The sequence below is a fragment of the Acinonyx jubatus genome, chromosome C1, assembly GCF_027475565.1.
Source record: "Acinonyx jubatus isolate Ajub_Pintada_27869175 chromosome C1, VMU_Ajub_asm_v1.0, whole genome shotgun sequence".
NCBI classification, from domain to species: domain Eukaryota; kingdom Metazoa; phylum Chordata; class Mammalia; order Carnivora; family Felidae; genus Acinonyx; species Acinonyx jubatus.
Genome location: NC_069381.1, coordinates 39,675,269 through 40,808,966, shown reverse-complemented (window position 1 = coordinate 40,808,966; position 1,133,698 = coordinate 39,675,269). Strand labels below are relative to the sequence as shown.

The 1,133,698-nt window shown below is 37.8% G+C and overlaps 7 protein-coding genes, 1 non-coding gene and 5 pseudogenes across 28 annotated transcripts; 10 read left to right on the top strand and 3 right to left on the bottom strand.

Annotated features, from left to right (window-relative positions):
* Positions 1–13,609: 13,609 nt before the first annotated feature.
* On the top strand, positions 13,610–13,717 carry LOC113599652 (U6 spliceosomal RNA). The gene has a single exon (XR_003420569.1). It is a non-coding gene; the product is annotated as a U6 spliceosomal RNA (small nuclear RNA).
* A 27,514-nt stretch (positions 13,718–41,231) lies between these two features.
* EPS15 (epidermal growth factor receptor pathway substrate 15) lies at positions 41,232–185,216 on the top strand. Of its 3 annotated transcripts, none has more exons than XM_027059214.2 (25): positions 41,232–41,400; positions 75,519–75,560; positions 78,576–78,665; positions 79,548–79,595; positions 82,568–82,663; positions 85,192–85,257; positions 86,393–86,518; positions 88,968–89,027; positions 103,112–103,201; positions 104,220–104,365; positions 106,156–106,312; positions 110,571–110,656; positions 127,355–127,427; positions 139,397–139,558; positions 139,970–140,167; positions 146,428–146,631; positions 148,451–148,567; positions 148,795–148,885; positions 151,521–151,556; positions 152,688–152,824; positions 158,120–158,189; positions 174,059–174,135; positions 176,839–177,001; positions 181,049–181,242; positions 183,587–185,216. In XM_027059214.2, exons 1-25 carry the CDS (start codon positions 41,368–41,370, stop codon positions 183,731–183,733), a joined length of 2,709 nt encoding a protein of 902 aa, XP_026915015.1. In that variant the 5' UTR covers positions 41,232–41,367; the 3' UTR covers positions 183,734–185,216. The 3 variants fall into 3 exon arrangements, with proteins under 3 accessions (XP_026915015.1, XP_053069998.1, XP_053069997.1); XM_053214022.1 differs by having other exon boundaries at positions 41,233–41,400; positions 103,112–103,312; XM_053214023.1 differs by lacking the exon at positions 181,049–181,242 and having other exon boundaries at positions 103,112–103,312; positions 183,587–183,729.
* LOC128313861 (calmodulin-like) lies at positions 110,666–113,023 on the top strand (annotated as a pseudogene).
* Positions 185,217–194,070: 8,854 nt separating the features above from the next.
* TTC39A (tetratricopeptide repeat domain 39A) lies at positions 194,071–256,059 on the top strand. Of its 15 annotated transcripts, none has more exons than XM_027059221.2 (18): positions 194,071–195,187; positions 217,190–217,294; positions 225,650–225,781; positions 226,597–226,673; positions 227,840–227,907; positions 229,561–229,625; positions 231,644–231,743; positions 233,050–233,115; positions 235,019–235,127; positions 235,646–235,713; positions 235,797–235,856; positions 236,743–236,904; positions 241,491–241,582; positions 243,753–243,873; positions 245,882–246,053; positions 246,458–246,572; positions 247,667–247,783; positions 248,308–256,059. In XM_027059221.2, exons 1-18 carry the CDS (start codon positions 194,910–194,912, stop codon positions 248,429–248,431), a joined length of 2,031 nt encoding a protein of 676 aa, XP_026915022.1. In that variant the 5' UTR covers positions 194,071–194,909; the 3' UTR covers positions 248,432–256,059. The 15 variants fall into 15 exon arrangements, with proteins under 15 accessions (XP_026915022.1, XP_026915021.1, XP_053069999.1 ...); XM_027059220.2 differs by having other exon boundaries at positions 217,187–217,294; XM_053214024.1 differs by having other exon boundaries at positions 194,081–195,187; positions 217,187–217,294; positions 245,942–246,053.
* RNF11 (ring finger protein 11) lies at positions 255,371–294,387 on the bottom strand. The gene is made up of 3 exons (XM_027059228.2): positions 294,248–294,387; positions 259,140–259,309; positions 255,371–257,639 (listed from the first exon to the last, which is right to left on the bottom strand). The coding sequence occupies exons 1-3, from the start codon at positions 294,368–294,370 to the stop codon at positions 257,468–257,470; spliced, it is 465 nt and encodes a 154-aa protein (XP_026915029.1). The 5' UTR covers positions 294,371–294,387; the 3' UTR covers positions 255,371–257,467.
* Positions 294,388–349,419: 55,032 nt separating this feature from the next.
* On the bottom strand, positions 349,420–461,392 carry CC1H1orf185 (chromosome C1 C1orf185 homolog). Of its 2 annotated transcripts, none has more exons than XM_053214021.1 (5): positions 455,929–461,392; positions 376,501–376,606; positions 363,918–364,053; positions 353,396–353,432; positions 349,420–351,573 (listed from the first exon to the last, which is right to left on the bottom strand). In XM_053214021.1, exons 1-5 carry the CDS (start codon positions 456,002–456,004, stop codon positions 351,179–351,181), a joined length of 750 nt encoding a protein of 249 aa, XP_053069996.1. In that variant the 5' UTR covers positions 456,005–461,392; the 3' UTR covers positions 349,420–351,178. The 2 variants fall into 2 exon arrangements, with proteins under 2 accessions (XP_053069996.1, XP_014926311.1); XM_015070825.3 differs by lacking the exon at positions 455,929–461,392 and adding an exon at positions 385,777–385,821 and having other exon boundaries at positions 349,421–351,573.
* A 45,588-nt stretch (positions 461,393–506,980) lies between these two features.
* LOC113599146 (histone H3.3A-like) lies at positions 506,981–510,194 on the top strand (annotated as a pseudogene).
* A 33,408-nt stretch (positions 510,195–543,602) lies between these two features.
* On the bottom strand, positions 543,603–549,602 carry CDKN2C (cyclin dependent kinase inhibitor 2C). 2 transcript variants are annotated; one of them, XM_015070805.3, is made up of 3 exons: positions 548,395–549,602; positions 547,802–547,941; positions 543,603–544,353 (listed from the first exon to the last, which is right to left on the bottom strand). In XM_015070805.3, the coding sequence occupies exons 2-3, from the start codon at positions 547,928–547,930 to the stop codon at positions 543,976–543,978; spliced, it is 507 nt and encodes a 168-aa protein (XP_014926291.1). In that variant the 5' UTR covers positions 547,931–547,941; positions 548,395–549,602; the 3' UTR covers positions 543,603–543,975. The 2 variants fall into 2 exon arrangements, with proteins under 2 accessions (XP_014926291.1, XP_014926298.1); XM_015070812.3 differs by having other exon boundaries at positions 548,399–549,602.
* A 6,600-nt stretch (positions 549,603–556,202) lies between these two features.
* Positions 556,203–1,064,738, top strand: FAF1 (Fas associated factor 1). Of its 3 annotated transcripts, XM_015070778.3 has the most exons (20): positions 556,203–556,354; positions 628,644–628,712; positions 703,760–703,826; positions 710,337–710,383; positions 720,826–721,031; positions 761,138–761,229; positions 774,510–774,601; positions 800,877–800,982; positions 845,475–845,561; positions 898,893–898,988; positions 908,307–908,433; positions 909,386–909,449; positions 910,364–910,445; positions 925,627–925,781; positions 956,679–956,815; positions 961,500–961,588; positions 1,008,374–1,008,454; positions 1,009,436–1,009,513; positions 1,023,899–1,024,114; positions 1,064,484–1,064,738. In XM_015070778.3, the coding sequence occupies exons 3-20, from the start codon at positions 703,770–703,772 to the stop codon at positions 1,064,565–1,064,567; spliced, it is 1,896 nt and encodes a 631-aa protein (XP_014926264.1). In that variant the 5' UTR covers positions 556,203–556,354; positions 628,644–628,712; positions 703,760–703,769; the 3' UTR covers positions 1,064,568–1,064,738. The 3 variants fall into 3 exon arrangements, with proteins under 3 accessions (XP_014926264.1, XP_026915030.1, XP_014926254.1); XM_015070768.3 differs by lacking the exon at positions 703,760–703,826 and having other exon boundaries at positions 556,228–556,354; XM_027059229.2 differs by lacking the exons at positions 703,760–703,826; positions 710,337–710,383.
* LOC128313860 (cytochrome b-c1 complex subunit 7-like) lies at positions 741,699–756,185 on the top strand (annotated as a pseudogene).
* On the top strand, positions 896,678–898,886 carry LOC106974062 (serine/arginine-rich splicing factor 7-like; annotated as a pseudogene).
* Positions 1,064,739–1,083,176: 18,438 nt separating the features above from the next.
* On the top strand, positions 1,083,177–1,087,610 carry DMRTA2 (DMRT like family A2). Its single transcript, XM_027059231.2, has 2 exons — positions 1,083,177–1,083,908; positions 1,085,161–1,087,610. Exons 1-2 carry the CDS (start codon positions 1,083,353–1,083,355, stop codon positions 1,086,210–1,086,212), a joined length of 1,608 nt encoding a protein of 535 aa, XP_026915032.1. The 5' UTR covers positions 1,083,177–1,083,352; the 3' UTR covers positions 1,086,213–1,087,610.
* A 42,720-nt stretch (positions 1,087,611–1,130,330) lies between these two features.
* Positions 1,130,331–1,130,747, top strand: LOC128311784 (D-dopachrome decarboxylase-like; annotated as a pseudogene).
* Positions 1,130,748–1,133,698: the final 2,951 nt, after the last annotated feature.

Sequence of the window (1,133,698 nt, the reverse complement as noted above, 5' to 3'; positions counted from 1 at the left end):
GGGTGCCTGGGTGGCTCTGTTGGTTAAGGGTCAACTCTTGATTTTGGCTCAGGTCATGATCTCATGGTTCATGGGAGATCAAGCCCTGCATCAGGCTCTGCACTGACACCACGGAGTCTGCTTGGGATTCTCTCTCCCTCTCTCTCCCTGCCCTTCCCCCGCTTGCTTGTACACCCATGCTCTCTCTTTCAAAATAAATAAATAAACATTAAAAAACAGACTATAGTGGAACAAAGGCAGAAGCAGGTGATAGTAGTGGAGGTAATGAGAAATGCTCAGATTCATTTTGAAGGCAAAACTCACTGTAGTGATGGATTAGACATGGGACATGAGGAGAGTAAACAAGGATGGCTCCAAGGTTTTTGACCCAAATGACTAGAGGATGGAATTATTGACATAGAGAACAAGGAAGGAGCATTTTTGTGGTGGAAGTGGGTACAGAAATCAAAGGCATAACTGTTAAATGTTAAGTCAGATATTATTATTAGAAATCCAAATGTCAAAGAGTCATTGAATGTGAGTCTGCTTAAGAGATATAAATTCAGGAATCATCAGCCTACAGGTAATACTTAAAGCCCCATGAAGCTGGGTGAAATCCCCTAAGGAGTGTGTTAAGGAGATTCAAGGATGAGCTTGGGATATCCCAATATTTAGAGATCAGGAAGATAAAGTGAAACAAGCAAAGAAGACAGAAAGAGTAGCAAACAAGGTAGAAAAAGAACCAAGAAAGAGTAGTATCCTGTAAGGCAAGTGAAGTGTTTTAAGGGGAAAAGGAATGATCAGTGGTGTCAAATGTTCAAGAAAAATGATGACTGAGAATAGACCACTGTTTTTAGTACATAGAGTTCATGTGTCTCTGACAAGAACCATTTTAGTAGACAGATATAGGGGGGAAATGGGTTCAAGAAAGAAAGGAAGGAGAACAGAGAGAGACAAATTTCCTCCTACCTGCATGTATGCTAATGGGTATGATCCAATAAAGACAGAAATCAATATAGGAGATGCAGAGGAGAATTTCTGGAGCAACATTCTTGAGAATATGAGAATGGATGAGATTTAGTGCCCAAGAAGATGAATTGGCTTCCCATCTGAGTATGGATTATTTCATCCATAATTGCAGACATAAAGAATAACAATATGAGAATAAAAACAGGTACATATGGTAGTGAGGGGTATTTGTCAGTTGGATTCTTTGGGAATCAGATTCCAAGACAGAGCTAGAAATGTAGGCTATTTACTGGGAATAATGTGTGGGAGAGATAAAGGGTGAAGGGTACAGAAATAGGCAGGAAAGTCTGGCACCTGTAAAAGAAGAGGGGGGAAAGAGGATTGGGTAAGAATTTCTGTGAGTGCAGCACAGCTCTGAGAAAGACTCACTTACCCAACAGGGCTCCAGTAGAAAGACTGCCTAGACTGCCTATAGAGGAGTACTCTGTTAGAAATGGCCAGACCCCAGCACCCCCTCCATGCTCAACCGCTGGCTAGGGGCTGCTTTGAAACAGAATGTCTTGGGTTCAAATGCTGCAGTGGACCCCCAGGTGCTACTTCCACATGCCAGCAGCTCACTGCACTCCTTACAAATGACTGACAGGCTCTTCTTCAAGGGAAATCCAAGTGGCATAACTCCATGGCTGTCACAGAATATGTGGAAAGTTTCTTCTGATTGTGAAATAGGAAGTAAGGCCAACAACTTAACTTGAGATTGGGAAAGATGTATTGGAGGTTTGAGGAGGAAAAGAAGGTGAGAAATAGTTATCCAAGTAGAAGGAGAGTGAATCAACCACAGAATATAGTAGGCTCACTCACTAGCACTAAGGGCTCGCCAGAGTTTAGTCATAATGAGTTTAAAATGAGAACAAGTGGTTTGGTTTTATTGTTTTCTCTAGCTATTTTCTCTGCTTTGATGCAGGCATGTAGAGTTGGATTTAACCAGAGTTGAGGGTTTGCCTACCTAAGGGAGGGCAAGGGAATTGAGGATGTTTGCAAGAGAGCAATCATACAAAAATAAAGAAAGGAGAAAAGGGAGGACATGAGTTGGTTGAGGTCAAATGAAAAATAGATAGGCTCAGTGGATTGTTGTAGGTTCAAGTGGAGTTGAGAAACTGGTGGGATTGGAGGTCTCTGGTTACCTTCGGCAAGAGTAGTTTTGGTAAAGAAAGGAGGGTGGAAGCTGATGAATGAGTAGAGCCATGAGAGGGAAGGGAAGAAATAGAGACCTAAATTGTAGCCAGTGCTTTCCAGACATAAGAAAATGAAGGCCTGGATGAAAGAGAATGTTTTTGCCTCTAATAATGTGGGAAACACAAACGAGATGCCAAGCATTTCCTCACAAAAGGATTCTAGAAGATCACCACCTATTGGGCATGCAGGTTCTCAGTCTAGTCTTATCCCCCAAAACTGGGTAAAAGACCACTTGGCCCAGATGCTCATCTAAAGCATCTGGAGGAATGTGGACTGTGTCCCTTCCTTAGTGACCTTCCGAGTAGGAAAATCTATGAAATTGGCTTTAGGGATCAAATTCTGGGACCTAGATGAACACATTGGAGAACATAGAAGGAGTCTCATTTCTGACTTCATACAAGTTTGTACTGATCACAGGTCAAAAGCAAATTCAAAGAGTTCCCTAAGATTGTGTCACTGGAAATAGCAGAGACAGGACAAGACTCAGATGCAGAAAGCCTGGATTTCTAATTCCGGTTCTACCACTCACTAGCTATACAGCTTGGGCAAGGCATTTAATCAGCCGGAACCTCAGATCCTTCATCTAGGAAGTGGAACTAGTAACATTTACCTCATACATTGTTGTGAGGAACAGAAATAATGTGTATAAATTGTCTAGCACTATTCTTAGCAATGCTGTAGGCATTCAGTACATGATTGCTGAATCTGAACCAATTTTACTTATGAACAAATTACACACATACACAGAGTTCTCTCCACCACACACACAGACTGAAAATTTGTATGTAAACAAACACCATCCCAGAAATCTTTAAGAGTTTGGGAGGACACCAGACATTTCTAAAGTGGGTTAATTTTGTTTATACTATCTGTAAATTATTTTGAAATTCCATATTCTAAATAGGACAAAGAGAAGCAATGGATAAAACTGTATGAAGAGATGGAAAAAATAAAACAGGAAGGAGAAGTCAAGAAGAAAAAAGAAAAGGAGAAGGAATGGGAAGATGACATCTGGGGAGTTGAAGAAGAGGGAAGTGAAGAGGATTCTGCCAAGGACCCAGGAAATGACAGGCAGCGGAAGGAAGATGATGCTGAAAGTGTGTTTCTGGGTAAAAATGAAGAAGTCTGTGTTGACCAGAAGGATGAACTGTAATCTGGTAAAAAAACAAAAACAAAAACAAAACACCTTACATTCAGAGGCAAATGATGTTGCTTAGAAGGAGAAATGTTCATGAGGTTGGCCAAATCTGGAGAGCAAAATTACTTGCTCTTTTTTAAAAAAAATGTTATTAATTTAATTTGCTTTAACAAATTTTTAATGTTTATTTTTGAGAGAGAGTGTCAGAGACAGAGACAGAGCATGAGTGGGGGAGGGGCAGAGAGAGAGGGAGACACAGAATCAAAAGCACAGAGCCTGACATGGGGCTCGAACCCACAAACTGCAATATCATGACCTGAGCTGAAGTCAGACACTTAACCAACTGAGCCACCCAGGCGCCCCTAATTTAATTTTTTTAATTTTGTATTTTAGAGAGAGAGAGAAAGAGAGCAAGTGGGGAGAGGGGCAGAGGGAGAGGGAGAGAAACTTAAGCCGGTTCCACACTCAGCATGGAGCCTGATGTGGGGCTCAAGCCCATGGCACTGGGATCATGACCTGAGCCAAAACCAAGAGTCATACACTCAACCAACTGAGCCACCCAGGCACCCCTACTTGCTCTTTTTGACCAGACTTTGGATTTGTTTTTCTACTCTACCTCCTTTGCTCTATATGACCTTGGGAAAGTCACATCAGCCTCTTGGGGCTCCTATTTCCTTGTCACTGGAAAGGGAGTGAGAATTCCTATTTCATGAGGTTGTTGCAGGGATCAAATAGTCATGTGTGTACAGTGCCTGATATAAATATATAGTCAACAAATAATCACTATTCCTACTATCATTATCATGGTGTTTCTGAAATTAATTGTTGGTAAATAAACTTCTGTATAAACTTGATCTTCCACTTTCAATTTATCTTAGTACATCCAGGGAATTTTATTTTGTTTAAATATCTGTATTACTTGGGGCATCTGAGTGGCTCAGTTGGTTGAGCATCTTCCTCTAGATTTCGGCTTAGGTCATGATCCCAGGGTCGTGGGATAGAGCCCTACATCAGGCTCCACACTGAGCGTGGAGACTGCTTGGGATTCTCTCTCTCTGTCTCCCTCTGTCCCTCTCCCCTACTCACATGCTCTCTCTTTCTCTAAAATAATAAAATAAATGAATATCTGTATTACTTAATATTTACTGAGTCATTCTGATGGTTATACCTGTGGGTGATGTTGTTTTCTTCTTACAGATGTAGCAAGCACTTAAAAATAAAATCAGACTTCCTCTTAACATAAAGAAGGTACTTTGTGAAAGTCCTTTTGCTTCTCTGTTGTTTTGTGCCCTAATTTTTAAATAATTGTTACTCATTTGCAGGGTTGCTAGTCTTACACTTATCTCTTCTTACCACCTGCTCATAACAACATTATCATGGGCATTCACATAGCTCTTTACAGATTGCAAAGCACTTCCCATAAATTTGAGGAGTTCCTTCAGTGTGCTTATTCAATCCTCATAGCAGCAATTGTAGAGGATACCATTATTAGCTTCATTTTACAGATGCAGAAACTGCTTAGAACAGGCAAGTCATTTGCTTAGGGTCAAGCTGCTGGTAAGGGACAGGACCAGTATCTGAACTCAAGTTTGTCTGATTCCAAAGCTTATCCTTTCATTGTACTAGGCTGTTGATTGAATGAGTGGATCTACATTATATTGAATGCAGATAATACAGATAGCAGATACAGAATAAATACCATTTTAAGATAAACAAAAAGTCATCTTCCTCTTTTCAAAAATTTCCCAAAAAACAAACATACAGACAAGCAATTGAGTTCAGTGTGACAGCCTTTTCATTTTCAGAAGTGATACAGTTAGTGTGTTTGCCAGCTGTTTGAGGTCACTGTGCTTGATTCATGGCTCTGTTTACTTATCAGCTGTATTATCTTGGGCAAGTGATCTAACTTTCCTGTGCCTCATTTTTCACATTTGTGAGACAGGGTTAATAACGGGACCTACTGCAGACTTAGCTGTGAGGATTAAATGCTGACTCCTTCCTGCCTTTGTTTTACTAGAAGTATACCAAGGACTAATCCCAGTCTAGCTGGGGAGTCAGGCCAGGCACAGCTGTCATATGATAGCACAGGGATACAAATATAATATGGGTCTGGAACACCATAGGTACTTAATAAATATTAGTTGAAAGAATGAACAAAACTCTGGCTGGTATTTTCAGGGAAGATTTCATGAAGGAAGTGACTTTTGAGCCAGATCTTCAAGAATGTGTAAGAGTCTGTCTGATGGAGAAGGAGATGTGTGGACCAAATTTCAGGGTCAAAGATTAGGGCACCTAGATAACAGGAGTTGGGTGGTGAGTCAGGAAGAAGTAGCAAGTATTCCATCTCCTTTTTTGTTATAGGTTGATGCCTAGCGTAGTTTCTGAGCCTTACAATCTTTGGAATATTCTGGCTTGGGAAACTTGCCTTAGTAGAGGAGGCAAAACTTTGCCTCTACCCTCTAGGATCTTTGACTGGGCTTGAACATTTAATTGACATAATACAGATTAACAGGAGAAAAGCATACAAATTTATTTAATATAAACTTTTATGGGACACAGGAGCCCTCATAATGTTCAGGGAGGCTATAGGAAGATAAGAATTATTTTAACAAGGTCTGTTTGTACAGAATCCTCTTAATCTCAACTTTCTGTCCTTCATAAGAGTGTTTCTTTTCTCCTAGGAGCTCAAGGGCAGCTCTCACACAGGAGTTCTATCTCCTGTTTTCAGGAAGAAAAGAGATCAGAGTGTCCCTATTGTATCTGCTGTTTTTCAAGTGCTTTTCACTCAAAATAATCTTTATGCCAAAGCGGCATTTTATAGAGTGGCTTTTTTGGGCATCCCTCATTTTTATACCTCTTTCTGTAACATAAGAGTCTTCCCATTGTGAAAAAGGGCAAGGCTTTAGATGCCTGCGTCTGAACACTGTGTTAGGGCTATAGGACTGGCTTGTGGGTAATCTATATTTTAGGCATTCCAGTCTGATGAGAGCATCTCGTCTACTGCCAATATCTGTTCTAATTGGTTAGGCATATGCTCTACCAATTGTTATGTATTTTCAAATATCACCAGATAAAGATACTGATTTTCATGCAAAATTTGGGTGGGGGGAGAGAATAAACAATAAGGATCTATTCAAATATTTTTTAAAGCTGCTACTTTGGAGCATACAACTCTTGATCTCGGGGTTGTGAGTTCAATCAAGCCTAGCTCCACGTTCGGCTCAGAGCTTACTTTAAAGTATATGTACGGGCACCTGGGTGGCAGTCGGTTGAGCGTCCAACTTCAGCTCAGGTCATGATCTCCCGGTTTGTGAGTTCAAGCCCCGCGTCGGGCTCTGTGCTGACAGTTGGGAGCCTGGAGCCTGGAGCCTGCTTCGGATTCTGTGTCTCCCTCTCTCTCCGCCCCCCCCCCCCCCACTCACACTCTGTCTCTCTCTCCTTCAAAAATAAATAAACATTAAAGTCTACATAAAAAACATTTTTTTAAGCTGTTGCTTTTACCTTTGTTAAATTTCCTTGCCTTTATTTTGATAGATTGTAGAAACATTATTTCAAAAACTAAGGTAATTTAACAAGAGAAAAATGCATGCATAGTTCCACCCATTCTGCACAGACTTTGAAATTTTTTGTATTTCCTTTCAGGTCTTGTCTTTTGAATACTACCATTCTACCACTGAAACCTAAATCTCCAGATGAAGTTTTTTTTGTTTTTTAAATTCTGGTCAGTTAAGCTTCCAACTCTTGATTTTGGCTCAGGTCATGATCTTATTGTTCCTGGGATCCAGCCCCATGTTGGGATCTGTGCTGAAAGTGCAGAGCCTGCTTAGGATTCTCTCTGTCTCTGTCTCTTTCTCTCTCTCTCTCTGCCCCTCCCCTGCTTGTGCTCTCTCTCTCTCAAAATTAATAAATAAACTTTAAAAATCTTATATATTTTATTATATAATTTATAACTATATTATATTATATGTTATATAAATTATATATTATTATAATATAATATATTATATAATTTATATAACATATATTATAATATGTTATAATTATATTATATAAATTATATAATATATTATATTATATAAACATCTTATATATTTTATTTTAGAAAGTAACAGGTGTTCAATGTAAAAAATTTTGATTCTACAAATGTATTAAGTAGAATATAAAAATTTCTCATTATCCCCAAATCCAGGGGCAACTATACAATACTTACTATCTTTTCTTCCAGTTTTATGTTCATTTGTTGATTGGTTGGTTTGACTGGAGGTGTAGAGGTTTTAGTTAATCACTCTCCTCAGTACATGGCATTTTATCATCTTAGGTCACTGATAATACTTTTAAAAAATGTTTATGTATTTACTTTGAGAGAGAGAGAGAGAGAAAGAGCATGAGCAAGCATGCATGAGTGGGGGGAGGAACAGAGACAGAGAGAGAGAGAGAGAGAGAGAGAGAGAGAGAGAGAGAGAATCCTAAGCAGGCTCCATGCCTAGTGCTGAGCCTAAAATGGGGCTTGATCTCGCAACAGCGATATCAGCACCTGAGTCTAAATCAAGAGTCAGATGCTTAACCGACTGAGCCACCCAGGTGCCCCAGTGTTTATACATTTAAGTCTTATTTGTTATTTATTTTTTCTCTTTTGTCCCTTTCCTTTCCCCACAAAGGCAGCTGTGTTCTATTTGGTGTATATCTTTTCATTTGTATATGTTCATATGAAATGTGAATTTTTATTTTGTATAGATGTATTTTAATTTATGCAAATGGTACAGTATTTAAATCTCATTGTGTTTCTTCAGATTTTTTACTGAGCACTGTTTTTAAAATGCATTCATGTTGCTGTGTATACATCTAATGCATTGCTTCTGACTGCTATGTAACTTCACAATATAAAATTTACTACATTTTAGCTATCTAGTCTCCGGTGATAGACCACCAAACAGGTAGTCTTTAAGTCCTTGCCTTCATAAATAATACTGCAATTAACATTTTAATCCTTTGTGTGTCCGCATAAGAATTTCTTTGAGATATATCCCAGGAGTGGCTATGGGCTCATAGAATATGTGAGTTCATAATTCTCTTAACTTATGTCAAATTCCTTTCCACAGTGGCTATAGCAGTCCATACTCCTGCCACCATGCATAAGGTTCCTTCCAGCCACCAGCAGGCATCAAACATTCTGATTTTTATAGTTTAAATGATATAAAACCATAGCACATTGCTGTTTTAATTAACATTTCTCTGATTTTTTTAAACATCTCTTCACATGCTTTTTGATTTGTAGGTTTCTTCTCTGTTCATATCTTTTGCTTATTTTTCTCTAGAGATTGCTGTTTTCTTTATTTGCAAGAGTTTTGTGTGCTAAGTATTTCAAATATCTTCTCCCATTTTCTCATCTAGTTACTTTGTCCACAGTTTTTTGTTGAATGGGAATCCTGATTATTCATCAACATTATTGTGTCATAGTCTGTGATTTTGAAGTTTTGCCTTTCTCTTCTCACAAACTATGTTTCCTATATTAAAAATATATTTTTAAATATTTATTATGTCTTTAATTCTCCCAGAGTCCAACTTTGTATAAGGTGTAGAATTGTCAAAATATGGTAATTATAGTATTCCAGCCTTGATAGACCAGTTTCTGAGAGGGAGATATTAAAATCTGCAGCTATAATTATGCATCTATTTCTCTCTGCGGTTCTGTGTATTTTAATACTCTGTAATTAAGTGCACCTATGGGTTTGCTTATTGTTTCTTTAATGAATATATAATTACTTTTTATCACTTTTTACCTTTTGATACTAAAATTTCTTTTTGACAGAATTAAGATCACAACCCAGTTCATATTTGCCTAGTGTATCTCTTTTCATCTTTTTATTTTTAATCTTCATATATTTTTATATTTTTTCATTTTTTAATGTTTATTTATTTTAAGAGAGAGAGAGAGAAAGCAAGCAGGGGAGGGGCAGAGAGAGAGAGGGAGAGAGAGAATCCCAAGTAGGCTCTGCACTGTCAGTGTGGAGATCAACGTGGGGTTCTAACTCATGAACCGTGGGATCTTGACCTGAACCAAGATCAAGAATCGAACACTTAACCTACTGAGTCACTCAGGCATCCCCTATCTTTTCATGTTTTAAGTGTCTCTTACAGCCAATTTATTATTGGATGTAATTTTTAAAAATCCAATTGGTGAGGCTAACTTATTTGCATTTAACGTAATTACTATATACTAAGGTTTAGTCCCACCATCCATTTACTGTACATTCCTTTTTATCTTAAATTTCCATTTCTACTTTCCACTGGCTAGACTGAATTTTCTTCTGCAGGTTTAAAATTTATACATAACATTGTATTTACTGTGGTAGTGGCCACTAACTTCAGTCTCCAGAGAGAGTTCCTCTCTCTTAATGGCTTGAATAAAAGCCTAAACAAAAGTTCCAAGCTCTTTTGGAACACATCCAAGATCTGATGTGTCATGTGTTCACATTGATCTAATCACTGTTGCTGTGATGGAAGGTACTTGATCTCTAAAGGAAACACGGGGTGTCATTACCAAAAGGAAGAAAGGAGTCTGGGAAAACACAAAACAGTATATGTCCACTTCTTCATACTAAATCAACTTCTTAAGCCTCAGTTTCTTCATCTGTGAAATGGCAATGATAATACCTATCTCAAAGGGGCGATATGTGGAGAATTGGGTATCACATCTCTTATAAATTATAAAGTACTGTACAAAGATTAGTTATTATTCTTGCTCTTGCATTTCTCACATGGTATTATTTATCTGTATGTATTTGTATTGTTTGTCTGTATTTATTGATGGTATTTATCTGTACTATTATATGGGGAAGTGCCATTCTAGCCAGCATTCTCCCTAAATTGTGCCGATGCTTATGGAACTGATTTTTCTTTCCTGAGAACAATGAGTGGGCAAGATGTTAGAAGGGTGTTTGACCTGAGAGTAAGTTTCCATCCAAAGAGCCCTGAAGGTGCAGAGCAGGTTAACTTGTTAGTAGACATGCCAGACTGCACACAGCTGAAAGTTCAGTGCAATAGTGCCAAACTGGGCTCCAGTTCTTTGTCTACCTCAATTTAGATGTGTGACCTTAGGCAGATCACTTAAACTCTCTGAGCCTGAAAAATGGAGGTCACAAGAACACCTATCTCTTAAAGTTGTGGTGGGATTAAATCAGGCTATATGTTAAATGCCCTGGCCTTAAAGAAATTCTTAAGCTTCTGAGACACATACTCAGATCTCTTTATTGAGCACTTATTAATTTCCATTCTGCTATATAATGGCTATGCTGAGTGTAGGTTCTTTCTCATCTCTGAAGTACATTGACTTGCTCTCTTTTCTTAGAGAATAAATGTTGTCAAGGCCCTATGTCTTCAGAATTTGAATCAGGAATACTTGCCGACAGAATAGAATCTCAAAAGAGATCCTGATCATTACGGGCAACTAAAGTTGATAATTATATATTTTTTCACACGTGTAGATTTAGATTCACACAAAACTGAAAGTATGTACCTGCTATGTTTACTGGAACAGGCTATTTTACCACATGATTGCTCATAAACCTATGATAATCCCATGAATTAGGTACTCATATCCCCATTTTACTGATAAGGAAATACAAGGTCACATAAATTAAGTAACTTGACCAAGGCAACACAGTTGGGAAGAAGAAGGGATACAGTCTAGTGTAATCTAAGGAAGATGGGCTTTGGAGTCAGAAAGATCTAAATTAGAATCCCAGCCATGCCATATACTAGATCTTGAACTTGGAACAGTAATCTAATCTGTTAAATCTCCATTTCCTCGGTGGGTATTAGAATATCTACCTCACCCAAGTATTATGAGGTTGAACTGAGATAGTATTTGTAAAGCAGAGTGCCTGGTACATGGTAGGTGCTTTGTAAACCCTTAGGTACTTGATAAGTATATTGGGAACCCACAGCCCATGGAGCCACCTATGGTGCTATTTTTAGAGGAAACTTCAATCATCATCCAGTTTCTTTAGATACAGTGAAAGGAGCCCATCATGGGAGTTTAGAGACCTGGGATTTGATGCTGGCTCTTATTTAGTATGTGTCTGACTTTGGGCAAGGAAATTGAGCCTCAGTTTCCTTATTTATAAAGTGGAGACAATATTCTTGGCCTCACAGGGTTGCTAGACTAACAAATACAGGTGGATACATACTCTTTTTTAGTTTTAGAAATGCTGTGTAAATGCAAGGGCTTTCAATTTGTGTTTACTATTTTCAGAGGGAGAGTACACAGGACTCAAGATAACCTGAGACCTGCCTCCTAGAGAGCAACTGTTGGAGAACCTGACCCTTAAGTGAGGCCTGATTAACTATTTGCCACTGCTGCTGCTGTGGCTGCCGCTTGTGCTCAAATATCAATCATTGTGCCTGATCGGAAAGGCAGCGCTGTGCAGAATATCCCCCCCCCCCCCCACACACACACATACACCCTGCCCCACACAACTGTTTGGACCAGGACTAGGAATCTGACCCAAAGGCAAGCAACTCATGAGCTTGCCAATGACCTACAAATGTCTATCTCCTAAAAAATGAGTTGGACAAATAAATATTTCTCTTTCAGGAATTTAAATTGGGAAACATGAGGTGATTGAGGTAATTAGTAGCACTAAAACTATGACTAAAAGGATGCAAAGAGAGAGGCCACAAGGTTGAGTAGGGGTATATGAGAGAGGAGACAGAGTCTAGGCTGTGACAAACCAAAGTGATGAGGAGGCAGAAATTATGAGTAAATGGAAGCTATAAAGTAGAAAATGATAATATATGTTTATTCAACACATATTTCTAGGGTTCCTTCTATGAACAAGGCACTGTGTTAGGCTCAGAATACACAAAAGTGACTAGGACACAGCCTCTGTCTTTATAGCACTTAATTTTAGTGGGGAAGAGAGACAAAACAAGTAAACAAATAATTACAAATTGTTTTAAGGGCTAAAAAGAAAACAAATATGAAGCTGAGATAGAACATACAAGCAAGGGAGCCACTTAAGAAACAGCAATGGTAAGGGAATCACATATCATTAAAGTGATACCTGAAGAATGAGAAGAAGCCAAGGAGAAGAGTGTTTGAAGTGGAGGATAAATAATGTCGACTGGCAGGAAATGGCTTATCATGTTCAAGGAAACTGACAAACAGAAAACAAAACAAGCCATGTGGCTGAAGGAAAGTCAAGGAAAGGGAACAGCTTGAGCTAAATTTGAAGGGGTAAGCAGGAGGCACATCACAGGACCCAGCAGGCCTAAGTATGGAGTCCGGAATCTAGTTCCAGTGAGCCCCAGTGAGAAGCCATGAAAGTATTTGAGTCTGGGTGATATGATCCAGTAGCATGTGTACATAAACTTGAAGGCTAAAGAGTCACTCTGGGTTCAAACCTAAACTCCACCATATACCAGCTGTGTGACCTTGGGCAAATTGGTTAAACTCTCTGTGCCCCAATTTCCTTTTCTATAAAACTGAGATAGGTTTTACCTCATAGAGTCATTGTGAAGATAATATATATACAAAGTGCTTACAGCAGTTCCTGGCACATAATAAACACCCAAAAAATGTAAGCTTGTATTATTATCTTGTTTTCAAAAATATCATGGTAGCTACTGTATAGAGAATGAATGTGTGAGGCATAAAAGAGAAGCCAGTTATGAGGCTGATGGGTCACCTAGGTAAGAGATGATGCGCAAAGTGGTAGTAGTGGTTTCTAGCTAGAGCAACCAGGTGGAGGGAGGTGACATTTACTGAGAGGGAGGAGCTTGGAGGAAGCAGGTTTGGCAGGGAAATTAGGAGTTCTGTTTTAGACATGTTAAACTTCAGCTGTCAGTGAGATCCATGTAGATGTCAATGAAGTAGTTGGTTGTAAGTTTGGAGCCCAGAAGAGAGGTATGGGATGAAGGCATGAATTTAGAAGTCATTGACATAATCAGCATTCAAAGATACAGAAGTAGTTGAGATTATCTAGGAAAACAGTATACAGAGAGAAGTGAAGGGAGCCAAGAAGAGTCCTGAGCAGCCACATATTTTGGAGCAGTTGAACAAACAAGGAGAATGAGGAGAGACCTGTAAAGAGGAAGTAGAACCAGAAGAGTGTGGAATCAAAAACCAAGAGAGTAGAGTGTTTCAAGAAAATTAGGTCAGTTGAGTGTGGAAAGGTCAAATAATATAAGGATAAAAAAATAGTGAAGTGTGTGTGTGTGTGTGTGTGTGTGTGTGTGTGTGTGTGAAGGCGCTAAGTAAACATCAAACGGGCTGAAAATGAATTGAAGGTGTTCTTACTTTAACAGCACATATGCTAAAACTAAAACAAAACAGAGAAAATTGGCATGACTCCTCCATATAGATGACACACAAATTGCGAAGCATTCCATATGTTTTCATATGGATTTGACAATGTTAACTTTTACATATTCAAACAGAAATTTGAATCTACAAGAATGAAAAGCATTCTAAAAATTAATATAAATAGAAAACAAATAAACCTAACTATATATAAATAAGTAATATAAACATTCTGAAGGAAAATAAAACTTAATCCAAATAAATTTTGAATGCAGTACTTTGCATATATACCTTTAGTCTAAAAACAAAACAAAACTACAAACAAATTTTGAATCCAATTTAATAGACTTTTTAGGTGACATGGATATAGCAATTCTGAAACTATTTTGTGTGTATCACAACACTGAGCAAATGAAAAAAGACAATGATGCTGTTGGGAGTCAGAGCTCCCACTGTGGGAAAATAAGGAATAGGAGATGCAAATAAGGAATAGGAGAAAAAACCCTGTGGTGCTGAATTGGAATTAGAGTGTGCCAGTAATGAATTCATGATTAAAAATAGTTAAACTATGTTAAGTTGCCATTTTTCCTTCGTGGCTCTGTTTACCTAAAAGGCCTAAAAGCAATTATACCCCAGTAACAATGAGTATATCTGGTGCCCAGATCTTGGTTTCTAAATACCATTGCCTACTAAAAGGGGAGCTCTTTGGAGAGATGGATGATTTCCAAGACTAGACAGGAAAAGTAAAAGATGTACCTGGGATGCTATATTACGCCAGAAAGCAAGAAAGTGCTTAAAAAAAAAAAAAGATGGGTGTGTGTCAAAAGGATACAGGAGCCAGTATGAAGGAGCTCTCACTGACCAAATCTGGGACAAGTTGAACATTAAAATGAATAATGACAGTAATAGATTATAACCTATTAAATAAAATAAGAATCTATAAGTCTATACTGACAATAATAAATATACAAATAAATGGGAGAAAAGGGAAAGATCTTGCTTACAGTACAATGCCAACGAAAAATGTAGGTGGAATAATGGAATGATAAAATCACCACTTGACCACCTTTAGAGTAATGAATTCAGATGTTGCTCTGGAGTTTTATTTTACACACGTTAAACTGAAGATGTCAGTGAAATATCCAAGTAGATATCAATTAGGCAGTTGGTTGTAAGTTTGGAGCCCAGAAGAGAGGTCTGGGATGAAGATATGAATTTAGAAGTCTTTAGCATAATCAGCATTTGAAGACATAGAAGGAGTAGAGACTATCAATTAGCAATGAATGTTGAAAACTTTGAGCATAAATTTGAAGAGGAACAAGATATTTATACAGTTTCAAAGTACCTCTCCAAAGATTACTTATTTATATGGGAGAAAATGCTAACTTTATAGTGAAAAAACCTGGCAGATGCCATCTTAACCAACTGATCAAAGGTGAACAATAATGGGACCAGGTGACATAATGTTTTTCCTCACCTTATGCACTGAGGACATAACATCCCCTGGGTAGTATTCCTGCTCCCTCTAAAAAAAAAAGAAAAAGAAATAGAATTATAAGTAAACATGAAACAAAACCAAATAGAAGGAAATTCTACAAAACATTGGTATGTACTTTCCAAAAATGTCAATATCATGAATAACAATGTAAGACTGGGGAACTGCTCTAGATTAAAGGAGACTAAAGAGTCATGACAGTTAAATGTAATGCATGATTAGGGATCAGGCACTGGATCAGAGGGAAAATTGCTAGATAGGACAGTATCAGGCCAATAAGTGAACTTTGAATATGTACTAAATATAAGGACTTCTATCAATGTTAAATTTCCTGAATTTGATCATCATACTTGGGGGTGGGGGAGGAATGCAGGTACATAAGAGAATGTCCTGGGGTGCCAGGTTGGCTCAGTCAACCATGACTTTGGCTCAGGTCATGATCTCACATTTCTTGAGTTCCAGCCCCACATCAGGCTCTGTACTGACAGCTCAGAGCCTGAAGCCTGCCTCAGATTCTGTGTCTCCCTCTCTCTGCCCCTCTCCCACTCACACGGTTTCTCTCTCTCTCTTTCTCTCAAAAATAGTCAAACATTAAAAAAAATTAAAAGAGAGAGAATGTCCTTGTTCTTAGCAAATACACACTCAAATATTTAGGATATTAGGGGTAAATACTACAATTCTAATGGTTCAGGAAACATTTGTATATATGCATGCATTCATACACATATGCAAACACACACAGACAAAGAGACTGTGGCAAAATATTAAATTCTGGTGCACTGGGGTGAAGAGTGTATAGGAATTCTTCATAATATTAGTGCACCTCTTCTGAAAGTTTGCAATTATTTTGAAGTAAAAAGCTTAAAAATAAACTGGAAATGAGGAACTAGAAAGAGTATACTGAAAACTCTTGAAAAATTTGGCTCTGAAGGGAAGCAGAGAAATAGGACTGGAGAGGGAGTCAGGGTTATAAAATAGCTCTTTAAAGATAGGAGAAACTAGAACAGATTTGTACGCTGATGAAAACAACGATGAGCCTCAGCCCATCCTTTATAAGAGATTCGATCAAAGCCAGTTGCGTTAGGCTCCTCTGAAAACATTTTATTCCTTAAACTACAACCAAGAAGACATTTGGGTCACCACTTGAGGGCAGTACAAAATGACGCTGTATGTCATTCTGGTGGTTTTACTGTTTCAGCTGCTGGAACAAAACAAAGCCCTTTATGTGATTTTCTCTCAAATATGCCATGTGAAATAAACCTCCTAACACATCACTTTTTCCAAATCTTTTAAACAAGAAAAGACCAACATAATTCATAACAAGGGTGAGGAGAGAAGGGGGTGAGAAAAAGGGTCTCATCCTTAGAAAAATGCCTGTCACATGTCATGAATTTAATACAGAATAGAAAGTAACAGAAAAATTAGAGCATGTCAGTTGGAAGCAGCTCTAGAAAAGGATGAATCCAGCCCCCACATTTTATAGACAGGGCCTTGGGTCCAGAGGAGGGAAGGGACTTGACCAAACCACAATAATGTGGTAGAAAAGATAATTTTTTTAAGGCAGTTCTTGCTTGATTTAAAAAAATTTTTTTTAATGTTTTTATTTATTTTTGAGACAGAGAGAGACAGAGCATGAGCAGGGGAGGGGCAGAGAGAGAGGGAGACACAGAATCTGAAGCAGGCTCCAGGCTCTGAGCTGTCAGCACAGAGCCCAATGCAGAGCTCAAACTCAGGGACTGTGAGATCATGACCTGAACTGAAGTCGGATGCTTAACCAACTGAGCCACCCAGGCACCCTGAAAAGATAATGGTTTTAACATTTACTCTGGTTAGTCTGTAAAGACAGAGGTTCTGATACTTTCAAATGACATCGTAAATATAGCTTGCAAAGAGACTGACCCCATCATTGGTACTGATACTGAGTTCCTGAAAAAATTGTGACCTCTGTTGTGAGACTGTGCCCCTTATGTCTTCTTCTACCCTGGGAGGATTTGACTCTTCACCTTCAAATCTTGTCCACTTTGTTTTGTTTTGTTTTGTTTTGCTAATTTTTTAAAAAATATTTTTATTTATCTTTGAGACGGAGAGACAGAGCATGAGCAGGGGAGTGGCAGAGAGAGAGAGGGAGACACAGAATCCGAAGCAGGCTCCAGGCTCTGAGCTGGCAGCACAGAGCCTGACGCGGGGCTCAAACTCACAGACCATGAGATCATGACCTGAGCTGAAGTCGGACGATTAACCGACTGAGCCACTCAGGCGGCCCAAATCTTGTCCACTTTGACTAGTCCTAATGCTCTGGACAGCATAGTTCTGATCACAACCAACCTATTTCCTACCCCTTTCTGGTAGGGCCTAAAGGGGTCACATAATTAGACTTTCCTACCAACACTGGGGGATGAAGTTGAAGTTGGAAGATGAAGTTGGAAAAAAAGGGAATGGGCATGTGGCAATACATTATTTGGAGAGAAATAACAGTATCAATGCAGTAGACTAGAGATGATCTTACAAGGACAATCAGAAAATCCAAGAGAAGTACAAAACTATAAATATGACATAATATATAATGGAGAAGAAAGCACTTTTAGATGGATTAAAATACAGAAACCAATATGACTTCTTATCATGCTAACAAGTGGGCTCAATTATGCAGAAGGGCTCCTAACCTCACTATTACCTGTAGAAAAATGCTCACACATCAGCCTGATGTTTCAAATGCTCACACTATTACCAGCCTAACCTGGCCCCAGCCCATGCTTTAGTCTCATGTCCTGCCATAGTTCCCATCCCATGCACCAACCACGGTTTTCTTTTTCTTCCTTCCTTTCTTTCTTTCTTTCTTTCTTTCTTTCTTTCTTTCTTTCTTTCTTTCTTTCTTTCTTTCTTTTTCTTTCTTTCTTTTTCTTTTTTAAATATGAAATGTATTGTCAAATTGGTTTCCATACAACACCCAGTGCTCATCCCAACAGGTGCCCTCCTCAATACCCATCACCCACCCTCCCCTCCCTCCCACCCCCCCATCAACCCTCAGTTTGTTCTCAGTTTTTAAGAGTCTCTTATGATTTGGCTGCTTTCCTCTCTAACCTTTCTTTTTTTTCCTTCCCCTGCAAAACTTTTCTAATGTTTATTTATTTTTGAGAGAGAGAGAGAAAGACAGAGTGTGACCAGGGGAGAGGCAGAGAGAGAGGGAGACATAGAATCTGAAGCAGGCTCCAGGCTCTAAGCTGTCAGCGCAGAGCCTGATGCAGGCATGGAACCCACGGACTGCAAGATCATGGCCTGAGCCAAAGCTGACGCTTAACTGACTGAGCCACCCACATGCCCCTCCAACCACTGCTTTCTGAACACTTGCTGCAATAGTTTAAGTGCTGTGGTATATCAGGCTGTGCTCTGCACGTGCTCCATTTTGAGGTTCACCTCAAATGCCACCTTCTTTGGATGTTTTTCCTTGATCTGACCCTCACATTTACTTGAAGATTCCTTTTGGCCCCCACAGGCATTGCATGTACTTATCTTGAGCATTCATTTCTGCCTTTTCTTCTGCACTACATAATGAGCACTTGGAAGGCAGAGACTGGGTCTTAATACTACTATTATTTCTTAGGGAGTGTTTCCATTTATTAGTAATCTACTAATCTTTCTTTTTAAACATTTTGCTTCTGAGGGAGAGAGGAGAGAGGAAGAGAAAGGGGGCATGCAAGTTGGGGAGGAGCAGAGGGAGAGGGTGGGTAAGAATCTAAGCAGGCTTTTCTCTCAGTGCAGAGCCCCATGCAGGGCTCAATCTCACAACTGTGAGATCATGACCTGAGCTGAAATCAAGAGTCGGATGCTTAACCGACTGAGCCACCCAGGCACCCCTACCAATGTTCTTTCTTATCTTTCTACCACTCCTGCCTTTCCAGCTCACTCCTTCCAACATCCCAACTCTAACAGTGCTCTGATAACCCCTGGACCAGTGATCCCAACACCTCTTGACCATTCCTTACCCATCTTATATCCTTACTTCTTTTCTTACCCACTTAAATTCCAATGTCCAATGTTATAATAATTCCCTTGATATGTCTTCTTCTCTTTTGCTCTTGTTGCTTTGTTATTTTGCCTCACAAAACTCCTACCCAGGACAATCTAACTCTCCACCTACTCTCTACCTTTTGGAAAGTTGTTGAAGAAAACCCACAATGATGTCAACTGGACTCTACAAATTCATTACCGCTAATCTCAAGTGATCCTTTACTGCTATCTGGTAATCATTTTATTTAATAGTCCATCTACTTTCCCTAAATGATTATTTCATACCTTTTTTCCCTTCAAACTTCCAGTACCTTCTTCTTTCTGTTCCCTCTCAGCAGATAACCCACCCCCCTTCATCCATGCCTGCATATTCCTGTCCTCTCAGTGGTACTCTGAAAGCCAATCCTTTCCCTTATGCTCCAGCAGTTCTCTCTCTTATCTATCTCATCATATTTCCCTTTCCAAAGGATCATCCCATCAGCTTAAAAAAGCACTATAGTATATCTAATATTAAAAAAAGAAAATTCTCTTGACTCCATATTCCCTTCTAGCTAACACATTATTTCTCTGCTCTTCATTTCAGTCAAATATCTGTGAAGAATTATATATTATTCCTTGATTTCAAGTCCTACCTTTTCATTCTTTCTAGAGTCCACTTTAATCAGGTTTTATCCCCTCCCTTAACTAAAGCTCTTTTTACCAAGGTCACCAAAGAACTCCATGTGGATAAATTTGGAGGTCAATTCTCAGTTCTTATCTAAGTAGCTCTATGATCAGATCGGGCACATTTGCTAACTTCCTCCTTCCTTCCTCATTTCTTCTTGAAACATTTGTCTTTATTTGGTTCCAGGGCAGACACCATGCTCTCCTGGTTTTGCTGTAAACTCACTGGTGGTTGCTCTTTCTCAGTTCCCTCTCTTTTGCTAGTTCTACTTCATTTCCTTGATCTCTAACATTGGAGTGGCTGCAGTTGGACTTGTTGGATCTACAGACACTCTTTGTACAGATAGTCTTACCCAGTTTCATGGTTTTAAAGTTATTGGCCCTCTGAACTCCACACTTTTATTCCAATTGCATTCTTGACATTTCAACTTAGATGTTTAAAAAGTATCTCAAACTTATGGGGCACCTGGGTGTTCAGTCAGTTGAGTGTCCAATTCTTGATTTTGGCTCAGGTCATAATCCCAGGGTCTTGGGATCAAGTCCTGCATCAGCCTCCATGCTGACCATGGAGCCTACTTAAAATTCTCTCTCCCTCTGCCTCTCCCCTGCTCTCTCTCTCTCTCTCTAAAATAATAAAAAAAAATTTAAAGCACCTAAAAAGCTTTGCTTTTAAAAGGTTTGCTAAAAAGCAAACCTAGAGCAAGACAAAATTCCTGATGTTCTCCCCAAGTTGGGTTTTTCCACAGTCTTCCCCCATCTCACCCCATTAGGCAAAAACCTGGCAAAAACCAAGCATCATCCTTGACTCTTTTCTTCTCTCATACCTCAGATCTTTAGCAAAGCAAGTAGGCTCTACCTTCAAAATATATACAGATCTGACCACTTCCTACCACTTCTTCCCCTAACTCCCATTCTTCCCCACCTCCAATTGCTAACTCTCTGACCCAAGTCATCATCATATCTGGATTGTTGTAACAATATCATATTTATTTTACTGCTTTCTGCTCTTGTTATCTACACTATATTTTTCCCACAGTAGTCCAAATAATCTTTTTTAAACCTAAGCTATACTATGTTCTTCCTCTGTTCAAAACTCCTGTAACTTTCCATCTCATTCAGTGTAAAAGGCAAAGTCTTTAAAACGGTCCATAAGGCCTAACTTGATGTAGGATACTATAACCTCTCTGACTTCCTTTCTTTTTTTTTTTTCAATATATGAAATTTATTGTCAAATTGGTTTCCATACAACACCCAGTGCTCATGCCAAAGGTGCCCTCCTCAATACCCATCACCCACCCTCCCCTCCCTCCCACCCCCCATCAACCCTCAGTTTGTTCTCAGTTTTTAACAGTCTCTTATGCTTTGGCTCTCTCCCACTCTAACCTCTTTTTTTTTTTTTCCTTCCCCTCCCCCATGGGTTTCTGTTAAGTTTCTCAGGATCCACATAAGAGTGAAACCATATGGTATCTGTCTTTCTCTGTATGGCTTATTTCACTTAGCATCACACTCTCCAGTTCCATCCACGTTGCTACAAAAGGCCATATTTCATTTTTTCTCATTGCCACGTAGTATTCCATTGTGTATATAAACCACAATTTCTTTATCCATTCATCAGTTGATGGACATTTAGGCTCTTTCCATAATTTGGCTATTGTTGAGAGTGCTGCTATAAACATTGGGGTACAAGTGCCCCTATGCATCAGTACTCCTGTATGCCTTGGGTAAATTCCTAGCAGTGCTATTGCTGGGTCATAGGGTAGGTCTATTTTTAATTTTCTGAGGAACCTCCACACTGCTTTCCAGAGCGGCTGCACCAATTTGCATTCCCACCAACAGTGCAAGAGGGTTCCCGTTTCTCCACATCCTCTCCAGCATCTATAGTCTCCTCATTTGTTCATTTTGGCCACTCTGACTGGCATGAGGTGATATCTGAGTGTGGTTTTGATTTGTATTTCCCTGATAAGTTGCGACGTTGAACATCTTTTCATGTGCCTGTTGGCCATCCGGATGTCTTCTTTAGAGAAGTGTCTATTCATATTTTCTGCCCATTTCTTCACTGGGTTATTTGTTTTTCGGGTGTGGAGTATGGTGAGCTCTTTATACATTTTGGATAGTAGCCCTTTGTCTGATATGTCATTTGCAAATATCTTTTCCCATTCCGTTGGTTGCCTTTTAGTTTTGTTGGTTGTTTCCTTTGCTGTGCAGAAGCTTTTTATCTTCATAAGGTCCCAGTAATTCACTTTTGCTTTTAATTCCCTTGCCTTTGGGGATGTGTCGAGTAAGAGATTGCTATGGCTGAGGTCAGAGAGGTCTTTTCCTGCTTTCTCCTCTAGGGTTTTGATGGTTTCCTGTCTCACATTCAGGTCCTTTACCCATTTTGAGTTTATTTTTGTGAATGGTGTGAGAAAGTGGTCTAGTTTCATCCTTCTGCATGTTGCTGTCCAGTTCTCCCAGCACCATTTGTTAAAGAGACTGTCTTTTTTCCATTGGATGTTCTTTCCTGCTTTGTCAAAGATTAGTTGGCCATACGTTTGTGGGTCTAGTTCTGGGGTTTCTATTCTATTCCATTGGTCTATGTGTCTGTGTTTGTGCCAATACCATGCTGTCTTGATGATTACAGCTTTGTGGTAGAGGCTAAAGTCTGGGATTGTGATGCCTCCTGCTTTGGTCTTCTTCTTCAAAATTACTTTGGCTATTCAGGGCCTTTTGTGGTTCCATATGAATTTTAGGATTGCTTGTTCTAGTTTCAAGAAGAATGCTGGTGCAATTTTGATTGGGATTGCATTGAATGTGTAGATAGCTTTGGGTAGTATTGACATTTTGACAATATTTATTCTTCCAATCCATGAGCAGGGAATGTCTTTCCATTTCTTTATATCTTCTTCAATTTCCTTCATAAGCTTTCTATAGTTTTCAGCATACAGATCTTTTACATCTTTGGTCAGGTTTATTCCTAGGTATTTTATGCTTCTTGGTGCAATTGTGAATGGGATCAGTTTCTTTATTTGTCTTTCTGTTGCTTCATTGTTAGTGTATAAGAATGCAACTGATTTCTGTACATTGATTTTGTATCCTGTGACTTTGCTGAATTCATGTATCAGTTCTAGCCAACTTTTTGTGGAGTCTATCGGATTTTCCATGTATAATATCATGTCATCTGCAAAAAGCGAAAGCTTGACTTCATCTTTGCCAATTTTGATGCCTTTGATTTCCTTTTGTTGTCTGATTGCAGATGCTAGAACTTCCAACACTATGTTAAACAACAGCGGTGAGAGTGGGTATCCCTGTCGTGTTCCTGATCTCAAGGAAAAAACTCTCAGTTTTTCCCCATTGAGGATGATGTTAGCTGTGGGCTTTTCATAAATGGCTTTTATGATCTTTAAGTATGTTCCTTCTATCCCGACTTTCTCAAGGGTTTTTATTAAGAAAGGGTGCTGGATTTTGTCAAAGGCCTTTTCTGCATCGATTGCCAGGATCATGTGGTTCTTCTCTTTTTTTTTATTAATGTGATGTATCACGTTGATTGATTTGCGAATGTTGAACCAGCCCTGCATCCCAGGAATGAATCCCACTTGATCATGGTGAATAATTCTTTTTATATGCTGTTGAATTCGATTTGCTAGTATCTTATTGAGAATTTTTGCATTCATATTCATCAGGGATATTGGCCTGTAGTTCTCTTTTTTCACTGAGTCTCTGTCTGGTTTAGGAATCAAAGTAATACTGGCTTCATAGAATGAGTCTGGAAGTTTTCCTTCCCTTTCTATTTCTTGGAATAGCTTGAGAAGGATAGGTATTATCTCTGCTTTAAACGTCTGGTAGAACTCCCCTGGGAAGCCATCTGGTCCTGGACTCTTATTTGTTGGGAGATTTTTGATAACCGATTCAATTTCTTCGCTGGTTATGGGTCTGTTCAAGCTTTCTATTTCCTCCTGATTGAGTTTTGGAAGAGTGTGGGTGTTTAGGAATTTGTCCATTTCTTCCAGGTTGTCCAGTTTGTTGGCATATAATTTTTCATAGTATTCCCTGATAATTGTTTGTATCTCTGAGGGATTGGTTGTAATAATTCCATTTTCATTCATGATTTTATCTATTTGGGTCATCTCCCTTTTCTTTTTGAGAAGCCTGGCTAGAGGTTTGTCAACTTTGTTTATTTTTTCAAAAAACCAACTCTTGGTTTCGTTGATCTGCTCTACAGTTTTTTTAGATTCTATATTGTTTATTTCTGCTCTGATCTTTATTATTTCTCTTCTTCTGCTGGGTTTAGGCTGCCTTTGCTGTTCTGCTTCTATTTCCTTTAGGTGTGCTGTTAGATTTTGTATTTGGGATTTTTCTTGTTTCTTGAGATAGGCCTGGATTGCAATGTATTTTCCTCTCAGGACTGCCTTCGCTGCGTCCCAAAGCGTTTGGATTGTTGTATTTTCATTTTCGTTTGTTTCCATATATTTTTTAATTTCTTCTCTAATTGCCTGGTTGACCCACTCATTCTTTAGTAGGGTGTTCTTTAACCTCCATGCTTTTGGAGGTTTTCCAGACTTTTTTCTGTGGTTGATTTCAAGCTTCATAGCATTGTGGTCTGAAAGTATGCATGGTATAATTTCAATTCTTGTAAACTTATGAAGGGCTGTTTTGTGACCCAGTATATGATCTATCTTGGAGAATGTTCCATGTGCACTCGAGAAGAAAGTATATTCTGTTGCTTTGGGATGCAGAGTTCTAAATATATCTGTCAAGTCCATCTGATCCAATGTATCATTCAGGGCCCTTGTTTCTTTATTGACCCTGTGTCTAGATGATCTATCCATTTCTATAAGTGGAGTGTTAAAGTCCCCTGCAATTACCACATTCTTATCAATAAGGTTGCTTATGTTTATGAGTAATTGTTTTATATATGTGGGGGCTCCGGTATTCGGCGCATAGACAATTATAATTGTTAGCTCTTCCTGATGGATAGACCCTGTAATTATTATATAATGCCCTTCTTCATCTCTTGTTACAGCCTTTAATTTAAAGTCTAGTTTGTCTGATATAAGTATGGCTACTCCAGCTTTCTTTTGGCTTCCAGTAGCATGATAAATAGTTCTCCATCCCCTCACTCTCAATCTAAAGGTGTCCTCAGATCTAAAATGAGTCTCTTGTAGACAGCAAATAGATGGGTCTTGTTTTTTTATCCATTCTGATACCCTATGTCTTTTGGTTGACGCATTTCATCCATTTACATTCAGTGTTATTATAGAAAGATACGGGTTTAGAGTCATTGTGATGTCTGTATGTTTTATGCTTGTAGTGATGTCTCTGGTACTTTGTCTCACAGGATCCCCCTTAGGATCTCTTGTAGGGCTGGTTTAGTGGTGACAAATTCCTTCAGGTTTTGTTTGTTTGGGAAGACCTTTATCTCTCCTTCTATTCTAAATGACAGACTTGCTGGATAAAGGATTCTCGGCTGCATATTTTTTCTGTTTAGCGCACTGAAGATATCGTGCCAATCCTTTCTGGCCTGCCAAGTTTCAAAAGAGAGATCAGTCACGAGTCTTATAGGTCTCCCTTTATATGTGAGGGCACGTTTATCCCTTGCTGCTTTCAGAATTTTCTCTTTATCCTTGTATTTTGCCAGTTTCACTATGATATGTCGTGCAGAAGATCGATTCAAGTTACGTCTGAAGGGAGTTCTCTGTGCCTCTTGGATTTCAATGCCTTTTTCCTTCCCCAGTTCAGGGAAGTTCTCAGCTATTATTTCTTCAAGTACCCCTTCAGCACCTTTCCCTCTCTCTTCCTCCTCTGGGATACCAATTATGCGTATATTATTTCTTTTTAGTGTATCACTTAGTTCTCTAATTTTCCCCTCATACTCCTGGATTTTTTTATCTCTCTTTTTCTCAGCTTCCTCTTTTTCCATAACTTTATCTTCTAGTTCACCTATTCTCTCCTCTGCCTCTTCAATCCGAGCCGTCGTCGTTTCCATTTTGTTTTGCATTTCGTTTAAAGCGTTTTTCAGCTCCTCGTGACTGTTCCTTAATCCCTTGATCTCTGTAGCAAGAGATTCTCTGCTGTCCTCTATACTGTTTTCAAGCCCAGCGATTAATTTTATGACTATTATTCTAAATTCACTTTCTGTTATATTATTTAAATCCTTTTTGATCAGTTCATTAGCTGTTGTTATTTCCTGGAGATTCTTCTGAGGGGAATTCTTCCGTTTGGTCATTTTGGATAGTCCCTGGAGTGGTGAGGACCTGCAGGGCACTTCCCCTGTGCTGTGGTGTATAACTGGAGTTGGTGGGAGGGGACGCAGTCAGACCTGATGCCTGCCCCCAGCCCACAGCTGGGGCCACAGTCAGACTGGTGTGTGCCTTCTCTTCCCCTCTCCTAGGGGCGGGATTCACTGTGGGGTGGCGTGGCCGTCTGGGCTACTTGCACAGTGCCAGGCTTGTGGTGCTCGGGATCTGGCATATTAGCTGGGGTGGGTAGGCAAGGTGCAAGGGGGCAGGAGGGGCAGGCTTAGCTCGCTTCTCCTTAGGTGATCCACTTCAGGAGGGGCCCTGTGGCAGCGGGAGGGAGTCAGATCCACTGCCGGTGGTTTGGCTCCACAGAAGCACAGAGTTGGGTGTTTGCGCGGAGCGAGCAAGTTCCCTGGCAGGAACTGGTTCCCTTTGGGATTTTGGCTGGGGGATGGGCGAGGGGATGGCGAGGGAGATGGCGCTGGTGAGCGCCTTTGTTCCCCACCAAACTGAGCTCTGTAGTCCGGGGGCTCAGCAACTCTCCCTCCCTTTGTCCTCCAGCCTTCCGCTTTCTGAGCAGAGCTGTTAACTTATGACCTCCCAGACGCTAAGTCGCGCTTGCTGTCAGAACACACTCCATCAGGCCCCTCCGCTTTTGCCAGCCAGACTCGGGAGCTTTGCTTGGCCGGCAGGCTGCCCCTCTGCCCCGGCTCCCTCCCACCAGTCCGTGGAGCGCGCGCCGCCTCGCCGCCCTTCCTACCCTCTTCCGTGGGCCTCTCGTCTGCGCTTGGCTCCGGAGACTCCGTTCTGCTAATCCTCTGGCGGTTTTCTGGGTTATTTAGGCAGGTGTAGGTGGAATCTAAGTGATCAGCAGGACGCGCGGTGAGCCCAGCGTCCTCCTACGCCGCCATCTTCCTGCAGTCTTCCTGTGACTTCCTTTCTTAATCATTCACCCTTTCCCTCACTCTACCCCAGCCATATTGGTGTCCTTCATATTTCCCCAATCCACTAGGCATACTCCTGCCTTGCACTGCTGTTCTTTTTGCCTTGATTGCTCCCCACCCTAGATATACTCTTTGTCACTCTCTTACTTAAAGTCTTTTCTCTAATGTTCCCTTATCCATGGGACCTTTCTGACCACCCTTAAAATCCCAAACACTCTTCCTTCTCATATTCTTTCCCATCCATCTTTCTTTCTTCCCTGATATGTTTTTCTCCTTATCAACTTATGATTATATATATTACATATATTTGTACTTTCATAAATAATTTATATAAGCTACATGAAGACAGAGATTTGTCTGTTTTGTTTACTGTCATATCCTCAGTACCTAGGACAGAGCTTAGCACATAGTAGGTACTGAATAACTGTTTCTTGAATTAATGAACAAATCCTCATGATAGCTCTGTGAGGTAGATTCTATTTTTTATCATCTTTATTTTATAGATGAGGGAACTGCGGCTCAGAAAGGCTAAGGAACTTAAATCATACAACTAGCAAGTAGTAGAGCTGAAGTTGGAATCAGGATGTGCTTTTATTTACAGCCCACAACTTTAACCACTATGGTATTTTGCCTTCTTTATATCTCTATAATCAGTCCTCTTAAGTATATCACCACTGCCTCTGCTATAGTTGTGGCTCCAACAACTCTTATCTGTATCTCTTTAAAACATCCTTGACCTCACTGCTCCATCCTATACACAGAGCCAGAGTGACATCTGTTTCTTTTTGTTTTGTTTTCAAATGCACAATTAAGTGGTTTTTAGTATATTCACAGAGTCACAACCATCGTCACTATCTAATTGCAGATCATTTTTATCACTCCAAAAAGAAACCCTATATCTATTAGCAGTTACTCTTCATTTCCCTTTCTCTCAGCTTCTGACAACTGTTAATCTACTTCTGTCTTCATGGATTTGCCTATTCTGGACATTTCATATACATAGAATCATACAATGTGGGGCATGAAAGCCTTTTATATCTGGCTTTTTTCACGTGGCATAATGTTCTCAAGGTTCATCCATGTTGTAGCATTTATCAGTACTTCATTCCTTTTTATTGCTGAATAGTACTCCATTGTGTAGATATACCATGTGTATTCATCTATTCATCAATGATGGACATTTGTTTTTTTACACTTTTTGTTATTATAAATAACATTATTATGAATATTCATGTGCATGTTTTTATGCAGACATATGTTTTTAATTCCCTTGGCTATATACTTAAGAGTAGAATTGTTGGGGCATATGATAACTCTATGTTTAACTCTTTGAGGAACTGCCCAATTGTCTTCCAGAGTGGCTGTATCATTGTATATTTCCACCAGAAATGTATGGAGAGTCCAATTTCTCCACATCCTTGCCAATACTGGATTATTATTATTTTTAAGGCTATTTATTTTGAGAGAGAGCAAGCACGAGCAGGGGAGGAGCAGAGAGAGAGGTAGAGAGAGAATCCCAAGCAACCTCTGTGCTAACAAGGCAGATGAGGGGCTCGATCTCGCAGTTTGTGAGATTATGACCTGAGCTGAGATAGAGAGTTGAACACTTAACCGACTGAGCCACCCAGACGCCCCAATACTAGATTATTATAACAATCTCAACAATGTTCTTTTGCATGTAGATATGCAGTTGTTATTATCCATTTAAAAATTGTAACCGTTTTAGTAGGTGTAAAGTGCTATTTCACTGTGGTTGTGATTAGCATTTCCATAACGATTAATGATGTGAGCTGTTGAGCATATTTTGTGCATTTTTTTGGTCACATGTACATATTCTTTGGAGAAATGCCTATTCAAATAATTTACCCATTTAAAAAAATGTTGGGGCTCCTGAGTGGCTCATTCGGTTAAGCACCCAACTTCCACTCAGGTCATGATCTCGTGGTTCACGAATTTTGAACCACATGTCAGGCCTGTGCTGACAGCTCAGAGCCTGGAGCTTGCTTTGGATTCTGTGTCTCCCTCTCTCCCTGCCCCTCCTCCACTCATACTCTGTCTCTCTCTCTCTCTCAAAAATAAATCTAAAAAAAACATTAAAATTAAAAAAAAATTTTAATGTTTATTTATTTTGAGGGGGGAAGGGGCAGATAGAGAGGGAGAGAGAGAATTCCAAGCAGGCTATTCTCTTAACTGTGAGATCATGACCAGAGCCAAAACCAAGAGTAGGACATCTAAGTGACTGAGCCACCCAGGAGCCCCTACCCAATTTTTAAAATTGGGTTATGTATCTTCTTATTGTTGAGCTGTAAGACTTTTTAAATATATTCTGACCAATTTATTTATCAGACATATAATTTGCAAAAATACTCTCGCATTCCTTGGATTGTCTTCATTTTTTTCATGGTGCCTTTTGAAGCACAAAAGTTTTAAATTTTGATGTTCAATTGATCTATTTTTCCTTTTGTTGCTTATGCTTTTGGTGTTATAGCTAAGAAAGCATTGCTTAATCCAAAGTCATGAAGATTTACAACTATGTTTTCCTCTTAATGTTTTAGAGTTAGGGAACTTACTTTCTTCTAAGAGCTTTATAGACTTACATTTTATATCAATGAACTATTTTGATATATGGAATGAGGTTGGGGCCCAACTTCATTCTTTTGCATGTGGATATCCAGCTGTCCAAATACCATTTGTTGAAAAAAACTATTCTTTTCCCCATTGAATTGTCTTGAACTCTGAATTGTTGGCACTCTTGTTCAAAATCAAGTGACCAGGGCACCTGGCTGGCTCAGTCGGTTGAGCATCCGACTTTGGCTTAGGGCATGATCTCACAGCTCATGAGTTCGAGCCCTGCATCAGGCTCTGTGCTGATAGCTTGGTGCCTGGGGCCTGCTTCGGATTCTGTGCCTCCCTCTCTCTCTGCCCCAACGCACTCAGATTCTGTCTCTGTCTCTCTCAAAAATAAGTAAACATTAAAAAAAAAAAAAAAAGAAAATCAAGTGACCATAGGGGTACCTGGCTGGCTCTTTTGTAGAGCATGAGACTCTTGATCTTGTGGGATTGTGAGTTTGAGCTCCACGTTGGGTGTAGAGATTACTTTAAAAAAAGGAAAACCAATTGACCATAAACGTATGGGTTTATTTTTGAAGTTTCAATTCTGTTTCATTGATTTATATGTCTTTCCTTATGCCAATACCTCCTTATGGTAATAACCAATAGCTGCCTTGGTTACTCTACTTTAGTGGTAACTTTGAAATCGGGGAGTGTGAATCTTTCAACTTTGTTCTTCATTTTCAAGAAGAACATTTGGCTATTCTGAATCTTTTGCAAGATTGACATCTCAACAGCCTTGAGTTTTCTAATCCATGAACAGGAAAAGTCTGCATTTATTAGGTCTTTTTAATTTTTTTTCAGTGATGTTTTAGAGTTATCAGTTGTAAGTCTTAAATGTCTTCTTTTAAATTTATTCTCAGGTACGTTTCTTTTTGATGCTATTGGTAATAAAATTATCATCTTAATTCCATTTTCCTATTATTCATTGCTAGCATATAGAAATACAACTGCTATTGATCTTGAATTTTGCAATCTTGCTGAATTTGTTTATTCTAATAAATTTTTTGTTGTTCCTTTGGAATTTCCATACATACAAGATCATCTCACTTGTGAATAAAGATAGTTCACATCTTTCCAATTTGGATGCCTTTCATATCTTTTTCTTGCATAATTGCCCTAGTTAGAACCTCCAGTACAATGTTGAAGAGAATGACCTTTCTTTCTTTTTCTTTTTAATATATTTTTTTAACATTTATTCATTTTTGAGAGACAGAAAGAGACGGAGTGTGAGATGGGGAGGCACAGAGAGAGAGAGAGGGCGACACAGAATCCAAAGCAGGCTCCCAGCCCTGAGCTGTCAGCACAGAGCCCGACGCGGGGCTTGAACTCATGACCTGAGTTGAAGTCAGACGCTTAATTGACTGAGCCACCCAGGCGCCCTGAGAGTGACCTTTCTAAAACACAATTTTGGGTTTTTGTTTCCCAACCTTGAAACCTCTCAATGACTCCACGTTGCCCTTTGAATAAAGATTTCACAGGGGCACCTGGGTGGCTCAGTGGGTTAAAGGTCCGACTTCAGCTCAGGTCATGATCTCACTATTTGTGAGTTTGAGCCTTCTGTCGGGCTCTGTGCTGACAGCTCAGGGCCTAGAGCGTGCTTCAGATTCTGTGTCTCCCTCCCTCTCTCTGCCCCTGTCCTGCTCACGCTCTGTCTCTTTCTGTCTTTCAATAATAAATAAATGTTAAAAAAATTTTTTTTTTTTTTTTTAAAAAGAATAGGGGCGCCTGGGTGGCTCAGTCAGTTGAGCTTCCGACTTTGGCCCAGGTCACGATCTCACCATCTGTGAGTTCGAGCCCCGCATCGGGCTCTGTGCTGACAGCTCGGAGCCTGGAGCCTGCTTCAGATTCTGTGTCTCCCTCTCTCTCTCTCTCTGCCCCTCCCCCACTCATGCTCCGTCTCTCTCTGTCTCAAAAATAAAATAAAACAGTAAAAAAAATTTTTTTTAATAAATAAAAAAAGAATAAAGATTTCACTTCTCATTTACTTACTTGCATCTCATGTTAGCTTTGCATCCTTAAAATCTGACCCAACTGAATCACAGTATTTTTCCCAGCTCCTTGCTCTTTTTTGCTTCTGGGCCTTTGTGCATATTATTCCCTGTGCCTGATACAGTCCACTCTCCATCTATCCCTTGCTTCAAGGTAATTTCTGCTCATGCTCCAGATCTCAGCTTGTACACAACTTCTACTGGGAAGCCTCCCCTCCCTTGTCCCACAGTGCAGATGTTACATTCCTCCAGTGTATTTCCACATCACTGGGATCTTATTCTTTTAACTTTATTACATTGCATTTATAATTGCCATTTTGCTTGTCTGTCTTCCTTTCTAGGCCATGTGCTCCTTAAGGGTGGAGACTATGCCTTATACACTTTTGTAACTCCCCTACCTTGCAAAATGCTTGGGGCATAGTATATACTTAAAACTTAACTTGTTGAATAAATTAATAAATGGGTAGAAGCCTATTTATCTGCTCTTTATAAGTTCCATACTTCAGTAAACCTGTCCTTGGTAGTTCTAATCAGTGGTCTGAAAATGAGCCTACTAGGCTAGGAGTTTGCAGGATGTTGTTCAATGTTCCCTTATAGGCCTGAAATAATTACTGTTCCCTTGAAGTTCCAATCAGAATCTTCTCTGTTAAGTAGTAAAAAAATGTTTTTTCTCAGTGTCCTTTGGGTAGACATTTAATTATAGAGATAATTTGTTTTATATAGAAATTCAAATTTATAGCCTTTCAAAAACTATTGGTTTTCTTGAATCCAATTCTTCAAAGTTGATGATTTTCTAGACCCCACTGCATTTTGATGTAACAAAACTACCCAAAATATGTAGTGAGGTAGGGATTATCATTTCTATTTCACACATGAGGGGCAGAGTAGTTAAGTAACTTGCCTAAGTTCCCAGAATTTGAAACCAAGTCTGCGACACAAAACCCGTGCTCTTAATCATTTACTTCCTTCATCTTACCTACTTATAGAATATAATTTTGCAAAAAGAACAGCTGTATCTTACTTGAGGTTAAGCTTGACACTTAGTAAGGCAAAACTTGTGTATTGTCAGAATTATCCCAGAAAAATTCTAGAAATTATTCAGTATAATATACAGACACATTGTGTCTGCATAAGCTCAACACAGCCAATTATTTTCTTCGGGCTTAAATCAAATCCTTGCTTCTCTGGTTGAGCATCAGCTGAAATCCTTGGCTTGCATATAGAGATAATATTGAAAGTAACAACAAAACCCCCTTTCTTTAAACACTGAGCACTGAAGGCATATAATTACATTCATATACAGTTAAATGCAAACATCATGCTACTCCTCTCTTTACATACTTTGATTTTCTGGACTGTAGGATAGAGTGGACAGTGCCTTCAGTGAAATAGGTACTTTTTTTTTTTTTTTTTATCTCTCAGGGCCAAATGTTTCTATGAATGAGGACAGTCTCCTGAGATTTTCAAAATTTGACAGATTTACTTCAGATCTCTGTTAGGGGTGAAGACATTGACAGTGTTTATTAGTAAAGTTAGACAACATGGGACAATTATAAGGATAAGCAAATCATTGATTATCATTGTCATAACCATAATGTGATAGTCCCCATTTGTTGAGCACTTATTCCCATGTGCCAGACACCGTGTAATGTGCTTTATAAGCATTGTCCATTTAATTTCCTTTATCACTTGGATGTAGTTTCCATAAAACTGAGGCTCAAAGACTTTTAGTAAATTGTCCATGCTGTTATAGTTTATAAGTAGAGGACCTTGATCTAATCTCAAATTTGTCTGATTCCAAAGCCCATCCTCTTAACCACTGTCCTGATGTCAGGGTTCTTGACTTCCTTTTGAAAGGGTAAAATAGATTACATATTGTCCTTTATAAAAATCAAGGTAACTAGATTTGAAAATGTTATCAACACAAAACAATAGTGATCCCTTTTGTGGCCACTAATGATTTTGCTTGTCTGAGAACCTCAAGACAAACACATTTCCCTAAGCCTCTTCTGACCCGGACATGATTCCTTCTGAGTATGTCCTAACATCTCCTCTATCTTTTTCTGCTAGCTCCTCCCTCTTCTATCCCCACCATGTTCCATCCACCAAACATCTCAGAATGCTCAAAACATACTTGTTCTTCTTTGCTGACTCCTACTTTACCTGGAAAGACCTGGCCCCTTTGTAAGTGATGGTCAGGGGTCTGAGAAGTCCCAGAGGGTTTTAAACAGAAATTACAAGATCTTTTTGTTTGTTTGTTTTAAAAGATCACTCTGTCTGTGATAAGGGTAATAGATGTAAGTGCAAACATGGAATTGGGGAGCTTAGTTAAGGAGCTTTAGGAGTGGCCCAGGAGACAGGTCATGGTGGCAGTGAAGACAGAGAAATGGTCAGATCTGGAATACATTTTGAAAACAGAAATGGAATTTCAGATATATATTGGAGGTTGAGCCAACAAAACTTGCTGATAGCTTGGATTTTTTATGGAAAAAAGCACAGAATAAATTAAGAAAAGCGATGGACTAAACAAGGCATCCTCTATTTGTGTTATAAGATGTTCAGTACACAGTCATCATTTTTAACTGAGACACAACTGTGATTATGGCTTAGAAAATCTTTGACTGAAAGAGTTGTTTGTCATTATGTGTGTATGTGGCAGGTCTTAGTTTTCTCCAACTATGTGAACCTGCTAAGTGCAGGACATGGCACCAGGTAGTTTCACAAAAGTTGCATCATTTAACTCTCCCTAAATCCTTAGATGTAAGAATGAATATCCCCATTTTATAGAGAAGGAAACTAAGAGTTAACTTATGATTTGACTTTGCACAGTTCTTAAGAAGCTGAACTGAGATTTGAAGTCCAAGTTGACTCTAAAGCCCATGCTCTTGTCACTGAAATGATTCAAAGGTACAAAATCAGAATTCCCCAAACTTTTCTCCTCGTAATGAGGAGAAGCCTCTATTGACTCTCATGTGTCCTACTTTAGAGCCCAAAGCTGGCAAACAGGACAGCTTTGTTCTGTCTGTAGCCCATCCACTGACTTGCCTTGTGATTTAGGGCAAGCTTCTTAATTTGATGGTGTCTCAGCATTCCCACATGTTAAGCAGGGCTAGTAATTAGTGTTGGAGACAATGCTTTGAAATCCACAGATGAAAGGACCTGCAGTCTTGAGTGCAAATATTTTGTTTTCCATGATGTTCTTTTGGTTTCTTATAGTTTCCAGGACCTTTCATACAGAAAAAAAGAAAGGAAGAAGGAAAGAAGGAAGGAAAGAAAGAAAGAAAGAAAGAAAGAAAGAAAGAAAGAAAGAGGAAAGAAAGGCAAGCAAGGAAAGAAAAAAGAAGGAAACAGGGCAAGTATGAAACTGCATTTGCTTGCTCACTAGGAGCCAATGGAACTTCTGGGACATGAATGTAACAATCTTCCTTACTCTGTAGTACTCAATAAATATTACTAATAGATGAATGGATTTTATTTAAAAACCCATTAAGGTAAGTTTTGGTAAACCAGGGAAGATCTTTAAAAATGATTTCTATTTTGTTTCTGATTTCTCAAATCCTAAATAATCTCTAATAAGAAGAAAAAGAAGCTACTGCTCATCTAGTGTCCATTGTGTGCCAGGTTACAGGCTAACTGCTTTCACATGAAACCTCATTTAATCATTATAATAGCACAACCAGGTAGGTGCTATTATTACCTATTATTACCTTCAGTTTAGCAGGAAACAATTGCTTGGTAGAGTTCACAGTCATGTCCAAATTCACAAAATTAGGAAGTAGCAGAATTGAGACTAGACCAGACTGGGCCTTCCCAGTTCTAAATTCAGACTCTTCCCAGGACACCCCGTTGCCCTGAAAAATTAGTGATGAAGACAATTTTGAAATGTTCTATCACACCCTGGGTGTGCGTGGCATTTAAAAATCTTACTGCTTGTTCTTTTCAGTTCCTGGCACAGGGAAAGTTATTTGTGTAGCACAATTGTTATTATTGTGCAGCCTCACATATTCTTTCTGCCCTAGGCAAACATGAACAATAATGGGCTATATTTATGCAACTAACAGCTTGCAAGCATGAGCTCCAGATTATCACTACAATTGTAGTTTAATTTTTTTGTTTTTGTAACTTAGCACCATTTATATGGAAGGCCTTTCTCAAAGTCTCATGCAAATAAACTGGTTCTTTGTATATTCAGAGAGCTCCTCAGCTTTTTTTCCATAGTTTCAATCAAGCATCCTGTATTTCTAAATGCTGACATCACAAATGTGCCTTGTTCACGAAGAGCTGATAGGACAGTCACCTCTAAAGTTGGAATATAAAGAAATAAAAGTCGTTGTGGTGTCCCTGAAGGGTGGGTTGGGAGAAGGAGTGGGAGTTAGAGTAGGATAGAAAGACAGAAAGGCCAATGACAAAGCTGTTCATGGTCTAAGTGCTCCTCTTCAGGATTGTCTTGAGTTTAGGGTTATTATAACCCAGAACCTCATCTTCAGCTTTCCATGGTCAAAGCACCATTTTATCAAGGTTTCTTGGACGTGATCAATATCTACAGGACACCAACAACATGCCCTAGTAAAAAGCACATTTGAGTTGGAAGACCTATGTATAATTTCTACCTTTGTCACTATGGATTTGGACAAATTCCTCTTCTATAAAATAAAATTAATAATAACCCCTGGGTTGTTGTGAGGATTAAATGAAATAAGGTACATGAAAACAGCATTTTTTGGTTGTCAGTATCCGGATTTAAGTCATCAGACACAACTTTATTACCTAGGGACCATCTACCTTGCCTATAACAGGGATACATGCATCAGCTGTTTGACGCACTCCTTTCTTATGGCCAATGTATCTGCAAAACTTACTTAGTAATTGGAGAGTTGTCTGATGGGTAGAGTTAAATGGTGATCTTGAAGAATGGTATCCTTATAGCTACCACTTACTGGGCATCTATTCCAAACAAGGCTCTTTGATAAAACATTTATGCATGATTTGTAGCCCTTTTATCATCCCTACAAGGTAGATATTAATATCTCCAATGTACACATGAGGAATATGAGGCTTAGAGCCAAAGACGTTAAGTTGCCCTAGGAAAAACAGGTAAGCCCTTTTTGTCTGCTCCATGAAGCTCATTCCTGTTACAATGAATTAGATCACAATATATCTTCCAGTAGCTACATTTTACTCTCTTAAAATAGATTTAGAATATGACCCAGTGCTTTGATGAGATCTGGGACAGGCATTTGCAAACTGTCATTGGTGTGTCATTTAAAAAAATATCCAGTCCCAGAAGTTCTAGGCCTTTATGGGGGTTTGGACCATCATTCCCGTCCTCCATTACATGTCAAGTTTTAAATTTAAACCAGAACCAATAAGTGGAAAAGGAAGCCAGTAAAAATTATTGGTGGTCTGGAAAGGGGTCTGGGGAAACTCCCATGTAATGATTTTGAGCTTGTCTTCCCTTGCTGAGGGCTCTGATTATCATTATTATTATTTTAACCAAGGCCCAAACCTGCTTTAAGTTGCCTTTGCTTAAACAAGTTGCTTATAAAATATTTGTTCCTTGGTTTTCATATCTGTCAAATGGGGATAAAATGAAGATGCAAATAATAACTACACATGAGACTATGCATTTAGTCCATTTCAACAAACTTTTATTATGTATTCATCTCTAAGACTTATGCTAAATAGTATTTGTGAAAATATTTATAAACTGTGAAAAGCAATACTAAAAAAATACAATGTGTTGTTTTTGATTTACTATGAATCACACAGTGATTATAACAGTAATAATTCCTTATATTTCCTCCACATTTTCCACATTGATCTGCTCATTTTTCTTTTTTTTTTTTAAGTTTATTTATTGAGAGACAGAAAGAAAGCGCAAGAGTGGAGGAAGAGCAGAGAGAGAGGGAGAGAGAGAGAGAATCCCAAGCAGGCTCTGCACTGTCATTGAGGAGCTGGATGTGGGGCTTGAACCCACAAACCATGAGATTATGATCCGAGCCACCTCAGGTGCCCCTGATATGCTCCTTTTTATATATGAGAAGCTAAGGCTTAAAAAGGTTAAATGGTTTTCATCAAAATAAAAAGCTCTGCACAGCGAAGGAAACAATCAGCAAAACCAAAAGGCAACCAATGGAATGGGAGAAGATATTTGCAAATGACATATCAGATAAAGGGTTAGTATCCAAAATCTATAAAGAGCTTATCAAACTCGACACCAAAAAACAAATAATCCAGTGAAGAAATGGGCAAAAGACATGAATAGACACTTCTTCAAAGAAGACATCCAGATGGCCAACCGACACATGAAAAAATGCTCAACATCAGTCATCATCAGGGAAATACAAATCAAAACCACAATGAGATACCACTTCACACCTGTCAGAATGGCTAACATTAACAACTCAGGCAACAACAGATGTTGGCGAGGATGTGGAGAAAAAGAATCTCTTTTGCACTGCTGGTGGGAATGCAAACTGGTGCAGCTACTCTGGAAAACAGTATGGAGTTTTCTCAAGAAATTAAAGTAGAACTACCCTATGACCCAGCAATTGTACTACTAGGTATCTATCCAAGGGATACAGGTATGCTGTTTCGAAGGGGTACATGCACCCCAATGTTTATAGCAGCACTATCAACAATAGCCAAAGTATGGAACGAGCCCAGATGTCCATCAATGGATGAATGGATAAAGAAGATGTGTTATATACATACAACAGAGTATTACTTGGCAATCAAAAAGAATGAAATCTTGCCATTCACAACTACATGGATGGAACTAGAGGATATTCTGCTAAGTGAAATTAGTCAGTCAGAGAAAGACAAATATCATATACTCATACGAGGACTTTAAGATACAAAACAGATGAACATAAGGGAAGGGAGGCAAAAATAATATAAAAACAGGGAGGGGGACAAAAACATAAGAGACTCTTAACTATGGAGAATAAACAGAGGGTTACTGGAGGGGTTGTGGGAGGGGGGATGGGCTAAATGGGTAAGGGGCATTAAGGAATCTACACCTGAAATCATTGTTGCACTCTATGCTAACTAACTTGGATGTAAATGTAAAAAATAAATTAAAAAAATGTTTTTAAGTTAAAAAAAAAAAGAAATAACACGTGGCCCTGGAAACTTTAGGGACAGTAAGAAATGAAACTGATGCAGATCAGCTTGTGTTCATGGCTTAGCATTGCATTTTAATTAAAACATAAAATCATTAAAAAAAAGGTTAAATAGTTTGTTTGAGGCCACACACGAAATGATTCCCATATGCTCCTTACTACCCCAACTGCCTTCTAGAAGACTCTATACATGAGGAACTCCACTCTATCCAACCAGGAGTATTATCTCATATTTCATATCATTTGGAGGAACTTCTTTGAATAGCAAGTGAATTTGTATTTCTCATGGTAACTTACTCCATGGCTTTCAAACTTATTAACCCACATCTACATCTGCAACTACCTACATCTTTAGGCATTTTCATATATGTTACTTCATTCATCCTCACAGTAACTCTAAGATTGTACAGCTAGTAAATGGTGGAGCCAGAATTGTAACCTGGATGTTTCTGATGTCCAAGCCCTGTTTATTCTGCTATGCTATACTGCTTTGGTTACTAGCTGTATAACTTTGGACAAGTCATTTAACCCCTGTAACCTTCATTTACTGCATATATAAAGTGGGTTTATGCCTTTTAAGGTTGTTGTGAAGCTCAAATGTGATAATGTAAAATAGGAGAGTGAAATAGAAACATCAGTTGTGGTTATAGCTGATAAATGTATCAAGGTAGAATAGTTTAAAACAGTATCTCCCTTTCCCCCTTGAGTTAAAAAGGATAATAGCAAAAAAGCCAAAGGAGACTCTTTAATAAGTGGTTGTTCACCAGACGTGCATGGCTGGCTCTGTATGGCTGCACCTTGTAAAAAGGGGGTGGAGTAAGGAGTTTCTGGGGGCATTTCTGGGATGGTTTGCCTATGGTGGCAAAGGTCTAAAAATTTAGGTGAGGCTTACTCCATCACATGGGTCTTGTTCAGTTGGCTCTCCTGGTAGGTCAAATGAGGACCGCTATGATAATGGTGACAAGAGCATGGGCCTGATAGAGTTGTGGTTTGTTGATGTGGGAAGCCACCATGACTGAGAAAGGAAGACCAATTCTGGGCAAAAACATTTGTTGAGGCCTACTCTGTGGTAGGCTAAACTGAGAGTGGGATGTAGTAATGAGTCAGCCCCCTGTCCTCAAGGATTTTATAGTGTAGTGGGGTACAGAAAAGCCCTTAATTCTTAAAAACAAGGCAGAGTATAATAAGGATCATATCAGAGCAACTAGGAGGTGAAGTGGGAGTTCCCAGAAGTCTTCTTAAAGTAGGTGGCATATAAGCCAGGTCTTTAAAAATCAGGGTTTCTAGGAACTGGTTGGTAATTCCAACTGAAGATGGCAGTATGAGATAGTGTAGAATATGTTATGTTTAACACAGGTGGGAACAAAGGTCTTTATTGAGTACATGCTTTATGCTAGGGTCTGATGATATAGAGATATATCAGAAATAGTCCTTGCCATTGAGGAGCTCTCAGTCTAGAGGGGTAGGCAGATGTAAAGAGTCATTAGAGTGATAATGACTTCATAAGGTAGAGAAGAAATGTTAAAGAAGAATGTGTAACTCTGACTTGCAGAGGTCAGGAGATGCTTTGCAGAGGGGAAGATACTTGAGCAAGTGTTCAGAAAGTAGAAGTTTGCTGGGTGGACTATGGGAGGAGTTAGGTATGCTGCAGGCATCTGAGCAAGTCCCGGCACTCTTTTATTAAACAATATAAGTGTGTCAGGCAGCAAGCAGGCAAGAAAATTATTTCTCCACCCTTCCCACTTGGTTTTTGGCTCCTAGATGGAATGACTTAAAAGTCTTCTTTTTCTTTCTATTTAAAAAAAAAATTTTTTTACGTTTATTTTTCGAGAGAGAGAGAGCAAGAGAGTGAGTGAGTGTATGGGAGGGGCAGAGAGAGAGGAGAAAGAGAGAGAGAGAGAGAGAGAGAGAGAGAGAGAGAGAGAGAGAATCCCAAGCAGTCTCCCCACTGCCAGCGCAAGGAGCCTGATGCGGGGTTTGAACTCATGAACCCGTGAGATCATGATCTGAACCGAAATCAAGAGTCAGATGCTTAACTGACTGAGTCATCCAGGTGCCCCAAAAGTCTTTTTCAGTATAACATCCTAATACCAGCTGGTTAAATGAAAGGTTTTGGAGTCAGACCTTGATTCTAATTTGGCTCTCTAATCAGCTGTATGACCTTAGGTAAAATACTTATTTGTGTCTCAGTTCCTTCTATTCATAACCTTGAAAGATAAAGTGTCTAGCACAGAGTCTAGCATATATAAAGTACTGTTATTTCTATCATGATCTCATTTAGTTTTCACAAGCAACCTGGACTTTGGGTATAATTTCCTCTATTTCTCAGAAGCAGAAGCTTAGGGTAGGTAGGTGGCCTGCCTAAAGCCTACACAGCCCGTCCGCCTTACTTTTATATCCGCACCGGGTTTTCTTAGGCGGCCCCGGTGGGTGGGGGTGGGGTGAGGTGGGGTTGTGTAAGGCTCCGGTCCGGCAGCTCAAATTCCGGCGCCAGGATTTGGGCGCTGCCACGCCGGCGCCGGGCGGGCGGGGCCAGGCGGGGCGGGGCGGGCAAGAGGAGGGAAGTTGTCGAAGTTAGGGGAGACGCCCGCCCGCCTGCCCGGGCCTCGCCTCTGACCGCTCCCTCCGCCTCCTCCCCGCCCCGAGCCCCAGTCTGCCCGTCCTTCCTTCCCCTCCTGTGCATGATGGAAACACCATGGCTGCGGCGGCCCAGTTCTCCTTGACACAGGTAACGCCGCCCGCCCGTCCGGCTCGGTCGGCCGGTGTCCCCAACCCGGCCCCCTCCCCCACCGTCCTGTGGTTCACCGACCCGGGCAGTTTCTCTCGCCCCGGGCGGGGTGGCCGATGGTGAGAGCGAGAGCGTGTGTATATGTGCGAGTGTGAGACACTGTGACTGAGGGAGGGCGCCATCCCGAGCCCGCAGCTCCGCGGCTGCAGCCTTGACCCCGCCCCACACTACCCCCCCACCCCAGCGCCCGGTCCCGCCGCCCCTACGTCCCACAGCTGAGTGGACCGTGCCCCCTACCCTGCTCAGCTGACGTCTGGCCCTTCTCATTCCACGCAGCTTTCACCCAGCCAGGAAGTTTCCTTCTTCCAGGCCAGACGCACTCCAGGTGAGCTCCTGTTGAGCTCGCGCGGATCAGCCTCACCCCCTGGTCAGCCCTTGCCCCGCACGAGGCTGGTCTCTGGGCCATGCAGAGCGCTTCCCGTAGTTAATACTCACCTTCCAGACCTAGACGCCCAGGGCCCTCTCTAAGCCAGTCTTTCCTCTCGAAACTGGCCTTTTCTCACTGGAGTCCAGTGAAAGCCCTCCCTTCCCCAGCAGTTTCTGATAGTCAGCCTCTCTTCCAAGTATGTCTTATTCTCCTCAACTGCTTACCCTGCTAGCCTCTTCCTGAGTTCAGCCTCTTCCTCTCCTGATCAGATTTCCTTCTGGGTCAGACCCCCCCAGTTCCGTCTCTTCCTGCTTCTACTCTTACCCGGTGGGCTTCACTTAATCGCTGCCCACACGGATAACAGGGAAACATCCTTTTACAGGTGTGATGGTTCCACCAGTCTTGGTGCTGGGAACGACTATAGAGATCACTCATTATGGGCGAACCTGTACTCGGGGTCTTTCCTCTTGTCTTTCTGTTGTAGAGTCCAGTCCTTGTGCTTCCCAGAAAACCTTGTGCTTCAACATCATTCACTCTGGGAAGCCTTGTTCCTCCTTGTCTGTAAAGAAAGCCAATTGTAATGTTTTCATGATGTTCAGGATGATGAGGGGGTGACATTGCACCTGTCAGTCTCTTCCTGCTCCTCTGACCAAAACTCACCCTCAACCTCAAATTCTCAGTTTGTTCTCCCCAAAGCTGGGGAGTGACCATGTACGCCCCGTAGAGGCCCACCACAGCCTTTCTTCCTGCCTTATATCTCCCTGCCACCTTGTAGTCTCCTTGGCCTAGATTTGTGAGTGCTTATACATTTGGGCCTTGGAGTTTTCTGTGTTGGAGCGGAAGGCTTTGTAGTGTTTCATTTAGCACTCTGGGATAGAGAAACTGAGTGAAAAAATGTTTTCTTTCTCTGGAGTCACCTATAAACATGTACCTCAGTTAAAATAACTAACTTCAGTTTGCAGGACTTCTCAGTTTCCTAAGTGAAGTCTGTTTGTTTCCCAGTTTTCTTGGTGTTGCTTATCGTATTTTGACAAGCAGATGACAGAGGAGAATCCTTGGAATGTGGCAATTTAGTTTTGGCGGTGAATCCCTTTGGAAGGGTCATCCTGAAACTCAAATAAGAGTAGTGGCAACATTGACTTTTGGGTGTTCACTTCTTATGAGTCTAGTTAGTGACTTGCATTATATAAGATCCTGTTGGCAGGCTCCTGCTCTCTGGTTGTGTTGGCCAATTCAGGCAGTTTTCCCCTCTTGAAGTTTTTGTTCTCTTGAAGTCTTCTATAGATCTGTTTCTTAGTTGTGTGCATACTTTATTCTCTCCCTGGGTAATACTGTGTTTTTAGTTTCTGTTTACTATCATTCATCTTTGGAAATTTTCTTCAGGCTCTGTCGGTTTTATAGACAGTTAAATAATTTAAATATGTTCTTGTGGTTATGTATTTAAATATTAACATGTACACATGGTAAATACTGAATCAGTATTATCCTTCAGTGTCTCACATATGAGAGAATGTACGTTGATGGTTCCTTTATACTGATAATTCAAATTAAATCAATTTAGAATATTCTGATTTTAAGACATTAAGAAGCAATAAGATACATGTAAAGGGACATGAAAAAGAACCTAAGTGTTAATATACCCTAATGTGCCTCCTTGTTATTTTAAAACTTTTCTAATTTGTATATTTTCAATTTAATTTTTTAACTACTTGAAGCAAATAAACTAAGATAATCAGCCTGGTTTCACATTCATTATTGATCTATTTGTGTTATACTCACTGCCTCCCCCCTCACTCCCCACCCCTCCACCCCCCCAACACACACACTTAGACATAGGCATACTCAAGAGAGAAATCCTCCAGGGCAGGGACATCTTTTAATTCATCTCTCTTCCTCAGTGCCCATCTGGAAGAAAGTGATTAAAAACTGTCTTATGAATGACTGCAAATTTTAAAGGGCTCTGTGACAGTTAAAAGATTAGACAGATGCTTGGGTTGGTTTCTGCCCCTGGTCGTGAGATAATAATGGTTTTGGAGTAGGTTCTTTCATTCAACAAATATTTGTTAAGTACCTATTATGTGCTAGGCACTATGCTGGGATTGTCTTGTTTATAATATTTTGCCTTTATCAGTTAAGCAAAACTGGCAGTTTGGGGGGGGAAATGTGAAAAATATTTTAATTTATTCCTTCCTTCCTCTTTCCCTGCCTGATAACCAACTTGCCAACTCCCCAGCCACCAAAATAAATCATCTAAATTATCATATTCTAGCTCCTAGAGAGGATAGAATACTAGAGTAATGAAATGTTAGTTCCAGTCTCAGATATGCCAAAAGCTAACTCTATGGCATTGAGTTAGGTCTCCAGGGCCTCGATTTTCTTAATTTTAATAGTCATTCAACAAAAAGTTGTTGAACATTCACTGTGTGCTAGGAATTATTCTAGGTACCGCGGCTATACTAAGGAACAAAATACATAACAATTCCTGGAGACAAAACATGGAACTTACATTCCAGTAGGGGAGCTTGAATTAGCTGATTTAAGGACCTTTCCCACTAACATTCTTTTTTATAGATCATATTCTATGGTTTGTAGCTCTAGTGGGACTTTCCCAGGGTACTTTAGTGTTATATAGCCTTAGTGTTTTCTAATTTCAGTTGTCTTCACTAGGCATTCTATTTTATTCTAATCAGTAAGAAGTGAAACTTGAGTGAGAGAGATCTTGTGATTTTTGCTTTGTGGTGATAGATTACAAAAAAGATATTAATACTTTCTCTCCTTAAGCTTTTCCAATTGCCCATTTCTTCCTCAAGCCTGTATCCTTAATAATACTCTCAGTCTTTCTTACTATATGTAAGGAATACTTACTATATATACAAGGGTGTTACTATATGCAAGGGGTTTTACTTCATTTAACACTCAGTTTTACAAATGAGGGAAGTAATTTACATGAGCCTAGTATGTGGTGGATCTGAGATTTGAACCAAAGATTTCAAAAGCTATTTTATTCTACTTCTCTGCGTACTAAATGCTTGGCATATCCAATGCTCCCTTGTATTTTTGATGCTCTTTTTCAGTAAATGTCCTATTGTCCTAATTAGATAGTAAACTTCTTGAGGCTGGAAGCCATGTCTTTTGCCTCTGAATTGCCAATGTCTTGGTATGTTGACAGTACAATTGTGGGTACACAAGTGGTGTTCTTGATGATGCTAAAAGTTTTATTTTATTGAAATATGACATGATATGAGTATTTTAAATGATCTTCCTGCAGTTCAGCTTTATGCTGAAGTTTTCTTGTTTAATTTAGCAAGAATTCTTTTTTAATAATAAAAAAATCCTTAGGTGGCTCCTAGCTGGCTAAGTTAGAGCATGTGACTCTTAATCTTGGGGTTGTGAGTTTGAGACCCATGTTGGGAGTGGAGGTTACTTAAAAAAAAAATAGAATCTTTAAAAACATTTTTGGATGTAATGAATTATATTGGGGCGCTTGGGTAGCTCAGTAAGTTAAGCATCAGACTCTTGATTTTGGCTCAGGTCATGATCTCACGATTTATGAGATCAATCCCTGTGTTGGGCTCCTGCTATGCTTGGGATTTTTTCTTTTTCTCTCTCTCTGCCCCTCCCCTGTGTGCTCTCTCTCTCTCAAATAAATAAATAAACATTTTAAAAAATGTTAAGAGGCCCTTAGAATGGGACTTAATTGAAAAAATCTTAGTAAATGGTCTAAAACAATAAATGCTCTAAGAATACTTTTCTTTTTAATGCTTTTTTTTTTATTTGCTAGAGTGATAATAACTGCTTTATAGAAACTGGTAGTTGGAGGAAAAAAATCTCTCAGAATTTCAGTTTGTGGTGTTTGTTTTCAATTTCATTAAAGACAAAAATACATGATGTATATTAATGTGCCATCTTAGTGGTTTAACAACTATGACAGTAAATATCAGGACAGAGCATAAAAATTACAACATGTTCTCAGAAGCAGAAAGAGTATTTATTTAACATGACATATTATTTGAGTTCCTACTATGGGAAGGGCACAATAATGATATTTTTCTTCTGTTCCTGAAATTACAGTCCAGTATACTCAGGAAATCCATACTTCCTTGAGTGATATTCAGCCGTTCTCAAAAATGGCTTGGAATGTCCAGCATTTGGGAGGAGTTGTCATAGTTAAAATTAATTAGGAACAGTTGGGTTGGCCCAATACAGAGTCTCCCAGGAGTAACCTAAGAGTGTATTTCTTTGTTTTCACTCTATTTGCAGACAGAACAATAATGGGCTAAAATAGTAGAAAAAGATTGAGCATCTTTATTTAGTAACAAATCATAGTTCTAATCTCCTTTCTCACTAGTAGTCTGATTTAAGGACTTAATCTAAGGTGTTATACTTGCTTTCAGGGAATTAAACACAGTTACACACTTCTTTGTTTTGTGAGTTTTGCACTTAATATTGGAACTTTGGAAACCAGAAGCAGGAAAATGGGTTGAGTGAGAGGCAGAATGAGAGAAAGAGAAATATCCGGTTACTTGGAGAATTGGTAGAAATAAATGAAAAGTTAATCCAGGCAGAGTTTATGAGGCAAACCCATACACTGGAATTGCATCTTAAAGTGGTTAAACTCTTATCAACAAGATAAAATATTATGTCTTCATTAAAAATTATTTTTATTAGGAGCTTGTAATAATTTGAAGAATGTTGTCATTTGAATGCTGTGTTACAAAGTGGAGACATGTTATTTAGAAAAATGATGTAACCCAGTTAAGCATGCATAGAAAAAAGACTGGAAGAAAAAGAAAGGACCAAGATTTTATAAGAGCATGGTTATAGTTTTTTTATTTACCTTCTTTTCAACAGTGTGTATTTCTTCTGGAGTCTGCTGATTTAGCGTTTCTACATGATAACCTTTTTTGACTATTTACTGTTAAATTGAAACGAATGACTGTATATAAAGTGAAAATCTGTGTTCTAAGATTACACTCACATTTCATCTTAAACATTCCCATCTTTACGTTTAGAGAGATTGGTCAGAAGAATGAATAATAGAAACTATTGTTCTAATTGGCTTGGAGAATTGTCAGAGGACTAATTTATAATTTTGTGTGCTGCTTTATAATTTACAAAGAATTTTATGCTCTCTTATTTGATTTTCCCAATAACCAATAAGCTGGGCTATTACTGTCATTTCAAGTTGGAGAATACTAAGGCTCAGAATTTGTGACTTAAGTTTTACAGTCAGTAAATAAAAGCATAAGCCCATGTTAAAAAAAAAATTCAAACAATACCCATAAAAGTCTCCTTCCTGTTCTGGGCCCTCAGTCTCCTTCCTTGAGGCAGTCATTCTTGCCACTTTGTTTTGTGTATTTCCAGCAATAATCTGTGATGTATGTGTAAGTATGCATAATTTTTCTTTTTAGTAAGCTGCATATTGTTTCACGGCTATTTATTTATTTATTTATTATTATTTTAGCTTAGTCTAGGAGATTGTTCTATACTAGCACATATAGTTCTCCCTCATTATTTTAAAAACTTTAGGATCGGGGCACCTGGGTGGCTCAGTCGGTTAAGCGTCCAACTTTGGCTAATGTCATGATCTTGCAGTTTGTGGGTTCGAGCTCCGCCTCTGGCTCTGTGCTGACAGCTCAGAGCCTGGAGCTTGCTTCGGATTCTGTGTCTCCCTGTCTTTCTGCCCCTCCCCTGCTTGCACTGTCTCTCTCTCTCTCTCAAAAATAAACAAACATTAAAAATAAATAAATAAGTAAATAAATAAAACTTTAGGATCTTGCCTTATATGAATATACTGTAATTAGCCACCTAATGGTGGATATGTATGTTGTTTCCAGTTGTTTTCTATATTATTGAAGTGCTGGCATGAATATTCTTTTGCACACCTTAGCGAACAGGTATATGTACATTAGTTTTTGGTGGGTATAATTGTTGGGCCAAAGGATATTTGGATAGATATTACTAATTTGCATTCAGAAAGGTTGTACCAGCAACAGTCTGAATGTGCCTTTTCCTCTATAGCTTCATAAGTATGGTATTTTAGCAAACTTTTATTCATTGTCAACCTGATATAGAAAAATGATGTTAAAATTAACTTATACATTGTACTTTCCTTTTACATAAATGTGAACTTTTAAATATTTTGTACAAGAGTAAAGTAGAAGTAAGATATAAGAAACTTAACTTTGTGATATAAGTAATGCTTTCATAAATTGAAAGTGCATTTAAAAATTGAAGGTTGGAGCTCATTTAAAAACTTGTTTTTTATATGGTACAGGTATACAAGGAAAAGTAAGCCTTACGTCCTCCCCTGTTAGATTGAGGATTTTGTAAGGGAAGTTAATGGTACCAGGAGTCTCTCATCTGAAATAATCAAGATGCTTATGTTTGATTATGTTTCAGTAAAAATAAAAATTTGGCCAAGAACAGTGGGGCAAGACTATACTTTTTTGGGTTACTTTTTTGGGGGAAAGCTTCTATATTACAATATTTTAGATTTTTTAGATCATGGTTTTTCAACCTTGGCACTGTTGACATTTTGGGCCAGGTAATTCTTTGGTGTGGGGAGCTGTTCTTTGCATTGTGGGATGTTTTGCAGCATCCATACCCGTGAGATGCTAATAGTATTCTTTCCATTTGGGACAATCAAAAATATCTCCAGATATTGCCAGATGTCTTTTGGGGAACAAAATTGCCCCTAGTTGAGCATCACTAGTTTAAATATATACTTTTTAACCTTAGTGATCCAGTAAGGCATAAAGGAGATATAGAGATATATGCCCTCTTGGGATAGGAATGGGGGAGTAGTTTATCTTCATGTTTTTATTCCCTAGCCTGCCATGAGCCATGAATGGCTAATTGTGCATAGATTTTGAACCTAAAAAATTTACATGGTAAGAAACTGGAAATTGTGAATTTAATTTTATGTGCGATTTCTCTGCCTTCCTTAGTGTGATCTTTAGTTGTGGAACAATTCTATCTAGTGGGCTAAATAGTAATGCAAAGATACTGAAAGGAAAATAATCTTATAACAGCATTGAGAAGGAAGAGGACTAATGTTTCTTAAACTCCTAATAAGCATTATGTACTTTTAGATGATTTCTACATTTCACTTGCTCTTCATAGTCTTTATAAAATAGGAATTAATCTTCTGTATTACTTAGGGTTGTGTTTTAAGTGGTGGATATGAGATTTAAGCCCAGGCATATCTGTTCTCAAACATATTTGCTATACTGTTTCCTGTAAACACTCATTGACAATAAGTCAGACAACTTTATGAAAATGAACATTCACATGATATTATATTCATCTATTGTTATATAAAAGGAACAAATTAGGGGCGCCTGGGTGGCTCAGTCGGTTGAGCGTCCGACTTCAGCTCAGGTCACGATCTCACGGTCTGTGAGTTCGAGCCCCATGTCGGGCTCTGGGCTGATGGCTCAGAGCCTGGAGCCTGCTTCTGATTCTGTCTCCCTCTCTCTCTGCCCCTCCCCTGTTCATGCTCTGTCTTTCTCTGTCTCAAAAATAAATAAACGTTAAAAAAAATTTTTTTAAAAGGAACAAATTATTCAGAGTGTGGTATGTGTACGTGTGTGTGACAGAAAGGGAGAGAGAGAAGAGGTCAATATTGGGATAATAATAACAATAATTAATACTGAGCACTTACGTGTCAGGCACTGTTTTTAATAATCTTTACAACCTGATGAACTTTTCAGTAATCCTTACCACCTGATAACTGGATCATCCTTGTTATCTTTGTTTCACAAAAAGAGGAAATTTAAGCACAGAGGTGAAGTAATTTGTTCAAGGTCAAGCTGATGCTAAGTAGTGGAGCAAGAATTGTAACCCAAGTAGTGTAAACAATTCATATAAATTGAGCAAGTGTGTTGTAATTTTGAGGACAGAATAATAGCTCTAACAGATGTAATTATGATACTAATGCTTGGTTAACTGAACATACGTTCTAGGCTGCAACATCTTTTTATGTGAAAATCAACTTATCATTGCATAGTCCACACCTCTAGAAAGTGATTATTGTACCAGATAGTAGAGGGTTTTTGTAGGCTTGATAGAAGGTAGTGTTACATTTTGCAACCTAGGAATTTATTACTCACGAAAACCTAAGCCTGTCTGGGTTTGTGTACATTATGACAATATTTATTTTTAAGCTAATATTCTCTTGGACATGTTAGTTTGGACTTGGAGTTCTTTCAGTATTTTATCGCTAAAGATGACTCCATGTTATCAGAAAAAAATTCCCTAAGAAACTATTTTATTAAATAAAACCTAGAACCACTAGACTTAAGGGTATCTGGCACTCCAAATATGAACATTGTTGAGAGCTAGGGTGAAATAATGGGAGGTATTGGGCTTTACAGTGAGAATGTCTGAGGTTTACATCCTTTATTTGATTGTGTAACAAGTTTCTTAGCTTCGTTTTTTTGTTTGTTTTTTTAAGCCTATAAAATGGGGGATAAACAACTTGCAGGATTTGTTGTGAAGATTATGTGCAATAATGGATATAAATGTCCACGATCAGTTTAAATGGTAGCAGCTAATAATAATAATAATTATTATAATAATAACTACTACCAGCACTAGCCAAATATTTATAATCAGTGGGTTTTAGTTATTTATAGGGCTGTTAATTTTTATGAAATGTTGTACTTAGAATTTTCATAGATCATTGATACCAAGGATTATTGGTAACTTCATTTTACCTTGTATTCTGTAGGTACAGACAGCATAGGTATTTATCATTAGGCATATATGAAAAATGTGAAACTTCTGTGCACCAAAGATGCTTCTGTTATTGCTGGTTGGTCTCTTATTTCAGAAAACATTTACTGAATGCCTCCTCTATGTCATCACTGTGTTAGGCCTTAGACATACAAAGAGAATAAGGCCTAGACTCATGCATATACTAAAGTACCTTTTAGTCTTTTAGGGAGATAAACACTGACTTTCTGGGATGTTAAGTACCTTGAAAAAGGATGATAGAACTAAGGCCCTGGGGTGCTGTGGAGTCTCCTGTGATTATGATGGAACTTTTTGTGGTAATTTAGTTTTTAAATTGATACTATAGATGACATTTCAGGTTGTACTTAAAGGACAACATAAAACCATAGGAACATTTGACTTAAGTCAAATTTTTTTGGTGCATAGGGTCCACATTGGGGGATGTAACATCCATTTTCTTATGATTTATTCTCTGCTTTTTTTTCTTTGTAATAAAGCCAGATTTTTTAACTTCGAGCATAGGACATTAGGGAGGGATTTCAAGGAATAGGCTTCAAAGAATCTGTGACCTACTGTAAAATAGTATATAAGATATTCAGAGTATCAAGATTTCTATCCCAGGGATACTGACAGAAGTTTTATACAGTGGGAAGAACACTGGACTTAGTACAAGACAAATATGGATTTGAATTCTCCCTCTGCCACTGTACTCTCTGTGGGTGCCCATGGCAAGTTACCTAAACTCTCAGAACTTCCTTATGGATGATGTATATACATTGTTGAAATATAGGAGACATTCAGTAAATAGAAGTGCTGTTGTTGGGGTACTTGGGTGGCTCAGTTGGGTAAGCATCCGGCTCTTGATTTGGCTCAGGTCATGATCTCATGAACTCATGATCTCACGGTTCATGAGATCAAGCTGCACATCGGACTCTGCACTGACATTGTGGAGCCTGCTTGGGAATCCCTCCCTCTCTCTCTGCGCTTGTCTTGCTTGTGCTTTCTCTCTGTTTCTCAAAAATAACTTAAAACTTAAAAAAAAATAGAAGTGTTGTTGTTCTTATTTGCAGAACTCGTGTAAATATTGTTTTAGATATTTTCATGTCCAAAATTCTGCACTCATTGAAGAAAACTGGGACATGCAGAAAAGCATGGAAAAGCATGGATCACCATCTACCCCATTCTTTAAAAGTTTTAGTTTTTTTCCTTTTTTTTCCTTTTTTTTTAATTTTAGAGAGAGAGTGAGCAAGGGAGAGGAGCAGAAGGAGAGAGAGAGAGAGAGAGAGAGAGAGAGAGAGAATTTTAAGCAGGCTCCATGCTCAGCACAGAGCCTGGTGCAGGGCTTGATCCCATGACCTTGTGTTCATAACATGAGTTGAAATCAAGAGTTGGTCGCTCAACTGACTGAGCCACCCAGGCGACCCTCTTTACATTTTTTTAAAAAATGTTTATTTATCTTAGAGAGAGAGAATGAGAGCAAGCGGGTGGGAGGGGCAGAGGGAGGTGGACAGAGGATCCAAAGTGGGCTCTGTGCTGACCACAGCGAGCCCGGTGTGGGCTCGAACTCACAAGCTGTGACATCATGACCTAAGTCGAAGTCAGGCACCCCTCTTTACATGTTTTTTAATGTTTGTTTGTTTGTTTGTTTATTTTGAGAGAGACAGAGACAGAATGCAAGTGGGTTAGGGGCAGAGAGAGAGGGAGACACAGAATCTGAAACAGGCTCCAGGCTCTGAGCTGTCAGCACAGAGCCCGATGTAGGGCTCAAACTCACGAGCTGTGAGATCATGACCTGAGCCTAAGTCGGCCACTCAACCGACTGAGCCACCCAGGCGCCCCATCTTTACATGTTTTTTAAAATGTAGTTATAACCTGGCTCTCTCCACACACACACACACACACACACACACACACACACACACACACACACAATTTTGTAATGTTTTCCTTAACATTATAGGTGTTTTTCTATGTGATCATCATAGCATCTTTTTGATGTCTTTAGACTGTATTCATTAACTGGATGTTTTATAGTTTACTTAAGCCTCACGAATAATAGCAATTGATGTATAAATCATAATTAATGCTGTTGCAAATAACCTTTCATATACCATTTGCTGAATTCTTTTTTGTAGAGTTATAGATGGTATTTACCACATAATTAAATTATTTTTCTATATATACCTTTGGGTTTTTTTTTTATACCTTTGGGTTTTGAAGTTAAACTTGAGTAATTTTTGTTTAGTGTATGTTTATAAGATCTTGAATGGCAAAGCGGAAAGCAGTATTTTACTCAGATAGGAACAATAATCTCAAAAATACTATTGTGAAGGAATTAAGTTGGATATATTTAATTTGGCTGCAAACTACATTTATAGTTTGTGAAGTTCACTTAGCATAGGAAATTGGCATTAAAAATTGTAGCTTGAAGAAGATTGGATGATTTCAGTTTGCTTACAATTTTCATCCTTTTTTGTAGGCTGGGTTGCTTTCATTCTTAGTCTTGTTCTCTACATTCTGTTCCATGTTTTTGTTTTCTTGCTTTTTTTTTTTTTTATTCTGGCACACTTTTATGCAGGGCCTTGTAAGACCTGGGGGTGGATTCTGAACCATCTGGCACTTGAGAACAGTTCAAAAACTTAACTTTATTGACTGTACTTTGAGCCAGACTTGTTTAAAATGTCCTGGCTTGTCTCTGTGCTTGACAGTTTTTTTTTTCTTTTATATCCTGACAGCTTTTTATGACTATTTTCTTCCTTATTTTAGTATAGGAATTTTACCAGTATCAGTATTTGTAGATTAAGATGGACAAGATTTATTTTCCTATAACCACACACACACACACACACACACACACACACACACACAACACTTATAAGGAAAACTTCCCAAAACATTTTATTTTTTAAAATAAGTGTATGATTGGCATGACTTATATACTTATACATGTTTAATAACTATTAAAAATATTTAAAAATTATTTTTTAAGTAGTAATTATAGCTTTTCATCATGAGGCTAGGTGGAAAGAAAAGCATACTCTGGAATTGTAAATTTACTGAAAATTGTTTAATTGTTAACAAGCTTTCTTTGAGCTTCCCGCTGTATTGTTTTAGCATTTAAAAAAATTTTTACTTTTTAAAGAAACTTATTGACATATATATAATCTGTATATCATACAATTTACCCATTTAAAAAATGCACTTAAGTGACTTTTAGTCTATTCATAGATGTGTGCAATCATCATCACCACAGGCAATTTGAGAACATTTTTATCACCTCAGAAAGAAACCTTGTACCCTTTAGGTATCATCCTCTTTTCCATGCTTTTCCCAGTCCTAAACAACCACTAATCTATTTTCTGTCTCAATTAGATTTTCTTATTCTGGACTTTGTATGAATGGAATCATGTACTATGTGGACTCTTGTGACTGGTTTCTTTCTTTCTCTCTCTCTCTCTCTCTTTTTTTTTTTAACTTGTTTTATTTTTTATTTTTTTAAATTTACTCCAAATTAGTTAGCATACAGTGCAACAATGATTTCAGGAGTAGATTCCTTAGTGCCCCTTACCCATTTAACCCATCCCCCCTCCCACAACCCTATCAGTAACCCTCAGTTTGTTCTCCATATTTATGAGTCTCTTCTGTTTTGTCTCCCTCCCTGTTTTTATATTATTTTTGTTTCCCTTCCCTTATGTTCATCTGTTTTGTCTCTTAAAGTCCTCATATGAGTGAAGTCGTATGATTTTTGTCTTTCTCTGACTGACTAATTTCACTTAGCATAACACCCTCCAGTTCCATCCATGTAGTTGCAAATGGCAAGATTTCATTCTTTTTGATTGCCGAGTAATACTCCATTATATATATATATACCACATTTTCTTTATTCATCCATTGATGGACATTTGGGTTCTTTCCATACTTTGGCTATTGTTAATAGTGCTGCTATAAACATGGGGGTGCATGTGTCCCTTCGAAACAACACACTTGTATCTCCTGGATAAATGACTAGTAGTGCAATTGCTGGGTCGTTGGGTACTTCTATTTTGAGTTTTTTGAAGAACCTCCATACTGTTTTCCAGAGTGGCTGTACCAGCTTGCATTCCCAGGTTTCTTTCTCTTAACATAATGTTTCTGAGGTTTATCCAAGTTGTAGTAAGTATCAGTATTCATTACTTTTTGTGGCCAAATAATATTTCATGGTATAGTTATACTACATTTTCTTTATCCATTCATCTGTTGATGGACATTTGGGTTGTTTTCTCCTTTGGCTATTATAAATAATCTGCTATGAACATTCATGTTCAGGTTTTTGTGTGGATATATGTTTTTATATCTGCTGGATATTTATCAGGTCACATAGTAACTTTATGATTTATTGCTTGAGGAATTGCCAGACTGTTTTCCAAAGCAGCGGCACCAGTTTACATTCCCACCAGCTGTGTATGAAGTTCCACATCCTCTTTAATAATTGTTATCTGACTTTTCGATTCCAGCTGTGCCCAGAATCCTAGTGGCTGTGAAATAGTATCTCATTGTGGTTTTGATTTCATTTCTCTGATGACAAATGATGCCTACCATTTTTTCATGTGCTTTTTAGCCATTTGTATATCTTCTTTGGAGTAATGTTCATTGATGTCCTTTGCCAGTTTTTCAATTGAGTTATTTGTCTTCTTGTTATTGAGTTGTAAGTATTCGTTATATATTGTAGATATAAATCCCTTTTGAGATATATGATTTGCAAATATTTTCTCCCATTCTGTGGGTTGTCTTTCTACTTTCTTGACAGTGTGTTTTGATACATACAACTTTTAAGTTTTGATGAAGTCCATTTTATCTGTTTTTTTTTTCTTTTGTTACTTGTGCTTTTGATGTTATATACAAGAATTTTTTGGCAAATATCAGGTCATAAAGATTTATCCCTATGTTTTCTTCTAAGGGTTTTATAATTTTAGCTTTTACATTTAGGTCTTTGATTTGTTTTGAGTTAGTTTTTTGTACATGGTGTGAGATAATGGTCCAACTTCATACTTTCGCATGGATCTCTAGTTGTCACAGCACCATTTGTTGAAAAGACTGTTCTTTCCACACCAAATGATTTTGTCAAAAATCATTTGACCATAGATGCATGAGATTATTCTGGACTTTTAATTCTATCGTGTTGATCTATATGTCTATCCTTGTGTAGTACAACACTGTCTTGATTACAATTCAGTCATAGTTAACATCATGGAAGATATGGGTGACTGATGAGAAGGCGGTTATTGTGTCTGATGTGTAGTGTATAGCTAGGAAAAGTCCTGTAAGAATTTGTAGGATTAGGCAGACTCCTAATAGGGAGCTGAAATTTCATCATGCTGAGATATTGGACGGGGCAGTTAGGTCGATAAATGAGTAGTTAATGATTTTAATGAGGGGGTGTGATTTTTGAATGTTGGTCATTAAATTCTTATAGTTGAAATACAACGATGGTTTTTCATATCATTGGTCATGGTTAGATTCCATGTGAGAATAATGATAACATACATTGTATTTAAGTACAATTTTCGTAGTAAGCTTTGTAAGTTTTTCTTCAAAGCCTTCTCCAATTTATGGTGGGTTTGGTTTGATTGTGGCTGGTGGTATCGGTTGTGGTATTGTATTAAATTTCAGGGGATCTTTTTTAGGTTTAATAGTTTTTTAAATTTATTTAGGGGACATGCTTGTAGTGTTTGGTTATACTACAGCTATGGCTACTGAACCTTATCCTGAAGCTTGAACATCTAATAAAACTGTATTGGGAATATTTATTACAGGGGTGTTAGTGGTAAGTTTTGAAATTGAGAAGTGTTAGTCCTGTAACTTTGTTTTTCTTTTCAGGATTGCTTTTGGCTACTCTGGGTTCCTTGCAATCCCATATGAATTTTAGAATTGGCTTATCCTTTTCTACAAAGAAGCATTTGGAATTCTCATAGAGATTGCTTTGAGTCTGTAAATTGGTATGGAGAATATACCTATCTTAATGTTAAGTCTTCCAATCCATGAACATGTGATTTTTTTCCCATCTTATATATCTTTAATTTTGTTCAACAATGTCTAATAGTTTTTAGAGTGTAAGTTCTGTACTTTTTTGTTAAATTTATTCTTAAGTATCTTATTCTTCTTTATTCTTGTTATTTGAATGGAATTGGTTTCTTAATTTCATTTTCATATTGTTCATTGCAAGTGTATAAAAATTCAGTTAATTTTTGTATATTGACCTTGTATCCTGCAACCTTACAGAACTCATTTGTTAGTTCTAATAGGTTTTTAGTGGATTCCCTAGGAAGTTTTATGTACTGTATAAGATCATGTCATCTATGAATAGAGTTTTACCTCTTCCTTTCCAATCTGAATGCCTTTTGTGCAATGTTCTTGCCTAATTTCGCTGGCTAAGACCTCTAATACAAGGTTGAATAGAAGTGTCGAGAGTGGACATTCTTGTTTTGTCCCTGATCTTTAGAGGAAAGCATGCACATGTATATACAGTACCTTGAAGGTACCTTCAAGAAACCTATGTTATTTGAAAGTATTATTAATTCACATTTTGGTTATGTAGCTCAGGGTTTCTTGAGAGTGAACTTGTATATATCAGCCTCATCTGAGAACTTCTTAGAAATGCAAATTCTTAGACCTCACTCAGTCCCACTATGAATCAGAATCAGAAACTTGGGGGCGGGGGATTTACTTAGCCTTTTGCATGGTAAATGTAGTTCATATTCTGAAAAAACTACTGATGTGTAATATATAAGTATTTTAAGTATATGAAACATAATATTCACGAAGGCTGCTTATAGTAGATATTTTTCTTTCTTTTTTTAAACATATGTAGAAACAACCCAGAGAGGTTATCATTTCTCTATGCTTTGGGGCAATGGTTAAAAGAGTGGTTAAATGAGCCCTGGCATTGTACTGCTTGTCTTGGAATTCTAGTTCTGCCATTTGCTAGCTATGTGAATTTGGGTACCTCATTTAATCTCCTTGTGTTTCAGATTCTTCATATGTAAAATGTGAATAAGAGTGTCTATTTTATAGATTGTGAAGATTAGATGAGATAATACAAATAAAGTGCTGAGAATAGTGCTTGGCCCATAAGTGAATCCTTAATAAAAATATTTGCTATTACAATTATTATTGGTCAAGAGTACCCAGCCATGGCCCATTTTTCATAACTTTCTTCTGTACATTTTTCTTGCTCTGCCTGAATTTTTCTGGCTCTTCTTTGGTTTATTCATTTGATAGATACTGAGTACCTCCTATCGATCAAGCACTGGTGTCTGTACTGTGACACATAGTAAGCAAGACAGTCGTTGGCCCCATGGGTTAATATTTCTAGTGAGGGAGACCAACAGAAACAAATAGATAATAAGTGTGTCCAATTGTGATGAGAGCTAGGAAAAACAGTAAGAGTGGGGTAAGAGAAGAGGGTGCTATTGGGAGCAACTTTAGATAGGATGGTCAGAAAGGCCCCTCTGAGGAAGTTTATTTTGATCAGAGTTTGATGAAATAAGAAGTAAGCCATATGAGTATCTATGGACACGTTCCAGGTAGATGGAACAGCAAGTGTAGGGGCCTTGAGATGGGAGTACTCTTTACAGTTGCTTGACTGGTTCCTTTAAGATTTAATTTAGATGTCACTTGTAAGTGACTTCCTCAGCTTTTTCTATTTGTTATAAAATAATTCAGACCTGACTTTTATTGATTTTTCCTCTTTTGTCTCCTTTAGGTATCTCTGATTCCATAGCAACTATATTTACTTCCTCTTGTTGCACTTAGAATCACAGTAGACTATTATTGTCTGTTTTTCCCTCTAGACTTGAGTGTTCAATGTCAGGGACTATGGTTTCTCACTTATTTTAGTATTCCCAATATCAATGCATATAGATGTACAACAAATGTCTAAATGAATGAATAATGAGTGAACAAACAAGTTTTTAAACTTTGTATTTCCTTAGTATATTTCTCTCTGTACTTTGTTTCTGCCTGGTAATAATGATAGTAAGTACAATATATTAATACTTTCTTATTTGTCTGACAGCTTAGTGCATTAAATACGTTTTTGTATTTAGCCATTGTGTTATAATTTCTTTCTTTTTCTTTTTTTTTTTCTCTTAAGACTAAGTTATGGGAGAGGAAAGAAGTCCTATTTGTTCATCTCTCTGTCAAGAGTGCCTAGTGCAATGACACATGATGAATAGATCAGCAGTTTGTATAAATAAGAAATGACTGATGTGTTAGCATGTTAATGCATTGAGTCTTCTGATTCATATAAACTATCTAGTGTAAAGCATATTTGTATAATATTCCAATTGACCCTGAACTGTGAGCTTTAAGCAAAATAGGTCATTTTAGTTATCTTTAATCTTCCTAGCTGCTTTCCCTCAATAATCCCTTGTCAAGTTTACTGTTCATGTAAGTGCTCCAGCCAGAGTTATTGTATTTCCTTAACTAGAAATGAAAAACAAATGGTCCACTAATTATTACAGAATACTTGAAATTGAGACTAGTTGAATATTGTCTCTGTACCCATTCACCAAAATTATCCCCTACTCCAATTCCAGTAGAAATTCTTACTCCTACTACTTTCCAGATAGAGGTTAAGCAATTACAGTTTCTGGTGTAGGTAATTCTCTGCAGAGTCTGTATGAGTGATCAGTAGACAACCACCAGAGCAAAACTTGCATTTGAAGAGAGGAGTATGCTAAGTAGGCCAGATGACAAATTGGTGGACTGTGTGTGACTGACTAACATCCTGCTAGTATTTTACTAAACTAGGGATTGAAAAGCAACAGATCTTTTCACATTACAGTACAGATGAGTTGACAGTATTTTTCCGGTCAAAGTTTAGTCATTTGGCTCTAAAAGGATGCTTTTTATTTCCTGGTTTGTGGATATATTTCCAGGAAAAGACAATGAAACACAAGGATGGTTCATCATATGAAAACCAATCAATGTAATATACCACGTTAATAGAATGAAGGGGGAAAAAACCCCACATGATCATCTCAATTAATGCAGAAAAAGCATTTGACAATTCAACACCCTTTCATGATGAAAATACTCAGTGAACTAGCAATAGAAGGGAACTTCCTCAACATGATAAAAGCCATATATAAAAACCCACAGCTAGCATCATACTAAGTGTTGAAAGACTGAAAGCTTTTTTAAGATGAGGAGCAAGATGAGCATGACTCAAGATTAGCAAGAAACACTTCCATTCAATATAGTACTGGAAATTATAGGTAGAGAAATTAGGCAAGAAAAAGAAATAAAAGTCCTCCAAATTAGAAAGGAAAAAAATAAAATTATCTCTGTAGATGACATGATTTAAAAAAAATTTATTCTGATGGGGGCACCTGGGTGGCTCAGTCGTTTAAGCGTCCGACTTCAGCTCAGGTCATGATCTCACAGCTCATGAGTTCGAGCCCTGTGTTGGCTTCTGTGCTGACAGCTCAGAGCCTGGAGCCTGCTTCGAATTTTGTGTCTCCCTCTCTATCCCTCCCCCACTCATGCTCTGTGTGTGTGTGTGTGTCTCTCTCTCTCTCAAAAATAAGTAAAAACATTAAAAAAATTAAAAAAAGAAAAACATTTCATTGCTGATTCTTTTGGGTCTCTGGTACCCCATTAATTGTGAGTTTTTAATTTTATTTGTGCAAAGCTATTGAATAAGCTAATCTTCATTTATCTGTATTAAATTTAAGCATGTTTGCCTTCTATTAGTACAGGCCAACTTTTACCAATCAAACCTATTAGTTCAGGCTATTAATCATCCTACAGAGTTGGGTGTCAGTGGTAGACTGTGAGGGTTTACCCTCTCTCCCATTTTGTAAGTTGTCATAATAATGAAAATTCTTTTTAACAAGTTCTTTGCTGTTTTTGAAATAAACAACTAATAAACATGTAAACATGCATGTTTTCTTAGTTTACTTTAAGAAGCTTATTTAAGAAATGGTGTTTATTCTAAATTATACTTGAGACAAACGAAGTAAGATTATGTGGATTTTTTAAAGTTTATTTTATCATTTTTGAAAGAGGGAACCTGAGTGGGGGAGGGGCAGAGAGAGAGGGAGAGAGGGAGAATCCCAAGTGGACTCTGCAGTGTCAGTGTGAAGTGGGGGCTTGAACTCACAAACCTGTAAGATCATGACCTGAGCTGCAATCAGGAGTCTGACACTTAACTGACTGAGCCACCCAGGCACCCCTGTGTGGATTTTTTAAAAATGTTAGGTCTATAGTATGAAAATAATTGAAATAGTAAAGAATAAAGTTTTATTCTTCGATCTGTGTTATTCTGAAAACCAGTCAAGAAGTATATAAAGTTTACTTTATTAGCCAGTTTTATCTTTTCTTACATCAGAACCCTTTTACGCAAGTGATAGGAAACGCCAGTTCTTAAATGGAAAGGGAATATGTTAGTTTATGTAGTTGATAGGCCTGGGAATAGAGCTGTCTTCAGATGTGTTAGGGTCTCAGTGATGTCACTTTTCAGTTTTTCCTTCATATCTTGGCTCCAGTCTCAGACAGGTTTTCCCATGGTAGCACTAAGATGTTTGTAAAGCTGCAGGCATGTGGTCTTTGTAACTCCTAGTGCAGTGGAAGAGAGAATCTCTTCTATGATAGTTCCCATGAAAGAACTGAGATTTTGTCTGATTGGATTGACTAAAGTTCACATTTGTTCCCAAAATAGTTGCTGTAGAGAATGGGTTGAAGAGTAGGTTTGTCAGAAAGAATTGAGATTACTGGTTGTTATGTGTTGAATTGTGTCTCTCCTCACTCACATTCATAGGTTGAAGTCCTAGAATGTGACTTTACCTGGAATTAGAGTCATTATAGATGTAATTAGTTGAGATGAGGTCATACTGGAGTAGGATGGGCAACTAATCCAATATAACTGATGTCTTCATCAAAAGCAGAAATTTGGGCACAGGCATACACACAGGAAGAATGCCATAAGATTGGAGTTATGTTGCCATAAGCCACAAAACTACCAAAATTAGGGACCTGGAACAGGTCCTTTCCTAGTGCCTTCAGAGGGAGATTGGCACTGCCAACACCTTGATTTTGGACTTCTGGCTTCCAGATGGTCAGTAAATTAATGTTGTCCTTAGCCACTCAGTTTGTGGTACTTTTTTATGGCAGCTCTAGAAAACCAATGTAGTTATCATGAATTCCAGTCTGTCCTGTTGAGTGACTTTCTCAGCTGCAACCTCAAAGAAAAGGGGGTAGTTGAATTCATCAGGGTTTGGGATTTTGCTATGTTGGTGTGACCAAAAGACAAGAGGAGCAAGAGAATTCAAGATATTAGCAAGAATATTATCAAAATGATACACCGTATCTAAACTGAATGAGGAGGAAAGTACAACAAAGAAGGGGTCTGATGGTTTAGAGTCCAAGTGAAAGGGTCCGTGTTATAGAGGCAAAAGATGATAACTTGAAAGAAGAGGTTATGTTTGGAGAACAAGGTACTCAAAGTAATGATTTAGGAGGAAAAGTGTGTGCAGGTAAAGGTAGAAAGGCTGGGAAGGCTATTACCATGGGAGTAAGAGAGTGACTGGGCCATAACATATATGTATAACTCTGTGTTTTGGAGAGACCATTGGAGTTAAGAGGTCTGGGAAGTAAGAAGCCAGGTTGTTGGATGGGTTAAGTCAATGGTGAAATAATCCATTGATGAGGTTTAGAGTAAAGAGGAAGACAATGAGTCAGGTGCCAAAGCCTTACGTGAGGTAGAGAGACCAGGTTAAAAGATACCAGTGTTAAGGAAGAGGAGAGAGTAATTTTGTTGAAAGGTAAGAGGTTCAAAAGAGTAGAGCTTTTTAACTAACTAGAATTTAAGTAAAAACTTAAAAACATAAAATAAAATAGAAAAAAAAGTAGAGCTTTATTTTGTTTTTAAGTTATTTTTTAAGTTTTTTAATGTACATTTTTATTTTTGAGAGAGAGAGAGACAGTGTGAGAGGTGGAGGGGCAGAGAGAGAGAGGGAGACACAGAATCCGAAGCAGGCTCCAGGCTCCAGGTTCTGAGCTGTCAGCACAGAGCCTGACACAGGGCTCGAACCCACAAATTGCAAGATCATGACCTGAGCCGAAGTGGGTTTTTAACTTACTGAGCCACCCAGGTGCTCCTGTTTTTAATGTATTTTTTAAATGTTTTATTGATTTTTGAGAGAGAGAGAGAGAGAGAGAGAGAACCAGTGGGGGAGGAGCAGAGAGAGGGAGACACAGAATCCAAACCAGGCTCCAGGCTCTGAGCTGTCAGCACAGAGCTCGACGTGAGGCTCAAACTCACGCATGGCCTGTGAGATCATGAGCTGAGTTGAAGTCATATGCTTAACTGAGCCACCCAGGTGCCTCTATTTTGTTTTGTTTTTGAAACAAAAAGTTGAGTAGTATAATGTGGACAAGCTGCAGAAATGATCAAAGAGCATTTTAATCCCATTTCTGGACCCTGAGGTAGGACAGTTATAAAAAATGGACCATTTGAGAGGGAGGTGAGAGGTTGAGTTTCATTTAAAAGAGGGGGTTGAAAGTAACATTCGGAGAAAAGATGTGTCTAGCTTTTTCTTTAGGAAAGGACCAAGTATTATTTCATGTTAGGTTGTGAAGGGAACATTCTCAGAAGAGGTTGAGGAAAAAATGTCTTGTTTACCCTTTTCTTTCTCTACCGTAGACAGTAAACTCTCTGAGAGAAGGGATTGTGTATCACTGTGCCTAGCTCAGTCTTTGGTAAGTAGTAGGTTGTCAATAAATTTTGAATAAATGAATTTATACTCCCAGCCGTATTTGGGAATTTACTGCAAGAAGGAATTTCATTAATAATCATTCATTCAACTAATATTTATTGAGTGCTTCTGTAAATAGGTACCATGCTAGGTATTGGGGATATGATGAACAAGATAGGCATGGGCTTCTGCTGTCATGGAGCTCATCTTATAGTGAGGGCCACCCACACAAAAAAAACCACAGACAAAATTAAAACAAGTTGTATCAAGGTCTCTGAAGGAAACAAGCAAAGCTAAGGAAGAAAATAAAAGAGAAGAGCACCTACTTTATGATGATCCAAAAAAATCTTAGAGTGGGTAACATTTAAGCTAAGTAAATGAAGATACCAACTATGCTTTTCAGGAAGAGAGAATGATGCATGCAAAAGCTGTGAATTAAGACAGAATTTGTACTTTTAGAAGAATTGAAATATCAGAGTGGAGTTAGTGGCCCTAAATTAGGCTGGAGACGTGAGCAGAGACTGGCAGCAATTCCAAGCCATGGCAAAGAGTTTGGATTTTATTTTTTTTGTCAAATAAGAAGCCATTGAGGGGTTTAAACAGGGTAACATTATGTCCTGATTTGTATTTTTATATGACCACTGTATACTCTGTATGGAGAGGCAAGAATAAAGGCTGAGAGGGTGGATAAAAGTTTGTTACAGGGGTGCCTGGGTGGCTCAGTCAGTTGAGTGTCCAACTTTGGGTCAGGTCATGATCTCACTGTTCGTGATTGAGCCCGCATTGGGCTCTCTGCTGTTATTGCGGAGCCTGCTTCGGATCCTCTGTCCGCCTCTCTCTCCGATGCTCCCCCGCTCTCTCTCTCAAAAATAAACTTTAAAAAAAAGTTTGTAGTAGTAGTAGTAAAGACAAGATATGGACTGAGATGTGAGAGAGTTGGATGAGTTCAATGTATATCTTGGAATTAGAGTTGATAGGACTTGCTGATGGATTGAAAACAGACAGTGAGGGACAGGTAGACTCAGGTATTTGGCTTGTGCATCTAGATGGTTTGTGCCGGGGATAGGAATGGGTTTTTGGAGAAAAAAAAAAAAACAAGTCTTTCAGATGTTTGGGAGATACCCAAGTGGAGATGTAAAGTAGATGGTTTATGTAAATTTGGAGTTCAGAGAAGGGGTTTGAACTAAAGATACCCATTTGATAGTCATCAGTATAAGTGTGGTATTGATAGCGTGGGACTTGATGTGATCATCTGGGTTAGTGTAGAAAAAGGGCCTGAGGTGAGGTTGTGAATGTCCTTGGTAAAAAAAAAAAGGTAAAGTGCTATACAAATGCAGGAGATAGTTATTTTGTTTCATTTCTTCCTTATTTGAATGTTTATAAATTCATATATTATTCCTGCTTAAAGATAATGCTTCTCCCAGTGACTTCTCTTTATTTTGGGGTAACTATACTGGCATGTGTAGGACTTAACTATCTTCTGGTGAGAGACCAAAGCTACTTTTTCTATTCATTGTCACTCTGCCACTTAGATTTTTGGTCAGATTGAACTGGATTTAATAAAACTAGTTCATTATTGGTCTGAGTTGCTGCTACGTTCTGTTTACGCCCATTGTTTTTCAGTAGCATACAGGTATGTCATCTTTTGAAATCCTTTTCTCTACTTAAAGTACCTTTTGGTTCTGATCATCTCCAAAGCAAATATATTCTTAGGTCTAGGTTTTCAAAGTTTTCTTTGCAATACTAGTCTTATAGTACTACAGTTATGTTACCAATTTATAACGGTTTGTTATGGGACTAACATGAGATGTTAGCACATTTGCAGAATGGAACACTGAAACTTTTATTATAGTGTAAGCTGTTTTGAGGGCAGGAGCCATGTATGATTTTTGTAACCCCAGACATATAAACCTATTGCTGTATCCCTAGAAGGCATCCAGTACATGTTTGTTAAATTATTAAATGAGTTGTGACTCACAGAGCTGAGGGTTGATACTGTGGATTCTCTAAGGGAACTGCTCAGATGGCTGCTTGTGTCTCTTTGAGCACCTTCTCACTGGCTTTAAAGATGAGGACTGCTCACATGACTTGCTTTTCTCCACCTCTACTCAGTTTCAGGGTTGTTTTCCTTTCTAAAGTTTCATTTTTATTGATGTTCTCTGGACTCTTCAGACAGCTTCAGATTACTGTTTCCTTTGTCAGTTTGGATTGCTGTTGATCACCATTGCTCCCTTTTATTTTTTCATTCTTGTCTTTATCCTGTTTTCCTTTGTATTGTGAAATATACAAGTCTGTTTTAGACATTACAAGTCTGTCAGAAGGTTTTAGTCTCCAAACTTGAAAGCCATTCATACTGAGTAAATAAATGTGTATAAATGCATAGGCTCTTCTGGTTGTATTCATTTGTTACTTTGGCCTTTGGAGTTGCTGTTCCAACATTAAAGAAGTTGGTGGTTGTGATTGTGATGGAATAGTTAAAAGAATGTTAGGGCTAGTTCCCCCTTCTGGTTCCTCCGTTCTCTTGAAAATGAAGTATTAGATGGCTATATTCTAAGTAGCTGAATTTTTGTGTGTTAATATGTTAAAAATACTTGTATGGCAAATTACCCAGAAAATTGTGGCATTATATAACACTTACCTTTTATGTCTACTAGTAATGAGTTGTTACTCATTTTCTTAAATTTTTAGAGAGCAAAACAAAAAAGATTTTGGGTGGTTTTTCTGGAAAAATAAAAACTATTCCATTGTCTCCTTTTTGTTATCCAGATTTTTGTATCTGTTTGCCTTTACAGACAGGCTCTCTGTCTGGATTTTCACCTCTCTATTTCACAGTGGTCTTCAACACCACCTTATCATGGGAAGTTGCAAAAAAGTACTACAGAGAGGTCCCATATACCCTTTACCCAGTTGTCCCTAATTGTCATACTTCATATAACTATGGTACAATAGCAAAACTAGGAAATTGACCGTGGCACAATTCACAGGCCTTATTCAAATGTCATTGGTTTTATAGTTTTTTTTTATTATTTAAAAAAAAAAATTAACGTTTATTGAGAGAAAGAACATGAGCATGGGAGGGGGTGAGAGAGGGGGAGATACAGAATCTGAAGCAGGTTCCAGGCTTTGAGCTGTCAGCACAGAGCCTGATGTGGGGCTTGAACCCATAAACCACGAGATCATGACCTGAGCCCAGGTTGGACGCTTTACTGACTGAGCCACCCAGGTGCCCTGGTTTTATAGATATTTTTGTGCATGTTTGTATGTATGTAGTTCTATGTATATGCAGTTTTTTTTAAATATGAAGTTTATTGTCAAATTGGTTTCCATACAACACCCAGTGCTCATTCCAACAGGTGCCCTCCTCAATACCCATCACCCACCCACCCCTCCCTCCCACTCCCCATCAACGCTCACTTTGTTCTCAGTTTGTAAGAGTCTCTTATGTTTTGGCTTCCTCCCTCTCTAACCTTTTTTTTTTTTTTCCTTCCCTTCCCCCATGGTCTTCTGTTAAGTTTCTCAGGATCCACATAAGAGTGAAAACATATGGCATCTGTCTTTGTCTCTATGACTTATTTCACTTAGCATAACACTCTCCAGTTCCATCCACGTTGCTACAAAAGGCCATATTTCATTCTTTCTCATTGCCACGTAGTACTCCATTGTGTATATAAACCACGATTTCTTTATCCATTCATCAGTTGATGGACTATGCATATGCAGTTTTATCATGTGTGGATTCATGTAACTAACAGTAATTAAGATAAAGAACTGTTCCATCACAAAGGTTTTTATGTTACTCCTTTATGTTTATACCCATTCCCCTCTTCGTTTTATTAATTTATTCACTGGTTATTCTTTATTGTGTGAACTTGTGATTAATGGAAAAAAGATAAAAATTATGTTTTAGAGGTCCTTTCTCTGTTTTTACCTTTTTTCCCCACATTGTACTATAACCATTTATAATAAGCCTAACACTATTTAAAGTTTCAGTTCATTTTGTGTATTATAGAATCAGTCTCTCAAAAGTCCTATGATGTAGCATCTACCTCCCATATAACCCCCCAGAGATGAAACTAAAAATTCTATATGAAGCAATTCTTGATATTTATTTACTTACCTATGGATTTCCCTAGTAATCAGGTCCTCCTCCTCCTCTTCCTCTTCCTCCTCCTCCTCCTCCTCCTCCTCCTCCTTCTTCCTTCTTCCTTCTTCTTTTACTACCTGGTATACTTTGGTGTTAGATTATCTATATGTTAACTTTTGAAAAATTATTTTGAGTAAGAAATAACCAAAAACATCAGTAGCTTACAATAGCAAAAGTTTAATTATTGCTCATGTTATAGGTTCTCCTAGTAATCATCTATGGTTCTACACTACGATTCTTTTTCATTTTAAGATCCAGAGTGAAAGAGCACCCCCTATTTGTGATGTACGGTTCTCTTGGTAGAGAGAAAAGAGCAAGAGTTGGTGAAAACACACAATAGTTCTTAAGGCTTCTAACTTGGAACTGGAAGTTTCTCCTATTTCACTGGCCAAAGTAAGTCAAATGGCCAAGCCAGCAGTAGGGCTGTTCTTGCCATAGAGAGGCACTACAAGTCACACGGCAGCAGGCAGGGATGTTAATACTTTTATAAGAGGAGAATAAATGATTGAGAATTATAATGCAACCTGCCTTAGTATAGTATGCTATACTTTTTTTAATAATTTTTTTCTTACTAAAGTTTACTATACTTTAAATGATTTTTTTCTTAATAAAAATAGATCTTTTTTTTTTCTTTGTTGCATTAGTTAAGGGTGTTGGTTCAAGCCAAAATCATAGTGCTTAAACAAGAGAGTTTATCTTCCTCAAGTAACTGTCCAGGTAGAGTAAATGGTATAGGGCTGATACGGCATCTTCATGATAGTGTCAGGGATCTACGCCCTTTTTCTCTTATCATTCTTTTATTCTCAGCCATGTTTTCCATCTCAGTCTGGACCGCTGTTCCATGTTCTGCTACCATATCTTCATTCTGGCCAGCTAGAAGAAGGACTAGGAGGTAGAAAGCATTCTCCTTCCCTGTAGGTACATAACCTGGAGTTGGACACATTATTTACATCCTCATTCCATTGGGAGAATTGGGATTGTAAGAGAGGCTGGGAAATGTAGCTTTAGCTAGGTGTCCATATGTCCAGATAAAGCTTAGGGATGCTGTGAGACTATAGATGCTGGAGAGAATGTGGAGAAACAGGAACCCTCTTGCACTGTTGGTGGGAATGCAAATTGGTGTAGCCACTCTGGAAAACAGTGTGGAGGTTCCTCAAAAAATTAAAAATAGACCTACCCTATGACCCTGCAATAGCACTGCTAGGAATTTACCCAAGGGATACAGGAGTACTGATGCATAGGGGCACTTGTACCCCAATGTTTATAGCAACACTCTCAACAATAGCCAAATTATGGAAAGAGCCTAAATGTCCATCAACTGATGAATGGATAAAGAAATTGTGGTTTATATACACAATGGTGTACTACATGGCAATGAGAAAGAATGAAATATGGCCCTTTGTAGCAACATGGATGGAACTGGAGAGTGTTATGCTAAGTGAAATAAGCCATACAGAGAAAGACAGATACCATATGTGTTCACTCTTATGTGGATCCTGAGAAACTTAACAGAAACCCATGGGGGAGGGGAAGGAGAAGAAAAAAAAAGAGGTTAGAGTGGGAGAGAGCCAAAGCATAAGAGACTCTTAAAAACTGAGAACAGACTGAGGGTTGATGGGGGGGTGGGAGGGAGGGAGGGTGGGTGATGGGTATTGAGGAGGGCACCTTTTGGGATGAGCACGGGGTGTTGTATGGAAACCAATTTGATAATAAATTTCATATATTGAAAAAAAAAAGCTTAGGGATGCTGTTGCTAAAGAAAGAAGAAAGGATATTAGGAAACAAGTAATCATCTCTTTTTATTTCAATTAATTTAATTCATATAAGACCGATGAAAAATAGACATTATTAGCACTTTATAGATAAGGAGACAGGCTTTTTAAAAAGGTGAAGTAAATTGTTCAAGATCATCTAAAAAGTAATGGAATGGACTTTGAATCTAGGCCTATCTGATACCAAAACTTGAGTATTTTTTTTACAAAACTGTATTTACTTTCTAACATCTATTATAAGCACTTAACATTTTTTCAGAGTAGTAATAAATAGCTACTGACTCTTGAGAAGGAATTCTTACATTTATGAATATTTTACTTTGTGGCAACTGATAAGAGTTTATTATATAGCTAATTAATAAATAATTGCTTTTAAATAATGTTAGAATTTTAAAAGATCAGATTTTTGTCTTGACAACTGTAGTTTAAAAGTTTTCCTTTAGAAATTAATTTAGATGCTAAAAATTCATACCCAAATAGGCTCCATGCTCAGCACAGAGCTTGATGTGGGGTTCAGTCCCATGACCCTGGGATCATGACCTCAGCCCAAATCAAGAGTCAGATGCTCAAACCACCTGAGCCACCCAGGCACCCCCCATATGCAATTTTGAATACTGATTTCAGAATTTTGAAGTTTTATGTTTTTCCTCAAATTGAAAATGGCTTTTTTGTTTTACTTATAAAAGTAGGATGTGCTTATTATAAAAAATGTTTTCAGAGAATACACAGTAGTACAAAGATGAATGTAAAAATAATTTATGATCCCATTTTTCAGAGATACTATTACCATTTTTTTAATTTTTTAATTTATTTTCTAATGTTTATTTATTTTTGAGACAGAGACAGAGCATGAACGGGGGAGGGTCAGAGAGGGAGGGAGACACAGAATTTGAAGCAGGTTCCAGGCTCTGAGCTGTCAGCACAGAGCCCGACGCGGGGCTCGCACTCACGGACTGTGAGAACATTGGCCTGAGCTGAAGTCGGACACTGAGCCACCCAGGCGTCCCATCACTATTACCATTTTAGCTCTGCCTTTCAAATTTTTTTCTGTCTGCATTCATTGTGTGTGTTGTGTATGTGTGAATTCTTTTTGATCTAAGATGATCATATTTCAACAAAAAAATTTTTTTTTTTTTTACTGAGACATAACAAAAATGCTCATTGGTCTTCTTGCTTGATGAGTGAATTGGCAATTTGGATGGCTTTCTCCATTCTCATTTAGCTGTATCGTATTAGTATACTAATCAGCACAGGGTGTACTTTACAACACTTTAGTGAGCTAATGCCTTCTCAGATGTGTTTATGTAGTAACCAATGTGATGTCTGTAACATGATGATTAATAAGGTATAGTTTGGAGCTCAGAATTTCTGTATATGAGATTTTTTTTTCTGGGTACTAAAAATTCAACTGAACTATCTTTAAAAATTAACTCTTCATTATTGATGGAATGTATTTCATTTGCTTCCTCTGGAAAAGTATTTTTACTCTTGTCTTTTTACTTTTTACTCTTGTAAGTAGGGTGAGTATACAATTTTTCATTCAACCTGGACATTTTTGAGAATGAAAGGGACATTTATAAATATTTAGAATTCTGTAAGTTTTTTGAAATACTTAATTTTTTTTTTGGCCATCAAAATGATTTCATTACATTGGTAGATTAGTAAAGGAGTTCTAGTCAGAGACAATTTTCAAAAACAAAATGTACTAAAGTACATTTGTTCTTTGTTATAACAAAATTAAGGTTTTACATTGTCAATATTAAAAAACACAAATAGAATTTTTTTTGGTATTTTTTTAATCATTTCTTAGCCATAAGTGTCTCTAATATTGTGTCACTAATACTTTCTGAAGAATGTAATTATTTTCCAGTGCAGTTTAACTAGTTTAAATTTATTCATAAAATTGTCTGCTGTAGTTAATCTTCACAGTTTATTCTCTGTAACCAGTAATATTAATTGCTAATGTACTCTATTTGTTGTGATGTACCTGGTTAGTTCAGGGAAAAAAATTGCTAAATGAAGTATATTCTTAATTCTCATTTTTTTCTTATTGAAAATTATGAATTTGTTAGCCCCAATATTTTTACAGGAGGTGTTACAGGCCTCTATTAAGGTACTCTCTTTGACAAATATTTTTATAAGACAAATCTTGTCATAGAAGTTGTCCCTCTTTATGATTATTTTATGTTTCACTAAATTTAGTGCAAAATTGTAGGCTTTCTATAATTTCATTTTATTCCAGTACAGACTATAAATGTATCCAGTTAAAAATAGCAGGAATCTTTTGATGGAACTCCTGTAATTCATTACAAAGTATAATTATAGAATTTCAGAATTAAATCTTACATACTCTTTGAACCCTCATCATTTAATTTGTTTAGTTCTTGCCTTGTTTTTGAGGAGTATGTTTCAGTGTCTTGGCAGATTTGGTTTATAATAATTGATATTTGCTAAAAGCTTCAAAAGCTGAAGTGTTTTTGGAACTTTATTCATTGAACTTCAACTTTTGATTAAAGATTCTCAATTGATTTTGAGCAATGTACAACCAATTTCTAGAGGACTTGTTTTCAAAAAGATTCAGTACTGAAACACTTAGGTTGCATTTATGAAGTCAGTTTTCCAATGATTCCAGTCTTTAAAATCAGATGACAGGTTGCAAGGAGAGTATACATAAGTTTTTTTTGTTTTTTTGTGTCTAATACCATTTTTATCCTTAAAATTTTAACCGTGGATATATGAAAACATTTGTAAATTTGCACAGTTGTAGCCAACTCATTAACAGTGATGTCACTAGAGCTCCATAATAAATAGCAGTAGCTTCAAAAATTTTATGCAAATTACCTATCTATCCATTTTTCAGAGAAATGAAAACTGAGTATTTAATTTTGTATTAAACATACAATTTCTTCTTTTTAGTTCATTGTTTCTGAAAGGGCTTCTTGGATAATAAAAAAACAATTGCCAAACAACAAAATAAGTAGTTCTAGAGTTATATACCATACAGTAAATAATAAAATTCAGACTATTGTTGACTCCTTGCATATACTTCATTTGTCCATAGCCTGTACTTTCCCACTGACTTAGCCAGCTGGTGGGTGGCCTGGGGCATGTTGCAGGTCTTTGTACGTGTCAGTGCAGTGACTGGCATACCAAGTAGCCATCAGGAGTACCAGTGTCAAATACTACTTCCACTATCCCACAAGGGTGTAAGGAGTTAGCAACCTCTAAGTTTGCTTGTGTCTGAGGATACTTTTCAGTGAGTCTTCTGCATGCTGTTTCTTGAAAAGAAGATGGTAGTGATACTGTATCTGCGAAGAATTGGGAAAAGAAAGATGGAATTATCACTAGTCCTCTTACAGATTTCATCATTTGAAGAAGTGGATAAAGCACTTACCCTCTACTAGTTAGTTGATAGCTTGGCCAGAAGTTAGATGTATACAGTAGAGGTGTACTAAATCCATCTTGGTTTATTTTTTTGTTTGTTTTTATTTTTTTTTAAGTTTATTTATTTTGAAAGAAACAGAGATAGCACGAGTCGGGGAGGGACAGAGAGAGAGGGAGAGAGAGAGAATCCCAAGCAGTCTTTGCACTGTGAGCATGGAGCCTGATGCGGGGCTCAAACTCACAAACTGCAAGATCATGACCTGAGCTGAAGTTGGAGGCTTAACTGACTGAGCCACCCAGGTGCCCCTCATCTTGTTTTATTTTAATACTGCCACTAATAATAATAGTTCATTTAAGAAAATGCAAAATCTGAGACAAATGGTAAACTGGATGGGATGCTGGGACAACAGATTGTAAATCAAGACTGTCCTGAGCAAACCAGGACATATGGAAAGGAGCATGATACTGTGAAAGAGCATGGAGCTTCGAGTGAGATAGACCTGTGTTTAAGTCTGGGCTCTGCCGTTTAAAACCTTGGACAAGTTGGGGCGCCTGGATTGCTCAGTTGGTTAAGCGTCCAACTCTCTCTCTCTCTTTTTTTTTAATGTTTATTTTTGAGAGAGACAGAGCACGAGCAGGGGAGGGGCACAGAGAGAGGGAGACACAGAATCTGAATTAGGCTCCAGGCTCCAAGCTGTCAGCACAGAGCCCTACACAGGGCTCGAACTCATGAGCTGTGAGATCATGACCTAAGCCGAAGTGGACGCTTAACAAACTAAGCCACCCAGGCACCCCAGTATCCCACTCTTCATCTCAGCTCAGGTCTTGATCTCAGGGTGGTGAGTTCAAGCCCCACCTTGGACTCCACATTGGGCATGTGAGGCCTACTTAAAAAAAGTAAATAAAAGCTTGGACAAATAATCTTTCTGAGACTAGGTATATTAGGGTTCTCCAGAGGAACAGGACCAACAGGATAGACACACACACATTCACATACATTGAATGATTGACTAATTTTATGGAATTGGCTTATGCAATTGTGGATGCTGGCAAGTCCTAAATCTGTAGGGCAGGCCAGCAAGGGAGAGTTGATGTTGCTGCTGAATCTAATGGCTTTCTGGAGACAATACCTTCTTCTTCAGGAGGCTTCGGTCTTTTTTCTTAAGACCTTCAACTGATTGGATGAGGCCCACATTACTGTACTCAAAGTGTACTGATATAAATATTAATCACATTAAAAAATACCTTTACAGTAACATCTAGAAGAATGTTTGACCAAACAACTGGGCTAGCCTAGCCAAATTGACACATACAGTTAACCTTCATACTAGGTTTCCTCACGTGAAAACTTGAATGATACTATGTGGCTCACACTAGATTTCCTTATTTGCAAACTGGAATGATACTATGTGGCTCACAAGGATTATTAACATAATGTGTTCTCAAAGTAGGCATTCAGTGAATGTTGATTTCTTAATCCAATTTTCATACCTATTAAGGCTATAGCCCCAACCTTGATGCTTGAAGATTTTTTTGTGTGTTTATTTTCGTATTTCTAGCTAGACTTCTCTTGCCCCCTCATCTACTTAATAAGTCCTGAAAATTTATCTTACAAATGTTTATTCAGACCATATTCTTCTTTTCTGCCATTTCTAGTGTTCAGGTCCTCTGCTGGGCCCATTAAAATTATTTCCTAAGTAGCCTTCTACTTTCCATCCTATTTTCCCCTCTTCACAAATTATCACCTGGACCTAATACTGTGTTAATAACTCTTGAATCTGTTCCCTTTTCCCATTCTCATTTTCTTTACTTTTACCATGGCATATGAATCCTTTCTTAAGTTATCTTCTACAAAACTTCAAAATCTTACTTCCAATTCCTGTCACCATTCACAACTCCTTACTGTTCTTTTCAAATGTAACTGAGCTTTCTGTTGATTGTATGCCCTTACCTCTGTGTAGAATCACCTTCTCACCTTCCCCCCCATTCTTCAAATTCCTGCACTGATGTCACTTCCATGAAGCCTTCTTGGATACCCTTCCTGGTTCCAAAACACTCTTACCCAATCATGTACAGGTGAACTTGAGCCTTCAGACACTGATACTCCTAAGCTGCCTTTGAAATGAGAATAGGAAATCTGTTCATCAGCAGACCAGGGAACCCTTTGAACTGTGGTATGAATTGAACAGCACTCCTTGCCTACAAGCATTTCAGGTCTGATGATGTAAACATCATCTTTTTGTATATCTGTTTCTGTATTCATTTGATTGTTTTATTGAAGTGGTACTTGAGTTGTATTCATAGGGACCTTGGACACTTGAGTGGAGGGCGAATGCCAAAGGTTTGAGCCTTTCAACTGTCTTTAACCAAAGTATTTCACCCCTAATTTGTTATATTTTGGGTTTCTGGGTAAAATTTTGCATGAGAAAAAGGAGTTTTTATGTCAAAAATAATTTTAAAATTGTTTTATTTTTTTGTCTGCTTGATTCCTTTTTTTTTTTCTTTTTGAAGTTTGTTTTGGGAGGGGGGAGAGAGAGAGAGAGAGAGAGAGAGAGAGAGAGAGAGAGAGAGAGAGATTGAGATTCCCAAGCAGGCTTCTCACTGTAAGCATAGAGCCCACAAACTGTGAGATCATGGCCAGAGCCAAACTCAGATGCTTAACTGACTGAACCACCCAGGCACCTTTCTACTTGACTCTACTTGATTCTTAGTAATCTATAGGGCTGCCTTTATTCATTTTCCCTCCCCCCCAAGAGAAACTAAAACAAACTTTTTGAAATGAAGGATATTTTAATCTTATTCATTTTATGTCTCAAATATCTGTTAAATGAATGCAAATATAATAGTATAAATTATTGAATAACATTTATTTATTTATTTATTTATTTATTTATTTATTTATTTATTTATTTTAGTTATCAAGTGGGAATCCTGTGTATGAAAAGTACTACAGACAGGTAAGATTTCTGTTTCTTTGTTTTTCTAGATTGAACATAAAAGGTAAGTTCAGTTATTGATTGTATATTTGCAGATTACCAGCCAATAGAACACATTTGACATGTCTTGTTTTCAGTTTCTTGTGCTTTAGCCTTCTGCTTTGAGTGCTTAATGATTTTGAGAAGCTATCAGAAAAATGAACAAAAGAGATAATTAACTTACCTATCTCAAATATCATTCTATCCATATAACATATAACGTTAGCTATATATTATAAAATACATAAAACATTAGATGTATTCATCCAGATATAAATATACAAATTAATTATAAGCCAAATAGAAATGACTTTTATGTTGTTTTTAAGACTCACTGAACTTTAATTTTCACAAAGTTAAAACTATGACTCTCATACAAATATAAAATGAACATATGTCAAGGATTTTATTTACCTCAATTACTGGGAGAACCAGTAAGATATAAAAACGAGAATATGAACTGTAGAGATTTATATTCTCCACAATACAAAATTCATTTATTGTTATGGAAAGGAATCATTGCATTGCTATTGGTTTTCTATAATTTAACCTCTATTCCTGCATAGTGTAAAAGAGGCTAGTAAATAGAAAGTAAATCAGGGGTACATACACTGGATAATCTCTTGAGGGTATAGACAATCTCATTTGCCCATATCCAATATTAGATCACTTTTCCTAACAATCTCCTTACCTGATTATGATCAGAAAAGGCTACAATTTGACCTGTTTACATAATTACAACAAGTTGATTAACCATTATAAGTCTCCTTAGGTGTGACTTGCAAATATGCAGCCATACATTCACTATTGAACATCTTCTGAGCCTGGAGAATTAATTTCTGCTTGAAATTTTGGATTGTAGTTTTTAAAGCCTTTGCTATTTCTCCTCTATCTTGAGACTAGGATCCAAACCCTAGAAATTCTTTCCCTCATATTTCATCTATAGTAAATATGAATTTGAATGAATTTATCTCATCTTTTTTTTTTTAAGTTTATTTATTTATTTTGAGAGAGAGAGAGCAAGTAGGGGAGGGACAGACAGAGCAGGAGAAAGAGAATCCCAACCAGACTCCACGCTATCAGAGTGGAGCCCGATGCGAGGCTCAAACTCACAAACTGTGAGATCATGACTTGAGCCGAAACCAAGAGCCAGATGCTTAACTGACTGAGCCACCCAGACACCCCTGAATTTATCTCATCTTAAGGTTTCCCCTATCTGCTAAGGCTCCTAGCCTGCTAAGTGACCTTGCTTTACCTCTGAGACTGGGGCCTTATAAACCAGGTTGCAGGCCAGTTTTCTTGGGAGGGCTTTCTAGACTTTGGCTCTACATAAAGTCTGTCCTTATTCCATGATAGTGGCTTATTCTTTCTGAATAAAAGAGAATTATTCTCAAATAGGCCTTATTTTGTGCAATTGATTTACTGATTGATTTCCACATATCATTAGAAAATAGAATATTAAAAATAATACCAAGTTTCCCAAATTAATCACCATAATTAAATATTTGTCAACAGTTTATTCAGTCATGTGTAATTAATTCTTCTTTCCCTGCATTTTGGGTCAGGAGTCTGTTTTCATGAAACATATCTACTTCTGGACTGCATAGTCCTGCAAAATTATGACTTAGTCCATCCAGCAGTACATTCTGAGAATTAGTCTAAATGATGTCAGCTCAGAAGTCTTTATCCCAAAGTCTATATGAGGCCCTGAGACTGTCTTTGTCATTGGTGAAGACACAGATTCTAGCCTGTAGTTTATGACAGAGCCTTTGGGTAAGCATCAGAGTACAACATAAACTTCTGTAGATGACAGAGACTAAATGGCTGTGTTTAATTTATTATAGTAACCAAATGAATGGAAGATAGTAAAATTGGAATATGATACATAAATTTTTCATAAGAGTTTGGTCAGTGTTTCCTCTGACAGCCTCTCTATTTAGGCCATGCTGGGGATAGATGTTTCCTTCCACCACCCCCAACCCTGGTTAGGGAGTAGGCAAAGAAGAAGGAGTTCTGGAGAATTTTAGAGGCAGGTTTCTCAACCCTTTTTATACTGCCTTGTTAACCCAAATTTGGATTGGGCAATTCTTTCTTTTTTGCTGAGTGCCTTGTTTATCCCGTGTTCCAGCACTTGAAAGAAAGGATTTCTTTTTTGCCTTTTGCTAGGATTGGCCTGTCTGGAATGTTTTGTATGTGTTTACAACAAACTTAATCTTTTAACTAAACTGGAAAAACAGCTCACAAATATCCTTGTATCATGTTACCTTTCCCATGACTTTTTAAACATTTACTTTTTGTTTTTACAAACAGAATTTCACTTTAGGAAATCTTAACAGAAATGAGAGTCATTTTTTTGAACTTTTTTTCTGTTCTTGACGTTATTCTGTTTAAAAGGAAAGTCCCCATCAATTAAAATGACGTGGTTTCCTTAATGTGCTTTAGGAACTTAATCATTTTTAAAATATTTCTTTAAGTTTGTTATGGAATCACTGCTGGTCTTAGAGCTGATACTGCTTTGATTTTTTTTAAGTGTTGCAGTTTCTAAGAGTAAGTATGAAAGCAGAAGTTAGTGATTTAAAGATGTTTGAAAAAATAGATAACATATACACCTATTCCCATTTGTCAAAAGACCTCTTGAGGAAATGCTGCCCTTTCCTCCCTATTTATTAGAATTTAAATGGTAACTATAGAAGACTTGGAGTCAGAAGTTATATGTTAATGTTATGACTCCACTAATTTTGCTGTGCTTCCTCTGAGCTTCAGTTTTCTCATTTGTATAACAGGAGCAATAAAAACCTTTCTGTAAATTGCCAGTGCTATCGAGATGTGTCGATTCTACTCATGTGGCTCTCCATGTATTTCTTGGCTTTTGTTAGTCAAAGGATTCCTGTTCCCTTTTTGAAAAAACCAGCTCCCAAGTCCCAGGGACAAAGGCAGGTAAATAATGATAATTTTGTCTTTGTGGTTGTCATCAGCTTATGGTTTGTATCTTTTCAGGTCGATACAGGCAATACTGGAAGGGTATTGGCTTCTGATGCTGCTGTTTTCCTGAAAAGATCAGGGCTTCCAGATTTGATACTTGGAAAGGTAGTATTTGTTCATTTTAACTAAATTATAATGACTATTTATTTAGTAGTATAAATAAATTGGATGCAAATTTAGATACCATTGAGAAACTTAGAAGTTAGAATTGAATCATTGAAGCAGTTACAGTAATGCAATGCAGGGAATTTGTGGTGCAGTGATTTACCCTTTTGAAAAGTAAGGTGTTTTTCAGATATTTAGAAAACCAATTACTTTTTAGTAGGATGAAATGAGGAAGTAATAGTACATTTGGGTATTGTGGGGAGAAACAGTACAGACTGGGAACCTTGCCACCCACTCAGAGAGTTGGCTCTATCCCTACTTCCTCTATTATAACTCTAACTGTGTTTAATATGTGGTAAATAGAGTTGGTGATGAGAGGCTTAGAAAAGAGCACAAAGAGATGGAAAGTCCTCTCCTGGCTAGATCTCCTGGTGAATCCTTATACATGATATTGTTAAGTATTCAAAGCCCTAAAAAATAACTATTTTTAATAATTTAATTATTCACAAATAAACATGAACTATTTCAACTTGCCCATAAGGAAGAATATCGTCTTAGTATGTATCTAAAATAAAGGTAGTATGTTCTAGTAGAAGGAGCATCAGATTTGGAGTTAGAACCTGGGTTAATGAAAAAGTCATTGGATTTGGAGGTTAGAACCTGGATTTCAGTTCTTTCCCTGATCCCTTGAATGTTCTTCAGTAAGTATCTCACTGGGCCTTCGTGTCTTTGTGTAGAGTTGAGCTAAATGACCTTTAAGGTTTCTTTCCACTTTTATTTCTGTGATTCTTAAATCTGATGACCAAAGAGCATAAAGTTGTAAATTTATCTTTAAGATGATTTTTGTTTAAAATAGATTGATTTTTTTTTTCTGAATTTCAGATTTGGGATTTAGCTGACACAAATGGCAAAGGAATTCTGAACAAACAAGTAAGATTCAGAGATTCATATGAAAAAATTTTTGAGTGCTTCAAAATAAAAATTAAACAGGATTTTTTTCTAATTTTAAATTAGGATTTTTTTTTTTAAACCAACATTAGGGTTTTACAAGGGCAAGTGTTATAACAATGAAAATGTTTCCAATTCAGTAGACATTAAAGTAACTAATCCCCAAACGTTAGTGTTAATTTGGTGACATTCTTCTTCTGGAATGTCTTAGTCTGTTTGGACTTCTTTAACATGATACCACAGACTGGATGGTTTATAAACAGCAGAAATTTGCTGCTCAGAGTTCTGGAGGCTGGAAGTACAAGATCAGGCTGCCACCATGGTTGGGTAAGGTCTGTCTTCCTGGTTGCAGACTTGTTGTATCCTTATGTGACAGAAGAGGCTAGGGATCTCTCTGGACCCTCTTTTATATAGCACTAATCCCATTCATGAGGGCCCCACCCTGATGCCTTAAGCACTTCTCAAAGGCCCTACTTCCTAATACCATTATCTTTGGAGGTTAGGATTTCAAAATATTTAATTTCTTACTTGTAAAGTGTATACTTACTTGTGACTATTCTGGTCTAGGTCTTACTTCTGGCATGTAACCCAAAAGGTGGTTTACAGGCCTTAAGTAAACCCTAGACAAGAAATACATGAAATTGATTAATGGGTATTGGACACCATCAGTGTATTTTGAAATTTAGCTTGTTGTGAATGGATTTCAGAGTTCTACAGGATTGAATTCAAAGCTTGCTGCATGCTGAAACATTGGCTGAGCACTGTTACTCAAAGTTAATTACCTCTATGGGATAGTTGAAGCAGCATCAAACTCAGAAAAGAGATGAGGAATTTAGATGAGAGGGTCAGAATATCCAGTCTCTTCATTAAGATTCCAGAACTAGATTGTAGTCTCCAATGGAGCCCCTGGGCAGAAGGGCCAGTTGGTACATTGGAGACATAGGAAAACTAACTTCATATAGGGGCACCTGGGGTGATGTATACTCAGTAGGCAAATATTTGCTGAGTACCTGTTTTGAGCCAGGCTTTGGAAATACAGAGGTGAACATGACCTATCTGGTCCCTGTCTTCATGAGTTTACAGTGTAATAAATTCTTCACTGATATTCCTGGACTTTGGAATTTGAGTATGAGTTGAATTTGTTATATCTAGTTGGCTGGATTTGTGGGTCTTCAGTTAAACTTTGATATTTGCATTGGAGAAATTGATTTAAAAAAAATTTCTTTTTTTTAAAATTTAGTTTTTGAAAGACAGAGTGTGAGTGGGGGAGGGGCAGAGAGAGAGGGAGACAGAATCCGAAGGAGGCTCCAGGCTTCAGGCTGTCAGCCCAGAGCCTGATGCAGGGCTTGAACTCACAAACTGTGAGATCACGACCTGAGCTGAAGTTGGTTGCTTAACCGAGCCACCCAGGCACCCCAAAATAGATTTTCGAATTAACATGAAAAAAAGGAAAGAAACCAATATTTATTGAGTTTCTGTGTGCTCAAAATGACAGTAGGTGCTTTCTTCCTATAGTATGGCTTTTATTTTGTTCCTTATAAGACATTGCAAGATAGGTATTAGTCCCTCCTTTTACAGAAAAATTTTATTTAACTTGCCCATGGCCTCACAACTTGGAGTATCAGAACTAGAATTTAATGCAGGACTAGTTCACTTCAGAGCCCATCCATACTACGGGATGGACCTGATTACCTAAGAGTAATTGAATCTCTCATAGAATGAGAAGGAAAGAGAATTGATACTAGAGTACTTAGAATACCAGCATTTAAAAGTTGGAGGAGGCATTGACTCTAAGAGAAGAGGCTTGAAAGGTCAGGGGAAAACTAGGAGAGCTTTATGAAGCTGTGTTGGTGGAGGGAAATTTCTGGGAGTTATTCTTACTGTCCAGACTGCCAAAAGGAGAAGCAGGATGAGGTGGGGGGTTTTGTGTTTTGTTTTGTTTTGAGGCTATTGTATTTGGTACCTAGGTTATTTGTGACATAGGCAGTAGTTTCTCTAGCTAATGGTGGGAGTTGAAGTCAGATTGCATAAAAGCTTATGGAGTGAATGCAAAAGGAAGGGGAGATCTTTTCAAGAAATTTGTGAGTAAAGGCAAGGTATTATATAAAGCAGACAACTTGCAAGTTTCTAAGAATAAGTTAGGAATTGGGTAAGAAATGTATAGGTGAGAATAGGAGGTTTGAGAGAAGTGGTGAAGGGTTGATTGTATCAGCATCTGTACAAAGTTGCAAGTAATTATAACTGGAGTAAAGGCTTTTGTTATGTCTAGTCCCAGACCTGACGTTAACTCAGAACAGCTGAAAACCAGTTTACTTATTAAATTTTGGACTGAGCATCTCTGCATTTACTTATTAAATTTTGGACTGAGGCTTCAAATGCCAAAAATCCAAGGGCTGTTGGGAGATATTTATAAATATTTTGAAGTCAAGCAGTTAATATAATTGTTTTAGTTGCTGCATGGTAGTGCTATATTCTCTGTAGCTTTCCTGGAATAGCAGTGGTTGAGTCACTTGAACAATTGGTCTAGTTTCACAATTTATCATCTTAAATCCAGAGGTGACTTTTGATAACATACAATTGTTATTTTCTTCTAGGCTTTTTTTCAGACTGTTTTTTTTTCTGACTTAAATGATAAAAATTGTTTTTAACATCATTAAATATTCTTTGAAGCATGTTTATTAATTTTGTATAATTTCAGCTCTGTATATCACGGTTTACTTAAGTATTTTCCCATTTATATGAACACTTTTTGCTATTTATTGTGTCAGGAACATCTTTGTACAAAGATCTCTTCTTAATTTTAAAGCAAGTGGTTTCAGGCAAACGTGCTATTATATTTGTCATTACATAACACTCTTGGAGTAATTGTGAATTGTTTTATATTTTCAGATTGTAAGTGTGTAGATAGATGGATGGGTAAATAATGCATTTAACTTCATACTTTTCTTTCTCAGGAATTCTTTGTTGCTTTGCGTCTTGTGGCATGTGCCCAGAATGGATTGGAGGTTTCACTGAGTAGCTTGAACCTGGCTGTTCCTCCACCAAGATTTGTAAGAAATGATTTTAAATCTAAATTGTATTTAATTAAAAAAAGATGTCACATGACTTAAAAATTAAAATTGCTATATCAAAAAAAATTCCCCCAGCCCCTATCGCTCAGCTACTTGATTTTCTTTCTTAATGGCTTGGGCTGTTATTAGATTCTTGTATTTCCTTCCAGAGTTATTATATGTGTATATAAGAAAATATAAATACTCACTTCTTCATTTTACATTGATTGTAGCTCACAATTAATAAACATGATTCTATACCTTTTTAAATAATATATTTTAGAGATCTTTACATAAAAGGATCTTCATTGTTTTTTAGAGCTGTATAGTATTTCCTTGCTTCTATTTACCATAATTAATATGCAGTGTAACATTAGTTTCAGGTGTACAATATAGTGATTCAACACTTCTATACAACACCTGGTGCTCATCACAGCTCATTATTAGTCCCCATCACCTATTTAACCCATTCCCCACACACTTCCCCTCTACCATAATTTAACTTCCTATTGATAGGCTTTTAGCTTGTTTCTAATCTTTTATTATTAAAAAAATGCTGCAATGAATAGTAACCTTGGATATATGTAATTTTACATGTGCAGAAATATATATGTGCATATTCTTGGAAGTGTTTCAGAAGTTCTTGCGTTTGTGCAATTTTCACATATAATATAAACTTGTCTTCCATAGTGGTTGTACTTGTTCACACTCATACCATCAGTTGGTTGAGAGGTGACAAATGGAATGTTAAGTGTTGTTTTATGGAGTGAGTTTGAGTAGTTTTCCTCATGCTTCTGAGCCATTTACATTACTTTTATGTGAAATATCTGTTTAAATCTTTTGCCCATTTTTCTTGGGTTCTTGGTCTTTTTTATTAATTGAATTCTGTAGGATATGTGTGTGTGTGTGTGTGTGTGTGTGTGTGTATACACACATATATTATTTATATATAAATATATAAAATACATATATTTTTTTTCTTTTCCAGTTTGTCATTTGTCTTTTGACATTGTGCTTATCTTTTTCCATAAAGAAGCCATTGTTTTTTATGTAAATGAGTTATTAGGCTTTAATTTTTTTATGGTTTCTTTTTCACATTTATGTTAGTGTTGATATAAAGTGTGAGTATGGATTTAAATTTATGTTTTTTTACGATGGCTTATAGACCTAATACAGTTTATTGAATAACCAATCTTTTCCTTACTGATTTGAAATGCCACCTCATGGGGCGCTTGGGTGGCTTAGTTGGTTAAGTGTCTGGCTCTTGATTTTAGCTCAGGTCATGATCTCACGGTTCAAGGGTTTGAGCCCCACATTGGGTTCTGCACTGGTAGAGTGTGGAGCTTCCTTGGGATTCTTTCTCTCTCCCTCTCTCTCTGCCCCTCCCCCTGCTCATGCTTTCTCTCTCTCAAAATAAAAAAACTTAAAAAAAGGAAATGCAACCTCAGTCATGTGCTAAATTCTCATATGTAGTTTGGTTTCTTTCTGGATTTTTTTGCTCTTACCCATTTACATAACACTCTTACCCATTTATCTATTTATCCATGTACTTATCTCACATTTTAATTCTCATATTTTGTGATTTGTTTTACATCTGATAGGGCTAGTTCTCCCCACCCTACCCCCTTTTTCAGAAGTTTCATGGCTCTTACTTGTTTTTAAATTTAATATTTTAAAAAGTATTTGGTCTGAGTATTATGAATCTAACTTCAGTTTTGAGAATTTCTGCACTTACAAGTTTAGGCATGGAATCAGGGGGTTAATTTAAGGATTTGTTGTCTATGTTATTATAAAAATGTTTCAAATATATCCATCTGTCTCTACAAGCAGATAAATATAACAACTTGGGTGTGCTGTTCATAGGTTCATGTACTTGTAACTTAAGAAATCTTAAGTTGGGTTCTTGTCCCGGTCTGCTTTCCTTAAATAGTGTTGGGAAAAAGTCATCAGTTAACAGGGCCACAAATAGTTTTGTTACATTCAGATATTGGTATCTTGATTTCAGTTGTAATAGGATTTTTTCTAGAACACTTAAATGTTTTAGTTAATGTTCTAACATTTATGTAGCTAATTCAGATAACTCAGTTTTTGTTTCATTTGTGCTTAGAAGAAGGTCTAATAGAGTCAATGTAAAATAGTGAAAATAGTGTTCTGTGTGCATTGAGTTCCAAATTTTGTATGAATGTCTTTAAATCCAAAGACCACTTTTTCTTCATTGTTTGTTTTTTAATAGTTTTTTAAAAAAAAATCTTTAAAATGTTTATTTATTTTTGAGAAAGAGAGAGAGAGGGAGACACAGAGCATGAGTGGGGAAGGGGCAGAGAGAGAGGGAGACACAGAATCTGAAGCAGGCTCCAGGCTCTGAGTTGTCAGCACAGAGCCTGATGTGGGGCTCGAACCCATGAACTGTGAGATTGTGACCTGAGCCGAAGTTGGGAGCTCAGTTGACTGAGCCATCCAGGCACCCCTCTTTGTTGTTTATTGATGTGAGGTTTTCAATCCTTCGTGTGCTGTATTTTTCTTTTTAGCATGATACCGGTAGTCCTTTGCTAGTCAGTGGAACCTCTGTAGCCGAGCTCCCATGGGCTGTAAAAGTAAGTAAACTTTGTAACTACCCTTTCCTTATCACTGCTTTGCTTCCTACCCACATAAGCTTCTTCTACTTCCAAAATACAATGTAGTCTGCATTTGGCTTTCACTATTTACTGTAGGGGAAATACTAGTACTAGAAATCTTTTGAGGGACCTTACTGCTCTGTCAATCATTTTATGACAATTAGTATGGCTTAATCTCATTTCTGTTATAATGTAAACTAAAAATGGTGATGTCATAATCCTGCATTAACTAAAACATTTTAGGAATAGATTGTTTACCCCACTGATATTATTTCCTGTTTGAAAATTCTGGTTAACTAGATGCTCTCTTTATGACTCTAAAACAATTCTTTATGAAATCGTTTTCTGAAATGGGTATTTTTCATTATAGCTCTTTGGAGACACCACACTAGTTATAGCTATCTTATCAGATTTTTTAAATTACAATTTTTAAATAATATTAGAATATAGCACATCACATGGCCCTTAATAAATATGTACAGTTTTGTCAGAAAGCCATTTGGTTTGTATGTCTATGTATGCTTGTGTGTTATTAACTAATTTTAAAAAGTATAGGGATCTGGCTTTGACAGGACAAGTCAAAAACAATATTTTTTTTATGTATACAAATAACTTCCCTGGATTTTAGGGAATATCTTGTTAATTGATAAAAGGAAATAACTTTGGGAAAAAAGGGGGAAACTTGATGTTTATTCCTGTGGCGGTTTATTTTGTTTTTAAAATCTGAGTTTGAAATGTGATTAATGCCATTTTGAGAAAGTCATAGAATGTCACTAACTACCTTTTGTGTTCTCATAAAAGTTACTTCTTTGTTATGGGTTTAAATGAGAGGACTAGATGCTCTTCTCAAAGCTCTCCCTGTCACTAAAATCTTTTGATCAAGCCAACAGTAGAAAAGCAAATAGTGTTTCAGCTGCAAAAGGAATGGAAGGGATACTGGACTCTTGAGTAACTTTTAAATTGTTATTTATAATAATATATTTTGATGAAAGTAAAAAGTGTTTTTAAAACAATTTTTAGGAATATGTTGTGTATTCTTTGAGGATTTGATTTTTTTAACTGCACTTAAATCCTTTTCACCAGTATTTAACTTGTGATCTTTTTTATATTATAGTCTGAAGATAAGGCCAAATATGATGCAATTTTTGATAGTTTAAGCCCAGTGAATGGATTTCTTTCTGGTGATAAGGTGAAACCAGTGTTGCTCAACTCTAAGTTACCTGTGGATATCCTTGGAAGAGTAAGATATTATTAAATTCTAAATGTATTTTTATGTATCTTTTGTATCTACCAAGAGCTCATTGTTAAAAATATATAGATCTTATTTTGAAGTTATGTTACTACAGAATTTTTTTGTATTCTGAAGTCATATATAAAATTATTGCCAGTTAATTTTGTACAATAATTTGGTTATTCTCTCTAAACTATGAGTGCTTGAAATCAGTTATATATGTAAGCCCTTTGAATAGGTCCTTTTTCCTTTGTACTATATGCACTGACTTCCCAGTTCCTTGATTTAATTTCTGGAGACCATCAGTATTTTATATCTGTCACCTACTTCATGGCTGTATCATGGGACTTTGTCATAAGGAATAGTTTCATCTCTGATCATTAATTCTATTGTCTCAATAGAACTTTGCATCTTTCTAGATATTTTTCATAAATACTTGCAGGACTAATTCTTTGATTTCACAAGACCTTTAAATCTCAGAGTCCTTTACTGTCTCCATTTTTCAAATTTACTTTTTTCCTTATCCAACTTGATCCGTAGTGTCATGTTGGTATCTTAAGCTCCCTTTGCCATGTTTTCTAAACTTTCTCCTGACCTGGTAAAAATCCAGCTTTGTGTTAAGCTCTCTGTGGTTGCAAATGGACTACTGAAAATCTAATAAGGTTGGTGTCATCATAATTTCATGATCACCAACTTCATCTGGGCCTTCCCTACTCTTGTACTGTTTCCATGGTGATTTCTGTCTATGCCTCTTTGTATTTCAGACCTCATCTATTCTCATTAAACCTCTAGCATTTCTTTAGTCCCTTGCTCAGTCAGGATACATAGGGTCAGATCCTGGCTGCACCATTTATTAGGTGTGTGACCTTGGGCAAATCATAAGAAAACTGTGTACCAGTTTTTTAATTTTTAAAATGAGCATGATTCTCAGTTTATAGGGTTGTAAGGATTAAATGTGAGAATGTATCTATTAAGCCCAGTGCTTGGTACATATTCTGTGATGCTGATGGTGATAATGACTTACCACCACACCACCAGTAGGAGTATTAGTGGATCAGTGTTGTGTATTGTATAGGTTAGGTGCTCAATAAATATTAGTTTAAAAGCCATTTCATACTATTGTTTCTCACTAATCATTTCTCCACTGTGTGGTTGGTGTGAGATTTCTAAACTCTAAATATAATCCTGTTATTTTTTGACTTAAAACTAACCCTCTCAGTAGCTTCCCATTGCATTTAGAATAAAGTCCAGATTCCTTTCAAGCACTTAATGACCAGACACTTGCTCATCTCCACTCCTGTCTCTTACCAGTATACTCTCTCTTCTTGCCCTGAGTACAATTTTGTTGAATGAAAACATCTTCTTTTCAAGGATTTAACAAAGTTTTATACCTGGTCTAAAGGTATGGAACCTACTCTAGATTTAAACTAAATCTACTAGGGCCTTTTAGATTTTATTTTTCTTTTGTAAGCCCTAGGCATTAGCTGGTTAATAATTAATAATATTCACTGGGTATTTATTTTAGTTGATCAGAGGTTCTGTAGTGTATGGAAAACAATAATGGTCTTAGTTGGGAATCTTTATGTTGAAAACTGATTCTGTAACTTAATAATAGTTGTGTGATCCTAGCTAAGTCATATCACTTCATGTCTAAAAAAGGGTTGATAGAGTTGAAAGAGTTGTTGCATGAATTAACTGAGATGATGTTTGTGAAAAAGCACTGTAGCTGTTTAAAGTGCTTTTGTCCATAATTGTTTTCTTGAGAAGAACAAACTATTTTCTTTCTTTTTTTTTTGTTAGTTTATTTATTTATTTTGAGAGAGACACAGTGTGAGTGGGGGAGGGGCAGAGAGAGGGAGAGAGAAGATCCCAAGCAGCTTCCGCGCTACCAGCGTAGAGCCCAACGCAGGGCTTAAACTCACGAAACTGTGAGATCATGACCTGAACCGAAACCAAGAGTCGGACACTTAACCAACTGAGCCATCCAGGCACCCCCAACATATTTTCTTTAAAGTTTTTTAAGGAATTTTTATTTAAAAAATACTTGTATTAAGAATTATTACTTTGGGCACTTGGGTGGCTCAGTCAGTTAAACATCTGACTGTTGATGTTGGCTCAGGTCATGTCCTCATGGTTCCTGGCAGGGAGCCCTGCATTGGGTTCTGCACTGACAGTGTGGAGCCTGCTTGGGATTCTGTCTCTCCCGCTCTCTCTGCCCCTTCCCTGTGCACATGTGCTCTCTCTCTCTCAAAATAAATGAACATTAAAAAAATTATTCTTGTTACAATCAATTTGTTAATATAGCATACAATAGTGATATAATAAAATGATCAACATAAGTGAAATCTCCAAAATATAGATATTTTAATGTTCAGATAAAACTTTTCCCTGTAATTATGTGTTTGGTGTTTACAGGTAGCACATGAAAGAGCATTAATCTTTGTCAATTCTTTTTAAGGTTTGGGAGTTGAGTGACATTGACCATGATGGAATGCTTGACAGAGATGAGTTTGCAGTTGTAAGTAACCTAATGTTCTTAAAATCTTAATGGTTTTCTCAAGTGAAAATTTCCCTGTTATTTCCCTAAAATTGTTAGTATGAGTATTTTTACTTACAGTTTATAGGTAGTTAATAAATATTTTGAAACAGATGGATAATAGAAAATGTATGTTCTTATCATCTTCATTTTATTTGACTTTAAGGTACATAGGATTATCTGCCTTGGATAATGTACTGTAAAGATGCTGAGTGGTATTAATCTTTTGTATCCCATCTTAACGAGGTATCTTGGTACCTCTCTGCTATGGAATAATTTTACTTCAAATATACCCCCAGATTTTCACATTTATTTTATTAAAGGAAAACATGGATAACACTGTAGTTTCACTTCATTTATAAAGGCAGAGAAAGTTTTGACATCTTATCTGAAGACATGTTATCCTTGGAAATTGGAAGTTGAATCCAAATAAAGTTGTATTCACTTCTTCCTTAAAGGTTAGATCGAACTCTGCCGTGAGCTCATGAATAGTAAATCTCTAACCCCCCCTTTAATCTATTATTTGGAAATTAGTCTGTTCAGATTTTCTCTCCTTATTTTACTAAGAAATTGTCTATTTCTTTGACTTTTCAAACTCATTGTGAAGTTATTCTTTTAATCTCTTCTGGGGTTTGTGCTACTTTGTCATTCCAAATCTTATATATTTTTGCTCCCTCCATCTTTTGTTTAATTGAATTTTATTTAATCAATCTTTTAAACAGAACCATCTTTTAGATTATTTTATCATTTCTATTATGTTTTGACTTTGCCATTCTTTTTAGCTTTTATCTTAATTCCTTCTTCCTAGTAGTTTCTTTTATCATCTTTACTATTAAAAATTTTAAATCATGTATTTTCTCTTGAGTACAGGTTTAACTGGCTTCCATAAATACTGATACAAAGTATTCTCCTTTTTACTACTTTTTAGATAACTTTTAGGGTTTTTTTTTTATTATGTTTTTTGGTTTTTAGTTCCCTTTGTATATACTTTTAGCTTGATTTGATTATGCCTAAAGAATGTGCTCTTTAAAATCTCTACTTAAAAAAATTTCTTAAGGTTTTCTTTGTTGCCAAGTTCATGACCCATTTTTACATATGTTCCCTAGATATGTCAATATTTCTGCTCAGAAGATGTTAGACCTCCATAAATTCATTATATCAATTTTATTGATTATGTTTCACTTTCTCTTCAGCATTACTTTTTTTTGTGCTTTAATAAATTTTATTCTATTTATATCTCAAGAACCTATTAAAATAGGCAGAATAATTATTTTTACATTTGAAAAAATATACAGAAATGGAAACTTAAAGTGACTTGAGTTGATGGTAATAGGTTCCTAGTCCTTTTTATTTTAATTTGGGTGATAATTGGGAAGTGGCAGGGAATACTCCCTTGCAATGATGACAGAAGTTATCCCAGCTATATGTTAAGGGTTGAATCAGTGTTTGTGTTATATTTTGGGGAAACAAGGTGGTATATTGAAGAGATTTGGCTGATGATGTATTTTGAAAGACTGTTAAACTATATATTAACTTTTCATAGTTTTTGTGTTAAGAATGTCAACACAAAATCTTTGCATTAGTAAGATGTGTAGAGGGATTTTTTTCTCTTATAAAGACAAATATTAAAAATTTTAAAGAAGCATTTGTATAAGCATAGTTAAGATAGATGGAGAATAGTATTATTCTCATTTGATTAAATGGTAGTATGTGCTAAGGTAAGTGATTAAACACAGTTTATCTTAAATTCCTTGAAGGTTTTACTAGGCAACCTACTCTTTTCTTAAAGTAAACTTTTATTGAAAGAATAATTTAAGGGACACCTGGGTAGCTCAGTCATTTAATCATTTGACTTTGGCTCAGGGCATGATCTCATGGTTTGTGAGTTTGACCACATTGGACTCTGCACTGACAGTGCAGAGCCTGCTTGGGATTCTCTCTCTCTCCCTCTCTCTGCCCCTCCCCTACTCATGCACACACTCACAAAATAAATAAATTAAAAAAAAGACTAATTTAAGAATGAATGATGCATTTGTAGGAAGTTACTACTTAAAAAAAATAATAAATACCTATCTGCCTTCTCCTAGATTCACTAATTTTAACCATTTTGCACCTTTGATTTCTTTCTATGTGCATTCCTGAGAAATTCTTTCCAACTTTATCATGCTTAGGGCCTTTAACTTTGAATTCCAGCTCATGTGATATTTATACAGCCTCTGTTCTCTTTTTTTCTGGATTACCTGATATTTCTTATATTTAAAATGTATCCCTTGAAAACAGCACAGTGCTTTGTTTCAATTTTTTACCTAATTTGACAGTTTTGTCTTTTTTTTTTTAATTTTTTTTTCAACGTTTTTTATTTATTTTTGGGACAGAGAGAGACAGAGCATGAGTGGGGGAGGGGCAGAGAGAGAGGGAGACACAGAATCGGAAACAGGCTCCAGGCTCTGAGCCATCAGCCCAGAGCCTGACGCGGGGCTCGAACTCACGGACCGCGAGATCATGACCTGGCTGAAGTCGGACGCTTAACCGACTGCGCCACCCAGGCGCCCCAGTTTTTGTCTTTTAAGATAATGATGCAGATACTGATTTTATTCCCCCATCTTATTTATTTTACATAATTATTTTCTCTTTTTTTTTCTGTTCTTATTGTTGGTTATCAAGTAGTGATTCATTCAGTTTCCCTTCTTATTACATTGGAAATTCTGTTATAATGCTTGTGGCATTAATGGTTAATAACACCTATCCCTGTACTTATAATACTTATTTCTCTAGTTGTTGAAAATAAAGTAACCTTCACTGTAGTAAAACAAATTGTTTAGATTATATTTTCTCTTCTTTCTTCTTCACCTCTTAACCCAAGAAGATTTTAGAACATTTTTAAAAATTCTAGATTTTACTCAGTTATTTAGGTCTTTTGGTTCTAAGATTTTCCTTGTAATTTTGTCAATATTAATAGTCTCACTGCATTCTTTTGGTAGACTGATAAATCTTTTTCCACCTTTTTACTTTATGAATGGGGCAACATAGTCCATACATTTTTTTTTTTTTTTTTACTTCTCAGAATCTGTAACTTTTTAAAAAAAAATTGAAATAATATGAGTAACATACAGGGTTGTATTAGTTTCAGGTGTACAGTATAATGATTCAACAATTCTGTACATTACTCAGTGCTCACCACAATGAGTATAGTTACCATCTGTTACCAAACAACATTATTACAATCTTATTGACTATATTCCCTATGCTGTGCTTTTCATCTCCGTGACTTAATTTATTTTACAACTGGAAGTTTGTACTACTTAATCTCCTTTATCTATTTATAATGGGATTCTATCTCATTCTCCACCCCCACCACCCTTCTGGCAACCACCAGTTTTCTGTATTTAAGAATCTGTTTTCTTGTTTGTTTGTCTTTGTTTGTTTGTTCATTTGTTTCTTAGATTCCAGAAATGAGTGAGATCATATGGTATTTGTTTTTCTCTGTCTGACTTATTTCACTTAGCATTATATTCTCTAGGTCCATTCATATTGTTGCAGATGGCAATATCTCACTGTTTTTTATGGCTGAGTAATCAATATTCCAGTGTGTGTGTGTGTGTGTGTGTACACCACATCTCTTTATTCATCTATCGATAGACACTTGAGTTCCTTTCATATCTTTGCCATTGAAGATAATACTGCAATGAACTTGGGGGGGTGCATACATCTTTTTGAATTAGAGATTTTGTTTCCTCTGAGTAAATACCCAGTAGTGAAATTACTGGATCAAATGGTATTTCTATTTTTAATTTTTTGAGGAACCTCCATACTGTTTTCCACAGTGGTTGTACTAATTTATATTCCCACCAGTAGTGAAAAGGATTCCTTTTCCTCCACATCCTCACCAACACTTGTTATTTCTTGTCTTCCTGGTTTTGACTGGTTTGACAGGTGTAAGGTGATATGTCATTGTGGTTTTGATGTGCATTTCCCTGATGTCTCCTTTAGTATGTGATAGTTTCTCTGTCTTGCCTTGTTTTTCTATGACTTTGGCTATAGGGGTGTCTGGGTGGCTCACTTGGTTAAGTGTCCTTCTCTTGATTTCAGCTCAGGTCATGATCTCATGGTTCATGGGATCCAGCCCCACACTGGGCTCTGTGCTGGCAGTGTGGAGCCTGCTTGGAATTTTCCTCCCCGCCCCCAACTCTGTTTACCCCTGCTCTGCCATGCTCTTTCTCAGTCTCTCTGAAAATAAGTAAGCATTAAAAAAAAAAAAAAAGAGCTCTAGCTAGATATCCTGTAGAATGTCTACCATTCTAGGGTATGGGTTTTTGGAAAGAATACCGCAGATGTGAAATGCCTTTCTCATAACATTTATCAGGGGGTACTTGGTGTCCACATGCCATTACAGGTGATGTTAACCTTCATCACTTGGTAAAGTTGGTGTTTCCCAGGTTTCTTCACTATAAAGTTACTCTTTTCCCCTTTTCCTACTCTATTTTGGAGAGGCAGACTCATGCTTTTTATTTTGTATTCTGACTTGGTATCTTCATGTTGATTTTTTAAAAATTATTATTATTATTTTTAATATGAAATTTATGGTCAAATTGGTTTCCATACAACACCCAGTGCTCATCCCAAAAGGTGCCCTCCTCAATACCCATCACCCACCCTCCCCTCCGTCCCACCCCCCATCAACCCTCAGTTTGTTCTCAGTTTTTAAGAGTCTCTTATGCTTTGGCTCTCTCCCTCTTTAACCTCTTTTTTTTTCCTTTCCTCTTCCCCTCCCCCATGGTCTTCTGTTAAGTTTCTCAGGATCCACATAAGAGTGAAAACATATGGTATCTGTCTTTCTCTGTATGCCTTATTTCACTTAACACTCTCCAGTTCCATCCACGTTGCTACAAAAGGCCATGTTTCGTTCTTTCTCATTGCCACGTAGTATTCCATTGTGTATATAAACCACAATTTCTTTATCCATTCGTCAGTTGATGGACATTTAGGCTCTTTCCATAATTTGGCTATTGTTGAGAGTGCTGCTGTAAACATTGGGGTACAAGTGCCCCTATGCATCAGTACTCCTGTATCCCTTGGGTAAATTCCAAGCAGTGCAATTGCTGGGTCATAGGGTAAGTCTATTTTTAATTTTTTGAGGAACCTCCACACTGTTTTCCAGAGTGGCTGCACCAATTTGCATTCCCACCAACAGTACAAGAGGGTTCCCGTTTCTCCACATCCTCTCCAGCATCTATAGTCTCCTCATTTGTTCATTTTAGCCACTCTGACTGGCGTGAGGTGATATCTGAGTGTGGTTTTGATTTGTATTTCCCTGATGAGGAGCGACGTTGAGCATCTTTTCATGTGCCTGTTGGCCATCTGGATGTCTTCTTTAGAGAAGTGTCTATTCATGTTTTCTGCCCATTTCTTCACTGGATTATTTGTTTTTCGGGTGTGGAGTTTGGTGAGCTCTTTTATACATTTTAGATACTAAACCTTTGTCCAATATGTCATTTGCAAATATCTTTTCCCATTCCGTTGGTTGCCTTTTAGTTTTGTTGGTTGTTTCCTTTGCTGTGCAGAAGCTTTTTATCTTCATGAGGTCCCAGTAGTTCATTTTTGCTTTTAATTCCCTTGCCTTTGGGGATGTGTCAAGTAAGAAATTGCTGTGGCTGAGGTCAGAGAGGTCTTTTCCTGCTTTCTCCTCTAGGGTTTTGATGGTTTCCTGTCTCACATTCAGGTCCTTTATCCATTTTGAGTTTGTTTTTGTGAATGGTGTGAGAAAGTGGTCTAGTTTCATCCTTCTGCATGTTGCTATCCAGTTCTCCCAGCACCATTTGTTAAAGAGACTGTCTTTTTTCCATTGGATGTTCTTTCCTGCTTTGTCAAAGATTAGTTGGCCATACGTTTGTGGGTCTAGTTCTGGGGTTTCTCTTCTATTCCATTGGTCTATGTGTCTGTTTTTATGCCAATACCATGCTGTCTTGATGATTACAGCTTTGTAGTAGAGGCTAAAGTCTGGGATTGTGATGCCTCCTGCTTTGGTCTTCTTCAAAATTTCTTTGGCTATTCAGGGCCTTTTGTGGTTCCATACGAATTTTAGGATTGCTTGTTCTAGTTTCAAGAAGAATGCTGGTGCAATTTTGATTGGGATTGCATTGAATGTGTAGATAGCTTTGGGTAGTATTGACATTTTGACAATATTTATTCTTCCAATCCATAAGCATGGAATTTTTTTCCATTTCTTTATATCTTCTTCAATTTCCTTCATAAGCTTTCTATAGTTTTCAGCATACAGATGTTTTACATCTTTGGTCAGGTTTATTCCTAGGTATTTTATGCTTCTTGGTGCAATTGTGAATGGGATCAGTTTCTTTATTTGTCTTTCTGTTGCTTCATTATTAGTGTATAAGAATGCAACTGATTTCTGTACATTGATTTTGTATCCTGCGACTTTGCTGAATTCATGTATCAGTTCTAGCCGACTTTTCGTGGAGTCTATCGGATTTTCCATGTATAATATCATGTCATCTGCAAAAGTGAAAGCTTGACTTCATCTTTGCCAATTTTGATGCCTTTGATTTCCTTTTGTTGTCTGATTGCTGATGCTAGCACTTCCAACACTATGTTAAACAACAGCAGTGAGAGTGGACATCCCTGTCGTGTTCCTGACCTCAGGGGGAAAGCTGTCAGTTTTTCCCCATTGAGGGTGATGTTAGCTGTGGGCTTTTCATAAATGGCTTTTATGATGTTTAACTATGTTCCTCTTATCCCGACTTTCTCGAGGGTTTTTATTAAGAAAGGATGCTGAATTTTGTCAAATGCTTTTTCTGCATTGATTGACAGGATCATATGGTTCTTTTCTTTTCCTTTATTAATGTAATGTATCACAGTGGTTGATTTGCAAATGTTGAACCAGCCCTGCAGCCCAGGAATGAATCCCACTTGATCATGGTGAATAATTCTTTTTATATGCTGTTGAATTCGATTTGCTAGTATCTTGTTGAGAATTTTTGCATTCATATTCATCAGGGATATTGGCCTGTAGTTCTCTTTTTCTTTACTGGGTCTCTGTCTGGTTTAGGAATCACAGTAATGCTGGCTTCATAGAATGAGTCTGGAAGTTTTCCTTCCCTTTCTATTTTTTGGAATAGCTTGAGAAGGATAGGTATTATCTCTGCTTTAAATGGCTGGTAGAATTCCCCTGGGAAGCCATCTGGTCCTGGACTCTTATTTGTTGGGAGATTTTTGATAAGTGATTCAATTTCTTCGCTGGTTATGGGTCTGTTCAAGTTTTCTATTTCTTCCTGTTGAGTTTTGGAAGTGTGTGGGTGTTTAGGAATGTGTCCGTTTCTTCCAGGTTGTCCAGTTTGCTGGCATTAATTTTTCATAGTATTCCCTGATAATTGCTTGTATTTCTGAGGGATTGGTTGCAATAATTCCATTTTCATTCATGATTTTATCTATTTGGGTCATCTCCCTTTTCTTTTTGAGAAGCCTGGCTAGAGGTTTATCAATTTTGTTTATTTTTTCAAAAAACGAACTCTTGGTTTCATTGATCTGCTCTATAGTTTTTTTAGATTCTATATTGTTTATTTCTGCTCTGATCTTTATTATTTCTCTTCTTCTGCTGGGTTTGGGGTGTCTTTGCTGTTCTGCTTCTATTTCCTTTGGGTGTGCTGCTAGATTTTGTATTTGGGATTTTTCTTGTTTCTTGAGATAGGCCTGGATTGCAATGTATTTTCCTCTCAGGACTGCCTTCGCTGCGTCCCAAAGCGTTTGGATTGTTGTATTTTCATTTTCGTTTGTTTCCATATATTTTTTAATTTCTTCTCTAATTGCCTGGTTGACCCACTCATTCTTTAGTAGGGTGTTCTTTAACCTCCATGCTTTTGGAGGTTTTCCAGACTTTTTCCTGTGGTTGACTTCAAGCTTCATAGCATTGTGGTCTGAAAGTATGCATGGTATGATTTCGATTCTTGTATACTTATGAAGAGCTGTTTTGTGACCCAGTATGTGATCTATCTTGGAGAATGTTCCATGTGCACTCGAGAAGAAAGTATATTCTGTTGCTTTGGGATGCAGAGTTTAAATATCTGTCATGTCCATCTGATCCAATGTATCATTCAGGGCCCTTGTTTCTTTATTGATCCTGTGCCTACATGATCTATCCATTGCGGTAAGTGGAGTATTAAAGTCCCCTGCAATTACCACATTCTTATCAATAAGGTTGCTTATGTTTGTGATTAATTGTTTTATATATTTGGGGGCTCCCATATTTGGTGCATAGACATTTATAATTGTTAGCTCTTCCTGATGGATAGACCCTGTAATTATTATATAATGCCCTTCTTCATCTCTTGTTACAGCCTTTAATTTGAAGTCTAGTTTGTCTCCAGCTCTCTTTTGACTTCCAGTAGCATGATAGAAGGTTCTCCATCCCCTCACTTTCAACTGAAGGTGTCCTCAGGTCTAAAATGAGTCTCTTATAGGCAGAAAATAGATGGGTTTTGTTTTTTTATCCATTCTGATACCCTATGTCTTTTGGTTGGAGCATTTCATCCATTTACATGCAGTGTTATCATAGAAAGATAGGGGTTTACAGTCATTGTGATGTCTGTAGGTTTCATGCTTGTAGTGATGTCTCTGGTACTTTGTCTCACAGGCTCCCCCTTAGGATCTCTTGTAGGGCTGATTTAGTGGTGACGAATTCCTTCAGTTTTTGCTTGTTTGGGAAGACCTTTATCTCTCCTTCTATTCTAAATGACAGATTTGGTGGATAAAGGATTCTCGGCTGCATATTTTTTCTGTTCATCACATTGACGATTTCCTGCCATTCCTTTCTGGCCTTCCAAGTTTCAGTAGATAGATCCATCACTAGTCTTATCGGTCTCCCTTTATATGTTAGAGCATGTTTATCCCTAGCTGCTTTCAGAATTTTCTCTTTATCCTTGTATTTTGCCAGTTTGACTATGATATGTCATGCAGAAGATCGATTCAAGTTATGTTTGAAGGGAGTTCTCTGTGCCTCTTGGATTTCAATGCCTTTTTCCTTCCCCAGATCAGGGCAGTTCTCAGCTATGATTTCTTCAAGTACACCTTCAGCACCTTTCCCTCCTCTTCCTCCTCTGGAATCCGAATTATGTGTATATTATTGCATTTAATTGTGTCACTTAGTTCTCTAATTCTGCCCTCATACTCCTGGATTTTTTTTATCTCTCTTTTTCTCAGCTTCCTCTTTTTCCATAATTTTATCTTCTAATTCACCTATTCTCTCCTCTGCCTCTTCAGTCGAGCTGTGGTTGCCTCCATTTTATTTTGCAGCTCATTTATAGCATTTTTTAGCTCTTCTGACTCCTCCTTGATCTCTGTAGTAATAGATTCTCTGCTGTCCTCTGTACTTTTTTCAAGCGCAGCGATTAATTTTATGACTATTATTTTAAATTCATTTTCTATTACATTGCTTAAATTGTTTTTGATCAGTTCATTAGCTGTCGCTACTTCCAGGAGTTTCTTTTTTTTTTTTTTAATTTTTTTTTTTAACTTTTATTTATTTTTGAGACAGAGAGAGACAGAGCATGAACGGGGGAGGGTCAGAGAGAGGGAGACACAGAATCTGAAACAGGCTCCAGGCTCTGAGCTGTCAGCACAGAGCCCAACGCAGGGCTCGAACTCACGGACCACGAGATCATGACCTGAGCTGAAGTCGGCCGCTTAACCGACTGAGCCACCCAGGTGCCCCACCTGGAGTTTCTTTTGAGGAGAATTCTTCCATTTTGTCATTTTGGATAGTCCCTGGAGTGGCGCGGAACTGTAGCGCTCTTCCTCTGTGCTGTCTGGAGTAACTTGCTTGGTGCGCAGGGCTGCAGTCAGACCTGATGTTTGCCCCCAGCCCACCGCTGGGGCCACAGTCAGACTGGTGTGTACCTTATCTTTCCCTCTCCCAGGGGCAGGACTCACTGTGCAGTGGTGTGGCCCCTGTCTCGGCTACTTGCACACTGCCAGGCTTGTGGTGCTGCTTCAGTGGGATCTGGCGTAGTAGCGGGGGTGGATCCGCAAGGTGCACAGGGGCGGGAGGGGCAGACTCAGATTGCTTTGCCTTCAGTGGTCTGCTTCGGGAGGGGCCCTGTGGCATTGGGAGGGAAGCAGACCCATTGGAGCGATGGATCCACAGAAGCACAGCATTGGGTGTTTGCGCAGTGCAAGCAAGTTCGTGAAGGGAACTGGTTCCCTTTGGGATTTCATCTGGGGGATGGGTGAGGGAGATGGTGCTGGCCAGCGCCTTTGTTTTCCGCCAAGCTGAGCTCTGTCCTTCGGGGCTCAACAACTTTCCCTCCCGTTGTTCTCTAGCCCTCCCACTCTCGGAGCAGAGCTGTTGACTTACAACATTCCAGATGTTAAGTCCCACTGGCTGTCAGAACACACTCCGTCCGGCCCTTCCGCTTTCGCATGCCACACTCGGGCACTCTGCCTTGCCCGGTGGGCTGGTTGCCCCTCTACCTCTCTGGCTCTCTCCTGCCAGTCTGTGTGGCACGAACCGCCTCTCTGCCCTTCCTACCCTCTTCCATGGGCCTCTTGTCTACGCTTGGGTCCGGAGAGTCCATTCTGCTAGTCTTCTGGCGGTTTTCTGGGTTATTTAGGCAGATGTGGGTGGAATCTAAACGTTCAGCAGGACACGGTGAGCCCAGCGTCCTCCTATGCCGCCATCTTCCTTCCGGATCCTTCATATTGATTTTTACATTCTTACAAGGCTTTACATTTTTCTGTCAAGTAAGTGGTCTAAATTTTTGTCAGTAGCATTTGTTGGGTCCTCATTACCTGAAGAGTTTTTGGCACTTTGGGGTTTATTATTTTTTTTTTCTTGTTTGTCTTAACACGTTCACATTGGACTGAAATTAACTTGTTACATGTTTGCTGCTTCTACTGGGTGGTAAATGTGAAAAATCTTCTTATTTTTGTATTTCTAGTGCTTAGCACAGTGCCTGGTGGCTAGAAATTCTCAGTAAATATTTTGTTGAATTACAGTGATGAAGAAAACTTGTATTATTTGTAACACATAATAAATGGCTGTTATTTTCATCCCAGAATGCTATTTTAAGAAATTAAAACTTGGCAGTTCAAGTGATTGAGGAGACAAATGATCAAATAAAACTCTTAAGATACTCCTAAAATACTGGTTTTCAATGTATGGTCTCCCGTCAGCAATATCAACATTACCAGAGAACTTATTAGAATTGTAGATTCTCAGGGCTTACCCCAGACCAACTGAGTCATAATCTCTGGGGTAGGGTCGAAGAAACCCTCCCAGGAATCCTGATGGCCACTAAAATTTGAGAAATATTCCCTAAAGGCACAGAGGGAAAAAAAAGGCAAAGAAAGTGAGCAGCTACTGGTAATTGACTGCAACAGTAAAACTAAATCCCCTCTTTCTGTTATCACTGAGAAAGCTTAGGCTTGTTTTTGCCAGGTCCTTCCTTCATTCCTTCCTTCCTTTCTTTTTGTGAATATGGTGCATCATTTGATTTAGTTGCTGTATTTGTTTCAATGGTAGTCTTTGATTAGGATAAAGTACAATATAATAAAAAAAAATTGCAACCCAGCAGTATACTGTTCACTTTTTCTGTTTTATTTGGTAGACAAATTTTTGGCTTCAGTTTTGCGAGGGAAACTATTTTCAAGGCAACATCAAATTAATGATACTTTTTTTTAACTTTCAAAAAATGTGTTGTCTATTGGCAGCGGATAGCTGACATAGCTTTTTTGCTTCTAGTGTCTACTTTTTCCAGGAAATGACTCCCATCTGCAGCAAGAGGAATGCTGACCTTTAATGTGCATGTTAGTCACTTCTTTTAGCTCAGTGCCAATTTAATAATATTACACATTTCGTGAATTTGGTTGAAAGTATGTGCTAGCCAGATTGTTTTCACTCTGGAGTTTCAAGCTTTTGAAGAATTAAAGTTTGTGTTTTTCTAAAACTAAATTGAATTCTTCAAGTTGACTAATGAATGGGGAGAGGAGAGTTCTTGGTTTGGGTCAAATGGTTAAATGTGGTCCCAGGACAAAGATCATCAGCATCTTTGGAAACTTCTTAGAAATGTAAAATATTTGGCCCAACCCAGACTTAATGATTGTAGAATTCTGGGAATGGAGCCCAGAAATCTGTGCTTTATAAAGTTGTCCAGGTAATTCTGATACCTTCTATAATTTGGGTCCCAAAGGGTGGAAGGTTAGTTTTAGCCCCTGTAGAGGACAGCATGGTATTGTAAAATTACATGGGTTCCCTAATGCAGCTGACCAAATCTGGGGAAAATAAGAGCTTTGTAGCCAGACCTTGCTTTGAACCCTGTACTATGATTTCTTAAAAAATATCAGGCAAGTTAGTATTTCTGAGCTTCAGTTTCCTCATATATAAAATATTAGTAGTCATAAATCATGGATGAGTGTTATTGTATTAGGTGTTCAATCAATACTAATTTGAAAGGCTCATAAAACTTAGAATTGGAAGCAAACTTCTTTTCGGGGAAAAATGTCATTTTCAGTGGAAACAAAATAATTAAGTAGTTAAGCTTCCTTCCAGTTGCTGTTGGAATTTTTTTGGAGGTTCCAAGTTGCTTTGAGTAATTTCATATGCTTGAAGATTGTCACGGAAACTTTATCTTTTGAAAGTCTTGAAGGTGTCTTGAATTCTTTAAAATGAAGGGAGTATCCTGGGGCATTCTATATGTAGAATGCTTTATGCAAATCTTTATATATTTAGTAATTAAAAATAATTTTAATAGCTAATATATTCTCATGGTTCAGAAATCAGTGCAGTATAAGATACTCCGTGGGAAAAAATGTCAGTTCCATCCTTGCCCTCAGTTCTCCATTTATACCTACTCTATAACCAACCACTTTTCTTAGTTTCTTGTTCATACCAGTAGAATTTTGAAATGTAAATGTAAGTACATATTAATAATTACCACCTCCTTACCACAAAAGATAACACACTGTATACACTGTTTTATACATTAACACTGTACTTGGATATCTTTTCACATAGAGAAGTCTACATAATTCTTTTTTTTTTTTTTCTGGGTCAGCTTTATTGAGGACCACATATAGTGAATTGCATTCAATTTAAGTATATAATTTGATGAGTTTTGATAGTTTTATGTATTTGTGAAGGTATCCCAGTTAGGATAGAGAATGTTTGCCATGGTTTTTTGTTTGTTGGTTTTGTTTCTGTTTTTGTTTCATAGTATTCTATTGTATAGATGTACCATAATTTTTTTAAACCAGTCTTTTGTGTTGAGGACTTGGGTGCTGATTCATATAATTCTACTCTTAATAATCTTTTTCACATAGTGTTTTTTATGTAGGCAGGTAAGTCTGAAGGTAGATTCCCAGATGGGGGATTGCTGAGCCAAAGGAGAAGTAAATAAATTTGGTAGTTGTTGCCAATTTGCCCTTCATAGGCTTGGTACAGTTTGAGCTCCCATGAGCAATGTCTGAGGGGGCCTATTTGCGCAGTCTAGTTAACAAAGTACATTATGAAACTTGGGATTTTTGCCATTAAGTGGAAAATGGTATTTTAATATCGTTTTAACTTGAAGTTTTCTTTTGAGTGAAAGGGAGCATATTTTTGTATGTTAAAGGATAGGCCATTCATATTACTTTTCTGTAAAATATCTGTTTATACTCTTCTGCCCATTTTCCTATTGGATTTTTTTTTTTTTTTTTTTTTTTTTTTGCTTCTGTTAATTTCTAGGGACTCATTTTAGGAGATTAGCTCTTTCTTTACAAATACCTTTTCCCCTGATTGTATGCTTTTAACATTGCAAGAACTTCAGTTGAAGGGTATGTGTCTGAGTTTTTGCTGCTCTGGATATCTTTCTAACAGTTGCTTAACTTTGATTTAGTTCCTTTTCTCCTTTCTTCCTTTCATCTCTCTCTCTTTTCCTCCTTCTTTTTTTCCCACTCTAATTTCTAAAAAAAAGAATGTGTGACAGCTTGAAGATGCTTTGTTGTTAAACAGTAATCTATTCAGTGGGTGTATGTTGTTAACTGATTTTAATATATATGACCCTGGTTCATCTCTCTTGAAGGCCATGTTTTTGGTATACTGCGCATTGGAGAAAGAACCTGTGCCAATGTCCTTGCCTCCTGCCTTGGTGCCACCTTCTAAGAGAAAAACGGTCAGTATATCAGGCTCTGTGCGGTTGATCCCCTCTTCAGCATCAGCCAAGGAACCTTACCACTTCTTACCACCTGTAGGCATTTTACCTACCAAAGCACCATTAAGACAGGTATAGATCTATCAGTGTTAAAGGACTTTTTTTTAAGTGCATGGCATTTAACAGTTGATTGCTTGATGAAGATAGAAGGAGCAATCAAAGGGATCAAAGATTTAGAGCACCCTCTGGTTAAACCTGCATAATGTGATGTCTTGGAGAAGACAGATAAATCTTCTCCTGCATTTGGCCTTACTTAGGTATATGGATGTTTTATTGGCTTTGCCTTGATCTACCTGGAATTAAAGTTGGAGACAGAAGATACTCCATGCTAATCTGACATGCTTGCCTGGGTATAGTTAATAGATGTTTTGTTTTTTTAATCCCCAGTTAACTCTTGATTCTTTGGGATCAGATTATCCAATTTTGGGTTGTCTAAGGCCTTTTTTTCCTTCAGCCTGCTGCTTGTCAGGCTGAGTAAAGGAAAATAATGACAGAATATGCAAATCAGCCAGTTCAGCTACATTTAAGAATGCTGAATGAAATTATAAAAAATGAAGATTGAGAATTAACTGAATATTTTGTTTATATAGACTTTCCCAGTTACCCATATTAATGTGGTTATTCATAAGTCAAGAGTTAACTATGCTTGAATTTACTCATTACTTTTAAGTAAATTACTTTTAAGGAAAAAGTAAAAAGGGCATCTGTAAATGTAGTCCCAGCTGACCTATACTTTCCTTCTGTAATTTTCTTTTCACCACAGCATTTTGGTTAGGGTGTGATGGAAATGGTACACTGTTGTTATAGTTAGTGGGGTAGAGTTGCTCAGAATTTTTACAGATACTGTCATGGGTTGAAAGAATGACACCTCAATTTTTTCTCATTCTGACAAAAATTTTACATATATGTGTGTGTGTGTGTATATGTGTGTGTGTGTATGCATACATGTTTTGTTTTGTTTTGTTTTGTTTCCCTGTAGTGGGTTGTAGCCCCTGCAGAAAAGGCTAAATATGATGAGATCTTCTTGAAAACTGATAAAGATATGGATGGATTTGTGTCTGGATTGGAAGTCCGTGAAATTTTCCTGAAGACAGGTTTACCTTCTACTTTACTAGCCCATATTTGGTAAGATTTTATTTAAATTGATTTAAAAAATATGGTTTTGTATAACTCTGGTTTTGTGCATTCTTATTTTTAGGCATTTATAAATCGGACAGTTTTGTTTCAAAATTCTTTATGGAGAAAATTTAAATCTGGAGATTTCTTTTGGATAATGGACAAAAGTTTGAGAATGGATTACCTGTTATAAGATTGACAGTATCAGTTAATGATTATTAAAATGTTAAAATGCAGCATCTGTTTATATCAACTAAACTTAAATTTTTTTAATGTTTATTATTTATTTTTGAGAGAGATACAGAGCGTGAGTGAGGGAGGGACAGAGAGAGAGGGAGACACAGAATCTGAAGCAGGCTCCAGGCTCTGAGCTGTCAGTATGGAGCCCGATGCGGCGCTTGAACCCATGAACTGGGAGATCATGACCTGAGCCGAAGTCAGAAACTTAACTGACTGAGCCACCCAGGCACCCCTAAACTTAAATTTTTAAGGGAGAATCCAATATAAAAAACAGTGTCTTCAATGTGTGCTCACATAATTCTGTAGGGTATATGTATACTTTTATACGTTTACATAGGAATTACACACCTGGTCCTTAAAAACATGAAGTTTAGTGTCGCTAGTGAATTTCACATTAAATGAGACAATACATATGAACATTTATAGTGTGCCTGCTGCCAATCCACCTGACTATACGAGAGGTTATCTTGAGGTTTTCAAGGGGCAGCAAATATCAGGTGTGGAACCACATAGCTGCATAGAGAAACTTAGAAAAGAACAAAGGAGGACAGTAGATCTGCCTTAAGAGGAACAAGAACTCAAGACTAGGAAAGATTAAATATGTATAACTAATAATAGCTGCCACTTTCAAGTGCCTAGGCTAGGCAGTGTACTTAATAAATGGCAGCTGTCATGGGCTTGTTTGTTGGCATTATGCCCAGACTTTTTATGTACTTTGCCTTACTTCTCACTGTAACCTTGCAGGATATGTCTTTTCTCTACTTTATAGATGAAGAAACTAAGGCTTGAAGAGGTTAAAAAAATTTGTCCAAGATCACAAGAAGAAATAAGTAGAGAAGCTGGAATTCAGGGTTTCTTTGACACCTTAGCCCACAGTCTGTTCATCAGGCCACATTGCCTTTAAATGAATGAAATGGATCAGGACTTCAGAAAGCTGAGCTTAACAAAAGAAACAAGAAAGGAAGAAAGAAAAAGAAAAATAGGATAAAACATTTGCTGTTTCTCTTTAAGTGATTTTGTAAAGCTTTCCAGATTGCTTCCTTCTCTTCACATATGAACTCCATTTGCAGCTGTTGTTTCTACTTTGACTTGGTGATCCTTATATCCGCCTATTCCCAAGAGTTGCAGGAGGCAAGCCAACATGGAAATGTTTGCTTGGTTTAGAATCATTCTACTGCCACTAATGAACCAAATTTGTTGAGACTTCGGTTTCCTTTTTAACATCTTTTAATATTTAGAATGTTGGGATTCTTTGGCCCACTACAACTCTTAACCTGTAATGGTTCTGGAAATTGGTGAGAAAGCACAAAGCAAACTCATATAAGAGACCTCTGCTCAGCACCAGGGTGAACATTCTCTTTCTCTTAAAACTTTTAGCTGATCTCTCTCTTCTAACATTTGAGTGAGTTTTGGGCAAGCCATACCCAAAAAGTGATGACTTTCTTTTTTAATTCAACTGATCATTTTTAAGAAGCCACCTAGTCCTATTACATTTTTCCTGGATTTTTAGAATGGTAGTTGTAGCATTTATATTCTGTTCATTTTGTTTATTTGTACAGGACATTATGTGACACAAAGGACTGTGGGAAGCTTTCAAAGGATCAGTTTGCCTTGGCTTTTCACTTAATCAATCAAAAGTTAATAAAGGGCATTGATCCTCCTCACATTCTTACTCCTGAGATGGTTCCACCATCAGACAGGGCCAGTTTACAGAAGGTAAGACAACTTAAAAGAAAACCTGAATGTATTAACAGAAAGGAGCAAGTGCTGTGTTAGATGACAGACTTGATTTGTAGGAAATAGTGGAGAAAATGTATCTGGCTAGGAGCAGAGCAGTATACTGTTTGTGGTTTAGTTTGTGTCTATAAATATGTTCAAATGCCTTGTGTGACATCCTTGGACTGCAGCTCATTTACCCCAACATTCATTACATATATAGCAACCATATTTTCCAACGTAAAAAGTGGAAAAAGGTGGTCTTTTTTACCCCTCTTGGATTTGTGAATTAATTTTTATGAATAAGGTATAAAATTTAAATGAAATCTATAGGAATTACTTTGTTTCATTTGATGATTCACTCTTACAGAAAATAGGAATTTGAAAACAAAATCTGGAAGATTATTATTTCTTGGTGTCAATTTTACATATAAACAAGAAAAACATCATGTTGAGAAGAAATCTGTGTGGTTTTTGCCACATAGATGATCTTCATTTCCTGAGGATATGGCCAAAATCTCACATCTAAACAGTGACCAGAAGGTTTCAGCCAGGTTTCTGGCCAGCGGTGGGAATTTTCAAAACTACATTGTTTTATTTAGCCTTGCTGTGCCTTGATTTTTCTCTTTTCCTCTAGAAATCCTTCCTAGCATAGTATATTTACAGTGTCTTGCCCTTAATAGAGCTTTAAAAGGACTCACACTGTCTAATGGCTGTTTGCCTTTAAGAATACATGCTTTGTATCTTTAAATCTCTTGTACCTATAAAGCAATTATTGCTGTGGTGATTCCTCAGAGTTAGATATAGTAAGAGTTGTCAAATGTGTGGTGTAAGGAGAGCTGTCTTGGAAATGTCAGGAGAATATTTTAGTTTGCATTAGTTTTGTCACATAGGTTTTAAAAAATCCCATTTTAACCTAGTAAAAGTCAAAATTGGATTTTTCCCCAAAGTCAACTAAATGGAAATTTATAGCCACAAGGTACAGAAGTTACTTCTAAGAGTTTTGTTCTTATTTTTTAATAAAATAAATATTTGATTATCTATTTTGTGAGTTTGGGGGGGGGGGCACATTTTGTGAAGGTTTTGAGATTTTTTGTGATGTAGGACATGGATTTCCCAAGTTGTGGAGAAAGCTAAAAGTGATGCCACCCAGAAAGATAAAGGTTACAAATTTATGTGTGTGCTCTCTACAATACCTGTATTTCAGTTGTTTCTTCCCTTTTTTCACCTATGCAGACTTTTTTCCCCTTGCCACCTTTATCTTATACCCACTAAGTCTCTCAGCAATACAAATTACAGATAATGACAAAACTCTCTGAAATTATGTTTGTTCAGTTAAGTCTATAACATTAGTAGACACTCCAGGTTGCATCTGCTGTGCAGAGTTTTTAATAGATTTGTCTGAAGTCCATTCACTAGAACATAGATAACTTTGTCTATTTATGTTAGATATCAGTATTACACATTAAAATGGGATTTTATCACTATTATCTATTAATCACAATTTTTAACCTTATATATTAAAAATTTGCATTTGTTTTGTCTCTTGAATAATCTCTTTTCTCTTTATAATCTAAATTTTTTAGAACTGCATTTTTTTTGCAGCTTTGACTAATGTTTTTTTGAATATTGCTTTCTGTGTTTTTTCTAGTTTGGACTATTTTTTCCATTCTGCAGCACTCTGCTTTTCGCCTTTCTTGTACTGTCAGTTTCTTAACTCTACTCTCTCAAGGTTAGAGCTTTACTTTATGCCTTTTTTAGCATTACAGTTTTTGGTTTACAATTTTGAAATTAGAGGCTTTTTAAGCGGCAAAGTTGTTGCAGAGAAAATACTTAAACAGCATGATTTTGTCACATGTCTGTCACTTGGTCCTTGTATGCATTTTAGCTTGCCTTCCTTAGGCTCTTTAATCCACTTAAAATCACCAAAGTGGAATTTTTGTGTAATGCACAAAATAGGGTGAGAGAAAATATTTTGAAAGAAGGGAACATGCTACATTTTTCTCCATATGCCCTTCTTATACTTCAGATGCTATTAGCTAAAGTTTTTCCATGTTCCTTGTTGCATGCCATTTTATTACTTTAGAATGGGAGTTTAATTTCTTTGTTAATAATTGAGGAGTGACACAAGCTATACCAACTACAGTACACTAATCTTCCTTCTAGAGTCATCTGTGGTATCCCCTTCTAACTTGTTTGAGGTTAAATTTATTTGTCTCCTTCTTATTTGATGATATTTTTGATAGTGAAAGACTGTCAGCTGTGAATCACATTTTTTGAGTTAGAGTGACAGAAGAGGTGTGGAAGTCATGAGTTTCTTGGTATACTTGCACCTTTCATAGCAGATTTCTCAGTAGCATTTAGGTGATGTAAGTTGCTTTTGGTGGTAAAAGTGAGATCATGTGCTAATTTTTCATTTTACTCAACTGTCAAACTGTCTGGCCAGGTAACCTAGCTCATAAGTCAAATTTAGACAGATTTAAAATCCTAGTGAATACTTGTCATGTTCAGAAATCCACTTTAAAATTTCTGATTTAATTTAGGATGATAAGGGTCTGTATATTAGTGAAACACAGTAAAACAGTAAGAGGTGCATTTACTTACTATGGTTAATATGAAATTGAGACTAGCTTTAATTGAATCCTAATAGATGAATTTTGGTATTGAATTTTGGTAGTGATAGACAAAACAAAACATCTGAGGACTAATAATGCAGTGTGCTGAAAAAATGGAAGGAATTATTTGCCACATTTTATTGACATACCTGTTTATCACGTTGGCTTTTAGGGTAATGGTTTCATTTACCTTAAATGATCTTGATATGCAAGTGCCAAGGGGCATTGTGTGAAATAGACTTGAATTTAACCAGAGGTCTCCTAATCAATGGGTCCTTTTTAGCTGGGTTCAACTTTAAGCAAGTCATTTAATCTGGTTCCCTAGCTCTAAAATTGAGTTAGTAATAATAATAACTGCTACAACCCAGTTTTCAGGTTAGTTTTGAAAATTTATTAATGGATTTGAAAGTGCTTGGTAAATTGTAAATCGTCATATGAATGTGAGGAGATGGGATATTATGAACTTTTAGGTTTCTTTTTCTGTTGTACAAGTTGGTGACATACATTAAGTTCATAATACTAAGTTTTATGTTCTGCTAATAAGGTCCTTAGTATACTTTAGTTTTACATGTTCAGGCCTCAATTTTAACAATTTTTAATGGTGATTATTTTGTTATTTGTCAGTCTGATTGTAGCACTGGGGATAGGTCAGGTGTCTGAAGAAGCAGTTACCTTCTTGCCCTGACTTCAAGCGGCTATAAAAGGCATCAGAAATGGTTCACAAAGGAGGATTGAGCCAGGGTGGAAACAACTCATTGGGAGGTCATCCATCTTAAGAGCATATTCTGTTGGAGGAAATTAATTATAATAATACCTTACAATTATAAAATGTCATAAAGTTTTGGAGTGACTTTACATACAATATTTATTTCATTTAATTTTTAAAGTGGGCAAGGAAGAGATTATTTCCCTATTTTACAGTAAAATCATGCAGCTAGTAGGATGGCAGATCCCAGAATAAACCCAGCTAGATTTTCTAAATACAGGTGCCTTTCAGAGACCAAGTTTGACACTTTCATTACTGAAAGAAAACCATATGTAAAGGATGTCATATATGAAGATAGTTTCATATATGGTGATATTAATATTTACTATGGAACATGCTGAGCAATTGGTTTTACTTTAAATAGGGTAGGCACTAAAATTGTTTAACAAAAGTAAATGTTGAATTGAATATAATGAACTACCATTATGGTTCTGAGATTCACCAAAATTTGTTTACTTACTTTGTGCCAGATGACACAAGTACAAATAAAGCCACCCTACATCTCCCCAAGAAATGTATTCTTCAGTGGAGGAAGTAGTTTATAAATCTGATACCTGCTTTACTTCAATGTTTTAAACAGGCACTAGGATCAAGTGACAAAGACTTTGGGATCTGAAGTGTTGGCACCTATTGTAGAGCAACAGCTTTTAGAGAATTTAAGGGAAAATGTCTCAGTACATAACTGTGTGTGTGTGTGTGTGTGTGTGTGTGTATAAAATTGCACTAGATATGATTTTCGTAAATAAATTGAAAGTATTAGTAGTACTGTAAAATATGGAGTAGTCTGCATCCATGTAGTGCTTTTAAAAATTTTTAATGCTTCACCATATATAATTTCATAGTAATAACAGTATAATTGTGAACTTTTTGTTTTTAGAACATCATAGGATCAAGTCCTGTTGCAGATTTCTCTGCTATTAAGGAGCTAGATACCCTTAACAATGAAATAGTTGACTTACAGAGGTATGTAAAGTAAAATTCAAGTTGATTGTATAAACATATACACACACACTTTTCTGTTTCTAATGTGTATCTTGGTAAATGCTACTTTATTTAATCGTTCTTGAATTGGGAATCTGTGAAACTTGTTAGGTTTTAGGTTGTAGTCACATTGTATAAATGTGTAAAACACTTATACATGATTTGGCATTTGTGAACATATTTTTCCTAGGCTTTTATTTGAGGTAAGATCTGCAGTGTAGGCAAACTTCCATCATCTGTCAACTCTAGTAATGTCATAATGAGACTCATCAACCCATACTAAAATTATGGTTGCTAAAACTCACTTTTGTAAATGGTTGTATTAGGTCACTATATCACCACTCTTCAAGATAGTGCATTATAAATCTTGGTTTTTGTTATTGTAACATTTTTTTCTGTGCCATAGTACTGCTCTTCAGCCTTTAAATTGTTTATTAATATATCAGGATGTGATGAGTATAACTATAAAACAGGAAAAAAGAATTTAAACAAATTTTGTTTATGGCCTTTACTAAATTGTTATTTGACAAAAGACTAACCCATTCTTATTTGTTGGTTTTTTTTTTTTAATTTTTTTTTTTAACGTTTATTTATTTTTGAGACAGAGAGAGACAGAGCATGAACAGGGGAGGGGCAGAGAGAGAGGGAGACACAGAATCTGAAACAGACTCCAGGCTCTGAGCTGTCAGCACAGAGCCTGACGCAGGGCTCGAACTCATGGACTGTGAGATCATGACCTGAGCCGAAGTCGGACGCTTAACCGACCGAGCCACCCAGGCGCCCCTTATTTGTTGGTTTTTAGATGAAGATATTTAATTTTAGTGCAGGGTCCAAACCTGCAAATAAACAATACATAATATGGAATTGTAATGAGTATATAATGAATATGGTGCTTTACAAATTTATTTTTCCCCTCTCAGTGATAGTTATGCATACTTGTAAACATTTGGAAAATACAGAAAAGGATAATGAAAAGACTGTTATGTTCCTTAGAATAATATTTTGTTTTGAGCATTGAAAATCAAAGTAGATAAGAAAAGCTGTATATAACCCAAAGAGTTAGTTGGGTAAAGAATGTTCTTTGTTATTAGTCAGAAAATGAGACATTTCCATGTCTGGTTCACAAAGTTGTTTTTAGTTGAAAATATAAGACATTGAGAGCTTGAGGCAGGATGTCTTTTGTCATTAACAATTTTTTTTTAATATAATTCCTTCAACATTTTCTATATAGGTATTTAATTGTGTCAATCAGATTAAATTAGCATGATATTTTTAACTTCAAGAAGGAAAAGCAATAGTTGTAATGTCAGGGCAGTGGTGCTTGGAGCCTCGCGGGCACAGTGCCATTACTTGGAGTCTGTGGAGGCAGCGACATAGTGCTGACTGTGCACTGAGCCTAAGCAGCAGCAGCAGAAGCAGAAGCAGAGGCGTCCCCACCAACCCTTCCAGCCCCTGTGCTGGTGCTGCCACCCTTGCTCCCTCTGTTCTTCCTCCCTTCGTTTATATCATGGCTGATCAACGGACTGAAGAACAGATTGCTGAGTCCAAGGAAGCTTTCTCCCTGTTTGACAAAGATGGTGATTGGCACCATCACAACAAAGGAACTTGGAACTGTCAGAAGGTCACTGGGCCAGAACCCAATAGAAGCCACATTGCAGAACATGATCAAAAAGGTGGAGGCTGACGGTAATGGCACCATTTTTTACTATGATGGCTAGAAAAATGAAAGATACAGACAGTGAAGAAGAAGCTGGTGAGGCATTACAAGTCTTTGACAAGGATAGCAATGGTTATATCCATGTGGCATAACTGTGTCATGTTGTTACAAACTTGGGAGAAAAACTAACGGATGAAGAAGTGGATGAGATGATCAGAGAAGCAGATATTGTTGGAGATGGACAAGTAAACTATGAAGAATTCGTACAGATAATGACCGCAAGATGAAGACCTACTTTCAATTCCTTTTCCCCACCCTTCCCCAGAAGAATAAAATAGAATCTTTTACTTTACCTCTTGGGAAAACAAAAAACAAAAAAACAAGCTCATTTACTCCTTCTGTTTTCTATATAATAAAACCTTCAAAAATACCTCATGTCCAAACACACAGAATCTTCATGTATTGTCTGGTGGTCCTGTCCCCTAAAGATCAAGCTACACAGTAGTTTTATAATATAAATACTTGTACTACATTAATGATAAGGAAGCACTTAGTGGACTCCTTGCAGTTCCAGTGCTAATGATTAATATGCTGTTTGGGCTGGCCAGTTTTTCATGTGTACGACTTGACAATGGAGCACAGTCAGGCATTTGTATTGAAAATGAAAAATGAAAAAACAAATTTAAAACCTATTCAGATGGATTCAAGTTCAGTTTGTGAGTATAAGTTGTCATAACTGGTTTATTCAAAACTAACAGTTAAAATTGGCTTATGTCAGCATGCTGTGCAGAAAAATGGGTGAAGGATAAACTGTTTAGTTGTAGCTTCACTTAGCAGGATGGTCCTCTTGTACTTCCATGTGCCCTGACCCATGGTGACGATGATACACATCCTGATGGCATGCTATGCATATTGGTTTAGTGTTATCCACATTGTACTAGAGGTGTCACCGTTCACACAAATTTTTAAAAAGAAACCTTTACTGAGGGAGCATCTTTGAATTGTTTTTAAAACCTTCTGAACCATGACTTGGAGTCAGCAGAGTAGGCTGTAACTGCAGACTTCAGCACAACCATCAACAGCTGTTCAAGTAATTAAACTTCGTGTCTGTTCCAAGTTGTAAATGTTAGTCTTTTTTTTCCAATAAAAAGACCATTAATGTAAAAAGAAATAGTTTTAATACCATAATCTTTTCAAATACCTGTATCTCCCACCTGAGCCCAAGACCTGTATTTTCATTTGCCTACTAGAGAATGTCCAGTAGGACATGACTTCCTAATCTTCCCCTGACCACTATCCTTGTCTCGTTTATTTGCCTTTCTCAGTGACATCACCATTTATCTAGTCACTCAGGCTAGAAATCTGAGATTTTTCTTCCTCTTTTTTCTTCTATCTTTGAAATGTTTCTTGAAATCACTCCTACCTTTCTGTCTCCTTTGCCTGGTCACCTCCTCCTGATCTTTCAGATCCCATCTTAGACATCACTTCTTCCAGAAGAGGGGGCCTTCTCTGACTTGTTTACCTTCCAACCCTCATACTTACCAAATCTTACATGGTTTTAATATTTATAGTAGTCATAGCATTTACCATACTTTATTATAATTGTCTATTTTATTTGGATCTCTCAATAGCCTATGTACTCTTTTTTGAGAGAGAGAGAGAGGGCGCAAGTGAGTGAGGGGCAAAGAGAGAGAAGCGGGGCACAAGCTCACCTGAACCAGGGCTGCAGCTCACTCGATGTGGGACTTGAACTCATGAACAGTGAGATCATGACTTGAGCCAAAGTCAGATGCTTACCACCTGAGCCACCCAGGCGCCCTAGCCTATGTACTTTTAAGCATAAAGACTGTTTGCTTGTTCACTGTTCTATCCCTAATGCTTAGCTTATATAACAGATGAGAAAATAATTTTCAGTATTGTTGAAATCTGTCCTGGCTGTACTTACTATTGCTTCTGTCTTAGTTTTCCTAACCCTTAATCTCTTCTCTGGATTACTATTGTAACCTCCTAATTGATTCTGTGCTTTTAGTCTCTCCTCCCTTCCTTTGCATCTCTAACTGATGTACAAAATACAACTCAGATCTCTGAGTGACTTCTTATCCCCAGCTGGATCCAGCTCACTTTTCTGAATATGGTATAAAAGCTCTTATTTCAGGTGCACCTCGGTGGCTCATTCGGTTAAACATCTGACTCTGTCAGCAGAGAGCCCACTTCGGATCCTCTGTCTCCCTCTCTCTCTGCCCCACCCCCCCGCCAAATAAATAAACATTAAAAAATAAAAAGCTCCTGGGGCGCCTGGGTGGCTCAGGTCATGGTCTCGCAGTTTGTGAGTTCGAGCCCCACCTCCGGCTCTGTGCTGACAGCTCAGAGCCTGGAGCCTGCTTCGGATTCTGTGTCTCCCTCTCTCTGCCCCTTCCCCGCTCATGCTCTGTCTCTCTCTGTCTCTCAAAGGTGAATAAACGTTAAAAAAAAATTAAAAAATTAAAAAGCTCCTTTTTCATGTTTTCCTTTGGTATCCTGACCATTCTTTTGTCTTAGCCACCTCCCACAGTAAAGTAGAATCCTTTTCTTTGACACCATCAACCTCCTTGAGAGCAGACACTATGTGTTTGCTCTTGTACTCTCAATGTTGAGCATAGTGCTCTACATTTTGGTTTCATTCCTCTTCTCCAGTCATGTGGTGGGTGGACCTCTCATGTCAACATGCCACACCTTTTTATTCTTCTGTGCCTCTCATCCAGTTGTTCCCCTTTGCCTGAGCACAGCTTTTGCCTTGTAAACTTTAACTTATGCTTCAAGACCCAGCTTAAATATCATCTGCTTTGTCAAACCACTAAAATCTTGATTGCTAATTGCTTTTTTTCCCTTTCTACTTCTAGAAACTTTATTCCTTTGTAATAATACTCACCATATTTTATTGTGGTCCTTTTGTCCCCCCTCCTTAATTTGAACTCCTTCAGGGCAGGGGCTATGTCCTATTTACTTGGATAGGTCTAGAAGTTAAGGCGCACAGTATCTGACACAACAAAATCTCATTATAGGTTAGCAGGTTGAATGAATAAATCAAAGTATGTTATAAATATTAGAATATTTCCCAGACTTAATTCCTGCCAAGTTTATGACAGACTAGGAGCCATATATTAAAGGATGAAAGGGCAAAAGATATGAATAATAGCTTATTTTGAAGACTGTAGAAGAGGATTTTACAGATAAAAGGATCTTTAATCCTCACAGGGGCATTAGGTTATTGGGCTGTTGTTTCATATTTTGACAACCTGTTTTTGTGTCAGGGATTTCCTTTGAGAGTCCGATGAAGGCTTTTAGACTCTATCCCCTGCCCCCCAAAGAACATGTGTATCCATGTATACCATTTTGCATTTATTTCAGGAGTTCCCAGACCCTTGAAAACTATCCATGAATCCATTTTTAAGAACCCTTGCTCTGAGAGTAAAGTGCCTCAAATAGAGAAGTTCTTGACAGTGAAAAATCAAAACTTGCTTCAGTCACTAAGATAGCGTGGTGGTGGTGAATTGTGCTGAGGCAGGAGTTAATATTTATTTGCCTTCTGTCAGCTTCTACTTCCTTCCTGTCTCTGTCCTTTTAGCAAGAACATCAGGAAGTAAAAGCTACATCCTGTCAGGCCAGTTTGTTATCCTGGTTTTGGACCAGTAAACAAGATAGGTAATTACGATGATAGTCATTATGTATTGTGTTATGCCTGCTTTATATAATTTCTCTAATTCAGTTCTTGCAATATCACTAGCGGGTAAGTAGTTTCATCCTGATTTTTCAGATGAAGAATACATGAGTCTTCTTTTCTAGGAAGGTTTCCTTGATATCTACCTCAGCTTGGAGAGCATTCAATTTCCTTTTCTCAGAACACTTATAATACTGAATTATATTTTTTTCTCCAGTAGATTGTGAACTATGTGTGATAGCAGAGACTGTCTCTTATTTCTAATGAGGCAACATAGTATATTACTTCAGAGCATGGCTTTCTAACTAGATTGTGTAGTTTGACATGTGACATGACTTAGCCGAGTAACTTAGTTGTCTGTGCCTCAGTTTCTTCATCTGTGAAATGGAAATATGACTAATACCATGTAAAATGCTTAATATCTTTCTTGAAATGTGGTAAATTCTCAGTACGTGTTCATAGTTGTCATCATCATCATCGTCATCCCCAATTCCCAGCTCAGCACTTAAAACACAACATTTACTGAATAGGTGCTCAGCAAACATTGGTTGGAGTAGCTGAATGAACATTCTCATTCCCTGGTTGAAGAGAGACTGGAACTTTGTAGTCAGGTAGTCAGAATCTATGTTCCTAAATATATAGATCTCTAACTCAGTCATATTAAAGAATTGATTTTTTAAAAATCTATTTAAGGCAGGGGCACCTGGGTGGCTCAGTCAGTTGGGCATCTGACTTCGGCTCAGGTCATGATCTTGTGGCTCGTGGGTTTGAGCCCCGCATCGGGTTCTCTGCTGACAGCTCAGAGCCTGGAGCCTGTTTTGGATTCTGTGTCTCCCTGTCTCTCTGCCCCTCCCCCACTCATGCTCTGTTTCTGTCTCAAGAATAAATAAAATATTAAAAAACCTATTTAAGGCAGTGTTAGCATACAGTTTGAATTATTTATTTAAATATTTATTTTTGAGAGCCAGACAGAGTGTGAGTGGGGGAGGGGCAGAGAGAGGGAGACACAAAATCCAAAGCAGGCTCCAGGCTCTGAGCTGTCAGCACAGAGCCCGATGCAGGGCTTGAACTCACCAACCGTGAGATCATGACCCGAGCCAAAGTCAGACACTTAACCAACTGAGCCACCCAGGTGCCCCTAGTTTGAATTTTTTTAAAAAAAATTATGCTTTGGTCTAGTTAAGTTCAAATACCATTAGGAACCATTAGCTCTGAAGAGAGCATTGCTTATACTATTGTATCTGGAGCTCTTTTGCTTATATGATCCAACCTGGCCTGTTTCTGACCCTGTAAAGATTTGTGGTACTCCTTGATCTCAATTGTGATTACCTCAGCAATGGTGTTACTGATTGAATGATTGAAGCTTTAGGTTATAGTGTGCTTTTGTTTGGTAATAAGGAGTCAGTCTAATTAATTTTCACACAAAGTGCATGGCTCAGTATTTAAAACCTTTATTTAGGGAGACTTCCCTTATTTGAAACCCTCCCTGATAAAGTTTGAGTCTGTACTGTCTATCTAATACAGCCACATGTGGCTACTGAGCACTTGAAATATAGCTAATCCAAATTAAGATGTGCTATTAGTGTGAAATGTACTGGATTCCAAAAAGGAATGTAAATATTTTGGCTATACTGGCTTAAATAAAATGTATTTTAATAAATTTTACTTGTTTCTTTTTACTCCTAAAATATAGAGCATTTATAATTACATATGTGACTTTCATTGTATTTCTTTTGGATCTGGTCTCAATCAGTTGTAGTCTGTAGAAATTACATTTGCTTGCGTTATTTTGTGGCACTGGTAGCTTATTAAGGGGTTCTTCCCTGGTTTAAGAAAGCAGTAATTTTTTTTTAGTTTATTTATTTTGAGGGGCTCTGGGTGGCTCCATCTGTTAAGCATCTGACTTTGGCTCAGGTCATGATCTCATGGTTTGTGGGTTTGAGCCCCGTGTCAAGCTCCATGCTGACAGCTCAGAGCCTGAAGCCTCCTTTGGATTCTGTGTCTTCTCTCTCTGTCCCTTCTCTGCTCCCACTCTTTTCTCTCTCTTTCAAGATAAATAAACACTGTAGAGAAAGCTTATTAATTTTGAGAGAGAAAGAGAGAGAGTGTATGCATGTGAACAGGGGAGGGACAGAGAGAGAGGGACAGAGAGAATCCCAAGCAGGCTCTGCACTGTCAGCGCAGAGCGCAATGCAGGGCTTGATCTCATGAACTACGGAGATCATGACCTGAGCTGAAATCAAGAGTTGGACTAACTGAGCCACCCAGGTGCCTCAAGAGAGCAATAATTTTTAAGATGTGTTAACAGTCTGTCTTTGGGAAACAAAAGTATCTACTAAGAAGTTTCAGTTCCTGAAGGATTTAGAAATGAGTCTCTACCCATCTATTTTAAGTTCTAACTGGCATACTCTAGATGCTTGATTGAAACTTTCAAAAAGCCAGTAAATGTACCTTTATACTAGTAAATCATATAATGGTAATAATAATAAATAAATAAAGGCAGTTGACATTTATTAAGCACTTATTGTGTGCTGGCATTGTGCTGAAGTCTTTCTAGATGTAATATAAATTAGTCCTTATCAACTTTAATATTTTGCTTATTAAACATTTTTTAATGTTTATTTATTTTTGAGACAGAGAGAGAGCATGAGGTGGGGAGGAGCAGAGAAAGAGGAGACACAGAATCTGAAGCAGGCTCCAGGCTCCAAGCTGTCAGCACATAGCCCAACACGGGGCTTGATCTCACAGACTGTGAGATCATGACCTGAGCCCAAGTCAGACGCTTAACTGACTGAGCCACCCAGGCGCCCCTCCTTATTTTATAATTAGGAAAACTAAGGCCTTGTTTTACATTTTTTTCTTTTACTGTTTCCGTCTCCTTTTGTCTTGTCAGATAAGTAGAATAAATTAATTATTTGGGGTTTGCAAAATAAGCTTTTATTTCTCCTTTAAAAAAAAAATTGAACCATCACATGTTGGATTCTGCCACTGACGAGGCAGTGGTCATGTGAGCCACGCTCCAAAGTTTGTGTTTTTCCTGGTTCTAGCTAGGCTTTCTTTTCAGTAATTTATCTTCGTGAATATCTTCTCTAATTTATTTTTCAAAAGTAAAACTCATTAAAACAGCCTCTCAGAATTAATTTAGTTATTCCCATAATACCTATAGCATTTGTCTTGTAGTTTTATAATTAATGGTTATGTTTGTTTCCCCAGCAAGCTATAGGTAGGGGCCTAACTTTAATCCTTGTTTAGCATGTAGTAGATATTCAATAACTGTTGAATGAATGAAATAATATATAGTCATATAGAGATTGTATGTTTAAGGCAACTTGTAGAGAAATTAAATACTTAAGGTACAAATTAATGTCTTTACTCCAAAACTGTAACTCAAGTTTTTATCAACTCACTGTGAGTTCTTGGAGTGAAATGCTGTCTGACTTTCAGACTGGCTTGAATTAGAAGTCAAGACTTTCTCCTCAACTGTCTATAATTATTACTCTACTCTAACTCAAGATTTCTGGCAATTTTCAAGATAAGCAGCGTCAGAGTGTTCTATTACCTTTCTAGCAATTGTCATCAATTTTCTGAGCAATAAGAGTCTCTATTTCCTCTCCTCTTCTTCAGAACAGAGGCCAGCAGAGAAGGAAGAGCTATGTGGTAAATGCCATTTGGAGTTCAAAAAAGCTCAGCTCAGAAACCTTTAAGGACTCCCCTTGCCTCTATATTAAAAGTCTGTCTTACATAGTACTGAAGTTCTTTTATAGTCTTACCTTGATCTTCCATTCCAGGTTTATTTATTTACCACCCTGAATCCTTCATCCTAGGTAAGTTAGTCTACTATCTAGAATTTTCTCACCTCTGCACTTTCTTTTTTTTTCTTTATTTTTTATTGTGATAAAATATACATGGCACAAAGTTCACTATTTTAGCCATTTTTTTTAAGTTTATTTTGAGAGAGAGAGAGAGAGAGCAAGAGCATGAGCAGGAGAGAAGGAGGTCTGGAGTGAGAGGGGAAAGAGAGAATCCCAAGCAGGCTCAGCGCTGTCAGTGCAGAGACCAATCATTGCAGGTCTCACACCCATTTTAGCCATTTTTAAGCATGTAATATGGTGGCATTAGGTGCATTCATGTTCTTGTACAACTATCACCACTATTCATCTGCAGAACTTTTTCATCATCCCAAACTGAATGATTTAATTGGACTTGATGGCAACTTAACTTTAATGACATTTAAAATTCTATTCCTATAAGCTCTATTCTCTCCATTTTATGTTATTGATGTCATAAATTACATCTTTATACATTATGTATATGCTCTCAGATTTCTTATTTTTTACACATTTGTCTTTTAAATTCTGTAGAAAATATAAAGGGGAGTTGCAAACCACAATTACAGTGATAATGGGTTTTGTTCTGGTCCATGTATTTACCTTCACTGGAGATTTTTGTATTTTCATATGGCTTTCACTTACGTTTAGTAGCATCCTTTCCTTTCAACCTGAAGGACTCACTTTAGCATTCCTTGTACCAATGGTGAGGAAGTCCTCAGCCATTGTTTATCTGGAAATATCTTAACTTTGCTTTCATTTTGGAAGGCCAGTTTTACCAGATAGTGTTTTTAGTTAACAGTTTGTTTCTTTGTTTTTCTTTTAGCATTTGTGTATGTTGTTCCATGGCCTTTTGGCCTTCAAGGTTTCTGCTGAGAAATCTACTGATAATCTTATTGAGGATCCTTTGTATGTGACAGGTCTTTCTTACTGCTTTCAAGATTCTGTCTTTAAGCAGTTTTATTATAATGTATCTCAGTGTTGGTTTCTGGGTTTTCCTGCTTGGAGTTTGTTGAACTTCTTGGATTGTAGATTGGTGTATTTTATCAAATTTAGGAAGATTTCTTCTTAGTCTTCTTTGCTCTTAGTCTGCCATTTTGCTGATATCCCATGTGTTTTCTCGCATAAGCTCTCTTTCCTTTTGAAATACCATTTTTCTATCTAATACTCATTGTTTCCTTCAAAGCTTAGCTGAAGTCTCACCTCCTTCACAAAGCATTCCCAGGCTGGAGTAATTTCTGTTGATATACATAGCACTTAGTATCTGCACAGCTTATTTTGCAGTTAATGATCTGCCTTCACTGATTGATTAAGCAAGCCATTTTTGACCCTCTCCAAGGACAGTCATGTGCCTACCTTCTGTGTTCCCACAGCACCCTTGTGCTTGCGTGTTCTAGCATCGAGTACACTGCATTGTGACTTTCTTTTTATATTTTTCTGCCAAATCCCTCACATATACTGCTAATGGCAAGTACCTATCTCATTGTTTTTTGTATCATTAAAGTTTAGCACGGTGACAGTATGTAGTAAGTAGGATTCAGTGTTTGTTGAATCAGTAGATAGGTCTTAAAGTTGCATAGGGAGTTTTGTTATGTATATTCTTTTTCACTCCTTGCAACAACTCCTACATGTGTTGTATAAGGTCGATATTATATTCAATTTATTTTGAGGAATTGACTTACACAGTTGTGGGAGCTGGCAAATCTGACAGGACAATCCGGTAGGTTAGAGACTCTGGGAAGAGTTAATGTTGCAGCCCAAGCCCAAAAACAGTTTGGAGATAGAATTCTCTCTTCCTTTGGGGAACCTCAGTTTTTTTTCTTTTAAGGACTTAAACTGATTGGGTGAGGCCCACCCATACTGTGGTGAGTAATTTACTCAAAGTGTACTTTCTTAAATATTAATTTCACCTAAAAAAAAATCTCTATAGTAACTGCCAGACTGGTATTTAACCAAATACCTGGGTACCATGGCCTAGCCAAGTTAATGCATAAAATTAACCATCACAAGGGGTGAAGGGACCCAGAGCCTGAACCCTACCGGGAAATCTCTACCTGCCTTTCACCTCAGCTTTTTTATGTAAAAATTTTATTACTCATTAGGCAGGGACAACAAATGTCCCCAGCTCCTGGACTCACATTTGCCCACCTTCATCATTTCACAGGAATACTTTTTCCTAAGAATGAATGAGATAATCCATGTAAAGTGCTTATCACATAACATCTATCATGTAGTAAAGGCTTAATAAATGGTAGTTTTCATAATTAGTAATGTAGTAGTAGTAGTATAGCAGTAGTTATTGTTGTTGTAAAGGTAGTACTTGTAGATACAGTAGTGGCAATAATAATTTTCTAATGAATTTTTATTTTATTTATTTTTAAGGTTTATTTTGAAAAAGAGCATATGTGGGGGGCAGAGATAGAGGGAAAGAGAGAGAATCCCAAGCAGGCTCCATGCTGTCAGTACAGAGCGCAATGCTCAGGGCTCAAACTCCCAAACCATGAGCATGACCTGAGCTGAAATCAGGAGTCCAGCACTTAACCAACTGAGCCACCCTGGCACCCCTACCATAGTTTTCTATTAGTTCCAAATGAAGGCATCCTAAATAAAGATCCTGACTGCCTTGTCTTTGGTCATGGGCCTGTTCTTGAATAATCCCTGTGATGGTGAGCTGGTGTACTGTGACTGGTTAAGCTTTGGTCAGGAGCCAATCCCTGGCCAATCATTGCTCAGAGAGGTTGAATCTGTAAAGAGGTGGCCTTGTCTACTTGAACTGTATGGGCAGAAAGGTGATAGTTGAGGGAGAAAGAGAGGAACAGTCTCCTAAAAGAAAGATTGCTGGGTCCTAGGAGAAGGGAAGGTCAGCCAGAACAAATAGTTGTTCTACAGTGATTTAAGTACGCTGCCGTGTGATAGAGCCAGTATTTGAATTCTGGACTATTTAATGCCAAATCTTTTGCTTTGAAAACCATATAATGAGTTTCTAAAAGTAGAGATAGTTATTTGAATATTAGGCAAGATTTAGGGGGCAGAAATTTCTGTGATTACATTACATATTCTATACATTAGATCAGTGTTTTCTAAAATCTTTTGCAACCCATAATTCCTTTTAAGAAATTTAAAAATTACTCCGCCAATGTTATTTAAAATTCTAAGTAATGTTAATGTTATCAGTAAAAAGTGAGCACAGCATAGGCTCAAAGCCTACTTTTTTCCTAATTACATGATATCTTGTACAATTTACCTTGCAAATCTTAAGATAGTAGAGATATTAGCATCTGCATAATGAAAATTAAGGCTGAGGCTCTGAAAGGTTGTGTGATAATCAGAGTCAAAAAAAAAAAAGAAAAACAAAAAACAAAAGCAGTTTCATTGCAGAGCCAGGTTAGAATCTTAGTCTCTGGGGGTGCCTGGGTGGCTCAGTCGGTTAAGCGTCCAACTTCGGCTCAGGTCACCATCTCACGGTCCGTGAGTTCGAGCCCCGCGTCGGGCTCTGGGCTGATGGCTCAGAGCCTGGAGCCTGCTTCCGATTCTGTGTCTCCCTCTCTCTCTGCCCCTCCCCCATTCATGCTCTGTCTCTCTCTGTCTCAAAAATAAATAAAAACGTTAAAAAAAAAATTAAAAAAAAAAAAAAAGAATCTTAGTCTCTGGTTTTTAGTCCTATTTTCTTGTCCTCCATAAGACCTTAAATGCCTTACTGAATAATAGTGTAGTAATGAGAATAGTAACAAGAGTAATGAGAATAGCTTGCTTTTCTGTGTTTTCTTGATAGATTTATTGGCAGTTAAGCTACTTAATAATAAGAGCCCAAAATGTGCCCCAAAATATTTTATTTTATTTTCTTATTTCATTTCATTTCATTTCATTTCATTTCATTTCATTTCATTTCATTTCATTTCATTTCATTTCATTTCATTTTTCTATTGTGCAAATCAGGGAGAGGGGCAGAGAGAGAGTTGGAAAGAATACTGAGCAGGTTCCACATTCAACACCAAGCCTGACACACAGTTCAGTCCCACGACCCTGGGATCATGATCTGAGGTGAAATCAAGAGTCAGACGCTCAACCAACTGAGCCACCCAGGCGCCCCACAAAAAGATTTTTATAAGTAAGTTTCAGGATTGAAAAAGTTACCTTCATGAGTTCTAACTAACTGATTTTTGGCTTCCAACTAGTTTCTGTTCTTTATTGCTCTCTGGTTGGAAGAGAATGGGTATTTATGTTCAGAAAAAAGACTTAAAACTGTTTCTGGGAAGGGCTTTGAAGGTGACTTAATCCTGTTTCTCTGACAGTATTGGTATTACATCAAAATTAAGACAGATGGCTCACTCCCTTCTTGCCATTACACAGAGCCTGGGAAAATGAAAGTGAATTGCATGGACTCAGGTTTCCCGAACTTACTTGTTCTTGGGAATAGGTTTTGACTACTTTATGTAGGTTTATACAGTTACCCAGGCTTCTGAAAGCTTATCTTGGGCTTTGTTTTTCTTGCTGGTTCACATACTAGTTTCCATCGAATCAGAACCGGCAGCTTTTAGAAACCAGGGAGATAATGGCTTTGGTATTTGTGGATTCTTTAGGATGTGCCAGGATCTTGGGAGTGAATTGGGTCAAAGAGATGGTCTAAGATAGAAGGTATGTAGAATCACTTCTTTTCCCTTCTGGAAGTTACTAAGCTGAAGGCTATAGCTTTTCCTGTCATCCAAGATGAGTAGTGCTTTGGGAAAAATGCTCACACACCTATTTTTGAAATATATCTTACATCTGTCTTATCCCCATATATTGGTGGACTCCATAGGAAACTGCATATAAATATTTTTTTATTGTGGCACTGAATCTTGAAAATAATTAGGTTATTGAATTACTACTGTTAAACAGAATGCTTTGTATAGTTGTGCATTCATCACCTGTAGAAAAACAGGTGATGTTATTTGAAAGAAAGGGGAATGTAAAATATATGACCAAGTACCTAAGCACCTTTGTGCACCTGAATATATTTAGGTATTTTTACTTGCCTGAAATGGGAAGGATAGCTATAGAAGTTGAGTCTGTGGAATACCACAGAATAGCAATTTGGCATCCCTGAAATTATAATCTAAGTTAATGAGAAAATTATTTGATCTTTAGTCTAATTTATAGGATAGATTTTCAATTGTGATGGTTTTATAGAAGGTAGTATAACTGGTTTTATTTTTTTTAATTTTCTGTTTAGTAATGTATGTTATACTACTTGATTTTGATAATAAAGAAGTTACCATGAGGCCAGAATTTTACTAGATAAAAGTGGATTAAAAAATTTTACTGATCTCAGTACTATGAGAATTAATGCCTTAAGATTCCATATTTATTATATAGTTTGAAATGATCTTCATGATATGTTTGGAGATATCACCACTGCTATCCTCATTCCCACACCCAAAATTATGAAGAAAAATTTGTACCTTCTAAACTTCTTCCATTTTACCCAAACATAGACTATATTTGCTGGTTAGAGCTGACAGTCCTTTCTAATCTGTTTTCCATTTTGCACCAAGTGAGCTTCTTTTTTTTGTTTTTTGCTCTCTTTTTCTTCTGTCTTGGCTACGTTTTGTCAGCTCACTGCTTTCTTGCAGCCCTGTTTTCCTGCCTGCACACTTGATCTCTGAGCAGACACTGTCAGTAATAGGAGTTAACAGAGAAGCAGAATGGATTGAATACAGACACACACGTTAGTGGCTATATTGCTGGTTTATGATACTGTGTGATGTTTTCTATTTTTGTTACTAGCTACTGTCAGAAACAAGGGGCAGAATTGATACTGACCTTGTGTGGAATGCCTCTGAGAATTTGGGATTGGGGGAGGGGGCTAGTTTTTCATGTGACTTACCTCTGACATGCTGCAGCAGGAATGAAAACACTCTTCTGTTCACATAAGGAGGAAAGAAAAAATTTCCAAGATTGAGCTTGCAGAATATGTGTGGTATACATAGATTTTTTCTTCCTGTGATTTCTATTTTTTAATGTTACCTAAATTTATAAGGGTTAGACGTGGGGGATGACCTTTGCATAATAAGTAGATTGAGGTATGGGAGGAACAGGCTGCCACAATGATTTGCATGGTAAGGGACTGTTTAAAATCTCCACAACATCGTGACCCACATTGTGAACCATCTGACAAGCGGTTAGTGAGCCATCTCAAGTGTTTAAAAGTAACAGTATACAAAAAGCTTTTATTCTTGTGCTTTTTTTTCTCCCTCACAAATCTTAGGAACATTGTGCCTGTATTTCCAAAAGAGTTGATTTTTTCTGCGTTTAAAATATCACCTCAAATAGGTCAGAAATATAAATGTAGCATTAATATTGACCCTTAGGTATCCCCTCTGGTATAATTTTCCCACTCTTCTTTATGCTAGAGCATAATGGAGCCTGAGCTTACATTTGGGTGATGTCTGGGATGAAACTGAAATACAGTCCTGAAGCTCTAAGGAGAAACTCTGTAGTACTAGTCTGGAGGACTTAGTGAATGCCTCCTCCCTACTTCATGTGGCCTTCTTTTACCTTTGCACCCACCCCAAAAATGTATTGCTTCAGAATTCTATGGATTTCTCTCTCACTTTGTAGAAAAGAAAAGAAAAAATGAAGGGAGCAAGTCCTTGTGTGTGTGTGATTTCAGTACCAACAGGCAGTTAAACTTATTACATCAAAAGAAATAGCTTTATAGTAATTCTGAATCTAAGGTTGTTTAAGACTGATTCATTAGAAATCTAGCTCTGATGGAAGCATATGAGAATTTAGATAATGGTATTTCAAAGTAGAAGTGGATCCTGGTATGTTTGATCTGAAGAATATAGAAAGAGATAAATGCTCATATGACTCTTTTTTTACTTCGTATACGTTGTTTTATGTATTTGATCAGTTGGAATTGATTAGTGGTCCTAAAATAGCTTTTTTAAGCAGAGCGGTATTTCATAGAGCAAATGGTCTGTGTATTGACAGTCTTTTCCATTTTCTCTATGTTGTTTCATTCTAAAATTGGTACACACCAGTGATTTAAGGGGAAATTAACACTTCAATAAATGTCCTTTTCCTTAATATTGTTGGCTATTTCTATTAGCCATTTTCATTTGATTTGACGGTGGTACTTAAGGGTTAAGCTTACAGAGCTGATGCAACCCCTCCTTTTTTTCACCAGCAGTTTTCATTGGACATTATTTCCATAGCAACAGTGAGATCAGTGAAACCTGAGTGTTTCATTGATTATTTTTCTCCTCTTCCTTTTTTAATCTATTCTCTTTTCACCACATTTTAGTGAGAAAGCATTTTTTTTTTTTTACAAACAGAGCTCATATTGATTTCTATTCCATAAATAATTAAAAGAGGGTGGAAAAATCTGCCCTTCGCTTAAAAATTGAATGTTTCACTATGTATTTAAAAAGCGATTCAGGATTAGGAGGATGGATAACCATACCGGCTGTAGCTGATGTTCTCAAATATTCTTGCATTGTTTGCTGGTCTTCTAGGGAAAAGAATAATGTGGAACAGGACCTTAAGGAGAAAGAAGATACTATTAAACAGAGGACAAGCGAGGTTCAGGTAAATGATCTGTAAAATTGAGTATTCTATTTCTGATTTAGGATTCATTTTAAATGTATAGGGTCATTTACTATGTGATGGTTGTGGTATTGATGAGTAGGTCTAGGGAAAACCTGTTATTTATGTAATATAAATATTTGCCTTTTGCAAAATGATTCTTTTTCTCTGAATTCTGGCCTATAAAGATTACACTGCGATGAGAAAGCAGTATTTTTCAGCATAAATTTCTAGTATTGAAAGTATTTTTAAGATAATATTTGCCTACATATTATATTATTAAAGGTAAGTTTGAATGACTTACGATGTAAATATTATTACACCAATAAAATTAAATGAGTGAGATTGTCATTATCACCACCATCATCATCAAAACGCAAATTGGTTTTTATGAATGTGAAATTTTGTTAGCTAGGAGACCTAGTATTTTTAAAGGGCTGTTTCTCATAATACTGGTAGGATGGGAACTGAAACAATTTAAAATAGCATTTTGTAAGTTAATTAGCCAGGGTATCTTAAACTTTAGCATAAAGAGATTTAATTCATTTTCACTAAGTGCTGTGTTAATAGCTTCATTTTACAAATAGAAAAGAAAATAAAACCTCAATTTTTGATTAAGAAATGGTACAAAAAGGGGTATTTCAAACATTAAAAATATAGAAAATTTGGTAGTGTTGCATTTAGAGCAGTAAACAATGCATGTGACCGCTGTGTCTTGAATGCTATACCAGTACATACAGGAGGTTGGACATAGAAGCACTGTTATCAGTTGCCAGTAAGAGAGCTCAGGGATGGGCCTTTTAAAACATGTTACTTATATGTTGGATTTCCCTGCTTGTGCTGATAGTTTACAATGGATGAAAGCTCTAAATTAGTAGATCCATTGTTTTGTTTTGATGTAGGACATACACCAGAGATTGTCTATCAGATGGACTATGCCTGGGTGGGAAGAATGATTTACTGAGATATTGAGGAAGAAGCCAAAGAGACTTCTTGTTACAAGTTTGTTATTTTATTAGATTACTACGTTTACTATATATATGGAAATTTTCCTAAAGGTGATGGAAAAGTCAAGAGATCATTACTAATATATTTCCCTTTGTGGTACTGAAATGAGGGGTGGTTACTTCAATTATGTTATTTTTGTGCAGTTTTTGAGCTTCTTAGGAAATGCAAAAGAGTCACAGACTTTAAGCAGTTCTTGCTGAAAATAACTTAAGAATAGAAGATAAAATAATCTATGTTTCTTCAATCTGAAGAGATAGATATAGTTACTGATATAATACTGGACAGCTTCTAAATTTAGCCAGATGGTATTTCAAAGTACAAAGGTTTTTGCAGTAGGCAATATCTTGTTATTAGTGTACATCTACTTGTTGGTTTTTCCCTACCGCGTCTTTTGAAGAGGTGAGTTTTTAAAAAGCTGGTTTGGAACAACACTAGAATTTATATTGTTCCTTTTAGGCTAAGTGGGCTATCCTTGAATATTTGATTTCTTACCACTTGAGAGGTTTTGTTATCAGTCAAAATTTCTTCATGATTTCTTTGTTCTTTTTCACTTAGAAATTATGGTAAGGTATATGTTAAATCGTAAGCTTTGCTAAATCCAAAATGTCTTATTGGCAGGAGTCTAAATTATTTAATTTTTCTGATCAGGTGCTGTAAATAAAAGGCATCTTGGAGCATGCTTAGTACAGATGAAGTTGTAATGTTTGAACATAATTTCATTGAAAAAAGAACATTGGATTAAAGCTTTATGTTAGATTTATTATTCATTCCACCCCTAAACAGATATCTCTGTATTATACATGGTAATGAAACACTAAATTAAGAATGACATGGATAAATGACATCTACATGTAATTAAAACTTTTCATTTTAGTGATTATTTTCAATTTTCTGAAGCACAAGACAGCTTACAAGAACTGATAAGTAGATTTCATTGTCTGTTGGTTAACTCTGATTTATACATTAATGAAGCACAGACTAAGGAATAAGATGGATAATTAAAATCTGTAAGTAATCCCAAGTCCTAGTGCTTTATTTTCTAATTTCTCTGGCAGAAGGCAATTAGCTAGAGTTATTAATTAATAGCAAAATTAAAGAACTTCACTGCTTTTTTAAAAAAATTTTTAATGTTTATTTATTTTAGAGAGAGAGAAACAGAGCGTGAGTGGGGGAGGGGCAGAGAGCGAGGGAGACACAGAATCTGAAGCAGGCTCCAGGCTCTGAGCTGTCAGCACAGAGCCTCGTGGACTGTGAGATCGTGACCTGAGCCTTAGTCGGACACTTAACCAACTGAGCCCCCCAGGTGCCCCTGAACTTCCCTGCTTTCTGATCCCACTTTCTAATGTAGGCACTAATGAGAAATGTCAAAATGAAGATATCAGGAGGAAAGTAAGGGAATTTTGACCTATCAGTGAATGTCTGCCCAATCCAAACTTGATTGCTTTTCTCCATATTTATAAAGTCATAGATAGTAATTATATGAGCTCATATCTCAAGCACAGAAACCAAATTTACATGTGACCAAAGTGCCAAAAGACTAGTTCTTTTTTGTTTTGCAGCTTTGTAGTCTTCCTAATACAGGTAAATTATAAAATCTGCTATGTAATTAATTTATAAATTTTTGTTTCCTGTCTATAGTCCTATGAACTACCATCTTGAAAACTTTCAGCTCAAGATTTTTTTCTTGAAAACCAAAGCAGCAATTAACTTCAAATTTTATTTCCTGAAATGATCACTGTTAACACATATGATAAACCAGCAGTCTTTCTAGTTTATCAAGTTCTAGGGAGAAATTAGACCCAAAGTAACCCAATGGGAAAAATTTATAAAAGTCCATTCTATCTTAAATGTATATGGTTTGGGCTTTTGTTTGTTTGTTAAGGGGAGAAAGCAGACTCACATTCTTTCCTACCTTAAACTGCCTACATACAATTTTATTAAAATTTTTCTTCTGAGTAAACAAATTAGGAATGCCCTGTCATGTGTGCTTTCTTCAGTGTTGCATAGAAGTTTGTAAGAATAACCTGGTATCAGACAAACTTGAATTCAGTTTTTGATTCTGGCTTTTCGTAGGTTTGTAAGTAAGTAATTTAATCACTACATATTAGTTTTCTATTCTGTAACATGGGATAATAAAAATACCAAACACTTAAAGTTGCTGTAGGAATAAAATGAAATGATGCAGTTACGGGGCCTCACAGAGTGATTGGTACCAGGTAAAATTTCAGTAAATGTTCTGATTAGTAGTAGTATTCTATACCCTACTGTCATCTCCTTATCATCTATCCCTCCTTTATTGTCAAGCTCTTCCTCCTCTGACTCCTATCTTTATTGAGGGCTATCTGCACACAGGACTCACCAATTTGAAAATACCTTGTTTTTGTTTTTTTGTTTTTTTCCGCTATTGCTGCCACTTTAGCTACCAACCTGGTTTCATTCCTTTCCTTTCCTTTCCTTTCCTTTCCTTTCCTTTCCTTTCCTTTCCTTTCCTTTCCTTTCCTTTCCTTTCCTTTTTCCTTTCTTCCTTCCTTTCCTTCCTTCCTTCCTTCCTTCCTTCCTTCCTTCCTTCCTTCCTTCCTTCCTTCCTTCCTTCTTTTTCTTTGTGTGGCCATTTTTCCCCTCTTTCTAGCCTTTCAGTAATCCTGTTTAGTATGCTGTTTACCTGTACCAGTGTGCTTTAATTTTTCTTCCCAGAACTGAGAATAATCATATGACCCAATCTATTGGCCTTTCCTGCATTGGTTCCTGCTTTCTTGAATTGTGCTCTCCGAGATATTCTCCTGCCTCACTGACCTTTTGCTTTCTGTTGCCTTTGCAGAGATTGACTGATACATATGCTCTCCCCTTGTTTCCTTCCTTTTCCATGCCACCTATCATCCATATGCTGGTGACTCCCAAATATTTATCAAGCTCTCTGCTCTCCAGCTTCACATCTCCAGTTAGACATTTTGGTGTTTATCATTTTGAAGTCAGTGTGTCTGAAATGAGTCTCATTTTGTTGAAAAAAAAAATTGGCTTCAATTTTAGACTCTCCTATTTCTATCAGTGTTTTCTTTCTCATTATTGCCACCCTTATTACCTAACATCTGAAATTTTGAAGTCAGATCATAAGTGGTCTTCCTGCCCATCTTCTTGCTTTTCTTCCTAAACCAATTTTAGTATCATGACTCTCAGATGTGAAAATCTTTGCTGCCCACTGCCGTGGTTAATGATCAGAAGATGTCGTATCTCATGGGTATATTGGAGGTAGAAAAAAAAAGATGCGATACAAATCCTCCTCCTGCACTACTTGGTTTTTTTGTTTTTTGTTTTTGTTTTTTTATTGTCTGCCTCTAAACTATGTGCCTTACATATTCTCTTATTTCCACACTTACATCTTTTGTTGTGGTGATCTAGAATGTTCCCTATCTCCCTGCTTATGTGAATTCTGCCTGTGCCTTAAAGCCCAGCTCAGATCCCACCACTTGTCTAAATAAAACTTTTCCTTCTCTGTCCCTTAGTCTACATCAGTATTTCCTTGTCGGAACTCCCAGAGGAGTGTGTATTCACTTTTTTTGGTATGTCCGGTATGTTACCTTATTATGCTAGTGTAGTGTGTATGATTCAGTATCTTCCAGCCTCTCTTGTAAACTCCTTAAGCTAAGAAATTGTACCTTGGAACAAATCTTTCAGTATAGTTGGTAATGTATTATTAGATAGAGATAAATTTAAGAAAGCTGTTGACAAAAGAAACGAATAAACTTCAGTTTTATGCATAAAATTTAAAAATAGGACAAGACACACCCAGAAATCATAGAAAGGATTGGGAGCATGGTAGGTATCAAACAGTCAGACTTTTCTATAGAGTTCATACTTGTTTATGCTATTCTCATGCAAAAGAAGCTCCCACTTAGTTATACTTTATCAATAAAGGTTCAGTAATTGATAGTAATTGTCCATTTTTCTTCATTTTAATCACTTAGTTTTTTTTTTTCTTAGATGAAGAGGAAGGACTTATTTTGGGTGGAAGTAAAATTAGATACATGAGCTCAACATTCTTTTCCTAGCGATAATGCTCTTAGAACATGCTGGGAAGCATATGATTGGGAAATAAAGGCAGGCTGTTGATGAGGTTTCTAACACCCACCTACTTTAATAGACTGCCTTTCTGTTCTTTGACCTAAACGTCTTGCTCTACAGTTGATAACTTTTTTTTATATTAAGAATACTCCTGGGGCACCTGAATGGCTCAGTTGGTTAAGCGTCCAACTCTTGATTTTGGCTCAGGTCATGATCTCATGCACGGTTCATGAGTTTGAGCCCCACAGTGCTATAAGCACAGAGCCTGTTTGGGATTTTCTCTCTCTCCCTTGCTTTCTGCCCCTCCCCTGCTTGCGTGCGCGCTCTCTCTCTCTCTCTCTCTCTCTCTCTCTCTCTCTCTCGGTGGCTCAGTCGGTTAAGTGTCCTACTCTTGATTTCGGCTCAGGTCATGATCTCACAGCCTGTGAGTTCAAGTCCCATATTGGCTCTGCACTGACAGTGCGGAGCCTGGTTGGGATTCTCTCTCTCTGTCCCTCTCCGCTTATATGTGTGTGGGGTGTGTGTGTGTGGGTGTGTGTGCGTCCACACTTTCTCTCTCTCTTTGTCTCTCTCTCAAAATAAAAAATAAAATAAAATAAAATAAAATAAAATAAAATAAAATAAAATAAAATAAAAAAGAATATTCCTGGGGTGCCTGGGTGGCTCAGTTGGTTAGGAATCCAACTCTTGATTTTGGCTCAGGTCATGATCTCACAATTTGTGGGATCGAGCCCTGTGTAAGGCTCCGTAAGGACAGCATGGGGCCTGCTTGGGATCCTCTGTCTCCCTGTCTCTTTCCCTCTCTCTCCCTCTCTCTCTCAAAATAAATAAATAAACTTAAAAAAGAATACTTCTATAACTTCCATTTTGAAAATTAGGCCAACATAATGAATGTACCTGATTATTTCTAGTTTTGGATTAGTCTATAGAATTTTTAAAAGCAATTCAATAGCATTTTTATAAGATTTCCAAAATATGTAAAATTCCCCCTGTTCTCTTTAATAATTCTTCTTCAGGTATAGATATTCTAGTATAAATACATGTCTGTATATATGCTTTGGGGTTTTTAAGTAAGTGTTTTATTCATAAGTTAGTGCTTTGTTTATATTTTGCTCTATTTTATATGAAACAGATGCAAAAGTATTCATGTTGTTAACACTTTGTAGGTTTGTTTGTTTGTTTATTTATTTATTTATTTTTAAGGTTTTTCTTTATTTATTTTGAGAGAGAAAGCACCAGCAGGGAGGGGGAGAGAGAGAGGAGAGAGCAAGAATCCCAAACAGGCTCCACACTGCCAGCAGGGAGCCTGATGTGGGACTCTAACTCACAAATCCTGAGATCATGACCTGAGCTGAAGACAGACACTTAACCGACTGAGCCACCCAGGTGCCCCAATACTTCTTAGGTTAATACTGAAGTTACTTCTTCAGTTGTGCCACTGACTTGAGGTGCTAAAATGAATTGTTTTAGTCTTTTAATATAGCAAAGAGTTTTTATTTATTTGTTTAAATTCTCTTTTCACTACCTTTGTAGCACTTCATGGGATATAGAAGGATGGGAATGAGTTTATCATTTTCAGTACCTTGTGTGATTTCTAGAAAACAGGACATTTTCCTTGAAAGTTCTTTTTAAATAAAGCCAAGATACCTTCCCTGATGAGGAACCTTTGATGTGACTGCTTTGGTATTTTTCTAAAACAAACCTTGGCACTGTGTTACTGTAGTTTTGTTCACTCCATTCTTGCCATTCTCTAATTGCTGCTATTCTCCTTTCTTCTGTTGATGGAACAGATAGGCAAGTAGAGCATGATCACGGAAAGTAGAGCATAACTAGGAAGGCTTCTGCAAATGTCTTTAGTCACTTACTTCATGGATGGCATTTGATAGTGCTGAGGTTGTGCACAGAGGATTTTCCCAAAGGGCTACCCTAAAGTTAAGAGTCAGTTATCCTAGTTTAGTGGAAGATACTGTTTGTTAGGAGAGCCTGCCACTGCCCTGGTCGAGGATGAGGTGGGGATTTGGAGGGGTGAGGGGTGGGTAAGGATCCTTGGGAGATGTGTATCTGTTACCTTCACTTAGTCTCAGGGTAAGCAAATCTATACCAAAATAAGATAGCCAAGGTTATCTGGATACTGATGTTCATGTGGAAATTGTATTGCAGTGGTGGTAGCCTTACAAGTAATTTTGCAGTGAAATTTGATTCTTATTCTTGTAGTGTGTATATTTGCATCTGTTCATTTTGCTTTTGTGCAAATTAATCATTTTAAATCTGCTTACTGAAAAAGTAGATGCTTTTGTGTATGAGCTAGTGTTGGAATTTTTTAAGAGATCTTTTATCATACTTAGAAATAGACATGGAGAAACATTAATTATAATTAGTTTTGATGTGGACATCTATCCAGCTTAGATACTAATGTGAGGTATTTTCTCAGTAACCTTTCCCCTGGAGGTCTATACTTTTATGTTACTAAGTGGCTTTTTACTGCAGCTAAGAAGTGAGGCTGGGAAATTTAAGTGACTTTGTTTGCTCCGTGGAAGAGAAAGGTCAAGAATGAATAAATATTATATTGGCTTGTTTATTCCCTTTCCTCTTGCATAAATTTGTCTTCTAAGGGTGTATTCAAAGTGGCTCACTAAAAATACTAGTTTTGAAAAATAGTTCAGTTTATTAAAGGAAACCAGTATTAATCCTACTATTGGTAGCTTTTACATAAAAATTCAGTCACATCTGAATATTTTTTTTAACGTTTATTTATTTTTGAGACAGAGAGAGACAGAGCATGAATGGGGGAGGGTCAGAGAGAGGGAGACACAGAATCTGAAACAGGCTCCAGGCTCTGAGCTGTCAGCACAGAGCCTGACGCGGGGCTCAAACTCACGGACCGTGAGATTGTGACCTGAGCCGAAGTCGTTTGCTCAACCGACTGAGCCACCCAGGCGCCCCTACATCTGAATATTTTTATACTGGTGTGAAACCACCAGAGGTATATGATACTTAAACTGCAAACTTGACATTTTTGGATTATGAAAGTAATATTGGTCCATAATTTATAAAATATAGAAAAATATAAAAAGAAAAAAACTCTACAATTTCAGCAAGAGAGAGACATTGTTAACATTTTGCTGTATTTTTAATGAATATACATAAATGGTTTTATATTTATTTGTGATTATACTGTACATGCCTTTGTATTTAGCTTTTAAAAATTAACATTAGGTCCTAGACATTTTCTTACATTACATGACCCTTTTAAGGTAAATTTTGTTTTTAATTAGATTCATAATAAAAGTAGAGACATCAAAATTATATCTATTTATAACATTTATTAGAGATGAAGTCCAAGATTTGGTGTGGGTGGGGGGTGAGGGGGGAGGCAGGAGGTTGAGAGAGGTTGGGAAGTTAGAGTGTTTGAGGATGGGAATAGGTAACAGATATTTTTTCCTTTTCCCACCCCTGAACATTTTTAATTAAGGGGAAAAAGAAAAAAGATTTTTCCACAGGATTCTTAAAAAATGCTTTTTAGGCCAGCATATCATTATATATAAACTATATAATAATAACTTTATAACCAAAGTAAGGTATTTATGATGGATTATATTCTGAAACCAGTAAAATTACTTTAGAGCTGCAGGTGGCATTTAAAAAATATTTTATAATTGACTTATAAGAAATTTTCAATCCACTGTAGTTTTTCAAGTTACTGTGTTAAAGTGAAGCTGCCTTCCTGAAGAGTAAGCATATAGGGGCACCTGGGTGGCTCAGGTGGTTGAGCATCCCACTCTTACTTTTGACTCAGGTCATGATCTGACAGTTTGTGGGATTGAGCCCCATTTTGGCTCCAGGATGATCATGGAACCTGTTCGAGATTCTCCCATTCTCTCCCTCTGCCCCTCTCCCAAACTTGCGTACTCTCTCTCTCTTAAAAAAAAAAAAATAGTACATAATATTATGTAAAAAAGCACAAATATAAATGCTTAAAAATGTAAGAAAGGTATATGCTACAGTAAAATGCTAAAGCAGTAAAGATTATTTCCATATACAGTAATGGAGATTTTAAATGTCAGATCAATCTTGGTCTATAGACTATAAAAATATTGAACCAGTACAGAAACCTAGGTGGTATTCTAACAAAAACCATTTATTAGGTCAGTTTGAGGCTACTATTAATATTTACTTATAGTTTAAATACAGGGTGAAGCTTTTCACAGCATGTTAAAAGAACATAAAATCCTTTCTTTCTATCAGCCTCAGGCACATTTTCCAATAGTTTCTCCCAGATAGAAACTTTGTGATAGTTACAAATCATTGTTTAATTAATCATCTGGAATGTGCTAGCATTATACTAGATTGTGGAACCTCAAAGAAAGGTGAGACATTGGTTTTGTCCTTCAGCAGCTTATTATTTAGAGGTAACTATAATACAGTGTAGTAAGTGTGGTAATAGAGGTTAGGTACAAACTGCTGTAGGAACATAAGTAAAGGAAGCTCAAGGTGAGTCCGAGGAGATTAAATTTGACTGGGCTTTGAAGAATGAATAGTGTTTCCAGATAACCATGGTATGGAAGGGCACTCAAGGAAGAAGAAATGGTTTAGGCAAAAGGCCCAGGGACATTGAAGTATATTGTGTCTTGGAGAAAGAAGATGGTGTATTGAGGCTGGGGCACTGGTGAATATAAGGAAAAGAGGGTAGTAGAAGAGAAAGGATAACGTGGGACCCAGAATTAAAGGTTCTAATGTACCTTGCAGGCAGTTTTACTTTATCCCACAGATAAGAGGGAGCCATTATGTATTTTATAGCAGAGTAACTAAAGAACTCTTCTTTACAATGAATTATTTTCTTAAGGAAGTTGGACATTTGTAATAGGAAGAAACAAAGGCAGAAAAATAAAGCATGAGTCAAGGAAAGGACAATGAAAACTAGCATGTATTTATTGAGGGCCAATGCCAGGTGCATATCTAAAACAATATCTTCATTTTGAGTATGGTTCAGTTAATAGTATAGGCAAGGTTAAAAATTTAGGCATGAAAAAATATTAGGCATTCTGGGAAATTAATGATAAAATACTAGTGGAGCTTACCATTACGAATCTATGATCACATAGACTCATGGAATTTACGCACGAGAAGAGTTTCATGATCATCTATTGTGTTGGCCCTTTTAAAGGAACTTTTTAAAGAAAGCAGCATGATAGTAGTTGCACTTTTAGATTAATCAGTTGGTTGAGAAAATATAAGTAAAAATCAGTTATTAAAAGCATTGTTCAATGTTTTATTTAATCACCGAAGCATCTACATGTATTTAAGAAATAGTGGTGTACTTGTGAAAGTTTAATCTGTAGACACTTTGTATAGCTTAGTGATTAAGAGCTCAGACTCTAGAATCAGAACCTAGTTTGAATCCATCACCTGTTAACTGTAACTTTGGACAAGTACTTGCCCATCTGTGCCTCAGTTTTCTCATTTGTAAAATGTGATTAACAATAGTACCTACTTCATAGATCAGTCATATGGATTATAAATGAATTCATGTATGTAAGGAGCCTGGACCAATACCTAGCACATTATAAGGGCTATTGTAGACATCCTTGTTTTGTATAAGTCGTGTGTAATTCAGAACCTTCTAAGTTTTTCTTTTGTTGTTCTTAGATTCTTACTCTGATGAATGATTGTTGGGGTCTTTGAACGGTATGTTAGTAAAAAGATATTATTTTTAGGGGTGCATGAATGGTTCTCCATATCCAGAATAGACAAAGCTTTTAGAGGTGGAAAGTAGATTGGTGGTTGCCTAGGGCTGGGGATATTGGGAAGGAAATAGAGAGTGACTTGCTAGTGGGTATGGGGTTTCTTTTTGGGGCAATGAAAATGTTCTCAAAGAAATTGTGATGGTTGCACAGCTCTGTAAAGGTACTAAAAACCATTGAATTGTACACTTTAAATGGGTGAGTTGTTCAGTATATTTATCTTAGTAAAGCTGTTCTAGAAAATGAATAAAATTATTGCTATATATGAAGGAGACTTAGGGAAGGGAGGTGGTTGTAATGGTACTGGCGATGCTTGATGAGGAAGGCCTCACTGAGAAGGTTATGGTTGAGCAAAGACTTGAAAGAGATGAGGGATTGAGCCATATGGATACCTGGGGGGAGAACTTTCTAGGAAGAAGGGGTAATCAGTGGAAGATCTTGAGAGGAACATGTTGGAGGAGCAGCAGTGAGGCCTAGAGTGGCTGAGCAAGGGAGAGTGCAGTAGGAAACGAAGTTGAGAGATATAGGGCACCGTGAGGACTTTTTATAGAAAGGGAGATGGGGAGTCAATGCAGAGTTTTGAGTAGAGGAGTGACTCATCTGACACAGGTTTTTAACAGTGGCTGATGTGCTGAAAATAAACTGTAGGTAGCCTGGGTGGAAGCAGGGAAACCAGTTAGAAAGCAGCAATCCAGGAGGAGATAATAGTGACCTGGACCAAGGTAGAGGGAAAAAAATGGTCAGTTTGAATATATTCTGAAGGAAGAAGCAGTAAGATTTGCTGACAGATGGAGTTGAGATGTGAGAGAAAGAGAAGAGTCAAAGAAGATGCTGCTCTTTTTGGCCAGAGAAACTGAGGGGGAAGATTGAAGATAAAGCAGATTTGGGGGGTGGAAATGCCAGGAGTTCTGTTTTTGACATGTTCAAGAAGTTCATCGGACATCGAAGGACAGATTTGAGTAAGCAAATTGGATTTTAAAACCTGGAGTCTAGGGAAGAAATCCTCAAGTAAAGACCGTATTTAGAGCTAGGATTCCTCCAATCCACCAACATAATATGCTGAATAAGATGAGACTTTATTTTCCCTTAAGGTAATCTTTTAAAAATTGTTAACCTTCCCCTCTCTCCAAAGATAATAAATATGTTAATTTTCTTGTATTTCAGGATCTTCAAGATGAAGTTCAAAGGGAGAATACTAATCTGCAAAAATTACAGGCCCAGAAACAGCAAGTACAGGAACTCCTTGATGGACTGGATGAGCAGAAATCCCAGCTGGAGGAGCAACTGAAGGAAGTTAGAAAGAAATGCGCTGAGGAGGCCCAGCTGGTAAAGTGGCCATTTGCTGCTGTCTGTATCCATACCTTGGTTGCTTTTCCTGGTGTAAGATGGGAACATGCTTTGCTTATTATTGTTGTTGCTGTTGTTGTTAGGTGGCAATCTAATCAACAGTTGGGGCACATGAAGGAGTTGGAGCACTGTTCATCCGGAAATTACAGGCCCTCTTTAGGGGAAAGAAGGCCCTTAATGTACTACTTTTCTAAATTTTAGCTGGAAGTATGGTACCTATACCTTCAAGTTCCCTCTATTCATCCCCTAATTGCCCTTTTCTACCAAAAATATAAACTTCAAAAAACACCACAATAGTAAGCTAAACAAATAAACATATTTGCATTATGGAACATTTTAGTGACATCTCTTTTTTATCTCTCTTTCTTCTCATTCACTTCCATGTGATAGATCTCATCCCTGAAAGCTGAATTGACTAGTCAAGAATCACAGATCTCCACTTACGAGGAAGAGCTGGCCAAAGCTAGGGAGGAGCTGAGTCGCTTACAGCAAGAAACGGCAGAATTGGAGGAGAGTGTGGAGTCAGGGAAGGCTCAGCTCGGACCTCTTCAGCAGCACCTCCAAGATTCACAACAGGAAATCAGTTCAGTAAGTCTTTGTGACAGCGAGAAACATGCTCAAACGGGGCCTCACCATATCCTCTTAGTGAATAATACTTGTGTTCCTTTACCCTCTGCCTAGTTTTTCATTTTTTATTCATTTTGTACAAATAGGTTTCTTGTTGCCTGTCATAAATTAAGACTGTTATACATCGTGTATCTGATTATTATCATTGGAGTCCTGGTTAAGAGTATGGGTTTTGTAGTTACATGGTTTAGGTTTAAGTGCTGTCTCTGCCACTTAACTGTGTGAATTACCTTAGTATCAGATTCCTTATCTTTACAATTAGAAAATTAACAGTACTTCTACCTTTTAGGTCTGTTGTAAGGATTAAATGCAATGTAAAGGTTTAAATAACTGTGAGACATTTTAGCGTAGTGTTTGGTACATAAATGCTTGCTAACTGTTGCTTATTTTTGTAAATAACAAAATTTACAAAATTGGGATTCTGATCTTAAAACCAGTTTTGCTCATTTGGAGACCTTTTTTTTTTTTATTAGAAAATTGTTCTTTGTATAGATAAACGTGCCGTGTTGTGTGAGTCCAGAGTATAGACCTTTTGCTTTGTTTTTTTCTGGGCTTCCCTATGTGGAAAATAATATTTTGTAGAATGGTAGTAAGATGGTTAGTTAGGAGCAGAGAGATCATGTAGCTCATTCCTTTCATTTTGAATTTGAACCAACTAAAGCCAAGGAACATTAAGCAACTCACCTATGGTTACATAGCCTTTAAAAAGGAGCCACAGCCTAGAATCCAGATCTTCTAACATGTAGTCCAGTGTTCTCAGTTAATTATTATGTATAATGAAGCCCTACCCTTAATATATTTCCTTCCCCTCTCTTGTAGGTGAATACCTACTCACTCATCTTGCAAGACATAGCTTACTTCTTATTTCTTTATAGCATTTTCTGAACCCTGCCTTTATTGGACTCTACTTCTGTTACGGCATTCGTAACATTTTCCCCTAAATATTTGTTTCTGTGTCTGTCTCCCCAAGCAGACTGAGCTTTTTGGTCTAGAAACTTACACATTTTTTTCTCTCATCATTTAGCGTAGTTCTTATCCCAGTATAGGTACTCAATATACAAGTAACCCAAAAGAATGCTATCCTAGTGAGACTGCTACCAACTGAATGAATATTCTTTAAAATAATTTTCTTCTTTGAGTTTTTTTTAAAATTGGTTTTTTGAGGTATAATTTACATACCATAAAATTCACAGCTTTTAAGGGTACATACAATTCAGTGATTTTCAGTAAATTTAGAATTGTTCAAACATCACAATCCAGTTTTAGAACATCTCTATCACTCCTAAAAGATCCCTTGTGCCCATCTGTGTGAGTCCCCACTTCTACCCCTAAGTAATTACTAATCTGCTTTCTATTTCTATAGATTTGCCTTTTTGAGCACTTCATGTAGATGAAATCAAACACTGTGCAGCCTTTTTCATGTGGTTTCCTTCACACGCATAATGTTTTTGAGGCTCATCTGTGTTGTAGCATGTATCAACATTTATTTCATTGTGTATTTATAAAGTATTTTGTTTATCTATTCACTGATTAATGGGCATTTGGATTCTTTCTGCTTTTTGGCTATTATGAATAATGCTGCTATGAACATTTGCATACAATTCTTCATATGGACATGTGTTTTCCTTTCTCTTGGATATGGAATAGTTGGTTATATTGTGAAGTTCTGTTTAAATTTTTTTTTAAATTTTTTTTCTTTTTTTTTTTTTTTTAACTTTAGGAGCACCTGGGTGGCTCAGTTGGTTAAGTGTCCGACTTTGGCTCAGGGCATGATCTCGCAGATCATAAGTTCGAGCCCCACATTGGGCTCTGTGCTGATGGCTCAGAGCCTGGAGCCTGCTTCAGATTCTGTGACTCCTTCTCTCTCTGTCCCTCCCCACTTGCGCTCTTTCTCTCTCAAAAACAAATAAACATTAAAAAAATTTTTTTTAAACTTTAAATTGCCAAACTGTTTTCCAGAGTCACTGTACCATTTCACATTCCCACTAGCAATATATGAGGGTTCCAGTTTCTCCACAATGTTAACAACACTTTATTGCCTACCTAACTGATTATAATTGTTCTAGTGTGTGTGAAGTGGTGTCCCATAGTTTCTAATTTGCATTTTTCTAATGACTAGTGATGTTAAGCATCTTTTCATGTGCTTATTAGCCATTCGTAAATCCTCTTGGATGAAATGTCTGTGTAAGTCTTTTGACCATTTTAAAAAATTGGATTGTCTATTATGAAATTACAAGCATTTAAAAAAATATATTTTGGATATAGGTTCTTTATCAGATATTTGATTGGCAAATAATTTCTCCCCATATCTTGCTTGTCTTTTCATTTTCTTTGAGGTTTTTGAAAGGAGACTTTTTTCAAAGGAAGGAACATAAATGAGAAAAGTAGAAAGGACTCTTGATATTATAAATTATTACCGAGAAAATAAAAACAGTATTTATGAGCAAGGAAAATAATCTCAGCAAAATATTCTACCAAGTGTGCCAGAAGATATTTGGGATCTATGGAAGGAATTATATCCTTGCATCTGATCTCCAAACCTTAAAAACAAACATACCAGGGCACCTGTCTGGCGCAGTCAGTAGAGCATGGGACTCTTGATCTTGGGGTCATAAGTTCAAGCCCCATGTTGGGTGTAGAGTTTACTTAAAAAATAAATAAAAAAGGAAAGAACAAACATAGCAATTTCTTACATTTGACTGAGTGACTCGTGTCTTTCCCACGAAGGGCAGTATTTTCCCATGGGTCTATAAAAATGAAAATCCAGTTGTAAATTTTCCTGAGGTTTTAATTGCCCTCTAAAGCCAGACAGCTTTTCTGGTAAAAGGAATAATTGAAGAAAAATGTTCTGATTTGCTGAATTTTCATCTCCTTACCTTGTATTTATGGTAAGAAAAAGCAAAGAACCTCTGGCTTTAAGTCTATGTATATTACTTACATGATATATACTATTTTAATCCATGTGTTTCTGGCATTCTGATAGAGCTTGTGTTAGTTGTGTGATTTTTTTTCTCTATATCCTCTGAGTTTATGCAGAGACTAAGGAAGAAGAGAGTTGCGTGAGAGAGCGAGACATGGGAAAGCCTAGTTTTGTTCAAGATTTTATTGTCTCAGAAGTAATTATAAGGAATAAATGTCCTACATAGAACTCTTTGATTGGCAAGTATTTCCACATACTGCTTCATCTATATGATGGGTATTTAAGGTTTGAAATTTTTTTTATTCATTCATTCATTTATTTTTAAGTTTTTTATTTAAGTCACTTCTACACCCAACATGGGGCTCAAACTCACAACCCTGAGATCAAGAGTCACATGCTTTTCCAACTGAGCTAGTTAAGTACCCCAAGGTTTTAAATTTTAGACTGTAAAGGTGTAGTGGGTATTGAAATTTATTTAATGGTCATGATAAAATTCTTTTAAAAAATGAAATAAAGCAAGAGTGTCCTGAAGCATTCAAAGCTTTTGAGTCTTTGGTGCTGCTAATCACTGAGGTGTTCATTATTTCAGACTCCATGAAGCCGACCCAACTTGACATCCACTGATAACTGGAAGCGAATAAATGTCGTCTTATCGCTCCTCAAATGCTTGCAGCCTGATGTGTTAAAATAATTTTGTGAGCTTTAGGAGGTTCAGTCAGGAACAAGAAAAAAGTCAGAAATGGGAAAATATAGAGGAGATATTGGGCAGCTCTGAAGCAGATGGACAAGGGGAGAGCTGTGCCTCTGGTCCCCACGGAAAATATCTCCCTGGCCTGTATAGTCAGTGATTGTGCCCAACTCAGTGAGAAACACTGCCTTACCCATAAACATAAAATTGTTGTATCCAAATAGCATAAAATTGTTTTATACATGCACATTTGTTCTCCTCATATACATTGCAAGTATTTAATGTATAAAAGATCAAATTAACTGTTGTTAATAATGGAGCACTACACTATGTATATTTGTAAAAATAGAAAGTGAGAAGTCTGATAATTCTACCTCCTGGAGAAAAACAATGTTTGCAGTATGGTATCTTTTTAGAATTCTGTCTGCACATGGATGCACCTGTCTTTGTGTGCCTGTGCATTCATATATATACTTATACCGGTTGTTTTTGTTTAGAAAAAATAAAGACATACTTTGTATTTGAAAAAATGAATACAAATAAAAATGAAATAAGACAGAATAGGAAACATCAGGGTGCATTACATGGCATAAGGATAAGTACTATCATGAAATTTTTTCACAATTGTATGTGTATGTATGTGTGTGTGCATGTGTGTAAATTATTTATATGGATCAGTGTATCTATATATATGTGTTTATGTACATGCATATTCAAATAAATACATATATATTTACTGGGTTAGGGTGTAAAATCTATTTCTTTCTATGGATTAAAGTAAAAAAATATAAGCCACAACTCAATAGCACTAGGAATATACAAGGCATATGCTATGTGTTACAAATGTGTAGTATTTTGGATTGTTAGTTTAAATTTTCAATACAGTACAGTTTGGTGGTAGATACATATGCTTACTGATAACCCACTGTTTAAATTTATAAACACAATACTTGTGTCCATTCAGTGAACATAAAAGCACTTACGGTGTACATCATTGTGCTAGATGTTGGACATACAAAGTTGATGGCAAAAGTTGTGGTCCCTGCCCACAAAGAGATCAAGGTCTTTAACTTTTTAAATATGGAATGAATTAGTGGAAAAGAAATAGGAAAATTTAATTGGCATAATAGTGAGAAATGCAGTGTGCTAGGCACTTCATACTCAATGTCCACTGTTTACACAGACCTTTACATTTTACAGAGTTTTTTCAAAAATTTCTGCTTCACTTAATCATCTGTGGAGATAGTTCTTACTTTATGGGTTGAGAAATGGAAGCTTGGAGACTAAACTTTGACTAAGAGAGTTGAAGGTGATAGAGCTTGATTGACATCTGTCTCCCAGTCCAAAATAGTGTTCCTTTCTCAGCTGATGACCCTGAAAAGACCTTTGGTAAATTACAGATTCCAAAATGAGCAGCTTAAAAACCTTATGCAGAAAATAAGGTTAGGGGAATTAAGACTTGATTTATGAAATGCTAATAGGTAATTTTTATGATTCCTAAAACAAAACAAAACCACACAACATGCTAATAAATAAAGGGAATTCCAATGTAGCGTAAAAAATATATTTTATGAAAAATGGGCACTATTCAGTAAAATTCCATTCATTACTTCTTTTCACTAGAAACATATTTTTTTAATGTTTTTAATGTTTATTTATATCTGAAGGAGAGAGATACAGAGCATGAGTGGGGAGGGGCAGAGAGAGAGGGAGACACAGAATCTGAAGCAGGCTCCAGGCTCCAAGCTGTCAGCACAGAGCCCGATGCGGGGCTTGAACTCACAAACCATGAGAGCATGACCTAAGCCAAAGTTGGACACACAACTGTCTGAACCATCCAGGCACCCCAACTAGAAACATATTTTGATTCTGACCTCTCTTCAGTTTCTTTGAGATGTTTGTTAATTTATTTTTCTTTATTATAGTTGTTGGTATCAATAAGCATTTTTTTCCTGCTTCTGGTCCCAATCTTTTTCTTTCAATACTGAATATTACAGCTTATTGAATTCTGCCTCTGTGTCCCCCTATTGTCCCAGAAATATAAAGTCATTTGGATACTGAAATCCAAAATACTTTGTCCTTTATTTAACATGTTTAGAATAGCTTAGATTTAGAGACCATTCCTAGGACTCTAGCCCATTAATAAATAATGCCAGAGCATAGGACAGTAGTTCATTTTGCCTTCGTCTTCACTCCTTTCCTTCCCAATAGGAGTGTAGATGGCTCCAAACCCTTGTGTGCTCTCCCTCAACTTCCTTTATTTCTCCCAAGCTTCATCACAAAATCTTCTCTTGCTCTCTTACTTTGCTATCTTTTTCCCAATACCCTGACATTTTCCCCAATTATACCTAAAGGACACCAAAATGCAGATATTTGAATCAAAATTCTTGAAACTTTCAAAAGATGCACAAAAGCAAATCCATATATACTGGAATTTCAGGAGAACTCTCTGGGATGGATTACTGAAATCTCTCTAAGTCATACTGCATCCCCAGAGGATTCTCCTTAATGGAAGCAAATTTATCTTTGACTCAGTCAAAGGTATAGCTATTTCTCTGTTGTGAGTCTTTCTAGTAATAAATTCTGTTTTGTATTTCTACTTTGTGTTGACAGATGCAAATGAAACTGATGGAGATGAAAGAGCTGGAAAACCATAATAATCAGTTAAATTGGTGCAGTAGCCCACACAGCATTCTTGTAAATGGTGCTACAGATTATTGCAGCCTCAGCACCAGCAGCAGTGAAACAGCTAACCTTAATGAGCATGCTGAAGGCCAAGGCAACCTGGAGTCTGAGCCCATACACCAGGAATCTCCAGTGAGTCTAATAGTTACATAACCTCCATAATCAACTTCAGAAGAAGAAAAGTTTTTGTTGACATCATACTTAATATAAATATGTGGCCTTGCCTCATCTAAGGACGGTTGAATTTTTTTTTTTCCCTCTAAGAGGCAGACAGTAGGTATTGATTCAACAGTTCTAACAGTTTTAATTAGTGTAAAATATAATTTCAATCAATTAATTATAAAGTGTGTTTTCAAAACAGCTCTATAGATAGCAACTGTATAAAACATTTTTTAAGTACTCTCACCCGATGCTGAAAGTAATTCTTTATTTCATAATGTTGAGGACATTTATTTACCAGCTGTTTAGAGAGCACCAGCTATGTGCAGCAGTGCTGCTGTATTATGTGTGAGAGCTGCAGACACAAAAGACTTTAGCCCCGCCTTTAAGTAGCATACAGTCTAGTAGTGTTACACTGTGTTAAAGGGCTGTGATAAAGGAAGCACAGGATATTTAGGAAGGACAGCTTGGAGGGAGCTCAAGATTTTGTAGAGAAAGGTATACAGGTGAGCTTCAGAGTAAGAAGGGTTAAGTAAGGAAGAAGGTGCTGTGTTCATGGCAGAGAAAACAGCATTTGCATAGGTATGAGATGGGAGAAAACATGCCTCATGGGGTCACAAGAAGTTCTTGAAGGCCATCTTGTGATGGTGGGGAGAGTATTGATAGGAGATGAGGCTTTCTTATAGTGGCTACCTGCATTACCTCTTTCTTAAAATGGAGATGTCTGCACCCCATTCCAAACTTGCTGAACTAGAGTTTCTGGAATGGTGCCAGGTACATATGTTTTTACAAAAAAATTCCACAAGTGATTATGATGTGTACCTGGATAAAAATGACCACTTTTAGGTTACAAAGGGCTAGAGAGTAAGAAATTTGGATTCATCTTGAAGCATTGGGTGATTTATTTTATTGCACTGAGTAGCCACTGAAGAATTATAAGCAAGAAGTGACATGATTGTATTTACCTTTTAGAAAATGTAGAAAATGGATTCAGGAGTGGGACTGGACACATAGATTTGTTAAGAAACTATCGGAATGGTCTGTGTGATACTGTTTTAGCCTAAACTTAAGCAGTAATTGGAGGAATGATGATGAGAAGAATACAAGCTTGAGAAATATAAAAGATATAAAATTAACAAACTGATTTTTATTTAGGCATTGCAATCTTGGATTCATTATATAATATTCTTTTAAGTACAAAAGGCAGATTACTCGGTTATCCTTCAAAAACATAGGGTGATATGAATTGGAGATTTCTGCCACTTCTTAAGCCCTTTTACCTACTGGTCAAAATCCAGAAAGCAATGGGAAACCACTGAAGAAAGTTTAACCAGAAGGGTCATGATCAGACTCACATTTTAGATCTATTATTTTGGCTACTATAAGAAGGATTGATTGGAAGGGCACATATTGGAAGCAGGAAGTCATTTGGAAGGTTTTTACAGTGAGCTGGAGACCAGAATGATGATACTATAAATGGATGATAGTGACAGTGAGGATGGAAAGGAATGGATTTGAGAAGAAGGTAGGGGGTTGACTCAGCAAGACTTGGAAGCTAGCTGGGGGATGACCGAAGGGAAGTAGTTAAGGATGACCTGAAGTTTTCTGGCCTGATTGACTTCGATACTTGATGATACCATATTCCTAAGAAAGCTTTTAAGAGAAGAACTCATTTAATGAATATGTTCTGCTTGTCTTTTGTATTTTTTAGTATGTTTTGGTTATCCTTTGTTAGTTTCCTATGACAAATAGAAAATACATTGTTAGTCCATGTAACATTAATATTTTGTAGGCAAGAAGTAGTCCTGAAATACTGCCTTCTGGTGTGACTGATGACAACGAAGCGGTGACTACAGCTGTTAGTGAGAAAGTTTGTTCTGAATTTAATAGTGACAGACATTCAAAAGAGGTAAAAAATAATTTTATATGTAAGTGTTCTTTTACTGGTTTTTCTGGATGGGTTATATACTGTTTTAGGCTAAGGAAAGAAAAATGTGTTAAGTGAACTTTATGACTATAGAAATATTTGTTATATTACCTTTCATTGATTTTTCATAGCATGTTATTATATTTTAAAATGTTACATCTTAAAACTGGTTCCTAAAACAATATTTTTTAATTTAAAATTATTTTCAGGGAGATCCATTTAATGTAGAATCAAGTTCACTGCCTGATCCAGTTGCAGATACAAACTTGGATTTTTTCCAGTCTGATCCTTTTATTGGCAGTAAGTACTCTTATTTTTATATTATGGGTTTACCAGAAAAAAAGGCTTTTTAATATATAAACTGTATAGGAATTTCATATATAAATTATATAAGAATTAGTTTTGAGAGCCTACTTATTACAACAAAAATAGAGGGGAGTAGAGATGTGATATGTTTGTACTTGCTGTATTTGTCCTCTTCAGGCAACTAACTCGTGGGACTAAGCCACTGATTATGTCTTACAAGCCTCTGATTAAGAGCATTTTTCTTCTTCAGAATAAGAATCAAAAGAAAGAGATATTATGGACCAGGAGAAGACATTAGGTACTCTTAAGTCAACCAGCAATTTTTACTACTAAAGTGCCCACACCGTGCTTTTAAAACAGTGGAATCTATAGCAATTAGAAGCCTGATCCCTGCTCTTAAGGTGCCTAATGTGTTATTGAAGAAATAAATATAAGTTTAATAATTTAAAATACCTTATATTAATGTAAACTGTGTTATATACCACTGTGTCAAAGCTCTTTTTGCAATTTATTTCCAAATCAGTTTGTGAAACTGATAGGTCAGTTTACAACAGTTTTATTTTTATTTATTATTACTTTTTAAGTTTATTTATTTATTTAGAGAGAGAGGGGCAAGGAGGGACAGAGAAGGGGAGAAAGGATCCCAAGCAGGCTCCCCACTGTAAGTGCAGAGCCCAACATGGGGTCCAATCCCACAAACCATGAGATCATGGCCTGAGCCAAAATCAAGTTGGACGCCCAACCGACTGAGCCACCCAGGCCCCCTAAGTTTTTATTTCAAATCCAATTAGTTAATATACAGTGTAATATTAGTTTCAGGTGTAGAATTTAGTGATTCATCACTTATGTACAACACCTGGTGCTCATCACAAGTACCCTCCTTAGTCCCCATCACCTATTTAACCTATCCCCCTGACTACCTCCCCTCTGGTAACCATCAGTTTGTCCTCTATAGTTAAGAGTCTATTTCTTGGTTGGCCTCTCATTGTTTTCCCCTATAATAGTTTGTTTTGTTTCTTAAATTCCACATATGAGTGAAATCATATGGTATTGGTCTTTCTTTGACTTATTTTGCACTCTCTTGTTCCATCCACATTGTTGCAAATGGCAAGATTTCATTCTTTTTGATGGCTGAATAATATCCATGATACATATACATACATACCACACCTTTACGCATCCATCAGTCGATGGACATTTGGGCTGTTTCCCTAGTTTGGCTATTGTAGATATTGCTGCTGTAAACATCGGGGTACATGTACCCATTTGAATTACTATTTTTGTATTCTTTGGGTAAAGTTCTTTTTTTTTAAATTTTTTGAGGAACCTCCATACTGCTTTCCAGAGTGGCTTCATCAGTTTGCATTCCCACCATCAGTGCAAGAGGCTTCCCCTTTCTCCACATCCTCGCCAACACCTGTTTCTTGTGTTTTTACTTGTAGCCATTCTGACAGGTGTGAGGAGATAACGCCTTGTAGTTTTGATTTATATTTCCCTGATCATGAGTGATGTTGAGCATCTTCCATGTGTCTCTTAGCCAGGTGTATGTCTTCTTTGGAAAAATGTCTATTCATGTGTTCTTCCCACTCTTTAATTGGATTATTTTTGGGGGGTGTTGAGTTTTATAAGTTCTTTATAGATTGTGGATACAACCCTTCATCGGATATGTCATTTACAAGTATCTTTTGTGGAGCATATTTCTATGTCCTAATGGGCCATTTGTCTACCTTCTTTGGAGAAATTTTATTCAAATAATTTGCCCATTTTTTATTGTTTCTCTTTTTATTGTTAACTTCTAAGTGTTCTTCACATATTCTGACTACAAGTCCCTTATCAAATATATAATTTGCAAATACTTTCTTGTATTTTGCATTGTCTTAATTTTGATCAAGTCCTACTTATCTGTATTTTCTTTCATCACTTGTGCTTTTGATGTCATATCTAAGATCCAAAGTCATTAAGGTTTACTCTTAAGTTTTCTTCTAAGAGTTTTATAGTTTTAGCTGTTACATTCAGTCTTTGATCTATTTTTAGTTAATTTTGGTATATGGTATGAGATAGGGGTCCAACTTTATTCTTTTGCATGTGGCTGTCCAGTTGTCCCAGCATCATTTGTTGAAAAGACTGTTTTCTCCATGGAATTTTCTTGGCACTCTTGTCAAATAACAAATGACCATAAATGTAAGGGTTTGTTTCTGGACTCTTTAGTTCTAGAAGAATTATTTTTTACTTCAGTGAAGCTTAGTGTCTTTGTTTCTGAACTGGTGATGATAATACCCATCCAGTACTCTTGTGAAGAGTAGAGAATTTTGTTAGTAAAATTATTGCTGTTGTGCCTGTCTTTTCCCTTCTGTCTGTAACTTCAACTTGTGATCAAGAGTTAAGTATAATTGACTCCAGTTAAAATTAGCCTCTTTTATGAGGTATGTTAATGTTCTGCCTTTACTCTTTATTATTTTGAGTGTTTCCTAAAGGTGAATGGCATTTAGTGTTTTATCTACTTTGAGGTGGAGTTAATGAAACAGACTTTGCTTTAACAAAATTTGCTTTTGTTTAAAGTTACTTTTAAGTAATGATGTCACACAGTAAATATTGTTATTGTGATTCCTACTTATTTATTTTATCACAGGTGATCCTTTTAAGGATGATCCTTTTGGGAAAATTGGTGAGTATATTATTGAGGTCCAACTTAGCTATAATTTGATTCTACTTGATTATAAACTTATGTTGTATTTAGAAATGAGAGATCAAAGTTAGGTAGTTATAGTAAGTGGGCTTCTTTTTTATTCAATTTTTAAACGGTTATAAGGCCCCACTAAGATATTGTAGGTGCCTGGCATTTTTAGAAAGAAAGTGGTAGATGCTTGTGAATTTGCTTAATGAACTGTTAGCATTACTTTTTTTTAATTTTTTTTTATAATTTTTTTTTCAACGTTTATTTATTTTTTGGGACAGAGAGAGACAGAGCATGAACGGGGGAGGGGCAGAGAGAGAGGGAGACACAGAATTGGAAACAGGCTCCAGGCTCTGAGCCATCAGCCCAGAGCCTGACGCGGGGCTCGAACTCACGGACCGCGAGATCATGACCTGGCTGAAGTCAGACGCTTCACCGACTGCGCCACCGAGGCGCCCCAGCATTACTTTTTAAAAAATAACATTAATGTTTATATTTTGATGCTTTTAATAATACTTAGACTGATTTTTCCTTGTTCACCAAGGATTAGATGAGTATAGTGATCTGCGCTACTACAGGGTTTAGAACATTTTGTTTTCCTAAGATTACAGTGTATGAATGGGGGGAAAGAAAACATCTTAAAGAATTACTAAATATCAGGCTTTATAATATATTCTTTCCCTGGGATTTTACATTAGAATTAAAGCAAATCTTGTGTACCATTTGGTTATGCTTCCCAAACCTGTTCCAAATAAGTTTATTAGTTGAAAGACTGTATTTTTTAACCAAATCACAAAGGAATTTGTGATTCCCACTCCCCTAAAATTAGAATCACCTGCTTAGAGGAATTACTTAAACCTAGCATACAGGTAACCTTTGTGTAGTTGATTTGCTTTGGGTGAATGATGAACAAATAGGAAAAAGAATATTAATTCAAGCTATTTAACTAGGTGCAACTGTCTATATTTTTTTTATAATCAATAATTGGAATCCAAAGTACCTATTTTAGATTCTGCAGAAGTTAAAAATATCTTTTTATTAAGTCAATTATCATACCTTCAAGTGACAGGAAATTTAGTGTAGTAGTTTTTAGTCTTTCATGTATGTGCTGTGTTTTCTTAGATCCATTTGGAGGTGATCCTTTCAAAGGTTCAGATCCATTTGCATCTGACTGTTTCTTCAAGCAGTCCTCTACTGATCCTTTTGCCACTTCAAGTACCGACCCTTTCAGCGTAGCCAACAATGGCAGTAATACTTCGGTAAGTGGGTGGGTTAAAAATTGTTAAATGGATAACAAGTGCCCTAAGTGAGTTTTTGAAATACACAGTGATGAAAGGATCCTCTTTTAGATTACTTCTGATGGGCTATGTAAAAAATCAGTCTCATCCAATCCATCTAGTTTTGGGTTCAGACTGGCATTTCACAGTTTTATCACACAGTGGAATTGTCTGGAGTAACTTATTTCATTGAAAAATCAAGTCCATCCTTCATAAGGCTCAAATATCCCCATTTAAATATCCCATTAGGGATATTTAAAATAAATGATTGGAAAGCCATAAACCAGTCTTCAATAAAGCTTTTCAGAAATGTGTGGTATGCATTATTGAAATAATGAAAATTAACCTAAAAACAACAGCACTGATCTTTTAGAAAACTAAAATTATTGATATTACTTTATAAACATATTTTATATATGTTTTATAACACATTAATCTTGTAAAGAAATACAAATTCCCACTAAATGTCAGACTCTCTTGAGAACATATATACAAGTAACAGTCACTATTTAATAACCACATACTGTGATCCCAGTTCTTCTGTGTTCTATACATTCATTTTTTCTAATCATCAGCCTTGCAAAGTAGGTGTTGGTAGCCCTATTTTAACAATAAGGACACTGGAACTCAGAAGTAACCAAGGTCATACAGCTAAGTGCTTTATCATCTGGAGCCTTTAAAAACAAAATCTTTATATTATGGTTATTTAAACATACCCAAGATAGAGTAATATAATGAAATATTTTAATAAGCCTCCATGTATCCATCACCCAGATTCAATAATTATGAATGGTTTTGGATTTTTTTTTTTGTTTTTATTTTTAGTTTTTATTTGGAGGCTTATTTTTTTTAAGGATGATATTTCTTATCCAAAAGTAAAACAGACCCAAAAAGGAACAGTTGATTGACAGGCATTTGAAAAAAAAAATTGTGTCTCTTTAATTCTCTTAGATTAAGAATACTCCCTTAAAAGAGTAATTGATTCTTTTAAAGTAATAGATTTTGATATTCTTTAATTGTTTTCTTTCTGTACTGAGTAAAGAGCTATTTGGCCAATAACTGGTATTTTCCATTGATGTAAAACTGGGCAAGTGCCTCTGTAACTGAATATTTGTGGTTTCCACAGGCTACTGGATACTGTGTTTTCCTATAACACTTAGTTTGCAATGTGGACCCATTTGCCAAATTCTTCTAAAATTGGCTGCAACCTGAATTTTTTTCCTCTTACCTTATTCTAGTCTCTTATTCACTCTTTTTTTTATTTTTTTAAGTTTATTTTATTTTGAGAGACAGAGCACAAGCAGGGGAGGGGCAGAGAGAGGAAGAGACAGAATCCCAAGTAGGCTCTGCATCATCAATCAGTACAGAGCCCGATGTGGGGCTTGAACTCATGAACTGTGAGATCATGACCTGAGCCAAGATCAAGAGTCAGATGCTTAACCAACTGGGCCACCCAGGTGCCCCTCTTATTCTCCACTCTTATCATTAAAGAACAAGAAAGCCAAAGCAGCTCTTCCTAACTTAAAAATAAAACAAGTTTCTCCTGTTCCTCCTGCCTGGTAAAATTTTTCCACTATTTGTTCTATTTACTTGTTCTCCTTCCTCCCCAGTTTTTGAAACTGACATTGCCCTTGCTGACTGCTCTTGATTTCTCCATTAAAAACAAAACAAAAAACCAAACTGGCAATATACTAATAGCTCTGTTTGTCTCATCTCTTCTCTGTGCCAGGTGTGGTGCTAAGCTCTTTTCCTGTGTTATTTCATTTCAGCTTCACAATAATCACATGAAGCTCAGGTTACCAGACTCATTTTTTTTTTAATTAAAATTTTTTTTAATGTTTATTTTTGAGAGGGAGAGAGAGAGACAGAGCAGGAGCAGGGGAGGGGCAGAGAGAGAGGGAAACACAGAATCTGAAGCAGGCTCCAAGCTCTGAGCTGTCAGCACAGAGCCCGATGAGGGGCTTACACTCATGAACTGTGAGATCATGACCTGAGCTGAGGTCGGGTGCAACCAACTGAGCCACCCAGGCACCGGCAGACTCATTTCCAGATAAAGTAAGTGAGGCTTAAAGAGGTTAAGTGATAGTAAGTTAGTAAGTGATAGGACTGAATTCAGACCTTGGTCTATCTGACCAAAATCTAAGGTCTTCACCACTGTAGTCTAAGATTTAAACTTTATTCTTCCCAGCTACAGTGCCCTTGTGTTTTGTGATCTTCCTTCTTTTTCAAATAGGCCTCTATTATGTTTCCAGGTCCGAGTCTGTCCCCAAAAGTCTTTTCTATTCCCTCAAGGCTAGTCTCTGTTCTCAGAGGGACGGAATTTATTTATTTTTTATTTTTTTTTATTTTTTTTAACGTTTATTTATTTTTGAAACAGAGAGAGACAGAGCGTGAACAGGGGAGGGGCAGAGAGAGAGGGAGACACAGAATCTGAAACAGGCTCCAGGCTCCGAGCTGTCAGCACAGAGCCCGACGCGGGGCTCGAACTTACGGACCGCGAGATCATGACCTGAGCTGAAGTCAGATGCTTAACTGACTGAGCCACCCAGGCGCCCCACAGAGGGATGGAATTTAAAAAAGCAACACAAACCAAACAGTTGCCATTCCTTACTGTCCTAGCTAGCGTATGGTAGCATTGTGTAGGTACTAAATGATATAGTCAGAGTGGAGGGGTAGATGAGTGATGCTTAAGAGAGAGAATTTCAATGATAATTTTGGAACATTCTATAAAATCATGCCATCTGAATTTTAGTTATGAAATTACTTTTGTGTACTAAATTGCCTAATTATCACACTGAACCTAACATTTAGTGGCCTCTTATTCCTTCATGGGCTGCACAGTCCCTCCTGTTCCTCTTTCTGTCTTAATGGTCTTTTATGTGGGGCACAGTGTGATGAAGTAATAGAAATTAAACCCAACACTCATGTAGCCCTGCTTTTTCTAATTCTCTCTGTGATGGCAAATAAATCTGTAAGCTTTTGTTAAAAATCAGGCCTGTTAGCAGTTCCTACCCTGAAAGTAAAGAGAAGAAGCAATAATAGTTGGTGACTTAGGTTATGTCAGTGACTATTTCTCACACTGGTATTTTGACTATTAAATTAGGAACCATGCAAAGTTATCTGGCTATATAGACCAGCTTAGTATTTTTCTTTGATTGCTCTTTTTTTTAATGTTTATTTATTTTGAGAGAGAGAGAGAGAATCCCAAGCCCGTTCTGTGTGGTCAGCACAGAGCCCGATGCAGAGCTCGATCTATGCACCGTGAGATCATGACCTGAGCTGAAATCAAGAGTTGGACACTTGAACCGACTGAGTAACCCAGGCTCCCCTTTGAATGCTCTTTATTCATTCAGCAAATATAATCAGAATATAAGCTAGTGTGATAGTTATATAATAATATTATTGGCATCAGTTAAAATAAGTACTGTCATCTTTAGTTCTAAAAGCTTCATTAATATTAACTACTTCTTTCTTTTTTTATTTTTTATTTTTTAAAATTTACATCCAAATTAGTTAGCATATAGTGCAACAATGGTTTCAGGAGTAGATTCCTTAGTGCCCCTTACCCATTTAGCCCATCCCCCCTCCCACAACCCCTCCCGTAACCCTTGGTTTGTTCTCCATATTTATGAGTCTCTTCTGTTTTGTCCCCCTTCCTGTTTTTATATTATTTTATATTATATTTTTTATATTATTCCCTTATGTTCATCTGTTTTGTCTCTTAAAGTCCTCATATGAGTGAAGTCATATTATTTTTGTCTTTGACTATTTCACTTAGCATAATACCCTCCAGTTCCATCCATGTAGTTGCAAATGGCAAGATCTCATTCTTTTTGATTGCCGAGTAATACTCCATTGTGTGTGTGTGTGTGTGTGTGTGTGTGTGTGTGTGTGTGTGTGTGTATATATATATATACCACTTTCTAATAGTAGTTTAAATGGGTTCTCTTTTATAAAGAGAGACTGTACTACAAGTCCTGGTTAGCAATACTTTTCTCTTTTCAAATACATTTGTTTTATTTGGAAATGTATCAATTGAGCTCTGCAATATTCTTTGACATTCAATTGTAATAAGCAATTTCTTGATGATTAGAAATAGAGCCTGTAATACAGATGACATGGATAGCCATGAGTCAGAGATCAATTTTCCCAAACCCTTTTCATGCCCCTTTCATCTAACTGTCTGCTAAGGCTTTTGTTGGCTTCTTAACAAGAGCCTGATGCCAGAAAGAGAAAGTTCAGTTAATTCTTCCTAAGTACATACTTTGTTTGATTATGATTAAAAACTAAAATAAGTTAGGAAAACAGTTCTGTAGCAGAAATCTCTGGCTTCTGGTAAAGCCCTCACTCTGTAGCCACTCACCCTTGTCACTTGGTCCAGATTCTTACCTGGCTATTGAAAGTAGAAGGTCTTTTTAGGAGTGCTCCTTCCTTCCCTTCCTCTGTTTCTCCCTCCTTTCTTCTCCCCCTTCCTCTGGAGCACGTGTGTACGTTCCTCTGATGGGACAAATGCTAGAATTATTTTTAGATAACAATTAGAAAGTAGAAATCTAGTATTTACTGATATTAAGTACTAAGATATTTAAGAGTTAGAATAGTATGCACCCTAAATGCAACATGTCATCCTGGAATAGAAAGACGTTAGTGGAAAAACTGGAAAAATCTAAATAAAATCTATAGCTTATAGTTTTGTATCAGTGTTAATTCCTTAGTTTTAATAATGTACTGTGATTACATGTGATATTAATATTAGAGGAAGCTGAGTGAAGGATATATGGGAACTCTCTGTATTATCTTTACACTTGTTCTAGAAATCTAAAGTTACCTCAAAATGAAAAGTTGTAATAGTGTGTATTTGTACCAGTAGCAAAACTATGAAGAAAAGAGATGAATGCCGCCAGTCAGGATGATAATAACCTCTACCGAGGAAGGATGGTATTGTGATTGGAGAGGGGCACATAAGACTTCTGAGGTGTTGGCAGTTTCTTAGAAGGTGATTACATAAGTGTTCATTTGACACTTGTTTATCAAGACATGCATGTTTCATATACCATTTTGAATGGATATTATATTATACAATAAAAGAAGATTAGAAAATGATGTTTATCATTCCAATTTAATTAGATTGCAAATCAATAAGGGGAAACATTTATTCCTAATGCCTTGTATTTCTTAACTAATTTAGAGTTTGTGAAGAATATTTTCCTTGGTGTGGCAATGAGGTTTCAGCTGTGAAACATTGCTTCTCATAGTCATGATTTTGTGTAATTTTTTTAGGTAGAAACATTGAAGCACAATGATCCTTTTGCTCCTGGTGGAACAGTTGTTGTTGCAGCAAGTGATTCAGGTAAGGAAATAATTGATCAGTTTCTTTGAACAGTAAAAATATTTACCTTTTCTTTAAGCTTCTTTTTTATTTGTTTCCAAATATATTTGTCCTATTTACTTACTTAAGGCTTTAAAATTACTGCATAGTTGGGGCGCCTGGGTGGCTCAGTCAGTTGGGTGTCCAGCTTCGGCTTGGGTCATGATCTCACAGTTCGTGAGTTTGAGCCCCACGTTGGGCTCTCTGCTGACAGCTCGGAGCCTGGAGCCTGCTTCGGATTCTGTGTCTCCCTCTCTCTCTCTGCCCCACCCCTGCTTGCTCTCTGTCTCTCAAAACTGAATAAACATTAAAAAAATTTTTTTTTTTAAATTACTGCATAGAGCCAATTGTAATCTACTAATAATAATGGCAAATGTTGGCATATCACTTTCTACTTTTCTTATTCATTTATCTCATTTATTATTCATGTTAAAGATCTTACTGGAAGGGATTGGGAGATACAGGCTTCCAGTTATGGAATGAATAAGTCATAGGAATAAAAGGTACAGCATGGGGAATATAGTCAATGCTATTATAATAGTGTTGTGCAGTGACAGATGGTAACTACACTCATGGTGAGCATAGCATGACGTATATAAATTTGTCAAATCACTGTGTGGTACACCTGAAACTAATGTAACATTGTATGTCAGCTATACTTTATTGAAAAAAAAAAATCTTGCTAGAAAATGTACTCTATCCAGTAAAACCAATAAAAATTTTTTTTGCTTTATAAAAGGCAGTGTTGTTTGACATTTTCTAAGTCAGTAACGACTCTAATGGATCTTGGCCTAAATTTAAAAACTAGTTGCTTCCAGTAGGTAATGGTAATAGCTTTACAAATAATGGATAGATTCTTTTAATAATACAGAGAAAAGCTAAATGTTATTGTAGCATCCAGTCTTTATGCTTTATTTATGGTATCTAATTTTCAATTTATCCTTTTAAGTAATATTTCCATTTTGAAGACCAGGAAACTGAGGACCAGAACTTTAAGTAACTTGATCAAAATTGTATAGTTTACTAGATTTGAACCAGGTGAAGCCAAGATTCGAACCAAAGTCCGGTTTGTCTAAAAGCTTCTGCAACTAAGTAACACTGCTTCTTTCTCACTATTCATTAAAAAATAAAACAGACCATCTATTGTGTAGGAGAGCAGGAAATTAGAGGGAAGTGGATGCAAACATGTAAATTCCTCAAGTCACCATGCTAAAATAGATTTCCTTATTTTTCCAGATGAATATAGGGTGAGTTATTCAGTACACAAATTTGCTGATGTGACAAGTTGAGGATTATAAGCATAGAGAAAAATTAGTAGAAATGCCTTCACAATTTGGATTTCTTGTACAAATTGTAACAATATGAAATTTAGCAGTGTGTGTTGTTTTCAGGTTGGAAATTAACTTCCAACACGAGTAACAAAAAGGAATATAATAGGCAGATACGTAGAAAACAAGATTTAATGTAGTGCTGGGTATTGATTTAAGCCAAAGCTTAGAATAGCAGCAAATAAGATTTCTAAAAGGCTTATTGAAGTAACAGTGGTTAAATTAATATCTTTTAAAAATACATGTGCATTTTTTAGACTCTCATTATTAAACTGATGAATTAATATATTGTTAAGGATATTGTATGATTAGAAAGGAAGACCTAAGAAAATAAAATGAAAGGTTAATATATTTATACAGGTGACCCTTGAACGATATGGGGGTTGGGGACATTGACCTCCCTCCCATGCAGGTGCAAATCCTCATATAACTTTGGATTCCCCAAAACCTTTACTAATAGCCTACTGTTGACTAGCAGCCTTACCAATGACATAAGCAGTCAATTAACAAATATTTTGTATGTTATATGTATCCTTACAATAAAGTAAGCTAGAGAAAAGAAAGTGTTATTGAGAAAATCATAAAGAAAATACGTTGACAGTACTATATTGCATTTATTGAGAAAAATCTGCATATAACACACTTCAAGGGTCAACTGTAATTAACTCTTGATTGAAATGGTAAGTGCCATGGAAGTTCATCAAAACTGTAAAAATTTAAAGGAAAGGGAGATCACCTCCAATCAGGGTAAATCATGAATGATTTCAAAGCAGAAGGTGGCTTTTGTGGTATGCCTTGAAAGGATGGGTTAGAATTTTAGTTAAGTATATATGGAAAGAGAGTAAATGAAGCAAAGAGAGCAACATGAGCACGGAAGGGAGGCAGGACTTACAGGGCATGTTCAAGGAAAACCAGGTGTTTTGATAAAGCTTATTTATAGATAGAAGAACCATCAGGTTAAGGCTGGTGTAGTAGATTGCAGGCTTACTGTGGGTGTCTATTGCTTTTGTTTCTAGTTCCTAACTAATTTTATGTAAAGTGTTAGAATAAATGACTATAATAGCCTGAGAGGGAACTACCATTCATTGTTGTTAATCATCTTAATAACATACCGTTTATTGCGCTCTTGCACAGTCTCAGTACTACATGGGCTAGCTGTTTTCCAATACCTGGTCTCATTTAAATCTCACAGCAACTACATGAGGTAATTGGTATTATGTTTATTGTGCAGACAAGGAAAATCAAAACATGGAGAGATGAAACTGTTTCACAAGGTTAAAGAAGAGTAATGAATGGACCCACGTTCAAATGAGGTCTCTGGTTTCCCATTGACCTCTTGGGTCATTCCTTCTGTCTCCTTTGCTGATTCTTCCTCTCTTCTCCAACTTCTTCATGTTTTATTACTTTAGGCCTTAGACTCTGGACCTCTTTCTTCTCTGTCTGTATTCCCTTGGGGACCTTATCTGATTTCTTGGCTTCACATACCATATATATGCTCATTTAGATCTCTAGCCACATGTTTTTTCCTGAACTCTAAACTCATATATCCAACTACCTACTGATACCTGTATTTGAATATCTGATAGGTATAGCTAACACATATGTCTGCCACTGAACACCTAGTCTTCCTCTCCCAACCTGCTTCTCTTGCAACTTGCTCCATCTCAGTTCATGGTAATTTCATCTTTAATGTTGCTAAGACCTAAAACCTTAGCATCATCCTTGGTTCTTCTTCTGCCAAGAAGAATCTTGGCAGAGATCTTACTGGCTCTACCTCCAGATTATATCCAGCAAAAGATTTACAATGGCCTATACCTTTCTAACAGTATCTCTTACCATTATTCCCTTTACTCACTCTGCTCCAACCACACTGGCTCTCTTGCTGTTGCTGAAACAACAGGCCAGTTTCTTAGGCCCTTAGCTGTTCCCTATTTCTGGGATGATCTTTGTCCATATATCCACTTGATTTGCTACATTACCTTAACAAAGCTTTGCCAAAATGTCCCCTTGTCAATGGGGCATATTCTGGCCCTATTTAACATTTATGAGTTCCACACCTAGCCTAACATTCCTCCCTTACTATTCTCTACTCTTTATTTTTTCATTATGGCTTACTACTTTCTAGCATACTAAATAAGTTACTTTGTTTTTCTCTATCTTTCTCCTCCTCCTGCCACTAGATTTTAAGTCCTAGGGAATTTGGATCTTTGTATTCACTGGTGTGTCCTAAGAACTTTAAACCATACCTGAGCACATAATATGATTGAATGAATGGATGAATCAATTACTCTTCCTACAGAACATATAGGATGGGAATAGGGGGTGGTGGGGATTGTTTAACAATTTTGTCCTGATAGTGGGTTTTTTAACATTGTGTTAAGATATACAAAACATTTACTATTTTAACCATTTTTAAGTATATAGTTCATTGGTGCAAGTATTACAGCCATCCATTTCCAGAACTTGTTCATCTTTCAGAACTGAAACTCTGTATCTGTTGAATAAGAACTCTTCATTAGCCTCTCCCATTAGCCCCTGGCAACCACCATTTACTTTCTGTGTTTATGAATTTGACTCCTCTGCATACATCATAAATGGAATCATACAGTGTCTGTTATTTTGTGACTGGCTTATTTCACGTATCATTATATCCTCAAGATTCATCCATATTGTAGCGTGTATCAGAATTTCTTCCCTTTTTAAGACTGAATAATATTCTTTTATATATATGTACCACATTTAGTTTATCTATTTATCCATCAGTAGATACTTGGATTGTTTTCCATGTCAGCCATACCATTTTACATTCACACCAGCAGTGGACAAGAGTTCCAGTTTCTTTATATCCTTGTCAATACTTATGCTTTCTGGTTTTTGATAATAGCCACTCAAATGGGTATGAAGTGGCATCTCATTGATTTAATTTGTACTTCCCTAATGATTATGATATTGAGCATCTATTCATATACTTATTGGCCATTTGTTTATCTTCTTTGGAGAAATGGCTATTCAAGTACTTTGCCATTTTCTCAATCAGTTGTTTGCTTTTTTGTTGTTGAGTGGTAGGATTTATTTACTCTGGATATTAACCCCTTCTGAAACATATGATTTACAAATATTTTCTCTCATTCCATGTGTTGCCTTTTCATTCTTTTGATACTGTTTGTTGGTGCATAAAACTAATTTTATTTAGTATAGTCCAGTTTATCCGCTTTCAATTTTTTTGCCCATGCTTTTAGTGGTGTGTCCTAAGAACTTTAAACCATGCCTGAGCACATAATATGTGCACATAAACATTTCAAGAAAGTATAGCTAAATCCAGTGTCATGAAGATTTTCTCTATGTTTTCTTCTAAGAGTTTTATAGTTTTAGGTCTTACATTAGGTCTTTGATACATTTTGAGTAAATTTTTTGTATTTGTTGTAAGTAAGGTAAGGTAAGAGTCCGACTTCGTTCTTTTGGCATGAATACTCAACTTTCCCAGTGCCATTTGTTGAAAGGACTTGGCCTTTCCCCATTGAGTGGTCTTCGCATCTTTGTAGAAAATCTTTTAAATATATGTGCAAGAGTTTATTTCTGGGTTCTCTCTTCTATATCATTGGTCTAAATGTCTGTCTTTTTTTTTTTTTAATTTTTTAATGTTTATTTTTGACAGGGAGAGAGAGACAGAGCATGAGTGGGGGAGGGGCACAGAGAGAGGGAGACACAGACTCTGAAACAGGCTCCAGGCTCTGAGCTGTCAGCACAGAGCCCGACGCGGGGCTCGAACTCACGGACCGTGAGATCATGACCTGGGCTGAAGTCGGATGCTCAACCGACTGAGCCACCCAGGCGCCCCTAAATGTCTGTCTTAATGCCAGTACCACACTGCTTGATTACTGTAACTTTGTAGTAAGTTTTGAAATCAGGAAGTTTGATGCCTGTAACTTTGTTATTCTTTTTCAAGATTGTTTTGGCTGTATGGGTTCCCTTGAGATTCCATGTGAATTTTAGGATGAATTCTCTATTTATGTGAAAAATATCATTGGGGTTTTGATAGGAATCGCTTTGAATCTGTAGATTGCTTTGGATAGTATTAACATGTTAACAATATGAAGTTTTCCAACCCTTGAAGTTTTCCAACCCATAAAGTGGCCTGTCTTTCTATTTATTTGTATGCTTCATTTCTTTCAGAATGTTTCATAGTTGACAGCATCCATGCCTTCCTTAGTTAAGTTAATTTCTGAGTATTTAATTCTTTTTTATGCTATTATAAATGAAATTGTTTTCTTAATTTCTTTTTCAGATTGTTCATTGTTAGTATATAGAAATGCTACTGATCTTGTGCGTTGATTTAGTATCCTGCTTTGCTGAATTCATTTATTGTAAACAGGTTTTTTTTGTGTGTGTGTATGGGTTTTCTACATGTGAGGTCATATTGTCTGCAACAGAGATAATTTTACTTCTTCCTTTCCAATTTGGATGCCTTTTTCTTTTCCTTGCCTAATTGCTCTGACTAGGACTTCTATGATGAATTGGAGTGGTGAAAAGTGGGCATCCTTGTCTTGTTACTGATTTTAGAGAAAAAAAATCTCAGTCTTTCACCATTGAATATGTTCACTGTTTGCTTTTCATATATGGCCTTTACGATGTTGAAATAGTTTTCTTCTTTTCCTAGTTTGCCAAGTGTTATTTTTATCATGAAAGGATGTTGAATTTTGTCAGATGCTGTTTCTGCATCAATTAAGAGGATCATGTGGAGTTTTTTCCTTCATTCTGTTAATGGAGTGTATTTTATTGATTGATTTTCATGTTGAACCATCCTTACATACAAATAAGAACCTGTATCCTGTTAGCCTGCTGTTAGCATGCTGCTTATGTGTTGATTTGAATGAGGATCTTAGAACCAAAAACTCTTTTGAGTTGAGTAGGCTACCTATTAGTGGTATCTGGGGCTGAGACCTTACACAGACCCAAAAGTATCAGAGGTTTGAACTTTCTTTTACTTTTTTTCTTAACAGCTATATGCAAGGTCATCCAAAGTTCGTTTTTGCATCTTTCGCATTTAATCTTTTCCGTGGTTATAGAGACAGGTACTATTCTTTCTCATTTTAAGGATGAGGAAAATGAAACATAGGTTAGGCGGTTTGCCGAAGGCTGCATTACTTGTTGCAGTGTCCAATCCATGCCTTATTTCAGAGCTCATGCTATTAGCCACTTTGTTATGGTGCTTCTGCCTTATCTTCTCATCCAATTCTCACAATATAAAAATGGCAGTAAGGTTATTCACAGATTTTTTTTCTCTCTCTCAAACTTAACATTGCTGACTTTGTTAGAACTGGAAGGAATCATAGACCTGCTATAGGCCAGAGTTTTCATATTATTTTTCACAAAACTAGTTTCCGGGTAGGTCTTTAGAGAGTTGGCAGATTCTTGTTTCATATTTTTTAAATGTCTTTGAATTTGTAAAAATATGTATGCATTCATATATGTTACAAACCACATTGACATATTGTAGTGCATTGGTGTTTTAAAGTACTATCAGGTTAAGTGGTTTTTATGCAAACCTCTGGATATAAATTATTTTCAACTACTCTGAGATTGCAAGGCTCTTGTTTTAAAATGTATATAACTACTTCTTTGGATGAATTGTTTTTCAGATAGAGCAACCAAAACCAACTACAGAAATAAGTTCAACTCCTGACTTTAAACATTTCTGTTGATCAAAATTGCTTCATGTTTTCACTGTCATCATAAGTAAATATTATAAATTTGTACATAAAATGATTTTAGAGTTATTTTTTTTAAGTTTATTTATTTATTTTGAGAGAGGGAGCACTCCTGAGTCCTCATGAATGGGGAAGGAGCAGAGAGAAAGGGAGAGAAAGAATCCCAAGCAGGCTCCCCACTGTCAGCGCAGAGCTCCACGCGGGGCTCGAACTCACAAACCGTGAGATCATGACCTTAGCCAAAATCAAGAGTCAGATGCTTAACTGACTAAGCCACCCAGAGTTAATTTTTAAAATCCCATTTACTTGTTCCATATATTGGCATTTCATTTAAGATTTAAACACTGTTATCTAGCCTCATTTCCTAAAAATGGAAGGAAAAACTGAGCCCCAGGGCTACATATCAGTTTGTTTCTCAGTCCATTTCCACTGATTTTCCTCTGTGTTATCCTGCCTCTTTATTTATCTACAATGTAAGTGAAAAAAATAACTCCTTGGAACCCAAAATTTGATAAAGGGTACTGAGAGCATAGGGGAAACAATCAAATGAAAAATGTTAAGAAATTAATACATATTAGTAAAAAATTTGTAGAAGATCCATGAAAGACTCTTGGTGGAGAAAATTCCAGACTTCAACTCCTATTTCAACAACAACAAAAATTAGGAAAGAAGTGGGTTATTTAATCACAAGCAGTAACTTTGGAATTTATCAAGTATAGCAGCTTTTTAAAAAATAAATGAAGACCCTTAAAGAGCTTTTGTTTATATTGGTTATATCAGTACTAACCATATTAGAGACTAAAGTACTAACCATATTAGAAATTAAAACTGAGAATTTAAAAAGTTTTTAATTTCTTTTAAAAACATGATAATAAACCCATTACATATTAACATAAATAACATATTTAAGAAAAATAACTTCAGGGGCGCCAAGGTGGCTGAGATCATGATCTCACAGTTTGTGCGTTTGAGCCTCATATCAGGCTCTGTGCTAACAGCTCAGTTTGGAGCCTGAGCCTAACAGCTCAGATTCTGTGTCTCCCGCTCTTTCTGCCTCTCCCTCACTCGCGTTCTCTCTCTGTATGTGTCTCCCAAAAATAAATAAAACGTTAAAAAATTTTTTAAAAAATGAAAAATAACTTCAAACCAAAAAAAAAATTAGTAGCATTGTTCATACATTTTTGTGAAACTCTTTAAATGTCTGCCTTAACAGAAGACAGCTGGATTCTCATATCTACTTCTGCATTCAGTCTGCTGCACTGTATTGTTTTGCTTCAAGTATGTGAAATGAAAAAGATCCGGCCTCACACAGATACGTAGTTGGAAAAAGGAATATTTCAACAACCTTTTTAAAGATAATTGTGGATATTCTTTTTTGTTATTACACTACATTTCAACATATTTTAGTTTCTTCAAAGTTAGTTGTAGTATTGTACATGAAACTGTATTGAGGACCTTTTTTTTTTTTTTTTTTTTTTACCTTTTTTTTACAAACCCTTGTGTCGAGGATTGACGTTCAGTAGATCGCAGCGAGGGAGCTGCTCTCTGCTAGATATGAAACCCCGACCCAGAAGCAAGCAGGTCGTGTACGAATAGTTTAGCACCAGGTTCCCCACGAATGTGCGTTGTGTGATGGGTGAGGGGGCGGCCCCCTTTCCGGCCGCGCCCCGGGAAGAGGGTTGTATTGAGTACCTTTTATACTCTGTTGCATTAAAATCCATTGGTCTGTCTTGTACTTTGAATGAATCTTTTACCTATATATGATTTTGTAACTTGCATTGATGATTTGGGAAATCTTGGTTCACTGAGTTATGCGTATCTTACAAATGCTGACACATTTTAGTATAAATATTTTTAAATTACATTTATTGAGGCACCTAGATGGTTTAGTCAGTTAAGTGTCTGACTCTGGACTTCAGCTCAGTCATGATCTCACGGTTCATGGGATCAAGCCCATGTTGGGCTCCGCACTGGCGATGTGAAGCCTACTTGGGATTCTCTCTCTCTGTCTCTGTCTCTCTCTCTCTCTGTCTCTCTCTGCCTCTCCCTTGCTCATACTCTCTTTCTCTCTATCTCTTAAAATAAATAAACTTAAAAATTTTTTTAATTAAAGTTAAATTTATTAATATCACCATCCATCTTATCAGAGTCTTTAAGTATTGGTGTAATATTAAGATTTGGGGCAAATACAACTTTCCAAGATACTGATTTTTACTTGAATTTTTATCATCTGCAACAAATACTATCAGTTGCTTTCCTTAAAGTGACAGATTCACTGTTTATTTTGGAAGAAATGTTGCCAAATACCCAAATCTGAATAATCATTGTTTATCTGTTATTTCTTTCAAGTAAAAAGGACATTCCATGAAAAAAGCAGCTAGTTCAACTTTTTCTCACACCATCATGCAAGTGCTTTTCCTCCAGATAGCCATCATACTTGCTACTCAGCAGAGGTGCTTTGTGTGTATTTCCCATTTTGTTACTCAGAATGACAAGAAGATGTGTGCCTTGGGATCACAATTTATTAAAACTAATAATTTGTATTGGTTATCCAGGACAGACATTTTTAAGTGCAACTGCCCTTTATTTTTCTCCTCCCTGCAAGTTTGTGATGGAGAAAAATACAATGGTTATCTAATAGTACAGTTTGGTGCTGCTGCCTTGATTCCCAGTAAGGCATCAGCAGTTTTATCTACCATTGGTTTTGCAACATTGTTGTAAATATCAGCACATTAAGAAATATAAATAACATCTTAATATTCTGAAAATAGTTTTCACTTTATAGATCTTCCTAAACAGGTCTTAGGGACCTCTGGGGTCCACACTTTGAGAACTTCTGATCTAATATGAACTGAGAGATTTCCTGTTGCTCTGGTCTCTGTTCCCTCAGGACAACTTGCTCCCAGGGGGTATCTGGGACAGATGTCTCCTTTTGTTCAAAACAGGAGCAAGAGAATAATCTCAGTGTTCTGGAGAAAAAGCTTAAGAGTAGAGGTTATCTTTTTAGTTCTGTATTAGCCTGGTGCTTTTGTTCTTCTCAAAATACACACTTCTTGTGGTGGGGATGTCCAATTCTGTGCCTTCAGCTACAGCCTGTTTCCTGATGACTCCTATTTAGCCTTCTAGTGTTGAACTCTCTCCTGAGCCTTCAGTGCCTTCAAGTTACCTGCTGGATATTTCCCCTTAGGTGTCAAGCTTAAAAGTTGAAATGATCATCTTTTCCAAATACTCTCTCCTTCAAAGTATTAGCATTTTTACTTTCTGTGCTAATGATACAGTTAGCCAATCATCTTAGACTTCTCTGTATTCCTCACCTTTGATAAATTGCCAAATCCTGTTGTTTTACCCCCAAATGGACCCTGATTGTTCCTCTTATGCTCAACTTTGCTTGAGATTCTTACTTTGTTTCAGTTGGAGTGTGATATTAAATTGCTTCCGTTCTTTTTTTACTTGATAATCTGTCATCTATGTCACTGCTAGTATAATCTTTAACCTGTTTTTGTTTGCTTGTTTGTTTGTTTGTTTGTTTTTAAGAGAGAGTATGAGTGGAGGAGAGGGGCAAGCGGGGAGAGAGAATCTTTTTTTTTTTTTTAATTTACACCCAAGTTAGTTAGCCTATAGTGCAATGATGATTTCAGGAGTAGAACTCAGTGATTCATCCCCTACATATAACACCCAGTGCTCATCCCAGTAAGTATCCTCTTAAGTGTCCCTTGCCCATTTAGCCCATCCCCCCACCCACAACCCCTCCAGCAACCCTCAGTTTGTTCTCTGTATTTAAGAGTCTCTTATGTTTTGTCCCCCTCCCTGTTTTTATATTATTTTTGCTTCCATTCCCTTATGTTCACCTGTTTTGTATCTTAAATTCCACATATGAGTGAAGTCATCTGATATTTGTCTTTCTCTGACTGATTTGGCTTAGCACAATACACTCTAGTTCCATTCAGTGTTACACATGGCAAGATTTCATTCTTTGTGATTACCAAGTAGTACTCTATTGTGTGTGTGTGTGTGTGTGTGTGTGTGTGTGCGTGTGTGTGCGTGTGTATACACATACGTACCGCATCTTCTTTATCCATTCATCAATTGATGGACATTTGGGCTCCTTCCATACGTTGGCTATGGTCAATAGCACAGCTATAAACATTGGGGTGCATGTGCCCCTTCAAAACAGTACTGCTGTATCCTTTGGATAAATACCTAGTAGTCCAATTGCTGTAGTTCTATTTTTAATTTTTTGAGGAACCTCCATACCGTTTTCCAGAGTGGTAGCACCAGTTTGCATTTCCACTAGCAGTGCAAAAGGGTTCCTCTTTCTCTGCATCCTCGCCAACATCTGTTGTTGCCTGAGTTGTTAATTTTAGCCAATTTGACAGGTGTGAGGTAGTATCTCATTATGGTTTTTATTTGTATTGGGGAGAGAGAGAATTTTAAGCAGGCTGCATGCTCAGTGGGGAGCCTGACACAGGCTCAATCCCACGACTCTGGGATCATGACCTGAGCCAAAATCAAGAGTCAGATGCTCAACTAACTGAGCCACCCAGGCACTTGTATGTTTTTAACTTGAGAGAGAGATCTTTCTTAACATTTGATCATGTTACTAACCACAAACCTAAGTTGCTAGCCCTGTTCTCCACACATACGTGTGTATGTAATTTTTTTAAATTTATTTATTACTTATATTCTTTAAAATGATGTTTACTATATTACCTATATTATATTTTTATTATATGTATATATATTTAATGGTCTTTTACTTAATGTGTCACAGGTGTATGTCTGAAAGTAAAGTTGTTCACCCTATGAAATATAAAACAGTACTAAATATCTTCTGGATATCACATCTCTGTTAATAGCATTACCATCTACTCAGTTGCCCAAGCAGAGACCTGGGAGTCATCCTATGTTGTATCCCTACACTCCCATCCCAGAACTTCTGGGACATAGCAGAGTCTTATCAATTGACTGCAGAAGCAATAAATAAATGATTTGTCTCAAATCTGCTACACTGGCATAAGATTTTGAATTGAATGGAAGTGTAAACAGTTTAGAGAGGGGTTGTCATGATTAGGACATGAGTGCCTGAGTCCAACTGCCTGGACTTATTCAGATAAAATTGCTGAGGCGCCTGGGTGGCTCAGTTGGTTAAGTGTCCAACTGTTGGTTTCGGCTCAGGTCATGATCTCACAGTTCATGGGTTTGAGCCCTGCATCGGGCTCTGTGCTGATAGTGCAGAGCCTGCTTAGGATTCTCTCTCTCATTCTCTCTCTCTGCCCCTCCCATGTGCTCTCTCTCTCTCTCTCTCTCTCTCTCAGAATAAATAAATAAAATTTTTAAAAGTTGCTAATTCTTTAGGTTTTCTTAGTCTCCATTTCCTAAACAATAAAATGAGGTTAATAGTTCTACTTAATGGGTTTGTTGGGTAGATTAAATGAGATGATGTATGTTAAGGTATTTGTTGTGGTACCTATCACAGTAAATGGTAGCTACCGTTACTACTACTACTACTGCTGCTACTGCTACTGCTATTGCTACTACTACTTTTTCATTTAATGATTTCCAAATCCTGGCTAACGTTACTGATTAATGTTACTTGTAATATACTCTTTGATAGTTCCAAGTGAAATAGGGACAAGAGAGAGAGAGAGAGAGAGAATAAGAGTTGTTGCCAGCTGTCTTTTCCAGGAAAGGAATCTTTTAGCCCAAGATTGTTTTCTCTTCTTTTTGGTTTTTAAAACCCTTTTGTTTGTGAAATGAAAAATGTACTCTTTTAGTTATTTTTGTTGAGCAGATATCTGTCCCCTCCCCCGACTTTATGTATGTATGTTGGTTTTTAATGTATTTACTTAGTTTACTCATTCACAAAATCCTAACATCTGGAAACCACTGAGACTCTTAGAGGTGGCATTATACACCCAAGGTCACAATGTTTGCCTTCTTTATTCTCACCCCTATATCTTTGCTATTTTTCACCAAGAAGTTTAGAGGTTAGCCAGGAAAAAAAGATTAATCCCATAGAACAGGAAAAATGTAAGCTTTCAAAATAATTATAAACCTAAAGATAAACTTTTGTTCTTAAAAATTAAATGATAAATTACTCCTACTTCTAAAATTTGGTGATTGCTGGGGCACCTGGGTGGCTCAGTAGCTTGAGCGTCTGAGTTTGGCTCACATCATGATCTTGTGTTCATGGGTTCAAGCCCCACCTTGGGCTCTGTGCTGACATCTCAGAACCTGGAGTCTGCTTTGGAGTCTGTGTCTCCCTCTCTCTCTGCCCCTTGCCAGCTCACGCTCTGTCTCTCTCTGTCTCTCAAAAGATAAAACATTACAAATATTTTTTTTAATTTAGTGATTACATTAGAGATAGAAGGACATCAGATATTTTGAATATTTTGCCTCACACTGGGGTCTTTTTATCATTTATCCTTGTGAATAGACACATTGCAGACTGAAAGAATACTAAAGCAAATGCAGCTTACTCGGTTTCTACATATACTTTATTTTGGCTTGCAAAAGTTCTTTTACAAGTTTTTTACAAGTTCTTTTACTCTCTCACTGCCCTTCCCCCACATGTGTGCTCCTTCTTTGTTTATTATTTATTAATAAATTATTATTTAATAAATAAATAAACATTTTTAAAAAAACTAGTTTCCCTTAGGGCACCTGGGTGGCTCAGTTGTTTAAGCATCTGACTCTTGATTTCAGCTCAGGTCATGATTTCAGTTTGTGGGACTGTGTCTTGTTATATGGTCTGGATAAGTTCGTACTCAGTGAGTCCTTCCAGTTTCTAGACAGGCCTCTACTTCACATCAGCCATGATCAGTATCTTAGAAAATTCTTGCCAAAGTCTTAATCCCCCACTTTGGGCAAAAGTGCTTTGTCATTCATCCAGGATACATTCCCCAGTGTTTGGACCAGTGCTGAATAGGTCGTTTATTCTGATGAAGAAAGTGTAGAAAAACTCCAGTAAACTATATTTAGCATATTCTTTATACACAGATGTCATGTGTTTTATTAATGTCTTTCACAGTGTTAAAGTATTCACAGTATTTCAGTCAAACTTGACCTAACTCAACACTGTTGCCATGTGTGTCATGACTTCTTGTAAGAGCTGTGGCAGAAAACAAGCATGAAGCAGGTTTTCTAGTCCCTCCAAGGAAATGAGCCAAGTCCTTCTCCCTCATTACCATTCTACCAGTCAGGAGAACATCTGTACCCTGGTTGTGCCTCAGTTGCTGTGGTATCAGCAATAACAGGCGGAGAAGGAAAAAGAAGGGAAAGCCTAAAACAACAGCCATGACTAGGCTGGTCCCCAGGCTGTGTAGTTATAAAAAAAATATCTTTTATGGCTAACGTGTAGAATTTCCTGTAACTCTGGATTTTTTTCCTCTTCAAGATCAGAGTTGTTGTTATATTTCTAAAGGACTGATTTTCTTTATGCTTCTTCCCACCCCCTTTACCTGCTTCCTCCACCTCATGACTGTGTTGGTAACAAAGCATCCAAAAGTAATATATGACTTTCTGCCCCTCTTCAGTTTATGTCCATGGTATACTGATTTTTAGAGGTAAAGGCACACTTTACACATTTAAGTGGCTATGTGGGCATACTTTTATTTTTTTGTTTCTTTTCAATTTTATATTTAAATTATAGTTAACATACAGTGCAATAGTGGTTTCAGGTGTAGAATCCAGTGATTCATCACACACTTTTGTTTTAAAACCAATTTGATGTAAAGATGAAGATTTAAGGAAGAATAAGGGAAGTTTTTCAGTGCCTGTTTGCTTGCTCTGTCTTACCCTGTCTGTTGCACTTCTCTTTGCCTTCCTTTGTTTCTGTTTTCCTATATCAAGTAACAATTCCTATAAACATTCTTTGACTTTATTGGTAGTCATTATGCCTGAATAGATGAAACATAGTTCAGAGTAGATCAGTTTATTCCTGCTGAAATGTTAATCCATTTAGCAGTGCACTGTGATCGAACAGAAAACTTCTCGTGCCTGGGAGCAGGTTAAATAATTATGTTTGCAATTCCTGTTCCTTCTGCCTGGAATGTCTTTCTCTTTCCCACCTCCATATATTCCTTGTTTAAAAGACCTATCTCAAATGTAATGGCTTCTTCTCCTAGAAGAAGCCTACAACATGTTCTTGTTAGACTCCTTGTTAGACTGTAAGATTTTGGGAGGTAAGAACTGTATTTTCTTGGACTTGATATTCAAGAAATGTTTTTGACCATTCATTCTTCATTGGATAAGCCGTATTCACTTTTTTTAAGGACTTTACAATCTAATAATGGTGACATATCAATCACAAATAACCATAATACAAACTGGAATGCAGTCACTGCCACAAAGAAGGAAGAAATCACTTCTTGCTGTGGGAATTAGAGACACCTAGGTTATCCCAGGCTTTGTGGATGAGGCAACATTTAAAATGTGCCATGAAGGATGAGTGTGAAATGTGAAATTAATGGGACCTGGCTTTTTTTAATTTCTTGATGGCTTTATTAGAAATAGTTTAAGTGCATAGGAACTATATGATTTGACATATTCCAAAGCCTTAAACCTAGAATTAGTTTTCTTGCTTTTGATCTGAAATCATTCATGGCTTGATTTATACAAAAGAATGTAATGTATGTATGTCAGGGGTGAGGTATCAATTTGTTCACTATCTTTGTGGACTTAAGTCACAAATTCAGGAACTGATATTTAGGATTAGGTATTTTTCATCTGTCTGAATGTTTGTACCAACCAAAAGAGGGCATGAAATTCTGATGTATTTCTGTCCTATTGGATTGATTTTCTTTATTCATTTTAGCCACAGATCCCTTTGCTTCTGTTTTTGGAAATGAATCATTTGAAGATGGATTTGCTGACTTCAGCACATTATCAAAGGTAATCTGCAATGATTAAGTGGGAAAGTAAAATATACTGTGTTTCTACCAGTGGAAGCTTTCAGTTATGTAGCCCTCACAGACATTGCAACTTGATTTCAGCAAGTCACTGTAAATGTTGTTTTCAGATAGAAATGATAGATAAGATGGGGCGCCTGGGTGGCTCAGTTGGTTGAGCATCTGACTTTGGCTCAGGTCATGATGTCATGATTCATGGGTTTGAGCCCTGCATCAGGCTCTGTGCTGACAGCTCAGAGCCTGAAGCCTGCTTCAGATTCTTTTTTAAATTTTTTTTTTAACATTTATTTATTTTTGAGACAGAGAGAGCCAGAGCATGAACGGGGGAGGGTCAGAGAGAGGGAGACACAGAATCTGAAACAGGCTCCAGGCTCTGAGCTGTCAGCACAGAGCCTGACGCGGGGCTCGAACCCACGGACCACGAGATCATGACCTGAGCCGAAGTCGGCCGCTCAACCAACTGAGCCACCCAGGCGCCCCTAGATTCTGTGTCTCTGTCTCTCTCTGCCCCTACCCCACTCATGCTCTGTCTCTCTGACTGTTAAGAATAAACATGAAAAATTTTTTGAAAAAAAAAATGATAAGATATAATTAAAGTAGACATAGTTCAATACATAAAGATGGTGGTGATGGTACAGGTAATTATAATTTTCTACTGACAGTTTAGCTCAACAGCTTCATTTTAAGAGTTTTCTGTCTTTTTTTTAAAAAGTATTTATTTTTGAGAGAGAGTGAGGCTGGTGGAGCAGAGAGAGAGAGAGAGAGAGAGGATCCCAAGCAGGCTCCACATTGCCAATGCAGGGCCCAAATTAGGGCTGTTTAACCTACTGAGCCACCCAGGCACCCCAAGTCTTCTGCCTTTTTAAACATATGTCTTCCAGTTGAAGAGGCACCTGGGTGGCTCAGTCAGTTAAGCGCCTGACTTTGGTTCAGGTCATGATCTTACAGTTCATGAGTTCAAGCCCCATGTCGGGCTCTGTGCTGACAGCTCAGAGCCTGGAGGCTACTTTGGATTCTGTGTCTCCCTCTCTCTTTCTGACCCTCCCCTGCTCACGCTCCTCTCTCTCTCTCTCTCTCTCTCTCTCTCTCTCTCTCTCTCAAAAATAAATAAACATTAAAGAAAATTAAACATATTTCTTCCAGTTGAACTACATTTCCCCCCTGTTGACTATCTGGGTCAATAGCTGTAAAATCTGGGCATCATTCTATCTTCTCTGCATTGGTCACTTCATTTTATGTTCTGAGGCTGTTAGGGTTAGTATTAAGACATTTAATACACATAGTCCAGCTCTGTATGTCCACTACCTATTTTCCAGTGTAGCTCTAGGATTGATTCAGACCAAAAGAGTAAAATTAGAGTATATGTAAAATTGTCTATATCATCAGTTCTCAGCTGGATGTTATCCCCCCCCCCCCCCCGCCCGCCTTCAGTTATTTGGCATTGTCTAGAGACATTATTGGTTGTCACAACTGGGGAGGGGGACTACTCATATCTAGTGGATAGAGACTAGGGGTGCTGTTAAACATTCTACAGCACAGTGTCTGTTGCCCCACAACACAGAATTACGTACAGCCCACATTTTAAGTAGTACTGTAGAAAAACACTGGCCTAAATATGATCTAAACCCATCATGTTTGATTCATTATAGAAAAGTGAATCTTTCATTACTCCCGGTATTAGAAAGGCACGTTAAGACTTGTCATTCCATGGGATCAGTTTGCTTTTAAAAATTAACTTTCAAGTTGTTTTTAATGTTTTTCAAGATGCTATTTTCTTTGGCGTTAGTATTAAATCTTTCCTATATTTAAGTACATTGGGAAGTGTGGAATCAGTATTTTTTTTCTTTATCATTTGGATCAAATATTCACTTGAGGAAAAACATATAGTCCCTTTAAAATGGACCTCAGGTGGTATTGTATTTCCTGAAGCTTGAAAAACTTAAAAAAATTCTTTTAATGTTTATTTATTTTTGAGAGAGAGAGAGAGAGAGTGTGAGCAGGGGAGGGGCAGAGAGAGAGGGAGACACAGGATCCGAAGCAGGCTCCAGGCTCCAAGCCATCAGCACAGAGCCTAATGTGGGGTCTTGAACTCATGAGCCAAGAGATCATGACCTGAGCTGAAGTCCAACACTTAACCGACTGAGCTACCCAGGTTCCCCAAGCTTGAAAAACTTTTAATCCAGAGTTGGCTTGTTTTGGTATGATATGTTGCTTTTAATAAGTAGTGATGTTATAATCACTACTCATATAAAACAGTTTTTTAAAAATTTTTCCCTTTTGGCCCTGAATGCAAAGGTTAACATGTCAGTGCTCTCTGAATTGAAATAAATAAAGCTGCATAATAATGAAGATCATTCTCGGGGCGCCTGGGTGGCGCAGTCGGTTAAGCGTCCGACTTCAGCCAGGTCACGATCTCGCGGTCCGTGAGTTCGAGCCCTGCGTCAGGCTCTGGGGGCTCGGAGCCTGGGAGCCTGGAGCCTGTTTCCGATTCTGTGTCTCCCTCTCTCTCTGCCCCTCCCCCGTTCATGCTCTGTCTCTCTCTGTCCCAAAAATAAATAAAAAACGTTGAAAAAAAAATTAAAAAAAAAAAAATAATGAAGATCATTCTTCTAAATGTTACATGACCATATATAATTTGGTTGGTATAATTTATATAACCACGTATAACATTTCTTTTCAAACAAAGGTCAACAATGAAGATCCTTTTGGTTCAGCCACATCAAGCTCTGTCAATAATGTGGTCATTAAAAAAAATGTGCTTGAGGAAACATCAGTCAAAAGTGAAGATGTACCCCCAGCACTGCCACCAAAGACTGGAACTCCAACAAGACCCTGCCCACCACCACCTGGTATGAGAGTTGGTATCTTTCTTAAGTCAACTGAGATGCTTTTTCTCCTTCTGAAAAATATTGGTGTGGGTCTCATAGACTTAGATAAAGGGCTTTAAACAAAACAACTCAAAAAAGATGACAGAAACTGTTCTGACCTCCATACAGAATTACAGACATGTGCCTAAGAGGCTAGCATGGGTAACATGAACCACTTTTCTGGCAAGAGCTCATTTCTTTTTAAATCATTTTAGAGTGACAGTAAATGGAAAGGACAGTATCAGTGAAATGGCTTGCTTTTTGGAAACTCATTGATTACCATTTACCCAACAGTTTTCTCACTTTAGTGCTTTAATTAAATTAATTTCTGTAAGAGAAGATTAAGTTGAAGTCCCCTTCTTTTCCTGCCCAATGCAAAAGTCTTCCTTAAATCCTTTGATGTGACAATATATTGCCTTTTGGTATCCAGAATTCAGCAACATAGCAATTTAAAAGAGTGTATTTTTCTTGAAGCAAAGTATTATCTTATCTCACTTAGTAAGAGATTCCTTTATTTTTTAAAAGTAATTTTTTTTGGTCCAGGAATAAATTCTTAATGTTTTTAGTTTTTAGTTTTGTTTTGTTTTTAACGAAGATAGTTCACAAGAGGTGGCTAAAAAGGCAATCCCTGAGTAGACATAGTGCTGCTAGGCTGTTATGTGAGAAGACCTATCTGGTACATGGTTATTAAATCATGTATCACTCCTTGGCAAATTTTTAGCCACAGTAGTTACAGATTTTTATACTTGCCTTTCATAATAACCTCCCTGTGGTATTTCTTGGGCAGATTATTTTTTTCTTTTTTGACTTAAAAAATTGCATGTACAATTGTTAATACTCAATTGTCTGTTGAAAAATCAGGTAAACAAAGTAAATGATTTCTATCTTTTAAGGAAAAAGAGCCTATATTATATATTTCTAGAAGGTAAGATTGTCAAGAGTATAGTAAAAAACAAATAAGTCAACAAATAATCCCATTGAAAAATGGGCAGAAGACATGGACAGACATTTCTCCAAAGAAGACATTCACATGGCCAACAGACATATGACAAGATGCTCAGCATCACTCTTTGTCAGGGAAGTGCAAGTCAAAACTACATGATGTCACCTCACACTTGTCAGAATAACTAAAATCAAAAACACTGGAAACACAAGTGTTGATGAGGTTGTGGAGAAAAAGGAACCTTTGTGTACTGTTGGTGGGAATGCAAGCTGGTGTGGCCAGTGTCAAAAATAGCATGGACGTTACTCAAAAAATTAAATATAGAAATACCATGTGATCCAGTATTTCCACTACTGGGTATTTACCCAAAGAATATGAAAACACTAATTTGAAAAGATTTATCCACCCCTACTTTATAGCAGCATCATTTACAATAGCCAGGATATGGAAGAGCCCAGATGTCCATCAACTGATGATTGGATAAAGAAGATGCAGTGTGTGTATATATATATATATATATATAGTGGGATATTACTCAGCCATAAAAAAGAATGAAATCTTGCCATTTGCAACAACATGGATGGATCTAGAGAGTATAATGCTAAGTGAAATAAATCAGAGAAAGACAAATACCATATGATTTCACTCATGTGGAATTTAAGAAACAAAACAGATGAATAAAGGAAAAAAAAAGACAAACCAAGAAAGACACTCTTAACTGTAGAGAATAAACAGATCATTACCAGAGGGGAGGTGGGTGGGGGATGTGTGAAATAGGTGCAGGAGATTAAGAGTTACAGTGATGAGCACTGAGTAATATATTAGAATTGTTGAATCACTACACTGTATACCTGAAACTAATATGATACTTTATGTTAACTATAATGGACTTAAAATTAAGAAAAAAACACAAATGAGTCAATTAGCTTATTTAAGTTTTTTTGTTTTTTTTAATTTTTAACATTTATTTATTTGAGAGAGACAGAGTATGAGCAGGGGAGGAGCAGAGAGAGAGACACACAGAATTCGAAGCAGGCTCCAGGCTCTGAGCGGTCAGCACAGAGCCTGACGCGGGGCTGGAACTCACAAACTGTGAGATCATGACCTGAGCCAAAGTCGGATGCTCAACCAACTGAGCCACCCAGGCGCCCCTTATTTAAGTTTTATACCTGTATGATGCCAACAGAGAAATTATATTTTTAAATCCTAAGTAAAATAATATATAATCTAAGGATTTTCAGCAAAATGAGTATACATCACTATAGAAGTGTCAAGGAAAAAAGGATGGTTTGTTAGAGAGAGCTTAAAGAGACTGGGAGCTTAAAGATCTGGGTGCTAAATCTGAGTGTCCTCAGACTAGCTCTGTGATCTTGAGTGTGTAATTTCTTTAAAAAAATTTTTTTAAATGTTTATTTTTGAAGGAGAGAGAGACAGAGTGCGAGTGGGGGAGGGGCAGAGAGAGGGAGACACAGAATCTGAAGCAGGTTCCAGGCTCTGAGCTGTCAGCACAGAGCCCAACGCGGGGCTGGAACTCACAAACCGCGAGATCATGACCTGAACCGAAGTTGGACGCTTAACCGACTGAGCCACCTAGGTGCCCCTTGAGTGTGTAATTTCATATGTCTGAGCCTCAGCTGTCTGAGCTGTTAGATGGTGGCAAAAACTCCAATTTCGCCTACCTACACAGGATTGTTAGAAGGATCGATATGAACATCTTTTGTAAGCTGCTACAGTGATGAAAAGACTCTGTTATGATTGCTATTAGCAGCTTAACAAATTTTAGGAAAAATACGTATTTGAAAATATTTAACACCTGTATGTGTCATTTTCCTTCAAGAAGTACTAAGTTAAGACTTTAAAATTAGAGAACTTGTTTGAAAATGGTGATGAGTTGAGCGACAGCAAAACACTGTGGTTTGATCAAAAATTAGTTTATCAGCAACCACAGAAGTTTAGGCCCTGGGCTTCAAAACATTCTCTTCCTTCTTCAATTTGAAATATCGTAGGTGGTAAAAAGGAGGTGGGGTACTCCAAGGTAAGTTTTAATCATGTTCCCAGGTATTAGATAGATTGACCCAGAGAAAAATCAGAAGAATATAGTCTTTTATTTTATTTTATTTTATTTTTACTTTTACTTTTATTTTTTTAATTTACATCCAAAATAGTTAGTGTATAGTGCAACAATGATTTCAGGAGTAGATTCCTTAATGCCCCTCATCCTCCCTCCCACACCCCCTCCAGTAACCCTCTGTTTGTTCTCTGTATTTATGAGTCTCTTATGCTTTGTCCCCCTCCCTGTTTTTATATTATTTTTGTTTCCCTTCCCTTATGATCATCTGTTTTATCTCTTAAATTCCTCATATGAATGAAGTCATATGATATTTGTCTTCCTCTAATTTTGCTTAGCATAATACCCTCCAATTCCATCCACGTAGTTGCAAATGGCAAGATTTCATTCTTTTTGATTGCCAAGTAATACTCTATTGTATATATACTGCATCTTTATCCATTCATCCATTGATGGACATCTGGGCTCTTTCCATAGTTTGGCTATTGTTGATAGTGCTGCTATTAACATTGGGGTCCATGAATCCCTTCAAAACAGCACACCGGTATCCCTTGGATAAATACCTAGTAGTGCAATTGCTGGGTTATAGTCATTTTTCAGAGGTCATTTGCCCTTACTCCTGCTCTATCATGCTGAGGTTATAACAGCAAAGACCATTTCTGTCTTTATTTTTTGTCATCTCTTCCTGTTTCATCCTTTCCTCTCTCTTCTTGGGAACATGCTGCTTTGGGGAAGACAGGGTTTACTCTCTGGGCAGAAATGATTCCTGGCCCATTCCTTTCCCCTTTGCTGTTTCTTCATTTAGCAACATATAGCTGGAATGTATTTGAGAGGTTGTGTATTAAAGAGTTGAGGACTGACCTTTGGTGTGGTCATTAAAGACCATACTAAAAAATGTGCTTTAGGCACTCACCTCCCTTCCCCCACCCCCAGTTCTTTAATGCTCTCTGTGTGCATGTTCTTCTGTGTTTGTTTGCCATTTTTGCACGTTGAGTTAATTGTAATGATTTTGATCCAGGGAAAAGACCCATCAACAAATTGGATTCTTCTGATCCTTTTAAACTGAATGATCCATTTCAGCCTTTCCCAGACAATGATAGCCCTAAAGAAAAAGATCCTGATATGTTTTGTGATTCATTCACTTCTACTACTACCACTGCTACCACTACCAATAAAGAGGCTGACCCAAGCAATTTTGCTAACTTCAGTGCTGTAAGTACTGTGAATGGGCTGGTTGGGGGAAAATATTTCCATTTACAGTTTAAAAGGTTTTCAAAGATTACTTTGGAGTCTGCCAAATTTGCATCATTTCAACTAAATTTACCAACATACAAAAAATGATCTATATTCCTCTCCCAACCAAAATTTCTGTTTGATTCTGTTTTGATGGTTCTAACATTGTTCCATTGCACAAATGATTTTAGTAGTCTTAGTTCTTGTGATATATACCAGTTGTTTTGCAAACCCTTCTCTTAGTCTTAGTAAACATATAAATGAAATCTTGACAGTTATTATTTTGCAAATTGTAATGGATGATGGGCCATTAGAGAGTCATTTGCTGTCTGCCCGCTGGACGAATAATGGCAATAATGAGCTTATGTATTTGTAACTGTGTATGTGTGTTTGTGTATAAAGTTTTCATGATTTCTGGAGACCTGTCAGCAACTATTATATGAGAGGATAAGGCCAAGGATTCTTTGAATAGAAGGCGAAACTCTGTTTTTTTATAAGATAGTATTTTTAAAATGTAAATGTTGGTTTTATGAAATAAATACAATTGTCAAGCTAAACAATCTTTAATTATTTGGAGGGCTCTAATTCACAATTAGAAATTCCATATATTCCATATTTACTCTGCATTCTCCCAGAGCTGACTGAAATAGGCAGACCATTAAAAACAATGGAAAGATGCTGTGATAACCCATAGATAAGGGCTATAAGATCACAGAAATGGAGTAACCAACTATGGCGGTGTCACTCTGGAGGGACAAAGCAGTGATATATATTCCATCATTATTTACATAAAAACAAAGCTTTTTTTAAATAAGAATCTTCGAGTAGGTAACAGAAGCTTCATTTCCCTAGATTTTTTTTAGACAATGACTTTCATAGTGCCTCTTCTATAATAAAGGAATTTTCCTCTACTTACCACCTTAGTCCCTTGAGATGTATTTGGAAATAGAAGATCTGGGTAACCCTGGCCACAGTCTGTCTCATGTCTCCCTCAGTATAGCATTGGGTCATTCAACCAGGCAATGTATCCTTATAGCTGTTTCTAGTTGGAAAGGAGGTAGCCAGGAATCTGCATGCAGACAAAATTAGACTAAGCTACCTTTTATTCTTTCTTTCTTTTTTTTCCAGCTTTTGACTATGTACTCCATAGTCATAGAAGTCCAGTGGCTTCTTCTGAATGAGAAGGAGCAGAATAGGAATCAGTATTTTGAATACTAGAAAATGGAGTGTCAGAATTATACTGACTTAACTTTGTTACATAGAATTTGAGTTGTTTCAAGCAGAGAATCCAGAAATTGCTCTCTTTAGGAAATTATAATCTGCTTATTATAAAATACCTTCTGGCTGTGGTATTTAATATCTTAAATATGATTTCAGCAAGTCAGAATCTTATTGGAATAAGTCTTGAACAATAGTAGAGGCATTATGCTTATTTTATACTTCAGAATTTCAATATAGTATAATATAACGCAACTCATAATAAAAATGCCTGCCTTTTTTCATTATGAAAGATTTGTTAAGTATTGTTAAGTTTCAAACTCCCTCTAACTCACTAGGGAAAAAGCTACCATCTTCAAAAACCCTGACAATTTCTTTAATTTCATCATGTTATGGTATTCCTTTGTATGACAAGACTTCAAACCAAGGAAAACGTTTTTATTTTGTATCTGTCAGTGTTGCTGTTTTGGGTAGATAAAAATATTTCCCTGACTGATGTTAAGGTTTAAGGTTTATTAATGTTAAGTGTATAGTTTTATTTAGACTGAGTCAAAAAGTTCTCAGTGCCTGCAAAAATCTTCACAATGCATTAAAAAAATAATTTGGTCCACTTCTTGTTTAGTATACCCAGTATGCTTTTTTTATGTATAGCAAAATCAGCATATTCTTGCTACATAGTTTTTCTGTACATGAGAGCAAGGGTAAGGTAAGAAATCATCAGTAGGATTAAGCTGAAATGATTGATCATGTGAGGATGCTCCCTGAGGTTGAAGTAATTAGTGTTTTGCATTACATTAAAAGGCTAGCCTACCTGTTTGTAAATGTCCTAATTCACCTTAAGCATTTCTACTTTTTAAAAGTGTTTTAATATTTAGTTTTATAGACTTTCTATCAGTAGACTGTAGTAACTTTTAAGATTAAACCACATTTAATAACTGGTAAAACTAAGTGTGTTTTCAGGGAAAAAAAATTAACAGGTAGCAAATAAGACTATTCCCAGAGTCCTTGCAGGTGAAACAAGTATTTAATGTCCTTTGTAACAACTGTTTTCCTTCTTTTTGTTTGTTTTACTCATTAACTTGTTTATCCGTCTTTTAAATGGCAGTATCCCTCTGAAGAAGATATGATCGAATGGGCCAAGAGGGAAAGTGAGAGAGAGGAAGAGCAGAGGCTTGCCCGATTGAATCAGCAAGAGCAGGAAGACTTAGAACTGGCTATTGCACTCAGCAAATCTGAGATATCAGAAGCATGAAGAATTCTCCTGTCCTTTGTCAACCATACAGTATTCTTCTTCCTGAATACTGAAGCTCTTTACAGTGTGTATGAAAACTACCTATGAGCATGGGAATACAAAAGGTTTGCAATTCCTGTAAATGTGACAAAAGTTTGTTTTGGTTTTTTGTTTTTGTTTCTTACTCCATTTCAGATTTGTCTTTTTTTTTTTTCTTTCCACCTATAAAAGCAGTAACCCAGTCAGACAACTTCACCTACACCCCTATTCTGGTGTGCATTTACTGTGAGCTTTTGCCTGCCTGTGCTTTTACTTGTAAAGCTAGAGTACCCAAGCTTCTGCCTTCTGGAATATACAGAAATAGTTTCATCCCTGTGCTACCCTTGTTCTGTAGTTACTCTGATGATAGCCAATGGGGTTCTTAAAGTTTGCAGTACTCTTCTCTGATTTGAATGGTTGAGGGAGGGGAAGGGAAAGAACATCCTATTTCTTTTATGATAGTGAAAATTGGCTAGTTTAAAGTATATGTTTGTATTTCCTTATAATTAATACCGTTCAATTTGTTTTTTATAGACAAGGAAAAATATTTTGCGTAAATTGACTCCACTCTTGAAAAAGGAATGCTTTAGATTGAACCATTACAGCTTCAGATTCAATCTTGTCCTAAATAAAAATGTTAAAGCCTCATGTGTGAAATATACTTTTAAAAAAATTTCTCTGGATTTAAAGAATTTTAGATGAACAGATTACCTCTCCATAATTTTAAGTACTAGATAGTGGAGAAAACCGTATCACTTAAAGTATCCTCATCAGTATAAGGTAAGCAAAAATCTTAACATGGCAGCCATTCTGCCATTGGTATGGCACTGCCCTCCTTAGTTCATGGTAGGTTTATTTTTGTACTTTGCAGAAGAAACTTTAGCAAGCTAGAACTGGAAGGTACTTTAAATTTTTGTATACATATATTTTTGTTTCCTTTAATGAAGGCTCACTTACTTGAACTGTAAAAACTTCCACTGAATACAAATGAGAAGTGACATGTATTAAATCATATTATTGTTTTTTGTCCATCTTTGTGGTTTAAAATAGTTAATTCTCTTCCTGGGTTTGTTTGTTTGTTTGTTTGTTTGTTTGTTTGTTTGTTTGTTTTTTAACCTATAAAATTGGCAGGCTAGCAAAAAAAATCTCTTTTTTTTAATTGGGAGAGAAGAGACCTACCAAATTGTCAAAGCTCTTCATGTGTTAAAAGCCTGTCTCCTGTAAAACTGACCTAGCAGACAAGCTGAATTTGAAATAGACTGTGGTGTAGGCTGTAAATTGTAGAATAACCTTAGTTTTCTTTTAACATCAGTAATTGACTTAGATAATGTATTGAATACCAAAATGAAAAATGCACCTACAAACTAAAAATCTCTGTGGTCACCAAGTCAAGGTGGTATTGATCTGTGTTAATCAGAGTAACTTATTGCCTAGCCTATGAATAAATTCCAAAATATCCAATTCATTATATCTTGAAATGGTGCTTTTTTTTTCTCTCCACACACAATTTAAAACAAACTTAAACCACATTCTTGCACTGCTTTTTTCTACTTTTATAAATTGAAACATTTCAGCATAGAAGTTATACATATGAAGCAAGGGCTGACTCATAATCGTAAGTCTTTAATTTTGATAAACTAATCCAGTGACCTAAGGATATACTACAGAAGTTGATTGAGAGGGTAGTGTTGGGAGTTGTTAGGTAGTGGTTTTGGGGGTTTTTTTCCTTCCCCTTAAACTTCAGGAAAAAGGTAAGTTGACTTGAATAACCTTCTTTTGCACTGGGAAAATGAACAGATGTTTGAAATGCTTTTAAAATATTTTTTTTAATTAAAAAGCCACTCTGGAAAATATTAAATATCTGTAACTTATAAACACCAAGTTTCGATGTAATAAATGTACCCTAACCTTATGTTTGTTTAACTGGATTACATAGATTCTTATCTTTTGTTAAAATATGTATACTCAGTGGGCCAATATAATATTAAAGTATGTATATATATTATATACATATGTGTGTGTGTGTGTGTGTGTGTGTGTGTGTGTGTGTGTGTGTATATATCTCGCTCCATGCTCACTTGTAGAAAATGAATGTCTTAGAGTCATTTGTGATTACATTTTATGTCGTTGACTCTGGCTGCAGAGCCTGTGCTTTAAAAGGACAGATAAGTATTCCTGAGAGCTAAGTGGCACTACTTACAAAGTTTTAGCCATCTTCCACATACTTGTTCAAATTTATTTGGGCTCTCTATAGACTTTTCTCTTATGTTTCAAACTTCCAAACTGTAGCCTGTAATTATGAGAACAATAAACTTTAAGTAATAATAAAGCATACTAGCCATATATCCTATTTGAAATGGAGTTTTGCAGTTCTCTGTTACGTCCATGCTATTTCCAAGGAGGGGTAGGTATACAGTCAGCACTGATTAATATGTGTAAAGTGCTTGACGCGGTACCTGGTATAGAGTAAATACTCAATAAATATCAACTACTATTTTTAGTTATCATGTCCTGTTTTTGTGAAAGAAAGATAGGAAATGTGTATGCATAGGGACAGTGCCTGAAACATACATGGCTTTGTGTATATTTGTTGAATGAGGATTTGTGACCTGGACCCTAGGAGGGCACCATGACATAAAAAATTCATGCAGTCCTGGGATTGAATCCCTAGTCTGCCAGTTTGGAGAAAGATATCTTTGAGAAACTTACTTAGCCTCCCTGAGCCTCATTTTCGTTATCTAAATGAATATTGTAATACTTGACTCATAGGATTTTTCTGAAGGATTTCACTTTGGCAGCTTTTTAATGTTACTTACTTTAATTAAAGTCAGTCATGTTATTATTGGTAGTGAAAGTAGCTATTGGTCTCCTTGTGATGGCAGTATGAGAGTGGAGTATGGCAGGACAGGCATTTAGAAAGTTTCTTTCCCTCTTTGACCAAGGTTTTTGGGGTTTTTTTGTTTTTGGTTTTTTTTGTTTTGTTTTTAAGAGAGAGAGAGAGAGAGAGCACGCGAGAGCACACATGTGGGGGGAGGACAGAGGGAGAGGGAAAAAGAATCTTGAGTAGTCTCCACACCCAGCACAGAGCCTGCCGTGGGGTTCGATCTCACAACCCTCATGACCATAAGATCGTGACCGGAACCAAAATCAAGAATTGGACACTTAACCTACTGAGCCATCCAGGTGCCCTTCTTTGACCAAGTTTTAGTTGAAAGGTGTGTAGCCGAAACTGTAACCAAAGGGGAGGCATCATGCTTCCAGAAAAATCTAAAAGAGAAGTATTGCAGGCAACAGTAGTAACTATTGGATCGTGCTCTAAAGGTGGAGAGATTTCAACAGTTGTAAAAGTTGGAGAGAAAGTTCTTCTTCCAGAATAATGGAGGCACCAGAGCAGTTCTAGATGATAAGGATTACTTCTTATTTAAAGATGGTGACATTCTCGGAAAGTACATAGACTGAAATAAGTCATTATTGAAATGATTTTCAGATGAAGCTGCCCATTCCACTGAAGTTCTGGAATCTTTCATCATATAAATAATTTCCATGTCTCTTTTATAATAAACTGATTATATCTTTAAAAAAAAGGAAAGAAAAAGCCATTGGTTATTGAATACATGTTGAGTGTGAAGCACTATACTAAGCATTTTATCTGTGTTTTCTTGTTTAATTTTACAACAGCCTTAAGTAGTACTGTTATCATCCTCTATTTGAAATGGTAAACTGAGGCTCAAAAAAATTAAAACAAGTAGATTTGCCAGGATTTGAACTCTGGTCTCTCTAATTCTAAAACATGATACCCTTTCCGGTTTACCATGCTTTGTCTTTGTGTGAAAAAGTTTGCTTCTAGGAAATACCAAGAACAGGACATGATAAAATAATAACAAATAACATATTAATCTCCAGGCTGAATCCTTAGTGTTTTACATATATTAGTTCATTTAATCCTCACAATAACAGTAACTCTGTAATGTAAACATAATAATAATTATTATTGTCCCCATTGTATAGAAGAGATGCCCCACTAAGCCATGGTTGTGTACCTAGTAAGTGGCAGAGTTGGCCACTTTTGAACTCACGAATCTGGCACCAGAGTTTTAACCACTACTTGCTATTTCTTTTAAAGGTGAGAAGCCAGAGGAGAAATATCATAAATAGAATAATCCATGTAATATCTGCTCTTGATTAATGAAATAGACCTACTACATAGCGCATGGCATCTCAAAGACATTTTCCAATTCATTCTCATACTTAATCCTTACAAAGATTTAGAATAGTTTCTGACCCATGAAGGCACTCAACCATTGTTAGTTGTTAATATTACCATAAGTGATAAATAAGTACATAGGGGAGATGGTCAATGTTGCTTTTATTAAAGAAATACAAATTTTAAAATCACAAAGGTAGCAACAATGAAAAGTAATTTATCAGTACTTGCAAAGCTCTGAAAAATGCATAAAATGGTAGGCAAAGAGTAGTTTTTGAAGAATTTGCTGCACAAAGGGATGAGGCATTCTGGGCAGAGGCGATGACTACATATAAAAGACAAAGTGAGGGCACCTGCGTGGCTCAATCCAACTCTTGATTTCGGCTCAGGTCATGATCCCAGGGTTGTGGGATTGAGCCTAGTGTCAGGCTCTGCGCTGAGCATGGAGCCTGCTTAACATTCTCTCCCTGTCTCCCTCTGCCTTGCTCCCCTGCTGGCATGCACATGCTCTTTACCTCTCTTGCCCTTTTGCTCTCTCTCGCTCTCAAGAAAGAAAGAAAAAGACAAAGGGGTAGGACATGGTATAGTGTGCTAGCAAGTAGCAGGTATCAAAGTAATTCACTGTGGCTAGAGTTTAGGTCTGTGGGCAAAGAGTGAAGTATTTGTGTTTGTATGTAAGAAAGATCTTATTGGTGGTGACTTGGAGGATTGCTTTACGGGGAAATCAGGCAAGGCAAGAAGAGCAGGTGAAGGTTGCTGGCATCATTCAGGTGAGATGGTAAGGAGCTAAAATGTGGCTATGGCTGAGGCCTGAGAGATGGGGACCAGTTAATTTAGGAGAATTAGCAGGCCTTCAAGGCTGATTAGATGTATATGTTGAGTGAAAGGAGTGGTTCACAAACTTTGCAAGCACCAGGATCACCTGGAGGGCTTATTAAAATACAGATTGCAACCCTATCTGAGTTTTTCTGATTTCAGTAGGTCTAGAGTTGGACCCAAGAATTTGAATTTCCAAGAAGTTCCCAGATGATGTTAAAGTTGCTGGCCCAGGGAACCTAACTCTGAGAACCACTGGAGTAGAGGCTAACTTCCAAGCCTCTATTCTGCAAGTTTTGTTAAATCTACTAATTTAGTTTGCCATGCTGTTGCACCTTGTCATTCTATACTTGATTTACGGATTCTGTTTCATAGTGTAAAGCACTTCCATTCTTTTTTGTGGATAGAGTTATTTAAAAAAAATTATTGGAAGCTAACAACACTTAACTATTTGCCAGTACTATTTGAAGCACTTTATATATAATGATTCCTTTTATTCTCCATAACAGTCCTTTAAGTTCGGTACTGTTATTTCTAGTTTAAAGACGAGGTTCAAAAAGGTTAAATAACTTGTCCAAGATCCAGAACTAAAAAGTGCCCAAGCTAGGATTCTAATCCAGGCAGTCTGACTCCAGAATCCATCCTCAATCACTCTGTTCTGCTGAAAAAACCTTATATTAAGACATTTCTGATGCATAGATCTATAGTGTACCTCTTACTGGCAGAAATCCCTAAATGTCTGAGTGTTGGAAACGTACAGTGAGAAAAATCAGTCATTCCATTCACCTTTTGCTAAGGTGTATTGTGTTCCAAGTGCTGTGCTGGGCTAGGGACATAGAAGACTCTTATGAGGGCCTTGCCATCAGTGGTGATACAATAGGAGGGATAAACATCTTCTCTTGATTAATTCCACAACATTACACACTGAGGATTATAATAGGAATGCCGGGACACCCAGAGGAAGGAGAGAATAGTTCTAGCCAGATGATCGGGGAAGTCTTCCCAGAGGAAGTATTCTACTTCTAGCATTGGTAAAAACAAATGGTGACTAGAAACTTTTAAAAAGTATAGCTCTCACAAGGCCGTACTTGTTGACGTTAGGGCTCTGTTGACTGAGAAATCCTGGCAGTCTCCCAGGAGACCTCTTAAGCAGCATTTATTAATTAGTGAATTCAGCGTGGCCCAAGGTCTGCCCTTCAAGTTTAGAAACTTGATTTTCGTCAGTAAAACAGAGCTCCCATTAAGCAAGTTCACAGGGACTACTGTAGAGACCAGAATGTCAGTTTTCAGCAAAAGTTGCCACAGGGCTTAGAACACCCACAATTGGTTGAACAAGACTTCCCTCTTGCCGGTGGTGCCAAGATGCCTCCTGCCTCTGAAGCTCCTCTCTCTCTGCAGCCAGGGCTGCCTGGGCCATCTGATGAACACATTTTTTAGATTAATATGTTTAATCAGGTTACAGTCTGGTTTGGCTGGTTGAGTAGCTATAGCTAGTCTCTCTTTGAGTTGACTTTGCATATCTTTGCTTTCATCCATTGTATGTGGACTCTATAGCTTAACTCCTCCTGAGGCTGACTTTCCCCAATTTGAGTTCTTAGTGAAGCATCTCCCTGGGGCTTTGATTACACATTTTCATTGATTATATTATTTATTGTGTGTATACATGCCAGGCCTTCTTCCTGACCCATCCTCCTCCAAGCCATAAACATGCCCTAACCATTCTGCCTTTTATATATTTCTCAAATCTATCCTCTCCATCCGCAGTTGGATCTCCACTGCCCCAGTTCAAACCTTCATCATCTTTCTTGTAGACTTTGCCAAAACCTAATCTCCTTGCCACTAATCTCTGTCGTTCTCTTTTCTGTTTCCAAACCATCCTCTATGCTGCAGTCAGATTCCTGTAGAGTCAAAATCCAAAATCTGCCCCTACCACTCCTACAATAAAGCATGACGCTGATTCCCATCACACTCAGGTTAAAATCCTAACCCCTTAGGAGGCTTTTTCTTCATAACCTTAATTTCTGATTGGTATTTGATCACTAATGGCTTGAACATGTAAGCTGTTTTTTCCCCCTTAAACAAATCTTGAGAAAATGCTGCTTGAAGGAAATAAATGTACCTGCAATCAGATTATGGAGTAATGGGATCCTTTTGAAATGTGCTTAATTTTATACTCTCTAACTTGGTGTTTTGCAAGCAACAGGTGATACATTAGTTGGGTTGTGAAATCAGTTTAGTGAATCAAGCAGCATGGAAAAAAAATGTAAAGAATAGTATAGTACCAATAATCACTTTCAATAGTTACCAATTCATATCCAATCTAATTTTATCTATATTCCTGTCCACTTGCCTCTCAAGTTATTTTTTTCCTCTCATGTTATTTTGAAGCAAATCTTATACTTCATTTGTAAATTTTTCAGCATGTTAAAGATCATCATTTTTAAAATAGTGAAATAGAATTTGTTATTGAATATGCACTGGGTCACAAGATAAAATGTTTATCACTGATTTTTTAACATCTCTCTTCAAATAAGAAAGGTAAGTAGGTACTAATGTTATGTATTCAGGTTAATAATACAGATTATCTCATGGAGGGGAAGGTGTGTCTTTGCAGAAAAACCCCACCTGTTTTTCTTCCCCACCCCAGTAAGTATATATAGACTGTATTCAGCTGCCCAATACGTAAGGGCTTAGTTTCAGCCTCTCCTGTTTGCTCTGGAGTCCCAACTTGAGAGGACTGAGTTATTTTGTGGAAAGGAAAAGGAATAAGGAAAAGTAGCTGATAGTTATTGAGGAGCTTCTCTGAGTCTAGCACTAAGGCTCTTAACATATATAACCCTATTTAATCCTCAAAACACTTCTAACAGAAAGAAAACTTGAGTTTATAGAGAGATGGAAATAACTTAGCAATGACCACCCTCCCTGCCCCAGCCCAACCCAGTCTAGTAGGGACCAAGCCAGGTTCCAGCCCAGGTGCCTTGATTCTGAGACCTGCTTTTCCACTACCAGGCTGCCTTTTGTATGCCTGGCCTTAAAGGCAGCCCTTTGGATCTAAGTGGTAACAAAGGTCAAACACAGTAAACCTGGGCCCTAAACAGGAACTGATGTTCTCAAAGAAAACCCTGATTCATCACAGCTTTCTGAAAAAGTTCCTGGCCTTGTAGAAAGAATCCAGATCTCCGAGTCTTATGAACATGAGTCTAAATTCTGGCCTTATCATTTTCTGTGTGACTGTGGGTATACCTTAACCTCTCAGATAACAGTTTCTGTGAGTTTCTGTGAGGATTAAAGATGATGGATATGAAGTCTTTATTCCTTTGACATGGCAGATATTCACTAACAGCTGTCATGTCTGTGTTTAGGAAGACAGAAAAGGTAATGATACAGTTTAGGAAAAATGTGTAACCATGGTTAAATTAAAGGGAATAAACTTCAGTATAACTGAACAGTTTATTGACACGGAACACTTCATTCTTCATGGATTGTGAATAAAACTGTTACATAGTAGGAGGTGCACATAACACACACTACGTGTTTGGCACTATTCTGTTTTGTTTGCATTAACTCATTTAGTCCTCACAACAAGCCTTGTGCTAGGTGCTTTTCTTATCCCCATTTTACACAGTCCCCATTTCAGATGAGAAAACTGAAGCAGAGAGAGAGGTTAAGTAACTTTCCTGAAGCGATACTCAGCTGTCAAGTGGTGAAGCCAAAATTCTAACTCAGGCATTCTGGCTCCAGAGCAAGAGAAAGAATAAAACCTGCTCTACCTTGGGGTTGTTATGAGATTCAAAATCAGATAAGCTTTGGGAAAGTGATTCACAAATGCCGAGTGCATTCTAAGAGCTTGTATGGCAGGCCGACTGGGGCTGGGGGTTAAGATATAGACTCAAGGGTGACTGCTTGGGTTAAATCCTCACTCTGCCACCTGATTAGCCTTTTTGACTTTGAGCAGATTACTTATTACTCTGCCTCACTTTCTCAACTGTAAAAATTGGGATTGTAAAAGGAAATACTTGATAGGGTTGTTCTGAGGATAAAATGAGCTGGTACATCTGAAAAGTTTAGAATAATGCCTAAGATAGTTCTAGACAACTGATGGTGATGATGACGACGATGAAGAAGATGATGATGGTGGCAAAGAGGAAGAGGAAGGAAAAGGTGAAGAGGAAGAACAGGAAACAAGCCTTGAAGTTTGAGACCACTGGGATTGAATCCTAGCTCCTTGACTTGATCTCAGGAACATTTCTTAACTTCAGACTCAAATATTCTCAAAACAGAGTTGTCTGAGTTAGAGGTAGGGTATGTAAAGGCCCTCAGCATAGTGCCTTCCACAGGGTAGAAACTATAAATATTAGTTCCTTCTTCATTTACTCTGCTCTGAGCACCTACTAGTGTAGCAGTGGTGCCAGCATCCATGCAACACACAGAGGTGAGATATTCTCTGTATTTTCAGCTAGAAATCTGAAGAGTAAAACTGGTCATTGATAACTAACAAGGATTAAAAAATACATAGTGCTAAATGCTGTGAAGAGACAGGTACAAATGTAACCTCCAAAAAGGAGAGATTCCTCCACTGAGGAGATACAGGTGGGCTTCCTGGAGGAAGTAATATTGCCTGTGGGCACAGAGGCTGGGTGGGACTTTAATTCTAAATGGAATTTGACTGGGCTCTGGGCCTATTATAGGAGGCCAGGCTTTTGAGGCCTTGTGACATTCATCCTTGTGAGCCCAGAAGGAAGTTGACCATCTGTAATTCCCAATGCTGCCAAACTGGGCAAGGCCCTGTGGGCTGAGGGATTTGGGCCTCTAGGTGGATGTAACTGGAATTTCAAGATCCGGAAGCTCTAGCTTTGTGGTCAGATAGGCAGCATTCTCTGGCCCTTGTCGATCTGCCAAGACCATGACATGAATTCTCAGAGAAAGGGGGAAAGGTCGTGTTTTCTCTTCTACCAAGGAAGATTGAGAGAAACTGCCCTGATAATCCTTGAGGCTTCTGCCCTCTGCCCAGGTTTCCCTCTCCATTGCCCAGCCCACGTGCAACCACAGGTGGGGTTGGGGGGCCAGCAGCAGATAAAGCAGACAGACCTGGATGTAAGACCTAGCTCCACAGCTTAGTTTCGGGGAAGTCCATTTTCCCTTCTGAGCCCCAGTTTAATCAACTGTAAAATGGGAGTAAGTATTTAATAAGATGAAATTAAATGAGAACTTGTGTAAAAACACCTGGCTTAGGGCTTGGCACATTAGAGAAGGGCTCGGCACATTAGAGAAGGGCTCAGACTTGTCAGAATCAGTCACCATTTAGTAGATACATGATTTGTGTTGCACAAGTGCCTGCAATACAAACCCAAGCCAAAGGGAGACAGAAATGGTCCCTCAGCCACCCTGCCCCATCCTGTTTTCAACCTCCATCCTCTCACAGGAAAGTCTCCAGGGACCTTTGAATCCATCCTTCATGCTGGACTTATAGTGATCCTCCTCAAGACACCCTGCTCCTAGTCCTTAGCTGAGTCTCCTGTGGAAGACTGCTGGACTGCACTGTCAGGGGCTCACCTTGCTCCAGAGCAGATTCATCTACTGGATAAAGGGAAAATTTTGCAGGCCCCTCGCTGGCGCAGTACAGCATGCCACTTTTGATCCCAGAGCGATGAGTTCAAGCCCCACTTTGGGTGTAGAGCTTACTTTAAAAAATAAAGTGAAAATTTTAAATGCGCATAACCAAAGACAAAATACGCGGTTTCAAAGAAAGTTTGTACTGGAGACAGGCTGTGGCTCCTTCTCTTTCCCACACCTCCCACGGGGGCTCTGGGAAGCAGAAGTCTGTGCACAGCCTCCTGTCCCAGTGCCTTGCTTGTCAGCAGCCTCCACTCCCAGGCCAGGCAGCTCCTACCTACCTCCCTGCTCCCCTACCTGCCACTCCTACAGTCCCAACCCGCCCCCCACCCCATTCACGTAGAGCCCTGGCAATGCAGACTTCTGTACTTAAGCAGAAGGGAAAGGCGTTGGTGACATCATCGCCCCTCGGTTCAGTGGACTGGCTTCAGACTGGGATTGGAGAGGTCTGGTGTATGTTATGTTCTAGTGCTGTCACTGGCCCTCTATGTAGCCCTGGGCCTCAGTTTCTCCTTGTGACTAACGATGGGTCTCGACGGCTCTGGACGAGAGTGGGCTTGCCCTGGGACCCCAGGTCCGCTCAGGGAACACCGACGTCCTTGCGGGGCTGGGAGGCGCTGGGCCGCGGCGGGGAGGAGCCGCCGGTCCGGCCCCGCCCGCCGGGTCCAGGTGCTGCCGCCGGAGCTGCCGCTACCGCCCACGCCGCCGCGAGGGGCCGCCCGCGCCGCGGTCCGAATCCGGCCCGCGTCCATGGCCTTTCTGACCGCCTGGAAGGGGGCGGCCTCCGGGAAGAACGACCGCAGGTAGTAGGCAGGGGCGGGGACTCGGCGGGAGGCGCGCCTGGGACAGAGGGGCGGCGGGCGGCAGCCGACGGGAGGGACGGCTGTGGGGGTACAACTGGAGACCGCAACGCGCTGGCTGCTGGGCGCGGGGTAACGGCCGGAGGGCCAGGGAGGGGCAGCCCAGCGCCTCTCACACCCTCACGTGCCCGCTGCTCGCGTGTCGTGGCCCCCAGCCGGGCTGGGGCTGAAGCGGGGGACTAGTGATGCGCCCCCACCCCTCACCCGGGCCGCACCCGAGCCCCGCTTCCGGTGCCGCAGTCTGCGCGCCACCTGCGAGGGTGCTCAGGTGGGCTGGCCCTCGGGCGGGCTGGGAGTCAGGTTTGGGCGGCCGAGTCTCGCCTCAGCGGTACGGCTCACGCACCTGGTCCTCCAGAGCGTTGCGAGAGGGGAGCCATGAGCACCCTGTGTGCCCCGACAGGTGAGAGCAGGCACAGCATCCACCCCCACCCTGAGTTGTTCCTATCTGGGGGCAGCAGTGTCGGGGGAAATCTTGGGTGCCAGTGCTGGTCCATGGTGGAATTAGGTGCCCCCACAGCTCCTCCAAGGTCAGCCCTTCGGGGATGTGTCATTGTTTCCTGTGTGTCACCTCCACTTACCTAGCTGTCCCCACCTCCTGGATGAGTTGGTGTCTCCAGATGTGTTCCCTTAAGAAAGAGGAGAGGGGACAGTCCTGCTCTCTTTTCTGAGCTTTAACACCCCCTCCCCTCAATTTCTTCCCTTTGCATACTTAAAGTTCACCCTCCTACTCCCTGGAGAAGAGCAATCCAGCTGCCCTCCCAGCGCCTCCATCTGACTGTCCTATGAGAACCTCAAACTCTGCAAGCCCCAAATCACACTTCACATCTTCACCCCTAAACCTGTTCCTCTTACCATCTCAGTGAATGGCATAGTCATCCACCCAGTTGCCCAAGCCCGGAACCTGGAAGTCATCCCTTTCACCTCCCTCCCTCATCTCCACCCCAGTCTCCAAGTCCTGTTGATTTTCTCTCTGGTGTCTCTCAAAGCTATTCATTCCCCTTTGGACTATTGCAACATCCCCTGACTTTCCCAGTTCCTCCAGTCTTCTTTCTATGCACCCTTCAGACTGAACTTTTCTAAAGCACAGACACCATGTCATTTTTCTAAACTCCCATGGCTCTCTATCACTTAGAGGTTAAAGTTCAAGGCTCTTGAGAGAGGTGGTGACCTGCCTAGGCCCGTAACTCCCGATTGCTCACTCTGGTCCAGCAACACTGACTGCACTGTTCCAGGCTTCTCCGGGTTGCCTCTGCCTGGAATGCCATCCTCCGCTCCTGACATTCAGCCCATTAGGACTCAACTTAGGGTGACCTCTTTTAGAGCGCCTTTCTGACCCCAATCTTGAGTCAGACTCAGAGGCTTTCAGCTTCTATGCTTCCTTCTCATGGTTCTCATTCAGTTCTCTCATTCTCATTTAACAAACAACTTTGAGCATGTACCATGCTCTGGGCATTGTACTAGGTGCTGTGGATATGGCATTACTACAGAGACACAACTCCCTGATCCCAGGAGACCATGTTCTAGTGGAAAAGACAAATAACCAAATAAATAAGCAAATAAACAATGTTGTATAAAGCTTAAAATAGGGCCATGTGATGGACAATAAAATATATCATTTCCAGAGCATTCCCAGCAGTGAGGGTAGCTCATGTCAAAGTGTGATTTGTGTCTGGGGAGCAGAAAGGAAGTCCTTGAGGATCAGTGTCTGATGGGATCCAGGAGTCAGGCTGCTCCAGAACAAGGCAAGGAGTTTGGATTTCATTGTGTGTTGGGAAGCCACTAGAGGGCATCAGGGAGAGGATTTATATATTTAAAGATGATCCTGCTCCATGCTGACAGTGCAGAACTGGGTTGGGATTCTCTCTCTCTTCCTCTCTTTCTGCCCCTCCCTCGCTTGCTCGCGCGCTCTCTCTCTCTCTCTCAAAATAAATAAACTTAAGAAAAAAAAAAAGGTAACCCTGCTACCCCAGGGAGAAAGGATTTGTTGAGGGACAGACCATTTCAACACTGAGTCCGTGTCACCCTTTTCTGTCTCCCCGGTACACATGGACAGAGGACAGGGTCTTAGAGTGTGCTTCAGTTTTGATGAGGACATGAGGGAATAATTTCCAAGGACGGTGAGATCTCCTGGTTGGGATAGGGAACAATGGCTATGTCCAGATGAATTTCTTGCCCAAAGCTTGCCCTGCCTGTGAGAATCGGGTTCTGCTCTGTCCTGTAGGCACCAGGAACCTTCTGAGTTTCAAATGTGTGCATGCTGCTGATGTCACAGTGTGGAGGGAGGTAGGGAGACCAGAGGGGAGGCTGGCATGATGATCCAGGGTGGATGCTGGGGTGTGGATTAGGAGAATGCAGGGTGGTGAGGGGAAAGAAGCTAAGGAGGAAGAACTGCTAAGTGGTGAATAGACAGACTGGGAGGTAACACTCAGAATCACTAATGATGGGAGGGGGAAGGGAGACTGGCCAAGTAGAGGCCTCTGCATCCCTCCTTGGGCCTGGGTGAGGGAGTATATAGGAGGGCCTGAACACATGTGCCTTTATACTTCAGGTGGAACTTGCTGGACACAAATATCCAGAGAATACTCCTAGTTGTCCCCACAAAGTCTCATACCTGAGGCACAAGACCAGGTCTCCATTCTCCCAGCTGTGACTTCCCTACCCTCACCCCTCATCCACCATGCTGTCTGGTCTCCCACAGCCTGGCCAAAGGGTGAAGAGGTTGGAGGGTGCCCAGCCCCTAGGCTGCCAGTTACTAGCTCTATGGCCTTGATTCAATTACTTGGTCTGTGCCTACTTAAGTTTACTCACCTATAAAATCATAGCTACTCACTGAGTGGTGGGAAGACCTAATGAAGTCCCATTGGTTAAAGACCTAACAGACAGCCACTGGGGCATATTTGGTGTTCGGTAAATGTGAGTTCACTTCCTTCTTAGCCTTCGTATGAGGTAACTAGGGAACTAGGGAACAGAGGAGATTCTGAAAGGTTTGGTAGCCAATGGTAGGATTCCAGGCACTAGAATTGGGTAGCCAGGAAGTGTTAGGAAAGAGAAATGGTGCCCATACATCTTACAGTGGGGACCACCAACTGCTGGCACTACAAACAGGGCCCCTTCTTAGCCATACCAGTAACCTGCCACACTCCAGACTGCTCCTGTAGGAGGCAGCACCGGGAGCAAAGGGGAAAGTGTAGCAGGCAGATTGCTTTTGAGAGAGTGATTAAGTAGCAGCGTTGCTGTGGGAGGGAGGGGCCCCTCTGAGAATGGAGGGGCCCAGCCAAAGAGGCTGGGGCTTCCTGGGACTGCCATCAACAGAATTCCTGCTGTCAGTTTGAGCCCTGAGCTCCAGGAGCTGTCAGATGCTTCCAGGCAGGCAGTTTCGAATTTGGTGACTGGATTCTTGGAGCAGCTTTGGGGGCCCTTCCTCAGGACAGGATCTGGACTGGAGACCAGTGCTGAGTGTTCACCTCTACGATTCTCAGATTCTGTGAGTTAAGGCTCGGGTGATAATTCACAGGTGAACTGTGAGACTCAGGATTTAAAACTCCAGGGTTCTACACTATTGAAGTTTCTGGTCCCAAGGTTCCCACCTACCTTCTGTTGTCAAGGACAGCCGCACAGGGTGTGAGAGGGTTTGCAGCCCTCAAATCCTCAATCTCTGGTGAGGATACCATGGGAAACTCCAGGTAACCTTTGTCCCTTTTTATTAAGGATTCTGACTTGGGACATTTTTGGTTCTGTCTTGAGGTCAATTGGAAATAGATTATGTAGGTTGCAGTGTTAGCTCTGCCAGCGTGCCAATTCCTGATTTATCTCCAAATCTGTGATTTGAGTTGCTTGTCCTTCTCCTGAAAATTTCTGCTTCTCAATTCAGTTTCTCTCTGCGGTCAGCTCCATTCTCTTGTAAGTCATTCTCTTGTACTTCTCCATTCTGTGCAAGGCATGACTACCAGCAGCTTCCAAGCTCAAGGCTTGGGATAGTAAGACAAAGCAGTAAAAAGCACCCTGGAGCCACACAGGCTGATTTTGGATCCTGACTCTGGGACTTTCTGACAGTGTAACTTTGGGCAGGTTATTTAACTTCTCTGTATTTCACCTTCCTCATCTGTAAAACAAGGTGATGTTAGGACTTGCGTCACAGGGTGGTTATGAGGATTGTGTGAATTAATTTATGTAAAGCACTGAGAACAGTGCCTAACACACAGACAGTGTAACCAAGGAGTGTTACTGATTGTTGTCATTAGTCCCTCAGCTAGAAGGGGCTTCTCCACCAGTCTAGTTTGAAAAAGCTCAGGGAAATATTCCAGTTGGCCATTCCTTCAACTAATCACTGTGCCCTGAGAGGTGGAATCAAATAAGAGGCTCTACCATTCGGCCAATGGGGCTAGAAAGGAGGGAAGGAGAAGTAGTTCCCTAAAAACAAGTTAGGGGGGCTCAGTGTTGTAAGGTAAATGTGGCCAGTGAGCAGGCCTTTAAAATAAAGTCATAGTTTCATGAAGTATCCAAAATATGATTTCCCTAGAGCACCCCTGCCCGTCGCTCTGAGAGTCTTCCAGCTCAGCCTAAGACAGCCTAAGAGCTGGGAACTAGTCCCTTGTAGCACCCTCTGGGGGCCTGTGCCACCCACCACTCTCCTGCAGTTGTGACTTTGCCAACCCCAGCCCCATTCTCAGCCTGACTACCACCACCACACTGGCCCAGGAGGGGTGGGGGGACTTATAGGGCAATGGTCCCTGAGGCTCTTCACTGTATCACCCCATCCCAAGGATGGGACACACCCTTCCCGATTCCTCTCCAGCTTGACCTAAAACCAGGCTGTAACTTTTTTTTTTTAATTTAAAATGTATATATAATTTATTGTCAAGTTGGCTAACATACAATATGTACAGTGTGCTCTTGGTTCTGGGGGTAGATTCCCATGATTCATCACTTACATACAACACCCACTGCTCATCCCAACAAGTGCCCTCCTCAATGCCCATCACCCATTTTCCCCTCTCCCCCACTGTCCCCCCATTAACCCTCAGTTTATTCTCTCTTTTTAAGAGTCTCTTATGGTTTGCCTCCCTCCCTTTCTGTTTGTAACTATTTTTTCCCCTTCCCTTCCTCCATGGTCTTCTGTTAAATTTCTCAAGTTCCACATATGAGTGAAAACATGATATCTGTCTTTCTCTGACTTATTTCACTTAGCATAATACCCTCCAGTTCCATCCACATTGCTGCAAATGGCAGGATTTCATTCTTTCTCATTGCCAAGTAGTATTCCATTGTATATATAAGGCTGCAACTTTTTAAAGCACCTTACGGCGGGGCGGGGGGGGGGGGGGGTGAGGTGGGCACCTGGGTGGCTAATTCGGTTAAGTGACCAACTCTTGATTTTGACCCAGGTCATGATTTCATGGTTCATGAGATCAAGCCCTGCATCAGGCTCTGCACTGGGTATACAACCTGCTTAAGATTCTGTCTCTATCCCTGTGCTCCTCTTTGACTCATGCATGCGCGCGTGCACTCTCTCTCTGTCTCTCTCAAAAAAGAAACAAACAAACAAAAAAACACTTCAGGGAATCAGTAACAGAGGACTTTTATGATTCTGTGGCCCCTCATCAAGTCCCTCAATCATCCTGATAGGAGCCTAACTATAGAACTTCTACTTCTGTGATGGTGCAGTATATGTTTTCCCACATCTTCCTTTCCAGGAGAGAGGAGGAAATTTCTCTCTTAAGCCAAGATTCCCAGGCCTTCCTTTCCTTTCCCAATACCAGCCCTCTTCAGATGAACAGCAGAGAAGAAATCTATTGCTTTTAGGTAAAATCTTTCCCCCACCCTACTAAGTGGCTGGATTTGTCCCATGTCCCCCAGCAGGACAATTATATTAGGACTTATGACAGTGAGTGGGACATCAGGTGCCCCATCCAGGTAGCCCTGTGCCAGATGCTCCATACCTTTTGACTCCCTTTTTTCCTCATGGAATGAAGTTTGTCCCTGCTTATTCCCTCCCACAGCCTCAGGTGTCCCTCTACTCCCTCGCAGAGTCTGCCCTGGCAAGACCCATCCCTGCAAGAATCCATCTCCAGCTAATAAACACCCTCCCCCAGATAGAGTATCTAAGTCTCAGATTGAAGGTAACTCTGCTGCCTTTCCAAGTAGATGTATGGTTGGATACTTCCTTTATACGTAGGTGACTGAAGGGCACAAAAAAGCACTGTCCCTGAGCACAAGACAGGCCAGTCAAAGAAACATGACCTCTCAGGGCACCTGGGGGGGGACTCAGTTGGGTAAGCATTCCAAGCGTTCCTTGATTTTGGCTCAGAACTTGATCTCACAGTTGTGAGATTGAGCCCTGCACTGTTAGTGCAGAGCCTGCTTGGGATTCTCTCCCTCTCTGTCTCTCTGCCCCTCTCTGCTCACACATGCTCTCTCAAAATAAATAAATAAACTTAAAAAAAAAAAAAAGGATGATCTTTCCACAGGCTCAGTGCCCAGTACTACCCTCCCCTTTCTCCCTCACTTACTACTGCTCCCTCCAGCCCCAGCTTCTCTCCCCTGCACCCTCTGAACTAGGCCCCTACCTCTACAACATCCCCATCCCCTGCCACCCTGCTGCCTCAGTGATCTGATAACAGCAAGATCTGTGCTTGGCTGTGCCGTGATTTGACACGCATCATCACCTTCCATTCACCTCAACTCTGACCAGGGAGGTCTTGTTGTCTGCAATTTTAATAGATGAGGAAATGGAGCCTCTGTGTGCTTTCTCAAATGCATACACACCGGGGTTTTTTTCTTTAGTACTAATTTTGTATTCTGCTTTTTAAATATTTTCCCACCTTCCAGAAAACATATTCAGGCAATAATTACTGAACATCTGTGTGCCAGGCACTGTTTTGGGCACTGGAAATATATTAGAGAACCAAAATGAAAAAAAAAAGAAAAATACCAGCCCTGCCCTTGTGGAGTATAGAATTTAATGGGGAGAGACAGAAAATAAATGAATAAGCAAAATATTCAGGATGTCAGAGAACAAGTGCTATGGAAAAAATCATGCAGTGTAAAGGAATAGGGACCATGAGGGCAAAGGTTACATTAAATAGAATGGTCAGGGAAGGCCTCATGGAGAAGGTGACATTTGAGCTGAGATCTGAAGCAGGTGGGGGAGTAATTATATGAATATCTGCAGGAAGAGCATTCTAGACAGAAGGAATAGCAAGTGCAAAGGGCCTGAGGTGAGAGCATGCCTGGCATATTTAGAAAAAAGCAAGGAGGCCAGAGTGGCTGAATATGAAGAGAGAGTAAAGGGAGATGATGTCAGAGAGAGATATGGGGGTGCAGGTCATTCAGGGCTTCGGGCCATGTGAAGACTTTAGCTTTTGCACTGAACACCATGGGGAGCCACTGCAGCGTTTTGAACAAACAAGTGACATGATCAGATCAAATGGGTCTGGTGCTATGTGGAAAAGATAATATGGGGACCAGGGAAGGAGCAGAGAAACTACCTGGGAGACAATGTAGTAATCCAGGCAAAGAAATTCTCTATAAATGGGGCACCTGGGTGGCTCAGCCAGTTGGGCCTCTTTCCTCTCTCTCCCTCTCTCTTTCTCTCTCCTGCTCTCAAAAGTAAATAAACTTAAAAACAAGGAAATTCTCTATAAACATAATTTAAATATCTGCAGAATATTTCACCCTACAAATTCACTATAATTCACTGAATTAATTCCTTATTGATGGGCATTTAGGTTATTTCCAGTTGTGTCCTTATTATAGAAAACACTATGATGAACATCTTTGTACCAGAAATCTTTATATCCATGACTATTTCTTAAGACACGTTTGTTGTCTGGGACACCTGGGTGGCTCAGTCAGTTGAACACTTGACTCTTGATTTTGGCTCAGGTCATGATCTCATTGTTCTTAGGATCTAGCCCCATGTCAGGCTCTGGGCCCAGGGTGGGGAGCCTGCTTGGGATTCTCTCCCTCACTTTGTCCCTCCCCAGCTTTTGCATGCTCACACACTTTCTCTCTCTCTCTCAAAAATAAACAAACTTTAAAAATTTTTTTAAAGTTTGTTTATTTTTGAGAGAGAGACAGAGACAGCACAAGCAGGGGATGGGCAGACAGAGAGGGAGACACAGAATCTGAAGCAGGCTCCAGGCTCAGAGCTGTCAGCACAGAGCCCGATGTGGGGCTCAAACTCACGAGCCATGAGATCATGACTTGAGCCTAAGTCAGACGCTTAACGAACTGAGCCACCCAGGCGCCCTTAAATAAATAAAATTCAAACAAACAAACAAAAAAGACACATTTGTTACCTAGGTGTTACTGCATCATCTTTCTAAGGTTTTCCTTCAAAATTCCAGTTGCCCTTCTGAAAGATGTTGCCAGTTTCTGCTCCCTTTGGCAGTGTGTGAGGTAGCACATTTGCCGTGAAGGTATGTAGTACATGTCCAATTGGATGTCCTTGTGGTCCTGGCCAGGCCTGTGTGCACATCTTAGAAGAAATCCCTCTTCTCTGGACAGCCTTATATGGTTCCAAAGCTCTTTTGGGTCCATTTGCTCATTTCATGTTCACAGCAATCCTGTTATCCCTGCTTTATAGGGAAGGAAACTAAAACTCAAAGATCAATAATAAGGCCCTGTTCCAAGTGTTTTATGTGTGTTACCTCATTCAGTCCTTGCAGCAGCCCATGAGGTTGGTGCTGTCATCATCCCCCTTTCAGGGCTGAAGTCACTGATCCAGGGTGTCAGAGCTGGGGGTGCTCACCTGCTCTCTGAATCACTCCTTGCCCTGCCTCAAGCTCATACAGTCATTTTCTTGGGGCTGGACAGCTAGGACATGGTGGGGCCAGGAATCCAGCCAGATCTTCCTGGCTCTGCAGTCCAACTTCTAACCCCCGACAGGATGCCAGTCAATGCCTGAAACACCTCATTAGAGCTCTGCCTCTTTTTTTTTTTTTTTTTTTTTTTAATCAAAACAGTTCTTGGTCCCTCATGAGTGACTGGGGCTCCTTCCTTAGATCCACTTTCAGCAGCTCCTGGAGACCAGACTTTGGTAGAAGAGCTCAGATCCCAGAACCAAGATCATCAGAGCAAGGAAGGGCTTTGAGCTCCTGGTCCATCCTTCTCTCCCCTTTATATGGGGAGAAAAGGAACCTAAGGGCTAGAGTGGGGTAGTAACTTGCCCGAGGTTACTCCCAAGCTAGTGGGAGTCAGAGTTCATGGAGAGGGAGGAGGCTGGCCCAACACGTAGGCCTAGGTCCTCCCTAAGAGTCCCTGCCAAGGAATATTTCAGAACTGTGACTGTCACAGCCCTGTTCAAGGGCCCTTTCTTGATGGGCCTGTTGATTGTGAATTATTAACCTGCCCAAGCCTGTAATCTGTTGGGTGGGGCCCATTCATTTTAAGAAAACCCGCTTTACAGTCACTAGCCCGATGGGTTGGGGGGGTGTAGCTCTAAAGTCTCAATGGCTAGTTCTGGATTGGTAGAGACAGCTAGTGGACAGGTGCTTCATGCCAGGGAAAGGCCTGGAGGAAGGGACTGAGAAGGGGGGATGAAGGGGAAGGTGCCAAGGGTCAACCCAAGGAATGTTCAGTAAGCCTCACAGCATCCCTGAAAGGCTGGCACTGTTATCTCAGGTTTACAGATGGGGAGACAGGGTCAGAGAGAGAGAGGCAGAGCCGATTTCACAACTTAAGCTGTTACTACAACAATGGCATCACTGTTCACATGCTCACAGCCTTATTTCTATGATACCCCTCCCATTTCCACATACTTTTCCTACGGGATAAAGAGTCAAGACCTGATTCCAAATCACACTTGGTCCAAGCCTCAGTTTTCTCATCTGTGGGATGGGAGATAAAGCCACTGTGGAGCTTTTTGGAGCATCCTGAGGAGGTCTCATGAAACACATATTTACTGGGGCCCTTCTTAAGCTGAGAGATGGTGCTGGTAAAAGTATTCCCTGGAGGTTCTCAGGGCCATCAGGTGTGGTGAGCCCAGTGATTTTTCTTGCAGGTTAGGGAGAAAATAAGAGAGGAAGCAGGCCTGGCGGCTTGCATGCACAAAGCACTAGGAAACTCTCCCAGCAAGGAAGGAAGGGACCCAGGACTCAGGTTACTCTCCTGGTCCCCACAGCTTGGCTGTCAGCTCCAGGTGGGGATGGGCAAGTCACCTGGGTTGGGAGGCAGAAATAATGATGACTCCTAGGCTGCTCAGGCTTCCGGCTGGGCCCAGAGCTCTTGGGGGCTGGGAGCTGCCTGGGTGGAGCCCTCCTGAGGGGTGGGCCACTTTGCTGCTCTGACTCATGAGGTGAGTGGCTCTAGCATCACTGCCACTGTTGTGTGGGGACAGCTCCAGCTCCAAAGGCAGCATGGCTGCTTATCTTGCTGAGCTTCAGTTTTCATCTGTAAAAGGTTGAGAATAATGGCATCCACCTCACCATCACCACCATCAGAGCACTGCAGGTAACTGTGTTACACATCAGGCACCGTGCTGGGGATTTTAGATACATGAATTCTTAATCCTCACAACCACCCTTTGACGCAGGCAGTATTTCCATTTTACTGATGAGGAAACTGAGGCTCAGAGAGATGGTTAAAAGGATTAAATGAGATAATCCATGTTATACACTTAACATGTGTGTCATGTAATAAGCTTTTGGTGAACATCAGTCATTATTATAATTACCTCAGAGGGAAATGGTAAAGTGCTAGGCCTAGTGTTGGTATTTGGTGATTAATCAGACACTGATACAGAGATGTCCGACCAGATTCGACCCTCCAAAAGCTCCCAGTCTGATGGCAGAGACAGTCACATACAAACCTCACTCTACCACTCTCACACACAGATGGTGTCAGCCCAGGGTGATGAGGGCAGGTCAGAGGGGGTTGGGGCAGTGTGTGCCTAGGAAGCCCCTGACCCAGCTAGATGTAGTGCCTGAACTGAAACCTGCAGGGCCAGTAGAAGTTTTGGCATATGTCAGGCCCTTAATAAATGTTGGTCACATACAACAAAGATTTACCTGTAGCTAATGTAGCACAAAGCTTCAGAACCCCTCACTCGGCCCTTTCCAGGGCTCTCACAGGACCCTGGAAGTTGTATGTTGGTAAATTTGTATTCTTTTTTTTTTTTTTTTTAAAGAAGGCTTCCAATTGTAAGTTTCTGGATCTAACCCTGATTAAATGAATGAATAATAAGTAACAAGGGAGGAAGGTGTGTCCCAGGCAGAGGGAAGAGCGTGTACACGTGCCCAGAGACTTGAAAGAACATGATGTGTGATAGGGGCCCCAGCCTCTTTACCGAGTCTCCTCTTCATGCACATTGCTGGTCTTCTCACAAGCTTCACAAACTCCAGCTGACATCTGTGTGCCTTTGCCCACCTCCCTGCTTTCACCCATGCTGTTCTTCATCTGGTACACCCTTTCCACGACTTTATTGTGTATAAACAGTATAAACTTGAAGGCTCAACTCTGTGCCCACCTTCTCCAAGAAACCCTCACCCCACCCCTCCAGTCTATGGATGTCATTATAGTCTGCTTCTTGTATTTAATTACCTTTTCTGTGCCTGTGCCTGAGAATCAGAGAGGTAGAATGATCCTTGAAAGTGAACATCTAGCCTCTGCTCACATATGGGCAGGATAAGAATTCACTACCTTTCCAGGAAGCCCGTCTAGATTTAACAGTAATCTCCTTAACCTCTCCCCTCTGCCGCAAGGCCCAATCTGCCTGGCTCTCCCTGAACCTAGTCTGAGCCATCTTCCTACTATGGCTGCTTCTACAGGCTCCTCCTGCTTCCTCTTCTGACATCCTGGAGCTAAGGGTTGATCCAGGGGCCTGGAGTCCCTCCTCCTCCTGTCCCCTGCCTTTGTGAAGGGACAGTTCTAATGGCAGCCACGTGCTCTGATGAGTCATGGTTAAGAGCATCTGGGGCCTGGAAGTGGTGGCTGGTTAACTCTTCATGGGCCAGTGGCTCTTTCTGTCAGAAGGCCAGGTGGGCTTCAACCTTGGCCCTAGACATATACCTCAGGGCTAAGCACACAGCATTTGAGGAGTGTTATGCATGATCCCATATACGGGTTGGGGACCCAGAGGGGAGGGCACCAAGGGGGAAAAAAGGCAAGAGTGTGTCCACCTTGGAGTCAGGAGGGCCAGGCTCCAATCACAACTAGCCACTTATTAGGTGAATTGACTTGAGCAAGTCACATAAACTCTGTGCCTCAACTTCTGTCTGTAAAATGGCAGCTATGGGGACTATTTGAGAAGGCGAGTGTGAACTACTGACTAGTGAGTGTTAAACCACGCTATTTTCCATCTTCTTGTCCGCTGCCGCACGCACAGTCATGCAGCGGGCAAAAGGGAGTGCTAAAACCTAAGCCTGACTCGGGAGGCCGCGTGTTTCCTGGCGTGAATGCCCCCCACCAATGCAGTAGGATGACGAAGGGCTCAGGTGGGGGCCGCAGCGAGGCGGGAGCTGTGGGGGAGGGGAGAGCGGCCGGGAGGTGGACCTCGGGCCTACGAACTTTCAGGCCACAGATAGGTGGGGCTGTGTGAGGCAGGAGCGAGCTCCGGCCCCTGGGGCTGCGCACGGAGGGCACACGGCATGGGCCCGGCGGACCTGGGGTGCCCGGGCCTCTCACCTGTGAGAGCTGAGGGCGGGGGTCGCATTCCGAGGCCGCCCCCCGCCCAGCCCCAGCGTCCAGTCGGCCACAGACGGGCGGCTGCCGTGGCCCCACTGCGCGGGCGGGCAGACCGAGGCCCGGCCCGGCCCCGCCGCCTTCCCCGCCCCCGGCGCGCCCCTCCCCGGCCGCCGCGTCTGCGGCTGGGCCGCACAGCGCCAGCCTTGGGGTTCCGGCGGCAGCACCTGGGCCGCGGCTGGCGTCCGGCGGGGGCACGCTGCCTGCCCCCTTCCGCCATGAGCTCGGCCGGCGCCGCGGACGCCCTGCCGGCGGGGTAAGTGCGCGGTGGGGGCGGCCCCGGGGTGGGGTGGGTGGTTGGGGGACCGGCGCGGGGCCGTGCATTTCCCCTGCCACCGGCCCACCGCCCGCACTGCGGCTTCCAGCCCCTCACCCCTGCCAGGCGTCGCGCCCGGCGTCCGGGAGCCAGGGAGTGGGAGAGGGCTGCGGACACTCGCGCGAGGAGATTGGAGGCGCCGGGGACCCAGGGGCGATCACTCAGCTCTGGGTCCCAACTTTCGCACGAAGCTGGCTGTAGTAACGGCCACGTCAGAGCCGTCTCCCTCCCTTCGTGGCGTTTACACCTGTGGGTGGGCTCTGTTATTATCATCTCCGTTACAGATGAAGAAACTGAGGCATAACTCTTGGGTGACCTGCATCCCTTCACCCGGGAGGTGAAGGGTGTACCTGGGATTTGAACCCAGTTCTCTCTGATTCCAGAGCCCCCACCTGCATGCCATACTGTTTCATCTTCTGGGATATTTGAAGGAATTGAAAAGCTAAGATATGAATCAGCTGTGCCCACTGGGTGCAGCAGGAACTGGGGTAGTAAAGGTGGGTGTTGTCCCTTTCAATATGGCTCTTCCGCTCATCCCCACCCCACTGAGGAACTGTGTAGAATCCCTGCACTGCCCCTGTTAGCAGTGATAGAGTTAGGTGCTGGGAGATGTGGAGCAGCTCTCCCCTTCCTGGGCCTGGGTGGGTAGGGGGCGTCTGCTGGAAGCCCTGACTGCTAGGAGGTTGCTGGGTGGAGATCTGGCTCAGGTGAGCTGGGAGGTGCCTGCCCTACCTGGAGCCTCACCACCAGGGACAATATTTGCCAAGGGCCTCAGGACTAACACATGAACAGGAAGGTGAGGCTGGTGCCAGCTGCAGCTGCAGCTGCAGGCCTCCATAGGGCCTGTGTGTGCATCCTGGGTGAAGGCTTAGAAGTTGGGTCACTGGGGGACACCCCCCCCTCCCAGCCTGGGGGACGGTTGCCTGGTGAGTTTTGCCTTGACCATGTTTATTGTATGATTTTGGCCACGTTCTGTATCCTCCCTAGACTTCTGGTCCCTCCTTTGGAAAATACAGGGAGTCCAGGCCTGGCTGCTCTCTTCCTGCTCTGAGTTGAAGTCTGTAAATCTGGAGTCTGGTTAGGTCCCTTCTGCCCAGCCCTGACTAAGCACCACCCTACTGGGCCCAGAAAAGAAGCTTCTAGGAGAGAAGGCGGGCATGGAACAGGGTACCTATCAAAGAATCCTGAACTCCCAGGCTAGAAGCCACATTCATCCTCTTCCTTGCACACTTATATCCCTGCCTGAGTCCACTCTACAACTCCAGGCTCCTCTGGCCCCTCCGTGGGCCTCCAGGGCAACAAGCTCAGTCTCCTAGCACTAGTGGATCTTCCTCATACTGAACCATACCTGCCTCCACTGCATGCTCTCCAGGTCCCAATCTTCTTTGAGGCCACACAGGTCTGTCTGCCACTGTCCCTGGTCAGTGCCATCTTGGTGGGGTCTGAGCAGAGCGGAGGCAAAGCAGTTCCACCTACACCATAGACACTCATTTAGTCACTCAACAAACACTCCTGAGGCCTGCTCTGGGCCCAGCCCAGTATATGAGGGTCAGTGGTAAACAAACTGAACTTTAAATCTCCACCACTTCAGAAGTTATGAAATATTTTTAAGCCTTCAGAAAACTATAACAAATAATAAAATAAACTCCATGCCCTTGTCATCCAACTTTTTAAATGTTAACATCATGCCCATTTATTTCATATTCTTCTTGTTAAGAAATAAATTATGGGGCGCCTGGGTGGCGCAGTCGGTTAAGCGTCCGACTTCAGCCAGGTCACGATCTCGCGGTCCGGGAGTTCGAGCCCCGCGTCAGGCTCTGGGCTGATGGCTCAGAGCCTGGAGCCTGTTTCCGATTCTGTGTCTCCCTCTCTCTCTGCCCCTCCCCCGTTCATGCTCTGTCTCTCTCTCTCCCAAAAATAAATAAACATTGAAAAAAAAAATAATACATGTTTATTTAAAAAATAAATAAATAAAAAAAAATAAATTATACCAGAGACTGTTGAAGACCCTGTGAACCATCCCCTCTTCCTTCTACCACCATCCTGAATTTTGGTTTTGTTACTTCCATTTTTTTATTTTTAAAAAATGTTTTATATTTGAGTATAGTTGACATGCTGTGTTACATTAGTTTCAGGTGTACAGCATAGTGATTCAACTCTATATTTATGTTGTGCTCACCACAAGTGTAGCTACCATTTGTCACCCTACAACACTGTTACAGTATTATTGGTTTTGTCATTCTATGTTTTTATTCTTTTCCTGAGTGTGTGTAAATCTAAAAAAAATGTAGCCTGTTCTGACTTTAAAATTTTTATATAAATACAGCATGAATCATTATACAGCTTGCTTTTTCTCACTCAGCTTCAGGTTTCTGAGATGTAGCCTTCTTGATCCTTGCAGCTCTGGTCCCCACTTTCCCTGATGTATGGCATACCACCCGATGTAGAGTCCCCCATTTATTTATCGGCCTTCTTTATGGACATTGAGGTAGTTCCCAGCATCTTGCTATTCAAACAGTTAATATTCTTATAGGGTTGTCCTTTGTACACATGTGAGTTATCTTTTCGGTTGTCCCACAGGAGTGGAATTGCTGGGTTATAGGATATGGACATTCAGTATTTTGAAGTTATTTGGTTTCATTATAAAAGTAGTGCTGCTGCAGAGGTGCCTGGGTGGCTCAGTCAGTTAAGTGCTCGACTCTTGGTTACGGCTTGGGTTATGATCTCCCAGTTCGTGAGATGGAGTCCTGTGTTGGGCTTTTGCTGACAGCATGGAGCCTGCTTGGGATTTTTCTCTCCCTCTCTCTCTACCTCTCCCCTGCTTGCTATCTCTCTCTCTCTCTCTCTCTCAAAAGTAAATAAATAGACATTAAAAAAAATAATAAAAGTAATGTTGCTCCAGACGTGATGGAAATACATAACCATAGAAAAAAAGTAACAACAGCTAACATTTCCTGAGTACTTCTTATTGTGCTTTATATTGTCTTAGTTGTTCTTCTCAACAACACTAGGAGGTGGGTACTGCCACTCCTAGTTGATGAGAAAACTGAGGCTTATAGAGGTTAAAGAACCTTCCTAACTTTTTCCAACAAGTAACTGCTGAGCTATAGTTTGAGACCAGGGTTATCCACTTTCAATACTCTTGAAGGCCACACTGTACTAGGCCACGTCACATCCCTCCATGCCACATCATGCTCAATTTTATTCACAGCTAAGGGGACTCTCTGGAAGGAGAGTCACAATCATATATGCAATTTGGGAAGGTCACTTTGGGGGGCACCTGGGTGGCTCAGTTGGTTGAGCATCTGACTCTTGATTTCAGCCCAGGTCATGATCCCACAGTGGTGGGATTGAGGCCTGGGCCCTGTGTCAGGCTTTGCACTAAGCATGGAGCTTGCTTGAGATTCTCTCTCTCTCCCTCTCTCTCTCCCTCTCTCTCTCCCTCTCTCTCTCTCTCTCTCTCTCTCTCTTTCCCTCTCTCTCTCTCCCTCCCTCTCTCTCCCTCCCTCTCTCTCTCTCCCTCCCTCTCTCTCTCTCTCTCCCTCTCTCTCTCTCCCTCTCTCTCTCTCCCTCTCTCCCTCTCTCCCCCTCTCTTCCTCTCTCTCTCTCTCTCCCTCTCTCTCTCTCTCCCTCTCTCTCTCTCCCTCTCTCTCTCTCTCCCTCCCTCTCTCTCTCTCCCTCCCTCTCTCTCTCTCCCTCTCTCTCTCTCTCCCTCTCTCTCTCTCTCCCTCTCTCTCTCTCCCTCTCTCTCTCTCCCTCTCTCTCTCTCTCCCTCTCCCTCTCTCTCTCTCTCTCTCTCTCTCCCTCTCCCTCTCCCCCTCCCTCCCTCCATCTGTCCCTTTCCTCTGGCTCCCCACCCAGCTTGTGCTCTCTAAAAAAATTTAAAAGAAGAAAGGTCACTTTGGAAGCGATAGGTCCCCATGCACAGATCATCCCCCTGCTCCCCTCAGCCACAGTTCCCCTTGAATGGTGAAGCAGGGAGGAAAAGCCAGCTGTGGTTCCATTCTGCTCCCTAAGTGACTTCCTTGCACTGCCTCTACTGCCCCCGTGGGGAATGAGAGGTTCCTCTGCTCCATCCAGCTCTGCCCATCAGATGTCAGGGTAGCAGCTTCCAGGCAGACTAAAGTGGGGAGGGGGAGGCAAAGGGAGAATGGGGTGGGGTGCCTGGGTGGCTCATTCGGTTAAGCGTCTAACTTCAGCTCAGGTCATGATCTCACGGTCTGTGAGTTTGAGCCCTGCGTCGGGCTCTGTGCTGACAGCTAAGAGCCTGGAGCCTGCTTCAGATTCTGTGTCTCCCTCTCTCTCTGCCCCTCCCTTGCTCATGCTATGTCTCTCTCTGTCTCAAAAATAAATAAATAAAAAATAAAAAAAAATTTTTTTTAAAAATCTGCTAAAAAAAAAGGGAGAATGGGGTGACTTCAGGCTGTCTGACACCCCTTCCCCTACTCCACCTCCCTTCTCACTCCGGCTTCAAACCTCCCTCCCCTGTGATGCCAAAGCTCCTGGCATCGGTTACCAGACCTGCTCTATGCTCCATCTAGCTCAGCGCCCCCCTCCCCACCTCCATGCCTCAGGTTCTCCAAGGCACAGTGGAAAGGCCACCATCAACCCCTCAGAAGCTCAGTAATGTGTTAATCTGGGCTGGCAAGGTGACTTGGAGCATAGAGGTCTTGAAGACATGGGGACAGCCTGCAGAGAAGTGGGGGCCTCAGTCACAGCCAGGGGAAGAAAAATGTTTTTGGCCAGTTTGCTTTTATGGAAAGCATTTCTGCCTTCTCCTAGGTTCCTGGGTGGAGGAGACTAGGCCCCTGCCCTCACTGTCTTTATCTCCTTATCTGTCAAATGCAGATAAGCATGCCTGCCTCTGGGCTGGTGAGAGGAGTGATATTCTCAGTGGTGGTGAATTAATGCAGTCATTAAGTCAAATGGGGTCAGTGTCCCCAGCCTTCCTGAGCTCCCCAGCCAGCCAGGACACCCCTGCCTCACCCCTCCAGAGGAGGCTTTCTAGAGCCTGTCTTGCCACCTTGCCCCTATAGCTTGTGCCTCCTTGTCACTGTGGTATCATGACTAGCTCCTTGCTCGGCTTTTTCCCTTTCCTGGACTTCTTTCTCCATCTTGTCCTCAGTTCAGTGCCATCTTTTCCAGAAAGCTTCTGTTGAGTGCTCCCCTTCCACTTCTGGGCGTCCTTAGCCTTCAGTGATTCCCATGATGCAGCCTTGATGATTCTGGCTGTCAATGCCTCTGTCTGCCTCTGTCTCTCTGCTAGACTGTGAAGTCTTCAAGGGCAGGGCCAGGGCTGGGCCAGAACCAGAGATTAGAGGGTATTTGTGGGAGAAAAGGAAGGCGAAAATCAGCCCCAGGGCCACCCCAAAGCAGCTCCCAGTCTGGAGAGTCATCTCAGAATCACCTCACTATGGTTCAGCAGAAGAGGTGCTAGGGTTGCCAAGGGAGGGAATTCACCTCTGTGCTCTATGTCCATCTGTCTGTGCATCTTTCTCTCCATGTGGACCAAGCAGGCAGAACCTCTTTTTTTCTTTTTTAAAAAATTTTTAATGTTTATTTATTTTTGAGAGCAGAGAGAGAGAGACAGAGCATGAGCGGGGGAGGGGCAGAGAGAGAGGGAGACACAGAATCCAAAGCAGGCTCCAGGCTTCGAGCTGTCAGCACAGAGCCTGACGTGGGGCTCGAACTCATGAACTGCGAGATCATGACCTGAGCTGAAGTCGGATGCTTAACGGACTGAGCCACCCAGGTGCCCCCAGAACCTCTTTCTTGATGGGAGGCGGATGTGGTGGTGGTAGTGGTGGTGGTGTTTATACAGAAATGGGAGGTAGGCTCTTGGCTCTGGAATTGTTTAGAGATAGTCATAAGCCAGGACAACAGACTTGTCTTCCTGGGGCTGAGCTGAAGGGCACTGGCTCAGGCAGAAACTTGTTTAGGACCCATGCTTGGGCATGTGATCTTGGCCTAGTCACCTCTCCTCGGTGCCTCATCTACTGTGGGGATAATAATCCTACCTCACAGGCTTTGTGAAGATTCAAGGAGAGAATGCCAGTTAAACACCCAGGGCAGTAAGTGCTCACAGAATAGGCAGACTGAACACCAGTCACTAACTAGGCTAAGCCCTGGGCACAAAGGAAGACACTGTGCCCTTCTCATGAAGAGAGGGGCAGGGGCTGTTTCTGATGGGGCTTTTTTGGCCATGGAAAGAAACTTGGTCTTTACCTAAGAGAATGGGAAGCCAGTGAAGGATTTCAAGTTCAGAAGTGACATGGTCAGATTCAGGTTTTAAAAAGAGAACTTTGGCTGTTATGAGAGGGATGGGTTAGAGGCAATAATGCTTCCAATATTCTCCCTTATAAAAACTACCTAGAGGCTAGATGGGTTACTCCAAACATGCTTTAAAATACATTCCTGAGTTTCCACAAAGTAACAAATCTTCTCAAGCCAAGAATAAAAAGCTGAAATCATGCTGATAAATGAGATGAAGCCATAGCAATGTGAAGATATTTATAAATTCCAGAAGTCTAAAATCTGGAGGACTTCGTTTTTGGTTTTGGTTTTGTTTTTGTTTTTAATTAAAAAAAAAATTAACGTGTATTTCTTTTGAGAGAGGAAGATACAGGGCATGAGTGGGGAGGGGCAGAGAGAGAGGGAGACACAGAATACAAAGCAGGCTCCAGGCCCTGAGCTGTCAGCACAGAGCCAGATGTGGGGCTTGAACTCCTGGACTGCGAGATCATGACCTGAGCTGAAGTTGGTAGAGCCTGGAGTTTTAATGACCATTCAAGGGATGGGCCAGCCCAGTGATAGTGTGAGGAGTTGAAACTTGTCCCCCTTATACCACCACATGAACCTGGGACCTCCAAAGAGCTATCCCCCCAGCAAATAGGAATATTGACCAGAAAGAGGTAGACACCCTTTCATAAAGGGGGACGACAGGTCTAGTGGAGAAAAAAGGCTCCCTAGAAACTTATAAATTTTAATCTGCCCTCACACAAATTTTGGGTTTGAAAACCTATTCCTTTTGTGGTCCTAGAAATACTAACCTAAAAAAGTAACTTAAGTATCATAGGATATGGTAGCAGCCCAGGGAATCTGGCCAAAGTAAATGAAAATCCTCTCTGGAGGAATAGATCCTTCTCCTAAGATCCCTTTGGGATCAGCCAAATAGGAACTCATGGTTAAATTACAAAACACACAAGGAAACAAGTCATTGTGAGTAGTAGACACCAAAAGCAAGAAACAACAGAATTTGTTTCACTGAGAGTCTAAAGATGCTAGAATTATGAGATCTAGAATATAAATGTTTTTAAAACATGTAAAGGAGTCAAGATGGACTTGAAATAATAAGCAGGGAACAAAATACTGCCCAAAACGACCAAGCAGATTTGAAAAGGAAGCAAATGGAATTTCTGGAAATGTAAAATATAATCATTGAAATTAAAAACTCAGTAGACAGGAAAAATAGCAAATGACACATGCCTTGTGGAGAATTAGTGAAATGAAAGATCTGAAGAAATCACTCATACTGTAACAGATTCAAAGAGATTGCAAAGAAGAGAATTGAGAGACCTGCAATACTGAGCAGAACGATTTAACGGAGAGAGAACAGGGGCAGGAGGAGTGAGAGTGGAAGGGCCAGTCTTCCATCAGCCCTGGGTGAAGGTGCCGGTGGCCTTCACTGGGCACAGAAGGGGCTGGGCTAAGAGATTTTCCAGAGGCGGAACTGATAGGGCTTAGTGATGGGGTAGACGTATCAAGGCTGACTGTCAGATTTCTGGCTTGAGAAACTGGGTAGAGGGATGTCATTTATTAAGATGGCAAAGACTGGGGGAGAACAGGCTTGAGAGAATGAACAAGAGTTCAATTTTGAACAAGGTACATGTTTCAATTTGTTTCAGTTTGCCAGGAAGATCTGCTGCATCAGAGAGGAAGAGACATTAGAACTGGGAAAGTTATGTGTAGATGTTTACCAGGTGGAAAGGGACTCTCTTAACTAACTTTGGGGGGAAAGGATCTCCTTTCAATGAGGTCATCAAGGCCCCTTTTGGAACCTTCTCTCACTCAGAAGAGACTCCTTGAAAAGAGACATCCTCAAGATAGGACTCTGGGGATTTCATAGTTTAATCTCTCATTTTTCAGTTGGGGAAGCCGAGACCCAGACAGCTCAGGGATTTGTTCCAGCCTGAGACTTCAATCAGTTTTCATTCACTTAACAGATACTTATCAAAAGCCCACTTTGTACCAGATGCTAGATTCTGGGGATACAGCACTGAACAGAAGAAGGAATCCTGCCCTCAGGAAGCTTATTTTTAGTGGAGGGAGACAGACAAAATAAAATAAAATAAAAAAGAAAGAAAGAAAGAAAGAAATATGTGTATGTCAGAGAGTGATAAAAGCTATAGAGAAATGTAAGGGCTGGAAGAGGGTCAGGTACAGGGAAGGTGGCCTTTGAGAGGCCTGCACACCACAGCCCATTGTGACAGTGTCTCTGGAGTTCTAGAATGCAGGCTCAAGATGGGCAGGAGAAGTCCTGGAGAAGGAGGAAGAGGAAAAGGACTGAAGTGGGATTTAGAGGGTGGGCTGTGCCCCCCTGGGGAGCGGGGCAGAAAAGCTTGATGGGTCAGAAGGGCCATGAAGACTCCCTTTAACCTTGTGAGGGGTAAGATAAATTTGTTCCTGAGGCTTCCTTGCTCTCCATCCTCTGCTCCTCCCCAAACCCCTCCACCAGATCTCAGATGACATCCCCATTCTTCTTTTCTCCCACCTTTAGGAACACTTAGAGGTATGTCCAAATTGTCTTTGTGTCTTTGTGTCTCCTCCCCTGGAGGAGCTTTTGACAGGCATCCAAGGCTGGCAGGGAGGTTGCATGGGCCCTGTGGGGCTTTGTTCTAGCCTGGACAGGGGTTGAGGGCTCTTGGTCACTTCCATGTCTCTCCCAGCAGGACTCCTGTGAGCAGCCTCCATGAGGCCCTGGACCAGTGTATGACTGCCCTGGACCTCTTCCTCACCAACCAGTTCTCAGAAGCACTCAGCTACCTCAAGCCCAGGTGAGGCTTAAGCCCAGATTGGGGGTGGGGGCGGGTGTGTGTGTGTGTGCACACGCATGTGCACATACATGGGAGCCTACGTGTAGTGTCTGGCCATGGAGAACCAGAGGTCTTATGTAAGAGGAACCCCATGTAACTGAATCTCTTCAGCCTTCTGGGTCACCATGAACCCTGGGAGTCCCATAAAAATAGGGGCTCGGGCTCCCCATTCTACAGCCCTGAGCAGCCCAGTCCTCCCCCAGGTCACTGTGACTTCCTTACTTTTGGGTTCTTATGGCCTTTCCCAGTTTTATTTCTTGTTCCCACTGAATCCACTCGGGGTTTTTCCTCTGTCAGCTGTAACACAGCCGCTTTTCTTCATTTTTCCCCAGAGTACCAAAGATTTGAGTTGCTTTTACTCAAGTCTTTTAGCCATTTCTTCTAGTGTTTGCTGCCTTATTTCTAAATAATAGGCTTATATTGCTCTTTGTCATTTTTTTCTACTTTTTAAAAACATTAAGAATTTATACTCCATAAAATTCTTTTTTTCCTTTTCGTTTTTAATTTTTTTACCTTTTACTTTTAAACATTTATTGGTAGACAAGAATTTAGCTTTCTTACACCCCTGCTCTACCTCCCTTCCCCTTCCCTCATCCTTTCTCTTATCTTTATATTACAGTGTCTGGAAAAATTTATAGTATTTACATTATTATAATTAGGTAACTAATGCTCATCACAGAGATGAGTTGTAAGATTACATTTCTTTTTTGGAGTTAATTGTCTTTCTTTTTAAGATTTTTTATTTTTATTTTTAAATAATCTCTACACCCTATATGGGGCTCAAACTCACAACCCTGAGATCAAGAGTCATATGCTCCACTGGCTGAGACATTCCCCTACCTTGTCTTTTCATTGGCCTAATTTACTGTACATTTATCCTGAACTCTTTATAACGTTTTTCCTGGAAACCTGTCCCCTGGAGAATAGTTGTGTCTACTGGCCATCTCCCAGCCATCTCCTGGAACTTCTCTCTTATTTACTTCTTTACTTCTCTCTTGTTTCTTTGACCTGGCTTTTTCTCTGGTACCCTCCCTCATTTTATCAGAGCATATGCTTTAGAAACTTCCTAGGAAGGGGTTACATCAATGTAATTCTCCCCCCTCAGAATTTTGAAGGCATTGCATCCCTGTTTTCTAGCATCTACTATAGCCACAGGAACCCTAATTTTTTCTAACTTTGCACGTGATCATTTTTCCTTCCCCAGAAATGTTTAGAATCGTCTCTTTTATCCTTGCAAATCTGAAATTTCATGATAATGTGCTGAAATGTAGGTATTTTTAAAAATAATTTGGAGACTACCCTTTGGTTCTAGGACATTGTCTAGCACAACCCCTCCATGTTCTGTCTCCCTTTCTCAGGCTTTCTTTAAGTCAAACATTGGACTTCCTGGGCTAGTCCTCTTCTAAGCCTCCTACCTTCTGCTCAGTTTTGCATTTCTTTCTCTTTTTGTTTTCTCTTAGTTTGGGGGTGATTTCCTCAACCTTATCATTAAATCCTTCTATTGAGTTAGAAGAGATCCTTCTATTTTCTTTTTTTCTGAGATCATATGATTAATTTTCTCAGACTCATTGTTTTCTGAATGTTCTTTTTTTCCCTACAACATCTTATTCTTGGTTTCTGGTTGCATTCTGTTCTTTATATCTATATTTGGAGTATGAGAGTCCTTAGGACAGGGCCTGGCATATAGTGAGCACTCTAGTAAGTATTTGTTGTTATTTTTATCACAGAATATGTTTCTCTTTTAAATGCTTTATTATTTTCCTGTATAATCTCCATTTTTTCCAGGTTCCCTTTTTCTATGTAATGGGAGAATCTTCTGGTGGGGGCTTTCCTCAAATGCCTGATGGTCCCTGACTGTCTGGTCATATTTAAGAGCCAGTTCTTAGCCTTGTAATTGGTGGGATTGGCTTTTGGATATTGGGGGAGGTGGGCAAGGAAGGTGGCAGGGAGGAGGGACAGGTAATGACCAGAAGGGAAGCACCTGGCTCCTTGACCTTCTAATTGCTGGGATTGGCTTTTGGATGACCTGGCCCCAGATGTCAGCTTCTCCAGAGAAGCTGTTCCGCAGCCTGGTCAGAGTACCCCTGGCTGCCTGAATTCTGGGATTGGGGTAGGGGTGAGGGGCCCAGGGGCTAATCATGTGTGCTGCCTACTTGCCTAACGCCTTCTTTTCAGCTCTAGGTTGTGGTTGTCCTCTGCCACATCTGGTTCCCTCAAGTTCTGAGGAAAGGCAAATGCTGACTCGGGACTGCTTCCCCTGAGTTCACAAGCCTGACCTGTTCAATTTCTGTAGACTTGACTGACCCATTGTTGTCCTGTTTGGAGTTAATGGCCCAGTTTCTGGGGGCACTGGGGATTCTAGCATGTGATGATCATGAGTCTTATAATGATCCCTCCGCAGCAGTCCCCGCACCTCATCCCCACCCTCTAAGGGGATCTGGGCTTGAGGTGGGGTAGGGGTTGGGTCTGCAGCAAGAGTGTGGCCACAGTCTGAGGCAGGCCAAGCTCTGTCTTGCTCCATCCCTGAACATCTAGGTTCCCCTCCTAGTATTTTGGAAGACTCCCCAGCTCCACTTCCCTTCTGGTCATTACCTGTCCCTAAGCAGGCTCTTCCCTGCCACCTTCCTTGCTGACCTTCCCCCACATGTTCTACACTCCCTCCCCACAGCCACTGCATGTTGAGGGGCTGCCTCATCCTCCCTCACCTCAGTAGGGCATTCATTCCCTCACCTCAGGAGTCCACCTCAGGCCCTACAATTCAGGCCTCAGAGAGGAAAAGCTTGCCCTGAAGGAGGCACCATGGAGAAAACCAGTTTTTCCATGAGGGTATCTTTTAACTTCACACTTAAGGTAGTGAAGCTACTCTTTATCTTAGCTCTTGTCCCATTCCAGAAAAGAATCTTTTCTTTCTTTTTCAGTTTAAGAGTGTTGTTCCCAAACAGTAGATGTTATTAACACACTTCTCACCCACACCCACCTTGTGACAACCAAAACATGTTTTGACAAATTTGGCAGATGCTAGAGGTTGGGATGGAGGCTTGGGGTGAGGAGGACAAGAAAAATATCTCCCCATCTTTATTAAGAACCACTGCTCTAGGGGAAATAATTTTTTTTAATTATTTATTTATTTTGAGAGACAGAGCAAGTTGGGGAGGGGAAGAGAGAGAGGGAGAGAATCCTAGGTAGGCTCCACACTGTCAGCACAGAGCCCGACAGGGGCTTAAACTCATGAAACATGACATCATGACCTGAGCCAAAACCAAGAGTTGGACACAACCGACTGAGTCACCCAGGCGCCCCTAGGGGAAATAATTCTTGCTAAAAAATGACCTTTCCTCTCCATTTGTAGCCATTGAAGCTTCAAAAAATGTTGAGGTCCAGTTTCATTCACTGTTCCTCATTGTGCATGCAGTGTCTCATTTAATTGTTATTCATACTTTGCCCTCAGAGAGTAATGGGCTCATCAGACTCCAGCCCCACCACCCACTCCTCCCCAGCCTGGGCATTTGTTTTCTGTGTTTGTCACTTCTTTGAGTAGCTTTATTTTACTTTGCCTTTGGTAGAGGAGGGAAGAGGTGGAGGCCCCAAGGCTTAGCTGATCTCCACATGGCCAGGGAGTCCCCAGGTCCCAACACTGTGCTCTTCTGATGGCTCTTCCAGTGCCCTCTCCAGTTTGACAGCTGGTCTGGGCCCAGAAAGTGGGACCCCAATGGGCATCATGTCCCAGATTTGGGTTTAGCTCAGAGGTGAGGGACTCTTATTTTCAGGGGTCAGGATTTTGTAAGCAAACAAGAACTTTGGATTATAAACTAAACTTGGGGTGTCTGGGGTTTGGGGAGTTGTCCTACTTCTGTACAGGCATACCACATTGAAATTATGCCAATTAATAATCCTACAATGGCCTCTGAGTATTCAAGTAAGAGGAAGAGTTGCATGTCCCTTCTTTAAATCAAAAGCTAGAAATGACTAGGCTTAGTAAGGAAGATGTGTTGAAAGCCAGGACAGATCAAAAGGTAGGCCTCTTGCACCAAACAGCCACGTTATGAAAGCAAAGGAAAAGTTCTTGAATGAAATTAAAAGTGCTCTTTAGTGAATATACAGAATGATAACAAAGTGATTGCTGACCACATTGCTGATATGGAGAAAGTCTGAGTGGTCTGGATAGAAGATCAAATCAGCCACGACATTCCCTTAAGCCAAAACCTAATCCAAAGTAAGGCCCTAACTCTCTTCAGTTCTGTGAAGGCTGAGAGAGGTGAGGAAGCTGCAGAAGAAAAGTTGGAAGCTAGCAGAGGTGGGTTTGTGAGGTTTAAGGAAAGAAGCTGTCTCCATGACATGAAAGTGCAAGGTGAAGCGACAGGATGTAGAAGCTGCAGCAGGTCACCCAGGAGCTCTACTGAGACCATTAATGAAGGTGGCTACACTAAACAACAGATTTTCAGTGTAGATGGGACAGCCTTATACTGGAAGAAGGTGCCATCTGGGACTTTCATAGCTAGAGAGGAGAAGTCAGGACCTGGCTTCAAAGGACAGGCTGGCTCTTGTAAGGGGCTAATGCAGCTGGTGGCTCTAAGTTGAAGCTAGTGCTCCTTCACCATTCTGAAAATCCTAGGGCCCTTAGGAATTATGCTAAATCTAGTTTTCCTGTGCTCTTTAAATTGAAGAACAAAGCCTAGATGACAGATGTCTGTTTCTAACATGGTTTACTGAATATTTTATCCCCATTGTTGAGACCTGCTCAGAAAAAAAAAGATTTCTTTCAAAATACTACTGATCATTTACAATGCACCTCATCACCCAAGAGTTCTGATGGAGATGTACAATGAGATTAATGTTGTTTTCATGCCTGCTAACTCAGTATCCATTCTGTGGCCCATGGTTCAAGGAGTCCTTTCAACTTTCAGGTCTCTCCACATAAGAAATCTATTTCATAAGGCTAGAGCTGCCATAGGTAGTGATTCCTCCGATGGATCTTGGCAAAGTAAGTTGCAAACCTCTAGAAAGGATTCACCATGCTAGATGCCATTAAGAACTTTGTGATTCATGAGAAGAGGTCGAAATATCAACATGAGCAGGAGTTTGAAAGAAGTTGATTCCAACCCTCATGGACGACTTTGGGGGGTTTAAGACCTGAGGTGAGGAAGTTAACTGCAGATGTGGCAGAAAGAGCAAGAGAACTTGAATTAAAAGTGGAGCCTGAAGATGTGATTGAGGTGCTGCAATCTCATGATAAAACGTGAACGGATGAGGAGTTGCATCTTGTGGATGAGCAAAGAAGGATTTTGATTTCTTGAGATTGAATCTATTCCTGGTAAACATTGTTGAAATTACAACAAAGGATTTAGAATATTGCATAAACTTAGTTGATAAAACAGCAGCAGGGTTTGAGAAGATTGACTCCAATTTTGAAAGAAGTTCTGCTGTGGGTAAAATGCTATCAAACAGCATCACATGTGCAGAGAAATTGTGAAATTGTGAAACCAAGCGTCCACCAGTGCAGCAAAACTTCATTGTCGTCTTTTTTTTTAATGTTTTATTTATTTATTTTTTTGAGAGAGACAGAGTATGAGTGGGGGAGGGACAGAGACAGGGAGACATAGAATCTGAAGCAGGCTCTAGGCTTGGAGCTGTCAGCACAGAGCCCAGTGCGGAGATCAAACCCACGAACCATGAGATCATGACCTGAGCTGAAGTCAGATGCTTAATTGACTGAGCCATCCAGGCACCCCGTGTCTTATTTAAAGAAATTGCCACAGCCAACCCATCCTTCTGCAACCACCACCCTTATCAGTCAGAAGCAATGAACATCAGGGCAAGATCCTTCACCAGCAAAACTATTACAGCTCAATGAAATGTTAATAATGATTAACATTTTTTTAGCAGTAAAGTATTTTTTATTTTTTAATTTTTGAGAGAGCGGGGAAGGGGCAGAGATAGAAGGGGAAGAGAGGATCTGAAGCGGGCTTTGTGCTGACAGCAGAGAGCCCGACATGGGGCTCGAACTCATGAACTGTGAGATCATGACCTGAGCTGAAGCTGGACACTTAACTGACTGAGCCACCCAATAACCCAGCAATAAAGTATTTTTTAATTAAGTTTTGTATTTTTTTAGACATAATGCTGTTACATACTTAATTAAACTTTTATGTGCACAGGGAAACAAAAAAATTCATTTGACTTGCTTCACTTTATTGCAATGGTCTGGAACCAAACCTTCAGTACCTTCCATGTATGCCTGTACCACAAGTCCCAGTCCAGAACGCAGTTGAGGGCCTTCCAGTGGTAGGCTGGGGAAGAGCCAGGATTCCCAGCTGCAGGTGCATATTGGGCACTCGGCCTCAGAACAGAAATTCCACTTTGCCTGCCAGCTGCCCATGTGGGGCTGCCCCTCCTTCTGGACTCAGTATCAGACTGGGTGCTTAGGGCTAAGTCCCAGGTCTCACTGGTGTGGAGAGAGGAAGAGAGGGGCAGGGGCTTGAGAACTCAAGAGGCCTGGGGTGGGAGGGGATTATCTGGAGGGATGGGTCTGGGTACTGCCAGGGAAACGTCTGCTGAAGGAGAGAGTTTCTCTCTAGGGCAGTGACCCTTGACCCTGGCAGACTCACATTTATTGAGCATCAATGATGTGGCTCTGGCCTGGGTGTCCTATTTAAGCAACCCAGAGCCCTGGGAGAGAATGATTATTGTATCCATTTTACAGAGGAGAAACTTGAGGCTCAGAGAGTTTATAAGATTCACCAGGATCACACAACTGGTAACTGGCAAAGCCAAGATTCCAGCCTGTGTCTCAGGGACGCTGAAGCCTAAGTTCTGTCCCCACTTCAGGCTGTGGCCTCTTTTCCACAAGCCACTGCCTTCAGATTAAGGAGTTCTAGCAAAGACCTGGGACAGCTGCCAGGGCTGGTGAGGGGTGGGCCAGCCTTTGGTTTCCTTTAAAAACCTTTGGCTCCCCAGGATAATATTACCTGGGCAGAGAGGTCACCCAGAATTTACACTTAATTTACAAAGAGTTTTTAATTTTACAGTTTTATGAATGAGAAAGGTATGAAAAGGGGTGAAGTCATGTGATTTTACAATAGAACAGTCATCTCTTTCCCCTGAAGTTCCCAGCATAAGCCTGGCACTGAGGAGTTTTGTAAATAATTAATGAGGGGATGTGTAGGGAAGGGAGTGAAAACTGCTGTAGCTCCTACCATGTGACGAGCAAGAGTGATCTCCCGCCAATCCCATAGGGACCTGGGCAGGCCAGAATTATTTTCCCCATTTTGCAGACGTATAAATCAAGGCTGAGACACGTTGTAACTTCCCCAAGTGCAGAGGGGAACTGGCATTTTTCTTGTCCCTCCCTTCCGGCTTTTCTTTCCATGTGTTAGACTAAAAGCCCCTGCCATCTGCTTTTCTGTTGAGAGGTCTGGGCTGTGAAGAAGCAAGATGGCAGGAGGAGAAGGCTTCCTGAGGCTACTCACAAAGGGCCTGTGGCGCTGGTACTGAGGACAGAGATGAGTTCCATACAAGCTCTGTCCTTGAGGTGCCCACAGTTCAGTCTGAGGAAAGAGCTAAGCCTCTGCTGATATAAATTCAGTATGACCTGTGCTTCATTATAGACACATGCGCCCTGAGGAGGGAGCCTTGGATGCCCAGTGGCCTTGGAGGCAGTTGAGAGCCTTGATAGATGAGTCAGGGAGGGCAGGTCATGGGGCAGAAACAGAAGTGACAAGAGGGCTGGGCTGGAGAGGTGGGCAGAACCTGTGTTGTGTGGAGCCTTGGGCCCAGGCATTATATCATGGGACATGAAAGCCATGGGAGAACTTAACCAGAAAGCCACATGGTCAGATGATGGGATGGGGAAAGGCAGGAGGGGGTGAGGCCAATAAGGCCCAGGGAACAAGGATAGGGCAAGCGCAGGGGGCAGGGTAGGGAAGGGGAGCTTGAGGATAGAAGGGACTTGGGCTCTGCTCTAGGAGGTGTGGCAGAAGGCGAGAGGCAGGCACTGGGCATACGGTCTCAGGCCAACAGGTTGCTGAAGTCCTACTTTAGTCCACACAACATTCTTGCTGCTGCCATTCCTACAGAATGGGTGAGAAACAGGCTCAGAGTTGGAAAGTCACTTGGTGCCACTAGCAGGAAGGAGAGGAGCTGGGATCTGAGGTCTTTTGAGCAGCAATGGGAGGGTCAGATCTTGGGAGAGTCTCTTCCGCTCTCTGAATCTCTGTTTCCCTGCCATGCTGGGTGGGTAGTTTATGGAGGTGATCGGCACAGGCCAGCTACCTCTGGAGGTCTGGGGGTTGGCGCTCTCATGTCCCTTCTCTCTGGCAGAACCAAGGAGAGCATGTACCACTCGCTGACATATGCCACCATCCTGGAGATGCAGGCCATGATGACTTTTGACCCTCAGGACATCCTGCTTGCTGGCAACATGATGAAGGAGGCGCAGACGCTGTGTCAGAGGTCCGGACCATGGGGCGGGCAGGGATGAGGGGTCATGAGGTCTGTCCTTCTGTCTTCTTGGCCTATCCCAGTGCCTAAATGCCACTATTAATGCTGCTCCTTTTGGCTAAGAGGATGTGTCCCCAAGCGCTAGGAGCTGTCCCTGTCAGCTCTGCCTCAGGAGTCTTATGATCTGAGCCAGTCCCTAAGCAGCTTCCAGGGGCCAGGCCTGATTTTAAGGAGACGAATTCTGGCTCTGTCAAGTGGTAACTCTTTGATCTTGGGCAAGTCTCTCTCTGGACTCAACTTTCTTCATATGTAAAATAGGTATGAAGGTAGGGCTGTTGTGGAGACTGAATGAAGACACGGGTCACAGGGCCTGGTGCATAATTGGTATCCAGTACACATAAACCGCTTGAGTGAATGAATGAACAAATGGACCCTCAGTGTTTATGCACAGCTGGAATCGTCTTTCACTAGGCACACCCCTGGGCCAGGCCCTGTGCTGGGTGGGCACTGGCCACCTCTGACACCTGAACTGCCTGGTCAGGGGCTGTAGGGTTCTTGTCAGAGGAGCAGGAAAGGCTTCCTGGAGGAGGTTATGCCGAAGCGCTTCCTGAAAGGTTGACTGGAAACTGGCCAGGGCAGAGAAAGAAGGGGAGGGGGCTCCAAAAAGGGGTAACAACAGAAGCAAGAGTGTGAGAAAGCCTGGACTTGGGAGAGTTGCCAGTTCAGTGTGTGTGGAGTCCATGGGAAGGGTGGGAGATGCATCTGAGCCCACCTGGGCCCCTGGCTCACCCTCACTGAATGACTTGAGGCCCCTTTTTCCTCTTCAGGCACCGGAAGAAGTCCTCTGTAACAGATTCCTTTAGCAACCTGGTGCATCGCCCCACTATGGACCAATTCACAGAAGGTGTGGCATCTCAATGTCCTCTCAACCCCGCTGACCCCAGGCAGCCCTGTCCCCAGCCCAGGAATGGGTGGGGAAAGGGGCGGTTAATCTCCCAGTTTCACAGAGTGGGCTAGGCCCTTTTGAGAAGTTGCTCTCAGGTGAGCTGGGGAGCAGGGGAGGCTCACCTACCTGATGGCATTACCTGCTGAGGACCTGGAAGCTGGGAAGAGAAAATGCCATCACGAGGTCATTAGCTTTGCTTTTCAGGCTAGGGTGGGCTTAGAATTGTGTGTCTGGTTAGGTTTACTGGCCTGATGATCATAGTGATCACAAGTGCCCTGGAGGGGAATATGGTTTTGGAGCCTGCACTGGGATCAGATAGCTGAAGGCAGTGGGAGAGATGGTCTAGGCTGCCAGAGCCTATGTGCAGCGACCCCATGCAGCAGTTGCGGAAGTAGCAGCAGCCAGCTGGAGCAAGGCAGGGCTCTTCAGTGCAGGAGCAAATGGTGTTCTCTAGCCTCAAGAGCCCTTGAAGTTTTTAACACAAGACAATGAACCTGACAAGGCCATTCCTCCTTCTTGCCTTCCATAGCTCCCTGATACCCACATGACCAAATCTGCACCCCCCCTCCCATGTATAAGGCCCTTTGCAGTCAGACCTCTGCCCCTCATCTTTACCTGTCCCCTAAGTCTCTCCCTACCTTAACCCCATTTCGACCTTCTGTGGCTTGGCTGTCCCCAAACATCAGAGTTTTTTGGTTCTCCCAGGCCTCTGCCTAGAAAGCTCTTCTTGCCTCACCTTTCCATTCCTTTTCAATTCAAATGTCCTTTCTTCTGGAAGTCTCTCCTGACTCCCTGGGCTGTGTGAGTTCTCCTTCCCTTACTCCTACAGCCTGTGGGCTTCCCTGGATTAGGATCTTCTTTGTTTATCCATTCAACCCAGCACCTTCTCCTTGCCTGGCACTGTGATGCGTGGAGAACAAGAGAACAAGGCCTAGGGCCCTATGTTGACATTCTGGATGGTGGGATGGGGGAACCAGGTGGAAGGCAAGTGCAAGGAGTGAGAAAATTCTAGACAGTGCTGAGAGCTGTGAAGGAACCAGACCACCTCCCAGAGTGGGGAGGATTTAGCCTGTGCTGCCTGCTGAGAGTCCCAGGAGGCCTCAGGGCTGGTTTTCTCCCCGCAGAGGAAATCCATGCTGAAGTCTGCTATGCAGAGTGCCTGCTGCAGAGAGCAGCTCTGACCTTTCTACAGGTAGGAACCCTCTTCTTGTACAAGCAGCCTGGGGATTTCAGAAGATCAGTCACCAACTCTAAGCCAGAGGGTCTATAAGCAGCCACAGTCCGCCTCCTTATGGTCCGGGAGAAGACTGAGGCTCAGTCACCCCAACACTCCCAACCCTAGCCAGGCTCAGTGGCAGAGGTGATGGGCTTTATCCCCTCCACACTCAGCACACATGTTTCCATCCACTACTAGGATGTGCTTCCACCTCACGACTGCTGTTTTCCTGCTGAGGGTCACGTGGGGTGACCAGCATTAGCACAAAGCCTGCTTTGTACTTGATTCATTCAACAAACAAGTTTGAATGAATCAAACTTGATTCTACGACATACCAGGATTTATGTGTATATTATACGTATGTAGTTTTTACATACCTTACACACATTGCATGTTGTTTTTACATAAATGTACATATATTGTTAAATCTTCACCACAGGCTTGTAAAGGGGAGGATTAGAGGGGAGTAGCCACTTTCACAGAGTCACGTGATTAGCAAATGGCAGAGCTGGGATTTGAATACAGGTCTGGTTGACTTGGAGCCTGTGCTCCTCACCACACAGTGGTAATTATGAGAACCATCACTTCATGATTTCACCAGAAAATCTGGGTTATAACATAACAGTCATCATGTAAATATGTGTGTTGGGGTAGACAGGCACATAAGAATTTTATTGGGGTATTGTTTACTTTTGTTAGCTGTCCTCCCTTTTTGTACCTCACAGAATTAGATAATCCTAATTCTTCATTAGGATCACTGTTAATAATTGCATTGTGTATGGCCTTTTTTATTCTATTATTACACATAATAAACACCCATGAATTCCCCCACCTAATTAGAGAACAGAATACTGCTGACGAGTCTTCTACCCACCCTGTCCCCTGCTTCCTTCATGGGGAAACCATTGGCTAGAGTTTTATTATCCCCCAACCTATTTTTTAAAAAAACAGTTTTCTCAGCTTCCTATTCATGTGTGAGGAGCATACTGTTACATTTTAGTTAGCTTCAAGCTTCTTAAGGCCTCAAGCTGTGTGGGACTTGCTTTCTTTACCCAGCCTTATGTAGTTGTATAATATTCCCTTCTATGGGTATAGCAGTTTGTTCATCCAGTCTCCTGCTGAAGGGCATTGGGGTTGTTTTGGTTCTGTACTCTGTGAAGAGTAGTGCAGTGAACATTCTTGAAGGTAACTCCTGTAGCCCATGTTTGTTCGTTTCTCTAGGGCATACTCATGTACTCCCAGGAGTGGAACTACAAGTGGGCTGTAGGTATTAGTGCTTTAAATTACAAATGTGACAAATAGATGCTTGTTGTAGAAAACACAAATAGTCCAAAACTGAGCATCCTTCTTGCTCTCCCACAACTCCTCTACCTGGAGGAGGCACTGTTAACCACCGGGAGTGCCTCCTCCAGGCCCTGGACATTTTGGAGGTCTTGTTTGGCAAGCAGATCCTCATCTCAAGTCCCAGGGCTTACAGAGGACTGGATTGGCTAACCCCTGAGTGCTGCCCAGAACCCCTCATAGAGCTGGGCCCAAGGTGGGGCAGGCCGGGCCCAGAGCCTTGTATGATCCCTCTCAAGCCTGTGGCTACCCACCCAGCCTGACTCTTAGCGTCTCTCCCTCCTGCAGGATGAGAACATGGTGAGCTTCATCAAGGGCGGCATCAAAGTTCGAAACAGCTACCAGACCTACAAGTGAGTGGGGCTGGTCTGGGGGAGCCTGGGGCCACAGCATCTACTATCCTGTGCCTCTTAGGCTGCTTTGTGGGAGGTAGCACTGGCTGGATGCTGGATGCCTAGAATGCCATGTGACCTCAGGCAGATTTCTGCACCCTCGGGACCTCAGTTTTCCAGAATATTATTTACGTGGTTTCCTGGGTATATCTGTTCATTTGGTTCCCCTGAGTCTATGCCTGACCCTGGGGAAAATAAGACAGATTCTGCACAAATAGCTTGATGAGGTAGAGGCTAGGAGACAGACACAGGAACAGTAATTTTGAGAACAGCAGCAGAACCCCTGCGTATCCACTAAGGCCCAATCCAAATGCCACCTTCCCCATGAAGCCTTCCTTGGACCCCTCTAGTACACAGGGATGGTGTCCACACACACAGCCTCCCCAAGCTGGGAGCTCCCTGAGGGCCAGATCATTTCCATGCCATCTCAGCACTGGGCCAAGCACAGGCTTTGTCTAGGGATAAAAGAAATAAGACTCAGTCCAGAACACTTCTACTCAACATGGCACCACAATTCTTGTCTCTAATTCTAAAATTAAAAAAAACAAAAACAAAAAACTTTGAAAGCCCAGTTTCTTCCCCCAAGTTTGGCATTAAAACTCACTTTCTATTAAAAGTTGAATTGACTTGAGACTACTTATCATCTTTATTTTCTCCATCTAATGTGACTGTTTGCCTGGAGAGAGATTGTGAGTGTGATTTTAAGGTACCACTGGGATATAACACACCATGTAGTATATGTACACTGCATGGCCTTGTGGGTCTGTGCTGGAATTGTGCTCTGCCCCCTCCAGTCTCTTCAGCTACCAAAGCGATGTTTCCAAAGCACAAACCTTGTCAGGTCACCCCCTTACCAGTTCCCGACACTCCTCTTGCTTTTAGGATAAAGTCCCGAGTCATTCCGGGAGCTCCTCCTAGCCCTCCTAGCAACAGCTTCCACCCCACTCTGCCTCAAACATTTGTGCCTTCCCTCAATTTTTCAGACATGCTGAGCTCATTCCTACTTCAGGGATTTTGGACATGCTTGTATCTCTGCTGGGAACACTCTTTCTGTGCCAGGCTAACCATCCCATCCCTAGGGTTTCAGCTCAAGTGTCAGCTTCTCAGGGAAACCTTCCCTGAACCCCAGACTGGGTAAAACCCCAGGAGTCTTCTCCTTTGAAGCCCCCCTCCACCCCCACAGTGACTTGATGGTGGCGGCGGGGGAGGATCTGTTCCCTAGAGTGGGAGAGTTGTGACGGCAGCCACTTGGTGGCTTTGCTTCTGGCTGTCGTCCAGTGCCTGACACAGGGAGCCCTCAGTCAGTGTTTGATGATTGAAAGGCTTCAAGATGCTCATGGCCTGGGAAAGAGGCAGGCACATCTTTAAAGCTTCTGTCCTGCCCAAGACGGGCTGGGATATGGACTCTGTGCAATTGATGACCAGGAAAAAGAAGGGTGGATTTCAACCAAGAGACCCCAGGTAGACTTCCTGAAGGAGGGGGTGTTATAGTTAGTTAGCCCAGTGGCTCTTCACTGGGACATTTGGCAATATTCAGAGACATTTTGGTTGTGACAACCTGGGGGGAGGTTACATCTGGCATCTAGTGGGTGGAGGCCAAGGATGCTGCCAAACATCCTATGATATACAGTTAGCCCCCTCCTTACCTGAAGAAAGAATTTATCCAGCCTAAAATGTCAGTAGTGCCAAAGTTGAGAAATTGTTCTAGACAGAATGAAGAGCATGTGAAAATGCTTAGATGCTGGACAAGGCAAGTGTGCTGGGGCTGATAAAGCTGACGCTCAGGGGCAAGGACTATGTTATTAGGCAGACGGGGTCAGAAATTCCTTGAATGTCAGCTCTCTGATTGTCAGAACTGTTATCAGTCTACCACCAGGGAGTTCTGAGATCAGCTGGGAGTGGGGGACAACCTTAGTCCCAGCTGGAATGGGACCTAGCCGCTGTTATGTGGCTGAAAAGGACTTTGCCTGTCTCCACAGGGAGCTGGACAGCCTCGTGCAGTCCTCACAATACTGTAAGGGAGAGAACCACAGGCATTTTGAAGGAGGGGTGAAGCTCGGCGTGGGAGCCTTCAACCTGGTGAGTGGGAATTCACCTTCACATGGTCTCTGCTGGCCTACCATGCTGGGTGCTGAGCTGATCCTGGGACCTAGTGATAAAGCAGATGCATTGCCAATGTCATGGGGAGCTCAGAGCTGGGATGGAGGTGGGGTGGAGGTGCTTCAGAGTCTCTCTGTGCATTTCTTCCCAAGTCAAGTTGAAAGCTTGAAATGCACCATGGTGGCAGTATTTATAGGACCAGAAAAAGACAAACACAATAAATCAGGGCCTTTTCCATCCTGGAGAGCTGGTGGTTAAACATTGACCAGTAGTGGGGAGGGAGACAGGTCTGGAAGCAGCAGGCAACCTGCAGGGACAGAGCCAAGAACCCTTCCTGGAGGAGCTGGGGAAGGTTTCAAGGAGCGAGGAGTATCTGAGCTGGATCTTGAAGGATCTATAGGTGGGGAAGGGTATCCTAGGCAGAAGGAATGTGAGAGAGGCTCTGAGCCTACTCCTGAGAGGAGGAGCTGCTCATTGAAAATTTAGACTCTTGGCCCTGGGTGTCCACAGACCTGTCTAGAAGTGTGTGTGGCAGGGGATGGCTCTCTCCCCTCTAGACAAAGCCTGTTCCAAGAGCAGGCCTTGGGTGGTGGGGTGTCCCTGCCCCATTCTGGGTTCTAGTTTCCTTGTATGTAAAATGAGAACGGGGATCTTGGCCCAAGTGCTGAGAAGTACAAACGGCAGAGTTCATTGGATGCTTTAGCAAGTTACAGCTGGACTGTCCTGGGTTTAAGAACTGGCTTCCCCTCTGATGAGCTGTGGGGCCTTAGACATGTCCTGTCACTTATCCATGCCTCTGTTTTTCCATCTGTCAAAAGGGGCAATAATCTTTCTTTGCAGGACTGTTCTGAGGATCAAATGCAATGATGGAGCCCTGGTGCAGAGCAGGGATTCTTTGTAACAACAATAATGGCTAACTATTATGTGCAGGCTCCATTATATGCTTTACATATATTAATTTGATCCATCTTCACAGGACCCCGAGGAGGTAGGGGGCATTATTCCCAGATGAGGAAACTGAGTCATAGAGGGGATATGTAGCTAGCCCAGGGTGACCCAGTGGGCATGGTGAAATTAGGATTTAGACACAGTCTGCTTCTAATTGTCACACTGTAGTGCTTCTCTATCTAGGGAAGTTGGCTTTATGGGAAACCTGGGGCTTTCTTGTGGGCATTCTGGAGATAGGTTCTACTCCCCCAGGATTACCCCCAGGACTCTGGGGGCTTGGGGAGTAGGAGGGACAGCTCCAGCCCCTCCACAGGCCCACCTGCCTCTGTTCCTGCAGACGCTGTCCATGCTTCCTACCAGGATCCTGCGGCTGCTGGAGTTTGTGGGGTTTTCAGGAAACAAGGTAACCACCTGACTTTTGGGACCTCTGAGTGGCTCAGCTGAACAGGGTGAGGCTGAGGGGCTGCAGGATCTGTGTGCCAGTAATGGCACAGCACCCCTCAGTATGTGGCCCTGGACAAGGCCCAGGCCTTTCTGAGCTTCAGTCTCCTTTCCAATCAGATGGGGCCAGTGATACCTGCCTGGCCTCACACAGGGTGAAGAGGCTCTAGGGTAAGGGTGGGTATGAAGGGCAGCTTCGTGCAGTGGTCTGGAATCATGTTCTCTGAGCCTGACCGGTGTCAGGATCCTGGTCCTCTTCCCTTTGGAAGACCTTAAGCAGGTTCTTTCCCTTGGGACCATTTTCTTGTGTGGGAAATGGCTGAGGGAAGCCCTACAGACCTTGAGGGCAGAAACCAGAGGACTGAAGCACCCAGAGGCTTTGCTAAGGGCAGGAGTCTAAGTACTAGGTAGCAGATCAGGGGGAGCTCCCTGGTGGAGCAGGCCCCATGTGGCAGAAGGAACAATGGCCTGGAAGTTAGGAGCCTTGGGTCATTCCAGCCTCATCTCCTTCTCTTTGTGATTTAGAGCAAAAGCCAACCTCCTCTGGGCCTTTTTTGGGTGTAACAAGGGACTTTTTTTTTTTTTTTTTTTTTTTGACTGATCACTGCCTCTCAACTTGAACTTCCTCTGACCTTTCCTGATTTTTGCCATGTCTGCAGACCTCTTTTATTATTTATGTATTATTCTTCCCAAAAATGGTTCATATTTTTTATGTAAGTTTATCTAAAGGAAACATTACTACATAGAAAACCCATATTATTTGGCACGATAAGAACATAATCATAGATATAGTGAGGGCCAAGCAATCTTGCAAAAGCAGGTTGTATGATCTGTAGAGGCTGTTTTCCTGTGAGAAGAGGTTTTTAGAGCGACAGGGATGTTGAACGCACACCAGCACGGGACTGAAGCTTTCTCCCTGATGCCATGAAGACAGAGAATTGAGAGGGGAAGACCCTTACTTGGGACTCTATGCCTCATGTCTCTCTGGAGACCTTTAAAATCTTGGTTGCCATCTGTGGTCCATGGCCCCAGTCTGGGGAAACAGTAGCCAGAGGCTCTGAAGGTCCCTTTTAGTTTTGTTTTCTTAAGAAGGCCGTTGGGTCACGAGAAGGATTTCAGGATGATGACAGGAGGGAAGAGGATGAGAAAGGCCAAGGGGTGGGATAATGTGGCCTGCCTGGCCAGGAGGAGAGGGAGGCGGTGTCAGGGTGTGAGGGCCCTCAGGCACCAGCTCTGGCTTTGTCTTATCCTAAAGGCAAGGAAGCTTTGGAGGGTTTGAGGTAAGGGTGAGGTAAGTCAGATTTGTGTGTTAGAAAGAACAAGAACACCCTGGAGAACAGACAGGATGGGCAGAGACTACAGGAAGGGATACAAGTGGAATCTGGCTTCTCCTCTTCCCCAGCCAGGCTCTAGAGTCTTCTTGTCCAGGAAGCCTTCCCAGACTGCAGTCATCTTGGCCCCATCTATGCCCTGAGACTGTGGTTAGGATTATTTGCCTAAATGGAATCTGGCCTCCTCCTCCTCCCCCACCAGGGGCTGCTCAGGGGCTCAGTACCCACCATGGGGGCAAGCAGGTGAACAAAGGCAGGAACGGGGAAGGGGCTGTTGCAGAAATAGGGAACACCTGGACCCAAGCCTCTGCCCTGGCCTTGGCAGCAGTGTCCCCTGCCCCCCCAGGAAGGCTGCTGAGGCCCCTAGAGGAGGCCTGGCCATCAGGATTCCAGATGTGTCTGGAGTCCGGCGCTGTCCCCTCCCACTACCCCCCCACTCCCGTTCCAGCAGCACTGCTCTCAAGGCTGTCCAGCCACCTCCCAGGCCCCTGCCCACGCTGGGGCTGGCCTCAGCCTGTCGGTCTCTTCCCTCAGGACTACGGGCTGCTGCAGCTGGAGGAGGGCGCATCCGGGCACAGCTTCCGTGCTGTGCTCTGTGTCATGCTGCTGCTTTGCTACCACACCTTCCTCACCTTTGTGCTCGGTAGGTGCGCCTCCTGGGCAAAAGCTGGGGCTTCTGGGATTTGGTTGGCTCTAAGGGCAGGGGATGAGATGGCAAGGGATTGCAGACCCTGCTTGGGTCCACAAGACGGGATGGGGCGCTGACACCAGAATCAACAGAGCCACATCAGCTGTCTTCAGGCCTGGCTTGCTGACCACTCACTTCCTCACAATGTGACCAGGTTCCAACTTCATTTTTCTCATCTGTGAAATGGGGATGGCCATGCCCACCTTGTGCAGGGTGTGAGGGCACTGTAGTTAGGTCCTTGGGGTTCTGGGCACCACCTTGGCAGGCATGGCTCTTTGTTACTGAGTCTTGTGATGTCCCAGGATGATATCTGTATCATCTTATTTAATGCTCACATCATCCTGGAGGTAGAAGAATTATCATCCCCATTTCACAGAGAGGGAAATAGAAGCCCTGAGAAGCTCCTAGTGGGTTGCTGGAGGGATTACAAGAGCTGGTGGTGGTGATGTGTGTTGTCCCTTCACCTCCTTTAGGTACTGGGAATGTGAACATTGAGGAGGCAGAGAAGCTCCTGAACCCCTACCTGAAGCGATATCCTAAGGTGAGCCCCTGCTTCCTGCTGCAACACCCCCAGCCAATGTGTGCCTTGTGGACCCACACAGACCCACGTGCGTGTCATTGCAGGGTGCCATCTTCCTGTTCTTTGCGGGGCGGATTGAAGCCATTAAAGGCAATGTTGACACAGTGAGTAATGGGGGTCTGGGCCAGTGCTGGCGACTCCTTGGGGTCTCCCAGACCAGTAAGCAGACAGACACAGACACAGACACACTAGAGACAGGGCAGACTGGGAGGAGTGCTCCAAGGGAGAACCAACAAGACAGCAGGGTAGGAGAAGCAATTCTGAATGAGACAGTCTAGGAAGATGAGGGAGAAGGTGGCATTTGTGGTGAGTAGGATCTGGCAAGGAGCTGTAAGACTGCAGCTCCCTGCAGAGGGAGGTCTTTGAGTGAGGCAGAGTAGTGGGAAGGCCTACTCAGGGCATGACGATGGGCACTGTGAATGGCACAGTAGTGGTGCCAGGGTATGAGATTGGCACCTTGGTGGCCTGGCTAAGGAGTCTGGACTCCATAGGTGGGATGGAGCCAATGAAGGGGTTAGAGGGGGAGGGTCATGGGTCTGGCAGAATACCGAGGAGGGACTGTTACAGTGTGGCGTTCTGGGGTTTCCAGCTGGCCCTGGATCTGATTCCTCAAGCAGAAGGACAGATGCCCTAGGTCCAGTTCCTTTCATGAGAGCTACTGGAAACTTTGGAGTCTGCTCTGAGGTGCAGACATTATTATGCTGCTTTAATATTAATAACTTTCCACTGCCTCCTATCCTTCCATTATAGCTCTATCCCATCCTTTCATTTTGTGCTGAAAGACTAGAGTCCCAGAGTTGGGCAGGAAGTGAGACTTAGTGGGTAGAACTAGGACTGGAGCCCAGAATTGTCCCATCTCCCCAGTGCTGCGGCCTGCCCTCCCTCCCTAAGCCTGGCACAGGGCTAGACTAGACCAGTGGAAAAGGCTGGGTCTTCTATGTGATGTGGTGGGGTGGTGGGGCCATGAGGCTGACCAGCAGGTGCCCACAGGCCATCCAGCGGTTCGAGGAGTGCTGTGAGGCCCAGCAGCACTGGAAGCAGTTCCACCACATGTGCTACTGGGAGCTGATGTGGTGCTTCACCTACAAGGGCCAGTGGAAGATGGCCTACTTCTATGCCGACCTGCTCAGCAAGGAGAACTCCTGGTCTAAGGTGGGCTGACACCAAGTGTTGGGGTCATTGGGGGACCGGGCCAACACAGCCTGGCCATAAGACTCCAGACCATAAGAGCCAAACCCTTAACTGAAACCTGAAAATCAGCTGGAATTTTAAATAGAACCATAAATTCTAATAGGTTGGAAGGAACTAAAGACCATGAGGAGCAGATAAAGTTTAGAACTACAAAGCATCAGTCAACAGTTTTAGTCATAAGGGACAGAAGCATGGCTCACACTGTCTAGGTGAGTGCTGTCCAACAGAATGTTCTATTATGATGGAAATGTTCTATTTCTGCTCTGTCCATTGTGGTAGCCACCAGCCACATGGGCACACTGAGCACCTGCAGTGTGCTAGTGCAACTGGGAAACTAGATGCTTTCAATTTTATTTAATTTTAATTAGTTCAAATTTAACTTTAAAATGTCACACGGGGTTAGTAGTCACTGTATTGGACTATGCAGGTAAAAAACACAAAAGGCTCTTTGGTTCATAGAACTAAACATTCTAGGCACATCTGATTTCAGGTACAGCTGGATCCAGGAATTCAAATTATGTCATTTCAGCTTGGCGTTTTTCCATCTGTGGCTGTCCTCTGCTCTGTGACATCTTTGCTATGCAGGCAGGTTCTCTCCATGTGATAGGCAGGGTGGCCAAGGACTGCCTGCTCCTAACTCAATATCTTCCCTTCAGTTTCAACCATAGTCCCACAACAGAGGCTCTTGGGTCTAGCATAGATCACATTTCAGTGCCTGGAAACAGGGGTGGGAAGACTCCTCATGGATCAAGAGTAGAAGGGTGGTTCTCCGGAAAAAAATGAGGTGACGTCCCTATAAAAAGTGTTGGTTTGGGGGGAAGCATTAAAAAGATACCATGAAGGCAAAGTAAAGCAAAGCAGACAGATGTCTACCATAGGTGAAAACCTACAACATTAGGGTAAGTGGTAAAATAAGTACTAGATGTTACCAACATAGTAACGATAGCACAGAATTCTGAACCAAGAGTCAGAATCATAGAGATCATCAGAGAGCGTCCAATCTGGTATTGGCAAATGTATAGAATATGTGTCTCAGTGACCTTAAATCCCTCTCATCCCTCCCCACCTCTGCATGGAAGTCCCTTTTCAGTACCCCTGCCTGGAGACCAAGCTGAAAGGAAATTCTCTAGGTCCGGGGCAGGCAGAGCTGGAGGAGGGAGCAGGCTTTCACTGAGCTCTGTGTGCCCAGCATTTGCCATTTCCTCCACACTACACCCACTGAGGTAGAAGTTATCTGCATTGGACGCACAAGGGACCTGGAGGCCAAGAGAGGGTGTGTGACTTTCCTGGCCCACACAGCTGTTGGTGACAGACACTGGATTTGAAGACAGTTCTGTGTGATTCAGAGGCCTTTGCTTTTCCCTTGTTCCTTAAGTCCCACGGAGGAGGCCCCTCTTGCCTTGAGACCACCCTGCTGTTGAAGGTGTACTCTCAGATCCAGCCTTTGTGGGCCTGACATTCATCCCTCTTCACCTCCCACTCCCAATGAGAAAAACAACATCAGGGAAGGAACCTTGTTGAACTGAAGTGACCTAGAAGCCTTCCTATGGTGGAAGGCAGGCAGCTGGGTTCACCTACACAGGGAAGAGGCCTCGGGTGGCCTCACAGCTGCTGTGAGGAGCAGAGAGAGCGCCAGCCTCCCAGGTGTCAAGAAATCTGGACATGAGTCAACTCCATCTCCAGCCTGCTGTGTGACTTTGAGGTGGTTGGTCCCCTTCCCTCTCCAGTGCTTCCCTCAGAAGTGTTTTCTGGGAGTGGGGGTTGTAGCGCCTCGAGTTCGGGGCCTCATTCATTCCTAATCTGTAGCATTTGGCCATCAGAGTCCACCAACTTCCAGCTTTAGGTACTTAAGCTTATGGTCACTGCCATATGCACCAGCCCCTCTGTTCTGCATTCCTCTGCCTGAACTGTGCCAAGCATCCCTGTGGAGCCTTCACTCCTGTGCTCTGCGACAGTGGTGTGCTCAGGGCTATAGTGGGGGAATCCAAGGGGAACTCACAGGCAGCCCTGGGTAGCCCAGCCAAGAGGACAGAGGAGGAGGAATTAGGGTGGCAGAGTGGAGGAAGTGGAACCAAGAGAACAGCAAGGACAGAGGCTCAGGAGCTAGGGTGCTGCCAAGAGGTTCTGTGTCACCAGGTGAAGGGGTTTGTGGGTGGGAGTGCAGGTGGCTGCAGAGGGATCTCCCCCAGGCCACTGGCTGTAAGCTTCTTGAGGACAAGTACTGTCTATTTACACAGACCCTGGTAGAGTAATGCAGCAAAATAAATGTGTGGAGTCATTGGGCAATCAGATAAGCCTGGGAGACAGGACTCCCAGCAGGCGAGGTGGCAGTGTGGCTGCATAGCATCCTTTGATAACTTGGATGTCTGTGGGTCTCAGAACTCTAGGTTACTTTATCCATCCTAACTTCTGGTGATTCAGTGAGGGTAAGCTGTTTGGGGTGGCTGAGGGGTAGGAGAAGGCTCTTGGAGGAAGCCCGCGGCTGAGCCTGGTGAGAAGAGAGAGTGGCTTCCCAGGCAGAGGGATGGCACAGGACTGATGGGGAAGGAATGGCACAAGAGGAGCCAGACAAGCAGAGGGCCTTGAGTGGCTGTTAGGCCTTTAATCTAACAGTGGGGGAGCCCCTGATGTGTGTGGCTTGGATCTGTGCTCTAAGAAATCCCTCCTGCAGTTGCTGGCACCCCATGTGCCGGGTCGAAGACATCCAGCAGTGAACAGAGCAAAGACCCCTCCATCTCAAGGCTCATATTCTAGTGGGAAGAGGGACAAGAAACACACAAATAGATGTGCAGTGTAATAATGTCAGGCTGGTATGTGTAGTAAAGAAAAATCAGGCAAGGCCTGTCTGAGAAGACACCAGAATGAAGTGCAGGAGAAAGCTATGTGGGTATCTTAATGAGGAGCATTCCAGGCCAAGGACACTGACAATGCAAGCATGAGGGAGGGGGAAGCTGAGTGTGTTTGATATGTTCTGGAAACAGCCCCGGGGCCATTGTGGCTAGTGATGTGTGTGAGGGGGAAACAACAGGAGATAAAGTTGGAGAGGAAACTGAGGAAGATAGGGTAAGGGCTCATAGTCCATTGACAGGGAGTCTGGATTTTATCCTAAGCATGATGGGATATGAAGATTTCAAAGAGGGACTGACATGATCTGACTTTAAAATATCAGAGTGGCAATGGGGTGGACATGGCTTGCAGGGACAGGGGTGGGAGCAAGGAGATGGGTTAGGAGACCGTATGGACAAGGGTAGTAGAAAGACATCCCTGGTGGCTTGGAGCAGGGCCCTACCCAAGGTGGAGGCTGGTTGCAGTAAGTGGGATTCAAGAGCTATAGGAGGTAAGATCATCATGACTTGGTGACTCAGTTCCAGGGCAGAGAGGGAGAAGGTAGGGATGACACCAGGTTAAAGACAGGATGGGCAACAGTTTCAGAGGGGGTAGATTCTTCCCATACCCCCTCAAAGACCAGCCTTTCCTCATTTTTTGAAGGGTGGATGAAAGTGTGGAGGGCAGAGTGCAACTGGGAGTAACCCTGGCTTCAGCCTGGGAGGTGCCCCTGGTGGAGGCTGCTTTCTGCCTTCTCCTGAGACTAGACTCCAGGATCTTCTGCTCCCTTTCCTTCTCCACCCCCTACACTTCTTTGTAGACCACCCGCAGGTACATCCTCAACAGCCCCAGCTAGCAGGAGCTGAGGTTCAAGGCTTGGCCACTGGAGGGCAGTACAGAACCAGGTTCCTCTGGTGTTGGACTTCTGGGGAAGGAATGTATCTGGAGGTGGGGATAGGGGTCTGCACAACTGCACCTTCCCTGTCTGGGTTGGCTGTGGATCCAGTGGGCAAGGCCCTTAAAGCCACACACACTTAGCATCATTTCCAGCTCTGCTGCTGCCCCCCCCCCCCCAATAAGTTCTGCAGTCCCAGGAAGCAGAGGCGAGGTACAGATTCCTTTCTAACATGGTCTTTTGAATCCTGTAGGGTGGTGTATGTACAGTGCCTGGCACACAGAAAGGCAGGGACCCTGAGCCGACCCCTGACACACTCTTGCAGCCTCACATCTCTTTTACACATTCTATGATTTATGCTATTTATGCTATGATTTATGCTTCTTACTACACATCTCTGCCCCTCCCTGGATTTGCTGAGGCTGTTGCCCTTGCCTGAAAGGTCCTTTTTCAGATCTCTGTGAATCTTCCCACTGGTTCTCAGGGGTCCAATCTAAAGTAATTGCTTCCCCAAAGCTCTTACTGTCCCCTTTGTATATCTATCCTTGCCTCAGCACTGCCCTGCCCTGCACTGCACATCCACTAGTTGCTTGAGTCCTTCTCTCCACTGCTTCAGAGGGAGGGCAGCTACTTTAAGTAGACATGGGCCTTTCCTGGACTTAGCTCCCAGCTCAAGTCCTCAAGGTACTTCAGCTTCCTTACCCTCAGTTTCTCCCCTGGGGCTTGGCTACTGTGCTGGCCTAGTGAGGTCTGAATGAGGTATCTGTGCCAATCTGGGGCTGACTGGAAGGCCGGCTGCTCACACCTGTTGCTCTGCCTTGCACAGGCCACCTACATCTACATGAAGGCCGCCTACCTCAGCATGTTTGGGAAGGAGGATTACAAGCCGTTCGGGGATGATGAAGTGGAGTTGTTTAGGTGGGTCCTACCAACGCACTCTACCCTACGCCTCAGCCACATCTGCCCACAGCTGCCCTGAGCTGTAGGCACTAGGGAGGGTGGTGGTGGGCTTCTTAATTCCCCTGGCTCTGGGCTCCCTGACCCTCACTCAGGATTCCCCCACGTGCCCCATTCCCTTCCATAACCACCATCTCCTGCTGCTGCTTGTTCCAGCTCTTTGAATCTGTTCAGAGGCCTTTCCCCCCATTTCACGAAAGTGGTTTGTCAACATCTTTTCCACTGAGTCTCTTTCTTCTGGTCAATGGGACAGATGTGGACACTGCTGTCCAAAGAGGTCAAACAGGATGAAATCCACCCTCTGCCATTTCTTAGCTGTCACTGTGAACCATTTCAGCAGCTATAAAATGGGAATAACAACTTCTGCCTTGCAGAGTTGTTTTGTGAATGAAATAGAGATTATATTTAAAACCTTGGTGTAAGGCCTGGAGCCACTAAATGTTGGCTGTTTTTCTTAGTCTGTATTGCTGTTTGCCTTCTGCGAAGTGTCTAGAGCAGGGCTCAGCCTCAGCAGGCTGAGGATGGAGCCTAGGGCCTTCCTCTGGCCATGGGTGAGGGTTGACCCTAATTTGCAGACCTGGAAGTTGTGGTAACCTGAGCTTTCAGCTACTGTTGTCACAGTCGTAGGGTGTTTATCATTTATCCAGTGCCTCCACTTCTCAATCTCATAACTCTTCCAGAAAGCCTGTGACGTTAAGTATCTGTGGGGAGGAAGGATCATTTTTTTACCCTCTACTTTTTTAGGTTCTTAGCTAGAGACTGGCTGAGACCACCGCCCCCCCGCCCCCCATTAATAAAAGATTAACAAGAGAAAAATAAACCAGAGTTTAATAACATGTATACCTCCTATACACATGGAGAGACCCAGTTTTTCTGGAAAAACAGTAACTGAAATCACCCAAACCATCTCCAGCTAAAGATAAAAGATGTTGGAGACAGGGAGCCAGTTATGGGAGGTTTCCAGGCAAAGTACAGTAAAGGAGGGATAAGGTTGTTATGCAGATTTAAGTCTCTGCCTCCTTTAAGAGTTTCTAGGGCTTTTCCTCCTCTTCCAGGTACAGAGGAGATGCCCCTACAAATGGAGGTCTCCCTTATAAATGTTATTGTCTCGGGCCCCTGGGTGGCTCACTAGGTTGAACATCCAAGTGTCCGACTTCAGCTCAGGTCATGATGTTATGGTTTGTGAGTTCGAGCCCAGCCCCATGCCTGGCTCTGTGCTGACAGCTCAGATCCTGGAACCTGCTTCAGATAGTGTCTCCCTTTTCTTTGCTCCTCCCTCCACTCACTCGTGCATGTGCTTTCTCTCAAAAATAAACATTAAAATTAAAAAAAAAAACAATGTCTCTTACAAAAGAGAAATTTCTACTCGGTTTTCAGAGCTTTTCCTATATCTGCTGTCTCTTAATCAGCCTAAAATAATCCTTATGTCACACAGGCATATTCTGGGGTAACAAATTCTACTCCCCTTCATATCATTATCTCCAATTAGAGATGAGAAAACTGGGGCCCAGAGAGGTTCCATAGTGAATAAGCAGGGGAGGTGTTTGGCAGGGAAGTCACAACTAGATCCAGCTGTTTCCTGGGCCTGGATGGCTCAAGCCTGAGGGTCACAGCCACGCCCAGTGCCTGTGGCACAAATCAGGAGTGTGGGATGGAGCTGAATGGGTGAGGTTTCCCCCGCCCACCCCCCCCCCCCCATGTGGAGGCTTGCCCAGCTGCACACATTTTATTCTGCCTTTGGAAACAGCTGAGGCCACAACTCACGTGGCAGGACTTAATTAAAGGTTTGAGCTGTGTGGTCTTGGGCAGGTCCTTCCCTTTCTCTGGGTATTAGTCTTCCCTGTGAAACTGGGGTCAGGCTTCTCTGGCCTTCTGGAAATGAGGCCTGGGAGTGGTGAGACAACTCGCAAAGCAGGCCTGGGGAGTTTGCTGACATTCTCATGTCTGCCAGCTGATGTGGAGGAGGCCCCTTGCCTAGCCTCAGGAAGTGGGCAGGCCATAGCCACAGGCTGAGTCCAACACTATCCTATAAACTTGGGGAACCAAAGCCCAGAGAGGAGCGAAGCAGAGGCTGGGCAGGTTGAGGATCTCGGTCCTTAGTTTTTTCTCACCCTCCTGATCTCTTTCACAGAGCAGTGCCAGGCTTGAAGCTCAAGATTGCTGGGAAATCTCTACCTACAGAGAAGTTTGCCATCCGGAAGTCCAGACGCTACCTCTCTCCCAAACCAATCTCGTTGCCAATCCCTGCTCTGGTAAGTAGGAAGGTCTTGACTGTCTCTGCACTTGTTTGGGATTGTGAGGATTATCTGAGAGCCAGAGATACAGCTATGGCAAGGGGGAAGTGGATGAGGAAGCAAGACCTTCATACCTCAGGGGCCTGGAAAGGATTTCAGTTTATCTGAGACTGTTAGGGAAGCATACAAATGAGTCTGAGCCATCCCCTGCCTGAGAAAGTCCTGGTCTGGTGGGGCTAGGGAAACAGGTGAGCAGGCTTCAGATGCCTCAAGATGAAAGAGCAGGTTCACACCCCTGTGCCCAGGCAGGGGCATCACTCAGCTGTTTCTGTTCCCACCCAGTCTGTTTCAGTCTTGTCACATGATTATAATTGTTTACACTGTCCCCCTCACTGGACCAAGCTTTTGAGGCCTGGGACCGTGTTCTGTTCGCCTCTGAAATAACAATAGCTGACAGTATTATTGGGCACTTGCTGTGTGATCAAGGCTCTTTACACCCCTTGCCTCATTTGGTCCTTAAAACAACTCAGAGTAGGTGCTGGTGTTATCCTCATTTTAGAAATGGGGATAATAATGCCTAATAGATAAGTAGAAAGATGTCTAATAAATAGATATAAATATAAAAATAACTTGTCCAGTTCACACAGCTAGTGAGTTGGGAATTAGAATTTAAATCTAGAATGGTTCCAGAGCCTATATTCTGAACCAGTGTTGTATGATACTAATTCCATGCATGATCTGAGCTGGCATCAGAAGTTTCCAGCTTGTTAAAAGAGTGTTGTTTAAATACTAAGGTAACCCAAAAAGTAGAAAGGGCACTGCTTTTTTCTGGTCCTGGCTCCACTATTCACTAACAGTGTGACCTTGGATAGGGTTCCCTTTCCCTTAATGTAAAATATATACCTTGCCCATTTCATAGAGCAGTTAAGAGAATTAGCTGATAAAATGTGTTAAGTACTTTATAAATAAACTGAATATTAATACAGAACTTCTATATCCTGGATATCCTTAAACAAAATTTGAAACTGCTTATAGTTTGAAATGCATAATAAAACTATCATATGGGGGGGTATGGGAAGGAAAGGAATGGGGAAGCAACTATACCAAAAATTTAGAATTTCCCAAACTGTAATCTGCAAAATGTTTATTTATGCCTAAAATAGTTTTGTGGATTAAATGTATTCAAGAAAGTCTAAAAAAGTTTATTTGTTGTATACACCTTTTGGAGTCTTTATGTAATAATATGTTGTAAGTCTTCAAGAGTAAGCATGAAGATGATTTTTTCCCTAACTTAACTGGCCACAGGCCTCTTTTTTTTTAATGGAATATTTGCTAACTTGGGACCATATAAACCTTTTGAGGAATACTGGTTCTAAACTTAAATTCCATCCCTGGAGTATAACAAGAAACATAATAACATCTTTATAGAACTTTTTGTATACAAATCACTTTCACATCTATTCCCTGGTTTCATAGTTTAGGAAATGCTAACACATTTACTATAAATGAATATTTAGTATTCTGAGCTTCCTGAGAGTTGAGGCAAAGAAAGGAATCCAGATGTGTTTCATAGTATTTATGAGGGTAACTCAAGCCCAGTGCCTTGAGGGAAAAGAGAAGGTGACACAGTCTTAAGAGCTATTGGAAATCCTGAAGTGCTTAAGTAAATATGGTTCCTCCAATATTTATCCTGCCAGCTGGAACAGGGAGGACTTCCTGGAGAGTGTGGGTCAAGGCCTGGTCCTCAAAGTATGGGGAAGGAGTTTTGACAGAGAGGTTTGGGAAAGAGCTGAACACCCAGGGAAGCCATGAACAGAAGAGTAATTGAAAACTATGTGCAGCTGTGAGCAGAACATCAAGGATATGGGCCCATCTTAAATCCACACTGGTGTAAGGTGAGATCCCAAAAAGTGATGAGGCTCCCTGCCATGATCCCTTCAAGTCCACAACTACATAGGCTGGGCTGAGACTTGGCATAAAAGATTAAAAATATAAGGGCTTTTAATCTGAGCTGCCCATTTTACAGCTGGGGAAACCAAGGCTCCACTGGGGAGGAAACCTGACTGACTTGCTCCCCTACCCTCAGGAAATGATGTACATTTGGAATGGCTACGCTGTGATTGGGAAGCAGCCTGAACTCACAGATGGGATACTTGAGATTATCACCAAAGCTGAAGAGATGCTGGAAAAGGGCCCAGGTGACTACCCTCAAGCCTTTGAACTTGCTAGGCTGAGTCAGACCACAGGTCTTTGAAGTTTCCCTCTACCAAAAATGTCCTTCCTCCTCTATCCAGGTAATGAACCTTTGCCTTTCTAGACTGAGCTTCAGTGGCAGTTTCTCTGAGCTGTCCCTTGTCCCCCAAGGTAGGGTCAAGGCCTCCTCTGGGCTCCCACAACCCCTGGGCCTCCTTCAGTCAATCCTAATCTCACTGTACGGTCATTGTCTCAGTATCTGTCTTTACTTCCCAGATGTGAGCTTGCTGAGGACAGGGACCATGTGTAAGTTACCTCTCTGTCCCCAGGGCCCAGCAGAGTAGGGGCTCCGTGCAGGAACTGTTGCAGAAATAAACAAGCCTGTCTTCCCTCACTCCCCTGTTCTCAGAGAATGAGTACTCAGTGGATGATGAATGCTTGGTGAAGCTGCTGAAAGGCCTCTGTCTGAAATACCTAGGCCGTGTTCAGGAGGCTGAGGAGAACTTCAGGAGCATTTCTTCCAAGTAAGTGCTTCTGAGGCTGCTCCCACTCCAGATGGCCTACTGCTGGGCCCACATCTCCTGGGTAGAATTGGGTTTCTCCTTCCTCACATGCATTCCAGTGCTTGACCCTAGCCTACCCCCATTCACTACACTTTTACTAATGTCTCTTCTATGCCAGGATTCTTGCTGGGCAGAGATCATTCAGACCTCATCCCCTAGGGCCACCAGATTGCCCAACTACAGGGGTGCATCCACACAAAAGTTTCAGGTGAATGGTGCCTCCTGGAGTTTGTAATTCAATTCCACCTTTGAGGAGCACAAATGTTACAGATAGACAGCTATAGGCAACTCAATCTGGTATGACCAGGGCTATTACAGGAAAGCAGAGAGGACAGCAGGTGCCCTGAGGAGGGACCTATATGTAAAGCAAGATACCAAGAAAGGCTTTCCAGGGATGCCATTTTAACCGGGAAGTTCCATCAGGCAGAGAAAGAAAGGCAGGAGTTTTAAGTAGAGTAGGTACAGCATTCTGCAAAAAAGCCTGGACACAGGAAAAATACCTGAGGTTGGGGTGACAGTGATTAGGTCCTCTGCTGCCTGGGTGAAGTTATAGAGGGAAAAGGTACAGATGAAATAAGGGGGACTAGACTGAGAAAGTCCTGGATGTTTTGCTTACATGGCTAAACATGATCCTGTAGACAGAAAAGATCCAGGAAGGTGACTGGGCAGGGCAGATTTGGGCTTCAAAAGGATATCTCTGGCAGACCAACGAGAGTGAGTCAGAAGGGCCGGAATGGAGACCATAGACTTCCCAATTTAGTAAATCATTTAACCTGGACAAAGGGCATTGGGGACAGAGGCAGGCATGGGCAATACATGGCATGAGCCAGAAGTTGTTAGGGAATTGGGGCTCTAGGTGCAGAGGACTGGAAGCCTCTGCGGTGGATCTTAAGCCTTTCTGTGGCTATGAAGGGAAACCTCCTCCAACCAGAATTCATTATCAGGAACCCCCACTTGAGGGCATGGATTAGATCCTCCCTCTGGGGGAAGGCTCAAGAACCTATAGGATGTCTCAAGGGCAGAGCCTATAAGACATGTCCTCCTCTGTCCCACAGTGAAAAGAAGATTAAGTATGACCACTACTTGATCCCAAATGCCCTGCTGGAGCTGGCCCTGCTATTCATGGAGCAAGGCAGAAACGAAGAGGCTGTCAAACTCTTGGAAACTGCCAAGTAAGGCTGGAGGCTTGAATAGCCTTGGTCTTCCTCCCCCCTCAGGAGCTTCACCCTGGTTGGTGGCAGAGGAGCACAGGAAGCAGGAAGACAGGGTGCTGGCAAGGGCATTATGGCAGTCCAGAGGCCAGGCCTGTGTCCCTGGGTACCCAGCTCTGGTGTAGAAGGCAATTCCCTCATTATCTGCCAGTGAGAATTGGAATCCCAGAAGTAGGGAGTGAATTACCCAGGGTCACAGCACAACTACCTGGTCACACCCAGGTCTCCTGCCTTCCAGCCTCATGGATTTACTTCTTCAAATCATTCCCTCAAGCTTGGGGACTCAACAGGAATAAGACTGGTTCCAGAGGGTGAGGGACTACCCATCCTTTCTGTTAATCCCTACTGGGCAAGGCCCAACTCTTTTAGACCAGGATTTAAGCTTCTAAAAATCTTCCTTGGCCTAGTAGGTTCCTATAGTTCAGACTGAAGGAAAAGTACTTCCTCGAGCAGCCTTTTATGTCTGATTCTCTGGTCTCTTCTAGGCAAAACTACAAGAATTACTCCATGGAGTCAAGGACACATTTTAGAATCCAGGCAGCCATACTCCAAGCCAAGTCTTCCCTAGAGAATGGCAACAGATCCATGGTCTCATCAGTGTCCTTATAGTTTTATGCAGCACTCCCAGGCTGGAAGACAGCTGGACAGAGCTGGAAACATTTCAAAAAGATCCCCTCCCCCTGCCCTGCCTTCGGGGTCCACCGGTGCTCCAGTGGGATGGCACAACATTTGTATTCATGCAGAAGAGAAGTCGGCATTTTCACCAGTGTGGCCAAGGGCCTTTACCAAGGACACAGCAGGTGGAGCCCTCTGCCTGCCCTATCACACATACGGGTACTTGTTTTTCACTGTGATGTTTAAGAGAATGTATGAAGAGTTTACATGTTAGAAATACATTAATGGTATCACAGTTGGCTTAAAAAAAAGTAACCAACCACCTGTAAATCTGTTTTAACCCATTCTAATCTGGAGGTAAATCTATGATGTCCAAGACCAAATTGCTTTTCAAAATTCAGCAAGGTCTCAGCTTCCAGGGCTGAAAGGACCCTTCGGAGGGTCTGTACCTCAAAAGCTTCAAGGCTTCTGAGGGGTGGGCATAGAGGTTGCATACAGACACCCTCTACCTTACGTCTTACACTTCATTTTCATTCCCTTAGTAACTCTCCAATTAAAAAAAATGAAAGTTGTCTCACTAAAAAGACATGTGAGTCCATCTGTAGGAAAAAAAAATATTAATATTCACCAGTAAGAAATAGGGGTTGCCCAGGGGGGATGGAAGGGGAGCTGTGTGGCCCTTCTGTCGGGGGGAGGTTCTCAGACACAAGTCTGCATCCTCACCGTATGCCAAACTGAAACAACTGGGAATAATTTACGAAACAAAAATCTTATGTATTTCACTCCAAGGTACATTTATTTACTGACAGCATTTTTCTTAGAATGGTTATTCTTGGCCTGTTGTATATGTTTTAGATTTTTTTAGTAAGAGAAAAAAGATATTTAATAAAACTTACACAACTTAAGAGATCATGCAACATCTATTTCAGTAAAATATGTTGCTTGAATTCTTGGGCAAGGCAGAAAGTCTCGATCAGAAGCCATGTGGCCCAGGTCTGTTTTATTTAGACAACATGTCTAAAATGTTTTAGAGTAAGTTATTAACATTTAAGAATGGGGAGATTTCACTAAAAATCTGGTTTCTGGCCTCTTATTTAAAAAGAAAATCCAATCTAGCAATACTGGGCTCATCCCTATAAGAAAATAAGGCAACAATCAGTTGGAACTGAGTAGGGACTGCTTTAAACACTTATATTACCCTTCTGGCCCCTAAAAGCATCTGAATTTTCAAACTCTGGGACTGTTACAGGGAGAATTCAAGTTTAGTGACCAACACCAAGTTTTACTATTCACAAGCTAATGACAGCATACTTCAACTTAACCATTTCCCTGGAGGGAAAAATCATGTACACAGTAAAAATATTCATCTGTGAAACGTGACTCCTCAAATACATGATGAATGCAATTTCTGTAAGGGAGAAACCACAGAGCTTTTCCAATCTTCCAGCATTGCTGGATTTTTAGTAAACACTTAACACTTGCCAGGGGCAGGTTAACATACAGCCAACCAGTCTTCTGTGACTAATACGAATGGAGTCCTAGGTTTTAAGCAAAGCAGATTCTCATTAGGAAAACAAAGCAGAAAAACCCTCATCCAAGATCATCTTGCAGCACTTAGTACTGTCAAAGCAGAAAAGTCATGAAAACTCTCATTTTGTTAGAACTAGACACAAGAATGCTCTACACCAAGAGCAAGTCCTTTGTAGGTTCTCTCTCCTCCACAGCCTGGATTCTGGGAGACCAGCCTATTTCTAGGTTGTTAGGGCAGGGTGAGAGGGGTGGCTACAACCAGGCTACTGGATGAGGGTGGCCTTTTGTGGTTCCCTCACATATTAGAACATTAATACTACTGTATAAAAAGAAAACAGCACTGGTCACAGAATACCAAGCACAGTTGGCAAAAATTGCAGTTAAAAACAAAAAAACTTTTCATTTTAGGCACTTTTATTTTTTTAAAAAATTATGCCAGGATGTTTTTCTTGTCAATGTTATTACTGATTTCCTGCTGAGCTTCATTAGTTAGCCTACATCACCTTATCTCTGTTGCCATGGCTGCAGTCTGACTAGTAAGTGAAATCAGTGGGTTTTGTCTCCCTTATGCCCCCTGCGGCTTGAGATAGTCTTATTAAAAACATGTTTGGGAAGTAGGGTGAAAACATCAGGTGTCTAATACCATATCCTTGTACAGAGGCTTTGAAGGTGAAAATTCTGTCCTGGGCATCTCATTCTGTCTTGAGCCATTTCTGGTTGGTGTTTCTCTAAGTAGTGCAGCTTTCCAGCACATCTGCCCTGGAGAGGCAGACATCAGGTGGAGAATTCTGGCCGAGAAGGAGACCTCAATTCTAGTCCCTGGATTGCTACCAATTTTCAGAGTGACCTTGGGAAGTCATGGATCCTCTAATAATTAGTAATTTGCACTAGATTAAGGCTCTTTCCTGCTGTCAACAGTACTCTGGTCAAGTACATTTCTGGCTTTTCATCTCCAAAATGAGGCAAGATATATACCTCCCCCCTATCCTTTGCCAAAGCCTTGTATCCCCAAGCAACTTAACCAGGAATGACTGGCTTTCTCAAAGACCTCTGTAATAGCCCAGCACACTTGGAGAGCAAATAATCTTTATTTTGGGAAAACCTAAATCCTGTTACACAAAGGAACTCCATTGTTAGGAAGTAGTAACTGTTTAATATGATCTAAACAGGCCCCTGGGAATGGAAAGTCTACCTCTGCCTCTCACTGGTCATAGGCCCTTGGACTGGCAAAGTGGCTTCCAGCAGTATGCTGGTCCCTATCAGCTCTCCCATGTGTTGGCAGGATTCCTTAATCCTTATCTCTCAAGTCCGAATGGGAATGTTTCCAAGACAGCTTTCGTCATTCACAGCAAAAAGTCATAACCTGACAGCAAAGCCAGGACCCTTAAAAGGCCAATGCCAACCCAAGACTTGGCTGAGGCCCAGGTGGAAGAGTCCCAGCAACTGAAGAATAGTACCCAGGAGGTTTTCAGAAAGCCTCGGCCTGCTGAGTGCTAGAATCAAAGACAAAAACATCCAGAGAGTTCTCTGGAGTTACTCCTAAGTTTCTTAGATCATGGTGAGTAGACAAGTCTTTTCCTTTGCTTTAAATTTAAAGCGTTAATAGTGTGCCTTTTCAACAACTGTCTATCCTTAGCACCATCATACTAATTCACTGTAAATGAGAGGTACCTGGATACCAGGCAAAAAAGGGAACTTCTCTCACACACACACCTCTCAGATGCAGCTTTCCAAGGTTGGAAAATGCCTGTTTAGGTTAGCAAAGCTCTTTTGAAATCTAGGGCCTTGAGAAATTCATTTCTAAATGAGCAATCTATGAATTGCTTCTACTGTATAAAGCCAACTGTTAAGTGACAAAATACAGTAGAGCCCTTCCTTTGGGAAGACAGTTATTGAAGGTTGCTATGGACTTCTAAAAGTTGACATTCAAGTTTAATCAGACAAACCACAGGCAATACCTCACAATTGACTGGATTGGGTTTTGTTTTCCTCACATCATTAGCAAACTGGTCAGAACACCAGATACCATATGCTCTGGGAAGAATAACAGCTAATATCAAGTGCTTGCTATTTACCAGTTGCTAGTCTAAGCACTTTACCTGTATCTGATCCTCATAACCACCCTATGATAAGGGGCTATTACTGCCATTTTACAGATGGGAGAATTGAGACACAGATTAAATAGCTTGCCCACAATCACACAGGTATTATACAATAGAAAGATCTAAAGCCAGGCAGTTGAATTCTAAAGCCCATCCTTTGCTGAACTGCTGGTCAAACTGTAAAATTATCAGTTTAAAGCTGGGTCTGACTTATATGGGCCCCTGGGCCACTATTAAGGGTGGAAAAAGTACTGGATAATAGCTCAAACACCAGAATCCTTGGCTTGAACACATGGAGCATTTTGTCTATGTGACATGGTTCTGGAACTGGCAGAATGTAGCCTATTACCACACCTCTAGAATGGACAGTGCCAGAGGCCAATCTCAATGGTTTCTTTTTCCTAAGTCTTTCTGATAGCATAATCCAGGTTTCCCAATTTACACAATGCCTAAAACTTGCTTTTGGAATGCCTAGATTAAGTACTATGAGGCTGATTGAGAAATGGGGTTACTTTTTCAAAATCAACCAAATCTCACGGTTCACCACTAGGACCAGACTCTTGAGACAAACCCTCATTTACCTTTTCAACTTTTTCTCAAGGCCAAGAAATCTGGAGCCTACAAGCCCTGATGTTACAGAAGGGGTCCAAACCAAACAGGTCCTGTTCCTCCTTTGATCACAATCAGTTTCAGATGCTTAAAGTCTATACCTTACTCATAATGCTGTTTCGTTCATATGCAGAGAAAAACAAACTTTGTGGAGGCATCCAAAGATGACTAAATCTTCCAGTGGACAAAAACTTTTCTCAAGAAAAAAAAATGTAAAGGAAAGTTAGTATCTCTCTTAAAGTTGCCTTAAAGACTTTATAAAAACAATAAATGGTTTTAGTCTATCAGCAACATTAATCAGATGGCTCCTGAACTAATGCCTATTGCTCAGAGTGATAAAGCAAAAAACAATGTGGACAATTAAGCAGATAAATCCAAATCCCTTTTGTACAATTTTGGTGAAGCACCTATCAACAATTTTATGGATCAGTAAATGGGTGTGAAGGGATTCGTGGATTATCTACTTGCTAAAAAGCAAGGAAAATAGCCAAAGGACAAACGGAAAAGCAAAGTATGGTTACTATCTGGACAATCAACTTCTGAATAATCAGTGAGTACCCAGTTGTGCTGTTATTTTTAAAACTACCACTATATAATTTATAAAAAGACTGGGTAGAATTAAGTGGGCTAATTTTTTTTTTAATTTTTTGGTGGGATGTTTTTATTAGATCCATAGGCTCTCAGAAAACAATTTACGAAGTATATTTAAATTAATATTGCCAAAATATATGTGCCTCATTCATTTAGTAACATCTATATATCATTTTAATACAAGCCTTAATGTGTTGTAGGATCTTTAAAAAAAATCATTTTTCTCTAGTAAAAATACTTTGTGCAGAGCTAATAAACAGTCCAATTAACTTCCCCTAAATACATAAAACTTACTCTAGCTTTCAAACCACTTAGAAAAAGTACTATTTTGAGATGTTTGTTATACAATCATTTACAGTTATTCCATTAAATCCTTATGTTTCGCTTGAATTACTACTAACAAAAGCCCTAAATCTGAATTGTGAGCATTACACCAATGCCTGACCATAGGCAAATACATTTTTTTTTTTAATTTTTAAATGCTTGAGAGAGCAGAGGAGAGGGAGAAAGGGAGAGAGAGAATCCCAAACAGCTCCCCTCTGCCAGCAGAGTTCAACATGGGCTCTATCTCACCAATTGTGAGGTCATGACGTGAGCCAAAATCAAGAGCTGGATACTCAACCAACTAAGCCACCCAGGCACCCCACGTGTTTTGATATATACAGAACTAAGAAAAAATCATTTCAGAGACCATTTTTAATGGCTCTCAGGAAAATCACATCTAATAGTAGGTCAATCACTATATTCAAAGCAACAATGAAAATCTCCTAATTGGACATTTTACTCTATATTTTAAACAAGCATTTATTAGGCAACTAGATTTGTGTATGTCTTCAAGGAAAAAAAATGTATTTAAAGAGATGAATGGGTAGATCCAATCTCCTAACAGGCAGGCTAGCCTATAGTTTATTGATTCATTTCTGAAGGAAGCAGGAACATCAAGTAGCCTTCATGAATAAAAGAGGTATGAAATTGATGGAATTGAGACCTCAATGGCAAAAAATTTAGAACTAAGACCAAAAGGGAAGAAATTAGAAGGAATTTAGCTAAGTCCTCAAAGGGTTAATATAAATGCTGTCAGGAAGACAGCTCTGGGTGCTAATGGCTCTTATACCCACGCTTCCCATGAGGGGGACATCCTCAACCAGGTCTGTGGCTTTTTGAAGAGTGTAAGATTAGAGTAAAGGAGCTGCGCAGAGGGTACAGAAAGAGGGGGTTATAATCTTCTTTCTCCCACCCAGAAAAAGGAGATGATCTTTATATTCAGTGAGTAACTTTAAAAATATTTGAAGATAGTAACCAATCCAACTTCTCTCATGTCCACTAATTTCAAAATTAAAGGCTCACCAAATTAGTTGGGGTTACTACAGTGGCCACTGTGCCCTTACATGCAAGTGTAATCAATTGGCTATGGGAAACTGCTATAATGCCTTTGTAAGCAGAGGTAACCAAACTGCCTACATTTCTAAATTATGCCAAAGAAACTTACCTTCTTTACTATTTACCATTTCAGTCTCGGGAGTATACACAGGTCTGCTCTTGACTATTATTCCTTTTGTAAAATGCATGCTTCCTTATGAGATTTGTGGTACGCAAAGAACTTGTCACCTCAATGCTCACTGTATTCTGTAAAATCATACTGGTTTATATCACACAGGAGACACGAACAGTAAGGGGAATCTTCTCCTGGTTTAAGAAATTTCCTATAAGGAACACTCAGAATTGAAAAAGTTTTTGTTTACCCAACTACACAAGTATTTGAAAGTAATACAACTTCTTGTGTTTACACTTAAAAGGGTAAGAATCTTACTTTTTCCTGATCAGCCTTTTCAGATATTTCAAATCCTATAGCCAACCCTGGACACATCTTGCCTAAATCTAAATGCTGTACCTATTATTTCTAGCTATAGAAAATTGGAAGCTATCAAGCTTAAGTTATGATCAGATGGTATTAAATGCCACACCATAAAAAATACTTCCCAAAAAGTATATAGACCTAGAGATTAAATTTATGAATGTGTACATTTTTTTAAATCTATACACTGTTTTAAAGAAAGATTAGATAATTTGAATAATATTCTAATGTAATCAACTCTAGCCCTTTACAACTGTATTATAACTTTATTTAACTTTAGTAAAAGCCAAAATTGATAGTTCTTAACATGGTGTATGGAAATCAAAATTAAAGAATACAAAGTACCTTAAAATTTTCAGCTCAATACTAGTTCCTTCAATATTACTGCCAAACTTCTGTGAAAGAAGCCTTGTAATAAAAACTAACAGAAACATATTAGATGATATTTTTAAAGTTCACTTACCATTTTTAACAATGTAGAAAAAAAGGAAAGTCTGACTATAATACTTGATGACACAGACATGTTTAAGTAGAAAACACAGGATAAAAAAAGTAATATATCACTGAAAATATTGCACAACTTCAGGTGTTTCCTCCAAATTTGCTTTATGTAATTGGGTGGATATAAATTAATAAACAAAAACTTAAGCAAGATACATGTAACAATTTAAAAGAACCTGATAATCTAATTTCTCTCAGTTTTTCTCAATCTCATCTTTAAGTCTTTCCATCATGGGGCTCATAAGAAAATTAACCAACATATGTATACTACAGTCTAGTGTCAAATCTTTAAGAAGGTTTTATGACATACTGAATTCCTCTACAATGCAATAATGGAGAACCCTCAAGATACTTGTGTTTTGTATGTAGAAAAGTGTTAGAGTCAAATAGTCAACTCAATATAAAATAAACATTTCTGATTTGTTAGACAGAGATTGCTTCTCCTTTTGCTAATGAATGATTCTTAACTATAATATCACTGAGCTGAACAAATGTCACCTTTGAGTACATAAGGAAAAATAAACACATGCTAAATGGATAAAACATTACAAACTACATCTTTACTAGACCATCTCTACCTCTAACACTTCAGAAGCTTAGAGATTCAGAGTGCTCTTACATTAACTGCAAGAAAAAGATAAAGGAAAAATTCCTTCTTTGAGACCACAACTATGAAGTCACATGGTTATACAAATTTTGCATTTGTGTGCAAAACATGAAATACATTTATCTTAATTCTCCCTGCTTAGACTTAGACTTGTCAGTCAGCTAGCAGGACTGTCCTTTCCAAGAAACAGAGACTGAGATGTGTTTTAATATACTTCAATAACCTCAGCACTACAATTATTAAGAGATGCAGTATCCTTTTGCTATGGTTCAAGACAATAAGGGAAAGAGGTCACAAGAAAGAATAAATCAAAACTGTTACAACTGAGCAACTTTTTTCAGTTTCACCATGGTGCCACTTTCATTTTACATAAGCGTGGTGGCATAAGTCAAGCTCAATAAATCAGAAATCTTAATATTTAAAATTTACCTTGACTTTTAATTATTACCATATTAACAACCAAAATAATTAGATAAAACACATAGGAAAGGGTAATAGTAAACCCCACTTTACTAGAGTTGGTTTCTTGACATAACTCATTTTTTATAGAAAAGGGATAGTGCATCTCAGTTTGCTTACAAGCTAGGAGATCACTTTGAATTCTGCATTTCCTAACTGCAAACAGATATAGCACTTATAACAGGTTATAAATAAACTGGTTTTCAAGCATAGAGCCAGCCCCAACGATAATAATACACTATTTAAAAAGACCTAAGGCAATGAATTCCATTTCCAATGGAAAAAAAGAACTGTGCAAACAAGCTTAAAACTACTTTTTTTTGTGCCAGTGTTATAAAATGTAGCTTTTAATAAAACCTTGACCCAAATGCCAGCAACTTCAGAAAAGAATTTTGGTGGGGGGAAAAAGAAAATTATTTCATGTAGGAAAAACAACCACTATCTTTTTCCTAATCTTCAACACACACAATTTAAACATATACAGCTGCTGTAACACTTTACACAATTCCTATGTACTGGAGCAATAACAAGATCTAAGTACAATTATATTTTTAAACACTGGGTCAAGGCTTTACATAAAAATACCATCCTACTTTTCCCCCTAAGTTTCTAAAATATCACGTATTTTTTCCCCAACATCTGCAGCCATTCAGGAATTTTTAGGAAACTTTTGTGCATGATCTTAATTCCTAATCCCTGGCTCTTTGGGCTCAGTGACAAAAGATCAAAACCACCAAAAATGATGGTTCACTTAAAGTCAGACGAGAGACCCTGGCTCAATTAGTCTCATAGGACGAAAGCAGTGCTGCATCAACTGGCTCCATGCAAGAGGGGCACGTGAAGGATCTCATCAACCAGTCATCTATACAGTCCAGGTGATAGATGTGCATGCACGGCAGAAATCGAATTGGGTCCCCATACACAAAGTCCATCATACAGATCACACACCTGTGGGGGTCAGGGAGAGAAATCAGAAAAAGCATGTTTAGAGAAGTCATCTAGAATACTCTTTAAAATCTCATTACAAAGACGGTGTTAAACTGAACAGATGAAAATGGCTTGCCTGTCATCCTACCACCTGAGCATGCAAACTGAATTTTTTCCTAATAAGCATTATTCCATCAACAATCTCTTGCTTTGATCCTCTGGAAATGTGCCGAGTTTGAGACCTAACAGAGCAAAGAGGAAAGGACCACATGGGGATCAAATCCATTCCTAGAACTGCATTTATAAAGCAGCTACATATTATAGAAGACACCTGAAGAAGAATGTGATGCTTCAAGGTAGGAAGCCATCAGATCAAATTTGTGTACATGAACTCAGCTTTTAGTGTAAGCCCAAGAGTAAGATAGTTTTCATTTTAATAACTATATGTAAAAACAACCACTAAATTCAGCCTACTTACTGGACTGTTGTAGTTAAAGATCTCTTCATTAACCCTAGTTTCAAGTTCACTGCATTTTTCTACAGGTTTAAGAAGCAACCCAATGCTGTAATATTTCAGAAGTCAGTATTCTAGACAGTTTATTATCTTAGGTACTAGTACTAAATAGTGCTATGGCTCAAAGAGCCAAGCATCAACATAGTAAATTAAATTATGTCTTGAGCTCTGAGGACAAAAACTTCCCAGAAGTAAAATTTTATATTCAACTCATCAGGCATAATAAAATTATTCCACGAATTAAGAATAGGTGTAAGATTTTCCAAATTATCACTAAAACTCCTTAACCATCTTAGTGGCTGCATAATCTACCAATGTATTCCTATAAAACAATTTACTTAGCTATACTTCTACTCTAAATAAAACCATGGTGAATATCTTGTGTATAAAGTGCTAACAGTTGGAGTGAGGTACACATTTTAGGATAGAGCTTTAGAATTAATTGTCTCAAAGGGTATAGACCTGAGAAGGTCTTTGACATATTGCCAAACTGCTTTCCCAGCAGACAAGGCCACCAGTACACTTACACAGGTGAATCATTTTTAAGTGATACATGGACAGGGACAACATATAACATGGTCAGAATTCACACCATTTCATAGCTATTTTTTTTTTAACGAAAATTCTTAATTGCTCTATCTTTTTTTTAAATTTTTTAATGTTTACTTTTGAGACAGAGAGAGACAGGACATGTGTGGGGAGGAGCAGAGAGAGAGGGAGACACAGAATCGGAAGCAGGCTCCAGGCTCTAAGCTGTCAACACAAAGCCTGACGCGGGGCTCAAACTCACTGACCGTGAGATCACGACCTGAGCCAGAGTTGGATGCTGAACTGACTGAGCCACCCAGGCGCCCCTTTAATTGCTGTATCTTAATAGTCTCTTGCATGAACTAATTAAATATTCATCTTCTAAAATGTAGGAGAAAAAAAATAAAATGTAGGAGAATATTTTTCAATAGCAAATCTCTGGAGCTAGAACTCTGAAACATGTATAAATTAAAACTTACTCCCGGATCTTTTTTTCTGATCCATCCCTTCCAGGGTCATAAACTCCTTTAGGCAGATGTTGTATAAGGCCTATTCTTTGAGCTATCCTAATTTGTTCCTCTTCGGTCAGCTGAGTTGCTAGGCGAGTCTGGCTAGGTGTTGGATGGTAGACTGGAACTGGAACTTGCTCCTAAATTTAAAAAAAGGAGAAAATGATTATTTTTTAAACACTGTTTTCTGGGGTGTTTTCCGTTTCTTATTTTTTTTGGCTTAGTGGGTGGGAGGGGACCTTGGGGAGAGGTATGCTGGGCTAGTGTGCAGTCGTATGAGATTATTTGGCCCTGCCTTTACTTAATAGCATATCTGACCAATTGTTATTTTATTTAATTTTTAATTATTTTATTTTAATTTTATCTTATAGAAAGTACAAGTGGGAGGGGGTAGAGGGAGACAGAGAATCCCAGGCAGGCTCCGAGCTGTCAGTGCAGAACCCCACGTGGGGCTCGAACTCACAAACCATAGGAGCATGACCTGAGGTGAAATCAAGAGTTGGACTCTCAACTGACTGAGCCACCCAGTTGCCCCAGGGGATGCTACTTTAGACAGGATGCTCACAACAAACCTCTCTGATTCGACATTTGAGAAGAGACCTCAATGAAATATGAGGAAGACGGTGCATCTGTGACCTAATGATTTCATTGTGGCTGGCACCATTTCTGAGCCACCTAAAATGGTTTTCCAGAGAACATCTCTACTGAATAGACAGACAACTTCCAATCCATGTATGGAGGTTTCATGGGAAATTTTACGTCAAATCACAACTACCAATTCACTTTAGAAAATGTTACCTCCATTCATCCTTTAGGATCACTCCTCATCTCTATAATTTAAGCACTTGTTTACCAGGTCACCAATATTTGCAACTGTGAGATTATGCCTCCAGGAATAACTGCTTAATCTGTGCTAAGCTTAAAAAAATTCTGTGAAATGATCTCCATAATTATCCAGAACTAGCATCAATTGAGGCTGCTTTGAACTAATGGCATTTCTGGTTGAAAATAAAATAATTGAGAGCACTCATAATGAGAAACTTTCTAAGGGCTCAAGTATAAATATCCTTTCCAAACAGAAATTTTAGTGGAAATAAAAAAGAAATTGTAGTGGAAAGTCTCAGATACATATAAATTAGGCTCCAATATTGAATATTTGATTCAAGGAAAAAGACTTTTCCAGTGTCTCCTAACATACCACTTTGTCCTTTTAAACTGGCCTTATTTGTTCATATAAGGCCCTTTTTCTGAGAGTAGTTACAATTTATCAAAGGCAGTTCAACATTAGACTTTAAATATTCTTTTCTCTGAGATTCAGAACAAATGTTTAATTAGGAATCTCAAAACCCAGGGGTGCCTGGGTGGCTAAGTTGGTTAAGCGTCCAACTTCGGCTCAGTTCATGATCTCACGTTCTGTGAGTTTGAGCACCGTGTTGGGCTTTGTGCTGACAACTCAGAACTTGGAGCCTGCTTTGGATTCTGTGTTTACTTCTCTCTCTGCCACTCCCCCTCTCACACTCTGTCTCTATGCCACTTAACAGAGTAAGCACGTTTAAGCTATTTAACCCATCTGGATTAGATTCTACAATATAGGGTTGCTATAAGGCTTAAAATGAGGAATGGTCAGCCTTGAAATGGCAGGAACTCAAATGGTAGGTATTATAACTATTAATATTGCATTCAAAGAACTATCATCTATTGTTGCAGGCAAACTAGCTGTTTTCTGTAAGTTCCATGCATTTCCACTTTACTGCCTTTGCTCTTGCTATTCCCCTTACCTTTCCCTGCAGTCCAGTGGTCCAAATTATGCCTTGCCCAGAAGGTTATTGACATGAAGCCTTCCCCAATCCTCCTCCCTACCACCTAGAGTCTGTCTCTAGCCCAGCTTAATTACATAGGTGTTGTCTACCTATAAGAGAAATAGGAAGATTATACAGATTACAGTAAAATGTCAATTAACCAGTGCAGTCATCAAGTGAAAAAAAGAGACTGTCCATTCTTCCAGCTTTCCCAGTAAGTACCAAGCTGACTGCATTTCTCTAGTACAGCTTGAAAGCTTTCTTTCAGTCCTGTATATCTACAGCACTACGAGCACAGGCAATTTTTGCTTTAAAGACATTTTTTTAAATGCATATTTCTATTTTTTTTTTTTAATGTTTATTTTGAGAGCGAGGGCACATGCATGAGCGGAGGAAGGAACGGGCAAAGAGAGGGAGAGAGGGAATCCCAAGCAGGCTCTGCATTGACAGCAGGGCTCGATCCCATGAACCATGAGATCATGACCTGAGCTGAAATCAAGAGTCAGACACTTAATCAACTGAGCCACCCAGGCACCCCTAAATGCGTACTGCCTTTTAAATGAGCTTTGTACATACACAAAAAATTTTCAGTCTATAGCCCAAATTCAGAATCTGTTACATGCAACATGTATATTAAATTCACAGTTTATGCACTAGAAAAATAACTGATCAGGCTTTATAGTGAATATAAAACTTATGACCCTGTGGTTATTACTGCTCATAAATATGACTGTTGCATCTTTGGTTTAAATACTCACCTTTTCAAGGTTTTTTACCTCGTAGGCAACTTAAAATGCATAAAAGTTTCATGGTTCAAAGGCTTGACCATATTTTTTAAACCTCTCTGAGCCTTAGTGTCTCCATGTGTAAAGTACTAGGACCACTGTAAGAATACAATAGGAATTCCAAGTATTATTCCTGGCACAGTAAGATACATAAAAAAGCTCACTGAACGTTAGCTATTATCACTATAGCTCTACTATTATGACTATGGAACAACATTCCAGTATTTTAAGAAATGGATTGGATTTACAATTTTACATGTCAATTATACCTCAACAAAGCTGAAGTAAGATTTAATTTAAAAAAAAATTGTTTTTTGTTGTTGTGGGGGCGCCTGGGTGGCTTAGTTGGTCAAGCGTCTGACTTAGGCTCAGGTCATGATTTCAGTTAGTGGGTTCAAGTCCCGCATCAGGCTCTGTGCTGACTGCTCAGAGCCTGGAGCCTGCTTTGGATTCTGTGTCTCCCTCTCTCTCTTTCTGCCTCTTCCCTTGCTCATGCTCTTTCTCTCTCAAAAATAAACATTAAAAAAAAAAAAAAGGTTTTTTTTTTAATGTTTTATTTTTGAGAGACAAAGGACGAGCAGGGAGGGGCAGAGAGAGAGAGAGAGAGAGAGAGAGAGAGAGACATAGAATTCAAAGCAGGCTCCAGGCTCTGAGCTGTCAGCACAGAGCTGGGGCTCAGACCCATGAGTGGGAGTTCATGACCTGAGCTGAAATCGGATGCTCAACTGACTGAGCCATCCAGGCGCCCCCAAAATTTAATTTTTTAAAAAAGAAGAAATGGATTGGATTATGGCAGAGCTAAGTAAAAGTTTTCAAAAAGGAACCTAAGAGTTCAACTAAGACCGACTCTCATTTCATAGGTCTAAACTGGCATACAGTCACATAATTACTAACAATAACAGAATTAGAATTCAGGTCTCCCTTTTTTTTGGTCTCCTTTTTAAGTCATTAATTTCCACTGTACCATTCCTGGTTGCCAGACAGCAAGGAGATTCTGCAAGTTAAATGATTTGGCTTGTGTCTATTTACATTACTATTCACATTACTTTGAAGAACAGTACACTGAAATGACATTTTAAGAAAGCCACAAAAAAAAGGCATATCTAATAAATGGTTCTATAAAGGGTTTTCATCTATGATAAAGGTTTTATAATTTTTGTAACTTCTAAATTTTAAGAATTTCAAACAATATCAAATCCATCTTTGAAACTATGCCTGTATAGGTTCTATTACTGATAGAAAAATAAACTCCTAAGTCTGATCATACCTTCCTGTCTGTCCTTTGTTTGACACTCCTGAGGGCTGTTTCAGGTAGTTCTTCCCATAAGGCTGGGATGTCAAATTCTGCTACTAGTGGACAGTTTCTCCTTGTTCTCACTTTGGGATATCTTTTCTCTGGTGTCACTTTCTTAAACTACCTGTTCTAAAAAGGTAATATGGCATACTAATCCAATGGGTTTTATGAGCCATATAACTATCTTGTTCAGAGTACTCTTATTTATAATTAGAATATTTAAAACTGAGCTACTATGGTGGAATAGGGCTGGGATGAAATGTGACCTAGGAAGGATGAGGATCCCCATCTCCACCCCCCTACCTGGGGCATGTTTGCAGAATCACACAAATCAACAGAACAGTTTTCCATACGCTGCTATCTAAAAATATGGAATTTTTAGTCTGAAAAATTAAATCGTAAGACTGGACTCTTTTACTTACTGTGGTGACTGTTAATATCTTTAATCGTCCCTTAAAACCTTTGAATAATCAAGGTAACAGCACCACTTTAGAAGGTGATGATGCAATCATAAGATAACATCAAAGAGCTTTGTAAATGTCAACATTTCTAAGTTATTCTAACCATTTGTTTTCTCCCCATCACCAAATGACTCTGGTTTGCAGACTTTAAACTGTTATTGCCCCTGGCTTTGGTCCTGGCTTTCTAGCCTGTCCCTGAATACAAGAAATTCTTTGACCTCTGTTGTGACCCCTGCCAGCTCAGTTTTTTACCCTTGGATTACCATTTCCATCCAGGTGAGGCTACACTCCTAACTCTCAGTCCCAATCCATCTCACTAATTTGGCACAAGATGACACATGAAGTCACACTAGAGTAACTGGTATAAGACTATGGGTAATACTGGTCTCCAAAATCCCTGCACGTACCTACTACTACGAACAAAAAAGAATTGTTTTAAATTGTTCTAAGTTGTTTTAGAACTAGTAATTTCTAAGCATGTACTTTTTAAGAGGCTAGATTCCCTTGGTCTTCTGGTTCACATGTGTACGGAGAACAAAGGAAGAACAGAAAAGGAAAGCTCTATGAAGAAACTAAATTAAAACCCTATCTTTTAATTATTCATATTATGAATGTATTTTCTTTGGTATTTTTTGTTAAACAAATGGAACTCTCTAATAAGCACCATTGAGATATTTAAAATGATTCAACATTCTGATTTCAATTTACATACAACTCTTCAGAAAGCCACAGAAAAAAGGAAATGACTAAGAACTGCTGGTATTTTAAAGATGCTATGGCCTCACCCTTCTTAACACATACACCTAATTTTAATCCCATTATAGTTGTTAAAATGGCTTGATGTGAGTTACTGCTTACTGACTAGGATCCGATGGTATTTTCTAGTTGGCAAAATGTGGTTTTTTTTTTAATGCTTATTTTTGACAGAGAGACAGACAGAGAATGAGTGGGGGAGGGGCAGAGAGAGAGACCCAGAATCTGAAGCAGGCTCCAGGCTCCCAGCTGTCAGCACAGAGCCCGACGCGGGGCTCGAGCTCCCAGGTCATATGCTCAACCGACTGAGCCACCCAGGAGCCCCCAAAACAGCAATTTAAAAAGATCTGTATGGGGCGCCTGGGTGGCTCAGTCGGTTGAGCGTCCGACTTCGGCTCAGGTCACGATCTCGCGTTCCGCGGGTTCGAGCCCTGCGTCGGGCTCTGGGCTGATGGCTCAGAGCCTGGAGCCTGCTTCCGATTCTGTGTTTCCCTCTCTCTCTGCCCCTCCCCCGTTCATGCTGTGTCTTTCTCTGTCTCAAAAAAAATAAACGTTAAAAAAAAAAATTAAAAAAAAAAGATCTGTATTCTGGGGCAGTTCTCACCATTCCCTAATTGATGGCTCACTGTATCTAAACTCCGTGTGTAAACAGTATGATTTACACTGAACACCTGCTTCCCTCCTGGGAGTCTGGAATCTTGGTATGTAGTAGGCAGTGGGTGCCTACTCAGAATTTCAGGTTCTCCTGGTAGACAACCCTTCACACATACTAGCAAAATTCAATGCTGGGGAAATTAAGTGTATTGTGTGACTCTATTACGAGAGGATTCTTTTGGAAGCTTCTGCCTGTTTCCTATGGACTTACACACCTCTTTTCCTTTGATGACTTTGACTTGTATTCTTTTGCCATAATAAATCAGAGCTATGATTACAACTATATTCTAAGTCCTCCTCTATATTCTGTCCTCCAACTATATTCTGTGAGTCCTCCTCCTATGCAACTGACGAATAATCTAGATAAATGTTTTTAGAGTGATGGGGAGTTCCCCACATTGACTCTTGTTTTCAAAGTTTATTTGGCCATGTTCATTAGAAATTCTCCTTTGTGGGGAAAAGAAAAAAAGAAATTCTCCTTTAGGAAAAAAGGTGCATTTTGACAATGGTGGTTACACAGTACTTGCATTTTATTCCTTTTCTCAAATTTAAAAAGACCCCCGAGGGAACTATTATTTTGAGCATTATTTATCATAAAGATAAACACTTTTGAGATAGAGATGTTGTTGTCTACGGCCATACCACCCTGAATCCGATCTTGTCTGATATCGGAAGCGAAGCAGGGCCGGGCCATCTTGGATGGGAGATGGAGATGGAGATGTTGTTTTGGGCTGAACTGTGTCTCCTATAAAATTCTTATGATGAAGTCCTAATCCCCAGCATCTTAGAACGTGACTGTATTTGGAATCACGAATGTGACTGGTTTTGTCCTGGCCTCTTCTTCTGTCCTATAGTCTTCACCTAATAACTAAGTCCATGTTGACAATGGAAATTACCACCTTGATACAAATGATTCATAAATTTATATTCTAGTCTAAATCTCCCTTTTAAATTCCAGTCCCTACTTGACAGTTCAACTCAATGTGCTCAAAGTACCTCAAATTCAACATGTCCAAAACGAACTCCCTCCAAAATCTGGTCCTCTTTTTAGGTTGCCCTATGTCAGTAAATGACATCGTTCTAGTTCTGTAAGACAGATGCATCCTTCGTACCTCCCTCTCCATTACTCTTCCATATACAGTACATCACCAAGTTCTAGTGAGTTGTCTACTGAAATACTGATAGAATCTGTTTATGTCTTTTCATATCTATTGCCAATACCCTAAGCTCCCATTTTGTCCCTGGTATACAGTATTAGCTAGCAAAACTTGAATTTGTTCTCTATCCAGAAGTTACAGAGATCCAATTTAACCCTATGCCCTCCTCACACATACCTAAAACCCCTTCACATTTAATAGCTTTTAGGATGGAGGCCAAAGTCCTTAAAAGATTTCCAAAGCCCTACATATTCTGGTTACCTAGCTGGCCCTCCATCCTCATCTAACAACTCACTGCTTTCTAGCCCCACTGGTTTTCCTTCAGCTCCTCTGAAATGCCATGATCTCATCTCTACAGAGTCATAGTACCTGCTGTACTCTACATGAAATATTCTCCTCCGGAGCACCTGGGTGACTCAGTTGGTTAAGCATCTGACTCTTGATTTCAGCTGAGGCCATGATCCCGTGGTTCACAATTCAAGCCCCGTGTCAGGATCTGCACTGACAGAGCAGAGCCAGCCTAGGATTCTCTCCCTCTGCCCTTCCCCTGCACGTTCTCCCTCAAAATAAACAAACAAAAAAACCAAAAAATACTCTCCTCCATCACCACTCTGCATAAATAATGCCTCTTCTTCCTTCAGAGCTCAATCCAACTACTTTCTCAGAAACCTAACTAACCATTCTCCTCTATTAGAGGCTTTTATACACCAAGTAACATTTCTTCACAGCATTTGTCAAAGGTGTAATTTTACATTTTGTTATAATTTGAGTATTTGTCTTCCCCACCAGACTATAAGATCCGCAACAGGAATTGTTTTTGCTCCTCACTGAACCAGCAGATGAAAGGTCTATTAAAAAAATCTTACATACTAATAGCTAAAGTCACCCATTAATTTACTCTAGTGTTTTTTTTTTTCCATTTTAGTGCTTCTTTACATTTCCTGGAACCCCTAGCCAATTGTGCTTCTTTTATTTTGATAGAGAGAATCCCAAGCAGGCTCTATGCTATCTGTGCGGAGCCTGACAGGGTTCAATATCAGGAACTGTGGATCATGACCTGAACCGAAATCAAGAGTTGGGCACTGACCCGACCAAGCCACCCAGGTGCTCCCCACCACCAAAGCCAAGTGTTTAATACTTAATAAAGTTGGTGTATATGCCATAATATTGGGATTAGAGTTGTTTTTGTTTTGCTAAGTATATTCTGTAAGAATGACTGATAATAGTACCTACCTTCACCACTTCCTGAAATGTGAACCCTCAATGATTTTGAATGCCTCCCGAAATATGTTCACAAAATCATTTCCAATGTATAAAGTCACTTACTACAGAAATAAATACTATGAATCAGTTTATTAAAATCTCAATCACTAAACTGCTAACTAACATAAATGCTGGTGCCTTCATGAGGTATTTTGTGCTTAGGCTAAAAATTAAAAATGTACGTGATTATCTGTGTATTATTTTTATTTCCTCATCAATAGAATATAAGCTTGATAAGGGCAGGGAATGTGTCTATTTTGTTTACCAATATATACTATTTACTCAGCACAGCATCTGACACATAGTAGGGATTCAACAGACTTTATTGGAAAACTGAATATTTTATATCAAAGCACTGATGTTCCTGTAATCCATGTCATATATTCATACCAGGATTTTGTAAACATGCTACGAAAAAATGTCTAATGATTTGGATTAAGCAACAATAAAACCAGAAAGAAAACTCAATACAAATTATAACCAACATTCCTTCTCCAAGTAACAATACCCAGTTTGTTGCCCCTTTCAAATTTCTACCTACCTATCTCATGGGAACTTGAATACATTCAAAACCAAACTAATGATCTCTTTCTACTTCCACAATCCTTCTCATACTCAGTATTTATATGCCTACTATAGGTTATTGATAGAGAAGCACAGTGGAAAGAGATTAGACATCTCATTTAATCTCGGCCCTGGCATTTATCAGGTATGCAACTCTAGGCAAGTTATTCAATACCTCCAAGCCTAAGATTCCTCCTCAGAAAAAATGAATAGAATACCTATCTTAAAAAAGTTTTTCAAGGAATAACTAAGAAAATATAAATAAAGTACCTACTAACATAGGGACTCGAATTTGGGCCTTCCTATAACAACATCACTACCCTTCCTAATTCCTCTGACTTTCCCCCCTTCCCTTTATCTCTATCATCTACATAAACGTCTATAACTACCATTCTCTCAATGTAATGTTAGGAGACACACGTGTACTTTCCCTGTGAGCTTAATGTTTGATAAAGGGGGAATTCACAATAAGAAGCAAATATATCTCAAATAAATTTAAACACTATTTTTCTCCTTAATACTTTAATTCTCTACGCCTTCATGAAAACAAAAACAAAATGAGAGCCAAAAAAAAGCATTTGCCATAAAGAAAAAGAATTTAAAATTAAAGTGTGTTAGGAAAAGAAATGCAGCATCACAGAAGGGGGTAGAACAGAAAAAGAACAAAGGATTACAAAATATGCTGAGACAGAGCAAAGAGAAAACACAGAGCCGGTCACATAAAAAAGCAAGGTCTGACCTTCTGATGAGAAAAATCTCTGAAGCATTCCAGTTGTTTGTTAATATATAATGAAGCATCTATAAAATGATGAAGGCAGAAAAATATAAAGGGCAACTAATCTTAGGGAGTGTACAAGCCAAGAAAGAAACATATCAAAGTGTAAACATGTCTATTTGAAATGCAGTGCATTAAAAGTTGGACTCAATTTAGGGAATTGAGTTTTCAGAAACTAAAACAATGCAGTGGGTAAGTGCCTAAATAATGTGCTGAGGCTGGAAATAGTACAAGTCTGGTTTGTGGTAAAGGAAAAATAAAGTCACTGCTAAAGAATGCAGCTTGTCACCAAAAGCTGTATCCTTTGCTCCAGTAGGAAGTAAGAGTCAGCTCTTCTGATTTTCTCCTTATAGCCTCACAAGCTGCTGCTGGCACCACCCCCTCCCCAGCTGCAGTCTCCTACTGGGAATGTTTTCTCTGAATTTTGCCAGGCTGAAATTTAAGGCCATAAAATGGAGGATTTGGAATTGATGGTCTCAATGCATATTCTAACTCTGATGTTCAATTAATCTTGACCAAACCAAACGAGCAACCAGCCAAACACACAAAAACCCCAAATGATTAGCATTAATGTAATTCCTGAACCATAGAAGGGTAACAATTTTATAGAGAGGGGGAAAGAGCCAGCATCCCATCTATGATACTGACAAATGATGAAGTTATATTTATTGAGAAAGTATACAAACTAATGATCTGCAAGGAAGAACACTGCTTCCATGGAGGTGGTTTGGCATTTGTTTGCTTATTTTTAAACGAAAAGATTGACTTCTTTCATTCACTGTATAATATTCACTGAGCACTTACTGTACAGGGTTAATTACAATATCCTAATTAGGGTACTGGTAGGCATTATCACTACCGGTACCCTGCATTAGACAAGCTTATTCATCTAAAGCTCAAGACAACTGAAATCAAGGTCACATTTTGAGCCCAGGCACCAATTAAAATACTTCTTGAATACCCAACCACATTTCAGATGCTGCTTTAGGTAAAGGAGATACAGCTATGACCAAGTAAGGTCTCTGCTCTTCTGAAACCTAAATCCCCTATAGTAGAGGGATACAGAAATAGTAAAGAAGTGTATTAATACAGCTACCTCACCCACAGCTCCTACTATCTCTAAATTGCCCATGACCTGGCAGCTTCTGGGACAAGCATACATTCCAAAGGCCTATAGGCTAGCCAACAGTTTTGATGACTTGCAGCACCTCCTGAATGGAGACAGCGTGAACCAATCGGATTCTTTTTTTCTCTTAGAATTGGAAAACTGAATCAACTGACCTGAAAAGGTCATCGAGTAGCAAATTAAGAGGCATGTATAAATTGGGGTTATGAGGAAACAGACAGTATTCAAGACAGATTAGAGATGCTGAGTGAAGTAGACATTAGGAGAGCCCACAAATAAAAAAATCCTTAAACCCCTGGGTAAGAGAAATGGGAGAGTGGCTGCCTTGGTTCCTTGACAGCTTTCTGCTTCCAATCCATGTGTATCATTAAAATGATCCTCTAAGTTAATTTTGTCTAAAATAAGAGTCTCTTAAGCACTTACCACCATTTTCTTTCCTAAATTAGACTCTCATCAAGCACGCTGGTTTCCAGAGGGGAAGTAGCACCCAATTATTGACAGAGAATTATTTACCAGTAGGACAGATTTCCAGGGTAGTTGTGGGCTAAGAGATATTCCTCTGACTTAGTGCATGAGTTATTGTTGGAACCATGTCTTTGCTGCAACCAAAAAATACTGGAATCCTTGAAAGCTAAGAGTAATAAGCCCAAGAATTCTTTGCAAAACCAACTAGAGGCAGAATATGCACAGCCTTTAAAGAGTTAAAAGATGGGAGCTTTAAAAAAAAGGTATTAATTCCAAAAAGAATGTGTCTGTAACAGCCAAAAGTTGGCCTTGGAGCTCAGGAAGTCTGGTATTACATTTACTGCAATAAGTTCCCTAACAGATACCCTCACCCTTCTTTTTTTAAAGTTATTTTTTGAAGGACCAGGGCTAATATCACCAATAAAAATTAATTTCCTCCAAAGATTGCTAAAGTTCGGTTGTAAGAATTTTGGAAAATAGTTTAAAAGGTGTATTTCTTGGATTCTAACAGTTTGAGGCTATATGGAAGACCAGTCCATTAAATGTACACACATCAATTAAAATATACATTTGATTTCAGAAAGCACTGAAAAGGTTTTTTTAATGTATTTAAAGTTTATTTAACAAATCTGAACATGAGGTTCAAACTCACAACCCTGAGATCAAGAGCCATACACTCTGTTTGAGCCACCAAGGCACCCCAAAAAAGCATTGAAAAGTTTTAAAAAGTACCTCCCCACACTGAGGAAATATAGTACCACTAAAGTAAAAAGCCTATACTTAATATCAATTAGTGAGCTCTAATTCATAAGATAAAATTAATCCGTTTTAAAATATACAATTCATTGGTCTTATTATGTTTAAAGAGTTATGTGACCATCATCATAATTTCAGAACATTTTCATCATCCCCCAAAGAAACCTCATACCTTTTAGCAGTCATTTATCCTTTTCCCCCAAATTCCCCAGCCCTAGGCAACCACTAATCTGCTTTGTATCTCTAGAGATTTGCCTGTTCTGGGCATTTCATACAAATGAAATCATACTAATGTGGTCTTTGGAGGCCTAAAATTTAGCATGCTTTAAAAATTTACCCACGTTGTACCATGTATCAGAACCTCATTCCTTTTTAATTGCTGACTAATATTTCATTGCATATACACATCACCAGTTATATAATGTATTTAGCAACTCCTGGGCATCTGGGTTGTTTCCACTGTTTGGCTACTATGAATACACTGCTATGAGCATTTGTGAACAAGTTTCTGTGTGGATGTGTTTCCATGTGTCTTGGGTATACTCCTAGGTGTATACACCTAAGAGAACTGCTAGACCACATAACTATGTTCCATCTTTTAAGGAACTGCTACACTCCTTCCCAAAGTACTTGTACTTACACTGGAATTAAAGTAAAAAACTTAAAAACAACAAAGTACTTGTACCATTTTCAAATTCCCACCAGCAGTGCATGAGAGTTAATCTTACCCCACATCATTACCAAATCCTCGTTTTTTTTATAGCCATCTTAGTGGTTTTGATTTTTATTTCCCTGAGAGCAAATGATTATTAAGCATCTTTTCACATGCTGACTGGCCATTTGCATTACCTTCTTTGTAGAAATGTCTATGCATATCCTTTACCTTTTTTGAAACTGGGTTGTCTCTACTGAGATGTACAAGTTGTTTACATATCATGGTCATCAGTCTCTTATCAGATAAAGGATTTGCAAATACTTTCTAGCATTCCATGGGTTGTCTTTCACTTTCCTGATGGTGTCCTTTGACATGCAAGTTTTAAATTCTGATGTTCCCTTATGTATTTTTGGGTCAGTGGTGCTTTTTGATATCATATCTAAGAAGGCTTTGCTTAAACCAAGGTCATGAGGACTTGTCCCTATATTTTCTACAACTTGTGCAGATTTAGCTCTATATTTAAGTATACGAACAACTGAGTTATTATTTGTATACTGTGTGATAAAGGGGTCCAACTACATTCCGTGTGGTAATGCAGGTGACCCAGCACCATTTGTTGAAGACTGTTTTGAAAATGCTCACATTTTTACATGAAATTTTTCCTAGAAGCCTAGTAAGATACTCTGGGGTACAGGTGAGAGGAGTGTACAAATCGTACAGGACTTTTTATATGAAAGAACCAGGGTGATTCAAGGATGCCTAAAATTAGTCTGACCAAATACAGACTTTCTACATCCTCTAGTCAGGTCAGTTGCTGTAGCTTCTACATAGGTGGTTCCTACTTTCTTAAATTATTTTTTAATGTTTTTATTTTTGAGAGAGAGTACTAGTGAGGGATGGGTAGAGAGAGAGGGAGACACAAAATCCAAAGCAGGCTCCAGGCTGTCAGCACAGAGCCCGACGTGGGGCTCGAACCCACAAACTATGAGATCATGACCTGAGCCAAAGTCAGACGCTCAACTGACTGAACCACTCAGGCGCCCCCGCCTCTGCGCCCCCCCACCCGTGGTTCCTACTTTCTAATGCCATTATTCGATAGCATATATCCCTAATATATGAGTATCCCTAATGCCTGCTTTCTAATTGTTCATATGTTGTTTCATGTAACACACCCTAACATAAGAAAGAAGAAAACTTACAGTTTTCTTACAATGATCCTTTTTAGACACAGATACAGAGAGTGTCCTGTATCTCAATGTTGAGACTATATGGAATACATAGTGAGATGCTGGTATTTGTCCATTAGACTACTGAGATTGTCCCAAATGTCAGCTCCTACAAGTCTGAAAATGAAAAATTAGGTTTAATCTTTAGATTCTTCCTCAAGCTCAATTCCATGGATCAGGTCATGAGGAAAGTTAACTAGTAAGAGAAATGGGAGATTAGCAGAACATAGAATACAGGGTGCATAAGTCCTCTTAGTAATGCACCTCAAAAAAAAAACCAAACAAATAAAAAAACAAAAAAACAAAGATTCCTAACCTGACCTCAATAGTACAAATATAAATAAACAGAGGTTAGGATTACTAGATTAATCTTAGAAACCAAATGTGAAGTTGTTCTCAGCAAGGTTATCCAGCTATGTAAACAGAGATGACCAGCTATTTACAAATTATTTTCCAACTGAAGCTGACAGCACACTCCTTTTTTTTTTTTTTTTTTTTTTTTTTTTTTACAATTTTGACATGAGAAACACACCCCACCATCTCCTCTACATTTACCACCATCAGGAATCAAGAAATTCACCCTGGAATATCAATAACGTAAATTTGCAGGTGAATAATACAGACAACAGAATTAATGGATTTTAAAAATTAGAGTTCTGAAGACTGTGGCAACATGAAAAATGCTTATAAACTGACATTAAAAGTAAAAGGATGCAGGGGTGCCTGGGTGGCTCAGTCAGTTGAGTGTCCGACTTCAGCCCAGGTCACGATGCCGCGCTTCGTGGGTTCGAGCCTTGCGTCGGGCTCTGTGCTGACAGCTCGGAGCCTGGAGCCTGCTTTGGATTGATTCTGTGTCTCCCTCTCTCTCTGCCCCTCTCCCACTTTGTCTGTCTCCCAAAAAAATAAACATTTTTTAAAAAATTTAAAAAAAAAAGTAAAAGGATGCAAAAATATTTAAGTGCTATTATGCATACATTTCAAAATAATTATATTTGAAAAAAACCATAAAGACATGCCCATTGAAATGTTAACTATGGTTGCATTACAGTATTGAAAATATGAGTTAATTTTTATTTCTATGTAATTCTATTTAATTTGCAATTATAAGAAGAAAAAAACTTGGTATCACTAATAGCTAAATAAAAAAGTAAAAAAGTAAAAAAAGTTGGTATCACTAAGTAAATAGCTAATTTTAAAAGTTAGAAATTCTCATTTGTAAGCTGAAAAGACAATAAAGGCAACATAGAGACAACTCACAAGGTACATTTAATTCTGCTAAGAATATGGTATACAACAGATGAGTCTAATTCTTTTTTTTGAGCCTAAATCTACTTTTTAAAAATTGAGATGAATTCACAGAACATAAAATTAACCAACTTAAAGAGAACATTCAGTGGTTTTTGGTACATTCACAATGTTGTGTAACCACTACCTCTATCTACTTCAACAATACTTTAATCCCTCACAAATAAAAACTTTGTACCCATTAGGTAGTTACCACCCATTCCCCTTTCTCCCCAGCCTCTGGCCACCATCTGTTTCTATGGACTTGCCAATTCCAGATATATCATATAAATGGAATCACAGAATGTGACTTTTTGTGTCTGGCTTCTTTCACTTAGCATAATGTATTCAAGGTTCATCATCAGTTGTAGACTGTATTAACTTCATTTTTAAGATATAAATAGTTAATCAATCATATAGATTTACTTACATATATATGATATATATTATATATCATATATCAAATATATATTATATATCACATATATTATATATATAATATATATTATATATTATATATGTGATATATGATATATCAAATATATCATATGTATCATATATAATATATATGAATGATATATATATCACATATATATATATATGTAAATTCCAGTGTCTTTTGAGAGTTCCCTGAACGCACGGTATGACTATTAGCTAAACAGCATTTGGTTTCAACAATGCAATATTGAATGCAAAAGGTATACTACAAATCAGTGGAAATTAACTTTGTTTTTTACATTTAAAGTATAAAACTACAAAAGAAAAACAATTAACAAACTTCAAGATATCTTTTTAAAGTACATAAGCCACTCTTGGTTTAGAATTATGTAATGAAATGCAATTACAGAACATGCTGTGTACCATAAGTCAAGAAAATCTGGCTCAGTCTGGTGTTCTAAAAGAGCTGTGTGACCTTGTCACATCTATTCAAATTTCCAAAAGTAGAGGATAAATATTCTTAAATATTTGGCCTTTATATTAAACTGCAGGCACTGAGGAATCAAGCAAGAGTATAACATAAAGGCTATTATTTTGGCAGTGGTAGACAATATATATTGAAGAAGGCAATGAAAGAACGCAGAACAGAAATTTGATATAACATAACAGAGGTTATTAAATTCCTTGAAATTGCATGCAAAATTCTGTGCATCTTTCTACAAAGAGGATTTGTGGTTTACAATTTCTCAAGAGTTATTAAACAAATAAAGGGTTAAGAAACACTTACATGGTGGGGGGGGGGGGCACCTGGATGGCTCAGCAGGTTGGGCGTCCAACTTTGGCTCAGGTCATGATCTCACGGTTCGTGGGTTCAAGCCCCATGTCAGGCTCTGTGCTGACAGCTCAGAGCCTGGAGCCTGTTTTGGATTCTGTGTCTCCCTCTCTCTCTGCCCCTCCCCTGTTTGCTCTCTGTCTCTAGCACAACTATGACTTTGTACTGTTAAATGTTTTTCTTACACTTGGTCCATGGTATCTACCAGTGCAAGTGATATCACACACACACTGAAGCTGATGAAAAAATTATAACCACTTTGAAGGTGCCTTCAGTCACTCTGGAAACAAACTGTTAAGTTAGGTTTAGTCAATGTTTCTATTTAAGATAAACATTACAAGTTATATAACTGATATATATATAAAATTACAAGTTATATAACTGATGATGCATAAATATTATATATATTATAAATTATAAATGAAAACTGAAATTCTTCAGAAATTCGGCAGTAATGTCTTCTTACAGCTTCTAAACCCAAAACAGTTTTTGCTCTCCAGATGGGCTAGATCCATTTAATATTGAATAGAGAGTTCCAATTTGAGGCTACCAAAAGTAGTCCTACTTCTCTATTAAAAGGTGACTTCTGAAAGTGACTTTCAATTGACAAATTATGCAGTTTCAGGAATTTTCCTGGCTGCTGTTTCCAACTCTGGTCCAATGACTCCTCACCTTCATGGACCAGATCAGATTTCCTTAAGTGAATTCCTGTTCATTTGACCAAGTAAAAATCTCCACATATCAACTCTTGACCCTAAATATTCCATTTCTATCTAATGGTCCCAAAATGGACCACCTCACTCCTCACAATCAGATCATTCAGGCCCCTTTAGATGTCCCAGAGTCAAACCTACACCCCTGCCCACGTGTGCACCTATCTCCAGTTAAAAGTCTTCCATCTTGTTAAAGTAGAGGCACTATCAAAAGTACAGTAACAACCTAGAGGCACCTGGGTGGCTCAGTCAGTTAAGCATCCAACTTCAGCTCAAGTCATGATCTCACAGTTGGTGGGTTCAAGCCCCGGGCTGAGCTCTAGGCTGACAGCTTGGGGCCTGGACCCTGTTTTGGATTGTGTCTCCCTCTCTCTCTCTCTGCCCCTCCCCCATTCACATTCAATCTCAAAAATAAACATTAAAAAATTTTTAAATAAAAAAGTACAATAACAACCTAAATGTCCATCAAATAGGGAACTGGTTAAATAACATTACATACAATTAATACTATTTAGCCCTAAGAAAGAATAAAGCTTTTCATATACTGACAGGTGACAGGTGAAAAAAGGCAAGGTGCAGAATTGTGTGTATAGTGGGCTTTTTGTGTAAAGGGGTGAGGAAGGACTATCTGTATTTGCTTGTATGTGTATAAAATCTCTTGGATCCACAAAAACATTAACATTAGTTGCCTATGGGATACGGAACTGAGTGGCTACAAAAGAGAAATAAGATGTTTCATCTATATGCTTATAGAATGACTACATGAATGTATCAATTATTAAAACAATAATTATAAATTTTAATCATAAAAACAGGTCAATCCTGTTACCTTTAGGTGGATTCTGTTTCCACCTTCGAGAAAACTTATACTGTAGATTTTTGCTGCTTTTCCTATTCAGCCTCTTCTTTTCACTGGATCCTTCCTATCAGCTTATAAACATGATCAAGTCTTTTTTTTTAAAACACTTATTTATTATTGAGAGAGAGAGACAGAGCATGAGCATGGGAGGGGCAGAGAGAGGGAGAGACACAGAATCTGATGCAGGCTGCAGGCACAGCTGTCAGCACAGAGCCCAATGCTTAACCGATTGAGCCACCCAGGTGCCCCTAAACATGATCAAGTGTTTCTCATTAAAACAAACTCTTCCACCTTCAATTTTACATCCCATTATTGTCCTATTCCCATACCCCTTTGCAACCAGTCTTCTCCCAAAGTAACCCGTTCTTGATGTTTCTATAGCTGACCTCTTGGATACATTCTTTTCATATAATCCATTACTAAATTGTTTGTTTCTTAAATATCAACACAATTCATTCATAACTCTTCATCCCTATTGCCAACACCCTAGGCAACAATATTAGCTAATGCAGTGGCTTCCTAGTCTTCCCTTGTCTACTACCCCCTTCCTATTCTCAGACATCTTTCAAATGCAAATCTAATTTACATAATCACCTCACCCATAACTCCATTTAAAATTATTTAGTGGCTAGCTTTCCATTACTCTAAAGTCCCTAAGATATCCTTAAGATAATAAATATAAATGGCATGGCATAAGCAGCTTAATGACTACTCCCAGGGTATACACATGTACCCACTTCTCTAAAATGCTGTTTTACAACAGGCAAGTTTGATTTCCTAAGAGATCTTGTTTGAGATGCCAAACATACAAAATATTTTAATGTATTTCACAATCTTATCTTTTTGGCTCTACATCTTGGAATGTTTTCTGAACGGCAGGTCCTAATCTACCGTGAGTTGTAAAATCAGTGTTAGAGGTCCGAGGACTTTTAAGAAAATGAAATAGAATATACAGAATATATAGCAAGGATCAATATTGTTTTATGAAACCTGTCTCTGTTTTTATAAACCAAAGTATGGAATAAAATATACTTTTTATTGTGAGGTGCCAAAAAAAAATGTTTGAAAGCCCATAGTCTTGTTATACTTTGAGATTATGCTGCCATTTTCCTTGATACATTTTTCATCTATGACTTAAGAATTGATACTTCAAGTTAATTTTCTCAACAAATTTCAGAATTTCAGCCATTTTTAAATGGCCTCATTTCATAAATGAGGTCTGAAAATTTACCTAACAGTGTTGCAACAACAAAATTTAACTGAATTCCTGTACCACACACCTATCAGAACTCTGTGGCTCAAACCCCAAAGGCTTTGTGGTTTCTGGCAGCAGTGATATGAACTCATGACCTGCAACTAGAGACGGCCTCTCAGGGATTCTTAACGGTCTTTGTGGCACAGAAACCTTTGGCAATCTGGAAAGTTATGGACCATTTCTCAGTTTTTTTGAATGAATATGTAAGATTAGCAAGAAAAAGTTATGTTTTACCTTGGAACCTGTATTACCAAGGAAAATGCAGTTCTATCCATGACCTTATAGGTATCTGTGGACCAAAGGTAAGTATTCATCAACTTAAAGATTACATTGAGCTTAAGAATTTAGATGTTGTAACAAGTCCCAGCTAATTAAAACATGTTTTAAGGGATAAATAAAAAGCATCAAGAAATAAAATATAGGGAGAGAAAATTCCAGATAATGAAAAACAGCTGGGAAGAGAAGAAGGCATATGTGAAAAATGAAACACTTTTAAGCTTACCTCAGTATTTAAGGTTCCTTCTTTTTTTTTTTTTCAATTGTTCTAGTCTCATACGTATGTGGAATTCATGCTAAAATTGAGTTTATTTACTTAAACAAATTTGAGCCAAGGAAACTGTAAAATAATTTTTTTGTAAAAAAAAGGTGCCATGGGGGCACCTGGGTGGCTCAGTCAGTTAAGTGTCCGACTTTCGATTTTGGCTCAGGTCGTGATCTCATGGTTCCTGGGATTGAGTTGCACATTGGGCTCTGCACTGACAACATGTCTGCTTGGGATTCTCTCTCTCCCTATCTCTCTGTCCTTCCCCCACTCACAAAAGCAGTGTTTAAATAAACATTTAAAATATAAATTGGGGTGCCTGGGTGGCTCAGTCAGTAAAGTGTCCAACTTTGGGTCAGGTCATGATCTCACAGTTCATGAGTTCGAGCCCTACATTGGGCTCTGTGCTGACAGCTCAGAGCCTGGAGCTTGCTTCAGGTTCTGTATCTCCTCTCTCTGCCCCTCCCCTGCTCACTCTCTGTGTCTCTATCCTTCAAAAATAAACATTGAAAAAAATTTTCTAAATAAAAAAATAAAAAGGTGCCATGTATCCAAATCCCCAAATACTTTATTAACAAATAAAAATGCTGCTTTAGTCATCAGTACTGCCTTTGGAATCTCTATTGGCAGCTGCTAGGAAATATTATGACAAGCCTGATTATCTGGTTTTCCAATACGCAGAATGAGAGGCACAGCAAGGGCAGATGCATTAACATGAGATGAAGAACCATCTGATAGTGGGAACAGAAAATGAGGAAAAAAATGATAAAAAGCAGGTACAAGAATTAAAAATAGAATAGGTTTCATCAAATAACGCAAACAGTCCTACATAATTAAGACACTGAAGATACCCTGTTACTACTTCCTGAGTATAATAAACTAATCTTTTTAATAATTTTGAATCAGTAAGATGAGATGGAAATCTGCTCAGAAGTCAGTATTTCGGTGATTTATGTGGAAGGAGTAACAACGAAAAGGGAGGGGTGTGAAGTTTGAAAAAGGACCCAGTTGAGAGTAAGACATTGTTACCAAAGGTACTATACTAGAACAAAAAATCTTGACAAAATTGTTAAAAATGTGTAATTCTAGGAAGTTTTCTACCCAAGACTTATCTATCCAAAATAAATCCCTGTTTAAACTGGTAAATCTCACTTTAATCTAATTGCAACTGTACCTTCTACAACTGAATCCATTACATTCTGTGTGACTTTACTACCTCATTTCTTTTTTTTTTTTTAATGTTTATTTATTTCTGAGACAGAGAGAGGCAGAGCATGAGCGGGGGAGGGGCAGAGAGAGAGGGAGACACAGAATCCGAAGCAGGCTCCAGGCTCTGAGCTGTCAGCACAGAGCCCGACGCGGGGCTCGAACTCACAGACCATGAGATCATGACCTGAGCTGAAGCCAGACGCTCAACCGACTGAGCCACCCAGGCGCCCCACTCATTTCTTTTTTAGACTTGTTTTCTGGACCTCCTTGCTCCTCTATTACTATTACCCTGAACTGACTACTTATTAGTTCCTATGGCTTCAGAGCCCTCTTAGCTCCCTTAATTCTACTACTTCCACATTTAAAAAATATCACAATGAAAGAGAAGAAACCAGGACACGAGACAAGAAGGTAACACTAAATAAAACACATCCACACTATGCTGCAATTAGCATTAATTAATAGACAGGAGCTGGTGCCTTAATATCAACCAGTGATGAATATGCCATTTCTTATATTGATGTGGTTGAGAAAAGTTAGACAGAAAGGAGAATCACTGACAGAAAAGACACGGAAACACCAAAACACACATTGCTACCTTCAATATTACACTGAGCTGGCAGGGCTGCTTATCCTCAAATGACAAAACAGATGTTAAGCACAGGGGTATTTTTGTCAATTTAGCAGAACATTGTGGTGCTATATGAAACCTACCTTTATGAAATACTTTTAGAAGATCCACTCCATTTTAAAGGAACCCCTTTACTTCAATTATCCTTGTGAAAGCCACTTCATTCCAATATCCTATTCTCCTGACAGGTTAACTCTACTGGAAACGGACTCCCATGTTCCCATGGCCTTTGAGCCAAATCTGGCATATTACATCTATTTTCCTTTGACATGATGTACAATTACTTCTACTGTCTAAAATTCCCATCTCAGGGTGCCTGGGTGGCTCAATCGGTTAAGCGCCTGACGTCAGCTCAGGTAACGATCTCATGGTTCATGGGTTCACGCCCCGCGTTGGGCTCTCTGCTGACAGCTCGGAGCCTGGAGCCTGTTTCAGATGCTTTGTCTCCCTCTCTCTCTGCCCCTCCCCACTCACGCTCTGTGTCACTCTCAAAATGAATACACGTTAAAAAAATTTTTTTAATAAAAAATTAAAAAAAATAAAATTCCTATCTCATAGATGCCTGGCTCTACTGCTAACGCTGTTTCTTTATCTGTAAGATGGGATAATATTCACTTTTATAGAATTATCATGGAAATTAAGAATTTCTAGTTTCTGGTCTGGCATGTAAGGTGCTTACAAACTACCACTCCATCCTAACAAAAGAAACTGAACAAACTGAAAAACCAACAACTCTTCTTGTATCTGTCAGGGAAGTGAGGTCACAGGGAAAACTGCTGACCCAAAAATTAGAGAGAAAGACAAGTGTATACAGAAAATCAAAACTTACCAGAGCAGAAATCCATAAGCAGACCAGTGCTAGGGTAGGAAAACTCAGACTGCTAGAGGTTTAGCGTGCCCAAGTCTGAGTTAGAAACTCCAGGGGTGCCCCCACCTCTTTATCTTCAAGAGTTCTACCAGGTCCACAGTAAATATCAGAGAAAAATCCCCTCATGCATCTAATAGGGGGAGGGAAAAGATCTTCTGATATACACCAGAGCATTCTTCTTAACACGGCCTGCACTCTGGAGAAACTTTTGCCAGAGTCAACCTGCAAAAGTTTTATCAGAGCCTAACCTATCTGATCAAATGGAAATACTCAAATTCAACTGGTTCTAGCCTACCACATGGAGGAAGGGAAGTATCCAACCTCATCTTCCTCTTGCCATCCTGTCCCACCTAAGGGTAAAGGGGATGACACTGAGAAGCACTGAGAATTGCAAATTAAAACAAAACATACCACTATACACCTATTAGAATGGTAAAATCCAAAACACTGACAGTATCAAATGTGGAGCAATAGAAAATCTCACTCACTGCTGGTGGGAATACAATGTGGCACAGCCACTATAAGACAGTTTGGCAGTTTCCTACAAAAATACACATACTCTTAACCACATACAATCTAGCAACTGTGTTCCATGGTATTTACCTAAAGGAGTTGAAAACTTATGTCCACCCAAAAATGTACATGTGGATGTTCATAGCAGCTTTATTCATTCATAAGTACTATTTGGAAGTAATCAAGATGTCCTTTAGTAGGTAAAAGGATAAACTGTGGTACATCAAGAAAACAGAATACCATTCAGTACTAAAAAGAAATGAGTTCTTAAGCCATGGATAGACACGGAGGAATTTTAATTTTATATTACTAAATGAAAGAAGACAATCTGGAAAGGCCCCATCCTCTATGATTCTAACTATATGACATCCTAGAAAAGGCAAAACTATGGTGAAAGTAAAAGGCTCAGTAGATGTCAGGGATCAGAAGGAGGGAGGGATGAATAGGTGAAGCACAGAGGATTTTTTTAGGTCAGGGAAACTGTTATGAATGATGCTCTAATGGTGGATCTATGTCATTATACCCTTGTTCAAACTCAATGTACACAAAGAGTGAACCTTAATATAAACTATGGACTTTGGATGAAAATGATGTTTCAGTGTACATTCACTTAAAAAAAAGTTCAAGTGGCCCTATCAAAATCCCAGCTGGCTTATTTACAGAAATTGACAGCTGATCCTAAAATTCATATGGAATTAAAAGGGACTAAGAATAGCCAAAACAATGTTGAATGATAAGAATAAAGTTGGAAAATTCACACTTCTGAATTCAAAACGTATTACAGTTAGTGTAGTATTAGCACTAAGGATAGATATAAAAATCAATGGAACATAACTGAAGAGTCCAGAAATAAACCCCTGTATTTATGGACGATTGATTAGGGGCAGGAATGACAAGACAACAGGGGATGAATACTCTTTTCAACAAATGGTGCTGTAACAGGACAGTCACTTGCAAAAGAATAAATTTGGTCCTTCCATTCAGAAAAATTAACTCAAAATGAATCTATACCTAAAATGTGAGAACTGAAAATATAACAAAAGAGTAAATCTTTTTGACTGTTGGTCTGGCCAAACTTCTTAGACACAACATCAAAAATTCAAATGGCAAAAGAAAAAATAAATTGGACTTCAAAAAAATTAACTTTTGTGCTTCAAATAACACCACTGAGAAAGTGAAAAAACCAACAAAATGGTAGAAAACTTTTTTGTAAATCATATATCTTACAAGGGACTGGAATATATAAAAAACTCTTGCAAGCAACTCAATAATAAAGCCAACCTGATTAAAAATAGACAAAGGGGGTGTGCCTGGATGGCTCAGTTGGTGGAGCATCTGGCTCTTGATTTCAGCTTGGGTCATGGTCCCAGGGTGGTTGGATCAAGCCCCACTTAAGATTCTCTCTCTCTCTCTCTCTCTCTCTCTCTCTCCCCCCCCCCCCCGCTCCCTCTCCCCCACTTGCATTCTTTCCAAAAAAATAATAAAATTAAAGAATGAAAATAGCCAAAGAATTTGAATACTTCTCCAAAGAAGATATACAAATGCCAACAAGCACATAAAAAGATGCTCAACATTTTTTTTTTCTAGAGAGAGTGAGTGTACGAGCAGGGAAGAGGGGCAAAGGGAGAGAGAGAATCTTAAGCAGACTTCACGCCCAGTGCAAAGCCCAATGCAGGGCTCAATCTCACTGATGTGAGCAGAAATCAAGCTGGACACTCAACCAACTGGGCCACCCAAGTACCCCAACATGCTCAACATTATTAGCCTTCAGGGAAATGCAATCAAAACCACAATGAGATACCACTTTATAGCCACTAAGATGGCTACAATAAAAGCAGACAATACGCTTTGGCAACTATGTGCAAAAATTGGAACTCTTGTGCACTGCTGGTGGGAATATAAAATGGTAAAAGTACTTTGGAAATGGTCTGGTAGTTCCTGAAAAGGTTAATCATGGAATCATGACACAGCAATTCCACTAACAGGTGTATAAAAGGAGAAATGAAAACACATTCATTTAAAACTTTTACACAGGGGCGCCTGGGTGGCTCAGTCGGTTAAGTGGCCGACTTCAGCTCAGGTCATGATTTCGCGGTCCATGAGTTCGAGCCCTGCATCGGGCTTTGTGCTGATAGCTCGGAGCCTGGATCTTGCTTCTGTTTCTGTGTCTCCCTCTCTGTCTGCCCCTCCCCCCATTTGCGCTCTGTCTCTCTCTGCCTTTCAAAAATGAATAAATGTTAAAAAAATTTTTTTAAACTTTTACACAAATGTCCATAGCAGTGTTCTAACAGCCAAAAAGTGGAAACCCAAATGTTCATTAATTGAACAATGGCTAAACAAAATGTGGTAGATTCATACAATAGAATTAGTTCACAATAAAAAGGAATGAAGTCCTAATACATGCTACAACACAGATGAATCCTGAAAACTATGCTAAGTGAAAAAGGCCAGCGACAAAAGACCACATACTAGTAAGCATATTGGTATGCATTTCTCACTGGGGAAATGCAAGTTAAAACCACAATGAAAAGACTTCTACACACTTAACAAAATGTCTAAAATAAAACAGACTGATACTACCAGGTGCTGGTAAGGATGCAGAGCAAACAGAACTCTCATACATAGCTGATAGGAGTGTAAATTGATAAACCACTTTGGAAAACTACTTGTCGATTTATTCTGAAATGCATCGACAAATAAGATGGATTGATAGGTAAGAGGGATTGATAGGTGAGATGGATATGCGTTAAAACAAATAGCAAAATGCACAGAATCTAAGTCATAGGAATATGCGTGTTCAAACAATTCTGTCAACTTCTTTATTTTTTAAATATTCTGTAATAAAATGCTGTGGGAAAGACTATATACCCAAAATAAAATAGTATGTACATTATGTACATAAAAAGAATGGTCACAGCAGATTTATATAGTCAAAAGCTAACAGAACCCAAATATACATCAATAGAATGGATTGAAAAAATGTAGATTTATACAGCTGAATACAGCATTGAAAATTATAAACTACTGCTACATAAATAACATAAATGAATTTTATGTTATTCATATATTGAATGTTGAATGAACTATTATTTTATTTAAGTTCAAAACTAGGCAAAACGAATATGGTGATAAGGTCAGAACAGCAGCTATCAGGCGCCTGGGTGGCTCAGCTGGTTAAGCATCTAACTCTTAATTTTGGCTCAGGTCATGATCTCACAGTTCATGAGTTGGAGCCCCACATCAGGCTCTGTGCTGATACTGCAGGGTTTGCTTGGGATTCTCATTCCCATTCTCTGCCCCTCCCCTGCTAATACTCTGCCTCAAAATAAATAAGCTTTAAAAGAAAAAATAGCAGTTATCTTTGGCAAAGGGGTACTGACTGTTGGAGGAAATATGAGTATAATCTTTTGGGATTAGAAACAGGCTATACATCTTGATGGTGGTTATAACATGTAGAAGTTCACTGGACTATACAGTTTAAGATACTATTAGTTATGTTAAAGATAACTCTCTCAAAATAAATAAACTTAAAAAAATAGTGGTTGTCTTTGGCAAAGGGATATTGACTGTTGGAGGAGGTATGAGGGAGACTTCTCGGGTTAGAAACAGGCTATGTATCTTGATGGTGGTTATAACATGCAAAAATTCACCGGGCTATATAGTTAAGATACTATTAGTTATATACTGTTAAAGATATACTCTTCAGTGTACATAAGAAATAAAAAAATTTATTTACACACGTATATTATTACTTTAATGTAACACAATTATACAACTCTCTCTAAATTCATGTTCACCACCTACTGATTACTCTTTTGGCTCCAAGATCCCCCACTCATATTTTATTCAGGGCAACTCTTTTGTTTTTATTCCATATCTTACACCAATGTTCATGTAAGACTTCACCTGAAATCTTCAGAAGCTAAAAAGTAAATTTGTGATTCACTGCTGTATCACAAAATTGATCCCCCAACTTCCAAAGTCTACATCAATTTAATACTTCATTCAGTATATACTGTTTCATCAGACTAACAAATGCTTCCTGTACATCCATTAATCTCATCCCCTTAACTAAAATAAAATGGTAGCTCCTTAGGGGTAAAGGGCTCATTTTCCTTTCCCCTTGGGCGTAACATAAACTTGCTGACTGATTAAAAAAAAAAAAAAAAAAAAGACTGTTATGGAGTGTCCTGGTTTTTATCTTTAAAGCCTTACTTATTCAGTTTATGATAAACTGCTTTTCCCCCCACAAATATAAGAATTAAATTGTTGGGGTGCCTGGGTGGTTCAATTGGTTAAGCATCAACTTTTGATTTAGCTCAGGTCATGAGGTCATGGTTTGTGAGTTTGAGCCCCGTGCTTACAGCATGGAGCCTCCCTCTCTGCTCCCACTCCAAAAATTAAAAAAAAAAAATTTAAAAGAAATTTTTATACAAAATTACATGGAATTAAAAGAAATGTTTTTAATGTTTATTTTTGAGAGAGAGACAGAGACAGAGTACCAGTGGGGGAGGGGTAGAGAGGGAGACAGAATCCAAAGCAGGCTCCAGGCTCTGAGCTGTTAGCACAGAGCCCCACACAGAGCTCAAACTCACGAACCACGAGATCATGACCTGAGCCAAAGTCAGACACTTAACCGACTGAGCCACCCATGGGCCTCCATTACATGTAATTTTAACTAGCTGGGCCAGTTATACAAGTTTCACTCTTCTTAAAACCATTCAGTTTTGTAAGAATTCAGAAAAGTTTTAATAAATTTAGAAACAAATACATCTGCAGGATTGCTTTCTTCGTTCCCACAATTTCATATCCCTTAGTTACTTTAAGATATGCTCTCTGGGTTAAGTAACAAGATAATTACTCAACTGGCCTCTGGGAGCACACTCCATGTTGGCTATTTAATTAAAAGATACGTATATATGCATTCATATTAAATTGAACTCAAAAGTATTACTGATCAGTTAAAATAAGGAACTCTAAGACTCAAAAGGAACATATCATAAAGCCAAGTTGAATATCAGAATCAAAAGGTCAGGCAGATTATCCAAGAGCAGAATATATTTAGTTCTCCGTTATCGCTTTACTTTTCAATTGCATGTAGCAATCTCTTTTGCCATTAAAAACACACACTTTGGCTATTAGCCAGTTTTGCCTTCTCTTTCACTCATATTTCCACTCTTAGTCTTTATTATCTCTACCACTTCATTTATATACCAATTGCAAAGATCCTGAATTCTGAGCATGTTAACTATCATAAATATTTGTTATATTCAGTATTAAAAGTTACTGGAAAAGAATCAACTTCTAAAAATTTGTTACAGCCTATTTAATAGCCTATTTGAATACAGGAGAGAAAAAGATCATCCCTAACTCTTTGCTTGAAGGAAGGTTATACACAAGAGATAATTATATTCAGAAATGGCTGGAGGCAAGATGACAAATATAACATCTAATTCTAATTGTATTTACAATTATCTTCCTTTCATTCCCCTCCTCATTTACAGAATTTAACTTGGCTAAGACATAGTAAAGACAGAAGACAAAAGAGAAAAAGTGGCACAAGTTGAAGGGAGAACTTATACTAGTCATTCTGTGACACTTTTTCTATTTAGAAGCCAAATAAAATTAAGATCTTTAAAAAGAAGACTCCCATTCTACCTAAAGTATTATATTAAGATTTTAATAAATTGAAATTTTACAAAATATGGATGTTTCTAGAAAGTATTAACTCAATATTTTAAGGAAGTCAACTTCTCAGATCTTATGGACAAGTAACTCATTACCCCTATCTTCTCAAGTTACCCTATAATTAGCTCTAGAATTAAACTGTGACATGTAAACTGTCCTACTCTTAAAGGTAGGTACATTCTTAATGGCAATGAATCAGCCTTAATTAAAGAACACCCAGAATGGGTTTCAGGCATAAACAAATAAATAAAACCCTTGCAACAATGGTAACAAATAAGCAGTATCTTTAAAAACAAAAAACAAAAAAACCAAGGCAAGCTAAACCACCAGAACACAAACCAATCTCAAATGAAAAAGTTCATATACTTTATAAATTAGAAGTGACAGAACAAAAATGTATACAGATAAAACAGATAATGTGGTAGACACAAACAGCAGAATCCTTTAAAGTACAAAGGCCAAAGGCACAGGATTCTGGAACAATTCATATAGAAGCAAACAACCATAAAACTTTCCACTTAACAGAAAAATCCAGTAACTGATTTTCACATTTATTCAAGTATTTGAGTGCCTGCTATGTGAAAAGCACAGCTCTAGGAATGCAAAGATGAATCAGAGTTGTAGTCTCACAGAAGAGGTATGACACTGTTATAAATAAAATCAAATAGGAAGGGTAAAGTGTCCTAATAGTGGTAAAGTACTAAAGGAGTTCAGAGTAAGATGTTATTCAAATTGGGGAAATCAGAAAAGTATTCATGGCATTTGAGCTGGACCCTGAAAACTAGAATTTATACCAGAAACAATTAAGGAAGAGAATTCTGGGCAATGGGAACCGAAGAGCGACAGCAAGAAAGCAGAACGCATATACAGAATATAGCAAACTTTTCAGGCTGACTCAAGTAGAAGTTGTATGCAAGACCACAAAAAGCTGGAAAAGTATGTTAGGAGCCAGATCATGACTTTGATTGCTAATACAGAGATCTTCAGTAGTAAGTCATGAAGAATCACTATGGATTAAGAGGCAAGGGATCTGATCTAGATAGGTTTATCAAGCATTGAAGAATGAAATGAATGGGGAAGAGAGGAGACCATTAGAGGACTTCAATCATGATGCTAACAGTATAAAAGGGAAAAGGCACAGTTCTAAGTTAGGCACTAGGTATCTACAATGTGTAGAATGCCATTCCACTCCACTGAGAAATTTTTAAAATCTTAACACATCATTCTCATTTTTAAAGTAACTAATCTGGAAAAATAATCATTGTTAAAGCACTAAGAACTAATCAAGCAATACATGATTTCCAGATAAATATTATGAACAAAAATACTACAAACAAAAATGGTCAGGGAAGGCTTTGTCAAAGAGATTGGAGCTGATCTGCACTTTAAGGAAAAGAAAACTTTAAGAGGGGAGGGATAAAATATCACACAAAGTAATTTTTTTTTAAGTCAAATAATAAGATGAAGATGTGTGAAATACAGATTGAGGTAATTTCCACCAAAGAGTCAGAGAAAATGTAATACATAAAAAAATCTTCAAATACCTAAATTTAACTTCATATTGTTACCAGAAAAACAAGGTATTAATTTTATTACAGGTATTAATTTATTACAAGGTATTAATTTTAATACTTAAAAATAAATGCAGTATTTTATTATATTCTAGATTTTTAAAGAAGATGGGTTACTTTTAATGAGTTCCAAACAAATCTAAGCCTTTTGTTTTTTTTTAAGTATCTTGAAGAAAGCTTTATTCAGTCACAATTTGAAATATCCAAAATGTTGGGGCACCTGGGTGGCTCGGTCGGTTGAGGATTTCAGCTCATGTCATGATCTCACAGTTCATGGGTTGGAGCCCCATATCAGGCTCTGTGCTGACAGTTCAGAGCCTGGAGCTTGCTTTGGATTCTGTGTCTCCCTCTGTCTGCCCCTCCCCCACTCAGACTCACTCACTCTCACTCTCAAAAATAAATATTAAAAAAAATTGAAATATCCAATATGTTGTTATTCACGAAAGAAGTTCCTTAAAACACAATATAATCTGTTAACTTATTTTACACGTAAGTGACAATCAGGCTTGGAACTCAGATCCATCTGACTCCAAATTCAGAGCTACAATTGCACTCACTGCTGTATTAACAATAATGTATTTTCTTCTGATATTAAAATCCCAAATGAATTAAAGTATACGACAGGATGATGAGATCAGTAAATCCCAAACTAACCACTGCAAAACTGAGGTACCAATCTTTATATAAATATATACACAGTATTAAGATAGAAATACTGTAAAGCAGCTTTTGTTGTTGCTCTATGAATATTAAGCTTTTTAACAAAGTGCTACTCCTGAATTATCCTATGATAAATGGAGGGAGGTCTTAAACCTGTTCATATATACCTTTCAGTATTGGGCTACCAGCTGACCTTTCCTCTTATGGACCTTCATACCCCAGCCTTTCATGATTTATCTTCCCTCTCACAACCGTTCTAAGACTGTCTTTGATTGGCAGATTTCCTTTGTATTCTTTTTAAAGATTCAGGAAGGAGAGAGTATAGGGTGTGCCCAATTTCTTTGTTTTTACCTTATAATTCAAGAAAAGCTCTAACCTCTTCCCTCCCATTTCTTTAAGGACAAGAATTCAAATAGTTTCTGATAAAAAAACATTTTGTTATAGAATACAGTGGAAAAAAAACCCTAAATAATTTTATAATTATTTTAAACCAATTACTATATTTAATATTACTGAAATTTTATTTTTAGGATTGCTTGAAAATGATCCATAATAAAAGAATGAAGGCACTAGGAATATGCATAATTCCTACAAGACATTAAACTGCATTGGCCTCAAAATATATTAATTCATTTAAAATAAATCCATTCTGGGCGCCTGGGTGGTTCAGTAGGTTAAGCCGACTGATCTCACTGAGTTCAAGCCTTGCGTTGGGTTCTGTGCTGTCAGTTCACAACCTGGAGTTTGCTTTGGATTCTGTGTCTCCCTCTCTCTCTGCCCCTCCCCCACTCACGCTCTGTCTCTCAAAAAATGAATAAATTAAAAAAAAATCCACTCATTCAACCAATAATTGAGGGCCTAATGTATGCCAGTTACTGTTACTTTCCTTAAGAAGCTTAGCCCTAGTGGGAGAAGACAGATAATAAGCAATACACATAGTTAACACAGTGTGTTAGAGAGTGATAAACACTATGGGGAAAAAAATAGAACAGGGTAAGGGAGAATTCCAGGGTGTTGGGGTAGGTTGTAATTTTAACTTAAGGTGTTCAGAGAGGGTTTATGAAGGTGTCATTTAAGTGAAGACTTGAAGGAAGTGAGGGAGTCAGCCACAGTAATACCTGGGGAAGAGTACTCCAGGCATAAAAACAACCAAGGAATACACACGTCTTGGGAGTATCCTAGAAACAAGCAGTCCAGAGAAGGTAAAAGAGAAGCCAGCAGGGGAGGAATAGTAAGAGAGGCGTCAAGAGATATATGTGGGGGTATAAAGATTATGTAGGGTTTATGGGACACTACGGAATTTGGCTTTTACTGTGAATGAAATGGTGATCCACAGAAGGTTGAGCCGAGTGACAAGATCTGTTTTACCAGAATCACTCTGGCTGCTGGGTTAAGAACAGACTATAGGGAAGACAAAGGTGAATGCAGGGAGACCAGTTAGGAGGATACTAAACAAATCCAGGAAAGAAACAGGTACTTCCTATAAACTTATCATAATGGTATAGTATTTACTTTTTAAACATAAATAAAATAAATCAGATACTGCTAATAGGAAATAAGTGGAACTGAGAAGTTTAGTATATAAAGTTCTTGGCATACATGAATCTCATGCACTACAAACACAAAGGACATCTCTTAAACTACCAACTACAGAAAAATACTAAGTGTGTTCCCTTACAACCAGCTATTGCCTTTCTGAATTTTAAAAAATCCTACTGCAGTTAAGACCTTTTTTTTAATGTTTATTTTGAGAGAGAGAGGTCACGCCCAAGGGGCAGAGAGAGAATCCCAAGTAGGCTCTGCACTTTCAGTGCAGAGTCCAAGGTGGGGCTTGATCCCATAAACCATGAGGTGACCTGAGCTGAAATTAAGAGTCTGGACACTTAACCAGCTGAGCCACCCAGGTGTCCCTGAGACTATTCTTTAAAGAAATAAGCTAATAACTCCTGTAGCTCTGTTAATTATATACTATTTTTGAAGAAAAAAATGTTACTTCTGTCTACTGAATGTATAAATCATTGCCCTTGGACTTGTGTTTCTTAGATCATCTAAATAAATCATTACTAAAAATCTTATTTCCTTTGGGAGGGGAAAAAGTTTTTTCTACAAGTTTTTTTTATGCTCCCATCTTTTAAAGAAATTATTTTCTTTCAATTGATACCAAACTGGCTTATCAGTATGTGCGTCATTCACTTCAGGAAAGGGCAACCACAAAAACTCCCAGTGACAAATAACATGTTTCAAAAAATGTTCCTTCATGACACCAAAAAACTTCTCATTATCATCTATTCCTCCTGGAAAAGGCAAATACAATTCCCATAAATTCCACAGAAGTTATCCATAACACTGTATTATGATAAGGATGAGAAAAAGGGCAGTTAAGTTAAGACAGTAAATTTGTCTGGAAAGGGATTAGGGAGCATGGAAAGAGATTTTGAAATAAAAATCATACCTCAAAAAAATTTGCTCATGAGACTGAAATAAGCATACTGTCCTATAGTATTTGAGGGAAATGAGGAGTGAAGTCTTTAAAGAATCACAAAGATTAAGACTTCCCTGTGACAATGTTTGGAAGAAACAGGTGTATGAACTTATAAAACACACAGTACTGAATTCAAATTCATTAATTCATTCAACATAAGTGCTTCTTAAGTGCCAGTAATTTCACAAAGCATTGAGGACACAGTCCTTGTTCTCAAGGGCTTATAGTCTTCACTTACCTCAAACTACTGAGTATTATGAACCAGATGCTGGGGAAATAACAGATGCAGGGTCCCCACCTGCATGCAATTTACACTAGGTAAGGAGGGAAATGCCTTTAGGATGAAACATTCATGTACTAAACAAGGATATTAACACCCAAGTGTTGTATGTGCTGCTTATGGAATAGAGGGTCTGAAGGAGGGAAACAAGGGAGTAATGGATTCACAGAGGAAGGGAGGGGAATGCAGAGACTGGACAGAGGTAACAGGAGAGCTGAGTCCTTAAAGAGGATTAGATGTTCACCTGGCCGACCTTGGGGGAAGGGATCCTAGCAAAGGGAGCAACTGGAGCAAAGGCAGAGAGAGAGGTGAACAGGATGGTGTATTAGGTAGGCCTGGAATACAGAAAAGTGAGAGATAAGTCATGGAGGCTTCTGTATGTCACAATTTTAAGACTGGACTTTACTGGTGTATATGAAAGGCCCCTGTGGGTTTTATTTGGAAAACCAGCATATGTGATCAGGTTTTTCTGGTGTGATGAGACACTGGTTTACACAGGAATGAAAAAAGAACAACACTAGATAATGATGTCACCACATGAAACAACAAAGGAGACTGCTCAGTTAGAAAACTAAATCTCCTTCAAGAAAAAAAATTAAGCCACTTAACTATCCAAGACCCTCTGGAAAAAAGTTTTTAACAATTTCATTTAAAAGTGAAAAGTAGAGGAAAGGTTTTTATATATATTATGGACTATAACATCTATATATCTATTTTGAGTTCAAGAGGTCTTAGCTTTTCATTAATTGTGTAAACAGATGGGACTGCTGATTGCTCTACAAAAAGCAATGAAACCATTCAGGAGCAAGACTTGGACACAAAGGGATTAACAGAAGGCATTTAAGTCAAGTTTAGAGGTTTCCAAAGTTCAAGATAATCAAGTTTTATTGAACCAGCGCGTTTACAAGGTGTGTCATAGGGGTGGAGCAAAAGGAGGAGGGATTAAAAATACGTATATATAAACAAATAACTCTTAACGTTGCTGGGAATAAAACCACTTTAAGATCTTTTCTCTTGTAGGAGAAATGAACACCTACCAGATCCAATTAACAAACACACAGGGGAAAGGGGAGGGAGGAGAAGATGAACATACAGCATAATATAAATGGGGTGGGGGGCAACCACCTATCCAGAACACATAGTCCAGCTGGCGCTGCGATGAGGAAATCATCCCCAAACCTCACAGCTCAGACTCCACGATTTAAACATAAAAGGAGAACGGCATTCCCAAATTCACAAGCGAACCGCCAGTCACTGGCCAAGGGGATCACATACTCGGATCCCAGAACTCAAGGACAGAGAATACCATCCCCACACCGTACCTGAGGGGAGGTGAAGGATTCCCCCCAACTGGGAGTAGGGAGTATTCACCCTCAGATCCTGGCCTAAGAGGGTCGAAGCCCCTCAAGCCAGGCCTTGCCAAGACCAGGAGCAGTGACAGTCCCGAAGTCCCCTCAATCTCTGCCCGGAGCTGCCTCTACTCCACGCACCCCCTCCTCCCCAACACACACCCTCCCCTACCTGATATGGCGGCGGCGGCTCCTGATCCGGCTCAGTTCCCTCGCCAAAACTAGCCCGGTCGGACTGAGACTCGTGAAGCAGGGAGATGTCATCCGACGTGGGGGATTTGAGGCAGTTCCCCATCTTCCGGAGCTAAGATGTGTGATCTGGGGGAGGAAGAAAGCAGTGGCGGGGTCGTTCGCAAGCTCCGCGGTCAGCCTCGGTCAGCGAGGTGGGGTCGGACGGCAGGCCGGGGCTCAGGCGGCGGCGGCTCCCCCGCCCCCCGGTGCCGCCGAAGGGCCGCTCATGCCAGCCCCCGGGAGTGGGGGCTCAAGGCTGGGCCGCGGGCTCCGCTGGGGTCGCGGCAGTTGCCTCCTGCGAGGCGGCAATGGGGGGGGGGGGGGCGGGGAGACGAAGCACTTCCCCACCCCGCCCCCCCGCGGGGCGGCGGCGGCCACGGAGCTGCTGGGCCTAATCCAGGTCAGGAGGGGGGGGCGCGGCCGTCTCGGCTGCCTCAGCTGCTGCCTCAGCTGCTGCTGCCCCTGCCGACGCCGGAGCCGCGGCCGCGGGCCTCATCCTACTCCGCCTCAAAGCGGCGGCGGCGCCCAGAACGAGGCCAGCTGCGGTTCTGCGTCATGCCGCCGTGCGTGCTCTGATCCCGCCCCCGGCGCCGGGAGCCGTGGGCGGCTCCCGCTGCGCGGCCGCGCCCCCCTCCCCGCCTCCCTCAGCTGTTCTCTGGGCTGCGTCAGTTTCTGCTTCTCTGACAGTTGGCCTGAAACCTGACTCAGAAACCTCCGGCCAGTCTCCCATGTCTCCCCACATCCACTTCTCCCTCCCCGCTTGTCTCAGTTCTTACCTGTGCACTGTTTTGACAGTCTTCTCACCTCCTTCTGCCAAGTGATCTATTTATAAACCCTTATCCGAATGTGTCACTCCCATGGTTAAAATGTTAAATGGCTTTTTCCCCTTTATCCCTTCAGAATAAAGTCCAAGCTCACTAGTGAACCAATCCACTATTTTCACAATTGGATAATTTTTTAAGAGTATAAATTCGATCATGTCATCCATTTAAAACCTTCAATGGCTTCGTGAAACTGTTGTGAGTGCTATGACTATTCTTAAATGGTTTACAAATCTGACTACTTCCCCAATCTCATTAGCAGCATTGTCCGCTCAAATACTCTAAACTCCAGGATGTCTAGATAAAAACTTAGAAGACTGTCTCCACTGGCTGAGGCCTTTACCCATATTATTTCCCTGACTTATCATTTCTCCCTCACTCCTGACCTTCTACCTCCCGTCAGGCTAACCATTATTCCCACTTGTCCTTCCTAAACTCAACTTTGTTTTGCCTAACCCTTCAGTCTGGGTTAGTCGCCTTCTCTGTGCTCTCAGTCCCTAAGCCTTTCCCTGTCACAGCCTGATCAAGCTGAATCATCTGTCCCTCCTCTGTGCAGGGCCTGGCACATTGCCTAAGGTAGAGTAGGCCCTCTTCATGGTTGAGTGAACAAAAAACCCAAGAAGCAATGTGTGCAAAGGAAGGAAACAAGAAAGATGAGAATGCTCCCAGAAGACAAGAAGTGGGTCTTGACTCCCTTTCTTTTATTCACCATTTACTGATTCCCCCCACCCCACCCTCACCAGACCCTGTGTAGGCACTAGGGAAACTGATTTATCAGACCTGGCTTGTCCCTAATGGAGCCCAGAGTCCTCCTGGGAAGACAAACAGATGAGTCCTTCTACGTCCCCCAACCAAAGGTTTTTAGAGAGCCCTAAGGAGAGTGATTAGACCATTTGGGTGAGGATCAGAAAGGATTCTTGGAGGTAGGACTCTGTTAAACTGGTATGGGCCTGAGTGCTCTAACTTTGAAGTCCCTATTCTACAAAATTACTTACTTAAATGTACTCATATCCCATATTAAATATAACCTTTTTTCTGCATTCTCTCTTCTTCAAGACCTGCCTTGCTTCCTGTTAATAGCTCCCACCTAAATATGGTATCCCTATGGTATCCCTATTGCCACATTTGTATCAGAATCTTTTCACACATCCCCACGAATTATTATTGCTCTAGCTTGAAAAGTGAAATCATTGGATCCCTTGCAAGAAAAATTTCAAGCATTTGCCTCTTCTCACCCCACCCCCCACTATTGCCATTTTCCTAGTCTCCTCTGAACTATCGAAATAGGTTCTTAATGAAGCCCTTGCTTCTGCACCATCGATCCATCCTCCACACTACTGCCATGAAAAATGTGACCAGAGAGCATTCATAGACTTGTGGTTCAGAAATTTATCATGGCATTAAGGCCTTGTAGCATTTGGTCCCATTTTTATGTCCCCTATGACTCCAATTCCAACCCGGCATCCTACACTCCAGCCATCTGCACACTACTTGCTATGCCCTCAATTCTCACTATGCTTCTCCACCTCTGACCTTTTGCCATGCTCTTTCCTTCTGTTGAATCCAGGTACCTTTTAAGACCCTCAATAAAAACTACTTTCTTCATGTAGCTGTCCCTGATTTCACTTAGTTGGAACATATATAATGATAGAAAATAGATGGGATCTATTATTGTATTATATTGTGTATAATTATTTTAACACAATATTAAATATATAGTCATAACTGACATGTATTAGCCTCAGCCAGATATGTAAGAGCCCAGAAAGGTGTATATTGGTGTTCCTGTTTTGTAAGAATAGAAACATGGTTTCACATGGCTCTTCAGGGCTAGAGCCAGGATTTGAATCATATACCAGTTGCCTTTGTTAGATTTTGGGAAAAGACTACAACTTTTTTCATCCTGGTATTCCTCAGTTTGTACAATCAAGGGAATGGGGGAAAACATCTCGAATGCCTTTGGCATCCACATGTAAGGAAGTAGTTGATCAATGATATTCCTAACCCAGCTTTAGAAAGGAGCCCATGGAAAGTGCCCTATAGACCAGAGTGTGACCTAATCACAAAACATAATTTAAAATTGAAAATAGTAACCAAGACTATTACAGTGACAAAGGCTCTCCTTGACCTAAGTCTAGTCAGGCTTCTCCAAAGTCCTCAAGGTCATAAACATGGGTTCTGTCCTTGGCCCACTGATTCCAGTTTTAGCAAGAATCTAGCTAAGTCAGTTTAGCCAGAACCCCCCATTCTTGTATCTGACAAACTTAGCCTGCCTTCAGCAAAAATCCTATCAAGAAGGTTTAACTAGAATTCCCCTTATCCCTGATATTTCCTCTTAGTAATTTTCCATCCACTGATCCCACCCTGTTCCTTGCCCATAAATCCACACTTGTCCTTTTTGTATTCAGAATTGGATTCAGTTCTATCGTGAGGCCTCCCTTCCCCTATTGCAACAGCTCCTGAATAAAATTTGCCTTCACCATGTTAACTTCTGTCTGGCTCTGGTTTTCTCTGACAGCAGGAGATCTAATGCAGGAGATATGATAATCTGGTATCTTCTATTGAGCTAGATTTTTTAAAAATAGATTTTATTTTTTAGACAAGTTTTAGATTCATATCAATATTGAGCAGAAGGTACAAAGATTTACTATATGCAGCCTTCCCCTACACGTGCATACTTTTCCCCATTATCAACATCCCACATCAGAGTGGTACATTTGTTACAACTGATGAACAAACAATGACACATTACTAACACACAGAATCCTTGATTGATGAACCTATAATGATCCATTACTAACACACAAAATCCTTGCTTATATTAGGGTTTACTCTTGCTCTTGTACATTCTATGGGTTTGGACAAATTTATAATACGTATCCATCATTATAACATCATAATGAATAGTTTCACTGACCTAAAAATCTGTGTTCCACCTATTCATCCCTCTCTTGCCCCTGGAAATCACTGATTCTTTACTGTCTCCATAGTTTTACCTTTTTCAAAATGTCATATAGTTGGAATCATACAGCACGGAGCCTTTTCAGATTATCTCCTTTCACTTAGTAATATGCAGTTAAGGTTCTTTCATGTCTGTCCATGACTTGATACCCCATCTCTTTTTAGCACTGAGTAATATTCCACTCTTTGAATGTTCCATAGTTTACACTGAAAGACATCTTAGTTGCTTCCAAGTTTTGACAGTTATGAATAAAGCTGCTATAAACATCCATGCACAGGGTTTTTCCTCCCAGTTTTTCATTGTGGTAAAATACACTTAACATAAAATTTACCACATTAACCATTTTCAAGTGTACAGTTCAGTGGAATTAAATACACTCATAATATTGTGCAACCATCACCAGGATCCATCTTCAGATCTTTATTCATCTTACAAAATCAAAACTACTCATTAAACAGTAACTCCCATCCTCTTCTCTCTGCAGCTACTGGCAACTACCATTCTACTTTCTGTCTGTATGATTTTTGACTAAGTATCTCACAGTATTTGACCTTCTGTGACTGACTTTAAGGTTCATCCTTGTATCATTTTGCGGAATTTCCTTCCTTTTTAAGGCTGAATAATATTCTATTGTATTTATATACCACATTTTGCTTATCCATTCATCCATTGATGGATACATGTTTTAGCTGTTATGAATCATGATGCTATGAACATGGGTGTACAAATATCTCTTTGAGATACTGATTTCAATTCTTTGGTCATATACCCAGAAGTGGAACTGCTGGATCACATGGTAATTCTATGTTTCTTTTTTCTTTTTTTTTTTTGTTGGAACTGCCACATTATTTTTCACAGCAGCTGTACCATTTTACACTCTCACAAAAGTCTGTTTGCAAATTTTTGTGTAGACATAAGATTTCAATTATTTTTGGCAAATATCAAAGAGCACAATTGCTGGATTGTATGCTAAGAATATGTTTAGTTTTGTAAGAAAGTACCAAACTATCTTCCAAAGTGGCTGTAACATTTTGCATCACCTTTACCAATGAATGAAAGTTCCTGTTGCTCCATATCTTCACCAGAATTTGGTGTTGTCAGTATACTGGGTTTTGACCATACTAATAGGTGTATAGTTGTAACTTGTTGAATTTCCATATATCTGAAATTTTCCTTTCATATGCTTATTTGGCATCTGTATATTTTAATTGGTGACATTTGTGTTAAAATGTTTGGCCCATTTTTTTAAAAAGAGGGTTGTTTATATTCTTGTTGAGTTTTAAGAGTTCTTTACATATTTTAGAGAACAGTCCTTTATCAGATGTATCTTTTGCAATGTTTTCTTCAAGTCTGTGGCTTCTCTTTTCATTCTCTTGACACTGGCTTTCACATGGCAGAAATTTTTAAATTTAACCAAGTCCAGCTTATCCTTCTTTCTTTCATGTATTGTGCTATGCATTGTATCTAAAAAGTCATTGCAAACCTAATGTCATCTAGATTTTCTTCTATGCTATCTTCTAGGGGTTTTATATATTTGCATTTTACATTTAGATGTGAATCATTTTGAGTTAACTTTTGTGAAGGGTGTAAAGTCTATGTCTAGATCCATTTTTTTTGCATATGGGTGTGTAGCTGTTCTAGTACTTTTGTTGAAAAGACTATCTGTTCTCCATTGTATTGCTTGCATTTACTCCTTTGTTAAAGATCAGTTGAGTATATTTCTATAGGACTATCTGGGCTCTCTATTCTGTTCTATTGATCTATTTGTCCATTCTTTTGTCAATACCATACCACTCTCTTGATTACTATAGCCTTGTAGTAAGTCTTGAAGTAGGGTAGCATCAGTCCTCCAACTTTATTCTTCTTCTTCAATAATCTACTGGTTATTCTGAGTCTTTTACCTCTCCATAAAAATGGAGAATCAGGTGTTGATATCCACAAAATAACTTGTTGGGATTTTGTTTGAGATTATATCAAATTTATAGATCAAGTTGGAAAGAACTGACATCGTGACAATATTGAGTCTTCCTATTCATGAATATAGACTATATTTCCATTTATTTAGTTCTTATTTGATTTCACTTACCAGAATTTTGTAGTTTTCCTCAAATAGATTTTGTACATATTTTGGTACCTTTATACATAAGTATTTAATCTGGGGGAGTTGCTAATGTAAATAGTATTTCAGTTTGATTTTTGAATTCCACTTGTTCATTGCTGGTATATAGGAAAGCAATTGAATCCTGTATATTAACCTTGTATCCCGCAATCTTACTGTAATCGCTTACTAGTTCCAGGAGGTTTTTTGTTCATTCTTTTGGATTTTTTACACAAATAATCATGTCATCTATGAACAAACTCAGACTTATTTCTTTCTTCTCAGTCTGTATATCTTTGATTCTTTTTCTTGTCATACTGAATTAGCTAGAACTTCCAGTATGATATTAAAAAGTAGTGTTGAGGGGACATCCTTGCCTTATTCCTTATTTTAGTGGAGAGCTTTGTTTTTCACCATTTAGTATGATGGAAGCTGTAGGTTTTTTGTAGATAGTCTTTATCAAGCTTAGGAAATTCCCCTGTATTCCCAGTTTACTGAGAGTATCATGTATGGATATTGAATTTTGTCAAATGCCTTTTCTGCACCTATTGATATGATCCCGTGATTTTTCATTAACCTGTTTATGTGCTGAATTACATTAATTGATTTTTAGTTGTTGAGCCAACCTTGCAAACCAGGAATAAATCTCATTTGGTATATAATTCTTTTCATACATGGTTAGATTCTATTTGCTAACTTTTTTGAGGACTTTTTGCATCTATGTTCATGAGAAATATTGGTCAGTAGTTTTCTTGTAATGTCTTTGTCTGGTTTTGGTATTAGGGTAATTCTGGCCTTATAAAATAGGTTAGGATTCTTTTCTCTGCTCTATGTTCTGAAAGAAACTGTAGAGAATTAGTATAATTTCTTTCTTAAATGTTTGGAAGATTTCACCAATGCACCTATCTGGACCTGGTGCTTTCTGTTTTGGAAAGTTATTAATTGTTGATTCAATTTATTTAATAGATACAGATTTATTCATGGTGTCTATTTCTTCTAGTGTGAATTTTGGCAGATTGTGTCTTTCAAGGAATTGGTCCATTTCGCCTATGCTATCAAATATGTGGGCATAGAATTGTTTATTGTGTTCCTTTCATATTCTGTTAATGTCCATGGGATCTGTAGTGATGTCCCTTCTTTCATTTCTGATGTTAGTAATTTGTGTCCTCTCCCTTTTTAACTTAGTTAGTCTGGCTAGTCTTGTTGATTTTATTGATCTTTTCAAAGAACCAGCTTTTGGTCTCATTGATTTTCTCTATTAATTCCCTATTTTCAATTTCATTGATTTTTTTTCCTCTAATTTTTATGATTCCTTTTCTTCTGCTTACTTTGGATTTAATTTGCTCTTCTTTTTCTAGTTTCCTAAAATGGAAGCTTAGGTGACTGATTTTAGATCTTTCTTCTTTTCTAATATAGGCATTCAATGCTATAAATTTCCCTCTTTCATTTACTTCAAATGAATGTCGAGGCACCTGGGTGGCTCAGTAGGTTAAGCATATGACTCTTGACTTCAGCTCAGGTCATAATCTGACATTTCATGGGCTTGAGTCCTGCATCAGGTTTTGCTCTGGAAGTGAGGAGCCTGCTTGGGATTCTCTCTCTCTGCCTCTCCCCAATTCATGCTTTCTCTCTCTCTCAAAATAAATAAATAAACTTTAAAAAAATGTATCAAAATACTGTTTAATTTCTCATGAGATTTCTTCTGTGACACATATGTTAGTTAGAACTGTGTTGTTTAATCACATAAGTATTTTGGGATTTTTCTAACTATTTTTCTGTTATTGATTTCTAGTTTAATTCTGTTGTGGGTTAGAGCAGACATTGTATGATTTCTATTCTCTTAAATTTGGTAAGGCAGGGCACCTGGGTGTCTCAGTCAGTTAAGCGTCCGACTTCAGCTCAGGTCATGATCTCATGGATTGTGGGTTTGAGCCCCCTCTGTGCTGACAGCTCAGAGCCTGGAGCCTGCTTCAGATTTCTGTGTATCCCTCTCTCTGCTCTTCCCCCACTCTCACTTTGTCTTGCTCTGTCTCTCAAAAATAAACAAATGTAAAAAAATTTTTCTTTAATTTGGTAAGGCATATTTTATAGCCTAGAATGTGGTCTATCTTGGTAAATGTTTCATATGAACCTGAGAAGAATGTATATTCTGCTGTTGTTGGATAAGGTAGTCTATAGATATCCATTATACCCAGTTAATTGATGGTGTCATTGAGTTCAACTATGTCCTTACAGATTTTAAGCCTGCTGGATTTGTCCATTTATAATAGAGTAGAACCTGATAGTATTATTTATTATTATTATATTTTATTTTAGAGAGAAAGAGCTCACAAGTGGGGGAGAGGGGCAAAGGGAGACAGAGGGAGAATCTTAAGCACACTCCCTGTTCAGCACAGATGCAGAGCTCTATCCCATGAATCTGGGATCATGACCTGAGCTGAAGTCAAGACTCAGATATTCAACTGACAGAGCCACCCAGGCACCCCAAACAGATATTGCAAAAATAAAAATATGTTATTTATGCTAACATATAAGGGGCTTAATATTGTTATCTTTAAACAAATTAAACTTATTATATTTCTTAGTTTTATTTTCTAACATGAGATATGTTGATAGATATAATTTATATAAACAAAAGCTCATTAAAATCCTCAATAATTTTTTTAAATATTTATTTATTTATTTTTGAGAGAGAGAGAGAGAGAGACCAAAAAAAAAAAAAAAAGTAAGTGGGGGAGATGCAAAGAGAGAGGGAGATACAGAATCTGAAGAAGGTTCCAGGCTCAGAGCTGTCAGCACAGAGCCCAACACGGTGCTTAAACCCACCAACTGTGAGATCACGACCTGAGCCAAATTCAGATGCTTAACCAACTGAGCCACCCAGGCTCCCCAAGTCCTCAATAATTTTTGAAAGCATATAGGGGTCTTAAGATCAAAGTTTGAAATTGTTAATCTAAAGCCTTCCTACTTAAATGTGGTCCATGTATCACCTCTACCTGATTCACCTGGGGCTTATTAGAAATGCTGTCTTAGGCCCCACCCAACACTGAGTAAATGAGAATGTACATTTTACCATGATCCTCAGATTTATATGCACATTGAAGTTTAAGGAACACTGGGCCTAGGAGGGTTAAGAAGTCTTCTTGACACTTGAGCTTTGTTGGATGACTAGGAGCAGCTGGGGAGGACAGAGACAAGGACTCAAGCAGAAGGGAGAGCTTGGATGAAGGCATAGTAGAGAAAAATGCCATTCCACATTAGGAAACTGCAAATAGAACATATCTAGATTCTTGGTAATATTTTTTCCAATTTTTTTATTGTGATAAAATACCCACACAATTTGCCATCTTAACCAATTTTTTTAAGTATACAGTTCAGTGGTTATTAAGCACATTCATAATGCTGTGCAATAATCACCACAATCCAACTCCATAACTCTTTTTTTTAATTATGTTAAAATACACATAACATAAAATTTACCATCTAAACTATTTTTAACTGTACCTGTCAGTGGTATTAAACACATTCACATTGTTTTGCAGCCATCACCAACATCCATCCCCATAATTCTTTTCATCTTGTAAAATCAAAACTCTGTACCTACTAAACAATAACTCTCCAGTTATTGCTGTGCACAAGGGTTGCAATTTCTCCACATCATTGCCAACGCTTTTTTCTGTTTTTCTGACAGTAGCTATCCTAATAAGTGTTAGGAGGTATCTCACCATAGCTTTGATTTGTATTTCCCTAATGATCAGTGATGCTGAGCATCTTTTCATGTGTCTATTGGCCATTCCTATATTTTCTTTGGAGAAATGTCTATTCAAGTCCTGTCCCTATTTTTCAATCAGATTGTTCTGTTTTTGTGTGGAATTTCAGGAGTTCTCTATATGTTCTTCTTAATCCCTTATTGGCTGTATGATTTGCAAATATTTTTTTCCCATTCTGTAGTTTTCCTTTTTATGCTGTTGATGGTGTCTTTTGATGCAAAAACTTTAATTTTCATGAAGTCCAGTTTGTCTAGTTTTTCTTTTGTTCTCTGTGCCCTTAGTGTCATAGCTAAGATACCGTTGCTGAGTCCAGTGCTGTGAAGTTTTATCCCATGTTTTCTTTCAAGAGTTTTATTGTTTTAGATCTTAAGTTTAGATCTTTGATCCATTTTGAGTGATTTTTTATGGTGTTTGCTAAAGGTCCAACTTCATAATTTTGCTTATATATATCCATTTTTCCCAGCACCATTTCTTGGAAAAAACTGTCTTCCCCCCACCCTGCCCCCATTGAATGGTCTAAGAACCCTTGTCAAAAATCGTTTGACCATAGATGTAAGACTTTATTTCTTGGATCTCTATTCAGCTCCATTGGTCTATATGTCTATTTTTATGCCAGTACCACACTGTTTTAATTTTTGTAGATTTGTAGTAAGTTTTGAAATCAGGAAATGTGAATTCTCCAGTTCTTCTTTTTCAAGATTGTTTTGGCTGTTTGGTGTCTCTTGAGATTCCATATGAATTTTAACATCTTTTTTTTTTTTTTTTCGAGAGAGAGAGAGACAGAGCGCCGGCACACACATGCATGTGCTGGGTGGAGGGGCAGTGGGAATGGGAGAGAGAGAATCTTAAGCAGGCTCCACACCCAGCATTGAGCCTGACATAGGGCTCGGTCTCACAGCCATGAGACCATGACCTGAGCTGAAATCAAGAGTCGGATGCTTAACCAAATGAGCCACTTAGGCACCCCTCCATATGAATTTTAAAATGGCTTTTTCTATCTCTGTAAAAAAACATAGTTGGGACTTTGATAGGGTTTGCATTGACCCTGCAGATTGCTTTGGATAATTTTGACATTGTAACAATATAAAATCTTCCATTCCATGTTCCAATGGAACATGAGATATGTTTCCATTTATTTATGTCTTCTTTGATTTCTTTCAGCAATGGTTTATAAAGTTCCTGTACTAGTCTTTCATTCCCTGGTTAATTCCCAAGTGTTTTATTCATTTTGATACTATTGTAAAAAAATCATTTTGTAATTTCTTTTTCAAATTGTTCATTGTTAATGCAGTTGACCCTTGAACAGCATAGAAGTTAGGAGCACTGACCCCGTGCAGTTGAAAATGCACATATAACTTTGACTCCCCCCAAACTGGAGCCTACTTAATAAAAAGAATATAATAAGGAAGATAAAATATACAGACAGTACTGTACTGTAAAAAATTCATTTATAAATAGACCGACTCAGTTCAAACTAATGTTCAAGGGTCAATTGTATATAAAAATGCAACTGATTTTTGTGTTGACTTTGTTTTCTGCTACTTTGCAGAATCTATTAATTAGTTCTAATAGTGTGTGTGTGTGTGTGTGTGTGTGTGTGTGTGTGTGTAATCTTTAGGGTTTTCTACGTATAAGATTATATCAACTGCAAATAGGAATAATTTTACTTCATCCTTTTCAATTTGGATGCCTTTCTTTTTCTTGCCTAATTGTTCTAGCTAGAATTTCCAGTACATGTTGAATAGAAGTGGTGAAAGTAGGCATCCTTGCCTTTTCCTGATTTTAGAGGAAAAGATTTTAGTCTTTTACCATTGAATATGATATTATTTGTGGGTTTTTCATATATGGCTTTTATTACATGAAGGTAATTTCTTCTATCCCTAGTTTTCACAATGCTTTTATCATGAAAGGGTATTGAATGTTGTCAAATGCTTTTTCTGTATCAGTTGAGATAATGATGTGGGTTTTTTCCCTTCATTCTGTTAATATGGTATCTTACACTGATATTGCTTTTTGTATTGAAAAATCCTTGCAATGACACATCGGACAAAGGGCTAGTATCCAAAACCTGTAAAGAACTCACCAAACTCCACACCCAAAAAACAAATAATCCAGTGAAGAAATGGGCAGAAGACATGAATAGACACTTTCCTAAACAAGACCAGATGGTCAACAGGCACATGAAAAGATGCTCAACGTCACTCCCCATGAGGGAAATACAAATCAAAACCACAATGAGATATCACCTCACACCAGTCAGAGTGGCTAAAATGAGAAAATCAGGAGCCTATAGATGCTGGAGAGGATGTGGAGAAACGGGAACCCTCTTGCACTGTTGGTGGGAATGCAAGCAAACTGGTGCAGCTGCTCTGGAAAACAGTGTGGAGGTTCCTCAAAAAATTAAAAATAGACCTACCCTATGACCTAGCAATAGCACTGCTAGGAATTTACCCAAGGGATACAGGAGTGCTGATGCATAGTGGCACTTGTATCCCAATGTTTATAGCAACACTTTCAACAATAGCCAAATGATGGAAAGAGCCTAAATGTCCATCAACTGATGAATGGATAAAGAAGTTGTTGTTTATATATACAATGGAATACTACTTGGCAATGAGAAAGAATGAAATATGGCCTTTTGTAGCAACGTGGATGGAACTGGAGAGTGTTATGCTAAGTGAAATAAGTCAGGCAGAGAAATTCAGATACCATATGTTTTCACTCTTATGTGGATCCTGAGAAACTCAACAGAAGACGAGCGGGGAGGAGAAGGGGGAAAAAAAGTTACAGAGAGGGAAGGAGGCAAACCGTAAGACACTCTTAAATACTGAGAATAAACTGAAGCTTGATGGGGGGGGGGCGGTGGGAGGGAGGGGAAAGTGGGTGATGGGCATTGAGGGGGGCACCTGTTGGGATGAGCACTGGGTGTTGTATGGAAACCAATTTGACAATAAATTTCATATTAAAAAAAAGAAAGAAAAGTCCTTGCAATCCAAGGATAAATTGCACTTGATCTTGGTGTATAATCCTTTTATATGCTGCTATATTAGGTTGCTGGTATTTTACAGAGGATTTTTGTGTCAATGTTCATATGGCATATTTGTCTATACTTTTCTTACAGTGTCTTTTTCTGACTTTGGTATCAGGGTAATGCCGGACTTACAGAATGAGTTAGGAATTGTTACTTCCTCTTCAATTTTTTTCTAAAAGTTTTAGAAGAATTGGCATTTGTTCTTTAAATGTTTGGTAGAATTTACCAGTGAAGCCATCAGGCCCAGGGCTTTCTTTATTGGGATATTTTTTTTTTTTTATTGTGAGTTCAATTTCCTTACTAGTTATAGGTCTATTCAGATTTTCTGTTTCTTCATAATTTAGTCTTGGTTGATTTTATTTTTCTAGAAATTTTTCCTTTTCATCTAGATTATTCAATTTGTTGATATATACTTACTAATACCACTCTCTTATAATCCTTGTTATTTCTGTAGCTTCAGTAGCTATGTTGCCACTTTCATTTCTGATTTTAGTAATTTGAGTTTTTTCTCTTTTTTCTCAGTCATCTAGTGAGTTTTGTCAATTTTGTTGATCTTCTGGTTTCAAAGATTTTTTTAAAAATTTTAAATTGCTTTTTTATGTTTTTATCTATTTGTGAGAGAGAGACAGAGACAGAGAATGAGGGGGGGAGGGGCAGAGAGAGAAGGAAACACAGAATTTGAAGCAGGGTCCAGGTTCGAGCTGTCAACATAGAGCCCGATGCTGGGCTCGAACTCATGAACCTGGAGATCATGATCTGAGCCAAAGTCAGCTGCTCAACCAACTGAGTCACCTAGGCACCCCAGGTTTCATTGTTTTTTGTTTGTTTTTGTATTCTCTATTTCATTTATCTCTGGTCTATATTATCTCTTCTCTTCTGTTAGCTTTGGGTTTAGTTTGTTCTTTTTCTTGTTCCTTAAACTATAAGGCTAGGTTGTTGATTTGAGATATTTCTTGTTTTTTAATGTTTTTATGGCTATAAATTTCTCCCTTAACACTGCTTTTGCTGAGTCCCATAAGTTTTGGTATGTTGTGTTTTTGTTTGTCATTCACCTCTAAGTGTTTCCTAATTTGCTTTGTGATTTCTTCTTTCAACTATTGTTTGTTTAAAAGTGTGTTGTTTAATAGGCACAATTTTGTGGATTTTCCAATTTTCCTTCTGTTATTTATTCCTAATTTCATCCCATTGAAGATACTTTTCATAATATTTATCTTTTTAAATCTATTGAGACTTAATTTGTGGCCTAATATATGGTCTACCCTAAAAAATGTCCTATAGGCACTTAAGAAGAATGTGTATGCTGTTGTTGTTGGGTAGAGTGTTCTGTGTATGTTTGTTAGATGAAGTTGGTTTATTGTGCTAAGTCCTTTATTTCCTTACTTATCATCTTCTGGAATGGTTGTCCTATCCATTGTTGTGAGCAGGGTATTGACATCTCCAACTATGTAGTAGAATTGCCTATTTTTCCCTTCAATTCTGTCAGGGGGAAAAGAGAACAATGAAGGGAGCAAAAAAGGGGTACTAGTCCTTTAAATTCCCTGGAAGTCACTAGCTGGAGGGGGAGGGGCTTGCAACAACGGGAAGGTTCGACAACAACAATGGCTGCCCACCTCTTTGTCTATACCTCTGTGATTTGAAGCAGCAATCACCAATCAGAGCACAGATTCCCAATATTTGGAGGACAGGGTCCTTTATGCTCACTCTGACTCCCATGAGCTGTGTTAAAGCTGCTTCAGGAAGCTGTGCACAGCTGCCTGCCACTGGGGGTGAAGGATAGATAGCTGTTACTGTTCTAAGAGTTGAAATTGATTGAAATTCACCACAAGTTTATCTTCCAAGTATTCCCCTGGAAGTTGTAAGCAAGGCATCAGTAGACTCCAGAGTTCCAAATACATAGTTATATGAGGCAGATTCTGCTAGTGCTGAATCTTGGCATTTCCTACTTTGCCATCTTTCCAGAATCCTCTCTTGGTAACATTTTGCCCTCTAAAAAATAACTTATGGTGATCACAATATCTTTACATTAAAAACCAGGAGATAATATATATATTTACTGAAGGAAAATCTTGGAAATAATGATCCAAATATTTGATTAAAGGAAATTGATTAAATAATCATATATTCACTTCAAGAGATATTTTCTAAAACCAGCATTCTCTACAACATTATTCTCTAGTCCCTTGCCTTACTTTGTTTTTCTTTATAGAACCTGATATTTTACTATGTGTGTATTGTTCATTGTATGTCTCTCTCACTATAATTAAGTCCATAGGGTAAGGGCTTTGTCGTTTTCACTACTGAATTCTCAGCATCTAAAATTTGCTAGAGTCTGGCAAATTCTAGGAACTATCTAAATATTTGTTGAATATATGCATAAGTGAAACATGAAAAGTTCCTGGGAAATACCACTTAGTAAAAAATACAGAAAATGAAATGCTTTCTCTCATTAAAACAATGAAAAGAAATGGCATACATGTTGATGGAGTTTGGAACCTAGAAACTTGGAGATAATGGTCACCAAGGTAATGTGGAGAAATGGAAATGATTTTTCTGATAGGAGACAAGGTTATAGGCAGTGTTTTTCTCTCTCTCTCTCTTTCCCTTTATTCTTGGTATTAATGTTTCAAAGTGGTTTGTGCTATGAAAAAAAAAAAAAGCTATTTTCCTGAGGCAGGTGAAAGCATGGATAGAATATTATGCTTGCCAAACTTATTCCTGATAAATGAGCCTATGTATTCCAGGGTGGGAAGGAATAGTCCTTGGAGCTTTCAGAGAGGAAATTAAGCACAGAGGAGGAGGAGGATTGCTTAGTGTTTGAACAGTAAGTCACATGATACATTAGAATCAAGGGATGTGGAGATAAGGGAACAGAAACTAGCTTCTCTGGTCTGTGTCCACAGGCTTTATCCTGAATTTAACAATGGAATACCAATAATCAGGCAAGGCCAGAACATAGAATTTCACATCTTGTATATGTCACAAAGGTGCTCAAGCCAGGAAACAAGTGGCAACTAAAATTCAGACCTTACTCTACTTCCTGAGTCACTGAAACCTGATGTAGGGCTATATCTGCCCAGAAGGGGTAGCTTTTTCTAATTTTCACAAAGGCATCATAGATGATAGTTAGTGGAATGGACCACTGACTTAGTGTGCTGGAGTCTGATGCCAAGTAAAATAACGTCTTAGTTGTACCACATCAATCTCCAGCAAGTACTGGGGCCAGGCTCAATGTGTAGTTTTCAAATAACCATGTGAAAAGACACGATTAATATTTCTCATATATAGTCGTACCAGACTTGTATACTTGCTGAAAGACAAGTTTATATGCTGGATGTAAATATAGAACACTAAATGACCTATTTTCTTCTAATCCTCCTGCCATGATTTAATGAAGAAATGGGGGTGGGAGGGTTGCATATGGGAACACAGAAAGAAAAGCTTTGGAGTCCCAACTCTTGGATTCATCAAGTAGAAATATATTGAGTTGAAGTCTCCAATAACTTTCTCCTTATATCTCTCTAATTGCCTTAGGAAAAAACATTTAATAGTTTCTTAGTGGTTTGTGTTTCTCACATCCTCTGTAGCAACCATGTGAATTCAATGAATTCAAACATACCGCGCTCTTTCACCCTGCCTCCCCTTGGCCTATGCATAGAAAGTCTTTCATTGTTTCCTCAACAAATTCTCTTCAGCTTTTAAAACTCACTCTAAGATCATTTCACTGGGAAGCCCTCCTGATACACTCTCTTCCCCACTGCAGATATTTCCTCCCTCTTCTGTGTTCCCCCAGCATTTGGCACACTTCTCTATTAGCATATAGCATGATCTGTAAATATATCTGCTGACTTTGTTAAACTGTGGGCTAACTCAGAATAGTGTTTATATATTTTTAATGTTTATATCTAGTCCTAGCATCTAATAGGATGCCTAGTGGAATGGGGTAGTCCAGAAATGTTTGTTGAATCATGAATGAATGAATGAATGCTATAATGACACATGAATGCATCTGATGCAGGAGATATGGGTTCAACTCTTGGCTTCACTGTTAACTTTCTTTATGTGGCAGATTAAATAGGGCCACAAATACTTTGATGCTTTCCTTATTAAGAAATGGTGTCTATGTTCTTTCCACCTAAATCTGAGTAGAGACTCTGTTAGTGCTTTAATAAAATATGGCAACAATGACACTGCCAATTTCCAAGACTTGGGCTTAAAAAAATGGAAGCATTCATTTCCTATCCCTTGGAACATTGCCTTTTGAAGCCATTGGATGATAGGTAAGATGTTTGGCAACCTTCCGGAGAGACCTCGTGGACGGGCTTTGAGACTACGTGCAGAGAGAAGGGCCTGACTGAGCCCAGCTTCTATGTGAGATGGGATTAGCCAAATCCAGCCTTACCAATGTTTCAGTCATGTGAGTGAAGCTATCTAGGATCCTGCAGACCAGTCAAATTGCCAGCTGAACACCATAAACTGAGCTCATTTCAGTCCATGTGAAGCAGAAGAATCAATCGGTCAAGCATATGCCAAATATTACCCTACAAAATTAAGATATATAATGATTTTTTTTAAAAAAAGCTACTAAGTTTGGGGATAGTTTGTTAGGCAATGACTGATAACCAGAACATAAGTTGATACCTAGAAATGGGGCACTTCTGTGACACAAAACCCAAGACATTTGACATTGACTTTGAGACTAGGCAAAGGTTGATGACTTGAACGGCCTTGAGGGGTCTATTAATGAAATTGGTAATGGCCTGGAGAAGCCAGTCTGAAGACTTACAGAATAGTCAAGAAATTGTTATTGGAAGCTGGAGGAAGGTTGGCAACGTGGTCATTTATGGTAACATTAGAAAACAGAAAGGTACCTAATGAACTTGGGAATCTGAGTGGGGACTTTCCAGGCAGAAAGTATAAAGTATCAACTTGCTTTTTGTAGCTATCTATGATAAAATAAGAGAAGAGACTGGTAAACTAAATAAGGCCCAGGATAGCATTTCTAGCCAGCACAAGGATCTCAAAGGAATAAATGGCCTCTTGGTAAAAGTCAAATCCAAGGTGTTGCCAGTAAAATAAGGTCACAGGGTAAAAACAAATCAAGGGTACAACTATAAAATCTTTGGTTGAGACCTCAGAGAGATTTAAGGTTGTGTCTCATAGATCTTTTATAAGTTATTCCTAAGGGGAAAATTCTTTCTAAGAATCTTAATGCTGTGCTTCAATGACCATCAATGTTGAACAATAGGTTTTCTAAGAGTCTTAAGGGTGTCATTCTACAGCAGCTTCACAGGGGACCTAGGGTCAAGAAAGGCTCTCTGAAAGAGATTTGTGGGTTTGTTTTTTGGATAATGGAGTAGACTATAATATGATACAAAGGAAACTCCCCAAATTGTAAAAGGATTATATTAGCTTGGCCTGAAACTGTCAGAGACAATACAAGATTAAAAGAGGTCTTTGGACTCCCATTCTGCTTTGGGCAGAGAGTAGGCTGAGGACACTACTCAGCTACAAAAATGGGCTGTTTATTATGGAAAAAAGGGGGATGATTCAGAGGGCAGTCCCAAAAATCATAGAGACTCTTATTCCCAGGGAGCAAAGATAGGCCTTAATTAAAGAACTAGCAACACGTGCCTAGCTAGATTTCAGAATTTCTATGCACCAGTGACTGCAATGTGCTTCCATTCCCCCAACCTACCACCACCACAGCCGTCTTTTGAACTGGAGTGCCATTGCAGTTATTTTATACCTTTTGCCATTGTAGTTGGGTGTGTAAGGGAAGATAATTTTCCTCTTTAGTTCAGAGATCTTCAGTTGAAAGGAATAATGCTCAAGAAGCTACAGCTTAGAAACTACATCTGAGGCACCTCATCTACATCTGGAACTCATTCAGATGATGAGATCATGGACCTTATTCCTGAGTCTGATGCTGTAATTGGTTGTTCTGGCAGGGTAGATTCTTTGAGAAAGTGAGTGAATTTTACATGTAGGAAGAAGAATGTAAAATAATTTATGGTCCGCGGGCAGATGGTCACAGATTAAAGATGGCTGTAAATTCTTTGATCCTTTACCATTGTCAAGTGGTGTATCTCCTCCTCTAGAGTCAGGGTGAGCTCTATCATTGTTTTGAGCAATAGAATATTGTAGAAGTGGGAGTGCCTGGGTGGTTCAGTTGGTTGAGCATCTGACTTCAGCTCAGGTCATGATCTCCCAGTTGGTGGGTTTGAGCCCCACCTTGGGCTCTGTGCTGACAGCCTGGAGCCTGGAACCTGCTTTGGATTCTGTGTCTCCCTCTCTCTCTCTGCCCCTCCCCTGCTCACGTTCTCTCTCTCTCTCTCAAAAATAAATAAACATTATAAAAATTTAAAAAATATATATTGTAGAAGTGACACTGTGCTAGCTTCCAAGCTCAAGTCTTAAATTATGGTAACTTTCCACTTCCTATCTCTAGGGAACATTGTCTCTTTGAGCCGTAAGCCACCATGTACCCTGCTGGAAAGATCACACTGAGACCCTCAGTAGGGTGAAGGGGACCCAAATGAAACCAACTTTCTAGCCATTCCCACCAAGCCTCAAGGCATGTAAATGAAGCCAAATGAATATCTTTGAGTGATCTCAGTTGACTCTATGTGGAGTAGGAGAAGCAACTAACTTAGTCATGACTGGATTCCTGATTCAAAAATTGTGAGAAATAATAAAATGGTTGTTGATCCAAGCCACCTAACTTTGGGATAGTTTGTTACCCAACAGTAGATAACTGAGATCTCCATGGCTTTGGGTCAAGTCTTTTCTCTCTAGAACTATTTCTTCAGCTTGGGCAGTGTCAGGCTAGGTTAGGTGAGCTCAAAGGGCCTTAACAGTTCTGATTTTCAGTTCTATTCCGAATGGCATTTAGACACTTGTTGAATAATCAGTGGAATATAGACTATATATAACTAGATACTCAATAAGTATTTAAATGAGTTTTGAAGGATGAAAAAGAACTGCTCATGTAGAAGTGAAGGGAAGGACACTTCAGACAGAATGAACAGCATGTGCAAAAACTCAAAAACCTGAACAGTTTAGGAAATTGCAAGAATTTCAGAATTGTTGAAGTTTCAAGTACAAGGGAGAATGGGGGAGATGAAACTGGAAGGATGAACAGGGCTGGATGCTAAAGAGACTTACAGGCCTGGACAAATGCCTATAGGCTTTATCTGCAGACCCTGGAACACCTTGAAAGGAAAATTATCACTGAATCCTTTGTAAGATAAATGAGATTATCCATCTTTTCATACATATGGAAACCAAGGTTTTGTTACCTGCCCAAGATCACATAATTAGTGGGTGGCTGATCCAGGATTGGAATCCATGTCTAATAGCTCTGAAACTACATTTTCAAAGGCTTCAGAAGTGAAGGGCAGAAGACATGAATAGACACTTTTCCAAAGAAGACATCCAGATGGCTAACATACACATGAAAAGATGGTCAACATCACTCATCATCAGAGAAATACAAATCAAAACCACAGTGAGATACTACCTCACACCTGTCAGAAAGGCTAAAATTAACAACACAAGAAACAACAGGTGTTGGCAAGGATGTGGAGAAAGGGGAACCCTCTTGCACTGTTGTTGGTGGAAATGCAAACTGGTGCAGCCACTCTGGAAAACAGTGTAGAGGTTCCTCAAAAAGTTAAAAACAGAACTACCTTATGATCCAGCAATTGCACTACTAGGTATTTACCCAAAGGATACAAAAATAGATCCAAAGGGGTACATGAACCCTAATGTTTATAGCAGCATTATCAAAAATAGCCAAGCTATGCAGAGTCCAAATGTCCATCAACTGATGAATGGGTGAAGAAGATATGTATATGTGTGTGTGTGTGTGTATATATATATATATATATATATATATATATGTATATCTCACATCTTCTTACTCTAGCTCCATCCATGTCCTTGCAAATGGCAAGATTTCATTCTTTTTGATGGCGGATTAATATTCCATTATATATATTATTCCGCCATCAAAAAGAATGAAGTCTTGCCACTTACAAGGACATGGATGGAGCTAGAGTGCATTATGCTAAGCAAAATAAGTCAGTCAGAGAAAGATAAATACCATATGATTTCACTCATATGTGGAATTTAAGAAACAAAACAGATGAACCTATGGTGGGGGGGAAGAGAGAGGGAAACAAACCACAAGAGACTCTTAATGATAAAGAACAAACTGAGGGTTGATGAAGAGAAGTGGGGAGGCAGATGGGTGATGAGTATTCAGGAGGGCACTTGTTATGCTGAGCATTGGGTGTTGTATGTAAGTGACGAATCACTGAATTCTATTCCTGTAACCAATATTGCACTGTATGTTAACTGACTAGAATTTAAATAAAAAATTGAAAAGAAAAAAAAAACCAATAAAATCAAAGACTTCAGAAGTGAATATAATTCTATTTATTTATTTATTTATTTATTTATTTATTTATTTTAAATCAACAGAGATTTATTCTCTTACAGTTCTGGAGGCTATAACTTTATTTAAAAGACCATTTTGAACGTATTCTTTGTTGTATGAAGTATGAGAGCAATGTGAATTGTTTATGATTAATTTTCCTTGGGGAAATGAGTAAAGCCTCCCAGAAAAGAGGACATCTTATTTATTTATTTATTTATTTATTTATTTATGTATGTATTCATTCTTTTATTGTTATTTTAAAGCATAGGTAACATTCACTGAGCTCAAACTACATGCCTGGCATTGTTCTAAGTGTTATTTATGCCTCACAACAGCCCTGTGAAGTAGGTACCGTTATTTTCTACTATTATTTCTTTTATTTAATGTTTATTTATTAATTTTTGAGGAAGAGAAAGAGGGAGCGCGCAAGATAGGAAACCGAAGCAGGTTCCAGGCTCTGAGCTGTCAGCACAGAGCCTGACAAAGGGTTTGAACTCATGAACTGCGAGATCGTGACCTGAGCTGAAGCTGGACACTGTGAGATCGTGACCTAAGCTGAAGCTGGACACTGGACGCTTAACCGACTGAGCCACCCCGGATCCCCTACTAATATTTCTAAAGTAAGGAGAGTTTAGGTGACTTGCTCAAGTCACACATTTCGTAAGCCTGGATTGGATCTTGGTGGACCAGAATCATGCTTTTTAATCATCAGCAGGAAAATTTAAACCGGGTCTTAAAATAGAGAGATTTGTGGGCCAAAGAGCATTTAAGAGGGAAAAACAACGTAAATACTTGATGCAAATGTTTGATGGCAAGAAAGTTCCCTGTGTCCTAAGAATAACATTTCAGGGAAGCTGAAATTCAGAGAAAGAACATTTGTGTGTGTGTATGTGTGTGTGTGTGTGTGTAGTAGTAGTAGTAGTAGGAAGTGGAGGGAAGATGAGAAAAGAATGGTAGGTGAACGTGCTGGCAATATACTTTGGGACCGGGTAATGGAAGGCCTGGAATGCTACACAAAGCACTTGATCCTCTGGGCTATGAGGAGGCTTTGAAGTTGTTTTCCTTTTCCTTCTTTCTTTTAATCAAATGAATGCCACAATTAGTTCTGTATTTTAGAAACAATAATCTGGTTGCAAGGGGAAATGGATTGAATGGAGGATATGGGAAGCATAGAGAAAGTAGTCAGGGCTTCTTTGTAATGTCTGACAGGGAGGCCTGAGCTAGGACAGTGGTGGTGGGGATAGGGGAAAGGGAAACAAACAGTGAGTGGGCTAGTGCTTGTTTTCATAGCTAATAGCTAGTTTCTACTGGGCATGATTTTGAAAGTTGATTAAATGTGACCTGTTTTTTGCTTGGAGAGGCTTGGATAAAAAGCTTATTTTCATAATTTAGAAAATCAGAAACTCTGCCTACAGTTCAGTGGTCCTCCACATAGGGCAGGTAAATCAAACACACTGAGGCCATTAAAGAACACACATATAAAAAGAGTTTGAATACTTTAGTCTTTTCTTGGCCTTTGCATTATTTCTACCTCAAAGACAGGACCCCAGAGGCATTTAAACAGGCACATTTCTGAGATTTTAAAATGTCCACAGAAGGACACAAAACTTGACCCGACCCAAATAAAACTGAACAAAGGCTGAGGCAAATCCTGCATTCTGCACATCCTGCCTTAACAAACATGACAAAGAAAACTTGCTGACACCTCCAACTCTTTTTACATCAATTCCATTTGCCTGGAAAACCCTCCCTTCCACCACCCTGCTCTGTGATGCAGCTCAGACCCACCTCTCCTAAGGCAAAGCCAGAAAAGCACTCCTTCCTCCTCCTCTAGCACACTCCAGATTTCTCTATTACAGCACTTGTCATCTGTTTAATAACTATTTGATTACTTATCTTTCTCTCTCACCTGTACTGTGAGCTATTTAAGAGTACAGATTTAATTTTGCTCATTTATTTATCTCCAGGGTCAGGCAAGATGCCTAACACATAAATGTTTGCTAAGTAACGCAGTCAGCACATAAACACATGATAAAATCTTCAGTTAAAGGAATTCAAATGCAGATGAAATACCGTCAAAAATATTTTAAAACTTAAAAAGTCATCAAAATAATACATTCACATTGTTTATAAAGTCAAAAAATACTATCAGACTTCTGATGGAAAACTTTGATCTCCACCTCCTCCCATCCTTAACCTCAACCCCCTAACCAAACTCTCTTAGCTATTTCTTCTGGTATTTCCCTCCATTAAAAGATAATATGCTTATAATGACTCTTTTTGCTTTATCAACTTTAAACATCATCTTTTGAATTCCTATTGTGGAAACAGGGTTCAGCCCTCTGCCATCACTCCAGGCCTATATTGTCCTCTCCCAAATGTAGTTAAAATATAATTTTTTACTAAACCAAAATTCATGCTTTGAATTATTATAAGTATTTTTCACTGTAAGCTAAGAACTGGATTATAGTTATATTTCTTTTCTTGTGTACTTTTCTTACTGGAGATATTAATAATTTTATCTTTTCCTTTGTTCTGTTCTCTATACCACGATTTTCTACATTATCAAATATATCAGATAATTTATCCATTTCATTTATTTTTCTGAAGATATAAGTCCTGGAACTTATTCCATTCTCCTATTCCAATCTTCAAATATGCTAAACAACTGTAATCCTCACATTCTCCTTTATTATCATCTTGGGGAACTCTCTTTGCCTCTCCCCTGCATTATATGTACTTTTTTTGTTTTGTTTTGTTTTGTTTTTGTTTTACCAATTCCATGTTTCTCTCTCTTTTTCTCCCTCATTCTGGTGTCACATATACCATCAATAGCTTCTTGAATATATGTGTGTGTGTGTATATATATATATATATATATATAGGGACTTTGAAAGTCTTATTATGCCTTAATTTTACCTTTCCACTTGACTGGCAGTTCTCTAGGTATAGAATCCTAGCTTGGAAATAATTTTTACACAGAACTTTTTAAAAATAAGTGTTTATTCATTTTTGACAGAGAGAGTGTGAGGAGGGGAAGGGCGGAGAGGGAAGGAGACAGAGGATCTGAAGAGGGCTCTGAGCTGACAGCAGCAAGCCCTATGCGTGGCTTGAACTCACAAAACATAGATCATGACCTAACCTGAAGTCAGACACTCAGCCAGACACTGGCTGAGCCACCCAGGTGCCCCTTGACACAGAACTTTTAAGGCATTGCTACTTTCTTTTCTAGTGTCTATTTTTTGTTGTTGAGACATTTAATATTCTTTCAGTTCTCTCTCTATACTTTGTATTATACCATTATATTCCCCTGGAATTTTAAGCATATTTTCTTTATCTCCTAGTGTCCAGAAATTTCTTAAGGATTTACCTTGACACATCTTTAAGAATTTATTTGGCACAGACTTTAGTACATCTTTCAAACTGAAAATATGTGTCTTCTATTCTAGAAATTTTTTCTCATGTTCTTCCTTTAATAATTTATTTATCTTTGTCTCTTTGCTTTCTCTTTTTGAAACTTATATTGTTTGGATTTGGGATCTGCTGAATTGATCTTCCAGTTTTCTTATCTCTTCATTTGTTTAACTCTTTGACTTTTTGTTCCATTTTAATTTCCAATTCTTCTATTGATTTTTTAAGTTTTCCACTTTCATGTTTTTAATTTTTATGAGTTCTTATTCTCTTTTTATTCTTTAAAAAAAATTTTTTAAATGTCTATTTGTTTTTGAGAGAGAGAGAGAGAGAGAGAATACAAAGCAGGCTCCAGGCTCTGAGCTGTCAGCATAGAGCCCAATGCGGGGCTTGAACTCACAATCCCTGAGATCATGACCTGAGCAAAAGTTGGATGCCCAACTAACTGAGACACACAGGCACCCTGCTTTCTTTCTTTCTTTCTTTCTTTCTTTCTTTCTTTCTTTCTTTCTTTTAAAGAAAGCATCCTCCTCTTGTGTCATGAATGCAATAACTATTCTACTCTCTAAGTACATTGATGATCAATTAAAATTTTTCTTCTACTCCCTAGTTTGTCTGTTTTCTTTGAGTTCCATTTTTCTATTTCTTTTGGCTTCTCCCATTTTGTCGTCTTTCTTCAAATATTTGGTGAAATTTTGCAGCCCTTCATATTTAGTGGTGAGGTACTAAAATGTCAATTGGAAGCTCTGTGTGAGTAATGGGATTGTCAACTGGTGGCTTCACTATAGATTAATAGGGGAGTTACCTGACCATTTTGCTGTGGACCTCAAAATATCAATATTTGTAGTTCTTTTTTTTATTAAGCTGGTCAGTTTCTCCAGACTCTTCCCTTGGATAGCAGAGGCAGGTATTGCTGCCTGGCTATCCAAGTACTCTAAGCTAAGTAGGACAAGGGGACTAGGGGCCTCACCATTCAGTAAGTGGATATTCACTTAATTCCCCCATTTTCTGTTGTCCTTTCTCTCCCCAGGCTAAGTGCTTAATTTCTCTGGGCCTTGGCTTCAGAGGTGCAAATTTTCCATAGATCAAATCTATGGATTTGATCTGCTGCCAGGATAGGGAGATCTAGCCTGATTAGATGAATTGGGGGAAGAACTCTGCAAGTCTAAGTTCTCTCTATATAGACATCATTCAGCCAATTTCTCATTCCTGCCTTCCACAATATTCCATGCCTCAAATTACTGAGCCTTTCTCAAATGGCAGTACAATGTAGTGGGTAAGGAAATAGACTTTGAACCTAGATAGTCTGGGCTTGAAATTTGGCTATGTGAACTTGGACAAGTTATTTGACCTCATGCTTCAGTTTCCTCATTTGTAAACTGGTGAAAATAATAGTACCTACCTCAAAGGATATTGTGAGGATTAATGAGTTTATATATGTAAAATGCTTAGAACAATGCCTGATATCAACTAAGATATATAATAATACAATATTATTCTTATCCTTATTTGTTTCCATAGCTTCCCACTGGAATCTTCACTCAGCATACACTTCAGCTTCCTCAACCCTATTCACTTTTTCCTCTTCTAAAAATGTGTCTACTGACAACTTCTCCTGCATTCTCTTTCCTCGTGAGTTGACAGCATTAAACAATCATTTGTTCTCATTTTACTGATGTTTTTGGAGAGGAGGAAAGATAAGCACATATGTAGATTATAATATATATTATATATAAAACATGTTATATATAATATATAACATATTATATATGTTATTATGCTAGAACTGGTTCAATTGACTAAAATAAAAACACTGAAATTATAACATCAATGTTGATAAGATTGTGGTGAAATAAGGAGCTCATGCATTGTTGTTATTAGTATGAATTAATATAGTTTTTTTAGAATATCAAAACCTACAATGAGTCATAAAAACACTTTAACCTTTAACCAGCTATCCTATGCAATTATTTACAGGGGGAAAAAAATCAAGCAACAAAGAAGTTATTCATTTTAATGAAAAGTTAGAGGCAATAAAAATTTCCAACAGTCTCAGGATGCTAAAGTTTAGTACATGCCTAACACATCCACTTGATAATATTATATAGTAATTATTTTCAAATATGACTTATGCTAAAATTTAAAAATTACCATATAACACTAAGTGCGAAGAAAAGGACACAAACATATGTCCACTGTGGGTAAGCAATATAAACTTTATGTTATAAAGGGAATATGCAAGAATAAAAGCAGTTGTTTTAGAAAAGTAGAATTATGGAAGTTTTGTTTTTATTTTTAAAAAATTCCTTTTATGCTGTCATAAAAATGTTTTCATAATTGAAAAAAAACCTAAGCCTCAAACCTAAAGCTGACAAAAATCATAGTGATTGTGTCTACCAGACCTCTTAGATGAAGATGAAAACTAAACCATTGGGCCAAACATCTGAAAGTTTCAGAACAGCCAGGTCTTTGATGTTGGGTAGACTAAACAACCAGATGTTTGACTGAAGTTTTCTGTTTTCATCTGAAAAGCTGACATCATGTAACTATGGCCTGAATGTATTACTGATGTCAGTCACCATAAAGTTCAATGAGTTGTTAACACGGTCCCACACAGTTCTCTTGGTCTTCCCCTTTTGGTACTCACAAATATCATCATTAGCTTGCTCTTTGTATTAGGTGTTTACTATTCCTCATTAAATCTAAAGAATAAAGGCTAACTTCCTTAACCTTTCCTAATGAGGCGGCAGCTGCTTCACCAGCCCCACATCTCATCATTTTCCTCCCTCACAAGGTTCATATTCTCTAGATGCTAGAATCACAGTCCCTGATTCTCAAGAAATTCATTGTGGTATTATTGTTGTTGTTGTTCTTGACTAGAGAATATTATTGTTATCATTCATTGAGCTATTATGAGCTAGAGTGATAGGGCTTAGTATACACTATTGAATTTCATCTTCACCATAACTTCTGTAGTCTTATTATTTCCATTTTATCCATAGTGAAAGAGAGGCTAGAGAGATTAAGTACCTTGCCCAAATTTACATAACCTGTAAGATACGGAGCCAGGACTCAGTCTTTTGAATTCCAAAGCCTAATGCTCTTAATCACAACACCATAGGGACATGCTACTAATAAATTTACTAAGATATTATGGTAGCTACATAGAAGTGTGGAGAGAATAAGGACTACAAAATGACAGAAAATAAATAGGCAGAAGTTTAGTCCAAGTACCATTTGTAAAGTGTCTATGATATTCTGGGCCCTATACCAAGTAGAAGCACACAGAAAAGTCGAATATCATCCTTTCCATGAAAGAGAAACCAGTCTGATAAGGGTGTCAGGCACCTAAAATTAGGTGGAAAGTACAGGTGTTCTAGAAATGGAGCCCACAGGAGTGATGGTGTCATATATACCCAGGGCTTGGCTGGGGTGCAGGGTTTCAGGGTAAAAGTTCCAGGAAAAGGAGAAAGGGAAAAGAGAGACCCTAGATACTAAGTAACTTAGGAAGAGTGCCCAGGGAGATCATTGTCTCCCCACAGAAATATTTGAGGGATGAGGAAAGAGAAGAAACTTTTATCCATCTGAATCAAGAAAGCACTGAGACACATGACAGTCACAACTATTCAAGACAACAATGAAGATTCATTTATTTTACTAGTTCTTATTCTGTGCCTCTGTTGGGCACCCAAGGATTCAGATAACAGACATAGACTATCCTTGGTCATTGTGGTTGGCTCATTCTTTCCACAAATAAGTATGGAGAACCTACTATGTGTGATGCATTGTTCTAGGCACTGTGGATACAAGAGTAAACAAAAGAGACATGCCTTCATGGAACTTACATTCTGTTAGGGAGAGACAAACAAATAAATATGTAAAATATATAATATTTTAGATAGTGGTAAGAGCCCAGGAAGAAATATAAAGCAGGGAAGAGGGACAGGAAGTATCAATGAGATGGACAGGTCAGGAAAGGCCCATCTAGGAAGATGATTTTGAACAAATACCTTGCATTTTCACAAAAAGGAGAACATTCTAGGTATATAGAAGAGCAAGTGCAAAGGCTGTGAGGCTGGAGTGTTGCTTGATATGATCTAGGTACAGCAAAGAGGCCAATGTAACTGGGGCAGAGTAAAAATTATAAAAATTTTCACTTTTATTCTGAGAAAGATGAGTACCCATTGGACAGTTTTTGAATCAAGAAGTGGTATGATTTACTTTATTATTTCATATTTTCATTCTGGTTGCAGTGTTGATAATACACTGAAGGAGGATCAAAGTGGAGATAAGCTAGGAGGCTATTACAATAATCCAGGGGAGAGTGATGGTGGCTAGGATCAGGAAGATAGCAATAGAGGTAGTAAGTGGTCTGATTCTGGATATACTATATTTTAAAGGTATACTTGGTAAGTTTGATGGTGGATCAAATTGAACTGTGAAAGAGTGGAGTCAAGGATGACACCAAGGTTTTACACTGAGGAAATTGAAAAATAGAATTGTAGTTTACTTTGATGAATAACACTGAGTAAGAGGCAGGTTTTAAGGGAAAGATCTGGAGCTCAGTTCAGACATGCCAAGCTTTATATTCATATTAAACATTCAGGTGGAGAAGGTGAATAAGCAATTGGATATATGGACCTGGAATTCAGGGGAGAGGTCCAGGCTAGAGATAAAAATTTGGGATTCATCAACATGCAGATGTTATTTGAAGCCATATGAGGCAACAAAGGAAGTGAGTATACAGAAGAAAAAATCCAAGGACTGAGGTCTGGGCACTCCAACATTTAGAGGTCAGGACATGAGAAATTAGAAAAGGAGACTAGAAGGAATTATTAAAATTATAAAGAAAACCAGAAGAATGTAGTTTCATTCTAGGAATCAAATGAAGGAAATGTTTCTGGAGATATTTACAGTAAAGAGTAGCAGGAAATAAGAGTTGAAGTTGGAAGGGAATATGAAATCAGGAGAGGGTAATTTTTAAGATAGGAGAAATACTAGCATTTGTGTGTGTGCTTATAAGAAATGTTCTAGTTCAGTGTTTCTCAACTTTGGCACTACTGATATTTTTGGCAGAATAATGTTTTGTTGTGGACGGCCCTCCTTCGCATTGTAAGATGTTTAGAAACATCCCTGGTGTTCTATCGACTAAATGAATAGTAATGCCCCCACCCACCTCCCCAGTTGTGGTAGCCATAAGGGCCTCTAGACATGCTAAATGTTCCCTAGAAGGTAGAAGGAGGGGAGCGGGCAAAATCACCTATAATTGAGAACCACTGATTTAGTAGAAAAGAAGAATATGGTGATGCAGCACAGAGTGGGAGAATTGCTAGGGCAATATCTTTGAGTTAGTGAAAAGAGATGGGATCTACTGTCCAAGAAGAGGGATTGGTCTGCTAGTTTCATGGGCTGTGAATCTACATTAACAGAGAAAGCAAAGGGTATGGGCATGGATGCAGCTACGTGGCTAGATGTGTCAGTAGGTACCTAAGGAAGTTCTCTTCTAGTTGCTGAGAAAAGAATTCTCAGCAAAATAAAAAGCAGAGTAAGCAGCCAAAGGCAAGCACATGAAAGGAGGTGCTGGAAGTTTTAGGAGATGGGAGATCTGATGGAGATCATCTAGGAGAATGGACTGGTTGGACTAGAATTCACCAGTTGGGCTACTGAAATGTATTGTGATTGCTGAGCAGCTTTTCTATCCAGTGGTAAAGACCCAATAAGAGTAGAATAAGACTAATTAACATTGCTGTTTGTTTTTCTCCAGTCATACACAGGGGTCTTGGTGCACAGAATAAGCTCAGAGTTGGATGTGAGCAGGTTTGCATTCTTACCAAAGAGTATCACGAAACGAAGGGAGGCAATGGAGTTGAAAATAAACAAGGGAGTGATTATAATGATTGACCATGATATTTAAGTTGGGTAGGAAGGCAAGTGAGGACATGAAGAGGACAAGGGACAGTAAAAAGGTGGTAGCATCATCAGTGGAATATAAATCCCTGTGGGACTGAAGGATTGTTGGAGTACTAAAGACAGTGGGATGGAAATATGGGGGGGGGGGGGGTGCAGGGTAAGGATAGGGTATAGAGTATGACCATGGTAGTGAGTTTCAGGGTGGGGTGGGAAATGGAGTCAAAAAGACAGATGCATATAACCATAGAGATGCACAGAGCTGCAGAGTGTCAGAATCCAGGGGATGAAGAGTAACAAAACCTTATTGTAGTAACCAACATGAACAATTAGCAATTTCCACCCTACCTTGGATGATTATCCTAAAACTCTGTGTGGTAATATTATTCCCCTTGCCACTGACCAATTTAGAGATGGCCAAAAAGATGAACGAAAGTCTGCAGGGGAGCTTCGGGAAAATGTTTTCTTATTCCAAAGAATGGGATAGTTCCTCTTCTTCCTCTGGATTATGTGATGCCTGAAACTTTTGTAGCCACCCTGTTAGCAGCCTGAGGATAAAGTTAACACTGATGATGGCAGAGAGATGGAAAGAGCATGGGCTCTTGATGACACTGTTGAACCGCTGTATCAACCAATCCTGGATATTGCCTTACTCATAGAACAATATTCCTATTTTGAGAAATAATACATTATCTATTGTTTAAGTCCATTTGTGTTAGGTTTCTGTTACTCTTAACGAAAGCATCTGATAACACTATCCTTGAGGAGCCCCTTGCCTATGGGAAAGCCACCATGGAAACAGATAAACACATTTCAGTATGTCACATGCTGCCCTGGAGGAAAACCAGGGGGCTGTGAGATCCTTGTGTAGGTGCTTAACTAGACTGAGAGTCAGGGAAACCTTTCCAGGTAAGAGTATTCCTTTTTTTTTTTTTTAATTAAAAAAATTTTTAATGTTTATTTATTTTTGAGAGAGAAAGAGAGACCGAGTTGGTGAGGGACAGAGAAAGAGGGAGACACAACACAGACTCCAAAGCAGGCTCTAGGCTCTGAACTGTCAGCACAGAGCCCAACACGGGGCTCAAACCCACAAACCATGAGATCCATGACCTGAACCAAAGTCAGATGCTTAACTGACTGAGCCACCCAGACAACCTGGTAGGAGTATTCCTTAAAAGTCAATAAGCATTCGTTAGGCAAAAGGGGGGTCCTGGGGAGAGAGAGCTGAATATGTGATGGGACAATGGTAAAAGAAATTCAAAACTTTGTAGCTTTATAGTTAGCAAGAAATACTAACTCTTGATGTATGTTTGTCAATCAAAAAAGTTACATATGTCAGAGGTTCATTAGTTGCCTATCCAGCATTTACTTTCCCTCTGCCTTTCTAACCATTCCCATATTTTCCTTTTGGAGCTACTCCTTCTCCATGTAATTGACTCTAAACCCAGCTCTAGAGGTGGCCTCTGACTGACAGAAACCAAGTAGAATCATCTTATGCCCCTTGACATGATGATTTGTTCTGGTAAATGAAGTGCAAATCAATCAAATTTGGCAGTCCTCTGACTACAGAAGATATTTCAGGGATAGTTTAGTCAAGTTTGGGACTTTTATTCACTGGTTTTAAGAAATGATGCTCTCTCCCACTGCATGTAAACAAACAAACAAAAAAGCATATAGTCTTTCTAGCTGCTAATTTGTGTCCATAGGGGAAGCCAGTCCAAGGATTACAAGCTACATATATAGGAGGTCAGAAATGAGACTACTGAAGAGCAATTGAGGAGAAGCCCTGGTTGAACTGCACTGAAGTCTGCCCAATTACTTATTTTCAGTTATATTTGCCAATAAAACCTTTCATTAGTTAAGCCCATTTAAATTCAATTTTCTGTTACTTGAAACTGGATGGTCCCAATTTGAAACACATACACAGAGGATCAGTATGTTCATTAGTAACCTATATTATAGTTTATATTAGCTGGTATATGAGCAATTCACACCATAACATAATATTCTTTATCTTTACTTTCTTGGACTGATAGGTGACATACAGAATGTCTGGTTCCACACCAGACATCTGTCTACTCTAATGGCTTGGGGTGGGATACATAGATAAAACTCAAGAGAAGCAGACAGGGGACAATATTTTATCCTAAAGATAATGGAGATCCAGGAGAAGGGTTTAGGCAGGTTAAACAAACAAAAGGTAATAATTTCCATGGTTTTGAGGATAAGTCTTTTCAAAAAAGAAGTTTTTTTTTTCCTGTCTTTTTCTTTCAGTAAAATTCTTATTTGCTTTGTAATCTACTGGTTTATTCAATAGCTATTTATTATGTGCCAGTCACAATTGCAGGAACTTAGGATATAGCAGTGAATAAAACAGGAAAAATTCTTGCCATCACAGAGCTTAGGTTCTTTTCAGGCCAAACAGTATCCTCTCCACAATGTCTGCCTGAATTCTCTCAATTGTATTTAATATATCCTTCTGCTTTATGGCGTGTTGTATGTACTACTGTAATTACACTTATGGTCTGCTTCAAGTTAGAGGTATTGCTTCAGATGTCAAATATCCCTCTCACTAGACCAAAGTGTTCTTGGAAGCAAGGTCTATGTTACTAGTTTGCCTCCCAAGCACAGACCTGGTTCAGAGCAAGTGCCAGTAGGTATTTGTTGAATGAGAGAATGACTCTGTCTATAGTCCTAAAAGGGCAAGCCCACATGGTGCAGCTCTCTCTGTAGCTTCTGCCAGGCATTCAATTGGAGTGGATGGGAGCCAACCTGACATGGTTTTAGGTGATCTGGTAATCATACAGAAATGACATTCCTAATGAGTGATTATTACTGATAAGTGATAATAATAAAGTTCATTTGTATGACTGTGGGTATGATAGGAAATGAAAGCCTGGATAATTCTATTATGAAATTCAAACAGCTGTCCAGCTTAATGAATGTAAATGGCTCTTTGATGAAGAAATGGAATATATCAATGAAAATGGTGACTGCAATTATAAAAATATTTTCTTTGGTTAAAACTTAAATGACTCAAAAACTGGGTCATATAGGCACTTAAATACTTTATAAATCACTGTAACTTAGGGGCAAACACCTCTGATTTTCCTAGAAACAAAAAAGAATTACTGTAAAGATCAAAAGCATTTGTTTCTGCTTGACTTCAAATGGTTGCTGTTTTATTGCTACACAGTCAACAGAGGGAGCCCACGTTACAAAACGTAATAAAATTTCCTTACTGGACTTTGTACATTGGTAGAAAGCCAATAGAAGAAATAGAAAGAAATAGAAGAAGTAGAATAGAAGAGTTAAGGTACTGGACAAATTTGGTTTTAAATGATACTAAGAATCTGGAATCCCTCTTATGAAACTGAGTTTGGGGGATGACATTAAGTTAAGGGTATTTCAAAATAGCATACACATAGTGGATATATAAATTTTTAAACACACTTTACATACTGCCAGAATGAGCCGTGATCTTTAAAGTACACAGTTATATCACTCTCCTGCTTAGAACCCTCCAGTGGTATCTTCATCACTTATGCAACAAATCCAATCTTATTGGGGTTGTATTAAAGGAGATAATCAATAGCGTAGTGCCTGGCACAGTGAATTGTCAGTAAATTCTTAGTATTATTTTTCACTATCATGTCTTTTATTACAGTGATCCTTCAGACTAGAATGCTTTCCAAACTACCCCCTTCCTACTACTCTCATCTGACTAACTCCTTTCTTGTACTAGAGGCTTCAGGATCCCAGAAGTCTTGTCTTTCACTGTCTGGGTGCTCTTCTGGTATTTATCACACAATATTGTAGTGATATGTTCACAAAGATGTCTCTCCAAGTTGATAGCAGAGGCCAGATCCCATAAATTGTTCTGTCTCTAATGCCTAGTAATCAGGTGACCAACCATCCAGCATGGCCTGGCACTGTTCCAGTGTTAGCAAAAAAAGTTCCATGTCACCCTCCCACAGATCCTGACAAATAATAATAATTCAATCAATAAATTTGTTTACCTAGGAAAATTATCACTTTTGCTTCACGGGTTTAAATTTCTCCAACTATTAACTAAAAAGTTTAAACAAAATAATATCTAAGGCCCTTTTAAACTTGATATTTTAGAATTGGATGTCACATTTATGTCCTGCCTACATTCATATTTTATCTTATCTATACTAAAGGAATTTTAACTAAGTACTACCTGTTTGTGTTTTAATTGCTTTTTTATTTTTTTATTTTTTCTTTTTATTTTAGAGAGAGAGAGTGTGTGTGTGTGAGAGTGGGGGAAAGGGGCAGAGAGAGAGAGAGAGAGAGAGAGAGAATCTTAAGCAGGCTCCACACTCAGCGCAGAGCCTGTCACAGGTCTTGATCCCACAACCCTGGGATTATGACCTGAACCCAAATTGAAAGTCCAATGGTGACTTGACTGAGCCACCTACCCTAATGGTTTTAATTTAAATGAATTTTTAAATTGAAATATAGTTGATACACAATGTTACATTCATTTCAGGTGAACAACTTAGTGGTTTGACAACTCTATTTGTTATGCTATGTTATCCACAAATGTAGCTACCTTCTGTCACCATACGATGCATTACAATACCATTGACTATATTCTGGACACTGTACCTTTCATCTCTGTGTCTTATTCATTCTATAACTAGAAGCCTATACTCCCCACTCCCCTTCACCCCTTAAATTTTTTAAAAAAAGTACTACTGAAAATACTCATGATAAATCAAATGAAGAGTAAAATATAAATCTACTTGTATGGTATAATTCCAATTTTGTAAAATATGTATATTTTTATGTTTTATTGAAGAAAAGGGAATGGAATTATGAAAACATTTTTTATCAGTAAATTCTCCCATTTTATGAATTTCCAAAAATGTCTACAATTATCGTATGATTTTATACTTAGTAAACAATACTTATGAAACACCAATGTTTGTGCTGATGTTGTAGTGGGTATACTTTAAATAATTATTTTTCAGGATATTGTTACCTTTGCATGAAGTTGTTAATAAAAGCTAGCTAACTGATCACATGTTTCCTTTAACAGTGCTTCTCAACATTAATGTAGGTCTGGGTTGGGTCTGTGATTCTGAATTTCTAACAAACTTCCAGATGATGACAGTGCTTCTGGTCTGTGGACCACATTTTAGGCAGTGGGCTGTAGTGTACATGAATTCTAATCCACATTTGACTATCAGTTACAACTTTTTAAAACAATATTGTGCCTTTGGTAGTGTTTCCCAAAATGACACATTAGGGAAATATAGGAAACTTCTCATAATTCACCCTTCTGAGTGCTGAGGGGGATCGATACCTTGGGAAAATTGTAAGCTCTTAAAAATGTAATGGTCGGGAGTTCCTGCCTCAGAGTTAGTTGTCTTTTGTAAACAAGAAGTTGTCTTTTGTAAACAAACGCAACAATATATGTTAGACCAACCAAAATACCAGACGCCTATGTTGACATATGCTACATAACTCAAAATAAAGTGCTTTCTCCTCTATGCCCCTCACAGAGTTCCTAGTACAGTTCTGTTCCATAAATAGAGTTTGAACAAAGGAATGAGTTTAATTATATAAATAATAGCTAGGATTTTAACACTTTCTGAAGGCGTAAAGCTCTGGTTCTCAAATTTCAGTGTGTGTAAGACATATCTGGGAAAGAAGCTGAAATGTAGATTCTTGGACTCTGCCCTCAGAAATTCTGATTCTGGGCAGTGGAATTAAAGAATCTGTTTTTTTAACAGGATCAGATGATTGTAATATAGGTATTTCTGGACTATATGTTGAGCGATACTAGTTTTAAATATAAGAAAAAAGTTACCACCACTAACATGTAAGAAATACATTTTCCATCATGACCCAGTTTACATACACATTTAGATACATACATATCTGAAACAAACTTTCATAAAATAATACTAACCCTTACTATGTGTCCCACCCATGTGTCATATCATAGCCTGATATTTTCTATTTTATTCAATTTCATTACAAAAACATTGCCCACAACCAACCATATTGATTTCACATCATTTACCTCATTTAATCTTCCCATCAGTGCTGCAAGGTAAGCACTCTTAACTGAATCTTTCTTACTTGGAAACAAACTTGGGGAAGATTAATGTGCCCAATGTTACACACTGAATAAATGGCAGAGGTGGAATTCAAACTCAGAATGCCTGGCCATAAATGGCTCTGGCCTGCCCTCACCTTCATACAAACATCCTGAAAAAGCCCAGCAACCCCCCAGTTTTGGAGTTGATTTAGACAGCCTCTGGTTTCCCCAGTTGAATTCTATCAACTTTGGATACCAATTAGAAATTTCTAAGAAAAAAAAAAAAGATTTTGACTCAACTTGGACCAGGTGTGAACTCTGATCCATTCTGCTATGGTCAAAAGGATGCTGAGGGTGGAGTCACCTAGTACAGTCATGGACACCTAATCCCTACAGCAAGAGTTGAAGCTGGGGGGATGGTGATTTCAAAGAAAGGGCAAAGGTCTTGGCAGTCACGTAGACATACATTTACTATATCTGCATTTCTTCTCATTTGAGCAGGGGAATTTTTCATCTCCCTTTCCAGGTAAGTCCCCCCTGCAGCATTAGAACAGGAGAAACTAGAACAGTACAATCCAAGTCTTCTTCATTTCCCAACCCCTGCAGAACTCCTGCCCTCCTCACCTTCCCAAATGCACAGCAGGGATAGTCCTGGAAGTTCTTACCTGAGGCAAAGGAGAATTACAAAATGAAAGGAGCACCTCCTTCAGTCTTTGTGATGGAGGACAGTGACTGACTTTCTGGAAATTCAACAGAAGCTGATTCTTCTCTGTGTTTGAGTGTCCCTTTCTTCTCAGGGTCCCAGCAGCAGGTTTTTGCAGAAGATTCTGAAAACCTGACATTGTTTGTTACATAATTCAAACTTCCCATCCAAGACACTATTTTAACCTTCTGAAAAATAAAAAATTGCAAAATCTCTCTCAAAAGTTGTTGAATAAAGAAAAAAGGATTATTATCCTTCTTTAAAAATATTCAAAATATAAAATTAATGCTGCAGTTCTCTAACAAATATTCCTTTCTTTTATTAATGTAGACACACACCTCTCATGAAGACCAGCTATGGAAGTTTCAATTATGCCAAAAAGCATAAGACTAAATAAATCAAAAGGTTAAAAAAACATATGGAATTTTTAAATAGCTAAATCCTTTTTGGACAAATCACAGTGCTTTCATCTACATCCTTTGTTTCCTTCCCACTGCTGAGGAAGATGGACAGTTTCCTTGATTAGAATTTTTTTTTTTAACGTTTATTTATTTTTGGGACAGAGAGAGAAAGAGCATGAACGGGGGAGGGGCAGAGAGAGAGGGAGACACAGAATCGGAAACAGGCTCCAGGCTCTGAGCCATCAGCCCAGAGCCCGACGCGGGGCTCGAACTCACGGACCGCGAGATCGTGACCTGGCTGAAGTCGGACGCTTAACCGACTGCGCCACCCAGGCGCCCCAGCTTCCTTGATTAAAAGAACAGTTTGAAGTGCTTTTTAAAGAATACTTTTAAGATTTTTTTCTGTTATTTTCAACATTCTTAAAAGTTTTAGTCTTCCTCTCTTTAATATGGCAAAATAAAGAACAATTTTTGATCTGTTTTAAAAATAGACTTTAATAATGTTTACATCTAATTAAACTCTAAAATTTTATTAAAATGAAAATAATTCCCAAATCCTAACTCAACAAGTATTTTCCTTGTCTTCCTATTCCCTCCAAATTTTTATATGCTGTGTTTGTAGAAGGATAATCCTGAGGAATATAAAAAGTGTTGTACTTTTTCCCCTTGATAGCAACCTCAACAAAATAGTGCTTTCTTTTGAGAAGTATATTTGCCTGTGCACAATCATTATAAATATTATTTCTATGTCTCTTAGGTATTGCAGTCATGTCTCATATTCTTTCATCTGGAAGCACTTTGGTGTGTATTATTTGATGTGTATTAATTGAGTATTATTTTAACAAACATTCATTTGTTCATTACTATTTATATTTACCTGAATGAAGACTTCATTTACATCCCACCAGAGTCATGCCAAGTCAACCCAATGAGCATCTAAAAAATAAATACATTTCCAGTTCCAACCGACAAGCACTTTACATAATACTGCTTTTGCTTTAATAAATGAATACTGCAATTTCTCTTTAAAAAATAATGCCTTAGGAAATAAATATTTTACCAAAAACATATTAACACATTAAATGAAAACTCTTAGGAAAGAAGAAGTAAAGATACAATTGAATTGTATCTTAATGGTGGTTGGGGAGAGGGAATAATTGTATTTAAAGGAAGTTCTAAGCCAAAAATTGGATGTACTAAAAATTACCCTTTAAAATGCTAAATTAGGAGGGGCCAAGATGGCGGAACAGCATGGAAGTTTTTTTGCATCTCTTGTCCCTGAAATACAGCCAGATCAACACTAAACCATCCTGCATACAAAAAAACAAAAAACAAAAAAAAAACTGATTTGAGGATTAACACAGCAATCTGCACAACCTGAACCACAGAACTCAACAGGTACATGGTGCAGAGAGGTGAACTGGGGAAGACAGAAATCGCAAAAGGCGGGGAGCTGTTTTTGCTTGCAGAGAGAGGATGGAGATGGAGGTGGGGAGAGTACGGGAAAGCTTCCCCCCAACCCTGACACCTGAAAGCAGCTGATGAGAAAAGAAAGAGTATACAAGGGACTGAACAAAAAAAGAGAAAGGAGAAAGGAGAGGATTTAAATTCCATTCCAGATATCGAGCTGTGGAGTTTCAGACTCTGAAGACTCTATAAATAGGGGGAGCACAGAGTCTGCAACTCTACAGCTCGATAGCTGGCAGTCCTCTGGTGGGAAGGGCGAATTCCTAGGAATAGTTAGCAAGGTCCAAGGGGTCCTCAGGCCACATGGGGAGAGGCAGTTCCCTTGCTGGGAGGACATTTGGTAGAGGCTGTGTGGCCACCCACAGACAAAGGTTCCAGCAGACCCTGGAGAACAACCACATTCACTGGTGCTGGAACAAGGACATTAAGTGAGAAGCCTGGTGCCAGATATGTGTTGTGACTTCCATAATCCCTGAAACACTGTTGCTACACAATCACGTGAACTTTTCCTGGAGCAGGCTGGCACCCAGCCGCAGTCTCTGGGGATCGGCAACAGCACAGTCTCGCAAATGTTCCTGGGAGCAGGCAGGCACCTGTACATTGCTTGGTGAGACTCTCCCTCAGAGGGTTAGAATGGGTGAAAGCTGCAGTCCCTCAGAAATGAGGAGTTGAAACACAGCCACATCTGAGATAAAACCCAGGAGGGAGGTGCTGCCTCACAGCCTGATGGCTTGGTCACTGACAGTGTAAAAGCGAGGAGTGGACAAAAGCTGGAGACAAAGGATGGGTGTGCAATTGCTGATCAGGGAGAACAGAGTTCCCATACTATAGACAGGGTAGCTGGGTGACGCTATTTTCACCCCTCCCACACATGCGCACACACCCCCTACAAGTGCCACAACAATCTACCCCAGTAAGCCAAGCAGCGCCATCTAGTGGGGAATAGAGCCATTACACTAAGCCCCACCCAACGGGGCCCACCTCGATCTTCAGGAAGTCTCTGCATGCTTAGTTTATGGACTATAAAGTGCTTCACTGTTTGAGGGGGAACCGATGTAATTTCAATTGTACTTCAGCTGTTTGCTGGTCCAATTCTTTTTCTTTTTTCTTTTTCTTTTCTTTTCTTATTCTTGAATACAGAAAGAGAAAATTTTGTTATTATTTTTGATTTTTATTAAAAATATTTTTCTTTAGTTTTTTCCAGTATATTTTTAAATTTTCTGTAAATTTTCAAAATTCTATTTTACTTCCATCATTTCATTTTATTCTATTTCATTGTATTCATTTTTTCAAATTTTCAAACATTTTCCTTTTTTCCCCCTCTTTTATCTCTCTTTTTTTTTCTTATCTTTCCTTTTTTTCTCTAATCTATCAAGCTCCTTTCAACAACCAGACCAAAACACAACTAGGATATAGCATCATTTATTTGATTTGTGTGTGTGTGTGTGTGTTGTTTTCAATTTTTAAATTTTAATGTTTTTTACCTTATTAATTCCTTTTCTTCCTTCAAAATGGCAAAATGAAGGAATTCACCCCCAAAAAAGAACAGGAAGAAATGACAGCCAGGGACTTAATCAACACAGATACAAGCAAGATGTCTGAAGCAGAATTTAGAATCACGATAATAAGAATACTAGCTAGGGTTGAAAATAGATTAGAATCACTTCTGCGGAGATAAAAGAAGTAAAGCTAGTCAGGATGAAATAAAAAATGCTATAGAAGGGAGAGGGAGGATGGCGGCGTAGGAGGACGCTGGGCTCACCGCGCGTCCTGCTGATCACTTAGATTCCACCTACACCTGCCTAAATAACCCAGAAAACCTCCAGAGGATTAGCAGAACGGAGTCTCCGGAGCCAAGCGCAGACGAGAGGCCCACGGAAGAGGGTAGGAAGGGCGGCGAGGCGGCGCGCGCTCCACAGACTGGCAGGAGGGAGCCAGGGCGGAGGGACGGCTCGCCGGCCAAGCAGAGCCCCCGAGTCTGGCTGGCAAAAGCGGAGGGGGCTCATGGACTGTGTTCCGACAGCAAGCGCGACTTAGCATCTGGGAGGTCATAAGTTAACAAGCTCTGCTCGGAAAGCGGGAAGGCTGGAGGACAAAGGGAGGGAGAGCTGCTGAGCCCCCAGAGAGCTGCTGAGCTCAGTTTGGTGGGGAACAAAGGCGCTCGCCAGCGCCATCTCCCCCGCCCATCCCCCAGCCAAAATCCCAAAGGGAACCAGTTCCTGCCAGGGAACTTGCTCACTCTGCGCAAACACCCAACTCTGTGCTTCTGCAGAGCCAAACCTCCGGCAGCGGATCTGACTCCCTCCCACTGCCACAGGGCCCCTCCTGAAGTGGATCACCTAAGGAGAAGCAAGCTAAGGAGAAGCGAGCCCCCGTGCACCTTGCCTACCCACCCCAGCTAATACGCCAGATCCCCAGCATCACAAGCCTGGCAGTGTACAAGTAGCCCAGACGGGCCACGCCACCCCACAGTGAATCCCGCCCCTAGGAGAGGGGAAGAGAAGGCACACACCAGTCTGACTGTGGCCCCAGCAGTGGGCTGGGGGCAGACATCAGGTCGGACTGCAGCCCCACCCACCAACTCCAGTTATACACCACAGCACAGGGGAAGTGCCCTGCAGGTCCTCACCACTCCAGGGACTATCCAAAATGACCAAGCGGAAGAATTCCCCTCAGAAGAATCTCCAGGAAATAACAACAGCTAATGAACTGATCAAAAAGGATTTAAATAATATAACAGAAAGTGAATTTAGAATAATAGTCATAAAATTAATTGCTGGGCTTGAAAACAGTATAGAGGACAGCAGAGAACCTCTTGCTACAGAGATCAAGGGATTAAGGAACAGTCACGAGGAGCTGAAAAGCACTTTAAACGAAATGCAAAACAAAATGGAAACGATGACGGCTCAGATTGAAGAGGCAGAGGAGAGAATAGGTGAACTAGAAGATAAAGTTATGGAAAAAGAGGAAGCTGAGAGAAAGAGAGATAAAAAAATCCAGGAGTATGAGGGGAAAATTAGAGAACTAAGTGATACACTAAAAAGAAATAATACACGCATAATTGGTATCCCAGAGGAGGAAGAGAGAGGGAAAGGTGCTGAAGGGGTACTTGAAGAAATTATAGCTGAGAACTTCCCTGAACTGGGGAAGGAAAAAGGCACTGAAATCCAAGAGGCACAGAGAACTCCCTTCAGACGTAACTTGAATCGATCTTCTGCACGACATATCATAGTGAAACTGGCAAAATACAAGGATAAAGAGAAAATTCTGAAAGCAGCAAGGGATAAACGTGCCCTCACATATAAAGGGAGACCTATAAGACTCGTGACTGATCTCTCTTTTGAAACTTGGCAGGCCAGAAAGAATTGGCACGAGATCTTCAGTGTGCTAAACAGAAAAAATATGCAGCCGAGAATCCTTTATCCAGCAAGTCTGTCATTTAGAATAGAAGGAGAGATAAAGGTCTTCCCAAACAAACAAAACCTGAAGGAATTTGTCACCACTAAACCAGCCCTACAAGAGATCCTAAGGGGGACCCTGTGAGACAAAGTACCAGAGACATCACTACAAGCATAAAACATACAGACATCACAATGACTCTAAACCCGTATCTTTCTATAATAACACTGAATGTAAATGGATGAAATGCGCCAACCAAAAGACATAGGTTATCAGAATGGATAAAAAAACAAGACCCATCTATTTGCTGTCTACAAGAGACTCATTTTAGACCTGAGGACACCTTTAGATTGAGAGTGAGGGGATGGAGAACTATTTATCATGCTACTGGAAGCCAAAAGAAAGCTGGAGCAGCCATACTTATATCAGACAAACTAGACTTTAAATTAAAGGCTGTAACAAGAGATGAAGAAGGGCATTATATAATAATTACAGGGTCTATCCATCAGGAAGAGCTAACAATTATAAATGTCTATGCGCGGAATACCGGATCCCCCAAATATATAAAACAATTACTCATAAACATAAGCAACCTTATTGATAAGAATGTGGTAATTGCAGGGGACTTTAACACTCCACTTACAGAAATGGATAGATCATCTAGACACAGGGTCAATAAAGAAACAAGGGCCCTGAATGATACATTGGATCAGATGGACTTGACAGATATATTTAGAACTCTGCATCCCAAAGCAACAGAATATACTTTCTTCTCGAGTGCACATGGAACATTCTCCAAGATAGATCATATACTGGGTCACAAAACAGCCCTTCATAAGTTTACAAGAATTGAAATTATACCATGCATACTTTCAGACCACAATGCTATGAAGCTTGAAATCAACCACAAAAAAAAGTCTGGAAAACCTCCAAAAGCATGGAGGTTAAAGAACACCCTACTAAAGAATGAGTGGGTCAACCAGGCAATTAGAGAAGAAATTAAAAAATATATGGAAACAAACGAAAATGAAAATACAACAATCCAAACGCTTTGGGACGCAGCGAAGGCAGTCCTGAGAGGAAAATACATTGCAATCCAGGCCTATCTCAAGAAACAAGAAAAATCCCAAATGCAAAATCTAACAGCACACCCAAAGGAACTAGAAGCAGAACAGCAAAGGCAGCCTAAACCCAGCAGAAGAAGAGAAATAATAAAGATCAGAGCAGAAATAAACAATATAGAATCTAAAAAAACTGTAGAGCAGATCAACGAAACCAAGAGTTGGTTTTTTGAAAAAATAAACAAAATTGACAAACCTCTAGCCAGGCTTCTCAAAAAGAAAAGGGAGATGACCCAAACAGATAAAATCATGAATGAAAATGGAATTATTACAACCAATCCCTCAGAGATACAAACAATTATCAGGGAATACTATGAAAAATTATATGCCAACAAATTGGACAACCTGGAAGAAATGGACAAATTCCTAAGCACCCACACTCTTCCAAAACTCAATCAGGAGGAAATAGAAAGCTTGAACAGACCCATAACCAGCGAAGAAATTGAATCGGTTATCAAAAATCTTCCAACAAATAAGAGTCCAGGACCAGATGGCTTCCCAGGGGAGTTCTACCAGACGTTTAAAGCAGAGATAATACCTATCCTTCTCCAGCTATTCCAAGAAATAGAAAGGGAAGGAAAACTTCCAGACTCATTCTATGAAGCCAGTATTACTTTGATTCCTAAACCAGACAGAGACCCAGTAAAAAAAGAGAACTACAGGCCAATATCCCTGATGAATATGGATGCAAAAATTCTCAATAAGATACTAGCAAATCGAATTCAACAGCATATAAAAAGAATTATTCACCATGACCAAGTGGGATTCATTCCTGGGATGCAGGGCTGGTTCAACATTCGTAAATCAATCAACGTGATACATTACATTAACAAGAAAAAAGAGAAGAACCATATGATCCTGTCAATCGATGCAGAAAAGGCCTTTGACAAAATCCAGCACCCTTTCTTAATAAAAACCCTTGAGAAAGTCGGGATAGAAGGAAGATACTTAAAGATCATAAAAGCCATTTATGAAAAGCCCACAGCTAACATCATCCTCAATGGGGAAAAACTGAGAGCTTTTTCCCTGAGATCAGGAACACGACAAGGATGTCCACTCTCACTGCTGTTGTTTAACATAGTGCTGGAAGTTCTAGCATCAGCAATCAGACAACAAAAGGAAATCAAAGGCATCAAAATTGGCAAAGATGAAGTCAAGCTTTCACTTTTTGCAAATGACATGATATTATACATGGAAAACCCGATAGACTCCACCAAAAGTCTGCTAGAACTGATACATGAATTCAGCAGAGTTGCAGGATACAAAATCAATGTACAGAAATCAGTTGCATTCTTATACACTAATAGTGAAGCAACAGAAAGACAAATAAAGAAACTGATCCCATTCACAATTTCACCAAGAAGCATAAAATACCTAGGAATAAATCTAACCAAAGATGTAAAAGATCTGTATGCTGAAAACTATAGAAAGCTTATGAAGGTAATTGAAGAAGATTTAAAGAAATGGAAAGACATTCCCTGCTCATGGATTGGAAGAATAAATATTGTCAAAATGTGAATACTACCCAAAGCTATCTACACATTTAATGCAATCCCAATCAAAATTGCACCAGCATTCTTCTCGAAACTAGAACAAGCAATCCTAAAATTCATATGGAACCACAAAAGGCCCCGAATAGCCAAAGTAATTTTGAAGAAGAAGACCAAAGCAGGAGGCATCACAATCCCAGACTTTAGCCTCTACTACAAAGCTGTCATCATCAAGACAGCATGGTATTGGCACAAACACAGACACATAGACCAATGGAAGAGAATAGAAACCCTGGAACTAGACCCACAAACGTATGGCCAACTCATCTTTGACAAAGCAGGAAAGAACATCCAATGGAAAAAAGACAGTCTCTTTAACAAATGGTGCTGGGAGAACTGGACAGTACATGCAGAAGGTTGAAACTAGACCACTTTCTCACACCATTCACAAAAATAAACTCAAAATGGATAAAGGACCTGAATGTGAGATAGGAAACCATCAAAACCTTAGAGGAGAAAGCAGGAAAAGACCTCTCTGACCTCAGCTGTAGCAATCTCTTACTCGACGCATCCCCAAAGGCAAGGGAATTGAAAGCAAAAGTGAATTACTGGGACCTCATGAAGATAAAAAGCTTCTGCACAGCAAAGGAAACAACCAACAAAACTAAAAGGCAACCAACAGAATGGGAAAAGATATTTGCAAATGACATATCCGACAAAGGGCTTGTATCCAAAATCTATAAAGAGCTCACCAAACTCCACACCCGAAAAACAAATAACCCAGTGAAGAAATGGGCAGAAAACATGAATAGACACTTCTCTAAAGAAGACATCCGGATGGCCAACAGGCACATGAAAAGATGTTCAACGTCGCTCCTTATCAGGGAAATACAAATCAAAACCACACTGAGATATCACCTCACGCCAGTCAGAGTGGCCAAAATGAACAAATCAGGAGACTATAGATGCTGGAGAGGATGTGGAGAAACGGGAACCCTCTTGCACTGTTGGTGGGAATGCAAATTGGTGCAGCCGCTCTGGAAAGCAGTGTGGAGGTTCCTCAGAAAATTAAAAATAGACCTACCCTATGACCCAGCAATAGCACTGCTAGGAATTTATCCAAGGGATACAGGAGTACTGATTCATAGGGGCACTTGTACCCCAATGTTTATAGCAACACTCTCAACAATAGCCAAATTGTGGAAAAAGCCTAAATGTCCATCAACTGATGAATGGATAAAGAAATTGTGGTTTATATACACAATGGAATACTATGTGGCAATGAGAAAAAATGAAATATGGCCTTTTGTAGCAACGTGGATGGAACTGGAGAGTGTGATGCTAAGTGAAATAAGCCACACAGAGAAAGACAGATACCATATGGTTTCACTCTTATGTGGATCCTGAGAAACTTAACAGAAACCCATGGGGGATGGGAAGGAAAAAAAAAAAAAGAGGTTAGAGTGGGAGAGAGCCAAAGCATAAGAGACTGTTAAAAACTGAGAACAAAATGAGGGTTGATGGGGGGTGGGAGGGAGGGGAGGGTGGGTGATGGGTATTGAGGAGGGCACCTTTTGGGATGAGCACTGGGTGTTGTATGGAAACCAATTTGACAATAAATTTCATATGTTAAAAAAAATGCTATAACTCAGCTGCAATCTCGAATCAATGGCATGGTGGCAAGGATGGATGAGGCAGAGCAGCAAATCAGTGATATAGAAGACAAACTTATGGAGAAAAATGAAGCAGAAAAAAAGAGGGACACTAAGGTAAAAGAGCACGATTTAAGAATTAGAGAATCAGTGACACATTAAAAAGGAACAACATTACAATCATAGGGGTCCCAGAAGAGGAAGAGAGAGAAAGAGGGGTAGAAGGGTTGTGTGAGCAAATCATAGCAGAAAACTTGCCTCACCTGGGGAAAGACACAGACATCAAAATCCAGGAAGTACAGAGGACTCCCATTCGATTCAACAAAAACTGACCATTAACAAGACATATCATAGTCAAATTCACAAAATACTCAGGCAAGGAGAGAATCATGAAAGCAACAAGGGAAAAAAACTCCCTAACCTACAAGGGAAGACACATCAGGTTTGCAGCAGACCTATCCACGGAAACTTGGCAGCCAGAAAGGAGTGGCAGGATATATTCAATGTGCTGAATCAGAAAAATATGCAGTCAAGGATTCTTTATCCAGCAAGGCTGTCATTAAAAATAGAAGGAGAAAGAGAAAGTTTCCCAGAAAAACAAAAATTAAAGGAGTTCGTGACCACTAAGACATTTTAAGGGCCCTGTCTGAGTGGAGAGAAGACAAGAAAAAAAAAGAGACCAAAAGGAACAGGGACTAGAAAGGACCAGAGAACACCACCAGAAACTCCAACTCTACAGGCAACATAATGGCAATAAAGTCATATCTTTCAGTAGTCACTGTAAACATCAATGGACTAAATGCTCCAATCAAAAGACATAGGGTAACAGAATGGATAAGAAAACAAGACCCATCTATATGCTGTTTACAAGAGACCAATTTTAGACCTAAAGACACCTTCAGATTGGAAGTAAGGGGATGGAGAACCATCTATCATGCTAATGGTTGCCAAAAGAAAGCTGGAGTAGGCATACTTACATCAGACAATCTAGACTTTAAAATAAGGACTATAACAAGAGATGAAAAAAGGCATTATATCATAATTAAGGGGTCTATCCACCAAGAAGGCCTAACAGTTGTAAACATTTATGCTCCAAATGTGGGAGAACCCAAATATATATTAGTTGAGAGAACCCAACTAATCACAAACATAAAGAAAGTCATTGATAATAATACCATAATAGTAGGGAACTTCAACACCCCACTTACAACAATGGACAGATCATCTAAACAGAAAATAAACAAGGAAACAATGGTTATGAATGACACACTGGACTGGATGGACTTAACAGATAGAACATTTCATCCCAAAGCAGCAGAATATACATTCTTCTCCAGTGCACATGGAACGTTCTCCAGAAGAGATCACATACAGAGACCAAAAAAAGCCCCCAACAAGTACAAAAGATTGAGATCATAACGTGCATATTTTCAGACCACACACTATGAAACTCGAAATCAACCACCCAAAAAAAGTGTGGACCGATAACAAACACTTGGAGACTAAAGAACATCCTACTAAAGAATGAATGGGCTAACCAAGAAGTTAAAGAGGAAATTGAAAAGTACATTGCAGCCAATAAAAGTGATAATACTACAGCCCCAAACCTCTGGGACGCAGCAAAGGCGGTCATAAGAGGGAAGTATATAGCAATCTAGGCCTTCCTAAGGAAGAAAGGTCTCAGATACACAACCTAACCTTACACTTTAAGGAGCTGTGAAAAGAACAGCAAGTAAAACCCCAAACCAGCAGAATACAGGAAATAACAAAGATTAGAGCAGAAATCAATGCTATCAAAACCAAAAAAAAAAAAAAAAACCCCCCCAAAAAAAAAAACAACCAGTGGAACAGATCAATGAAACCAGAATCTGGTTCTTTGAAAGAATTAACAAAATTGGTAAATCCCTAGCCAGTTTGATTAAAAAGAAAAAGGAAAGGACCCAAATAAATAAAATCAAGAATGAAAGAGGAGAAATCACAACCAACAGAGTAGAAGCACAAACAATAACCAGAGAATATTATGAGCAATTATACATCAATAAAATGGGCAATCTGACAGAAATGGACAAATTCCTAAAAACATATAAACACCAAAACCGAAATAGGAAGAAATAGACAATTTGAACAGACCCATAACCAGTAAAGAAATTGAATTAGTAATCAAAAATCTGCCAAAAGACAAGAGTCCAGGGCCAGATGTTTTTCCAGGAGAATTCTACCAAACATTTAAAGAAGAGTTAATACCTATTCTCTTGAAGCTGTTCCAAAAAACAGAAATGGAAGGAAAACTTCAAAACGCTTGCTATGAAGCTAGCATTACCTTGATTCCAAAACCAAAGAACCCACTAAAAAGGAGAATGATAGACCAATTTCCCTGATGCACATGGATGCAAAAATACTCAGCCAGAACCAGCTAACCAGATCCAACAATACATTAATAAAATAATTCACCACGACCAAGTGGGATTTATACCTGGGATGCAGGGCTGGTTCAATATCCACAAATCAATCAATGTGATTCATCACATCAATAAAAGAAAGGACAAGAACCATATGATCATATCAATAGATGCAGAGAAAGCATTTGACAGACTAGAGCATCCTTTCTTGATAAAAACCCTCCAGAAAGTAGGGATAGAAGGATCATACCTCAAGATCATAAAAGCCATATATGACAGACTCAATTTTAATATCATCCTCAATGGGTAAAACTGAGAGCTTTCCCCCCAAGGTCAGGAACAAGACAGGATGCTCACTCTTGCCACTGTTATTCAACATAGAATTGAAAGTCTTAGCCTCTGCAATCAGACAACACAAAGAAATAAAAGACATCCAACTTGGTCAGGAGGAGATCAAATATTCATTCTTTGCAGATGACATGATACTCTATATGGAAAACCCAAAGATTCCACCAAAAAACCCTGCTATAACTGATCCATGAATTCCACAAAGTTGTAGGATATTAAATCAATGCACAGAAATTGGTTGCCTTCCTATACACCAATAATGAAGCAACAGAAAGAGCAATCAAGGAATCAATTCCATTTACAATTGCACCAAAACCCATAAAATACCCACAAAATCCTAACCAAAGAGGTGAAAAATCTATACACTGAAAAGCATAGAACATTTATGAAAGAAATTGAAGACACACACACACACACAAAATGGAAAAAATATTCCACACTCCTGGATAGTAAGAACAAATATTGTTAAAATGTCAATACTACCCAAAGCAATCTACATATTCAATGCAATCCCTATCAAAATAACACCAGCATTCTTCACAGAGCTAGAAAAAACAATCCTAAAATTTGTATGGAACCACAAAAGACTCCAAATAGCCAAAGCAATCTTGAAAAAGAAAACCAAAGCAGGAGGCATCACAATCCCGGACTTCAAGCTGTATTACAAAGCTATAATCATCAAGACAGTATGGTACTGCCACAAAAACAGACACTCAGATCAATGGAACAGAATAGAGAACCCAGAAATGGACCCACAAACATATGGCCAACTAATCTTTGACAAAGAAGGAAAGACTATCCAATGGAATAAAGACAGTCTCTTCAACAAATGGTGCTGGGAAAACTGGACAGTGACATGCAGAAGAATGAACCTGGATCACTTGCTTACACCATACACAACAACAAACTCAAAATGGATGAAAGACCTCAATGTAAGACAAGAAGCCATCAAAATCCTCAAGGAGAAAGCAGGCAAAAACCTCTTTGACCTTAGCCGCAGCAACTTTTTACTCAACACGTCTCTGGAGGCAAGGGAAACAAAAGCAAAAATGAACTACTGGGACCTCATCAAAGTAAAAATCTCTGCACAGTGAAAGAAACAATCAACAAAGCTAAAAGGCAACTGACGGAATGTGAGAAGATATATGCAAATGACATATCAGATAAAGGGTTAGTATCCAAAATCTATAAAGAACTTATTAAACTCAACACCCAAAAAACAAATAATCCAGTGAAGAAATGGGCAAAAGACATGAATAGACACTTCTCCAAGGAAGACATCCAGATGGCCAACCAACACATGAAAAAATGCTCATCGCTCATCATTAGGGAAATACAAATCAAAACCATAATGAGATACCACTTCACACCTGTCCGAATGGTTAACATTAAGAACTCAGGCAACAACAGACATTGGCAAGGATGTGGAGAAAGAGGATCTCTTTTGCACTGCTGTTGGGAATGCAAACTGGTGCAGCTACTCTGGAAAACAGTATGGAAGTTCCTCAAAAAATTAAAAGTAGAACTACCCTACGACCCAGAAATTGCACTACTAGGTATTTATCCAAGGGATACAGGTATGCTGTTTCAAAGGGACACGTGCAGCCCCATGTTTATAGCAGCACTATCAACAATAGCCAAAGTATGGAAAGAGCCTAAATGTTCATCGATGGATGAATGGATAAAGAAGAAGTGGTATATCTATACAATGGAGTATTACTCAATAATCAAAAAGAATGAAATCTTGCCATTTGCAACTACGTGGTTGGAAGTGGAGGGTATTATGCTAAGCGAAATTTGTCAGAGAAAGACAAATATGTGACTTCACTCATATGAGGACTTTAAGATACAAAACAGACGAACATCAGGGAAGGGAAGCAAAAATAATATAAAAACAGGGAGGGGGACAAAACATTAGAGACCCTTAAATACAGAGAACAAACTGGGGTTGCTGGAGGGGTTATGTGTGGGGGTATGGGCTAAATGGGTAAGGGGCATTAAGGAATCTACTCCTGAAATCATTGTTGCACTATATGCCAACTAACATGGATGTAAATTTTAAAATAAATAAATTATTAATAAAATAAAATGTTAAATTAAAGGGTGCCTGGGTAGCTCTGTTGGTTGAGCATCCAACTTCACTTCAGGTCATGAGCTGGCAGTTCGTGAGTTCCAGACCTACATCAGGCTCAGTGCTTTCAGTGCAGATCCCACTTCAGATCCTCTGTCCTTCTCTCTCTCTGTCCCTCCCCTGCTCATGCTCTCTCTATATCTCTCTCTCAAAAATAAATAAATATTTAAAATGCTAAATCAGAGAAGAGGGAGGCCATGATGGCTGAGTATGAGGAACCTAAACTCACCTTGTCCCATGGGTACAACTAGATAGCACTCACGTCAGTGGAAATAGCCCAGAAAATAACCTGAAGACTGGCAGAACAAACTCCACAACTAAAGAGAGTGAAGAGGCCACATCAAAGAGAGTAAGAAGGGCAGAAACTCAGTCAGTAATGAAATGGATGGAGAGCAAAATGGACCCACAGTTGGCAGGGAGCTGTAAATATGGAGAAGGAAGAGGAACACATTATCACACTGAGAAGAGGGGAAGACAGACCCCCAAAGCATTTGGTTTTGAAAAGTAGAGGGGTCTAATTCCATAAGCTCTTACAACCAGGGAGTGTTAAAGCCTGGAATTTTAAAAATCAGAGGGCTTGGCTCTAGGACTACCCAGAGAGTGATAGGAAACCAAGTCTCTGCTCTTAAAGAGATAGTATGACATATAGCCCTTGGAGATACAACATAGAAACAGATACAACACATGGTGTACGTGGAAGGGAGAGTTATTGACACATCTCAGAGCTCAACTTGAGGAGCAGGGCTCCAGAGGGACTTCCTCAGGAACAGGCACCATATCCCTTCTCCAGCCCCCAGCATAAACACACAGCCACCTGCAGAGACCAGCAAAATGCCAACATTCACTATCTAACTTGCTTACAACAAACTCCCACCTGCCCCTCCATGCTATGGTGGACTGCCCTTCCCAGTCACATTTGTTTCAGGTGCTACAGGTCACCTCCCCCGAAGATTGGAAGAAACCTTGCTAAGGCTGTGGTTCCCAGGTCGGTGGGCCCTGTGGAAGACTAAGGAACACCTTTGTAAAATTGTGTGCCCTGCCCACACTGTCCTGATCCCATGGGCTGCAGAAAGTCTCATTTCAAAAGCAGACCTGAGTGCACCTTGTTAAAATGGCACACTCCTCCCCAGATGGGCACCAAACACTTCCCACAACCGGCAAAGAGAGCCTCTGCAGATGAATGGCCTGAAGGAAAAAGTGGCCAAGACTCAACAGCAGGGCACATGGAACACACATAGAAAACACGTTGAAGAGCCAGGTTATGGTGGACAGGGAACCCTGCACTGCAGGGTGCTACAGGACCTCTTCTTCATAAGACCATTACTTTCAACAGCAGGAGATGCACCTGACTTTCCTAACACACAGAAACAGACACAAGAGTTAGACAAAATGAGACAGAGGAATATGTCCCAAGTAAATGCAATTTTTTTTTTTTAGATTTCACATATAAATAATACCACATAGTATTTGTCTTTCTCTGTTTGGCTTATCTCACTTAGCATAATGTCTTTCAGGTTCATCCATGTTGTCACAAATGGCAGGGTTTCTTTTTTGTGGCTGAATGACATTCCATTGTGTGTGTGTGTGCGTGTATTATTTTCTTTATCCACTCATTCATTGATGGATATTTAGGTTGTTCCCATATCTTAGCTATTGTAAATAATGCTGCAAGGAACACAGGGGTATAGATATCTCTTCAAGATACTGAAGATACTGTTTCCTTCAGATATATATCCAGAAGTAGAATTGCTGGACAGTATGGTAGTTCTGTTCATCTTTTAAGGAAACTCCATAATATTTTCCATGATGGCTGTAATAATTTACATTCCCATCAAAACCTTCACTGTTTTACTGCAGAGTTATATTATCTCCCTAACTCTGTCATAATCTATTCTAAATGGGCCTTAATCTTCATTCAACACAAATGGACAGCACAGGACATTTATGATATCATGCTGACTGACAAGGTGAGCAAGAATTAGTAACTACCTTAGATAATTGGGTAAAATATATGAATGCCAGAGGGTGGAGATGAATTCCACAAAATTCCAGGGCCTGTTGTCTCAGTGAAATTACTAAGCATCCAGTGGTCTGGAGCATGTCCAGATATCCCTTCCAAGGTGAAAGACTAGTTGCTGCATCTGATACCTGCAACCTCTAAGAAAGAGGCACAATGCATAGTGGTCTCCTTTGAATATTGGAGGTAACATATACTCCATTTGGATGTGCTACTCTGACCTACTTATTGAGTAATATGAAAGAGGTTCTAGTGTGGAGCGTGGAAGAATAGAAATCTCTGTGACAGATCCAGGAGGCTAAGTTAGTTGTTATGCCACTTGGGGTTTATGGCCCAGTAGATTCATGCTATGTGAAGTGTTTGTAGCAAATAGAGATACTCTATGGAGACTTTAGCAGGCAACTCTAGGTTAATGAGAGTCTGTAGGATTCTAAAGAAAGCTATGTTATCACCTGCCAATAATTATTCTTTTGGAAGTATCCTCTGGCTTACTATTAGATGTAGGGACTTAACATGTGACCATGGATACCAATTTACCTTTGAGTTGATCTGTTCACCATGAACTAGTGTTTTATGATTTGCTAAGACATAAAGTTAGGCATGTAGATCTGCACTCAATTACAAATGGCATTAGGATGTATAAAACTGGATGTGAGCGGATTCTGAACTGGATGTGAGCAGATGTGAGCGAATTGCATGAGGAGATGGTTAAGATGCCCATGGCTCTTATACCTGCTACCTGGTCTTCTCTCTCTCACCACATAACCTATTGTATCAAGTAGAGTTCCTTATCATCAGTTCACTGAGGAAGAAGATACTTAATCCTGATTTATCAAACAGTTCTGCATGATATGCTAGCATCATCTCAAAGTTCACAGCTGGAATACCAGAGTACCACTTATGTATGGCCTTTGTGAAAATTTCAGCAGGCATAACTGAGCAGTGACCTAGTTGTATAGCCTCTAAAGGTAAATTTTCAGAGTTATATATTTGTACTGATTTACTGGAAGTGGGTACTTAATGGTTTGGCTGAATGGTTGGGGACGTGTAAAGAGTACAATTGGAAAATTAGTGATAAGGAGTCTAAGAAAAATAGATGTCAGTAAGTTTCTCTGAATGGACACAGAATAGGAATATAAATGAGTCTCAAGTAATTGCTCCCCAAAGAGCAATATCAGAAGAAATGTTAATAATTAAGTGGACAAAATGATCCATTTCATGGATGTCAGCCTCTTTTAAAAGCCACCCTTGCTATTGCTATGAATAATAAACTGTCCTTCGTCACTGACCCATGAGACATGAAATTATTGAAGGCTAACTTGTCAGACGGCATGAATGGTGAAATCTCAGATCTTCACAATTCTTGAAAATATTATTTTAGACCATTGTAATTTCATATGTACTGTTCATTAGTCTTTTCAAAGAGAAAAATGTATATACCTATGATATAGAATAACATTTTAATCAACATGTAAATGTGTTAGGTTTTGAGAAACAAAATTCAATCTATTCTATCATAATATAACAATTGCTGTATATGCATACATATAGTTATTTTTCACTTATAATGACAGGAATTTGGTTAGGATGCTTTGGTCATAGTAACAGAAACAAAGCTCTTTCTGCTTTATGCAAAAACAATAATTTATTATAAAATTACAAGGTACTTTGCCAAAGCCCAGAACAATAGTTAAAAACAGGACACTAATAAATGTCAGATCTTGCTAGCTTAAGAAAATAGGTTAATTTATTATTAGGATAACGTGTGCCATACCAAGCCAAGGGCAGGCTTCATGAAGGACTGGAACAAGGAAATGGAGGACTGTTAGAAAGCCCGGAATTACATTCTCCTGACCTCTCATGTCTGCTTTTCACTTTGCAAGTGCTTCACTGCTCTCTCACAGCAGATTTACTGTTTTTTTCTTCCCAAACCACAAGGTAGGACATGGCAGCCCACAGCTCCCCAGTTTGTTTCCTCTATTCCAAAGACTAATGAGATCAAAGCTAGAATCTCTTATCTCCAACCCCAAATTCATAGGAAAGTTATAGCATCTCACCAAAATTAGAGATGACTTTTCTGGGATAGGCAGTAAGATATAAGTTGGTAGGACACCAAGGGACAGAGAACAATTATATATATGCTATTCCTTACAGACATTGAGCTGAAATAGCTTATTTAGATGTAGGGGTAGATATTAGATAGATGTTCTCACAACCGATAACTTGTAGAAATGACAAGGTGTTTAGAAGACAGAGGTGTTTTAATCCTTTTTACTATTTCCCCTGGGACAGAAAGGGGTAATGGGACAGCCTGGGTAATGCTACTATCTTAACTGAGACAAGTTTATTTTCATTTATTGTAATAGGTATGATTTATCTCTTGGGAAGATATGCATAAGTGTCGGTATGAGTAAATTAAGCATAAAAGCTAATATTATATTTAGCAATTTTTCCCCAAAGAAAGAAAAAGGGGACTAAGTACATGGACAGTATTTAGGATAAAGAGGGAAAAAAAAGATTAATTACAGAGTGGGTGTCAGAAATCCCTCAGGACCAAACACAGAACTCTGACCAAGGGTCTCTGATTAGAGAGGAACTCTGATTCATCTAGCTTGAATCAGAGGCTTAAGAACATAGATGCCCACATTTTCATCACAGTGGGGTAAGGATTAGGAAACCATTCTGAGAAGCAGACATAGGAGAGGGCAAAGAAAAATTATATTCTGGATTCTTCACAGTGTTCCAGGCTCCGCTAGAAGAGCAACAGATATTGAGTATATTGTTTACCAAAATCGTGACAAAATAAAAGTTGAATTGTAGGTGATTGATGCATTTAAAATTCAGAAAAGCTGATGAAAGTATTCTGCCCAGCCCTACCCACATTGAAATAAAATTAAAAATGTCAAAAGTGTAAGGGAATGTTGTGAGTGTTTTATTCAAAACTCTATTTGTGCTGAAGATTTCTTATTCTCCTGCATGTTGAAATACATTTGTATTATTTGTTATATCTTTTGATGAGATACAAGGAGTTAAGCTTAATGTTCATGATGTCACTCTAATTCTTCCTGTAATTATTTCTAGAAATAAGAATCAGCAAGGGAAGTAGGACCACTATATGGCAAGGAATAAGAAAAGTAATATTAGTATGGACATTTTAAGAGACTCAGAAGCTGGTAATTTGGTTTTAACTTTCCATGATTTCAGTGTACACAAAGTTTCAAAAGAAAAAAGTCATTCAATATTATGTTGAAATTTTTGTATTTCAACTTCTGCATTTCTTCGTGAAAATATTTCCTTAATGCTGTCATCTTTCTGATCATCATAAAGTGTCATATTCAGTACATTTTCAGTACATTCTTCTAATGAAATTGTTGACAGGTATGAAAATACTTTTTCCATTAGAGGTTCTCTGAGAAAAGGCATTGGAGAGCTCTTTTTTGCTAGAGTATCGTCAGAAAACCAGTCATCAGCTGCGTCTATACTTTGGCTGTAATGAGAATCAGATTGTAGTGTCGATAAGCTTAAAGTAACACTGCTGGGATGTGTTGTCGAGCTAGTCTCTGAAGGGTCACAAATGACCTTTTTTGTTGCAAGGCAGAATTCATCTTTAGAGTGATCTCTATTTGCTGTAAAAGAAAATTAGACTTACTATTAATATTACATAATTCATGAGCCAAATCTTACTTATAAAGACAATGTTTCTTTTTAAAATTCAGACTCTTTTAAGGGTTATAATGGACAATAGGATGAAATAGTGAAATTCTAAGTTGCTATCACCATCTGTACAATGTTGAATATGTTATTAGGAATTAACAATTTCATGATAATCAAGAATAGAAAAGGCTATTCTAGATAAAATCAACCTGTTTTCACAGGAGAAGATTCTAAACAGGCTAGAAAGCTCAGTTCGGGAATGTCCCTTAAATCAGAAAATGTAGATAGTTTCTTCAGTATTTATAGCTAACTAAGGCCTGATTTTTTTTAAATAAATTTTAAAAATGCATGCTTCTGGGGTTGCCTGGATGGTTCAGTTGGTTAAGCGCCTGACTTTGGCTCAGGTCATGATCTCATGGTCTGTGAGTTCATGCCCGACATCCAGCTCTGCCTGACAGCTCAGAGTCTGGAGCCTGCTTCTTCAGATTCTGTGTCTCCCTCCTCTCCCCCTCCCCCGCTCATGCTCTGCCTCTTCCAAAAATAAATAAACATTAAAAAATAAAACAGTAAAAAAACATGCTTCTGTAAGATTACAAAATGTTTGGTCCACAGTGGGAAGGGCCTATGGGCTGGTTTTACACCAATTAAAGTAACATCTAACATTCCTAGAGTGCCTTACAATGTGCAAAGTGATTTGATATACTTACATATCTCATTTATCAATAATTTTTCAAGGTAGTTACTATTAGCACCACTTCACAAAGGAAAAGACATGTTTAGAGACTGAAGACTCACCACAAATCTAGACTTCATCTGGACTTCTAGTACTCTAAGACTAATGCTTCCCCCATTACATTATTTATGCTGCACAGTTGGTATTTTAAAATTTAAGTTTTAGAAAATATCATATGATATAATATCCTAAGCATATGTTATAATATTTTTACATATTGGCTTTTGATATTAATGTACAACATTAATTATTTATTTTTTTAATTTTTTAAATGTTTATTTATTTTTGAGAGAGACAGACAGTGTGTGAGCGGGGGTGAGGCAGAGAGAGAGAGGGACACAGAATCTGAGGCAGTCTCCAGGCTCTGAGCTGCCTGCACAGAGCCCGGTGCAGGGCTGGAACTCACAAGCCATGAGATCATGACCTGAGCAGAAGTCGGGCGCTTAACTGACTGAGCCACCCAGGCACCCCTATAACATTAATTTTTAAAGCTGTTTTAGATACTTTATTGCATTTTGTATATCCAACTTTTCTTTTATTTTCCTTTTTTTTTTAAAGTAGGCTTCATGCTCAGCGTGGAGCCCAAGGCAGGGCTTGAACTCACCACCCTGAGATCAAGACTTGAGCTGAAACCAAGAGTTGGACACTTAACTGACTGATCCACCCAGGCGCCCTTATTTCCAACATTTCTTAAATTACATAGGAGGATAACATTTTGAGGTACTAGGGACTATGCAATACGCATAATCTAAAGGATTATAAAACACTCATGTCTTTTGATCCTCCAGGATTACTATATGACACTAGCTATGATACCTTTAGATATAAATAAGGAACAAAAATTTAAATTACACATTTTAATTTAAGATATGACATTGCAAGTTTCATTTTCTAAGAAATATATGCCTGCTCACATACTAATCCATTAACATCTCCCTTGAATTTCCATGGTTTTAAAAACAATATTTAGGTATCATTTAGGTCAGCTTCTTGATTCTTTAAGATGTGAATTGTTATAAGTTGGTTATGATTTCTTTTAATAAATTGTTGAGAAAAATTACCTTTTATACATGCTGTTTCCTTTTTTCTTTGTGCCTGCTGCAAAAAAAAAGTTATTTGTATTTAAAAAACTGAATGGTTTCTATGTGATTTTTAAAATATATTTAACATATATTTATATAAGAAAAATATATTTTAACTTCATAATTAATGTACTATGGAATGTTCTTTTTCTATGATATGAATTTATTTCATCAAAAATATGTTGTCAGAAAAGAAAAAGTGTTGGGGTATCATCTGGAAAGAATATGAATTGGTTCAAGAAGGCAGTCTCAGGATAGGGAATGAAAAGGTGAAATAGAGTTCATCAGAATTATTTCTCTCCCTCCTCACTAACTCAGAGTCACTTTGTTAGAACTAGAGAGGGCTAAAAAAGTAATTAGAATTCCTAGACTTACTCATTTCACTAACCAACAACAACAAAAAAATGAATTTTATAAAAATGTGTCTATTGTTTTGAAGCAAATAAAACAGTTACTCAAACAATACATTCCAGATGTGTTCTGCGAAGTGTCATGGGATAGTAGTTGTTGAACTCCAGGGCATCAGAATCACTTGTTGTGCATATTAAAATGCTAATACTTGGGCATAATATCAGACCCTACTAAAACATTCTCTGGGAGGTGTTTGGGAGTATGCATTCTAACACGTTCTGCAAGTGGTTCTGATTCAGGTTTTCCTTAGACCACAAGACAAATAATCGGCTAGTACATAGGGTGTTTGGAATTGGCTGGAGAGATAATAACACTGTTTCTTGTGTTTTGGGGGAACTGTGTTAGTACTCTGTTCTGATCTGCATTGTCCTGTCCCCCAAAATGGTTTGCTTAGGATACACCGTACATATATATACGATATGTGTGTGTGTATGTGTGTGTGTATATATATAAGTCTTATACATATATATAGGATAACATTAAGCCCTTTTTTCACAATCACCTTTACTTATTTGTCACTTTTACCTTTTATTAAGATAAATGCCAGTATAGGCTCCCGATTTACCTTGCCGGATTTAAGACCAATTCAATTTGTGACTCCTGTATAAATTATATTAGAATGCTGCCTCTCAGAGTTTTATGTGCCTATGTCTCACCTGGGAGTTTGTTCAAATGCAGATTATGATCCAGTAGGTCTGGGGGCAGGAGGGGGGGTGGTCTGAGATTCTGCAATTCTAATAGACACTCCCAGGTAATGACGATATTGCTGGTCTAGGGACCACAGAATAAGGCCCTAGAATGATTGAAATTCCACCCAAACTAAGGGAATAACAAAATGAACATTCTTACATATGCTGACTATAATTAGGTAGAATTTTTATGGAGGGCAATATAACAAATCTACTTTTAGAAATGTATTTTTTCCAAGTTAATAATTTTGGATTTGTGTAAATATACAGTTAGCAGAATGTTCTTTACAATACTGTTAAGCATTTTTAAAACTCTAAAATTCTAAAAGTAAAGAAATACTTAAATGTATTATGATAACCAGACAGAGAGCCAGTAAAAAAAAGAGAACTACAGGCCAATATCCCTGATGAATATGGATGAAAAAATTCTCAACAAGATACTAGCAAATCGAATTCAACAGCACATAAAAACAATTATTCACCATGATCAAGTGGGATTCATTCCTGGGCTGCAGGGCTGGTTCAACATTCACAAATCAATCAATGTGATACGTCATATTAATAAAAGAAAAGATAAGAACCATATGATCCTATCAATTGATGCAGAAAAAGCATTTGACAAAATTCAGCATCCTTTCTTAATAAAAACCCTCGAGAAAGTCGGGGTAGAAGGAACATACTTAAACATCATAAAAGCCATTTATGAAAAGCCCACAGCTAACATCATCCTCAATGGGGAAAAACTGACAGCTTTCCCCCTGAGATCAGGAACACGACAGGGATGTCCACTCTCACTGCTGTTGTTTAACATAGTGTTGGAAGTTCTAGCATCAGCAATCAGACAACAAAAGGAAATCAAATGCATCAAAATTGGCAAAGATGAAGTCAAGCTTTCACTTTTTGCAAATGACATGATATTACACATGGAAAATCTGATAGACTCCACGAAAAATATGCTAGAACTGATACATAAATTCAGCAGAGTTGCAGGATACAAAATCAATGTACAGAAATCAGTTGCATTCTTATACACTAATAGTGAAGCAACAGAAAGACAAATAAAGAAACTGATCCCATTCACAATTGCACCAAGAAGCATAAAATACCTAGGAATAAATCTAACCAAAGATGTAAAAGATCTGTATGCTGAAAACTATAGAAAACTTATGAAGGAAATTGAAGAAGATATAAAGGAATGGAAAAACATTCCGTGCTCATGGGTTGGAAGAATAAATATTGTTAAAATGTGAATACTACCCAAAGCTATCTACACATTCAATGCAATCCCAATCAAAATTGCACCAGCATTCTTCTCAAATCTAGAACAAGCAATCCTAAAATTCATATGGAACCACAAAAGGCCCCGAATAGCCAAAGTAATTTTGAAGAAGAAGACCAAAGCAGGAGGCATCACAATCCCAGACTTTAGCCTCTACTACAAAGCTGTAATCATCAAGACAGCATGGTATTGGCACAAACACAGACACATAGACCAATGGAAGAGAATAGAAACCCCGGAACTAGACCCACAAACGTATGGCCAACTAATCTTTGACAAAGCAGGAAAGAATATCCAATGGTAAAAAGACAGCCTCTTTAACAAATGGTGCTGGGAGAACTGGACCGCAACATGCAGAAGAATGAAACTAGACCACTTTCTTACACCATTCACAAAAATTAACTCAAAAATGGATAAAGGACTTGAATGTGAGACAGGAAACCATCAAAACCCTAAAGGAGAAAGCAGGAAAAGACCTCTCTGACCTCAGCCGCAGCAATTTCTTACTTGACACATCCCCAAAGGCAAGGGAATTAAAAGCAAAAATGAACTATTGGGACCTCATGAAGATAAAAAGCTTCTGCACAGAAAAGGAAACAATCAACAAAACTAAAAGGCAACCAACAGAATGGGAAAAGATATTTGCAAGTGACATATTGGACAAAAGGCTAGTATCCAAAATCTATAAAGAGCTCACCAAACTCCACACCCCAAAAAACAAATAATCCAGTGAAGAAATGGGCAGAAAACATGAATAGACACTTCTCTAAAGAAGACATCCAGATGGCCAACAGGCACATGAAAAGATGCTCAACGTCGCTCCTCATCAGGGAAATACAAATCAAAACCACACTCATATGTCACCTCACGCCACTGAAGAGTGGCCAAAATGAACAAATGAGGAGACTATAGATGCTGGAGAGGTTGTGGAGAAACGGGAACCCTCTTGCACTGTTGGTGGGAATGCAAACTGGTGCAGCCGCTCTGGAAAACAGTGTGGAGGTTCCTCAAAAAATTAAAAATAGACCTACCCTATGACCCAGCAGTAGCACTGCTAGGAATTTACCCAAGGGATACAGGAGTGCTGATGCGTAGGGGCACTTTTACCCCAATGTTTATAGCAGCACTCTCAACAATAGCCAAATTGTGGAAAAAGCCTAAATGTCCATCAACTGATGAATGGATAAAGAAATTGTGGTTTATATACACAATGGAGTACTACGTGGCAATGAGAAAGAATGAAATATGGCCCTTTGTAGCAACGTGGATGGAATTGGAGAGTGTGATGCTAAGTGAAATAAGCTATACAGAGAAAGACAGACACCATATGTTTTCACCCTTATGTGGATCCTGAGAAACTTAACAGAAACCCATGGGGGAGGGGAAGGAAAAAAAAAGAAAAAAAAAGATGTTAGAGTGGGAGAGAGCCAAAGGATAAGAGACTCTTAAAAACTGAGAACAAACTGAGGGTTTATGGGGGGTGGGAGGGAGGGTAGAGTAGGTGACGGGCATTGAAGAGGGCATCTTTTGGGATGAGCACTGGGTGTTGTATGGAAACTAATTTGACAATAAATTTCATATAATAAAAAATAAAAATAAAATAAAATAAAAAAATAAAATAACATAAAAATAAATGTATTATGATACATAAATATTAATACAATGGATATTCTTCCAACTATTAAAAATGATGCTATAGTATTAGAAGTAAGGAATCAAAAAATGATGAGGACATATCAAAAAAGACAGAGAAACAACCTTGAAGGGGTTCCCACTGGCCAAATTTTGAAAAATCTGACAATCAAAATAATTATAGTAATAGTAATGGGTTATCATCTGCTGAATAACACAGAAACCCATTAGTCTATACAGATAATAAATAAATACATAAAGTAATAAAGACCGGGACCTTTTTTCTTACAGTAGAAAGCCACATGACAAATATAGATGGAAGTGGTAGAATTAGAAAAACATCATTTTGCTACAGTTTTGTAAAGATTGGCTCAGGCAAGAATAATTTATATAGCTAGTAAGTAGAGTTTGATGAAGGATATTTACATGATCACAAAAAGTCATCACACAAATTATTTAATTGCTAGGGCAAAAACTGGAATAATACAGTAGGTGAAGAACAGACACCATCCTGATTGTGTGATCAACTAAAATCACTAGTGAAAAGTAGACAAATATTGTATGTCTTCAGAGCTGATAAAATGAATCTGATCATAAGGAAAGTCAAACTGAATCTATGATCTATAAAATAACTGGCTTGTATTCTTCAAAATGTCAATATCAGGAAAGACAATGAAAGGGCATTCTAAAATATATTGAACTGAATAATGATGAAAAGAAAACATAAAAATTTGTGGGATGCAGCAAAAGGAGTGCTTACAGGAAAATATAAACATTAAATGTTTATATTATAAAGGGAGGGAAGTCTAAGAATAATAAAATTGAAACTTCCTAGCAAGACTGATTTAGAAAAGAGAAATATAATCAGGAATAAAAAGAGTGCCACCACTAAAGATTCTACAGATATTAGAAGGATAATAAATGGATACTATTAAAAACTTTATGCCAATAAATAACAACTTATATAAAATGGACAAATTCATTGAAAAAACATAAATTTCTAAAGCATACAAAATAGAACATTTAAATAGCCCCATATCTATTAGTTACTACATTTATAGGCAAAACTTTCTCTTGAAGAAAACTCCAGATGTAGATGACTTCATTGGTAAATTCTAGAAAAACTTTGAGAAAGCAGTATTTTTCAAAAAGTAGAAGAGCAGGAAACATTTCACAATTGTTTTGTGACCAGAATAACTGTGATATTAAAATCTAACAAAGATATTACAAGAATAATACCTCTTATGAACATAGATGCCAAAATGATTTAAAATATATTAGTAAATCAAATCCAGGGAGGTTTATTCTAGGAATACAAGGTTGGTGTAATATTTGGAATTAAATGTAATTCACATTAACAAAAGAGAAAATCCATGTGAATTATGTCAAAAGACGCAGAAAAACTATTTGGCAAAATTCAGCAAACTTCATGACAAAAAAAAAAAAAAAAGCAACTCTCAGTAGACTAAGAATAGAAGGGAATTTCCTTGACCTGACAATATGCATCTGTAAATGCTATAACTAACCTCCCACTTACTGGTGAAGAGTTGAATGTATCATGCATTCTAAGATCAGGAATATAAAAAGGATAACTATTCTCACTTCTATTCATCATTATACTGGAGGTCTTACCCAGTACAATAAGATGAGAAAATAAAATAAAAGCATAAAGATTGGAAAAGAAGTAAAATTGATGTTTTTTACAAATGATGTGACTGTATTGAAGAAAACCCTATGGATTCTACAACAAACATTACTCGAAGTAATAAATAAGTTTATTTACAAACGTCACAGAGCACAGGTCAATATAAATATCAATTGTAGTAAAGATGGCAATTTACTATAGACTAATTTGTAAACTAAATGCAATTCCCATCACAACAATCTTAACAAGATATTTTGTAGCTAGAGATAAGTTTATCTTAAAATTTTATAAATAGACAAAAGCTTTAAAAAAGTTGAAAAGAAGAATGAAATTGGAGGAACCAAACTGCTCAATTTTATGACTTACTACGTAGCTAGAGTGTGGTATTGGTAGCAATAGACAGGTGAATAGTACAGATAGAGAATCCAGAAATAGACCCACACATACATGCCCAATAGATTTTTGACAGAAGTTGCAAAAGCAACAGTGTAGAAAGGATACCTTTCCAATAAATAGACATCAGTAGCCCCCAAAATGAGCATTGATCTAAACCTCACACCTCATTAAAAAATTAAAAGCAGATCAAAGATAGAAATATAGAATGTAAAACTTCATACCAAAAAAAATCTTGAAAAAGAAGAACAAAGTTGGAAAACTTCCTGATATTAAAACTTACTTCAAAGCTATAATAATTAAAATGTGGTACTGATAGGGGTGCCTGGGTGGCTCAGTTGGTTAAGCCTTCGACTTTGGCTCAGGTCACGATTTCATGGTTTGTGAGTTCGAGTCCCACATTAATCTCTGTGCTGACAGTTCCAGAGCCTGGAGCCCGCTTCAGATTCTGTGTCTCCCTCTCCCTTTGCCCCTCCTCCACTTGCACGCTGGCTCTGTCTGTCTCTCTCTCTCTCAAAAATAAATAAACATTAAAAAAAATTTTTTTAACATGGTATGATGTAAGGGATAAATATATAGATCAATGTAATACAATTGAGATTCCAGAAATAAATGCTCACATTTGTAGTCAACTAACTGACTTTCAACAAGTGTGCCAAGACAATCAATGGGAAAATAATAGTCTTTTCAACAAATGGTGTTGGGACAACCAGATATCTAAATGCAAATGAGTGAAATTGGGCCCATACCTCAAACCACATATGAAAACTCACTCAAAATAGATCCAACACTTAAATATAAAAGCTAAGACTACTAAAACTCTTAGAAGAAAACATACGCATAAATCTTTACCACCTTCAGTTGGAGAAAAGTTTTAGATATGACACTAAAGCTTTTATCTTGATGAGGTCCCAATAGTTAATTTTTGCTTTTGTTTCCCTTGTCTCTGGGCTACAGCCAATGTTAAAGAGGTTGCTGCCTGTGTTCTAGAATTTTGCTGGTTTCCTGTCTTACATTTGTCTTTCATCTATTTTGAATTTATTTTTGTGTATGGTGTAAGAAAGTGTTTCAGTTTCATTCTTTTGCATATTGTTGTCCAGTTTTCCCAACACCATTTGTTGAAGAGACTGTCTTTTTCCCCATTGGATATTCTCTCCTGCTTTGTCAAAGATTTGTTGACCATATTGCTGTGGGACCATTTCCATGTTTTCTATTCTGTTCCATTGATCTGTGTATCTGTTTTTGTGTCAGTACCAGACTGTTTTGATTACTACGGCTTTGTAGTTTATCTTGAAATCTGGGATTGTGATAACTCCAGTTTTGTTCTTCTTTCTCAAGATTGCTTTGGCTATTCAAGGTCTTTTAATTTTAGAATTATTTTCAAAACTTAAAATTTGATCTATTCATAAAATGGAATACTGTATAACAGCCCATAATGAGCTATGAGTATATGCACCAACCTGGATGAATCTCAGAAACATAATGTTGCATAAAAAGATAAGAATGTATTAGACATGAAGTCTAAAAACATATACAATTTAACAGTAGATTGCTCAAGGATCTATAGTATTTGTGGTAAAACCATAAAGAAAAACAAATAAATGGTTAACTGCAATTACAGGATAATGGGTCTACAGGAGGGTGAGGATTAGACTGTAAGAGATAAATGAAGACTCAGGACACCTCAAAGTTACTGGTAATACTCTATTTCTTATTCTGGGTGGTAGGCATAAATAATTACACTTACTAGTCTTTAAATTGTTTGTGGGTACTCTTTTGTATATATACTGTATTTCACAATAAAAGCTTTTTTTAAATAAACCAAGCTCTAGTTCTATATATTAAGCCATATCTTTTGTTATAACTTTCATCCTCCTGCCTGCCTGTCTCTAGTAGGTGAGGAAGGGGCCAATACACAGGTAGAAATTGAGATGAGAAAAAGAGGTACAATAAGAAAAAGAATCCTTTTGTACTGAAAGTGATTATGGCTGAGGTCAGCACTACCTTATTCTTTTCATACCATGTTTTTATTCTATGTTTTATACTACTTTTCTTCTAAATTAGGTTCCTATCACTGACTATCAAGAGTCCAGAATAATATTTTATATTTACTTGTGCATTATTTATCTCTCCCACTAGGCTATAAATGTCAGGGGAGCAGGGACTCTTATCTTCCTTGTTCACTACCAAATTTCCAGTTGCCTAGAACAGTGACTGGCATATAAGCCTGTATTAGATATTTGTTGAATGAACAATAAACAGTTAAAATTCAGGGCTACTATATATGTATTTCTTCCATTATAACACTCAAGATATTTTTGTAACTGTCTGTCTGTATCCATCATTAGGTATGAAGACATCATTATACTAATAGAACCTAGCAAAATGCCTAGCATGTGATGGGTATTGAGTAAATTCAATTAATATTAAATGTATACATAGAAACATTTTTTTTCTCTGCAATGCAATCTCAGTTTTCAAACAATCTTTCATTTGAAAGTCAGAGCTATTAATCTTTAGAATTAACTTGATCATTAAACCCACCTGCTTAAAACCCTCCAGTAATCATAATGGTATACTTATATGTTGCTCACTATGCGGCCAGGCATGATTCTGAGTGCTTTTTACATACTGATTCATTTACTTCCCATAACAATTCTATGGAGATGAAATCATCCTCATTTTGCAGAAGAGGAAACAGACACACAGAAGTTAAGTAATTTGCCTAAGATTACACAGCTAGTAGTGGAAGAGCCAGGATTCCAAACTGCATCAACTGGCTCTACAGTCTATGCCCTTGACCATAATCCCATAATGCCTCCAGTGGATCTGTGAAGCCTATGGGGCAAAATCCAAAATGCTTAGACTGCAAATGATCCTCACAGCCTCGTCTCCAGGATCTTTTCCTACCACTTCCTCCTATTAACCGTAGGCTCTAAACATTATAGCATTTTTACCGAACATGTTACTTACTTTCATACCTGTAAGACTTTAAACATAGAATATCTTTTGTTCTCTTTCCGTCTGGCAAATTATTTCTCCAAATCCAGCTAAAAATTTCTTCTCTGTGAAGCCTTCCTCAATTTATGCTCCTTTGCCTGCATTTCGTCAATTTTGTGGCTCTTACCATGTTATGTTGTAATAATTTTAGTTTATATGATTTTCTTTGCTACTAACTTGGGGCTACTAACTAGGTCTGAACTCATATCTGTTTATGTAGCCTCAGTGCCAAAACTACTGTTGTCAAAAAATATTTGTTAAACAAATGAAAATTGAGTTTAACTTGAGTTCAATATTCAATATGTAAAATGAAACTTTGATATCCTACCAATTTGTCGCTATTTATTTATTGCTATAATAATAGTGTTATCAACCACTAATACTTATTTTGTTTAGTTACATCATAGATTTAAATTTCTACTGGTATCTCCCTTGTTTTACTTTGTGCATATAACACTGTTTTTGATATCACATAACAGAAAGTTACCTATGTGTCTGTTTTTCCCACTTGTACTACACTAGCATCTCTAAGGTAAGATTCATATCTTAACCATCCTTAATAGGGGGCTCCCAGAGCTTAGAATACAATGAAGTCTTTTAAAAATTTTTTCAACATTTATTCATTTTTGAAAGTGAGAGAGACAGAGCATGGTGGGGGAGGGACAGAGAGAGTGGGAAACACAGAATCAAAAGCAGGCTCCAGGTTCTGAGCGGTCAGCACAGAGCCCCACATGGGGCTTGAACTCACAGACCATAAGATTATGACCTGAGCTGAAGTCGGATGCTTCCCAGGTGCCCCAGAGTACAATGAAGTCTTAATAGATTCTTGTTAATTGTACTTAATTTCAATTAGTTAGTTTTGTTAGATTATTTGGTTACCCAAGTATCCTCTTATTTCTAAATCACTTTCTTCTGACAGGCCTGGCAATTTTGCTTTTTCTTATTCCATGTATCTTCAATAACAATCCCACTATGAGGAGTATATAGGCCCTCAGGTTAGAAATACAGAGAAGCTGGGTGCCTGGGTGGCTCAGTTCATTAAGCATCCAACATCTGCTCAGGTCATGATCTCACAGTTGGTGAGTTCCAGCGACAGGCTCTGTGCTGATGGCTCAGAGCCTGGGGTCGGCTTCAGATTTTGTGTGTCTCCCTTTCTCTCTGTCCCTCCCCGCTTGCACTCTGTTTCTCTCTCTCAAAAATAAATAAGCTTCAAAAAAATTAAAAAAAAAAAAAGAAATATAGAGAAGCAACTTTAAAAGCAGACATTTTCGTTTAGTTTTCAATTTCTCATAAAAACTAACCAGTTTGGATAATTTAAATTTAGGTCCATGTTATTGTCTCTCAAATTTAAAAATAACAATGGATACCCTTTCAAATTTAAAGACAACAATGCTAATGACATGGTATCAAATAAATTATTTGAAAATATTTATATAAAATATTATACATTACCTGTAATTGGTATCCTCCAGTATGAAAGTTTCGAGAAATAAAAACACACTGAGAATGAGATTTAATCTTTGCCTTTGATGATCTTTGCCTGCATCTCTCATCAGTTGCTTTAAATTTGGAATTTTGAAATATTTCTCTGAAAAATATTTTATAGAAAATATTATTAAACATATGTTCCATTATAAACCAATTAAATTGTTTCCAATAGTTATACATAAAGGTTTAAAAATCAGAACATATTATTATATATTAATTTTTAAAACACAAATCAATATATATAGTTTCTTCTTATCTATTACTGATTTCATTACACCTATTTTATTTGTAGTATGTAAATTAAGCTACTTCTTATGCAGGGTTAATATTTCCAGTTTGAAATTAACCATGATTTTTTTTATATCCTTCTTTCTGGTTGTGAGATAATCAATCTACTTTAATGTTAGTCTTTTCATAAATTTGCTTTCAATGGCAAAGGAAATGAAATTAAATGAAACTCATTCATCAGCTTTATATTTAATAATATACCTGGCAAAAGTAAGAGGAAGGAAACTGAATTGAAACTCATATTTACAATGCAAGAGTAGTTGTGATCTTTATCCATGCAACACAAATAATTTTGAGAGACTGTTAAAAATAATCAATCAGCAAGTAAAACTCCAACTAATCAAAGATAGTTAAGTATGAGGAAATGTAGTTTATAACAGTCATTCTAAATGTAACAATTTAAAAAATGATGCTGATTTCCATTTGTTCTTACAGAGGTACTAGAAAATTCCTAAATTAATTCAAGAGATTGCATTATGTTACTTAATGAGGTATAGGCAATTAGGATTCATTCATTAATTGAATTCAATTACCTTAAATATTTATTGAATACTTAGTATATGTCAGGCATTATGCTGGGTGTTGTAGCAAGGGAAAAAAAAGCACAGCCACTAGCTTCATAGAACTGTTATTGCTCTTATGGAGCTTAAACACTATTAAGGAAGACAGACATTAATAAAATACTGATAAGAAAATGAAGAGTTACAACTTTGGAAAGTGTTATCAAGGAAAGGTACCTGGTGTACCATGTAAATATGTAACAAAGGGAATTAATCTGGTTAGAGAGGTCAGGGAAGGCTTTTCTGAGGGAGAGATGATTGAATTGGGTATCTGAAGAAATAGTAAGATATTAGGTAGGTGTGATGGAGGAAGAAAGATGTAGAAGAAAGAATAGCCTAAGAAAAAAGAATAGTCTTTTTTCAGAAAGAAAAGCAAGTATAAAGACCTAGGGACCAGATTAGGACACTGTATCAGAAGCAGTGAAAGCAAGAGGGAAAGTGGGAGACAAACTGGGGGAGTATGCATGGGCAAACTATGTAGGGTCTTAAATGTTGTGTTGTTTGTCTTTATCCCAAAAGCAATGGGAAGTCTTTTATAATATAGTGGGGATGGGATGGAATGGTTGGGTGACTTGATTAGATATGTATTTGGAAAATGTCTGGCTGAAGCATGGAGAAGAGATTTAATGGGGATAATACTGAAGGTAGTGGGTCAGTCATAACTCCTACTGCAGTAATCTCTGTGATGGGTGAGGGATAAGGATAACTTAAATAAAAAGTTGGCAGTGGTAATTGAAAGAAATAAATAGATTTTAGTGATTTATGAGGTAAAATAAATAGAACCTGGTGATGGTTCAAATTTGGGGGAGGTGTGAAAAAGAGGAAGATACCAAGCATATTTTCAATCTTCAGAGAGAGAAAAAACAACCCTTCCCTCACCTCACATTCTCTTCCAGCTACTGGCCCATTTATCAACTCCCTCCTCACCAAAAACACAAAACAAACAAAACAAAACAAAACAAAAACCTTCCTTAAAGGGAGGTCCATGCTTGTTTCAATTTTCTTACCTCCTGTGTCTTATTCAAACATAAGCTTCTGAACCCATCCCTCCACAAAATTGTTAAAGGTCATCAATAACTTACATGTTGCCAAATCCAAAAATTAGTTCTCTATCCTCATCTTTCTCAACTTCATAAGCAATATCTTCTCAATATCATCATCTCCTCCTTCCTGAAACATTTTCTAATTTTTTCTTCTATTTCTTTCTTTAATTTTAAATCCCAGTATAGTTAATATAGTGTTATCTTAGTTTCAGATATAAATACAGTGATTCAACAATTCCATACATCACCCAGTGCTCATCACAACAAGTTCACTGCTTAATCCACATGATTTATTTTACCATCCCCCCCTTACTTCCTTTCTGGTAACCATCAGTTTGCTTTCTATGGTTAAGAGTCTATTTCTTGGTTTCCCTCTCTCTCTCTTTTTCCCCTTTGCTCATTTTTTTTGATTGTTCCCTAATTCCACATATGAGTGAAATAATATGACATTTGTCTTTCTCTGACTGACTTATTGCAGTTAGCATTATACTCCTAGCTCCATCCGTATCATTACAAGTGGCAAAATTTTATTCTTTTTCTTGGCCAAATAATATTATATTGTGTATATATACCACATCTTTTTTTTAAGTTTATTTATTTATCTTGAGAGAAAGACAGCATGAGCAGGGCACAGGAGAGAGAGAGAGGTTGAGAGGTTGAGAGAGGGAGAATCCCAAGCAGGCTCCACACTGTCAACACATTTTCCAAATACATATCTAATCAATGCAGGGCTACAACTCACAAACAGAGAGATCATGACCTGAGCTGAAACCAAGAGTCAGATGCTTAACTGACTGAGCCACCCAGGTTCCCCAGTATACCACATCTTCTTTATCCATTCATTGATTGATGGATAGGTGGGCTGCTTCCATAATTTGGCTACTGTAAATAATACTGCAATAAACATAGGGGTGATATATCCCTCTGAACTAGTGTTTTTGTCTTTTGGGAGTAAATACCCAGTAGTGCAATTACTGGATCATAGAGTAGTTCTATTTTTAACTTTTTGAGGAACTGCCATACTGTTTTCCACAGTGGTTGTACCAGTTTGCATTCCCACCAACAGTGCAAGAGGGTTCCTTTTTCTTCACATCCTTGTCAACACCTTTTGTTTCTTGTGTTTTTGATTTTAGCCATTCTGACAGGTGTGAAATGATATCTCATTGTGGTTTTGATTTGTATTTCCTTGATGATGAGTGGTGTTGAGGATCCTTCCATGTGTCTCTTGGCCATCTGGATGTCTTCTTTGGAGAAATGTCTGTTCGTGTCTTCTGCCCATTTTTAATTGGATTATTTGGTTTTGGGGTGTCTAGTTGTATAAATTCTTTATATATTTTGGATACCAACCCTTCATCAGATATGTCATTTGCAATATCATCTCCCATTTGGTAGGTTGCCATTTAGTTTTGTTGATTATTTCCTTTGCTGTGCAGAAGCTTTTCATTTTGAGGTAGTCCCAATAGTTTATTTTTTCTTTTATTTTCCTTGCCTCAGGAGACATATCTAGAAAAATGTTGCTATGGCCAATGTCAGAGAAATTACTGTTTGTCCTCTCTCCTAGGATTTTTATGGTTTAAAGTCTCACATTTATGTCTTTAATCCATTTTGAATTTATTTTGGTGTATGGTATCACACAGTGGTCTAGTTTCATTCTTTTTCATGTGGCTGTCCAGTTTTCCCAACACAATATATTTTTTTTAATGATTTTTTTTTAACGTTTATTTATTTTTGAGACAGAGAGAGACAGAGTATGAACGGGGGAGGGTCAAAGAGAGGGAGACAGAATCCGAAACAGGCTCCAGGCTCTGAGCTGTCAGCACAGAGCCCGACGCGGGGCTCAAACTCACGGACCGTGAGATCATGGCCTGAGCGAAGTCGGCCGCTCAACCAACTGAGCCACCCAGGCGCCCCCCCAACACAATTTATTGAACAGACTGTCTTGTTCCCATTGGATATTCTTTACTGCTTTGTCGGAGATTAACTGACCACAAAATTGTAGGTTTATTTCTGTGTTTTCTATTCTGTTCCATTAATCTATGTGTCTATTTTTGTGCTAATACCATACCACTTTGATTACTGCATTTTGGTAATATAAGTTGAATTCTAGAATTGTGATACCTCCAGCTTTGCTTTTCTTTTTCAAAATTGCTTTGGCTATTCAGGGTCTTTCATGGTTCCATATAAATTTTATGATTTTTTGTTCTAGTTCTGTGAAAAATGTTGTTGGTATTTTGATAGGAATTGAATTAAGTCTGTAGATTGCTTTGGGTAGTATTGGCATTTTAACAATAATTGTTCTTCCAATCGATGAGCATGGAATGTCTTTCCATTTTTGTGTCATCTTTAAGTTTTTTTTATTTTTCTAAATGTTTCTTTATTTTTAAGAGATAGAGTGCTAGCGGGGGAGGGACAGGAAGAGAGGGAGACACAGAATCCAAAGTAGGCTCTAGGCTCCATGCTGTCAGCACAGAGCCTGATGCAGGGCTCAAACTCAGGAACCATGAGATCACGACCTGAGCTGGAGTTAGACACTTAACTTACTGAGCCACCCAAGTGCCCCTTTGTCATCTTTAATTTAATCTTTAATTCCATCAATGATTTATAGTTTTCAGAGTACAAGTGTTTCACTTCCTTGGTTAAGTTTATTCCTAGATATCTTTTTTTAATGTTTATTTATTTTTGAGAGAGGGACAGAGTGCGAATGGGGAGAGAAGAGGGAGACACAGAATCCAAAGTAGGCTCCAGGCTCCGAGCTGTTAGCACAGAGCCTGATGCGGGCTCAAACTCACGAACTGTGAGATCATGACCTGTGCCAAAGTTGGACACTTAACTGAGCCACCCAGGCACCCCTAGGTATCTTATGATTTTTGATGTAATGATAAACGGGATTGTTTTCTTAATTTGACTTTCTGCTGCTTCATTCCTAGTGTATAAAAATGCAACAGGGGCGCCTGGATGGCTCAATTGGTTAAGCATCCAACTTCGGCTCAAGTCATGATCTCATAGTTCATGAGTTCATGAACTCTCTGCTGTCAGTGCAGAGCCCACTTCAGATCCTCTGTCCCCCTGTCTCTCAGCCTCTCCCCCACTTGCACGTTCTGTCTCCCAAAAATAAACATTTAAAAAATGCAACAGATTTCTGTACATTGATTTTGTATCCTGTGACTTTACTAAATTCATTTATCAGTTTTTGTAGTTGTTTTTTGCAAAGTCTTTAGGGTTTTCTATATATAGTATCGTGTCATCTGAAAATACTTACAGTTTTACTTTTTTCTTACCAATCCGGATGCCTTTTATTTCTTTTCGTTGTCTAATTACCAAGGTGAGGACTTCCAATACCATGTTGAATAAAAGAGATGAGAATGGAATCCTTATCTTGTTCCTGATCTTAGAAGGAAAGCTCTGTTTTCCCCCATTGAGGATGATGTTAGCTGTGTATTTTTCATATATGGTCTTTATTAGGTTGAGGTATGTTCCCTCTAAACATATTTTTTTGAGGGTTTTTATCATGTTGTTTGTCAAGTGCTTTTTCTGTGTCTATTGAGATGATCACACAGTTTTTATCCTTTCTTTTGTTGATGGGATGTATCGTGTTGATTATTTTGCAAATATTGAACAACATTTGCATCCCAGGAATAAATCCCACTTGGTTGTGGTGTGAATGACTGTTTTAATGTATTGTTGGATTCTGTTTGTTGAGGATTTTTACATTTATGTTCATTAGGGAGATTGGCCTGTAGTTCTCCTTTTTTTTTTTTTTTTTTTTTTTTTTTTTTTGGTGGTGTCTTTATTTGGTTTTGGTATTAGGATAATGCTGGCTTCATAGAATGAATGTGGAAGTTGTCCTTCTTCTATGTTTTAGAATAGTTTGAGTAGAACAGGTTATTAACTCTTCTTTCAGTGTTTGATAGAATTCACCTGTGAACTAGTCTGGTCCTGGACTATTGTTTTTGGGAGTTTTTTGATTACTGATTCAATCACCTTACTGGTAATAGGTCTGTTCAAATTTTCTGTTTCTTTGTGCTTCAGTTTTGGTGGGTTATGTTTCTAGGAATTTATCCATTTCTTCTAGGTTGTCTAATTTGTTGGCATATGGTTTTTCATAATATTCTCAGAATTTTTAAAATTTTTAAATGTATATTTTATTTTTGAGAGAGAGAGAGAGAGAGAGACAGAGCGTGAGCGGGGGAGGGGTAGAGAGAGAGGGACACACAGAATCCAAAGTAGGTTTCAGGCTCTGAGCTGTCAGCACAGAGCCCAACGCAGAGCTCAAACCCACAAACTGCAAGATCATGACCTGAGCCAAAGTAAGACACTTAACCAACTGAGCCACCCAGGTGCTCCAATACTCTCTTAAAATTATTTGTGTTTCTGGGGTGTTGGTTATTTCTCCTCTTTCATTGCTGATTTTGAGTCCTTTCTTTCTTTCATTTCTTTATTTTTTGGATAAGTCTCACTAAGGGTTCATCAATTTTATTGAACTTTTCAAAGAACCAGCTCCTCGTTTCATTGATCTGTTCTATTGTTCTGTTTTGTTTTCTTGTTTGTTTGTTTTTTAGTTTCTATATCATTTACCTTTGTTCTAATCTTTATTATTATTTCCTTCCTTCTATTGGTTTTAGTTTTGTTTGTTGTTCTTTTTCTAGCCTTTTACGTGTGGGTTAGGTTGTTTATTTGGGATTTTTCTTGCCTCATAATGTAGGCCTATATTGCTCTAAACTTCCCTCTTACAATCACTTTTGCTGCATCCCAAAGATCTAGGAATTCTGTGTTTTCATTTTCATTTGTTTCTGTGTACTTTTTATTTCTTTGATTTGTTGACCCATTCGTTGTTTAGTAGCATGTTATTTAATCTCCATGTATTTGTGGTCTTTCCAGACTTTTTTTCTTTGTGGTTTATTTCTAATTTCATAGTGTTGTGGTCAGAAAAGATGCATGGTGTGACTTCAATCTTTTTGAATTTGTTGAGGCTTGTTTTATGTCTTAATATGTGATCTATTCTAGAGAATGTTCCATGTGCACTTAAAAAGAATGTGTATTCTGCTGTTTTAGGATGGAATGTTCTGAATATACCTGTTAAATCCAACTGGTCCAGTGTATCATTCTGTCAGTTTCCTTATTGATTTTCTGTTTGGATGATCTGTCCATTGATGAAAGTCATGTGTCAAAGTCTCCTAATATTATTATATTACTATTGATCATTTCCTTTATGTTTGTTATTAACTGTTTTATGTGTTTGGATGTTTCCATGTTGGGTGCGTAAATATTTACAATTGTTCTACCTTCTTGTTGGATTTTCCCTCTCTTAGTATATAGTGTCTTTCTTTGTTTCTTGTTACAGACTTTGTTTTAAAGTCATTTTGTCTGATATAAGTATTGCTACTCTGCCTTTCTTTTGACATCCATTTGCATGATGACTGTTTCTCCATCCCCTCACTTTCAATCTTCAGGTGTCTATCAGTCTGAAATGAGTCTTGGTAGGCAGCCTATAGATGGGTATTGTTTTTTTATCCATTCTTTCACCATATGTATTTTGATTGGAAGTTTTATATTCAAAGTAATCACTGATAGATATGTATTTATTGCCATTTTGTTACTTGTTTTGTGGTTGTTTTGTAGTTTTTATCTGATCCTTTCTTTTTTTCTCTCCTTCATGGTTTGCTGGGCTTTTTTTAGTGATATACTTAGGTTCCTTACTCTTCATTTATTGTGTTTCTATTACTGTTTTTTGAGTTTTGGTTACCATTAGATTTATATATAACATCTTTTGCATATAGCAGTCCATATTTAGCTGATTTTCACTTATTTTTTAACTCATTCTTTACTCCTCTCCCCTCCATGCTTCAGATATTTGGTATCATTTTTACACCCTTTTATTTTGTGATTCCTGTGTTTCTTATTCTTACTTATGCTTTTCACTTTTCCATTCTTTTAACATTTCTTGTAGGGCTGGTATAGTGATCATGAGTTCTTTTGCTTTTTGTTTGTCTGGGAAACTATCTCTCCTTCTATTCTGAGTGATAGCCATGCTGGATAGAGTATTCTTGGCTGCAAATTTTTCCCTTTGAGCACTTTGAATATGTCACGTCAATCCCTTCTGGCCTGCAAAGTTTCTGCTGAAAAATCAGCTTATAGCTTAATGGGGTTTCCTTTGTAAGTAGCTATCTTCTTTTCTCTTGCAACTTTAACATTCTTTATCACTTTTGTTTTTGACATTTTAATTACTATGTGTCTTGGTGTGGACCTTCTTGGGTTGAATTTGTTAGGGATGTCTGTGCCTCCTGTATTTGGATCTCTGTTTCCCTCCCCAGATTTAGGAAGTTTTCAGATATTATTTCTTCAAATACATTTTTTGTCTCCCCCCCTTCTCTTTCTTCTTCTGGGATCCTTCTAATATGAATGTAATAATGCTTGATGGAGCCACTGAGTTATATAAGTCTGTTCTTCACTTTATCTTAGCCCAAAGGCTGGGAGGCAATGTCTATTCTCATCATGCAGTATTTGTCTCTCACCTGTTCAGCTTGATTACTTTCCTTTATTCTATCCTCCACATCACTGATATGTTCCTCTGCTTCCTGTAGCCTACTATTTATTCCATCTATTGTATTTTTAATTTCATTTATTCTGTTCTTCATCTCTGATATATTATTTTTTATCCATTTTTCAAGGTTTTCACTGGTGTCTTCACCATTTTCTGAAGTCCAGTGACTATCTTAAGTTCATTACTTTAAATTTTGTATCAGGCATATGATTTATTTCTTTCACTTAAACTTCCTGCTGTGATTTTGTTTTGTTTTTTCATTTGAGACATATTTCTCTGTCTCCTCATTTTGTCTAACCTTCTGTGTCTGTTTCTTATGTGTTAGGAGTCAGCTGTGTCTTCTGCTCTTGAAAGTAGTGGCTTTATGAAGAAGAGGTCCTGTAGTGTCCCACAGTGCAGTATTCCCTGTTCACCAGAACCTGGCTCTTCAGAGGAGTCTCCTATGTGTGTTGCCTGCATCCTGCTATTGTGTCTGAGTCACTTTTCATTTCAGTCCAGATGTCTGCCCTGACTTTTTGCCTATTGTGGGCTGTGCTTGCTCTCTGCAATGTTAGTGAGGTCCAGGTAGGCCAGCTCTGGGGGTGTGACAGCAGAAGGACGCGGGGGCAGGGCGGTGGTGTTAGCAAAATTTGTACCCAACCCTTAGTCCTAGGCTGAACCTCCCACAGCCTAGTGGGAGGGTGTAGTGGTGGCAGCCAAAGCGGGGGTGGGGGGTGCTTGGCAGCTGGGTGGGGCACATGTGATGTTAGCAAAATTTGCACTGAGCTACTGGTCCTAAGTTGGACCCTCCAATGTGTGGTGGCTGCAGGAGCACAGCATGTACAGGCAGTGGGTGGGTGCAGTGTGCATAGCATTAACAAAAGCTGCACTGGGTCCAGAGCTGAGACAGCAAGCTTGGAGTTGGTGAGTCCTCAGAAGAACTTGGGCAGGGCACAGTACTAGCAGGTTAGGTAGCAAGTGCTTGTGCAGCGCCACCCCTCCCAGATGGCTCTGTGTTTATGTTTGGGGGCAGGGGAGGAAAATGGCACCTGCCAACTCCTTTGTTCCCAGAGAAATCCCCCAATAAGCTCTGAAATCAGTAGAAACAGATCTCCCTCCCATTCTTCAAGCTGTTGCTTCTATGTTGCCTCTCCTAAGGCTGTTGTTGCTTTGAGGGCAGACACCCAGCTATCACTTGCCCTCTGACGTTGAAAACTCCAGGCTCCAAGTTGTGCTGGTTATACAATCTCACAGAATTCAGCCCTGTTGGTTTTCAAAGCCAGACTTATGGGGATTTGCTTTCCCTGTGTGGGCTTCCTGGTATTTTCCCCTCTTCATGACCACAGCTCTCTCCCTCCTGTGGGCAACTCTTGACCACAGTTTCTGCATTTCCTAGTTTCTCTGATACAGCTTCTCCACATTTAGTTGGGGAGGTTGTTCTGCCAGCCTTTGGATCTCTTTCTGGTTTATTGACTTAGATATGACTGATATCTAGCTGTAAATATGGGATGGGGGTATGCTTAGGATCTTCCTACTCTGCCATCTTCCCAGCACCCTTGAAACATTTTCTAATTTTGACTTCCTTGACAGTGTACCTTTCTGTTTTTCCAGTTAAATATTGATTCTTCTATTGTTTTGCTAGATTTCTAAATGTTGGTGGGCTGAAGGGCACAGTCCGAAGTTCTTCTCTTCCCTTCCAGCAATCACTCCCTGGTTAGTCTCACCCAGTTCTATAAACTTAGATACCCTCTATTAATTGATACCCTATATATTCAGGCTTGACTTCTCTCCTAAAGTTCCTACATGTATATCTGAGGATTTGACATTTCTAATGGATGTCCAATAGACTTTCAAACTTATATCCAAGATGTAACTCCTAGTTTATCACTATTCCCTCAGCCTGCTCCTCTTTCTAATCATCTTTTCATTTCAGTAAATGACATGATCAACTACTCAGTTCCTCATGGTAAAAACGTAGATGTTAGCATTAATTCTGTCATTTCACTTATCTTTCCTTACCTCATCCAACCTATCAGCAAGCCCTGCTAACTTTACCTGCAAATCACATCCCTAATCCAACCCCTTCTTTCCATATCCTTTACTTCCATATTAGTCCAAGACACTATCATCTCTGACCTGAACTATGAAATAGCCTCCTAAAGCTCTCTGCTTTCACTCTTGCTCAATTAAAATTTAAGCTTCACAGAGAAGTAAGAAAAATCTTTTAAAAATATGAATCAGAACTCTCATACATTGCTGGTTGGAGTAAGTACCCACTTTGGAAAACTCTTTAGCAATTTGCTATAAAGTTAACTATATGATCCAGCAATTCCACTCTTAGGTATTTACCCAAGAGAAGTGAAAACACATGTACAAAAATATTTATACAAGAATGTTCATAGCAGCCTTATTCCTAATAACTAAAAACTGGAAATGATCCAAATGTCCATTAACAGAATAAGTAAACTGAGGTATATTTATACACTGAAATACTACTCATTAGTAAAAAGAATGGAATACACATAAATACAACAACATGCATGAATCTCAAAAATATGTTAAATGAAAAAAAAGTAGACATAAAAAAGTCCATATGATTCTATGATTCTATTTGAATGAAATTCAAGACTAGACAAAATTAATCTATGGTAATAAAAATCAGGATAATGATTGCTTTTGGGTGGGAGGTGGGGAGTGATGCCTGGAAAGGAGCATGAGGGAAATTTACAGGGTGATGGAAATTTGTATATTTTGACTGAGGCTGTGAATACATGGGAATATATTTGCTGAAATTCATCATCATACATTTAAAATCTATGTACTTTATTTTATGTAAATTATATCTAAAATTTTAAAGAGTGTTACAAAAATGTAAATCATCTATAGGTGACACTATAGTGTCCTTAAAAGGGGGATGATATTACTGCTACCTCATGGGGTGGTTATGAAGTCTAAATGAGATCACATACAAAGCACTTAGAACAGTGCCTAGTATGTAGTAAGCACTCAGTGTTAGCCATTACTATGCTGATAATATTATTCCCCTGCTTAAAACCTTATGATGGCACAATAAATAAAATCAAACTCCATTTATAGCCTATTTGATCTGGCCCTTATCTACATCTATTTGATCTGGCCCTTATCTACATCTTCAATCTCATCATTATTTCCCTCACTCAGTATAGTCTACTCACACTAGCCTTCTTTCCCTTTAGTGAACAATACCAAGAACATTACCATTTGGGGTTTGTGTACTTGCTATCCCTTCAGCTTAGAAAGCTCTCTGACAAAGTCTTCAAATGTCTGGCTCTTTCTTTTGACTCAGATCTCAGATTAAATACCACTCACTTGAAGAGACATTCCTTGACCGCTTTATTTTTCATTATCTGTCTCCTCCCAATGGCACTGCTAGTCTATGAAACAGGAATCCTGTCTGACTTGTTCACAGTTGTATCCTCAGTCCCTAGAACAATGGCAGGCACCCAATAAATATTTGTTAAAAGAATGAATAAGTGAAGATTTTCTAGTTTTCTGACCTGTGCAAGTGAACAGATAATATGCATTAATTTTCTGAAATAGGGAATATTGGAAGAGTATGTGCAAGAACATGTTAAAATTTACATTTTTAAGCATCAAACAAAGCAAATACTGAACTAAATATTCAAAACCACCAAATTTTAGGGTTTTCTGTCTCTGGAAAAAGACTATATTTAGACTATACCAGGGCATTCTGTCAGCTCTTATCTTAAATATCTCCTAAAGAAAGAGAATTTTTCCATGTTGGTAATGTTTTTAACATTAGAAATGTTAAATGTTTCTAAATTAGAAATCAAAAAATTTTTTAGTGTCAAGCCTTATAATTTGAACCCATGTCTTCCAAAGAATAAAATATATCTCATTATTCCTTAAAATTTTAATGCATGAAGACTGCTATGATAGTACTTATACTATTATTCTAGTAGGACTTCTCTTTCCAGGCTATTTTAAACATGTAAAGATTTTCCTCCCCAATCAAAGGGTCTGTAACCAAACCTCAAATTATAGAATCTATACTATTATAGTTATTTAATACCATTTGAAAAAGTCTTTCATTGGATTTTTAAGGGGAAAGAAGTTAAATATTTAATAAACCTTACCTTCGTTTGCAAATCAGGAACCACAAAGCTGATGCCAAAGCAAAGAAACCAATTCCCAAAGTAACAGCACCAGCAGCCAGAAAATAGGTTAAGGGGTTTAAAAAACCTATACAAATAAATGATAAAAGATTATTTCATACATATATCTTCATTCTCCAGGTAAAATTATGTAACAAAATATTTCAAAAGATATTACATAGTGTAGTATTAAGACATTAACCAGTAAGTTGGGAGACTTGAATTTTAGGGTCCTGTGCAATTCTAACAAATTTCAAGACTCTGAATTTGAGATTTACACAGGGCCTCATGATGATTAGGGTCAGGGCACATGTCTTTGACTCTGCTTGGATTTGATACCTAAATTTTGTTTGTTTTTGTACAGCCATCATCTCTTTTTTTCTTATCTAGCTTTCTCCTTTCCAAGTCCAGTTGTGAATCTTTTGTTATCTTTTCAGTATCATTCTTTGCAGTCCTCTAAATAAGACACTTTTCATTTTAAAATTTGTATTATCTGGGGCACCTGGGTGGCTCAGTAGGTTGAGCACCCAACTCTTGGATTCGGCTCAGGTCATGATCCCAGGGTTGTGGAATTAAGCCCTGTGTCAGGCTCCATTCTGAGCATGGAGACTGCTTGAGATTCTTTCTCTCTCTCCCTCTGCCCCTCCCCCCTGCTCACACACACACACACACACACACACACACACTCTCTCAAATAAAAAGATAAAATAAAATTTGTATTATCAATCACTACAAGAAAGTAGATGGGGGTAATAAAGAACAAATGTGAGAAACTTCAAATTATTTTAGAAATCTTTGTCTTATCTCCATTTTATCCTAGGAACAATAAAAGATGGTGGCCAAAAGTTAAATAAAAGCAATATAAAATAATAGCAATGTAAATCAATATATACAAAACAATATAAAATAATAATAATAAAATAACAAATAGGTTAAGGGGTTTAAAAAACCTATACAAATAAATTATAAAAGATTATTTCATGCCTATATCTTCATTCTCCACGTAAAATTAAATGACATAGTATTTCAAAAGATAGTACACAGTGTAGTGTTAAGACATTAATCAGGAGGTCAGGAGACAAACTTGCAAGTTTATAATTGGAAAAGCCTATTGGAATTATATGGTATAACTCTTTCATTTTACAGATGATAAAATTGAGGTCCACGTAAGAGAAGGACCTGAATTGAGATTAGGCAGCAGATTAAAGCCAATCCTCTGTTTTTGTTTTTATTTTGTTTTTTTCCTATTATCCCTACTACCAATCATCTTGATACTGGTATATATTGAAAAGAATTAAAACTAAAGAATACATGATGTAATTATAGTCAAGTTGGTCAAGTATTTATTAAGATTCTGGTATCTGATACCTAAAAATAAAGCAAGTTGTGGGAAACTTTCACAGAAAGCTGTATACAACATGAAGGGCCTTAAAATAATTTAAAAGTAAAGTTGACCCTTGAACTACATGAGGGTCAGGGGCACCAACCTCTGCATAGTCACAAATCCATATATAACTTTTGACTCCCTCAAAACTTAACTACTTACATATATAAATATATAAACAATAGCTTACTATTGACAGGAAGCCTTACCAATGTATAGTCAATTAACACATATTTTGTATGTTGTATGTATTACATACTGTAGTCTTACAATAAATAAGCTAGAGAAAAGAAAATAATAAGAAAATCATGAGGAGTAAATACACTGATAGTCCTATACTATATCAAAAATCATCAACTTATAAGTGGATCTGCACAGTTCAACCCATGTTGCTCAAAGGTTGACTGCATGTTACCTGGGAAAAAAGGCTTTAAAAATGTAAAACTATAGAATACAAACTGATGGTTACCAGAAGAGAGGTGAGTAGGGTGATGGGTTAAATAGGTGATGGGGATTAAGGAGTGCGCTTGTGATGAGCACTGGGTGTTGGATAAAAGTTTTGAATCACTAAATTATATGCCTGAAACTAATATTACACTATATGTTAACTAACTGGAATTTAAATAAAAATTTTAAAAAGTAAAATAAAACTTATGAAGATCTTTATATGAGAACACATCATAAATTCCGCTAAAAATATGACATGATAAAGACTTTGTTGTTCCCATACTTCTGTTATTTCCTAAGTAATTTCCAGTTTCCAAGATGGTGCCTCTCAAGTCTTAGTTTTCTTTGGGTTCAAAAAATGTCTAAATTTGGGAATTAATGGTACCAAAAAGTTATACCAAAAAGTGATACTTATAATACAAAAAAAAACCCTTTTAAGTGCACATTAGGAAGTCACTTAAATATGTTATGATGATGTTACATATAAAAAATATCATGTTCTTTAATTATTTAGTGCAGGGTTTCTCAACTTCAATACTAATTATCTTTTGGACCAGATAACGTGTTATAAGGATTGTCCTGTGCGTTGTACTAAAGATGTCTCCAGGCAAATGTGTTCTGGGGGCAAAACTGCCCCCAACTGAGAATCATTGGCACAGTGGTATGAGGAAATATCAGATAGCATTCAATGATAAAAGCAAGACAGATAAAATGCATATTTTTTAAAAATTGAAAAAGAAATAGTTGTACTCAAATATAAGATAAAGATTTCTAGAGGTGCCTGGCTGGCTCAGTTGGAAGAGCATGCAACTCTTTATTTCAGGGTCATGAATTTGAGCCCTATGAGGGGTGTAGCGATTACTTAAAGAAATAAAACTTTGAAAAAAAAAGATAAAAATTTTTATAGACAAAAAAAAAAAGAAAGAAAGAAAAGCAACACAGAGACATAAGTAGAGGCTAAAACCACAAGCATGTGAAGCACTGAGATCTGGAAGCAAGAATTAGCTAGAAGAAACAGAGAAAATCATTGAGACAAGACCTAGATCAAACCATCCTTTGGTACTGTGAATGACCCTATAGTAACAAAATCTCTGTGGGAATGGAGTCCTGAACCACCAATAAAAGACCTAAGAAGGGGGTGCCTGGGTGGCTCAGTCGGTTAAGCTTCTGACTTTGGCTTAGGCCATGATCTGGCAATTCATGAGTTGGAGCTCACATTGGGCTCTGAGCTGACAGCATGGAATCTGGAGCCTGCTTCGGATTCTGTGTCTCCCTCTCTCTCTGCCCCTAACCCCTCGAGCGCGCTTGCTCCCTCTCTCTCAGAAATAAATAAACATTAAAAAAGTTTTTAAAAGACCAAGAAGGAATCTTGGAGAATGAAAAATTAAAAAATTTCATGATAAAGTCTTCTTTGAACACAATTAATGAAATGAAAGATAAGACTGAGAAACTTGCCAAGTTACATAAAGAAATGAAAAATATAAAGAAATTATGAGACTTGGAAAAGATTAGGAGTGTATATTTAAAAGTAATATGGGTTCCAAAAAAAAAAAAAAGAATAGAAGAGTAGCAGAGAAGAGGTATCTGGAGCAACAACCTAAGAAGGATTTTACTTTAAAAATTTTTTTAATTTATTGGTGTGTGTGTGTGTAGTTCCATACGTTTTGACAAATACAAAGAGTGTTTAATCACATCACCATAACCAAGTTACATGACACTTTCATCACCTCCCCAAATTTCCTCATACTGCCTCTTAGTGGACAAGCACCAATTGCTGGCAACCATTGTTTATTTTCAATCCCCATTCTCTATCCTTATACTTTTGCCTTTTCCAGAATTTCATATAAATGGAATCATACAGCATGTGGCCTTTTGAGTCTGGCTTTTTTTCACTTAGCATAATGCATCTGAGATTCACCCACATTGCTGCATGTATCAATAGTTCATTTCTTTTTATTGCTGAGTAACATCCCATTTTACGGATGTACCAGGTTTGTTTATTCCCCAGCTGAGAGACAGTTGGTTGTTTCCAGTTTGGGGTTGTTAGATTAAAGCTACTATACATTTGCATAAAAGTGTTTGTTTGAACATAAGTTTTTATTTCAGTAGGGTCATGTAGCATGTATATATTTAAATGTATTGGGGTCCCTTGAGGGGCTCAGTTGGTTAAGTGTCCAACTTCCACTCAGGTCATGATCTCACAGTTTGTGAGTTTGAGCCCAGTGTCAGGTTCTATGCTGACAGCTCGGAGTCTGGAGGCTGCTTCAGATTCTGTCTCCCTCTCTCTGCCCCTACCCTGCTCACACTCTGTCTGCCTGTCTCTCTTTCTCAAAAATAACATTTTAAAAAATATATAAATCCATATATTTAAATGTATAAAAAACTGCCAAACTGCTGTCCAAAGTGTCGGTACCATCTTGCTTCTCCAACAGCATTATATGACAGTTCTACTTGCTCTGATTCATTGCCACCACTTGGTGTTAGTTTTATTTCAAGTATTCTAATAGATGTACAGTGGTATCTCCCTGTGGTTTTAATTTGCATTTCCTTAGTGAATAATGATGTTGAGCATCTTTGCACACATTTATTTGTCATCCATATATCTTCCTTAGTGAATAATTGACTCAAATCTTTGCTGATTTTTTACAATTCTTCAAGTCCTTGGTCAGATATGTGATTTGGAAATATTTTCTCCAAGTCTATGGCTTATCTTTTCAATTATTTTAAGAGTGTCTTTCTCAGAGCAAAACTTTTACATTTTGGTGATGTCTAATTTATTAACTTTTTGCTTGTGTGGCTTATACTATGGGTCCTATCTAAGAGCTCTTTGCCTAAGAGGCCACAAAGATTTTCTCCTATATTTTCCTATAAAGGAGTTATAGTTTTATGTTTTACATTTAATTTATTCTTCATTTTGAATTACTTTTTGCATAAAGTATATGTCAATTTCTTCTCCCCCCCCTTTGGATATGTTTATTGAAAAGACTATCCTTTTTTCACTGAGTTGTCTTTGTACCATTGTCAAAAATCAAATAGCTATATTAGTGTCAATTTGCAGACTCTCTATTCTCTCCCCTTGATGTATGTTGTCTATCCTTTTGTCAATAACAACAACAATAGTAATATCTAATATTCATATAGTAAATACTACATGCCAGGCATTGTTCAATGTATTATATATTTAAATTCATTGAATTCTCACAAACAACTCTGAATTAAGTATAGTTATTCGTTTTATAGATGAGGAAGCAGATGAGGCACAATAAGGTTAAGGGACTTGCTTAAATGCTCACAACCGTTAAGCGAGGGAACAATAGCAATTTAAAAATTGCTAAGGTCCTTTATTATTTAGATCAGGTGGAGAAGAGACATGGAATATCTTTCGATTTTGTCAGAAAAAAAACCCAGTTAAGTATGGATGCTAATATTCTATACAGTGGGAAAGAAAAAACTACAACTATGCACAACAAAGTAGATAAATTTCATAAATAATGTTGGGCAAAAGAAGACCAACACAAAATTCAAACACAGTTATCTGAGGAGTTCAAGAATGCTGATAATATTCTGTTTCTTGAGCTGGGTGCTGGTCATATAGGTGTGTTCAGTGAAAATTCATCAAGGCTAACACTTATAACTTTGAATAGATATATAGGTATCATCATGAATAGAACTGAAAAACATAATGTTCAATGAAAAAGCAATTTCCATAAATTTGGATTCAATTATTCCAGTTATGTACTGATTCCATGTACGCACATTAAAAGAAAACATAAAATAATGCTATTTTTAAAGCACATTAATATAATAGAAGTATTAAAATACATTAAATTCATGATATTTACTGTTTCTGGAGAGGGAATGAGGGGAATGGGACTGTGGATGGAACATAGACTTTATCTGTAATGTTTTATTTCTTTAAAAAATGAAATATCTGAAGCTTATATGAACAAAAAAATATGCATTGAGTAGATTACATGGGTGCTTGTCATCCCTTGTCCTTTTCCTTTTTCTTTTCACTTTCCTGGTGTGTGTGTGTGTGTGTGTGTGTATAATTATAATTAATTATATATTTATAATTATATATATATATATAATACACATACATATATGTAGTCTCAATTTTGTAAAAAAAAAAAAAAAAAAAAAAAAGGGAAAACAATCAACATTGGTTATCCCTGGAGTAAGGGCTTATAGTTACAATTTTCCATTCTAGACCTGTGTGTGTATATTTTCTACCATGAGTATCTTAGAAAAATCAGGAAAAATAATTTGAAGCTTCCTATGTAATTCTTGACACCTATGTAATTCCTGATATTACACGTCTCCTTGTAGAACCTTCTCTATTGTTATCACTGTGATGATAGCCCAACTGTCAGAGGAGATAGTTAACTGTCTCCTCTTGCAGATCTCTGCCCTCTTCTTTACTCCACCCCCCCCACCCCAAATCTCGATTAGGGAAGAAAATAGGTGTGACTGGTACACCATCATACTCCCTAATTTAAACAGGTCATTTACATCTCAGGGAAATCCCAATGAGGTATAAAGAATCCGAAAGTTTCCAAGCCACTTTACCAAGAGAAAGACACATTACATATTTGTTAATACCTTCAACAAGTCACACTTTCTCTCTAAATCCATCCGTAAAACAAAAAGACTGGACTCTGTGATCGTTAAGATCTCTTTCTCACTTTAAAGTTTTAATCAATATATATTTTAAAGAAACATTATATACAAACATAGTATTTTTACTTCCTTGATTCTCCTCTTAAGTATCCTGTCTAAAGTAAGGAATCCTCACTTTAAGCAGTTACTGTATCGCCTCACCTTGTTTGTCTTTAATAATAACTATTATAAATAATTTTCTTTACTTACTGGTTTATCGTCTATTGTCTCTCTTCCTCTACCAGAAGATAAGTCTTTCTTACTATGGTATTCTTAGAGTTTAGAATAATGACTGGTTACTCAGAAATGATTGAATATTCAATGAATGAATGAAAGTCACCGTGCTAAATGCTAGTATTACAAAAATGGATAAAATAAGTATGTTGTTTAGTAGGAAGACCATACATGTGAAAAGGAATACTTGCAATTAAAAACTATCTAGGTATTGTAATAGAAGAAATAAGTACAAAATGTGGATGCAGGTAGATTTATAAAAAGGTAGGGTAAATTTTAAAAAGCTCCGTAGTTTAGTTAAACATTACTTGAGAACTTTCTATTGCCAAACCTTTGCCAAGAATTGGTGATTCAAAGATAAATAACACATGATAATGGAGTTTATAATCTGGAGAAGACAAGACGTTTAAATGGGTATGTTCATTAAAATATTCCAAGTGCTATGATAATGACGTTTTGGCAGTGCTAAGACAACAGAAGCAGTTTGACCAAGTGCAGAAACTGTTCTAGAGATAACACCTGAGCTGAATCTTACAGAACAAGTAAGAGATAGCTAGGCAAGAACATTAAGTCTTAAATCAGGTTATGATTCTTCTATCTTAAAATAAATAAAACTCTCTCCCAGCAGACCCTCCACCATACAATTGATCCTTTCCTTACCATTTGCAGCCTAAACTCTTAAAATGAGAATTTCTACTTCTTCACATCTATTTCCAAGGCATTAATAACTCCATTAACACAAAAAATCAAAAGGCCACTAGTGGCCATTTTCTCTCTTTTGCCTTGGCATCAGTAAAGTAAATCCACTTGGTTTTCCTCCCCTTTATGTGTCTAAACCTTTATTGCCTTTATAGGTCTCTCTTCTTTAGCCCATCTATCCTTTAACATATCTATCTATATCTAAATACATCTAAATATATTGATATAAAGGATATATATTTATATATCTATAAATCTGCATATATAGGTATATATATGTATATCCTTTAACTGCATATATATATATGTGCATATATATATATATCCTTTAACATATCTATTTAGATTTAGATTCTGTCTTGGGGTATTTAAGGGATATAGATAGATATAGATGTTACCTATATATACTTATATCTATATCTTTTCCCAAAACTACTAGGTATTTGTACCAGGAGTGTTTTCAGATTACTTTTTGCAATCATTCCAGAACTAAAAATCCTGTTTTATTTTTTGAGTTATTCCCAAATTACCTGTTTATTACACTCTTTTAGGGTTTTGCCAGCTTTCAGTCTCTTTTGAACACCATTTATATGTAGAATACTGTTTCATACACCAAGTGAGGGATAAAAAGTCATTTAAATAAGAATGAATCCTTGCCCTGAAATTTTAAAAATCTATAATAAGATATAAGCAAGGCTCATATGCAACCAGTATAAAAAACTGACCATACTGACTTTTTTAGTTGGTGTCTGCTCTGAGTGGTTAGAAAACTAACCAGACCTGTCTGTGAATATGGAAAAATTACTCATTTTGCTGATTGGCTTTTAATGTTCTTATCTGAAAAATGGGAGTCATACTATCTATCTCACATGATTAGAATTAGAAGTAAATGAGATAATGTTGCAAGGAATTAATAACATAAAAAACAGGAAGACATCTCAAGCTTCACATGCATACACCAGGCCATGAAGCAAGACTCAACAAGTTTTATAGAATCATTATTACATATACCACATTCTCTGAAAATAATGCAATTAATTTTGAAATTAATAACCTAATATATACCCTGAGAAAAGCTCCCATACTTCTGGAAACTTAAAATCACACTGTAAATAACTCATGCATTAAAAAAGAAATCAGTGGAAGTTTGAAAATAAATACAAATAACCAATAATGATATGTACAAATACTTGTAGCAACAAAGCTAGAACCAAATTCAAGGGAAATGTATGGTCCTAAATGCATATATTAGAAAAGAAAGCTGAAAAATAATGAGCTTATTCCTCAAATTACAAGTTGAAAAAGACCAGCAAAATAAGCCCAAATAACATAGAGGAAGGAAATAAATAAAGAACAAAAATTTATGAAATAAAAATTAAGATTTTTGGTAAAGATTAATAAGATTGATGAATCTCTAGCTAGATTAATAACCAAATAAAAAGGCATAAGTAAACAATATTTAAAATGAAGAAAGAACATAATTATAAGCATAGCTGAGATTAAAATAAGAAAATACTTTCAACAAATTATTTTTAAACTTATAAAAATTATATATACCTAAAAGTGACTTACAAAAAGTGACTCAAGAAGTAATAGAAAACCTAAATGAACATGTATCCATTAAACCGAATCAGCAGTTACAAAATTTCCCCCAAAGAAAACAGCAGGCCCCAATAACTTTACAATTTCTACTGTATACCCATGATTCAAGTATTTCTTATCTTATACAAGCTCTTCCAGAAAATAGAAAGAGATTGCTGGTTGTTTGTCCAAATACATTTTCCTCTTCTTCCCAGGCAAAAAGCTAGACTATGTGTCCTAGCTTCCCATACCATTAGGTGAAGCCATATGATGGAGTTCTAACCAATGGAATTTGAATGGAAGTGATGTCATAAAAACCTCTCAAGCACCTTTCTCCTTTTAGGCTTGACTGGGATGGAGATTATCCCCAGGGAACTTTGGAGCCATGTGTTACCATGGATCTAATTAACATTTATAGGACACTCAACACAAATAAAATCAAAACACAACATATCAGGATTTGGGGGATGCCACGAAAAAAGAACATAGGGAAAAATTTACACCAAAAAACTGCAATATTAAAAAAAAAGTGTGAAAAAACTTAAAAACTAAAGTAGAGTTGATTAAGCCTAATGTGAACAGAAGAAAAAATATTAAAAACTAAAGTGAAAACCAATGAAATAGAAAACAGAAAACAATACAGATGGTAACCCAAAATCAAAAGCTAGTAATAGATATGCAAAAGAGAGAGGGAGAGAGAGAAGGAGGGGGAGAGAGAGAGAGAGAAAGGAATCCAAGCATATCACTAAAGAAAGCCAACAAAACATGGAAGATAGCAAGAGAAGAAAAGATAAAGGAAATGTATAGAAACAATCATAAAACAAAAAACAAAATGGCAATAAATACGTATCTACCAAAAATTTAAACGGTCCAATCAAAAGACATAGGGTGAAAGAGTGTATAAAAAAAAAAAACAAGACTCATCTACAGGCTGCGTACAAGACTCATTTCAGACAGGAAGACACCTGAAAATTGAAAGTGAGGGGGTGGAGAAACAGTCATCATGCAAATGGGTGTCAAAAGAAAGCCAGAGTAGCAATACTTATATTGGACAAAATAGACCTTAAAACAAAGATTAGAACAAGAGACAAAGAAAGACACTATATAATAATAAATGGAACAACCCAACAAGAAGATATAACAATTATAAATATTTACCCATCCAACATGAAAACACCCAAATACATAAAAACAGTTAATAACAAACATAAAGGAAATAATTTATAGTAATACAGTAATGGTAGGGGGCTATAATACCCCACTTACATAGATGGACAGATTATCCAACAGAAAATAAACAAGGAAACAGTGGCTTTGAATGACACACTAGACCAGATAGATTTAACAGATATTTTCAGAACATTCCATCCTACAGCAACAGAATACACATGAACTTTTCAAGTTCACATGGAACATTCTCCAGAATAGATCACTTATTCAGACACAAAACATCTCAAAATTCAAAAAATCAAAGTTATACCATGCATCTTTTCTGACCACAATGCTATGAAACCAAAAATCAACCACAAGAAAAATCTGGAAAGACCACGAATACATGGATGTTAAATAACATGCCACTAAATAATGAATGGGCCAACCACAAAATAAAAGAAGAAATAAAAAGTTACATGGAAACAAATGAAGGCGAAAACACAACAATCCAAAATCTTTGGGATGCAGCAAAAGCAGTTCTAAGAGGGAAGTTTAGAGCAACACAGGTCTACCTCAAGAGGAAAGAAAAATATCAAATAAACAACCTAACCTTATACCTAAAGGAGCTAGAAAAAGAAGAACAAACAAAACCCAAACACAGCAAAAGGAAAGACATAATATTAGAGCAAAAATAAATGATATAGTAACTAAAACATCAATAGAACAGATCAATGAAATCAATAACTGGCTCTTTGAGAAGATCAACAAAATCAATAAACCTTTAGCCAGACTCATAAAAGAGAGAGAGAGAGAGGGAAGGAAAGAACTCAAATAAACAAAATCACTAATGAAAGAGGAGAAATAACAACCAAAACCACAGAAAGACAAACAATTGTAACAGAATATTATGAAAACCTGTATGCCAACAAATTGAACTTAGACGAAATGGATAAATTCCTAGAAACATATAACCTACCAAAACTAAAATATGAAGAAACAGAAAATTTGAACAGATCAATGAAATTAAATCAGTAATCAAAAAATTCCCAAAAGATAAAGGTCCAGGATCAGACAGCTTCACAGGTGAATTCTACCAAACATTTAAAGAGGAGCTAATACCTATTCTCAAACTATTCCAAAAAATAAAAGAGGAAGGAAAACTTACAAATTCTTTCTATGAGACCAGCATTATCCTGATACCAAAACCAGAAAAAGACACCCCAAAAAAAGGAAAAAAGAGAGAGAGACAGAGAGAGAGAGAGGACTACAGGCTAATATCTCTGACATAAATGAAAAAAATATCAACAAAATGAGCAAACTGAATCCAATAATGCATTAAAAAAATCATTCTGTGGAATGATCAAGTGGAATTCATTCTGGAGATGCAAGGATGGTTCAATATTGACAAAACAATGTGATATGTCACATGAATAAGAGAAAGGATAAAAACATAGGGTCGTTTCTTTTTTTTAAGTTTTTATTTATATTTATTTTATTTATATTAGTTAACATACAGTGTAAAATTAGTTTCAGGTGTAAATTATAGTGATTCAGCACTTCCATACAACACATGACCTCATCACAACAAATTCACTCCTTAATCTCCATCACCCATTTAAACCATCCCTCCACCCACCCTCCATTCTGGTAACCATCACTTTGTTCTTTATGGCTACACTCTTTCTTGGTTTGCCGCTTTCTCTCTCTTTCTTTTTTCCCTTTGCTCATTTGCTTTGTTCCTTAAATTCCACATATATGTGAAATCATATTGTATTTGTCTTTCTCTAATTGCCTTATTTCACTTAGTATAATACTCTCTAGCTCCATCCATGTTGTCGCAAATGGCAAGATTTCATTCTTTTTTATAACTAAGTATTATTCCATTACACACACACACACACACACACACACACACACACACCACATCTTCTGTATCCATTCATTAGTTTATGGGCACTTGGGCTCTTTCCATAATTTGGCTATTGTAGATAATGCTGCTATAAATATCGAGGTGCATGTATACTTTTGAACACATTTAATGCAATTCCTATCAAAATACCAATAGCATTTTTCACACGGCTAGAATAAACAGTCCTAAATTTGTATGGAGCCACAGAAGATCTCAAATAGCCAAAGCATTTTTGAAAAAGAAAAACAAAGCTGGGATGCATGGGTGGCTCATTCAGTTAAGTGTCCAACTCTTGGTTTCGACTCAAGTCATGGTCTCATGGTTTGTGAGATCAAGCCCAGTGTCAGACTCCATGCTGACAGCATAGGGCCTGCTTGGGATTCTCTCTCTTCCTCTCTGTCTCTCTCTCTCTGCCCCTCCCCACTTACATACATTCTCTCTCTGTCCCTCAAAATAAATAAATAAATTTTAAAAAATAATTAAAGCTGGAGGCATCACAATTCTGGACTTCCAGTTATATTATAAAGGTATAGTGATAAAAACAGTATGGTATTGGCATAAAAACAGGCACATGGATCAATAGAACAGACTGTTCTATTGATCAGAAATAAGTTCACAACTTTATGGTCAATTAATCTTCAACAAAGAAGGAATGAGTATACAGTGGGTTAAAGACAGTCTTTTAAAAAAATGATGTTGGGGAAACTAGATAGCCACTTGCAAAAGAATGAAACTAGACCACTTTCTTTCACCATACACAAAAATAAATTCGAAATGGATTAAAGACCCAAATGTGAGACCTGAAACCATAAAATTTCTAGGAGAGAGAACAGGCAGCAATCTCTCTGACATTGGCCATAGCAACATTTTTCTATATATGTCTCTTGAGGCAAGGGAAATAGAAGCAAAAATAAACTATTGGGATTATACAAAAATAAAAAACTTTTTCTTTTGATTGCAAAGGAAGCAATCAACAAAACTAAAAGGCAACCTACTGAATAGAAGATATTTGCAAATGATAAAGGGTAAGTATCTAAAGTATATAACGTACTTATACAACTCAACACCTCAAACCCAAATAACCTGATTAAAAATGGGCAGAAGACATGAACAGACATTTCTTCAAAGAAGACACCCAGATAGCCAAGAGATACATGAAAAGATCCTCAACACCACTCATCAGGGAAATGAGATATCACCTCACACTTGTCATAATGGCTAAAATCAAAAACACAAGAAACAACAAGTGTTTGTGAGGATGTGGAGAAAAAGGAACCCTCTTGCACTGTTGGTGGGAATGCAAACTGGTGCAACCACTGTGGAAAACAGTGTGGCAGTTCCTCAAAAAGGTAAAAATAGAACTACCCTATGATCCAGTAATTGCACTACTGGGTATTTACTCCTAAAAGACAAAAACACTAATTCAGAGGGATATATCACCCCTATGTTTATTGCAACATTATTTACAGTAGCCAAACTATGGAAACAGCCCATGTTTTCATCAATAGATGCATGGATGAAGAAGATTTGGTATACCAATAGACACATGAAAAAATGCTCAACGTCACTCATCATCAGGGAAATGCATCTGATGCATCTGATGCATCTGATTCTAACAATTTTGATAATCAAAACTATAATGAGATACCACCTCACACCTGTTAGAATGGCTAAAATCAAGAAGACAAGAAATGAATGCTGGCAAGCATGTGGAGAAAAAGGGACCCTTGTGCACTGTTGGTGGGAATGTCTCACCCATCAACTCACCCACCCACCCACTCACCCACCCACCAACTCACCCACCCACTCTCTCTCAACAATAAATAAACATTAAAAAAAACTTTTGCTCTTTGAAAGACACTACTCAGAAAATGAAAAGGCAAGTCACAGACTGGGAGAAAATATTAATAAAGCACATGTCTGATTAAGGACTTGCATCCAGAATATACGCAGAGCTCTCAGACTCACCAATAAGAAAACAAACTGCCCAATTAAAAGTGAGCAAATGATATGAACAGATCCTTCACCAAACAAGACAAACAAATGGCAAATAAGCATATGAAAAGATTCTCCACATCATTATGCATTAGAGAAAGACAAATTAAAATCATATTGAAAAACCACTTCACATCCATTAGGAAGGCTAAAATGAGATTAAACATACCAAAGATTGGCAAGAATGGGGAAGAACTGGAATTCTTTTACTATGCTGGTGGGAATGTACAATGTTACAATCACTTTGGAAATAGTTTGATAGTTTCATGAAACATTAAACATATACCCACCATGTGATTCAGCCATTCTATTCCTATGTATTTATCCGATAAAAAAGAAAATATATGTCTATAAAATTTTTATAGCAGCTTATCTGTTTTTTTTTTATGTTTATTTATTTATCCTGAGAGAGCATGAGCAGGGGAGGGGCAGGGAGAGAGGTAAAGAGAGAATCCCAAGCAGGCTCTGCACCATCAGCACAGAGCCTGATGCAGGGCTCAATCCCACCAACAATGAGATCATGACCTGAGCTGAAATCAAGAGTCAGACGCTTAACCCACTGAACCACCCAGGTACTCTTACAGCAGCTTATTTGTAATAATCAAAAACTGGGTGGTAGGCAGAGTTCTAAGATCGCCCCCAGACTCCCAGCCTCTAGTATACATACACCTTTTCCCAGTTATTCATGAAGCACTAATCTACATACTACTATAAACGGATTTTTCAGGTGTTATTAAGGCCCCAAAGTAATTGAGTTTAAGATAGAGAGATGATCTGAGTGGGCCTGGCATAATCACATGAGGCCTTTAAATCTGGGTCTAGAGGTCCTCAAAAAGTTCAACATAGAAGTGCCCTGCCATCCAGCAATTGCACTACTAGGTATTTATCCAAAGGATAAAAAAAAAATGGATTCGAAGGGGCACATGAACCCTGATGTTTATAGCAGCATTATCAACAATAGCCAAACTACAGAAAAAGCCCAAATATCCACTGACTGATGAATAGATAAAGAAAAATGTGGTGTATATATCTATACACACATACATATATATGTATATATATATATATACATATATATATATATGTATATATATATATATATATACATATATATATATATGTATATATATATATATATATAATGGAATGTTACTCAGCCATCAAAAGAATGAAATCTTGCCATTTGCAATGATGTGGATGGAGTTAGAATGTATTACACTAAGTGAAATAAGTCAGTCAGAGAAAGACAAATACCATACGATTTCACCCATGTGTGGAATTTAAGAAACAAAACAGATGGGGCACCTGGGTGGCTGAGTTGGTTAAGAGTCTGACTTCAGCTCAGGTCATGATCTCATGGTTTGTGAATTCGAGCCCCACGTTAGGCTCTGCACTGGTGCTGCAGAACCTGCTTGGGATTCTCTCCCCCCACGCCTTTCTCTCTCTGCCCCTTCACCACTTGCACTCTCTCTCTCTCAAAATAAATAACCTTAAAAAAAAAAGAAACAAAACAGATGAACATAGGGGAAAGAAAAGACAGAGAGAGAGAGAGAGAGAGAGAGAGAGAGAGAGAGGGAAACCATAAACAACTCTTAAGTATAAAGAACAAATTGAGGGTTGGGGTGCCTGGGTGGCTGAGTCTGACTCTTGGTTTCAACTCAGATCATAATCTCACAGTTTGGGAGTTCTAGCCCCGCGTCAGGCTCCTCACTGACAGGGCAGAACCTGCTCAGGATTTTTCTCTCCTCTCTCTCTGCCCCTCCCCAGCTTGCTCTCTCTCTCTCTCCCTCTCAAAAAATAAATAAAAAAACAGAATATTAAAAAAAAAACAGAACAAACTGAGTGCTGCTGGACAGGAGGTGGGTGCGGGGATGGGGTAAATGGGTGATGGGTATTAAGGAGGGCACTTGTTGCGATGAGCACTGGGTGTTAAATGTAAATGATGAATCACTAAATCCTACTTCTGAAACCAATGCTACACTATATGTTAACTAACTAGAATTTAAATAAAAACTTGAAACATGAAAACAAATAAAATGAATAAATGAATAAATAAATAATAAATGCTTGAAACATGAGAAAAATCTGGGCCTAGAGGTCAGACACTGGGAAAGTCAGCAATTTGAAGCTTCAGGGGGATTTGTATATGGTAAGTTCTCTATTATTACCTTGAAGATAGAGGGAGCCATTTGGCAAGGAATGAGGGTATCCTCTAGCAGCTGAGAGAAGCCCAGCAAGAAAATGAGAACCTCAGCCCTACAACTACAAGGAACAAAATTCATTTAACAACCTGAATGAACTCGGAAGCAGATTTTTCCCTCCAGAACCACCAAGAAGGAATACAGCCTGGTTGATGCCTTGACTTCAAGCCTTATAATACCAGAAGCAGAGAAATCTGGCCATACTGTACCTAGACTTCTGTTCTACATAACTAAAAACCAACACATGGGTGTTATTCTATGTAGCTACTACAAAAGATTGTAATTTGTTAATCAGCAAGAAAAACTACTACAAACTGGAAAGAACTCAAGTGCCCATCAACAGATAAACAGATAAACAAATTGTAGTCTATTCATACTCTTCGCAATAAAGAGAAATAAACTATTCCCATACACAACAATAGGGATTAATTTTAAAATAATTCTGCTGAGTGAAAGAAGCCAAAAAATATAGACTATATATAATATGATCTCATTTATATAAAACTCTAGAATATGCAAACTAATCTACAGTGACAGAAAGCAAACTAATGGTTGCTTAGAGATGAGAGACAGGGAAGGATGGGAGGAGGAATTACAAAAGGGTATACAAAACCTTTTGGGGAATGGGGTGCCTGGAGCTCAGTTGGTTGAACTTCTGACTTCAGCTCAGGCCATGATCTCGCAGTCAGTAGGTTCTAGCCCCACATCAGACTCTGTGCTGACAGCTCAGAGCCTGGAGCATACTTCAAATTCTGTGTCTCCCTCTCTCTCTGCCCTTACCCTGCTCATGCTCTGTCTCTCTCTCTCTCTCTCAAAAATAAATAAACATTAAAATAAAACCTTTTGGGGGTAATAAATAATACATTATCTTGAGTATGGTGATGTATATGTGTGCGCATGTCAAAACTTTGTTCAAAATGTCATAAAGATGTACTCAATTATTCTTCAATAAAGCAGTTTTTCAAAGTAAAAATTTTTAAATTATAATATTTTAAAAGAAGACATGGAAAAGAAAAATTTGAACACAATGAAAATGAAATTAAACACTATATATTAAAAAATAAATAAATTATATAAAAGAGTCTGGGAGATTTTTTTTTTGTTTTCAGAATCATTTAAATCTTGCAATGAAAGATGGATCTGAAACCTTGCTAAAGTAATTTTGGTTGATCCTCATTATTTGTGGATTCCATATTTGTGAATTCATTTACTCAGTGAAATGTATTTGTAACCTCAAAATTAATACTCACAGTGTTTTTATAGTTATTTACAGACATATGTATGGGCAGAGTGGTAAAAAATTTTAGTCAATGTACATGTTTTTTTTTCTTTTTTTCTTTTTTTTAACTTTCTTTGTTATTTTTAAAAATTTACATCCAAATTAGTTAGCATATAGTGCAACAATGATTTCAGGAGTAGATTCCTTAGTGCCCCTTACCCATTTAGCCCATCTCCCCTCCCACAACCCTTGCAGGAACCCTCAGTTTGTTCTCCATATTTATGAGTCTCTTCTGTTTTGTCCCCTTCCCTATTTTTATATTATTTTTGTTTCCCTTCCCTTATGTTCATCTGTTTTGTCTCTTAAAGTCCTCATATGAGTGAAGTCATATGATTTTTGTCTTTCTCTGACTAATTTCACTTAACATAATACCTTCCAGTTCCAGCCACGTAGTTGCAAATGGCAAGATTTCATTCTTTTTGATTGCCAAGTAATACTCCGTTGTATATATATATATATATACCACATCTTCTTTATCCGTTCATTCATCGATGGACATTTGGGCTCTTTCCATACTTTAGCTATTGTTTAGTGCTCCTGTAAACATAGGGGTGCATGTGTCCCTTCGAAACAGCACACCTGTATCCCGTGGATAAATGCCTAGTAGTGCAATTTCTGGGTCCTAGGGTAGTTCTATTTTGAGTTTTTGAGGAACCTCCACACTGTTTTCTAGAGTGGCTGCACCAGCTTGCATTCCCATCCATGTACATGTTTTTAGCTGAGGTCAAACAAGGCGACATTCTGTCTTCTTATTGTAGATCTCATACTGTAGACAATTATCCTTTTCTAAGTTTTTGAAAAAATGTTTTATTTATTTTTGAAAAAAAGAGTGCCAGTGGGGGAGGGACAGAGAGACAGGGACAGAAGATCTGAAGTGGGCTATGTGTTGAGAGTAGCAAGCCCAAAGTGGGGCTCGAACTCACCAACCAAAAGATCATGACTTGAGCCAAAGTGGGACACTCAACCAACTGGGCCACCCAGGTGCCCCAATAATTATCCTTTTTGTGATCTATTTAGTGTTATGGTTTTTGCAGCTTTGTACTTTTTGTTGGTGATTTCACTGTTTAAAATGGCCCCCAAACATAATGTAAAACACCATCTAGTGTTCCTAAGTGCAAGAAGGCTGTGATGTGCCTTACAGAGAAAAAGTGTGTGGTAGATAAGCTTCACTCAGCTTTGAGTTATAGTGCTGCTGTCAACTGAGTTAAATGTTAATGAATCAACTAACTATACCATATCAAGTGTCTTTACATAAAAGCACACATAAAACACAACTATATTGACTGGTTAACAAAAATGTTGTAATGAGAAGTTGCAGGGACCTAACCCTATATTTTTCCTTAAGAGCAATAGTTGAGTATTTGTTAATTCAGTGTTCACAGCAACTTTATAGAACATAACTACCATTAATAATATATATTTTTATTCTCAATGATAAATAAAAATAATGGAGGTTCTACAATCAAATAGCTTATGTGAGTAGTCAGAGGCTTTAGAAACAATTATTTCTCTCATGACTTCTGCTTCACCTATTTGTTATTGAAGTAAATTAAATCAATGAATTATGTAGATTTTTAGTTGTTTATTCTCCACTGAAGATATTCTGATCTTTCTCAATTTTGCTCAGCTTTTCAACTCCATTTACCACTATCCTCAATTTCAGATGACCTCTGTCCATTTGATATTTTAAGTCTCACTTCCAGTCAGAATGGCTCACTTCCAATCAGAATGCCTGTTCTTTTTTTTTAATGTTCATTTATTTATTTAGAGAGAGAGAGAGATAGTGCATGCAGGGAAGGTACAGAGAGAGAGAGAGAGAGGGAGAGAGAGAGAATCCCAAGCAGGCTCCACGCCACTAGCACAGAGCCCAACACAGGGCTTAATCACATGAACCGTGAGATCATGACCTGAGCTAAGAGTCAGACGCTTAACCAACTGAGCCACCCAGGTGCCCCTGAGATGCCAATTCTTAAGCTCCTTTCCTTTTTCTTTAAGGAACTCCCATTGCTTGGAAATCATCTCTTCCACTAGATTGTAAACTCTTTTAGAGCTAGGTGCAGAATGTCCTTTCTTCACTCCCTATTTGCTGCACTCAAGGAAAAATAATAAAACCCCACAAGAATCAGAAAGAAGCAACTGGGCATGGCACCTGCAAAGGCAAAGTTAACAGAACAAGGCTTTAAAACATATTTTAAGGTCAGTAGAGACAGATGCTCTTTTACCATAAAAATATCTAAAAATTATGCGGTAAGAATATGAATATGATTGCTTTCCCCTGGTATACATGTCCTGCATAATCCTCTCTCCTTGAATGCAGAAAAGAAAGATCTTTATGGGATATTTTTTCAAAAGTAGAAGGAAGGTCCAAGAGAAGCAATGCTGCTCCACACATACTTTGTGGAAGGGAAGCTGGATTTAAGGATACCATGCTCAACTTTTCATTTTTCACATGTATATTCTGTGTGATTTGAATTTTATCATTGTAAAACTGGAGCACAGAACTAATTGAACCTTATTTGGGCTTCCTTATATGTTCAATCAGAAGAAAGGGGAGCATTTTCATTCCCTTTTCCAATCAGTGTAAGGCACCTTTAGAGTAGGTGACAGGGAAAAAAAGAAAATCTCTCCTGTAACTCATCTGGCCTGCTAAACAGAACTACTTAATCTTCCATTCTGTCAAATGTACACGGGTAAGGAGGGGATTGCCAGCTTATTTGTGGTGGGAACTATATTATGCTTAGTGTAATGAAAGAGAAATGGTCATAAGCATTTCAAAATTATTTCAAATATTTTTTCAAGAGAGAAATAATTTGTTGCTAGAAAGAAGTCTTGTTACAACTTTACTACAATATACCCTTAAACTCTGTGTAACCTCTTATTTAAAGAGGTCCCAGTTGGGGCACCTAGGTGGCTCAGTCAGTTGAGCATCTAACTTTTGGTTTCGGCTCAGGTCATGATCCCAGGGTCATGGGAGGAAGCCCCCACGCTCACTGCCGAGCCCACCTGGGATTCTCTCTTTCTCTCCCTCTGTCCCTCTCCCCAACTTGCATCTTTCTCTCTAAAATAAAAAAAAAAATTTTAAATAATAAAGAGGTCTCTGTTATGTGCAGTACCATCACACATAAAATTGACAGAAGTTTTGGGGATAGAGGAAAAGTACTATGATCCTTCATTTCTCACTCAAGATATGTATGGAAGTCTAAGGTGTCCATATTCCTTATGACAATTCTTTTATATTACTGCCAGAGAACTTGTGTCTTCAGAAACTTTTCTCTAACAACCTGGGGTATATTTCAATGCAATGACATAAGCCTAAATAATGAAAATTGTAGAACTGCTTAACTGTCAAAAGTATAGCCTATGAAATTTCTGGACAAATATATAGCCTATAGACTACTTGTTCAAACCTTAGAATATTAATAAATAACATAATAAAATACTAACAACATCATGATCTAAAGCTTACCAACAGTTATTGTGACAGTTTCATCATCTGTGGAGCACTTCTTTCTTTTACTTAAGGTGCGAAGGAGCATGCTTATAAAAGCTCAATTGTGGGGCACCTGGGTGGCTCAGTTGGTTAAATGTCAGACTCTTGGTTTTGGCTCAGGTCATGATCTCACAGTTCATGAGTTTGAGCCCCACTTCAGGTTTTACGCTGACAGCATGGAGCCTGCTTGGGATTCTCTCTCTCTCCCTCTCTCTCTGCCCCTCCCCTGCCTGCTTTCTTTGTCTCTCACAAAGTAAATAAATAAACTTAAAAAATTTTTTTGACTATATAAAATTCATTCCATTCATTAAAGAGTATATAAAATTACTAGTTTTCTCATCTTGTTCATCTGGTATGACTCTTTGGCTTTCAAGTTTTAAATCCATCAGAATAAAACTTTACATTTGTGAAAAATGTTCCCGTGCTTCCCTCTGATGCTTCATTTCTGTAGTTAAAAAAAAGAAGATATTTATAAGAAGACTATAGTTTTTCTAGCTTTTAATAATATAGTCAATTTGTTAGGAGACTGTCATGAATTTTCCAATAAATGTAGTGGTTATCTTTTTGATATATTTGCATTATTTGACTATGATTTATAACTCAAATGTGATGATGACTATAGATCACATTTCTATATTTATATTTTGCTTCTTCTTCCAAATACTTTTTACTTTAGATACCTGTCTCTTTTGTGATTCATTTCTGCCACTTACTAATTTAAATACATCATATACAACTTTTGATTCTTTTGTGACATCTTCCATTTGGCCTTAGAAACTTATTATTTTGAAAATCTGAGTGAAATTTTTTCAAGATGTTCTGAAAGATCATATTTAAATATCATATTTTTTGCAATTTAAATGAACATAGGAATTTCAGCTTTTCTTGAATAAATTCTAAAGCTGCTATTCTATTTTTGTTTTTTAAAATAAATTCAATAACTATCCCAAATCTGTTATTCACTATATCCCAAAACTTTCTTGAGTTACCTTTTGAATGCTTATTCTATTACAGTCAAACATACATTTTCTGTACTTGGTGACTCTTTTGAACTTTGGTTGATTTTTGTTTTATAGAGGTTAGGAAGGATCAAGGACTTTTACTTTCCCTTTTGAGCAAATTTTGGTAAATGATTTTTCTGAGAACACTTGCCAAGTGTTTCTACCATTTACTAAACTACTTAAAAATTATAATCCTCCATGACATGCTTTAAATAAAACACTGTGGTTCTTTTTTTCCTTTATTTTTCTTTTTAACACATAAACATTTAAAAAATGCATTGATTTAAACAAACCATATGGTTTCTATGTTCTGAAACTCTGATAAATTAACTTTGAGTTAAGAGATGTTAGCAATGTACTAAAAACATAATATCTGTTTCAATTTTAGTTTGAAATGATTGTTTTTGTCACCCGGAAGTGCATTGGTTAAATTGAATACTGAGAAGCTTACTAAGTCTTTTTTATTCCCATGTGTTCTGTTCAATGCATGTACCAATCATGTGTCAGATCATATTGTTAAGATTTATGAAAGTATGTCAAATTAGTATTCTTTTCAATTGCCTTCTTTCTTAAAGTTATTTAAAATTCCTTTATAATATGTAACCTTATACCTTTGTGTTTCTACAAATTTACAATATTGTTTTTGCTGTTTAAGTAGAGCTGAGTTTCTTTTTTCTTGTTTATCTTTTTAAAATAGATGTTTTCATGATTTCACTAATATGCTTTTTGTTTACTTTATAAAATGATTCTTAAAATATTTCCAGATAAAAGGTTTTGCAAATTCTTGCCTTTATTTAAAATCATTTTTTCCCCAACACTTTAATAAATTAAATTCTTTGAAATATGGCCTGCTCTGAATTAAAGGTGGTAGTTGCCTAATATAAGTAGTTTTGTTCAGCACTAATATTGATTCTTTTATTTGATCTGAAAAGCATAATAAAATATAATCACAACATAATAAAGTAGATGTTTTAAATCACTTTGTTATTCAATATTAAATCATTAATTACTATGATTAAAGTTATTTCATAAAATTCTAAGAATTAGTCAAAAATGCCATTGGAAAAAAATCTGCTAAAGAATGTAGTAGGAGAAAAAATAAGTAGGGGGTGTCACAATTCCAGATTTCAAGTTATATTACAAGTGGTAGTAATTAAAACAGTATGGTACTGGCATAAAAATAGATACATTGATCAATGGAATAGAAAAAAAAACCCAGAAATAGACCCACAATTACTTGGTAAATTAATCTTCAACAAAGGACAAATGAATTTACAGTGGGAAAAAGTCTTTAAAAAAATGGTGGGAAAACAGGACGGCCACATGCAAAAGAATGAAGCTGGACTACTTTCCTTCACCATACACAAAAATAAACTCAAAAGATTAAAGACCTAAATGTGAGACCTGAAACCATAAAAATCCTAGAAAGAGTACAAGCAGTAATTTCTCTGACACTGGCTGTAGCAACATTTTTCTAGATATGTGTCCCGAGGCAAGGGAAATTAAACAAAACAAAACAAAACAAAACAAAAAAACTATTGAGACTACATCAAAATAAAAAGCTTCTGCACAGCAAAGGAAATAATCAACAGAACTAAATGGCAACCTACTGAATAGGAGAAGATATTTGCAAATGACATATCTGATAAAGGGTTAGTATCCAAAATATATAGAGAATTCATACAATTCAACACCTCAAAACCAAATAATACAATTAAAAATGGGCAGAAGACACGAACAGACATTTCTCCAAAGAAGACATCCAGATGGCCAAGAGACACATGGAAGGATCCTCAACACCACTCATCATCAAAGAAATACAAATCAAAATCACAATGAGATATCACCTCACACCTGTCAGAATGGCTAAAATAAAAAACACAAGAAACAAAAGGTGTTGGCAAGGATGTGGAGAAAAAGGAACCCTCTTGCACTGTTGATGGGAATGCAAACTTGTGCAACCACTGTGGAAAACAGTATGGCAGTTCCTCAAAAAGTTAAAAATAGAACTACTCTATGATCCAGTAATTGCACTACTGGGTATTTACTCCTAAAAGACAAAAACACTAATTCAGAGGGATGCATCACCCCTGTTTATTGCAGTATTATTTACAGTAGCCAAAGTGTGGAAGCAGCCCAAATGTCCATGGACTGATAAATGGATAAAGAGGTGGTGTACGTACACACACACGCACACACACACACACACACACACACACACACACACATATATATATACAGAGAGAGAGAGAGAGAGAGAGAATGATGATTGTTAGAATTAAATGCAATAGTGTATATCAAGCTTTTACCATACAAGCTATTATATGTTAGACTTTAAGTAAATCTTAGTTTCTTTGTCTTCCTCTCATTCCCTTCAGCAACTATTACAAAATTTCACCTTTTTAAATTTAATATATATATATTTTTTATTTACCTCCAACTTAGTTAGCATATAGTGTGCAACAATGATTTCAGGAGTAGATTCCTTAATGCCGCTTACCCATTTAGCCCATCCCCCCTCCCACAAACCCTCAAGTAACTCTTTGTTTGTTCTCCATATTTAAGAGTCTTTTATGTTTTTCCCCTCCCCGCGTTTATATTATTTTGCTTCCTTTCCCTTATGTTCATTTATTTTGTGTCTTAAATTCCTCAATGAGTGAAGTCATATGATATTTGTCTTTCTCTAATTTTGCTCAGCATAATGCACTTTAGTTCCATCCACATAATTGCAAATGGCAAGATTTCATTCTTTTTGATTGCTGAGTAATACTCCACTGTGTATATATACCACAACTTCCTTAACCATTCATCCATCGATGGACATTTGGGCTCTTTCCATACTTTGGCTATTGTTGATACTGCTGCTATAAACATTGGGGTGCATGTGTCCCTTTGAAACAGCGTACCTGTATCCCTTGGATAAATACCCAGTAGTGCAATTGCTGGGTTGTAAGCTAGTTCTATTTTTAATTTTTTGAGGAAACTCCATACTGTTTTCCAGAATGGCTGCACCAGTTTTCATTCCCAACAGCAGTGCAAAAGAGATCCTTATCTCCACCTCCTCCACAACATCTGTTATTGCCTGTGTTAGCCATTCTGACAGGTGTGAGGTGGTATCTCATTGTGGTTTTAATTTGTATTTCCCTGATGAGGAGTGATGTTGAGCATTTTTCATGTGTTGATTGGCCATCTGGATCACTTCTTTGGAGAAGTGTCTATTCATGTCTTTTGTCCATTTCTTCACTGGATTATTTGTTTTTTGGGTGTTGAGTTTGATAAGTTTTCTATAGATTTTGGATACTAACCTTTTATCTGATATGTCGTTTACAAATATCTTCTCTCATTCCGTCAGTTGCCTTTCAGTTTTATTGATTATTTCCTTCACTGTGCAGAACGTTTTTATTTTGATGAGGTCCCAACAGTTCATTTTTGCTTTTGTTTCCCTTGCCTCCAGAGACATGTTGAGTAAGAAGTTGCTGCGGCCATGGTCAAAGAGGTTCTTGCCTGCTTTCTCCTCGAGGATTTTGATAGCTTCCTGTCTTAACTTGGGTCTTTCATCCATTTTGCTTATTTTTGTGTATGTTGTAAGAAAGTGGTCTAGGTTCATTTTTCTGCATGTCACTGTCCAGTTTTCCCAGCACCAGTTGCTGAAGAGACTGTCTTTATTCCACTGGATATTCTTTCCTGCTTTGTCAGAGACTAGTTGGCCATACGTTTGTGGGTCCATTTCTGGGTTCTCTATTCTGTTCCATTGATCTGAGTGTCTGTTCTTGTGCCAGTACCATACTGTCTTGATGATTACAGCGTTGTAAAATCTTCAAGTCTAGGATTGTGACGCCTCCAGCTTTGGTTTTCTTTTTCAAGATTGCTTTAGCTATTCAGGGTCTTTTCTGGTTCCATACAAATTTTAGGATTGTTCGTTCTAACTCTGTGGAGAATGCTGGTGTTATTTTGATAGGGATTGCATTGAATATGTAGATTGCTTTGGGTAGTATTGACATTTTAACAATATTTGTTCTTCCTATCCAGGAGCATGGAATCTTTTTCCATTTTTTTTTTGTGTCTTCTTCAATTTCTTTCATAAGCTTCCTATAGTTTTCAGTGTACAGATTTTTCACCTCTTTGGGTAGATTTATTCCTAGGTATTGTATGGCTTTTGGTGCAATTGTGAATGGGATTGATTCCCTGATTGCTCTTTCTGTTGCTTCATTATTGGTGTATAGGAATGCAACCGATTTCTGTGCATTGATTTTATATCCTGCAACTTTGCTGAATTCACGGATCAGTTCTAGCAGTTTTTGGTGGAATCTTTTGGTTTTTCCACATAGAGTAACATGTCATCTGCAAAGAGTGAAAGTTTGACCTCCTCCTGGCCGATTTGGATACCTTTTACTTCTTTGTGTTGTCTGATTGCAGCTGCTAAGACTTCCAATACTATGTTGAATAAACAGTGGCAAGAGTGGACATCCCTGTCTTGTTCCTCACCTTAGGGGAAAAGCTCTCAGTTTTTCCCCATTGAGGATAATGTTAACATTGGGTCTTTCACATATGGGTTTTATGATCTCAAGGTATGATCCTTCTATCCCTACTTTCTTGAGGGTTTTTATCAAGAAAGATGCTGTATTTTGTCAAATGCTTTCCCTGCATCTGTTGAGAGGATCATGTGGTTCTTGTCCTTTTTTTCATTGATGTGATGAATCACAGTGATTATTTTGTACACATTGAACCAGACCTGCATCCCAGGTATAAATCCCACCTGGTCCTGGTGAATAATTTTTTTAATGTATTGTTGGATCTGGTTGGCTAATACCTTGTTGAGGATTTTTGCATCCCAGTTCATCAGGGAAATTGGTCTATAGTTCTCCTTTTTAGTGGGGTCTCTGGTTTTGGAATCAAGGTAATGCTGGCTTCATAGAAAGAGTTTGGAAGTTTTCCTTCCATTTCTATTTTTTGGAACAGCTTCAAGAGAATAGGTGTTAACTCTTCTTTAAATGTTTGGTAGAATTCCCCCTGGAAAGCCATCTGGCCCTGGATTCTTGTTTTGGGGGAGATTTTTGATTACTAATTCAATTTCTTTACTGGTTATGGGTCTGTTCAAATTTTTTATTTCTTCCTGTTTCAGTTTTGGTAGTTTATATGTTTGCAGGAATCTGTCCATGTCTTCCAGGTTGCCTATTTTATTGGTGTATAATTGCTCATAATATTCTCTTATTGTTTTCATTTCTGCTGTGTTGGTTGTGATCTCTCCTCTTTTGTTCTTGATTTTATTTATTTGGGTCTTTTCTTTTTTCTTTTTGATTAAAATGGCTAGTGGTTTATCAATGTTGTTAATTCTTTCAAAGAATCAGCTTCGGTTTCATTGATCTGTTCTACTGTTTTTTGTTTGGTTGGTTGGTTGGGTTTTGTTTTTTGTTTTTGTTTTTGTTTTTTGGGTTTTTTTTGGCTTCAATAGCATTGATTTCTGCTCTAATCTTTATTATTTCCTGTCCTCTGCTGGTTTTGGGTTTTATTTGCTGTTCTTTTTCCAGTCCCTTAAGGTGTAAGGGTATGTTGTGTATCTGAGATCTTCTTTAGGAAGGCCTGGATTGCTATATACTTTCCTCTTATGACCACCTTTCCCGCGTCCCAGAGATTTTGGGTTGTGGTGTTATCATTTTCATTGGCTTCCATGTACTTTTTAATTTCCTCTTTAACTTCTTGCTTAGCCCATTCATTCTTTAGAATGTTAGTTAGTCTCCAAGTATTTGTTACTTTTCAAATTTTTTCTTGTGGTTGATTTTGAGTTTCCTAGCATTGTGGTCTCAAAATGTGCACAGTATGATCTTGATCTTTTCATACTTGTTGAGGGCTGATTTGTGTCTCTGTATGTGGTCTATTCTGGAGAATGTTCCATGTGCACTGGAGAAGAATGTATATTTTGCTGCTTTAGGATGAAATGTTCTGAATATATCTGTTAAGTCCATCTGGTCCAGTGTGTCATTCAAAGACATTGTTTCCTTGTTTTTCTTTCTGTTTAGATGATCTGTCCACTGCTGTAAGTGGGATATTGAAGTCCCCTACTATTATAGTATTACTACCGATGAGTTTCTTTATGTTTGTGATTAATTGATTTATATATTTGGGTGCTCACACATTTGGCGCATAAATGTTTACAATTTTTAGGTTTTCTTGGTGGATAGACCCCTTAATTATGATATAATGCCCTTCTTCATCTCTTGATACAGTCTCTATTTTAAAGTCTAGATTGTATGATATAAGTATGGCTACTCTGGCTTTCTTTTGTTGACCATTAGCATGATAGATGGTTCTCCATCCCCTTACTTTCAATCTGAAGGTGTCTTTAGGTCTAAAGTGGGTCTCTTGTAAATAGCATATAGATGGATCTTGTTTTCTTATCCATTCTGTTACCCTATGTCTTTTGATTGGAGCATTGAGTCCATTGACGTTTAGAGTGAGTACTGAAAGATATGAATTGATTGCCATTATGTTGCTTGTAGAGTTGGAGTTTCTGGTGGTGTTCTATGGTCCTTTCTAGTCTTTGTTGCTTTTAGTCTTTATTTATTTGTGGTTTTGTTTTTTTTTTTTCATCTGTTCTCCCCTCAGAGAGTTCCCCCTTAACATTTCTTGCAGGGCTGGTTTAGTGGTTACACTCCTTTAATTTTTGTTTGTCTGGGAAACTTTTAATCTCTCCTTCTATTTTGAATGACAGCCTTGCTGGATAAAGAATTCTTGGCTGCATATTTTTCTGAAGAATCTCCTTTCTGCCTAAGGCTTCATGTTACACTTGAGCTCAGAAACCATTATCACTTCTCTCTTCCTTCTGTACTATTTATTCCTCCTCTCTCCCTGTTGACCTTTTCCCTTCACATTTAAACATTCAAAAGCCTCTTCTTTCCTCAAGACAAATAAACCCTTTATTATTCCTCATGGTCAAGCCTCTTGGAACAGTTGTTTACTCTCACTATCTCTACTTTCTCACCTCCTTTTCACTTTTCAACTCACTCTGATATTCCTTTTGCCCATATTCTTCCAAAGCTGCTCTCACTAAGATCCCATATTACTAAGATCGCACATTGATCTCCATATTACCATGGCCAATGGACACTTTTCTATGGTAATGACACAGTTGATCCCTCCTTCATTCTTGTAATTCTTTTCTTCCTTGCCCACTATGCCATAAGTTTCTCCAGGTTTCCATTTCTTGCTTTAGACTTCTTATCAGGCTCATCATCTAATGCCCATTCCCAATGTCATAGTTCCCTCAGACTCTATTTTAAATCTTTGGGTTTTTTTTCCCTTACAGAAGTTGGTTGATCCATCTAAATATATGTCTTTAATTACAACACCTATATGCTGATGACTCATTAAACTTTATTTCCAGTATAGATCTCCAGTATAAGCTCCATAATCCCTTATTCAACTAGCTATCCCATCTCTCCTCCTATATGTCCCATAAATACTTCAAATTCAATATACTGAGAACTAAACTCAAATTTGCTTCTACACATATAGGACATGTTTTAGCCAATAATAAACAACCATCTTCCACAGAATTACCAAGGCCTTTCTCAATCCAGGACCTATATTTGAGCACAAAAAAATCATTATTACTCAATTTTTCCAAGAATCAGTGCACAATACTATTCCAGATACATAGGAAAATAATCCATTACATATAATAGATGCTTCAGGGCACTAGGGTTTAATTATTTTGCAGAACTCAGTTGATACATGTGCTCATTTACCTTCTATATCTATGCGCCAAGTTAGTAGCTTTTGCCTCTTGTCTCTGGTATCCTCCATGCCTCCCTCCTTCAGCTTTGCTGGCTAATGCTCTTGTGCTTTTGTCTTGCCTACTGTAATAGCCTACAGAATTGAGTTGGCCCAAATCCAACTCTCTAATTTGATTTCATGACACTTGTCTTTAGGCTTATTATGGATCAGCCATACTATGCTACATGTACCTTCCTGAATATAATGCATTCTTCTGAGCTAAAGTGTCTGTGCCTTTGCTGTTTCCTCTCTTTGGTATCCCTTCAACCTCTTCATTACACTTTTTTTTCTTTATACAAGGAAGTGATAAGTACACATTCTTTTTAAAGGATTCACACACAGAGTAAAAAGTTAACTATTCCTTTATCCGATCTCTCTCTGCCAAATGTCAACATATACACACGTACACTTTTCTCTCCACAGATAACTGCTATTAACAGTCTGGTTTGTATCCTTCCAGACTAAATTCTGGAGTTAACTCCTCACATTTGCTGCTATAAAACTTTTGATTTACCATTATCAGAGTATCATAATATATTTTAGTTGTTTAAGTTTTGGTTTATATCCAGCCTAAACTGGAAAATCCTGAGAATGGAGCTTTCTTTTTTAATGTTTATGATCCCCCCATTTGTCACAATGCTTCATACATTTTTTTGTTGAAGGATAAATTACACTGTATTTGTTCTCATTATGGTCTAGTGGGGAGACATAAATAATTCTAGGGGAAGGAGCAGGGTATTAAAGAATCAGGTTTAGGAACTCTTCTAGATAATGTGACAGCTAAGTACCCAAATAAGTGAATATAAATAGATTAGAGGAAACAGAAATGTGTTCTACAAACAAAGTGGAACCACAATTAAATATCAATGTATCCTAAAAATTTTTTAAAGAGAACTGGTGGGTGGCTGAGTGAGGGGTGAGGGATGAGCAAAATGGGTGAAGGGGAGTGAGAGGTACAGGATTCCATTTATGGAATGAATAAGTCATGGGGATGAAAGGTACAGCAAGGGAATATACTCAATGGTATTGTAATAGCTTTGTATGGTTATAAATGGTAGCTACACTTGTGAACATAGCATAATGTATAGAGTTATAGAATCACTATATTGTACACCTGAAGCTAATGTAACACAGTATGTCAACTACACTTCAATAAAAAAAAGAGCTTCTTAACTATTATCATACAACATTATTACATATATGAGGATTTTTTTAGTTTTTTTATGGGCTAGGAACTTAATATCACTCTAGCTATAATCTCTAATTATTATCTCTAGCTTACAGAGAAATAAGCTAAGGCTTAATTGAATGTATCAGACATCCTCAGTGGCATGCCCATATCCCCCTGGCCCACCATGGAGGCTACCTCCAGCTTCAATGGCAATTCCCATTAATGATATGCCAATGGCTTCCTATCTCAACCATCTGTCTTTCTGCCTGAAGGTTTTCTCTAGCAATAGGAGCATGCTACTTAAGGGAAGTACCAGAGAGTTAACACTCCCAAGAATAACCCTTAACCACTGAGGGAGGGGAATTAGTAGATAAATGTCTCAGTTTTCTTGTCCCTCAGTGAAACAATTCTGGGTTTTATTCTATAGTCTCTCAGAGGATCACCAGTAGAACTGAGTTCCAATTTCCCTCAGTGGTAACCTGCTCATTTACACACTTTATTGGCTTTCCTTTCTTCCTTGTGTCACTTCCTCAACAGGCTTCTGAAAGTTCTTTGAATCCCAATCCTTGTTGTAGGGAAACCCACAGAGTCTTGTTGTGGGGAAACCCAATTTAAGATAAAGAAGTTGCTTAAACGGGCACCTGGGTGGTTCCATCCGTTAAGCATTTGATTCTTGATTTCCATTCAGGTCTTGATCTCACAGTTGGTGTGACTGATCTCCATGCCTGTCAGCACAGAGCCTGCTTGGGATTTTCTCTCTCCCTCTGCCCCTTCCCTGCTCTCACACATGCTCACCTCCCCCCCCCCCCATATAAACATACATTAAAAAAAAAGAAGTTATTTAAAGTCATAAATAGCTAATAAATAGTGAGCTTAGGTCCATCTGATTTTACATAACCTACATTCTATATTTATACCAACTTCTAACTTGTTTTTAACTTTCTTTTTCCCATTCACTAGGCACATTAGGTAGGCCCACAATTAAATGTATGTGTGGCATAAACTCAGAGAGAAGTGGGAACATAAAGGTTCAAGAGTCAAGTACGAACTTTGAGTACACATTCTTGACAGTGAGGAAAATAAATTGCATTTGGAAAAACATATTTGATGGACTATAATAATGGAAAATATATTCAAGTATAAATGGTTACTTTTTCATGTTCTATACTTTATTTGTTCATAAGGTTTAGCAAATCTTAATTATTGAACAAGTTAGCCATAGATACTACTGTGTACAGTGAAAGTGCTTACACTTTGTTACCATTACAGCCCCTGCAAAAGTAAGCTCATACATGAAGGAGAAGCTCTTGAATTTTACCTTAATTTGCATGTGGTAGGAAAGTTGGTTTCTTTCCAGAAAGTATTCAGATGTAAGGAAGGGTAAACCGGGTTATCTCATTATTCCAAAGATCATTGTGGAAGGGCCAGAATAGGGCAACATTTTTAGTTTAGATTTTGCACTTGCATCATCCTTTTAAGAAGATTCAGACCTTTCCCTTACAAACAGGGCAAAGGGCTCCTCATGGCAAGCCAGAGGATTTAACTAAAATAGGGTCTTCCAGGAACTCTAGGTCAGGAAATGGTCATCAACTCCAAAACTCCAAAACTCCAAAGCCCAGTGGGTGCCAAAGAAATGGAGCAAAAGAAACTTGAAGGCTAAAATGGGTGCCACTTCTCAGGTCTGCAGTAGAGACTCCACTGAAGCCAATCTTCACAGGAGTGAGAGGAGCAGAGGCATTTTTTCAGCGGTTTTGAAGCTTGTTGGGGTCAGCTAGGGAGAGTAACAAGATAAGGCTGAGCAAGTGAGAAGCAGCACGACCAAGACCAACTGCCACTTAGGTCGCTGCTCTTCCTACATCCTGGAGGCGAGGTGCCCACTCAGCCTTTTCTGGACTGGAAGGTGCCTTTTGAGGAAGTTGGAGTCCCGCCACGAGAAGCTGGAACCTCACAGGCAGAAGTGTGGTGTGAAGCTAAGCCCTGGAGGGTGGTAAACCTGGGGCAGGGGGTCCAGAAGCTGTAGCCTCACTCTGAATGGTTGGCTGAAGTTAGATCCAACTCCTGAGTTGATGTAATCTGAGGAAAGAGGAGCAAGCCTTCCAGTGTGCTCCCAGTGGGCTCTTTCGAATCAATTCTCGCAGTCCCCATTTTGTCCTCTGGTTCTTTTGAGGTAACCCGCTAATGCAGTCCACCCAGTGGTGTGCCAAGCCCTTCCATGTCCCTGTCCCCGGGAGCTTCTCCTTTGCCCTGCCCCCTCTCCTGGTGGTGAGAATGAAGAGCCTTAAGCTGGGTCTCCCCAAGGCTCACGGTATATTCTAGTCACTTGCTATCAGGTTTAATTCAGCAGCGAATAGTAGATTTATTTGTGCATCAAAGTCCTGAGAGAAATTAAATGTTAAAAGTCTGATTTTGGTTTTTACCAACTTTAGTATATTGATTTCAGTAATTTTTTCAACCAACACGTGGCACTGAGCATTTGTGTGTCAAATCCTGTGGAAATGAAATACTTTTTGCTATCAAGGAGCATCCAAGATAGGTAAAAATACTTAATTCAAGCATTTCAATACTTCTTCATTATATTAAATTCAATGAGAATTTATTAAACATTTTTGTAGATTAAGCTCTGTGCTAGGTATTGGTTATAGCGAGTTGAATCAGCTTTGGCCTACAGATCTGAGCTCACCGTCTTGTTGGAGGGAAGGGACAGAACACCAAACAATTACATTTAAAGGTGTAAGATGAACCCTGGTAAATGCTACCACAAAAGATTCAGGACAAGGGAATAGAAGAAATAGAGAGAATAGAAAAGTCTTTGTAGAGGAACAACATGTGTAGTAAGCCCTGGAAGAAGAGAGGTTATGTTTACAAGTAGAGTTCTGACTTAAGGTTTGTATTTTCCAACAGAACTAACTTGAGGTTTCTCTGTTTTTCTCTAATTTTCTCTTGCTTTCTAGTCCATTTTGCCTCCCACCCACCCACAACCCAGTTCTGTTTTCTTGGAAGTAGGCTTGGCCAGGGTATATCACTTACAAATGATAATTACCTCTTATTAAAATACTTATTTCTGCACAAACAGTACTTGTAAAGAAAGAATTTTCATTTTTTTTAGAATTTGTTTTAGCCAAGTCAACAAAGCACAGTTCCTGTGGCCCATCTGCTAGAACACAAAAATAGCCTCAGTATGTAAAAAACAGATGTTTAAAATGGTATTCATTAAAATGAGATTCCACCTGTAATAGAAAACAGAAAGTGGATGCAAAAGGAATGTTGTAAGCTGGCAGTGCTTGCTACTGCCTTCCATTCCCTTCGAAATGTATATTTGTGGGTAAAATCTTGCTAATAGGAATATGCTTCTGGTTTTAATCTCTAGTGATATGGGTTAATAGTAATATTGAAACACAATCACCCTAGACTCATTTGGAAGGTAGCAGTCATTAAAAAACAAAACAAAACAAAAAAATCCTCCAAGGTAGATGCCTTCTTACTAGTGAACAAAATTGTCTTGGGCAGAAAATTAATGACTATCCTATATTAGCAACAGAAATGAACATTTACTGGTTACCTTCTGTGTCAGGTGCTTTAGCGTATATTTTTACAAGAACCCTATGAAGGAGATATTATCTTCACTCTATAGATGAGAAAATTGAATTATATATTAAATAACTGCCCAAAGCCACAACTACATTGGAATCTAAGACTCTTAGATTCTGAAGCCAATATACTTTTTCTACTATTTCATACTGTCTTTGCAACAATGAAGGCATGTAGAGGTTAAAAACCCTACGCTATCAGATGTAGTGTCTGGGATGTAAATCCAGGTTTATCTGATTCCAAAGCCTATGCCTGTGTACTTCTACATATTTTTGGCCTTTGCCTCCAAGTTCACTTAGCCGCATCTATGGAGTGGAGGAAAAGAAGAGAGCATCTAGTGAGATAGGCATAGCTCTAAGTGAACATTAAGCAAACCCAGACTAGCATTTAGTAACTGTGAGCAATTCAGGAAAACATTAGGCTCGCAAAAATACATTAATCATTTTTTAATGTATGTAAAATGTAGATTACCTTTATTACTTCTTAAACCATATTCTTTCATTCATTAATCCAACAGGTATTTGTTGATCTCTTACCTGTGTGAAACAGGCTTAATCAGACAAAAGTCCCTGTCTTCAAGGACTTACATTCTGGTTGGAGATTAAGACAGTAAACAAGATAAATATAAATCAGTGAAATATGTTGGACATTTGAATGATAAACGTTGAACAGAAAGGTAAATCAAAGATTGGGGATAGGAAGTGTGTGGAGGTGATTTTTGCAGTTTTAGGCAGGATGGCCAAGAAGGACTTTACCTGAAGGAAAAAAGAGAAGAGCCAAGTCAATATCTGTGGAGAGTGCATTCCAATAGATGGAATATTAAATGCAGAGGCCCTGAGGCCAGTGTGATAGGAAAAGAATATAGAAAAGATAGATAGTAAGATGAGGTCAGAGTGATAAAGAGAGGGAATTCAGATCATGTAGGGTCTTATGGGTCATAATAAAGACTTTGATTTTTATTCTGAATAAGATGGAAATTGTTGAAGGATACTGAACCAATGAATAACCTGATCCACATTTTTTTAATTACGATGAAACATATATAATATAAAATTTATTATCTTAACCATTTTTAAGTATACAGTTCATTAGTATTAAATACATTCACATTGCTGTGCAGCTATCACCGTGATCCATCTCCATAACTGTTTTCATCTTATAGAACTGAAACTCTATGGCTATTAAACACTGACTCCCCATTCTCCCCTCCCCCAAGGCCCTGGAAACCACCATTATACTTTCTATCTTTATAATTTTGATTAATTACCTCATATAAGTGGAATCATACAATATTTCTCTTTTTGTGACTGGCTTATTTCACTTACTATAATGTCTCCAAGGTTCATCCATGTTACAACATATTACAGAAATTCCTTCCTTTTTAAGGCTGAATAATAGTCTATTGAATGTATATACCACATTTTCCTTATTCATTTGTTGGTAGACATTTAGGTTGTTTCTAAATCTTGGCTATTGTGAATAATGCTGCCATGAACAAGAGTGTATAGTTATCTCTTTGAGATGCTGATTTTATTTCATCTTAGGTTATCCGAATTTTTGGCATTTATACATAATACTCTCATTTCTGTAAAATCAGTAATAATGCCCACACTTTAATTTAAGATTTTAGTAATTCGAGTTGTCTCTCTTTTTTCATAGTCTATCTACTTGAAGGTTTTCAACTTTGTTGATTTTTTTGAAGAACCAACTTTTGGTTTCTTTGATCTTTCTATTGCTTTTCTATTCTCTATTTTGTTTCACTCTGTTGGCATCTTTACGATTTCCTTCTGCTAGCTTTGGGTTTAGTTTGTTCTTATTCTAATTTCTTTCTTCTTTTTAAGTCTTACAGTTTATTTATTTATTTACAGACAGCACAAATAATATAAAAACAGGGAGGGAGACAAACCATAAGAGACTCTTAAATACAAAGAAGAAACTGAGGATTGCTGGAGGGTTTTGGAGGAGGGGGATAGGCTAAATGGGCAAGGGGCATTAAGGAGGACACTTGCTGGGATGAGCACTGGGTGTTATGTGTAAGTGATGAATCACTAAATTCTATTCCTGAAACCATTATTATACTGTACGTTAACTAACTTGGATGTGAATTAAAAATAATAATAGTAAAATAATAAATAAATAAATAAATAAATAAATAAATAAATAAATAAAGTGTATTTAGTCTGATATTAGTATAGCCACTTCTTTCTTTTGGTTAGTATTTTTTTCTATACTTTCACTTTCAACCAGTTTGTGTCTTGAGATATCAAGCGAGTCTCTTGAAAATAGCATATAATTAGGTCATGTGTTTTGTTTTGTTTTTATTTTATTTATTTTTGAGAAGGAGAGAGAGAAAGAGTGGGGGAGAAGCAGAAAGAGAAGGAGAGAGGGAATCCCAAATAGGCTCTACACTTAGCATGGAGCCCAATGCAGGGTTCCATCTCATGATCATGAGATCATGACCTGAATGGAAATCAAGAGTCGGGAGCAGCTTAGCTGATTGAGCCACCCAGTGCCTCAAGGTCCTATGTTTTTAATACATTTTGACAATCTCTGTCTTTTGATTGGGAGTTTAACCATTTACATTTAAACTAACTGCTGATAAGGAGGGATTTGCTTCTGTCATTGCATTCTTTTTTTCTACATGCCCTATAGTGTCTTTGTCCCTCATTTCCTGCATTCCTGTCTTCTTTTTTTGTGTAGTTGATTTTTTGCAATGTAGAGTTAAAATTCTTAATTTCTTTTTGTGTATAATCTATGGCTATTTGTGGTTACCATGGGGATTATATTTAACATTCTAAAGTTATAAGTTTAAATTAATTTATAGCTGCTTAACTTAAATAACAAACAAAACTCTGCTCCTTTACATTTCCATTTCCGTCCCTTTTGGTTATTGTGTCACAAAATTTCATCTTCATACATTGTGTGCCTAAAACATAAACACTTTTTTAATGCATTGGTCTTCTTAATTATATAGAAAACTAGATTAGAGATACAAACCAAATTTACAGTAATAGTAGCTTTTACATGAATAGTTTTAATTTTTAAAATTTTTTTTTATGTTTATTTTTGACAGAGAGACAGAGCATGAGCGGGGGAGGGGCAGAGAGAGAGGGAGACAGAATCCAAAGCAGGCTCCAGGCTCTGAGCTGTCAGCACAGAGCCCAACGCAGGGCTCGAACTCACAGACTGTGAGATCATGACCTGAGCCAAAGTCGGACGCTTAACTGACAGCCACCCAGGCGCCCCAATTTTTTTTTAATTTTTAAAGTTTATTTATTTTGAGAGAGAGCAAGCAAGCAGGGGAGGGGCAGAGAGAGGGGGAGAGAGAGAGAATCCAAGCAGGCTCCACACTGTCAGCACAGAGCCTGATGCAGGGCTCAAACTCATGAACCATGAGATCATGACCTGAGCCAAAACCAAGAGTCAGATGCTTAACTAACTGAGCCACCCAGGCACCCTTCCATGAATATTTTTTTTAATCCTTAAATGCATTAGTCTCTTAAATTATGTAGAAAACAAAAAGTTATATGCCATTGTTACAATAACAGTAGATTTTATACTTATCCATGTGTTTACCTTTATTGAGATCTTTATTTCTCCTTATAGCTTCAAGTTACTGACTACTGTCCTTTCATTTTACCTTGCAGGATTACCTTGAGCATTTCTTGCAAGGCAGGTCTAGTGGTTATGAACTCTCTCAACTTTTATCTGGGAGTGTCTTGATTTCTCCCTCACTTTTGAAGGACAGTTTTGTCAGATATAGGATTATTGGTTGACTTTTTTTCCTTTTAGCACTTTGCTTCTTTTTTCAAAGAATTTATTTATTTATTTTGAATGAGAGAATGGGGGGGGGGGCAGAGAGAGAGAGAGAGAGAGAGAGAGAGAGAATCCCAAGTAGGATCCCCACTGTCAGCACAGAGCCAGATTTAGGACTCAATCTCACAAATCATGAGATCACAACCTGAGCCAAAATCAAGAGTTGGCTACTTAACTAACTAAGAAACCCAGGCACCCCTAGCACTTTGAATGTATTGGTCCACTGCCTTCTGGTCTCCAAAGTTTCTAATGAGAAATTTGCTAATAATTTCATTGAGGATCCTTTGTATGTGATGATTTGCCTATCTCTTGCTGCTTTCAAGTTTCACTCTTTGGGTTTGGCTTTTGAAAGTTTGATTATAATGTGTAATGGGTTCCTTTGAGTTCATCTCGGAGTTTGTTGAGATTCCTGACTATTTATATTCATGTCTTTCCTCAAATTTGGGAAGTTTTCAGCCATTATTTATTTCAATATTCTCTCTGCCCCTTTGTCTCTGTCTTATCCTGGACTTCCACAATGAGTATCAGTGTCCCACAGGTTCCCTGAGGCTCTGTTCATTTATTTTCAATCTTTTTTCTTTCTGTTCCTCAGCCTTGATAATTTCTATTGTCCTGTTTTCAAGTTCACTGATTGTTTCTTCTGTCTGTTCAATCAAACCTGCCTTTGAATCCCTCTAGTGAACTTTTCATTTCAATTACTGGTCTTTCAGCTTTGTAATTTTAGTTTCATTTTAGTTTTTTAATCTCGTTACTGGTATTTCCATTTTGTTCATCCATCACTTTTTTGACTCTACACATGTTCCTTTAGTTCTTTAAGCATCTTTAAGATAAGAGTTTTCACATCTTTGTCTAATATATTTGCTATTAAGTCTTTCAGGGACAGATTTTGTTAATTTACCTTTTTCCCTTTAATAGGCCATACTTTTCTATTTCTTTGTACACCTTGTGGGGTTTTTTATTGCTATTGAACATTGGACATTGAACTGAATAATGTGGTAATTCTGGCAATCAGATTCTCTCCTTTCCCCAGGGTTTGCTGTTTTTTATTATTTTAAAAATAATATTTCTACTTTTTTGATTATTTTTGTCTGTGCTGTTTCTGTGCTGAAGATCAGCCTGACAAAGTAAGCTTAATGTCTTCTTAAGTTTTTCCAGGGCATGCACAGTCGCTTTGTGATTTTTCTCCATATATTCAATTATTTTTGGATGTACTTGTCTTTAATGTCTGGCTACTGAAAGGAGAAAAGGAAAACATGAGGGTGGGAAAAAAGGGCACTAGCCCTAATTTAATCTCCTGCAAGTCACTTCAGCTGGAGGGGGAGGGGCTTTCAACTCTTGGAGGAGATGTAACAACAATGGCTGCCAGGCTCTTTGTACGGTTGTGATCAGATGCAGCAATCAATACTCAGAGCACAAATCACCAATATTTGGAGGACAGCGTCCTTTTTACCCACCCTAGCTCCCACAAGCTGCGCAAGCTGCTCCAGGAACACGTGTACAGCTGCCTGCCATGTGTCTGGGGGTTGGGGGAAGATAGCTGCTACTGTGCTAAGAGCTGAAATTGACTAAAATTAACTACAGTTTACCTGTCCAGACCTTATACTGCAAGTTGGAAACCTTCAACAGACTCCAGAGTTTCAAAATTAGTTACATCAGACAGATTCTGACGGTGCAATTGTTGTCTATGTGGGGAGACAGATTCATGGTGCTTCCTACTCTGCCATCTTCCCCAAATTCTCTATTATGTTTTAACAGGATCATTTTGGCGGCTGTGCTGAGGATATACTGAAGGAGAGCAAGGGAGGAAGCATTGAACAGTTCATGAAGTTGTTTCAATAAGTAATCTAGGTGAAATATTCCCCAACAGGAGATTGGAAGGAAGAATAAGACAAAGGTCAGGGTAATTATTCCCCTGTAAGGTGATTACTTCCTTCAAGGTCACTTGGCTGTATCTGTTGCCTAATAGCTATTGTTCTTTTTAACATACCTAATTCAGTGCCACTCTTTCCTTCAAAATTATAACTTCCTTTTTCTCTTTGGGGTAGTGATAGCCTGGCTACTATTAAATTCAGGGTTAATGAACTATCCCTCATGGTTTCCTTGTACCTATATCTTACAAATATTCCTTTGTAAATAAACCTTCACTGAATTATCCTTTTTCAAATGTGCCATGTATTTACTGTTGAGACCCTAACTGGTACATGAATTCTTCAGTTTGAGAGTCAATGTCTTTAGTTCTAATTAATCAAGCTTGTGAATTAATGTTCACATATTCTATATTACTATTTTTTGAAAATCTATATATCAGTTACTGACAGATGTATGTTAAAATCTGTCATTATTACTGTCATACTCTATGTTTTTGAAAGCCAAGATTCTCAGTATGGAAGAGGGGAAATAAAGTAATATAGAAGACAGAAGAGATCATATGCAAACACTGTAGTATTAAATTTGAATTGGGAGTGTTAGTATGAATGTGTGAGGTATCATACAGATGTGTGTATGCGTGTGTACATGTACATATATATGTGTATGAGTTAGTGTGTCCACTAAAAAAGAATAGAAAAATGACTAACCCAGCAATCTTAGCACTTATATTCCCAGATTGTAGTCTAGAATGAACATTTTCCATTAGCGCTTCTTAGAAAAATGGTTTAGTCCAGGAAATATGCAAGATGAGCCTAGAACATCTTGTCATACTACATAGCAAGGAAGCTATCAAAGACTACTAGGATCAGATCAAAAGGACACATTATTAAACTTGAAGAAGTTCCCACTGGCCACATATGGAACAAATTGAATTTTAAGAAGGATAATAATTATAATAGATTGAAACTCATAGAATCCATGAGTTCAAAGTGACAAAAAAAAATTGATCACATTCAGAAATTGATAAGAAACAAATTTGTTACTTGAAGTCTGACCAAGGAAAGTGTCAAGAATTTATCCTGTCTTTTCTACATGAACTATGTCATTTGGTACTCAAATAATAGACAAAGAGAAATATCACTTTAATGAAGTATTTCATCTAATAAAAAATAAAGCTCAGCATTAGAATATCAGCATTTTGGAAGTCTCAGTAAATTAATAGCTGTAAGCATTTGACAGCAATGGTTGTTAAATCACAACTAGACACGATATGCCTCTTAACAAACAACCACAACATTTCCTATGGTCTTGCAAATGTGAATGAACCCGAATCTGTTCTAGCCACTGGATCTATCAACTTGTAGGAAATAACAGGAATCAGAGGAACACAATGAATTGTTCCTAGTTTCAAGAATATTCACTTTATAGTTCATAAACTATATGTTCATGTATTACTCTTTTTAAAAAATGTTTATTTTGAGAAAGAGAGAGTATGCATGCACACACACACACACACATACACACACACGTGGTGGGGGCTGGCAGAGAGAGAGAGAGAGGGAGAGAGAGAATCTCAAGTAGGCTCCATGCTGCCAGCACAGAGCTAGATGTGGGGCTTAATTCCATGAACTGTGAGATCATGACCTGAGCCGAAATCAATGGTAGAACACTTAATCAACTGAGCCACCCAGGCGCTCCTCATGTATTACTCTTAATCAGTGTTTTATTTTACAATAAAAAAAGAATAAAAACCTCCCACCAAGGTTGGGAATTGCTTATTTTTTTTGTAGTTCTATTTTTTTCATGTATAAATGCATGCCATATATATATAAATGGTGAGAAATTATATTTATATGTATGACAATTCATATATGAATTTATGTTTATATGTATGACAGTTTTTTAGGTACATGCAACAATTATTTAGAATTATTAAACTTTTAACTTTTGGTAAATTATGTTGTTATCCTTTATGTTGTTAATATTTTTTTCCTTGAGGGGCACCTGGGTGGCTCAGTAGGTTAAGCATCCAACTCTTGATTTCAGCTCAGGTTGTGATCAGTTTTTGAGATTGAGCCCTGTGTTGAGGTCCATGCTGTCAGCTTGGGATTCTCTCTCCTCTTTCTCAGCCTCTCTCCCCACTTTCCTCTCTTTCTCTCTTTCAAAATAAATAACCTTTAAAAAATATATTTTCCCTTGAAGCCTATGTTTATATTAGTATAATGATACTAACTTTCTTGTGGTTAATATTTTCCTGGTATATCTTTGACCATCTATTTAGTTTTTAATCTTACTCTATTCTTTGGTTTTACATTTGTCTCTAGTAAACCAGATATTGCTAGATTTTTTTTCACCCAGTGTATCAGTGTTTGTCTTCTACCTGAGCTTTTATATACCTTAATGTACTCCAATTATTGATATACTTGGATTTGTCTTATTATCTTACTTTATGTTATCTCTTATTCTGTTTTTTCTTTTTTCTGTTTTCTTTGCAACTTCTGAATTTTTTTCATTTACTTTTTTACCCACTACTATTTCAGAAAGTATCTCTAATGTATTAGTAGTTACCTTTTATATTTTTATGTTTATACTTAACATATCAAAGATGAAAATTAGGAGCTCCTGTGTGGCTCAGTTGGTTAAGCATTGAACACTTGATTTTGGCTCACGTCATGATCTCACATTTTCTGAGATCGAGCCTTGCATGGAGCTCTGTGCTGACAGCATGGAGCCTGACTGAGATTCTCTCTCTCTCTCTGCCCCTTCTCTGCTCATGCTGTCTTTCTCTCTCTCAAAATAAATAAATAAACTTTAAAAAAAGATGAAAATCATTTAATATGTTTATCCTTTTCCAAATAACATAGAGTCTGAATACTTCAATTAATTAATTATTTTTGCTGTTATCATTATTTAATCTAAATATTTGAGTGAAAGACATTTGATTTTATTCCATTAGTAATACAAACATAAAGACAAAATACAAACAAGCTTTTTTGGACCAACTGAGTCAGTACAATAATTTAGATCAAACCTTCCTGACTTAATGTTATTTTTTCATGTACTTCTGCTTTTTTAAACCCTCATGATATTGTTATTATTAAAAATGTTTGCCAACACCATTTGTCAAAAAGACTGTCTTCTTTTTCATTAAGTTTTCTTTCCTGCTTTGTTGAAGATTAATTGCCCATATACTTGTGGGTTCATTTCTGTTTTCTAATTTGTTTCATTGATCCATGTATCTGTTTTTGTGCCAGTATCATGCTGTCTTGATCACCACAGCTTTGTAATATAACTGAACAGCAGCATGCAAAAAAATGAAATTGGACCACTTTCTTACACCATATGCAAAAATAAATTCACAATGGATTAACAACCTAAATGTGAGACAGGAAACCATTAAAATCCAGGAGGAGAACATAGGCAGTAACCTCTTTGACATCGGCCATAGCAACTTCCTACTAGAGATGTCTCCTGAGGCAAGGGAAACAAAAGCAAAAATAAACTATTGGGACTTCATCAAGATAAAATCTTTTGTACAGCAAAGGAAACAGTCAACAAAACTAAAAGGCAACCTTTGGAATGAGAGAAGAAATTTGGAATAACATATCTGATAAAGGGTTAGTATCCAAAATATACAAATAACTTAAAACTCAATACCCAAAAAACAAACAATCCTGTTAAAAAATGGGCAGAAGACATGAACAAACATTTCTCCAAAGAAGACATCCACATGGCCAACAAACACATGAAAAGATGCTCAGCACCACTCATTATCAGGGAAATATAAATCAAAACTAGAATGAGATATTACCTCACACCTGTCAGAATGGCTAAAATTAACAACACAGGAAATGACAGAATTGGCAAGGATACAGAAGAAGGGGAACCCTCTTATACTGTTGGTGGAAATGCAAACTGGTACAGCCACTCTGGAAAACAGTTAAAAATAGAACTACCCTATGACACAGCAATTACACTGCTAGGTATTTACCCAAAGGATACAAAAATACTAATTCGAAGGGATAGTGCACCCCAATGTTTGTAGCAGCATTTTCAACAATAGTCAAATTATGGAAAAAGTCCAAATGTCCATCGACTGATGAGTGGATAAAGAAGATGTGGTATATAAATACAATGGAATATTACTCAGCCATCAAAAAGAATGAAATCTTGCCATTTGCAGTGACATGGTTGGAGTTGGAGAATATTATGCAAAGCAAAATAAGTTATTCAAACAAAGACAAATACCATGATTTCACTCCTGGAATTTAAGAAACAAAACAAATGGACATAGTGGGGGGAAAGAGAGCAAAACCAAGAAATAGACTCTTAACTATAGAGAACACACTGAGGGTTACTGGAGGGGAGGCAGGTGGGAGAGGGGGATGGGTTAAATAGGTGATGGGTATTAAGGAGGTCCCTTGTGATGAGCACTGGATGTTAATATGTAAGTGATGAGTTACTAAATTCTACACCTGAAACTAACATTATATTGCATGTTAACTAAAAACTTGGAAAGAATAAAAAATCAATATTTGGCTAGAATTACCTTTTTGGATAAGAATTGCTTATTATTCTTTTTAGGTTTAGGATTATTTATCCCTTGCATATTCATCTCACATTTCACAGAACTTCTATCTGTGATTACTTCCTACTTGAAAATTTTCTTTCAGAATTTTTTTTTACTGGAGATCTGTTTGTAACAAATTCTTTCAATTATTGTATGTTTAAAATTATCTTTAGTTCAGATTTGTTCTTAAGTGATATTTTCAACAAAATGGCAATTTTGGTTGAAGCTTACTGTCTGTATTCTCATTCAGCTTTTATTGCTAGCGTTAATAAGTCAGCTATCAGTCTAATAGCATTCTTTTCATAGGCATATGTTTTTTTCTCTCTGGCTAATTTTTAAGGTTTTCTTGGTCTTATATTCTATTTCACTATAAGATATGAAAGTAAAGATTTTCTATTGATAGTACTTGGTGTGTGTTGGGATTCCTGAACTTGTAGGTTCGTGTCTTTTATAACTTCTGAATAATTCTAAGGCATTATTTTTTAAAATATTGCTGCTTCTCCACTCTATCCTCTCCTTCTAGCACTAATTAGTCCTTTTCTAATCTATCCTCCATGTGTCTTAATCACTATCATTTTTTCCTGTAGTAAGTGTAAAATAATTTCCTGAAATTCATCTTTCTAATCTTCATTTTGAGTATAACATTTCCATTTCTAGGAATTCAGGTTTTTTCCATATTATGTTTGTTGTTTTAAAAAAATAATCTCTTGGGGCGCCTGGGTGGCTCAGTCGGTTGGGCGTCTGACTTCAGCTCAGGTCACGATCTCACGGTCCGTGGGTTCGAGCCCCGCGTCGGGCTCTGGGCTGATGATGGCCCAGAGCCTGGAGCCTGCTTCGGATTCTGTGTCTCCCTCTCTCTCTGACCCTCCCCCGTTCATGCTCTTTCTCTCTCTCTGTCTCAAAAATAAATAAGCGTTAAAAAAATTTTTTTTAAAAATCTCTTTCTCAACTATTTTCTTGATTCCTGCTTTTTAAAAAATATATTGAGCATGGATGTTTTATGTTATGTTTGTAATGATTCTGAAGTCTGTGGATCTGATTCTGCTACCCGTTTTTATGCTGGCTCTTATAAATGATATTTTGTTGCCTTGGGTGTTTTATGTTTGTTTGTTTTTTTATGATAAGGTTATATATTTTTGAATTTTATCCATGAGAATTCTTTGAAGGCATTCCAAGGAATGTGTATTTACTTTGGTGAGACATGCAGCAGTAGTAACAGATGGGAATGCCTTATTTATTTAACTTATTCTTGTATTTTGCTTTGAAATAATATTAACTTACAAAAAGACTGCAAGCACAGTACAAAGAACTCCTAGAAATCCCACTAAAGCTTTACTGACTGTCCCAGTAATGTCTTTTATAGCAAAAGGATTCTTGTGGTCAGATTTCTTTTATTCTCTTTCAATATAGAAGAGTTCCTTAGTCCTTCTTTACTTTCAGGATCTCAACAGTTTTGAACATTGCAGGAGACTTATTTTGTAGAATGTCTTTTTACATGTTCCTGATGTTTCTTTATAATTAGATTCGGGTTATGCATTTTTGGCAGGAACATAAAAAAATCATTCTTGGATTTTTAAATTACCTCCCATTAGGTAGTACACAATGCTGGTTTGTTCCATTATTGGCGATGGTAACTAATATCATTTGAATTAGGGATCATGTTTTTCACCATTATGATTAATAAGTAGTTTGTTCAGAGATATTTTGAGTACCTTTCAGCTTCAGGTCCACATTTCATTACCTGCTCTGTAAGATGGAACTTGAGCCTGTAAACATTTCTCTTCTGCCTGATGATACAATGTTAATCTTTGTCAGGACAGGGTGCTGGAGGACACTAAAGAAAAAAAAAAACTGGTTTTTCTTCCTGGTTTTAGAATGCTTTCCTCAGCAGTCTTCTGTAGTAAGTAGCTTCTGCAGTGTGTGGTAGCCACTGCATGTAGTGACCATCAGCATTTGATATCTTACCATTAATGGCTTCCCTTGGCCCCCTAGAAGGCAACTTTCTGCACAGTGTGAGTTCTACCACTGAGGCACTTTCCTAAATGACTCCCCCTGGTACCTCAGTGGGCCACAGCTGCACCCTTTCCAATGAGGGCTAGATCAGAGCATGGATGGAGAGCTTTTTCAGATTTGCTCCTTCTGCTTAGTCCTGGAGGTAGTTCTGCTCCCTGTATCTACTATTCTAGTAATCTTTAGAATTCTGTTTTGCTTTTGTTAATTAATTCCTTGTTAGGAGGAGCCAAGATGGTGGAACAGCATGGAAGCTTTTTGTGTGTCTCATGTCCATGAAATACAGCCAGACCAACACTAAACCATCCTACACACCTAGAAAACTGATAGGAGGATTAACACAACAATCTGCACAACTTGAACCACAGAATTCAGCAGGTACGCAGCTCAGAGAGGTGAATTTGGGGAGTGAGAAGCTGCGAAAGGTAGGGAACCACTTTTGAGGATGGAGAGAGGATGGAGACTGGGGAGGGGAGGAGAATACGGGAAAAGCACCCCTCCCCAAAAGCAGCTAGAGGGAAAGTGGAAAATTGGAAACAGCCACAGGGACTAAACTAAAAAGGGAGAAATGAGAAAGGGAAGGTTTAAATTCCATTAAGACTGTCAACAAAGGGAGCGCAAAGGCTGCAACTCCGCAGCTCAATACCTGGCAGTGCTCTGGTGGGAAGGGCAAATCCCTAGGAACAGAGTGGGGTCCGGGAGGCTCTTGGGCCACATGGGGAAAAGAAGTTCCACTGCTGGAAGGACATTTGGTAGAGACTGTTGAAGCCACCTGGTCCCAGCAGACCCCGGAAGGCGGCCACATTTGCTGGTGCTGAGGCAAGGTCATTAAGGGTGAAGCCGGGTGCCAGAGGTGTGTTGTGATTTTCCATAACCCCTGAAACGGTGCTGCTACACTGTCTCACGAACTTTTTCTGGGGCAGGCTGGCACCTCACCACAGTCTCCGCGCACCGGGAGCAGCAGGGTCCAGCGGACGTTCCTGGGTACAGCCAACATTTGGCCATTGCTCATTCATCCATAGCTCAGTGAGACCCTCCCGCAGGGGCACAGAACGGGTCAAAGCCGCAGTCCTTTGGAAGTAAGGGGCCAGGCAAAACAGCTGCATCTGAGATAAAACTTGCAAGAGAGGTACTGCCTGGGGCCTGGTCACAGAGAGTGAAAAAGCAGGGAGTGGACGAGAGCTGAAGACAGAGGACGGGTGCGCGGTTACTGATCCTGGAGAACAAACTGGGTGGCTGGGTGGGACCATTTAAATGCTCCCACACATGCGCATATGCACCTACCAGCGCCACAACAATCCACCCCAGTAGGCTAGCAGCGCCATCTAGTGGAGACCGAAGCTGTTGCACTGAGCCCCACCCAACTGGACCAACTTCATTCTTCAAGAACACAAGTCTCACCACCGGTTAATTTATGGACTATAAAGAGCTATATAGACTGACTTCTAGGGGAAAACGAAGCAATTTCAGTCCTACTTCAATCAGTTAGCAGGTTCATCTATTCAATTTTCTTCTTTTTTTTCTTTTTTGTTTTTCTCTTTTACAATTCTCTTTTTCTTGAATACAGAAAGAGAAAAAAATTAATTTTTATTTTAAATTTTTATTAAAAATATTTTTCTTTAATTTTTATTACTATATTTTTTACTTTTGTGTAAATTTTTTCAAATTCTACTTACTTCCATCATTTTATTTTAGTCTTCAGTGTATTCACCTTCTCAAATTTTCAAACAATTTCCTTTCATTTCTCTTTTTCATTTCTTTTTTTTCTTGAATGCAGAAAGGGAAAAACTTCATTTTTACTTTCAAATTCTATTAAAAATATTTTTATTTACTTTTTAATTACTATATTTTTTATGTAAATTTTTTTCATTCTATTTTACTTCCATCATTTTATTTTAGTCTACTATAGTGTATTCACTTTTTCAAATTTTCAAACGATTTCTCTTTTTCCTTTTTTATCGTTTTTCTCTTTTCGTTTCTTTCCTTTTTTCTTAAATACAGAAAAAGAAAAAAATCGTATTTATTTTTAATTTTCATTAAAAATATTTTCCATTAATTTTTTTTCTACTATATTATTTACTTTTGGGTATATTTTTTCAAATTCTATTTTACCCCATCATCTCATTTTAGTCTACTTCACTATATTCATTTTTCATGTTCTCAAATGATTTCCTTTTTTTCCCTCCCTTCCCCTTTTTGTCCCTATAATCTGTCAAACTGCTTTCAACACCCAGACCAAAACACACCTAGGATTTGGCATCACTATTAGATTTGTGTGTGTGTGTCTGTGTGTTTTTAATTTTTAATTTTAATATTTCTTTTAAGAAATAAGTTTAACTTTTTTAACTTTAATTTTTCTACTTCATTAATTCCTTTTCTCCCTTCAAAATAACAAAACGAAGGAACTCACCCCAAAAGAAAAAGCACAAAGAAACGACAGCCAGGGATTTAACTAACACAGATATAAGCAAGATGTTTGAACCAGAATTTAGAATCATGATAATAAGAATACTAGAAAATAGATTAGAATCCCTTTCTGCAGAGATAAAATAAGTAAAAAATAGCCAGAATGAAATTAAAAATGCTATAACTGAGATGCAATCACGGATTGATGCAGCGGTGCAAGGATGGACAAGGCAGAACAGAGAATCAGCAATATAGAGGACAAACTTATAGAGAATAATGAAGCAGAAAAAAAGAGGGAGATCAAGGCAAAAGAGCACAATTTAAGAATTAGAGAAATCAATGACTCATTAAAAAGGAACAACATCAGAATCATAGGGGTCCCAGAAGAGGAAGAGAGAGAAATAGGTGTACAAGGGTTACATGAGCAAATTATAGCAGGAAACTTTCCTAACCTGGGGAAAGACACAGACATCAAAATCCAGGAAGCACAGAGGACCCCCATAGATTCAACAAAAACCGACCATCAACAAGGCATATCATAGTCAAATTCACAAACTACTCAGGCAAGGAGAGAATCATGAAAGCAGCAAGGGAAAAAAAGTCCCTAACATACAAGGGAAGACAGATCAGGATTGCAGCAGAACTATCCACAGAAACTTGGCAGGCCAGAAAGGAGTGGTGGGATATATTCAGTGTGCTGAATCAGAAAAACATGCAGCCAAGAATTCTTTATCCAGCAAGGCTGTCATTCAAAATGGAAGGAGAGATTAAAAGATTCCCAGACAAACCAAAATTAAAGGAGTTTGTGACCACTAAACCAGCTCTGCATGAAATTTTAAGAGGGACTCTCTGAGGAGAGAAAAGATGAAAATATGTATACAAAATAAATGAATACCAACAGCAACAAGGATTAGAAAGGACCAGAGAATACCACCAGAAACTCCAACTCAATAACCATCATAATGGCCATCAATTCATATCTTTCAATACTCACTCTAAACGTCAATGGACTCAATGCTCCAATCAAAAGACATAGGGTAACAGAATGGATAAGAAAACAAGATCCATCTATATGCTGTTTATAAGACACCCACTTTAGACCTAAAAACACCTTCATATTGAAAGTAAGGGAATGGAGAACGACCTATCATGCTAATGGTCAATGAAAGAAAGCCGGATTAGCCGTACTTATATCAGACAATCCAGACTTTAAAATAAAGACTGTATCAGGACATGCAGAAGGGCATTATATCATAATCAAGGGGTCTATAGACCAAGAAGACCTAACAATTGTAAACATTTATGCGCCAAATGTGGCAACACCCAAATATATAAATCAATTAATCACAAACATAAAGAAACTCATTGATAGTAATACCATAATAGTAGGAGACTTCAACACCCCACTCACAGCAAAGGACAGATCATCTAATCAAAAAATAAAAACAAGGAAACAAGGAAACAATGGCTTTGAATGACACATTGAACCAGATGGACTTAACAGATATATTCAGAACATTTCATCCTAAAGCAGCAGAATATACATTCTTCTCCAGTGCACATGGAACGTTCTCCAGAAGAGACCATATACTGGGACACAAATCACCCCTAAGTAAGTACAAAAAGATCAAGATCATATTGTGCATATTTTCAGACCACAATGCTATGAAGCTCGAAATCAACCACAAGAAAAAAATTGGATAGGTAACAAATACTTGGAGACTGAAGAACATCCTACTAAAGAATGAATGGGCTAACTAAGCAGTTAAAGAGGAAATTAAAAAGTATATGGAAGCCAATGAAAATGATAACACCACAACCCAAAACCTCTGGGATGCAGCAAATGTGGTCATAAGAAGAAAGTATATAGCAATCCAGGCCTTCCTAAAGAAGGAAGAAAGATCTCAGATACACAATCTAAACTTATGCCCTAAGGAGCTGGAAAAAGAACAAATAAAACCCAAGACCAGCAGAAGACAGGAAATAATAAAGATTAGAGCAGAAATTAATGCCATCGAAACCAAAAACACAGGAGAACAGATCAATGAAACCAGAAGCTGGTTCTTTGAAAGAATTAACAAAATTGATAAACCCCTAGCCAGTTTCATCAAAAAGAAAATGGAAAGGACCCAAATAAATAAAAGCAAGAATCAAACAGGAGAGCTCACAACCAACACAACAAAAAATAAAAACAATAATAAGAGAATATTATGAGCAATTATATGCCAATAAAATGAGTAAACTGAAATAAATGGACAAATTCCTAGAAACATACACGCTACAAAAACTGACACAGGAAGAAATAGAAAATTTGAACAGACCAACAACCAGTAAGGAAAGTGAATTAGTAATCAAAAATCTGCCAAAAAACAAGAGCCCAGGGCCAGATGGCTTTCCAGGGGAATTCTACCAAACATTTAAAGAAGAGTTAACACCTATTCTCTTGAAACGGTTCCAATAAATAGAAATGGAAGGAAAACTTCCAAACTCTTTCTATGAAGCCAGCATTACCTTGATTCCAAAACCAGACAGAGACCCCACTAAAAGGGGAACTACAGACCAATTTCCCTGATGAACAGGGATGCAAAAATCCTCAACAAGGTATTAACCAACCAGATCCAACAATACATTAAAAAATTATTCACATGACCAAGTGGGATTTATACCTGGGATGCAGGTCTGGTTCAATATCTGCAAAACAATTAACATGATTCATCACATCAATAAAAGAAAGGACAAGGACCATATGATCATATCAATAGATTCAGAGAAAGCATTTGACAGACTACAGCATCCTTTCTTGATAAAAACCCTCAAGAAAGTAGGGATAGAAGGAGCATACCTCGAGATCATATAAGCCATATATGAATGAGTCAACGCTAATATCATCCACAATGGAGAAAAACTGAGATCGTTCCCTCTAAGGTGAGGAACAAGACAGGGATGTCCACTTTCACCACTGTTATTCCACATAGTATTGGAGGGCTTAGCCTCTGCAATCAGACAACACAAAGAAGTAAAAGGCATCCAAATTGGCCAAAAGGAGGTCAAACTTTCACTCTTCGCAGATATGATCCTCTATATGGAAAACCCAAAGATTCCACCAAAAAACTGCTAGAACTGATCCATGAATTCTGCAAAGTTGCAGGATATAAAATCGATGCACAGAAATTGGTTGCATTCCTATACACCAACAATGAACCAACAGAAAGAGAAATCAAGGAATTGATCCCATTCACAATTGCACCAAAAACCATAAAGTACCTGGGAATACATTTAACCAAAGAGGTGAAAAATCTATACACTGAAAACTATAGGAAGCTTATGAAAGAAATTGAAGAAGTCACAAAAAAATGGAAAAAGATTCCATGCTCCTGGATAGGAAGAACAAATAGTGTTAAAATGTCGATACTACCCAAAACAATCTACACATTCAATGCAATCCCTATCAAAGCAACACCAGCATTCTTCACAGAGCTAGAACAAATAATCCTCAACTTTGTATGGAACAAGAAAAGACCCCAAATAGCCAAAGCAATCTTGAAAAAGAAAACCAAAGCAGGAGGCATCACAATCCTGGACTTCAAGCTATACTACAAAGCTGTAATCATCAAGACAGTATGGTACTGGCCCAAGAACAGACACTCAGATCAATGGAACAGAATAGAGAACCCAGAAATGGACCCACAAACGTATGGCCAACTAATCTTTGACAAAGCAGGAAAGAATATCCAATAGAATGAAGACAGTCTTTTCAGCAAGTGGTGCTGGGAAAACTGGACAGCGACATGCAGAACAATGAACCTGGACCACTTTCTTACACCATACACAAAAATAAGCTCAAAACGGATGAAATACCTAATGTAAGACAAGAAGCCATCAAAATCCTCAAGGAGAAAGCAGGCAAAAACCTCTTTGATCTTGCCCACAGCAACTTCTTACTCAACATGTCTCCAGAGGCAAGGGAAACAAAAGCAAAAATGAACTACTGGGACCTCATCAAAATAAAAAGCTTTTGCACAGTGAAGGAAACAATCAACAAAATTAAAAGGCAACCAACAGAAATGGAGAAGATATTTTCAAATGACATATCAGATAAAGGGTTACTATCCAAAATCTATAAAGAACTTAGCAAACTCCGCCCCCCCAAAAAACAAATAATCCAGTGAAGGAATGGGCAAAAGACATGAATAGACACTTCTCCAAGGAAGACATCCAGATGGCCAACCGACACATGAAAAAATGCTCAACATCACTCCTCATCAGGGAAATACAAATCAAAACCACAATGAGATACCACCTCACACCTGTCAGAATGGCTAACATTAACAACTCAGGCAACAAAGATGTTGGCGAGGATGCAGAGAAAGAGGATATCTTTTGCATTGTTGGCAGGAATGCAAGCTGGTGTAGCCACTCTGGAAAACAGTACGGAGGTTCCTCAAAAAACTCAAAATAGAACTACCCTACCACCCAGAAATTGCACTACTAGGCATTTATCCAAGAGATACAGGTGTGCTGTTTCGAAGGGACACATGCACCCCCATGTTTATAGCAGCACTATCAACAATAACCAAACTATGGAAAGAGCCCAAATATCCATCAATGGATGAATGGATAAAGATGTGGTATATATATATATACATACACACACACACACACACACACACACACACACACACACACACACACACAATGGAGTATTACTCGGCAACCAAAAAGAATGAAATCTTGCCATTTACAACTATGTGGATGGAACTGGAGGGTATTATGCTAAGCGAAATTAGTCAGAGGAAAATAAATATATGACTTCACTCATATGAGGACTTTAACACACAGAACAAATGAATATAAGGGAAGGGAAGCAAAAATAATATAAAAACAGGGAGTGAAACAAAACATAAGAAACTCTTAAATATGGGGAGCAAACAGAGGGTTACTAGAGGGTTTGTTGGAGGGGGGATGGGTTAAATGGGTAAGGGGTACTAAGAAATCTACTCCTGAAATCATTGTTGCACTATATGCTAACTAAATTGGATGTAAATGTTAAAAAATAAAAAATTAAATTAAAAAATAATAATAATTCCTTGTTACAATTTGTGATCCTTTATACTTAACTTCCTCTGTTCAAATTATTGTGTAGTTTATTTCTGCTAAGTGGACCCCAATTAATCCAGATTTAGTACAGGGAGTGGTCCCAAAAGATAGACCAGAAAAGACTGAATTTGGGACTTTGTTTAATCATGCCCTTGGGCTTGAATGCAGTGCTGAGATCCTTGCCAATGGGAAGTGGGATGCTAGTAGCTCATGTCATGAAATATCACCACAAATAATCATGCTATTACCTGCAGATAATTGTCAACAAGTAACAACTGAAACGACTCACTTGTGAGCCCAAGTGACTACTGCATTTGAACATTATGAGAATGATGACTAAAAGAATTAGTATGGAATGTATTCTACTGAGTGAATTGAGTATTTACAGAAAGTAAATGACAAGTTCAAATCTTTTTCTCTCAGCTAAAGTCATGACCTAAGAACGAAAGAGTGGCCTTGACAATCATAATGTCTTATGTCTTATGGTCACAGAACTGATAGTGCTAGAAAGAAAATATAAAATTTAATTGCATATATTGTTGAATTCCACTGTCAGTTGAATTCATAGTTCCACCAAGTTCCTGAGGAAAACTTAGAAAATTGATTCATATATTAGTCTGTTCAGGCTGCTATAACAAAATATCACAGACTGACTAGTTTATAAAAAAAAAAAAACACAGAAATTTTAAGATTGTTTGTTCTATCTCTGTGACGAATGCAGGTATTAATTTGATAGGGATTGCATTGAATGTATACATTGCTTTGGGTAGTATCGTAATTTTTTTAAAGTTTTTTAAATGTTTATTTATTTTTGAGACAGACAGAGCACGAGAAGGGGAGGGGCAGAGAAAGAGACACACAGAATCTGAAGCAGGCTTCAGGCTCTGAGACATCAGCACAGAGCCCGACGTGGGGCTCGAACTCATGAAGCAAGAGATCATGACCTGAGCTGAAGTTGGACGCTTAACTGACTGAGCCACACAGGCGCCCAGGTGGTATCGACATTTCAACAATATTTGCTCTTCCAGTCAATGAGTATGGAACGTTTTTCCATTTCTTTGTGTTCTTCAATTCATTTCTTTAGCTTTCTCTAGTTTTCAATGTACAGATCTTTGACCTCTTTGGTTAGGTTTATTTCTAGGGATTTTGTAGGTTTTGGTGCAATTATAAATGGGATCGATTCCTTGATTTCTCTTCATTATTGAATGGATGCTGCTTCGTTATTGATGTATAGAAATGTAACTGATTTCTGTACATTGATTTTATATCCTGCAACTTTGCTGAATTCACATATCAGTTCTGGCAGTTTTTTGGTAGTCTTTTGGGTTTTCCATGTAGAGTATCATGTCGTCTGCAAAGAGTGAAAGTTTGACTTCTTCCTTGCCAATTTGGATGCCTTTTATTTCCTTTTGTTGTCTGATTGCTGAGGTTAGGACTTCCAGTACTATGTTGAAGAACAATGGTGAGAGTGGACATCCCTGTTGTGTTCCTGACCTTAGGGGGAAAGCTCTCAGTTTTTCCCCATTGAGGATGATATAACTGTGGACCTTCCATATATGGCCTTTATGATAAGGTATGTTCTTTCTATCCCTACTTTCTTGAGTGTTTTTATCAAGAAAAGGTGCTTAAAAATAGACACATAGATCAATGGAATAGAATAGAGAACCCAGAAATGGACCCACAAATATTGGCCAACTAATCTTCGACAAAGCAGGAAAACAGTATCCAATGGAAAAAAGACAGTCTCTTCAGCAAATGGTCCTGGAAGAACTAGAGAGTGACATGCAGAAAAATGAAACTGGACCAGTTTCTTACACCATACACAAAAATAAGTTCAAAATGGATGAAAGACCTAAATGTGAGACAGGAAACCATCAAAATCCTAGAGGAGTAAACAGGAAGCCACCTCTTTAGCCTCGGTCAAAGCAACTTCTTACTAGACATGTCTCTGAAGGCAAGGGAAATAAAAACAAAAATAAACTATTAGGACATCATCAAGATAAAAATCTGCACAGAGAAGGAAACAATCAACAAAACTAAAAGGCAACTGATGGAATGGGAGAAGATATTTGCAAATGACATATCAGATAAAGGGTTACTATCCAAAATCTATAAAGAACTTAGCAAACTCCACACCCAAAAAACAAATAATCCAGTGAAGAAATGGGCAGAAGACATGAATAGACACTTTTCCAAAGAAGACATCCAGATGGCCAACAGACACATGAAAAGATGCTCAACATCACTCATCATCAGGTAAATACAAATCAAAACCACAATGAGATATCACCTCACACTGGTCAGAGTGACTAAAATGAACAACTCAGGAAACAACAGATGTCAGTGATGATGTGGAGAAAGGGGAATCCTCTTGCACTGCTGGTGGGAATGCAAGCTGGTGCAGCCACTCTGGAGAACAGTATGGAGGTTCCTCAAAAAATTAAAAATAGGGCTACCCTACGAGCCAGCAATTGCACTACTAGGAATTTCTCCAAAGGATACAAAAATGCTGATTTGAAGGGGCACATGCACCCTAATGTTTATAGAGGCATTATCAACAATAGCTAAATTATGAAAAGAGCCCAAATGTCCATCAACTAATGAATGGATTAAGTAAGATTTGGTATATATATGAATATTATTCAGCAATCACAAAGAATGAAATCTTGCAAGTTGCAACAACATGGATGGAACTGGAGGGTATTATGCTAAGTGAAATAAGTCACTCAGAGAAAGACTGATCTACGATTTCATCCATATGTGGAATTTGAGAAACTTAACAGATGAACATAGGGGAAGGGAAGGAAAAATAAGAGAAACAAAGAGGGAGGCAAACCGTAAGAGACTGTTAAATACAGAGAACAAACTGAGAGTTGATGAGGTTTGGGAGTTCAAGGGGTGGGTGAAATGGGTGATGGGCATTAAACAGGGCACTTTTTGGGATGAGCACTGGGTGTCATATGTAAGAGATGCATCACTGAGTTCTATTCCTGAAGCCAAGACCACACTGTATGTTAACTAACTTGGGAATAATAATAATAATAATAATAATAATAATAATAATGAAAAAGAAAGGATGCTGTATTTTGCCAGATGCTTTTTCTGTATCTACTAAGAGGATCATGTGGTTATTATCCTTTGTTTCATTAATGTGATGTATCATGTTGATTGATTTGCAGATATTAAACCACCCCTGCAGCCCAGGAATAAATCCCATTTGACTGTTGTAAATAATTCTTTTACGTATTGTTCAATTTGATTTGCTAGTATCTTGTTGAGAATTTTTGCATTCACGTTTATCAGCGATATTGGTCTGTAATTCTTCTTTCTAGTGGGTTCTTTGCCTGGTTTTGGAATCAAGGTAATGCTGGCCTAAAAGAAGAGTTTGGAAAATTTCCTTCCATTTCTGTTTTTACAAGCAATTTCAAAAGAATAGGTATTAACTCTTCTTTAAAGCTTTGGTAGAATTCCCCTGGGAAGACATCTGGCCCTGGTCTCCTGTTTGTTGGGATATTTTTGATTACTAATTCAATTTCTTTACTGGTTATGGGCCTGTTCAAATTTTCTATTTCTTTCTGTTTCAGTTTTGGTAGTTTATATTTATAGGAATTTATTCATTTCTTTCAGATTGCCCAATTTTTTGGCATATAATTACTCATAATATTCTCTTATTATTATTTATATTTCTGCAGTGTTGGTTGTGATCTCTCCTCTTTCATTTGTGATTTTATTTATTTGTGTCCTTTCCTTTTTCTTTTTGATAAATCTGGCTAAGGGTTTATCAATTTTGCTAATTATTTCAAAACCCAGCTCCAAGTTTCATTGATCTGTTCTACTGTTTTTTTGATATTGATATCATTGATTTCTGCTCTAATCTTTATTATTCCCCTTCTTCTTCTGGCTTTGGGCTTTATTTGCTATTCTTTTTCCAACTCCATCAGGTGTAAGGTTAGGTTATGTATTTTGAAATATTTCTCCCTTCTTTAGGAAGGCTTGGATTGCTACATACTTCCCTCTTACGACTGCATTTCCTGCATCCCAAAGTTTTTGGACTGTTCACTCTAAGATTAAGAACAAGGCAAGGATACCCATTTTCATTACTTCTGTTAAGCATTTCACTGGAAGTTTTATTCAATTCAATATGATATTTAAGACAAATTGAAAAAAGGCATACATATTGGAAAGGAAAAAATTAAACTATTTTTTAAACTATTTTTATTTATAGACAAAGGTATTATCTATGAAGAAGATTCCAAAGGATCAACAAAAAGGGACTAAAACTAATAATAGTGACTCTGGTAAGGTCACAGGACACAAGATAAATATATAAAACCAAATTGCATTTCTATATATCGTCAATGAAAAATTATAAATTGAAATTTTAAAAACACTATAATACCATAAAAATAAATACTTAGGGATAGATATAGCAAAAATATGTACAATATTTATAAGCTAAAAAGTGCAAAATATTGATAATAGATAATTTAAAAGGCCTAAATAAATTGAGAAAGATGCCATTTTAATGAATTGTAAGACTCAATATTGTTAAAATTCCAGTTTCTCTCAAATTGCAGTATAGATTCAAAGTAATCTCAACCAAAATTTCAGTAGGCCTGTAAAAAAAAGTTACTGACATGCTCATTCTAAAATTTGTATGGACGATAAATGAAAACATGTATTTAAATAGAGATCTATATGTGAGTATATACAACAGCTTCGTTCATTATAGTTAAAAATTGGAAACAACCCCAATGTCCAACTAGTGAAGAGATACATTATAGCATATCATGGAATACTACCCACATATAAATAGGAACAGACCACTAAATTTGTAACAATATAGATGAATCTCTAAAACATCATGCTAAGTAAAGTAAGAGAAAGAATCCAGATATTAAAGTTTACATACTGTATGATTTTAAAAAAGAAGAACAAAGTGGAGGACTCATACTCTCTGATTTCAGGCCTTACTACAAAGCTATAGTAATTAAAACAGTTTAGTATTAACCTAAGAATATACATGTAAATCAATGAAACAGAATGAATATTCTATTTTTATTTGTAACACGTTTGGTTAATTATCATCAATAAAAGTGCCAAGTTAATTCAATGGGGGGGAGGGGAAAAGATAATATCTTCAATAAGTGTCATTGGCACAATTGAACATCTGTGTGCAAAGGCATTAATTTCAACCTTTAACTCATTCTATATACAAAAATTTACTTGAATTATAGACTGAAATGTAAGCACTAAAACTATTAAAAATTCTAGAAGGAGACTTTTGTGAATTTAGATTAGGCAAATATTTCTTTTTTTTTAATTTTTCTTTTAGCATTTATTTATTTTTGAGACAGAGAGAGACAGCATGAACGGAGGAGGGTCAGAGAGAGGGAGAATCTGAAACAGGCTCCAGGCTCTGAGCTGTCAGCACAGAGCCTGACGCGGGGCTTGAGCTCACGGACCACGAAATCATGACCTGAGTGGAAGTCGGATGCTTAACTGACTGAGCAACCCAGGCGCCCCAAGATTAGGCAAATATTTCTTAGGAAACAAAAAAACATGAACCATTAAAAAAATAGATGAATTTGACTCCTTCAAAATTAAAAGCTTTTGCTCATTGAAAAATAATATTAAGAAAATGAAAAAACAAACCATAAATAGTGAGAAAAATATTTGCAAAATAATTCTGGTATATAACTCATGTCTAGGGGCGCCTGGGTGGCTCAGTCGGTTAAGCGTCCGACTTTGGCTCAGGTCATGATCTCACGGTCTGTGAGTTCGAGCCCCGCGTCGGGCTCTGTGCTGACAGCTCAGAGCCTGGAGCCTGCTTCCGATTCTGTGTCTCCCTCTCTCTCTGACCCTCCGCTGTTCATGCTCTGTCTCTCTCTGTCTCAAAAATAAATAAACACTAAAAAAAAATTTTTTTTAAATGACTCATGTCTAGAATATTAATAACTCTTTCAATTCAATAAGGTACAAAATTCAATTTTTAAATATGGGCAAAATGTTTACACAGATATTACAGAGGATATGTACATGGCAAATGAGCATATAGAATTTTTGAAATCTATAGTCGTTAGGGAAATGCAAATTGAAGTCTCAATGAGATACCCCTGTCTACCTACATTAAAATTGTTAAATATTAAAAAGAAATGCAACTAAATTAAAAATACCAAGTAATGGCAAAGACGCAGAATTCTACTTTCCAATGGCAAGAGAATAGTACATAAACTTTGGAAAATAATTTGACGGTTTCTTACAGAGTTCAGCATATGCTTATTAGCAACCCTGCTCATAGGTATTTACTTAAGAGAAACACATATATAGATCTACCCAAATACCTGTCCATGTAGCAGTTTTACTCATTATAGTGAAACCTAAAAACAACCTAATGTCCATCAATGGTGAATATATAATCAAATCATGCTGCATCCATATTTTGGAATTCTGTCCTGCGATAAAAAGGAATGAATGACTAATTTATGCAACAATATGGATGAATCTCTAAAACATCATGTTAACAGAAAGAATCCAGATGCAAAGGCTACATACTGTATGATTTTATGTGTATGACATTCTGGAAAGGGATGTAACCAATCTCCCATTCTTGCTGCTCTCCCCTGTGATGACCCTTCTTCATTCCACTCAGGTTCCAACATCCTGAGTCAAGCTTCCATACAAATGCCTTTCTCATGTCACTCAGGATCTAACTTCAATCTTAGAGCTATCTTTCTGCAGGGATACCCTTGTCACCCTGCTTGGACTCTAACATCCTGTTGGGGTCACCAATCTGCAGAGATTCCCCTCTCACTATGCTCGGACTCATACCTCACACTGGTCCCCTCTCCCTCATGAAAGTCCTCATCCTGACTTCCTTGCCAGGCTGTCCTTCTGTCTTCCTTGTTATCCTGCTCAAGTTCTGACATTCTACATATAACACACCTCCTACAATAATACCCTCCTCACCCCACATTGTCCCACTTTAATTTTTTTTTAATGTTTGTTTATTTTTGAGAAAGAGAGAGACAGAGTGCGAGCGGGGAAGGGGCAGAGAGAGAGGAAGATACAGAATAAGAAGCAGGCTCCAAGCTTTGAGCTGTCAGCACAGAGTCCAATACAGGGCTCAAACCCACAAACCATTGAGATCATGACCTGAGCTGAAGTCAGACACTTAACAAACTGTACGACCCAGGTGCCCCCAACATTGTCCCACTTTAGGATGCTCCCCCCACATGTTCACCAGAATTTTCTTCTCTTTGGAATATAGAAAACAAGTATCATTGTAGAACTACAGCAAACAGGTAATTTATCTAAGATATCACAAGGCAAAATCAATAACCCTGATTTTTTGACTCTGATCATCTTTCTGAAAGTTGTTTCAAGTATCAGATATGGTAGGAATTTATACTAAGGATATACAGGAAAATAAGGAAGCATTTTCAGCAGCCATAGAGAAAGGGCTTGTGAGAACTGGAAAAAATGTTCAGCAATCCTGATATCTCAACTGGGATATGTTTGTGGAATACAGTGGGATGGAGATAAGACTACAGAAATAGGTTGCAGCCTTTATACACCCTATAAGCAGGTGGTGCCATTGAAAATTTTGAAGAGAAGTGACATAATCTCATTATTTAAACATATAACTGATCACAGGGGTGCCTGGGTGGCTCAGTTGGTTGTGACCAGCTCTTGATTTCAGCTCAGGTCATGATCACACGGTTTGTGGGTTCTAGCCCTGCATCAGGCTGTGCTCTGCCTATGCAGAGCCTGCTTGGGATTCTCTGTCTCCCTCTCTCTCTGACCCTCCCATAGGCTCTCTTGCTCTCTCTCTCTCTCAAAAATAAATAAATAAAACTTTTAAAAAAGATAAAACTGATGGCAAAATTGAGGATATTGAATTAAAGTAATGACAGAAAAATCAGTTAAGAAGCTCTTGTAATTGGTGAAACTAAAATGAGCACCAAAACTAGAGGTGGTAGCAGTGGTGCAACAGAAGTGTCAGATTTGAGAGAAATTTTTGAGTTAGTATTCATATATATTGAGTTCAGTAGTTTTTAGGTACCTGGAGGATTTTCAGGATGCACTGTCCATGAGTCGGGTGTATTTATTTTGGTATTTATTACAGGCAATCATCAGGTCATGGTTGAAGCCACTGGTATGGATGATATTACTCAGGGGGAGAAGACTGACAATAGAACTGTATTAGTTTCTTATTGCTGCTGTAACAAATTACCACAAAACTTAGTGGCTTATAAAAGGAAAAAGAGACAGACAGACATACCAAGAAACAGACTCTTAACTATAGAGAACAAACGGTTACCAGGTTGTGGGGGGATGGGTGAAACAGGTGAAGGGGATTAAGGAAAGTAATTGTGATAAACACTGGGTGATGTATGGAAGTGTTGAATCACTATATTGTATACCTGAAACTAATATAATGCTGTATGTTAACTATACTGGAATTAAAATAAAAATTTAACCAAAGGAAATTCCTATTAATTTTTCCTGACACCTAGGTCTCTTTTTTAATTGTTTTTTTTTATTTTTCAGAGAGAGAGAGAGAGAGAGCACAGGTGAGTGAGGGGCAGGGAGAGAGGGAGAGAGTGCGGAGTGCAGAGCCCAGAGTGGGGCTAGAGCTCACCTGATGTGAGGATCAAACTCACAAACCGTGAGATTATGACCTGAGCTGAAGTTGGATGCTTAACCAACTGAGCCACAGACACCCGCCTTTTTTTTTAAGTTTACATCCAAGTTAGTTAGCATATACTGCAATAATGATTTCAGGGGTAGAATCCAGTGATTCATCTGCTACATATAACACCCAGTACTCATCCCAACAAGTGTCCTCCCTAATGCCCTTTACCCATTTAGCCCATCCCTCCATCCACAACCCCTCCAGCAACCCTCAGTTTGTTCTCTGTATTTAATAGTCTCTTATGGTTTGTCCCTCTCTTTGTTTTTGTATTATTTGCGCTTCCCTTCCCTTGTGTTCATCTGTTTTGTACCTTAAATTCCACCTATGAGTGAAGTCATGATATTTGTCTTTCTCAGACTCATTTTGCTAAGCATAATACACTCTAGTTCCATCCCGTTGTTGCAAATGGTATTTTTTGTTTTTTTAAGGTAAGATTTCTGATACAAGGAAGTAAATAATCCAGAACGATACATTATTTACAATAATATATATTTTACATGTTTTATATTAAATTAACAATTCACATGTAAATTTCCTTATTATATATTATGTTAGCTGGGAGTTTTGTTTTGCTTTGTTTTGTTTTTGGTTGTTTTGCTTTACTGGGTAGTGTTGTGTTCTGGGTTTACTCCGTGAAAAGCTTTTCACCATAAATGTAGATCAAGATTTAGACTTAAGTGAGCCTATTTTACATCATGCATTTTTTTAATAAAAAGAAAATGACTAATAAAAAAAACTTTAGTGATTTATAGTAATATAAATTTATGATTTTATAGTTCAAGATGTCAGATGTTCTAAAGTGAACGCCAGTGAGGCTGTGGTTACTTTTATTTTATTTATTTATTTATTTATTTATTTATTTATTTATTTATTGTTTAATATGAAATTTATTCTCAAATTAGTTTCCATACAACACCCAGTGCTCATCCCAAAAGGTGCCCTCCTCAATACCCATCACCCACCCTCCCCTCCCTCCCACACCCCATCAACCCTCAGTTTGTTCTCAGGTTTTAAGAGTCTCTTATGCTTTGGCTCCCTCCCTCTCTAACTTTTTTTTTTCCCCTTCCCCTACCCCATGGTCTTCTGTTAAGTTTCTCAGGATCCACATAAGAGTGAAAACATATGGTATCTGTCTTTCTCTCTATGACTTATTTCACTTAGCATAACACTCTCCAGTTCCATCCACGTTGCTACAAAAGGCCATATTTCATTCTTTCTCATTGCCAAGTAGTATTCCATTGTGTATATAAACCACAATTTCTTTATCCATTCATCAGTTGATGAACATTTAGGCTCTTTCCATCATTTGGCTATTGTTGAGAGTGCTGCTATAAACATTGGGGTACAAGTGCCCCTATGCATCAGCACTCCTGTATCCCTTGGGTAAAATCCTAGCAGTGCTATTGCTGGGTCATAGGGTAGATCTATTTTTAATTTTTTGAGGAACCTCCACACTGTTTTCCAGAGTGGCTGCACCAGTTTGCATTCCCACCAACAGTGCAAGAGGGTTCCCGTTTCTCCACATCCTCGCCAGCATCTATAGTCTCCTGATTTGTTCATTTTGGCCACTCTGACTGGCGTGAGGTGACATCTGAGTGTGGTTTTGATTTGTATTTCCCTGACGAGGAGCGATGTTGAACATCTTTTCATGTGCCTGCTGGCCATCTGGATGACTTCTTTAGAGAAGTGTTTATTCAAGTTTTCTGCCCATATCTTCACTGGATTCTTTGTTTTTCGGGTGTGGAGTTTGGTAAGTTCCTTATAGATTTTGGATACTAGCCCTTTGTCCGAAATGTCATTTGCAAATATCTTTTCCCATTCTGTTGGTTGCCTTTTATTTTGTTGATTGTTTCCTTTGCAGTGCAGAAGCTTTTTATCTTCATGAGGTCCTAATAGTTCATTTTTGCTTTTCATTCCCTTGCCTTTGGGGATGTGTCAAGTAAGAAATTGCTAAGGCTGAGGTCAGAGAGGTTTTTCCCTGCTTTCTCCTCTAGGGTTTTGATGGTTTCCTGTCTCACATTCAGGTCCTTTATCCATTTTGAGTTTTTCTTTTTCTCTCTTTCTTTCTTTCTGTTTTTTTTTTTTTTTTGTGAATGGTGTAAGAAAGCAGTCTAGTTTCATTTTTCTGCATGCAGCTGTCCAGTTCTCCCAGCACCAATTGTTAAAGAGACTGTCTTTTTTTCCATTGGATATTCTTTCCTACTTTGTCAAAGATGAGTTGGCCATACGTTTGTGGGTCTAATTCTGGAGTCTCTATTCTATTCCATTGGTCTATGTGTCTGTTTTTGTGCCAATACCATGCTGTCTTGATGATGACAGCTTTGTAGTAGAGGCTAAAGTCTGGGATTGTGATGCCTCCTGCTTTGGTCTTCTTCTTCAAAATTACTTTGGCTCTTCAGAGTCTTTTGTGGTTCCATACAAATTTTAGAATTGCTTGTTCTAGCTTCGAGAAGAATGCTGGTGCAATTTTGATTGGGATTGCATTGAATGTGTAGATAGCTTTGGGTAGTATTGACATTTTAACAGTATTTATTCTTCCAATCCATGAGCATGGAATGTTTTTCCATTTTTTTATATGTTCTCCAATTTCCTTCATAAGCTTTCTATAGTTTTCAGCATACAGATTTTTTACACCTTTGGTTAGATTTATCCCTAGGTATTTATGCTTCTTGGTGAAATTGTGAATGGGATCCGTTTCTTCATTTGTCTTTCTGTTGTTTCATTATTAGCGTATAAGAATGCAATTAATTTCTGTACATTGATTTTGTACCTACGACCTTGCTGAATTCATGTATCAGTTCTAGCAGATTTTGTTGGAGTCTATCGGGTTTTCCATGTATAATATCATGTCATCTGCAAAAAGTGAAAGCTTGACTTCATCTTTGCCAATCTTGGTGTCTTTATTTCTTTGGTTGTCTGACTGCTGATGCTAGAACTTCCAACACTATGTTAAACAACAGCAGTGAGAGTGGACATCCCTGTCGTCTTCCTGATCTCAGGGGGAAAGCTGTCAGTTTTTCCCCATTGAGGATGATGTTAGCTGTGGGCTTTTCATAAACGGCTTTTATGATGTTTAAGTATGTTCCTTCTATCCCGACTTTCTTGATGGTTTTTATTAAGAAAGGACACTGAATTTTGTGAAATGCTTTTTCTGCATCGATTGACAGGATCATATGGTTCTTATCTTTTCTTTTATTAATGTGATGTATCACATTGATTGATTTGCGAATGTTGAACCAGCCCTGCAGCCCAGGAATGAATCTGTGGTTACTTTTAGACACTAGAAAAGAATTTGTTTCCTTGCTTCCAGAAGCTTTTAGTTTCCAAGGGCTACCATTATTGTTTGGCTCCTGGACTTGCATTACATAGCCTTGTGTCCCTCTGCTTTTGTCATCTCATTGTAATTTCTCTGACCTTTCCCTCTTGCTTCACTCTTATACAGGCTTTTGTGGTTACATTGGGCCCACCTGGATAATCCAGCATAATGTCTCCATTGCAATATCCCTAACTTAATCATGTTTTCAAAGTCCCTTTGCCATCCAAGGTCAATAACATATTAATAGGTTCTAGGGGTTAGCACATTAACATTTGGGGGGGGGGGCAATTTCCCTGTATATCATAAGAACTCTGAGGAAAACTTAAAGGAACTTACAAAAGCTTCTTTGTATTAATTCTACCAATTAGCTAGATATAAATCTTAGTCATTTTTTACTCTATTCTTCACCTTATCTTCTACTTCTAGTTCATTCAGTTTTTTTTTTCATTATTTCTTAGTGATGTATTTGGAGTCCACTCCTTTTGCATTCTAAATGTCACTATGCTTACTTGTTCAGATCCTCAGCACCTTATGTCTAAAATACTGTGAAGTGTTATTGTTCTATGTGTGTTTTTTCTTTTCCCCCTTTTGATTCATTCTAACCACCAATATCAGATTAATTTTCATGAAATACTTCTTTGGCCATTTAACCTTAAAAATATTCCATAATAGGGGTGCTTGGGTGGCTCAGTCAGTTAAGTGTCCAACTTCAGCTCAGGTCATGATCTCATGGTTTGTGAATTTTAGCCCCGTGTCAGGCTCTGTGCTGATGTCAGAGTCTGGAGCCTGCTTCAGATTCTGTGTCTCCCTCTCTCTGCCCCTCCCCCACTTGTGTGCATGTTCTCTCTCCCCCTCTCTTTCAAAACTAAATAAACATTAAAAAATATTCCATAATATTCAAAGCCCTCTGTTGTCTGGCCTCTACAAACATTCCACTTGACTTCAGTTAAATTTGTCTCCCAACACATGATGTGCATATGCACATCCCATCTTGATTTTCCTATTTATACTCTTGTCTATCTCTTCCTTGCTTTTTAAACTTACCTTTAAAACTGAGCTGTTTTCCCTCATAATCACAATCCATCATTATGCAGCTGTCTTCTGAACTTCTATACCATTTAGAATATACATGCCACCGCTTGACACTTAGTATACACATTATATTATAAACTTGATTTCTATGTATTTTACTTGGTGGTATGAGATGCCATTTTTCTGAATTAAGTTTGCCCAAACTGTGTTTCCCTCCCACCTTTAACTTGGGAGCTGGAGATTATGTTGTTTGAAAATTGCTGAACCACTCAAGTAGTTGAGATCTTGATTGTCCCACAGCCTGGTGAAGCTAAGAAGTGGAGAAAGGACCAAGAGAAGGATGGTGGATCTGAAAAAGAACATCAGGGTAGTCTGTACCACACTATTTAGTATGATAAAGAAATGCAATTTTCATGTATGTTAAATGTATCTGTAGATAGCTGAGGCTTCAATCACTCTGCTGAAATCCCCTTCCTTGAGGGCTACCCATTGAATAGGAGTACTCTAGTCTCAAGAGGTTTCAGGTTGGAGTGCTGATAATGGAGCCTATGGGTATAAAAAGAAATTGATAATATATAAATTAACTGAGGACACTATACTACTAAGAACGATATTGTGGTCATAGCTCCTATTTAGAAGTGAAGAAAGTTGTGTGTCTTAGGGCCTTTGACACCAAAAAGAGGAAGCAACTAGGATGTTAATTTGGTTTTGACAAGGAGACTCCAAACTAAAAGACCTGTAAAAATGTAATCATATTTGGCCTATTCATTTTTTAAAAAAATTTATTTATTTTTGGGAGAGCACAAGTGGGGGAGGGGAGCAGAGAAGGGGACAGAGGATCTGAAGAGGGCTCTGCACTGACAGTCTGACAGCAGTAAGCCTGATGTGGGGTTCAAACTCACAAACCGTGAGTTCATGACCTGAGCCAAAGTAGGACACTCAACCGATTGAACCACCCAACTGTCCCATTGCCTATTCATTTTTAAAATTTTAATTTTTAAAAAAAAATTTTGATGTTTATTTACTTTTTTTTGAGAGAAAGAGACAGAGGTGTGAGTGAGGGAAGGGCAGAGAGAGGGAGACACAGAATCTGAAGCAAGCTCCAGGCTCTGAGCTGTAGCACAGAGCCCAAAGTGGGGCTCGAACCCACAGACCGCGAGATCATGACCTGAGCTGAAGTCCAACATTTAACTGACTGAGCCACCCAGGCACCCCTATTTTTAAATTTTTTGAAGTTTTTAATTGAAGTAAGGTTGACATATAATATTATTTTAGTTTCAAGTGTACAACATAGTGATTTGACAATTACAAACATTATGAAATGCTCATCATGAGAAGTGTATCGCTTTTTTCTTTTCTATACATTTTCTGTTATTGTTGTTAGAGTTGTTGGTAATTACACTGAACCAATCATTGTCAGTAGAGTCTTAGTATTTGTCACTCATTTAGAAATGAAGATGTCATATTTGCCACATGATGTATCATGAGAAGAATCAGACAATCTAAGGAGTCTATAAAGTTAGTCTTTATTTAGCTTGAGATTAAAAATTGGGAGACAATAGTGCTACTGGTCAATGGAGCTCTTTTTGGTATTTGCCTGCTACTCTGATGAATATGTCAGAAGGAAAAAAAAATACCACACATTTGTGACCACATGGGACAAATAACTACATGGGATAAGTGATAAAATTTCTGGATGGTCTTATTATAAGACTATTTTGATGTGAAACAAGTAGGTTTCAAAATTTTTAATTACATAAAATACAAGGTCATAATATTGTGAGATTTAGGAAGTGAAATGGAGGTAAGTCTGTGCAGCTAGTGGCCTGTAGATATGGGTCTGCTTACACAGTTCAAATCCATTCAAATACTAGCTGTAGTGCTGGCAGTTGTTTACTTTGGCTGAAACATTGACAGAAATGATTCTGGGTTTTGTGTTAAGTTGGGACTTCTGGAGAGCTGCAGTGATTTCAGGAATCTCCTTTGTAGTAGCACCCAATTTGTTGGCTGATCTAGGGAGACAGGGACTGGGGGAATATGGAGCTATGGGGGTCCACTCTCTGCCCTACTGATCTCTTTGATGGTGTTAAATGTTGTTTCCTTGTATGGCTTCTGCCTTGTTCTGTATTCCTTTCTTCTTTCTCCCCCACCACCCCTCCCACACATACACAAGGATAAGAACTTCAGCTCATCCATGTTTGAGAAAGTGGCTGTGTTAAGACCAGAGCCAACTGCCAGTTGTGTTATATTCAAATTCACCTTATTGTGGGGCTCATTATCATTGGGCTTTACTGTATTTGAAACTAGGTTTCCAAGAAAAGAACTGAAATTCTATAAAAATGAACAATTATTGAACTGGTAGTTCTAAAATGTTTTGCCTGAAAATCTAACACTTTCTTTGCAAACGTTTGAATTCTGGAAAGTGATGTGATATAGTGGAAAGACTACCAATCTATAAGTCAGAAGATCTACTGCTATTCCAAGTTCAACAAGTGTTTACTGAGTATTTATGATAAGCCACACACTGTATTAAATATTGGCCTGCTACTCACAACTAAGATATCTGACCTTAGTTTCACGCATAAATGTGGATTTCATTCATATGTGGTTTCACTCCTTGTGGAATAAAAGAAACACAACAGATGAACATAGGGGAAGAGAAGGAAAAACAAGATAAAAAAGAAAGGGAGGCAAACCATAGGAAGCTCTTAAATACAAAGAACAAACTGAGTGTTGATGGGGATGTGGGTTAAATGGATGACAGGCACTTTTCAGGATGAGCATTAGGTGTCATATGTAAGAGATGAATCACTGGGTTCTACTTCTAAAGCCAAGACTACAAAATATGTTAATTAACTAGGGAATAAAACAAAATTTTTAAGCAGGTAGATCTTAAGTGTTCTTAGCATAATAATTTTAAAAGATTTATAAAGAATTTTAAGCTATAGTATGTAATAAAAGAAAATAATGGTTAAAAGGATATTGATGCTTAAGAGTTACCATTAAGAAAATTTGCTCTTGATTCATTAGGGGAAGATGGCGGTGTAGGAGGACACTGGGCTCACCGCGTCCTGCTGATCACTTAGATTCCACCTACACCTGCCTAAATAACCCAGAAAACCGCCAGAAGACTAGCAGAACAGATTCTCTGGAGCCAAGTGCAGACGAGAGGCCCACGGAAGAGGGTAGGAAGGGCAGAGAGGCAGTGTGCGCTACACGGATTGGCGGGAGGGAGCTGGGGCGGAGGGACAGCCCACCGGCCAAGCAGAGACCCTGAGTCTGGCTTGCAAAAGCAGAGGGGCTGGAAAGAGTGTGTTCTGAAAGCAAGCGGGATTTAACATCTGGAAGGTTATAAGTTAACAGCTCTGCTCAGAGAGCGGGAAGGCTGTAGGACAACGGGAGCGAGAGTTGTTGAGCCCTGGACGACAGAGCTCAGTTTGGCGGGGAACAAAGGCGCTCACCAGCACCATCTCCCCCGCCCATCCCCAACCAAAATCCCAAAGGGAACCAGTTCCTGCCAGGGAACTTGCTTGTACTGCGCAAACACCCAACACCTTGCTTCTGCGGATCCATCCCTCCGGCGGTGGGTCTGACTCCCTCCCGCTGCCACAGGGCCCCTCCCGAAGCGGATCACTGAAGGATAAGCAATCTGAGCCTGCCCCTCCCATCCCTGTGCACCTTGCTGATCCACCCCAGGTAATACACCAGATCCCCAGCACCACAAGCCTGGCAGTGTGCAAGTAGCCCAGACGGGCCACACCACCCCACAGCAAATCCCGCCCCTTGAAGAGGGGAAGAGAAGGTACACACCATTCTGACTGTGGCCCCACCGGTGGGCTGGAGACAGACATCAGGTCTGACTGCAGCCCCACCCACCAACACAAGTTATTCAAGACAACACAGGGGAAGTGCCCTGCAGTTCCGCACCACTGCAGGGACTATCCAAAATGATGAAATGGAAGAATTCCCCTCAAAAGAATCTCCAGGATAACAACAGCTAATGAACTGATCAAAAAGGATTTAAACAATATAACAGAAAGTGAATTTAGAATAATAGTCATAAAATTAATCGCTGGACTTGAAAACAGTATAGAGGACAGCAGAGAATCTATTGCTACAGAGATCAAGGGACTAAGGAACAGTCAAGAGGAGCTAAAAATGCTATAAACGAGCTGCAAAATAAAATGGAAATAACCACGGCTCAGATTGAAGAGGCAGAGGAGAGAATAGGTGAACTAGAAGATAAAATTGTGGAAAAAGAGGAAGTTGAGAAAAAGAGATAAAAAAATCCAGGAGTATGAGGGGAAAATTAGAGAACTAAGTGATGCACTAAAGAGAAATAATCTACACATAATTGGTATTCCAGAGGAGGAAGAGAGAGGGAAAGGTGCTGAAGGTGTACTTGAAGAAATCATAGCTGAGAACTTCCCTGATCTGGGGAAGGAAAAAGGCATTGAAATCCAAGAGACACAGAGAACTCCCTTCAGACGTAACTTGAATCGATCTTCTGCACGACATATCATAGTGAAACTGGCAAAACACAAGGATAAAGAGAAAATTCTGAAAGCAGCTAGGGATAAACGTGCTCTAACATATAAAGGGAGACCTATAAGACTCGTGACCGGTCTCTCTACTGAAACTTGGCAGGCCAGAAAGGAATGGCAGGAAATCTTCCATGTGATGAACAGAAAAAATTTGCAGCCGAGAATCCTTTATCCAGCAAATCTGTCATTTAGAATAGAAGGAGAGATAAAGGTCTTCCCAAACAAACAAAACCTGAAGGAATTCGTCACCACTAAACCAGCCCTACAAGAGATCCTAAGGGGGATCCTGTGAGACAAAGTACCAGTGACATCGCTACAAGCATGAAACCTACAGATATCACAATGACTCTAAACCCGTATCTTTCTATAATAACACTGAATGTAAATGGACTAAATGCGCCAACAAAAAGACACAGGGTATCAGAATGGATAAAAAAATAAGACCCATCTATTTGCTGTCTACAAGAGACTCATTTTAGACCTGAGGACACCTTTAGATTGAGAGTGAGGGGATGGAGAACTATTTATCACGCTACTGGAAGTCAAAAGAAAGCTGGAGTAGCCATACTTATATCAGACAAACTAGACTTCAAATTAAAATCTGTAACAAGTGATGAAGAAGGGCATTATATAATCATTACAGGGTCTATCCATCAGGAAGAGCTAACAATTATAAATGTCTATGTGCCAAATACGGGAGCCCCCAAATATATAAAACAATTACTCACAAACATAAGCAACCTTATTGGTAAGAATGTGGTAATTGCAGGGGACTTTAACACTCCACTTACAGAAATGGATAGATCATCTAGACACACGGTCAATAAAGAAAAAGGGCCCTGAATGATACATTGGATCAGATGGACTTGACAGATATATTTAGAACTCTGCATCCCAAAGCAACAGAATATACTTTCTTCTCGAGTGCACATGGAACATCTTCCAAGATAGATCACATACTGGGTCACAAAACAGGTCTTCATAAGTATACAAGAATTGAAATCATACCATGCATACTTTCAGACCACAATGCTATGAAGCTTGAAATCAACCACAGGAAAAAGTCTGAAAAACCTCCAAAAGCATGGAGGTTAAAGAACACCCTACTAAAGAATGAGTGGGCCAACCAGGCAATTAGAGAAGAAATTAAAAAATATATGGAAACAAACGAAAATGAAAATACAACAATCCAAACACTTTGGGATGCAGTGAAGGCAGTTCTGAGAGGAAAATACATTGCAATCCAGGCCTATCTCAAGAAACAAGAAAAATCCCAAATGCAAAATCTAACAGCACACCCAAAGGAACTAGAAGCAGAACAGCAAAGGCAGCCTAAACCCAGCAGAAGAGGAGAAATAATAAAGATCAGAGCAGAAATAAACAATATAGAATCTAAAAAAACTGTAGAGCAGGTCAATGAAACCAAGAGTTGGTTTTTTGAAAAAATAAACAAAATTGATAAACCTCTAGCCAGGCTTCTCAAAAAGAAAAGGGAGATGACCCAAATAAAATCGTGAATGAAAATGGAATTATTACAACCAATCCCTCAGAAATACAAGCAATGATCAGGGAAAACTATGTAAAATTATATGCCAACAACCTGGACAACCTGGAAGAAATGGACAAATTCCTAAACACCCACATGCTTCCAAAATTCAAGCAGGAGGAAATAGAAAGCTTGAACAGACCCATAACTAGCGAAGACATTGAATCAGTTATCAAAAATCTCCCAACAAATAAGAGTCCAGGACCAGATGGCTTCCCAGGGGAGTTCTACCAGACATTTAAAGCAGAGATAATACCTATCCTTCTCAAGCTATTCCAAAAAATAGAAAGGGAAGGAAAAATTCCAGACTCATTCGATGAAGCCAGCATTACTTTGATTCCTAAACCAGACAAGACCCAGTAAAAAAAGAGAACTACAGGCCAATATCCCTGATGAATATGGATGCAAAAATTCTCAATAAGATACTAGCAAATCGAATTCAACAGCATATAAAAAGAAGTATTCACCATGATTCAGTGGGATTCATTCCTGCGATGCGGGGCTGGTTCAACATTCGCAAATCAATCAACGTGATACATCACATTAATAACAGAAAAGATAAGAACCATATGATCCTGTCAATTGATGCAGAAAAGGCATTTGACAAAATACAGCAAACTTTCTTAATAAAAACCTTCAAGAGAGTCGGGATAGAAGGAACATACTTAAACATCATAAAAGCCATTTATGAAAAGCCCACAGCTAACATCATCCTCAATGGGGAAAAACTGAGAGCTTTTTCCCTAAGATCAGGAACACGACAGGGATGTCCACTCTCACCGCTGTTATTTAACATAGTGTTGGAAGTGCTAGCATCAGTAATCAGATAACAAAAGGAAATAAAAGGCATCGAAATCGGCAAAGATGAAGTTAAGCTTTCACTTTTTGCAGACGACATGATATTATACATGGAAAACCCGATAGACTCCACCAAAAGTCTGCTAGAACTGATACACGAATTCAGCAGAGTTGCAGGATACAAAATCAATGTACAGAAATCAGTTGCATTCTTATACACTAATAATGAAACAACAGAAAGACAAATAAAGAAACTGATCCCATTCACAATTTCACCAAGAAGCATAAAATACCTAGGGATAAATCTAACCAAAGGTGTAAAAGATCTGTATGCTGAAAACTATAGAAAGCTTATGAAGGAAATTGAAGAAGATATAAAGAAATGGAAAAACATTCCATGCTCATGGATTGGAAGAATAAATATTGCCAAATGTCAATACTACCCAAAGCTATCTACACATTCAATACAATCCCAATAAAAATTGCACCAGCATTCTTCTCAAATCTAGAACAAGCAATCCTAAAATTTGTATGGAACCACAAAAGACTCTGAAGAGCCAAAGTAATTTTGAAGAAGAAGACCAAAGCAGGAGGCATCACAATCCCAGACTTTTGCCTCTACTACAAAGCTGTCATCATCAAGACAGCATGGTATTGGCACAAAAACAGACACATAGACCAATGGAAGAGAATAGAAACCCCAGAACTAGACCCACAAACGTATGGCCAACTAATCTTTGACAAAGCAGGAAAGAATATCCAATGGAAAAAAGACAGTCTCTTTAACAAATGGTGCTGGGAGAACTGGACAGCAGCATGCAGAAGATTGAAACTAGACCACTTTCTCACACCATTCACAAAAGTAAACTCAAAATGGATAAAGGACCTGAATGTGAGACAGGAAACCATCAAAACCCTAGAGGAGAAAGCAGGGAAAAACCTCTCTGACCTCAGCCTCAGCAATTTCTTACTTGACACATCCACAAAGGCAAGGGAATGAAAAGCAAAAATGAACTACTGGGGCCTTATGAAGATAAAAAGCTTCTGCACAGCAAAGGAAACAATCAACAAAATAAAAGGCAACCAACAGAATGGGAAAAGATATTTGCAAATGACATATCGGACAAAGGGCTAGTATCCAAAATCTATAAAGAGCTCACCAAACTCCACACCCAAAAAACAAATAACCCAGTGAAGAAATGGGCAGAAAACATGAATAGACACTTCTCTAAAGAAGACATCCGGATGGCCAACAGGTACATGAAAAGATGCTCAACGTCGCTCCTCACCAGGGAAATACAAATCAAAACCACACTCAGATGTCACCTCACGCCAGTCAGAGTGGCCAAAATGAACAAATCAGGAGACTATAGATGCTGGCGAGGATGTGGAGAAACGGGAACCCTCTTGCACTGTTGGTGGGAATGCAAACTGGTGCAGCCACTCTGGAAAACAGTGTGGAGGTTCCTCAAAAAATTAAAAATAGATCTACCCTATGACCCAGCAATAGCACTGCTAGGATTTTACCCAAGGGATACAGGAGTACTGATGCATAGGGGCACTTGTACCCCAATGTTTACAGCAGCACTCTCAACAATAGCCAAATTATGGAAAGAGCCTAAATGTCCATCAACTGATGAATGGATAAAGAAATTGTGGTTTATATACACAATGGAGTACTACGTGGCAATGAGAAAGAATGAAACATGGCCCTTTGTAGCAACGTGGATGGAACTGGAGAGTGTGATGCTAAGTGAAATAAGTCATAGACAGAAAGACAGATACCATATGTTTTCACTCTTATGTGGATCCTGAGAAACTTAACAGAAACCCATGGGGGAGGGGAAGGAAAAAAAAAAAGAGGTTAGAGTGGGAGAGAGCCAAAGCATAAGAGACTCTTAAAAACTGAGAACAAACTGAGGGTTGATGGGGTGTGGGAGGGAGGGGAGGGTGGGTGATGGGTATTGAGGAGGGCACCTTTTGGGATGAGCACTGGGTGTTGTATGGAAACCAATTTGACAATAAATTTCATATATTGAAAAAAAACAAAAAAAAACAAAAAAAAATAAAAGCAAGTGTCAGATGAAAAAAAAACTGAGAACAAGCTGAGGGTTGATGGGGGGGTGGGAGGGAGGGGAATGTGGGTGATGGGTATTAAGGAGGGCACCTTTGGTATGAGCACTGGGTGTTGTATGGAAACCAATTTGACAATAAATTTCATATATTGGAAAAAATAAAATAAAATAAAGCTATGCTATTGATTTAAAAAAAATTTTGCTCTCAGGTTGCCTGTCTAGCTCAATCAGAGGAACATGTGACTCCTGATCTCGGGGTTGTGGGTTCGAGTCCCATGTTAGATGTAGAGATTACTTAAAAATAAAATCTTAAAAAAAAGAAAATTTGCTATTTATGTTTTATTCTTATTTATAGCTATCTAGAATGTTATAATAATATAACTGGCATTCCTATACTTTCATAGTGTGGTATTATTGGAAGAGTTTTGTCTCAAAATGCAATAATATTAGGTTTCATACATTTAAACTTTTGCATATGAAAAATTAAACAACTTTAATTTGGCATAAATATAGGACTTTGAATAAATATCTTTTTAAATTCTATTTTAATTTGGACTAAAATCTCTGATATCTTTCTGAACTTTTAAGGAAGCAGGGTTGTGTTGTGACAAGAACTTGGGCTTTGAAGACTTAAGTTATAATTATGACTGCTTACTAGATATATGACCTTGATGAGTTATATAACTATTCAGAGTCTCAATTTTCCTCAACTGAAAAATAGAAGTAATTATACCAACTCAAAAGGTTTTTGGAAGGATTGTATTGGATAATGTATCTAAATGCTTGACATATAGTAGGGTTTACAAGAGAGGCTATTCTATTTTGTGTAAATATAGTAATGAAAAGTTTTAAATGTGATTGTAAACCCTAAATTCTGAAACTTTACAATGAAATTGTTACAGAAAACCACTTTCAACAATTTTTTTTGGAAAATCACATCAGTTACACCAATGATTTTTCCACATACTCTGTGATGAAGTCATCAAAATGTTATGTGGTTAATACTTTTCTAAGTAAAATATTTTTAGTATACTTCCCTATCATAGTCAATACATATTTAAATCCTTCACATTAAAATAATATATAGTTTTGATGTCAGAATTTGATGTGTTTTGGTAAATATTTAATATTTGCTAATTGTCAGTATGTTTCATACTACCTCATAAAATTAGATTCAAAATAGTAGTTCATAAGTGATTAAACTTTAATTTCATAAACATTTTTTTCCTTTTTAAAAACATTTTTTAAAAATTTATTTGAGAGAGAGCATTAGCAGGGGACGGGGGCAGAGGGAGAGAGAGAGAGAGAGGAAAAAAAAAGAGAGAGAATTCCAAGCAGGTTCCACGCTTAGTGCGAGTCCAATGCAGGATTCAATCCCACCATCCTGGGATCATGAACTAAGCTGAAATTAAGAGTCAGAGGCTCAGCTGACAGAGCCACCCAAGCACCACAAACATTTTTCCTTTTTTAAACCTATTCTATCAATTCCCATCTTTTAACATAACCTGAAACTAGATCAGCATAAAATTACAGTAGCATACACACACACACACACACACACACACACACTTTTTTTTAAGTTTATCAAGTAATCTCTATACCCAATGTGGGGCTTGAACTCACAACTCCAGAATGAGTACATGCCCCTCTAACTTGAGCCAGCTAGGTCCCCCTATATTTATATATGTAAACAAATGTATACATACACCATAAACACTAAAGCACGATCTATATCATGTATTCAGAAGCAATTGGTCAGTTAGCAGTTAGTGTAGAAAATGCCTTAAAAAGAAAAAATAACCACGCTGGAGTTGGTACAAGAGTTCACTTATATATTAAAGCCCTTTGAAAGAAAAGAGACTGAGGAAATGCCAACATTTTACTTTACTAACTTAAACTTTGTTTTAAAACTTCCTATTTTTTCTTTTTAGATGCACTCATTTTCAGTGTTTCCATTTAAATGTTTGCACAGCTATTTGATAAAATATCCACAAGATGGTGCCATGGTTAACATGTTAACATGGGAATTTGAGAACTAGAAAGAAGTGTTTGACATGCCATTGTATATGACAAAATTACCGTCATATTTTCATTCGTTATGATAATACTAATTGTGCACTTCAAGTGTTCAAATTATTACATTTTAGTATCAAGTTTTTTTATTTTTTGTTAACATATATTTTCAAAGAGAATATTCAATAATGAAATGATATTCAAAGTTGGTAACAGGGACATTAATTTGATCTTTTATACGTTACAACTTAATGGATATGTTTTTTAATGATCTCTTCCTCCATCTTTACTGCCAGGATTAAGAATAACATCCTAGTGGCATCCCATTAACTAGCATAGGTTAAACTTATATAAAGGCCAGGTTTTTTGCTATGAACTGAATTGTGTCCACCCCCCCTCCAATTCATATGTTAAAAATCTTAGTTCCAGTGTGAAGGTATTTAGAGATGGTGCCTTTGGAGGGTAATTAATTTAGATGATACCATGATATGGGGCCCTCATGATGGGAGGGGGCAGAAACATCAGAGAGCTTGCTGTTTATCTCTTTACCATGTAAGGACACAGCCAGATGGTTTTCTGCACTCCAGGAAGAGTTTTCCACTAACATCCTGATTTTGGACTTCCAGGCTTTAGAATTCTGGGAAAAGAAATGTCTGTTGTTTAACCCACTTGTCTCTGGTACTTTGTTGTAGCAGCCTGAACAAATTGTGATAGTCTTTAACATAAAGAAAATGACCAAAATTGCAGGAAAAAATTATTAAAAAATAAGCCTTTTGCATGGTAGATGGAAATTGGTATAGTTAATAATAATTATTATTTATAGTTAACTATATATGATCGTTAATAATATTTAAGGCTGTTGCAATTTGAGTTCACCATAGCTGTAATATTAATGGTTACACTGATGAAACATCTAATATAATCAATTTAAAGGAGTATTCTAAAGGAAAAATTTAGAAGAAAATTAGATGAGTGGGTGGGGAGAATTTCCAAAAACAGCCAAAGATGTACAGCAGGAATGTATTGAAATTTAAGAAAGCAGACAGAGGGGTACCTGAGTGGCTCAATTGGCTGAGCTTCCGACTTTGCTTTGGTCGTGATCTCACGGTTTGTGAGTTCGAGCTCTTCATCGGGCTCTGTGCTGACAGCTCAGAGCCTGGAGCTGTTTCGGATTGTGCGTCTGCCTCTCTCTCTGCCCCTCCCCCGCTCGTGCTCTGTCCTTGTCTCTGTCTCTCAAAAATAAATAAACATTTTTAAAAAGCGGCTGCAGAAGGAAGCCAGAAATGGGTAAAAGTGAAGTGAAAACCTAGCTGTGGAAAAGAGGAACTGTGAAATGTCTCTGATTGGTTTTCCTAAAAACATCTAAAGTCACTTTTTTTCTTTTTTAAAAATATTTATTTATTTATCACTTCTTGGCCTTTTGGCTAAGACCAAGTGTAAAATATATTTATTTAAGTTCAAGTTAATTAGGGGCGCCTGGGTGGCTCAGTCAGTTAAGCATCCGACTTCCACTCAGGTCATGATCTCACAGTTCCTGGGTTTGAGCCCACGTGGGGCTCTGTGCTGACAGCTCAGAGCCTGGAGCCTGCTTCAGATTCTGTCTCCCTCTCTCTCTGCCCCTCCCCTGCTCATTCTCTGTTGCTCTTTGTCTCTCAAAAATAAAAAAAAATTTTTTTTTTAATTTAAATTCAAGTTAATTAACATACAGTGTAGTACTGGTTTCAGGAGTAGAACCCTGTGATTCATCACTTACATATAACACCCAGTGCTCATCCCAACAAGTACCCTCCTTAATGTCCAGGACCTGGTTAGCCCATCTTCCCACCCAAATACCCTCCAGCAACCCTCAATTTATTCTCTGTATTTAAGAGTCTCTTACGATTTGCCTCCCTTTCTGTTTTTATCTTATTTTTCCTTCCCTTCCCCTATGTTCATCTATTGTGTTTCTTAAATTCCACATATGAGTGAAATCATATGATATTTTTCTTTCTCTGACTTAATTCACTTAACATAATACAGTTGGGTCCATCCACATTGCTGCAAATGGCAAGATTTCATTCTTTTTGATTGCCAAGTAGTATTCCATTGTATATATATACCACATCTTCTTAATCCATTCATCAGTTGATGAACATTTGGGGTCTTTTCATAATTGAGCTATTGTTAATAATGCCTCTATAAACATTAGGGTGCATGTGCCCCTTCGAATCAGCATTTTTGTATCCTTTGGATAAATTCCTAGTAGTACAATTGCTGGCTCGTAGGGTAGCTCTGTTTTTAATTTTTTGAGGAATCTCCATACTGTTCTCCAGAGTGGCTGCATCAGTTTGCATTCCTACCAACAGTGCAAAAGTCTTCTCCTTTCTCCACATCCTTGCCAACATCTGTTGTTTCCTGAGTTGTTAATGTTAGCCATTCTGACAAGTGTGAAGTGGTATCTCCTTGTGGTTTTGATTTGTATTTCTCTGATGATGAATGATGTTGAGCATCCTTTCGTGGGTCTGTTAGCCATCTAGATGTCTTCTTTGGAAAAGGGTCTATTCATGTTTCCTGCCCATTACTTCACTGGATTATTTGCTTTTTGTGTGTTGAGTGTGATAAGTTCTTTATAGATTTTGGATACTAATCCTTTATCTGATGTCATTTGCAAATATCTTCTCCCATTCCGTCAGTTGCATAGTAGCAGATAAAAAAGCAGAAGCTTTTTATCGTGACGAGTTCCCAATAGTTCATTTTTGCTTTTATTTCCCTTGCCTCTGGAGACATAGCTAATAAGAAGCTGCTGTGGTCAAGGTCAAAGAATTTGTTGCTTGTTTTCTCCTGTAGGATTTTGATGGTTTCCAGACTACCTTTAGGTCTTCCATCCATTCTGAGTTTATTTTTGTGTATGGTGTAAGAAAGTGGTCCAGGTTCATTCTTCTGCATGTCACTGTCCAGTTTTCCCAGCACCACTTGAAGAGACTATTTTTATACCATTGGATATTCTTTCCTGCTTTGTCAAAGATTAGTTTGCCATACGTTTGTGGGTCCATTTCTGGGTTCTCGATTTTGTTCCATTGATCTATGTGTCTGTTTTTTGTGCTAATACCATACTATTTTGATGTTTACAGCTTTGTAATATGGATTAAAGTCCAGAATTGCAATCGTTCCAGCTTTGGTTTTCTTTTTCAACATTACTTTGGCTATTTGGGGTCTTTTGTGGTTCCATACAAATTTTAGGATTGTTTGTTCTAGCTCTGCGAAGCATGCTGGTGTTGTTTTGATAGGGATTGCATTGAATGTGTAGATTGCTTTGGGTAGTATTGACATTTTAACAATATTTGTTCTTCCAATCCATGAGCATGGAACGTTTTTCCATTTCTTTGTGTCTTCAATTTCTTTCATAAGCTCTCTGTAGATCTTTGATACCTTTAGTTAGGTTTATTCCTAGGTATTTTATGGTTTTTGGTGTACTTGTAGATGGGGTGGATTCCTTGATTTCTCTTCCTGCTGCTTCATTATTGTTGTATAGAAATGCAACTGATTTCTGTATGTTGATTTTATATCCTGCAACTTTGCTGAATCCATGTATCAGCTTTGGCAGTTTTTTGGTGGAGTCTTTTGTGTTTTCCACGTATAGTATCATGTCATCTGCAAAGAGTGAAAGTTTGACTTCTTCTTTACCAATTTGGATGCCTTTTATTTATTTTTTTTTTTATCATTGTTGTCTTATCGCTGAGGCTAGGCCTTCTAGTACTATGGTGGACAACAGTGGTGAGAGTGGACGTATCTGTAGTGTTCCTGACCTTAGGAGGAAAGCTATCAGTTTCTCCCCATTGATGATGATATTAGCTGGGGGCCTTTCATATATGGCTTTTATGGTGTTGAAGTATGTTCCTTCTATCCGTACTTTCTTGAGGGTTTTTATCAAGAAACGATGCTGTATTTTGTCAGATGCTTTATCTGCATCTATTACAAGGCTCATATGGTTCTTATCCTTTAAGGTTTTTTTTCTAATGTTTATTCATCTTTGAGAGAGAAAGAGATAGAGTGGGAGCAAGTGAGTGGCAGAGAGAGAGGGAAACACAGAATCTGAAGCAGGCTCCAAGCTCTGAGCTGTCAGCACAGAGTGTGACACAAGACTCAAACTCATGAACCGTGAGATCATGACCTAAGCCAAAGTCGGACACTTAACCAACTGAGCCACCCAAGTATCTCTATCCTTTTTATTATTATTATTAATGTGGTATATATGTTGATTGATTTGTGGATATTAAACCAGCCCTGTAGCCCAGGAATAAATACCACTTGATCATGGTGAATAATTCCTTTAATGTACTGTTGGATTTTATTTACTAGTATCTTGTTGAGAATTTTTGCATCCATGTTCATCAAAGACATTGGCCTGTAATTCTCCTTTTTAGTGGGGTTTTTGTCTGGTTTGGGAATCAAGGTAATACTGGTTTCATAGAATAAGTTTGGAAGCTTTCTTTTCTTTTCTATTTTTTGGAACAGTTTGAGAAGACTAAGTATTAACTATCCTTTAAATACCTGATAGAATTCACCTGAGAAGCCATCTGGCCCAAGACTCTTATTTGTTGGGAGAGGTTTGATAACAGATTTAATTTCTTTGCTGGTTATGGACCATTCAAATTTTCTATTTCTTCCTGTTTGAGTTTTAGTAGTGTGTGTCTAAGAATTTGTCCATTTCTTCCAGACTGTCCAGTTTGTTGGTATTTAATATTTCATAGTATTGTTATAATTGTTTGTATTTCTGTGGTGTTGGTTGTGATCTCTACTCATTCGCTTGTCATTTTATCTATTTGGGTCCTCTCTCTTTTCTTTTTGAGAAGTCTGGCTAGGGGGTCATCAATTTTGTTTATTTTTTCAAAAAACCATCTATAGTTTCATTGATTGTTTTACTGGGTTTGTTTGTTTGTTTGTTTCTGTATCATTGATTTCTGCTCTAATCTGTATTATTTCCCTTCTTCTGGATTCTATTATGCTACTTGCATATTGATATGGTTTTTTTTAATCAAATTTGGAAAGATTTTGGCCATTATTTCTTCAAATAGTCCTTCTGACCTTTCTCTCCCCTTTCTTCTGGGACTCACCTTATGCATGTGTCAATATGTTTGAAAGTGTTTCACAGGTTTTGGAGACCATGTTCATTTTTGCTTATTCTTTTTTTCTTTCTGTTCTCAGACTGGATAATCTCAAATATGCATTCTCATATGCATAATTTTATGCACACATAATGCATAATCTTAGCAGACTCTTAACTATAGAAAACAAACTGATGGTTACCAGAAAGCAGGTGGGTGGGGGATGGGTTAAATAGGTGATGAGAATTATGACAGTGCACTTGTGATGAGAACAGGGTGATGTATGGAAGTGTTGAATCACTATATTATACACCTGAAAATAATACTACCCTGTATGTTAACTGGAATTTAAATAAAAACTTTAAAATATAGAAGCTGCTGCCACAACAGTCTTTTACACCAAAGATAGCAAATGAGTATCTAACACAGCAAACAGGAGATTACAAAGCATGAATTCAGATGAAGAAGCACTGCCATGACCATTGTTTCTCTACTCACAGGAAACTGAGACTATTTCAACTTCTTTGGCAACAGCTCCTTGTATCAAACTGTCTTAATAGGCATCAGTTTCCAAATATGATTGCAATAAACAAAGAATGTGGCTGGTTATCCTTACCTTTGGACAGTGGAATACCTTTGCAGAAAGCTGCATGTTTACAAAACTTGCTTGCTAGCAGCAATAGACCATAACTACAGCTGAACACCATCCAACTCATTTTCACCTTCTAAATCTCACTTGTGTGTATTCTGTTGGTAGAACCTGATTCTTATCCAGAACCCTAGCTGCAAAGATCTAGAAAGATATATTTTTTTAAGTTTTGCAAACTCTTTAAATATTTGGAGAAATGGAGATTGAGAAAACTATCCAAAATATCTACTATAGCCCATTAACATGACTAATTTCAATGTTTCTTCACATTACTATGCTAAATCCCATTTGATCATGTTGCAATTTTTAAGTACACTGTTGGATTCAATTAGATAATATTCAGGATTTTTACATGTATTTTCATAAGTGGAATTGGTTTGTAATTTTCTTGTATTATCTTTGGTGGATGCTCTGTTAAGATTATTCTTGTCTCATAAATAGAATTAGTGCTACTTCTTTTTCTATGTTCTATGAAAATTTCTTAGAACTCTACTGCTTGACACTAGCATTTGGAAAGGAGAAATAGGGAAGGGAAGAGGTAATTGATCCCCATTTTATCTTCTTTAATGTTGTTTCTTTCTGAAAGTCTACTGGATGTTGTGCAATTTTTCCGTTTAAAACAATCTTTCCAGGAATTTGTCTATATACCTAAGTTTTCAGATATTTTGGCATATAGTTTTTCATCATTTCTTACATTAGTTTGAAATCTTGGATATATCTGTGATTCTTTTCTGATTTTAATTCTATATTTTTCTCTCTCCCTTTGTTTCTCTCTCTCTCCCTCCCTCTTCCTCTCTCCCTCCCTCTCCCTCTCTCCCTCCCCCCACCCCTATTTTATTGATCTCTCTTTTTTCTCTTGATCAGCTCTCCCTGGGTGTGCTATTTTATTTGTGTTTTCATTGTAGTAAAGCAATAGGAGTCACCATACAGTATAAAACCAATCTTCCCAACTTAGATCACACTTTTGTTATTGTTATCAGACTTGTATGATGCAATATAGTAAAGAGAAAAGAGCGCAATTAGAAATCTCTCTCCATCTGTGGTCCCTAACCCTCTCTGGGTCCAGGACACTCTTTATCCTAAACTTTGTCCCAGAAACCCTCAATCTCCCTAAAGTTTTATCACAGTTCTTGAATTAGTTGATGAGAATGGATCTGAGATCTGAACTCCCCCTTCCTGTGGTATCTCCAGTAAAGCATTCAGTGGAGGGAGCCAGTGGATCAGAGTCTGTCATGGAGCAGCAACCATACTAATTATGTGTATATAAAGAATTTGATATAAACATTTTTACCTAGATAACTGAAAGGGTAAACAGAGAACTGGAAGGTACCCCAGAAATAGCAACTGCAGAAGGCAGCTAAAATCCCTATGGCTGAGAAGAGGTGAAGATATTGGAATTACTAAAATTTGGAAACTTAAGGGATGACAGAGATGAAACTCAGACATTTCAGTAGGCTGTGTTGCTCAACTGTTACTGGTGGCACTAAGTTTGAATAGAGATTGTGGGCCTGGGCCTGGGACTAACTCATTAGGAGCAGGTACCCAAGCTGAAGCTAGTACCTTTGGAGGGAACAGGGAACAATGAAGCTGGAAACAAGTATTGGAATAACTGCATGCTGGATTTAGTTGAAGTGATAGGAAGGAACTCTTGCCATGGTGAAGAATTGTTGGGAGGCCACTTATAGGAACTGCAAATAGACAGGAAGCCGACAAAAGCCCAAATGGAACAAACAGAAAAGAGCAAGTTTCTTCTTTCTTCTCAAGCCTTGTAGTGTCTCTCAATTGCCACCTTTTGGCAAAGCCATTTTCAATCTCCTAGAAATTTTCTCACAGCCTCTCTCTGTGCTAGTTGCTGAGAATTGTCCTGAAATATATCAGCTACCCAAAGTTTGCAGGGTCCAAGCAATAGCTTCACAAGCAGAGTATAGAATGGTGGATTTGGAGCTCAGGAACAGCAACATAATTAACTGAGACAGCCAGTAACTACTGCTAGTTCACCAACCTGTATGAAATCACTAATCCAGAGTTTGAATGTAATGGTTAATACCATTGTTATGAGTCAATAGAAAGAAGGATAATACTAAAAGAATGAGAATATTTCAATTCCTTTGGCAACAGCTCCTTCTATAAATCTGTCTTAATAGGCATGGCTTTGCAAATATGATAGAAATAAATAATGTGGCCACCTACCCTTACCCTTGGACATTGCTTAGATGGGCATTGCTAATATTTGTGCTTTCATTTATCCTTTTCTATGCTCTTGGATGAACAACCCCCTTTTCTAATTTTCTTCTTTTGGGTTAATACATTTAAAAAGTAGTGTCTGGGGCTGGCTGATTTTATAGGCTTTATTTTATAGTACTGGCTCTATCTGTTGAATAGAAACTTTAGAATCTGCAGAAGTGTTTCCAGACTCTCTATACAGGTAGAGATCCTGGACAGCAAACTAGTCAAGAGCAGCACTTTTCAAATTCCCTGTCAGGAATGATCAGGGGTTTTTGTTTTTTGTGTTTTTTTTTTTTAATTCCAAGCTATCCAATAATAATACTTTTGAAAAAATAAAAATGCATCACTTTAAAACATGCAATAGTTTTTTAAAGACATGCAAGCAAGTCAGATTTCTTATTTTAGATTCAACAGACATAAAATTGTATTTCAATAAACGTGATCAGTATAAACATTAACTAGGAATAAGGAAATAAACTGTAAATCTTTAGACCTTTAATTTTTTTCTTGTCATATTGCACTGGCTAGAATTTGGTGTAAATGTTAAATAGAAAGTGGTGAGAGAGGACTTCTTTGACTTGATCCTGATATTAGGAGAAAATATTTCGTCTTGTACCATTAAAATATGATTTTATATGTGTAAGCCATTTTAAAATTTTTTAAAAAACTTTTATTTCAATTCCAATATAATTAACACACAGTGTTTTATTAGTTTCAGGTGTACAATATAGTGATTCAACAGTTCTATACATCACCCAGTGCTTACCACATCAAGTATACTCATTAATCCCCATCACCTATTTAACCCATCCCCCCCACACACCTGCCCTCTGGTAACCATCATGTTGTCCTCTGTAGTTAAGACTGTTTCTTGGTTTGTCTCTCTCTCTTTTTCTTATGCTCATTTGTTTTGTTTCTTAAATTCCACACATGAGTTAAATTATATGAAATTTGTCTCGAACTTAAATAAATAAAGTACCATTAGATTATAACTCAAAGTCTAAAATAAATATTCATAAGCCAGCCCATACCAATATAATAATAATAATAATAACAAATGATTAAATAAATGAATTCATGGAAGAGAATAGACAAGTATTGCATGCAGAATTCCAAATAACTTACATAGTTAATATACCGTTAAAGAGACGAATCATAGAGGTGCCTGGGTGGCTCAGTTGGTTAAGTGTCTAACTTTTGATTTCGGCTCTGGTCATGATCTCATGGTTCATGAGTTCAAACCCCACATTGGGCTTTGCACTGACAGTGCGGAGCCTGCTTGGGGTACTTTGTCTTCTTTCTCTCTGTTCCTCCCCTGCTCATCTCTCTCTCTCTCTCTCTCTCTCTCTCTCCTCTCTCTCTGTCCAAATAAATAAATAAATAAACAATAAAATAAATAAATAAAGCATAAACCCTCACTTCACAAGTGTGAATTGCGCATAGTGACTTTCTTTCAAAAAATAGATTATGGAAAGAGTTTTTTTTTTAAGGTTTTTAGTCAAGAGAGAGAAAGAGTCGGAGAGGAGCAGAGGTGGAGAGAGAGAGATGGAGAGAAGAGAATCAAGTAGGCTCAACACCATCAGAGCAGAGCCTCACATGGCACTCAAACCCACGAACTGTGAGACTGTAACCTGAGCTGAGATCAAGTCAGATGCTCAACCAACTGAGCCATCCAGGTGCCCCCAAAGAGAATTAAAAAAAAAAAGAATGTGATTTTATAGTGGAGAATCCTGCAAACACTCTCTCAAGCCAGGTGACCAAGGCTAGCATCAGCAGTCATAAGTCATCTCAATAGTATTGATAGCAGTCATATTGATAAGATTTGATGAGAACAGTATTTTACCTATGTGGTCTTCCTCCCCCAAACCCATAACCTCAGTCTGTTCATGAGAAAAACAGTGGGTAAATTTCACAAGAATGCCTGGCCAGTATTCTTCAAAACTATCAAGGTCATAAAAAACAAGCAATGTCTGAGAAACTGTCATGGCCAAGAGTAGCCTAAGGAGATATGAGTACTAAATATAATGTAGTTTCCTGGATGAGATCCTGAAACAGAAAGAGTACATCAGGGGGAAATTGGGGAAAACTTGATAAACTATGGACTTTACTTAATAGTAATGTAACAATATTGTTTCATTAATTTTGACAATATACCATGCTAACAATGTAAGATGTTAATAATAGGAAAACTGGGTATGTGATATATGTCTGTATACTATCTTTGTAATAACTCCATACCTCTCTGTTACAAAGTAAACAGTTAATTTAATAAATAAATTATTTTATTTTTGAAAGAGAGATAGAGAACGTAAGTGGAGGAGGGGCGGAGAGGGAGGGAGACGGAGAATCCCAAGCAGACTCCACACTGTCAGCACAGAGCTGGATTCCAGGTTCAATCTCATGAAACAAACTGTGAGATCATGACCTGAGCCGAAATCAAGTCTGAAGCTCAACTGACCGAGCCACCCAGATGCCCTTAATAAATACATTAAAAAATTTTTTAAATGTTTATTTATATTTGAGAGAGAGAGAGAGAGAGAGAGAGAGAGAGAGAGAGAGAGAGAGAGAGAGTGTGAGCGCTCCAGCAGGGGAGGGGCTGAGGGAGAGGGAGAGGGAGACACAGAATCCTAAACAGGCTCCAGGCTCTAAGCTCTCAGCACAGAACTCGGTAACCACGAGATCATGACCTGAGCCAAACTTTGTTAAAAGTTAGTAGTAGGGCTTTGTTTCCTTCATGTTTGGTATTTAAATGACTACCTTGGATAAATATTGACAGTGTCCCAATCAAGTTTGATGGTGCAAAACGAGAGGTGATGCTAATTTGTTAAATAAGACTACTGGGATTTTAAAAGATCTCAGTAGACTGGAATGATAGGCTGATACACACTAAGATTCAATTTCATAAGGTTAAATTTGAATTTATGTTCAAAAATCAATTGCATGAGTACATTATGTTTGCTAGCTGCAACATATGTATGTAAAAATCTTAGAGGCTTTTATGATAAACTTGATGCAAGTCTGTAAGTTTTTGCTGTCTAAAAATATCAAGAGGTGCCTGGGTGACTCAGTTGGTTAAGCCTCTGACTCTTCATCTCAGCTCAGGTCTTGATCTCAGGGTTGGGAGTTCAAGCCCCACGTTGGGCTCCATATTGGGCTTCCCGCTGGGCATGAAACTTACTTAAAAAAATTTTTTTATGTTTATTTATTTTTGAGAGAGAGGGAGAGACAGAGCGTGAGCAGGGGAGGGGCAGAGAGGGAGAGAGACACAGAATCCGAAGCAGGCTCCAGGCTCTGAGCTGTCAGCACAGCGCTGGACGCCAGGCTGGAACTCACAAACTGCAACATCATGACCTGAGCCGAAGTCGGATGCTCCGCCGACTGAGCCACCCAGGTGCCCTGAAACTTACTTTTAAAAAAAGCGAATATTCATCTACATCAATAGTATTTAGAACGAATGGTAATGTTGCTACTCTATTATAGTAAAAATACTCCTTGAATATGGAATTCAGTTTAGGACTGGTACACTTTAAAAGATACATGACAGATTGGAGCAGATCCAGAGGAGAAAAAGCAGAAATGAGGAACACATTTTAGAACACAGTCTGTTTCTTCACATATTTGAAGAGCAGTAGTACAAGAACAATAAGGTTAATTTTATGTGACTTTAGAAGATAAGATAGAAGGTAAAAGCTTGAAGGAAGCAGAGTTCAGGAAAAAAATTAATTTATGAAAATAAAATTGTCTACCTCAATATGAGTTCCCTCTCATTGGAGGTGTTCATATAAAATCTCTATGGTATGTTGTTGAAGATCTTCTCAAGGAATTCAAATGTTTATGGGGAGTTTTAGTAGAATGAAATGCCCTTAGCTTTTATATTCTTTGACATTTTGTTCAATTAAAAAGTTTCAAAATACATTATTATTTCCTGTGTCAAAAGCCAAACTCTGCATACTGAATAAAGCAAAGCAGAAAGATGAGTTCATTGCAAGCCTGGAACTCAATGATACAGAAGCAATGAATTCAAAGTTGCTCATAGACTAAGGGATTTTTTTATGAGATAAATGCAGAACTTATTTGGCTTTTTCAGTTGATTGGTTGCCTAGTGGTTTTCTTACTTGGATCAGGCTAGCTGAGTCAGGGGAACTAGGAAGTCCAGAGATGGCATAAACAGATTTGGAGTTAGGTATTGACTGGTATCCTCTGCTGATCTCCAAGAGGAGCTATAAATTCCTATAAAGTTAGGTTGCTTCCTTTATGCACCTGCATTGACCCTTTCCATTTTGCCCTTGATATAACTGACTCCATTTAGTTTAGTTCTATACCTGATACTAGTTAATCTTCTGAAGACGAAATAGTAGGCTTTCGAGAAGGAGCACAGCATATAGTGAATAAAATCATAGTCTTTGGAGCGATTGTCTAGGTTCAAGTCCAGTCATGCCACTTATTAACTTTGTGACCTTGGGCAAGTTACTTAACTTTAATGTGTTGTAGGTTTTATCCAGGCAAAAGCAATTTATTTCCTCATTTGTAAAATGAGAATAATAGTACCTACCTCATGAGTTTATTATAAGGATTTAATGATTTCATATTTATAAAATGCTTAGAACAGTAACTGATATTTTGTAAGCATTATAAATGCTAAAAAATAATTAAGATTTTTAGTAAGTTTTAAGGGGATCTAAGGTTAAGGCTGAACTCTGTATTTCATATGGTGCATTTAAATGTTTAAATATATAATTTTTCTTCTAGTCTACAACTTTTGGTGCTGTTTTGTTACATTTTTGTTTTTGTTTTTTAATATTTACTTATTTTGAGGGAGAGAGAGAGAGAGAGAGAGAGAGAGAGTAATGGTGGAGGGGCAGAAAAGGAGGGAGAGAGAATCCCAAGCAGGCTCTGCATTGTCAACACAGAACCTGATGCAGGGCTCAAACTCACAAACCATGAGATGATGACTTGAGCCAAAATCAAGAGTAGAATGCTTAACCAACAGAGCCACTCAGCGCCTGTGTTTTGTTATGTTTTTAAATAAAAGGGAATCTGTTCACAATTATAAAATCATCTAGTGATAACAGTAAATTAATGATCCTCTGCTATGTAGATAATACATTCAATTCTTAATTACTTTATTTTCCCCCACATTTTACTCTATATCAAGTATAAATTCCAAAGTGTTTATCTTCCAAATTATTTTAAGGCCTGTCTTTCATCACTTTTTTTTGCTCACCCAAATGCAACAATACCCTTGCTTAATCAACTTATGTATCTGGAATTGCAGCATAAATGTCCCAAAACAGCACTTGAGAAACTATGATTTATACTTAATGTGTGACAGGTGGCTTCTTAGGAGAAATACTTATTTCTTGTGTCATTAAAATGATAAATTTCTAAATTCTTAAGTTGCATTTCTGTTAAAAGTTTACTGAAGTTGATTTACTTCCAAATTTGGTTTTGCATACACATTCCCAAATAACACTTTTGACCTTATGTTTACAAAAGCAAAATTACCATTAAAATCCTAGTAGAAGTAGATGATATTAACAAATTCAGCAACAGGATTTCCTGCTATTAAAACATCATAAGTTATTTATACTAAACTGTACTAGATTTTAGAATATGTTCAAGTCTGGTAATAAATAAATAAATAAATAAATCAATTAATTACATCAGATACATTGTATTGTCAAAACCAATACAATGGTGTGGGGGGGGGAGATGGGTTAAATAGGTGATGGGGATTAAGGAGTGCACTTGTGATGAGCACAGGGTGATATATGGAAGCACTAAATTACTATATTGTACACCTGAAACTAATATAACACTGTATGTTAACTAACTGGAATTAAAACAAGAACTTAAATAAAACAGTAAGAATGTAATGGATGAGGCAATCTCAAATATAATTTACACCAAAATAAGAAACTCTATATATTTTAACATGTGATCAGTTACATTGATTTTTAAGAGGCTTTAACTTCAATTTCCAATTAAAAAAACTTATAATGAAATAAGTGCAATAATTATGTCTTGAAAACACATTTGACTATACCTTTGCTAAGTTAATGTTTTACAAATCTACCTTAAAAATAATATAATAACCAAACACATGGTTTTAATAAGCTTTGATGTGATACTGCAAGCATTTTTTTGTTGGTTTAAAGATAAAGAGTGTATTATACTACAGTAATACAGATAGGCTGAATTTGAGGTACACCTGCACAGATTGTCAATCAAATGCCCATCATTTTGGCACAAGATAATTAATCCTATATACTCTGTATGTAATATTTTAGGAAAATATTTGTAACTATATTTGTATCTGTTTGTAACTATTTTTCCCCTTCCCTTCCCCCATGGTCTTCTGTTAAATTTCTCAAGTTCCACACATGAGTGAAAACATATGATATCTGCCTTTCTCTGACTGACTTATTTCACTTAGCACAATACCCTCCAGTTCCATCCATGTTGCTGCAAATGGCAGGATTTCATTCTTTCTCATTGCCAAGTAGTATTCCATTGTATATATAAATCATATCTTCTTTATCCATTCATCAGTTGATGGACATGTAGGCTCTTTCCATAATTTGGCTATTGTTGAGAGTTCTGGTATAAACATTGGGGTACATGTGCCCCTGTGAATCAGCACTCATGTATCCTTTGGACAAATTCCTAGTAGTGCTATTGCTGGGTCAATAGGGTTGTTCTATTTTTAATTTTTTGAGGAGCTTCCATACTGTTTTCCAGAGCGGCTGCACCGATTTGCATTCTCACCAACAGTGCAAGAGGGTTCCCATTTCTTCACATCCTCACTGATATCTGCTGTTTCCTGAGTTGTTCGTTTTAGCCACTCTGACTAGTGTGAGGTGGTATCTCAGTGTGGTTTTGATTTGTATTTCCCTGATGATGAGTAATGTTCAACACCTTTTCATGTGTCTGTTGGCCATCTGGATGTCTTCTCTGGAAAAGTGTCTATTCATGTCTTCTGCCCATTTCTTCACTGGATTATTTATTTTTCGGGTGTTGAGTTTGGTAAGTTCTTTATAGATTTTGGATACTAACCCTTTATCTGATATGTCATTTGCAAATATCGTTTCCCATTCCGTTGTTTGCCTTTTAGTTTTGGTGATTGTTTCCTTTGCAATGCAGAAGCTTTTTATCTTGATAAGGTCCCAATAGTTTATTTTTGCTTTTAGTTCCCTTTCCTTTGGAGATGTGTTGAGCAAGAAATTGCTGTGGCTGAGGTCAAAGAGATTGTTGCCTGTTTCCTCCTCTAAGGTTTTAAAGGTTTCCTGTCTCACATTTAGGTCTTTCATCCATTTTGAGTTTATTTTTGTGAATGGTGTAAGAAAGCGGTCTAGTTTCATTCTTCTGCATGTTGCTGTCCAGTTTTCCTAGCACCATTTGCTAAGGAGACTGTTTTCCATTGGATTCTCTTTTCTTGTTTTGTCAAAGATTAGTTGGCCATACATATATATGAATAATATTCCATATATATATATATGTGTGTGTGTATATATATATATATGTGTGTGTATATATATATATATATATATATATATATATATATATGCCATATCTTCTTTATCCATTCATCTGTCAATGGACACTTGGGCTGTTTCCAGATAATGGTTATTGAAAATAATGCTGCAATAAACATAGGAGTGCATGTATCCCTTTGAATTAGTATGTTTATGTTCTTTGGGTATATGTATTTTTTGAATTTCTGTTTTTGTTTTCTTTGGGTGAATACCTAGTAGTGGAATTACTGGATCATATGGAAGTTCTATTTTTAATTTTTTAAAGTCTCCATACTGTTTTCGACAGTGGCTGCACTAATTTCCATTCTAATAGTGCACGAGCCTTCCCTTTTCTCCACATCATCACCAACTCTTGTTATTTCTGTCTTTGATTCTAGCCATTCTAACAGGTGTGAGGTGATATCTCATAGTTTTGATTTTCATGTCCCTGATAATGAGTGATGTTGAGCATCTTTTTATAAGTCTGTTGCCCATTTGTATGTCTTCTTTGGAAAAATATCTATTCAGGTCTTCTGCCCATTTTATTAGGATTATCTTTTTGTGTTGAGTTGTGCAAGTTATTTATATATTTTGGATATTAACACTTTATTAGATATATCATTTGCAAATATCTTCACCTATTCAGTAGATTCCCTTGTCATTTTGTTGATGATTTCCTTCACTGTGCAAAAGCTTTTTATTGTGATGTCCCAATAGTTTATTTTTGTTTTTGTTTCCCTCTCCTGAGGAGGCATATCTAGAAACATGTTTCTATGGCTAATGTCAAAGAAATTATTATGTTTTCTTCTAGGAGTTTTATGGTTTCAAGTCTCACATTACGTCCAGTTTGAATTTATTTTTGTGTATGGTATAAGAAAGTGGCCCAGTTTTATTCTTTGGCCTATAGCTGTACCATTTTCCCAGCATCATTTGTTGAAGATACTGTCTTTTCCCTCTTGTATATTCTTGCCTCTTTTGTCATAGATCAATTAACGATATAATTGTGGGTTTACCTCAGGGTCTCTATTTTGTTCTGTTGATCTTTCTGTCTGTTCTTGTGCTAGGACCATACCATTTTAATTACTACAGTTTTGTAGTATATCTTGAAATTTGGGATTGTTATATCTCCAGCTTTGTTTTTTCCAAAAATTGCTTTGGCTATTTGGATTCTTTTGTGGTTCCATACAAATTTTAGTATTATTTGTTATGGTTCTATTAAAAATGTTGTTAGTTGGGGTGCTTGGGTGGCTCAGTCGGCTAGGCATCTGACTTCGGCTCAGGTCATGATCTCTCGGTCCGTGAGTTCAAGCCCCGCTTGAACTCTGTGCTGACAGCTCAGAGCCTGGAGCCTGTTTCGGATTCTGTGTCTCCCTCTCTCTCTGACCATCCCCATTCATGCTCTGTCTCTCTCTGTCTCAAAAATAAATAAACGTTAAAAAAAATTTAAGAAAAAATGTTGTTAGCATTCTGATAAGGATTGCACCAAATTTGTAGGTTGCTTTGGGTAGTATGGACATTTTAACAATATTGGTTCTTCCAATCCATGATTATGGACTATTTTTCCATTTCTTTGTGTCAATTTATTTCATCAGTGACTTATAGTTTTCAGAGCATAGATCTTTTACCTCCTTATTTAAGTTTATTCCTAGATATTGTATTCTTTTGGTGCAACTGTAAATGGGATTTTTTTCTTAATTTCTCTTTCTGCTACTTTATTATCAGTGTATAGAAATGCAACAGATTTCTGTATATTAATTTTGTATGCTGCGACTTTACTGAATTCTTTTATCAGTTCTAGTAGTCTTTTTGATAGAATCCTTAGGGTTTTAACATATAAACACCTTTTTAACTATCACCCAGATTGAGATATACAACATTTCCCACACTCCAGATTTTCTCATATCCCTTCCCTATCTATAACACCCATAACCCAGGTAACCACTTTTCTAACTTATATTACCATGGATTAGTTTTGCCTGTTCTTGTACTTTTTTAAGACTCTTTTCTTTCATGCAACACAAGATTTGTGAGATTCACCCACATTAATGCATGGAGTAGTAGTATATTTTTTATTTTTTTGTTATTTCAAATTTTAATTAAATGTATTAGTTAGTTAACATACAGAATATTGGTTTCAGAAGTAGAATTTAGTAATTCATCACTTGCATATAACACCCAGTGCTCATCACAAGCTACCTATCACCCATCCCACACCCATTTCCACTCTATCAACCCTCAGTTGTTCTCTATACTTAAGAGACTTTTATGGTTTGTTTCCCTCTCTTTCTTTTTTACCCCTTCTCCTATGTTCATCTGTTATGTTGTTTTAAATTCCACATATGAGTAAAATCATATGGTATTTGTCTTTCTCTGACTGACTTATTTTGCTTAACATAATACACTCTAACTCCATCCATGTCATTGCAAATGGCAAGATTTCATTCTTTTTGATGGCTGAGTAATATTCCATTGCATATATATATTGCATGTGTATATACATATATGTATATACACACACTACATCTTTATCCATTCATCTGAAAATGGGCATTTGATTTGGGCTCTTTCAATAATTTGGCTATTGTGGGGTGGGGTGCCTGGGTGGTTCAGTCAATTGAGCATCCAACTTCAGCTCAGGTCATGATCTCACAGTCCGTGGGTTCAAGTCCCTCTAAGGGCTTTGTGCTGACAGCTCAGAACCTGGAGCCTGCTTCAGATTCTGTGTCTCCCTCTCTCTCTGTGTCTCCCCTCTCATGCTCATGCTCCATCTCTCAAAAATAAATACACGTTAAAAAATACATTAAGAAATAATTTGGCTATTGCTGATAATGTCCCTACAAACATAAGGGTGCATGTGTCCCTTCAAATCAGTATTTTTGTATCCTTTGGGTAAATACCTAATAGTGCTATTGCTGGGCCATAGGGTAGTTCTATTTTTAACTTTTTGAGGAACCTCCATACTGTTTCCCAGAGTGACTGCAGGAGTTTGCATTCCTAGCACTGTGCGATGGTTTCCCTTTCTCTACCTTCTCGCCAACATCTGTTTTTCTGTGTTGTTAAATTTAGCCATTCTGTCAGGAGTGAGATGGTATCTCATTGTGGTTGTATTTCCCTGACGATGAGTGGTGCTGAGTATCTTTTCATGTGTCTGTTGGCCATCTGGATGTCTTCTTTGGGAAAATGTGTATTCATGTCTTCTGCTCATTTCTTGACTGGATTGTTTTTTGGGTGTTGAGTTTGAGAAGTTCTTTATAGATTTTGTATACTAACCCTTTATCCGATATGTCATTTGACAGGAAACCATGAAAATCCTAGAGAATCCAGAATCCTACAGGCAGCAATCTCTTTGACCTCGCCCTAGCAACTTCTTACTAGGCACATGTCCAGAGGCATGGGAAACAAAAGTAAAAATGAACTATTGGGACTTCATCAAGATAGTGGTTTTTTTCTTATTGCTATGCAGTCTCTCATATGATCTTATCACAACTGTGTATCCATTCTACTGTTAACTAATATTACATCGTTTCTAATTTTTTGTTACAATAAAACTATAAACATTCTTCAGATATGTTGATATGTTGTTTGCATTCTTTGTCAGATCTGTTGGGTGGATTCTCTTTGAGTGAAATTGCATGTATAGGTTTAATAGTTACTGCCAAAAAGTTTTATAAACTGGTTATGCCAATTTACACCCTAACCAGCAATGTATAAGAATTTTATTTGATCCATATCTTCATCAATATCTGATAGTTTTGTTTTCATTACTAGATATTCTGGTGGCAGCAAACTGGTATTTCATTGTAATTTTAAATTGTGTTTCCCTGATGATAGTGATGTTGATTTTTATTGGTCATTTGTACATCTTCTTTCAGAAGTACTTGTTCAATTCTTTTGTTATTTTATAAATTATTTTTTTTCCTATCTTATTTGTAGGAAATCTTTGTAAACTCAGGATACAAGTCCTGTGTTAGATGTCTGTATTGTAAATATATTCTCTGGACTACAGCCTTCCTTTGTACTGCTTTACTGGTATTTTTGGTGAACCGAAGTTCTTAATTAAGTTTAATTTATTGATTTTTATTTTAGAGTTAGTGTTTGTGTCCTGTTTAAATCCTTGCCTACCACAAGATCATAAAAATGGTCTCCTATGTTTGCCTCTCTAAACTTAATTGTTTCAGCCTTCACATTTAGCATCATGATTCATCTCAACTAATTCTTAACAGATGGTATGAATAGGGGTTAAGTTTCATTGTTTCTCAAACAGGTGTCCACTTTATCTAGTGCTATTTAAAAAAAAAATCCTGGGGCGCCTAGGTAACTGGGTGATATTTCCGACTTTGGTTCAGGTCATGATCTTATGATTCATGGGTTCCAGCCTTGCATGGGGCTCTGTGCTGACAGCCCAGAGCCTGGAGCATGCTTCAGATTCTGTTCCCCTCTCTTTCTGCTCTTTCCCCACTCACACTTTGTCTCTGTCTCTCTTTCTCAAAAATAAACATTAAAAACAAAATATTTTTTAAAAAAGTCCTTCCCCCACTTAATTGAAGTTTCAGCTTCATTGTAAGTCAAATGACTATATATGTGTGAATCTATTTCTGAACACAATTCTGTACCAGTATTGGTCTATATCTATTGTCTTAGTTCAAACCGCTATAACAAATTACCATAGACTGGTTGGTGTAAACAACAAACATTTGTTTCCCACAGTTCTGGAGGCTGTGAAGTCCAAGATTAAGATGCCTACAGATCCAGCTTTTGGTGAGAGCCTGCCTCCTGGTTTGCAGATGGCCATCTTCTTGTATCCTTACATGGTAAAGAGCAGAAAAATAGATAGGAGCAATAGACAGGAGCAAGCTATCCTGTCTCTTCTTATAAGGGCACAAATCCCATTTATGTTGGCTCCATTCAAGACCTAATTATATTCTAAAGGCCTACCTCCTAATATTATCATATTGGAAGTTAGAATTTTAACATATGAATGGGGGGGGGGAGGACACAAATGTCTATTCTTTTGCCAATACCACAATCTATTATCTGTACCTTTATAGTAAATCTTCAAAACTTGTTCTTATTCAAGATTATGTTCGCTATCCTAAGTCCTTTGCATTTCCATATAAACTTTATTTTATTTCATTTGTTTGTTTATTTATTAAGTAGGCTCCACTCCCAGTGTGGAGCCCGACATGGGCCTCGAACTTACAACCCTGAGATCAGGACTGAGCTGAGATGAAGAGTTGGATGCTGGGGCGCCTGGGTGGCTCAGTCAGTTGAGCGACCAATTTTGGCTCAGGTCATGATCTCACGGTTTGTGAGTTCAAGCCCCGCGTCAGGCTCTGTGCTGACCGTTCAAAGCCTGGAGCCTGCTTCTGACTCTGTGTGTGCCTCTCTCTGCCCCTCCCTCACTCATGCTCTGTCTCTCTCTGTCTCAGAAACATTAAAAAAAAAAAAAAGTTGGATGCTCAACTGACTGAGCCACCCAGGCACCCCTCCATATAAATTTTAGAATCAGCTTGTCAATTACCACAAAACTCAAACCTTCTGGAATTTTGATTGGAACTGTATTTGATATATAAATAAAATCGCGAGGAATTGACATCTTAATGACATTGAAGGTTTTTTCTCTGTGAACATGAATTATCTGTCTATATGAAGGGCTTTAATTTCTCTAAGCAATGTTTTATAATTATCAGCGTAGAGGTCTTTCACATCTTTTGTTAGATATATTCCTAGGTACCTGTATTTACTTTGTTCATGTTATTGTCAATGGTGTAGCTTTATAAATTTTACTTTCCACTATTTGTACCTGACATATAGAAATACAATTAATTATTATATAATAACTTTGCATCTATCTACCTTGCCCAAATCACTATTTTTTTTGTAGATTGTCTTGGGTTTGCTATATACTTAATCATATTATCTGTAAATACAACTTTTACTTTCTTTCCAATCTTCAAACGTTGCAAATTTTTTCCTCACTGCACTGCCTAAGATCTCTAGTGTAATGCTGAATAAATGGTAGTAAACATTGATGTCATCTTCCCAAATTTAGAGGAGATAACCTAGGTGTAGGTTTTGTGTAGATAACTTTTATTAGATTTTAAAGTTCTTTTTCTTCCTTTTTATCATGAATTCATGTTGAACTTCATCAAATGTTTTTGCTATAGCTATTGAAATGATTATTTCCTTCTTATTCTGTTATGTGGTAAATTAATTGATCTTTCTTTTTAAAAATGTTTACTTATTTATTTTGAGAGAAAGAGCGTCTACAAGTGGGGGAGGGTCATAGAGAGAGGGAGAGAGGGAGAAAGAAAATCCCAAGCAGTCTCCACACTGTGCAGTGCAGAGCCTGATACAGGGCTCGATTTCATGAACCATGGCGATCATGACCTGAGCAAAAATCAAGAGTCAGACACAACCAACTGAGTCACCCAGGCACTCCTGGGTGTTGAACTTTATAAGTTCTTTACATATTTTGGATACCAACCCTTTATTAGATATGTCATTTGCAATATTTTCTCCCATTCTGCAGGTTGCCTTTTAGTTTTGCTAATTGTTTTCCTCAGTGTACAGAAGTTTTTTATTTTGATGAAGTCCCAATAGTTTATTTTTGCTTTTGTTTCCCTTGCCTTAGGAGACATAATTAGTAAGAAGTTGCTATGGCCAATGTCAAAGAGGCTACTGCCTGTGTTCTTCTCTAGGATTTTTATGGAGTCATGTCTCACATTTAGGTCTTTCATTCATTTTGAATTTATTTTTGTGTATGGTATAAGAAAATGGTCCAGTTTCAGTCTTTTGCATGTTGCTCTTCAGTTTTCCCAACACTATTTGTTGAAGAGACTACCTTTTTTCCATTGGATATTCTTTCCTGCTTTGTTGAAGATTAGTTGACCATATAGTTGTGGGTTCATTTCTGGGTTTTCTATTTTGTTTCATTGATCCAAGAACATGCAACTCTTAATCTTGGAGTTGTAAGTTTGAGTCCCACATTGGGCGTAGAGTTTACTTAAAAATACAATCTGTATATTTTTTATTTGAGAGAGTCAACATGCAAGCAGGGGAGAGGGGCAGAGGGAGAGAGAGAGAATCCCAAGCAGTACCCACGCTCAGCACAGAGCCTGACTCAGGGCTTGATCCCACAACCCTGGGATCATGACCTGAGCTGAAATCAAGAGTCAACCAACTGAGCCACCCAGGTGTCCCCAAAATAAAAACTTAAAAATAAAATAAAATAAAATAAAATAAAATAAAATAAAATAAAATAAAATAAAAATCTTCTTAAGTTTTAAAACCATATTTGATAATAGGGATTTTAAAGTCCTTGTCTGCTATTTCCAACATATGTATCATCTGTGGCTCTGTTTTTTATCTTGATTATTGGTGTCATTTTTCCTCTTTATGTGTATTGTAATTTTTAATTATATGCAGACATTGTATATGATATGACCACAGAGAGTATTGGTGACGTTATTTTCCCCCACAGTTTACACTTTTCTCTGTTAAATAAATGAAATAAGGTAAAGATCACCTCAGTACAATCTGGAATCTGAACTAGTCCAAAGTTGAATTACAGTTTTAGTGAGACTCAGTCCACCTCTGATTTGTCCCTGTTCCTTAGAAGTAGCCTTTCCAAGCTTTTAATTGGAATTTTGGTAAGTCTACAGCACTGACCTACTGTGGGAGAAGACTAAAACATTATTGGACATTCACTCACATGTTTGAACACTATGAAACCACAAGAGATTTCATTCTACTTTTTCAGTCCAGCCCCATCCTTCAGTGTGACTATCCCAGGTTTTTGATTGAAAGCTTGATGAGTCTCTTGTCTCCTCAGCTCTGAAATTTCTTTGAAAACTTTTAAGTTTTAAACTTAATTCTTTTGCATCTCTTCTCATGCAGATATAACATCTGGAGAATTTACTGGGAGGGAGACCTGCTGTGTGTTTTTTACAGGCTCATTTACTTTAGCAAGATTCTTTGTCTCCTAAGCACTATGCAATTTCACTCTACCTCCCTGACCCAGGCCCTCCAGCTTCCTGCGCCACTCAGTCAGAAAATGTCCCATGTGATTAACCGGCTGCTTATTGGGGGTACCTGTAAATTCCAACCCATTATGCCAGGCAATTTGGCTGTCAAATGCTTTTTTGTTTCCTTTTTCTCCCAACGAAGTCCCTCTGACTAGGCCAGCTCAATTCCTCAGTGCCTAGAATTAGCAAATATAATGAGGAAAGGAAACTGTTGACTGTTGTCAACTTACCTGGAGAGGGCTTTTCTCATTGAAAGTTTAATTCATCTAAATGAACACTGATGTGTTTATTTATTTTAAAACATTTTTTTTAATGTTTATTTATTTTTGAGAGAGACACAGAGTGTGAGTGGGGAAGGGTCAGAGAGAGAGGGAGACACAGAATTGGAAGCAGGCTCCAAGCTCTGAGCTGTCAGCACAGAGCCCAACGTGGGGCTCGGACTCACCAAAGGTGAGATCAGACCTGAGCCGAAGTCAGATGCTCAACCAACTGAGCCACCCAGGCACCCCAACACTGATGTATTTAAAAATATTTTTGGAATTTATCCATTTATCTATTTGTTACAGTAGAACATTGGTTTATCCTTCCCACTGTATCCTATCCACAAATGAATTATCATGATTTAAAGAGAATTTTCCAGATTACTAATTAAGATGAGATGTTTTCATGTATTTATGGGCATTGGATTTTCCTTTTTGAGAAATTTATGTTGCATCTTTTGCCTCTTTTTTTCTACTGAGTTGTCTACTTTTTCATGATTTAAAAGATATTTTTACATATTCTTCTAGAATGAGTCCTTTGTAAGTTTTATGTATTGCAAATATATTCTCCCCTTCTGTGACCTTTTTTTCAGTTTTCTGTGGATATGTAATATATCATAATAAAAAAGGTTTGAACATATTTTAGATATTTTGAGACTGAAATGCCTGTAGACAAACCAAGTGGGAATATGTAAGCCATAGTTACAGATTTGGGACTATATTTGACATTTTCTATGCATTGCCTCAGTTTTTCCACTAGTTTTCCTGGACCTCAGCTGCTTGCTCAAGCCCAGCTACTGCCTCCTTGGCCAATTATACAGACTGCAATGGATCCAAGTTGTTTCACAACTGAATCTTGAAGTCTCAGGCTCTACCCACAAATTCCAGGCTCAAGTGAAGGATCATGCCATAGAGTGCGATTGTGCTTATCCAGAAAGTATAGCAGAGGCCAAATGACTGGAAAGTATAGGGTAATTAACTCTGTAAGGGGCAAACTTTGACAATGGGGAGAGGGCACAGGAGTGGCCAACCAATAGATTATCTTTTCATTCTTCTCAAATAGACTTTACTGGGTCTGGTGTTTCTGTATAACCTGCCTGGAGATGTCCTGTTTGGTATATTTCTGGCTGTCTAACTTTGAGAAATAATGGCCAGTTTAGCAATCCATCACATTGCATTTGCACTGCCCTTCTTCCTCACTCTTACATTAATACTTCAGCTTTGCTTCAGGATTTGTTTTCCAGAAAACTCAGGATAATATGACTTGTTAGTTAGTAGTCTTTTCTTCTCACCTTTAAATTCTATCCACTCTGAAGTATCCAATGTTATTTTGAAGTCCAACTCAAATGCTGCTGCTTCCATTTTACTTCCTGGGTTCTTTTTTTCACTCAATTCTCAAAGAATTTTTCTTCTTTTCCTATGTTACTTATTATGTTCTAATTTATAGTTATAGCCTCTTTACTAACAACCTGGACCTGGCACTGCTACCAGAAAGTTACTTTATTACGTTCCAGTGATTCCTTCAAGACTGCTCTCAACTTTTCATTTTCCATCCTTGGATGATGTCTAAGGAGGTTCCACAGATTTGTGGGTTACTCTTAGTAATTTTTTTAATGTTTATTTTTGAGAGAGAGAGAGAGAGAGAGCCCACACACAAGTGGGGGAGGGGCAGGGAGAGAGGGAGACAGAGAATCTGAACCAGGGTACAGGCTCCAACCTGTCAGCACAGAGCCTGATGTGGGGCTCGAGCTCATGAGCTGTGAGATCATGACCTGAGCTGAAGTCAGATGTGTAACCGACAGAGCCACCCAGGCACCCCTACTTTTAGTAATTTTTTAAAAATCCTCCTAGTCAAGGGCGCCTGGGTGGCTCAGTCAGTTAAGTGTCTGACTTTGGCTCAGGTCATGACCTCACAGTTCACGAGTTCGAGCCCTGCGTCAGGCTCTGTGCTGACAAGCTCAGAGCCTGGGGCCTGCTTCAGATTCTATGTCTCCTTCTCTCTCTCTGACCCTCCCCCACTCATGCTCTCTCTGTGTCTCTCTCAAAAATAAATAAAAATTTAAAAAAATTTTTTTTAAATCCTCCCAGTCAAATAAATAAAGTCTTTTATTTGAGACTAAAAAACGTCTAGTCCAAAGTCTCCTATGTGTGGCAGATGTAAAACCCTGTGTTGGGGAGAGTAATGTAATTAATTTCTGTTCTACTTTACCACCTTGTTCTTTCACTCCTCCTTCCCCATTCATCAGGGTGTATCTGGATTGGAACAAGGGAGAGGGAGGAGAGATAAGAGGCAGAAAAATCTCACTTAACTGATACAGATATAATTTCCCTGAAGGGTCTTCTTTATGGCAGTGGCACAATTAGTGACTCTTTTTTCATAGAGTATTTTGTGGGCTTTTTCAAAGACCATTTTTTTCAATTCCTAGGGAATCTTACTGCAGTACCCAATGACTCTCCCAGCTTATTGATTACAACTCCCCTCAAACTTAGTTTCTCGAAGTTCACCCATCTATCGAGGTCACCTCACCCTCCAAGCAGTCTTGTATAGAGTCCTCCTCAAGAAAACCCAATCAGGGTCACTGACATTCTTCAGAACAGTGGTAGGGATTGAAGCCAGACTTTAGTGAGTTGACCACAAGATTTTCTTACATTTATTCTGAGTTCAGTGCTTTGACATTCAATAATTGTTAAATTTTGTTATTCAGAGACCTCTGAATACTTTAATACCTCTACCAGAATTTAATGTGTGGCACAAAACTCTCAGCTTCTGGCAAGATTTTTTCTTTTTTGCAATATTCACTACTTTACCACAAACATCTTTCTTTGGATGATGAAACAATCTGGTGATGCTATTTGTCCCTGTTTATATCAATTGCTACAAAGAACCTAGATCTCATAGGTCATCTCTCATACCCGAGACTGTAATTTCCATTGGACCATGTATATTTCATTACCTGACTCCTTTTCCAACCTACCTTTGCCACTTACTACTATAACAGCACTCTAGATCTTGTCTTACCTGTAACTACAATCTTCCTATCATTTCAATTTCAAGTGTCCTATTCTCCAACCATCATTTAACTTTCCACTCACTCCCTCTAAGATTCTAACTCTAGTAAGTCTCAAATTCCCCTTAGACTTATAACCTATTAGTCCTATGACCTTTTAATTGTCCTTCATCCCACTTATGACCTCACACTTTTCTTATCAAATTTAAACTCCATGGCCAATGATTATAATTGTTCCCTTCCACAACCCATTTGCTTCTCTCTCACTTTGTCATATTCCTATGGCAAAACTTGTTAAATTGAACTGTCTTCATACCCTTTCATTACTCTCATAAGGCTAAATGTGACTGGAGAAAAATACACAATTATACTGACTATTCTTATTTTAAATTCTAACTATTGGGGAACCTGGGTGGCTCAGTCAGTTGAGCGTCTGACTTCAGCTCAGGTCATGATCTCACGGTCTGTGAGTTCCAGCCCCGCATCAGGCTCTGTGCTGACAGCTTGGAGCCTGTAGTCTGCTTCATATTCTGTGTCTCCCTCTCTCTGACCCTCCCCTGTTCATGCTCTGTCTCTCTCTGTCTCAAAAATAAATAAACGTTAAAAGAATTATATAAAATTCTAACTATTATTTTAAATTCACAATCAGAAATCAATAACCTTAATGGTACTCAGAAATTACGCTGTATTGCCCTACGGTTTTTACTCTTCCACTCTCCTAGAAAATGATTTGTACCTTCTGCTTCCTTAGATATACTCCTCCTCCTGCTTCAACACTTTCAGTTAATAATTTTACTTCCTATTTTACTTTAATAATTGAAGCAATCAGAAGAGAACTTCCATAGCTCCCTCCACAGTCTCCTGGTTTCTCTGTGGCAATATCTTCTCAGTCCCCTTTGTTGGTTTCTCTTCACTGCTCTGACCTGTAAATATTGGAAAGTCCCAAGGCTCAAACCTTTTACTTCCTCTTTTTTTCCATCTAACCTTACACTTTCAGATCTCATTCAGTCTAATGGCCTTAAAAATAATCTATGTGCTGATAATTTCCAAATTTATATCTCCAGCTAAGTTAAGTTGTCTTCTCTGAACTCCAAAATTCTGTATATTCAACTGCCTACTCATCATTTCCATTTGGATATACAATAGACCTCTCATATTTGATGTCTATCCCCCCAACCTGTTTCTCCTACAGTTTTTCCAATCTCAGTTCTATTTGTTCAAACTTAAAACCTTGGAGGCAACTCCTACTGAATCTTTCTTTTAAACATATTCAGGAGGGAGGAGCCAAGATGGCAGAACAGCATGGAAGTTTCTTGTGTGTCTCGAGACCATGAAATACAGCCAGACCAACACTAAACCATCCTGTACACCTAGAAAACTGATTAGAGGATTAACACAACAATCTGCACAACATGAAGCAAAGAATTCATCAGGTACATGGTGCGGAGACGTGAACTTGGGGAGCGAGAAGGGAGGTGCTTTTGCGGGCAGAGAGAGGATGGAGACAGGGGGGAGAATATGGGAAAAGAAGCACCTCTCCCCAAAAATAGCTGGAAAGAAAGTAGAAAATTGGAAACAGCCACAGGGACTAAACTACAAAGGGAGAAATGAGAAAGGAGAAAGGAGAGGGTTTAAATTCCATTAAGACTGTACACAAGGGGAAGGCAAAGTCTGCAACTCCGCAGATTGATACCTGGTGGTGCTCTGGTGAGAAGGGAGAATCCCCAGGAGCAGAGTGGGGTCCAGGAGGTTCTTGGGCCACATGGGGAAAAGTGGTTCCACTGCTGGAAGGATATTTGGTAGAGACTGTTAAAGCTACCTGGTCCCAGCAGACCCCAGAAGGCAGCCACATTCGCTGGTGCTAAGACAAGGTCATTAGGGGTGAAGCCTGGTGCCAGATATGTGTTGTGATTTTCCATAATCCCTGAAAAGCTGCTGCTACACTATCTTGCAAACTTTTTCTGGGGGGACTGGCACCTGGCCGCAGTCTTGGGGCACTGGCAACAGCAGGGTCCAGCAAGCATTCCTGGATGTAGCCGACATTCAGCCATTGCTCAGTGAGACCCTCCCACAGAGGGGTGGAACGAGTCAAAGCCACAGTCCTTCGGAAGTAAGGGGCCGGAGAAAACAGCCGTATCTGAGACAAAACTAGGGAGAGAGGTACTGCCTGGGGCTTGGTCAAGGACAGTGAAAAAGCAGGGAGTGGATGAAAACTGAAGGCAGAGGATGGATGCATGATTGCTGATCGGGTACAACAGAGTTCCCATATTAGAGACTGGGTACCTGAGTGACACCATTTTCACCGCTCCCACGCATGCATATACACGACTACGAGCACCACAACACTCCACCCCAGTAAGCTAGCAGCGCCATCTAGTGGAGAATGGGCCATTACACTGAGCCCTGCCCAAATGGGTCAACCTTGCTCTTCAAGAACACAAGTCTAACCGCCTGCTTAGTTTATGGACTATAAAGTGCTTCATAGTCGGACTTCGAGGGGAAATCGTAATTTCGGTCCTATTTCAATCTGTAAGAAGATTCATCTATTCAATTTTCTTTCTTTTTTTTCCTCTTTTTCACTTCTTTTCTTTTTCTTGAACGCAGAAAGAGAAAAACTTCATTTTTACTTTCAATTTATGTTACAAATATATTTCTTTAATTCTTTTTTACTACGTTTTTCACATTTATGTAAATTGTTTCAAATTCTATTTTACTTCCATCATTTTATTTTAGACTACTACAGTGTATTCACTTTTTCAAATCTTCAAGCAATTTCCTTCCCCCCCCCCCTTTTTTCCTCCAATCTGTCAAACCGCTTTCAACACCCAGACCAAAATACACCTAGGATCTAGCATCATCTATTTGATTTGTGGGTCTGTGTGGTTAATTTTTTTAATTTCAATATTTTCTTAATTTTAGTTTATTTTAATTTTAATTTTTCTACTTCATTAATTCCTTTTCTCCCTTCAAAATGACAAAAGAAGGAACTCACCCCAAAAGAAAGAGCACAAAAAAATGACAGCCAGGGATTTAACCAACACAGATACAAGCAAGATGTCTGAACCAAAATTTAGAAGCATGATAATAAGAATACTAGCTGGAGTTGAAAATAGATTAGAATCCCTTTCTACAGAGATAAAAGAAGTAAAAACCAGTCAGAATGAAATAAAAAATGCTATAACTGAGCTGCAATCACGGATGGATGCAGCGGTGACAAGGATGGATGAGGCAGAACAGAGAATCAGCGATATAGAGGACAAACTTATAGAGAATAATGAAGCAGAAAAAAAGAGGGAGATTAAGGCAAAAGATCACGATTTAGAAATTAGAGAAATCAGTAACTCATTAAAAAGGAACAACATCAGAATCATAGGGGTCCCAGAAGAGGAAGAGAGAGCAATAGGGATAGAAGGGTTATGTGAGCAAATCATAGCAGAAAACTTTCCTAACCTGGGGAAAGACAGAGACATCAAAATCCAGGAAGCACAGAGGACCTCCAGTAGATTCAACACAAACCGACCATCAACAAGGCATATCATAGTCAAATTCACAAACTACTCAGGTAAGGAGAGAATCATGAAAGCAGCAAGGGAAAAAAGGCCCTAACATACAAGGGAAGAGAGATCAGGTTTGTAGCAGACCTATCCACAGAAATTTGGCAGGCCAGAAAGGAGGGGTAAGACATATTCAAGGTAGTGAATCAGAAAAATACGCAGCCAAGAATTCTTTATCCAGCAAGGCTGTCATTCAAAATGGAAGGAGAGATTAAAAGGTTCCCAGACAAACCAAAATTAAAGGAGTTTGTAACCACTAAACATCCCTGCATGAAATTTTAAGAGGGACTCTCTGAGGGGAGAAAAGAATAAAAAATGTATACAAAATAAATGAGTACCAACAGCAACAAGGATTAGAACGGACCAGAGAACACCACCAGAAACTCCACCTCGACAAGCATCATAATGGCAATCAATTCATATCTTTCAGTACTCACTCTAAATGTCAATGGACTCAATGCTCCAATCAAAAGACATAGGGTAACAGAATGGATAAAACAACAAGATCCATCTATTTGCTGTTTACAAGACACCCACTTTAGACCTAAAGACACCTTCATATTGAAAGTAAGTGGATGGAGAACCATCTATCATGCTAATGGTCAACAAAAGAAGCCAGAGTAGCCATACTTATATCAGACAATCCAGACTTTAAAATAAAGACTGTATCAAGAGATGCAGAAGGGCATTATATCATAATCAAAGGGTCTATAGACCAAGAAGACCTAACAATTGTAAACATTTATGCGCCAAATGTGGCAACACCCAAATATATAAATCAATTAATCACAAACATAAAGAAACTCATCGACAGTAATACCATAATAGTAGGAGACGTCAACACCCCACTCACAGCAATGGACAGATCATCTAATCAAAACATCAACAAGGAAACAATGGCTTTGAACGACACACTGGACCAGATGGACTTAACAGATATATTCAGAACATTTCATCCTAAAGCAACAGAATATACATTCTTCTCCAGTGCACATGGAACATTCTCCAGAAGAGACCATATACTGGGACACAAATCGGCCCTCAGCAAGTACAAAAAGATCAAGATCATATCCTGCATATTTTCAGACCACAACACTATGAAACTCAAAATCAACCACAAGAAAAAAATTGGAAAGGTAACAAATACTTGGAGACTGAAGAACATCCTACTAAAGAATGAATGGGCTAACCAAGCAGTTAAAGAGGACATTAAAAAGTATATGGAAGCCAATGAAAATGATAACACCACAACCCAAAACCTCTGGGACACAGCAAATGCGGTCATAAGAGGAAAGTGTATAGCAATCCAGGCCTTCCTAAAGAAGGAAGAAAGATCTCAGATACACAACCTAAACTGACGCCTTAAGGAGCTGGAAAAAGAACAGCAAATAAAACCCAAAACCAGCAGAAGACAGGAAATAATAAAGATGAGAGCAGAAATTAATGCTATCAAAACCAAAAACACAGTAGAACAGATCAATAAAACCAGAAGCTGGTTCTTTGAAAGAATTGACAAAATTGATAAACCACTAGTGAGTTTGATCAAAAAGAAAAAGGAAAGGACCCAAATAAATAAAATCAAGAATGAAAGAGGAGAGATCACAAACAACACAACAGAAATAAAAACAATAATAAGAGAATACTATGAACAATTATATGCCAATAAAATGGGTAATCTGAAAGAAATGGACAAATTCCTAGAAACATACACGCTACAAAAACTGACACAGAAAATTTGAACAGACAAACAACCAGTAAGGAAAATGAATTAGTAATCAAAAATCTGCCAAAAAACAAGAGCCCAGGGCCAGATGGCTTTCCAGGGGAATTTACCAAACATTTAAAGAAGAGTTAACACCTATTCTCTTGAAGGTGTTCCAAAAATAGAAATGGAAGGAACACTTCCAAATTCTATGAAGCCAGCATTACCCTGATTCCAAAATCAGACAGAGACCCCACTAAAAAGGGGAACTATAGACCAATTTCCCTGAATGAACGTGTATGAAAAAATCCTCAACAAGGTATTAGGCAACTGGCTCCAACAATACATTAAAAAAATTATTCACATGACCAAGTGGGATTTATACCTGGGATGCAGGGCTGGTTCAATATCTGCAAAACAATTAACATGATTCAGCACGTCAATAAAAGAAAGGACAAGAACCACATGACCGTCTCAATAGATTCAGAGAAAGCATTTGACAAAATACAGCATCCTTTCTTGATAAAAACCCTCAAGAAGTAGGGATAGAAGGAGCATACCTTGAGATCATAAAAGCCATATATGAATGAGCCAACGCTAATATCATCCTCAATGGGGAAAAACTGAGAGCTTTCCCCCTAAGGTCAGGAAGAAGACAAGGATGTCCACTCTCACCACTGTTATTCAACATAATATTGGAGGACTTAGCCTCTGCAATCAGACAACACAAAGAAGTAAAAGGCATCCAAATTGGCCAGGAGGAGGTCAACATTTCACTCTTCGCAGATATGATCCTCTATATGGAAAACCCAAAGATTCCACCAAAAAACTGCTAGAACTGATCCATGAATTCTGCAAAGTTGCAGGATATAAAATCAATGCACAGAGATCGGTTGCATTCCTATACACCAACAATGAACCAACAGAAAGAGAAATCAAGGAATCGATCCCACTTACAGTTGCACAAAAAACCATAAAATACCTAGGAATACATCTAACCAAAGAGGTGAAAAATCTATACACTGAAAACTATAGGAAGCTTATGAAAGAAATTGAAGAAGTCACAAAAAAATAGAAAAAGATTCCATGCACCTGGATAGGAAGAACAAATAGTGTTAAAATGTCAATACTACCCAAAGCAATCTACATATTCAATGCAATCCCTATCAAAGTAACACCAGCACTCTTCACAGAGCTAGAACAAATAATCCTAAACTTTGTATGGAACCAGAAAAGACCCCAAATAGCCAAAGCAATCTTGAAAAAGAAAACCAAAGCAGGAGGTATCACAATCCCAGACTTCAAGCTATACTACAAAGCTGTAATCATCAAGACAGTATGGTACTGGCCCAAGAACAGACACTCAGATCAATGGAACAGAATAGAGAATCCAGACATAGACCCACAAACGTATGGCCAACTAATCTTTGACAAAGCAGGAAAGAATATCCAATGGAATAAAGACAGTCTCTTCAGCAAGTGGTGCTGGGAAAACTGGACAGCGACATGCAGAAGAATGAACCTGGATCACTTTCTTACACCATACACAAAAATAAGCTCAAAATGGATGAAAGACCTCAATGTAAGACAAGAAGCCATCAAAATCCTCAAGGAGAAAGCAGGAAAAAACCTCTTTGATCTTGGCTGCAGCAACTTCTTACTTAACATGTCTCTGAAGGCAAGGGAAACAAAAGCAAAAATGAACTACTGGGACCTCATCAAACTAAAAAGCTTCTGCACAGCGAAGGAAACCATCAGCAAAATTAAAAGGCAACTTTTAGCAAACTAAAACTAAAAGGGAGAAGATATTTGCAAATGACATAGCAGATAAAGGGTTACTATCCAAAATCTATAGAGAACTTATTAAACTCAACACCCAAAAAACAAATAATCCAGTGAAGAAATGGCAAAAGTCATGAATAGACACTTCTCCAAGGAAGACATCCAGATGGCCAACCGACACATGAAAAAGTGCTCAACTTCACTCATCATCAGAGAAATACAAATCAAAACCACAATGAGATACCACTTCAAACCTGCCAGAATGACTAACATTAACAACTCAGGGAACAACAGATGTTGGTGAGGATGTGGAGAAAGTGGATCTCTTTTGCATTGATGGTGGGAATGCAAGCTGGTGCAGCCACTCTGGAAAACAGTACGGAGGTTCTTAAAAAACTAAAAATAGAACCACCCTACGACCCAGCAATTGCATTACTAGGCATTTATCCAAGGGATAACGGTGTGCTGTTTCAAAGGGACACATGCACCCCCATGTTTATAGCAGCACTATCAACAATAGCTAAAGTATGGAAAGAGCCCAAATGTCCATCAATGGATGAATGGATAAAGAAGATGTGGTATATATATATATATATATATATATATATATATATATATATATATACACACACACGCACACACACACAATGGAGTATTACTCGGCCATCAAAAAAGAATGAGATCTTGCCATTTGCAACTACATAGATGGAACTGGAGGGTATTATGCTAAGTGAAATTAGTCAGTCAGAGAAAGACAAATATCATATGACTTCACTCACAGGAGGACTTTAACAGACAAAACAGATGATCATAAGGGAAGGGAAACAAAAATAATATAAAACAGGGAGGGGGACAAAGCATAAGAGACTCATAAATATGGAAGACAAAATGAGGGTTACTGGAGGGGTTGTGGTAGGGGGGTGGGCTACATGGGTAAGGGGCACTAAGGAATCTACTCCTGAAATCATTGTTGCACTATATGCTAACTAATTTGGATGCAAATTTAAAAAAATAAATAAAATTAAAAAAAACATATTCAGAATCAAACTGTTTATCACTATCCTCACTGCTACCAGTCTGGTTGAAGTTATCTTAATCTCCTGCCCAGATTATTGCAACAGCATCCAAACTGGTCCCTCTGTTTCTATCTTTGTCTTTGCCCTACTTCTCAACGTAACAACCACTATCATAGCATTAAAATGGAATTCAGAGCATAGTATTTCCATGCTTAAAGCCTTAATAGCTTCTTCTCATTTCATGCAGGGTAACAGTAAGGGTCCTGACAGTAGTTTCCGAGATCATACATCATCTGCCTCACTATCACCACGTACCTTTGATGTCATTTCTTTCTATTTTCCTTTTCACTCACTCTACTAATTCTACAATATTGGGTTCATTGTTGTTCTTAGAATGTGCTCATGGCAGGCATGCTCCTGCCTGAGGGTCTTTCCACTTATTTTTCCCTCTGCCTAGACACTCTTAACCCAGATAGCAATATGGCTCATACCTTTTAGATGTTTTCTCAAATTTTACCTCTTTTATGCCTTCCATGATCATTCTATTTAAAATTTCAACTCCCTCAATTCTTTCTTTTTCCTTTGCTATTTTCCTTATAGCATTTAGCATCTTCTAGCATAGCACAGATTTCATTTGTATATTTTGGTTTCTCCCTCATAGAATGTAAGATCCATGAGGGTACAATTTTTGTGTGGTTTGTCCTTTACTATACCCCTGGAGTCTGGAAAAGTGCTCGATAAATAATAGGCACTAAGTACATATTTGTTGACTACCCACGGGATTCCAGACTTACTGTACAGACATCATCCTTGCTCTCATGGAGCTTAGAGTCTAACTCAGAAAAACAACTTTAAACATAAAATTATACAAATAAATACTCAACTACAGTTAAAACACCCACTGAGGAAAAGTACTGGTTAATAAGAGCATTAAGCAAGGGAATATCCAACCTGCTTTATGGAGTCAGGGAAGGTTTTCCTTATAACGTGCTACTTAAGTTGATACCTAACTGATGAGGTGGGGAAATGCACAAAAAGTAGAAGGAATAGCATATACAAAAACCCTGAGGCAAGAAAGAGCTTACCATTTTCACAGAATTACAAAATCCCTAATGTTATTGGAATATAGTGGTTGAGTATATTTTCAATTTGTATTTCTCTGAAAGCAGAGTCATAGACATGGTCTTGGATGCAGGCAGTTTATTTAGGAGGCAGGTAGTTTATTTAGGAGGTCATCCCAGGAACCAGCAGGGAGGGAGTGAGTAAAGTGAAATAGCAAAAGAGGAAATCAAATATAAGGACATGCTATTGAGTTTTTTGTAATCCATTTTAAAGAGGCTGGAGCATTTATCGACAAACCCTACATCTTATCAACTGCAAGTTGCAGAAGAAGTTAAATCCCTAAATCATCTGGGCTGTGCTGGCCACATGGACGGAGCAAGCTCTAAAGATGTCAGAAGGCCCTAGGGCAGAATACAGACTAATTTGAGTAAGACAAGGGCAATGTGAAGTGAATTGGAATGACCTAACAGATACGGCTAAAATCAGAGATGGGCTGTGGGTATGTGATGTGGATGGTGCTAGAGATATCTGCTACAGAAGGGGAGAGTGCCATTGTTATAATTATTTTTTTTCTAATTAAGAATGGTGTTGTTTGGGGCGCCTGGGTGGCGCAGTCAGTTAAGCGTCCGACTTCAGCCAGGTCACGATCTCGCGGTCCATGGGTTCGAGCCCCGCATCGGGCTCTGGGCTGATGGCTCAGAGCCTGGAGCCTGTTTCTGATTCTGTGTCTCCCTCTCTCTCTGCCTTTCCCCCGTTCATGCTCTGTCTCTCTCTGTCCCAAAAATAAATAAAAAACGTTGAAAAAAAAATTAAAAAAAAAAGAATGGTGTTGTCAAAAAAAAAAAAAAAAAAAAAGAATAGTGTTGCCTCAGAACATGAACATCTAAATTTTGAATAATTACAGGGTACCTGGGTGGCTCAGTCGGTTAAGCATCCACTTCGGCTCAGGCCATGATCTCACAATTTTTGGGTTTGAGTCATACGTCGGGCTGTGTGCTGACAGCTCAGAGCCTGGAGCCTGCTTTGGATTCTGTGTCTCCCTCCCTCTCTGCCTCTCCCTTGTTCGTGCTCTGTCTGTATCTCTCAAAAATAAATAAATGTTAAGATAAATAAAAATAAATAAATAAATAAACAAACAAACAACTTTTGAATAATTACATTTCAGTATCTAACTTTTTTCCATCTCAAAGTCAAATTCAGTTTTTGGTCTAGTTAGGATGCAGTGAGAATAGTTTTTACATTTATATTGATTTATTGATTTCCTATTCCATGAACTGCTATCATGGAATATAGTCTATTTGGAGAGACAAGACAATTTGTAATTTTGTTAGATATACAAACTGGTGAATTATTCAGTAAAATATGAAAACTAAAGTACCATATATAGAGACATGGAGTATTCAGGAAAGAAGAATATTCTTAATCTCATTCTTAAAATATTAACTTATTATTACTATAGGCAGTTCTTAGTGTATTTGACAAAAGAATTGGGTCATCTTATTAACACATTCCTCCTCTACATGACAAAAGTATTTTTAGTAAAAATCAGAAAATGAAATGAATAATCATAATAGCCAGAAAATAAAAATAGACAGTAAAAACCTTTTATTATTGAAATATAGTTCACATATAACATTAGTTTCACATGCACAATGATTTTATACTTGTATATATTACAAAATGATTACTGCAAGAGTATAATTAGCATCCATCACCACACAGTTATAATTTTTTTTCTTGTGATGAGAACTTTTAAGATCTACTCTCTTAGCAACTTTCAAATATACAATGAAGTATTTTGAACTATAGTCACCATGCTGCATATCACATCCCCAGGACTTATTTATTTTGTAACTGAAAAGTTTATATCTTTTGACCATCTACACCCATTTTCCCCACCCCCATGTCTGGCAACCACCAGTCTGTTCTCTGTATCTATGAGCTTGGGTTTTGTTTGTTTATTTGTTTATTTAGATTACACATATGAGTGAGATTGTATGGTACTTGTCTTTGTCTGATTTATTTCAATTACCAAAATGTCCTAAATTTTCATCCATATTGTTGTAAATGGAAAATTTCCCTTTTTATGGCTGAATAATACTCCATTTTGTATATATACCACATTTTCTTTATCCACTAATCATCGATGGACACTAGGGTTGTTTCCATATCTTCCCTATTGTAAATAATGCTGCAGTGAACATGGGGGTGCATATGTCTTTTCAAGTTAGTGTTTTCATTTCCTTTGGATAAATACCCAGAAGTGGAATTACTGGATCATATGGTAATTCTCTATTAAATTTTTTTGAACAACCTCTATATAGTTTTACATAGTGGCTGCCCTGACTTTGCATTCCCACCAATAGTACACAGAGTTTCCTTTTCTCCACATCTGCAAGCACTTGCCATATTTTGTCTTTTTGATAGTAGTCTTTCTAAGAGGAGTGCTTGGGTGGCTCAGTTGGTTGAGTGTCCAACTCTTGATTTGGGCTCAGGTCATGATCCCAGGGTCGTGGGATCAAGCGCACACTCATGCTCTGTGCTGAGCATGGAGCCTGCTTAAGATTCTCTCTCTCTCTCTCTCTCTCTCTCTCTCTCTCTCTCTCTCTCTCTCTTCCCCTCTGTCCCCCTCCCCTGCTCACATGCTCTAAAATTTTTAAAAAATGAGATAAACAAATAATCATTCTAACAGCTGTGAGGTGATATCTCATTGTGGTTTTGATTTGCATTTCCTTGATGATTAGTGATCTTGAGCACATTTTCAAGTATGTTTGGCCATCTGTATGTCTTTGCTGTAAAAATGTCTGCTCAGATCCTCTGCCCATTTTTAAATCACATCTTTTTTGTTATTGTTAGTGAGTTGTATGAATTCCTTATGTATTTTGGATATTAACACCTTATCAGATATATTAATAGCAAATATTCTCTCACCTTTGGTAGGTTGCCTTTTAATTTTGTTGATGGTTTCCTTCACTGTGGAGAAGCTTTCTGGTTTGATGTCATTTCACTTGTTTTGATTTTGTTTTTTGCTTTTGTTGCCTTTGCTTTTGGTGTCAGATCCAAAAAATCATTGCCAAGAACAATGTCAAGGAATTTACTACCTATGCTTTCTTCTAGGAGTTTTATAGTTTTGATTCTTACATTCAAATCTCTACTCCATTTTGAGTTGATTTTTGTGTATGGTGTAGTGGTCCAGTTTCATTATTTTGCACATGACTGTCCAGTTTCTCAACACCATTTACTGAAGAGATTCTCCTTTACCCATTGTGTGTTCTTGGCTCCTTTGTCATAAATTAATTGACAATATATGCATGGGTTGAAAATCTTTTGTTGATAACAACAAAAAATTGTAAATTAAAAAGAAATCAAGAACCATATGATCATTTCCATATAGAAAAGGCATTAACAAAGTACAACATCCATTCACGATATAAAAAAAAAAAATCAACAAAGTAGGTTTAGAGGGAACCCAACATAATAAAGGCCATATATGAAAAACCCACAGGTAATAGCATCCTCAATGGGAAAAAACTGTGAGCTTTTCCTCTATGGCCAGGAACAAGACAAGGACGTCCAATCTCACTACTGTTATTTAACATAGTATTGGAACTCCAAGCCACAGCAATCAGACAACAAAAAGAAATAAAAGGCGTCCAAATTAGCAAGGAAGAAGTAAAATTTTCACTATTTGCAGATGACATGATACCCTGTGTTGAAAACCCAAAGACTCCTCCAAAAAAAGTGCTACAACTGATACACGAGTTCCATAAAGTCACAGGATACAAAATCAATGTACAGAAATCTGTTGCAGGGGCACCTGGGTGGCTCAATTGGTTAAGTGTCTGACTTTGGCTCAGGTCATGATCTCATGGTTTATGAGTTTGAGTCCCGCATTAGGGCTCTCTGCTGTCTGAGGCACAGAGTGTGCTTCAGATCCTCTGTCCCCATCACTTTCTGCCCCTTACCCACTTGTTCTCTCTCTTTCACAAATAAACATTAAAAAAATTAGAAGAAATCTGTTGCATTTTTATACACCAATAATTAAGCAGCATAAAGGGAAATTAAGGAATCAATTTACAATTGTACCAAAAACAATAAGATACCTAGAAATAAACCTAATCAAAGAGGTGAAAGACCTGTACTCTGAAAACTATAAAACACTGATTAAAGAAACTGAAGATAACACAAAGAAATGGAAAGATATTCCATGCTCATGGATTGGAAGAAAAACTATTATTAAAATGTCTGTACTACCCATAACAATCCACACATTTAATGCAATCCCTATCAAAATAGCATAAGCATTTTTTCACAGAGCTAGAACAAACTATCCTATATATACAATGGAATACTACTCAGAGATTAAAAAGAATGAAATCCAGGGGCACCTGGGTGGCTCAATCGGTTAAGTGTCTGTCTTCAGCTCAGGTCATGATCTCACGGTTCATGGGTTTGGGCCCCACGTCAGGCTCTGTGCTAACAGCTCAGAGTCTGGAGCCTGCTTCAGATTTTGTGTCTCCCTCTCTTTCTGCCCTCCTCCACTTACACTCTGTGTGTGTGTCTCTCTCTCTCTCAAAAATAAACATTAAAAAATTTATCTTAAAAAGAATGAAATCTTGCCATTTGCAACAATGTGGATGGAGCTAGAATGTATTATGCTAAATGAAATAAATCAGAGAAACACAAATATATGATTTCACTCATTTGTGGAATTTAAGAAATACAACAAATGAACACAGTGGAAGGGAAGGAAAAATAAGATAAAAACACAGAGGGAGGCAAACCATAAGAGACACTTAAATACAGAGAACAAACTGAGGGTTGCTGGAGGAGAGGGTAACTGGGTGATGGGCATTAAGGAGGGTACTTTTGGGGATGAGCACTGGGTGCTCATGAATCGTTGAGTTCTATTACTAAAGCCAAGACCACACTGTACAGTAACTGACTTCAATTTTAAAAAGAAAAAAGAAATAAAAGAAAGGAAAAGAAAAGAAAAGCTGAAGTCATCACAATTCCGGACTTCAAGTTATATTGCAAAACCCTAGTAATTAAAACAATATGGCATTGACACAAAAACATGCACAGATCAAAACCCACAACTACTTGGTCAACTAATTTTTGATAAAGCAGAAAGAATATCCAACAGGAAAAAGATAGTCTCTTCAACAAATGGTGTGGGGAAACTGGGCAGCAACATGCAAAGGAATAAAAGTGGACCACAATACAAAATGGATGGAAGACGCAAATGTGAGATGTAAAAACATAAATATCTTAGAGAACACAGGCAGTGATATTGGCCATAGCAAATTCTTTCTATATGTCTCCTGAGGCAAGAGAAACTTGCCTGGGTGGCTCAGTTGGTTAAGTGTCCAACTTCGGCTCAGGTCATGATCTCACAGTTTGTGAGTTTGAGCCCGCATTAGGCTCTGCGCTGACAGCTCAGAGCCTGGAGCCTGTTTTGGATTCTGTGTCTCCCTCTCTCTCTGCCCCTCCCCTGCTTGTTCTTTCTCTCTCAAAAATAAATAAACATAAAAAAAAAACCCTGAAGAAAGTAGGGATAGAAGGAGCATACCTCGAGATCATAAAAGCCATAGATGAATGACCCAACGCTAATATCATCCTCAATGGGGAAAAACTGAGAGCTTTCCCTCTAAGGTCAGGAACAAGACAGGGATGTCCACTCTCGCCACTGTTATTCAACATAGTATTGGAGGGCTTAGCCTCTGCAATCAAACAGAAAGTAATAAAAGGCATCCAAATCGGCCACAAGGTGGGCAAACTTTCACTTTTCACAGATGACATGATACTCTATATGGAAAAACCAAAAGACTCCACCAAAAAAGTGCCAAAACTGATCCATGAATTCTGCAAAGTTGCAGGATATAAAATCAATGCACAGAAATCGGTTGCATTCCTATACACCAACAATGAACCAACAGAAAGAGAAATCAAAGAATCGATCCCATTTATAGTTGCACCAAAACCCATAAAGCACCTGGGAATACATCTAACCCATCTAACCTGGGAATACATCTAACTTGAAAAATCTGTACACTGAAAACTATAGGAAGCTTATGAAAGAAATTGAAGAAGACACAAAAAAATGGAAAAAGATTCCATGCACCTGGGTAGGAAGAACAAATATTGTTAAAATGTCGATACTACTCAAAGCAATCTACATATTCAATGCAATCCCTATCAAAGTAACACCAGCACTCTTCACAGAGCTAGAACAAATAATCCTAAACTTTGTATGGAAGCAGAAATACCCCGAATAGCCAAAGCAATCTTGAAAAGAAAACCAAAGCAGGAGGCATCACAATCCCAGATTTTAAGCTGTACTACAAAGCTATAATCATCAAGACAGTATGGTACTGGCACAAGAACAGACACTCAGATCAATGGAACAGAATAGAGAATCCAGAAATGGACCCACAAATGTATGGCCAACTAATCTTTGACAAAGCAGGAAAGAATATCCAATGGAATAAAGACAGTCTCTTCAGCAAGTGGTGCTGGGAAACTGGACAGCGACATGCAGAAGAATGAACCTGGATCACTTTCTTACACCATACACAAAAATAAGCTCAAAATGGATGAAAGACCTCAATGTAAGACAAGAAGCCATCAAAATCCTCAAGGAGAAAGCAGGAAAAAACCTCTTTGATCTTGGCTGCAGCAACTTGTTACTCAACACGTCTCTGTAGGCAAGGGAAACAAAAGCAAAAATGAATTACTGGGACCTCCTCAAAATAAAAAGTCTGCAAAGCAAAGGAAACAATCATCAAAACTAAAAGGCAACTGACAGAATGGGAGAAGATATTTGCAAATGACATATCAGATAAAGGGTTACTATCCAAAATCTATAGAGAACTTATTAAACTCAACACCCAAAAAACAAATAATCCAGTGAAGAAATGGGCAAAAGTCATGAATAGACACTTCTCCAAGGAAGACATCCAGATGGCCAACCGACACATGAAAAAATGCTCAACATCACTCATCATCAGGGAAATACAAATCAAAACCTCACACCTGCCAGAATGGTTAACATTAACAACTCAGGGAACAACAGATGTTGGCAAGGATGTGGAGAAAGAGGATCTCTTTTGCATTGATGGTGGGAATGCAAGCTGGTGAAGCCATTCTGGAAAACAGTATGGAGGTTCTTAAAAAACTAAAAATAGAACCACCCTACGACCCAGGAATTGCACTACTACGTATTTATCCAAGGGATACAGGTATGCTGTTTCGAAGGGGCACATGCACCCCAATGTTTAAAACTAGCAGCACTATCAACAATAGCCAAAGTATGGAAAGAGCCCAAATGTCCATCCACAGATGAACGGATAAAGAATATGTGGTATATATACGCAATGGAGTATTACTCAACAATCAAAAAGAATGAAATCTTGCCATTTACAACTACGTGGATGGAACTAGAGGGTATTATGCTACACAAAATTAGTCAGTCAGAGAAAGACAAATATCCTATGACTTCACTCATATGATGACTTTAAGACACAGAACAGATGAACATAAGGGAAGAGAAGCAAAAATAATATAAAAACAGGAAGGGAGACAAAACATAAGCGACTCTTAAATATGGAGAGCAAACAGAGGGTTACTGGAGGGTTTGTGGGAGGGGGGATGGGCTAAATGGGTAAGGGCCACTGGGGAATCTACTCCTGAAATCATTGTTGCACTATATGCTAACTAATTTGGATGTAAATTAAAAAAATAAAATTAAAAAAAAGGGCAAAACACATGAATAGACATTTTTCCAAAGATGACATACAGACACATGAAAAGATGTTCAACATCACTGATCATTAGGGAAATGTAAATCAAAACCACAATGAGACATCATCTCACACCTGTCAGAATGGCCAAAATCAACAACACAAGTAACAACAGGTGTTCGTGAGGATGTGGAGAAAGGGGAACCCTCTTGCACTGTTGGTAGGAATGCAAACTGGTGCAGCCACTCTGAAAAACAGTATGGAGATTCCTCAAAAAGTTAAAAACAGAACTATTCTATGATTCAGCAATTGCACTACTAGGTATTTACCCAAAGAATACGAAATTACTAATTCCAAGGGATATATGCCCCCCAATGTTTATAACAGCATTATCTACAATAGTAAAATTACAGAAATAGACCAAGTGTCCACCAACTGATGAATGGATAAAGAAGATGTGGTATATATACACAATGGAATATTACTCAGCCATCAAAAAGAATGAAATCTTGCCATTTGCAACAACTGTGGATGGAGCTAGAGAGTATTATCCTAAGTTGAATAAATCAGAGAAAGATAAATGACTTATGATTTCACCCATATGTGGAATTTAAGGAACAAAACAAATGAGCAAAGGGAAAAAAGAGAGACACACACCAAGAAACAGATTCTTAACTATAGAGAACAACCGATGGTTACCAGAGGGGAGGTGGATGGAGGGCTGGGTCAAATAGGTGATGGGGATTAAGGGGTGCACTTGTTGTGATGAGTACCAGGTGTTGTATGGAAGTGTTGAATCACTATATTGTACACCTGAAACTAATATTATACTATATATTAACTAACTGGAATTTAAATAAAAACTTAAAAAATAATTAAAAATAAAACCAAAGTGTTATACACCTAAAACTTACAAATATTTTGTCAATTATATCTTGATAAAAATTAAAAATAGCAAAAAAATTAAACAATAATTACAGTACAGAAAAATTAAAAAACAAAGGATTAATAAATGTTTAATGTTTACTTATTTATATTGAGAGAGAGGGAGAGCAGGGGAGGGGCAAAGAGAGAGAGAGAGAGAATCCCAAGCAACCTCCATGTTGTCTGTGTATAGCTTGACGTGGGGCTCAGTCTCACAAACTGTGAGATCATGACCTGAGCCAAAACCAAGAGTTGGACTCTTAACCAACTGAACCACCCAGGTACCCCTTAATAATTTTTAATTAATTTGGGGCACCTGGGTGGGTCAGTTGGTTAAGCACCTGACTTTGGCTCAGGTCATGATTTCACGGTTTTTGAGTTTGAGCCCCGTGTCGGGCTCTGTGCTGACAGCTCAGAGCCTGGAGCCTGCTTCAAATTCTGTGTCTCCCTCTCTCTCTGCTCTTCCCCCACTCATGCTCTGTCTCTCTCTGTCTCAAAAATAAGTAAACATTTAAAAAATAATAATTTTTAAATAATTGATTTTTTAAAAGGGAAAGAAACTTATATTTATAAATTGTTGTGGTAATGAGTACCATTTTGCTTTTGAGCCTTACCTTTTGCATATTTGTCAATGACTTCATCAAAACCTGCCTTCTTCATATATTCATATTTAATAGAGAATATAGCCAGATTTGTCAATCTCTTTACTCACTGTTGATTGAGAAACTCTTTTTATTGACTTTAATTTTGAAAAGTTTCTTTCAAATGAAGCAACATATCTACAAATAGGAAAAGTCTTAAGCAAAAAGGATAAGTTTGGCAAAGATTCACAAAATCCCATTTCACAATAAATTTTAAAAATTACATGTCTTTGTTTCTTTAGTATTGATTTTAACCACTTTCAAATGTCTACATTTTAAATTCAAAATTTTAAACACAAATAAGAACTCCATATAATTATGTAAAATGACAGAATTAAAGGAACTGAAGTTTTGTTTCTTCATCTTTACAATCTCTGTGTCATCATTTTTGTATCAAATTTACTCTTTAAATGCAGAAATATATAATAGCACAGGGCTGAAGACAAGAACAGCATCTGTAGTGAACGCAAGCAATTCTGAACCATAATGAACTTACTCTACAACAAATATGTAGCTGAGTTTGAGTGTGTTGGATGCTGATTCCAAATTGATGTCCATGTAGCATACAATGTTTCAGTGATAAAAAATAAATAAATGACAAATGATTTTTTTAAAGTAGTCTCCACCCCCAGCATGGAGCCCAATACAGGGCTTGAACTCATGACCCTGAGATCAAGACCTGAGCTGAGATCAAGAGTTGGATGCTTAACTGACCAACCCACCCAGGTGCCCCAATGATACATGATTTTTAAGATGATTAAAAATATGCTAAGTGAGGTATGTACATATTAATATTTTGTTATTTGTTATTGCTTATTATGTTAATTTTAGGTTCACAGCAAAATTGAGAGGAAAGTATAGAGATTTCCCATATACTCCCTATCCCCCACATGCATGGTCTCATTATCCCATTATCAATATCTCCCACCCAATTGGTACATTTGTTACAATTGTTGAACCTAAACTGACACACCATAATCACTCCCAAATCCATACTTTACCTTAGGGTTAACTCTTGGTCTTGTACATTCCATGGATTTGGGCAAATATATAATGGTATGTATCCCTCATTATAGTGTCATACAGAGTATTTCCCTGGCCTAAAAATTTTCTGGGCCTATTCATCCCTCCAAATGCTCAACCTCTGGTAACCACTGATGGTTTTACTCTTTCCAGAGTTTTGCCTTTTCCATGTCATACAGTTGGAATCATACAATATGTAGCTTTTTCAGACTGGCTTCTTTTACTTAGTTACATACATTTAAGGTTCCTCTATGTCTTTTCATGGCTTTATAGCTCACTTTGTTTTAGCGCTAAATAATATTCCCTTGTCTGGATGTACCACAGTTTATCCATTCACCTACTGAAGGGTACCTTGGTTGCTTCTAAGCTCCAGCAATTATGAATAGAGGTGCTACAAATATCTGTGTGAAGGTTTTTCAGTAAACATTACTTTTTAGCTCCTTTGTGTAAACACCAAGGGATGCAGTCACTGGATTAAATGGTAAGAGCATGTTTAGTTTTGTAAGAAACTGCCAAACTTCCAAGGTGGCTGTACCATTTTGCATTCACACCAGCAATGAATGAGAGTCCCTGTTGACCTACATTATTAAGCAAATTTGATATTGTCAATGATCTAGAGTTTAGCCATTTGAATAGGTGTGTAATGGTATGAATTACTGGTTTTTTGGAGGAAGATTATAAAGGTAAAGTGCCATTTTCATCATATGATATCAAGGTTACATACCACCAACATGACATAGGACTGTTGATGTTGATCTCCTGACTGAAGTAGTATTTGCTAAGCTTTTCTACTATGAAGATTTTCCTCACCCACAACTTTCCGTATTGTACTTTTAGGAAGGAAGGCAGCCTACATTTAAGGAGTAGAAACTTATGCTCCCCTTCTTTTAGGTTTGAGTATCTATATACTGTATTTGGAAATTTTATACATAGGAAATTTGCCTATTCTCACCCATTAATTAATTAATTTAGTCATTTATTTATACCATTACAGACTCATGGATATTTATTTTATATTTTTGGTTACAATTTAATGCTACTTTTATTCTTTCTTTCTTTCTTTCTTTCTTTCTTTCTTTCTTTCTTTAAATATTTATTTATTTTGGGGAGAGTACAAGAGGGGGAGGGACAGACAGAGGTGGACAGAGGCCCCAAAGGGGGTCTGCACTGACAGGCTGATAGCAGCAAGCCTGATGTGGGGTTCAAACTCACGAGCCACGAGATCATGACCTGAGCTGAAGTTGGACGCTCAACCGACTGAGCCACCCAGGTCCCCTGATGCCACTTTTATTGTGTTGCTCAACTTATTCCATTTTTGGAATTGAGAGTTCTTTCAGCTGGCTCTTATGCCTCTCTGACATAGCTCCCCAGTGTGTGTGTGTGTGTGTGTGTTGAACAATCCCTTACTTTCTGACACCACAAGATGATCCAGGTTCATTTTGTAAATGCCTGCCCAAGTCCAGAATCAGCCATTTTCCAAGGAACTCTGGTTCTGTTTCATGGATAATGGTATTAGAAGCCGAGATCTTGGCCCTAAGTGTGTTTATTATGTTTGGGGTGTCATTTCTTCTAAGCTGAGTGGACAGAATGAAGAAGTATGTGTGCACATACTAACCCATCTGTATACACATATCTATAAATATTTCTATATTTAACCATCTGTACCTATGAATTAAATGTGAATTCTTTTTTTTTAAGTTTATTTATTTTTGAGAGAGACAGATTGTGAGTGGGGGAGGGAGATAGAGAATCTGAAGCAGGCTCCAGTCTGTGAGCTGTCAGCACAGAGCCTGACATGGGGCTCAAACCCACAAACCAGGGAATCATGACCTGAGCTAAAGGTGAATGCTTAACTGACTGAGCCACCCAGGTGGCTAAACACGCATTCTTACTGATGTCTCCAACTTTAATACATTACCACATTTTTTATTCTGTCTATCCTGTTCCCCTGGCTTGTCTGTAACCTCCCACTCATGAGAAGAATTATATATACGTGATCTTAGTTAATCCTGTGAGCTAGGAATTAGTATGTCATTTAATAGTTGAGGAAACTGAGGCTCAGAGATAGTACATTTTTTCAAAGACACAGTGATTAAGAGGTGGAAACCAAACTTCTTCTGGGAGAAAAAGAATATTTAAGGCAAAAAATTAAAAGGTATGTGGTTTGTGTAGTAGACCATTCTGATGAATTGGTAAAATGCATTTAAGCTATGTTGATATGGTCCAGAATTAAACATAGACGAATTTGACATTATACCAGTTGTTTCAATGTTGTGTGCACATCTTTGAGGACCAAACTATTACATTGAAGATCTGTTGTTAATTGTACATCACCCTGTGAGTCAACTGTAAAACTTCAAATTTGTTTTATATCTTCTAAAAGAGGCATAACTTGTTCTGAAATCATAAAGATCATTTTATGTTGTATATTTTAAGTCAATTGATTGAAGAATAATAAATAGTAATGGATTAGATAGGGAAATTGCACCTCTAGTCATATTTTTCCTGACCCACTTAAAAAACCCAAAACAGCAGGGTGCCTGGGTGGCTCAGTAGGTTAAGTGTCTGACTTCAGTTCAGGTCATGATCTCACGGTTCATGAGTTCTAGCCCCGTGTCAGGATCTGTGCTGACAGCTCAGAGCCTGTAGTCTGCTTCGGATTCTGTCTCTCCCTCACTCTCTACCCCTCCCCTGCTCACACTCTGTCTCTCTTTCTTTCTCAAAAATAAATAAACAATTTAAAAAAATCCAAAACAACAACCATGCCCCCCAATTATGGCCTATTTTGAAATATTAATTTTGGCTTGTTCTTGAAAATGGAACTCTGTGATAAAAGAGCATGGGAAACACTGCATCTATCAATCCCCTTTTGTAAATTCACACTTGCCTATTAAGGCAGTTGAGAAAACCTGCAACAAAAAATCAGTTCAACTTTTGAATCACTGTTTCCCTTTGTCTATAGAATGCTGTTTTCATGTAAAGGCTATTAACATCCCATATATCTATATCTATATCTATATCTATATCTATATCTATATCTATCTATATCTATGTCTATATCTCCCTTATATTTGGAGCACAATTGCTTCTTCATTTCACAAGCGAGGGGACTTGGTTTACTTCTTCTATTTTCAAAATCTGAAACAGGGCTTGGCACATAGTAGTTACTCAATATTTGTCAAATGAATGAACAAATATTTATTGAGCATCTACTGTATGTCAGTCACAAGGAATATTATGAAAAAACAAACATGCTCTCTAGGCAACTTACACTCTAATGGAAAAGATTATAAATAAGCAAGTAAAAAGTAAAATTTTCGATAAGAGTTAGGGAAACAAACACAATATTGAGATGAAGCATAAAAGAGGTAATGGCAATGGTACTTTTGAAGATAAGTAGCTAGATACTAAAATACTTTTTTTTTTTTTAATTTAAGAGAGAGAGAGAGAGAGAGAGAGAGAGAGCACAGGGGAGGGGCAGAGGGAGAGAGAGACTCTTAAGCAGGATCCATGCTCAGGATGGAACCCAACATGGGGCTCCATCTCGAATGAGCCACCCAAGTGCTCCCAAACAGTTAGCTCTTTAAAGCGTTTACTCAAACAAGTCAATAGTTAACCAGAACTTGAATATTTCTTTTTTAAAGATTTTATTTATTTATTTATTATTTTTTTTTATTTATTATGAGAGAGAGCAGAGGAGGGGCAGAGAGAGACAGGGAGACAGAGGATCCCAAGGAAGCTCCGCACTGTCAGCGCAGAGCCCTATGTGGGGCTTGAACCCATAAAGTGTGAGATCAGGACCTGAACTGAAATCAAGGGTTGGCCGCTTAACCGACTGAGCCACCCAGGCACCCCTGAATATTTCTAACATCAGCTTTCAGTCAGAACGCATGTTGAAATAGGTTATATTAATTTAAGTACTTGCATTAAATGGATAGCATGCTCAAAAGAACTTAAATTAAAAGAATTTCATAAAGGAACTATCTACAGAAATACAGACAAGTTTAAAGGAAGAAACAAGGAAAGAAGAGGATCTCAAGAACCAAAGACAGCCAGAAGTCATTAGCACCTTTAGACCTGAAAAACAAGGAAGTTAGTGGGAGCAAGGCTTTGGGGGTTGCCTGAAAAAAAATTATATTAAGCATCTAGGTCATATGCAAGTAATACAAACATCATCTATATAAATAGGCCCAAACTGTGATTCCATTTAGACAAAAATCAAATTTGTCTTCTTGACTGCCTCAGTACTTAATCACAATCCTCACATGCAATGGCACTCAAATGTGTATTGAACATACAGATTGCATCCAGCTCAGTCTTTCACACATGGTTTCCTACGAACCATCAAATAGTCATATAGATTAGTAGCTACCAGCGGCAGGGATGCACTGCAAAAGTACTTATCTGTCTGCCCAAGTACTAAAAGTATCAAGTAAGCATGAGCTGGGGAAGGCAAAGCCAACAGTTGAAAATACTGGTAAACAATGTCCTCTTTTACTAATTTTCTCACTGTTATTAACCCTCAAATACTGCCTCATCCCTTGTTGGTTTCCTTAAATTCTGCTTATGCCTTTGTAAATATATTCCCTTTATTAAATTCTACCCCCACACACAAAAATTGCACCTAACAGATGCAAATTTCTTGAATAGTGATAATCATATGAGTTAATGATTGTTTTGAAAATTTGAATACAAAGTAGTAACTGCAGCTAAAAAGCCAGGGTAACTTTTATAAGAGTCATAACATTCCAAATTTAAAACTATGTTCTATTTGGCAATTATACACTTCAAATGAAGAAAATTATTTTCTTGTGGGTCCAGTAAAGAAACCAGAGAAATCAGCAATAAGCTGAACAGAGGTTTAAAAGGGTCCTGGCCCAAAGGTGCAAAACAGGTTTTCTTTCATATTTACTTTTAAGTGTGTGAGCAGTGAATTAAAGAGCACCTTAGAAAACTATGTTTTCCATATAGAGGAATTTGCCATGAATTTTCATATATAATCACATTATTCCATTCTATGTGGAAAAAGATTAAACATTGACCTTTTTAAAAGAACAAAATGGCTCTAGGTAATTTTAAATATCTGTTTAAAAACAGGATTTTGGGGGGTGTCTGGGTGGCTCAGTCAGTTAAGCATCTGACTTCGGCTCAGGTCATAATCTCGCAATTCATGAGTTCGAGCCCCGTGTGAGGCTCTGAGCAGACAGTGTGGAGCCTGCTTGGGATTCTCTCTCTCTCCTCTCTCTCTGCCCCTCCTCTGCTCATGCTTTCTCTCTAAATAAATAAACACCCCAAAAGAAGAAGCACTTTATTTTTTTATTAAATTTTTAAATGTTTATTTATTATTGACAGACAGAGAGACACAGAACGTGAGCAGGGGAGGGGCACAGAGAGGGAGAGACACAGAATCTGAAGCAGGCTCCAGGGTCTGAGCTGTCAGCAGAGAGCCCGATGAGGGGCTTGAACTCAAAAACTGCGAGATAATGACCCAAGCCAAAGTTGGATGCTTAACCGACTGAGCCACCCAGGCGCCCCAAAAGAAGAAGCACTTTAAAAACGAAAGGATTTGTTTAGGTCATGTGAGTTAATTAACATTCAAAAACATGCTACTGAAAATATAATGGATTATAAGCACTAAATTTGGTATTTATTTTTTTCTTTTTTCCCACTTAATCTACTATATATGTATAGAATTATGTGATGTTTATAACAGAGAACATAAGCAATTAAATGACCATGTTGCAACATTAGAACCAAAATTGCCTTTTTTGCCAGAATCCATTTATGCAAGTGCTTAGGTGGGACTGGCTCAATACTCTCAGAGATAGGTAAACTTAGGTTTGGCCAGACAAAGCCACAGTGATTATTTCAGAAACTGGTTACTTAGAACCAATGAGGCTCAATGACAAAGAAGGTAAGAAGTCATCAGATTCATAACATATTTTGATGATGCAGTCAGCAGGATTTGCAAATAGTTTAGATGGTATAAAAGAAAGAGAAGAGTCAAGACTGATTAACTTGAGCATTTGGGTGATGGTAGCCACATACTGAGATGGGAAACACAGGAGAAAAAAGTTTTAATAGAATAAAAATTAAAGGTTTAGTTCTGGACATAATAAATTTGAGATGTCTTATTAGACATACATGGGTATAAGACATGCCCAGCAAACAGCTGCACAGGTGAATTTAAGATAAATTTAGAATTCCTTAGGGTAGATTCCTAGCAGTAGAGTTGTTGTATCAAAGGTTATGTGCGTTTTTACTGAGTTGTGCTGGAGCTAGCTTCTGCTGGCTCATAAGAGTTGATTGTTAAATTTTCAAGAATTTTTTGAGCCAATTGTTAGAGATATCCATTTAAAAAATTAAATTACATAACCTTACAATTAAATACATTATTTTTAAAAAGAAGGAAAATGGGGGGAGGGGGAGGTTGGTCAGAGGAGGTCTAGTGGAGAACTAGGATATTCACCACTGCCCAGCAATAATGGGCATAAATGAGGCACTCCTGTCTTTCCCAGGCAGAATGGTATCATTTGAAACACTAGTGGGGAGTCAGAAATTCCATTCCTGCACAGCAGTAATGAATAGCCCCCACTTTGCATGTAAACAGAGTCCAAACTGGAAATCTGGACTTGTACCCTGACTTCTACCCCAACTTGTCAGTGATGAGGTGGTGGGCATTTCCTTTCCCCTGCCATATAAATGTCAGGGAAAGCTAGCTAAAGCAGGAGATTTAAATCATATCCATAGTCTTGTAACACAAAACCCCCAAATATCAAAATTTCAATAAAAAATCATACACCCCACCTGGAACCAGGAAAATCTCAAACTAAATTACAACCTGAGATGATAGAGATATTAGATCTATCCAACAAAGTTTAAAGTAGCCATCATAAAAAAAATACTTCAAGCAAATGTAAAACGAGCAAATGTAAAACCATGTTTGAATCATAGAAAAATAAAAATTCTTGGCAAAAAAATAGAAAATGTAAAGATGGACTAAATGAGAATTTTAGATATGAAAAATATAATAACCAAAATAAAAACTCAGTGGATGGGCTCAACAGCAGAACAGAGGGATCAGAGGAAAGAACTAATGAACTGCAAGATAGAACAATAGAAATTACTTTATCTGAACAACAAAGAGAAAATAGACCAAAAAGGAAAAAAAAAAAAAAAAAAGAACAGAGCCTTAGGAATCTGTGGAATCATAACAAAAGATCTAATGTTTATGTCAGCAGAATCCAAGAAGAAGAGAAAGAGGGAGTGGTTAAAAAAGTACTTGAAGAAATAATGGCTGAAAACTTTCTAAACATGGGAAAAGACACATACCTACATATTCAATAATCTGAGTGAACCACAGAAAGGATAAACCCAAAGACATCTAAACCAAAACATAGAGTTAAACTTTTGGAAACTAAAGACAAATTAAAAATCTTGAAAACAGGGGGAGAGAAACAGTACCTTGCCTATCAGAGAAAAACAATTCAAATGACAATGGATTTCTCATTGAAAGTCATGGGAGTCAGAAAGTAGTGACACACCACTTTTAAAATACTAAAAGAAACAAACTCTGAACCCAGAATTACATATCTGGTAAAAATACCCTTTAGGAATGAAGGGAAAATCAAGACATCCTCAGATACAGGAAAACTAAGAAGTTGTCACCAACTGTAAGAATTGTTAAAAGAGTTCTCTAAACAGAAAGGAAGGGACTAAAAAAAGCAAGGTTGGAGCATTAAAAAGGATGAAGAAATATGGTAAAGAAAAATAAAATTAATTAGCTTTTCTTCTTTTTTTGAGGTTTCTAAAACATGATTGACAACTGAAGCAAAATGTTTAACAGTGACGCGGTTATACATGTATGTACAAGAAATATTTAAGACATTATAAAGGAGGGAGTGTAAAGGAAAACAAAGGACAATATGGTTTCTATACTCCCTTCAAACTAATAAATTGACATCAGTAGATTGTGATAAGTTATGTATGTATGATGTAATACTTCAAACAATCCCTAAAAAAACTACACAAAGAGATGCATGATAAATAAATAAAAATGGAATTCTAAAAATATTCAAGCAATCCATAGGAAGGCAGGAAAGGAAAATACAAAGACAAAAAACAGGACAAACAGAAAATAAAAAATAAAACGACAACTTACACTCTAAAATATCAATAATTACCTTAAATGTAAATGGTCTAAATACAAATCAATAGACAGAAATGGTCACAGGGACCTGGGTGGCTCAGTCAGTTAAACGTCCATCTTCGGCTCAGGTCATGATCTCACAGTTTGTGAGTTTGAGCCCTATACCGGACTCTGTGTTAACAGCTCAGAGCCTGGAACCTGCCTGGGATCCTGGGTCTCCCTTTCTCTCTGTGCCCCTCCCACGCTCGTGCTCTGTCTCTGTGTCTCTCAAAAATGAATAAACATTAAAATTTTTTTAATAGATATAAATGGTCAGAGTGAATTAAAAACACAACCCAACTATTCTATAAGAAACTCACTTCAAATATAATGATATAGTCAGGTTGACAGTAAAAGAACAGGGGAAAAAGACATCATACAAACATCAATTAAAAGTAGTAAGTAGTAGGGTTCCCAGCCACTACAGTGACCACAGTGACTTGCTCACACCAGTGCCACCTATAGTTTGCTGAGCTCCAGCCTAAGAGGGGTAAGTAAGGAGGTCTCTACACCATGACTCCTACAAAGCCAACTGCAAATCCACTAGTGGTAAAGTACCAAGGAAGCAACTGGATACAAAAGCTGCTCTCAAGAGTGGGCCCTCTACTGGAGAAGTGAAGAAACCTGTTACAGGCCTGGTACTGTGGCACTCTGTGAAATTAGCCATTATCAGAAGTCTACTGAACACTTCTGATAACCAAACTTCCTTTCCAGCGGTTAGTACAAGAAATTGCTCAGGACTTCAAAACAGATACGTGTTTCCAGAATGCAGCTATTGGTGCATTTCAGGAGGCAAGTGACGCCTATCTGGTGGGCCATATTGAAGAAACCACCATTTGTATTATCCATGCCAAACAAGTAACAATCATACCACAATAAATCCAGCTAGCACATAGCATAAGTGGAGAACATGCTTAGGAATCCACTATGATAGAGAGGAAGAGCCAAGATGGCGGAACAGCATGGAAGTTTCTTGTGTGTCTCCAGACCATGAAATACACCAGACCAACACGAAACCATCCTACTCACCTAGAACACTGATTGGAGGATTAACACAACAATCTGCACAACCTGAACCACAGAATTCAGCAGGTACATGCCACGGAGAGGTGAATTTGGGGAGCAAGAAGCCGTGAAAAGTAGGGAACCGCTTTTGAGGGTGGAGAGAGGATGGAGACGGGGGACAGGGGGAGCATACTGGAAAAGCACCCCTCCCCAAAAGGGGTGCTTTTCCTGTATGCTCCCCCACACCCCAAAAGCAGCTGGCGAGAAAGTAGAAAACTGGAAACAGCCACAGGGACTAAACTAAAAAGGGAGAAAATAGAAAGGAGAAAGGAGAGGGTTTAAATTCCATTAAGACTGTAAACAAAGAGAGCACAAAGGCTGCAACTCTGCAGCCCGATACCTGGTGGTGCTCTGGTGGGAAAGGCGAATCCTCAGGAACAGAGTGGGGTCCAAGAGGTTCTTGGGCCACACGGGGAAATGAGGTTCCACTGATGGAAGGACATTTGGTGGAGACTGTTGAAGCCACCTGGTCCCAGCAGACCCCGGAAGGCGGCCACATTCGCTGGTGCTGGGGCAAGTTCGTTGAGGGTGAAGCCTGGTGCCAGATGTGTGTTGTGATTTTCCATAATCCCTGAAACGCTGCTGCTACACTACCTCGCGAACTTTTTCTGGGGTGGGCTGGCACCTAGCTGTAGTCTCGGGACAGCGCCAGCAGCAGGGTCCAGAGGACGTTCCTGGATGCAGCCGACATTCGGCCATTGCTCATTCGGCCATTGCTCGGTGAGACCCTCGGTGAGATCCGTTTGCAGAACGGATCAAAGCCACAGTCCTTCCGAAGTAAGGGGCCAGGGAAAACAGCCGCATCTGAGACAAAACTTGTGAGAGACGTACTGCCTGGGGCCTGGTCACAGAGAGTGAAAAAGCATCGAGTGGACGAGAGCTGAAGACAGGACGGGTGCGCGGTTGCTGATCCTGGAGAACTGGGTAGCTGGGTGGGGCCATGTTAATGCTCCCGCGCATGCGCATATGCACCTACATGCACTGCAACAATCCACCCCAGTAGGCAAGCAGCACCATCTAGTGGACAGCAGAGCTGTTACACTGAGCCCTGCCCAACTGGGCCAACTTTGCTCTTCAAGAACACAAGTCTCACCACCGGCTTAATTTATGGAGTATAAAGAGCTACGTAGACTGACTTCTAGGGGCAAATGAAATAATTTCAGTCCAACTTTAATCTGTTAGCAGGTACATCTATACAATTCTCTTTCTTGATTTTTCTTTTCTTTCTTTTTCTTTTATCTTTTTCTCTTTTACAATTCTCTTTTTCTTGAATTCAGAAAGAGAAAAAAACATTTTTATTTTAAATTTTTACTAAAAATATTTTTCTTTAATTTTTATTACTATATTTTTTACTTTTGTGTAAATTTTTTCAAATTCTACTTTACTTCCATCATTTTATTTCAGTCTACTTCAGTGTATTCAACGTTCCAAATTTTCAAACAATTTCCTTTTTCTTTCTTTTTCTTTTACTCTTTTTTGTTTCTTTTCTTTTTCTTGAATGCAGAAAGAGAAAAACTTCATTTTTACTTTCAATTTCTATTAAGAATATTTTAATTTAATTTTTATTACTATTTTTTATTTTTATATAAATTTTTTCAAATTCTATTTTACTTCCATCATTTTATTTTAGTCTACTACAGTGTATTACTTTTTCAAATTTTTGAACGATTTCTTTTTTTTTCCACTTTTATCTTTTTCTCCTTTTCGTTTATTTTCTTTTTTCTTAATACAGAAAAAGAAAAAAATCATATTCTTTTTAATTATTAAAACTATTTTTATTTAATTTTTTCTTACTATATTCTTTACTTTTGTGTATATTTTTTCAAATTCTATTTTACCCCCATCATCTCACACTAGTCTATTTCAGTGTATTCACTATTTCAAATTCTCAAACGATTTCCTTTTTTTTTCTCATGCCCCCCCCCTTTATTTCTTCTCTAATCTTTCAAACGACTTTCAACACCCAGACCAAAATACACCTAGGATCTAGCATCATCTATTTGATTTGTGTGTGTGTGTGTGTTTAATTTTTAATTTTAATATTTTTTAATTTTAATTTTTTTAATTTCAATTTTTCTACTTCATTAATTCATTTTCTCCATTCAAAATGACAAAACGAAGGAATTCACCCCAAAAGAAAGAGCACAAAGAAACGACAGCCAGGGATTTAATCAACACAGATACAAGCAAGATGTCTGAATCAGAATTTAGAAGCATGATAATAAGAATACTAGCTGGAGTCGAAAATAGATTAGAATCCCTCACTGCAGAGATAAAAGAAGTAAAAACTAGTCAGAATGAAATAAAAAATGCTATAACAGAGCTGCAATCACGGATGGATGCAGCAACGACAAGGATGGATGAGGCAGAACAGAGAATCAGTGATGTAGAGGACAAACTAATAGAGAATAATGAAGCAGAAAAAAAGGGGGAGATTAAGGCAAAAGAGCATGACTTAAGAATTAGAGAAATCAGTGACTCATTAAAAAGGAACAACATCAGAATCATAGGGGTCCCAAGGGGGAAGAGAGAGAAATAGGGGTAGAAGGGTTATGTGAGCAAATCATAGCGGAAAACTTTCCTAACCTGGGGAAAGACAGAGACATCAAAATCCAGGAAGCACAGAGGACCTCCAGTAGATTCAACACAAACCGACCATCAACAAGGCATATCATAGTCAAATTCACAAACTACTCAGGCAAGGAGAGAATCATGAGCAGCAGTGGAAAAAAAGTCCCTAACATACAAGGGAAGACAGACCAGGTTTGCAGCAGAACTATCCACAGAAACTTGGCAGGCCAGAAAGGAGTGGTGGGATATATTCAGTGTGCTGAATCAGAAAAATAAGCAGCCAAGAATTCTTTATCCAGCAAGGCTGTCATTCAAAATGGAAGGACAGATTAAAAGGTTCCCAGACAAACCAAAATTAAAGGAGTTTGTGACCATTAAACCAGCCCTGCATGAAATTTTAACGGGGACTCTCTGAGGGGAGAAAAGATGAAAATATACATATAAAATAAATGAATACTAAAAGCAACAAAGATTAGAAAGGACCAGAGAACACCACCAGAAACTCCAACTTGACAAGCATCATAATGGCCATCAATTCATATCTTTCAGCACTCACTTTAAACATCAATGGACTCAATGCTCCAGTCAAAAGACATAGGGTAACAGAATGGATAAGAAAACAAGATCCATCTATATGCTGTTTACAAGACACCCACTTTAGACCTAAAGACACCTTCATATTGAAAGTAAGGGGATGGAGAACCACCCATCATGCTAATGGTCAACGAAAGAAAGCCGGAGTAGCCATACTTATATCAGACAATCTAGACGTTAAAATAAAGACTGTATCAGGACATGCAGAAAGGCATTATATCATAATCAAGGGGTCTATACCAAGAAGACCTAACAATTGTAAACATTTATGCGCCAATTGTGGCAGCACCCAAATATATAAATCAATTAATCACAAACATAAAGAAATTCATCGGGGGCACCTAGGTGGCTCAGTCGGTTAAGCGTCCGACTGTAGCTCAGGTCATGATCTCGCGGTCCGTGGGTTCGAGCCCCACGTCGGGCTCTGGGCTGATGGCTCAGAACCTGGAGCCTGCTTCCGATTCTGTGTTGCCCCTCTCTCTGCCTCTCCCCCGTTCATGCTCTGTCTCTCTCTGTCTCAAAAATAATTAAACATTAAAAAATTAAAAAAAAAAAAGAAACTTATTGATAGTAATACCATAATAGTAGGAGACGTCAACACTCCACTCACAGCAATGGACAGATCATCTAATCAAAACATCAACAAGGAAACAATGGCTTTGAACGACACACTGGACCAGATGGACTTAACAGATATATTCAGAACATTTCATCCTAAAGCAACAGAATATACATTCTTCTCCAGTGCACATGGAACATTCTCCAGAAGAGACCATATACTGGGACACAAATCGGCCCTCAGCAAGTACAAAAAGATCAAGATCATATCCTGCATATTTTCAGACCACAACACTATGAAACTCAAAATCAACCACAAGAAAAAAATTGGAAAGGTAACAAATACTTGGAGACTGAAGAACATCCTACTAAAGAATGAATGGGCTAACCAAGCAGTTAAAGAGGACATTAAAAAGTATATGGAAGCCAATGAAAATGATAACACCACAACCCAAAACCTCTGGGACACAGCAAATGCGGTCATAAGAGGAAAGTGTATAGCAATCCAGGCCTTCCTAAAGAAGGAAGAAAGATCTCAGATACACAACCTAAACTGACGCCTTAAGGAGCTGGAAAAAGAACAGCAAATAAAACCCAAAACCAGCAGAAGACAGGAAATAATAAAGATGAGAGCAGAAATTAATGCTATCAAAACCAAAAACACAGTAGAACAGATCAATAAAACCAGAAGCTGGTTCTTTGAAAGAATTGACAAAATTGATAAACCACTAGTGAGTTTGATCAAAAAGAAAAAGGAAAGGACCCAAATAAATAAAATCAAGAATGAAAGAGGAGAGATCACAAACAACACAACAGAAATAAAAACAATAATAAGAGAATACTATGAACAATTATATGCCAATAAAATGGGTAATCTGAAAGAAATGGACAAATTCCTAGAAACATACACGCTACAAAAACTGACACAGAAAATTTGAACAGACAAACAACCAGTAAGGAAAATGAATTAGTAATCAAAAATCTGCCAAAAAACAAGAGCCCAGGGCCAGATGGCTTTCCAGGGGAATTCTATCCAAACATTTAAAGAAAAGTTAACACCTATTCTCTTGAAACTGTTCCAAAAAATAGAAATGGAAGGAAAACTTCCAAACTCTTTCTATGAAGCCAGCATTACCTTGATTCCAAAACCAGACAGAGACCCCACTAAAAAGGAGAACTATAGACCAATTTCCCTGAATAAACGTGTATGAAAAAATCCTCAACAAGGTATTAGGCAACTGGCTCCAACAATACATTAAAAAAATTATTCACATGACCAAGTGGGATTTATACCTGGGATTCAGGGCTGGTTCAATATCTGCAAAACAATTAACGTGATTCAGCACGTCAATAAAAGAAAGGACAAGAACCACATGATCCTCTCAATAGATACAGAGAAAGCATTTGACAAAATACAGCATCCTTTCTTGATAAAAACCCTCAAGAAAGTAGGGATAGAAGGAGCATACCTCGAGATCATATAAGCCATATATGAATGAGCCAACGCTAATATCATCCTCAATGGGGAAAAACTGAGAGCTTTCCCCCTAAGGTCAGGAAGAAGACAGGGATGTCCACTCTCACCACTGTTATTCAACACAATATTTGAAGTCTTAGCCTCTGCAATCAGACAACACAAAGAAATAAACAGCATCCAAATCAGCCACGAGGAGGTCAAACTTTCACTTTTTGCAGATATGATACTTTATACGGAAGACCCAAAGACTCCACCAAAAAACTGCTAGAACTGATCCATGAATTCTGCAAAGTTGCAGGATATAAAATTAATGCACAGAAATCGGTTGCCTTCCTATACACCAACAATGAAGCAACAGAAACAGAAATCAAGGAATCGATCCCACTTACAGTTGCACAAAAAACCATAAAATACCTGGGAATACATCTAACCAAAGAGGTGAAAAATCTATGCACTGAAAACTATAGGAAGCTTATGAAAAAAATTGAAGAAGTCACAAAAAATGGAAAAAGATTCCATGCTCCTGGATACGAAGAACAAATATTGTTAAAATGTCGATACTACCCAAAGCAATCTACATATTCAATGCAATCCCTATCAAAGCAACACCAGCATTTTTCACAGAGCTAGAACAAATAATCCTAAACTTTGAATTTTTTTTTCAATGTTTATTTTTTTTTTTTGGGACAGAGAGAGACAGAGCATGAACGGGGGAGGGGCAGAGAGAGAGGGAGACACAGAATCAGAAACAGGCTCCAGGCTCTGAGCCATCAGCCCAGAGCCCGACGCGGGGCTCGAACCCACGGACCGCGAGATCGTGACCTGGCTGAAGTCGGACGCTTAACCGACTGCGCCACCCAGGCGCCCCAATAATCCTGAACTTTGTATGGAACCAGAAAAGACCCCAAATAGCCAAAGCAATCTTGAAAAAGAAAACCAAAGCAGGAGGCATCACAATCCCAGACTTCAAACTATAGTACAAAGCTGTAATCATCAAGACAGTATGGTACTGGCACAAGAACAGACACTCAGATCAATGGAACAGAATAGAGAATCCAGAAATGGACCCACAAACATATGGCCAACTAATCTTTGACAAAGCAGGAAAGAATATCCAATGGAATAAAGACAGTCTCTTCAGCAAGTGGTGCTGGGAAAACTGGAAAGTGACATGCAGAAGAATGAACCTGGATCACTTTCTTACACCATACACAAAAATAAGCTCAAAATGGATGAAAGACCTCAATGTAAGACAGGAAGCCATCAAAATCCTCGAGGAGAATGCAGGTAAAAACCTCTTTGATCTTGCCCGCAGCAACTTCTTACTCAACAAGTTTCTGGAGGCAAGGGAAACAAAACCAAAAATGAACTATTGGGACCTCATCAAAATGAAAAGCTTCTGCACAGCAGAGGAAACAATCAGCAAAACTAAAAGGCAACTGACAGAATGGGAGAAGATATTTGCAAATGACATATCAGATAAAGGGTTAGTATCCAAAATCTATAAAGAACTTATTAAACTCAACACCCAAAAAACAAATAATCCAGTGAAGATATGGGCAAAAGACATGAATAGACACTTCTCCAAGGAAGACATCCAGATGGCCAACCAACACATGAAAAAATGCTCAACATCACTCATCATCAGGGAAATACAAATCAAAACCACAATGAGATACCACCTTCAACTGTCAGAATGGCTAACATTAACAGCTCAGGGAACAACAGATGTTGGCGAGGATGTGGAGAAAGAGGATCTCTTTTGCACTTTGGTGGCAATGCAAGCTGGTGCAGCCACTTTGGAAAACAGGATGGTGGTTCCTCAAAAGACTCAAAATAGAACTACCCTATGACCCAGCAATTATAGTACTAGGCATTTATCCATGGGATACAGGTGTGCTGTTTCAAAGGGACACATGCACCCCCATGTTTATAGCAGCACTATCAACAATAGCCAAAGTATGGAAAGAGCCCAAATGTCCCTCGATGGATGAATGGATAAAGAAGACGTGATATATATATATATATATATATATATATATATATATATATATATAATGGAGTATTACTCGACAATCAAAAAGAATGCAATCTTGCCATTTACAACTACGTGGGTGGAACTGGAGAGTATTATACTAAGTGAAATTAGTCAGAGAAAGACAAAAATCATATGATTTCACTCCCATGAAGACTTTAAGAGACAAAACAAATGAACATAAGGGAAGGGAAGCAAAAATAATATAAAAATAGGGAGGGGGAGAAAACAGAAGAGTCTCATAAATATGGAGAACAAACTGAGGGTTACTGGAAGGGTTGTGGGGGGGGGTGGGCTAAATGGGTAAGGGGCATTAAGGAATCTACTCCTGAAATCGTTGTTGCACTATATGCTAACTAAATTGGATGTAAATTTTAAAAAATTAAAAATAAAATAAAAAATAAATAAGAAACAAAAAGAAAAATTAACAGAACCCTCTTAAAAAAAAAAAGAATCCACTATGATGGGGTCGCCTGAATGGCTCACCCAGTTGAGTGTGGGACTCTTGATTTTGGCTCATGATCCCAGAGTTGTGGAATCGAGCTCTGCATAGGGCTCTGTGCTGAGCGTGGAACCTGTTTAAGATTTTCTTTCTCCCTCTCTCTGTCCCTCCCTTGCTCTTCTTCTCTCTCTCTCAAACATTTTTTTAAAAAGAGTCTTTCTCTCTCTCCCTCTGCCCCTCTCCCCCACCCACCCTCGCTCTTTGTCTAAAATAACAAAAGTAAAAAATATTTTGAAAAAAGAATCCACCATAATGGGAAACATTTCATTCTTTAAAAATAAATTCTCTGGTCAACTAATATTCAAAGCAGAAAAGAATATCTAATGGAAAAAGACAATCTCTTCAACAAATGGTGTTGAGAAAACTGGATGGCAACATGCAAAAGAATGAAACTGGACCCCTTTCTTAAACCATACACAAAAATAAATTCAAAATGGATGAAAGCCCTAAATGTGAGAAAAGAAACCATAAAAATCCTAGAGGAGAATACAGGCAACAACTTCTTTGACCTAAGCCTGAGGAATTTCTTAATTAAACGTGTTGCTAAAGGCAAGGGAAGCAAAAGCAAACGTGAACTATTGAGACCTCATCAAAATAAAAAGCTTCTGCACAGCAAGGAAACAATTAACAAAACTAAAAGGCAGCCTACGGAATGGGAGAAGATATTTGCAAATGACATATCTAATAAAGGGTTAGTATCCAAAATCGATAAATAATTCATAAAACACAACATCCCCCAAAACCATTAAACCCAGTTAAGATAAGGGCAGAAGACATGAATAGACATGTTCCAACGAAGACATCCAGATGGCTAACAGACACATGAAAAGATGCTCAACATCACTCATCATCAGGGAAATACAAATCAAAACCATGAGGAGATACCACCTCACACCTGTCAGAATGGCTAAATTTAAAACCCAAGAAACAACAGGTGTTGGCAAGGATGTGGAGAAAGGGGAACCCTCTTGCACTGTTGGTGGGAATGCAAACTGGTGCAACTACTCTGGAGAACAGTGTGGAAGTTCCCTCAAAGAACTAAAAATAGAACTACCCTACCATCCAGCAATTGCAGTATTAGGTATTTACCCAAAGGATACAAAAATACAGATTCAAAGGGGTATATGCACCTCAATGTTTATAGCAGCATTATCAAGAATAGCCAAACTATAAAGAGAGCCTGGGGTGCCTGGGTGTCTGTCAGTTAAGTGTCTGACTTTAGCTCAGGTCATGATCTCATAGTTCATGAGTTTGAGCCCGCATCAGGCTCTCTACTGTCAACATGGAGCCCACTTTGGATCCTCTGTCCCCCATCTCCCTCTGCCCCTCCCCTGCTAGTTCTCCCTCTCTCTCTCTCTCAAAAATAAACATTTAAAAAACCCCACAAATGTCCATCAATGGATGAATGGCAAGAAGAACTCATGGTTTGTAAGTTTAAGCCCTGCATTGGGCTTGCTGCTGTCAATGCAGAGCCCACTTTGGATCCTCTGTCTCCCTGTCTGTCCGCCCCTCCCCACTCACACCCTCTCTCTCAAAAATAAATATTTTTTAAAAAAGATAATGAAATCTTTCCATTTACAATGATGCAGCAGAGCTAGAATGTATTATACTAAGTGAAATAAGTCAATCAGAGAAAAACAAATACCACATGATTTCACTCACATGTGGAATTTAAAAAACAAAACAGATGAATAGAAGGGAAGGTGGGTAGAAAAGAAAGGTAAACAAACCACAAGAGACTCTTAACAACAGAGAACAAACTGAAGGTTAATGAGATGGGCTAGATGGGTGATGGGAGCTAAGGAGAATACTTGTGATGAGCACTAGGTGCATGTAAGTGTTGAATCACTGAATTCTACTCCTAAAACCAATATTGATATGTTAACTGACTGAAATTAAAATTAAAAGAAAAATTTAAAAAAATTCTCTTCTTCCTGTTATTGGTAGTTCTGAACTTTAGGTTTATTTTTCAATAGCGTCAAAAGGTACCTAAGTATATGACTGCAAGTGGAAAAATAGGGGACAGAAATCAGGTAGTGGCAGTTTTTTCATTTTCATTTGTATGTGAATTTTTAATATAAATGTGAAGACATTAATGTAAGTCAAAATGAATCAGTGAACAAGTTTCAATATTTCAACTCTGTAATAATTATAAATAAGCCTGTTAAATTTTTTTATAAAAGTAAATAGTAATGGCTATTTACTTTTTAAAGTATACCTCAGAGCAAAGAAAATAACCAGAAACAGAGGAATACATTATATAATGAGTGATGAATCCACCAAGAAGATATAGCAATCCTAAATACATATGCACCAAACAATAGGTCTGCAAAACATGTGAAGTAAAAACTGATAGAACTGAAAGAATAAATAGACAAATCCACAATTGTAGTTGGAGGCTTAAATACCCATCTGTCAACAACTGATAGGTTGGGTAACAGATCTAAATATAAAAGTTAAAGCTATTAGAAGAAAAAATAGAGAATATCTTCATGATCTGGAATTAGGCAGAGTTTTTGCAGACAAGACCCAGAAAACCCAGAAGGAAAGACTGACAAAATGGGCTTCATCAAAATTTAAGAGACTGATGTGCTACTGACTGCACTAACAAGGCACCTGGGCTTCATCAAAATTTAAAACATGCTTGGTGTATGGATATACCGCATTTTGTTTATTAATTTATCATTTAATGGAAATTTGAGTTGTATTCACTTTTTTTGGCTATTATGAATAATGCTAATATGAACATTTGTGTGCAATTTTTATGGAATATGTTTTCATTTTTCTTTGATATATACACTGAGAATTCTGGACCATATGGTAACTTTGTATAATGATTTGAGGAATTCCACACTGTTTTCTGAGGTGGCTGTACTATTTAATATTCTCACTGGCAGTGAATGAGGATTTCAATTTCTCCACATCCTTGTCAACACTTACTATATATAGTCTTTTAGATTACAGCTATACTACTGGGTCTCAGTGGTATCTCCTTCTGGGTTTGATTTGCTAATGATATTGAGCAACTTTTCATATGCTTATTAACCATCAGTATATCTCCTTTAGAGAAATATCTATTCAAATTTTACACTCATTTTTAAATTGGGTTGTCTTTAATTTTTTTTTAGTAATGATTTTTTTTAATTCCAGGATAATTAACATACAGTGTTATATTCATTTCAAATGTACAATATAGTGATTCAACAATTCTATACATTACTCATTGCTCATCATGATAAGTGTACTCTTAATCCCATTCACGTATTTCACCCATCCACCCACCCACCTTCCCTCTGACAACCACCTGTTTGTTCCCTATATTTGAGTCTATTTTTTGTTTCACTCTTTTTACCTTTGTTCATTTGTTTTGTTTCTTAACTTACACAAATGAGTGAAATCATATGGCATTTGTCTTTGTCTAACTTATTTTACTTAGCATTATGCCCTCTAGGTCCATCCACGTTGTTGTAAATGACAAGATTTCATCCTTTTTTATGGCTGAGTAATATTTCATAATATGAATAAATATGCCACATCTTCTTTATCAGTTCATCTATCAATGGTCACTTGTGTTGCTTCCATATCTTGGCTATTGTAAATAATGCTGCAATAAACATAGGGGTGCATACATCTTTTCAAATTAGTGTTTTGGTTTTTTGGGGTAAATACCCAGTGTTGGAATTACCGGATCAAATGGCAATTCAATTTTTAACTTTCTGAGGAAACTTTGTACTGTTTTGTACTGTTTCCTTCAGTGGATGTAGCAATTTGTATTCCCACCAACAGTGCACAAGAGTTCCAAAAGCTGTAGCAACCAAAACAGTATGGTACTGGCACAAAAACAGACACATAGATTAATGAAACAGAATGGAGTCCAGAAATAAACTCATGCTTTTATGGTCAATTAATCTATGACAAAGGAGGCAAGGATATACCATGGGGAAAAGATTCTCTCTTCAACAAATGGTATTGGGAAAACAGGACAGCTCCATGCAAAAGAATGAAACTGGACCACTGGACACAAAAATTAATTCAAAATGAATTAAAGATCTAAATGTGAAACCTGAAAAAACTAAAACTCCTAGAAGAAAACATAGGCAGTAATTTCTTTGACATCAGCCATAGAAACATTTTTCTAGATATGTCTCCTGTGGCTATGGAAAAAAAAAGCAAAATTAAGTTATTACATTTATTAAAATAAAACTATTGGAACCAAAATAAAAAGCTTCTGGGGTACCTGGGTGACTCAGTCAGTTGAGCGTCAGACTCTTCATTTCAGCTCAGGTCATGATCTCATAGTTGTGGAATCAAGCCCTGTTTTGGGCTCTGCACTGATTCTCTGCACTTAAGATTCTCTCTCGCACTCTCTCTCCCTCTGCCCCTCTTCCACTTGCATGCTCTATCAAAAAAAATTTATTAATTAACTTTTAAAAATAATAAACAATTAAAAAGCTCTGCAGAGCAAATCAGCAAGACCAAAAGACAGCCTACTGAATGAGAGGAAATATATGCAAGTGATATATCTGATATGTGGTTAATATCCAAAATATATAAAGAATTATACAACTCAACACAAAAAAACAAACAATCCTACTAAAAATGGACAGAGGACCTGAATAGACATTTTTCCAAAGAAGACATACAGACGGTCAAGAAACAATCCATCACTAGTTATCAGGGAAATGCAAATTAAAACCACAATTAGATATCACTCTGCTTTTTTTTCTTTGATAATATTGATTTTCTTTAGATATTTATTTTGAGGGAGAGAGCGCATGTGAGCTGAAGAGGGGCAGAGAGGGGGAGAGAGAGAATTCCAAGCAGGCTCCACCCTGTGAGTGCAGAGCCCAACATGGGGCTCAATCTCATGAACTGTGAGATCATGACCTGAGCTGAATGAAATCAAGAGTCAGTTGCTTAACCAACTGAGCCATCCAGGTGCCCCGATTAATACTCATATTTTTAAACAACCTAGACAGTTGTCTCATAGATGTCTCACAATTTTTGTCTGATTGCCTCTTCAAAATTAGATTCAGGTTAAATAATCTTGGTAAGAAATTTCATATATAGTGTTGTGTGCTCCCATCTGTATCACATCAGGAAGTACATAATGTCAGTTAATTCCCTTATTGTCATGCTAAGTTTGATAACTTGATTAAAGTGGTGTCCAAAACATCTCTCCATTGTAACAATACCTTTCCCTTTGTGATTAAATAATCTTAGGGGTTGATACTTTGAGATCATGTAAATATCTTCCTACCTATCAAACTTTCATACAATAATTTCTAAGTATTGCACTGGTAATTACAAGATAGGATTTCTTAACTCTATCATTCATTCTACTTTTCTTTTTTTAAGATTTTAACAAAATATTTATTTATTTATTTTGAGGCAGAGAGAGAGAGAGAGCAGAAGAGGGGTAGAGAAAGAGGGAGGGAGAATCCCAAACAAGCTCTGAGCTGTGAGTACACATGAGCCTGACAAGAGACTTGATCTTACAAACCATGAGATATTGACCTGAACTGAAATCAAGAGTTGGATACTTAACCTACTGAGCCACCCAGGTGCCCCTCTACTTTTCTTTTTCAATCAACACTTATTTACTGGGTGTCAATCATATGCCAGGTAACATGCTAGAAAGAATAAGTCCTACTTTTAGAGGTCATCATCTTTGTATTGAGCAGGGCAATAGACACAAGTCTGGGTTCTTTTTTTGTTTTTGCCTCTCTCTTCCTCTTTAAAAAAACCTGATAGATAATTTATACACCACAAAATTTACTCTTTCAATAAGGTGTACAATTCAGTGATTTTTTTTAGTATCTTTACAAAATCATGCAGTGACCACCACTTTCTAGTTCCAGAACATTTTTATCACCCCTAAAAGGAACTTTGTACCCATTAGCAGTCATTCCCTATTTCCACCCTCCAGGAACCCCTTGCAACACTTAATCTACTTTCTGTCTCTGCAGCCTATTCTGGACATTTTATATAAATGGAATTATACAATATGTAGTCTTTTGTGTCAGGCTTATTTTACTTAGTATAATTTTCACCCATGTGGTACCATTTATTAGTACTTCATTCCTTTTTATGATTAAAAATATTCCATAGTATGAATATATTTTTGTTTATCCATTCATCACTCTGTATCAGTTTATACAGCTCTTCCTATATTATTTTATATTTATTTTGTTAATTTTTTAAGTGTTTATTTTTATTTCTGAGAGAGAGAGAGAGAGAGTGGGAGACAGAGTGTGAGTGGGGGAGGGGCAGAGAGAGAGGGAGACACAGGATCCCAAGCAGGCTCCAGGCTAGGAGCTGTCAGCACAGAGCCCGGAACCACAAGATCATGACCTGAGCCAAAGTCAGACTCTTACCTGACTGAGCCACCCAGACACCCCTATTTTTATTTTTTTAAGAAGATTTTTAAGAAAAAAAATTTTAATGTGTATTTATTCTTGAGAGGCGGTGGGGGGGGGGGGCAGTGCAGAGAGAGAGGGGGATACAAAATCTGAAACAGGCTCCAGGCTCTGAGCTATCAGCACAGAGCCTAATGCGGGGCTCGAACTTGGGAATGGCGAGATCATGACCTAGGCTGAAGTCAGACACTTAACCGACTGAGCCACCCAGGTGTCCCTCTTCCTAACTTCTTAAATGGCTGCATAGTTTTTCACTGTGTAAATATGTCACAGTTTATTATAATCAGTCCCTGTAGTTGGATACTTAGGATATTTACAGTATTTTACTATTACAAATGTTTATTTGTAATGCTACTTCAAATACACAAAATGAAATACTTGTGCATGTATTTTTTCCTATTTTGAAAGTGTATTTTCAGGTTAAATTCCTAAAATTAAAATTGTAGGGTTAAAACATGAATGCATATGTAATTTTGTTATGTGTTGCCAAATTCACTTCAAAGAGGCTGTACCATTATTTTATTCCTGCCAACGATGAATTGAGTGCCTGTTTCCCCATAGTCTAACCAACAGAGTCCACACTACATTTTTAAAAATTTAAATCCAAGTTAGTTAATACATAGTGTAATAATGATTTCAGGAATAGAATTTAGTGATTCATCACTTACATATTACACCCAGTGCTCATCCCAACAAGTGCCCTTCTTAATGCCCATCGCCCATTTAGTCCATCCCCCCCACCCAATAATCCGCCAGCAACCCTAAGTTTGTTCTCTGTATTTAAGCGTCTCTTATGGTTTGTCTCCCTGTCTGTTTTTATCTTATTTTTGCTTCCCTTCGCTATATTAATCTGTTGTGTTCCCAAAATTCCACGAGTGAAATCATATATTTGTCTTTCTCTGACTGACTTATTTCGCTTAGCATAATATACTCCATCCAGTTCCATCCATGTTGTTGCAAATAGCAAGATTTCATTCTTTTTGATCACCAAATAATATTCGTGTGTGTGTGTGTGTGTGTGTGTGTGTGTGTGTGTGTGCATACTAAATCTGCTTTATCCATTTATCAGTCAATGGATGTTTGGGCTCTTCCCATACTTCAACTATTGTCGATATGCACCGTACATTTTTTACTAAATTTTAATTTTTTTTACCCAATTTATCAGTGAGAATTATATTTTTTACTTTGAAGTTATCTAATTTTGAATCAAGTTGAGCATTCTTTGAAATATTTAAAGATCATCCTAGAATATCCAGCATCATCTGAACTGACCCAGATGAGAACCCTCTAGCTAACCCACAGAACCATATTGAATAATAAATCTTGTTGCTTTAAGCCACTAAGTCTTGAGGTGGTTGGTTATACAGCTAAATCAAATAGTCCCATTTGCCAACACAAATCATATGACTGAGCTTAAATACAAGGGGCTGTGAAGTACAATCTCCTATGTCTCTTATGGGAGGAACAGCAAGTTGACCTGGTAAAGAATATAGATAGGGAACAGTGAGTAATTGGTCCTATAATTCAATCTACCACAGTATTTTTCTTTTTTCCTATCTTCATCAAAATTAACATTTGAAAGTTTTCTTCTTTTATGATGCTCTACAATAATCTAAGTAGCACTGGAATCATTTGTATATGAGAGGTTGTATGATTCACCTGTCAAAACATCTGACCTGATCCTTTTTTGAGAGATATTTCTTTGATAATTTTCTCTATTTCTTCTATGCAAATTGGTCTTTTTAAGCTTTCTATATACATTGGGGTTAATGTGAGTAAATTTTATTTTACTAGAAGTTATGCTTTTTTTGAGAGAGAGAGCGTGCATGTGCAGGGGCAAGGGGCAGAGGAAAAGAGACAGAATCTTAAGCAGGTTCCATGCTCAGTGCGGAGCCTGACATGGGGCTTAGTCCCATGACCCTGGGATCATGACCTCAGCTGAATTCAGGAGTTGGGAGCTTAAGCAACTCAGCCAGCCAGGCACCACAGAAAGTATGCATTTTTACTATAAATGTGTTTTCATAGAGTTGTGCAAAGTAGTCTCTAATAATTCAATATTCTCTATATCAGTATTTATTTCTCATTTGTAGTTTCTTTTTTTTTAATTTTTAACTTTTCTTAAAATTTTCTTTTTTGAGAGACAGAGACAGAGTGTGAGCAGAGGAGGGCCAGGGAGAGAAGACACAGAATCCAAAGCAGGCTCCAGGCTCTGAATTGTCAGCACAGAGCCCGACGCAGAGCTTGAACCCACAAACCCAAGATCACGACCTGAGCTGAAGTCAGGTGTTCAACCAACTGAGCCACCCAGGCACCCTTCCCATTTGTCATTTCTTATTTTGTATATGTGTGCTTTCTTCCATTTCACTAAGCTAGTGGTTTTCTATTTTACTGACTTTCTCCAAAGAAACAGAAATTTTCTTTTTACAATTTTTTTAATGTTTATTTTTGAGTAAGAGAGAGATGGGGCGTGAGTGGGGGGATGGGCACAGAGCGAAAGGGAGGCACAAAATCTGAAGCAGACTCCAGGCTCTGAGCTGTTACACAGAGCCCGAAAAGGGGCTCAAACTCACCAACCTCGCCAACAGTGAGATGATGACCTAGGCTGAAGTCTTGACACTTAACCGACTGAGCCACCCAGGTGCTCTAAGGAACAGAAATTTTAATTACTAGTTATATAATTTCTCTGCATTATACCTCAATAGCATCTGCTTTAATATGTATTATGCCTTTCCTCTGCTTTCATTTATTTTCTTTTTCTAGCTACTTGAATTGAAAAATTAATTCATATTTTTACTGATATAAGTGTTAATAGGTTCTCCTCTCATTATTTTATTTTTTAATATCACTACACTGAATGTGGGTCTCAAAGTCACAACCCAGAGATCAAGAGTTCTATGTTCCACCCACTGAGCCAGCCAGGTGCCCCTGAGCACTACTTTAATTGTGTCACTTAGATTCTGACATCCAGACATTACTGTTATTTTTTTTAGAAATTCTGGACTTTTCATTTGTTTTTCTCTTTTCAGCCAAGAGTTATTTGCTAGAGAGTGTTTTAATTTGTAGCTGGGAGAAAATTTTTAAAAAAACTGTTACTCTTAAAATAAAAAGTAAAATTAAGATTCACATATTACACATTAAGAATCACATATTATACATTCATACAATTTGTGTATTTCTATTTCTCCTCATACCTCTCTCTTTTTTTTTAAGTAAGCTCTAGGCCCAACATGGGGCTGGAACTCCCCATGACCCCAAGATCAGGGTTGCATGCTCCACTGACTGAGCCAGCAGCCACCCCTCTCCTTGTGCCTCATATAGGTACTAATTCAAAAAGGTGTATTATTTATGAAGTTGCTGTGTGATTTGGTTTATATAATTCTAACTTTTATATCATCATTTTATATCATCATTGTGAATTGTAATTTTTTTAATTTTATTTTTTTATTTTTTAAAATTTACATCCAAATTAGTTAGCATATAGTGCAACAATGATTTCAGGAGTAGATTCCTTAATGCCCCTTACCCATTTAGCCCACCCCCCTTCCACAAACCCTCCAGCAACCCTCAGTTTGTTCTCTATATTTATGAGTCTCTTCTGTTTTGTCCCCCTCCCTGTTTTTATATTATTTTTGCTTCCCTTCCCTTATGTTCATCTGTTTTGTCTCTTAAAGTCCTCATATAAGTGAAGTTATATGATTTTTGTCTTTCTCTGACTAATTTCACCTAGCATAATACCCTCCAGTTCCATCCATGGAGTTGCAAATGGCAAGATTTCATTCTTTTTGATTGCTGAGTAACACTCCATTGTATATATATACCACATCTTCTTTATCCATTCATCCATCAATGGACATTTGGGCTCTTTCCAGGAATTATAATTTTTAGTAATATAAAGTATCCTTCTTTGTTTCACTTAATGCTTTTTTTGGCATGAATTCTACCTTATCTGATATTGGGATCATAAGCCTTGCTTTTTTAATTTTTGTATTTACCTGGTATATCTTTTTTTATTCCATTTTTTTGGATTTGTGGTTCACTTAACTTTAGGTATGTCTCTTAAGTAAAGCATAGGTTGACTTTTGTTTTCTCCTGAAATGTGAATCTTTTTAATAGGTGAATCAAATCCATTTACATTTGTTGATATGACCTATGTATTTGATCTCAACTGAAATAATACAAAGTATATTTTTGTGACCACAGACAGCAGAAATAGTCCAGGAAGTAACAAGGGAAGTTAGAAATATTTTTAATTGACTGAAAATGAAAACATAACATATCAAAATTTGTGGGATGCAGGAATATTTGAGGGACTATTTCTTTTAGAAAACAATAAATGTCTTGAATCAGTAATCTAAGCTTTCACTTTAAGAAAAAAAAGGAGCTAATTAAACTGAAAGCAAGCAAGCAGAAAGAAATAATAAAGGTAAGAACAGAAACCAGTGAAAACAGAGAAAAAATAGACAAAATCAGTGAAGCCAAAAGATGGTTCCTTGGAAAGTTCAATACAATTTATATATTCAACTGATCAAAATAAATAAATAAGAGAGAGAGAAGATATTAACTGCCAATATTAAGAATGTAAGGGAGACATAACTACATATACTACAGACATTTAAAAAATAAGGCAACATTATGACAAACTTATTTTCAAAAAATTTGACTATAAAAATAAAATGGACAAATTCCTTGAGAGACACAAACTACCAAAGTTTACTAAATAAAATAGATTGCCTGAATAACCCTATATACATTTTAAAATTTGAATGTGTAGATAAAAACTTTGCCATGAAGAAGACTCCAATTCCAGAGGGCTTCACTGGTGAATTCCACCAAACACTTAAGGAAGTTATAATATTGGGGCGCCCAAGTGGCTCAGTTGATTAAGCATCTGACTTCACTCAGGTCATGATCTCGGTCTATGAGTTTGAGCTCCACATCAGGTTCTGTGCTGACAGTTCAGAGCCTGGAGTCTGCTTTGGATTCTGTCTGTCCCTCCCCCACTCATGCTCTGTCTCTCTGTCTTTCAAAAATGAATAAACATTAAAAATTTTTAAAAAAGGAAGTTATAACATCAATTCTATATAAACTCTTTCTGAAAATAGAAGAAAAGAGAGCACTTCCCAATTCATGAGGTCAGCATTACTCTAGTACCAAAAAAACAAGAAAAAGATGTGTTTTATTCCATTTGGGCTGCTTTAACAAAGTACCATAGACTGGGTGACTTATAAACAACAGAAATTTACTTCTCACAGTTCTGGAAGCTGAGAAGTCCAAGATCAAGGCTCTGACAGATTCAGTGTCTGGTAAAGGCCTGCTTTCTTGTTCACAGGTGGAAGGGGCTAGGGAACTCTGTGGGATCTTTTTTATAAGAACACTAATCCCATTCAAGAGGGTTCCACCCTCATGACCTAAGTAGCTCCCACATCTACTCATTCCATCACATTGAGCATTAGGTTTCAACATAATAATTTTAAGGAGATACAAATATTCCATCTATAGCAAGATATTAATAGGAAAGAAAGCTATAAATCAATACCACTCATGAACATACTCATAAAAATCTTTAACAACATATTAGCATATCAAATCCAGCAATGTGTAAGAAGTATGATACATCAAAACAAAGTGAGGTTTCTCCTGGGAACACAAAGGTAATTCAATATTTGAAAATCAACATAACCCTCTTAACAGGCTAAAAAAAATGACAACAAATAATCACCTCAATAGAAGCAGAAAAAAAAATTAAGAAATTCCACATCCATTTATGATTTTAAAATAAAAAATGTAAGCATACTAGGAATAGAAAGAAACTTCCTTAACCTAATAAAGGGCATCTATGAAAAATCTAGAGCTAACATGGTGAAAGATTAAATGCTTTACCCCTAACATCAGAAATAAAGCAAGGATGTCCACTCTTATCACTTCTATTAAACATTGTATTAGAGGTGATAGCCAGTGCAGTAAGGCAAGAAAAAGAAATAAAAGGCATACAAATTGGAAAGAAAAAAAAAAACAACTGTCTTTACTTATAGACAATATGGCTGTCCATGAAAATCTCCAAACAAACAAACAAACAAAAAACAAAAAAAACCCACACCAAATCTAGAATAATTAGTAAGTTTAGTAAGGTTGCAGGATATAAGGCCCGTATATAAAAGTCACTGTCAGGGCGCCTGGGTGGCTCAGTTGGTTAAGCGTCTGACTTTGGCTCAGGTCATGATCTCACAGTTTGTGGGTTGGAGCCCCGCGTTGGGCTCTGTGCTGACAGCTCAGAGCCTGGAGCCTGTTTTGGATTCTGTGTCTCCCTCTCTCTCTGCCCTTCCCCTGCTCACACTCTGTCTCTGTCTCAAAAATAAATAAACATTAAAAAAAATTAAAAGTCACTGTATTTATCCCTACTATCCAGTAATTGTACCACTGGGTATTTACCCAAAGAATAAAAAATACAAATTCAAAGGGATACGTTCACTGCTATGTTTAAAGCAGCATTATTTACAATAGGCAAATTACAGAAGCAGCCCAAGTGTCCATCCATGGATGAATGGATAAAGAAGATGTGGTATAATAGACAATGGAATATTATTCAGCCATAAAAAAAGAATGCAATCTTGCCATTTGCAATAACATGAATGGAGCTTGAGAGTATAATGCCAAGTGAAATAAGTCAGTCAGAGAAAGACAAACACCATAAGGTTTCACTCATATGTGGAATTTAAGATACGAAACAAATGAACAAAGCAAAAAAAAAAAAAAAAAAAGGAAAGAGACAAACCAAGAAAGAGACTCTTTAAACTATAGAGAAATTGATGGTTATCCAGCAGAGGTGGGTGGGGTATGGTGAAATAGGTGATGGCAATTAAGGAGTGTACTTGTCATGATGAGCACTGGGTGGTGTACAGAATTGTTGAATCACTGTATTGTATACCTGTAAGGAAAGTAACACTGTATATTAACTATACGGAATTTTAAAAGTCACTGTATTTCTGTATACTGGCAATGAACTGCAAATTAAAATGAAAATAGCTTAAAATATGAAATGTTTAGGAGCAAGTTTGACAGATTTTATGCAAGATCTGTATATTGAAAGTGGCAAAATATTAATGAAAGAAAAAGAAAATTTTAAACCTGAATAAGTAGAGAGACATTCATGGTTAAAAGACTCAAAGTTGTTGACTTGTCAGTTCTCCCCAAATTGATTTATACATTCAACATAATTTCAGCCATTTTTTGAGAATATTACATGCTAATTCTAAAATCTGAAAATGTATACAGAAATCAAAGGACCTGGAATATCAAAATTAAATTTAAATAAATACAGTTGGATTGATTTCAAGGCTACTTGATTTCAAGATTTATTATAAAGGTATGGCAATCAAGACAGTGTTACATCTGCATAATTATAAACATGTAGATCAATGGTACAGAAAGTCATAATTAAACCTACATATATGTGGTCAATTGATTTTTCCACAAAGATGTCAAGATAATTCAATGGTTAAGGATAGTGTTTTCAATAAATGATCCTAGAACAACATAGGTACCTATGCATAGGTACACATATGCAATGAAAAAAACCTTTCAACCCTTACCCCACACTATATATAAAAAATTATTTGAAATGTATCATAGATCTAAAATTAAATTATAAAACTATGAAGTTTCTAGGAGAAAAACTTTTTCCCCTGGCTTAGGCAAAGATTTCTTGGATCACACAAAGCATGAACCAGAAAATTTTAAAAATGATAAATTGTACTTCAGTAAATTAAATCTTCTCTTCAAAAGACAAGATTAAATGAAAAGACAAACCACAGACTGAGACAATATTTACAAACACATACTGATAAAGATCTTGTATCCAGAATACACAAAGGACTCTCAAAACTCAATAAGAAAATAAACAAACAAGAAACAATAAAAATGGGCAAAATATTTGTATAGACAGTTTAACTTTTCCTTGAGCATAAGCATATTATCATTTGGGGTGGGGGTTCTAGCTTTATAAAGGGGCTTTCTGTCAGTCTTCCTATTTCATGAGTGCCCTAACCATTGTATTTTATCCTCTCCTTGAGCCTCTTTAAAATCAAAACTTTAGGTTACCAGGTGTTATGGGCTGAATGGGTCTCTCCCAAAAGATACTTAAGTTCTAACCCCAGCACCTGTGAATATTATCTTATTTGGCAATAGTCTGAGCAGATGATCAAGATGAGGTTATTAGGGTGGGCCCTAATTCATCACGACTGGTGTTCTTATAAATAGGGGGAAATTGGACACACATAGAAGGACAACAGTGCCAGACCCAGGGAGAACACCATCTATGAGTCAAGAAATGCCTGAAGTTCCCAGAAGCTAGGAGAAAGGAATAGAAAAGATTCTTCTTCAGCCCCCAGAAGGAATCAACGTGATTTTAGACTTATAGCCTTTAGAAATATTAGACAATATATTTCTGTTGTTTTAGCCACCCAGTTAGTGGTACTTTGTTATGGCAGCCTCAGGAAACTAACTATTAGAGATTAGTGAATGCCCCCCAGAGCAGCTGGCATCAGGACTCACTTTCCCTCATTTTTCGTCTCTGTAGATTTCCCTTACTTTCTTGCCAGTGCACTCTGCATTCCAAAATATGTTTTAAAAAATATTTTATCCAGCAATTTATTTGTTTTGTTTTGGGATCTTTATTTTTAGAAAATCTAGTCTTCATTTTGTTGGAAATGAAAGTCTACTTGACTCTTCTAGAGTAACTTTCTGAAAATGGAGTTTGGTTTCTCTCAGGTACTTTATTACTTTCCAAGTTTGATTTATTATTTCTTTTAGATTTCATTATGCCCAATATCCTATTATACTCTGTATATGGTATTTGTTTTTCTCACTAAATTGCTACTCACCTTTGTATACTCAGCATATAGAAAAATAGCTCACATATAATAGGTATTTAATAAGTGGTTACTGGGGTGCCTGGCTGGCTCAGTCTGAAGAGCATGCGACTCGGTCTTGGGGTCATGAGTTCAAGTCCCACTTTGGGGGCAGAGATTACTTACATAAAAAAATTAAAAAATAACTGGTTATTAAACGGAACATATGTGCATATTGATCACAGGCATAGATGTGTATAGTTGCTTGGAACAAGGACTTCAAGTCTTAATTCAAAGTTTTTATTCTTAGTCCACAAATACCTGCAATATTTGAGGTTATGGTCACCTAAGAGGGATTTTCTTTTCATTTTGATTAATATAACTAAATATAAGTCTCAGGAAGTCTGCTGGTTTATGTCAAAGCAAGTTTCCAATATTAGACTACAAAATGACTTATTGATAATTATTATTCTTAATTGTTACAACACTGTAATGTAAATAAAATTATACCATTTTACAAATGTGGATGTGAGAATCAGAAAGGATCACTGCCTATTCCACGATGAGATACATATCATGTACCAGAGTTATAAATAAAGTTTATTTGGCTCTAAAACCATTCACTCACTAGCCTACACTGACCACTTATTATATAATGATCATGAAACTCCTAGGTATCTTTCTATTCCCATTTGAATCAGAGTATCATAGTCACTTAGTCCAAAGTAATGAAAGATACCTTTCAAAATACCTACTTATTTATGCTTTTAATAATACACTTTATGTCTTTGCAGTTGCTTTCTGTTATTCACCTGATGTATTTGTTAGATGTAGACACCCTCAGAGAGTGCAAAATGGGACAACAGTCAATTATTTTGAGGTGGCTTTCCCTTTTTCTTCTCAATAAGGGAAGCTGCCCACTATAGGATATTTAAATCTATATCATAAGTCTTCTAATAAGATTTTCCCTAAAAAAACTGCTTTTTGTGTGTGAAATCTACACCACATACTCCCATGCACTTACTTAGACCTTGTTTGCTTTCCAGTTGTTACATGTATGCCATATGTATACTTTATGTACCCAAATAGCTTTTAAGTCCCCCAAGGTCAATTTTCTGTTGCTTTGTATTCCTCATAATGATAACTGCCATTTATTAAAGGTTTACTGAGTACCAGGAGATTTACACACATTCCATTTATTATTTACAATAACATGGCAAATTAGGTATTATTACCCCCATTTTACAGATGTGAGAAGCCTCTGATATAATTAGTCCCAAGGTCATAAATCTATTAAATGACTATAATGATGAGTACTTAATATGTGGTTGTTGAATCGACTGATATGTGGTAATTCTCCTGAAAGATCTTTCATCTGGCCATAATGAAGTTATGTATCATTATGCTATAAATTACTAGCCTATGATTATGGGCAAGTTACTCAGCATCACTAAATCTGAGGTTCCTAATTTGTAAAATGTGAGAATAAAGCCCAATCTATGAGGAGGGTTATGAATATTAAATTAGGTAATACAGATACAAAATAATAAATATTGATTTATTATCTTGCTTGATTTTGTTCCTTCTCTCTCTCCTTTTACTGAAATGTAAATTGAATTAGTATATGTATAAATTAAGAAGTTCCAAAAAGAAAAGACATTTATTAAACTATCTCCTATTTTCTTTGTATACATACAATAGCTTACTAAATGACAAAATTCAATATAATTCAGTACTTTTATATGCTAATATATTCATTACTACATTAAAATAACTTCAGAGAACACTCTCAGATCAATTACTATTACACTTCCTAAGCAGAGAGGCATTTGTTTTTTAGGATGCTCATATTTCTTTTATAAATATTTAGGATTTTAGTCCCTACAATATTGGATAAGAAGGCAGCAATCTTTTAATCTAATGAAAAGGGATTTAAATGTTTTTTACATTCCTTTCTCCAAATTAACAAGATTATCATGAGACAATTTCTGTCTTAGTTGGTTTAATATCATTGTTGTTCTGTAACTTGAATTTTATGTCTGAATTTTATATTTTGATCTGATTTATCTTTATTCTGTTGCTGAATAAAAAAATCTCACAATGGCCATACAGAGTCCTACTGTTTAAGTTCTACATATTTAAACTTAAAACAATGATATAAAATATTACTTTGTTCTAGAAATGTCAAATTAATCTTACATTGATCGTAAGTATAATATGGGGTTTTTTTTGTATAAGACAGAATGTGCTACTAAAAATTCCCATATCATCCTAACAACTCAGGACAACATTTTCCTTAGAAAGTACTGTTATTTAAAACTATTTTACATTGATAAGCCACAAAATTTACTTCCTGATCTTAGGGATAGTGCATGATATTTCAATAGGATCTGATGAACTCAAAGGTACTTCGGAGAGCTTTTTTTGTGGAAATTTAAAAAATCAGAATATCAATAAGCTTGTGTTGTGTATTTTATAGATAGTAGTTATATGTTTGAAGAACATTTTAAATCTTTAAAAGATAAGCCTTTTTTAAGAAACTGAAACCAATCATTTATCTTTAGCTGATATTACTATGTACAGTTTTCTTTTATGTTGCTACATTAATATCTTCCCTGTGACGTCTGTGATGTCCTTCTGGATGCAAAATCTATATATTCCTTCCTTTAAGTGCTTTATATAAAGTTATTTGCTTTCCCAATAGGTATACTGTGTATTTAAGCAACTATAGACAATGTAACCCAGCTCAGAGCCATTTTGATTACTCTTAAGCAAATTAGGCAGCATTCAGTCAATTCAGTGCTCTCTCGCATGTGGCTCTACTCGGGCTTCACATTAAACAGTCCCTCCGTCTAGTCCAGATGTCCAACTGCATCCACTTGCCCTTTTAGAATGGTGAACTTGCTCTTTTGGAACAGAATATGTGTCTGTCGTATTTAAGTAAAACATAATATATATATATATATAATTCTAAAATACAACCATAAATAGCAAGTGGTAACTTCTAGCTAATATGTTTTAAAAGCATTATCCAAGTGAGATGATAGAAAACTTACTAGAAACTGTAAAATTATCCATACCACTTGTTTCTGTTTCCTATGGTGGTATAATGAGAAAAAATTTTTTTTGGTCTTGTTTGCCCTGCTTTTGAATTCCTGGGCAGATACATCTTTTACTGGTCTTGTTTTATCCTTGCTTTTGGATTATTTAGCAAATTGCCCATCATATAATTGAAATTAAATTAACCTACAACCATAGCCATCTAAAACATTTTAAATGTCCGTTCTTCCTCTTGTCACAATTGTATTTCTATTATTTCAAATTTGATTATATTGATTGTGGATGTTAAGTTCCTTTCATACATGTATATTTGCCTCATGACAAGAATTTGAAACAGTAAGTTAGGTAGAACTAGGACCTGCATCAGTGTTTTCAGTTCTCAGATTTTAATTTATACCATCTGGATCATTAATGAAAATGATCTCACCTATATCTAAAAAATTATCAGCTTACATTTCCATAGCAGATCATGATTTTACATCTTAAAAATAGTAATATGAAGTGAATTGATGGTATTTGTTCAAAATATCTACTTGCTCAGTAGTGAACTTCAGTAAAAAATACCTAAACATGCACACATGTACATAAAAATACCAATATAGGACAGGGCCACGAAGTGTAATTTTGAATACTTGCATGAGAACAACTACATGCTTTTAGATAAACATAGAAAACTCTGATCCATGTGCCAAGTGCAAAATTTAACTGTAAAATAATAATCACTATAAATAAAATGTACAATTTACCAGTAAGAATAATTTATTTTAAAAGGTCATTGCATTAGATTTGACATAATAGTCCTCCCTTCATATTTTTCTGTATTAACATTTTAACTTTTTATTAGTTAAAACAATTGGCCTTATCTTCACACAGCAAATTAAAATATATTAAATTATTTTTTGAAGACTAGAAATTCAAGATTTTTTAGATCTTGATCCTACACTAAAAGTCTTAGCATGTGTCAAAATATTAAATAGGTTTTAAGATTCCAGCAAATTTACATTCAAAACATAAATATACACTTGCTACAACCTAATGTCCACACTTTTTTTTGCTAACTTTATTTTAAATAAAATACAGATTGATAGGCCTATTATTAATTTAAATTAATGGGAATAAGAGTTACTTTTTAGTACCACAATATATGATTTTTAAAGTTGAAGTAATGTTTGTGAGTAGAGGAATAGATGGCTGAGGAAACAGGAATAAAGGAGAACTGGAAATCTCTTTCTACATGCTACTGTTGTTCATCACCTAAAACGTAGAGGCACAAAAATACAAAAAGTAAAAAAAAAAAGAAAAAAAGGGGGGGCAGCCAAAAAATAGGTGATGATGGAAAAGAGACTTTGGAGCAATTACTTCTATATCTAATGATTATTATATATTATTTTCTTCCCAGTTAAAAATCATACCAGAATACACATTATTGCTTATTTGAATACTGAGATAGGGGATACTGTACTATTAATCATCATCAAATGCTGCTTAATTTAATAATTTGATCCCACTTATTCTTCTAATAAATGAAGTTTTAAAAATTTCATCTTGAATCATCATCACACTATGGTGATGGATTTGCAAATTAGTTATTCTAGGATTTTCAAATGTTAACATTCATTCATATCTGTTCTAAACTTTGACATAAGAAGAAATGCATGTTCCTTTTAAAATGGTCTGTATAGGTTTGGTCTGAAGTTTTTGGTTAGCAGAATGGACATCAGAATGCTGCTGCATCATTGAGGACACTTTTTAGTAAAAATATCTGAAGAAGAAAACTATGGAACAAGAATTATTTGGGCCATAATGGCTTCTACAGTAGTTCCAAAATGTAAGACAAGGAGATGCTGTTACATTAGCTGTGCACAGAATAGCTAAATTATTGAATAGTTATTTTTAAAGACCAGTGAGCTATTTTTTATTTTAGGAAATCATGTTTCCAAGGTATAGATTTTAAAGTCAGGGCAGACTTCTTCACCAGCAAGTTGTGCACATTGCACACTTAGAAGAAATAGGGGAGAAGAGTGTATTTTAATGTGATTGTGATAATTTAGTTGCATTTCCAAGTTAAAAATTTAGCATTAAAAGATGTCAGTTTTGCTTTATATGTGAACTTTCACTGTATATAACTAATCTGAGAAACTAAGGCATATAAAATAAAATTAGTCAGCATGATACTGCTTTATATGGTCAAGATAAAGGATCTATTTTTTTCTAAGTAACTACTGTAATGATTAAATATAAATAAGAGCAGAAGCTTACGTCTCCAAACATGTTGGTGGAGATTTTTTTAAGCTTTTCACTTATCAAGTGCAGAAACTGTCTCATTATTTTATGTTAAGACCATTAATATCACTTTATACCAATTAAGTGCGTTTAAGGTCCTAGTAAATTATTTCTTCTTTCATAGTATTGGTTATATGTAGGATTTCTTCTTAGTGCTCAAAAGAAATAACGGGTAGTTTGGATAAGGATTGGTGGTTTTTTTACTTCCTCCGCAAAAGAGCTGAGGTTTTTGGCCGACTTTTGTGTGGAGGGGGGAGGCTGAGAGCAGAGAAAAAGGCTGTATATAGAATTATAGAATAGGCCTACACTAAAATTGTCCCTTGACCAAAGAGGATGGGGGCTGGGAGAAAGAGAGGTGAGGTGGATTAATTGAAGGGTAATAATGTCTGTGTAGTTTTTTGTTGTTTTTTTTTTTTTAGTGTACAAACCCTTTTCTCGTCTCCCCCCCCCCCCCCGCCCGTCCCCCTCCTTGTATGTGCTGGTACCTCTGGACCGTTCAGAAGCCATTTTAGAACTCAGGAAGCAAAATATGAGTTTCCACTTGTGCTTTTGCAGGTGTTGTGGTGGCAAGGATAACCTTTGCTCACTTGCCGGTGTGTTACCGTCCTGTTACTTAATGTCTTTGAGAATTAAAGACAGTACAGAAAATTCCCAACCCACATCCTAACACCTGAAGCTTGCACAATGTTTCTATGAGCAGATGGCAAAACATTTCACTGGAACCTTAATTTACCAAGTCAATATCCAGATCTGGAGAGTTTTTATTCTTTTGAGACACCGCTGAAGATCCATAATCGATTTTTTTAAATCTATTCCGGGTAAAAACAAAGCAAAACAAAACAAGAAGACCCCTTCTAGGTGCTTCTGCACGCCGCGGTCCCACCCAAAGGGCCGGCGGGCCTGCAATCTTTGTATTTCACGCCGAGGGTCTTTCCAATTGAACGTGCATTTTCAGTCCCGGACTACTAGCAGTTTATAGGGGGAAGGTAACACCATAGGGCAACTTCCCCAATAGTCTAAGGGGCTGAGAAGCCTGAGGTGCATTTGCCTCCTCGCAGTTGGACGCGAGGCTCTGAGCCCGGCTGTCCTCAGCTGTCACGGGGGGAGGAGGGAGTGCTGGCATTGGCATTGGGCGTGGAGCTGCTCCAGCCGCCGCGCCGCGTCCCGCTGCCAGCTCACCTCTGCGGAGAGCTAGGCACTCACCGGCCAGCTTGCCCCTGCTCCCACGTCGCCCTCCGGCCCCAGTCCTCAGGCATAGGTCGCTGGAACCATCCAGTGGGATGGCCGCCTCCTCCGCGGGGACCGCTGCCTGAAGGCCAGGGCCGGGGACCCTAGCCGTCCCGGTAGCCCGCAGCTCCCGGGGCGCTGTGGCAGCGGCCGGCAGGCGCCGGAGCCCGCTCCCCCTCCCCTCCCCCAGCTCCCGCCTCCAGCCCGCTGCGCGGTGCGCCCGCTCGCCCCAGCCGGCTGGCGCAGCAACGCACACACTCACTCCGAGGGCGCCTCCAAGGTTACCCGCGGGGTGGGGGCTGGGGCAGGCTCCGGCCACTGGCCTCCTCCGCTGCTTTCCTATTCCTGCGGCCCTTCCGCCGCTCCAGGGCGACCGGGATCCAAATCCCGAAGCAGAAAAGGCTCCAAAGTCCGGGGAGGGAAGTCGAGCTGGGAGGTAGACAGGCGTCCGGGTGGGGGGCGGCCTTAGTTGGCTGTGGGTGCCCAAAGAGCCGGGTCAAACGAGGTCGCGGCAAGAGGGGGCTGTGGCTCCGGCGGGCGCGCTCTGGGCCACGCAGCCTGGGCCGGGGGCAGCGCGCAGAGGGTTGAGGCAGCACCGAGGCGCCTGAGACGCCCCGGGCCCGCCGGGGGGCAGAGACAAGAGGGCGGCCAAACCTGCCGAGGAAACTAACTAAATAAAAGGAGACTGTTATTTAAGGCGCGGAAATTTGAAATATTTGGACAGGAAGAGAAAAGAAAAGAAACCTTAGAGAGGGAGGGCAAAAAAAAAAAAAAAAACAACGCGAGCTAACGGTTTTGAAACTCCCCCACCCCCACGCCGGGCTTTTCTGCGCGCCCTGAGGGAGCTCTGGGCTCCAGCTTCCTCACTGGGGAGCCGGGAGCTGCCGTTTGGAGTCTGGAGAGTTTGTAAAGGACAGAAAGGATGTCTTCGCAGCCACTGCGTAGACGGCTTGGGTTAGGTTGGCAATGGGCATAGCTTTACCCTGGGTCTCAGGCTGGAAGATTGTCTCCTGCCTCTCGGTAGGACCCTCCGTGGATCTGCTTTTTTTTTTTTTTTTTGGCGGGTGGGGCGGGGGGGATCTGCAGTGTAAAATCAAAACAGTCTCGAGATAGGAAGACCGGAGCTTTACCCCCCCCCCCCGACCCTCCCACCCCCCGGAGCCTTTTGATGAAGGTAGCTTAGGGCAGTGTGGAAGGCTGCGAGTATGACCCTTTCTCTCTCCAGCACTGATCTTCCAGCGCTTCTGGACTCTTACTTCTGCCCCCAGCAAAAGCCGAAAGCACCTTTTTGGGAACTGAGATTTCGAAACCAGTCCTGGGCTACGGATTCCACAGCGTTCGTTTGATCAACAGGATAGGAAATTTTGTAATATTACCAATTGAATTGTTTTCCCGGGATGGAATACTTTTGTCTATTATTAGTCAACCAGTGTAATGCGTGTGCAGGAGGAGCTCATCACACCATTGTGAAATGTGCAATGTTGATCAGAAAAGTATTGATTCTCTACCGAAATATGGCAAAATGCAGTTTGCTCAGTGGCTCAAGCACTAGAACGTGGCCTGAGATCTGGCTAGTGTCCCCTCTTCTCCCAGGTGTAAGCCTGAATTCAGCTTTTCTGAGCAAAGGCTGAGCCCAAGTTTCCAAAAGTGGATGCGGGCACAGTGAAGAACTGAATCTGAGGGCGCATCCCTGCTGAAGTACCCTCCATCCTTTATATTGCGTTGTCTCTTGGGGGTCTGATCATCCTATCAATTTGCGCTTGTCTCTCCACTCCGCTTATGAATTAAGTTCAGACCCTTCTCCACCTCAGCTCGATGTAAATTAGGTCCCATTAAACTCAGCAGCACCTTTTCTTCCCATCCTATACAATTCGCATGTCCAAAGTCTTGCTATTGTCGAGGTTTTTGAGAGATTGAATAATGGTTTTTCATATTTCCTAGAGAGGACCACAAAACTCATTTCTAAAATACTTAGATTAGTAAAGCTATTTCCTGCGAAGAGCCAGAGAGATATGGTGATGTTTTAATGCTTAGTAAATTTAGGCTAATGAAGAGAGAGAGGACGCTCCCGCTCCCCTTACTGTGCTCCAACCACCTAAGAACAAAGCAACTGTAGAAGTACTTCTGTTTAGCTTAATAGACACCCTATGCCTTTATATTTGAAATTTCTAAAGAGCGATTTTAATGCTGGGTCTTGCAAGTTTATGAAACTCCACTTTAAATTCAGAAACGTCCATCTTTACAGTTGAAACTTATAAGAAGTGTTTTTATTTTTTTTAGGAATAGCCTTTTGTTTTGAAAGTATTCAGCTTTCCCAAGCAGTGTATTTTGTATGCTGATTCTGGTTTTAAAATCCAAAACACAACACTTTTTTCTTCAAAACATCTCAATTTCTACTTTAAAAAAAACTTTAAAATAAGTGTTTGAAGTTTAATATCATGTTGGTGTCAAAAATATATTCATTCAGTAATTAGTGGTTAGAGGGGGCAGAAGTTGAAGTCTTACTGCACTTAAGAAAGGTGAAATTCAGTGCTAAAGGGATTAAACATTTTCTTTTATATTCTTTTATATCATAGAAAATAAATTACTGAAAACCACTTGCCTGCGACCATTCCAATCCTTGTTAGGGCAGGCATCAGAAACATGTCCTTCAATAAACCTTGAAGTATTTTGTTCTTTTTGGACCCAGGGCAGGGAGCTTATAAAGCAGAGGGGGGAGCTTTCACATAAAACATCTTTGTTCATGTCGGAGATGATGAATAATGTATTTATAAATTTATAAATGGTAACTGCATTGAAATCCTTTGGCGAAATCTTTAATTAAAATTAGAGTAAGTAGTAGATACTGAACAATTATCTTTGAAATTTTGTATTTCTATTTCATTCAAAATTTTTAATTTTTAGCTAAATGTATTCTTAAAAAGATTTTATGAGCCTTTACTAAAAAATTTTGTGGGAATCAAGTACCATATATAGAAGTGGCCTATTTACTTATCGTAAAAGTTTCTATGTTTATTATACTGCAGTTAAGACCCTTACATGTATACATAATTAGTTATGACCCTTACATAATTTATATATTTTTTCTTGTTGTATTTTTTATCCCCTAAAAATTTGTATTTGCATTATATTTTAGGACTTCACATTTTGTAATTTTACATTTCTGACATTCAGGGAGAAAAAACTTGACAGTATACTTATAGTATAAATTTTGAGAAATATATTATTTAGCCAATTGTTTGACTTCGTGATTTTAAAAAATCAAACTAGTGGAAAGCACTTTCAGGGTGGCATTTTCTTTTAAAAAAGACTTTTAAAGTTAACATATATTTGTTTTCAGATCGCTACCTCTGAAACCTGTTTTTCAACCATTTAACTTGACTTTGAGAAAAGAGGAAGACTGAACATTAGGATAAATTCATAATGAAATAACTTCAGGTATGGGCTTCAAAAAATGTTGTCCTTATTTTGTTGTATAGCAGAAATACTAGTCACCAAGTAAAATCTTTGGAGGGGAGGCATGAAGAAAGAAAGAAAAGAATAACTGAATCATCAATGGAATACGTCTAGTTTTTCAATTGGTCTATTTTCTCCAATGTCAAGATTTAATGCATCGTGATCTTTCAGTACACTTCTCCTTAGCGAGTGGCAAACTGTGTGGGAGTAATAGAGGAAATAACAGAAAAACATTGTCCTGTTTTGAAAAAGTGTTTAATTAGGCAAAAGAAGAGTCAGGACAAACCATTTTAAAAACAAAGTCTCTTAAGTTGGGTTTTGAGACTGGCAAAGGGAGAAGCAAGGAAAAAGTCAAGGAAAGATAACATATTCAGGAGAAAACCAAAGCTATTTGCAATTACATGTTAGAACTCAGGATTTTGCAGGTGAAAAAGATGTTGCTTAAATATATTCATAAACCTGTAATAAGATTTCCACTTAGCAGTTTGAGAAGATTTAACTAGTTGCTTAAAGTATGACAAAACTGAATTTTAACAAGTGATAGTAAAATAGGACAGCCAACCAGTTAACTGACAAAATAGAAGGCACTGTGGGCACTCCCCATATTCATTGCAAATTCGAAGCTCCCTCTGCCTGGTTTCCCTCCATCAGGCTAACGACCTCGTTCCTCCGGTAGAGCCTGGCCAAGTCACAGGCGGTGTCCCCCTTATGGTTCCGATGCCCCACTTTGGTGGCCGTGTGCTTCACAAGGAACTCCACCACAGGGAGGTGGCCTTCTTTGGCAGCCAAGTGCAAGGGCAGGTTCCCTTCATTATCCTCGATGTTAACATCAGCTTGAAACTCCAGCAAAGTCTGTAAAGTGTCCAGGAAACCTGCTCTGGCTGCATCGTGAATGACAGCGAAACCAGTTCGGTCTTTCAAATCGGGATTAGCACCTCTAAGTAGTAGTCTCCTGGCAATCTCGGGATTTCCAAGTTTCATAACCTAGGAGAGAAGAGAAAATGGGAGAATCCTTCAAGTGCTCCTACAGGAATATTTTAAAATAGCCATCTCTCTTTCTATTTATGTAAGCATTTATTTTAGGTGAAAGAGTGCTTGGGGAAGACCCACATGATGGGGTTTGAAGGGCTCAATTGCAGGAAAGAAGGTACTAGTAGGTAATAGTAAAAGAGGGCTTCTAAAAATTGAGCTTCTATGATGTAATATCTTAAACAGGTCCAAAAATAGGATAAATTGATCAATAAAATAGAACCAGTCCATCTTGTGTAAAATTCACCCACAACTCAGTTTTCTATCTCCCATAAAGAACTGTGTAATTCCATGAATTTATGAAAAGAAAATAAATGGAATTTGGGAGTCTTCTGTTTGCTTGCTTATGCTCATAAAATACAAAACCTGGGGTATTAGTTATAAAAAATCAAATGTAGGTAAAATTTATTTTCTAAATAGCTACCCAAAAGAAATGAGAGTGAGATTCTTAAAATCCCCACAGAAGTGTTTCTACACACTAGGCTCTATAACCCAGTATAAAAATGATCTATTAAAATACCAGATGTGATATTTTCTTAAATTATTAATTTTCACAAGTTCTCTCCAAATAGATATAGCTCAAATTTCCAAGTGTTTTTTTTCAATTTTTTTTCTTTGCAAGTTATTTCATATTGGCTAGTAGGTGTATTCAGTGCTTAGAATCCTTCACTCAAAATTTTCAAATGTTCCTGATTATTAAGGTGTTAAATAAGCAACGGTTTTCTACATTGCTTGTGATGCTGATTTATCTAAAACTAAGTTCATGATACACCATGCATTAGATAGGAGATGACTATATGGCAACTGTTCTTAAAAAGAATAAAACGGTCCTCCTACTATATTACTTACTTTTTCTTAAAGTTCTGACTAGTGATTTTCAAGTGAGCAAGAAAGGAGAAAATAAGATATTTAATGTGTATTTTGGGACAGACAATTTTGTCTTGGGTTTGGGTGCATTTAATAATCAACTGGTGATGCCATCTTATTTCCTTTTGCAGTGATTATCAGATATTTAGGAGTAGCTATTTGTAAACTGCCAACATTTTAAAAGTCAGAATGTGGTATTAAAATTTGCTATCAACATACAAATAATTCACATGATAAAGACTTATCTACTGTTGTTTGAATACATTTCACCCTAATAGGGATCTCTGTTAGGCTCTCATAATTATAAAATGTCTTGTAGAGCAGCATGCAATTATACAACACATATAATTTAGTTGTGAAAAAAAGTATAGTCTCATTAACATGCCAGAAAATAGTTCAACATTTTAACTGGTTTCATTTATATTTAGGTATATTCATAATAATCTAATTTATAATAAATAGATTACATAGTAGACATTGAAATGTTTGTGAAATTAAATATAATACACTGGGAGATACATACAAAGATGATCCACCTCTTTAAATTGTGTGTTTGAAAAATAATTACAAATTAAGTAATAAAATATATTTAGAATGAATAATATTTTATAAATGCAAGCTATATAGATGGCCAAGATATTAAACTTCCCTGTTGATAAAACCCTGCTGACTTAGCCCTTCCTTTGGGGTAATGGTAAAAATTATACATAATTTTTTTTTGAGAATTAAAAAAATATATACTTTTGGTTAAATATTAGCACAATCTAATTTTTGCCACAACTACCTCTAAAGATTTAGTCACATTTAAGGACCTGCACTGGGAAGAATAAGGGCAGATACCTTGGATCTTTGTAAAGCAAATGTGCGATTAAGGCCTTTGATATTACCCTGATTGAAAAGCTTACACCCTTGGTGGGGGGGGGGAGGGGGAAGCTTTTGCAATGGAGTTAAGTGAACATAACTGTAGAAGAAAATTTGCCATTTTTTACAGAAAATAATAGTAACATTGGAAATTGTTTTGAAAGAAAGTTCTTTCTTGAGTTATGACACAACTTCAGAGTCAGGATTATACATACTGAAAATAAACCTTGAGACTCCTGTTTGTGTGTGTTTCATTATATGTACTAGGATTAAGCCACAATAAGTGGGTGTTAGTATCTTGATAAGTGTACTTAATATAAACAAGATTGCAAAGTTGTATTAAAAATGTCAAAACTTTTTTTTGTCAGTATTAATCTCTCAGCCTTCCTGTTCGTCAAAAGTCCTGTAAGATCTTATTCTGAACATGGGTTAAGTTGCTCATTCCTTGTGAGATTTATAAAATCTTGGGTTTTTCAATAGGAAACTTTTCAATATATTAAATTCGTAGCATTGCTGTCATCATCAAACCTATTAAAAACTACTAGGTGGACAAAGAAAAAAAATCCTTATCTCACAGAATCTACCTGAAATAACAAGATAAATAATTTAGTATCTATGCATAAGCCTCTTTAATACTGACATTTTTGCAAGGTCAGTATATTCTGATTTAAAATGTACAGACTGAACTTCGTCTGTTAATAGTGTATCTCCTGCCACTTAAATTTCTAATTCTTGTAACTAAAACAAAGCACTCTAAAACCTTCTCCCCAAAGGATTTTCAAAAACAGCTTCAAATGTTGCATTTCCAAACAAGCATAGTTCAGAAGAGTACCATCAGGAGTCTGATAAAGCAACTATTTAAGACTACTTTGCCATTTTTCTGTTTCTAACCATTCCAACTAAGTTACATGATAACTAACGTCCATAGGAGGAAAAAATTATCAGGTACAATACTTGGTAGCTGGACATATTTCATTTCTTGCTTGTAATCTAATTAACTGAAAATTAGAACATACCACCGCATGACCGCAGAGACAAAAATACTACAAACTGAGCTCTGATTAGAAAATTCAACTTTTTATTCCTCCTTAATCCTGAATGGGTGGATGGTATTACATTAACTATGAAATGTACATCCTGTCCCCGTGTCCAGGCCACCTAATCCAAACGAGGAAAGGTCGTTTGTCAAAACTTGAAGCATTTGAAGGAAAAACACCCTCACCAGTAGTCAAGAAAATTAACGTTAAAGTCAATTATTGGAGCAAAGTACGGAAACCACTAATAGCAGTGTATTTACTTCAAATAACAATCATAATAGTGTGTTTACAGAGCTATCTTACACACACACACACACACACACACACACACACACACACACACACCTCGGCGCTTCTGGGACTCCTTTTAAATCCTTACCGTCACAAAAACATTCCAAAAATTAAGACCAAACCTAGAACCCACTTGATATCGAGGATGTTATTGAATTTGACGAGTTCGTTCAAAGTACGTCATTTTGGAGAGTTGGATCCACTTAAAGATATAAAATATGGCAACCAACTAGGCTTAAAAACAGTGAAATTTTGTACCCCCGAAAGCTTTAAAGCCGTTATTCCAGAAACCCGGGTCACGTAGGCAACATTGTTGACCTGTTTTCCCCACCTCTCTTGATACCAACCTGCAGCGCAGTCCTTCCAAATCCATTTTGTGCATTGACGTTTACATTATTTTGCAACAAACTAGTAAGTTGCTCTAGGTCCCCCCTGGCAGCTGCGGACGCCAACTCGTTCCCCCAAGGCTCGGCCATTCTTTAGGGTCCTGACGATCGGGAAAAGATGAATTAGTTGTTTTTCTTTTTTCGCCTTTCCTTTACTCCTAACCAGGCTGCATGATGGCATCGGAGACTGACAGAAGGACTGGGATGGTTAATCTGGAGTAGAGCTTGGTAGTAAATACTAGTAAGATCTGCCTGCCAAAAGCCCGCCCCTCGATTCACACGTGATTATTCAGCAAAACTGAGCCATTGGAGAGGGGCTCCGCTCCTTGCTTTTTAGCTTAACCCCTGTGAAGAATTCTGGTGACTCAACAGAAAGACACACAGACACACATATATTCCTGGCAAATTATTCTGGACGTAAAATGTAAGCAGATCTGTCACGTACCTACACTACAGATCTCTGGGAGAAATGTGTGCGGAGACTTAAGGGACTAGATCAGGGCAAAAAACACCGCGGAAGAAAAGACATTTCGGGGGAAAGAAAAGGCACTAACCCACCCTTGTTCACGGTGGTGACTTGAGCCGCGCGAGCCAGAACCGCTGGGGCAAGTCCTCGGAGGGGCTCGGTCTCCATCCGTCTCACGCAAGGGGTAGTCCTGAGTCCTCCTCTGCAAGGAGAGCGCCGCGGCGGCTGGATGCTGACGTGCTCCGGAGGGTTAAAGACGATCGCCAAAGGCAAACGGGAGTAGCAGTTCCGTGGCCCTCAAGTTACAGGTCGTAATGACTCGTCAGTGGCCTCGGCTTCTCAGGAGGATTCCTTATTCGCGTTCGCGCCGAACTGCAAGCTAACGCCGTGTGGGAATGCTTCGTAGCCCGCCCGCCGAGCTGCCGCAGCCCCGCGGAGCCTCAGAGGCCGTGGGAGCCAGGCTCGGAGCGCGTCTCCGGAGGCGGCCGGGCGCGCGGCGGGCCCCGGGCAAGTCGGTCATGCCGGCCCCACCAGGTCCCGGGACTCCCAGCAGCGTGAGGAAGGGAGCTAGCGTTGCGGGAAGCTTCTATGGGGCTCGGGCTGCTAGGGCAGCGCGCTGCAGCATCGCGACTGCACAGGGCAGCCCACCGGTAACTTCCCGCCTACGACCGAACCAGTTCAGACTTCCCACTGTAGAGGCTCATTGAGCTGCCGCCGTCGTCTTTTTCTTCCTTTCCCAGTTTTCTGGGGGGGGTCTCCGGAGATTGGGAGCGTCCAGAGAAGCGCAGGCCAAGGTCTGAGTATGGGGAGTCGCCACAATGCTAGAGGACAGCCAGTCTTGCCGCCGTGTCGGCGAGAGCCCAGCGGCTCCGACACCCGGTGCCACTTCGCCAACCTCTCGCGGTCCCCTGGCCTGTGCCCCCAGTCCGTGCCGCCGACAGGGCAGCAGCCGCCAGCTAGCTGTGCCCTGGAGCCGAGCCGGGGAGCTCTGCTTCCTCCTGAGCCGCAGCGCTCCCAGTGACAGTTTCTTTTGTAGCTGGTCCCCCCCAAATCGCCGGTCCCTGCTCTCTTCACCCCTAGAGACACTTGAGCGTTGTCCCCGTTTCAGCTCTTTTCCTTTCCTCCCTCCCTGGCTTCTTTTTTCGCTCAAACAATTGCTGCTTCTGTTGCCGCTGCAGAGACGGTGCCGGTTTCTTCTCTCTTTTTTCCGATCTCATCAGCTTTTTTTGAAAAGAAAAAAATTGAGCGCTTTTTGAGTTGAAAAACCCGCCCCCATTTTAACGGCAGAGTTTTAAGGAGGCTCCGCGGAGTTGCCGCGCCGCGGGAGCGGGAAGGCCGGGCACCGCCCACTCCCCGCCCACTGCCCAGGAGGCGCTCGCGCTAGCAGCTCGCCTGGCTCCGCCCCCAACCCGCGCCCTTCCTCCAGCCTCCTTGCTCCCCACCGCCCTCCCAGCGTCTCCTGCGCTGGTTCCCACCCGCCAGCCCTGCGGCCAGTCCCCAGCTGGAGAGGAGTTCTGCTTGGTGTAGCCGGGTTTGGCCTCCTCCCGCTGGCGGGCGGGATGGAGTCTGCGACACTAAACCTCGGACTCCCGGGGTCCGGCGGGGGCGGGTGAGGGGGGGAGAGGCTTGTTAATTAAGACGGCTGCAGAAAGCCGCAGGGCCTTAGAGGCTCGGCGGTGCTGGCTGCTGGAAGGCGGAGAGCGAGCTGGCGCGAACCAAGTCTTTCCCGGCCCTGGCGGGGCAGGCCGGCTCGCCTTCGTGCTCCCCCGCTAGGCTCTCGAAGTTCGGGCGGCCAGGCCCAGGGCTGCCGCCGCCTCCTCTGGGGCGCGCACGGTGTAAACTCCGCAGCCTTCTCAGTACCGGGCCTTGGTCTCGCACCTGCCAGACCAACTCCCGTGGTCCTGGTGGGCAGAGGTGTCCGTGGAGGGGTGGAGGAAGAGACCCAGACTGACAGCGAGAACAGTGTTCAGAAAAACCAAAAGCCTTCACACACTGATTTTTACGAAAACTGAAGACATGGTGTAAGGAGGAAATCATGACGAACTCGGAGGACTTAATGTTCCAAGGGAAGAGAACCAATGAAATATTCCATTTCTTCGGGGAAAGGGAGAAAAACAATTAACTTTAAAGGCAAATTTACACTAATTCTTGGGAAGGGTTTTCTATCAAGGCCATTTCTTTATTGCCTAGGTTCTCTTCTACTACTTAGATGGGGGCTTGGGGTTTTTTGGCGGGGTGGTTAGGGTGTCTGAATGTAAAGGAGTAAATAGTCTCTTCCCCAATGGTTTATTTCAGTCATGTGAGACACCAGTTGTCTGTACTTTTAACTTCCTCTTTAAGCTATGTAAGATTAATTTACTACTGGTTTCTATATATATTTTTTGCCCTTAAAAACATGCAACACGGTTACATGGTGCACCCAGTGGTCAAAATGAAACCAAGCAAAAAATGACAAGTGGTCTAATTACAGCCGGCCTCTAGCAAGCATATCCTCAAGCAACATCTGTACCCAGTTCCTTGAAGAATAATGAGAGTATTAGCAACAAAACACACCAGAAACATCTGTGTGATCTCTAGCAAGAGACTGGCTAGGACGTAGATTAGCAGTCTTTTCTTTAACAGAATTGTTGAGAAAAAAAATAACTACAGCTCTTTTCTTAGGCAACTAAACTTGAATTGTGAGTCAAGTATGTACTACAACACCAGAAATTAACTCCTCTCATTTCTTACGTACATTTAGATATTTTAAATTTATAGTTGCTTTTTAGTATTTATTTTGGTTTCTTGCTAAGAAAAGATACTGAAATGAGGAAGAATCTTAAAGTGCACTCATTATGTATAGATATATATGTGTTATTTCTGTGAAATACTTTTGGCTAAATAACAGTAAATAAAATTTATGATAATTTAAGATGCATACAGAGTTGGATTAAGATTTTTGGGGGTCGTAAGCACTGGAAAGATTTGATGTCCCATCACCCCCCACCTCATATGTAAATAAAAACAAAGCCAAAAAATAAGAGTAAAGAAGTCCAATAAAATTCTGATTTTTCCCATGATGACTATTTCAGTGCTTTTGCTGAAATACTAAATTCTTTAAGGAAGTCTTTGTTATTTTTTACTCTGGCTTTGCTGGTGTCCTAAAGCATATACTCAGTCTGCTTATTGTATAAACCACAACTGGCGTCACAGAGGTTCCAGCCTTAGTTCAGAGAGCATAGGTAAGCACTACAAAGTAACTCCAATGAGAATCTAGTTTTTATTAAGTGCTAGTTCATTGAAGTATATAGAAAGGTGAGTATCTCTGCCTTTAATAATTTGACATTCTAACATGGTATATGAGAAAGATCCACAGTTAAGCATCTATTATATTGAAACCAGTGGTTTCACTTTTAGCATAATAATGACATGTCTTTCAAATACTGGAAAAGAGGCTTTATAGTTGGATATTAAATACTAACAGTTATGGAAATCTTTTTCCCCAGCAGTTCATACTCATTTTAAAGAGCTTATAGAAATATAATTTATCAAATTATTTTGTTCTTTTCCTCATTGACTCAATTATGTGGTTTCTGAATGATTAGCTTATGGAAATGTGTATGTGGTATTTATAATTTCTTTACTAGTATCAAAGTCTTTGTTGTGTTCATAGACCCAACAGAGGTGGAAAACAGACTGCTAACCTCAGGGATCTTTTTATCATTTCATAATTGGGACTTTGCCATTTTATTTCTGAGTTTCAGTAGGCTTTCTTATATGGGTACTCCAACCCACTTATGAAAGTCAATTTGTAAAGTAAGAAAATAAATGCCCAGTAAGCAACTCAAAAGCTTAAATATAATAGCAATAATTAATATATGTATATTGTTTCATGGTTATGATATATGATGCACAGATTATTTAATCTTCACAACTCTTAATTAAATATGGTAATTATCCCCATTTTTTTCTGAGTTAAATATGGTAATTATCCCCATTTTGCAGGTGAAGGAATTGAGGCTTGTTAGAGTTTGTGACTTAAAGCCAGTAAGTAGTGGGATATAGGATTTGGACTCAGATCTTGAGCCCAAATCTTATGCCTTTCCTGTTAGTTAGGAGTCCAGGATCAGACACTAGCCTCCTAAAGAACATCAAATCATTAGATGAAATATATTTTTGATTACTCAACTGTGGATCTAACTCTGTAGTAATCCTCTTATGAATTACATTAGAAGTGAGTAGTATGGTTAAAAAGCTTGATTAACTTAGCCAAAGAGTTAAGGTTAACACCACCAGTAATAAGTTATGTTGATATCATGTGCCCTGATAATACTTGATGAGGGCATATCACTTCTGTGGTATTCTTCTTCCCAAATCCATAAACAGTATAATTCTGACAAAATTTTAGACAAACCCAATTTGTGGGATTCTAAAATTCCTGACCACTACTCTTCAAAAGTCAAGATTGAGAAACTATCAGATTAGAAGTGGCTAAAGAAACTTAGGAAATAAATTTAATATGGAAATAAATGGCTATATATAATGTATTCTGGATTGGACCCTGAAACAGAAAAAGGACATTAATGTAAAAATCCAAAGAGCCTCTAGAATTTGATTAATAGTATTATACCAATGTTAATTTCTTAGTTTTGATAGCTGCACCATGATTATGTAAGGTGGTAACATTAGAGGAAGCTGGTAATAAGGTAAGGAAGGTAAGGAAGGTAAATAAATATAAATCTAAAATTATTTCAAATGAAAATTCAGCAAAATAACTACAAATAACCTTTATCACATATATTTGAAAGGAAGATAAAATAAAAATTCCTTTTAAAAAAGTAATGGTAAGATCAAAGAACATGGAGATTCTAGAAAAAGATCTATATTTGAATTAGGCCGCTCCATGAGTTAATGCAGCGGATCAACTATGAGAATGGATAGATTAAAACTATTTTCCTTTGCTCATGCTTACATGCAATCACTATATATTTTTATTCTCTCAGTTTGTGACAGTGAAATGAAATTGTTTCTAAGAAAATAATTCTGGAGAAATGAAAAATGAACTATTTTTAATTCAATATTTTTCTTTCATTTTGTTTTCTGCAGTGGATAATTACTCTGGATGCTATGTACCAAATCATGAATAGGTAGGTCATAGGGAAATGTATAAACTTTGCAACATGGAGGGTGAATTGCAGGGATGTAGCCAAGTTAAGTGGAAAGAGCACTAGTTTTGACCTAGCCTTGAATACTAAGTATGTCACTTTGTAGCATGACTTTGGGCAAATTCTTAACTTCTTAGAGCAGTTTTTTATTCTGTAAAATGGTTGTTGTGAGAATTAAATGAGATAAGATGTGTAAAATATGTGTACATACTAGATATTCAATTCAAAAGTATTGGTTGTTATTATATACTCAATACTTTGCTATATATGAATTATGGTAGATATAAAAACACACTGGATGAAATGGCTTGTAATCTCAAGGAACTTTCAGCCTCTGGGGAGAAATTAAAACATTAATATATGAAACAATTAGAGAAAAAAGTTACAGAATTTACCAGACCATTATATTCTGTTGTAAAGACAGTAAAAGCAGTGATTAGAAAGCAGAAGAATTCTTGTTGGCCTGTTTTATGAAAGAGGTGGGCTTCAGAAAAACATTTAGGAATTGGTATACAGAGTAATAGCATCTAATATGTTTGGAGAGCTTTACAATTTCTGAAAAGTTTTCACAAGCATTATATCACTCAATATCCACAATTACTCTATAAGTTTTATAAGCCTCATTTTAGACATAAAGACATGGAGACTTGGAGAATTTTCTTTTTGTTAAGGGGAAGAATTAGATCTGAAGCCTAGTAATGCTGTGAAATCTATGCTCATTTTGTAAAAATATTTTCCATTCATTCTCATGATTGTTTTCTTATCACATGCAACAGTCATGTCAGAAAATTAAGTCAGAGAGTCTAAGTGACCCATCCAAGTTCTCCCAGCTAATTAGCTGGGAAGGCAGTACTAGAACCCATATTCCTGAATGTGTAGGGTATTCTTTCCATCTTTCTACATTACCACATCATTTTAATTCCCAGATGGAGAAAAGGGAGGGAGAAAGCGACAAGCACTGGATTTGAATGGGTTCTGCAGTATATACACATGCCATCACAGAGGAAAAACCTCCAACTTTTCAGGGCTGCATTATTCTTGGCCATGTAACTAGAGACAATTATTTACCTACCCTGTGCTGAGAATGAGGTATATGAATGGGACAACTGAATTGCCACACTTAAATTGCTGGTTCTGTGTTTCACCTCATGGTTCACATTTGTGCTTTATTTTGAAATTACTTCCAATGGGATGGCAATTAAACAAGATGTTTCAATTCATGTGACTATGGAGGGTTCTATTCCTTATCTAGCTAATTCTGGTCTAAATACAGATTATTGCATGAGAGTTGTAGGCCAGACTATTTTCACTTAAGGGAAACACAGAATAAACCTAGATCTTTAGAACACCATAGTGCTCTTCTTTGTGTTCAGGGAATACAAAGAGCTAGGCCTTGTTCTAAATGGTGATTTCACTAGTATCTACTTTACAGCACAAAATCAGCAATCTTACTTCACTCTTTCAGGGCTTTATGCACTTTCCAAGGCAAGTCATGCTCTACCATAGTCTAGAAGATGATATTTACTCAAGTCAAGCATATCCCACTGTCACTTTTCCTACAGCCATGATGACAATTACAAATGGTCACACTTCATTACATAGCCTTTCAGTATTCTTGTCTCAAAGCCTGTCAACTTCTGACCATAAACTGAAACTTTTAGTAATCGGTAAGTATTTTAATATAATTTCTTCACTTACGGAATTATTTTAAATGGACTATTCAAAGCTGGACTCAAGGTTTCCCCATTTGTAAGATGTTGCCTCAGGTCCAAAAAATAAATGTTATGCTGTAGGAATAGAAAAGTTTTTATTTCTCATAACTAACAAAAATGCTCATCTTTTTCTTGGGGTCGATAGTCTCACCTTTCTCAGCTTCCATGTTTCCCCCATATCTATCTTGGGAGTCTGGTTACCTCTGTGTTACTGAGAATCTGAGGATGCAGGTGTCAGGGGACTTGGGTTTGAGTGTGACAGTGTGTAAGCAGGTTTTGACAGTGAGGTTGAGCCTAAAAGACTGTATATGAAATTGTATTTTGGTGAGACTTTGTTAGAGAAAATGAAATTTATGAAATGCTGTTTGTAAAACGGGTTGTGAGAGTGTCGAATTGGTTTGTGGGGCTTGATGTGTATTTATGTAACTATGTAACCTCGTAAGGCTCAGAATCTCATCCCCGCCCCAGCCAGCGGGGGGCAGTATCCCGAGGCTTTTGCTTAATTCCAAACCGGAATAACCTGTTGCGGGACTTCAATCTCCCGCAGTTGCTAGTTGGCGTCGCCGCCTGCGGCGCGCGGATCCCCGCCTGGTAGTCGCGCGCCCAGAGCTTGACAGGAAAGTAGTCACGTGGCAGCCGCAAAGCAGTGCTTTGCGACCTCGATGACAGGCAAAATGTGCGACAGCTGTGGCGCCGGCCAACCAGGGACGGAGGCGGCGGCCAGGGAGGAAGCGGAGGAGGTGGAGGCGGCCGTGGGGTTCGCCCGCCTGCTCGTTCGCCTGGTTTCCCCGCCCCCGCCGGTTTCACGGCCGCTGAAGAGAGCCGGGTGCGCGCTGTCGTAACCTGTCCTCATCCTGGCCAGCGACAGGAAGACCTGACCGGCATCTAGACCAGCCTCCCTGTCAGGACAACTGCGGCGCGGGCTCCAAGGGGCTCAGGCAGGCGGCCCGGGCGCCTGAAGGTTACTGAGTGCATGAGCGCCTAGCCTCCCGCGCTGCCCCGCCCGCCGGCCCGCCGGCCCGCCCGCCGGCTCGCCTGCCAGCCCCTCGGCGCCCGGCGGCGGCGGCGGCGGCGGCGGCGACGGCCGCAGGAGGCGCCGTTTCCCTGCCAGGTGCGCGCTTCGCTCCCGCGGAACTCGGCGGCCGCCATGGCGTCCAACATGGACCGGGAGATGATCCTGGCGGATTTTCAGGTGAAGTATCTGGCCCTGTTCCTCTTCCACCTCCAACTTCGTGGGTTCCTGGTGCCAGAAGGGTTGCCTTTTCTCAGGGTTTGTTTGAGCACTGCAGTGGTGTGTGGTTTGGGCTTTTGTATGGTACGTGGCGCGCGCGCGTGTGGGGTGTGTGTGTGTGTGTGTGTGTGTGTGTGGTACCATCCGGGAACGTGTCGGGGCTGGGGGGAGGTGAACCATCCGGGAACGTGCAATTCATATGCTGGGTTGGGTGTTATATACGGATTTGTAGGGTGAGGGGTGTTAATAATAGTTTAGAGTATGTGTGTGGACTGTGTGTAATGTTTTCTGTTTTATGTAGAGAACAGGTAGAATTTGGGAGTATTCAGTGTGGGGCTTTTAAGTATGGGGTATTTTGGGTCAGGAGTTTTGGGTTGTTACTTGAGAGTGTGCTGTATGGAGTGTGGGTGTGGAGAGGGTGGTGGTGTGGGTGTGGTGTATTGAGGAGAGTAAGAAAAAGGAGAAGGGGGTGGTGGTGAAGGTAATGGTGAGGGTATAGTCTTTTTCAAGGAGAAATAAACATTTGAGACTTTGATGCCATGTTGGAATCTTTGGAGGGTATGAAGATAAGGAGGAGGCAAATAGCATATACCATAGTATCTTTGCAGTGAATTCATAAGCTTAATAAATTACCAATTCATATTTGCGGATTCCCCTCTCCTCCAGATTTGAATTGTTTGGTTGGTGTCTTAATTCCAGGAATAATTTAAAGGATAAGCAAAGGTTATTCCTTTACTTAGCCCAACTGTAGTTACACTAATATATAAGTATCTTAGGGAGGCCCTTTGAAAGTAGAGTTGTACCTCATGAAAGACTTGGAGTTAGAGCTAATATCCTGTGAACGCCATCTTTGCCTTTTGATGTATGATGAAAAAATTATTGTAGTGAGATATTTTTAACCAATCATTTTGGGATTAATTTAGAAACTACTGTTATGTATAGGTAGACTTTTCATTCTGTAATACTGTCATCGCACACCATGGTTTAACACTAGCACAGCAGGTGGCATTTTTCTTAATGAGATTTTGTTGGGTTTCTCTTCTCCCTCTTTCTCTGATTTTTAAAAATTTCCTTATTTTTACAACTTAATATTGTGATAGTCATTTCCAGAGTTTGTTCTTTATCTTACCCGGTTACCAGATTTATTGGGAATACGGATGTATCTGTATTTGATTATACTGTAACTTCCAAACTCAGACAGAAAGAAGTGTTCTGAAAATAAAAGTTGACCACAAGATTTTGGTGTTTTGTATGATTAGCATGGCCTAGGATTTTTTTTTTTTTTTTTTGCCTAAGTCTTTTATTTTCTTAATTCTTTTTTTCATGATCTAGTCTTTTATCTAATGTGGAATATGGTTGTATGAAAAAGGACTCTATTTCTAGGAGTAGTTTATCCTGTTATAAAATTGTTATGTTCTGGGGTGCCTTGGTGGCCCAGTGGATTAGGCATCCGACTCTTGATTTTGGCTCAGGTCATGATCTTATGCTTCATAAGATCAACCCCCGTGTGGCCTCTGTGTTGACAGCTTGGAGCCTGCTTGGGATTCTCTGTCTCCCTCTCTCTCTGCCCCTCTGCTGGCTCTCCTCGTCCCCTCTCCCTGCCCCCTGCCTGAGAATATATAAATAAACATTAAAAAAATAAAATTGGCATATTCTGGTAAGAATGGATTTAGACAATTTAGAGTAGTGTACCTCATTAAAAGCTTTAAGGTAAGTGTAACTTTGTTGAGATTTCACCAAACTTTTTATACTTCCTGTGACAACTTGTAGCTGCTTGTTCTCTCATTATTTATGACAGTTATTGTGCTTACTATGAACCTTATATTGGCCCAAAATAGGAAATTTAGGATTCTTGTACTCAGAGTAAGATTTTCTGACAAGCATTTGGGGTTTAATTTTGATCACATTAGTATATTCTACTAAGTTTTTCTCTTCAAACCAGTGGCACTGATATGAACAGTTGTTTACAAAATGTGAAAAAGCTATGGCATTCTCATGTTTGCCAAATGATGAAGGTTTCTTTTATATTGTCAAGTAGGTAGGAACATTATTGGTAGAATAAAAAATTACTTAGAAACTATATACATATTGAGCACATTAGCCTTTTGTGTTTTTAGGAACCTCATATTCTTCTCACAAATGATGATTCCAGATCAGTTTGCTCTTGTGGACTTAGCTTTAAGATCAATTATTCTTCCTTTTTTTTTATATTACATAAACTTTTCATAGGATTAACTTTAAAAAATTAGCATTGATCCAGTTATCAGAAACTGGGTAATTTTAAAGATTGCAGTTCAAGTCTTGGAGTGTAGACATTTGGAAGATGCTGGATTCTTCTGTAACTGTGCAAATCAATTTCTCCACCCAAAAGTGAACATATGACCATGAAATTAATAGTAACTTAGCTCAGTGCTGCCTTTGTAGAAAGGGACATGATTTTTAAAAAAAAATGTTTATTTAGAGAGCAGCACATGTACCTGAGTGTCTGAGACATGAGAGAGAGGGAGAGAAAGAATATCAAGCAGTCTCTAATGCTGTCAGCGCAGAGCCCAACATGGCTCGATCCTAGAACCATTAGCTCCAAAATCAAGAGTTGGGCACTTAATGGACTGAGCCACCCAGGTGCCCCCTCAGGTGTACTCCTTAATCCCCATTACCTATTTAACTCATCCTCCTTACTGGCAACCATCAGCCTGTTTTCTATAGTTCAATGTCTTCTAATTGGTTTGCCCCCCTTTTTCTCCTTTTTTGAGAAAGGTACAGGATTTTCATTTACTTTTTAACTTTATTTTATTTTAGAGAGAGCAGGGGAGAGGGGCAGAGGGAGAGAGAGAGAGAATCTCAAGTAGGGGGAGGCTCGATCCCATGACCATGGGATCATGATCTCAGCTGAGACCAAGAGTTGGACGCTCAACCAACTGAGCCACCCAGGTACCCCTCAATTAAAAATTTTTAAAAATTGTGGTGAAATACACATAACATAAAATTTGCCATCTTAATTTGCCACTTTAAGTGTCCAGTTCAGTGGCATCAAATATATTCACATTGTTGTGCAACCATCACCACCATCCATCTCCAGAAATCTTTTTATCTTGCAAAACTGTGACATTAACCATTAAACAGTAACTTCCCATTTTTTTTGAACTCCATCCCCTGGCACCCACCATTCTATTTTCTGTCTATGAATGTGAGTTTTCTAGGTACCTAATAAGTGGAATCTTGCAGTATTTATCCTTTTGCAGCTGGCTTATTTTACTTAGCATGAGGTTTCCAGTGTTCATCCAGTTAGTAGTAAGTGTCAGAATTCCCTTCATTTTTAAAAAGGCTGACTACTGTTCCACTGTATGTATATACAATAGTACTCCATCATCTGTGGTTTTGCTTTCCATGGTTTCACTTACCCTTGGTCAGCTGTTGTCTGGAAGTAGATGATCCTCCTGATGTATAATCAGAAGGTCAGTAGTAGCCTAATAGTACACACAATGCCTGGGTCATTTACCTCACTTTGTCTCATCATGTAGGCATTTTTTCATATCACATCATCAAGAAGGGTGAGTACAGTAAGATTTTGAGAGACCACATTCAGATAACTTTCATTACAGTATACAGTATTGCTAAGATTATTCTGTTATAGTTATTAATCTCTTACTGTGCTGAATTTATAAATTAAACTTTCTCATAGGTATGTATGTATAGGAAAAAACATATAGGGTTTAGTACTGTCTTTGGTTTCATGCATCCATTGGGAGTCCTTGGGACATAGCCCTTGTGGATTATGGGGGACTGCTGAACCATATTTTGTTTACCCATTTATTTGTCAATGGACACTTTTTCCCCCATGTTTTGACTATTGTAAATCATTAGTGCTGTTGTGAACATGGGTGTACAATTATTTGTTTGACTCCTTCCTTTCGATTCCTATAGGTATATATCCAGAAGTAGAATTACTGGATCATATGGCATTTCTATTTCTAATTTTTTTTGAGGAACTGCCATACTGTTATCCATAGTGGCTCACCACCAAAAGCTTGAATGGAGAGAATGGCAGTATCATGTTTAATGAATTATTTGTAAATTCAACTCTGGGCAAGTGAGTTTAGAATTTGGAATAGTCCAAAAAAAAAAAATCAATTTTAAATGTAAATAGTGTTAGCATGGTATGATACTGGTAAAGGAATGAATAGAGTAGTACACCTACAGTTTTGGCTGGCTAGAGCTAGGAGGAGATGTAGAGGAATTTCCTGGGTTTAAAAACAGGCAGGCATTAATAAATGAGGACAGTTTTCTTTTCTTCCTTAATGTCTTTTTTATAACAAAGAGATGCATTCAGGTGAAAATTCCAGATCTTGTTCTTTTTGTAATTGTAGAATTCTTTGCCTTTTTTTTTTTTAAAGGTTGAGGTGTAGAGCAAATATCATTTGCTCAAATAAACTTTTGAGATATATTTGGTTTACTTTCAGATGTGAAAAGAGCTATCCAAATAGAATTGCTGTTGCTATCAAATAATTTTAGTAATGTTATGTTTTATTTTAGGTCTATCTGAACAAAAAAAAATTTCCCTTTCCTGCTTAACCTTTTAATTAATGCAATGCTAATTTCTTTTTCCTCTAAGATACATTTTTATAACAATTTTGGGAGTGGGGAACAAAACGGGTGCTATAGCTACTTAGGTTAGTGTCACATGTTGATTTCATATATTTTTCTACTTATATTTTTCTGTTACTGTCTAATATAGAGATGTAGATTATAGCTTCACTCAAGTCAAGGAAAAAAGAACAGCTTTCATAATAGTAATATATTTTTTTAAGGAAACAGATCTTATCAGGATGCCTGGGTGGCTTAGTCCATTAAGTGTCTGATTCTTGATTTCTGCTCAGGTCATGATCTCACAGTTTGTGAGATTGGGTCCCACATGGGGCTCTGCGCTGATAGCATAGAGCCTGCTTGGGATTCTCCTCCCTTCCCCCCCTCCCACCACTCATGCATGCTGATGCTCGCTCTCAAAATAAATAAACATAAAAAAGAAAGCAAAACCTTATCTGCCATGCTAAGAAAATATGTTTTCTGAACCTAGTTCCAGTGGTCACAGAGTGAGTCTGTTTCTTCTCTAATTTGGCTTTGATTTTGACGTTACTTTCAGTTGTTTCCTGGATGACATAGTTGTGCTTTTATTTTCCTCTCCTGGTCTTTCAAACTAGTGAAACCTTTGCTGCCTAAATTGCTTTATGCATTTTCATACTGGACTGTCACTATGGACTTTTACATTTTTATTTGTCAGCTTCTCTTGGTAGCATGAACTCTTCCATGACACTATCAGTAAGTCACTTGAAATTAGTTTCTGCCCCTTCATAACGTTTTTTCCTTTTAAATGAAGCTGTGAATCTTCTACAAAAGGAGATGCCAGACTGTGCAAGTAGAAATGGTATTAATCCACATGGATAGGTGTCCTTTGTGATGTTGTGGATTAGGGACCAAACTATGTATCGGTGGAACATCATATGTATTTCCTGGGAGGTTGCCTTAGGCAGGAGATTGAGTACTGTGGCAGAAAGTAGTCTTGTTATTGTCCTTTCTTTCTTTTCTCCACTATCCTCTTTATTCATTAGAGAGACAAAGCATGTTGTGTTTGTGTTTGGATTGTTGGTCATTGGGAAAATAAGGCTTTGGCATGTAGAATAAAGTTTAGTAGTTAAGAGCATGGACTCTGAGGTCAGATTGTTTGGATTTAAATCACAGCTCTGCAACTCACTTATCTTGTGATCTTTGACTAATCACTTCACACTTCTGCCTCAGTTTCCTCATATGAAAACTGAGTTAATGCTTGTAAAGTGATTAGAATAGATGTCTAGTGTAGAAAGAGTTCATTAAGTTTTAGTTGTTACTTTCATTTTATTTTTAAATTTTTATTTATTTATTTTGAGAGAGAGAGAGAAGAAAGAGCATGCATGGGGGAGGAGCAGAGAGAGGGGAGAGACAATCTCAGGCAGGCTCCACGGGCATTGAGTCCAATGCAGGGCTTGATCTCACAACTGTGAGATTGTGACCTGAGCCGAAATCAAGAGTCAGATGCTTAACTGACTGAGACACCCAAGTGCCTTGTTATTTTAATTTTTGACAATTTTAAAGTATATGCTTGTTCTCTGCAGGAGACTTCAGAGATCATCTATTTCCAGCTTCTTGTTTTTCCTTTTGTGGAAATTGAGATCAGAAAAAGGAAGTGACTTGTCCAAGTTCATGGGTTGGTTTGAAATAAAGGTTTTGTCCAGGTGCACATTAGAGTGTTTATTTTCTAGCTTAATGTGTCACATGGCTTGGAGTTCTAGAGGAAAACAAGACCCACCATTCAGAAATTTCTCCAAATGATAAAATTTACATACACAATGAATTAATAGTATCTGGCATATAATAGACATGCCAGAAGGGCGGAAGTGAGGGTGGGTCAGGCACTTTGGTTGTTCCTAGACTAGCACGCATTCCAGTCTAGTGCCATGCCTCTAAGTTTACAGGTGGTCAAAAGCCATGGAATAAAAAGCCTTTAGATTTGTTGAGCGGGGTTGGGTTGATGCCTGTTGTTTTCCAGACTGGGTTTATGAACTTTGTAGATCAGGGGTCAGGAAACTATAGCCTGTAAGTTGGCTGCCTGTTTTTATACATAAAGATTTATTGGAATACAGCCATAGCTATTCACTTATTGTTTGTGACTGCTTTCTTGCTGCAGTGACAGAGGTGACTAGTTGAGTCAGACATTATGGCCCACAGGCCTAAAAATATTTACTATTCGGACCTTTAAGATAAAGTTATTTCACTCCCCTCCTCCCACCGTGAGACCAATACTATTCTTGCCAGGTTTTAGTAACTGCAAAGTGCTAGAATATTTGAATGCTTCACAAAGCATTATATGGTTATATACCTCTGTAGGAAGCATTTGTTAGAACATTGCACTTAGGCAGACTAGAGCTCTAGTTTATTGCTGTTTATTTTGTTGTTGTTGTTGTCGTTTGTTGTTGTTTGGGCTCTGATTCTCTGAGCAAGTCATTTATCCTTTCTCGGTTTGAGTTACTTAGTCTATGAAATGACGATTTGTTTAGAGCAATATCTACCTGAAAACAGGACTGGACTAGATTAGGTATTCATAGAGTCAGGACAATCAGTTGCCAGAAGCTGGGGTTGAAGACATTCAGTTATAATTTAGGTAATTGATCTGGATTAGGGATCAGCAAACTACATCCTGAGTGCCAAACTACCACCTGATTTTTGTCAATAAAGTTTTATTGAAAGGCTGTCATGCATATCTGTGTACATATTGTCTCTGGCCACTTTTGCCCTCAATAGCAAAGTTGAATAGTTGATTGCTTGGCCTGCAAAGCCTAAAATATTAACCCTGCCCCTTACAGGAAAGTTTGCTGATCCTTATCTAGATTAGTGGTGTTCAGTTGTGGATAATTTCCCCACAGGGGACACTAGGCTATGTCTAGAGACATTTCTGATTGTCACATCTAGGGGGTGCTCCTGGCATTTAGTGGGTAGAGGCCAGGAATGCTGCTAATCATTCTGCACAAGACATCCCTTCACAATGAAGAATTATCCACCTTAAAATGTCTTTAGTGCTGAAAAACCCTGATCTAAATCATTGATTCTCAGACTTTGAATTTGCATAAGAATAACCTGGAAGGCTTGTTAAACCTTAGGTTGTTGGATCCCACCCCAAGTTTCTGATTGAGTGCATTCTAGGTAGGGCTTGAAAATTTGTGTTTCAGTCAGGTTCCCAGGTTATGTTGATGATCCAAGATCTACACTTGGGAACAACTGATCTAGATGACTTTAGAAGTTACATCCATTCTTGGGACTTTTTTGATTTTGTTGTCTTAAGTACTGTTGCATTTTTATGGCATAGGAAAATTGAGTATTTTATATATATTTGATGCTCACAGTAGAATGTGTTTTATGGCTTCATATCCTCCCCACCCACCCCCCGCAAGTGAGCTCTACATCCACTGTGGGGATGATCTCATGACCCTGAGATTAAGAGTTGCATGCTCCACCAACTGAGCCAGGTGCCCCAAAGCTCCGTGCCTTTATACCCTTATTTTTTGTGGCCCTTTGGAAAACTTCTATTTATCTCTTAAAACCTATTGGCTGCCTTGTGCTTATAACATCAGTACCCTCTACCCAGTTTTAGGGTTAATCATTTTGTCTTACATATGTTGTATATCTTTTGTATGTTTCTCTTCTTTTGAGTCTTATGCGAGATTGTTGGTAATCACTTGTTTTTTTCTGCTACTGTCAGCTCTTTGAACAACCACCTTGGTCTTAACCGTCTTTTCCTACAATATCTATAAGAGGCACTCAGTGAATATATTTTGAAGGAATATTATGAATGTTAGCTGTTATGGTATAAACAGAGTAGAATTGTAAGTTTGTATGTATAGTTGACCCTTGAACAATGCAGGGGTTTGGGGCACCAACCTGCCATGCAGTTGAAAATCCACGTGTAATTTTGACTCCCCCCAAATTTAATTGCTAATAGCCTTTAAACTGGAAGCCTTATTGATAATATAAACGGTTAACACATTTTATATGTTCTATGTATTATATGTTGTATTTTTACGATAAAGCAAGCTAGAGAAGATGTTATTAGGAAAATCATAAGGAAGAGAAAATACACAGTACTGGATTGAAAAAAAAAATCCAGGTATAAGTGGACCCATATAGTTAAAACATGTGGTTTTCAAGGGTCAGCTGTATTTTTAAGTCTACCATTTATTGACATGATTTTGAATAATAAAATTTGTCATTGAGGGAATGAAAATCAGCCTATTTTATCGAATTGAGGATTATAACTTTAAAGTGACCCATTTATAGAGAAATACAAAGCATCTCCCTTCTGGTGCTTTCTCCTTTTTATAGAGGGCTCAGTAAGGTAATGTGGCAAAATATAGGGCTTGAGGTCAATAACTTCTGGAAATTTGAATGCTGTTATTGAACTATGTCTTTTTAAGTAATTTCTATACCCAGTGTGGGGCTTGAACTCATGGCCTGGAGATCAAGAGTTGCATGCTCCACCGACTGAGCCAGCCAGGTGCACCAATCACTCTTCTTCATTATGGTTTCACTTTCAAACTGTTTTTTAAGGCAGAGATTTAAATTTCAAATCAAAATTGTTGACCCTTTTAAATCATTAGTCATTGGCTTTAAGGTGAGTTTGAGATAATTTCAAGAAGCAGTTTGGTGACATTAACAGAATAATTGTAGCTGTCTTATTTGTGGTTATAGAGGAATAATTGAGGTAGGAAGGATGAGATGTCAAGTTGTGGTAAAGAAAAGCAGAAAATTTTTTTTCAGGTTTTGTGCACCTTAATGGTTTTAGAGTTAGGTTTCAGCCACCTGTTTTTTTTCCGCCTGTAGTTACCCTGGTTCCTTGGACTCTTTAATGATTGAGCTGTAGTAGTAGTATAATGTTAATGAGAGGAAAGCTTTGTTTCTTGTGCCCTTCTGGCTCCCTGCCTTCTTTCTCCCAAGGGAAAAGTAGTGGTTGAACTTACGTTTTTTTAAATTTTTTATTAGTTTTTAAACATTTTAAATGTTTATTTATTTTTGAGAGAGCATGAATGGGAGAGGGGCAGAGAGAGAGGGAGACACAGAATCCAAAGCAGGTTCCAGGCTCTGAGCTGTCAGCACAGACCCCAATGAGGGGCTTGAACTCAGCAACTGTGAGATCATGACTTGAGTTGAAGTCAGATGCTTAGCCAGCTGAGCCATCCACCCAAGCGCCCTGAACTTGTGTTTTTAAATATAATTTTAGGAGGAGGCCTGACTGGATTGGTCAGTAGAGCACGTGACTCTTGACCTCAGGAGTTTGAGCCCCATGTTGGGTGTGGAGCATACTTAAAAAAAATTATTTTTAATTTAGTTTATTTTATTATAAATTTGTAATTTACATATATATACACATACATATATATATACGTACATATATACACACATATATATATATATACACACACACATATGTATATAGATAAAATCTTAGTTATATCCTTTGGCATGTAATAAAAGTGAGGTGGAGACACAATAGAACATTCTTATTTTAGGTTTAATGGGGGAGGAATAAGAACATTAGTATCTAGCTGTTTGTTGCTTTGTATGTACCAGATACTGTGCTAGGCTCTTAATAGCTAAACTCTACGGTGGCCTTTTTGGGATCCACTGATACAATTCTCCATGATTTCTGTATGTCTTGTGATCAGAGACATTGACTGCTTTTGTTTCTGCTCTTTTCAAGGATGTTTGTATAGTGAGCTACCTTGGAAGATAGAGATAGTGTCTCCCTCTGGAGTAAAGGGTAGGCATGTATACCCTTTGCATTTTGAAAGGTTTGGGTTGTCTAGGCTCTGAGTTCCTCCTCTAGTGCAATCTATTGCGTGTGCAGGTATGACTTGGCCTACTTTGTGTTGCACTGTGGGAAATGGGCCTGGGACTGCCTAAGAAAATGGTGATATTCTGGCTATGAATATTGTCATGAGTCATAAAGTTCATTGTCTCCAACCCAGGAGTCTAGGTCTTTTGCCCGCATCAATGAAATTGTCAGGGTAACTTGTTAGCTTGCAAGTAGGGTGAAAAATACCAGATCTTTCACTGTTCTGACAGTTTTGGCAACAAGGATGGTATATCGACAGACACATGGCTTTCTGGAAGAGGAAGGGTGAGGGCCTCATGGGCTGGTTAACAGAATTTGAGAGAAGTCTATGGGAATTGGTGTTGAACATGTTGTCCAAATTGTTAAGTGGTTCTCTACTTTATTGCCTGTTAATGAGGAAGAATTAGGGAGGTGGTTGCAGGCTGAGCACCAGGAAGTAGGATCAAAGACAGCTGTCTGAACATTCTGGTTGTTGCTAACTCTTAACCACCCTCAGGTATCTTCTTTGGTGGAGGGAATTTTTTTCACTAGTGTATTAGATTCAGAGTCAGACTCCCCCCACTCCCCACAATGTAACCACTAGTACTAAGATTTGTCCTGGCTGGGCAGAAGTTTCTGCCTCCTTTTAGACAACATTTATAGACCTGTGTACACCTATACTTGAATGTGAAAGGAGACAAATTTGCAACTTCTATGGGCACAAAGCAAAGTTGTTAGAATTTTCACTGGTTTGTTTGAGAGATGAGAGGATGGGGGTGCATAATGTCTTATGGCTCAGCCTTTCCTTTGGAGGAATCTTTATTCCCCACTTCACTGTCTAAGGCAAAGCCACCGCCTCAGTGGGGTCCTCAATTCATAGAGGTTTCCTTAAACCTAGGCCTAGTTTACCAGTGGTTCAGCCAAGCTGAAACTTGTTGTGTCTGCTTGTTTCCTGGGGCTGTTCAGCCTCTGTACCAGCTATGCAGATTGATGGTGGATGTGGTTGTTCAGTGGATAGAGCTCAAGGCTGTTCTTTTTTTTAATTTTAATTTTTTAATTTTAGAGAGCGTGAGTTGGGGAGAGGGACACACACACACGCACACACACACACACACACAGAGAGAGAGAGAGAGAGAGAGAGAGAGAGAGAGAAAATCTTAAGCAGGCTCCATGCTCAGTGTGGAGTCTGATGCGGGGATCATAACCTGAGTGAAACCAAGATGCTCAACTGATTGAGCCACCCAGGTGCCCCAAGGCTGTTTTTATAGCTCTGGCCAGTACTTTCCTTCATGAAACTTGTATTTCTCCTGCCCCTTTGGCCTATTGCCAATGGTCTAGCTATTTGGTCTGCCACTTGGAAACTATAGACTGGCAGATTAAAGACAGTTCTCTTTGAAGCTGTGAACTATGGAAACAAATTATAGCTGCTGATCAAACTGTCTGGATCACTCATGTAGATGCCCACAATAAGGGCCTGTTCTCTAATGAAGCCCACTGGAATCAAGCTTCTGATTGAGACTGCACTGCCCAGAGCCATCATTGTTGTCTGGATCCACCCATCATATTAGATGTGATAACGCATCAGCTATCATAAACTGGGTGTAGACTTAAGGACTGTGTATTTCTGATGCAGAGAGTAGCATTGGATACTATACTTGTGACTTCTGCCAAAAATTGACCTACTTGTCACATAATAAAAGAAGCCACATTTCATGGAATGTGGCTCCTGCTTGTTTTTGGCAGATTTAATACATTGGAACTTTGACCTCCCACTCAGAAGTATCAGTGCTGCTTCACTGCTGTTGATACTTTTTCTGGTTATGGTGTTGTTGTTCTAGTCCAATTTGCTGACTGGCCACACAATTTTGGCTTGTGAAACTAATCTGTGTTATGCTTTTGGGCTTTCTGGGCCATTTGCAGTTGACAGTGGTATACTTTTTATCTCAGAAGCCCCTCAACAGTGAGCTTGATAGTCAAGATATTTGAGGGACCTTTCATGCTCCCTACCATCCACAGGCATCTGGTATGTGGATAAATGTTGAAGACTGAAACATCTTTTTACTTACTAAGTCATTTAGGCCAGTGAATACAGCTATGCCCAGAAAGGGATCATCTCAACTTGGGTCACTTCATGGGTAATGATTGGGGTGGAAGGGGTGAGAGGTTATATAGTCCTGTTTTGAAAATTCACATTCTATCCTATTTCTGGGCAAGGAGCTTCTTTTTTTCTCCTAGCTGCAGTGCAGTGCCGTGCCAGCTTGTCGGTATACCTTTTATATGGCAGCTTGCCAAAAGGTGGTGTCCTGAGGGATTCAAACTTAATTCTTGTTCACCACCTGGATTTTCATGTTGGGTTGACATGGAACCCATGCAACCCATGCTGGTTGACATGGTCCTAGATCATAAGGATAATGACTACTGGTTGAGTACCCTGCTTGCTGAGTTCCCCTACAGTGGTCCACGTGGGTCAGTAGAGACAGTAAATGGGTTTCTGTAGGTTTAATAAAAATTCCCTTGACTGTTTCATACCTGACATTTCTAGGGGGAAGGCCTGAGTATGAGTAGGAGATGATTGGAAAAAAGATGAAATTATAGCTACTGGAGTGGAACATACTGATTTTGTGGCAGTAGAGGGAAAACAACAATCTTGACACCCAGGGAAGGAACACCTTAGACTCCAGAAGCTTTGGGGAAGGGAGACACCTTCAGAACCACACTTAAAGCTTTCCTTATGAAGGAAAATGTCCTGGTGCAGCTCTTCCAAACTTTTGCAGGCACATTAAATTTAATTGACTGCTGAGTGTGCCATCCTCCATTAGACTGCTCAGCTCTGATCACCATTTGATGGCCATTCTCTTTAATCTTACTGAAAAATGTATTGGAAAAAGCAAGGGTTGCCCCAGCTCCTATACCTTCCATGCACAACACCTGTCAGTACCACCTCATGTCTACCCACTCCCATTCCATAGCCTTCTCTCAGAGATTCTATGGGGCAGATTACTGGTGGCCTGGATAATTGGGACAGTTTGGATTGACTGCTCTCATTCAGTCCTTTCAAAAACAAGGACTAGACTCAGTTGTTCAAACTGAATTTGGGAACTCTAGGCCTGACACCTGGCTGGGAGGCCATGTTGGGACACAGGTTGACTGTGTCTCTCAGACTAATGTAGGTCCCATTTGGAAGGACCCAATAATTGTAAACAACCCACGTTTTCTAGGTATACTATATCTGCCCCTCAGGATCTTATTTCTTGTGTGGAAGCCAGGCATTAACATACCTCCCTCCTAAAAATATGGACTCTTGCACCTTTGAGTGTTTAACAGAATACCACCAGTAGATCTTATAGCCTTCAGTTAACTATGGAGATCTCTCTAAAATGACACTATCCTTATTTTCTTGGGGAAGCTTCCCAGAGTCATAACCAGTTTGTTATTTATGCACATCCTGTAGACAGTTATCTCTATGAGGGAATTTATTCAATTAGAATTGGTGGTTCAGAATTTGTTCCTGACTTTTTAGCTGACATAATCAGTGACATACCCTGGCCCTGGAAAGCATTCAGATTAGCCTCAACTCACCAGCATTGTTATGGATGATAAAATTGCCCTAGACTTCTTCCTTGTAGGCTGAAGCAGAGTCTGTATAATTGTTAATACATTCTCTTCTTCCTGGATTAATGCCTTGGGCCAAGTGGAAAAGTTCATATAGAACTTTGGGGACAGAACTGCCAGACTTTCTGAGGTAGACCCTGATGTTTTATGGGATTTCTTCAACTTACTCTCAGAGTCTTTATTTAGGACTCGGAGAAACATGGTTGAAATCAATTCTGAAGGTTAATCTTACCCTGCTGCCTGTTGATAGCTACTTTAATTAAATGCTGTATGAAACAGATTGAATGGATTTAGTCCCAGCCCTTTGTCAGTCAGAATAATCAGAGTAGCGGTTAGAATCATATACTCATGAGAAACTTTGTCAGCAGCCAAGATAGTTAGAAGTGAGAGAGACAAGTCTCTGTGCCTCATATTTCGGCACGTCTTATGAATAGAGACAGATTGTTCCAAACTGTGTTTTCAGGGGTATTGTATTGTGACCAGCTTAGATAATGTCTCCTTCTGGACCAAAGGGCAGGTTTGCTTACAGCTTGGGAGATAAAGATACTTTCTCCCTCCAAAGCAAAGGTGTCCATGCTCACTGTCTATTATAAAAGATTCCCTAAGCTCAGGGCTCCTCTCCTCTACTGCATGTGCAGCTGTCACCTGGCCCACTCTGTATCACCATGTGAGAAATGGGTCTTGGGAACCCATGTAAGAAAATGCTGATACTCTGGCTACTGTTATTATTGTGAGTAATAAAGTACTTTATTCTTGATCTAGGAGTCTTGTGTCTTCCTCTAGCGTCTTTGAAATTGTAACATGCTAAATTGTTGGTTTGCAAGTGAGTAAAATATTAGATCCTTCACAGTTCTTACCACCCTGTAAACTAGGCAGTCCTTCATTGTACAGATTGATTTTTAGAGATGGCAATTATAATAACTACTACTAACGTTTACTCAGCATTACTTTGGCCCATGTGATAAGTGTTTTATCTGCATTATCCAATCTAATTGGTATATACCTTTCAATTTGTGATAGCCGTCATTACTATTCCCATTTTAAAGATGAGAAAGTGGAGGCGTAAGGAGGTTAAGTAATTATCTAATGACAGGTAGTCATAACAAGGCTGTGTTTGGGACTCAGGTATGTTCTACTCCAAAGTCAAGTCTGTGATTCGTATATGCACATTTCTCAAATGGGTATGCTAGGAAGTACTCAAAGCTACAGAATAAATATCAATGTCTTCTTCTAGGACCAATTTACTAGAATAATTTATAAATATGTGTTTTTTAAAAATTAAAAACAGTTAGTATGAAGTAAATATGAAATTTACTATGAAGTAAATATGAAATTTGCACGAATTTTAAATTGAAAATGAAATTTCAAAGAAATTGTAAGGATGTGACTTGTTTTTCTTTGGGTTGTCTCCTCCTCTCCCGTGTTTCCTTTCCTCTATCATTGTGACTACAACAGTGGAAAAAATTAGTAAATGCTGCACTTTACAAGCTTGCCTTTAAAAAAAAACAAACAAAGCTGCATCCAGTTATTTTTTGATTCCTTCATCCTTTTGTAGCTTTGTGAAACACAAAAAGAAAATGAAGTTTTTCTGCTGCCCCTGGATTTACTGAGACTAATAGAGTGATCAAAAGATGAGAAACTGGGTTTAATTTAATTGACTTATATTTTGAAGCTGTATGTGGCAGTAGTTGCTATTAGGATTATTTAGGTACTATTAGGATTGCTGTTAGGTTGCTGTTATGATTACTTTAGCAAGAGATTATCCTTTTTCTGCTTTTTTTCTTTTTTTTTCTTGTAAACTTCACTTTTACATTTACCAGTGTCTGTATTGTGTTGGTATGTGTCTGTATTTGTGCTGTCTATATATAAAATGCATAGTATACATAATAAAAATGTAAAAATATATTTTGGCTTCACTTTTCTGGGAGTACTATCAGTTATGGGTATTTCCTAAGGTTCCAGTAGGGGGACTTGAAACAAAGATAATGATGTTGAGGCATCAATGATGTTGAGGCATAGAATTGATTCCAGCCAGGGCAGGCTGGCTCCAGGTTGAAACACAAGAACTTTGTTTTATCTTTTTATTTTATTATTTTTTATTTTAAATTCCAGTATACATAATCAAGAACTTTGTTTTATACTACATTTTTGTTGACTAACTTGGACTTCAATAAACAAACAAAAAATAAAGTACATTGTATTTTAGAAGAGGAAAGCATTATTTAGTGATTACTTTGGAATAAAGTAGTAAATACTCTGCCAAAACTGAGTGGAACAGAGAAATACTGCCTAGGTTATTAGTCTTTCCACTTACACATGCATGAAGAGTATGTAAAGTTACAATGTAGATTATTCCAAAGTGAAGTATGTTCTTATTGTTAAGAGTACAGATTTAAAAAAAAATTTATTTTTGAGAGAGAGAGAGAGAGAGAACGAACAAGCGGGGGAGGGGCAGAGAGACAGGAAAACAGAATCTGAAAGCAGGCCCCAGACTCTGAGCTGTCGGCACAGAGCCCATTGTGGGGCTCGAACCCATGAACTGTGAGATCGTAACTTGAGCCAAGTCAGATGCTTAGAAGTTGGATGCTTAACTGACTGAGCCACCCAGGTGCCCCAAGATTAGAGATTTTTTTATATCATAAATCCTAACGAATAATCTGGGAGCAATTTAATATGCCAAGATAAAAGTATTGATATACCAGGAAACAGCCACATGGTTTCATGCATGCGAGTGGGAGAGAGACAGAAGGAGACAGATGATCCAAAGTGGGAGAGTTCATGACCTAAGCCAAAGTTGGAAGCTTAACCGACTGAGCCACTCAAGTGCCCCTCTCTGTTGGCTTTTTAACTATGATTCTTCTATTTATTAGTGGTTGTTCTACAAATTATAATATGCATCTATAACTTCTTAGTCTACCTTGAGTTAATATTATTACTACATTCTATATAAGAACCTTATAAGAAAGTCCATTTACTTATTTTCTTTCACTACTGTTGTCATATATTTTACTTCTACATGAAATATAAAACTCCACAGTATATTTTTGTGCTAGTAGAATGTTCTTTAAGAAATAATAAAAAGGCGGGGCACCTGGGTGGCTTAGTTCGTTGAGTGTTCGACTTCAGCTTGGGTCATGATCCTGCTGCTCGTGGGTTTGAGCCCCTCATTGGACTCCGTGCTGACAGCTCGCAGCTCAGAGCCTGGAGCGTGCTTCAGATTCTGTCTCTGTCTCTCTGACCCTCCCCCACTCAAGCTCTGTCTCTCTCTCTCTCTCTCTCTCTCTCAAATATAAATGAGAACATTAAAAATTAATAAAAAGGCAAGCATAGTTGTTTATGTTTACTCGCATATGTATTCCATATGCAGTGCTCTTCACTTCTTCCATAGATCCATATTTCCGTCTGGTGTCACTTTTCTTCAGCCTAGAGAACTGCCATTAGCATTTCTTATAATGTGCAGGTCTGTTGGCAACAAACTCTCTCATGTTTTCTTTTCTGAAAATGTCTTCATTCTCACTTTTGAAGGATAATTTTGCTACATATAAAATTCTAGTTTGATAATTTTTCTTTCAGCACTGAAAGATATTATTCCGTTGTCCCCTGTATTCCATTTTTCCTAATGGGAAGTTAATTACCATTCTTGTCATTGTTCTCTTCATGGGATGTGTTTTAAGACTTTTCTTTTTATCTTTGGTTTTCAGCAATGTGACTACTACGGTGTGCCTTTGTATGGCTTCCTTAGTCTTAATCCTCTTTGGTGTCCCACAGCGCTTCTTGAATCTGTAAATTTATGTCTCATACCTGCAAAGGTACTGAAAAATCTTGCCAATGATATCCACACAAACAACAGGACATCTTTGGGGACATTTTTTGTTTAATAGAAGGAATGCTAGGAGCACTTCAAAAGAGGAAAAAAGATAGAAACATTAAGACAATTACCACTATTACCTTGCCATCAATTCATGCCAAATTTTATTTATTTATTTATTTTTTTAATTTTTTTTCAACGTTTTTTATTTATTTTTGGGACAGAGAGAGACAGAGCATGAACGGGGGAGGGGCAGAGAGAGAGGGAGACACAGAATCGGAAACAGGCTCCAGGCTCTGAGCCATCAGCCCAGAGCCTGACGCGGGTCTCGAACTCACGGACTGCGAGATCGTGACCTGGCTGAAGTCGGACGCTTAACCGACTGCGCCACCCAGGCGCCCCAATTCATGACAAATTTTAAAACAAATCCTGAAGAGTTGCTGCTGCCTTATAAATCCTTAGAAAGGAGCGTATGGTCATTATAATAAATGATGCCCAAAGATTTTTTTTAATAATTTGACATACATGTCAGTAATTTAAAATATATCCCTAAATCTGGATTTCAATAAGGCAACTGACAAAACTTTTTCTTATTTATTTTTAAAGATAACATACAGAAATAAAGATGAATGCTACTAGTCATATAGTATCTTGCAGCATGAATGCCCTCATCTAATTTCAATTTAATTTGCTTCAGTTCAATAAACACTGGTAACCTGATATTTGGCAGACAGTTAGATACTAGCAATACAGAGATGAATATGACATAATTCCAAGCCTTGGGACACTCAGGGTTAATGGAATGATGTTCCTTTACATATGCAAATGACACAAAACTAAAACAACTAGTATTCTGATGACAAAATCAGGATCCAAAAACTCAATCATATCCTTTTCATGTTCATCTTATTTCAGTAGTTTACAATTCAGTGAGAACACACTATGTGCCAGAATGTGTGCTAGGCACTAGGAATACTAAAATGAATAAGATCTAGTTCCTGGCTGTAAGGAACTCACACATTACTAAGGAAGACAAGTAAATATTTACATAGTAAGGTGATAGCTGCAATAACAGATGCATGCATAAGAATGAAAAATATAGAGGGAATAGGTACTGTTAGAGAAGGCTTCACAGGAAATAATGCCTATGCAGAACTAAAAGAGGTAAATAGAAACTGGGAGGTAGGCATTGGGAGAACTGCAAAGGCGAAGAGACATGAAATAAATTCAAGAAAATTACAAGCATCAAAGTGTCACTACAGAACCAGGCAATGGGAAAAGTATAGTCTACAAAAGGACAAAAAACAAAGAGCTTTGTTAGCATGCCAATGAACTTGACCTTCATCCTATATAAGCAAATGACTATGGAGTTCAAGAGAAGTTAGGAGTGAGGCTTGAGAAATGCAAATGATTAAATTTAGGATGAGGGAGATATGTCTTACCTATTCATATAGCATTTTAAGTTTCTAGCCATTAAAAATGTATCAAAGCTGTAAGGTGACTGCATTAATAGTAATGTAATATACAAATTAAGGGAGAGGCCATTGTATTCACCCCCAAGCTTCTCCATTGAAGTGTGCCATTAATAAATAAAAACATCCAGAGGAAAGCAAGCAAGTGATAAAGAGTAGTGGAAAGAACTAGAAAATTAGGACCCAGATAGTAGGAGTTAATGATAACATAGTTGCCTTTATGTGACAGGAAAAGAAATTTTGTACAGGTCTACAGTAAATAAATAAGCTATAAAGAGATAAACTTTTATTAGCTATTTTAACTGACTTACGAAGTAGCAATCACTAATATAATTACCTAGTATAATGCCTGGCACAGAGCAGGTATTCAGTAAATTTTTGTCAAGTGAGTGAAAATATGAATCAAAGAAAAAAGAAAACGTGAATCAAGACAGTGTCAGGTAATACATATTTCTCTTTCTAACATCCTCACATCACAATACATGTGGAATCATTCAAGTATGTGTTGAACAAATGAATGTCTGGTATACCCTCAGTAACATGCTTACAGATTTACAGCACTAAGAATTAAAGATGCTGTTCATTTATCAAGCACTATCACTAACACCACCCAAATTCATGATATTCCCATCTCTTTTATCTTAATCTGACTACAACAGCAACCGGAAGAGAGGTATTTCTGAGTAAATGCCTTGTCGAACAAATCCAGAGCATCCTATTTGGGATTACTAAAGCAATGATAGAAAACCAATCAAGATCCATGACTACAATTTCAGACTTGCCCCATGGGTAACATGCAGCATCTGCAACTGTGAGATGTGTCCTAGCCAGCAGGGAATTCCTTGCAGCTATCTTCATGAAGGTCTCCCAAAAACTCAGGAGGAATGCATGTAGAACTGAGTCCCAGGGCCAACTATGTATGTCACTATTGCCCTTTCATCAAAGGATGACTGTATCCATGTCAGCATACTTTCAGAATCCATTCCCTGGAAATGCCAAGGCTCTGCTATAATCCCTCCCTCTCTCTCTCTCTCTCTCTCTCTCTCTCTCTCTCTCTCTCTCTCTCACACACACACACACACACACACACACACACACACACACACACACACACAGAGTACCTGAGGGCTGCCTGGGTGGCTCCGTTGATTGAGTGACTGACTTCGGCTTGGGTCGTGATCTCACGGTTCTGTTGGTTTGAGTCCTGCATTGGGCTTGCTGCTGTCAGCATGCTCTATCTATCTCAAAAATAAACATTAAAAAAAAGCACCAATAGAGGAGATAAAATAGAATACTAAAAAGCAGGTTCAACCTTAAAGAATGTAGGTAAAAACAATTGGGACAGATGACAAAAAAAATGGTAGACAAACTCGTCATATTAATGATTACGTTAAATGTAAACAGACTAAGCAGTAATCAGAAGGTAGAGACTGTTACTAGCAAAGGTTCCGGAACCCACCCCCACCTCACCCACTGATATTTTCAAGAGTGTGGTATGAACTCAGCTGCCACTTTCTAGAAGCCAGCCTGTACTCTCTTTACCTGCCTCCCTTACCCCTTTCACCCTCCCTCCCATTTGTAATTAAAATTGTTTAAGGAAAGGCAAAAAAAAAAAAAGTGGAGACAGATTGGATAAGAAAGAAAAACTGATCTATATTGTTTACAAGAGGGGCATTTGAAGCATAAATATCCAGTTAGGTTGGAAATGTTAAGGTGAGAAAACCTATGCCATGTAGGTACTAATCATAACAAAGCTATTGTGATTAACAACATCAGGCCAAGTAAACTTTAAGGAGTATTACTAGAAATAAAGAAGTTCTGGCTTACTAGTTTTCTACTTTCTAATTCTGGGTAAATCATGTGGCCTTGTTCTGTTTTCTCATCTATAAATTGCAGTTAATATTTGAACTCTTATGTTAGTTATTTTACCTGTGTAATTATCAATCCTTGTAATAGCCTTGTAAGATGATTACTGTTCTTCCTAAAGTTGCAGGGCTAATAGTTGGCAAAGCTCAGATTTGAAGCCAGTTCAGCTTTAATTCACTTTTTTTTTTAACTACACATTGTTTTCTGTCAACATGCCTTCCTGTGAAGGAATATCCCCAATACTTTGCTTCTATAAAGATTTATGTCTATAAAGATAATACTAATCAGCAGAGCTCTCCTCAGGTCACCTATCTATTCATCATGCCCTTTTGAAATCCATTCTTCTTTAAATAATATAAAAATGGCTTTATTCAAATGTTATTAATAGGCTGTTATTGAGAATTTTCAGTGTTGGCATTATGATTTGATTGTTCATCAATGCATTTAAAAAAAATGTTTATTCAGTTTTGAGACAGAGCGTGAGTGCAGGAGGGCAGAGAGAGGAGGAGACAGAGGATATGAAGCAGGCTCTGTGCTGACAGCAGTGAGCCCGATTCGGGGCTCAAACTCACAAACCATGAGATCATGACCTCAGCTGAAGTCAGACGATCAACTAACTGAGTCACCCAGTGCCCCAGTAGGTTTTATTTTTAAGTAATCTCTACACCCAACATGGGGCACAAACCTACAACCCTGAGATCAAGAGTTGCATGCTCTACCTACTGAGCCAGCCAGGTGCCCTCATTGTACATTTTGTTTATTTGTTCGTTTGGTTATTTTTTTAAAAAATTTTTTAACGTTTATTTTTGAGAGAGAGAGCGCGTGCGTGCAAGCAGGCTCCAGGCTCTGAGCTCTGACCTGTCAGCATGGAGCCCAACATGGGGCTCAAACCCACAAACTGCGAGATCATGACCTGAGCTGCAGTTGGATACTTAAATGACTGAGCTACCCAGGCGCCCTTCATTGTACATTTTAAAGATGCCCCTCTCCTAAAATGCTTTGTTAAAACTACGGCCTCAAATTACCCTAAATCAGTGTTAGCTTACTTATATTTTGATTAAGCTAAATGCAAAAATATGAAGTGGCTTAGATTATTGGAGTCCATTCAGAAAAAGGTACTGGTATTGTAGAGCCTACTGTGAACTCTTTATATAATAAACTGACTGTATAATGCATGTTATTTGCCTCATAGAGTTGTAGAATATAAATTAGTGATATTTGTGTAGTCTTTTTCCATCATATTTGTAGTTTCTAGTCAGACTGAATACTTACAAATTACAGTTTATAGTAATGCTATAAAAAAGCCAAGTATTATTCACATTTATTAAAGAATCGTACAAAACTCTAGATGTACTTTGTTGTGTGAAGTAGTATGAAGCCTGGGAACAGGACCTATATTACCCACAGTATTTCCAGACACTATTTAGCACATGTAAACAGTCAAATACTTTTTGGTAGTTGTTTTTTTCCAATTATAGTCTCCTAAAAGTCATGTAAAAATTAGTATGTAATGAAATTCCCATAAAGATGTGTTAGATGTTTGCTCCCTCTTGTGGCTATAAAGGAGAATGTAAGCTCTTACAATTAATCTATTTGCTAGTTTTTTTTTTTTTTTTTTTTTTTTATTTAAAGATGTACTGTAAATAGGGTATAAAATTTATCAATATTTTTGTCTTTTTGGAGACAAAAAGAGTAATCCATATACCTTTGTCAGCCCATAAAGTTTTTTAGTGCACATACACTCATAAAACATGCAGAATTCATGCTCAAGAAGTATAATGTTTTAATGTCCAGGATAAAGTTTATATATTGTTAAGTCAGAACTTAAGAGCACTTTTTGAGCATACCCTTTCTGCTTTCCCTCATATAAATTACATGAATGATGAAATAACTTTTTTCTGTTTTAGTTCTAAAACTCTATTGGTTTTAGTTATGTATGAGGGTACTACTGACAGTATTATTTCCTAATGGTGTTAAACATTCCTTGTTTTGATCAAAGTAAAAACAAAAGCCTAATTTTATTTTGTCTTCACAGATTTTATTTTATTTTATTTTATTTTATTTTATTTTATTTTATTTTATTTGGGAGAGTGTGAGCAGGGAAGACAGGCAGAGGGAGAGAGAGAGAGAATCCCAAGCAGGCTCCATGTTCAGTGAGAAACCTGAGGTAGGGCTTGATACCAGACCCTGGGATCATGACCTGATTTAAAATGAAGAGTCAGACACTCAACTGAGTCACCTAGGCACCCCGCCTTCACAGCTTTTAAATTCAGAACATCTGTCTATTTTTTTTTTTTTTTACATTTATTTATTTTTGAGAAACAGAGTGAGACAAAGCGTGAATGGGGGAGGGGCAGAGAGAGTAGGAGACACAGAATCCGAAGCAGGGTCCAGGCTCTGAGCAAGCGGTCAGCACAGAGCCTGATGCGGGGCTCGAACCCACGAACTGTGAGATCATGACCTGAGCCGAAGTCGGACACTCAACTGACTGAGCCACCTAGGCGCCCCTAGTTTTTTTTTTTTTAAGTCATAATATTTTTATTCTAAATAATTAATGCAACTGAGACTATGAGCAGTTGGGCCTTATGAATGCTTTAGTGTGTAGAAAAATCTTTTTAACACATATGTATATATATCCTTCATGTTCTTTTCTCTGTATGCTTAGAGAGCTTCAAATTATTTTGTTAGACCTCTTCATTTTCTGTATACTTCTGTCATTAATAGAAGTTGACTTTCATTTTGAGACTAGTTTTGGAATAGAAACAATATTTTCACCATTGCAGAAGAATTATACTTTATGTGTCAAAGACAAATAGCATGCAATAAATGTGCACTGTAATGTGGATGTTGGACTCTCAGTAGGGCTTGCTTACTAGACAGGTGACTTGCTCCTGAAACCAGTCTAGCTGTAAGCATGATCCAGATCCTCACCTCACCAAAATCACAATGTGTCTGTCATTAATTAAAGCAAGCAAACAAATAACAAAATGTTGTGGTATAATATTCATAGAGCAAAGAACACAAATCATAAAAGTTCATGAACTTGCACATAATGAATACACCCATTAAACCAACACTCAGGTTAAGAAAACAATATAACTTCAGTAGCCTTCTTCTAATTATTATCTCCTCATGCTCTAGGATAACCCAGTACTTTGAATCTAACCTATATTTTTGCCTGTTTTTAAACATTACGTGCAGGAAACCATACAGTAGGCTTTAAAAAAAATGTTTATTTTTGAGAGAGTGTGTACATGTGTGGGGGAGGGGTAGAGAGAGAGGGAGACAGAGGATCCAAAGCTGGCTCTGCTCAGTGAGCAGCCCAACATGGGCTTGAGCCCAGAACTGTGATATGACCTGAGCTGAAGTTGGATGCTTAACCAACTGAGCCACCCAGGCGCCCTTGGTAGGCTTCCAAAAAAATTGTGGTTAAATATATATAACATAAGATTTATTTTTTTTAGTCATTTGTAAGTGTAGAATTCAGTGGCATTAAGTACATTCACATTGTGCACCATCAGTGCCATCTATCTCTAGAATTTTTTCATTTTCTTGAACTATAACTCCCTACCAATTAAACATTAACTCTTCATACCCCTCTTCCTCCAGTCCTTGGCAACCATCATTCTACTTTCTATCTCTGTGGATTTGACTGTTCTAGCTACCTCATATAAGTATAATCCTATAATAATTAGTCCCTTTGTGTCTGGTTTATATTAGCATAATGACTTCAAGGTTTATCCATGTTATAGTGTGTGTCAGAATTTCCTGCCTTCTTAAGACTGAATAAATTGTTGTTTGCATATACCATCTTTTGTTTATTTATCCGTCAGTGGACATTTGGGTTGTTTCCACCTTTTGGCTGTTGTGAATGGTGTAGCTGTGAACATGAATATACAAATGTCTGTTCAAGTTCCTGCTTTCAGTTCTTTTGGGTATACATCCAAAAGTACAATTGCTGGATCAAATAGCAATTTTATTTTTAATTTTTTGAGGATGTGGTAGGCTTTTGTCATATGTATTTTGTGACCTTATAAATTTCCTTACCACTGTAGGAGGTTTTTCTTTTTAAAGAATGGAGAGGATTTTCTATATACGGTCATTTGTCTGTGATAAAAGATATCTTACCTACTAACTTAGGACTTTTTTCTTGCTTTCTCACATTGGCTAGGATCTCCCATGCAGTATTGAATAGAACTGGTGATAAGAAACATTTTTGCTTTGTTCTCAATCTTAGGAAGAAAATACTTGCTCTTTCACTGTTAAGTGTAGTGTTAGTGTAGGTTTTTTAAATAGATTTCTTTCATCAAATTATGGAATTTTCTTTTTTCCTAGTGTGGTAAAATTTTGTTTTGTCACAGGTGTTAAGTATTGTCAGCTACTTTTTTTTTTTTTAACGTTTTATTTTTATTTTTGAGACAGAGCATGAACGGGGGAGGGTCAGAGAGAGAGGGAGACACAGAATCCGAAACAGGCTCCAGGCTCTGAGCAGTCAGCACAGAGCCTGATGCGGGGCTCGAACCCACGGACCGCGAGATCGTGACCTGAGCTGAAGTCGGACGCCCAACCGACTGAGCCACCCAGGCGCCCCTGTCAGCTACTTTTTTTAAAATGTTTATTTATTTTGAGAGAGAGTGTGCATGAGTGACTGGGTGAGGGGCATAGAGAGAGAGGGAGGAAGAGAATCCCAAGGAGGCTCTGTACTGTCAACGCAGAGTCCAACGTGAACAGATCTCACCAACTGTGAGATTGTGACCTGAGCTGAGATCAACAGTTGGCTGCTTAACTGATTGAGCCACCAAGGTGCCTCAGATACTTTGTTTTGAAGTGTGTTTGTTTGTTTGTTTGTTTGTTTTATTTATTTATTTAGTAATGTCTACAACAAATGTGGGGCTTGAACTTAGAATCCTGAGATCAAGAGTTCTATGCTTTTCCAACTGAGCCAGCCAGGCACCCCATCAGATATGTTTTTTATTTAAGTGAGATGATCATATAGATTCTCTCCATTATTTTGTTGTTATGGTAAATTACACTGATTTCTTGATGTTAAATCACCATTGCTGGAAAAAACCTCACTTGGTCATGATGTGTTATCTTTTTTATAATATGTATATATGTGTATATATATGTGTATACATACACACACACAAACACACATGCACATATATACATATATTCCTGGACTTGATTTTGTTAAGGACTTTTGCATCCATATTTATGAGGAAAATTAGTTCAGATCTGGAGAAATTGTGGACCTATCTTTTCCATGTCAGTGAGGTGAGTCAGCAGATCAGTGACAATGTGTATGAGCTACAATAGCACCTTGTGCCATACTTAGACTTTTTGAGGGCAATAATGCCTGCTGCTTTTCATCTGCCTTCTTTTTTTTCTTATGGCCACTCTTGACCTGAAACCCTTCAGGGAAGAAATTTTCAGAAATGTAGTTTCAGCTTAGGTAAATCTGAGTCATCTTGGCCATACATTCTATATTCTTTTTTTCTGGTTGTTCTAGGGATTATAATATATTTGGCTTACTTAGCACAGTCTGTCTTGAATTCTACCACTTTATTTATAGTAGTATAAAAACTTTATAAGGGTATTTCCATTTATTCTGTCCTAGTCTTTGTTTTATTCTTGTCACGTATTTTACTTCTACATGTTATAAACCTCACAATTCATTGCTCTTGTTTTAGTTAGCTTTAAAGAATTAATTGTTTTTTAAAGAACATAAGAAACAAGAAGTGTCTTGTATTTACCCACATACTTACCATTTTTGGCACTCTGTACATTAAAGGTTCTATCTGGTATCACTTCCCTTCAGCATGAAAAACTTTTTACTGTTAACAGTAAATTTGATTCTTCTTTTCCCTACATTTGGTGTACCCTTCTGTTAGAAATTTAAGTTATACTAATGTGATTAGCTTGATTGATACTTTTGCTGCTGATAGTTTACTCTTTTTTAAAAAAAAAAAAATTTATTTTGAGAGGAGGAGAGAGCTCACTTGGGTGGGGGTGGGAGGGGAGTGGCAGAGAGAAAGATTCCCAAGCAGGCTCTTGGGCTGAGCTCTAAGCCAACATGGGGCAGGCTTGATCTCACCAACCATGATATCGTGACCTGACCTGAATTCAAGAGTTCAAGCCCCACGTTTGGCATGGAGTCTACTTAAAAACAAAAAACAAAAAAACCAGAAAACAAACTGGGTTGATGATTGATAGTATTTCCCAATAGCAAACTGCTGTCTGGCAAAATGTGTACACATCTGCACTGTGGGACTGTTTGGCATTTATTTGCATTTACCAACTTGTGAGTAGATTCCATCAGTACAGAATTATAGGCAGCTTATTTTGGGAAATGGTAGAGACATGCTTTATTTTTCTTAGTACACACATATTGTCAATAAAAGCATCTATGTAGGTTGTTAGAATAGACTAATGGTGTTAAGAAGAACAATAACACAGCAACCAGGCTTAGTAAAATTTAAAATAGTATATAATTCAGTAGCCCTGATTTTTGTTTTTATTTATTTGTGTGTGTATGTGTATATGTAAGTAAGTAAGCAATCCTCTATGCCCAATGTGGGGCTTAAACTCACAACCCTGAGATCAAGAGTTGCATGCTCTATCAACTGAGCCAGCCAGGTGCCCCAGTAGTTCTTTCTAACAACAGTAAAACTTTTGCAGAATTAAAGTGGTTTACCTGAAAATATCCAGCAGGGAGTTAGGAGGTGGGCAAAGCTCTCTTACCATTGTATTGGTGGTTCTGAATACACTTTAGTAAGTGTAAGAATCACCTGGGATGGTTGGTAAACTAGAGCCCTACTTCCAGAAAGTTTGATTCAGTAGTATGAGGCAGGATCTAAAAACCTGTATCTTTAAATTTCTTTTTTAATGTTTATTTGAGAGAGAGAGCGGGCGAGAGAGAGTGTGCAAGCAGGGGAGGGGTAGAGAGAGGGAGACACAGATTCTGAAGCAGGCTACAGGCTCTCAGCTGTCGGCAGAAAGCCTGATGGAGGGCTCAAACTCATGAGCCATGAGATCATGACCTGAGCCGAAGTCACACACTTAACCGACTGAGCCATCCAGGCGCCCCTAAAAACCTGTATTTCTAATAAGCATCCCAAGTAAACCTGATGCAGGAAGAATACGGGCCATACTGTAAAACAACTGTTTAGTCTACCATGCTGCCTTCTATGCTGTCTGTGATAGTGACTTGTCATGTTGCTGCTCAAGCCCTTCTCTTTTCTTTCTGAAGAGACCTTCTGGAAATGATACTGTCTTACATTTGTAGTACTGACAATAATAGTCTATTCTGTGTTGTGCTCTAGTCCTCTAACCATTCTGCTTTTGAGTATCCCTTGGATATTTCTGAATTTTCTCATAGTATGGAAGATGACTCATGTATTACTCTTTTCTTTCATTATTGGCAATTCTTAATTTAAAATTTTTTCTCTGACATATATGTTTTAATAAAAATGAATTATATTTAGTTTCCTAACGTGACTGCTCTTTTGTCTTTATCTTTTCTTTCCACGTTTTCTTCTCTACCTATTCCTTCCTCCCATCACCCCTATTATGTTTCTTTTACCAAACTATGAGCTTCTTAAGCCTAGAATAGAATTGGTGCCCAATAAATGTAATGAATAAGTGAATAATGAGTCTTTTATTTTCTAAATATTATTAGTCATACGTAAGTTTCATGGCCATTGTACCCATTCATGGAAAGACATTTTTCTTAAAAACAATAATAAGGCAAAATTCAGGGTAAGAGTCAACTTACTGGAAAAAGGAAGGCAATTAGGAAGTAGCCCTCTGAAAGCTTCAAAGATACTAATAATGATGTAATTTTCTAGTTGGTTGGTGGGTATATTATTATCAGTAGGTGTTTGGAAACTGGCTGTTCATCTTTGCTCAAATAGGGAAAAGTGAAATATAAACTACTAGGACTATTTGTAATGTAAGTGGGATGGCCTCTGAACTTGGTTGGGATGGTAGAGTCTACAATGAAATCCACTAGATTTGAAAATTTGACTTAATGGAGATTGGTAGGAAACTCTCAACACAACTAAGCATTACAAAGAGCTTAATTAAATGAGTTTTTTCACATGTTTATTTATTTTGGGGGGGAGGGGCAGAGAAAGAGGGAGAAAGAAAATCCCAAGCAGGCTCTGTGCTAACAGTACAATGGGGCTCAATCCCACAAACTGTGAGATCATGACTTGAGCCTAAATCAAGAGTTGGATGCTTAACTGACCGAGCCACCCAGGTGCCCCTTAACTAAGTAAGTTTTTAAAAGTTGTAATAATATATACATACCATTAAATTTTTCATTTCACCACGTTTAGATTTACAGTGCTGTGGCATTAAGTACATTGACATTGCTGTGTAATCATCATACCATTCATCTCCAGAACTTTTTAATCTTCCCAAACTGAAACCCTGTACCTATTAAATAATAGCTCCTCACTCCCTCATTTCCCCAGCCTCTGGTAATAACCATTCTACTTTTGGTCTCTATGAATTTGACTACTCTAGGTACCTCTTATAAATGGAATCATATAATATTTTTCCTTTTGTGTCTGACTTATTTTACTTAGCATAATGTCTTGAGTTCATCCATTTTGTAGCATGTGGTACAGTTTCCATCTCTTCCAGGGCTGAATATGTTCTGTCATATGTATATACTCCATTTGTTCATCTGTCAGTGGATACTTAGGTTACTTCCATGTCTTAGTTATTGTGAATAATGGTGGTATGGAAATGAATGTATGAAGATCTGTTTGAGTTTCTGCTTTCAGTCCTTTGGGTATATACCCAGAATTAGAATTGCAGGATCAAATGGTAAGTCTGTGTCTGATTTTTTGAGGACTTCCATACTTAAACAGAAATTTTACACAGTTTTCATTTATACAACTAATTTTGTGAGGTTCCAGGGGAGAAAGTTGCAGGAAATAGCCTATATCTACAGTTTTTTAAGAGAGCAAGCTGGAAGCCAAGCCAGACTATATAGAATGGAGTAGAGACTATTCCTTTGTCTTTCTTTGTTCTAGAAAGCCAGGGAGACTTAAACTCTGTAGTAGTTAGTATCTGTTGCTGCTACTGGATTTATCAGTAGAGATATATTACCACATAACTAACATGGTTGTTTGACAAATGGAGTCCTTCCTATTCTATCCCCTCCTCCCTTTAAATGCTCTGTTACACCTACAGTTCTCTACTTATTGCAATTTCTTTTTTCTTTTAAAAACTTTTAGTATTTATTTGTTTTTTGAGACAGAGAGAGCATGAGTATGGGAGTGGTAGAGAGAGAGAGGGGGGAAGACACAGAATCCGAAACAGGTTCCAGCCTCCGAGCTGTCAGCCAGCACAGAGCCCGACGTGGGTTCAAACTCAGTAACTGTGAGATCATGACCTGAGCTGAAGTCGAGAGCTTAACAGACTGAGCCACCCAGACACCCCTGCAATTTTAGTTATTTATTTATTTGTTTGTTTATTGTAATTTCTATTAGGTATCCAAATATTCCAACAATTTTTTCTTACAAGACCAGAATTTTTGCTAGTGCATGCACAGTGATACAATTCCTGAATATGCAAAAGATGTGTTATTTAATTCCTTTGAAAGGCATTTATTATGACGAATTATACTAGAGTTAGTTACAGGGACTAGAGCTACAAAAATGAGTAAATGTTTACTCATATCTTTGAGAAGACAATATATAAGCAAATGATTAGGATATAGTATGCTAATTATTATATATGTATATATATCTCAGGAATTTTGAGATACGCATACAGTTCTAAGAAAACATAAGTAATTTTTTTAGGGGTTAAGGCTAAGGATGGTTAGGGAAGGGAAAGCTTTACAGAATGAGGTGTCTTGAGTAATAGAAAAGATGTGAAAGGCACTTTAAACATAGGAACTAACTTGAATAAAAGGTGGGAGTAGTTAGAAAATGCATTAGATATGAGCAAATATTATTTATGTGCTTGGGCTAAAAAGATGTCTAAGACATGGTTCCTATATTTCAGAAATCTAGTAGGATAGAAGAGAGATTTAGAAACAAATGATTATATAATCATTCTATATAGTCTAATAAATGCCTAGATTTCATTGGAAAGTAGAGAGAAAAGGACCTAAAGTATCAGAAATAATTGCCAAAGTTTAGTTTACTTGGATACCTGAGTTGACTGGATCTCTGTGTCACATATTTTGTCTGATTTTTAAATTTGTTTCATCAGACAAGAGGATAAATCCAGTCACTGTTACTCAATCTTTGAGAATCCTTTAAACATCTTTTGTCATTGTAGTTAAATAATAATGTAAGATATTTACATGGTTACACTGAAATCTATGCATCAAAGTATATTCAAAGCATTCTAGCTTATTTTCTTTTCCCTTTTGTCTTTCTTGCCCTTTTTTTAAACATTAAAAAAGTCCTCTATTTTTCCATTGAAAAAATAAAAGTGAATATGTTTATATTTTTATATTATCAGGCTTTTTTTTAATTAAAAAACTTTTTTTAAAATTTATTTTTGAGATCATGTGAGCAGGGGAGGGGCAGAAAGAGAGGGACAGAAGATTTAAAACTGGCTTTGTGCTGACAGCAGTGAGCCCAGTGTGGGGCTTGAACTCACCAACTGCAAGATCATGACCTAAGCCAAAGTTGGACACTCAACCGACTGAGCCACCTGAGTGTCCCTGTATTCTTTTCAGTCTTAAATGATAGTGTAGTCTTAATTATACAGTGTAGTCTTGGCTTCAGGAGTAGAATCCAGTGATTCATCACTTACATATAACACCCAGAGCTCATTCCAACAAGTGCCCCCCCTTTTTTTTAATTAAAACATTTTTTTTAATGTTTATTTTTGAGAGAGAGAGCATGAGGGAGGGGCAGAGAGAGAGAGGGAGACACAGAATCTGAAGCAGGCTCCAGACTCTGAGCTGTCAGCACAGAGCCTGTGTGGGGCTCGAACTTACAAACCATGAGATCATGACCTGAGCTGAAGTCGGATGGTTAATTGACTGAGCCACCTAGGCGCCCCCAACAGGTACCCTTCTTAATGCCCATTTTCTCCACCCCCATCAACTCTCAGTTTGTTCTCTGTGTTTAAGAGTCTTTTATGGTTTGCCCCTTCTCTGTTTTTATCTTATTTTTCCTACCCTTCCCCTATGATCATCTCTTAAGTTCCTCAGATTACACATATGAATGAAATCATGTGATATTTATCTTTCTCTGACTGACTTAATTTTGCTTAGCTTAATACCCTCCAGTTCCATGACGTTATTGCAAATGGCAAGATTTCATTCTTTTTGATCACCAAGTAATATTCCATTGTATATATATGCCATACCTTCTTAATCCATTCATCAGTTGATGGACATTTGGGCTCTTTCCATAATTTGGCTATTGTTGATAGCGTTGTTATAAACATTGGGGTGCATGTACCCCTTTGAATCAGCATTTTTGTATCCTTTGGATAAATTGAAAGTAGTGCAGTTGCTGGGTCCTAGGGTAGTTCTATTTTTAATTTTTTGAGGAACCTCCACATTGTTTTCCATAGCGGCTGCACCAGTTTGCATTCCCACCAACAGTGCAAGAGGGTTCTCCTTTCTCCACATCCTTGCCAACATTTCTTGTTGCCTGAGTTGTTAATTTTAGCCTTTCTGACAGGTGTAAGGTGGGTATCTCATTGTGGTTTTGATATGTATTTCCCTGATGATGAGCAGTGTTGAACGTTTTTTCATGTGTCTGTTAGCTGTCTGAATATCTCATTTGAGAAAGTGTCTATTCATGTCTTCTGCCCATTTCTTCACTAGATTATCTGTTTTTTGGAAGTTGAGCTTAGTAAGTTTTTTTTTTTATTTTTTATAGATTTTGGATACTAACCCTTTATTAGACATGTCTTTGTAAATATCTTTTCCCATCCATCAGTTACCTTTTAGTTTTGCTGTTTCCTTCAATGTACAGAAGCTTTTTATCTTGATGAGGTCCCAATAGTTCAATTTTGCTTTTATTTCCCTTGCTGCTGGAGACATGTCTAGTAAGAAGTTGCTGTGGCCGAGGTCAAAGAGGTTTCTGCCTGCATTCTCCTGTAGGATTTTCATGGTTTCCTGTCTCATATTTAGGTCTTTCCTCCATTTTGAGTTTATTTTTGTTATGGTGTAAGAAAGTGGTCCAGGTTCATTCTTCTGCATGTTGCTGTCCAGTTCTCCCAGCACCATTTGCTAAAGAGACCTTTTTTCTACTGGATGCTCTTTCCTGCTTTGTCAAAGATTAGTTGGCCATATATTTGTGGGTCCATTTCTGGATTCTCTATACTATTCCATTGATCTGTGTGTCTGTTTTTGTGCCAAGACTGTACTGTTTTGATGATTACAGCTTTGTAATACGGGCAAAAGTCTGGGATTGTGATGCCTCCAACTTTGGTTTTCTTTTTCAACATTCCTTTGGCTATTTGGGGTCTTTTGTGGTTCCATACAAATTTTAGGATTGTTCTAGCTCTGTGAAGAATGCTGGTGTTATTTTGATTGGGATTTCCTTGAACATGTAGATTGCTTTGGGTAGAATTGACATTTTAATAATATTTGTTCTTTTGATCTATGAGCATGGAATGTTTTTCTATTTCTTTGTATGTTGTTCAGTGTCTTTCTTAAGGTTTCTATAATTTTCAGCATACAGATATTTTACATCTTTGGCTAGGTTTATTCCTAGATATTTTATGTTTTTTGATGCAATTGTAAATGGGATCGATTCCTTGATATTGTTTTCTGTTGTTTCATGATTGGTGTATAGAAATGCGACTGATTTCTGTACATTGATTTTATATCCTCCTACTTTGCTGAGTTCATGTATCAGCAATGGCAGTCTTTTGGAGTTTTCCGTGAAACTCCAATGGAGGCTTTGGAGTTTTCCGTGTAGAGTATCATGTCATCTGCAAAGAGTGTAAGTTTGACTTCTTTGCCAGTTTGGATGCCTTTTTTTTTTTGTCATTATTGTCTTATTGCTGAGACTAGGACTTCTAGTACTATGTTGAACAACAGTGGTGAGAGTGGACATCTGTGTTGTGTTCCTGATCTCAGTGGGTAAAGCTCTCAGTTTTTTCTCTAATAAAGTTAATTTGAGCATGAATTCCATGTGCATATGAGAGTAGAAAAATTGAAGAAAGAAGAAACCGTAAATATTGAGGTAAGCTTATCAGTTTCATTTTTCGCATATGCTTTCCTCTCTCTTCTCTCCCCAATTGTTTTACATTATCTGCAATTTTCTCTCCCTAGATTTTATTTCTCAGTGCTTTTTATTTTATTTATCCTATAATTCTCCTTTTTAGTGGGGTCTTTGTCTGGTTTTAGAATCAAGGTAATGCTGGCTTCATAGAATGTTCCCAACATTTCATATCCCCCTTCACTGCTTTAGTCCTTAATTTATCACAGTCTTTAAATATGTGTATTTAAAATACTTACCTTGTTTGTTGTTTGTATTGCCCTTTTACAATGCATGTGTAATGAGAGCAGAGTTTTCCGTATTTTTATTCACTGTGTCTCTTGGATCAAGAACACAGTTGATGCTCAATAAATATTTGTTGAATGAATAAATGGAGGCATGAAGTGAAATAAAGTTGGGGAGACCTGTCACTCGTTAATGTTTTTACATACCTGTTTTTGTTGTTGTTGAGGTATACTTTTTATAAAATAAAATGCACAGATTTTAAGAGTACAATTTTAAAAATTTCAACAAAAGTATATTCATGAAATCATAACTCCAATTAAGATAGAGAACATTCCTGGGGCACCTGGGTGGCTCAGTTGGTTGAGTGTCCCAACTCTTGATTTTGGCTCAGGTCATGATCCCAGGGTTGTGGGATTAAGCCCAAGAGAGAGATTCTCTCTCTCTCTCTCTCTCTCTCTCTCTCTCTCTCTCTCTCTCTCCCCGTGCCTCTGTCCCCTGCTTGCTCACTCTCTCTCTCTCTCTCTAAGAAGAAAAAAGATACAGAACATTCCTATCACCCTAAATTTTTCCTCATGTCTTTTCCTGTCATTTCTCCAACCTCTAGAGAAGCAACTGCTGTTTTCATTTCTGTCACCATAGATTAGTTTTTTCTGCTTTTGAATATCATGTATATGGAATCATATAGCATATATTTTCTTACCTCCTTTTTGTACTCAACATAGCGTTTATGAGATTTATCCATGTTGATGCATGAATCAGAAATGCATTCCTTTTTACTACTGAGGTAGTATTCTGTTGTACAAATATATCACAATTCATTTATTCATTTGTTGCTGGATATTTGGGTTGGTTACTTTTTGACTCTTGTGGATAAAGCTGATATTAACATTCTTATATAAATCTGTGGATATTTCATTTTATGAAAATTTTTACTTCTCTTGAATAAATATTTAGGAGTGGCATTGCTAGGGGGCACCTGGGTGGCTCAGTCAGTTAAGCATCAGACTTCGGCTCAGGTCATGATCTTGCAGTTTGTGAGTTCGAGCTCCGTGTCGGGCTCTGTGCTGACAGCTTGGAGCCTGGAGCCTGCTTCAGATTCTGTGTCTCCCTCTCTCTCTGTTCCTGCCCCACTTGCACTCAGTGTCTCTCTCTCTCAAAAATAAATAAAGATTAAAAAAAAAAGTGGCATTTCTAGGTCATAAGGTAACATATTACCTATTTAGGAAAGTTCCCAGTGGTTATTCAAAGTGGTTTACCATTTTAAAATTCCCCCCAATAGTGTATGAAACTTACTAGTTATAAAGTGTTTTGTTTTATTTTATTTTTTTGTTTGTTTGAAAGTTTGTTGACTTGTAAGTGTTCTTTTTAAGAGGCACTGTGGTAGGGAGAAAGAATGAGGAATTAGGTCAAGGTTGGAAAAATGTTCTAAGTGTTAAAGCAATCTTGTTCTCTGACAACCATTCTCCGAACTAGGGATGGGGGGAATATGTATATATCTTCTCAATATCTTGGATAGAACTATAGATGGAGTTTTTCCCTCTGTGCAATATTTATCTACTTCATGAAGATTAGAATTGGTATGTAGTTTGCCAGTGAGACGGTGTCATAGGAAGCTCAAATCATCTATTCTCATGGACACACCAAATCTACAGCCACATATGGAAAAATTTCCTTTGAAAGAAATCCATAAATGAGCTGAGTGACTCCTACTCATTGGGCAAATGAGATAAAATTCATCAAAAAGGTTAGGAGAGCCTGAGACACAATCTAACCATAAAACCTGCCCTTGGTTAGCAACACACCTGGGGGGGGAATGAAGAAGTCCCAGCTTTTCCCTGACAAGAAAAGGGTTTTGGAGCCCATATCTGGTGCCTCAGTTTTTAAGACTTCCACCTGAGGGATGTGCCCCTAAAACATCCTGCTTTGAGAAAATGGGTTTGTGTCCATGAGACCCACAAGGCTATAGTGAACTCAGAGACAGTTTTTGAAGGGCTTTTGTTGACTCACTGTGGCTAACCTCCCAGGGCCAAAAACACAGGTAGCAGACTGAAACATGCTCAGGCCTTCCACGAAAGAGCCCTATTTCCTTATCTTAGAAGCTTCAGTCTGAGGGGTAGGTTTCTAATTTAAGACCTATCTAGGGACTAACTGCCTCCCTAGGGGTCTCTCCAGAGACCACAGAGGCTAGCAGGCACCATCTTCCTGCTCTTCCTCTGCCCCACTCCAGGTCCTTGGTGTTTTAGAAAGGAGCTCATGCACACATCTGGCACCATGGTTTTTGCAGCTGCAAATCAGGGGATGCCCCTTGATCGCCTGGCTCTCGTAGCCAGCATGGCTTGCATTCATGAGTCACATCAGACAGTAACAAACAAACAACAGTTTTCAACCAGCATTCCTCCAGGTCACAGTGCTGAGGCAGCAGATAGAAATGCCTAGACTTTCTGTGAAGGAGACCTGTTTGCTTATCATACATAATACTACAGCCTGAGGGGCGGGCTTTTATTTTAACACATATCAAGGAGCCATTACTCTTTACAGAATGGGGAAGCCAGTGAGTGCCATCTTCATGCTTACCCCTCTGCCTTGTACCAGATCACTGGTGGATCCATGCAAGGAGCTTGTGTGCTCATCTGGCACCCAGCTTTTGTGGCTGTTGTCCAGAGACACCTATGATGATAGCCTGGCTCTGGTGGCCAGCAGAGCTTGTGTTCATGGGTCACATGGGATGGTAGCAAAGAAACAGTTCTTAACTGGGTATCACCCCAGTGCAGACACATATACCTATCCTCTAGTCTTTTCCTAAAAGAGATATATTTACTGGATATATTTATATATATTGAAGGGGATATATTTAACAGCTGCTGCCTGAGGATCTGGTTTCTAATCAGCCTCCATGTGGCTGCTGAGACCCTCCCCTTTGGGATACTGACAGTTCTTCACACACCTTCAGCTACTGGGAGCCACTAAGAACAAAGAAGTCTCCTTAGATGATCCTAAAGGTTTGAGAGACAACCAAGAGCTAGGGCAGGATTGAAACATAAAGCTTATCTTCTCTGTGAGACCACTATGTCAAGACTGGAAAAGGTGACTATTTCATTTAATGCACAGAAACCAATCCAGAGAGGCAAGGAAAATGAACCAAAGAGTATATTCCAAGTGAAAGAAAAGGATATAACCTCAGGAACAGATCTTAATGAAACAAAGATAAGTGCTTTACCTGATAAGGAATTCAAAATCATGGTCATAGAGATGCTTACTAAGGTCAGGAAAACAACACATGACAAAGGGGGGATTTCAACAAAGAGAAAATAAAAGGAAGTACCAAAGAGAAATCAAAGAGCTGAAGAATACAACAACAGAATGAAAAATTCGATAGAGGGATTCAGAAATACATGAAGTGGAAGAAAGCAAGCAGCAAATTTGAAGACACGGTGGTAGATTCATCCAGTCAGAGGGTCAAAAAGAATAAAGAATGAAAAAGAGTGATGATAACTTAAGAAACTTAAGGGACAACATAAAATCAATATTTACATTATGAGGGTCTCAGAAAGAGAAGAGAGGGAGACAAAGAAGCAGAAAACTTATGGGAAAGCAATCAGGCATCCAGATGGAGTAATCCCAGAGAGTTTTAAGTAAGACCATCCAAAGAGACTTACACCAAGACACATAATAATTTAACACAAAGTTAAAGGTAAGGAGAGAAAAGTAAAAGGAGAAAAACAACTTGTTATATACATTCCGCATTGGACTGTAAGCAGATTTTTCAGCACTTTTTAGTCCAAAAGGGAGTGGCATGATGTAGTCAAAGTGGTGAAAGAAAAACTGCCAACTAGTAAAACACTCCCTGGCACAGCCGTTCTTCAGAATTGTAGAGATAAAAGAGTTTCTCAGACCACAAGACTTGGAGGAATTCTTCAGCAGTAGATAGGCCTTTCAAGAAATGTTAAAGGAACTTCTTTAAGTGAAAAGACAGCCAGTTAGTAACAGGAAAACATATTAAAGTATAAATCTCACTGGTGAAGGTAAATAGATGGTTAAATTCAGGCTAATGTAATGGTGGAGGGTTAATCATTTATAAATCTCGCATGAAGATTAAAAGACAAAAATAGTAAAAAGGAACTATACCTACAGTAGTTTTTTAATGGAAATACAAGATGAAAAGATATAAATTGTGACATTAGAAACATAAAATGTGGGAGGGGGAAAGAGTAAAAATGTAGAGCTTTATAATGCATTCAGACTTAAGTTATTATCAACTTAAAATAGACTGTTACAAATATGTTTTATGAAAGCCTCCTGGTAAACAGAAAGCAAAAACCTGAAGTAGATACAAAGAAATAGGTATCTAAGCATACCACTTGAGAAGATAGTCAAATCATAAAGGAAGAGAGCAATAGAAGAAGAAAGAAACAAAAGAATTACAAAATAGCCAGAAAACAACAAAATGGCAGTAAGTCTGTACCTGAATAATTACTTTAAATGTAAATAGACTAAATTCTCCAATCAAAAGACATAGAGTCACTGAATGGATGCAAAAACAAGATCCAACTATATGCTGCCTACAGGAGACTTATTCAGCTTTAGGGACACAGACTGAAAGTGAAGGGATAGGAAAAGATATTGCATGCAAGTGGAGACAGAAAGCCAGGGTTGCTATACTTAGATAAGGTAGACTCTAAGGCAAAGACTTTAATAAGACACAAAGAAGGTCATTATATAATGATAAAAGCATCAGTCCAATAGGAACAAAGATATAAGTATAAATATGTAAATATAAAAATATAAATATAAAGACATAAAGCAAAGATTATTAACAGGAGAAATAGCAATACAGTAATAGTAGGGGATTTTAATATTCTACTTCATCAGTGGATAGACTAGACAAAATCAATTAAGAAACATTGGCCTTAATATGTTAGACTAGATGGACCTAAGAGACAAGTACAGAACATTCTATCCAAAAGCAACAAAATATACATTCTTTTCAAGTGGACCATGGAACATTTTCTAGGATAAATTACTTGGTTACAAATGTGTAATAATTTTTTTTTTTTTTTTTTGGTCTTCGACACTCATCAGTAGTAGGAAAAACCAAAAAGAGCTCCATTCACAAGTGGCAGGCACCATTATTTCCTAATTCTAAATCACTAGGTAAATAAAGACTAACTTTATAGTCTTCTCTCCTTGTGACATTTTTTCCACAGCACATCATGTGGCAAATGTAATAGCCTCATTTCTGTATGACTGAGAAATATTAAGTTCCTTTTGATTATCATTGGTTTAGTATAATTACCAGCACCTTAACAACAGCAGCAATAATAGAAAAACAATATATGAAAGAATAGACAAAATATGATTATACTTGTATAAGCCTTTTACTTCCATTGTCTTGTCAAAACCAAATTAACTCACGAGGTGCTCCCTCTCTTTGGTGACATAGGCTCTAAGATGTGCCCTACTTTTTTCTCTGAGTAGTAGCTATGGCTATAATCTCATCCCTTGGGATTTTCCTCAGAAGTGGGACAGTGTCCTCATATATTATCTACATCTTTTTATAGCCCACATCCCATTACCAGCACTGCATCATGAAGCTTCTTGAAGCTATGAGTACTCCTGTTCAGTGGGCAGTCCTCTAGGAGGGGATTTCAGTATGGTGATGAAGCCCCAGCTATCCATAGAGATGGTCATGCAACAAATATAAAAATAACATTTTCTTGCTTGTTAAAGAATGTGGATTCAGACTACCTCGTACTCTTTTTCAGATCCACCATCTTTTTTTCTGCTTCCTCCTCCATTCTTTAGCTGTATCACCCCTTGGGGGTAAATCATGATCTCTGCCTATTGAGTAGCTTAGTAATATTCAAACAAGATAACTCAATTGGTAATTTAAAGTGGAAAGGGAACTGGTTGGGAAAATTTAATTTGAGAAAATAGCATCTGAAACCACCATGCTATATACATAGAAATAAAGTTTATAATGTTGCATATACATCCTATTGCATATACATTATATTGTTAAGTGTCATGTATATTCTAAATACGTAGAAGTTAGGAAGAGAGCTACATAATGATGGACAAATGGTAGCTCAGTTTTAAAGATAAGGTTAAAGAAGGAAGGGATAGACAAGAATACAGATAGGAAAATCAAAACGGATATCATAGGGTTCATATATATGTCATGTGTTGGGAGACAGAGTCAACTGTAGTCAAGTGGAATAGGTTTGCAGAAGCCAGACTATAGAGGGCTTTGAATACAGTGGAAGTTTTTTTTAAAACTTTTAATTTTGTTAGTAATCTCTACATCCAACGTGGGGCTTGAACTCACAACCCCAAGATTAAGAGTCACATTGCTGTACTGAGGCAGCCAGGCACCCCTACCATGGAAGATTTTTAAATAGAAGAGGTGAAGTGGTCAAAGCAGAATTTTACAAAGATTAATCTGATACTGGTGGACCAAAAGAGGAAAATACAAAACACACAGAGAATACTATATAACACTATTATATTTCAAATACTAGGTACTGGGAATCTAAACAAGTATAGTGATATGGAATGAAATGGATGTGAATTTCAAATACATCACTAAGAAAGAGTGATTGAAATTATGTGATTGAATAGGAAAGGAAGTGGAAGTTATGTAAGAAGTGATTCAAAGGTGATTAAAGTTTGTATCTGAAAGAGTGGGAGAATGATTGTTCTAATAATATAAACAAAGAGGCCTTTAAAATGTCTTTTATCTTCAGTTTTCCTCAGGGTTCTTGTGATAGGAAGAATAATGGCCTCCTAAAGATGTTTATATCCTAATTTCAAGAATTTATGAATATGTTTCCTTACATGACAAAAGCTGCTTTTAATTTCAATATGATGAAATTAAGGGTATTTAGGTGGAGAAATGCTGCATTATCCAGATGGGCCCAATATAATCACAGGGGTCCTTATACGAGTTTGGCAAGAGGGTCAATTTAGAGAAGGTGACTTGACAGAAGCAGAGAGACAAAGGGTATGGAATGCAAGGCTAGGTGCCAAAGATTGAGGACAACCTCCAGAAGCCTGTAGCTTCCAGAGACAAGTAAACATTTTTTTTTCTCAAAGCCTCCAGAAGTAAAGAAGCCTGTTTTAGGACATCTGACCTCCAGTATTGTAGGATAATAAATTTGTGTTATGTTAAGTCACTAAGTTTTATAATAATTTGTTGTTAACAGCAGTAATAGTAGGAAATGAATACAGTTCCATTCTCAGCCCTCTACTTGCTCTCCTTGGGTAATGTCACCCACGCCAGTGGCTTCAATTATTTACCCATATGCTGATGACTACCAAAATTAAAATTCTAGACCCACATTTCTAACCCATGGACAGCGCATTCTGAAAATCTTACAGTGTCTCAAAACTATTGTATTCAATTTGTGTAAATGTGAATAGAGCTGTTTTTCAATTCTGACTTATTCACCACTGCCACCATTCCTCCCCACCCCTGTAATCTAAAAAAAATTGTGATAAAGAACACAAAACATGAAATTTACTATCCTAACGTCCTTGAAACTTGTTTCTCATTGTTAAAATGGGCATAATGGTATCCACTTTTTAGGGTTGTTGGGAAGATTTAATGAGAATGTAAATTGCTTGGCTTACAATAAATAACTTGTTAGCTCAAATGGGTAAGAGTTTTATGCTGGGAATGCCAAATTGATTTTGAGTGTTCTCCATTGGCTTCATTCCCCTAGTTTGAGAATTATATCAGTTGAGTGTTAGTTGCTGAGTTCTGACAGTTAATTTTCATGTCTTATCTCTGGGTCTTAGGGTGAAAGAGAAGAAACCACCTAGAGCAGACACCTCTATGTCTGACTCAAAAGGCTATGAATAATTTGACTAGAATCATAGCTTTGAGAAATAATTAATTCCCTGAATAATACTTAGGGAAGCAGATAACTTTGATTATTAATTTTATAACATTTATAACTCATCAAAACAACTTTCATACTTGATTTATTACGTTCATTTTGTCTAAAGAGCACAGCCATTTTTGTTAGTCATTAATAAATTGAAGGGGGGAAACAGCTAATTAAAATGAGGAAGCATTTCTTCCAGTCCAGGAGGGTGCTTTCAAAGCCCAACTGTTACATATCGATATAAAGAGGTAACAGTGTAACTAGAATATTTATTTCGTAGATCTTTTGTAATATATAGTATTTTAACTGATGTTCTTTTCTGTTCTATAAATGATGCTGCAATACATTTAGTTGTCTTCTCAGGCTCTTCTTACTGTGATACTTTCTCAAGCATTCCTTGTTTTTGATGATTTTGACAGTTTTCAAGATTACCTGTCAGGTTGTCCTTCAGGTGGGATTTGTCTGATGTTGATTAGAGTGAGGTAATGGTTTTTTGGGAGGAAAACCACAGAAGTAAATTACCATTTTCATCACAATGTATGACTTAGCATTGTTAATACTGACCTTGACCTTGGTCACCTGGCTGGGATAGAGCACCCCTCCCATTTATATACTGTACTCTTTGAAAGGAAGTCATCCCACATGTAAGGAATTATACTCTACCTTTGTGAAGGCTGAGTATATACGCAAATTATTTGGAATTCTGCGTGGGAGGTTTGCCTCTTATTTATTTGTGTGTGTGTGTGTGTGTGTGTGTGTTAGTACTCAGAGATATTTATTTTATACTTTGGGTTATAATCCATTAAGACTTAATTTATTTTGTTGCTCAAATGCTCCAGTTTTGAGGGAGGTCTTTTAATGAGATACTGCATCCTTCTGACATATCCCTATCATTTTGTGTGTGTGTGTGTGTGTGTTTTGTATTTGAACACTTCACGTGCTTTCTGGCACTATGAGGTGTTCCAGGCTAATCTATATTGTCTGTCCTAATCCTAGAGTCAGGCATTATTCCAAGGGACCCTCGTTCGTTTTATAGGAGAATAGTATTAGAAACTAAGATGTGGGTGCCAGGTGTTCTTGATTTTGACCTACTTTTACTTGCTCCAAACATACCATAATTTCATGCATCATTGTCTTTGGCCATGTTGCTTTCTCTGTACAGAATATTCGCCACCATTTTTTTCTGCCTGGAAACTTCATTTCATCTTTCAAAAGCCTGTTCAAGGACTACTTTCTGTGGAAAGTAGTTCTTTAATTCTCTCTGAATCACTCTTTTTTGAAAATTCTTTTATCTATCCTGCATTATAGCACATATCCTGTTATAGTTTTTTTTTAACATTTTTATTTAAATTCCAGTTGGTTAACATACAGTGTACTGTTAGTTTCAGATATACAATATAGTGATTCAACACTTCTATACAACACTAGTGCTCATCACAATAAGTGCACTCCTTAATCCCCTATTTAACTCGTCCTCTCAACTACCTCCCTTCTGGTTCTTGGTTTGTCTCTCTTTTTTCCCTTTGCTCATTTGTTTTGTTTCCTAAATTCCACATATGAGTAAAATCATACGGTATTTGTCTTTCTCTGATGGACTTATTTTGCTTAGTATTGTACTGTCTAGCTCCATCTGTGTCATTGCAAATGGCTTAGATTTCATTTTTTTTTTAATGGCTGAGTAATACTCCATTGTATATATATGTCACATCTTATGTATCCATTCTTCAGTTGATGGACACTTGAGGCTGTTTCCATAGTTTGGCTATTGTAGATATTGCTGCTATAAACATTGAAGTGCATGTATTCCTTTGAATTAGTATTTTTGTATTCTTCGGGTAAATACCTAGTAGAGTGATTGCTGAATTGTATGTCATGTTATAGTTCTGTTTGTTTACATATGTATTTGCCCTGCCGGACATTGGGCTTCTTCACAGCAGTGGTTGGGGCATTCTCATTTGTGTAAAAAAGTCATACAAAACAAAAGAAAAACAAAAGAAAAACATTTGCTTTTGAGAGGAAAAGAAGTAGTGGTAGTGATAGTTAAAGGGAGATTTGGGTGAATGGTTTTACCAAAACTAGGGTCTGAAAGACTGCTCTACTACTGTACTTAATATCTTGTTTTTCATACAACTATCACTCAATGGAGGTCATTTGAAAAGGAAGACCATTTTGTATCAATCAGAAGCAACACTGTTGACAATAGCCAAAGTAAGAAAAGAGCCCAGACGTCTGTCGATTGATGAATGGATAAAGAAGATGTGGTATATATATATACACAGTGAAGTATTACTTGGTGTTCAAAAAGAACGAAATCTTGCCATTTGCAACAATGTGTATGGAACTGGACTGTATTATGCTAAGTGAAATAAGCCAGTCAGAGAAAGACACTTACATGATTTCACTCATATGTGGAATTTAAGAAATATAACAGATGAACATAGGAGAAGGGAAGGAAAAATAAGATTAAAAACAGGGAGGCAAACCATAAGGGACTCTTAAATACAGAGAACAAACTAAGGTTTGCTGGCAGGGTGTTAGGTGGGGGGCGGGGATGGACTAAACGGGTGATGGGCGTTAAGAAGGGTGCTTGTTGGGGTGGGCACTGGGTGTTATATGTAAGTGATGAATCACTAAATTCTATTCATGAAATCATTATTACACTATATGTTCACTAACTTGGATTTAAATAAATAAAAAATCCCAGCAATAGCACTGCTAGGAATTTACCCAAGGGATACAGGAGTACTGATGCATAGGGGCACTTGTACCCCAATGTTTATAGCAGCACTCTCAACAATAGCCAAATGATGGAAAGAGCCTAAATGTCCATCAACTGATGAATGGATAAAGAAATTGTGGTTTATATACACAATGGAATACTACGTGGCAATGAGAAAGAATGAAATATGGCCTTTTGTAGCAACGTGGATGGAACTGGAGAGTGTGATGCTAAGTGAAATAAGCCATACAGAGAAAGACAGATACCATATGGTTTCACTCTTATGTGGATCCTGAGAAACTTAACAGAAACCCATGGGGGAGGGGAAGGAGGAAAAAAAAAAGGAGGTTAGAGTGGGAGAGAGCCAAAGCATAGGAGACTGTTAAAAACTGAGAACAAACTGAGGGTTGATGGGGGGTGGGAGGGAGGGGAGGGTGGGTGATGGGTATTGAGGAGGGCACCTTTTGGGATGAGCACTGGGTGTTGTATGGAAACCAATTTGACAATAAATTTCACATATTGAAAATAAATAAATAAATAAATAAATAAATAAATAAATAAATAAAAATAAAAATATGGTTTAGAAGAACTGTCTGATCAGTTTTATCAAAATAAAAATAAATAAAAATAAAATTCCTAAATTAAAAAAAAATGGCAACAATGTTAAAAAAACCCCAAAGATAATAGAGCTCTAGACATTTTAACCTGGAAGGGGTTTCATACAGAGAATTAGATGCTAATGAAATCTTTGGCTGGATTAGAGAAGGAAGGCCTTTGCTTTCAGGAAGTAAGTGATTGTAGGTATAGCTTACAACCTCTGCCTGTGATCTTAACTATTTGCAGTTCTGAAGTCAGTGATTTGTAAGAGCTCACTTGGAGGCCATGGCAGACTTCGTGTCTTCAGTCTGCTCAAGGTTTTATCTTTTGCTGCAAAAAAGGATTGATTTTATTTTATTTTTTTGTTCCTTACCTAGAATTAACTGTGAATCTAGAGGATTTTTCATGACAACTCATGTAACTGCCTTTCTCTAAAGAGGACTTACTTTAATCTCAAAAATATTTTTTTTAATGCTTATTTATTTATTTATTTATTAAAAAAAATTTTTTTTTCAACGTTTATTTATTTTTGGGACAGAGAGAGACAGAGCATGAACGGGTGAGGGGCAGAGAGAGAGGGAGACACAGAATCGGAAACAGGCTCCAGGCTCCGAGCCATCAGCCCAGAGCCCGACGCGGGGCTCGAACTCACGGACCGCGAGATCGTGACCTGGCTGAAGTCGGACACTTAACCGACTGCGCCACTCAGGCGCCCCAATGCTTATTTATTTTTGAGAGAAGAGAGTGTGAGTGGGGCAGTGAGAGAAGGGGACAGAGGATCTGAAGTGGGCTCTGTGCTGACAGCAGAGAGCTTGATGTGGGACTTCAAACTCACGAATTGTGAGATCATGACCTGATCCAAAGTCAGACACTTAACTGTCTGAGCTTCCTGGGTGCTCCTATCATTTTTTGTTTAAAGCTGTGGTTAATGCTAACCAGGGATGGGTGCTCTTGTTAAAGAAGTTGGTTGAGTGGGAGATAATTAAATAAACAGAAATATGTGTACATGACAGTGTATACTTTATGTGTTTATATATGTTGTTCACTTTGACATCTTGTTAAACTTCTTCTGTTTAGTTACTTCTAAAAAATGTACAAAGTTGTTTATATTCCTGTTACTTGTGTTCTTGGCAAATAGTGCTTATTAAATATTGGTTTGAATTTTTACCTCTTTGTGGTATTTGCAACATTGTTGGAAAATCAGGGAGTCTAGGTTTCACATTTTGAATTTCTCTGAAGAATCCCTACCATATTTAAATAGTATTTCCTTGTAAACTAAAGTTTTGGGTTAGGAATTCTAACTTTGTGTGACCTTCTATAGATAGCTCAGTCTTGCTCAATATTTGTCTAACTATATGCCTACTGTATTAGATCCTATTGCTGCTGTAACAAATTGCCATAAATTTAATGACTTAAAACAACAGATTTTTTTTCTCTCATTGTTTCTGATACCTGAAGTCCAAATTATGATGTCACTAGGGCCATACTCTCTCTGTCAGCATTTCTTGGTTTATAGGCACATAACTCTCTAATCTCTGCATTGGTATTCATATCTTCTTTTGTGAGTGTGTTTATCTCAAAAACTCCTTCTGCCTCTGTCTTGTAAGAATCACATATTGGGTCCACTTAGATAGTCCAGGGTAAACTTCTCTCAAGACCCTTAATTTAATCACATCTTTTGCTCTATAAAGTAATATGTATAGATTTGAGGCCATTTTTTTTCAGCCTCCCATACCTATAGTTTAGTCAACATTCTTTACCACAGTGCTAAAGTGTGCTTCTGAAAGCTTGCATGTAGTGGTGGTGCTTGTCCTTGAGAGTGGGCACTCACTGCTTTGTAAATAATACCTAGCTATAGGCTCAAAGTCTTTAAGGGCTTGAGATAGTCGTTACACTCACTTTTTGGCTGATTTCATGGCCAAGTTGGTGACTTTGTTAGCTATTAGGTATCATTTTTCCATGGCCTTGATGATCCTATAGTTATTGTTTGCCTCATGTCGTGCACAGCAAAGTGACTAAGGGACAGGTACTTTGAGAAGCTTTCCATCTGAGTCCCTGGACTTCAAAGCTTTTTTTTTTCTTAATTTTTAAAAAAACTGTTTATTTTTGAGAGAGAGAGACGAGAGAGAGAGAGAGAGAGAGAGAGAGAGAGAGAGAGAGCATGAGCAGGGGAGGGGCAGAGAGAGGGAGACACAGAATCCGAGGCAGGCACCAGGCTCTGAGCTGTCAGCACAGAGCCTGAAGTGGGGCTCGAACTCACAAGCCACAAGATCACGACCTGCGCCAAAGTCAGACGCTCACCCAACTGAACCACCCAGGTGCCCCTGGACTTCAAAGCTTTGAGTTGTCTTCAGCCTTCTTGCCTGAACTGCAGTTAGTTGTCTTCTATAACTCAGCAAACTTGTAGGTGATATGGGCCATATGGCAGTACTGGTGACTAGCTGGTTGGGATTTGACAGGAGTGTTGAGAGTGATTATCTGAGAGACAAAGCTACTTGCCTCTGAAAGCAGGCTGTTGTTTTTGCCTGTTGTCTCACCTGATGTCCTGCACTGACATGTTTTTCATATTGATGCCCATGCTGTAGTTGGGCAGGGCCTTGTGTTACATGCATCTCTAGAGACTTGACCTGTGTGGTGATGTCGTAGGGGGCAAAGGTCACTACTAATCTGTGCCTGACAAAGGCTTATTCCACTCAGCCCATGCGCTTGGGGCTGATGCCCCCAATCTTGTAGATGACCTTGAAGGGCTTGTTGGTAGGGCAGGCTTGAGGGGTAGAAGGAAGAGGTAATGGAATCCAGCACATCTAGCAGTGTCATGCTTGCCACATTCCCTTTTTTCCTAGTGGTCTTCCAGTCTTTGAACCCATGTGTCTTGCTGTTGCTGGTCAGCATATTGTCCCTGTGCCAGCCTGAGGTGATCACAAAGACCATAGTCTCAGAATCATAATCTTCTTGATGTAAGCCATCACCTCCTTTGTGAGCTCCTCAAAGCACTCATATGAACAAGGTAATTAAAACTATAATTTTAATATAAAATACATTAAGATGAGAAAAATATGGGGAGAGAGTTGTTTCAATATCTTAACGCAGTCTGTTTCAATATGTTGTGTTAGGAATTTATCTCTAGCTGGTTGCTAAGAAAACTTTTGACCTTCGTTTGACATTATTTCTTCACAAGAAAAATTAACCCTTGAGATTAAATAGAAATATATCTTAGTTAATAATGTTTAAAATCTCTCCATAGCACTTTTTTTTAATTGACTTTAATTTTCTGAAAGCTTAGAGCTATATAAGATTTGAAGATTTTCCTCTCACCCAGTCACTTAATGGAGAGACAGGAAAGCAATTGAAAGGCAGTAAGGCAAGTGCATTTGCAAACTTAGAACTTTAAAAACTAGAAAATCAATATTTCAAAATTTAAAATGCAAGGGTGTACTCATTTTATATGTGTATTTTCTGAAATAGACCTCATGTGTCAAATCAGACCTAAAGTAATGGTATGGTTATACTGACAGTACATGCACTGAAAAGATGTATGAAACCAAAAAGGTGATATTTCATGTAGCCATACAGTAGTCAGGTTTTCTTCTCTTCATTAATTTATTCATTTATTTAACATCTATGTGCTAGGCACCATGTGGACCAGTTGAGGTTACATTCTCATTGAAATCTGATAGACATATAAATTAATATGAAGATTTGGAAGAAAAATTTGATAAATCAGGAAAAATTGAAGATGTGAATATCTTATAAACTCATTAAGCCATATATTCAAAATGTGTACCAGAAAACATACTATTTATTTTATATGTACTAAAGAATTGATTCAGATTGGTAAGATTTATCTAAGACCTTAAAAACACAAAACAATATTCTTTTATGTCTGAATTCGTATGTGTAATATAAAAATATAAAACATGCTGCTGTAACTCTCAGATTCTTCAGGAGGGAAGAAGGAAAGGATATCAAATAGAGAAGGATTAGGGACTTAAACTATCTGTAAATTTTTCTCACATAAAAAATGGACTTGAAATACATGACAAATAATAAAATTGTTAAATAAGGGTGGGGGTTATACCAGGGTATGTTTAAGAAATTTTATTATAAAAAGGAAAGAAAAATAGTGAATGATAGATTTTCAAAGTGGGGAAGACTGGGCTAAAGACCCTCTGTTAATGCTAAATAAAATCAGCCAACAAAATAAAACAGTAACAACAAAAAAATTAAATGTTTTCAAACTAGAAATCAAGAAAGAGTTCTCAGATGCTAGAACTCAAAAAGGAAATCACTGCTATTGGAATGGGCAGTTGCTGAAGGCAAAAATGCCCTTTTAAACTGCATATAGATATAATGTTGCTAGACACTGATCTTATGCCTGGGGATGAAGGATAAGACATTAGGCCTGTATAAGCAAGGAGCTCTAAAAGCTGGTGCCTATCTCCAAAATAATACCTGGTAAAATTCTACCCATTAGTTCAGGGCCATGGTAAACAAAGTGAGCATTCACATAGGAATATAGGTAGAAAAGGCATTATCCTCAAAAAACTGTAACTACAAGATTGTATCAAAAGATTGAGACTCTGAATTTAAATAAGAAATCAGAATAAGATGAATAAGAACTGGTCCAGAAGTATTGAAATGCCTGACGTTTCAGCCAAGGTAAATGTAAGAAACACTTTATAAGGACACAGCTGAACCCAAAGTGTGAAAATCTTGCTGAAGATGAACTTAATGTCAGAAGTTATATGCCACAGAGAAGCCACAGTTATAGTCAGCAGATGCTAAAACTGAAGAACTAATTGATGGCAATCTCAAATTTTAAAATACATGTGTTTAAAATATGTAAAGCAACAGAGAATAGAACTAAGATGGGAACAGATTATAGTGACAAATAGCATAGAATGGATTTTAAAAAGAATCTGAAAGAAAGTCATTAAAAAAAATGAATGGATGAGTAAATTAGAAAGCTACATAGTTAAAAAAATGAAATAGATAATGGGAGCATATCATTACAATATAGAGAGAGCATTGAAAATGTGACATAGAGGCTAGAATGAGATGCAGCTACATGACAAATAGGAAAAAAAGCGGAGAATAGATTATGTGGGTAAGATAACATTCATAAGTGGGGGATGTCCCAGACTTCTAAAAGTACCCCCAACAGTCAAACACTATGCCTGAATAGCAAAGTCAAAAATAACTACTAAAAGCTACCAGACTGGAGCAATTAGAAAACAAATAGGAAGGTAGTAGACTTAAGCCCAGTCATATTTTATTAAACATAAATGTTTTAAATACACCATTTAAAAGGCGAGTGATTGTCAGACTGTGAAAAAAATGTTTTAAATACACCATTTAAAAGGCTAGAGATTGTCAGACTGTGAAAAAGGCCACACTAGGCTAAGAGAAATGCACTGTCTAAATAAAGCAACATTTATGTTAAAAGTGTGGTAAAAACTATGTTATGAAATTATCATTGAAAAGCTTAAGTGGCTGTTTGAATATCAAACTAGACATTGGGACAAGGGATATTACCAAAGATAAAAGGAACATATTACAATGATAAGAGAATCAATTCTTCCAGAAGATAATACTCCAAATTTGCATACATTAAAAATATATCAAGCAAAAATGAGCAGAACTGAAGGCAGAAATACACAAATTCAAAATTATAACTGGAGATTTCTACAGTCTTCTCTTAATGATTAATAGAACAAATAGGATCAGTGAAGATAGAAAAGATTTGAAGAAAACTATCAACAACTAGACATAATCGGTTTAATTGAGAACTGATAATAATCTCAATTTGTTATAAATTCATGAAGTACTCCACAACAATGGAAGAGTACAGATTTTATTTTAGTGCATATGAAACATTTAGCAATATACACCATTGGCTGGGTTATTAAAGAAGTTTTGATTGTATGATGTTTTGATTGTATGATGACTGATATACAGAAATGATCAATAATGGGATAATTGTTCATCTTCATGAATAATTCTTTTATTCTCCAACAAGAATGAAGGAGAGGTAATTACTATAGATCCTCCAGACTTAAAAGCACATTAGAAGAGAATTATGAATAGCTTTTGCTACACTCAATAACTAGGAAGATACATACTACCAATATTAAGAAATACACTTGAATATTTTATAACAACTAAAAGGTTTTTTTAAAGTATTTGAGAGAGAGAGAGAGTGAGTGGGGAAGGGGAAAAAAGAGATGTGGGGAGAGAGAATCCCAAGCAGGCTCTGCACTGAAGCACAGAGCCCTTTGTGGGGCTCAGTCCCTTGAACCGTGAGATCATGACCTGAGTCAAAATCAAGAGTCAGAAGCTTAACCTGAGCCACCCAGGTGCCCTTACAACAATTTTTAAAAGTAAATTGATTATTAAAAACTTTCCTTGAGAAAACTTTAGGCACAAATCTCTGGTGGATTTTGTCAAACAGTTTAAGGATGAAAAAATACCATTTTTTTTTAAGTTTTGTTTATTTATTTTGAGAAAGAAAAAGAGCATAAACAGGGAGGGGTAGAGAGCGGGAGAGAAAGAATCCCAAGAAGGTTCTATGCTGTCAGCGTGGAACCTGATGTGCATCTCAAACTTATGAACTGTGAGATCATGACCTGAGCCAAAATCAAGAGTCAGTCACTTAACCAACTAAGCCACCTAGGTGCTCTGAAAAAATACCAATTCTATTTCAGAAAATAGATGAGAACAGTGTTACCCTTGTACTCAAATCAAAGACATAGGAAAAGAAAATTATAGACCAAAATCCTCATGAACATACAAGTGACAATCTTTAAAATATTAGCTGTTGAATCCAGGGACATAGAAAGAAGATAATATATCCTGACTGAATGGGGCTTATCTGAAAAATATAAGATTGATTTATCATTTTAAAGTCAGCCAGTGGAATTCACCATATTAATAGGTTTAAGGCAGAAATTCATATGATCACCTCAATAAATACAGGAAGATATTTGGCAAAATACAGCACCAAGTAATGGTAAAAATTCTTAGGAAACTGTGAATAGAAGGGAATCTCAACCTGATGAAGAGTATACATAAAATCAACAGCTAATATCATAGTTAGATTGAATGCTTTCTCCCAAGACAAGGGCAAGAATGTTTGCTCTAATCATGTTTACTTAGCATTTTACTGGAAATTCTGTCCAGTGCAATAAGTCAAAGAAAAGAAGTGAAAGACTTCAAGTTTTAAACTGAAAAAGAAGAAGTATCTTTATTATATGACATGGTTTCGTGCAGTTAAAATAATAAGAAATCTACAGGAAAAACTACTTAAATCAATACATGCTTTATAAAAGAATTTTTAAAAAATTAAAAACACCACTTAGAGAAGCATTAAAAAAACATTAGAGGGGCGCTTGGGTGGCGCAGTCGGTTAAGCGTCCGACTTCAGCCAGGTCACGATCTCGCGGTCCGTGAGTTCGAGCCCCGCGTCAGGCTCTGGGCTGATGGCTCAGAGCCTGGAGCCTGTTTCCGATTCTGTGTCTCCCTCTCTCTCTCTGCCCCTCCCCCGTTCATGCTCTGTCTCTCTCTGTCCCAGAAAAAATAAATAAACGTTGAAAAAAAATTTTTTAAAAAAATTAGAAATAAATTAAGACATGTATGAGGTAAGTAGTTCTGAGAAAATAAAACCTAAATTAAATGGATAAATGTGGGGTACCTGGGTGGCTCAATTGGCTCAGATCATGATCGCATGGTTTGTGGGATTGAGCCCCAAATTGGGCTGTGTGCTGACAATGTGGATCCTGCTTGGGATTCTCCCTCTCCTTCTCACTGCCCCCTACTGTGCATGTTCTCTCTCTCTCTCTCAAAATAAATACATAAACTTAAATTTTTTTTTAAATGGATAGATTTTTATCCATCAGAAGTCTCTGTATTGTTAAGATACCTGGTCTCCTCAAATTAATTATAGAGTCTCTGCAATCCTAGTCAAAATCCTACGTGACTTTTTGTGCAGCAATTGACAAACTGATCCTAAATTTATATGGAGAAGAAGAGCCCTAAAATAGTCAAAAAAACAAAACAAAACAAAACAAAAAAACTGAACCAAAAAAACAACAAAGGTGAAGTACTTATACTATCCTTTTTAAAGATTTAATGTAAATACAGTATCCTTATTGGCAGAAGATTAGACATTTAGATGAATATAACACAATAGAGTCCATAACTGGATTCACACATGTAATTGAGTTGCAATAAAGTTATTAAAGTAATTCAAGGAGGAAAGAGCTTTATCTTTTTTCTTTCTCTTTTTTTAAATTGTGACAAATTATACATTACATAAAATTTACCACTTTAGCTAATCTTGAATGTACAATTCAGGGGGCATTTAGTACATTCACAGTATTGGCCATCACCAGTATTTAATTCTAGAATTTTTTTTATCATTGCAAACAGAAATACTGTACCCATTAAACAACCATGTCTACTTTTCTCCCCCTAGTCCCTAGAAATGTCTGTTCTATTTCCTGGCTCTGTGAATTTACCTATTCTGACTACCTCACACAAGTGGAATCATACAGTATATTTCCCTTTGTGTCTGGCTGATCCTCACATAATATTTTCCTGGTTTATGTATGTTGTAGCATGTGTTATTCCTTTTTTTTTCTAATTTAGCTTAATTTTTTATTTTTTAAAATTTACATCTAAATTAGTATATAGTGAAGCAATGATTTCAGGAGTAGATTCCTTAATGCCCCTTACCCAATTAGCCCATCCCCCCTCCCACAAAACCTCCAGCAACCCTCAGTTTGTTCTCTATATTTATGAGTCTCTTGTTTTGTCCTCCTCTCTTTTTTTTATTATTATTTTATATTATTTTTGTTTCCCTTCCCATATGTTCATCTGTTTTGTCTCTTAAAGTCCTCATATGAGTGAAATCATATGATTTTTGTCTCTCTGACTGACTAATTTCACTTAGCATAATACCCTCCAGGTCCATCCACATAGTTGCAAATGGCAAGATTTCATTCTTTTTGATTGCCGAGTAAGACTCCATTATATATATATATACCACATCTTTTTTATCCATTCATCCATTGATGGACATTTGGGCTCTTTCCATACTTAGAAACAGCACACCTGTATCCCTTGGATAAATGCATAGTAGTGCAATTGCTGGGTCATAGGGTAGTTCTATTTTTAGTTTTTTAAGGAACCTCCATACTGTTTTCCGGAGTGGCTGCACCATTGCATTGCCACCAACAATGCAAAAGAGATCCTCTTTCTCTGGATCCTTGCCAACATCTGTTGTTGCCTCAGTTATTAATGTTAGCCATTCTGACAGGTGTAAGGTCGTATCTCATTGTGGTTTTGATGTGTATTTCTCTGATGATGAGTGATGTTGAGCATTTTTTCATGTGTCGGTTGGCCATCTGTATGTCCTTCCTTGGAAAAGTGTCTATGCATGTCTTTTGCCCATTTCTTCACTGGGTTATTTGTTTTTTGGGTGTTGAGTGTGATAAGTTCTTTATAGATTTTGGATACTAACCCTTTGTCTGATATGTCATTTGCAAATATCTTCTCCCATTCTATCAGTTGCCCTTTAGTTTTGTTGATTGTTTCCTTTGCTGTGCAGAAGCTTAACCTCCAGAGTTTGTATTTGCTTTTGTTTCCCTTGCCTCCGGAGACGTGTTGAGTAAGAAGTTGCTGTGGCCAAGATCAAAGAGGTCTTTGCCTGCTTTCTCCTCGAGGATTTTGATGGCTTCCTGTCTTACATTTAGGTCTTTCATCCGTTTTTGAGTTTATTTTTGTGTATGGTGTAAGAAAGTGATCCAGGTTCATTTTTTCTGCATATCACTGTCCTGTTTTCCCAGCACCACTTGCTGAAAAGATTGTCTTTATTCCATTAGATATTTTTTCCTGCTTTGTAAAAGATTAGTTGGCCATACGTTTGTGGGTCCATTTCTGGGTTCTCTATTCTGTTCCACTGATTTGAATGTCTGTTCTTGTGCCAGTACCATACTGTCTTGATGATTACAGCTTTGTAGTATAGCTTGAAGTCTGGGATTGTGATGCCTCCTGCTTTGGTTTTCTTTTTCAAGACTGCTTTTGCTATTCGGGGTATTTCTGGTTCCATACAAAGTTTAGGATTATTTGTTGTAGCTCTGTGAAGAATGCTGGTGTTACTTTGATAGGGATTGCATTGAATGTGTAGATTGCTTTGGGTAGTATAGACATTTTAACAATATTTGTTCTTCCTATCCAGGTGCATGGAATCTTTTTCCATTTTTTGTGTCTTCTTCAATTTCTTTCATAAGCTTCCTATAGTTTTCAGTGTATAGATTTTTCACCTCTTTGGTTAGATGTATTCCTAGGTATTTTATGGTTTTTTTGTGCAACTGTAAATGGGATCGATTCCTTGATTTCTCTTTCTGTTGGTTCATTGTTGGTGTATAGGAATGCAACCAATTTCTGTGCATTGATTTTATATCCTGCAACTTTGCAGAATTCATGAATCAGTTTTAGCAGTTTTTTGGTGGAATCTTTTGGGTTTTCCATATCGAGTATCATGTCATCTGCGAAGAATGAAAGTTTGCCCTCCTTGTGGCCGATTTGGATGCCTTTTATTTCTTTGTGTTGTTTGATTGCACAGGCTAAGACCTCCAATACTATGTTGAATAACAGTGGTGAGGGTGGGCATCCCTGCCTTGTTCCTGACCTTAGGGGGAAAGCTCTCAGTTTTTCCCCATTGAGGATGATATTAGCATTGGGTCGTTTATATATGGCTTTTATGATCTTGAGGTATGGTCCTTCTATCCCTACTTTCTTGAGGGTTTTTATCAAGAAAGGATGCTGTATTTTGTCAAATGCTTTCTCTGCATCTATTGAGAGGATCATATGGTTCTTGTCCTTTCTTTTATTGATGTGATGAATCACGTTAATTGTTTTGCAGATATTGAACGAGCCCTGCATCCCAGGTATAAACCCCACTTGCTCGTGGTGAATAATTTTTTTAATGTATTGTTGGAGCTGGTTGGCTAATACACTGTTGAGGATTTTTGCATCCCTGTTCATCAGGGAAATTAGTCTGTAGTTCTCCTTTTTAGTGGGGTCTCTGTCTGGTTTTGGAATCAAGGTAATGCTGGCTTCATAGAAAGAGTTTGAAAGTTTTCCTTCCATTTCTATTTTTTGGAACAGTTTCAAGAGAATAGGTGTTAACTCTTCTTTAAATGTTTGGATAGAATTCCCCTGGAAAGCCGTCTGGCCCTAGACTCTTGTTTTTTGGCAGATTTTTGATTACTAATTCATTTTCCTTACTGGTTGTTGGTCTGTTCAAATTTTCTATTTCCTCCTGTGTCAGTTTTGTAGTATGTATGTTTCTAGGAGTTTGTCCATTTCTTTCAGATTACCTATTTTATTGACATACCATTGTTCATAGTATTCTCTTATTATTGTTTTTATTTCTGTTGTGTTGTTTTTGATCTCCTCTTTCATTCTTGATTTTATTTATTTAGGTCGTTTCCTTTTACTTTTTGATCAAACTGGCTAGGGGTTTATCAATTTTGTTAATTCTTTCAAAGAACCAGCTTCTGGTTTCATTGATCTGTTCTACTGTGTTTTTGGTTTTGATAGCATTAATTTCTGCTCTCATCTTTATTTTTTCCTGTCTTCTGCTGGTTTTGGGTTTTATTTGCTGTTCTTTTTCCAGCTCCTTAAGGCATAAGGTTAGGTTGTGTATCTGAGATCTTTCTTCCTTCTTTAGGAAGGCCTGGATTGCTATATACTTTCCTCTTATGACCGCATTTGCTGCATCCCAGAGGTTTTGGGTTGTGGTGTTACCATTTTCATTGGCTTCCATATACTTTTTAATGTCCTCTTTAACTGCTTGGTTAGCCCATTCATTCTTTAGTAAGATGTTCTTCAGTCTCCAAGTATTTGTTACCTTTCCAATTTTTTTCTTGTGGTTGATTTCAAGTTTCAGTGTTGTGGTCTGAAAATATGCAGGATATGATCTTGATCTTTTTGTACTTGCTGAGGGCCGATTTGTGTCCCAGTATATGGTCTCTTCTGGAGAACGTTCCATGTGCACTGGAGAAGAATGTATATTCTGCTGCTTTAGGCTGAAATGTTCTGAATATATCTGTTAAGTCCATCTGGTCCAGTGTGTCGTTCAAAGCCATTGTTTCCTTGTTGATGTTTTGATTAGATGATCTGTCCATTGCTGTGAGTGGGGTGTTGAAGTCTCCTACTATTATGGTATTACTGTCGATGAGTTTCTTTATGTTTGTGATTAATTGGTTTATATATTTGGGTGTTGTCACATTTGGTGCATAAATGTTTACAATTGTTAGGTCTTCTTGGTCTATAGACCCCTTGATTATGATATAATGCCCTTCTGCATCTCTTGATACAGTCTTTATTTTAAAGTCTGGATTGTCTGATAGAAGTATGGCTACTCTGGTTTCTTTTGTTGACCATTAGCATGATAGATGGTTCTCCATCCCCTTACTTTGAATCTGAAGGTGTCTTTAGGTCTAAAGTGGGTGTCTTGTAAACAGCATATAGATGGATCTTGTTTTCTTATCCATTCTGTTACCCTATGTCTTTTGATTGGAGCATTGAGTCCATTGATGTTTAGAGTGAGTACTGAAAGATATGAATTGATTGCCATTATGATGCTTGTCGAGTTGGAGTTTCTGGTGGTGTTGTCTGGTCCTTTCAAATTCTTGTTGCTGTTGGTATTCATTTATTTTGTATATACTTTTTTCATCTTTTCTCCCCTCATAGAGTCCCCCTTAAAATTTCATGCAGGGCTGGTTTAGTGGTCACAAACTCCTTTAATTTTGGTTTGTCTGGGAACCTTTTAATCTCTCCTTCCATTTTGAATGACAGCCTTGCTGGATAAAGAATTCTTGGCTGCATATTTTTCTGATTCAGCACACTGAATATATCCCACCACTCCTTTCTGGCCTGCCAAGTTTCTGTGGATAGTTCTGCTGCAAACCTGATCTGTCTTCCCTTGTAGGTTAGAGACCTTTTTTTCCCTTGCTGCTCATGATTCTCTCCTTGCCTGAGTATTTTGTGAATTTGACTATGATATGCCTTGTTGATGGTTGGTTTCTGTTGAATCTGTGGGGGTCCTCTGTGCTTCCTGGATTTTGATGTCTCTGTTTTTTCCCAGGTTAAGCAAGTTTTCTGCTATGATTTGCTCACATAACCCTTCTACCCCAAAATCTCTGTCTTCCTACTCTGGGACCCCTATGATTCTGATGTTGTTCCTTTTTAATGAGTCACTGATTTCTCTAATTCTTAAGTCATGCTCTTTTGCCTTAATCGCCCTCTTTTTTTCTGCTTTGTTATTCTCTATAAGTTTGTCCTCTGTATCGCTGATTCTCTGTTCTGCCTCATCCATCCTTGCCGCCGCTGCATCCATTCATGATTGCAGCTCAGTTATAGCATTTTTTATTTCATTCCGACTAGTTTTTACTTCTTTTATCTCTGTAGAAAGGGATTCTACTCTATTTTCGACTCCAGCTAGTATTCTTATTATCGTGATTCTAAATTCTGGTTCAGACATCTTGCTTGTATCTGTGTTGATTAAGTCCCTGGCTGTCATTTATTCATGCGTTTTCTTTTGGGGTGAATTCCTTCATTTTGTCATTTTGGAGGGAGAAAAGGAACTAATGAGGTAGAAAAATTGAAATAAAAAAAAAGAAAATATTAAAATTAAAAATTAAAAAGATACACAAAAATCGAATAGATGATGCTAGGTCCTAGGTGTGTTTTGGTCTGGGTGTTGAAAGTGGTTTGACAATTTAGAGAAAAAAAAGTGGGGGAAGAGAAAAAAAGGAAATCGTTTGTGAATTTGAAAAAATGAATACACTGAAGTAGACTAGTGTGAGATGATGGGGTTAAAATAGAATTTGAAAATAGAATTTAAAAATATATTCACAAAGGTAAAGAATATAGTAGAAAAAAATTAAAGAAAAATATTTGGAATAAAAATTAAAGATAAACATGAATTTTTTCATTTTCTGTATAAGAAACGGAAAAGAAATGAAAAAGAGAAAAAAGATTAAAAAAAGAAAAAATCGTTTGATAATTTGAGAAACTGAGTATACCCTAATAGACTAGAATAAAATGATGGAAGTAAAATAGATTTTGAAAAAATTTACATAGAGGCAAATAATATGTAATAAAAATTAAATGAAAATATTTTCTATAGAAGTTGAAAGTAAAAATGAAGTTTTTCTCTTTCTGCCTTTGAGAAAAAGGAAAGAAACAAGAAAGAAAGAAAAGAAAAGGAGAAATTGTTTGAAAATTTGAGGTGAGTACACTGAAGTAGACTAAAACAATGATGGAAGTAAAGTAGAATTTGAAAAAATTTACACAAAAGTAAAAAATATAGTAATAAAAATAGAGAAAGTTATTTTTAATAAAAATTTTTAAAAAATGAATGTTTTTGTTTCTGTATTCAAGAAAAAGAATTGTAAAAGAGAAAAAGGAAAATGAAAGAAAAAAGAAAGAAAATTGAATAGATGAACCTGCTAACAGATTGAAGTAGGACGGAAATTGTCTCGTTTTCCCCTAGAAGTCAGTCTGTGTAGCTCTTTATAGTCCATAAATTAAGCTAGTGGTGAGACTTGTGTTCTTGAAGAGTGTGGTTGGCCCACTTGGGCAGGGCTCAGTGCAACAGCTCCACTCTCCACTAGATGGAGCTGCTAGCCTACTGGGTGGAATGTTTTGGTGCTTGTAGGTGCATATGTGCATGTGCAGGAGCGGTGAAAATGGTCCACCCAGCTACCCAGTCTGTTCTCCTGGATCAGCAATCGTGCACCCGTCCTCTGTCTTTAGCTCTCATCCACTCCCTGCTTTTTCACTCTCTCTGACCAGGCCCCAGGCAGTACGTCTCTCCCGAGTTTTGTCTCTGATGCGGCTGTTTTCCCCGGCCCCTTACTTCTGTAGGGCTGTGGCTTTGATACATTCTGCCCCTCTGCGGGAGAGTCTTACCAAGCAATGGCTGAATGAGGAATGGCCGAATGTTGGCTGCACCCAGGAACACCCGCTGGACCCTGCTGTTACTGGTGCCCTGAGACTGCGGCCACGTGCCAGCCCACCCCAGAAAAAGTTCATGAGACAGTGTAGCAGCAGCGTTTCAGGGATTATGGAAAATCACAACACACATCTGGCACCAGGCTTTGCCCTGAATGACCTTGTCCCAGCACCAGTGAATGTGGCCGCCTTCTGGGGTCTACTGGGACCAGGTGGCTTCAACAGTCTCTACCAAATGTCCTTCCAGCAGTGGAACCTCTTTTCCCTGTGTGGCCCGAGAACCTCCCGGACCCCACTCTGTTCCTGAGGATTCGCCTTTCCCACCAGAGCACCACCAGGTATCGATCTGCGGAGTTGCAGCCTTTGTGCTCCCCTTGTTGACAGTCTTAATGGAATTTAAGCCCTCTCCTTTCTCATTTCTCCCTTTGTAGTTTAGTCCCTGTGGCTATTTCCAATTTTCTACTTTCTCTTCAACTGCTTTTGGTGAGGGGGGGGAGCATACTGGAAAAGCACCCCTTTTGGGGAGGGTGCTTTTCCAGTATGCTCCCTCCCAGTCTCCATCCTCTCTCTACCCTCAAAAGTGGTTCCCTACTTTTCGCGACTTCTTGCTCCCCAAATTCACCTCTCCATGCCACGTACTTGCTGAATTCTGTGGTTCAGGTTTTGCAGATTGTTGTGTTAATCCTCCAATCAGTTTTTTAGGTGTGTAGAATGGTTTAGTGTTGGTGGCTGTATTTCATGGATGCGAGACACATTAAAAGCTTCCATGCTGTTCCGCCATCTTGGCTCCTCCTTTGTTTAAGTTTCTAAGGAGCCACCAAACTCTTCTCTGCAGCAGCTGAACCATTTTACTGTGTCATTAGCAGTGTGTGAGGGGTCCAGTTCCTCCATGTCTTTCCAAACATTTGTTATTTACTGTTTTTAGAATTTTATTTATTTATTTATTTTAATTTTTGTTTCATTTATTTATTCCTGAGAGAGAGACACACACACACAGAGCATGAGCGGGGGAGGGGCAGAGCGAGGGAGGAACACAGAATCCTAAGCAGGCTCCAGGCTCTGAGCTGTCAGCACAGAGCCTGATGTCGGGCTTGAACTCATGAGCCTTTGTGCTGTGAGATCATGTCCAGAGCCAAAGTTCAACGCTTAACTGATTGAGCCACCCAGGTGCCCCTATATTTATTTATTTTTAATTACAACCATGTTGGGAGGTGTGAAGTGGTACTCATTGCACTTTTGATTTCAATTTCCCTAATGGTTGGTGATATTGAGCATATTTTTTTGTGCTTGTTGGTTATCTGTGTACCTTTGGAGAAATATGTAAGTTCTTAGCCCATTTTAAGATCAAATTGTGTTCTTGTGTTTGAGTTGTTAAGTGTTCTTTATGTAATCTGGATAACTAAACCCTTATTAGACCTACGATTTGCAGATATTCCCTCCCATTATGTAGATTGCTGTTTTTTTTTTTCTCAGCAATGCCCTTTGATGCACACATATTTTTAATTTTGATGAAATGAAGTATATGCGTTTTCTCTTGTTGCTCATGTTTTTGATGTCACATCTAAGAATCCATTACCAAACACAAGGTCATGGATATTTACCCTTACAGTTTTTTCTAAGACTTAAAATTTAACTCTTCTATTTTGAGTAATTTAATCAATTTTGAGTTCATTGTTGTATATATGGTGTGAAGCAGAGGTCCAAATTTATTATTTTGCATGTGGGTATCCAGTTGTCTCGGCACTGTTTTTTGTTTTTTAGAAGAAACATATATTTTTTTTAATTTTAGAGAGAAAGCATGAGTGGGGGAGAGGGTCAGAGAAAGAGAGAGAGAGAGAAGAGAGAGAGAGAGAGAGAGAGAGAGAGAGAGAGAGGAAGAATCTTAAGCAGGCTCCATGTTCAGTGCAGAGCCCAATGTGAAGCTTGATCCCACAACCCTGAGATCACTATCTGAGCCAAAGTCAAGAGTTGGATGCTCAACCAGTTGAGCCACCCAGGCATCCTGTCTCAGCACTTTTTGATGAATAGAGTGTTCTTTTCCTATTGAATTGTTTTGGCACCCTTTTCAAAAATCAGGTGGCTATAGGGGTGCCTGGGTGGCTCAGTCAGTTAAATGTCCAGCTTCAGCTTAGGTCATGATCTCACGTTCATGAGTTGAAGCCCTGCGTCGGGTATGTGCTGACAGCTCAGAGCCTGGAACTTGCTTCAGATTCTGTGTGTCCCTCTCTCACTCTGCCCCTTCCTTGCTTGTACTCTCTCTTTCTCAAAAATAAATAAACATTAAAAAAAAATCAATTGGCTATATATGTATATAGGTTTATTTCTGGACTCTCAGTTACATTATATTGTTCTGTATGCCTGTCTTATATCAGTATCACAATGGATACTGTAGCTTTATAGTAAGCTTTGAAATCAGGAATTGTCTTTTGACTTTGATTCCCCCCTCCCTCCCCGCAAGATTGTTTTCACTCTTATTGGTCCCTTGCAGTTCTCTTTGAAATTGAGGATCAGCTTTTCCGTTTTACAAAAAAGGCTGTTGGAATTTTGATAGAGATTTTATTGAATCTGTACATTTCTTTGGGTAGTATGGTCCTCTTAATGATAGTAAGTCTTCCAATCCATGAATATTGGATGTCTTTTCACTGATTTAGGTATTTTAAAATTTCTTTGAGCAGTTTTCAGTGTTTCCTTCGTTAAATTTATTTCTATATATTTTATTCATTTAGTCTATATCACAAATCGAATTATTTTCTTAATATCCTTTCCCAATTATTCATTGCTAGTGTATAGAAATGCAACTAAGTTTTGTGTGTTGATTTTTTATCCTACAACTGTGTGTGTGTGTGTGTGTGTGTGTGTGTGTGTGTGTGTGAAGCCCTGAGGATTTTCTATGTTTAAGATCATATTATTTGGGAATAGGGATAGTTTTACTTCTTCTGTTCCAGTTCTGATGTGTTTTATTATTTTTCTTGCCTAATCTGGCTAGGATTTCAAATATAATGTTACATAGAAGTGGCAAAAGTGGGCTTTCTTATCCTGTTCTTAATCTTAGGGTAAAGGTTTTTAGTGTTTCATCATTGAGTATGCTGTTAGTTTTGGATTCTGCATAAATATATTTTATGTTAAAGAAGTTCCCCTCAAGAGGTGCCTGGGTGGCTCATTTGGTTAAGCGTTCAACTTTGGCTCAGGTCTTGATCTTACGCCTCATGGGTTCGAGTCCTGTGTCAGGCTGTGTGTTGATAGCTCACAGCCTGGAGCCTGCTTCAGATTTTATGTCGCGCGTGCGCTCTCTCAAAAAATAAATAAACTTAAAAAAAAAAGTTCCCAAAAAGTTCATAATTTATGTGTTTTTATCATGAAAAGGTTGTTGGATTTTTCAAATACTTTTCCTGCATCATTTGAGCTGATATTTTTGTTTTGTTTTGTTTTGCTCTTCCTTCAGTCTATATATGTGGTATAATGATTTCTCTGTGTTGAATCACTTTTGCAATCCTGGGATAAATCCTCTCTTAATATGTAGCTGGTTCTGGTTTGCTGTTATTTTGTTGAGAATTTTTTTCATTTATATCCCCAATGGATGTTGGTCTGTGTATTTCTTTTTTAGTGCTCTGTTTATCTGATGTCATTATTAGGATGCTTCTGACCTCACAGAATGACTTAGGAAGTGTCCCCTCTTTGGTTTTTGGGGGATGATTTAAAAAAATGTTTTTTTAACATTTACTCATTTTGGGGAGACAGAGAGAGACAGAGAAGAAGTGAGGGAGGGGCAGAGAGAGAGGGAGACACAGAATCTGAAGCGGCCTCCAGGCTCCGAGCTGTCAGCACAGAGCCCGACGTGGGGCTGGAACTCACAAACTGCAAGATCATGACCTAAGCTAAAGTCGGACGCCCAACCGACTGAGCCACCCAGGTGCCCCTTTGGGGATGATTTATAGGATTGGTGTTAATTCTTTTTTATATAATTGGTAGAATCTAGCAGTGAAGCCATCAGGTCCTTGGCTTTTCTTTATAGGAGACTTTTGATTACTGATACAATCTCTTTATTTGTTATAAGTCCATTTGAATTCTGTTTTTTCTTGAGTCAGTTTTGGTAGATAGTATGTTTCTAGGAATCTCTTTCATTTCATGTAGGTTATCTAATTTGGTGACATATAATTATTCATAGTATTATTTTCATACTTTTAGTTTTGTAAGGTCAGTATTAACATCCCTGCTTTCACTTCTGGTTTTAGTAATTTGAGTCTTCTCTCTTTTTTTTCTTGGCCAGTCTAAACATTTGTCAATTTTGTTAATCTTTTTGAACAGTCTTTGATTTTGTTGATTTACCTTATTGTTTTTTCTGCTATTAGTCTCATATTTTTATTACTTTCTTCCTTTTAGTGGCTTTGGGTTTAGTTTGTTCTTTCTCTGTTCCTTAAGGTGTGATGTTACTTATTTTAATCTTCTTTTTAATAAGATATTTATAGGTATAAGTTCCCTTTTGGTCATAGAAAGATACTTTTTATGGTTTCTATCTTCCAGAATTCATTGAAACTTGTTTTTATATATTCTTTCCTAGAGAATGTTCCATTTGCACTTAAGAAAATATGTATTTGTGTTGTTTTGGGTAGAGTGTCCTATAAATGTTAAATCTAGTCACTTAATAACTATATTTCAATTCCTCTGTTTCCTTATTGATGTTCTGTTTAATTCTGTCCTTTATTGAAAGTATGGTATTGATATCTCCAAGTGTTTCTGTAGAATTGTATTTCTCCTTTCAATTTTGTCAATTTTTTCTTCATGTATTTTGGAGACTCTGTTATTAGGTATGTATGTATTTCTTATTTTTATATCTTCTTGATGTATTGTTCTTTTATCAGTTCTTTCTCTTATGAAAATTTTTGACTTAAAGTCTGCTTTATCTGATATTAGTATCGTGAGCCAACCTTTCTTTTGGTTACTAATTGCACACATATTTTTCTGTCCTTTCACTTTTCACCTTTTTATGTCTTTGGATTTTGAAGTGAGTCTTTTATAGATAGCCTATAGTTGGATCATGTCTTTTTTATCCATTCTGCCTATCTCTGACTTCTAATTGGAGAGTTTAATCAATAATTACTGATAAGGGTGCATTTAGTTTGGCTAGTTTGCTGTTTGTTTTCTGTGTGTCATTCTTTTTTTCTCAGTTTCCTCAATTCCTTCATTATTGTCTCCTTTTTGGTTACTTGACTTTGGTACTGTACTGTTTTGTTTCCTTTCTCATCCCTTTTTCTGTGTGTTTTTTAGTTATTTTCTTAGTGGTTACTCTAGGGATTATAAATAGCCTCTCCATATTATAACAATCTGTTTTGAATTAATACCAGCTTAACTTCAGTAGCATACAAAAACTCTGCTCCTATACAGCTCCATTGCTCCCTCTTCATGTTGTTATTACACCTTACATCTTTATACATTCTGTGCTCATTAGTGTCAATTTATACATTTTGTGTTCATTAATGTCAATTTATAATCTTGTTTTATGCATTTGTTTCTTAAGTAATGTAGAAAAAAGTTATAAACCAAAAATATAATAATACTGGCTTTTGTGTTTGCCTATATAATTACATTTATTATTTATTTATTTATATTAAATTTTTTAAATGTTTATTCATTTTTGAGAGAGAGAGACAGGAGCATAAGTGGGGGAGGGACAGAGAGCGAGGGAGACACAGAATCCAAATTAGGCTCTAGGCTCTGAGCTGTTAGCACAGAGCCCGACATGGAGTTGTAACTCAGGAACTGTGAGATCATGACCTGAGCTGAAGTCGTCCTCTTAACTGACTGAGCCACACGAGGTGCCCCTTTCGTTTAGTGTTAAAGGATGGTTTTTTCTTGTTTTTGTTTTTGTTTTGCTTTAAATAAGTCATCCTACTGCTTTTTGGCATGTATAATTTCTGTTGAGAAATTAGCTGTTGATCTTATTGGGGGTCCCTTGTAGATGAAGTTCTCTCTCCTTTCATGATTCTTTTTGAGTTTTTTAAAAAAATTTTTTTAATGTTTATTTTTGAGACGGAGGGAGACAGAGTGCGAGTGGGGGAGGGTCAGAGAGCGAGGCAGACACAGAGTCTGAAACAGGCTCCAGCCTCTGAGCTGTCAGCACAGAGCCTTGGTGCGGGGCTTGAACCCACAAACCATGAGATCATGATCTGAGCCGAAGTCAGATGCTCAACCGACTAAGCCACCCAGGTACCCCTCTTTTTGAGTTTTGATAGCTTGATTGTAATGTGTTTTGGTATGGATGTCTTTGCGTTTATCCTTTTAGGAATCTCTTGAACATCTTGAATGTGTAGTTTATTAAGTCTTTTACCAAATTTAATTAAGTTTTTAGCCATTATTAAAATATTCTTTCTGCCTCTTTATTTCTTCTCCTTCTGGAACTCCCTGTTATGCATGTGTTGGTGTATTTGGTGGGTCTCACTTATCTCTTCAGCTCTGTTCATTTTTCTTCGTGCTTCCCAGATTGGATAATTGCATTTGAACTACCTTCCAGTTCTCTATTCTTTCTTCTGCCTCCTCAAGAGTTGCTATCAAAACCCTGTAGTTAATTTTTCATTTCAGTTATTATACTTTTCAGCCCAAGATTTTTTTCCTTGGGTTCTTTTTAAAGTGATTTGTATGTCTTTATTGATAGTCTCTGTTGACACATTGTCATTTTGGTTCCCATTAGCTCTTTGTTTATGGATTCTTTGAGCTCTTTGAGGATGTTTAATATGATGATTGAAAATCTTTGTACAGTAAATCTGATGTCTCTTCTCCCTCACAGACCATTTCTGTTAGTTTCTCCTTTGAATGGGTCATACTTTCCTGTTGCTCTGTATACATCACAATTTCTTTTTTCACAAGTGGTTATTTTAAATATATAATGTGATAACTCTGGAATTCAAGTTTTTACCTCTCCTTATGGTTCATTTCTGTTGCTTTCTGTGGGTTGTTATTTGTTCACTTGCTTTTCTAAACAATTTTTATAATTTTTTTGGTGATGAGTTGTCTCTGTCTTAATCTGCTTGGGCTACAGTGACAAAATACCATAGAACAGAGATATTTTCTCATAGTTCTGAAGACTGAAAGTCTCAGATCAGTGGTGCCAGTGTGGTTAGTTTTTGGTGAGAACTCTTCCTGACTTGCAGATGGCCACTTTCTCTCTTGGTTCTCATGTGGCAGGGACACACACACACACACCCCCAAGCACTCTCTGGTGTGTCTTCTTATAAGAGACGTTAATTCCATTATGAGTGCCCCACCTTCATGATCTCATCTAAACCTGATAATTTCCCGTATGCCCCCCATTACTGAGTGCCATCACAGTGGCACTTAGGACTTCAACATCTGAATTTGGTGGGCAGTGGGAGTGGGGTACAAACATTTGGTACATAACAGTCTCTGAAATCTTTCCTTAGTTGTGATCTGCTAATGGTATGAGAGAGATTTTTTTAAATATCTGGAGTAAAAAAGAAAATGAAAAGAGAAAAAAAAAAGAAGAAAGAACGCAGGCTGTCTCTGTACTGGAGCACTCTAACACTTAGGCTGTTTACAACTCTCTCTTTTTTTGTGCTGAGCCTAGAGATGAGTCGGTAGTTTTTTCAGGTTTTCTCTGAGTAGGTGTCTTGCCTTGGACATGTGCATGGCTTTCTAAACTCCCAGTATTTTTTAGTGTCGTACTTTCCCAAAGAAATTGTCTTGCCATCTTTTTCTTCCAGGTTTTTGGCTTGCCTGTTATTTGCCTCCATTGGAATATTTTGTCCCAAGTGGCAGTGAGTTTTTCATTTGTCTTAAAATTTTTATGAAGAATGTCCTCTTCAGAGTATAGCTGCTCTTTCTAGGAGAATTTTGAGTTGGTAAAACAAAGGCGAGAGCCTTGAGTCCGTCCTTCAGGTAGCCTTGCACAGGTCACAGCAGACAAATTCTTTGAGAACAGTGTCTGCTCTGCTCTCTAGAACCAGGGACTAGGGTTCAACTGTAGGAATGTGGGTTAGTATATTCAAGACTTTTACAGAGCCAAGAGTGGAGAAAGGGAAATAAAAACATTGCAAAGCTTTCACACTGTTTTGAAGTCACCTTTTTCATGTTTCAGCATTTGTTTGATTTGTACAAACCTTTGACCAATTTCCAGAGTTCTGAGAAATTTGATTCTGACGGTTTTTGTTCAATTTTTTGTGTTTCTGTGGAGGGATTGGCTCTTGGAACTACCACCTACATGTTTTTCTGAGGGAAAAAAGGATGATGTCTTTGAGGAAGTGTATTTTGCTTGTGCTTTCCGATGTTTGTTGCTGTTGGGCTCACTATGTACCTCTTACAGTTTTTCTCTCCACTTCTTCCTGTGCAGCTTCTGCCCTATCTTAACTGTTCTTAGCTGCTTTTGTTACTATTTTGGAGCCTTTGGATTATCTCTGGTTTTTCATTCAGCTTAAAATGAAGATTGCCTTTTTTACTTGTTTCCTTTGTTATATTTTTATGGTGTCCAGGAATCAAATTATTCTCTTACTCCCCAAATTTCCCTCTTTAAAAATTTTTTTTCATTTTATTTATTTTCATTTTTTTTTAAACATTTATTCATTTTTGAGAGTGAGAGAGAGTATGAGTAGGGGAGGGGCAGAGAGAGTGAGAGACACAGACTCAGAAGCAGGCTCCAGACTCTGAGCTGTCAGCATAGGGCCCTATGTGGTGCTTGAACTCACAGACTGTGAGTTCATGACCTGAGCTGAAGCCAGATGCTTAACCAACTGAGCCACCCAGATACGCCCCCCCCCATTTTTTTTTAATGTTTATTTATTTTTGAGAGAGAGAGGGAGGGAGGGAGAATCTGAAGCAGGCTCTAGGCTCTGAGCTGTCAGCACAGAGCCCTGTGTGGGGCTCGAACCTACAAACTGTGAGATCATGACCTGAGCCTACTGGAATGCTTAACCGACTGAGTCACCCAGGTGTTCCCTGCAGATTTCCCCTTTGGTCCTTGTAGTCAACCCTTCTTCCTGTCCTAAGCCTCTGATAATTAATATGTTTTCTGTTCTTATAACTTTGCATTTTCTAAAATGTTATGTAATTGGAATTATACAATATGTAAGCTTTTGAGCCTGGCTCAAAACACATTGCATAGTAATGTACAATAGCACATTGTACAATGTACAGTTGTACATTGTACAACTGTACATATGTACAATAGCATAATACATTTGAAGATTTATTGCCGTTGTTTTGAGTCATCAGTAATGTGTTCATTTTTGTTGCTGAGTAATTTTCTATTGCATGAATATACAGTTGAAGGAAATTTGGGATGTCTTCTGTTTTTAGTGATGATGAATAAAGCTGTTATAAACATTCATGTATAATTTTCATGTGAACATAAGTTTTAATTTCTTAGATAAATAATACCTAAGAAGTGGGATTACTATATCATAACTTTCTAAGAAAATTGCTAACTAACTTTGCAAAGTGGCCATATAATTTTGAGATTCTTATGTAATACATATATCAGTGTATGAGAGTTCTGGTTCTTCTGCATCCTTACCATCACTTGATGTTAGTGTTTTGGATTTTAGACACTCTAATGTATCGAAGTGGCATCTCTGTTTGTTTTACATATTCCTATTAACTAATGCTGTTGAACATTTTTTCATGTGTATTTATTTGTGTATCTTCTTTGGGGAAGTTTCTGTTGAAATCTTTTGCCTGCCATCCATCCATCCATCCATCCATCCATCCATCCATCCATTTGTTTATTAACTATGTTTATTTATTTGGAGAGAGAGAGAGCATGAGCAGGAGAGGGGCAGACAGAGAGGGAGAGACTGTCCCAAGCTGGCTCCGCAGTGTCAGTGCAGAGCCCAGTGTGGGGCTTGAACCCCCAAACCCTAAAATCATGACCTGAACTGAAATCAAGAGTCGGTTGCTCAGCCGACTGAGCCACCAGGTGCCTCTTTATTATTTATTTTAATTGAGTTTTGAGACTTCTTCTTATATTTTGGTTATTAATTTTTTATTAGGTGTGTTTTGCTGATATTTTCTCCCAGTGTGTGGCCTGGCTTTTCATAACCTTAACAGTGTCTTTCAAAGTGCAGTCATTCTTAATTTTAATGAAGTCCATTTTATCAGTATTTTTGGGCTTTACTTTAGCTGTTGTGTCTAAGGCTCCTGAAGATTTCTTAGATTCTTCATATGTTTTCAGCACTAAAATTAGAATGGAATTAATAAATGTAACTAGAAAGGTTTTAGTATCCTTTCTTTAGTATGAAGAAAGTAAAATGGGGCACCTGGTTGGCTCAGTTGGTTAAGTGTCTTACTCTTGATTTTGGTTCAAGTCATGCTCTCATGGTTCATGAGTTCAAGCTCCACATTGGGCTCTGTGCTGACATTGTGGAGCCTGTTTGGGATTCTTTGTCTCCTTCTCTGCTCCATGCTGTGCAAGCTCTCTCCCAAATAAATAAACCTAAAAAAATTATGTTTTAATTAAGCCAATATGTTCAAAATGGTCATCTCAACACACATTTAATAGAAAAATTATTATTTTTAAAGGTTTTGATTTTAAGTAGTCTCTCTACACCCACTGTGGGGCTCGAACTTACAACCCTGAGATGAAGAGTTGCATGCTTTATCAACTGAGCCAGCCAAGCGCTCTGAAAAATTATTATTAATTCTTTTAATAATTTTTTTAAAAGCTTCTTTATTTTTTAGAGAGAGAGTGAGGGCCTGTGTGCGCAGTTGGGGAGGAATAGAGAGGGAGAGAGAGAATCCCAAGTAGGCTCTGCACTGTCAGTGTAGAACCTGATGTGGGCCTAGTGGGCCTTGAACTCACGAACTGTGAAATTACAGCCTGAGCCAAAGTTGGGCCCTTAACTGACTGAGCCACCCAGGTGCCCCTTAAAAATAAAGAATTTATGTTTTAATTTTTGTTCTAACTCCCACCCTCACATGTATTTCACACAGCATATCTTAACTCAGTTGAGGCACATTTCAGGGACTCCCTATCCATGTATGTCTAGTGGCTACGATATCAGAAAGCACAGATCTAGAAGTTTTAATAGTTTTAGGTTTTACTTTAAATCTGTTATTTATTTTGAGTTACATTTTGTATAGGTATGGGTTGAAGTTCTTTTTACATGGTTGTCATCAGAAATGTTTTAATAAAAGCTCTGGGCAGTTAGAAATCTAGAGATTATTCTAGGCTCTAAAGCTCAAGATTTAAACATAGCTTTCTGTTACTGCTTCATTGTCTTTTATTTCAGTGCAGTGTAAATTTACTTTGTAATTAATTTTCAAACCATATTTGTAAAATGCTAAGATGTGTTAGGGATTTAGTGTCTTGGCTTTATTCACATACCTTTTCAAACTTAAATTACACATTATGCTCTTTACCTTTTTAAGATTAACCTCCCCATTCGCAAACTCATATCTAAAATTCTTACTTTGTTTCCAGGCATGTACTGGCATTGAAAACATTGATGAAGCTATTACATTGCTTGAACAAAATAATTGGGACTTAGTGGTAAGTACTTCTTTTTTTTCTTTTTTGCAGCTTTGTTGAGATATAATTGGCATATAGCATATAAATTTAAGGTGTATAACCTGATGATTTGATATACATGTATATTGTGACATGATCAACACAATAAGGTTAGTTAACATATCTGTCATCTCACAGTTACTTTTCTGTGTGTGATAAAAACTTTTAAGATTTACTCTTTTAGCAATTTTGAAGTATACAGTGTAGTTTTGTTAACTCTAATTGCCTTGCTGTACATTAGATCCCCATTTATTCATTTTATACCTGGAAATTTGTATTTTTTGACCACCTTCATTCTGCCCTACCCCTGATAACCACCAATCTAATCTGTTTCTGTGAATTCCATTTTCTTTTAGATTCCACATAAAAGTGAGATCATACAGTATTTGTTTCCTCAGAATTATTTCAAGAATTTTTTCTTTCCCTGACCAGTAATCAAATTTTATTAATTTTTCAGTGTCCTTAACATTCCTTATAGATGATTCAGCATACCATAGCCATTAATAATTTTAATCTCAGTGCACAAAATCTAAATGTCTTATCTTTAATATGAAGTTCATATTTAGTTCAGTATTAAATTACTAAATTATTATGAATTCTTAGATAATTATATGGTTCTTAAAGTTGTTCTCTTCTCACTGTGTATTAAGGTTCCTCTTCCCCTGAAATATTTTGATTGAGATGCTTGGTAGGAGAGAAAAGTCAGACATGTCTAAATGTCAGAATAATTCTATTTGATGTTTCCTCCTCACTTCCTGGAGCTCTCACTATTGATCACCCCTTTCTAAAGCTATTAAAGAAGTGACATTTTTGTGTGGTTAAAACATTTTTTTTTAGTGAACTTCAGACAGTTTATTATAGAAGTGGTTTAATGTTTTGAATGGTGGGAGGCAGTAACTCATAAATCAAGTCCGGACACAGCACTACAGAATTGTAATTTATTTACAATTGCGAAGCAAACTATACATGAGTTGTTTAAAAAAAATTTTTTTTAACGTTGATTTTTGAGAGACCGAGACAGAGCATGAGTGGGGGAGGGGCAAAGAGAGAGGGAGACCCAGAATCCAAAGCAGGCTCCAGGCTCTGAGCTGTCAGCACAGAGCCTGATGTGGGACTTGAACCCATCAACTGTGAGATTATGACCTGAGCCGAAGTCAGATGCTTAACCAATTGAACCACCCAAGTGCCTCATAAACATGAATTGTTTAACAGTATTGGAATAATACTGGTTGTGTTGGGATGACACAGGTGTCCCTCAGTGCCTTTGAAATCCTAAAAAAAGTCCAAATTACAATTTTGAAGAAGTGTTAATTTTCAGAGGTAAAAACTTGAGATGTGGGTTTAGAGAGCTGAGATTAGATATCCAGCTGTGTTCAAGTCCATGCATGCATTTATATAATCAACCATTAATTATCTATGTGTTTTGTGAAGATTTACTACTTTTAATTTTTATACTCAAAATATGAAAAATCTTTATTTTCAGCTTGTACAACTAATTGTTTAACATTTTCTAGTATATTATGCAAAGGTGTTTTCTTTTAATTGTGTGATTAAATTTTTCTAAATACAGATGAGTTAGTTCTAGTCCTCCTGTTTTGTAATCTGCATTTTTCACAACAGCGTATCACGAATGTCTTTATCTAAATAAATGTGACTGCTTATTCTTTTTAATGTTCTTCTAATGTTTGTATGGTATTTCAAGGGATGGTTGTAGCATAATTTTACCAATCAGTCCTATGCTGTTAGACATTTAGGATTTTTGCAGTGTTTTGCTAATATACACATTACTGTAGAGAATATTGTTGAACATCGTGGTGTGTGTAACCTATTAGTTTCCTAGAAGATATTGAATAAATTCAAATCATAAGTGAATTTCTGGGTCAAATTATATATATATTTAAGTTTTTGGATATTTATAGTCAATTGCCTTCCAGGATGGTTGCATTAATATGTACATTTTTGAGATTGTCTATTTCATTAAACCAGAGCTTCATTATTTTTCATATAAGAAAAATGTTCAAAGAACACCTTTGGTACTTGTCAAAGTTTACAAATGCTTGAAATTATGGTCTGACTTGAAATCCATGCTTTTACAATGATACAATCTTCTTTTAAACGTATTTTTATTCTTACCTTCTTTTTTTCTTTTAAGTTTTTCTGTTAATCACCCTCTGCTCATCATGACACATGCACTCCTTAATCTCCATCACATATTTCACACTTCCTCCCTGCTCACCTCCCTTCTGATGACCCTTATTAGTTTGTTCTCTATGATTAAGAATCTGTTTCTTGGTGTGTGTCTTTTTCCCCCCGCTTTGCTTATTTGTTTTGTTTCTTAAATTCCACATATGAGTGAAATCATATGGTATTTGTTTTTTTCTGACTGACTTATTACTCTTGGCATTATACTCTGTAGCTCCATCCATGTCATTGCAAATGGTAAGATTTTATTCTTTTTTATGGCTGAATAATATTTCATTGTATATATATATATACCATGTCTGCTTTATCCATTCATCAGTCAATGGACAGTTAGGCTGCTTCCATAATTTGGCTATTGTAAGTAATGCTGCTGTAAATATTGGAGTGTATATATCCCTTTGAATTAGTGTTTTTGTATCCTTTGGTTAAACAGTTGTGCCATTGCTAGATTGATTATAGGGTAGTTCTATTTTTAACTTAAAAATTTTTTTAATGTTTATTTATTTTGAAAGAGAGAGCAAGCTTGAGTGGGGGAGGGGCAGAGAGGGAGAGAGAGAGAAAGAGAGAGAGAGAGACTCAGAATCCAAAGCAAGCACCAGGCTCTGAGCTGTCAGCAAAGAGCCCCATGTGGGGCTTAAACTCACAAGCCGCAAGCAAGATCAAGACCTGAGCCGAAATCTGACACTCAACGACTGAGCCACCCAGGTGCCCCTCTACTTTTAACTTGTTGAGAAATCTCCATGCTGTTTTCCAGAGTGGCTGTACCAGTTTGCATTCCTACCATCAATGCAAGAGGGTTCCCTTTCTTGGCATCCTTGCCAACACCTGTTGTTTCCTGTTTTGTTAATTTTAGCCATTATTACAGGCATGAGGTAATATCTGGTTGTAGTTTTGATTTGCATTTCCCTGAATTGAGTGATGTTGTGCATCTTTTCATGTGTCTGTTGACCATCTGGATGTCTTCTCTGGAGAAATGTTTGTTCATGTTTTCTGCCCATTTTTAGATTGGATTATTTGTTTCTTGGGCATGGAATTGTATCAATTTTTTATGTATTATGGATACTAACTCTTATCAGATATGTCATTGGCAAATATATTCTCCCATTCCATAGGTTGCCTTTAGTTTTATCAATTGTTTCCTTTGCTGTGTAGAGGCTTTTTATTTTGATGAAGGCCCAGTAGTTTAATTTTGCTTTTGTTTCCCTTTGCCTCAAGGAATCTGTCTAGAAAAAAATCGGTCTGGCTGATGTCAGAGAGATTATTGCTTGTACTCTCTTCTATGATTTTTATAGTTTCAGGTCTTACATTTAGGGCTTTAATCCATTTTGAATTTATTTTTGTGTATGGTGAAAGAAGGTGGTCCAGTTTTATGCTTTTTGCATGTAGCTGTCCAGTTTTCTCAACATAATTTGTTGAAGAGACTTTTTCCCATTGGATATTCTCTTCTGCTTTGTCAAAAATTAATTGACCATATAATTGTGGGTTTATTTCTGGACTTTTATTCTGTTCCATTGATCTACGTTTCTATTTTTGTGCCAGTACCATACTGTTTTGATTACTATAGCTTTGTAATATAAGTTGAAGTCTGGAACTGGGATGCAGCTTGCCTTTTGTTTTCAGAATTGCTCTATTTGGGGTATTTTGTGGTTCCATATTAATTTTAGGATTGTTTGTTTCAGTTCTGTGAAAAGTGCTTGTCGTATTTTGATAAGGATTGCACTAAATATGTAGATTGCTTTGGGTGTAGACATTTTAACAGTATTAGTTCTTCTAGCCCGTGAGCATGGAATGCCTTTCCCTTTGTTTATGTCATCTTCAGTTTCTTTCATCAGTGTTTTATAGTTTTCAGAGTACAGGTCTTTTACCTCTTTGGTTAGGTTTATTCCTAGTTATCTTATTATTTTTGGTGCAGTTGTAAGTGGGATTGTTTTCTTAATTTCTCTTTCTGCTGCTTCATTATTGTTGTATGGAATTGCAATAGATTTCTGTAGATTGATTTTGTATCCCGGTGACTTCACTGAATGAGTGTATCAGTTCTAGCGGTTTTTTTTTGGTGGAGTCTTGAGGGTTTTCGTGTCATCTGCAAATAATGAGAGTTTTACTTCTTCCTTACCTATTTGAATACCTTTTATTTCTTTTTGTTGTGAGATTGCTGTGGCTAGGACTTCCAGTACTATATTGAATGAAAGTGGTGAGAATGGACATCCTTGTGTTGCTCCTGACCTGAAGGGAAAGGCTCTCAGTTTTTCTCCATTAAGGATGATGTTAACTGTGGGTTTGTCATATATGGCCTTTATTATGTTGATGTATGTTCCCTCTAAACCTACTTTGTTAAGGGTTTTTATCATGAATGGATGTTGTACTTTGTCAAATGCTTTTTCTGCATCTATTGAGATGATCATAGTTTTTATTTTTTCTCTTACTAACACGATGTATCACATTGATTGTTTAGCCATTGAACCATCCTTGCATCCCAGGAGTAAATCCCACTTGATTATGGTGAATGATATTTTTAATGTATTGTAGGATTCTATTTGCTAATATTTTGTTGAGGATTTCTGCATCTGTGTTTTTCAGAGATAATGGCCTCTAGGTCTCTTTTCTTGTGGTGTCTTTGGTTTTGGTATCAGTAATACTGGCCTCATAGAATGAATGAAGTTTTCCTTCCTTTTCTATCTTTTGGAATAGTTTGCGAAGAATAGGTATTAATTCTTCTTTAAATGTTTGGTAGAATTTGCCTGTGAAGCCATTTGGTCTTAACCTTTGTTTGTTGGGAGTTTAAAATTTTTTTTAAATATTTTTATTTATTTTTTTATTCTAGAGAGAGAGGGAGAGAGAGAGCACGCATGCGAGAGCAGGGGAGAGAGGGGCAAAGGGAGAGAAAGAATCTTAAGCAGGCTCCATGCTCAGTGTAGAGCTTGATGTGGGGCTTGATCCAGCAACCTAGATCATGACATGAGCCAAAATTAAGAGTTGGATGCTACGCTAATTGAGCTACCCAGGCAGCCCTGTTGGGAGTTTTTTGATTTCTGATTCAGTGTTTTTGCTGGTAATTAGTCTGTTCAAATTTCTATGTATTTTTGTTTCCATTTTGTTTCTGTTTATTCATTTCTTCTAGGTTGTCCAATTTGTTGGTATATTGTTTTTCATAATGTTCTCTTATGATTGTATTTCTGTGATATCTATTGTTATTTGTCCTCTCTTATTTGTGATTTTATTTATTTGGGTCCTTTCCTTTTTTTTCTTGTTAAATCTGGCTAGAGGTCTGTCAATTTTATTGATTTTTTTTTTTCAAGGAACCAACTCCTAGTTTCATTGATTTATTATTTTTTAAGTTTCTACATCATTTATTTCCGCTCTAATCTTTATTATTTCCTGCCTTTTGCTCGTTTTAGGTTTTGTTCTTTTTCTGGCTTCTTTAGGTGCATCATTAGGTTATTTATTTGAGATTTTTCTTGGTTCTTGAGGTAAGCCTGTATTGTTATAAACTTCTCTCTTAGAACCACATTTGCTGCCTCCCAAGGTTTTGAATTGTGTTTTCATTTGTTTCCATGTACTTTTTAATTTCTTCTTTTATTTGTTGACCCACTCACTATTAAGTAGCATGTTATGTAACCTCTCTGTATTTCTGCTCTTTCCAGATTTTTTTCTTGTGGTTGGTTTCTAGTTTCATAGCTTTGTGGTCAGAAAAGATGCATGGTATGACTTCACTCTTTGTAAGTTTGATGAGGCCTGTTTTGCGGCCTAATATGTGATGTATTTTGGAGAATGTTCCTTGTGTACTTGAAAAGAATGTGTATTTGTTTTTAGGGTTGAATGTTCTGAATATATCTGTTAAGTCCATCTGGCCCAGTGGTTCATTCAAAGCCGTTGTTTCTTTGTTGATTTTCTGTTTAAATGACCTATTTGATGTCGGTGGGATATTAATGTCCCCTACTACTATTATTATTGTTATTATTAATCAATTATGTTTGTTATTAACTGTTTTATGTATTTGGGTGCTTTCATGTTGGGTACATAAATATTTACAATTATAATATCTTGTTGGATTGTCCCCTTTCTTATTATATATTGTCCTTCTTTGTCTTTTTATAGACTTTGTTTTGTTTTTAAACTTTACTTATTTATGCTTATTACTTTCATTTTTTATTTTTAACCAGACTTTTTAAAGTTTATTTATTTAGTTTGAGAGAGACAGAAACAGCATGAATGGGGGAGGGGCAGAGACAGAGGGAGAAAGAGAATCCCATGCAGGCTCTGCACTGTCAGCACAGAGCCTGACATGGGGCCTGGTCTCATAAACTGTGAGATCATGACCTGAGCTGAAATCAAGAGTTATATGCTTAACCTACTGAGCCACCCAGGTGCCCCCAGACTTTGTTTTAGTTTATTTTGTCTGCTATAAGTATTGCTACTCTGGCTTTCTTTTGGCATCTTCATCCTCTCACTTTTGTCTGCAGGTGTCTCTAGGTCTAAAATGAGTCTTGTAGGCAACCTACACATGGGCCATTGTTTGTTTGTTTAATCCATTCTGTCACCTCATGTCTTTTGATTGGAGCATTTAGTCCATTTATATTCAAAGTAGGTATTGATAGAAATGTATTTATTGCCTTTTTATCGCTTGTATTGTGGTTGTTTCTGAAAATTTTCCCTGATCCTTTCTTGTCTTTCTTTCATGGGTTCCTTGTTTTCTTTAGTCATACATTTGGATTTCTTTGTTTTTATTCTTTGTATGTGTATTAGTAGTTTTTGATTTGTTGTTACCATTAGGTTTGTATATAACATCTTCTGCATATAGCAGTCCATATTAAATTCATGGTTGTTTAAGTTTGAACCCATTCTTTACTCCTTTCCTCCCCCTATTTTAGGTATATGGTATCATATGCTATGTACTTTTATATTGTAAGTTCCTTGACTGATTTTTTTTTTTTTACAAGAATACTCACTTTGACTACTTTCGTGTTTCCTACCTTTATACTGTTTTTTTTTTTTTTTTTTCTCTTTCCTTTCCACTCGAGTCCCTTTTGATATTTCTTGCAGGGCTGGTTTAGTGATCATAAACTCCTTTAGTTATTGTTTGGGAAATTATTTATCTCTCTTTCTATTGTGAATGATAGCCTTGCTGTACAGAGTATTCTTGGCTGCAGGTTTTTCCCCTTAAGCACTCTGAATATATCATGCCACTCCTTTCTGGCTTGGAAGGTTCTGCTGAGAAATCTGCTGATAGCTTTATGCGGTTTCTTTTGTATGTACCTTTTTTTATCTGACTGCTTTTAGTATTTTCTTTATTGGTGTATTTTGTCATTTTAATTACAGTATGTCTTGTGGGTCTTCTTTTTTTGATTTTGATGGGGGTTCTCCATGCCTCCTGGATCTGGATGTCTGTTTCCTTCCCCAGATTAGGGAAGTTTTTAGCTATTTCATCAAATAAATTCTCTTCCCCCCCTTTTCTCTCTTCTTTCTAGGCTCCTATAAAATGAACATCATTATGTTTGATGGAGTCACTGAGTTTCTTAAGTCTATTCCAGTATTGCATAATTCTGTTTCCTCTTTTGTTCAGCTAGATAACTATACATTATTCTGTCTTCTAGGTCAGTAATTCATTTCTCTGCTTCTTTCATCCTGTTGTTCATTACATCAAGTGTATTTTTCATTTTGATTATTTAGCTCTTTATCTCTGCTATGTTATACCTTATCTGGGTTAATTGTCTCACTGATGTCTACCACTTTTTTCTCAATTTCAGTAAGTAGCTTTAAATTCTCCATCAACCATGTTACTTATATCTGTTTCACTTAGATCTGCAGCTGTGGTCTGATTCTATTCTTTCATTTGGGACAAATTCCTGTCTTCTTATTTTTCCTAAGTCTCTATTCCCTTTTTTCTGTGTTAGGAAAGTCATCAACATTTCCTTTTCTTGAGGGTAATGGTTTTATGAAGAAGTCCTCTAGTGCCCTGCAGTGTAGTGTATCCTATTTGCCTAGGGCCTGGCGCTTCCAGAAATGTCCCCATGAGTGCTGCATGTGCTCTGTTGTTTTGTCCTGACCACTTTATCCTTCAGGCCAGTTGTCTGCAGAGGCTCTCTTTGCCTGGGTTGGGCAGTGTTTGGTCCTTGGCCTGAAGGTGGCATTTTTTTTTTTTTAACATTTATTTATTTTTGAGAGACAGAGCACAAGCGGGGAAGGGGCAGAGAGAGGGGAGACACAGAATCTGAAGCAGGCTCCAGGCTCTGAGCTGTCAGTACAGAGCCCGACATGGGGCTTGAACTCACGAACCATGAGATCATGACCTGAGCTGAAGTCAGATGCTTAATTGACTGAGCCACCTGGGTGCCCCTGAATATGGCATGTTTTAACTAGGTATGTTCTGGTCTGCTTATGAAATGAGACCTGTAGTTGCCACCACTGGAAGAAAGGCCTTGCAAAACTCCTGGGTGGGCGTCATGGTGTTGGCGGGGGTTTTGGGTGGGTCTTCTTGGGGAGAGGCCACCCCACTGGGACTGAGGCAATTGTGATTGGGAAGGTGGTTCTTCTGAAATATGGGGAGGTGGGGCTTGGTTTAAGCAACTTAGGTAGCAAGTGTCGGCACTGTGCTTGTTCCTGCTGGTGGCCCTGTGCTTATGCTGAGGGGTGGGTGGGGGGAAGTGGTATCTGCCAGTTCCATTGTTTCCAGCAGGGTCTCTCTGTGAATGCTGCCTCTCTGGGACATGTTCCAAGATGAGCAAATAATCTCCCCACTGCCTCAGGTTCTCTTCAGAACAGTTTCCATGCTGTATGTCCATAGGCTGTTTATCCTGCTTTCTCTTCAAGAGCAGCCACAGTGTCCTTTGAGCTCTCTCAGAGCAAAGAATGTTGACCTTTAATACTCTAGGCTTAAACCCCTGCTGGTTGCAAGAACTCCTGAAATTTGGGCCCTGACGCTTTCCAAGCCAATTGCTGTGGGGATTCGTTTTTCCATGTGTTCTCCTGTATCCTGCTCTCTCACCCTTGTCTGCAACTGGGGCTCTCCCCACCACAGCAGCCATGATCTGTTTGTCTCTCAAATTGCATCTCTGCATTTTGTACCTTCTTCGAGGTGGCCTCTTTTCTTCCTTTAGTTGTGGAGTTTGTTCTGCCAGTCTTCAGATAAATTTCTGGTGCATTTTGGTTGATTTGATAGTTATCTAGTTGTATTTGTGGGATGAGGCAAGCCTAGGGTCCTCCTACTCTGCCACCGTATCTTCCTAATCTGTTGTGCTAAAATTTAAAAAAAAATTTTTTTTTCAATGTTTTTTAATTTATTTTTGGGACAGAGAGAGACAGAGCATGAACGGGGGAGGGGCAGAGAGAGAGGGAGACACAGAATCGGAAACAGGCTCCAGGCTCTGAGCCATCAGCCCAGAGCCCGACGCGGGGCTCGAACCCACGGACCGCGAGATCGTGACCTGGCTGAAGTCGGACGCTTAACCGACTGCGCCACCCAGGCGCCCCTGTTGTGCTATATTTTTATCAGAGCACTGTATAGATGACATGTCCATGATCTCTATGGAGATGGAAAGTGTCAGGAACTTATTCAGAATAATGTCTGCAGGTTTCTTGTCTTGAAGTTTTTTTTTTTGCAATCTCACGTGCATTATTTAGTTTGTGTATTTTTAGGGTGTCTTTTGGAGAGGTTGATATAAATTGTTGTTTGAGATTAAAAAGCCCCCCAAGCTAATCTTGTGTGGTATTGATGAAAGGAGTATGGGATGGAGTTAAGTGAGGTTGTGGGCTTAGAGTGATGGAGTACAAGTCTTTCATCTGAAAATTACCAGTTGTGGTGTCAAGGGGAGGGGGCAGGAAATGAGTGTAAACTCTTTCCTAATGTCCTTTCTGTTGGTCCATGTTCTTTAGCTTTGAAGGGTAAAACATTAATTGATTCTGCCTTTTTCTCAGTCCATTCTATCTAGAATATTGTAAAGGACAATTTTCCTAGGTAGTGTTAAATAATTGCGTGGCACGAGTACTCTTCTTCAACTATTTCTCAGTTATTTGATTTTGGAAAATATTGTAATAGCACTTGGCTTAAAAACACTGGTGTTAAATTTCTGCAGAAATGTAATTTCACACTTTTTCGGGCCCACACAAAAGCATCAGGATCTCTCTCACAACCTTAATCTTTGGGTTTCTTTTGAAATATATGTCCTAACTGGCTTTTCTCTGCAAATAATCCACTTGTATCCACAGTAAAAATTTGCTGTGCTGTGTAACTATATTCTATACATTCTCTCATTGTCCTATTTTTATACAAGGTTTATGCTTTTAAAAAATGAAACTTGAATATTTTGAATAACTTACTACTAGTTCAAACTTTTCATTGGTATCATGGCACTTTTTATATGGTGTTTTATGTATTTTGCCTGTGCAGTGTATTTTATCTTTCTAAATTATGATTATCACTGCTCTATATTTTATGGGCCTTATGGAACAGTTTGCATAATTTGAGTTTTAAACCTTGGACATATCTATATTTAAGATTTCCTGTATATATCAGTTCAACTTCTCCCGTGTTTTTGTGCCCATTTTGCTAGAGAAGGGTAGAGAAATGTGAGTTAGGTACCACAGTTTGGGATTGTGATGATTTTAAGAAAGCCCATTACATCAGTACTGAGTGTTTACAGTTTATCCAGATTTATGCTAGATAGAGTAGGATCTTAAATAAAGTAACAATATATGGTAGCTGACTTTGATAAGTGTACTGAAAATTTGATAAGACATCTGGTTTCTTATACATGTATATTATACTCAAATGGGAATATCTTCTTGAAAAATAATGATTGCAAGTATTTTTGCTATTTTATAGATGTAGGCACAAATTACCTATTCTGTATGAAAATATCACTGAGTCCCAGGAATTTTAGTTATTAGTCACTTATCCCGATCTTGTACATTATTTTCATTATATTGCTATTCACAAACTAGTGTTTCCAAACCCTTTTCTGAGTACTCCCCAGTTGACTCTATTTTGGGGTAACTGTAGGTTATATATGCAAAAATTCTGAAAACAAAATAACATGAAGTTTAATTCTTCTTTTTTTAACCTTTATTTATTATTGAGAGACAGAGCATGAGCATGGGAGGGGCAGAGAGAGGAGCAGACACAGAATCTGAAGCAGGCTCCAGGCTCTGAGCTGTTAGCACAGAATCCGACAAGGGGCTCGATTCCACAAACCACGAGATTATGACCTGAGCCAAAGTCAGACATTTAACCAACTGAGCCACCCAGGCACCCCACATGAACTTTAATTCTGTTGGGCAGTATCTCGAGCTACTGTTTTACTTGAAATGAAGACTGTAGTTTTACTCTGCCTGCCTCCATCTACCTCAGACTGAGTTTTCACCTTGTTTTCACTTACATTTAAGAGATTAACGTTGTTATGGTTGATTTCCTTCCTTGCAGATGAGTATTTTCAGTTTATATCCAGAAAGATGAGCACATAAGGAAGAATGACTGCCAATGAATTAGAATCTCTTACAAAGATTGCATGGAAGCATGCTATGTAATCACTATAAATTTTAATGTAGGCTCCAGATTTGACCCAGTGTTCATTTTTTGTTTTCAGTACAGAAGAGTTTGTGCCAGTGGAGAATAGAAATCTATATAGTTTGTGTTAATTGTGAGTAACCAAAATGTGAGACAGTTAACTATAGTGAAAACCCATTGTATTCATCTTGAATCAGGAGGCTGGCTTTTCAAATCTCTTGTCATTCTTTTATTGAGTATGGTCTAAGCTGAGTTACTTCTTTCTGAACTTTTTTTTACATATAATAAGGGGTTTGGATTAAATTACATTCAAGATCCCTTGATACATGAAATGTTTATGAAAAATTGATTTATGTTCTAATTCCTATTAAGATTCTGTAAAAATCAAATATGAATAGTAATATAAGCAAAAATTTTAGTAGAACTTCATCAGTGTTTGGAATACTTGTATACATACCATTTTGTTTAATCTTTTTAACAACTTTGTAATGTAGATAATGGCAGGACAAGATGCTATGCCAGTTGTTTCACAGGTCTGTATATATGAAACTCCTTCAATAAAATAAAATTTCTAATAAGCTCAAGGAGATCTAGGGAAAGATATTTGACATATACTTGATAACCCAGTGCCACATGAAAAGTAAAAGTAAAAAAAAAAGTAAAAGTAAACCTGGCCATACTACATATTAAGTACTCTATGCTCTTAGGGAATGATTTTTGAACTTTGCACCATAGTTCTGCTCTAGTTTTCTGCCTGTGCTGACATAGCTGTTTTGCTGAAGAAAGACTCTATTCAGAGTGCTTGTATTTATCTTTACATGTTTCATATTAATGCAAAAATGAAACAAATCTTCCTATTTATTTTTGGATCATTATTAAATTACTAGTCTTCATTGGTAGATTTGTATTAATAGAAGCTTGTATGTAGTGGTAAACACTGAAGAGTCAAACGTAAGGAAAATTATCATCCACATAATTTGTCTCATTTTCAGATTCATTGAGGTGCTTTGAGATCTTTCTATTACACCAATTTTCACTTTTGAAGAAATGTATCTTAATGATTACCCTAAAATTCCTTAGGAAAATTTCTTTTGCTACCCTACTCAGGATGTGGCTGTAGAGTTCCTTGAGTGTGTACTGCTTTTCTACTTTATACAAGTGTTTTGAACACCTGCAGTTTTATGAATGAACTAGTTTAGCCAGTGATATAATGAGTCTCTGTTGTCATCAGAAAGCAGCCAAGCATTGAGTGCTGCCCTTCATCAATGGCCATTAGACACTGGCTTATACTTGCACAGATCCTTGCTATGACAAAAGAGAAGTTATTGTGAAGGAATATCTCATATTAATTTCTCCTCTGCTATAGCCTTCTTTGTTTTCCTTCTTTTTGAGGGACCATAAGCCCATTGTTCTACAGAAGTTTTCACTTTTTCAGTTTGTAATTTGACTATCATTCCATCTCTACCATCTGCCCTTTTATTGAGGGTGTACTTTGTGCTAGGTATTACGTCAAGTGGTTTACCTACATTATTTCATTTAATCTTCAGAGCAGTTCCAAAAGGTGGATAGGTAGGTATTAGGTTTTTTTTATAGATGAGAAACTGAGGCCCAATAAAGTAAACTGTACATGCTTGTGCATCTGATAAGAAGTAAAACTGTGATTCTGAACTCTTGTCTGTCAATCCATAAAAATGTTCATGCCTTTAAAGTCATGGTATTAAATTTTCCATAGCAGTGTGTGTGTATCTATCTCCTCTTTACTGCTATATTTTCCTTTCTGGCATTCACAACTAATTTCATATTGTCAAGTGAAAGAACTTTTGCTTTGGTTACCTAGTGGTACTTTAAATATATTTATGCATTTTTTTCAAATAGATTCTAAGATTCTGGAAGAAAGTGCTTGCATTTTGTTTTTAATGTTTATTTTTGAGAGAGAGAGAGGGAAAGCACATGCATGTGAGTGGGGAATGGGCAGAGATGGGGGCAGGGGCAGAGAGAGAAGGTACAGAGGATCTGAAATAGGCTCTGCGCTGACAGCAGAGAGCCTGATGTGGAGCTCAAACTTAAGAACCATGAGATCATGACCTGAGCTGAATTTGGACACTTAATCAAGAGCCACCAGGTGCCCCAGGATTGTGTTTCTTATTAATTTTGTCTTGGCACATGATATTTGTTTAATAAATGCTTATTTGACTGCTTTTCTTACTAGTACACTTTAATTTTTTTTTTAAAGTTTTTAAATGTTTATTTATTTTTGAGAGAGAGAGAGCGAGAGAGAGAGAGAGAGGCAGAGTGTGAGCAGGGGAAGGGCCGAGAAAGAGGGGGATACAGAATCTGAAGTAGGCTAGAGACTCCAAGCTGTCAGAGCCTGATGTGGGTCTTGAACTCACGAACCATGAGATCATGACCTGAGCCAAAGTTGAATGCTAAACCGACTGAGCGACTCAGGTGCCCCCACACTTTAATTTTTAAGTCTATTTTCCATCCCCATCTTTTGCATATTTGACAAGTACTTGCTGTTAAAAGACTTATTGCTAGTACTCTTCCTTACCTGGCAAATATAAAGTTTGAAGAAAGAGGGAGGATAACTCAGATACCAAGGAATATGATTGGGCTGATTTAATTATCTCTCTAATAACATTTAGATGGTCTTCTGTTGCAGCTTTTTAAGTAATATGTCTGAAAACAAATCCTTTCTGTCTTTTCTCCTTCTGTTTATTTCTGGTTGTGCTAATCTGGTTGTGCTAACATAAAGAAAGCTCTTCACATGACCCAACCTGTCTGAAGTTTTTCATCAGTTCTCCATCTCAGGAGACAGCTTAAGTACAGTGAAGGACTACTGCTATTTAAAGTGTGATTAAGTGGATGTGAAAGAATTCTACCTTTTAGAAGAATACTTAAATTTTTACAAACATGAAATTGTCAGTTTACCAACCTCAGCAGTGGTTCACATTATCAAAACATAACTGTTTGATGTCTGCATTTTTACCCCTGACTGCAACTTGACTTTCTGCTTATCTTTTCATTAGATTTTGCTCCATGTTGTACTACTTTTGTTTTAAATATAATCTCATTCTAGAGGTACTTCCTTGCATGACCCAAACATCTCTTTTGTAAAACCTATGTTAGGTAAAAGTTTAGAGACTTTAAGACCTAGTAAAAAAGTGGTGTGTTAATTTATGGTTAATTAATAATGTGCCCACATTTTGTTGTGTGAATGAACATTTTGTTGTGTGAATGTTTTGTTGAATGAAATTTGAAACTCTGGCTAATATTTATTGTTTTTTGATTTCTAGTATACTTGTTTAACTTATGTTTTAGAACATGCAGTTAATCTAATTGAAATCATGAGGAGTCAGCTCACTGCTGTGAAACTAAGCTAAAAGCTTTATGCTAGTTATGAAAGAAGTAGTATATGCTACTTAATTAAGGCTTGAACATTTAAAAGAAAATAAAAATTTAAATGGTTTTTAAAATTGTTCAGTTCTGTCGGATGCATTTTGATTTTGATGGTTTTTTAAAAAAATTTTTATTTACTTTTGAGAGAGAGAAAGAGACAGACAGAATGCAAGTAGGGGAGGGGCAGATAGAGGGGGAGTCACAGAAGCTGAAGCACGCTCCAGGCTCCAAGATGTCAGCACAGAGCCTGCCCCGGGGCTCGAACCCATGAACTGTGAGATCATGACCTGAGCCGAAGTCAGATGCTTAACTTGACTGAGCTGCCCAGGTGCCCCTGATCTTGATATTTTATAAAGCTTGCTAACCTACAGGTTAGCTTGATTTTAAAAAATGGGTATATTTTCCACAAGTTACCTTCTTATATGGTACTTAACTAATTTATTTCTGTTACTTGAATTGTTTTAAACAAAATATCATTGCAGCAGTGTCCTTGGTTAGCACACCTGTAAGTGTGATGACTTGCAGTTCCTCTTGCTGGTTTCTAGGATCAGCTGACATAAATCAGTGTGTGCTTAGGAAAGAAAAATATGGCACTTAGAATTCCTGTTTTCATATTTATACTGACAGTTTTTAAAAATTTTGCTACTTAGCAATAATATAACTTCTTAAAAATTTTAGTTATACTTCTCTATTTAAGGAAGAGGCAGTTAAAATAATATGTTCACATAAAAATTTATATTTCCTTTTATAGCCCCGTAGCTTCTCATTTTCTTCATTCTCATTAATTTATTAAAAAAATTTTTTTGCAATAAGAATGCTTAAGACCTACTTTCAGCAACTTAATTTTCTTTTAATCCATTTTTGGATTTTTTTTGTTTGGTTTGTATTTTGTTTAGCTTGATGTTTTGGTAATTTTGGTGTAATTGTCTAATACTTCTTTCTCTCTTATGCATGGGTTTCTGTACAAAACATACTTGCTCTATGTCTTAAAAACATAGTTCCATAGTTCTTCAGATACCAAGGTATTCTAAGGTAAACTATGTTTTGTCTGTATCTAGTTTAGTTACAGGAAACTGAACAGTGGAGTTGTTCTTTGAATACCTCTGTCACAGAATTTGGGTGATCTTTTGTAGCTTAATGTTGAGAGCCCTCTCCCATTTAACCCTCCCTATTCATTGTGATGAGCTTCCATAATAAGTCTAGAGCATGTATGACTTCATATAGCCAAATTAGCCTATAATCTCCAACATGCCTTAAGCATTCCTTTTGCTAAGCTTATGCTTTTCCTTTTCCTTATTGATCATTCAGATTTTATCTTCCCTTTTTCTTAAAAGAAATGTATTTATTTATTTATTTATTTATTTATTTATTTATTTATTTATTTAAGAGAGGGATGCACACAGAGTGAGCAGGGGAGGGGCAGAAAGAGGGAGAGAGAGAATTCCAAGCAAGCTCTGCACTGTCAGCACAGAACATGATGTGGGTCTCAAACTCATGAACCATGAGATTGTGACTTGAGCTGAAACCAAGAGTTGAATACTTAACCGACTGAGCCACTCAGGCATACCCCTTATCCTTCCTTTGAGGCTCACTTGAGGTCTGATCCTTACTATTATCTAGAAGCCTCTTCTCTTAGGACACTTGTCTCTGAAGCTTTGTATCCGTTATTGTGCCTTTACTACATTGTTCCTCTTCCCTTTACCCAAACAGTGTGCATATACATGTACAGGCTTAAAGAGAATGGTAATATTGTTGAAAGAATTAGGATGACTTTCACCTAGAGTGTGCAAGGATGTATTTTATGGCTAAGTGTACATGTTGATTCATGGATATAGCTTGGAAAATCATTATGCTATACCTTTAATCTATGGCTAACAGCTATGTAGAAGAAATCTTTGAAGATAATTGAGTAGTCCTAATGTATTACCACATTATTGCTAACATGTTGGCTTTTTTTTTTTAAACCAGGAAGTTTATTATCTTTTTCTGAATGTCAAAATTGAGGTATATTTCTAAAGGTCAGGTCAGTAGTCTCTATAGGCAGAGGTCTGTATTTTAGGGATATGGCAAGTCTAATAGCACTCTCATAAGTACCTGGCTTGAATTTGTGATTTATTATTTTTTTTCTTAGTGGTTGATCTAATGCATAGAGGATGAATATTTTTAAAACATATAATGATTGATAACAGTATGTGTAGAACATGAGGATATTTTAAAATGTTAAGAAATTATAGAAGAGTTGCAGAATACTTCAGGGTTCTTGATATCCTTTATCCAACTTCTGTTCACATTGACATCTTACAGTATAGTTGGTAACACAGCACAGTATAGTTGGTGTGGTAACAATTAGTACAACTGGTACAGTACTATTGGTAATTTTAGTACCATACTATCACAATAGTACTATTTTACTGTTGGTACAATATTATTAATTGAACTATAGACCTTATTTGAATATCACTAGATATTTTACTAGTGTACTTATTTTGGTTCAAGATTCAAGCTAGAATCCACAGTGCATTTAGTTTTTGTGTTTTTGTAGCCTTCTCTAATCTGTGATAATTCCTTAGTTCTTTGTTCCATGACCATGACACCTTTGGAGAGTATTGATCAGGTATTTCATAGCATATTCCTGAGTTTGGAGCTGTCTGGTGTTTTCTCATAATAGACTGAACAAATGCGTTCTTGGTAAGAATATCACAGATGTGATTTTGTGCCTTTCTCATTGTACCAGGAGACGTCTAATGTCAGTATGTCTTATTACTGGTGATGTTAACTTTGACACTTGGTTAAGATGATGTCTCCCAGGTTTCTTCACTGTAAAGTTACTGTTTTCCTCTTGGTAATTTGTAAATGTCTTATGTGCAGATATTCTGAGACTATATAAATATCCTGTTAAAATTTTGCCCACTGATTTTCTGTTTTCTATTAATTTGTCATTATTCTTATAAACATTATTCTTAAAAACTATTTTTAGTAGTTTTCCTAGTTTTGCAAAATAATCTTTAAACAATCAGAATCTGCATTTAAATAGTAATATACTGCTTCATGTGTGGTGTGATGGCCATATAACACTTTGTTTCTAATTCTTCTCTCCCATCTTTTGTATTTTTGTTCTCATGTTGTTTTAGTTTTGCATGTGCTATAAATACAATATGTTGTGACAGGTTTTGCTTCAAACAGTTTTCTTTTAGAACAATAAAATGTATGGAGAAAATAATTTTATTTTACTTAACATTTGTGTCCTTTCTTTGTGTAGATTTAAGCTTTTGTCTGGTATCATATTCCTTCTGCCTGAACTCCTTCCTTCCTTCCTTCCTTCCTTCCTTCCTTCTTTCATGAATGTATTTATGTATGTATGTTTATTTTGAGAGAGTGCAAGAGCAGGGGAAGGGTGGAGAAAGAGGGAGAGAGAGAGAATCCCAAACAGATTCTACATTGCCAGTGCAGAGCCCAACATGGAGCTTGAACCCACGAACCACAAGATCATGACCTGAGCTGAAATTAAAAGTTAGATGCCTAACCAACTGAGCCACCCAGGTGCCCCCTTCCTTTAATATTTCTTGTAGAGTAGATTTGGTGGCAATAAATTGTCACAGTTTTTTGTTTTTCTGAGAAAGTTTTATTCTTCATTTTTGAAAGATGCTTTCAATGGGTATGGAATTCTGGGCTGAAAGGTTTTTTTCTTTTCCCTTTAGCACTTAAAAGTTCTGTGTCACTCTATTAGCTTCTAGCTGGCATGGTTTCTGGAGAGAAGTCTGTTGATTTTCTTATATTTGTTCCTCTATAATATCTTTTTCCTCCCCTCTGGCTGTACTCAAGATTTTCTTTTTTTTGAATATGATCTGTCTGAGGCTGTGTGTGTGTGTGTGTGTGTGTGTGTGTGTGTGTGTGTGTAGCTTCTGTAGTTATGGTTGGTGTACTTGGATCTGTGGTTTTAAATAGTCCTTTTTCTTTTTTTATTGAGACTAAATTAATATTACATATAGTTTGACCATATTAATGTGCAGGTGTTTGAGTTGATCTCATTTTGTGTTGTGTTGGATTTGAGATTTATTTCTCCTTTGGCTTTGCTCAGTACATCAAAGCCTTCAAATTCCTTTTGTGATACCTTGTGTTTAGGGTGTTGACTGGTTTGCTGGAATTTCTTTGTTTTTTTGTTGTTTTAATGTTCACTGCACCCTCAGCTTTTCGTTTTTCCTTTGAGCTGTGCTTCAGAGAGGGTGTCTCTTGCAAGTTACTTACAGTAACAATCTACAGTCTGTAGTAACAGTCTGCTAGCTAGACTGGTCATGGAGACCGGATGGCATTCTCTGTTGTTCTGACAATACTTCAGTCTTCTGTAGGCATTAAATCCCTGTGTCTTGGGTTTGTGGCCTTCTCCAAGCTTCTGTCTCTTTCCAGCTATAATTCTGAGCCCAGCATGTTTTCCTGTCCCTCTTCTTGAGGTAGAGGGTTTTCCTCTTGTTTTCTCTTCTGGTCACCATGGACATGAGCTGTGCCCTAAGGTGACAACGTTTGTTGCCCTGTCCTCTCAAACTAAGGCTTTTGTTTTACAAAGGAGATGGAAGGGTCCTGAAAGAATTTTGTGCCCCTCACACAGTGTCTGCTGCTATTCTCTTTGTTTTGTACCTTAGTAGACTCTTGATTCTCAGGATTCTGCCTTTTTTTTTTTTTTTCCTGTGAGCATTTGGTGGGTGGTGGTCATAGAGAAAAGAGCCTGTAAGAACTTGCAAACCCCCTGTATTGGCCTTAACTTCTCTCACCAGTACACTGTTAGTCTTTACCAATTTGTCGGTCATTCTTGTGTAACTCTTACCCTACCTAGTAAGCCAGTGCTGACACCTTGTCTCTCTCTGCATGTTCCTTTCTTAGATTTTAGGCCAGTTGTTTGCCCTGTGAATGGGTTCCAGAAAAGTTATGAACTCGGGGGCTCTCTCCTTCTATTATAAGGTTGGAAGTAATACTCTTTTCTAGTTCTCTAATGATCCAATGCCATTATTTTGAAAAACCACTGTTTTGAGTTTTTCTTTCTCTAATAAATGTTTGGTAGGTGGTTTTTAAATTTCTGGATGTAAGGTCCTTCCTGGTTTTTTTGTTTTTGTTAGTTCTAATTCCACTGTATTGGATTTAGAGAGTGTTGTTCTTAAACATTTCTACTTCATGAAAATTATGTGTCTTTATAACCTATGATTGATTTTTGTGTTTGTCATTGGCTCTTGAGAGGTGTGTTCTTTACTATCAGAATGTAGAATTTAATATATATCCATAAAATCTTCTACCTCCTTTCTTATGTTTTGTCCACTTGATCTGTCTTGTATTGAGAGTGCTATGTTTAGTCTCCTATTATTAGTGTATTTCTGTCTTTTTAAATATCTTTTAGTTTTTCTTTCATGAAGTTGGCTGCTATGTTATTTCACACATGCATATTCCTAAGAGTAATATCTTCATTGTGAATTGTGGCTTTTAGCATTATAAAGTGACCTTTGTAAAGAAAAGTGACCTTGTCATATTTACTATATATATACTACTCTTTTTGTCTTCATTAGCTTGATTTTTAAATTTTATTTTTAGTCATTTTGAGTTACTGTATCTTGGATGAATGTCTTACGTATAACATATAGCTGAGACCTCTTTCATGGGCCAAATTGAAAATGTTTTTTTAAACAGTTATGTCAGTTCATATTCACTAATATGATTGATGGGTTTCGTCTCCATAATGTAATATTTTATAATTATGCATACTTTGTTGTACTTGCTTTGCTTTCTATGAGGTGTATTTTCATTCCTTTTATTTACAGTTACTTTTCTTAAATTATTGGTATTTAAGAAGGCTTATATGTTTGTTCTTGTGTTTACTTTTTTACTTGTACTTTTTTTTTTTTAATGTTTGTTTATTTTGAGAGATAAAGACTATGCGTGCAAGCAGGGGAGAGGCAGAAGCGAGGGGGACAGAGGACCCAAAGCAGGCTTTGTACTGACAGCAGAAAGTGCAATGCGGTGCTCGAACTCAGAACTGCAACATCATGACCTGAGCTGAAGTAGGATGTTTAACTGACTGAGCCAACTAGGCACCCCAATACTTGAACTTTTTTTAATGCTCTTAGTCTCATGTTTTCTCTTCAGTCTGTTACTATGTGATTTATCAATTTTTAAGTATTACTTAAGTTTACCTTTTGCTATGGGCTTATTCTATTTTCCTCTTTTCCTTCTTATATTTAAAAAATTATGTTATTTGTACTTTTTTCAGAACACTTACATTTGTCCATTTGTCTTTTACTTTGTGTCCCATCTTTGTTTTAGTGGTGTTTGTTTATTTGTTTATTTATTTTTGTTTATTTTTATTATGAAATTTATTGTCAAATTGGTTTCCTTACAACACCCAGTGCTTATCCCAAAAGGTGCCCTGCTGAGTACCCATCACCCAACCACACCTCCTGCCCACGCCCCATAAACCCTCAGTTTGTTCTCAGTTTTTAAGAATCTCTTATGTTTTGGCTCCTTCCCTCTCTAACCATTATTTTTTTCTTCCACTCCCCCATGGTCTTCTGTTAAGTTTCTCAGGATCCACATAGGAGTGAAAACATACGGAATCTGTCCTTCTCTGTATGACTTATTTCACTTAGCATAACACTCTCCAGTTCCATCCACGTTGCTATAAAAGGCCATCTTTCATTCTTTCTCATTGCCACGTAGTACTCCATTGTGTATATAAACCACAATTTCTTTATCCATTCGTCAGTTGATGGACATTTAGGCTCTTTCCATCATTTGGCTATTGTTGAGAGTGCTGCTATAAACATTGGGATACAAGTGCCCCTATGCATCAGCACTCCTGTATCCCTTGGGTAAATTCCTAGCAGTACTACTGCTGGGTCATAGGGTAGGTCTATTTTTAATTTTTTGAGGAACCTCCACACTGTTTTCCAGAGCGGCTGCACCAGTTTGCATTCCCACCAACAGTGCAAGAGGGTTCCTGTTTCTCCACATCCTCTCCAGCATCTATAGTCTCCTGTTTTGTTCATTTTAGCCACTCTGACTGGCGTGAGGTGATGTCTGAGTGTGGCTTTGATTTGTAATTCCCTGATGAGGAGCAACGTTGAGCATCTTTTCATGTGCCTGTTGGCCATCCGGATGTCTTCTTTCGAGAAGTGTCTATTCATGTTTTCTGCCCATTTCTTCACTGGGTTATTTGTTTTTCGGGTGTGAAGTTTGGTGAGCTCTTTATAGATTTTGGATACTAGCCCTTTGTCCGATATGTCATTTGCAAATATCTTTTCCCATTCCGTTGGTTGCCTTTTAGTTTTGTTGATTGTTTCCTTTGCTGTGCAGAAGCTTTTTATCTTCATGAGGTCCCAATAGTTCATTTTTGCTTTTCATTCCCTTGCCTTTAGGGATGTGTCAAGTAAGAAATTGCTGCGGCTGAGGTCAGAGAGGTTTTTCCCTGCTTTCTTCTCTAGGATTTTGATGATTTCCTGTCTCACATTCAGGTCCTTTATCCATTTTGAGTTTGTTTTTGTGAATGGTGTAAGAAAGTGGTTGAGTTTCATCCTTCTGCATGTTGCTGTCCAGTTCTCCCAGCACCATTTGTTAAAGAGACTGTCTTTTTTCCATTGGATATTCTTTCCTGCTTTGTCAAAGATTAGTTGGCCATACGTTGGTAGGTCTAGTTCTGGGGTTTCTATTCTATTCCATTGGTCTATGTGTCTGTTTTTGTGCCAATACCATGCTGTCTTGATGATGACAGCTTTGTAGTAGAGGCTAAAGTCTGGGATTGTGATGCCTCCTGCTTTGGTCTTCTTCTTCAAAATTACTTTGGCTATTCGGGGCCTTTTGTGGTTCCATACAAATTTTAGGATTGATTGTTCTAGCTTCGAGAAGAATGCTGGTGCAATTTTGAGTGGGATTGCATTCAATGTGTAGATTGCTTTGGGTAGTATTGACATTTTAGCAATATTTATTCTCCCAATCCATGAGCATAGAATGTTTTTCCATTTCTTTGTATCTTCTTCAATTTCCTTCATAAGCTTTCTATAGTTTTCAGCATACAGATCTTTTACATCTTTGGTCAGGTTTATTCCTAGGTATTTTATGATCCTTGGTACAATTGTGAATGGGATCAGTTTCTTTATTTGCCTTTCTGTTGCTTTACTATTAGTGTATAAGAATGCAACTGATTTCTGTACATTGATTTTGTATCCTGCGACTTTGTTGAATTCATGTATCAGTTCTAGCAGACTTTTGGTGGAGTCTGTCGGGTTTTCCATGTATAATATCATGTCATCTGTGAAAAGTGAAAGCTTAACTTCATCTTTGCCATTTTGATGCCTTTGATTTCCTTTTGTTGTCTGATTGCTGATGCTAGAACCTCCAACACTATGTTAAACAACAGCGGTGAGAGTGGACATCCCTGTCGTGTTCCTGATCTCGGGGAAAGCTGTCAGTTTTTCCCCATTGAGGATGATATTAGCTGTGGGCTTTTCATAAATGGCTTTTATGATGTTTAAGTGTTTTCCTTCTATCCCGACTTTCTCGAGGGTTTTTATTAATAAAGTTTGCTGAATTTTGTCAAGTGCTTTTTCTGCATCGCTTGACAGGATCATGTGGTTCTTATCTTTTCTTTTATTGTGATGTATCACGTTGATTGATTTGCGAATGTTGAACCAGCCCTGCAGCCCAGGAATGAATCCCACTTGATCATGGTGAATAATTCTTTTTATATGCTGTTGAATTCGATTTTCTAGTATCTTACTGAGAATTTTTGCATCCATGTTCATCAGGGATATTGGCCTGTAGTTCTCTTTTTTCACTGAGTCTCTGTCTGGTTTAGGAATCAAAGCAATGCTGGCTTCATAGAATGAGTCTGGAAGTGTTCCTTCCCTTTCAGTTTTTTTGGAAAAGTTGAGAAGGATAGGTATTATCTTTGTTTGGGGAGACCTTTACTCTCCTTCTATTCTAAATGACAGACTTGCTGGATAAAGGATTCTCGGCTGCATATTTTTTCTGTTCATCACATTGAAGATTTCCTGCCATTCCTTTCTGGCCTGCCAAGTTTCAGTAGACAGATCCGTCACTAGTCTTATCGGTCTCCCTTTATATGTTAGAGCATGTTTATCCCTAGCTGCTTTAGAATTCTCTCTTTATCCTTGTATTTTGCCAGTTTTACTGTGATATGTCGTGCAGAAGATCGATTCAAGTTACGTCTGAAGGGAGTTCTCTGTGCCTCTTGGATTTCAGTGCCTTTTTCCTTCCCCAGTTTAGGGAAGTTCTCAGCTATGATTTCTTCCAGTACACCTTCAGCAGCTTTCCCTCTCTCCTCCTCCTCTGGAATCCCAATTATGTACAATTATCCAATTATGTACATTATTTCGTTTAATTATGTCACTTAGTTCTCTAAGTCTCCCCTCATCCTCCTGGATTTTTTTATGTCTCTTTTTCTCAGCTTCTTCTTTTTCCATAATTTTATCTTCTAATTCACCTATTCTCTCCTCTGCCTCTTCAATCCGAGCTGTGGTCGCCTCCATTTTATTTTGCAGCTCATTTATAGCATTTTTTAGCTCCTCCTGACTGTTTCTTAGTCCCTTGATCTCTGTAGTAATAGATCCTCTGCTGTCCTCTATACTTTTTTCAAGCCCAGCGATTAATTTTCTGACTATTAGTTTAAATTCATTTTCTGCTATATTGCTTAAATCGTTTTTGATCAGATCGTTAGCTGTCGCTACTTCCTGGAGTTTCTTTTGAGGAGAATTCCTCCGTTTCATCATTTTGTATAGTCCCTGGAGTGGCGGGGAACTGCAGGGCTCTTCCTCTGTGCTGTCTGGAGTAACTTGCGTTGGTGGGCGGGGCCGCAGTCAGACCTGATGTCTGCCCCCAGCCCGCCGCTGGGGCCACAGTCACACTGGTGTGTACCTTATCTTCCCCTCTCCCAGGGGCAGGACTCGCTGTGGAGTGGTGTGGCCTCTGTCTGGGCTGCTTGCACACTGCCAGGCTTGTGGTGCTGCTTCCATGGGAACTGGCGTATTAGCCGGGTGGATCTGCAAGGTGCCCAGGGGTGGGAGGGCCAGGCTAAGCTGGCTTTGCCTTCGGTGGTCCGCTTCGGGAGGGGCCCTACGGCACTGGGATGGAGGCTGACCCGTTGGAGGCATGGATCCGCAGAAGCACAGCGTTTTGTGTTTGCTGGGTGCAAACAAGTTCCGTGAGGGGAAGTGACTCTCTTTGGGATTTTGGCTGGGGGATGGGTGAGGGAGATGGCGCTTCCCATCGCCTTTGTTTCCCGCCAAGCTGAGCTCTGTCCTCTGGGGCTCAACAACTCTCCCTCCCGCTCTCCGAGTAGAGCTGTTGACTTAAAACATTCCAGATGTTAAGTCCCACTGGCTGTCAGAACATGCTCTGTCTGGCCCCTCCGCTTTTGCAAGCCAGACTCGGGGACTCTGCCTTGCCTGGTGGGCTGGCTGCCCCTCCACCACCCCGGCTCCCTCCCGCCAGTCCGTCTGGTGGTTATCAGGTTAAATTAGGCAGATGTGGGTGGAATCTAAGGATCAGCAGGATGTGGTAAAGCCTAGCGTCCTCCTATGCTGCCATCTTCCCGATTTCATTTCCGATACAGTGTGTAGTGGTGTATATTTATATATTCTTTTAAAAAAATGTTTATTTTTGAGAGAGAGAGCGCAAGCAGGGAGGGGTAGAAAAAGAGACAGAGGATCTGAAGCAGGCTCCGCACTGATAGCAGAGAGCCTGATGTGGGAATTGAACTCAGAAACCACAAAATCATGACTAGAGCCGAAATCGGACACTTAACCAACTGAGCCACCCAGGTGCCCTATTATATTTATATATTCTGAAAATATTTATCATTGATCCTTGCACTAAATTTTTCTTAGTCGTCAGTTGGTTGCATGAAGATCTTTGTCTAGTATATTTCTCAAGAAGGGCTAAATACTGCAGAATTCCCTAAATTCTTATATGTTGAATTTTTTGTTTTTTCTGTTATCCTGATATTTGAAGTTTGGCTGCATATAAAATCTTTGGTTCATATGTTCTTTGCATTTATAAAAACCTGCTGCTTCACTGTCTTGCTTTATATATTGGTTTTGAAGCTGATGGCAGTCTTACTCTTTTGCCTTTGTAAGTTATTGATATTTGCCTGGAGGCTGTGAGGATTTTTCTTTACATTTGAAATTTAGTAGTTTTAGTAAGATATGTCTCCGAGTTGGTCATTCTGAATTAGTGTTCCCCAGGTCTCCAGTGAACTTATTCAGCATATACACAGTCATGTCTTTTTGTATTTCTAGAAAACTTTCTTAGATTATAGTTTTAAATTTTAGTTCTGTTCCATTGTTTTCTGTTATAGGAACTAGGCAATATGACTATTATTACTTTATCTTCTACTTTCACTATTTTCTCTCTGATCTCTTTTTTTTTTTTCATTATGTTATTTTCATTCTCTTGGTTGTTTTCCTGCCTTTCTTCAATGCCCGTCATTAAATTTTGTTAGCATCTATTTTCCTCTGGGTACCTTGTGACTTATTCATTTGTGAGAATATCTTTTTTTTTTTTTCCCTTCTTTTCCTTTTCCTCAGTACCATGAACTTTCCTTTCTCCCTGATCTTGTGGTTGTTGTTCATAGTTTTTAAATTTTTCTGATCCAAGGTGGTTTTTCCCCAAATGCTTATTTAAGTACATTTAAATATATTGTTTGGAGTATTGATTTACAGCTTTTTCCTGCTTAATGGTTGTTTTTTGTAAGGGAGTTCCCTCAGTAGATATGTATGAAATTTCATTTCCTGATGTTTTTTGCAATAGCTCTTAAATATTTGTTGATTTGTCTGTGTATATTCATTTTCATTTTTATGGTAATAGTGTGGATCACAATATTTTTATTTAATGGCGCCCTCTTCTGTCAATTTAGCAAAATTCAGATACCTTAAGCCAGTTTTTTTTTTTTTTTTTTTTTTTTTTTGGTTGGTCTGTTTTCAGTGTGTGGGGGGAGTTGAAGGGTGGTAAATAGTAATGAGTGCTTTGATTTTATGGCTCTCTTTTGTCTTGTAAAACACGAAATTTTCCCATTTTGCTTCTTTTCCCTTTTACCACTTGACTGTCAAAGGGAGCCTTTCACTTTCCTTTTGCTTTTTCTCCACAGTAGCTATGTGTTTCTTAGACTGCTTTGTAATCATGCCTGCCCTTATAAATTGTACCTTTATAAGTTCCTTTCCTGTAATCTTTGTGCTTATCTGTTTGTACCTTTTTAATGTTTTCAGACAGAATTTATGGTCTTAGGCAATAGTTTAAGAGCAGTGTGTAGTCTACTTCTCTAGCTTCCCTCTTCTGTATTCCCCTCAGTTTTGGGAGACTGTGTTGTGGGGGAGCAGTGGGACCAGGAATATGAGAGACCATGCTCTGGCAATTGGTAATTTTCCTCTTTTTATTCAATTATCTTGAAGTTTCAGTATTCTCTTTCTGGAAGTCATGATGAAGTCATGATTTTTGTTTTTCTTTAGATCCCCTTTGTTGTTTAGTATTGTTTTGGATGGTGCAACAGTTTAGCTTCAATCAGGATACAGAAAACCCCACAGTGGGTTAAAGACGTGACATTTAATGCAGTGAATTATTAACTATGATAAAGGAGTAAGTATAAAATATGAGAAAAATCTATACTGTACCCCAGGGCTAATAGAGAGTACCTAAGAAAGGACAAGTTTAGGACTTATTCATACCTTTTTGGAGGAGCAGTTCAGCTCGTTGAACTGGAGAGAAGTTCACTGTCTGGCTAGACCTGAACTGGTTTGTAGTCATTGGGTAAGTAATTGGCACCCTCTGGTGGCAGATGGGGGAGTAAATCAACAATCAGTAGTGTGGGTGTGCAGTGTGCTTGCTCAGAGTTGGGAATCCTCTGGGCACAGGCAAGCTGAGTGTAGAGGATGGGGGACTTGTAGAAGGAGCAGCAACGTGGTGTGAACCCTCTGGCCACAGGTGGCTGTGCAGAGCGGCTTGCAAGAAGGAGTCAGGGCACTAGTTAGAGGGCAGAAAACTTTTGGAGAGTTTTCCCATGGAGAAGACCATGAAAAGATTATCACTAACCCAAGACAGCATAGTTGTAGATGAACTATGTTCTGGGCCCATGACTGAGGTAGAACTCCACTGAGTGTCCTCACTTCCCACCCACATTGCCAGCATCTGTGCTGCAGCTCGAACCTACAGGAGAGAGACTTTTTCCTCTGCAGTGTCCTTCCAGTATCCTCTCTACTGAGAAGACATTGTGCTCACTTTAAAGAGAGACGTTAAGGAATTCTTTTTTTTTTTCTAGGACATAATTAAAGTGTGCATTCAGACCTGAGAGTCAATAAATTGATAAATGACACAGATGGAAATATTGGATGGCAGATAGTTAGGCACCCACTGTTGACTGGACCCAGTACTCCTATTTGGGGGACAAGACGATACACTTACACAAAGTATAACAGGATCTTTTGGTCAGTAAATAAAATGAAGTCCAGAATTCCATCAAATTTTATATAACTGTACCTTTTTTTCTTATTAAATTCTTCATTTGGAATGCCATCCCTTGGCATTTCAAATCTTTCCTTCCAGCCTGTTAAACATTTATCTGCCTCAGGCACCCTCTTAAAATCTTGATCTTAGCCTTTTTTCTTTTCTTCTTCTCTTTCTCTTTCTTTCTTTCTTTCTTTCTTTCTTTCTTTCTTTCTTTCTTTCTTTCTTTCTTCTTTTTTCTTTCTTTTCTAGAGAGTGAGAGAGCTGGGGAGAGGGGAAGGGAGGGGAGAGGGAGAGAGGGAGAGAGAGAGAATGAGAATGAGAATCTTAAGCAGGCTCCACGCTCATCATGGCTTGAGCCAAAATCAAGAGTCAGGTACTCAACCAACTGAGCCACCCAGGTGCCTGACCTTAGCCTTTTCATTACCAGTCACTGCCACCTCTCTCATAATCTTAATTTCAAGTATTCCTCTTCCTATCCTTTAACAACCTGACTTGCACAATCCTTCAAGCACATAGAATCTATAAATTCTTGGGTCCTGCCACCTTTACTCTGGCTTTCAGATCCTTTGTATCCACTTTTCCTAATTTCTTTGTTGTTGTTGGTGTTGTTGTTGTTGTTTTTCCATCATTACATTGACAATACTGCGGGGCCAAAACTTGAAGTCCAGGCCTCCTGACTCTAGATTCATATTCCACTATATTAAAGATGGCACACTGTTTTAAGATGTAAGCCAACTTTTTTTTTTCACTGTGTGCAGAGGCAATTGATAATGTATACCTCAAAAAGTGTGTTAATGTTGATAGGATCATGTTTAGATTTAGCAGAAAAAAGTGATATAATTGCTTCTGAATATCTACAATAGACATATATGTCTCATTGTAACCAAATTTATTTCAGTGTGTCTTTAAAATGAGTTGTGAGCTAACATCATCCTCTTTTTTAAAATTTTTTTATTTTTTATTTTTTTAATTTTTTTTCAATATATGAAGTTTATTGTCATATTGGTTTCCATACAACACCCAGTGCTCATCCCAAAAGATGCCCTCCTCAATACCCATCACCCACCCTCCCCTCCCTCCCAACCCCCATCAACCCTCAGTTTGTTCTTAGTTTTTAACAGTCTCTTATGCTTTGGCTCTCTCCCACTCTAACCTCTTTTTTTTTTTTTTTTCCTTCCCCTCCCCCATGGGTTTCTGTTAAGTTTCTCAGGATCCACATAAGAGTGAAACCATATGGTATCTGTCTTTCTCTGTATGGCTTATTTCACTTAGCATCACACTATCCAGGCTCCATCCCCGTTGCTACAAAGGGCCATATTTCATTCTTTCTCATTGCCACGTAGTACTCCATTGTGTATATAAACCACAATTTCTTTATCCATTCATCAGTTGATGGACATTTAGGCTCTTTCCATCATTTGGCTATTGTTGAGAGTGCTGCTATAAACATTGGGATACAAGTGCCCCTATGCATCAGCACTCCTGTATCCCTTGGGTAAATTCCTAGCAGTACTACTGCTGGGTCATAGGGTAGGTCTATTTTTAATTTTTTGAGGAACCTCCACACTGTTTTCCAGAGCGGCTGCACCAATTTGCATTCTCACCAACAGTGCAAGAGGGTTCCCGTTTCTCCACATCCTCTCCAGCATCTATAGTCTCCTGATTTGTTCATTTTGGCCACACTGACTGGCGTCAGGTGATATCTGAGTGTGGCTTTGATTTGTATTTCCCTGGTGAGGAGCGACGTTGAGCATCTTCTCATGTGCCTGTTGGCCATCTGGATGTCTTCTTTAGAGAAGTGTCTATTCATGTTTTCTGCCCATTTCTTCACTGGGTTATTTGTTTTTCGGGTGTGGAGTTTGGTGAGCTCTTTATAGATTTTGGATACTAGCCCTTTGTCCGATATGTCATTTGCAAATATCTTTTCCCATTCCGTTGGTTGCCTTTTAGTTTTGTTGATTGTTTCCTTTGCTGTGCAGAAGATTTTTATCTTCATAAGGTCCCAGTAGTTCATTTTTGCTTTTAATTCCTTTGCCTTTAGGGATGTATCCCTATTTTGCTATGGCTGAGGTCAGAGAGGTCTTTTCTTGCTTTCTCCTCTAGGGTTTTGATAACATCATCCTCAATGGGGAAAAACTGAGAGCTTTTTCCCTGAGATCAGGAACACAACAGGGATGTCCACTCTCACCGCTGTTGTTTAACATAGTGTTGGAAGTTCTAGCCTCAGCAATCAGAAAACAAAAGGAAATCAAAGGCATCAAAATTGGCAAAGATGAAGTTAAGCTTTCACTTTTTGCAGATGATATGATATTATACACGGAAGACCCGGTAGACTCCACCAAAAGTCTGCTAGAACTGATACATGAAATCAACAAAGTCGCAGGATACAAAATCAATGTACAGAAATCAGTTGCATTCTTATACAGTAATAATGAAGCAACAGAAAGACATATAAAGAAACTGATCCCATTCACAATTGCACCAAGAAGCATAAAATACCTAGGGATAAATCTAACCAAAGATGTAAAAGATCTGTATGCTGAAAACTATAGAAAGCTTATGAAGGAAATTGAAGAAGGTATAAAGAAATGGAAAAACATTCTGTGTTCATGGATGGGAAGAATAAATATTGTCAAAATGTCAATACTACCCAAAGCTATCTACACATTCAATGCAATCCCAATGAAAATTGCACCAGCATTCTTCTCGAAGCTAGAACAAGCAATCCTAAAATTCATATGGAACCACAGAAGGCCCCGAATAGCCAAAGTAGTTTTGAAGAAGAAGACCAAAGCAGGAGGCATCACAATCCCAGACTTTAGCCTCTACTACAAAGCTGTCATCATCAAGACAGCATGGTATTGGCACAAAAACAGACACATAGACCAATGGAATAGAATAGAAACCCCAGAACTAGACCTACCAACGTATGGCCAACTAATCTTTGACAAAGCAGGAAAGAACATCCAATGGAAAAAAGACAGTCTCTTTAACAAATAGTGCTGGGAGAACTGGACCAGCAACATGCAGAAGTTTGAAACTAGACCATTTTCTTACACCATTCACAAAAACAAACTCAAAATGGATAAAGGACCTGAATGCGAGATAGGAAACCATCAAAACCCTAGAGGAGAAAGCAGGAAAAGACCTCTCTGACCTCATCCATAGCAATTTCTTACTTGACACATCCCTAAAGGCAAGGGAATGAAAGCAAAAATGAACTACTGGGACCTTATGAAGATAAAAATCTTCTGCACAGCAAAGGAAACAATCAACAAAACTAAAAGGCAACCAACGGAATGGGAAAAGATATTTGCAAATGACATATCGGACAAAGGGCTAGTATCCAAAATCTATAAAGAGCTCACCAAACTCCACACCCGAAAAACAAATAACCCAGTGAAGAAATGGGCAGAAAACATGAATAGACACTTCTCTAAAGAAGACATCCAGATGGCCAACAGGCACATGAGAAGATGCTCAACGTCGCTCCTCACCAGGGAAATACAAATCAAAGCCACACTCAGATATCACCTGACGCCAGTCAGTGTGGCCAAAATGAACAAATCAGGAGACTATAGATGCTGGAGAGGATGTGGAGAAACGGGAACCCTCTTGCACTGTTGGTGGGAATGCAAATTGGTGCAGCCGCTCTGGAAAACAGTGTGGAGGTTCCTCAAAAAATTAAAAATAGACCTACCCTATGACCCAGCAGTAGTACTGCTAGGAATTTACCCAAGGGATACAGGAGTGCTGATGCATAGGGGCACTTGTATCCCAATGTTTATAGCAGCACTCTCAACAATAGCCAAATGATGGAAAGAGCCTAAATGTCCATCAACTGATGAATGGATAAAGAAATTGTGGTTTATATACACAATGGAGTACTACGTGGCAATGAGAAAGAATGAAATATGGCCCTTTGTAGCAACGGGGATGGAGCCTGGATAGTGTGATGCTAAGTGAAATAAGCCATACAGAGAAAGACAGATACCATATGGTTTCACTCTTATGTGGATCCTGAGAAACTTAACAGAAACCCATGGGGGAGGGGAAGGAAAAAAAAAAAAAAGAGGTTAGAGTGGGAGAGAGCCAAAGCATAAGAGACTCTTAAAAACTAAGAACAAACTGAGGGTTGATGGGGGTTGGGAGGGAGGGGAGGGTGGGTGATGGGTATTGAGGAGGGCATCTTTTGGGATGGCACTGGGTGTTGTATGGAAATCAGTTTGACAATAAATTTCATATATTGAAAAAATAAAGTATAATTTGTATTAAAAATAAAATGAGTTGTGATCACTAGTATGTTTAAGTAGCAAATATAGATATTTGGTTTTAGACAGAGATAACTGGCAGTGGTAACATCTCTGTTTCCACCACTTGCATAGTATTCTATAATGCTAATATGTAATTCCAAAATGAATGTATCTCCTTCACTTATTAATTCGAATGAGGAGCCAACCGGGAAAGATTTGAGGAAAAAGCATAGAGACAGAGAAGAGAGCAAGTGTGAAGGCCGGGAGGTGAGGGTCAACATGTGTTTGAAGAAAAGAAACAAAGTCTGATGTGGCCAGAGTACAGTGAGCAAAAGAGAGAGAATGCTATAAGTCAGATCAAGAGATAAGGACCTGATTTTATAGGACCCCGTGAGTGAGTATTTTGGGTGTATTAAGAACATTTCACTTTGGTAACTCAAAATCCAAAAATGATTTTCTCAGTGCATGAAACATTTAAATAGATGCTTAAGAGTGATATAAAATTATATTGGTTTGGGTTACAAAGTAGTGTTCTCTTACAGTAGACCTCTAATGACAAGCTCTGTAAAAGCTCATTGCTGTTCTGAAGAAATCATTACCCAGACCTTCAGTTCTTTTTGTGTCTTTCACCATTTAGACTGTCTTGATCTAGGAGCTCAATATCTAGAGTTTTACATCAGAGTGAAATTATTGGTTCTGGTCAGTGGGAAGGAGTTAACTACTCTGAATGAGTATAATGAGGTTTTTGCAGTTAGTGTATCCGGACTCAGTACTACTATCTAGGGGACAAGACTTGATACACTTACATCAAGTATAACAGGATCTTTTGGTCAATAAATAAAATGAAGTCCAAAATTCCAAGTAAGTTAGAAAGTATAATGAGGCCTTTGCATTCCCAGTCAGTCAGGAAGTAAAACAGAGTCCAAATCTCTTACTTAGTCTGGAAATGTAATGATCCAGCATTCTAGTTAGTCAGAAAGTATAGTAGTCCATAACTTAGGTATTGCTTAATAATTGGTATGAAAGTTTGATGGAATGAAACAGATTAATGGCCAAAATGTTTTGAAATCATTAATTCATTCAACCCACACTTAAAAAAATTTTTTTTTTAATCTTTTTATTTATTTTTGAGAGACAGAGACAGAGCATGAGCAGAGGAGGGGCAGAGAGAGAGGGAGACACAGAATCCAAAGCAGGCTCCAGGCTCTGAGCTGTCAGCACAGAGCCCGAGGTGGGGCTCGAACTCAAGAAACATGCCCGAGAAAACCGACTGAGACACCCAGGCGCCCCTCAACCCACACTTTTGATTGATCTCCTTAAAATGTTATGTTGTATAGCTGGGTTTTTCTTTTGACCTTAATAACTTCTTTTTAAAAAATATTTTACTATCTGACATTCTCTCCAACTATTTCTGTCTCTTATCATATTGATTGGCTAATTCAAAATGCTGCTTTTCCATTAACTTCATATCTTTTTCTCTTTCTTTGTTAGTCAAAGACCTAGAGTACTTATCTTATCTTATATTTTACTAAAACCTTAAAGACAAATATAAAACATAGCTAGGTTTAGCCTGTTTCTTGTGATTAATTTTATTTTAAAAATATAATTATGTTTTGATTCATGAACAGTGCATTGATATTATTGAAAAAATTGAAAACTACATAAAAGCATGTTACAAGGGAGAAGGTCACTTATAATCTTACACTACAACTTTTGTTGATATTTTCGTATATTTTTGTGTTGTCTTTTTTTTCCTTTCTTCTATGCTTATGTATAAGCCCGTGTGCATATATATAATTTTTTAAAGCTATTTTGCATCACAAATGCCTTCAAATCTTTTGAAATCTATAGAGAGAAAAATGCATAAAAGTTAAAGATAATATTTTACATATATTTTCAGGGGGATTCTGGATTCAGTCTGTTATCACAGGTCTTTGTCATTTATTATCATGTGTTGTTTTGAGGCTTATTCTTTTAGATCTGCAGTGGAGCCATTGCTGCCTCAGATCTTTGGGCTATGCTAATGTTGTAGTTTAGATGTAAGGTTATAGTTATCACTCTCCTAGTTCATGTTCACAATTATTTTTGTCAAAGTATGACATCCCATGTACCAAGGGGCTGGGTCTGGAGGGATTTTTAGTTTCAGTAATACATAGTATCAGTACCAATTTACATCAATAGCCCGTGTTATAATTTCTTAAAAAAATTTTTTTAAAAACATTTATTCATTTTTGAGAGACAGAGACAGAGCGCGAGGGTGGGGGGATGGGCAGAGAGAAAGGGAGACAGAATCCGCAGCAGGCTCCAGGCTCTGAGTTGTCAGCACAGAGCCCATCGTGGGGCTCGAACTCATGAACCTCGAGATCATGACCCGAGCCAAAGCTGGATGCTTAACTGACTGAGCCACCCAGGCACCCCTGTTATAATTTCTTATTGACTGAGTAGTATTACATTATAGGATGTACCATAATTTGATTAATTCTCTATTGGTATACACTTAGGCCTTTCTTAATTTTTCTTTGTTGTAAACAAAATAGCGATGCAGTAAATACCTTTCTATTTACTGTCTGACAGTTTGCTTGGAAAATATTCCTATAAGTAAAATTGCTCAAATTTGATATGAATTGCCTGGTTGCACTTGAGAAATGTATCAATTTAGAGATAACAAAGTTTATCTTTGCTAACACTAGGTATTATGGAATATCTTTATTAGCTATAATTATTTATAAAGTGAAATGTACAGATCTTAACCATATGGTCCGAAGAATTTTGGCATTTCTATACACCTATATAACTAATACCTGCCTCAGTATATAGAATATTCCCATTATCACAAAAAGATTCCTTTTTAATCTTCTTTATGTGTTTATAGGCCATTTATTTATATTCTTCAATGATATATCTATTCAGGTCTTTTGTGTTATATTTGGATTGATTATTTTACTGAATTATGAGTTCTTTATGTATTCATTACATGTATAAATATACTAGTCCTTTGTCAGATACATTTACTGTAGATATTTTCTTCCAGTATATTGCTCACCATTTCATATTCTTAATGGTGTCTTTTGAAAAACAGAGGACTTTAATTTTGATGTTCAGTTTATGAACTATTGTTCATGCTCTTATGTCCTGTCTAGGAAATTCTTGCCTTACACAGATCACATAGATTTTTCTTCTGTGTTTTAGCTTTTATGTTAACATTTTGAGGAAATTTTGGTGTATGGTATGAGTTTAGATTTGAAATTCTTTTTATTTTTTTTTGCCAAGTGGATATCCCGTTCTTCCATTATCATTTTTGAAAAGATTATTCCTTCCTCATTAAATTACCTTATCACTCTTATTGAAAATGAATTAAACTTACAGAAGTGTTCTATTCTGGCTTTGAAGAATGGGTTTGTTCATAGTGCTGAAGTATAGGGAATCAGGATCTAGGCTTTTTATGTCTTCAGGTAGATTAATTTTGGCATGATAAGCTTTCATTTAAAAATTACTTTTTTTTTTTTTTTTGCCTGTTTTCAATATGTTGGGATGGCTGTCATAGAATCTGATTTGTAATGTACTTGTTTTCAGCAGAACATGTTCGGATACCCCCCAGCACCCTCTTTTTAAAACTGCTGGTTTTGTCAAATTATCTACTGGTATTGAGGAATAAACAAGTTAGTAACCATCTGGAAGTAGTTGTTAGAAGGACTTGACAGGTAATTAGCATCCTTAGGACACCCCGCTCTTCCTTTCTGTGAAAGCATAAGATGCTGGGATTATCAAAATCAGATCAACGATATTTAGGCCATTTCTCCATTGCTTATACGTATTTGCTGACCTCTTTTAGTGATAAAGGCCTTATAAAATTCTGGTTGAATAAAACACCTGGAGATAAAGTAATTTATATAAATATGAAACAAGACTCAAGTCTATAAATACCAGACTTCCTGTATACCATAAAGTTTTGTGTATATTGAATGTTTGCGAGTATGTGAACTTGGAGTATGTGGCTGGCTGTCCTGTAGTGGCCATTTGCTTGGTGTTGGTTTCACCAATATAAACTAATGTAAGCTAATTGTTTTATGAATACACAGCCACTTGATTTTTATTGTTTTTGTTTATAAAATAATAATAGAAATTTAGGTACCACAGAAATGAACTCCCTTCTTCCTGTTTTTCTTGCATAGTGCCAACAAAAATTGTGCAGTCAGTGAGCAAGGGACAGGCTAATAAATGTATATTCCATTTTGTGAACAAACAAACCTTTCAGCTCCTTGCTATAGAGAGTTCTTTGTGCTCTGAACACATCAAGAAAGGAACTGAGGTCTTAGGAGTACCTATTAGTAGAGCTAAGTTAGTTAAATATATTCCCCCTAGTATTTTAATAATGAACATTTATTTCAGTGGTTTATACCTTAATGGTGAATACTGAGAACTTATCTTCAGCTTCCAACTTTACTATCTGAAAGATTGGTTTGTGTTTTAAGTTTGATTTGGGTACTTTTATTGTTATGACTTTGAAAATTATTATTAAGTAATAGTAATAGTGATATATTATTTATAGTTATCACATTTAAGGAATTTTCAAAATGAAATGAAATCCTTTGTATATATCACTCTGAGAGAAAATTATGATTTTCAGAATGTTTATATTTGCAAAACCGGTAGCATTTATGGTAGCAATTGATTGTCACATATATTTTTTGGAGATATTCCAAAATAATTTTTATTTCTAGTTACCACCCTACACATGCCAATTTACACGTTTATACTATAGCTTTCTGTGGTTACATGGGCTTTTCAGGATAAAATTTTCTTACCAATTGAGAGCTTTGAAAGATATCAGTTGTTGAATGTTAGTTACAGAGTTTTCACTTCCTTTTGGAAAAAAAAAAAAAGGAAACATCTCCCATCTGATACTATTTGCATGGTTTAGCCCTGTGGTTCAGTCTGTAAAATCATCCTGTTGTACTACACCAAAGAATGTTTGCAGGAGGGAAAAAAAGAGAATGTTTGCAGAGTTGAGCATGTTATAATTTGATTTTTTGGGTGTGGTGGTGGGAGGTACTTTATGGTTTTATTTATTATAAAATTTTTTTTAAAATGTTATTTATTTTCTTAGAGACACAGACAATATGAACAGGGGAGGGGCAGAGAGACAGGGAGAAGAGAGAGAATCCCAAATAGGCTCTGCACTGTCAGCACAGAGCCTCATGTGGGGCTAAACCCACAAAACCATGAGATCATATCCTGAGCCGAAACCGAGAGTCAGACACTTAACTGAGCCACCCAGGGGCCCATAAAAAAATCTTTTTTTAAGTTTATTTATTTATTTTGAGAGAGAGACAGTGCGAGTTGATTGAGAGAGGAGAGAGAATCCCAAGCGCAGAGCCCCATTGTGGGGCTCAAACCCACGAAGCCGTGAGATGATGACCTGACCCAAAACCAAGAGTTGGTTGCTTAAGCGACTGAGCCTTTATGGTTTTAAAGGGCATTTAGTATAAAGAAAACTGTGTTTTCTACTATTTTCATAAAGATGATGGTTGAATTGAGTTTATGGATTGGGTATGTATTAGAGACGAATTGTTATTGATAAGTGTTGGATCATAGAATTATGCTTCAGATGTTGTCTTTGAACTTACATAATGGAAGTTATTTGAGTAGTTTTTTAGAACACATAGGTTCCACATTAAAATCAGTACATGTAATATGTTATAAATTTCATAAAGAAAAGCATCACCTTTGTAGTATTCTTGCCAAAATATTTAAATGAGCCTATTCATGAGGAAATAATCAGACAAATACAATGGTGTGTTATTGTATAAAATACCTGGTTTAGCTTTTTTAATGACATATAAAACAACACACACACACACACACACACACACACGAAGGAGAAAAGGAAAAAAGTTAGGGAACCTGTTGTAGATTAAAGGAGACCAAGCAACAGATAGTTAAATGCAGTGTATGACTCTTATCTGGGTCTTGATCCAAAACAAAAACAACAAAACAACCAGAACAACACACAATTATAAAGGAATAGTTTAGATAGTTGGAGAAATTAAAATATGCACTGTATCCTAGATGCAATATAATGTCAGTTAAAATTTTTTTTTAATGTTTATTTATTTTTGAGAGAGCTCAAGCAGGGGAGGGGCAGAGAGAGAGAGGGAGACACAGAATCAGAGGCAGGCTCCAGGCTCTGAGCTGTCAGCACAGAGCCCTGTGCGGGGCTTGAACTCACAAACCGTGAGATATGACCTGAGCTGAACGAAATTGGACGCTTAACTGACTGAGCCACTCAGATGCCCCTAATGTCAGTATTAAAAATTTTTAATGTCATAATAATATTATGGTTGCGTAAGAGAATGTACTTGTTCTTCAGATTAAATGCTGTGGTAGAGTTTCATAATGTCTACAGTTTACTTTCAGATGTTTCAAAAAGAAAAGGTATGTGCGTATTGCCAGAGAGAATGAAATTAATTTGATAAGTGTTAAAAATTATTGAATCTATGCGAAAGGTGTATTGGTGTTCATTGTGTTTTCTTTCAGCTTTTCTCTACTTTGAAAACTTTCAAAACAAAAATACTGGGGACAAAATCTCCACACAGAGTAAACTTTAACATTAGGATGGTATTTACTTTATTTTGGTTTGATTTTTATCTCTAATTCTGTTTTTCCAAGAGGTTTTTGAATATGTTATATGCTCAATAATTATTTATTAATTGGGTTTTCATTTTAATAATGCCATATCATGATTTTAGACTGTTTTATGGTTTAAAGAACACATAAAGAGTATTATATACATTCTGTTCCCATTTTGTAAAATAGATGAGATAGGTGGCGTTTTTTTCATTTTAGAAATGAACAATGTGGGGTTTTGAGAAACACACACAAGGTCATAGCCAACTACCATTGTGCCCAGACTTTTCTCCTAAACGCTGCAGTCCTCTATCTAATCATTCATTACACACTTCCATCCAGATGTCCTACAGGTATCTTAACTGCAATTTTTATATTCTGTGGTTAATGATGCCTCAGTAGATAGACCAGTCAAGCACTGAGTTATCGTCCTACAGTTCCTTTATTTATTTTTTTCTTCATCCTACAATTCCTATCCTCCTATCTAATTAGCTCAAGGGGGCAAAGAAATGGGGAAAGATAACTAATATTTTCCATGTACTTATTCAATACCTTGTATATGTTTGCTAATATTCTTTGAACAACCACTGTGTTTAGATGGTGTCTTCATTTTCAGAGTTTCAGTTTAATAGTAGAGACTGGGAAATAGGTTCAAAGAAGTTAAATGATTTGACCTAAGTTATAGAGCTTGTAAGGAGTGAATTTAGGTTTTCTGGTTTCTAAAGTTTGCATTCTTTCCAGTGATCCTAAGGAAATTTCTCTTAAATCTTTTTCTTGCGGTTTATGACACTCCCATTGCTTAAGTCTCAGCTTGGATTATTGCAAGAGTCTAGTTAATCTTTCTGCTCTCTACTTCATTTCCTTTAGAACCTCCATGCTGTTGACAGAGTGAATTTTCTAAAAAGCAAATGTAGCCATATTTCTTTAGAATGAAAACAGTAAAGCATTTTGTATGATCTAGACCCTACCTTTTTCTCTTTCCTCATCTTTACGTGTCTCCTCACATCTATCCTACTGTCCAATGACACTGAAAAACTGAATTGCAGTTGCTATAGTCTGTCATGGTTGCATGCCCTCATATTTGTTATTATTCTAGCTCTTTCACCCTTTGCCACATTGTCTGTTATACTTGTTATTCAAGATTTGAAAGTATAAGTTCCTGCTGGAAGTCTTCTTAACACCTTTACTGGCTGAATTAGATGTTTTTTCTTTGCCCTATACATATTTATGTTATAAATCTACATTTTAATTGTTTTCATGCCTTTTACTATAAAATTGTGAACTCCTTGAGGGTCATAGCTCACACATATTAGATGTTCAGTGAATGTTAATGAACTTTCATCTAATCCTAACACTATGAAAATACTTTTCCTTAGGAAAGCTGGCATAGAGTTTTTGCGACTTTATTTATTTATTTATTTATTTATTTATTTATTTATTTATTTATTTATTTCATCCCCAGTATTGGAATGGTAATTGGGGAACCTGATTCCTAGTTTTGGCTCTGCCCCTTATTTGGTATACTCTCAGTCAATTCAGTGTAACTTTCTAGGCTCAGTTATTTTATCCAGTTAATGACAAGTTGAATGAAGTGTATTCTGACACCCACCCATCTTTCCTAATGACTTTGATTTTATGATTTCATCTGAGAAGTTTTTGAGCAAAGATGTGACACATTGACAGCAGTGTTACAAGAGTTCCACTTTGACAGAATGTGTAGGTTGGATTGGAAGGGTGTAGACTGGATGGGTACAGAAAAACCAGTTAAAAGATTGATGTGGTTTGATGAGCATTTCATACAGGATCAGTATTTGGGAAAGGAGAAATAATTATGAGGGTAAGCCTTACAATTTGAAATGGTGAGGGAAGAGTGGGTTGTCTTCTGCTCAGTCCTTCCCCTCAAATGGATTCCAAGATTCAAAGCTTGCATTGACTTCTGTAAGGAACTAGATTTTCTATTTTGAGAGAAATGAAACTACAGGAGTAAATAGCTTAAATTTCTCACTAATTCCTACCTTAACTTCAAAAGAGAATGAAAGATGGAACCACATAACCAGAGACATAGCTATTTCCAGATTTACATAGAAAATGTGTTATTTTTCCATTCGAGGAAACCACTCACAAAAAACATAGAAAGAAGGTTATCATTCAGAAGAAGCATGAAGTCAGGAAAAAGAGGTTGGAAAACCACGGTTTGAAAAAAACAACCAGGGAAAAAAAAAAACCCTCAGATACCTAAACATGCTCATCAAGTTCATAGGCTGTGAAGTTTTGGTTTTGAGATTTTCCTCCCTGGAACATCCACTGTGGAGAAAGTCTCCTTGTTAGTATTATTGCAGTTGCACACTTAAATTTAGCATTGTTAAATTTGTTGAACTTTCGAACTTGTTCAGCAGAAAGTTTTAGAAAATATCTCTACTTTACTATAAGGATGCTATGGGTGCTTATTACCCCAGATAGTCAAGAAATACAGAAAACTCTGGTATCAAAATTGATACTAGTCTGAGAAGTGCCATGGATGATCACTTTTGTTCCTTGTCACTACAACTGTATTCTCTGCTAGTATAGGACAATAGAACAACTGTTGAGGCAGCTGTTGGTAATGCCACTACCACTCTAAAAGCTTTAAATAATGCTTCCACTGGATTTGCAACTATGTTGTGAGGAAATGTTGGTTTTCCCCATTTTGCCCTTCGTATTTTCCCGGCCACACTGCACATTCATCTTTCTAAAAGCAAGTGTTTTAGCTTCCTAGGGCTGTTGTAAAAATTTACCACAAACTTGGTGTTTTAAAACAAGAGAAGTTTATTCTCTTACAATTCTCGAGGCCAGAAATCCAAAATTAAGGTGTTGGCAGGGCCACATTCCCTCTGAAGGATCTAGGGAAGAATCCTTTCTTTCTTGGCTATTGTAGCTTCTGATGGCTTCTTGTGGTCTTTGGTTTGTGTAAGCATAACTTCAATCTCTGCCTTCAGTTTCACATGGCCTTGTTTTCTGTGTATACTTTTTGTCTCTGATAAGGATACACTCATTGAATTTACGGCTCACCTTTTCCCAGTATTATATCAGTCCTTACCTTATATCTACGAGGACTCTATTTCCAAATAAGTCACATTTTAAAGTTACAGGTTGACATGAATTTTATTGGCATGCTATTCAACCCACTGCAGAAAAGTGCTGACAATTTGAGATAACTCTTACCGGTGGAGACCTTGTTTTCTTCTGATCATATTCATTCATTTGCTTAATAAACATTTAGTAAGCCCACGTAATACCAGGGATAAGTTTAAAGAAAGATGAATCAGATTATTTACTCTTAAGAGGAGACCCCAATGTAGTTGGAAGGCAGATACAAACCTTGGTGTCTACAATATAGTATGATAAGCAGGGTAATAGAGACTTACATTCAGTGCTGAATACGCCTATATACTCATCTTGTATTTGTTGTGGAGGGACCCAGGAGGGATAAGAAAAGAGTCAGGAAAGACTTAACAAAAGAGTTGACATTTGAATTCTGAAGGAAGATTCTAAGACAAAGGGAGTATCAGGTGTAAAGGTACTATGGATTGAAAGAGAGTGGTTTAGGAAACTGCAGGTTATAAAGTGCTACTGCAACATAGAATGTATATGGAGGAATGAGAATGAATAACAAGCTTCTGTTATCTTACAACATTGACATCCTGAACCTGGATTTCAGTAATCTTATGAACACTGTGGCAAAGACAATACTATAATAAATTTCCAAATCCCTTTCATATTATTCCTTCCTGGGCAAACAGAAAAGTTGATTTTTCTAGCCCTTCTGAAGTTAGATGGGGACATTCCTTCTTCCTTCCTTCCCTTTTTCCCTCCTTCCCTATCTCCTTCCCTCCTCCCTTCCTCGTATGCTGTGGACAATGATGGAAACTGTGTTTTTAAGGTAGAGTTATACTATTGGAGTGGCCACATGGAAGACATCTCTCCTGGAGAGTTGCCCGTATGTTCAGCAGGTTTTGCATGAGTGAGAAATAAACTTTCTGATTTGTTAAACCACCAGAATTGGGGATTAGTTGTTACTGCAGCATAGCTTATCCTATCCAGACATACAATTTTTTAAAACTCCTTTTAAATATCCCTCTAAATTAAAAATAAAAATTTACAGGGGCACCTGGGTGGCTCAGTCAGTTGAGTGTCTGACTTTGGCTCAGGTCATGATCTCACGATTCGTAGGTTTGAGCCCCACATTGGGCTCTGTGCTGACAGCTCGGGGCCTGGAGCCTGCTTCAGATTCTGTGTCTCCCTTTCTCTCTGTGCCTCCCCTGCTCACACTCTGTCTCTCTCTCAAAAATAAGTAAAGATTAAAAAAATTAAAAAATAAATAAAAATTTACATTTTAAATTGAAAATATATTTCAGATGTAATTAATATTTCAAACTTAACCTCCCCATTTTTTATAATGATATTAGTCCTATGAATTCATTTTATAAAAATTATAATAGTATAGAGCAGCTATCTCTCCATCTGGTTGTAAATAAATACTGTTAATAACTTGGCTTAAAAAGGCTCTCCCCCAAATTATTCTTTTATAAATTATTGTTGCTTTTTAAATGTCATTAAATATTTTTACAAAGCATGAGTTTGAATGGCCTCACCATATCGTATTATGGACTGTAGTACTTAACCAGCCTCTAGTTATTCATTTGGCTCTAATTTTTTATGATATAAACACCACAGAGAAATCCTTGTAGAAAAATCATGTCAAAAATCCCTTTATTATTTCCGTAGACCACATACCTAAGGATAGAGTTGTTGGTTTAAAGCAATCTCTCTTCTTGACTTAAAAAAAATTTTTTTTAATGTTTATTTATTTTTGAGAGAGGCAGACTGCAAACAGAGGGAGGGGCAGAGAGAGGAAGACACAGAATCAGAAGCAGGCTCCAGGCTCTGAGTTGTCAGCACAGAGACTGACGCGGGGCTCGAACCCACAAACTGTGAGATCATGACTTGAGCCCAAGTCGGTCGCTTACCGACTGAGCCACCTAGGCGCCCCCCTTTTTTAATGTTTTTGACATCAAATTAACCTCCAGAAAGGCTGTTATCTGATTGCAAATATGAGAAAGTATTTTCATTGATTCTTAGCAACACTAGATATTTTTCTGTACATGCATGTGAGCATTTGGCAGCCAGATAAGTAAGTGTGTTACTTTGTTTTAATTTTTATTTCTTTGGTTGATATTTTGTCCCCCCATATGTTGCGTTGGTCATTTGTATTATTTCCTGTGTATCCATTGTCCATTTTTTCAAGTACTAAAACTTTTTTTAGTTCTATAATCCCGTCTGTTCAAAATATGGAGGGTTTTTGTTTTTTGGTAAATGATCATATACATACACCCATGGTGGGTTTTTTTCCCCCTATTTTGTCATTTGTCATTTAAATTTACATGTGCATTCTTGAATGTCACAGTTTTTATTTCATATGGCCAAATCCATCAACTTTTTTTTCCTTCGTTTGTATGCTTATGTAGGACTTTTTTACTACAAGATCAGATTAAACATACACATATATTTCTCCTAGCACTGTTTTTTTCATTTTTTTAACTTTTAACTCTTTAATTCACATAGGATCTGATATTGTGTAAATAGCAATCTTTTTTCAGCTAATCATTTATTAATTTCAGTTAATGAGTATTATACACACACACACACACATATATATATGTATATATATATATTTACAACTGTGTTTTCTTTGACTTGAAATTTCTTTTTTAGCTTATGTTGAATTTTTCTGTATACTAGGTTTCTTTTGGTCCATTTGATTTTTGAAGTCTGTTCTTGAACTAGCTTCAAGTGGTTTTCCTTAAGGTAACTTTATAATACATACTTATTGCATATGACAGACAAGTATTTTTTCATTACACTTCTTTTACAAAAATGTTTTGCCTTGTTTCAACTGTCTTTCTTCTAGGTGGATTTTAAAATTATTTTGTTTAGGTTACAAAAACAAAATGTTGATATTACTGTTATAATTTCTTTATTCTTCTAAGGTAATGTAGGAGGAATTGGCATCATTCCAATAATCTTTCCATTCAGGGATGACTTCCCATTTCTTCATATTTTCTTTTAATTTTCGTTAGTAAAGATTTAGTTGTTTTTTTTTTTTTTAAGTGAGATGAGAAGCCATTGGAGTTGATAAATAAGACTGAGCCTGAGAGGAAGCTACAGTACAGAATAGCTTATCTATGTGATAAACTAGTAACAAATTTTGTTCAGATTATAAAATGTAGGTTGGTAAAACTTGGAAATGTTTTATACAAGATGTACTGGTTGCTGAAGTGTTAAATCTGAATTGATCTAGTGGTCAGTCTGAATTGATCTAATGATTACCACAGAAAATTTATAAGAACAACCAGATATCTCTGTGTCTTAAATGACACCTTCAGGATCATGAGGAGAGGGTTAAACAGTCTGTGTTTAGTCTAAATTTCTGTGCTGTGGATGCAGATACCTTCCGTCAGCCTACCTGACCTTAAAAGGGACATAGTAAGGTGCCAAGGTTTTGGTAGTGCATGCATGCCAAATTCTAATGACCAAACTATTATTACTTATATAACCTCGCAATTCTTTTCAAGCTACTAATAATGCTTTTTTATTTAAAATGAAATATTTTTAAATTTTACTCACTTGAAAGAGCAGTTTGGGTCATGAGGTTTAAACAACTGAAATGCTGGGCTTTGGTTTGTCAATAATTGGCAGCTCAGTTATGGATGCAGTGTAGCTGCCCAGATTTAGAAGAAACAAGTGGAATAGGAAAAAGAGAAGGGTGTGTGGGTAGTTTCTTGATGTTTCCACTCAGTAGTACAAAATACTCTGAAAGAGGAATGGACTTTTGGGAAGGGGTGTTACCTTTAACTGCCCTTAATCCTGAGCAGCAGTCTCAGTTTCCTACTGACCCTGGCACATATGTCTGTTTTCCTCTTATGGAATGTGTTGGGGAACACGTCAAATGGGTGTCAGCACTGTTGAGGTTAGGCTGCAATGAGAGGTCGCTTATTTGAGGGTGAATCAGTTTATAGTTTACAGCAAACAATGTTAGTATTTCACAGTGGGTTACACTGTGAAAGCCAAATTGTGAGACTTTACTGAATAAGTAGTTAAAGGATAGTACCTTTTTGTGTATTCTGTCCCACTAAACAACAGACCTTTCTGACTGATCTGGTTCCACTTTTCGCCTTCATGTTAGAGTACAGCTCCATGGAATAATGCACCTCGCTACTCCACCCCTCTTCCACATTATGACTGCCTGTATCACACTACCTCTTTCACAGAAGTGATTACACGATTTATATTACTGTGGGCAGAGTATGAGAGTTCCAGTTGCTCTACATCCTTGCCAGTACTTGGTATTGTCAATTTTTTATTTTATCCTTTCTCTTAAACAGGTAGAGGCATTTCATTGTGGTTTTAATTTGTACTTCCCTGATTGCTAATGGTCATTTGGGTATGCTCCCTTCTGAGTATCCATTTAAATCTCTTGTTTTTTTTTTTTTTATTGGGATATGTTTTTTTTTTTTTTTTCCTGTTGGTTTGTAGGAGTTCTAGATGTTTTCTGACTGGGAGCTCTTTGTTATATGTGTTGTAAAGATCTTCTGTTCTGTTGCTTGCCTTGTGTTCTTTTAATGGGGTCCTTAATGAGGAGGAAAGACTAATTTTTTTTATTATAAAATTTATTGTCAAATTGGTTTCTATACAACACCCAGTGCTCATCCCAACAGGTGCCCTCAATACCCATCACCCTCCCACCCCCCACCCCTCACCCCCCATCCCCCATAAACCCTCAGTTTGTTCTCAGTTTTTAAGAGTCTCTTATGCTTTGGCTCCCTCCCTCTCTAACCATTTTTTTTCTTCCCCTCCCCCATGGTCTTCTGTTAAGTTTCTCAGGATCCAAATAGGAATGAAAACGTATGGAATCTGTCCTTCTCTGTATGACTTATTTCACTTAGCATCACACTCTCCAGTTCCATCCATGTTGCTACAAAAGGCCATCTTTCATTCTTTCTCATTGCCACATAGTAATCCATTGTGTATATAAAACACAATGTCTTTATCCATTCATCAGTTGATGGACATTTAGGCTCTTTCCATCATTTGGCTATTGTTGAGAGTGCTGCTATAAACATTGGGGTACAAGTGCCCCTATGCATCAGCACTCCTGTATCCCTTGGGTAAATTCCTAGCAGTGCTACTGCTGGGTCATGGGGTAGGTCTATTTTTAATTTTTTGAGGAACCTCCACACTGTTTTCCAGAGCGGCTGCACCAGTTTGCATTCCCATCAAAAGTGCAAGAGGGTTCCTGTTTCTCCACATCCTCTCCAGCATCTATAGTCTCCTGATTTGTTCATTTTAGCCACTCTGATTGGCGTGAGGTGATATCTGAGTGTGGTTTTGATTTGTATTTCCCTGGTGAGGAGCAATGTTGAGCATCTTTTCATGTGCCTGTTGGCCATCCGGATGTCTTCTTTCGAGAAGTGTCTATTCATGTTTTCTGCCCATTTCTTCACTGGGTTATTTGTTTTTCGGGTGTGGAGTTTGGTGAGCTCTTTATAGATTTTGGATACTAGCCCCTTGTCCGATATGTCATTTGCAAATATCTTTTCCCATTCCGTTGGTTGCCTTTTAGTTTTGTTGATTGTTTCCTTTGCTGTGCAGAAGCTTTTTATCTTCATAAGGTCCCAGTAATTCACTTTTGCTTTTAATTCCCTTGCCTTTGGGGATGTGTCAAGTAAGAAATTGCTGCGGCTGAGGTCAGAGAGGTTTTTCCCTGCTTTCTCCTCTAGGATTTTGATGATTTCCTGTCTCACATTCAGGTCCTTTATCCATTTTGAGTTTGTTTTTGTGAATGGTGTAAGAAAGTAGTCGAGTTTCATCCTTCTGCATGTTGCTGTCCAGTTCTCCCAGCACCATGTGTTAAAGAGACTGTCTTTTTTCCATTGGATATTCTTTCCTGCTTTGTCAAAGATTAGTTGGCCATACGTTGGTAGGTCTAGTTCTGGGGTTTCTATTCTATTCCATTGGTCTATGTGTCTGTTTTTGTGCCAATACCATGCTGTCTTGATGATGACAGCTTTGTAGTAGAGGCTAAAGTCTGGGATTGTGATGCCTCCTGCTTTGGTCTTCTTCTTCAAAATTACTTTGGCTATTCGGGGCCTTTTGTGGTTCCATACAAATTTTAGGATTGATTGTTCTAGCTTCGAGAAGAATGCTGGTGCAATTTTGATTGGGATTGCATTCAATGTGTAGATTGCTTTGGGTAGTATTGACATTTTAGCAATATTTATTCTCCCAATCCATGAGCATAGAATGTTTTTCCATTTCTTTGTATCTTCTTCAATTTCCTTCATAAGCTTTCTATAGTTTTCAGCATACAGATCTTTTACATCTTTGGTCAGGTTTATTCCTAGGTATTTTATGATCCTTGGTACAATTGTGAATGGGATCAGTTTCTTTATTTGCCTTTCTGTTGCTTTACTATTAGTGTATAAGAATGCAACTGATTTCTGTACATTGATTTTGTATCCTGCGACTTTGTTGAATTCATGTATCAGTTCTAGCAGACTTTTGGTGGAGTCTGTCGGGTTTTCCATGTATAATATCATGTCATCTGTGAAAAGTGAAAGCTTAACTTCATCTTTGCCATTTTGATGCCTTTGATTTCCTTTTGTTGTCTGATTGCTGATGCTAGAACCTCCAACACTATGTTAAACAACAGCGGTGAGAGTGGACATCCCTGTCGTGTTCCTGATCTCGGGGAAAGCTGTCAGTTTTTCCCCATTGAGGATGATATTAGCTGTGGGCTTTTCATAAATGGCTTTTATGATGTTTAAGTGTTTTCCTTCTATCCCGACTTTCTCGAGGGTTTTTATTAATAAAGTTTGCTGAATTTTGTCAAGTGCTTTTTCTGCATCGCTTGACAGGATCATGTGGTTCTTATCTTTTCTTTTATTGTGATGTATCACGTTGATTGATTTGCGAATGTTGAACCAGCCCTGCAGCCCAGGAATGAATCCCACTTGATCATGGTGAATAATTCTTTTTATATGCTGTTGAATTCGATTTTCTAGTATCTTACTGAGAATTTTTGCATCCATGTTCATCAGGGATATTGGCCTGTAGTTCTCTTTTTTCACTGAGTCTCTGTCTGGTTTAGGAATCAAAGCAATGCTGGCTTCATAGAATGAGTCTGGAAGTGTTCCTTCCCTTTCAGTTTTTTTGGAAAAGTTGAGAAGGATAGGTATTATCTTTGTTTGGGGAGACCTTTACTCTCCTTCTATTCTAAATGACAGACTTGCTGGATAAAGGATTCTCGGCTGCATATTTTTTCTGTTCATCACATTGAAGATTTCCTGCCATTCCTTTCTGGCCTGCCAAGTTTCAGTAGACAGATCCGTCACTAGTCTTATCGGTCTCCCTTTATATGTTAGAGCATGTTTATCCCTAGCTGCTTTAGAATTCTCTCTTTATCCTTGTATTTTGCCAGTTTTACTGTGATATGTCGTGCAGAAGATCGATTCAAGTTACGTCTGAAGGGAGTTCTCTGTGCCTCTTGGATTTCAGTGCCTTTTTCCTTCCCCAGTTTAGGGAAGTTCTCAGCTATGATTTCTTCCAGTACACCTTCAGCAGCTTTCCCTCTCTCCTCCTCCTCTGGAATCCCAATTATGTACAATTATCCAATTATGTACATTATTTCGTTTAATTATGTCACTTAGTTCTCTAAGTCTCCCCTCATCCTCCTGGATTTTTTTATGTCTCTTTTTCTCAGCTTCTTCTTTTTCCATAATTTTATCTTCTAATTCACCTATTCTCTCCTCTGCCTCTTCAATCCGAGCTGTGGTCGCCTCCATTTTATTTTGCAGCTCATTTATAGCATTTTTTAGCTCCTCCTGACTGTTTCTTAGTCCCTTGATCTCTGTAGTAATAGATCCTCTGCTGTCCTCTATACTTTTTTCAAGCCCAGCGATTAATTTTCTGACTATTAGTTTAAATTCATTTTCTGCTATATTGCTTAAATCGTTTTTGATCAGATCGTTAGCTGTCGCTACTTCCTGGAGTTTCTTTTGAGGAGAATTCCTCCGTTTCATCATTTTGTATAGTCCCTGGAGTGGCGGGGAACTGCAGGGCTCTTCCTCTGTGCTGTCTGGAGTAACTTGCGTTGGTGGGCGGGGCCGCAGTCAGACCTGATGTCTGCCCCCAGCCCGCCGCTGGGGCCACAGTCACACTGGTGTGTACCTTATCTTCCCCTCTCCCAGGGGCAGGACTCGCTGTGGAGTGGTGTGGCCTCTGTCTGGGCTGCTTGCACACTGCCAGGCTTGTGGTGCTGCTTCCATGGGAACTGGCGTATTAGCCGGGTGGATCTGCAAGGTGCCCAGGGGTGGGAGGGCCAGGCTAAGCTGGCTTTGCCTTCGGTGGTCCGCTTCGGGAGGGGCCCTACGGCACTGGGATGGAGGCTGACCCGTTGGAGGCATGGATCCGCAGAAGCACAGCGTTTTGTGTTTGCTGGGTGCAAACAAGTTCCGTGAGGGGAAGTGACTCTCTTTGGGATTTTGGCTGGGGGATGGGTGAGGGAGATGGCGCTTCCCATCGCCTTTGTTTCCCCGCCAAGCTGAGCTCTGTCCTCTGGGGCTCAACAACTCTCCCTCCCGCTCTCCGAGTAGAGCTGTTGACTTAAAACATTCCAGATGTTAAGTCTCACTGGCTGTCAGAACATGCTCTGTCTGGCCCCTCCGCTTTTGCAAGCCAGACTCGGGGACTCTGCCTTGCCTGGTGGGCTGGCTGCCCCTCCACCACCCCGGCTCCCTCCTACCAGTCCGTGTAGCGGGCACCACCTCTCTGCCCTTCCTACCCTCTTCTGTGGTCCTCTCCTCTAGACTTGGCTCCAGAGAGTCCGTCCTGCTAGTCTTCTGGTGGTTATCGGGGTAAATTAGGCAGATGTGGGTGGAATCTAAGCGATCAGCAGGACGTGGTGAGCCCAGTGTCCTTCTTAGCCGCCATCTTCTAGAATCAAGCAGGAAAGACTAATTTTAATGTAGCTTCATTTATTAACCTTTTCCTTTATTGAATTTGCTTTTATAGTTCCTGTGTTTAAAGAAATCTCTGCCTGCTCCAAGATCATGAAGATGTTGTTCTTTTAGATGTCTTCCTTAGAAGCTTTACTGTTTTTGCCTTTTACGTTTAGAGTTGTAATTTATTTGTAGTTGATTTTTGTTTTTACGTGTATGAGAATAGGTCAAGTTTTTTTGTTTTTTGTTTTTCTCACAGATATTGATTTGACTTACTATCATTTACTGAAAAGACCATTCTTTCCCTTCTTCTCTACAGTGCCATACTTATCATAAACCAAGTATTCATATATGTGTGGATCCATTTCTCAGTTATTAAAGTTCTATTGCTCTATTTGTCTTTCCTTGCTTTGGTACTACCCTGTTTATTGACACTCAGATTTTTTAAAAATCTTGATAATCTGGTGGGGTGAGGATTTTTTTTTAAGTTTATTATTTTGAGAGCAGCAGAGACAGCACGAGCGGGGGAGGGGCAGAGAGAGACACAAGAGGAGAGAGAGAATCCCAAGCAGGCTCTGTGTAACAGTTCAGAGCCCCACGCGGGGCTTGAACCCACAAACTGTGAGATTATGACCTGAGCCCAAACCAAGATTCAAACGCTTAACTGACTGAGCCATCCAGGTGCCCCGAGAATGGGGTGTAGATTTTTAAGCTTTGTTTTTTCCAAGATTGTCTTGATGATTCTTGATCTTTGCATATTCATATATATTTATAATCCAGTTATCACTTCCTATAAAATAATCTGCTAGAATTGTAATTGAGATTATACTGAGTTTGAGGATGAATTTGAAAGAGAATGAACATATTTATAGCATAGTCTTCAAATCCTTGAACATAGAGTATCACTCCATTTTTTTTTTTTAACTTGTTTTTATTGTCTCTTAGTACTCTTTTCTGGTTGTCTTTGTTGTAGTCTTGTACTTTTTTCACTGGATATTCTCTAGGTACTTAAACTTTGTGAACTGTTATAAATGGTGTGCTTTTAAGTTTTCATTAATTTTTAAAAATATTTTGAATTTCTTTTTCTTGCTTATTTCCTGGTTCATACCTTGTGTACAGCATTCAAAGGAGTGATACTAGTGGGCATCCTTGAATTATTCCAGACAGAGATTTCAATGTTGAAGCCAAAAGTGATGTTACTTCTAGGTTTTTTGTAGCAACGCCTTATCAAGTTAAGGAGATTTTTTCATACTATTTTTTTTCTTATTATCTTTTAGCAATTATAATTGATACTGAGGTTTAGTAAGTATTTTCCTTGCATACTTTGAAATGGCCATAGAAAATTTCTTCTTAGCACTGGTTGATATTTCAATGTTTTGCATTAGTATTTTTCATTTAATTCTGTATGTACTTTTAGTAATTTTTTATTTAGGAATTTTGCCTTTGTGTTTGTGAGAGAAACTGGCATAGGATATTTTTTCCCCGTAATGTTAATGTATTTTAGTACTGGCTTCATAAAGTGTTGCTAGGTTTAGCATATAAAAATCTCATGCAGGCTTATACTAAAAATATTTGTTTGTTTGTTTGTTTATTTCAGCATCCTGTATTTTATCTGGCAATGTCACTAATAGGTCAAGTTCAGAAATGTTATATCCGTTTTTTTCTCGAAGAGTTTGTGTAAGATTTGTGTTTTCTTCCTTAAATATTTGGTAGAATTCATCAATGAAGCTGTCTGTGCCTGGAATTTTTTAGATTTAGACCTACATATTTAATTTTGGGGGTTCTCATGTAAATGATCCTGTGTTTTTTTTTTCCAAATTCAAATTGTTCATTGCTGGTATATACGAAAGTGAGTAACTTTAATGTCTTAACATTTTATCCTACAAGGATATATAACCTTTGTTTATTATATATTCTATCATTCTTAATGTGATTATGATAGAGGTTAAACACGTACCCTTGATTTTTTAAAGCCTAATATAAACGAAGGGTTTTACTACTTTTCAGACAAAGCAAGGACATTCAAAGAACACTGAACCTCCATTTATTTTTTGTTTCAGGTATTTTGTTCTGTTTTAATTCTGCATACATTTTAAGTCCTATAAGACATCATTATTGTTTTATACTGTCAATATGCATTTAGATTTAATTCTATGTACTCTGTCTGTTGCTTTTTATTGCTTTCTGCATTTCCTTCCATCTCATGCCGTTTTTCTTCTCCTTGAAGAACATATTCTGGTTTTTGCTTTATTGTGAGTGTATTAACAAAAAATCTCACCTTATTTTTTTTTCTAACTTCATTTTTGAAGAGTATTTTTTTTACTGGAAATAGAATTTTATTTATTAAAAAATTTTTTAATGTTTATTTTTGAGAGAGAGGGAGAGACAGAGTGTGAGTGGGGGAGGGCAGAGAGAGAAGGAGACACAGAATGTGAAGTAGGCTCCAGGCTCTGAGCTGTCTGCACAGAGCCCGATGTAGGGCTTGAACTCACGAACCATGAGATCATGACCTGAGCCGAAGTCGGATGCTTAAATGACTGAGCCACCCAGGTGCCCCTGGAAATAGAATTTTAAATGAAGAAAGTTTATTATTTTCATTACTTTGAAGACATTTTATTTTCTTTTGACTTCCATTGTTTCTGGGAAGAAAGCAGCTATTGAATTTAATTTTGCTCCTAGGCTTCTAGACAGTAAACCTTTTCCTCTTTGGTTGCTCTCTCATTCTCTCTCTCTTTCTCTCTCTCTCTCCCCATACATATTTTTTTAGCAATTTAATATGTATCAGGGTGTGGCTTTCTTTTTATTTATCTTTCCTGGAGTTCTTAGGATTTCTTTACTATGCCTCTTGATGTCCAACAATTTTAGGAAATATTAGTACTGTCTCTTTTATAAAGCTTCTATTTTATCTAAGTCTAGAATTTAATTACGTATGTGTAATATCTTTCACTGTGTACCTCATATGTATTTTAGTCATTATTTAATTCCATTCTTCTGTCTCTCCATGTTTCATTTGGATAATTTTCCTCTGATCTTCTATTCATTTATTATTCCTTTAAGTCTAATCTGATGTTAAACCCATCTACAAAGCTCTTGATTTCACTTATCCTCTTTTTCTTTTTTTTTTTTTTTTCATAATTTCACAGGGTAGGAGGTAAGAGAGATGAGAGAGAGTGTAGATTAGGTCCTGTCAGAGAGCCCTGGTGAACACTCTATCAGATAATTTCATTTGGGACCTTGAAGGAATACTAAGGAATAAGGGTAAACTGAAAATATAGACCAGTCCTCAGAATAAATGAGGCTCAATTTTGAATCATCTCCATCCTTGACTACAATAAGATGATTCATCTTTTTGCCTAGATGTCTTCCAGGGACAAAACCCAGTTGAACTTTAAATAGATCTCTCAGTGTATTTTACCTGATCTACTCAATGAAAATTAAGGCTTACCTTAAGTAAAAATTTTACTGAAACCCTAGAGAAACAGACAATAGAAACAGATCCATAGGAGATCAGATATTTCAGTTCAGTCAAGAAGTTTTTAGAAATATGTTGTTATATGCCACAATGGATAGTGTAATCAGAGGAATGGAAGCAATCAAATTCAAGTGGATTTATTTTGAATTTGTGTGGATATATTTGTTTAGAATTCAAAAGGATATATTTAGAAGTATATGTATAAAATTTCAAATGTGATTATTTTTTTTTTCAACGTTTATTTATTTTTGGGACAGAGAGAGACAGAGCATGAACAGGGGAGGGGCAGAGAGAGAGGGAGACACAGAATTGGAAACAGGCTCCAGGCTCTGAGCCATCAGCCCAGAGCCTGATGCGGGGCTCGAACTCACGGACCGCAAGATCGTGACCTGGCTGAAGTCGGACGCTTAACCGACTGCGCCACCCAGGCGCCCCTCAAATGTGATTGTTTAAAAAGTAGTCATTGTTAATGTTTTTTATTGCCATAATTACAGCAGTATGTGAGGGTACGCTTAAAAAAATTTGTTTAATTCAGTGTAGGTAACATGCAGTGTTATGTTAATTTGGCGGAGTACACTTTGTATCATTTCAGTCCTTTGCAGTTTATTGGTATTTTCTGTGACAGACTCACTCTAAGATGGCTCATACAGATCTTCCTTGACTTAAGATGGAGTTATGTCCCCAAAAACTCACCATAAGTTGAAAATGCATTTAATAAACCTAATCTGCCAAACAGCTTAGTTTAGCCTAGTCTACCTTGAACACTCTCAGAAACTTACATTAGCCTTCAGTTGGGCAAAATCATCTAACACAAGCCTATTTTATGCTAAAATGTTGAACATCTCATGTAATTTATTGACTACCGTGCTGTAGAAAAACAGAATGGGGGCACCTGGGTGGCTCAGTCAGTTAAACATCTGACTTAGCCCAGGTCATGATCTCACCGTTCTGGAATTCAAGCCCCGCGTCGGGCTCTGTGCTGACAGCTCAGAGCCTGGAGCCTGCTTCAGATTCTGTGTCTCCCTCTCTCTCTCTGCCCCTCCCCTATTCACGCTCTGTCTCTCTCTCTTTCAAAAATAAATAAACGTTAAAAAAGCCCAGAATGGTTGTATGTGTACAGAATGGTTGTAAGTGTAATCACAATATTGTGGTTGTATAGATGACTGAGAACTGTGGTTGTTGCTGCTGCCTAGCTTCACACTAGTGTTTTACTGCATATCACTAACTCAGAAAAAGATCAACATTCAAAATTTGACATATGATTTTTACTGAATGTGTATTGTTTCTGCATCATCATGAAATCAAAGCAATTTAAGTTGAATCATCTTAAGTTGGGGACTGTCTGTATAACAAAGTGATATCATTTCTGCGATTAAGTTACATAGGATTTAACTTCTGTCTTGCTAGAGATTCTCTCCTGTTGGCTTTGATGAAGCAAGTTACCATGTTGGTGAGGAATAGTGGCAAGGAACTCCCAGTAGCCCAAAAGGAATGGAAACATGTCCCAAACCATATAAATGAGCTTGGAAATGGGGAAATCCTTACCCCGTTGAGCCTATACATGAGATCCTAACTCTGGCAGGCAGACACACCAGTTGCAGCCCTGTGAGAGACCCTGAAGCAGAGATTCCAGCTAAGCCATGCACACATACCTAGGGTGCTAACCTGAGATAATCAGTATTTATTGTTTTAAACTGCTTAGTTTATGGTAATTTGTTACACAGCAGATAACTAATACTTAATGACCCTATTTATGATCCAATTTGTTTACTGTTTTCTATGTTTTTAGAAATATGTTTGCAGTTGCTGGGAATAATATTTTTTATATATGTCCATTGGATCAAATATTTTAAGTTCAGATCTTCTAAATCTTTACTTAATTTTGTTTGCTTGTTCTGTAAATTACTAAACATGGTATATTAAAATCTCCTGCAGTGATTGTGGATTTGTTGATTTTTATGGGTAATGCTGTTCATTCTAGGCTATATTATTAGATACATGCAAATATAGAATTATTATTTTTTAAAAGTTTATTTATTTATTTTAAGAGAGAGGGAGATAGAGCACACATGCAAGCAGGAGTGGCACAGAGAGAGAGGGGGAGAGAAAATCCAAACAGGCTCTGTGCTGCCAGCACGGAGTCCAACATGAGGCTCAATCTCACAAATCATGAGACCATGACCTTAGCTGAAATCAAGAGTCAGATGCTCAACTGATTGAGCCATCCAGGCACCCCACACATACAGAATCATAACTTCTTAGCAGGCTGAAATTTTGTCTTATTAAGTTATTCTCTTTAGGAACACTTTTGGCTTTGCATTCTGTTTCGTTTAATATTAATACAGGTACACCAGTTTTCTTCTGGGTAGTGTTTTCTTGGTATATCTCTTTTTACTCTTTATTGTTCACCTTTCTGTGTCATTATATTGTTAATGTGTCCATGATAACATACAGCTGGTTGATGAGTCATCTTTAACCCATTTAATCTTTGCTTTTCAATTTTATCATTTTCTACATCCAGATTTATTTTTTAATTTTTCCCCCAATCTTTATTACTTACTTTTTAAAATTTTTTAATGTTTATTTTTGAGAGAGAGACAGAGCACATGTGCGCGTGAGTTGGGGAGGGGCAGAGAGAGAGGGGGAGACACAGAAACTGAAGCAGGCTCCAACCTCTGAGCTGTTGGCACAGAGCCTGATGTGGGGCTTGAACTCATGAACTGTGAGATCATGACCTGAGCTGAAGTTGGAGGCTTAACCGACTGAGCCACCCAGGCACCCCTTTGTTACATACATACATATATACATACATATAGACATACAGACATACATACATTTATTTAATTTATTGTCAGATTGGCTTACATACAACACCCAGTGCTCATCCCAACAAGTGCCCTCCTCAATGCCCATCACCCATTTTCCCCTCTCTCCCACTACCCGCCGCCACCCTCAGTTTGCTCTCTGTATTTAAGAATCTCTTGTGGTTTGCCTCCCTCCCTCTCTGTAATTATTTTTTCCCATTCCCTCCCCCCATGAACTTCTGTTAAGTTTCTCAAGATCCACATATGAATGAAAACATATGATACTTGTCCTTCTCTGACTGATTTATTTCACTCAGCATAATACCTTCCAGTTCCATCCATGTTGCTGCAAATGGTATTTCATTCTTTCTCATTGCCAGGTAGTATTCCATTGTGTATATAAACTATATCTTCTTTATCCATTCATCAGTTGATGGACATTTAGGCTCTTTCCATCATTGGGCTATTGTTGAAAGTGCTGCTATAAACATTGGGGTACATGTGCCCCTATGCATCAGCACTCCTGTATCCCTTGGGTAAATTCCTAGTAGTTCTATTGCTGGGTCATAGGGTAGTTCTACTTTGAATTTTTTGAGGAGCCTCCACACTGTTTTCCAGAGCAGCTGGATCAGTTTGCAGTCTCACCAACAGTGCAAGAAGGTTCCTGTTTCTCTATATCCTCGCCAGCATTTGTTGTTTCCTGATTTGTTCATTTTAGCCACTCTGACCGGTGTGAGGTGGTATCTCAGTGTGGCTTTGATTTGTATTTCCCTGATGATGAGGGACATTCAACATCCAGATTTAATGTAATTACTCATATATTTGGGGTGAAATCTATGATACTATGTGTGTTGTAGTCATTCCACCTGTTAACTGTTCTGTTTTCCCTCTTCTGTTACATTATTATTTTTTATTTCAAGTTTTTATTTAAATTTTGGTTAGTTAAAATGTGGTAAAAATTGTTTCAAGTGTAGAATTTAGTGATTCATCACTTACATATAATACCCAGTGTTCATCACAACAAGTGCCTTCCCTAGCACCCATTACCCATTTAGCCCATTCCCTGCCCATCTCCCTCCTTCAACCCTTCAGTTTGTTCTCTAGAGATAAGAGTCTCTTATGGTTTGCTTCCCTCTCTCTCTCTGTCTTTCCCTTCCCCTATGTTCATCTGTTTTGCTTTTTAAATTTACTTATGAGTGAAAGCATACGTTGTCTTTGTCTGACTTACTTTACTTAGCATAATACACTGTAGCGCCATCCACATCATTGCAAATGGCAAGGTTTCATTCTTTTTGATGGCTGAGTAATATTCTCTTGTAGCCATTCATCAGTCGATGGACATTTGGGCTCTTCCATAGTTTGGTTATTGTTGATAATGCTGGTATAAATATTGGGGTGCATGTGCCCCTTCAAATCCGTATTTTTGTATCTTTTGGGTAAATACCTAATAGTGCAATCGTTTAATTTTTACCTTTTTGAGGAATCTCCGTACTATTTTCCAGAGTGGTTGCACCAGTTTGCATTCTCACCGAGGGTATAAGAGGATTCCCCTTTCTCTTCATCCTCACCAACATCTTTTGTTTCCTGTGTTGATAATTTTAGCTATTTTGACAGGTGTGAAGTGGAATCTCATCGTGGTTTTTATTTGTAGTTCCTGATCATCAGTGATGTTGAGCAAACATTGATTATTTTGTTACTCTGTCATGTCCCCTTCCTCTTCCCATTTGTTAATTATATACTCTTTAAAAATCTTCTGGCAAATTTCCTTGGAAACCAGACAATGGATATTTGACTTCTCAAATTCTAATGTTAATACATTGTAAGGATCTTAGAACTGTTTATATTCCATTTCCATTCCTCTCAACTTATACACTATTATTTCACTAGGTACTTTAGTTTTGTGGAAAATTTTTAAACCTCACAAATTACACAGTCCGTGTTCATTTAGATTTACCTGCAGTTACCCCCATTTTCTTTGCTCTTTTTTGCATCTTTGCCTTCAGTTTGGGATCATTTTCCTTCTGCTGTATTATATACTTTAGAGTTTGCATTAGTGCAGATCTGATGGGGGCAAACTCTTCCAGGTTTAGTTTGTCTGACACATCTATTTTTCCCTTTTCCTTTATTCTTGACAAATATTTTCCCTGGATATAGAATTATAGGTTGATTGTTATTTTCTTTCATTACGTCAGTTGAAGATATCATTCCATTGTCTTTCCATTATCTTCTGGACTTTTTTGTTCCTGATGGGAAGTTACTTGCCATTCTCACTGTCATTTCTGTGATTATAATCTGCCCTTTTCTCTGGCTTGTTTTATAATTAAAAAATTTTTTAAATGTTTATAATTAAAAAATTTCGAATATACTAATTTACATACAGTGATATGCACACTTCAAGAGTTCAGTTCAACTAACTGCGATGCATGTGTTTTATTGATGGCTTTTTCTAAATGGGGGACATTTCAATGACAAACTCTAGGTGTTTGAGCCATACTAATCTTCAAGGGGTCTTGGCCCAGTATGTCTAAGGATTTGCAGAAACTCAAATACTGGTCATAAATCTAGCTAATATCTTTAGACATTGACCATTTCACTTTTAACTTTGGTTGGAAGGAAGTTTTTCTCCTGTCACTGTTTTTCTCTCTTTAGTTTCTCAAATGCACTAATTTTTTCCTACCTTTACAACATTTGCACATGTAGTTTCCTCTACCTCAAATGTTCCTTCCCCAGTTTTTAAAATAACTGACTTCTGCTCATCTTGTTAGATCTTAACAAATATTTTACCTCTTCAGAGGGTTTTTCTTGATCACAGGTATTTCTGTGATAGCACTATGTTCTTTTCCTCTGTATTGCTTAGTTTGGTGTACTTTCATGCTCATCATTTGCTAATTTCCCAACTGTCTCCTGCTATGTTCTGAGTTATAGGGCTGATCCACTTAAGCTACATTACCCAAGCTCCCTTGCCATCTGGCTTTTAGCCATCATCTTATTACAGGCAGTGTGAAGACATTGCAGAGGGAGATACTAGGCCATTGCTACTCTTCTCTTCCTGCTTCTGTGGAGTGTCCTGTAGTGATCCCATTTCTTGTATGTCTAGTTCCTTCCAGAGTTCCATCTCTCTCTGGACAGCCTGTCCTCCATGATTCCCATTACTACTGGGTAGTCTTGGTTTATGGACTCTATTAATACACTTTCTTCCTTTGTATCCACACCCTTGTTGGGGTAGTAGGGATTTCCTGTTGTTGCTTATTGCTAGGTTGCCTCACATAGACTTTTTTTTTTTAAATTGAAGTGAAATGCACATAATATATGTTGAACCATATAAAAGCGTACAATTCAGGGGTGCCTGGGTGGCTCAGTTGGTTAAGCGGCCAACTTCGGCTCGCGGTCCGTGAGTTCGAGCCCCACGTCGGGCTCTGTGCTGACAGCTCAGAGCCTGGAGCCTGTTTCAGATTCTGTGTCTCCCTCTCTCTGACCCTCCCCTGTTCATGCTCTGTCTCTCCCTGTCTCAAAAATAAATAAAACGTTAAAAAAAAAATTAAAAAAAAAAAAGCGTACAATCCAGTGGCCTTTAATGTATTCCCAGTGTGGTACAACCACCAGCTTGCTCTAGTTTCAAAACTTTTTCATCATCCCATAAAAATACCCAGACTCGTGAAGTAATTCTTCCTCATTCCCTTTTACCCCCTTTCCCTACTCACTGGTAACCTTTAATCTATTTTCAGTCTCTCTGGATTTTCCTGTTGTGTATATATTATATAAAAGGAATTATATAATATGTAACTTTTTGTGTCAGTCTTCTTTCACTTAGCATAATGAGTTTTCAACCCTCTTAATTCTTCCATTACTCTTAAAAGTAGTTTTCCTTATTGAGGTCCCTGTATTGATCTATCTGGTGTAGGTTCCTTTTCCTTGTTGGAAACTAATGAAATATTTACTTATATGTTTATTGCTTATTTATTACCTATAACATTTCATATATTCTAAGCTTCATGAGGACAGAAACCAGCTCTGATGTTTGTTTGGTATGAGAGAAATTTTAATAGAGTACTGAGGAATATTAGAGATCATGAAGGATTATTAGACTTTATTCAAATTGAACCTTTATAGTAAATTGATCTATCATGTATACATTACTAATTGTTTTTACCTGCTTTTGACAAATGTAGACTGTCAATTAATTAATATAAGAATCTGCTAATATAAGTGTTTTTAAAATTTATATATTGTTAACATTTCAGGGAGGAAGCTACTCTCAGAGAATTTTTATTTTAATCCTCCTTCACTTTTTTTCTTTCTTTTTTGGCAGAAATTGGTTTTTTTACTTTTTACTTTTTTTTTTTTTTGAGAGAGAGAAAGGCTCAAGTGAATGAGGGACAGAGAGAGAATCTCAGGAGATGGGGGGGCGGTGGGAAGAAGGGTGGCGAGAGAGAAGCGGGGCTCATGTTTTACCCGAAGCTTGAGCTCATCCAGGGTGGGGTTCGAGCTCACCTGAAGCCTGACTTGTGCTCATCTGAAGCGGGGGTTGAGCTCACCCAGTGTGGTGTGATACTCAAGCTCACCCGATGTGGGACTTGAACTCAAGAACTGTGAGATCATGACCTGGGTTGAAGTCAGATGCTTAAGGACTGAGCCACCCAGGCACCCAGAAACCTTTTTTTTTTTTTAATGCATTTTGTTTTATTGTGGTAAAACACATGTGACATAAGATTTATCATCTTAACCCATTTTTCAGTGTATACTTCAACAGTGTTAAATATATTCACATTGTTGTGAAACACATCTCCAGCAATTTTTCATCTTGCAAAAGTGGAACTTTGTACTGATTAAACAACAATTACCTCACCCTCCACCACCTCTACCACCCTGACCCTGCCTGGTAACCACCATTCTTTCTGTTTCTATGAATTTGACTACTTTAGATACATCATATAAGTGGAATCATATGGTATTTGTTTTTTTGTGTGTGTGATTTATTTATGTCACTTAGCATAATATTCTCCAGGTTATATTCATGTTGTAACCTGTAACCTGTATTTTTTTTTCCTTTCTGAGACTGAATAATATTCTGTTTATTCATTCATTTCATCTGTGGTCGTTTGGGTTGACTCCATCTCTTGGACATGAGTGTGCAAATATTTTTTTGGGACCCTGCTTTAAACCCTTTTGGATATATACCCAGAATTGGAATTACTGGATCAAATTTTGAATTTTTGAGGACCCTCCTTATTGTTTCTCATAGTGGTTATATCATTTTATAATCCCATCAACAGTGCATAAGGGCTCCAAACTCCAAATCCTTGCAAACACTTTTTAAGGGTTAAATTTTTGAGGTAGCCATCCTAATGGCAGTTTTGATTTGCATTTCTCTGATGATTAGTGATGTTGAGTGTCTGTTCAAGTCCGTTGCCCATTTTTAAATTGATTTATTTGATCATTTTTACTGAGTTGTAGCATCAGAAGTACGATTTGAAAATGTTTTCTCCCATTTTATCGATTGTCTTTTTACTCTGTTGATTGTGGTACTTTGATACACAGAAATTTTAGTTTCATGTATCTTCCCCCCAACATTGTTGCCCATGTTTTTGGTATGATAGCTAAAAAGTCATTGCTAGATCCAATTTCCTGAAGCTTTTTCTCTGTGTTTTCCCCTAGAAGTTTTAATTAAAAAAATTTTTTTTTAAAATGTTTATTTATTTCTGAGACAGAGAGAGACAGAGCATGAGTGAGGGAGGGGCAGAGAGAGAGGGAGACACAGAACCAGAAGCAGGCTCCAGGCTCTGAGCTGTCAGCACAGAGCCCGATGCGGGGCTGGAACTGACAAACCATGAGATCATGACCTGAGCCAAAGTCAGTCTCTCAATCAACTGAGCCACCCAGGCACCCCTAGAAGTTTTAATTTTTAAGAAATTTAAAAAAAATGATAAAGGTTTTATATTTATTTTTTGAGAGAGAGAATGTGTGAGTGGGGAAGGACAGAGAGAGAGAGAGAGAGAGAGAGAGAGAGAGAGAGAGAGGAAGACAGAGGATCTGAAGCAAGCTCCGTGCTGACAGACTGACAGCAGCAAGCCCAGTGCGGGGTTTGAACTTATGAACCGTGAGATCATGACCTGAGCCGAATTTGGCTGAGCCACCCAGGCTCCCCTCCATAGGAGGTTTATAGTTCTGGTGACCATGCCTCTTTTTTGTTCATTCTTTCATTTCTAATACCCTGACCCATTCCCTGATACAGTGAATTTTGAGTAAAGCAGATTGCCCTCCAAATGTGGGTGGAGTTGAAGGCCAATAAGTTGAAGGCCTAATAGAACAAAAGATTGACCTTTCCTGAGCAAGGGGGAATTCTGTAGTAGATGGCCTTCATATCTGAACTGCAACATTGGCTTTTCCCTAGGTTTTCAGCCTGCTTGCCCACCGTGTAGATTTTGGATTTAACCTGCCTCCATAAATAGATGAGCCAATTCCTTAAAATAAATCCCTTACTCCCTCTCCTTGTCCCTGACCCTTTCCCTCTCCAGTTACACATATACATACCCTGTTCCTCTGAAGAATGTTGAATAATGCAAAATTATTTAACCCAGTGCCTTTATTTTTACAGTTTTGGTAACATAAAGGCTCAAAGAGAAGAAGAACTGGCCAAGGTCAAAGAACAAGTTACTGAGAAAGCCAGGGCATGAACCCAAGTCACCTGACTTCCAATCTAACACTCTTATTACCTGAAATTGCTTTGCCCAAAACATCAAAACCAAATGGAGAAGCTCACCCTCTCCTACTTCAAAGAAGAAATAAGCATATTCACTACTTTCCATATATTAGATCTTATCCTAAGTAGTTTGTATCCATTTTTCTTATTAATTCTCACAGCTGCCCTAGGAAATAAGTATTATTATCACTTTCCACTTCTAAAAAAATTTTTTAATGTTTACTTATTTTGAGAGAGAATGTGAGTGGGAGAGGGGCAGAGAGAGAGAGGGAGAGAGAGAATCCCAAGCAGGCTTCGCGCTGTCAGTGCAGAGCTGGATGTGGGGCTCTAACCCACGAAACATGAGATCATGACCTGAGCTGAAACCAACAGTTGGACGCTTAATTGGCTGAGCCACCCAGGTGCCCCTATCACATTCCACTTTTATATGGACTTGCCTAAAATGACACATTTTATCAATGATAGACCTTGTCTGAACTTAGATGTCTAACTCTAGAACTGGAATTATTGATTACAATACTGCATTCTCTGTATATATTTTTTTTATTCCTGTCCTCTGATGATACTAAGCACTAAAGAAAAGACTTGTTTACCCAGCTTTTCTTTATTTTAATGTTTATTTATTTATTTATTTATTTTGGAGTGAGAGAGAGCACCAAGTGAGAGTGCTCAAAATAATTATTTACTTTGGAGTGAGAGAGCACTCGCGCGACCAAGCGAGTGAGCATGCACAAGCAGGGGAGGGGCAAAGAGAGAAAAGGAGACACCGAACCTGAAGCAGGCTCCAGGCTCCAGGCTCCGAGCTATCAGCTCAGAGCCTGACGCAGCCTCGAACCCACGAACTCTGAGATCATGACCTGAACTCCAGTCAGACGCTTAACTGACTGATCTTCCCAGGTGCCCCGCGTTTACCCAACTTTTGATTCTCATCAGCCGGGAGTCTTTTCCCTTCATTGGTTTGGCAGGATGATAAATGATTCATACTGCTTACTTTTAGGTCTTAATTATTTGTGATTCCTTATCTTCTGTTATTTGTGATTCTTTTCTGAGTGGAAAGGTCTGTGCTATTACCAGATTATTAGTACCCAAGACATTTCCAAAGTGGACACTGATTAATTTACCATGAAATTGTGTGCCCTGGACACATGTATATCCTCTGCTTCCAATTACTATTACTGTCTCTCCTTCATCTTCCTCTCTGCTGCCTTTCATACCTTCCTGTGGTAGCTGTGGGAGGAGCGGGGGAGGGTGTTGGTAGTGGTATGGGGAAAGTGTTAAGAGTTTTTAAACAGTGTGCAAATCAGATGGTAATCAGCCAGTAGAGCATTAACAATTCAGAATTGGAAAGAACCTGGATTATAGTAGTGCTAACCTTGTACAAATTGCTCGGATTTACTGAGCCTGAGGTAATTGTCCTGCAAATGTATTGTATAGTAGATTGAAGGCATTTGTTTTGTTGCTCCTTAGTATATTTGGAGTATCAGATCCATAGCTTTCCTTCTGTCTTCTAGAAAGCACTTAGCTCTGAGTGGTATGGTGAATGCAAAGAAGTATGGTTCTTGCCTTCATGAGCTTAGACTCTATTTGAGGACAAAAAACACATAGGTGGGAAAAGAAGCATAAACATAGGACATAATATGTGTAAATTTAAATGTCTTCAAACAGGGTTAAGCAGTAAAAATTGAGAGAGTGTGAGAATGATTGAGAATGCTCAGGGGATGGAGGAGAGACTTTAATTGGGCCCTGTGACTACTGGCTGTAGTAGATGAGTCTAGCTGCTTTTAAAATAAATGTAAGAATTTATTGTACATGTCTGAATATAAGGTGATTCTTATTTCTCAATGACAAGATAATGAAAATATTTTGGTCAGCCTGAATATATAAACATTTTTAAGCTTGTAGAAGAAATAGCCATTAAGTTCAGCTTAATAAGTTATGCATACAGATTTAAAATTATATAATATAAAATACTGCCTTATTACCTTTTTTATATTTGTTTCATGAAGAACATTATTCAGACCCTTCACATGCATTTTAAATGTTAGTTTCTTCCTCATTACCAGAGTTAGTTTCTCACTTTTTCAGAGCACATAATCTTAATTTTTGTTTAAGTGGCTTGAGATAGAGTTATTTTTAAAAAATTGGATATGGTACTTTCCTGGGAATTTTAATCTCAAGTCACAAGAACTCATTTGCTATTCGTGAGCTTTACAATGAAACCTTTTCAAACCCAATCTTTAACAGGTGTATTTTATTTTATTTTTTTTTAAGTTTATGTATTTATTTATTTTGAGAGAGTGGGAGAGAACTTACACGCGAGAGGAGGGGGGAGAGGTGCAGAGAGAGAGAGAGAGAGAGAGAGAGAGAGAGAAAGGGAGAGAGAAAGAGAATCCCAAGCAGGCTCTGTGCTATCTTGGAACTTGACACAGGGCTCCATCTCACAAACCATGAGATCATGACCTGAGCCAAGAGATCAAGAGTCAGATGCTTAACTGACTGAGCTACCCAGGCGCCTCTAACAGGCTTATTTATAATGGCATCTAAAGTTTTAATTGTGAAATTATTACTCCCCCCTCCCAATTAGGAAATCTGTGTTGAACTTCTTTCTCTTCTTTTTTCTTTTTTAAATTTTTTATTTGGGGCGTGTGTGTATGTGTGAGTGGGGAGAGGGGCAAAGGGAGAGAGAGAGAATCTTAAGCAGACTTCATGCTCAGTGTGGAGCCCTATGCAAGGCTCGATCCCATGACCCTGGGATCATGACCTGAGCCAATATCAAGAGTCAGATGCTCAACTGACTGAGCCACCCAGTTCTTTGCCATCTCTTTAAACTGATTCCATCAGGGAACCTGTGTTTAGTATCCAAAACTAGTATTGCCTGAAGTTGTTTTAGACCCTATGTCTTTTTTAAATATTTTTTTCTTCAAAAATAAAATATTTGTAAGGACTCAACTATAGAGTAATTTCCTTTTTCCTTTGGGATGATTTTGAGAGAAGAACTTTGCCCTGTATGCGGTGTCATCATCTAAAATGAATCAAAGTGTTATAAGTGAACTAGTGAGTGATGTGAAGAAGAAAGCTGAAGTAGAATGGAGAGTTCAGAACAGTGCCATCCAATATAGATGCAACTACTCTTATGTAGGTATTTGAATTTAAATTAAATGATTAATTTAATAATTGTTAATAATTATAATTCAATTTGTTGGTTACACTGGCTATATCTTAAATGATCAGTGGGACTGGTGGCTAGGGTATTATACAGTGCAGATATAAAGCATTTCCATCATTGCAGAAAGTTCTGTTGGGTAGTTGTAGTCTGGAAGGCTGGAAGGTGTTCTGTAGCCTCAGGAATTTAATGTAGTTCATTTCTAGGAATGATCATATTTATGGTAGTAGTCAAACCTTTCCCCTCAGCCACAACCCCTCACCTGAGCCAACACATTTCCTTCACCCATACAGTCACAGATCAGAGATGCATTGATTTCTCAGTTTCTAAAATAGAGTTAGCGATCCAAGAATATGAGGATTTTAGTAAATATTAGTATTGTTGGTATAGTTCAGAGATTTATACTGTGTTCATTTGAAACACAAAGTGCACTCTTTCCTCTTTGTTGTTGTCAAGGAACAGACCTCTCAAATTGCTTTGTGGTGAAAAGATCAGGATTTCTGGGAGTCAGAGGGGCCTGAATTTGAGTGGTATATTCTGTATGATCTTGGATAAACCATTTAATCTCTCAGAATGTTATTTTCCGCATCTATAACATGCTTGCTTTGTAGAGTGAAGATTAAATGAGACATGTAATAATGTGTAATTACTTTACATAGTGTCTTGCACATGACAGATGTTCCTTCTTCCTTTATTTGTCTAAGTCCAAAAAGACATCTAATGAAGATTAATTCACTTAACACTTCCATTCATAAATTTGTCAGAGGGCATTTATTCAGCATTTACTATATGCAAAGCTTTCTTCTCAGTGGTGGATATATAGCAGTGAACCAAAACAAGTAAGACTGTCATCGTGGCACTTACATTTTCATAGGAGGAGACAGACAATAAGTGATACAAGTAAGTTATATAATGTGTCAGAAAGTGATCATTTCTAAGGAAAAAAATAAAACAGGGAAGAAAGATATAAATAAAGTAGGTGGGGGGGGGGGTCCTGCAGTTTTCTGAAAAAAGTGGGCAGGTGACAATTGAATAAAGACCTGGAGGAATGGAATTAGTGAATGAGCCATGTATCTGGGGGCAAGAACATCTCAGGAAGGGGGAGTAGTAACCACAAATACCCTTAAGTGGAAAATCAGGCCTCCATTTTCTAGGAACATCAAGAAGATAATGTGGCTCAGGAAAGGAGGAGGAGGTGAAGTTAGAGATTACAGGAGTGAGGGAGAAATAAGCCATATTAAGGATGTTTTTATCTCTGAGTAAAAGTCAGTGGAAGATTTTGAGTAGAGGGTTGACATGGTCTGACATACATTTTAATAGCTTCACTGTGGCCACTCTGATAATACACTGTAGATGAGCCAGGGGAAAACAAGGAAATCAGTTAGGATGCTGTTGCAATAATAGAGGAGGGAGAATATGGAGGCTTAGATCAGAGTGGTAGCAGTGCAATGTGATCAAATTCTGAATGTGTTTTAACATTTCAGCTATCAGAATTTGCCAGTGAATGGGAACGAGGGAGTCAAGGGTACACCAAGGTTTTTGAGTGGACCAACTGTCACTTATTGAGATAGAGACACTGGCTTGTTGTACATCTGGCTTGTTGGCTTTGCTCAACCATCCAAAGCCTTCCCTTTAATCCTGTAGGATGTCTGCCTTCATAAATTCTTTAAACTGCTAATCTTCAGACATTTCTCTTTTTCATGTTTTTAGCTTAAAATCTGAATCTTAGAAAAGGCAAATTAGTTGACATTCTCTCCTTTCTATTTTTACATTCATTGAATAAAGCAGAGGGCAGCTGGGGTGTCTGGGTGGCTCAGTCGGTTAAGCGTTTGACTTTTGCTCATGTCATGATCTCATGGTCTGTGGGTTCGAGCCCCTCATCAGGCTCTGTGCTGACAGCTCAGAGCCTGGAGCCTGCTTTGGATTCTTGTCTCCCTCTTACTTCTCAAAAGCAAGTAAACATTAAAAACTTTTTTTTTTTTTTTAAAACAGAAGGCAGTTATTTTCTTTTTTTCTTTTTCAATATATGAAGTTAATTGTCAAATTGGTTTCCATACAACACCCAGTGCTCATCCCAAAAGGTACCCTCCTCAATACCCGTCACCCACCCCCCATCAACCCTCAGTTTGTTCTCAGTTTTTAAGAGTCTCTTATGCTTTGGCTCTCTTCCACTCTAACCTCTTTTTTTTTTTCCCCCTTCCCCTCCCGCATGGGTTTCTGTTAAGTTTCTCAGGATCCACGTAAGAGTGAGACCATATGGTATCTGTCTTTTTCTGTATGGCTTATTTCACTTAGCATCACACTCTCCAGTTCCATCCATGTTGCTACAAAGGGCCATATTTCATTCTTTCTCATTGCCACATAGTACTCCATTGTGTATATAAAACACAATTTCTTTATCCATTCATCAGTTAATGGACATTTAGGCTCTTTCCATCATTTGGCTATTGTTGAGAGTGCTGCTATAAACATTGGGGTACAAGTGCCCCTATGCATCAGCACTCCTGTATCCCTTGGGTAAATTCCTAGCAGTGCTATTGCAGGGTCATAGGGTAGGTCTATTTTTAATTTTTTGAGGAACCTCCACACTGTTTTCCAGAGCGGCTGCACCAATTTGCATTCCTATCAGCAGTGCAAGAGGGTTCCTGTTTCTCCACATCCTCTCCAGCATCTATAGTCTCCTGATTTGTTCATTTTAGCCACTCTGACTGGCGTGAGGTGATATCTGCATGTGGTTTTGATTTGTATTTCCCTGATGAGGAGCGACGTTGAGCATCTTTTCATGTGCCTGTTGGCCATCCGGATGTAGAAGGCAGTTATTTTATACTAAGCAGAAGAGAGAGGGGTGACTAGGTCTTTATGTGATGCTGACCAAAGTCTAAGTACCATGAAGTTTCCTCAGGAGAGGCAAAGAACCTGGGGAAGGGAAGTGACTGTCACTGAAACCACCTTTCCTAATTTTTGCTTTTAGTAAATGAGATCTTGGTTGCCAGTTCCTTTTGATCCCAGCTATATGGTTTTCCCAATTTGCTATTTGGTTTTTCATCCTTAGATATTTATTTGACAAGGGTGAGTCTCTCAGGTACCATTATTAATTTTAGGATCTGTCTTGTATTTCTTTGACTTTAATTTGGTCTACACCATTGCTGATGCTGCATGTTGAGCTATTTTGATAGTGATACCTACTTGGAAGGATTCAGTGAACATTTTTTGTATTTGACTAAAAACAGATTGTGGAATGGTTACATTTCCTAAATTGTTCTGCTTTCTGGTTTCTTTCCCTAAAGGAAAAAAAAATCAAATTAGACCTTATTAACATGAAATACTTGGCTGTTAGGAGCTGTTTTAGGGTTGCCAATTGTAATTCTTTTTTAGTACAAAGGTAAACAGCAATAGATTGGTAAAAAAAATTTAAAAAACCAACACATTAAATAAATTTAAATTTAGACTTGTGGGGCTGTTAAACTATTCACTTTTCTTCAACTGTGGTTTCATCATCTTATTTGTAAGTGATAGAGTATTTAGATGATGTAACCATTATTTAAGTAGTGAAGAGAGGAAAAATCTCCAGAAGTAAGTTGTCTGCAATAGGTAAATGTTGAAAATCTTTTTTTTTTAATAGTGTCCATTCCTTGCTTTCAACATTTTGTGATGAATAACTATTTGTGATTTTAAACAGGAATAAATCTTGGTATGGCACACATGGATGGATCTAGAGGATATAATGCTAAGTGAAATAAGTCAGTCAGAGAAAGATAAACACCCATATGATTTCACTTATTATGGAATTTAAGAAACAAAAAGAAAGAAAAAGACAAAAAAGCATACTCTTAAATATAGAGAAATAAACTGGTAGTTACCAGAGGGAGGGGTAGGGGGATTAAGATTACACTTACTGTGATGAGCGCTGAATAATGTATAGAATTGTTGAATCACCATATTGTACACTTGGAATGAATATAACACTGTGCATTAATTATACTGGAATTTAAAACAAAGGAAAAAAAATCTTGGTATGTCAAATGTTACAATAAAAGCAGCTCATCTTTACTGAGTATTTTACTATTTATCAAATACCATTTAAGCATTTAGTATGTGTCAATAAGTTTCATCAAATCCCAGTGAACAAGTACTGTTATCACTCTCATTTTACTGATGAGGGAACTGAGACAATGTAAGTAACTTTCTTAAAATTACGTAACTAGTAAATGATGGAGCTAGGAAACACTGGCATTCTGCTGTAAGAGCCTTCACTCTTCACTTTGAGCATATTTAATAATATACTCATTCTACATATGAGCTTCTGAAGGATCTATGCTTTTAGACATTAAGTAACTTCGAAAATAATAAATGGTTTAGGGGGAATTAATAGATTGTATATGTAATGTCAGAATAAAGGATTTTATATAGGTCTCTAAAATTTATGCTGTAAACAATCTGTACTTGTTCCCAAACTTGGCCGTGCATAAGAATCTCTGGAGGAGTTTGTGAGGGGAAAAAACAAATTTCTGGGCCCCATTCCATACTACCTGAATTTGAATCACGGGGGTCAGGACTTCAGTATATCTGTATTTTTAGCCCAGCATGAGGCAGACATTTATGCACCAGTGGTATATAGCATATAGCAAAATAGACTAAAACAAAAAACATATAAGGATGAATATTTACAGTGGCTAACATTTATAGAGTACTTTCTTGTATTACCTCATTTAATCCTTATAACAACCTTGTGAATTAAGTTGGTATTATTACTCCATTTTGTAGATAAGGAAACTAAATCTTTTGGCCAATTTAACATGGTCAAAGTCATACAGGTAATAAACACATGATAGAACAAGGATTTGAAAACAGATCTGTCAGACTACAGAACATAGAACATCCTACAATTGATTCCATCCTATAATAGTGGATTATAGACCAGAGAAATATTGAATACGAATTATTACTGTAGTTTTTTTTTGTTTGTTTAAAAAAGAAAATATAAAAAGAAAGTATAAAAATTACTGTTTGTATGCCATCTCTTTTTTATCCATTTTCTATTAATGACAGTAGGTCATCATATTTGGTAAATTCCCTGGGGCCAATTGCACCATTACAAATTTGGTTAATGCATATATGTAACTGTAACTGAGATTTATGTTGAGGCTCAGATGAGCATATATGTATCTCCTCCTACTTCTCTGATAACTTCTTTTTAATATATTCTCTGATTTTGTTTTTCGTACATACTCCTTAAATACTGACATTCCATAGATTCCATCATGAGCCATTTCTTTGTTCACATTATCCTTCATTTTGGATAAACTTAATACATTCGTAAGACTTTTGCAAAGACTTTTTAAAAAGTTGGTTTTATAACATAAAACATAAAGTGTACCATCTTATTCTTTTTTGAGTAAATTAATAGTGTTAAGTATATTCACATTGTTGTGAAACAGATCTCCAGAATGTTTTCATCTCGCTAAACTGAAACTCTGTACCTATTAATCTACAACTTTACCTTTTTCCCTCCTCCCATTCTACTTTCTGTTTCTATGAATTTCACTATGCTAAGTATTTCATATGAATAGAATCATACAGTATTTGTCATTTTTTGACATTTGACATTTTTTGGCTTATTTCACTTAACATAATGCACTCAAGGTTTATCCATGTTATTGTCTGTGACAGTATTTCCTTTTTATAAAGCTGAATCGTATTCCATTATATGAGTATACCACATTTTCTCTTATATATAATATATATATATTTATTTATATATATAATTTTTAATTATGTATACATTATATATATAATAACCTTGACCTTGAGGTTAAGACCTGAACTGAGGTCAAGAGTCAGATGCTTAACTGACTGAGCTACCCAGGTGTCCCTGTTTTCTTTATTCATTACTATTAATGGGCATTTGGGTTGCTTCCACCTCTTGGCTGTTGTGAATAGTGCTGCTGTGAACATCAGTATACAAGTATCTCTTTGAGACCCTGCTTCCAATTAATTCAGATATATCCCCAGAAGTGAGATTGCTGGATCATTTGGTAGTTCTATTTTTTCCAAATACTTTTCAAGTAGATGACCCATGACTCCAAAGTCAGAATATTGAACTCACACATTTTACATTCTTGATCTCTTGGATATGTCTTTAAAAAAAAATTTTTTTTTAATGTTTATTTTTGAGAGAGAGAGAGACAGACAGACAGGGTGTGAGCAGGGGAGGAGCAGAGAGAGAGGGAGTCACAGACCTGAAGCAGGCTCCAGGCTCTGAGCTGTCAGCACAGAGCCCAATACGGGGCTCAACCTCACAAACTGTGAGATCATGACCTGAGCTGAAGTCGGGCGCTCAACCGACTGAGCCACCCAGGCGCCCCAAGACATTTCTATATGAATGTTCCAAGTGTACTTCAAAATCAGTATGCCTAAAACCGAAGGCCTCAAATCTCCCTATCCTCACCAGCCTGTCACTTTGCTCATGTTCTTGGGTTCATGAATACATATTCATTCATGTATTCAGTATATGTTAACTCACAACACCTAGGGACCAGGCATTGTTGTTGGTGTTGAGGACACATCAGTGAACAAAATAAGGTCATTTGGATCTCACAAAAGGATGAGGTTAGACAGATAACACAAAAAGACAAACAATTTGTTAGGTAGAGTGTTATGGCTAAGAGGTTCTCTTTTAGATAGAATGGTTAGGGAAAGTCTTTCTGAGATGACCTTTGAGTAGAAACCTTACTGAAGTGAGGGAGTGAGATATGTGGATATCTAAAGAGCATTGTAGGCAGAAGGAAAAATAAATATAAGGGGTTTGATGTGGGAGCATATTTCACTTGTTCAAGAAATTGTAAGGAAATCAGAGCACCTAGAGTAAGTGAACCTCAGAGATATTGTAAGAAGATGATGTCAGTGAAGGAGCTGGAGCCAGCTAATACAGTCTTCTTACAAGGTCAGAATACAGTCATTGAGTTTTACTCTGCTGGTATGGGAAGGCATTAGAGTATGGAAAGGGTTTTATTTGACTTGACAATTATAAGCATCATGGTAGCTTCTGTGTGAACAAGCAGTAAGCAAGTGAGGCAAAGACAGAAGCAGGGAGACCAGTTTGGAAACTACTGAAATCCAGAGGAAAGATGATGGTTTAGATAGGGTGGTAATCAAGGAGATTCTACATTTTGCAAGTAGAATTTCTCATAGGTCAGATGTGAAATGTGAGAGAAAGGAATTGAGGATGACTATATATTTTTTACTTGAGTGACGGAATCTTTAGAATTGCTTGCCAGTTGTGATGATTGGGAGGACTGGAGCAGGAATAATCTACTCAGTTACCCAAGCCAGAAGCCTGGGCATCATTCTCAACAATTTTCTCTTTTCAATTCGTGTTTCACAGTGCTGACCAAATGATGTTCCTGAAGGGCAAATTTCAGTTGCAGCAGTTGCCTGCCCATTATCTTCAGGTTAAGTAAAACTTTTAATGCTTGTATTTATACTGCTTCTCATAATCTACCTCTTGCTTACCTTTCCAACTGGCTCCTCACTGCTTCCTCACCCAAACCTTTGCTGAAGCCACACAAAACTAGTTTCCACTTCTTGAATGGACTTACAGAAAAAAAAAGATTTTTTTCCCCTGAATGCTCTTACTCAGCTTTTCCCCCTAGAAGAGCTCTGCTTTAACATTTGGTTCAAACATCACCCCTTCTTCCCAGCTTTTTCCTGGCATTCAAATTACTTCCACTGTTTTGCCTTTGCCTTCATTTAGTATCTTATATATTCCTCTATTGAAGTTTATAATCAGTGGAAGGAAGAGTTATCAATAGAGTACTTGAAGAAGGGTTATCATAGTGATGAACATGTTTGCAAGGAGGAATTTGAAAGAACATTTAGAAGAGTATAAATATAGTAGATTGTTGGAAACAGTCTGTTACAGATATTTACAGAAAATTAAATAATCATTTGTGGAAAAAACTTTCCTTTCTGCCCAGAAAGAAAGAGGGAGAAAATGGTGTAGAGCATCTTTTTTGAGGCCTCATTGGTTTCCCACCATTATCTCATATTCTTTCTCTAGAACTCTACAATTTAGTGTGGACATTTATATCTACTTTTGTTTCTTTGGCCTGTCACTTTTGTAGCTGGGAAAGTTTTCATCCCAAAATGGATCCTTTTCTTATAGCTCCTTTGATTAACAGAATACTAATAAGGTCTGTGAAATAATAGAAAAAAATATATTGGTCTCTGTCCCTCAGTTTCTGACACAGAGCTTCTAAAACCCTTATAATTTCTTAAGTGATAAGAATAATACTAGTGGCATCTTTTGTTCTGCTATTTCATTTTTGACCCTAGTTTTGTTTTTGTTTTTTTTTTTTACATTTATTTATTTTTGAGAGAGAAAGAGACAGCATGAGCAGGGGTAGGGGCAGAGAGAGAGGGAGACACAGATCCCGAAGCAGGCTCCAGGCTCTGAGCTGTCAGCATGGAGCCCGAGGTGGGGCTTGAGCTCATGAACCGTGACATCATGACCTGAGCTGAAGTCGGATGCTTAACCAACTGAGCCACCCAGACGCCCCTTTGATCCTAGTTCTTGACCATAGAGCTCCTAAATCCCTTGGAATTTCCTGGGTGATACGAGTGTCTTTTGTTCTAACGAGGAGACTTTTGGGCTCCTGGATAGTTTCAGGATGGGGGCTGGTCACCAGAAAGACCAAACCATGATTAGAAGCTTCAATCAGTCCTACTCTATCCTCCAGGAAGGGGAGAAGGACTGGAAATTGAATTAGTGATTGATCATGCTTATGTAATTGAAGCTTCCATAAAAATCCCAATAATGCAGGTTGGGAAGCTCCCAGGTTGGGGAGTAGTATATGTGGAGGGAGAGTGTGCCTAGAGAAAGCATGGAAGCTCCGCATGCCTTCCCACATACCTTTCTGTAGGCATCTCTTCCATCTAGTTTTTCCTGAATTGTATCCTTTTATAATAAGTCAGTAAATTAAGAAGTAAAATGTTTTCCTGAATTCTTTGAGCCGCTCTAGCAAATTAATTGAAGAGAGGGTTGTGGGAATCTCTGATGTATGGCAGGTGGGTCAGAAGCACAGGTAACAGTCTGGACTTTGTGATGAGCATCTGAAGAGGGGGAGGTGGGGAGTAGTTTTATGGTCCTGAGCCCTTAACTGGTGGGATCTGATACTGGTAGACAGTGTCAGAATTGAGTTAAATTGTAGAACACTTAGCTGGTGTTGCAGAATTGCTTGATGTATAGAAAACCCACACATCTGGTGTCAGGTGAAGTAGTATTGTTTGTAGTGGAGTATTGAGAGTAGAGGAGACACACAGTGTCCCTCCATCTCCCCTCAATACAAGATTAAAGGTGAAAATTCCACAATTCATAGCTGTAGAATGATGGGCTCTTACAATACTTCTGATTGGCTCTACTCAGGGTGAAATCATGAGAGGAGGATGATTTTATCAATTTAGTGTGGACACTGATATCTTCTTTTGTTTTCTCAATACTCAGAATAGTTCCAGATGATTAATTAAATATTTGTGGGATGAGTTAATGTTGGAATGAGTGAATGAAATATCAAATGAATGAATAAGATGCATGAGTGCTATGTAAGTACAACACAGTGGAAGAATCATTGAGACTTTTAAGGCAAACCAAGAAACAGACTTCAACTATAGAGAACAAACTGATGGTTACCAGAGGAGAGGTGGGTGGGAGGATGGGTTAAATAGGTGATGGGGATTAAGGAGTGCCCTTGTGATGAGCACCGGTGTTGAATCACTTAATTGTACACCTAAAGCCAATATGACCCTGTATGTTAGCTAGAATTTAAGTAAAAACTTAAAAAAAAAATAAAGGAAGAAAAATCATTGAGAAAAAGGTAGTGTGAGTCAGTTAAATTTTCTTGAAGAAAATGATTCACATCTGGGTCTTCAACTCCATTAGGCAACAATAGGCATTCCTTCCTTCATGATCCTATATTGCCTTTCACATTGCTTTACAATTAGTTGTTTCTATAACTGCCTGTCCTGGGAGGAATGTGTCTCATCATTTTTATATTTTCTCTAGCACTGTGCTCAGTGAATAAAAGAATGAAGGAATTTGAATTGGTGGAAAAGAGGATATTCTGTAAAGGATCAGTATGATTGGAGGAGAGAAAGTCTGTATTTGTTTGAAGAATTCACTTGATGGCAAGATCAGAGTTGTGAATGCTAAAATACTAGTACTGTACTTTGTGGACCCAATGTTTAGTTTTTAGTTATTTTGAAAATATTTTGAATCTGACATACCATAGAGTAGTAATTTCAAATTGAACAAAAGTATACAAATTTTAGAAAGTATTTTTCTATATATTAAGTATGTTCAGGAGATGGAAAAATGGATAATGGACACAACAAAGCCAGTGTTAACAATAATAATTATTATTCTAGTTCACAGGCTTTCCAAAGATGTGGAATATGTAGAGTTGCCTATATTCTTAATTCTGTCAACTAATAATATATACGATTATATATATGTATATGTATAATGAAAATGTGTTTATTATTTCTATTATCATAAACTTTTAAATGTTTTTTTCTATTTATAAATTCTTGTAACTTAAATGTATTAAATATTTATTTTTACTTATCTGCAATCAGTAATTTGGAGATTAACCAGCTGAGGAGGCTGCTGATAAGAATAGAGCTGATGATAATGCTATGATGATGTAATCATTGAAGCCTGGAAAAATGGTGGTTTGTTAGTAACTAATGTGTATATACTGAGAATAATGAGTATTATACTGATAATCCTATTTTTATACTTTAAACACTGTTTCACGAGTTATACTTTATTTCCCTTGTATTTTTTAGCCTTTTATAAGCTAATTTTTACTAAAACTTAAAAAATATGTTTAATAATCTCTTCTTAGGCCTCATAATATTAGACTATTTTCACATTTTTCAGTTTTGTCTAATCCTTCCCTACAGTACCTTCTTTGCTCCCTCTGTGACATATTCATGGTTTTTGCCCTTATATCTAACCCTTCTATATTAATTTTTGTCATTAGATTTCTCTCGTCTTTTTCTTACATGTATGAATTCCCCAATACTCTATCTCTCTTCTTTTCACCAAAGAAGAAAGTTTATAGGGAGGGAGAATTAAAATATTTTTAGGGCTTCTTTTATTTGCCTTTAAACATATATAGCTTTAATTAATCTACCTCTGAATTTTTAAATTACTTTTGTCTCCATTTGGATATTACCTGAACTGCTTATAGTAAAATTAATTATTGAATATATTTTTGTCCCTGCTAGAATGCAAGCTATGTTATATTTATTAGTATATCTCCATTGCCTAGCACAGAGCTTGGTATGTAGTTGGCAATTATTAACATACTTGTTAACTAAACAAATGATATCCTGTCACTTCAAAGTTAACATGTTCAAAATTGAACTCTTCTGAAATTTTCCTTTGCTTCTGTATCCACTCATTATTCAGTGTCCAGATCGAATGCCATCTCTTTTCTGAAACTTTTCTTAATCCTCATAAAAATCTCTTTCCCTATTCTATATTCCTTTAGCAAATTATATTTTTATTGTACCTTCATTCTGGATTGCATTTTACATATTTATGTACAGAATTTATTATGTACATAAGGTTGAGGTCAGAAACTAACTTCCTATCCAAAATGAAATACATTATTTAAAACGATCTAAGATCTAGGAAAAAGAAAGCGGAGGTATGTCACTGTTCCTGGACAGTGATGTGTCCTACCCCTTCTTGCTAGTTTTCACTTATCCTTCAGTCTTGGTTGAGACATTATTTCATCTAGGAAGCTTTTTGAGCTTTGGTCACTTGGCTGTGTGACTTGTTTTGTTTTGTTTTGTTTTTCATTTTTGTACTCCCTATCATCCTTAATTTAACAAATAAGTATTGAGTGCTGTTTAGTTCCTGCACTGTGCTAGGCAATGGGGATAAAGTAGTGAACAAAATTGTTATTGTCTTGTCTGTCACAGAGCTTACACCCTATTGAGAAAGACAGACATAAAACAACCACCAAATAAGTAATTATTAATTACTATGAAGGAAAAGCACAGGGTTCTATGTGAGCATAAACCTATATAGATGGGGGTTGACCAAAGAAGTATTATTTGAAAAAGTGTATCTAACAGAAATTTTGGTTATCATTAAGATTTAGCCAGACAAGAAATGAGGAAAGAGCATTTCAAACAGACATAATATCTTCAAAAGACCTAAGAACTAGAGGAACTTGATGCTGTTGAGGAACAAAAAGGCCCAGTTTGGCTGAGGGTATAGTTCATTATAGAGATGAGGAAACAGGCTGAAAGAGGTTCAGTGATTATAGAACATATTAATATCATAAAATTAATAAGTGGGAAAGTCTAGATTCAAATTTTGGACTTTATAAATCCTTAATATTCTTTCCATTACACCTTGGCATTCCTGAGTGAAAATTTGAACACAGTCTTTCCAAACTCTGGTATTTTGTTTCTTTTCCAACAGCACAGAAAATTCTCTTACTGTTTTCCTAATTTTTAGCAAAGAAGATATTTGTATGTGGAACCATTGCTGTCAAGAGAAAAGAGATAATTGACCTGGCTGTAGACAGAGATGCTTCCATTGCATTTGTGGCTTTGAAAACCCATGTTAGCATGTTTGGCTCAAAAGATTTATGAGCCTCCAGAGTTGTCAGGGTTCTATGGAATCCACTCTCTGTATTAATCTGTGATTCTTTCTTTCTTTCTTTCTTTCTTTCTTTCTTTCTTTCTTTCTTTCTTTCTTTCTTTCTTTCTTTCTTTCTCTCTCTCTCTCTCTCTCTCTCTCTCTCTCTCTTTCTTTCTTTCTTTCTTTCTTTCTTTTTTGCCAGTGGAGCATTACAACTCTCAAAATTTATAGGAAATACCTTACACTCTACTCTGTTTCCATTCTACAGAATAACATTGTAAACTTGACCCACTTCTGGCAAATATTTAGATTAATGTTTCACCAAATACACAAACTCCTTTTTGGAGATGATTTTCAGGCAGCTGATAAAGCATTGAAGTGTTAGGTTTTTTGTTTGTTTGTTTTTTCATTTTGATGTGGACTTGGATGGGCATGGAGAGGGAAGAAGTTGTTATGATGCAGAGGCAGAGTTGGAAATGCAAAGTTTTTCCTCCAGTGAATCTTCTCTATTACCTGTAGTGACAATCCAGGATGTAGCAGCCTGTTTGCTTAGTAGTCTGCAAAAACGTCCGTATCATGTCACCTCTGTGCTATGTTCTGAGTAATTGGTGACTTGTTAGGATAGAGACCAACTTCAGGAATGTTTTATGGAAACTTCCCAGTGATGCTCCTGCCTCCTTTTGTAACCTGGTACAATTGTGGTATTGTGTTTATCAAAGAATTTATGCCTCTACGTTTTTTCCTTCTAGATGGTCTTTTTATGAAGATTTATAATTATAACATGAAAGAGTGAATTTAATTTCTGAGCTAATTCTAAAATTCTTACTGGAATTTTTCATTTGTGATTTTATATCTTAATCTGAAGAAGGAAATAATGTTAAAAATATTACTTTACGGTACTGATTTTACTTGTTCTGACCTTCTTAAACATTGGTTTTTGTGGGTGTTTTGCTTGAATGAAGACTGGAACTAAGCTTTTTATGACTCAAGATTTGGGTATATTATATGCCAAATGCATTTTTTTCTTAAAATACGGTTTTATTATAGCAAGTAGAGAAACATTTTAGAGAATATTTTGTATTACTAGGGAAACATTTAGTATCTGTTTACAGTTTATTTTCCAAAATTACACTTATTTTCCTGTACAGTCTTCTCCACCCCACCCCATCTCTGAGCATTTTTCTGTTTTTGTTTTTGTTTTTTGTTTTTCTGTTTTTTTGTTTTTGTTCTTTTTTTTTGTTTTTTGTTTTTTTTTTTTTTTTTTTTTTGTTAAATGGGCTTCTCTGTTTTTTGTTTGCAGGCAGCTATCAATGGTGTAATACCCCAGGAAAATGGCATTCTACAAAGGTATGTTATAAGGTGCTTAATGATAGGATGAGAATTTAGCAAAGCAAAAAGAGACAATTGTTAATCTTTTTGTTTTGCTTTTTGATAGAGCATTTGATACAGCATTCTTTGGTGTAGAAGCTCATTAATATTGTTACTGTTCTTACAGACATTTTTATTATATCAATTTCCTAAAGTCTGTAGCTTTTAACTGTATTATGTTATTTCAGAATGGGTGGTACTATTTTTAAAGCTGGTTTTAATTTATTTTTAGGAAAGCTTTTCGGGTGCCTGGGTGGCTCATTCGGTTGAGTGTCTGACTATTGATTTCAGCTCAGGTCATGATCCCAAGGTTGTGGGATCGAGCCACGTGTCAAGTTCTGCACTGAGTGTGGAGCCTGCTTGAGATCCTCTCACTCTTTCCCTCTGCACCTCTCCCCTGCTTGCCTGCACACTGTTTGTCTTTTTCTGTCTCTAAAATAAAAAAGAAAGGAAGAAAGAAAGCTTTTCAAGGTCATATTCTAATTCATAAAGTGGAAAGAACTGAATCTCAGCAGCTCTAAAACATGGTTATCATCTACCAATTCAGCCTTTGTCTCCAACCAGTTTACTACATTCTTTTTCCCACTCACTTTTGTTTTCTAAATTAAGTATATGATAACTTGCAACAATTTCAGTAAGTTCTTAATTGATGAAACTTCCTAGAACATTGAACTATTTCATCTGAAGAATCCATTGTTAACATGTGGAATGGTCTTCATGGTTTTGTGTCATTGCCGGAAGGTAAAATTGGAAGATGATGCCAAGAGAACTCTAAGTTACAAAATAATAATTCCTTAAATTAGAAGTAACTTTTCTTAAGTTTTCTTTCCTTAAAATTGGAGACTCTGGTTTGGATTAAAAGAGGACACTTATAAAGTCATAGGAGGTAAAACCATTCTCCCTTCCAAGTGTAGTTTAATTACTTGATTTCCCCCCATCCCCCATTCAAACTTTGGCTTGAATTTTGGTGGCTGGGATTTCTAAGTCACTGAAGCATGATCTGCTAAGTGCAGATGAGGCAAACAGAAACAGCAGACTAGGAATGAGGTTGTTTTGAAGAGAAAGAAAAGTGCTGTTGCAAAACTGTCAAAAAATTCACCATGAATTGCAAAATGTGCTGTACTTTATAGGAAATCGTCTATATTTAGAAAGGAAGCAAATTTTGTTTGGTACCAATACTATCCTTAGTGATTACAGACCTGTTCCCTAAAAGAAACAAAAACAAAAACACAAAAAAAACTGTGAGAAAGACTTTGCATCCAGAGTAAATGTGGCTGATTTCCAGAGTCTGTACCAAAATTTTTTTGTTTACTCTTTTCTTCTTTTTTTTTCTTTTTTCCTTTTTTTCTTTTTTGGTTCAAAAGCATTTAGTTTTATTGAAACCCTTGTCTAGAAAGCAAACCAGGTGATTACAGGAACTTCCTTCATGATCTTTTTTTTTTTCCCCCGCTTTGGTTTAAAAAGGTTTAGACTGCTAAATATGGCTCCAGTTTTATTCTTGAGTAAATGTTATTCCACTTTTTGTGCCAAAATTTTTGCTTGCTAAACCCTTGTGGATTCAGCTGCTGGGTTCTGAATACATATTGGATATATCTTAACATTAACAGTATTATGCTATGGGTGAACTGTAGAAATTCCTTCATCCCTGGAAACATTCCACTTCTCCTGTCAAAGATGATAGTTTTTGCTTAATATAAGTAGAGATACAGCACTAAATTGACTTCTAATGAGGTTACTGTCATATTTGAGGTTTAACTTTTATCAGAGTGGGTTTTGTTTATTTTGTTTGCTTGTTAAAGCAATGACTTATGTGCACAGAAGAAAATCAGTTGTATCTAGTAATAGTCTTCAACTCTTTCCCTTCCTAACCTTTTTCTTCAGCTTTGAAATCAGTGTGGACTTGACATAACTGAAAATTCCTTTTGTAGATCTATTGACCAAAGGAAAAGAAAATGTTAGTTTCTCATTTACTTAACACTGAAAGTGGAAGACACAGTAGTAAGAATGGTATATGTAGGTAGTTAAAAGGATTTTTGTTTATTTGACTTTTGTAGTAAAATTGAATATAGTCTGTGAATACAGCTGACTCTTAACTTGTCAGTTCATACCTCAACAGAGGAAAGAGCTACCAAAAATATTTTTTTAATATGAATTACTTTTGGAAGGAGAACAGCCCAATCCCTGTGCTTTATAGCTTTTCTTGAAATCAGATATTTGTATGAATTCAAAAGTGGGAATATGGTTTTTAATGTACCCATAAAGTTCAAAGCAAAGAAATTAACATTTTCCTAGTGCTTAAGGCACTGTGTCAGGTAATTGACATATATTCCATCATTTAATACTTATTATAACCCTCAAGAGGTAAGTGTTCATATTTCATAGATGAGGAAACTGAAGGGTAGAGAGTTGACATAAATTTACTCAGGTAAATTTGCTCAGTAAACTAGACAATGTCACACCTTTGTTTTAAGATTTTTTCCTTTGGGTAAAAAAGTTGGAATTTATACACGTGTGTAAGGTCTTTATCCCACAGCTTTGTTTTTACGGTTACTATTTTAGTTGTAAGCAAGCAAAGGCAATTACGACTATTTTAGTTGTAAGCAAAGCAAAGATGTTACTATCCCTCATTTTATAGGTAGGATAAGGCATGAAATGACTTGGCCCAGATGATATAGCATGATGTTGATAGAGTCAGGAATATAAGCAAGTCTTCTGCCTCATCCTCCAAGGCTTATTTCACTAGACAATATACTACTAATACCATATGTTTATAAACTGTGTAACTTATGCTGTCATAAATGTAAACAATTTAATCATAAAACACCAAATGTGTGCATGTTTATTTACTACATCTTGGTATAATATTTATTTAGCATATTGTCCAGAACCTTTTTAAACATTATTTTTACAGGCAGTTATTGTTAGAAGGAAGAGCTAATGAATTACTCATGTTAGTAGACAGCACATGCTATGTCTTCTAAAAATTAAAAAAAAGTTTTTTTTAATGTTTATTTATTTTTGAGAGAGAGGGAGACAGAGGATGACCAGGGGAGGGGCAGAGAGAGAGGGAGAAACAGAATCTGAAGCAGGCCTCAGGCTCTGAGCTGTCAACACAGAGGTGGACATGGGGCTCAAACTCACAGACTGCAAGATCATAACCTGAGCTGAAGTTGGATGCTTAACCAACTGAGCCACCCAGGCGCCCCTGTTTCCTAAAAATTTTATGAACCAGTAGTGTAATTTTCCTCATTGACTAAGGATGGTGTTTATCAACTCATATTTATTTTTTGACCGAGGCAGATATATTGTATGTTTCTGTCTATTATTTAACTCATTGAGGGAACCTAGAGAAGACCAGAAAATAGTCCATTGTAGAGCAGCAATCCAGTTTGGTAATCAGGACCTTTCACCTCACTTAGTATCCCTTCATTTGCTAGTTGATTCAATAGTCTGAGGAGTACAGAACTGCCAAGTGGCATTCTCAGGTTCTAATTCTGCGAAAGTATTGTGGAAACATTACATTTTTTGGGAACTGTGATCTCTGAACCACCAGAGCCTAAAGTAGCAGGAAACAAAAATTCTGTTAAGTTGTTAGGCATAATAAAAGGAACCACTACCACTGCTTAATTCTCATACCCATGTTTTCTGGTAGTATGAGAAACATCATAGTTTTGGTCACTGATATAAAGCATACACCACATCCTTTAATGTGGAGCCTCAAGCTTTGAGTATGTTGTCTCCCAACCTGTGCCATAACTGTCTTCAGCAGGACATTCCACTGTTTTGACAAGCTAGGTGCTTCAGGGTAACAGGATATATGAATGATACCAGCACTATACCTCTTTTGCTGTGAAATGAGTTCCTTGTTTAGAACAAGGGGAAGCCATAGATCAATAAGCATTTCCTCAATACATGAATGTTGCTACTGGCAGAATCATTACATCAGGGAAGTCAGTTTCATATCCAGAAAAGTGTCTTTTTAAGTGAGAACAGATTGTTTCCTCCTCCATGATAGAAATGATCCATTACCAAATCCCTAAGGAATGATGCCATGTTAGGGGCTCAGTATTAGTCTCTGTTGGTAGCAGTTTAGACACTCAGTAGTTTCCGTAGCCAGATTCAGACTTGGTAAGGGGAAGTTGATATTGTGCTCTAACCTCCCTCCTTTTGGCATGACTACATTATACATTAATGCATTGAACAGTCCTAGGGTAGTAAGGGAAAAAGCTGACTCACAATAGAACATTGTTATCTTATGCCACACTGAGAGCCTTTTTTCCCCAGCGGATAGCCTATAGGCAACATTCCCCTAAAACATATATTTACATTCTGTCCATTCTAAAAGATCCATTTTCATAAATTCCACCCAGACTTCCTTGTCACCTAATTTTATTTTATTCTTTCCAAGTCCTGATCAGCTGGCCAACCTATAAGCTATTGCTTGTGATTCAGTATAGGTTTGTACCTCAGGCAATCTCTCTTTCTAAATGAAAAGGTCAACCTGTGGTACAATATCAAGTTCTCCCCACTGGGAGGCTTTTCTTTCACTGCTATCTTTTTGGGGTATCTTTGTTTGGAGGCTGTTATGCTTCAGCAGTTTGTTTTTGGTTGGTGTGAGCATGTATACACAACCATCTTTTCTTTTCCCAGTCTAAATCTTTCCTTCCTCTGTTAACTTAGTTATCTCTTATTATTGATGGGAAGTGCAAGATACAGCAACTGCCTTTTACCCTGACTTGTTTATGGCCACTGAACTCCAGAAACTTCACCAAGGTGGTGAGATCCTGCATTTTTGAGGCATGTATCTTCTAATTTGATAAGACAAAGCATCTCAGTGCTTGCTACTATTGTTCTTCAGGATCAGTTCACATTGTTATCAACGTAATGTTGTTTTGTGGAATGCTTGGTGATCAAGATCTCTCTAGACTAGATTATTATGCTAGAGAGAGTTTACATAATCTTTTAGAAAAGGCAGTGAAGGTATATTGTTTACACTTCTGGGTAAAAATAAAATGCTTGTCTTGGTAATTGCAAATTAATATAGAGAAAAAGATCAGTTTCCTCCTGTTATCCCTTCCTATGTAGTAACCCTAACTCCATGGATCAGGAAGCCAATATGGGATGTCTGCCAGTTACTGAAGGTGTCTCTTTCAATTATACATTCAGAATCTGGAGAAGAAATTGCATGATAGGTTGACAGATTGTTTGAATATAGTATGAGTGGACTTGGGCCAAAACTTGATTTACCATCATAATCTTCCACTTTTATATCCCTAGGAATTAGTATCAGTTTAGAGTTAGCATCTAGTAATCCCCTAAAGATTTAGATATTTTCCTTTTGTTGGTACACAGGCACTCTAGTTGAAGGCTGCAGGTCTCTTAGGTGAAGTCTTAGAGGAAAATTTACAATATATATGTGTGGTCCTGTTGCATTGTCTTTGTGGGGATCAGGGGCTTTGTGAAACAACTTGTGTTTGGAAACTGAGAGTGACTATGACTCTCCTTTGTGGTTATGGACCTCAGGTTTTAGGCTACCAGGTCTAGGGTTTCTCATGTTTTTAGATCAAGTAATATTTTAGTTGGCTGACTTTTAATTTTGTTCCTTAGATATAATCATGTTCAGTTAAATACTTCTAAAGATCTCTGGAGGTTGAAATCTTCTGATTGCTGCATTTTGTCTCTGTTGTCTGTTAACATAATTGTTCCCACCTTCTTCTTCCTAAATTCTGCCATTTGACCTCAACACTCTGGCATCTCATCATGCCCATTAGGGAGGCTTATTCAGTGGTTTCATCTCCCCATGTCATTCCCAATCCACAGAAGACAGCCTCTACAGTTTTTTTTAAGAAGGCAGACACTTTTACAAATAAATGTATTTCTGAATGCTTTAGTGCAATGTCCTCGTCCTCTGGGACCTCATGGGTGATGTACTAGGAAGATATATGCATGTTCAGACTGTACATGGTAATCCACTTAAGCTTTATTTTTCTAAGCATCTGAATTTCTTCTACATTTTGCCAGGAAAGTTTGGGCATTTCATCCTTATTAAATGTAGACTCCTTTGGGACTTAAGTTTCAGTCAACAAGCAAACTATTAGAGGTACTTAGAGCTGCTTAAGCAAACATGTTATATTTGGCCCTACCCAAACTCTTTTGGTCAAATTCGCTTCAAATTGATTTCCTTGCCTGTTCCCTAGGTTTTTACTGATATAATTTATCAAAATTTTATAATTATTTTTGGATTTAAGCCCTCGCTCAGTTAAAACATTGTACTTACTTTCTTGGAGCCTACCTCAATTTGATTTTAGAGACAAGAAGGAATGGTGGGGGTAGGTTTTGAGAATAGGCATCCCTTTTCAAGGCAATGGTCTCAAGTAAGATCATTACTAGTTTTCAACAAGAGGAGGCTAACTTTAGTCATGTCTCTGCTTACAAAAGAGGTTCAGAAGGACACCATGGATTCAAGATTGTAACCTTCATCTGAACCCATTTGGGTATCCCCATTCCATATTTTAGGATCCCACTCCTTTGAAAACTGTGCTGTAATTTTCACAGAAGAGAATTAGGAAGTATATATATTCAACTTTCACTATAATTATGCAAGCTGCAAAATTAAATTTTGTGTGTGATTCTCAGCAGGATCATACCTGTGGTTATAGGAAATAAGAAAGTGCTACTTCAGAAGTTCTATAGCTTTCTTATCATGGCTTGAACTGAAAGTTAATAACCCTAAGTGTGTCATTTTCTTCTGTTAAGCTTTCCATTAGATTCAGAAGCAGCCAGCTCCTAGTCTTTATTGTCATTACTATCATAATGGCCAAGTGCAATAGCCATTTGGTCCCCTTAGGCACTTGTTTTAATAGGCATTTGATCATAATGAACTGTAAGTGATAATGTAATTAATCATTATGCCAGTGCATGACTTGGATCACTAGCATCTCATTTTCCATTGGCAAGGAGCTCAGCAGTGTATTGAAGGTCAAGGACATAATCAAGCCAATTCCTGAATTTTGTTTCCTGTGATGCCTCCATTATCAAAAAAGAAATGGGTATTTCAACAAAGGGAATTTAATATAGGATTGGTTACACAGGTGTGGAACAGTAAAAAAGTAAACTGAAAAAACTTTGATATAATAACTGCTTCAGGAAGTCAGCACTCTTAGTTCTAGGTCAAAGGGATTAACAGAACTTTGAAGCTCAGAGGAGCCCCTTGGATCCGAGTGAGGATTAGGCCACTGTGGAATGCATACTGTTTAGCTGCTACTGGTATCTGAGGAGATGTCAAGAAACTGGTTATATGAATGCCGAAAAAAGCAGGAGACTGAAAGCTACAGGATGGTACTGATAGAAATATATGCAAACAGGAAGAAGGAAGTCTTTCCTTCTCTCCTCACAAATAATCCCTAGCTAGTATCCCCTATATGCAGAATCTATTAGGGAAACATATGCCAAAATAAATAGAATTTTGGAGAATGCTAGCACCAGCATCACAGTATAGACTATAGAAGAATGAATTTGGGGGTGCCTGGGTAGCTCAATCAGCTTCCCGACTCTTGGTTTCAGCTCAGATAGTGATCTCATGGTTTGTGGGTTTGAGCTCCATGTTGGGGTTTGAGCCCCATGTTGGGCTTTGCACTGACAGCGTGGAGCCTGCTTTGAATTCTTTGTCTCCCTCTGTCTCTGTCCCTCCCCTGCTCGCACTCTCTTTCTCTGTCAAAAATAAACATTAAAAAAAAATATTTAAAAGAATGAATTTGGAGTTAAGCAAACAGTAAGTCAGTGACCAGCCTATTAACTTCAGCTATTTTTCCGAGGTTCTGAGAAGTTGTGACAAAATTTAGAGATACTAAGTAACCTTACACAACATTCTGTTCATAGATATTTAGGAGCTCAATTTGAATTCCAGCAGTTATAGTCTTTCCTGCTTTGGTCATTTTCTTTTCCATGTCTTCCTTCTAAGATTACTTTCCTTGAGCTTAACAGCTGGGAGTTTTGGGTTTTGTATTTGCATCAGTGATTACTAGAGTATCTTAACTCTGATATCACACTTTTTTGGCCAGGACCTACAATGAGGAATGCTTAGAATCCAAAACACACATATGCAAATATGTATCAGAATCAAAAAGTTTAGGAACCAATACTTGGTCCTAACTATTAAGTGCCACATGCTGATAATTTGTTTCCTATCCTGTTCTTTAAAAGACTGATCACACAACTCACTAAATCAATTTTGTAATATAAATTTGGTTAACACTAATCAAAGCAATAGTGTGAAGTAAATGTAATTTTTTTTTTCCTGACTTGAATGAATACTGCTTATTTGTGTGTTTTTAGTCATTCTTGGTCCTGTTCAGGTTGCCAGTCCATTGTTTTTCCTCAAATTTAGGGTGAGAAAAAAGATGTTTTAGAATAGAGCTTGTGAGCTTGTAGTTTTAGTGGTGGAACATATATACAATAATGTATCAATGGAAGCATTCCTTATATTCCCTTCTTTCCTATTCCTCCCAGCAATGGGGGAAAAAGTGGCTATATATGATAAATTAAGTGAGAGAAAACCAAATCATTTAATAATTATTTCTTTACTTATTTGTTAAATATTTAAGTACCTTCTCTGTGAATTCTTGAGCTCTAGGCAGAAAATATGGCCATTAAAAACACAAATGGGAACTTTGCCCTTGTGGAACTTATATTCTACGGGGGTCTTAAATGTCAAATGATTAATACCAATTATAATTGTTGGTGGTGAGGAATTAGAACCAGTCTAAGGTAGTGAAACATGCTCTGAGTTGAAAAATGTTCAATCTGAGATATGTATGAATATAATTAACTAGAAGAAAGATGGAATATAGGGATGAGATGGGAAGAATATTCTTAGAAGGAATAGTGTGTGTTCCCCCATGAAATGGGAAGGATCAAGGTAAGATGGAAGAAATAAAAGGCTGTTGTGGCTATTAGCATAGAGAGATGGAGATAGCATAGCAAGCTAAGGATGGGAAGGTAGATAGGATATGGATCATACAGGGACTTATATGCCTCTTTAGCTCTGTATAAAGACCAGAGGGGAGTATCGAAGAAAAATGATATTAAGACATTTCTGTCTTCAATTTCATTTTAGTGGTGATCTGGAATGACATGCAAGGGAGCAAGGGGTACATAGACATTAGGCTTTTGCATCAAACCATACATGAGGTGCTTATGACTTGCCCCAGGGTGTCAGCTTCAGAGGGGAAAGGTGGATGACTTATGACTTAAGATGGTGTCAAGGATAATGCCAGGAGTTTCTGGTTGGGTGGCTAATGTGAGGAATAATGGAAGGAGGATCAGGCTTGGGGAGACATTAAGGAGTTAAACTTTGGATATATGGAGTTTGAGGTTTGAGATCTTACTAGACACCAGGCATTGTGCTAAGCTTTTCATATGTTTACCTGATTTAATCCCTACAAATATAATTAATTTTCCCATTTTACAAATGAGATAACTATTAAGTGGGCAGAGCAAAGATTTTATTTTTAAGACTTGAACGTGTTTAAATGTTATTGAGAACAATCCAGAAGAGGAGATGTTGAAGATACTAGAAAGGAAAAGCATAATCCATAATGCAAAGCTATTAGAAGATGGTTTTAGATTTTGTATAGATAGAATGATGTCTCCTCTGTTTTATAGAAAAAAAAGAGTACATATGATGGGTAGTTTGTGGATTTGATATCAGAAAGGTAAAGGAATTTCCTCTTGATGGCATGCATCCGTTTTCTCTGCACAGTAGGAAAAAAATCATCTTTTAAGATTGAGGAGTGCAGGGCACCTGGGTGCCTCAGTTCATTAAATGTCTGTCTCTTGGTTTTGGCTTAGGTCCTGATCTCACGGTTTTGTGAGTTTGAACCCTGGGTCGGGCTCTGCTCTGGCAGCACAGAGCCTGCCTGGGTTTCTCTTTCTCCTTCTCTGTCACTGCCTTCCCAACTCGTGCTGTCTCTCTCTCAAAATAAATAAATAAACTTAAAAAAAAGTTTAAAAAGACTGAGGAGTGTGATAGGGAGAATGGAAGTTTAAGGATGGTAAAGTTATGAAATAGTTTTGTGGAAAGTAGAGTTAATGAATTAAATAATGTGCTTCAGTGAATAAATGAAAGTGAATGAAGACACTGTTCTTAATTCATAGAAACTAAAATAATGTTTTACTCACATTATTAACAACGAGGCAAAAACCTGATTAAATGCTAAATGATGTGTATGATACTGTTAATAGACATAGAAAGTCAAGGATGGGAGGGAGAATAATGTGGCCTTCAGTCACTAGGAAAGATTTTATGGAGGAAGTACAACATAAGATAGGAAGATCAACACTAGCCAGGAATGGAAATGGATCCTTAGTGGTAATTTGTAATGATTTGGTTGATGATAATCCTTTTTATGTCAATATTTCAGTGACTATGGAGGTGAGACCATACAAGGACCTGCATTTGATCCAACAAGTCACCCAGCTTCAGCTCCCGCTCCCTCTTCTTCTTCAGCATTTCGACCTGTAATGCCATCTAGGCAAATTGTAGAAAGGCAACCTCGGATGTTGGACTTCAGGGTTGAGTACAGAGACAGAAATGTTGATGTGGTACTTGAAGACAGCTGTACTGTTGGTAAGGTTTTTCCTAACATAAAGCCTTCATAAATAATTTCTTAGGTAAATATTTCATTTATATCCTTTTCTTTTGAGTTGACTGACAATAAAAAGGGAGAGAGAGCAAATTGAAACTGATATTTTCCATACAGATAATTACGCTGCATTTAAAAAAAAATTTTTTTTTCAACGTTTTTATTTATTTTTGGGACAGAGAGAGACAGAGCATGAACGGGGGAGGGGCAGAGAGAGAGGGAGACACAGAATCGGAAACAGGCTCCAGGCTCCGAGCCATCAGCCCAGAGCCTGACGCGGGGCTCGAACTCACGGACCGCGAGATCGTGACCTGGCTGAAGTCGGACGCTCAACCGACTGCGCCACCCAGGCGCCCCAATTATGCTGCATTTTTAAAACACTGTGTTGTGGGGCGCCTGGGTGGCGCAGTCGGTTGGGCGGCCGACTTTGGCTCGGGTCATGATCTCGCGGTCTGTGGGTTCGAGCCCCGCGTCGGGCTCTGTGCTGACGGCTCAGAGCCTGGAGCCTGTTTCGGATTCTGTGTCTCCCTCTCTCTCTGACCTTCCCCCATTCATGCTCTGTCTCTCTCTGTCTCAAAAATGAATAAAACGTTAAAAAAAATTAAAAAAAAACCACTGTGTTGATATTGAGGCAAGTTTGAGAATAATTTTTTTGTTCCACTTATATGAAATAGTGTAAGATGTTCTTTTAGGGCAGATGCAAATCGAACTTTAAGTATATTGTGTATTGGACTTTATAGCTGAAATCCATTCATTTTTCATGTTATGGTTAATGATTAATCAGAAATAAGACATAATACCCTTCTCCCTGCCAGCTTTTCAAAGGAAACTTAAAGTGTATGTGTGCCATTGTTGGACAGATTTTGCCAAATTTCTACAGAGAAACTGTTGAATTCACGTTTGATTCAGATTATTTGACCCGATGACTGTACTTTTGCCTAAAATCTAAATTCCAAATCTTTCTGAAATTTTGCCTTTGTTCTTTTTTAGGGAGATCTTTCCTAATTGTATTTAATTTTATTAATTGAAGTACACTACAGAGAAAAAGCTAAACTGTTAAAAGATTGATCATTCTCAAACACTAATCAGATTGTTATTCCCTTACTTAAAGCCATTTAGAGACTTCCCATTGGTTTAGGATAAAATTAAAGTCTTTTTACCATGGCCTGTTAAGTCTCTGCTTGATCAGGCCCCTGTTCCATTTCTAATTTTCATCTGTTACCACTTTTGTCCTTGCTCACCATGCCTAAGTTCTTATGGACTTGTTTCAGTTCCTTGAATAGGTTATTAGATCCTTTGTACACATACCTCCTTCTGCCCAGATTTCTTTCCTAGTCCATCTATTTCTTCCCATACTCATTCCCATGCCCCCAGTATTCTCCTATAGATTCCTTCCCCTGCTCCCAAATTGTGGTAAAGTGCATAATATATCTATCCTCTTAAATTTTTAAATATACAATATAGTTTTGTTAACTATATGTACATTGTTGTACAGCATGTCTTGAGAAAGCAGAACTTTTTCATCTTGTATAACTGAAACTTTGTATCCATTGACTAGCAACTCCCCATTTTCCCCTTCTACCAGCCCCTGGCAACCATCATTCAACTTTCTGCTTAGATTACTTTGAATACTTTAAATCTATTCTAGAAGTGGAATCATACAGTATTTGTCTTTCTGTGTCTGGCTCATTTCACTTAGTATGATATCCTCAAGTTTCGTCTATATTGTAGCAAATTACAGGATTTTCTTCTTTTTTTAATGATGAAGAATATTCCATTGTATGTATATTCCATATTTTCTTTATCCATTTGCCCATCTGTGGACATTTAGGTTGTTTTCGCCTCTTGGATATTGTGAATAATGCTACAAGAGATTGCAAATATCTCTCAAGATTTTGCTTTTAATTCTTTTGGGTAAATACCCAAAAGTGGGATTGCTGGATCATGTGTGGTTCTATTTTTAATTTTCTGAGGAATGTTCATACTTTTATCATAATGGCTCCACCATTGTTACTTTTTTCATAATGGCCACACCATTTTACACTCCCATAATGAACAAGGGTTCCAATTTCTCCATATCCTTGCCAGCACTTGCTATTTTCTGCTTTGTTTTTGTTTTATAATGGCCATCTTAACAGGTATGAAGTGATATCTCATTGTGGTTTGGGTTTGGATTTCCATGGTGATTAGTGATGTTGAACATCTTCTCATATACCTGTTGGTAATTTGTATGTTTTCTTTGGAGAAATACCTATTCAAGGCCTTTGCCCATCTTTAAATCAGGTTATTACTTTTTTGCTGTTGGATTGTAGGATTTCTTTATATATTTTGAATATTAACCCCTTATCAGATATATGCTTTAGAAATATTTTCTCCAATTTTGTAGGTTGCCTTTATATTTATACTCATTGTTTCCTTTGCTGCACAGTTTTTTGTTTAATCTAGTCCCACTTGTCTATTTTTACTTTTGTTGTCTATGCTTCTGTGTTATATCCATGAAATCATTGCCAAGACCAATGTTAATGAAGCTTTTGCTTTATATTTTCTTCTATGAGTCTTATAGTTTCAGATCTTATGTTTAAGTCTATGGTTTTTTTTTTTTTTCAAAATTTTATTTAAATTCTAGTTAGTTAACATCTAGTGTAATATTGGTTTCAGGAGTAGAATTTAGTGGTTCATCATTTACATATAATAGCGAATGCTCAACACAACGTGTGCCCTCCTTAATACTCCTTACCCACTAGCCCATGCCTGCCTACCTCCCCATTTTGAGTTAGCTTTTGTGCATGGAATAAGATAAAGGTCCAATTTCACTCTTTCACACATGGATATCCAGTTTTCCCTACACTGTTTGTTAAAGAGACTATCTTTTCCCGATTGTGTAGACTTGGCACTCTTGTCAAATCATTTGACATATATGTATAGATTAATTTCTGGGGTTGCTACCTGTTCCATTGGTCAATATGTTTTTCTCTAGGCCAGTACCATACTGTCTTGATTACTTTGTAAAATGTTTTGAAGTCAGGAAATATAAGGCCCCCAGCTTTATTCTTCTTTCTCAAGATTGTTTTGGCTACATAGGGTCCTTTGTGGTTCCATATGAATTTTAACATTGTTTTCTGCAAAAATGCCATTGGGATTTTGTTAGGGATTACATTGAATCTGTAGGTTGCTATGAGTAGTATGGTTATTTTAACAATATTAATAAGTCTTTCAATCCATGAACATGTGATGTCTTTTCATTTGTTTCGTCTTTACTTTCTTTTAGCATTGTTTTGTAGTTTTCATTGTGCAAGTCTTTTGTCTCTTTGGCTAAATTTATTCCTGTGTATGTTATTCTTTTTGATGCTACTGTAAATGAGATAGTTTTATTAGTTTCCTTATTAGATTATTTGTTGTTAGTGTATGAAATATAACTAGTTTTTGTATGTAAATTTTGTATTCCTGCAACATTGCCAAATTTGTTTGTTAGGTCTAGCAGGTTTTTTTTTTTTTTTAATAGGATCTTTAGGGTGTTCTACATACAATATCATCTGGAAACATAGATAATTCTATTTCTTGCTTTCTGATTTGGATCCCTTTTATTTCTTTTTATTGTCTAATCATTCTGGCTAGGACTTCAGATACTGTGTGGTATAGAAGTGGCAACAGTAGGCATTCTTGAATTGTTCATGATCTTTAGAGGAAAAGTTTTTAGTTTTCACCATTCAGTATGATATTAGCTGTGGATATTTCATATATGGCCTTTATTATGTTGCAATAATTTTCTTCTGTTTCTAGTTTGAGTATTTTTATCATGAAATGCTGGAGAATTTTGTCAAATGCTTTTTCTGCATATTTTAAGATGATTGTGTAATATTTTTCTCTTCATTTCATTAATATGGTATATATCACATTGATTTCCATATGTCGAACCATCCTTGTATCACATGCATAAATTTCATTTGGTTATGGTGTATGATCTTTCTAATGTGCTGTTGAATTTGGTTTTCTAATATTTTGTAGAGGATTTTTACATCTATATTCATCAGGGATATTGGGTAATAGTTTTTGTTCTTGTTTTTGTAGTGTCTTTGGCTTTGGCATCAGGGTAATGTTGGCTTCATAAAATGAATTCAGAAGCGTTCTCTCTGCCTTAATTTTTGGGATGAGTTTGAAAAGAGTGAGGTTAATTTTTCTTCAGATGTTTGGTAGAATTCTCCAATGAAACCATCTGGTGCTGAATTTTTCTTTGTTGGTTTTTGATTACTGATTTTGATTAATTTTTTTTCTTTTAATGTTTATTTTTGAGAGAGAGAGAGAGAGAGCAAGCAGGAGAGGGGCAAAGAGAGGGAGGGAGGGAGGGAGAGAGAGAAATTAGGGGAGGGGCAGAGAGAGACGGAGACACAGAATCTGAAGCAGGCTCCAGGCTCTGAGCTGTCAGCACAGAGCCCGACGCGGGGCTCGAACTCACAGACCGCGAGATCATGACCTGAGCCGAAGTCGGACGCTTAACCGACTGGGCCACCCAGGCGCCCCGATTTTTTTTTTTTTTTTTTTTGTAGTATCATGCTTTGATCCTGTCTCCATTTTCTTTTCTGTATCTTCTGTAGCTGTTTTCTTTGCATCTTCTGTAGTTGTTTTCTTTGTAGTTATCATGGAGCTTACATAAGACATCTTCTATTTTTGATAATCTATTTTAACCTGGTAATTTAAGTCATACATAAACCTACTCTTTATTCCCTCCCTTTGTTATCGATGTCACAAATTATATCTTTGCATGTTAAGTACCATTAACATTTTATAGTTATATTTTGTATACTTTTTCTTTTAACTTCTATACCAGAATAAGTTATTAATTACCATTATTACAATATTCTGTACTCGTGTAGAGTGTTTTGTAGTGTCTGTATATTTACCATTAACAATGAGCTTTATACTCCTGTGTTGCTATCTGGTATACTTTTGTTACAACTGGAGTACTCTCTTTAGCATTTCTTATAAGGCAGGTCTACTGTTGAACTTTCTCAGCTTTTAGCTGGGAAAAGTCATTATTTCTCTTTAATATATGAAGAACAGTTTTACTGGAAATACAGTATTCTTTTTTGGCAGTTTTTTTCTTTCAACACTTTAAATATATTATTTTCTTCCCTTCTGTCCTGCAAAGTTTCAGTTGAGAAATCTGCTGATACTGGGGGCAGTTCCCTTTATGTGATGAGCTTTTTTCACTTGCTGCCTTCAGATTCCTTTTTGTCCTTTAATTTGACAATTTGATTTTAATGTTTTTTGGTATGAACTTTTTAGGATTTATTATTTTTTGGATCCTTTGTGCTTCATGAATCTGCAAGTCTGTTTCCTTCCCCAGATTTGGGAATTGTTCAGCCATTATTTCTTCAAATAAGCCTTCTGACCCTTTGTCTTATTTTCTACAACTCCCATAAATGCCTGTGTTGCTCCTTTAATGGTTTCCCATAAGTTGTCTAGGCTTTTTTCATTCTTTCTCATTTCATTTTTCTTGTTTCTCTTCTGACTGGATAATTTCAAATGACTTGTCTTCAAGTTCACATATTTTTTTTTTCTGGTTGATCAAGTCTATTGTGCCCTTTTAATGACTTTTTCAATTCAGTTATTATATTCTTCAGCTCCAAAATATGTTTTTTAAAAAGCTTATTTATTTATTTTGAGAGAGTTTGTGCACATATGCATGCACGAGCAGGGAGTGGGACAGAGAGAGAGGAAGAGAATCTGACATGGGACTTGATCTCACGACTGTGAGATCATGACCTGAACTGAAACTAAGAGTCGGATGTTCAATTACTGAGCTACCCAGGTGTCTGTTTGGTTCTTTTTTTTTTTTTTTTTTTTTTTTTAAGTAAGTTTCTAGGGTTTTGATATTTAAAATGAATTTGTAGTTTTAAAATGCCAAAGGCCCATTTATTGATATTTGCAAAATAGTTTTATTTATTTTTACAATAGAAATTTGTCAGAATTGACCCTCCTTATTGTTCCTATAGATTTTCAGTAATATTGGTAAGGTATCCATGGTGTATTAGTAGGAAACTCCTTATGTAGGGTTTTTTACTAGGCTTTTACTTTCTTAGTTTAGTGATGAATGTATTTATTATAGGGGAAAGAACTCAGTACCGTATCACACTTTTACTTAAAATTATCTGTGTTTTATCTGTTAAAAAAACTGTAAAGTCCTTTATTAAATAAATTTTAACTGCTATTATGTAGCATGTGGCTGAGTAGTTAACACTCTCATTTGAAAATGACCTGATTTTTTTTGGTTGATGGAATATTTGGTATATGTTGGAAGTAAAAGGATATTTTGATCACTTGAACCACCCTTTTCATTGGTTCTCTCACTGGGAGTGATATCCCTACTTATTTCAAAGATGGTGATCAGAAATGCTGGCTTGTCTGGATCTTGTCTGGATATGTTAATGTTACACTTTAATTCTATCTTAATTTGGAGAATAATCTATGAAACTGTGTTAAAGTTTTGTTACAAAAACATATGATAGAATTTCCAGAGATCACATTTGTTAAAACTGTTGGCTTTATAATTCACTTTTAAAAACGGACTTGTGACCACGTATGGTAGAGTGGAAACAGTCAAATAATCATTCTGTTTAAACAGAAATACAATTAAGATAGTTACAAATATATTGTAAATAAAATATGACTCAAAATATATATCACATATTGTTATTGTGCAACACACCTCCTGCTTCTTCTAACTATTCCAGTTTTTTAAATTTGTTTTGGATTATGGTTATTCTTTTATTATGAATTGCATGCCAGTCAAAGAATCATGTCGCACATCTTCTCTGTGTTCATTAAGTTGTTGATGTGCATCACTGTGGAAGTTGTATGCAGGGATGTTTGGAACTTGATGGAAGATTTTTTTCTTCTTTCACTGCATTTGACTGATTAAGTTGTATTAGTTTTACAGTGATATCACTTGAATCCTTCCTTTATTTTTATCATCTCTGTTACCTTTATTTCTCTAGTCTATATTTTACATAGTTGCCCTATAATGATTTTTCTAGAATATGAATCTTCTTATACATCTTTCAGTGGTTTCTTATTTCCTATATTCTGTTTGATTTACCCTTCCTTGTTTTAGTTTTTCTAGGAAACTCATACTCATCTTTTAATATTCCATGTAAATATCTCTTCTTTATGAAGCCTTTCCTAATTTGCGTGGACATAGTAGTTGATTCATCTTGTATGATACCATAAAATATATATACTTGCAAAATGGATTTTAAAATATCTTATTCTTTTCAAGTTTCCCTTGTGACTATTAACTTCTCAAACTATTCAGAGACTAGGTCTTATTCTTCTCTAAATTCTCCAAGCACAATGGTTAGCACAGAGTAGTCTGTTGAGAAAATAAATGGCTCAATATATGAGCATATGTATGTATTTGTATGTATATTAAAATACCACAGGAAAACTTAAAAATATGGACCAACTTACTGTTATTAAGGAATTGTATAAATCCTAATTTTCTGTGTATGCATAAATGTTAAAATGCAAAGAAATGGTAAATAAGATGCAGTTTTCCAGGTTATTACCAGGGAGACTCAACAATGTATAAAAGCAAGCCTAAAGGCAGCTGACAACTTTATATCAGAGTGACACCTAGTGGTAATTGTATCAGTTTGTTAATATTTTTTAGTGTGTTTATTTATTTGTTTCTACAGTTTTGTTTTGGTACAAAATCTTTCTGGGTTTTCTTATTTTGAATAAATTTAAAGAATTATTTTAAAGCATTGGTTCTTCTGTAAAATACTATCTAGTGTGAAATGGTGTGATCTTGAGGGTGGGAATTATTGTCTCGTTTTATGTATAGCAGATTAGTACAGGATTTAACCTAACATACAGGTATTTGTTCAATAAAGTTTGTTGAATCAGTGCTCCCAGAAAATTTACTTTTGCTGGGCCTATTCAGCAGAGCCTTAGTTTCATTTCTGGAATGGAAAATAGAAAAATAGGTCTGTAATTAGTTTAACCATTTGCCTCATTTTCTTTTCTGTTTTTAATCTACTTTCCTGAAACTACTTTTATTATGTTGGATAGCATTTGAGTTGAAATGAATAAGATTGAGTATGTAAAGAGTTAAAACATTTAGCAAGTGCATTTTGAGCTTGAAAAAGTAGTTTAGGATATTTCAAACCAGTTTTTTTCTTGAATCTGTGAATTTAGTTTCCAGTCTTGATTCTGTAACTCAGATTAACCATGTAATTTTTGGCATATGCCTTTACCCTGTGTGCTCAGCCACTCTTTATGAATAATAAACACTGTATAAGTGGTTATTTTTTATTGTTATTAATGCATGTGGAAAGAAAGTAGCAATCATATTTGTCTTACACAAATGTTGTGAGCATGAAATGATGAGGACTAATCATAGCTTGTACTTTGGGGGAGGGAGGTGTCTGCAAATTTCGTACATTAATCTCACTGTTCTTTGGTCTGTCTTCAAACTGATATTTGTTGCCTCTATGCCAACAATTGTACACTCCCCAAATTATAAAATTATTTTAATATATAAATAAGCAGCATCTCAGACTGGGCCATCGTGTACATAGTTTATTCTCATTTATGCATTAGAAATGTTTCTTTTACCTAGTTTCACATTTCTAAAACTTCTATTCAGTAAAAAAAATATTTTAATAGAGAAGTATATAAAAAAGAAACGAATATTTTTCCTCTCTCTCATTCTTATGTCCCTGCTGTTAGCAGTTTGGTATAGAGTTTAAAGTTGCCATTTTATAAAGCGTCTTTAAGCTTTATTTAAAATTATTTTTCCCTCAACTACTTTTATCACTCATGTCATATTTTGTTCAAAGCAAAGCAATGAAGATAAGAAGCATAGACTTATGTTTTCTAGCATCTTATTTTGTGCCATTTATCTTTCAGTCTCTTCTCCCTCTGATAATTCTGTATCATCTTCCTTTGAAAGACTCTAAGATGACTTTTTTTCCTGTTTAAAGGAATAAAACACACAGTAATGGCTGTAATAGTAAATAGCACTTTACTTTCTCAAGGTCTCATATTCAGCAATTAGTGCTGAATATTAGGACATAAATTCCAAAAGATTTTTGTTTAATCAGAATGGATCATTGTATTATAAATGTTTGTTGATTACTTTGGGCTTACTTAATGTTATGCTGTTTTCAGACTGTGCATAAAATAAGGGAGTCATTATCCCAGAGGACTCCATGTTATATATCTATAAAGAGGGGGAAGTAGACATGGAAATAAAGGGCATCTATCCATTCATTCACTCATTCATTTATTCATACACATACACACATGTACATATGCTCACATTACCTATTGTACAACAGCCACTATGCTTAGTGTAGTTGGTTCCTATACAACAGTTGAACAATACTGTGAAGCAGTCATTGTTATCCCTGTTTCAAAGATGAATAAACTGAAGATCAGAGAATTCCTAAGTCACGAATTCAATCTTAGACTGAATCTAGAACTCATGATCTTCCCAATAAAGTAATTTCTATTATGAATGTAGATTGTGCTATGAGGATATTGAAAAGGAATATTCAGTTTTAGCTGGTGTCTTGGAGATATGGGAAGAGAATAGACAGGGTTGTGAGGGTGGTCAGGAAAGATTTCAGAGAAGGACCGACTTAAGAATTATGAATCAAAATTTGTTATGTGGACACATTAGGCGGGGGAAGTAAGTTTATTCTAGGCAGGGAAAGTACAGAAGCAGGAATGATAATGTATATGGAGGAATAATGAGGAATATGCGGTCTTTAGCATAGAGTTGGGGTTGTGGTCTTCAGTTAGTTGAACAGTTCACTTCAGGAGAACCTCGCTCCCTTTCCACCAGTGACAGATTTATGCTGCCCTTCCCTCCCCTGATCCTACCTTAGTCCCTGCCTCTGTCCTTTTATACTCCTTGACTTCCTTATTTTCACATTACCTTGAGACAGCCAGAACCTGTATCCCCATTTTATAGATGTGAGAACTGAGAAAAGAGAATAAGCAACTTACTGGTTTATGGAGATTAATGAGTGTGGAGGGATCTGTAAAAATTGTCTAGTCTGTATGGCCACAAATTAAGCAGTCTTTTCCACATTTTTGTCTTAGGGTCACCTACTGTGTGTTTAAATACTTTTAGCAATGGAAATGCTTGTTAATTTTAAGGCATTAATTCATTTGTTCAGTAACTCTGTCTAAAGTTTTATAAATATAAACATTTTATATACCAACCACATGCAAAGAAAGAGGTATCAGTTGCATGTGTTTCTTTTTCCTTATTTTGAGTTGCCACCTATAAGCTGCATTCTTTTTTCTTTTTTCTATTTACTTATCTTTTCAAAATTTAATTATTTTTAATATTTATTTATTCTTGAGAGATAGACAGAGAGAGAGACAGAGAGATCATGAGCAGGGGAGGGGCAGAGAGAAAGGGAGACTCCCAAGCTGGCTCTGCAGTATTAGCAAAGATGCTGATGCGGTCCTTGAATTTACCAACTGTGAGATCATGACCTGAGCCAAAATCAAGCATCACACCCTTAACCAACTGAGCCACCCAGGTGCACCCCCACTACAAGATTTTATTTAAATTTAAGTTAGTTAACATATAATGTAGTGTTGCTTTCAGAAACATTCCTTTGACCTCACTTTCCTTTTACAGACGGAGCTTACAAGGTAAATGTATTTTCTCCCTTAATAATTCTTCAACTATTAAAAACAGTACTGTTTTTACTCCGTTTTTTCAGGCTAAACATCTTTAGTTCATTTAACCATTGCACAAAGTTGTATGGAAATTAAAATACATACTGTATGGGGATAATGTATAAAGTATGGGGACTATAGTTAACAATGCTGTATTTATATTTGAAATTTGCCAAGAGAGTAGCTCTTAAAAAGTTGTCATCACAAGAAAAAGACTAACTATGTGAGGTAAGTGATGTTAATTAAACTTATTGTGCTAATCATTTTGCAGTATACATAATAGCAAATCATTATGTTACATACCTTCAACTAATATATCAATTATATCATGATAAAACTGAAAAATGCATACTATAGATGATAGTTGTTGTTAGTCGTATTTTCTGAGGCCTCACTTTCAGATACTTTTCCATTTTAGAAGCATGGTTAATTTTAGCAGGTCATTTTGCTTGTACAATGTGACACTCAAATTAGTGTCCACTTTGGGTTGAGAGATCACAGTTGATCTTTCCTCTTCCTTGATTGAGCCATGTCATTCCTATTAGTGTAATCTGTATTAATTTCTGGAACCACTTTTTAATGATGTTTCATCAGAGTCTCACAGTGAGGTGTTGATTGGTATTACTTCCTACCCTCTGCTCATTCTCTCTATTTTTGTAAACCAGTTATTTCACAGTTTCTCAACAGGTCTGTCTTTCTGTTAAACTGTGAGTTCTTTAAAGACAGGCATGATTTCTTCTTGTTTTTATATTGTACTTGCTGTTTGGCAATAGTAAGCATTAATTAAATATTTGTTGAATGTGGAATAAGGGGATGAGCACTGGCCTAATACTAAAACTTTTAGGTTAAAAATATCTTGTCCTGTCCCTCTTCTTTTCTTTTAGTTGCAGTACTTTCTTGCAAAAAACTTCCTTTTCTACAGTCCCAGTTCCTATACAGCTTGAATTTCTGATTAGTTCAGACCATTTCTAAGGCCAACTTGTTTGCCATCTTAGTAGTCTGAAGTCTAGAGAAGAGAAAGCAATAGGAAGATTTATGGCATTGCTAGTTATTACCTCTCTGTCAACCAACTAATCTCTTGTAAAAACTTAGTGCATTTTGGTATTTTAGGATTTTTGTACTTTTGAGCTCATCCTCTTCCCTCTACTGCTCTCCCAACCCTCCCTCCCCTTTAGTCATTTTTGCCATCAGAGGATATTAGACTATCCTATTAACAGGTTTGGTTTGGAAAGTCCTTTATACACTTGGTAAATAGGGTCTAGTTTGGTGAGGTCCAAAGAGACAGCCATAGTTTATTTAACTCTTTGTCCACAAATACAAAGATTTAGGTTAATCCAAGGATATGTGATAACCCTAGAAAAACAGAGCAAATTGCGTAGCTTTCATTTCTTGGCTTGGTCATTACAATAATTCAAACCCTATATAGACTAGCATCAACAAGAAATTCTCCAGGATTCTTAGGCATGTAGAAAACTTGAAAGTTTTGTCTGTTTGTTTTTCCTAATTGGAAAATTCCTAATCTTTTGCCCCTTAAGTGTTCTGTTGTGGAAATACCAACCCTCAATCGGATAGCCTCCTAATAATTATTTTCTCTTCCTCTAGTCTTTTTCAATTTTAGCTGATTCTTCATAGTTCTTCTTGTTCTATTTGCATTTGTTTCCACATTTGTTTATTCCCTCAGTAAATATTTTCTACTCTAATTCAGGCACTGTATTCAAGCCTAGATATAGAATGGAGAAGAAAAGAAGCATGGTATTCGTCTTCATAGAACTTACAGTCTAGGGGTGCCTGGCTGACCCTCAGATTGGGTCATGATCTCACAGTTGTGGGATTGAGCCCCACGTCAGGTTCTGTGCTAACAACACAGAATTCTCTCTCTGTCTTCCTCTGCTCCTCTCCTACTTGTACTTGCTATCTCTCTCTCTCTCTCTCTCTCTCTCTCAACAACAACAAAAGCACTTACAGTCTAGTAATCTATATAGATGTAACTAATTTATAAGGAATAATTTGCAACTTAATGATGAGTGATCTCTCAAAAAATGTATAAATACAATCATGCCACTCCTGTGATGGAAAAAAATTTCGGGGTGCCTGGGGGCTAAGTTGGTTAAGCATCCAGCTTTGGCTTAGGTCATGATCTTTGTGAGTTTGAGCCCCACATTGGGCTGTGTGCAGACAGCTCAGAGCCTGGAGCCTGCTGTAGATTCTGTGTCTCCTTCTCTCTTTGCCCCTCCCTCCCTCCCTCATGCTGTCTCTCTTTCTCTCTCTCTCAAAAATAAATAAGTATAAAAAAAGAAAAAAATTTCATAAAAACCCATATGATCATATCAACAGATACAGAAAAAACATTTAACAAAATTCAATGTCCATTTGAAAAAAAAAAAAAACTCCAAAATTAGAAATAAAAGTAGACTCCTCAACCTGATAAAGGACATTTATTTAAATCCTACACCTAACATACCTAATGCTGACAGATTGAATCTTTTCACCCTAAAGTTGAGAATAAGGCAGGGATGTTCACTCCTACCACTTCTGTTGAACATTGTCATTCAAAGCCTCATTGTCATTCAAAAATGACATGATAATCAAGTAGCCCCCAAGAATCTACAAAAAAAGCTACTAGAAATAATAATTGAATTTAGCATAGTCACATGACACAAAGATACATGATACATATGTGTTGATACACATATACAAAAATCAATTATATTTCTTTACACTGCAGTGAACAATTTGGAAAGTAAAATTTTTAAAAGTACTTTTTACAATACCATTTTTAAGAAGGGATAAATTTAGCAAAATAAACTCAAGGCCTTACACTGAAAAGCATAAAATATTGCTGAGAAAAAGAACTAAATAAATGGAGAGATATATCATGTTCACGAATTACAAATATCATATTCATGAATTATAAGACTCAAATTGTTAAAATGTCATTTTCCTCACATTGATCTGTAAAATCTGTGTAATTACAATAAAAATTCCAGTTTTTTTATAAAAAAGATATTGATGAGTTAATTCTAATATTTATATTAAAATGCAAATGGTGTAAATGGTTAAAAGAATTTTGAAAAAGAAGAAACTTGGATGGCTCCATGCCACATCATTTTAAGACTGATTTTAAGATAGTAAATGTGACAATGTAGTATCAGCAAAGAAAGACAAATAGGTCATCGGGATAGAATAGAGAGTCCAGAAATAGACCTCACGTTTACCTGCTCAGTATTTTACAACTTGCCAAGTTAATTCAACTCTGTAAATCTTCTCAACAAATGCAGTTGGCACTGTTGGATATCTGAAATGCCAAAACAACAACAACAACAACAACAGGAGGAGGAAGCAACAGTAAAACAGCAGCAACTTAGCCCTTACACCACCTAGTAAAATTAGCCCCAAATAATTCACAAACCTAAGTGTAAGAGCTGAAACTATAGAATTTGAAAAAGAAAATTTTGAGTTTGGGTTAGGCAGAGTTTGTCCATTTCTTCCCCAAACAGGAAACAAAAAGTACAGACTTTAAAACTATAAAAGAAAATTTGAAATATGAGTGGATAAACAACTGTGGTACAACCATGTAATGAAATACTTCCTAGCCACCAAGAACCATAAAATACCTAGGAATAAACCCAACCAAAGATGTAAAAGATCTGTATGCTGAAAACTATAGAAAACTTATGAAGGAAATTGAAGAAGACACAAAGAAATGGAAAAACATTACATGCTCATGGGTTGAAAGAATAAATATTGTTAAAATGTCAATACTACCCAAAGCAATCTACACATTCAGTGCAGTCCCAATCAAAATTGCACTGGCATTCTTCTCAAAGCTAGAACAAACAATCCTACAATTTGTATGGAACTACAAAAGACCCTGAAGAGCCAAAGTAATATTGAAAAAGAAAACAAAAGTGGGAGGCCTCACAATCCCATACTTTAGCCTCTACTACAAAGCTGTAATCATCAAGACAGTATGGTACTGGCACAACAACAGACACATAGACCAATGGAATAGAATAGAGAACACAGATTTGGACCCACAAATGTATGGCCAACTAATCTTTGACAAAGCAGGAAAGAATATCCAATGGAAAAAAGACCGTCTCTTTAGCAAATGGTGCTGGGAGAACTGGACAGCAACATGCAGAAGAATGAAACTAGACCACTTTCTTACACCATTCAAAAAAAAAAAAAAAAAAAAAACCCACCTCAAAATGGATAAAGGACCTGAATGTGAGACAGGAAACCATCAAAACCCTAGAGGAGAAAGCAGGAAAAAACCTCTCTGACCTCAGCCGCAGCAGTTTCTTACTTGACACATCCCCAAAGGCAAGGGAATTAAAAGCAAAAATGAACTATTGGGACCTCATCAAGATAAAAAAGCTTCTCCACTGCAAAGGAAACAGTCAACAAAACTGAAAGGCAACTGACGGAATGGGAAAAGATATTTGCAAATGACATATCTGATAAAGGGTTAGTATCCAAAATCTGTAATGAACTTACCAGACTCAACACCCAAGAAACAAATAATCCAGTGAAGAAATGGGCAGAAGACATGAATAGACATTTTTCCAAAGAAGACATCCAGATGGCCAACAGACACATGAAAAGATGCTCAACATCATCATCAGAGAAATACAAATCAAAATCACACAGATACCACCTCACACCGGTCAGAGTGGCTAAAATGAACAAATCAGGAAACAACAGATGCTGGCAAGGATGTGGAGAAACAGGAACCCCTTTGCACTGTTGGTGGGAATGTAAACTGGTACAGCCACTTTGGAAAACTGTGGAGGTTCATCAAAGAACTAAAAATGGAACTATCCTAGGACCCAGCAATAACACTACTAGGAATTTATCCAAAGGATACAGGAGTGCTGATTCATAGGGGCACTTGCATCCCAATGTTTATAGCAGCACTTTCAACAGTAGCCAAATTATGGAAAGAGCCTAAATGTCCATCAACTGATGAATGGATAAAGAAGATACGATTATATATACAATGGAATACTACTTGGCAATGAGAAAGAATGAAATCCTGCCATTGGCAGCAATGTGGATGGAACTGGAAGGTATTATGCTAAGTGAAATAAGTCAGAGAAAGACAGGTATCATGTTTTCACTCATATGTGGAACTTGAGAAACTTAACAGAAGACAATGGGGGAAGGAAGGAGAAAAAAATAGTTACAAAAGAGAGGGAGGGAGGCAAACCATGAAAGACTCTAAAATACAGAGAACAAACTGAGGGTTGATTGGGGGAGGGTGGGAGAGAGGGGGAAAATGGGTAATGGCATTGAGGAGGACACTTATTGGGATGAGCACTGGGTGTTGTATGTAAGTAATGAATCACAGGAATCTACCCCCAAAACCAAGAGCACACTGTACACACTGTATGTTAGCCAAATTGACAATAAATTATATTAAAAAAAAAAAGAAATACTTCTAGCAATAACAAGTGACAAACTACCAATGCAGGTAACAGTGAATGAATCTCAAAATATTATGCTAAGTGAAAGGAACCAGACCAAAAGGAATCTATATAATTTCATTTATATAATGTCCTGGAAAGGCAAAACTAGTGAATGAAATCAGATCAGTGGTTGCCAGGAGTTAGGGATAGGGGAGGTAATGACCACAAATGGGGGAAATATGGGTGAACTTTCATGGTCATGGAAAAGTTCTTTATTTTGATTGAAGTGGTTGTTTCACAAGAGTATACATTTGCCAAATCTCATTTCCTCAAACTGCACCCTTTTAGGATAAGTTCAAGCTCATTGGTTTAGCATATATGTACAGCCTTTTCTCTCTGATCTTATCCTACCTCTCTAGCCCTACAGCTTTCTTTTCCTTAGAAGCACCCATTTCTCATTTCATTGGTTGCCTACTATGTATGTGCCAGGTGCTCTTCTAGTCTCTTAAGGATAGGTGTGGAATTAAAATGTTTTAAGCTCTTAATGTAAGCAGCTTCAGAGATTAATAAAATACAGTCTCAAGAGGACAAATTAAGCAGTTGGGTAGTATGACAGAAAGGTACCTTTAGGCAAAAGTCTTTGTTAAGTTAAACTAGAATGAAGTATCCATGTTGTTTGCCACAAAACATGGAGAGCCCATAGCAACATGGAGCTGGTTACCAACATGCTTGAAAACTAAGCCATTTCTTCTATTCCTCCATCCCTCTCATTCTCAGACTCTACAAGTTGCTGAACTTCAAAGGAGTCTTTCTAATTTTGTGTGCATAAAAGTCACCTACAGAGTGAGTTGGGGGGGCTAATTAAATGTAAGTCCTGGGCTGAATCCCATAGATTTAGATTCTAATTCTGTAATGGAGTAGAGACCGCAAATCTGCATTTAAAAAAGACAAACAACATAGGTGATTCTGATGAAATTGATTCAAGAACTACATCTTGAAAAACAGAGTCTATTTCACAGATTACTGTCTTATGCATCACCTTTTCCATTTTCAGCATAGGCAGTGTATACTTTCATTTACTATTTCTTGTCTTGTTATTTTAATATCCTGTGCCAATAGGTTTTCATCTTTTCTGTTTGCCATTCAATTCTTTGCTAGATTTTCTTGCTTAAAATCTGTAACAAGTTCCCCTTGGTACTCAATATACATGGTTACCATCTTGGTACTTAGAAGAAAGCCTTTCAATAGATATTAATTGCTTTGTTTACCCTTTCTTTCTTTTTTAAATTTACTGATTATTTATTTTTAGGAGAGAGAGAGTAGGGAAGAGGCCGAGAGGGGGAGAGGGAGAGGGAGAGAGAGAGAGAAAGAGAAAGAGAGACAGTGTATCTGAAGTAAGTTCTGTGCTGTCAGCAGAGAGCCTAATGCAGGGCTCAAACTCACGAACTGTCAGATCATGCCCTGAACTGAAGGTTCAGTTACTGAACTTAACCAACTCAGCCCTCCAGGTGCCTCCACACTTTCTTTCTTGAGTCCTGGCATAGAAATTGCCTCCCTCTGTTTATAAATCTCTCATGTCCAGTCCATTCCTGTTCCAGTATTCACTGTAGAAAATATATGAAATAGACAAAATATGAAAAAAGTAAAATGGTCAGCTGTTCTACTTTTAATTGCAGTTAACATTTTGCTGCATTTATTTCCATTTTCATTCTACATCTGTTGTATATTTTCATTCTACATCTGTTGTATAAATTTATATTTTGCAGACTTGAGATAGACTCTATTTAATGCTTTATAATTTGCTTTTTTACTTAAAAAAAATATTTTCTGTGAGAGCACAAGCAGGGGAGGGGCAGAGAGATGGGGGCAGGGGATCCAAAGCGGGCTGTGTGCTGACAGGGTGACAGCAGTGAGCCGGATGTGGGGCTCGAGATCATGACCTGAGCTGAAGTTGGACCTCAACCAACCATGCCACTCAGGCACCCCATAATCTGTTTTTTTCACTTGTATTATATCATGATCATTTTCTGTATTTTAAAATATTTGGGGCACCTAGGTGACTCAGTCAGTTAAGCGTCTGACTCTTGATTTTGACTCAGGTTATGATCTCATGGTCCTGAGATTGAGCCCCCATGTCAGGCTCTATGCTGGGCATGGAGCCTGCTTAAGATTCTCTCCCTCTCTCCTTCTCCCCTGATTGTGCACATTCACTCTCTCAAAAAGAAAATACTCTTGAAGTACATAGTTTTTAAAATCCATACAATGATTTAGTGGATCATTTCCCTTTTGCTGGTTATTTTGAGCTCCCCTCCCTTCTTGATCTTTCACTATAATATTCTGCAGTGAACTTTGTTGAACCTCAATGATTATTTTTCTTAATATAGATGCCTAGTGGTGTAATTCTGCATGAGAGGGCACACCCATTTTTTTAGTTTTTGGCATATTCTACCAAATTACTCTTCAGTGAAGTCTTATTAGTTTAAATTGCCATCAATAGTATACTAATTTATACTCTTGCCAACAGTTTGTGATATTTAAAAAAACAAAAACCAGAAAAACCTCAAAGACCTAAACATAAGAGCTCAAACTTGAAAAATCTTATAACAAAATATAAGGGAAAAGCTTCATGTCATTGGGTTTGGCAATGATTTCTTGTATATGGTACCAAAAGCATAGGAACAAAAGAAAAAGAGTAAGTGAACTAGACTTCATCAGAATTAAAAACTTTTGTGCATCAAAGATTCTATTCACAGAATAAAAAGGCAACCTACAGACTGGTAGAAAATACCTGCAAATCATATATCTGATAAGGGATTAGTATCCAGAATATATAAAAAACTCCTGCAACTTCCCCACAAAAAAAAATCCAAAGAATCCAATTAAAATTGTTCCCGCCACAAAAAAGAAATAATTGTGACATGATAGAGTTGTTACAACGGTAATCAAATTGCAATATATAAGTGTGTCAAATCAACATATATACATATACCTTAAAATTATACAATGTTATATATCAATTATATCTCAATAAAAAATAAGTTGTTTAAAAATTGGGCAGAGGACTTGAGTAGATATTTCTCCCAAGAAAATATATAGATGGCCAAGCACATGAAAATATGATGAACATCATGAATTATGAGGAAAATGCAAATCAAATCCAAAATGAGATACCACTTCACACCCATCAAGATTACTATCATCTAAACAACAGGAAGTGTTAAGATTTGGTGAGGATCTGGAGAAATTGGAACACTTGTTCATTGCTGGTAGGGGTATAAAATTGTGCAGCTACTGGGGAAACAATGTGGCGCTCCTTAAAAAATTAAACCTAGAATTATCATGTAATCCACCAATCCTACTTCTTGAGTATATACCCAAAAGTATTGAAAGTAAGTACATTTACAGAAAAATAGAACAAAAAGTAGAAACATTCCAAGAAGCTATCAGCTGAAAATGGATAAGCAAAATGTGGTGTATACATATATATATGTATATATACACACAATAGAATATTATTCAGCCTGAAAAAGGAATGAAATTCTGCAGTATGCTACAACATGGATGACAGTTGAAGACATTATGCTAAATGAAATAAGCCAGACACAAAAGGACAAATATGTATTATTCCCCTTATAGAAAGTACTGATGATAGTCAAATTGTAGCATGTAGATTAGTGGTTACCAGGAGCTGGGGGAGGTGGGAATAAGGAGGTATTGTTTAATGGGTACAGAGTTACAGTGTGGGGTGATGAGTAAGTTCTGGAGATGGATAGGAATGATGGTTACACAATGTGAAAGTACTTAATGCCATTGAACTGCACACCTTAAAATGGTTAGAGTGGTGCATTTTATGGTATGAATATATTTCCACAATAAAAAAAAGAAAGTGCTTTGCCAGTTTGGCAATAGATGATATCTTTTGTTTTCAATTCACTTTTCTTTCACTCTAACTAATGAGTTAATACTTCACTAGGTTTAGTGGTTCTCTTATATGTGAGATTATGTTTCTATTGACTTAAAAACTTTAATTTATAAGAACTTTTTATATAAATGAGATTATCCTTTTATTCATTATCTGTTTTGAAGATATTTTCCCAATTTACGTTTTTATTTTGTGCTTTTGGGGATAAGGAAGATTTTTATTTTGACAATATGTATTGGACTTTTTTTTCATAGTTTTTCCCTTTATGTTTGTAATTGGGAAGCCCTTTCCATCCAGACTTAATATTCAGTTTTTGTATTCTTCAGAGTGCTAAACTTAATGCTTTACACAGAGTAGATGTGACATTGATATGAGATTTTAGATCTTAAAACAATTTTGTTATATGAATGGCAAGCACAGAGTGTTTTTATTTGGGCAAAGGACGTACAATACGAGAAGCAAAGAGGTAAATAGAAAATAGCCACTAATGAAAATTATTTGATAATCTTTATTGACCAGTATGCTTCATAAATGACCCGAACCTTTGCTCCCTAAAAAGTTATTTTGTTTATTTTTTTAAATGTTACTCATTTTTGAGAGTGAGAGCGAGAGAGAGAGAGAGAGAGAGAGAGCATGAGCAGGGGAGGGGCAGAGAGAGATGGGGATAGAGGATCTGCAGTGGGCTCTGCGCTGACAGCAGCAAGCTTGATGCAGGGCTCGAATCTCATGAACCATGAGATTGTGACCTGAGCTCAAGTTGGATGTTCCACCAACTGAGCCACCCAGGCGCTCCCCCCTAAAAAGTTATTTTCAATACTTTCTTACCTATTAAATATAATCTTTAGGTTTCTTTCAGCTTTCAGGGGAACATTGATGTTTGGGGAAAAAAATGACTTAAGACTTTTAATTTCACAGACACAAATATTAGCTTTTAGAGTAGTCTGATAGAGTGTATGTATGCATTGTTGGGTGTAATCTCAAGTTCTTGTAGGACCCAGTGACACACTGTAAATAACCATGTAAAAATGAGTAGTATTTTCTGGAATCCTTTTGTCTCAGAACCTCTAAATATCCATATATTTATGATTCTTTTGATAACTGTAGGTGTTATGTTAGTGATCTTTTTGTTTAAATTTATATGTTTGAGCAGCAGGTTATGCAAGAGCTGCACCTTTGAACCTGTGAGGTCAGAATCTGTGGTGTAGAGGGAGAAACAATGCAGCATTGCCTTGTAGTCTTTGCTGTTAAAGTCTTACTTGTTCTTGGATAAGTCATACTTCAGAGTGGTTTTACACAGCCTCTGAGATGGGTTCTTTCCAACCTTAAAAGTCTAATATACTTCTTCTGATACAGAATCTTAATCTGGTTTTTCTCAAAAGAATAGCTGTCATAGTTAAAACAAGTATTTGTAGGGACTGGTAGGTTATAATGTTCGAAATAAGGAAATGATTGGGAGCACTAAAGTATTTCTGACTTGCAAAAATGTTAATGGGACAAAGGGGGGAAAATTCAGTTTTGAGGATTGTACTTGGGGGAAAAATCCATGTGATACTTATTGTACATTTTGTTTCTTCTAGATTATAGGTTTGATTTCCTTATTGTTTCTACTGAGATAGGCTATCATTTTTCTTTTGGGGGCAGTTTTAACTTTTTGGCGCCAACTTGTGCTGGCATTTTTTAAATAAAAAAATGGCAGCAGCTGGCATTACAGGCATCATTAATATGAAATGTATTCATAGGTTTTTTAAAATTAATGTGGAATTTGAGACCCAGAGAGGGCTTATAATTTGCCTTAATGATAGTTACCCAGTGACAGAACTGGGGTAATGCTTTTCATCCTAGTGATTGTAACATTGCAACAATGTGCCTAATTCCATGTGGAAGTTATTAATACAGTCCCAGTATCCAACTTTCACTACACATTTTCCTCTGTGAAAGGAAATAATTGGAATGTATTAATAGTCATTTGTTTTATATTGATAGAATCCTTTTTCTTCTCCTCGTATTTAGTTGCCTTTACAAATATAAAGGTTTAATACTACATATTCCTTCCAAATGAACTTGAAAGAAGGTAATAAATTCTATACACAGTGTATTTGTTAAAACTTGGGAATCTGAAGGAAGATAAAAACTGTATAAAATGTCTGTTTGTTAGGCATTTAAATGGCAGATAAAGAAAGTGTTTATAAATCTGTTTTCAGTATATTGTAGTGTATCAGTCTAAAGGAGCTTTCTGTTTAGAGTAATTGCTGATGAAGGTTTGAAGTAGTCTTTTTTTCTTTCCTTTTTCTTTTTAGCTTTCTTGTCATTAAAAATTGGAAAGTTCTAAAGAAATGTTGCTGTCGGGGCCCCTGGGTGGCTCGGTCGGTTAAGCCTCCGGCTTCAGCTCAGGTCATGATCTCACGGTCTGTGAGTTCGAGCCCCGCGTCAGGCGTTGTGCTGACGGCTCAGAGCCTGGAGCCTGTTTCAGATTCTGTGTCTCCCTCTCTCTCTGCCCCTTCCCTGTTCACGCTCTGTCTCTCTCTGTCTCAAAAATAAATAAACGTTAAAAAAGAAATTTTAAAAAAATAAAGAAATGTTGCTGTTAAAACAAAAAAAAGCAAAGGCAGTTATACTCAGAGCAATGTTTGTAATATCCTTATTAATGCATAGAATAAATTGTTAGATGAACTAATTTATGGTTCATGTTAATATAAAACCACATAAATATAAAACATCATAATTTACAATGTAAAGGTAGGCATTATCATGTAAAATAGAATCAGTGTGTCTAACAATAGCTGACTATGCTTTCATGAGCTACATCTCTGATGGTTAGTTTTTCTTTTTTTGTTGATTTACTTTTTTTTAAGTTTATTTAGTGAGAGAGAGCACAAGCAGGGGAGGAGCAGAGAGAGAGGGAGAATCCCTAGGAGGCTCCACACTGTCAGTGTGGAGCCCTGTATGGGGTTTGATCCTATGAACCATGAGATCATGATATGACCTGAGCTCAGATTAAGAGTCGGACACTTAACCAACTGAGCCACCCAGGTGCCCCTGATTGGTTAGTTTTTCTGAAACTGTTTCAAACTTCGGAAAACATTGGGATTTTTGTTGGCAATAACTTCAAGAAATAAAAATTACAAGAATTTCTATTTTTGCCCCTAGAGGAATAATTGGTGTGGGCCTGCTGAAAGCACCTATAAAACTGGACAAAATAAATAACTGTCTTTAGGTATTGGACAACAGGCAACGTAATAGGTCTATGATCGCTGAGAAAAGGGAAACAAATAAGGTGAGCTCTATAGTTCCCTCTGATTTCTGCCTTGGAGAAGTTTCCTAGACCATTATTTACAGAAAGGGAACCCAAGCAGAACCTGACAGTCTTGTTGACATGAAAAGAAGAGCTGGGAGATCCATGGTGCTGAGATGACTGGAATGTTTTGGGCAGAATACTAGAGAAAAGAGAGCTATGTAGAGAAAACTCCAGAAATCTGGATTGTGCTGCCCTCAAATCTTTGGCTGAATAGTAATCTCAATATCACAGGCTGAGTTGAACAATTCCTGGGGTTAGGAGACTATTAAATTCCTTCCTGCCAGAGGAAAGAGACTCTGTTGAACATACAGTTAGTAGAGTCTCCAGAGGGATATTTTCTATATTAGAATAGACATTTTAACAATGTTTGTTCTTCCAATCCATGAGAATGGAATGCTTTTCCATTTCTTTGTGTCCTCTTCAATTTCCTTCATAAGTGTTCTATACTTTTCAGAGTACAGATCTTTTATCTCTTCAGTTATATTTATTTCTAGGTATCTTACTGTTTTTGGTGCAATTGCAAATGGGATAATTTCTTTCTCTGCTACTTCGTTATGGGTGTATAGAAATAAAACAGATTTCTGCACAATGATTTTATATCCTATGACTTTGAACTCCTGTATTAGTTCTGGCAATTTTTTGTGGAGTCTTTCAGGTTTTCTACACATGGTATCATGCCATTTGCAAATAAAGTTTGACTTCTTCCTTGCTAATTTATATACCCTTTATTTATTTTGTTGTCTGATTGCTGAGCCTAGGACTTTCAGATTGTGTTGAACACCAGGGGTGAGAGCGGACATCCTTGTCTTGTTCCAGACTGTAGGGGAAAGGTTCTCAGTTTTTCCCCATTGGGGATGATAATTAGCTATGGGTCTTTCATATATTGCCTTTGTGATGTTGAAGTATATTCCATCTATCCCTACTTTGTTGAGGGTTTTTATCAAAAATGATGCTGTGTTTTGTCAAATGCTTTTTCTGCATCTGTGGACAGGATCATATGGTTCTTATCCTTTCTTTTATTAATGTGTATCACATTGAATGATTTGTGAATATTGAACCAGCTCTACATCCCAGGAATAAATCCCATTTAATCATGATGGATAGTTCTTTTAATGTACTGTTGAATTCAGTTTGCTAGTATTTTGTTGAATTAAATTTGCTAGTATTTTATTGAGAATATTTGCATCCATGTTCATTAGGGATGTTGGTTTGTAATTCTCCTTTTTAGTGGGGTCTTTGCCTGATATTGGAATCAGGGTAATGCTGGCTTTGTAGAATGAGTTTTGAAGTTTTCCTTCTGTTTCTATTTTTTGGAACAGTTTGGGAAGAATAGGTATTAACTCTTTAAATGTCTGGTAGAATTCCCCTGGTAGAAACCGTCTGGCCCAGGACTCTTGTTTGCTGGGTGATTTTTGATTACTGATTCAATTTCTTTGCCGGTTATGGACCTGTTTAAATTTTCTGTTTCTTCCTGTTTCAGTTTTGGTAGTGTGAGTTTCTAGGAATTTGTCCATTTCTTCCAAATTGCCCAGTTTGTTGGCATATAATTTTTCATAGTATTGTCTTACAATTGTATTTCTCTGGTATTGGTTGTGATCTCTTTATGATAAGGGTGACTAGGGGTTTGTTAATTCTTTGAAAGAACCAGCTATTAGTTTTGTTTCTAAATTGTTTATATCTGCTCTAAAATTTCCCTTTTTCTGCTGGCTTTAGGGTTTATTTGCTGTTACTTTATTAGCTCCTTTAGTATAAGGTTAGATTGAGTATTTGGGACCTTTCTTGTTTCTTGAAATAGGCCTGAATTGCAATATACTTCCTTCTCAGCACTGCCTTTGCTGCACCCCAAAGGTCTGGACTATTGTGTTTTCATTTTCATTTGCTTCCATTTATTTTTTAATTTCTTCTTTAATTTCCTGCTTAATCCATTCATTCTTTAGTAGGCTATTCTTTGACCTCCATGTATTTGAGGGCTTTCCAAATTTTTTCTTGTGGTTGACTTGAAGTTTTATAGCATTGTGATCTGAAAACATGCATGGTATGATAATTGATCTTTTAGTACTAGCTGAGGACTGATTTGTGACCCAGTAGATGATCTATTCTGGAGAATGTTCTATGTGCACTTGAAAAGAATATGTATTCTGCTGCTTTAGAATTGAATGTTCTGAATATAAATCTGTCCAGTCCAGTGTGTCATTCAACACCATTGTTTCCTTGTTGAGGGTTTTCTGCTTAGATGATCTGTCCATTGTTGTAAGTGGGGTGTTAAAGTCCCCTCCTATTATGATATTATCAATGAGTTTCTTTATGTTTGTTATTAATTCATTTATACATTTGGGTTCTTCCAAGTTGGGGCCATAAATATTCATAATTGTTAGAATCGTCTTGATTCTAACACCTTAATTGTGATATAATGTCTGTATTCATCTTTTGTTACAGTCTTTGTTTTAAAATCTAGTTTGTCTAAGTATGGCTACTCTGGTTTCTTTTGATGTCCATTCAATCTGCAGCTGTCTTTAGGTCTAAAATGAGTCTCTCCTAGGCAGCTTATAGATGGATCTTGTTATTTTTTTTTAATTTTTTTTAACGTTTATTTATTTTTGAGACAGAGAGAGACAGAGCATGAACGGGGGAGGGGCAGAGAGAGAGGGAGACACAGAATCGGAAGCAGGCTCCAGGCTCCGAGCCATCAGCCCAGAGCCCGACGCAGGGCTAGAACCCACGGACTGCGAGATTGTGACCTGAGCTGAAGTCGGACGCTTAACCAACTGAGCCACCCAGGCGCCCCTCTTGTTATTTTTTTTTAAATCCATTCTGATACCCTACATCTTTTGATTGGAGCACTTAGTTCATTTATATTCAGAGTGCTTATTGAAAGTTATGAATTTAGTGCCATTGTGTTACATATAGAGTTGGTGTTTCTGGTGATGCTCTCTGGTCCTTTCTAGTTTTTCTGCTTTTGGTCATGGTTTTTGTTTTCTTGTTTTTTTGGTTTTTTTCCACTCAAAGTGTCCCCCTTAAAATTTCTTGCAGGGCTGGGTTAGTAGTCACAGACTGCTTTAGTTTTTGTTTTTCTGTGAAACTCTTTGTCCTTCTATTCTGAATGACAGCGTTGTTGGATAGACTATTCTTGGCTGCATATTTTTCCAATTTAACATGGTGAATATATCCTGCCACTCATTTCTGGCCTGCCAATTTTCTATGGACAGATCTGCTGCAAACCTGATTTGTCTTCCCTTATAGTAAGGAGTTTTTTTCCTTAGTGCTTTCAAGATTCTTTCCTTGTTGGTGTATTTTGTGAATTTGACAGTGATGTGTCTTGGCAGTGGCCAGCTTTTGTTGAATTTAATGAGAGTTCTCTCTGCTTTTTGGATTTTGATCTCTGTGTCTTTCCTCAGATTAGGGAAGTTTTCAGCTATAATTTGTTCACATAAGCTTTCTGCCCCCTTTTCTGTTTCTTCATCTTCTGGGGATTCCTATCATACAAATGTTATAACATTTTAATAAGTTGCTGAGGTCCCTGAATTTACCTTTGTGATCTATTTTATTTCCCTCTTCTTTTCAGCTTCATTATTTTCTATAATTTTATCTTTTATGTCCCTAATTTGCTCCTCTGCCTCATCCAATATGGAGGTTTTTGTGACCTCCATTTGGGTTTGCATCTCACTTACAGCTTTTTTTATTTCGGCCCGACTAGATTTTAGTTCTTTTATCTTTGCAGAAAAGAATTCTCTGGTGTCTTCTATGCTTTTTTTTTTAAGCCCAGTTAGTATCCTTATAATCATTGTTTTAAATTCCAGTTCAGACTCTTAGTTATATCTGTATTGATTAAATCCCTAGCCATCATTTCTTCCTGGTTTCTTTCTTTCTTTCTTTCTTTCTTTCTTTCTTTCTTTCTTTCTTTCTTTCTTTCTTGAGGTGAATTCATCCATTGTGTCATTTTGGAGGAAGGAAAAATGTAACAAAATGAAATAAAAGTTTAAAAAATTAGAAAAAATCAAATAAAGGAAGCTAGATCCTAGGTGTGTTTTCGTCTGCTTGTTAAGGGTAGCTTGATAGATAAAACAGACAAGAGAAAAGAAAAAAAATTTTAAGTAAATAAATAAGTAAATAAGTTCTCTTTCTGTATCCAAGAAAAAAACAAGCAAAATTGAAGAAAAAAAAAACACCAAAGAACGAATGAACATACAAAAAAAACCACAAAACCCTAAATGAATCAGGTTTTCCCTAGAGCTGAAATTGCAGCACTTTATGATCAGTAGACTAAGTGCCTGGAAGGGATTTGTGCTGGTCTTCTGGGGGAGGTCTTCTGCTCTGATTCTCAGGTTTACTTGCCCTAGTGGAGTGCTAGGAGCAGGGCTTAGTGTAACTGCTCCATTCTCCACTTGGTGGCTCTGGTTAGCTCACTGGGGTTGATCAGTGTTGTGCTAATGGTGAAAGTGGCTTCACCCTGTTCTCTTAGTCTCCCCAATAGGGAAGTTTCTGGACTCATAGACTAGTGATCATTCACCCCTCCTTTGTCTCTAGTTCCGTCAGCTCCCTGCCTTCCCCCATCCATGTTCGAGCTGTCTGCCTGCCAGGCAGCACCTCTCTCCAGAATTTTATCTCCAGAGGCAACTGTGTTTCACAACCCAACACTTCAGAGACCCCTATGGCTCAGCCTGTGGTGATCCTCTGGGGAAGGGTCTCGCTTTACTGTGGCTGGTACTGGCTTGTCCCAGAAAATGTTTGCATGAAAATGTAGCAGCAGTGGCTCAGAATTTAAGGTAAATCCCAACACACAGCCAGTGCCTTTGTTTCTACTATAGGTGAGTGGGTAGCTCTATGGCACCTACCGGGTCTTGCCTGTGGAGATCTGTATTGCCTCTACCATGTGCGCTCCAAGCAGGGTAACCACTTCTCCCTGCCAGACCCAGAGGATCCTTAGTCTGTGCTGCCCACTCCCGGGCCTCCTCCCTGCTTTCTTGCCAGAGTGCTACTAGGCGCTAGCCTCGGAAACCAGACTCTTTGTTCTGCTGTTTATAAAAAACTGGCAGTATTGAAACCCTCTGCTTCTCCCCACCTCCATCAGTTATTTTGGGGAACAGTTTTCTTGTGCAGTCCCCTGCACATGTTTTCACTCTTTTTCTCTAGGTACTTTGAGGGGGAGTGTTTTTGTTGTGCGAATGGAGGCTCTCTGCTCAGTCTCCCCCTCTTTCTCTTCTTTGAAAAAATGGATCCCTCCTCTCTTTCATTCTATGGCTCTTCTCTCCCCCAGCTCACCTCTGCAGACAGGTGTACCTGCCGCATTCTCTCCCTCAAATTATGCAGATTGTTCTGTTAATCCTCAGATCAATTTCCTAGTTGTTCAAAATGGTTTGATGTTGATCTAGCTGTGTTTCAGGTACAAGACAAGCCTAGGATCCCCTTACTACTCTGCCATCTTAACTCTTCCCTATATTCTTATAGTTTTATTTGATATTCTCATTTGATACTACAACCAAAACTGGTAAATGATCATTTCTTAAAGGCTAGTTGCAATGTAAAATCTGAAACCACGTCAGCGAAATTGTGGTATTCTGTTATATGAAAATTCACTGGAATATCTTTACTTTCACTGCATGATTTTCTAATACCATGAAATAGTCATTTGGAAAATATTGGTTCACTTAGTTATATAGATAAATGAAATATTGACAAGTTGCATTATATGATATCAGTAAATCACTTTTTTTTTTAAAGTTTATTTATTTTGGGAGAGAAAGTGAGTATGCACGAGAGGGGCACAGAGAGAGAGAGGGAGAGAATCTCAAGCAGGCTCCATCCACACTGTCAGCATGGAGCCTGGTGCGGGGTTAGAACTCACAAACTGAGATTATGACCTGAGATGAGTAAGAGTTGGTTGCTTAACCAACTGAGCAACACAGGTGCCCCAATAATTTGTTAATACCATCACTAATCTCACAGAAAAGTATTTTAAGTATGGGGAAGTTATCAAGCTCATAATAACATATACAAAGTTTTTAAAAATTTGGGATTTAGTTTGAAGCCTCAAATTTTATCATTGACCAAAAAATGTCAGATTTTTCCCTTGGGTTGACAGGCTTACTTTGTTCCTTTTTAAGAAAATGTCAAGTCTGAATAACATAAAGTAATATCATTTATTCAAGTAAAAACAGTGTTCTGTGAGAAACACAGTTCATCTCACATTATAAACAAGTCCTTTTCCTCAGAACAATGATTGTACTTTAATATGTAACAGAAGTGCTTTATGGGTACTTCCAGTTTCATCACACATAATATTAAATGCACTGAGATTTAATAAAGGTAACCATTTTTGTTACTTCATGGCTTTTTTTTTTTAATGCAAGTATTTGGTGGTTAAGGATATAAGGACTAGTAGTTCAGCTTAACACCACTACTTCGATTTGTGATAAAGTGGCAGGAATATTACTTAGCATTACTTTTGTACAATCAGTCTCAAGCAGTCCTAGGCATCTGTGAACTATACTTTTGAGAATCGCTGCTTTAGATCCACCCTAAAAAGTGTTGTGAAGGAGTCTAAAGAGGATCAGTCTGATATGCATGAAAATTAAGGGCCTGTCAGAATAAACTTCCATGCTCTTTAAAGGCAAACCAGTAAATGTAGATACTCATTAATGTAATTTTCATAATGAATGGCATTTCGTCAAAAATAGTAGACATGAGAAGTATCCAAGTATGACTCATAACTTGGAGAAAAATTTGAAAATAAAAATCCTTAAATGGCAAAAATAATAGAATTAACAGATGAAGATTTAAAACAGCTGTTTTAACTATTCTTAAGAGTTTAAAGGAAATCAAGAACGCAATGAGGAAAGAAATGAAAAATACTGAAAATTGACTAAATGGAGATTCTAAAGTATAAGATCTACTAAGAAAGAATTTACTCAAAAGAATTAAGAGGTAGATGCTGTTGAAGAAAAGATCAGTTAATTTGAAGACATAACAATAAAAGCAATGCAAAATGAAGTACACACAGCAAAACTACAGGAGTGAGGTGGTAGAATGCAGCCTGAGTGGGGACAAATTGAGTGGTCTAATGTATGTATGATTAGAGTTCCTGAACTAGAGGGACTAGTAGAAAGGGAAAAATGTTAAAAGAATAATAACACAAAACTACTCAAATTTAATGAAAAATGTAAACTTACAGACAGGTGTAAGAAACTTAGTAACTCCAAGTAGGAGTAACTCACAGGAAGCCATATCAAGACAGATCATAATAAAATTGCTGAAAATCAGTAGTACAAGAAGTTCATCCAGCAACAGTCAGACTGGTCTGTCAAAGTTAAGTGCAACTGTTGGAAACCTAGAGGCATTGACAATAGGCGTGCACAAGATTCAAGGGCTAGTCTTGATGCCCTGCAATGGTTACGAGAGCAACAAGAAAACAAAGCACATGCTGCCCAGCAGCTTCTGGAAATTCCTAATCCACAACGTCAAGGAGCTTGAAGTGCTGCTGATGTGCAACAAATCTTACTGTGCAGAGATTGCTCATAATGTCTCCTCCAAGAACTGCAAAGCCATTTTGGGAAGAGTAGCCCAGCTGTCTATCAGAGTCACCAATCCCAATGCCAGGCTGCACAGTGAAGAAAATGAATAGGCGGCTTTTGTGCACATCATATTTGTGTTAATAAAAGCATAAAACTGCAAAAAATATTAATCAGAGGTGAGAAAAAAAAACACATTGTATATAGGAAAGAGATTTAAAAATAATGACTACAGACTTATTATCAGAAGCAATGCAAGCCAGGAGACAATCAGAGATATTTTTAAGTGTTGAAGGAATAAAATGTTAACTTAGAATACTACATCCAACAAAAATATCTTTCTAAAATGAAGACAAAATAAATATATTTTTCACAAACAAAAGCTGCAAGAAATGTTAATGGAAGTTCCTTAGGCTGAAAGAAAATTATAACAGAAAATTAGATTAATACAAATAAATGAAGAATACCAGAAATTGTAAATATGTGGGTACATACGAAAATTTTTTAATTTTTAATTTTTTTAAATGATTAAAAATATATTGTGGGGTTTATGAATTATGTAGAAGTAAAGGTATGTGGAAATATAAGTGTACTGTTGTAAGACAAGTCCTATGTTATTTGAAGGCAGACTGTATTAAATTAAAAATGCATATTATAAACCCTAGAGCAATCACTAAAACAATGAAATACAGATAATAGTTATCAAGCCAAGGGTTAAAATAGAATGGAATATCTAAAAATAATAAATTCAGATGAAGATAGAAATAGATGATAAAAAATAGGATGAATAGAAAACAAGACTGTATAGTAATTACAATTAATATAAATTAGCTTACATTCTTATTAGAAGGTAGAGATTGTGAGACTGGATAAAAAAGGAAAACCAATGATATATGTACAAGTAAACCACTTCATATATTTTTTAAAGTTTTTATTCATTTATTTTGAAAAGGAGAGATAGAGAATCCCAAGCATGCTCCAGGCTCAGCTTGGAGCCTGATGCAGGGCTCTGTCTCATGACTGCAAAATCAGTACTTGAGCTGAAATCAAAAGTCAGTTGCTTAACTGATTGAGCCACCCACGCACCCCAAAACCCACTTTAAATATAAAGCATAATATTGAAATATATATATGAAAATAGTATAAATATGAATATAAATATGAAATATAAATATATGAAAACAGTATATATATGAAAACAATATATATATGTAAAAACAGTAATCAGTATTATGTTATTAATAACGTTACTAAATTAATATTAAATGAAGTAGACTTCTGGGCAAGAAATATTATGAGGGCCAAATGGAGACATTTCATGATGAAAATGGGAACTCATCACAAAGACCAAAATATCATAAATGTGGACATGTCTAATAACAGAGTTTGAAAGCATATGAAACAAAACCTGATAGAACTGAAATGAGAAATGGACAAGTCCACATTCATAGTTGGAGATGATAGCAGTGCTTTCTCATACTAATGTTCAGAACAACAGACAGCAAATATGAACAACATATCAACCAGTTTGACCTATTTGAAGTGTGTAAATTCCTCATAATTATAGCAGAATACATATTCTTTCATGTGCAGTTGGTACATTCATTAAGGCAGAAAATATACTTAGCCATAAAACAAATCACTGAAAGTTTAAAGACCATGTGAACTGTGTTTCCGAAAACAGTGGAAAGAAAATAGAAATCAAAAGTCTAGAAAATCCTGATATATTTGGAAGTTAAACAACATATTTTTAAATCATGGGTCAAAGAAAGAATCACAAAGGAAATTAGAAAATATTTTGAACTAAATTAATATGGAAAAATGGCGTGTCAACAATTGTTAGATGCTGACAAAGTGGTATTGAGAGGGAAATTTATGGTTCAATTGCTTAATTACAAAAGAGTTCTAAAAACAATGACCAATTTCAACTAAGAAATAGTGTTCCACTAGTTTCATTTGCACCAAGAAGTGTTCTCTCCCCTCCTTCTACTTACAGAAACAGGATTTACATCCACTCCTAAAACAGCTAAATAAACCACCCAAAAGGCTTAGAAGGAATACTATCAGGAATAGTGTCTGCTCACAAGCTATATTGGAAAATCTCATAATTTACGAGGCTTGGATAGAGTATTCAAGGCTTCAAGGTTTTTGCCTCAGTAATGGGGAATAATTAGCTTTAGATTATATACTGTTCACATGAAACCTACTGACATCTTAATATCAAGACCCAAGAGCTGTTTCTAAGTAACTTATCTGCATCCTAGACAAAGCCTAAGAATATTTATAGGAACAAAAAATATTCAGCACCCATTAAGGTAAAATCCACAAAATTCAAAATTGTCAGTAGGCCTGTGATTGCAGCATCAAGCCTGTGGCAGCGTTCAATAAACTGGGGCTAATGCAAGATGACATAATATATGGGAATGATGATATGAAAGAGACCATAAGAAGGCTTCCTGAGAACTTTTACAACAGGATGTTTCACATTAAGAGAGCATTGGACCTGACCATGAAGCAGCAGATTGTGCCTAAAGAGCACTGGACAAAATGTGAAGAGTATAAATTCTACCTTGAACCGTATCTGAAATGAGTTATTTGGGAAAGAAAAGAGAGAGAAGAATGGGCAAGGAAATAATCATGGAGTTGATATCTGTGGTTGTAACTGTCTTCCAAATATAATTTTTTAATGTTTATTTATTTTTGAGAGAGATACAGAGCATTAGTTGGGGGCGGGGACGGGGAGGAGTGGGGGCAGAGAGAGATGAAGACACAGAATCCAATGCAGGCTCCAGGCTCTGAGTTGTCAGCACAGACACTGACACAGGGCTCGAACCCGTGAACCATGAGATCATGACCTGAACCGAAGTCACACGCTCACCCAACTAAGCCACCCGACTAATATTTGTCTTACAAATATTTTTTAAGAAGTTGGATAAACATGAAGCATACAATTAGAACCATTTGAGCTACAAATGTATTACTTTAAATGTCTATTGTAATTATAAAAATAAAAAGATATGAAAGATTTCAAATCATAAGTCATTGGAAATGTTAAAAATGATCCAAATTGAGTATCTGGAGATGAAGACCATGATGTCTGAGATGAAAAATTTACCAGATGGGATTAACAGATTAGACATTGAAGAAGAAAAGATTAATAAATTTGAGGGCATCATATTACAAACCAATTTGGAAAGGAGTTTGGCAGTTTCCTACAAACTTAAAAATATACTGACCATTCTTCATTCAGGTATTTACCCAAGAGAATAAAAAGCATATGTCCTTCAAGACATGTACATTATTGTTCATGGCAATTTATTTCTAAAAGCACCAAACTGTAGAAAACCTCATATGCTCGTAAGCCAGTGGATGGGTAAACATTGTGGTATACCTATGCTTAGTAATAAAAGAAATGCACTATTGTTACACACAACAACGTGAGAGAAGCTCAGACTACTTTGACTGAAAGAAGCCAGATTTCAAAAGTATATATTCTGCAATTTCATTTATGTAAAATTCTAGATAATTCTCAATAAACCATTGTTACAGAAATCAAAATCCTCAATTCTCTGGGGATGAAGTTAGGATAGTGTAGACGAATTACCAAGTGGCATAAGAAAACTTTGCAGGGGTGATGGATAAATTTACAATCTTGATTATGATGGTAGTTTTACTTTTTGAATATATTTGTCAAAACTTGTGAGATTGTAGATTTTAAATATATGCAGTTTATTTTATGTCAATCATAATAAAGCTGTTAACGTTTTTTTTTAAAGAGCAAATAAAATCCAAAGTAAGTATAGAAGGAAGCAAATTATATATGTGGATACACACACACAGGAATTAACAAAGCAGAAAATAGAAGAAGAATGAACAAAAAATAAAACTTCAAGCTGTTTTTTGAGCGATGAATAAAATTGATAATTTACTTGATACTGCGAATAAGAACAAAAGACCCACAAAGTTATTCATATTGGAAATGAAAGGAACCTGTAGACATTAAATAGGTTGTAAGGCAACATGAAGAACAAATTTATGCCAGTAAATTAATGTTTGGCAGACTTTAAGAAGCTATAAAAATTATATTAAAGGTACAAATTATAGCTGACAGAAGAATATTATAAAATCTGAATAGATGTACATCAGTTATTTAAATTGAATTGACAATCAGAATCTTCCCACAAAGAAAATCCGGTATTAGATGGCTTCACTGGTAAAGTCTATCTAATATTTAAGGAAGAAATACTAGCAATCATTCATAAATCAAGGATGAAATATTTTCTAATTCATTTTGTGAAATAAGCATTATTCTAATACCAAAACCAGACAAAGGCATTATTGTAAAAGAAAGCTACAGACCAATATTTCTCACAATTATAGAGGGAGAAATCCTTTACAAAGTATTTGCAAGTTGAATTCAGTAAAATGTAATAAAATATACACATACATATATAATATACCTCATGGTCAAGTAAGTTTATCCAGGAAAGCAAATCTTATTTAACAACTTACAATTTATCCTTGTAATCCACCATATTAGAACAATAAATGAGAAAATTTATCTGATCATTACAGTAGGTGGAGGAAAAAGCATTTAATACCCATTCATGTTGTTAAAAAAACAAAACAACTAAACTCACAACTAGTAAGAATAGAAAGAAACTTTGTCAACCTCATAAAGCACATTGATGAAGAACATATAGCTAATGTAATACTTCATAATTAAAGGCTAAATTCTTGACTCCTAAGATCAAGAACAATGCAGGGTCCACTCATAAAACATCTATTCAGCGCTTTGTAGAAGACATGCAAATAGCCAGTAAGCACACAAAAAGGTGTTCAGTTTTGTTAGTTATTATTAATCTTCAGGGAATATAAATTAAAGCCACAGTTCAAAACCACGCCCACTGGAAAGGCTAAAATACAAAAAGAAAGTTCTTATTCATAGTGATATGTGGCAACGGGAACTTTGGTGGAGTGCATGATGGTATAATCACTTTGGAAAAGTTTGGCAGTTTTTTATAAAGTTGATCATACAATCTAACAATTCCATTCTTAGGTATTTATTCAAGAAAAATCAACACATATTTACAAAAGAGTTTTCACAATAAGTTCATAGTAGCTTTTTTTTTTTGCAGTAGGGAAAAAAACCAGAAACAACCCAGATAGTCATCAGCTGGTGAATGTATAAACATTGTGCTCTGTCCATATGTATTTTCTTTGCTGCTGTGTAACAAAGGCTGCAATTAGTATGTTACCTCAAGGCTCAATTAGGGAAGTGTATACACTTTTGAGATTACTAATGTGGTTGCTGACAGGATTTATTTCCATGTGGGCTGTTGAACTGAGAGACTCAGCTCTTCACTCACTCTTGGTTGGAGGCTTCTCTCCCTTCCTTATTATGTTTGTCTCTCCATATACCAATTCAAAACAAGACAGTTGGTTTCATGAGAGTGAACGAGTAAAGGTCAAGAGAGAGTGCGCTAAGAAGATGGAAACTGTAGTCTTGTAACCTATCTCAGAAGTCCACATCCCATCACCATTATTATATTGTCTTCATTAGAAGTAACGTGGTACAGCCCATGCTCACAGGGAGGGAATTACAAAGGACATGAATACCATGAGGTGGAGAGCATTGAAAGCCATTTCAGAAGCTGCCTATCTTACAATATAATAGAATACTACTAAACAAGGAAAAAGAACTTTATTGGTACACACAGAAATATAGGTGAAGATCAAAAACATTATGCAGAGCAAAAGAACCCAGACATAAAAGATAACAGACAAAACTCATCTTTAGAGTAAGAAGGAAGAAGATCCATGGTTGGGTAGGGTTAGGTTTTTGTTTCAAAGAGGTATGAGTACCTTTTTGTGATATAGGAAATGTTCTTTATCTTAATTGTGGCAGTGGTTGCATTGTTGTATATATTTATCAAAACTCATGAGTGAGTTTTATTATATGTAAATCATAATCTAAGTTGGGGTTTTGAAAAGTATGCTATTGAATTCAATGGCTTTTTTAAAAAAAAACTTTTTCTAGTTTTATTGAGATATAATTGATAAGCAACACTGTATAAGTTTAAGGTGTACATCATAATGACTTACATATATTGCAAAATGATTACCATTATGAGTTTAGTTAACATCCATCATCTCATGTAAATACAAAAAAAAAAAAGCTTTTTCTCTCTGTGATAGTAATTCGTAGGATTTACTCTCTTAACAACTTTAAAATGTAGCATACAGTAATGTTAACTATAGTCATCATGTTATATATTACATCCCTAGTACTTATTTGTATAATAACTGGAAGTTCTACCATTGACCACCTTTGTCCCATTCCCCAACTCCCTACTTCTGGTTACTATAATCTGGTCTTTTTCCTTTGAGTTTCTTTTCTTTTCTTTTTCTTTTTTTTTGGATTCCCCATGTAGTTGAGTTATACAGTATTATTAGTCTTTCTATGTCTGACTTCTTTGACTTAGCATAATGCCTTCAAGGTCCCATGTTGTCAAAAATGGCAGAATTTCCTTCCTTTTTTTAATGATTGAATAATATTGAAATGTATATATGCATAACAACCTCTTTATCCATTGATCTGTCAGTGGACACTTAGGTTGCTTCCATATTTTGGAAGATATTGGATATTCCATATGGAAGATATTCCATATTTTGGAAGCATTGTAGATAATGCTGCTATGAACATAAGGGTGCAGATATCTCTTTGACATAGTGTTTTTATTTCCTTTGGATATATTGTTGGATCATATGATAGTTCTATTTTTAATTTTTTGAGGACCCTCCATGCTGTTTTCTATAGTGGTTGTACTAATTTATAGTCCCACCAACGGTGTCCTTTTCTCCACATTTTTGCTGGCATTTGATAACAGCCATTCTAATAGACATGAGGTGATATCTCACTGTGGTTTTGACTTGTGTTTCCCTAATAATTTGTGATCTTGAGCACCTTTTTGTGTACCTATAGACCATTTGTATATCTTTTTTAGAAAAATATCTATTCAGGACCATGGCCCATTTTTAATTGTGTGTGTTGCTGTTGTATTGTGAGCTCTTTATATATTTTGGGTAGTAACTCCTATCAGTTTGCAAATTCAGTGGACTGTTCTTGATGACATCTATATTATCTTCACATTTTTCAGGTAACATACCAGGGTGCTATAGTGTCAGTGCTATGTTGTGTTAAGATCTTTGGTATCAGATATGGATAGACCCATATATGGATAGACCCATATATGAATACTGCCTCTGAAACTTGCTGCATTCTAGTGCTTCATTGACCTGAATTATTTCAGATATCCCTGAAACAGTAACTACTGTCTATTGACAACCTATACTGGCCAGGCACTATGCTAAACATTTATGTGTGTATTACCTTAGTTAATACAATCAAAATAACTAACATTTTTATAGTCCCTTGTGTATATTGGGTACATACTGATACAAAACATTTCCCATGCCTTTACGTGATTTGACCCCAATGAAGGGTTGATAGTATAATTATCCCCATGTCACAGAAGAAATTGAGACCAACAGAGAATAAATTTTTAAAATATGAGGAACTCAAGTTTGTTGTCAGGATTCTGGTTTTGTTTTCTGTTCCTTTCTACCAGGAATTATTTATATGTTACCTAAGCATGCTGCAAAGAGTAACTGGGTCTTCAACTTAAAATCTTTTTGTTTTTCCTTTAAGAAACTTCTTTTAGGCTATGAATGCTAAGAGTGTCTCCAAGAGTCTAAGTGGAAGGTGTCAGGTGAAGATCGGTTTCTAAGAGGAAAGCACTGGGCAGACTTACAAGAGCACAAGCCCAGTTCCAGACAAGTACTCTTCTAGAAATACCAACCTTAACCACAAGCGAAAATACAATGTTTATATGTATTTGATATTAAAAGTATGGCTCATTTTTCTACTATTTCCATAAACACAACAATATTTTGTCAGCAGTGATGTTTTTGAAGGCCAAGGTTGATAAAGTTTGTGCTTGTAAAATATATTGTGATGTTTAATCACTAATCAAAAGTGCCCAGATAGGAATTTTCTTTGGGGAAGTAAAACCATGTCACGAAGGCCATGAAGTTTTTGATTGTAGCATTGCTTACTTTGGCAACTGTGTTTCTATAGTACTTGGGTAGCATAAGCTTCCTCTCCCCACCCCCCACCGGCCACCATTTTTTCCTTTATCAGCATGGAATTATTTTTCCTCTTTTAATATATGACATAATCAGTTCTTTCAGTATTCATTCACTTATTACAAATGGGATTGAACCTAAAAGTATAGACTAGCACCAACCTAATAAAAGTTAAATACATGTAATCTTTGTACATTCTGATTCAACAATCTATAGTTCCAGAAATTAGCTGATTGATTTACATGTAGACTTGATTCCTGAAAAATGATTTGTGGGGCACTGGGAAAACTTTGATTCCTCACTGTTTTTCATTAGCATCATGTTCATTTTTGCTTTTTATCTTTAAGTCTTTTGTCTTCACTGAATAGAGTAACCTTTGGTTTGGCTCTCTTTCATAAGCCAACTCTCCTTCAGGCTGAGTTTAAGTTTTCTCTCTCTCATTAAAGCCTTCTCTGACTATCCAACATATTTTTTTTTTCTTTTTTGAAATTCTGTTGCCTTTCTCTTTAAAACAATTTAAGTTTTCTTCTATATTATGTACATTAGCTTTATTTTTTCAGTTGCTTTTGTGGATGTTATCTCTTTTTATCTTTGGGCCCTGGAAATAGTTAAGAATAGCAATATTATTCCCCATTTTATGATGCAAAACCTAAGAATGGATATTTTATTTATTCCAAGATAAGACTTTAATCCAAATCTTCATTCCAAAATCTGCTTTCCTTCTATAATACCTCAAGTTTTATACTTTACCTGCTATTCCTACCACATGCTGAGCATTTAGTGGTATTGTCAATTGATTGGTTTAAAACAGATTATTTACCCCCAATCACTGATAACTATTTCTTTTAAAAAGATATGCAGTTAATTAACTAGTTAATTAATTGTAGAGTCTTTTATCAGAATTAATCTTGAAGCCTAAATTCTTCAAAGGGACATTTTATTTGATCAAGATTTGAAGTTTGGACTATGGAAATTTTTCTTATTTATTCATCAGAGAAATGTCACTGACTGTGCACCATATGCTTAATATCAAAGCTAGCCCTGGATATAGACAAGTGATGATTGCATTATTTTGTTAGTAATATTCAGTCTTTTCTTATTTATACAGGAGAGATTAAACAGATTCTAGAAAATGAACTTCAGATACCTGTGTCTAAAATGCTGTTAAAAGGCTGGAAGACCGGAGATGTGGAAGACAGTGTGAGTTTCTTAATTGCCTAAAATAAAAGAATATGAAGTTATACAATTGACTAAATGATGTATTAAAAAATGGTTTTTATTAGTTTTTATTACATATGACAGAAGTAGATTTTGGTAAAATAGTAACTTAGTTTAAAGAATCAGCAAACAGTGTTTTTCAAGTGAAAACATTTTCATGATAAACTAACAGTAGTTTTGAATGAGTTAGGTATGTAATTGAAAACAGTATATGGCATATTTTTCATATTTCTAACTGTTATATAGGAGTTAGTTTGGCATTCTTTTTGAGAGCCTTTACTTTTTTCTCGAACCTCATAGGGTGTCATTAAGTACCCTGGAACAATAATGTACTAAACAATTACTTATTGACCTGAAGGAAGTCACATACAATGTATATATATATATATATGCCAAATACTGATAATAGAACAGAGATAATAATAGCAAATTTTTTAAATTTGGAAAATTTAAATGGTGAGAATCATTGTTTACTTGGATAGTGGGAAGTGCATGGAATGAATTGTATTTTAAGAATTTTCATAAAGTGTTGCCATTATAAGGCAGTAGTTGCTATTCTTAAGGACCCAGCAGCAGCCTCAGGTATTAAATATTTCATACACTTTTTCTTTGACAGAGAAAGTGGGGACAGATGGAAAGGAAATGAATTAACTCTAAAGTTTTAGATGTTTGAGGTAGAAATAATTATCAAATCTTTTCATACTAGTTATTAACTTGGTATTTCAGTATCTAGGCATAAACATAGAATCTTCAATTTTTGGTTCAGTTCTTTGTCAGTGACTTCTGGTAGACATTGTGCTTGTAAATATCTATATGTGAGTTCGTTTGGTATATGGAGATGTTCTGAGTATTTAAATAAGATATTTACATGAATTTCACATTAGCAAGGTATTTATAGATTTAGGTTTAAGTTACTGAAGTACTGTTTTAGGGGTCAGCAGCCTTTTTCTATACAGAAACAGGTTGTAAATCTTTTAGGCTTTGTGGGCAATATAGTCTCCCTTGCAGCTACTCAATTCTGTGTCATAGTGTGAAAGGAGCCACAGGCCATATGTGAAAATGTGAAGCGCTACTGTGTTCCAATAAATCTTTATGGATGCAGAAATTTTAATTTTATATAATTTCACATACTACGAAATACTTTGTTAAAATTTTCAACCATTTAAAAATGTAAAAATTATTCTTAACTTACAGGCCATATACAAAGAGGCAATGACCTAGATTTGTCCCATAGGCATAGTTTGCTGACCCCTGGTGGGTACTATATGGCTGTTGTAATTGAAACATAGGTTAAAAAAATAAAAAGAAGTGCTGCCTGAGTAAATCAACAACCTTGGCAGAAATAAAACACGAAAATGCATTAGTTTATATAGCTGTATCATTTATGTGTTCATTTACTGGGAAGCCTATGGATATGAATCAGTTGTACATGGCATTTTCAGTAGTTTATGAAGAGAAAGACAATTATTTTGAAAATGTTCTTAAAGCTATCTGTTCTAATATTTGAACATAGTCTTTTGTTACCAACAATATTTTCAGTTTCTGTATACTCTTTTCCCAAGATGATTTCTGATATTCCTATGCCATTAATTTTCTGATTGCTCCCGAATGTATATTTCCAGGTTATACTGTTGTGAATTCATTTATCCACATTGGTAATTCACTTTTGTACTTGCATACCTTATTAGCATCTTTAAGTTAACATGTTTAAAATGGGGCTCTTGGTTTTTCTTCCCATGCCATTTCTCTATCAGTTTCCCTCCAATAAATGGCAGCACTGTATAGCCACTAATGAATACAAAAATATGGGCATCCAGTCTTTTCCCATTTCAAATAACACCTAATCCTTTGGTAAGTGCTATGACATCTGTCTCCAAAATATACCTCAACTGTGGTCACGTTTCACTATTTTTATTCCACTGCCTAATCCAAGCCATTAGCATCTCATGCCTGGATCAATGCAATAGCTTCATCATTGTTTTCCCAGCATTTTTCTTGAGTTCTTCCTTACATTCTCCACATAGCAGCCAGAATGATCTTTTGAAAACATAAATTGAATTATATAACTCTGCTGTTAAAACATAGTTTTTTGTTGCACTTTAAATAAAACTCACCGTGGTTCAAAAGGCATTGTATTATTTACCCACTGTTCACCTCTACAACCTTTAGCCTTCCTTACCTCACTTTACATGATGCAGCCATAGAAACCTCCTTTTAATTCTTCTAATAGGCCCAAGCCCTTTATGTCTTTACCTGTCCCTTTAACTGCTTGGAATGCTTTATCCCCAATTCTTCATATGGGTACCTCTATTTCATCCTTCAAGTCTCAGTTTAAACATTACTTTCTCTAACAGGCCTCTGTATAAAACTAGGTTCCCATCCCAGCATTCTCCATCATAGTACCTTGAGCAAATGTTTGTGGAATGAATGAAGGAATGAATGAATAAAAGTATCCATTTATTTAATTATGCCATGTGTGGTTTGAGAGGGAAGATTCAGTGGAAAATCTATGGATGATAGCATAGCAAAAGGTAGTAGTTACCATCCAAATGGTAAGAGTATTTACAGTAATCCACCAAGTAAGAAAATGAAAGATGAAAAGGTAAAAATAACTTTCCTGTGTATGCATGTGTTTTGCTTGCATGTTAGCTCTGTAAAGGTCACACATCAATTTCAAAAGGGCTTACACATATTTTAAAGATTCAGAACATAAAGGTTTCTGTACAGATTGTAAACTTATGAGTAATTGCCTAATATAGTATTTTTGCAGACCATGCATTACAAACCATTAATGGGTTGTAAAGTGACATGAGTGGGTTATAGCCCACATTAAAAAACCAAATAGAATAGAAGATGTCAGAGTATTTTGCAAACAGTAAGGGTAAGTATTTTTATTTATTTAACAGATAGCTAATATGAGTCAACAGTAAATCCCAGTGTCCTTGTATACTTAGAGTAAGATGGACCTTCTTGGAGTGGGATCAAGAATGAATTCTATGCTTGGGTAAGATCAGCCTCCCTATGTGTCTCTACTTTCATCTGTAGGATTAAGAGAGATTCCTAGACATCGCACTCCACCTTGCTTTCCAACACTTTCAGCCTGGACATTATTATTTGATTGTACCACAACTAATTTCATTCCATCTCTTCCTGCTGTTTATGCTGGTCACTACAAGGAGTTTAAGATTCTCATATCATCCCTCACTAAAATTTCCATAGCTCCATCTGTCTCTAGCCTTTTCCTCTACAATGCCTGGGACCCTGTGTTATTCTCTGTGGAACTAATTTTATTATTAGCAAAATTCCTTCTGTTGTCAACCTCTTCCCTGCACACTCCCTCCACCATCTTCCTCTGACTGAAATCTGCCTTCCTGAGGACATTGTTTCTTTGTAGCCTTCTCCGTGTTCATTGCTTTTCCTTAGCAGCCATCATAACAGTGGACTAACTGGTAAAATATGTGTCCTTATTGCTCCTCACTTCCACTTCTGGACCTTTATCAGTCCTTCTCTAAAAATCTTCAGCTTTGAATTTGATGTCAAAAGATCATCACCTACTTATTGAGGTGTTTCCCCTCATTTCCTGATAATTTTTAGTTATTGGTCTAGAATTGCTCTCTGTCTTCTTTTTTTTTTAATGTCATGCAGTATGTATGTATTTTTTTTAATTTACATCCAAGTTAGTTAGCATGTAGTGCAATAATGATTATAAGAGTAGAATCCTGTGATTTATCCCCTACGTATAACACCTAGTGCTCATCCCAACAAGTATCTTCCTTAATGCCCCTTGCCCACTTAGCCCTTCCCCCCACCCACAACCCCTCCAGCAACCCTCAGTTCATTCTCTATACTTGAGTCTCTTATATTTTGTCCCCCTCCTTGTTTTTATATTATTTTTCTTCCCTTCCCTTATGTTCATCTGTTTTGTATCTTAAATTCCACACGAGTGAAATTATATGATATTTGTCTTTCTCTGACTAATTTTGCTTAGCATAATGCACTCTACTTCCATCCACGTTGTTGCACATGGCAGGATTTCATTCTTTTTGATTGTCAAGTAATACGCCATTTTGTGTATATACATACACACACTCACACACACACACACACACACACAACACACAATGGGCTCTTTCCCACTTGTTCTCTTAGCCAACAATGGCCATTATTGATAGCGCTGCTATAAACATTGGGGTGGATGTGACCCTTCGAAACAGCACACCTGTATCCTTTGAATAAATACCTAGTAGTGCAATTGTTGGGATGTAGGGTAGTTCTATTTTTAATTTTTTGAGGAACTTCATACCGTTTTCCACAGTGGCTACACCAGTTCGCATTCCCACTAGCAGTGCAAAAGAGATCTTCTTTCTCTACATCCTTGCCAACATCTGTCATTGCCTGCATTGTTAATTTTAGTCATTCTGACAGGTGTGAGGTGGTATCTTATTGTGGTTTTGATTTGTATTCCCCCCCCCCTTTTTTTTTAATTACATTTCCTTTGTGATGAGTGGTGTTGGCATTTTTTCATGTGTCTGATAGCCATCTGTATGTCTTCTTTGGAAAAGTGCCTATTCATGTCTTTTGCCCATTTCTTCACTAGATTATTTGTTTTTTGAATATTGAGTTTGATAAATTCTTTATAGATTTTGGATACCAACCCTTTATCTGATATGTCATTTGCAAATATCTTCTCCCATTCTTTTGGTTGCCTTTTAGTTTTGCTGATTGTTTCCTTCATCATGCAGAAGCTTTTTATTTTTATGACTTCCCAATAGTTTATTTTTGCTTTTATTTCCCTTGCTTCTGGAGATGTGTTGAGTAAGAAGTTGCTGCAGCCAAGGTCAAAGAGGTTTTTGCCTGCTTTCTCCTTGAGGATTTTGATGGCTTCCTGTCTTATGTTTAGGTCTTTCATCCATTTTGAGTTTGTTTTTGTGTGTGGTGTAAGAAAGTGGTCCAGGTTCATTCTTCACGTTGCTGTCCAGTCTTCCCAGCATCATGTGCTAAAGAGACTGTCTTTATTCCATTGGATATTTGTTCCTGCTTGTCAAAGATTAGTTGGTCATACATTTGTGGGTCCATTTCTGGGTTCTCTATTCTGTTTGACTGGTCTAAGTGTCTGTTTTTGAGCCAGTACTATACTGTCTTGATGATTACAGCTTTGTAATACGTCCGGAATTGTGATGCCTCCAGCTTTGGTTTTCTTTTTCAGGATTGTTTTGGCTCCTCTGGGTCTTTTCTGGTTCCATACACATTTTAGGATTGTTTGTTCCAGCTCTGAAGAATGCTGGTGTTTTTTTGATAGGGATTGCATTGAATATGTATATTGCTTTGGGTAGTATCGACATTTTAACAATATTTGTTCTTCCAATCCATAAGCATGGAATATTTTTCCATTTTTTTTTGTGTCTTCTTCAATTTCTCTCATAAGCTTTCTACAGTTTTCAGTGTATAGATTTTTCACTTCTTTGGTTAGGTTTATTCCCAACTGTTTTATGGTTTTGGGTGCAATTGTAAATGGGATTTTTCCCTTAATTTCTCTTTCTGTTGTTTCATTATTGGTGGATAGAAATGCAACCGATTTCTTTGCATTGATTTTATATCTTGCAACTTTGCTGATTTCATGGGTCAGTTCTGGCAAGTTTTTGGTGGAATCTTTTGGGTTTTCCACATAGAATATCATATGGTCTGTGAAGAGTGAAAGTGTGACACTCTCCTTGCCAATCTGGATGCCTTTTATTTCCTTTTGTTGTCTGATGCTGAGGCTAAGACTTCTAATACTATGTTGAATAACAGTGGTGAGAGTGTACTTCCCTGTCATGTTCCTGACCTTAGAGAGAAAGCTCTCAGTTTTTTCCCCATGGAGGATGAGATTAGCGTTGGGTCGTTCAAATATGGCTTTTATGATCTTGAGGTATGATCCTTGTATCCCTACTTTCTTGAGGGTTTTTTATCAAGAAAGGATGCTGTATTTTGTCAAATGCTTTCTCTGCATCTAATGAAAGGATCATGTGGTTCTTATTCTTTTCTTTTGTTAAGGTGATGTGTCACATTGATTGATTTGCAGATATTGAACCAGCCCTGCATCCCAGGTATAAATGCCACTTGATCATAATGAATAATCCTTTTAATGTATTGTTGACTCCAGTTGGCTAGTATCTTGTTGAGGATTTTTGCATCTATGTTCATCAAGGAAATTAGTCCATTGTTCTCCTTTTTAATGGGGTCTTTGGTTTCTGAATCAAGGTGATGCTGGCCTTGTAGCATGAGTTTGGAAGTTTTCCTTCCATTTCTGTTTTTGGAACAGCTTCAAAAGAATAAGTGTTAACTCTTCTTTAAATGTTTGGTGGAATTCGCCTGCAAAGCCATCTGGCCCTGGACTCTTGTTTTGGGGGAGGTTTTTTATTACTAATTAAATTTCTTTACTGGTTATGGATCTGTTCAAACTTTCTATTTCTTCCTGTTTCAGTTTAGGTAATTTATATGTTTCTAGGAATTTGTCCACTACTTACAGATTGCCCAGTTTATTGGTATATAATTGATCATGATATTCTCTTATTGTTTGTATTTCTGCTGTGTTGGTTATGATTTCTCCTCTTTCATTCTTGATTTGATTTACTTGGGTCCTTTTTCTTTTTGATCAAACTGGCTAGGGATTTATAATTTTGTTAATTCTTTCAAAGAACCAACTCCTGGTTTCATTGATCTTTTCTACTTTATTTATTTATTTATTTATTTATTTTTATTTTTGTTTTAATTAATTTATTTTTTTCAGATAGCATTGATTTCTGCTCTAATCTTTATTATTTCCCATCTTCTGCTGGTTTTGAGTTCTTTTTGCTGTTCTTTTTTTCAGCTCTTTAAGGTTTAAGGTTAGGTTGTATATCTGAGACCTTTTTTCCTTCTTTAGGAAGGCCTGGATTACTATATACTTCCCTATTGTGACCACCTTTGCTACATGCCAGTGGTTTTGATCAGTCGTGTTATCATTTTCATTTGCTTCAATGTACTTTTTAAACTCCCCTTTAACTTCTTGGTTAACCTGTTCATTATTTAATAGAATGTTCTTTAATCTCCAAGTATTCATGGTCTTTCCAAATTTTTTCCTGTAGTTGATTTCAAGTTTCATAGTGTTGTGGTCTGAAAATATGCATGGTATGATCTTGATTTTTTTCTACTTGTTGAGGGCTGATTTGTGTCCCAGTATATGATCTATTCTGGAGAATGTTCCATGTGTACTTGAGAAGAATGCATATTCCACTGCTTTAGAATGAAATGTTCTGAATATCTGTTAAGTCCATCTGGTCCAAGATGTCATTCAAAGCCATTGTTTCCTTGTTGATTTTCTGCCTAGATGATCTGTCCATTGTTGTAAGTGGAGTGTTGAATTCCCCTACTATAATAGCATTATTATCAATGAGTTTCTTCATGTTTGTGATTAATTGGTTTATATATTTGGGTGTTTCACGTTGGGGCATAACTGTTTATAATTGTTAGGTCTTGATGGATAGACCCCTTAATTATGATATAATGCCCTTCTTCATCTCTTGTTACATTCTTTAAAAAAAATTTTTTTTAACGTTTATTTATTTTTGAGAGAGAGAAAGAGAGAGAGAGAACGAACACGAGCAGGAGAGGGCCAGAGAAAGATGGAGACGCAGAATCTGAAGCACCTCCAGGCTCTGAGCTGTCAGTACAGAGCCCAACTGGGGCTTGAACTCACAAGCTATGAGATCATGACCTGAGCCAAAGTTGGACACTTAACTGACTGAGCTACCCAGGCGCCCCTACATTCTTTATTTTAAAATCTACATTGTCTGATATAAGTGTGGCTACTCTGGCTTTCTTTTGGCAACCATTAGCATGATAGATGGTTCTCCATCCCCTTACTTTCAATATGAAGATGTCCTTAGAGATAAAATGGGTCTTGTAAACAGCATATAGAAGGATCTTTTTTTTCTTATCCATGCGATACCCTGTGTCTTTTGATTGGAGCCTTTAGCCCATTGACATTAGAGTGAGTACTGAAAGATATGAATTTATTGCCATTTTGTTGCCTGTAGAATTGAAGTTTCTGATGGTGTTCTCTGGTCCTTTGTTGTCTTTGTTGCCTTTGGTCTCTTTTTGTTTTTGTTTTTTGTTTTGTTTTGTTTTTTCATCTTTTCTCCCCTCAAAGAGTCCCCCTTAAATTTCTTGCAGGACTGGTTTAGTGGTCATGAATTCCTTTAGTTTTTGTTTGGGAAACTTGTTATCTCTCCTTTTATTTTGAATGGCAGCCTTGCTGGGTAACGAATTCTTGGCTGCATATTTTTATGGTTCATCACACTTAATATATCCTGCCACTCCTTTCTGGCCTGCCAAGTTTCTGTGTATAGGTCTGCTGTGAACCTGATCTCTCTTCCCTTATAGGTTAAGGATTTTTTTCCCCTTGCTACTTTCATATTTCTTTCCTTGTCTGTGTATTTTGTACATTTGACTATGATATGCCTTGTTGATGGTCATTTTTTGTTGAATCTAATGGGAGTTCTCTGTACTTGTTGGATTTTGATGTCTGTGTCTTTTCCATAGTTTAGGAAAGTTTTCCGCTATGATTTGCTCACATAAACCTCCCACCCCTTCTGTCTTTCTCTTCATCTTCTGGGACTCCTTTGTTTCAGATGCCTTTCTTTTTTAATGAGTCACTGAGTTCTCTATGTCTTGTATCGTGCTTTTTTGCCTTACTTTCCCTCTTTTTCCTGCATCATTATCTCCATAATTTTGTCTTCTATATCACTGATTCGCTGCTCTGATTCATCCACCCTTGCTGCTGTAGCATATATTTGAGATTGCATGTCAGATATAGCATTTTTAATTTTTTCTTGACTGGATTTTACTTCTTTTATCTCTGCAGAAAGGGATTCTATGCTTTTTTCAACCCCAGCTAATACTCTTATTATTATGATTCTAAATTTTAGTTCAGACATCTTGCTTATATCTGTGTTGATTAAGTCCCTGGCTATCCTTTCTTCCTGTACTTTCTTTTGAGGTGAATTCCTTCATTTTGTCATTTTGGAGGAAGGAAAAGTATTAGTGAAATAAAAAAAATAAAAGTTTCAAAATTAAAACCAACAGAAAAAATCAAATAAAGGGAGCTAGATGCTAGGTGTGCTCTGGTCTGGTTTTTGAAAGAAGCTGATAGAATAGAGAAAAAAGGGGAAGAAAAGAAAAAAAAAGGTAAAACATTTAAAATAAAAAATTATACAATAAAATAGAATAGAATGAAATGAAGAAAGTAAAATAGAATAAAAAAATTTACAAGAGAATATAGTAAAAAAATTTTGTAAAAATGGGAAATAAAAATAAATTCTTTCTGTATCCAAGAATAAGAGAAAAAGAAAAGGGAGAAAAAAACCACCAAATAGATGGACCAGGAAACAGAAGAAAATCTGAATGAAATTACATCCGGTTTCCCCTAGAAGTCTAAATGTGAAGCACTTTATAGTCCTTACACTAAGCAGAGAGAGAGACTTGTGTTGGTCTCCTAGGGCCTGAGCTTGGTTGGCGCAGTTGGTTGGAGCCTGGTGCAAGGGCTCTCTTCTCCACTAATTGGTACTGTTTAGCTTACTGGGGTGGATTGGTTGGCAGGCATGCATGTCTATGCGAATGCATGGGAGAGGTGAAAATGGGGTTACCCAGCTTCCCAGTCTCTGGCTCTGGAACTCTGTGCTCTCACAGACCAGCAGTCAAGCACCCCACCTTTGTCTTTGGCTTCTATCCACTCCCTACTTCTACACTGCCTGTGTCCATGCTGTCAGCCTGTCAGGCGGAAGCTCCCTCCTGAATTATATCTCATATGGGGCTGTGTTTCCAAATCCCTCACTTTTCAGAAACCTGTGGCTTGGACCCTCTCTGACCCTATGGGGGAGGGTCTCGCTGGGCAATGGCCAGGTGCCTGCTTGCCCCTTGGGACCATGCATGCGGCTATGCTGTTGCAGAAGTTCAGAGATTGTAGACAGGTGCCTGCCTGCCACAGAAAAAATTTGAGTAATTGCATAGCAGGAGAGGTTCAGGGCTTATGGCAGAATACAACATACAGCCAGTGCCAGGTTTCATCACACCATGGTGTCTTTGTTCCAATATGAGTGAATGTGGCTGTTCTCCAGGGTCTGTTGGGACCTTTGCCTGTGGGGAGACGGTACAGCCTCTACCAAATGCTCTCGTAGGAGGAGAACCACTTCTCCTCCTATGGTCCCCAGACCTCTCAGACCTCATGTTCCAGGGGATTCACCTTTCTCTATCCTAATTCTTGGTAATTTAAATATCTTTGTAAATGGTTCTTCCAGTACCTCGGACTCTTAGTTTCTTGAATTTCTTTCCTACAGAGGTCTTTTTTTCTCCAACCTGTATCAGCTATATCTCCCATTCTCCTATCATTTAATTATAATTCTCAAATCTTAATTTGAGGCTTTGATTTTCTGCTTACCATATCTCATCTTTCTAGCTCATTTCCTTTGGTGTCCTAACTCCAGCAGTCCTTCAATACTACTTAGGCCTCTAATCCATTGTTTCTACCATCTGCTCAAGATGATTACCTCTTTGATGTTTTTTCTTCCTTCCTTACAATGGGTTAAATCCCACGGTTAATCATTATAATCACTTTCTTGTGTATAATCCCAACTCTTCCTTTAAAGATCCTGCATGACAAAAATCCTTACTTTTGATAAATCCAACTCCATCTATTCTGTGCCTTACAGCTAAAAGTGGCTGCAGACAAATAAAATCGTGGTGTTGGTGTACCTTTAAATTCATGACCATGGTCTTTAGAGAGCCCCTTAATGTTGCTAGGCAGTCACAGTATATTTACCTGGTTTATCTACACTCCTAAATGGTTATTTTGTACTTGTCCTCTCCTCAGGCCTTTAAAGCACCTTTCCCTTATTCTCACTCTCAACTGATGCCTTTCTTTCCTGTTTTGTTTCACTGACAAAATAAAGGCAATATAAGCAAAATTCTACAAATTCCCAGCTTGGTCTCTGTTTACTTACCTGCATTTTACAAAAGTATTCTCCTTTTGTTACTCTAGATGGCTTGTCCAGTCTCCTATCGAAGACCAAGCCTCCATGTTTGCTTTGGATTGCATTCTTTATCCCCTCTGGCCTATTCAAGGATTTGACCTAATTCTTCCCTGTGTTTCCTGCGTCATTGGTATTTTTCTCTAATAGACCATTACCTCTAGTAGAGCATAACCACAAACATAATGTTATGTCTTCTATTTTTCTTCCCCTTCTAACAATCACTGCATTCCTCTAGTCCCCTTGATAACAAAACTTTCCCCAGAGAGTTGTTTATATTTCTTGTCTCTAATTTATTTATCCCCATTTCTCCTTGGCCCAGTCTAAGCAAAGAATTGCTAGTGCTTCTGTCAAAGTCACCAGTTTGTGACCACGTGACTAAATTCACTGGTAATCTTGTCCAGTGTAATGACTTTTAAGTGCATGTGTATGCACAGCTTTATATCTTTAGTTTATATTTCCACTCCAGACCTGTTCCCGGCTTTCCAGATTGATATATCCACTTGCTTATCTTCTCCATTTAAATGCTTGATACACATTTCAAACTTACCTGCCCAAAATGGAAGTCTTCATCTTCAGTCTTGCCTTTGAATTGATACCAACTTCATCTTTCCAGTTACTCAGTCTAAAATCTTTAGGACATTACTGACTCCTTTCTGTCAGAAACTGTATCCAATATGTCGGGAAATCTCTTTGATACTATTTTCAAAATATATCTAGAATCCAGCTATTTTACATCACTTCTATCACACTGGTATAAACCATTATCATCCTTATCTTAGTATATTCCATTAGTCTCTTCTGTGCTTCTGTCCTCCTCTGCCAACCCCTTCCCAAGTGTTTTCAACACAGCTAACAAATTTATGTATGTATGTATGTATTATTTAAATGATTCATTTTAACATGAATCATTTAAGTAATCCTGTCACTTCAGTAGTTTCCCATTTCATTCAGAGTAAAAGTCAAAGCCCTTACATTAGCCTAAATACCTCAACATATTTCCTGTCCTTACCATCACTGTTCTTTCTGTGACCCATCTCAGTCAGTGCTCATTTGACTTCAGTTACATCAGACTCTTTGTTGTTCATTAAGTATTTCGTGCTGGTTGTTTTCTTTGCCTGTAATATTCTTTTTCTGTATATTCTCATGGTTTACTTCCTCACCCCTTTAAGTCTTTGCTCAAAAGCCATATTCCCCACGTGAGAACCACCCTCACCACCCAGTGTAAAATTACATAACTCACACCCCCATATTCTTCATCCTCCCTTCGCTGATTTATGTTTATTCCAAAGAATTATCAAGTTTTAATATTCAACTATATAGGTTGCTAACTTTATTTGTTCGTACTAAACTGTAAAACTCTATACCATCAGGGGATTTAGACTGTTCTGTTCACCACTATACCCTCAGTGTTTACAATTGTCCTGTCACAGAGTAGGTAGCTCAGTAAGTATCTGTTTAATAAATATGTATGCCCTGGGTTACGATGTAAAGATGTAAAATGTGTTTCTTAATATGTTTTTCTGTCAAAAAAAAAAGTTTGAAGTATGTTAGTAAGTTTTTACCATCAAGTTAGGAGTGCAAAAGGTATGTAGGGTTTTTATGGCAAAAAATTGTACTAAAATTTTGTGTGGCTTTCAAGATATAGTTCAGATGTATCACAAGAGTAGTTTATTCACCCTAGATGGAATATTTTAACAAAAAAATTCTCTGGAGTAAGAGTTAAGGTACCCAGGTAACACTTACTAGAGCCCTTACCCAAGTCAGTTTACTTCTTGGGCTGCAGTTCCTTATCTTTAAAGTCTTTGGGTTGAGGTGCTTGCTTATAATCTTTTCTAGGTCTTGTGATCTCTGAAAACCTACAGTATGCTAATTTTTGTTATAATGATCCTTGAAGAAGTGCGTATTAGTTTCAAGGATATACTTCTTTAATGAAGAAATTAATGACTCTCAGCTGTGTTCTTATCTAGTTGTATTTCATCATGAGCTAAAGAATTTGCGTTTTATCTTTAATGTTTATACTTATATACTCACTTGTATATGGGAGAAACAAATTATTTGGATTCAGTCATTCTGCATTATCATATTTAGGAAATTATCAAAAGATGAAAAGGTAAGCTATAATATTGAAAAATTTTCAAGAACTTTAGGGAAAAAATGAATAATGTACAATCAACAGTCATTTTTTTTGTTTTGTTTTTAATTTTTCTTTTCCAGACGGTCTTAAAATCGCTACATTTGCCAAAAAACAACAGTCTTTATGTCCTTACACCAGACTTGCCACCACCTTCATCATCTAGTCATGCTGGGTAAGGTGTTTACTTTTCCTGGGAGTCTGAAATGGAAAGCTTGATTGTTACATTGCTTTAAGCTGTATGTAAATATCAAAATGAAATAGAATCAAAATCTTGTTGAAGCATAAACTTACCACCAACTATTAACTATATAAAATTTCAAACTATTTTGGTCTGGATGGTTTGTTTGATTTTAGTGGTGGAATTTTTTTCCAAAGAAAATCTTTAGCAAAACTCCATTATGGAAAAAGTAGTCAAAAATGCTACTGCTCTGGGGTGTCTGGGTGGCTCACTTGGTTAAACGTCTGACTCAATTTGGCTGAGGTCATGAGCTCAGAGTCCTGAGATTGAGCCCCATGTCAGGCTCTGTGCTGAGCACTGAACCTCATTAACATTTTCACTCTCTGACCCTCCCCAGCTTGTTCCATCTCCTTCTCTAAAATTTAAAAAAAAAAAAAAAAAAGTGCTGCTCTGTTTGAAGGGGAGGGACTAGTATTAGAAGGAAGAGATTGAGTAAATGGAACTCTAGCTTTCCCCATGGCTAAAGAAGGCATACTTTTGAGGGAAGTTCATCAGGTCCTGCAGAATAGGGTTTGAAAAGCACTGATACATTTTTGTTAAGCTTTTCTATTTGAAATAAAGAATCTTATCCTTTTTTCATTATTCTTGAAACTCAAGACATTTATAGAATGATTAAAATATTTCAATATTAAATTATATATTACATTGTTAATGCTAGATAAAGCAAACTGATCCAAAGTAAATGATTATGCCAGTAATAGAGTAATAATGTTTGTGAGTACAGTATCACTCCAGAACTACATTTGGTTTTAGATTTTCACAATTTTTATACATGTTTCTTTCTTTCTTAATACAATTTGGTGATTTTGTGTGGTAGAGACCTGTGTGCTTAAACTATGAATATTGTCAACCTTTTCCCCTCCCACCTATGAAATATCTTTATTATTATGTATTAGAAGGAAAAAATTACTTTTTCTCTCATACACTACTCACAGAATACTTCTGGCTATGAAATGTGTGGTGTTCTTTCCCTCCCACACCAGGCGATTTTTCAATACCAGTTCTACAATTTTAATTTAATTCTGATATTATCTACCTGAAGACAGCATAAAATCCCATAGGTTCGGGGCTTAGTCCTCTAAAATTGTCCCCACATTAGACACAAGTTCAATATTTGGAAATATTCCTTCCTTTTCTATTTTTTGGAATAGTTTGAGAAGAATAGGTAATAATTCTTCTTTAAATATTTGGTAGGCTTCACCTATGAAGCCATCGGGTCCTGGACTTTTGTTTTTGGGAGTGTTTTGATTACTGATTCAATTTCTTTGCTGGTAATTGGTCTGTTCAAACATTCTATTCATGTTTCAGTTTGGGTAGGTTATGTTTCTAGAAACTTACCTATTTCTTCTGGGTTGTCCAATTTGTTGGCACATAGTCTTTCATAATATTCTCTTATAATTGTGCTCCTGTGGTGTTTGTTGTTACTACTCCTCTTTCCTTTGTGATTTTATTTGGGTCCCCCCCCCCCTTTTTTTTTTTCCTTGATAAATCTGGCTAGAGGATTATCAATTTTACTGATTTTTTTTTTTTTTCAAAGAACCAGATCCTGGTTTCATTGATGTGTTCTATTGTTTTTTTAAGTTTCTTTATCATTTATTTATTCTCTAATCTTTATTATTCCCTTCCTTTGACTGGTTTTAGGTTTTGTTTGTTCTTTTTGTAGCTTTAGGTATAAGGTTAGGTTGTTTATTTGACATTTTCTTGCTTTTGAGGTAAGCCTGTTTTGCTGTAAACTTCCCTCTTAGAACCATTTTTGCTGCATCCCAAATGTTTTGAACCATTGTATTTTCATTTTCATTTGTTTCCATGTACCTTTTAATTTCTTCTTTTATTTCTTTGTTGATCCATTCATTGTTTCATAGCATGTTATGTACTCTCTATGTATTTCTGTGCTTTCCAGACTTTTTTTTCATGTGATTGGTTTCTAGTTTCATAGCTTTCTGGTCAGAAAACATGCATGGTATGACTTTGATCATTTTAAATTTGACAAGACCTGTTTTGTGGATCTCTTCTGGAGAATGTTCCATGGGAACTTGAGAAGAATATGTATTCTGCTATTTTAGAATAAGATGTTCTGAATATATCTGGTAAATCTCTCTGGTCTATTGTGTCATTCAAAGCCATTGTTTCTTTGTTGATATTCTGTTTAGATTATCTATCCATTGATGTAAGTGGGGTGTTAAAGTCTCTTCCTAGTATTGTATTTTCCTTGATTAGTTCCTTTATGTTTGCTAGTAAACAAACATAGTAAACACACATTTCATAGCCAGAAGTATTCTGTGAGTAGTGTATGAGAGAAAAAGAGTAATTTTTTCCTTCTAATACATAATAATAGGTCTATCTAGTAACTATTTTAGGTCTATCTAGTAACTATTTGGGTCTATCCATTATGGATGTATAAAATTTATAATTGTTATATTTTGTTGGATTGTCCTTTTTATTATATATATAGTCTCTTCCTTTGTCTTTTGTTATAGTCTTTGTTTTAAACTTTATTTTGTCTGATAAAAGTATTACTAATATGGCTTTCTTTTGACAATTTGCATGATAAATATTTCTCCATCACCTCACTTTCAATGTGCTGGTGTCTTTAGGTTGGATTATTTTGTCCATCTATGTATTGTTATTTTATTACTTGTTTTGTGTTTGTTTCTGAAGATTTTCTCTGATCCTTTCCTGTCTTTCTATCTTTCATGGTTTGCTGGTTTTCTTTAGTGATATATTTGTATTTCTTTCTCTTTATTCTTTGCATATGTATTAGTAGTTTTTGATTTGTGGTTACCATTAGGTTTGTATATGACACCTTCTGCATATAGCAGTCTATATTAAGTTGATGGCCTTTCAAGTTTGAACCAATTCTTTATTCCTCTTCTCCCAGGTTTGAGAAATATGATGTCATATATTACATCTTTTTATATTGTGACTTCCTTGGCTGGTTGTTACAGATATATTTATTTTTGCTATTTTTGTGTTTCCCACCTTTATCATGTCACTTTTGCCTCTCCACTCAAAGAGTCTCTCAATATTTCTTGCAGGGCTGGTTTAGTGGTCATGAACTTCTTTAGTTTTTGTTTGTTTGGGAAACTCTTTATCTGTCCTTTTATTTTGAATGATAGCCTTCCTGGATAGAGTCTCCTTGGCTGCACATTTTTCCCATTTAGCATTAGAACTTATCATGCCATTCCTTTCTGGTTTAGAAAGTTTCAGCTGAAGTATCCCCTGCCAGCCCTTTTGGTTTTCCCATATAAATGACTGTCTTCTTTTTCTTGCTGCTTTTAAATTTTTTTCTTTATCGTTGTATTTGGCATTTTAATTATAATATGTGTTGTTGTGAATCTGCTTTTGTTGATTTTGATGGGGTTCTTTGTGCCTATCCTGGCTCTGAATATCTGTTTCCTTCCTCAGATTTGGGAAGTTTTCAGCTATTATTTCTTCAAATAAATTCTCTTACCCCCTTTCCTTCTTTTTCTTCTGGGACTCCTATAATGCTAATGTTACTATGTTTGATGGAGTCACTGAATTCCGTCAGTCTTCTCATTTTGAATAATTCTTTTTTCTCTCTTTTGTTCAGCTTGATTATTTTCCATTACTCTGTCTTCTAGGTCATTAATTCATTCCTTTGCTTCTTCCAGCCTGCTGTTCATTCCATCAAGTATGTTTATTTCATTTATCAAGCTCTTTATCTTTGCTGTTATTCCTTATCTCTGTGTTAAGGGTCTCATTCATGCCTTCTACTCTTTTCTCAAGTGCAGTGAGTAATTCTCATGATCATTACTTTAAATTTTCTATCAGGCATGTTACTTATATCTGTTGCACCTAGAACTCTGGTTATGGCCTTGTCCTGTTCTTTCATTTTTTATAAGTTTTTCTATCTTTTCATTCTGTCTTAATTTCTATCCCTATTTCTGTGTGGTAGGTCAGCTATGTATCCTGTTCTTGAGTATAATAGCATTCTGAAGAAGAGATCCTGTAGTGCCCTGTTGTGTATTATTCCTTCTCCCCCAGGGTCTGGTGATTCCAGTAGTGTCTACAGTGTGTTTTATGTGCACTCTGTTGTTTCGTTCTGGCTGCTTTATCCCCAGGTCAGTCATCTGTAGAGGTTCTCTTTGCCTGTTGTGGGCAGTGTTTGGCCCTTTGCCTGAATGTGACACCTTTTAACTAGGTGTGCTCTGGTGTATTTGTGAAATGAGACCTGTTGCTACCACTGTGGAACTTGAAGCTCCACAAAACTCCCGTGTTTGGAGATAAGGTGTGAGCACAGGTTTGGGCTGATCTTTTGGAGCCAGAGGCTCCAAACAGCCAGAGGCTGTCACACTGAACTCTTATACAAGCATGACTGGGAAGGGTGGTTCTTTTGGAGCATGGGGGTGGGGCTTGGTGTAAGCAAGTTAGGTCATGAGTGTCCGTGCTGCACTGGTCCCTGCAGGTGGTCCGTGACCCTGCTCATGCTGAGGGGAAGTGAGTGAAATGGTGTTGGTCTGTTCCTTTGTTCCTATAGTGGTGTCTCTGTGAATGCTGCCTCTCTGGGATGTGCTCTGAAATGAGCAAATAGCCTGCCTACTGTGTGCCCCAGGTGGTCTTCAGATCACTGTTTCCATTCTATGTGTCCCTGGATTATTTGACTGCCTTCTCTCCAAGAGCATTGCAGTGCCCTTTGGGCTCTATTCCCCCAAGCTGGATGACCTTTAAAACTTCAGGCTTGGGTTGCCTGGGTGGCTCAGTCAGTTAAGCATCCAACTCAATCTTAGCTCATGTCTTGATCTCACGGTTGTGAGTTCAAGCTCCATGTTGGGCTTCATGCTGGGCATGAAGCCTACTTAAACAAACAAACAAACAAACAAACAAACAAACAAAACTTCCAGGCCTTAAGATCTACTAATTGTAGGAAATCTGGCCCTTTTTGCTTTCCTAGCCAATTGCTATGGGAATTTGTTTTCCCCATGTGCTCCCCTTTGTGCTGGTCTGTCTCTCACCTTTATCCGAGACCAGGGATCCCTTCTCACCACGGCAGCCACAAATCCAGTTTTCTCCCAAACCGTGTCTCCACATGTCTTACCTTCTTTGATTGGCCTCTTCTCTGCCTTTCATTGTGGAGTCTGTTCTGCCAGTCTTTAGGTGGATTTCTAGGGTATTTAGGATGATTTGATAATTATCTAGCTGTATTCCTGGGACAAGGCAAACTTCAGGTTCTCATACTCTGCTGCCATCTTCCAACTTGGCTTTATGGATTTTTACCAAGTTATACTGATGCTGTTTCCTTTGTTGGAACAGTAAGACAGAAGAATTCAAAGCCAAACAGAAGATACAGAAGCACAAACTATCCGGGGGGGGGAAGGACATGTAGAGGCTCCTTGTAATGAAAAATCATATCAATCCATATTTTATTAAAGTCTAACTAAAATCCAAGTTGTTTTTCTCTTAGTGTGTTAATCTAATGTATCTTTCAGTAAAACTAGAGATTATTTTCCCTTTTTTTTGGTGATGTATATCTGAATTTTGATTTCATGGGAGACCATTAAAAAATTCATTTAGAACCTTAAAAGCTAATGGTTATAATTATTTTTAACTTGTGATTTTAATTTTTTATTCTACCAAATAAAAATAAGTTTTCAGGGGCACCTGGGTGGCCCAGTTGGTTGAGTGTCCAGCTTCGGCTCTGTTGAAGATCTCATGGTTCATGAGTTTGAGTCTAACATGGAGCTCACTGCTGTCAGCATGGAGCCTGCTTCCAATCTTTTGTTTCCCTCTCTCTGCCCCTCTCCTGCTCATGCTTTCTCTCTGTCTCAAAAATAAATAAAACATTAAAAATATGTTTTCAACATTGTAACTGTATAGTAGACTCTAAAAACAAATTTCCTATTGAGTTATATAATATATCATATTATCTAATCTGGTAGATAAAGTTTGTAATTTGTTACCTAATTTATAATCTAAACAGGATAAAATAAGGGGTAATTCTGATTCTTAATGTAATTTGAGAATTGGCAAGTGAATAGAAGAACTCTGGAATTGGTTGTTGTAAATAGGAGAATTTATATATATATATATAATGTCCCCATTCCTTTCTTCATCTCAGATATGGGAATTTTGAAAAAAAAAATAGTTTTATTTAGGTGGTTCATTTGATGTTTAATTGGTTTTATTATTATTTTTTTCTCTGAGATGAGTCAATGTATATTAGAAGATGGAGAAGAGTTGGATAATAACCTGCTTGTTAATTGCAGTGGAAGACTATGATGAGGTCCTGCTGCTAGATTTTACCATTGCAGTTCCAGTGAAATGGCAAACTTTAGGTTCATTCTTTATAAAGTATCAGTCTTCTATAATCAGACCAGGCAATATGGTATTATAGTGTCACTCCTAGACAAAGTTTATTATAACCAAGTCAGGAAAGTATTATGATTGTAATCTATTTCTCCAGACAAAGGACACTAAGGTATAATGAGAAAAATCCTAGATTACTCTCCCAGTTTAACTGCGGCCCTAGATTTTTCATTTATAAAATGGGAAGCATTGTTTTTAGTTATCAGTGTGGTTGTAAAAATTCATTAAGCAGGAGTGGTACATTATATGTAAATGCATAAATTACAAAGCACAGTACATAAAATGATTTATTTATGCTGATAAATACCATTAGTAATTAGTAATTACCATTAGTAATTTATTAAATAGTAAAATAACCCCGCTAGTATGCAGCGTGATTTTGATTCATCTATTTTATAAATGAGGAAATTGAGGTATTTAGAAGACTTTTGGATTGTTCAAGGTCAATAGTAAATACTTCTCACTCTGAAGTCTCTGTGACTCTCCATCTAATATGGCTTTCGGATTCTTGACACAAATGTATAAGACTTTAAAGATGTCTTCTCTTGGGGCACCTGGATGGCTCAGTCAGTTAAACATCCAACTCTGAAGTTTGAGTCAGGTCATGATCTCATGGTCGGTCGTGAGATTGAGCCCTGCGTCGGATTCTGTGCTGAGTGTGGGGCCTGCTTGGGATTCTCTCTCTCCCCCTCTTTTTCTCCCTGTCCCTCACTTGTGCTTGCACTCTCTCTCAAAATAAATAAATATTAAAAAAGTAAATACGCCTTTTCTTTTGGAGGCAGTTGTTTAGATTGAGATTTTTTTTCCCCTTGTAATTGTTATATACTCTTTGAAGGGCATTACATTAGTTCACTCATTGTAGTTCTTCTCAGGAATATTCATGAAATTTCAGTGTGTAATTCCCTTTTTTTTCCCAATGTATCCTTAATCATTTATTAAAATGTAGATATAAAATAACATGCTCTTAAATTATTTACTTATAAACCATTTTATTTTCAAGGTTTGATGAGAACTGTAGATAAAAATTGTTTTAATGTTTGTTTATTTTTGAGAGAGAGAGACAGAGACAGATGATGAGTGGGGAAGAGACAGAGAGAAAGACACAGAACTTGAAGTGGGCTCCAGGCTCTGCCTGGTCAGCACAGAGCCCAACGTAGGGCTTGAACTCAAGAATGGCAAGATTGTGACCTGAACTAAAATCGGATGCTCAACCAACTGAGCCATCCAGGCACCCCAAGAACTGTACATATAGAGAACAGTACATTTTAAACCGTGTCCTATAAGAATTTTTTTCTTGATTTTACTACCACTAGGGGGTGCCTGGTAATTGAGTCTTTTATGTATTTACAATTTCTGAAAAAAGAAAACATTAAGAGCAGAAAATTATATATAGATCTATAATTACATTTAGAATTATATTTGAATGTAAATTATATTTTTCAGGAAATAGAATATCAAGCTTTCTGAAAATTTAAGAGCAAACTCTTTAATCATAACCTTTATAACAGTTGAAAATCATTTAAAAACACTTTTTAATAAGATTTCACTAATTAATAGGTGAAATAGTACCTCAATGGCAAAACTTCAGACTATACTATCAGTGATAGTAAAATTAGCAAGGGGGAAAAAACCCAGTTAATTATACAGGTTTCATATTATTATAGGAAAAATTTTAGTCTATCTAAGATTTATTGGTTACATAGTGAATAAAAATAAGTTCTGTTTTCCTTTTTTTTAAATTTTTTTTAATATATGAAATTTATTGTCAAATTGGTTTCCATACAACACCCAGTGCTCATCCCAAAAGATGCCCTCTTCAATGCCAATCACCTACCCTCCCCTCCCTCCCACCCCCCATCAACCCTCAGTTTGTTCTCAGTTTTTAAGAGTCTCTTATGCTTTGGCTCTCTCCCACTCTAACCTCTTTTTTAAAAATAAGTTCTGTTTTCAATGAGCTTATATACTTTTCATTAAAAGTGTTAGGCTTGTTTTTTAATTCATCTCTTTACAGAAACTTTGCTTAGATACGACTCACTCTTAGTGTTCTGTCTGCCACTCAGGTTGATTCATTCAGTAAGCTTCTCTTTCCATCTACTCTAAAGGTTGGTGTTCCTGGGAGTTCTGTTCTCAGCAGTTCCTCCTACTGTAACGTCTCCCTGATACCTACTCTCAGTCCTTCACTTTCCAAATATATATAGATGACACACAAATACCTATTTATAAACCCACATGTCCTAGTTGCCAATGGAGCTTTTCACTGGTGTGTGTCCATATGCAATTCAAAGTCATGTTTAGAACTGAGAAATGTGTACTACTATATATTTTTTTTATCTTAAAGTACAATGGTTCAAAATACTGCAGTGTAGTCCTATTAGGATGATAATGATTTAACAGGTCATTGAGTTTGACATATAAGTAATTGATGACTTTTTTGAGATTATTTCTGATAGAAAAAATGAGAACCAGATTATAGTAGATTTTAAGAGATAAGAGAGAAGTGAGGAATTGGAGTTACTGTTATTTCAGAAAAGTCAACTATGCAGAGAAGAAGTTGAAGGATGAGTAGCATCAAGAGACTAGAGAATTAGACGAGGAGAAAGACACAGCAGATAAGAAAAATTTGAAAATATAAAACCAAAATTAGGGCTGTTGCCAAAGAGGGCATGGGAGTGGCTTAGCTCCCATGAGCTAAGTTCCCATGATCGAGAGAGAGAAAACACAGATAGCAGGTATGTGTGACTGAGCAAGGATGTTTTGGTCTCTCTTCCTCTTCTTATAAAGCCACCAATTCTATCGGATTAGGGCCCCACTCTTAAGACCTCATTTAATCTTGATTACCGCTTAAAGACTGTCTCCAAATAGTCATATTGGGGGTTAGGGATTCAACATAAGAATTCTGGTTGGGGAGAGGGGAAATGCATTTTAGTCCATAGCAGGGATGCAGAGTGGAGTACAGGGTTTAAGTATGGAAATGAAGTTAGCTAGCAGGTTTAGTGACAGTAGGAAAGATAGGAGAATAATAGATTGAAGCAAATGGAGAATGTTTCTGGGTTCTGGCTTTTTGGAGCTATTATAGTAAAAGTTAGTGACAAAGTACAAATTATAGATAATGACTGAGATAGAAGATAAGTAATAGTTACAAGAATAAAAATGTTAAGTATGAAGTTAAAGTGCTTGGTAGGTGGCAGTGACACAACATTTACCATTTATAAAGACAGGTTTTTTTTGCCAAGTCTTTTATATATATATATATATATATATATATATATATATATATATATATATATTAATGTATGTATATATAAATATATATATAAATGTATGTATATATATATAATGTATATACATATGACATATATATATGATATTAAATCTTCACAATAAATCAGAAATATTATTAACCAAATTTTGTAGATGGGGAAACTGAGTTAGGGGTAGTGGTGAGGTGGTGAGAAAGAGTGATTATTGGGAGTTCATTTAGGTTCTTGTTTGAAGAAGGCTAGATAGCCTAATTAACTTTAGTCTGTATTAGAAAAAACATACACCTAGGTATAAATGTTATAACTAAATGGGATAATGTTAAAGAAGAATAACCTGCATACTTCTAGAATAAGAAAGAGAATGGTAAAACTTAGTGCATCAGCAAACAATAATATGAAAAAAGGAGCACAGGAAACAAGGAAAGTAGACAGAAGAAAAACAAAATATGGTAGCAAAAAAAAGAAATCAAGTATATTGAAATGTCAGTAAAATATTAAACTCTGCTATTAAAAGCTCTCATATAGGAGTTTTAAAAATAGTCCACTATATGTTCTTTACCAGAGAGACATTTTTTGAAGAAATGGCATAGAAAAGGGAAAATAAAGGGACAGAAAATGATATTCTAGCCAATATTAATTAAAAGAATGTATAGCATTCTTTTCACAACACAAGTTGTGAACTTGTGTGTACAAATCAGCAAAATTGACAAAATCACCGGAAGAAATAGATTAACCACAATCATATACAAACATCTTTCAAAAACTAATGAATTAAACAATTGTATTCTTGCCAGCTGTAGAAGATTTGAATAGCTGAATTAAACACAAGTGCAATACTAATGAAAATTGGCCATGTACTAGAACACAAAGCTAGTATCAAAAAATTGCTATCATACTGACTTCATTCTCTGGCCATCATGCAAGAAAATTACAAGTGAAGTTATAATAAAAGATATTTCTGAGATCCTCCATACTTTTGGATACTACAGATAATTTATTTCAAAAGTATAGGTTAAAATGAAATCATAGTAGCAATCACTGGATACTTAGAAATGAACATAACTGAGAGTGCTAGATACTAAAACTTAGAATATAACCAAAGTGGTACTTAGAGGGAAATACTTAATCTTAAGTCCACTAATTAAAAGACAAGAAAGATAGAAAACACTTGCATTGTATGTTCAACTTAAAAAAATAGAGAAATAACAACAGAGTTAACCAAAAGTAAATAGAAGAAAAGAAAGATTAAAAAGCAGAAGTTATTGATAGAGGTAATCAACATCAAATTAACTCTGTTTGGAAAGTCAAGACAGGAAAAAGTAAGAGGCAAGCACAAATAAAAATATCAGAAATGAAAAAGGGAACTTAACTACAGATTCATAAAAGTTTTCATAATAAGGTAACTATTAAATAATACTAAAGCAAGTAAGAAATTAGTAAATTTTAAAACAAAATTATACATAAATAATAACAGAAGATCTTAAAAGTGTCCCATAAATGTAATGAGCTAGGCAGCCTTCACTTCTTGGCATGAGGTTAACCTTTATTTTTGTCTACTGTTCCTTATGGTTTTCCCCATCAAAATATGTAGTAATGGAAGGAGCTCTGGCTTTATAGAACACATAGACTGTTCAGTCCTGTATTTGCCTGACACTGGCCTTTTGGCCTAAGGCAACATTTTTCCTCTATAAGTCTTAGTTTCCTTAGTATTATTTCATGTACGGCTATCTTCTCCAATCAGATCCCGAGCTTTGAAAAGCAAGGGGCACCTGGGTGGCTCAGTCAGTTGAGCGTCCAACTTCAGCTTAGGTCATGATCTCTCAGTCCATGAGTTCGAGCCCTGTGTCAGGCTCTGTGCTGACAGCTCAGAGCCTGGAGCCTGCTTCCGATTCTGTCTCCCCCTCTCTCTGTCCCTCCCCTGCTTGTGCACTCTCTCTCTGTCTCTCAAAAAATGAATAAATGTTAAAAAAAAACTTAAAAAAAAAAAGAAAAGCAAGAACATTCTTAATGAGCATATTCCTCAACTTATGAAAGTGTCATGTATGTAAAAGGCCCTTAATAACAATCATTTGTTGTAATGAATGTGAGAAGTTTCATGACTAATTGAAGAATGTCACTTTTGGTTCTTGCATCTGTACTCTCTCCATTGGCTGTTGTGCTAGTTGTCAAATTCATCATAAGGTGTTTTTCAGATAAGTTGAGAGTCCTATCTATCATGTTATTTATGCAGGATGTCAATTTTTCACTCATTTACCAGATATAGATTGAGTGCCATCTTACAATATGTTAAGTTATTGTTCTAGGTGCTAGAGATATAATGAGAAACAAGCTGACAAGGTGCTTGCTTTCATGCAGTTTACAGTATAGTACGTGTAGAGGTGGGGGGACAGGCAAGAAACTATAAAAAAAACAATAGATGATAGTAAGTGCTTTCTAGAAAACCAGAATAGAGTGGCATGATAAGAATTGGGTGGCTACTATAGGTTGTATGCTCAGGAAAGGCCTCTCCAAAGATGTACTGTTTAAGTTGAGACATGAATGGTGGAGGAGCCATTAAAGTGAAGAGCAGAAGAAAAAGTATTTTAGGTGTGGGGAATAGTGCTGAAGCTTTCAGGTCATATGTAAATATTAGTTGGAGGTTGAACATTTTGGATTGGGTATTACTAATGATAACTTGCTAGAAAAGGACTGAGAAGATGTCTCGGTAGAGTCTTGGGCAGTCTTTTCACCTTGCTTTGGCCTTGTTTTAATAGGTGATGAAAATGTCCAGTTCCATTTTAGTTATATAGGTTTTTTTCATTTTATGGAAAGGTGACAGAAAATAAGGTATCCCTGTGTAGTTGTCCCTTTTGTAAGTAGTAACTGAGTCTTTGAACTTGGCCTTCTTATACTCGGAGGATGGTTCCAGTTAATATTTTAATGACTTCCATGAGTTTGTTTTTGAGCTCTGTCACGCAGTCAAGCATATGGTCCTCTTGTGTGGCCTCTGAATTGTGAAGTTGCTGTTAACTATGACTTCGAGTTCATTGCTATTGTATAAGCAGGGTTAAATTCAGGGTGCTAATTGGGACTCTTGTGTTAGTTGAGTAAACCACTAGTGTTAAAATATATGACTTTTTTTTTGGTCCTTGGAAAACCATTGGTGTGGGAAAGCAGGTGACAGTAGTCTTGAATTAAGCAAGAGTAGGGTGTTATATTTTCCAATGGGTGCTGTGGAAGGAATCGAGGAGTAATGAGTCAAAGGTATCTTAGTTGTAACCCCAGCTCTGCCACAGAATCATTGCGTGACAAAACTATTTTAATGGCTAAACAAGCACCCAATGGAGTATGTGGTTTAGACTTGAATCCTAAGTGGAGTCTTTTACCTCTTATTCCAGATCTAAATCTTAGGACCCACATACTCAGGTAGTCTAATAGTAAGAGTTATGACTGGGTCTTTAGAGCCTGATGGGCTATTGCAATAGGCCTGCTTCACCAACCTAGTCACAGTAGGAAAGACAGCTTAGGGAGTTCATGGCAAGCTTTGTCCAGGTGTATCTACCACAGAGGGTAAGAAGTGGGAGAGAATTCATTGTACTAGGGCATAGGAAGTGAAAGAGGAAGCTGCTGGTTTAGTCCTTGCCTTCTGTGACTCCTAACCTAGTACAATGTGACCTTGTGAATAATTGCAATAGTCTCTTCTTTTCTTCCTCTGGGAGAAACAGGTCTAGAGTGGGGAAAAATACTCTAAGTATTCTCATTAAAACTTCCTTTATGGGGAGAAGCAGCATGGGCAGAAATAGTATACTCCCTATGAGCAGAGGCAGAAGTGAAGAAAAGCAGATGAAACACCATTCTTCTCAGGGTCCTTGAGGTCTCTAACTCTCCACATTTCATATGTGTTTCACTATACCCATTAAGCATGGTATATATAAAAAGGGAAAGACTGAAGTATTCCTCCTCTGTCCTTAGCTTCTTATAACTATCCAGCAGTTGTGGTAGTAAGTATCCACCTGTGCTCCTAGCCTTGGTTCTAGCTGAGGTGTATTGATACTCATATAAACGTAGTATGCCTTTTTCTTTTTCTTTCTCATTCTTGTCTCTTCCACCCTGTACTGAAACTCTACTTGACTCTCATCTTTCCCTCTAACCCCAACGAAGAAAGATAACTGAGAAGCACCATGTAATTTTGTGGGATTCAGTTACTTGAAGGACATTCTGAAGATGCCTCCAGACTCTATCCTTTTTCTATTTCCCCAACACCTCACAATCTCTGCACAAATGTTTATTTGTGCAATATTGTAATATTGTAATTTGTGCAATCTTGTAATATTTTTCACTCTTTTGTGTGTTTCCTGCTAAGGTATACTTCCTTATGCAAGAAGAGTCACACCCACAGGGTTCTGACTTAGAATGAGAAGAAAGCTCTCATTCTAAGGGTATCGTCTTTGGAAGGAGTTAAAGCAACCATCTAATCCAGTCCTATTTTATGACTGGAAGAACTAAGGTACAGAAAGGAGAAGTTAGTCTGTTAGGCCTTAGCTTTTTCATCCAGAGTGATCAGGTTGATAATTTCTGCCTCCTGGGACTTTGGGGAGGGGCATTGTGATTAAATAAGATAGCTCATGTGAGCACTGTGCAGGTCACAGAGCTAGTTAATGGATGAGCGAGGACTTGGCTGTCAGGGAACTCTTAACTAACTCTAAACCACTCATTATAGTGCCTCTGAGCATGCTCAAAAGGTCAGAGTGAATATGGTCCTCAATATAACGTCTCACTTCAGCCTGGTTCATGTGTAAAGTAGATGCTCATAATATCCTTTAAATGAAGATGGACAAAGTGATACAGCTTCTTTAGGAAGAGGTGAACAACTTCCAATGGGGGGCTTTTTTTGTCTAAGTATTTTTATTTTCAAACCCGAAAAAAAAAAACCCACACAGTAGGTTTTATTGTCTAAATAATTTTCTGACATGTTATTTGAAATGGTTGTTCTATGAGTGTGTCTTCTTCATGATGACTTTTTATTGATCAATATTTGTGAGATGTTAGCAGCATAGAAGAGAGATCTTAACTGGCCTATACATGACAATTTTGTGAAAAAACTGTATATGGAAGTAAATACTCTGAATGGATCAAGTAACTTTTTTTCCAAAATGCTTTACAAAATAACTTTTTGTTGTTTTTACAAAGGATAGTCACCTTTGGGAATACTTTACCAGTGTCATAATCATTATGATATTTGATAACACTTTGATATATCATTTTTAAAGTAGGTCATTATTTCTCAAGAATTAGTGGATGTAAGCGGTGCTTCAGGTACATTATTGTGACTGCTGTTCAACTTAAATTTAATTCTAGTGAGTATTAGAATTTGTAAAAGTGACATTAGAAAGTATTGGGTTAGTAAATGTTTCAAAATTTAATAAGGGGGTTACTAAAAAGTAGCTTATTTTAATAAAAGGACATTTCCCTGAAGTTATGCATTCTGGATGAAAGAAGAAACTTTTCTCCAATTAAAGCATTGAGGGAGTTCACAACACATCTAATTGGATTGATGTACCAAACCCATTTATTCAGTTTACTGCCTATTGATAGGTCAGTGACCACAGATATTAGCTTGTTAACATCACACTTTGAAAAAGAATTGCAGGTATTCTCTATAGTTGATTTAATGAACAGTCAGAAACTTGGACATAATTCATGAAACAAAAATCACTATATCTGTAAATGTAATTTTTTTTTGTTTTCTTCACATTTTGTCTACATGGATGGAATTATTTTTTGACAGTTTTGCTATAAACTACTTGATGGATCACAATATATCACTATCACCACTAATTACCACATTTTGATTCATCTTACGTACTTTGGTTAATACATTTTGCTGAATCCAATATATCACTATATTGATAAACAGTAATTATAAAGACACCTGAACTTGAAATTATCATGAAAAATGTTATTAAGAATTATGTGAAACCAAATGTTTGTTTATCTAGACATATTTAATTGCCAGCAAAGAAAGCAATTAAAAGTAGCTGCAGGGTAAGAGGCCAACCTTCGTTAAACGTGGTTTTAAGATTGTTACAGAACTTGTGGTGATGATAACATGGTGTCTTGGAAGATGTTAACAACTGTAGCAGAGTGTTAATTAAGAATGATGTAATCTGCAGCTCAGAATTATTAGTATCATATGTTAGTTTAGCTGGACAGGAGCAAAACCTAGTTTCAGTTATGATAAGGGCTCAAGTTGTATTTATAGTGGAAAGATTAACATTTTATTTTTATGCTCTTCCTGAGACAATTTAAAAATCCTGAATAAAATACAGTCAAATGTAAACATCAAGTCCCTAGCTCATTTACATATGTGCCAGATTTTCAAACTGATTGCTATTTGAACCTAATCTGTCATTGCTGGCTGCATTAGCTACAACAAACATTACATTTACATATTGATTTCTTATTTTGTTTTAGTGTAAATAATCCATAATTATAGTAAATTTGGTCTTTTGTTGACAAGAGCTCATATGACTCTGTAAGTTTAGAATGGAAATTTAAATTGCCATGTGTGATGCTTTTTAATTTAAAATCTTGATGTATCTGAAAGGATAAAAAGATCACTGTAGATCATAAAATATTCCCAGAAACAAAAAAGAGAACATTTTGTAGGGCCTTTTGGAAAGATATAAATTATGAAGTATTAATGAAAAATTCAGTAGCACATTTGAAGTATATTATGTACATTTTTTCTAATAAAGTAATTTGAAAAAAATTACTGTTTTTGCTTCAGATTCAGGTCATATTTAAAAAGTAAAATCTACCTCTAAGTCTGTACTTTATACTGATAGTTTTGTTTAAAATATCCACTACAAGAAAATAAACAGCATATACACACAGCAGGAATGAAACAGGAAATATTTTAATCTTTATATTGGTGTTAATACTTTACTTATTGTAACTACATATACAGCATTATTTTGAGAAGTATGATTTCACTGTCAACAAACCATATGTGTCAGTGAACATGATGTGTCAACAAATCCATGGTTTCCATTTACATTGATTAAAAGGTCTGTTGTATTTGTGAAGATAAAAATAAGGGGCCCATCCAATTGCAAAATGGTAGCTATCAGATTGTTCAAGAGTTTATTTATATGGTTTACATTTTTCTATAGAGATCAAATTTACATACAATAACATACAATTGTTTTTTGCAAATTTATTTACAATTAAAATTTTTTGAGTGTAGTTGACACACAATATTACATTAGTTTCAAGTGTACAACATAGTGATTCCACAAGTTTATACGTTATGCTGTGTTCACCACAAGTGTAGCTATGATCTGTCACCATACAATGCTATTGCAATATCATTGACTATATTCCTTATATTGTGCTTTTTATTTCTGTGACTTATTCATTCCATAACTGGAAGCCTTTATCTCCTACTCCCTTTCACCCATTTTGCCCATACCTCAGCCAAAAATGTACAGTTCTTAAGTTTCTCCCAGTTATAGGAGTTTTGACAAAAGCATATTGTTTTCTACCATGGATTTCAATGAGTGAGGTTTTAATTTGGAGGTGTATATATTTATATATTTATACATTTAGAAGCTTGTGTTCAACTGATAGCAGCTGTTTACATGGTGCTGTGAATACAAAAGCTCTAAAAGCCCTTATTACATTAGTTAACTCAGGATGCTAGCATAAAATACCATAGAGTGGGTGGCTTACACAACAGACATTTATTTCTCACAGTTCTGAAGGCTGGGAAGTTCAAGATCAAGGAAGATACTGGTAGATTTGGTTCCTGGTGAAAGCCCTCTTCTTGGCTTGCAAATGGTTGCCTTCTTGCTGTGTCCTCACGTGGCAGAGAGAGAAAAAGCTCTGGTCTCTCTTCCTCTTCTGTTAAGGACACTAATCCCATAATGGGCGCCGCCTTCATGATTTAGCTAAATTTAACCTTCTAAAGGCCCTACCTCCAAATACCATCACATTGGGGATTAGGCGTTCAGCTTGTGAATTCCAAAGGGATGCAAACATTCAGCCCATAAGAGCCCTGAAACGTAAATCTGAATTTGTTGTGTTTCCTAGTTTGGTTGTTTAATCTTGATGGATTTATATTTATACTTTATAACAATGTTTCTCTTAGAACTGTTAACTGTTTTAATAGGAAGGCTAGGGTATAGGCTGCCCAAATCTGCCCACTGAAGACTTTAAGAGGGAATTCTTGATTTAAGAAATTGCTGGAAAGGAAATTCTTAAATTACTGTCATATTCTGGATGCAAGATACCCTGCCTGCTACTGTGCTACCCTATAAAATAGGCCGCTGCTATTTGGCAGGAAGAAAGCCATACCTCTTCTTCTATTTAAATATTTATTTATTTATTTTGTGAGAGAGAGTGTGTGCACAAGCCGGGGAGAGCAGAGAGAGAGAGAGGGAGACAGAGAATCCCAGGCAGTGACAGTGCAGATCTCCCATGCAGTTCTCAAACCCACAAGAACCATGAGATCATGACCCGAGCAGAAATCAAGAGTTGACGCTTGACCTACTGAGCTACCCAGGCACCCCAGCCATTCCTCTTCTTATTAATCAGGAATTAACAACAGATATATAGCTACATAATGATCAAATGATTGTTTCACTACCATAATGCAGCGTTAAGCTAACCTTGAAAAATCACTGCATTATACATACTAAATAGCCATGTGCTTTCTGCAGAAAGAGGATCTCTAAAGTGCTCTCTCAGCGTGAAATGAACTCAGTCAAGACAGTAGACTGTTAACATTTATTTCTTTTTTAAAAAAATTTCTTTTAATGTTTATTTTTGAGAGAGAGAGAGAGACAGTGAGTGAGGGAGGGGTAGAGAGAGAGGGAGACACAGAATCAGAAGCAGGCTCCAGGCTCTGTGCTGTGAGCACAGAGCCCGACGTGGGGCTCAAACTCATGAGCCATGAGATCATGACCCGAGCCAAAGTCAGACGCATAACCAACTGAGCCACCTAGGCACCCGTTACATTTATTTCTTAATGCTGTTGCTTTTATCAGTACTTGATCCATAGAGGCTAATAATTGATGGTTTTTTATGCCCACATGTATAAAAATGTATGTAGTTTCGAATTTACTTACTGGGGCTTTTGTGTTAAGATTTGCTATACATTATTTTCTCCTTATTAAAAAACTGGAGAGGGTGCCCGGGTGGCTCAGTCAGTTAAGCGTCTGACTCTTGATTTCAGCTCAGGTCATGATCTCGTGGTTTGTGGTTTGAGCCCCTGGCTTGGGGTCTGCACTGAAAGCATGGAGCCTGCTTGGGATTATTCTCTCTCCTCTCTGCCCTTCCCCCTGCTCGCACGTGCACCCTGTCTCTCTCAAAAAATAAACAAACTTAAAACTGGAGGGCAATATAAAATGTATTAAATTAAGCCAGTGAATTAAAGGGAAATTGGTACTTACTAGAAGGCAGATATTTTATAGATGGCCTCTTGATTTCTGATAAATGTTCATAGTTAAATTGGAATAGGATCTCCCCAGGCAGAGGTGGACATTCTACTAATGAAATGGCACTGTAAGTGTAAAACTTGTGGACAAAAAAGAAAGCAGAGCGGGATGTTCTACTGGAACTATTGCTGGAATTGTGTTGATGGCTTCAATATTGATGCTTAGCTATAACATTGAGAATTTTAAGGGAGTAGTTTGTTCCCTTCCTTCCTTCCTTCCATTCCCTCTCTTGTATCATTCCCCCCTCAATTTTATTTTATTTTATTTTATTTTATTTTATTTTATTTTATTTTATTTTATTTTATTTTTTAATGTTTATTTTTGAGAGAGAGAGAGAGAGAGGGAGTGGCAAGTAGGGAAGGGACAGAGAGAGAGACATGTACAGAATCCGAAGCAGGCTCCAGGCCCTGAGCTGTCAGCACAGAGCCTGACACGGGGCTCCACGAACTATGAGATCATGACCTGAGCTGAAGTTGGCTGCTTAACCAACTGAGCCACCCAGGTGCCACCCCCTGCTCCCCTAATTTTAAAATGAAGAAACTAGCTAGGAGAATTATGAGATGGTATATATGAAAATATCTAGCACTTGGTCTATTAATTGCTTAAAAATGTGAATGTTCATTGTATTATATTGTAGTGTATTGTATTTTTTACAAATAGTCACTAGCTTAAAGCTTGGGAATAATCTATGTGATTCTTATTACAATTTAAACATTAATTTCACTCTCTGAGGGTAGAGCAGTGGCAAGTTTTAACAGCTCTTATCTTTTGTAGAAACAAAATCTTCTTGTTGGTAAATGCAAATATTCTAACTGAAAGGAAAATCATGATGAAGAATCAAAAATTAAATACCTTACAGTGAGAGTAGCATATATATTCTATCGAAACCATTTCTTGCTTTGGGTTAAAATTGAAGGTTGTACATCTGCTTATACCTTTCCTTCTCCCTCTAATTGAAGTGAAAACATGCCATTAAAAAAATCATTTCATGTTATTTCTCACCCACCCACTTTGGTTGGCAGTAGTCCTTAGAGTTATTATAAAGGTTAAAAGTTACATAGCATGAATGACTGCATTTTGAAGGTAAAAGACTGCCTGAAGGTAGATTAACTGAGGCTAGCTATCCTAATCAACCATTAGAAGACACTGTTAAAAAATTGCTCCTAGATGCAATAGCTATGAGGACTCATATCATTCTGCTAAGTAGCAGCTAGAATCTGTGTCTAGATAATATTGTAGCAATAAAGTCTTTGCCAATTATACCAGTCACCACAGTAAATTCTTTACAGCTTTCACCCCCATTTCAATTCACCCCCGCCCCCCCCCCAAAAAAAAAAACCTCAGAAAACCAAGAAACAAAATTTACTCAGTTCACATGCCAGATTCTGTGGAAAGCCTCTGTGGTTAAATTTAGGTATTCTTCCTCCTTATTTCCATAGCACCTTAGGAGAAGTGGTATTAGCATTCTTAGCAAACAGTACCATATGTGAATTGTAAGTTTACTTATCTTCCCATCTCTCAATAAACTCAGTGAAGGTAGACCTGTGATCTTACTGGGTTCCCTTTCTCAGTACCTGGAGAACAAATCCTAAGGGTTGGACCTGGGTGGCTGCTTCTTATTTTGTGTGTGTCTTTAAGCAAGTAACTTAACATCAGTTTTGTCATCTGTGAAATGGAAAATGATAATCATAACGTCATAAAGTTGACATGAATTTCTTGATGCCTGATGCATAGTAGCACTAATTAAAGGCTAGCTATCATTGTTAATGGCTAAGTGAATGAGTGAGGCTGGAGTCCGAGGTCACAAATAATATCTTTAGCTTACTCCTCCAGACAAACCATTCTCACAAGGAATATGAATGTGGTATATCAACACCAAACAAGACCTGTGTAAAAAAAGAACACTGTGAGGGAGTCTAGATAACATTAGGCCTAGTGTAAAATTACATTCAGTGCATCAAAAAAAGTTTTATCCTCTATGAACTCCTGCAGAGGAATGGAACTAAAACATGCTACTAAAAAACACCATAGATCCTTTTATTAATGTTTCACGGTCATTGTAAGATTTCAGAGTATGAATACCCCTCAAAAGTGTTCTGTTTTCAGGATGTCTGGGTGGCTCAGTTGGTTAAGGGGCCAACTGTTAGTTTTGCCTCAGGTCATGATCTCACAGTTCCTGAGATCAAGCCCTGCATTGGGTTCTGTGCTGACAGCTTGGAGCCTGCTTGGGCTTCTCTCTCTCCCTCTTTCTCTGTCCCTCCCCTGCTACTTCCCTCCCATGAATCTGCTTACTCTCTCAAAATAAAAATAAAACAGCTAAAAAAAAAAGTGGTCTGATTTCACTAAGTTATATAACAGGGCACCTTAAAACTTATATGCAATAAAAATTTCCACTTGGCTTTCTAAAATTTAATATTCACAGTTCTATGAAGGATTATTCTCCTTTTCCTGAAGAGGAAACAGAATTTACAGAGTAATTAAGTGCCTAAAATAGGGCCTTGTATGTGGTGGACATTCAGCAAACATGTCGAAAGAATGTATGATTGACATTTCAAAGTCAAACAACTAGCAAGTAGTGGAGCCAAGGATTCAAATCTAGCTCTGTGACTGTTGAGCAGTTTAAACCTATAAATATTTTTTCTTGCCTAGTTACCTTGCCCCGGGACTGTCCAGGAATTGTAGAACTACACTAAAGTGATGTTCTTCTAAAGTAGTCTGAGTCAGTGCTGGTCCTAACAAACCTTTTGCAAAATTACTGCACAGGTCTGCCAGTCAAGATCAAGAGACATATCTAAAGAATTGCATAAAGGCAAGCACTAAAAGTATTAGACATGTGTAGATCCATATGTAAAGATAAAGGAGGATCTATATAATAATCAAGACTTCTGGAATTCTGAGCTCCTTAGCCTGGCATTTGAAACCTCCATAATGGTCGTGTTTAATTTTTTGAAGTTTTCTTTTTCACAAACCCTTCATCACCTCCCCTTATACTTCTTCCTTATTGCTTTCTGCACTTTTCCTTATATTCTCCAATCTCCATCTCTGCTCAAACTAGCCTATAGTCACCCTCCATATCTACGTGTCCAATTACTATCCATTCTTCTTCATATTACTTCAAAGTACTGTTTCCTTTCTTCACAATCCTCGCATCTGTTTTAAATTCTATGAGTAGTCTATCTTTACTATAACCAATAATAAGGGGACAAGTGGGTGGCTCAGTCAGTTGAGCTTCCAGCTCTTGATTTCCACTCAGGATATGGTCTCACAGTGGTGAGATTGAACCCCATACCAGGCTCCATGCTTAGTGTGGAGCCCACTTAAGATTCTCTCTCTCTCTCTCTCTCTCTCTCTCTCTCTCTCTCTCTCTCTCTCTCTCTCTTTCCCTTTCCCCTACCCTCCCTCCCTCTCCCTCCCTCCCTCCTCACACACACTCTCTCTGAATGAATAAATGAAAATAATAGGAATCAAATAATTATAGAAGGAATGAATGAATTGTGAACTCCTAGCAGGCAGGAGTCTTAATCATCTTTGTATCCCCAAAGCAGCCTAGCCATTTGGGAGATAGGATACTGATGTGTAAAGGACATAGAATTAAATATAATTTAGAAACTGGGTTTCATCTTTTTGTGGCTACATGACCTTGGGCAATTACTTGACCTTTTTGAACCACAATTTTGTGAATAAAATGGCACTTCATAGATAGTGAATGACAATCTGTGAATGACTGAGTGAATGTCTCAAAAAAAAATGACAGTTAGTAGTTCTTTATATGCAGTTCAGAATATGCAGAACTAACTACTCCTTAAATGTTTATAGGATTCAATTGAATCACTTTTTATTATGCTAGTTGCCAAGGGAAATACTGATGAGTAATAAGATACCTATCTTTAAAAGACTTGTAGTTTTGAATTGAGGACTTCCACACATGAAACAAATCAAACTGTACAAAATATGCTATAATTATTAAATACAGTATATGATAAAGGAATTGGGAGAAAAGGAGGTCAATAATAAATAAAAATGGTACGTCATAAGGTGGTCTGAAAGCTGCAGTATTGGTAGGGTGGTTGTGAAGGAGGATGAGAATAACATGAACAGAGATTGAATTGAGTATGGTGTGATGTTTCTGACATGAGAAGTTAGCTAATCTCTAGAGCAAAAGCCAAATTTTGAAGAATAGTTGTAAAGTCAGTCTACCTATGAAAGGCCTTGAACTCCAAATAGGCTTCTCATTACTTTCCACATTTGACCCCAAATTCATTTAGCATGCAGATAATTGAACAATTAACCCAACCTCTGTTTGAGCCACATTGCATGCCTTTCACACACACTTCGCTGTGGTCATAATGAGCTTTTTCCTGAATGTTGTCCTTTTTCTGACCTTATTGTACTTAACATCTCAGCATCAGTTGGTGTAATTGCTCATGCCCTTCCTAATTGAAACACTTTTTTTGACTCCCTTATACTAGACTTTCTTGGTCTTTCTCTTATCTCACTGACCACTTATCAATCTCCTTTACTCTGACTCCTCCTCCTATGCTTGATTTCAAATGATTGGAATGCCTGGTGCTCCATCCTGGCCTCTCTCCTTTTCTAAGCAAACTATTTCTCTAGATTATTTCTTTTGCCCACAAAATCTAAATACTGTCTATACGCTGTCAACTGCCCTGCTCTGAGCTGTCTTCCTTGACCATCACCTCTGTATAGCTGTACATGGTATCTCTTTTTGGATGTCTAATAGGCATCTTAACATGTCCAAAACTTCATTCTCAATTTCCCCAACCAATATGTTCCCACCCCAGTTTTCCTTGTTAAATCCAATTCTGTCCTTCCATTTGCTTAGGCCAGAAATTTGAGGTTATGTTTTTCTCTCATTCCATCAGTAATTTGTCTGGCTTCTACCTCTGAAAGATATCTGAACCTGACAACTCTTTACCGTCTTTGCCTCTACTGCCCTAGTCCAAGTCACCACCACTTCTTACCAGGGCTAGCCTCCTAACTCTTCTAGCTCTCCCTGCCTTACTGTTTCCTCACTGTAGCCTGAACAGCCAGAATAATATTGTATACATGTAAATTTAAGTCAGCTGTTAACTATTTCCCTGTTTAAAACCTCCAGTGGTTTTCCCGTGCAATTACTATAAATATCAAGTTCTTTACTATGGTCTGCAAGGACCTACATGATCAGACTACTGCTATCTCTTTCTTATCATAACAGCTTCAACTTAAATGGCACTTCCTCAGAGATGCCTTCCCCAACTGTTCTGTTGAAAATAATTCCCTTCACGCTGTCCCTCTGTTACCTTTTTAATTGTAATCCTATTTTATTACTTCATGGCACTTAGTATTCTCTAAAATTGCTTACTCATTTATTTATTGTTTGTATCCTTTACTGGAATGTAAGTCTCATGAAAGCAGGGATCATGTTTGTTTGTTTTTTTGTTCACTGCTGAACCCCTAGCATCTAGAACAATGTCATAAACATAGGTAGGTACTCAATAAATATTTGTTAACTGAGTGAGTGAACTTACTACGTTCTGCCACTTATTATTTCCTTGTCTAAAAAATGCCACCCTTCTCTCTTTCCCAGATGAAGCAAAAATTTCTTGTCTTCCAAATGATAAACACAGAGGTCCTACTTATCCAGCATATTTCAACTTATATTTTTCTTCTCCTCTAAAGCTTTCCTTAACCATTTCCCTCTTTCACAGAGACAGAATTGAGCACTTCCTTCCATGTTTTCATTATACTTTTTTCAATTTCTCAGTTGTACCTATTGCATTATACTCTGGCTGTTTATATATTTGTCTACCTTCTTAGATTGTGAAGTCTTTTATGGACAGGACATGTGTATTATTTGGGTTGATATTCTTAGCACATGGAATAATGTAAGGCATTGAGTTAATGTTGATAAATAAATTAATCAAAATCTTAATACCGATAGTAGTTTTCCAGAAAGTAACATTGCTTTGTGAGATACAAAGATGAATAAGACTCTTGCTTCTGGAAATTCACCATGTATTCATTATTTAATACATATTTATAGTGTGACAGGCATTATGCTTAAGTGCTAAGGATACAGTGACAAAGGTTCCTGCCTAAAGAAACTCTATTTTAGTTAGGTATTATTTCCTTTGATTTTGATCAGTAATATTTTATGCTATATATTGGTGTTTCCTAGGTATTTTTAGTCTGTAATTAACCTGGGAACTCTATGGGAGACAGTGGGACAGAGATTAACTGCCTAATCCTAATCTTCTGTTGAATGTATGTTTATCATATAGTTACAGATTAGCAAAGAAAGAATAATAAAGGCCAGAACTGTGTAGCACACCCAAATTGTCTTCCCACCTCCACCAGTCTGGCACAGTTATACCTGAGGCTGCCAGTATAGATTATTCATACATAATGGTGACAGATTTTTATTTTCTGGAGTGTTAACAGTGCTTCTTAAAATTGTCATAAACAAATAGAACCATGACTTATATTTCTTGTCTTAGGTGGTTAATTTCATTTACTCTTCATGGTTCTGATACATTTCTAACATTTTGGTTAATGTTGCTCTGAATTCTCCCAGTGTCTAAATTCTGTATATTTCTGAGTCCTAAGTGAAATCACAGATATTTTGAAGAAATCTGGGGATAACAATTAAAGTTCTGTAGTTTTCAGTCAGTATCTTCTGAATTTTGACTGAAACCATATTTCTATTCTTACACAACATTCATGAGTATAAACAGTATTTTATATTTCTGTTCTTCTAAAACAGCTGTTTCACTTGGATTTGAACCAGAGCATTTGAGTATACATTTTAGTATTATATTTGGAATTTGATATAATTGAAAAATTTGGTTCTCTTGGAGGAAATACATATGTAGACAATAGCCTATGACTTCTAGAAAATTCTTATGTATGCAAAGTGTTTAGAATTGAAGTTTAAAAACACCTTGGTAGAGAAGGAGTTAACAGGTTAGCTCCCCTTGGTTGTTCTCAGCATGCTCTCTTGCCTTTAGGAGCTGAAGAGATGATAACATTGGGCCCGGACATGCCTGTGTGGAGGTTATGGTACTCCTGGGGTTTTTGCAGCTAGCTGTAAAGCAAGCTAGAACATGTTCATCTCAGAGTTCCTTGTTTTTCTTTCAACCCTTTCAGTGCCCTGCAGGAGTCATTAAATCAAAACTTCATGCTGATCATCACCCACCGAGAAGTCCAGCGGGAGTACAACCTGAACTTCTCAGGAAGCAGTACTATTCAAGAGGTGAGTTATGTCTCGCAGCTAAGGAATAAAGGTAGCTCATTATAGCTAATGTTGACCCTGTTAAAGAGGGCTTATCTGTTCTAGTTGGAAACTCTCTTTATGTTTCATTATTGGGTTCTTAATTTTAATTAACTGGAGCATCAATGATTACTGTAGATATATTAAATGACTTGACCTAGAAAGATAGATGTTATAAATGAGAGCTCTTGATAACTCTTAAAATAGTCAACTTAAAACCTTGCTTAGAAATAACTCATTGTTATTACATAATGCATTTTATGGTTTTATAGTAATGATTTAAAATATTAATTTGGAAATTGTGGACAACATGCATTTTCGAACATGCTTATACTTTATTTGAAAGGTTGCTTTCAAATACATTATTTACAACATGGCTTTTTCCAAAAGGAATTTGAGAAAGCTTTGCTTAAGTAGCTCAATCCCAACGTTGGACAGTATTCGTGAAATGCTGTTGGAGACTGTCAGTCATTTAGCTCAGAATATCTGAGAAGAGTCTATTTATAGTGTAAATATTTTCTTCAATGTGGCCAACCAGGGCCACTGTTTCAAAAAAGAACCGCCCCCAAGAGAGAAAAGGTACCTTCTTGCCTGTGGCCCCACCCACTTAAAAGCCAGTAATTTATCTCCATGGGGGGAAAAATATTCAAGGGTTTGACAGGACTTGTGTTTAGAAACATTGAAATGACAGTTATAACACATTACCTCTTGTTAGTTGTTAAGACAACAATCATTTGTCTACTAATATTTTTATAAAGAGAATTATGTTTAATCTTGGATTATTTCATAATTTTTTTCTTGGACTACATTGGTTAAAATAATTACTAATGTCATAATGAAAGAATGAGTTGTTTTCACCTAGTCATTTTTCAGACACATATGAATTGTTTTAGCAATGGTTAGACTATTAATGGTTTCCTTTTTTTGATGTTTTGCCAATGAATTTCAACTTCTGAATTTGCCATAAATAAATCACTGTTTGAAGTTTATTTTCTTTATCACTTGAATAGTTGGTTGACTAGTAAATTTTTCTCCGCCCATACTTTGAATCATAAGCTTGAATTTGATTTTTTCCCCAGGGTTTAAACATATTAACTGCCATTTCATTCTTAACGTCTACAATGGGTATTCTAGTTTCTAAATTGAAAGTTTTAATTCCTTGGAGAATCATTGTTGCTTTTACATTAAAAATAATGTTTAACTATGGCTATATTGCAGAATTTATTCTGGTAACTTTATGGTGGTAAAATTTAAGTTATACATTGGATGTAATTAAATAAGGAAATTTAGTTTCCAACAAGTAACTCCATTTTAATCAAGAAAAGCAAAAATAATATGAAGTAAATTTCATTCTGATTTACTTTTTTAAATTGAAGACTAGTATAATGCATGATGGATAAATATACACTTCTTTATTTTCCTTTCTGACTGAAATTTTTATAGCCAAAATTTTAACTTTTTTTTTTTTAAACGTTTCCAGTTTCTATAGTTTGAGTGTGTTTCAATTTTCTCCCACAAGAGGGCAGAAAGGACTATTAAACTGATAGTCTAAAAATGCCATTCAGTGTTTTCAAATTAGCTTCTCTTATATTAACAAAAAGGAGCATAATGGCCAAGTTATTGTTTGATTTACAGATAATTGGCATATTGCAAGGAGGAGACTTAATTTCACCCTTTTAAATTAAACAGGGAGATTTAAAAAGACATAAAATATTCATTAATGTTCGGTGATTATAAAGTAGTGGCATATATTTATTTTGCCTTTATTACTGTTTCGATGGGAAAATACTGCAAATATTTCCGAAATCGAGTTGGCCATACTGACAAGTTGAAATGTTTAAGCAGCGTTAATGCAATCTGCTCACACCTGATATCCTATGCAGAATGATTCAAAATGACTACATCAATTATTAAAAGAAATATTTAAAATTCTGTAAATGTGCCATTGTGCGCCACAGTTGGCTGAAACTGTTCTCCATTGCCTGCAATTTAGATTATCAAATATATTTTAAGCCTCAAGGACTTGAAAACAGTAAACCTTTTCATACCATTTTCTAAATGAAAAATGTCCTAGAAATATTTTTGCAAAGACAGATATTCTTAACGTATTTCTTTGTAAGAGTTTGGTTTCCTCTTTTTCTTTTTTCTTTTTTTAAGTTTATTTAAAATAAGATTTTGAAATTCTAGGTGCCAGGACAAAATAAATGAAGTTTCTAATATCAGTTGCCTTTTATGAGTAGACAGGTACATGTAGGCTCTTTTATTCTGTACAACTTAGAAAATGAATATGGATAACACTCTCTAGGCCTGGGATCACACTCTGTAGGTCTAGTCCTAAGACTTTTCTTCTTCAACTTGTGGAATACTTGGGGGGCAGGGAGGTAGTTGGGAAAGAATAGATGCTTTTATGCTACAGCCATGCAACCCAGAGTGACACTTAAATATGTGGCTTTTTTTGTTGTATGATTAAAAGTCAGTTTGCAACACAATAAAAATATAATGTCAGTATGATTTTGTAGTACTACAAATGTTAGAATTTTTGTAGTACTAGAAATGTTAGAATTTTTGCTATGAATGTAGAAGCTTAGTGATGCCATACATCATAAATTATAAATTAATTTCTGTCATCAGTTTCTTTTCAGTGTTATTTAATACTTCCTAGAATGAATTTTGACCAATATGTGAGGGAAAGGAAGAAAAAACCACCTGATTTTTTTTTCCAGTGTAGGAGTATTTTATTTTTGCTATAGGTGGGGGAAAAAAGCCCATTTTTTGATATTTTTAAATTTTGAAAGCCTTGCATATACAAGAGAAAGCTTTTGTAATATTTTTGTCCCAGAGAGAAATTTCTATTAAATGAAATAGGGTTGAAAAGGTCCTATGAATTCAACTTTTAATTAGACAAAATACATTTTTTTAAAATACTGAATTAGAAAATAGAACTTAGATGTAGTTTGAATTTCAAATAAACTCTTCAGTGACCATATGTTCATGCAACTTAGTGGTGATAAACCGATAGTTGTGCAAGTGTTTGTTCATTCTGGCTCTGTGTTCTCTTGCTTCACAATGCATGACTTATGTCCTTCGGGTGCTCTAGATTTTAATTTAGGCTAGTTAGATATTGGGTTTTTTTTTTAATCTCTTTACAAATCATTCCATTTACATTATCCTTCTACTTGAGGAAAAGACATTGATAGCATAAAACGGTCAGACTGGAAAGTTGGAAGTAGTTGTAAGCCTAAAAATCCTTTCTCTTTTTTCCATTTAACAAATTATCAGATAATAGGACAGTAACTTTGTGACAGTCTTTCTTTCCACCTTTTTGGGTCCTGAAGTAGCTACTTGTCACACTTTAAAACAGTGAATTTCTTTGAAGATTCAAACAAGCTTACCTAATTTTAATGCATTTTCTTCACTGAGAATTCAGATTTTTAAACAGTTCATTCTGAGAATTCAGATTTTTAAACAGTTCATTATATTGATTGTAGTAATACTACTTTCTAATACTGTTAAAATCTGTGATTACGAATGCACTTGGGATTGGTTAAATTAAAGGAAAAAGATCAATTTGCCCACTGCAAATCCTAAACCCAGGTGTGGAAAAGGATATGAAGTCCCTGAAATCAAGCCAACTTTTCTTGGAAACTAATTCTTTGTTGTCCATATTACTATTGCAAAAGCTTCTATTAGGCAAAATATCCACTTTTCTTTGCAGATGTCATACAAACTTAAGGAATACACACATGACCCAGAATAACAATGATAAGAAACCTAAGTATTTTTGGTATGGAATCATGGAGTATTATCTGTTATAGCAAGAAGCATGATGAATAGCTTTTAGAATTATTTAAATCCTCTTCCAAGTTTCACTTTACCCTAGAATTCTCACTGTTCTTATTAATGTTGATTTAGTTCTTAAGGGAAATGAAATGGAAAAATTGACAACCTATAAAGATATATCTTGCATAGAAGAGTAAAACATTTCACTACTAATACTAGTGATTGTCAAATGAAGCCAGTGGTTTGAATTAGCAATGAGAAGTGAACTAAATACATAAATCATACTAGTCCTTAAAAATAATCTTGACTAAATAATTGTGAAATCATAAGGTTAGTCTGATTCTGCAAATTTGAGACGTGTTGTGTTTTATGTCTATTTTCCTACTTGCTACTTTCTCAACTTGCTTGACTAACGTATATTTCAAACTAGTCTCCTCTGATGCTGGAGATCATTAACAACAATTAAACATGTAGTTTCTTACAGATTATACTAATAAGCAATTTTCTGGTATTGGGTTGACTATAACTGTTTAACTAACATTACCTTTCTCTAAATGTTTTAAGTATAGGTGTTTTTGTTTGTTTGTTTTTTTGTTTGTTTGTTTTCTAGTGTGGAGAGGGCGGGGGTGCTGGCACAGAACTGAAGAATAGAGTAGCTGAGAATGTGCATATGCAAGAGAGTAAATTAAATTGTGTGCTTGTTTAATTAAAAGTTTAAGTGATTTATAAATTTACTTCAAAATAAATGGCATATATAAACTCAATTAGAATGAACCCATTTTAATTAGCATATATCATAGTTTGATTTTTTTAAATTTGAAATCACAAGTGACATCTTAGCAAGAATGAAAGACATAATTTCTTAAGCAACTGGGCAATGAATTCAAGCCTTTATTCAGCTTTCAGAAAAGGAGATTATGAGTTTCTTTTAAATATGCATGTATATTATTAGTTTCAAGTTGCATGTTATAATCTGTTGAAGTCATACCACTTAAAGCGAACAAATTGCTAATAATCATTTTATAAATATTGAGGTTACCTGTGATTCTTAATGAATCATCCCCGTAGGAAATAAGTTTAAGTAAAATTTACAATGCGGCCTTTTGAAACTGACAAGTCTTTTTCTCTCTTCTCTCTCCAAAAACATTTTAGAATAATCTCTATGGGAAATTAAGTATTTAAGTATTCCTTCACCTACTTTCAAGAGGATAGAAACAATGAAATTTTGTTAAGATTTAAGGACAATGCTTTAGTCCTTTGTTACTTAAGATTTGTGTATCCTAACATCTTCTTAGCTGACCATGTTTCATAATCTCTGATTTGTGTGTTGGTAGTTTCGAAATGTCTGGGTTGGGAGAAATTATGTTCAGTTATCAGAAACTAATAAACATAAGACATTTTTATATGCAAGAAAAGGCAGAGAGTAAATAATTGCACTGGTGACCAATACTGTAATAATCCTGTTTTACAATATGCACTTGACAGGTTGTAATAGTGCTAATTGAAGAGACTAATTCACACTTGCTTCATTCTATTCAAAGGCAAAATCAGCAGCTTGTTTTGCTTTTGACCAGATGGTCCTCATGAACACCTACTGTGCACTTTAAGTGCTTTACTAGAATTACAAAGGCTGGGGGCTGCGTTCGACTCCAAATGATTTGAGAAGAGAGAGAGAGACGGAGAGAGAGAGGGGGAAAAAAAACCCTCTGTGCTCAATGGATTTGGTGCAAGTAAATTAATTCTAGTGGACCCATTACACACTGAGCCCCCTTTTCAAAGCTCTGAGCCTCCTCGCTTGCTCTGTAGCAATGAGAAAGAGAAAGAGAAAGGCAGATTACTGCAAACAGAAATAAAAAAAAGGGCTATGAAAGGGAGAAAAGAGGCCTTGAAGCCTTTCATATCATTTGAGTTTTTCAAGTGCGTTATTTTTGGGGAGGGTGGATATATGAAAAGCCAATTGGAGTTTTTTTTGTTTTAAAGTGCGCTATTTAAGCACCATGAATATAGGCGCAAGAGCAACAGTTGACTGAGTTTACTGTGGTGAAGCTTTGTGTCCAAGGATGAATCAAATTCATTATATTCAACTCTTTGTGTTTTAACATGAATGTAGGGTTAGTTTCACAAGACTGTGTCTGTTTAGGATAATTATAATTTAATATTTTCCTTTCATAAAGTTATCACTGTAGATGTCTAAAATTTTAATCAAAGCAGATTTCGTACATTGACTTTGAAGCACCCTGACAGTTTAAAATTCAAAGGAAAGCTTTTTTAGTTTTCAAAAGAAAAGAAAGGCTCATTCTAATGGCATTGAAGCAGAGATTATTATAACTAATTAGAAGTCACACATCTGTTAGCTTTTGGTTTGTGACTTACTTATGTATTTTTTGAGTAAAATATATACTTCAAAAATATATTGCGGTTATTGAGTGAACCCAAAGGGATAAATTGCACTTAATAGAGAACGTTTATTTGAGCCAACCGTTTTTGCAAATTTTTACATGGTCCCATAAAAATATGTAGTATATTAAAGTCCATTAAATGTGAATTGGAATTGTAGAATTAATTATCATAAATTGGAATGCAGTTCCAAACATATTTTCACGTGGTTCTTCTTAGCATAATACGAATAATTAGCCAAAGTTATTATGACATAACAAGAAGATATAGCAAGCCCAGTTTGTGCAAATTTATAGTTATTCTTATCCTTAAAGCTATTTGTGTACAATACTTGTAATTTGGAATACTGACACTGTAAAATAATGAATTCTTCTACGTTATGTGTGTGAAGATACAGGAGATCACATCTAGGACATGTCAATTATTTTGTATGTTTTTATACTTTTAAGTTTAATTCTCTTGTGATATATTGTCACATGTTCTACTTTTATTTGATGGCATACTGACATTATAATTCAAGTTCATTTTAATTATAGTTATTAGCAAAGAATACAACAAAATCATGCCAGTAATATGTAACTTAATGATAATTGTAAATAATTCATAGAGAAGATTATTTCTTAAGTTTGGCCTGTCTCTTTAAATGAATGTTTAGCCATTTATACTTTAAAAGGTATAAGGCACCAATAACGCTTTATATATCAATATGTCTTAATTACATTCTTAAGAAATAAAATGTAGAAATGTAAAAACAACCACAAAAACATTTTAATTTTTATTTTTCAAAGACTTTTAATAGAGGGTAACATGCTTTCTTTGATATTTAAAATAAAATTTGATTTATTTCCTATTAATGTCATTACTTTGGGACTTTGTTCATTGAAATATAAGTTTTGAGATGGGGAAGAATATAAGGGGAGTCCTCAAACCTTCAACCAACAAAACATAATGAAATTTATAAGCAATGAGGTGTAAATAAATTGATATCCTTAGGGAGATAAGGATTTCTAGAAAAAATATGAATGGGAAACGCTTACTGAAAAAAAAAAATTTTTTTTTTCAGTTTAAATTGAAGGTAAGACTACTAGATTCTCTTTCTTGTAGGTACCATACAAAGCTATCTTTAAATCTAGGACTTCAGTTAGCAGACGTGGATTGACCATGCAATCACTTACTTTAGTTGGGGCTGATTCTTTGGTTTCATAGGCATAGTAGTTTGAGCCGTTCTCTTCATGAAGAAGAGTTTATTTCAGCATTAAAATATGAACCCCTAGATTCCTGATGCCAGAGACAAGCTTCTGTCCTATAAGGGAAGGGAAAAAGAGAAAGAAACCTTTTTCTAAGGTCTGGAAGAGGCTGCAATTTTTAACAGACCTTGGTAGGTACTGGGTTACTTAAGCTGAGAAATATTTTAACATTTAAGTATCCTCCAGCCATTAAATAAGAATAATAACTTCCTCATTCTTCTCCCTACCCAACCCAGCAAAAAAAAAAAAAAAAAAAAGAGAGAGAGAGAGAGAGAGACAGAAGTAAATCAGAGGTTGGGTAAGTGAATGTAAAGTGCTCATAAACATAACCTAGATCAAGTCAAGGTATATTAAGGCCTACATGTTGAAAATTATTTACATGTTTATCCTTATATACCAAAGATTATTTGGCCATAAACCCCTTACAACATCTGTTTATGATCATTTTTCTTTTGTCTAATGTGTCTTGTATATGACTTAATACTACCTAGTCAAGGAGTTCTTCTTCAGACATATTTAGTATGGAAAATAAAACTTAAACAAAAATCCTATAGCTCAGTTTAGAGCTATATTAACCTTATTATAACCCTCAATATGTTCCTTTCTTAAAGCATATTTTTAAAAGAAAAAAGACTTTAAAAGCTTGTAGCAAACATTTTTTATAAATGACAAAATGTATTCCTTGCTTTGTGATCATTGCGTGACTAGACAGTAGAGTACTGGATTGTTTTAAGGTTTTTACAGCTGCAAGGCAAAAGCATCTGCTCATTGCAAAGCCGGCATTGTTTAATTTTGACACTGACTTTTCCATGCGTCTTTACCAAGCACTGGATTAGATGCCACTAAGATGAAATTTGTTTTAAGTTGCTCCCAAAGTGCAGCTGTCCCCATATACGGCCTAGTAGCTTAACCAAAACAGACAGACATAGGATCAATCAGAATCTTTGTACAGGGTCACCTTACTAGGCTAGAGAGGCTCAGAGAAAGAATGTTAATGATATTTATTGTGAAGAACTGCAAAATTAGTTTCCAAGCTGATTTAGTGTATGTAGAAGTATACCCTTCCTCATTTTAGGGCAATAGGACCATTATTAAATATTTAGATCTTAAGGTGGGCTATAGTGGTCCAATATTAAGGTGCCTATATAACACCAGGCATTATTCTTCCACAATGGATTGCAAGAAAAATGATCAGTTTATTGGTCACTAAAGTAGTAATTGACTGAAAATAAAACTCAATCTAAAATGGCTCTGCTAAAATCTTGAGAAGTGGACATTTTTATAGAATGATAATTTTTCTTTAATGTTTCAAGTGAATGAAAAATGAAAGAGCACCTCACTTCCCGGGTTTCCTGGGATTGTGTGAATTTCTACCCAGCTGGTCCAAATTGATTGATACAGGGCCAAATATTTGTCTGCCTACATTTCAAAGTCTATAATTTGCTAATGAATTGTGGTAATAATCTTTCATCATACATGAAAGATTTAGCCAAACAATTTGCTAAGTATGTATTTTGATCATAAAATTTTTGGACTTACACCAAGCTTTACATCTATTTTACAGCTTATGCATGGGGGGTGGAGGGAGAGCAGGGGGAGAAATAATACTGAACATGAATACTTGATGGAAAGGGATGAAGGAAATAAGGGAAGAAGGTACTTTGGAAAACAGTAATGCTGGGAAAGTCCTATGCGTAACAGTGGAAAACAAATTGGATTTGCACTTAAGAGTACAAAATAGGATTTTTAAAATGCCACCAGTTTCAGCCTGTGGTCTCCAGAGGTATGGTATCCATGCAGATGAAGTCAAGGAAGGAATCTTTTCCTTTTTGGCTATAGCTATTCCACACATTGATTATGGATAATTTCCTAAAACCTTTATGTTAGAAAAGCCAAATCCCCACAAATTGAGTGTAATTGAAGGCATAAGAATAAAAGCCAGAGGTTTGTTGGGGTTGATTTAGAGACTTAAAAAAACAAAACAAAACAAAACAAAAAAAACAGTGAAGAAATAAATGTGATTTGGCCAATTCCAGAAGGTGAGAGAGGAACCTCCCAGGTTAAGCTTTAGAAATGACAATGGGCATCCAAGAAAATATTTTTTCCCTCTAAAACAAAGACTGTACAAAAGACAGTGATGCTCATATTTGTGTGGGGGGCACATATTTAGGATTAAATAACCCCCATTTGTAAAGTATAAGTCTTATTGATGTATTTTTGGAGAGCATCATAAGATACACTCCAGAGAGAGTCCAGGATTAGCCAATGGAGTGAGAGAACAAGAAAAGGTTCTAAATAAGACTCTATCATGTATATGTAATTTCTCTTTCATTGTTAGAGATCAAGGTGCTATGACTTATTTGATTGATACAGACTGAATTGTTTTCAAGTTGTCCATGAAGACAAAATTTAATAATATTGATAAGGTTTTCCTTGCTTTGCAAGTAGGTAGTTAAAATTTAAAAAGCAGATAGCTAGGAAGAGAGAAACCATATTGTAAGAGACTGAACCTTCCATTTTACAGATTTTAAAGATAAGCAGCTCTAGAGTTTTTACATACCTGCTGGACCTCTCTCGAATATGTCATCTTTCTGGAGCATTAATTTCTATCCATTTATGTAATCCTCTTTTCTCTGATAGAGCTAAATCTGTTCTAAATGTTAGTACAGTGAAGATCTATCCAAAGTGGAAATTCCTAATGTATATAGGAAAGTTAAAGATATATATATCAAGCTACAGCTTTATTTCAGAGTAATTGAAATCAGTTGACTTTCTCAGCCTCTTTCCTTCTGTTTTGTGGTTTTTTCCTATTTCATTGATTTAATACTTGTCATAATTCTTTTGTAAGTATATTGTTACCATGTTATGGTAGTGACGTTAATGTTGAAGAGATCCTATAATCATTACAAAGGAAAAAAACAAATCATATTTAAATAAACTCAGTTATAAGTGAGATAGTGACATTCCAGATTCTCTTGTTAATAATTTTATAAAAATTACATTTCAAAAATATTTAAGTTATAGATTATATATGTTAAGTTCAAAATATGCTGTTGCCATTTGTTTCTAGTGCTTTTGGTATTCTGTTATCAAAAGCGTATACATTTATTTACATGCCTGCGTTTGCCTGATGAAAATGTGAAGTATTTCCTGCTAAGAGGTATATTGTAATGTCTAATAATAATTATTATTATTATAATAGAATATCAGTTTGGGGTGCCTGGGTAGCATCCGATTCTTGATTTCAGCTCAGGTCATGGTCTCACAGTTTCTGGGTTTGAGCCCATATCAGACTCTGTGCTGATAGTGTGGAGCCTGCTTGAGATTCTTTACCTCTCTCTTTGCCCCTTCCCTGTGCCCTGTGCACACGCTCTCTCCCAAATTAATAAATTAAAAAACAAAAGAATATTAGTTCATTTCTGTTGAATTGGGAAATACTTCCCTACCCTTCTCATTGTAAAGAAGGGAATTTTAATAAGGTATTTTTAAAGCAAGGCTGCTGTTTTTTTATGGATAAAATTTTTGTTGCTGATAACAGGTATGTACATGGATCACTTTGCTTGGAATTGGAAATTTCAGAAATATAATAAAATGTCTTAAAAGTTGTAATTTCTATTGGTAATTGGAATTTCAAATATTGTAGCCAGTTTTTGTATATAATGACTGGAGCAACATGTAAAGCATGACTCTAAAAGTGATTGATACATTAACATGCATACATTTCATCAATTTAAATGAATGTTGATGCCTTCAAATTAAACATCTGTGTTATTGATATACATATCCTCTGTTTCTCAAAAGTTTTTTTAGATTTCCAGGAACTAGTTTAAGAGACTATGATGTGTTTGTTTTTTTTTTTTACTTTTCTTTTTGAATGGCCTCACTTATGGCCAGTCTTTCTTCTATGATGGGGAGAAATTGATTTGTTGCAACTGCCAAAAGTAATTGGAAACAAAATGTTGTGAGGCAGGTGGTATTCAATCTGGGTGGTCAAATTTTTGGTTATTCTCTTTCCTGAGCTTCTTGTCTCCTTGTGAATATATATTCTGTTTTAGCATTTATCACACTCGTTTGCAGTTATCTATTATTTTTTCCCCGTTAGACTAAGAACAGGAAAACTATCAAATTCATCTCTTTATTTGTGGACCTTCCACTGAATTTGTTACAGAGTCTGTATGCTTAATGAATGACTGAATTTAAAGAGAGCAATCTGTAACTCAGCTTGTTTGCACCTGAAGGCATTTGCAAAAGTGAAGTCATTCAAGTAATGTTTCTGGTATTTCAAGCATTTCTTTTTTTTTTTTAATTTTTTTTAAACGTTTATTTATTTTTGAGACAGAGAGAGACAGAGCATGAACAGGGGAGGGGCAGAGAGAGAGGGAGACACAGAATCTGAAACAGGCTCCAGGCTCAGCTGTCAGCAGAGAGCCCGACGTGGGGCTCGAATTCACGGACTGTGAGATCATGACCTGAGCCGAAGTCAGACTCTTAACCTACCGAGCCACCCAGGCACCCCTCAAGCATTTCAAGAATTAATATTGACATAAATAGGTGCTTTCTTAAGAGGGTTATTATGAGAGGATCTCTGATTTGGCTATATAAATTCTCACTTACTTGTTAAAAATGAGACCGAGAATAGATAGTTTGCACAAAAAGTGCAAAATAAAATTCTAACAATAACATAGATTTATATCATCCTTAATTTGTAATACCTGCCAGGTCATTTCTTGGTGCTTTCTCTGTATATGAGGTTATAGCTGGTTTTTAAAAACTTTTCTGAGTCTAGGGAATGCAGTCAAACAGATTTTAATAAAACTAACAGTATTTCTCAATTGGCAATTAAGTAGTTTGTGATAGTGGAAAGATCATTACACTAAGGTATAGGGAAATCTGAGTTCTAATCTTCCTGCTACTAACCAGCTGCGTGCTCATCTAGCCCTGAGTAGCTTGGTATTTATTTTTCCTTTGTTTGACTTTTTCATAATATAGAGCAGCAGAAACTCAAAGTTTTTGCTAGTGAAAATATAAAATGTCTTGGAACTTTAGGCATAAAGTCCCTTTGTCCCATTGAACCTGGTGTATACTTGTATTGCAGCACTTCTATCCTTTTGTTTTGTGTTTTTCCTTCTCATGGTAGGCTTCTTGAAGGTAGGATCTCAGTCATTTAATCTTCATATTTATAGTACTAAATGTAGTATCTAGCACCTTATAAATGATTATTGAATGAGCACACATTTACATGAGTCACCATTCAGTGGTTGAAAAGAAATTGGGAAACCTGGATTCTAATATCTGATATTTTGCATTGTAGATGTATGAATTTAGGCAAGCCATTTAACTACTGCTGTGAATCTGAGTCATTTATGAAAATTAGGAAATGGTTTCAAAGGAGTTTCCTGCTTCTAAAATTTGGTCATGATGTGTGAATTTAGAGACTTCATATATGCTTCAACTGAACCTTGTGTGTGAGGTGGGGATGGAGGAGAGAGAAAACTGGTCAATAGGTAGTCACTGTGTGTATAAACATGCGTATTTGTCACTGTGGAATGTAAATATCCCTTTAATCCTTAAGGTGTTATTTAAGAGATTCAAGGTTGAAATAGAGGCCTCTGTTGCCATGGTGTTTGAAGTTCTATAATTGCGAATTCTTTCTGAATAATAAAGAATTGTATTTTTATCTTAAAGTACAGTTTAACCTTTTTTGTTTAATGTTTATTCTGAGAGACAGAGAGACAGAGAGAGAGAGTGGGGGAGGAGCAGAGAGAGAAGAAGACAGAGAATCCTAAGTAGTCTCTGTGTTGTCAGTGCAGAATGCGATGCGGGGCTTGATCTCAAGAACCATGAGATCATGACCTGACCCCAAATCAAGAGGTGGACGCTTAACCAACTGAGCCACCCAGGTGCCCCTATCCTTGAATACATATGATGTGATGAGACTTTAAAGGTGAATTGCATAAACATAACAAGTTTTTCTAATATATAAGAAGAATTTTTAATAATTGAGATGCATAGAAGTAAATGGTATTTTAATTTAACATCTTTAGTTTCACCTGGGGTAAGTGAATTAAAATTCTGTGAGAATATCCAGACTATAAGGATACCAACATAAGGATACACCTATAGATCAGTGGAATAGAATTAGAAGTCAAGAAATAAATCCCTTAACACTCAAGGTCAATTAATTTTCGGCAAGTTTGCCATGACAAATATGGAAAGAATAATGTTTTCAACATGTACTGGGACAACTGGATATCTACATGCAAAAAATTAAATTGGACTACTCTTTCACATCATATGTAAAAATCATTTGAATCGAAGACCTAAATATAAAAGCTAAAACTATAAAACTTTTAGAAGAAAATATAGGAATAAGTCTTTGTGACCTTGGGTTAGATGATGGTTTCTTTAGATATGACATCAAAAAGACAAGGAACAAAAGGAAAAATAGGTAATTGGACTTAATCAAAATTAAAAACTCTTCTGTCTCTCAAAGAGCACGATCAGTGAAGTTAAAAGAATACTCACACAGTGGAGGAACATATTTACAAATCATGTATTGATAAGAAACCTGTATAAAGAACTCTTATAATTCAACAATAAAAAGACAACCTAATTTAAAAATGGATAAAAGATTTGAATGGATATTTCTCAAGAGAAGATACGCAGTCAGTATGTACATGAAAAGTTGTTCAACATCTTTAGTCATTAGGGAATTGTAAACCAAAACCAGAATGAGATACCATTTCATACCACTAGGAATGGCTAGAATAAAAAAGATGACAATAACAAATGTTGATAAGATGTTGAGAAATCAGATATTGCTGATGCAGTAGCTTTGGAAGACAGTTTGGCAGTTCCTCAAAAAGTTAAATGAAGAGTTACCATATGACCCAGTAATTCCACTCCTAGACATATACCAAAAGTATTGAAAACATGTCCACACAAAAACGTGTGCATGAATATTGACTGCAGCATTATTCTTAATAGCCAAAACATAGAAACAGTCCAAATGTCCATCAACATATTTGATGTATGAATAAATAAAATATGGTATGTCTATAAGTGGAATATTATTCAGTCATATGAAAGGAATGCAGTACTGATATGCTGCAACACAGGTGAATCTTTAAAAAAAAAAATTATGCTAAGTGAAAGAAGCCTGACACAAAAGGCCACACATTATATGATTCCATTTATATGAAATGCCTAGAATGGGCAATTTATATAGGCAAAAGGTAGATTAGTAGGGCAGTGAAACTACTCTGCACCATAATGGTGGATACATGTCTTTATAAATTTATCCAAACATACAGAATGTACAACACCAAGAGTGAACCCTAATGTATAGTACGGACTTTGGGTGATAATGGTGTGTCAATCAACGTAGATCCATCATTGGTAACAAATATACTACTTTGGTGAGGGACGTTGCTGATGGGGAAGGCATGCATCTGTTGGGGCAGAGGATATGTGAGAAATCTCTGAACCTTCTGCTGAATTTTACTATGAACCTAAAACTACTCTAAAAAAAAAGTCTCTTTAAAAAATTAAAAAGTAGGTTAGTGTTTGCCAGGAACACATGGCTGAGACAGAAAGGGGAATGAGTAGTAGCTGCTGATGAGTACAGGGTTATACTTGTTGTTTTGCTTTGTTTTTTACATTTCATTAATAACCCACCAGTTACACAACACAAATGCATTTAAAATATTAAATATCTTTAAATATCTTTAAATAAATATCTTTAAATAATTGTTTATTTACATATTTTATAAAGTTGTACCTAATGAGAAATATAATGTAATTTAAACACAGTGATCTTCACATGTGGATTCAGAGTTTAGTAATTAGGAAAGTCAATTTAAATCTTCATGTTTATGTGTGTACAAATTTGTTTTTGTGCATGTCTCTCCCTACTTAAACTCATTTTCAGAATTCTTTTTTTAAATTTTTTTAAAGTTTATTTGTTTATTTTGAGAGACAGAGAGAGAGAGAGGGAGGAAGGGAGGGGCAGGCGGGAGGGGCAGAGAGAGAATCCTAACTATACAACTAATACAACTAATTCAATCATAATTTTGCAAGGTAACACCACTTACGAACTGTGAGATCATGACCTGAGCTGAAACCAAGAGTCCAACACAACTGACTGACCCACCCAGGCACCCCTCATTTTCAGAATTCTAAGATAATATAACTAAGAGCATACTTGGCTTTGCAATAAATACCTGAATTTGCCACAGGTATGATTTTTCTGTGTTTTTCATTGTAAAATTTACATACCATAAAATTGACCCTTGTGACCATTTTTGAGTGTACAGTTTAGTGGAATCAGATATATTCACAGTGTTGTATAACCATCACCACTATTCATTCCCAGAATTTTTTTCATCTTCCCAAATTGTGACTCCATACCCATTAGACAATAACTCCCCAATTCCTCTCTCCCCTCTAGCCCTGGCAACTACCATTTTACTTTCTGTCTCTATGAATTTGACTCGTCATATAAGTGGATTAGTATTTGTCCTTTTGTAACTGGCCTATTTCACTAAGCATAATGTTTACAAGGTTCACTCATGTCATAACATTTTTCAGAATTTACTTTTTAAGGCTGAATAATATTTCATTGTATGTATATACCATATTTTGTTTATCCATTCATGATGGGACATTTGGGTTGCTTACACCTTTTGGCTATTTTGAATATTGAACTAAAGTGTACAATCACCTTATCAAGCCCATGCTTTCAATTCTTTTCAAATTATACCCACAAGTAAAGCTGGATCAGATGGTAATCCTGTGTTTAAGTTTTTGAGGAACCATCATACTGGTTTCCACAGTGGCTGCAACATTTCACTTTCCCACCAGCAGTGTGTAAGGATTTCAATTTCTCCACATCCTCACCAACATTTGTTTTTGTCTGTCATTTTGATAATATCCATTTGGATGTGAAATGGTATTTCATTGTGGTTTTAGTTTGCATTTTCCTAATTGCTAGTATTGTTTGTTGAGGAAGCATCATTTCATGTGCTTATTGGTCATTGTATATCTTTATAGAAATATCCACTCAAGTCCTGTGCCCATTTAGGAGGATATTCTTTATGGAGTGATGAAAACATTCTGGAATTTGTTAGTGATGATGGTTGCACAAGTTTGTAAATGTGCTAAAAACCACTGAATCATACACTTAAAAGGAATAAAAAATAAACAAAACCAAAAAGTGGATATGGAGAACTGAGAGCTTATAAGAGAACTACAACTACAAGTTGAATAATTGTATCAAAAAGGAAAATTAAGGAATCAGGGATGATGCTACAAGGATAAATTATATAAAAACACCCAGTTTCAATTTACCAATGTTTACCAAGAATTTAAAGAACTCTTTTTGAGATAGTAACTAAATCTCTCTCTATTTAAGTTAAGCCAAGAGAAAATGGACCTTGTAATGTTGGAGGTATTTTTTTGGGGTTTGATGGTATTAAGCTTTGGAGAGTTTTATGAAGTCAAATTTTATAAGCATTTCTGTTAAATATTTATTTTTTTTGTATGTGTCTACTTGTACTCTTTTTTTTTTCCTATAATTCATTTATTTTTTATAATTTACATCTAAGTTAGTTAGCACATGGTGCAACAATGATTTCAAGAATAGATTCCTTAAGCCCCTTTCCCATTTAGCCTATCCCCCTCCACAATCCCTCCAGCAACCCTCTGCCTGCTCTCTATATTTAGGAGTATCTTATGTTTTGTCCCACTCCCTGTTTTTATATTATTTTTGCTTCCCTTCCCTTATGTTCATCTGTTTTTTATCTTGAAGTCCTTATATGAGTGAAGTCATACGATATTTGTCTTTCTCTGCCTAATTTCGCTTAGCATAATACCCTCTAGTTCCATCCATATAGTTGCAAATGGCAAGATTTAATTCTTTTTGATTGCTGAGTCTTCTTTATCCATTCATCCATCGATGGACATTTGGGCTCTTTCCATACTTTGGCTATTGTTGATAGTGCTGCTATAAACATTGGGGTACATGTGTCCCTTCAAAACAGCACAGCTGTATCCCTTGGATAAATACCTAGTAGTGCAATTGCTGGTTCCTAGGGTAGTTCTATTTTTAATTTCTTGAGGAACCTCCATACTGTCTTCCACAGTGACTGCACCAGTTTGCATTCCCACCAGTAGTGCAAAAGAAATCCTCTTTCTCCACATCCTCGCCAACATCTGTTGTTGCCTGAGTTGTTAATGTTAGCCATTCTGACAGGTGTAAGGTGGTATCTAAGTGTGGCTTTGATTTGTATTTCCCTGATGATGGGTAATGTTGAGCATATTTTCATGTGATGGTTGGCCATCTGGCTGTCTTCTTTGGAGAAGTGCCTATTCATGCCTTTTGCCCATTTCTTCACTGGATTATTTGTTTTTTGGGTGTTGAGTGTGATAAGTTCTTTATAGATTTTGGATACTAACACTTTATCTGATATGTCGTTTACACATATCTTCTCCCATTCTGTCAGTTGCCTTTTAGTTTTGCTGATTCTTTCACAGCTTCACTCTGCAAAAGCTTTTTATTTTGATGAAGTCCCAATAGTTAATTTTTGCTTTGGTTTCCCTTGCTTCCGAAGATGTGTTGATTAAGAAGTTGCTGCGGGCAAGATCAAAGAGGTTTTTACCTGCTTTCTCCTCGAGGATTTTGATGGCTTCCTGTCTTACATTTAGGTCTTTCATCCATTTTGAGCTTATTTTTGTGTATGGTATAAGAAAGTGGTCCAGGTTCATTTTTCTGCATGTTGCTGTACGCTTGCTGAAGAGACTGTCTTTATTCCATTGGTTATTCTTTCCTGCATTGTCAAAGATTAGTTGGCCATATGTTTGTGGGTCCATTTCTGGGTTCACAATTCTGTTCCATTAATCTGTCTGTTTTTGTGCCAATATTTAGTTATTTTTAAGTGTTTGTTTATTATTTTTGAGAAAGAGAGAGTGCAAACACAAGAGGGGCAAAGAGAGAGGAAGATAGAGGATCCCAAGTGGGCTCTGTGCTGACAGCAGAGACTCCAGTGCGGGGCTTGAACTCATCAACCCTGAGATTATGACCTGAGCCAAAATCAGACACTTAACTGACTTGAACCACCCAGGCACCCCTCTGTTAAATATTTAAAAGGGGACAGATCCTTACTTTGCTTTTGACTAATTGATTGTAAGTCTATTGCACAAGTAGCATAACATCCCAAATGGATTAATACCAACTTTTCTGCACAGTGATAACATGGACACAAGTACTGTTAAAAGGTACTGATTATATCATACAGAGTTTCTTTGACTAGTGCTTTTTTGCAGAGTGCTTCCATTAGTTTGTTCTGTTAATGTGAATGTAGTAGAAGAATATTTGAGCATGGAATAAATATTTTGTATGGAGAATAAAGATATTAATTAGTGTGTTAGGAAAACATGTTCTCTGTGAGGAAATTATCATCTACCTATAATTTAGTGGGGATCCACTAAATTATAAGAAGGAGTGATTTTTTCACAGTAATTTGAATGAATTTCTATGGAGATTCTTCCAGTCAGTAATATTCTAGTTGTTGATAACTACATTGAGGGGAAATGAGGAGGAAGCTTCACATTATGTTAGTGTTTTATACTTTACAACTTCCTCTCCCCTACCTTAATACATTTGATTCTTATAGCATCTGCTGGTGTCAGACTTGCTGCATATGGCTGTGCAAGTCACAAATGGCACCTTCTGAAATTCTGAAATACAGTGGTCTTGGTGAGGTTGTGAATGTAAGACTCAATGCATGTAGTCACCTTTACTGCTATACAAATAGAGATATTGGGGCCCCTGGCTGGCTTAGTTGATGGAACATGTCACTCTTGACCTTGGGGTTGTGGGTTCGAGCCCCCATTGGGTGTAAAGATTACTTAAAAAAATAAGATCTTTTAAAAATAAGTAGATAGATAGATAGATAGATAGATAGATAGATGTACTGATGAAGATTATAGGTAAGTGGTATAAGAGTCCCCAATGAAGACATTGTTTTTTCCCATTTTATGATTTGTAGTGCCTTCATTTATATCATTTACTAAACCTTTAATCCGTTAACATGGTCTATACTGAGAAGCCTCGCCTACCTCATCCTCCTCCTATCTCACTATATAGACTCTGCTCATCTGTAAGATTAGCAGTGGTAATATTACTTGCCACAGGTATTATTTAATTATGAGAATAAAAGTGAGATGGTATAGGTGAATATAACTTTATTAACTCTAAAATACTTTTTATAGGAGTTACTCTTTTTTCCATGTATCTCAGATTTTACTAAATGATATTACTTGTCTCTAAACATGCCTCACTGTTTTTAAGAGTTTCTTTAACTCTTCTCCTTCTGCTTGACCCCTTCTCCTCACACTGTTCAAAGATCCCTCCCCACTAAATATTTCAGGAAGACCATCCTCAGCTGATACATCCTTTAGGAAGTCTTCTGTAATCTTCTGTCCAGTTATAAATGTAGGCTCTCCTTACTTCTTGATTTTGCCCTTATATGCCACAATGTAATATTGTGCTTCATGCACAATTTATATTCTTGTCATTGATCATTGTTCAGGTCTTTGAGGAGAGGGGAGCTATGTCCTACTGATCTTTATGTTCTCTACAGAACTGAATAGAATGCTTTAAGATTAGTTGGGGGGGTAGAGAATATAGAAGAAGAAAAAGCATATGTTGAAATGGAATTCCATTCCACTGTTTTAATCACACTTAACATATGTATCTGTTTTAGCACTTAACTGGTGTTACCTTGCAAAAATATGATTGAAGTCATTAGTTGTATAATGCTGTAGCTAACTCCCGTCAGTGCAAAAAAGCTGATTGCTAGATACCCTGGAATTTTGTGAACCTGATAAACTGTTGATAGTTTGAAATTGGCCAGAGTTGAGAGTATTTACACCATGTAAATTGGCTAACTCTACAAATTGTGGCTTTTTGTTTGGGAGAACCATTTTACCAGCCATTGCTAGTTGTGTGTCTCTAGCCCAGAGTAGATTGTGAATTCCTTCAGTTTCATTTCTGCTTCAGTGCCTAGCCTATGATAGGAATACTCTTTGTAGAATTAATGCATAAATAAGTGACTGCCTTTATCAGCTGCCTTATTCCTCTACTGTCTAATTTCCTGCTGGCAGAGACTGAATTTCAGAGTCAAGTGTATTTTTTGAGACCAAGATGAAAAATGGCCCATTGTCATGGGCTGCAGTTTTCTTTCTCCTTCAGAGTTTGACCCCCCCAAAAAAAGCCTATTGGAAATCAAGACTATTAAACACAGATGTTTCAATAGCACAGTAAGGATGGCATTTCTGTCCATTATCACCTTGTTAAACTACTCCTGCTATGACTTTGCTGCCTACTAAGTTTTTGGCATCCTTGCTTAACTGACTGACTCACCTTTCAATTTCCAAGTTGGAAGCCAATAGTGTGAACCACCTCAAATTAGCTGAAAGATTTCCTTTCACATTATAAGAGGTAACTAACTGATTAATTCTCTCTAGTCATAGATGATACAAATACCGACAAATTAAAATATAATGTCTTAGACTTAAAATATTACTAAAATTGCTATATTTAAACAACTTGCATTATTTTTTCTATTAAAATTGTCAGTTTTATAAAAAATGACATTTATATAAAATGGTATTTAAAGATGTTAAGAGTCATTTGGATTTTTTTATTTTTTCTAAAACATTTTCCATAACCATGATACATGTAAATTTCAAAAAAAAAATGCTGTGCTTTCTGACCATTCCGTATGCCATCTATTGCCATCTAAGCTCAAAACCATTTTTAATTTCTTTAAAATTTTGAAGTAAACACTATATTCAGATCTCAACCTTAAGTATTAAAAGAATAGAAATAGCATCTTTCTGAAGTTGTCAGTTTATGTTCTATCGATCATATTTATGTTACTTACAATACTTTAAATCCCTTCCAAAAAGGCTGAGATGAGGGCACCTGGCTGTCTCAGTCAGTAGAGTATGCGATCTTGGAGTCGTGAGTTCAGGCCCCACATTGGACACAGAGTTTACTTTGAAGAAGAAAAAAAGAAGGGTGAGATGTACCAGTATGTATTGAATAAGTAGCATGTTCTTTTTTGTAACCAAGGAGGTAAATAAATCCCCAACACAAATTTTTCATTTTTGAAGTTCTGTTCTCACTTTACACAATAGGTTAATTTTGTTGGTAAAATCAAGACAGACAGAAAATGACATTACACAACATGCATATTTGTTGGTTCTATTGAAAGTGCGAAAAATTTCAGACAGTTTTAATTAGGTGCAAGTGCACTCTGTCTCTAGAGGTACATCTTTCAGGATCAGCTACTCAGTTGAATGTTGGAATTCCATCCTGTATGGAATTAGTGCACTGCAGATACTGAAGATGTTTGATTCAAGAATAATGATAATGGAGTGGTGACATTTTAATACAACCTTGCTTATTCTATGGAAAAGTTAAGAGATAGAAGCAATTCAGAAAAATGGGAGATTCTTGTTTGGGTTAAAGATTTGTAGAATGCTAGTATTTGTTTTCCATTTGTGTGTGTGTGTGTGTTCGAGAATACTAATGGATCATTTACAGGGACTAATAGGCATTTGAAATTTACAGTAAATCACAACATAAAATAAATAACTACTTTTATTTTTCAGACATTAAGGTCATCACAAATTATGGTAGAAATGAAGCATGCAACTAAGTTTTCTTCTTTCCGGTATTTTATAAAAATGATTAGAATTCTGAATATAGTGTCTGTGATCTATATTATATTATAATAAACTGTTTATATTTGTAGAAGCAACTGTTCAGGTTACAATACAGAATAGCTTTCAGTGGACTCTGCAGATAATTGGTTCATATAAATTCTGTGCTTAAGTGTTCTAACTATAAGAATGGTCAAATCACAAGTACTTTTTAAGTTGATCTGAGCATCTTGGAGAGTGATAGAAATTCTCTCAAAATTCTGATTCTTGTTATGGAGAATACTGCATCGAGTAGTTGTCTTGATCAGATGATCCCATAGGTTACCTTTGCCTCTAAAGTTTTAGAATCTGTGATAGATTTTCAAAGTGTTTCCTTAATAATATGATAGAGCATTATAACTTCTGTATGAAGATATCCTTTTATAAAATGAATTTTATCTAAAGAATAAGAAGAAACAAACTTTAAAAAATTATAATTAATATTTAGTGATAAAACCAATTGTCAGTGACACTCGAACACTAGTTTTACAAAACATTAATTAGATGTTGCTGTTATCAGTCTGCTACACACTATCAGAGCTTAACGTTTATTCAGCTTGGAAAACATTATTTTAATCTTTTAATTAAGATCACCTAATTCTGAATCATAATTAAAAATATGAAACAAAAATGACTTATTTTGGTGAACACCTACTATATCTACTAGATATAGCATAGTGAAAGTGGTTTTGCTAAAAAGCTGGATTTTATCTCAAGGCAAAATACTACTTATTGTGAAGCAAAGGTATAAATTTTAGGCTCCGGGATTTATTCATGGTTAGGTCATTATCCAGAAATGGAATATATTGTCAATCTGTATGGTGTTGTTATTAGATGTGTTAATGGCCAAGATGTGTGATTCGGACTCTACAAAAATACATGTATAGAAACTTTTATTTTTTAGTGTTTGCATTTAGAATATCTGTGACATACAAATACATGTGGAAATACATAGCACTTACCAATATTTTATTTTTGTTTACGTACTATGTGCTTAACATTTTAACTACATAGTGTTATGATTTTATTAATCAGTAAAAATGTGTTTTTAATAATACTAAATTGAAATGCAACTGATAGAAATAAGAAAGAATTTACTGAGAAATTATTCACTAAGAATTGAGAATTACTGCCTCCTTTACATATGTGTATAAGGGTCTTGCCTACCTCTTACTTAGCCTTCTATCTGGAACATCTTTTGCATGATTGGCTCCTCATTCTTCAGGTCTCAGTTTATTTATTTTTTTAATGTTTATTTATTTTTGGAGAGAGAGAGAGAGAGAGAGAGAGAGCATGAGCAGGGGAGGGGCAGAGAGAGAGGGAGACACAGAATTGGAAGCAGGCTCCAGACTCCGAGCCATCAGCCCAGAGCCCGACGCGGGGCTTGAACTCACGGACAGCGAGATCGTGACCTGAGCTGAAGTCAGACGCTTAACCAACTGAGCCACCCAGGTGCCCCATTCAGGTCTCAGTTTAAATATCATCCTAGAAAGACCTTCTCTGCCACCATCTTCCTATATAACTAGGTCTCCACTACTTTGTGAGTTTCCATCATTAAACTCCGTTTATTTGCTTCATGGACTGATCACAAGTTGTAATTATGTGTTTGGTTACTTGTCTTTCCCATTAGACTATATGTTTTATGGAAGTAAACCATGTCTGTCTTATTCCCTGGCATAACCCAAGCACCTAGTTCAACAACTACAAAAAATTTTTGCTGCCTCTGAGAAACTTATCTACTCAAACTCACTCTCTTCATCTTTTGAAGAGGCACTTTATGCTAGATCCACCACTTACTAAATCTGACCTTGGCAAGTTATTTAGCTTCTCTATGCCTTAATTCCTTCGTCTCTGTGAAGATGACATCCCTTAGGGTTTTGTTATGAAGATTAACTTTATTACTGCATTTAAAGTTCTTAACAGAATGTTTAATACTTAATAAGCATTGAATATAGGCTTTTAATATTTTTTAATATTTATTATGGTCTAGATTGCATGAAAATAGTTTATCATTGTGTCCATTGCTCTCTTTTTTGTTGTAAGCTTCGGGAGGAGAGTAGTAGGTGTATGTTTTACTTATTTGTCCGTATTAATGTATATCATACAGTGTTCTGTAGCAAATTAAGGTCTATTTTAATACTCATTAGATATTTAATTCTATATCCTAAGTATCTACAGAATAATAAAAATTTCTCTCTTCATGTCTGAGTGTTGCTATGAACTAAAAACAAATAACCTCATTTTATTCCCCCTGGTTACCAGAAGCTCCAACCACTCAGAGCTGCTCTGAATTCTTAGACACACACCCCTTAGCTTTTTGTACTTTTCTTTGTTCATTTTCTCTTCTCCTCTGACTGCTTTTACCTTCCATGTCCATATCCAGAAAGTTTTTAAGTTCTGTGCTCAAAGATGCCACCTTTGTAAAGATTTCTTTAATCTTTCATGGAGATAAAATGACTTTTTTGCTGAGTTCTTTGTTTATGACTTTTCAGATACCTTGTAATGTAATATCTTACATTTGAGTCATTTGTATGAAGATCTGCCTATGTAAAAGAAATGTGGACTTCTACACATAACAAATATTTGTGATGCTGTTACCATTTGCAGAGCACAATGCTAATAGCCTACTGCACAAGGATAATTTGTTTGTGGACTTCTAAGGAGATAAACCCATACCTATTAAAGATGATTTAGTAAGTGCTGTAACAGAGGTATTGGGATTAACTTTACTTATGGGGGCTGAAGAAGGCCTTCTCAGGAGGTAATATTTGAGGTGGCTGTGTAAAAATGGGTAAGAAATTTCCAAGTGGACAAGAGGAAAAGCACGGAAGCATGAAAGTAACTGAGTTTTAAGAAACATCATTTTTCTGATACATCTAGAAAAAAAGTTTCTTGTATTTTCAAGTCCTGTCAAGGTCTATCCAGTATAGTACTTGACATATAGTAAGTTTTTAATGTTTGAATAATGAATAAGCACAAGTGTTGTGTCTAGCACAAGCCAGCATAAACTACTCTCTGTGTCCATCTTTTGCTTCCACTTTCTTTTGAACTATCTTTATTTTCAGTCAGTATCTTCCCAAGTGCTGATACCAGGGCTACTATATAAAGCCCTGAGTTTATTCTGCCAGTTTTGTAACTTTAATGAAATTTGCCTCTCTCACAGTTAACAGCAGAATTCCTGATACTCAGCTTGGATCACATTATTTAAACAAATAACTTGTTAGCTGAGAGGTTAATAGTTAGTTCTTAATTTGGAAAAGTAAGTGAGACCAAGTCATTCTAAGTGCAATGGGATGCTTTTAGAAGTTTTAAAGAGAAAAATTACATGATCTAGTTATGTTTTTTAAAATACTGTTTTTGCTGCTTTATGTAGAATGGATTGCAGGAGGCAAAAGTGAAAACACTTAGAATTTTGAGGTAGTTCTTGTACTAGTCCAGCTGAGAGACAGTGGCAGTCTTGTTTTGGTTATGGATTAAAAGGAATGAATGGTGAGAATAAGGGGAAAATGAAAGATGATTCCTAAATTTTTGAGTTGAGTAACTGAATGGTAGTGCCATTTATTAAAATAGGACTAGATATGAGGATAATTTAGTTTTGGCTATGTTACATTCTCATTGTTAAACATCTGCATAGAGAAGCAAGTATATCAGTTGGGCAAATTGTTAAGTGTCATTTGTCTCTGTAAAGTGGAAATAATGCCATCTATTTAGTAGGGATACTGAGGGATATGTTCAGGTATAAAGCATGCGGCACTTAATAGTTGAATGAAGGAGTGAATGAAGTTGAAATTCAAAATGAATGAATTCAGGTGAATGATTTCAAAATTCAAAATGAAGTTGAAATTCAAAACTACACTTTTTTTTTTAAGAAACTGGCTTTCTTTCCCTCAGTAATTTTGTTGTCTTATTTAGCAGTTATAAAACAATGTACTATGTGTTGATTATCATGTTTGGTAGATGAAGAATCTGGCATACGAAAATATATTTTTTAGAAAGCAACTAATTTAACTTTATCAGATTATCCAGTTCTTGCCTTCTTCCTTGTGTTTTTACTCATAAAAATAGTGTTTTGTGAAATGTGTAAGACAGAGGAAAAAAGGATTCCCTGAAGTATCCTAGTCAAACACTAACGAACTTGCCCTCAGATATATGCTTGACATTGCCTGCCTAACCCATGAGTTAGATAAAAAATGACACTGTGGTTTCAATAGTGTATAGTTGCCTAGATGCTCACTTGCCTATGAGGCTAATGCTATTTGTATTTAGGAGAGATAGGGGAAATTCCTGATGCAGTTTTTAGATTTTGTACTGTGGGGTATCTTAAGGGTGAGATCGGTAGGGTTGGTTAAAGCTGCTTGGAGCAGGGAAAGGGCCTGACATCAAACGTTAATTTTGAATGGGTAGTGGCTATCTCAAATAGTCTTAAATCATCCCCAAAACCAAATTATTTTACTTTTGTAGTTTACATATATGGCCTAGATGTGCTTCATAGTTCAAAATTTTCTAAACTTTGTAATATGAAATAAAATGAAATTATTGTGCACATTCAGGTTGACATTGAAAAGCATAACAATTTTTCCATCATAGTGTTAGTCATTGTGTTTTTAATTACTCAGAAAGTACATAAATAATATTTTCATTGTAAATGACTCAGAACTCAGAAACCTAAAAAAAATTTGATAACTTCCTCTTCATGAGTTGTATGGATTTCTCTAAGATAGCAACTTAGAAATGGAATGGCTGGGTTGAAGGCTACATTCATTTTATTTTGATAGATATTGCCAGATTGTCCCCACTCAGAAAAAGCTTTGCTTTCTTCTTTACCTACCAGCTATGTGAGCATGCATGTTACATCAACAATGGATTATGTCAATATTTTTAGTTGTTACCCATTTGAAAGGTGTGAATGGTATTTCTTAATTTGCATTTTCTTAATTACTAGTGAAATTAAGCATTTTTCTGTATGTATTAGTTTATCTTGGTGATATTAGTTTCTTTTTTTTTCTTTTTTTTAATTAAAAAAATTTTTTTAATGTTTATTTATTTTTGAGACAGAAAGAGACAGAGCATGAATGGGGGGAGGGTCAGAGAGAGAGGGAGACACAGAATCCGAAGCAGGCTCCAGGCTCTGACCTGTCAACACAGAGCCTGACGCGGGGCTCAAACTCACAGACTGTGAGATCACGACCTGAGCCAAAGTCGGACGCTCAACTGACTGAGCCACCCAGGCGCCCCTACAGTTTCCAAACCAAGTTACTTTGGTATTTATTGAATTACAGAGTGATTAATGTGCATATAGTAATGGTTGAACTTTAACAACGCTGAAACACTTGATTCACATTGTTAGTTTTACTATAGAAAAAGTATATATTGTAGTGTATAATTTATTGTCTTATCATGTATGTTACAATTGGAATAAAATAGAGGGAGGCATTTACTATTATTATATGAACTTGGTTAAGTTACATATCTTCTCTGTGCCTCAGATGCCTCATCTCCAGATGAATGGATAAAGATAATATGATTTATACACACAACGGAATATTGTTCAGCCTTAAAAAACGGAAATCTTGCCATTTGCAACAACATGGATAAAGCTAGAAGACATTATGCTAAGTCTTCTTTATGCACTCCTAATGCTTTATTGATATCTTTATCATAATAGTTATCATATCGTACCATGAATGTTTGTTTCTGAATGTAACCCTCACAGGGCTGTGACTTCCCTTAAGGCAAGAATATTGTGTCTTTATCTACCCTGTATCTCTCTTGCAGAGGTTGCAAACTGGCAACTGCAATGACTGTTTTGTTTGGCTACGAGTTTTGGTTCAAGAGTGTTTTATATTTGAACTGGTTGCCAACACTTAAAAGTTTGGACACATCACATGTAAAACAACAACAACAACAACAACAACAACAAAATAAAACAGAATTCCTGGCTTCTGTCTTCTCTCAACGAATGAGAAAATTCTGGCAACATCGAATCCCAGATTTTCCATAGCAGCAATCAGCTGTTATAGAGTAGTAGGTGCCTCAGTAGATGAGGCATGCTCTCCAGTTTACTGTAGTCCCCAGCACCCCAATTTTGCTTCCTCAAAACTAAAACTAAATGCCATTTACCCATCACATTTCACCCATTTATGTTACATCTCTAGCTGCTCTGTACACTTGCATTTGAGAAGGCTACTCTAATGCCTGTCAGAGACAGAACTTCAGAAGTGCCCAACAAATGTTCGTTGAATAGATGAATTAAAGAGCCATAAACATATACAAGTATAGAAAGTTTACCAGATTTACTTTTAAATTTACAAGGTAATAGGGGTCTAGCTGTGCTTTAGCAACAGCTATTCCTGTCCTCTTTTTCGATTTAGAGCATGAAGAAGGTGTGGTAATATTGGGGTGTCAGAGAATGTTGCTCTCAAATAACTGGCTTTCCTTGGATGTGATTGCCAGGCTGCCACAATTTTCAAGAGTAGATACCCTCAAATTTATTCAGTACTGGCATAATGCAGTGAAACATGACAAAAGATAAAATATGATCAAATGCACTTGCCATTTATTTTGGAATACATGACAATATCTATTCACTTGAGCTAAAACATACAAACAACACCCAGCTGTGTTTGAAGATAGGGTATCTTTGATCAGAATCTCTGAAATATCCCTTTGAGTTAGCTATTAGTATAATAAACTTTATTAATTTGTAGCTGACAGTAATTTGGGATTTATGATTATTTAGTCTAGTTGAACTAATGCATGACCCAATCTATGAATGAAGAGTTAGGCAAGTAAGTGATCAGCATGGGTAACATTTTTTGGCAATATAGAGGGGGCAGTAATAATCTACTGAAAACACTCAAACTTTTCTTTTTTGAAGTTTTTTTAAACGTTTATTTATTTTTGAGAGAGAGAGAGAAACAAAGTGTAAGTGGGGGAGGGACAGAGAGAGAGGGAGACACAGAATCTGAAGCAGGCTCCAGGCTCTGACCTGTCAGCACAAAGCCCGACGTGGGGCTTGAACCCACAAACTGCAAGACCATGACCTGAGCCAAAGTCAGATGCATAACCGACTGAGCCACTCAGGCTCTCGAAGAACAGACTTTTGTAGTTTGAGTTTTGAAGGAAGTATCATAGTGAGGTGAAAAAGAGAAAGTGCCTCAGAGTCCCATAGATTCCTTTTTGAATCCTGTTTCTGCTTACTTGGAGAGTTTGAGTCCTTAGATGCTTTTTCTGTTAAAATAAATAAATAAAAGCTAGGTGAAACTTGATAGCAAGAATTAGAGAGTATATACATGTATATAAAGCACCTGTCAGTACCTTTGCATTTCATGTTTGTCTGGAACACTCTTTCTGGGATAAGTACCTTCTCATTCAGGATTCAACTCACCTAAAGTAGAGAATGACTGGTAGGAATCTAGTATCACCCTTCATAGAATTTACCTAACCTGAAATTATCTTGTTATGTATTTACTTATTTATTTTCTGTCTCCTTCCTTACCGCCCACCCCCACCTGCCATACACATACTTTAGAATGAATTTAAATTCCATGAAGGCAGAGACTTTGTCTCTTAGTAACTACTACAAAATAGTACCATCCTCATTGTAGCCACTCAGATATTTTTTGACTGGCTGGACAACCATATGAATGCTCATGAGTTATTAGCACTCAATGAATGTACTTGTTGAACTTAGAACAGGTTTATCTGTTGCTTATGAAATCCAGTGAGAAATTCTCCTAGTACTTTATTAGTAGTGCATTATGTACTTTCCTTAAAAGTATTTTTATAATGTCACCCTAATTTTTAGCATTAATAAAAAATGATATACTTTTTAAAGGAGGAGAAATGTTTTATATTTAATTCTTAACTCTTTTCTCTGGTCCCATCTGCATTTTTTTCTATTCATTCAGTCATTTTATTTACCTTAAAAAAAACCTGTAACAAGTATATTTGTACTGTAAATAAGCTATTCTCACATATTTTCTTACCAACCAGATGTAGTTCCTTAAGGGAGTATAGACGTCTGAATCTTGTTCACTCAGCACTTTCTTTGCTGTATTGTAATCACTGATGTAAGAACTTACTGAATCAATAAGGAACTGGGTTTAAGGCTGGTAGTAGTTATGGCATCCATTATATGTCTCTTTCCAGCTCTGTTTTTTTTTTTTTTTTTAATTCTTCAGTTTATTTATTTTGAGAGAGAAAAAGCATGTGTGCACAGAGGGAGGGGGCAGAAAGAGAATCCCAAGCAGGCTCCGCACTGTCAAGAGCAGGGCTCTGTCTCACAAACCTCAAGATCATGACCTGAGCTGAAATCAAGAGTCAGATGCCTAACCAACTGAAGCCACCCAGATGCCCCTTCCCAGCTCTGCTTCTGTGAATGCTTTAGGAATCTTGGCCCAAAAAGAAGGAATTAATTTTGAATCATCACTCTCTTAAATGAGATGCTGCTGCCAGGTGTACAGTTAACATGATTTGTTGTAGTAGCATCTGAATCATTGTAATTGTTCCCAGGTAACCATTTTGTGAATGAATGAATGAATGAACTGATGAATAATTAGACCTACATAATGTGGCAGCTATGTAAATCAAACGTAACATTTTTAAATAAAGAATATTTGACTCTCTTGGATATTTAATGATTATATTATAGCCCATTATTGCTCTTTTTTTTCAAGTAAGGTTTCATTTATGTGTATGCTATCACAGTTCCTTCAATTTCAGAATGCTAAAGCATATAATTCTTATTTATACTTATTAGGCTACTTTAAAATAACATCAAGAACAATAAAAGTATACATGTGAAAAATTAATTTAGCACAATATTTCTACCTTTGTGTATTGACTATAAAGAAATAAGAATGAGATGAAGTATGTAAGTGTATAGTTTTATCAGTGGTATGTTTTTATGTTGCTCTGTATTCTTCACTTTCTTAAGTAATCTTAATAGACTGTTCAGTAGGATAGGTACTATTCGCATGTGGCAATTTAAGTTTAAATTATGTTCCTTACTCAACTACACTAGCTAGCTAGGTTTTAATGCTTAGCAGTCACATTGGGACTAGTGGCCACCTTATTGGACAACACAGATATAGAACATATCTGACATCACTGTATCACTGTTAGCACTGATAGACCGTCATACATGTGACTCCTTACTCTTTATTTTGCCACATTGTACATTAGATTTTTTTGTTTCTAATTTGAAAATGAAGTTTAATATTGTCTAGAAACATTACGTTGCTAATTTCTTGAAATCTCTTTTCCCCAAAATGATTGTTTTATCAACTATATATTTAAATCAGCATGTTCTTTTTTCATTTGTTTTTCCATTTATTAAGACAGTCAACACCTGACATTTTCATCGTTATTTAAAACTCTGAGTTCTGTGATAAATACAGTTGAAGTAATGCCTGTAGGTAATATTAACTTGTAAAACAACATAGCATATGACAGTGTCTCCATGCACCTCTTTTACCATATACAATGAAAAAAATACTTATTAAATGGTGATTTTTCCCCCTTTATCTTATTAAGTAAATTATATGGTCCTTTTATATGGAAGCCTCCATAGTTAGAGATGTAAAACAGCAATTTCTTGGTTCTATAGCATGACATAGTTCAGAGCTGAGATTAGAGAAACCCCGTAGAGTTGTTAATACTTGAGGGCATCCCCAACTAGAAAAGTATGTGAATTTAGGCATGGGAGGAAGGAAGGATCTGCTTTAAATTTAGTGTAGGGTCACTGAATCTTAATGATAGATTAAACAAGGGAGGTAGAATAATGAATAGGGGTATGCAGTGTGTAGCACTAATACCAGAAGTCCATGGTTTGTGGCGGTTTTTTAATGTCCTTTCCCATATGGTTTTGAATAGAGTAGGTTATGGCAGGGATGAGCTAAGGAATAGCTTTGTTAATGAATAAATAGGAGTAATTTTTTTTTTAACAGGAGACTTCAGACAGTTTATTTAGAATGACTGCTTATTTAATGAATCGTGATTTAAAAAAGAAATTCTCTGATCTTAGTTATACATTAATTGGAATGCTAGGGTATTCCTGTTATTTTCTTTCTAAAATAACTATATTTACATTTCAGAGCCAGCCCTAAGAGCGAAATCCTTGGGATCGGATTGTAACTGACTTAATTAAAAGCCAGTTGTATGGAGCTTCTGAGCATTGGCAGTATCACTCCTTAGTTTGGATTTGGTGTGCAGTATTAGACTTTAGTTCATAGTGTCAATTCACTTTGATAAGCTTTAATTAAATTGTCCCTTGGAATCAGCATCCAACTCTATCTCATTCACCTAAAATTAACTAGGTATGTGATTTTGGTGCCTATTGTCTTAATACAACCTTGCTCTTAGCCATGGCAGCTACTTTCCTTAATATATCCTCCCTGCCTTCCCACCCACATATCTCTTGGAGAGAGTAATACTGAAAGCTGATCTTGGAAACTAGCAAGTTAAAATCAGAAAACCTAACCAGGTATACTTCAATATCTCTCAGCGTTGTTCTTTGGAAGAGATTACTTAATATGTCCAAAAGGAGAGGTTAAATAGGTTGTCTCTGGTGCCTTGGTTAAGCAGAGTGAAGGGAAGTGTAACTCTCCTGACTCCAGGGCCCCAAATGCAAACACTGGCCTAGTTGTTCCCAAACTTTCTCCTTGATGTGGATGACTTGAATGGTTTATTTTCACTTGATGAGCCACACCCCCAGGCCACTTTAGTATTCAGACCCCAACACTAAGTCCCTTTGTTGTCTTTGTTTTTTGCATTTTTTTGTTAACGAGAAAAGATAAAATTATAAGAGACCTGATTATAGACTGAGCTTCCATTGCTGATGGTTCCCACCACTTTTTTCAGCATCTCAGAGAAAGGCAAAGGCCTGGATGGGCAACAGAAAGCAGCAAAGCAAACATAAACATCATGTCTGAGCATCAGTGTAGTGCTACCAGAGTGGGAAAGGGTACGCAGTTTTCATCAAAATATAAAGACGATCTTTGCCCCAAACAGTAGGATTGGCAGCACTTTTAAAAACTTGAAGTTGCTAGAGAGGCAATGGTCTTTTCTTATTTAAAAAAAAAAAAAAATTAACAGGAAAGAAGAAATGGATTAAGAATTTTAAAAATCTGCATTATCATCCAGACCTAGATGTTAATTAACTGAATGACATTTGGGCAAGTAGTTTAATTTCTGTATTTGTGTGTATAAAAAATTTAAAAGGAAATGCAATTCTATAAGAAAACAAATTGGTAGGGTAGATCAATGCCATTGCCCCACAATTTTACATTAGAACATGTAGAGGTTGCAAATAAAACAAATACTTGACTAGAGTTTCACTTGTCCAAATCAAAAGCATAGTAGAGGGATTGGTTAAGAGTGCCCAACTGTTGAGAGAAGGAAAACTAGAATAATCAATAATAGGGCATAATTGATTTACTGTATTTTGGCAAAGTAGAATATCAGCAGGCCCAAAGTATAAATGTCTTCATATTCTTTTATTCCAGCCAAAACTCTTACATTAGCATGGGTTGGAAACTCAAGGCTTTGGGCAAAAGCTTATATGAGAAAGAGTTTTTGCTACCCCTCACTTTATGAAGTTTACTGTTTTAACTGTTCTCCTCTTGCCTTGATTTATTTTCCTTGAAAATTTTTTATCTTGCTATTTCTTTCCCAGCTGTGTGTGACACCAGGAACTGCCCTCTTACTGTGAAGGCCGCATTCAATTGTTGAAACAATAACAAGTTTCTATTTGATCTGGCAGTTGTCATTCCTCTATAGCACTTAAAAGTACAAAAATGTGTAGCCTGTAACTTGCTCTTTATTGCCTATTACAGCACAACAGGTCTGAAAAGGCTCTCTTGGTCTCATGACAGAGGTTTTATTCATAGTTGGTCACTCTTACTTGTTACCACTTAATGCCCATCATTTAGAGTAAGTGTAAAAGGTCTCATAGAAAATTCTTACACACTACAATTATAAAAGTGTCAGGTAGAAAAGAATTTTAAAGATAATTTATTATAACCCTTTATTTTACAGAAGAGGAAATTTAGGCTAAGAGAAGATACGCTATAGTGGTGAAAGAATCTAGACTTCAGAATCTCAGAAAACTAAATTAAACCCTAATCTCACCATTTATTAACTGGAATAACTTATTTGTTGTCTCTGAGCTTCAGTTTGCTCATTTGTAAAATGAAGATAGTAGTATATGTAAAGGCTATTGTGAAAATGATATGTTAAAACCAAGTTCCTGGTTTGTAGAAGATACTGAACAAATGTTCATTTGTGTCTCTTTCCTTCCCCTTTCCTTTGTTCAGGGTTACTTATAATTAGTAGCATAGCTGAAATGAAAACCAGGTTGTTCTGTCTCCAAGGGCATGTCTTTACTCTGAATAAAAACAAACAAAACAAAATTCTTGTTACAGAAGTAATAGAAACTTCAAAAAGATAAAAATGAAATAAAATTAACTCATAATCCCATGATACTGAGAGAACAAATTTTACCTTTATTATGTATCTTTTTTTCTGTGCATTTATTATGTATCTTATTTTCTGTGCATATAGTATGCATATATATAATAAGCAGAAATGTACATAATTTTATAGCCTCGTTTTTCTAATATGTAACAACTTTTAATGTTAGTAAATATTCTTCTACATCAAGGTCAGCAAACTTCTTCTGTAAAGGGCTAAATAGTAAATATTTTAGGCTTTGCAGGCCATATAGCCTCTGTTACATCTGCTCAGCTCTGCCATCGTGGTAATTCAGAAGCAGCCACAGACAATATATAAACAAATGGAAGTGGTGGTATTCCAGTACAACTTTATTTACAAATATAGCAGACCAAATTTGGCCTCTGGGCTGTACTTGACTGACCCTGGTTCTACATCACCATTTTAGTGGATGCATGATATTTTACTTATTTATTTAATTATCTTATTTTTGGATACTAAGAATGGTTCCAGTTTTGCATGTGTCTGATGATATACTAGGTGCATTGAATATCCCTATAGCTATAGGAATAAATTGGTTTATAAATTTGGTTTTATGCATAATTATATCCTTAAGATTAACATGTACACTGCATCTGACATTATATCAAATTGTCTGCTAAAATTCAGACTTAAAAATCAAAACATTTTGGATATACAAGTATTTCTTGGTTTACATAATCAATCTTTGAAGTAGTGCATAAAATTGAACTTTATAAAATGGTTTTAAGTTAAAGTAAAACTTCTAAAAATGTTCTTATAATTGCTCTAGTTATTTCTAGGATTGACTTTTGACTTAATTGGTGTTTTCCATTGTGGAAGGAGTTAGAAATTGATTGACTCATTTACTTGATTTGTTTTTTTTTAATTTATTTATTAATTTTGAGAGAGAAAGAGACTGTGCAGTCAGGGGAGGGGCAGAGAGAGAGAATCCCAAGCAGACTTCACACTGCCACCTGTGGAGCCTAACACAGGGCTCGAACTCACAAACCATGAGATCATGACCTGAGCCAAAACTAGGCGTTGGTTGCTTAACTGACTGAGCCACCCAGGTGCCTTAATTTACCTGATTTTAAAAGGGGGACATCAAGAGTCGATTCTCTACTGACTGAGCTCACCAGAAGCACCAACAAAGTTAGCTTTAAAAGTTATGATAGTTTGGGGTGCCTGGCCGACTCAGTCAGTAGAGCATATTACTCTTGATCTCGGGGTCATGAGTTCAAGCCCCATGTTGGGTGTAGAGTTTACTTAAAAATAAAATTAAAATTAAAAAAAATGTTTGATGTGTGCTGGCTAATACAAAAATAAACTTTTTATAAATTCTTTCAAAAAAATAATAAAGGGAAATTTTAAGAGCATTTATTGAATGACTGATACATTCATTGCAGGCATTAAAAAAGTATTTGTTTCTATTGGGCCATTAAATAGTTGGAAAAACTGCACTCTCTTACTGTTTCCATAAAGTATAGAGAGGAGATATTGCCCTGTAAGACAAGGTCTTGACTGACTCATAGGAGGTTAAACTTCTGTTATTTTTCCTTTGGGTCTTGTTTCAGCTAGCCTATGAGGGAGACAAAAAACAAACTTTTCATTTGCTTCTAACAGAGTTTCCTTTATTTTTTTTTAATGTTTATTAAAAATTTTTTTTAATGTTTATTTACTTTTGAGAGAGAGAGACAGAGTACAAGTAGGGGAGGGGCAGAGAGAAAGGGAAACAGAATCTGAAGCAGGCTCCAGGCTCTGAGCTGTCAGCACAGAGCCTGACATGGGGCTCAAACTCAGGAACTGTGACATCATGACCTGAGCCAAAGTCAGATGCCTAACTGACTGAACCACCCAGGCATCCCAAATGTTTATGTATTTTTAAGAGAGAGAGCACAAGCAGGGGAGCAGCAGGGAGAGGGGGATAGAGGATCCAAAGTGGGTTCCAGGCTGACAGCAGTGAGTCCGATGTGGGGATCAGTCTCAACTGTGAGATCATGACCTGAACCGAAGTCAGATGTTCAACCGACTGAGCCATCCAGGTGCCCCCAAATATAGTTTTCTGATGTTTAGGAACATTTCTTAATTTAGCTGATGTATACCGGTGTCTTCCAAGTTTATTTAGTGTGACCAGTATATCATTTATTGTGGATTTGCAGTTTTACTACAATGTCCAAATACATATTATAGCCAGAAAGCAATCACTTAGTTTAAGGTAGAAAAACTGAAGAAAAGCACAGATTCTCAATGGTGAAGACATTATCAATTATTTCAGTGCTATAAAGTCTGTGGTAAAGAGGTAGTAGGGTGTCATTAGTTTCTTAGACTAACAATGATCGCTTTATCATTCAAATAAAATTATAGCCTGTCTAGAATTTTTGCAACAAATCATTGTTAACCATAATTGTTCTCAAAAAGGATTGGCTACATTAGGCACAAATTCAGAAGGACTTTAGAATGAGTATACTAGAGAGGTATGGTTATCTGGGAAAGCCTATAACTCATACATCTTAAAACAGTGCTTCTTAAACTTGGCTTAGTAAGAATTACCTTGAGGGCTGATTAAAACACAGAGTCTTAATTTATACAGAGTTGTATTTATTGTATTTATTGTTTATGATTTCAACTTCTGCAACTTCACAATTTCTCTAAACCTTTTGTTTTTCCAGAAAGCTCTTAAAAGTTAGCATCTTTCCTATTTGAGAAACATTCTCAACCTTGCTCAAATTAGTACCTTAGGAATTCTCTTTTAAAATTCAGGTTTAACCTTTAGCTTAAGATACGAACTTATTTCAAACTATTTTTTTAAATGTATTTATTTAGAGAGAGAGAAAGAGAGCATCTGCGTGCCAGCAAGCAGGGGAGGGGCAGAGAGAGAGGGAAAAAGAGAATCTCAAGCAGGCTTTTTGCCTGCTTTTTGCAGGGGCTCAAACTCACAAACTGTGAGATCATGACCTGAACTGAGATGGAGAGCCAGACACTTAACTGACTGAGCCACCCGGGTGCCCCACAAATTTATTTTAATAAACTTATTATCATTAGTTCAGTCACTTTATTTTTTTTAATTAAGTTTATTTATTTTGAGAGAGAGTGAGTAGGGAGGGACAGAGAGAGAGAGAGAGAGAGAGAATCCCAAGCAGGCTATTCAGTCACTTTAAATATGGCCTAACAAAATACAAATCAAAACCACACTCAGATATCACCTCACGCCAGTCAGAGTGGCTAAAATGAACATATCAGGAGACTATAGATGCTGGAGAGGATGTGGAGAAACGGGAACCCTCTTGCATTGTTGGTGGGAATGCAAACTGGTGCAGCCACTCTGGAAAACAGTGTGGAGGTTCCTCAAAAAAATTAAAAATAGACCTACCCTATGACCCAGCAGTAGCACTGCTAGGAATTTATCCAAGGGATACAGGAGTGCTGATGCATAGGGGCACTTGTACCCCAATGTTTATAGCAGCACTCTCAACAATAGCCAAATGATGGAAAAAGCCTAAATGTCCATCAACTGATGAATGGATAAAGAAATTGTGGTTTATATACACAATGGAGTACTACGTGGCAATGAGAAAGAATGAAATATGGCCCTTTGTAGCAACGTGGGTGGAACTGGAGAGTGTTATGCTAAGTGAAATAAGCCATACAGAGAAAGACAGATACCATATGTGTTCACTCTTATGTGGATCCTGAGAAACTTAACAGAAACCCATGGGGGAGGGGAAGGGAAAAAAAAAAAAAGAGTTTAGAGTGGGAGAGAGCCAAAGCATAAGAGACTCTTAAAAACTGAGAACAAACTGAGGGTTGATGGGGGGTGGGAGGGAGGGAAGGGTGGGTGATGGGTATTGAGGAGGGCACCTTTGAGGATGAGCACTGGGTGTTGTATGGAAACCAATTTGACAATAAATTTCATATATTGAAAAAAAATATGGCCTAACTTTGCAATTTTTACATCATTTTCACCCACACCAAAATTTTAGGAAAGGAATTATGAATATAACCATTTTTCTAATGTAAGTGTTAAATCTTATCCTTGGTAATTTTGTAGGATGCTAAAATCCATTTCCGAGTAAATGCATTCAGATGCATTTCCATATTTGATTGGTTTGATTGTCATCATTCCCAGTAATCTTTTAAAATGCCAATCGTCAAACTTCCTTACTGACAGGTAAGAAGTGGAATAAGTTTTTAAGTATGGTATACAAAGCAAAACTTAGTTACAGTTGTTAGAACGAAGAATTCAGTTAGAGCCAAAAGATGTTTTAAAGAGCAGAATACAGTTAGTTCAAAGCCTAATTGAAAGCAACTTCAATTTTATAGTTTTCTTCAAACAACATCTTCATTGTTTTATGGAAAGATGGTATTTGAGAAAAAGAAATGTCTCCAGTTACTGTTTTTATGAGGAGAGAATTGCTGAGTCTTTTAAATGGTTAATGAGAAGAAGTAATAGTTAAACACTTGGAGCATTGATTTCTGATTTGAATTCTCCAACACAGGCCAGCCCTGAGGGAAGGGGGAAAAAGGCTTGCTAATTAACATTTGATTACTGATGCCACCTTCTCATTCCCCTTGCACCATCCGGTTTCAAGTGTTTTTGTTCAGGAAGGGTTTTTAGGAGGGTTTTAACTTGCATCTTAGTAAAACAAATCCATCTGCAACTGGGATGAGTATATAATATGTTAAGAAAAGAAGAAGAAAAAGAAAAGTCCTTAGATATGAAGTATGTGTACAAAACCCAGTCTGGATCAGGAATGATTGGCTTTTTAAGTATAAGCCTTTCAGAGCACCAAAGACTGCTAGGAAACTGGAAGTAAGCCTAGTCTGTATGCTTTATTTTGATTTAAACACCCACACACAAATTCTTATTTCTTCAGTGCAGTTATTATTTAGCAAACTCTTAACCAGAGCATCATTTGATAGTGTGAAATACTTGGAGTTCAAAGTTTGATATATTTAAAATTTGGATAAATTCACAGTCTAATATGACCAAAGGCCTTCTAATATTGGTAAGAGAATGATTGTAGTTTCAGGGTGCCTTTTGGTAAGGGTTGTAATCTGCCCTAGTATTCTTAATTCAAAAAATGTGAGAACTAGAATGCTCATAAATTGGTAGCTGTTCTAATCCCATGGCAATTAAGTATTTTGTTTCTATTTTTATTAAAATGTTTGATATGTTAAGAATCTTGGGCCAGATTTCAAAATTTTAAAGATGTTGACATAAGTTAATAGCACTTTACAACTGTTTTAGTTAGTAGTAGTCTGGCAAATCCATAGCCTGAATGATAACATTTGGTTCATGGAGTAGTTATATGGGAAACCAACATGACAGGCTTAATTTTTAAATGAATCTCACGAGAGGAAAATGTTATGTGGCCTTTTAAAAAAATGTAGACTTTTTAGTGTGATAAAAGCAAAAGCTCAGACTTTTCTCATCTAAGGAAAAAAATTCACCTAATATGCTTATTATATATAATATTTGTGTTACCTGAAATTATCTACAGTTTTCCTTTTTGATCTATTGACTTTTTACTATTTTTCTTCCGTATTCTAGCATTGAATGATTTTAAACTTTCCCTCATTACTTGCTTGTCTTACATTATGTTTAGCTCTTCCTGTTCCTAGGATTAACTCCAATACTGTCACAAAATCAGAGGATTTTAGAACTTTGAAAATTAGAAGTGATCTTGTTTTATTCTCTTCTGATATTGAATAAACTAAGTCTCAGAAAGATTTCACCAACTTGCCCACAATAACAGCTGGGCAACATTAGGACTAGAAATCTAGTTCTCTCTTCTCATTATGCCATAATACCTCAAACCTTGTGACTTTTCTATCAGAATCTTCTTTCACTTGGATAATACTGGAATGACATTTAAAATTCTCTGAAATGTTTTTCAGTAGTTTGATCAACATTTAACACACAAAGAATGATTTTATTAAGGCTGACAAGTTATCTACTAAGTTTTTTATATTTCAATTTGAATACCTACAAACAGCTCATTTGAAGCTAATCTTAGAGACTCACAATTTAGCCTTTAAGCAGAATAATTTCCTAAGAATTCTTTTCTAAGAAATTCTGATAAAATTTAACTAAAAAATAAAATTGTTTGAAAATTTTTGGAACTCAAAAGAAAACTTTGTGGGAGATGATTATCATGTTTAATTTTATATTAAACACGTTCATAATAAAGTGATCTTTCCCCAGTGCTGTGTTTATCACTGAAATTTCCACATTGAGGAAATAGTGAAGTTTGAAGTCAAGATCACTGCTTAGCTTTTTACATTAATTATAGTATAATAAACATATTAATAATGAAAAGCAAGTAAACAAATCAGTATATTCTGTACTATTTCAAATTTATCTGATCTTTTTTCTTAGTCACAACTATTTTATCTGAAGCAATGGGAAGAAATGAAACTATCCTTTTAGGAAATCTAGAAATGTCCAAACTCTGGAAAGTCTATTGTCAATCTAGAATACTTGATCCATATACAGTATAGTTTGCAACATAGCTTTAATGTTCGTCTGGTAATCAAAGCAATTTAAATTTCTTCAGAACTAATTGAAATATTTGCATAGTTTAACAGCCTGAAATCTCATAGATTTAGAGCTTAATGTATAACCAGAATTGAAAAGATTATGAAGGTTCAGCAAAATATTGAGCCAATGCTGATCAAAGAAAATGTGTAAGACAAAAAGGCCCTTAGGAAATGTTACCCTGTGAAGTGCCACTTGTCCTTAACTGGAATTTAACACAAATCTCTAAAGATGAAACTCCATCAGAAGTAGCACAATAATGGCAGCTGGGGATGCCAGCTACAGCAGCCTAACCTGTGTGTGTTCTTACTGCCTCTCTTGAGTGCTGTCCAATCTCTCGAATTAGTCACTCTCAATTTCTCTGTTCCTCCCTGTCCCTTTTCCACCTTCCCTGTAGTCCTGCCTTTGTCCCCACAATCTCTTGCTCTCCTTCCTCTGTTTTTCTGTCCTCCTTCCCTCTCTGAGAGAACTCTGTGTTCTTCATTTGATTTGTGATGACCTTAAATTCATCTGCATCATTTTATACACAGCTATATTTTGTTATTCAGGTTTCCTAGAATACTAATCTCTTAAAAGAATAATTTTTAACTTTTGTGTACGTTTGGGATTTTTTCCTTCTCTGCAAGATTGTGGTGTAAAATTTTAATTCCATAAAACTATCAATGAAGATACTAGAATTTCAGTATCTACATTAGTAAAAGCATCACTCATTTTGTACTTTTGCTATCATATCACTTACCTTTCTTTCATATAATGGTAAAATCTGTCTATAGTTACAGCTTTGATAAAATACAGAATTATTTTTGGAAAACTAGTTTGTTTTCTCTTAAATTGTTGCTTAGTGGTTGTGGTTTAGTACATGATTCTTTTCACTAAATCTCAGAAACTGTCAATTTAGCTTTTTTATTGGAACAGTCAAACATTAGCCTAATATGCTTTATGTTGTACCATCTCAGCCAAGGTCTGTCTGCATTAACCAGTTTATTCTATGACAAGTTGCTTAACAGATGTCATTCTGGGAAGAACAATGAAGCCAAATACTTGTGCAATGTCTAACATTACTCTAACTTTGATCACTTTTGTTCAGCACATCAGTCTGGCGTTGTGCTTTATACCAACATAACACTATAGCCAGAACATGCTTTTCAGGCTTAGAATAGCAAAGGAATGTTATTCATTTCAGTGCAGTTACAGATGAGTTAATAGAAGAAGAAAAATACTGTTTATTTCATAATACCATATTGTTGTGATTTGGAATTAAGGTGGAATTTAAAGAATCCCACTCCAGAGTTACTTGTTTATATACTCAATCCGTAGTATTTGTGTATACTCTCCAAAACTGGGGTAGACTTGCCACCTTTCCAACAGATGTAAATATTTGTCTTGCCTTTTCCCCCCAAAAATAGCTGATGAAACAGTGTATCTAGACAACATAATTCAAAAATAACTTTAAGAAAGGAATTTTGTGTTAAGGCATAAAGTTTCATACTCCCTCTTCTGTCCTTTCCCTCTCTTTTATTAATATAATAGATAATATAATAATAGATAGGTATTTATGGAACACCTTTCTCCTTAAGCATGACAAAATAATCTTAGCTAGTGGAAGTGGTCAGAAGTTTATCCAGTTGCATTTGGTTGTATTATTGGGTTGATAATAACTAACGAAAATTTCCAAACTTAATGTGACTGACCATAAACAAAATACTGCATGGTAGAAAGGCCATTGCTAAGAACCTCTGAAAAAAGCTGTTTGTTTGAATTGAGTGGGGACCAAACCATGCCCCCAAGCTCCTCAGTTCTCACTTACATAGTCTTTTTCACAGGTGTACATTAGAGATAAAAATAGATTGAGTTCCATGTTTTTTGTTTTGTTTTTTTCTTTTCCTTGGTGAACATATATATCTCTATTTCACTGGAAGGATAACTTAGATGTGTTTGTGTATAATAAACAGTAATGTGATCCAAGATGCTGTAATTAGACAACATGATACTTTAGGTTTCTGCATTTTTAAAACATGAACGAATGCTGCTTGTTTTCTATATTGAAGTGGTATTATTGAACAGATTATGTTCAATACTAGCTTCATTTGTTACAGTCGGGTAATCCCATAACTAACTTTGAAGAGTTAATTAAGATGGATGATCTCTCCATTCTTAGGATTTGTCATTTTTTTAAATTTGTACATTGATAATAAAATAGAATTTCTGTAACCGGTTTAGAAGAAAAGCTGAAGACCAGTATGACAACTCTTAATTACTGGGTAACATAGAGTTTAACCTTCCAACACTTTATTCTGATAAGTTACTTACCTCCTGTCCTTTTAAAATGAAAAGGCATAGTGTTGCATGTTGAGAAAAATAGTTTTTCATCTTTAACAGTATTTAAAAAGAATCATTACTCTATTTTCAGGAAGACCCTAAATAGTATGTTAATGGATGGCTCTCAGTTAATAAATATGCTGTTGAAGTAGTTTTTAATTTGGGGTGAGATCAAAGAAATAATCTGTCTTTTCATATCTTTAAAAAAAAGTTTTAATGTTTGTTTTTGAGACAGAGACCAAAAGCACAAGCAGGGGGAGGGGCAGAGAGAGAAAGAGACATAGAATTTGAAGCGGGCTCCAGGCTCTGAGCTGTCAGCACAGAGCCCAACATAGGACTTGAACCCACAAACTGTGAGAGCATGACGAAGTCGTGACACTGAGCCGAAGTCAGACATTTAATCTACTGAGCCACCTAGGCACCCCCACCCCCCACCCCACTGTGTTTTTATATCTGTGAAACTTCTGTCAAACAGTAAAAACCTTCAGGTTTTTCTTCCTGGCCTCTCCAAAAAACAAAACAAACAAAAACTACTATCTTCTTTCTCCCACATAGAAACTTAAAGTATATCTTTTTTTTATTACACATCATGAGTCATTTAAAAATTTAATATATTATTAACATTTATAATTATGGTCCATGAGAGGTGAAAACTGTGTACCTGAAGCTTCTTGACTGAATAGAAACTTGAAGCCATTCAGGAATATAAAAACAACTGGCAGAGGGAGATGTTTCTTGAACTACTATTTCATCTAGCTTTCATTGAGGATCTACTTTTAAATTTGGTTTAGATTATTTTTACAAAATTTTTCTGACTCTTGTTTTCCTAGTTTCAAATTCTGTTTCAAATCCAGAAGAAAAAGGAAATACAATGTATATCATGTAAGTGGCAACAATCATAAGTCATATGGAAACCTTATTTTAATTGTGATGTCTCTTTCTTTATATAGGTAAAGAGAAATGTGTATGACCTTACGAGTATCCCCGTTCGCCATCAGTTATGGGAGGGCTGGCCAGCTTCTGCCACAGATGACTCAGTAAGTGACCATTGAGTTGTCATTTTTTTATTCTCTTCTCTTTTGCCATTTTCAGTCTAATTGGCTGTGATTATCACAAAGCAGAATCAAATGCTTTGAATATTCCACTGAAAGAACTTTAGAAATCAAATAATGTGAAAATGAGTTCTAATAATTTGAGGTCACTTGCAGAACACATATCATAAACCAAGTAACGTCAACATTCTTTTGGTAATGTTACAGTATCAGTATCAGGAATTTGATGCTGCTTGATTTGACTTAATTTTTTCCTTGATAAAAAGAATGTATTTAGACATTCCTAATGAAATATCCCAAACACAAAATAGTTTTTCCTAAATTACAGATGTCTCAAAATCAACCTAATCATATTTAGTTTTAAAACTACATTTCCCATAGTAGATTGATACTTTTTAAAAAAGTTAATTTGTATAGTAATATTGATGGCACTCTATTCTTAAACATACCCATAATTTTCACCAGCATAACAAGCTAGAGGAAAAGATTTAGTTTATTATTTTTACCTATTATTATATCTATTTACAATGATTATCCTATTGTTAATTTTGAAACCTTTCTTATCTATACTGTTTGCAGGGATCATTCTTTTCCAAGAGAGTAAATTTTATTGTCTAAGGAGGCCAATTGTAATTACATTTTGGCCACTTTTTCCCATGTTCTTGGCTGTTCTAACCAGACACCCTTTAAAAAAAAAAAGTGAAAAATGAGAATGTTTCAAGAATTTTGACGTTAACTCTAACGTGTATAATAAATCAGACTGCAAAGAAATTGAGACCTTGTAAACATCTTACAATAATAAATACCCAAATAATAATAATATTATATTATCTAGTAAATATTACATTTCCATCTGGATAATAATTACTCCTTCTTTCTCAGCACCAACATCATACATTTTGTGGAAGATAGAAATATTTTTAAATAATTTATGTAGATGCCACTTGAGTCTAAATTATTCCATAGTTTAAACACTGTGCCTTTGGAAAATGCTTTATAGATTATGAAACTTTAAAAATAATCAGAAAATAGGGGCGCCTGGGTGGCTCAGTTGGTTAGGCATCCGAGTTCAGCTCAGGTCATGATCTCACAGTTTGTGGGTTTGAGCCTCACATCGGGCTCTGTGCTGACAGCTCAGAGCCTGGAGCCTGCTTCAGATTCTGTGTCTCCCTCTCTCTCTGCCCCTCTCCCTCTCACAGTGTGTATCTCTCTCAAAAATAAGTATTAAAAAAATATTTTAAGTAATCGGAAAATAGAGAAAAAAAATTTTAAGTGAATCCTTCCAGAAAAAAATTGTTTACATATAGGCACATTTCTTTCCTTTTTTTTAAAGAATTTTTTTTATGTTTATTTAGTTTTGAGAGAAAGAGAGAGAAAAAGTGTGAGTAGGGGAGAGGCAGAGAGAGGGAGACACAGAATCTGAAGCAGGCTCCAGGCTCTCAGCTGTCAGCACAGAGCCCGACGCAGGACTTGAACTCACAAAACGTGAGATCATGACCTGAGCCAAAGTCCGCTGCTTAACCGACTAGGCTACCCAGGTGCCCCTAGGCACATTTATTTGTAAGCAACTGATTTTAATGTTGAGATAGTAAATCATTAGGATTATTGGCTGGTTTTCCATGGCTAAGGGTAGGGATGTGGTTGCTGGTTTTAGTTTGGATTGTTTTTTTCCCTGTTGGTGAAAATTTGACACATCTGACAGAAAATGTGCCATGTTTATTTTTAACAAAAATAAGAGAGTAATGTTCATAAAAGATAGCCTTCTGTTTACCTGAGGAGACATGGAGAAACCAGAAATGTTCTCAGCATTGTTTTATAACCTGCCACAAGAAATCATAACATTAATAGAAGAAAATAATTAAGATCTGAGCATGTCACTTAAATTCTTTGAGCTTTAGTTGCCTCACTAATTTGCAGTTTTATTATAAGAAGGATTAGTTGTAATATATATACAGTACCTGGCTCAAAGTAGACACTCAATAAATGAGTCACTATTACAATTAATATTAACATATAATATTAACTCAGAAAAGTATCACATGCAAGAATTTGCTGGGTTATATATATGAAATGGTATTTGAGATTTGCTTCAAAATAACTTGTGGGGTTGGGAGAGTAAGTGGACATATAGGTAAATCTAAATTAGCTACCTATAGATCATTGTTGAAGCTGGATGATGTGTATATTCAGTTTATCATACTGTTTTCTCAACTTTTATATACATTTGGAAATTTCTGTAATATAAAATTTAAAGTAAAAATAATTGTCTGATTGAAGAACAAGAACACAAAGTAATAAAGTCCAGAAATGTGGGACTTCATAGGATTTGAAAAGCCAACTGCCCTGAGATGCCATTTTTGTGGAAACCAGACTGAAATAGACTTTTCAGATGCAAGTTCTAAGAGTGATAGGCAAATTTAGTGAAAAATTTAGTGAAAAACTGTTAGTATTATAGTAGTGAATTGCTCTATAGCATCATGCCTTATACATCTTAGGTGTTAAATAATTGAAGAAAATTGACACAGTCTTTTATGAGGCCCATGTTTTAATGATTGTGATAACATTTAATATTTTACCAAAGAGTTCTAATACAATTTCATTCCTATAGGAGAATATAGAAAGCAGCTTAAACTCATCATTCAAGACTATAATACTACCTCATGCTGTATCTAAGTCACAGCTAACACAAGAGGGAATCTCCATTAAGAGACTTGATTTTTTTTTTTGCCTCATTATTCATATTTGCACCTTGTCCCAGAACCTGTGAAGTGATGCCTGCCCACACCTCCCCAGAGCAAATGTTGCCACATTGGCAGGATGTTGCCTTGAGCTGTATGATTTGATACAACAAAGATGTTCAGGGCCAGGCTGCTTTTAACTGGTGCCATAGCAGATCCACTAGCTCCAGTACTTAAATTTTGGCAAAAATAGCTTATAACTGTAGTCTTCTAAGGAGATTCTAGGCAAATAAATGTTGTGAAACCTTTCTTTCATTAGGATTATGAAAACTCATAAAGCTGGTGCTTGTAATCTATATTGTTGCAGGTGATGGTGTTTTTATACTTATTTAAATCACTCAAGTGGAGGCATCTGCTACAAAACAAGATCGTCCTCACAGCTTAGGGCATGAATTGGGTACAGCTGAGAAATGTCAGCTGTGTAAACAGCCTGAAATGTGTTACCAACAAAAATATAATTAATTTCTTTCCAACACAGTGTGCCATAACTTAATACTTAGAATGGTTTAACTTTCAGAGAAAGCACCTGAACATTTTCTTCCCAGTGCCAGAGTAGAGGATTGATTATAAAGGTCATTAAAAGTGAGGTTAGTTTGCGCTTTTCCTGCTCAATTGCAGATATTTGTGTGGCTTTGAATATATAGTAGCTTTAGATAAACAGTGGCTTCCGTGAATTTATGGAAACATCTTAGATCAAGAAGTGAATGGGTTTAAGATGATGCAAATGTTCTAAAATTAGATCATGGCCAGGTTGCACAACTCTATAAATTTACTAAAAATCATTTAATTGAACATTTAAAAATGCGTAAATTTTATAGCATGTAAATTATACCTCACAAGCTATTTTTTATAAAAGTTAATGGAGAACTAGATTAAAATACTTTTTTCATTTACATTTTTAAGTTGTATGAGAAATTTTTTGCAATAACACAGAAGATGTTTTCTTTAGCGTACTTCTCATTAACCTTTGACTTAGCAAACAGGACAAAGAAATAGACTCCTTATAATTAGATTCTTGTATAATCTTAAGTCTCTTACCAATCTGATAGACTACACTTTTTTGACATTTTCAATGCTACTCAGTGAAGTCAACAATCATTTAAAACATTGTTGTTCCATCTCCCTTCAGAGTTAAAATATTTTCTTTGCTTGTAGTTGTACTCTAATGGGGTATGGGATACTGTATGAATTGTCAATAACTCTTTCAGTTCCTTTTGCGCTCTTTCACCAGGGAAATAGGTATCTAAAGCTGCACCAGTAGGGGAATGTTTTCATGCTGTGACAGTTCAGCTGTGAGAACAAGGAGTTGCAAGTAGGCGAAATCTCATTTTACACTTTAACAAGGACGCTCTTGGATTCCAGAGAGTAGAAATAATTTTAACACTCTGAATTATGTCTAGACACCTTATTTATTATAATGCAGATAATTTGAATATACATAGTTTTAAAAATTCCAAGTTTTAATAATGCTTGTACAAAGAAAGAAAAATCCTTCAGGTTTATTTCATTAAAAACAATTTTTTATAGTTTAATGTATTTTAATAGGAAACTTACAAGAACAGCACAGAAGACAGACAACATTAAAAACATGTACTTGCATGTAGGACAACTCAGAAAAGTATAGTGAATGGTTAGAATCTACTGTATGATAAAAATGCTACAAACACCATTTAGTTGCTGTCAGTAAGAAATTTACTTGTTTTTAAAAATTTTTTTGAATGTTTATTTATTTTTGAGAGAGACAGAGACAGAATGCGAGTGGGTTAGGGGCAGAGAGAGAGGGAGACACAGAATCCGAAGCAGACTCCAGGCTCTGAGCCGTCAGCACAGAGCCCAATGTGGGGCTTGAACTCATGAGCTGTGAGATCATGACCTGAGCCGAAGTCAGATGCTCAGCTGACTGAGCCACCCAGGTGCCCCAAGAAATTTACTTGTTTTTTAAAAATCCAAATGCTGGCATTGTCCTGAAAAATTTAACAGGTTTATTTACTATTGTTATAAACTTGAACTGCAAAACTTGTCCACTGAAACATTTTGACTCGCATTAATGCTTTATGTCCCCATATTTATATTAAAAATTGGCACACAAATGAAAGTGGAAAAACTGTCAGTACCTAATTTCTGTCCCCTATTTTTTCACTTATAATCATATACTTATATGTATTTTGATCCTCTTGGGGAAAAAAAAGTTCAGAACTACAAATAACTTGTAGAGGAGAATTTCTTTTTAAAGAATGAAATGTTTTCCATCATAGTGGATTCTTTTTTTTTAATTTTTTTTTAATGTTTATTTATTTTTGAGACAGAGAGAGACAGAGCATGAGCAGGGAAGGGGCAGAGAGAGAGGGAGACACAGAATGTGAAGCAGGCTCCAGGCTCCGAGCTGTCAGCACAGAGCCCGATGCGGGGCTCGAACTCACGAACTGTGAGATCATGACCTGAGCCGAAGTCGGACGCTTAACCGACTGAGCCACCCAGGCGCCTCCATAGTGGATTCTTAAGTATGTCCTCCATGTATGTGGCATGCTAGCTGGATGTCTTTTGGCATAAATGTTACACGTTTGGCATGGATAGCACACACACACTGGTTCTTCAAAAAGGCCTACCAGATAGGCCTCGCTTGCCTCCTGCAAAGCACTAATAGCTGCACTCTGGAAGCACAAATATATTTTTATATCCTGAGCAATTTCTTGCACCAGCCACTGGAAAGAAGTTTGAGAATCAAAAGGTCAGTGGACTTGATGACATCTAATTTCAGAGTGCCACAGTACCAGGCCTATAACAATGAGGTTTCTTCACCCTTCCAGTAGGGGGTGCACTCTTGTCAGCAGCTTTTGTATCAGGTTGCTTCCTCTGTGCTTTAGAAGTGTTGGATTTGCTGGCAGTCTGCTTTTTAGGAGACATGGTGTAGAGAACTCTTACTTACCCCCCTTCTCCTTTGGCTGGAGCTGGGCAAGTTAGAGGCGGTGCAGCAGCGCTGCAAGCACAATATAATTCTTCTGTTTTTAGTACTTTTTTATTGTGTGCCTTTTTTTTTCTTTTGAGATTACTAATGGTCTGCCAGGGTTCCATCATTGGCTAGAGGAATGTGAACTCAGAATTTGAGAAATTAGGAATTTTTGATTCAGGTCTTTAGGCATGTGTTAGGAATTAGAAAGCTGCTTATTATATATTTTCACATTGAAAATGAGATCATTTACAAGTAGAATCATTACATAGTGACTTTTCTATAAAATAAAAATAAAACAAAAACCACACACATCCCTCCTGCCTTTTTGTATTTTTAAATAAAAAGAATTTGTGAACATAGGAATGTTATCTACTTTGATCCTTCTAATGGGGACCATTTTCTTCTGTAACTTCTCTCTGTTGCATGTGTTTGTCAGGTGTCAAATTATGGACATTCCCTTGCCACTGGTTCCCTGCCCACCACTTTATAGGAGCTGCTGTCTAAAGACACTGTCATAATTACCACATACTTAGAAAACAGTAGTTCTCTATTAAGTAAACTCATAAGCCTCTACTGTAGTCATTCCATCCATTGTTGCAAGGTTAATATTTCTGAGGTGCAGAATGAATTACATTCATCCTTGCTTACTTATCTTCAATGGCAACCCAGCACTTGCTGATTTATGTACAGATCTTTATGCTGGCACTCAAAACCCTTCATTCTTTGGTCTGAAATGTCTCTTGTAGGTTTATTTTCCCGTAGGCCCAGAATAAATCATCAATAAATGTTTCTTGAATAAATGGTTCAATATGATAACATATATATCGCAGCTTAGGTAACTACTCATTTTGCCATTCCTCAAATATACCTGGTGCTCCCTTCTGCTCTGTGTCAGTTAATCATACTATTCCTTCTGCCTGGAATACCTACAGCAATTATTTCCTTCCTCAAGACCCTTCTTTAAGAAACTTTACCTTTATCCCTCTTCCCGCCACCTTTACCAGCTCTCTTAGAAATTAGTTTATATTTCTGTTCCATTTAAACTTTTAAAATTATTTATTTTGTTCTTTCCTTCCTTAGTTCCTCTCACCTGGCTCCATTACTTACCATCTCAATAACCACAAACAATGAATCTTTCTGGGTGTCAGTCTCTATAACTATAGAACAGAGATAATTACTCCTTAGAGGTATTATGAAGACTGAAAGAGTCAGTATTTATAAATACAGTTACCCCTGAGTTTATTTCAAAGACTAAAGTAGTGCTAGATAGTGTCTAATGTAGTTAACCTTTGGCTATTACTGTTTTTAATCCATCTATCTGTTCATTCACTAGACATCTGTAGAACAACTCTTATAGGCCAGTAACCATGCTTGCCCTTAAAGTTGCAAGGATAAGGTTTGTTCTTCAGGTCCAGTTCCTTAGGGATTGCAAAGTATAGTGTGAGACAGATACATAAACAATGATAATTGCAGTCTACGTAAATGCAGAGAGATCACAGAAGAGGGAGCAACCAATTTTGCTGACACATGGGAGTGGTAAGAAAATGACTTCCCAAGAAAGCGACATTTGATTACATTTTAATTCATATTTTTGTGTTCCTCTCTTTTGTAAGTTCTAAAAATTAGGAGTAAGCACTGTCTTCCTCATCTTTGTATGCTCCGTAAGGATCAAACATAGTGTTTTATACATTCACTCATTTGAATTGTTCAGTTTTGCTAAATTGACATCTATGATAATAAACAACTAAACAATGAATTTGTATGATTTTAGTAACTTGATAAACTGAGATTCAAGTTTCTAATAAAAATTAAATTATCTTTCTAATACAAATTTCTTTCCAATAAAAATTATCAAAACTCAGTATTTCTTTAGTGGCAAGTAGAACAACATAGTTGTGGGGGAGCAGGGCAACACCACGCTGATTTGTACGTGTGTATGTGTGTTTGTGAGAGAGCAGGGCAATCCAAGTTCATTGAATCCCAATATTGCTATTATTTGGATAAGTTAGTTATGGTATGAATTTCAGTTTCCTCATCTGCAGTGAGGATGATATTGACACCTTTGAAAGTCTATTGTGAAGATTAAATGGATTAACATAATGGGTTGAAACATGAAATTACCACTTTTTATGGACACAATGGTTGAATATTAACAACTTCATATGGTTTTACCAAGTAGATAATACACATAATATAATGCAGGGTTTGGCAATTGTAACTGTCAGCCCAAATCCCACTCAACATTTATTTTTGTAAATAATGTTTTATTGGAACACAGTCACACCCATTTGTATATGTATTGTAAACAGCTTCTTTTACAGTATAGCTAACAACAGGGATGTGTGGTTGCAACAAACGACATGCCCACAAAGCCTAAAATATCCGCTGTTTGAACCTTTACTACAAAAAGTTTGCCAACCCCTGGTGTAACTAACATCTGGCATTTAGTAGGCCATTCAACAAACATTAGCTCCTTTTCCCTTGAGTGAGCACCTTCTGTATATCACATACACATGCAGAATCAGAAGCATTCTTTGAGTAACTTCAGGGTCATCCTATGCTATTTAAATTACTTTGTTGGCCCATCCTAGGTCAGACAAATTTAGGCAATCTTTGGATGTCTTCACTGGCTGTTTCTTTATTTGGCAAGGTTATAGATAATGTTGCTTCTGATGGTGGTGAGACTCCATTGCTTCAGAGCGTCCGTTGCCCTTGTCAACATATAGAGTCTTTTACAAATAACACAGGCAAAGACTAAACAGAAAGAACAGCTTTGAAAGCAGAGGAAAGTTTTATTTTTAAAGGAATGAAAAGTTGTGAAATGGACTGTACCCTGAACAGAGAGAGAAATTTGGGAGGGTGGATGAAGCATTCAAGGGACGTATTTACTCAGTAAATATGAGGGCAAACACATGGAAGCAAGGCAGCCCCCAACACAAAATTTACAAGCATTTTGATCTAATGCTGTGAATCTTGATTTTACAAGGGGTTTATTAAAATCCTAAGCCTGTAGACTACTGTTTCTGTCCATGAATAGTTAACTGCTATGGAAATTTTCTTCCCTCTATAAACAAGTGGAAGACTGGATAAAATATGTGAAATAACTATTTTCAGATATTAGACAACAGATAATGTAGGACTCTGAAGGAGACATACGAGCCCTATGGTAGTCTTACATTCTGCCTGGAGGAATGTCTGGATTCCAGAGTACAGAGAGGAAACCAAAGCAGGAACTGGTTATTTTATTGAGTTTGAAAAGAAAGTGTTTAGGGAAGTCAAGGCAGCTAGACTTTGGAAGGTAAAGTACTAGCAGAGGAAAAACCTCTAGAAATCTACATAGTGTTCCCCTGGTGTTTAGTTGAATACCAATCTGTGCATGCAGATGGTGAAATTCCAGGAGGCTGGGTAAAGAACAACTGCCAGGAGAAAGAACAATTAACTAGGATCTGTAAGGCAAACAATTCTCAGAGCTCACATAGAACTGGGAATAGTTTGAGTTCCCACTGGCCATTGTGGAGACACCTCAGTGACTACATGGGGCATTCAAAGGATATCCACCAGAAGAGTCACATCTTAATGGAGAGAATAAGCAAGGCTTAGGGTGAAGCTACTCTAGGACTGCCTTTTTACACGCTTAAAAACAATCTTCAAAAGGAACAAGCTGATTAACAAATAACTGCCTCTAGAAAACAGAGTCCAGCATCCAGTCAAAAATTACTGTACATACGAACAGCAGAGAAACCTAACTCACAAACAGGAGAGAAATTAGTCAAAAGAAATACACATAGAAATTACTTAGATTGGGGTGCCTGGTTGGCTTAGTCGGTTAAGCATCTGACTTCAGCTAAGGTCATGACCTTGCAGTTCTTGAGTTTGGGCCCTGCAGAGGGTTCTGCTGACAGCTCAGAGCCCGGAGCCTGCTTCAGATTCTTTGTGTTCCTCTCTCTCTGTGCCTCCCCCGCTCACGCTCTGTCTCTCTTTCAAAAAAAAAAAATTTTTTTTTTAAAAGTGACTTAGATAATTAAATTAGCACATAGGGATTTGAGCTTTATAAATATTATGAACATGTTCAAGTATTTACAAACATGTAGTTAATGAGGGGAGACTAGAATATATAAAATGGAATAATGTATCATTCTAGAGATAAACAATATTATATCTGAAATGACTATTTTACTGGATGGCTTAATAGCAGATTAGAAAGTGCCAAAGAAAAGACCAGTGAACTGTAATATGTAGCAAGAGAAACTATCTAAATTGAAGCACAGAGAGAAAAAAAGACAAGAATAAATGAACAAAGTGTCAGTGACCCCTAGGACAAAATCAAGCAGTCTAACATACATGTAATTGGATCCTAAAGGGAGAGAAAAGGTAGGGGAAGGAGGTCAAGACAAAAAATATTTGAAGAGATAATCTCTGAAATTTTTACATATTTGATAAAAACCATAACACTTACAGATCCAAGAAACTCAATGAACTCCATGAAAGGTAAACACAAAGATTTCTACACTGAGGAGTATCATTATCAAAGGTGAAAACAAGTGATAAAGAGAAGAAATTTCAAAGCAGAAAGAGTTAAAAAACAACAACACTGATTACATAGGGGAACAAATGTAGATTCTTTAGATTTCTCATCAGAAACAATGCAGCTAAAAAGCAGTAGAATGCCATTTTTAAAGTACTGAAAGTTAAAAAAAAATGACAACCTAGAATTCTATATCAGATGAAAATGTTCTTTCAAAACTGAATGAAAAATACTTCTCTAAACAAAAATTGAATTTGGTGTCAGCAAACCTGCAGTGCAAGAAATGATAAAGAAATTTCTTTAAGCCAAAGGAAAATAACACTACATGAAGTAGTATAATATTAATTGAAGATAGTCTGTTATATTAAAGATGCATATTGTAAACCTTAGAGCAACCACTAAAAAAAAAAAGACAAAAAACATAGCTAATAAGCTGTTAAGAAGGATAAAATGGAATTATTATAAAAATTATCCAGAATAAGGCAGGAAAAAAGAAAAATTGGGATATGTACAAAACAAATAGCAAGATGAAAGATTTAAATCCAGCTACATTATAATTACAGTAAATGTAAATGGTCTATTAAAGGGCAAAGATTGTCAAAATGAATTTTAAAAAACAAGACTCAGCTATATGCTGCCTATCAGAAACTTACTTTAAGTATAATGACTATAAGAAAGCTATAATGACTATGTTAACATCAAAGTACAAAACAAAGAATATTAAAAGGAGACATTTCATATGATTGAAAGGACAGTTCATCAAGAAGACATAACAGTCTTATATATGCACCTAAAAGCAGTTTCAAAATACATAAAATAAAACCTGACAAGACCAGAAGAATAGACAAGTTTACAATTATAACTACTGATTTCATTCCTGTATCAGCAGTTGCCAGAAAATAACAGATAAGGATATAGAAGACTTGAGCAACACTCTTAACTAACTTGACCTAATTGAAATTTATACACTTTACTCAGCAATAGCAGAGTACACTTTCTTTTCGAGTGTAACAATGGTCCATTCACCAAAATAGACCACAGCCTGGACCATAAATAAAGTTTTAGTACATTTTAGAGGACTGCAAAAAAGTCAGTATCTGACCAAAACAAAATTAAATTACAAATTTTTGTAATTTATGTAATTTGTAATTTACATGTTATCTTTATTCTTATACACTTTGTTTAGTAGTTTGTATGTCCAATATAATCAAAAGGAAAAGGAAAAACTACTAAAAGTGACAAGTGAAATTAACACAGGCACAAGCTGCAAGATTAATACAGCAAAAAAATAAAAGTTACTATATAGCACCAAAGAAAATTTTGAAAATGGAGGTTTTTTTTCCATATAGGAAATTTATTGTCAAATTGGTTTCCATACAACACCCAGTGCTCATCCCAAAAGATGCCCTCTTCAATACCCATCACCCAACCTCCCCTCCCTTCCACCCCCCATCACCCCTCAGTTTGTTCTCAGTTTTTAAGAGTCTCTTATGCTTTGGCTCTCTCCCTCTCTAACCTCTCTCTCTTTTTTTTTTTCCTTCCCCTCCCCCATGGGTTCCTGTTAAGTTTTTCAGGATCCACATAAGAGTGAACACATATGGTATCTGTCTTTCTCTGTATGGCTTATTTCACTTAGCATCACACTCTCCAGTTCCATCCACATTGCTACAAAGGGCCATATTTCATTCTTTCTCGTTGCCACATAGTACTCCATTGTGTATATAAACCACAATTTTTTTATCCATTCATCAGTTGATGAACATTTAGGCTCTTTCCACAATTTGTCTATTGTTGAGAGTGCTGCTGTAAACATTGGGGTACAAGTGCCCCTATGCATCAGTACTCCTGTATCCCTTGGATAAATTCCTAGCAGTGCTATTGCTGGGTCATAGGGTAGATCTATTTTTAATTTTTTGAGGAACCTCCACACTGTTTTCCAGAGTGGCTGCACCAGTTTGCATTCCCAACAGTGCAAGAGGGTTCCCGTTTCTCCACATCCTCTCCAGCATCTATAGTCTCCTGATTTGTTCATTTTAGCCACTCTGACTGGCATGAGGTGATATCTGAGTGTGGTTTTGATTTGTATTTCCCTGGTGAGGAGCGACGTTGAGCATCTTTTCATGTGCCTGTTGGCCATCTGGATGTCTTCTTTAGAGAAGTGTCTATTCATGTTTTCTGCCCATTTCTTCACTGGGTTATTTGTTTTTCGGGTGTGGAGTTTGGTGAGCTCTTTATAGATTTTGGATACTAACCCTTTGTCCGATATGTCATTTGCAAATATCTTTTCCCATTCTTTTGGTTGCCTTTTAGTTTTGTTGGTTGTTTCCTTTGCTGTGCAGAAGCTTTTTATCTTCATGAGGTCCCAATAGTTCATTTTTGCTTTTAATTCCCTTGCCTTTGGGGATGTGTCAAGTAAGAAATTGCTGTGGCTGAGGTCAGAGAGGTCTTTTCCTGCTTTCTCCTCTAGTGTTTTGATGGTTTCCTGTCTCACATTCAGGTTCTTTATCCATTTTGAGTTTATTTTTGTGAATGGTGTGAGAAAGTGGTCTAGTTTCAATCTTCTGCATGTTGCTGTCCAGTTCTCCCAGCACCATATGTTAAAGGGACTGTCTTTTTTCCATTGGATATTCTTTCCTGCTTTGTCAAAGATGAGTTGGCCATCCTTTTGTGGGTCTAGTTCTGGGGTTTCTATTCTCTTCCATTGGTCTATGTGTCTGTGTTTGTGCCAATATCATGCTGTCTTGATGATTACAGCTTTGTAGTAGAGGCTAAAGTGTGGGATTGTGATGCCTCCTGCTTTGGTCTTCTTCAAAATTACTTTGGCTATTCGGGGCCTTTTGTGGTTCCATATGAATTTTAGGATTGCTTGTTCTAGTTTCGAGAAGAATGCTGGTGCAGTTTTGATTGGGATTGCATTGAATGTGTAGATAGCTTTGGGTAGTATTGATATTTTGACAATATTTATTCTTCCAACCCATGAGCACAGAATGTTTTTCCATTTCTTTATACCTTCTTCAATTTCCTTCATAAGCTTTCTATAGTTTTCAGCATACAGATCTTGTACATCTTTGGTTAGATTTATTCCTAGGTATTTTATGCTTCTTGGTGCAGTTGTGAATGGGATCAGTTTCTTTATTTGTCTTTCTGTTGCTTCATTATTAGTGTATAAGAATGCAACTGTACATTGATTTTGTATCCTGCGACTTTGCTGAATTCATGTATCAGTTCTAGCAGACTTTTGGTGGACTCTGTCGGATCTTCCATGTATAGTATCATGTCATCTGCAAAAAGTGAAAGCTTGACTTCATCTTTGCCAATTTTGATACCTCTGATTTCCTTTTGTTGTCTGATCGCTGATGCTAGCACTTCCAACACTATGTTAAACAACAGCGGTGAGAGTGGACATCCCTGTCGTGTTCCTGATCTCAGGGGGAGAGCTCTCAGTTTTTCCCCATTGAGAATGATATTAGCTGTGGGCTTTTCATAAATGGCTTTTATGATGTGTGAGTATGTTCCTTCTATCCCGACTTTCTCGAGAGTTTTTATTAAGAAAGGATGCTGAATTTTGTCAAATGCTTTTTCTGCGTCGATTGACAGGATCATATGGTTCTTATCTTTTCTTTTATTGATGTGGTGTATCACGTTGATTGATTTGTGAATGTTGAACCAGCCCTGCATCCCAGGAATGAATCCCACTTGATCATGGTGAATAATTCTTTTTATATGGTGTTGAATTCGATTTGCTAGTGTCTTATTGAGAATTTTTGCATCCATGTTCATCAGGGATATTGGCCTGTAGTTCTCTTTTTTTACTGGGTCTCTGTCTGGTTTAGGAATCAAAGTAATGAATGAGTCTGGAAGTGTTCCTTCCCTTTCTATTTTTTGGAATAGCTTGGGAAGGATAGGTATTATCTCTGCTTTAAATGTCTGGTAGAATTCCCCTGGGAAGCCATCTGTTCCTGTACTCTTATTTGTTGGGAGATTTTTGATAACTGATTGAATTTCTTTGCTGGTTATGGGTCTGTTCAAGCTTTCTATTTCCTCCTGTTTGAGTTTTAGGAGTGTGCAGGTGTTTAGGAATTTGTCCATTTCTTCCAGGTTGTCCAGTTTGTTGGCATATAATTTTTCATAGTATTCCCTGATAATTGCTTGTATTTCTGAGGGATTGGTTGTAATAATTCCAGAAAATGGAGTTTTTGAAATAATATACTATTCATGATTCACCCAAAAACATGAAATATTTAAGGATAAATCTAACAAAATATGTGTAAGATCTCTATACACTGAAAACTACAAATTATTGCATAAAGAAATATGGGCATACCTCGGAGATACCAAAGATTTGCTTCCAGACCACTGCAATAAAGCAAATACCACAATAAAGCGAGTCAAACAAATACTTTTCTCCTAGTGCGTATGAAAGTTATGTTTACATTATACTGTAGTCTGTGAAGTGTGCAATAGCATTATGTCTAAAAAGAACAATGTACATACCTTAATTTAAAAACACCTTATTGCTCAATATGCAAACTGTCATCTAAGCTTTTAGTGACTTGTAATCTTTTTGCTGGTGGAAGGTCTTATCTTGATGTTGATGACAGCTGACTAATCAGGATGGTGGCTGCAGAAGTTTGGGGTAGCTGTGGCAATATCTTAAAATAGGACAAAAATAAAATCTGTACTGATTGACTCTTCCTTTCATGGACAATTTCTCTGTAGCACGTGATGTTGTTTGATAGCATTTTACCCACAGTAGAACTTCTTTCAAAACTGGAGTCACTCCTCTCAAATCTTGCTGCTGCTTTATCCACTAGGTTTATGTAATATTCTAAATCTTCTGTTGTCATTTCAACAGTCTTCATAGTATCTTCACCAGGAGTTGATTCCATCTGAAGATGCCATTTTCTTTGTTCATCTGTAAAAAGCTCGTCATCTGTTCACATTTTATCATGAGATTGCAGTCATTCATTCACATCTTCAAACTCCACTTTTAATTCTAGTTCTCCTGCTCTTTCTACCCCATCTGCAGTTACTTCCTTAACTGGAGTGTTGCACTCCTCAAAGTCATCCATGAGAGTTGGAATCAACTTTTCCGAAACTGCTGTTCATGCTGATATTTTGGCTTCTTCCCATGAATCAAGAAATGTTCTTAATGACATCTAGAAGGGTGAATCCTTTCCAGAACGTTTCAGTCCGTTTGGTCTAGATCCATCAGATGAATCACTATCTATGACAGCAATAGCCTTACAAAATGGATTTCTTAAATGATCAGACTTGAAAGTCAAAATGACTTCTTGATCCATGGGCTGCAGAATGGATGCTGTGTTAGCAGGCATGAAAACAACATTCATCTCTTTGTACATTTCCATCAGAGCTCTTGGGTGGCCAGGAACATTGTCAATAAGCAGTAGTATTTTGAAAGGAATCTTTTTTTCTCAGCAGGTCTCAACAGTGGGCTTAAAATATTTGGTAAACCATGCTGTAAACAGATTTGCTGTCATCTAAGCTTTGTTTGATTTAAAGAGCACAGGAAGAGTTGGGGCACATGGGGAGTCATGACCTGATTTCGGCTCAGGTCATGATCCCAGAGTTGTGAGATTGAGCCCCATGTTGAGCTTGAGATTCTCTCTTCTTCTGCCCTTCTCCCCCACTTGCTGTCTGAATGAATGAATGAATGAATGAATGAATGAATGAATAACACAGGCAGAGTAGATTTAGTGTAATTCCTAAGGGCCCTAGGATTTTCAGAATGGTAAAGAAGCATGGGCTTCAACTTAAAGCCACCAGCTGCATTAGTCCCTTACAAGAGTCAGCCTGTCCTTTGAAGCTTTAAAGCCAGGCATTAACTTCTCTCTAGCAATGAAAGTCTTAAATGGCATCCTTTTCCATATAAGGCTGTTCTGTCCACATTGAGATTCTGTTGTTTAGTGTAGCCACCTTCATTAATTATCTTAGCTGGAGCTTCCAGATAACCTGCTGCAGCTTCTACATCAGCACCTGCTGCTTCACCTTGTAGTTTCATCTTATAGAGATGGCTTCTTTCCTTAAATCCTGCGAACACGCCCCTGCTAGCTTCATACTTTTCTTCTGCAGCTTCCTCCCTTCTCTCAGCCACCACAGAATTGAAGAGTGTTAGGGCCTTGCTCTGGATTAGGTTTTGGCTTAAGTGAATGTTGTGGCTAGTTTGATCTTCCATCCAGACCACTCAGACTTTATCCATATCAGCAGTAAAGCTATTTCGCTTTCTTATTCATATATTCACTGGAGTAGCACTTTTAGTTTCCTTCAAGAACTGTCCCTTTGCCTTCATGACTTGGCTAACTAGTGCAAGAGGCCTAGCTCTCAGTCTTTCTACATGTCTTCCTCAGTAAGCTTGATCATTTGTAGCTTTTAATATAAAGTGAGAAACCTGCAACTCTTTTTTTTTTTTAATGTTTATTGATTTTTGACAGACTGAGAGAGACAGAGCATGAGCAGAGGAGGGGCAGAGAGAGAGGGAGACACAGAAACCGAAGTAGGGCTCCAGGCTCTGAGCTGTCAGCACAGAGCCCATTGTGGGGCTCGAATCCACAAACCATGAGATCATGACCTGAGCCGAAGTCAGATGCTCAACCGACTGAGCCACCCAGGCACCCGACACCTGCGACTCTTCATTTCACTTAAACACTCAGGGGCCATTGTAGGATTATTAACTGGTGTAATTTCAATAATGTTGTGTCTCAGAGAATAGGGAGGCCTGAGGAGAGAGAGAGTGATGGGGAAAAGCTGGTTTTAGAGCAATCAGAACATACATAACATTTATTGATTAAGTTTGCTGCCTTATATGGGTGTGGTTCATGGTCTCCTAAAACAATTACAATAGTAACTTCAAAGATCACTGATCGTATATAACTGTAACAAATATAATAATAATGGAAAAGTTGGAGATACTGTAAGAATTACCCAAATGCAGCACAAAGACAAAAAGTGAGAAAATAACTGTTGGAAAAATTGGCACTGATAGACTTGTTCCATAAAGAGTTACCATAAACCTTCAATTCGTAAAACAAAACAAAACAAAATAAAAAAACCACACAGTATCTGTTAAGTGCAACAAAGTGAAGCACGATAAAATGAGGTGTACCTATAAAGTCCTTAAAAGTGGAGAGGTATAGGGGCATCTGGGTGGCTCAGTTGGTTAAGCATCTGGCTTCACCTCAGGTCATGATCTCACAGCTCATGATTCAAGCCCTGCGTCAGGCTCTGTGTTGATAGCTCAGAGCCTGGAGGCTGCTTTTGTCTCTCTCTGCCCCTCCCCAACTCACACTGTGTACATATCTCTCTATCCCTCTTTCAAATATAAACATTAAAAAAAACGTTTTTAATGGAGAGGTATATCATGGTCATGGATTGGAACTTCAATATTTTCAAGGTTTTATTTCTCCCCACGCTAATCTGTGGATTTACTGCATTCCCAATCGAAATCTCAATAGCTTATTTGGGGTAGAAATTGATAAGTTACTTCTAAAATTTATATAGAAATATAAAGGATGTAGAATTCCCAAAGCAGTTTTGAAAAAGAACAAAGTTGGTGGACTATACTGCCTGATTTCAAAAAGAATACAGTATTCAAGCCAATGTGATATGTATAAAGACAGGCATATAGATCAATGGATAAAATACAGCATTCAGAAATAGATTGTGTGTGTGTATACACATATAAACATACATTAACTATATATATTATATATATATGTCAATTGGTTTTGTACAAAGATATCAAAATAGTTCAATGGAGAAAGGATGGTCCTTTTTTTTTTTTTTAAACAAATAGTGATGTCAGTAAGGACAACTTGAACCTTTATGTCATACACAAGAATTATCTTGAAATGGATCATAGACCTAAATGCAAAAGCTACAGCTGTAAAACTGGTAAAAGAAAATATAGGAGAAAATCTTCTAAGACTTGAGAGTAGAAAAAAATTTCTTAGGACACTAAAAGCCCTCACCATAAAAGAAAAAAAAAAGTACATTTGGCTTCATTACAGATTGTAACTTTTGCTCTTCAGTAGACACCATTCAGGGAAAAAAGGAAGGGCAACCACAGACTTGGATGAAATATGTGGAAAACATATATGTGGCAGGGACCTTATATCCAGATTATATAAAGAAGTCTTGGGGTGCCTGGGTGGTTCAGTCGGTTAAGTGTCTGACTTCAGCTGAGGTCATGATCTCGTGGTTTGTGGGTTCGAGTCCCGCATCAGGCTCTGTGCTGACAGCTCAGAGCCTGGAGCCTGCTTCAGATTCTGCGTCTCCCTCTCTCTCTGCCCCTCCCCGCTTATGCTGTCTTTCTTTCTAAAAATGATAAACATTAAAAAAAAAAATCTTAACTAAATAATACTAGGAAATTGGGGAGGGTGATAGAAATTTTTGATATTTTGATTGTGGCGGTGGTGGTTACAAATATATATATATCAAAACTCCTTAAACTGTACACTTTAAAATGGGTGCATTTTGGGGTGCCTGGGTGGCTCAGTCGGTTGGATTCTTTGTTTTGGGGTCATGATCTCGTGGTTTGTGGGTTTGAGCCCCAAGTGGGGCTCCATGCTGTCAATGCAGAATTCTCTCTCTGCCCCTCCCCCACTCACACACTCTCTCTCAAAATAAACTTTAAAAAATACTTTAAAAAATGGGTGCATTTTATTATAGGTGACTGGGCCTCATTAAGTTTTATTTTTAATAGTAGATTATGATGAGGGGTGCCTGGGTGGCTCAGTTGGTTAAGCGTCTGACTTTAGCTTAGGTAATGATCTCACAGTTTGTGAGTTCGAGCCCACGTCGGGCTCTGTGCTGACAGCTCAGAGCCTGGAGCCTGCTTTGGATTCTGTGTCTCCCTCTCTCTCTGCGCCTCCCCCGCACATGCTCTGCCTCTCTTTGTCTCAAAAATAAATAAAACATTAAAAAACTTAAAAAAATAGATGATGATGAATATGTTGATTTAAAACCATAATTGATAGATGAGAAGGCAAAATGCAGAATCAGTATTCAACTCCAAATCTGCTCCCTCCCTGATGCCATGTACCTTCTTTTGTACCATGCTATTTCTTCCGTGTTCCATGTTTCTCCAGATAATTTCAATTTTTAAATATCCAGTCAGATTTTTTCCAGAATCGTACTCATACTGGTTTGAAGCTTAACACTTATTCCATAAAAAGCAGAAACAGAGAAAATTTGTCTTCATTTTCCTTTATTTGGGTAGCATTTATGTGTTTTTGAAAGTAAGTGAATTTTAGATTTTCATTGTAGCACTTTGGTTTGCATATATGTGTGTTCTTGAATAGTAGCCATACGCTGGTAGTTGAGGACATTAAGAGACATTCATATAGTGATTTTTAGTTTACAAACATTTCATATATATGATCTCATTTGAGCCAAGTAGCAGATTATAAGTAAATAATTTTTGATAAAAATAGTACACAATGGAATACAGTTGATATTATTGTAAATTTTCCTCAGTGCTATTTCAAACCACTTCTTTCTTCTAACTAGCTCTTATAAAGAGTAGTTGTAATAACTTATTTGTTTACATATACTTTTCTCTCTATAAGACTATGAACTCTTTGAGGACAAGAGGCCGATCTTATTCATCTCTTTGTCTTAAGTACCTAGTAGAGTCCCTAGCACAAAATAAACAGTAAATGTTTCTTGTATTTATATTAAATGTAACTCTGAAAAGTCAAGTGATTGGCTCTAAATCGCAATAAATAACTGATAGCCAAGTATTCCAGTACATATTACTGCTTTCTTCAGAGGCTCCGCTGCTCTTTTTCAAGAAACCAAGCTCTTTTCCTCTGTAACTGAGAAAGGTCTTATTAGAACTCTTGTACCTGACCCCATTCTATAACTGAGAAACGAAGGTTGTTTAGAATACATATGTGCACTACTTAATCTCCGGCATTTGTGTTTGCAAGTTAACATGCTGTCTATTGTATTTGAACAGCTGTAACATATGTGATAAGATTTCTTAATAAGTCATTTTCTTGAGCAATGGAAATATGAATCTGAAGAATAGTGTTCCCAGTTTGTTAAGTTGTGCCTTTAGACTCTTGGGTTTTAGATGTAATCAATTGCCTATAATTCTCTGTTTGAGAAAAGTGGTGAGGATAGCGTTGTAACCTGTTTTGGAGCTAACAGAGATTCCATGTCATTTTTTGATGTGTAAAGAAAAGGGATGTTTGCAACTGTGTTCAATTGGCTACATTCTTATAAATTTTCCAACGGAAAGAGAAGGCTTAAAATGAAAATTTCTGCATGGTAAGTAGCTTTTTGAGCTCAAGGTGACTTAATCAATAGTCCTATCAATTGCTATTCCACATCATGACGTTGTTTACTATTCTACATGTATAGTATGTAAGGGTTTTTTTGGTAATCATCTACAAGAGATTGTTGGTAGTGATTGTTCCCACAGCCAATGAGTCTTTTTGTTCTTTTGTTGTATGTTTGTTGACAGCTGTGATCAACACGGAATGAACTGCTTTACAGTTTATTACTTTCAAAGTACAAATTTGAATGCTGTGGATTCAGATGTATAAAAGAGATAAAATTACAGACAGCTTTGAGTGGCAGTTACATATCAAACCTCACGGGGGTTTGACAGGCAACGAATATCGTTATTAGACGCTTTTTCCATAATTGCTGACATTTATCCAGTGTTTCACAGTATTTGCTAATGTATTAATGCAGTCAATCTCTGAGAGGCTGCACATGCCTTTTTAGCCCTGGCTTTTATGGGATTCTGAAATTCATAGACCCACAGATACTTATTCCCTGCTGGTTGCCGTAGTGACAGAGCTCAGAGATAAGCCAAGACAGAGCCCTTTTGTGATTGCTTTTCAGGTGACATTCAGCGGCAGCTTGAGTAGAGTGTCCTTTTATAGTTCCTGTAATTCAGAAAATGATAACAGCTTTCTGCTGCTTAGAAGAGAAGTCTGTGGACTGCTCCCGGTGGGATTTCAGTTTGCTGTGCCACTTCATACCAACACCAGCCTGATAAAGTTCTTATTATTGTGGAGATTTCAAAGTGCAAGAGGACTGAATTAATTATGACAGGTTAGAAAATACAGGACTGATACTACAAATAAAACTTAAAAAAACCAATACATGTTCTCCAAGTTTATGTAACAAATTAATTTGGATATTTTAAGCTATTAGTGATTATATAGTTAGACATTTGCTTAATAAGTAAATGCACCTGACTTGTAAATTGCTGGTGAACCATGCTAGCTGTTCCATCTCAAAATTCAGAAGTTATCTTTTATTTGTGTATCATTTTCTCATTTGAAACCATTACTTCAACATCTTGCTGTTTAAAGGCAAATAGTTGTATTTGAACACTTTCTCAGGGTTATTTTAATTTCTTTTCGGTATTCTCAGCAGTGGAATAATTAAAAATGAATGTTTTATAAATACCAGCTTATATAAAGTGCTTCAAATTCATAAGAAAACACTGATAGTAGAGCATTGTGGTATGGGAGAAGGATGGGCAGTTCAAGAAATAACTGGAGAAAATAGAATCTTATCTGGAGAAAGCATAGGCATCCTAAGAAGCCATCTTTTTCCCCTACACTCCAGAAGCTAGGAGAGTTAGTAGTCTTAATTCTGGAAGAACTCCTGTAACAGTGGGTAAGTATGAAGAACCGTGAGAGCTGGAAACCACCATCTGTGTAGTTGATACTACTGAAAAGAGGCAAAAACAAACAAAAAACACCAAGAAGAAGCAAGAACAGTAACCCAAATTAAACCATGCAAATCTGAAGGAAAGTATGAAGTACTTAAATATCTTACCCCTAAAATTTAAATGTAATTTCACAGTTAAACAGGAAGCAAGAAGAATGAGCTGAATAGAGAGGTAACTGGAGAATCTGAAGAGATGAAAAAGAACAGATGTATTCCCTGATTTGTAAAATGCTAGTGAATCATTCTAGGTGAACAATCATATGGATAACACATGAATGAGGACTCAGAAGAGAAATTTGACCTAAATCATCTCATTGGTTATCTTGGATTAGTTGTGCAATTGAAAAGCTGCAGATCTGATTTGTGTTACTTGTTTCTAACCTTTCAGTCTCATTTAGAGCAGATGTAAACTCATCTGTCATAAAATTCAAATATTTGTAATTCAGACAAAAAAGGGTAACCTTCAGACTAGTGACAAATAAATATGACATTTTCAAATGATATTTAATAGACCTTTATTAACAGTGTGTTACCCCATGGTGTTCATTGCATTTCTTACTTCTACAGTTATCTTAATCATCTGCTTCAGTAAATTAAGTAAAAGAAGAGAGATTTGTAAGAGTTGTATTATTTATGATACGCTTTTCTTTAAGTTTATTTATTTTGAGAGAGAGAGAGAGAAAGCACATGTGCAAGCAGGGGAAGGACAGAGAAAGGGAGAGAGAAAGAATCGCAAGCAGGCTCCACTCTGTCAGCATGGAGCCCCACGTAGGGCTTGAATCCACAAACTATGAGACCATGACCTAGGTTGAAACCAAGAGATGGACACTCAACCAACTGAGCCACCCCAGTGCTATCATAAACTTTTCTGTTCTGTGGTTATCCATTTAGGAATCTCTCTCAAAATTTAGTTATCCACTGTTTTAGAACTGATAAATATCAGCTGATAATTGTTACTAAAAGAAAAACCAAAACAAACCAGAAAAATGAAACCTTTAGGATAGGGGGAAAGTGTATAACAGTCTCTTGAAAAATGTAAAGATTCCATGTTTAAAAATGATTATTCAGGGAATTGTTTCTTTTTACTAACAGGATCACTTGTTCCCTGAATTCAGAAACAAAAATTTCATTATGATGTTTATGTATTTTCAGATGATTATAAACTCAAAAATAATTTAATGAAAATTAGCCTTTTGCAGTGTGACATCAGTTTTTCAGTGAGAACTAAATTAACTTTCAAAATTGATGTTTAGTTATTTTGGTACAAGATATGTTACAATTGAGGCACCTGGCTGGCTCGGTTGGTAGAGCATGTGACTCATGATCTTGGAGTTTTGAGTTCGAGCCCTATGTTGGGCATAGGGGTTACTTAATTTAATGTTTATTTATTTTTGAGAGAGACAGAGACAGAATGTGAGTGGGTTGGAGCAGAGAGAGAGAGAGAGGGAGGCACAGAATCCGAAGCAGGCTTCAGGCTCCGAGCTGTCAGCACAGAGCCTGACGTGGGGCTGACCTGAGCCAAAGTCGGCCATTCAACCAACTGAGCCATCCAGGTGCCCTGTGGGGGGGTTACTTAATTAAAAAAAAAAAAAGTTATAGCTAAAAATAGAACACATTTATGACATGACCCAAGGAAGTAAAAAAAAGAAAGAAAGAAAAGTCTAGATGAAATATAACCATTTCTCTTCACCTCTCTAATTATTATTCTTGTTGTTATTAATAAAAATAGTAACAACTGGAACAATATTCATCTATCCTACTTTCTTCTAAGCATTTTGCTGGGGCTTTATATGTTTTATCCCTAAAATGCCCATTAATCAATCCTTAAAGGTAGATGTTATTATTCCTTTATTTACACAGCTCCTTCCATGAAGGAACTGAGGCTCAGAGTGGTTTAGGAACTTGTGCAACAACACACAGAAGAACTGGTAGAAAGGGGATCCTGGTCCAGGTTTGACTCTACAACCTCTTTCCACTGTACCATAAGGGATTCCCTAAATCTCAAGTTCTTATTTTCCTTCCCTACATAGTAGTTCTCCAACCTCACCTGTTATAAGCATTCAGATATTTTCCTTAAAGAATCTGTTTTGTCCCCATAAGATTAGTCCCTTTGCCTTCAGCTCATCTTAGACCTGTCTTTCTGGGAATAATGATAACATTAGATAGTACTTTAAAAGTACTATACACAAGATATTAGTGTTAGAAATATATGTAATAATATAGTTCAATCTTTCTAACAATCCAATGGGGTAATTATTGTTTACCCCATTTTACACATGAGCAAACTGAGACATACTCATTTGATCTCATAAGTAGTCAGTGGCAGTGGTATTTGAGCCCAAGTAGAATAGAATAGAGTTCATGGCCTTATCACATTGTATACCTCTCGTAATAGCACAGGTGGATGAAATACAGGACATCTGTAAAAGCCTATCTGTCATTTATGTTCTTCACCATGATACAATGTTCACTGTGTAGCAGCTCATGGATGAGCATGCTACATTCATTGTGGCAATAATTCTACTTCTATGGAATGTGAGGTGGAATGGAAACTAGGTCTTTCTATAATTTACTGTGAAACGTGACCACCGTGTGTATCATATCTGCCAATTCTTTTTCATTTAGATTCGTTGATTTATAGATAATTGGCAACTTTACCCACAAGCTTTTAACATTCAAGGAGAAGGTATCCTCATTCTAGCCTTTTGCATCTTTTAACACTACTAGCTGAGGATTTACCAATTCATCCATAAAACTCCAGAAGTGATATTAAATGTTCACGTTCTCATTTTTAACATGAAAGATACTATGGGTAGTTATTTAAAAACTTGTCCAAGTCCACAGAGACAGGATTAAAACCTGGAAGCTCCTTTACAACTGAACATTAGAATATTGCCACTAGCCTAATCCCACACTTTCAAATCTGGTAACTGTATAGAAAAAGAGCACTGGGTTTGGAAGTCAGCAAACCTTGTTTCTAGTCCAAGCTGAGTATAAGATCATCTCTTTACCTGTGCTCTGTTCCCCATTCCCATCTGTCTTCTCACAACTATACATTATCAATGATCTCTTTAGTATTTTAATGAATCACATTGTGCTGGATATTCTATCCACGTTTAAGCACAAAAAGCCTCTCATCAAACACACATATACACACCATAAAACAAATCCATGTAAACATACAAAAACAAATTCTCTCAGACTTTACTACTTTCCTAGTCTTTGTGGCTAAAATTCAAAGAGTTATCTGTAATTATCATCTATATTTTTTTCTCTTCCACTGATTTCTCACCTCACTCTACTCTGGCTTTCAATCCATTTCTCCCCTGGAATAGCTTTCCTCAAGGTACCATTGACTGCCATATTGTCAAACCAAGTAGGCCTCCAAATTCTCATTGTAGCTATACTTGACTTCTTAAGAGTATTGGAGAAAAAAACCTTTGAATTGAAATACATTCATTCAGAAAGGTGTATAAATGATAAATGTACAGCTTGATGAATTTTCATAAAGTACCTTCAGATAAGCAGGAAGAGAACATTTGCAGTATTCCAGAAGGCCCTCTCAGGTCCCCTTCGTCCAAAAATAAGACCCTAAATCAGTTTTGTCTGGTTTTCAACATATATAAATGGAATCATATAGTATATACTGTTTGTCTCCTTTATTCATTCCTTGCTTTCCCCTTTCTTTTTTTTCAACCATATGTTTATGAGATTGATCCATATTCTTTTTGTTTTTTTTTTAAATTTACCTCCAAATTAGCATATAGTGAAACAATGATTTCAGGAGTAGATTCCTTAATGCCCCTTATCCATTTAGCCCATCCCCCCTCCCACAACCCCTCTAGTAACCCTCAGTTTGTTCTCCATATTTATGAGTTTCTTCTTTTTGCTCCCCCTCCCTGTTTTTATATTATTTTTATTTCCCTTCCCTCATGTTCATCGGTTTTGTCTCTTAAAGTCCTCATATGAGTGAAGTCATATGATATTTGTCTTTCTCTGACTGATTTCACTTAGCATAATACCCTCCAGTTCTAACCACGTAGTTGCAAATGGCAAGATCTCATTCTTTTTGATGGCCGAGTAATACTCCATTGTATATATGTATACCACATTTTCTTTATCCATTCATCCATCGATGGACATTTGAGCTCTTTCCATACTTTGGCTGTTGTTGATAGTGCTGCTGTAAACATGGGGGTGCATGTGTCCCTTCGAAACAGCACACCTGTATCCCGTGGATAAATGCTTAGTAGTGCAATTGCTGGGTCGTACGGTAGTTCTATTTTGAGTTTTTTGAGGAACCTCCATACTGTTTTCCAGAGTGGCTGCACCAGCTTGCATTGCCACCAACAATGCAAAAGAGATCCTCTTTCTCTGTATCATCGCCAACATCTGTTGTTGCCTGAGTTGTTAATCTTAGCCATTCTGACAGGTGAAGGTGGTATCTCATTGTGGTTTTGATTTGTATTTCCCTGATGATGAGTGATGTTGAGCATTTTTTTCATATGACAATTGGCCATCTGGATGTCTTCTTTGGAGAAGTGTCTATTCATGTCTTTTGCGCATTTCTTCACTGGATTATTTGTTTTTTGGGTGTTGAGTTTAGTAAGTTCTTTATAGATTTTGGATACTAACCCTTTATCTGATACGTCATTTGCAAATATCTTCTCCCATTCTGTCGGTTGCCTGATCTGTATTCTTATATGTAGCTATACTTGATTCATTTTCATTGGTTTATAATATCCCATTATGTGGATGTTCCACATTATTCATCTGTTTTAATATTGATGGAACAAGCATTTGGGTAATTTCCACTGCTGAGCTATTTTCAATGCTACTTCTCAGCAGCATTAGATTCTACTGAAAACTCCTCCTTCCTGTAATACTCATCCTCTGCCTCCCAGGATTCCATACTCTCCTGGCTTTTCCCTGTCTCTGCTCCTTCATTTAATGTCGCCTTTGGATGTTCATCCTCTCTACCCAATTACTAAATATTTGAGGTCATTAGGGCATAGTTCTGTGTACTCATTCTGTCTCATAAGTTCTCCCTAGGCATTCTTATCATACCTGTAGATTAAATTGTCATTCATGTGATGATGGTCAACAAATTTATATTTCTAGCCCAGTCCTCCCATGTCAGTTCCAGAAAAGCCTTCTTAACATCTCTACTTAGAGGTCCCATATACCTTAAATTCATTGTATCCAAAATTGAATTTTTATTTTTTCCTGACCATACTTGGTCCCCCTCTAAAGTTCCCTGATTCCATAAATGGCATCACTGTCTATCCAGTTTCACAAATCAGATAGAAGTTATTCTTGATACCTCTGTCTCCCTTGCTGACTTTATCCATATATTCAATTCCTGCCAATTTTAGCACCTATATATCTCTTACTCATTCACTACTATCCATTTCCACTGCCACCACCCTGTTACAAGATACCAACTTCTTGAATCTGGACTATTGCAAAAGGCTACAGACTGGGCCCTTATATCCACTCTCACTTCCCTTCAGTCTGCACTTCATACTACATCAGGATAATTTCTTTTTAAAAAGTATATATGTCTGCTCAAATAATCTCTGTTTAATCTTTCCAAATAAAGACCATAATCATTACATAACCCACCAGGCCCTGCATATTCTGATATCTGCTTACTACTTTAGTGTTGTGTTATATTATAATACCTCTTGTTTTTTAGCTACAGTGGTCTTCTTTGAGTTCTTCTAATGTATCATCTTTGAGCCTTTGGGTGAAGTCTGCTTAGGAAAGGAGGATAATGAAAGCATCCTCTTGTTTTGCCAACCCAGGAGGCATTCACTAAAGTTGGTTCCTAGCGGCTGGCTTGAGAACCAGTAGGCTGCCATTTAGGACACATAAAGACAGCCAAGGGGCAAGTGACAGTGATCAATAATTTAATAATTATTAAATTTTGCTGTGATACTGGAATTATGTAAACAAATGGCAAGAATTATTGTGGTTTTAGTTTTCATTCTTTTGTTCTGTTGATCTGTCCCCCCTGTCATTCTAACATTCCTGCCATAGTTTATTTAAGGCTCTTATCATTTTTTCCTGGTTTCTCTATTTCAGTTCTCCTTTTCTTGCATCCCCTAGTCTGTCTTTCCTTCTGTAGTATAATTTTTTTTGTTAAATGCATTTGCCTCATATTATTCCCTTGCTTCAAATCTCTCTGTGGTTTCCCATTGCCTATAGGATAATGTCTAATGGGAGCTTATATGGAGCATATATAACCCTTCATGATCTGACTTATTCATTCCCCCTTCTACCTGTATCTCTGACTATTTTGTACCTTACCTGTCCTCCAATAACATTAAGTTACTTGTTTCTTAAATGTGTTGCCTTCTTTCTTGCCATTTTGCCATTGTTTATATCATTTTCTTTCTTCTTCTAAGATGCTTGCATTCCTTGTGGCCTAGTCTGTAATCAAATTATCCTTTTAAGATTCAACGGCACTTCTTTGTGACATTTTCCCTTGAAGTCTTCAGACGAAGTTAGGCATTTCCTCCTCTTATTCTCCTATGAAGAGACTTAACCATTTTGGTAATAAAATTAGTTACTTACTCTTACGTGTAAATGCATTTAACTATTTGTTTGTGGATCCCTCAAAAGCAGCAATACTCTTCTCTTTATCTATCTATAGATACATACTTGATATTTAGTGACAAGGTAACTAAAGAAGAGTGACTAGGAGAAATGAGGAATGGTCAGACTTTAAAGTAAAAAGATGTGTGGGGTCAAATTCATGCTGGGTAGTGGATTCCTTCTATTATTGTTGTTAAGACTAAGGCCAGCTCTAGGATCTTGGTGCTGTGTACAGGGATGAGTTACAATGCATTTGACTTTGACTAATTAGGGTTCTTACTGTATCATCAACATCAGCTTAATAGTCAGATTTTTTATTACATATCTGCTTACTGTATGGCACTTGAGTTTTACTTTGAGATCCTATAAGGGAATCAAGGTGAATACATATGAAAAGTTAAAGTTGAAATAATGCTGAGTCAGATGGTGCATAGAATGAGCCTAGTAAATGTCAAAGGAATAAACCATTCATCTGTTTTTTTGGTTTTAAAGTCATTTCACATAGACTAACTCATTTTTCTTTCATAATCTTTTAATCATGCAAGAGTTACTGTTTTTCTCTTACAAATAAAGAAACTGAGATTCAGAGAGGTAAATGACTTTGTCAAGAACACTTGAAAGTGATAAAGTTTTAGAGTTTGGACTAGAATCCCATTCTGCTGACTTGTCTACCAGAATACCTCCCATGGAACCACATGGCCTTTCTGTTTGGCCATTTATCTTCCTATCTGTGAGAAGTTTTTCAACCTGGGCCAGAATTTCTGAAAATTTCCCAAATACAGTCAAAATGGAACATTTTCCGTCAAATACTACAATAAAAATAAAAGAATATAATTTAGCAGAGTCTTCAACTGCTCTTTACTTCGTAGGGGTTGGTTCAGACTTCGTATATCTATTGAGCTAGTTGAGGCTTTAGGCTCTGAGGGAATTAACGCAATATAGACTCAGTGTAGTTGGGAGGTGGTAAGAGCAGTACGGTCATGATGTGGGAGAAGATGATATTAATGAGCTTAAGGTGTAGAGTAGGGTACAATATGGAGTTACTGAGTCTAAGATGATAAGGTCCTAGAAGAGGATTTGGGGGGAAAGGATAGAGTCTACAAGAAAATTGAGGCTGCCTCCCATTTGGGCCCAAATGTGACTACCACTCCTTCCAGATATACGTAGCTATACTATCAAAGGTTGCCCAGAGGAGCCATATTCTCTTCTTACAGTATCCCCAAGGGCATCCCACCCTGGTAGAGAATTAATCACTGTCACTTACTCCTTAGCTGTCTTTATGTGTCCTAAATGGCAGCCTACTGGTTCTCAAGCCCCTAAGAACCAACCTTAGTCAATGCTTCCCAGGTTAGCAAAACAAGAGGATGCTTTCATTATCCTCCTTTCCTAAGTGGACTTTACCCAGGACTGGCTATAGCCAAAGCCTATATAGCCTTTCTCCCAAGGTATAAGTAAGTAAAAGTTTTAGTATTAGGAAATTGTAAAAAGTTAAGTTTGAATGATGTTATTTTTATTCTGTCAAATAAGTTTCAGTGTCATTTTAGCTGGGGAACATTTCATATGACATCATTTAGGAAGCTCTTGGATTAGGTGGTGATGAAATGTGGGAGTATCCTGAATGACAAAGTATGAAAAGAAGAATATGATATATTGAAGGGCACGGGCCCAGCTCATAGTCTCTGCTCTGAACTTGCCACCAGTTTAACCTTGGGCAAGTCACGTAAGTCCTCTGGACTTTGGTTTACTTAGCAGACAAATGAGTTATATTAGAAAATATACATATGACCATGTAATTAGAAGATTTTGAAGTAGCTTTCGACAGATTTACTAATTTTACGAAGTCTGTGTTTCCTCATCTGCTATGTGGGAATATTAGCAGCTTTAGGATAGAATGAGTTAGTGAATATGGGTTGCCTGGCTAAATAGAAGTTAGTTTTTTCATATGGGTGAACAGATATATGTTCTAGAATCAGAACAACTTGAATTAGAATGAAATCTCAATCCCACCAGGAGCAAATAGTCTGTCAGGACGTCGGTTTCCTGAAACAGGGTAATAGTACCTACCTCATAGAACCCTATGTTAGGGGCGCCTGTGTGGCTTAGTCCGTTGAGCATCTGACTCTTGATTTTTCAGCTCAGGTCATGATCCCAGGGTCGTGGCATCGAGCCCCATGTCTGGCTCCATGCTGAGTGTGGAACTGCTTAAGATTCTCTCTCTCTTTATATCCCTCTGCTCCTCTCCCCCACTTGGCTTCTCTCTCTCTCTCTAAATAAAGAATTTTTTAAAAAGAACCCTATGTTAATGGAAAGTTGGGGGAGGAATTTAAAGTGATGCACAGTAGATGCCTTACAAATATTGGAATCCTCTCCCTTTCTCTCCATCATCTTTCCCACCCCCAACTCTCAAATTATTTGATTCTATACAATTCTGATGCGTAAGTCTTTAGCAAATGAAATGGATCAACTAAAAATAGGTAAATTTCAAATAATATACAACTTCTGAATGTCAACCTTACTAGTGTCCTTCAAAAAATAAAGCTTTCCTTATTTCTTGCTCCCACTTTGCTGAGAGATCTCTAGAAATTTTGTTTTGCTTTGAAGGAATATTTTTGACATTACTATATGTTGATTAAAATAATGTATAAAATGATCTATTCCTAGCTTCTGGGGAAAAAAAATTCACTAAAAAGTTTTGCTATACTGACATTAATGGTTCTTTCTTTCTTTCTTTTGTTTTTTCTTTACTGGAATACTTTTCAGTAAATTTATTCAGCTCAAAGTTACAGGTTGATTAATTTTTGGAAAATAAGACTTAAAATTAGCACACAAAAATGATTACTTCTTACAGAGTTAATAACACTTTAGCATAGCTTTCATTTTATACTGGTTTTTGGCATCAACATAAATAAGTGCTGCAGGTATGAATTTGCCCACAAAAACATGCTTGACTTAGGAATAAGGCATTATTTTATCATGTGTCAAAATGTTTTTGAAAGATTATTGGATTTGAGGGTTTTCCCGTTTAATACAAAAGATTATTCTTTGGTGTATACAAGAACCCAGTGAACCAGTAACTAAATATATGCACATGTATCTAGAGAGATCTAGAGAACTTACCGGTTCTTGTGTTTATCAGAGTGTGACTCCTTTTTAAAAACTATGATAGTAAAATAATGCTAATGTATTTTTATTCCTATGTGAGATGTAATTTACAGTGTAATAGAGTATCTTTATATATGGTATACATTACTAGATAGGTTTTATACCAATCTGAAAACATTCTTACTAGCTACATTATGCATCCTCATAAATTTGAGTCATCATATTTTACAAATTGGGAGTGCAAATGACATTTGAATACTCTAATTCCCATGAAATCCACAGAGATGAAATGTATTAGAATGCAAAAATAATTACACAGAAACATTAAGTATGAAAGAAACTAGTATATTTTATCAAAAAATAAAAAAAGTTTATGGGGCGCCTGGGTGGCGCAGTTGGTTAAGCGTCCGACTTCAGCTCAGGTCACGATCTCGTGGTCCATGAGTTCGAGCCCCGCGTTGGGCTCTGGGCTGGTGGCTCAGAGCCTGGAGCCTGCTTCCGATTCTGTGTCTCCCTCTCTCTCTGCCCCTCCCCCGTTCATGCTCTGTCTCTCTCTGTCTCAAAAATAAATAAAATGTTAAAAAAAAAATTAAAAAAAAAATAAATAAAAAAGTTTAAATTCAAATTATGTTGATGTTGAATTTGAGTGGTCTATATTTTGCTTATTTTGACTGGTGGTTTTAGGTTATCAGTTACTACTGAATCAAATTTAACCTGCTATCTTAGGTCAGAATCCTTTTGGGCCTTATACTTTTCACTCAGACCCAGAGGTCAATCGGCACTCTGATGATAGTGTTTAGTATTTCTTATCTCACTTTGGAGTGGTTCCCAGGCATTTTTTTTCCCCTAGGCAGATTTTGTATTTCTCTAAAAATTACAATGATCTTTCATATTTTACCTTGGCAAGGAAAGTAGGCAAAGTACTCATTTAAATTAAAGTAATAGACATTTATTACATGACTGACCTATCAAAGAAACCTTCTAAGCCCTATGGAGGCTAAAACTGAGAATATAAGATTCAGGCTGAATCCTTAAGGGCCTTAGGATCAAATACCTAAACAGAGACATAGGTAAAGTTGAAAGAATCACAAACCAAGAATTCTCCAAGTTCACAATAAGGGCATGGGAGTTGAGCAGAAGAAGAATCACATGGCTGGAATAGGCCAAGCATGGATTAACCAGCAAGGTGAAATTCTCTCCCTCTCTCTCTCTCTCTTTTTTTTTTTTTTTTTCTGGTTTCTAGGTAGCATTTATGGTGCTGTGCCTAACTTCATATAGTTAATTTAGACACTATTTTTCCCAGGAGGAAAAGCCACGACAAGATGCACAGCAGCACTATGTCCAAAGCTGTTAGCATAACTGCCTGAGTTTTGCCAAGGAATTAGATGCTGCTGGAAAAATATCCACAGCTCCTATGTTTGCTATCCAAAGAGTTCCACAGTGTTGTGGGTAAATGGCATCCCACTATTGACTAGACATGTGCCAAATGGCTTCTTGGTACTCTTTATGCATACAAAGCAGGCCTGAGATGTATCCCTGCATATCTGAAGATTCTGTCATTATAATGAGCTGAAGTCACCACTGATTAATACTGTAGCTCTCGAAAATAATGAGGTTTTTCTACCAGCAGAACCTCTTTATCAAATTTAAAATGAGGAGCCAGCTTGAAGTAAAAGCTCCTTCTAACCAAAGATTTTATCTTGATTCTCTGTGAATATGTTGTGATTATAAAGCAAAGGATTATCATCAATATTTCGTGTTGACTTTATATGCCTTTGTTAATAAATAACTTTCTAAATGTTAGAGAAGATGAAGAAAAGTATCTTGAGGGTTTTGTTTTTTCATAAGTTACCCCTTCTGTATTTTGGCTTGAGAAAAATTTTGCATTTCTAATGCACTATCCATGTGTATGATGGTTTTAAATTTTTGTGGAACTATTAAGATACTGAAATTGTGTTGCCATGCCAGAATTCCAAAGGATTCTTCAATGGATGTCTTTTCCAATAAACAAGCAATTAACTTTCTCCTGCTGAATTCCTGCTCAGAGTCATTATTTTGTCCTTGGCTTTTCATGAGTGTTTGATACTTCTAGATTCTGTTTCAAAGCTAGTTTCCACAGGCTCTGGCTTATATCTTTCAGCCAGGTTGTTGGTGTGTATGTGTGTTTGTGTTTGTGAAACAACATTGAACTTTTAACTTTGACCAGGTAATGGACACTGGGCAAGTTGAGCATGTTGTGGCAAATATAGATCCATTCATTTTTGTTTTGTTAGTGTATATCAGCATTGATTATGGTGTGGACATATTTATTTCCTGGACTTTGTAGATCTTTATCTAAATAACAGCAGCAAATAATGAAGTATTCAGAGTTTAGCCATCATCATTCAGTGTTTCCTTGAATACAAACTGAGGTAAAAATGGAGGAAAAGCTCATTTTATTTATTTTTTAAATCCCCTATTAAGAGAGAGTAATTAACTCAAGATCCACAATTAGCCTCACAGCAGTCCATATAAACCACCGCCAACCATCCCAGGTCTTTCAGAGGTGGCATAATTCTGAGATTATTCTGCACTTGAAACAGAGAGGCTTATAATAACTAGCTTAAAACACACTTAAGAATGAGGTTTTTCCTTTTTCTTTTTTTGTTTTTTGTTAATGTCTGCCCTCTAGTTATAATTTTCTGCTTTATAAATGGGGAAAAAAAACAAATATTAGGAGAGAAGAATACCTCCTTCCTACCTGGTTATAAAGCTTTGTCTTTCCTTTGGTAAATCTGGAAGTAGCTGCTTTGCTTTAGCTGGAAATTTCATTATCGAATTCGTTATATGACAAAACAATTAACAAAATGAATCACATATTCAAGCTTGGGAGAGAACTGTGAAGAAAATTTAGAGAGGCCTACTGTTAAAGTGTAATTGCTGGCTCTTCCTTGTTTACCTTTTTTGGTTTTGTTTTGTTTTAAAGGGAAATGTTCAGTTGCAGAGCATTCCTGAATAATTCAGATATAGCACAAAGCTCGACCCTGGGAACCTTTTCTTGAGCTTTCTGAATGTTCTTTATGCAACCTGCTTTTACAGGTTTAGATTACATTCTGTGACACTGTTTTTGTGGTTGAATTAGAAACTTTTTTTTTTTTTTTTTTTTTTTTTTTTAGTTAAACCTGTGATAAGTAATTGTCACAGTTAGTGCCCTGGTACAATGCTAATTTGAAGTGACATGTCCATACTGGCCCTCCGTAACATGAAGAAGCCTAACAGGTGTGAGGGGTGTGGCTTCCCATGGGCTCTGTTGAACTTCTAACCAGAGAAAAATAGCAGAAGAAGTGAAATGAACCTTGAATAAAGCTGTCAGCAGTAATTATCTCAGCAACACTTTGTGGGGAGATAAAATAAGCACTTGTGCTTTTATAACCTGAACACACTGCACCCAAGATAGATTTTTTTTTCTTACCCATTTAACATAAACTGTTAAATACCTTTCAGGAGATCTTTTCATAAGCCTAATTATTCAATAACAACAATTATCACAAAATATAAATTGTTGGAAGACATGCATTTGTTTTTATTTTAACATGTGGTTTCTTTTTGGTATTTAAGTAGTTTTGGTAACAAAAGTTTTTTTCATGCTTTTTGTTTCAGTAAAGCCATTATAGTGTGAAATCTCAAATATTGTATAGAGAATTACATTATCTTCTGGGAAAAGATACTTTGACAGTTAGAAAAATGTTTGAAAGTTTGGTTTTCAGTTACTTTAAAAAATGTTCAGAGTATTGGACTGGCCCGTATGAAGCAAGACAACATGTGAAGGACCTGAGTGAACTGCAGGTCACCATAGCCACAGTGCTATATGCATGTCCTTGGAGAGGTGCAAAAGTCCTGTATTTCTTGAGTGAGAGATTTGATAAGCATTTTTTCCAGTCTGTTCTCCAAGCACCAACCATTTTCTTTAACAGTAGTATTTTTTTTTTAAGTATACTTTAACTTACTTACAAAATAATTCAAATGACCTAATGATTATGTTTGCCTAACCTGGGAAGTATAGAAGATTTCAAGTGTAATTTTTCTCTACAAATGTCCAGGCTATAGAAACTAGCCATGCAAAAAACAGATGAAATATTACAATATATACTGCTCTCTTTATTTCTTTCATTGCCTTTCTACACCTTGAAATATATTAAATATAGTTATGATTTCAGGTAATCTAATGGCATCTAGAGACTTTGGAAATTTTTTCATAATTTAACTTTACCATATTCCCACACCCAATAAATTAGAAGTTTAACAAGCTAGCCAGGTTAGTTCACATTTACAGTGGAGGTGATGTCATTTTAAAAAAAAAGCTAAGAATGAACATCTTAGTCCTGACTCTGCTGTTATTTATTAGGTTTGTGAACTTGAGTGAAAAATAAGAACCTTTTTTTTTTCTGAATAGGACTTGGTAAACTATGCCAGGTACATTCACTAAGGCAGTAACAAAGATTAGATATAGCAGGATAAAATACAGCTAACATGGTGCATACTTTATTCACAAACCAGTGATTATTAACTTCATCAAAACGGAAACTGTTCACCATTGGCTGTATCCCTAGCACTCAGCTGATTTCCTCATGGATGCCCACTATTAGTTAAGTGAATGAATAATGTCATATTGTGCACTCTACTTAAGACAAATTTAGTATTATCTGTTTGCTACTCCCCAGAGGTATATAGCAAAATCCCTACCATATGTATAAATGGACACACACACACACACACACACCCCACTCTTTAATCCTCACAACAACCTTATAAGTTAGAAACTTTACAGAGGAGGGAATTGAGGAACTGAGAAGATGGGGGAGTTGTCTAAAGTCATACAGCTATTAGCCAGCAGACATAGGATTTCAAACACTGGCAGTGTGACTTTGGAGTCCAAGTTCATACTCTGCTTTTATACTTCTCCAAGGAAGCATAATAACAATGACTACCAAAGAAATTATCTTACAGTGATACAGGTTTCCTCAGAAACTTCCCTGTCACAGGTGTAAATGATTTAGGAGACTTGGGAATACATTTTGGGGGGGGGGGGCAGAATTCCTTTTTTATTCATTGAGACACTTCCTTTTGCCTCCTAGAACAGCAGGCTCACCAATCCATTGCATCCATTGAAGTGGTGTTGATAACTTTCTTAGGGCTACCTCTTCCCCAATACAGAAATGTCTTACAGGGCTAAGGCCTGGACAAACTTCCATAAATGTAGGATAACAGAGTGTTGATTCCTAGATATTTGGCCCTTCCTTCAGTCAGGTCCAATTCCTGGGCCAAGCTTTCACCTCTTTAACCCAGACCCTGACCTACCCATGTGAGACCTCTGTTGCTAAAATCCCCACTGCCTCCTCCTACTCAGCTCTCACCTGGGATTGTACTCCTCCCCTCAGGAACTAGCTGACTAAAAATGTTTATTTCTGGAAGAGTTGTCAAAGTTTTTCTAGGTATGATTGATTACCAAAAGATACCAGGTGTTTTATGGGGCACCTGGCTGGCTCATTCAGTGGAGTGTATGCCTTTTAATCTTGACGTCTTGGGTTCAAGTCCCATGTTGGGCATAGAGCTTACTTTAAAAAAAATTTTTTTTTAGAGATACCAGGTGTTTTAGAGAACAGAAAATTTTGAAATTAGGAGGTTATAGTAGGGGCTTTCAGGAGGAGATTGAACTGAGAGTTGACAAAGTGCTTTCACTTACTTTTTCTCTTATGATCCAAGCATACCTATGAGACAGGTAGAAGAGAATGGGGATGGAAACCCAGGCAAAAGTCATGGCATGAGCAAAATCTAGGAGTAGGGAAGTGCAAGGCATATTTTTGGTTCAGTGAGCAAATATGTATACAGTATAAAAAAAGAATGGGGATAATAGCGTGAAAAATGGGCCAGAAATGGCCTTGAAAATTTTGTTCAGAGTGAGCTAAAGGAACTTAGAAATCACCTAGTCCATGTTTTTTCGTTTTACAGGTGATAAAATTGAGAGAAGAGAGTTGATCAAAGTCACAATAAAGTCACAGAGTTGGGATTTTAATCCACATCCTTTTATCTATATACAGTGTTCTTTCAATGTATTAGCCCTCCAATATTTTTATACGCATGGAATCCTGTCATAGGCAGCATTGATGGGAGAAAGTCATAAAAGAGCACCATGCAGCCTTAAGACATAAAAGAACAATAGTACTTGATTTGCTTTAATGGTGGTGATAGAAGAGAAGTAGCTTACGGGCTGGTTAAATGTATTTAAGCTGAGTCCTTAGTAGGCTTAGTCTCCTAAAGTCACTGCAGCAGATAGCAACACTTCTTTCCTCTCCCCCTCCACCATCCTCCCGCAGGCTGTTTTCCTCTCCTTCAGTCTTGGTTCAGTTCATCTTATAGGAATTAAATGGGAAACCTGAAGTGAGTTTCCACTTTTGGACATCACTTGTAAAATATCCTCATAAAAATTTCCATCATAAGCAGGTGGTGAATGTCAGAGATGGGCTCTTAGATGTACTCAGAGCTAAAATATATCTAAACAAACATACTCTTCACTGGGCGATACTTAGAAGAATGACATACTAGCTGTTGAGAATAGATAAGAAACCCCTAAATAAGCTTGATTTGTTTACCTAGGAAGAAAGTATTTTATTTTATTAAATATTGGTCAACATCTTCTGAATACTTTTGGTATGGAAAAGTTTAAGTAATACATTGGGTTGTTCTGTATATGTTCAGAACACATATCAATTAAGTTAAATGTAGTTGACATAAGGTGTTTTTAAACTATCTGATACCAATACTGTCATCTAGTCTTAAATTTTTAAAGACAGAAATAATTGGGCATTGCATCTGAAAACACCTATTAGATAATCCTTTTTTCTGACAAAGAGCCAAAGATCAAATGTGTGTGCTTTTTGTTTTTGTTTTAGTTGCAAAATTAAGTCTACTAGGCTTGGCACTTTTTCACTTATCATCTTTTTAATGTTGTCAACAAAGATATTATTCCCATTACTCAGATTAGAAAAGTGGGTTTTTATGAGATCAAGCAACTTTCCTGGGAAATGGTATAAAATATCAAAGCCAGGATCCAAGGCCAGGTTATCTGTATCTGAGTACCTGACATAATGGGAACTTCATAAATGTTTATCGAATAATTAAGTTATAGACTCTGGGTAACTATATGGTTCATATAACTTACTCAATAACTAGTTCTAAATTTTGAAATAATTATGGGGAAGAAGGGCAAGTTCAAGAGAATTCTGCACGTTTCAGATTATTTGCCCCCCCCCCCCCACCATCCTGTGGGTTAGAAGCAATGTTTTTTTAAAAGGTTCTTTTCTCTCTTCTGCCCTCCACCAGAGGGTGCTCATAAGCAATTAAATGACCAAGCGTAGAAATAGAAACTAAGAAACTAGTGCCATTTTCATTCACAGCATGGATTATTGCCCCTGTGCAAAATAGGTGACTTTCTTAAAACAGAAGTCTTGATTCAACTGAAATAGCTTCTTTTGCTTAAAGTTGACTTGCAAATAGTAACTTGTCTGTCTGTGTGAGCTAGTATCTTTATAGAGGTAAACCTGACCATTCTTAACTAAATAGGTATGAGAGAAATTATGTACTAGGCTACATTAGGCTGGTCTAATAGGCTACATTCTTATACAACCTAATGCTCTTCAGAAGTACTCTAGTATTCTGAAGTACTTCAGAAGCTCTTCTAATGTACTCACTAGAATCAAATAATAAAATGCAAGAATGTTGTTATTTAGTTTATAAAAGTCCATCTTTTTGGAAATTTTCCTAATTCTATTACAATGGTCAAATCTTTATCTCCTTATGGTGCAGTCTGGTTTTAGGAGATGGGATGCAATAGAAGACTTAAAAACTAAAGCTTTTGTGTCAAGCAACCTCTCTTTGATAGAACTCTGGATAATGTGGAGCCAGTTCAGGGAAGTGTGAAGGTGGGCAGTTATAATGTGAAAAAGTAGCATCAGTTGATTCTGTTTTCAAGAATCCCAACATGCTTTTTAAATATTTTCAAAAATTTTAATAAATTTATTCTTTATTAAAAAGACAGTTTAAATTAAGTGTGTCATGTGGAATTTACAACTTGTCAAATCTACAGTTCACATCCTGGGAATATTTACATGTAATTTATGACACTAACTATGGGTTAAATGGAACCAAAATAAAAAAATATTGTAATGCAATTTTAATTGAAAATTGTCCTCTGCAGATGTTCACTGAGGACCCAAGAAGATGGCCAGCTTATACAGCTTATAGTTTAGAGTGTGGTTATCGAAGAATGCCACAAATTAGTAGCTTCACTAAGGCATTTCTGCATACTAATGCATTAGGAAATGCATAAATGCATTAGGAAATGCTATTTATTTTGACAGTCATTTCCTCAAAGATCAGTCTCAAGTCATTATTGATTTGAAATCCCTTCTTTCTCTTTTTTGTTTTTTTTTAAATTTTTAATTGAAATATAGTTGACATTTAATATTATATTAGTTTCAGGTGTAAAACATAGTGATTTGACAATTATATACATTACAAAATGCCCACCATGATAAGTATAGTTACTGTCTGTCACCATACAAAGTTATTACAGTATTGACTATATTCCCTATGCGGTACTTTTCATCCCTATGATTTACTTATTTCATAACTGTAGATTTGTACTGTTTAATCCCCTTCACCTATTTTAGCCATCTCCCTGTTCCCTTCCCCGCTGGCAACCACTAGTTTGTTCTCTGTGAGTCTGTTATTCTTTGTTGTTGGTTTTTTTGTTTTTTAGATTTCCACATATAAGTGAAATCATATGGTATTTGATGGTATTTATCTTTCTCTGATTTATTTCACTTAGTATAATACCCTCTAGGTCCATTCATGTTGTCACGAATGGCAAGGTTTCATTCTATTTTATGACTAATATTCCATTGTATGTATATTTACTGCACCTCCTTTTTCCATTCATCTATCTATGGACACTTGGGTTGTTTCTATATCTTGGCTATTGTAAATATTGCTGCAGTAAACATTGGGTACATATATCTTTTCAAATTAGTGTTTTCATTTTTTTCAAGTAAATACCCAGAAATGGAATTACTGAATCATATGGTATTTCTGTTTTTAGGGTTGCTTTTGTTTTTGAGGAAACTGCATTGTTTTCCACAGTAACTATACCAATTTACATTCCCACCAACAGTGCCCTTTTCTCCACTTCCTTGTCAATACTTGTTATTTATTTATTTATTTATTTTGTCTTTTTGATACTAACCTTTCTGACTGGTGTGAGATGACATCTCATTATGGTTTTGATTTGCATTTCTCTGATGATTAATCTTGTTAAACATCTTTTCAGTGTGTGGTAGATTAAAATAAATAAACAGAAAAACAAGTCAGGAACAGTTTATTTATATATATTTCCTAAACTTTTGTCTTTTTTTAGAAATTTGGGATAATTAAACCAAAACATAGTATTTGGCAACTGGCTATAACATCTTTGAAGAACAGGTTAAGAGTCAAGAGAACATGCTTGTGCTATCATTAAGCAGCTGTTTGACTTGGTAAAACATTACCTCTCTACATCTCAGTTTCTCCCCTTAAATAGTACTATTTGACTAGATCCTCTTGTGAGAAGGAACTACTTTTCATTTGGAGTCTACTGGGGATGATGGGGCTACTGATAGAAGATGCTTAAGAGTGGCTGCTGATAAACTCTCAGGAGAGTCACATTACTAGCTTTGAATGGAGCAAGGGATGCTTGATGGGGATAGTATGGCAGCAGCACTGAACTCAGCTGAGACTTAAAGATCTGTGGTCTCCTTGTTGGGATATCAGCAGTTGATGAATTCAAAGACCCTTCCAACTTGAATATCTTCTGAGTCTAAAATGAAGCCATATCTATAACAGCCATCCTTGTTTCTTCCAACTCTACTTGCTTGCAAGATAACATTCGTGTTTTTGTACATAACAGAAAGCCTCAGAATTTGTTACTGTTGGTGTTTATTTCATGAAACCTTACCAACCTTGCCAAATCAATTGAGGACTATAATACAGCAAGGCCAGGAAAAGAACACAGTTTTTGAGCTCTTTACACAGGAGTTTTGTAGGTAATTGATCTTGACCTGCACATCTCTTATAAGATTCCATTGGTTCCAGATTATTATTAGTCACTTCCTTTTTAACAGTGTGCTTTTTTTTTTTTTTATGAGTTGACTAAACTGCTATTTAACCCTGCTACAAGAATGTGGCAGTGGGCTAGTCCAGACAAGTGGATGTGCACTTGGTAACTAACATTCTTAATAAGCTTGCTTCAACCTGCCACAAATTAAAGCTCTGTGACTTTTCTAGCACATAAGTGATTTAAAAAAAAAAAAAAAAGCTCAGATTGTGAATAAATAAGCTTTTTTGATTTGCACTCTGGTTGGCAGTAAATGAAACTTCAGCCTCATGATTCAGTTTGGCTTATAACTGTCTTAATCTGTCTAGCTGAACAGTGAGCATCTGAAAGTTTTAAAGGGGTGATCCAGCAGTCATCTTCAGGGATTCTTATTCATAAAAAGCTTTGGATTGGTCAGATAGGTGATGTAGTTGAAAACTCCATGGCTTTTGGAATAAAATCTGGTTTGCCACTTAGTAGTTCAGTGATCTTAGACAAGTTATTCTACCCCTCTGAGGCAATTTTGTGATCTGTGCAATCATGTTTGTCTTTAATTTGCAGGATTGTCATATATGGTAGACATATATTATGTTCAGCATTTAAAATATGGTACCTGACAAATTGATGATATCCAGGAGCAGCTGTTTGCTTAAGTCAAAGAAAGTAATTATTGTTTATCAGTCCATCAGACAACATATGGTAGGGCCTTAATTGTTTTGTTTTATTTTATTTTATTTTATTTTATTTTATTTTATTTTATTTTATTTTATTTTATTTTATTTGAGGGAGGGAGCAAGCATGCACATGCGCATGCTTTTGCAGGAGGGACAGATGGAGAGGGAGAGAGAAACTTAAGCAGGCCCCATACCCAGCAAGGAGCCCAGAGAGGATCCCAGCTCGGGGTTGGATCTCACAACTGTGAGATCATGACCTGAGCTGAAATCAAGAATCAGTTGCTTAACTGACTGAGCCACTCAAGCATACCCCCCTACCCACCATTTTTGTTTTTGTTTTTGTTTTTGTTTTTTGAGAGAGAGAGAGAGAGAGAGAGAGAAAGGAAGCAGGGGAGAGGGGCAGAGGGAGGAAGAGAGAGGCTTGAATTATTTCTAAATGCTTCTGAGATAAAACTTCCTGAGTTTGAGTTTTGGCTCACTGCTTAGTAGCTCTGTGACCTTGGGCAAGCTCCTTAATCTATGTAAGGTTCAGTATCCTTCTCTTTAAAATGGGGATTACAATAATACTTACCAAGCAGAGTTATTGTGACAGTTAAGTGGAGTAATGCATATAAAGCACACACATAATACCAATATATATTAAGCTCTCAATAATAGCAATTATTACTAAAATATTTTTAAAACTACTGAGTAATTTCATGGGTATTTGTATATATATTTCAAACCTTATCAAATTATATATTTTAAAACCTGTATGGTTTATTGTAGGTCACTTATACCTCAATAAAGCAATACTCAATGATGTGTGTGTATATCTTCTTTGTACTACAATGATTGTATTCTATGCTGCTGCCTTGTCAGGATGGTGGCTCAGTCAGTTAAGCATCCAACTCTTGATTTCAGCTCAGGTCATGATCTCATGGGTTCGTGAGATCAAGCCCCAAGTTGGGCTCTATGCTGACAGCGTGGAACCTGCTTGGGATTCTTCTCTCTCCCTTTCTCTGCCCCTCACCTGCTTGTATGTACCTGCTCACTCGCTCGCTCTCTCAAAATAAATAAATATTTAATAATAAAACCTAAGTATTGTAAAACTATAGCTTTACTATTTGTATCTTTTAAAAATTAGTTTGTAAAATACAATGCTCTTGTGTTTAAAATTTTTTTCTTTTATTAATATTTTTTAAATACAAGAGCATTGTATTTTACAAACTAATTTTTAAAAGATATCAATAGTAAAGCTATAGTTTTATAATACTTAGGTTTTATTATTAAGTGTGTCACATTCAGGACAAGGATCCTTCAGGTGATTGAACTGAATGTTCTTAGTGATGTATTAAGATGACAGTTCATAAGAGCTGGAAAGGGTCTGAGAGGTCTTTCATGTGGGTTGCTCTCATATTTTACAAAAGAGAATATTAAGGCCCCTGATGACTAGCCCTAAGTCCCATAACTTGGTCTCCAATTCAGAACTCTTAAAATGTCTTAGTCTCAGTGATTTAACAGTGAGGAAAAAAGACAAGCTGCAATGTGGGGGAGAGGGCTAAAAGTTAGCTACAGAATAAAAAATACTTTGAAGAACTAATTCATATTTTTAAAGAAAGTGTTATTTAAGAAGGGCCCTATAAACATTCTGACAACTAAGCTTAAAATAATAGTACTGTGTCAATGGCTTGTTAGAGGTGGCCTGTGATCAATTATGATGGTTTATAGGAGTTGTCATTTGCACATTGCCCTAATATTTCATTTTAATTTGTTTATGAGGAAACACTATATGCTTTCTTAATTATGTAAAGGGAAACATTGAGAAGATTCTAAAACTTCACAGAAGAAAGCACTTTGAGCGTTTCTCAGTTGTTTCAAATAATTGCCATTATTTATGAAAATTAGTTTTATCTGTATGCTTTGCATAATTTACAACCTTTTAGTCTCAGGATCCTTCTGTACTCTTTAAAAATCATCAAAGACCCCAAAGAGCTTTTGTCTACAAGGATTATATCTAATAGCATTTGCCATATTCAAAATTAATATTGAGAAAAATTAAGTTTTTTTTATTTTTTGCTTATTTATAAGTTTATTTTGAGAGAGAGAGAGAGGTGGGGAGGGGCAGAGAGAAGGAGAGAGAGAATCCCAAGGAGGCTCCCTCTGTGCTGTCAGCACAGAGCCCGAGGTGGGGCCTGAACTCAAGAATCACGAGATCATGACCTGAGCTGAAACCAAGAGTCGGACACTTAACCGACTGAGCCACCCAAGTGTCCCAAGAAAAAATTAAATGTTTACTTAAGATAATAATAAGTCCATTACACGTTGATATCAATAACACCTTTTAATTAAAAGTAATTGTATTTTACAAAAAATAAAATTAGTGAGTGATGTGTTACACTTTTACAAATCTCCTTAATGTCTGGCTTAATAGAAGACAAGTAGTTTCTCGTATCTTTTGCATTCACCTGTTGTGAATATATCATTTTGGTGGAAGTATAGGAAGAAAATCCAAGCCTACATCCTGGCTCCTCCTGGAGAAAGAAGGAGTATTTTAATAGTCTTTTCAGATAATTGTGAATATTCTTCTCTGATACTAGATCGGAACTCTATAAATGATAGCTAAATGTTAGTTTTAAAAGATTATTTTTAATGTTTATTTTTGACAGAGAAGGCGAGAGCGTGAGCAGGAGAGGGGGCAGAGAGAAAGGGAGACAGATGATCAGAAGCAGGCTCTGCACTGACAGCAGAGAGCTTGATGTGGGGTTCAAACTCACAAACTGAGAGATCATGACCTGAGCTGAAGTCAGACACTTAACCGACTGAGACACCCAGGTGCCCCTCTAAATGTTAGTTTTGATATGGAATCTACAGCTATTTAAATATACATTTTGTAACTTTGTTACAGTAAGATCCATTGATCTGTCTTGCACTTTAAATAGATCCTTTTCCAGTGCATAATTTTATAATATCATGCATTCATTGTTCATCCAGAGAGTATCGGTCCTCTGAGTTATGCAGATTTTCTAATGTTGACATATTCCGTTATTTGATATAAAAAAAAACGATCACCTGTTAATATCACTACCAATCTCATTGGAAAAGTCTTTAAGGGAGCACATGGCTGGCCCGGTCGGTGGATCATGCGACTCTTAATCTCAAGGTTGTGAGTTTGAGCCCCACTGTGGGTGTCGAGATTACTTAAAAATAAAATCTTATTTTAAAAAAAGAAAGAAAGAAAAGAAAGTTTTTAAGCTTTAGGAAGCTGTTGAGCTCATGGTGGCTAATACGTTTTTCAAAATTTTAATTTTTATTTGAAAACTCAAATTTTTTCATGGGTAACTGATAACTCTCAGACCTGTTCCTTGAAGTAACAGGCTTGCTTCATTCGTTTTTGAAGAAAATTCTGTCAGACACCTAAATCCAAATAGCCATTGTTTGTGTGCCAGTCATTTAAGTAATAACAGTGTTCCATTGAAAAAATTGTTGGTTCAGCACACAAGGCAAACAATTACACAAGTGCTTTTTCCTCAGCAAAACCATCATACTTTGCCATCTGCAGCAGGAGTGCTTTTTGCAGACTTCCCATTTGTTCACACAGAGAGTTTTAAAAGAGGTGTATGTACTCAAGAGTCATGTTTAATTAAAAGTAGTATTTTTTACTGATTCAGCAGGGACATTCTTTACTGGACATTTTTATAGTGAGTACATGGCACTGGAGACTTTCACACAGTTTGGTGTCACTCCCTTGATTTGTGCTAAGGTACCAGCAGTTTTGCCCACCTTTGTTTTTTCATTGTCAGTGTAAAAACACATTGAAAAAGTCAAATACCATCTAAGTGTTATTATGAAAATTATTTTGATGTTGTGGACCCCCTAAAAGGATCTCAAGAACCCTGTCTATAAACTGCATTTTGAGAATCATTGGCATAGTTAATATGTTCCTAAGAAAATACTAAATCTTAAGAGTATTCACTAAGTGATGGAATACCTACTATGTGGCAAATCTATTTTCCTTTAAGCCATCTTACAGAAAGCCTGTTAGGAAAGGTAATATTATCCATTGTTGTAGAAGAAACTGAGGTTTGAGATATGAAATATTGATTGGAGTAAATAATAGAATAATAACTACCAGAAGTGAATTTGAACTCAAGACACTCAGACTTTAGAAGTCTTGCTTTCAAGAAAATCAGAAAATAAGCCACAAACTGGTAGAAAGTATCTACAAAAGTTACGTCTAATAAAGGGTTTTTATCTAAAATACAAGAAACTCTTAAAACTCAACAAGAAAATGAACAACCCAATTAAAAAGTGAGCCAAAGACCTTAATAGACATCTTACCAAAGAAGATATACAGATGGCAAATAAGCATATGAAAAGATGCTCCACATCATATGTCATCAGAGAAATGCAAATTAAAAAACACCTATTAAATGACCAAAATCCAGACCACTGACAACAGCAAATGCTGGTGAGGATGTGAAGCAATAGGAACTCTCATTCGCTGTTGGTAGGGATGCAAAATGTTACAGCCACTTTGGAATATGGTTTAGCAGTTTCTTAGAAAACTAACCATACTCTTACCATATGATCTAGCAACTGAGTTTCTTGGCATTTACCTAGAGGGGTTGAAAACTTAGCTTCACACAAAAACCTACTCACAGATGTTGATAGCAGCTTTATTCATAATTGCCATAATCTGGAAGCAGCCAAGACATCTTTTAGTAGGTGAATGGCTAAACAAACTGGTTCACCCAGACAATAGAATATCATTCAATACTAAAAGGAAATGAGATTTTAAACCATGAAAAGACATGGATGAACTTTAAAATGCATATTACTAATTGAAAGAGACCAATTTGGAATGACATTCTGGAAAAGGCAAAACTATGGTGACAGGAAAAAGATTGGTGGTTGCCAGGTGTGGTGAGGGGAAATAGAGATGAATAGTCAGAGCACAGAGGATTTTTAAGGTAGTGAAAATACTGTGTATCATATTATAATGGTGCATAAATACCATTATACCTTTTTCCAAACATATAAAATGTACAACACAAAGAGTGAACCCTAATGCAAACTCTGGACTTAGAGTAATTACGATGTGTCAGTATAGGTTTATCGTTGGTAAAAAAAACCCCATTCTGGTAAATGATGTTGATGATGGGAGAGACTATGCCTATTGGGGGCATATGGTAGGGGGTATTGGAGAAACCTCTGTACTTTCTTCTCAATTTTGTTGTAAACCTACAATTACTCTTTAAAAAAAAATAAAATCTTTATATGTAAATAAATATACATATAACTCTCATGCCATTCAACAAATAACCCATTTTATGTATATAATAGTTTGATTTAATTAAATCCATGACCCATTTAATGTATATAATAGCCAGTGAGATTTTTAGGCATGAAATTCTTTTACCCCAACCTATCCCTAAGCATTCATAAGATTATACCCTCAGATGTGTTGTATTTATTTAAAGGTATAGAATTAAATAATAAAGGGATTTTGACTTGATTTCTTTTTCAATTTGTGAGCCTATTTTGAATCTCTGAATCTGTGATGATGGAAAGTCAGAGAATTACAGTCTAACATGGCCAGAAAAAAAAAAAAAACCTGAATAAAGCCTTGAAATAGATTTTGCAAATGAGTCACAGTCCTTCATTATATTAGGGTAAAGCAGTCTTGTGATTGAGAGATTACCATTTTTTATAAACCTATAAAATTAACTAATATGATGTATGCAAATCTAAATTTTTTAAGGCAACCCTCTGCAACTATAAAATCAAGCAAACCTGCAGCCCTAATCCTTTTTTCCAATTTTTTGCAAAATAAATGCCCCAACGATAATAGTATCGATCCTTTATAATTATATAACCATTTGGTTTCACATACATTATCTCATTGGATCTTCATATCAACTCTGTGAGGGAGAACAGATTGTATTACCCTATTTTTGTATTTAAGGACAGGTTTATTAATCCATTCTCTTTCTAAGAAAACTGAAATACAGAAATTCTAAATGATTTTCCCGTAGTCATTGGGCAGTTGAATGATTTAGCCAGTCGAGAATCTCAGCCTTCTGACTACACATCTTTTATATAAATTTAGGTTATGAGTCCCAGCAAACATTTACTTTAGCCCTAAATTTTTGAAATCACTCTCTGAGTAACCATTGTCCCTTCCAAGGGGTTGCTAGCCCTACAGAAACTGCCTGGAGGAGATATAGCCCCATCTTTACTCACTTTTATTCCCTTTTTTTTGTGCCTATTCTTATATGCATCTTTTGTCTCTCCACCTGGTATATATGTTCCCTTAGGACAGACTTACACTGGGTACATAGTAACTCAGAAATTCCTGACCCTGTAATTTCCTCAGTGGATTGTGATTGGTGTCTGAAATAGAGTGATGCAGAGGCCCACTTGGTCAGCTGTAGGCTAAGGAGAAAGTGCTGACCACTCCTCTTCAGGAATTACTAGTAGCTATGGGAAAGGTTAATGTTAATAACTATAGACACCAGCCATTGAGGAGCCAGCCCATTTGTAGTACTATGTACTTTTAACGAGTACTTTCCTCCAACTTCTAAAATATGTCCTCTTATAACTTACACATGAGTAGGCTGCTATGCAAAGGTAGTCACAGTAGTATCTAATCACCATTTCTCTCTCCAGGTCCTAAAAATAATGATCATTGGACTGATAATAGGTCTTCTGCCTAGTCCGTATACTTTCAAAATCAGCTTTTACTTACCTTAATTTAACCCTTTCAAAAGTCCATTGACGTAGTTAAGTCAGGGATTACTTACCTCAATAAATGGAAAACTCTGGCTTAAAATAGAGACTTTCACAAGTTCAGGAGGCTGGGAAGTACTTGACTCAAGATTTTTCTGGCTCCTGGTCCAAATTTCTTTCCATTATGCTACACTGCTTCTAATTGTCAGTGACATTTACCATCATTATTGTTTCATTACCAGAGGATTTCAGGATGGGGGAGGAGAACTTTTTTTAAATGAAAACTATTGTGAAAGTTAATGTGACTTAAATTTAGCCTGTGCTTCTTATCCAAATTAGCTTTGCTTTTCTTGGTACTGAAATAAAATAAATTGAGTTAATTATAAATGATGAATAGAATGACAGGAAGGATGCAGTTTGCTTTCTGTAATTATTATTAATCAGGTTTTCTAGCATTTGTAAGGTACAGGGCCAGAATATCTAAATGCCAAAAAAACTAACAAAAATCTCTAACCAGACTAAAGGAAAAATAATAATCAAATACAAATGATTTTTATCAGTATAATATATATGACAGCACATACCTCACATGATTGAAAATACCTGTATAGTTATGTGACATTTGTAGTTTTCATTCCAGTACTTGTCTTCAGATAATTAGCTTATTTGTAACACATGTTTGAATTGTACTCATGACCAACCCACTGTTGTGTCTTTGGTTGGTTTTTATGAATTTACAGATATTTAGGTTGCCTCAGATATCAGTTTAATTCACACCTCCCAAAAAGTTACCAATGGATGTTTTCAGTGTGCTAATGGAGACCCTATCTTATTTCTAATAATAATAAAAGAAACTTTTTATCATCATTATATTAAATACACCAATGTGTCATTTCATGAACATTAGAGAAAACACCCTCTTTTCTCTATTTAATATTGTTTTAATTCTATGTAGACAAAAATGACATGTACTCATATTTGCTCACATTTTCCCAAATTTAATTTAAACCTCAAATTAATTATTTAATATCTGACCCACTAAAAACTTCAATAGAAGTAAATATATGTGGCTTTAATTATGTTGGCTAAACTAGGCAGATTCTTTGGGTAACATCTTGGATCATAATGGTAATAAAAATTAACTGAATGTTTGTGTGCCAGGTACTGTGCTAGGTGCTTTACATACATTATAGATTCATAAGCTATAATAATTTGATATTGTGGATTAATATAATTAAATAATAAATGACATTGTTACTATCTGTGGAAATTTTTCTTTTTAGTGCCTTCAACAAACACTATTCCAAGTACCCTCCAAAAAAGATTTATAGAGCACTGCCCTGGGAATTAGTAAACTGAAGTATTATTCTATTTGGAAAAGTAACAGACATACTAGTAGTGGGTGGTGATGTGGAGGTTATATATGATTAGCTTTATTTTAGACTTATTACAGTTTCCTGGAGCACCAGTCTATTGTCTTATGAAAAATAGCCTTGACTAAAAATAAACTATTGGTACTGCATCAAAATAAAAAGCTTCTGCACAGCAAAGGAAATAATCCACAAAATTAAGAGGCAACATATTGACTGGGAGAAGATATTTGCAAATGACATATCCGATAAAGCATTACTATACAAAATATATAAAGAACTTAATACAACTCACACCCCCAAAACAAATAATCCAATAAAAAAATGGGCAGAAGACATGAACAGACATTTCTCCAAAGAAGACATACAGATGGCCAACAGACACATGAAAAGATGCTCAAAAGATCACTCATCATCAGACAAATACAAATGGAAACCACAATGAGATACCACCTCACACCTGTCAGAATGGCTAAAATCAAAAACACAAGAAACAACAAGTGTTGGCAAGGATGTAGAGAAAAGGGAACTCCCTTGCATTGTTCGTGGACATGCAAACTGGTACAGCCACTGTGGAAAACAGTATAGAGATTCCTCAAAAAGTTAAAAATAGAACTACCCTATGATCTGGCAATCACACTACTGGGTATTTACCCAAAGAATACAAAAGTACTAATTCAAATGGATACATGCACCCCCAGTGTTTACAGGAGTATTATTTACAATAGCCAAGTTATGGAAGCAGCCTGTGTCCATCTGTCAATGAATGGATAAAGAAGAGGTGAGATATATTTTATATATATATAATGTATATATTATATATACACGTGTACATATATATAGTATATATATTATGCATACAATGTGTATATATATTATATACATTGTATATAGATTATATATATGCACATTGTATATAGATCATATATACACATTGTATATAGATTATATATATATATACACACTCACATATATATGTGTGTATATAGACATATATATAAATATTATTCAGCCCTATAAAAGAATGAAAGCTATTAACATTTGCAGCAATGTGAATGGATCTACAGAGTATAATGCTAAGCAAAATAGTCAGAGAAAGACAAATACCATATGATTCACTCATATGTGGAATTTAAACAAAACAAATGAGCAAAGGGAAAAAAGAGAGCAACAAACCAAGAAACATACTCCTAACTATAAAGAACAAACTGATGGTTACCAAAGGGAAGGTATATGGGCAAATGGGTGAAATACATGATGAGGATTAAAGAGAGCACTTACTGTGATGAGCACTGGGTGATGTGTGGAATTGTTGAATCAATATATTTACACCTGAAACTAATGTAACACTGTATATGTTAACTCTGCTGGAATTAAAATAAAAACTTAAGGCTGCCAATACCATTGGCAACTGAGTCGGTGCTACATCTTTTGTACTGATTGCTCCCTGGGCATTGAAAACAGCCAGGCATCATGTCACCTTGTGGGTGGTGTGGAGGAGAAGACCAAGGTATATGTTGGTAGTCTGGGAACCAGTGTCAGCAGAGGAGAGTTAGAAAGGGCTTTTGGTTATTACAGTATCTTAAGAACTGTGTGGATTATGAGAAATCCTCCAAGATTTACCTTTGTGGAATTTGAAGATCCTAGATATGCAGAAGATGCAATGCGAGGCCTGGGCAGGGAGGTGATTTGTGGTTCCCAAGTGAGAGGTGAATTATCAACAAATATGCCTCAGAGCTCTGATTTTGATAGACCAACCACCTGCCCAACATTCCTTTGATCCCAATGATAGATGCTATGAATGTGGCAAAAAGGGACATTATGCTTATGAATGTCATCTTGACAGCTGGTGGAGGAGAAGCAGGTCACAGTCTAGATCACATTTAAGATCCAGAGGTAGATGATACTCTTGTTCACATAGCAGGAGCAGGGAAAGGAGGTCAAGATCACCATCTCCTCAGCGATCAAGATCTGTGTTTCTCTGTAGATCGAGATCAGCTTCACACAGAGGTCTACGTCTGGTTCCATAAAAACATCAAGATCCCCATCAAGGTCAAGATCAAGAATCAGTTCTGTTTCACTATTAAGAATCAGCCAAAGTCCAGATCTCCATTTCCAAAAGAAGCCACTCCCCATCAGGAAGTACACAAAGAAGTGCAAGTCCTGAAAAGGTGGACTGAAGTTCTCAAGTTCACCTTTTAGGGAAGGGCCATTTTGTTTACATTATTATAAGGGATTTGTGATGTCTATAAAGTGTAACCTAGGAAGGGTATTTCAGTTATCTGATCAAAATGGATTTGGGTTATTACTCTATAAATTCACAGCAGTAGGATAATATAAATTTTTGTTGAATGTATTAACATCCTGTGGTCTGAAAATGTGGGTTTTAATCTGGTACGTTTTAATAAAATGTTTCTAACTAGAAAAAATAAAAAGAAAATATAATAAAAGAAAAAAAATAGAGTAAAGGAAAAAAAAGAAACCAACCCTGCCAACCAACATCTTGATCTCAGACTTCAACCTCCAAGACTGTGAGAAAATAGATTTATGTTGTTTAAGCCAACAAAAAAGAGGCCTTGACTATTGTAACATCCCATATATGGAAAAATTTCAAATTTTCAAAGCCTTCCTGGTAATATAATGCATGGGCTACTAGAGTGAGCTTTCTAGTCTAACTTCAAAAATAATAGAAAATATCAAAAGTAAAGTCCTTTTGTGAAACATGGCCTCATTTTGTTTACAAATGATGGATTCTTCTTTTTACAGATGTGTCTTGCTGAATCAGGGCTATCTTATCCCTGCCATCGACTTACAGTGGGGAGAAGATCTTCACCTGCGCAGACCCGGGAGCAGTCCGAAGAGGTAAGCCTGTTTGCCAGCTTTTCGGTGAATAGGAGGCCTGTCTTTCACCTACCTGCCCACTTCCTATTCTTTTTTATCTGCCACACAAATGAATAGATAAAGTTAATGTAGCGTGAATAAAGTCTCAGTAAATTCTTGAAGACAGAAACTTTTCATGCGAGTTTATTGCTAATGTGCTCCTTCTTGGTGTATAAGTTTCATGTTTCAACAGACAGAATTCAGGTGAATTGGTTGAAATGAATTTTACTTAGAATTGACAGGTTGACTAAAGGATTTTCTTTGCTGCTAACTATATAGTAGAATACAGTTATTAGGACTGATCCTGAAGGTCCTTTAACTCCTGGAGTTGGAGCACTTTCTATGAGCCAGATGTTGTGCTTAATACTAGGTAACAAAGGTGAATAACACTGTTTCTATACCGAGGTGCTCAGAGTCAAACATGGTAAATTAGCAAATTAATAATAATGGCATAATGTAATAAAAGCAGTGATAGCATATAGGGTGTTATAAAAAGAGAAGAGGGGCAGATAAGATTCAGCATGTTTGTGTATGGGATGTGTGTCTTTATGGGTCTGAACAGTGTTAAAAGGCAATATCTTTTCCATGGTTACAAATAGCACTCTGTGTCCAGCTATGACTTTGGATACAAGGGAATGGGGAAAGATAGATTGTACATTACAGTTTAGCTGTTTAAAAAGTTTTTATTGAGCTGCCACTATGTGCTAAGAAAAATCATCACCATGACTGAAAAAAGTGTATTGATAGAGGTCATAGCTAAATAATACAAAAAAAATGTTACTTATTTCAGTGTTTCAGGCTAACATATGATCCAAGTATTCAACAGATGGACTAGTCCAGTCAAACCTTTTTCCATTTACATTCTATACAAAATATAGTTGCAAATTTTTATTTAAACTGACTATATATTTTAAATACTTATTGTGGAAGCTCCCACAGGACCTTTCCAGCCATCTTCTGAGTATGTATTTATATCACTTAAACATGTGAAAGAGAAATTATATTCTAGTCCCTGCTCATCCTGTGAAAATGATAATTTGCTGCTCTGGTTTTTAACATTTTTTAGAAATCCACAAGAAAGAAAGGGTTTTCCTCTGCTACAAATACTACTGCACTGTTTTCTTGGGCCTCTAAAAATGTTAATTTCCTTTAAAGAGCCCACACTATTTTATTCAGCATTTTATCTCCCTAATCCTCATGAAAGAAAACATAATATTGAGTTTCACTGTTTGGCAGAAATTGCCAGAAATAATTTATTGAAATATTTCTTTCTTGAGGTGCCTGGGTGATTCAGTCAGTTAAGCGTCCAACTCTTGATTTCAGCTCAGTTTGTGCATTCAAGCCCCACATCAGGCTCTGTGCTGACAGTGTGTAGCCTGCTTGGGATTCTCTGTCTGCCCCTCTCCCTCTTGTGCTTTCTGTCTCTCTTTCAAAAATAAATAAATAAACATTTTTAAAAAAGAAATATTTCTTTCTAGTGCTTGAGTATGTTTTTAGTGCTAAAGCAGGTTATGCTCCAACTCTTTAATGGATAAATCCACTACATTAAAATGTGGCCAATTAGTTCCACCCCATTATTCTGTGCTCTGAAAGGTGACAGATAACCTGTTTCACTTCATTTTATTTCCTTCTCTCACTCTCACAAATATGTGTTATTTGGCCAGACCCTTCAGCAAAAAAGAAGTCAGTGCCATATAGTAAAAGGAGTGTTGATGAGGCTGGCACACTCTAGGTTAGAGAAGAAGTAGAGTGGAGTTAGGAGGCTTTGCTAAACTAAAGAGTCACAGTCTTGGGAGTATCTAAAAATGTGATTATTTGGGATGAAACTATTACTTTTCCTTCTCTGGCTAATTGTAAATATCACCCTTTCCGGTGGCTGGTGAGAAATGGACGGACAAATGTGACTTGGGCTTTTATGCTGTCCTAGAATTATACAACTGAAAGGGATTTTTTAATTTGATTTCCAGTCTTCTCTCCATTCATCCCTCATTCATTTAAACATTTATTTAATGTCTTCTAGGTGCTAAACATTAGGACCATAGTCTGTATGCTGAAAGAGCTCACTCAGAATATACCTTCAAAATATACCTGTGTTTTATCTCCAGTAACAAAATTCTGTTTCATGAGGCAAACCAGTTCCATTGTTGAGCAACTCTGTCTGTTGATATCTTCCTTATATTAAACTGGAACCTGTGTTCCTGCAGCCTCCATCCAGTGGTTCTGCTTCTTTTTTTATGGTTTTAACCCTTTTCCTAAATGATTTCATGTTTCAGGACAATTACCATTTTTCTATTGACTGTCTTAAGCCTGGAGTTAGGAAGCAGATACTTGAGATCAGTAGTTAAATTTAAGTTTTGAATATTATGGATTATAGTTATTTGTCCTCTAGCTGGGGGAATTTTGTTTCTCATATCCTCCTTCTGGTCCTATACCTATATTTTTTTATGATTATTCACCATTTTAATTTCCTTCCCAGCTTTCCCTGCCCCTGACCACCTTTTAATGATCTTTCCATACCTCTGGGTACCTAGCTAAATATCTCCCTCTCCTTTTCCCAGTTGCTTAGGTGAGACAGGGTAGAGACCCATGGACCCAGTCTTCTGGAGAATTACCCAATTCTCAGTTGATAGAGAGGGAGGGGTACCCCAAGAATAAAAAAATAAACTTCAAATGTAGTTGACTAGTTAATTAGTTAATAACTTCAGTTAGGGAAACATCTATTGAATGCTCACTATGAGCTAGTCAGATGAATATAACCTGGTAATTTCATGTTATATAATTAACGAGAAAATTGAGGCAAGCACAAGATACTAGGGGAGCACAAATATGGGGGTGGGAGGCACAATGTTCAAGAATATTTGCAAGCAAAAGCTGTGTCTGCTTTATTCACCTCTGTAGCCCTAACACCTAGTGTGGTACCTGGCCTGTAGCAGCCACAAAATAAATATTGGTGAGTGAATATTTTTTTTAAAAGGAGAGAGGGAGGGGTAGGAGGAAGAGGAAAAGGAATAAGTTGGGAGGGGAGGAGGAGGAGGAAGAAAGACTAGAAGAATTTATATCCAAATCAAATTATAAAGAATAAAGAACAGTCACCCAAATGAAGAAACATAGAAATAGAATTTCATTCAAAGGAAACAACATGGTCTGATGCAGTATATGCACAGAGATGAGTGCAGTTTGGTGTCTGTGCAAAATAAAGTGGAAGACAAAGATAAGAGATGAGGTGAAGGTGAATAGGACCTATAGGTCAAGCTGGGAACTTGAAATCTAGGCAGCCATAGAAGACTTTTAATTATTTTTTAACATACACATTTTAGAGAAGAGCACTTTGGCTGCTGTGCAGAAGCTAGATGTAAGGGAAGCAGGACTGGAGGCAGAGAAATAAGTATGAATCTATTTTACTAGCACAGTTAAAGGATAATGAGATCCCAAACTAGAATATCATTGGTAAAAATAGAGAAGGATATGGATTCAGGAAGTGTTTTGGAAGGAAAATCAGTAGGACTGGTGACTGATAGGATCTGTGGGAGAAGAGAAAAGGAAGAGATAAGAATGATACCTAGGTTTTTTGGTTTAAGTGATGGAAAAGATTCATTCAGTATTCATCCAATAAATTCTGGTTACATGCCTCTTTATGCCTGGTACTGGTCTAAGTGCCAGGAATATAGCATTGAACAAAGCAAAGTCTTTCCATTAAGGAGCTTATACCTAACAAAATGAAATTGAACACAGATAATTGCCAAAAATCTGTATTTCAGTTTTTAAAACTTGGTGAGACAAGTATTTAGCTTGTCTGCCTGTGGTGCAATGCCACATACTGCTAGGGTCAATGCCATGTATTGCTGGAGGAGTCAATAGTATGTGGCATTGCACCACAGGCGGACAAGCTAAATAGTAGTCTGGTTCCTTCTGAACATTTCCATCTGAGTGCCCACTGCAGATTCACTCTGTACGAAATTGAACTTACCATATCTCCCCAGAAACCTATCTCCTCACCCATATTAATAATCATTGTCAACCCCAGCCAAAAACTGTTCATTCCAGTCACTGAGAGACCTGCTATTCTTTGAAACTGCACCAAATGAACTGACACCTCATGATTTTTATGACCCTTTCCTTTTGACTATTCAAATAGGGATATTTTTATGTCAGCATCAGATTTATTACCGTAATTTATTAGTTGAGAAATTTCTTGCTACCAGAGTTTATGTTCTACCCGTTATCTTGATTTTACCCTTACTACCCTTTCCCACAACAAGGGAGGAGCAAGGGGTCTCTATTTCATTTTTATCCTCTCCCTCTATTGGTTCCTTCTCTTTATCCTAAAAACATGTTCAGGTCTTCCCTAAAAAAAAAAAACAAAACTATTCCTTCAGGCTTTAATCTACACTGGATGACTATTTCTTCACCTTCTATTCACTTAACTGACTACAGTTTGGGCTTTTTTCTACCAGGTGATTTAAATTGAATTTATGAGTCAGATACTCATTTTTATAAGATGCTATGCCATCTCTTTTCATTTTCACAGCAGCCTTTCTGGGTCAGTATTAGTCACATTCTATAGTGGGGGTGCAAAGACACTTGCCCAGTGTCATACAGAAAATAGTAGAGCCAGGTCTTTCAGTTATAAATTCAGGTTTCTTTCATGTGGTTTTTTGTCATAATACCTAACTAATAACTACCTAATAACTCTCTCTTCCTTGATTTTCATCATACTGAACCTGTTTATAGTTCTTGTCTGCACTGAAATTTTCTCAGACCTTGCTTCTAAGATTTCTCTCTCACTTTCTATATTTTTTAATATAAAATTTATTGTCAAATTGGTTTCCATACAACACCCAGTGCTCATCCCAACAGGTGCCCTCCTCAATACCCATCACCCACACTCCCCTCCCTCCCACCCCCCATCAACCCTCAGTTTGTTCTCAGTTTTTAGGTCTCTTATGTTTTGGCTCCCTCCTTCTCTAACCTTTTTTTTTTTTTCTTCCCATCCCCCATGGTCTTCTGTTAAGTTTCTCAGGATCCACATAAGAGTGAAAACATATGGTATCTGTCTCTCTCTGTATGACTTATTTCACTTAGCATAACACTCTCCAGTTCCATCCACGTTGCTACAAAAGGCCATATTTCATTCTTTCTCATTGCCACGTAGTATTCCATTGTGTATATAAACCACAATTTCTTTATCCATTCATCAGTTGATGGACATTTAGGCTCTTTCCATAATTTGGCTATTATCTAACTTTCTAATTTTTGACAGCTAATCTCTTCATCTCTTGTACTGTTTTTCCTTCTTCGCCAATTGAAATAAGTATATATATGTTTACATATTTATATATCATAATTTTATATATATCTATAAATATACATATATATTTAATTTTTTAATGTTTTATTTATTTTTGAGAGAGAGGAAGACAGAGTGCAAGTAGGGGAGGGGCAGAGAAAGAGGGAGACTCAGAATCTGAAGCAGGTTCCAAGCTCGAGCTGTCAGCACAGTTCCCACTGCTACTGCTCAAGTATAGGCTCTCAAGTCCTCTCACTTGGAACTTTGAAATAAGTTTTTCTTCTCACATCTCCAAATCAAAGCTGCCATATGCCAACATACTGCCCCAAACACACGTGCACACACACACAGAGCCATCAGAGGTGTTCCCTTGAGCAGTCCTCTGCCTAAAAACCTTTTGTAGTTCTTCTGTTGCCATCAAAGTAAGTCCAAATACCAATGCCAGTTTAAGGACTGCTGCAACGTAGTTCCATTGAAAATTTTTGCCCTTAGTGCTAGTCCATATTCTTCTCCCATATGTGGGGTTGATGATTCAGTTTGCTTTCCTGAATTCTTTATTGATTTTCTAAATATCCAATTCCTTGCTTGAATTTTTTCTCTGCCTAGAGTACAACTTCCTCCCTACCAGTCTTCCATTACATACTCTGTACAACATTGGTATCTCTTTTAAAAGTATGGGTTAATCCTGAGAAACTTAACAGAAACCCATGGGGGAGGGGAAGGAAAAAAAAAAGAGGTTAGAGTGGAAGAGAGCCAAAGCATAAGAGACTCTTAAAAACTGAGAACAAACTGAGGGTTGATGGGGGGTGGGAGGGAGGGAAGGGTGGGTGATGGGTATTGAGGAGGGCACCTTTGGGGATGAGCACTGGGTGTTGTATGGAAACCAATTTGACAATAAACTTCATATATTGAAAAAAAAATAAAAGTATGGGTTAAAATTACCACTTGTGTGAAGCCTTGCACAGTCTTCTTCACTGGTGCTAGAGTAACTCTTTTATTAGCCCACAGACTTTGCTTGTACTTTTATTATATCTCTTATCACACTGAAAAGGACACATCTGCAACTAAATTATATCTTTGTACAAGTAGTTGCTGAAAGGAACATCTACTTCAGTTATAAGCTTGCCTTAGTGCCAAGTATATATAAGTCTAAATTTTGTCTCAAAGTTTGGTTCTTTCTCCTCTAGGAAGTTTGCTCTGATTTTTCTCATTACCAGTGTATTAAATGCTCTCCTCTGAACTTTACCTGTCATAACACTTATCATTAGATATTATAATTATCTGTATATATTATATAGTGTTCCATAAGAGAATATAGACTACCTTGCATACAGGTTCAGGCAGTGTGGCATTTACTAGGGCTTTGTAAATGTTTTTAAATAATAATGGGAATAAATGAATGCCAATAAACAGCCAAAATAGAATCACAAATTTTTTTTAGCTGCTTTTCAAATTCTGAATAAATAACTTCTCTGGATTCAAAGAATTTTAAGGCTGCCATGACTGAACCAAGAGATTATGTATTCTCATCAGCAAACATTAATGAAAAAAAGATTGTTTATCTCATTTTTAGAAAAAGCTTTTCCTAACCTGTTAGATGACTGATAAGAAAATGTGAAGAGATTGGGAGTTCCTTATACATAATTAAGTAGCTCATTCTTGCACATACTTCAATAATTCATATTTGAAATATACTTTTTTCAACAAAATTGGCTTTTTAGATAACTCCCTTTGAAGATGTTGTCGTTGTAGGATTTTGCTTTCTGGGTCTTAAGAGATTTGGGAATTCTACACTTTATGAAGACAAAATGAATAATGGGTTAGTTACATAGGCACAAAATTAAAATCACTATCTTAGTATGATGTAAAGTCCTGTTGTTAGGGAAAGGGGCTATTATTTGAAAACTGGATTAGGAGAAGAAGTTTAGATGTAGGGGAGTGAGTAAGGTAAAAGGAGTAAGGAAAAAAATGGTATGTAGAACAATCCTTTTCTTTTTACTCTCTGTGTCCTGCAACCCTTCTTCTTAACCTGATGCCTCTTAAAAGGAAAGATGAATGTTAGGCAAGACTAAGTGAAAGCTAAGGTGAGAGCTTAGCTGATAGAGAATGTGTTGTTTGTCATACTAGACCTTTGTTTCTTTCCACTAGTCTATCCTGATGGAACTGTAGTGTACCTTTTAGATCCTGAGCCTTTACTTGTTTAAGACTGAGCCTCAAAGTTCAGGGAACTTCGTGCTCCAGATATTTGCCAGACTGAAACATAGCGGGGGAATTCAGACACAGTAATGGTCCTAGTAAATGTGTTGTTTTGTAAAGGATGCTCTCTCACCACTTTGAAATGAGAAGGGGTTTTTGAATTTTGAGGCTATTGAATTGCTGAAATCCGGAGGAGATCTTGGCCCTACAAAGCAAAACACTCAAGTAGGATTAGAATCCTAAGTAGAACCAAGGTGTCTGTGAGAAATAGTAATTTGGTCAAAATAGCAGATAGACTGCTTAGGATAAGGACCATTCATTTTTACTCATGCAGTAAGTATTTGTTCATTATCTTCTCTATTCAGGCCATTGGGAAGTCTGTCGCTCAGATAAGAGGGAAAAATGTTACAATTCTGGGCATCAATGCTTGGTTATGCCCAAGAAGGAAATGCTAAGCTGAGTCAAATGTAAATATCTTGGCTTTCTTATTTGGAGCTGTTAGACTTGCTGGATCAGTTATTTTAAAAAATTGTTTCATAGTGTTCTGAGATCCTTTGGAGGTACCCCAGCTATCAAAGGGATATGAGAAAGAAAAGGCCAACGCCAGGAGCCTTAGGCTCCCCCATTGCCTTCTCCCCTGCATCAGCCAGAGTGGCCTTACTTTTGTATATGGTATGCATTGTAATTTTACATAATATTTTGCCATGGGGCCAGGGGAAAGAGGTAAAACATTGATAAGAAAGATCTTTAAAATCCCTTCTAGCTTTAAAATCTATGATTGTATAACTGTCTAAACTCTAACATCCCTCTAGCCAAGTTTTATGAGTCTTTGATTCTTAGTTTCCCTTGATGCTTTCCTGGCAAATATTTATCTCTAAGTTAGGCTCTTCTGCATAGACCAGAATCAACTAGTTTCCCCATTTTCATAGTTTAAGTGCATAGTACCGTATTTTAAAAAGATAGAAATTTCATTTATTAAATAGTCTATATAGATTCTATTTACTGAACCTAGTATAGACAGGCATTTAGCCAGATACCTTGCTGGGACCCTCTTCTCATTCAAGGCATAAATATTTGTCAGTATTCACAGTATGGGTGTTTTAGATCTCAGTGTTTTTGAAATTCTGTTCTTACCTAGAGATTAGCAGCCTAGTGCATTTTTTTGAAGCTGATGTTTTTAATTGTAATACTTTAAATCTCAACGGATGTTGAACAAAATAAACAGCATATTTATCGGTGCCCAACATGTAGTAAATGAACATTTACTGAATCATATATCTCATATTTAATAGCCTATACTTTACAAAAAGCTTTCATATATAGTGTTATTTCATGTTATCTCTAATAACACTGAGGAAAGTGTACCATTTTTCACTAATGAGAAATTTGAGAACCACTGCAGTAAGGAAGTGGCAGTTTGAAATAGAGATTACTGTGAGCTTTTTAAAAGACTCATATAGCTTGCTTTGTGTCTGACCTCTCTGTACCCATCTCCTCATTTATTGAGCAAATATTTATTGAGCACTTACTTGTGTACTATGTGCTGGGGATAAAACAGACAAAAATCCCTGTCTTCATTCAGTTTGTAAGCATCCTTCATTTTCCCTCAGGTTCCAACCTTTAGTATAGGGGTATCACAGCAAGTTTAGAAATATGTAAGCCTTAAATTGAAAAATATTAAGATTTCCTCTAGCAAATGGCTTCTTATTTAATAAAACTATTATAATACTAATGTTCTATTGTAGTTATATAACTTATGTTTTGGAATTTTATTTCCTAAAGTCAATTTAAAGCTAATCAGGACTTTTCTCAAATAGCAAAGCACCGATGTTCATATGGTTAGTGATAGTGATGGAGATGACTTTGAAGATGCTTCCGAATTTGGGGTGGATGATGGAGAAGTATTCGGCATGGCATCATCTGCCCTGAGAAAATCTCCAATGAGTGAGTATTAATAGCTCTTTGGGTCCAACGTTATAATTCTACTCTCTACTGCAGAAACTTAGGAAGAACAATGAACTTAAAAATCTCTTACTGACTTTCCAGGTTTACAGGGAGAAAATTTAGCAAGTAGGCACATTATTCATTAGAACCAGAGCCTCTTGAATTTTTATTTTATTAACCTCAACATTTCCCAATGCTTCAGTAAAATTCATTAAACATGTAAAGGAATGTATAGATTTGTTTCATGTGTATAATTAGTTATGAGTCTGTCTCTTTACTTTAAATCTAGAGCCTGATGAACAAATAGCTATACTTCTGTGACTTGACTTGTTTCCCCACATCTTATTGGAGGTATCAGTTTTAAGAGTAGTATTGCTTTTCCATTCACCGGTATCACCTTTCGAAGGAAAGAAAAGTAAACTAAATGGGACATCTCCTTTTCTTTCACTCTACAAAATATATACTATAGAATCACAAGTGATACTATATGCAAAATTACCATTAAAATAAATCCTTAAATGGCTCATTTACTCAGTGAAACTAGGTAATTCCCTTGAGCAGAAATAGATGTGGTCAATTTACTTAAAATTGACCATCTTCCTTATAAATAAGATTTTTAAGAAACTCGAGATCCTTTTTACATAATTTAATTACAAGATACCATTTTAAGACAACATTAAAATCCTAATGATGACTGACACATATTTGAAATACTTAAGATCGTGTCAGTTGGTTTTCCAAAATTTATGAGCTTGGAATTTTTTTAAGGTTTGATGAAATGTCCAGTTAAAATGTCTCCTCAGATATATCACAAAAGCTAAAATTTAATTTTACTTCCTCTTTATTGATTAAATATATTTCTTATATGTGGGATTAGATGTTATGTGGTTTGTTTTTTGTGTCTATTTGTTTTGTTTTTTGGTTTTTGTTTTTTCTTTTGTTTGTTTTTTAGTGCCAGAAAACGCAGAAAATGAAGGAGATGCCTTATTACAATTTACAGCAGAGTTTTCTTCAAGGTAGGGTTAGGACATTAAATATATAAAATTGATGTTTTTTTAATGCTACTGTGATTTTTCTGGAGCAATTTTAATCACAGATTGTCTTTAATTTTTCTGTGAAGTATTCAAAGTATGTGTTTCACTAGTAAGCCACTTATGCCGCTTCAGAGATGCATTCATGTTATCTCTATATAGAAGCAAAATAAGTGGATTACAAAATGTGGATCAAATTAATATATTGACTATATTCCCAAAAGGACTATGTTATAGAATACTAATTTTTAGTATATCATAGGATAAACAAAAATATCCTTTAAAATAGTATTAAATTTAAAAATAATTTTAAAATTTTAAATATAAGTGAATTTTTCTTTTAATTTTTGTTTTGGAACTGTTTAACATTTCTTCTTTTAAGAGTCTACTATAAAATGTGTTATATGCATTTGAGATTCTTGTAAGGTGTTTAAGTAAAGAAGATTTGAATATTTAACCCTAACTTTTGTTTAAATGATGTTTCTCTCTAGTTCTGTTTTCCAATGTAATATAATTTGGAAAGTTTGCAAGATACAATTTTTTTCCCTCTCTGTTGGACTTCCGGAATAAGTTAACTAAAATGGAAAGTTAAGGCTTCTGTAAGGGAAATCTTATGAAAGTGGATAACCAAGAATCACTACTTATAAATGCCATGGTTTTGTAGCATTTATTAAATCCATTTGCTAGATGTAGTTAAAATTCCAGTATTCTGGTATAATCAGTATAGGCCAAAAAAATTTCTAAGAACTAGTGAAGCCTTTAAAGAAATGTTTTAATGTTTGATCTGTACTTAAGAGATACTAGTCCCAACATTTACTTAGAAGATGCTGATTAGACTTGTGAAACTTTGAGGTAAATTTGAAATGTATTTTAATTAATAGACATAATTTTTCCTATAGATATGGTGACTGCCATCCTGTATTTTTTATTGGCTCATTAGAAGCTGCTTTTCAAGAGGCCTTCTATGTGAAAGCCCGAGATGTAAGTGCAATCTTAAACGTTTTCTGATTAAAAAGTGCATCTCCTATAGGTTTACCACCAGGCCTCAGGCAATGCTTAATGTTTTCTGTGTTTTTCAGATTGAAGACTTGATTTTGTTTGTGGTTCATCTACCATCCTAGTCATCACCAAGATGCCCATTTCAGAGGGGCAATAGTATAATAGGGTATTGCTGCCTCCTGTAGATGGCTTTGTCAAGCTCTGAAACAGGAGGTTTTTTCGGGGGGGGAGGGGCAGGGGGCGGTGGACATGCTTAGAAGGGACCAGGCTACCTGTGTATGTTCTTTTCAGTTACATGATTGACAGGTTCTTGCTAAAAGAGGTTTCTTTCAGTCATTTCCCAAAATGACCATCTAATAAAACATATCTAATAACTGCAATATTTTTTTCTCAAAACTCACTTTAGACACAAAAATATAGAAATGGGCTTTGTGATGTTGAAATCAGGTAGACTGACATTTATGACAAGAATTCAGAAAGTACAGTGCAGCAAGAATATTCTATACACTCTATATGTTGATACAGCAGTGAAGACCTCAGTAATCTGGCTCCTACCTGTCTGTACGGCTTCAACTCTTCCTGTTCCCTGCCTTACAATTAATAAATTTAGTAATAATGTTCCATTTGTGTTTCCCCATAATCTTGCTCTTTGTTCATGCTTCTCTGCTGTATGGAATGCCTTCATTCTGCCTTTACCTGGTTGACTCCTACTCTTCCTCTAAGACTTAGTTGTTCCTGACTCTTCCACTGTTGTCACTATTCCACCTCCTCCTTTAGTACTTTGTAAGGAAACCCTCTGCTCTTTTTATTGTTACATTTAACACATTGCTTACAATTATTCTCTGTATATGTCTTCTCAAAAGACTTGATTTTCTTTTTGGCAGTGACTGTGTACCTACATCCCTATACATAGTAAATACTTTATATATTTACTGAATGAAGGAAAAAAAGAGAATGGAAGGAAGAAATAGTGTAGAGTGGAGGAAAAGTTACTAGAATTAAAGAGGGCAAGAAGTGTTGAGACTAGAGTGTAAGAATTCCTCCGAAATTCCTGAAATTCCTGTTCTGACCTAACAAAAATTTCATCTTAAACAAATTTTTTAAATGGACAATAATTAGTGATCAAACTTAGAGCAATCAATGATAGTTGAATGAAGTGGATTAAGAAACAGAAACTGTTCTTTACCTAAACTAAGAATAGTGGACTAGCCCATTATAAAGGCTTTTTTAAACATCTATTTTTTAACCATTACATTTATATTAAATGGATGTTATTTTGAAGAAATAAATTTACAATAAAATATATTTGTAACAATAATTACAGTAGTATTAATATATTTGTAATATTTACGTGTTTATTGTTTCCATAAATACAGATTTATGGAAAATACTGAAAAGCAAAAAGGAAATATTCTAACATAGATTAACAGTTTTATGATTCATATTCTTTCCATTTTTTAATATATTTTAATGAGTCAATTTGCGTGTATTTAATATTATTGCGTCATGTTATAATCCTGTTAAAATAGCTTATTTTCACCTTTTAACAACATGATCATTTGCTTAATTATTTTATAGTATTTTAACTCGTTATTAAAATAATTCTTAATACAGAAAAAGTAAAAAGAATAGTACAGTAAACATCCAAATCTCTCATACTTAGATTTAATAATTAACAAATGTTGCCATATTTGCTTCTTCCATATATAGACATCCCAAAGTTTCAATGCAGATATAAGCCTTAGTAAACTTCATTCTTTTTTTAATGTTTATCTTTGAGAGAGATAGAGAGACAAAGAGAGACAGAGTGCGAGCAGGCGAGGGGCAGAGAGAGAGGGAGACACAGAATCTGAAGCAGGCTCCAGGCTGTAAGCTGTCAGCACAGAGCCTGACTCAGGGCTCAGACCCACGAACAGTGAGATCATGACCTGAGCCAAAGTTGGATGCTCAACCAACTGAGCCACCCAGGCGCCCCAGCCTTAATAACTTCAAAAGTTTAACTGCCAAACATTTATAAAAGAGCAGCATTTGAAATGTAATCATTCACATTTTTATACTTGTTTAGTTTTGTGATTTTGATAAATTTTTATGATAAATTTTTGTTTCAGTTCTTCTCTGAAAATGGCAAGCATTGATTAGAACAGAAAATAAATGTAAAATTTATTATTCAAAATATACAAAAACAAACAAATATAAAGAATTTGAACTTTCATATGATTTTTTTTAAGTTTGTGGCAGCTAAAGTTTTGAAATAATTAAAACTTAAACTGCGTGATACCCTTGTATATTCATTATTTTTGGTTAAACCATTTTAAAGTACATTACAGATATCATATCTTATGCCTAAAAAATCTATATATATTTTCCAAAAAATTAATTATATTCTCCTATATAATCACAATACCATTATCACATATAACAATTAACAGTAATTTCCTAATATCATCTAATAACCAGTGAACATTCAGACTTCACTAGCTGTTCCCAAAATGTCTTTTTAACTTTTTTTTTTTATCACAATCTACTCAAGGATCACAAAATATATTTAGTTGTTGGATTTCTTAAATTCCTTTTAAACAAGCACTCTCTCCTCCCCAGTCCTGTTTCCTCCCCCTCCCTCCCCTCAATAACATTTTCTTTGTGAAGAAATCATGCTAGATGACTTATAGACTGTTCCAAATTCTGGATTTGTATAATTGCTTCCTTGTGATATTATTTAACTTGTTCCTCTATCCCTGTATTTCCTGAGAAATGGATATCAGGTCTAAAAGCTTTGTCAGATTCAGATCAAACTTTTCTTGCAAGAATGCTTTGTAAGTAATGCTGAATACTTTATTAAAACAGGAATCTAATAGGTTATAGAGTCTCTCATTGTATGGCCATGTTATTGTATTTAAACAATCACTTATTATTGGACCTAAATATGGTTGAAAGTAGTTGAAGTAACTGGAAAATGTTAGGGCCTTTTGTAACTTAAACTATAGCTCCCCAAATAGCCATAAATATACAGTACAAAATAGACAAAAGAACTTGTTCTAAATGTCTTATATAATAAACTGGCATTTGGATTTATTCAGACTGATTATCCAGGGGAACACAACTCTTGCTTATTAACTTCTGGATATGTCTAATGAAACTATTGATTGTTTGCTTTTGACTTTTTTGATTTTCATTTGTTAAAGCAAATTTCACATTCGTGAAATTAAATGTTTTGCCTCATATTAGATTCATACCAAAATCCACTGACCTCTTTGGACTCCTAAACTGTCTTTATCTTTTCCCCCTCATCCAACACTTTCTGTCCTCATTTCTCTTTTACAAGTTAAAGAACAACTGTTTACACATTGTTATTACATTACTGTAAACTTACGTAAAATTTATCCACATAATGGATAATTTATTCAGAATTAAATCTAAGCAGATACATTTATTATGGTCATCAGCCAAGTTATATATATCTACTTTTAATTAAAGAGAACAGGGTCCACATAGAAATAATACTGTTACTACAGATTTATATGGTGCTGTATGATTTATAGAACATCTTTCCTGTACGTATCTCATTTGAACCCCACAACAAACCAGTGAGATAGGGGCATATAATGTCAACATTCCCATTGTAAAGATGAGCAGGCTCAGAAACACAATACAGTTCAACCAAAGCCCATCAGTAGTAAGTACTGGAGGCCAAATAAGAGCTCAGGTTCCAACACAGGTAAGTGTGATTTACACCATACCACTATATTTCAAAGTTCATCTCTCCTTTTCAGATTTCACATTTGAGACTTAAAACAAATCTTTTTCAGTATTATTTTATAAAACTTGCGAATGAAACATTTTTAAGAAAACAGTTGGCCGATGTTCACATATTTTAAAAGCAAGTGTGACAGATACTGTGGCATTCTTACTAAATTTCTTTCATCTTAAATATCACATGTTTAATTTAAACTGTGGGAGGCACATTAATTTTACCAGGGCAACAGATGAGCCTCAAGCACCAGCATTCTTTACTTGAAGTGAGAAATTGAGTTCCAAGAGTAAATAAAAACAAGATTGAAGGTTTAAATCCTCTGCTAGGCTTTTTGAACTTATATACTCATTAAATGTTTATTGGAGTGGTGGGATTACAAAGGATTTGGGGAGCTTCATCAACTGGTATATAGTTAATCACTAAGTAAAACACTACATTTGATAAAGTGTTTCTCACGATGCCACATTCAATCCATCTTAATGAAAACTGCTCAAACTGATTTCATTTGAGAGTACTTGATGAAGAGAGTGCCCATGGTTCTTTCTGCCTTTTTCATGAGAAATTTAAAACACCATCCAAAGCAGAGCTCCAACTTTAGTAAAATAGGTATTGTAAGTTCTTGTGTTTAAGTATGTTGTGACAGAGACAGACTTCTGGCAACAGGTTCATCAGTTTTATGACCTCCTCCTATGCCCTTAACTGTTAGAGATGTTCATGCACTTGAGGGCCATAAATATTTATCACATGCCTACTAAGGACCTGGACTATAGAGCTTTCCTGCCCTTGAGGTGCTCGCAGTTTAACGGGGAGGATAATATAAACATTCATATAGTATAATATGCTATAGAAGCAAAGAGGAGAGGTATTTCATCTACCTTAGAAAGTTTAGGGAGATTTCTTGAGGTACATCTGACCTGAATCTTATAAGATCAGCAATACTTAGCCAAATAACAAAATTCTAAACAGAATAAAAGGTCAAAAGCAAAGGCAAGAAGATTAAAATTAGAGAATTACAACCAAAAAATTAAGACCAGGAGAAAAAATGCAAGACAGTTGGATTACAGGACATGAGGCTGGGAAGATCAGCAGGGGCCATGGCATGGAAGGGGCTGTGATTCCTTGTTATTACCTGGCATTTAAAAGATATTTATTGAATAAAGCTTATATTATCTTTAGATAAGTGAGAGCCAATGGTTAATAACCTTAATTAAGGTTGCAGAAGAGTTACCACTGGCCACACCACAATTTCCTAGGAGTTTTTTTCTTTTTTTTAATATTTATCTTTTTTTTATTTTTACAAAGCCTTCACAAAAGCTGTCGTATCAAGAATTGTAATAGCAGCATCAGTGTGTGTCAGCTGCTTAAGATTTTTTTTTCTATTTAATGATTTTTTTAATACGAAATTTATTGTCAAATTGGTTTCCCTATAACACCCAGTGCTCATCCCAACAAGTGCCCTCCTCAATACCCATCACCCACCCTCCCCTCCCTCCCACCCCCCATCAACCCTCAGTTTGTTCTCAGTTTTTAAGGGTTTTCTCTTATGTTTTGCCTCCCTCCCTCTCTAACCTTTTTTTTTCTTCCCCTCCCTAATGGTCTTCTATTAAGTTTCTCAGGATCCACGTAAGAGTGAAAACATATGGTATCTGTCTTTCTCTGTATGACTTAGTTCACTTAGCATAACACTCTCCAGTTCCATCCACGTTGCTACAAAAGGCCACTTTCAACAATACCCAAATTATGGAAAGAGCCTAAATGTCCATCAACTGATGAATGGAGAAACTGTGGTTTATATACACAATGTTTATCTTTTTTTGAGAGAGAGAGACAGAGAGACAGAGAGACAGAGCGCAAGCAGGGAAGGGGCAGAGAGAGAGGGAGACACAGAATCCGAAGCAGGCTCCAGGCTCTGAGCTGTCAGCACAGAGCACAACAAAGGGCTCGAACTCTTGAACCAGGAGATCATACCCTGATCCAAAATCAAGAGTCAAATGCTTAACTGACTGAGCCACCCAGGCGCCCCTCCCTAGGAGTTTCCTAAAGATGGTTCTTTTTCTCCTTATTGCCTCCCTACCTCTTATTCCTGCTACCTCTGAATTCTGTACAAAAAAAAAGTGCCCTAGAGAGTGATTAAACATTTGTAATAACTAAAAACCAACAGCAATAAAAATCTCAGTGCCATGGTTTATCTCCCACATGAAGCGTTGTTCATTTCCTAGCATCCCCTTGGGAGACTGGGCTTTGATATCAGTAATCCTGTTACACCTCCTTAGATCTTGACTTCAGACCCAGTGCTGTTTCCAAATATTACACATAATTTAAGGAAACCAATGCTCAATTCTTAATTTCCCACTTAGTAATTCTGTGGCCCTAAACAAGTAATCAGCTTGTTTCTTATCTGGGGAAGAAAACCAAAAGGGAGATGATGATACAGTTTTTTTGAGGATTAAATAGGATGCTATCCTTAAATGCACCCAGCACTATGGCTAAAGTGGTGTAAAGCAATTTGGGACAAATTTGAAATGTTTGTAAAATAACAAAACTGATTTATTCATACAATTTATGAACTAATTCGAAAAAAGGAATTTTGAGAACCCCTATATAAGTGTTTACAGCACTAAAATAACTGCTTTGCTTTAACAATGTTTGTTATCAAGATTTATTACTTTACTTTAAAAAAATCAGCCTATTTTAAAGTAATGCTGTTTCCACTTCATGTTTAAAAATGTAAATACCATCACTGATCAATATTTTTCAAGAAAAATAATTTCTTCACAAATCTGAAGCCCAAGCCGTAGTTGGTGAGTTTCTATCCCTCCATTATCCAGAAAAAATAGGCAAACAAACTTATTTGTGGTTTAGAAAATATGCTCAGTCTCTTCATTTTGTCTTTGTTTTCTTTTCAATTTAAATTCCTTAAAGTCAGGCATTGTCTTTAGAGTAATTTTCTATGACAGCTATGACAGCATCCTGCACATGTGTGAGATAAGAACTATGATGCTAATATAACTTTGCTATGTATGTTTTCATTGTTGTAAAGAAAAAAAAGAAAGAAAATAATACAGGTACATTTAAAGTAGAAAACAAGTAACCACATAATTCCAAACCTGAAAATAATTACTATTAAATGTTATTTTACTATTAAATGTGTGGTTGTTGGTTTGGTTTTTTTTTTTTTGAAAGAAAGACAAAACAAAAGCTGGGGAGAGGGGCAGAGGGAGAGGGAGAGGGAGAGAATCTTAAGCAGTCTCCATGCTTAGTGAGTAGCCTGAGTCAGGGCTTGATCCCACAACCCTGGGATCATGACCTGAGCTGAAACCAAGAGTCAGATGTTCAACCAATTCAGCCAACCTGGCACCCCTTAAATGTGATTTTTTTTTAAATCTCCAAATATGTATATCAGAAAACATGTTGATATGTTTTACATAAATGAAACCATACTAAATATGCTGTTCTGTAATTAGATGTTTCCACTAAATATCTTCCATAATATAAGAAATACAGATTAAAACTACACTAATACATCATTTTCACATATCATAATAGCAAAATTTTTTCTGCATATATACCTAAGCATAGAGAAATAAGATAAATACAAGGATATTTATTACAGCATTGTTTATAATAGCAAATAATTTGAAATATCTTAAATTTCATTCATACAGTGGAATACTATGTAACCATTAAAAACAGTGAAGTCACTTTATATATATTGATGTGGAATGATGTTCAAGATACTTTGTAAAGGGGAAAAAGTGAGATGCATAACTGTATAGTATATCTCCTTTTGTGCTATAAAGATTATGTGTGTACATAGATAGACTATTAAAACACACACACATACACACCAACCCCCTACTATGACTTTAACCATCCTGGGTCTCAAATATATGTAATATGGCACACCTGGCATTTCAGATAGATGTACATTTCAGTACTACAAATCCCAGTAGGCTATCCTCTCTGGGTTAAATAGACTGGACTACAAGCTAATAGTGAAGGCTCTCCCTGACCATTGCATGAAGGCTAGACTAACAACCTCCATGTCTTCTTTTGCCTTCATGCCTACTTGGCCTTCTGAAAACAGGGTCCTCTCCTCTCTTCTCACTAAACAGGTGTACAAGATGGAGCTTTCTAAAGGACCAGTTAGGTCATTCACATTAGGCCGGTGTTAGTTACAGTCCCTTAAAGTATAATTCAGGGCCCACTGGAGTCTGTGAGAGTCTTCTGATGGGCCACAAACTAATCCATAAATGGATATCTTTTCTTTAGATCAGTGTGGAGCCTGCTTGGGATTTTCTGTCACCCTCTCTGCCCCTCCCCCCACTCACACATTCACTCTCTGGCTCTCTCTCTCTCTCTCTCACACAAAATAAATCAAATTTAAAAAAAAGAATTACCATATGCTTAGCCTTAGCTTATTTTTATAATTTACATTGTTCTACTGTGAAATCTGCCAGATAGTACTTGACAGTAGTAAAAAGTTACTGAATATGTTTACTCACAAATCATTAGAATTCCTGTGATTTTTCAGCAAGAATGCATTGTTATCAATATACTTTAAAAAGTACTGTTACTTTATCTTTAATTCTTTATTGATGTGGTTCCCCCACCCCCTGGAATGTGGAAATGATGTGATGGATAAGCTGTGGGTTCTTCTTCTCAGTGGTCTAAAAGTGGGAAAAGAAGTATTTGTGTACCATTGCCTTTCAAACTGTGTACTTCACATGCATTCACATTCGTATTATTCTGCCTGCTTAAGAGACCACAGGTTAACTAGGGGTAGTGTTATTCCTCTCAGAAGAGAAGATGATAAAATCCTGCCTGCACTTTTATGAGGCTGCTTTTCCAGTCGTTGGTACTGCTTCTAGGTGTTCACCTGGAAAACCAGTGAGATGAGATCTTTGCTCTGGCCTGCAACTGCCTACTTTTCTTGCCTCCATACTCCCTCTCACAACCTCCCGAAAGAACTCACCTGCCTCTCTACAGTTTGTGATAATAGCCAATCACTTGAGCTTCTAATTTCCTTATTTGTAAAAACTTTAGTCACATGGTGGCCTTCCTCAAAAATACTTTATGACTTGAATATTACACTCTGAACAATGAAAACTGATAAAGCTTTGTCCCAGTTAACGTTGCTCAGCTTTTTTATGAAGAGAGTTTGATTTTACTTTAGGCTTTTTTCTTGGTTTAACTGTGACTTTCATATGAGAATTCTCCCTGCATGAGGCTCAAATACATTTATGTTCTCAAGATTTCAGAGTGCTATCCCAACATCTGCTTCAGGAAGTGAGAGTAAAAAGACACCATCTTGGCATCACCTCACCTTCAATATCTGGCTGTTTCCTTTTGGAACCTCTCCAATTGGTTGCTGATTGTTGGTCCCCGAACTCAGCTTTGGGAACCAAAAATACAAAGTGTCATGACTTTTTCCACAAATCAATCTACACTGATTCTTCACTCTTTAAAAGTTATTAGCTTGGAGTTCTTTGAACATATCAGGCTACTAACATTACTGGGCCTTTTACCAAACTTTTCTCTTTGCTTTTTCTTCTTTTTATTCTTATTTTCCTTACTACCACCCAAATTTCAAATTTAGCTCAGGTATTCCCTTTATAACGAAGTAGCCAATCAAAGTTTATGCTTAAACCCTAGGACTGCCTCTGTTATAGGACTCATAGTACCACTCCCATCTAGACAGAGTGTTGAACTTCTGACCTCCAGAGCTATATGTCACCCAAAGCACAAAAAAGTGAAGTAGCTTTCCCAAGGTCACATAACCGGGAGGTGACAAAGCAAGAATTTGAACCAAATGGCATGGCTTCATGCTGTCCGGCCTCTGTTCTCACCTGTACTTATGTTGAGTTTCAGTTGGATGCTGGGCTGGATCTACAAACATTCATATACAGGGATAGGATTATAGAAGTAGGCAGTGACTGGAACAATCCTAATTGGAGCCTAGATTTAAAACAATAAAACAGCTACAAAGGACATTTTGAGGTTGTCGGGGAAATTTGAATATGGACACTATATACTCGATGAAATTGTAACAATATTAAATGTCTAGAGTGTGATAAAAATATGGTCATGTAAGGGAATGACCTTGTTTCTCAGGAGACAGACACTGAAGTATTTAGGGTGGATGTGTCAAGATGTGTGTAGCTAAACAGTATAGTTTACTAAACAGCAACTTTGAATGTTTCAGGGAAGGAAGCATACAATGAATGATAGAGCAAATATGGCAAAATGTTAATAATTGATAAATCTAAGTGAAGGATTAGTGTTTATTATTGTGTCAGGTCTTTGTATCAATAAACCATTCCCAGACTTAAAACCAAAAAAAGGTAACAGTGATGGTGATTCTTAATGGTGATGAAAATCATGATAGAAAAGAAGGAAACAAAGTCAGGTCCCAATATACATAAAGGAAATTATTTTATTTTTAATGTGTTTTAATTCTTACACTGAAAAATCTATGAACTACCATTTATAAAAATTATAGCAACTTTAAAATTACTAAATACACAGACTGGACTTTCTGGTACTCAAAAAGAAACTAGAAAACTTCCCTTTGAGTCCATCACCAAATATTTTCTTAGTGTCTGCTCTATGCTTGGCGTATTTTGAAACATAGCCAGCTCATTTCTTCCAGGTCTAATGTTCTATGGTTCTGTAATGCTAAGTGTCTAAATACAATAGTTCCTGTAACTCAAGGCCACATCACATTGGTTGCTGTCAGCCTGGCATTTTCCTAAGCATCAACTTAGTACCTTAGCTCTTGGATTTTACTTTATTTTATTTTTTAAACGTTTATTCATTTTTGAGAGACAGAGAGCAAGTGGGGGAGGAGCAGAGAGAGAGAGAGAGTGACACAGAATCTGAAACAGCCCCAGGCTCTGAGCTGTCAGCACAGAGCCTGATGTGGGGCTCGAACCCACAGACTGCGAGATCATGACCTGAGCTGAAGTTGGCCGCTTAACTGACTGAGCCACCCAAGCACCCCAGCTCTTGGATTTTAATGTGAAGATTAGTGAGGCCCTGAAGTCAGGGACACAATTTAGCATATAAACACTATTGCTAGTAGGAGAAATAGAGGAGCTTCATAATCTTTAATACATTTTCTTGGCTATCATTTCTTTTGAAATTGCTTTCAAATCCTTTATTTTACTTGGATAATTCTGGAATCTTCATCTTAACAACTACATTTCATTCAGCACTTACTTTGGGCCAGATGTTGTGAATAGGTACTATACCCACTTTATCCACAGTCCTTGGAATAAACACCCATCTTGCTCCATGGTCACACAGATGGTAAGTGCAAAATTGGATTTAGCACAGAGCTTTTTTACCTTTACACTATGTTACCAAAACCTAGATCACAAAGAGGGAGTCTGAGGAGAGTGTAGCTGGTCTGCTTGCCTTTGTCGCCCAGACTTACACCCTCTGTGCCAAATTAGAAATACAAATAAAATGTAGTTTCTTTAATGTCCCATTCTTATCACTTATCTTATGGTACTGCAATTAAATTTTTGCTTCCCTATACACTGACAACCCCCCCCCCCAACTCTTTGAAGACAAGGGAACTTTGTTTTATTCATCTTTATATTCTCAATGCCTAACACATAGGCACTCCGTAAATGTTATTGAACTGAATTATTAATGGACCAAAGGGAAAAATGGTTATAGTTATGGAAAACAAAACATTTTCTCATGCTTTTTCAATGTACTAGATGCCCTTTCTTCACAAAAGCAGTTTTCTGATATGCTGAACCCAGTTCTCACTGTTTGGACCTGTGTTTAATTGAGCTCAATAAAATAATCAGAAATCTGTGTCTGGGGCTTATTTAGCTGTGCCTATAATTTAATCAAAGATTTATGTAGTCCATATTCAGTAGCATTTGCATATTATTAAGAGTTTTCTATTTTACTAAGTATTTCTGTCAAAATAGCAGAAGAAAAAATTTTTGTTGAAAGCATATTATGTTAGAAAGATCATTTTAAGATTATTCAGTTTCCCTTTTCAAAGCTACTATGGGCGTTCCACCCCCCCCACCCCCAGCCTGAAGATTCTCTTCTGATTACTCTTTTTATCATCTCCTTTCTCACAGTTTAGAGCTTAAAGTGAGAATTTTTTTTTAAGTGTGTTTTCCTGGCATCTCATGTTTAACAGTGTCAGGGGTTTGTGTCCCTGGAACGAAAACTGTTTCTCCAGAGCCTTTTTTCTCTCAGCTTCCAGTGAAAAGAGGGGCGAGGCGAGCCAGTCGCTTACCACAAAGCAATGCCACCACAAAGGAAAGATTAAGGGTTTAGAGAGAGGTCAATGTGGGTTTTTCTCTAACTAAACACTTTCCTAAAGTTTCCTTGTGGAAAAATAATGAAGTCATCTCAGAGTTTTTAAAGAATTTTTATTTCTTTTTCACCGTCTGCATTCGCTTGTCTTCTCAGCATGGATGTTTAATCTTCCTAGGCTTTGTGAATTGGCCCAAATGAATAAGTAGTGAGCTGTCTCTCTAGGAGCTAGAGGCTTATTCTAAGGGCCTAATCACTGAGTAAACACATCTTTGCCCTCCCTCTCACAACTGCGATATAATAGTCGAGATTCTAGCACAGTAACCTGGATATTGCAGGGACCAATGCTTTGAAATGCAGAGTGGTTGATCCTCCAAAACAGACAGTGCCTGATCTTCGCCTGCCTCTTTCTTCTTTTTTAAATTAAATATTGCCAAAGAGATGCTGTTTTATTGCTTGATATTGTGCATTAGTGCCCGGGATTTCCAAGTTTAGTTTCAGTCAACACTGTCGGCTGCACTTATAGGGAACTCTGCATGTTGGGTTTCTTAGTAGCCTCTTCGGCACATGTGTGTTTGGTTTGGAAGAGCATTTAAATTAAATCAGTGAGATAGCAATGTAAATCGCTAATCTCTTTCTCAAAGTCTAAATGTTCCATTGCAGCATTCTTGAGAGAAATGGGCGTTTTAAAGATTTAGCCATTGCCATTGTTTGGTTAGAAATATGCTGATTTAAAAGTGGACAGCTCTCTTGTTCCCAGTGTCTCATTAAATGTAGTTGCTGAGATACGATCAAGCAGAATTAGAGGTTGACATCCCTCTGTCTATTCAGCTAGAGAGCTCCTAAGAAGAGGAGTTCTGAATTTGTTAGTGCTGCCAGGTTCATGTTCCTTTTCCTAAAGCAGATTTCTAGATTCTTTTGCTGAAAGTGGTTTGGCATTGCTGCTGCCATTTGGTATCTTTTTTTGCCAGCGGTTTGATAATCAGCATTCAAGTTTCTTTCATCAAACATGCTGAGACCCATGCTAGCTGTAGGGATGCAAAGACTGAAAGAGACCCAGTCCTCACCCTTGAGAGACTTTGTCTAGAGGGGAAACTGGTAAACAATGATAATACCAATGGGAAGAGATAGAGGCCCAGAAAAGGAAGCTGTTACCTCTGCCTGAGGGAATCAGGGAAGGTTTCATAGAGGCATTTGCCTTGAGCCTTAAAGGATGAGTAGGAATTTACCAGATAAGTATCTCTCCCAACTGTGAATCTGATTACAGACTTCCTAGAAACCAGCTACTGTTACCTGCAGACACCAACATGGATGAAGAAACCCAGAGTCTGTCTTGTTGACCATTTTATCACCACTGCTTCCTACTAGTCCTGACACAGTATTTCAACAAATGCTTGTTGAGTGAATGATTAAATGAGTTGACCCATGGAAACAGCTACTATTGGAGTAACTGAGCTACTTACACTCAGGAATTCTGTCCTTATTCCCATTACACGTCATCTCTGAGGCCCAGGAAGCACTGATGTATGAGCAGGGGCCAATCTGGCATCTTCATATTCTATGAGCACTCCAAGCCTTGACTACAGTGTGGTTGATTTTCCTGCTACTGCTGTAGTGCCAAAGAAAGAATACTAGGCTTAGAGTCTATCAATTTGGCTTCCAGTCCCAGATGTACTACTTACTTACTAGTTGTGGTAGAATTTAGGACAAGTCTTCTTTCTAAACCTCAGTTTTCTTATCTGCTAATAAACTTAAGAATACTATTTTACAGGTATATTCTGGGGATTAAAGTAGGTAAAGGGTGTGTAACTAATAGTGCCTCCTATTCATAGTAGATGCTTTTGGAATCTTAATCTACCTATGTACCTCTGGTTACCCTCATCTAGTACAAAATTTACCTTTGGAGGAAATATTTTAATAATTACATTATTATTATTGTTATTGTTATCATCATCATTTGGATTACTGAATAGGATAATTCCAAGCTTCAAATATCAATATCCTTTCATCAATATGAGCCTTACATTTCTCTGTAAATGTCCTCCCTTTTTTTGGAATCCCACACAGCAAGTTTTTCTTTTTAATCATCACATCCTTATTTAATATGAAGGGAGAAGACCCTAAGCTTCCTTAAAATTTTCCTTTGCCAGAATTTCACAGATTGGTTTGCATATTGTGTTTACCGTGTTTTTTTTTTCCATATCATGGCAAGTGACTGTTTTTAAACTCAGCTCTTCTACAATGTAGCACCAAGAATTAGTCAATAACAATTTAGGCTCTTTAATCATCATCGCAGGGGGATGTTGTTAAAGCTGACATGTTGCAAATTATGTTGCTCAATTTCAGTTTTTAGTTTCAGTTATTTTATTAACTATCCATCTATGACAGAGGACGCTTTTAAGAGAACAAATGTCATTTCTTGATAGCAAGTTTTATCAAGCAAAGGGGAAAGAATAATGCACCATATGAGAAACCACAGCGGACATTTTCTGAAATATAGACTAGAGAGAATTCATGTGAACTACTTTCTACCATCTTTCCAGGGGCAATTAGATGTTACATGCTCTTACATAAAGACTTTAATATGAGAACACATTAAGGGCTTTGAAATTACTTGTGGAAGTAAAACATAACTTCATTTCAGACCTTTTCCCTTCAAGTAGAAGAGACTTCTCAGAGTTAAGATTAAAAACAAAAAAATATGTAAGAGACTTTGGGAATCATTCTTAATCCATATTTTTTCTCTGTACATAGTTGGATAGTTCAAAATTAATTTTCCTTTTATAAAGCATGTTTTAATATGAAGAATTGTAAATCCGTTTTATTTAAAGAAAATGCAATTCTATTGCATATTCTGCTACAGATAGGCTTGCACATGTTAACAGGGGTCTGTGACAGTCTATAAAACAATATTATCATCCTAGCCTCTTTAGAGTATAAGGAAGCAAAATTTATTCATATTAGTGAATGCTTTAGGAACTCTTAAGTGTCAGGTGCTCTTTTAGGTAGTAGCATTTAATTTTTGTCTTTGCTGTTTATATTGACAGATTATGCCTTTCCAAAATTCAAGAAATCTTATGTTAGTGAATATTTTAACTCATCTGTCTTTTCTCCTCTTTTCAGAGAAAGCTTCTTGCTATCTACCTCCACCATGATGAAAGTGTATTAACCAACGTGTTCTGCTCACAAATGCTTTGTGCTGAATCTATTGTCTCTTATCTGAGTCAAAACTTTATAACCTGGGCTTGGGATCTGACAAAGGACGCCAACAGAGCAAGGTAATACTGTTGTTACAAGTGGGGCTTCTATTTTTTAAAAAAGTTACTGTATTTGGTTTCTTATCATAAACATTTTCATCCTCAGCATTAAATTCTCTACCATTACATTTAATTAGATAAAAGGTATTTGTTGTAGCTAATGTATGCAGTTGTTTACAATTGTGAAAATATACCTCAATTTATAAAAGGTTTCTAAATCCAAGAGTAACCTGAAAACCAAAACCAAAATACCAAATTGTTTTTCATCTTTTTGCAGTAAAACTGGTACAGTACATTTCCACCTACTGGATATTCTTAGGTTCTCATATGTTGTTGAATATTTAGAGAAAATCTATTTTTAATAATGTTCAGAAAAAGCAGAGCAAGTCTAACATAAAATCTTAGTAGTAAGTTTATTTTTTAATAATTCCAGTGAAGAAGGCAAGACATTCTGGGCTAGTCCATGGAGTTGGTAATAGCTTAACTCTAGCATATACTAATTGATGTAATCGCTTTATTGCACACATTCTTTTGCACACATCCATATTCTCAGTAGGAAAAAAAATCCCTTTCCTAGCTGTCAGGATAAATTTACTTAATTTGTTAATCACAATATCTATAAATGATGAATAATTCTTCATATTTTGCCTGTTTGAGTTTCCCATCTGAAATATATTTCATCATGTTTAATTACACATGTGGCCATAACAGTCAGTGATGCTACTTTGGGTGTGTTTAACACAATCATAATCACAGGGTATTGGTTTATGAACAGGGAGATTAAGTTCATTTCAAGGCAAGCCTACTGTAGTTACCTAATTTAAATGATTATAGAACAATTAGAAATCATCTGATTTGTTTTTTTATTATTTTATAGCTTCACTGAATTTTTGCTCATCATTTAGACTTTGTTTTATGTAATCTAAACCTGAAATAAGAAGAATGATTCTTTCCTGAAATGTGAAGCAAAAGAATGTTGAAGCAATTTCTTCATCTAATACTTCATTTCTTTAAGCAAATGGTTAGGAAATTTCACAGGATGACTTCGTTCTGCATTGGAAATGTTCCCTGTTATACATAAATAAAGAACCTTTAGCACCTGTATTTGTTTAAATTAAATCAGGTTATTATTCACACTCAGTTAAAGGTGATGAAAAGCAGTGCCAAAAACAGATAAAAATGCAGCATCGAAGGTCTTTCATGAGGCAAAATACATAGACTGGAGACTTGGCTAAATCTTTTGCCATTCACTGGCAGTAAGGAATCTCCTCCTTTCCTTTTATCCACAACTTGATGGAGAAGGAAACACTATTTCTAAACCATCTGTAATGGCTAAGTTCAGCAGGCTACCTGCTGTTATTTTGTTCTATCCTCCATTTAATTCCTTAGTTCCTTTTATTTTACAATGACAAAAAATTGCAGTGTAGTTTCTTTTGAAAAACAGTGTTTGAGGGGTTTTTTTTTATGACTGGCAATCAACAGCCATGTAATTGCTTTGTTATGTTTTACCAAAGAAGTCTGTTAAGTAGCACAACTTTGATACACTAGTAATAAGAGTTTGCAGGTTACAGAGACACCTGTGGTGACCAAAGCGACAGAAGCTGCTTATTAGAAAGAGCCAGTACAGCTGTGTCCTATTAACTCCTTATGACACTTTTTTTAAAACACAAAATAAAGGCCTTGTTTAAGGCTTTAGAGCTATTTCTCAATGAATTGCAGGACCAACTGTGAGGTATGATAAGATATTTCAATCTACATTTTTAAAAATATGGCATCTCATTATTATTATTACATTCATGAAAATGAAAAGAAGTGATATTAAAGACTGAAAATAGAAACATCTAGGAATTTGCTTTAGTAAATATTTATACAAACAAGAAACAGGGCCAATGGGGCAAAAGAGAATTAACCATTTCTGGAATTTAAGATACTTGGCATCCTTACTCAAAATCAAATTCTATCCATATTACAAATTAAAAAGTATTTTAAGTTAAGGTATTATATTTCTCTCTATAAAGCAACAGAATCATGTAGATGCTTTTCATGTACATCTCCACATTATTATTGTCAAGGCAAATGGAAAATACATATTTTACATACCCAGGACGAAATTTCATTGGAATGACATATTCCTAAAATGGAGTAAAAGTAGATTTCCCTTGATATATTGAACTGCAAAAATATTTTAATTAATTAGACTAATTTATTATCACAGAAAAAGATTAGCTTAGCAACAATTTTCTTACCAGCCGTCATCTAAATAAAATTGTCTAGTTGCATTTCCATCTCTATGATCTTACTTGTATTTTTAGTACCACATTTTGTCCAGAGGTGTTTGTCATAAACATTTATTGAATTATCCATTTGACACTATTAACACTGAATAACAAAACCTCAAAGTTTCACACTCAGTTCAGTAGAAGACCACTGAACCAATATTTATTGATCAGTGAGCTGTATTTCAAAAGTTGCTGTGCCATCATTTGCATATTACCAGAAAGCTAAAATATGACAGATTAATATGTGAAAATGTAGAAGAGATTTCTACGCATCACAAACAAGATTGCTGTGATTTTCGTATGACAGATGTAAAAAGTGTGGAAATAAATTCCTGGTGGATGGCTTGTTTCATCCCATATCTGGCTTTCCTAGTTCAAACTGATCACACAAATTTTTTAAATCCTGAGCCTATATGCTATTTAGTCTGGGTGACTCCTTAGTAGTTTTCTGGGACTGCCCCCTGACGTGATAGCTGGGGACATTGGTGCCTAAGATGGGGTTGGACTTGCCAAGCAAATTTACTTTTGCTTAAGAAATAATGGGGCGCCTGGGTGGCTCAGTCCGTTAAGCATCTGACCTTGGCTCAGGTCATGATCTCGCAGTTTGTGAGTTCGAGCCCCATGTGGGGCTCTGTGCTGACAGCTCAAAGCCTGGAGCCTGCTTCAGATTCTGTTGCCCTCTTTCTCCCCCCCCCCCCCCATAAACAAACATTAAAAAGAAAAAGAAAAGAAATACTCTGCTAAGGGGCACCTGGCTGGCCTAGTCAGTAGAGCATGCGGCTCTTGATCTCGGGGTTGTGAGTTCAAGCCCCATGTTGGGTATAGAGATTACTTAAAAAAAATTAAATCTTTAAAAAAAAAATAATGGAAGAAATACTCTGCTAAACCTACAGAAACATTAGTCAGTTTACTGTGAATCTCTCATGTGTAGAAGAGAAGAATACTGTACCAAGTGAATGATTTGGTAAAGTTACCAGAATATGAATATCACTTGAGGTTTTAAGTTAAATTTCTTAATTTCACTAACAAATTAGAATAAAAAAGAAACAGATATCTATAGAATGTCACTATTATACACCCCTGTGATGTTGATGATTTGGATTTCCCACCTCCAAAATGATTCTAATAACTTTCTTTCTAAATTGAATACTTAATTTGACCAACCTATACCTGTATAAAATAGATAAGAATAATTTCTGGATTGATCTTGGAACATTCCAAATATGAATTGAGACATCAGACTTTAGCAGTAATGGTAATATAACTATCTTCTCCCTCACTAGATTGTGATCTCCCAGAAAGTCTTATTCATTTTATTTGTCTCATTAAACAGGGCACATTTATTTATTTATTTATTTATTTATTTATTTATTATTTATTTATTTATTTATTTATTTTGAGAGAGGGAGATAGAGAGCAAGCATGAGAAGGAGCAGAGAGAGGAAGACAGAGAATACCAAGCAGGCTGCACACTGTCAGTGCAAAGCCCAATGCGAGGCTCGAACTCCTGAACAGTGAGGTCATGACCTGAGCTGAAACCAAGAGTCAGTCATTTAACCAAGCCACCCAGATGCCCTGTAAACAAGGTACTTTAAATTTACAAAACTGTAGGAGAAAGAAATTCAGTAAGCATTTGGCCAATGAATGTATGCATCCATTTCTACCTAAGAATGTGCTTATAATTTCAGTATTATATATCTAAATGGAGGTTTCTTTCCTGGAAAACTCTGTACAGTCTTGGCTGTCATGTCTAGTTGCAATTCAGGGCCATTCTTTCTTAAAGCAGTAGGCAATAAGCCCTTGTTAGTCTTAAGAAGTTCTGGAGGGTATAATTTCCTAAATATCCATCTAAACAATAATCCTGAAAGAAAGAGTAGGATATACCTGTAACTGAAAGAGCTGAAGAAACAGGTAACAGTAAATAAGGAAATCCTGCAGATCATTTCTGAAAGTAGCTAAAAGATATCTTAAGAAAGGTATATTTTCTTCATGTTTATTCATTGAGTAAACATTTACTGCATATTTAATAGGAACCAGGAATGGTACTTTGCACTGAGGATGAGAAGGTGAAAAAGATACAGTGTATAATGCTCAAAATTCCTACTCTTTAGTAGGAAGACAGAGAGCTAATATGTAGTATGAAGTATGCCCAAGGTGCTTTGGGAGTATAGATGAACTTCATAGAGAGGTACTCTACCTGAGTGGGCCAAGGAAGAACTTCAAAGAAATGACACATGGAAAAATGAAATTAGGATTTTACTTTTTATATTAGCAGCATTCCTAGTTTATTAGGTTGGAGATATTTGCTATTTTTATAAAGGAATATTAGTATTTTAAGCCTCATAATTATCAGAAACGAAGAATCAGTGGTTTATGTAATTGTGGAGGAGAGAAAAAATAGAAGGACCTGCCCAGCTAGTGTAATCATATATGGTCTGAACGAGATTAAGGTTTAAGGTCAACTAGCAGGGATGGACAGATCCCAAGAAGTTGTTTTATTAATGATTCACCCCAATATTGGCATATGCTTACAGGCAGACAGTGGGGCAGAGATCAGATACTCTTTTGGATGTGGAAACATGTAGAAAATCATCATGGATTTAACTACTACAATAAAATACATTTAAGGACAATATATTGTTAGTGAACAAATGCTTGTGCTGTAAAAGAATAATTTCTTAAAATTCAGGACAGTTATCACCTTTAGGAAGCCTTGCCATTGTCCATCCTCTCTTGCCTCTCAGTCTAAAATGCACATTCTTTATGCTCCCATAATATCCATATACTAACCTGTAATGATGGAATTCATTAACATTGTATGGTTATTGTCTGTCTCCCTATTATGTTGTCACCCCCCCCCCCAGGAGAGCTATATCTATAGTCTCAATGTGTTACACAGTGCCTTTGAAAAAGTCAGTGTTATATTGATAAATAATCTCTAATAGTCTTATTGAATAATAAGTGGCAGTGGAAAGAGTATTGGAAATGCTGTTATACTACTCTAATTGTGTGATCTTCCGCCATAGCCATTAGTAGGTCTAATACAGGAAAAACCTTCATTTTCCTTGCTGAATTAATTACAAATGTCCAGACCAGGTACCTTGTCTTCTGCTGGCCCTGTAGCACTTTAGAATATTGCTGTCTGTCTTCTGTGCACCAGGCACCCACACACGCTCTGGAAAGAGACTTGAATTCCAGCCCAGATGAGTTCATCCTGTGGTTCCAGAGTTTCTTCCCCAGACTCACCAAGTCTGATAGCCCTGAAACAACTGGCCCCCTCAGATCAGGCCATTTGGGGATGGTACTCTGAGCCTTCTGCAATGGTGATGGCATTGATTAAAGTAAACATGTTCATAGGACCAGAGTGCTAAACTGGCTACATGATGAGGTATGCCAAGGAGTCAAGCAAGTTCCATTTGGGCATCATTTGAATTAAATATAGATAGTAGTATATAAAGCACTAGCACAATAAGCATTAATTTGCTTCCCTCTATTAGAGTTATTTGGACATCTATTAGTTGCATGGGAACATTGGCACAGGAATGCCCTTGATGTTAAGCTATGAGTTTTTGGCTGTAGTTGCTTCATCAAGGAAAGTTACATAACTTGTGTAACTTATGTGGCACAGTAAACCACCAATATTAACCAGTAGTAAATGGATTAATGGGTATCTCTTGTTCTGACCAGGAGGGCCCACAAGGCAAATGTCTCAGTCTATCTAGTATAAGTACTGGTTTAGATTATTTAATTCTAGAAAACTTGAATTTGACTAGGATAATGCCAAGTGGGTAATCAGCCAGCTATGAGGTGTTTATATGTAAGTTCCTGAGGTGGAAATATTTAGCACATCAGTGTACATGCTACGAAGTGTTAAATCAGCCATTGTGCACTATTTCTAAGCGGTGTTCATAGTAGCTGCAAATAGTTACCTAGGAATTGCTGACAGTGCCTGAATTACACAGGTTGTATGAAATATATATACATAATGTTGCATTAAATTTTGCCTGCACAGTTAGTACCAGTATTCACAGAATTCTGTTGCCTGTTAATATTAGCTTTTGAACTTAATGCCCTTGAGTGCAGTTATTTCAGATCACTGGAAACTTCTGCTGCTATGCTGACAGGTACTTTTTAGCCTTAATATTCAAGTGATAGTTTTCCACATTACTTAATCTTTGGCAAGAGTTAATTGACTTAAAGCTCTTATTATCAGTAGGCTGTCTTCACCTGCACTTTACATTTGAGCAATTAGCAATATTCACAGTGGCATACCCTTAATTCCAAATTACTCCATGCTTCATGCCTGGCTGAAGCCTAGATGACCATGTTACTCTAACCCTCCACCTCCATTTGATCCAGCAAATATTGCCCAGGTGTGAGGTCTGCATGGGAGACACAAGGAGTGTTAATTCCCAGCTGCTACCCTAGGAGGAGATATGGATTCTGCAGAAGTAGCTGATAAAACAGATGGACATGTTGTGGTCAGGGAACCAAGACTTCCAGAGAGCCTTCATGCCAGATTTCCATATAATTTTCCCCAAACTTCTTTATTTCCTTTGTGCTACGTTTTCCTTCCAGTACTTTTAAAGGAAATGTATTGCCATCCTAAACATCCCAGGTCAAGGGCTTAATTAATGCTTTAAAATAAAGGTTCCAAAACACCAGGAGAGTTTGTCATTTTCTCCCTGGTTTGTTTTGTGAAGAGGGAGGAGAGAAGGTGAGGAGGAACCCCTCCTGTTCCATGATTACATCCTACCCACTCATTTTCTCCTTTTCTCCTCTGCTTTTGATTTTTCGTGGCGGTCTTAACAGAATGTCAAGATCAATTTGCAGCATGGTTTAACTCAAGGTTTGCGTTCTGCCAGCAGCAATTGTCCCTGCAAACAATGCCGTGTGTTCTTGTAACTTCAGAAGCTTTTAGAAGGATCATGGCAAGGGCAGCATCTAATGACTTTATTAGTGTAGGGTTTCAAAATGGGCTCAGTAATTGTTCATATCTCTTTGTCAGCAAGTCATAATTACTGCTCAGCATTGTCCAAGGGTGCAGTTGTGAATAGTTTACTAATAGTACTGAAAGGAAGGAAAAGAGGGACAGGATAAAAGATGATGGCCTCTTATGATTGAGAACAAGCCAGTCTGTATATAGATGATGGCTAAACTGTTTATAATTCTTTACTCTTTTTAAAATAGAAGATTATCCTTTTAAAAATGTTCTTTTAGGTAATTTTAAATTACTGGTTTACAAGCCTTTTTACTGTGATTTGGATACTTCCTACACTACTACCTAGTACTGCAATCATAACTGCCTGCTGGTGCATGCATTATATCTGAATCAAGCTATATATTTTTCCCTTGATATTCATCTAATTAATGCTATTTAGAAAACAGGCATTTAACTCAGATACAGTTTTCTATGTGTTTTCACAGTCTATATGAAGACTATTTTAGAAAAGAACAATCAAAGGTGAGAACTGTTGACAATACAGTCCAAAAGAACATTATATGTTTTTAGCAAATCTTATTTTTCTCATGCACTAGACCTTTCTTGTTACTCTGTTGGTGTTCTCCTTGGTCTTTCTGCTAAACCCTTTGTATTTTGAATATTCTAAGTACTTGATTTGTAAGAGTTACAGAATAAAAAGAATCATTGTATCTTTTCAAGATACACAGAGTTTCAGCTAAATGCCAAGTTTTTGCCCTTCTGTGCTCTGTAGCCAGATTCTTTCCTGTTTTGTGACTTTCTAAATTTGTGTGCCGTTGTATGTAAATATTCCCTCCCAATAGCTAGTTATCCTAGTATTTTAGAATATACAAATTCAGATAAATATGACTGCCAGAGGTACTTGATCCAGTGTTTATATAGAATACAAAACATGAGTTATCTAATGAAACAAATTCTAAAAATTAGACATCTCCAAAATGAAATATCTTTTTTAAAGTAATATACCCCATCATGTCTTTTGCTTTTCTCCTTGCCTGAAATTGAAAAGATCTCAAGAGATTTATTTACTTTATGAACTGCTTTGTTAGTGTTAATAATTTTTATATTCATGGTTGTTTCTGAAGAACTTTTACTGATCATGTATCAACTATGCCACTTAAATCAGTAGCACAGTTCTCCTCTTCCATAAATACTGATAGTAAAACACTCAGAAAACTTATAAAGGGAATGTGTTCGTTCAGTCACCACCTATTGGAAACTGGTTCCTCTGACATTTTTCTAGTATTTGCCTCTCAATTTAGATGGATACTCAAAAAGGTTTTAGTGCCCAATTACCTTAGTGATCTAATCTGCTAAATATACCACCAAAAACTGTCAGTCTGGAATTGTAGAGTCAGGTGGAATCCTGTTTCTTAACATATTTGGATAATTCATTAGGAAGTAGATTTTGTGTCCTTTCCTCAAGCATATGTTTGTGTCTTTGAACTTGACTGCATTACAGTAGTAGAGAAAAGTGACAAAATATTTTTATATTATTAATGAATTAAAAGTTAACTGTAGGGATTTTTGTAGTTTATCTGCTGTTGGCTGACTCAGTCTGTAGGCACAGCAACGATTTAAGATATGTGTGTATCTTTCTGTATGTATGTATCTTTCTTTTCCTCAATGCATGATCAGCACCAAGAAAGTCCTCTTTAACATACCTTTCTACACACCTCAACTAAGGAAAGAATGAAGCAAGTTAACATGAACAATAAAGAAGCTTTGATTACTATATCTCAATCTGAAAAATTATGTTGCCAACCCAGTATCAAATAAGGTATTGGATGCTCTGAGTAGCTCCCAAATAAGTTACTCAGTACCACAGCAACAAAAATTTATTTGGTCATTATGAAAGCTATGTAAGTATTAACTTTTTATTAGTTCTTAAAGCAAAATCTATGCACATTTAAATATGTCAGTTGCTGTTCTTAAAAGACTATGATAAACTATTTTCCCACTGTTTATGCAGATGTCATTCATAAAATGTAGAGCAGTTAGGAAGTTGGACTCAGTTGGTCTGGGAGTATGAAGAACAAGGAAATATTAGGCAAATGGTATAACATTTCCAGATCTTTTTTTTTTTTTCATCTATGAAAATTGGGGAAGAGGGTGCTGACAGCTGACCCACTTGACCTGAGACCTTTGACCTTTATCTCTAAAATTCTCTTTCTGATGACTTGGACATAACTATTTTCAATAGAAAAATGAGAAGTAAGCAAGATTTCATTTTCAAAATAAATGTTAATAAAGTTTTAAGTAGATTACTGCCCTTACCAGTTTGTGATAACTTGAAGTGACCTTAGTGGAGTGTAGCTAAGGACGCCACATTTTCTGCCTCTTTCACCAATAAAGACAACTTCTTTACCCTTAGAATTGTTCTCCAAGCTCATGTCATTTATGAGAGGGGCTTCTACTGAGAGTTTCAATAGCTAAGAATAAGACTATCATTACTGCTTTTAAAAAAAACCAAAACACATAATAACTGCAACCATTAAAGCACCTACTACGTGCCATACTAATTATAGATACAGATATAGATATAAATAGATGTATGAGTTTATTTAATCCTCACTCACTGTGTATATATTAGGTCATTTAACTACAATTCTGCAAGGTAAATAGCCAAGGTCCAATGTCACATATGTGGAAATTATTTTTGGCTTAGAGAGGTTCTATAATTTACCCAAGGTCATGCAAATGGTTGTACCAGATATAAATTCCAAATCAACCTGTGCTTTTCTGCTTCATAATGCTTCTTGTCCCATGACCTTGTCAGGCTGGATTATTCAACAACAAAAATGTACTGAATAACTATGCAAAGCCTTATGAAGGTTGTAAGGGGAATATAAGACCTAGACCTTTTGCTCAAGGAACAAATAAATATGGGATTCACCAAATCTTAGAGTTGGAGATTAGAGGTGTTCTCAACATCTATTTTACAGCCATGCAGGTATGTTTCCCCATAATGTGCTTAACTGTTGTTACTACAGTTGCTACCTGGATACTGCTAGGGACAGAGAAATTAAAGCTTCAGAAGGTAGTACATTTTTGAGCTACTCTAAAAGCTAGAAAAGGTGTTTGCTACAGTGCTTCTTCATAGGGCTTCTGCAACTTTCTCCCTTTTGGTTCTAGTTTGGAATTAATAAGCCTAACTTGGGAATTAATAAGCCTGACTTTAGTTCTGCCTTACAGTCAGTTTAACTAGAGCTATCTTGTTTGCCCTAATTTTCTTGCCTTTTTTTTTTTTTTTAACAAAGTATATTTATTTCCATTGCTCCTTATATGCTAGGGTGTCTAGATCCAGCCCATTCTAAAGGTGCCCAAAATCAAGCATAGTGCTCTAGAGCAGGTTTATCTCACGCTGTGCTCAGTTCTATTCTGGAATTATATTGTTGGCTCCTGTTGAACTGAAGTAGTCAACTAAATCCCCCTACCAGTTTTTCAAATATGGGGCTACCCTGATGGGCTGGGCCTGGGTTGTTACTATTTGTTTAAATAATTTTGGGGGTCTGGGTTGTTATTAAACTAGATCTTTGCCATTCTCTACTAATGCAGTTGACTGACAAGATCTTTTGAAGTTCAGATTCTGTTAACTCTCCCAAGAGTTATCATTCATAAATGATATTGTAACTCCTATCATTTCTATTGCTGTCATTCTTGATAATCCTTTCCATGCCTAGCTATACCTAACTCCAGAATTTTTTTTTCTTCTCCTTATTTACCACACTTAGACGTAGCCATCAAGAGAAGCTTTATCACCTCATATATTTTGATTTCAAGCACTTGGCTCTGACCAACACTTCCTATCCCTATCTTACTTGCTCAAGTGCTAAAGTTTTTTATCTCATTATGCCCTCCAATCTATTGACCCCACCACTTTACTTCATCTGCCCTTTTGTGTCTCTAATCTTCATTTCCCTTTTTGTCCTATTTAGATTTCAAGGCCCATCATTATGACTTCCTTGTAATATCTTAAATTCCCTTACCAGTGTCTCCATCCATTGCACTCAATTTGCTGAACCCAGCTATTCTCCTTCTTTATATCTGTGCCCTTGCACTTAAACACTGCTACAGATAGTCACACTAATTTTTTTTCTAAACAAACACAAACTGCAAGCAAGTACACAATAATGCTGACCAAGCCTACTGTGATTCTCTAGTTAGCTTTCGTTCCCTTGGTAAGATGTCTGTTTCATACTACTCCTCATTCATTGAACAACTCCTGTCCCTCTCTGCTCCCTTTCCCAGCTGCCCTCACAAGTTGACTGAGAAAACAGAAGTCATCAGATAGAAATGACTTTTAATTTTCTTTCTTCAGGTCTCACTGTAAATGTCTCCTCTTGAAAAAGACCTGTTGAACCTTTTTAGAGAAAGCTTCTTCGCCATCATTCTTTTTCATAGTACTCTCTTAAAACTTTTCATAATAAGCCATTGCTTTTGTTTATTAAAATTTTGTTTTCTAATTCTTCCACTAGAATGTAAGATTCCTAAGGGCAAGAATTACATCAATCTTCTTCACTTGTGTTTCTTACTTGAATACTCAATAATTACTTGTTGGATGATATAAAAATGCAGAACAGCATAATGGTTGAGTATAAATTAATTTAGATTTAATCACACTAGGATTGGAATTCTAGCTGTGCCAGTAGGTCACTATAGGGACCTTGAGCAAGTTGCTTAACCCCTCTAAGTTGCAGTTTCTGTATTGAAAAATGGAGATTAAAAACTACATCCCTTAGAGTTGTTATTGGACTTAACTGGGATAATTGATTTTTGAAAAAGTCTGGCACAGAGTAAATGCTCAGTGCATTGTATCTGTAAGGTATATTTGGTTTATATCAGACATTTATAAAAATGTTGACAGAACAAAACCAAGTGGTAAGCTATTTGAGACCACTTTCAGTTTGGTAACACTCTGCAGGTTCAATTTCTCAGTGACAAGAAATTTATCCAACTTAGCCTGCATTTCTGAATCTTATCCTGAAGGATATTTCGAGATACCTCATCACTTCTTACTGAACTCCAGATACTCAAAGCTCATGGAATGCTCATGAGTTCTCAGCCTAGTAATTCAGCCTAGTTAGGCTTATTGTATTCTTAATAACCCATGTTGTCTCCTAGTCATCACTATTGTATTCTAAGTGTTCAGAAGCCATTTGTCTAAGTGACTTTTCTAGCTTTTGTAGAGGACTGAGATCCAGTTTACTGATCTGTACTTTTTGAAACTCATAGTATTAACTTGTTTTTAGAGATTCAGATGATAGTCATTTTTATCATCATTTATTCTAGCTTTTTACTGTCCCATTTATTCTACTATCGAGGCATTTCTTTGTCCAGTAAAGTATCCATTAAACATTTATAAACACTTGGATTGACTCAAGTTTTGTACATAAACACTGAATTTAGCTCTGTAATTCTGGCAGCTTAGGAGAAACAGAAAATGTTTCTCATTCATTCATCTATCCATCTAATATATATTTTTTGAGTTTCTAGTATGTGCCAGGTACTATGCCCTAGAGTTTACAGTTTATCATTTATAGATCTCATTGACTAATAAAAAAAAATTTAACAGTTCATCTCAAGATTTCCTAGCACTGAATTCAAGAGAGAATTTTTTTGCATGATCATCTATTCAAGAGTCATTAAGAAATGAAGTAGACAGTTATTTTCTACTGTTTTGCATATGACAGATTTTAAATTAAAATAGATGTTTCTTATATCAACCTTCTGTAAAAGAAGAGGCCTTTGTATTAAATATTTTGTAGTAATGGTAATTTTTTTAGGGATCTTAGGTGATATGGTCCTTAAGTATTCCTTTTTGATGATCTAATTCATAACTGGTATAGAGCATAAAGGAAAAGCCTATAGAGTCAACCTGTCCATTCAGTGCTCTTTGTCAAACAGCAACTGTCTCAAGTGAGCATTTGTCAAGTGCTTTACATGAAAGCTTTAATGAGAGACTAAGATGCTAATATACTGAACTGTTGCTTTTATCTTTTGAAGATTTTCCTCCTATGTAGGAGATTTCTGCTGATGCTCTCCCACATTTTCTTATCCATTAGAATGGAGGTAGGTGGGGAGATGGATAAATAGGTAATGGGGATTAAGGAGTGTACTTGGTGGGGTGCCTGAGTGGCTCAGTTGGTTGAGCATCCAACTCTTGATGTCAGCTCAGCTATGATCCTAGGGTCATGGGATTGAGCCCACATCAATCCCATCAATTGCACTGAGCGTGGAGCCTGTTTGGGATTCTCTCTCTCACTCTCTCTCTCTCTCTTTTTCTCTCTCTCCCCCCATCTACCCTTCTCCCCCATTAGTACTCTCTCTTAAAATTAAATTAAATTAAAGTAAATTAAAGTAAAATGAAAATAAAAATGAGTGCATTTGTGATGAGCAACAGGTGTTGTATGGAAGTGCTGAATCACTACATTGTACACCTGAAATTCATATTACACTGTATGTTAACTAACTGGAATTTAAATAAAAACTTTTTAAAAAGTCAAATATGTAAATAAATTACATATAAATGTCAGCATTCCAGCGGAAGCCAACCAACTCTGAAATAAATGATGCTAAAAATTTTTAATATAATAATAAAATCACATCTCCAAATTTTGCAGATAGGAAAAAATCAGGGAACATGACAGTATGAAAGAATATATATCTTTACTTCAAATCTGTACCTTAGAATAGTACATGATCTTATGCTACAATGATAATGAGGTACACTGTAGAAGTTATACAGCAGTATAATATAGTGCCAAGCATGGTGCTAATCATAACACCTTGTTATGTGACTGATGTGAGTCTGATATTGCTGTTAAAATTTATTTTAGGAAACATTTTGCCTTATCCTTAATGGGGGGCGGGGTGGATAAAGGAAAAACTAATTTTGACTCTGAAGCACATAAAAGGGAGAAAATAAAGTAATATTAATTAATCTGCTGACCAGTTCGAAAGGTATCATTATCTTCATTTTATATGTGAGAAAGCTAACTAACGCTCAGAACAATTAAGTTATCTAAAGAAACAACTAGTAAGTGACAAAATCAGGTTTATTTGACTCCTAAGTGTGTTCTTCCCTACAGTATTATGCTGCTTGCAGTAATTCCTACTTTCTTTAATATGTTAATATTTGAGTATTTTACACCTCTTCTAAATCACATTTTCAGTCAGTGGGTGGTGACAGGATGAAATTATGTAAAAACTGCAGTATGCTAAAAATGATGAGGGAAGCTTAGAATCATGAACTTGTGGACCAATACGTGCTTATTTTGAGGGTCCAAATGACTTATGATGGTAGAAGCACATTGAAAGAGGCATTGGAGACCATTATAATTCATGCCAACTGTCTTTTTTTTTAGTTTATTTATTTTTGAGACAGAGGGAGAAACAGAGCATGAGCAGGGGAGGGGCAGAGAGAGAGGAAGACAGAATCCAAAGCAGGCTCCAGGCTCCGCGCTGTCAGCACAGAGCCTGATGCGGGACTTAAACTCACTAACTGTGAGATCATGACCTGAGCCCAAGTCAGAGGCTTAACCGACTGAACCACCCAGGCGCCCCCAACTGTCTTAATTAAACTGATTTCAGAAGTAGTTGGAAGAGGAAAAGAAAAGTTGTATGGTCAACATTATTGTAGTGGAGATAAAGGTTACTGAAGCATAAATTGGCTTATTCATGCAACAAATATAATTAGTCACTAGGTGCTAGGAATGCAGAGGTGAATAAGAGATGATTTCTCCTAATAGCTGTCCAAGAGTACCATTATGGAACACAAAGTTCTCCCTGACTTCTGGGCCCCCATTCCCTTCTCTCATTCTCTCCAGTACTTAATCTGAACCACTAAAATTCAGGCCCCAGTTAAATGCCAGATTATGTTTCCTGTATAGGGGCCTTGATTTATCAAAGCCAAAATATCCTTATTAAGGACACAAACCATGTCTTACCTTGTCATATGTTTAGTAGGTCCTCCTAAATATTGACTGATTGATAAAAGGCAGAACATAAAAGAAATATTTTTTTTTGATTTAACATACATTTGCTCTCTTATTTGGCCCCTGAAAATGAATCTTCTCTTTACATTTCTAGAGAAGGAATTTTTGCATTTGATAAGAAATTGGATTAGATATTCTGTTATTCCTCCCAACTAAGATTTGTATGAGGTACTTAAAATAAATGTTTATTTCTTACTTGTGGTGAGAATAAGATAGCCAATTATCTATTTATGATTATTGCCCATCCCAAAAAAATGTGTAAATAATGACTCTATAGTCATTAAACTGTCAGTGCCTCAATGCCTTTTCACTGAGTGATTTATGGGTAACAATAAGGAGATAAATTAAGTTACTTGGTTTTGGGGTACCTGGGTGGCTCAGTCGGTTAAGCATCAGACTCTTGATTTCAGCTCAGGTCATGATCTCACAGTTCATGAGTTTGGGCCCTGCATCAGGCTCTGCACTGATAGCTCAGTGCTTGGGATTCTCTCTCTCCCCTTTCTCTATGCTCCCCCCCACCCCCCACTTGTACTCTCTCTCCCTCTCTCTCTCTCTCTAGCTCTCAAATAAATAAACTTTAAAAAAAAAGTTATTTCATTTTTTTAGAATCTGACTCCTGGGGCACCTGGGTGGCTCAGTCGGTTAAGCATCCAACTTTGGCTCAGGTCATGATCTTACAGTTCGTGGGTTTAAGCCCTGAGTCAGGTTCTATGCTGACAGCTTGGAACTTGGAGCCTGCAACCTGCTTCCGATTCTGTGTCTCCCTCTCTCTCTGTCTTTCCCCTGCTCACACTCTCTCTCGCTCTCTCAAAAATAGAATAAATTCTGACTCCTTATCTATTGAGACATTTAACAGTTTACTGTTACTAAGAAGTCTAATAAGCTTCAAACAGACCAAGGATTTTTTTAGATTAAATCTTCCCAAAATCTCACCTGTGTTTTTTTTTTTAATTGGCCTTTAGTTTGGCTGTGTACTAACATGCATATAGTATTGCATTTTCATGGAGAAACATTATACCATACTTTTAGAAAACAATTGGTATAGGGGCTCCTGGATGGCTCAGTTGGTTAAGTGTCAACTCCTGATTTCAGCTCAGGTCATGATCTCAATTTATGAAATCAAGCCCCATGTAGAGCTTCACACTGACAGCACAGAGCCTGCTTGGGATTCTCTCTCTCTCTGCCCTTCCCCCATGCTCTTTCTTGCTCTCTCTCTCAAAATAATTTTTAAAAAGTGACTGATACATATTAATAATATGGATCAGTAGTCATTAAATGATTCTATCCTTTTACCGTATGTTTTCACTTCACAGACTTTCACTTCACTTCATAGGAAATACTTCAGGTTATTTATCCCAGTATTATTCATAATAATAAAAACTAGAAAGAAAAATCTAGCTATAGGTGAATATTTATGAATATGACAATATATACACCTACTCAATGGAATATTATTCAAACACTTAAGTAACATGCCAGTTCATTACTATGGCATAGAAGACTTAAAAATTGTATTCACTCATATAGTGATTACCACAAAAAGGAAAAGATATATTTGAACGAAACACTGATAAGAAGTAGACAAATGTTATTAGCATTGTGTTAAAAGTTTATGGAATTTATATTACATGTAATTTTTCTTTATTTTTGTAATGGACTTACTGTCTTTCAAATTTGATATTTATTTCATGATTGGCTAATATATTGACATTAAGCAAAATTCAAAAGGCAAAAAAAGGTATGAAATGAAAAGTCCCATACTTACCCCTGTTAGTTACCCTCCCCAGAGGCACTGTTGTAAGTTTCTCATTTATCCATCCAGAGACTGTTTTATGTATAAACAAGCCAAAGCTAATATGTACTTACTTTTCATCTGTTTTATACCATAGTGGAACGGGTAAACATCATTCAACACCTTGCTTTTTCCACTAACATTATATGTTTTTTTTTCCAGTATATGAAGTTTATTGTCAAATTGGTTTCCATACAACACCCAGTGCTCATCCCAAAAGGTGCCCTCCTCAATACCCATCACCCACCCCCCCTCCCTCCCACCCCCCATCAACCTTCAGTTTGTTCTCAGTTTTTAAGAGTCTCTTATGCTTTGGCTCTCTTCCACTCTAACCTCTTTTTTTTTTTTTTCCTTCCCCTCCCCCGTGGGTTTCTGTTAAGTTTCTCAGGATCCACATAAGAGTGAAACCATATGGTATCTGTCTTTCTCTGTGGGACTTATTTCACTCAGCATAACACTCTCCAGTTCCATCCATGTAGCTACAAAGGGCCATATTTCATTCTTTCTCATTGCCACGTAGTACTGCATTGTGTATATACCATAATTTTTTTATCCATTCATCAGTTGATGGACATTTAGGCTCTTTCCATCATTTGGCTATTGTTGAGAGTGCTGCTATAAACATTGGGGTACAAGTGCCCCTATGCATCAGTACTCCTGTATCCCTTGGGTAAATTCCTAGCAGTGCTATTGCTGGGTCATAGGGTAGATCTATTTTTAATTTTTTGAGGAACCTCCACACTGTTTTCCAGAGTGGCTGCACCAGTTTGCATTCCCACCAACAGTGCAAGAGGGTTCCCGTTTCTCCACATCCTCTCCAGTATCTATAGTCTCCTGATTTGTTCATTTTAGCCACTCTGACTGGTGTGAGGTGATATCTAAGTGTGGTTTTGATTTGTATTTCCCTGATGAGGAGTGATGTTGAGTATCTTTTCATGTGCCTGTTGGCCATCTGGATGTCTTCTTTAGAGAAGTGTCTATTCGTGTTTTCTGCCCATTTCTTCACTGGGTTATTTGTTTTTCGGGTGTGGAGTTTGGTGAGCTCTTTATAGATTTTGGATACTAGCCCTTTGTCCGATATGTCATTTGCAAATATCTTTTCCCATTCTTTTGGTTGCCTTTTAGTTTTGTTGGTTGTTTCCTTTGCTGTGCAGAAGCTTTTTATCTTCACAAGGTCCCAGTAGTTCATTTTTGCTTTTAATTCCCTTGCCGTTGGGGATGTGTCAAGTAAGAAATTGCTGCGGCTGAGGTCAGAGAGGTCTTTTCCTGCTTTCTCCTCTAGTGTTTTGATGGTTTCCTGTCTCACATTAAGGTCCTTTATCCATTTTGAGTTTATTTTTGTGAATGGTGTGAGAAAGTGGTCTAGTTTCATTCTTCTGCATGTTGCCGTCCAGTTCTCCCAGCACCATTTGTTAAAGAGACTGTCTTTTTTCCATTGGATATTCTTTCCTGCTTTGTCAAAGATTAGTTGGCCATACGTTTGTGGGTCTAGTTCTGGGGTTTCTATTCTCTTCCATTGGTCTATGTGTCTGTTTTTGTGCCAATACCATGCTGTCTTGATGATTACAGCTTTGTAGTAGAGGCTAAAGTCTGGGATTGTGATGCCTCCTGCTTTGGTCTTCCTCAAAATTACTTTGGCTATTCGGGGCCTTTTGTGGTTCCATATGAATTTTAGGATTGCTTGTTCTAGCTTCGAGAAGAATGCTGGTGCAATTTTGATTGGGATTGCATTGAATGTGTAGATAGCTTTGGGTAGTATTGACATTTTGACAATATTTATTCTTCCCATCCATGAACACAGAATGTTTTTCCATTTCTTTATACTTTCTTCAATTTCCTTCATAAGCTTTCTATAGTTTTCAGCATACAGATCTTTTACATCTTTAGTTAGGTTTATTCCTAGGTATTTTATGCTTCTTGGTGCAATTGTGAATGGGATCAGTTTCTTTATTTGTCTTTCTGTTGCTTCATTATTAGTGTATAAGAATGCAACTGATTTCTATACATTGATTTTGTATCCTGCAACTTTGCTAAATTCATGTATCAGTTCTAGCAGACTTCTGGTAGAGTCTGTCGGATTTTCCATGTATAATATCATGTCATCTGCAAAAAGTGAAAGCTTAACTTCATCTTTGTCAATTTTGCTGCCTTTGATTTCCTTTTGTTGTCTGATTGCTGATGCTAGAACTTCCAACACTGTGTTAAACAACAGCGGTGAGAGTGGACATCCCTGTCATGTTCCTGATCTCAGGGAAAAAGCTCTCAGTTTTTCCCCATTGATCCTCCCCATCATTGAGGATGATGTTAGCTGTGGGCTTTTTATAAATAGCTTTTATGATCTTTAAGTATGTTCCTTCTATCCTGACTTTCTCGAGGGTTTTTATTAAGAAAGGTTGCTGAATTTTGTCAAAGGCCTTTTCTGCATCGATTGACAGGATCATATGGTTCTTATCTTTTCTTTTATTAATGTGATGTATCACATTGATTGATTTGCGAATGTTGAACCAGCCCTGCATCACAGGAATGAATCCCACTTGATCATGGTGAATAAATCTTTTTATATGCTGTTGAATTCGATTTTCTAGTATTATTATTGAGAATTTTTGCATCCATATTCATCAGGGATATTGGCCTATAGTTCTCTTTTTTTACTGGGTCTCTGTCTGGTTTAGGAATCAAAGTAATACTGGCTTCATAGAATGAGTCTGGAAGTTTTCCTTCCCTTTCTATTTTTTGGAATAGCTTGAGAAGGATAGGTATTATCCCTGCTTTAAACGTCTGGTAGAACTCCCCTGGGAAGCCATCTGGTCCTGGACTCTTATTTGTTGGGAGATTTTTGATGACTGATTCAATTTCTTCGCTGGTTATGGGTCTGTTCAAGCTTTCTATTTCCTCCTGATTGAGTTTTGGAAGCGTGTGGGTGTTTAGGAATTTGTCCATTTCTCCAGGTTGTCCAGTTTGTTGGTATATAATTTTTCATAGTATTCCCTGATAATTGCTTGTATCTCTGAGGGATTGGTTGTAATAATTCCATTTTCATTCATGATTTTATCTATTTGGGTCATCTCCCTTTTCTTTTTGAGAAGCCTGGCTAGAGGTTTATCAATTTGGTTTATTTTTTCAAAAAACCAACTCTTGGTTTCGTTGATCTGCTCTACAGTTTTTTTAGATTCTATATTGTTTATTTCTGCTCTGATGTTTATTATTTCTCTTCTTCTCCTGGATTTAGGCTGTCTTTGTGTTCTGCTTCTATTTCCTTTAGGTGTGCTGTTAGATTTTGTATTTGGGACTTTTCTTGTTTCTTGAGATAGGCCTGGATTGCAATGTATTTTCCTCTCAGGACTGCCTTGGCTGCATCCCAAAGTGTTTGGATTGTTGTATTTTCATTTTCATTTGTTTCCATATATTTTTTAATTTCTTTTCTAATTGCCTGGTTGACCCATTCATTCTTTAGTAGGGTGTTCTTTAACCTCCATGCTTTGGGAGGTTTTCCAGACTTTTTCCTGTGGTTGATTTCAAGCTTCATAGCATTGTGGTCTGAAAGTATGCATGGTATGATTTCAATTCTTGCATACTTATGAAGCGCTGCTTTGTGACCCAGTATGTGATCTATCTTGGAGAATGTTCCATGTGCGCTCGAGAAGAAAGTATATTCTGTTGCTTTGGGATGCAGAGTTCTAAATAGATCTGTCAAGTCCATCTGATCCAATGTCTCATTCAGGGCCCTTGTTTCTTTATTGACCGTGTGTCTAGATGATCTATCCATTTCTGTAAGTGGGGTTTTAAAGTCCCCTGCAATTACCACATTCTTATCAATAAGGTTGCTTATGTTTGTGAGTAATTGTTTTATATATTTGGGGACTCCCGTATTCGGTGCATAGACATTTATAATTGTTAGCTCTTCCTGATGGATAGACCCTGTAATGATTATATAATGCCCTTCTTCATCTCTTGTTACAGCCTTTAATTTAAAGTCTAGTTTGTCTGATATAAGTGGCTACTCCAGCTTTCTTTTGACTTCCAGTGGCATGATAAATAGTTCTCCATCCCCTCACTCTCAATCTGAAGGTGTCCTCAGGTCTAAAATGAGTCTCTTGTAGACAGCAAATAGACAGGTCTTGTTTTTTTTATCCATTCTGATACCCTGTGTCTTTTGGTTGGAGCATTTAGTCCATTTACATTCAGTGTTATTATAGAAAGATATGGGTTTAGAGTCATTGTGATGTCTGTAGGTTTCATGCTTGTAGCGATGTCTCTGGTACTTTATCTCACAGGATCCCCCTTAGGATCTCTTGTAGGGCTGGTTTGGTGGTGACAAATTCCTTCAGGTTTTGTTTGTTTGGGAAGACCTTTATCTCTCCTTCTATTCTAAATGACAGACTTGCTGGATAAAGGATTCTCGGCCGCAAATTTTTTCTTTTCATCACATGGAAGATCTCCTGCCATTCCTTTCTGGCCTGCCAAGTTTCAGTAGAGAGACCGGTCACGAGTCTTATAGGTCTCCCTTTATATGTTAGAGCACGTTTATCCCTAGCTGCTTTCAGAATTTTCTCTTTATCCTTGTATTTTGCCAGTTTCACTATGATATGTCGTGCAGAAGATCGATTCAAGTTACGTCTGAAGGGAGTTCTCTGTGCCTCTTGGATTTCAATGCCTTTTTCCTTCCCCAGATCTGGGAAGTTCTCAGCTATGATTTCTTCAAGTACACCTTCAGCACCTTTCCCTCTCTCTTCCTCCTCTGGAATACCAATTATGCGTAGATTATTTCTCTTTAGTGCATCACTTAGTTCTCTAATTTTCCCCTCATACTCCTGGATTTTTTTTATCTTTTTCTCAGCTTCTTCTTTTTCCATAATTTTATCTTCTAGTTCACCTATTCTCTCCTCTGCCTCTTCAATCCAAGCCGTAGTTGTCTCCATTTTATTTTGCAGCTCGTTGATAGTATTTTTTAGCTCCTCCTGGCTGTTCCTTAGTCCCTTGATCTCTGTAGCAAGAGATTCTCTGCTGTCCTTTATACTGTTTTAAAGCCCAGCGATTAATTTTATGACTATTATTCTAAATTTACTTTCTGTTAAATTGTTTAAATCATTTTTGATCAGTTCGTTAGCTGTTGTTATTTCCTGGACATTTTTCTGAGGGGATAGTCCCTGGAGTGGTGCAGGACTGCGGGGCACTTCCCCTGTGCTGTCTGGAATAACTTGCGTTGGTGGGCGGGGCCGCAGTCAGACCTGATGTCTGCCCCCAGCCCACCACTGGGTCCACAGTCAGACTGGTGTGTGCCTTCTGTTCCCCTCTCCTAGGGGCGGGATTCACTGTGGGGTGGCGTGGCCCATCTGGGCTACTTGCACACTGCCAGGCTTGTGGTGCTGGGGATCTGGTGTATTAGCTGGGGTGGATCAGCAAGGTGCACAGGGGCAGGATGGGCAGGCTCAGCTCACTTTTCCTTCGGAGATCCGCTTCGGGAGGGGCCCTGCGGCACCAGGAGGGAGTCAGACCTGCCAGAGGGATGGATCCGCAGAAGCACAGCTTTGGGTGTTTGCGCAGTGCAAGCAAGTTCCCTGGCAGGAACTGGTTCCCTTTGGGATTTTGGCTGGGGATGGGCGAGGGAGATGGCGCTGGTGAGCAACTTTGTTCCCCGCCAAGCTGAGCTCTGTCGTCCAGGGCTCAACAACTCTCCCTCCTGTTGTCCTCCAGCCTTCCCGTTCTCTGGGCAGAGCTGTTAGCTTATAACCTTCCAGATGTCAAGTCCCACTTGCTGTCGGAACACACTCCGTCCGGCCCCTCCGCTTTTGGAAGCCAGACTTGGGGGCTCTGCTTGGCCGGCGGGCCACCCCTCCGCCCCGGCTCCCTCCTGCCAGTCTGTGTAGCGCGCACCGCCTCACCGCCCTTCCTACCCTCTTCCGTGGGCCTCTCGTCTGCGCTTGGCTCCGGAGACTCCATTGTGCTAGTCTTCTGGCGGTTTTCTGGGCTATTTAGGCAGGTGTAGGTGGAATCTAAGTGATCAGCAGGACGCGCGGTGAGCCCAGCGTCCTCCTATGCCATCATCTTCCCAGGATTCTCTCTAACATTATATGCTAAAGATATTCCATATCAGTTCGTAAAGAACTCTTTCTGCTTTATGGATAAATATCCCTTTTAATTTCCAAAGTTACTATAATTTATTTAATGAGATCCTACTGATGGACATCCAATATTACAGTTCTGCAGTAAGAGTACACATAAGTGATTTCCTACATAAAAACATATCTAAACTAAATTCCCAAATGTAGGAGTGCTAGGTTAAGAGTATGTGTGTATTTTTTAACAGATGAACATAGGGGAAAAGAGAGGCAAACCATAAAATAGACTTTTAACTATAGAGAACACTGAGGGTTGCTGCAGGGGAGGTGGGCGGGGGAGATGGGTTAAATAGGTGATGGGGATTAAGCAGAGCACATGTGATGAGCACTGGGTGTTGTATATAAGTGATGACTCACTAAATCCTACACCTGAAAATAATATTACACTGTATGTTAACTAACTGGAATTTAAATTAAAACTTGGAAGAAAAAAAAGAGTATGTGTGCATTTTTAATTTTCATAGATACTGGCAAATTGCCCACAAGGGAGTTGGCACAAATTTCACTCCGTCTAACAGTGTACAATACTTGCTTTATCAAGCTGACAGATGAAAAATAGTTTCTTAGTGTAGCTTTATTTTTTTAAGTTTATTTATTTATTTAAGTAATCTCCACAACCAACATGGGGCTCAAACTCATGATCCCTAGATCAAGAGTCACATGCTCTACCCACTGAGCCAGCCAGGCACCCCTCTTAGTGTAGCTTTAATTAGAAGTTAACTCATTATGAGTTATTTTGAGTGTCTTTTCACATGTTTATGAGCCACTGCTATTTCCATTTATGGCAGCTGTCTTTATATATTGTTTGTTGATCTTTTCCTTATTGTTTTATAAGAGTTCTGTATATTAGGGAACTTTGCCCTTTTTCTGTGGTTTGAAATTCAGAATTTTTTCCCCTGTTCATCATTTATCTTTTGGCCTTGTTAAGCTATTTTTTACCATATAAAAATAGTCAAAACTATCAGTTTTGTTTTTTATGCTTCACTCTGCTCCAGCTATACTAACCTTATTTTTACCTTTAAAATATGCTATCGAGGTGTTGGTATTTGCTGTTCTTTCTGCCTGAAATTCTCTTCCCAGAGATACGTGTTTCACTTCCTCCTTCACCTCTTTTGAGTCTTTGACCAAATACCAACTTTTCAGTGAGACTATTTTGTATTGCAGGCTCCCTTTCCCTGCTTTGTTTTTCCTCTATCACCTGTAGCTCACAGGCTTTAGGAGTATTTTTAGTTGTCTCATAGAGACATTGCAGCTCACCTACACAAACAAGTGAGAATTAACATCTTCAACATGGTCATCACCTCAGGAGACTAGACATATGGTCCACTGAAGCTGCCATTGTCCAAAACATTTTGGGGACAACTTCTTTAAGAACTTCATTCAGAGACAGCTTAAAGCTTTACAAGGAAAGCAGTCCTGTGCCCTGAAAACGTGTTTCTCAGTGTAGTCCATTAACCCCTAATGTAAAAATCACCTGGTGTGGGTTGGCAGCTTATTAAAATAGGCAGTTTCCTGGGCCTTTCCCCAGATCTACTGAATCAGAATCTCTGGGGAATGGGGCTGAGGAACCTGCCTTTTAAAATGGGGCTCAAAAAAAAAAAAAAAAAGAGGTTAGAGTGGGAGAGAGCCAAAGCATAAGAGACTGTTAAAAACTGAGAACAAACTGAGGGTTGATGGGGGGTGGGAGGGTGGGTGATGGGTATTGAGGAGGGCACCTTTTGGGATGAGCACTGGGTGTTGTATGGAAACCAATTTGACAATAAATTTCATATATTGAAAAATAAAATAAAATAAAATAAAATGGGGCTCAGTCAGTTGAGCATCTGGCTCGATTTCGGCCCAGGTCATGATCCCAAGGTTGTGGGATCAAGCCCCATGTCAGGGCTTAAGATTCTCTCACTCCCTCTCACTCTCTCTCCAAGATAAACAAACTCCCTAGATGATTCCTAAGCCATTAAAGCTTAAAGATCACGGCCTGTATAATCAGTGTCCCCCAGCTTAGTCACATACCTTTTCCTCAGTTTGAATCATACTTAAGACTATTTCCAAAAATCAAAACTACCCTCAAAGGACAAAGAGTGTTACCAGAGGTGCTGAAGATCATTCCCAATACAAACTCCAGAACTGAGCTAAACAATGGGATAGGCATGCAGACGTGGAAATGGTGTTGCAGTAGGAAACAAAACTCTTTGGCCTGATTTTGGTATGCTTGGCAGTGCTAGTAACTTGATAAGTCTCACTTCACACATTAAAGGACCTTGGCTATAATTTTCTTATTAAAGGGAAAAGCAGAAGAAAGAATGGCTAGATAGGTAGATGATCTCAAGGGTTCTTTCTTTTATGTTCTGGTTTTTCTACTGATATACATAAATGTGGTTTAACAAACCCACATGTATGCACATGTGTGAGTAATGAGGACTATTACTCTAGCAAAAACAGCTTGTTTGGTCTGTTTTAAAGGGAAGAGACTTTGGAGTGCCTGGGTGACTCAGTTTGTTAAGTGTCCAACTCATGATTTCAGCTCAGGTCATGATCTCATGGTTTGTGAGTTTGAGCCCCACATTGGGCTCTCTGCTATCAGCATGGAGCCTGCTTCAGGTCCTCTGTTCCTGTCTTTCTCTGCCTCTCTCTCTCTCTCAAAAATAAATAAGCATTAAAATGTTTTTAATAAATAAAGGGAAGAACCTTAAACCAAAGTAACTTAAGAAGTAGTATAAAATTAGCAGCTATAGCTAAGGAAATGTATACATAGATTCTGCCTTAAACTATTTGGTAATATTGGAGAAGTCCCATAGCACTGTTGAACATGAATATCTTCTGCTTAGTAACCTCTTATTTTGAAGAAATGGTTCACACTTTATCAGAAAGACAATTAATATTTAATGGCTCAAGGGTAAGCAGCCAGAAATTTTAATACTGATTCTTGCTTTTAAATCAGTTAACACTGCTAAACATAAAGACATTTAAAAAAGTTTTTTTTAATCTTTATTTTGAGAGACAGACAGTGTGAGCACGGGAGGAGCTGAGGGATGGGAGACACAGAATCAGAAGCAGGCTCCAGGCCCTGAGCTGTCAGCACAGAGCCTGACACGGGGCTCGAACTCACGAACCGTGAGATACGACCTGAGCCAAAATCGGATGCTTAACTGACTGAGCCACCCAGGCGCCCCAGTAAATACATTTTTTAATAGTGATTTTAGTTCTGATTCCTTTTTGTTTTACTTCATTTTTTTTTTATTAGAGATGAGTAAGTTTGGGAAAACAGACTCTGATTGCATTTAGCTACATAATTGTGTTGTGCCTATCATATCCACTTTTAAATGTGTAAGGTTTTGTAGTATTACACAGCTGTAGCATCATGTCTTTTCTTATTTTCCAAATATTAATACTTCCCCTTTCATTCTCTAAATGAAAATAAAACCAGTGACTATTTTGGGTTTTAGTCAACAATTCTTACTATGCAAAAAATCTTTCTGGGGCGCCTGGGTGGCTCAGTCAGTTGAACGTCTGACTTCAGCTCAGGTCATGATCTCGTGGTCCGTGAGTTCAAGCCCCGCGTTGGGTTCTGTGCTGACAGCTCGGAGCCTGGAGCCTGTTTCCGATTCTGTGTCTCCCTCTCTCTCTGACCCTCCCCCATTCATGCTCTGTCTCTCTCTGTCTCAAAAATAAATAGACGTTAAAAAAAATATTTTTTTTTAAATCTTTCACTGTTAGCCCCTAGGTATAAGCTATCATTTGATTCTTTTTTGTTTTTTGATTCTTTTTTAAATTTTTAAATGTTTACTTATTTTGAGCGACAGAGAGAGACAGACAGAGACAGAGCACAAGCGGGGGAAGGAAAGAGAAAGAGAGGATGACACCAAATCTGAAGCAGGCTCCAGGCTCCAAGCTGTCAGCACAGAGCCCAACACAGGGCTCAAACTCACAAACCATGAGATCATGACCTGAACTAAAGTCAGATGCTTAGCCAACTGAGCCACCCAGGCACCCCAAAAGCTTTTATTTTAATCCTGAAAGTATAGTTATGATAAAAATGTTAAATATCATTATGCAATTAGTAATAAAATAGCTACCAATTTGAAGGGATACCATATTTTGAACGTAATTCTGATGCTTTTTGTATCTTTCAAGAATATAAATGTTTTAAATGTAAGTATTACTCCCATTTTACATCTGAGGTTCCTCGGGAACCTCAATATTACATATTGAAATGTAATAATCAGGAAGCCTCACAGAGTCATTAGCAGTTTTTAGCCTCCATTTTTTATCAGATGTGCATCCTTTTGTATTATCTGGTATACAGTAGATAGTAAATGTTTGTGGAATCTCACCATTCCTAAATTGCTGTGTTTCTTCTATTATGTATCTTATGCTGGAGTACAACTTAGTAAAAGTCAGTGACTCATTTAATTATGAATTTGATTGAGAGAAACTAAACTATATCCTGTTTTGAATTAAAATGAGATTACTTTTTCCCATATCTGATTTATTAGTAATCCTGGTTTCCATTAGCAAGATAGAAAAGTACTATGCTTAAGAGACTGAAAATTTTACTAATGATTAATATATGCTAGCCATTAGATGTTCTGCTTTTTTTCTTCCCAAACTTTAGTTTAAAAGATAAGATTGTATCTAATTTTAGATTTCTAAGAGCAAGAACTGGTGAATATGAGCTACTAATTATATTTTGTTTCATCAGCAAGGCCAAAGTTTGAGACTTCTCACTCACTTCCCCCACCACTACCATCACCCAGCCCCCATCAATGAATTGCTTTATTATACTTGATTTGTGATTAACTGTGTTCTCTTCATTCATTTTCTCAACCTTTCCTTCTTCTTCCCCTTCCTCCTTACCTCCCTTCCTCCCACCTTCATTCTTTGTCTTTTAAATTTGTCACTTTAGCTTTTTGTTTTGGGGGGTTGATTCCTCTTAATTAGATATATGAGGAGTAAATTGTTTCATTTATTTAAAGCTTTTATAATTAAAAAACAAAGCCATTTCTCCTTGCCAGGGAACAGTTGCCATTGCTTCCCCTTCTCGGTTTGAGATTGTAGGAATCCAATTGTTGTGGAAACCATTTATCCCTTTGTGACACCTGACTCTCTTGAACACCATATGCAGTTAGGCTGACAAGTTTGGTGCTGCCATTAGATGCACTGGCACACTTTTAGCTCTTTAAAAGGGAAGAAAATGCCACACAATTCTGAAAACCACATTTTTTTTCTTGAAACAATTTGTTTTTCCCTTGTCTGTTTTTGTGCTAATGTTCTGAAATGGATTTTTGCTGTTGGTAGTATGCTATGAATGGTAACTTTGTGTTGTGAATAGATGTTGAGAGGAAGAAGTGTAGTCTCCTAGCCATGAGAAGGATGTGATATCTGTGTGGTGAAGTTCGTGTAAATTGTAATAGAAGGAACTGACAAGCAGGAATTTTGTAATTTGGGACTTGGCTGTCCATTGGCCCTATATGCTCTCATTGATTGTAATTTGAAAATCTCAAAGTAAACATGATTCAGATCTTAGGAAGATTAATTAGATTAATTAAAAATTTAACAAAGTCTCTCTTTGATTAGAACAAATTGTTAGTTAAGGCCACTAGAAAGCATCAACTGGCTGCGGGATTCCTGTGTATTTCTCCACGACTTCCAAAACATTAGAATGATTTGCCAATACCTGCTAGAAAACTGATCACTTTGTTGTTTTTTATAGTTAATTGAACAGCTAATGTGCCTTTGAAGGCTGTATTTCTCTTGAATACACTTTGTGAAGTTTTGAAATGTGTGTTGTGTATTAATTTAAACTCAAGAAGTTACCTCTATTTTCATAATTATTTTCCCTTCTAGCTCGTTTTCATAAAATGACAATTTGGGAAGTACACAATTTCCAGGCAAATTGTCTTGAAATTGAATACTTTAAACCACTAAGCTAACCAGCGTGTCTGCCTGCTTTCTCTCTTTTCTCCTTCCTTCCTTCCTGGCTTCTTTCTTCCCTTCCTTTTTTGGGGGTATCCTGTTTAGGTAGTATTTAATATCACTTGTGAGGCTAGTGCTATGATGGGCATCTACTGTGATATCCACTTAATCCATTGGTGTGAAAGCAACAAGGACTTATTTTCTCCCTTTTGTAGGGAATGACATTCCAGATGTTTTTTGACATTTTTAAATTCAGAGGTTGCCAATGATCAAATCAGGGTCAAGATTGACCTCAAATATTTTAGTAACAGCAGAAAGAAAAATGACATCCTAACGTTCTAGTGTCTTGATCTACACGTCTCCATTGATGAATTAAAACTATATGAGTGTGAAATTTTGTACTGGAGGCTTAGGCTGCTTGAGCACCTTTTATTGTATAATAGTTCTGGAATGTGAAGATCTGAATTTTCATGGGAGCACTGATATTTCATGGCCAACAATTGATTTCTTAGGGCCTTGTCATTTCAAATTGCCATGAGATCTGGTTATTGCTGCTCTAAATATATATATGAAACTGCCTCCCAGTGAACTTATTGCTGTGGTGCTAACTTGCCTTGACACTCTTGCTGACAGCTCTCGTGGCCCTTAACATGGTCTACTTCCTGTAGTCACAGCACAGGTTTTGTGGAGGATTCAGCCTAAATTTCTGGAATGAATTTCTATAGACAAGAGATATATGGGCTTTAAAAATTAAGAGGTTTGATTCTGTTTTGAATTTGGATATCAAATGAATCTGAGCACATGACATTTTAATGCCGTTTGTCTTTTCAAATAGATTTACCTTCTAATGCATGTGACAACAGGATTTTGCTCATCAGCTAGAACATACATTTCAGAGGAGTTGTTACCTAAAATATTATCATAAGGCATAAGAAAACACACGATTTAAGTTGCCTTTCATGAACATAATTAAGAATTAATAAGCCAGTACCAGTGGCTAGTCCCCAGAATTTCCACTGTTTTGCCTTTTGTGACCTGTGTTATTAAAAGTCCATTATTTTTACAGACTTTATTAAATTGGATCTTATTAAAGCATTCTATATTTGCATTTGGTCTTTCATAATTCATTATTATTATGACATTTACTTTTTACCATCAGATCTGAAAACATATCATAAGCTACCCTTTTCTCTTGAAAGAAATGCTAATTTCAAACAGTCCTCTAATAGAAGAGAAAAGCTTTATCAGTTTTTTCATTTATTCCAGATCGTGTTAAGAATACTAATGCTAGACTTCAGTATGCTAATATCTCTGAGCTTTTTTGGTCAAAAGCTTAGAATTATTATTTTTGTCTCATGGTAAGTATGAAACTAGAAGGCCCACTACTACTGGAAAAAACACAATTCTAAAGTACAATTCTTGATTCTAAAGACTTGTGAAAATGTTGCTAAATCCTGTTTAGTCTAGGATGCTGCCAGTCAATTTAACTTTGTACCACACGGTATTTGTCCTATTTAAGAAATTCTTTCCTCTTAAAATTCATTTTGTTTGTTTTTCTCATTGTTTAGGGCAGTATAGCTTGCAATGTTTAAGACTAAGAATCCTATTCTCTCAGCCTCCAGCCAGCATTTAGGGCTTGCTGCCTGCTTTCCTGTATGATAATTATTTCTGTATCATTTAAGATATTGTTGAAAACTCAGTATAGCAGGACTGTATGTACTGATAACAGACAGGCTATTTGTAACATAATTAGTAAAACAGTGAGGTTTTTGTTGGGGAACTAGTAAGTTTATTAAACTCCGAAATGAAATTGACTTTGACTTTTGTCTCATTTTAGATTTCTGACAATGTGCAATAGACATTTTGGCAGTGTTGTGGCACAAACCATTCGGACTCAAAAAACAGATCAGTTTCCACTTTTTCTGATTATTATGGGAAAGCGTTCATCTAATGAAGTGTTAAATGTGATACAAGGTAAAGTACCTGTCACAAAGGGAGTAGAGTGTCTTCTTGTGTATGAGATAACCTTATAATATTTACCATCAAAGTTGAAAGTAATTCTCTATATTGGTGAACATCTTTGTATTTTAAAACATAGAATATCCTAAAAAAGAACGTCTTCAAAAAGTACAGGTTCTATGAAGAATGAAATACGCTGCATTAAATTCCAACAGAAATTTCTTTTTTTTTTATTTAAAAACATTTTTTTAATGTTTATTTATTTTTGAGAGAGACAGAGTGCAAGCAGGGGAGGGGGAGAGAGAGAGGGAGACACAGAATCTGAAGCAGGCTCCACGCTCCGAGCTGTCAGCACAGAGCCCGATGTGGGGCTCAAACTCATGAACTGTGAGATCGTGACCTGAGCTGAAGTCAGACACTGAACCAACTGAGCCACCCAGGCGCCCCACCAACAGAAATTTCTTAATAAAATTGCACAACCCTTGGGACATAGCATAATCATGTTAATTGTTCAGAACTGCTAAATTCTCTGGACTCAGTGCAGAGTCCAATGTAGGGCTCGAACTCACTAACCATGAGGTTATGACCTGAGCTGAAACCAAGAGTCGGTCACTTAACTGACAGAGCCACCCAGGTGGCCCTGAGATACTTTATTTCTACCTGTATTTCAGTTAAAAGTTCTATAGTGGATAATATGATGTCGGGGCATGGTGTAAATTCTAGTGCCTTTAAAATTCAAAATAAAACCTCTGGTATTTTATGTTTGCTCTATAACTAAAGCATTGAGTTTCATAAACAATGCTAAAGAAGATCTTCTAGGGGAATGAATTACATAGGGTAAATGGATAATGAAGATAATATTTCATTCCTGTTTTCCCTGTCAAAGGCAGTATTATAATAGTCAGTGGTTCTTAAAATGTATTCCATGGATCCTGGAGGTCCTCTGGACCCTTTCATTGGATCCGTGACATCAAATTGTATTCATGATAGTGATAAGACTTTTCTTTTTTGCCTCTTTTTTTTTTTATTATTACTCTGCTGACATTTGCATTGGTGGCACAAAATCAAATTTGTGTAAAACTACTGGCACCTTCACACAAATCAAGGTCATGACCAAAACTATACCAGTAGCATATTCTTTGCCTCTATTATGTGCAATTTTAAAATTATTTTATTAAATTCCACCCTTTTTATAGTTTGTGTGACACACGAGAGGTATGGATAACACATTTCTGCTGCATTTCAGAGTACAAAGGTAGTCTCAAAGAAAAGCACTTGTATGGTTGCTTGAGCTGAACGAGTCATTTTTTTCTTACAGAACATCATTTTTACTTGAAAATACTGAGAGACAAACTATACTTAAATAGCCTAGGTATTACTGATAGTACTTGTTGCCACTGATAAAACTTGAGCTTTTAAGCAAACATTGTCATCCACCATAAAATTGACAGCTTAAATAATTTTCTGATGACATCAGTTGTAAGATTAACAAATGTGATTTTTTGATATCATATAATTAGGTATGTCAATATTGAGGAGAAATGCATAACTCAGTGAACCAATATTTTCAACATGACCAATGCATGATATTATAAAATCATGCATAGGTAAAAGATCCATTCAAAGACCAAGATAGGTCAGTGGATCTTAATATTACAAAATACAAACAGTTCATCAATGGTTTCAAGTTCTTCACATACTTGGAGAAACTTCTACTTGTCAGTTTAGGTGTATCAAAGAATATTTACAATTATCTATTAAAATACTCCTCTCTTTTTCACCTACATATCTATGTGAGACCAGATTTGCTTCATAAATTTTAACTAAGACATAAAACAACATATTGTAACTGGTTTAATATACAAGTAAATATGAGAATCCAGTTATGGTCTATTAAGCCGGACATTAACAACATTTGCAAAATGTTAAAACAATACCATTCTTCTTGCTAAACTTTATCATTTGGAACATAGAGCCATTTTTCATAAAAATGTGGTATTTATATTAACATGTAATGGGTTTATTATTGTTACTTTTAAACGAATTGATAAATATGCTTTAAGTATTTCAACTTTAATTTCTAACACAATAAATGTTGATAACAATAACCCACATAAAAATTATTTGGGGATCTCAAAAGTTGTTAAGGGTGTAAATGAGTTCTGAAAACAAAAGTTTTAAAACTACCGCAATAGGCTATAAAGAAAAAACTTGTCCAGAACTGCATTAATTGGTCCCTTTTCTCTGTCTTGTCCAGTTTGGCAGTGAATCCTTACAGTTAGGTTTGAAGCATAGTTGATAAGCAGGCTTAAGCCTGAAAATGAATGGCCAGTACCCTCCATAAAGAAGTCCTGTTCCTAGGCACCTGGGTGGCTTAGTCAGTTAAGCGTCTGATTCTTGATTTCAACTCAGGTCACACACAGTTTGTGGGATTGAGCCTGCATCACGCTTTGCACTGACATCACGGAACCTGCTTGGGGTATTCTCTCTCCCTCTCTCATTCAAAATAAATAAACAAACAACATAAGAATTCATATCCCATGCATTGAGTCTTAGTCACTACAGTTTGCAAATAAGAAAGGGAAACTCAAAGATTTGCCCAGTATCAAAATTGAAGTTTCTCCAAAACTCTTTCCATTTGTCATACCAATTAATAACTACCAGTGATTGTGTATTCTGTGATAAGGAAATTGATCCTTAGAGAGCTATAGTCAGTCACTCATTCACTTAGTTATTCGCTTACTAAGTGAATAGTTAATTAAGCTCTTGTCATGTGCTAGACAGTTTCTAGGCACTAGAACATATAGTTTTTAAGTTGTGGAGTTAGGTTAGAACTGTGGCTATAAAACCAACTCTGCTTTCTCACTACCATGGTATCACACCAAGATAATATTTGTTCTCTAGCTCATTTGTTCAGAGACTAGTGCTGATGTGACTGATTTATTTAGATTGTTTCTTTTACTAAGGACCACAGATGCTCCCTAACCTGCTGCCAGTGGTCATAAGGAAAATAGAGAAAAGGACCATTGAAAGGTCATGTTAGTCCAGCCCTACTCTAGAATAACACCAGCAAGGATGCTTGCTATTTGTTGTCCCGTTTCATCAATGGGACAAGAAGACCTCCTCTCAGGCCCCAGAGAAAGATGGGCACTTTTGCATGTAGTTTTGAAAGAAAAGAAGAATTGCCAAATCTTTATGTATCCTTATGGATTTCTCTCTTGTAGATGTATCCAAAGCAAGTAACAGGACAATGCATTCAAGAAATGGTGTATATGTGCTTTATGTGCTATACTTTTGTCATGGCATTGGGCAGAGAATAAAATAGCATTAAGGAAAATCAAGCATTTATTTGTTTTGTTTTTTTATTTTTTTACTATTTATTTTTGAGAGAGAGAGTGCGCAAGCAGAGTTGGGGCAGAGAGGGAGACAGAGAACCTGAAGCAGGCTGTGTGCTATCAGCACAAAGCCTGACATGGGGCTCAAACCCATGAACCGTGAGATCCTGACCTGAGCCAAAGTCTGACGCTCAACTGACTGAGCAACCCAAGCACCCCAAAAGGAAATCAAATATTTAAATATCTCTTATAAAACTAATATAACACTGTATATTAACTAACTGGAATTAAAATTAAAACTTTAAAAGATTAAAATAAAATAAAATAAATAAGTACTCTCATAAAGTTTATAGTATGGTCATTTAAAAGCAGCTGAAAGGGAAAAATATCAGTTGGGCAAAAAAAGAACTCTTCTTTTTTTTTTTTTCCAGAAAATGAATTGCTGTTTGCGTCACCAGAGTTTTTAGTGATAAGAGATAATTCTAAATAAATAGTGTACTGAGATGGCAAAGAGAACAGGCTTTTTGAGTCAGACTCATTTGATTTCAAACCCTGGCCCCACCACTTAATCAGCTTGATCTTGATTGCACAGGTTACTTGAGCTCTCAAAGTCAAAATCATAATGATACTTTCAAAGCATTGTTGTACAGGTTAAATGAGATTATATATATAATGTAAATCCAAATTATATAGCTATAAATAAATATATACTATATACTATACTATATAATGTATATAAATAATATATCTATAATATATTTGTATATAATAATATATAATATGTACTATACTATATATAATACATAAATACATTATTATAATAATATATAAAATATAAATATATTATTTATATATAAATATATAATATAAAATATATTATAATAATAAATATATAACATATACTCTACTGTAAATAAATATATAATCTAAATACTATATATATATTTATATTTTTGCCCAACTGATATATATATATATAGTATTTAGCCTAATTATTGGCATATAAACAATTGGTAGTTGTTGCTAGTATCTTTAAGTACCTGCATTTTTCTAACTTGAAAGAACTTCTGATCCTCATAACTTAACCATTCTTCATAGTGCTGAAAAATCTTTCTCATTGAGAGATGGTTCCCTCACATCTACTGTATTTGAAATTTCAACTGCCTGTATGCTGCTTTACTCTTTCACATTGAACATATGAAACTTTTCAATGAAAATGTGAAAGTGTTTTAACTAGATATTAGCATAGTAGTCTGCAATTTTTATTAGACTTTAGTTACTCCTTACTGATTAATTCTAGAATGGCTTTCCATTTTATTATAACTTTAATAATGTGAAATTTGGCAATCTCCGTGTGTTGCTAGGTAACACAACAGTGGATGAGCTAATGATGAGACTCATGGCTGCAATGGAGATCTTCACAGCCCAACAACAGGAAGATATAAAGGATGAGGTAAGATGAAAGGTTAAGTAGACTTTTAATAGGATTTTGATGGGATAATTTGTCAAATGGAGATGCTTGCCTATGTCATGATTGATAAATAAGGATAATGAAGATGCATTTCCAGATGAACCAAGGACTTTTATACCATTGAGTTTACCTTTCAGTCCTTTCTTTTCATGACCCCAAGACCCAACAATTTGTTTAATTTTATGGACATTTATACTTTGCTAGATTTGGAGTGGTGACAGGAGGTCAATTTGCAAGAAATGAATTCCGAAGCATATTTACAAAAGAAACGAGAGTCCAGGAAATCCTGTGTACTATGTGGTTTTTTCACTCACTTTCAAGATCCTCCTACTCTTTTTAAATATTGAGATTGATTAGGAGTGAACAGATTTTACATTTGAACATATTTTTGAAACACTGGGAGGCTTAGTAAAAGATATCCAGAATTCTGAATTTCTCAGTCTCTTTAGTATATTCAGTTGGTATAGATGGCATGAGCATGGAACCTCAAATAAAATAATAATAACAGCAATATTGATAATGACAGTAGTAGTCAACATTTACTGAATATTTATAATGTGCTAAGCACTGAGCTAAGAAGTGATCTCAAAACAACCCCATGAGGTTGTATATGAGTCACAGAAACTCTGCCACAGAGTTCTGGCAGAAAACACATGGCACTTTCAAACTTGGTTATTTGAGAACAGTTTAATAAAAGAACTGTTTATAAAGGTAAGGTCAGGGTTTATGGAAATCAGCAATAGTTAGTACAAACTCTAGGGCAAAGAGGAGCCGTTAACCACCCCTAGGCCTAAATGCGTTGGAGAAGGTGGTATATCGAGAGGACTGTATCTAGTAGAGGGATATAGCCATTGGTGTCCTGGTAGAGAGGAAACCCGGAAATAGCTTTACTTTCCTTCCAAGCTCTGATCTCCTACTAGTACCTCCTACTGACCTAACCCAACCAGAAGCTGAAAATCAAGAGAACCACCCTGGGCAAAAAGCTAGGTGAAGTGTGGATACTGAGGACCAAATGAGAGATAATCTAATACAGATTGGTACTACTATCTTCACTTCTCAGATGAGAATGCTGAAGATCGAAAGGGTTAAGTTCATTTGCCCAAGATCACATGGCTAGTAGGACCTATAATAATCTCAAGTAATCATTATTGCTATATCAGTCAAAAAATTTCTGGGTTTGGAAAACAGCCTAAAAATTATGAAACACATGCTAGCATTTGTTCGTTTGAGATGCTTATTTCACAGGTACTTATTAAATTATCCCTCCTAATATTTTTAATTGAAAAAATTTTTTTCATAGACAAATAGAGAAAGTTTGATTTCTGAGTAATGATGAAAAGTTTCCAGCTATAGGGAGTACTTTCAATACAATACCCATTAGCTATTACAAATGGAAAACATGTAGACATATTTTTTACTTTATTTGCTTGTCTCTTTCTTCTATTAGACTGAGTTTAAGAACAAGAGTTGGGTCATATTCACATTTATAACTGTATCCCCTAACGGTATACCTAGGATGAAGTAAGCACTCAACAAATGTTTGCTAAATGATTGACTAAATGAATACTTGGCAGAATTCACATGAAATAATGTTAGTTGATGGGGCACCTGGGTGGCTCAGTTTATTAAGTATTCAACTTCAGCTCAGGTCATGATCTCACAGTTCATGAGTTCAAGCCCCACATCGGGCTCTGTGCTGACAACTTGGAGCCTGGAGCCTGCTTCTGACTCTCTCTCCCTCTCTCTGTGTCCCTCCCCTGCTTGCTCGCTCTCTCTCTCTCTCTCTCTCTCTCAAAACTAAACATTAAAAAGAAAAGAAAGAATGTTAGTTGAAAAAAAGAATTCTTGATTATAGTGGTATAAAATCTGATTAACAAGTTAGCACTAATTAACAAATACAAAAATTTGGAGTGCTGTAACTAGTTTAGAGTTTTAATACACATTAGGTTTCTTTCATTGCTGGAAAAATGATGTTTGTAATTTTCCTTAATAGCCAATGTTTCATTTACTCTAAAGAAAAGGTAATCAGATATATGGTAGAAAGATGTTTATCTGTTACTTTATAAATTGACAGTGACATTTTGAAATAATGAAGTACTGTACTTACTTAGGAATTTGTAATAATAGGTGTGTTGCCGTTCATGATTACATTTATCCTGGAATAGAGGCATTGATTGACAATAATTCACTAAACACATTCTTCAGCCATTTAAATCTTGAGTCTCATTAGTACTAGATTTACAGATTATGCTGTATAATAATATGAATGCACTATATTTGCATGCATATTCCCAGTTCATTCTTTCGTCTTAATTTGTGTTCCTCATAATTCATTGGTAAAGAAATTGACTTTAATTCCTTTAATACTGAGCACAAATTTTAATATCAGGGTTACAGGAAAAATCCAAGGCTCCATATAATTGAAATTTTTATTGAAATTTAACTGTAAGAGGTAAGGATTTCTCTTTGTTTTTAGTGTCTTCATGGAAGTTATTATTCAGTTCATAAGTAGAGTTCCTAAGACAAGCTTTTCTAGGTTCAACGACTTGTTTTGGACTATGCATAGATCATAAATGATTTGGTATCTGCTGTGTACGTGACAAGAAACACTGTCCCTTATAATGGCGAATTTGCTTTTACTCTTCAAAAAATTTCAAGTAAGGCTTTATCTTAAGCTTGCAATTGTAATCAAATTCATAGACAGGGTTGGGGCACAGCTTCCTAGGCCTGAATTTATGTAAACTTAACTTTGGTTCAGTTGTATCCATTACTTCCCTGATTCCATTGTATTCGTGCAACCAGAGATGCCTATACTATACAAAGTTTGTATTAAATAAAACCAAGCCCAAACATATTCATTCTCTGAATTATTCTTTAATGGCCCAGAATGCACTAACCTTTGTATCACTAATTGTTCTATTTTCTTTTCTTTTTCTTCCAAGATTTTATTTAAATTTAAGTTAGTTATTAATATATAGTGTAGTATTGGTTTCAAGAGTAGAATTTAGTGATTCATCACTTACATACAACACCCAGTACTCACCACAACAAGTGACCTCCTAATGCCCATTACCCATTTAGCCCATCCCCCCACTGACCTCCCTTCCAGCAACCCTCAGTCTGTTCTCTATATTTAAGAGTCTTTTATGGTTTGCCTCCCTCTCTGTTTATATTTTATTTTTTCTTCCCTTCTCCTATATTCATCTGTTTTCTTTCTTAAATTCCATATATGAGTGAAATCATATGATATTGTCTTTCTCTGACTGACTTATTTTGCTTAGATACCAGAAGATACTCTAGCTCCACCCACGTTGTCACAAATGGCAAGATTTTGTTCTTTTTGATGGCTGAGGAATATTCCATTGTATATAATCAAGAAGCATACATTATATAAGCCTCTTGTTTTGGTAGAACGGCCTATAGTTTTATTCACAGACACTTTCAGTAATGATTTAGTTTGGTTTTTTAAGTGTTTACTGAGCATCTATCAAGTATATAGCTCCGGGCTCAGTCCTGGGGACAGAGAGGTACTTTGCTGCAATGTAGGCTTATTGACAATGAAGGGGTGAGGAGGAGAGTAAATATCACTACATGATAGTAGCCACATCTAAAATCTGTTTTTACTTACAGCCTGGTTCCAAACAATAGATACTTTCTAACATGTAAATAGATTCAATTATTTTCATATGCCCTATTTTCTTTAGCCAGTAGTAATCCAGAAAACTCTGATTATAAAGAGTTTATGATACTTAGTTCCTGGTCTGTTTATTATTTCATTCGTTTCTTTGTTCATCCATTCAACAATGTATTTAGAATCCTCAGTGTCATAGGTGCAGGGATTACTTCTTTCCAGATTTTTCTATTTCTTCCTGATTCAGTGTTGGTAGGTTGTATGTTGAAAGGAATATTTTTTTTTAGTTTATTTATTTTGAGAGAGAGAGAGAAAGAGAGGAGGGGGAGGGACAGAAAGAAAGGGAGAGAGAATCCCAAGCAGGCTCTGTGCTATCAGCACAGAGCCCAGTGCAGGGCTCAATCCTGCAAACTGTGAGATCATGACCTGAGCTGAAACCAAGAGTTGGACGACACTTACCTGATGGAACCACCCAGGCACCCTGCAAGGAATTTATCCATTTCTTCTAAATGATCTAATTTATTTGTATACTGGAATATAATTGTTCGTAGTAGTCTCTTATGATCCTTTTTGTAATATTGTGCTATCAATTGTAACATCTCCTCTTTCATTTCTGATCTTATTTATTTGAGCCCTCTGTTTTTCTTGGTGAGTCTGTCTAAAGGCTTGTCAGTTTTGTTTATCTTTTCAAAAATTCAGCTCTTAGTTTCACTGAACTCTTATTTATTATTGAAATTTAATTGACATAAAATGGTATATTTTATTTATTATTGAAATTTAATTGATATAAAATGGTTTCAGGTATACAACATTAATTCAATAATTCTATACATTATTCAGTGCTCACAATGATAAATATAGTTACACTGATCTTTTCTATTGTCTTTTAGTCTCCATTTCTTTCTCCTCTGATCCTTACCATTTTTTCCCCTCTGCTAACTTTGGACTTTGTCCTTCTTTTTCTAGTTCCTTGAGAGTAAAGTTAGATTGTTTATTTGAGATTTTTCTTGTTTCTTGATATAGGCATTTATCACCATGAGCTTATCTCTTATAACTGCATTTGCAGTGTCCCATAAGTTTTGATAGGTTGTATTTCCATCTACATTTGTCTCAAGGTATTTTTTTATTTTTTCTTTGATTTCTTCATTGACCCACTGGTTGTTCAGCATGTTGTTTAAGCTCCACATATTTGTGAATATTCCAGTTTTCTTCTTGTAATTGATTTCTAGTTTCATACCATTTCAATTGGAAAACATGCTTGATATGATTTCAGTTTTTATTAAGATTTTTTGTGTGCCCTAACATATGATTTATCCTGCACAGTATTCCATGTGTGCTTGAGACGAATGTGTATTCTGATCTCTTTGGTATAAAATGTTCTGTATATGTTTCTTAAGTCCATCTTATCTAACCTGTCATTTTATTCCAGTATTTCCTTATTGACTTTCTGTCTGGATGATATATCCATTGATGAAATTGGGGTATTAAAGTCCCCTACTATTATTGTATTGCTGCCTCTTTCTCCCTTTTAGGTCTGTTAATATTTGTTTTCTATATTTAGGTACTTCTATGTTGGGTACATAAATATTTTAAAAAGGATTCTTTATCCAATGTTTTTTCTCCATAGTTAATCCCAGATCACAGAAGATAATAATTTCTTTCATCTTGATTTGTATATTCATTTCATAAATATTTATTGATCTTTTCCTATGTACTAGACACTATGTAAAGCACCAGTACCACAGCTGTGAGCAAGATAGGGCCACTGGGCTTACAATTCAGGAAGTAATCAGGAAGATAGAGCCCTGGGAGCACCTAGCCAGAGTGAGCTAGACATGCTGTGTAGGCAACTTGACATGGAGGACAGAGAAGGGCTCTTGCATTCTCCATGTAAGCTATGAGGCAGGTATAACAGGTGAGAATGAAGATAATAATAATAGCTACTCTTCAGGTTCCTGCTACATGCCAGCCATAGGTATTTCTCAGTGTAATTCCTAGACTACCAGAATACTTAGCTATCCACCAAGGATTCCAGGCAGTTTGGTATGAATAAGCAGTGTAATCAATTTTGTTAACATGTATTTCACATTTTGAAATGTAAAATAAATCGCATTTCATTCATCATATCTGTTTTATAGGCTGCTCATATACAACAAGGATTGCATTGGTTGTTTTATTGAGACAAATTCATTTAACTGGGGCAGTTTACTTTGGCTTCTGAACTATTATGTCATTCACATGTTATTGTTAAACTTATATTCATTTTTCCTTGCTTAAATCAGTTATATTATCTTCTTAATTCCCCAAAATTGACCGTGGCTGAACTACCCTACAATGCAGTAATTGTACTATGAGATATTTACCCAAAGGATACAAAAATTCAAAAGGATAGGTGCCCCCTGATGTTTATAACAGCAGTACCTACAACCGCCAAAGTATGGAAACAGCCCACATGTCCATCGATTGATGAATGGGTAAAGAAGATGTGATGTGTATATACGCGCGCGCACACACACACACACACACACACACGTACAATAAAATATTCGTCAGCCATCAAAAAAAATGAAATCTTGTAATTTGCAAAATGTGGATGGAGCTAGAGAGTATTATGCTAAGCAAAATAACTCAGAGAAAAACAAATACCATAGGATTTCACTCATGCGGAATTTAAGAAATGAAACAAAGGAGCAAAGGGGTGAAAAAAGAGAGGCAGACCAAGAAACAGACTCTAAACTATAGAGAACAAACTGATGGTTACCCGAGGGGAGGTGGGCAGGGATATGGGTTAAATAGGTGATGGGTGATGGATATTAAGGAGTACATGTGTTGTGATGAGCACCAGGTATTATATGAAAGTGTTGCATCACCATATTGTACACCTGAAACTAATAATACACTATAAGTTAACTAAGTGGAATTTAAATGAAAACTTTTTTTAAAAATCTGTGCATGGTTTATAGCAACATTATTCGTAATAGCCAGGAGGTAGAAACAACACGAGTGTCCATAAAGGGACAAGGGTAAAAAATAACAACAACAAAAAAGTGGCATATGCATACAATGGAATACTATTCAGCCTTAAAACTGAATTCTGGTAGAGGCTACAATATCAGATAAATCTTGAAAACATTATGCCAATTCTCAAAAAGAAAAGGGAGGTGAGCCAAATAGATAAAATCATGAATGAAAATGGAATTATTACAATCAATCCCTCAGAAAGACAAGCAGTTATCAGGGAATACTATAAAAAATTATATGCTACCTAACTGGACAACCTGGAAGAAATGGACAAATTCCTAAGCACCCACACACTTCCAAAACTCAAACAGGAAGAAATAGAAAACTTGAACAGACCCATAACCAGCAAAGAAATTGAATCAGTCATCAAAAATCTCCCAAAAAATAAGAGTCCAGGACCAGATGGCCTCCCTGGGGAATTCTGCCAGACATTTAGAGCAGAGATAATACCTATCCTTCTCAAGCTTTTCCAAAAAAATTGAAAGGGAAGGAAAACTTTCAAAGTAATGAAGCCAGCATTACTTTGATTCCTAAACCAGACAGAGACCCAGCAAAAAAAGAGAACTACAGGCCAATTTCCCTGAGAAATATGGACGCAAAAATTCTCAATAAGATACTAGCCAATCGAATTCAACAGCATATAAAAAGAATTATTCACCATGATCAAGTGGGATTCATTCCTGGGCTGCAGGGCTGGTTCAACATTCACAAATCAATCAATGTGATACATCACATTAATAAAAGAAAAGAAAAGAACCATGTGATCCTGTCAATCGATGCAGAAAAAGCATTTGACAAAATTCAGCATCCTTTCTTAATAAAAACCCTCGAGAAAGTTGGGATAGAAGGAACATACTTAAACATCATAAAAGCCGTTTATGAAAAGCCCACAGCTAACATCATCTTCAGTGGGGAAAAATTGAGAGCTTTCCCCCTGGGACCGGGAACATGACAGGGATGTCCACTCTCACCGCTGTTGTTTAACATAGTGTTGGAGGCTCTAGCATCAGCAATCAGACAACCAAAGGAAATCAGAGGCATCAAAATTGGCAAAGATGAAGTCAAGCTTTCACTTTTTGCAGATGACATGATATTATACATGGAAAACCCGACAGAGTCCACCAAAAGTCTGCTGGAACTGATACATGAATTCAGCAAAGTCGCAGGATACAAAATCAATGTATAGAAATTGGTTGCGTTCTTATACACTAATAATGAAGCAACAGAAAGACAAATAAAGAAATTGATCCCATTCACAATTGCACCAAGAATCATAAAATACCTAGGAATAAACCTAACCAAAGATGTAAAAGATCTGTGTGCTGAAAACTATAGAAACCTTTGAAGGAAACTGAAGAAGGTATAAAGAAATGGAAAAACATTCTGTATTCATGGATTGGAAGAATAAATATTGTTGAAATGTCAATACTGCCCAAAGCTATCTACACATTCAATGCAATCCCAATCAAAATTGCACCAGCATTCTTCTCGACGCTAGAACAAGCAATCCTAAAACTTGTACGGAACCACAAAAGACTCCAAATAGCCAAAGTAATTTTGAAGAAGAAGACCAAAGCGGGAGGCATCACAATCCCAGACTTCAAGCTATACTACAAAGCTGTAATCATCAAGACAGCATGGTATTGGCACAAGAACAGACACATAGACCAATGGAATAGAATAGAGACTCCAGAATTAGACCCACAAAAGGATGGCCAACTCATCTTTGACAAAGCAGGAAAGAACATCCAATGGAAAAAAGACAGTCTCTTTAACAAATGGTGCTGGGAGAACTGGACAGCAACATGCAGAAGAATGAAACTAGACCACTTTCTTACACCATTCAAAAAAAAAAAAAAACCCACCTCAAAATGGATAAAGGACCTGAATGTGAGACAGGATACCATCAAAACCCTAGAGGAGAAAGGAAAAAACCTCTCTGGCCTCAGCCGCAGCAATTTCTTACCTGACACATCCCCAAAAGCAAGGGAATTAAAAACAAAAATGAACTATTGGGACTGCGTGAAGATAAAAAGATTCTGCACTGCAAAGGAAAAAATCAAAACTAAAAGGCAACCAAGGGAATGGGAAAAGATATTTGCAAATGACATATCAGACAAAGGGCTAGTATTCAAAACCTATAAAGAACTCACCAAACTACACACCCAAAAAAAAAAAGAATCCAGTGAAGAAATGGGCAGAAAACTTGAATAGACACTTCTCTAAAGAAGACATCCAGATGGCCAACAGGCACATGAAAAGATACTCAACATCACTCCTCATCAGGGAAATACAGATCAAAACCACGCTCAGATACCACCTCACACCAGTCAGAGTGGCTAAAATGAACAAATCAGGAGACTATAGATGCTGGTGAGGATGTGGAGAAACAGGAACCCTCTTGCACTGTTGGTGGGAATGCAAACTGGTGCAGCCGCTCTGGAAAACAGTGTGGAGGTTCCTCAAAAAATTAAAAATAGATCTACCCCATGACCCAGCCAATAGCACTGCTAGGAATTTACCCAAGGGATACAGGAGTGCTGATGCATAGGGGCACTGTACCCTAATGTTTATAGCAGCACTCTCAACAATAGCCAAATGATGGAAAGAGCCTAAATGTCCATCAACTGATGAATGGATAAAGAAATTGTGGTTTATATACACAATGTAATACTACGTGGCAATGAGAAAGAGTGAAATATGGCCTTTTGTAGCAACGTGGATGGAAGTGGAGAGTTGTTACGCTGAGTGAAATAAGTCTACAGAGAAAGACAGATACCATATGTTTTCACTCTTATGTGGATCTTGAGAAACTTAACAGAAGACCATGGGGGAGGGGAAGGAAAAAAAAAAAAGAGGTCGGAGATGGAGGGAGCCAAACCATAAGAGATTCTTAAAAACTGAGAACAATCTGAGGGTTGATGGGGGGTGGGAGGGAGAGGTGGGTGGTGATGGGTATTGAGGAGGGCGCCTGTTGGGATGAGCACTGGGTATTGTATGGAAACCAATTTAAAAAAAAAGAAAAGAAAATATTATGCCAAGTGAAATAAGTCACAAAAAAAAAACACAATTGGGCAAGAAAAATAAAAGGCATCCACATTGGAAAGGAAGAAGTAAAATTATCTCTATTCAAAAATAATATGATCTTATATTTTGAAAACCCTAAAGATTCCACACAAATAGACTGTTAGAGCATATTTGGCAAAGTTACAGGATACCAAATTTAAAAATCAGTTGTATTTATATACACTAGCCATGAAAAATTTGGAAAGGAAATTTAGAAAACAAATTTCATTTACAACTGCATCAAGAATAATAAAATACTTAGAAATAAATTAACCAAGAAGACCCAAGCCTTGTATACTGAAAACTACAAAATACTGCTGAAAGAAATTAGGAAGACCCGAATAAATGGAAATACCTCCCCTGTTCACAGGATTGGAAGACTTAATAATGTTTAGATGACAACATTATCTAAAGCTATCCATAATGCAATGCAGTCTTAGTCAAAATCCCAGAGACATTTTTTTGCGGAAATAGAAAAACCCATCTTAAAATTCATGTGGAACCCTGAATAGCCAAAACAATCTTGAAAAAGAAGAACAAAGTTGGAGGAATCACATTTCACAATTTCAAAACTTATCAAAAACCTACAGTTTCAAAACAGTGTGGTACTAGCATAAAAGATAGACATAAAGACCGATGGAATAGAAAAGAGAGCCCAGAAATGTACTCATAGGTATGGTCGGTTGGTTTTCAACAAAGGCCCCAAGACTATTCATGAGGAAGGAACAGTCTCTTCAATAAATGGTTTGAGAAAACTAGATACCCAGGTAGGAAAGAGTGAAGTTGAACCCATATCTAGCACCATATACAAACATTAACTCAAAATGGATCGAAGACCTAAAACTATAAAACTCTTAGAACATAATACAGATAAAAATCTTCATGATTTTGTCTTAAATATGACACCAAAAGCACAGATAACATAAGGAAAAAACAGGTAAGTGGGCTTCATAAAAATTAAAAACTTACTGCTGTATAGAAATGCAACAAATGTTTCTGTACACTGATTTTGTATTCTGTGACTTTACTGAACACGTGTGTCAGTCCTAGCAGCTTTTTGGTGGAGTCCTTCAGGTTTTCTGTGTAGAGTATCATGTCGTCAGCAAATAGTGTATGTTTCACTTATTCCTTGCCAATTTGGATACTTTTTGTTGTCTGATTGCTGTGGCTAGGACTTCCAGCACTATGCTAAACGGAAGTGGTGAGAGTGGACATCCCTGTCTTGTTCCTGATCATAGAGGTAAAGCTCTCAATTGAGGATGATATTAGCTATGGGTTTTTCCTATATGCCCTTTATTATGTTGAGGTATGTTCCCTCTAACCGTACTTTGTTGAAGGTTTTTATCATGAATGGATGTTGTACTTTGTCAAATGTGGGGGCGTTTTTTGCATCTTTTGAGAGGATCATATGATTCTTATCTTTTCTTTTGTTAATGTGGTAGATCTTGTTGATTAATTTGTGAATAGTGAACCACCACTCTTGAAGCCCAGGAATAAATCCCACTTGATCATGGTGGGATTATTTTAATGTACTGTGGATTCAGTTTGCTAGTATTTTATTGAGAATTTTTGCATCCATGTTCATTGAGACTATTGGCCTGTAGTTGTCTTTTGTAGTGGAGTCTTTGTCTCCAAAGACTTTTGGTATCACAGTAATGCTGGCCTCATAAAATGAATTTGGAAGTTTTCCTTCCATTTCTATATTTTGGAATAGTTTGAGAAGAGTAGGTATTAACTCTTCTTTAAATGTTTGGTAGAATTCCCCTGTGAAGCCATCTGGCCCTGGACTTTTGTTTGTTGGGAGATTTTTGATTACAGATTTAATTTCTTTGCTGGTTATCAGTCTATCAAACTTTCTATTTCTTCCGATTTCAGTTTTGGTAGTTTATGTTTCTAGGAATTTATCCATTTTTTTCTAGGTTATCCAATTTCTTGCCATATAATTTTTCATAATATTGTCCTTTAATTGTATCTGTGGTGTTGGTTGTTATTTCTCTTCTGTTATTTTCAATAATAGCCAAATTATGGAAAGATCCCAAATGTCCATTGACTGATGAATGGCTAAAGATGTGGTATACAGATACAATGGAATATTATTCAGTCATAAAAATGAATGAAATCTTAATAGTTGCGGTAACATGGGTGGAGCTAGAGAGTATTATGCTAAGGTAAGTAAGTCAGAGAAAGACAAATACCATATAATTTAACCATACGTTTTACAAAACAAGTGAACATAGGGGCAAAAAAAAAAAAAAAGAGAGAGAGAGAGAAAGGGAGGGAGAGAGGCAGACCATGAAACAGACTCTTAATTATAGAGAACAAACTGATGGGTTACTGGAGGGGAGATGGGTTAAATAGATGATGGGTCTTAAGGTGGGCACTTGGGATGAACACCAAGTGTTGTAAGTGATGAATCACTAAATTCTACACCTGAAACTAATATTGCACTGTTTGTTAACTGGCTGGAATTTAAATAAACACTTTTAGGAAAAAATTAAAAACTTTTATGCTTCAAAGGACACTATTGAGAGTAAAAACCCACAGAATGGAAGAAAATACTTGCAAATCATATATAAAAAGGGATTAATATCCAGAATATATAATGAACACCCACAACTGAACAACAGAAGCCAAGCAACACAATTCAAAATTGGGCAAAGATTGAATAGACATTTCTCTGAAGAAGATTCTCAAATGGCTAACAAGCACAAGAAAAGGTGCTCAACATCATCAGTCATTAAGGAAATACAAATCAAAACCACAAGGAGATGCCACTTCATATCCAGTAGAATGGCTAAAATCAAAAAGAATAGAAATTAACACAAGAATTTGGAGAAAGTAAAAGCCTTGTACATTGCTGATTGGAATGTAAAGTGGTGCATGTGCTGTGGAAAACAGTTTGGAAGTTCCTCAAAAAGTTAAATATAGAATTACTGCATTACTTGCTAATCCACTTTCAGGTATGAATACCCAAAAGAATTAAAAACGAGAACTCAGATACTTGTTCATAAATGTTCATTGCAGCATTATTTACAATAACCAAAAAGTGGAAACAGTCCAAATGTCCATCAGCAGATGAATGGATTAAAAACTGTGTTATATCCATACCAAGAATGTTATTCACCTATAATACAGGTTGAGGTACTGATACACGCTGCAACATGGATGAGCCTTGAAGACCCTGAAATGAAAGATGCCAGATGCAAAAGGCCAAATATTGTATCATTCTACTTGTATATCTTGAACAGACAAATTTATAAGAACAGCAAGTAGAGTAGAGCTTACTCCAGACTGGAGGTATGAGGCAGGTTGGGGAGTTACTGCTTAATGGGTATAGAGTTTCTGTTTGATGTGATGAAAATGTTATGGAAATAGTGTAATGGTTTGCACAACACTGTGAATGTAGTTAATGCCACTAAATCGTCCACTTAAAATAGTAAATTTCATATTATGTGTATTTTAGCATAATAAAAAAATAACCCACTGACAAAATCCACGTTCAGTGGTTTTGAGTGCTGAGAAGTGAGAGATTGCTGTGGACTGGCAACATGAGAAGTTCTTGATTGTTGAGGTCAGTACTTGCTGGAAACTACTGGGAACTGACATAGAATGGAAAAGATTCCAGCCCTGCTTTCATAGGCTTTAATCCTGAGCAGTTTATTAGTCTGTATTAAATTCCAAACTTTTATACCTTAGGGAAGCAAGGGTGTCAGTTGAAGTACCTTAAAAAAGAAAGTAAATGTGTTGAATATCTGCTAGTGCTGAGCACTGTTAGACTTTTCCTGAAAATAATCACTTCTAGTTTTCATCATAACCTTGTGAAATAGTTATTATCCCCATTTTATTGAAGAGAAAGCAGACACATATAATACTTATAAAAGTTTGCCCAAAGTCACACAACTGTGTCAAAACCAGAATACATACTTCTGTCCTTTTGTGTATCATGATCCCCTGTAAAGCTGAGTTACATTTACATTAAAGATTTGAAGGATGAACTGAAAGCAATGTTCTTATCAAGATTAGGTAGAATCAGAGTGGGCTGACCTGAAAGGTAGGTCAGACATTCCTAGATTCCCAAATACCATATTCACTTGAGTAGAATAAGAAAATTTGTCATACTGTCTACTCTTATGCATGGAATAATGCTCACTGTTAAAAAGTTATATCCACACCCTGTTTATTTACATTTGTTGCTCTTAAAGTGCCTGCTGATGGATCTGTCCAGCCATGCTTGACACCTCAGAGTGAAGTTAATATTTGCTATATATGAAACTAATGTAAAGGGATTTATGACTCAATATTGGCATTACAATTCAACACACCTGTTGAGCCAGCCCTTCACATTTTTTCCTTCCTTTGCCTGAGGTGTAGAGGCTTCTTCATGGATTACAGTAACACTTTTTGACAAGCTTAGACTGGGTGGAGCTGCCTTGTAATGACAGAACACAATTGATGATATCTCAGTAATGCATTCTTTTTTGATTTGGGCTGTCAACATTTATTACTGTAGAAGCAGTCATTGTTAAACAACTTGCCCAACCTGTCCACTTTTTGTTTTTAGTAAAAGTACAGTCTAACAAAATATGTTTATTATCTTAATTATGCTATATTACCTAGCTTGGGGTGGGTAATATATCTAGTTATTATATTTTATTTTGTGTACCATTGTTTTAAAAGTAGCTCCAAATAAAAATTAAAACCTACTTCTAAAGTGTTCTCAAGTGGCTGTTGAGACCTTCCCAATGTAATAAACCTGACAGGCATCCAAAGAAAATGTTAACTGAAACTCTCTTAAGGCAAATCCTTTAAAAAGAGGCAGAAGAAACTTTTCGTGTCTTAAATATGACACTACCTAAATCCTTATCTTTAGAGACAAATATTCTTTGTGAATATTTCTCTCCCACTAGGCAGTATATCTAATTAGCTATCATGCCAGCAAACAGGTAGTTGCAATATAGTATGAAAACATAGCAATGGCAAATAAATACAAGGAACAGAGATGACCCAAAGAAGACTTCTTAGAGGAGGAAACATTTAAGTCTTAAAGGATGATATATAGATGTTTACCAGGTAAACCACCATTAATTCATTTCTTTGACCCCTAAACCAACACATTTTTATTAAGGACTTGCTATATGCCCACATTGTGCTAAGCACTAATGTACAAGATGATACAGTCCTTAGATGTTAAGTGACATGCAAACAAAGGATTCCAGTATAATGATATAATTCCCATGATAGAGACATATGTAGGGTGTTAAATCTGCCTATCAGAGTTAGAAAGAAAGACCTCACCAGGGAGAATTCTATTAAGCTAAAAAAAAAAAAAAAAAAAAAAGGCAACATTGTAGTAGGTAGACTTGTGAAGAAGTGTCTTCTAGAAAAAACAAAGATACTTTTCTAATAGATAGCTAGATTGGAAGACTGAAAGACCCATTTTATAATTAAGTGGGGACTACCTGATTAATTAGCAGAAAGATTCTAATTTCAGATTAGATATTTCAGTTCAACAATAAGTATATATACACCCCGTTTCCTATTAATACTTATCTTTGCAGACCATTTTTACCATAAAGCATACCAAAGTTAGTCAAAGCAAAAAAAAAAAAAAAAAAAATGATTCCCTACACTCCACACTTCTAAAGTTTTGTTACTGTTAGAGGTGTATGTATGTGTGTTTATGTTTGTGTGTTTTAATGTCTGGACATATATAGGAAAATATCCTAGAGAAAATTTTGGCAGACTATAGAAAACTATTTTAATAGAGGATTTGCTTTTGGAATTCTTGGCTGCATGGCATTGTTTTATTGAAGTAATTCACTGCTTATATACTAAAATATTCATCACAGCTTTGCACACCTTTGGAGTCTTGGACTAGGAATGTTTATTACCCTTGAATTAGAAGAGAGAACACTAATATGCCTGGTGGAGAACAACTTGAACTCTTACTCATTTGCTCATGGGAATACACAATGTTTCAGCCACTCAGAAAAAGCTTGACCTTTCCTCAGAAAGCCTAGATATTAACTCTAAAAATGTGAAAACTAATGTTCACACCAAAACCTGTACATGAATGTTCATAAAAGCTCTGTTCATAATTTCCAAAGCTGGAAACAATTCAAATGTCCTTCATTATCTTTCAGTTCACCTTCAGTGGATAAATGGATAAATTATACCATGTTCTATCCATACAATGGAATACTACTCTGCAATAAAAAGGAACAAACTATTGATACTTACAACAACTTGGATATATTAAAAAGGCATTTGCTTAGTAGAAGAAGTCAGTCTTTAAAGGTTACATACTATATAGTTCCATTATATGATAGTTTTGAAAAGATAAAACTATAGGCATGGGGAACCAATCAGTGGTTGTTAGGAGTTAGGACTCAGGAGAGAATATGACTACAAAGGAATAGCACCAGGGATTTTTGGGGGGGACAGTGGAAGTTTTCTGTATCATATTTTGGTGATGGTTACATGAATCTATACGTGTGTTGAAACTTATAGAACTATATACCAAAAATAATCCATGTTGTAGTATATTTGCTTAAAAAATAAGATCAAAAGCAAAGAAAATTAACAGCCCATAGAAGTAACTATAAAATGGGCTTCAGCAAAAATTTACAGTTCTTTTATTGTTCTTTTTTATTGTATTACTAATGTTATTTGTTGCCTGTGATAATAACATTTATTGAGTCCCTACTCTTAGGGACCAGGCCATTTGCATTCCTCCTATAAATTCTTCAAGATAGGTATTATTATACCCATTGTACAGAAAAGGAAACTGGCACAGAACATTAAATGACTTTCCCAAGCCAGATACAAATTGGGGGTCGGGGGAATCTTATTTTATACACAGCAGTTGGGATTGTACTAACTTTACCAGTATAGACTGCATCTATTGGAGTAGCAGTTCTCAAAAGTATGGTACAGTGGCTGCTAACATCACTATTACCGGAGGAGTCTGTTAAAATGCATGTTTCTGGTTTTCAGCCTCCTCTTGTATAAAATGGGATGATAATTCTACTTACCCTGATGTGCATGTTTGGAAGATTAAATAAGATAATATGTGTAAAATAGGTACTAGTACCTAGTATTTACTAAAAGGTATATAAATAAATATTATCTATTGCTGTTATTTTCATTCTAGGCTGAGCTGAAAGGAACTTTAGATATCACTTAATCTTAATTTAATACTACAGTTGAGGAATTGAGAGTTATATAAGTTGTTTGCCCAAAATCACTTACAGAATCAGGCCTTTTGTTGTTATTTTTTCTCCTTTTAATGTTACTTTCTCTTAATTGAAATTAAATATTTATCTTATAATAAGAAATCCAGTAGGTGTATAGGAGTTGGGAGAAAGATTTTCAGATGCTTTCAAATTACAACCTTTTGTTTTTAAGTAACATTTTCCTTTTTTTTTAGTTGAGGTATAATTGACATACAACATTATATTACTTTTAGTTGTAGAACATAACGATTCAATATATGTATATGTTGTGAAATGATCAGCACAATAAGTCTTCTTAACATCCTTTACCATACATGGTAATAGAATTTTTTGTGAGTAATGATAACTTTTAGGATTTTTGTAAGTTTCTTTTTTTTTTTAATTTTTTTTAACGTTTATTTATTTTTGAGACAGAGAGAGACAGAGCATGAATGGGGGAGGGGCAGAGAGAGAGGGAGACACAGATTCGGAAGCAGGCTCCAGGCTCTGAGCCATCAGCCCAGAGCCCGACATGGGGCTCGAACTCACAGACCGTGAGATCGTGACCTGAGCTGAAGTCGGACGCTTAACCGACTGAGCCACCCAGGCGCCCCATGGATTTTTGTAAGTTTCAAAAATGCAGTACAGTATTATTAACTATAGTTGCTGTTCTGTATGGTACATCTCCATGGCTTATCTATCTTATAACTGGAAATTTGTGTCTTTTGACCACCTTTATCCATTTCGGCCAACCCCACCTCTGGCAACCACCAGTCTTTTCGTTGTTATGTATGAGCTTGGTTTTTTGGTTTGCTTGTTTGGATTCCACATATAAGTGAGATCACACACAGTATTTGTCTTTTTCTGTCTGACTTATTTCACTTAGCATATTGCCCTCAAGGTCCATCCATGTTGTCACAAATGGCAAGATTTCATTCTTTTTTATGGCTGAGTAGTGTTCCGTTGCATATTTATACTCCAGTTTCTTTATCTATTCATCCATTGGTAGATATTTGGGTTGTTTCTATATCTTGGCTATTGTAAATAATTCTGCAGTGAACATGAGGGTACATACGTGTTTTTGAGTTAGTATTTTTGTTTTCTTCAGATGAATACCCAGAAGTGGAATTGCTGGATCATATGGTAGTTCTACTTTAATTTTGGGGGGGAACCTCCATACTGTTTTCCATAGTAGCTGCACCAATTTACACATTTGCCTTTTTAGATAGATTTATCCTAGAAAAAATAATTCCTTAAATTCTTTTTCATAAAGCTCTTATAAACATTTGTATATATTTGATTATACTACCTTAACAGTTGTAAAAAGGTTTATCCTTAGGAAAATATGAACTAGAATAACTATGTAAAATGCAAAGAATAGAGCCTATGGAATCTATTCACTGCGTATATTCCAGATGTAACTGAGACAAAGAACATGTACTTTGTAGTCCTGAACTAGTTTATTCATGCAAAGCAATAGAAAAATTCAGCTTTGCAAGTAACCTAAAGCGTTTGTGAACATCTCTTATCTGGGAAGGGGGTGAAAGTTTCTATACAACTTTTTAATCCAAATATCAATTTAAATATATAGCTATAGCTATCTAATTACTATTTACTAGGAGACTGAACTACAGAATTTCTCTTTGAAAGTCAGAACCAGTCAACCATGGAGAACAGTCTTTATATGCCTAAGAGCCCTTTCATATTTGCTCCTCAAAATGACAGCCTTCTGTCAAAAAAGTAACTAACACATACCTACCCCCTTGCTCCCTCATTCCAAGCTGGAGGAACTACCCATTCCCTATTCATATACTTTCTCTTTAATCACTGAACATAGGTTAGCTGGTAAAATACTTGCTCTGCATTTTAGTACAACAAAAATTCTTTCAGTACCTGCCATGTACCAAGATGCACTGGGAGACACAGTTTCTACCCTCAGAGAGCTTGCCACTTATCTCTAAAAAGGAAACCTCAGTACATGAAGCAATTAGAGAATAATTAGGTTCAAAACAGGGAGACACACAAGTGGAATGGAAAGAAGTTGTTTGGAAGATTAAGAGAAAAGAATAAATTAAAGGAATCTGAAGAGAGATGTGGTTTGAATTAGGCCCTCAGTAACTAGAAGAAAGTCCTTGCCTGAGAATAGCTCACTGTCTCATGAGGCAACTATAAATTAGTCATGAAGAGTTTATGGTGCCATAGTGCCTGAATTCAAATCCTAATTCTGCCACTTAGCAGCTACATAACCTTGAGAATAATCTCTTAATCTCTCTGTGCCTCAGTTTCCTCAGTTAGTAGTTATTTGATAGGATTAAACCCATTGATATCTGTAAAGTGCTTAGATTAGTACCTGGCATCTACTAAGTACTTATGAAATACTTTCTGTATAATATAAACTGAGTTTGGAATAATGAGTAGGAAGTAATCATTTGGACTAAGGAAGTACATTTAAAAATATGGAAATGTGATACAACTTGTAGGTGTGATATACGGGACATGTGGAAAATGAGAAGTAATTTAATAAAGCAAGAAGGAGGGGTTGGTAGACGGAAGGGAGGAGATAAGAGTCTGAAAATGGCCATTAGGGCCACATGTTGAAGGCACTCTGCTATAGAATTTGGATCTTAAACTGGGCAGTGGAGTATTTGTCATTTCTTTTAAGCAGGAAGTTGACATAATTAGATTTGTAATTTAGGAAACTAATTCTGATGACCGTGCTATTTGCTCATCACTTTGTTGGTATCTTTATGATAGTACTTATCTTGATTTTATAATTTATCTGTTATTTTGTTTTCTTTTTGAAAGAAAACCTTCTTTTTGAGGTATAGTGCTTTTCAAAGTGTGGTCTATTGAGTAGATATTTGTTACAACTAGATTTTTGAGCATCTATGCTATACCTACTGAATCAGAATCTCTGCAGATGGGCCAGAGAATCTGTGTTTTCACAAGTTTCCTAAAATGGCAAGTGACTCTTGTATATCTTAAAATTTGAGAACCCTTGGTTTAGTGAAAAGAACACAGCCTTTAGAACAGATAGACCTAAGTATAAAGCCTGATTGAATCTCTTACAAACTCTATACCATCGGCAGATTATGTAGCCAATTTGAGTCTCAGTTTCCCCATATGTTAAGTGTAAATAATAATACCCCATTGTTGGGGTGAAAAGAAACAGCATATGTAAAATGACTAACTCACAATAGGCCCCCATGTATACTGCCTTCCTTTCCAAGTTTATACTTCTATCTCCTACATCTAGTAAGAGAAAAAAAACTGTCTTACTCATCTGCTTGTTTCCAGTTCCTAACACAAAACCTGGCATATAGAAGGTATGCATAAATGTTTTATAAATGTGTAAGTGGATGAATGAGTGATGAATTTTATAGGGAGAAACTAGAAGTTGGGAGACCTATAAAGAGACTAATGCCATAGTGTAAGCAAGAGATGACAGGGTTCTGAACTGAGACATCATGCTTGAAAAATGTGCAGATTTCATCCTAGATTACCAAGCAGATATGTAGATTCTCTCTGGACTGGTTTAGCTTTAACATATAAACTCTCACAAGTTAGCCCACTTCCTCCAAAACAGACATTGAGACGGCAGTCAAGGCAGTCCATCGTTTGAAATCCTGCCACTAAAGAAATTAGCAAACCAGTCTTAAATCCAGCTTTTCAACTCACTCCCACATACCACTTCTATCCAGATGAAAAAGAATCTTTTCTAAACATCTCCACCGGAAATTCCAGAGACTTATATTCTACCAAAGCAAGACCGTCTCAGTTAGGGCTTGGAAGTTACTTGCTACTTATGAATTCATCTCTCTGTTTTCATGGTCTTACAATGGACTATCTTAAGATTTCTCTGTTTAAAACTTTGGAGAATTAAAGTTTAGAAAATAACTTGTTAGTCTAACATTTAGACTCAGTCTTTTATATAATAGGTACCAAACATTCTTTCAAGTATGTAAGCTGAAAGAATGTTGAGTATCAGGTTTGCCATAATCCTTATTTCACTGTTTTTGAGCACTAGCAGTTCATTAATGATTTTATAGGCAAATCAGTTTAACAAACAAACTTATAATACAGATGTCTGTAGAGCCAAATGTTCATTTCATTGTTCAACTTTTAAGGATCTATGAAGTCCCAGGCACTGTTTGTGACTAGGGATACAGAAATAAACAAGGAAAAGTCTCTTCAATTTGCTTAGGATCTGAAGAGAAAAATAGACATGTGAGTAGATGATGACAACTCTGCAGCATAATATAAGGCTGGAGGTATATATCCATTTCTTACTCTCTTGCTCATCTCTGTAGAATCCATTGATAATAAAATAAATTAAACCTGTATTTGTTTTTCCTATTATTCAGTTCATTCAGCAAGGGTAAACAGTTTATTCCCAGGAAAATCATTCCATGACTATCTCCTACACTGATTGAAGGACTATATTTACAATATTTGGAAGGAAGAAAATTTAGAGAGGAGAAACACATTAAGCATATAGGTTGAAGAGAAATCAAATGGCAGAAAGAGCTAAAGATGAGATACCAGGTGGCCTGCATTCTAATAAGCTGTGTGACCCTGGGAAAATCACTTAAACTTTCTTAGTCTCTGTTTCCTCATCCCTAAATGGGAATATATATAAAAGCTCCTTCCTGGCTAACCTAATTATTGGGAGTATCACATGTGAAAGTGCTTTTTAAACTTTGGAATATAAGACTTTAAAGGATTAAAAGTTGTAGGTAAAAATATTGGTGGGAGATATTCATTAATACTACATTTTCCTTTGCAAATAATTAAGGGTAGCTTTGATTTGAACAAGGAAATGAGAGGTTTTTACAGAATGGAAACCACAGTGATAGATTAGGCCTAGGACCAAGGAATTAATTAATTCGTTTGTTCTTTCTTTCCTTCTTTCCTTCTTTTTTCTTTCTTTTTTTTTTTTTTTTAAAGGAATTCATTCTTATCATGGAGTGGATCAGGCCTTCTTAAGTCATTCCTGATTCCATTAACAAAATGATAATCCCTTTCAGTCTGGAATCTTTGTACATTTCAGAACGATGCCTCACCATGTGTTCCTCTGTTTAATACTCAAAACCTGGGTCACCCAAAAACAGCAAATTTAGGGGCTTACCATGGGCCCTTAGGTTAAAGAGCCTCCCTCCACTATCAGCCCCTACAACCTTTAACTTAGAATGTCAATACCTAAAGGCAGACTAAGCACTTACGGAATAAGCAGAGAAGGTTCACCAAATAAACAGAAAAAAAAAAACAGAGAGATAGCTACCTTTTTGAAATTTGGCATTTCAGAAAAATCAGAATTTTGTCAAATTTGTTAAACTTATTTTACAGTTTAGTATAAGCTTGTTTCCTAAATTACATATGGTGTATCAGTTATGCTTAGGACCACTAGTGTTCATATTTTTGGCACTGGGATACTTATCACAGCCCTGGTACCTAGGCAGTGACTTGGATGAGGTATAGCAGTCAGCCAGGGAAGAATGGAAAAATGCTTCAGAGACCCGAGGATTGTGTTCGTATAATTGTTCATGAACCTTTCCCTGCTTTCCCTCCTCTACCATTGCCAATCTACCCATAAAAAATGATGCTGTTAATGAATGGTGATTTGCCCCCAGGTCCTCCCCAGGCAATCCTTAAAAGAAAGTGGAGAAATTCAACTGTTTGGGCTGAGATAACACACCTAGTTATTAGAAGGAAAGGGATTGATATTATTAGGGAGATGATGGTGATGATGATGATTAAGATAACATTTATCAAATGCCTATTGTAGTTCCAGATACTATACTGGGTGATATGTATTCATCATTTCATTTCATCCTTTCAGTAATCTAGCCAGGAGGTATTTCTCCCATTTTGGAGATATAATTGATCAGTGTTGAAGGAGATCAAGGAACTCACCCAAGGACACCAAAACCTAGAATTCAAACCAAGTCTGTGTATTAAGCCTATGACATTTTCCTTGTACTGTTCTGACATCAGAATGGAATGAGGACTATAATCCAAGTTATTTGGTTGGAAAGTGAATGTTTTGGCTGCAGTACACCATGAAGCCAATGCTACCTGGCAGCGCTTCTTTGGAATGCCAATTTAACGCATCTTTTCAAGCAGTGCTTTCATCATTTATACTGCAAGTGCAGAAAAAATAAAAATATTCCTCTCTCTTTAGAGGAACTTTGTTGTTAGAGAGCTTTGTTGTTAAGAGAGCTTTGTTGTTATTTAGTTCTTGGCTCTGTAGCTATCAAGACAGCAGCTCATATTACTTCCCTCTGTAATTTTGATACTGGGTGAGTGTTTAGGCAAAATTCACATAACATAAAATTAACATTTCAAAGTGTACAATTCAGTGGCATTTTTTACATTCACAATGTTGTGCAACTATTACCTCTATCTAGGTCCAAAACATTTTCATTACTCCCATATCCATTAAGCAGTCACTCCTACAACCCCTTTGCCCTTCCTCCAAAAACCCCTGGCAACCACCATTTTACTTTCTGTCTCAGTGATTTGCCTATTCTAGATTCTTTATACAAGTGGAATTATATAGTATGTGATTTTTTTTGTCTGGCTTCTTTCCCTTAGGTTCCTCCACACTGTAGCATATGTCAGTACTTCAGGTTTTTTTTAATGGCTGAATAATGTTTCATTGTAGGGAAATACCACATTTTATTTATCCATTCATCTGTTGATGAACATTTGGATTTTTTTCCACCTTTTGGCTGTTGTGAATAATAATAGTGTGCAAGTATCTGTATGAGTCCTTGTTTCCAGTTTTGGAAATATATACTTAGAAGTGAATTGCTGAATCTTGTGGTAATTCTGTTTAGTTTTTCAAGGAACCACCAAGCTGTTCCCACAGTTGTCTGCATTATTTACATTCCAACCAGCAATGTGCAAGGGTTTCTAATTGCCAACACTTGTTGTCCCCCCACCCCATATTTTAAATATTAGCCATCCTAGTGGATATGAGGTGGTATCTCACTGTGGTTTGATTTACATTTCCCTAATGACTAATGATGTTGAGCATCTTTTCATATGCTTCTGGCACTTGTATATATTCTTCGGAGAAATGTCTAATTCTGATACTTTAAAAATAAATACTGTTTTAATATCTTGTTTTGTAAACAAAATTATTAGAATATCCTATGGCCTAAGAAATTTTCAGAAATAAGATCTTAAATATCTAAGCTCCAGCTCAATTCCAATTAGATCATAAAATGGAGATTTAAGAACAAAAACAAAAACAAGGCTTTCATCTCCCAAACATTGAAGAAGAAATTAAGGCACAGTCTTACATTTTTTCTGGTGCCTAATCAATTAGTCCCCTTACAAATGATTTAATTACTAAATTCTGCTTCCTTTGTTCTCATACCAACCAGGTACTTACTTAGAAAATAAAATGATCACTGGCTTTGGAGGCAGGTTATGGCTTTAAAACTTGGCTTTAAATTATTATATATTTGAATTATCTTACTTTTTTTCTTTTTGAGATCACTGACTCTACAAAATTGCCAGGGACTGGCTTGTCTATTTTAGTGACTCAGAAGGAGTCAGTTAATTGTCTATCCAGTTCAATTCAGTCCACACTTGTTGAATAACTCCTCTGTGCCAAACATTGTGCCCAGTAATCAGCATGAAGAGTCCCCTGAAAAGAAACTTGTCGTTCATGCAGAATATGTCACAGAGAGTAGTCCTGGAATAATCTAACAATCTACACAAAAGGATTATTTCCTCAGTAGAGCTGTTTTCTTAACACCCATCCCTACCTATTATCATTTCTCCGAAGGCTTCTAGCCATCTTTTAAGTCTCAGAACCCAAGATAGAAGTAATAGCAGTAATGGTAAAAAGAGGAAAGTAAAAGAAGAGCATTTAGCTTGGAAAGGCTGTTCACACTTCTGGGATCCATAATAATTTCTAGAGCAGGTACCTTAGCGCCCTTTCCCTTTCTTTCTTATATACATAATCACCTCTTTTCTTTCCTCCTTCCCTCAATATACATGAAGATTAAATCAAATCATAATACACAAACTAATCAGAAAAGTGCCTGGCATATAGTAAGCATTCACTAAACATTAACTACTGTTATGTTAAGTTGGCACTTAGTGATGTTAAGGTATGCTGGAAATTCAGAGATTAATAAAACAGTATCCTTGCCCTCTAAATGCATAGTCTAGTAGGAGAGACAAATAAGTAAATATATAACTATAACACTATAATGTGAATAGAACATAGAAGTGAAGCCATTCTACCAGAAGAGTACTTGTGAATACATGTACACTTAAGGTGGGCCTAAAAGACAAGTGTGATTTTGCCCAAAGGAGAAGAGTATTCCAGGCCAAGGATAAAGGATGTATAAAGGCAGGGAGGCATGCAAAAGCTTGGTCTGTCCAGGGCTCTATATGCCTACATAGGATATGTGGACAGGGGAAGTGGCCAATGAAGCTGATTAAGGACGTGAGGGCAGCTGTGTTAAGATTTAGACTTTATCCTCAAGGTGTGGGGAAATCACTGGCAGAAGAGTGTTGTAATGTGATTTTTATTGTAGAAAGGTAATTCTTTTACTGACACTATATTTTCAACAATAGAAATTTGATAACAGCAATATATAACTACAAAATCTCCATAAAAATAAAAACAAAAATCCTTTGTCCCTTTCTCCTAGATGAAATTAAAAACAGTCTTCAACGTAAGGACTAGTGTACCTGGTTCTTTCTCTTTCCCACAGTACCTGGCTCAGTGTATTATTTATAGTAGGTGTTCAACAGAGTCATTGCCTGAAACTAAGCCAAGATACCAAGTGAAAAACAAAAAAATTCTATACCTAAGCCTCCAAGACAGGTGATTTGTTCAAATGTGTCTAGAGTTAGAAAGTATTCTTCGGGGGTTCCTGGGTGACTCAGTCAGTTAAATGTCCAACTCTTGATTTCGGCTCTCCTCGTGATCTCACAGTTCATGGGATCAAGCCCCATGTCAGGCTTTGTGCTGACATCACGGAGCCTGACATCATGGAGAGATTCTCTCTTTCTCTCTCTCTCTCTCTCTCTCTCTCTCTCTCTCTCTCTCTCTGCCTCTCCCCTGCTCACTCTCTCTCAATAAATAAAATTAAAAAAAAAAAGTATTCCTCCACGTCTTCTAGTAACTTAAGTATATAATTCTCTTGCATGCTTATGCCTAATCGAATTATTTTTATCTGTAGTTCGAAATCACTTTCAAGACCTTCTATTATTAGCCTATGAAAATTTTGAAATATGTGGCTACAAGACCTTTGACTTTAAATATTTTTTAATGTTTATTTTTGAGAGAGAGAGAGAGCACGCGCATACACAAGCAGGGGAGGAGCAGAGAGAGAGGGAGACAGAGAATCTGAAATGGGCTCTGTGCTGACAGCAGAGAGCCCGATGTAGGGTTCGAACTCATGGACCTGAGATCATGCATGACCTGAGCCAAAACCAAGAGTTGGATGCTTAACTGACTGAGCCACCCAGGCGCCCCTTGATTTTAAATCTTTAACACTAACGTCAGAGCTGGGTTATGGCTTCTGGTTTTTTGTACTGAACAAATTAGTTACTCTTTCCATCTGACCTTTCCTTTTCCTGAAGTACTCCCTAGATTCCCATGAACTCATTAGAGTTTTATTCCTTGCTTACTAAAAGTTAAAAGTTAAAAAGGCTGTAATCAGCATTTATAATGATTTAAAAGGGTCAGCAAACTTTCTCTGTGATGGGTCAGGTAGTAAATATTTTTAACTTTGGGGCCATATTCTCTCTGTCACAGCTACTCAGCTGTGCTGTTGTAGCACAAAAGGAGTCATACATAATATGTGAACAAATGATCATGACTATGCTCCAGTAAAACTTGTTTTCAAAACCAGGCCACAGGCCAGCCTTGGCCCTAAAACCATAGTTTGCTCACCTATGATGGAAAACAAGGTTTCTCTTCCTGTCTTATTTATTTACTTTCAGGAAGGAATCCCAACTAGAGAAGTGGCAACCAAATGTAGATGTTATCAGAGACCATTACATCATTTCTGTTACAAACACACACACACACACACACACACACACCCCAAAATCTCCAAAGCATTTAACTGGACTTTCCATGTAATAGGGCTGCCATATGGGAGAGGAAATATAACTGTCTTTCTCTTAACTTTCTCAGAGTGTATGCTCTCAATGGACATGTTCCTATATGAGCAGTCTGCGTGACCGCTGCTTTGGATTCTGTGTCTCCCTCTCTTTCTACACCTCCCCTATTCATGCACTCGCTCGCTCACTCTCTCTCTCTCTGTCTCAAACATGAATAAACATTAAACACACACACACACGCGCGCACACACACACACACACACACAATAGCACAGGTCTTGTCTCCCAAACTGCTGCCTCTACACTAACAGGTTAAGTCCTCATCCAATAGTATTGAACCATTCTTCTGTACCAGTGTGTACCAGTGTGTATGAATTTCCCCCATTTATAACTTTACTGCAAGCAAAAACCATCCCAAGCACTTGTAATTAAGCAATATAGATATATTACTTCTAAGCAAAGAAATTCTAGCTTTCTGTAAGATTCTCTGCTCAGACTTACACAGTCTTCTTAAATAGTGCTTTTCAAAATTAAATGTGCATAGGAATCACCTGGAAATCTTATTAAAATTTATGTTCTGCTTTCATCAATCTGGGATGGGGCCCAAGATTCTGCATTTCTGATGAGCTTCCAATTGTTTTCAGTGTTGTTTGTTGAATTACTTTGATTGGCAAGGTTTTAACTATTACTTTTATTACTACAGCCCAGTCATTCAAGGTCTTATCATTAGATAAGCAGAATTGAGAATCAGAACTGGTGTTCTTCATGTGAGGTGGAATTCAAAGCTCTACTCCTTGACTATGGTGACTTCAACCAATTGATACGTTTATGCAGTTCAGTAGTTTCTATAGAATTAGAGGTTACCATTTGAAATAATCCTTACTCACTTATTATCTCATACTAGAAAATTCAAAACAATTATCTCTTTGAGTATTGTTCTTTTCTAGAATTCCTAGCAGATATATATTAGATACTCTTGATTATATCCTCCATGTCTCTTAACTCCTCTATCATATTTTATTTCTCTATATCTCTCTGTGTTTCAGTTTAGGTGATTTTCTCACATTACTTCTACTTCATTAATTCTCTTTTTTTTTCATTAATTCTCTTTTCACCTGTGTCCAAGCTGCTGCTTAATCCATCCATTAATTTTTTAGTACTATTAATCATTTATTTTTTAATTTATTTTTTTTTTCAATATATGAAATTTATTGTCAGGTGTTGTATTGTTACCATACAACACCCAGTGCTCATCCAAAAAGGTGCCCTCCTCAATACGCATCACCTACCCTCCCCTCCCCACCACCCCCATCAACCCTCAGTTTGTTCTCAGTTTTTAAGAGTCTCTTATGCTTTAATCATTTATTTTCTAAAGCTATATTGAAGTATAATTGATCCACAATAAACCTAACCTATAAAAAGTATACAACTTGAAATTTTTTTTTAATGTTTATTGCTTTTTGAGAGAGAGTGTGAGCTGTGGGGGGCAGAGAGAGAAGGGAAACAGAGGATCTGAAGTAGGCTGTGCAGGGCTTGAACTCATGAACCATGAGATCATGACCTGAGCAGAAGTCAGAGGCTTAACCAACTGAACCACCCAGGCACTGCACAATTTGAAAATTTCTGACATACATATATGTCATGAAACTCTGACTACAATCAAAATAGTGAGCATATTCATGTCCATCACTCTCAAACATTTCCTCATAGACCTTTATAATTCCTTCCTCCTGCATCTGCATGCCAGCCTTCCAGGTCCCATGCCCCAAATGATCTTCCATCTTCTCAAGTTTTATTTTAAAAAATTACATCATACAGTATATATTCTTTAGTGTGGCTTCGTTCACTCAGCATAATTATTTGAGATTCATCTATGTTGTTGCCTGTGTCAGTAATTCATTCCATTTAATTATTTAGTAGTGTTCCACTATATACAGAAATTTTACTATTTTTTTAGTTCTAATAATTTTTTAATAGAGGTGGAATTAACATAACATTCAGGTAATCACTGTAACATGTGTCATTCAGTGGCATTCTGTATATTCACAATGTTGTACAACCACCATCTAACAATATTAATGATACCTTTAAGAATAATTTAACAGTTGCATCTAAAATTTTGCGTAAATGCCTTTTTTAAGGGAAGCTTTTAAATAGCAAAATAGCTCAAATTACACTGTATTTTTCTTTCTGATTAGCTCCTCTCTCTCTCTCTCTCTCTCTCTCTCTCTCTCTCTCTCACACACACACACACACACACACACACACACACACACAGTATTCCAGCAGATCCAAATGCTTCATTCATTGTTAGCTATTCTGGATCCTAAAATAGGCTACTAATATATAGGATAAGTCTTCCCTCCAGTAGCCACTGAACAATATGATAGCTATTTTGTACTTATAAGGTAACTGCCTGAGCTTAGTTCCTGTCAGTACCTGAAACAAACACTGCAAATTTTACTTGATTTACTCTAAACACTAATGTGCCCCTAGTCCCCAGTGGAAAGACTGTCAGCCTCCACTTTGATTCAGCCTTCTACATGACCACTATACCATCGTCATCATTTTCATTTAGTAAAATTAGGTAGACAAAGCTGAGAATGGGTATTTCAGTGCTCACTGAATCTGTTTCCTCTGTTTTTACTGTTTTGAGAAGGAAGCTGAGCAGTCTCATTTAACCTTGCATTTCAGTGCTGTATTCCTGAGAGGAATCCACTTTGTGCTGGCTGCCCTCAGTAAACTGACCTTAAGTCACTCAGTTCTAAGCGTACCTCTTCTTTTGAGTTTCTGAGATTTGGTCTCTATTACAGAACTCATTTCTCCAGACTAGTCATGATTGGCTTAAAATTGGCAGAAAAGCCACTGATAATTGACTTACCACTCTCACTCTGAAATCCTATGAAGGGGAATTGTTACAGTATGACAGAGGTTCCAATACCTGTCTGCCCTGAACAAGCAATGGTTTGAGGAAAGCGCCTACTGCTGCTTTCAAAACTGTATTTTCTCATATTTTTTGTCCATTGACCTGTTGACATACATTTGGATTATTTCCTAGTTTGGGACTATTACAAATAAAGCTACTATGAACAGTTGTATACAAGTTTTTTATATTTTCTCATTGGTCTTAGGTAACTACCTAGGTCTAGAATGACTAGATTATATAGTAGGTATATATGTGCTCAGTTTTTTAAGAAAGTGCCGAAACGTTTTCCAGAGTAGTTGCACCATTTTCCATTCCCATCAGGAGTGTATGAGAGTTCTAGTGGCTCTACCTCCTTGTTAACCCTAGGTGAGGTTAATCTTTTTAAATTACAGACATACTAACAAGTATATAGTGGTGCCTCATTGTGGCTTTAATTTTCCTAACGACTAATGAGATTGAGCTTCTTTTCATGTGCTTTCTTGATGTCCATATGTCTTTTGATGGTCTGCAAATTTTTGCCCACTTTTTAAATTGGATTCTTTTTTATTTTTGCATTTTGAGTTCTTTATATGTTCTAGATACACGTTCTTTATTTGATAAGTAATTTGCACAGATTTTTCTCCTAGTTTGTGGCCTAATATCATTTTCAGTTCTCTTTAGGAGAACAGAAGTTTTTAATTTTGATGAAGTCCAATTTATATTTTCTTTTATGTGTCATGCTTTTGGGTCATATCTAAGAAATATTTGCCTAACTCCAGGTCACTATTTTTTCCTGTATTTCTTCTGAAAGTATTATAACTATAACTAGGTTTTATACTGAGGTCCGTGATCCATTTGAGTTAAGTTTTATATGTAGTATGAAGTATGGATTGAAGTTCTTTTGGGGGAGGGAGAGTAGGGAGGGAGAGTGGAGAGGGAGACATGGATACCCAGTAGTTCCTGCACTATTTGTTCCAAACACTGTCCTTTGCATTGAACTTTGCATCTTTGTTGATATATATGTGCAGATCTCTATCTGAACTCCATTCTGTTCCAGTGGTTTTTTTTGCCCATCTTAATACAAATATCACACACAATTACTTTAGCTTTATAATAAGTCTTGAAATCAAGTAGTGTGGAGGAGATACGGAAGATGGCGGCATAGGAGGACGCTGGGCTCACCTCGTCCTGCTGATCACTTAGATTCCACCCACATCTGCCTAAATAATGTAGAAAAAATGCCAGAAGACTAGCAGAACAGATTCTCCAGAGGCAAGCGTAGACAAGAGGCCCACGGAAGAGGGTAGGAAGGGCAGAGAGGCGGTGTGCGCTACACGAACTGGAGGGAGGGAGCCGGGGTGGTGGAGGGGCAGCCGCCCAGCAAGGCAGAGCCCCCGAGTCTGAGTTGCAAAAGCAGAGGGGCCGGACTGCGTGAGTTCTGACAGCCAGCGGGACTTAACATCTGGAATGTTATAAGTCAACAGCTCTGCTGGAAGAGCAGGAAGGCAAGAGGACACCGGGAGGGAGAGGTGTTGAGCCTCGGAAGACAGAGCTCAGCTCGGCAGGGAACAAAGGCTCTGGCCAGTGTCATCTCCCTCTCCCATCCCCCAGCCGAAATCCCAAAGAGAACCAGTTCCTGTCACCAAACTTGATTGCACTGCGCAAACACCCAACAATGTGCTTCTATGGATCCATTCCTCCCACGGATCTGCCTCCCTCCCAGTGCTGCAGGACCCCTCCCGCAGGCAACCACCGACTGCAAAGCTAGCTAAGCCTGCCCCTCCCGCCCCTGTGCACCTGTGGATCCACCCTGGCTAATACGCCAGATCCCATTGAAGCAGCACCACAAGCCTGGCAGTGTGCATGTAGCCCAGAAAGGGGCCACACCACTCCACAATGAGTCCTGCCCCTGGGAGAGGGGAAGATAAGGTACACACCAGTCTGACTGTGGCCCCAGCGGTGGGCTGGGGACAGATATCAGGTCTGACTGTGGCACTGCCAACCAACACAAGTTACTCCCTACAGCACAGGGGAAGTGCCCTGCAGTTTGGAGCCACCCCAGGGACTACCCAAAATGGCGAAATGGAAGAACTCTCCGCAGAAGAAACTCCAGGAAGTAGTGACAGCTAACGAATTGATCAAAAACGATTTAAGCAATATAACGGACCATGAATTTAGAATAGTAGTCATAAAATTAATCACTGGGCTTGAAAAAAGCATAGAGGACAGCAGAGAATCTATTGCTACAGAGATAAAGGGACTAAGAAATAGGCATGAGGAGCTAAAAAATGCTATAAATGAGGTGCAAAATAAAATGGAGGTGGCCATAGCATGGATTGAAGAGGCAGAGGAGAGAATGGAAAGAAAGGAAGCTGAGAAAAAGAGAGATTAAAAAAACCAGGAGTATGAGGGGAGAATTAGAGAACTAAGTGATGCAATCAAATGAAACAATATCCGTATAACAGGAATTCCAGAAGAGGAAGAGAGAGAGAAAGGGGCTAAGGTGTACTTGAACAAATCATAGCTTAGAACTTCCCTGATCTGGGGAAGGAAAAAGGCATTGAAATCCAAGAGGCACAGAGAACTCCCTTCAGACGTAACTTGAATTGATCTTCTGCACGACATATCATAGTAAAACTGGCAAAATACAAGGATAAAGAGAAAATTCTGAAAGCAGCTAGGGATAAACAGGCTCTAACTTATAAAGGAAGACCCATAAGACTAGTGGCAGACCTATCTACTGAAACTTGGCAGGCCAGAAAGGAATAGCAGGAAATCTTCAATGTGATGAACATAAAAAATATGCAGCGGAGAATACTTTATCCAGCAAGTCTGTCATTCAGAATAGAAGGAGAGATAAAGGTCTTCCCAAATAAACAAAAACTGAAGGAATTCATCACCACTAAACCAGCCCTAAAGAGATCCTAAGGGGGATTCTGTGAGTGAAGTGTTGCAAGGACCACAAAGTACCAGAGACATCACTACAAGCATGAAACCTACAGACCTCACAATGACTGTAAACCCGTATCTTTCTATAATAACACTGAATGTAAATGGACTAAATGCTCCAACCAAAAGACATAGGGTATCAGAATGGATAAAAAAACAAGACCTATCTATTTGCTGTCTACAAGAGACTCATTTTAGACCTGAGGACACCTTCTGATTGAAAGTTAGGGGATAGAGAACTATCTATCATGCTATTGGAAGCCAAATGAAAGTTGGAGTAGCCGTACTTATATCAGACAAACTAGACTTTAAATTAAAGGCTGTAACAAGAGATGAAGAAGGGCATTATATAATCATTACAGGGTCTATCCATCAGGAAGAACTAGCAATTATAAATGTCTACGCACCAAATACAGGGGCCCCCAAATATATAAAACAATTAATCACAAGCATAAGCAACCTTATTGATAAGAATGTAGTAATTGCAGGGGGCTTTAATACTCCACTTACAACAATGGATAGATCATCTAGACACAGAATTAGTAAACAAGGGCCCTAAATGATACATTGGATCAGATGGACTTGACAGATATATTTAGAACTCTGCATCCCAAAGCAACAGAATATACTTTCTTCTCGAGTGCACATGAAACATTCTCCAAAATAGATCATATACTGGGTCATAAAACAGCCCTTAATAAGTATACAAGAATTGAGATCATACCATGCACACTTTCAGACCACAATGCTATGAAACTTGAAATCAACCACAGGAAAAAAGTCTGGAAAACCTCCAAAAGTATGGAGGTTAAAGAACACCCTACTAAAGAATGAATGGGTCAACCAGGCAATTCGAGAAAAAATTTAAAAATATATAGAAACAAATGAAAATGAAAATACAACAATCCAAATGCTTTGGGATGCAGCCAAGGCAGTCCTGAGAGGAAAATACATTGCAATCCAGGCCTATCTCAAGAAACAAGAAAAGTCCCAAATACAAAATCTAACAGCATACCTAAAGGAAATAGAAGCAGAACAGCAAAGACACCCCAAGCCCAGCAGAAGAGGAGAAATAATAAAGATCAGAGCAGAAATAAACAATATAGAATCTAAAAAAAAAAAAAACAAAAACAGAAACAGTAGACCAGATCAATGAAACCAAGAGTTCGTTTTTTGAAAAAAATAAACAAAATTGGTAAACCTCTACCAGGCTTCTCAAAAAGAAAAGGGAGAGGACCCAAATAGATAAAATCATGAATGAAAATGGAATTATTACAACCAATCCCTCAGAAATACAAGCAGTTATCAGGGAATACTATAAAAAATTATATACCACCAAACTGGACAACCTGGAAGAAATGGACAAATTCCTAAGCACCCACACACTTCAAAACTCAAACAGGAAGAAATAGAAAACTTGAACAGACCCATAACCAGCAAAGAAATTGAATCAGTTATCAAAAATCTCCCAAAAAATAAGAGTCCAGGACCAGATGGCCTCCCCGGGGAATTCTGCCAGACATTTAGAGCAGAGATAATACCTATCCTTCTCATGCTTTTCCAAAAAAATTGAAAGGGAAGGAAAACTTTCAAAGTAATGAAGCCAGCATTACTTTGATTCCTAAACCAGACAGAGACCCAGCAAAAAAAGAGAACTACAGGCCAATTTCCCTGAGAAATATGGACGCAAAAATTCTCAATAAGATACTAGCCAATCGAATTCAACAGCATATAAAAAGAATTATTCACCATGATCAAGTGGGATTCATTCCTGGGCTGCAGGGCTGGTTCAACATTCACAAATCAATCAATGTGATACATCACATTAATAAAAGAAAAGAAAAGAACCATGTGATCCTGTCAATCGATGCAGAAAAAGCATTTGACAAAATTCAGCATCCTTTCTTAATAAAAACCCTCGAGAAAGTTGGGATAGAAGGAACATACTTAAACATCATAAAAGCCATTTATGGAAAGCCCACAGCTAACATCATCCTCAGTGGGGAAAAACTGAGAGCTTTCCCCCTGAGACCAGGAACACGACAGGGATGTCCATTCTCACGGCTGTTGTTTAACATAGTGTTGGAGGCTCTAGCATCAGCAATCAGACAACCAAAGGAAATCAGAGGCATCAAAATTGGCAAAGATGAAGTCAAGCTTTCACTTTTTGCAGATGACATGATATTATACATGGAAAATCCGACAGACTCCACCAAAAGTCTGCTAGAACTGATACATGAATTCAGCAAAGTCGCAGGATACAAAATCAATGTACAGAAATTGGTTGCGGTTTTTTTTAATTTTTTTTTAACATTTACTTATTTTTGAGACAGAGAGAGACAGAGCGTGAACAGGGGAGGGGCAGAGAGAGAGGGAGACACAGAACCCGAAACAGGCTCCAGCTCTGAGCTGTCAGCACAGAGCCCGATGTGGGGCTCGAACCCACGGACTGTGAGATCATGACCTGAGCCGAAGTCGGCCACTCAAGCGACTGAGCCACCCAGGCGCCCCAGTTGCATTCTTATACACTAATAATGAAGCAACAGAAAGACAAATAAAGAAACTGATCCCATTCACAATTGCACCAAGAATCATAAAATACCTAGGAATAAACCTAACCAAAGATGTAAAAGATCTGTATGCTGAAAACTATAGAAAGCTTATGAAGGAAATTGAAGAAGGTATAAAGAAATGGAAAAATATTCTGTGTTCATGGATGGGAAGAATAAATATTGCTAAAATGTCAATACTACCCAAAGTTATCTACACATTCAATGGAATCCCAATCAAAACTGCACCAGCATTCTTCTCGAAGCTAGAACAAGCAATCCTAAAATTTGTACGGAACCACAAAAGACTCCAAATAGCCAAAGTAATTTTGAAGAAGACCAAAGCGGGAGGTATCACAATCCCAGACTTCAAGCTATACTACAAAGCTGTAATCATTAAGACAGCATGGTATTGGCACAAGAACAGACACATAGACCAATGGAATAGAATAGAGACTCCAGAATTAGACCCACAAACGTATGGCCAACTAATCTTTGACAAAGCAGGAAAGAACATCCAATGGAAAAAAGACAGTCTCTTTAACAAATGGTGCTGGGAGAACTGGACAGCAACATGCAGAAGAATGAAACTAGACCACTTTCTTACACCATTCAAAAAAAAAAAAAAAAAAAACCCCACCTCAAAATGGATAAAGGACCTGAATGTGAGACAGGAAACCATCAAAACCCTAGAGGAGAAAGCAGGAAAAAACCTCTCTGACCTCAGCCGCAGCAGTTTCTTACTTGACACATCCCCAAAGGCAAGGGAATTAAAAGCAAAAATGAACTATTGGGACCTCATGAACATAAAAAGTTTCTGCACTGCAAAGGAAAAAATCAAAACTAAAAGGCAACCAAGGGAATGGGAAAAGATATTTGCAAATGACATATCAGACAAAGGGCTAGTATCCAAAACCTATAAAGAACTCACCAAACTCCACATCCGAAAAACAAAGAATCCAGTGAAGAAATGGGCAGAAAACTTGAATAGACACTTCTCTAAAGAAGACATCCAGATGGCCAACAGGCACATGAAAAGATGCTCAACATCACTCCTCATCAGGGAAATACAAATCAAAACCACACTGAGACACCACCTCACGCCAGTCAGAGTGGCTAAAATGAACAAATCAGGAGGCTCTGGTGAGGATGTGGAGAAACGGGAACCCTCTTGCACTGTTGGTGGGAATGCAAACTGGTGCAGCCGCTCTGGAAAACAGTGTGGAGGTTCCTCAAAAAATTAAAAATAGATCTACCCCATGACCCAGCCAATAGCACTGCTAGGAATTTACCCAAGGGATACAGGAGTGCTGATGCATAGGGGCACTTGTACCCCAATGTTTATAGCAGCACTCTCAACAATAGCCAAATGATGGAAAGAGCCTAAATGTCCATCAACTGATGAATGGATAAAGAAATTGTGGTTTATATACACAATGTAATACTACGTGGCAATGAGAAAGAATGAAATATGGCCTTTTGTAGCAACGTGGATGGAAGTGGAGAGTTGTTATGCTGAGTGAAATAAGTCCTACAGAGAAAGACAGATACCATATGTTTTCACTCTTATGTGGATCTTGAGAAACTTAACAGAAGACCATAGGGGAGGGGAAGGGAAAAGGAAAAAGTTAGAGAGGGAGGGAGCCAAACTATGAGATTGTTAAAATCTGAGAACAAACTGAGGGTTGATGGGGAGTGGGAGGGAGGGGAGGGTGGGTGATGGGTATTGAGGAGGGCACCTGTTGGGATGAGCACTGGGTGTTGTATGGAAACCAATTTGACAATAAATTTCATATTAGAAAAAAAAGAAATCAAGTAGTGTAAGTCTTCTCTCTTCATAATTGTGTTGGCTTACTCTAGGTCCTTTGCATTGCTGTATGAATTTTATAATAGGTTTGTCAATTTCTACAAGAAAACGAAATACTGCCAATATTTTTATTAGAATTGCATTGAATATGTACATCATTTGAAGAGAATTGTCATATAAAAATATTGACTCTTCTAATCCATGAAAATGTTGTATTTCTCCACTTATTTAGGTCTTTAATTTCAGCAGTATTTTGTAGTTTTCAGTGTACATCTTTCTGTCAGATTTATCCCTAAGTATTTCACACATTTTATGCTTTTATAAGTGGTATTTTTTAAATTATAGGTTCTAATTGTTTGTTGCTAGTGAATAGAAATGCAGTTGCTAGTTGTATATCAATTTTATATCTCACAACCTTACAAAATCCCTTATTAGTTCAAATAGCTTTTTGGTAGAATCCATATAATTTTCCATATCTCTGATAATTTTATGTGTGATAAAGAGTTGTACCTACCTTTTCACTCTAGATGTCTTTTATTTCCTTTTCTTGCCTTAAATTTGAAAATCAATCCGTGTGATTCACCATATGATTATCTCAAATGGATGTAGAAAATGCATTAGGCAAAAGCTAATGCATTCCTGATAGAAACTTTCAGTAAAGTAGGAACAGAGTAGAACCTGAAAAGACATCTATTTAAAAAAACCTATGAGCTAACATTTTACTGAGTGGTGAAAGATTGAATGTTTTTGTTTTTGTTTTTGTTTTTTTGATCAGGAAAAAGGCTGGGATGTCTGTTCATATCACTTTGTTAACCATTGAATTAGAGATCTAGCCAGACTAATAAGCAGTAACTCTCCATTCTTCCTTCCCTCAGTCCCTGGTTATCTCTGATATATTTTCTAGTTCTATGACTCTACCTACTCTAGGTACCTCATGTAAGTGGAAATATACAATATCTGTCCTTTTATTTCAGGCTTCTTTTACTTAGTATAGTGTCTTTAAGGTTTATCCATGTTGTAGTATGTATCAGAGCTTCCTTCCTTTTATGGCTGAATAATATTCTGTTGTATCTGTATACCACATTTTGTGTATCCATTTATCTGTTGATAAACATTTGCATTGTTTCCACCTTATGGCTATTGTGAATAGTGCTGCTATGAACATGTACTTATTGACCATTTATATATCTTTAGAGAATTGTCTTTTCAAGTCCTTTGCCCATGTTTTAATTGGAGTGTTCATTTTTATTGTCATTGACTTATAGTAGTTCTGGATATTAAATTCTTACCAGATATATGTTTGCAAATATTTTTCTTCCATTCTGTGAATGGTCTTTTCACTCTCAATAGTGTCTTTTGATGCACAAAAGTTTTTAGTTTTGCTGGTGCCTACCTTATCTATTTTTTTTTCTTTTTAATGCCTATGCTTTGTCATACTGAAGAAATCACTGCCTAATCCAAGGTCATGAAAATTTTCACCCATATATTTTTTAATTGATTTATTTATTTTATATATGTTTTTAAATTTATATCCAAGTTAGCATATAGTGCAACAATAATTTCAGGAGTAGATTCCTTAATGCCCCTTACCCATTTAGCCCATCCCCCCCACCCACAACCCCTCCAGCAACCCTGTTTATTCTCTATATTTAAGAATCTCTTATGTTTTGTCCCCCTCCCTGTTTTTATATTGTTTTTGCTTCCTTTCCCTTATGTTCATCTGTTTTGTATCTTAAATTCCTCATATGAGTGAAGTCATATGATACTTGTCTTTTTCTGACTAATTTTGCTTACCATAATACCCTCTAGTTCCATCCATGCAGTTGCAAATGGCAATATTTCATTCTGTTTTATTTTTAAAATTTTTTTTTTAAATTTTTGAGACAGAGCATGAGCAGGGGAGGGGCAGAGAGAGAGGGAGACACAGAATCTGAAGCAGGCTCCAGGCTCTGAGCTGTCAGCACAGAGCCCAACGTGGGGCTCAAACTCACGGACTGCGAGATCATGACCTGAGCTGAAGTTGTTCAGCTAACTGACTGAGCCACCCAGGCGCCCCAAGATTTCATTCTTTTTGATTGCTGAGTAATACTCCATGGTATATACCACATCTTCTTTATCCATTCATCCATCGATGGGCTCTTTCCATACTTTGGCTATTGTTGATAGCACTGCTTATAAACATTGAGGTGCATGTGCCCCTTGGAAACAGCACCTGTATCCCTTGGATAAATACCTAGTAGTGCAATTGCTGGTTCCTAGAGTAGTTCTATTTTTAATTTTTTGAGAAACCTTCATACTGTTTTCCAGAGTGGCTGCACCAGCTTGCATTCCCACCAGCAGTGCAAAAGAGATCCTCTTTCTCCACATCCTTGCCAATATCTATTGTTGCCTGAGTTGTTAATGTTAGCCATTCTGACAGGTGTAAGTGGTATCTCATTGTGGTTTTGATTCGTATTTCCCTGGTGATGAGTGATGTTGAGCATTTTTTCATGTGTTGGTTGGCCATCTGGATGTCTTCTTTGGAGAAGTGTGTATTCATTTCTTTTGCCCATTTCTTCACTGGATTATTTGTTTTTTGGGTGTTGAGTTTGATAAGTTCTTTATAGATATTGTACCCTAACCCTTTATCTACTATGTCGTTTGCACATATCTTATCCCATTCTGTTGGTTGCCTTTTAGGTTTGCTGATTGTTTCCTTTGCTGTGCAGAAGGTTTTATTTTGATGAGGTCCCAATAGTTCATTTTTGCTTTTGTTTCCCCTTGACTCTGGAGACATGTTGAGTAAGAAGTTGCTGCAGCCAAGGTCAAAGAGATTTTTGCCTGCTTTCTCCTCGAGGATTTTGATGGCTTCTTTTCTTACGTCTAGGTCTTTCATCCATTTTGAGTTTATTTTTGTGTATGGTATAAGAAAGTGGTCCAGGTTCATTTTTCTGCATGTCGCTATCCAGTTTTCCCAGCACCACTTGCTGAAGAGACTGTCTTTATTCCAGTGGATATTCTTTCCTGCATTGTCAAAGATTAGTTGGCCAAACTTTTGTGGGTCCATTTCTGGGTTCTCTGTTCTGTTCCATTGATCTGAATATCTGTTTTTGTGCCAGTACCATACTGTCTTTATGATTACAGCTTTGTAGTACAGCTTGAATTCCAGGATTGTGATGCCTCCAGCTTTCGTTTTCTTTTTCAAGATTACTTTGGCTATTCAGTGTCTTATCTGGTTCCATACAAATTTTAGGATTGTTTGTTCTAGCTCTGTGAAGAATGCTGGTGTTGTTTTGATAGGGATTGCTCACCTATATTTTCTTATAAAATTTCATAGCTTTAATTCTTTAGTTTTAGGTCTTTGATCCATTTTGAGTTGATTTTTTATATAGTATAAAGTGAGAGCCCAACTTCATTCTTTTGTAGCTTTCCCAGCACCATGCATTGAAAAGACTGTCCTTTCTCCTTTGGATGATCTTGACACTCTTGTCAAAAATCAATTTATCTTATATGTGAGAGTTTATTTCTGAGCTCTCTACTCTGTTCCATGGGTCCAGATACGTATCCTCTGCTAGTACTACAATGGTTTCTATTTTATTATTGTCATCATCATCATCATCATCATTATTTGAAGTATAATTAGCATGCAGTGTTATTAGTTTCAGGTATACAATATAATGATTCAGTAATTCTATACATTACTCAGTGTTCATCACAGTAAGTATTACTCTTAATCCCCTTTATCTATTTCAGCCATCTCCCTTAGCAACCACCAATTTGTTCTCTGTAAATAAGTCTGTTTTTTGGTCTTTCCTTTGTTGGTTTGTTTTGTTCCTTAGATTCCACATATGAATGAAACCATATGGTGTTTGTCCTTTCTCTAACTTATTTCACTTAGCATTATACCATCTAGGTCCATCCATATTGATGTAGATGGCAAGATAACATTCTTTTGTATGGCTGAGTAATATTCCATTGTTTATAAGATTAGGTGAAGTACTACAGTGTTTTGATTACTATAGCTTTGTAGTAGGTTTGGAAATCAGGAAATGTCAGTCCTCTGACTTTGTTATTTTTCAAGATTGCTTTGGCTGCTGTTTTTGCTATTTGGAGTCCTTTGAGTTTCCATATGAATTTTAGAATGGATTGTTCTGTTTCTTTAAAAAATGTCATTGGTATGCACTCAGTTGTTTCTTAAAGAGATTTAAACAATAAGAAAAAAATGTCTTAATTTACCCACGGAGCTCCCATTTCCAGTTCTTTGTGTAGATCCAGATTTCCATCTGGTTGGTACTGTGGGTACTTCTCCCTAAAGGACTTCCTTTAGCTTTTCCTCGATGCACATGCTGGTGATTAATTCTTTCACCCTTTGTATATCTGAAAAAGTCTTTATTTCATCTCCAATTGAAAGGTAATTCTACCTTTGATAAAACTTTTGGTTGACATGTTGTTTTCTTTCAGTGCTTTAAAAGATGTTGCTTCACTATCTTATCACTTGCACTGTTTCTGAGACAACTGCTTTCATTCTTAATTTGTTCCCCAGTACATATTATGTCTTTGATTTCTTTTAAGATTTTTCTTTTTATTATTAATTTTGTGCAATTTGGTTATGATGTGCCTGGGTGTAGCTTTCTTTGTGTTTTTATGTAGATTCTTGGATCTGTGACTTTATTGTCTTTATCAAATTCAGAAAACTTTTGGCCATCATTTCCTAAAATAAGCTTTCTCCCCCCACCCCTGCACCCTACTCCCAGACTCAAATTATACTTACACCATACTGCCAAAAGTTATCCCATAGATGACTTTCCATTTCCCTACCTCACTTGGGTCCAAAATAAAATCTTCTGGGACTCTAGGTTACCAAAATGGATAATCTAATTTGTCAGGTTCCATGCTACCTCATCATTGACGGCTCTAATTTTTCAGTTTTTTATTTCTGGTACCCAGGTATTTCTCTTTCTTTGTTTCTTTCTTTCTCACATGCTGAGTAATACTTTTTAAAAATTTTGTTACATTTTCTCTATTGTCTTTAAGTATTTATATTGAGAGAATTTCAAGGTATCTTGATCCATATCTCTTCAGGGATACATACCAGAGGCATCTCCCTGTTTACAAGGTTTTACTCAACAGAGCAAAGAGCAAGGTATATGTTCTGACCTGGGCATTCAGAAGAAGAGATAAATACCATATATGTATGTACATATTTGTGTATGTATTTGGTAAGTATGTGAAACAAGCCTAACCACTATAGCCTACTTCAATTTGATAATTCAGAACTTTGCATTAGCCTTTGGGTATTAACTGATGATTACCAATTTTAAACACTACAGAGGAGTAACAAGTTACATCTAAATTCCATTTCAGGTTAAGTAGCTCATTTAGGAACCATTTGACAGCTCAGAATGTTTTCATTATTTTTAATGGTTTATAGGGAAGTCTGACTCAATGGCTACTATACCAAGCCACCTAGTCTGACACAGTGGGAAAAAAACAAAGGCTTTGGGGTGAGAAAGGTTTTTAAATCTTTTAAACATAGGTTTAAATTCTAACTCTTATACTTCTTAACAAGTCACCCTATTACTCAGAATAAAAAGAATACATGTAAATAAAAATTACTAGTTTGAAGAATACTTAGAGACTCCAGAACTTGAGGTGTATAACTGTTTGAGCACTGGTAATTCCATTCATTCATCTAACACATGTGTATTTAATGCTTGCCATATGTAAGATAGTACGCTAGATGCCATAGGAAATACAAAGACATATCAAATGGAGTCTTTTCCCTCTGGGAGCTTAACAGCTGAGGTAGGAAACAGTAAAGAAACATACAAATGAGTGTAGCACAAAGCAGTATGAGAGCGCTGACAAGTATGCTGTAGATGAAAGGCTTCAGTGGAGGCTATCACTTAGTTCTGAGCGATCCCACTTCACATTTTGGTGTGATAAAGAGTATTTTAATACCCAGTAGCCCAAGCTCTAGCCCAAGCAGCACCTGAAACCAGTTCCTGAACCAGCTGTTCTACTTCCACACAATATACATGTATTTCTCGTCACTTTGTGCAATGTGCCCACTCAGATTTAGCACAGGGAGTCTCCGCAAGGACTATATTTGTAGGGTAGAGGAGAAATTCCAGGAGGCACATGTATAGATATGAGAACAAATTAGTGCATGAAATGTTAATCACACCTGGAATTTTCCTTTAAAAAATCTAATCATATAGAATAATATGGGGGAGATGCCTAAGCAGTGTTCTTTAAACCTCCAAATTGGAGATGATAGTGAACAGGGCAGTTAGAGAAGCAAGTATAAGATCCATAAGACAGAAAAGAAGAAATGATAGCTATTCACAAGCAACTACCAAACACGTAAGAAATTCTGACCATGATAAGTTTAGAAAAATTCATGCTGAGCCACATGCCTGATCTGGCCTTTCTGTCTGATAGTCCAGGAGGGCTGTGAGCAAGGAAAAGAGCATTGGTTTGTAGCAGACAGGAGAGAAGAAGCTGTCAGGAGACCTGGATTCAAGTCTAAGTTCTGCCACTGACTTAATGGGTAGTCTTATGAATCCTCTATCCTCATGTGATTTTAGTTTCTCCATCTATATAGTGGCTCTTTTGTACATGTTGTTCTCTTATATTGCTTTTTTTTGGTAATTTTTTTAATGTTTATTCATTTTAAAGAAACAGAGAGAGACAGAGCACAAGCAGGGGAGGGGGCACAGAGAGAAAGGGAAACACAGGATCCAAAGCAGGTTGCAGGCTCTGAGCTGTCAGCACAAAGCCTGATGCGGGGCTCAAACTCACAAACTGGAAGATCATGATCTGAGCTGAAGTCAGACACTTAACCAACTGAGCCACCCAGGCGCCCTCTTATATTTCTATAAAAAGCTGGTAGGATTTTTAATGATAGAGCTAATGGAGCAGAACTATTCCAGGTAGAAAGAGAGTGACATTATTTAAGGAATAAAAGTAAAATAATGCAAAACTTGAACACCGAACTCTTCACAAAAAAATGATGAAGGTGATCCAAGCAAGCAAGATTATCTGTGTCTTCCCCTATTAAACTATGGCCTGCATCTGCATCCTCAGTGCTGATGTGATGCCTAATATGAAAAGGAGGGTACAGGGAAGAGAAGGAAGCAAGTTAGCTGGTGCAGGAAGTCCTCTCATAACAGGTGCCACATTTTGTGGCAGAGATCCCTATATTTAATGGCCTTTCATATCTGCAACAGTCTGTTTTAAAACAGAGCTGTTTACTTAGAATGCTTTTATTACCAACTATATTTGTGCTCAAAGGGCTTCCAGCTGTGGTAGCTTTTAGAAGGTCCCTTTGTTGTCTGTACATAGTGTCATAATAGGTCATTTCTGCCCAGCTAGTTGATTTCATTGAGTCAGGTAGGGTTGCATTTTTGTTAAGCTATTCTCTTCCTCCTTAATTTTTACTGCAGACAATAAATATTTTGTGCCTGGAAAGATAGTTTATTTATTCAACAGATGCTTATTAAACACCTCCCAAAAACTACACAATGTGTGAAACCCTTGGAATATAGAGGTGTGTAATATAGATAAGGACCCTGCCTTTATGATGCTTACAGTGCCATGGGGGGATCTCACATTAAGGAAATGATTATATGATAATTAATTGTCATTGTGATAAAGGTTTTAAAGGGACAGTACAGAATGTTACAAGAGAAACCTAAACTAGAGGAGTGGGATCAAGAAAGTAATGTAAAATTAAAAATTTAAACATCTTAAAGTATCTCCCCATTTGAAATATAGAAAGATAAGTTACTCCTGTAGGTTATATTAAGTATATTGGGGATTTCTGAAAGGTAGACTTGTCCACAGAGGCATAAAAGCCTTAGAAATTCAATCTTTTAATATAATAAATAACGGGAAAGGGAGACAGAAGCAAAAACGCATAGCTTGCTACTGGCCAGGATTGGGTTTGAATACAGATCTGCTAATCTTCCCATTACCTCTCCTCAGTGACTTATAAAATAAAGACATTATGTATCAAATATAGATCAGCCTTGGCTAAATGAACTATTAAGTGGCCACTGTGTACAAACTTGGATATGGAGTGGAGGAGGAGTTCACAGAGTAATGAATTAGGGAAATGCTAATATAAACAGAAATGCGCAAAATAGAATTATCAGGCTGATTGTATCTGGTCGTAGTAAAACCTAGTATATATACCAAAGTGGGAAATACCCAGCTGGAATTAGTGAAAATATATTTAAAGATGTATGCTGTTTCTCTAAAATATAAATACTAATTGCTTAGTACAAGTCTCCAAGTGGAAGTGTTTAAAACCCATTTTTATTCATGTGTAATATTATATGACATGTAAATTATCCCTGAATGCTTCACAGCCTGAGTGATCTCTCAGGTTAAATATTGTTCCTGATATAAATCACCTAGCATACCCTTTCATCATAGATAGTATAGCAATTAGCTTTAGCCAGCAACTTATAATTATTTCAAATTTTTTATTTAAAAGATTGGGAATCAGTGAAATGTTACTATTTATATCAGAGATTTTGGAATTAGCTGAATCATTGAAACTAAAAGGAGATTGAGGCTTCAGGGAGAAGGCGAGTCTTAAATGGGTATCAGTGAGAGCACCTAAGTATTGAATTGGGAAGACAAAACATTAGAAAGTATTAAGTTCAGCCATATGAGATTTCCATTTTTAGAGGTCAAAAACATTCAGATATTGGTGACTTTATATGATTCATTCAGCTATGACACAAAATGGCCAAAAAGGGAACCTATATTCTAATGTCAACAGGTGTGGGTATTTATTAAATTTAAGTACATGTAGAAATTCTGGTAGTTGAATTAACTTTTAATTTCATATGAAGTAATTTAAATGTAGGCAGATGCACAATCACTTCAGAAGCTAAAAATGTTTTAAAGGATCTTCAACTTGGATAACTGCTTAAGTCATCCACACTTGATGAGTGTGAATGTTGTTGGAAGCACTGAGTTCGATAACCAAGCTTTAGTGGTGTAGTGTGGACTGTAGTTAACCAGGGTATTTTGCTTTCAGCTTCTTCTCATGCTGACCAGAGGATTACTTTCTAGTCCTTTACTCTCTCCCAGTCCTTAGCCTCAGTGGTGACAACGCCAAGTTTATCTTTAAAAAATCAGGAGAAAAGGGGAAGGGAACTAATCATTGTGAAAATGAAATGTCAAGTGCTTTGCAAGACCGTTTATATGTTATTATATTTGAGTCTCGCAACAACCCTATGAAACAAATGCTATTTCTATTTTATAATTGAAGAAACTGAGATCCAGAGAGGTTAAATAACTTGCTCAAGGTCACACAGTTTATAAGTGGTAGAGCTAGGCCTAAACATTCTTATTTCACCATCTACTGTGCTATTCTTCTTGTTTGCTTATTTCTATCCTATACACTTTAAAGCGCCTTATTTAATTCTAATAAATTTACACAGGACTAAGACAAGATGATCATCATTGTTTTCTTCTATAAAAAAAAGTAATATGGTAAAAGACATTTGAATCTTTTCCTTTCTTTTAAGGATGAACGTGAAGCCAGAGAAAATGTGAAAAGAGAGCAAGATGAGGCCTATCGCCTTTCACTTGAGGCTGACAGAGCCAAGGTAGGTTTGGTCAAGGGGCTTCTGAGACAAAGAATTCAATCCTAAATAGTCTTTTATTATTTATTTAAGTGCCAGCCCTTTTATCATCTTAATCCATAAGAATGTTAGATTTGCAATGGAGAAAGCTAGATTCAGTTAACAGAATATAATTCTACCCGTGGCTTTTGAAGCATGATTCATTTTGACAACACAAAGTTTTTTAACACTCATGAAAAATGAAAACAAAAATAGGCCTAATATTTATTTTACTTGTTTTTTAACCAGTCTGTAGTAAAAACTCAGCAATGTTTAAACCACTGATTTATTTAATACTTCTTGAGTACCTGCTTCTGTACTGAGTATTGAAGGAGGGAAAAGAAAATAAGCCACAATTTCTACCCTCAAATGTGGTGTAGAATAGATTAACTCAAGAACATAGTTAGCTATAATACTTAGGCAAGGATCATAAAAGTCATAAGGGAAGCACTGAGTTCTGTGAGAGATTAGGGAACAAGAGTTTCAGTGGAAAGTTTTTTTCTAGCTTTTTTTAGAGAGCTAATAAGTGGAAATCTGCTTAGGGAGAGTTTCATGGAAGGGGTTAAAAATGTGAACTGAATAGAGAAAAAGGGTAGGAGACAAGAGGTGGTATATGCTAGCAGCAAGGAGCCAGAAAGCATGGGTGCGTGATAGAAGCTAATGCAGATAGAGCCTGATATTTGGGTATAGGAGAGATAGCAGAAAAGACCAGAAAAGAAGACCAGAGAAAGGTCTTCCGAAGAATCCTGAATGCCACACTCCCAGAGCTGAACAGGTGTTTATATGGGTACTCAACATGATCAGAGAGCTATACTTTATTGTTCCTTCCACTTCCACTCTTGTTCCAGAGAGAAACATTTCTATTATGACGGTGCTGGGCGTGAGCTCTCTTCCCCCTCCATCCCCCGCCTTTTTAAGTAAACCAGTGTTTATTGAGTGCTGGCTCCCTTTCTCTTTTATTGACAGAGGGAAGCTCATGAGAGAGAGATGGCAGAACAGTTTCGTTTGGAGCAGATTCGCAAAGAACAAGAAGAGGAACGTGAGGTAGGGGATAATTTCAAGTAAAGTTATTCAAAAGCTAGGTTTATTTTCACTGCATTTGATATTGAAGATATTAATATTTCTTATAATGTCTTTCCACTTTCCCCAGACCCATTTCAGTATGGAAGACCTAACCTTTCCTTGAAAGAATCATTCCTGCTCTATTGTATGGAACTCTTAGAAAACTTGACCTTATACTAGTTTCATGCTTTTCTGTTCTTTTCAAGAAATTCCTTTTCCTTTTTTTACATGACAAATGCTCCCATCCTTCCTGGATATTGTCTCACCCCAAGAATACAAAACTGTATTTTCGGCCCCCTTCCCAGTCTTCACTTTCCCCACCAAAAGACACTGTGAGTTACTTCTGTGATATCTTCATTGGGCCCCTAAATATGGGAAATCCATTTAGCATGGCTTATTCCCCTCTTCCCAAGTTCCTGTCATATTCATAACAATATAGAGAATTTTTCACTTACTCATCTTGCAAATATTTTTTGAATACTTAGTACATGCCCAAAATCTGATCAGGACTAGAGATAGAGACATGGGTCATCCCCACCAGGAGCTCATAGTCTTGTAAAAATAGAATTACAAAACTATGTGTAAAAGCTATAATAGAGATGTGCCTACAGTGCAGTGGGAACAAAGAGAAGGAAGGGATATCAAATGATTTCCTAGGATGGGTTCACAAAGAAGGACTTTTGAAACTTTTTCTAGACATGGGATTAACAGCAAGATTTACTTATAAAAAGAAGTCATCTAACAAGTGATGGAAAGGCCTGGAAGGCTCTAACTTAGGCTAAGGAAAACTCCATTAGTCATCGTTCCTGGTCAGAGGATGTCACTTCATACTTATTCAATAAATGTTTTTTGAACAAGAATTATGCTAAGCACTGAAAGAGAAACAAAAGATAATAAAACAGTTTCTACAAGAAATTTCATCTGGTAGGGAAGATACGACATGTCTACAAGGAACAGCAAATCAAGGGAAAACCATGCTAAATAACATAGAAGTATACTTAGAGAGTTCATTAGCAAAGTAAAATCTTTCACAGCTTTGAGAATCAGACTACACTATAGAAGAAGTGATATTCAAGCCATGTCTTAAAAGATGTGTAATCTTTCACTGTTTGGAAATCAAAGTTTATTCATATTCAAACACATTATTGAGTGCCTATCACAGACATGCAAAATACGATGTCTGCCAAACCCTAGTCTCTGTACACTGAAAACTCTCAATAATGGAAGGTAGATTTATTGAGCATCTTCCTTGTATCAAATACTTTTCTAGCGGCCTTACATATGCTTACTCATTGACCATTAAAATAAGCTACAAGCTTAGAGATTTTTCTTTACAAATGAGAAAACTAAAGCTCTTTGAGAAGTCACACAAAGAAATGGAAAAGCTGCAATGCCTGGGTGGCTCAGTCAGTTAAATGTCTGACTCTTGATTTCACCTTAGGTCATGATCTCACGGTTCAGAAGTTCAAGCCCTGCACCAGGCTCTGTACTGACAGAGCAAAGCCTGCTTGGGATTCTCTCTCTCCCTCTCTCTCTGCCCCTTTCCTGTTCGTGCATTAAAAAAAAAAAAGAAATTGGAATATAGCTGAGCTTCTCACCAAGTCTTTATGACTCCAAAGCTCATGATGTTTCACTTACTTCATTCCAATACAAAGTCATACATCATTGCATGTGTCTATAGGAATCATGTTTGCAATGTTTCACAGAAGTTAAGAAACAGATTTGTCACTATGCTTTTAGGCTATTTCAAGAAACATAGTTTGAAAATTTAGGACTCTCATTTTTGATGCTCTTTCACAGTGCACACACTCTCACAATAGTATATCTTAAAACCATATACTTGCTAAAGGTCCGGTGTACACAATTAACCACATGTTCTGGATCTAGAGCTTAGTAGTACATGTACTTTCTTCTGATGATTTATCTTATTTACCCCACGCTAAAGTCTGTTCTCTCTCCCAATGTAGATAAAGCCTGTCCTCTCACAGAAGACCCCATAAACATCCTTTACATACTTCAATATCTATGTTCTGGCTACAAGTATGTGAGAGGGTGGAACACTCTATTTTGCAACTAGTCATTATTGCACTTATCCATGAGTGTACTCCCAAAAAACACAAGTTCAGGTAATACTCCATACTTTACCCACCCTCCCCCAGAGAGTCACAGTTAAAGGGTCTTATAAACCCCACCATTAAGGAACTCTTTATCTTCTGTGTATCTTAATTTACTTAAGTCTTATCCAAATTTATTTGACCCTTTTTTTTCATGGAGCACCAATTAACATATTTCAGCACACTCATGTACAGCAAACAACTCCTTGGGAAAGGTGGTTTTATTGTGCAACCTCTAAAGAAACTGAGACCCAGGAAGATTATACAGTTTCCCTATGGTCACCAAACTGGTTGGACACATAATCTGGACTAGAAGCCCAGTCACCTGACTTTTTACAGTAATACTGCCTCTCCTTTTAACCAGAAATCCTAACCTGTATAACTGTATTCAGAAACAAGAATGGTTTTATTATTTTAATTATCTCTAGTATTTCAAAATCTTTTGGAAAGATGAAGTATTAAATAGTCAAATCACCTTGGTTACAGTGAAATTCCTTAGTAGTTGGTCTCATTTTGCTGTGTGGTAACTGTTGTAGTGAAATCAGCAAAATCTAGGAAGACATTCTTATCTGGTCTTTGACCATGATAAGGAGAAAGGCTCTAAAGCTATTCTCAAAGGACAAAAAAAACCTCCCATATTTTACCAATTTATATATTTTACGTGTTCCTTCCAAAATGAGTTTCAAGTATTTTACATAAATATGTGCAATTCAAATGGATTAAGGAAGAAAGAAAAGATACAATAATCAGGACAAAGGAAAATAAAGCCAAAAGTAAGATTAACATTTTGACAACAGACAATCCAGCATACCCACCTGCTCAGGATGAACCACAAAATTTGTTCGGTGCTTTTCTTGGGCTAAAATGATTGTTTACAAGTTTCACTTAATCTATTACATCAGATAAAGACCAGTTTATCAAAAGATGCCCAGATTTTTCAAGTACTAAGACCTTAGAGCAATGCTTCTTATGATTTCCTTCAAGAGGAATCTGTGCAGGGACACCTGGGTAACTCTGTCAGTTAAGCATCCAACTCTTGATTTTGGCTTAGGTCATGGTCTCACAGTTCGTGGGATTGAACCCCACATTTGGCTGTGTGCTGATAGCACAGAGCCTGCTTCGGATTCTCTCCCCATCTCTCCCTGCCCCTCCCCCCACCTCAAAAATAAATAAACTTCAAAAAATGTTTTAAAAAAAAAGAAGAGGGGCGCCTGGGTGGTTCAGTCATTAAGCATCTGACCGGCTCAGGTCATGATCTCACCATTCATGGTTCAAGTCCCACATCGGGTGAGCTCCAGTCCTGCTTCAGGTGAGCTCCAACCTCACTTTGGGTGAGCTCGAGCCCTGCATTGGGTGAGCTCAAGTCCTGCATCAGGTGAGCACGAGCCCCACTTCGGGTAAACACAAGCCCCACTTCGGATAAGCTCTGCTTTTCTCTCCCTCTCTCTTTCTGTCCCTCTCTCCCCCTCTGCCACTCACTTGCTTGTACCCTGTCTCTCTCTCTCTCAAAAAAGAAAAAAAGGGGGGAAGGGGGGAACTGCAATATGGTGTATACTATAGCTACAGCTATAATAGCAAAAGCAAGTCCTATATAACAGCTTCTTACAGCTTTATATAATTTGAAAGCATAAGGCCAAAGCACAGTTTACTAAGAGCATCTCTGCAGGACCCAAATAATGTATTTTTTGGTGGTCCAGCTTAAAGGACAGATTTTATAGTTACTAGAGAAATGTATGAGCTACATATTCTTTAAGAAATCTTTTCTAAGTATTGAATTTTGCCACCAAGTTTTTGGTTAGTAGAAAAGGTTTCAGCTAAGATTTTTGACTCTCAGGTCTTTTAATCAGTCAGTATTCAGCAAATATTTGTTAATCTCCTTTGTGCAAATCACTAAATCGGGTGCTGCGGCATGTATGAGACCTAGCCCCTGCCCTCAGGGAGCTCACTAATACAGGAGGGTAGATGAATACAAAATAATTATAGGAAAAGATACTATACATTATAAAAATCATTAAAATAGCACAGAGTATTAAAAATATTTAGAAGAGGATGATTTCTGACTAGGAAAGCAATAAAAAAGATTTCACAGAGGGAACATGGCTTTATGGTTAAAGATGAAGTGGAGGAGCTTTTTGGATGGAGTCATGAATAGGTGGATGGTGAATGTATGGGAAAGGGTAGGGCATGGGCTAGGTAATATGAATAAAGAGAGAAAGACACAGGGCTTCTTCAGGGAACAGTAAATGGACAAATTTAGAACACTGTCTAATAATTAGATAAGGTTAAAAGAGCCAAGTTTTGGAGAATCATGGGTGAGAGAGAATAGGCACAAAGCTATTCCCTTTTGCTGCTGGTTAAGTTTTGCCTATCTCCCCGAAGTTGTTTTCTGGTTTTGGTGGGTTTTTTTGTTTTGTTTTGTTTTGTTTTGTTTTGTTTTGTTTTGTTTTGTTTTGTTTTGTTTTTGAGTTTATTTAAGTAATCTCTGTACCCAACGTGGAGTTTGAACTCACAACTCTAAGATCAGGAGTTTCATGCTCTACTGACTGAGTCAGCCAGGCACCCCCAAAGTTGTTTTCTTTTACATCTTGGTGCCTACTCTAATCTTAAAAGACCATTAAATGTGAGAACAGAAGAACATGGGATTAGAAGCCTTGGTACTTCCCTTTAGTTTTCTGATCTGCTCTTTATAACCATCCTACAAAACTCACTTGAGTATCATTACCATCTTACAGATGAAGAAATCAGATCATAGCAGGATTTAAAAGCCCATTTTATTTACTTATTTATTTGTATTTCAGAAAAAGAGATCATGAGCAGGGGAGACGGGCAGGGTGGGGGGTAAGAGAGAATGAGAATCTTAGGCAGGCTCCACACTCAGCACAGATCCCAACACAGGGCTCGATCCCATGAACCATGAGATCATGACCTGAGCTGATCAAGAGTCAGATGCTCAACCAACTGAGCCACCCAGACACCCCTAAAAAGCCTATTTTAAAATTCTTAGCAAACATTTGCCTGGTAAAAGCAGAACCAGAGCTCCTATTGGTATACTTGCTACCTGTTATACTACATTGGAAGAATGAAAGTGGGAACATGAGTAGACTATTAAAGTCAAACTGTTCCTTATAATTTGTATTTTTATCTTATGTAAGTTGCTTCTTGTCCCACAAAAATAGCACCACTACATGAACCACAAAGGTAATCATCCCTACTATCATCATCATCAGTAGCTATTAAGCAATTAATAAGTGCTAAACCCTGTGCTTAGCACTTTACAGACATGATCTTATTGAATCTCTGTTAACAACTTAATAAGGTAGGTGCCAATACATGAATTCACCTTATTATAACTATAGAGACCACAATTTATTAGTTTCAATTTGAAGTATTCTGCCATTGTCTTCATGAACCATTAAAATAGACTAGAAATTCTAGTTTCACAGTATCCAGTTACCAACCTACAGACTGTTCCTCATATCCCAAAAGCAGCCCAAAATTCATATATCTCAATTTTGGTCATGACTGTTTGCCTCGATTTACTTTATCCAGCAGTAAGACTATATTTGTTATAAGCAATCAATACTCTCTAGATGGATGATTGGTTGCCAGAACAGAGAATGGTTGCAGAATTGGGTCAGACCAATTGTTCTCATATAGGATCCGTTCTGTTCCTTTGATCACATCAGTATCATGACTTTAAATACTGTCTGTACACTTGGCATCCAAATTTAAATCTCCAGGTCCTCCCTTTCCCTGAACTCCAGACTTGAATATCTAATTACTAGCCCATCATCTCCACATAGATGTCTAATAACATCACAAACTTAATATATCTTAAGTGGAACAACTGATCTTATCCTCCCCACCCAAACTTACTCCTCCTGCAGTCTTCCCTATCTTAGTAAGTGGAAAATCTTCTAGTTGTTTGAACCAAAAACCTTAGAATTATCCTTGACTTGTCTCTTTCATGCCATATTTAATGAGCAAATCCTTTTGGCTTTACCTTCAAAATATATGCACAACTCCGATGCTACGTACCTATACCACCACTACCATTCTCATGCAAGCCACCATTATCTGTTACCTGGGTTACTTTAGTAACCTTCCAACTTGACTTGATGCCTCCATTTTTGCCTTCCCTATATGTCTTTTAATAAGTCCTTTTAAACACAATTGGTACGTCATGTCACTTCAAGACCCAGATGGCTTCATATTTCAAAATACAAGTTAAATCTTTACAGTGATTCTAAGCATATGCAGGATTTTTAAAAAAGAAATTGATGAAGTGATTCTAAAATTTCTATGAAAAGGCAATCGAACTGGAAAAGCCAAAACAATTTTGAAAAAGAAGAACAAAGTTGGAAGATTGACTCTACCAGAGTTCAAGACAGCATATTTAAGACATTGTGGGAACTGGCAGAAGGATAGACCCACAGTGAAACAGAATAGTCCAGAAATAGATTTACACATATGATCAATTGATTTTGACAAAGGTGCAAAGACAATTCAATGAAAAAAATAATAATCTTTTCAACAAATAATGCTGTGACAGTTGAGTATGCATATGCAAAAAAATGTAAAAACACCAAACAATAAAAAAAAAAAAACCTCCCAGTCCATTTCTTGTATCATACACAAAAAACAAGTCATAGACCTAACACTGTTAAAGTCCTCAAAGAAAACATTGGAGAAAAATCTCATGATCTTGAGTTAAGCCAAGATTTCTTAGATCTGACACCAAAGGCACAATCCGTAAAATAACAAGTATCTAAATTATACCAAATCAAAATTAAGAACCCCTGCTGATCACAGGACACCTTGGTGGACCACTTGGTTAAGCATGTGACTCTTGATTGCGGCTCAGGTTGTGGTCTCCTGGTTCATGGGATCCAGCCTCTCATTAGACTTAGTGCTGACAGTGTGGAGCCTGCTTGGGATTCTCTCTCTCTCTGCCCCCCACCCCCGCCACCACCCTGCACTCACTCTCTTGCTCTCTCCCTCAAAATAAATAAGCAAACATTAATTAAAAAAAAAAAAAAACTTATACCGTTCAAAAGACACTGTTGAAAAGACAAGCCACAGACTAAAAGAAGATCATATATCTACTGTCCAGAATGCATAATGAATTCTCAACATTCAATAATAAAATGGACAATATATTTAAAGAGATACTTAACCTGGTGCCTGGGTGGCTCAGTCGGTTGAGCCTCCGACTTCAGCTCAGGTCATGATCTCATGGTCCATGAGTTCGAGCCCTGTGTCGGGCCCTTTGCTGACAGCTCAGAGCCTGGAGCCTGCTTCGGATTCTGTGTCTCCCTCTCTCTCTCTCTCTGCCCCTCCCTTGCTTATGCTCTGTCTCTGCCTCAAAAATAAATAAACATTAAAATAAAATAAAGTTAAAGATACACATACCATGTGACCCAACAGTCAGACGCCTAGGTATTTACACAGGTGAAATACAAGTAACAGTAAAATTTATGTTCACAGAAAAATCTGTAGTTAATGTTTATAGTAGCTGTATTTTAGTCACCAAAAACTAGAAGTTAACTAAGTGTCAACCAACTGAAGAAGGAGTAATCACACTGGTATATTCGATGGAATACCACTCAGCAATAAAAGAATGAACTACAATATAGTCAACAACATGAATGAATTTCAGATGCATTACACTGAATGAAGAAAGCCATTTATATGATATTTATGACTATATTTATGTAACATTCTAGAAAAGACAAAACTGGAGACAAAATAGAAGTTGCCAGGGACTAGGAATGGGGGAACTGTGTTGGGGGGGGTGTTGGGGTGATAGAACTGTTCTTTATCTTGATTGATGATGATGGTTATATAAATATATGCATTTACCAAAACTCACAAAATTATACCCTTAGAGGGACAGGTTTTTACTGTATATCAGTTATACCCCAATTTTAAAATTAGGAAAAAAATTATTACATGGGCTACTCAAAGCCATGTATGACTTACTCACCCTTCTCCTTTGATTCCTCTCTAATCAACTGCATCCCCTTCTCCCCCTGATCTTTCTGCTCCTGCCACATTGGCTGCCTTGCTATTCTGCAGTCAGGCCAGGCACCAGGGCTTGACAGTTACTGTGATTACTGCCTGCGATGCTTCTCTCTGACCTAAATGTCCATGTGACTCCCTCTCTCTTTTAGGCCTTTGCTTACTGGCCTACAGTTTTTACTTATTGAGGCTTACAGAGTTTAAAGTTGTACCCCTCCCTCCTACCAGCCTCCCTGTACTCTCTCCATAGCATTCATCACTTTGTGACAAACTATACATTTTCTTATGTGTGTATTTGTTGTCTTTCTTCCACCTTTCTTCCAACTACTAAAATATAGTTTCCACATAAGCAGAATTTTTTTCATCTATTTTGTTCACTGCTATTTTCCTATCATTTAGAACAATGGCTGGCATATAGAAGGTGCTCAGTAAGAATTTACGGAATTAATGACTGTTAGCTTTAGCCTATTTCAAACTCTTTCAACTAGCTATAAACTGTTGTATATGTGAGTATGACGGGTACTCAGAAGCCCAGAAGATAATGTGCATATGCATGTATTTATGTATGCATGATGTGTATGTAAATTAAGTCAGTCTTTGATTCCTACTGTAAGAGATTGGTGTACGAATATATTATTTTTCCTGTTTAAAAAATGTAAGTGCATAGAAACTGTCTTTTCTGGGTATCTATCTATAGTTCCTAATTTCACTTCAAAGAAGTCCCCATTTCTCATCCTTCAAATGTGAATGCTTTGAGTATTCATATTTTTTAGTCAAACAAAAAGTCCAAGATCAATTTATATTTCCAACTTATACTAGGTTTCCTTGTTTTGTTACAAACCTAAAATAATGCAAATAAAAAATTATATTTGTTGAGCAAATCAAATTGAAGTTTAACAATGGTGTTTACTATGACTGCTATTCAAGTGTAGGTGTCCTTTATGTCATTGTTTTACAACAGTGTTTACTTATATGAGGCCTTTGTTTTTAGCCAGTATATTTGAAACTTAGCTACTGATGTATGTTTGTTCTTTTTTGCCAGTAAAACTTGGGTATTCACATCCCAAGGTTGCCAACTTACCTAATATCTCTTCATTGTTTTCCACATTGGGACCACTGGTGTGGGATATCTGAGGTCTGTTTTCATTCTGGGGAAAAGCCCTGGAGACTAGGTGCATTGAGGAAGCAGATATTGTCTGCACAATGAGTGGGGTAATGAGCTACTGTTGTTTATTCTTCTGTAGTATAATTGGTTGAGTTCAGACAATAATGTAGCATCTGTTGTTATAGTGTGCAGGGAAATGTCAAAATAGAAGGCAAGCATACAGGTGGATTAAAGGGAAGAACAGGAGGAGAAACCAGGAAATATCACGTTAAGTTCTGATTTAAAGTAGGTGCAGAGGGATTATAATAACGATAATGATAACAACAACTGTCATCTGTTGAGCACCGTATTACAGCGTGAGGTTCAATGCTAGGCACTTATTGAGTGCTGGCCATGTGTCAGCACTTGCTAGATGTTTTACAAACATTACTACATGTTATACAAAAAAAATTGTGAGGAAGGTATTATTGGCCCTATTTATTATATGGGGTAACTGAAGTTCATAAAGACTGTTATATGCCTATGAGTCAAGATTTGAACCTCTGTCTGTCATACCCAAAGCCTGTTTCCTAACCATACATAGCATTTAATTGTTAAAGTTTTTTAAACTGCAGTGTTAGCAGTCAGGATAGTGATTAACTTTGAGAAAGATAATTTTCAGGAAGGGGCAAAAGGACTTTTGATGGCCAGTTATATGGGTGTGTTCACTTTTTGAAAATTTATCAAGTTGTATACTGTTGCACACTATCTATATACATTGTACCTTTTCATAGCATATTTCAATAAAAAACTTTAAAATGATAGAACATACGGCTTTGAACAAAACATAAAGTTTTATACAGTATATCACTGATTAAAATTTTGTTTAAAAAAGATTTAAATATATATTTATATAAAACTATGCATGGAAAATTGATGGAGAGTGGGATGAAGAAAAAGTTTTAGAAATAAATGGTGGTGATGGTAATACAACACGTAAATATACTTAATGCCACTAAATACACTTAAAAAATGGTTTAAAAAATTAATGGTTTAAAAAATCAAATGGTAGCAGTGGCTATCTCTGGATGGTGAATCTGGAAATTAATTGTAATATTTTTCTTTTTCCAAAGGTTATATATTACTTTTATAATCAGGAAAAATATTTTTTTAACTCAAAGACATAGTTTTAAGTTTTTATTTTAATTCCAATTACTTAACACACAGTGTTATATTATTTTCAGATATACAATATAGTCATTCAGCAATTCCATGCATCACCTGGTGCTCATCACAAGTGTACTCCTTAATCCCCATCACCTGTTCAGCCCATCGCCCCACCCACCTCCCCTCTGGTAACCATCAGTTTGTTCTCTGTAATTAAGAGTCTGTTTCTTGGTTTGTCTCTTTCTCCCTCTCATTTTTTTCCATTCGCTCATTTGTTTCTTAAATTCCACATATGTGTGAAATCATATGGTATTTGTCTTTCTCTGACTGACTTATTCCACTTAGCATTATGCCATCTAGCTCCATCCATGTCATTGCAAATGGCAGGATTTAATTCTTTTTATGGCTGAATAATATTCCATTGTATATATATATGCCAGATCTTCCTTATACATTCATCAATTGATGGACATGTATGCTGCTTCCGTATCTTGGCTATTGTAAATAATGCTCCTGTATACATAGGGGTGCATGTATCCCTTTAAATTAGTGTTTTTGTATTCTTTGGGTAAATACCCAACAGTGCAATTGCTGGATTATAGGGTAGTGCTGTTTTTAACTTTTTAGGAACCCCCATATTGTTTTTCAGGTGGCCACACCAGTTTGCATTCCCACAACAGTGAAAGAGGGTTCCTTTTTTTCCACATCCTCAACAACACCTGTTGTTTCTTGTACTGTTGATTTAGCCATTCTTGACCAGTGTGAGGTGATATCTCATTGTAGTTTTGATTTGCATTTCCCTGATGGCAAGTGGTGATGAACATCGGCCATAAAAGACATAGTTTTAAAGAATCACAGTGTTAGAAATAGTCAAATGATCCCATTTAACAGTTTAGAAAATATATATAACTCTAATCCACAGAGGTGGTTTATTCCTACAAGCAACTTTTGGGTAGCCCTTAAGGAACATGTATGTTGAAAATTAGTCTGGAAGTTGATGCTGGAGGGAGTCATACCTCAGAGAAAGGAGTGATGAGTTCTTGGTTACTAGGAGTAGAGCCCCTGAGATTCAGATTCTCTTAGCATTTATTTAGCACATGCTGTGTACTTATCACCATACTGAGTACTTTCGCATGTATCATTTCAGTTAACATGTTAGTTTATTCCTTCTCTTATCAAATACATATTGAGCATATATTTTGTGCTATATGCTACTCTTGCAATAAGCAGTAAGACATTTTCCATACTCTTAAGGAACTTGTAAGCTAGTGAGAAAGCCAGACATTAAACAAATAACTATGGTACAGTATGGAGAATGCTGTAATAGACATAGTACAACTGGAATTTAATTTTGATATACACAGGTTTATCTATTCATTGGGTTATTAATATATGACAATATTACTAAGATAACTTAATATTTGAAAATGTTCAGCTGAAACTGGTTGCTGATCAGAACACCAATATTAAGTAAATTCCCTCATGCTAGCCAAAGAAGGAAAGAAAGGAAAGGAGAAAAGGCAAGAGTAACTGGTTTAACTTCCTATTATTCTGATTTTTGAATTATATTTCTTATGTCTCCATTTCTGGGTTATCAGTTCCCCCATATAAAAAACAAGAATATAGGACTATTTAACCAGTGCAACCCAAGCAACCATTCACTAAAGCCTACTATGTATCCAACACCACACTAGGAACTTCACATATATCGTGTTTGTAATTCCCATCTTTTATTATCCCCTTTAAGGTAGATGGTAATATCCAATGCCTCAAGAAAGAAAATGACTTCAGAGTCATAGAGAAAAATAGCTTTCACTATACACTACAGAAATTCTTTTTTTTTTTAAATGTTTATTTATTTTTGACAGAGAGAGACAGAGACAGAGCATGAGTGGGGGAGGGAAAGAGAGAGAGGGAGACCCAGAATTCAAAGCATACTCCAGGCTCTGAGCTGTCAGCATAGAGCCCGACTCGGGGCCTGAACTCACAGACTGCGAGATCATGACCTGAGCCGAAGTCAGACGCTCAACCGACTGAGCCACCCAAGCGCCCCTACGCTACAGAAATTCTTAATGGTTTTTTGAAAACCAGTATTAGAACCAACCAAATTATCCTGAATGACACAAAATTAGTTTCTTATCTATATTGGTGTCTGAACAAACTTTGTTTCTTTGCTGGTTATTTTAAACACATTTTTTCTTCCACCCTGTTTTCCCCACCCTCTATAGGTTAACATTTTTATGCGTTTCTTTTTATTTGTAGAAGCTTATTGATTTTCTCCAAAGAACCAGCTTATTTATTGGTTAACTATATATTTTTTTTCTAATGCATTCCTGTATGCTTTAGCTTTATTATTATTTTCTTCTAAGCTTTTTTCCCACTTACTTTATTGGCTTTTTCCCCCTAATGTTTCCCCCTAGTCTTTTTTTTTTTTAAAGTAAGCTCTACACCCAACATGGGGCTTGAACTTACAAACCCCAAGATCAAGGGTTGCATGCCCTGCCAACTGAGCTTATTTTTGTTCTTTCTTTTCTGATAATAGAAGAATTTTAAGGCTATGAATTTCCTCTGAGCACTGCCTTGGATGAGTCCCATTAATTCCAACATGATGGATTTCAACAATCATTGTTTTCTAGATATTCTGTATCTTTTATTTATAGTTCCCCTTTATTATTTATAGTTCAGTTCTGTGCTGACAGTGTGGAGCCTGCTTAGGATTCTGTCTCTCTCCCCCTCTCTCTCTGCCCCTCCCCAGCTTGTGCTCACTCTCTCTCTTTCCCTCTATCAAATAAACTTTTATAAAAAAATGAAAATTGCTGTTGAGGATTTAGAGAATATAAATTCCAATTTCTCTCATTCATGTTACTTGGTTATAATAGTCACAGATAAATTGAAGGAATATTTTGTTTTTCTATTGATGACAAATTGGGAACATGGAAATGTCAAAGTAACCAGGCAAGAATATAAATATAAGGCTGAGCATACTAATGGCAGGCTTACTTATAAGATGCCTCCCGAGTACCAGAGACAAAAAGGTTTTAGTGAATTTCTGCCATAGATTCCTATATCAGAGACCTTCTAATTTCCTTCCAATGGAGTATCATGAAAATGAAACAATGCAATACTGTAGGTTGTGAACCTGGAAACCTAGGTTCAGCCCAACTCTAGCCATCAGATCTCAACAGTTTACTCCATCTGTTTAAGTCTGTATTTTTACCTGTGAAGTAAAGAATTTTGGCCATCTCTAGGTCCAGAAATTGGAACTTGGCCAAGTCCCACAGCAAGTTAGTGACAAGGCTGAAAATAGGTCTACGGTCTTCTGCCTCCAATAAAGCTAACATTTGAATTTCTTTTCATTCCATTCCACTTTGTTTTTATTGTAGTAAAATATATACAACAGAAATTTGCCTTTGTAACCATTTCTAAGTGTACAATTCAGTGGCATTAATTATATTCACAATGTTGTGCAGCCATCACCACTATTTCCAAAGTTGTTCATCACCTCAAGCGCATCTTTCCAGTCCATTTTCATGTTCATATAATATCTAGTATTCTACAAACTCTTCAGTCATTTTGACTTGGAAAATGTATGCTTTTCAAATATATTATTTACTTGTATGTCTTTTGTAAATGCTTCTAATAGCCTTAATTCATAACCTACAAAGGAGGCAATTTGGGTATTTGATACCCATGAGCCCTTCAGTAAAAAACAAATTACATTTCTTTTCTATGTGGTTACCTATCAATTTACTAATATGCCATTAAAGTGGGATTTCTTTTAATTAATTGCTTATTGGGCTAATATTAAGAAAATGAAAAATACATGATTCTATTGTTCAAGCATCAGGCTTGGTTAATAAAGGGCAATAACTTTTTGATGAGTTTCTAGAAAGCAGCAGCTTCTTTCTAGTCTCTCCCTGCCCCACTCTCCACAGTCCTTTCTGTTACACACTTTGACACCTGATTTTTTTCCCTCTTTAGGCCATTCGACTCTCCTTAGAGCAGGCCCTGCCTCCAGAGCCAAAGGAAGAAAATGCTGAACCTGTGAGCAAACTGCGGATCCGGACCCCCAGTGGCGAGTTCCTTGAGCGGCGGTTCCTGGCCAGCAATAAGCTCCAGATTGTCTTTGATTTTGTAGCTTCCAAAGGATTTCCATGGGACGAGTTCAAGTTACTGAGTACCTTTCCAAGGAGAGACGTAAGTTCACATGCCTATTTTAGGAAATATATCCAGTGGGAGATATCCCATCATTAGGGTTGGACAAAGTAGTCCAAGAAAAGTCCAATGGTACAGCCTACTACAAGACCACATGCCTAGGAGTACTTTGTTGCACACACCATTCTCTTCTCAGCCTTTGGAGGAGGTATGTCTTCCTAAGCCAACACACATGTCCCAGGAGCCTATGTGAGAAATTAGGTACTAAATCTTTCTTCCTTCCTAGCTATTTCCCCTATTCAAGCATCTGTATACAGACTCAAGATCTTTCCCAAGATCTCATCTCTATATACCTCAGAGTAGATCTGAGAATTGTGTGCTTATCAGCTTAACAGTTTGATCAGGGTCAACAATTATAGGTTCACTAGAAAAAGTCATGCTAAACCAAGAGTTTTTTGTGATTTGACAGTTTTTGCTATCCTAGAAAGTCACAGAGAATGACTTAAACTCATTATGTATCTGTATTTCAGCAAAGTATTTGATAGTCTCTAATGTATTCTGGGGCAAAATAGAGATGTAACTCTATACTTAGGTAGTCTCATTGCTGACTAAATGGTGGTGTCCAGAAAGTGACACCTAGAGTAGACCAGGAAGTTCTATATTCAATCCTTTATTACTCACCATGCTTTTAAGACTTTATCAGATTTATAGATTATGAAAAACAAGATTTAAAAAAAACCTTAAAATACTAAAACAATAGACAAAAATAAACCTATAGAAATTTTACAGAAATATTTAGAGATAGATTCCCATATTAGATTTAGAAAATTAGTTACTCATGTTTGGGCTGGAAAGACCATGCCTTAGCAGAAGTTATTGTTGAATTGAGCTGAATAAGCATTAATGTGTTGTGGCTGCTAACAAAATGCTAGATGCATTTTTAGAGGTATAATCCCAACAAGAAGATAATTTAATGGTCCTGTTCAACTGTGTACAAAATAAACTCTCCCTCAAACAGTCCTTAGACTCCATGCTGAAGCCTGAAGAAAAAAGAGCATGTCTAGAGCAGAGCTGATCGGAAGATGAGGGAACTGGAAATCCTGTCATTTGAGGAACATTTCCTCTGGAGATGTAAAGGCTATGGGAGACATGATTGTTGTCTTCAGTTACTTGAAGGGCTGCCATGAAAAAGAGAGATCTTACTTTGTAAGGCTCCAAAGACGGAACTGGGACCAGTGATTTCAAAGTTACAGGAGATGAATTTGGCCCCATATAGGGAAGTATTTTCTAAGAAGGGAATATCTTGGGTCATGAAGTAGTGATTTTCCTGTCATTGGAGATAACCATGCACTACTGAATGATCCCTTTCCAGCATTACTGGACATACATGGGGAAGGATTCATTCCTGATGTTCCTACTTTAACTGGGATAGGGCTTAGACTAGCTTACCTCTAGGATACATAGTAAATCTTAATATTCTTTGATTCCATTTTGATTCAATAATGTAAACTCTAATAACTTAGACTTCATCTAAAACACAAAAGCAAGAATTTAATTAAGGTTCATCTTAGTCCCTCACAGTGGCTGTCAGATTTGCAGAGTAGAGACAGAAATCAGTGGTATGTGTTTAGCTCTACCACTCAGCCACAAAATCCCTAGGTGGGATGAGGATCCTACTACTTATATCTCAGCCAAGGACACTGGAATGGACTCCAGGTGCTAGCCATTGGTTCCTCTCTCACTAGCCCCACCTACTGCTCCAATCTCTTCCTCTTTGTTATATATAACACACACAAACATGTCCCAGGGAACACATGCATGTACGTGCTCTGTGGACTGCATGGCCAAGTAAAAAACTACTTGAATTCTGACACTGAAGTTAAATTCTAAGTGTGTGAACACTTAGGAAAGAACCCCTGTCAAGGGGTTCAAGATCAGCCTGGTTCTCATACTTATGTTCTGTGATGAACATCTCTCTTAAAGAACTTACAAAACTTAGGAACTAATTTAGTCCCTCCCAGCTCTTGTTTGTTTGTTTGCTTGTTTAAATTTAAGTATAATTAACATATAACCTTATATCAGTTTCAAGTGTACAATATAATGATTCAATATTTGTGAACATTGCGAAATGATAGCCACAGTAGGTTTAGCTAATATCCATCATCACACATAGTTACAATTTTTTTTCCCCTTGTGATGAGGACTTCTAAAATCCCAACCCTTGGTTTTAAGGCACTCCTCTTCTGGGCCTTTCATCTGAAAGTGAAAGTACTAAAAGAGAGAAAGTCTAAGGAACTGCTGGCTTTTAAAATTAAACTTTTTTTTTTTTCAAATTAATTTTTAACCCAATTACTGGGAGTAGCGTGGGGGGAACAAGCTCTAAAAAAATTTTTTTTAATTTTTTAATTTATTTTTGAGAGAGACAGACAGACAGACATAGGAGCAGGGGAGGGGCAGAGAGAGAGGGAGACAAAGAATCCGAAGCAGGCTCCAGGCTCTGAGCTGTCACCACAGAGCCCAACGCGAGGCTCAAACCCACAAACCATGAGATCGTGACCTGAGCCAAAGTTGGACGCTTAACCAACTGAGCCACCCAGGCACCCCTTTTTATTTTAATGGTTTTTTTTAGTTATTTTTGAGAGAGAGAGAGAGGAACAATCTCTAAAAAGGCTGAGTTTTATGGTATTAATGACTATATGGTAGAAATGTAGACTGTACAAAGTTGCTGTTGTAAATAAGCAAGGGAACTGTGAAGTGAAATGCAGAGGTTTTTGGGCCTGCTATCTGCCCACCTTGAGCTCTACTGACTGAACACTCAGCCTTTTCAGTACAGACTATGTTAACTATGGATTTGCCCTAAATCGAGGGTCAGTCACCTAGTTTTAGAGAAAATTTACTCTTTTTTTAATGTTTATTTATTTATTTTGAGAGAGACGGGGAGAGTGCAAAGGGTAGGGACAGAGAGAGAGGGAGAGAGAGAATCCCAAGCAGGTTCCATGCCCAGTGCAGAGCTCAACCCAACACAGGGCTCGATCTCACAACTGTGAGATCATGACCTGAGCCAAAATTAAGAGTCAGATGCTCAACCGACTGAGCCACCCAAGCTCCCCAAGAAAATTTGCTCTTCATTTAGATCTCAAGCATTCACTCTTTACACTGCTGAAGAATGCTATTCAATCTCGTTAACAGGCTCTTCTAATGTTCCTTTCATACCTAACCCCATTTCTATCTCAAACCCTATCCCAAGGCCAGTTTAGATCAAGTTGGGCCCAGCTCCCCAGAGGAAAAGTTTAACCAGAGGCTTGCTTCTGTAAGAGGATTTTTCTAAAAACCTATTCTGATCATTCCCTTTCTTGTTTAAAACAAACAAACAAACAAACAAACAAACAAACAGAAAACCTCATTAATAGCTCCTTATGGACCTAGGATAAGGATAGACCCATTAGAATGTTTTCAAAAACTCTCCATAATCTGACCCATACCTACCATTCCCACCTTAAGCTTTGCCTTTCATTACTTATTTCCATCACCAGGAGATGAGATTGCTCACTATTCACAAAAGACACGAGACTCTCTTGCCTCTTTGCTTCTGTATACTCTGTTCTCTTTTCCTTGAATATCCACTCTCCCCACTTTTCCTGGCTTGTTTGATGTCATCTTTTAATGCCCAGCTCAAATATCATCGATGCTCTCTCAGAAGCCCTCCCCTTCTCCCAGGCTCCTCAGTTCTGTACCCATTGCAGTTTGTACATCCCTCTCTCATATCACTTTTCCTGTTGTTCTGTGATTTCTTACAAAGGCTGTCCTTATCATGTTCATGTCTATCTCCCCTGAAGTTCCCAGAATGGTACCTCACACATAACCATTTACTTGCTGTTGTGAAATGTTAATGATCTCGGTCTGTTCCTAAATCTCTGATTCCAGAGTGAACTAGAGAAGCTGTTCCAAATAAGAACAGATGCCATAGGCCCACCCAGATTCCAGACCCAGACCTAAACCCAGAAAGCCCACCCAGGACTCACTAGACCTCCTAGAGCCAGGGGTAGGGTGAGAGTTAATAGCCCTTCATCCTTTTCTAAATGCTCTTTCAAGTCAAATGACTAGTGTTTTTGCAAGGCTATTCTGTAACAGCCATCTGTGTCTGCAAGGATTAGGATCTAATTTGTAAAAGTCATCTTAAATTACAACCAAACTAAAGACTGTTAAAAAGCACATCTTAAGACCTCACCTCTTTAATAACAAATAACATAAGACTTAACTCCAGGAGTCTTATTGTGTCTTCAACCTTTTCTCCACAAAGCAGAGACTGATTTCTCACCATAGGATGGTAAACGTTCTCTGTGCCCCCACCCTCCAATCAAAACAATACTTCATGTTAAGATTTCCCAGCTGTCCAACTATTTACTAAATGTCTGGTGGGTATGCCACTGAATTAAGCACTGTGGGACAAGCAAAATAGCAGCAGACACAGGCCTTTCCCAGCAAAGCTGATTGTCAAGGTGCTGGGAACATTGAGTTATTTGATTTTTGTTGTTGTTTTGCTTTCTGTTTTGCTCATAACAGTTACCAAGAGAAGTAGTATTCACTACCAGAGCTTTAGTCATTAAGCCATACCTCTTGGATGTGTTAGAGCCATGTGAACATCAGTGGCCCATTTGCTTACTTGGGCATTGCAAGGTAGTTGGTAGTGACGTAGTTGAGTCCTAAAGTTAAGGAATGATCCTAACCCCTACTACTTACTACTCCCCCTGCCTCAGAGTCAGTAAGGGGCCCCTGCCATCTTCTCAGTTCCCCTCTGGACCTAGTGGGTACTGGCCCAGTGCCACTCAGTGTGAGGTTGTCAATATCCCCCAACCTTCCTCTTTCCTTTTCTCTCCTTCTTTCCCACCCCTCCTGTTCTTTCCAATCCCATTTTACTCTTTTTATTCTCCTCCCTTCTTTCCACTCTTCCCGCCTCCTTTTCTTTTTATACCATAACTCTTTCCCATTACTGTCTCCTCTGTTTTCCTTCTTTTGCCAACTCAGAGAACTCCAGCTGCAACTGGAAAGTGTGGTCTTTCTGTTTATAATATGACTGGAGAATACTAGGAAAGGAGGATGGTAATGGCAGATTGGCTTCAGGACTGGTGCCCTGTGTTCCTTGTCACTTATGTAATCACACAGCCCTCATTTTTGCTCTGAGAGCATTTCTTCCTCCAGACCTATAGATATGAACTCCCCAAACAGACAAACATGGATACATTCAGAAATACAGTATCAGACATTTTATATTCTAAAACAAAGTAATGAACGTATTTGTATTTTTATCCTGCTTTCTAGTTTTTCCCCCATCCATAAGTATAACTTATAACTTTTTTTCTTTCTCTTTCTAATGTTTAAAGGAACAAGACAGTGAATATAAACAAGCTTCTAGCAGAGTAGGCCCTTAGTTAGTAAAGGTTTGTTTAAATTAACTTTGGGGGGGGAACACCTTACAAATTTAGGGTATGCAGATTCCTTCCTCTGTTACCCATCCACCTTTATTACATTAAGCATTAAGCTCAGTGCTGGAAACACAGGACTGGAAAATAATGACATAATTCTTGCCCTTGTAGAACTTACAGTCTGTATCCACAAACTACTGCTGGATGATGTTTGACTTTATCGATAACACAAGGATATCCTTTTTGCCAACATAAGGAAATAGAAGTAGTTTAATTTGTATTTCGTTCATGTATTTGTTCTTCCATATGACAAAACATTTGCTGAGCAGCTACTCTGCCAACCTCCATACCAGACGCTAATGATACAGAAATAAAAAATTGTTACTGACCTTGAAGAGTTCATATTCTAGTGAAAACACACATAAAGCAAATTGCATTACAAATTATACCTACAGTTGGAAAGACAGGTAATTTCACCCTGCAGTGGTAAGGGAAGGCATTATAAAGGAAATAAATTTGAACTGAGTCTTGCAGAGAGAGATGTTGGCTGAGTAGAAACAGAGCATAGTTAAAAATAAAAGTTTTGGTTGCAGTTCGACCTGTATCTGAATCCCACTCCATCAGATACCTGCTGTATGACACTGAGCAACTTACTTGACCATGCTGAATGTTTATTTCTTCACCTTTCTTTCTTTGAAAGAAAAATAATAACATCTATCTCAGAGAGTTGTGGAAAGAAATAAGAGAATGTAAACTGTCCCTACCACATAGTAAATAGTATCTGCTGTAATTACCTTAAGTGGAGAGAGGCAGAAGAGGTAAGAAAGGCTTACAGCTAAAGAAAGCATGGTAGCAATGAATTCTTTCTTTAGAGCAATGATGGATACTTATGTTAAAAATACCCAAATGCTCTAAACCAGACAAAATAATGTATCATTACATTACATTGGAATCGTTACTATATTTGAAAAGGATCTCAGAGATATCAAAGCAATGCTGTCATGTTACAGATGGAAGAATCAAAGCATAATAAAATGATGCACTTTACTTATGTCACATGATCAATTATAAAAGCAGAGCCAACACTAAAACCCAAGCTTTCTTATGGCCATTGCTTTTTAAGATCACTGGCTTCTTGGAGCACCTGGGTGGCTCAGGTGGTTGAGCTTCCAGCTTCGGCTCAGGTCATGATCTTATGGTACATGAGTTCAAGCCCCACATCAAGCTCTGTGCTGACAGCTCAGAGCCTGCAGCCTGCTTCAGATTCTGTGTCTCCCTCTCTCTCTGCCCCTCCCCTTCTTTTTTTTTTTTAATTTAATTTTTTATTTTTTTAAGTTTACATCCAAATTAGTTAGCATATAGTGCAACAATGATTTCAGAAGTAGATTCCTTAGTGCCCCTTACCCATTTATCCCATCGCTCCTCCCACAACCCCTCCCGTAACCCTCAGTTTGTTCTCCATATTTATGAGTCTTCTGTTTTGTCCCCCTCCCTGTTTTTATATTATTTTTGTTTCCTTTCCCTTATGTTCATCTGTTTTGTCTCTTAAAGTCCTCATATGAGTGAAGTCATAGATTTTTGTCTTTCTCTGACTAATTTCACTTAGCATAATACCCTCCAGTTCCATCCACGTAGTTGCAAATGGCAAGATTTCATTCTTTTTGATTGCCGAGTAAAACTCCATTGTATATATATATACCACATCTTCTTTATCCATTCATCCATCAATGGACATTTGGGCTCTTTCCATACTTTGGCTATTGTTGATAGTGCTGCTGTAAACATGGGGGTGCATGTGTCCCTTCGAAACAGCACACCTGTATCCCGTGGATAAATGCCTAGTAGTGCAATTGCTGGGTCATAGGGTAGTTCTATTTTGAGTTTTTTGAGGAACCTCCATACTGTTTTCCAGAGTGGTTGTACCAGCTTGCATTGCCACCAACAATGCAAAAGAGATCCTCTTTCTCCGCATCCTTGCCAACATCTGTTGTTGCCTGAGTTGTTAGTGTTAGCCATTCTGACAGGTGTAGGGTGGTATCTCATTGTGGTTTTAATGTGTATTTCCCTGATGATGAGTGACGTTGAGCATTTTTTCATGTGTCGGTTGGCCATCTGGATGTCTTCTTCATGTCTTTTGACATGAAGTGTCAAAAGTGAATAGAAGTGTCTATTAATGTCTTTTGCCCATTTCTTCACTGGATTATTTGTTTTTTGGGTGTTGAGTTTGATAAGTTCTTTATAGATTTTGGATACTAACCCTTTATCTGATATGTCATTTGCAAATATCTTCTCCCATTCTGTCAGTTGCCTTTTAGTTTTGCTGATTGTTTCCTTTGCTGTGCAGAAGCTTTTTATTTTGAGGAGGTCCCAGTAGTTCATTTTTGCTTTTGTTGCCCTTGCCTCCGGAGATGTGTTGAGTAAGAAGTTGCTGCAGCCAAGGTCAAAGAGGTTTTTGCCTGCTTTCTCCTCAAGGATTTTGATGGCTTCCTGTCTTACATTTAGGTCTTTCATCCATTTTGAGGTTTTTTTTTGTGTATGGTGTAAGAAAGTGGTGCAGGTTCATTCTTCTGCATGTCGCTGTCCAGTTTTCCCAGCACCACTTGCTGAAGAGACTGTCTTTATTCCACTGGATATTCTTTCCTGCTTTGTCAAAGATTAGTTGGCCATACGTTTGTGGGTCCATTTCTGGGTTCTCTATCTGTTCCATTGATCTGAGTGTTTGTTCTTGTGCCAGTACCATACTGTCTTGATGATTACAGCTTTGTAGTTACAGCTTGAGGTCCAGGATTGTGATGCCTCCTGCTTTGGTTTTCTTTTTCAAAACCGCTTTGGCTATTCGGGGTCTTTTCTGTTTCCATACAAATTTTAGGATTATTTGTTCTAGCTCTGTGAAGAATGCTGGTGTTATTTTGATAGGGATTGCATTGAATATGTAGATTGCTTTGGGTAGTATCGACATTTTAACTATTTGTTCTTCCTATCCAGGAGCATGGAATCTTTTTCCATTTTTTTGTTTCTTCTTCAGTGTCTTTCATAAACTTTCTATAGTTTTCAGTGTATAGATTTTTCACCTCTTTGATTAGATTTATTCATAGGTATTTTATGTTTTTTTTGTACACTGCTCCTCCCCTTTTTGAGCCTTATCTGTCTATCTCTCTCAAAAATAAATAAACATTAAAAAAAAATTTTAATGGCCTACCAGAGAAAGTCCAAACTCCTTACCGAAGCATACACAATCTCACACCATCTCCTCTTCCTGCTCAGTTCTTCTCCCCTGCTCCCCACCTCCCATGCAGTTACTTCCCTACCACATTCATCTCATCCTTAAGCCACAAAAAACTGCTTGCCTGAGAGAAACCAACAGGTGTCACTCAGGTGCAAAATGCACTCACAAAGCTACCTTATCCCTATTCTCGTCAGCTTTGGGAGGCAGCAAGGCAGTCATTGTTAGTGCCAGTTAGAGAAAGTGGGGGCCTCAGATACAGTGGCTTGCTTGAGAGCATACATCCAGTTCATGACCACTGAGGACTAGAGACGAGGCCTCTGAATTGCTTTATTTCCAAAAGTGATGTTGTAAGGAAAGATGCTTGTGGCATATTTTGACCACAGGACGCTTGAATTTATAGGTTGAAGTCATCTGCTAAACTGTTCATATAATATTTACAGAAAAAAACTAAATAACAAAACATTTAAAAGAATAATATAGTTACTTCTAAATAGGTCTATATGTGAAACTAATCTGGTATATTAGCAGTCTAATTAAAGGGAGAAAATACTATTTCTAGCAAGAGTGGTTTATATTTCTTCAGGTTAGTCATTTTGTTTAAGAAATGTATTATTTTCTTTTTTTTTGAAATGTATTATTTTCTAAATTATAAGTTTTGTTTTTAAGTAATGAGATGAAGCATCCTATGCCTTAACAATGCCTTACACACTGACTCAGTCTGAAAACTCATGGTTCTTAGGTGTCTGTGCTTGATTGTTGGAATGATTAAGGAGATGGAATAGAGAAAGGCAATGATATAGAGGAAGGAACATTGGGCTTGGAATCAAAAGATCATTTATTAGCTGTACAACCTTGAACAAGGCACACCCCCTTTCTAAATCTCAGTTGTCTTGAAACAGAAGCAATAAATTCTGCTTCTCCCAGGACCATATCATGGCTCAAATAAGGCAATGTATATGAAAGTGTTTTATAAACTGTGAGATATGAAATATTAAAAATGATAATTATCATGATGATTATCCAATAGCCAAATGTTCAGCATAAATTTTTTTTAAATAATAGTATTTATTGAGGTTTTACTATACTAGGCACTAATCTAAGTACCCTACATGCATTATCTCATTTAATCCTAAAAACTATTCTGAAGGTAAACATTCATCCTGTCCTCACTGAGATGGGGAAATTCAGGCACAAAAGAGGTTAAGTAACTTGCCCAATGTCATAGTAAATATCAGAACCAGAAACAAACCTAAGTGTGTGACCCTAGAGTCTGCTCCTAATCCCTATGCTATCATGCCTCCTGATTTATTCCAAGGAAGTAGTTTGTCATCTAAAAAAATACTTTAAATGTGTAAATGAAACTCAGTTTTACACATTTGAAAAGATTTCATCATCTCTGATTTTTCATATTGTCTTTGTAATTCCTATTCCAAAGTCACAGCCAGATGTAGGTAAAGTATATACTTAGTTGTATTTCACACTCTGTTTACCAGAAAACTTTTATTTTTCTAGACACTGTTAAGTGCCAAGGAATAAGGCATGGTCCTTGCCTTTGAGAATACCTGGGTTTCTCATACAAAAATAATCCCCATAATGCAGTTCATGCAGTGAGTTCATTCTAAGAGTAGTTAGACAAAAAGGGCAACAGAAGTCAAAGTTGACCAAGATGCATGCTGACCTGGGTGATCAGGAAAGGCTTTGTACAGCAGATAAACAAAACTTTTGAGATGGATAGGGTTTTTGGTGAACTGGTAAGAGGAGAACATTCTCCAGCAGCCAGGACAGCTTGAAGAAAGAAGCTAATGTTGGAAAGCACAAGGCATGGCTAGATAGTGGCGTGCAAACTAGATTAGTTGAAAAATGGGGTTTGTATATAGTCAAGTTCTAGGAAAAGGCTAAAGGGGAATTGTATTAAACCCAGAATACCAGGCAAGAGAACTTGGCTTTATTTCATGTAAATTTGTTGAGCAAGGTAATGACATGGTCATCATGGTATCATCAAAGTAAGAATAATTACCTGTACATTACTCCATAATTTGTAAATTCACATTGCCTGGCACATTGTAGGTACTCAATAAATGTCAGTCCTCTAATCTCTTCTCTATCTGCCCTCATTATCTAGGTGATCTCAGTCTTGTAGCTTTAAATGTCATATATACAGTTACAACTCCAAAGGTGTATTATCTCCAGCCCAGGCTCTCTCCTGAACTCCAGATATTTATACATACAGCTGCCTACTCAGCACCTCCACTTAATGTCTGGTTGACATTTCAAATTAAACATAGTCAAAACTAAACTCCTGATCCCTCCCCTCACCCAAATCTGCTCCTGTCATAGTCTTCCTCGTCTCATTAAATGGCAACTTCATTCCCCTCTTTTTTTTTCAGGCCAGAAACCTTGGAGTCCTGCTTGACTCTTCTTTCTCTCATTTCTCCATCCAACTCACAAGCAAATTCTGTTGGTTTTATCTTCAAAATATATCAGAATCTACTTCTCATTGACTCTACAACTAACCCTAGGCCAAGCCACTATAATCCCTTGTCCATATTATTGCAGTAATGTCTTAACTGGCTGCTCTGCCTCAACCCATGCACCACCCACCCTACCCCTTCATTTTCTTTTTCTGAAAAACCAAGAGACTTTTTAAAAAATATGTAAGGCAAACCACATCACTTCTTTTCTCCAATCCTGTAATAGTTCCCCATCTAGTTCTGAATTTTTGAAAGGCCCTCCCTGATGTGACTCCCTGGTATATTTCTCTGACCCCACTCAATTTTTTCAAGTCATCTTGGCATCCTTACTATTTGTGAAACACAACAAAACATTTTCTCACTTTAGGGCCTTGCACTTACACTTTCTTCCTCTAGAAATATATATTGCTCATGCCCTTACGTCCTTCAAGTCCCTACTCAAATGATGCCTTTTCATTGAGGCCCTTTCTGACCAACCCATATAAAACAACAGACTTCCTTCCCTCCTTTCAGCAACCTCTCTTTCCAAATGACAACCGTTAGGCTATCTACCAGTTATTGAGTTCCCACTGTGTATCAGTAACTATGCTATGCACTTTACAGGTATCCTCTAATTGAATCCTTACAACCAGCTTATGAAATTGGTATTAACTTTATAGTTGAAAAAATTAAAGGCACAAAAAGATTTCAAACCCATGTCCGAAATCTATTATACCAAGCAAATATTCCCATTTACAGATACAGGAACTGAAACTTGTAAGTTAAGTGTTTCGACCAAGATCACATAGCCAGGAAGTAGAAATTAAATATCAAGGTACTGATTCTTTCCATTCTATCTCACTGGAAGCCTGGAAAAATGAATTGACATAAAGAAAGACTAAAGCCAGAAGAATAGTCAAGGGATGCTGCAGTACTTAAAATGAGATTGATAAAAATGCAGCCAAGCAGGGGGAGATTAGAGAGATGCTTAAACATAGTCTACTAACACCTGGACTAAGTATTTTGATAAATGGTTCGATAGTTTCTCCTATGTCATCTTTACTTGGGGTCAGAGAGATGTTGGTTCTAATGCTGGCGCTTCCGTCTATTTGCTGAGGTACATTAAGTACATTATTTCTCTTTACTATATTTCAGTTACTTCATCTTTCAAGTGAGGATAATGTCATGTGTCCTCACTAATATATTGTGATAATAAGATCAAAAGTGATAATGAAAACACCTGGTAAAGGGCAGAGGTCCATGCTGCTTGATTTGGTAATGCTGAGTTCCTTTTATCCATTTCCAGCAAGTCACTGCTTTTGCCCTATCTCTAACCTTTAAAAAATAAGTTTTTACACACATTCCTCATTCCTAATATGAGGGTGACCTGCATCTTGTGACTTGTCTCTTCCTTGGAAGGAAGTCCATTATTTATTACAGCCCCTCTAGTGCAGGAAAAACTGTGTTCTGAGTATTGACAATCATGACAGGGAGACAGCATGATGATATAAAGAACCAGTTATTAGGTACACCTTGGGCAAGGCACATAACCTCTCTAAACTTGTTTCTTCACCTGTAAAAGACAGACAATGATAGCCACATATGAGGTGATGTAGAATTAAGAGAGGTGATTTGAAGGCAAGGACATAACACATGGTAGGTACTCAGGACATATGATCCTTTAAGATGTATAGACCTTGTGATCGCAAGAAATAACACCACTCACCAGCTGGACATGACCTGGGCAAGGCACTGTGTGCAGGATGAAACCACACCATCTCGCTTTCAGCATGCTTTCCTTTCAGTGAGCATATTCTCTCTTCCTTCCTTCATGTTACTGTTGCCAGAAAGCAGAATCGTCCTGAGATTACATGGAAACATAACTAAACACCAAAGAGGTTTGCAGTGAAAGATACTGGCACAATTTCCTGCTTGCCTTCAAGAGAAATTGGGTCTGAGCCTTCCAAAAGTGGGTGAATCTCTGATGTGAAAGTTTTCTTTGAAATTTTTGTGGCTGATTTGGTGACCTCTTCAGTTCTTACAGCCTTTTCTACCTCTCAGTCAGACAGGGGAATTAATAATTATTAATATCCTACTCTGTGCCATAACCTGTGCCAGACACTTCAGAAAGTATTCTCTCATTTAATCTTTATACAAACCCTAAGGCATAGATAGTAGCCCCATTTTACAAATAGGACAGCTGTGGCTAAGAGATGTTAAGTAATATTTCCAAGATCACATACATAGTAACTGACATAATTGTGAATGAAACATCCAAAGTGTATGCTTTTTCATACAATGTGTCAGGGGTTCCCAAGACCACCTCTAGGTCTGATGATTTCCTAAGAGGACTCACAAGACTAAGCATGTAGTCATACTCATGGCTGTGATACAAACCAAAATCAACAAAGAGGAAAGGCACATGGGGAGAAGTCCAGGGGAAACCAGGCACAAGTTTCCAAGGGTCCTTTCCCAGGACAGTCATACAGAATGAGCTTAATTCCTCCAGCAGTGATTTGAGACAACACATGTGAAGTGTTGTCAGGCAAAGAAGCTTATTAGGGACTTTGTACCCAAGGTTTTTAATTGAGACCTGATCACAAAGGCAGGTACCCTCCACTGAGGTACGAGAATTCCAGAAGAAAAGTAGGTATTCAACACAAGCTATGTAGTTTGCACAGTGTAGACTTATTGAACCACACCAGTTCTGGGAATGTTGGGAACCCTCCTGAAAACCAAGTTCCTGGACACCAGCCAAAGGCCAACCTTAAAAGCAAGGCTTTCAAAGAATATCAGTCTTTTCTACATATATCACCTCCTTTACTCTTGACCAAGACATTTTTACAGAAAAGTAAGAGCAACTTGCAGTATGGGTCCCAGTTATGCTTTTTAGAGGTCCTGGAATCCACCAGTTAAAACAAATCCGGGGCACCTTGGGGGCTCAGTCAGTTAAGCGTCTGACTTCGGCTCAGGTCATGATCTCACAGTTCATGAGTTTGAGCACCGCATGGGGCTCTGTGCCAACAGCTCAGAGCCTGGAGCCTTGTTTGGATTCTGTGTCTCCCTCTGTCTCTCTGCCCCTCACCCACTCACACTCTGTCTCTGTCTCTCAAAACTAAATAAATGTTTAAAAAAATAACATTGAATTAAAAAAACAAATCCTATTAATCATTAAAGTCCATCTTAGAAAGTAAGGTGGCTTCCTCCTTAAGTTTCTATATTAACCTTTTTTTTTTTTAAACCTGGCCCAAGGCATCAATTCAGGAATAGCACAATTCTAAGTTGAAGCTGACCTGAACACCTTCCAGGGCTGAAGCAGTGTCTTAATATCAGGGTACACACAAGAAGTATAATCCCAGAGAGCATACATGATACCCCTGGAAACAAAATCTATAATTAATTGTTAGAGCACCCCGAGCAGGACATGCATTAGGCCCAATGTGGTACCTGCCCCCCACTTGGGTTCTCAGTCAGTCCAAACAATTTAGTTCGGTCCTTGGTTTCAGAGGGACTGCCTAAAGCAGGCAGTCTCAAATAAATTTGCTTCTCCGTGATACCAGTTTATCTGCCTCATGAGTGTACATGACTTCTGAAGGTGTTTTGTGTGAAAGTGATGGCGGTGGGGCTACTGCCTTCTGTCTCTTAGTCACCACTGTCATTGGTGATTGTAGACTCAACATTGAGTTTGAATTCAAAGCACTTGCAACAGCCTGGAAAGCCAGCATGGGGAGTTTTCCTTCAGGAAAGGAAGAGAGGAAAGTTTCCAGGAATAGTTTTGAAAAGCAAACATTTTAATGCCTTCCTCCCTCCCCTACACCTCCCCAGGTGCCAGGGTTTTGTTTTGTGTTTTCTCCTTTGTTACAAAATCAGTACATCCTATATTTAGCAATCATAATTTTATTTATTTTTTATTTTTAATGTTTATTTATTTTTGAGAGAGACAGAGTACGAGCATGGGAGGGGCAGAGAAAGGGAGACACAGAATCTGAAGCAGGCTCCAGGCTCTGAGCTGTCAGCACAGAGCCTGATGTGGGGCTCAAACTCACAAGCCACAAGATCATGACTTGAGCTGAAGTAGGACACTTAATCACCTGAGCCACCCAGGCACCCCTATAGAAAATCATTTTTATACAACTTCACCAGAAAGACCCATCATGTTTAGGAATTGGTCAGGTCAAAAGCCTGAATTACAAAAAATTTTCTAAATGAGTTTACATAATCTCCCACCCCTTTTGTCCTGTTCATTTACCTGGTGAGCAGCCTAGAAAAAATCAATCCCTTTTTGAGCACAGCAGCATTTAAAAATCCAGATTGTCTTTCTAAGGTATGCACCAGAGGAAAGGTTAAAAAGTAGAGTTAAGCTATTTATTAGTCTGTTGTTGCAAACTGCAACTAATCTGGGAAGTTGAACACAAGTCAACCATAGTAAGACATCCCCCAAAGGAAGTCGAGTCTGGTCTGTCAGGAATGGGCAGAGGAGTCACACTCCTCGTGGTGTGCCCTACCCCAACTTGCAGCTTTTGTCAGGAATCACAAATTAGGAATGCAGTCATTCTCTATACCAAATATAAGCCAATCAGCAGCTTGATTTTAGATGGTCCTATCAAAAAACAAACCCTTTCCTATGGGCATTTGTATGTGACCCAGATGATACAGATAATACTCATGATATTTTCAAAATTTCAGGTCCCTTAAAGGGGTATCCTAAATTTACAACAGTCACAGAGTCAAAGTCCTGTTCATTGAGCCTCTGCTTGCTTTCATTTCACCACTGCACATTCTGATGCCAAAACAGCTCACAACAGACAGTGTCAGGTTTTTATTTAAAGTCAAGTCTAGACAATTAGAATCTGTGGACTTAGGAGTCCCAAAAGAAGCCAGCAACTTTTCTTCAGCAGCAGCAAAGACAAGATGCTGCAGGACCAGGCAGCAGTGTTCTAAGTTCAAGTAACAAGCAAGGCTTTCCTAAGCCCTTTTGGTATTGTCCAAATTTACCTACTCAAAAATATGCACACCACACTGGAAAATCACCAGCCTCCAAAGATCAAAGATCTAATTGTATACAAGCTCATTAGCAAACTAAAAATGGTTTTTTTTTTTAATTCTTTTCAATATTTATTTTTGAGAGAGCGTGTGAGCAGGGGAGGGGCAGAAAGGGAGACACAGAAACTGAAGCAGGCTCCAGGCTCTGAGCTGTCAGCACAGAGCCTGATGTGGGGCTCAAACCCACGGACTGTGAGATCATGACCTGAGCTGAAGTCTGGCACTTAACCAACTGGGCACCTAGGGGCTCCAAAAATGTTTTTTTTTTAATTCCCAAGGTGTATCTCTATCTGGAAATTGCTTTTCTTTCCAATGTTATCTCCCTTTTTCTAGAGGCTTCAATAAGCAAAAATCCTTAGTTCTGGAGATTTGTTCTGTTTCCAGTACTCAGAGTTTAAATGCTAACCCACTCGCCAGTGGCAAAATCAAGGAAGTAGGTAGTGTTCTGCTAACAATTTGCAGCTTTCATTGGGATGATACCTCTAGCATTTATGAAGTTAGAAGCATGTAATGTTTTATATCCATTTTTTACCATATATCCAAATACAGTAGCCACAAAACCATTTTTTTAATCCTCCTCTTCCCCCTTCCCCCCCACCTCTTTCTCATAGAAAATTTATTCACCTAGCAGTATATTTAGCATTTACAGGGTTAATATTAAGCTGCTGGGGAAGACCCCTGCTGGAATGCAAGGGAAGTGGGGAAGAGAGCAGTTCTTGGCTGTTGCAGCAACTGACCTAACAGCAGCTAAGCTGCAGAAATGGCTGGAGTGTTTTTCTCCCTTTTCCCCCTCTGGTTTATCTAAAATTATGCTCCAGCCCCGAGAACCAATTTAACTCTTTCCTTCCTCCCACCTGAAGGAGAGAACAATAAAAACTTTGCATTTCTTTTGCACTCATTTCCAAAAGGCTCACTTTTGGAAATTTTGTTATCCTTTCTCTTGCCACCTAAAACAGAGAGCAAAGCCAAAGGCCTTACAAGGTTGCACCTTTTTCCTTCACTTTAGTTAGCATAACCAAAACTAGTTAAGGGAACCATGAAGCCAACTCTCCTAGATTAGATCTATCATTTTAAAATACCATAGGTAACTTTTACCTCTCACAACAGATAGCACATGTTTCATACCATGGATGAATGACTTCATATCCACTCAGGCACCAAAGGTTGACCATTCCTTATCCCTTCCAACTTTCTTTATCCAAACAATGCTTTCACCATATTTCACCAAAGTCCCACTTCTGACACCAGCTGACACTGTGACTATTCCAAGGTTTGATAATTCCTTAGCAGAACTCATAGGACTGAGCATCCAGTCATATTTATGGCTATGATTTATGACAGCAAAAAGATACAAAGCAAAATCAGCAAAGAGAAAAGGCACACAGGGCAAAGTCCAACAGAAACCAGGCACAAGCTTCCAAGGGTCCACCTGCAGTAGAGTCACATAGGACATATTTAATTTCCCAAGCAAGGAAGGTTATTAGGGACTCAGTACCCAGGATTTTTAGTTGAGGACTGATCATGTATGTACCCTCTGCAGTGGCATGTCCCAAAATTCCAGAATCCCAGAAGGAAAGCAGGTGTTCAGCAAAAATTATATTGTTTCCACAAACAGTTTGGGCATAGTGAGACACTCTTACCAGTTCTGGGAATAGTGGGAAGCTTCTCCAAACCCAAGTTCCTAAATGCCAGCCAACGGCCAACATTGTAAGCAAGACTTCCAAAAGAATAGCTGTCAGGTCTGCTATGTTAACCCTTCTCTGCACATAATTTTATAATTTTTTTTATAATTTTATTTTTTAATATATTCACATCTCAAATTCATTTCTGGGGATTACTAGTGGATATGTAGGTGGAACTCTGTAAACTGGGAAACTTCTAAGCATTTGATTTTGCCTCTTACCTTCACTTGTAACAGAACTTAGTCCTGTAGTGAAGGGTCAAAGTAGCCTCCAAAGAATACAGTTGATCCTTGAACACCATGGGTGTGTTAGGGGTGCCAACCCCCTGTGCAGTCAGAAATCCACGTATAACTTTTGACTCCCCCAAAACTTATGTACTAATAGCCTACTGTTGACAGGAAGCCTTACCAATAACATCAACAGTAATTTAACACATATTTTGTATGTTATATGTAATATATGTTGTATTCTTGCAATTTAAGTAAGCTAGAGAAAAGAAAAGGTTATTAAGGAGAAAATACATTAATAGTACAGTGCTATATTTATCAAAAAAAAATCTACATATAAGTGAACCTGCTCAGTTCAAACCATGTTGTTCAAGGATCAACTGTACTAATAAGCACCAGTTAACCCTGTATTGTCAAAGGAGATGTTCAACAGAACCTGACAAAAGCACAATCCCTGGAGATTGGCATCTCCTAATTCTAGAGTGCCAACATACTCAATATAAACTTGCCCCAAAATCTGCAGTAGTCTGCTAAGAGCCTCTGCAGTTGTCTTTCAGGGTTCAGCCACTTTCCCTCCCAGAGAGAATACTTTCTTCAAACTGGCTACTTAAAATAAAGGAGAAGTTGTTGGTATTTATTTTTCCTTGCTTGTTTTATAAGCAAATATAAATCAACACTGTAAAGATGATTTATTCAACACTACCTCTTCTTTTCAATCACATTTCAGAGGCATTGTATCCTGAAACAAGAGCATACACAGGCTGTGGAGTCAAATGGACCTGGCCTTGAATTCTGGATCAGCTTTCCATTGAGTGATCTTAGGTTACTTAGTCTCTTAGTAAAAATGGGAGTATCAATACCTACTTTAAAGGATTGTTGTGAGCATTAAAAGGGAGACAAATGTAAAATATTTAATACATACAGCATTTGCCATATAGTTAGACTCTAATAATAGTAACTGGTATGGTGGTAATGGTTATTATTTCTCTGCCCACCTCTTCTTTCCTATCCTTATTTTTTCTTTTATGTTTTGGTTTCAAGAGGACAGGATCTCGGTCCAATATTAACTGTTTGGAAACTATCAGCTTTCAAGTAAAGATATCAAACAGTGTGCCTTACAGGCCTAATAATAAAAGTTTAAGAGTGGTGTTCAACTAGGAATATCTAGAGTTTAATATCTGCCTTCTGTTTTACCAAACCAGCAGATTTCTTTCATAGTTGGAAACATTTCTAAATTAGTTTATGGTGTTTTTCCTAGGGTAAGAGACAGGCTTATTTCCTCCTGGAGATTTTTACCTAATTTATGTCAGAGTTCTCCAGGGTCTGCTCTGTGTAAGTTCACTTGGGCAGTATCTGTACTGCATCTTATTTGCCTTTGCACCTCCATTTTCTGGCACTGAGCTTGCACAGGCCTACCACAGAGTAAGGACCCACCAAGATCTGACTATAGGATGGACAGAAGGATGTATGGATGGCACACTATGGTGGGTGTGATGATGATTATGACATGGTCTTGACCTATAAGGCCAAGTCTGGTAGAGGACATAAGGCGGGAAATCACCATAGCAGGCATGGGACACATCTTGCCAAGCTAGGCACAACATGAAGAAGAATACATTGCTTTGGCTGAACAGAAAGGTCTTTGTCAGTAGTACAGATTGTGGTGAGCAATGTATCTGAGGTTAAGAAATTACTGTATTCCTATTTCATTCTGTGGGCTATAGGGAGCTGTTGATTTTAGAACTGAGAAGTACAGTTTTCATTTTTCACAGTAGTTATGTTGTATAAAGTTGCCACAAACACTGAGTTACCAAATACTCAACATTGTTCCTAAGGTAAATACAGGGTTAAGTTCCTATGAGCCTCTGGTTATAAGTTTTCATCAACCAATCAGTATGTAACTTTGTTTTATGTGTGTTTCTGTTCAAAGACATCTTATTTAATATATAGTGTTTTTAACAATGAATCATGGCCAGCAATACTATAGCCCATGCCTGAAGTTTATCTGGCACACACATTTTCTCCATAAAGCATATCACAGTCTTCTTAAACTTAGGAATACTAGACTGCACTTCAGCAGTATGCTTGGGGGCCATTTGAAACTGCAAAATCACCCCAAAAAGCACAAAAATAAAAAAAGCCTTGTGACTAAATCTACCACAAGAAGGACATTTGTTTACACTATCAGAGCTGAAACAATAAAACAGAGTATTGCCTTGTTTGACCTTGGTTGGGAACATGTGTATCAGGCAACTCAAAATTTTCACCACTCTGCATGTGTTCTCAAATGACTATGAAAGTACTGCACATGTTGATTTTAGAGTTACAAATAAATGTTAACAAGTAGATTAATTTACAAATTGTAGGATCTGGAATAATGAAGACCAACTATAATATGAGCTGTGTAGCCTTTTAGGAACACTTGCATACTATTTTCAAAAATACTTCTGCCCGGGGGCGCCTGGGTGGCTCAGTCCAACTTCAGCTCAGGTCATGATCTCACAGTTTTTGGGTTCAAGCCCTGCCTCAGGCTCTGTGCTGACTGCTTGCTCAGAGCCTGGAGCCTGCTTCAGATTCTGTGTCTTCTTCTCTCTCTCTGCCCCTTCCCCGCTCATGCTTTGTCTCCCTCTGTTTCTCTCAAATAAATAAGTGTAAAAAAAAAATTTTTTTTTTTAAATACTTCTACCCATAACTTAAAGTTAGTCTACATTCATTAATTTGATAAACATTTAACACATGCCTAGTTTTACCAAGTACTCGCTAGGTACTAAAGATACAAAGATGTGACCAAAGGGCCTTATAGATGAATGACCAAATAAAGATATTCAAAGATCAAAAATGTTGTGATAGTCTATACTGGCTATAGTGGGAACCCAAGGAACAGTAGAGGGTTTAGTTCTACTTGAAGGTCAGGAGAGCTTCACAGAAGAAACAGGATTTGAACAAGTGTTTTTAAAAAGGAACAGCAATAAAAATAGTATACTCTTGATATGTGAAACAACTTGGATGGATCTCAAGGGCATTATGCTGAGTAGAAAAAGGTAATCTCAAAAGGGTGTACATACTGTATGACTCCATTTATATAACATTCTCGAATTGACAAAATTATAAGGATGGGAAACAAATTAGTGATTGCCAGGGAATAAGGATAGAGGGTGTGGTTGTAGGGGATAGGTGTGACTATAAATTTCATAGTTTAATTCTGTATCTTAATCATAGTGGTGGTTACCCGGATCTGCACATGAGATGATATTGTACATAACCATTCACATACACACCCTCAGATGAATACACATAAGAACTGATAAAATGTGGGGGCGCCTGGGTGGCTCAGTCGGTTGAGCCTCCGACTTCAGCTCAGGTCATGATCTCATACTCTGTGAGTTTGAGCCCTGCATCAGGCTCTGTGCTGACAGCTCAGAGCCTGGAGCCTGCTTCAGATTCTGTATCTCCCCCTCTCTCTGTCCCTCCCCTGCTCATGCTCTGTCTCTCTCTGTCTCAAAAATAAATAAAAACATTAAAAAAAAAAAAAAGAACTGATAAAATGTGAATAAGGCCTGTAGTCTAGTTAATAGCATGATACCAGTGTCAGTTTCCTGTTTTTTATCACACTATAGTTATATAATATGGTACCATTGGGTGAAGGCTGAGTCAAGGGTACAAAGGACTCTACTATTTTTTTGACATCCTGTGAGTTTATAAGTTTTTCAAAATAAAAAGTTAAAAAAATAAATGGACATTTGCCAAGCAGAAGGATGAACAAAAACCATAGAAATATAAGCCAGTATATGTTGGGGAACTGCACACAGTTTTCTGTGATAGAATTTAGGATATGAAGTTGGGCACAGAAAGAATTGAGATAAGAGATGGAAAAATACTGAAGAGTCTTCTATGTATTAATCTAGCAAATATTATTTGAGCACCTCTTATGCACAAGACATTAGAGATATGATAGTGAATAGGCTAGACAATGTTCTTGCCCTCACAAAAAACAACTCCACTGGGATTTGAACTACTTAAGGTAGGTGTTAACCCTTGTAATAAAGATGAAATATTTAGGCTTACAGCTGCCATGTGGCTAACACAAATTGACATAGCTAGTAAGTTGCAGAGCAGTGGCTCCACTTAGGTCTTTTGATTCCATATTTTTGCCTTTTTCTTATCGTCTAAAGCTTGTGGATGTTTATTAAGAGGAATTAGAGTAGGGAGAACCTGGAAAAATGAGACCAAATAGAACTATTGCAGTAGACAAGACAATAAGCTGTGGAAGTATGAACTAAGAGGGCATCAACAGGGATGAAGAATGGGGCACCTGCATGGCTCAGTCAGTTAAGCAACCAACTCTTGATCTCAGCTGATGTCTTGTTCTCAGAGTCATGAGTTCAAGCTCTGCATTGGGCTCCATGCTGGGCATGAAGTCTACTTTTAAAAAAAATAGAGATGAAGAAATGGCAGAATCAGGAGAAAGGAATAATCAATGGGATTTGGTGATTGTCAAACTAGTCAGTGGTGGGGGGTGGGTAGAAAGGAGTTGTGAATGATGAGAAAGATGGTTTCTACCGTGTACAGAAATCAAAGAAGACTGCTAAGGAGGCAAATTTCACTTGAGACAGATTTGTTGAGTCTGGGGTACCAGGAGAAAATCTAGGTGGTGCTTTCTATCAGAGGATTTAAACTATGACACTGGCTCTAAACCAGAAAATGCCCCTGGCAGTGACTAGAATGGATTTGAAGGAGATGAGTGATGGAGAGACAGTACAGGGTGGTGGTTAAAAGATCAGAGTCTAACATCCCAGGCTGAATCTCAACTCTGCCATTTCCTAGCTCTTTGATCTTGGACAAATCACTTAACCTCTATATAGCTCAGTTTCCTCACCTATACGATAAGGATGATAGTACCTACCTCACAGGGTTGTTGTAAAAATGAAACGAACTGATACTTCTAAAGCACCAGCACGTAGTAAGTCTATATCTAAGCTATTATGATGAAGCTGATGGCAAGAAAAGGCAAGGCTTTTGCTAACCCACAGAGGTATTGAGAGGACCAGTGATATTTATAAGAAAACCCATCACTTATGTTCCTGACCAGATTAAAGGAAAACACAGAGGAGTTTTAAATAATGTTTGAGGCAATTATAGCCATTTCATGGAAGCTGAATGGAATTCAGAGCCTTCACAAACCGTCTCTGCCCTTTCTACTCATGTACAAAGGACTTGGAATGGTAGGGAATGAGGACAATAAATGAAAGCCATTTATTTTTGTGCCATTATATGCATAATCAAGTATATTAGTTCTGTGAAAGATAGATATTATTCCCATTTTACAGATGAGGACATGGAAGCTTAGAGTTCTTAAATTTTTTAAGGTTGCACAATAAATGTCAATACCAGTATTTAATTTCCAAAATTCAGGCCCCTTCCCCATACCATGCAAACATAAAATGGAGTGACTGTTACTGATTATGTATAGGTATGTTGATGTATTTAAACCTTTACAAAATTATTTACTTTGTCCCAGAAGTTAATTTTATAAGGGGTTTATAAAGCATTATACTATTCAAAATTGCTATATCAGAAATCAAATAAACTTTTAAAGGCTTTACATACAATCCAATCTGACTCCTTCTGGCCATAAATAAAAAATCATTAGTTCTGTGCTCAATATTCCAGGTGCTTCTGCAGACATGCTTTACTCACTTAAAGTCTGTATAATAACCCCATTGTAAATACAAACAACTGCAAACGTGTATATGCACAGATTAACCTTTTCTAGACACTCCTTGTAATTTTCAAAGCCAGTGCTGGAGTTCCAGAGTGCATTAGCACTTGCATCAACATGCCAAATCCCCCCACCCCACCCCCAGGGGCCTCACTGCATTGCCAGCTCCAGCTCCAGCCCCAGCCCCAGCCCCAGGCCCAGACCCAGACCCAGACCCAGCCCCAGGCCCAGACCCAGACCCAGCCCAGACCCAGCCTACTGCACCCTGACCACACCCTGCTCTTTACCTGGAAACAGGACCTCAAGGCTTCAGGTTTAATGTCTATGGCTGAATCCCAAACCTGAAGATTCTTTTGACATTTCCAAATTTATTTCACTTTCCTTCCTCTAGTTGGCTTTCATGTAAGAGCCTTGTGTGAACAGGCCTTCCTCATGCATGTATTTTAGACCTTGAGAACAAGAAAAGACCCCTATTTTATAGATGAAACAACCAAGATACAGAGAAGGAAAGTAACTTGATCAAGGCCAAGGAAAACCAAAAGATACCAAAAGCAGAAATGCTTGGCCCTGGTTTACACAGTCACAAAATGAAGGTTAAGATGTATGTTTTTTAAACAAAAAAAGAATTATACACATCAAGTTATTTGGGATTATGTCTAATTTATCTGAATATTCCCTAGTACTGTGCTTGGCACATAGTAGTTAATACTGATTCATTGTATATGAAAGTATAAATCAGAAAAATGGTTCATTTGCTTGGAGGAAACAGGTGTGCATATTAGAATGCATCAAGGAGGAAAGAGAAATAAACTGACACCCTAGGACTGAGGTTTACCTTCCTCGTGCTCCCCTGCTGAGCCTCTTCCCTGTCATAGCCCTTTACTGCTCTGAATTGTAGTGGGCCAATTTCTTGTCTGCATCCTGTCCTAGATTCTACATTCCCTGAGGACAGAAATAGTGTCTTGTTCACTGTTGTATCCCAGTGCCTAGCATGGATTCTGACATTGTAGTAAACATTCAGGAAATATTTGTTTAGTAAATAAATGAAAAGAAATAAAGTATTCCTGCCCGTTCACGCATCCACTGTTTTTATTTGGTTTTTGCTTTAGTATTTTCCATCTTCACCACGCAGAAACTCAGGATATCCTCGCAGCTTGAGGATAAGCAAGAGAGGACCACAATATAGTCACATTCACCCTCACTTAATTAGGGTTTCCCTCTTTCCCTTCCTCATTCCATGTCTCTCCCCCATCCCCCTGCATAGTCATGGAAGAGAACTCCAAAGTCTTTGGGGGGAAACCATGGAGACTCTAGAATTTAAGCTCTAGAGTTAAAATTTTCAGGTGTTTTTTTAACAGCCAGTTGTCAGCCTCTCATTTTGACAGTATGTTCTCAGAAGAGTATGATAGACTAGGAAGGGAACTAAGCTGGGAGCCAGATGTCCAGGACACAATTTTAGTTCTTTCAGCCATTTGTTGTGATTTCAAGCAAGGTATGTACTTCTCTGGGTCTTACTTTCTTCATCTGAAATATGAAGAGATTAAAGTAAGTGCTTTCTTCATCTTTCAGCTCTGATACTATGTGATTCTTTGATTAAATGACCCAGATATAGATAATACCTGCCCTGTTGACAACTCTATTCTAAAAACTAGAACAAAACCATTGGCTTTCTGATCGTATTAGCTTTACTTAAGATCATCTTCTCTCCTTTTATATGAGAATGTCTCTGTCCCAGGCAGTTTATGGGGACTTAAGCTTTTATTTACTGTAGCTGGAGGGTTCTATAAGCTGGAGCTTTGACAATATTTCACATTTATTTATCTGAGCCAGAGCTTAGGATCAGGTGGCAGCTAAGTCACTTAAGGTTATTCAGATGCACTGAAAATGTTGCTTAATAATTCAGAACCAGTTTTCTCTGTTTAGAGTATTAAGATTTTTTAAATCCTTCTAATTAGCCAATTCCAACAGCATTTTAAATAGACAAGGAAAAATCTATCCCTTCCGAAAGGGCAACTGATGCAAACTTACTGTCAGTCTCTATGTCTGTGCAGCAGGACTGAAGCAAGGGCCAGAGAGAGTCCACAGCCAGGGGGCCTGCTAGGATGATCTGTTAATGGTATTACTGACAAGCTCTGCCTGCTGTCAGAGTGAGGCTAGGAGGAAGGTACAGAAGGAACCTGGGAATACAGCTCCTCTTGACTCCCTTTCTTTGGATTGGTGGAGACTCCAGGGAAGAGTGGGGAGCCTCTATTCAGTCATTCAATAGGTCAGTCTTTCAACAAACATTTATTGAACTCACACTGTTTCCAGCAATACACTAGGCCCTGAGGATAGACAGCCAGTGAGACCTCATTTAAGCCCACAGAATTCAACCCAACTGGAGAGATAGACTCCTAGACAAACCTGAGAGGCACAAAAGACAGATAACTCAGTGTGAGACTGTAGCTGATCCTTTGAGCTAGAGCCTCCATAAATGGGTAGCTTTGCCTGGTCAAAGGCTGGTTTAGCAAAGGACAAGGTTGGCATTGCCAGTGTCTACATTTCAGTTTAAACACTCCCCTTAAGTCTGCCAACAGACATTGGCAACCACCTTGTGTGAGGAGCATGAGCTGAAACAGAGGTATTAGTATAGCAAACGTGGGCTACATGTGCAGAATAGGTACTTGAGGGAGAGACCACAATGAACATACGTGGTCCCTGTGTTCCAGAAGCCATGGCCCAGTGAATGGGAGAAGATGCCACTTACGATTAACTCTGTTACAAGGAACTAGAGATGAGATTAATTAGGCTCTGTCACTAGGGCCTGGTTTTATAGATAAAGTAGCATTTAAGATGAACCTTGAAGGATGTATATAAGTTTTCAACAGATGGAACTGGGGAGGAAGGACATTCCAGTAGAGGAAATAACATAGAGGAAACAACACAAGCAAAGGTTCAGAGAGGAGAAGCACCAGATATATTTAGGGAATAACAAACTGCTCTAATTGGCTAAAGCATAAGGTCTGTGAGAGGACAGTATTTAGAGAAAGAATGTTGAGGCCAAGCCACCACCACCCTTTCATAACATTTAAGCCCAGATACCACTTATTTGATGCATTTTTTTTCAAAATAAAATAGAATTAACATCTATTTTGCCACTTAACTTTACAAATGTTGTTAATAAAGGCTTGCTATCTGTGTTTTTCAGTGTTCCATGATGTACCTCTTTGGTTTGATTATTTATTGAGAACATATAATATACCAGGTTCTTTGCAGGAAGCTGGAAATACAGAAAACAGAAACACACAGTTCCTGTCTTTAAGTTGCTCAATCTTATCCAGGAGACATTTTTGTAAAGTACAGTGGAAGACAAGCTGTGTAGATGCTCACAGCAGGTATAGAAGTGGTGCATCAGATGCAACATCCTTATTTAACAGAAGGAAACTCAGAGAAGGAACAGTGACTTGCCCAAGTTAGAAGCAGTGTGCTAGAGTTAGGAGCCAGGTTTGCAGTCTCTCAAAGCATGCTTGGTACCTTCTGTTCTCCTCTACTCTGAACCCTGACCTTCTGTGGACATAAGGACTGAACTGACAGGAAATGAGCATGAAGAAAACCAGACTAGGTAAAATGCATATCTGCAGCCACCTTCAAGTACTATTTCCTTAGCATCTTCTTTCCTAAATACTTTTGTTTCCCATCATGGTACTTTTCCTTAAGTCCAGGAGAGAGTTTGGGAGTTTCTGGTATAAGTTTGGTATTATACAGGTGCCTGCTGGACCAACCTTCAAAGAAAACACCTGTTCTGTTCATGATTCTTGCCTTCCAGTTTCATAAGCTTTTGGGCAGATGAAATGTAATATCAAAATAGCTCAGAGAGAGCCTTGGTAACATTTAAGATATTGAACGTGCTGCATCTGGTAACTAGAAAATTTAATGATCTCCTGCTGTTTTGGTAATTGGATAAGTAAATACATCAGAATAAATCACACCGGCAAGTCTTTTGTATGTCGTTAGGGACTCAACTCTTTTAACTCCTGTTCAAAGCTCCAGCTCTTGAGCGGTGTTTGCGTGCAGACTTACGCACACACCAGCTCATGTGGCCCTGCTTGAGTACTGAAATGCATTCAAAATGTTCACTTTCTCCCTAGCCACGTTGCCTGAAGAGCACATCGAGCATGCCCTTCCAGATCCCTCTGAAGCCAGGGAGAAACGTTTTTTTCAAAAGTTTAAACCTAATAAGACATTCAAACCCTTCATGATCTATCTCCAAACTGTCTTTCCAATCATATCTCTTCCATTATGGATATGCTATGAGCCTTGCCAGAAACACCACCCATTGGGAAATTGAGAAAATGTGGCCAAAGCAAAAGGGGACTATCCTGTTGTAGTAAGGAATCATGTAAGAGATTTAAGAAGAGAGGCAGGATCAGACATTTTGTTCAACTCTCTCAAGTGACAGTGTGAAATAAAGACACGGAGGGAAATGGTCTGTTAGAACCTATTAGGTGTTGAGTGATGTTGTCACCAGCTCACAGATGACAAATTTGGGTCTTCTGGAGGTTCAATGACTTGGTCAAGAGCATACATGCAGAACTAGAATTCTTACTGCCTCCCTAATTAGCACTTAGTCCATGCCTAGTGGTGAAACTATAGGGCAGATAATAATCAGGGTTTCTCAGGTTTTTAAGCTGAGGTAACAGTTCTGAACCTGTCCAGTTAACAGGTTTCTCTACAAGCATAGTGGTTGCTTTGTAGACCAATCTTTTATCAGAGGCCTCCTAGGAACCTTTTATATAAGGACCTGGCTGCCTTCCATGATATCAGCCTCTGAAAGTGAGGCATGTCCCCTAGACCAGTTCTTCTAGCCTTTTACAAATCATTGCACACATTGAAAACGTTTGTATGCCTCTTTGGGGTAACCACACTAAGTTGCTCAGGGTTAGAGGCAACCCAGCCCTGAGGATTCTGGTTGCCCTAAGGGATGAGAAGGCTAGTATCCTGGCACACCTATAACCTGCCACAGCACTGGAGCTGATCTGCACTTTATTTCTCTTGCCACACTATAGAATCCTCATTTGTGAATTTGCCTATGCCCTATTTATTAGGCTTTCAGGGACAGTGAGCTTGCAAACCATTCTATAAAGTAGGTCTTCTTTTATTTACTTGAAATCATGTCTTCTAGAGCCCAAGAGGGACTAATCTTGGGAACCCCTTCCCAGAATGAGGACACATGCCTGTTCTCATTCTCTTTATGTTCTCTACTATTTTATTATTTTTTTGCTTTTTATGTTCACTCTGTACACTAGGATCTTCTGTTTCTAGACTAAAGAGGCTTTCCTTCCCACCCCCACCCTACCCATCTTGATAGAAGCCCCTCTATTCCCTCTGGGTTTTCCCCACTAGATGATATTAAACTAACATCATTGTTTAATAGTATAGTGACCAGAGCCACCACCAGGGATACCAGTGCAAGGAGAGGGTCACATCTTTCATCTGGTGTTCAGGGTCTCCCTGACAATGCGCCAAGTTTGAGGCCATTTTGACATTAGCAACACTTTAGAGCCTGTGTCCTCATTAACAGCCTGTCTAAAAGCACAGAGTGGGAATGAAGAATCTAGATTTGGTCCCACATCTGCCATGAATGCTAAGTAATCTAGGGTAAATTCTTTTCCCTCACTGGACTTGTCTGTCCTCATCTGTTACAGAGATAAAAACCCCCTTCAGGGGCGCCTGGGTGGCTCAGTCGGTGGAGCATCCGACTTTGGCTAAGGTCATGACCTCACAGCTTGTGAGTTCGAGCCCCATGTCTGGCTCTGTGCTGACAGCTCAGAGCCTGGAGCCTGCTTCTGCTTCTGTGTCTCCCTCTCTCTCTGCTCCTACCCACTCACATTCTGTCTCTGTCTCTCTCAAAAATAAATAAACATTTAAAAAAAAATTTTTTTAAACTTCCAGGAGCACCTGGGTGGCTCAGTCAGTTAAGTGTCCGGCTCCTGATTTCAGCTTAGGTCATGATCTCACAGTTCATGAGATTGAACCCCACATCGGTCTTTGCACTGACAGCATAGAACCTATTTAGGATTCTCTGTCTGTCTGTCTCTCTCTCTCTCTCAGTAAATAAATAAACTTAAGAATCCCTTCCAGATCTAACAATCACTGGGTTTGTGATAATTGAGGAGCTAGATAGTGATATTTTCCCATTGCCTGACATAGTAGTACACTGTTTTGGGGAGATACGTGCTTCAGTTACATGAAAAGGATGGTCCTTCTAAGTACGAGACTTAGAAATAAATAGTCTAGTGTATGACTGCAATACTAATACTATCTGGTGTGATGGTTAAGAACACAGACTTTGGAGCCAGACCTAGTTTTAGATCCTTATTCTGCCTCTTCCTGCCTGTTCAGTCTTAGGCAGGTTATATAATTGTCTGAGCTTCTATTTCTCATTTTTAAAGTGGAAGTAATAGCACCTCCCTCACAGTGTTGTATAGTGTAAACCATTTAGAACAGTTAGCACCTAGTAAGCTCCCAATAAATGGTTAACTGTTACCATTATTATAATGTGATAAAACAAAGAACAGATAGGGCAGCCTATAAGATACAATTTTTATCCCTTTGCCACTTTAGTCTTCTTTCCCTTTGTTCTTCCTTTACCTTTTCTTTCATTCTCCCTTCTTCCCATCTTAAAAAAAAAAAAGTCAAGGAAATAAAATGTCTTGTAGGACCCTATTCTTTGCAGCTGCAGAAGCCCACCCAACCTCACTCTGTAGCACACCAGTTATTCTACCACAGTTTAATAATGGAAAGAGGAGATCTGTCATTGTTTTCTAGAAAGTCTTGTCCCAGTGCTACTCCTTACCTGTGATGCAAGAAGATGACATGTTGGTCTAGAAACTACACAGGAAGCTGGGATGGAAATAAGCTATAGAGTAGTCCCGTAGTGGCACCCTTCCAGACTGAATTTTCCTTTTAGGGTTGCATTACCACCTTCAGCAAATATAGAAGAGAAGTTGCTATGAGTGAAAACTGGCATCACCTGCTTGGTGATGATGATGATGATGGGTAATCCCTTATGTTTGCAAAAGACTTTACAGTTACCAAAGTCTTTTCACACCCTGATCAGCATATGACCAGTAGATCAGGTCTTAAGTTCTCCCTCTGATACTTTGTGGGTATAACTGGCCTTTCTTTTTAGGGATTCCCAACTCATCAGAAGGTAGTTAAAGAAAATGGACAATTAGCTATTAAGACCACATTGACAGTAACAAAAAACAGCCTGTGTTCCTGTGGGGAAGAACAAAGCTCATACCACAACAGGAAAAACGGGCTGTGATGAAGTTGCAGAGTGCCTGCTTTCTTTATGCTCAAAGGAAAGCCAGTTAGTCACATTACCTGTTCCCTGTTTAGAAGTAGGATAAGACATGATGAAGGGGGATGCATCTGATATAAGCTGGAAGTTCACAAAACTGGGTGCAAATTCTAGCCTTATCTTTTCTACCTGTGTAATCCTGGGCAAATCCCCTAACCATTTTTGACCTCAAAGAATTCATCTATAAAATGGGAATAATAGGAGTACTTACCTCTTAGGATTATTATGACAATTTAATTAGATAATATATAGAGCAACTAGTATAGCATGTGACACTTATAAAATGCCAAATAAATGGTAACTATTAATGATGATGTTAGTAATTATTTTTTAAACTTGTAGTATTTAATGTGCATTTTTTAATGGAGTAACTAACAGAATGGATTACTTATACCAAAAGATTAGTTGTTCTGTCATGTTCAAAGTAAATGCTAATTTTGAACAGAACCAAAAGCAGATATATATATTCAGCTTCACTTTAATTTGGAAACTTACGTAAGCAGTCTTTGTGCTGCCTCCTAGAGCAGAAAGAGCTCAGGATTTGAAGTGTGTTATGTACACATTCTTCAGAAGGAAGTTTGTCAGCACATTCATTTTGTGTTCAGATAACCTGTTGTTGTTTTTTTATTTTCTTTAATGTTTATTTATTTTTGAGAGAGAGAGAGTGCGAGCAGGTAAGGAGCAGAGAGAGGGAGACACAGAATCTGAAGCAGGCTCCAGACTCTGAGCTGAGCTGTCAGCACAGAGCCTGACACGGGGCTCGAACTCACAGACCGCAAGATCATGACCTGAGCTGAAGTCAGACGCTTAACCAACTGAGCCACCCAAGCGCCCCTCAGATAACTTGTTTTAAGAAGCATGTCTTTGGGGCACCTGGGTGGCTCAGTCAATTAAGCGTCCAACTCTTGATTTCAGCTCAGGTCATGATTTCATAGTTCATGAGATAGAGCCCCAAACCCCGTGTCAGACTCCGTGCTGACAGCTCAAAGTCTGCTTGGATTCTCTCTCTGCCCCTCCCCAACTTGTGGGGGTGCTCTCTCTCTCAAAATAATAAATAAACTTTTAATAAAAAAAAAAAAGCATGTCTTTAAGAATAGGCTTTTTTTTGTGGCAATTTAGAATTGATTAATGCCCTGACTAGGTTGCTCTCATCTTCTAACCAAAGCAGAATAGACTTTGAGAAAAAAAGAGTTATGACCCTTACATCAAGTTACATCAATCATAACTGTTAAGCCCCTGTTCAGTGTTGTGGGGGCATTTGGGGTTTTAAGTGCCATTTAAATAATATCCCTTCACTTCACTTGTCCCAAGACTAATTGAAAGACATAAGACCAACAGAAAGAGTCGGACTCGGGGGGAATACAAATATCACCTTTGTTACTGAACATGTTGATCAGAGATTGTGGCTTGGGATCTGCAGCCAGGGGTCTTACTGATACATTCTTTGTCCCTAAATGAGACAGACTTGCCCACACAGTCCTGGGTATACAACTGGTCAGTGTGGGCCCCTTGTAACAGGAGAGCAGGTTTGGCTCCAGAAAAGGGAAAGGAAGGGGCTGAGTTTAGATTCTTCTCCCATATTCACCAAACAGATAGATCTCCTCTCACCCTGTGTGAGAAATGGGGAGAGCATCCCAGAGTCCCTCTGTGTGGAAGCAGGAGTATGAAATAAATTCTTCATGATTATAAGCTTCATCTTATAATCTTCACAACAATGCTGGGTGGCAAAAATGTCTCACTATTATAAATAAACAATGAACCAGAAAATTAAGTAACTTATCGATGGTCATCAGAGAGGAGGTTTTAGCAAAGGAATCCAACCCAAGTCTCCCTCCCTAGATCATTGGGGAGCTCGCACCACACAAATGACATCTACTAAGATATAAAGAAGACATTAAATTATAGTTGCTTCCATGTGTGAGGCTCTATGATAGTTATTTTAATCCCTACAACAATGCTTTCACCCAATAGAGAAGGAAACTGGATCTCTAAGCATCTTAGAGCATGGCCAAGAGCTGGAATTTGAACCCACGTGTTTGTTTCCAAAGCTCAACTGCAGCCCAGTTGACCTCAATGAATCATTACACTGCCCCCCCACATTTTTTTTTAAACGCAAAAATTAAAACTTAGAGAAGAAAAGTGATTTGTCCAAAGTCCCACCACTAGAACCAGAACTGGAACCTGTACATCCTGGCCCATTACATCCTGACACCATTATAAATATACAGCCATGGCGGTCAGTACAGAGGAATGTGGAGGAGAGAGAGCTTGCTGAGGGCTGAAAGGTGAGTGAGTGCTTGCAGAGGCTGTGTGGTCATGTGTCTGGCTGTCTTTCTAACGTAGAGAATGGGACCTGGTTGTCTTTCACATCTGTGGGAGGGAGGAGAAGGAAGAAGGGGTATGGATGAGATTCTACTGTTTGCTGTCTGTGTGGGCTACAGAAAGATTGTGAACTTTCTGCCAGTGTAGCAAAGGGACTGCTCCTGGGGATCAGGCTATGCAAGGCTCCTCTGCACACAGTGCTGCCAGCACACAGTCTAGAAAATGGTGGTATTGGTCTCCCAGAGGAGAGCAGCCAAATACTACAGAAAATATGAGAACAGAGCTTTTCTCCCCTTGAAGATGCCAGAAGTTTCAGAAATGCAAATTTTACTTTAAAAGCAAGAATAAATTATAGAAACCACTGGTGGTTTATTGTTTCCCCATTCCACATACTGAACCTTAAGGCTGTAACTCACAGAGTGAGAACACAGTTATACCACATGAAGGAGGTGGGAGAATAGTTATAATGGAAATTATAAGGAAACAAGTACAAAACAAGTACAGAGAGTTCCCATATACCCCCTTACATGTATATCCTCCCCCATTATCCATTATCAACATTCTCTGTTATCAACATCCCCTACCAGAGTAGTACATTTGTTACAACTGATGAGCCTACATTAACACATCATTATCACTCAGAGGTATAGAGTTTATATAGAGTTTACTCTTGGTGTTATACATTCTATTGGTTTGGACAAATGTATAATGACATATAACCATCATTATAGCATCATACAGAGTATTTTTACTGTCCTAAAAATCCTCTGTGCTCTGCCTATTCATCCCCTCTACCCATCCCAACCTCTGGCAACTAGTGATCTTTCTACTGTCTCCATAGTTTTGCTTCTTCCAGAATGTCATATAGTTGGAATCATACAGTATGTAGCCTTTTTGATTGGCTTCTTTGATTTAGCATTTAAGATTTCCTCCATGTCTATTCATGGCTTAATAGCTCATTTTTCTAGTGTTGAATAATATTCCATTGTCTGGATGTATCACAATTTATTTATCTGTTCACCTACTGAAGGATATCTTAGATGCTTCCAAGGTTTTGGCAATTGTGAATAAAGGTGCTATAAACATCTGTGTACAGACTTTTGTAAATTGTCATGTGGACATGTTTTCAGCTCCTTTTGGGTAAATACCAAGGAGTACAATTACTGGATTATATAGTAAGAATATGGTCAGTTTTGTAAGAAACCACATGTCTCCCAAAGTGCTATGCCATTTTCCATTCCCACCAGCAATGAATGAGAGTTCCTGTTGCTCCACATCCTCACCAGCATTTAATGTTGTCAATATTCTGGATTTTGGCGATTCTAATAGGCATGTAGTGGTATCTCATTTTTATCTTAATTTGAATTTCTCTGATAGCATATGATGTGGTGGAGCATCTTTTCATATTTGCCATCTGTAGTAGATCTTCTTTGATGAGGTGTCTTTAAGCTCTTTGGCCCATTTTTTAATTGGGTTGTTCATCTTATTGTTGAGTTTTAAAAATTCTTTGTATATTTTGGATAATCATTATTTATCAGATGTGTCTTTTGCAAATATTTTTCCTCAGTCTATGGTTTGTCTTCTTATTCTCTTGACAGTGTGTTTCACGGAAGTTTTTAATTTTAATGAAGTCCAGCTTATCAATTATTTCTTTTGTGGATTGTGCCTTTGGTGATGTATCTCAAAAATCAAAGCCATTGCCAAGGTCATCTAGGTTTTGTCCTATGTTATCTTCTAGGAATATCTTCTAGTGTTGTGTTTTACCTTTAAGTCTATAATCCATTTTGAGTTAATTTTTTGGGAAAGATGTAAGGTCTGCATCTAGATCCAGTCTTTTTGCCTGGATTTATCTTCAGTCAAATTTATCTTCATTCAGTTTCAAAATAAAAGCATTAATTTTGTTAACAAAATTAAGTAAAATAACAAGAACTGATAATAATATCTATCTTATATGATTGTGAGTCAATGTTTGTGTAAATATGTTGTAAACTATAAAGTACTATGCATATATTGCCACTATTATTATTTTATTATCACTCAGCTCCTGCTCTGAGGTAGCCCCCAATGTAGTAGTAGTAGTATATTTATGCTCGTTTTTTTTTAAGTGAGAGGCAGAATGTTGTGGCTAGAAAGAACCCCAAAACAGAAGTCAGAAATTCTAGGGTAGAGTACTACTTCTGCTTCTTATCAACTGTGTGACCTGGGCCAAGTCACTTGACCTCTCTGAGCTTCAGGTGGGCAACCTGTGGAAAATGAAGGGGTTGGACTTTGGGCACTTAAAGAACTTTCTCCCCCTAACATTCTGGGACTCACTTGGTGTGGCCTGGATGAGATTCTGTCACATTGATTCACATTTTTCTCAATAGCAATGTTAGACTTTTTTTAAAAAGGAACTGAGGCCCAGGGAAGTAATAGAAATAAGATGTATATGAAAGTTTAAACTACTGAGAAAATTGATCTAGGAAAGAATAGCTTTGTTTGTTCCATTTTTGCTAACGTAAGTTTCACAAAGATGAATTGCTAAAATATTAATTTAATAAGAATATATATTATTCACTTTTCCTAAGTATAATGAATAAAATGTCAAAATGACTGACTTTCCTTTTCTAACAGACAAAGTCAGGCCATATCTCTTATCTGAGAATGCGCCTCTCCTCCCAAGGAGTCCCAAAGGGTGGGTTTCTCTGTTGATTTAGAGAGTCAATAATTCAGTAAAGTCCCAAGTAAATGGCAGAACACAAGCTCAGTTTGGGTTTTTGTATTCGTATTTTATAAACATTTCAGGGTTTTTTTTTTTCCTGACCCTTGATCTTTTGCCATTCTTAAAGTGAAGATCTTCTCTCTTGGAAGCTTGGTTAGAAACAACCTCAGGGCCATCTCATCCAACTTTTTTGTCTGGGTGGATCCTACTCGTAGCCACACCTCGGGCTGAATATTCTAGTGGTTCTACATATGGATTCCAAAGCTAGATTCACATTCTGGCTCTTTCCTGAATAGCGTTGAGACTTTGGGTGAGTTACTTAATGTGTTCCATGGATCATCAGTTTTCTCATCTGTATAATGGAAATAATAATTATACCTACTTCAGAAGATTAGTATGAGAATTAAGTTATCTTATAAATGTAAAATGCTTGGAATATGCCTGTTACAAAATGAATGCTGAATAAATGTTAGCCATTATTATTATCTTCATGATCTTCTCAAATATACCCTTATTTGAATGCTTTGAGGGTCAACAGAGAATGTACTCATTCTCCCCTCCCCTCCCTACTTCTCCACTTCCACAAGGCAGCCTATTGACATGTTAGAAGCATTCTGGTTATGAGCTTTGGAGTCAGACAGACTTGAGTGTGAGATCTTATTCTATCTGTACCTTGAGCAGGATAACCCATGGTATCTTCAACTATAAAATGGCAATAATAATACCTACTTCATTTGACTTTTTGAGGAATGGTTAAGGTACTCTATATAAAGCACTTAGCACAGTTCTAGCTACATTGTAGGTACTCAGTAAATGCTCGTTGCTGCTATGATGATGGTTATGAAGAACAAGAAGAAAACAACAGAAGGAGGAAGAAGAAAGTAGCACAGTAGCACACCAGCAGCTGCTGCTCTGTTAAAAAGTTCTTTCTGACCACCTGAATTCTGCTTCCCCTGCGATTTTAGCCCACCAGTCCAAGCTCTGCCCATTGGCACAGTGAATAATACGAATAACACATCTGATCTACTTGGTAGTCCTTCAGGTAGCCCTTCCCCTGTAGCAGCAACCACCACCACCACGTCTCAGTTCCTCTCTCTCCCACTCTTCAGCCATTTCTCAGAGAATGTGGTTTTTAGGCTCTTCCCTGCCTGGAGTTCCCTCCTAGCATGTTCTACATTCTTCTTCTTTTTCTCCTTCTCCTTCTCCTCCTTCTCCTCCTTCTCCTCCTTCTCCTTCTCCTTCTTCTTCTTCTTCCCCTTCTCCTCCTTCTCCTCCTTCTCCTTCTCCTTCTCCTTCTTTTAATGTTTTCTTTTTTTGAGAGAGAGAGAGAGAGAGAGAGAGAGAGAGTGCAAGAGGGGGCAGGGGCAGAGAGTGGGAGACAAAGGATCTGAAGCAGGGTCTGCACTGACAGCAGTGAGCCTGATGTGGGGCTCGAACTCAAGAATCAGGAGATCATGACCTGAGCCGAAGCCGGGGACACTCAACAACTGACCCAGCCAGGTGCCCCCACATCCTTCTTAAGTGGGACCCAGAACACTGGGCCATCTATCTTGCAGGGGAAAACCTCATCCCCCTAGGTTCCCCACAGTCTTTTTGTCCAAGACAGTCAAATAAAAATGGAAGCAGAGGTTGTCCTTGTTCATTTTGAAAATTCCTGTCTAAAATGATCTTCAAAGAAAAAAATAGTGCTTCTGATCTGGGGTACCAGAAGGAGCAGCCCCCAAATAGCCATGTTTGCTGTGAAGTAGTTCAGCACAGCCCCACTGAGGCTATCAAAGGGGGTCTCCAGATACTGAGGCATTACCTAAGGGCAGCAGGGCAGAAATAAGAAGGCAGCCTGGTGCAGACTGGGCCCCAAGAGGCCTCAGGGGAAAGCTCCAGCTCTGAGGTTAGACCAGGACCCCTCCCCAAGGCAACATTCCAGCCAGTAATGGCTACCACCAACTGAGCAAGTACTGGCTTGGGCAGTGTACCAGACACTTTACTAATATTCCATTTAACCATCACACCAACCTATGAATGCGAAACTGATTATTCTCATCTTAAAGATGGGAAAACCTAGGCTCTCTGGTTCTATAATTTCTTCAAGGTCTATAGCTAGTAGAGTGACAGCAAGGATTTGAATCTAAGTTTGCTTCAGCCTTTTTAACCATTATGCTGTATAGACAGACCCTTACCATGTGGCCTTAAACAAGTGGCTACAACTTTGAGTCTCAGTTTTGTCATCTCTACCCACCTTGCATGGTTGTTACAGGAATTAAATGAGATAATATAAAGTCCCTGGCATGTAACAGGATTTGAGAAACTTTATTTTCCTCCTTTTCGAGCCCCAGCCATCTCACCCCAAAAAACAGAGAAAATCCCTTAACTTTTCTTGGACACTGAGTCTAAGAAAACTGGGTATGTTTTCTGAACCTCTGACCTTGCATGTTGACAACTTAAGCAGGGTGCAAGGAGGGAGCAGGGAGCAGGCAGCCTCCCAGCCTGTTTTGCTTTATAGCATAATTTTTCTGCCAGTCTGCATAGTTCTGGCACTATTATGATTATGGTTTCTCCCAACAAACATCATATTTACAAACTACAAATAACAAAGTAGAAGATGCCGGAAGAGCTCTGGCATGTTAATTAAGAACAATAGACAAAGCAGCTGGGCAAAAAATACCAACGAGTCTGAAGCAGAGGCTCTGTTGACAAAAGACAGCACAATATTGTATGTTAATTGGGGAAGTGGGTAAACATTTGCCAGCAGCTTGCCCCCCGTGCATTGGAAGACAGACAGCAGGCTGGGCCCTCCCCACCGTCTTGCCTGCCCATCTGCCCAGAACCCAAGAGATACCAGTAGAGCCCCTTTGCTCTGGGGTCTGTATAAGCAGAGAGGATTCTGGAGGTGGTTGTGTCTCCTTAATGACCCTCCTGGGCATACCAGGTTTCCATCTGGATACAGTCAAAGATCGTGTTCCTCCTTCAGCTCGCCAGCCTGCTTGTGACACCAAGCCTCTCAGGGACCCCATCCCCCTCGGCTAGGAGAAAAGCAGAGCCATCTCATTAGGTGTGGCTTGAGTTGAGCAGAGGACGAGATTGCTGGCTTCAAATGCTGTACACTCTGCAGACTGCTGGCCCAGAGCCCCTGTCTCTCACATAGCAGACTACCTGGCCTCCCATCACACACACTCAGAACTATCCATTGATCTGTCTGTCCATCCTTACAGTTACTCACATACACAGGAGCCTTCACTGAACACCTACTCTGTGCCAGACACTGTGCTAATTATATATTTTTTTTTCTCATTTAATCCACACATCAGTCATGCAAGGTTCATATTAACTTCAAAGCCACAAAGCTAATAGCCAACACAGCTGTGATTGAAACCAGAATCTTTCTGGTTCCAGAGCCCCTTCCACTACACTACTATTTCTTAACATTTTAAAATTTATATTCCCTTCTGATAAATAAGAAAACTTTGTTTCTTTCACTCTCAGATTCATAAATCCTCCACCCCTGCCCTGGCCTAAGGGGTCATAAACCTAATATAGGGTTCCTATATGATTAGCCTATCCCAACTGACCCAAGATTTTGTCTAGCTTTACTCCCAACAGTCATATTATAAAATAATGATTTTTTTTTTATTTCTAAAATATAAAGTCTTATTGTGGCATTGACTCATTTTTTCAAACTAAAAATCCTCCCACCCCACCAAGGAGATTGTTGATATCCCTTCCTAGGGAGAGTGTCCTCAGTGGAGGATATTGATCTTTGGGCATGGCAGAATACACATTGTCCAGTTTACTACAGGAAGGTTTAGCCATATCAGCCCCAAAGGCTTAGCTCTTTTCCCACCAAGCAGAAAAGTCCTTCCATGCTGTGGGGAGTTAATCAAGCAGAAGTTCCCAGGAGTGCCAACCAGCTGTTCAGCCAACACCCTTTCTTAGGGCTCCTGTCAGCCAAGCTGAGCTATGTAGGAGGCAAGGACCTTCCACTTACCCAGGAAGAGGTCCAGTCTCCTGAAGCTATGCCTGCCCTGTGGTCAAATGCTAGTTTTTCCACTCAACTATGAGATTCGACCTCTGTGAGCCTGGTTTCCTCTGTTATAGGATGGTAATAACTCCACCTACGTCATAGGTTTATTGTGAGGATCAAATAAGAGAACAGGTTTGGAAATGTTCATGCCTCTGCTTAGCAGACTGAGAGTCAGGGTGCACAGACAAGATCTGAATGCCATTGGAGAAAACCGTGCTTGTGCCAGTCTTTTGAATATATTTTCTTTCTTTTTAGGTAACTCAGCTGGACCCAAATAAATCACTATTGGAGGTAAAGTTGTTCCCTCAAGAAACCCTTTTCCTTGAAGCAAAAGAGTAAACACAGCCCAGCAGTGGAACCAGCCATTCCTTGACAAGCCAGAGGCCTGCGTCAAGAGAAGGGCTCCTCGCCAACCCACCTACACGCTCGTCTCACTCAATTCAGTGTCACACTCTGCCTCTTGCAAGATTGCTGGAAAAAAGTAATAATAAACATAGCTACTTAAAAGTTCCCATCCATGAGTATATGTTCCCACCCCTCATAGAGAATTACAACTCTACCACCCTCCCTTATCCCCTTCACCTCGCCCTTGTTCAATGACTAATGCACCGTTCAAGTGTGAGTGATCACGAAGTAGAATTTTTACCTCTCGAGTGCCCATCTTTTCCCCACACTGTCTAGGACAGTTCTGTCTGCCCTGTGACACCACGATGCTATGTATTTGATATGTCTCATTGAGCCAGGGCTCATCCACCTCTGCCTTTTTATTTTCATGACTGGATTTCTACTCTGTCACCTAATTTTAAAAGGCATGGGGGAAATAAGTTAAATGGGACTTCTCAGCATGGAGATTAAATGTTGTAGGAAAAAAAGCATATCATCTTTGTTGGTACTTTCTGACTTCTTTACTAAGATGTAAGGTGTGTTTGAGGACTGCATTCGACCTATATGCAAGATACTTATTTACTGCTGCTCCCTCGGGTCTCCGGGTTCCACCTAGGAGGTATTTGCTGTTCCCATGCAACATGGGAAACTGTTTAAGCACATTATGTGAATATAGAGATAGTGTGAAAAGGACCAGTACCAGAACTTTGGTATCTCGCCCAGCTGCGGGGAACTGCTGTTAGGTTTGCATTTGGGCAGATACCACCTCCCATGTTGCTGATCCTTCAGTGTACACTGAACACAGTTCTCTCCTGCTTTTCCCTCCCTCCACTCCACCGTGCGTTTGGACCTTGTTATTTCTTGTTTTAAGCACCTTGTCTATCACCAAACTCTGATCAGTCACCCCATGGACTCTGAGCCTCTATAAAACCTTGCTCCACTATTTCACTCTTCTAATGTTTTAGTATTAGATATTGGGTCCCCTTCTCAAATGAAAGGGATGCCATCCTATGGCTGAAAATTCTGACTACATGTATTTAAGAGAGCAAACTTGGGGGCTCAGCTCAGAAGACCTGTGTTGCCTGAATCTACATATAATAATTTGGGGACGGTTTAGTAACTGTGGGTTTTTGTTAATCTGTGGATTTGGGGTTTGAAGTTTAGTTCACGGAAGCACTATTTATGCCTTCACAGCCAGTGATTTCTTTTTGGTCTTGGAATGTTTCTCCACATCTGTTTTTATGTCACCTGTGGTCTCTATCCCAGGGATTAGGATTCTGATTTTGACATTCTCTATTTGTCCAAAGTATAGTCTAAGTGCTGGTTTTTACCCCTGGCCCAAGTCAAGGGTTCCTTAGAACACTCCAACTGAAGCCTAAGATATGTTTAGTCATTTTCCCTTTGCCTGGAAGTGGATATTGGCCAGGAAAATTCCACCTTGTGTCTTTTCTCTGATGCTCCAAACAGGGACCTCCCCTGAACACTTTCTTACAAGAAAGAGATGTGTTCCTAACAGACCAGTGCTCCATCTACTTAGGTGCAGGCCTTCTCTGGCCCCAGAGGTCTCCCAGGGAGACTGAAAGGAAAAGAGACCCACTGTGGGGGGAGCACTTCCTCTCCGGCTCCACTCCTACCTCCCTTTTTTTGGGGGGGTGGGGGCGGTCCACACCTACCTTCCTACCTGGTGGTCCCACAAGATAGTCATCTCCAATGCTACAGATGCACTAGGGCACCAGGTCTTCTTTTTCCAGGGAGACCTTGTTCTGTAGCTGCCATGCAGAAGCTATAGCCCTGAATGCAGACCATACTTAGGAACAGCAGCAAGAGTGTGGGTGGGGGTGGAGAGACAGGACTCTGAATTCACTTTCATGTTCAACCTGTTCTGTCGGATTTAAGTTTGACTTCATCATATTGTTCTGCCCTGTCATCTTCACTTCTGTATTCCAGTGGTACAGACTTTATTCTGAAACTGATTTCATAGAAGTTATTAAGTGCTTCCTTTTTCGACCCTGACTTGAGAGATTCTCCTTACTCAGGTCTCATGAAATCCTATCCTATAGGCCCTCATTGCCCCGAAAGGCCTCAGCTAATTGTCACCGTTGACTGATGCCATTCTGTTCTGTCGAACTCCAGAACAGGAGACCAAAGCAGTTTTAGGCTTTTTCCAACAAGTACAACATTAAAACAATTTGCATAAAGTTAGGTTCTAAGAAAAACATTAAGCAACTTGCTATCACAAGAGGAGCTATTAAGTCATTTCTGCTATCACAGAAATAGCGATGTCTTTTGGCAATTCTTCCTCATACCTTTAAACTCCCTTGCACTTTGCATCCCAGCCTCCAGATGCAGTGAGTCAGTCAGAACAAGTGCTCAGTGTTCTTATGCCCAGCTGTTAATAGTGAAGTTCCAGGGCTCCTTGTCATCCTCACTCCTGTTCCAGTTCATTCCTTAGTGTTTCTCAGATTATCAGCTGTATGTTTGAAGCATTAGTTTGAAGTTTTAAGCAAGTATTGACAATATTCCACAGTCTCTAAGAAGGTGCAGTTTGGGGAGGTTTCTGGTTTGCAATGTTGCCATGCTCTGGCACCACTAGTTTTATGGGACACACAGGTGTTCATCTCTGAATTGTAAGCATCCAAAGTCTTGAGTTGGATGAGACTTTTATGGAATCTTTCTTTTTTAATGTAGGAGAATAGGATTTGGGCTTTTATAAGTTTTATTTGGTGACATTATAAACATAAAATAAGTTTGTGGTTGTATTAAAATCGCTACTCCCAAAGCTACACATGCTGACCTGAGTATGCTGGTCAGTGGGTTTAAAGATGTTGCACAGCTCTGGCAGATTTTCCCAAAAGCACAGAAGTTGTTCATTTGGATAGGGGGAGAGCGTCTTAATTGTCCCCATGAGCAGGATCACTGGCACATTTCTACCATCCCTCTCAGCAGTCCCAGTCCCAGATCCCATAGGTAGCTGGAACATGGAATCCTAAATTCAGTCCACGAGTAATCACTTAAACATCACACTTCACAACCTATGTGACCCTTTCATATGCATTATCTCATTTGATCCTTTTAAAAATTCTTAGAGGGAGGTATCTCTCTCTCTCTCTCTCTCTCTCTCTCTCTCTCTCTCTCTCTCTGTCTTTTGCTCTCCCACCTCCTCTCCCTCTCCCCTCACTCTCTGTCTCTGTCTCTCTCTCTCTCTCACACACACACACACACATATGAGATTTTAGGTCTTCCAGTTTGAACCTTAGTCTTGCCACTTAATAACTGTGTGACCTTAAGGTGAGTAACGTCTCTGAACCTCCATGTCCTGATGCATTCAGATAGCATTTTGCAGTTTCCCACCCCTTCTACACACATCACCATGGCCCACTGCAGTGAGAGAAGCAGGGAAGAGATGATTATTCCATTTTTGCATGTGGGGCTCAAAGGGCAGCGCTTGCCTGAAGTCACACGGGATGTCAATACAAGAGTCCACACTCGAGCCCGAGGTTCTGATTTTCAGTTTCACAGCTCTTTATAACAAATGTCTAAATTTTATGTCCAAGAATGGAGCTTGGCATCCCCTAAATTGTGTTTATAAAAAGTTAAATGTGTAGTTTTCTGGAAGAGGAAATCTGTATTCATCAGATTCTCACTGGGTAATATTAATGCCAGAAAATTCAGAACCACCATTTATGCAGATACCATCAGACTATTGGGGAAGTTCATTTCTTTTCATCAAGCCACATTTTCATCTAAAAGAAAGCTACACCCCCCAGAGGGGGTGAGATACAACAGTTGGGCTTTCTTGACTTGAACCTCCCTCTGCATTTAGTGCTTCTCTCTTGTCTCAAATAATCTGCTTTGGAAGGTGACCTCTAACAACCCCAACTGGCCTTACAGCTCCTCCCTGCTGTATTTTGAAAGCGTGGTCTGAAAGGAAATACCAATAAAAGAGACTTGCTCTCCAGTCTTCATTCTGTTAACTCTCAATTTGCACATTATTAGTTGTTCTCAGTTGTGAGAGGTGATACAATGTGTGGCTAAGAGCATAGCCTCTAGAGCCATATTGCCTGGATCCAAGCCACTCCTGCACTTACTAGTAGTGTGCCCTTTGGAAGTCACTTCACCTTCTTGTGCCTCACTTTTTAGCTAAAAAAAAAAGGTAACAACAGTACCTAGTTGATAAGATTCTGAAGATTAAATGAACTAACATTTAGCAATTAACATGTAGAGCAGTTAGCTATTATCTGGTCTACAAACTCACATGGTGGGGGGAGGGGTGGATTAAGGAAAAGAGAGGGAATGATGATAGCAGTGACAAGTGGCCATTTATGGGGGAGGACACAGAAAATATGAGAAGCAGAAGAATTCCAAGAGAACTGCTCTGTGGCCCTACAGGGAAGAGTAAAGACCCCTGCACAAAGTGTCACTGTTACTGGTGTCCAGAGGCTAATCCTGGGGCATCATGGGAAGGAGGGAAGAGGAGACTAACTTGCTGAGCATTTAGGATGTACTCAGTAATGTGCTCAGAGCAGTACATACATTACCTCATGTAACCCCACAACAACCCTGTCGACTGGGTGATCTTGACCTTATTTTGAAGAAGAAACAAGCTCTGAGAGGTAAAGTCTAACTAGCCTGAGTTCCACAGCTTATAAAAGAGCAGAACAGAGTTTGGGACCCAGACCTTTGACTCCAAAGCTCCTACTGTGTTTATGGCAATGCAGTGCCACGTTCAAGGAAAGTATGACATATTACCAAGCGTTTCACATAGTCACAATCATAACATTTTTTAAATGTTGATGGATACAAAAATGGGTAAAGCCTTACTTCTATAGAAAATTTAGCTCTCCAAAATGACTCCTTCCCCAATGTGTCAGGGGCCAAGTTTTAAGCAATGCCTTTTTTTTAAGTACATGCAGTGATTTAAGAAGCATCCTGTAGCTTCTACATCTTTGACATCTCCGAAGTCCATCCCCTGCTCCTTTGTCTGTTCTCCCATGGGCATTTCTTCCCTAGACCTTTGTTGTCTCCCACCTGCATCATAAAACCTAGTTGAGCTCCCTTTCTCCAGTCCCTCTCTTCTAGACCAGTCACCACACAGCTGCCAGAAAGAGCTTTCTAAAACACCTGCCTCACCATGCCACACCCCTGTTTTCATACCCTCAGAGGCTTCCCATTGCCCTCCAGATAAAATCCAAACTCTTGGCTTGGATTTAAAACTCCTCTCATCTGGCCCCCACCTCCCTTCCCATCTACCTCCAGCCATGCCCTCACACACTTCCTAAGTCACCTGCAGTTTCCTGAAAGCATCAGCTCCATATCACCTCTGGCCTTGGACACTGTCCCCTCTGTCCTGAGTGCTCTCCCATCACCACCAGACTCCTACCACCCCTCTATCCTTCGCTTTCAGTTTAGACTTCATTTCCTCCAAAATGGTTTCACTGACCATTGCTACACTTTCTGCACACCCTCCAAGTTAGGTGCCTGTGCTGTGAATCTTCGGCTCTGTGCTACCCTTCTCGTAGCGTGGATCACTCTGAATGGTTACTCTCAGCTCACATGTCCTTCCTGCCCCCACCTCAGACTCCTGAGCCCTCCAAAAGGTCTGAGTCACTTCTTATCCTCAAGGCCTGGCAAAATGACTAGTACATAGTAAGCGCACAGTAAATTTTGACTCAGTAACTGAGTTTCAACAAAGAAATGATGTCTGTGTACAGGTGGTCGCTTCCATCTCTAACACCTTGCTCATCTGGGAACATTGTAAGGGCAGAGAACAGGTCATAATCATCTATTTCCAGAGCCAGCCCAGGGTCTGGCACATAGCAGTCATGCACCCAGTGGTTACTGAAGCAGTTAATTAATTGGAGCTGGAACAAAACCAACTGGAGCTGCTGGGAAGAAACAAAGGGTAAAGGAGTTGGTGTTGAATACCCAGGTAAGCCCTGCACAGTGTCACCCCATGCCATCTTCAGAAGTATCTGCCAAGTCACTCTACTAGTATCCTTATTTTACAGTTAGGGGAACTGAGGCTCAGAGAAATTATGTCACTGTCCAGAGACATACAGCTAGTAGAGAGGAGCTGAAATTCCACTCTGGATCTGAGCCCAAAGCCCATACCTGCTCTGTTTCCCCTCATCAGTAAGCCCCCCACCCCATCCTTGAGCTGCTTTAGTAGCTGTAACTTCTAAGCCACAGGTGATAGAATATAAAAATTCCCACACACACTTTCCCCCTTGCCTTCTAGGATACTGCCTGCCACTAGTTTCCTCCAACCCCTCTGTCTCCTGTGCAGAGTTTTTCTGCTCTGCTTGCCTGTGAAATGTCAGCAGCCCCTGAATTCCTTCCTCTGCCCTTTGCTCTTTGCAAACTCTCCTTAGATAGGAGGCAATTTGTACTTTGAAACTCAGCTCAGATTTTGCCTAAGGTATAAATTCCACAAGGGTAAGGTCTGTGTCAGTCTGATCTGTTGTTTTATCACTCCACACAGAGCTGGCACTGTATAGATGCTTGGTAAATAGCTGTTGATAATATATTGAACATTGATATGTTTATTGAATGTCAGGCACTAAATGCTTCACTCACAACAACCCTATGAAGTAGGAGCTATTAATATCCCCACTTTATTGGTGAGCAAACTGAGGAACAAAAGATTAGGTAATTTGTTCAAGGTCATACAGCTAGTAAACCAAGGAGCCAGGATTCAAACACAGGTGGTTTGGCTCCAGAGTTCAGGCTATTACTCCATTCTCCTTTTCCTCCAGAAAGCCTCATGGAATCAGCAGGACAAGTTAGGAGCCTCTCTAATCCCTGTGTTTGCCCCTAGCAGAGCACTTATCATATTATTATGATTATTTGCACAGAAGTCTCCCTTATAGACCATGACTGGTCTGCCCCACTGGACCTGGCACAGGGCACAGACAGTAAATGTTATATGAATGAATGAACTACAAAACTACCCTGTGAGATGGATCATACTATCCCTGTTTCAAACATTGATAAACTGAAGCTTAGGTTAAATCATTTGCCCAAAGTCTCATAACTACTATATAACATAACCCTGTCTATCACCAAAGCAAATCTTTTTTTTTCCATCATGCATTTTCATTAGACCTGCATTTAATTGAAGTATTACTTAAGTGCTCTTTGCCTTATGGAGATGGGGTCAGTTTTCACTCATCTATTCATCATTTAGGTTTTTTGGTAAACACTGGATTCTCAGCCTCTACCCTCAGCTCAGAATTTCCAGGCTGGGATGAGGCCACAAATTTCAGGGCAGTGTGGCCAATGCTAGAGAAGTTCCAGGAACCATGGGAACCCAGAGGAGGCTCCCTGATTGGATAGTTGTTCTGGGAGAGATGAACCCCACCTAGGAGCTGTGGCCAGTCCATTCTGTAATAAATGGCACTGCCCTAGCCTGACAATCTGAGATCCCAGAGTTACAAAATGTAGGCATCCTACAGGATCAAAATGGAGACTGCTCCTCTGGGCTCAGGAGTCCAGGCCCCTGGAAATGTTATCTGCCTTACTTGGGCACACATTGGTAACATTTGCATGATATTTTTCTGAAGAGTTGGCAACAAGGAGAGTCTTACTGAAACTTTTCTCTGTGTTTTGAGGAGTCTAGTGGAAACACAAGTAAAGAAAATCAGGTGTGGAGGCCAGGAACTTCGCTATATTTCTAAAGGAGAGTGCCAAGGTCTCAGCTGGATGGAGCATCCCACATAGTTATCATCTTCCTGCCTGGGTCTGCATAGTCCTTTTCTCATTTCAGAGCATTTCCATATACAGCAGATCTACCTTTCCTTATTCTGCAGATGGAGAAACTAAGGCCCAGAATAGTGAAATGAGCAAGACTCCATTCTGGCATGCCTTCAACCACATCAAGCATCAGTGAGGAACTAGCTTGTGTAGTATCACCTACATGCCTCAGGTTCTTGATACAAAAACCGAGGTGCATTTTATGAATTTTTTACATGCTATGGGAGGTCATGGACACAAAGGGAAAGACCATGTTCTCTGGCATAAAAGTGGTACCGTGCCATGGGGAAAAGAACCCAGCCCCTGCCTTTGCAGAGCCCCACAAGGAACCAGCAGGGCTATGTTGTGCCCAAAATAATGGAGGCCCTGAGAAGAGACAGATGGGGCTGCTTCCAGAGGCTGGGGGTGGGCTCTGGGCTGTGCTGCTCCTTTCTTACTGGTGCAGTATCACTTTGTGCTTTATAGCAAACATGTTCTGGTTAATGGAGCCCCTGGAGAGAGTGGTGGGTAGGGGAGATGAGGTGACCTAGGGAAGGAGATGGCCCAGAGTCCCTCTGGGACCTTGAGCACCCCAGGCCTGCCAGAAGGTCTCTAATCCATGACACTCCATCAGAATTCTGATTCTGGAGGGAGTTTTCAGATTATGGTTCAAGAGCAGAAGTCACCTGTCATCAGCTCCCAGCTCCCCAGTCCTTTTTCTAATGGAAGCAAAAGGGTACTGAGAAGGGAACAGTTTTCCCCTCAAGGCAAAGAGAAGAATCGTTCATTCAGCAACTGACTAACAAATAACAATACCCAATATACCCCGAGTGTTTTCTACATGTCAGACACTGAGAAGGACTTTCCATGAATTGTGTCATTGAATCCTCACAGTGACGCATGAAAGCTACCATCTTACACAGGAGGGAATGTGCCATACTGGCACCCATGTTCAGCCAGGCTATGCCCAAAGGTGTTAAGGTGCTGCCAGACTCTTCACCAGAAGTGAAAGCAGAGTGTGGTCAGTCCTGAGGGGTGAGAGGGGGTGTACATGCTCCAAAGGGAGTGAAGAAAACCCCAAGAAAAGAGGCTCCCAACACCAAAGGAAGGCGTGCCTTCATCCACCCCTCCTACACCTATTCCTAGGGGGTCAGTTCTGAGAACTGGGCAGGGTGGGGGTTGAGGGGAAGTGGCCTCAACTCTACCTCCTAGACTCACCAGTCTCTTCCACAGATGCAAAGAACAGTTCTCATCCCTCCCCCACCGAGCTGTATCACTCTGGGAAGTTACTTCCTCTTCATGCCTCAGTTTCCTCTGACATGAATTGGGGATGAAGATGGGTAGCTGTGAGGCTTCAGAGAGGGCAAAATGCAGAGGCACTAAGCTTGCAGGGTTGGTCTGTGTCTACTGTGCCTCTAACAAGAGACAGTGGGGCAACCTGAGTGCTGGGTCCTAAACAGTGAACAGAAGTGTTCCAGGTAACTGTGTGGCCTGGGCCTGAGCACCTGGAGAAGGCATCTGTGCATCCGTGTCACTGCAAGCCTGGAGTCTCAACCCATTGCGGGGAGGGGGGGGGGGGGGGGAGGGGCAGGAAGCCACCTACTTGTCAGCCAACTTCCCCACCCTGACACAGGGCCCCGCCAGGAAAGAGAGTTAACATGTTGGGCTCTGGCCCAACCAGTATCGGGCCCTGAGCCAGTCATGCAGCTTGGAACTCACCCACCATACACAGTCTGGAAGGAGACTGCGCAGTCCCAGCAGGAAATGGGATGGGGTGGGGGGTGGGGATAGGAGGGCGAGGGGAGGATGGAAGTCTGAGTAGAACTCTTTGAGGGAAAGATGCCAAAGGTGCGTGGGTTAGTGTATGTGTGAGTGTGTGGCCCAGGCAGATGGATTAGGTCTCTCCCTTCTAGCCCCATCCCCCTCCCCCATATGTTCATTTTGGTCGGTGACCTGAGGGTTACAGGCTGCGAGTATGCGGCTGCGGACACCCCACGCACTTCTGAGGAGCAATCGGCACTCAAACCCTCACTGATCCAGCCCAAGAGCCTAGAGCCCTGATGCCCTTCATCTTCGCATTCTTCTCTCCCCACATGCGATGGCCTGGAGGCTGCTGTTCTCCAAACAATCCGATTCCAGCAGGGAGGCGACTCGCCCACGGTCACACAGGGCTGATTCCTGCAATCGCTGTTTCCAAAGGCCCTCTTGCAAGAAGGAGACCACGAGAAGGAAGGTCCAAAAAAGACCACCCTGTGGGTGCACTCCGTGCACAAATCACTGGCCCTTCGCACCGTTTCCTCTGTGTAGAATCGCCCTTCCCTCCCTCAGCTTAGTCAGTTCCAGGTCCTTCCAAACTCAGCGCCGGGAAACTGTGAGAACTCATTTAAAGTGGGTCAGCAAGGAGGCCGGTCTCTAAATATACTATGATCGGTAACTCTCTTATGCTTCTGTCATAACCAGTTAGACATTGCAATAGGTGAAACAGTGTGTTCACGATAGATACATAAAATACTAAAGAATGTGCTTAAAAAACAACTCAAGAAACAAAACGACAAAATTTACAAGGGGACATAAAAGTTGTGAATAAGAAAGTCACACTGTGCCCGAGATGGAAATATCCCATATTGTGAAGATGTATAGGATAAATCTCCCTCAAATTAATTTCTAAAGGCAGTTAAATAAAATTTCCAAAGGTTTTTAAAATTTTACTTTCACTTTGGAGCCAGCTTTAAAAATTCTGAAATATTTATTCAGGTGACTATCTTTCCAAAATTGGCAAGAGTATTTGAAAAAGAAGAATCAGGAATCAGAAAGATGCTTGCCCTCCCAAACATTACAGAACTACAATAATTTTTTAGTGAGCCTGGTGCAAAAGTAAATAGTTCCATAGAGAGAAAAGTGCTGAAATGACCTAAGGCCATCTGAGAATTCAGTACATAATATATGATCAGTGCAGAGGGGGAAAGGGTGGACCATTAGATACAAGCTGTGATAACTGGCTAACATTGGAGGGGGGGGAATTAAGTTACAAACCTACTTCACAGCTTCCACCAAATTTAATTTCAAATGAACTAAAGATATAAATGTAAATCATTTATATGAAAAGGGGCTAATACAAAATATAGGTGAATGCTTTCAGAAAGTTGGATTTGAAAAACCCTTGCTTAAGCATCTATAAAGAAAGAAGCATCTATAAAGAAAAAATGACAGATTTGGCTACATAAAAAAATTAAACTTCAGTGTAACAGCAAAACTGGATAAAACAACAAAAAGGGAGAAATGCAGCATATGTTACAGATAAGAGGATGCTACTGTCTTTAATATATAAACAGCCATTACAAATTAAGGAAAGGAGAAACTCAGTGAGAGAAAAATAAGCAAAGAATATACACAGTTAAAAAAAAAAAACACGAGTGACTAACACATAAAGAAAAACTAAGAAATAACTAAGGAAATGCAAATTACAATGACAAAAGATTCTTTTTTTCCTGCCTGAATTGGCAAAGATTTAAAAGATCAGCAAGATACATTACTGTTGAGTGTGTTCGTTGACACAACCTTTCCTGGGGGCTATTTGACAAGTAGCTATCAAAAGCCTTAAAAAAAAAAAAAAAAAAGCCTCTGGCCAATCAATCTTATTTCTAAGAATTTATCCTAAGGAAATAATTAGGCAAATTCACAAAGAATGTTCATTGTAGTAATGTTTATTGTAGCAAAAATTGGAAACAAACAAAATACCTCAAGAGGAAATTGGCTAAATTAAAGTACATCCACACACTGAAATATTAAGCAATTTTTAAGGTTATGTAGATATATTAATATGAAAAAATGTTTATCACATTTGTATATAAAACAAGTAACAAAAAGTATATTTTTGTAACGGTAAATAGACAGACAAGGAATTCCAAATTTACTGAATTGTCTAAAATGTTTTGTAATGTTTTATCAGAACAAACAATAATAATGTTTCGATTTGGGAAACTGAACGTTTCACTTCAGGGATCCCTTTCTTCAGGAAGTCTCCCTTAACCCTCCTTTCCCCACTCCCACCTCAACCGTGTTTCTCGTCGTGAGGTCACTGATGGGTGACTGTGTCCCTTGTTGGTCCATGAACACTTTAAGGGTCCATCACAACTCATTTATCCTCGAGCCCCAAGGCATTTACTAGGTGCTCAAAATGAATGAAATTAAAGACCCGTTCTCTCGAGTTTCTGTGAATCATCTCTCATCTGAATGGAATCGAACCGAACGAAAGCCCCTAGGTCTGACCCTGTCCAACTGGAACTGAAGGTAAGAAGAAAAGAACCTGAGTGGGAATGGGATCTAGGTTCCCATCTTCCTCGACGCTCAGCCGCACTGTGACCCCGGGCAAGTTGAATTCCGGGCCTTGCTGAACATCGGCGGTCTTGTCTCTAAAACGTGGAACGTCACACCTCCCCCCAGGGACTGGGTACCAAGCAACACAGCGCAACATCAAGAGCTTATCAGGGTAGCGGTACACATTAGGCGCTCAAAAATACAAGCAAATAGTTGGGCAATGAACAGTACTCTCCGCGCGTTTGTCCCAGGCTCAGCTGCGCCCGGCCAGAAAGCTGTGGAGACAAGAAGCCTGGCGACACTGGGCGGCCGCCGCTTCCGCACGCACCCTGCAGACACCCGGGCTTGATCCAAAGAAGGGCTGCGGCCGGCTGGGCTCAGGGGCTCTGCGCTGGGGATTCTCGCCGCGCTCTCAACTCGGTGCCACCGCTGCTTCGCCCTCAGGTGGCTCCCTGGCCCGCTCCTCTGCTGAAGGGGGTCGAAGGCCCGGGGAGAGGCGGAGCACCAGAGGGTCCCGCGGGCCCCAGAGGGCGAGGTGCGGAGAGGGGCCTCGGGCCAGAATTCCATCTCCCGCGCCCAGCCTGACGCCGTGCCTGGAACCGTGCACAACTTGGGCCTTGGGTAGGGGTCTCCTCTGGTCTCCTGAGTTCGAATTATTTTCTGTCCCGTACTGCTTCTGAGATGGGGGCCCAGTCACCTCACCTCCCTGGGTCTGTGCTCTCACCTGTCAAGTGGAATAATAGAACTTGCCTCGCAGACTCTGGCGGGACTTAAGGGCCTGGAGGGGAATCGCGAGGCGCAGGGCCCCTCACAGGAAGAGCGCCCGAGAAGTCAAGGGCCACGATGAAAGAGGTTCTTTCTGGTTGCAGAACTGTGCCTGGGTCCCTGGCCCCGGTTTAGGCCGGATCCGTGGCTTTGACCCGGTAAAAGGGCCATTGTAGCGGGCTCGGGGGCGGGGACAGCAAACCAGGCTGCGCTTCTCTGTCCACTCAGGGGTGCACGCGGCTGAGACTCTTAATTAACATGGCGAGAGTTGATCCGGAAGAAAATGTTGTCGTGGTCTGTGTGTGTACAGATGTGAGTGTATCCACACGCGTGTTCGTGCGTCTGTGGTTGTGCGGGAAAACAGCGTGTATAGGGCAGCCCGCGTAGATTCCTTCTCCCAAAGGTACCTTCCTTCCCCCCTTTTCTCTGCGCCCCTTTCCCGGTAAAGAGTTTCAGCCAAACTAACGGAATCTGGAGCGGCCAGGGGAGGGCTGGGGACGGGAGGGGCGATTCCGTCCCGGAGCCACCGGTTTGGGGATAATTACTTTTAATGTCAGAAAGATTTAGTTTAATATCATCTCTATTAGGCTGCCGGGAGGGTAATTAAACGGGACGTGCCGCAGCCGGCAAACAGATGGCGTCTGCTTGCTCCGAGGCCGCGGGCAAACAGCGCAAAAGTCAATGCCTCCCGGGTCCCCCATCAGCGCCCCCGGCCCTGCTCCTACTCAGCGCCACCACGCCGCACCTCCAGCCCCCTCCACACCCTCAACCCCAACTCCAGCCTCACCCTGGGTCGCCACTAGGGCCATCCCTTTGAACCCCACCCCTTTGCGGGCGGGGTCCTGGGGGATGGGGCCAGCAGCGAACACGGGTGGAGGTGGATTTTCCTGGTTGGGAGAACTCACCCGGGAACCCCAGACGCCGGCGCAGCAAATGATTCTGAACTAAGAGGAGGTGCTTGAGGGAGTGTGTTTGTGCCTGATTGTGTGAGGATGAGCTTTCTGCCCTGAGCCGCCTCATTCGTCCCAGTGGTCTGGCTTTCTCCGTGCAGGGTCCAACTTCAGGGCCCTGGAACAGGGTTGGGTCCATGGACTAGCGAGGGCACATGTCTGTGAGCATATGCTTCTATCTAGGTGTTTAGTCACTGACCAGGGAGTCTGTGGGCATCTGGGTATGAGGTCAAGTACAAAGTGGATATCCTAGGATGAAGGCATGATTATGATCGCTGTGAATTCAATCAGACTTTCTGAAGGGGTCCTCTGGGTGAGAAGGCAGCTTCAGAGGTGAGTGCACCCTGTGGGTGGTCACTGCAAGCAGATGTGAGGATGTATCCAAGACTTTCACAGAATGAGGTTCCACGTGCAGGATGTATGTCCAGGTGTGAAGCCACCCTCTGGTGTGTGTAGAAGGTAGTCCCTGCTGCCTCAATTTGGGCACCACTGGTGGCTAGCACAGCCACAGCCCTCAGGGCTGCTCCCTTGGGGATCAGTCCAAATCAGGACTAACCCCAGGATGGCCTGTAGAGGTATGAGTGCAATGACCTCTGCCTAGGATGACTCTGCCTCCCTCCATTCATGACACATTCACTCACATGAGCACCCCAATCTCAGGTGTATCAGAAGAAAGGCTGTAGGTCCCAGACCTGTTGAGTGATGAAGGCAAGGAAAGAGGAGCCTGCTCTAGGGGTGAGCAGATTCCCTCTGGTTAGGCGGGGTTCCAGGATGTGGACTCTGCCTCCTAAGGAAATGGGGTTCCTCACATCTAGTGGGAGAGCGTGGGGTTCCCAAGTCCTTGTGGCTGGACCCTTGGCTCCCCCAGGTTCACTGAACTGAAGTTGAGGACACAGTGGCCTGGCCTCAAGCAAAAAGAGGAGTATCTGGGCCACCGCTCTCCAAAAGCTAGGCTTACTCCTATAGTTCAATTCATTTAGGGTTTAAAATAATTTCTGAAAAACTTTGTCCAAGGTAGCTCTGGGAGAAGACACCAGACACCCTGGTGCAGGATTCAGTCGCAGTCCTCCCCCTCTCCCACATGTCCTCCTGCCAGAGTGCAGCTAACAGAGAGATTTCCTTAACCTTGTAACGTCAAGGTGTTCTAAGGTGGGGTCTGGGTCTTCCACTCCTGCAGGACATAGTATCCCAGATTCATTCCCTTACCTGACTCCATGCAGGACACGAGGTGGAGCTGACCCCTTGCTCTCTCCCAAACATATTCTCAGGCTCCAGCTAGTGGAATTTGTTAGGAGCAAAGGGTCTGGTTTATGTTACCATCACAGACTCTGTCAGGGTGGGAGGGCACTTGCCCGAGGGCCTGGTCAGCTTTCTGGAAGCTCTCTGCCCGGCTCTTCCGCACACCACCTTCTTCCCTCTCCCTCTCCCTCTCCCTCCCTCAGCCTGGCCATTTCCGGACAGCATCCTAGGAACCTCCCTTCGAGACTCGGTGAACTGGGGTGGGGCCCCACTTTTCTTGCCTTCCTCCCCCAGTCGCAAGCGCCTAGCGTCAGAGAGGTTGGGCTGGCGGGTCGCGGCCCACGAGTTGTGCCAGGTGGAAAGGGGTGCGTTCCTAGGCCAGGGGCGGGACACTGAGTCTACGCGCCCAGGACCTCCGCGACCCAGGCTGCGCGGGCTGAACCCCGTGGCCCTGGAAGTTCTAAAGAACATCACAGAAACGCATGATCGGGAGTGGAGGGAGAACAACGTGAAAGCTCGTTTTTTCTATTAAACAAATTAAGAGAAAAGTGGAGAGTAAAAATGAGAGAGAACACTGGACCGAGGAAAAGACAGAAAGGGCACAGAGAATCACAGAGAAACCCAAGGTGATCCTGCCCGAAAACCGCGGTATTAATCCCAGATGTTGCCATTCAAAAGGGAAACAAAATCCAAAACCTGTTACCTCCTCTGCAGATCGAGCTGTTCCTCAGGGCCGTGACGTCAGTACGGGAGTGGAAGGTGAAAGTTAAAACTACTCCTGGGGGTCCGTGGCGACCTTGTCTCAGGCCGGGAAGGACGGACTGACCGATGCGCGTCCTGCGTTCAAGAGGATCTAGGGAGACAGAGAGGGCACGTTTTACTTTCGTTTAAAAAAGAAATTAAACTTTTTGTTAATTTGAAACAACAGTGACAAAAAGAATCCCACCACCACCTAAAGGAAATCAAGATGCTGCAGAAGTGAGGAAAGGAAAGAACAAGAGGAGGAAGAGGAATGGAATTAAGGGTTGGGAAAGGAAGCGCAAGGGAACTGGAAGGCTCCGACGGGAAGCGTCATCTCAATTCTCTCCCGTCTCCTCTTTAACAACAGAAATCCTCATAAACCATACTTACCCTTTTTTGATGCCTATCGTACCAGGAATTTTAAAATAAAGGATCTGTGTTTTAAAGGCGGAAAGAGAAAAATACAAAACAGCTCCCAACTACCCCAAACGCATTGGACTTGGTAGAACAGAGCCGGAAGGAGGCAGGAAAAATCGTCTTGGCATTTATGCTATATGCCCTCTCCCTTCCCCACCCCTGCGTCCCCGTTCCACCCCACCCCGACCGCGGTAATTGAATTGTCACCTGCCCCTATCCCGCCCCCGGCCACCAGGGCCACTTGGGAAACTCGGCCTTGCCAAGCGCCCGGGGCCTCTGAGAGCCGCGCATTGGAGCCCGCGTCCTAGAAGCCGAGGGGTTACACACGGCTACGTAGAGGCGCACCGGACACGGTAATTAGGCGCAATTCACACGCTCTCGGGCGCACGGAAACTACTTGTCACGATATTTTCAACGCTCCTCCTAGCCTACTTTTTTCCACTCCTTCCCCGGTGCGCCCCTCCCCTCCCGGAGGCACTCTGTGGAGCTTTTGGAGTTTCGAATCTTTCGGACACAGTAGAATGCGGGGCTCCCCGGGCGCGGGCCCGGCCAATCAGAGCGCTGTCTGCCTCCCCTGGCCAATGGCAGGCGCCACATTGTTGTCCAATTCTGTCTAATGGAGCCCTAAGGAGCAACAATAGAGCGGGCGAGCGGCTCATTGAGAGTCTGGCAGCGCCGGGCAACTGGGGCGCGGCTGTGCGCAGCGTCCCGCGCGCTCCGCGAGGGGACGCCGCGCGGCGAGGGCCGGGTCGCGGGTTCCAGTCAGCCGGTCCCTAACCAGTCCCCCGGCTCGGATTTCCGACGGAAGCGTTGGACTGCGCAGCGTTCCGAGGGGGTCCGGAAGTTCGGACATGGTGACCGAAGGAGGGTGACGTGGTCAGATAAGGGACCAGGGGGCAAGGGGAAGAGGCCAAGAGCGCCTGCATCGTGAGCGGAGCTGGGAGGTGCGAGAAGCGCCAGCGGAGGAGGAGGATCCCCGAGCCCAAGGCAGGTAGTTGAGGGGCGCAGGGAGGGCAGGGGGAGGCAGCCTGATCTACCGGCCCTGTTGACAAGGCCCGGGCCACGCCGGCCTTAGGGACTTAGCGGCCCCAGGGGCCTGAGGGAAGAGGCCGCTCAGATAGGGAAGGGATCTAGGATACTGGGGCGGGAACAGGAGGATTCGGTTCCGGGCTCTGGCGGGGACCCGGGAATACGGGGACCCAGAAGAGACAGGGCAGAAGCTCGGGGCTGGGCCTGCTTAGGCCTTCTAGGTCCGCAGCTCAGGTGAGACTCCGTTGTTAGCCTATAGCCAGTTCCAGAGGCGACTCCTCTGCCTCGGTGCTGTCTCCTGGGCTATCCAAGTCCCAGGATCCCAATTCTGAGACCAGAGCTCGAGAATCTGCACTCGAGTAAGGTCCCGCAGAGATCCCAGGATGGGGAGCATGTGTCTGACGATTCTGTCCCTAAACTGGAGGAGAGGATCTTGAAGGCAGTGTGAGATGGTCAGAGAAAAGATCACCCTCCTGTAATACCTAACTTTTCGCAAGATACTTTTTTCCTTCTCGACTACTCTCCCAGGCTACAAGACTAAAAATTGTGCCACAGGTTTTACTCCACCCCCACCCACAACTTTTACCTGAAGGGTTTGTTTGTTTTTCCCTCTCTTGCACACCTTTCTCTCCTGAGTGAACCCTGGGACCCAGACACCCGTATCAGCTGTTGTTTTGGTGTTGTTTACCTCACCCCTCAAGCTAACCTTGAGGCTGGGTTTGCTTTTCCAAAGTTTCTTCGGCTTTTCTCTTTAACCCCCCCCACGCCCCCCAAATTCATTTCCACACTCATTTTTCTCTCCCACTCCCTGGAGGCCCCGCTTCATGAAACTTGTAGCCCCCACATTTCCACGGGTCCCTGCCCCTCCCCCCGCGCCTAACTTTGCTTTTAAAATGTTTGTTTTGCTAGCCTTCACTCTATTTCCTCGAGCCGTTCTTTCTGTTCCTGATTTTTCTAACTCTCCTGCTCTCACCAAAACCTTCAGACCCAGCCAGCTGAACTCCATGCTTTGTATGCTCTGATAGCTCTCTCTTTTTCACCTTTCCACAAAACTGTGCATTTCGCCTCGGTTTTCCTGTTTTGCTCTTGGTATCGGTCTAACTGTTGGATCAAAATTTTTCTCTCTAGTCCGAGTCCCATCAAACAAATATCTCTCTACCTGTCTCACTCCAATTAAGCTAAACTTTGGGAAATAATATTTTACTTTTCATACCCTCGTTATATCCACCTGAACCAATAACTTTTCAAACTTTGTGTCTTTTTATTTTTATTTTCCAGCGGAACCACTGAGTCAAACGAAATCTTAGACCCAGCGCATAAATCAGATATAAGAAGAGCCTTGGTGGGGGTGGGGTGGGGGAACTCAGCCTTACAAGGGGGATCAGAAGGCACCTCCTCCCGGCAATTTGGCACCACTAGCCAAACTTCCGCGACCGAAATTTCCCTCCCTAAGCCTGATTTCTTCGTGGGTACGCTGTACCTTAGCACACCGTGCGCTCCTCACCACAAGTCTCTTCCTTCTTCCCACGGTCTTCTACGCCAGGTCCTGCCATGGAGCTGCGCTCTGAGCTGCCTAGCGTGCCCGGAGCAGCGACGGCGGCGGCGACAGCGACGGGGCCGCCCGTGGCGTCTGTGGCGTCGGTGGCAGCGGCGGCGGCTGCGGCCGCGTCGCTACCGGTGAGCGTGGCGGGCGGCTTGCTACGAGCGCCGCCGCTGTTGTTGCGGGCGGCGGAGAAGTACCCGCGGACCCCCAAGTGCGCGCGCTGCCGCAACCACGGCGTGGTGTCGGCGCTCAAGGGCCACAAGCGCTACTGCCGCTGGAAGGACTGCCTGTGCGCCAAGTGCACGCTCATCGCGGAGCGCCAGCGCGTCATGGCGGCGCAGGTGGCGCTGCGCAGGCAACAGGCGCAGGAGGAGAACGAGGCGCGCGAGCTACAGCTGCTCTACGGCACTGCCGAGGGCCTAGCGCTGGCCGCCGCCAACGGCATTATCCCGCCGCGACCTGCCTACGAGGTCTTCGGCTCTGTGTGCGCCGCCGACGGCGGGGGGCCGGGAGCAGGAGCGCCCGCAGGGACCGGAGGCGGCACTGCGGGCTCGGGGAGCTCAGGTGAGCGAGCGGCAGGGTGGGGAGGAAGGGAAGCAGGGACGGGGCCCCAGGGGACGTGGCCCAGAGACTTACTTGTCTTGGTACTGAAAGAGTGGAATCCCCTTTTCTAAATGCCCGACTGCTAGAGTTCACCGGGCACCCAGGCCCTTTTTTTCACTGCGGGGCCAAATGTAGACCCTGTAATCTTATCTCCTCTACCCCAATGCAGCCAGGTCCCAGTTTCCTTGCTCACTTTGCTCGGAAATCCGCGCGTCTCATATTTAACCTTGGTTCTGCTTTTCACGCGCCGTGGTTCCTCTGCTCCTTCCCAACTTTCTTCAGAAATCTGGCCCTCTCCCAGTCTTCCTTCGTCTCCCCTCACGGCTTTCTCTAGGTATTGAAGACACCCCCTTCCTTTTCCCCCTCTGATTCCTTTTCTCAAGTTCCTAATGCTCCCCGGACAACCGCATGCTGCGCCTGCTCCTTCTTTCTAGCTTCTTTCCCCACCTGTCCTGGTTTCCTTCGAGCAGGAACTCTCTCGCTTCCCTGGATCCCCACTCTTCCCCACCCCCCCACCCCCACTACTCCCAGTCTGGCCCCACCCTCTTCTTCAAGAACATCTCGCCTTTTTCTAGGGAGGGAGGAATTAAGTCTGGGGCCATTGGGGGCCTTCTGAGACCCCAGCTTGGCAGTGAAGAAGTTCTTAGGTTTTAATATTGGAAAGGGTGGATTAGAAATAGGAGCTCTATTTTTACCTGTAGAAAGGCTTGAGATCTCTTAGATACCCAAGGTGCCTTCCATTACAAGCTATGTTGCCCAAGGCCAGAGGGCACCCAGGGCAGAGTTTGCTCTTGGAACGCTGGATGTGGAGTGGGGTCTCTATACAGTAGATGATATAGGTGGAAGTTATATTGTCTCCTGGCCAGGCCACTTCTCCAGGTCAAGGCAAAGATAGGAAGGAGAATAAAGGTGGAAGTGTTGGGGCACAGATGTGGAAAGGGGAACTGGACATTGAATTTACAGGGCCCAAGTGGTTAGGGTCCTGGGTACATACAAAAGAGTGCACCCTAGGGGTAGGGGAAGTGAGACAAAACTGTAGGGGCTCAGAGATTAAGGAATACTGGAGAAAAAAGAAAGAGGCACTGGAGCCCAGTGAATGAAGGTCGTCCGGTTCAGAGAGAGAGGAAACTGGGTCCAAAGGGATAATGTACTGAGGGTGCCGTCGCCTCCCGGCTCCTAATCACTCCTCATATACCCTTTTCTCCCTTCCTAGAGGCCAAGTTGCAGAAGTTTGACCTCTTCCCCAAGACGCTGCTTCAGACCGGCCGCCCAGGCAGCCCGCAGCCGCCACCGGGGAAGCCCTTATCACCCGACGGCGCAGACTCGGGTCCCGGGACATCTTCTCCGGAGGTGCGGCCGGGCTCGGGCTCTGAGAACGGCGACGGGGAGTCTTTTTCCGGGTCGCCCCTGGCCCGGGCCTCCAAGGAGGCAGGTGGGAGCTGCCCGGGCAGCGCAGGCCCGGGAGGCGGTGGCGAGGAGGACAGCCCGGGCTCCGCCAGCCCTTTGGGCTCCGAGTCTGGTTCCGAGGCCGACAAAGAAGAGGCAGAGGCCGCTCCCGCCCCAGGGCTGGGCGGGGGCCCGGGTCCACGGCAGCGGACGCCGCTGGACATCTTGACGCGCGTCTTCCCGGGCCACCGGCGAGGCGTCCTGGAGCTGGTGTTGCAGGGTTGCGGCGGCGACGTGGTGCAGGCCATCGAGCAGGTGCTGAACCACCACCGCGGGGGTCTGGCGGCCGGCCTTGGCCCCGCCGCGCCTCCTGATAAGGCCGCGGTGGGTGCGGTAGCAGCTGCGGAAGACGCGTGGCCGGGCCGCGTTGATGCCGCCGCTGCCGGGGGGCCGGGGCTGCACGCGCCGCTGCAGGCCGGCCCCGCTGCCCCTCCGCACCATAGACCTTTGCTGGCCGGCGCCATGGCGCCTGGGGCGCTGGGCTCGCTGAGCAGCCGCTCGGCCTTCTCGCCACTGCAGCCCAACGCTAGTCACTTCGGCGCCGACGCCGGCGCCTACCCACTGGGCGCGCCGCTCGGCCTCAGCCCCCTGCGCCTGGCCTATTCGGCGGCAGCTGCGCACAGCCGTGGCCTGGCCTTCATGGCTCCCTACTCGACCGCGGGTCTAGTACCCACACTCGGCTTCCGCCCGCCCATGGACTACGCCTTCAGCGACCTCATGCGCGACCGCTCGGCCGCCGCCGCTGCGGTGCACAAGGAACCCACCTACGGCGGCGGCCTGTACGGGCCTATGGTCAACGGCGCCCCAGAGAAGCAGTAGGCCGGGGGTCCGGCATCCGGGCGGCCCCCAAACGGGGACCCCAGCCTTGATCCCGCGGGCCGCGGGTCCCTCTTCACCCGTTGCGCCTTCTGCGCCCCGGCTCGGGTCCTCTCGCTCAAAGGTGATTTTCAGTTTTGTTTTGGAAGGGTGGAGAGCTGAGCAAAAGGGAGCAACTACAGATACAGGTGTTCTCCGAGGGGGTGCGTGGCCCTGACCCTCGTCCTCTAAACCCCTTCTTAAGGCTCTACCAGCTCTTTGAAAGGTGGGGAATTCTTGAGAATTCAGAGGCTGAGGCCGCCACACACGCTCCTGCCTCCCCTTTCGCTGTGCTCGTCCCGCCCGCCCGCTCTCCAGTGGATGGCAGGATAGTCCGAGAGTCTGTCTTCTGTGTCTCCCTCTCCTTATTAAATTTTTAAAAAAACATTCGCTCTAACAAATATAAATTTAGGATGTATAAATCTCTTGGCACTGAGTCGAGTCTTTGGGACACACATATATATATCGATATCAATTGTAAAAAAAAAAAAAGGAAACAAGTTCTAAGGTGCACTTTCCTCGTTGCGGTATTTGTCGCTCTCTTTGTTGCTTATGCCGATAAGCATGGGTTTCCTTGGTGCAGTGTGAGTTTTTATATATGTATAAATCTATATATAATCTATACATATATATATACAAGCCAGTGTATAATGTTATAAAATGGAATTCTAAGTTATTAATTGTAATCTGTAGGTGACCTCGGTATTAACGTGAAAAATATTCAGAAACAAGCAAAAAAAGGACAAAATGGAAAGAAGTAGACTATGCGCGCATTGTACTTATCAGGTTTTATAGATTAAATATATTGTGAACTCGGGACAAATCCTGCCCACCCGCCCCTCTTGCTTGCGGCCGATCTCTCCCTAAGGAGTGGTCAAGGTGCGCACTGAAGCAGGAACAGAGCGACTAGTGACTGAGCCAGAACCGCCCGCCCGAGGGCGCATCCCCGCCTCCCGGGACTCGCCAAAAGCCCGACCATAGGGACAGCAGCGGGAAACGCTGCTGCAGAGAATGGCTCACTTTGTGCTTTCCTTTGCATAGACATGAGCTAGAAATAAATGTTATTTTCTAAGAAAACAGCACCGAATCCCGTCCCGCTCCTCGGGCGGCCACATTGAAAAGATCTTGATTTCCCGCTCGGGCCCCGCGGTGCCAGCTTGACTTAAGGCTGGCTGGTGTCCGCCCCCGGGGGGTGCGGAGCCGGAAAACTTTCCGTGGCGCAGGGAAAGGCCCCGCCGACGGGAGTGACGCGCGACACAGAACCCCGCGAGGAGCGGCGCCCGCTACGCGTCGGGGACCCTGCGTCCTTCCCACTCCTGTTTTGGGCGCGCGGGAGCGGCGGGTAGTCTTGCCAGTGCCCTGGATCCTCGGATCGCTGGCAAAGCCTCCTACGGAATTCTGAGAGGCTGGAGGCCGGGTTCCTGTTCTCCCGGGCCGCAGATTTGGGCACAGCACGGGTCGCACACCGCGCGCTTCCCTTCTCAAAGAGGTTTGGAACCAAGGCAACGGAGGCGGCGGCTGGGGAAGGAAGGCTGCGACCATTCTTCCACAGAGGCTCGTGGCCCGGGAGTTATTCTGGGGTGATGGAGGTCGGAGGGGGGGAGGCGCTGCCCTCGTCCGCGGCAGTGTAATCCGAAAGGGACTTTGAGGACGAGCCTTCCGGCCAGATCTCTCTTAGCACCCCAGTGGCTTTCCCTCCTGCAGCGGGGCTGAGCACAATAGTGGCTCCCCCGCCGACCCCCTCCTCCCACCTGCTCGGCTCCCTGCAGGATGACTCCCTCTCTCCGGGAAACAGGGTGCTCCCTCCCCTAGTCTGGGCCCGGCGTCATCCCAAGGTAAACTTCTGGGGCCGGCTCGAGTTCCGCCAGGCGGTGAAACTTAATAGCAGGACAAGAAAAACGGTTTAATAAAGAAGGGCTTTAATAGGGAACTAATTTGATTGAGTTGCCTAATTCCACTTTAATTGGAAAGGGGTTTGGCTGTTTGGTTATAAAGTGCGAGGGTGACGATGAGCTGAAAGTGGTGCAAGAAGGAGCGAGAGAAGAAAGATGGGGGGCAACAGAGAGAACGAGAAAGGGAAGGAAGATAGGAAGGAAAGAAGAGGGAGAGAGGAGAAAGAGGAGGGAAGAGTTACTAGAAAAAGAGAGGAAAGCTAGAGAAAGCGGGCACTTTTAGAAGGGTGAACTTTCTTGCCCTTCATGCTGCTCCCTCAAGCCTTCTCACCCTCCTTTTCCAGTTTTTTGGAGGCCTCCGGTCCTCTTCCAGCATAGATTCCAGCTGCCCCTTTCCTGGCCTCTGCCTTCATCCCCATCCAAGGTGAACTTAAGATCGCTCTGGGTCTCTTGGTTTCAGGAGAGAACTACATGGAGTCTCCAGGAGCTCCTTGGTTCCTGCGGGTGCTCAAGCCAGACCCCAAGGGTTGGCCTGGCAACCAGCATTCCCACTCTGAGGAACAACCTGAGCGGAGCTTCGTGGATTTCAAGATTAGGATTTTAGTTCATCCTCACAGCAAACTCGGAATAATCCAGTGAGTTGTTTATTATTGGCTTCGTTTTACAAGGGAAGAAAGAAACTGAGGTCCGGAGTGGTTTGTAGACTTGTCCACCATCCCAGGACTCTGGACCTCCTTTCCTCTGCACTGCCCCAGTGGACCTTCTCTTTCTTCTCCTCTCCTGAAGCAGTCTCTCCTGGCCAATGGTGGGGGCTCTGAGGAACTGCCCCTCATGTGTACCCATGCTGCTCGGAGAAGGGAAACAGTTTGCCTCAGCTCCCGGCTGCCAGCAGTTTAGGTTGAGCTTAGAATGATTCATGAGCGGTGAAACTTTGAGAGGGTGGGATAGTGAGGTTCCCAGGCTCCTTTCCTCCCTGGCCCTGTGAGTCTTGGTGGCCCAGATGCAGTGATGGAAACCTGGGGTAGGCAGTCACAGCCTTGACACTTTGGCGAATTCCAACTGCAGAGTCAGGAGCACTGAGGCTCAGAGACTGACAGTGACCTGCCCAGGGCTGCACATTCAGGTTCTAGGGAGTCAGAATCAGAAACCAGGATGCTCAAGCCAGTTTGTTAGGTGGCAGTGGTGGGAGTGGGGGCTGAGGCAGTACCTGCCTCGGTTTGGAGGATCTTCTGCAGCAGGTGGGAGGGAGCTGGGGCCTGAGCACTGCTGAGATCTCCTGGGAGATCTTGTGGAAGGCTTTAGAATCACCTCTTCTTTGTGGGGACAGGAAGGTGGCATGGGAGTTTCCTTCTTGACCTCTACCATCCATATTATTTCCAAACTTTCCCCTAAGTCTGCTGCAGCTGCCCCTGGCATGGGAGGACCGAGGATCTGGGTCTGGATTACCATGGGAGAGCTCAGATTGTTGTAGTGGTCATTTCAACATTATCTCCCCCGCCCCCTGCCCCGGGTTCTCTTCTTCATAACCACAGCAGCTAGCTACACACTATTGAGTGTCTACTGTGTACCAGGTCTCCTGAGTAGAAGTCATGTAGGATGATAGCACCAAAAAATGGCCAGGGGAAGCAGGGACAGGGAGAGAAAAGGTTGACTTCAAGAACTATCAGGGACCAGGGGCACCTGAGTGGCTCAGTCAGTTGAGCGTCCAACTTCAGCTCAGGTCATGATCTCGTGGTCTGTGAGTTGGAGCCCCACATCGGGTTCTGTGCTGACAGCTCAGGGCCTGGAGCCTGTTTCAGATTCTGTGTCTCCCTCTTTCTCTGCCCCTCCCCCTCTCATGCTCTCTCTTGCGCTCTCTCTCTCTCTCTCTCTCTCAAAAATAAATAAACACAAAAAAATTTTTTTAAAGAACTATCAGGAACCAGACTCACCACTCATGATCCAGTGGGGGTGGGAGTGAGGGAAGTAAGCCAAGAGGAGAGCTCACAGATAATTCCCAGGTGTCTGGACCACTTGACCCTTTGCAGGGTGGTGGGCCCCTGGAGCAGAGACAAGATTGGAAGATGAGGAAAAATATTTCAATATTCAACATATAGAATTTGCAGAACTTATGGGGCCTCTAGGTGTGGACACCAAATGGTCAAGAGTCAGCATGTGGGTGGTAGCAGGGCCTTGGGAGGGATGAAGTGGCCCAGCCCTTTATCCCATTGGACAAAGGACTCCCTTAGCGGAAGCCATGGGCCTGGGTGGAGGATGTTGAGAACCCAGGCATTGGAATTCTGTCTTTCATCGTTTCTGTTCATTCCAAGAAGGTTGGCCTCTGAAAATCATTCTCTTAAAATTTTGCACCCTGTGAAGGTTATTGTCCCAGAGCAGGACCCTGGGGAGCCTATGTCTGGTTTTGTTGTGACACCAATGAAGCTTAAATGTCAGGTCTCCCCACCTGTACAGATCCTTTTCAAACTTTCTCTGCTCTCTACTCCCTGAGACTTTAGCTTTAGTGGGTTTTTGCCCTTTCCCCACATGTCCATCCCCACCTCCCTATATCTTGCACTCTGGCCACACTGAGCTCCTCAGAGTCACCTAACAGACCATGAACTTTCCTGAATCTTTGCCCATGCAAGTCCCTCTGCCTGGAAAGCCCTTTCTTATTCTTCTACTTTGAGGACTGTCCTCACTTTCGCCAAGTCCCAGTGACACTGATGGAATTTAAAGTTCAAGATCCTCACTTGGAGGAGAAGACGGTGGTGGAGGAGGAGGACCCTAGGCTCACCTCATCCCATGAATACAACAAGATAACTATCCTACATACCCAGAAATCTTCCTGAAGACTGACAGAACAAACTCCACAACAAAGGTGGAGAAGAGCCCATATCAAATAAGGTAGGAAATGAGGAGACACAGCTGGGGAAAGAAAGGGATCATGGCCGCTTCCATGAGGAGGGAGCTGTGGTCACAAGGAAGAGTGAGAGACAAGTTAGCACACAGGGGAGCACAGGGAGAAAACAAATCCCCATAGCAATAGGCTTGGAAAGCAACAGGGCCTGAATTTCATGAGTTCCTGCAACCAGCAGGGCTTAAAGCCTGGAGTTTTAAAGGTCAGTGTGCTTGGCTCTGGGAAAGCTTGGAGGACATTGGGGCTGCTCTTGGAGAAAAACCAGGGCAAACAGCCCTTGGACATACAGCTTGGAAATAGTGATCTCAAGAGTGCCTGGGGCACACAGTGGGGAGGTGAGTTGCTCATCTCAGAGCATGTCCCAAAGAGGCAGCATTCACAGAGAGACCCTTCTGGGAACAATGAACTAACTGGTGCCATTTCTTTCCTCTGCCCATCAGCATAAACACAGAGCAGTGCCAACACTCCCTACCTAACTTGCTTACACCAAGCTCCACACTCTGTGCTCCAGAAGAACCACCTTTCCCAGTCACACTTGCCTCAGTCCTAGCATGGCAAGCCCCCCTCACCCAGAAGACTGGCCTAAACCCCTACCAACACCAGGTCTCTTGACCTCAGAGTTTTGTGAGGCCTCCATTCTGGTGGTGGTGGCAACAGGTCTCACTTCACAAGCAGACCAGAACACACTAGTGAAAACGTGCCACATCCAGGCCAGCAACCAAACATTGTGCACAACAGGCAAAGAGAGCCTCAGCACACCACTGGCCTGAAGTATAAAGTGGCTAGGACACAACAGCAGAGTGCCGCACACAACACATATTGGAGGCCCTATGGAACAGGGGGACACTACACTGTAGGGCACTACAGGACCTCTTCTTCCCATAAGGCCACTAACCTCAAGAACAAGAGATGTAGCTGACTTTCCTAACACAGAGAAGCAGGTGCAGAGACTTAGACAAAATGAGAAGACAGAGGAATTTGCCCCAAATGAAAGAATAGGACAAGGCCACACCTGGAGAACTAAGCAAAACAAATATAAGTAACATACCTGATGAGGATTTCTTTTTTTTTTTTTAAGGTTTTATTTTTAAATAATCTCTAGCCCAACAGGGGCTTGAATTTACAACCCTGAGATCAAGAGTCACATGCTCCATTGCCTGAGTCAACCAGGTGATCTCCTGATGGAGAATTAAAGCAATGGTTGTAAGGATACTCACTGGACTTGAGAAAAGAGTGGAGGACATCAGTGAGACCATTAACACAGAAATAAGGGATAACATAGCAGAGATAAAGACTCAGTAAACAAAATGAGAAACACCCTTGCTGAAATAAACAGCAGCCTGAAAGAAGCAGAGGACTGAATTAATGACCTAGAAGACAGAGTAATGGAAAGTAATCAAGTTGAAGAAAAGAGAGAAAAAAATCATGCAAACTGAGAGTAGACTTAGGAAACCCAGTGACTCCATCAAACCTAATATTTGTATTATAGGAGTTCCAGAAGAAGAAGATGAGAGAAAGGGGGGGTAGAGAATTTATTTGAAGAAATAATAGCTGAAAACTTCCCTAGCCTGAGGAAGGAAACAGATATCCAGATCCAGGAGGCATGGAGAACTACCAACAAAATCAACAAAAACAGATCCATGCCAGGACATATTATAATTAAAATAGAAAATATAGTGACACAGAAAAAATATTAAACACACCAAAACAAAAGAAGACAGTTGCATACAAAGGAAATCCCATAAAGTTATCAGCAGATTTTTCATCAGAAACTTTCCAAACCAGTAAGGAGAGGCATAATATATTTGAAGTGTTGAATGAGAAAAACCTGCAGCTAAGAATATTCTATCCAGCAATACTATCATTCAGAGTAGGACAAAGAGTTTCCCAGACAAACTAAAACTAAAGGAGTTCCTGAGCACTAAACCAGCCCTACAAGAAATATTAAAGAGGACTCTTTGAGTGGAAAGAAGAGACCAAAAATGACAGTATGAAAGTAAGAAACACAAAAGCAGTAAAAATGAATATTTCTGAAAAATTCAAAGAACTCACAAAATAAAAGGATCAGAGAAAATCTTCAAAAATAACCACTAAACAAGTAACAAAGTGACAATAAATAAATATCTATCAATAATTACTTTGAATGTAAATGGACTAAACACTCCAATCAAAAGACAGGGTGACAGAATGGGTAAAAAAAAAAAAAAAGACCCATCAATATGCTGCTTATAAGAAACTCATTTTAGACCTAAAGACACCAGCAGATTGTATGGGAGGGAATGAGAAACACTTATCATGTAAATGGATGTCAAAAGAAAGCTGGAGTAGTAATACATATATCAGACAAAATAACCTTGAAAACAAACACTGTAACGGGAGATAAAGGAGGACACTATATAATAATAAAGGAGACAATATGAAAAAAATATAACAACTATAAATATTTATGTACTCAAATACATTAAACAGTTAATAGCAAACATAAAGGAACTAATTGATAAAAATGCAATAATAGTAGGGGACTTTAACACCCCACTTACATCAGTGGATGGATCATCTAAACAGAATATCAACAAGGAAACAATGGCTTTGAATGACATATTGGACCAGAGGGATTTAACAGATATATTCAGAACATTTCATCCTAAAATAGCAGATACATTCTTTTCAAGTGCACATGGAATATTCTCCAGCATAGGTTATATATTAGGCCATGAAACAGGCTTCAAAAAATGGAGAAAGATTGAAGTTATACCATACATCTTTCCTGACCATAACACTATGAAACTAGGAATCAACCACAAGAAAAAATCAGGGAAGACCACGAATACGTGGAGGTTAAATAACATGCTACTAAACAATGAAAGGGTCAACCAGGAAATAAAAGGTGACATAAAAAAGTATGTGAAAACATAATGGTTCACAACCTTTAGGATGCAGAAAAGTGGTTCATCAATACAGGCCTATCTCAAGAAGCAAGAAAAATATCAAATAAACAACCTAATCTTACACCTAAAGGAGCTAAAAAAGAACAACAAACAAAGCCTAAAACAGCAGAAGGAAGGAAATACTAAAGATTAAAGCAGAAATGAATGATATCAAAACTAAAAAAACAACAGAAGAGATCAATGAATCTAGGAGCTGATTCTTAGAAAAATTTGATAAAATTGTTAGACCTTTAGCCAGATTCATCAAGAAAAAAAGAGAAATACCCAATAAATAAAATCACAAATGAGAGTGGAGAAATAATGAAATACCACAGAAATGTAAATAATAAAAGATTTTTAAAAACTATATGCCAACAAATTGGACAACCTAGAAAAAATGGATAAATTCCTAGAAACATGTAAACCACCAAAACTAAAACAGGAAGAAATAGAAAATGAACAGGCTGATTACCAGCAAAGAAATTGAATCAATAATCAAAATCTCCTAACAAACAAAAGTCCAGGACAGATGGCTTCACAGTCAAATTTCGCGAAACACCTAAAAAGAGTTAATACCTATTCTTCTTAAATTATTAAAAAAAATAGAAAAGGAAGGAAAACTTCCAAATTAATTCCATGAGGCTAGCATTACCTTGATACCAAAAGCAGTTAAAGACACCATTAAAAAAGAGAACTATAGGCCAATATTTCCAATAAAGATAAATGCAGGAGTCCTCAACAGAATATTAGCACACCAAATCAAACAATACATTAAAAACTCATTCACTGCAATCAAGTGGGATTTATTTCTGGGATACAAGGGTGGTTCCATATTTGCAAATCAATCAACGTGATACACCACATCAGTAAGAGAAAGGCTAAGAACCATATGATTATTTCAATAGACACAGTATCCTTGATGAACCTAGATGCAAAAATTTTCAGCAAGATACTAGCAAATCAAATTCAACAGTATATTAAAAGAACTATTCACCATGATCAAATGGGATTTATTCCTGGGCTGCAGGGCTGGTTCAATGTTCGCAAATAAATCAATGTGATACACTACATTAATAAAAGAAAGGATAAGAACCATATGATCCTTTCAATAGATGCTGAAAAAGCATTTGACAAAATAAGGCATCGTTTCTTAATAAAAACCCTCAAGAAAGTTGAGATAGAAAGAACATACCTTAATGTCATAAAAGCCATATATGAAAGGTCCACAGCTAGTATCATCCTCAATGGGGAAAAACTGAGAGCTTTCCCCCTGAGGTCAAGAACATGACAGATACATTCACTCTCACCATTGTTGGTCAACATAGTACTGGAAGTCCTAGCATCAGCAATAAGACAACAACAACAACAACAACAACAACAACAACAACAACAAAAATAAAAGGCATCCAAATTGGCAAAGAAGAAGTCAAACTTTCACTCTTCGCAGATGACATGATACTCTACATGGAAAACCTGAAAGACTCCACCAAAAAACTGCTAGAGCTGATACAGGAATTAGGCAAAGTCGCAGGATGTAAAACCAATGTACAAAAATCAGTTGCATTTCTATACACCAATAATGAAGCAACAGAAAGAGAAATCAAGGAATTGATTCCATTTATAATTGCACCAAAAATGATAAAATACCTAGGAATAAACTGAACTAAAGAGGTAAAAGATCTGTATGCTGAAACCTATAGAGAGCTTATGAAATAAATTGAAGAAGACACAAAGAAATGGAAAAACATTCCATGTGCATGGATTGGAAGAACAAATATCGTTAAAATGTCGATATTACCCAACTAAAAGGAAAGAGTATCCAATGGAAAAAGTATCTAATGGAAAAAAGACATTACCTTGTTCTAGATGGCTGGAAAGCTAGGCTTAACAGGATCACTGATTGGAGACCTATCTGTAGTTCTTCAGTCATGGTGGCCTAAGGGTAGCTGACTCTTGCATGTTAACTCAAGGCTCCAAGAGCAGATGTTCCAGTGAACAAAGTGAAAGGTTACATGGCCCTTTATGACCTTGCCCCATAGGTCAAGACTGTGACAAGATTCTTCTATTTGCAAGTGACTGACACTGAAGTCACTTTGATTTAAAAAGAGGGAAGTCTCTCTGCAGAGACTTCTGTAGAGAATAAGGCCTGCCTGCTGGAAAACCAAACTTTCAGCATAGCTGAATGTTTGCCCATTGCAGCCCTAAATAGTCTTTGTTTTAGCATTTTAAGGTAGAAGCTTTATTTATAAAGCATGTTACTTGCTTTTCCATTTTCTTTTCCAAGGGACACTGAGATGCACCAAGCTTTTTTTGATTTAAAATCTTCTCAGGAGGTACAGGATAGGGCTGTGGGATCTTACTGGATTAAGGGTTCACTGGCTCTAGCACTAAAAATTCAATATATCTGGGATTTTTTTATGAATTTTAAAAATTTTGAAGACCATTTATTATGAACAATTTCAAGCATATAAGAAAGTAGAGAGATGAGTATAATAAATTCTCATATTTATCACATAACTTTAATAATTCACATTTTTCTTTGAAGAATTAAAAGTAAATTATAGACATTGTGAAATACTTCAGTATGCATCTCTAAAATATGAGACATGTTTTTACAAAACCTCCACATATACTCTCAATATTAAAAATAATTCCTTTAGAGGCACCTGGGTGGCTTAGTTGGTTAAGCATCCAACTTTGGCTTAGGTCATGATCTCATGGTTCATGGGTTTGAGCCCCGTGTCAGCTCTGTGCTGACAGCCCAGGGCCTGGAACCTGCTTTGGATTCTGTGTCTCCCTTTCTCTCTGCCCCTCCCTCCCTCTCTCTCTTTCTCTCTCTCAAATAAATAAACATTAAAAATTAAAAATAATTCCTTTATATCATCTAATACCCAATACATATTAAGATTTACCCAGTTGCCCCCATTTGGGGACTGACTTAATTATTTACACACAGACACACACACACACACACACACACACACACACACACACACACACACAGTTGATTTGTTCATACCAGAATTTGGTCATCTCTAGCAGACACTGGCAGAGCTCCTAATTTCCTAATTTCCTAATTTCCTAATTTCAGGATCCATTTCTGTATGTCTAAGGGTTTTTATACCAGAACCACAGAAGAGAGAGGAATACCAGAGTTGGGGTGGTGGGAGCCACCCTTTTCTGAGGAAGCAATGAGAGGATGCATTGTTGGCAGAGAATTTAAAACAATAATACTGACTACAAATTGGTTGGATTTTTAAATGATCACCATAGCCTAGCAATTCTAAATAATCTCAGAGATAAAATATTACTCACCTCAAAAACTTTCATTGGTGGTCAAAGTTCTGAACAATCCACAGTGATTGTTGAGTTTACATTATGTGTGCATGTGCAGTGTGTGTGCAGATATGCACACACATATATAAAATATATTTAGATATACTTATATATCACAGATGTTTACTTTATAATTTTTTATGTTTATATATAGTAAAATTGACTTTTCCATAGTAGATCTCTAAAAGTTGGAACACATGCATAGATTTGTTAATTGCCATCACAATCAGGATTCAGAACATTTCTATCACCCCAGAAAACTTCCTTGTGTTGCTCTTTTATAATCAGTTTTCTTCCCAACTCTTAACCCCTGGCAACCACTGATCTGCTCTCTGTCTTTAATTTCTTCTTTTCCAGAAGGCTACATAAATGGAATCCTATAGTATGTAGCCTTTTACAACTGGCTTCTTTCCTCAGCATGCCTTTGAGATTCATTCAAGCTGTTGCATGTGTCAATAGTTCATTCTTATTTATTGCTGCATAGTATTCAACTGTACAGAGGCACCACAGTTTGTTAATCCATTCACTATTGAAAGACATTGGGTTGTTTTTGTTTTTGGTGATTATGAATGGGGCTGCTATCAACATCCATTAATAGGCTTTTGTGTGATCATAAGTTTTCATTTATCCAGGGTAAAATACACAGGGGTATGATTGCCAAGTCATATGGTAATTGTATGTTCAATTTTAGAAGGTATTGCTTATTGGGATACCTGGGTGGCTCAGTGGGTCGAGTGGCCGACTTCTGCTGAGGTCATGATCTTGCAGTTTCTAAGTTCAAGCCCTGCTTTGGCCTCACTGCTGTCAGGGGGGAGCCTGCTTTGGATCCTCTGTCCCTTTAGGCCCCTTCCCCAGTCACTCTCTCTCAAAAATAAAAATAAACATTAAAAAAAGAGAAGACATTGCCTATCTGTTTTCCAGGGGGTCTATACCATTTTTTATTCTCACCAGCCACATATGAGAGTTGCCACATCAGCACACTGGTTGTCTAGCTCTTTCTTTTTAAAAGTCATTTTAATACTAATGGTGTGGTGTCTTGTTGTGGTTTTGATTTGCATTTCCCTAGTGACTAATGATCTTAAGCATCTTTTCATGTATCTGTTTTCCATCCATATATCTTTGCTGAAGTGTTGGTTCAAATATTTTGAAAAATTGGGTTGTTTGTTTTCCTACAGTTGAGGATTTTCAAATAATAGCTTTACTGAGATATAATTCATATACCATATAATTCACATATCTCAATTGTACAATTCTGTGGATTTTAGTGTATTCCCACAGTTGCATAACCATCACCATAATCAATTTTAGATCATTTTCATCACCTCCAAAAGAAATTCTGTGCCCATTAGCAGTCACTACTCATTTGCCCTAAACTCCCCAACCCGACATAACCACTGGTTTATTTTCTCTGTCTCTAAATTTGTCTGTCTTGCAAAATTCATATAAACAAAATCATATAACATGTGGTTTTTTTGTGTCTGGCTTTTTTCACTTAGCATGCTATTTTCAAGGTTCATCCATGTTGTAGCATGGATCAGTGCTTCATTCTTTTTTATTGCTAAATAATATTCCACTGAATAGATACACCACATTTTCTTTATCCACTCATCTGTTGGCAAACATTTGAATTATTTCCATTTTGTAACTATTGTGAAAAATGTTGCTATGAATATCTGTGTATAAGTTTTTGTGTGCATATACATTTCCTTTGAGTATACACCTAGCAGTGACATTGCTGGATCACATTACGTCTCTATGTTTAACCTTTTGAGGAACTGCCAAACTCTTTTCCACAGCAGCTGCACCATTTTACAATCCTACCAACAGTGTAACAGGCTTGCCAACACTTGTTGTTATCTGTCTTTTTGATTCCAGCCATCCTAGTGGTTGTAAAGTGGTATATCAATGTGGATTTGATTTGCATATCCCTGATAGTCAATGATATTGAGCATTGTTTCATGTGCTTTTTGCTCATTTGTAGGTCTTCTTTGTACAAATGTCTATTCAAGTCCCTTGCCCACTGAAAAAACTAGATTGTCTTTTTGCTATTGAGGTTTTTTTTTTAAGTTTTTATTCATTTAAGTAATCTCTGCACCCAAAATGGGGCTCAAACTCACAACCCTAAGATCAAGAATTGCACCCTCCTCTGACTGAACCAACCAGGCACCCCTTGCTATTCAGTTGTAAAAATTCTTTCTATATTCTTGATACAAGCTCCTTGTTAGCTTGATGATTTGCAAGTATTTTTTCCCATTCTAGGGTTGTCTTGTCCATTTCTTGGTGGTGTCTTTTGCCGCACAAGTTTTTAGTTTTAATGAAATACAATTTATCTGTTTTTTCCTTTGATGTTTGTATCTTTAGTATTACATTTAAGAACCACTGCCTTAACTAAGGTCATGAAGATTTCCACTTATATTTTCTTCAAAGAGATTTTTTTTTTGAGAAAGAGAGAAAGAGAGAGAGGGTACAAGTGAGTGAGAGGCAGAGAGAGAGAGAGAGAGAGAAAAGCAGGGCTCATGCTCACCCAAAGTGGGGCTTATGCTCACTCAATGTGGAACTTGAGCTCATCGGACGAGGGACTTGAACTCACAAACCATGAGATTATGATCTGATCTGAAATCAGATGCTTAACTGACTGTGCCACCCAGGAGCCCTTTTTTCAAAGAGTTTTATAGTTTTAGCTCTTATATTGAGTGTTTGATCCATTTTGAACTAATTTTTGTATATGTGTGAAGTAATGGTCCTAATTCATTCTTTGCATGTGGATATCCAATTGTCCCAGAATGATTTGCTGAAAAGACTATTCTTTCTCATTGAATTGTCTTAGCATCCTTGTCAAAACTCAACCATAAATGTGAAGGCTTATTTCTGGACTCTCAGTTCTATTTTATTGATCCATGCTAGTATCACTCTGTCTTGATTAGTGTAGCTTTGTAGTAAGTTTTTTATAAAAAATATTTTTTAATGTTTTTTAAAATTTATTTTTTTATTAAAAAATTTTTTTTAATGTTTATTTATTTTTGAGACAGAGAGAGACAGAGCATGAGCATGGGAGGGGCAGAGAGAGCGCGAGACACAGAATCTGAAGCAGGCTTCAGGCTCTGAGCTGTCAGCACAGAGACCGACACAGGGCTGGAACTCACAAACCGCAAGATCATGACCTGAGCCAAAGTCGGCCGCTCAATTGACTGAGCCACACAGGCTCCCCTGTAGTAAGTTTTGAAATAGCAAAGTGTGAGTCTTTCAACTTGGTTTATCTTTTTCAAGATTGTTTTGACTGTGCTCCTTGAATTTCCATATGAATTTTAGGATTATCTTGTCAATTTCTGTAGCGATGTCAGTTAGAAAATTGATGTAGGCTTGTGTTGAATCCATAGATTAATTTGCAAAGTATTCCCATCATAACAATATTAAATCTTCTGATCCATGAACAAGGGATGTCTTTCTATTGCTTTGGGTCTTCTTTAATTTCTTTCAGCAATGTTTTGTAGTTTCCTGAGTATAAATTTTGTACTTGATAAATTCATTACCGAGTATTTTATTCTTATTGATGTTATTGTAAATGGAATTTTTTAAAATTTCATTTTGAATTGTTCTTTGTAGGTATATAGAAACACAGTTAATTTTTGTGTATTGATTTTATATCTTGCACCCTTGCTGAACTCATGTATTAGTTTTAGTAGTTTTCTTACTGGGTCTCTTAGTGTATGTTGTACAAGATTTTGTCATCTGTAAACAGAGATAGTTTTACTTCTTCATTTTTTTTTTCTTTTTCTTTTTTAAAAATTTACACCCAAGTTAGTTAGCATATAGTGCAACAATAATTTCAAAAGTAGATTCCTTAATGCCCCTTACCTATTTAGTCCATCCCGCCTCCCACAACCCCTCCAGTAACCCTCTGTTTGTTCTCCATATTTAAGAGTCTCTTATGTTTTGTCCCCCTCCCTGTTTTTTATAGTGTTTTTGCTTCCCTTCCCTTGTGTTCATCTGTTCTGTGTCTTAAAGTCCTTAGATGAGTGAAGTCATATGATATTTGTCTTTCTCTGACTGATTAATTTCGCTTAGCATAATACCCTCTAGTTCCATCCACGTAGTTGCAAATGGCAAGATTCCATTCTTTTTGATTGCCGAGTAATACTCTATTATATATACATGTATATATACCATATCTTCTTTATCCATTCATCCATCGTAGACATTTGAGCTCTGACCTCTTTCCATACTTTGGCTATTGTTGATAGTGCTGCTATAAACATGGGGGTGCATGTGCCCCTTTGAAACAGCATACCTGTATGTATCCTTTGGATAAATACCTAGTAGTGCAATTGCTGGGTTGTAGGGTAGTTCTATTTTTAATTTTTTGAGGAAACTCCATACTGTTTTCCAGAGTGGCTGCACCAGTTTGCATTCCCACCAGCAATGTGAAAAACATCCTCTTTCTCCACATCCTCGCCAACATCTGTTGTTGCCTGAGTTGTTCATGTTAGCCATTCTGACAGGTGTGAGGTGGTATCTCATTGTGGTTCTGATTTGTATTTCCCTGATGATGAATGATGTTGAACATTTTTTCATGTGTTGTTTAGCCATCCGGATGTCTTCTTTGGAGAAGTGTCTATTCATGTCTTTTGCCCATTTCTTCACTGGATTATTTGTTTTTTTGGGTGTTGATTTTGATAAGTTCTTTGTAGATTTTGGATAGTAACCCTTTATCTGATATGTCATTTGCAAATATCTTCTCCCATTCCATCGGTTGCCTTTTAGTTTTGCTAATTGTTTCCTTTGCTGTGCAGAAGCTTTTTATCTTGATGAGGTCCCAATATTTCTTCATTTCTAATCTGGATGCCTTTTATTTCACTTTGTTGCTTCATTTCCGTGGCTAGAATCTCCAACAAAATGTTGAATGGAATGGCAAGACAAGGCATCTTTTTTTAAAGTTTGTTTGTTTGTTTGTTTGTTTATTTATTTATTTTGAGAGAGAGAGAGAGCAGGAGATGGGCAGTGCAGAGCCTGACACGGGGCTCGATCCCACAAACCATGAGATCATGATCTGAGCTAAAATCAGGAGTAGATGCTTAATGGACTGAGCTACTCAGGCACCCCATGAAATTAGGTGGGCAGAGAAAGACATATATCATATGATACCATTATAGGACATATCCAGAATATGCAAATTCATAGAGACAGAAAGGAGAGATTACCAAGGGTTAAAGGCAGAGGGGAAGGTGGAGTTATTTCTTCATGGGTACAGAGGTTATTTTCAATCTAGTGAGTTTGGGGTGTAAATCATAGCAATGGGTACAAAGAATTGTGACTGTAATTAATGCCATTGAGTTATGCTTACAAATTATTAAAAGGATAAATATTTTATTCTTTAAATATTTTATCCATAAATATTTTAAATGTTATGTATATTTCATTACAATAAAAAAGTAAAAAAAATCCACTAGACTACATGATGAATACAGAAGCCACATATATGAAGACACGAAAGCTGAAATGGTCCTTTAATATGTGAAGAAGTGGGCATTTACACTGGGCAAGACCCATTATGAGACTCTGTCATTGAAACATGGCATGCATTTAATGTTTTCCTTTCTTTAGATTGATTATTTCACACTGATTTGATCCCCTTAGCTAAAAAGCCAAAGGCTTTTGCTCATTTCCTTCCTGCTTCTCTCCTTTTCCTTCCTTCATCCAAGCCTTAAGGAGGTTGGCCCAGCAGTGGCTCAGTTCTTGCTTGTTAACCAATCACACCCATGCATTGTAGTTCCATGTCCACATTAAGCAAAGCTCTCTGAGGAATTCCTGACAGTTACTCTGTGTCCCCCACCTCCCCCAGAGGGCCTGTTTGAGGACCTTTCCAGTGACAGGACAAAGAAAGGAGCCCCATCTCTCCCCAAGCTAAGCTCACCTTTCTTTCTTTGGGGTAGAAATGTTGCTTGCTTTCTTTCTTTTGTTTTCAATCGTATGTAGATAGGAAAATCTGACAATGTATATTAGTGATGGTATATGCCATTTCCTTGATTAGGGGAATGTTAAGTACATTACCAGCTGACAGCTGATGCAAATGGGTAATAAAAATGACAACATAGGGGGTGTCTGGGTGGCTCAGTTGGTTAAGTGTGCTACTCTTGATTTCAGCTCAGGTCATGATCTTATGGTCATGAGATCAAGCCCCACTTTGTGTTCAACACTGAGCGTGCAGCCTGCTTAAAATTCTCTCTCTCTCTTTCTCTCTCTCTCTTTCCCTCTGCCCCTCACCTACTTGCATTCTCTCTTTCTCAAAAAAAAAATATATATAGCATCAGCTACAACATGTATGGTAGTGAGCATTTTCATTAACAGAAAATTTTCCTCTGTGAGGAAGAATTTTGTATTTGCTGATCAGAATGGACTTAAGAAATCTTCCATGCAAAGCCTAAGCCTTTTTCATAGATGTCCTCTTTAATTTGACTCAACCACTGTATCCATCTGGCTTTCTGAAGTCATCAAGAAAACAATGTATAGGATGGTGTGATCCTCATAGTGTTTTATTTTCTCTAATCATAAGTAGATGCTGGAGGAAATGAAATCTGTACGTATTCTAGATTCAGTCCTTTTTTGAGGCAAAATCTAAGTGATTAAGAAGGTGGGCCTTCCTTGACTGCTTTGGAGAGTCACTCTGATTCCAGGTTCCTGCTGGGATTGGGGGTTAGGGGTGTAGTGTCAGAAATTGTCTTGTGAGGAACTATGACCATGTTTTACAGACTGTGGAAGCAAGTAGGGCATTTAGGTGGTGTGGTTTGTGTGTGAAAGAATTGGAGGGTGTCTATGTGTGAGTCTATGTGTTGTGATTGTGAATGTGAATATGTGTGGGTTTATGTATTTCTTCAGGAGCTATTTCCCATTTAAATAGCAGAATGTGGCTCAGCTGGGTGGCTCAGTTAGTTAAGTGTCAGACTTTAGTTCAGGTCATGATCTCACAGCTCATGAGTTAAAGGCCTGCATCAGTCCCTTTGCTGACAGCTCAGAGCCTGGGGACTGCTTTGGTTTCTGTGTCTCCCTCTCTCTCTGCCCCATTGGCTCATACTCTGTCTCCCTCTCTCAAAAATAAATAAACATTAAAAAGATAAACAGCCCAATGCAAGTGTCAGAGTTCTTAAAAAAAAAGACACACACTGCACACTTTGCCTACATTAACTCATTCCTCCTTCACTACAGTTGTATCTGGAGAATTCTTCAATATTCCCTTTCCTCAACAGAGATGGAGCAGAGATGAATGGCCCAAGCTCTTGACCTCCTATGTGGAAAAGTCACAGTGTGAACCCAGGCCTGTGTCCTGATAATGTTCTGGGCTACTGACCTGACTTACCACTCAGCCACAGGATCATTAGAGAACAAGGGAGTTACCAACATCAATTTGCATGACTGGAAGTACCAGAGTTACAGAGGTCCTACACACTGCCCAACATTATAAGGTGGCCTCAGTGGTCATGTAAAGCAGCAGCTATAGGTGCATTTAAGAGCCAATTTGGGGGGTGCCTGGGAGGCTCAGTCGGTTAAGCGTCCGACTTCGGCTCAGGTCATGATCTCGCGGTCCGTGAGTTTGAGCCCCGCGTCGGGCTCTGTGACAGCTCAGAGCCTGGAGCCTGTTTCAAATTCTGTGTCTCCCTCTCTCTGCCCCTCCCCTGTTCATGCTCTGTCTCTCTCTGTCTCAAAAATAAATAAACGTTAAAAAAAAAAAAGAGCCAATTTGGGCATATCATTGGTGTGAAATGTGCCTAGAAAGCCCACATGCTCCTGGTCAGCCCACAGATTCTGAGAGGTGTGGGGCCCCATGTAAGACAGTACAGGTAACATATGTCAGTGCTGGGGTCATTGCTTGTAAATGACTAAAGCAGGTAAGAATCAGCAATATATTTTAGTGTATTTGAAAATATTATCATAAGCCTTAGAAGTGCTCAAATTCTGTAAGCACACACCCAAGGGACAGTGAAAAACAGAAACTCATTGTAAAACTTAGTTGTTAGCTTGGTGCCCAACACCCTTGTTGCAAATATCTTGTATGGCTGGGTTAGAGAGTGTCAGCGCTCACTCCATGCCTCCTCTCCATAATGAACTTCCCACTTTTTGGATGGCCTGTGCCAGTATAAGCAGCCACTGACTCGGACACACTCACACTACATAGGAAAGGAAGACTGGAAAGAAAGTACCACATGATGGACAGTTTTCAAATGGTAGGATGTCAGTATTTTAAATCTTCTATATTTAATTTTCTGTATAATGATTGATTAGTGAATAAATACAATAGGATATTTGCTTAAGATTGATTTCAGTCTTCCAATAAAGTACAAAATCTTGTAGAAGATGCAATCACTGCAGTAGCAGCCTATGGGCATCCTGGGGAAGAGCTGGTTTTCTAAGATGATAGTAGCAATTTGGCTGAATCTCAAACAAGCAGGAGAGGTCATGGGACTCTATCATTACAACATACCACGCACTTTAGGGTTTACCCTTTTTTAGGGTAAACATTGAATATGTTTCACATTGAATATGTTCCCCTTAGCTAGAAAGCCAAAGGCTTTGTTTCTCATTTCTTTCCTACTCCTCTACTCTGCCTTCCTTTGTCCACCAAGGAGGATGGCCCAGCAGCAGCTCAGTCCATACTTACTAACCACCCACATGCACACTCCCACATCGTGTCCACATCTAGCAAAGCTCACTGACAAGTTGCTGAGCAACCCCACCAGCGCCCTGAGAGTTGCTATGTATCCTCCTAGTTCCCACTGAGGGTCTGTTGGAAGATCTTCCCAGTTTGAAGGCAGAGGAAGAAGCCCCAAACCTCTCCAAGGTAAACATGTTTGTCTAAGACAGAACCAAGTTTTTTCTTTTTCAATAGACTTACGGTATGAAATTCTGAACACGGACATCCCAGATGATATATACAATTATCTCAGTGCAGTTTCAAGTAAGAGTGTATCACCAACTGATACATATAAAAGGGTATTTTAAAAATGACAATAGCAGTTACAAACTGTATGCTAGTGAGTATTTTCCTCAGCAGAAATTTTCATACTTGAAAGTGAATTTTGTACTTGCTGATCAAAAAGGACTTGTGGGATCTTGCATGAAAAGCTCAAGATTTTTCCATGTCCTCTATGTTTTGTTCTGGGGCCATTCACTCAACCACTGATTCCCATTTGGTTTCCACTGGGACCTGAAACCGCCAGGGAGATGTCAGAGCATAACAGGCCCTTGTAGGTACCTTGCTTGAATGTATGGTGATGCTCAGGACAAAGGTTAGGAGCTTTGGATCCTGCCAACTATGCCAAGTAATGTTGACCAAGAAGAAAAGGCTGTGATATGAATGTCAAAGGAGGTGATGTCCAGGGTCCCTCTAAGCACGCTCTTGCTCACTGTATCACCCCAGCACTGATCATGGGACCAGAAGAGCCACAACCCACTGAGTAGACCCATGTTAACTTCTGCTGCCCAGCCAGTGAATCAGAGTGAGAGGGTACATGGGTGGGGAGGGAGGCAAACCATAAGAGACTCTTAAAGACTGAGAATAAACTGAGGGTTGATGGGGGGTGGGAAGGAGGGGAAAGTGGGTGATAGGCATTGAGGAAGGCACCTGTTGGGATGAGCACTGGGTGTTCTATGGAAACCAATTTGACAATAAATTTCATATTAAAAAAATAAAATAAAATTTAAAACAGGGCGCCTGGGTGGCTCAGTCAGTTAAGCGTCCGACTTCGGCTCAGGTCATGATCTCATGGTCCGTGAGTTCGAGCCCTGCATCGGGCTCTGTGCTGACAGCTCAGAGCCTGGAGCCTGTTTCAGATTCTGTGTCTCCCTCTCTCTCTGCCTCTCCCCTGTTCATGCTCTGTCTCTCTCTGTCTCAAAAATAAATAAACGTTAAAAAAAATTAAAAAAATTTTAAACAGTAAAACAAAGTGTGAAATTTGAGGCACAATATTTTTGTTTGGTAAGCATGGCGAGTTCAAGTAAAAAATCAGATATATAATCCCCATGTGGGGCTCAATCCCACTACTCTGAGATCATGACCCCAGCTGAAATCAAAAGGCAGACACCGAACCAACTGAGCCACCCAGGTGTCCCTTGTTTATTTAAAGTTAAAAATTGGTGGGGCACCTGGATAGCTCAGTCGGTTAAGCATCTGACTCCAGCTTAGGTCATGATCTTATGGTTTGTGAGTTTGAGCCCCACATAGGGCCCTGTGCTGACAGCTCAGAGCCTAGAGCCTGCTTCGGATTCTGTGTCTCCCTCGATCTTTGCCCTCTCCTGTTCACTCTCTGTCTGCCTCTCTCTCTCAAAAATAAATAAACATTTAAAAAAAAATTTTTTTTAATTTAGGGGCGCCTGGGTGGCTTGGTTGGTTAAGCATTCGACTTCAGCTCAGGTCCTGATCTCACAGTTTGTGGTTTTGAGCCCCAGGTTGGGCTTTGTGCTGACAGCTCAGAGCCTGGAGCCTGCTTGAGAGTCTGCGTCTGTCTCTCTCTACCCCTCCCCCACTTGTGCTCTATCTCTCTTTCAAAAATAAATAAGCATTAAAAATATTTTTTAATTTGAAATTAAAAAACTTAATGGCATGATTATACATATAAATTTCAACAAAAGAAAATTCTCATTGTATTTCTTTTCTATTCATGATTATTTTCCATTTATTTCATACTAATTATTGAAAATATTTTTTTTCGGGGCGCCTGGGTGGCGCAGTCAGTTAAGCCTCCAGCTTTGGCTCAGGTCATGATCTTGCAGTTTGTGAGTTTGAGCCCCACGTTGGGAGCTGTGCTGACAGTGCAGAGCCTGCTTGGGATGCTCTCTCCAGCTCTCTGCCCCTCCCCCCACTTGTTCTCTCTCTCAAAATAATAAAAATAGATAAACTTTAAAAAATGAATATTTTTTTTCATATAGAGAAAGGGGCTGTTAAACTGTGATCCACTGCAGTGTCAAATATATTAGGTATGCCATGGGTAAAAGTCTGCTTTACCTGCTGGCCACATGCCAAAAGTGCCAGGGAATTAACACTCCCAGGGACCAGTCTTCTACAAATGATTTTGAGAATTGGTGTATAACCATTCCAGCTCTTTTGCTCTTCAGGTGTGATAATTCTGAGTCTTGTGTTTTATGCCATTTCCCAGAGTTTCCTCATGAGCCTGAGGTCCAGTTACCCACTGCAGTACTGGTGTAACAAAACACCCTGCATTAGCTCCTTTCCTTCCCTGTATTGCTTCATTGCTGCCCTATGGGTTCTTCAGGGCTTCCCACAGAAACTCAAATCCATGTTTCAGAGTCTGTTTCTGGGGAAACCTTATCATTTAACATAGAACAGCCCTTCATTTTTTTTTTTTTTTTAATGCCAGTGGTTTACTAAAGAAACCAAGGCAATTGTCCTCTAGAATTACCCATCTTAAGAATCTGATTGCTTCTTCAAGGTGTCATTTAACTTTTTTCCTCTACCCCCTGTATTTCTGGTAAACTGGAAGTTAGACCCAAAAGGTTGCTTAAAGTCATGTAAAACATTCTTGTTAAGAATTTTCCGTTGGTAATTCTGTTTATTTCATATTACATAACACAAGAATGTAGACCATCCACCAATAATGATGTTAAAATTGATCAGTGGGTTCAGGTGGTGACAATATGACTCCTTTATTGTTAAGGTGTATTTTCCCCCTTATGACCTCTAAATAACCTGTGAGTTGATAATTTGATACCTGGCAAATATCTAGTTCTCCATTGTAGTGGGCAAGTTAGTGCTCTTCCCCTAAAGATGTCTGTGTCCTAAACTCTAGAAATTGTGAATATGTTATATTACACGGCAAGAGGGAATAAAGGTTGTAGATGGAATTAGGGTAATCAGATGACCTTAAAATAAAGAGATAATCTTGGATTATCCAGGTGGGCCCAATGTAATCACAAGGATCGTTTAAAGTAGAAGAAGGAGGCGTAGGGGAGCTCAGAGTCAGAAAGAGATTTGGAGATGTTACTCTGCTGGCTTTGAAAAGTGAGAGACAACTAGCCAAGGAATGCAGGCAGCCCCTAGAACCCAGGATAGCTAGGAACTGGATTCTTTCCTGGTGAACAAGGAACACAGGAACACAGTCCTCATGACATCCCTGTTTTTAGCCCATTGGGATTCATTTTGGACTTCTGACCTCTAGAACTGTAAGGTAATAAATTTATGTTGTTTTAAGTCACTATATTTGTAGTGATTTGTTGCAGTAGCTATAGAAAATGAATATACATATTAAACTTTTATCAAATGTGATGTGCATCCATTGTTCATCAGTTAGAACATTATTCCATGAGGGGCTGCAAAAAAGTGTTTTATTCTAGTTTCATTATTCCATCAACATTTTCTAGTTGAAATTCTTTCGCAAAACACACACACACACACACATACAAAACAAAGACAAAACCAAAACCCTCTTCCTTATCAACCAAGGTTGTTTGGTTACATGCAATTTGCCATACAGTTTGAATAGGAAAGGCAGGGAAAATGCTTATTTTCATTAATTGTCAATACTCACAGGTAGGGATTGGTACAATGTTATCTCTAATAGTGATAAATGAATTGTTACAAAATATTATTATATGTGTTGATCTCAGTCAAGATACATAATTTCTCTAAGCCTTATTTTCCTCATCTGAGTAAAGGGAATAATAATGGTCTTACCTCATAGTGTGCTGTGAGGATTAAATGATGATAAATGTATTTATGTACCTAATAACACATCCTCAAAATATATGTAGCAAAATTGACAGGATATTAGAGTGAAACAGTTCTGCAGTAGTAACTGGAAACTATAATACTTAACTTTCAACGATAGATAAAACAACTAGATAGAAAATAAGAAAGTCTTAAGTAGAAATGAAGTTCTGATATATGCTACAATATGGATGAATCTTAGAAACATTATACTAAGTGAAATAAGCCAGATACAAAAGGATAAACATTGCATGATTCCACTGATATGAGGTACCTAGAATGGTCAAATTCATAGAGACATAAAGTAGAACAGTGGTTACCAGGAGCTCAGGGGAATGAGGAATGGGGAGTTAGGGAGTTAGTGTTTAATGGGTACAGAATTTCAGTATGGGATGATGAAAAATTTCTGGAGATGGATAGTGGTGATATTTGCACAACAATGTGAATGTACTTAATGCCACTGAACTTAGTATCCACTTAATGAACTTAATGCCACTTGAAATAATCAAAATAGTAAAATTTATGTATACCTTACTGTAATAAAAACTATACTAATACTAATATAGACTTATTGTGTTCTCGGCATTGTTCTAAGAACTTTCATGATATAAACACACTTACTTAGTATATAATAAGACACTTAGCATAAAGCTTGGCACATAGAAAGTGCTTAATAAGTCATAGCTAATAATAATAATTACTGTTTGTTGATGATGGCAATCCCCATTTAAAAAATTGGAGACTGAGGCTTGGGGACTCTAATGGGCTTGCCCAAAACCATTCATTATGAAAGTAATGGTTCAGGGTCTCCATTTGGCTGCCAAACTCCAAAACCCTCAGTTTCCCACTTTTCTGCTTCCCATGAATTATTGAATTTTACCGCCAGCAACTTATAATGATAGAAAAGATAGAAACAAATCCATCAATACAGATAGTTGTTAACAGCCAAGATTTCAGTGCAAGAGAAAATTATAAAATCAGAAAATCTGTACATGAAAAGATGCTCAATAGTACTATCATTAGGGAAATGCAAATGAAATCTACAATTGGATGCCAATATCCACCACTAGAATGACTAAAGCAAAACAGAGTGATAACATTAAGTACTGGCAAACTTGTGGAGTAATTAGAGTTTTCATTGCTGGTGGTAATGAAAATAGTTCAACTACTTCTTAGATACAGTTTGGCAGTATCTAATAAAGGCAAACACACATGCATCATATTTCCCTGAATCCTACTCTTAGGTATTTATTCAAGAGAAATAAAAGCATATGTCCACATAAAGACTTCTACTGAAGGGGTGCCTGGGTGGCTCAGTTGGTTAAGCATCTGACTTCAGCTCAGGTCATGATCTCGGTTCGTGAGCCCGAGCTTGCTCCGCATTGGGCTCTGTGCTAACATCGCAGAGCCCAGAGCCTGTTTCAGATTCTGTGTCTCCCTCCCTCTCTCTCTCTCTCTCTCTGCCCCTCCCTTGCTTGCATTCTGTCTCTTTCTCTCTCAAAAATAAACGTTAAAAAATTTTTAAAAAGACTTCTACTGAAATGTTTATAGCAGCTTCATTCATAATAGCCAAAAGTTGAAAAAAACAAAAACAAAACAAATGTCCATCAACTGGTGAAGGGATAAACAGATAGTGGTATATCCATATGTTGTAATACTAATTCAGTAACAAAAATGAATGTCATACTAATATTGCAAAAATATGGATGTATCTCAAAAATATGCTAAGAGGTCAAACACAAAAAACTATATGTCATATGATATATAAAATTCTAGAAAAAGCAAAACTGAAGTAACAGAAAGCAGGTTAGTAGTTGTTAGGGGTTGAAGGTCAGGAGAGGGATCAACTATAAAGGGGCATGAGGGAATATGGGTGCTGGATGTTACACAATTGTGTCCCCAAATGCGTTAATTTTATTGTATGTAAATTATGCATCCATAATTAAGAAATCAAATGAGTTAAGTAAAACTCCAATGGTAATTTAAATTTGAAATGTTAGTATAAACTCATGAATTTTTTAAAAAATTCAAATTTATTCATTCTGTCCAATGAAAAGACCTAGAGCCAATGAATGACCATCTGGAGCAAAGAGCACTCCTATCATCCAAAATTTGGTCTCTAAATATTATTTCTTCACTTCATGGTACTGTGGAGAACTATGGCTCTTCAGGAAAATGGCCAGTTCCAGATCATAGGCTGGGAATGTAGTTGAGCCTGGGACACTTTCTTGTACTGTAAAGTAGGCCATCTAAAAAAGTAAGTGAGGCTATGTCAAAAAAACAAAAGTTAGCAGGGGCTTCTCCTGGCCAAGAAAAGAAATAATGTGTGCACAAAAATTAATATTGACTATAATTAATTAAAGCACAGATACAGCTCTGCCCTCATGGTGCATATTATCTGGTAGAGAGAAATACAATAACCATGCAAATAGGCATACTGAATTAGGCAGACTAGGCCCAGCTATAACTTGGTAATACCCCCACATTGGCTTAGCATTATAAAGAAAAGAACAAGATATTATGAAATAGAAAGAAGCAGTCTTGAAAAAGAGCCAGATAGAATTTAGAGAAATGAAAAACATATCATTGAAATTAAAATCTCAATGAGCAGACCAAATATCAGATTAGACACAGTTGAAGAGAGAATTGGTGAACTGGTAGATAGATCCAAGTAAATTGGATACAAACATAGACACAGAAATGGAAAATATGAAAGACAGGTTAAGAAACATGGAGGATAAAAGAGTTCAACATTCATCTAATAAAAGTTTCAGATGATGAAAATAGAGAGAATGAAGACAGAGATAATCTGTAAAGCAATTTTGAATAAGAATTATCCAGAATTTATCAAAGACAGAAGTCTTCAGGTATAGGAAACCTAAATATCTCAAGCAGGATAAATGAAAATAAATCTTATGCATAAACATTGAAATGAAACCGAGGAACCCTAAAATCAAAGATAACATCTTAAAAATAACAGAATAAAGAGATTAACCACAGAGGGTGACAATTAGAATAATTTTAGACTTATCAACAGCAACAAGAGAAGACGGTGGACAGTGGTATTATGCTGTCAAAGTGCCTAGAGAAAATAAATATCTACTGAAATTTTATCCACAGGTAAGCCAGCATTCAAGAGTAAGGGCAAGATAAGATATTTTCAGAAAAAAACTGAAATACTTACCAGTAACTGACCTTTGTTGAAAGAACAACTAGAGGATGTACTTCTAGAAGAAGGAAATCTAACTCAGGAGTGAATGTACAACACAATAATAACAATAATATAAATATGTGGATTTGCTGAATAACATTTGATTATATGAGGTGATAATAAAAGTTAATTTTCAGCAGTCTAATAGAAGGTGGAACAAAATACTATAAAATGATAACAGAGAGAGTGAGTGATTAGAGATAAAGTTCTAAGTCATTGTTTTAAATAAACGCGGGTAAAGATATTCTTTAACTGAAAAAAAAGTATTCTTTAACTTTAGACCTTGTTAGGTCAAATATATGTATTAAAATTTTGAAAGTAACTCTAAGTATGGAAATAAATTGTATAATTTGAAACAATTAGAGAAGAAGGAATAAAAAACTAGTCAATGTATTAGAAGGCAACAGAGAAAACAGAAGTATTAATAAAGCAATAAATATAGGAAGTTCTAAATTAAGATGTTAAAAATAAATTCAAACATACCAGAAATCACAAAAATGTAATGGACTAAACCCATTAGTTAAAGGTAGAAATTATTAGATTGGATTGAAAGACTATGGTCATATGCTCTTTAGAGGGGATGCTTTTAGTTTTTTTTTAAGCTTATTTATTTATTTTTTTTTTTTTTTGAGAGAGAGAGAGAGCAAGCAAGGAAGGGGCAGAGAGAGGGAGACAGAGGACCTGAAGTAGGCTCTAGGCTGAAAGTACAGATCTTGATGCAGGGCTCAAGCTCACAAACCGTGAGATCATGATCTGAGCCAAAGTCAGATGCTTAACCAACTGAACTACCCAGGTGCCCCCACCACATTGAGGATTTAAAGTGCATTCAGAAACTGGAAGATTTTAAGCACTAGAAAGAGATATTAGGAGTTGTATATTCAAAGAAAGTTCTTATTACTTGAATTGCGAATGGATGCAGAATGCAAGAATGGAAGCAGGCTGACCAGGTAGAAGGGTAGTACCAGGTGAGGCACGTACAGAATTTGCTACAATTTCCCTTTGCACTGCTAAGACCCGACCTGTCACCACATTAAGTCCACTTTGATTCCCCAACGTACAGTCACTCATGATACCTAAAAAAAAAAAAGATTTACAATAGGAGGATCAGTGGGACAAACTACAGTGCTCACTACTGTAGGTGAATCTGAAGCTGTAATTATAATTTATCGTCTTTCATCCATTCAGGATTTCCCTTATGCTCAGCCTCATCTAGAACTTCTGCCAGTCTAGATTGCTTGCCCAGGGGGATGACCCAGACTTTCAAGGATCTAAGCTCCTAGTTACCTTGTTCTTGTAAGTCCATGATTGCTGCAATTACCTTTTTTGTTGTTGTTGTTATTATCATCTATCATGGAAGCACCAAATTCCAGACAAACTCCTTCCTGCCCCCATTATACAGCAGCACTTCCATTTCCTTATGATAATCAGGGTTAGTTACTCCTGCCAATATGATTCCTTTCTTTGCTTGGAGGTTTACCAGAATGAAGGATCCAAAATGACCAAAAGACAGTCCTAGCTTTAGGTTCACTGGAACACTTTATGGTGTCCCTTAGTAAAAACATTTCATCCCTGAACCTCAGAACTTCTAACGTAAAGACACTAAAGTTCTGAGGGCAGAAGTACAGAATTCTCAAGTGAGTCCTAACATTGGTGGTAAAGGAACCAATTTTACTTTCAGCACTTGGCTCCTGGGCCAATGTATTGTGACTTGTGGGATACAGTACCTGTAGAAATTCAAAATTTCTATTCAAGAGTGGTCACAGCTAGAGCAGCCTTGGTAAGATAGAGCCCATGACATTGAGCCATGTATAGTATCCATCTTTGCCACTCTGACAAGATTGTTAATGGGCCTATTGTACGATCACTGGGTTGGCCAAAGATAGAGTTTGACTAACATCCATTAAGTGAGTCATTCTATTGACCTAGTTATTCAATGCCTCCTCTGGTGGATCTCTGAGGAGCATTGCATGTGACACAAATACCTTTACACTTCATGCTCACTCCTGTGGGTTGATCTAAATGACTCTTTGTCAAGCCTCTTTGTTTCTGACCTTCCAATTTTCTTTCCTCCAGGACCCTGACTATGCATACAAACCTTTTACCACTTCCCAGGAATCTATATGCATCCTTACCTTTGTCCTTACCACACAAAATCGATGACTACATGTACTGCTTGAAGTTCTCCCTGATGGTGGAGGAGATCCCACGTCTTAGAGTCACCCACAAACAAGTTGTAGTGCAGAAGTCCATTTTCTACTTGTACAAACATATTGAGTCTACTCATCCATGAACTAGTCCCAGGTTTTTCTCCTTCCTATCAGCCACTTGTTGCAAATCTCCTAAGAAGCCGTAAGTGAAAATGTGGCGCCTGGGTGGCTCAGTAGGTTAAGTGTTCAGTTAAGGTCATGATTTGATTTCAGTTCAGGTCATGATCTCACAGTTTGTAAGATCAAGCCCTCCATTGGGCTCTGCTCTGACAGCATGAAGTCTGCTTGGGATTCTCTCTCTGCCCCTCCTTCACTCATGGTCTCTCTCTCTCTCACAAAATTAAAAAAATAAACTTAAAAAAAAAAAACAACGAAACCCTAGGTGAAACTTATGGAGAGACTGCAATGCAATGGACGTAGGAGACATAGAATTCGGGTTCCCTATTTGGACCTTCCGGACCTTCTCAACTCTAGTACCAAATGTACCATTTATATTGTATGATACAATTGTTTTGTGGTTGTGATAATATCCAGCTCTTGATAAGCATCTCTGGTTTCATAGTCATTTAATGTTTTAGGTCAGGTTCTCAGTCTCTCCTTAGTCCCAATAGCATGCCAGCAGCCTGTCTTTGAATGGCAAAAGCTTCTCTGCTGCAGAAATATGAATAGCGTTCCTCCAGAATCCTAGAAGTCTATACTGAAACTCTGATTTGGGTGCTTGTCAGAGATTTCTCACAGCCTCCTATCTACCGTGGATACCTCTAACACCACTGAATTTATTGGTCAGCTTCTACAGCAAACTAAACCAGCTGTAGAGCCCTCTCAAAATAGGTAAACTTCCCAGTCACCCCAAAATTGGATTATAACAGTATAAGTAAATGTGGGCTGTATTTAAAACCCAAAGGGCCTATCAAGGGCTGTGACTTTTTCTTAGCTATAGTAAATAAAAGGTGCAATAACTTATCCTTTACCTTGGGGCAATGGGATGTCCTAGGATGCCCTATGCCATTAGAGTACCAGAAGTTGTTACTGATGTGGCAGACCCCTTAATATTTGTAGGATTAATCTCCTACCTTCTGGTACACATGTTTCTTTCCAAGGTATACAGAGTACTTCTGCTCATGAGATCTGATTAACATGATGTCTTTAGTATACTGGACCAGTATGATGATGTTCTGGGGAAATGTCAAAATGACCAATGTTCCTTTGGTTACATGGAGACAGCAAGGAGGATAATCATAGCCCTGGGGCAACAAGGTCAAAGTGTTTGCTACTCATCCTAGGGGAATGTGAAATGAGAACTCTGAATTGCTTTTGATCTTCTTTTTTGATGGGGATTGAAAATATGTTTGCTGCACCAATAGCTCTATGCCAAGTGTTGACTGATTCTAGTGGAGATACATTTCTGGCATAACAGCTGTGACCGGATCTGTCACTTGGTTAAGTTTCTGGTAGTCCACTATTGTCCACAATGATCTTTCTTTTTTTTTTTTCTTTTCAGGGAATATAATGATAAACTAGAGAGGGATATGCTAAAAATCACCACCCCTGCATTCTTTAATTCATTGATGCTGGCGCTAATTTCTGCCATTCTACTTATGCTGTAGCACTGCTTCTGATTCCAATTCTTGTCCTGTGCAGGGGGCAGTTTTAGGAGCTCTCACTAAGACCTTTTCTCACAGGATGGATTCCATGTGAGATGGACTTGGGCCAAGACTCCATATATCTTCTGCCCTTTTATATAACCACAATCCAACAAGGAAGCTATGATGGCATGTTGAGTTTCCTGGCTAGAAGTTTAGAAGTTTTATTCAATAGCTGTGGGTGTTCCCCTTTCTTCAGTATGGATTGTCTGGTAACTGGTTATAGGGCTTTTGGGGACAGGGGTAATATGTATTGTATATGTTTGCTATGGGATTTCTTGGTCTTTCCTCAAGGGGACCTGGCTTCTCCTTCAATTAATGGACTCTGGATCTGAGAACTGGTTCAACTCTAGAAACTAGGCAAAGGATCATGATTTTCCATTGTGGCAACTGATTATCAGTTTTCTGCTTCCATGCTCTTTATATTTTTTTGGTTTATAAGTAAGTCAACACTCTAGATGGCTGCCCATATGTCTCCTCTGGAAACACTATTAGCCTTCACCACATAACCCTGTGGGTCAGGGTCTTTGGTTACCATTCCAGTTTTGTTGCCCATTTAACACCCACCTTGTTTCTGATGTTTAAGTGCCACTATCTGACTTTTGATAGTCCAGAATTCCTTCTTCCCATTGACACCAGGTAGCCCAGTTCCATAGCCGGATCTTTACCATCAACTTGGCTTATAGAGGAAAGCCAACACTGAGTTTTTGATAGTGCATTCCCTGTTGTTCCATAGTGCATAGTAAAGGGAGTGTTCTCTAGCCCTCTTACAGAACTTCGTCGGTGGCTGTCTGGTCTTGCATCATAAATCCATTTGAGCGTGCCCACTTCTCTGAACTTTCCGACCTCTTCCATAATGCTCTGCCAAGGCAGTTATGGTATTTCTGCTTCATTTACTGTAGGCCAATGCCATCTCCAAGCTTCAAGAAACCACCCTAGCAATGTGTTATGACTGGCTTTGAACATCTTTGCCAGGATGTGAAGTCCTGAGTGAGAGGAGCACCTACTTCAATAAACTACTTCCTATCCAGCTTAATATTCTTCCTCTACCATGGCCCAGCACCCTCAAGATATGCTTTCATAAATAATCTTCTAGTTTCTCCTGGTATATATTAGTTGGTTCCTGCAGCTCTGATGGTGAATAATCTATTACCTGCCATGTAAGGGACAGTACTTCTCCATCAAACCATGCTGAGATCAGACCTAGATTTTGGCCTACATGTCATGGGTGGTGGGGTGGGGTGGGAGGAGGCAGGAAAACAATTATTACCTTGGAAGACAATTGCCTTTAGGAGGACTTCGCATGGTCTCCTGGCAATGAGAGGCTACTCCCCTCTATGCGGGGAGAGGAAGCATTTGTGCCAACCTACAGGGCTCAGGAAGATGTGGGGCCTAAGGTTCTCAAGTCAAAATACTAAGTCTTAGCGTCCTACTTCTGCCGCTCTACTGGGACTTGGACTTTGTCTCAGGACTTACTGGAGCTGTGGATTCGGTCTCTTTTGTAACTTAGTCATGGTTCCAATCAAGTCTTGGGCTGATTTTCAGCACAGTCTGCTCTCCTGCTGCAGGAGATGAATGTCTCTTTAAATTGTGCCATGGAGACCTTTTAGTTTTCAAATGTGCCCTGAGTCGATGGTGGACTTAACAGCCTGACAGATCATCTTTCTTCAAGGTAACACAACCTAATCAACTCCACAATCCTTATAATTACCATTACTTCCGTTGCTTTCAAGGGCTGGAGCTATGGCATGGTTGTTGGTTTTCTTTCCACTGTCCAGTCTATCTGCCCAGTCTATCACAGGCTAGAGTCAGTCAGTAATTGTGCTGCTACAAAAGCATCTCACTTCCCAGCAGAAACAGGATTTGTTTTCTTTTTTTTTTTTGGCCATCTAGCTGCCTAGTAATTTAATTCTAGAATCTCCTCCTGAGGCCTGCTTTCTAGGATCATTTCTGTTGCCACCTGTTTGGTTTGGGTTTCCCCAAGAGTAGATCTTGAGACATGAATTTGGGTATAAGTAGTTTATTTTGGAGGTGGTCCTATGAGGCATAGTGAGAGAGTACAGTAGTGAGATAGGAAATGGAGAAAAGCTAATAAAAGATATACTAATGAGTGGGTTACCTCTAGCATCACCTGGAGCTCAATCCAACTGGGGACCCTCTGAGAGGCAGTGAACTGTCCCACAGTGGGCAGTGTCACTGAACATGTTACCACAGGAAGTGGAAGGTCTTATCCACTGATTCCCAACCCTTCTTGGGAGAGGGTTGCCCCTGGAGTATTAACTCCTTTGCATTTCTGGCCTGCCCTGCACGTGATTCTCTCCAATACTAGAGAAAGCTCTCTGGCAGAAAGACATAGGAAACTATCGGTATGCCTGGAAACCATGCAGGTGACCTCTTCTGACCACAGCAACCTCCTCACTGGCATCTCCCAAAGCTCCAGGCTGACCATGCCACTGTGTGGTTTTAAATCCTGCAGTGACTTCCTAGGATTCATTCTTAGGATAAAGTAGCTACTATTCCCTGAGGGCCAGTGAAATGTCAGGTGTTGTATAAATGCCAGATCTTCTCTTGCATTAATAGATTTTATCTTTACAAGAGCCTCAACATTTTCATTCTACTGAGGAGAAAACTGAGTCCTAATGAGGTGTGAATGCCTGAGACTAGCAGAGGAGCAACTTCATATTCCTGCCCCTGCCTGCTCCTCCTTTCTGAGCCCTCTCCTTTGTCCCACCCACATCAAGCCACTCTCTCCATCTTCACACCTCCCTACCTTTCTACATGCAGTTTCTTTGTGTAGAATGCTCTTTCCTTTCCAGATTTTGCAAAAGCCTTCCTATACTTCAAAATTCAGCTCAAGTGACACCTCCTCCAGGGAGTCCTCCTGGACCTGCTAGGCTGAGTTAGTCCTTCCTTGGTGCTGCCATAGTCTCTGTTTGACCTCTTGGTGTTCTTTCTCGCTGTTGACATGTTTGTACCCCTGCCTTCAGGAGAGCCTGAAGAAATGTTCAGTGGATATTTGCTTAGTGAATGAAAGACCACCCCACTCATTTTGCCAGCTTGTGCTGTTCTCACTCTTTGCCAGCTTGTGCTGTTTCCACTTTTTTACGATCTTAAGTTTTCAAGAGCCAAGCTGTAGGCTTCTAGGAGGGCAGAAATCTCTCTTTCCTTAAAGGTCAGTGTTCCCTGGAGACACCTGGGTGGCTCAGATGGTTAAATGTCTGACTTCAGCTCAGGTCCCGATCTCATGGTTCGTGAGTTTGATCCCTACATCAGGCTCTGTACTGACTGAACAGAGCCTGCTTGGGTTCTCTGTCTCCCTTGCTCTCTGCCCCACCCCAGCTTGCATGTACTCTCTCTCTCTCCCTCTCAAAAATAAATAAACATTAAAAACAAAGTCAGTCTTCCCTGGATTGGAAGCTTTAGGAGGGCAGGAAACACAGTGGATCCTCTCATCATTGTATCCTAGCACCTAACCCAGGCCAGGCCTAGAGTGGAGCTAGATTACATACTGCAGAATAAATGAATGAATAATAAGTACTCTTTATGATGTACTCATCCACTGTGCTCTGTGCTGTGGATGGAAAGACAAACAAGGCAAGCAGGCCATGTCTCTGTTCTCAAACCTAGGTTCCTCCAGGAGCCCGCCCTAACACTGTTGCTCTTGTGCAAACACTTTATCTGACAGGTGACCCCATAAAGCACTTCCCAGGAGAGATGGGAAGTGAGACAGGCAGGCAGTGGGCCACCTGAGGGAGTGTCACTGAACATGTTACCACAGTGAGCGGCTGGAGCTTTATTGTACAGCCATCTGGGAACTTCAGTAGGGAACATGAGCTTTAGAGTCATCCTGCCCACAGGGTGAGGGAGCTGGGGTGTTCACACGCCCACTTCTGTTGGCAAGTGTTTGAAGGCTGGCACGTGTGTCTGGGGAGGGGGCGCTGCGGAGGTGAGAAATGGGCTCCAGTAGCCAGAGGAGGCCCTTAGGTAAAGCAGTGCATGTGCTGGCAGTTGGAAGGTGGGCAGGAATGGTAAGAACGAGGGCTGTGGGTATGGAGAGTGACTGCTGCACCCAGTGAGTGACAGTCACATAAGCATGGCATTACTATCTAGCCAGCCTCCAGATGAAAATCCTGACCAGGACCAGGTAGGCAATGCGACTGAGAGAAATACTTGGGTTGAGAGCAGTTGCCTCTTTAAAAGTTGCACGCACACCACTTTGCTGCTTCCTCTCTTCCTCTGACAGAAGGTTGCCACTAGTTTTAAGGAAGATGAATGTGCTGGCTGTCTTTAATCTTGGTGTGCTCCTGCAGTCGTCTGACGCCTTCAGAAGAGACTGCAGTAGTGCTCCCCACCTCTCAGCTCCAGCCACTCATCACCATGGGGGGATCTGGGGTGCAGGGTGATGTGGGGTCACATCTGGTTTTCTTAAAAGAGAAGTGGTGAGGTGCCTGGGTGGTTCAGTTAGTAAAGCACCCAACTCACAGTTAATGAGATCGAGCCCTACCTCGTGCTGTGTGCCACCACAGTCGACAGCATGGAGCCTGCTTGGGATTCCCTCTCTCCCTCTCTCTGCCCCTCCCCCCTCTCAAAATAAATAAAGAAAGAAAGAAAGAAAAAAAAGAAAAGAGAAGTGGTGATTTAGATATTTATGTGAAATCTCCTGAGTTTAAATGTACTGGGTTGCATATTATCCTCCCCAAATTCATGTTTATCAGGAACCTCAAAATGTGACCTTATTTGGAAATATGGGAGGAAGGAAGACTGTGGGAGGGCAGCCTGCTGGTGTGAGGGGCAAGTTCACGTGCTGGTGGGAAGGGGCCAGGAGGGAGAGGAGCTGACAGATGAGGAGGTACATGGCTGGGGGTGGGGGGGTGGAGGTGGTTTGGGGCAGGAGGAAGGATCCTGCTTTTTAGAGGGACAGAAGGGCAAGGGCAAGGATGGTGGAGGATGTTGGCAACTGGTAAAAGGGGAAGCTGGGGGTCACAGCGGACTGATGCAGAGTCTGGGGCCACCTGCTGAGAGTGAGGCAAAGGGGTGAGGGTGGTACACAGGTGGTGCACATTCACTATGAGTGGACACAGCAGGGGCTGACCAGGAGGCCCCAAAGCTCACTTTCCTACAAAGGCGTCACCGTCCCACAAACACATTCTTCTTGAGGTGCGTGGTTGGGGGTGGGAGGGGCTTTGTCCCCAAGTTATTGTTGCCTGAAAGACCAGCTGTATCAGGGTGTGTGTGTCCCCCTTCAACTCTACAAAGCCTGGCAGTAGATTTAAGTCTCATTTCCTGAGTATCAGCTGTGTTGGAGGCACTGGAACATGCCTCATTTCTTTTACTCTTTGAAGTAATTCTGTGAGAGCATTATCATTCCTCTTTTAGAAATAATAACAGAGCTCCTTGCTTGGAACATCCTGTGTGCCAGGCTGGTCCTGTGCACTGGTCACCTCATTTCATCCTCCTACCCCCTCCTCCCCGCCTCATTGAGGAAGAAAGGATTGTTGTTACCCTCATTTTGCAGATGAAGAGGGTAGGAAGGAGAGGGAGGTTAAGTATCTCATCCAGGGGGACTCAGGAGTAATCGGAGACCAGGCTTTCAAAGACTAGGTACAGCCCCTTTCCCATGCCAATGTGTGCCTCTCCCATGCCATCCGTTTGGTGTGCTCTTTGTCCAGATGTTTGTCACTGAAGGCTGGAAACTGTGGGTATGTGAGCGGAACCAGGATCTCTTCTCTTTGTCCCTAACAGGAACAGCGAGCATGTCCAACAGAACTCCCACCCCTGTCCAGCTCTGGTCAGTCATTCCCTCAGTGAGCTGCTTGGCCATGAAAACATGCTGCTGATCCCCCGGCTGCCTTTCCAGCCCAGGGCCTGGCAGCAGGCTGTGCTCAGTGGGAAAGGGCCGAACCAAACTTTAGCAACTTGGGCTGAGCACACACTTTCTGCCCCCTGCTGAGGCAGCTGGCATGGTAGAGGAAAGGGACAAGCGACCTGATTTTGCATTTTGGCTCTGCTATACCCTGGCTGTAGACCTGGATGCTAAGTCATGCAATCTTTCCCAGCCTGTTTCCCCAACTCTAACAGGGGGGGAGTAGTTCTCAGCAGCACTCCGCAAACCTGGAATCCAAGGGCGCCTCTCCATGTTGTGAGGATTCAACAACAAAGATAAATAATAACCCTTGGCATTTGTTGAGTGTTTACTATGTGCCGAGAGCTAGTCTAGCACTTTGCCTGTCGTCTCATTTAACCCTTATAACAACCCTGTGAGGCAGGGAAGGAAAACAAGGCACAGAGAAGTTAAATCCCCCAGCCAGTAAACGATCTAGGGCCAATTCTGTGACTTCGCTGACCGTGTAATTTGTCATCCTGAGTTTCTTCATCTCTGAAATGGGTTCATTACACTTACATCACAAGGTGAGCCAGCGGCACGCTGCACAAGTGAGGAATTCTCTCACTGTGAGTAGTGCTTCCTTCCTTTATAGTTCTGGGGCCTCCAGGCTCTCCCTGAGTGCCGGGCTGTCAGTTTCCTCGCCCCTCTCTCCATTTTTCTGCCACCTTTTTTGTGTACTTTGTATCCCTCTCTAGGTCTTTCTCCCAGTCTCCTACCCTCTCCCACCCCCATCCCCAAGTCCCTCTCGGTTTTCTCCGCCTGTCCTCTGCTGCCCCTGTGTGGCTAGAGCTGGAAAGGCCGCTCCTCGCGGCGCCACCCCTTCCGGGCCGCGGCGCAGCTGAGGACGCAGCTGGAGGTGAGCGCGGGTGCATCCAGATGCGGTGCTCGCGCTGGGGACTCGCTCTCTGCATCCGACTGGCAGAGGGTCTGGGTTTGGCACCGAGCCTTAGACTTGACTCACTCCTGGATCTATCCTGACTTCGTGTTGGTGCGGGGGACAGATGCCTGGTTCTAACCTAGGATCTAAGCGAGCCCCTCCGGGAGTAGCCTCTTTCAAATCTTCAGCCCCAAGGAGGGCCTTGGCCTTCGTGCTGTGCGCGTACCTGCCGCCTCTAGGATTTGGTGAAATTTGAGCTCCAGAACTATCATAGTCTTTTGCTAGCTTTTTTCGCCCTGCGGACCCTTCCATTACACACCAGGTGCTCTCCATCTTTAATAGTCGCTGTTGGAAGGTTAAAAACGCGTTCGGAGAGGAATGCTTTCGCCTTCATGGCACATTGCCAATGAGCAGCATCTCCTATTATTTTTCTTACACCGCCCAGCTCCTTCTCAGAGCTTAGTTATCTTCCCGTCAGAAACCTGATAAATATCCCATTCTTAAATTGTTTTACATGGTTTCACAACATTTAACTCTTTCATGTGCTTAAATATATTTTAAAATTGCACAAGAAATATATGGTCATTGTAGAAAGATTAGAGAACATAACAAAGGACTTCCAATTAAAGATGACAGGTTGGATACACATGCTCTTTCCTGAAACTCCAGGAAAAATGACAGCGGATGGTTTTATTAAAATATTTAAAGCCACAAGGACAAAGGGAACAGGAGACAAGATGACAGCACCTTTTGGAAGCTGGGAGTGGAGCTCAGACAGACTTGGAAAGGTGCATCTTAAACCGCAGTGGGTTTGCTAGATTTACAAGCAGCCAGATTCTACCTTGGGAACTCCGAAAAGGCTCAGGCACTTCTAGAAGTAGGTGTGGCTGAAAGCCCAGAGTAGTTAGACCCCCTGGTTTCTTCCCCCTGAGCCCAGACTACCCCCTCCCCCAACCTGGGCAGAGGACTGGAGGTTTATTCTTTGGAGAGGGTCTCTGGCCTGGGAGGAGGGGACTTGAGGGTGGGAAAACAGGAGATTAAGTGAATGTTGAGTCCCCAGCACAACACCACTTTCCCTGCCCCATTCAACTCCTGGCACCTGGCAACCAGGCAGACACCTCTAGGCAGGAGAGTGGAAGATGAAACTGGGAAGAGGGGTGGCGCCTAATGAAGTGGCCCCAGCAGGCCCCCTCCCCCAGGCCCATTGTCCACACCCCCGACCTATGCGCACACAGCTCCCAGTCAGCTTTAGAATTTTTCTTAACTGTGTGGAGTGGTTTTTTTTTTTTTTTTTTTGGCCTAATTTTAGACTTAGAGAAAAATTGCAAGAATTCCTGTCTACTCTTCACCAAATTCCCCTAATATCAACATATTATTTTTTCACTGAACATGATGCCCCTTTGCCCCTGAATAATTCAGTGTGTCTCTCAAAACTGAGGACATTCTTTTTAACATTGAAATTAACATTGATTCAGGGCTATTATATCTACAGACCTTATTCAGATTTAGCCAACTGTGCCAATAATGTCCTTTAGAGCAGAAAATCCCAGATCATGTGCTGCATTTAGTTGTCATGTCTCTTTAGGCTCCTTTAATCTGAAGCAATTCCTCAGTCTTTCTTTGCCACATTGACATTTTTTCAAGAGTACAGGACAGGTATTTTGCAGAATGTCCTTTAGTTTCAGTTTGTCTGATGTTTCCTCCTGAGGGAACCGTTGACAGCAATATCACACAAATGATGTTGTGTTAGTTCACATGTCAGGAGGCACATGACGCCCATTTATCCCTTTGCCAGTGATGTTAACTTTAATCACCTGCTTAAACGAGGTGTCTGCCAAATATCTTCAGTGTAAAGTTATTGTTTTTTCCTTTGTAATTAATAAATATTCATTATCCACCAGTTTTCAAATCATCGATTATTTTTGCCTGAATCAATTATTATATGGATGTTATCTGGAGATAATTTTCTAATGCCACCATTGCCTTTTATATTTATTAGTTATTTTCCTGGTACAAGGAAGAGCTTTCCCTATCTTGCTATTTATTTATTTATTTATTTATTTATGAAGTTGTATTAATGTCATCTCATGGATTTTATTTTGATCAATGAGTTATATATAGTCTTACTATATATATGTATATTATGAAATATTATGCTCAATATATTATGCTGTATGTGCATATTATGCTCAGTTCATTCTAGATTTATCCACCAGGAGCCCCTTTCTGCTGCCCCTTATGTCCATTGTAAGATGGACTTTCTGGCACTTTCTTGCATAAGGGGATATTCTGGACTCATCTACTACTTTCTCTGCCCTAGTTTGGGAATCAGCCATTTCATCAAGGAGGCTTGTTCTTTTACTAACGCCTCACGTAGAGACAGCAAAGATCCTCAGAGAGCCAAGGAGAGCATCTACTAGAAAAGACAGAGACAAAACAAACAAATGAACAAACAAAAAGATAAAAGCTATGTGGCAGAAAGAGACTAGGTGGGGAGGTAAACACTCTAAAAAAAAAATCCAACACCCTATCATGAATATTTTCAGAGAATCAAGAGAAGTTATTGAATCCACTAGAGAAGAGAATGCCATAAAAGGAATGATCAGGAAGAAAAAAGTCTTGGATGTTAAATATCGGAGAGCATAAATGAAAAAATCAGTTGAGGAGGTATGAGACAAATCTGAAGAGATCCTTTGAAAGGTGAGGCAAAAAGACAGAGATGGAAAACAAGAGCAAATATATACCAAGGTCCAAACTCTGAAAGGTGGGAGTCTTAGAAAAAGGTCCATGGTAAGAGTGGGTGGGTGTTGGTAGATGTTGGCAATCTCTGCCTTTTTAGAACTAGGGATATAGCTGTTGCTTTGGGTATGTGAAGGCTGTTGAGCAGCAGTATGCTGGCAAATTTTTAACAACCAGCTCTCCAAAAATGTGTGCATATGCCTGCATCCATAAGTTCATTATACATTTTACTAATATGAGTAACAAAATTTATGGTGATGACATATACAATATTCTTTTTTTAGGTTATTCATTTATGTATTTATGTATTTATTATTTTTTTAATTTATGAAATTTATTGTCAAATTGGTTTCCATACAACACCCAGTGCTCATCCCAAAAGATGCCCTCTTCAATACCCATCACCCACCCTCCTCTCTCTCCCACCCCCCATCAACCCTCAGTTTGTTCTCAGTTTTTAAGAGTCTCTTATGCTTTGGCTCTCTCCCACTCTAACCTCTTTTTTTTTTTTTTTCCTTCCCCTCCCCCATGGGTTTCTGTTAAGTTTCTACAATATTCTTTATCATAAATTCTATCTAGCTAATTGATTCTCGTAGAATACTTCCACTGACTTTTGCCAGACTCTTATATCTGTAACTGATAGTTGTGATTCAACCATAATTTGACAAATGGAGTTGCATTCCAATGTGCTTTTTTTCATATAAATTTATTGTCATTAGATCTGATACATGTTCTTCTGTAAAACTGTTTCTCAAACCTCATGTAAATTATAGTCATTAAATTTAAACCTCTTCAGCTTCACCACTACATATTTTGAAATTTCACCTCTTTTTTTTTAATTTCAAATTTTTATTTAAATTCTATTTAGTTAAACATGTGGTATAATATTAGTTTCAGGAGTAGAATTTAGTGATTAATCACTTACATACAACACCCACTGCTCATCACAACATGTGCCCTTCTTTTTAAAATTTTTTTTTAACGTTTATTTACTTTTGAGACAGAGAGAGACAGAGGAGGAACGGGGAAGGGTCAGAGAGAGAGAGGGAGACACAGAATCTGAAACAGGCTCCAGTCTCTGAGCTGTCAGCACAGATCCCAACGCGGGGCTCAAACTCACCAGCCGTGAGATCAGGACCTGAGCCGAAGTCTGACGCTTAACCGACTGAGCCACCCAGGTGCCCCAACATGTGCCCTTCTTAATACCATTACCTATTTAACCCATTCCTGCCCACCTCTCCTCCAGTAACCTTCAGTTTGTTCTCTATTGTTAAGAGTTTATTTCATGATTTGCCCCTCTCTTTTCCCCTATGTTCATCTGTTTGTTTCTTAGATTTCACATATGAGTGAAATCATATAGTATTTGTCTTTATCTGACTGACTCGTTTCACTTAGCATAATACACTCTAGCTCCATCCATGTCACTACAAATGGCAAGATTTCATTCTTTTTGATGGCTGAGTAATATTCGTGTGTGTGTGTGTGTGTGTGTGTGTGTGTGTGTGTATACCATATCTTCTTTATCCATTCATCAATTGATGTACATTTGAGCTCCTTCCATAATTTGGCTATTGTTGATAGTGCTGCTATAGACATTGGGGTGCATGTGCCCCTCTCAATCTGTATTTTTGTATCTTTTGGATAAATACCTAGTAGTGCAATTGCTGGGTTGTAGGGTAGTTCTATTTTTAACTTTTGGAGGAAACTCCATACTGTTTTCCAGAGTGGCTGCACCAGTTTGCATGGAATTTCACCTCTTTGTCAATGATGTGAATGACTTTTTTTGCTGCATTAGATAATAGTTTTCAAATGCTGGAAAAATATTCCCTCAATAATCTGTATGATTTATAATGTGGTAGCAGCTATAGATCTGACATGTTTATAATCTGCATTATTAACATTTTCCCCACACGTTCTTATGTCTAGACCAGAGATCAGCCAACTCCTTCTGGAAAGGGCCAGATAGTAAATGTTTTAGGCTTTGTGAGACTCATATGGTCTCTGCTACATATTCTCCTTTGTTATATCTTTTTCAACATTTTTAAAATGTAAAAATCATTCTTAAGTCACCATACAAAAATAGCATATTGGCTGTGGTTTGCTGATTCCTGGTCTAGACAATTAACATAATAATGTATTTATTATATTTATATAATAAATATAAAAATATTTATTATATAAATAAGCTGTAAATAATAATTACAGCTTATTTAATTGTGAATGGATATAATTTAATTTCTAGTAATGGTGGTGTTTAGCAACTGGGGAGCAGGCGAGGGGGTGGCAGAAGTCTGGTAGGGTGTTAGGGTGGGTTTAGTCTCTAATCAAGGTCAGAATTCAGTCTGTGACCTTCATCATAGCTCGGTCTTTGAGGGGCTCTGTCTGGGGTTAATTTTGGGGCTCAGTATATGCCTGAGAAAAGTTGAGTATCTCTCCTGGTGAAGCAGACTGACCCCTGCAAAACTGCAGTTTCAAACCCAGACCTCTACATTTACAAGTCAGGGAACCATGTCACAGATCCCAAGGCTAAGAAGAGGCTCAGAGTTAATGTGGCTCCCCACCCCCACACGCCACTTCTGGGTGAAACTTCTCCTCCTGTTATCTCTGCATCTCCCACTAGAGGGCAGCAGAGACCTGACTAAAAAGGAAAATGTTCCCCGGAACCTTCACCCAGCACTCCCCACCATCTGAGGGCGGGGAGGTTTCCTTCTTAACTTGCACCACCACCTAGGTTCCTGGCTCAGCTTCTAGGATCATGGAGCCAGACTCTGGAAACCCGGCTGACCCTGACCCTTAACCCTTTGCTCTCCTCAGCCCTGTCCCTGTCTCTGTGGCTAAATCATACACTCTGGGAGGTTGAAGTGGGATTGATTACGTTTGTACTCCCAGTGCCTGGCATAGAGCCCAGCACTGAGTGAGTGCTTAGGAAATGTTTATTGAATCAGTACTTAGAGGGTGGGGCAATGCAGTATATCGAAAAGAACCTGGTTTTAGACATGATTTAAAGTCTAGCTCTAGCTGTGTGACCTTAAGCAAATCAAGTAACCTGTCTGAGCCTTTGATTCACTATTTGTAAGAGGGAACACTGGTATCTAACTTGAAGTTCTGTTGTGAGGATTGAATGAAATGACAAGGGGGTAGAGCCAGTATACACTAGATGCTTAATAAGTGGAGAAATTATTATGATGTAGTTTTGAGGAATGGTAAGTAATCAGATGTGGATAAAAGAATAGATGGGAGATGGAAGATGTGATTGCCAGAGGAGGCTGAAGGTCATGAAAAAGCCTGAATGTCATGTTGAGGACATAGGGTTTTCTGTCTACAACGGAGAGTGCCTGAGGTGTTCTTCAATCTACTTGGTGAGATGAAACCAATACACAGCAAACCTCTTGTCTCAGCTCCTTGGCACTCTTACTTATTGCAAACACACACACACACGCGCGCGCATGTGCACACACACACACACACACACACAGCCATACACACGTACTTCATTTGGAAATTACTTCAAATTATGGAAGAGTTGCAAATATAGTAGGAAGGCTACTATATATACTTCTTATCCAGAAGTACCTATTGTAAATTGTCAATTTGCTTTATCATTTCCCCCCTCCCTCTCTCTCTTTGTATATTGTTATTTCCGTTCCATATGAGAGTAAGTTGCATACACCGTGACCCTTTGCCTCTAAATACTTGAGTGTAGACTCTGCGTGTTCTTTCTCCGCTGCTGTGGCCACTCCGGTTCCTTCTCGCCAGACATGCCAGTTGTCGAGCTGGACACGAACTTGCCCAAAACAGCGGCGTGCCCACAGGACTGGTAGAGCGACTCGGCACGGCCAGTGCAGCCATCCTGGGCCAACCTGAAGACTATGTGAGCATGATGGTGTGACCAGGTCTGGCCTTGGTGGTGAACAGCTCCACTGAGCCCTGCGTGCAACTGCTCATCTCTTCCATCCCGTGTGGAGGACACTGCAGAGGAGAACTGTAGTCACAAAGCCCAATTCTTCAAGTCCCTCACCAAGGAGCTGGACCTGGGCCAGGATCCGATAATTATCTGCTTTCCCCCCCCGGAACCCTGGCAGATTGGCAAGAAAGGGACAGTCATGACTTTTTCTATGATTGGCACGGGGGGCATCTGTGAGCTGCCTGCCCCTTGCAGAGAGTCCTCCTGGTAGAGGAAGGGCCTGGTGGATACCAGCTTCTGAAACCCTTCATGCAGATGTGCCAGTGACATTACAGTCCTCCTCTTCTCACCCGCATGTCAAATAAATGAAGAAAGCTTTGTTTTTCATAAACAAATAAATACTTCAGTGTATACTTTTGAAGGGTAAGAATATTTTCTTACATAAGCACAGGGCAGTTAACAACTTTAGTAATTTTGTCATTGGTAAGATGCTTGTATCAATTATGACTATGTCAGCAGGAATAATGGCCCCCCAAAGATGTCCACATCCTAAATAAATTTGGGTTGTTTTAAGCCATTAAATTTGTGATTATTTGTTACAGCAGCAATAGAAAATTAACACTAATAGTTTCATCAGTTCTGACTGTATTCCCATTTTGTCAATTGACCCAGTAATATTCTTTTTTTTTAATTTATTTTTTAAAATTTACATCCAAGTTAGTTAGCATATAGTGAAACAATGATTTCAGGAGTAGATTCCTTACCCCCTTACCCATTTAGCCCATCCTCCCTCCCACAATCCCTCCAGCAACCTTCTGTTCTCTTTATTTAAGATTCTCTTATGTTTTTGTCTCCCTCCATGTTTTTATATTATTTTTGCTTCCCTTCCCTTATGTTCATCTGTTTTGTATCTTAAAGTCCTCATATAAGTGAAGTCGTATGATATTTATCTTTCTCTGACTGACTAATTTTGCTTAGCATAATACCCTATAGTTCCATCCACGTAGTTGCAAATGGCAAGATTTCATTCTTTTGGATTGCCGAGTAACACTCCATTGTATATATATATACCACATCTTTATCCACACATTCATCGATGGACAATTGGGCTCTTTCCATATGTTGGCTATTGTTGATAGTGCTGCTATAAACATTGGGTGCATGTGTCCTTCGAAACAGCACACCTGTATCCCTTGGATAAATACCTAGTAGTGCAATTACTGGGTTGTAGGGTAGTTCTATTTTTAATTTTTTGAGGAAACTTCATACTGTTTTCCAGAGTGGCTGCACCAGTTTGCCTTCCCACCAGCAGTGCAAAAGAGATCCTCTTTCTCCACATCCTCGCCAACATCTGTTGTTGCCTGAGTTGTTCATGTTAGCCATTCTGACAGGTGTGAGGTGGTATCTCATTGTGGTTCTGATTTGTATTTCCCTGATGATGAGTGATGTTGAGCATTTTTTCATGTGTAGGTTGGCCATCTGGCTGTCTTCTTTGGAGAAGTGTCTATTCATGCCTTTTGCCCATTTCTTCACTGGATTATTTGTTTTTTGAGTGTTGAGTTTGATAAGTTCTTTATAGATTTTGGATACTAACCCTTTATCTGATATGCCATTTGCAAATATCTTCTCCCATTCTGTCGGTTGCCTTTTAGTTTTGCTGATTGTTTCCTTCTCTGTGCAGAAGCTTTTTATGTTGAGGAGGTCCCAGTAGTTCATTTTTGCTTTTGTTTCCCTTGCCTCCGGAGACGTGTTGAGTAAGAAGTTGCTGTGGCCAAGGTCAAAGAGATTTTTGCCTGCTTTCTCCTTGAGGATTTTGATGGCTTCCTGTCTTACATTTAGGTCTTTCATCCATTTTTGAGTGTATTTTTGTGTATGGGGTAAGAAAGTGGTCCAGATTCATTCTTCTGCATGTGGCGGTCCAGTTTTCCCAGTACCACTTGCTGAAGAGACTGTCTTTATTCCAGTGGATATTCTTTCCTGCTTTGTCAAAGATTAGTTGGCCATACATTTGTGGGTCCATTTCTGGGTTCTTTATCTGTTCCATTGATCTGAGTGTCTGTTCTTGTGCCAGTACCATACTGTCTTGATGATTAGATTTGTAGTATAGCTGGAAGTCTGGGATTGTGATGCCTCCTGCTTTGGTTTTCTTTTTTGAGATTGCTTTGGCTATTTGGGATCTTTTTTGTTTCCATACAAATTTTAGGATTATTTGTTCTAGCTCTGTGAAGAACGTTGGTGTTACTTTGACAGGAATTGCATTGAATATATAGATTGCTTTGGGTAGTATCGACATTTTAACAATATTTGTTCTTCCTATCCAGGAACATAGAATATTCTTCCATTTTTTTGTGTCTTCTTCAGTTTCTTTCATAAGCTTTCTATAGTTTTCAGTGTATAGATTTTTCACCTCTTTGGTTAGATTTATTCCTAGGTATTTTATGGGTTTTGGTGCAATTATAAATGGAATTGATTCCTTGATTTCTCTTTCTGTTGCTTCATTGTTGGTGTATAGGAATGCAACCAATTTCTGTGCATTGATTTTATATCCTGCAACTTTGCTGAATTCACGGATCAGTTCTAGCAGTTTTTTGGTGGAATCTTTGGGTTTTCCATATAGAGGATCATATCTGGGAAGAGTGAAAGGTTGACCTCCTCCTGGCCGATTGGGATGCCTTTTATTTCTTTATGTTGTCTGATTGCAGAGGTTAAGCCTTCCAATATTATGTTGAATAACAGTGGTGAGAGTGGACATCCTTGTTTTCTTCCTGACCTTATGGGGAACGCTCTCAGTTTTTCCCCATTGAGGATGATATCAGTGTTGGCTCATTCGTATATGGCTTATATGATCTCGAGGTATGCTCCTTCTATCCCTACTTTCTCGAGGGTTTTTATCAAGAAAGGATGCTGTATTTTGTCAAATGCTTTCTCTGCATCTATTGAGAGGATCATGTGGTTCTTGTCCTTTCTTTTATTGACATGATGAATCATGTTAATTGTTTTGTGGATATTGAACCAGCCCTACATCCCAGGTATAAATCCCACTTGGACGTGGTGAATAATTTTTTTAATGTATTGTTGGATTCAGTTGACTAATATCTTGTTGAGGATTTTTGCGTCCATGTTCACCAGGGAGATTGGTCTATAGTTCCCCTTTTAGTGGGGTCTCTGTCTGGTTTTGGAATCAAGGTAATACTGGCTTCACAGAAAGAGTTTGGAAGCTTT

Bases quoted from the DNA above. Each gene is read 5' to 3' on its own strand.
- EPS15 (XM_053214022.1), top strand. From the start codon at position 41,368: ATGGCTGCGGCGGCCCAGTTCTCCTTGACACAG. The intron at 106,313-110,570 runs GTAAGACAACTT...TTTTGTTTTTAG, and splicing joins ACAGGGCCAGTTTACAGAAG to AACATCATAGGATCAAGTCC. The intron at 177,002-181,048 runs GTATGAGAGTTG...ATTTTGATCCAG, and splicing joins ACCCTGCCCACCACCACCTG to GGAAAAGACCCATCAACAAA.
- TTC39A (XM_027059216.2), top strand. From the start codon at position 207,832: ATGGGCCCGGCGGACCTGGGGTGCCCGGGCCTCTCACCTGTGAGAGCT. The intron at 217,295-225,649 runs GTGAGGCTTAAG...TCTCTCTGGCAG, and splicing joins CTCAGCTACCTCAAGCCCAG to AACCAAGGAGAGCATGTACC. The intron at 235,128-235,645 runs GTAGGTGCGCCT...CACCTCCTTTAG, and splicing joins CTTCCTCACCTTTGTGCTCG to GTACTGGGAATGTGAACATT.
- RNF11 (XM_027059228.2), bottom strand. From the start codon at position 294,370: ATGGGGAACTGCCTCAAATCCCCCACGTCGGATGACATCTCCCTGCTT. The intron at 259,310-294,247 runs GTAGGGGAGGGT...TTTTAAATTTAG, and splicing joins AGCCGCCGCCGCCATATCAG to GAGCAAGTTCCAGTTCCAGT. The intron at 257,640-259,139 runs GTAAGTTTTAAT...TGACCCCCACAG, and splicing joins TCAGAAAAAAAGATCCGGGA to GTGTGTGATCTGTATGATGG.
- CC1H1orf185 (XM_053214021.1), bottom strand. From the start codon at position 456,004: ATGAAGAGCTCGAACTCACAAACCGTGAGATCACGACCAAAGCAAAGT. The intron at 353,433-363,917 runs GTAATGTATAAT...TTTTTTTTGCAG, and splicing joins CTGGAGGATACCAATTACAG to CAGGCACAAAGAAAAAAGGA. The intron at 351,574-353,395 runs GTAATTTTTCTC...TTTCTTTTACAG, and splicing joins GGAAACAGCATGTATAAAAG to CAAATAGAGATCACTCTAAA.
- CDKN2C (XM_015070805.3), bottom strand. From the start codon at position 547,930: ATGGCCGAGCCTTGGGGGAACGAGTTGGCGTCCGCAGCTGCCAGGGGG. The intron at 544,354-547,801 runs GTTGGTATCAAG...CTTCTCTCCTAG, and splicing joins TTGGAAGGACTGCGCTGCAG to GTTATGAAACTTGGAAATCC.
- FAF1 (XM_015070768.3), top strand. From the start codon at position 556,310: ATGGCGTCCAACATGGACCGGGAGATGATCCTGGCGGATTTTCAG. The intron at 556,355-628,643 runs GTGAAGTATCTG...CTTTGTTTCCAG, and splicing joins TGATCCTGGCGGATTTTCAG to GCATGTACTGGCATTGAAAA. The intron at 845,562-898,892 runs GTAAGTGACCAT...TTCTTTTTACAG, and splicing joins CTTCTGCCACAGATGACTCA to ATGTGTCTTGCTGAATCAGG.
- DMRTA2 (XM_027059231.2), top strand. From the start codon at position 1,083,353: ATGGAGCTGCGCTCTGAGCTGCCTAGCGTGCCCGGAGCAGCGACGGCG. The intron at 1,083,909-1,085,160 runs GTGAGCGAGCGG...CTCCCTTCCTAG, and splicing joins TGCGGGCTCGGGGAGCTCAG to AGGCCAAGTTGCAGAAGTTT.